The sequence below is a fragment of the Myotis yumanensis genome, unplaced genomic scaffold (genome assembly GCF_028538775.1).
Source record: "Myotis yumanensis isolate MYYU_CA2020_CCGP unplaced genomic scaffold, mMyoYum1.0.hap1 SCAF_3, whole genome shotgun sequence".
Lineage (NCBI taxonomy): Eukaryota > Metazoa > Chordata > Mammalia > Chiroptera > Vespertilionidae > Myotis > Myotis yumanensis.
This window is the reverse complement of record NW_027223754.1, coordinates 119,777,649-120,857,067: the sequence shown is the minus strand read 5'-3', so window position 1 is coordinate 120,857,067 and position 1,079,419 is coordinate 119,777,649. Positions and strand designations below refer to the sequence as shown.

The window sequence follows — 1,079,419 nt, the reverse complement described above, 5'->3', positions numbered from 1 at the left end:
GTTTTGTGGCACTCTGCACATGTACTGGCCTTTAGGATCATTGTTCTCCCTTAGCAAAGCCATAAGGTAGGTTAATCCAGCCTTGCTGTCCCCTGGGCGGGTTGCCTGCAGCCATCCCAGCAGGTGAGTGCATTCAATTGTGTTTGAGGCAAGGAAAGGAATATCCATACTCCATTTCTGCTTTATTAGGGGAAGGCATCCTTAAATGAATGGGCTCAAGAAGAGGCAGAGCCTCATATGAATGGGGAAAAGAACATTTTCCATGATTACGGATTATAGAATGTAGAACCGACAAGCCCTACTAAGGACTGGAGAAGTTGTGAAGTCAGAGGCCTAGAGCTTATCCTGAAAATGCTGAGAACACCCTCAAGTGCTACAGAAGGTGGTGCCAGAGAGCTAAGGCATGCAAGCAAGCTGCCCCTGAGTCCACCATCTGTGCAGCCTCACAAAGGGGAGTGTGTGTACACCTGTGTGTGTTTGTACTTGTGGGGACCAAGCTTGTGGGATGTATTCTTGGGAGAAAAGAAGGAAATACAAAGAGTTCACTCAAAAGTATGGGCACTAAGGACCAAGGGCCTGGAGCTGTGGGGAGCCTCATAGCTTCTAACATCAAACAGGTGCCAGGACTTGGGAAGCTACTCTGAGTTGTGGGTCCTTATGCCTTAGCTTCAGCTGCAAGCCCTTCACCATTATTTGTAGTAGCATACTGCAGAGTGCAAACAGGAGAGAGTGTCTTTCTGGAGAAGGGTGAGAATGATATTCTAGTGGGGTTTACTGGTCAGAGAGAGGTGGGGCTGGCTTCAGGGAAGGCTCATTTAGCCTTTGTTTCAGCACCAGCTAATGAACAAGCAAGAGTGCTACTCACCCTTTCTCTTTGTAGGTCTCCCAGCAACAAAGCAAACCTGAGTGGAGGGAAAGAATTGGTATTACTCAGTTGAAAAACCCACAAGTCAAAGTGATTTTTTGACTTGGATAATTGTCTACTGACTTGATGGGGAATCCTTTACTCTGGGGCCGTGGTCGGCAAAGTGCAGCTCCCGAGTCACATGCGGCTCTTTGGCCCCTTGAGTGTGGCTCTTCCACAAAATACCACATGCGGGTGTGCGTACAGTGCGATTGAAACTTTGTGGCTCATGCGCAGAAGTCGGTTTTCAGATTAATATATATATATATATATTTTTTATTTTTTATTAAAATATATTTTATTGATTTTTTTACAGAGAGGAAGGGAGAGAGATAGAGAGTCAGAAACATCGATGAGAGAGAAACATCGATCAGCTGCCTCCTGCACATCTCCCACTGGGGATGTGCCCGCAACCCAGATACATGCCCCCGACCGGAATCGAACCCGGGACCCTTCAGTCCGCAGGCCGACGCTCTATCCACTGAGCCAAACCGGCCTCGGCTAATATATATATATATTAATCCTCACCCAAGGATATTTTTTCCATTGGTTTTTAAAGTGGAAGGGAGGGGGAGAGACAGAGAGAAACATTGATGTGAGAGAGACACATCAATTGGTTGCCTCCCACATGCACCTCAGGGGTGCAGGGATCAATCATGCAACCAAGTAGTAACCTTGACCGGAATCGAACTGGGACCCTTCAATCTGCAGGCTGACGCTCCAACCACTGAGCAAACCCGGCTAGGGCTTAAATATATTTTTATTGACTTTAGAGAGGAAGGGAGAGGGTGAGAGAGATAGAAACATCAATGATGAAAGAGAATCATTGGTCGGCCACTTCCTGCATGGCCCACACTGGAGATTGAGTCCACAACCCAGGCATGTACCCTGATGGGAATTGAACCATGACCTCCTGGTTCATAGGTTGATGCTCAATGATGCTCAATCACTGAGCCATGCTGGCCGAGCTACACCTTTACTTTCTTGGCTGCAATGTCCTGTTTGGGTTTGATTGTGCTTTGATGCACACAGGTGAATGAACCCCTCTTGTTCGGTAACAATGGAGAAAGTAAGGCTTGGTCAGAGCTCATAAAATTCCATCATCCGGACAGATGGACTCATGGAAGGAAGGAATAGGAAAAAAGACCTTTTCAGTAAAGAGCAAAGCAGGCAGCATTGATGGGGCAGGGGGAGAGGAAGGGAGGAAGGGAAGAGAAGAATTGTCATGTGGTTGGATGAGTTATAGATGTGCTGAGAGTGAGCTCAGAGTTTCCAGGTGAACTTCCAGGGAAACAACATGTGCAAAGGGGAAAAAAAAAAAAGCACTGGATCTAAAGTTAGGAAGCCTGAGTTTAAGTCCCATATAAGATACAAGTCACTGACATCACTTTTTAAAAAACTGATTTTTAGAGAGAAAAGAAGAGAGTAGGAGAGAGAAATATTGACATGAGAGTGTAACATTGATTGACTGCCTCCTGCACATACCCCAAAGGCAGATCAAACTGCAACCTGGGCATGTGCCCTGACCAGGAATCCAACCAGCAACCTTTCGTTGGAGGGATGATGCCCAACCAACTGAACCACACCAGCCAGGGCATTTGAGCAAGTTATTTAAAACCTCTAAGCCCATTTTCTTTCTTTCTTTCTTTTTAAATATATTTTTATTGATTTTTTACAGAGAGGAAGGGAGAGGGATAGAGAGTCAGAAACATCGATGAGAGAGAAACATCGATCAGCTGCCTCCTGCACACCCCCGACTGGGGATGTGCCCGCAACCAAGGTACATGCCCTTGACCGGAATTGAACCTGGGACCCTTGAGTCCGCAGGCCAATGCTCTATCCACTGAGCCAAACCGGTCAGGGCCATTTTCTTATCTGTAAAATGAAATCAATGAAACCTGCAACTTTTGGTATGAATAATTTACATGTGTTGAAAGAGACAAAACAGCCTGACCAGTGTGTTCAGTGGTTAGAACATCAGTCTGCATACCAAAGGGTCTCGGGTTTGATTCCCATCAAGGACATGTGCCTGAGTTGCAGGGTCGATGGTTCTTGTTGGGGCACATGTGAGAGGCAACCAATCGGTATGTCTTTTTCACATCGATGTTTCTCTTTTCTCTATCTCCCTTCTACTCTCTTAAAAAAAAAAAATAGGAAAAAATATCCTTGGGTGAGGATTAACAAAAGAAAGGAAGAAAGAGAGAGAGAGAGAGAGAGAGAGAGAGAGAGAGAGAGAGAGAGAGAGAGAAGGAAAGAAAGAAAGAAAGAAAGAAAGAAAGAAAGAAAGAAAGAAAGAAAGAAAGAAAGAAAAGGAAGGGAGAAAGAGAGATACAGCAAATAAATACTTGCCAAGATGACCATGACCATGGCACTTGGGATAGCTTTAGCACTATTCTTTCTCTCTTAGAAATTCTCTCAAAAGAATTCAATCCTCCCATGTCTCAGTCTAAAACATTGGCTTAGTGATGGCCCAGAGATCCTATTGACTTATCATCAGAATTTCCACTATCAAGATATCTACATGAGATACATTTGATTAGCTGAGAGGCTCCTGAAGTAAAAAAGGAGATTGAAGGTCTGTGTGGGCATAAGTGATTATGACCAGAGAAAGAGACCTCTGGATACAATGGAAAGAAGACCAGAGACTAAAAATCTGGTTCTAGTTCTGATTCCATCACTCACTTGTCATGTGAACTTGGTGCAGGTTATCTTAAGAAATGGAGCTTATGAATTTTGTTTGCTATTCTCATTTGGTTGTGATATAGATGTAAAAATGCTCTGTAAGCTCAAAGGTGTCACATTATAACAGAGACATCAGGTTTTAGGAAATGGGAAGGGTGCTGGGCTCATAGAGTTACTTATATTCTGATATCCACATAGACCAGAATAAAAAGTGCTCTGGATACAAGACTTCTGCTACTATACCTAATGGTCACTGGACACCTTTTCCTTTGAATTCTCTACAAACCAGAATTTGCTGGTACCTCAGCTGCCCTTGGCCCATTTTAGAACGCTTCGCTTGACCTCTCTAACAAAGCCACTGTAATTTTGGAGAAGAACCTTTATGGTTTGACCTGCCATCTTTGTGGTTTGACCTGACTCTGGCATTCTTGATAAGCTAAAGACATGATAGAAATTCTTTTTTCTCATCAAGTGTGATTTCTACAATGTGACCCTGGGCCATTCTGAGTCAGGTGGCAGGGCTAAAGTGGGAGAGCAAAAGGCAGTGAAAATCATCAGAACGACCAGTGAGTGTCCAGTTAACTTGACACGACAAAGAACAGACATTGGTGGTAATATTATGCCACCAAAATTTGTCACCATGAATACCTCCACCCGCATGCTTATCTCTGGACCTGAGGAGGATGACAGCTAGGACTGAGCATGGAATTTGAGTCTCAAAAGTCCAGATCCTCTGCTGCTGTGAAATCACTAGGAGTCAAAAAAGGATTTGGAGCAAGCAGTCTGAACACAGGATCTGGGTGTGAGGGGTATCTTAGTGCTGAGGAGGCAACCACAACAGGAAAGAGAAGAAAAGAGGGAAAGAGTAGAGCCACAAGAAATGATCTGTTCAAGGCTCCCCCTGAGTGCTGCTTCGGCTGCTCTGCGCTCACTTGGAGCTCAGGACTCCTGTTAAGCCAGTGTCCCAGTTTCCATCATCTACCGGTACCTCACCAGCTGAGATGAGATGTTCTCTGACATCTACAAGATCTGGGAGATCAAAAATAGGCTGTGTCTGAAAGTGGAGGGGAAAATGGTCAGTAGGACAGAGGGTAACATGGATGACTCGCCCATGGGTGGAAATGCCTCCACTTTACCCAAGGGTGAAGGTACTGAAAGCACAGTCATCACTGGTGTTGATCTTGTCAAGAACCATCATTTGCAGGAAATCAACTTCACAAAAAACCAGCTTACATGAACTATATAAAAGATTACATGAAATCCGTCAAAGGGACACTTGAAGAACAGAGACCAGAAAGAGCAAAGTCTTTCCAGGGGCTTCAGAACAAATCAAGCACATCCTTGCTAATTTCAAAAACTACCAGTGCTGTGGCTCAGTGGTTGAGCGTCGACCTATGAACCGGAGGTCATGATTCAATTCCTGGTCAGGGCACATGCCTGGGTTGAGGGCTTGATCCCCAGAAGGGGGCATGCAGGAAGCAGCCGATCAATGATTCTCATCATTGATGTTTCTATCTCTCTCTCCCTCTCCCTTGCTCTCTCTGAAATCAATAAACAAACAAAAAACTATTAGTGCTTGATTGATGAAAACTTGAATCCACATGGCATGGTTGCTCTGCTGGACCACCATGAGGATGGTGTGATTCCATATATGATTTTCTTTAAGGATGGTTTAGCAATGGAACATGTTAACAAATTTGGCAATTTGGATCTATCATCTGTCATCATATCTGGCTGCTGCTTTTCATCTGTACACCTGGACTAGGACAAATGGACTGATGTTATCTTGAGATCTTCATTTCTTTTGACCTTGATTTATTTGTAGTGGAGCCATTGTTTTTAAGAAAAATATGTCATGTAGTTTGTCTAAAAAGAAAATGCATTTAAACTAAAAAAAAAAAAAAAGGCTATAACAAGTGATGAGGAGGGCACAGAATTGGAAGATCTAAAGCAGGGGTCCTCAAACTACGGCCCGCAGGCCACATGCAAATACAAATATTGTATTTGTTCCCGTTTTGTTTTTTTACTTCAAAATAAGATATGTGCAGTGTGCATAGGAATTTGTTCACAGTTTTTTTTTAAACTATAGTCCGGCCCTCCAACGGTCTGAGGGACAGTGAACTGGCCCCCTGTTTAAAAAGTTTGAGGACCCCTGATTCTAAAGTGATCACTTTCCTTTTCTAAATTTCTTTGGAATTCACTTTTTGGACCAGAAACTCAGCCTTTAAAGTGTCAGATTTGTTTTTCTGTGGGATATATTTTCTCCTCAACTAATGCGGCATGTTCTGTTTTACATCTCCCCTAGTTTCCACATAATAGATACTTCAAGGGTTTGGTTGATTGAAGTGATCGCATATGTTCTCTCAGCGGGGGCTAGTCTTGAGGCCTATTTCCATGACAAAATCCTGAAAGTGACTCAGCCTTATATCCAGTCATGCAGATTGGTATCCCCAATGAGAGAGAGAGACTCTATTTACAGGGACCCTGGTCACCTCCCACCTGCCTCAGCTAAGCTTGAGCATGCTGGCTGCTTCTGCCTTGGTCTTTTGGAGAGAAAAAGCATGGGAAGTGCACACAGCTGTGGTTTGGAACGTCACAGAGACATTTCCCTGGGGCTATTTATTATTAGAGAATTGTCCTTCAGGTTCACCTTTTGCTAAACAACTACACTGAAAGTTCTGGGGAATGTTCACTCCAAGTGCTACCTTCATCCTCAAACATTACTGAATGCCAAATGGGCCTTGTGCTATGAAGAGGAGCAGAGTTTGCCACCCCCAAATATGCTACTTCTGGGATACTGATTATTTTAGGCTGGTTACTTTTAGGAAGGAGCACACCTGGGGGAAGTCTGAAAACCAAGTAAAAGTTATCCCTTGTAAAAGGACATTTACATTTATAAAGGAAATCTCCATTTGTAATGGTGTCCCCTTCACTGTACCAGGCCTGCCCTCACTAACACGGGAGAAGGCATGGTCTTACATCTACTTAACAGTCTTACCCTTGCTTACTGTGCTTGTCCTGGTAACCTCCCTTAACTGACTCTCCAACCCCAACATCTTTATCTTTAGCTGAAGGTGACATTTAAAAGGCGGTGGCTTCCACCATTTTGGTTACTCAGCTTTCCTGGGTGTCTCCCATGTATACAAAAGGTATAAAGATTATTCAGCTTTAATGTCTTTTCTCCTGCTAATCTGTCTTGTGTTAATTTGGTCATTAGCTCAGCCAGAAGAACTTGAAGGGTAGAGAATAATTTTTTCTCCCAGACATGCTACATAGTGAGGATGCAAAGTTCCCACTTTCGAAGCCTCACAGTGAGTTGGGATAACAAGGTTTACACTCAAAAGTGAGTCTGAAAAAGAAAGTGAGTCTGTACACATCACTGGGTGGGGCCACTGTAAATTCTTCTAAAGCTCCAAGGAGGGTGGGATTGCTCAGGATTGGGCTGGTCCAACAAAGCTTCATAGAACCCAAAATGGAACTTGAAGAAAGGGTCAAAACTGACCAACTAGAAAAGAAAATGTGTTGAAAGGCAGTGAATAAGCTCATTATAGCTGAGGCAGGTTTCAGATGGTCACAAAGTTGTAAGAGGTTTTGGAAGACCTTGAATTCAGATTTACAGTTTGTGTTTTATTTATCTTTATGTATTTTTTATTGATTTAAGAGAGGAAGAGAAAGGGAGAGAGAGATAGAAACATTCATGATGAGAGAGAATCAATAATCGGCTGCCTCCTGCACACTCCACATTGGGGATTGAGCCAGTGAGCCAGAAAGCCAGCAATCCGGGCATGTGTCCTGAGCAGGAATCAAACCATGACCTCCGGGTTCATAGGTCAATGCTCAACCACTGGGTCACGTCAGCCCTTTCCTAAGGATTTTAAGGGTGGAGAGTTTAGGGGCGGTCCCAAAGGGAAGATCTCAATAGAATATTCAGCAGTTTTTCAGGTGTGTCCTTTCAGGGTTGTGGTCTCCACTGATTGATTGGCCCAGCACCAGGGCAGGGGGTCATTATTCAATGCAGCTGGTCCTGATATCAGCTGGGGCTGGTTTTGTGTTGGGGTCCAGCCCCAGCAGGTCCAGGGGTTCCCAAAGGTGTGGACAGAGTCTCGAAGAAGGAATGACACGCAGACAGCATTCAGTTGATCAGCATAGCGAGGTTCTCTCTTTTTTTTTTTTCCAGCCAGGTTCTGTTCTTTATTCTCCTGTTACATCTGTATTTATACCAGTTGATTTTAATCCTATCCATTCTATTCCAAAGGTTAGGGCGTTTGTTATCTCCATCCCAAGGTTGTTCGTAGTTAAAGTGATTAATTACCCTCCTGGCACTTAGTTAAGGGGTTTTACTGATTCCCTTCCTTAGTCTTGTTAATCCCTAACTCCAGGGAAAAATCCTCACCCAGGGAAACAACCTTTCTGGGGAGGTGGTCCTGTTTAAAACACATAGCGCTAAGAGGGGGAGCAAACATATGCCATATACGCCAGGTCCCTTGAAACATAAGCTGTGCAAATGTTTCTTCTCTGCAGCGACTGTGTCAAGCAGCAAGGGTGGACCGGCTTCCGGCAAATTCCCCTTTTTATTTTTTAAATGATAGCGTGTGCAAATCAGCGGCCACCTCTCGGATTGGGTTGTTTAAGACTCGGAAGACCTGTTTGTGACTTTGCCAACAGGTCAGTCCGAGGCTTAACCCTATATCGGCTCCCCACAGTCTCACCCTTCTTTTATTTTTTAAGCTACTATAATGAAAGTTTTTAAGCATCAAGAACAAAAAGCTACCATAATGAAAGTAAAACTGAAGCATCAAGAACTAAAAGCTACCATAATGAAAGTAAAACTGAAGCATCAAGAACGAAACTCTGGCTATTAAAACAATAACAAGACAATGCCAATGCAAAACCCAAAACATTTTAAAACTTAAACATAACATTTTTTTTTTTTCTTTAAGCCTACGGCACCTGGTATTCCCAGGCGGTCTCCCATCCAAGTACTAACCAGGCCCGACCCTGCTTAGCTTCCGAGATCAGGCGCGTTCAGGGTGGTATGGCCGTAGACAAACATATCATTTTTAAAACTAGTAAGAATAATAAAACAATGGCAATGCAAAACAGCAATAAGTGAGTTTCTGCTAAATGAAAGTTTCTTTTGCTGATTTACTCAGAGTCCTCGGACTTGGCTGAGCGAGTAGCTTCCACTTCTTGCTTTTCTACCATCTGCTGGGCCTCAGTTGTTAACTTCTTCAGCTGACCCCATGTTGGCACCTCAGTCCCTTGCATAGCCTTCCTTTTCTTCTTTTTTCTGCTTTTCTGTCATCGGGGCAACTCTAAGTCTTTGGAACGATGGGACAAGGAGCTTCTCTGGGTCCATTGTGGTGACACCCGTAATGTTCTGGTACCCAATTTGTCTGCACTGCTCCTTCTGGAAAGATACAAAACACAACCTCTTCCCCACATCATTACTAGATCTGGTAAAATTCTTGTCTGGTTTGTGTATCCTTCTACCAGGCTGAGTCGGCAGAGGCTATTGTACAGGAGGCCCGATGCCTTTTGGCTGCTGTACAACCCTCTGCATTGTATTTTTAAAAAAATTTAACAGATAACATTCTTCCGTTAAAAGATCAATAAAGATTCCCCTAGGTAAGCTCCCCCCACCCCCAACACTCAGGACGGATAGGACTCCACCGAAGGGTGCTGCAGACCCCCCTATAGAGGATAAGTAGGGTAAGAAGGTGGATAGTACAGAGCTTAGATTGAGAAGATGTGCCATACTGAGTCCAAAGAAAGAAGACTCTGTATTGATCTTTAGATTGAGAAGATGTGCCATACTGAGTCTAAAGAAAAAAGACTCCGTATTGATCTTTTAACACATGTTTGCTAGCCGAGGAGTTAAGGTTACTCCCAGTCAGACGGAACGTTTTATACAAGAAGTATGTCCATGCTTTTCTGAGGAAGGAAAGGTAAATGTAAAGGCATGGGAGAAGGTAGGCCCAAGGAGCCTTATCCTTAACCCCACTGCAGCCTTTCCACCCCGGGGAAAGTGCAGGATTGGCACACTCTCCCTGGGGTAATAGATCAGGACTCAGGTAATAGCGGAAAGCGCCAATCCTACTCTTAAAATGGATACAAGAGAGCATTTGGGGTTTTTCTTTTTAATGCCTGCTTTGGATTGAGTAAATGCATTTTACTTAGTTTTAACACATCAAAGTTAGCTCTTGATACAAAAAGAAAAACTGACAATTCCATCAATATAAACCTTTTCTATAAAAACAAAAAAGGGGGAGAAGAATGTTATATGTTAAATTTTTTTAAAAATACAATGCAGAGGGTTGTACAGCCGCCAAAAGGCATCGGGCCTCCTGTACAATAGCCTCTGCCGACTCAGCCTGGTAGAAGGATACACAAACCAGACAAGAATTTTACCAGATCTAGTAATGATGTGGGGAAGAGGTTGTGTTTTGTATCTTTCCAGAAGGAGCAGTGCAGACAAATTGGGTACCAGAACATTACGGGTGTCACCACAATGGACCCAGAGAAGCTCCTTGTCCCATCGTTCCAAAGACTTAGAGTTGCCCCGATGACAGAAAAGCAGAAAAAAGAAGAAAAGGAAGGCTATGCAAGGGACTGAGGTGCCAACATGGGGTCAGCTGAAGAAGTTAACAACTGAGGCCCAGCAGATGGTAGAAAAGCAAGAAGTGGAAGCTACTCGCTCAGCCAAGTCCGAGGACTCTGAGTAAATCAGCAAAAGAAACTTTCATTTAGCAGAAACTCACTTATTGCTGTTTTGCATTGCCATTGTTTTATTATTCTTACTAGTTTTAAAAATGATATGTTTGTCTACGGCCATACCACCCTGAACGCGCCTGATCTCGGAAGCTAAGCAGGGTCGGGCCTGGTTAGTACTTGGATGGAGACCGCCTGGGAATACCAGGTGCTGTAGGCTTAAAGAAAAAAAAAATGTTATGTTTAAGTTTTAAAATGTTTTGGGTTTTGCATTGGCATTGTCTTGTTATTGTTTTAATAGCCAGAGTTTCGTTCTTGATGCTTCAGTTTTACTTTCATTATGGTAGCTTTTTGTTCTTGATGCTTAAAAACTTTCATTATAGTAGCTTAAAAAATAAAAGAAGGGTGAGACTGTGGGGAGCCGATATAGGGTTAAGCCTCGGACTGACCTGTTGGCAAAGTCACAAACAGGTCTTCCGAGTCTTAAACAACCCAATCCGAGAGGTGGCCGCTGATTTGCACACGCTATCATTTAAAAAATAAAAAGGGGAATTTGCCGGAAGCCGGTCCACCCTTGCTGCTTGACACAGTCGCTGCAGAGAAGAAACATTTGCACAGCTTATGTTTCAAGGGACCTGGCGTATATGGCATATGTTTGCTCCCCCTCTTAGCGCTATGTGTTTTAAACAGGACCACCTCCCCAGAAAGGTTGTTTCCCTGGGTGAGGATTTTTCCCTGGAGTTAGGGATTAACAAGACTAAGGAAGGGAATCAGTAAAACCCCTTAACTAAGTGCCAGGAGGGTAATTAATCACTTTAACTACGAACAACCTTGGGATGGAGATAACAAACGCCCTAACCTTTGGAATAGAATGGATAGGATTAAAATCAACTGGTATAAATACAGATGTAACAGAGAGAAGAGACCAAGATGGCGGCGTAGGTAAACACCGGAGACCGCTGCCGCAAACAACCATTTCAAAAATACAACTAAAAGACGGAATGGACATCACCCAGAACCACAGGAAGGCTGGCTGAAGAGAGACTCTACAACTAGAAGGAAAGAGAACAGCAAACCGAGGCTCAGAGGAGGCGCAGTGTGGAAAATACAAAGGTACCGAGGTGCGCGCGAAAGCGGGCTGGTGGCTGAGGGCGCGGTTGTCGTTTTCGGTCGGGAGTGAGTCTCAGACTCTGGGCTCCAGATCCGGGCGAGTCTCTAGGGACCTAGACTCAAACGGGAGAAGCGGGATTATCCGGCATCAGTTGGAACCTGAGGGCAGCTTTCCCTCCGAGGTTTGCAGCGGCTGCCGGGGTTCTGAGAAGCAGAGCCTCTGGGAACGGGACTGAGAGCGGCCATAACTGCTCCCTCCGCCCGCCCTGTTGATCCCGCCCCACCCAAGCCCTGCGCACAGCCATTTGCCGATCGCCTCAGGCAAAGGCTGGATTAGCGCCTCCCCAGAAGACAGACGTTTTCCACACAGCTGATTCCTACAGCCAGTCGGCCTGGTGGTCAAATCCCTCTAGTGTTAACTACAACAATTAAGGCTTGGCTAGAACAAGACTGCGCACAAAGACCACAAGGGGGTGCACCAAGAAAGCATAAAAGATGCGGAGACAAAAAAACATGACAGAAATGGAGGATATGGAGCTAAGAATCGCAATTTTGAGGGCTTGCTATAAACTTGAGCAGAGCCTCACGAAAACTAATGAGACCCTCGATGCTACGATAAAGAAATTAGAAAGTAAGCATACACGGACTGAAATAAAGAATATTATACCAAATAGCAGACCAGAGGAGCACAAGAATCAAACCAAAGATTCGACAAAAACACCCAACTGGAAAAGCAAAATGAAAAAAGAATCCGAAAGTGTGAAGATAGTGTAAGAAGCCTCTGGGACAGCTTCAAGCGCACTAATATCAGAATACTAGGGGTGCCAGAAGATGAGAGAGAGCAAGATATTGAAAACCTATTTGAAGAAATAATGGCAGAAAACTTCCCCCACCTGGTGAAAGAAATGGACTTACAGGTCCAAGAAGCGCAGAGAACCCCAAACAAAAGGAATCCAAAGAGGACCACACCAAGACACATCATCATTAAAATGCCAAGAGCAAAAGACAAAGAGAGAATCTTAAAAGCAGCAAGAGAAAGAGACTCAATTACCTACAAGGGAATACCCATACGACTGTCAGCTGATTTCTCAACAGAAACTTTGCAGGCCAGAAGGGAATGGCAAGAAATATTCAAAGTACTGAATACCAAGAACCTACAACCAAGATTATTTTATCCAGCAAAGCTATCATTCAGAATTGAAGGTCAGATAAAGAGCTTCACAGATAAGGAAAAGCTAAAGGAGTTCATCACCACTAAACCAGTATTATACGAAATGCTGAAAGGTTTCCTTTAAGAAGAGGAAGAAGAAAAAGGTAAAGATACAAATTGTGAACAACAAACATGCATCTATCAACAAGTGAATCTAAGAATCAAGTGAATAAATAATCTGATGTACAGAATGAACTGGTGATTACAATGAATCAGGGACATAGAAGGGGAATGGACTGACTATTCTTGTGGGGGAAAGGGGAATGGGAGATGCGGGAAGAGAATGGACAAAAATCGTGCACCTATGGATGAGGACAGTGGGTGGGGAGTGAGGGCGGAGGGTGGGGCGGGAACTGGGAGAAGGGGAGTTATGGGAAAAAAAGAGGAACAAATGTAATCAGAACAATAAAGATTTAATTTAAAAAAAATACAGATGTAACAGGAGAATAAAAAAAAAGAACCTCGCTATGCTGATCAACTGAAAAAAAAAAAAAAAGAGAGAGAACCTGGCTATGCTGATCAACTGAATGCTGTCTCCGTGTCCTTCATTCTTCGCCGACTCCGTCCACACCTTTGGGAACCCCTGGACCTGATGGGGCAGGACCCCAACAGTTTTGGAGCTGAAATACAACTGAGACCTAGATCAGTGATGGCGAACCTTTTGAGCTCGGCATGTCAGCATTTTGAAAAACCCTAACTTAACTCTGGTGCCGTGTCACATATAGAAATTTTTTGATATTTGCAACCATAGTAAAACAAAGACTTATATTTTTGATATTTATTTTATATTCTTAAATGCCATTTAACAAAGAAAAATCAACCAAAAAAATGAGTTCGCGTGTCACCTCTGACATGCCTGTCATAGGTTCGCCATCACTGGCCTAGATGGTATCTCTAGGGAGGAAAGGTCAGGGGGTCCAAACTGCATGACCAGCAATATGCTAGTAGGGGAAGAAAAGTTACCTGGGGATGAGGTCCCACCCTACAATTGATGCTCCATTGCTAGGTACCTGGGGCTTTCCACTCTGGTGACCTCTGTACCTGGCCCACTGTCCTTGCTCTGCTCATGTATAACTGCCTACAACATATGGATGTGTAAGGTAATTTTATAAGGACTGCTTGGTAGGTGGCTCAGTTGGTTAGAGTGTCATCCCATGCACCAAAAGATTGTGGGTTCAATTCCCAGTCAGGGCACATACTAGTACCTAGGTTGCAGGTTTGATCCCCGGTCACTCTCTCAGCATATCCTCGGGTGAGGATTAAAATAAAGAAGCAGAAGAAAAAGGAAAGACTATCTGGTAGTAGTGGAGAGGATGGCTGGGGTGTGGGAGGGAGCCTGGAGTCCAGGGAGCTAGTTGAGGAAAAATTATAATAGTCCAGTGTAGACAATTGGACTATCGAACATCCAACTAAGGCGGTAGCAGAGAGAAGGGAGAACAGAGCACTATATTCTGTGAACTTGTCTTGAAACAGTATTTGCATGTTATTAATTTGATTTTAAAATGTCTGGAACACTTTTGTACCTCCACTTTCTCCATGGTCTGCTGATTCTTTTCCGCAGGAGTAATAGAGGAAAATGAAACTGCATTATTATCTGCTGAGTGGCCTGAGGCAATTCACTCTGCTCCTTGGATCTTAATGATCTCATTTAAATTAGATAATGTTTTACCTGCCTGAAGGCAGAGAACTGGACTACTACAGAATGTCTTGATGATCTTTTGAACTTGAGTGAGTTTCTTTTTCTTTCTTTTTAAAAAGATTTTAATATATCTTTTTATTGATTTTAGAGAGGAAGGGAGTAGAGAGAAACATCAATGATGAGAGAGAATCATTGATTGGCTGCCTCCAGGCATGTGCCCTTGATGGAACGGAACCTGGAACCCTTCAGCCCAGAGGCCCATGCTCTATCCACTAAACCAGTGGTTCTCAACCTTGGCTGCACATTAGAATCACCTGGGAATCTTTTTAAAATCCTGATATCTGGGCCTCATCCTCCGGAAATTCTGTTTCTTTGTTATGGGGTGGGGCCACAACATTAGTAACAAAGAAACAGAATTTCCGGAGGATGAGGCCCAGACATCAGGATTTTAAAAAGATTCCCAGGTGATTCTAATGTGCAGCCAAGGTTGAGAACCACTGCACTAAACCAAACCGGCTAGGGCTATTTTTAATTATTTTTCAGAACCCTCCACCATCTACTCTTCCCCAACAGCTATTTCATCATGGTCTGGGAAAAGTTACTTGGGGTTCTCTCTGGGGGCCATATAACTTCCCAGTGCCTCCTAGAGTTGTGGTTGAGGCTGGGAAGGAAGCCTCTTCAAATCCGAGCTGGAAGAGGAAATTATGGCTGAATTAAGTGACCATTGCATCCCAATTAATATTATGTCTACTCTTGTTACCTAAAGTAGGGAGTAGGGTCGGTGTAGGCCACGAAAGGCCCTGGAGCCAAAATCTCAGGCGTCACCCCAACACGAGTCCCCACCAGCATCTGGCATCTACCCAGCTTCACTTCTGCTTGGGGAGCAACACCATCCAGCGTCAGGGAGGTATCTGTTTCCCTCAGTCATGCCCGGTCCAGATCGTAACTCGCCCCACCTACACCCCACCCAACTCTAGTCGGCAGGGGCGCCAGTCACAAGCCCCTGGACACACCTCCTGTTGCCTCTGGAAAGCCAGAGGGACTCTTTCCCTTTCCCAGGGCTCCTCGGGGGCGGGGCCCACCTGTGCCCTGGGGGCGGGACCTGAGCGGGGGCGGGACAGGTGGGTGAGTCGCTGCGGCCGGAGAAAAAGCCGGAGCGGGAGGGGGAGAGAGGAGAGGCGGGTTGGCGCGCACCTAGGGAACCTCCGGGTGGGCAGTGTGTGCGAGCCAGCGAGCGAGCGGGTAGGGAGGGAGGCAGCGCGCCTGCGACGGGAGAGGCGTGGAGAGGAGAGCCGGGCGCGGAGGACACTCAGGGAGGAGGAGCGGCTCCTGGAGAGACCTGGCGCCCGAGAGCGGCGCCCGTGCGCGGCGCCCGCGCAGCTGACCGACCCCTGGCGCGCTGAGCCGGAGCCCGCGCCCCGCTGGAGCGCGGCCGGGGGAGACAGCCTCGGCTCGGCCCTGAGACGCTGGGCTGGGGCTGGGACCCCGCGCGCTCGGGGCGCTGGGCCCGGCCGGGGGCTGGGGCTGGCGGCGGCCGCCGGGGCGCCGCGCCATGGGGAGTCGCCGCGCCGCGCTACTCCTGCTGCTCCTGCGCTCCGTCAAGCTGCTGCGGCGGCGCTTCCGGCTGCTGCTAGTGCTCGCCGTGGTGTCCGTGGGGCTCTGGACTCTTTATTTGGAACTGGTGGCGTCGGCCCAGGTCGGCGGGAACCCCCTGAACCGGAGTAAGTAGCATCGGGCGGGGGCGGGAGAGGACGCGGAGGTGGGAAGGGGTAGTTCCGCTGGCTCCAGCCCTGGGGAGACCCGCCTCATCCTCAGACCCGGTTTTGAACTCGTTTTCGCCTCCAGGTGCTCGGCGCCGCCCCGCTGCCTACTCGGGGAGGGAGAGCCGACCCCGGGCCTGGCCGCCGGGCTACATAGGGTCGGGGCATCCTCGAGGCTGCTTGCTTCTCCCATCCTAGGGCGACGGTACGAGAGGCTCCCGCCCGCCCGGTGGAAATGCAGGCTGAGACTTGGGGTGCTTCCAGCGGCGCCGGGCTTGCAGTTCCCCAGAAGGAGACACGGGCGGTCCGCGCGCGGGCTGTAGATTTGTGTCTGGGATGCCCTCGGCCGTCCTCCCCAAGGCCGCGCGCTCTAATCTGCGCGGCCCAAACTTTGCTCGCCGCCTTCTCTAGGGCTCTCTCCATTTCGCCTCCTGGTGCGTTTCCTGCGGTTCTTTATTTTAACAATGCCTCTTAGACCTACCTCTCCTTCCCCCTTCCCATATGCCAAGCCACTCCTCCTAGCTCCTTCCTCTGCCTCCTAGTCTCCCACCTTTTCATTGAGCCGTCCCCTCCCCTAGCCATGGCCATCCCTGCAGCTGGGTATTTGAAACGAAGCCCTCCTTGGGAACTCTGCCCAATTTATCAAACTCCTCAGACCTTGCTTAAGGAAACAATGGGCAGCACGGTAGTTCAATTAATGCCTTTTAACTTACCCGAAGCTACTTTTTCTGTGCCTCAGTTTCCTTCTAGGACAATGGAGGGGAAATGGCCTCTCTTTTTACAATAGACTTGGTTATCTGAGGGGACTTTCAATTTTCTATTGCTGCAACTAACAAGTAAAACTCGGAAAGTGTCAGGGATTGTAAAAGGTCAACGTAATAGCTGGAAGGAGTGGAGAGACTCCGGAATCCACCAGGTTCCCTTCCGAGGCACAGGGGCAGAGGTGCGGAGTCCTAGCACATTTCTCCATCACTGCACTTGCGGCTCTCAGGAACTGAAGGAGTGCCTGATGAAATTACTGGTGAGAAGATTCTCTGACAGGTCCTTGCGTCAGCTTCTTTGCCCAGCGTTGGGTGTGGTGCTTTGTGTTCTGTAGCCAAAAGAAGAAATCACTAGCTCAGTAATTGGGCTGGTTCAGGGTAGAAATGTTTATGGTGAAACCTCTCACTGTATGGCAGCTGAAATAATTCTGGTTGTGAGTTGGGAGACAGGTTCCAGTTCTGGTTTTGTCACTAACTAGTTGGGGAATCAAGGGAAAAATGGCAGCTTCTCAGGTAGAGGAAGGAAGTTGGACCCAGTGACCTCCAGGGATTCTTTCAGCCTGGTTATTGGGGTTATGTGATCTCCCCTTCTTGATTATTTCCAGGCCAGAGAGCTCAACACATCTTGAGGAAGGCAGTTCCACAGCTCTAAGAGGAGAGTGCTTCCTTCTGGTGACCCAAATCTGCCTTCCCATCGCCAGTTCTTCCCTCCCCTGAGCCTTGTTTTCCCCTCTGATAGACAGTGAATCTACCCTTCCATACCCTTCATAGTGCCAAGTGCATGAGCCCAGCTGGAGTGAGTGCAGGTGGGAGGCCCTGGGAGGGATCTTCCTTCTTTTCTCCCTGGGACAGGACACCTCTTCTCAGTTTTATTAATGTGATGGCCAGTGGGATCCTCTGCACAGTTAAAAACAGAGGAAGGCAGTTATTTCATGACCCTGAAATCAGTGACCTCCCTTCTTCCTCCCCCTCCTCCAGCACATACTTTTGCCTCAAATGTGCTTTCTCCTCAGAGGCCAGAAGCAGTTGCCATCATCAGAATCTCACACGCTATCTCCTGTTGGCTGTCTCATCCTCAGCTATCGATTCTTGGGTCTGTCTGGTTTCCCTTCTAGTTGAATCTTAACTCTGACTGGGTTTCCTTATTCCTTGTTTCCTTTTCCAAACTGACTCTTCTCCAGAAAAATGTTCCCAGCTTCCTATTCCAGAATTGGCTTTCTGTTTCCTTAACCACCATTAAAAAAAAAAAAAAATCCTCACTTGAGATATTTTTTCCATTGATTTTTAGAGAGAGTGAAAGGGAGGTAGAAGGAGGGGAGAGAGAGAAAAACGACGACAACATTGGTGTGAGAGAGACACATCGATTGGTTGCCTCCCACCCCCCACCCCCCGCCCACCCCTAAAACTGGGGCTGAGGATTGAACCTGCAACTGAGGCACATGTATGCTCTTGATGGGGACCCTTTGGTTCCTGGGCCGATGCTCTAACCACTGAGAAATTCTGCCAGGGCTCCTTAACCATCATTTTTAAGGAGAGTCCAAGCCTGGACACTGATGGATCACTTAGAACCCTGAAGCCCATCTGCTCTACAGGGTGGCTTTTCACCCTGGCCATCCCATTGTGTTCTACTTTTTTCTTTTGGAATGAGATTTAGACAGTGGCTGTGGTTTCTGGCTCCTTGTCTTCCATCCTCTTTTGTTTGTAAGAGCCCAGACATCTTGTATCAAAGGCTTCTTCTCCTTATAGGTCTTACTCCCAGCTCAGAGCTATTCATCTGAAGGGAAAGCAGGGGCTGGGGCGGGGTGGGGGTGGGGGGGGGGTGGGGGATAGGGGGGGAGGGTGGTGAGAATTAGGAAGTAGAGAGGTAGGAAGGGGTGGCTAGCATTCCCTCCTCTAGACCCTGGCCAATCCACAGCAACCAGGGTAGTAAAATGTCCCTTCCCAGGATTATACCCATGGCCTTGACCACAGCAACTGGAGTCCCATTTGGCTCTGCTCCTCAACAAGCCACCCTGCCTCCTCCCTCTAGCAGTACCTCCCTGCCAGCTCACTCCACCACCAGCTTTTCTGTCATCTGTAAGGCCACCCTTCATTAAAGAACCTTTCATTTGCCTGTCCCTGTGTGACTGGTACATCAGTCTGGTGCTGGGAGAAGTATATGGAGAGACGGCAGTCACAAACCCTAGGGTGGTAAAGTAATGACAGGGGAGCAGGCTTCCTGCTTCATCTTTATGGAAATAGCTCAGTAGTTTAAGATATGGATGATGTGCAATTTCAGTTCCACATGTAAAAAAAGATACAACCACAATTGGAGTAACTTCAGAGAAAAGCAACCAAAATCATTAACGGATAGAAAAATGGGTCCCTTGGACAAAATAATTAGAGCTGTTCACTCACTCATTTAAACAAATATTTATTTAGCACATACTTTGAGCAAGGCATTGTACTATATCACTTAGATATAATAATAACTAAGGTTATGGTTTCTGCGTTCTCAATAGCTTTCTCTAGTAGTTTGGGTGCACATATAAAAATAATTACAATATGAAACAGTCATTAAGTTTTACAAGTGTAGACTCTAGATCAGCGGTTCTCAACCTGTGGGTCGCGACTCCTTTGGGGGTCGAACGACCCTTTCACAGGGGTTGCCTAAGACCATCGGAAAACACATATATAATTACACATTGTTTTTGTGATTAATCACTATGCTTTAATTATGTTCAATTTGTAACAATGAAATTGGGGGTCACCACAACATGAGGAACTGTATTAAAGGGTCGCGGCATTAGGAAGGTTGAGCACCACTGCTCTAGATGTTGCTGTGACACTTCTGGTAATGGAACACAGCTCTTTCAATTAATTTCATGGAAATGGTGACATTTCAGGAGATATTGAGGAGTTTGTAAGGTTTTTTTTTTTAATGTATTTTATTGAGTTTTTACAGAGAGGAAGGGAGAGGGAGAGAGACAGAGAGTTAGAAATATAGATGAGAGAGAAACATCGATCAGCTGCCTCCTGCACACCCCCTACTGGGGATGTGCCCGCAACCAAGGTACATGCCCTTGACCGGAATCAAACCTGGGACCCTTCAGTCTGCAGGCCGACGCTCTCTATCCAGTGAGCCAAACCGGTTAGGGCTGTAAGGTTTTAATGGATACAGAAAGAGAAGGCTATTCCAGTCAGAAAGAGCACTGTAAACAAAGACCAAGAGACAAGGGAAAGTTAGCGTTTGGGAGCGTTGAGCAGAGGGTCTGAAGGAGATTATGGAATGGTGCTGTATTATGAAAGACTTTGAATATCAACCTTAAAGAATGGCCCTTACAGATAAGAGCAGAGGAAGTTTTGGAATAGGTTAGCCATGTATGATGGAACAGGCAAGGGTAGTAGTAAAAGAAGTTAATAGTACTTTGGTAGGGACGATGGTGCCTGAACAGGGTACTGAAGGTCGCTTGCTGAGGCTGGCATTCGTCCGTTAGCTGCTGGGTCATAAAGCTTTCCTAGGGGCAGGTCAAGGTGGTAGTGGGGCATTCAGAAGGCCTGGGGCAGTCACTGTATCCCAACATGTTGATCAGTGTTTCAGTAACTGGTACAGCTGTACCAGTGTATACTGGCTGAAAAGCAGCCTGGGAGCAGACTATTATTGGAAGTTAAAGACTCTCCATTCTGGCAGGTTTTAACAAGTTATACCCATTTGTTCAGATTGAGTTAACGAAGTCCTGCCTGAGGGGAGAGGTCTGGACTAAAATGGTTCCTAGGTTCTTTGCTCTATAATTGACCTGCTGGGACCAACTTGGTGCTGGAACTAAGAGATGGTGTTTGGGCATAGAGCCAGGGCTGAATGACCCGGTGCCCCAGCTTCTTTCTAGATCTCCCAAGGCTGGGTCTGGTGTCTCCCCATTTAAGTGCCAGTTTTACCTGCTGAACCCAAAGTGTTCTCAAGCTCAGGAATTAATCCGCGTTCACTGTCTTAAATCTGTAACACACTTCTCTGGCTGGCTCTTGTGATTTCTAATTGACTTGGAGTGGGCTGGGGAGCCACACCCACAGATGTCAGGCAGACACTTCAGCTCCCGGGGTCACCACAGCCATTCCAATTTGGAAAGGATACAAACCCAGTAACGGAGGTAACTTGGGGCAGAACAGTAATCTGAGATGCAGGCAGGGAGAGGGAGAAACAAATGAGACAGATGTGTGGGCAGAGCAGGGATGGTGTGGCTTAGAATTAAAACTCAGAGCACAGGGAGTGGAGAAAGGAAGGCTTCATGTGTGCCTTCTGACCTAGGACTCTGTCTCTCTCTGCCCTGGCTGGGCTGGTCCTCTTTCCCATGCGTGGAACCTCTGGCTCCTGTTCCTGTGCCCTACTTACCTGTTAGGCTGCCATTCTGGTCACCCAGCTGTTGCGTTTAACTTCAAATCAGTATTCAAATCTAGTTACATACTAGGCCAGTGATGGCGAACCTATGACACGCGTGTCAGAGGTGACATGCGAACTCATTTTTTTTTTGTTGATTTTTCTTTGTTAAATGGCATTTAAACATATAAAATAAATATAAAAAATATAAGCCTTTGTTTTACTATGGTTGCAAAGATCAAAAAATTTCTATATGTGACACGGCACCCGAGTTAAGTTAGGGTTTTTCAAAATGCTGACACGCCGAGCTCAAAAGGTTCGCCATCACTGTACTAGGCACTCGAATAAATACTTTCTGCTTATAAATGGTAAGCTTAGAATTTCTGAGCACCTGACAGTTTAGTTCCCACTGGCAGATACTTTAGCAGTGACCAATCTAAGAATAGAACCTAGGAATTACTGTTCCTGGTACCATAATACATATAAACAGTAGCCTTTAAACACAAATGCAAGGGATAAAAATTAAGCCATCAATGCTTTTTTATTATAAATGTTTTCTTCGGACTGACCACTGTGTACCAGGGACGCAGTGTGTGACAACAGGAGCCCTTACCCTGACACTGTGTCTCCTTTCCCTGGTCTCTTTAGTCCCTGTTCCCCAGAACTGTAGCCACAGAGCCGCTCTCTCTACCCCGCCCACCACCCAGGGCCCCCAGTCTGGGATGAGGCCCCATTCACCTGCCGGTGGTGCTGGCTGCTTGCTGCTCCCTGTGCTGAGAGTTGTTCAGGAGCCCCGTGTGGTTATAATTGATTCGCAGCACAAGGTCTTTGAAGCAACCACTTCTGTGCTGGTTTTAGGAGTGGCTGGTAGTTGCACTGCAGTAATTTTCCAGGCCACGGAGCCCGGTTTTGCCCCCCTAGTGCTGGGCTTTATGGAGCAGCGCAGCGCAGCCATCAGAGCAGAGTTTGCTTTGGAATGGGGCCTAGAGGCTGTTCTTGGAGTTAGCCGCTCACTGTCTAGTTTTCTGCAAAGTTCCACCCGTCTCAAAATCTACCCTTTTATTTTCCATGAGCACTTTCCCTTATATTCAAGGGTAATGAGGTCTAAACTAGGCCAACCATACATTTTGCACTTTCAGACAATCCTCCTTTGACTCTGTGATCCACAATATGTTTATATGTTATGTGATATAAACAAAACACTATTGGAAGAGGTGAAAATAGTTTGGGCTGAATATGTTATATATTCTGAGCAAAGCATGGCAGATAGATCTTTAAATGTTTACAGACTCTTAGGTTCTAACAAGTGCTGCTTTTAGTGTTCGAAGTATCCACAAGACAAGAAAGAACGAATATTATTTTTACCTTGTGATTTTTAGTATATAATTTATTTTTTATGCTAACTTTTTTTTTTTTAAATTTCTTAACTACTAACCAACTTTTTAGAAAAGGGTGCAAATTGTCCTATGGTCCCTGGTTTTGTGTGTGTGTGTGTGTGTGTGTGTGTGTTTAACTTTTCATTGAAGTACCTTATATGTACAGAAAAGTGCACATATAAGTGTACAGCTTGATGAATTTCCACAAACTGAGCATACCTATGTAATGAGCACCCCAGTGAAGAAACAGAAAATTACCAGCCCCCGAGCAGCCCACTTTGGGCTTCCTTTCAGTCACTACCATAGCATAGGTATACTAACTTAGGAAGTGGCAAAGAAAGACCAAGGACCTAAATGCTATGAGATACAGCCCTGAGAAATGCTCCATTAGAGCTGCTGCAAGGACAGGATTGAGAAATATTGCTTATCCTGTGTATGAGAAATATTAGAAATAGCTACCTTCTCTTGAGCAATCGATTTGTTTTAATTTTTATTGGCTATGTAAGTTGTAAAACCACTCAGGCTTCTCCCTTTTTTGTTTTTGTTAATCCTCACCCAGGTATATTTTTTCCATTGATTTTTAGAGAGCGTGAAAGGGAGGGGTGAGGGTGGGGAGAAAGAAAGGGAGAGAGAGAGAGAGAGACAGACAGACATTGATTGGTTGCCTCCTGCATGTGCTCCAACTAGGGCTGGGGATTGAACCTGCAACCCAGGTATGTGCCCTTGACCAGGAATCGAACCCACAACCCTTCAGTGTGTGGGTCGATGCTTCTCCCTTTGTGTTGGTCATTAGAAAGCTTCAGAATTCAATTTATGGCTCATCTGGGGAAAAGGATAAAAGATTTTATGATCTATATTTTGGTATCAATTTTATCCCTATACCTTTATTTTTTGTTTCCCCCACAACTTCTTCTAGTTTATGTCACTTTATATTCTGTCCTTATAAGCCACTTTAATTTTTTTTTTAACCAAACCATGGCACAAAATAAATCAATAAAAGTGCTATTATTTACATAAAAGTATGAAGGAGAAATTTACACTCATCTATAATCCCACTACTCTGACCAGAGATTGTTGGGAAAAAAAAAAGTATAATAAGCAGTGATAACCAGGAATACCTTAAACAAGAATTGCACATTAAAAAAACGAAAAAGCTCAAAAATCATTTTGTGTGTGTGTCTTAAGTTTATTTAGATATTGATAAATTTGAATGACATTAAAAAATAAATATCCACCTTCTGTATATGAAAAGAATATCAAAAGCTTGGAATTTACTGACAGATGTTGGGGCCTAAGCCACCTTTATTTTAAACAATGACATAAATACAAGGAAAACTCAGTAATCCTTGGGGCACCGCTGACATTACTGATGAAACAACCCAGGCAACTTGCCAGGAAGGCCAGGAAGCTCAAGCTTGTCCTGTGGGCCCCTATATCCCCCCCCGCCCCCGACTCATGGGGACACTGTGAGCATGAATGTCTGTGGCCACTGCCCAACCTGTGGCTTATAGTCCCTTTACTAACAGATGAGAAAATAAGCCCAAGGAAGAGCTATTACCTGCCTCTTCTACCCATTTCTTTTAAAGTGTTCTGTGGTGTGGAACAGAGGCTATGCTTCCGTCCCACTCTAGCTGGTAGAATTGTGTTTTATGGTGTCAGGACCTGGGAGGAGGGCCCAAGGATAGGAAACGGAGAAAGAAAGGTCGGATGGGAAAGGAGAAATGACATACCAGGTGACCAAGGATTTTATATATATAAATGCCCAAGAAATTGAGTGATGTGTATTTTTCAATTTTTATTTACTTTGCAAATCTTGAATGAATGCAGAGGTGATTCATTTTAAAATGAAGTAAAATGTTTGTGGAGCATTTACTTTTTTTAACGGGGCACTAAGTGGGCTAAAAAGTATTGATGGTTCCTGGAAAAAATTAAGGAATTTGAAGACAGGGCATGGTTCAAATCCAAGTTCTACTACTACTCACCAGTTGCAAGACCTTGTATAAGGTACTTCTTCCTTTTCAAGCCTCAGGTGCTTCATCTGGGTAAGAGGGTTATAATGTCCTCTCTATAGGGCCTTTCTTATAACTAAACTAGTGGCCCGGTACACGAGATTCATGCAGGGGGAGGTGTGTGTCCCCCTCAGCCTGGCCTGCACCTTCTCCAATCTGGAACCCCTCCAGGGAATGTTTGATCGGCAGTTGGACATCCATCTCGCAATCCAGGACCATTGGTTCCTTACCGCTCACCTGCCTGATCGCCCCTAACCACTCTGCCTGCTGGCCTGATTGCCTCCAACTGCCTCCTCTTTCTGGCCTGATCACCCCTAACTGCCCCCCCCCTGCTGGCTCGATCGCCCCCAACTGTCCCCCCTGCAGACCTGATAACCCCCAACTGCCCCCCCCCGTCTGCTTGCCTCCAACTGCCCCCCCCCCCCACCTGATCGCCCCTAACTGCCTCTTCCTCAGCCCTGCCATCATGGCTTTGTCTGGAAAGACGTCCAGAAGGTCTCCTGGTCTAATTAACATATTACCCTTTTATTAGTATAGATAAGATTTAGTGAGCCTACCACATATTAAGTGCCCAATTAGATTTAACATAAAAGTAGCACATATTAGGAGCTCAGTGAATGCTGGTAGGAATTAGGGAATGGCTGGGCAGGCAGGCATGGATAGATATGTTTTTCAACTAGCCCTTTTGCCAATACTTTTTCAATTTCTCAGACCAAGACACAGCTATGCCCAGTTTCTTTTTTTTTTTTTTAATTGATTTTTTTTTTTTTTTTTTTTTTTTTTTTTACAGAGAGGAAGGGAGAGAGATAGAGAGTTAGAAACATTGATGAGAGAGAGAAACATCGATCAGCTGCCTCCTGCACACCCCCCACCGGGGACGTGCCCGCAACCCAGGCACATGCCCTTGACCGGAATCGAACCCGGGACCTTCCAGTCCACAGGCCGACGCCCCATCCACTGAGCCAAACCGGTCTCAGCTATGCCCAGTTTCTTAGCAGTTTCCAGGCCATCCATGCTCAGCTCCTGCCACCAAATACACATTTCTTTTTTTTTTTCTTTTTGGTTAATCCTCACTCAACGATATTTTTCCATTGATTTTTAGAGAGAGTGGAAGGGAGGGGGAAAGACAGAGAGAGAGAAACATCGATGTGAGAGAGACACATTGATTGGTTGCCTCCCTCGTGCCCCAGCCTTGGCCAGGATCAAGCCTGCAACCCAGGTATGTGTCCTTTACTGGAATCTAACCAGGGACCCTTCAGTCCATAGGCTGGCACTCTATCCATTGAGCCAAAGCAGCGAGGGCCAAATACACATTCTTTAACCACTCTTTTCTCCTTGATGTTCAGCACTACCTCCATCCATCCTTTTGGATTCTAGGTAAATATTTGCATTGGGGGGAAGGGCAGGTCAGAAGGCAAGGATTTTGCTGAGAATGAGAGAAGTTGGGGAATGTTCCATGTCACAGAAGCTCAGCAGTTGGGAAAAGCTAGCCTTTCTCTCTGCTGCATGCCTCTTAGTACTCGGAGGATTCCTGGGACTGGAAGGCAGGAACACTGGGTAGGGATCTCAGTTTCAGGCCTATCTTTGTAACTGACTTGTGGAGGATCCTTTTCTCTGGAGGGCTTTAGTTTCCATATTTTTGGAATGGGATTCTTCTTTCAGGGGTAGGTCAATCTTTGACATTCTGGCCCTGGTCTTTCAAGACTCAGTTGCCTGAACTAAGAGGTGGCAGCAATCCCATGCTTCTGGCTACTTGGTCTCCAAGGTCATCTCTCACAACATGGTCTCCATACAAGCAGTTGCCTCAAAGATTAAAGGCCTCTCTGCTGAGATCTTCTTACAAATCCTCTGATCCGCTCCTTTCCACCCTGCCTGCCAACCCAGGGTTCAAATGGACACATGCAGGCATGCACACATGCACCGCACCAACCAGCTGACCTCCTAACTGCTCACCACCACCTCTGAGCCAAAGATTGGTGGTGGGTGTGGGGTACAATTTGGGGGGTGTGGGGAGGAGGGAGGACACTGAGGATTTCTTCATGAACCAGGGACAAAGTCTTAATATATATTCTCAGTTCTTGGTTTTCTTTTTTATTCCAGCTGAGTTGAAGTCCTGAGGAAAGGGTCAGGAAGATGAGGAGCACATCTCAGGCAGACTTCCACCAGCAGCGGCAGGGAAATTGCACAGACACAAAGAAATGGGAAAACGGAGAGAAATTGAGGGAGAGACATCTACCCCACTTTTTCATTTGATTCAATGACTAGTTTTATTTGGCTCTATTTCAAACTTGGTTCTTTTAAAAATACTGTATTCTTTTCTTTTTAATAATTTAAAACTAATTTGTTGAATTACCTAAAGTTGTTAGTTGCCCCAAACTAAGAGGCTGCCAAAGTATTAGCATCTGCTTGCTGTTCTGACATTCACAACTTAATTTATTTGGCTCCTGAAAATTTCCCTTACATTATGGAGAGGTTAACTATGTAAATAAAGAGAAGTATGTCAGATTTTGTATGTACCATTTCTTAGTATTTTGCTGTATTTCTCAAAAAAGTTCTTTAAAAAATATATATTTCTTTATTGATTTCAGAGAGGAAGGGAGAGGGAGATAGAAACATCAATGATGAGAGAGAATCATTGATTGGCTGCCTCCTGCATGCCCCCTAATGGGGATTGAGCCCTCAATCCAGGCATGTGCCCTTGACTGGAATCGAACCCAGGACCCTTGATTCCATAGGCTGACGCTCTATCCACTGAGCCAAGTTGGCTAGGGCTGCTTAAATTTTTAAGGCCCTCTCCAGCTCCAGTAGTCTATGATCATTGGTGTGTGTGTGTGTGTGTGTGTGTGTGTAAGTCTAATCAAAGGTGAATATTCCCATTGGAGGAATGTAGCATAAGCTAAGTAAAAGTTTAGGGAACACAAATGTTGTAGTGCAGAGGCTCACACAGTATGAAGGAGATGAGGTTGAAAAGGTGATTGTGACACCTTGGAGTGTTGAGTGACAAACTACTGAGTGTGGACTTGGTAGAGAGAGCAACATAAACTTTTTAAAGCAGGGATTTGGTATAATAGAAGGCAGGGTTGTCTTATATCCACTGATCTAATTCTTCAGACATTTATTGAACACCTTTTATGTCCTAGGAATTATGATTATAGGTAGGTTAAGTTGTTGTAAGTTTGCAGGATGGCTTGGAGATAGGCCACTCAGGTGGTTATTGCAGTGATCTAAGGTGTGGGTGAGGAGTGCATAGCTGAGAAGGGTGTCGGAAGAAAACAGAGCTGTCAAAGACAGAAGTGACAGTTGGACAGTAGAGTTTATATACGTAGAGGCGAAAGAATACTCAAATTCTGGGTTTCACACATGGTTCCCTGGCTACATTCTGCCATGATCATTTTAATTAAGGGCTATTTTGAAAACCCAGCATCACAAAGATGTTCTCAGGGGGGAAAAAGTGCTTTCATTTCTCTTTACACTCTCCTCTCTGGACCTTGGATACATAGAGACTAGGAGATAGGGACTAGGCACTTATTCATTCAATACATACGTAATGAGCACTCGGATGTGCCAGGCAGTGTTGTAGGAATTAGGGACATAGAAGGGAACCAGAAACTTAAAGGCTTTACTTTCACGGAGCTTATATTTCATGAGGAAAAGACAGATAATAGACACATAAAAAAAGATAATTTCAGATGGTGATGAGTTTTTGGAAGAAAATGAAATATGGTAATGGCACGAAGTTTCTGGATGGAGGGGTTAGAGAAAAGACTAGCTTGGAGAGTAAGGGGTCTCTCTGAGAAGGGATTCCCTAAAATAGGTAATTTAGGGATAAAGGACACAATTAAGGATTAAGCACTAACTGAGTGTCAGGATTACTAGTATCCTCAGGAATTCAGAGCATGGGAGCTGAGTAGAAGAGGGAAAAATGTAGAACAGGGTCATTGCTCATATCAGGATGAGCATCTCCTTCCTATCGCCTCCCATTGTCCTGAAAACAATGCCCTTCTTCACCTCCCTGGCAGGAATAGAGTCTGCCTCAACTCCACTGGGAGTACCAGAGAAAGGTACTAGCCAGGGGCTCTGGCTGAACCTGAGGAGAAGCAAGGCTGGTTGTTTTCCTCATTATAAACTTGGATCTCAAAACCAGGATGGGGGGAGAGGGTGGATTATTGACAGCCCTGTTGAAATTAACTCTGCTCCCCCTTCCCTCACAGCATTTTTTTTGTACCTCCATTAGTGCACTTATCAAAGTCTGCCTTGCATCAGAGTTATTTATGTCTGTGTTTGTCTTCCCCCACGAGATTGTGAATTTCTAGAGTGCTGGACCTGGGCATTCTTTCCCCTTTATTATCCTGGTGCAGGGACTTTTTTTTACCTTTGTGGCTTACATGCTCTTATAGAATTTGATGAAGAAACTGTGGACTCTCTCCCCAGGGATTTGCCTGCTCACTCATAGATTTTGCATGCTACTTGGAGGAGATTGACAGGCTCCTGACACCTATCCATGGATCCCTAGTTAAGAACTCTGCCTAAGTGCTTTGCCCAATACTTGGTACATGGTAGATTCTCAGAGTTTGATTTACTTGGGGATGTCCTCCCAATTAAGTCTCTTTACTCTAGTTGTAGGGCAGAGATGTTAGGTGGGAGAAAGAGAGCCAGGAAGCAGTCCCTCTGCTAGGAAATGCAGAAGAGTATGTGTAAACTCTGGAAGTAACCATCCAGAGAGCAATAGCTTCACCCTCACTTCTTGTCCATGGAGAACCTGAGTTGGGGTCTACCTACTTTGGGCTGGTCTTCTCTCAGATTCTTAAAAAAAAAGTTTTTATTGGTTGTAGAGAGAGAGAGAGGAAAGGAGAAAGAGAGGGAGGGGGAGAGAGAGAGAAACATCCACAAGAGAGGGAAACATCCATAAGAGAGAAACATCAACATTGATTGGCTGCCTTCTGCACACTTCCTAATGGGGATCGAGCCCATAACCCGGGCATGTACCCTGACTGGGAATCGAACCGGTGACCTATTGGTGCATGGGTTAACGCTCAACCACTGAGCCACACTGGCAGGGCTTCTCTCAGATTCTTCTTTGTTTTTAATTTAAAAAATGTATTTTTTATTGATTTCAGAGAGGAAAGGAGAGGGAGAAAGGGCTAGAAACATCAATGATGAGAGAGAATCATTGATTGGCTGCCTCCTGCACGCCCCACACCAGAGATCGAGCCCATAACCCGGGCATGTGCCCTGATCGGGAATCAAACTGTGACCTCCTGGTTCATAGGTTGATGCTCAATCACTGAGCCATACCAGCTGGGCTCTCTCAGATTCTTGAATGCTGCTCTCCAGTGTCATGATAATCCTTTTGCTTGCCTTTCAAAACTGCCCATCATTCCATCTCTTCCCTGAAGCTGCCTTTAATTATTTCAGTCCCAGCTGACCTCATTCTTTTTGGAAGTTTTGTTGCACTTAAGTGGTCTGAAACTCACAGTTGACATTTTCTTTTATTATTTTTTAGGTATTTTCTTATACTTCTACTTCATCTGGGTTGGTCTTGTGTACTCCAACTAGGTTGTTTAGGCAAGCCAAAGACGGCTCTAAGGCAGTGGTTGACAAACTGGCCCCTTGAGTGTGGCCCGTGCCACGGGGCCAAAGAGCCGCATGTGGCTCGCGAGCTGCAGTTTGCCGACCACTGTTCTAAGGTATTGGTCATGGCTGTTTGCTCCCCACAAGCATTGATGGTGTGCTTGGAAGAGACAGGTAGCTAACTTAGAATTGAGTCTGCACAGCCTTCACTGGGCCCATCCTTTCTGCCTTAATGTCTGAGATTGCTGTTGTGTCCGCCATTCCATCTGGTAATGTCTTTTACTCTTCTTTTTTTTAAAATACATTTTTATTGATTTCGGAGAGGAAGGGAGAAAGAGAGATAGAAACATCAATGATGAGAGAGACTCACTGATCGAGCTCTCAACCACAACTGGGGCATGTGTCCTGACCAGGAATTGAACTGTGACATCATGCCTGGTTCATGGGTGGCTCAACCACTAACCCACACCAGCTGGCCTACTCTTCCTTTTCTTTCTTCATCATAACATAGTGGTCAAGAGCAAGTCTCTAAAGTCAGGCTACCTGAGTTTGAATCCCAGTTCCAATGCTTGGTAAGCTGGGCCTCCATCAGCAAATTCCTGAGCCTTAGTTCCTTGTCTGTAAAATGGGAATAGTAACAGTAGCTACTTCACTGGGTTTCTGTTTAACAATTACGTGAAATAACGCATATAAAGGACTTAGAATGGCTCCTGATACATAGTGTTTAGTAAATATTAGCCACTATTATTGTTTATTATCATTTAACCAGCTTTTAGAGCCCCGTTTCTCTCTCTGATGGTTTTTGGATATTGCCTTTCACAAAGAATCCTAGGACAGGAATGGATCTCAGAGATTTAAAAAATCTATGATGGAAAATATCTGCATTTAAAAAAAATGATTTTAGAGAGAGAGGAAGGGAAAGGGAGGGGGAGAGAGAGAAACACTGATGGGCTGCCTCCTGCAGGGGATGTAGCCCACAACCCGGGCAAGTGCTGTGATCGGGAATTGAACCAGTGACCTTTTGGTGCATGGGACAGTGCTTAACCAACTGACCCACACCGTCAGGGCAATACCTGCATTTCTTATTCCAGGCCAATGGCAGACATCTCCAATAGAACTGATCCCAGATACAGTCTCAATCTTCTCAAATAGCTTGCCATGCAGTCACTACAAATGGGTTTGAGTTGACTCTTAAAGTACATTAAAATATGCCCAACCTCCTGATTTTACCAATGAAGAGTGTAAGGCCTAGAGAGTGTTAGGCAACCTGCCTAGAGAGTGCTTTGGCAGTGCTCTTTACAGCACGCTGCACCATTGCCATCATGCCATTGCTCATTCCCTTTTTGTTTGCTAAGAATGCTTCTTTCAATGTCTGAGTTTCACGAGGCCCCCTTTTTCCACCCGTCCAAGCAATCTGACATGCATATAACCTGTATTCAAGTTTATTTATGTGTTCTTGCCAGTGAAATAGCTGAAGTTATTGCCACCTTGCTGGTGGTGGATCATGTGCCCAATTCAGCTGCTGGTAAGGGTGATCTGTGGGTTTTCTGAAATGTCCCCAGTGACTTCCTGTATAGATATGGATGGTTGAGAGTAACCTGTAAAAGAACTTGTTGTTGATATTAAATTGTCACATTGCAAAGGGCAGGCCAAGGGTTGACATTTTTCATCTAACAGGTCCCTTTGTTCCTCTCCCCCATCCTCAGAATAGAGCCCATACTGTTAAAGAAGTATAGAGCTTTTTATTTGAGAGGAGGGGTTGGCTGAACCAACAAAAAGTTATTCTCCCAATTTAGGAGGCTGAAGTCCAAGATCAAGGTGTTGGCAGGTTTAGTTTCTTCTGAGGCCTCTCTCCTTGGCATGTAGATGATCCATGTCTTCATATGGTTGTCCCTCTGTCTCTAGAGCTTCTTTAAACAAAATAAAACAAAGCAAAAACACAAAATAGAAGTGGAGTTATGATTTCCTCTCTCACCTCTTTGAGTTGAGGAGGGATGGGGAATAAGAATAAATGAAGTTGATTTTAAACCAAAAAAGTCTTAGAATACAGGAATCATGAAGCCCTTTGGTAGAAAAGTACATATTTAAAAAAGTTGTTGTCTTCTCCCTTATTCTCATCTCTATAGAGAGATACAAGCTGGTGAGAGCTGGTATTTTCATAATCCTAGTCCTTGTCAACAAATGGAAGTTCATTGCTGGCAATTCTATGTGGGGGGAACAGATACACTGGATGACAAATTGAAGAAAAATTGCAGAGGTAACAGTAAGTGGTTCAGAAAATGTTTGGAAGAGTGCAGAGAGGAGGTGAAAAAATAACATTCAAGCTTGATTTAGCATATTGAATAAGAATTCAGCTTTGCTCTGATGCATGAACATTGGAAAAATGTTCACATAAGGAACATTCTACAGTGGTGACATTTTAATTGTATTTTTCAGGAAATACTACCTGTCTGTTATGGAAGCAAGAACTATTAAATTGAAAGTTTTTAATTTATCACTTTGAGAAAAAAGCAAAGGCACAAACTGCCTAAGGTATTTGTTGATACAAAAATTAGGCAAGTTCAATTTCTGGGAAATGGAAATATATTTTAATATTTTTAAGGAAATAGTTATGAAATATCTTAAGTGCCCCATACAAACCTAAAGTAATTTTTTTGTTAGTTTAGCAAGATAAACACATATTGTGCATAACCTGGTTTGCTCAGAATGACTATACTTGATATATTTAGAAATTGGAAGGCCTGAGAGGTAGAAAAAAAATCCATAGTTGTTTCTCCTAAAATCAAGGGGGGAAAAAAATTCCAAGAAAGTTGTTTTTCTATATTTTTCTGCTCCTTTATATCTCTGGGAAGGTTGGAAAGTTCTAGGGTAGTAAACACTTCCCCTAGCTGGCAGGGTGTTCGTGAGCCAATCATGTGAGGGAAGGAGCGGATGGCGAGGGAGAACAATAGAACCTTGTTTTCACATGGATCCTTTCTCTTGGGAACTTGAGGCAACTTAGGCTGCAGTCACAGTGTAGGATCACAGGTTGCTACTTCTCCTGAAAGGAAGGTTCGTCCTTTTCACCTGCTGGGGAAGGTGTCCTCTGCCGCAGCCTGTGTATGGGTGTATATGAAGCAATGGGGTTGGGAAATGACACCCATCTGTCAGGAGGAATCCTGCAGTTCACTGGGAGACAGAAGGCACAGCCTGCTGCCTCCTTCATACAGAGCAGAAACTACGAGGCAAGACGAGGCTGGCACAGACATACCTTGTTAAGCCAACTGAAGGGGTTGGGAGCCTCACACTCAAGTGTGCTGACTCGCACACTAGGGAAGATGGATGGGATGGTTCAGAATCTCAGCAGACCATCATCATATATAGTCTAGAATCTCTCTTGAGTAACTTAAATCTTGCTGAGGGCACTTTGTTTCATGGCGTGGCTCTGATGGTGTCACTGTCTTACCCTGCTCAGAGCCCTCTACTAGACCAGTCAGCTGATGTTCCTCAGACTGCTGAAGCTGTGGGGGCCAGGACTTGGAATCTCCAGCAGTGGAAGGGGCTACGCCTGGGGACCCTTTTGGCTACTTACAATGAGCCACCAAGAGAGACAAAATGAGTAGTTAGAGAATTATGGAGGAGGGAATCATACTTTTAAGGCAGCGGTTCTCAACCTGTGGGTCGCGACCCCTTTGGCGGTCGAACGACCCTTTCACAAAGGTCACCTAAGACCATCCTGCATATCAGATATTTACATTACGATTCATAACAGTAGCGACATTACAGTTATGAAGTAGCAATGAAATAATTTTATGGTTGGGTCACAACATGAGGAACTGTATTTAAAGGGCTGGAAGGTTGAGAACCACTGTTCTAAGGAGTCTTGATAAGGAAAAAAGTGAGCAACAGTGTCAGGTACAGATGACAGGGTCAGAAGGTCTAAGAAGAAAGCAGCATATTTGGCCAAGGAGAGTCACTGGGGAATTGTATGAACAGTTGGGGTCTGTTGTAGCAGAGGAAAAAAGTAGAAACCTTTATAGAATCATAGTGTATTGGGGCTAGAAGGGAACTTGGGCTTCTTTTTTTCCCCCTTAAACACATTGTTAGGGCTAAGAACCTTGGGCTAGGAGTCGGGGGATCGGGGTTCCAGACTTGGTTCTGATATGCACTGACTCTGTGACTTTGAGCAAGTCAGTCCTGCCTTCTGGGCCTCAGTTTTCTTATTTGTAAATGAGAAGGGTTGGCTACTGGGCCATTGGTCCCCTCTGGCTCTGACATTATTCCCAGAGAAAGTGGTATTTGCACCAGCTCTGAGGATTCCCAGCTGAAGTGGCTATAGAAAGACTGGGAAAGGAGACTCAGAGAAGATGCCCAATTCAAATCCTGGCTCAAATCACCGAGCTGTGTGGCTCAGCCTTCTCATTTAGTCAGCACTGGGAGTTGGGCCCTTGATCCAGCTCTCACCTCTGAAGCAGTTGCTATCCTCCACCTTCTTCCTCTCACATTGTCTCCTGTCCTGGAAATAGAAGGACAGGTTCCATAGGTGGGGGCAGTGAGGGGCAGGCTGAGGTTGGATGAGCCCTGCCTCATAGTCCTTAGGGGAAAGGATCTCTGGGAAGCTTTCGACTGGAGAGACTCAGTGACTTCGGGGGGCATTCCCACAGGCCCTCGTGACCATGATCATCTTTCTCGTAGCCCTCCTACTCCTCTCGAGTTATGGACCATGGACCAGTCCCCCTCAGAGCCTCACCACCCCCTCCCTGCTTCCTGGGCAGCCGTCACATAAACACCACTGTGTGCTTAGCCCAGGGGTGGGAGGGACATCTGCCCAGAAGTTGGCTTTTGGGTTGGCCGCTTATTTTGGCAGCTCCAGCCACAGGCTCCCTGACCAGACCATCAGAAGCTGAGGGAACTAGAAGTGGGGGTCAGTGAGTCAGGGGCTCAGGCTCTGCCTTTGGAAGGGAGCTTGTCCTAGAGATGCCCCTCCAAAAATTCTCCTCCAAAAGAAGGGGGCTGGCACTTCTGGAGTCTTCCTCACAGGGTCACCAACTCAGGTCAGCTAATTTGATGAGCATTCCCTGGTGTTCTTTTTTTTTTTTTTTTTTTTTAATATATTTTATTGATTTTCTTTTACAGAGAGGAAGGGAGAGGGATAGAGAGTTAGAAACATCGATGCGAGAGAAACATCGATCAGCTGCCTCTTGCACACCCCCTACTGGGGATGTGCCCACAACCAAGGTACATTCCCCTGACCAGAATCGAACCTGGGACCCTTCAGTCCGCAGAGCCAAACCGGTTAGGGTCTCCCTGGTGTTCTGTATAATGAGAATAATGACCCTGACCTCACAAGGTTGTGGTGGCAAAATTGAAAACCTGGCACATCTTAAAACTCTCAGTGAAAGTTTGCTTTCCTTTTTGTGTGTTTGTGTTCCTTGAGTTAATAGGACAGGGTGTACCTTATAGGTGCAGACATGGAGGAAGAACAGAAGCAAAGCAAACGTTGAGTTCCATACATGCAAATGCTTCTGCTTTTAATGTGTTTCTCCAGTTTCCAGCTTGGGGCCGACCATGATGGGAGAGCAGGACTTTGCTCTGTGCTGCCTTTCCCTAACCCCTTGTTGTCCTGAGACAGACGGGCCTCAGTCGTTACCTCACCACAGGGCCCCCGCTGCCAGAGTGAGTGGTGGAACTGCCTGGGTGGAGAGCTGGAGGCTAATTTTAGACCTGGAGACTCCCTGCCAACAGTTGTGGCTGGGCAGCAGCTGGACTGGGTCGCCTGTGGGGAGTTCTCAGTCTCCTTGCAGGGAGCCCCGGACACGGCCCTCCAGGTCTGCTCTCGGGCACACTTCTGCCTCAGCTTTAGGGAAAGCCTGCGACAAGGTTCCTCTGCACAGAGGGTAGGACCTTGAAGCCACCCCTTTCTTCAAGGCTTCGTTTTTTCTTGCATTAAGATATTCCTCTCCTTCCTCTCTTCCCCGGTGGCTCTGCCAGAAACTGCTGACATGGCACCTCTACAGTGGGCCAGTGGCCTCTGAAAAGGGGACGGAGAGTATCCACCAAATGCCCTGGATTTGTAGGCTGAATCTCGCCTCCCACTCAACATTCGCTAATATAGTGCTATCAACCTTTTTCCCTATTGGCTCACATAGAAAATGGTAGGAAAAGGTAAATATTTTTTAAAGACTTGGCTTTTTGTTTTAATATTGCATGTTAAAAAGTATATTTTTATTGATTTCAGAGAGGAAGGGAGAAGGAGAGAGAGGAACATCAACGATGAGAGAGAATCATTGATTAGCTGTCTCCTGTACGCCCCCTACTGGGGATCGAGCCCACCACCGGACATGTGCCCTTGAGCGGAATTGAACTCGGGATCCTTCAGTCACAGGCTGATGCTCTATCCACTGAGCCAAACTAGCTATGGCAAGATAATATTTTTTTAAAAAAAACGTTTTTATTGATTTCAGAGAGAGGAAAGGAGAAGAAGAGAGGGATAGAAATGTCAATGATGAGAGAGAATCATTGATCAGCGGCCTCCTGCACACCAGAGAATCATTGATCAGCGGCCTCCTGCACACCCCCTACTGGGGATTGAACCCTCAACTCAGACACGTGCCCTGACGGGGAATTGAACTGTGACCTCCTGGTTTATGGGTTGATGCTCAATCACTGAGCCATATTGGCCGGGAATAACATTTTTTTTTAAATAAAATATATTTTATTGATTTTTTACAGAGAGGAAGGGAGAGAGATAGAGAGCTAGAAACATCAATGAGAGAGAAACATCGATCAGCTGCCTTCTGCACATCTCCCACTGGGGATGTGCCCGAAACCCAGGTACATGCCCTTGACCGGGATCTAACCCGGGACCCCTCAGTCCGCAGGCCGATGCTCTATCCACCGAGCCAAACCGGTTTCGGCAGGGAATAACATTTTTAAAAAATCATAAATATGGGAGTAAAGCGATAAAGGTATTTGTGATTGGATGCAGTCAATCTTAGGATTCTGCTGCCCCTCAAACTCAAGGGGTTGATACTTTGAACATCTTTTACCCATTTGAAATCCACTAGTGTGCCCTGGCACACCAGTTGGGATGCTCTGATATTTTCCACAGTAGTTTGCTGTATAGTCTTTATGAACACCAGGACCCAGCCCCAGGAAACATCTCTTGGGTGAATCGTATACTTATGCTGGAAGGGAACCCTGGGAGCATGGAACCTATCATCTTTTTACAGATGAGGAAACTGAGCTTTAGAGAAGTTTACCCAAGATTAAATAGCTAAGAAGTAAAAAGAAAACAAAACACCCTGTTCTGGTTCTAGTTCTGTTAGGACACTCATTTACCCACTGTTTATTGAATGCCTATAAAGTTCAATATTCTCGTGATATAAACACAAAAAATAATCGCTGGGATTCATCATTTTTTTTAATTAAAAAGTTAAATGATGTTCAGAAAGGGGGTTATTTTTTTGGGGGGGAGAGATGGGGATGTGATTGGAGAGAAGCACAAAGGGTTTCAAGGAATTGATTGTCAGTTTCTTAAGGGGAATGATGGGTACACAGGTGTCAGTTCTTTAAACTATTCGTGTATATTCCTATATATGTATGATATAATTCTTTTAAGAACTAATTTAAAAAATGTAGGGAGTTTACAAACGAGAGATAAATGGCCTGGGGAGTTAGGTAAGAGGAGAGAGACAAGGAAATCAATTATTACATGAGAGACAGATAAGTGCTATGACAACTGGAATAATAACCCAAGCTTGTGCACTGAAACACGATCTCATTCACTCTTCTCAATGGCTTTGTGAGCAATAGGAACCTTCATATTGTTCCTATCTTACAGGTGAGAAAAGTGGAGTTAAGAAAGGTTACTTAGTCCTAGCTGGTTTGGCTCAGTGGATAGAGCGTCGGCCTGCGGCCTGAAGGGTCCCGGGTTCGATTCCAGTCAAGAGCACATGCTCAGATTGTGGGGTCAGTCTCTAGTAGGGGACATGCAGGAGGCAGCCCATCAATGCTTCTCTCTCATCATTGATGTTTCTATCTTCCTCTCCCTCTCCCTTCCTCTCTGAAATCAATAAAAATATATTTTTTTAAAAAAGAAAGTTTACTTACCTGTTCAGGGTTTTGTGGTGAATAATAACCTTTGTGGTCAAGTTTGAGTACTCACATCTTAGCCATTAAACTACCATGGTGAGGGGCAGGTGGGTTGACTTGCACGGTGAGCTAGCCTATGGGGAGGGGGTGGAAAGGTAGGAAAATTACTCTCTAAACTTCTTTTTCCAATCTCTAAAATGGAATTAATTTTACTTGCTGCTCCTTGTGCAAATAATTTGAATACAAAATGTCAGTGTAAAAGCTGTCATTTATTGAGAGCTAATTCTGTGCCAACTACTTTTCAGCTATTCCTTCTTTTAATATTCCCTCTACCCCATCGAGGGCATACAAATCATAATTTACAGGGCAGTCTGCTTCCTTGCTCTCAGCATTCCTATTAACCAATCTCTCTTCTCCTGACTTCCTTTTCCATGATGTTGGCTTCAACTGTAAGTGACAGCCATTCTGGAGTTGAGGTGCTAGAGATATGAAGCACCTGTCCTTACCCTACTCCTGGTGCAAGGGATGCCATCCTGTTGGCACATGCCAGATCTCCTGGTTATTTCTCGGGGCCATCACCCTCAGCTGAGAAGGTGCAGGCTTTTAAATCCTTAGTCTATTGCCGTGGTTCTTGGTCTGGCTGCCATTTGAATTACCTGAGCGCTATAAGAACTATATATATCAAGACCTCACCTAAGTCAATAATTAGATTTGAGGGGAGGGAGAGCTAAACATCAGCTTTTTAGGTGATTCGAATGGGTAGCAAAAATAGAAAATCTCAGGTCCATACTTTTCTCTCCAAATGGGATAAGCTAAGAAATAAAGAAGTAAGGGAACACCTAGTTAAGTACTGACCTGACCAGAATGTCCTGGGGCCTAGGCTTAGGTCCAGGGTTAGGCCAGGGAAGACTGGAAATGGGACAAGGAGCAGAGAAGGAAGGAGGCAATGAGGTAGAAAGGAAAGAGGAGAAAGTGGGCGGGGGGGGAGGCTTGGTGCTAAATTGCCCCCAGTAATGACCCTGTACTTTTCCAATGGTACCTGGTGAGTTCAGGACCAGGCGTTGATCATGTAGTATAGAAGCTGCAGGAGACACAAACAAGTGTGAACTACAGTTGGTATTCCAAGAGCTGTGATGATCTTGCACAGACAGATGTGCACGTCAGAAATAATACATCCCCTTGATATGTTTTCCCCAGCACCCAGGTAAGCTTTACCTCTCGGTGAAGGTTATTACAGTTGGTTAGACTCTGTCATGAGAAAGCAGGAACCATGTCTGGTTTGTGTCTTAGTCACCACTCTGTGGCCCAGAACCTGGCATTATGCTTACATCAAAGAAAGCTCTCACCTGACCCCATATTTGTTTAATGAATTTGATTGTTTACAACAACTAGAGCAAGGTGAGCTCTCACCTGGAGCATGATTATGCGCTCAAGTGCCACATCATTTAGCTGGGGAGGAAGGTTTTGTGATGGAGGTGGGATTTGAACTTGGGCTTACATGATGCAGAGGGCTTAGATGGAGATGAGGGAGGATGAAGACAGGAGGAATAAGGAGGGGTGTGCCAAGGGCATGATGAGGAATCTGGTCTGATGGGAAAAGAGGCTACTACATTCCTTAGGCAGCTAAAATTGAGAGAAAGGGAGGAATTAGCTATGGAAAATGGGCACAGGCTCAGTGGATAAGTGAAAGGTAGATGAATTACTTGACCATTTAAATTTTCTATCTCCACTGTGAGCCTGTTTCTATAATATTAGGAATCAGTAAATTGGGACCCCTGTGGTGGGGTGGTATTTACAGATATTCCATCCAGAAACCAGAGATGTTAAGAAACCAAGACCAAGAAATAAGTAAATAACCTCAGAATTGATAGTTCCAAGGCCTTAGCTGGCAACTAAGGAGGACAGAATAGTGCTCAATTCTAGCTGCATACTAGATTATCTCAAAGCTTAAAAACGAAGACAAAGCGATAAGGTTATTCATATACATAAAATAGGTAAATTTTGTTGTATATAAATCATACTTAAAAATGTAGTTAATTTTGCCTGGCCAGTGTAGCTTAGTGGTGAGCATCGACCTATTAACCAGAAGGCCACGGTTTGATTATCAGTCAGGGCACATACCCAGGTTGCCGGCTCGATCCCCAGTAGGGGGTGTGCAGGAGGTAGCCGATCAGTGATTCTCTCTCATCATTGATGTTTCTCCCTCTTCCTTCCTCTCTGAAATCTATGATAACATATTTTAAAAAAATAGTTAATTTTAAAACAAAACATAGTGGAGCAGAAACCTCAATGTGAACCAGTGCCAGAATAGGAAAACCTAAACTGTAATTGACAAATTGCTAGAGGCTCAGCATGGGCAAGTCAGTTCAGGGGGCAGATCTAATGCATAGCATAGCGATTATGGTCAACAATACTGTATTATAAACTTCAAAGTTGCTAAAAGGCTAGATCTTAATTGTTCCTACCACAAAAAAGAAACAGTAATTATGTGACATGATAGAGGTGTTAGTGTTAGCTGACGCTTTGGCGGTAATCATACTGCAATTTATAAATGTTTCAAATGAACACATTGTACACTTTAAACTTACACAATGTTATATGTCAACTACTGACCCTGTGCACGGATTCGTGCACATTAAAAGGAAATTAATTAGAAGGTGGCCTGCTGGGTGGGACTGGGCAAGATGGGCTGGACATGCCCTGGAGCCGACCTCCCATTGTCCCTCCCTGGCCGGCTGCACCTGGAGTGCAGCTGCGGCGCTGCGCCTCGTGAGCGGGGGTCCCTCCTGCAGGTGGGGTCCCTTGGCCTGGCCTGCAGGGATCGGGCCAAAACCGGCTCTCTGACATTCCCTGAGGGGTCCTGGAATGCGAGAGGGCACTCTGCAAAGTTGCTGTCATACAGGGTGTGGAACGCAAATGCGAGTGTGCAGTAAACCAGATTGGGGGCGACAGTGCCCCAGCAACAACATAACCCACGGCCGAAGGTGGAATCACACAGCCCCGTGAAGAATCGGGCTCCCTCCTCTCTGGTTCTGGGGGAACTGCTGCTGCCAAGTCACTGCAGCTCCGCAGCTCCTGCATTGAGCGTCTGCCCCCTGGTGGTCAGTGTGCATCATACCTATCAGTCAGACAATTGCTTAGCCATAAGCAATTGGTGCACGAAATTTGTGCACGGGGGTGTGTGTGCCCCTCAGCCTGGCCTGCACCCTCTCTAATCTGGGACCCCTCACGGGATGTCCTGTGGGATCGGGCCTAAACCAGCAGTCGGACAAAACTCTCGCAATCCTGGACCGCTGGCTCCTAACCGCTCACCTGCCTGCCTACCTGATCGCCCCAACCACTCTGCTACCAGCCTGCTTGCCACCTACTGTCCCCCCTGCCAGCCCTCTTGCCCCCAACTGCCTCCCCTTGCTGGCCTGATTGCCCCCAACTGTCCCCACCCCCTCGCCACTGGCCTGATTGCCCCCAACTACCAGCCTGCTCGCCCCCAACTGCCCCCCCCCCCCCCCCGCTGGCCTTCTCGCCCCCAACTTGGCCCCCCGTCTGCCTGATCCCCCCCAACTGCTCTCCCCTCCTGGCCTGATCGCCCCTAACCACCACCATGGCTTTGTCCAGAAGGTCTCCTGGTCTAATTAGCATATTACCCTTTTATTAGTATAGATATAGATTATCTACACTAATAAAAGAGAAACATGGTAATTAGCGTACGACCGCTACCCTTCCCATTGGCTAATCAGCATATCCTTATGCAAATTAACTGTCAGCCAAGATGGCGGCCGGCAGCCAGGCAGCTGGAAGCGAACATGAGGCTTGCTTGCTCCAGTGACTGCAGACTCCAACGTTCCATGCCTGACTTGCAGGCCTCTGATTTGCAACTCTAAGCAACTATGTACTATGTTGCAAATGTAGTAGCTAAACAAAACCCCAGAAACCAGCTTTCAGCCTGCCGGGATCTTAGAGCTGAAGTTATACATTGTTTCGATTATAGAATGGCAAACAAACCAGATACGAAGCCTCAGAGCTAGAGCCAGAGCTAAAGCTGGCCCAGAATAAAATAAAAAAAAGAGAAAAAAAAGGAGCAGTTGGAAGCTTCAGTCAATAACCGCCAGCCTGAAAGCAGCCCTCAGCCCCTCACCCAGACTGGCCAGGCACCCCAGTGGGGACCCCCACCCTGATCCAGGACACCCTTCAGGGCAAACCAGCTGCCCCCCAGGCCTCTATCCTATATAGTAAAAGGGTAGTATGCCTCCCAGCACCGGGATCAGCGGAGCCACGAGGCCTCTTGGCACCAGATCAGCGTGACAGGGGGCAGCGCCCAAACCCCCTGATCGCCCTGCGGCTCTGTGTGTGACAGGGTGCGGCACCCCAACCCCCCCCCCCCCCCCACGGGCCCTGCTCTGTGCGTGACGGGGTAGAGCCATAACCTCCCCATCGGCCCTGCCCTGAATGTGACAGTGGCGGCGCCCCAACCCCCTGATCCGCCTTGCTCTGTGTGTGACAGGGGGCGGTACCCCAGCTCCCCTATCGGCCCTACTCTGTGCGTGACAGGGGGCAGCGCCCCAACCCCCTGATTGGCCCTGCTCTATGCGTGATAGGGGGTGGCGCCACAACCTCCCCATCGACCCTGCCTTGAGTGTGACAGGGGGCGGTGCCCCAACCCCCCAATCGGCCCCACCCTGAGTGTGACTGAGGGTGGCATCGCAACCTCCCTATCCGCCCTGCTCTGTGCATGACAGGGGGCAGCGCCCCAGCTCCCCAATCAGCCCTGCTCTGAGCCCAACCAGGGGCTGCACCTAGGGATTGGGCCTGCCCTCTGCCACCCAGGAGCAGGCCTAAGCCAGCAGGTCGTTATCTCCTGAGGGGTCCCAGACTGTGAGAGGGCACAGGCCGGGCTGAGGAACCCCCCCCCCCCCCCCCCGCAAGTGCACAAATTTTTGTGCACTGGGCCTCTAGTAGCTCAATAAAACAAAACAACTGAATCTTCAGGGGCCCTAGTCATGGAGCCCTCATACTTTTGTGAATTTTGCCTCCAGGAGCTCTACCAAGTCCTCACTGTGAATACTGGAGAATCCCCCTTCTCCCCCCATGCTTCCAACAGGGGGAAGCAAAAGTAACTACTTTGAAATAGGCCAGAGCACTCTGTTCTTCTTAACAAGGCCCTAAGGAGAAAGTATTTTATCAGAGCCTAACCACCCGGGGGAAGGGAAATACCCAACTCCAGCCCATTCTAGCCCTACTGTTCCACCTAAGGTGGGAGTGGTAACTGAGAAGCACTGGTGACGTTCCGTCCAGGGACATAGGCTCACCAAAATATTGAGGCCTAATCACAGGACCATAGAACCTTGCCTTCCTCCCACACCTTACTGACACATCACTAAATCCTATTTACTGCAGTTCCTTTTACCCAGTATATCATATCTACCTTTCAATAAAAAATTACAAGGCATTCTAAAAGGCAAAAACACAGTTTGAAGAGACTAAACAAGCATCAGATCCAGAGTCAGATGTGGTGGAAATGTTGGAATTATCATACCAGGAATTTTAAAACCTATAATTAATGTGCTAAGGGCTGTAATGGAAAAGTAAACAACATGCAAAAACAGGTGGATAATGTAATCAGAGAGATGAAAATTCTAAGAATAATAAATTACACAGCTCAAAACACCATAACCGAAATGAAGAATGCTTTTACTTTTATTTATTCAAAGAATATTTTATTGATTTCAGAGAGGAAGGGAGAGGGAGAGACAGAAACATCAATGATGAGAACCATCGACCAGCTACCTCCTGCACGCTTCCTACTGGGGATCAAGCCACAATCTGGGCATGTGCCCTGACTGGGAATCGAACCATGACCTCCTAGTTCATAGGTTGATGCTCAACCACAGAGCAATACCAGCCGGGTTCTGTAGCAGTTTTAACATGTGGAGCTGATGCTCTGATATGTGCTAAGTCATGCCTCAGCCGTGTGCATTTGTTTACTTGGGGTGACTGGTGAATGCACACATTCACTAGATCTATTCAGTATACATTTAACAAAAATTTTTTTTTACATATTTTTATTGATTTCAGAGAGGAAGCGAGAGGAAGAGAGGGTTAGAAACATCAATGATGAGAGAGAATCATCGATTGGCTGCCTTCTGCACAGCCCACACTGGGGATCGAGCCTACAACCTAGGCATGTGCCCTTGACTGGAATCGAACCTGGGACCCTTCAGTCTGCAGGTTGATGCTTTATCCACTGAGCCAAACTGGCGAGGACTATTTAGTATAAATTTAAAATTACAGTAACACATATAGAAAACTGTTCTGTGAAATTAAACTTATCATACATACTTAATTACACAAACATGTCTACATAAGTAAAAACAGGCAAGCTAACTAATTTGTCAATTTTTTAACATATGCATTTGGAAAACCTACTTTATTATATAATCTACTTTTAGCTTTAATGGACACCCCCTTGCTGAATTAGTCCATTATATTGAGGTTTTATTGTATGTGACTAACAATAGAGCATCAAAATATGTGAGGTAAAAAATGATGGAATTGCAAGAAGAAACAGATGAATCCACTGTTAGAGTTGGAGACTTGTAGCACCCCTCTATCAGAGATGGACAGATTCAGCAGGCAGAAAATAAGTAGGGACATAGTTGAATTCAACAGCAGCATCAATCAACTGGATATAATCAACATTTATAGACTTTTTCACCCAACAACAGCATATTATGCATTCTTCTCAAGCTCACATGGAACACTCATCAGGAAGAACCACATTTTGGGCCATAGTGTACACTTTAACAAATTTAAAAGAATAGAAATCACACACTGTCTGCTCTTTTAGACCACATGGAACTAAACTAAAAATGAATAACAGGTAGCTAGACAATCTCAAAATACATGGAGATTAAACCACATACTGCTTAATAACTCAGGAGTCAAAGAAGAAATTTCAAGGGAAATTGAAAAATATTTTTAATTAATTGAAAATTAAAATACGATATCAAAGTTTGTGGGATACAATGAAAGCAATTCTTAGAGGGAAACTTATAACATTGATTGAATGCATATATAAAATCAGTAACTTAAGCTTATACCTTAGGGTATTAGAAAAAGAAGAACAAGTTAATTATAAAATAAGCTAGGCTAGAAGACCCAAAACACCAGAACTGAGGAATTTACAGTGATAAGGCAACATCTGTAACTTTATCTTCTTGAATGTTTCCAAGTCCATCCTTAAAGAGGCTCTTTCCAGCAAACTAGTCATTCAAGGGAGCATTGCCCTGCCCTGAAAAGAATTTCAATGATGCGGTCACCTGGATAGTGGAATTGGAAAATCAAATTAAATGGCAAGTTGGTGAATCTAGGACATGACAATGGAGCCTTGTTGTGGTGAGAAGACACAAAATCTGGTGGGGTGTTCTGGGTCAGAACCCAGAGATCCCAACAGTGTTGAATCTGAGGAACAATCTTAGGGGGTTGGGAAGGCTTCTAGAGACTGATGTTCCTTTGGGAAGCTTGAGCCTACTTGACTGTGGTCATTGTGACCTTTGTATGTTTAGCTCAGGAGGGTAAAAAACTTAGGGTCCAGTCAGGTGTCTTAAGTAAATGAAGCACACCATATGTAATACAAACACATACTTTGTGTGACTTAGGAGGACCTTGGTTCACAAAATTGACTGATGGGCCAATGAGAACCAATGAATGCTTCTTAGTTGGAGTGGAAGCCCTCCCTTAAGGCTGACAGCAAAGGACATGGGGAGAAGAAGCCTGAGCACCTTGTTGGACTTCAGGATAAACCAGATACAAGGGATAAGGATTGGGTTTCCTCCCCAGAAGGGGAGATCCGATCTAGGCAGATTAGCTTGTTTATGAGTATTTTCCTCACTAAATCCCCTAAGGGCATGGACCTAGTTGGCTGACCTTGTGCAAGCCACCTGTTGACAGGACTTCCTGTGTCCTGAGCTGGGCCTCCAGCACCCTCTTGTCCTCCTGTCCTCATATTCTCTGACTTTCAGTACCTGTCACTGTTGAGTGCCTCTTCTACTAGGCACCTGCACTCAGTGCCTCCTAACGGTACCCTCAAAGGCTCCCTTGGAGGTAAACAATACTGTAGCATAGCCTTGGAGGTTCTGCTCCCAGTGTTGCAATATGGACAAGGAAGATGGCTTAGGGATATAGGGCCTAGAGATAGATAGATACAAAGGGATCAGAAGGAGAAAGGAGAAACCAACGAGAGGAAAAAGAGGAAGTGATAGAAAAAGACTCAGGAAGAGAGGCCAGCAAAGACCTAAGGAAAGAAAAGTTAAAATCTGGGAAGGAAATGAAGAGGTGAGTGGTATTCATTGTGGAGAGTGTGATAATCCTTGCCATTATTTCAGGAAGAGTGGTCCCCATGAACGCTTTTTCCTTTTTGTTTAAACAAATTCCTGAGTAGGAACTCCTAGGCAGATGCAGGGGCTCAACAGAGGCAACGGGTAGGATGTTTTTGGGTTTGCAACCGCTAACTGGTATTTTCTCAGCAGTGAGACCCTGGGAGTTGTAGGGAGTATCTGCAGTGACTCACATGACCACAGGGTTTCCCTGATTTACAACCCTGTCTGACTCCTATTTCTTATCTACACACCTGTCTATCTACTTAGTGACCACACCCCTGAGTCTCCAAGGTCTTCAACTCTGCTCCCTCACCACTGGGCAGGGCTGCGCCTCACGCACTCTCTTCCCTCTGCCACCTCTCTCGAAGCCCGGTTTCCTGGGAGTCATGATTCCTCTGCTCTCAGGTGTCAAATCCTCCATGAGCTCTTGCACAAAGTATTTTTTCCTGTCTGTTTCTCAGATTTCTGACCTGTAAAATGAACGCAGGCTTGCTGCTAGTCCCTCCTTGTTGTATGGAGCAGTGAAATATGTCTTTAAGGAACTTGGAGCTTGTCAGATGAAACATGCCAAGGTTCCTTCTACTCTTTTCCCTCTCCCCACCCCCACCTGCACTCCTGATGGCCAAATCCTGCTCTTCCCTCCTTATTGTTTACCATGCAGGTAAAGCCACTGATTACCATAGCAAGTTACCTGAGGTCTGTGAGCCTTGGTAGACCTCAATTCACAGCCACTGACCTCTTAATAGCCTCATTCCACTCAGCTCTGCAGCACTTGACACTGTTGACCACCTACTTCCAATTTAAAAATTATCAAAGTAATACATATTCATTGTTAAAAAGAAAGAAAAAGAAACCCCTAATACTATAGACTTGAATTTAAGTAAAATATAACAATCACTAGCTCTTTCTCTCCCCTCTCCCATGTAATGATAAACTATGTCTTAAATTCAGTCCCCTCTCTTTAGTCCCTCTCTAAGCATTTACCAAATTTATGTGTTTAAGTGTCTGTTACCTCTTATTTGAGTTCAGGATCCATTCATCTGTTGGGCACAATTTCTAGCATATAGTAGGCATTCATTATCTGTTGAAAGAATGAATGAAAGAATGAATGAATGAGGTAATAAGAAAATTGGACTAGCATTCAAATCTCAATCTCTGCTGCTTACTTGTTGGGTGAACCTCAGTTTTTCACCCTTAAAGTTGAGATAATTTATGCCATCCCATGGGTTTCCTTTGAAATTAAATATAACATCTGGCATGGTGTGAAGCTTCAATAAACGCTTATATCAGAGTCTAAAGCAGCGGTTCTCAACCTGTGGGTTGCGACCCCTTTGGTGGTCGAACCACCCTTTCACAGGGGTCGCCTAAGACCATCCTGCATATCAGATATTTACATTATGATTCATAACAGTAGCAACATTACAGTTATGAAGTAGCAACGAAAGTAATTTTATGGTTTGGTCACAACATGAGGAACTGTATTTAAAGGGCCAGAAGGTTGAGAACCACTGGTCTAAAGGGACCAAATTGTCCTCCTCTCTCCACAAAGCTGGGCCTGCCCACCTGCTGATGAATGCTCTCACTGTGCAGAGCACTCACTGCCAGCTATTGAGAAAGGGATAAGAAGCTGCCAGCCTGCCCTTGGGGAGCTTATGGTTTGACTGGGGAGACATAGCTGCGCCCCACCCAGTGCAGCTGCGTACAGATGCTGAGCCAAAAGCCCAGTGTTCGGGGAGAGGAACAGGAGAAAACACCTGAAGGGAGCTTAGAGGAGTATGTGTGGTGATGGGAGTTGGGTAATTAGTTTGAAGAATGGATGAATGAATTTTAGGCCAATGTTTATAGGTTCAGACAGGATATTCCATGTGGGAGACACCTGTGACCTCACCTGCTACCTCTTCTCAGATCTCAGCTGATCCTTCCATGTCAAGGATTGAAACTTTTTTACATGATCCACAAAAAAAGTTCACTTCATATTGGCGCTACAGACACACATACTTAGACATTGTAGATACAAATGAAATAAAATTTTAACAACACAATATTTATACTCTGTGGGATGATTATAGTAAGTTTCATATTTTATATTTTAAATTTTTATTACTTATTTTAGAGAAAAATATTATAACAGTATTTTTGAATCAAACTGACAACATCTGGCAGGGAGTGAGATCTCAAATGCTCCCTGCCTCTTTCCTTTGGAAAAAAAAAAATACTGTTTGTGACTTACTAAATTGATTTCATGGACCACTGATGGATTGTGATCCTCAATTCAAAAAATACTGTTTGGCTCAGCAATTCTACTTGAAGTTTTCCTTCAGTTCCATTCTGCTTTTATCTTATTAGCTCCACTTTTCAGCTGAGAAAACTAAAGCTCAGTGAGGGTAAGAATTTGTCCAGGACCATATACTACTAAGTGGCAAAGCCACTGAGGTCAGCACAGGTTTGTGTGACTCCAGAGCCCATTCCCCCAGCATGTCCCTTTCTCTGGCACTTTGTCTGGGGGCCTATTTTTTTGTACCCTAGGATGTTTGGCCAAAGTGACAGTCAAGCCAGCTTTGTATTATCAAGTGCTACATAACCCAAAGCTGAGCAGGCAGCCCTTATAGACAATGAGATTTTAATTCTCTCCACTTTAATATGTAGAGTTGGTTATAGAGGAAAGGTGCAATAAGATTAACCTGCTGCACAACAGCCAAAGATAACAAGATAAAACTATGTCTCCACTGCCCTCACCTCTTCCTCCTTTGGGTCCCCTTAGTTTTCTGTACCTCCCCCAGGGAAAGAAGGAAACCTTAAGAAAGGCAACCAGTGCCCAGCTGGTGTGGCTCAGTGGTTGAGTGTCAACCTATGAACGAAGAGGTCACGGTTCAATTCCTGGTCAGGACACATGCCAGGGTTGCGGGCTCGATTCCTGGTGAGGGGAGTGTAGGAGGCAGGCGATCAATGTTCCTCTCTCTCTCTTTCTCTCTCTCTCTCTCTCTCTCTCCCTCTCTCTTTCCTCTCTGAAATAAATAAACATGTAAAAAAAAAGAAAAAAAAAAAAAAGAAATGCAACCAGAAAAGAAAGGATGAGTTGGAAAGAAAGGAACCGAGGAAAACCAGGAGTATAGATAGAGGAGGATTTCCAGAGAAGGCTGTTCCTAAAGCCATAGGCCTCTAATATCTTCGAAATCCAAAAGCTGCCAGAAGTCGATGGGTTTTATGGGGAGAAGGAGGAAATTAAAGGGATTATCCATTCACAGTTATAAAATCATGGCAGTTGGAGGGGTGAGGGGGTGGGGAGTGGGAAGCTCTTGGTGCCTTGTTGAGATTAAAGGGAAGCACGCTTGCCCTGGCCAGATAGTTCGGTTGGTTAGAGTATCGTCCCAATACACCAAGATTTTGGGTTTGATCCCTTGTCAGGCCACATAAAGATTCAACCAATGAATACATAAATAAGTGGAACAACAAATTGATGTTTCTCCCCGCCCCCCCCCCCCCCCCTTCCTTTTTCTCTAAAATAAAATAAAATAAAAAAAAAAAAAAAAAAAGGAAAGCAAGCTAAGACAGTGAGTAGAACTGGTGTCCTGCCAAGCTGGTCTTTTCCCCTCTGTGTGCCAAGCGGTGGGTCACTGATAGAATTGTTGTACATGCTGACATCTGCACAGGCCAGAATGAAGCTAAAGACTGTATAACAAAGACCACTGTTAGGTTAGGTTTGTTTTCATATTGGAAACACAGACATGGTTTGAATTGATTTTTGCACTTTTTCTCTCCATGGACCTTAGAGCACAAATTATCTATAATAATAAAAGTGTAATATGCCAATTAGACCAGACAGTTGATCAACCTTCCAGATGACCTGGATGAAGCCAGGGCTGCGAGGGCTGAGTCCCTTGTACGAATTTCGTGCATCGGGGCTCTAGTATGTATATAATGTTTTGTTGTTGTTGTTTTTGTTAATCCTCACCTGAGGATATTTTTTCCATTTATTTTTAGAGAGCGAATGGAAAGGAGGGCGAGAGATGGAGAGAGAGAAACATCAATGTGAGAGAGACACATTGATTGGTTACCTCCTCTTGTGCCCCAACCAGGGTCAGGGATGGAGCCTGCAACCTAGGTACATGCCATGCCCTTGGCTGGAATTGAACCTGGGACCCTTCAGTCTGTGGGCCGATGCTCTATCCACTGAGCCAAACCAGCTAGAGCTATACTTTTTTTGTCCCTTTTTCTCAAAGATTCTTTCAATATCTTGAAAAAGGCAGTGCTTATTATTCTATGACATAAAATGAAAACAGAAAATGGCTCAACACTCACTGAAGGTGACAGCAGGAGTGAGGGGCAGAAACAGAATGAAAATCTAGGTCTGATTTCTAGATCCAAAATTCTATCTGCCTTGACTGCCAGGGTTAGGACACTCACCTCATACAGGGACTGTGCACAGACTTACTTGGACTCCCTCCGTCCCTCTGAGCTCCAGTGCTGGGATAGCAGCTCAAAAGGCATGACGGGCCCAGCTGGTGTGGCTCAGTGATTGAGCATCAACCCATGAACCATGAGTTCACAGTTTGAATCCCAGTCAAGGCACGTGCCCTGGTTGCAGGATGGATCCCCAGTAGAAGGCATACAGGAGACAGCTGTTTAATGATTCTCTGTCATCATTGATGTTGTTGTCTCTCCTCCCTTTCTCTCTCTGAAATCAATAAAAACATTTAAAAAAAAAAGGCACCAGGTGCATATAAGGAGGAACTGAATTGTCTGGCATCAGGGCGAGAGTTGGGGGGGGCAGCTTTCTCCCAAATAGAAGAGGTTCCAGAGGCCATTGTTCCTTTTCTGAGCCCTTTTCCAATAGAATTGTCAGGTGGGTGTCATAGCTGAGTTTCCATCTACCTGGCTATTACTGTTCGCCCTGCCCTGGTGATTCCCTGAGACCCCGCCCCACCCAACTTGTGGGCCCACCCAAGCTGTTTCCAGTGGTTTTTCCACACCAATGGCCTGTCTTGGCTCATACTTTAGACTTTCCTGAAATCTCTGAAATAAGTAGTCTGGCCTTGGCATGTCCCATACCTCTTGCTAAGTGGCTCCAGATATGGCACAAGGGCAGCAAGGCCTTGGTTTGCAGCTTGGCTGCTTCTGGGTACCTCCAAGCCCAGCAGAGGTAGCAGCCATCTGCAGATGGCTTTATAGCTCATGATGGGTGGCCTCAGGCACCTTGGCCTGCACCTCTTGGGAGGCCTCAGAGCCAGTGTCCCCAGTGGACAGTTTTAGACCGTGTTGAAGCACCACCCAACTTGCCACCACAAGCGACACATTCAAGGGGTGGACTCAGTGAGCACCAGAATCCTGCTCTGTGGGGTGGGCCCCTGCACAGCTGATCCTACACAGTGTTTGCAGCCAGGCCTTGCAGTGGATCAGCCTGAGGTTAAAACTCTCCCATTGACATGCCAACAGCAATCAAGATTCAACTATAATAGGAGGGTGTACACAGTCCATACGGGGTGAATGTTGCTCTTGGATTGCCCAGCTCTGGTGAGTGGGTAGACTGTCCCACTGAACCTTACACATCAGGCCACTCTACCAAGCGTGGGAGACATAGCAGCTCTACCTAATAAATAGACACAAATGCAGAGAGGCTGCCAAAATGAGGAAACAGAGAAATGTGTCCCAAATGAAAGAATAGAACAAAATCCCAGAAAAAGAACAAAACAACAGGAGACAAGCAATCTAGATGCAGAATTCAAAACACTGGTTATAAGGCTGTAAGTCAGAAATGAAGAACACATTAACAAATGAAGACTACATTATAGGGAATCAGCAGTGGAGTAGATGAGGCAGAGGGTCAAATCTGCCTCATTTGGAAGGTAAGGAAGCAGAAAACACCTAATCAGAACAGCAAAAAGAAAAAAGAATACAAAAAAATGAGACTAGTATAAGGAGCCCCTGGGACAATTTTAAGCATACCAATACTCGCATCATAGGTATACCAGAAGGAGAAGAGAAAGAGCAAGGAATTGAAAACCTATATGAAAAAATAATGGAAAACTTCCCTAACATGATGAAGAAAATAGACATACAAGTTCAGGAAGCATAGAGAATCCCAAATAAGATGAACCCAAAGAGGCCCACACCAAGACACATCATAATTAAAATGCCAAAGGTTAAAGACAAAGAGAGAATTTTTTTTTTGAATTTTAGTTTCAATTTTATTTACATTGTTAGTAAACCTTTTTCTTTTCTTTTTTTAAATTAAATCTTTATTGTTCAGATTATTACATTTGTTCCTCTTTTTTCCCCCCATAACTCCACTCCTCCCAGTTCCCGCCGCTCCCTCCGCCCTCACTCCCCACCCACTGTCCTCATCCATAGGTGCACGATTTTTGTCCAGTCTCTTCCCACATCTCCCACACCCCTTTCCCCCCCAAGAATAGTCAGTCCATTCCCTTTCTATGTCCCTGATTCTATTATAATCACCAGTTCATTCTGTACATCAGGTTATTTATTCACTTGATTCTTAGATTCACTTGTTGATAGAAGCATGTTTGTTGTTTATAATTTGTATCTTTACCTTTTTCTTCTTCTTCCTCTTCTTAAATGATACCTTTCAGCATTTCGTATAATACTGGATTGGTGGTGATGAACTCCTTTAGCTTTTCCTTATCTATGAAGCTCTTTATCTGACCTTCAATTCTGAATGATAGCTTTGCTGGATAAAGTAATCTTGGTTGTAGGTTTTTGGTATTCATCACTTTGAATATTTCTTGCCATTCCCTTCTGGCCTACAAAGTTTCTGTTGAGAAATCAGCTGACAGTCGTATGGGTATTCCCTTGTAGGTAATTGACTTTCTTTCTCTTGTTGCTTTTAAGATTCTCTCTTTAAGAGAGAATCTTAAAAGCAACAAGAGAAAAGCAGTTAGTTACCTATAAATGTGCTCCCCTAAGACTGTTGGCTGATTTCTCAGCAGAAGCTATGTAGGCCAGAAGGGTTTGGCAAGAAGTATTCAAAGTGATGAAAAGCAAGGACCTACAACCAAGATTACTCTACCCAGCAAAACTATCATTTAGAATTAAAGGATATATTAACAGCTCCCCAAACAAGAAAAGGCTAAAGGAGTTCATCACCACCAAATAAGTATTACATGAAATGTTAAAGGGTCTTTTTTTAAGAAGAAGAGGGGGGGGGGGAGATTTAAAATGTGAATAATAAAATGGCAATAAATACGTATCTTTCAACAATTGAATTTAAAAAACAAAATAAGCTGATCAGAAACAGGCTCATAGGTACAGAGAACACTTTGACAGTTGCCAGAATGGAGGTGGGGTGGAGGATGGGTGAAAAAGGTGAAAGGATTAACATGTTAAGCGCCATGTCAGTCACCGGTGACGGACACTATACTTTTCGTCCAGACCTCGTCAGTCACTGGTGACTGACAGTATACTTTTCGTTCAGGCTGTGTCACTGTTGACTGATGATGTACAGTTTAAAAAATTATATTCTTCTATTAATAAATTTTAAATAATTTGGAGATCATAAAAGAATGTTCCTAAATATTGTACAAAAAAATTTTTAATGAATATTATTAAAACACGGTATACACAAAAATGGTTGTCCTGTGCAGGTTTCACAGAATGTTATAATTTGTTTTGTCAACTTTTTGGCAATATCTCGTCCAAATCTTGCTGCATTATCTTCGTAGCATTTTTTACAATATCTTCGAACTTTAGACACTCTTCCAGTTTTTTGTTGCAGTTTGTGATGAGATATTTGAGGTATTTTTACAGTACTGCTACTTGGAATTTCTTCATCCTGACAATTTGTTAGATGGATAGCTAATTTCTTCCAAAATTCTGTGATACTCATATTCTTCTTGCTAATATGTTTAAATAAAATATGAGCATTGAGAACAGCAGTATTTAGTAGGAGCTCAAAGGCTAGCTTTTTGTACCATTTCATGGGTTTTCAAAACGGATTATAGGCACTCATTTGATCAAATATATCAGCTGCTGCTTTTCCTGCATTATAATTCACTACAATTTTTGGTTTCAAGTAGTGACCTGATCTATTTTCAACATTCACCATCTCTGATGTATGTTTTGTTGAAAAAAGATGTCCTGCTTATCTTTCCATTTTAAACTGGTTATTCCTTTTTGTTCTCTTTTGCTATAATTTCTCCCTGTGTTATTTTTTTTGACGTTACTTCATGAGGATTTCCCCGTCGATTTGAACGTAATGTTCCTGCTAAATGAGTATTATTATTGAGTAATTTATATGCTAAATCTAAACTCGTGTACCAGTTGTCTGTGTACAACATGTGTCCCTTATTGAATACATCTCTACAAAGAGACATTACAACATTAGTTGGTGTCATATTTTCTTTTTCTAAACTTTTCCCTGCATATACACACAAAAAGCATATGTGTACCCAGATCCGCAGCACAACTTAAATAATTTAATACCATATTTGTGGCGTTTTTGTTTTAAATATTGCCTAAATATTATGTAGCCACGAAATGGTATCAAAGATTCATCAATACATATAGCTTCAAATGGATCATAATATTTTTTGAAATTAATTTCCATGTTATCTATTAGTTATTGTATTTTGCATAAACTATTGGAAACATCTGTCTCCTATTGTCTGAAAAATGCAGCATTTGGTAATAATATTTCAAATCTATTTGACATTATTTTTTTCGGGAAAGTTTGCATATATGCAGGATCATGGGACCAATATAAATGTAAAGATGGTAGTTTAACTAGTCCCATCCATAGAATCAACCCAAAAAATCTTCTCATTTCATTTTTGTTTGTCACAGTCCACCTACACAAACTCTGTGAGTTTTCAACCCCTAGTTTTTGCGACGCAGAGAAGTTCGTTTGGGGCTATCCTCAAACAATTCATTAGGTACACACAGTTCATAAGAATTCTCTACTGCTGCACATGACTTTACATTCAAGTCTTCAATACTAAACCCAGACGGATAGGTGAAAGGCATAATCCTTGGTTGATTACCTCTTGGATCATGCCATTCTTCAAAATCCTCATCCTCTGATGATAAAAAAGGAACGACTCTACGACATTTTTTAGGAAAACTAATTTCACTTGAATCTCTTTCACACTAGAAGCGTGTGAAATCTGTCACTGTTACGGGTAAAGAAAAAATTTTTAAACTGCACTGGAACACGAACCACAGACAACTGACTGTAGAGAAAGCATTTCTAAAAGAATACAGAGTACAGATTGCGATAAATACATACAAGAAATATATCTGAAGATATACATGAAGTCTTACTGCAACCTTACACAGATCTCTGGCCGCCAGCATATCAGTGAAATCGGATATTGTGGACTAAACGGAAAGGAAGACAAAACAGGCTTGGCGCTTAACGTGTTAAGAAGTACAAATTGGCAGTTACAGAATAGTTATAGGGATGTAGAGTACAGTACATGGAATATAGTCAATAATATTCTAGTAACTATGTATGAGGTCAGGTGGATACAGTATTCATGGGGATGATCCCTTAGTAAGTTATATAATGCCTAATCACTGGATTGTACACCTGAAATGAATATAATATTGTATGTCAATTGTAATTGAAAAATAAAAAAATATTTAAAGTAAAAAAAGCATACAACTCTTAACCAGCCTTCTAAGAGTAACTCTATTAAATTCTAATCACTCCTTTATTTTATGACCTCTGTTCACTTATTAGTTTGTACTATATTAACTTGTATCTGTTGGTGCTTTTGTAAAAAAAAACAGTTTTTGTCTCCAGTTGGTGTTGCTCAGTGGTTGAGCATCAGTCCATAAACCAAGAGGTCACCAATTCAATTCCCAGTCAGGGCTTATGCTCTGGTTGTCAGTTTGATCCCAGGGTTGGGGGTTGGGGAAGGGGGGGTGGAGTGCAGGAGGCGCCAATCAATGTTTCTCTCTCATTGATGTTTCTTTCTCTATTCATCTCACTTCCTCTCTCTGAAATCAATAAAGACATATTTAAAAATCTTTTTATTGACTTTTAGAGAGAGAGGAAGAGAGGAGGAGAAAGAGAAACATCGATATGAGAGCAGAACATCATTAGTGAGAACACTTTAAGGAGTTTATACTCCTAAATCTTCTGTTTCTTTGTCTTCTGCCCTCAATCCACACACCTTCCCCCCAAAACCCACATGCATGTACCAGTACACATCCCACTGTCTTAGGAAGAAGCCACCATAAGATTAACAGGTATTCCACACTATGTAACAAGTGATTTAGCTAGACATTTGGTAGCTCTTCCTTGAGACAACTTGGGATTTGACTCTCTGGAATAAACTAACATCTGGTGAAAGAATAAAGAGGGGCAAGGGTGACCTCCATGCTGATCTCCCCAAGAGAAATGGCAGTGGCACTAGTGGCTCTCACAACATGCTTCTTTCCTGTTTGTCCCCACTGCAGCCTCCAACCTTGGATTCCTAAGAGCCTAGCCAGGGAAAGGAAGGAATGTCTACACTGCCTCTCCACCCCACGCCCCAACCTTCTTGGATTAGAGAATTGCTTTGGATAAACTCCAAATCAAGCATTGGCTCTTGCTGAAATTTGTCTGAGGGAGAAATGTACCCCCATCCTTGGGTTTGGCTTTTGCGATTTCTGGCCTTTCTCATGCTTCCTCGTCCCATTTTCAGAATGTTCCCACTGGATGAGATATGGTCTCCCTGACACACTTCATTGTCATGGGGAGAGTGTCCTGACGACCCTTGTTTCACATTACCAGATCCAGGATTGCTATCTTCAGAGAGATAGGGGTCTGAATAGGTCTGCTTCTCAAATTGTCCTGCATCTGGAGTTGATAGGAGCTGGGGGAGGTGGATGGGGAGCTAGAAACAAAGCTCTGTGGAGCCCGCCAAGGATTTCCAACTCTCTCCCATGAAGAGCCCTAGATCAGTGACAGGTGGGAGCATTGCCATTTGCAACTCCATCCATCCTTTTTGTCTTCCTTCATTTGCATAGATTTGAGCCAGTTAAGCATCAGCCAATACTTTTCTTATAAATCAGACTGTAACCCAGTTTGTCTTTCTCATTTATTTTAACTTGTGAAACTGCACAGGTACAGTATACCTAAAGATATGTCACTGAACAGTTCTATGCACTTAAAAAAAATGTTTTTTAAGGACCAAAATATTTTATTTTTAAAAAAATATATTTTATTGATTTTTTACAGAGAGGAAGGGAGAGGGATAGAGAGTTAGAAACATCGATCAACTGCCTCCTGCACACCCCCCACTGGGGATGTGTCCACAACCAAGGTACATGCCCTTGACCAGAATCGAACCTGGGACCCTTCAGTCTGCAGGCCAATGCTCTAGCCCAGGGGTGGGCAAACTTTTTGACTCGAGGGCCACAATGGGTTCTTAAACTGGACCGGAGGGCCGGAACAAAAGCATGGATGGAGTGTTTGTGTGAACTAATATAAATTCAAAGTAAACATCATTACATAAAAGGGTACGGTCTTTTTTTTTTTTTTTTAGTTTTATTCATTTCAAACGGGCCAGATCCGGCCCACGGGCCATAGTTTGCCCACAGCTGCTCTAGCCACTGAGCCAAACTGGTCAGGGCAAGGACCAAAATACTTTAAATGCAATAGGGAGGCTTTATTATTTAAAGGGCCCCATGATGGATCTGCTAGCAATATGAAGTCATCATTTGCATGTGTTTATCATCAGATCACAGAAGGTAACATTTGAAGCAATCCCTAAATGTCATCATTCTATTAAATGGCTTACCCCCATCATTTACACTGCGTTGGCAGAGAGCCGCTGTCTGACTATCTGAGGCAGAGATTCAAATGTACCAGAAAATGAACTGACAGAGCTTAAATTTAACTACAGTTTGGCACTGCCACCCCCATCCTTCACCGTACACTCTTCTCCCCACACAAGGCTCCACATGCATGAGGGTTAATATCTCAGGTTGAAGTGCTTTCCCATAAAAGGGTTGGGCTTGTTCTGGGAGGCCCTGCAAAAGAAAAGAACTCAGTAACAATGTGAACCATCCAGCTGAGGGGCTGACTGCTTTGACATGCAGAACATTCCATGTCACCTCGAGCCCCAGCTTGGAGCCCACCTGTCAGGAGTGCTTGAGTAGAAGGGTTGGTGTTAGTTAACCTGTGAAAGAAATGTCTGATGATCACCATCACCCTTTGTAACTGGAAGAGATGTGAAAAAATGACCTAGCCCAAGGTCCCATAGCCAGTGGGGCCAGAATGTCTTTCCTCTTCCCCTCCAGCCTCAGGCTGGACCTACGGTGGACTTCCCATTAATATTAGTTGATGAAGAGAAAGCTTTCAGAACCTTCCCATTGTGTCTGTCACCTCTGAAGAGCCAGTACATATTTTGAAACAACTTTTTAATTTTCATTTATTTTTTAAATATATTTTTTCAAAAATATATTTTATTGATTTTTTACAGAGAGAAAGGGAGAGAGATAGAGAGTTAGAAACATCGATGAGAGAGAAACATTGATCAGCTGCCTCCTGCACATCCCCCACTGGGGATGTGCCCGCAACCCAGGTACATGCCCTTGACCGGAATCGAACCTGGGACCTTTCAGTCCGCAGGCCAATGCTCTATCCACTGTGCCAAACCGGTTTTGGCTAAATATATTTTTTAATTGATTTCAGAGAGAGGAAGGGAGAGGAGAGAGAGATAGAAACATCAACGATGAGAGAGAATCATTGACCGGCTTCCTCCTGCACTCCTCACGCTGGGGATCTAACCCACAATCCGGGCATGTGCTCTGACTGGGAATCGAACCATGATCTCCTGGTAACCATTGACCTATAATAGGTCAATGCTCAACCACTGAGCCACGCCGGCTGGGCCGATCTGCCTCTCTCTTAAACATTATACTCCACTCTCAGTCTCAAGTTCACCACTCAGCCCTGGCCTTTCCCTCTGACCTCTCCTTTACACAGGCCCCTATAGCTGAGCTTCCGCAGTTCTTTCCCAACCAGAGATTGCAAACACACTCCTTTTAGAACTGGAGACTTAAACCACAGCAAGGGAAGAAATAGACAGCCTCTTTGTCTTATCCCACAGCAGGCTTCCCACACTGCAAAATAAAATAATCATTTCTCCAAAAGGAGCCCAGAAACCAAAGTCTTTTGTTTCCATGGTGCCTAGTGAGGCTGACAGGACAGTGTGACCGAGCTGGGCAGAGTTTGGGCAGAGGCACCAGGCTCCTAAACCTTGCTAGGGAGCTCTCCACGTGGGGAAGGTGGAGACACAACACACTCAGCTGTTTTTTCTCACCCTGGCACAGAATCTCTGCCAGGTGCCAGCAGGCATTTGAGACAGACATACTCCCACGACACTGCTTGCCAACACTTCAAAGATGATGGACAACTTGTCCTGAGGACGCTGGCACCTACTGACCTTCGCTGTACCTTTGCTGCCCTCCCTCAGACCCCATTTAGGGGTGAGTAGATAGGTTTGATGAGCAAAAGGGCTGTAGCCAAGAAGTACTTTGCAAAATGCAATTGCTTAATAATAAATGAGCATCAGAAGGCAGCCTGGGGCCACTGTGCTTTAGAAACGGACTGCACTGGGAGGACAGCAGTGAGGGAAGTTTCCAGGGCCGGAGAAACTTGGGAAGCAACACCAAGTGGGGGAAGGGAGAGGTTTCCTGGGGGATTTGGGTGATACTGAAACCCGGATATGGATTAGGAGAAAAAATAGCAACTTTGCTCTCAGGGAATCTTACTCTCCCAAATGCAGATTGCATGGACCCAAATCAGGTCTCTGCTCTTGTTGGCTGAGACCTATTTTAAGAGACTCTTATAAATATACAAACACGGAAATGCCTGGGTGGGGGTGGTAAGAGGATGTGGTTCGACTCCAGGACAGGATCTGACTCAAATCACACCTCCCTTCTGGATTACATGCTGTCAGGAGGGATGCCTCCGAGGTGGTGTTTGGAAGGAGGTGCTGAGAGCAGAGCTGGTTGTGCCTAGTGAAGTTCCCTGCCAGCCTTAATGTGTGTCCCCACCAGTGCCCTAGATGGCAGGACAGAGAAGCACACTGTGGGGTGGGTGGTGGGAGCAGGGAGGAAAGGAGACCAGAAGCCTCTTCTCCACACTCCTGAGAGCCTCTGTACTCTCACCCCCTGTGCATGATATAAAACTAGAGGCCCGATGCATGAAATTCGTGCACGAGTAGGCCTTCCTTCCCCTGGCTCCCTGCATGGGCTTCCCTCCGGCCCCTGGCATCCGGGACCCAGACTTCCCTCGCAGCCCCGGCTTCATCTGGAAGGACATGCAGAAGGACGTCCAGTCTAATTAGCATATTATGCTTTTATGAGTATAGATTATCCACTTAGGAGTCAGTCCTCCTTTCCCCTGCTAGAGGGACTGAGTCTTCCCTGAAGATGAAGACCTTCTTCGACATACCTTTGTTCTCCTGCAGGACCCAGTGAATTCAGTCAGTATTTTAATGATCTGAACATTCATTCTTAAGATTCTGGACAAATATTTAGACCCTTACCCTTATTTTCCAGGTAAGATGAGTGATGGGCTCAGATTCCTTCAGCTAGTTAGCCGCATGTCATCCCCAACACATCCAACTCCAGCAGATTTTGGCAGGGTTGGAACACCCAAAGAAACGTCAGTGGGGTACTGCTGGGTGGGGCTAAAATGTGGCAGCAAAGGGCAGGCTTCCTCCTGGCAGTTTTGCACAGAAGTTTGTACTGGGGGATTCTACAAGCATTTATTTGCCCAGATGCTGAGTTGGTTGGTTACCTGTGGGCTTTGTAAGCAATGAAAATAGGGCGTCTATTGTTTCAGCTCTTTGAGAGGTTGATGTGTACTTCCTTGGGGGTGAGAAAGCACTGTGGTTGCGTAGAACTCCCCTGATCCTCAGGTTTCTTCCTGTGATCTGAGAACTGCTTTGAGGGGGGTGGTAGGCAGGGGGAGGGGCTGGTAAGGGGAGCTGAAGCTGAGAGGGAAGCAGGCCCTTTCAAGTGCAAGTCAGACTCTTGTGAGTCAGACACTTCATGCCCTGGGGTGCAATGTGAGTCATTTAATCTAATTGGTTTAATAAGTAAAGTATCTTGGTATAAAGAGGAGGGGTTTGGGTCTGAGTAGGAGGGGCACTTGCTATCTATAAACCCTACCTAGGCAGCTTTGAAAAGAAACCTGTTGCCTGCTCTCTAGGGATCATGATAATTAAATTGGGGGTAGAGATGCTTAGAGAAGGAGGGAGAATAGAGACCTGGATGTTGGGGTGGAAAATGAAGTAGAGGCCATGGGGGCATTATTTGTTCACTAAAGTGTAATTCAGTGGTTTTATTATATTCACAAGGTTGTGCAACCACCACCACTATCTAATTCCAGAACATTTTTACCATTTCCAATAGGAACCCAGTACCCATTTAGTACTCACCCCCAGCACTGGCAACCTGTAATCTACTTTCTTTCTCTATGGATTTGCCTATTCCGAACGTTGTCTGGCTTCCTTAAAACTGTGTTTTCAAGGCTCACCCACATGATATCCTGTATCAGTATTTCATTTCATTTTCTTGCTGAATAATACTTTATTTTGTTTATCCTGTCATTATTGATGGGTTTTGGATTATTTTTACTTGTTGGCTGTTATGAATATTGCTACGATGATGTTTTCATTTCTCTTGGGTAGAAGAAGTAGAATTATGGTAACTATGTTTACCTTTTTGAGGAACTGCCAGAATGTTTTACAAAGCGGTCACGCCATTTTATATTTTCACCAGCAGTGTTCTAGGGTTCCAGTTTCTTTCACCTCCTCACCAACACTTGTTATTGTCTGTCTTTTTTATTATAGTCATTCTAGTGGATGTAAAGTGATTCTGCACTTGTTTTAACATACTTTTCTACCTTCTCTTGCCAATTAAGGTGGGTCGCCATTGTCATCCCCATTTCACTTATAAATCAGCTGTCCCAGTTAAATTATAGGACATAAACATAAAACATCTAAACTGTTGAAAAGATGTCCTTGACATTATTGTTGAGGGAATAAAACAAGTTGCAGCTAATATAGTATAAGTCCATCTATAAATACTCCCATCAGATTGGCAAAAATTTAAATATTGGTGCTGATGAACTTGCCTGGAAACAAACATTTTAAAATAATGTGGTTGATTATGTAAATTGCTTTAAAAGATTTCTGGAAAATAATATGTTAATTACTGAAATTTAAAAACTATACTTTACCTTGTAATCTCACTTTGAAACTTCATCTGTAGAAAACATAGCCACCACACATGCTTGAAGCATTGTTTGGAAATGAATGTCCATCAATAGGAAAATTGTTCGCTAAATTGTGCTTTACTCATACATGGAATATTATTGTAATTATTTTAAAAAATAAATTATGTTTTGACCTATTATTATGTCAGTAATGTGAGTGATAAAAGCAAGTTCCATTGTAATATATGTAATATGAGCATACCTTTTAAAACAAACAATTAATAAGTCCTATTAGTGTGTGAGCAAATAGAAAGGGATAGAAGTCTGCTTAACTGCTAATATTAGTTATGGTGGAGAGGGGTGGAAGGAGAGGATATACTTTATACAGGGTGGGGCAAAAGTAGGTTTATTCTTGTATTATTATTTATTGTATTATTTTCCATATGAACAACTGTAAACCTACTTTTGCCCCATCATATATATCTATATATCTATATATATCTATATCTGTAGTTCACTGGCTGTGGTGAACACTTGGAATTTTTAGGAAATGGGTGGAACCATGCATAGGAAGAGTTTGTGGTCAAAGCAGAATAGTGGATAAAAACAGATGCTGGAACCAGAGACCTAGGGTTCAGGTCCTGGCTCAGCCACTTACAAGCTAAGTGGCTTTGGACAAGTTACTTAATCTCTGAATTTCAATTTTCTCACCTGTAAAATGGAGATAATAATAGTACCTACCTCAGAGGGTTCTTATGAGAATTAAATGAGGTAATATTTGTAAAATGTTTAGCTCACTGCCAGGCACATAGTAAATGCTAAATGCATTAACTCTTTTTATTATCACCTCCAATATTTATTGAGCACTTACTTCTTGCCACTCTCATATAATCTTCATAATAACCCTATAAGGTAAATCCTACTAATATCTATTAGTAGAAGGAAACCAAGGTTTAGAGATTAAGATTACATAGCTAGACTTCATGGCACTGACTCTAGAGTTCTCCCTCTTAACCATTGTGTGAAACTAGATGGATACTGTTAACAGTGACATCATTCATTCAACAGAGGCCCACCATGTGCCATGCATAAGGGACAAAATGTGTGGGGAGAAGATAGCTTTTATACACATACACATGTAATATGTCTAGTGGGTTCCAGCCGAGGAACCAAGGCAGGTGCTTGGGTGCGGTTTAGAGCAGTCAGATGGAGCAGAAACAATCCAAGTTGCTCTGTACAAGCTAAATCTCCATAGGGGCAGTAGCTTCTTCCCTTCCCAGACCCAGTAAACCACCTACTTCCCAAAATACCTACTCTAGACCTGCTTCACCAAGAAGTCTTCTCTTCCCTGGTCACCAGGACCCTCCTCTCTGAATTCCAGAATCTTATTTAGGGCTTCATTGTGCACCATGTCATGTTACCAAACCTACCCCTCATGCGTGAAACAGAGTTGTGTCGTGGAGAAGCACAGGAGGGATTCAGACCTGGGTGTGAAAATCCAGCCCGATTATTCATTAACAGCGATGGCAGGGCCACCAGCTGTGACTTCCTGACCTGGGCTGGTTCCTTAGCCTCCATTTCTTTATCATAAATGCGTCTCCATAAAATGAACTTCACAGGGGTGCAGTGAGGGTTCATTGGGCAGCAGTGGGAAGACTGTGGACTTTGGAACCAATAAAAGTAGTTTGAATTCCAGTTTGGCTACTTACGGGATCTTGAGCAAATCCTGTAAACTCGTTAAACCTCAGTTTTATAATTAGGAGAATGGGAGAGTAATACCTTACAGGGTTATTGTGCGTTGGAAATTAACGTAAAATTTCCGACCAAGAGTAAAGAGCTAGTACTATGAATGCGAAAGGAGCTGCCTGTTGCCTGACTGCATGGAACAAATGTTATTTAATTCATTCATTGGACTTAATTATTCTTTCTAGCTGAATGAGAGGAGGTAGGGAGATGAGACAGCTGAGCCTCTGAGAGGTTAAGGAATTGGTGAAGGTCACACAGATAGTGGCAGGGCTGGTATTCAGTTCCATATATTTCTTGCTTGAAACTGATTGTGTACACAGTGCTTGATCAATCACCCACCCAGAGCCAGGCAAAGCAGCTATGTATATATAGCTCAATAAATGCAGTTAATTGACTGTTCATGCAGCTTCCTCTTTAAAAAATTTTTTTAAAAGCTTCCTTCCCACTATGAGCCATTTAGTGCAACCATCAGAGCTCTAATAAACTGATCCAAAAAGCCAATTCAAAATAAATAGCAGACTGTGCAGTCTTTGTGAGAAAGCTGTACTTGTTTTTGTATGGTGGTGAACTCCAGGGAAACCTAGCTCAGTGCCTCAGCCCACTCCTGGGAATATTTGCATCTTACTACAAACCACCTACAACAGGCTCTTTGAAAGATGGAAAACATATTCCCCTAAGACCTGGGATTGCTAAACAGTTAATAGATCCCCAAGGGTTATATGTATTACTAGGATACCGACTGCTATCACAGGTCATTAAATATCAAAGTTTATGCTCAGGAAGCCAAAAAATGATCTAAGTTCTCTGTGCCTCACTGTTTTCACAAGTGCTCCTGGTAGGAGAAAGATCCAGAAACCATTTAGGTATCACATACGTAAAATGAGATTCGCACAGATCAGAAAGATTGAAATATTAAACTGTTAGCAGCACGCGGCTCAGTGGTAGTGAGTTTCCCTTTGCTTTTCATCTTTGGAGTTTTCTTATGCACTGGTTCCTTCTCCAAAGCTAGCGTGTTCTCTCTCTCTCTCCCTCTCTCTCTCTCCCTCCTTCCCTCCCTCCCTCCCTCCATACCTCCCTCCCTCCCTCTTGATAAAAATTACAGTAGTTGTGTCCAATTTGGAGAGCAGGTTTTTTAAAAATATATTTTATTGATTTTTTACAGAGAGGAAGGGAGAGGGATAGAGAGTTAGAAACATCGATGAGAGAGAAACATTGATCAGCTCCCTCCTGCACACCCCCACTGGGGATGGGCCCCAACCAAGATACATGCCCTTGTCGGGAATTGAACCTGGGACCCCTCAGTCTGCAGGCCGATGCTCTATCCACTGAGCCACACCGGTTAGGGCTGGAGAGCAGTTTTTATCAGCTCATCTCTAGCTGTCCTTGAGTTCTTCTTTGGTTCCCACCAGACCTTGTTCATTTGTTGGTTCACTAAGGTTCTTTAAGCCAAATCTAGCACACAAATTCAGGTTGTGTGACTGTTGCTTCTTAATTCAGTCTCCTTCGCAAAAAGTGGATAGAGTTGAGTTAGTTGAGTTGCTCACTTAACTTTTATTTTATTATTTTTTAAAATATATTTTTATTTATTTCAGAGAGGAAGGAAGAGGGAGAGGGAGAGAGAGATAGAAACATAAATGATGAGACAGAATCATTGGTCAGCTGCCCTCTGCATACTCCACACTGGGGATAGAGCCGGCAACCCGGGCATGTGCCCTGACCAGGAATCGAATGGTGACTTCCTGCTTCATAGGTCCACGCTCAACCACTGAGACACGCTACCCGGGCACTCACTCAACTTTTAATAGTGCTCATGATAATTCTAGGGAAGTTTACCTAGAAATTTTTCTTTGCTAGGGTAGTCATTTTCATATTCTTGGTTTTCTTTTTTTTAAAACTTTATTGAATTTTTACAGAGAAGAAGGGAGAGCGATAGAGAGCCAGAAACATCGATGAGAGAGATCGATCAGCTGCCTCCTGCACAGCCCCCAGTAGGGATGTGCCTGCAACCCATGTACATGCCCTTGACCGGAATCGAACCCGGGACCCCTGAGTCCGCAGGCCGACGCTCTATCCACTGAGCCAAACCGGTTCGGCCATATTCTTGGTTTTCTACCACCTCCGTATGTCTTCTGTGTGTGGGAATTTCAAACTGTGTTTGACCTTGCAATGATTCTGTGTTGTCTCCACTTCTGTGCATGGTTTGGGCAGCTGTCACTTCTGTCAGTTATGATGGTAGACCTGCATCAGCCTGCTGGCTCAAGGGAAAGAGAGTGCTGGAAGGAATTGTTGGGGGCGGTTGGGAGGGGACAGGGCATGGGATAGAAGGTCCTAGGATGAACTTTTATCCTCTTGAACTACTTGTGCATTTTTAGCCAACATTCCTGTCAATCCAACTATGAATGGGCTAGATAGGGTTGTATAGATCAGGCCTGGCTGGTCATTTCACCAGAGAATTTAGCAAATTTGGTGAGAGTGAGGACAGTATAAATCTGTGAAACTGATCATTTAGTGTCAAACAATGTGAATTTTTAGGTCTGGGTTTTCAGGAACGATGAACTGTTTCAGACAATCTATTGCCTTGGTCAGACCACAAAGCCTGATTTGGGGTTCAGAAAACACAATCACTGACACATGAAATAACCAGTTGACTTAATAAAAATTTCACTTTTCTATTTATTGCACTTTTCTCTGTAGACATAGAGCTGGTACTTGGATTGTATGGTATATAAAAACCATATACAAACACGTTTAATCAGCCATGATAGGAGTCAGTGTTTCACTGCATTTGTGAAGGAAAGAGTAGACTGGCAGGGATTACCCAGTGGTATTGTGACCAATGGTATCTGAGCTAAAGTAGATATTTTAACAATCACACTGCAGTCCAATGAGCAGATTCTTTTTTGTAAAGGTAGGAAACAACAGATAATACTGACTGGGCTGACTACTGGCGCTCCTACTTAGCCTCTTTCCTACTGAGTCTAAATTTCTCTCCCTGTTCTCATGTATACTTACATTTGCTCATTTATTTTATTTTATTTTTAAAATCTTTATTGTTGAAAGTATTAAATATCTTTTTTATTGATTTCAGAGAGGAAGGGAGAGATAGAAAGATCAATGCTGAGAGAAAATCATGCATCAGCTTCTTTCTGTATGCTCCACACTGGGGATTGAGCCCGAAACCCAGGCATGTGCCCTGACCTCAACACAATGACCAGTTCTAGACCCAAACTCTCAAATATCAGAGAAACTTCTTCTCTAGGCTGTCTCTTTAGACCACGGCCTTGTTTCCACAAGAGGGGCTGTGCTCAGTCCATTTTCCGAACTACAGAATGCTACTTTACCACTCCTGATTATGTCCCCCTTTTTCTCCCATTGATTCCTTCTAGCTCGCTCCCACCCCCTGCCCCAGACTGTTCATTTATTTTAAAAAATAGTTTTTAACTCAGAGAAAAGGATAGTTTTTCCTCCCATGCAGAATGTGAATAGATATATGGCAAAGGAATGTTTAATGTGCTTGTGGATATTTCCATGTATGCTGATTACATATTTAAAAAATATTTTTATTGATTTCAGAGAGGAAAGGAGCGGGAGAGAGAGATAGAAACAATGATGAGAGAGAATAATTGATTGGCTGCATCCTGCAAGCTCTCTACTGGGGATCAAGCCCACAACCAGGACATGTGCCCTGACCAAGAATCAAACCATGATCTCCTGGTTCATAGGTTGACATTCAACCACTGAGCCAAGCCAGCCAGGCTGAATATTTTCTAATAAATGTGCTTAGAGCCCGGCCGATGTGGCCCAGTGGTTGAGTGTTTACTTATGAACCAGGAGGTCATGGTTTGATTCCGGGTCAGGGCACATGCCTGGGTTTCAGGCTCAATCCCCCGTGTGGAGCATACAGAAGGCAGCTGATTCATGATTTTCTCTCAGCATTGATCTTTCTATCTCTCCCTTCCTCTCTGAAATCAATAAAAAAGATATTTAAAACATAAAAATAAATAAATGTGCTTAGAGAACAAAATTTAGTAAAAGAAAAACACTATAAAAGGTATTTTAATGCAATAGTCATTTAATGAACATCTTTCATATTTAAAGCTGTGGCTAAGGGGAGTGGCAGAGGTGTGTGTGACACAGCCTCTGCCTCAGATAAGCTCAAAAGCCTTCCTCAACCCAATGACCAGTTCTAGACCCAAACTCTCAAATACCAGAGAAACTTCTTCTCTAGGCTGTCTCTTTAGACCACGGCCTTGTTTCCACAAGAGGGGCTGTGCTCAGTCCATTTTCCGAACTTAAGAATGCTACTTTACCACTCCTGATAACCTGGGAACCACCTCCCACTTTAGCAGGTTATTTGTGGTCTGAACTGAAGCCTGAACCAGAAGAGAGGAGACCTGGGATCCAGTCCTGCTTCTGCCTCTGGCTTGCTCTGGGACCTCAGGCAGTGCCTCCAGTGTTCGAGCCTTCAGCTTTCTGATATTGTGCCATGTGGGGGCTTGCTCCCATGGTTTCTGAGCTCTCCCAGACTACAAACAGTTCTGTTTTTTTCTAACCAAGGTTAATTGAATTGATGGAGTGTTACTTTCAAATGCTCTGATAGATGATTATTTCACCTCATCTTTCCAAGACGTGTTTTGATCATTGCCTGGAACTCACTTTTCCTGAGGATATTCTAAATAATCAGCTCTCCTGCCTTCCTCATATTCTGTAAAGTCTCTTAAGTATTATAGAACTAACTCCATGTGTCGGTGTCTTTAATACTCAGCTATATCTGCATTTTATGTGACCCTGCTTTAAAAAATATATAATGACTCTCAGATATGCCTCACTTTTGTTTTAGGAATAACAGCTACTCAGAGTTAAGCTATTTTGTCATAGAAGCATCAGAAACTTGCCACAGTAAAACTGCCCCTCCCTCCACCTATTCTTCTAATGGAGCTGCAGGAACCTCACCCAGAAACAAGCCCCACCCTTTCACCACCAAAGAGACACCTGACCCAAGCTAAGGCCGCCCAGACTTTTTTCCTGGGAATTTTGATTCTGAGCAAAGACACACAGAGGTGTTTGGAGCTGAGTCATTGACTGACTGCTGAGATTTGTCACTGATCTGGTTCTTGGCCTTTCTGGGGCCTGGTTGTGAGGTTCTCTCTTTTATTCTGTGAGTTACTCTGTAGTCTTTCTCAAAATTTACCTTTTGTCTAAGTTAGGAAGGAAGAGAGGAGGGAAGGGAGGGAGGAAACAAGAGAGGAAGGAAGGCCCACGTGCTAAGTGCAACAAACTATAGTGAAGGACCTGCTTTTCTAGTTTTGGTTTTTAGTTCCCAGCCTGTCACTGACTGACCGGCAATTATTCTACACATTAGGCAGCTTGCAACACATGCCACTGACCATAGGAGTTCAAAAGGTCCCGAATGGTCTGTTCCGTTGGGTGAGATGAGTCCACTGTTCCATGTTGATGTAGCTGCAATGTTACATTGCACTAAAAGGTTCCAAATGCTTATCTCACTGAGGACAGGTAACCAACAGTTCGTGGACCACTGTCAGCACTGAGCTGAATTTCTAGGGGCCCAGGTAACTTAAACCTCTCTCTGAAGCTGGGATATGTGGAAACTTAGACTAGGACATCACTGTCCTTGGGGAAAGCCCTACGCTGGGCTCACTCAGAAGTTCTGCTTTTCCTCTGTACGAATGGGCTGGGATTGCTCCAGCCTGATCTAACCCACTCAGCACTCCTCCTCCTTCCACTCCCTGTCCCCCAGACTCCCTGCATTCTCAGTCGAATGTGGTTTGCCACCATGTCTCTGCTATGAGGATAGCAGCCTGGCCTGGCCCCCCTTGGCCTTCAGCTCCTGCTTTATCTTTGGAAGAATGGATCGAGGTTAGCAGTTTAAAGGGGAGTGCCCTACCAAAAGAAGAGGAAGCAGGGACTGGAACAGGTACTTATGCACACCCATGTTGATAGCTGCATTATTTACAGTAGCCAAAAGGTGAAAACTACCCAAGTGACCATTGATGGGTGAGTGGGTAAACCAAATGTGGTCTATCCATGCAGTGGCATATGGTTCAGCCTTAAAAAGAAGGAAATTCTGACAGACGCTACCACATGGATGAAACTTGAGGACATTATGCTGTGACATAAGCCAGACACACAAGGCCAAATATTGTACTTATCTGGAACTCACTTTTCCTGAGGATATTCTAAATAATCAGCTCTCCTGCCTTCCTCATATTCTGTAAAGTCTCTTACCTAGCAGAGTCAAATGCATAGAGACAGTGTAGAATGGTAGTTGCCAAGGCCTCGGGAGAGGAACAGGGAATTAGTATTTAATGGGTATAGTTTCAGTTTGTTCTGGAGATGGATTGTGGTGATGGTTGCACAACAATGTAAATGTACTTATGCCAATGAGCTGAACACTTATAAATGGAAAAGATGGCACAATTTTGTTTATTATGTCTTAATACATACACATATACACACATTCATCTAGAAATTAACATTTTTTAAATTGATTTGAGAGAGAGAGAGAGAGAGGAAGGTAGAGGAAGAGAGAGCAAGAGTCCTCTAAAGGAAGAGCTTCCTTAGAGGCTCCTTTGGGTTGTGACTTTGACATCTGTGCCGTTGTGAGTGCCCACAGGTGCTGAAGACAGCCTTTAGCTGGTCAGCTTTTCAGAATATTAGGGCCAGTGTCTGCCGTTCATTCAGTCTCTGGGCAGAAGACACCTAATTAGTTCTATGATGATAGATATGTCAGGCCCCTCCCAGGACCCTCCTTGTCATTCACTCATTTGTTTATTCCACATGCATGAAGTGCCTGATTTATACAATGGGAATATAAAGTCAGGCCAAATAATTTAACCCCTTTCTGAAGCTGGGATGTGTTGAAACTGCTCATTTCAGTTGATTTATACAGTGAAAATGTATTAACAAACAAGACCTAGTTCCTGCTAGCACAGTGCTAATTTTCAACTTCTTCCTAGTTTGGGGTCAGAGTTCTCCCCAGACACCCCTGTCCTACAGCCCACTTAACTCTAGTAGCCACAGATGAGCACTGTGCTATGATGCACTGAGCCTTGAGCCGAGAACCAAAGGCCTGGGCTCTAGCCTGGTCTTAACACTGGCTTCCTTGGATATTGGACAAATCTATTAACTGATCTGTGGGTCTCTGTGTCCCCATCAGCAAAATGGAAATAACTCATGGGACTGGGATAAAAGTAAGAGTGAGACTGCCCTTCCTGAGTCTAGTTCAGTTGGTTGGAACATTGTCTGATATGCCAAGGTTGCAGGTTTGATCCCTGGTCAGGGCACATACAAGAATAGGCCAATGAATGCATAAATAGTGGAACAACATAACGATTTTCTCTCTCTCTCTCTCTCTCTCTCTCTCTCTCAAAAATCAATAAAAAAAGAATGAGACCCAGATATGAAAGAGCTCTGATATAAAAACATTAGGTGGATGGATCGTGGTGGGATGGTTGACTTAGGAATGGGGGCTAACATACAACTGAGGCCTCTGCCCTTGGTGTGGTCTAACCCTTAGGTTCCATTAAAATGATATTTTGTGGGGAGGGAAAAAGCAGAGTTCCCAAATTCCATGCCTTTCCTGTCCCATTCATCACCTCTCCTTCCCAAGAACAGGTTATAACAATCTCAACTTGGCTTTGGCAAGTCACCTTTAAGAGACCTCACAAATCTAGCAGCTAGCAGCCCTTAAGACCAGACAGTGGATCTCATTTGTTTTCAAGCCTGATGCAGAAAAGAGAAAAGACTCAATAAGATGCTTAAAAGAATGCATTATTCTAAGAAGAGATATCTTGGGGCGAGAGGGTTGGGAGGCTGTGGCTTCTGGCTTCTGGTCCCAAACCTGGCCCTGTTTTGCCCTGGAAAACTTGCTTGGCTTCAGGGTCCCTAGTTCTTCCGGATTTCCTTGTTATTGTTGTTTCTCCCAACAAACAAATGGGTATGTAAGATACTTGTTAACAAATTTTTAAAAAAATGAGTCAAGAAAACTGGGTTTGAAAAATTCAGCTCTAGTGAGGTCTTGGGGCAGATACATACCCTCCTAACTGCCTGGCCTCAGTTTTCTGATCTGTGAAATGAGAGTAATATAATACCTACCTACTGATTGTTAATGCAGATTAAATGTGATAAAGAATGTGAGGTGCTTAGCATACTGCTGGCCTGGGCTAATGCACATGGTACTAACCTGTGAGTGGGTAAAGTAGTTAATGTAGGAGGAGGGCTTTGTAAAGTGGTGTTCTCTGTCCAAGACCCTTTTGGCATTTTACTGTAGTCACCCACAACTTTCATAATTAACATAATTATTATCAAATATTTCCCACTTCTCTCCTCCTGTCTCAGTAGCTGTCTAGGTGCTGCTCTTTTTTCTCTTTTTCAAAGCCACATTCCCCAAACTTTGTCCTTTTCCCCTTTTGGTCTTTTTTCCAATCTTTGTCCCCCTTCCCCCCTTCTAGTTCCTATTCTTTCTATAACGCCTTTGTCCCTGAATGTCCTCCAAGAAATATAATTATGGAAACCACACCTTTCCCTCAAGTTGGGATGGAACCACCTCCACTAGTTGGGAAGGAGAGTTCCTGGGATCTTGGGCTGGACTCCACTGCTCCTTCCTTACACTTGGAAGGCAGTAGGAGAAAGAGTATTGGCTTTTGACTAGCTGCTAGGCTATTGTCCCACTACGGCTCCAACCCCTTAGAGCTTCCATGGCAATGTCAATCTTCAGGTGAGTCCTGGTGATATTTCTGCTGAAACACTCCATTGCCATCTTAAAGAGTTAGGATTTTGCTATATCTATGTTGCGTCTCCTGAACTCTTTGGGACCCTGAAGACCAGCTCCCTTATCCCAGAAAATGTTTGCTGAGCATTTTGCCTGAGGTTCCTGTAAGTCTGAAAAATCATCGAGCAATATCACATCATTAGCATCCAGTTAGCCTGCTGTCTAATGTGCAGCTTCCTGTTACATAAAGCAGAACTGGCTTCTGTACGCCTTGCATGTGGGCGTGGGTGTGAGTGCCACAGCGCACACAGGAGTCCACAGACACATTAGTCCTTTCATTTAACATGATGTCTGCCCTAACTGCACCTAGGGATGGATGGAGCTGAACTTCTCTGTTGGTACCTCTCTATCACAGCAGCTGGCAGAGTACTAAGTATACAATGGTGGTAAATAAATGCCTGGTGGTTGATTCATTTATTTAATCTTCCCCAAACTGTTGATTGCTTACTTTTGATTCCAGGAAGGGAAAAGATCGGCCCACATCTTTCTCCATGTTCTGAAGCTTGTCTGTGTCCCAGTCTGGAAAGAATAGAAATGACAAGCCTACTGGTTCCAAAAGATCCTAAAAACACCAGAGTGGTCCTTGCCTAGGTCAACCAGAGATTAAAGCACCTTTTTAGTGGGCTTGGCCCTGTTTTAGAAATCCTGGACCCTGTTACCTCTAGGTTTTTCTGAAACCATCCCATTTCTTTAAGGGTCTTCAGTCAAAATTGCCCTTGGAAAGAACATGTTTGTGGCTGTACTTGTTCTGTTACTTACTAGTAGATGGGGCCTTAGATGTTGTGGGATTTTATTTGTTTGTTTTTTGTAACAGATGGCGGTGATGATGACATATCCTGGAGGTGCCTCAGAGCCTGGCCAAGCCTTCTGGGGTCTCTACTGATCATATCTATGACTTAGGGCAGTGATGGCGAACCTATGACACGCGTGTCAGAGGTGACACGCGAACTCATTTTTTTGGTTGATTTTTCTTTGTTAAATGGCATTTAAATATATAAAATAAATATCAGAAATATAAATCTTTGTCTTACTATGGTTGCAAATATCAAAAAATTTCTATATGTGACACGGCACCAGAGTTAAGTTAGGGTTTTTCAAAATGCTGACACACTGAGCTCAAAAGGTTCGCCATCACTGACTTAGGGAATGGAAAGTTCCTAGCTGGGTTGTGTACAGACCCTATTTCCCAGAGCAGCTGCAGCAGACTAGAAAGGGCATTTGCCTTCTATCCCCTCTCCTTATCTACCCCCTTAAAGTTTTATACATGAATCTCGAAGTTTGGGTGAGCAGGAAACACTTCCAGTAGGGCCAAAACATGAGCATATACCTGGCATAGCCCTTTGGGCCCCCTTTAGGCAGCATCCATCAGGGCAAGAGGTACAGTCCCTGGCGTCTTGCTGACAAGCCTCGACCTGCCCTGCCGGCAGCCACAACCATTACAGCAGCTCAGGTGCTGGCTTGGCTGGGAGATGGGGAGCAGCAGCAGCTTGGGGGAGGGAGAGGCTGTGGGGAAGAGGTTCACCAGGGGCCTATTCATCTCTCTCTACTCATACAAAGAGGAGTTAGGGAGACTCAGAATTCCATCTCTCTCCTGCTCCTCACTCCTCCTCCCCCCAACACCTGTGCTATGAGGGAGAATGAGATGGAGCTGACCAAACCATTTAGAATCCTCTGAGCCAACCCCTGCCCACAGACACACAGCTGGATCGTTTACCTCAGGTTGAGAAGGAAGAGGTGCAGAAACCAGGAAGAGGGGAGCAGGCCTATGCTCAGATGTTTCATGTCCAGTTTTCTAGCTGTTTTGGCACAGTTAGGTCTCCATACTCCCTTTAGTTTTTCTTTGGCTTTTCAGAGTGTTTGTTAACGGCCAAATTGGAGTGTGCGTATGGCAGATATGGGTGGGTGAGTGGGAGGTAATTGCAAAGGGTTGAGAAGGTGCTAGACTGGTGACTAAATGAGTACCTGACACAGATAGTAGTGGCAATGATGGTAGAGGTGGACAAAAGTCCTCAAGTATATTCAATAGAAGGTAAGGGAATTAAGGTCACAGGCTTTTGTCCTGAGTCCACATGTACTGGCCTCTCTCACTTAGTACCTTCGTGACTTTCAGCAAGATTTTAACCTCTAAGCCTTGTTTTCATGAAGGGTTGTTGTATTACATAAAATAATCTATCTTTCATTTAATATGAATATAAGTGTACATATGCCTAACACATAAATGTTAACTGTTAAGGGTACATCAGTAATAATTTCTCTTGCATCAGGTTCCCTGAGGTGTTAGGGGCTGGAAAGGAAAGGTGAAGCCAACAGACATTGGAGCTTTGGTTTTGCCTTAGAGACTCCCTCCCAGTCCCTGGCTTCCTCCCTGGCTGTCTGTGCCACCTCAGGTTTCTGGTGGGGTCCAGGCCCTGGTATTTTCTTGCCATAGCATCTTTGTTCTGCTGAGGATGTGTAACTAGCTCTTGCAGTCCCTCCTGTTTTTGTCCTAGGTCTCAGTGTTGGTTCCTGGCATTTGTGGAACTGTGGTCTGGGTGTCATAACCTCCTGTTTCCTGGTCCACCTCCTGTTCTCTTGGGGGACAAGGGCTCCAACTCTGCTCAGCTTCTCCGGATTTCATCACCTTTTCTCTGTACAGATGCTGGGCTTCTTAGCACATTGTCTACATTCACCTGGGTCTTTGTGTCCTTTACACCTGTTGGGCCAGCTCTATGAAGCTCCTCCTTCAACCCCATGTTCCCATGTTCCCATGGCCTCTTTGCAAGAGGGGAAGGAGCCCTGCCCCACGGCTGGAGATAGAGCTCCAGAAATACAATTGCCATGGCCTCTGCCTCCTGGATGTTACCTCCCCACACACCTTCTGGATGTTACCACCACCGCCTGTAGTGCTTCCACTTCTCTTTCAGGCGTTACTCTTTACACCCCTTCCTAGGTTCCTGTGTTAGTAAATGGCAACTCCAGCCTTTCAACTGCCAAAGTCAGAAATCTTTGAATCATTCTCAGTTCCTCTCCCCATATCCAATGCATCAGCAAGTCCGTCAGCTATACTTTCAAAATCCAAAATCTGCCTGAGCAGCAAGGGGCTTCCTTTCTTCCTGGTACGAATGTCCTGCTTGACCACATGACATATCAACCAGAGAATCAAACCAGAAGTCAAGAGAAATGAATGCAAGTTTCAGGTCTTCAACACTGGGACTAAGAATAAAATGATAACTTGCAGTGTGTTAAGTGTTTTTTATGTTCCAGGCACCAAGTCCTTTACTTGGGTTATCTTACTCTGTGACCTGGGACTGATGGCTTCACCTCTCTGTTTCTTTATCTCTAACATGAAGATGACAGTGTGAAGCTGTAGTGAAATAATGTATGTGAGAGTGTTTGGAAAAAAGTACTAAGAGATATATGTAGACCCAAAATGATCGTCTTCAGGCCTTTGAAGAGTCCATATTACACAGAGGAGGAATGATGGCAAAGCTCCGGCTGATGGTGAATTTGATAGCCCAGTTTTGTGAAGGCAGAATGTGAGGCCCATGGTGCTGTGTTATCTGTCACCTGAGCTTGGGGTGTCTGTCTTCTGGCACAAATGTGACACCTGTTGTAGGAGAAATAGGCCTTGGCAGCTGGCACTCTGGGAGGAGAGGTCTGGCCAGGAGCAGGAGGAGTTCACTTACTAGAAGGCAAGTGACAAGCGTCAATAGTTAAATCAGCACATTCTTTAGCTCCATGTTCTCCTAGGGGACTAAGCAATGCCTGGGTATCCACTAGCTGGGTTAAGACAGAGGAAAAGGCAGGGGAAAAGGACCTACCAAATGCCCAGCCCAGTGCCTCACACTTAATAGGCACTTAGTGAATATTAAGTGTGTGTGGGGGGGATGGCTAGGGGGACAGAGGGATGTGGGATGGGAGAACAGAAAGCAGTACCCATGAAACACAGGAAGTGTTGTCTTGCTCTACCACTGAGTCACTGCTGGCCCACAGTCCACTTACTTCTCTGGTCAATAAGCACAGAGAGAAGAGAGTGAGAGAGCTACTGGCCATTTGCAGTTTATAGAATTTTTTTTTTTTTTAGATCTTTTTACTGATTTTTAGAGAGAGAATAAGGGAGAGGGAGAAAAAAATTGATGTGAGAGTGAAACATCAATCGGCTGCCTCCTGTACACAATCCAACCAGGGATCAAGCCCACAACCCGGGTATCTGCCCTAACCAGAATCAAACCGGCAACCTTTTAGTGTACAGGACGATGCCCAAACAACTGAGCCACACTGGCCAGAACTGAAGTTTATAGAATTTCAAATGGGCTAGAACTCACATCTCCTGACTCCCAAGTCCAAAACCCCAAAGTCAGAAATTGTCAGGGGAAAGGAATGCTTACTGAGTACTTACTGAGTACACTAGGTCTGACATGCATAATTCAGTCCTCACTGGTGCTATGAGGCAGGTGTTTTTATCCCACCATCCAGATGAAGAAACTAAGGTCAAAGTGGTTAAATTACTTGTTCAAGTAGTCACTGTTTCTAAGTGGTGGGTGTACAATTTGACCTTTCTGACTCCAAAGCCTTGCTTGTCTTTCTCCTATATTGTGACGTTTGCAAAGGGAATTTCCTACTCCTTCAATTGCTGAAGGCTGGCCTGTGGACTTAGCACGTATTTCAAAGCCATTCAGACTCACCCGTGACCCAGGGGCAGGGCATGGTTAGGATCACTTCCACTCCCCACAGTGGGTTTTCCTTGTTCACTGAGAGAGCCACTGCGTACCTTCTTTTAAAGCAGCGGTTCTCAATCTGTGGGTCGCGACCCCTTTGGGGGTCAAATGACCCTTTCACAGGGGTCGCCTAAGACCATCGGAAAACACATATATAATTACATATTGTTTTTGTGATTAATCACTATGCTTTAATTATGTTCAATTTGTAACAATGAAAATACATCCTGCATATCAGATATTTACATTACGATTCATAACAGTAGCAAAATTACAGTTATGAAGTAGCAACAAAAATAATGTTATGGTTGGGGGTCACCACAACATGAGGAACTGTATTAAAGGGTCGCGGCATTAGGAAGGTTGAGAACCACTGTTTTAAAAAGAAATAGAGCTGGACAGTAGTTAAAGGTCATAAAGAGAGATTTTTGTTCAGTACTATCACAATATGGGAGAGGGACTTCGGTGTAGAACTGAGCTCAATTCTGAATATGGCGAAGACAACTGGGGATTAATAGTCAAGGAACAGAGTGAGTGTGTCAGTGCATGAAAAATTACTAAAAAGAGACATTAAGGGTATGGGGATTCTTGCTAAAAAGATTTAACAGGATTCTTCCTAAAAACGGCTAGGCAGGCCAATACAGGGCCCAAAGGTGAGGCCTAGTCTACAAGAGGGCTCAGAAGAGCCTGTCTAAGATATGGTCAAGGAGAGAGTCTTTGTCAATGTCCAGTGAATGCCAGGAGAAGACATGCTGAAGACCAAGTGGTAGTTCATTGACCTTAGGATAAGTTGTCTCACTTTTGGTGTGACTTTTGAGAGTCAAAAGAATTTGATTGGAATTTAAAACTAATTATGAGAAAGAATGCATCTGAGACCTATAACTCCCACTGATAGGACAAAAAGCATTTTTGTTTTTATTTCCTCACAACTTTATCTGAAGTAGATGGTTTTTAGTCATAAGTGCAAAGTCAAGGAAGAGATGAGCCAGTCATTCAGAGACAGAAGCAAGCAGGGCCTGCCCTCTCCCTCCCACAGGGTGACTTATTTTTCACCGAGTCACCTGAGCCTCCAGCCACTAGCCAGCAGCTCCCTGGTCTTGTGAAAGGATGGGCTTTTACATGAGATGTGGCTGAGTTGGGATGAGCAGATGGACAAACAGCTTTCCCCTGAGCTCATACAGAAATGCAGGGTGTAAATCTAGGCGCATTTGTTATCTTTCTGCCTCACTCCCAGATCCTTAACTCACTTCAGTGGCCCCAGAATCCTGCTTCCCCAGAACATCCCCTACATGAACTAATCTGACCTGCTGTTTCTGACTGCCAGCTGGCTAGCCATGGAAACAGGAGAGACCTTGGTAACAGACAGAGGGATAAATCTGCACAAGTTCCTAGAAACATAACATGCGCAGAGGTTTGATGTCTGTGTAGAAACCCAAAGGCGCAGATCCTCAGCTGAGGCCTCTGTCCCCAGAACTCCTCAAAGTCTGTGCCAAAAAGTCCCACAGGAGCAAATGTAGGTGGAATGAGAAAACTCTGGCTTATGAGACAGAGAGGCTCTCTGTTCTCATTCTGGCTTTGAAACAACTAACTCTGTGACTTTAAACTCTGAGCTTCTCTTTCCCCATCTGTAAAATGGGAGTAATCAGACCTGGTCCACTTCATAGATTCTCATAAGGCTCGAGTGCCTATGATGTACTTAGTAAACACTAAAGGGCCACACAAAATGTAAGAAAAGCACCCACACACCCTCATAATCTATCTCCTCCTAGAGTCAGCTACATAAACACTCATGCAAAACACTGATGTCCAGCTTTTGTGGGCCCATATTTCTGGGTTGTGCTCTTTCCTCTGTCTGGTTGACTGTCTCTCTCCTGGTGCCGCAAAGGGGTTCCTGGGACACTTCTGCTTTTAGCCTGCTATTGGCTCCCAGGGACCAGAGATGTCGGTCTAACTCCTGTATCCAGTATCCACTGCAGTATCATGGTAGTGTCTTGATGGAACTGTTGGAGGGAAAGCAGAAGCTCATTGAAAATCCATCTGAACACTTGGGTTCTAGTCTTAGCCTTGTCACTATATATTAAGTGAGCCCAGATAAGCCATTTGACCAGCCAGGGTCCCATTTTCCTCACCTGGAGATGACTACATGATCCTGAAAGCCCCTCCAGCCCTTGATAGTGTATGATTCTGATTATGGCTAACAGTGACTTGGTTCCAAATATTCAAAGTCTAACATCCATGCCCAAGCCATCTCCTTGACACGCAGTAAGCTCTGACCCCCCGTTTATAGCAATGTGACCACTGAATCTTGATTTCTCCCCACCCTCACCCTTAGTGCAGCTCCTTGCCTCTTTGCTTGGTTGTGAATGCAAGCGGTTTCCTGTACCCTCTCACTTTCATCGTAGTTTGGCTTTTAGCCTTCCCAGATGTGTGTAAGCCAGCCAGTTGTAGAGCTGTCAGGGTACAGGCATCAGTAGTCACACAGCCCCCAGATCCATCCAAGAATATCTAGGCCTCGAATCTTATAAATGCGTTTGACACACACCAAGTCCCAGGCCCACCCTTTCCTGCCTCCCCCAGATCTGGATGGAATGCTGTGCAGTTGTGGGGTGGGGCTCCCCAACTAGATACCATACTGTTTCCCTGGGCTTGAAGGAAAAAGACTGAGCTGGAAAGGGAACTCATGCAGGGAAAAGCTTAGTTTCACTGCCTTTCACAACCATTTCTCCACAGCAGCCTTGGGAGAAATCTGCCTCCAGTGGAGGGGAAGAATCAGCCTGTACTGGGTTACCAGTGGGAGGACAATGCTCCATTTCCACCTGATTTGTGGAAGATAGCAAATCCAAATGGGCTACCAGCTCATTTCCTCTCTCTCTGCCCAACTGACCTTGGCCAACATTGTAATTTTCTCCCAACACCACCATTCACACTTCATACCCACCATATGAGGGGTGAGGAGCAGCAGAAGGAAAGATGATTACCTGTAGTATTCCCCACCAAATCTTACAGATTTATGAGGTCTTCAAGTGATGTTGACCTTGTTCCTCTTTTCTTCTTTCCCTTCTACAGGGTATGGCAGCTGGAGAGAACTGGCCAAGGCTCTAGCCAGCAGGAACATTCCAGCTGTGGATCCAAATCTTCAGTTCTACCATCCCCAGAAGCGAGGCCTCCAGGTATGTGGCAGGGCCAGCCCATTTTCCCTGCCAGTGGATTAACATGGGACCTCTGCTGCCCTTGCCCTTGTAGCCTTAAGGAAACCGGCTTTTCTGTGGTAAGAGAGGCAGAGAAGAAAGAGTCCCGGGGATGGCAGCCTGACCTCAGAGGATTTCCTAGCTGGGTGGGTAGAGATGTGCGTCCTGTCCCCCTCAAAGCCTTCATCACATAGTTCAAGGTGCCCACGTCTGACCCTCCAGGTATGTGGCTGCCATCTCCAGCAGCAACGAGGGCTTGAGGCGGGACCAGCATGTCCTGCCTTTTGCCAGCCTGAAGACTGGGCTGGTACTTTAGTTACAATTCCAGATCCTTACTTCTAAGAGTCAGAGGTGATGCGATAGACAGACACCCCCTCCCCTGCAAATAGCTGGGGGACAGATTTGTAATGAAGCATTTTTCCTGTAGTGTTTCTTGGACCAACAGTTCCTAGTGAGGAAAGAGCAGCATTGGGTTTGGGGGTGAATGGGGAGAGAGATTAAGGGAAATTGCAATTCAATTGAGCCTAGAGCCCAGAGGTTGAGTCTAGAACAGATATGGATCCTGAAGACTGGGCCAGAACCAAACTGAACCTGTGGACTTGCACAGTAGGGAACAGTTGGTATGTCCCCAAGGGGCTCCCACTTGTTAGGACAAATGAGTGAGAAATCCGGACAGAGTCCTGGGGGATACACAGGAAGGGAGGCAAGGTCTTGCCCTCTGGAGAGCCTGATCTAATTAGAAAAAGTTTCTTTCCATATGGGAAGACTGAAAAAATGCAGGAAAGTAAAAGAACCTCGGGAGATACATTGATCAAACTGTGAGGAGGTATATTCCTGAGGGATATAGTGAGAATGATAAATGGAGTGTCCCTTAAGTGGATAAGCTTCCTGGGGCCAGGGCTGTGTCTCCTGACCTCTCCTTCCCCAGGGGCACTTTCAAGGGGCCCCAAATCCTATTCTTACCCTAATATTCCCACCAAGTTCATTCTTCACTCTTCTGCCAGGACCAAGACTTTGAGCGAGGTGGGAGCAGTAACAGCAGCTACCTGCAGTGGAATAAAGCTGTCCCCTGGCTCTCAGAGGTAAGGGCTGTCCCTGTTCTTTGAGAGGGTTATAGCTTTTACAGATAATTCCGGAAACCACAGAAAAATTTTTTTCCAGTGGTTATTGTTAAAAATTTTTACCTAGACATCCACACCCACACCCACACCCACACCCACACCCACACCCACACCCACACGCACACCCACACCCACACCTGAGGAAAAGAAATTTTTTTTTAACCTAATTTTTGGGAAAAAAAGATTCCAGGCTTATTCGATTTTCTTGCTTTAGAGAAGAACTAACATTTGCTATGAGCCTACTATGTGCCAGGCTTTGGGTATCATTTCATTTCAGCTTTAATACCCTGTAAAATAGTATCACTATCCTCATTTTATAGGCAAGAAAAACAAGGCTCAGGGAAGCCACGATTTCCATGTCCCGCCAATTCCCCATATTAAAGATAGGCTTTCCAAACTGTCTTTCTTGAACCATTAAGCCCCATAAGATATTCCAGGAAGAAAGGAGTTCATTGTTAAATAAGGTTTAAAAGCTATATATTGCATCCACTTCTTGGAAATACACATTAGTACATGAAAGTTTCTGAGAAGTTCTGTAATAATCTGTTTAACTTGGTTTAGCTCAGCATGTACCAAACTCATTTGCCTCCTGAATTGCTTTTTCCCACGGAACAGCTATTAATAATCTATGAAGCCAGTTTTTTAAGGAACATACACTATGAAAACAGTGTTTTAAGGAATATATGTTATTTCAGGAAATTTTTACAGGTAGCAGTTAAGCGTGTGAATAAAAAAAGTTGTTATAACCATCGTGATACCTTTTATTTATATAGGATTTGAGATTTTTTCCTTTGATCAAGAAACTGGAGCTCAGAGAGGTTAATTAACATGCTTAAGATTACCTTGAGTAAACACTTATGCCAAGACTCCATAGTACCATGGTGCTTTGGGGTGAATATTGTAAATTTGGGTTTCATATTTTACAACTTGTCCACGTAGATTACTTTTCTGGGCTGGGTGGTACTGGCTAGCCCATTGTCTTTATCCATACTCAATACAAATTGATCTCTTCAGCCTGGGTGATTTTATTTCCAATCTACCCATTTGCTGTGGGGCAGGAGTGAAGGAGGCAGTATCATGCTAAATGTGACATTAGGAGTAGGTTATTCATCCCTCGAAACTGCCTGTTTAAAGCCCCGAGAGAGGATGGATTACAACACTGGTACACTGACATCATCAGGTAATTATGCCCCACCCCAACTAGAGATAGTATTTTGAAAAGAAGGTGCCTTAGAGACTATTGGTCCAGTGATCCAGCCTTGTCTCCTTTGAACACAGTTTGGATCTTTTTTTTTTTTTTTAATATATATATTTTTTTATTTCAGAGAGGCAGGAAGAGGGAGAGAGAGAGATAGAAACATAAATGATGAGAGAGAATCATTGAGCCCGAAACCCGGGCATGTGCCTTGACTGGGAATCAAACCATGACCTCCTGGTTCATAGGTCAATGCTCAGCCACTGAGCCACTGTGGCCAGGCTGGATTTTTAAAGATATTTTATTCTTTTTTCAGATGTTTATTGACTACTGTATTTCTTCTCTTTGGATTGCATATTTGTATCTCTTGCCCATTTTTAATTGGGTTATCTGTCCATAAATTAGCTATATAAATAATAAGTTACATAAAGTATTTATAAATTAGTTTACCAATTAGTGATATAAACTATTTGTTACATGCTATAAATGTTTTGGCAGTTTATTTATTGTGACCAGATATTCTTCTTTTCTTTTTGGATCATTATTCTTCTTTTCTTAAAAACAATTTTATGCCCTGACCGGTTTGGCTCAGGATAGAGCGTAGGCCTGTGGACTCAAGGGTCCCAGGTTCGATTCCGGTCAAGGCCATGTGCCTTGGTTGCGGGCACATCCCCAGTAGGGAGTGTGCAGGAGGCAGCTGTCGATGTTTCTCTCTCATCGATGTTTCTAACCCTCTATCCCTCTCCCTTCCTCTCTGTAAGAAATCAATAAAATATTTTAAAAAAAAATTTTTATTTATAATGTCAGATATTTTGTTTGTAATCTATTCTTTTTCTTTATTTTAGAGAGGAAGGGAGAGGGATAGAGAGATAGACACATCAATGAGCGAGAAACATCGATCAGTTATCTTCTGCACACCCCCTACTGGGGATTGAACCACAACCCAGGCATGATGGAACCCTTCTTGGTTCATGGGTTGATGATCAACCATTGAGCCACATGGGCCAGGCTGGATAATTTTTCTTGATGAACTAATTATTTTGAAAAATTATAATTACTCACCAGCTGGTGTGGCTCAGTGGTTGAGGGTTGACCTGTGAACCAGGAGGTTGCTGGTCTAATTCTCGGTCAGGGGACATACCAGAGTTTCGGGCTCAGATCCCCAGGGCAGGTGTACAAGAGTCAGCCAATCAATGATTCTCTTATTGATGTTCCTGTCTTTCTCTCCCTCTCCCTTCCTCTCTGAAATTAATACAAATATATCTTTTTAAAAAGAAAGATTATAACTACATAACATTCTGCATTTATTAATCATTAATGTTTCCACTTTTTTTGCCCATCAAGAATAGAGATATACAGGGTGTCCCCCAAAAATGTATACACGCTTAAACAACTAATAGCTTAATTTTAAAAATGAAATGTATTTTAATAAACACTGCCTTTATAATTATTCAAAGTGTGTATACATTTTTTGGGGACATCCTACATATAAAATGGCAATAGTGAACAATAGTAAATAGTGATTAATATAAAATTAACTTTTTAAAGAATAGTTGATCTTTTAGTAAGAATATATGGCCTTTTAGTTGTAAATACCTGATTTCCTTTTTTTTTTTTTTAATACTCATCCAAGGGTATGTTTTTACTGACTTTAGAGAGAGAGAAGTTAGTGAGAGAGAAATAGTGGTTGATTGCCTCCTGTATGCACCTCAACGGGGGATTGAATCCACAACCTAGGTATGTGCTCTGACCAGGAATCAAACCTACAACCTTTTGATGTACAGGACAGTGCTCCAACCAGCTGAGCCACCTGGCTGTGGCTGACTTTGTGTGTTTTTTTTTTAATAATATGGAAAGTAGCTTACAAAATCCCCATTACAGTCTTCAGGGATCTTCAGGGAGTCACTGATCCAATCTTCTTATTTTACTAACAAGGAAAATAAGGGCCTGAAAGGTTAAATAACTAACATATGAAGGCACGTATATTCCAGCTCTCTTCCAGCCCATCAAAGGGACCTCTTCTTTTCTTCCCATCCCCTTACCTGTCTCCTGTTTTGACATATAGTTTCAGCAAGGAGTGATATGTCATTTATTGAACAAGTACTAGCTGCCAGGAGCTGTTAGGTAATGAGAGGAGTTAACTCACTTACTCAGCCACTCAGGGTGGCATAGCTAGTACATAGCCCTGCTCTGGTGGGAGCAAGGAAGAACATAAGAAGGCTGACAGTCTCTTTGTCTCCCTGCCCCAGACATTGGCCACTCAGTCTCTGAGGCCAGGAGTCACTCTCGAAAACAGAACAGTCTTGGACATTCTACTTGGTGTGTCAGTGAGAGGCCGTCAGAATGGGTGGCCGGGGAGGCTGGCCTTCATGGGGCAACTGCCCTCAAAAATTTATTCCTGTCAGCCAAAATCATAAATACTAATCAGTAAACCCACTAATTAAACCTCAATGCCAGTTTATTCATTTACCAGTCAATACCGAAACACTGGAAAACTAAGAGAGTTATAAGAAAGAAATTTGGTGAACACAAAATCAGATCAAAGCAAGTCAGAATTTTCATGGGCCATATCATGTGGGCTTTGGTGAGGCAGCATCCCTTAGGAGAGGGGTGGGGTGTAGATTCCTTCTGAGGCTCTCCTTTTTTTGGGGTGTGTGGTGGTGGTGGTGGTTTATAGTTTTATTGAGATATAATTTATATACCATATTAGAGGCCCGGTGCACGAATTCATGCATGGGTGGGGTTGGGCTGGCCTGCCCTGATCGGGCGATCCAGCCAAGCGGCTAGGGGGAGAGGCCGTGGGCGGTTGGCGGGCCAGCCCCGCCCCCTGGTCAAACTCCTGGTTGAGGGGACAATTTACATATTAGCCTTTTATTATATAGGATAAGTCACCCATTTAAAAACACTAATCTACTTTCTGTCTCTCTAGAGTTGCCTGTTCTGGACATTTCATGTAAATGCAATTATATAATATGTGGCTATTTGTATCTGACTTCTTTCACTGAGCATCACGTTTCCAAGGCTCATCATGGTGTAGCATGTATCAGTACTTCCATTTCTTCTTTTTTTAAAAAATATATTTTATTGATTTTTTTACAGAGAGGAAGGGAGAGGGATAGAGAGTCAGAAACATCGATGAGAGAGAAACATCGATCAGCTGCCTCCTGCACACTCCCCACTGGGGACGTGCCCGCAACCAAGGTACATGCCCCTGACCAGAATCGAACCTGGGACCCTTGAGTCGGCAGGCCGACGCTCTATCCACTGAGCCAAACCTGTTATAGGGCCATTTCTTCTTATTGCTGAATAATATTCTATGTACCACATTTTATGAATCCATTCCTTGATACATGGATATTTGGGTTGTTTCTGCTTTTTGGTTATCATGACTAATGCTGCTGTGAATGTTTGTGTACAAGTTTTTGTGTGGATCAACCTTTCCTGTTTTCAGAGCCCAGAAACACCATCATCGAACCAAGTGATACAAGTGGCATCTCCGTTTGTTTACAAAATCGTCTATTCAGATGGAGAATCTTACCTATTAGGATTTCACCAAATGGGCCTTTGGTCCTTTCCTCAAAATCCAGAGCTACCTCTTACCTTCATGGAGTTTGGAGCTCTCAATTTCAAGGCAGAGTTCCCTCAAAGGACAGGTGTAAACAGGGGATCAAGAGTAGAAACTCGGAACAGGAGTCTGGTATATAGGAACCAGTGACCTCGTTGTCTTGCTGTGTTGGGGTCATGTGGTCCAGCCTCTGTGCTTCTCCTGGGCGAGGCCTCATTGCCCCACGAGGTGAGCCAGCAGTCAGCTGTGCTGGTTGTGCGAGTGTGAATCTGACTGAACAGCAGTGCAGCCAGTGGAGGGCCAGTGAGTGAGGCTCACATCCTGTGATGGGCTTCCGACCTCTCCTGGAGGTAGAGCTGACGCTCCTGCCTTCCTGCCCTCTGCACCCCACACCTCTGCATACCACACCTTTTTTGAGGACCACATCTCTTTTTATCTTTAACTGGCACAAAGCAGTCACTCAGTGCTTATAGAATAAATGAAGGAACATGTGGTTCTGGGCTTAACTTCTCCAAAATAATTGAGATATGCAGGAAACACAGAGGAGGGAAAAGGCCTCGGGGAGAAGGATTTGAGAAAAGCCTTGAAGGATGAGCTGCAGTTTGCAGGTCAGGAGGAAAGGAAAGGGCCTTCCAACCAGGAAATAGTATTTGCAAGGCATGGAGAGGTAAAGGAGTTTGCTGTGGGTGGAGTGTGGATGTGTGACAGAGAGTGGTGTGAGGTGAGGCTGGGAAAGTAGGTCAGTCATGCCAGGGTGAGGTTTGTTCTGAAGCCTTCTGGGAACATCCAGAGCAGCAATTCTGCAGGCAGGGGGAAGAATTATGGAGGGGAGGAGCTTCGATCCAGTTGGAGGCTCTGCTGCAGGCCTGGCAAGCCCAGTGAGGCCTGGTAAGCCCAGTGAGGCCTGGTAGAGGCAGCTTCCTGGGGGTAGAAGACAGTGGACTTTCCTGTGGAAGGACCCATCAGGCCGGCCTCACCCTTTCCCTCCCACACTCCAAGACATCCTCCCCACTTCCACAGGATAATGGCTGTGTGTCCTTAGAGAGTCAGTTTACCTTTGTGGGCATAAATATTCTCACCTCTAAAATGAGAGGGTTCCAACAGATACTTTCTCCACCTCCTGTAACTGGGAAGTTCCATGTCCTTCATTGGCTGTGGCTGTGCTCTGGCAACGGGAGTACCCATGGCCCTTCCCTGGGTCTCAGCCACTGCTAAACAGTAGAAAGTGGGCAAGTGGCAGTGCCGATGAGCTGGAGTCCCACATCCCTGCCAGATACAAAGTCTGCAAAGCTTGGAGGGACACAAATCCTGGTGGGGTTGCAATACTGAGCCTGGGAAAGAGGGTGGTGCCCGCTGGTCCCTAAGGGACTCCCCACCTACAGCCTGAGGGTGGGTGAAGCCTGGTTTGAGGGCTAGCTTAATGCTGAGTGAGGCCTAGATCTCCAAGGAGATGGAGGTCCTCTTTCTGCGCTCACTCCCGCCCTGCCTGTGGTTTCCTGCAGCACCTCAGGCAAGGCCATGAGAGGGCGGTGGGAGGCGGCAAGCACTGCTCTTCCCTCCTTCCCTCCTTCCCTCCTTCCCTCCTTCCCTCCTTCCCCTGCCCAGACCCACTGTGGCCTCTGGCCTCCTGGCTGAACACAGAGACTTCTCCAGTGGCATGCCCTGCCTCCGCATCTTGTTGTGGATCTGAGCACACTGCCCTGAAAGTCCTAGGAAGGGGCAGTGAGGAGGCCATTGGCAGAAGACACTGAGTCTTGTAAATGGGACTTAAGGAATTTCTCCAGAAGGAGCACAATGTACCCATTCTTTCCTTCCAAGAAGCCTGAACCCGCCCCCCACCCCGCCCCCACCTACCCAGTCCACATTCTCTCTACCACCCATCCCAGCCCCACACTCATATTCCCTGGAGTGATGGCTGCTTCCCAAGATCCCACATTCCTAGCACTGACCAGGCCAGCACACCCAGGAAGTGCCAAGCTGCTGAAGGGATGGGGAATGATGGGCTCTCCTTGGTCGTTTCTGGATCCAGCTGTGAGCTAGTGAGCTGGCGCCTGTGCCCACCCCACCAGCCACATTCCTGTTGAGGAGTTCTCCCCAACCCTCATGTCCTCTCCCCTCCCATCTCTCCCTCCAGATCTCTTGCTGGAGACCTTATGTCACTTCCTTCTATCTGGGCTTCCAGTCTGGGGGGCCCTTCCTCTGTTTTCCTAAGGGCAGCTTAGATTTTGATAACTGATGGGCCACAATGGGGAGGGCAGGGCAGGGTCTGTTTGTGTAGAGTAATTGAGGTCCCACCTCCCACAACCTGGAGATTAAGCTCTGGGGGAGGGGAGGAGAAAAGAGCTGAGGTGGGGTAATCTGAAACTCTTTGTCAGGATAAATTGGGACAGTATCCCCATGCTTCCCCTCCCCCCTCCCCCAAGCTCCAGGCCTCCACCCACTCTGAGTACTTGCTGCTGCCTTAGTCCTTTCATTTGAAGGGGGCCCTCTGCTCCAGGCCTCCATGCCCTGTCCTGAGGAGGAGAGAGAGAACACGTCCTCTGCTCCCGCCTTCCCAGGAGCCTTCCCAGGACTGCCTGGAAGACCGGGCACCTGGTTCATTATTCAGGTGAGGCCTGGGCAGAGTGAGGCTTTGAGCTCCTGAGAGCGGTGGGAGGCCTGGTCTGCCGATGAGTCCCCAGGAGCCTCCCGCAGCGCTTTCCCAGCTGCTTCCCCACAAGGGGAGCCCCCAGCGTGGAGACCGCTGGGTAGATAAGATTTCACCCGCAGACAGCTGTGGAGCTTTCCTCTCCCTGGGCATTAGGGGAAGGGGAGAGGAGGGAGCAAGTCTTCGGCTGAAACCCCAGCTTGGCACTTCCTTCCAGTTCCCTCTGTCATTTCTACCATTCTGTGTGGCTGTTACTCCCCCGCGCCTGGGGAATGCAAACCAGCCCCCTTCCTGTGTGGAGAGAGCTGGGAGTGTGTGTGAGTGTGTGTGTGTGTGTGTGTGTGTGTGTGTGTGTACACATGTACATTTGCACACATGCACGGCAAGAAAAACACCCAAGCCTCAGGGCCAGGCCATGAGGATGAAGTTCCTGAAAGAAGCCAAGGGTACCAAGGATGGGAACGGGACTGAAGTGGGCCATGACCTTCAACAGTGGGAGGAACACTCGTGCTGGGGCTGTGGTGGCCCATGCCTGTGTCTCCACCCAGCCTCTTCAAGTCATGGGCCGCAGGGGCAGGTTTGGGGTGCTCACTCTCACCTGCTTCTCCGCCCATACAGTTCCGGGGCCGCGCCAACCTGCATGTGTTTGAAGACTGGTGTGGCAGCTCCATCCAGCAGCTCAGGAGAAACCTCCACTTCCCTCTGTACCCCCATGTGAGTGCTGTGGGCCCCCCTCTCCTTTCTCTCTCCACACCATCTCCTCTTCCTCTGCCTACTTCTGTCTCTTATCCCCCCCACCCATCTTCTGTCTTCCTCATCTTTCTTTTTACTTCTGGTTCGCTTTCTTTCCTTTATCTCGTGGGCCCTTCTTTCCTCTCTGCACAGTATCTGCTTGTTCCCGCCCTAGAGATTCCTTCGATGTCTGTCATCCTCGCCATCATTTCCGCTTTAGACTCTCATTTTGGTTCATCAGCTGGTTTGCCCAGGGCCATCGTGTACAGTTGTGCTGGTGGTGTACTCTGGATGGTCACCTGGACAAAGCGCCCCAGTGGGAGTGGAAATCGTCCCCATATTCCATACCAACCCATGCCCTGGCCCGGCCTGTCTCCCTCCCTCCTGGTCTTCCCACCAGGCCTGACTGGACCAGTCTCCACTTCCTCTTCCCTCTTCTGGGTAACAGTTTTCCTCCCCTTTCTTGGCATAGATCCGCACAACTCTGAGGAAGCTGGCCGTATCTCCCAAATGGACCAACTATGGCCTCCGCATCTTTGGCTACCTGCACCCCTTCACCGATGGTGAGGCCAGCCCCAATGTCCCACCCTTCCACTTCCTGCCCTGGAGTTTTTTAGGGAGTCCAGAGAACATAAGCCCGTGGCTGCGAAATAAGTCTGTCCTGGGACCCTGTTAGTACATCTTTGACGAGAAATCGAGTCCAGCTGCAGTCTCATCCAGTCCACCCCACCCACAGGCTGTTTTCACTCCTTGACTTGCAGAGCCTGGAACTAGCTCATCTCTCTCTCTAGTCTTCCCACATACACAGTCTCTCTCAGGATGGAGAAACCCACTCTACAGGGGGGAAGCCACGCACCAAGCCCCCAAGAGAATTTAATGACTATACATAACACAGGCCTTCAGCCCTGACACCGATGTTCTTGTTCTCACCTGGACTCTCCCCCACTGCCTAGGGCCAATCCAGTTTGCCATTGCTGCAGACGACAATGCGGAATTCTGGCTGAGCCAGGACGACCAGGTTTCAGGTCTTCAGCTACTGGCCAGTGTGGGCAAGGTAGGCTCAGCTCAGCCCATCTCCCTTGGTCTAGGTGCCAGGCATTGAAGGGGCCCCGCCTCCATCAATAGATTCTCATCACCACTAGTGTCTCTGGTGTGATTGCCAGGGAAAAAGGTGGGAACAAGAAGCGTCCTCTCACCCCATCCCATTTTACCCCGTGATAAACGGAGGTGTGGGGAGGAGGAAGGAATCAGCCTGAGGCTGGGAAAAGACCCCAGGGAGATTTCATCTTTGGGCTGGGCCTGGGCCACATAACACCTTTTGGTTCAAGACTCCTTAGCTCAGTGCGAAGAACTCACCCAAGGGGATGGATGCTGCGGCCCTTCTGGAAGGGGGGAGGTGCTTCTTGCATGGGTCACTTGGTCACTCCCTTAACTCCCTTCTGTTTTCTCTCCCATCATCACTCATCATCTTCCTTTCTCTGTTCACTCTCTCTCAACTTTTCTCCTCCTCATTCCTTCCTTTTTCTTCACTCACCACCTCTCATCCTTCATATTTTCTCCTTCCCGCCTTCTTTCACTCTCTCTCCTCACACTTGTAGACTGGAAAGGAGTGGACTGCCCCTGGAGAGTTTGGGAAATTTCGGAGTCAAATTTCCAAGCCAGTGAGGTGAGTGTGGAGTGTCAGGACATGCACAAGCGCGCCAAAGAAACCCCAACCTCCCCCAAGTGCTGAGGCCAAATCCAAGTCACAGAGCCCAGCCATCCTCCAGCCTGCCGCCTCCACTCCCCAGCCGTCCGTATTCACAGGCCTCAGTGTTCAGGGCACCCGTGCATTTTGGTAAATGAAGTCTTTGATTTAGAAACCATCTGGCGCATCATCCCTCATTTTACAGATGAAGAAACTGAGGCCCAGAGGGGCGATGACTTAATGAAGGTCTCCCAGCTATTTGGTGACACTCAGGACTGGAAAACAAAAATAGGTCTCCCTTCTCCCAGTCCTTGCCTTTCACATGTCCTCTGTACCCAAAGATGTCCACAGCTATGCAGCCCGAGCACCTGCTGCTCCGCCTGTGCAATGCAAAGGTCCTAGTCGCAGCGGACCCTTGCTAGACTGGAAGGAAACAAAGGCCCTTCCCGGTGGCTGGAGTCGGAGTCACTTTAACATGCTGGAAGGGGGACTTAGCCCAACGTCAGAGCACCACCTGGTGGCTGGCGCACACACAGTGAGAACATGCATTGGCTTGATGGTAATGACAGTCCAGCTTGCAAAGAGCACTGCTCTGTGCCAGCCTCTGTGGTGCAATTCAGCATAACAGCTAACGACATGGGCTCTGAAACAAGCCTGCCGGTCCAAATCCCTCTCCACCACATTACCTCGGGGCTTTGGAAAACTGCCCAAGATTTCTGTGCCTCAGTGTTCTCATCTACGAGAAGGATTAAGCGACTTAATATATACAAAGCTCTTAGAACAGTGCCTAGCCCACAGTAACGACTCTATAAGGGTTATTTATTATATATTTTTTAATCTCCCTATTGTCCTGTGAAGAAAGTACTATTATAATTGCCATCTTCCAGAAGAGAAAACTAAGGTTACTCTGTTCGTAAGTGGTGGAGTGGGGACTCTAACCCAGGTGGTTAAATGACAAGGGAGTTTATAGGTGCGCGCAGTGGAGGAGTGGGGCAGAGGGATGGCCACAGGGGCTGGAGACAGCTTTCCCTTTCTCTGCTCTCTCCTCCCGCCAGCCTGTCAGCCTCCCGCAGGTACTACTTTGAGGTGCTACACAAGCAGAATGACGAGGGCACTGACCATGTGGAAGTCGCAGTGAGTGTTCCTGCTCCTCCTAGCTCAGCTCCTAGCCACTCCTGTTCCCTCGTCCCTTAGACCCTTTTTGAAATCTAGTATCTGCCAACCTTCCACATCCATATTCTCTCCTCTTTTAGTGGCGACGGAATGACGCTGGAGCCAAGTTCACCATCATTGACTCCCCTTCCCTGTCCCTCTTCACAAGTGAGTAGGCTCTGCCTACCTGGGGAACTGAGTCGGAGGCCAGGGGTACCCCACGGGAGGCTCAGCCTACCTGGGGAACTGAGTCAGAGGCCAGGGGTACCCCACGGGAGGCTCAGCCTACCTGGGGAACTGAGTTGGGGTGGGTGGGTGTGGAGGCTAAAGCTCAAGGTGCTTGGAACATGGGTGTGAAGGGATAGGAATAGAACCCAAGATCAGAGGTCCTTAACTCTCAGGGGTCAGGGGCCCCTTTGAGAACCTGATGGAAGCTCTGAGCCTTCGTGCACCCACAAACCATATTTTGTGTATAATTTCAAGGGGATCCAGAGACCACGAGGCTCACTCCACATGAAAAACCTGAGTGAGGCCAATCTCCTATGTCACAGATGAGGCAACCATGGTTCTTTTCAAGCCATGGCAGAGCAGAGGAAACTTCTCACTGCTTTAAATTCTCAGTAAATGAACTCTTCCATCATACTCTTCATTGCTTATGATTTCCTTAGCAAGACTCTCATCTGGAGGTCCCAGTAGGAATTGCCACCTGGCAGGTGGGGCCTTGTGGGCCCTGGGAGTAGGAAGAGCAGACAGGGCTAGAACCCTATAGGAGGAAGGAAGGCAGGTGCTGGGAGGGGACTGGGAGGCAGGGGGAGGTGTGCGTGTGAGAAGGGGACAGGATGGAGGGAAAAGGGAAGGTCTGGGTTCCCTGGACAGGGTGGCATCTATGGAATGGTGAGTGGGAGGAGATTGCTGGTGACCAAAGCAAGAAGCCACAAAGTCAAAGCAGATGGACAGGTTATGAGTTGCTGGGTTGCTGCAAGAGGAAGAGGAGAGAATTGGAATCCATAGATTCTATGTGAATCAAGAAGAGAGACCCCTAGCAAAGTTTAGGTAAGAAACTAATAGATGGACCAGATGTAACTGGCCTTGGGTGTAGGAGAGCTCTAGTTGGGGCTGAAGACAAATGAACCCAAGAGACAGAGAACAGAGACAGGCAACCAGCCCTCAGATGAGGAGCGGGGCTGCTGGGAACGCTAGGGGGCACCCTGCTCATGGTAGGCATTGCTGGTCTGCTGGAGCGGCAGCATAGTCTGAGGCTGAGACTAGACTGCCAGGTTCAAACTGCCACTTACCAGTTGTGTGATCTTAGGCAAATGACTTAGAGTCTCTTTGCCACAGTTCCTTTTCTGTAAAATAGGAATAATAATAATACATGTCATGTGGTATTATGAAGATTAAATGGGTTATTTGGTTTGTTTGTTTTTTAATATATTTTTATTGATTTCAGAGAGAGAGGGAAAGGGAGAGAGAAACATCAATGATGAGAGAGAATCATTGATCAGCTGCCTCCTGCATGCCCCACCCTGGGGATCGAGCCTGCAACCCAGGCATGTGTCCCGACCCGGAATCAAACTGTGACCTCCTGGTTCATAGGTCGATGCTCAACCACTGAGCCATGCAGGCCGGGCTAAATGGGTTATTTGTAAGATGCTTAGAACATGCCTGGCTTATTATTTAGTAAGAACTATATATGTGTTTGTTCAATAAATTAAACATACTAGTACTTATATAATGACAAATTCCTAGCAGATAGCTGTAAAACATTTTGAGGAAGATGTATTCTTTTCCAATTCACACAAAAATTGTGGTGTGTGCTGGTCATGGGGCTAGTGGAGAGAGTTAAAGGGAGATAAAGACCTGAAACCACAAGTTATGGGGGGCAGGGCTAGAGGGAAGAGGGTCGAGTACATCCTGTACTGCCTCTGGGGGTGTACGGGAGCCTTGACTGAGCCTCTTCCCCAGCCCCTCAAAGAGACAGGGCCTGGGTTCTGGGCTGGGTTTGCTCCAGGGCTCACAGCTGCCCTCTTTTCTTTCCTCCCTGGCCCAGATGAGACGTTCCTAAGGATGGATGAGGTGGGCCACATCCCACAGACAGCAGCCAGCCATGCAGGCTCCCCAGACTCTCTTCCCACAGATGAGCAGCCCCTCGCTGACATGCTTCGGCCTGACCCCCGGGACACCCTCTATCGAGGTGAGGCCTCGGCTGCATACTTGTCACCCAGTCTGGGGACGGTATATGGCCAGGTCCGTGGTGTGGGTGGAGACTCAGGAGACCTGTCAGTTCTACCAGGGTCCCCAAACCCAGAAGATTGTAGTGTGGAATATAACACGCACACAGAAAACTACAAAAACATACATGTACAACTTTACACTACACAAATCATTATAGAGCAAACATTTGTGTAACTACTGCCCAGGACTAGAAAGAGAACTCGAACCCAGAAGTTCCCTGGGTGTCCCTCTGCAATCACAAATCCCATAGTTTCTAACTGGATTCTGGCTCTTCTTACCCAGTGAGAGAAATACTAGTATGTTCCCACTAAGGTGTCAGAGTCTTAAACTCTTGGGAGTGTGTACATTTTAAAAGATGACAAAGTCATGTCCTACATCCCCCGAGTCTCAAAGGAAATTCAGTTATTGCACTGCACTTGGAAGTCTCTAACCCTTTACTGAGGCCAGCCCTGTACAGCGATCCCAATGCGATACTGTGCCTTGAACTAGGGAGTCTGAGTCCTCTGCCGCCAAGGTGCTCCGTGAGTGCCCCCCCCAGAGGAGTGGTGCCAGCCCTGGTCTGGCAACCTCAGCCAATGGCCATGGACTCTGACCACAGCTGTCTCCAGTGAATACAAAGGTGCTGCTCAGGGCAGAGGACTTCAGCCCTCATCCCTCAGCCAGGAGCCTTTGTGGCTCTAAGCCAGCCCCTGTTTCCGGCTCCCACTCCCCATCCTCATCCCCTTCCCTTACTGTCCTCAGTGCCTCTGATCTCCAAGTCTCATCTCCGCCACGTCCTGCCTGATTGTCCCTACAAACCCAGCTACCTGGTGGATGGGCTCCCCCTGCAGCGCTACCAGGGCCTCCGGTTTGTAAGTCTGGGGCCCGGACAGTGGGGGGCAGGAGTGAGAGAGGGCTTGTTGCCTATGGCTGAGATGGGCGGTTGCTGAAGCTTACTTCCCTCTCCTTCCCACGTCGCATACCAGCAGACAGGGTGGCCTCCCAGGCCCCTGGGCTGGGAGAACGAGCATTCCAAGTTGCTTCTGGCCCAGGTGGACTGCCCTGCAAAGCCTAAGAGTGGAATTCTGCCTTAGGGAACCCCATACACCAGTTCTGCCACAGTGATGATGTGAGGTGGGCTGGCATGAGGCTTCTTACACTCTTTGCTCCATGGGCTACACAACCCTGTCCTGCCCGGGTCAGTCCTACCAGCCAGTCGGCCAGCAGCACCTATTAAACTCATAGATAAGACACTGGAGAAATGAGCTATGGAGGGGAACACGAGAGAACTTTCAGGCTGTGTGGAAACTAGAGAGGCAGAAGAACAGAGAGAGTGCTGGAGGCAGGAGAGAATGACCAGGACTCAGAGGATGGCTGGGGTGGCATGGAGAAGGTTTTGGGTGGTGATTGCCTTGAGCTATGTTTAAAGGGGGCAAAAAATAGTGAAGTAAATAACAAAAGGGGTTGTTCCAGGGTGGTGGGAGGTTGCAGGTAAAGGTGTAGATGTTGCAGGAGAGGATAAGATGGCAGGAGGAGGAGGGAGGGTCTGCAGCGGAGATGAGGGACGTGTGCACTGGAGAACTAGCCTGTAGGGGTTATGTTAGACCCAGAGAGCCCAGAGAGGAGGCATAGAGTGGAGTGGGCCCTGGCCAGTGCGGCTCAGTTGGTTGGAGTGTTGTCCCATACACCAAAGGGTTGCAGGTTTGATCCGTGGTCGGGCATGTACGGAAGACAACCAATTGATGTTTTCTCTCACATTAATCTCTCTCCCTCTCTCTCCAGAATCAATAAGCATATCCTCAGGTGAGGATTCAAAAAAAGAGAGAGTGGAGTGGAATCCTGGTCTGCATGAGCAGATGTTGCATTCAGAGCTCAGAGCAGCCCTTCCCTCCCCACTAGGGCAGGTTCCTAGGAGAGGGGGAGGAGGGGCAGGTGCAACTCTGGTTGGCTGATTTCTTACCAAGATCCCACCTTCTTTCTCCTGCTGCTTCTTTCTCTACCTCCAGGTTCATCTGTCCTTTGTTTACCCCAATGACTACACCCGCCTTAGCCACATGGAAACCTATAACAAATGCTTCTACCAAGAAAACACATTCTACCAGGACAGGTGAGCAACACTGAATGAGGCAAGAAGATGGCGCTTTGCAGGAGCCAGGGGAGCTGCCTGGACCAGAGGGACTCAATGGCTCTTCCAGCCCAAGGAGCCTTGGCCCTTCCTATGCACTTCCCATACTCACAGATCTGCCCCCCCCCCCCCCACCGACACACACACACACACACACACACACACACGCTCACCCAGCCTCCCTCCTCTGCTCTGGTCCGGGACATGACCTCAGACTGCTGCTGGAACTTCCAGCAGAGCCTCATGCTCTGCCTACAGGGCACCTGTGCAGCCTGCTTTTCCCTTCCTCCTACAGGTTCAGCTTCCAGGAGTACATCAAGATTGACCAGCCTGAGAAGCAGGGGCCAGAGCAGCCAGGTACAGAGTGAGAGCTGGGGCTTCCAGGTCATGCTGGGAGGGGTGACCATGGTCTATTTCTAAAAGAAGTTCAGACTATGCTAGCCCTGCACCTGAGGAGCTTAAAATTCAAACGAGTCCAGCCAACATGGCTCAGTGGTTGAGCATTGACCTATGAACCAGGAGTTCACAGTTCAATTCCCAGTCAGGGTACATGCCTGGCTTGTGAGCTTGATCCCCAGTGGGGGCGTGCGGGAGGTAGCTGATCAGTGATTCTCTTTCATCATTGATGTTTCTATTTCTCTCCCTTTCCCTTCCTCTCTGAAATCAATAAAAAAATTAAAAAAAAAATCCAAACCACATGGCCACTCCTTCCACACCCAAGGGTGCAGAGCAGTACTCCCAGCTTTTCTATATCAAGGCACATGTTCTACAAGAACATGACTGTTGGTGACAGCAGGCTGGGTCAGCTGGAGGTTCCGAGCCCTGGAGATCACTTGGGCTGCCCTAGGGTGCGCTGTCCCTAGCACGTCATTTGAGAAGTTCTACAGCGAAGCACTGTCTTCCTGTGGCCTTTCTTCTTGAGGCGCTAGGGCCTGGGTTGGGCCGTTTGTTGGAATCCTCCATGTGCCAGGCACCTGCTAGGCACTTTGTGTATTTATATCACTCTGTCTTCACAAAAACCCGTGGAAGATGGCTCGTTATTCCCTTTATGCAAATGGAGAAACTGGGGTTACTGAGGGTGAGTGACTCACCCCAGGTCACAAGTAAGTGGCAGAGCCCAGATGCCATCCCTGTCTGAAACCCCTTGAAGTATCACACATAATCACCAGGTATTTGTATGTCTTGGGAAAAGCTTGCAAACTCTGACGTGAGGAATGGTTGTTATTAATGACAGGTTTTGAAGAAGGCCTTCTAGAAGAGTCCCAGTATGAAGAGGCAGCAGAGGAGACCCCTGCTTCCACTGAGCCAGAGGGAAAACACGTGCCTACCTCTACCCCCGGGCAGGATGTCACTGACTACCACCTCCGGAGCCTGCGGAAACTCCTGGCACGGCCCCGGGAGGGGCTGCCTGCCCCCCTTTCCAAGCAGAACTCTATAACTCCCTTCCCAGTGAAGACCAGCAATATCCCAGTCCAGCAAGCAGAGAAGATGGAGAGAAAACCCAGACCTGAGCCCAGCCAAAATCCACCTCATTCTGACAAGTGGCCTGGGCACCGGATGGGGAACCTACCTCAAGTCAAAAGGCCCAGGCCCACTGGGGATAGCCCCAGGAAGACTCTAGGGCAGTCCCAGTGGCTTAATCAAGTTGAGTCATACATTGCAGAGCAGAAGAGGGGTGACAGGATGGAGCCTCTGGCCCCGAGGAGGGGTTGGCCTGGGGAGGAGAAGGTGGTAGCAGCTGCAGGCCAGGAAGGGCAAGTGGAGGGAGAGGAAGAGGGTGAAGAAGAGGAAGAGGAAGAGGATGTGAGTGAGGTGTTTGAATACGTGCCCATGTTTGACCCAGTGGTAAACTGGGACCAGACTTTCAGTGCACAGAACCTTGACTTCCAAGCCCTGCGGACTGACTGGATTGATCTGAGCTGTAACACATCTGGCAACCTGCTGCTTCCAGAGCAGGAGGCTCTCGAGATCACACGGGTCTTCATAAAGAAGCTCAACCAGAGGAGCCGGGGGTAAGGTAAAGGGCTCTCCTGGGGCCGGGGCTGAGGCATGCTGGCCCAGGGGGCAGGGACCTAGGGGCTGTAGTGGGTTCCCTTGTTGCAGACTCCTGGAAAGGACAGGTGCCTGGAGCCCCTGCCCCTGGAGGTGACCTGGACCAGTCAGGTCTTCGTTCCACCATCAAGCAAGGTTTTGAAATGCCTTGGCTCCCAGCCTAAAAGCACTGGGAAGACCTGGCAATTGTGGTCCCCTCTCTCAGGGAAGGAGCTAGTAAAAAGACAGATCAGGCAAAACGGAGGCTAAAAGAGACTAATAGGAACAAACCCCAGATGTGGGCTAGAAGGGCTAGAATGGCTGAGCTCTTTGTTGTTTCATTCATTTAACCAATCAACATTTTTTTCAATTAAGATAAAATTCCCACACCATTTAAGAGTATACGATTCAGTGGGTTTTAAGTATATTCATATATTGTGTGACCATCACCATTTTCTGATTCCAGAACATTTCTATCACTTTTAAAAAATGTTTTTATTGATTTTAAAGAGAGAGGAAGGGAGAGGGATAGAGAGATAGAAACATTGATGAAAGAGAAACACCCATCGGCTGCCTCCTGCACACCCCCTACTGGGGGTTGAGCCTGCAATCCCGGCATGTGCCCTGACTGGGAATCGAACTGGTAACCTCTTGGGTCGCTGCTCAACTACTGAGCCACACCAGTTGGGCCATTTCTATCACTTTTTAAAGGAACCCTGTAGCTAATAGTGGTTAATTCCCATTCCTCCCTCCTCCCAGTCTCTACTTTCTATCACTATAGATTTACCTATTTAGACATTTCACACAAATGCAACTATATAATATGTGGCCTTTTGTGTCTGTCTCCTTAGACTTAGCAAAATGCTTTCAAGGCTCATCCATGTAAAATGTATTGCCTATTTCCGTCCTTTATATTGCTGTATAATATTCCTTAGTAGGAATATACCACATAATGTGTATCCGTTCATCACTTAATTGACATTTAGGTGTTTCCACTTTTTGGCTATTATGAATACCAGGCTACTCGGAACATTCGTGTACTAAGTTTTTGTGTGATCATGTTTTCAGTTCTCTTGGGTATACACCTAGGAGTAGAATTGCTGGGTCATATGGTAACTCTATGTTTAATATTTTGGGGACCTGCCAATCGCTTTTCCAAATCAGCTACACCATTTTACATTCCCATCAGCAGTGTATGAAGGTTCCAGTTTCTCTACATCCTTTGCCAACACTTGTTATTTTCCTTTTTTAAATAACCATTCTAATGGGTGTGAAATGGTATCTCACATTGTCGGTTTTTTGTTTTTTTTTAAATATATTTTATTGACCCTCCACAGAAAAGAAGGGAGAGGGATAGAGAGTTAGAAACATCGATGAGAGACATCGATCAGCTGCCTCCTGCACACCCCCCACTGGGGATGTGCCCGCAACCAGGGCACATGCCCTTGACTGGAATCGAACCCAGGACCCTTGAGTCCGCAGGCCGACGCTCTATCCACTGAGCCAAACCGGTTTGGCCACATTGTCGTTTTGATTTACATTTCCCTAGTGACTAATGATGTTGAGCCAACTAATGAACATTTACCTAATTATGTATTATGTACTGTTGTTTGAACAGAGTATTTTATTAATTAAAGTCAACTTCTGAAGGAAACTCATTCACCTTATATACAATCTCATAGCTATAAAAGAGTTTAGAGATCATCACAACTCAATAGGTGCATTTTTAAAGATGGAGGCACAAAACACACACAAAGCAACCAAAAACAAGGTGGAGGCAGGGAATACTAGAGAGGTTAAAAGCATCTTGCATAAGCAACTTAGCCAGCGGCAAAGCGAGGACAAATACCAGTTTCTTGACAATTGGCCTCACAGGCTTCTACCACACCACGCTGCCCCACAGTGGGGGAAAGAATTACTCAAGCCCCCCACCCTTTTTGCCATAGGAGATACCAGCTGCGGCGCATTGTGAATGTGGAGAAGCGGCAAGACCAGCTACGTGGGGGTCGCTACCTCCTGGAGCTTGAGCTGCTGGAGCAAGGCCAGCGCCTGGTGCGGCTCTCTGAGTATGTGTCTGCGCGAGGCTGGCAGGGCATCGATCCAGCTGGTGGGGAAGAGGCCGAGGCCCGGAACCTGCAGGGCCTGGTATGGGGCCCACACAACCGCCAGAGACGTGTCTTGAATGTCCGGGCCCCAGAGCCCAAGCTGTGCTGGCCCCAGGGCTTCTCCTGGAATCACCGAGCAGTGGTCCACTTCATCGTGCCTGGTGAGCCTCCAGCCGAGCCTGGGCACTGTCAGCGGAGCAGGGACACTAATAGTAATCCTGAGCACCAGGTCTCTGCTCACTGACCATCTTCCGGGAGCTTGTGAAAATGGCCGCTTTACAGTCGAGGAACTGAGGCTCACAAGAGAAAAGTCACTAGTCTAAGTGTACATGTCTAGATAGCTCAAGCTGAGAGTATGTACTGACTTGAGGCCATCACTCTTTCTATGGTACCTATTTCAAGGTTGGGAATGATAATCAACTGGGGTTGTACTGGGGTTTACAGCTGATCTGGAGAGATAGGACAGAGAGGGTACGTAATAGAATGGGGACTGTGTAACAGGAGTGTAACAGTGGGGTGGGACAGGAAATAAGGATGATAAATAAGACAGACAGATTACAGGTTTTCAGTGTTAGAGCATGAGGGATAAATATAAGAGACTGATGGCAAGTCCTGGCTGAAGGCCTTCTCAGAGGCCCTGCCGGGGGGGCTGTGCAGGGTGGAGAGGCCCCTCCATAGCAAGCTCGCCTCTGTCTGTATGGCATTGCTCCTGGTTGCCCATAGCTGCGTCGCCCCTGAGCAGAGGTCTGATGAGACTCTGTCCTGCAGGACCCAGGAGTGGGCATGCCTTCTTTGTGTTACCTCTGCTTCTTTCTCTCTGCCTGCCCCACTCGGGTAGTGAAGAACCAGGCGCGCTGGGTGCAGCAGTTCATCAGAGACATGGAAAAGCTGTTCCAGGCCACCGGCGACTCACACTTCAACATCATCATCACTGACTATAGCAGTGAGGACATGGATGTCGAGATGGCCCTGAAAAGGTCCAAGCTGCGGAGGTGAGGAGGTTTCCTGGCTGGCGTGCAGCCTGAACCCTCTTCCCAAAGTCAGCACTGCTGGGCCCGGGGCACAGCCACAGGTCTCATCCAGCTTTGCTGACCCTAGTCTCTGCCATAATCCCATTCCGGGAGCACATGTCTCTCCTCTATGCCTGCGAACTTCCTTCAGGGGACTGCCGCGGCCTCGTCCTAATGCTCAGCCCCTCTCTTCTCTCTTCCCCTGCAGCTACCAGTACATGAAACTAAGTGGAAACTTCGAGCGCTCAGCTGGACTTCAGGCTGGCATAGACCTGGTGAAGGTAAATGGACTGGGAGGGGCTTGGGAGATGAGAGTAAGGGCTGGTTAAGAGGTAGAGAGATATTTGGGATGTGTAAGGAGGTCAGTTCCTCTGGGAGGAAGGAATGAGGACACGGGGTCCTCTGTTGTGCTGCCCGGGTGGAGCATTTTTCCAGAGTCCTTGAGTCCATAAAGAGTACGGGAGGAGTCAGGATTTACTCTCTGATTGTAAGAACTGTGCTCTGATGCCCAGTACCGTGGAAATCTGCCTAATCGTTTGTTTAGTGGAGGTTTGTCAATCACGCAAATGGGAAGAGCAGAGGATTGTCCTAGAGAGTGGCTTGGCCTTGTAGCCCTGGTTGCAGGGTCTGCTGATCCTCCCACATCTGTCCCCAGGACCCGCACAGCATCATCTTCCTCTGTGATCTCCACATCCACTTCCCAGCTGGCATCATTGATACCATCCGGAAGCACTGTGTGGAGGGCAAGATGGCCTTCGCCCCCATGGTGATGAGACTTCATTGCGGGGCCACTCCCCAGTGGCCTGAGGGTGAGCCCTGCCCTGGTCTAGGGAGGGTAGGAAAGACCTCCTGGCCTTGGTTTTTAACCCCAGAGCTGGAACAGTCCAGTCTAACACAGCAGCACCCTCCCCTCCTGCCTTCCTGCTGCTCTGCTCACCTGGACAGTCCAGAGATGTGCCCCAAAGGCTGTGCTGCCAGCCACAGCAGCAGCAGCAATGATGAACATGGCCCTCCCCATCTTCCCCTTTACTCATTCATCACATGTTTATTAAGCATTTACTACGTGCCGGACTTGGCCGTGTGAGGATACAAAGATGGAAAGACAGGCCCCTCCTCTGGAGAGGGAAATGGCCAAGGAAACCGACACGCGCTCCTCTTAGTAGCTACCGTTGTGAGACCCTAATGTAAGACTGTCACCAGAACTCGGTCACTCCCTGGTAGGACTGCTGCTTTCACTGGACCCTGCACCCTAGCTCAGGGGCTTCCCCCACAAAACAGTCAAGGGACTTGCCCAGATCAGACAGTTTTCAACCACAGGCACGTCATTGTCTATCTTGCAGAGGAGGCTCTAGGGATGCCACCTGGAAGCCTTCTTTACTCCTTCCTCCTGGCCCCTGGCTCACCCACCTGGAGCTTCTTGTCTGTCCGCAGGCTACTGGGAAGTGAATGGATTTGGACTGCTTGGCATCTACAAGTCAGACCTAGACAGGATCGGAGGCATGAACACCAAGGAGTTCCGAGACCGCTGGGGTGGGGAAGACTGGGAGCTGCTGGACAGGTGACTGGGAGAGAGGGGCATCTGAGGGCTCTGCTCTGGGGAGGGAGTGGGGCAAGACCATCCTAGACCCGGCCACCTAGGCTGCAGGTTCCCCACAAGCAGGCGAAGGCATCGGACTTGGAGGAAGTTCTACCACTTACTGGGCTCCAGTTACTTCTCTTGCGGAGACTCAGTTTCTCTGTCTATAAAGGGGAGGATACTGCCTTTGTCTCTGTCACAAGGCTGGCATGGAAAGTGCTTGATGAACGGTCATGAGGTTAGCAAAAACTGACCTGTACAAATGTAAACGATAATGATCTGAGCAGCAAGCAAGTCACAGTGGGAGCACATGCTGCATCTCCAGGTCGGTGCTTCCCCTTGCGCGCGGCGCCGCGCCCCCCCCCCCCCCCCCCCCCCCGCCGCAGCTGCCTGGGGAGGAGGATGAAGTTGTGGGATGGATAAGAGAGACAGGCCAAAGGGTCAGGAAAGACTTCTGAGCCAGCAAAAGAGGTCGTGTGGACCATTAAAGGTCAACAAGCCATCCATGAGGTCTGGGTCCCTGGAAGCCTGGGGAGAAGGGAGTTTCAGGGAGGAGGAAACAGTTGTGGGTATGGAAAACCTCAGAGAAGGACACGGCCAGGAGCTGGCTGGGCCGGGACCCCAGGTCACAGGGGTTACAGAACTTGTGGGTGTGAGGAAGTGGAGGCAGCATGAGGATGAGATTCCTCTTTCAGGAAATTTGCTGCCAACAGAAGGGGAGGGAAAGAGGATGATACTTGGAGAGTTGAGCTTAAGGGGTGGGGGCAAAGGAGAGAGGGGGTAAAAATCCAAGTAAGAAAGGGTGTCATTGTAGGAACAGTGTCCAGGGGAGGGGGACAGGGCAAGGTCAGGAGCACTGGGCAGTGGGACTTGACAAGGAAGAGATACACTGCTTCCTGAGGGCAAAATGCAGCCACCAGTCAGTGGGTGTCTGCCTATACTGGTAGGTGATTCACATCCATTTCTTCATTCAGTCCTCCCCAAACCTCTGTGAGGTAGGTGTAATTATCTCCATTTTTCCAGATGAGAAAACTGAGTCTTAATAACTTGCCCCAAATCTTGCAACTAGTAAGTGTCAGGCATAAATGCTGCATGTGTTTATGCCTTTTCCCTAGAGGGAAGAAAGGAAAGGAAGATAATAATACTAAGAGAGTTTAAAGTGCAAAGGAGGAAGGTTGAGGGAGCTTCTATGAGATAGCCCCAGTCTCATAAAGCCAGATCCAAGTAGATCCCAAAGTGGACAGAAATCTGGACTAGTAGCCACCTCCACCTGTGGTCTTCCTGTGCGGCCGGGAAGATGCAGACCCTAGTTCAGTTCTCAACCCTCCTTCCTCTACTGAAGCCCAAGGAGAAAGAAACTGCTTCAGATTCCAGTAACTTGTGCCCATGCCCCAAGTACAGGTCTCTCTGTGAGAGGGACTCCCCGTGGGCTGTGCACGTAGGAAGAGGACAGGGGAGGGCCAGGATGAGGTCTGCTCCAGCCTCTGTCTCCGTCAAACACAATGATGTGTCTTCTGCTGGCTGAGTGCCAGGCACTGTGCTGAGCACCTCTGTCTACCATCTCTCGTCTACCACCACCCTCGAGTTTCTGTATATCATTATCCTCTTTCTAGATTAGTGAACTGAGGCTCAGAGATGATGTGACTTATATGGTGTGGAGCTGGGATTCAAACTCAGGCTGTCTGGCTCCAAAGCCCACACTCTGCACCACACCCCGCTCCTGCCTGTGGGGAACAAACAGGAAGACAGGGTCGGGGCTGTTGTAGATGTGGCGCCTGGTTGCCTCCTGTGCTCTGTGGCTCATCCTGCCCCTCTCTCACTCAGGATCCTCCAAGCAGGCCTGGAAGTGGACCGTCTCTCCCTCAGGAACTTCTTCCATCACTTCCATTCCAAGCGAGGCATGTGGAATCGCCGCCAGATGAAGATGCCGTAATCCCAAGGGGTGGCCCACTGGACCGACCACTTCCTGCCCCTTGACTCTCGGCTGCTCCCCAGCACCCTGTGGACTGCTGGGGGGAGTGAGGTGGGGAGCAGAAGCCATGGCTGGGCCCCCAAGGCCTCAGCATAACACCCCCACTCCACTGGGAGCTGTCCCCTTGCAGGCAGCTATCGAGGCCCCTCTCTCCATCCTCTGGGCCTGCAGACGGAAGACGGAAGACTTTGTGAAGGGCAGCTTGAGGGGCTGCTCGCTCACAGTCACCGAGGCTGTGCAGTTAGGTCAGGGAGGGGAAGACCTGCTTGAGTGACACCATCCTACATCTTTGGGGTGCGTGCCAGCATCCACCCTGCGCTCCTCACAGGAACAGCGACCAGGAACTGGAAGCTCTTCTATTGGACATATTTTATTGGGGTTTCTTTCTTTTTTTTTTTTTTTTTATCAACAAAGCAAACCTTAACTGTCCAAGACCCAGCATTGACTCCAAAAGGGGGATGGAGTGGTGCCTTTAGAGAGTGTCCCCACTTGCATACCTCAGACCCACTCCCGTGTAGAGCTGTGTCCCTCGGTCTGTGATCGGCAGCTGATTTATAACCAGAGGAGCTGGCCCCACGAGGAGCACGTCCTCTGCTCTACCCCCGGCCGTGCCTTGCAGAGACACGCACATCTCTCCCAGGTGGTCACCGAACTGCTGGCCACCAATTAGGGCATTAACCTTACCCTCCAGGCAGCGCTCACTTCAGGCCCATCAGAAGCATAGAACTGGCGTCCTCTTCCTGGTGCCACAGGGGTTGGGAGACGAGGAAGTGGTGGGCAGTGGGCTCACCCTGGTGTGGGGCATGTAGGCCAAGCAGGACAGGCAAGATGGAGGAGGCAGAGGGGAAAGAGGATGTGGGTGTACTAAGTAAACCATGACGTAGATGAGAGGAGGGGCCGGAGTCAGCAGGAAGGGATGAAAAGGGAAGTGGGAAGCTTTGAGTCCTCACAGCCCAGCTCCCTGGACTTGCCGTCCTGCAGGGAGAGCCCCAGCCGTGGCCTTGAGTGGAAGAAGAGGAAGGGGTGTGGGTGGAAGGGAACCATATAATGGACCAGGGTAGGAGGCAGCAGGGTGGCAGGTCTGGGGAGGTGAGGACGTGGTTCTGGGTTCTCTTCCCCAAGTGGAAGGGAGTAGGACTAGGAGGAACCGAAAAGTGAAGCAAGTTCAGGGAAAATAGCCCTCGGCCTTTATAGTCGAGGCCACCCTTCTGTCACCTGATGATCACACACTTACCTTGCACTAATGATCCCCAGGTGCCTTTGTGGTGGGGATTTCTCTGCTGCTGCTGCCTCTGCCACTGCTGCTGAATTCACCGCTAATGCAGTGGACACTGGACCCTGAGCTCTGCGGCTGTCTGGGAGGCCAGCACAGGGCTCCCTGCTGTGAGCAAGGGCTGATGGTGGTGTGGCAGGCCCAGGCAGCTGGCCCAAGCCCCCTGCTGGGACAGTCAGTCCCAGGCACAGCATTTGGAGGGTCTACTTAGTGGGCCCTGTATTCACCAAGAGCATAAACTTTGCATAGGGGAGATTAGAGCCTGTTGAGAACCCTCGGGCTTGAAGAGAATCCTTGCCTCCATCTTAAGAAATCAGGAAGCACAGGGCTTTTCAGTGACACGGTGGCTTTTGGATGCCCATACCTGCCCTTGGGCTATGGCTCTTTAGGGTCCCTACTCCCGCTCACTGCCTTTGGGCAAGGTCTGTAGGGTGTAGGCAGAGCTACAGATGGCCAGCTGTGGTGCTAGGTTTCTTTCTGGGGCCACACTCCTCATTGGGCATTCACTGGGAGGCCTGGGCCAGCCCAAACAGCCCTCCTGCTTCTCTTCTGGTAACAGGGCCAGCCCAGCCTCCCCTGCCCTGCCCACCGCCCCCTGTGCCCCTGGCCAGTGCCTTGTGTTTGTTACCTCCACACCATCTGCCTTAAGGGGGAGGACCTGGCAAGGGCTCCTACTCTGTAGGGAAATGTCTAGGGTGGGGGAGGGACTGGGATGGTGGGGGGAAAGCATTAAATACTGCATCTTCTTAGAATACAGAATGGCTCTTGCATTTTCCTGTTGCCCATCCTGGTGGGAGAGGGTTGGGCTGAGGGCCCCATGGTTCATGTCTCTGTCGTTTGGCCTCTGAAGGACGTGCCAAGGACCCTTCCACGCCACCCTCCACCCATTACCATTAGTGTGATGCCTGCTGTGTGGCAGACAGCCTGCTCTGTGCTGTGGTTTACTCCTGGAGGGGACCACATTGGTCCTGTGTGAGGAGCTCACAGTCTGATAGACCAGGCATTTCTGTTTGGCAGGTTAATGGAGCTTGTGGTTTCAAAGGAGTGAGGCTGGTGGACACCCCAGGTGAATAAGGCTAGAAAGAGGGCCAGAATGGTTTTGGGGAATAGTGGAGAGGAGCTGAGGTGTGGCTTATTCTAAAATAGCAGACAATTTAAAAATACTTTCTGCTTGAGCTGGGGATGCCCTGTTGATGCTTTGCAGGTGCAGATTGACCTCCCTAGTTATATTTGGCGTAGGCATAAATCAGAGTTCATATTTCTCAAACACATGCCTAAGACAAGGTGCTAACATGAAAGCTAGAACAGGTTTAAAGGAGGTTTCGAAAGGAGTGTGCTTACATGCGTCAATCTAGAATTGACTAATCAGCCATTGGTGTAGCTGATGGTAATTGGCCCAAGGCATGTGGGGCCTGAAAAGTTGACTCAGAGCACAATCCAGAGGAGAGGGAGTGATTTAAAAGCCTTTTCTCTTTCCAAGCTTGGAGTTTGATCCTTTGAGCCCTTTCCAGGACACAGATGGAGATGGCAGCTCAGATGCAGCTAAAAGCATAAAGTTTGACTTGACTTCAGTGGATTTGCAGAAACTTTTATAGATAGAAATCATTCCATTTTACCTGGGAATGGGTGGGACAGAGGGGAGGAATGGAGTAAGTCAGAACCAGAGTCCTTAAGCTGGTGGAGTCAGCCTTGGGTTGACATGCCTCAGGTGCGGGTGCCACCAGGAGCAAAGGTTGGCACTATCCCACGCTGAGCTCAGGCCTGTGGACCAAGATGAAATTCACTTGGACCAGTAAACTATCCCATCTTCACTCAGGTGCTGTGGTAGGAAGCAGGCATCTACATTGCTCTTTCAGGAGCTCCCAGGGGAAGTGCTCATCAGCCCGGCAGATCAGGGAGGAAAGAGGCGGAAGCAGCTCCAGATCCAGTACCTGTGGGGAAGCCGAGAACAGGCAGTGAGGCAGAGTGCCCTCGATTCCCCTGCAGCCTTCAAAGATGCAGATGCTGACTCAGTAGAGCGGGAGTGGGCCTGAGATTCTACATTGCCAGCAAGCTTCCGGTGCTTTCGTTGCTGTTGGTTCATGGACCACAGTTTGAGTAGCCAGGACTGCTGGACAATGCCAAGGGGGAAATCCCACATCTCCATCTTGCCTCTTGCCGGAGGGGCAGAGCCAACCACTATCCACATTGCCTCCCTCCCATCTCAGGAGATGGAAAAACCCGAGTCTAAACTAGAGGAGAAGAACTGTTAACAGCACTGGGGGCCTTTCTGAGTCCCCATCCAAGCTCTTCTCCAGGATTCCCTCCTTGTCCCAGATCTACTTTCTCCTTTTGCGTGGCAGGGATTTCTCTCTTACCCTAAACCCCCAGAAGTGAGAAAAGGGCTGTCTGGGGAGCCATTGGGCCTGAGGACCTCCCAGCTTCCCTCACCTGGGTTCCAAACTGAATTCAGAGAGGATTCCTTGAGGTCCTGGCAGCCAGGAACCCTGTCTTATGTGCCCCAAAAGCTGTAATGAAGACATTGATGACAACAGTGATGAAGACCAAGATGGTGGCAGCATTGTTGAGCTGGTTTAATTGCCACTGCTTTTCCACCTCATTCAGGTTCAGTCGTGCTGTGGAGAAGTGGAGAGTGAGAGGTAAAAGTCAGGGTGGGGGCTACAGTCTGAAGCGTCCCTCACAAAACCCACTAGAGTTCAGAGAAAGTCTGGCAGCTCAGAGATCCATGTGGCAGAAGTCAAGGGAGGTGGTGTCATTGCATTGGACACCTCTTCCCTCACTGACCAGTGTGGGGGCATCCATGTGGTGCTTCATAGAATCGGGGTTTGGGAACTTACACCGGATCTTCTGAGTGGGGTGCATGCTCACACAGGTGATATGGGACTGCTACAAGTTAGTGAGGGTGTCACTCAGCAGTGTTGTGGAGTGGCCTCTGTATGGAACACCAAGAGGTAGGGCAGGGTGCCTCTCATCACTCTGTGGGTGTCACTTGGGCATTTGTAGGTGCAGAGGGCTTACACCAGGTTCGTGTATGGCTGAGAAGTAGGCACGTACAAAGCAGGGTGGTACAGGGAAGACACTTGGGGCTCATCTTCCCACTAAGGGGGCACTGGGGCCAACTCCAGGCCTGGGCTCACCAATGACCACGAGGAGGATTCCGATGACGACCTGCAGGAGCAGAGAGATGCTGATGAGAGTGATGAGGGTAGCATAGTATTGAGAAGACGGCCCCTGCTCCAGCACCGTTTTCAGCCGCATGGCATTGGACATGAAGAGAGCCACGTCCAGCATGCTCTCTGCCACGCTCTTCTTGGTGGCATAATGGTTCAGGTTGATGGGCTGGCTCCTCCCGGGGTTGGGGTTCTCAGGCTGTGAGGGAGAAAGCACAGGTTTACCTGGGAGGCTCTAGAAGGGAAAGGAGAGAGTTATTAAAACTCACTCCTAACCAGGTGAGGGCAGGTAACACCCTGCTGAGTTTTATGGTCTGAAAGAAATCATGTTATGTTGTAATTTATATTTCACAGTGGGTAGGGTCGCCCTTCCGTCACACCTTCACACATTCATCTGAAGGACGCCAGGAGGAGTCTTAGCTGCTCCTAAAATGTGCCTTACTCATTGTATGCTGTTTTGGACCACTCTGTTTTCCTCTGAGAGCAACGCCTCTCGGAAGGACAATAGCAGGAGGCTTGGGTGCAATAGGAAAGGCACCTCTTCTCCCAGGGTGCTGTGGCCCCAAGGCGGGTGCACAGCTGAGCAAAAGGATCCTGAGCTGAGTTCCGATCCCACTCAGCCCTCGGCACTGGGCCACAGCTGTGCTCAGGCACTCTCGCTGACTGTCAAACACAGGCCCAAATCAAAACACACCTGTATGTGTGCATGCATGTATGCTAAAAGCCCTTTGTTTTTTACATTTGATTTGATTTTGAAATATAAAATAAAGCTCTTATCCTCAGGAAGTCACGAACGCCAAAAGATGGAGTTACAATGCAGGCACGTGGGCTGGACGTCTGGGCCGAGCCAGGAAATCCAGGCTGGGTGCTGCGGGCACGCTGCCATCACTCGGGAGAACTTGGGGGCATGCTAGGGAGACTTATTTAGGAGTGGTGCTTGGGATGATTGGCCCAGTAGGGCCCAGAAGCAGGAGACCTGTTGAAAGGTATGGTATTGATTTAGGGTCAGGGTGATAAGGAGCCGAACCTGAGTGGTGGTGAGAAGGAGAGCAAGGAAGGACTTTGAGAGATGTTACAGCCCGGGGCAGGGAGCGACCTCAGCAGATGACCGCAGCAGGATAGCTGTTGAGTGGGTGGGTGGATGGATGGGTAGATGGAGGGGGTATCCAAGGGTTCTGGATGCTCCTGGATGCTGGGCTTGTTCGGTTAGTGCCGGGGTGCCAAGGCCAATAGCCCACAATAACACCACAGCTAAAACCCGTGGTCCTAGCCCATTTGGCAATGGTTCATTCTGGGTTCAAAGGACATATTAAGTGAGAGTCTGTGGAGCAGCCCAGCCCTCTCCACAATTCAAAGTGCTTCTGCCCGAAGGCTGCTTCCCCTCTTGGCTATGCCCACTCCCCACACCCCCCAACCCCCGTCCCACCATTCAGTTTGCCCAGTAGCTACAGGCTTTGCACTTGTTCCTTCTTCCAAACCCAGCTCTCGGTTCAAGATCTGATAAACTGTGAAATTACTCTGAAAGTTTCAAGGGAGAAGCCCCTTCTCTGAAATGTATATGAAAGTGGACAAAACCTTAAATTCAAATAGTGTGTGAGAGGGTGGGTACTTGGGGACACAGATGTCCCCAGGCCTCAACAAAAAATATTGCCATTTGTAAGTTTTATGAGAACTTCTAGGCTTTTGTTATTAAGTTGATCTTAGAGCCTCATCCTTTCCGCTCTAATTTAGGGCCTGCTTTTATTTTTATTTGTGCCAGTTCAAGATTGCTCCGCAACTGAGGATGCGTCTCAGCTACGGTGGTGGGAGGCTCTGCAGTGTGCGCCCGCCCTAGCTCCTGAAGGCACCAGTTCTCCATAATGTCCACATGGTGTCGCGCTGCCTCCAAAGAAGTGACTTGGGCACCCAGGCTGCCCTGGTGGCGGGTGGTGTTTCTCCTCCCGAGGACTCCACTGACAGCCAGGCTCCTGTGAAACCTAGATTTCCTGGAGGCCCAAGACTGGGAGCCTGGTTCACAAGTCTGGATAGGCCAACCTACAGCCCATCAAACGGGTGTCCAATGAAAATTCAAGGATAAACCAGTACTCAGATGGGGCCAGGACTGGGTGGGGAACCAGCACTACCTGCCTTGGGACTGTGAGACCCTGGAAAAAGTTGCTTTGAAAGGGAGGGAAACAGTTTTCTTCATCCTTCTTGGTCAGTTTAGGTGCAGTCCTGCCTGAGGCAGAGGGCTTACTGAAATGACCTGAGGGTCTTCTTTTATAGCCTGAGAATTCGATTGGATGAACCCCCAAACCCCACTAGGTGCCACCCTTTTTACCCACTGCCCAGAAATTAGGAGCAACCCAACAAGGATTCAGGAGAGGACGGTAAGGGTGGCAGGCTGGGTGATGGGCAGGGTGGTCCCCTCTCCTGCTTCTAGGAGCTGGCCCTTTAAGGCTTAGGCCCAGGCAGCCTGAACAAAGGCCCGGGAATGTGGGCTGGGCCAGCTAGTGGAGCCACCCAGCCTGAGTCATTGGTATTTCACGGGACTAGGAATCGCTGCCTCGCCTGCTGCCTCGCCTGCTCCCTCCCCTGGCCCCTGCCCTCTCCCAGGGCTGAGGGGCAGCTCTGGAGCAGCCTGCAGTGCCCACCCGACAGCTTGCTGGGGCCTCCCCTCCCCTCAAACCCACTTGCTCTGCCCTAGTTCCCAGCCCCTTTCCTCTGGTTCCTCAGAGCAGGGGCTGGAGGGACAAGGACTTCTTTCTGGCTTCTGGGCCCAGATCTGCCTCTGGGCTTGGCACTTTGGGCCTCAGTTTCCACATCTATAAAACAGGAGGAAAAATCCCATCTCTGGAGGGGTGGAAGCTATAGAAAAACTGATGAGACTTTGATCTTCCTCAAAAGGAAAGACAGAACTGCAAGCTCTTCTAACTTTTTTTCCAGTCCGAGATCTAGCTCTCAATGCGTCTTATTCCATTCTACCGCACCCAAACCCTGTCCTGGAGGACAGCAGGTGGCCACACCAGAGACTCCAGTGTCCCTATTCCAGAAAGCAACCTATTCAAATCCTGCCAACCAATGAATGACACCTGAACACTGAGGGGAGGTTTTGGTTGATATGAGCTTGGAGCAGGGGCGGGTGTCGGGGAGGTGGGAGTAGATCTAGAGTTCCTTTCTGGAGCACATGGAGGTTCTGGGCAACAAGAGGCCTTGGGTTTGGTGAGGCGGGTAAGGTGATGCAAGGGGGTTGGGGACATGACAGACACCCTCCACCCGGTTCCCAGTCTGCCTTTCTTCCCGGCACCACCATTTCCCTCCCTCTGGTTCCAGCTCAGACCGCCCTGGGTAACAGCTCTCCTGCCAAGTCCCCGCTCCCCAGGTTGGTGTGGATTCCAGCTCTTGAAGTCATGGATTGCTCCATTGCTCATTCTTTATCTCTTAATCCTTGATGGCCTATATTATTTTTGTTTTTTTACAAAACTTGTTGCCTAGGAAAGGAATGCCTCTTTTAACAGAAAAGTAAACAAATTTTTCATTGTTTATTGACATTATGGGGACTACAGGCTCTGAGATATCATTCTGCATTTCTTGGAAACAAGATTTCAAAGGAGTAACTGTCCTACCAGAAGGCCGTGGGAACCACTGCTCAGAGTGTTTAGGACCTGGAGCCTGTGGCCGCAGTGAGTGGGTGCCCTGTGGGAAAGGAGCCGCCAGGAGGTGGGGGTTTTGTGGCAGCCAGGAAAGTATCACGGAAGGCACCCTGGGCCCAGGTTCAAGTCCTGGTTCTGCTACAGAGTAGATGCATGAGCAAGCCTGGTCCCATCACTTGGGCTCCTTTTCTTATCTGTGAGACAAGGGAGGGGGGAGGTCGGGGTAAGTCCTTTCTTGGGTCATTCTAACAAAGAGTGATATAGGGGTGGGGAAGCCCCTCCTCCGAGTGGAGAATTATCAGGGCCTGAGAGTATTTCCCTGAGAGAGGCAAAGGTCAGACAGCTGTAGAGCCAGGCCCAGGGGCAGGTCCAGTGAGTCACTTTGCCCCAGGGCATTGGTGACCCTCTAATGTGTCATTCTTGTCAGCCCCAAGAAAAGCCATATGGCAGTCTCCCTGTGTATCAATTCAAACTCAAGGCTATGAACAAAATAAGCTCAGGGGTGGTGGCCTCTTGACCCTTCTGTTGGTCTCAAAATGACTGACAATCCAGAAAAGCCAGGTCTCACCTGACAAAGAGCTGTTGCTGAGCCAGAGCTTTGGCTGACTGGTTTTCCATAAAGGGCGGGCAGGTCCCAGCCCAGGAAGAGTATTGGTTGGGTAGCCTATTCTGCCAATTTGTTTTTAATTAGGTGCCCGAGATCCCTAATCCTCTGTCAGAATTAAGTTTGAAAGAGTACCTGGGTCTGTCATACTGTGCACACACTCAGTAGGCTCATAGTACACTGGGAATGATAGTAGTTCCCACTTATGGAGTACATACCTTGTGCCTGGTATAAGGTTACACACGGGACATGAGCCATTGAATCTAGTCCTCATCAGCCCTGTGAAGTTGGTGTGGGGACATGATAATAATAGTTGGAAAAGCAGAGGCTCAGAGAGCCTATTAACTTGCCCAAGTTCACACAGCACAGTTTTTGCCCCAATTCTCTGTGTGCCAGAGACTGTAATTTTAACCTCTACTCTGTTACCTCCCAGAAGTTGAAGACATACTCCCTGGCTCCCAGGAATTTAGGATCTAAAGATAAAAATGTATAGATGGACCCTAGCCAGTGGCTCAGTGGTTAGAGCATAAGCCAGCGAACCAGGGTCTGGGATTTGATTCCAAGTCAGGGGCATGTGCCTGAGTTGCGGGTTCATTCCCCTGTCTAGTCAGAGGCACGGGAGGCAACCAACCGATGTTTCTCCCTCACATTGATGTTTCTCTCTCTGCTGCTCTCCGTCCCTCCCTCCCTTCCACTCTATCTAAAAAAGCAATGGAAGAATGTCCTTGGGCGAGGATTAACAAAAAATAAAATGAAATAAAAATCTAAAGATGAAAGAAAATAATTAAATCGTACCATATGGATACACTATACCTGGAGTCAAAGGCTTAGGTTCAAACTGGTAGGAGGCACCCTGGGAGAACAGAGTTGAGACAAGAGATACGTTTACCTGTATCTTTTGAATTCTGAACCATGTGAATGTTTGAACTAAAAAATACAAATTTAAAACAAAAACAAATGTGCACTCCCAAAAGGCCAATGGTTAAAATAAAGCAGAAGCTATAACTTCATCTTACCCAGGCCTTACCTTCTCCACCTGTGAACTGGGAATAATATCTGCTCTGTTTAGCACAAAGTGCTGTTAAAGAGATCAATGAGATAATGTGGGTGAAAGTACTTAAACAAATATGAAAGAAAAATCTCTCCCACTCAGGATTATACTCCCACCTGTGGGCCTTGGGGCGTTTTTTAAATAATGTGTTCTGATTCAGGGCTTGTCCCAGCCCAAATTTCGAAGGCACCTTTTGTCTTCTCAGCAACCCCCATGGTCTTTGAAATGTCTCTTCTCTACTCCATTAGGCACCTTCTCTTCTTACCTCTGTGAGTTTCAACATGAAGCTGCACCAGGCTTATGTCTCAGAGAGGAAATTCTCAGACAAGCCCAGCTACACTGGGTCTCCACACTCTCTGCCGTGACTGGGCATCCCAGATGCTCCCAACGGCCTCCACCCACCCCGCTCTAGCTTGGATCCTGCTCCTCCTCCCACGGGGGAGGGGGCAGAAGGCTAACCCTCCTCAGGGCTCTCTTGTGCCAGGCTCCCTGATGCTCAGCAGTACTGGGTCACACCAGATTACTCACTGTTCCCTAACACACCCCATCCTTTGCTCCAGGACTTAAGGCCTCTCTTCTCCATGCTACCCCGGCCTCAAGGAAGCCTCCCTCCCTTCTAGACCCTGTCCCCATTACCCTCCACCTAGGCCCTGTGCAAAGGCTGCCCATTTTGTGCTGGCCTGGGCCTTGTTTAGACCTCTCTAGACGGCCCATCACTGCCTGCATTACTGCAGGGACTCCATCTTCCATATTCCCAGGTCCCACAGTGCTTCGCTCAGTGACTTGCCACAATAAATACATGGTAGATGATTGCCTGTTTAATTTGAGTTACTTCAAAGAGATTTTTCAAAAATCTTAAGGATCTTTAAGGATGGGATTTCAGGCACAATGGCTTCTGGGTGAGGGGAGTTGGATTCGGACAGTGAATTTTTGCCTTTAAAATAAAAGGCTGTGGCCCAGAGATAGCCCTTTCTCCCTGGTATCCTGCCTCTGGGAATGAATGACTCAGGCTGGAAGCTGTCCCTGGTCTTCAGGCCAAAACCTGCAAAGGCCCAGACCCTTGAGGCCTGTGTCTGGGGCAAGAGCTCTGACTGCATCCTTCCAGTGCCAAGACAGTGAATCTTGCCCTTAAAAATCAGCAGTCTCTTGGGTGGGGTGTCTTTTGCGTGCTATTCTGATGATAACACCAAACCGGCCTGGAAATTTCCTCCGAGCCCTGGGCACAGTCTTGCTGTAAGGCTCCAGCCCTTGCCCCAGCTGCAAACCCAGGCTTCACAGCTGCAGCACTGACAGGGCACTTGCGAGCAGCCCGACGCTGGGAAAGTCTGCAGTGCCTCCATCGTCCACTAGGGGCTCCCCACCAGAAAACAGCTCTGCAGGCCCTGGGTGAGCTCAACTTGCCAGGGGACAGGAACCCAAGTGCTTGGATCCATTTATGAATCCATGAGGTCGACAGGGTTTCTCTCTAACAAAAGGGGGCTACATTTAACGGAAACAGAGTGTGCAGAAGAGACGGGAAGGCTTAGGGATTGCGATAGGAAACCCATGGGACCTGCTTGCTCTTCCTTAGGAAGCATTTTCCACCTCCCCTGCAAGAGGTCACCATGTCAGTGGCTTTCAGGAAACACTCATTTGTTAGGGTCCAAAGTTAATCATGGGTTTGTTACATAGAAATTTCCAAAGAATTTTTCTGCTCTCTCCCAATACACACCTTAAACAAGAGTACTTTCCGAATTAGCACCTTGCTCCTGGGTGTTTTTGCTCTAGGCCCCACTTTGGGGCTCCCGGTGCTTTCCCCAAGCCCACTCAGACCATCTGTGCCCATTGTAATCTGACTCCTCTTTCAAGGGCCAACAAATTGAGCTGAAATTTAAAAAACAGAACCTAAATAAAGATAATGCTGTGTGTCAGCTCCCCCTCCCCCATGAAGTGGGTACTAATTGCCCCATTTTACCAGTGAAGACACTGAGTTTCAAAGAGATTACCTGCCCAAAGTCACCAGATACCAAGGGGTGGTCCCAGTGTCAAAATCCTAAACCTGTATCTTTCTTCTGTTTACCAGTAGTTCTTACATTGTGTCCCAGAAGCAGCAGCAGCAACAGCATCACCTGGGAACTTATTAGAAACTCAAATTCTCAGGTTCCACCCTAGACCTATTGATTTAGAAATGGGTGGAACCTAGCCATCCGTGTTTTAACAACCCCTCCATGTGGTTCTAATGCAAGCTCAAGTTTGAGGGCCATTGGTCTACACCAGTGGTCGGCAAACCGTGGCTCGCGAGCCACATGCGGCTCTTTGGCCGCTTGAGTGTGGCTCTTCCACAAAACACCATGTTTTTAGCAAAGGCCAGCTTAGGAGTACCCTGATTAAGTTAATAACAATGTGCCTACCTATATAGTTTAAGTTTAAAAAATTTGGCTCTCAAAAGAAATTTCAATCGTTGTACTGTTGATATTTGGCTCTGTTGACTAATGAGTTTGCCGACCACTGGTCTACACCATCCTGCCAAACTGCTTACTATCTTCTAAGCTCAGTGCTAGACATAGTCATATGGATTTTGTCATTGAATTATTGTAAAAACACCTACTTTACAGATGAGAAAATCGAGGCAAAGAAAAATTCAGTAATTTTGCCCAGGATCACTTAGCTGTTAAGTATTAGAGCTGTGATTTGGACCCAGGCAGGCTCTGGAGCCTGCATCCTTAACCACACCGCCATCCAGTCCCTGAAAGCACAGGCTGCGTAAAGTCGCAGGTGGACACCAGTCGGAAGTATGCTTAGATAACCTACCTAGAGCTGTCTGCTGAACAGTTTCAGTAGTTTGCACAAGCAGCCAGCCTGCTCCAGCAGCTCGTCTCCCCAGTGCCTATGGCTGCCCAGCCGCTGATCATGGGCCTGTTTATAAGAGTCTGATACATTTATCTTAGATCTTCCTCATGTCTTTACTCAGAAACATTTACCGAGTCTTTTTTTATTCTATAGAACCTTAGATTTTTTTGGTGAAACCCAAATCCAGATAGGAGGCCTAAACACAGGGAACTAAAAATGACTTTCAGAACAAGCAATCATAACACAAAATATCAACATTCTACATAATGGTGTGTATGAGTTTTGTATGTCCCCACTAGATTATACGTCTCCAAAAGGCAAGAATTATTTCCTTGGAATTTCAGACAATTAGAATAAGAAGCAATAAGAACTGTTTCTATAATCTCTGGCTACAGTCCAGGTGAGGAGACCTCATAAAATAGTTCCTATCACACTGGGCTGGGAAAAAAAGGGAAGGTGGTGAATTTCCCACTCCACCCAGCCCTGTGGAGAGCCTGCCAAGATTCCTACTCAGGTCAGTTCAACAAATATGTTTTTAGTTCCTATCATGTGCAACATACACATTTAAGGTACAACAAAGATCCCTGCCTTCCCTATGTCCCCGATCCCCTAAACCCCTATAATGACGGGCTTAGCAGAGAACAAAGTGGATAAAGAGGGAAGCCAGGAGATAAAAAGGCCTTTTCAATCCTATCCTGGTAGATAAACTTCACAGGAACAAGGACTTTATCTGTCCTGTTCACTGCCAAATCCCAGAGCCTGGCACCTAGCCTGGCATGCTGAATGAATGAATGAATGAATGATGCATTTGTCACCCCCTGTATTTGTTCAGAAAGGGCTTAAGAGGCAGGACCATGATGAGCTGTGCTCCGTGGTCCTCTTACATGGAGCCCTCTGGGGGGTGCCAGTAAATGGCTGTCTCACATGGGCATGCGGACTCCCAACTCCCTTCAGTACTTCAGCACAGCATTAGTGTGTGTGGTGTGTGTGTGTGTGTGTGCTTCCTTGTGGTTGGTAGTGTCTGGGTCCTGGCATAGATGAGACAGGCTGTAGATGAGGAAGAGAAACTGCTACACTCATTGGAAGAAGCCCAGCTGCAGCTCCAGGGGCAGGTGAAATCAAGATAGAGAGGAGTCCGTCCCCAGATCAAAGCCAGGGGGAAACAGCCCCCAAGGGCTGGCCAGCTCCGCGGCAGATGTCCCCTGCTGGCTTTAGCCAGTCCAGTGAGGCCTGGGCTCAGAAGCAGCCAGGATTGCCGCAGCCCCAGCCCCAGCCCCAGGGGTCCCCTATTCTCCCCGTCCTGGCCCAGCAGATCCCTCCTGGTTCTCACACCCACTCTCGCTCCCTTCCTCAGGACTTAAAAGAAGCAGTGAAGTGCAGGATCCCACGTTCTCCCAGCCCCAACGCCTGCACTCTGAGCAGCAGCTCTGATGCCCTGGCCAGGGTCTGGGGAAATAAAGGTTGAGTGAATGGCTGGCGTTGCGCTTGGAGTGAAGGGGTCTGAACTGAGTCTGGCTCCCATTTCTGCTCTTGGGGCCTCCGGTCATGCAGCCTCTGTGCTTCTCAGCTTCCTCTTTTGTAAAATGGAAGGACACCACCCCTCCCCCCTCACTGCCAGAAGCTGGCGTATGGTCTGGTCCATACACACAAAGGGATGCTGAACTCTCTAGAAAGCAATCCACAGCGGATCGCTGCTGAACGTGTCCGACAGCCCACACTCGAATTCTTCCAGACTTACAGCCTCTTTTATGCAGTATTTACCACGTGCCAGCACCAGGGGAACCGTAGGGTCAGAGAGATTAAATAACTTGCCTGAGGGCATACAGCTAGTGATAGGGGACTCGATATTTGAACCCAGGTCTGTCTGAGGCCAGAGCACAAACTCTTAACCACTGTGCTGTTTTGCAAGCCCCTGTTTAGCTCTTGTTTTTTACCCTCTTCCTGGAAGGTCAGAGCCCTGAGGAAATCCTTCCTCTTGCCTAACACAATACCTGACCAGAGAGGCAGGCAGACTAGTCCTGCCTCAGCCACTGGCCCCAAACTAGACTGGAAGCACCTTTTCTGCAGCCCAGGCAATGCCCCGGGGCAACAAAGCACTTGCTGGTCCCTGCTGTGTCTTTACTCCCTTTCTAAAAATACAAAGAGCACGAGCCCTCCAAGGCCTCCAAACAGATATCCAGTTGCTCTCTGGGGTCAGCCAGATCCTGGCACCTGGCAGCGGCTCCCTCCGGGCCCCCTGCCTGACAGCTGACCCCTGCTGTCCCTGTGACTATTTACTACAAGGCAAAGTGCAGTTCTGCAGAGGTGGGAACTCCCGAGCTGCCGGCCTGACCCAGCCTCACCCATGGCAAACTAGGGGACCCCCTAAGCCCAATCAGAGCAGACACTTCTTTGCTGGGCTTCATTTCTACGACCATAAAACGCAGGCCTCCATCTTTCCAGCTCTTTGGAGTTTGAGCAGCAGCCTGGTTCAGGTGTATGGACACTCAGTTCCAGCACTACCCCCAATAGCTGTGTGACCTGGGACCTCTATTAGCTACCTAGTCAAATGGGAATAATATCACAAAAGCAGTGATAGTATATTATCCTACTTTTAAAGATATATAGATAAATCTGATATGATATGGACTAAAGTATTATCATCTCTAGGCATTAGAATCTGAAGTATTTTTTTTCTTTTTGCTTTATCTGTATTTTCTAATTTTTCCTCCATGATCATGTACAGTAAAAAAATATGATGTTGGCCCTGGCTGGTGTGGCTCAGTTGGTTAGCGTGTCAGCCTATATACACCTAAAGGTGGCGGATTGGATTCCTGGTCAGGGTTGCAGGTTTGATCCTCGGTCAGGGACATACGGGAAGCAACCAATCGATGTTTTTCTCTCATGTCGATGTTTCTCTCTCTCTCTCTCTAAAAAAAATCAATAAAAACATATCCTTGGGTGAGGATTAAAAAAAAAGGAAAAGAAAAAAATGTTAAAAACAACAACCACATAATTGTTATTTAAGATTTGTCTTGATTTGCAGGACAGTTTGAGAATAATGTTTATGAAAGTGGCTTGCAAACTTTTTATTTATTTATTTATTTGTTTGTTTATTTATTTATTTATTTAAGTGCTTTACAAGGCGAGTGTCAGGGATTCTTTTTTTTTTTTTTAAAATATATTTTATTGATTTTTTACAGAGAGGAAGGGAGAGATAGTTAGAAACATCGATGAGAGAGAAACATCGATCAGCTGCCTCCTGCACACCTCCCACTGGGGAGGTGCCCGCAACCAAGGTACATGCCCTTGACCGGAATCGAACCTGGGACCCTTCAGTCCACAGGCCGACACTCTATCCACTGAGCCAAACCGGTTTCGGCCAGGGATTCTTAATATAATTTTCCCTGAGGGCATTTGGAACCACAGGGATGGCTAGCAAGTCTCCTTCCCGCTCTACACCCGGAAACCCTGTAGTTCAGAAGCACCACCCTGGACCTCCCAGTTCCATCCTCACTGGGCAGGAAGAGGAGAGGGTGATCATCCATGTGATGCCTTGGCTGAGGCAAGGGCATGGCTATGTGGTGTAACAACCTGGCCTGCTCTGTGGATGACTCAGCAGCACTGATTGTATGCCCACTGTGTGCCCTGAACTGTGTTCTGAGAATATAGCTCTGTTTGCTTTTCAGTCAGTCAACAAATATTTAATGAGCAACTATCTACTTTAGACAAGTCAGAGCACAGAGGGCATGGCACAGAGGTGATGATTTAGACAGGGAGGTTGTGAGAACTGCAGGAAGGGACGGGTGCCATGTGAGATATACAAATGGAGTGGGAAAGCAGGACACTCATGTGGGAAGCTTAGTGAGACCTCATGGGCATCAATGCCATCTCAGCTGGATCTTGAAGGACAAGAAGATTTCTTCAGAATCACAGAGTCCCTGCCTTGCGAACCAATACCCTAGCGCAGTGGTCGGCAAACTGCGGCTCGCGAGCCACATGCGGCTCTTTGGCCTCTTGAGTGTGGCTCTTCCACAAAATACCACGTGTGGGCGCGCACGTACAGTGTGATTGAAACTTCGTGGCCCATGCACAGAAGTCGGTGTTTTGTGGAAGAGCCACACTCAAGGGACCAAAGAGCCACATGTGGCTCACGAGCCGCAGTTTGCCGACCACTGCCCTAGTGGGAGAGACTGGTAAAAAGTTTCCAAATGGGTACTAATGTAACCCACAGTAATTTGCGGGACCCAGTACAAAATGAACAGGTGGGTCCTCAAGTTCAATATTATTAAGAATTTCAGATAGTCACATCAGAGCATTAAACCAAGCAGGGACCCTTCTCAGTGCTGGGCCTGTCGGACAGGCCCTGGGGAGCCAGCTCAGGCAACCAGGAAGTGCAGGAGGAAAGTATTAAAATTTCTTTCTCTCTTTTTTTAAATCCAAAATGTGTTTATTGGGATGGTTTCCCCCTCATCTCGATTCGAGGTGCTTTTAGTGCTGCTACCTTCTGAAGGAGCATCCCTCTGTTAGCCTTGCTTTTCCTCCCGTTGGCTGACAGAGAACCGTGGAGCACCCAACAAGCAAAGCTACTGCTTGTGCAGGGCTAAGGCGGTGGTGACTTTACAGCATCCTGAGCGTGTCACAGCCATGAAGTAGGAATTGGGGCTCTTCACCAGGCACTTCTAGTGTTTCCTCTTTTCCTCTTCTGGAGAGAGCTGAAGGAGATCCTTAGCAAGAGGCATATTGTCATGGGGAGGTCATCACCACCAGAAAGTTAGGATTTCTTGTTGCCAAGAGGACCACAGGCCTTGGGAAACCCAGTGACTGTGTCACTGTTTGCATCTTGGGTTAAGGTTGACCTCCAGAAGGTGAGATAACCTGGCCAGATTCTGTACTTTACATTTTTATTTATTTATTTTGTTTTAATCTTTATTGTTGAAAGTATTACATATGTCTCCTCCCCGCCCCCCCCCATTGACTTCTTCTAGCCCACCCCCACACCAGCCCCTAGTCCTTCACCACCCTATTGTCTGTGTCCATGGGTTATGCATATGTGCATATAAGTTCTTTGGTTGATCTCTTCTCACCCACCCACCCTCCCCTGCCTTCCCTCTGCAGATTCTGGACTTAACTATTCCCTTTTTTGGCCAGTAGAGTGTCTGCCACCAGGACCCTGTTCGCTTGAGAGAATCACTGCTGCTCACTGGAGAGCGCTGTGCACTGGGCTCTAGTCGCGTGGAGAGGAGTGGCGTACCCTCCCCACCTCTAAACCTTTACCTCTTACTTGTGAACAGATGATACAGTTGCCAGGGATAGAGACAGACCATGCCAATGTCTGGGAAAAACAAGGCCAAAGAGATGCAGTAAGTATCAGGGGGCAATTTCTAATTCTGCTACTAACAACTTGTCAGAGTAGGAGGCTCAGCCCTTCCTATAGAGTATCTTTGTCAGGGTGAAAGAGTATTGGAGTAGAGTCCTGACCTGAGTCAACAAAAAGATTAGGGCCCACTGCAAATATGAAGGTGGGATCCAACAGGAAGCTGTACCCTCTGCAGGAAGCAGGCTCAGGAGGAGCCGGGGAATGAGTTCAGGAATGAGAACCCACAGTGAAGCCCCTAGGCAGGAACCACTTCAGTGATACATTAACTGAAAAATTGCCCTGAGGGTGTCAGATCTTTCAGTCTTACAAGACAGAATGTTTGTGCGTGTGTATTCTTCTAGAATTTGCACAGCTGCCTAAGGACAGAAGCTGAGGCTACATATTAAGGATGAGCAACGTGAGCCCACGAGGGGCTTACAGCTATCTGACTAAGTTCTAGAACTGAGATGAGAAGTCTTAGTCTGATGCTCTATGATCTGGCTTCTGATTACTCTTCATCTCACCACCTCTTTCCAGCACTACAGCCTGTCCTCCCCGCCTCTGTGTCTTCATGCAGCGGGAGCAAGAGTGTCTGATGCATTGTAGGCAGGTACATATTTGTAGAGCAGTGACTGAACATCCTGTCCCCACTGTTTGGAATGTTCTCTATGGCCTTTTTTGCCAACCGCCCAGTAAGCTCTTCCTTCCATCAAGGATGTTAATTTCACCATGAGGCCTTCGATGACACCTTCCCTCAGATGACTAGTCTGTTGTCTCATTGGACTGTGAACTCCTTCAGTGTAGGATCGCTGGTGTGAGGTTGGCACTTACTGACAAGTAGAAGTTGTTTACTTTATGAAGGGAGGGAATGACCTGTCCAGGCCCACTCTTTATTTCTAAAAGTATATATTTTTATTGATTTCAGACAGGAAGGGAGAGGGAGAGAGAGAGAAACATCAGTGATGAGAGAGAATCATTGATCAGCTGCCTCCTGCACGCCCCCTATTGGGGATCAAGCTGAGATTTCCTGGTTCATGGGTTGACACTCAACCACTGAGCCACACCAGCTAGACCAGGCCCATTCTTTTTTTTATTTTTAAAATATATTTTATTGATTTTTTACAGAGAGGAAGGGAAAGAGAGAGTTACAAACATCGATGAGAAAGAAACATCGATCAGTGCCTCCTGCACACCTCCTACTGGGGATGTGCCTGCAATCAAGGTAAATGCCCTTGACCGGAATCGAACCTGGAACCTTTCTGTCCACAGGCTAATGCTCTATCCACTGAGCCAAACCGGTTAGGGTCAGGCCCATTCTTTAGACATGAAACTACAGCTAGCACAGTCCATTTCCCAAACCAGTGAGCCACAAAGGCTACCTTACCTAGTCCCTGCTCATGATGTAAACACAGGTAGGTCTCCCTTTTAAAAATACCCTGGTGTGAGAACAGCCAAATTAATTTATAGGACAGCAAAAAGTGGGGTGGGTGGAGGGAGATCCATATTGCAAATGAATTCCCCACAGAATACTTTAAATAGCACACTTAGTGAATATTTTTCTAATCTTAAAAGAAAGGAAGCCTTTATAAGCATGACCTGAAATCCAGAAGCCATAAAGGATCGATAAATTTGATTGCATGAAAATTAAAACTATTTGAATTTATAATAATGAGAATAACAGCATATACCCCTATAAGACTTATTTCATGCCAAATGCTATGCCAAACACTTTATATACACTAACTCATTTCATTCTCATAATAATTCCATGAGTTAAGTGCTGTCCTTTTTTTTTTTTGATCCTCACCTGAGGATATTTTTTTCATTGATATTTAGAGAGAGTGTGAATGGGAAGGAGGAGGGGAGGAGAGAGGGAGAGAGAGAGAGAGAGAGAGAGAGAGAGAGAGAGAGAGAAAGAGAGAGAGAGAGAGAGAGAAAAAGAAACATTGATGTGAGAGAAACACACCTCCTGCACCCACCCGGACCAGGGCCTGAAATTGAACCTGCAACCAAGGTACATCCCCTTGCCCGGGAATTGAGCCTGCGACCCTTTAGTCTGCAGGCCAACGCTCTAACCACTGAGAAAACCGGCCAGGGAAAAGTGCTGTTTTTATTCCTCAGTTTATAGGTGGGGAACCCAGAGGTTGACTAAACCATGATCATTCATCTAGTAAATTAGAGATGAATCCAGGATTATCAAGTAGCCTGCCTTCAGATACTATGCTCTAGCCACTCGTTAGGTGGCCACATACCATAAAATGTCAGAAGACAAAAACAAGTGAGGAATAAATTGCAACACATAGGACAAAGGACTGATTTCCCTGATATATGTTGAGGTCTTTAAAGTGAGCCCAATCAAAAAATAGAAAATATGAACAAACAAGCCACTGAAGAATCATCACAAATGGCTATATATATATATAGTGTGTGTGTGTGTGTGTGTGTGTGTGTGTGTTTCCTATCACACTGGCAAAGATTTAATAGCTTGATAATAGTCATTGTTGGTGAAGATGTAGATAAACATTTTTACACACTTGGTGGGAATCCTATATAATAAAAGGCTAATATGCAAATAGACCAAATGGCAGAACAACCGGAACAACCGAACAACCAGTCACTATGACATGCACTGACCACCAGGGGTGTGTGTGTGGAACATGGCTGGTGTTGGCCAAGCAGGAGAGTGGGGGCACCAGACCAAGGTGGGGCACCAGTCGCTGTTATCGGGCAAGCCTCTGGTGGTTACTGAAAATTCATTGCTCCTGAGTGTCGCGGTCCCACCTATCGCTCACACCTGCTGCCAGTGCCAGCCCCACTCATACCCACAGCTTGCGCTGCTCCCGATCACTCAGCACCATCAGCGAGTGCGAGTGGTGGCTGCTGGCCCTGATGGCCCCTGCGGGCTTCTCCACCTCCCCCTGCTCCTGAGGGGCGACCCGGGCAGCAGCCACCACTCATACCCACTGCTGGCGCTGGCCCCAATTGCTCCATGCCATCAGCGGGTTCGAGCGGGGCTGGCACCGTCAGTGGGTAGGAATGGTGGCAGCTGGAGCAGGGCTGCCGGCAGACAGGGGACCAGGGGCTGCGGCAAGAGGGGCCGGATGGGGCGTGGAGGATGGGCAGAGACCTGCCCCCGGGCCTACCACAGCCTTGTGGCCCACAGTTCCTTTCAAGATTCACGAATTTGTTCACTGGGCCCCTAGTGTAAATATGAATTACTGTCAAATATCCAAATGTCTACAATATTTTTTGAAGGACAATATAGCAATTACATATTAAAATTTAAGATATTCTTTTTTTTTTTTTAAATATATTTTATTGATTTTTGACAGAGAGGAAGGGAGAGAGATAGAGAGCTAGAAACATCGATCAGCTGCCTCCTGCACACTCCCCACTGGGGATGTGCCCGCAACCCAGGTACATGCCCTTGACCGGAATCGAACCCGGGACCTTTCAGTCTGCAGGCCGACGCTCTATCCACTGAGCCAAACCGGTTTCGGCTAAGATATTCTTAACAACTTACCTAATAGGTCTACTTCTGGGAGTTTTTCCCCACTGAAAATGCTCACAAAGTGCATTTTAGCCACACAATGAAATCCTCTGTTTTAAAAAAGAAAGCGGTAGATCCCTATGCATAAGATATTTAAAGGGAAGATATATAAAATGTATTTAGTGGGGGGGGGGGGGGGGGAATCATTATGAATATGATATGTTCCTATATCATATTTTTTGGTAAAAATTAAACAAAATATTCAGAGTTCCTACTTTATATTACTATGCATTATTATAAGCATAGGGCAAATACTGAAGGAATTTATATCATAATAAGAACTTTCCCTTTCTAAGTTATATATTTTCCTAATTTGAATTTTGACAACTAACACATCATCCTTTTATAATCTGGAAAAACATAATAAGGATAAAATTAAATATATGATAAATAAATAAAGAGCAAACACCCTTCCCTGTTTGTTCATTTATTCTACAAGCATGTACGAGGTGTACCTACTGAGTCCCAGGCACTGATGCTAGATGTTGAGGGTATGAAGACCGATAAACAGAGTTCCATCCTCAAGGAACTTGTCTAATGGCAGAAACAGATGGCAAATCTGGTGAGAGCCATCAGGTGTGGAAGGTGCTGGGAGAGAAGTGTGTTCTGGGCTCAGTTCTCCTGGGCTTGGGGAAGGGCGCTTGGGGCAGAATCTTGAAATATGAGCAGATAAGGTATCAGCAATCTCAGGAGAAATGCAATGGGCTTAAAGCTCAGGACCGAAGCAGTCCCTGGATATGGATGGATAAGGTTGGAAAGTGTGGGGGTGGGACTGACCAGGAGGTCTGATAAGACACCTAGACTTTGTGGGAGCAGTAAATGACTGACATCCTTACAGCACCATTTTAGAAGGATCGTTACAGAGGCAGCAGAAAAGATGGATTGGAGAGTCAGGAGTCCCAGGGTGACACACTGGATCTGACCAACAGCAGAGACAGTAGGTATGGCAATGGGACCGCCCACAGACAGGTAAAGGAAGTAAAATGTCAGGACTTGGTGAGTGATTGGATGTTGAGGGTGTGGGAAAGGGAGGGGAAAAGGATGACACCCTGTGTTTTGGGTTGGGTGGTAACCCCTGTGCACTCATAGCCTGGAATCTTGCTCTCAGAGTTGCAGCCCCAGTAGAAGTCGGTTAATGAACAACTTCCCAGGAACGCAGCTCTTGTGTAAAGAGGGTACCTTTGGCAATCTTCTGCACATATCTATTTGCCAGTTACAACAGTCTTCCGGGGCCATTGCACCAGGGCCTTGGGAAGCCTGTCAGGGGCAAAAGTCCTCTCTGACTGATGCTCACTGCTGAGCATAACCTGGGACAATATCACTTCTAAGCAGGTGGTGAACAATGCATTATGATCAAATTACAGGGAGATGAGAGAGAGAAAAATATCATAGTGAGCGATGCCTCTTTTCAAAATGGTGTGGGCATCTCCATGTTCTCCGGCTCCTGTCCCTGGATGTCAGAGGCATTAGCGCCCCTCACCTTCCCATGGTTTTAGTGAAACAACAGTGAAAGGCAGTTTTAGGCCCTTAGGCTGTTGGAGTCCACCCCTTAGCAAGAATCAAGTGGCACTGCCTGCGGCATCACCCTCACCTCCTGCTTGCTGACAGCACTCTGCTGGGGCAAAAATAGCCATCACTCTCACAGTGCTCAGCCCCACACACGTCAATAACCTGGGCTTGCTGGCTCTCTTGACACAGGTCCTCTCTTTCTCTCAGTCATCACTGCTTGGAATTCGCTGCAGAAGACTGAATGCTGACTGTCTGCTACCTTGGTCAGAGTGCTGGGGCAGTTCTGATTTCAGAAGCCTCTGGATGGGCAGTGCTATCGGAGCTCCATAGAGCTGGTCTTAAAATAGAGGCCTCTTAACTGAGCCTTGAGTCTCTGGAGGGATGGTGTCTGCTGTGGACAGACGTCACTGAGGGAGCAGTGGGGCGTCACCAGGCTAGCTTCTTTCCCCAGGTCCCTTGGCGTATCTTATCTTATCATGTAGCTGGGCTGGGGGTGCTGCCAAGCTTTGTGGGAGGTGCCTCTGAAGGCCAAGGGTTTTGTCCTGAGGTATTTCTCAGGGATGTGGGGGCAGAGTCTAGGCCTCATTTTCAGAGGAAAGTCTTCTGAAAGAGTGAATTGCTTAGTGAGCAGGTGTAGAATATAAAATAACTTGTCATTTTGAGAAAAGATTACTCTTCATCTCACCACCTCTTTCCAGCACTAGGGCCTGTCCTCCCCGCCTCTGTGCCCCTCCTGCTCTGCTCATCCCTACAACTATTCCTTAAACCTAAAGGCCAGGCTATAGCCAAACACATATCTTGTTTGCATTCCTGGTGAAGTTTCCATTCATCTATAATGGATAAAAATATGGAGTTGCCCAGCCAGTGTAGCTCAGTGGGTTGAGTGTCATCCCATGCACCAGAAGGTCGCCAGTTTGATTCCCATTCAGGACACATGCCTGGGTTGTGGGCTTGATTCCCAGTTGGGGGTGTGGGGGAGGCAGCCAATTGATGTTTCTCTCTCTCACCAATGTTTCTATCTATTTCTCCCTCTCCCTTCCTCTCTCTGAAATCAATAAAAACATTTTTAAAAATCTACTTAAGTCAGAATGGGGTCAAATCTGGCTTTTCTACTTGCTTGCTTGACAAGCTGAGTTCTCTGAGTGCAAAATGGTAACAGCTCTAACCGGTTTGGCTCAGTGGATGGAGTGTTGGGCTGTGGACTGAAGGGTCCCAGGTTTGATTCTCGTCAAGGACATGTACCTTGGTTTCGGGCACATCCCCAGTAGGGGGTGTACAGGAGGCAGCTGATTGATTGATGTTTCTCTCTTATCAATGTTTCTAACTCTCTATCCCTCTCCCTTCCTCTCTGTAAAAGAAATCAATAAAATATATTTTTTTTAAAAAGGTAACAGATGACAGTCCCTACCTCACTGATTATTATGAGGATAAAAAAGAATAAAATATGCAAAACAGTGCAGTGCTTGCTACAAAATACAAGGGGGTTACTATCGTTGCTGGAGGTATTCAGAACTGAATTTTTCATGTCTTTCCCCCTATTTCTAGAAACTCTATTTTGTCATTTTGTTAATCTTTTTTTATTTTGATAGTCTCTGTTCCTTCTTCATCCTCTCAATCTTCTACTTTATGTCTTTAAGCATATTCATAATCCTAAGTCTTTGGAATTCAGTGTGTATTTTATACTATAGCACATCTCAATTCATGTACTAATATATAACCTTCTCAAAGGTTAAAGAGAAAAATAATTCTACCAATGCAATAAAGTTGTACTTTAAGAAAAAAATATTTTACCTGTTTACACATTTAAATTAAATAAAATGGAAACAATCTAAATGCCCATCAACTGGTAAATGCATAAATAAAATGTGATAATTCAGCAATTAAAAGAAATGAGGTACTGGCACATGTTACAACATGGATGAACCTTTTAAACGCGAAAGAAGCCAGATGTAAAAGACTTCAAACTGGATTGTCTGGCATCAGGACAGGAATTCTAGGGCAGCTTTCTCCTGTACAGGGCTTACAAGGGTAATTGTTCCTGTGCTGGGACCTCCCCTGTCGCAGGGCTGACAGGCAGCCATAGCTGAGTCTCAGTCACCCTATTTAGTTCACCCTGGAGATTTTCTGAGACCCCGCCCCATCCAATTTGCAGCCCCACCCATGCTGTTTATAGCAGCTTTTCCATATGAATGGCCTGTCCTGGCTCAAACTTCAGACTTTTCTAAAATCTCTCAAACAAGCTGCAGCTAGTGACAGCATGCATCAAACCTATCAATAAAAGGCCCAAGACCTGGCTCTAGCTCCAGCCTAACTTGCTTCACACCTGCGCCTCACCTCCTGCACAGCAACTCTCCCACTATAGTTGCAGCTGATCCTCACAGAGATGCCAACAGCAATCTAGGCTCAACTAAGAGAGTGTGCACACAGCCCACACAGGCACACACCTAGAGTGCCCAGCTCGGTGACTAGAAAGGCTGAACCACTGGACCCGACAGGACACCTACTACACAAGGCCACTCTACCAATTCCAAGAGACATAATAGCTCTACCTAATACATAGAAACAAACACAGGGAAGCAGCCAAAATGCAGAGACAAATAAACATGTCACAAATGAAAGAAATGGAAGCAAGCAGACTAATGGCTACAGAGTTCAAAACCATGGCTATAAGGTTACTCAAGGATCTCCATGAGAGCTTCAAGGATCTTAGTGAGAATGTCAAAGACATGACAAAAGACCAGTCAGAAATTAAGCATACAGTAACTGAAATAAGGAACAATTTACAGGGATTCAATAGTAGAGGAGAAGATTCTGAGAATCAAATCCATGATTTGGAATATGAGGAAGCAAAAAAGATGCAATTACAAGCACAAAAAGAAAAAAGAATAAAAAAATATGGTGTAAGGAGTCTCTGGGACAACATTCAAATCATAGGGGTGCCAGGAGGGGAAGAGAGAAAGCAAGATATTGAAAACCTATTTGAAGAAATAATGACAGAAAACTTCCCCTACCTGGTGAAAGAAATAGACTTACAAGTCCAGGAAGCACAGAGAGTTCCAAACAAGAGGAACCCAAAGAGGCTCACACCAAGAAACATCATAAATAAAATTCCAAGGGTTAAAGACAAAGAGACAATCTTAAAAGTGGCAAGAGAAAAGCAGTTAGTTACCTACAAGGGAGCGCACATACGACTCTCAGCTGATTTCTCAACAGAAGTTTTGCAGGCCGGAAGGGAGTGGCAAGAAATAGTCAAAGTGATGAATAGCAAGGACCTACAACTAAGATTACTTTACCCAGCAAAGCTCTCATTTAAAATTGAGGATCAGATAAAGAGCTTCACAAACAAGAAAAAGCTAAAGGAGTTCATCACCACCAAATCAGTGTTACATGAAATGTTGAAGGGTATTCTTTAAGAAGAAGAAGAGATAAAAAATATGAACAATAAAATAGCAACAAATACATATCTATCAACAATTAAATCTAAAAATCAAAATAAACAAGAAATCTAAGGAACAAAATAAACTGGTGAATAAAATAGAATCAGAGGCATGGAAGCATGAAACAGACTGATGAATTTCAGAGGAAAGGGGGAGGGGGAGCAGGAAGAGATTAACCAAAAATCTTACCTATGGATAGACAGTAGGGTGGTTAAGGCATGGGGTGGGGCAGGAATTGAGTGGAGGAGGGCAATGGGGGGAATTAAGGGGGTCATCTGTAATACTTTCAACAATAAAAAAATTTTTTTAAAAAGAAGTAAATCTTTGTGACCTTGGGTTAAGCAATTATTTTTTTAGTTACGACAAGAAAAACATACGTTCTAAAATAAAACAAATTGAACTTCATTAAAATTAAAAACACTTGTGTTTCAAATGACACCATCAAGAAAATGAAAAGGAAATTCAGAGAATGAGAGAAAATATTTGCAAATCATATATCTAATAAGGGTTTAATATAAAAAAGTATAAATAACTTAAAAATTAATAAATAGACAAGAAACCCAATTAAAAATGGTTTATGTCTAAAAAGTTCCATGATCATCCAAGAAGCACATAAGAAAATAGTCAACATAATTAGTCATCATAAGTTGTCATTGCAAATTAATGAGATACACTTCATACCTACTAGGATAGCTATAATGAAAATGATTGAAAACAAATGTTGAAGATCTGAAGAAAGTGAAACTTTCACTGCTGATGGCAATGTAAAATGGTGCAACTACTTTGGAAAACAGCTTGGCATTTCTTCAAAAGCTTAAATATAGAGTTTCCATATGACCTAGGTATTACACTTCTAGATATCTACCAAGAGAAATGAAAACATGTCCACATGAAAACTTGTACGTGAATATTTATAGCAGTCTTGTATTCACAGTAGCCATAATAAAATAAACCCAAATGTCCATCAGCTAAAGAATAGATAAGTCAAATGTAGTATATCCATACAATGGAATGTTATTCTGCTAAAAAGGAATACAGTATCTATACTTGCTATAATATGATGAACCTTGAGAACATTATGCTAAGTGAAAGAAGACAGACACAAAAGTCCACATATTATATAATTCTATTTACATGAAATGTCTAGAATAGGTAAATTGATAGAAATAGAACATAGTGGTTGACAGGGACTATGAGGAGGGAAGAATGGGAAGTAACTGATAACAGGAGCAATAAAACTGTCATAGAATTAGAATATAGTAGTGGTTGCACAACTCTCTAAATATATTAAAACCCATCGAACTTTAAACAGGAGAGTTTGATGATAACAGGAGTAATAAAACTGTCATAGAATTAGAATATAGTAGTGGTTGCACAACTCTCTAAATATATTAAAACCCATCGAACTTTAAACAGGAGAGTTTGATGATATATAAATTATATTCCAAAAAAGCTGTTTTAAAAAAGTCAATTAGAGTCTTCAGTTAATTATGAGAATCAGAACATATTATGGAATGTGGTCAAAGCTGTTACATGTAAATGCTGCCAGACCCTGGCCTATATGGTTCAGTTGGTTGGAGCATTGTTCTGTACACTAAAAAGTGGTGGGTTCAATTCCAGTTCAGGGCACATACCCAGGTTGTAGGTTCCATCCCAGTTGGGGCCCATGTGGGAGGCAACCGGTCGATATTTCTCTCTCTCCCTCCCTCTCTCTAAATATTACTTTAAAAAAAATAGATAAATGTGGCCAGTATAAAAAAATGATGAAAATAAGCAAATTGAAATTCATTTCAGAAAAGATATGAAAAGAACAATAAAACACACCTAAGAAAAAATAGAAATAAGGAATAAAATTAAGATGATTTAGAAATTTTTGAGTTACAAAGCAGATTATTAGTAGATTTAGTAAATAAACTGCTGGAATTTATTTATTTATTTATTTATTTTTAAAATATATTTTATTGATATTTTACAGAGAGGAAGGGAGAGAGATAGAGAGTTAGAAACATCGATGAGAGAGAAACATCGATCAGCTGCCTCCTGCACATCTCCTACTGGGGATATGCCCGCAACCCAGATACATGCCCTTGACTGGAATGGAACCTGGGACCTTACAGTCTGCAGGCTGACGCTCTATCAACTGAGTCAAACCGGTTTCAGCTTATTTTTTTCTGAAAAAAAAAAGTATAATAAACCATTTTCTATTAATGTAATCAAGAAAAAAAACCAAAAAAAAATATGAATAAAAAAAGTAAAACTGATAAAAATGTTATAAAGATAATAGAAGAGATTTTTTTTAAGCAGAGATTTTTTTTTTTTAAATGGAAAAATAGTTGACCTAGCTCAGTTGGTTGTCCTGATACACCAAGTTTGTGGGTTCAATTCCCCCCATGAGGGTACATACAAGAATCAACCAATGAATGAATAAATAAAGTGGGCCAACAAATTGATACCTCTGTATCTCCCTCCCTTCTTCTCTCTCTCTAAAAAAAAAAGAAGAAAAATCAATAAAAATATTACAGATTTTTCTAAACATTAAAAAATGGCAAGAGAGGAGGCTGAGCTCACCCTATGCCAAAATCAAGGGAATGGCTATATTTAGAGCAATTTATCCTGAGAACCAATTGAATAGTTTCTGCACAACGAACAAGAAAGAGACTGAATAGAGAATGTTGGAGAACCATGAGAACTCCCTGGGAGCTGTGGAAACTAGCTAGAATTGGAGGAACCATTGTTTACATTTTCCCTAGACTTGGATAACAGGTGGGCATGCTATCCAGGTTCTCTTGCCAACCTGCAGAGCCACTGTAGTGCATTCCCAGCCACCCCTCTTGAAGCTAGATCCAGCAGGAATTGGAATACACCATAGCATGCATAAATGGGGTCCCTTCACCTAGAAATTAATCAAGTGAGTGCAATAGGACTCTGCTAAGTGCATCCACTGGGCTGCATCTGCATATGGGGCTCCCCAACCTGGAGAGATTGTGGAGCCAACAAAATGCTGTGGTACCTGTATGCAGGGCTACCACTCTGGAGAAAGTGTGGAGACAGTGGGGCACTCCTACACATACATTTTGCCCACATGCAGGGCTGCCCAACCCAGATAGGGTACAGAACTAGCAAGGTGTGGCAATGCATGCATGTAGGTCTGCCCACCTGAAGAATGTGCAAAGATAGTGGGGCACTGCAATGACTGAACTCAGAGCAGCCCCTCACAGATCTGATTTGGGCAACAGACAATTAAAGCAGTAGAGAGGTTGCTTGCACATTGGGCAGCCTAGCCCACGCCAGGCAGCATTGCCTAGAGCAGAAGGGCAGGGAAGCACACACACACAACAGACTGCCCCAGTTGGAACCCAATCCTTCTGGCCAGGCAGCACAACAGGCACCCCAGATGGCCTCCCCAACTACAACTGGCCTGCCCAACTGTCCAGCACATAGTCTACACAGAGGCCACTTTTTTCAAGATTGGGAGAGATACCTATTTTATCTAAGTCATGGAAACAAACAAAATGGGAAACAGAAGAATATGCCCCCAAATGAAGGAACAAGAAGAAAAAAAAACACAGAGAAAAACACTAATAAAATGGATATAAGTAATTTGACTGACAAAGAATTTAAAGACATATTCAAGTACTAAACGCACTTGAGAGCAGAATAGAGGAACTCAGAGAACACTTCAACAAAGAGTTAGAAAATGTAATCAGAGATGAAGAATACAATAACTACAATGAAGATTACATTAGGAAAAAAAATCAAACAGCAGATTAGTTATACAGAAGAATAGATTAGTGATTTGGAAGACAGAATAGTAAAAATCACCTAATCAGAACAGAAAAAAATTTTTTTAATGAGGATAGTAATAGTAAAAAAGACCTCTGGAACAGTATTAAGTGCTCTAACATCTGAATAATAGAGATTTCTGAAGGAGAAGAGAGAAAGAAATTGGAAGAAAATATTTTTGAAGAAATGATGACAAAACTTTCCCAATCTGGAGAAGGAAACAGTCATTCAGGTCCAGAAAGCACAGAGTTCCAAACAAGATGAACCCAAAGGGGCTCACACCAAGACATATTGTAATTAAAATGACAAAAGTAAGGATAAAGAGACAAGCTTGAAGGCAGCAAGAAGAAAATAACAAGTCACATACAAGGGAAAACCTATAGACTATTAGCTGATTTTTCAGCAGCAACTTTACAGGCAGAAGGAAGTGGCAAGAAAATTTGAAGTGCTAAGATAAATAAATCTAAATACTATACATAAAATACTATATCTGGCAAGGTTATCATTCAAAATTGAAGAAGAGATAAAGTAAAAAGTAAGGGAGTTCACTGCTACTAAAAACCTACCAAAAATACAGAAAAAAATAAAGAGAAAGAATCCAGTCAAAACACTGAAGAGAACCAGCAAATCAAAAGGAACCAATTCAGACAAGCAAAAAGTAAGGGAGTTCACTGCCACTAAACCAGCTTTATCGGAAACTAGAGGCCTGGTGCATGAAATTCGTGTACAAGAGGGGTTGTGTCCCTCAGCCTGGCCTGCCTCCTATCATAGTCCAGGAGCCCTCAGGGGTGGGAGGCGACCCGGCAATCAGGGGAAGAAATTGCCCCCATCACACCTCTGCTGCTGCCACTGCCAGCAGTGCAAGCCTGGGCCAGCCCTGGTTACCTAAGCCTTGGGCAGCCCTGGGCGGCTGGGCAGCTGACATATGAGGCTTGCCTGTGCCTCAGGCTGGCCCTGGGTGGCTGGGGGACTGAGGGGACTGGGGGACTTTGGAGGCCATGCGCCTGCCACTCCGGCAGGGCTGAAGGGACTGGGCATTGCCATCTTGTGGCTGTGGGTGCCACCAGCTTTGAGGGTGTGGCGGTCAATTAGCATATTCACTTCTTATTGGCTGTGGGCACCACCATCTTTGCAACAGTGTGAGGGTCAATTAGCATATTCCCTCTTTATTAGATAGGATGTTAAAGGGTTTTTTTTATTCTGGAAAGAAAAGGCCATAAGAATAAATAAGGAAATACAGGGAAGAAAAAATACCACTGGTAAAGGCAAATATATAATAAACACAGTGAATCAACCTCTTAAAAAGCTAATATACTAGTAAAGGTTAAAAGACAAAAGTAATAAAATTAACTATAACTATAATAATTAGTCAGGCGATACAAAAATAAAATGATATAAAACATGACATAAAAAACATAAAGCATAGGATGGGGAGTAAAAATATAGTGCTTTCAGAATGCCTTTGAACTTAAATGCTAACTTAAAAGAGACTATTATTGATAAAGCTGAAGATAACCTGGCTGGTGTAGCTCAGTGGTTCAGCATCAACCCATGTACCAATAGGTCACTAGTTCGATTCCCAGTCAGGGCACATGCTTGGGTTGTGGGCTCAATCCCCGGTAGGGGGCATGCAAGAGGCAGCCAATTGATGTTGATGTTTCTTTCTCATCAATGTTTTTATCTCTCTATCCCTTCCTCTCTCTCTCAAAATCAATAATGAAAAATGTTCAGTTTTAGATATAGCTGAATATATACATAAACCTCATGATAGCCACAAACCAAAAACCTACCAAAAATACAGAAAAAATAAAGAGAATGAAATCCAGTCAAAACACTGAAGAGAACCAGCAAATCAAAAGGAACCAATTCAAGAGAAGAAAAAGGGAAAGCGAAGAACAAAAACAATTAACAAAATGACAATAAGAACATATCAGTCGATAATTCCCTTCAAATGTAAATGGACTAAATGCTTTAATCAAAAGGCATAGTGTGACTGCATGGATAAAAATGCAAGACCAATATATGTGCTGCCTACAAGAGACTCACTTTAGCTAAAAAAAAAACACAAAACAGATTGAAAGTGAAGGGACGGAAAGAAATATTCCATGCAAATAGAAACAAAAAGAAAGCAGAATAGTAATACTTACAGCAGACAAAATAGATTTTAAAACAAAGAATGTAAAAAGGGACAAAGAAGGATGCTACATAATGATGGGGTCAATCCAAGAAAATGATGCAATATTTGTAAACATCTACACACCCAACATAGAAGCACTCAAGTATATGAAGTAAATATTAATGAAGATACAGGCAGAAATTAACAGTAATTCAAAAATATTGTAGACTTTAATAGCCTACTTACCTCAATGAATAGATCATCCAGATAGAAAATTAATAAGGAAATAATGGCCTTAAATGCTACATTAGATCAAATTAATAGACATTTATAGAACTTTAGACATGTATAGACATCCCCAAACTGCAGATTACATATTTTCTCAAGTGCACATCGGACATTTTACAGGATGGACCTCATATTAGGCCACAAAACAAGCCTCAATAGAGTTAAGAAGTCTGGAATTTATATCAAGCACATTTTCTGACCACAGTGGCATAAAATTAGAAATCAACTACAAGAAGAAAACCAGAAAAAACACAAATACAAGGAGTGTAACAACATGCTACTAAACAACTAATGTATTAAAAAGGACATTAAGCAGAAAATCAAAATTACTTTAAGACAAATGAAAATGAAAACACAACTTTACGAAATTTATGGGATACATGCAACAAAAGAGGTTTTAAGAGAAAAGTTTAGAGTCATACAGGTTTACCTCAAGAAGCAAGAAAAATCCCAAATAATCAATCTAACTTTACAGCTAAAAGAACCAGAAAAAGAAAAACAAACGAAACCCAAAGTTAGTAGAAGGAAGGAAAAAATAAAGATAAGAACAGAAATAAATGAAATAGAGACTAAAGAAAAAACAATAGAAAAGATCAATGAATCTAAGAACTGATTCTTTAAAAGATAAATAAAATTGACGAGACTCTTCAAGCAAAAAGAGAGAGTGCCCAATAAAGTTTTAGTAATATCCTCTTGGATATGTCCCTAGAGAAAGGGAAACAAAAGCAAAAATAAACAAATGTGACTACCTACATCAAACTAAAATGCTGTACAGTAAAGGAAACTATCAACAAAACAAAAAGACAACGTTCTGAATGGAAGAATATATTCTCAAATGATATATCTGATAAAGGGTTCATATCTAAAATATATAAGGAACTTATACAATTTAATAACAAAAAATTAAACAATTCTATAAAAAATGGGCAGAGGACATGATGAGACATTTCTTCAAAGAGGACATACAGATGGTCAATAGACATATGAAAAGATGCTCAGCATCGCTAATCACCAGGGAAATGCAAATCAAAACCACAGTGAGTATTCACCTCTCACCAGTCAGAATGGCTATTATCAAAAAGTCAATAAATAACAGATGTTGATGAGGATGTGAAATAAAGGGAACACTTGTGCACTTTGGATGAGACTGCAAATTGGTGCAGCCACTATGGAAAACAGTATGGAGATACATAAAAAACGTGCAATGAGATGTACCATATGGCAATTCCACTTCTGAGTATTAATCCAAAGAAAATGAAAACACATTTAAAAAGATATATGCACCTCTTGTTCATTGCAGCATTATTTATAATAGCCAAGATATAGAAGCAACCTGGTTGTTCATTGATATATGAATAAAGAAAATGGTACATATATACAATGGAATATTAACCATAAAAATAATGAAATCTTGCCATTTACGACCACATGGTTGAACTTAGAGGATAGCATATGATTTCACTTATATGTGGAATATAAAACAACAAAACCAAAACAGACTCATAGAAACAGAAACCAAATTAATGGTTATCAGAAGGAAACAGGGATGGGTAAAAAAGATGAAGGAGAATGTAGTCAATAATATTATGATAAGTATGCATGGTGATAGGTGATTACAGACTTAGTGTGGTGATCTCATTGTAAGGTATATAAATGTTGAATCACTATATTGTGCTCCTGAAGCAAATGGAATATTATATACCAACTATCTCTAAGAATAAAAGCATAATATGCAAATTGACCGAACGACTGAACAGCAGAACGACTGTCTGGATGACCTTCCTGATGACCACGCTATGCACATACTCGTGCCAGGCCAGCCAAGGCGGGTGCGATGTGATTGGTCAGGGGATCCCACCATCGCCCCATGATCACCCCGCAGAGGGAAGCCCAGACCAGCCAAGCAATCACACCTCACACCTGTCGCCCGCAGAGGGAGGCGACCAGTGGCAGGGGAGGAGGGGCAAACACCACACAGATGGCAAGCAGTGGTAGTGGCAGGGGCGGGGCCAGCTGCTGGCAGCCAGGGGAAGGAAAGCCCTGATAGGCCCTGATCACCGGCCAGGCCTAGGGACCCTACCCGAGGGGTCCTCTCCCATGCACGAATTTCATGCACCGGGCCTCTAGTACTTAAATAAAAACAATTTTTTAAAAAGGCAGAAATCACAAAGGAAAAGAATAATAGATATCAAAAATATTAAACTTCTATTGATTGAAGAACTTTTAAAATTAAAAGGCATGCCACAGGTATTACAAATTTATACCCTGAACAAAGTAGCACACTTAACATCTGTTAAATATATTTATGATCCTATTTTCTAAAATAAATCAAAATGCCTTTATATACACACTAGAGGCCCGGTGCACAAAAATTTGTGCACTGGGTCGGGGGGCGGGGAGAGGGGGTCCCTCAGCCCGGCCTGTGCCCTCTCGCAGTCTGGGACCGCTCGGGAGATAATGACCTGCTGGCTTAGGCCTGCTCCCGGGTGGCAGAGGGCAGGCCCAATCCCTAGGTGCAGCCCCTGGTCGGGCTCAGAGCAGGGTCGATGAGGGAGTTGGGGCGCCGCCCCCTGTCACACACAGAGCAGGGCAGATCAGGGGGTTGGGGCGCCGCCACTGTCACACTCAGGGCAGGGCTGATGGGGGGAGGGTTGGGGTGCCGCACCCTGTCACACACAGAGCCGCAGGGCAATCACGGGGTTGGGGAGCTCCCCCTGTCATGCACAGAGCAGGGCCGATCAGGGGGTTGAGGAGCTCCCCCCTGTCACAAACAGAGCAGGGCGGGTAGGGAGGTTGTGGCCCTGCCCCCTGTCACACACAGAGCCGCAGGGCCATCAGGGGGTTTGGTCACTGCCCCCTGTCACGCTGATCCCAGTGCCAGCTTCGCTGCTCCGCTGATCCTGGTGCTGGGAGGCATATTACCCTTTTACTATATAGGATAGAAGCCTGGTGCACGGTTGGGGGCTGGCTGGTTTGCCCTGAAGGGTGTCCTGGATCAGGGTGGGGGTCCCGCTTGGGTGCTTGGCCAGCCTGGGTGAGGGGATGATGGCTGTTTGCATCTGGTCATACCCCCTTCAGGGTGGGGGTCCCGCTTGGGTGCCTGGCCAGCCTGGGTGAGGGGATGATGGCTGTTTGCATCTGCTCACACCCCCTTTAGGGTGGGGGTCCCCACTGGGGTGCCTGGCCAGCCTGGATGAGGGGCTGAGGGCCGTTTTCAGGCTGGCGGGTGACTGAAGCTCCCAACCTGTCCTTTTTTCCTTTTTTTTTTTTTTATTCTGGGCCAGCTTTAGCTCTGAGGCTGGGCTCCAGCTATGAGACCTCCGCTGCTGAAAGCAGGTTTCTGGCCTTTGTTTGCCTTCTGTATTTGAAACAATGTTGTGGTCCTGCTGGCTGAAGCCCGGGGTTTTGTTTAGCTTCTATATTTGTTACAATGTTGCTTAGAGTGCAGCTGAGAGGCTGGCAAGGCAGGCAGGGAAGCTTGGCTTCCTCCGTCACTGAAGCAAGCAAGCCTCCCTGTTCGCATCAGCTGCCTGGCTGCCAGCCACCATCTTGGTTAGCAGTTAATTTGCATATCTCAGTGATTAGCCAATGGGAAGGGTAGCGGCTGTACGGCTAATTACCATGTTTCTCTTTTATTAGATAGGATGGGGGGGAAACAGCATGTTAAACACTAAAATGAAAATAGTTATAGGTTGTGAGCTTATGAGTACTGTATGGTTCTACCATCTGTGTGACCTTGGGCAAGTCAGTTAACCTCTCTGTGCCTTAATTTTCTCACATGTAAAATGAAAATAACAATAGTGCCTTCCTGATAGGGTTGTTGTGAGGACTAAATGAGTTAATGCATGTAAAGTAATTACAACAGTGCCTGGCACACAGTAAGCACTCAATAGTAATATTAATATTGCTATTATTATCATATAGTTGATTACAGATGGGCTTCCATTTAGAGGCCATTGTAGGGGTATTGATGGGCCTAATTTCAGTATTGTTGTGTCTTAAGGAATAGGGAGGACAGAGGAGAGGGAGAGACAGGGGAATGGCTGTTTGGTGGAGCAGTCAGAACATACATGTTTACCATCTTATATGGGTGTGGTTCATGGTGCTCCAAAGCAATTACAAAGAGCACCGATTTCAGATCACTATGACAACTATATTTTAAAAGTTTGAGAATTATCAAAATGTGACAGAGACACAAAGCAAGCAAATGCTATTGGAAAAATGGCATCTATAGACTTGCTCAACACAGGGTTGCCACAAACCTTCAATATGTAAAAAAGCACAGTATTTGCAAAGTGCAATAAAGTAAAACATAATAAAATGAGGTATACCTGTATAGTTGGGAGAGGATGGAAGCACCTGGCTGAAAATCTGCATTCTGAATAGTGCAGTATCCAGCCTTCCTCCCACTCTCATTCAGAAAAACTGTCAGGTTGGCTTATATCCTCCCCCAACACCTATCCCCATGTAGGAGTCTAGAATATTCTTATCAGAAAATATTTAATGGCCCAGAGAGAAACTTAAACACTGACACTTGGAAGTCACCTCAAAGGAAATGCTGCTTGACATCCCATCTCTATATCTCTACAGTGAAGTTCTCCAATGGACAAGCCATACCCAAGTACATAAAGCTTAAAATACACTTTAAAAAGTATTGTTTTTCTTTTTTTAAATAAGGTTTATACTAAAACTAGAGGCTGGTGCACAAAATTTGTGCATGAGAGGTGTCCCTCAGCCCAGCCTGCACCCTCTCCAATATGGAACATCTCTCTCACAATCCAGGACTGCTGGTTCCCAACTGCTCACCTGCCTTCCTGCCTGATCACCCCCTAACCACTCCCCTGCCAGCCTACTTAATGCCTAACTGCTCCCCTGTTGGCCCGATTGCCCCTAACTGTCCCCCCTCCCCCCGCCAGCCTGGTCCCTTCCAACTGTCCTCCCCTGCAGGCCTGGTTGCCCCCAGCTGCCCTCCCCTGCTGGCCTGGTCACCCCTATCTGCCCTCCCTTGCCAGCCTGGTTGCCTCTAACTGCCCTCCTTGCCGGCCTGGTCTCCCCTAACTGCCCTCCCCTGCAGGCCTGGTTGCCCCCAACTGTCCTCCCCTGCAGGCCTGGTCTCCCCTAACTGCCCTCCCCTGCTGGCCCGGTCACCCCTATCTGCCCTCCCTTGCCAGCCTGGTCGCCCCTAACTGCTCTCCCCTGCCAGCCTGGTATCCCCTAGCTGCCCTACCCTGCAGGCCTGGTTGCCCCCAACTGTCCTCCCCTGCAAGCCTGGTCATCCCCAATTGCCCTCTCCTGCAGGCCTGGTCGCCCCCAACTGCTCTCCTCTGCCAACCTGGTCACCCCTAACTGCCCTCCCTGCAGGCCTGATAGCCCCTAACTGCCCTCCCTTTCAGGCCTGGTCCCTCCCAACTGCCCTCCCCTGCTGGCCATCTTGTGGTGGCCATTTTGTGTGTTGGAGTGATGGTCAATTTGCATATTACTCGTTTATTAGATAGGATGGCTCAGAGTTCAAATGATTCAAAACAGTACAATGAAAGGTCTTCTATCCATCACTACTTAGTTCCCTTTTCATTCAACTGTTTAGTGCCTCACTAATGTAAACAGAAAGCCTACATAGAAGACAGAAGCAAAAATCTATAATAATAAAAATGTAATATGCTAATTGGACTGGACGTCCTTCTGGAGGACCTTTCGGACGAAGCCAGGGCTGGGAGGGAAGCCCGGGTCCTGGGTGCCGGAGGGAAGCTAGTACAGGCAGCCAGGGGAAGGAAGGCCTACTCTTGCACCAATTTCATGTATCAGTCCTCTAGTAAAGAAATAAGAAACACAGAGAAAAAGTATAAAGAGAAGAAAAGTTCAAAAAGGAAAGGGATAATAATATCCTGGAGACAGAAGAAAAGCCATTACATAAATGAAATAAGACTAGTATTCTATTAAAAAAGAAATATTCAGAAAATTGAGAACTTCTGAAAATCGAAAATATAAAATAAAAATATTTAAAATTCAATTTGAAAAGTTAGAAAAGAAGTTTGTGAAACCTCACAAAAAGTAAAACAAAGAGATAAAGAAATGGGAAATTAGGCACAGAAGATAAGAAGATTAAAGGGTGGGCACAGGGGATCCAACATGCTAATAACAGGAGCTCCAGATAAATTAAACAAAGAAAAGAGAAGGGGAGAAATAATTAAACAAATAATCAACACTTTTTTTCTACAGCAGGGCATAATTTCCCAGGTCAAAAGAATTCATCAAGTGTCTAGTAGAATGAATGAGAAAAGACCCATCCCAGAGCACATCATTGTGTACTTCCAGATACTGGAGGTTAGAGAGGAGAATCTAAATGCTTTCAGACATGAGATACAAAAGATAGAGAATTGAAATGGCCTTGGTATCACATAGCCACTCTGGAAGCTAGAATTACATACTTCAGCAAACAATTGATCAAGTGTAAAGACCCTTTCAGTAGCATAAGCAAAAATTTTACTTCCTTTGTTCACTTTTTAGGAAGTTACTGAAATATATGCACCACTAAAGCAAGGGAGTAAATGAAGGAAGAAGAAGACATGGAATCCACAGGACTGTGGGTAGAATTGCCTTGGCACTAAACAGTTCAGAGAGGAAAAGAAGAAAGGAGGGGACAGAGGAAGAATGAAACAATAAGGTAAGTGCAAGAAGAAAGCAGAGTCAGGAGACAAAGAGAGTCCTCCCAGGCTTCAACTCTTCTTGAGGCCCATTTTTTATCCTGTAACACCCCATATCCTTGTAATAAATTCTGCTTCTTACTCAACTAGTTCACATGCAACCAAAAGTTTCCTCCTGATATCATTGCTACTCAGGAGTTTGAACCAGCAGCATCACCTGGGAGCTTGTAGAAATGTAGAACCCCAGACTTACTTAACAGAATCTGCATTTAATTTAATTTATTTTTTAAAAATATATTTTTATTGATTTCAGAGAGGAAAGGAGAGGGATAGAAACATCAATGATAAGAGAGAATCATTGCAGAGGATGTGGAGAAAAGGGAACACTTGTGCACTGCTGGTGGGAATGCAGACTGGTGCAGCCACTATTGAAGATAGTATGGAGTTTCCTCAAAAAGTTAAAAATGGAACTCCCATTTGACCCAGTGATCCCACTTCTAGGAATATATCCCAAGAAACCAGAAACACCAATCAGAAAGGATATATGCATCCCTATGTTCATAGCAGCACAATTCACCATAGCTAAGATTTGGAAACAGCCTAAGTGCCCATCAGCAGATGAATGGATTAGAAAACTGTGGTACATCTACACAATGGAATACTATGCTGCTGTAAAAAGAAAAGGAATTCTTACCATTTGCAACAGCATGGATGGAACTGGAGAGCATTATGCTAAGTGAAATAAGCCAGTCAATGAAAGAAAAATACCACATGCTCTCACTCATTTATGGATAATAAAGACCATTATAAACTGATGAACAAAAATAGATACAGAGGCAGAGCAGCATCAAACAGACTGTCAAACTACAGCGGGAAGGCCGGGGAGGGTTGCGGGGTGGGGGTGGGGGTAGGAGATCAACTGAAGGACTTGTATGCATGCATATAAGCATAACCAATGGACACAAGACACTGGGGGGTAGGGGAGGCCGGGGGAATGTCAAGGGGGGAAAAAAAAGGAGACATATGTAATACTCTTTGTAATACTTTAAGCAATAAAACAAAATTTAAAAAAAACATCTCCCCCACTAAAAAATAAATAAAATAAAATAAAAAAAGAAGAGAGAATCATTGATTGGCTACCTCCTGCATGCCCCACAATGGGGGTCAGGCCCACAACCCGGGCATGTGCCCTCAAGGGGAATCAAACCATGACCTCCTGGTTCATAGGTTGATGCTCAATCACTAAGCCACACCACCTGGGCCAAAATTTGCATTTTTAATAAGATTCCCAGCCCTAGCCAGTTTGGTTCAGTGGATAGAGCATCAGCCTGTGGACTGAGGGGTCCAAGGTTCAATTCCAGTCAAGAGTACATGCCTGGGTTTCAGGCTTGATCCCCAGTAGGAGGCGTGCAGAGGCAGCCAATCAATGATTCTCTCTTATCATTGACGAGAGGCCGGTGCATGAAATTCATGCACGGGGGGGGGGGGGGGGGCGGGGGGGGGGTGGAGGGGAGGAGAGTGTTGGTCCCTCAGCCCAGCATGCACCCTCTTGCAGTCTGGGACCCCTTGCTCCTTACCACCTGCCTGCTCGCCTCTTACCACTCAGGTCACTGCTCCTTAGTGCTGCCGTGGAGGTGGGAGAGACTCCCACCACCACTGCTGCACTCGCCAGCCATGAGCCCGGCTTCTGGCTGAGCGGCGCTCCCCCTGTGGGAGCATATTGATCACCAGGGGCCAGCTACTGTGTTGAGTGTCTGTCCCTGGTGGTCAGTGTGCATCATAGCAACCGGTCGTTCAGTTGTTCCACCAGAATGGTCGCTTAGGCTTTTATTATATAGATGTTTCTATCTCTCTCTCTCCCTCTCCCTTCCTCTCTGATATCAATAAAAACATATATATAAAAAACAAGAGTCAATTAAAAAAAAGATTCCCAGGTGGTTTATATGCACATTAATGTCTGAGAAGCAGCCCTGGCCAGGTAGCTTAGTTGGTTAGAGCATCGTCTTGATACACTACGGTTGTGGGTTTGATCCCGTCAGGGCACATGCAAAAGCCAACCAATGAATACGTAAATAAGCAGAACTACAAATCAATGTTTCTCTCTCTTTCCCTCTCCCCTTCTCTCTCTCTAAAATCAATCAATAAATTTTTAAAAATCATTTAAAGAAAAAACTCTGAGAAACACTCTCTTAATGTATCTACCTTGCAAGGTTGGGTACCAGGCATATTAAAGATAATATATATGAAATACTTGATCACATAATAGGTACTCTGTTAGGTATTCTGCAGATGATGGTGATGATGATGATGATGATGATGATGATGATTAAGAAGAAGAAACTAGGACAACTTTGGAATGACAATCTCAGGATGGGTTCCTGGGACCATGGCAAATGGTAGCTCTGAACCAAACTACAAAAACAGGCACACAACAGAAAAAGTAGAAAGTACATTTATGCTAGGAAACAGGTTTCTACTCCAGGAACCTGTCAGGTTAGTCAGTCCGCGTGTTGACATGGGAAACCATTAAGAAAAGCCATCTCTCAGGTGTGGCAATTGGCTGTGAATGAGTGACAGATACTCAGCATCCGGGATGACGCTTGGCTGGGGGAATGTTGAGCTAATGCTACCCTTCTCAGCAGAGCAAGCATTCTGCCCCTGCACTTAGGAAGTAGGTCAGGAGAAAAGATCCTGAGTGAGCAGCTCCTAATTGCTTTTTCAGGCAGAAACCTGTGGCCCATAGGACTGGGGGCGAAAGGGAGATGGGAATGAGAGGAGGTTGGGGGGCCCGCTGTGGGGCAGGGGTAGGGAATCATGTCCCATTCTTGGCAGGAGCTAAGTTGCCTCTCACAGAGTTTTCCTGGCTCAAGTCCTTTGGCATTCAGCCACCTTCTTTGTGCTTGGGGATTCTGTTGTCTGTCCATTGCTGAGGACATTTGGATTGAAGCAGAGATTTTAAAGATTTTGCCGAAACCGGTTTGGCTCAGTGGATAGAGCGTCGGCCTGCGTACTGAAGGATCCCAGGTTCGATTCCGGTCAAGGGCATGTACCTGGGTTGCCGGCACATCCCCAGTAGGAGATGTGCAGGAGGCAGCTGATCGATGTTTCTCTCTCATCAATGTTTCTAACTCTCTATCTCTCTCCATTCCTTTCTGTAAAATATCAATAAAAAAAATATTTAAAAAAAAAAGATTTCAAAGGAAAAAGGAGATGTGCTTGCAGAAAGCCAGTATCCCATCTTAGCATCGCTGCGCTGTGGATAGAGGATGGTTACACCAGGTCTGTACCTCCCCAGGAGTTATTGGTCATTGCTTTATAATTGTCCCCCACTTGTATGGCACTGTCTCAATCATTGAGGGTCTTTACCGGAGAAGTGCCTTAGCCCTTCAAGAATTTACAGTCTTCCAGTTCTTTAAGACACCCATAAGAATCTTATTCTATTCAGAAATAACAAACCAATATTATCTAATGACTGTCCTATTAAAGCTGATTATAGTTACCAACTCAGTTGCCACCACTACAGCAATAAAAGCTTGAATAGCAGTAAATACTTAATAATGTGCTTACTATGTACCAGGCACTCCCTGAGTACTTTTCATATTTTAACTCATTTAATCCTCACAACCTTGTGAGGTTAAGTACCATTTCAACCCCCATTTTACAGATGGGAAAGCTGAGGCATAAAGAGATTAAATGAGGTCAGAAAGTTAATAAATGGCAGTCTGGCTCCACAGTCCCTGTTCTTTAACCATTGTACTTAAACCAAGGGCACAGATGCCCTTGGTGGACAAGGTGTCAGCAACAACTCTCTTGCCAATGAATCCAATTTTAGTCTTAAGCTCTCTGATTTTAGCCAAGTAACTCAGAGGCAATATGGTGAGGGGCAAGAGCAGCGGTGTTAGAGTTAAAAGATCTGAATTCTACTCCTGGCACTGCCATGTAAAAAGAAAGGATACAATGCTGATTGAATGTAGAGCACGTGCCAAGTGCTTAATCTCCCCAACTAACCTGTGTGGCCTTACACAAGTCACTGTCCCTCACTGGGTTTCAGTTTCCTTACATGTAAAGAGGACAGGTGGTTTCAATGATTCAATCCAGACAGCACTCACTGAAGAGTTACTATGTGCACAGTGTACACCAAGTGCTGAAGGGACAGGGAGACATTAAATACAGTTCTTACCTTTGAGAGGCTCACAGTCCAATTCTCTCTCATTTTGTAAATCCTTTGGAGTTGAGCAAGTCAATTATTATCCCTGTTTTTTAAAATGGGGGAAATAATGTTTGAATATGGAAAGGTCACTCAATTCAGTTGTAGCCAAATAGAGTGTGACCCCAAGTTGACTTCTAGCTTGGGGCTCTTTCTGCTCCCGACTGTCCTACCTCATCTTGACATCACTGTGATGAAAAGCTACAAAGTCTACTTTGAGTTCTTTTTTTAAAAAAGTATATTTTATTGATTTTTTACAGAGAGGAAGTGAGAGGGATAGAGAGTTAGAAACATTGATGAGAGAGAAACATCAGCTGCCTCCTGCACACCTCCGACCAGGGATGTGCTCGCAACCAAGGTACGTGCCCTTGACTGGAATCGAACCTGGGACCCTTCAGTCTGCAGGCCGATGCTCTATCCACTGAGCCAAACCAGCTAGGGCTACTTTGAGTTCTTAACTTCCCAGTCATTTTGTAACACCCTTCTGCCTTCCCCATCCCAACAAGCTCAAACACACACACACACACACACACACACACGCACACAGTCTATGCTGTCAAGTGCCTGGAAATCCCCTCTGATTTCCTTTTTTGCCGAAAGTCGAGTGCAGCACTGAGATGGCAAATGCACTGTCAGCGAAGCCACAGTTACCATATGCATCATGACTCATGACCCTATCCGCTGAGTCGGAACTGAAGCTTTTGCCCCACCAAGTAATTACTGGTGAACAGGAAGACCTCAGCTAGAGATAAGGTTACTCTGTGGCTGAGAGGAAGAGGTCAGTGAACACCACCTTCTCTTAGATACACCTTGTACCACCATGGGCTCTTCTACAGAAGTCAGCACAGTGCCCTACATACAGTAGGTGCTCAACACAGCTTTACTGGTGGTTTAGCTGCTCTGAACTTCTCTGCCAAACAGCTGCAGGATGGGGTTGCTAGGCAGGAACATAATATGTGTGTTTAGCACCTAAAGGAAATGACTTCAACTCCCTCTTGTTGAGCAGAGCTGAGCTAGGCGTACAAGAACCACAGCACTGAAAACCCATTCCTTAAAAAAACTGTTATAATCTCACTTCTGCAATCTATCCTAAGAAGTTCCTTTTCTGTACTCTAGGATAGGGGAAAAGGCACATCTACCCCATGCCTTTCTTGAAGTGGTGTTCAGAATACAGAGGATTTAAAAAATTATTTAGTCTAACCTCCTCCTAGTCACATCTTCCTAAGCTTCTGCATGTTGACATTCTTCCCAGGCTTTTGCCACATCTCTTCCTTGGCAATAATCTCCTCCCAGAGCTAGAGGAAAATGAGATAAAAACTTTGGTGCATTTCCAAGAATCAAGGCCACTATTGCTCATTGTAGGAGGTCATCCCCCAATATCTATTTGACCTTCTTGGGATTTTTGACTGGGTTCACGACTATCTAGCTAAAGTCAACCTTTCTCCATCTCTTTTGCAGAATGTCCACCTGAGATTCTGGTTAATGAGAAGTTAGCAGGAATGATTGCACCTTTAAAAGGAAGGCCCATGCCCTCCCTATCCCCTTTTGCCTTGATTGAAATGTGGACATTATGGTGAGCCTTCTTTAACCACATGAATAAATCAAATATCGTAAGAGCAGAGCAACAAGCTAGAAGGAACCTGGGTCCCTAGCACGGTGGAGCCACCATATTATCCCTGAACTGTTTGCACTCAGACTGTTACACACAGGAGAGAAAGAAACTTCCATCTTGTCTAAGCCTTTATTATTTGGGGTTTTGCTATAGCAGCAAAACCTGTATCCTAAATAACACAACCCTTTGGGGTATCAGGGCAGTCCCAAACTCCCCTTCTCTGAGATTTCCCCAATTCTACTCACCCAGGAGGTAGCCCAGAGAGATTATATTTAAGAGATTATTATAGTGGTTTATGAATGCCGAGTGGACTATAGGTAGGTATTCCATCCAAGCAGGGCCAGTCACTCAGATTCTTTCTTTCATGAATTTGCAAAAGAGATTCACTGTTGCTATCCAATTAATTGCATCAACCAAGATGCACAGGAAGAAGCAAAAATGAGAGGCCAGATGCCCCCAGGGAGACAGAGTAAAAGCAGCTGCCTGGATTGGTGTGGGCTCCTACTTTCTGGTTCCAGGCCTTGGTACGGCCTTCATAATCACTCTGCACATCACTCCTGGAGGAGACCCTGATACCATATAGGACCCTTTTGGCCTTAGATGCTTTAGGTTCATTTCTGTTACCTGAAATCAAAAGTGTACAAGTCTCTCCCTAATCGGTTTGGCTCAGTGGATAGAGCATTGGCCTGCAGACGGAAGGGTCCCAGGTTCGATTCTGGTCAAGGGCATGTACCTTGGTTGTGGGCACATCCCCAGTGGGGGGGGGGGGGGCGCGGGGTGCAGGAGGCAGCTGATCGATGTTTCTCTCTCATCGATGTTTCTAACTCTCTATCCCTCTCCATTCCTCTCTGTAAAAAAAAATCAATAAAATATATATATTTTAAAAAAGTGTACAAGTCTTTACTGATCTTTGTAAAGATCTGGCTATCCTTGCAAGCCATGCCGCTGCAGCCCAGCCACTGGCACATTAGGTCCTTCCATCATTGCAACCATAAAAGACTTGGCGTTGAACTAAATGAACAGATAGGCTGATTGCCTGATTGATTGGCTAGCAGATCAATCACGGATTTTGCAAGGAGTGCTAAGCAGGCCTCATGGAATCACAGATTCCAAATCTGTGATAAAAGGGGCAAAAGGCATCAGGCAAAGTGTGTCCGTGGAGGCTTAGCGATGTGCCTAAAGCCACACAGGTCACTGGCAGAGCCTGGGCTGGGACCCTAGCCCTGGACCCCAGCCTCATTCTTCTTCCCCTGCCATCCCTGGCTGGCCTGATTTTGGGAGGTGCTCTGGCACACCAGGAATAGCTCCCACAAACTGATGAGCAACCCCCCTGTGACAGCTGTGTTACATCTGTCGTTTCTGTGGCTTCTCAGAAAAATGTAAAATGACTTTTTTCTCTAATTCTAAATCTCACCATGTATTTTTTAAAAATATATTTTTATTGATTTCAGAAAGGAAGAGAAATAGATAGATAGATAGATAGATAGATACATCAATGATGAGAAAGAATCATTGATTGACAACCTCCTGCATGTCCCCTACTGGAGACCAACCCTGCAACCTAGGCATGTGTCCTTGACTGGAATCAAACCTGGGACCCTTCAGTCTGCAGGTCAATGCTCTATCCACTGAACCAAACCAGCTAGGGCCTCACTATATATTTTAAAGACTAAATGGCTTATCTTCCCTGGAAGGAGAAATGAATGTACCTCCACTGTGTCAGGCACTTACCAGCTATCATTTCATTTAAATCCTCCAAGAACTCATTTTCTAGGAGAGGAAGGTGAAGTTGAGAAAGAATAAGCACACAGTACAGGTAACACTACTTGCCCAGGAATACAGTAACACAACTCACCCAAGACCCACAGCCAGTAGGAATGATACTAGGAAAGGAATTGGTTGGTCTGGCTTGAGTCTCCCAAAGATCAGGCTTTCCAATTCTTTTTGCCTTTATTTTCCAGATTTCTCCATGGGTACCTGCTCACCAGGGCTTGATTTGGGTCAGTCAGTGCTGGGCTGGTGGGGAAGTGGCAGTGTGCCTCATGGTTCCCGTGGGAAGCTCAGCAGATGGCACTCTTCTCCCAGCTGTGCCCTCTCATTTTCTCCTCTAGTGGCCTGTCCTCCCTCCCTCTCTACCTCCACTGTTTCCCACTTGCCTAGGCCATGCTTCCCTCCTCCATCTACAGGCATTCTTTAGTGCCTGGGCCCTAACATGATTCCAGCCTCTCTCTTATCCCCATCAAAGGACATCTTGGTTACTCCCCCTGTGTGCCACCTTCTTCAAAGAAGTAATGTAGTTAGCTCATTTTTCCCCCAGAGAAGGAAACAAAGGCCCCACATCTCAGGGCTCAGCCTGCCTGCCTTTTGAGCTGTGTTTGCACCCAGAGCTGAGTATCTCTCCAGCTCAGGTTCCCAGAGGCCTGAGGGCAGGACTATGCCTTCACATGCCGGGTAGCATGCATTATCAGTGCCCTATGAAAAACAAACAGCTGTCACGCAAAGACAGGGAAGCTGCCTGGGGTGAGGAGGCTGTGGTCCTAAGCGTGGTGAAAGACGTACGTAAGCCTGAGGTCTTGACCTCTTCCATTTAGCTCACAAGCTCATAACTCTGACATTAAACACAGAGGCCAAGCAGGGATTCCAGGATATTTTTGCACTTCCATGGTCTCTCTGATTTTTTGGGGGGAGTAGCAATATAGATATAGAAATACAGAGATAAAATTTCTATTATAGACATAATTTCTATATTAGAGATAATTATAATGGCGAGAGGGCTTGATCTGAGGCGGATACTTGTCTGGATCCTTGGGTGGTGGCAGCACAGTTTTCAGGAATGAGTTGCCAGAAAATCATCTGTGTAGGTGCTCTCTTTGTTACAGCGAAAAATGTGATTGCTCTGGTCCCAGGGATGACAATAACATTGTCACAGGATTCATCAGGAAACTCACCCCCACCAAATAGGAAGGAGGCCAAGATGCCAAGATCAGGGCCTTCTTGACTGTGAAATGAATCTATCTACCAATTTATAAATTAGAAGCTAGATTTCTGGATGGTGTAAGGGAACTGCATAGTGTTTTCCTTCCTATCCCTTTAAAATTTGTCCGAAAGGGAATATACCCTTCCATACGGCAGCTCTTTTTTTAAAACTAACTTTATGGATTTTTAGAGAAAGGAAAGGGAGAGGGAGAGAGAGAAACATCGATCTGCTGCCTCCCACAGGGTGCCACCCAACCAACTGAGCCACACCAGCCAGGGCTGGCAGCCTCTTATATGACCTAATTCTGGAGAAAAGAATCCCTGGTTATGCTGACAAAGGATTAAAAATCCCTGGGTGCTCATCTTCCAAAATAAATGCTATAAGCTGCTGGCATTTACAATGCTAAAAAAGAGTGTGTTGCCCCTGCTGTTGTCCTGAGTCCTCTAACCTAAGCCAGGTTGTGCAGAAGCCTGGAACATGCTAAGAGGACGGCAGAAGAAAGACAATGGGGAGGGACATGTGGCAGCCAAAGCCTACTGTCCCTGCAAAGGCTTCCCTGGCTTCTCCCTGGCAGTTAAAACCCCAGTCCTGTGCTGAGAAGCCCTCTAACCCTGCTTCCTACTCCTTCCCCGCCCCCGCCCCCGCCCCCGCCCCCGCCCCCAGCCTTGCTTCTGCCTCCCAGACCTGTCTTCACAATAGCTGATGAGGTAAGTGTCCTGGCCAAAACACAGTTCGCCTCCCCCTTTTTCCTGGGCTTGTTATTAAGGGGTGTCTGTAAAGCTCTCGAGCTCCTTGGATAAAAGGACCAGCCTGGCCCCTGTGCTTTTTCTCAGGGTCCCCTGAGCTCCCAAGGAGGTCACTGCAGGTGGAGGCTCACATAGCCAAGTGCAGTGGCTCTGGCCACAGCCCTCAGCCAGGCTCCCAGGTGCCCTTGACCCTCGGCCTCCAGGCCCCATGGTGTCTGCGCATTTTCTCTTTGCTCTTTCCCCAGGATGTGTTGATTTCCTCACCTCGGCTCTCTTTATTTAGCCCCAGAGGTTGGGTAACTATAGTGGGGCAGTGGGCCAGGGCCCTCTTCCTAGCAAAGGGCTCTCTAAAGTCACCCTCAAGCCTGAGCCTGCACCTGGCTGGTCATTCTCTGGGTATTGCTGTTCAAAGTCTCGTGCCCAGAGACCTCTGTCCACACCCAGCTCCCACATGGAGGCTGTGCTGTGCTCTGGCCAGGAGTGCAGGCTCTGGGGTCACCCACCCTGAGCACCTACTAGCTGGTGACTTTGACCTTCACCCCATGTAAATGAGGTTCAGAATAGTTCCTCTGTTACAGAGATGTTGTGAGGATTAAACAAGATAATTTGTTTGACGTTCCTGGCCTTTGGTAAGTGCAATTGGAGTGGTTGTCTTTTCTAAGAAATGTTGTCGACAGCCCTATAGTCTCCCGATGGATTCAGATCAGCAAGTCTTCCTTGGAGAGCCAAAACAAACAGCCCTTCCTGCCTCACCCAGTGCCTTTCCTGCCTCCGACTTGTTGTACTTTCTGATGGGCCCAGGGCACAGAATATAAAGTTCCAGAAGAGGTACCCAGAGTTCAACTGATTTACTCTCCAGACAGGAACATGAGTGTGAAGTTTCAGCTTTACCATCTTAAGCATCACCTCATTTTCCTTTGCCCAGTTTCAGGGTGGTGATAGTGTAACATGGTCACTATTTTCAGTCTTTTCCTTCCTAGAGAAAAGAATCACACTCTGCCACTTTCTAGAAGTGAGCCTGAGTCACGGCAGGCATGACCTTAATCAGACCTGTGGTGTGTGGGAGAGATTGCAGCTCGAGCCTCGTGCTCCCACTGCAGACTTTCATTGCTGCCCTTCCATAGTGGGAGGCCCTGGGCTTCATGAAGGAAACCCTCTCAAGAGGGTTCTCTGATCCTGCCTCGCTCCAGGCAGAAGCTGTGGGGTGGGAAAAGGAAGGGGAAGGGGCCATACATAGGGAGCTTTTTCCTCTTTCCCAAGGCCTTGACTGGCCAAAGATCCCTACATCCCTTTCCACTCTCTCTCTCCCACACAAAAATGATCAGAAGAAAGAACAAAGCAGGCTGGAAATGGCCCCGTATCCTTTCCCTCACCATCTCCTCTGCTTTCTCTGCTCTTGCTTGTGGGAAGGAAGAGAATGAGCACTATAGTGTCCCTTTGCAAAACACCAGCAATCTCTTAGTTCAAAAACTCCATAACCAAGTCTTCATATTATTTGCATATAATGTGTATATTATCGAGAGGTTCCTTCAAATGCTCACACTGAGTTCTCTCACAGTGAAGTAATCATCCTGAAAAGGGCATGCGTTTGCACCTGGCTTCTAGGTCCCTGTGGCTTCTATTTAGGACACAGTACATCCATTCTCAGCTTTATCATTCTGGTTGAGTAACTTAGGTTACCTATTTATCTGGTCTGCAAAATGGGAATAATAATCCCTATCTTATACATGGAGTTGTCATGAGGTTTTAAAAATGAGATAGGAGCCCTGGCCAGGTGGATCCATTGGTTGGAGCATCGTCCTGTACATGAAAAGATTTCAGGTTCAATTCCCAGCCAGGGTGTGTGGGGGAGACAACCAATTGATGTTTCTCTCTCACTTGATGTTTCTTTTTCTCTGTCTCTCTCTCTCCTTACCTCTCTCTGTAAAATCAATAAAAACATATCCTTGGGTGAGGATAAAAAAATAATTAAAAAGGAGGTGGTAGATGTAAAACCATTTTATAAACTGTAAAGAAGAGGTAAAATTTTCAGATATTATTAATTTTATTAAAATTATTGAGTGGCCTGGCTGGTAGCTCAGTTGGTTAGAGAGTCATCCCGAAATGCCAAAGTTGAGGGTTCCATTCCCGGTCAGGACACATACAAAAAGCCAATGAATGCATAAATAAGTGGAACAATAAGTCAATGTTTCACACACACTTCCTCTCTCTCTCTCTCTTGCCCTCTCTTAAATCAGCAAATAAATATTTTTTAAAATTATTCAGTGAGTAATAGTACTCTGGTAGTTGGAAACGAATAAAGCATTTTCCAAAGGTAACTAGAGGAGAATCTGATTTATTGATTTAATGTCAAATGTCATAAAAGACCCTTCTGTGCCCTTCTGCAGTTTTCTCAGGTGCTGATAATGTTAACCCTGTTCTGTCAATAAAACTACCCCAACCTGTAGGAACAATGCCAAGGTCCAGCCCTGGCTGCAGTGTGGTTAATAATCCTGTGGGACGCAGTGGGGGGTGGGAGTAGAGGTGGGGGAAGGGCTGGGAAGGTGGTGCTATTTTAGAACTCTGGAACATTAGTGCAAGAAGGAGTTTAGGGATCAATGCCCATCTCTCCATTTTACAGATGAGGAAACTGAGGTTCAGAGAGGTGTGTTACTTGCTCAAGACTCCCAGCAGGCTTTAGTTAGCAGCTTAGGTTGACCCAATGAAGGTCAGTCTACAGCACTGTGGCTGGAGGGCCTGCTCAGTCACAATGCCAGAGTCCTGGGCTCTGGGGAGACAGCAGTGTTGGATCAGGAGATGAATTGCCTCTTACCCCAGACGTCCAGTCTCAGTCTGAAGAGATAAAGAGGTTCTCAGCCTCTCTGGGGAGGAAAAGGCAAACACACTTGGTTAACAAGAGCCCTTGAGAAAATGATGAGAGTGTTGAAGAACAGTGCACACACCTTTCTGTGGGTCTTGCCTTGAACCCACTGCCTGGACTCAGGTGGTTTTAAAAGGCTGAGCTGCTAAAGCCTTGCATGGTCTCTTAGGGCTTTATGAGAGCCCTGCTCAGGTGCAGAAACACTGGAGTCATGTCTTCCAGGCAGAGCCATGTGGGCTCATAGACAGAAGAGTCTCAGAAATATCAGACTGGTTTCTGACAAGGTAGCAAAAACACATCCCAGTACCTTCAAAGTTCATGAGCCTCATGGGGAATTGGGTAGGGATTGGGAGAGGGGAAACACCAATTACTTTGGAGGGAAGCTGTAGCCAGAATAAATGGTCCAGGAGGGAGGAAATTTGTTCTAAAGACCACCAGATTTAATTCAGCAAGTATTTATTAGTAGTGTATGGTATGCCCAGCCCCAAGCTGGGCACTTGGGGTGGGGGTGGGGGGGTCACAGAATGCTTTCAAAAAGCTTGGTGGGATATAAGACTCTTACACATGAGTCAGAAGAGTTAAAAAGCAACCCTGGTCGGTTTGGCTCAGTGGATAGAGCGTTGGCCCACAGAGTCAGCCTGTGGACTGAAGGGTCCTGGGTTCGATTCCCATCAAGGATATGTACCTCGGTTGCAGGGGCGCGTGCAGGACCCAACCAATCAATGTGTCTTTATCATATTGATGTTCCTCTCTCTCTGTCTCTCCCCCTCCCTTCCACTCTCTCTAAAAATCAATGGAAAAATATCTTCGGGTGAGGACAACAACAACAAAGAGTTAAAAAGCAGAAGCTGTGTTTAAGGCCAAAGAGAAAATGAGAAAAAACAGATTCATATAGTCCTGAAGAGCTTCATGAAGAAGGGGAAGCTTTACATTAGCCTATACTCTTTCATTAATCGGTGAACTGGGGAAGGAGCATTTTAGGATGGAGAACAGCCTGAGCAGAGGTAGATGAGCACAGGAACTCACCATTTCCAACCCCCCTGTATAGGGGTTATGAGCTAGAATATTAAAAAGTAGGTGTCTCTGCCCTCAAGGATTAAGTATTGTCCATGGAATCCACCTGGGTCCCTAGAAGATGTGGCAAAGACACTTTCCGTCTCCTGGTAGAGAGAGGGTTACACATTACTGTTAAACTGGGACTAGTTTTAGGATGATTCCTGAGTAAAGGGGTAACAAAACAATTTAGTCCTAAAGAAGATGCGAGAATCTGAGCCCAGTCAGCCTTGCATAACATAGTCCTGTGAAGCACAGTGGTCACCATCTCAGGGTCTCAATTTAGACTTGGCTTTGAATCCTATCTTTGAGGCCTTTAGTAACTCTGTGCCATTGTCATTCACTTCTTTAAGCTTCAGTCTCCTCAGCGTATATAATAAAACCCTAATATGCAAATTGACTGAACAGCGGAATGACCGGTTGCTATGATGCACACTGACCACCAGGGGGCAGACGCTCAACGCAGGAGCCAGAGGCCGGACTCACGTCTGGCAAGTGCAGTGGCGGTGGTGGGAGCCTCTCCTGCCTCTGCTGTAGGCAGATGGTAAGGAGCAAGGGATCTTGGACTGAGAGAGCCCTGGACTGGGAGAGGGATGTCTGACTGCTGATTTAGGCCAGCAGGTGGACATCCCCTGAGGGGTCCTGGACTGTGAGAGGGCACAGGCCCGGGCTAAGGGTCTCACTCTCCCCCACCCCACCAGTGCACAATTTTTGTGCACCGGGCCACTAGTCTGTAAATGAAAAGGATAATGATACTTAACTCACAGGGTTGATGTAAGGACTAAATGAGGTTGGGATAAGCCCATGGCTGGCACACAGAGCCCATGACAGCCATTGTTATAGTTTGTGTTCCAGTTTATGGCCAAGATCTGGTATTGCAGCTGACCCTCTTGTCTGATTGTTTCCTAGCTCTGGAAAACTCTCAAGAGTCATTTCTTCCCTTAGGTGACCTTTGGAGACTTCTCAGTGAGGGAAGAGAGGGGGAGGTGTGGTTGTGGGTGTGGGAGATGAGGCTGTTCCAGGGCCAATGGGAGACTGGATGCCCTAAGAGCATTTATAGCTGCCTGGGCATCCTGCAAAAAGGCCAGGAGATGATTAGGAGAAATAGGTTCTGGAATGGGCTCTATCCTACCTTACTAGGAACTTCATTTTCCTAGACCAAAGTTTCCTCATCTATAAAGTGAAGACATTAAATTAGACCAGTGATTCCCACTTTGTGGGAGTGGGAGAGGGTCCTCAGTTACAGCATGGGGGCCTTGCATCCTGATGCACAACCAACACTGCCTACACCCAAACAAATAATTCATCTCACAGGTAGGTGCTGAGCTAGTTTTCAAACACACACAGATGCTGCTGTGATTTTTAAAATATTAAAGGATTATTTAATGCATAGTAGCTTTTTATCAGCATGCAATTTTTCCTTCACAGATACTGAAAGTATAATTACAATTCCTTGGAGGAATCCAGAGGTGTTTTTGAAGTGTTGTAAGCTTGAAAAGTTTGGTAACTACTGAATCACATAAACGACATACTCAACCTTTCCTGGACCCTGGCTCCTCATTCCAGACTGACAAACAAGCACCTCTTCCCTTCTAACCTTAGTCCCGTTGAACAAGTAGCAGCTGCTAGAATAAGTTCTCCTGTAGCAGTGAAGACAAAATGGAAGGAAGAGGGACAGGTAAGAAAGAGTAGTGTTACTTAAGGAGAGGAGGACAACTTTTATAAGAAAATCTTGGAAATTCTCAGGGTTTGGAGGTCTTTTCTAAAGAGTGACCCGTCACTTCCCTGTATTTGTCATTGTTTCCCACTGTACACATGTTTCCAACACATGGGAAGTGGGAGGAGCTGGAATGTCCTCCAAATTCCCCTGACACCCTATTCCCACCTTTATCCTCTAGAAAAAAATCTTTGTTTTGTTTAACTTTTGAGGAGATCTGATAGAATTCAATGAAGAATCTGATAGCCCAGCTGGTATGGCTCAGTGGTTGAGCGTGGACCATGCAGCAAGAAGTCACCAGTTCAATTCCTGGTCAGGGCACATGCCCGGGTTGCGGGCTTGATCCCCAGTAGGGGGTGTGCAGGAAGCAGCCAATCCATGTTGATGTTTCTCTCTCATGGAGGTTTCATCTCTCTCTCTCTCTCCTTCTCCCTTCCTCTCTCTCACTAAAATCAATAAAAAAATATATTTAAAAAAAGAATCTGATAAAGATTATGAACCCTGTTCCAGAAGAAATGCAGCCACACCTACACAAACATATATAATTTTACACACAATTTCATTGGTTTGTCCACCCCTGAATTTGCCACGGACTTCCTTGGGGATTGATGGACCCCAGGTTAAGAAATCCTGCTTTTGTGTTGGTTGCTTTCAACAAGTTTAAATTTATCTTCTCTTGGTTTTCCATAGATGTAAGCTCTAAAATTCCCATATGACTTTTAATGGGACCTCTAGTGTCCCCTTATCCAACTGCTATTATAGGCTTCTTAGATTTTGGGACACTGAATGGGAAAAGGCTGCCTGCTCTAAGAGGGAGCAACACAAAGGTGGACTGCTTCAAGGCTAGGTTCTTTGGGTAGCTGGTGTGAGGTGAAAGGAACCAAGAGAGAGGCTTAGGAACAGAGTCCACTGGAGAGTGAAGAGTCCCTCCTGACAGTGCTATTTTTGTAAGTTTCCATCCTAAGAACTGTGGGCCTGCAGACCTGTAGTCCTTGAAATGGAAAGCTGCTCTCATCTCTGGGAAGGATCTCCCAGCTCCACCCATCCTCCCACCTACCCACTGGGGCAGCTCTCCTTTTACCTTCAGATCCTGTGTGAGGACACCTTTTCCTAGAGCTCATCTTCTCGCTGAGGCAGCCCGCTCAGCCTGCTCAATGCTGTGAGGCCCTGAATGATTGAACCCAAATCAGGGAGGTTTTTCCCATGCACACAAGGCATAGTTCTGAATCTAAAAGCTCAGTGGTTATTTACCAATTTGAGTCCAAGCTCAGTTGTCCCAAGAGCATCTATCCTTACACTTAGTTTGCACCCAATATGTGCCCTGAGATGAATGAGAGTGCAGTAGGTCTGGAGGGGCTCAGGGGAAAACCAACAGCTCCGCAGTGACAGTCCAGGCTGCCAGGCTTGGCTAGAGAGGCCACAGTTTGTATCAGGCAAGGGAGGTAAATTCCCCAAATACCAGGATGTTGGGCAATATTTCAAAGAATGAAATTCATTGCTATTACAGCCCTTCCTCTACCCCCGTCCTGAACTCTATGTTTCATCCTTTTCTTCTACAACAGTGGTTCTCAACCTTCTGGCCCTTTAAATACAGTTTCTCATGTTGTGACTCAACCATAAAATTATTTTCGTTGCTACTTCATAACTGTAATGTTGCTACTGTTATGAATCATAATGTAAATATCTGATATGCAGGATGGTCTTAGGCGACCCCTGTGAAAGGGTTGTTCGATTGCCAAAGGGGTTGTGACTCATAGGTTGAGAACTGCTGCTCTGCAATGTACTATGCAAATGATTCATTGTTCTCTATCATTTTACCTTGCTGGGCTCAATTCTAGACTGGCTTTCTAAGACCCTGAAATTATAGTTGTCTAGATATTTTTACAGGTTGTATAAGAGTATGAGCAGTTCAAAGGAGGATTGAAGGGGAGGCCATACATATTCAAATTCTTCCATCTAATTATTCTTTTCTTTATTTTTTATTTTTTGGTGATTTTAATGCCATTATTTTTATTTATTTACTTAAATTAAATTTATTAGGGTTACATTGGCTACTAACTTATTGTCTGATTTTTAAAATTGCCTTATCCAAGAAATATTTTTGGAACTCTAATTAGGTTAGGATACTAGGATTTGGGGGACTTGGGGGAGCATAAATATGTACTAGGATATAGAAAAATATATGAATAAATACTATTTGAATTCTGCTTTCAATAACTTGCTGTATAGTGGAGGAAATAAGATGTATAAGTAAAACACAATAAAATATCATATACTGGTAGTTTCACTTATATGTGGACTCTAAAGAACAAAATAAACAAACAAAATTGAAGCAGATTGCCCTAGCCAGTTGCTCAGTGGTTAGAGCATCGGCCTGTGGACTGAAGGGTCCCAGGTTTGATTCCAGTCAAGGGCACATACCTTGGTTGCAGGTTCCCCAGCCCTGGTTGGGCTGCATTCAGGAGGTAACCAATCAATGTGTCTCTCTCATATTGATGTTTCTCTCTGTCTCTCCCTCTCCCTCCCACTCTCTCTAAAAATCAATGGAAAAATATCCTTGGGTGAGGATTAACAAAACAAAATTGAAGCAGATTCATAGACAAAAAGAACAGATCGATAGTTGCCAGAGGGAAGTTGGGGGGCTGGGTGAAAAGGTGAAAAGATTAAGAAGTACATATTGATAGTTACAAAATAGTCACAGGGATGTAAAATACAGCATATGGAATATAGTCAAAATATTCTAATAACTATGTATGGTGCCAGGTGGGTACTGAAAATATTGGGGGTCACTTTGTAAAGTATATGATTATCTAAATACTATGCTGTATACCTGAATAATACAAAATAATATTGAATATGAACTCTAATTAAAAAATAAAATTGAAAAAAGAAAAGTAAAAAAACCCCAATATATATATATGGATATATATATGTATATACAATACATGGACATATATATACAATATATGTATACACACACACACAATCACTAATTTGACAAATATCGAGAGAAATTCTGAGGGAAGCTGGAAGCTGGTACATTTGGAGACAGGATGAGTTTGTCCTCAAGACAGAGCATTTGCAGTTCTAGGCAATGTTTGGGACTCCCTGGTCCTGGTAAGCATTAACCTGAAGTCACTAATATTTCTGGGCCTGTGCTTTTTTGTTGTTGTTGTTAATCCTCACCCGAGGATATTTTTCTATTGATTTTTAGGGAGAGTGAAAGAGGGAGAGAAAGACAGAGAGAAACATTGATATGAGAGAAACACATTGATTGGCTGTCTCCCGCATGAGCCCGGATCAGGATCCGGACTGGGGAAGAGCCTGCAACCAAGGTACATGCCCTTGACTGGAATTGAACCCAGGACCCTTTGGTCTGCAGGCCAACGCTCTGTCCACTGAGCCAAACCGGCTAAGGCAAAGGCCTGTTCTTAATGTCCATGGTGTGAAGAGGCCTTCCTAATGATCAGCTACATGCCTCCATGGTAACGGAGGGAGAACTGGGTTAGCAAGAAGGCAGTGAGAGTAAGAGGTATACACAGCAGTATTTGGGCCCTGGACTCCTGGTCTCCTTTCCCAATTCTGTCACCCCAGAACTAAGAAAAACCTTGGACAATCCCTTCTCCTTTCTGCTGCAGGGCCTGTTAACTATGGCATCCCTGAATATTGATTGAGTACTTACACCTATGTCTGCCTCTTACCTGCAAGGCAAGGATGTACTAAATGCTGCAGGGGTTGTGGGGAAGGATGAGACAGGTGCCTGCCTTCAAAGAGTTTCATTCTACTGAAACAGAAAAGGTGAAACTCAGGAAAAATATGACACATGATTAAGATATGAACAATGGGGTCAGACTGTCTGACTCAAATACTGACATTGGGCAATATTGAACCTATCTGCATCTTGGTTGCTTTATCTGTATAGTAGGATTAATAACAACCTTACCTTATAGGAATACTACTATTAAGGCATCAGATAGCTTAGGTAAGTTTTTAGTACAGTACTGGCACATAGCAAGGACTCCAAATTGTTTACTTACCATCATCATCATCATCATTATTTAGTTAAATATTAACATCAGACCTGAAAAGGAACATATGACAATAGGGATTTTTTTCAGGCCATCCCCTTAGAGCAGTGGTTCTCAACCTTGGCTGCACATTAGAATCACCTGGGAATCTTTTTAAAATCCTGATTTCTGGGCCTCATCCTCTGGAAATTCTGTTTCTTTGTTACTAATGTTGTGGCCCCACCCCATAACAAAGAAACAGAATTCTAATGTGCAGCCAAGGTTGAGAACCACTGCCTAAGAGTTTAAGCTTCTTGATAGATGATCTGTCCCCAGTGCCCCCACCCCTGTGACTTGTAACCAAACAGATACTTGAATATTTTTGGGAACTATAATTAAGCACATTTCTTATTTCCAAATAAATGGAATAAGTAATTAGGAAACTTAGGACAGTGAGGCTGGTGGTGTGAGCTGGAAAGTCAGGGAAGGCTTCATGGAGAAGTGTGGAGAGCGGCTACAGTGCTTGGACAGGTTCAAGCCTCGGACTAATGAGCTATAGTTGTAAGCTTGACCTTATGGTCCAAACCTGTGGTCTCACGTGGCTCTGAGTGATATGAGCTTCCGGAGGTGCAGCAAGTAAACAAAGCTTGGTCAGGTGCATGTAATTGAGTAGATTCTAAACCCATGAGAACATTGTAAACATCTTGACCACGCCCTTACTGTGTCTCGTGGAATCTAGCTATAAAATAAAGACTAGGCTTGCAGGCTGTGGCACTGTCTCTCTAATCAGAGGGCAGCATCCCACCTAGCCCCAGCTTTATTCTCTTGTCTGTCTTTTCTAATCCTTCACCGCCCCCCGACTCCCTCACCCCCCCACCCGCCTTGCCTCAGGTTCACCCATGGCTGTGCTGGTGCGGCACAGAGAAGGTAAGATTAAGTGGACCTGATAGATTTGGGTAGGATTTGGATGCATAAGACAAAGCAAGGAGGACTCTGATCATAAAAGCCTAGAATGGGCTGGGGGTTCAAGAGAAGTGGAGGCAACTTGCTGGGCACAGCCATAGAATGCCACAGGCTCACTAAAGATGGCACCACTGTGCCCAGAGCATGGGCTCTGAGTGTGGGCCAGGCCTGGAGGTGAAGCCAGAATCACCTGGGGCAGATTTCTGGAGCCCATCAGGTGCTCAAGAGACCCTTGCCAAAATCCCAGTTGGCCAGGTCAAGTCCTTCCACACCCTGGGCCAAACAGGAGGCCTCGGGTGTGAGGATTGGCTACAGGGACAGGCCAATCACTAAGGCAGGGATCTGCAGTCCAAAGATCAAGGCCGAGCATGTCAGAGGCCTGCATGATCCCACCACAGCTTTCTTTCCTCACAATAATCCTTTAAGGTAGATACCATTATTCAGGAACTTGCCCAAGTTCACACAATGAGCAAGCAGGTCACACAACTAGTAATGTGGGATTTGAACCTAGGTAGCCTGGCTCCATTGGCCATTGTGTGATGCTATCTGGATGGAAGTAGTATAGGTCTGATTAGGGGGAAAGTGGGTACACAATCCAGGAATCCTGTCTTCTAGGTCTGTCTACGCAATGAACCTACTCAAGACTTCACTGACTGGCGAGGTGATGAAAACAAGAATCTTCAGTCCCTGCTGTCCCTAAGGCCCTACCTCAGTTCCTCCAAGATAACTCAGGTAACTCCAAGGTAGCAGAGTGACATTTTACTAAACAGCCCCAGGCTCCTTCCTCAGGAGACAGGATGCACTGGGGACCACCTGTCTGCAAGGCCATTTTAAAAAACATAGCAAAAACCTGAAAATAGAGTTTTTGAGAGAAAGTGATTTTCTAGTCATAATTATAGCCAGAGTGGGCCACTGCTTTCTAGAAGCAGGAAAACTGCTTCTAAATAGAGCCTGCAAAATGCAAATCCCCAAGGAGCACAGCCTCCACCCCATTGGGTCCCTCACTCAAAGACTAGGCTCAAGCTCCCTTCTGAGAGGCCCCAACTCAGCAGAACTCCCAGCTGGCCAGACCCAAGTGTGTGAGGGAGGAAGATGCTCAGCTTTATGCCTAATGTTCTGGAGGGTATGGAGCTGCTTAATAAATATGTGCAAGGATCAAGGGTATATTTGAAAACATTTAAAAATGCCTTCAACTGTTGAGTGAGGATGGGGTTAAGCTCTGGGGATCTGAGTGGGGTGGAGAAGGAGAGGCAAAATACAGAAGGGCTTGTGGGGGAGGACTGCTGAGTGCTATTTCTATTTCTAACCCAATGCCAGGCACTTGAGTATTGTTCTCCACCTAGCAATTTGAAGGCTGCAGTGGGTATGCATATAACAGAACAGGATGCTCCCTGGACAAAAGTTCTGAAAGAAAACCAAAACGGAAGACTGGCCCCATCGCCCCCACTTGACAGTCTCTAATGACCCTCAGGGACTGTTCCGGACACGCATGGGCATCTGCAAATTTACTCACCTGGAGTTGCCTCTACCTCCTGAGCCCTGAGTCAGAAATGGGAAGTGCAAAGCCTCTCCGTGTGTTTGTGTGTGCATGTTATTTTTAATGATTATGATTCACAATCCTTTTTCTTGTTCCTCACGATTTTCAGTTAAAGGGGGGAAATGGTGAAAACACACACACACACACACACCAAGCAAAACATAAAGGTTTCTCAGAAATTTTACCTGAAACTCTGGGATGGCTGGAATTAGGTATGCAGATTTCTGCAACATCCCTTAGGGGGCTGAACTTATTGTGCACCCTTTAAAATAAGAGGAGATTTTTCACTATTTTAAAATTATACCAGAAAAGCATGCAGATAGGAAGATAGCTAGATTGTGAGGAAGCCCAAAATATTTGGTAAGAATGCCCAAGTTTGGGAAAGTTTAGCTGAAATAACAATTTATGGGAAGAATATTAGCTGGGAATTGGCTGTAGAATTACCCATAGATTGAAGGGCTTTGTGGGGTAAGGGGAAGGATGAAGTTTGTACTCAAGATATGGAAAAGGATTCAGTAAAGCTAGGAGTCCTATGTGCTCAGAGTTTAATGTCCTAACCAGCCCCACAGTGTCTAAGGCATGACCAGTAAGTAGAACGAAGATATTCCATTCAGCAAAAGCAGACAGAAAAAGAAATCTCTTTTCTGTGTTTGTCCTGGTTGAAAACCAAACACGGTAGTCATCTGAAGAAATTCCAGTGTTGGGAGTGTTGAGGCCAAGAAGGGAGGGTAAAAATGCAGGCAGCTCTGACCACGGGGCAAATCACCCCAGAGGCTCCTCAATGCCATTGTCCAACACTGTGCTCTGGAATGCTCACAGGTGTCCTTGCATCTCCCCTGATTCCAGCACACAGGACACTCTTTACTCTCCCGAATATCATCTAGCAAGACCCGGCCGACCTGTCTGGAACTGAGCATCCGGAACCACTTGTGTGCATCACATGCAATTTCCAGCTGTTGTGGGAAAGCAATGAATGAAGAGAAAGTACTAGGCCCTGACAAGGCTTAGCATCTAGGGGAGGAGGGGGAGAAGTAGGGAGAAGATCCTAAAGGTCAAATGCAATGTCTCCCATTGTTCATGTACCTTTTCAAAAAGACACAATTCCATTTGATCCACTAATACAGTGGTTCTCAACCTTCCTAATGCCACGACCCTTTAATACAGTTCCTCATGTTGTGGTGACCCCCAATTTCATTGTTACAAATTGAACATAATTAAAGCATAGTGATTAATCACAAAAACAATATGTAATTATATATGTGTTTTCCGATGGTCTTAGGCGACCCCTGTGAAAGGGTTGTTCGACCCCCAAAGAGGTCGGTTGCAACCCACAGGTTGAGAACCGCTGCACTAATATCTTTAGAAAACTTTGACCTTCTGCAAAAAGAAGGAAACTAAAATTATAGCCTTGCCTGTAGCTTGGATGCTTTATAAACACGGCACCACAGTGAGGCAATCTAGATAGAGTGCCAAACCAAAGCAGAGCTAAGAGTGGGAATTTTATACCATTAACACAAAAGGTTAGGGGGCCAGGTTGAATTTGGACAAAATCACATAGGATCTTGAGTCCAGAGCATTTTCTAACAGTGAATTTCAATAAGAAGTTTTGGGAAATACCTCAGTCTTGTATTGGACGCAGGGCAAAGATCTGCCCCCCGCCCCCCCGCCCAGGGAAGTCCTGTGAAAACAGAATCAATTCCCCTGCTCTAATAATTTTTCTCACATCCCCTCCTGGACTATCCTACCTACACCAGTGCTCTACTCCTCTGTTAGAAAAAAATTAACCATGTCATTTAAACACTTTAAAGGCTGTCCTACTATCTACTACATCAAGTGCACATTCCTTTGCTTAGTTATTTAAAAAGCCTACATAATTTAGCCCCACCCCACATATGCACCAGTGCTCTCCCACACATACCCTTTCATTTAGTCAGGCTGGCCCTCTCACTGTCCCCAGATAGCTTACTCACTCCTGCCTTTGCATTTTAATATCAGTATTCTTCATCCTAAACCTGGAATCTAAATTTACTCTTCCTCTTTAACAATCCCCAAAATGCCCTACCTTTGGAATTTTTTTTTTTTAAATATATTTTATTGATTTTTTACAGAGAGGAAGGGAGAGAGATAGAGAGTTAGAAACATCGATGTGAGAGAAACATCGACCAGCTGCCTCCTGCACATCTCCCACGGGGGATGTGCCCGCAACCCAGGTACATGCCCTTGACCAGAATCAAACCCGGGACCTTTCAGTCCACAGGCTGACGCTCTATCCACTGAGCCAAACCGGTTTTGGCTGGAATTTTTTTTAACTATTTCAATTTTCCCCTTTCCCATCTCCAAGTAATTATCAAGTCATAGATAGATAGACAAATAGAAAGAGGTAGATATTGTATATATAGATATATAGCCTCCCCAACTATACTGTAAGCTACCACCATGTATATGAATTTTATGTTACAGTGTCCCATATAAATTGTGCTCAATAAATAATTAGTGATTAATTGCAGTCCTTCTTCTATGAGTTAAAGGCTAAACACACACACAAAATTAGTCTCATTCCCATGTGGGATTTCAAAACAACATGACTTGTAAGCATACTTGGTTCCTTTAAGTTTGGTAACACAGGGAAAAAATGGAGAGAATGGCTGTGCCTAAGATAGTAAGGGAATGGATTCAAGATAGAATAAAATGCTTCCTCATTACTGACAATTTGAATGCTTATCTGAAAATTGGGCATCTCCAGGATGTTGCACTCTTCCTGGCATTCAAATACAGTTCACCAAAATATTAAATTATTTTGCCTTTAGGACTTTTCTTCTCATTCTCCTTTTCTTTGAGGGAGTGGGTGTAAATATGAGAAAGAGGTTGGAAAAGACCATATACTTCTTAAAATGGAGCACAGCAGACAATATACCAAAGAAAAAGAGAGCAAAGAAATAATAGCCAGAAATAATTGATTTTTGACAAGCATGCCAAGACAATTCAATGGGGAAAGGGAGTCTTTTCAACATATGGTGCTGAAAAAAACAGATATTCCCACCCACAAAATAATGAAATTGGACCTATACCTTACACCATATACAAAAATTAACTCAGAATGATTCAAAAACCTAAACTTAAGAGCAAAAACTCTTAGAAGAAAACAAAGAAAAACCTTCATGACATTGGATTTGACAATGATTTCTAGAATATGACACCAAAAGCACAGACAACACCAGAAAAAATAGGTAATTTGAACTTCAAAATTAAAAACTTTTGTGCATCAAAGGACACTGTAAGAGAGTGAAAAGACAATCCACAGAATGCAAGAAGATATATGCAAATCATATATCTGATAAGGGATTAATATTCAGAACATAAAAAGAATTCCTATAACTTAAACAAAAACAAAAAGCACCCAAAAATCCCAATTCAAAAATGGATAACCAACTTGAATAGACATTTCTCCAAAAAAGATATGGTCAATAAGCACATTAAAAGATACTCAACATTATTAGTCATTAAGGAAATGCAAATGAAAACTACAATGACATACCACTTCTTGCCCATTAGGATGACTATTGTAAAAAAGGAAGAAAGCAAAGTGTTGGCGAGGATATAGAGAAATTAGAAACCTCCTTAGAATTGGAAGCTGGGCCCTGGCCGGGTGGCTCTGTTGATTGGAGCATTGTCCTGTGCATCAAAAGGTTGCAGGTTTGATTCCTGGTCAGGATGCAACCAATTGTTTTCTCTCTCTCTCTCTCTCTCTCTCTCTCTCTCTCTCTTTCTGGAGTTTCCTCAAAAAGTTAAAAATGGAACTCCCATTTGACCCAGTGATCCCACTTCTAGGAATATATCCCAAGAAAACAGAAACACCAATCAGAACGGATATATGCATCCTTATGTTCATAGCAGCACAGTTTACAATAGCTAAGATTTGGAAACAGCCTAAGTGCCCATCAGCAGATGAGTGGATTAAAAAAACAGTGGTACATCTACACAATGGAATACTATGCTGCTAAAAAAAGAAGGAACTTTTACCATTTGCAACAGCATGGATGGAACTGGAGAGTGTTATGCTAAGTGAAATAAGCCAGTCGGAGAAAGATAAATATCACACGATCTCACTCATATGTGGGATATAATGATCAACATAATTTGATGAACAAGAATAGATCCAGAGACAAATGGTAGCGGGGGGAGAGGGGGTTAGAGAGCAACCAAAGAACGTGTATGTATGCATATTAGCATAACCAATGGACACAGACACTAGGGCGGTGGGGGCTTGCCTGGGGTGGGAATGGCTAGGCGAGGGGTCAATTGGGGGAAAAGGAGACATATGTAAAACTTTAGATAATAAAAAAAATTAAAATTAAAAAAGGAAAAATTATTCAGCCTTAAAAAGGAGGGAAATTCTGATACATGCTGCAACGTGGATGAAACTTGAATACATTATACTAACTGAAATAAGCCAGACACAAAACATCAAATTCTACTTATATGAGGTGGGATATTGAAATGGGGGGTTATTCTTTAATGGATATGGAATTTCTGTTTGGGATGACAAAAAACATTCTGGAAATAGCGGTAGTAGTATGATTGTACAACATTATTAATGTACCTAATTATACCACTGAATTATATACTTAAACATGGTTAAAATGTAAATTTTGTGATACAGATATTTTACCACAATAATTTAAAAAAAAGGAAATAGAATCTGAATCCAATCACGAGGAAATAATCAGATAAATCCAAATTGTGGGTCGTTCTCCAAAACAACTGATCTGCAGTCTTCACAAACGTCAAGATGAGGAAAGAACAAAAGTGGCGATTAGGGTACTGTTATAGAGTAAAAGAGATTTAAGAGACAGGACACCCAAATACAGTGACTAATCTTTGATTTTATTTCAATTTTTAAAAAGGAGAAGAGTCTAGAGAGCATTGTTGTGTAGATAATTGGGAAAAGTGAATATGAACTGCATATCAATGTTCAATTTCTTCCAAGGTAGGAAATTACCACTCTGAGAAGATATTTGTTGAAGTTTTTAGATATATGTAGACATTATACCTAATGTCTACAAATGACTTTCAAATAGGTTGGACAGGGTGGGAATGTATAATACAGAAAGATACAGTAAATAAATATAGCAATATTGATGAATGTAGGTGAAGAGTTTAAAGACATTGTACTAGTCTTTCTGTTCTTCTGTATTGGAAAATAAAAAGCTAGAGGAAAAAAATGGAATCGTCATTTTGGTTCCCAAGTGATCAGGGGAACACTGACTTCCCGTGACCTCTGTGAGCAAAATGTTGATCTATTTGCCACCTTGGAACATCCTGTTTTACTGAACTCACACTCCAGGGTTGCCAGAAGGAGCTGAGAGCTGATTACTTGGAGGTGATTTGGGTGAGGCATATTGTCTATGCCACTTCAGGATCTACTGTGTTGTGTTCTTGTGTGTGTCAAAGTTTTAAGCCCCCCAAGGTTAGGGTCATGTCTCACTTTTCTTATAATCCTCCCTCCCCCAACATCCTAATCCCATGCTTTATACAGAGCTAAATACATAGTAAGTGTCCAGTAAATATTTTTCCATTATTGACTATCCCATCAGTATAGAAAGGCATGTATAGAAGTATAAGAGGTCAAGGATGGGGTCAAAAGGTTTATCTCCAACTAAGGTATTAAAATGCTCCGGGATAGGGCCTTGCAGAAGGAATGTCAAGTGTGGGCTTTGACACAATCTAATTCTCTATGGCAACCAGGTGTTACTGGCTTAGGTGGTGACTAGTCCTGAGGGGTGGAGTAAAAGAAATACAGCTTTGGCAAAAGCTTATGAATACCTAAGCACAGAATGTTCCCAGCTTGGCCCTATGGTACAACTGCTCTCACAACCCTGTGAATTCTTCCCAAGGAAGCAAGGTCAAACAATGGTCTGTGGACCTCAAAAAAGAGAGCACCCATTTTGGCTCCTTGAGCAGGGTCACTGCTTTGAGGGATCTGCACCACTTGGGATTCAGGGAGAACAACACCAGCCTTTACCAGAAGATGGAGGTGTGAACACTCTCCAGCACAGCTCTAGAAGGAAGGTGCTGCCCACGTGCTTAGCAAGTTGCAGAACACGTAGGCCTGCAGCATTCCACCTCCAGCTGAGACACCAGTGTGCTGCTGTGTTGCAGCTTGTTAAGGGAGTGTAGACTTGTCCTTCTTGTCTTGAGCAATTTTTCAAGAGGCTGGAAGAATTAATGGGCAAATTTGTTCTGTCTCAGACAGGCCTTCCAGGATGCAGGTCCTCAGCTCCATTGTTATATACAATGTGTTATTTCCTATTAAATCACTAGCATTGACACTTAGTTTTAAATTCAATTTACTATTTTATTACATACCTTCTTGTACTGGTCTCAGATTATTTCATTTAAGTTCCAAATTCCCCCACAAAGTTGCAAGCTTCTTAGGGAACCATGCTCTCTGCTGCTTTGCCACCTCTGTTTCCTCCCACATCCTGTACTGTACACAATCACTATAAGAGATGTGTAAATAATCTACTGTATATCCATATTATGTAATACTATGTAGCAGTTAAAAGAACGAGGCGGAGCTACATATTCTGATATGGAAAGATTTCCAATTCATATGATGGTGTCAAAAAACAAAACAATAGCCCTAGCTGGTTTGGCTCGGTGGATAGAGCATCAGCCTGCAGACTGAAGGTCCCAGGTTCAATTCTGGTCAGGGGCATGTACCTTGGTTGCGGGCACATACCCAGTGGGGGGTGTGCAGAAGGCAGCTGATCTATGTTTCTCTCTCATCGATGTTTCTAACTATCTCTCTCCCTTCCTCTCTGTAAAAAATCAATAAAATATATTTTTAAAAAACAACAACAAAAAAACAAACAAAACAATAATCAGGCACAGTATGAAACCCTTTATGTAGAAGGGACTAGTAGAAGAAACAAGGGCTTGATCTATATATCTGTATATTTCTTTCTTCATACATACCCCTAGTCACAGACATCGTTATAACTAGTATAATAGGACTCAGTAATTTCCTGTATTTTTCTTTTCAAAAGGAATTGTTAATATTAGACAAATAATATGTGTAAGGCAGTTAGCATAGGACTTGCCACAATAAGTCACACTTACGTAGTACTTATATGGGGCAGGAGTTGTTCTCAGTGCTTTACAGAAATTAATTCATGTCACCCTTATAACAGTACTATAGGAAACTGAGGCGCTTCCAACTGAAGTAATTGGCCTTTGGTTAGACAGTACAGCCAGGAAGTGGGAGACCCAGGATTCAAGCCCAAGCAATCTAACACCAGTGCCTGTATTCTTTTTTTTAATTTTTTGTGGAATTTATTGGGGTCACATTGGTTCAGAAAACTACACAGGTTTCAAGTGTACAATTCAACAAAACATCATCTGCACACTGCATAGTGCTCTCATCACCCCAAGCAGTCTCTTTCCATCCCCCATTCTCTCCCCATTTGCCCACCTTCACCTACCCCACAGTACCTGTATAGTTAACCCCTATGCTGATGTTGTTCAATAAATGTGACCCTTTCCCTACCACTCTCCTCCCTTCTCTGTGTTTCTACATATTTCTTATACCTCAATGATGGCACTCAGAAAACTGTTTAAGAATTCACTAAAAAGACAAAAAAATCAATTCCTCACCCCAACCTATTGCTTCATCTGTGGATTTGAAGGTCTGAGGTACCTATAAGGAGATACTGATGCCTATTGGAAACCTTGTGTGGGTTGTCACTTTGAGATTATGACCATTTTGCGGTGACTTTCTTTAATCATGTAATATACATCGATTACCCAAGTGCCTCCTGAAGATGGTTTTAGCCCCAACTGTGGACATCATATCAAGTAGAACCTCGGCCTAATGGACAAGGCTGAGGATGGTTCAGATGTAATGAATCCTATGTGATCGAAGATGGGGGTAGATCTGGTAACTTTCTGAGGATTCTTGGTAGGTGTAAGGTTTCTAGGACTCTGATTCTTGGCTCCTCAAAGAGCCAAGAGCATTAAGATTGATGCTGCCCTGAAAGCAAATTCAGAGGCTTTGCCCCAGGCCCAGGTCTCTAATGCTGTGTTGGAGACTGCACCACATTCAGTGCTGTTCTTGATTAAATCAGCATGCCTCAAATTTGCCAGAACTATTGTCACAGCAATATGTATCCCCAGTTCACACATGGAATGTTTGCTCTCTGGCAGCCAAACACACTTGGAACTGGCAGTGATGATCTCATAAAGCAGGAAAGCTGAGCAGTTGGTCAGATGATTAACATATTATTGAGATGGAGGAGCTGAGCATCACTAATGAAAACATCTGGGCATTGCAGAATAAGGAATTTCCCCAACGTGGGGCAACCTAGGAGCCATTAAATCCAACCTCCTTATCTTACAAATGTGGAAACAGAAGCTTTGTTTTTGTTGTTGTTAATCTTCTCCCAAAGATATTTTTTTCCATTGATTTTTAGGGAGTGGAAGGGAAGGGGAGAGACAAAGAGAGAAACACCGATGTGAGAGAGACACATCGATTGGTTGCCTCACATGTGCACTGGGAATGAGCCTGCAACCCAACCCACTAGGGTGAAACTGACGCTTTAAAACAGGGTAAATATTAGGGCTTCTGGCCTGAGAAAAACTAAAGTGTAGTTCTTCTAATACAACATAAGCTGGATGAACAGCACTGTGGCTGCTGAGACCTTTTCAAAGGCTTCAAGACCTTCATTAATAATCTCAAGGACTTGGTAACTTTTATTTCTCTTCTCCATATAACAGTATTTTTTTAAATTATTATTCTTTAAAATATATTTTTATTGATTTCAGAGAGGGAGAGAGAAATAGAAACATCAATGATGAGAGAGAATCATTGATTGGCTGCCTCCTGCACGCCCCCCAACTAGGGATTGAGCCCGCAACCGGGCATGTGCTCTTAACCAGAATCTAAGCCGGGACCCTTCAGTCCGCAAACTGACGTTCTATCTACTGAGCCAAACCAGCTAGGGCTAACAGTATTTTTTTTTAAATGTCCAGTTTGTATTATGTTGACTCGTATGTGAATGGAGAGTCATACTGCCCCAGCCCTTTATGGCTCCAATGCTGCGGATTTCTCCCCACTTCAGTACCAGATGGAGGGCTGTAGGTTGGAGATGGGGGAAGAGATGATCTTCACAAACTGTTGCATACCATGTCCAAGGATCTTAAGCTTTGGGCCCTTGAGGCGGTTCTCAGGCTTTTCTCTGACGTAATTATGTTCACCAGGTAGAATTACTTGACAAATTGCTTGTAACTATTTTTAAATAATAAAAGCCATACATTGCCTTACTGATGTTTCATCAAAACAGAAACCCTGTTTTCCATGTGTATAATGCTCTCTGGTTTTCAAAGCTACCACTTATACTTTCTTCAACAGTCCCACCCCTTCACTGATACGGGGTTGTTCTGGGGACTTGGGATGCGTCTATTCTGTGGCGGCAGGTAAGGTAGGATCTGGGAGGCTGTAGTCCTTCTCAGCACCCTGAGCACCTGAAAGTAACTGCCCTGAGTTGCTCCCTGACTCACTTTCTCTTTCTCTAGACTTATATTTATGGCTGATCTGTAGGTGAGTTCCAATTGGTGAGACCTTGAAAGAACAGAATGCCTTGTTTTTTCTCTCCAGAGTTCACCATTTGAACCATTTAAAATCTTACATTTGCAACAGCATGGATAAACCCAAAAGGGTGGCAAAGGGTCAGGAGGATGGAAGGAGGAATGTGCCTCAAGCTAGAATGCGCCTCATGAAAGTCAGGAAAGAATTCCAGATCACTAGCTTTGCTTAGATCCCTGTGCTAAAGAAACAAGTTCTAAGGGAAATCTTTTCTAACATTGCCCTAGTCTGGTCCCCAAAAATGTCTTTGATGTGTTCAAAGAGAAAACTACAGGTTCAACATGAAGTCACTTGTACTAAAGCCCATGATACTGAACCTGGATTTACTACCTGACTTAATTGCAGTTTTAACCTTCTCCAGGAATGTAATCTTATTATCAATCTGGAATTTTCTGGTCAGTACCAAGGAGGTCATTTGTCATACGGGCCCTCTCCACCCTACCTCTCAAGAAATTGAGGCAATTGGCCTGATGAGACATGTCCTTTCCCATAAAGGAAAGTAATGAAACAATCTTTCTTTTCTTTTGTTAATAACTTTCTTTTTAAAATTTTATTTTTCAATTACAGTTTATATTCAATATTATTTTTCATTAATAATGCAAGATAATCATAGACAATCATATACTTTACAAAGTGTTCCCCTCCCACCTGCCCCAGTATTTCCAGTACCCACCTGGCACCATACATAGTTATTACAATATTTTTGACTATATTCCCTATGCTGTACTTTACATCCCCGTGTCCATTTTGTGACTACCAATTTGTACTTCTTAATCTCTTCACCTTTTTCACCCAGTCCCTCAAACCCCCTTCCCTCTGGCAACCATCAGTCTATGATGTCTATGAATCTCTTTCAATTTTGTTCGTTCATTTCTTTCATTTTTTAGATTCCATATATAAGTGAAATCATATGGTATCTGGCTTTCTCTAACTTATTTCACTTAGCATAATACTCTTTAGGTCCATCCATGCTGTCACAAATGGTAAGATTTCATTCTTTTTTTATGGCCAAGTAACATTCCATTGTATATATGTACCACAGCTTTTTTATCTACTCTTCTATTGGGCACGTGGGTTGCTTCCATATTTTGCCTATTGTAAACAATGCTGCAATGAACATAGGTGTGAACTCATTCTTTTGAATTAATACTATATATATATATATATATATATATATATATGGAATCACTGGGTTGTTAGGGGCAGAAACAGAATAGTAGAGACTAGCTATAGTTAGAAGAAATTGTTTTATTCTGATTATTTATTTATTTTTAAATCTTTATTGTTCAAAGTATTACATACTATACTTTCCCCCATTGACCGCTCCCAGTCTGTTCCCGCCCCCACGCCAGGCCTTCACCACCCTATTGTCTGTGTCCATGGGATATGCATATATGCATACAAATTCATGGGTTGACCTCTCCCCATTCCCCCACCCTCCCCTTTATTCTGATTAAAGGAAGCATATTCTGATCTGGCTGGGAGTTGTGCTCTGGAACCTGGGAGTTAACTTTGGAATGTGGTCCATTCTCCTTATCCTAGAACTGTCTATTATGGAGAGACTAACAACCTTGTCCCAGCCCACAGCGCATGTAATCTGTAACCATTCTATCAATTTTTATTTCCTTTGCATACCCATTTTTATTCCTTTTGCCTACATTCCCATATAATCTTTGTCCTTCTACCCAATATAAGCAGCTGGCTTATGGAGGTTGCAGAGTAGATTTCTATAGATGACCTGCTGCTCTCCTATACTACTGACATTATTGGAATAAACTCTCATATATGATTCAACTCTGTCTCTGCTTAATCGACTCAAGTAGTGACTGGCAGCCTGAACTCATTGGTTGTCCAGTTTCAGGGTCAGGACAGTACCATTTAAAATTTCTGAGGACCCTCCACACTACCCTCCACAGTGGCTGCACTAATCCACATTCCCACCAACAGTGCACCAAGGCTCCCCCTTCTCCACATTCTCACCAACACTTGCTGTTTGTGGACTTACTGATGATAGGCATTCTGACAGATGTGAGGCGATATATTGCCGTGTCCTTAATCTGTATTCCTTTGACCATAACTTTCTTGTCCCCACCCAGCTTCTGCCTATGAAAACCTTCCATATTGTATGCTCAGCTCTACTTGCTGGACAGCATGCTACCATGAATCACTCAATAAGGCCAAATTTACTCGACTGAATTTTTGTTCTTCAACAAAACAATGTGGCTCTAGGGTAGAATTTAGCTGACCACCACATTCTACAACATAGACCTGGCGTAGGCCTCATCCAGAGACCATGGCAGGATTAAAGTGCTCAGCCAGCCAGCCAGCCTAGGCCGCGAATCCCAGTTAAACCACTTACAATAGCTGTGTCATCCAGCAAATTGGCTTTTCTTCACTTCAAGTTGTCTCACCTGTAAAATGGGGTTAATGATACACAGGTGACCTAAAATACCAGGAAAATATATATGTAAAGTTCCTACTCGATATAAGGCAAGTGCTCAGAAAGTGGTAGCTATATTATTAACATAAGGAAAGCCTAGGGGAAACTAAGCAGGAAACCAAAGGCTGCTCTGAGAAGAAGGAACCGAAATAGTTCCGACTGGGCTCCACCCACCCGTTAGCAAGTCCGCTCCGGAGCGGGGAGAGGCAGGAAGAGGCCTCTCTGCCCTCCCACAGCCCGAAGCCAGCCCGACCGCCCCGAGACAAAGGCTGAGCTGAGCTGGTGGGTGGGAGGGGGTGGTTTTGCTTTAGAAAAGGGTGAGGACTGCGCTCCATCTTCAGTGAGGGAAGGAAGAGATAAAGCCCCGTTACAAAAGCTCCAGGCCAGACGCAAGGCAGGCCCCAGGGCCGGATGGGGGAAGGGTACCCTCAGGCCTGCTTCCCCTCCCAGCAGCGCGCCCAGCCCGAGTCAGCTGATTCTGTGTTCGTGGTCCCGGCCCTCCAGCTGCAGCCCCGCGCCCCGCCCCTGGCCCCGCGCGCCCCGCCCCTGGGCCCGGCCTCCTCCCAACCAATCAGCTGCTGCGTGAATGTTCTGCCTTTTTCGCGGGGTCTCGCCGGCCTTTCCGGGGCCAGTTTGGGCTGGGGGTGGGGGAGCCAGGTCTCCCGTGTTTGCCTTCAGGAGGCACAGACTTCTCCTTATGAAAAGAATATTCATATATCCACGAAGGTGTCTGCCAGGGAATGCCTCACTTAAGCACAGGCAGGCTGCCCGAGGTTCACCGTGGCCGCACTGTGCCGGGTCTGTTCAGGAGCTTTCAGGACATCCATCATAGGTTGTTTAGGGCCCTGGAAAACAGTGGCCTTTTCTTCCCTCCAAAATCACCCCACATGTGCCCCTAACTGACCCCGTCCCTACCAGCTTGCTCACGGACACGATTGCTGCCTATCTCAGCCTCCCAGCCCCGACTGGGGGCGGGGAGGGAGAGTGGTACTTGTAAGAAGAAATGCTTCACAGTGTAGAAACTCCAGCCCTCAAGCCTAAGTCCACTCAGCTGCTATACGGCAAAGGGAGAAGGGACACGTGATTCTTCCCCTTCTTTGTGTCTGGAACTTTACTTTTGTCCTCTCAGTCCTCACAAGAACACGGTAGAGAGGCGTATCCATATCCAAATTCTGGAAATGAGGAAACTAAGGCTCTGAGAGATTAAGAATTTTGTAGCTACTGAGGGTCGGGTTTGCAGTGAAGCCAAAGTTTTCTCTAAGTGAGGGGGCTTGGACCTGGACCCCAAGTAGTGTCTAGTCTAGACTCAAACCTCCACGGTTCCCTTGTTTGCTTTGGGAGCAGACAGCAAAGGCAGTAGACACTTCAGAGCAAAGTTAAAGGCCTTCCCAGGCCATCTCACACCTGGATGCAGTCGGTTCACTGTTTAAGTAGAGACCACTTTGTCACTTTGGGGGGAAATCTTGAGATACTGAAACATCTTTCAGGTCGTAGAATAAATAGCACTTTCCTTGACCCACAAGCCTAGGTTAGCTGCCTCCTACAGGACTTGGGTGTCCTTTTTTATGGCAACATCAATCAGCTGCCTCCTGCACACTCCCCATTGGGGATGTGCCCGCAACCAAGGTACATGCCCTTGACTGGAATCGAACCTGGGACCCTTGAGTCTGCAGGCCGATGCTCTATCCACTGAGCCAAACCGGTTAGGGCTGGTGTCCTTTTTTATTAACCTTTGCCACACCACACATTGCAGTTGCCTATTTCCTTACTTGTCTCCCTCTTGATGGAGGGAAGCTAACTGAGTGCAGGAACCCTGTTTTGATGAAGCCTCAGCATTTAGCGGAAATGCCATGGTCCAGGTCCCAAGAAGCCAGTGTTCCCCAGGAACACTGTGCATAAGCCGCTGAACTAGAGTTTTAAGTTAAAAGTAGGTGTGAAGGAAAACGGAGGGCAATGATAACAATGGTATCATTTATTGAGTGTTTATTATGTAACAGGCATTGTTCTAAGTCAGTGATTTTCAACTGGTGTGCCACAAGAATTTTTAAAACATGGAATACCTGACTACTTAGTCAGCGGCACTGACCTCTTTTCCTTTAGATTGACAAATAAAAATATGACAACAGCCAACACAACAATAGCCGTCTCATATGAAGGCCCTGTCTTGAACCATAAATATATAGGTCATATAATAGAGTTGCATCTTATTGGTCGATGTGGCATAATAAGGTTGCGTCTGATTGGTTAATTCTTGGTATTAGAGATCCTTATATACACATATAGGCTCCTGATTTTTTAAAGTCACATTGAAGCAAAAGGGTAGGTAATTACATGTTTTGTAACTAAATCAAAAAAAAAATTTTTTTGGCATGCTGCAGAATGTTAGTAATTAGTTTGTGTGTGCCATAAGTTGAAAAAGATTGAAAATCGCTGTTCTAAGTACTTTAGTGCAGCACTTAAATGTGCATTCGAATCACCTGTGGATCTTGTTAACCTGCAGATTCTGATTCAGTGTGTCTGGGGTGGAGCCTGACAAGTTCCCAGGTATCATACTTTGTGTAGCAAGGTGCTGGTATACTAACTTATTTTATCTTTTTTTTTTTTTAAATCCTCACCTAAGGATATATTTTCATCGATTTGTAGAGAGAGTGGAAGAGAGAGGGAAAGAGAGAGAAATATCGATGTGAGAGAAACACATCGATTGGTTGCCTCCTGCATGAGCCCCAACCAGGGGCCGGGCCAGGGAGGAGCCTGCAACGGAGGTACATGCCCTTGACCAGAATCGAACCTGGGACCCTTTGGTCTGCAGGCTGATGCCCTATCCACTGGGTCAAACCGGCTAGGGCTTATTTTATCTTAGCCATATGAAGTAGGTACTACTATTACTATTATCATTCTTATTTTATATACAAAGAAACTGAGAGGATAGGCTTCTATGAACTTAGGTCAAAATAAATAAATTTCTGGGCAATGAGGGAGGGGAGAACGGTATGAACAGGGCACTGCTATAGAAGGAAAAACAAAATTCTTGGCAGAGGCAACAGTATTTACAAAAGCCTGGTATGCAGCGGAAGTGGACAGGGGCCACATAGAGGGCTGTTTCACTCATTAGGCACCATATGCATAGTCCTTCGGACTGTGAGCTTTCCAAAGGCCCCAAGTATTTGAGACCTGAAAAAAAATGATTGGTACCTACATGTGAAAAGTAAACATTTAAATTAATCATTCTAAATCGCAAATTATGAAAAACCCTTTCAAAATTTTTGCATTAAAAATTTCACATTTGGGAGTGATATAGGGTAGGGCCTCTCAAGTCTAGGGCCTACCAAGGACAGGACAGGCTGTGGCCACATTGAGTTTGGATGTAATCCTCAGGGCAGCTCAGTGACAGAAGCAGGAAAATGTTCTCTGTGGCTACAGTGAGAAGAATGGGTTGGAGGGAGGCTAGACTGAAGGCCCAGAAGCTAGAGACCAGATAGGCATTTATAGTTTTCCAGACTGCAAGACAATATCCTCCTTGCCAAGATTTACATAAAATGATAGCATTATACAACCCAATTATTCTTTGATTTCTCAGGGACTCAATCTGACTCAGCATTCTAAATTTACTTAATATTTGGGGACAAGGATGTTTGCCAGCTACTTTGTCATTAAGGCCAGTGATGTGACAGTCTAGGGGAGGCCAGACAGCCATGAGTGCCAACCTCAGCTCTGCTACCTGCTAGCTGTGTGAGTTTGCATAAGTGATTTAACTTCTCTAAGTCTTGGATTCCTTACTGGTTAAATGATCATAATACACTAGAGGCCCGATGCATGGAATTCGTGCAAGGGGCTTGGCCCTTGCAGCCCCGGCTTCGTCTGGAAGGTCATCCTGACGGTCTGCTGTTCAGTATAATTAGCATATTACTCTTCATTATATAGGATTCCTCACAGAATTGAGATACACTCTATATCCAGTGCTTCCCACAAAATAGGTACATATAAATGGTAGTTATGATATGTGCCATTGATCTGAGACCTAGTTGAGTTTTCTTTAGGAGGGAACAGAGGGTGCTGTAAATAATTTAATCTTTTTATCAATCTTCTGAGGTAGAAATTGTTGTCCGAATTTTGCAGATAAGGAAACGGGCTCAGAGATGAGACCGCTCAGCTCAGTGAACTAGGAGGAGAAAGCAGGAAACTTGCAAGAACTGGGATTTTATGTTTATTCTGTTTGCGCATTCTTTCCAGGAGTCAATGTTGGCTGCTTCCACTACTCTTTGCTGGGCCCAAAACCTGTTCCCCAGTCACAGCTTGAAGAGTCCAGATGTCCAAGAGCACGCCACTGAACACTCTCGTTGGGGCCCCAGCCTCCATTTCCCTTTCCCCCCAGCCTTGCCTAACTCCCTACTACCTTGCCCTTGCCCCATGATTTTACAGCTTCTGGATTTCACTTACTAAGAGCTTGTCTCTTTGAGACTCAGACAGAACCGCCCTGGACTGGGCTGCCTTCCAAGGTACCTTCCTTTAAAGGGAATAGATAAATAGGTCACATCAGGATGGTAGGGGAGGAGGCTGACTTCTTAGTGGAGGAGGAAAACTACTGCCAATCACATGGAGAATAGGAAACAAAATAACAGGGCTCTTTTCTGTCTCTCTCATATGCATATTCATATTCTCTCTCTCTCTCTCTCTCTCTCTCTCTCTCTCTCTCTCCTCTTTCTATCTCTCTATTCCACACTTGCAGCCCTCTGATGGCTGCTATTGCTATGAAAAGCACTCATAGGCAATGCTGAATTCTGTGCTTTAGGAACACCAGTAGAAATTGTATGGAGCAGAAAGCTGGTCTATCATTTGTTCCCCTCCCTCCCACCCTGCCTCCTCTTCAAGCCACCCCTGCAACTGCCAGGAGAGGAGTAATCTCAGCAGAGGATTTGGAGCTTCTGCTCAGGTGACTGCTCCTCAAGGGCCTGAAAGCACAGAGATCTGTAGCTTGGAAGCTCCGTGGAGCTAGGAAGGTACTGGCTTCCAGTGATTGCCTGGAGTAGCCCAGGATCTGGTTGATAGAGAGTCTGTCCTTGCAAGATTTCTGTTCCTCATCCCCACCCCTAACCCTCTTGAAGGTAATTCACAAGGAGTGTGGATGGGCATTACATTGTATATTACTCTGCAAACCAGAGAGACAGGGCGTGGCATTTTAGGTCCAACACTGCCAACTCCACCCAGCCCTGCTATCTATCCCTGGGGACTGAGCCCTGTTTGAATCATAACACTGGGCGGTCACACTTCTAGGAAACTGCAGCTGAAGGGGAAAGGTCCTGGCTGTGTGAATGAGACCAGACTGGCTGTGTGCAGATTAGGACTGAACATGTGTATCCAGGCAGAGATCAGTCCCTGGACTCTGTGCCCAGGGCACAAGGCAGGCACACAAAAACAAAGACCAAAGCCTGGTCCTTGCACCTCGGGGTCAACAACTCGGGTTCCCTGGACAGGGGTTGTGGAAACAGGGAGTTCACCTCTGGAGAGGCCCAGGGGTTTTCCATTCTCTTGGCACGGAGCCTGGTGAACTTGCAGCCCTGAGGCTCACTGGTTCAGGACGCGGGTAGCCCTTTCGCAGAGATCCTCCGGCAGACACACCTCTCTCCCACTGCCTGATGTTTCAGCGCTGCCCCCTTCCCTCCTGACGCCTGTCCCCAAGGCCCTGGGCAGACTCTTTAGGAATACTACACCCCTCTGCTCTTCCTCTCTACCCCTGCAGAAAAGGAGTGCCCCCACCCTGGGTGTCTGTGCCCCAGTGCCACGCTTGCCTGCAGTTGCTTCCCTCCCTCCCATGAAAAGAAGGGCTGGGTGACAGGAGAGAGACATCTCTCCCCAGTGGGGTAGGCCTAACATACCCCTTTTCCAGGCTGGAGTAATCCCAACCATCTCTCATCAGAGTGGGCGAAAATCACCACACACAGGTAATCGCAGTGCCTGTGGTGGTATCTCGCCTCGAAACAAGAAGTTTAGATTTGTGAGGCTTAGATCCTTTGTGCTCTCAAAAAGTGCCTGGCAGCCCCTCCTCTGGATGAGGCCTATGCCAGGACTATGTTGTAGAATGTGGTGGTCAGCTAAATAGCTAAATTCTACCCCTAAAGCCAACATCCCTGCCTGTTCTGGGGGGGTGGGGGTGGGGTGGAGAGGGGGGGAGCGGGAGAGGGGTCTGCATTACTCCAGGTCTGGTGCCTGTGCTACCTCTTGGCTTATCTAGAGTTCACTCGGAGAAAGAAGGTCAGTCTTGGAGCCTCCATGTCCTCCTGCATCAATTAGCCACATATTACGCAGTGGTTCTGAAACTTCAGTGTGCATCAGAATCACCAGGGGGCTTGTTAAAATACAGGTTGCTGGGCCCCATCCCCAGGGTTTCTGATTCGGTAGGTCTAGACTAGGGACAGAGAATTTGCATTTCTAACAAGTTCCCACGTGATGGGCTACTGCTGCTCCAGGGACCACATTTGGAAACCACTGAGCTAAAGCAGCAAAAGGAAAATCTAGGTTTACGTCCTAGCCCTGCCACTTTTCTGTTCTGTGATCTCATATTTGACCTCTCAGCTTCAGTTTCTCACCCTTTGGAGGTGGAGTAATGACCAAATGGTAAAAAAGACATACTTTCACATAAAAGAAAGATTAGCCCTAACCGGTTTTGCTCAGTGGATAGAGCGTCGGCCTGTGGACTGAGGGGTCCCGGGTTCGATTCCGGTCAAGGGCATGTACCTGGGTTGCGGGCACATCCCCAGTGGGGGGCGTGCAGGAGGCAGCTGGTCGATGTTTCTCTCTCATCGATGTTTCTAACTCTCTATCTCTCTCCCTTCCTCTCTGTAAAAAATCAATAAAGTATATTTAAAAAAAAATCTAACTAAATCAAGGATGCAACCACCTCAGCCCCTTCTACTTGTGTCAGATATTGTACCGCAGAAGGGGCTATATAGAAACTCAGTGGTCTGAAGTTTTGTCCCAGAATGAAACATTGCTAAAGTCTGTTCTTGGAACATATTCAGATATGAAACACTTAAAAGGAGTGCCCACTTAAAAAAAAAAAAAGATTGATCAGCTGTCTATTTTCTGTGGTAATCAGAGACAGGAATAAATATATGTGTGTGTATATATGCCTTTAGGGCCCATGTTCAGAAATATATTCATTTGCATATAGGCACTTCAGCTTCTCTAATTTCTTTTTGAAACTACAGGTTTTTCTTTTCTATTCTAAATATAATATATGGTTTGGGAGAAAATGTTTAGCGGAAATAAAAAGTAAAAGTAAAAGAAAAAAAAGTCATTCATAATCCAGAAATAACCAGTCTTAACATTTTGGTGTATTTCTTTGAACAGTTTTCTTGCATATGTTTATTGTATATGCTTTTTTAAAAAAAGAAATTGGGCCGAAACTGGTTTGGCTCAGTGGATAGAGCATCGATCTGCGGACTGAAGGGTCCCGGGTTCGATTCCGGTCAAGGGCATGTACCTGGGTTGCGGGCACATCCCCAGTGGGAGATGTGCAGGAGGCAGCTGGTCGATGTTTCTCTCTCATCGATCTTTCTAACTCTCTAACTCTCTCCCTTCCTCTCTGTAAAAAATCAATAAAATATATTAAAAAAAATAAAAAAAGAAATTGGGATCAGATGTGTATATATTTATGTATCCTACTTTTTTAAAAAATATTTTTTTATTGATTTCAGAGAGGAAGGGAGAGGGAGAGAGAAATAGAAACATCAATGATGAGAGAGAATCATTGATCTGCCTCCTGCAGACCCCACACTGGGGATCAAACCTGCAACCTGGGCATGTGCCCTGACTGGGAATCGAACCATGACCTCCTGGTTCATAAGTTGAAGCTCAATCACTGAGCCACGCTGGCTGGGCTATGTATCCTCCTTTTTTGACTTAACATATAATTAGTATTTTGGTATTCCTTTAAATATTCTTCCCATACATTGAAAAAATTATTTCATGATATCTGTTTACAGATGTACCAAAATTTATTTAACCATTTCTTTATGTTGGACACTCCATTTTTTGGCTATAAATAATATTCCAAAAACATCCTTGCATAACTGAATTCATCTCTGATTATTTTCTTAGGCTGTTTCTAGAAGTGGGATCACTAGGTCATTTTTAAGTCTCTTGTTACATACTACCAAATTGTTTTCCGGAACTTCCATTTGAAAATACTTCCAGAATATTTTATCTATAGCTCTCCTTTTACTCATAAGTAATTTTTACCTCCACTCTAGTTGCATTCCATTTCTTTCTTGCTTTACTTCATTAACCCTTTCTACATTGAATTTACATTCAGTATGTACAAGTCTTAGTTCCTCCACTAGGAATCCATAGTGAGTGGTGGGGTTGCAACACTGGTTGAAGGGGAAGCAAGGGATTTTTCTCAACCCTCATACATTCAGACTCTGGAGCTGCGAAAAGATGGAAAACTAGTCAAGGCTAGAGTCTGGGAGAGAAGAAGCCTTACCTCCCTGGCGTATCAGGGGAGAGGCAGAAGCTTGGAGGCCACAGCTACAGGACAGGGGCAGTTAGTTGCAGGCATTCACCTGGTAGCGGAAACTTGCTTTGAGTACTGTGTGTCAATCTTTTTTACACCCAATTGTACCACTACTAACCATCCCAGTCTCATAGGTTTTGACCTAGAGAAACACCTGCAACACTAATTATAGTGGCTTAAATGAATGTTTTTTAGATTAGAGTTTCCCAGACTTTAATTGTACCCTGTTTGTGATTTCAATGTAGTGAGAATAAAGCAGCAGTATGTACAGACACATACACCTGTGATTTATATCATCCAAGCCAGCTACAGTCTGAACAGTGAAGACATAAAATTATTAAAATATCCAGAGTGTGCCCACATTATTTACAATGTCTGCATAAGGTGTTAAAACATACCGTGCCACTTCCTTTAGCCTCATCCTAAATAACAACATTTTTGAAATCACAGGTTTGATGGGTTAGCTATGATTTTGTAATACACATGAAAACTATAAAGATTACCATTACAATGAAAGATTGTCAGTCATTGGTAATGCTTATATTGCCCATTGGTGATATTGAATCATGTTTTTTGGAAAAAGTATTTTAACTAAACAGTTTCTTTGTATAATTGTGTATATTTCTTCCACTTGATGATCTTTCTAAGGTCAGGCATCATGGTTTATTTGCTACTTAGTACAGTGTTGAAGTATCTTATATAATAAAAACCTAATATGCTAAGTGTCTCGTCGTCCAGTCGGCCATTCAACCAATCAAAGCGTAATATGCTAATGATATGCTATGACGTGCACTGACTACCAGGGAAGAGACGCTCCAACTGGTAGGTTAGCTTGCTGCTGGGATCCAGCTGATCAGGACTGAGCGAGAAGGGCTGGACACGCCCTGGAACCCTCACAGGGTTTCTCCCCGGCTGGCCAACCTCCTGCATCCCTCCCCAGCCCCGATTGTGCAGATCGTGCACTGGTGAGGTCCCTCAGCCTGGCCTGCACTGTCTTGCAATCCAAGCTGAGGGGACCCCCTCTCCCGCCGAGTGCATGAATTTCGTGCACTGGGCCTCTAGTAGTAAATATTTGTCCTTTTCTTGATTTGTTTTGCTTTGGTGATGGGATAGTGATCAATAGGAGTTAATCATTGTACTAAAACATAAATGACCTCTCCAAGATCAAGATTATAAAGGGAAGAACAGCACTTGTATGGTAAAAAAAAAAAGTTGCCCTGGTTTAAATACTGTGCCATTATTGTTTGGATTTGGGCTTTAAGGTGTTCAGGATGGAAAACAGCAAATCATTAGCATGTTTTCTACCTGTTCTTCTTGTAATAGATAACACATTTACAAGTTTAAGAATTTGTCTTGGAGCTATAAAACAGCAACATTAGTGAGCTTATACAAAAAACCAACCCACTGTAATGACCTCATTAACTAAGATAACTTTTCCATACCTAGCAAGCATAGAGTGAAATAGTCATTAATCAGTAACTACTAGTTGAATGAATGGATGAAATTGACTTAGCTAGTCAATAGATTCTTACCACCCCTGAGAAACCATTAAACACACACACACACACACACACACACATACACACACACACAGTCAAGCCAGTGTGGATCAGTGGTTGAGCTTTGACCTATGAACTAGGACAGTGGTCAGCAAACTGCGGCTCTCGAGCCACATGCAGCTCTTTGGCCCCTTGAGTGTGGCTCTTCCACAAAATACCACGTGCAGGCACACACATACAGTGCGATTGAAACTTCGTGGCCCATGCGCAGAAGGTATTATGTGGAAGAGCCACACTCAAGGGGCCAAAGAGCCGCATGTGGCTCGCGAGCCGCAGTTTGCCGACCACTGAACTAGGAGGTCACAGTTTGATTCCCAGTCAGGGCACATTCCCAGGTTGTGGGCTTCATCCTCAGTGTGGGGGCGTGCAAGAAGCAGCCAATCAGTGATTCTCTCTCATCATTGATGTTTCTAGCTCTCCCTCTCCCTTCCTCTCTGAAATCAATAAAAATATATTTAAAAAAAATAATACACAGAGGAAGAACTTTAGTACATAATGTTCTAGGGCCTTTTCTATGTCTTTCTTCTGGATTTCATGCAGCAGTTGCCTTGTGAAGAGAAGATAAAATCATGCTCCTAGAGCAGTGGTTCTCAACCTTCCTAATGCCGCGATCCTTTAATACAGCTCCTCATGTTGTTGTGAGCCCTAACCATAACATTATTTTTGTTGGTAGTTCATAACTATAATTTTGCTACTGTTAGGAATCGTAATGTAAATATCTGATATGCAGGATGTATTTTCATTGTTACAAATTGAACATAATTAAAGCATAGTGATGAATCACAAAAACGATATGTAATTATATTATGTGTTTTCCAATGATCTTAGGCGACCCCTGTGAAAGGGTCGTTTGACCCCCAAAGGGGTCGTGACCCACAGGTCGAGAACTGCAGTCCTAGAGGAAAGACACCTGGACCTGTCCATGACCAAAGCTCTCCTTCTTCTCAGAGGATGAAGGTGACTCTGTTTTCAAAGAGGATTTAAGACCTAATTTGATCCAGAACTGGGGAGGAAGTTGGAGGAACTAATGGATAACCTTCTGACTAACCAAATTTAGAAATGATCAAAAGAAAGCATGAATAAGATACCAGAATAAAAGAGTATATTGGGAGAGAATAGCTCTAATGAATAAGAGAAAGGTACCCCAACACTTTAGTTATCTGCCAGAGATAGAGACATTTATCAAGGTCTGGCCAGTAATTTCCTTGTCCTTAGCCCTACCTTCCTCTTTCTTTCTGAACCTTTCAAATGCAGAGCCTTTACCCTGCAACTCAGGATTGTTTAGTCCATCAGCACATAAAAAACTTGTTCTTCAGAAACTGAAAATGAGCAATACTGTTTCCTTAGCTGCTATGAATCCAATGGAAGCAAGAACTAGATGAAATATCAGAAGGCCTGGGTTGGAGTCCTGACTCTGTCATGTTCTGGTTGAGTGACCTTATGCCTATTAGTGATCTAACTCATGGCTTCCTTACCTCATTCATTTAACAAATGTTTCCTGAGCAGTCACTGTGTACCAAGCACTAGCCTTGGGCACTAGTGATATAGCAATGAATAAAATAGATCCTGCTCTAATGGAGTTTATGTTCTAGTGAGATTATAATAAGTAATCAATCAATAAACAATGTAACTTCAAGAAGTAAGCAGTACTGAGGGAAAAATAAAGCAAATAATAAAGTCAAATTAGAAGGAGGGTTCCTATGAAGAGGGTGGGGAGAGGGACTCCTTGAGGCAGTAACATTTGAACCAAGACCTGAATGTACTAGGAGGCAACCAAAGAAAAGAGAATTCCAGGCAGAGGGCCCAGCAAGCCCTGAGGTGAGTCTACGTTTAGGGCTGGATAACAATCAAGGAAAATGGCACTGGTATGTGGTTGTACTAGATCAATGGTTTTGACACAGCAAGCCAAGTAATGCTAGAACTTCCCTGGTTGTGTCTCAGGGGAAGGAGGTGGGGGGTCAGGGGCAGAGGCTCTTACCAGGCTCCCACACTCTGTAGAACACACAGCAACTCCTCCTGAATCTGAAGCATATACTGGGGTGCTGCTTAAGATTTTGCTTGAAGAACATATTCTGTGACCAAAACTTCTTGATCTCAATAGTCCTTCCCTACTTTAATTGTTAGACACTATGAGAATTTATCACACAACCGCTGTGATCCCTATAGAAGGTGGACTGAACCTCTGACACCCTACAAGCCTGTCCCAGGTAGGGAGGGCTGCATGTCTCTGCCTCGTCCTAGTGGACTATGCTGATGTTCTTTCCTTGCACTGTCCGGTTGAGACTCTGTCCTACACAGCAGAGCTTTGTGGAGAGAGCCAAGGAATGGCTCCGGTTTTTTCCAACCTATAAAATGCAAAGTTGGCCAGCTGCCTTTCTTCCTAACCCCAAAACTCATATCTTTCCTTGTCTCCAGAGAGCTGTCCGGCAGCTCTCAAATAACTCTCTGCTATCCTGGGGTTTTGGGAAAAGCGACGCGCAGAATGTGAAATCACTTTCTGGTAACACGAATCTAATTAGCTCTTTGACTGACAAAGGGAAGCAGAGGCCAAGAGGGATTTTAACAATCTGTTTCTCACATATTTAAAAACAAGTGAAGAACCCGGCAGAGAAATGGAGAGAAAGAGGAAATAAGGATATAGAACATTTGGAAAAGGGGTAAGAAAGAGAAGGGGGGCGGGGAATAGAATATCAAGTGACCAATATATTAATCCTTTCTTCCCCCAACTTCGCCCCGCTCCCAGCTCCAGTCTCCTCTCTCTCTCTGAGAGAACTTACTTGAAGGTCGGTGACTTCTCTTTCTGATTCCATCTTGCTTCCCTCAATTGCCTTCGCATGTACCGAGAGCCCTAACAGACTGCGTGGGCGACTCCAGGCTTTGCTGTCTGAGTCTCTACTGCTTCCTTTGGGTGGGAGAGAGCACACAGCTGGCAGGACAGACGTGCTATTCATCCATCTGATGTGGGATGCCTGTGTTAGCCTCAGCCCCTGGGAGAAGTGTACACATGCATACACGTGAGAGGGAGCGAGGGGGGGTGGGAGAGAGAGAGAGAGAGAGAGCGAGCGAGAGAGCGCGCAACGGTACTCTAATGGTGGTGTGCGACACATTGATAGGTGGCCTTTTGAATTGGAGTGGCAGCATCATTTTCTCCTGTGGCTCCAATATCCCTCCAGTCCCAGGGGAGCCATCTGAGGTCACCCAGCCTGCTTTTAGTCAGGAACTTGAAAAACAGCCCGAGGATACTGTCTGACTTCACAATGGTGGCGCTGAGTAGGGTTCCTGAGTAGGGATGACCTCCAGCATTTACCCAAGACTCAGGCTTAGGCACTTCCCCTGTTATTTCCTATGTTCCCTCTATCTTTAAAATATTTTTTAAATTATAGTTTACCCAAAGGGCCCAAAGCATAAGGCTTATTCTACAAAGTAAATAAACAACACGTTGTTATTGACAGGTTGGCTGATGCGCTCTCATTTTCTCCCTTGATGAGCGAAAAAGAGAGCAGGAAAAGTAATGCCTTCAAATTCTGTTCATGCAAATAGTTGCGTTTTCCCTGCTTTTAAAGTAAATCTACCAGGAGTGAATCTTTTTTGGGGGAAGGTTTTCTTTCTGGTGTTTATCTCAGAGCCTCAAACTCCTGTGGCTTGTTCCTGAAGCTGGTTTTACACTGCCGCTTGTGTCTGTGGGGGGGTGGGTATGCCCCTGAGAGCATGAGGGGGTGGTGTTAAAGGGGAGGGGAGTAATCCAATTCAGAGTTCAAAGGGGGGCGGGCGGGGGGAGAGAAGCAAAGTCACAAATTTACTCTCACCACATCCAAATGTAAAAAAAGGGGAATTTCTATTAGATGATATAATGTCTTCGTAAGTCCCCACACTGCCAGACAAGTGGTGAGAGGAGGATGGGCTATATTTCAGCGTAGACTAATTTAAGTTATAAACAGTTCAATTTCGACAGAATGGTCTGTCTTTGAGATTTCCACCCATCTCCCCAAAGATGGCATTTAGAAGAATGGTGTGGTTTATGTATGCTTGGTGATGGAGAGGTGATAGCTCTTGGATGTTCCCTATGGCCTATCTCTGCGAGTTTCTGCTATGGAGCTGCTGGGCTGCCCCCTGAGTTGATGAGTGCTAAGGAGAGACTCAGCCTGCTCCTGGGCCTCCTGCTGGCCTTGGTGGCTGATGTCTGTGGTCAGGATAACTCATGGTACATTCTCTGTCTGCTCTTAAGGATCCAGGGAGGCTCCCTTGTTGACTCTGCCCTATCTTGGCTCCCATGGTGATGTGGACCATCCTGAGATCTGCTGTGATTTGTATGTGCTCCATCCCAGTGGTACCAGCTCAGTGGTCCACCCCCCTAAGATAATTCCCTCTGAAAATCTCCTACCAGACCTTCGGCTAATGCTCCTGTTTCCCTTCAGGTACAAGGGGACTGAGAACTGCTGACAGTCCAGGAGAAAGGCAAGCTCAGCTCCACTTCTGGTAAAGAGTTTGCTTTGATGTGGCTGCTCCAGGCTGAGTTGATCTTCCAGACTCCAAAGTGGGAGAGAGATGTTGAACCTACTCTCAGCATTCCTTCAAAATCCACCTGTAATACCCACCACTCCCATCCCCCATAACCATGCCACTACACAATAAACACCATTCTAAGCACTTTAGTACAACTCGCTTACTTAGTTCTCATAACAGTTCTGAAATGTAGGCAATACTTTTATCCCGGCTGTGCAGATCAGGAAACAGAAAAACAACATTGTCCAGGCATTCCGATTCAGAGTCAATGCTCTTCTCCACCATTCTGGCTCAGAGAGGAGGGATTGAGACACGTGTTTGAATACCTGCTTTCTCTTCCTCTGCTTTCTGTCTTCCTATAATCCCCACAATCTAGGGCAGTGATGGCGAACCTTTTGAGCTCGGCGTGTCAGCATTTTGAAAAACCCTAACTTAACTCTGGTGCCGTGTCACATATAGACATTTTTTGATATTTGCAACCCTAGTAAAACCAAGACTTATATTTCTGATATTTATTTTATATATTTAAATGCCATTTAAAAAGAAAAAAACAACCAAAAAAATGAGTTCGCGTGTCACCTCTGACACACGTGTCATAGGTTCGCCATCACTGGTCTAGGGTCAGAAAAGGTGGACTTTGTTTTCTTTCTCTTCCTATTTGAGTAGGATGTGCCTTGTGATAACAATTCAAAGAAGAAATAAAGAGATTTAGAAAATCCTCATCCTCAACAAACCTGTCTGTCAAAAATATTGTCTTGCTGGAGGGATATATGTATCCTAATGATAAGTACATTGGTTTTAAAAGAAAAAGCTGTGATTCACTATAATAATAGTTTTAGTTTGGCAAGATCTTTCTGGATTTAGACCTTTCCCCACCTTATATGCATCATTTGGAAGTAAGTAGCAAACAGGATTTGGAAAGTATTTTATCTACTGTGACTCTGGATCAGGTGTCAGCAAATTTTTTCTGCAAAGGATCAGAGAGAAATTTTTTTTTTTTTTTTTACCTTTTTGGGTCATATGGTTTCTGTCGCAACTACTGTACTTAACTCCGCTATTATAGCATAAAGCATCTGTTGATAATATGTAAACAATGAGTGTGGCTGTGTTCAATAAAACTTGATTTACAAAAACAGCAGAGCAGATTTGACCCCACAGGTCATAGTCTGCTGACTTTTGTTCTAGAATATGAGCAAAAAGAGAATCTAGAGTTCTAAATATCACAACCATGTCCAGTCTTCTAGATCATGTCTTTCGAATCTAGTTCCCACTTGCGAGGTAACAGCTGAGCCCCCTACTGCAAGGATAATATGTTAAACACTATGGGGATATGAAATCACAAAATGCATGCCCTTGTGAGACACATACCTGGAAAGTTAATCTAGAGTGAAGAGTGCTTCTGACATTTGGCTGTAATACTGAAACCATAGCTACATGAAGGCTGTCCAATCTAGATGGGAAAGTTTACAGTGTGAAGTTCAAGGGACAGTTTTAGGGAAACTGCCTCTTGGGAAGAATTTTTTTAGAAAATGCTCGAACTTATAGACAAGTAAACACCCAGAGCCACTCAGGCAGTGGTCACGGAATGGGGACCTACAATGGGCCCCAGGGGTGACTTGCTATGTAGAGGTGCAAATTGTTGTAGGGCACTGAAGAAGCCAGCAGTGAGAAGATCTCTCAATGCTGAACAGTGAGAAGAGCCCTACAGTGGAAACCAGATGGCCTGGTTCCTGTGTGCGCTGGATCACTGTGTTCTTAGGCAAGTCACTGAACTTCTCTGGATATTCTCCTTTGTGAAAAGTGAAGCTGTCCAAAAAGATGATTTCTAAGATCCCTTCAACTCTTAAATTCTGTTTTTAATGTGTGTTTATATTAAACACTTCCTGTGTAACAGTATAAGATCTCAGATCCAGGTCTGAATTTTAGTATGTAAAAGTTAAGGATTCCTAGTGGAATATTTATGTAATTAGAAAAATTTTAAGAAAAGTTACCCCTGTTACCTCTGCTAGTAAAAACTGGACAGGACAGATGCACGACAAACAAGATACCAAAGTAAGAATAAAGGCATATTTCTGGAAATGCTTGCAAACTCATGTATGCTCATTTACATATTCATTCAGACACTTCCCAACTCACTGCCCCAGGAATCCCAGGCCCAGAAAGAAAGGGAAACTTTGGGAGAGGGAGCTACCAGTGCCGGGCCTGATGAGGGGCCCAGGTTGGCCAAATGGATAATTAAGAGATTGGGTGACTCTAGCACTGTCCAATAGAACTTTCTCTCTAATGAACTAACTGTTCAGTATAGCAGCCATTAGCCACATGTAGGGATTGAACATTGGAAATGTGGCTAATATGACTGAGGATCTGAATTTAAAATTTTATTTAATTTAAATATATTTACATTTAAATAGCAAGTAGCTACCATATTGGGCAGTGGAGCTCTAGACCAAAATTCAGTATATTTAAAACATTGAGCAAAAAAGAGAAAGAGGGAGAAAGAGAGAGAGAGAGGGAGAGAGAACTCATAGACATGGAGAACAGTGTGGTGATTGCAGGGGTGGCGGGGAAGTGGGTGGAGGGGAAGTGGTTGGAGGTGGAAGAAGGGATAAATGGTGATGGGGAAAAAAGGAAAATAAAATAAAGGAAAAAAAAACATTGCTGAACTGTGGTCATCACTTATTTAATACTCCCACCCTGGCTGCTCATCTCTTGATAGATTTTCATTAGACAAAAGTCTGATTTGACATAAATAGGAACTTGGGTCACACAGCCCTCATGGGAATGCCCCCTGAGACCCGGGGATGCTCTTGGCTGTGGTAAGTAAAATTCCCCTTAGGTCTTTTGCACTCAGGGTAGGGGGATTTTAACTGTGACTCACTATTCAATAAATGATTAATAACAGAGCCTTGTCATGTTGATAGGGAACACTTCTCACCTCTCACCTCTGTGATGAAGTTAAAAGGTGCCTGGCACTCCTTTGGTGGCTTAAGGGATTGAGTGGGGTGATAGACCATCTCTTCTTAATAAGAGAGACATCAGTGGTTTTCAAAGTTTTTAAAGCAAGGGGTTCCTTTTTTAAAAAAATGAGGTCTTATGCAGAAGTTAACATAAAGTAGATTAAAGTGAAACTGATAGGACCTGGAGTCACGTTCTACCCTCTATTTATCAAGCTACCCCTTAAGGCACCTCTTGGGAATTCCTGGAATTCTGAGCAGGTGACTTGGTTTACGGGCCTCTAAGGGCCTTGGGTGTGTTAGGGCTGAGCAATCACAAGTCATACAAAATTGCGTGGCTTTTTTCAAGTCTTGAAATGACATATTGAACAATAAAGAAGACATGAAAAGCACAGTCAAAATTGTGACCACTGATCCCAGCAGCAGATGGGATGCTGGCCCACAAGGCCTTTTTTATTGACGGTGTTCCGCAGTGAAGGCTAAGTCCCACTGTTGCACCTTTTCCCAGAGAGCACAAAGGACTCCAGGTTGGAATGTGGGGAAGATGAAGGCTGGAAGGTGCCATGGGGAATGGGTACAGGGCTGCAAAACTGGTGGGAAGAGGCGGGGAGGTGGGGGGGGGGGGGGGTGATGGTGGTGGTGGTGGTGGTGGTGAATCACACAGCACAACAGTAGAGTTCTTAGTAGAGTATGGAAATCAGAGCTCTGAAAAAAACCTCAGAGATGGAGGTACCGGTCTAACCACTCCGTCTTATAGTTGACAGAGGAAGCTTAGTGGTGAAGGTGGATTAGAGAATTAGTAGGTAAGTGTCCTGGTTATCCTTTTAATCACATGGATGTATACATGTGAGTGTGTGTGCATGTGTTCATGGAAGACAACTAATATGGGAATAGTTGCTTATAATTTCAAAATACTTTGTACATATTTTATTTTATTTGACACAATGACCCAGTTGCAATTTACAAATGAGGAAACTAAAACCAAAGTGATTTGCCAAGATCATGCAGCTACTAGGTGATAGAGCCGGGACTCAATTCAATATTTCTTCTTTCCAATTCTTTTTCTTTTTTTCCACATGCTACTGTTTAACATATACCCTCAACCCCTGCCATACACTCAGACACAAATCCTATCATTATTGCTACTTGTGCAGTGGAGCTAAACCAGTGTTGATGACAGTAACTCATTATCAACCAAGAAAGACCTGCTTTTGACTTCTGGTCCTGCTATTTACTAGTTGTGTGTGAGTGTGTGTGTGTCTGTGTATGTGTTTTAAAATAGACTTTATTTTATAGATCAGTTTTAGGTTCACAGCAAAATAAAGCACACAGTACAGAGATTTCCCACATATCCCTGACCCTACACATGCACAGCCTCCCCCACTAGCAACACTGGGCACCAGAGTGATACAGTTGTTATAATCGGTGCATCTACACCAAGATATCACTGTCACCTGAAGTTCATGTATATATTAGGGTTCACTTCTGTTGTACACACTATGGTATTTGACTAGCTGTGTTTTTGAGCAAGTTACTTTTTGCTTCCTTTCCCCCTGTAAAAATGGTGATCATAAAATCTAACTTGTAAAGATCACTGTGAAATGAAACTACATCAGATCATGGTTATAAAGTGATTACCTGCCTTGCACAGAGTAATAAGAACACATTAAATGGAGCTAATATGAGCTTTCATATGAAGGTCATCAGTTAAGGTCATAAGCCTAGCTGTAAAACCTTCCTGAGTCTTTTTCTTGTTCTCCTTTAGCTCAGTCCAGACCCTCTAGTCTATACTAACATAATTCAGCCAGAGATGAGTTTTAGAAGTTTCTTAAATATATTTGTCCACAAAGATTTACTGTGCTACTGAAAGAAACTTAAGTTGTAAGTTTGGTTCTTAGAAGAGGAAGGGTGCCGAAACCGGTTTGGCTCAGTGGATAGAGCGCCGGCCTGCGGACTGAAGGGTCCCGGGTTCGATTCCGGAGGGGGCATGTACCTGGGTTGCGGGCACATCCCCAGTGGGAGATGTGCAGGAGGCAGCTGATTGATGTTTCTCTCCCGTCGATGTTTCTAACTATCTCTCTCTCTCCCTTCCTCTCTGTAGAAAATCAATGGAATATATTTAAAAAAAAAAAAAAAAAAGAAGAGGAAGGGTTAGGTGAAGCAGGGATAAAAATGCATGGACATTTACCAAACCCTCAAGTTGGGCCACAGGACAAGAAGGTTCTGATGGGATGACTTGCCACAAGAAACAGAAGGGGAAGAAAAAGTGCAGAAGGGGAAAAAAAAATCAGAGTATGGGAGAGGGCTGCTGCTGGAGAGCTACTGTGAACGTGAAATAAATAAATGTTCTCAATGAAAGTTTACCAAAGGAGACCTCGAATACTGCAAACTATAGACTATGCAAACCGAATAAGCCTGCATACTTATACCCACTTCTCCTTCACACTGCCTACCATCAGACATCTTCCCAGAGGGCAGCGGGGGGAAATTGAGAGGAGCAAACCCCAGCTTCCCTCATTTTAACTTGTGAACAGCCTTGCCGAAAAGGTTTCGTGCCAAGTCAAGTGCTCTCAGTTGCTCCTTGACAACCAATTCCTCCCCGTTTTGTTTGTTTTGAACAACATTGAGAGTCTGAACAACAGTATTTACATCACTGTTTCACATACAACCAGTCAGTAAGCTTTTCGAAAACAGGAATCATGGCTTCTACTTCTGAACCTCCCCCGGTAGACAAGCACAGAGTGGGTGATGCTGGGTTTCTGCAGAGTTTAGTGCCGGGTCCCCCAACCAAGTCAGATGCCCAAAGAGGTTCTTGTTAGTAAAACTGTGGGTAACTGAGACCCAAGTGAGAGGGTACAGAACTGGAAGTACAGTTTCCTGAGGACTTGTCATAATGTGGCATCGATTGCTTTGTGATCCGAGGTTAGTCATTTCCTCTCTGTTACCTTGGTTTCACTTGTCTGCAAAATGGGGAGTACAATTTTACAAAGGACATGTATTCACCCTTTTTCCTGATTAAAAAGAAATATATATTCATAATGGAAAACAGAATATACAGAAGAGTAAAGTATAAAATAAAAACCACCCAAAAGACAAACACTGTTAACATTTTGATGTATGGTTTTTCAATCTTTTCCCTCGTGTGTGTGTGTGTGTGTGTGTGTGTGTGTGTGTTCCCAGAACCAGCTGCATAATTTGCAGAGCCCAGTGCAAAATGAAAATGTGGAACCTCTTATTCAAAAAATAATCCAAATTCTAAGATGGTGACAGCAGAGCATTAAACCAAGTTCAGAGCCTTCTCAAGCACCAGGCCCTGGGTGACTACACAGTCATATGCTCATGAAGTTGGCTCTTTATAGTCCCCCCTCCAAATAATAAGAAAATCATTTATCAACTGCTTTCTATGTGTCAAAGATTTTACCTAAATTATTTCTAATTTGATTCAACTTCCCCAAAATAAATGTGATTCTTCCCCTACCTTCTTCATTTTTCAGACAAAAAAACGGAATCAGAGATTTTAAGTAACTTGCCCAAGTTTATATAGCTAGTAAGTAGCAGAGACCATATTCATACCTTAGTCTTTCTTTTATAAAGTTTTTTAAAATTATTTTTAGGAGAGAGGAAGGGAAGAAGGAGAAAGAGGGAGGGGGGAGAGAGAGAGAGAGAGAGAGAGAGAGAGAGAGAGAGAGAGAGAGAATATTGATGTGAAAGCAAAACATTGGTAAGCTGCTTCCTGCCCGCCCCCCACCAGGGATAGAGTCTTCAACTAGGAATGTGCCCTGACCAGGAATCAAACTGCAACTCTTCGTGCATGGATGACACCCAACCAACTGAGCTACACTGGACAGGGCAGTAAAAATAAATTGTTTTAATGAAATTGAGATTAAACTATATATAAAATACATTGCAATCTTTTTCATTTTATATCATGAGTGCTGTTTTCCCTATGTGTCTTAGTCTGTTCAGTCTAACAGCACAGACTGGGTACCTTATAAATAGGAGGATTTGTTGCTCACAGTTCTGGAAGCTGGAAGTGTGAGATCAAGGTGCCAGCAAGGTCAGCTGGGAGCCCTCTTCCGGTCACAGACTTCTTGTATCCTCACATAGGGGAAGGGGCTAGAGAGCTCTGTGGGATCTCTTTTATAAGGGCACTAATCCCATTCACCAAGATTCCAAGTCATGATCTAGTTACCCCTCTAAGGCCATACCTACTCAGACTATCACCTTTGGGGTTAAAATTTCAACATACAATTTTTTTTTGAGGGGGGTGGGGCAAGGAGGTGGAGACATAAATATGTAAGTAAATATAGGAGGGAAAAAGTGGCTATTTGTAAGAAAGATTTAAGTTCCAGATGATTAGGTATTGAAAATAATTTCATTACAAGATTATATTAATAGAAAGCACCAATGAGGCAAAGCAGGAGCATGTGGCCAGTGGAAATTTAACCCATACCCCTCATTTGATAAACAGAACATAAGCTTTTCATTCTCCTGCTCTGAATATGAAGGAAGATATCTTTGCATATCCCCAACAGCCAAGAAGATTTTTATCAATCTCACTTTTTATTGTTTGCAAAATAAAAGCAATATAATTTTCCATCTCTCCCTTAGACAGATAGACACACACACAAACTCAAATATCCCAATAGGGAGAGTGCATTCCCCTCTATCCCTTGTCAATCACTGAGCTACATGTAAAAAGAGCCAGTTCTAAAGCTAATAATAGAAACCTTATAATATACTACTTCAGACTTTGGGAAATTTACTTAATCACTCTAAGTCTCAGTAGCCATATCTGTTATATGGAGCTCATAAGAGCTACTTATGAGTGTGAAGAGGAAAGGACCTAATAGATAGGCCTTTCCCAAAGCCAGGAATCTCTAAGCCAAGAGCCAAGCTTAGGTCACTGCAATTAGACTTTCTTTGGAGGCCTTAATTCCTTAATGAAAACTGCAACCATGATAGTAGTGCCTGGGATCAGGAACTGGAAGAGGAGAGTAAGGCCTATCACTGTAAACACTTCCTCTCACATGTCAATTTTTTTTTTCTTGGTTGATAAACTGTGGTTAAAAGAAAGCCAGTGTACAGCTACCTTTTAGGGAAAAAAAGAATCACAAAATGCAGCCCACAGCCTTAGGGGTACGGGAGGTGAAAAAATATTCAGTAGTTATTTATCCCTGAAGTCAACTGAGTTCTGGGGAGCTGAAGTAGGGACACCAGCACCAATCCAGTTTCTTCTTTAGCAGGAGCTGGTGCTGTCACCCCCCTCACAGAAGATGAAGGGCATTGGGGGAGGAAAAATTCCTCCCCGTTTGGTATTGTTTCCACCTATCAAAAGGTAACTTTCTAGATGCCATGGTGACCTTGACTGGCAAGCACTCTCAACCCAATGTTTTATAAAGCGATTTTCTAAGAAATAATATTATTAGACTTTAAATATATACAGTGCAAAGTGTTCCGTCGCCCCCCCCCCCCCCCCCCCCCCCCCGCCATCCCTGTGTTCTGAGGATCTGTAATTCCAAGTCTATCTCAATGGACCATGAAGGAACAGGGATGTTTTGGGCCCCTGTGTCATGTGCACTGGCACTGCTCTTTCTGTCATGGGCACCCTTCCTACTTGGAACTCTCTCTCTCTCTCTCTCTCTCTCTCTGCTCTTCGCTAGCATTCCGCTGATACCCTGTTCTCATTACTAATAACTAACCCAAGTTTGGAACTTTGGCATTTACCGAGTATATTCACAGACATTGTTGCATTTGGGACTCATGACAGCCCTGGGCGTCACCTTCATTTCTCAGATGAGGTTGAGCGATTTGCCTGTGGTCAAACACTAGTTAACAGCAGAGCTGAGGCTAACACGCAAAGCTTTTTACATCGCATCTTCTAGAATTCTTTCCTCTGTACCTTCTTGCCTAGTTAAATCGGGTGTAAAAATATGTTCTGTGCCCCCTTGAACTTGGCAGAGCCACGGCTTTCCTCCCTTGCTCCATTCTGTTCCTCCCCGGCATCACCAGTAGTTTTTCTCTACTCTTCTCAGTCACAGCACTTGGCCACTTCCTCCCCATCCTAGGCAAGCTGCAGTTCTCTAGCACTTTCAAATTTACTTTGAAAAGCTTACCAATGGGAAAGACCCTTACACTTTTCTGTCTTTGATTTCTCCCCCAACTAGAAGTGAACGCCTACTTGAGAAACTGAGAATCCTTGTAATTACTGTGGGTTACATTTTGGTTTTGGTTCTCATTATGATTTTTGAATTATTAATATAGTATACGTCTTTTATAGAATATTTGGAGACTACAGAAGAGGGGGGAAATACTATAAATAACTTCATGGTCTTAACACACTCTAGCATATCGTCTATCTTGATAATGATGATATTTTAGAAAAAATTCGACTCTCCACTTACTCCTATAATTATCACACTATTTTTGCACTTAGAATGTTTTTTAAGCTAATGGTTCCTTTTCAAGACACCACTGCCAATTCATGAGCACAGGGCACCACTAACTGCTCTGCCTTGGCCTGTTAGAGAGAACCACAAATCCTGTTTCTTTTGAAGGACGGGTCAGCTTATTTTAAACAGTTCTGCTGCCCACTAGGTCAGAGAAGGCCTCTATGAGGAGAGTATTTGAACTTGCTCATCTCTGGGTAACAATGATGATGCTTGTCCAGATCTGGCCATTCAAAAGTTCTTTGTAATTTAGGCAAATTCAAAATATGTCTTATTTTCAGGAAGAAGAGATATATAAAATGCATCTATACAGTATATTTAAAAGAACTCTTCATAGTTTGGTTTAAAATTTCCTAAGTTTGGGTGTATATGTATATGTGTGTTAAGTCATGACATAAATACATAAAATGTTAGAGATAGAAGTGACCTTAGTGATCATGGTGGGTGATGTGTAAGTGAAAGATATACCAGAATCACTGAGAGATGGACACATATGCAACAGAGGAAGCATTAGATCCAAAAGGTATAAAGAATTATTACAAACTAACAGGAAAAACATAAACGATGACATTGGCAGAGAACTTGAACAGATGATGCACAGAAAAATTTAATTGCTAAATATGAAAAAATGCTCCACCTCACTGGTACTCAGAGACATGAAACTTAAAATGACAATAAGATACTGTTTCATATCCATGGAATTGGCCAAAAATAAAGTGTCTGAAAATAGCTAGCGATGGAAAAGATGTAGGAACAGGAAAACTGTCATACGTAACTGATAGAAATTACAGCGTCTATTTTGAAGAATAACTTGGTAATATCTAGAAAAGTTAAAAATGTCCACATTCAAAGACCTTGCAATCTACTTCTAGTTATACTCCAAGCAGCTTTTCTCAAATAGGATTCTTCATCTGAACCACAGAACACAAATAATTATTGGAGTGACTATTTTCTCAACTCTTCCATGGATGGTACATAACCAGTATCACTCTATATGCATAGGAGGGAAGTTACTTCATCACATACAGTCATTGCATTATGACATTAGGATTTGTCTCATTAAATGCAACTAAGAAAGACTACCCAGGACTCTGTCAAACATATTTACAATACCATACCACTGGTAATAATGAAAAATTGAAAATAGTTTGTTCGTGTGTAAGGGAAGAGATGAATAAATCACAGTGTGTTTATAGTATGGAATTCTATGCAGCAGTTTAAATAAATGATCCAGAACTGCATGATTCAGCATAGATAAATCCTGGAAACAAAATATGATTTAAAAAATTTAAGACATTCTAAAAGTGTGGTATCATTAACAAATATTTTATAAAATGCACAAAGTAACAATATATATCATTTACAAAAATGTTTACTAGAATTTTATAGTAAAAAATATAAAACTGGGTCTCGATATGCACTAAAATTCATGACAGGGGCTGCCTCTGAATGGAGAGGAAAATAGGTCTGGGGAGGGAAGCAAAGGGGACTGTGACAGTCATTGGGTCTGTTTGTGAATATCCTGGCTTTTCTTTTAGGCACATTCTTTGAAGTTAGGCATGACCATCTAACTTACCTTAATCAATAAAATGTGAGTGGAAGTGTTACTTTTGAAAGGAAGATTTAAGAACCATATGCACAATTTACTACGTTCTTTTCCCTTTTGCTATAGTAACTAGCAGTATTTCATATGTCATTGTCTCAGGCTATTTCATCAGCTTGAGTCCTGGAGAAAGGACAATGCACAACGGAGTTCCTACAGTAAACATGTGTCATGATTCAGAAATAGACTTTTGTTGATTTCAGCCACTAAAATTGTGGGATTGTATGTTTCTTACTGCATATAGCCCAGCCCACTGTAACTGATATAGAGACTTCATCTTGTTCTATAATGTTTTATTCCTCTTTTTAGTCTTAAGGTCTAAAGAAAATATAACTAAATATATTCATAAGTATTATATCACTCTTAATATTTTTTGGTATTAAAAGAAGTCATGCCGAAACCGGTTTGGCTCAGTGGATAGAGCGTCGGCCTGCGGACTGAAGGGTCCCGGGTTCAATTCCGGTCAAGGGCATGTACCTTGGTTGCTGGCACATCCCCAGTGGGGGATGTGCAGGAGGCAGCTGGTCGATGTTTCTCTCTCATCGATGTTTCTGACTCTCTGTCTCTCTCCTTTCCTCTCTGTAAAAAATCAATAAAAAATATATTAAAAAAAAAAAAAGAAGAAGTCACCTTGGCCCTAGCCAGTTTAGCTCAGTTGATAGAGCATCGGTCTGCAGACTGAAGGGTCCCGGTTTTGATTCCAGTCTAGGTCACATGCCTGGATTGCAGGCTCCATCCCCAGGGAGGGGGCATGCAGGAGGCAGCTGATCAATGATTCTCTCTCATTGTTGATGCTTCTTTCTCTCTCTCCCTCTCCCTCCCTCTCTGATATATATATATATATATATCCCTAGCTGGTGTGGCTCAGTTGGTTGCACATTGTCCCATGCATCAAAAGGTCGCCAGTTCAATTCCAGGTCAGGGCACATGCCTGGGTTTCAGCCTTGATCCCCAGTGGGGGGTGTGTAGGAGACAGCTGATGTTTCTCACATCAATGTGTTTTTTTCCCCTCTTTTTCCCTCTCCATTCCTCCTTATCTAAAAATCTATAAAAACATGTTTTTAAAAAGAGTCATCTAGAATAATTTTTCACAAGACATTTGATATGCAAGGGAGTAGGATAATATAGGAGGCATGTGCATTTTGAACAAACTCCCCAGATGAATTTGATAGGCTTCCCTACCTCTTCTCTGATCTAAAAAGCAATTCCTTTATTTATAGGAGAGAAAACTGTGTCCCAGAAACAATAAATATCTGGCTCTTCATCAAAGATTAATCTAATGCTGTAGCTACGAGGCCTTGTTTTAATAATCTTGACTCCAATCCAAAATTGTTACAGGAAACAGTCCTATGAAAATTTTCTGCTTTTATTATAAAGCTACTGTCCAGGACATTGTCTATTACATTGCACAATAGCCCCTAAAATAAGATTTTATGTGTGAAAAAAAATATTTTAAGAATTTAGTTCCAGGAAAATCTTATTCTATTATGGATAATTGGTAGGCATCCTCCTTTCTTTACAACTTGTTTTCCTTTTTGTTATGGTTTCCAGGAGGCTTAGAGACAAAAGTATATTTAGTACGCATGATAGCCTTCTTGGTTTGCTTCTTCTTACTTTATAACAACCCTGATACTAACTTTATTGTATGCATGCCCTTTGTTTAAGCTGTCTCAAACCTCTTCAGAACAAAAGCAAAGAACCGGTAAAGGCTGTGTCATACTACCTCCTTTTTCAGGCTCTCTGTTGACTGTACTTCATTTCTCCTACATCAAGAAAACCCCAACTGCAGGAGGTACCTGCTTATCAGTCCTTAGCATGGCACAATGTTAAGTAAAAGCCTGACACAACCCAGGTTAATTTATAACTGAGGATAAGTTTTGATCACCTACCTCAGTATAAATCAGGGGGTCCTCTCTGTGGATATATATTTTTGGGTCTACTTCATATTCTAAAGCAGGTGTTTCCATAACTATCTCTTCCTTTCCTCCCCACAGAGTATTTTATACTAAACATCCTAATGAAAAACACAGAATTAAGATAATTCAAAGGGTTCACTAATACACCCAGACCTGTAATGTAAACAAAGGAATCACCTCAGTAGTGAAAAACTGTGCCAGGGGACAGGGGACTTTAGTTCTGTTTCTAAGAGTGCTATTGTCTTGCTGTGTGACTTGTCCTCATTAGGATTTTGTTTCGTGTCTGTATAATGTGATATTTCTTCTAATTCTAACTTTCATTAAGATTTTATTTTTAAAAATAAGTACTTTCTTATATTTTTTAAATTCTCAAAATTAAAAAAGAAGAAAACACACAAATTTTTAAAAGAACCAAATAAAGAATTGAAGTATTACACATTATCAAGCATGTAATCAAAGACAGGCTGTGGAGGAAATCAGTTCCCAGACAGGTAATGGCTTGCGATACAGGACTGGAATCTTCATCTCCAGGGTGGGACTAGGGTGATGTTTGCTTGGGGGGGTGGGGGGACGGGTTGGGTAAAAATGATTTCAGATGTGGTTATTTTTCAGCATTCCAAGACCAGCTTGATTTTTATAAAAGCAAGGAACTTGAGAAGTAGAATTCATGCCAGTATGATCAACTAAAACCCTGTTTTCAAAATAGTATTCTGTGGAAAACTACCTTGAGAATTGCTAAGTAGTGGTCAAATCTGGAAAATTAAGTATGCTCTATTTCTTTGCTGGAGAATCATAATGAGCTTGGAGCACTTTTCCTGCTCACTTCTATGAACACCTTCCATGTTGCACTAAGGCCATATCTTCCCTCTGGATCAGGAGTCCTGGACTCTTCTGAGTGGTTCTGTCACAATGTTACTCAGTTACTAGGTCAGGCCTATTGGGGTCTTGATCCCCCACATAAAAATTAAGGAAGATAACACTTGTCCACACATAATAGGGATGAGTTAGGGAATGTTCATAAGGGCTTTGATCTTATGATCTTATGAAATTAGGTTCTATAGAAACAATTGCATTATCTCAGTCACATCAGCCCAATAGAATAATGTCACATCATTAAGACAACAAATCTGGCCCTAGCAGACGCTCCATGCTCAGCTTTCTATTCTGGTCTCTGAAGGGATTAATATAAATTCCATACACTTCAAGAAGCAAACCCATTTCATGCTGGTGCCTGTTTCATACATAAGGAGGAATAAACAAAGGGCAGAATGAGAGGGCACAACTTTAGTAGTTAATATCTATTGAGTGTTTACTATATGCTAAGCATTGTGCTAAGAAGTTGAAACACACTATATTTAAACATACCCCATTTTATCCTCACCAAATCCTGAGGAAGACATACTTATTATGACAAAATTGAAGTTTAGAGAGACTAAATGTCTTGTTCAAGGTTATACAGGTATTAAGTGGCAGAGTTAAGTCCTGAACTAGGCCTGTCTGACTCCAATGCCCACACTACATTAATGTTTCTTAAGGTGGTACACATAAGATGATCTTAATGTATTTTTATTGTAATAGTTTTACATTTTAATGTATATTAGAAAAATATAATATGCATAGCAAACCTATGATTTCATTAATGAATATTATAGGTGAGGGTAAGCAAAAGAAATTTTAAGTATATTTCTAAAAATATTAAGAAAACTATGCCCCGACTGGTGTGGCTCAGTTGGTTAGAGTGTCATCCCATGCACCACAGGATCGCAGGTTTGATTCCCTATTAGGGCACATACCCAGGTTTCAGGTTCAATCCTTGTTTGGGGCACGTATAGGAGGCAATCTATCGATGTTTCTTTCTCACATCAATGTGTCCTCTCTCTTCCTCTCCTTTCTCTCTAAAATCAATGAAAAACATACCCTCTGGTGAGGATTAAAAAAAGAAAGAGAAAACTAGAAATCATAAAGGTAGTCTGCTAGTGACTGAAGCTGGAGAATCTCCGCAACATACCTATCTACCTTCCAACAGAGACATTAGAGGCAAAATGCTGGCAAAGACCAGTTAGATTCACTTTATCAAGGCTTTAAACTTGCTTCTTTTCCTAAAAAACAAGTGTCCTCTATGTTCTTCAGAAGGAAGTGCATGAGAGCACATGAAGTTTTGTGAAGGCTGAAGGCTGGCAACCGTTGCTGTGTTTACCTGGATGGGGGCGGGGGATTGGCAGAAGAAAATACCTGTGATTGTGAGATCTGTTTCACAGAAAATCACAGATGAAAAGCACTACCCCCTACAGAGAAATAAACAATGTCTTCAAGTCCTTGCAATCCTCTCCTTGACCTCCCAACCATGTGCAATTGCCCGGTTCATCTTTCAGTTCTATGAAGAAGGGGAGGGAGGGTCTTAGTTAAGACTTCTTGGTTACAAAAGAAACCTGCTCAACTGGTTCAAACCAAGGGGAAAGAAAAGCAGCGGCAGAAGAAGTAGAGGGGTTTTGATGAGCTTACTCGGTTTCTCACCACCAGGAGGTGAAACCAGGAGTGGAAATCAGTACCCAAGATCGCTGACCATCTCCTTGAGTGCCTCATTGCTTTTCTGAGGTTCCGCTTCATTCTCTCTCTTTCACAGCATCATCAGGGATGACCATCTGGACTCTAGCTTTACATAACTTCACAAGTACCAGTGTTTCTAGGCCTCAATTCTAAATTGTCATAAGAGAATCAGATTGGCCCAGCTTGAGTCAGGAGTTCATTGCTGTCCAGTGCATTACAACCACAGTGTAATGGGCTCTTCTGAAATCTAGCACCTTCATACTACTTGGTATTGGGTCCTGTGAATTCTAATAGACAAGAGTTGGGTCAACTTCCATGAAATTACGTTCCTTATGGTCCCTGTGTTTCCTGCTCTTTCAGTTTAGCAAGTTGTATTTTCATATTTTGTATTTCAGAAAAAAGAGTGGATTTACTGCATCAGTAGCACTGTTTCTTTCATTGTACCAACTTTGTTTTCCTTGAGGCTTGACAGTGATGGACACTCACAAGGTGATAAAGCTGGAATCATTTGGGATATAAGGAAAAAGAGTTAAGGAGTTGGGCAATCGGTAATGGTTACTGAATATCCACTGGCATATGCAAAGTGCTCTCGGGAATGGCTGAGTGATGACAGTTGACTATGATTATGATAATGGTAATGGCGACAAAGAAATTAGAAGGATGGACTTTTCTTTCTAGCTGGTGTATTTATTTATTTTTTAATATCTTTTTATTGTTGATAGTACTACAGCTATCTCCCATTCCTCCCCCCTTCTCCCCTTCTCCCACTTCCTCCTCCCCCTCCCCAGGTCTTCACTACCCTATTGCCCGTGTCCATGGTCTATGCATATAAGTATATAACTTCTTTGGTTTATCTCTAGAAGGATGGACTTAATGAGAAGACATAAGAATGTGGATAGAGAAAAGAAGCACAAACAATTGTTTCCATGTATTAAAAAGGAATCTTGAACTAAGGACTCAAAGACTTGAGTTTTAGACTTGGCTTTGTGATCTCAGACTAATGACTTAGCTAGTTGGGGTCCTTTACTATAAAAATTAGGGTGATCCTTTAAGTCAGAAATTCCTGTGATCCTACAGTCTATAATTCCATGCCTGGAAGAGAAAGAGAATCTTGGAGTAAAAGAAGTGATCAAAGCCAGATGAAGATCAGAAAGGTCTGGTTTCTTAGGGAAGAAAAATTTTCAAGAAAGATTGAAATGTTTGAGGACAGGCTTTTGTAGAAAGGAGAAAGCAAGGTTGAGGTAACAGGGAAAGCCTTAAGATAATGGCTTACGGGTAGAAATGAGAAGTGTGATACTGGAGAAAGAGCCCTAGACCAAAATATAATCTGGATAAATCATTTCTCTTTTCAGGGTCTCAGCTTTCTCCAGCTCTGCTTTTCAGAGCAGAAAATTGCATAGGGAAAGAAAGCAATCAGGTTTGCCTAGCTGAACCAGAGTCTAAGTTGAAGTATTAAAAAAATTAAGGTGGGTTGGAGTGAGGTATCTTGAAACTTGTATTAAGGAATTTCCCTGGCTTAGAACAGGGTAATTGGTTTTTACCATTAAATTCCCTTTGGTTTTTACCATTAAAATTCCAAGATTGCAAGCCGCTCTTCCTCATTGTAAATGTTGGTTACTATCGAACATTACCAATGTTCAGAGGACAGAAATCAGGATTGAGACAACTATTGTATACATCGGCAGCAATAGCAGTTCTATAAGATGACTCCAATAGAGTGTAAGGACAGTGTTGTTGCAGGCAGACAAAGAACATGAACTACAATCCTACAAAGGAACCAAAAAAGGCAATTTCAAAGAAAAAAAATACTCCCAATATGCAGAATTACAGTGTCTGAACACAACAACTTGCTGGGCTCTGTTCTGATTTTAGTGACTGCATGACTCAAGATAAAGGGCTGACAAGTTGAGATCTGAAATCCCCTTCAGCTACATCTGGGAAAACTTGGAGGGGTAGTTGGCCATAACCTGTATTCATCTCTTTTTTTTTTTTTTTTTTAAATCCTCACCTGAGGATATTTTCCTATTGCTTTTCAGAGAGAGTGGAAGGCATGCAGGGAGGGAGAGAGAGAAAAACACTGAAGTGAGAGAGAAACATCAGCTGGTTGCCTCCCACACACACCCTGAGGGGAAGTGAACTGCAACCGAGGTATGTGCCCTGGACCAGTGGGAATCGAACCTGTAACCCTTTGGTGTACCAGCTGACTCTCTAACCACTTAGCAACACCATCCAGGGCATCACCTGTTTTTCAAGTAAAGTCTTTAAGGATCCTAGCAAGGCAACTGAAGGGAATTATCAGTTCCTTAGGCTAAAAGAACAAAATGAGAAGTTGCTGGGTTGAGGTAGAAGATAGGAAGGAAATAAAAAAAATATAATGAGTCCAGAGGTCTTACTTTAAATTGTATATTAAGGTAAAAGAACTGAGTGAAATAGTCTGAGTTCTCTTTGAAGAACTTCGGTGTGCTTTCCCTCTATAGCTACACTGAGAGCTGAGAGCAGAGTAGTAGCTTACCAGCAGAGAGAGAGAGAGAGAGAGAGAGAGAGAGAGAGAGAGAGAATGATGACAATAATAATTGTTTTCTCTGAGCTAAACCTCCCAAGCTCTGTTCTTTCCTAAAGAAAGAAAAGTGTCTCTCTGGGATTTTTTTCCCCTTCAACCCTCATGTTTTATTCAGGATTGAATAATGAAAGGAAGAGAAATTAAAAAAAAAGCGCTAATGTTTATTGAGGGCCTTTGTATGCTAAGCACTTTCTCACCTACTATTTCTTTTAATTTTAACATCTTTACAGATGAGGAAACTGGAGGGTCAGAATATTTAAGTAATTTAGGGTCTTCCCATTATAAAAGGAAGAAGTGAGATTTGACCTCAGTCAAGCTCTGGGTCCACACCAAAGGGCAACAAATCAGGGATACTGTCCATTAGTCACCAGGGGGACCAGATGAGTTTCATGGCTTAGAGCAGTGTTCTCAAACTTGAGGGTGCAGCAGAATGTCCTGGAGGGCTTTTTAAAATCCAGGCTGCTGGAGTTCATGCCAGAGATTTTGATCCTGTAGATCTTGAGTGGGGCTCAATAATTTACATTTCTATCAAGATCCCAGTGGTGCTGATGCTACCATTCCATCCAGGTTCGTACTTTGAGAATCACTGGCTTAGAGCTATTACATGTTAAATAACGGAAGAACATCTCCAAATACATGTTCTAAAGAGAGTGGAGTTAAGGAACACAGCAGTGTCACATTTGTATATGAAGGCCTGCACATTCCAAAGTGTCCTCATTCTGAATTCTCCATATTCTGAAAGCTGATAGAACCACATTTTCTTAATTTCTGGTGTCATGCAAGATTTCACCCACAAAACATTCTAATTTGCAAATGTGTACAGTTATAGGATTCTGCATTTGTGAATTTGTATACTTGCTAATAAAATTTATTTGTAACCCCAAAATCAATCCTAGCAGTGCTTTTGAAGTCATACATGAGCATGTTCAGAACTGGGAAAAATGTGAGTTGCCCTGAGCACATGCATGTTCTCAGCTGAGGTCAAACAAGGTGACATGCCTCCTTCTTGTTTCAGCTCTCATTCTGTAAACATCCTATTCGAGGTCCACTTAGCCATGTTTTTTACAGTTTTGTGTTGTTGGGTTTGTTTTTTTTTCAGTTTTGTGTTTTCTCTTGGTGATTTTGCTGCTTAAAAATGTCTCCAAACATAATGCTGAAGTGCTGGCTAGTGTGCTAAGTGCAAGAAGGCTGTGACGTGCCTTACAGAGAAAATATGTGTTAGATGAGCTTTGTTCAGGCAAGAGTTACAGTGCTGTTGGTCATAAGTTCAATGTTAATGAATCAACAATGTGTATTAAATGAGCCTAAAGGAGCCAGACCAATAGACGTTGTGAGAATTTAAGAAATTTAATTGCTTTCTCTCACAGCAGGCTGAGACCGGTGTGTCGGTGTCAGCCCCGAGGGAGTGGTTAGGTTCTCTTGTATAGGATAAAAGTATGAAATATAGGGCCAGGGTGTGGGGGTGTGAGTTGGTCAAGCAGAAGGGAGGGCAGAAGTGAGTCAAGGGAGTCAAGGAAGGAGAGTGCACAGATTGGTGAGGCAGAAGGGAGTTCTTCTTACCTTGTTTCTGCAGACACCAGCCATCTGCCCCAAGCTATGGGAAAAGGCTTATAACATATATTTCAGAAAACATGTCCAAGCAGGAGAGATTAAGGGTAGTTCACCCTAACAATCGGTTGATAAAAATGTATGACCAGAGTTGTAGGACTCTAACTCTGTGTTTCCCCTAGGAGCATGATTCAGTATTCACTCATTCAGTAACATCATAGAATATAACTACCATGAACAATGAACATTGATTATATATTATAAGGAATCTGAGGGGGTAAGGTGCAGGAAAGTACCACAAAAATCAAGATACGAATAAAAAGAGCAAGACTTGAAAATTAACTCAATGACTACATAAAGCTTGGCAAATGCAAATGTGTGTGTATAAATTGTATGCAAAACTATGTTGTTTCTCTAGTTATTTCATATGCAGAATATAGGGGAATATTACTGAATATTTGTTATTGCAACCTGTCAGCCTTCTCCTGCTATTTCCTTTCAGATATTTTGTGTTTACAAAGTGGCTTTTATGCCCCCATCTCCATCAACCCCGTCGTCGAGAACTGTGAGAACCCTCTGTACTAATGCCAGGCTTCTCACATTCAGTACCCAGGCCTCTGAGGAAGAAGGGCAGGGGCCTCACAGTTGCTGTTTATCTCACTCCTGTTGTAACCAGAGAACAATGGGTCCTGCTGGTGAGAAGAATACTTCCATTGTTGGCATGATGGCTTAAGATGGGGCCCCTTTCCTTTGGTTCTGATTTTCTCAGATTAGCTACTTTTCAAAGATGAGCTGTAATGCTGGGAAGCCAGAGGAGAAATCTAGTACCCGATACAATGTAAAACCATCCACACACAAAGAGTGCAAATATGGCCTGGAACTCAGATCACACTTGACAAAGAGAACTTCGTTCTCACCGGTTTGGGTGGGGTTGGCTGTGTAGAAACCTACTGTCCTCAGCATGAGCATAGTAGTAGAACTAAACTGTCTGGGGAGGAGAGATCCAGCTCAAATGGAAGGGAGAGTGGCAGCACTCTCATTGAGTCAGAACAATTCAAGATCATTGTCAGCTAAGTATATGAAGGTACTCTCATTTTGTTTGTTGTTTGTTTTTATGTTCTAACTGGAAAAGTTTGTGATTTTTATGCTCATTGTCATAGTCTTCAGTCTGTCACTGGATCAAGATCAATTTTGTGTGCTATTGACAGTTAATTCCACAGTTTTCTCCCCTGTGACAATTGATGGCCAGTGTGAAAGAGGTTGGGAGTGCCTAGTTCCTCAATTTATGCTCATGAGTATAAACTCTGATGCTTTCTCTTATAGTACATTTGCTTTGCCTTTAGCTATTACTTGATGGAATGATGTATCTTGGGGCTAATCAAAATATTAATACTTTTCCTCCCACCATTTAAGTTCTTCTGACTGGGCTAATAATCAAATTAACAGAGACAGATTAACAGGAGAAAATCAAAGGGTTTAATACATGCACATGGGGAATTCACATAGACATGAAATTTCCAAAGACACTGAGGCAACATAGGGTATGTAAGACATTTTTAAGACAAAGGAGAAAAGTGGGAAAGGTGAGGAGGTGGAGTATTAGATTTCAGAAGTGAACATGGGTAAGTTACAGTTAGTTGAGGGAGACTTGAAACCATACCTAGTAGGAAAATTCTTGCCAGGTGACTCAGAAGCAATAGGACACAGAGGGTATCTAGCGCACAGGCCCCTGCCAGAAGTCCTCTTCTTTACTATAACTAATTAAAATTAGATTAAGGCAAACATCCTAAGATCCCCTTCCTGAAGCTGGTTTCTCTGAATCTCTTGGGCAGAAAAGGGGAGAGGGCCAAAAGTTTTTTTCTGAGTCTTATTTCTTAATAAACAGCTTAAAATCAATATCCCAAAAGGGCAGCTTCAGGGTAGGAAAACTTTGGTTCCCTTCATGTGCTTATACTCATCTTTCATGTAATCTCAGTTGTGGTGAGCCCCTAAGCTCAAGGTCATGTCCTTTCTAAGGCGGTCCATATCCAATGTCCAAGGAAGGTATAAAGACATGGAATTACTTGATGACCAATTTCAGTTCCAGACCTAAAATTGGGGTTGAATGAGGCTGTCCTCAGGCCTGCATGGCAGCTCAACTTCTCCTTCAACTCAATTCTCCTTCCTCTCCCGTTCTTCCTCAGCTGTGATCCCAAAGCGACTTTCTGATAAACTGAGACCGTTATTAGAAGCTTCAAGCTCTCAAAAAAGTACAAAATCTTCACTCTGTAGCTAAAATTAAACAAAAGGAGACAGGTGTATGGAAAAGCCAAGAACAAAGAAAATATTGATGATAAATTTTTAAATGCCAGGCTTATATTTTGCATCACTTTAATTCAGTTTCTTCTATTGATCATTTCTGGATGATTTTGTTATCCTCTAAAATGTGTATGGAACAGTATTGTTGCCACTGGATGTGGGGTACTTTCCGTGTTGCGAGGAAAAGCATTTCCGGGGACCCGCAAGAGAGGATGAGGTCTGGTGGCAAAGTTTATTCGGGAAGCAAATCAAAGAAGTTCCTCAACGTCTCATCTCTGTTCGTCTTGCCATAGAGAATCAAGGCCAGAAATAGCGTCAGTGTTCAGAGATTCTGTGCCATATTAAAGCTTAATTCAGTCCAGCATCCGGCTAGCTGTGCTTGTGTTCCTGGCTGCACTCGCTCTGTGGCTGTGCCTCCGTCGCTAGGCTCCAGCCTGGAGCCTGTGTTTGGAGTTTGAGTGGCAGTCAGCCATGCAGCTGCTGAGGCCACATGGCTAGGAGAGAGAACATGCAAACACATGGGCAAGTGCAGGTGAGAAAGAGAGAGAGAGAGAGAGAGAGAGAGAGCGAGCTTGGGAGGAACCAAAAGCTTTTTCAAAATAGCCAATCAGCTTCCCAAACTTTCCTGCTGGCTTGCATTGGGGTCCACCCTTAGCCAATGATCTTTTCCCCAGATTAGACTTACAGGCCTTATGGTTGAGTACCTCCCCCTGTGCCATTTTTACTTTATTGCTCCTGTGTTTAGTTCCCGCTTTGTTCTATCCCATCCCCCAGTGATGTGTGGGGAATGGACCAGTGGTTTGGGGGAGGGAGGGTGGTGAAGCTGTTGCTTCCTGGTGAAGCAAATAGGCCTCTGCTTCCCCGCTGAATATGCTCAACAATGTCTCCCCCTTTGCTTCCCTTCCCATCAATAATGAGCTAACTATGGTAACAGTATGTCAGTTCCCCAAAAAATTAAAAGTAGAACTGCCATATGATCCAGCAACTTCACTTCTGGGTGTATATCCAAAGAAAGTGAAAACAGGGTCTTGAAGAGATATTTATGTACCCATATTCATAGCAGCGTTATTCACAATAGGCAAGAGGTGAAAGTGAACAAATATTCACGAACAGATGAATGGATAAGCAAAATGAGGTGTACACATACAATCGAATATTATTCAGTCTTAAAAGGGGAGGAAATTCTTACACATGGATGAATCTTGGAAATATTATGGTAGGTGAAATAAGGCAATCACAAAAAGACAAGTAGGTATGATTACATTTATATGAAGTATCTGGAGTAGTGAAATTTGGAGACTCAAAATAGAATGGTACTTGCCAAGGGCTTGGGGGAGGAAGCCTTTGAAGGAGAGAAGTCAATTCTTCCCTGAAAGATACAACCAGAGAAAGATAAAGCCTGGAAGAACCCTGGAAAAGCACAAGCAGGAAGTTCTCAGGGGAATAGTGCCAAATACAGGAGTTGCTCACCACAAGCCTTGCCATGTGGTGGCTGCAACAAGGACAGGCACTTCTTGTGCCCTGCAAAGATCATCTGAGGGCAGAATGGGGAAGAGTGGAGAGAGTGCACGGGTTCAGGGCTGCAAACGAGCTAGAGCTGGTTGTATGCCACAGGCAAAGAAAACTGGAAGGAAAAATGATTTGCTGTGAATCTCAGAGGGCAATCACAATAGCAGGTGCTAAACAGGAAGAACCAGAAAAACAGTTTTTGAAGCCCTGCCTAGGAGGGCTCACAGACTGACATTTTAAAAGCAAAATTATACAGCAGTACCATTAGTCAAGTAACAGACTGAGGATTCTAGCAGCCAGTGGCAAAAGCTCAAGAGATTCTGATGGTGCATCAAAGTCTCTCTTGAATTCTTGAGTGCCAGGTGGGGATCTTGGCTAATGACAGGATTGGCCTTGGCTAATGACAATAAAAGAGGAACCAAACAAACAAATCAGGGGAAAGCTAAACCTTGTATGGGGTTCAATTTCAGAGTAACCTTAGCTAACTGTCCAACTTGAAACTATTTTTCTCAAAGCATTGTCACTACCAGGCACTGCAGCAATACATGCCCCATGTGACACACAGACACAAATGACCTATCTTGCTCCTAAGTTCACTTTATTGCCTTTTTCATAGGCCCCTAAAATTGCTTTATTAATTTAAAATGGTACAGGCTTGCCCTGGCTAATGTTTTTCAATGGCTAGAGCCTCAGCCCATGAACCAAAGGGTTGAGGGTTTGATTCCCGGTCAAGGTCACGTGACTGGGTTGCAGGTCAATCCCCGGCCCCGGGGCGGGGGGGGGGGGGGGCATGTGCAAAGGCAACCAATCAATGTGTCTCTCTCACATCGATGTTTCTCTCTCTCTCTCTTCCTCTATCTCTCTCTGTCTCCCCCTCCCTCCTTCTCTTCCTGCTCTCTAAAAAATCAATGGAAAAAATATACCCAGGTGAGGATTAACAAAATAAAACAAAACAAAAAGATGGTACAGGTTTGCCCTGGATGTTGTTGAACATGTTCTCTTTGAAGAACATTTGCCTTTTCCTTCCTTTCTTCCTCCCTTCCTTCCTTCCTTCCTTCCTTCTGGCACTTTTTTTATATTGTGGTAAACTACACATAACATAAAATTTACCATTTTTAAGTATATAATTTAATGGTATTAATTACATTCACAATGTTGTGTAATCATCACCAATGTCTATTTCCAAAGCTTTTTTGTAACCCCACACAGAGACACTGTACCCATTAAACAGTAACTATCACATTCCTCCCTCTCCAGACCTTGGTACACTCTTGATCCGCTTTCATCTCTGTGAATTTGCCTATTCTGAGTATCTTGTGTAAGTGGTATCATATAATATTTGTCTGTTCGTGTTTCATTCTTGTAGCATGTGCCAGAATTTCCTTCCTTTTTAAGGCCAAATAATATTTCATTGTATGTATATACCACATTTTATTTACCTATTCATTTGTCAAACATGTGGTTGTTTCTACCTTCTGGCTATTGAAAATAATTCCTTTATGGACATGGGTCTATAATATCTATTTGAGTTCCTGCTTTCAATTCCTTTCGGTGTAAACCCAGAAGTGGAATTGCTGGATCATATGGTAATTCTAACTTTAGCTTTTGAGGAACCATCAATCTGTTTTCCATAGTGGCTGCACTATTTTACATTCCCATCAGCAATGTACAAAGATTACAGTTTCTCCACATCCATACCAACATTTATTATTTTTAGTGGTTTTTAAAAAAAATATAACAAGCATCTTACTGGGTATGAAGTAATATTTCTTGTAGTTTGATTTGTATTTCTCTATGTCTAATGATGTTAGCTATATTTTCATATGCTTACTGGCCATCTGTATATCTGCTTTGGAGAAATATCTATTCAAGTCTTTTGCCCTTTTGTGTTGGGTAGTGATTTTTTTTTTTGTTAAATTGTAGAAATTCTTTGTATAGTTTGCATACAAATTCCTTATCAGATATATGGTTTGCAAATATTTTCTCCCATTCTTTGGGCTATCTTTCCACTCTTTTAAAAAAAATTGATCTTAGAGAGAGGAAGGGAGGGAGAGAAGGGTGAGAGAAACATCGATGTGAGAGAAACATCGATGTGAGAGAAAAACACGGATTGGTTGCCTCCCACATGCATCCCTATCAGGAATTGAACCTGCAATTTGGGTATGTGCCCTGACCAGGAAATGAACTGGCAACATTTTGCCCCAACCAAGTGAGCCATAGAGTTCTTTGATGTAAAAAAATTTTTTAATTTTGATGAAGTTCAATTTATTTACTTTTTCTTTTGTTGTCTGTGCTTTTGGTATCAGATGCAAGAAATTATTTCCAAATCCAATGTTCCCTATGTTTTCTTCTGCGAGTTTTATAGCACGTATGTTTAGGTCCTTCATCCATTTTTGAGTTAGTTTTTGTATATGGTGTAAGGCCAAGATCCAACTATGGTTTTTTGCATGTGTATACCCAGTTTTCCCAGCACCATTTGTTGAAAAGACTGTCCTTTTTCAGCCTTATTTTCTTTTATGTTTATGTCTTTAGGTTCCCTGCTTCGGTAAGAAAAACAGGAATTACCTAAATTATCCTCAGGTAAGCAATATTTAAGTAAAATACATTATATGTAAGTAATTTGGAAATAAAACCAGGTTACTAATATTAGAGCTATGTTAATATTATGAATATAAGTTTCACCTCTTTCATGCTCCTCTACATTTTCTCAGCCTGAAATGATTCCTTCTTGTATTGATCTCTTAGCACTTATTGTCTGTAATTTTTTTACTTTTGCATGAATTTAAAAAATTAAAATAGATTTGACATTGACATTGTGTAAATTTAAGTTGTGATAATATTTATTAAATTATTAATTGGCCCACCTTTTTCTCCAGCAAAAAAAATTTTTTTTTTGGCTTGCAAACAGAAATTTATTTTTCACAGTTCTGGAGGCTGGAAAAGATTATGGTGCTGGTATAGTTAGTGTTCGGTGAGAGCCTACTTCCTAGACAGGACCTTCTCCATGGCTGGCAAATTGGTGCTGGCTGTTGTCAGGAAGCCTCGGTTATTCTCCATAGGGTCTTCTTTATAGGGCTGCTTGAGTGTACTCACAACATGGTAGCTAGCTAAAAAACCGCAGGAGGAGCAATCTAAAAAAAACAAGGAAATGGCTCCTATGATCTTTCTGTAGCTGAACAGCTCATTATTACTCTCATAATTTAATGTTACGGGTTTCATGTTAGGGATGATTTTATATGCATTCAGTGTCCTCTTGTACAATGTCATCAAGGGAGTATATAATTATGGAAGCTGAGACATCCCACAATCTGCCGTCTGCAAGATGGAGGCCCAGGAAAACTGGGGGTATAATTCCTGTTCAAATTCAAAGGTCTGAGAACCAGGGGAGCCAATAGTATAAGTCCCATGGAGGAGCAACAAACTTTTCTTGGGCATAATTCTTGTATTTTGTCCCAGAGCTCAGAGGCTGAGGTGAAGAATACTGGCAAAATCCACACAACCTAGATGTGCAGGGGACTCAATGCCCCATGGGGCAACTTTGACCAATGGGGCCAGGAACCAATTCTTCCTGCTCCAAGGTGGATACTTGTGAGACCATTCGACATAGCTTTTCAAAAAGTCCTTAAGAGACAGAGACTCCATTTCCTACAACAACCATTTTGAGACTACAACTTTGTATTGGCTCTCCCTCCTTTCCAGTTTTACTGTCCTCAGTTACATGGGATTATAGATCCTCCACTCCACTCCAATAATTTTACTCAAGCCTTGGTCTCAATCCTCGCTTTCCAGGAAGAACACAGGCTAATACAACAACCTTCGTCTTTTGATATCTTTTGTACTTTTTAAGTTCAAAAATAACAAATGATTTCTTGATATAAGACTAAGAGGGGCCTAGTTGTTTTGGCTCAGTGGATAGAGCATCGGCCTATGGAAGGGTCCTGGGTTTGACTCTGGTCAAGGGCATGTACCTCCGTTGCAGGCCTTGGTCTGGGTGCATGCGGGAGGCAGCACATCGATGTTTTTCCTCTCTGTGTCTCTCTCCCTCCCTTACACTCTCTTTAAAAATTAATGGATATCCTTGGGTGAGGATTAACAACAACAGCAACAACAACAACAGAAAAGACTAAGAGGAAAGTAAACGTTGGGAATCAGCAAGGATTTGGCTATGTGATTAAGATAGAAATATTTAGTTTCTACATAAAACTAAGCAAGGCAATAGGCTGAAAATAGCCACTATTATGGAACCAACTATTTTGAAGGCACTGTCAGTTGACCAGAAGCTAACATTTCTATTTGTCAGTATAGTGCCTCCTTCACAATACATCACTCTATGTAAGGAGAGCTGTAGGGCTCAGCTATAGGGTTAAGCCTCGGACTGACCTCTGGGCAAAGCCAGAAACAAGTCCCAGCTTAGAGGGCATAGCCCTCTTAGCAATTAGGCTTGACCTTATCTCGCTCCCTAGATCTTATCTGGGTAGCTCAGTGCTGCCAAAACAAGTGAAACTCACGAGAACACTGTAACTATGGTGACCACTACCTTGTTTACCTCTGGCTATAAAATAAAGGCTCATCTTGCTGTGTGGGTCTCTCTCTGTAGCCTCAGCCAGGCACAGGAGATCCCTGTAGACCCAGCTTATTCTCTTTGTCTTTTCTACAACCTCCGCTGCCCCACCTCAGGCTCACCGAACCCTTGGCTGAGCTGGCCCGGGACAGAGAGCTGGTGTGATAATTTCTCATATGTAACTATGCCATACTCTTTCCCCTTGCTTTTTAAAATAAGGTTTATTTGTTTTTAATGTGTACAATTTAGTGGTTTTCATTATACTCACAAAGTTGTGCAATCATCACCAATATCAAATTCCCAAACTTTTTCATCACTCTAAACAGAAACCCATATTCATTAACAGTCACTCCCAATTCTCCCTTCCTCCAAATCCCTGGCAACCACTAATCTACTTTTTGTCTCTATAAATTCTGGTCTATTCTGGACATTTAATATTAAAGAAACAACACAATATGTGGCCTTTTGGGTCTATATTCTTTCACTTAGCATGTTTTCAAGGTTCATTCATGCTGCAGCATGTGTCACTACTGCTAAGGTTCTTTCTTCCGGACATCAACCGATTCTTTGCCACCAGCCGGGGTCCTACAATTCAATTCTGCCAATAACTCCAGGAGTTGGGGTCAGATCCCACAGGATAAAGGCTCAGTCCCACAAGACTCTTCCCAGTTCAGATATCAGCTGCAGATGGAGTGGCCAGGATACCCATAATTCTGCACAGCCAACTACAAATTCAGGGTTTCCCAAGGCCCCCCCTCTTAGGTTTGATAACTCACTAGAATGATTCTTATTCACAGAACTCACTTACTATTACCTGTTTGTTATAAAGGATATAACTCAGAACAGCCAAATGGAAGTGATGCATGGGGCAAAATATGAGAGGAGGCACAGAGCTTCCACGCCCTCTCAGGACACTAACCTCCCAGCACTTTGATGTGTTCATTAACTCACAAGCTCTCTGAACCCCATTCCATTGTTTGGGGGCTTTGAGGAAGTTTCATTATGTAGGCATGGTTGATTAAATCATTAGCCATAGGTGATTGAATTCAATCTCCTGCCCTTCCCTCTTTGGATGTTGGAAATGGGGCTAAAAATTTCAACTGTCTAATCATGGCTTGGTCTTCCCCAAAACCAGCCCCCAAGCTGAAGCTATCCAGGGACCCACCAAGAGTCAACTCACTAACATAAACTCAAGTGTGGTTGAAAGGGGCTTGTTATGAATAACAGAAGGTTCTTCTATCACCCCTATCACTTAGGAAAATCTAAGGGTTTTAGATAAAGCTGTGTGCCAGAAACTAGGGACAAAGACCAAATTTATATTTCTTATTGTAATATAATACATCATTCCTTTTTATGGCTGACTAATATTCCATTGTATGGATATACCATTTTGTTTATCCATTTCATAGCTGACAGATCTTTGTGTTGTTTCCACCTTTTGACTATTGTGAACTATACTGCCGTGAACATTCATGTACGATTTTTGTGTGGGCATTTGTTTTCTTTTACCTTGGATAAATACCAAGAAATGATATTGCTGAATTAAATGGTAACTCCATGCTTAACTTTTTTAGGACTTGACAAGCTACCAAACTGTTCTCAAACACTTGTTTGCTTTTTAACTTTCTATGTGCACTATTTGGGTTTTTATCTCCCAATTAACTTTATAATCTTAAAGAAAGGACCAATGTTTTCTACTTCCCTTCATCTGTATTTATCTTAATGCCTTACACCTAATAGAAACTCTCTAAGTATTTGTGTGTGATCATGTAATTAAGATAATATGCCCTTTATCCTGGGAATCTAATAACAAAAACAGTCTAACTGTCAGCTGGTTGGTGGACATATCTATGGCTTTCTTTGCTTTCCTTAATTTCCACACTGGAGAATTTTAGGCAACTGTTGGTTTGTGTGTGTTGTGGGGAATGGACAGAATGTAAGAGGGAGTGGAATTAGAAGGAATGGCTTACCTTATCCTTCTAGTCAAATGTTTATACAGATTCCCAAAGAATGTTTATCAGTGCTTATTCAAAGCGTGGCATCCAATTTATACCATGCTCACAGTCTGGCGATGATTTGAAGGATCTTCCCTGTACTATTCAACTCAACTCAACTCTCCAGTCACGTATATGGAGACTTACTCCAGGGGTTAATCAGGATTCTCATTTGCAAGTAACAGAAAAACAATTTAAACTAACTCACGAAAAAAAATTAAAAGTAGAGAGGATGCCATGGCCAGTTGCTCAGTGTTTAGAGCATCAGCCTGCAGATAGAAGGGTTGCAGGTTCGTTTCCCGGTCAAGGGCACATACCTTGGTTGCAGGTTCCCCAGTCCCTATATAGGAGGGAACCAATTGATGTGTCTCTTTCACATCAATGTTTCTCTCTCCCTAACTCCCCCTTCTCCCTCCCTTCCACTCTCTCTAGAAATCAATGAAGGAAATACCATCAGGTGAGGATTTTTTTAAAAAGTAGAAAAGAAATTTATTGGTTGGGTCTCTGGTATCATATTGTTCATGCTTGCTGTCTCCCTGAGTCTATTGGTTTCATTTTATTCTGTCTTAACTTTATTCTCAGAAAGATTCTTTCCAACTGACAATATGATATCCCCTGGCAGTCCCTTTGATTCTCATGATCTCTTTGACACCAACACCAGAAAATAAGGCAACTATCATGAACTTGGCTAAATTGTTTACCATCCTGCGGTGGTAGCCTAACATCAGGCTACAGTTTATTCTTTTTAGGGTGGGAACTCTGGAGATACCCGAAAAGTCTAGACATCCATCCATCACAGTAGTGTCCACTACTTCTCTCCTCACCACAACTTCCTCTGGAAATTCTTGGCTCAACAATTTGCACCTCATGCTTGGATAGGAAGCACCTAGCCCTGTTCTTAGAAAGGAACATAGAAGCCATAGAATGATTGGAAAATATATTGTCTCAGGATCCATTATTCAAAACTTCCTGCCATGCCTTTCCTTCTCTACTTGCACCTTTGCATTGGGCTGATCAAGCTCATTGAAATAGTCCCAGTCCTGCTGGGCAGCCATTCCTGACAGAGAACCTCAACAAGCATGAGAGGTTCAACCCAACGGTGTGCAGGGCTGAGGCTAGGACATGCAACTTCAGCCCTTTCTTCACTTGACCCTAGTGTTCTTGCATCTTTTCCAATACTGATAAATGCATCCCTATAATAATAAAAACTAGGATGCTCTTTCAAGCCCAGATCAACTCAATGGTGAGATTTGGAAGTTTTCTATTGCTTCTTCTTCAGTCCTTCTGTGGCTATTGCTCTATCATTCCCCCCAAACTTTGTGAGCCAGGAATGGACAAAGACATAGACAAGATTGGAGGCTGGCTCACCCCACACTATTATGTTCCAGCAAGAAATCCAAGGAATCCAAACATACTAAATTTAAGTCTACCCAACATTATAAAAATATAGTTACCAAGGTAGAAGGATATACAGTTTTAACAGTTTGTTAGCATAAATTATAAATTGTTTCTTTGTCTGTATTTGAGTGTTGGGCCCTGGAAAAGTTAGAAACAGACCTGTCTCTCCTTTTTCCTTTTCTTTTCTTACTAACTCTGATGAGCTGTTGTCTTAGGCACCCTCCTAAGAAGTAGAGGACCAAAAGCATTAACTTTGCCAATTAAGTCTTGGATTTGTATCTGCTATGCCTTCCACATAGGTCAATCACTGATGGATCCAAATCCTACCAAGCAGAGATACCTAGGGAAAGAGGATGATGTAATCAGTGTATTTATGCCTCATTTAGAAAAGTTTGTTGGTATGAAAGGAAGAAAAAAAATCATATTGGTGTGGGTTATGAATAGAATGCCTCAGCAGCAGCTTCAAGAAACCTAAGCATGCTAAAAAGTGGTATGCAAAACAAGTATGAGAGCTCTCCTAATGTGAAGAATTGCCTCTTTGGAAGAGCTCACAGAACTTTACATTCATTGTCATACCACCTACCTAAGAGGTGAGATTTACTATTATGGTTACATGAAGATGAGGAAACTAAGGTACTGATTAGTAACTCTTAACACTTAATCAAAAGTCAATCCCTCCATGCCAGGGCAAAAACAAGTTTTGCAGGTGCCTGAAGTATTTATGGTGTGTAAATTATATCTCAATTTAAAAAAATATTTTGTTATTGATTTTAGAGAGAGGAAGGGAGAGGGATAGAGAAATGGAAACATCGATCGGTTGCATCCTACACAGGGATCAAGCCCACAACCCAGGCATGTGCCCTGGCCAGGAATTGAACCATGACTTCCTGGTTCATGGGCCACACCAGCTGGGCAAATCATATCTCAATTTTTTAAAAAATCAACTATAGAAAAAACCAAGATGGTGGCATAGGTTAACCCTGGAGTTTGCTGCCTCGAACAACCACTTCAAAAATACAACTAAAAGACGGAACGGACATCATCCAGAACCTCAGGAAGGCTGGCTGAGTGGAAGTTCTACAACTAGGAGGAACCGAGAATCAGAGGAGGCACAGTGCTGAAGTAAAATACTAAGGTGCAGAGTGCGGGCAGCGCGGGCTGGTGGCTGAGGGCGCGGTTGTCTGTTTCAATCAGGAGGGAGCCTCAAACTCTGAGCTCCAGATCCGGGCAATTCTCTAGGGACCCAGACTCAAACAGGAGAAGCAGGACTGTCTGGCTTCGGTGCCTCCGAGGTTTGCAGCGGTTGCTGGGACAGAGAGGCAGAGCCTCTGGGGATGGACTGAGAGCAGCCATAACTGCTCCCTCCTCCGCCCTGTTGATCCCGTGGGACCCGCCCCGCCCAAGCCCTGCACAGAGCCATTTGCTGGAGAGCCTCAGGCAAAGGCTAGATTAGCACCTCCCTAGAGGACAGAAGTTCTCCCACTGCAAACACAGCTGATTCTCACAGCCAGTTGGCCTGGAGGTCAAGTAGTAATTACCTACAACAATCAAGGCTTGACTACAACAAGACTGCTCACAGAGACAACAAGGGGGTGCACCAAGAGTGTCTACCTCAGGTAATTGGGACACTTAACACGGAAAGCCACTCTATGGACACAGCGAAGCATAAAAAAATGCCAAGACAAAGAAACAGGCCACAAAGGACAGAACCGGAGGAAAGCAGGCTACTGGATATAGAATTCAAAACCACACTTTTGAGGTCTCTCAAGAGGCTTCTAGAGTCTGTCGATAAACTTGATGAGATGTACAGGAAATCTAATGAGACCCTCGATGGTGTGATAAAGGACCAACTAGAAAGTAAGCATACACTGACTGAAATAAAGAATATTATACAGACTCCCAACAGCAGACCAGAGGAGCACAAGAATCAAGTCAAAGATTTGAAATGCGAGGAAGCAAAAAACACCCAACCGGAAAAGCAAAATGAAAAAAGAATCTGAAAGTGTGAAGATAGTGTAAGGAGCCTCTGAAACAGCTACAAGCGTACCAACATCAGAATTATAGGGGTGCCAGAAGATGAGAGAGAGCAAGATATTGAAAACCTATTTGAAGAAATAATGGCAGAAAACTTCCCCTACTTGGTGAAAGAAATAGACTTACAAGTCCAGGAAGCGCAGAGAACCCCAAACAAAAGGAATCCAAAGAGGACCACACCAAGACACATCGTAATTAAAATGCCAAGAGCAAAAGACAAAGAGAGAATCTTAAAAGCAGCAAGAGAAAGAAACTCAGTTACCTACAAGGGAGTACCCATACGACTGTCAGCTGATTCCTCAACAGAAACTTTGCAGGCCAGAAGGGAGTGGCAAGAAATATTCAAAGTGATGAATAGCAAGAACCTACAACCAAGATTACTTTATCCAGCAAAGCTATCATTCAGAATTGAAGGTCAGATAAAGAGCTTCACAGATAAGGAAAAGCTAAAGGAGTTCATCACCACCAAACCAGTATTATATGAAATGCTGAAAGGTATCCTTTAAGAAGAGGAAGAAGAAGAAAAAGGTAAAGATACAAATTATGAACAACAAATATGCATCTATCAACAAGTGAATCTAAGAATCAAGTGAATAAATAATCTGATGAACAGAATGAACTGGTGATTATAATAGAATCAGGGACATAGAAAGGGAATGGACTGACTATTCTTGGGGGGGAAAGGGGTGTGGGAGATGTGGGAAGAGACTGGACAAAAATTATGCACCTATGGATGAGGACAGTGGGTGGGGAGTGAGGGCGGAGGGTGGGGTGGGAGCTGGAAGGAGGGGAGTTATGGGGGGAAAAAAGAGTAACTAATGTAATAATCTGAACAATAAAGATTTATTTATAAAAAAAAAAATCAACTATAACACTTGACCAGAACCAGTTATGTAATTTGCAGGGCCCAGTACAACAAGAAAATGTGGGACCCTTGTTTAATATTATGAGGAAATTCAAGACAGTAACAGCAGAGTCTTAACCCAAGCATCGGTCTTTCTAAGCAGGGGGGCCTGGATGACTGTACAGGTTGCACAGCCATGAAGGCAGCACTGTACATTGTGCAGGTGAAGTCAGATGTAAAATTCAGGTTCCCAATGTCCCAGCAGAACAGTGATCCTCAAACTGGGGGACATAGATTCCTCTAATAAATTTTGGGGCATCTTGAGACTTTTTTCATTGTTTTATTTTCCTGTCATCACTAAAGTTTGATAAACACAGGGCCATCTCGTCTTCTATCAAAAGTCAGTCCCTCCATGCCAGGGTAAAACCGGCTTTGCAGGTACCCGAAGCCTATATAATTTTAGGGCCTTCTGTAGGAAAAAGAATACAAAATTACAAATAAAAACTAGGTCTTAAAGGGGCCCATGCCAGCAAGGAACCCTGAGGCATCAGCTTCATTAGCTTCGGGATAAATCTCTTCCTGCACCTATGTCCCAAATCTCCTCTCCTCTCAACAACTGAAGGCTTTTGCTCCTTTGTTATCCCTTCCCTGTCCTGTGTCATTAATCTCACTCCATCTATTATCATTCCTCCACTCCTGCTTCCCCATTAACTCCTCCTCTCTCTTTAGGTGCCTTCCTTTCTGCTCTTTTCAGAGCCAAACTTCTGAAAGAGTTGTCTTCACGGGCTACTACTGCACCTCCAACCTACTACCTTGTTTAGTTCCCACCTCTCCACTGAAAATGGCTTTGTAATGCTTCTTAACAGTAAATTATATGGCTCCTGATTGCTTGAACCTGTGAACACTGTTCTATGCTTACCTGTTTGAACTCTCAGCAGCATTTGTCTCAGCTGAGATCCCTCTCTTCAAGCTCCTCTCTTGGTTCAATGACACCACAATCTCCGTGTTCTCCTCTTAGGTCTCTGTTCCTTTTGCTCTCCTTTGCAGGTCCCTTTTACTCACACTCTAACAGTCTTTATGGCATATGAACTGATTAACCCACCGGGGGCACAATCCTCAGGTTCTCTTCTCTTCTCAATCTATACCACCTTCCTAACCTCATGTACCTTTATGGGCTGAGGACTCAGATTTTTAGAGAGAGGAAGGGAAAGGGATAGAGAGATGGAAACATCCATCGGCTGCATCCTGCACAGGGATCAAGCCCACAACCCAGGCATGCGCCCCGGGCAGGAATTGAACCATGACTTCCTGGTTCATGGGCCGACTCAACCAGTCCCAGTCTCAGATCACTATCTGCCAGTTTGGCATCTCCACTGGGATGTGTCACAGATATCTCAAACTTAATATGTCCAAAATGGGTCTTGGGGCTCCCTTACTACCCCAAAGCCAACTCTCCCCTAGTTTTACTCATCTCAATATATAGCACCATCACATAACCAGTGGCTCAAGTCAGAAATGTGAGAATCATTTTTGATTCACCAGTAAGTTCTATAGAAACCAACCCCCCAACCAAAAACCATATCTCAAAGGTATTTTCTTCTCTCCATTCCCCATGATCACACCCTATCCCAACCAGCCCGTGATTTCTAAATTCCAGCAATAGCCACAGCACTGGTCTTCTCCCTTCCTCTGCTGCTCCATGTTTTTCATAACAACCAGAGCAGCACTGTCCTATAGAAATATAATATGATCACATATGTAATTTTAAATTTTCTAGTAGCTACATTAAACTAAAAAGAAACAGGTAATACTCATTTCAACAATATATGCTGTTAACCTAATATATTCAAAATATTATTATTTCAACATATAATCAATATAAAAATCAATGAGATATTTTATGTTTAATGTAATTTTAAATGTACAATTTTACATATACCAAATCATATATATTTTATACTTAGAGTATACCTCAATTCTGACTAGCTCTATTTCTAGTGCTCAATAGTTGTAAGAGGCTATTGGTTACCATATTCTGAAGAGCCGGAATGATTTAAAAAAAAAGTAAGTTGAATTACCTTGAATAATTTAGTGCTTAATAACTTCTTGGTGGCTTCACGGTGCATTTGGGACAAAACCAAAACTCTTCACTGAGGCCTACAAGGGGATCCATGATCTAGCCCTATCTTGTCCACATATTCATCATCCTTGTGCCTCTTTTCTTGTTGTTCACTTTGCTCTAGCCATCTTGGCTTCCTTTCCATTCTGAGAACACACCAAGTCTGTCTGTCTGTATGTCATGGTTCCTTATCCTCAAATTTCAGCTTAAATATTATCTCATCAGACAGGCCTTCCCTGCCTGCATCTAAAAAGGTCCATCTGGCCCTAACCAGTTTGGCTCAGTGGATAGAGCATCTACCTGCAGACTGAAAGGTCCCAGGTTCGATTCCGATCAAGGGCATGTACCTGGGTTGCGGGCACATCCCCAGTAGGAGGTGTGCAGGAGGCAGCTGATCGATGTTTCTCTCTCATCAATGTTTCTAACTCTCTATCCCTCTCCCGTCCTCTCTGTAAAGAATCAATAAAATATATATTTTTTAAATAAAATAAAAAGGTCCATCTGTGTTATCATTTATCACAATACTCTGTTATCTTCATAGTGTTTGTTATTTTCAGTTTGTAATTATATTAGTCAGTTTATTGTCTATCACCTCTATTAGGCTATAAGTTTCATGAAGGCAGGAATTATCTCTAGCACTGTATACAAATCTTACCTCTAATTGGCACTCAATAAATAAATATGTGAGCACCCTAACCCCCTCACTAAGGGAATAGGAAACAAATTTATTTCAGTAGAGTTGTGCATCAAATTATAATAAATGCATGATAAATAAATATATCATGGCTAGAAGATATTCTTTCCTATTAATCAAGGAAAGGTTTTAATGTAGGTAAAGCTAGATTTGGTTTGTTATCTTTCTTTTTGAAGATTACTTAATATTTTCTCTGCAGATAGGGCAATTTCCTTGAAAAATATTCTATTAAGGGGATGTGCTTCTGGGACCTCCCAAATCTTAATATAATGGTTCCTTGAAAGTGAAACTCTTATTCTATGAGACAAAACTAGAGACTCCAAAGCCTCTGGCTTTAGGGAAACGTAGCTGGAAGATGAATGGATGTCCTTGATGCCAACCTACAGTGATTACTAATTTATTCACTCATTCAGCAAATGTTGATAAATGCCTTTATAGCAGGCACTGTTCTAGGCTCTGGGGATACAGAAGTGAGCCAAACAGACAAGAATTCCTGCCCTTTTTGAATTTACATCCTAGAGTGGGAGATAGATACTAAATAAGAAACTAAATCTACAGTATGTTAGATGGTAGTAAGCTCTACAAAGAAAAATAAAGCTAGGAATAAAAGTAGGGCATCCAGGACTTACAGTTTTAGGTAGGATGACCAGAAAAGGCCTCAGTGAGATAGTGATACTTGCATAAAGAATTGAAGAAAGTGAGCCATGTGGCTAAGTTAAGAGAGTTCCAGACAGCAAGGCCAATGTACCTCGTAGCTGGAGTAGAGTGAATGACAGAGAGAGAAGTTGGGGATGAGGTCAGAGATGTTGGGGATTGGTGAATAGATCACATAGAGCCAGAAGTCGGCCATAATAAGGCCTTGGGCTTTTGCTCTGGATGAGATGAAAAATCAATGGAGGGCTATGAGCAGAAGAGTGACATGGTTCTGATTTGCATTTTTAGTTGATCACTCTCACATATGTACTGGATGAGTGAGTGAAATCGATGAATGAATGAATCTACCAACCAATCAATTAATCAGGGCAAGAAAAAATAGGAGAACTAGTAGGCTTTGACTCAACTTGGGAACAAGAAACAATGTTTAGAAATAACCCCTAAGAAGCAGTGAACCTCCTGATTCACTTTTTTGTTAGATTAAAGACATAAAGACTCAGTTGAGATACTTGCACTATTTACTGCAGATCCTCTTTAGGCTTGTTATCTATATCCTAAGGAGGGGCAGGCAAGACACTTGAGCTTGTGAGAGGAAAGCAGCTGGCTGCTGGTGAGCCTGGTGGAGGATCTCAAGCAGCTCCTTTGTCACTAGAAACCTGACTCTTTTTGGTTTAGAGAGACAATGACAGGCTTGGCTGGGGACCAATAGAAACCTGCCAAGTATACAGTCTGCTTCTCTCAGCCTAGACAATCTTTGAGAAAGGAGTGTATCTTTTGAATTTGCAAAAATGAGACAGCAAAGGGGAGAACTAAAATTTCTCATTAGTATAACACTCAGATTGTGTCAAAATGTGTTGCTGGATCTATTTTGTTCTAACTGTGAGAAAGCAAGACTTATCCACAAACAGAAGGGAAGATATAATTGTGGGGTTTAGAATTGAAGGAGCTCCAAAATGGCTCCTCCAGAAAATTTATCTCTGCTAACCATTGTTTACCTCTGCTATATTCTTTTCTTTTTTTAAAATGGAAATTAATGTTCTAATTACAAAAGAATAATACATGTACATAGTTAAAAATTCAAATACGAAAGAGTAAAGGATGCTAAGAAACAATATAGACATGCAAAGTCTCAATAATATAAGCATGTAAAATCTTCCTAAAGTCACCTATGTATTTGACCCTATCCCAATATTAGAATATTTTTAGAATTAGACAAAGAAATGCTAAAGTAAATGCTGAAAAACAAATGTGCAAAACTAATGATGAAATTTCTGAAAAAGAAAAATAACAGGGCAAGATTAACTTAATCTGATTCCTACCTCATTCCTTATACCAAAACAAATTCCAGATGGATCAAATATTTAGAGGTTAAAAATAAAACCATAAAAGTACTGGAAGAAGCATAGGAAAGTTTTAAAAAATAATCTTGAGTTATGTTATGATTAAATTGTGTTCCATCAATTGTGTTTCATATGTTGAAGTCCTAACTCCCAGTATCAGAATGTGACTGTTTTGGGAAATAGAGTCTTAAAAAAGGTAACTAAATTAAAGGTCATTTGGATGAGTCCTAACCCAATCTGACTGGTGTCAATATAAAAGATGAGATTTGAAACCAGACACACACAGAGACAAGACCTTGTGAGGACTCACGGAGAAGGTAGCCATCTACAAGCCAAGGACAGAGGCCTCAGAAGAAACCAACCCTGCCAACACCTTGATCTTGGACTTCTGGCCTCCAGAACTGAGCGGAAATAAATTTCTGTTGTGGTACTTTGTTGTGTCCAGCCTAGCAAACTAAAAACAGGTGACTGAAATCTTTCTAAGCAAGATATAGAATTTAAAAGCCATAAAATCAATGATTAATACATTTAATGACAGAATTTAAAACTTCTGCACAGAAATAAAAACAAACATCAAAAAGCCCACCCCCCCAAAAAAATTAATAACCAGCTGGGAAAAATATGACTACCAAATGGCTAATTTCTTTAATTAAAGAAAAGAATAAAGGAACCCAGGATTGTCAAATTTTTCTTTCTTTCTTTCTTTCTTTCTTTCTTTCTTTCTTTCTTTCTTCTTTCTTTCTTGTAATAGAAGCTGGAAATTCAAAGTCTTACGTGATATCACCTGATGGTTTCACATTGAATACTAATTTCCAATTTAAACACTGTATGGGGCTCTGAGTTTATGATCTCTAGTCCAGATTACCATCACAAGGGGCCTTCCCTTCAGCAGATCCATCCAAAGTGGGCTGTGAGTTCTTTTTAAGATTTCACTGCCATTGAGTGATGCGGAGTGTTTCTTCTTAGTCCTCCAAAAGCATACTTACATACAAACACACACACATGCCACAAATGCATGCACACACACAGGCAAACCCAATTAATATTTAACTCTCAAATACAGTAAAGGTTGGAACTACATTATAGAAGGAAACCATTTTCCAATATGCAAGATAATATTTACTAACCCTGTCATGCTAAATGGGAATAGCTTTACATTTTTTTTGTGCAGAGGTATGTGAGTCACTTCCTCTTCCCCTCAGTGGTAACACAGGTCAAGAGGCCTACTATGAGAAACAGGAGCCTTTACAGCAGGGATCCTCAAACTACAGCCGGTGGGCCACACGCAAATACAAATACTGTATTTGTTCCCATTTTGTTTTTTTACTTCAAAATAAGATATGTGCAGTGTGCATAGGAATTTGTTCATAGTTTTTTTTTAAACTATAGTCCGGCCCTCCAACGGTCTGAGGGACAGTGAACTGGCCCCCTGTTTAAAAAGTTTGAGGACCCCTGCTTTACAGAGTTGTCTGTTGATTGATGGCTATACTGAGAACCTGAAGTAGCTTTTAAACACACACACACACACACCTTCTGTGTACTTTAATCCAAATCACATTCCCAAGCAGACATCTCCAGAAAGGAGAGGAAATGAGAGAATTTATGATCTACTTGCACAAGAACCTCCTCCTATGAGGTGAGGGATAGTGTGCCTGTTTGTGGAGGTAGGGGTGGGAGGGTTGTAAAAATTATAATTAAAAATTTTAACTACGGTTAATCTTGGATAGTAAGATTTGGGATGATTTTGCTTTTCCTCTACATGATTTTCTGTAATTTCTACAGTGAACTTGTATTACTTTTAAAAACAAGAAAAAGAATAATAAATATTATAAAAATCATTTTGTATGTTAATCTTATCTTTCTAACTCCTTTGAGTAAGGGGTCACATTTTTTTTGTATCCTATCTCATACTATACTTTAGGGCTCATGGTTGGCACTTAATATACTCTTGCTAATTATCATTAATTTGGAGTCTTTTCCACAGCTAGTCCTGATCAAAGTCACCTAGGCAGAAGTTTTGCCTGGGTAAGAATGATCCTCTTGGAACTGTCTGGAAAGCAGAACCTATGGGGTGGATGTGTATTGCCTATTCGGACTTTTAGCCAGCCTCATAATGCTGTGTTCCAGAAATCTGCTCCAGGAGTCTATTTGGCATTATTTTAAACTTTCAATAGTACTTATTGGTTTACAAGATTGCCATTCACAGATTTAATACTAGATGGTGTGCATATCATCCATCAAATGGAATGTTATTTTATCCAAGAAGCATGCTCTGATTTCCTCACCTAGAAGTAATCTTTCCTTCCTCTAATTTTTATTACATATGATTTCTACCTCCATATCATGCATCATTTTCTAAATTTTTGTTATAGTTATTTGTGCATACATCTTATCGCCCCTCCTTGATTCTGTGTTTCCGGAATTGGGACTCCTTCTTCAGTCACCTTGTTTCTACAATAAGAGAATAGCTACCACAGATCAAGCAGTTGTTTGTGTGCTAAGCTCTTCATGCTATAGGTGGAAGTGGAGTTCTTGCAATGCCACAAGGAAAAGAATTTCCTGAGACTTGCATGGGAGAATGAGTAATATTCATTTTGGTGGAAATAAACCCCTGGGTTTCCAATGTCCCATTTCCCTCCGTCCTGTCATGGAGAAAGTCCAACTGTGTCTTCAGGAGGGCCAGAATCAAGGCCACTGCCCATAGTTTCTGCTCCATATTAAAGTCTAGTCCAGTCCAGTCCAGCATCCTGCGTATGGAGTGTGGGGCGCGGTTACGATGTTTTGGCCAGGTTTAAGCCTCGGACCTATGAAAGGAGAGGGTCCTCTCATTGCCACGTGCAAGTCCCAGCTGGAGGGCAGGGCCCTCCCAGCACAATCATAGCCAACGGCTGTGGTTGTAAGCTTGAACCTATGGTCCGAACACATAGCCCCACGTGCCTTGTGATAGAGTTTAGGTGCATGTAGTTGAGTAGGGTTGAGACTCACGAGAATGCTGTAAACAACGTGATCATGCCCCTACTTTGCCTCGTGGCATCTGCTATAAAATAAAGACACGGCTTGTGGGCGCTGGCGCTGGCGCTGCCTCCTCATCAGGGAGCAGCATCCCACCGAGACCCAGCTTTCATTCTCTTGTCTATCTTTTCTCAATCCTTTCACCCCCCCACTCAGGGTCACTGAACCAGGCTGAGCTGGCATGGCACATAAGGTGCCCTGGGGCTGAGTATGCCATGGCCGGGCCGGATCCCCACAATGGAGTCCACACAGCTATGGTTCATGTGGCTGCTAAGACCACATGGCTATGGAGAGAGACCATGTGAATGCACAGGTGAGCAAGAGAAAGAACAAGAGAGAGGGAACAGAGAGAGGGAACTCTGGGGATTTTAATCAGGAGCTTCTTCAAACTAACCAATTAACTTTCCAAGATTTTACATGCATCTCATGGGGTTCACCCCCTAGCCAATTCATTGTTCCCCAGGCTAGACTGACAGACAAGCACCTCCCCTGGGCTACCCCAACTTCTACTTCATATGTGCCCATCTCTCCTTTCTCCCCCCAACAATCCAGTATAGGAGGGGGGAGAGAGGGGTGTTAATCTCCTTGGAGAAACAATGCTGTGTGAAGCTGTAGCTTCTTGGTGAAGATTCCCAGGTAACCATGCTTATAATGTCTGACTTTTTACAATGTTTGCTTTCTTTCCTTTATTAATATTAACTAGCTAATTATGACAATAACATTCACGTGGACAATTCCATTTAAACTTCACAACTACTCCTAATGAAGTAAGTATTCTTTATCTCTCTTTTATAAGTGAAAACAGGGGGACCTAAAAGATTAATATCTTGTACAGCAGATACCTGGTAGGTCACTAAGCAGTGGAGCCTCAATTAAAACTCAAGTACTTTGACCTCAGAGCCTATGCTCTTCATTACTGGGTCATAGCATCCCCTAATAATACTTCCTGCACATTGTAGGCAATAAAAATGTAGTAAATACTTGTTAAATGGATTCATTAATTAGTTAGTTAAACAGTGATACAAGAATGTTGATCAGCTGTTAGGAGACCTTCTCAGTTCCAGATACCTCCTCTGACCTACAATATTGGGACTGTAAAGCATTTAGGAGCAAAATCAGGGGATATTCAGGGGTTAGATATCTAGACCACCATCAAACCAAGTTCTACCAATACTAAATTAGTAACATTAGAATTAACTTAGAACACTGTTTTACAATCCTATGCAAACATAGCTGAGACTTACTAAAGAGGAGAGATTACACATCTCAAAGAACTAAATAACATAACTTTTGAACCTTGATGTTCAGGGGAGAGGGCAGATATTGATATATCTATACTAATAATAGCTTAGGTCATGACCTAAACGACCAGATGGACAACTGGTCACCAGGAAGTACATGGAGCATCTCTTGGTCCCTCCCCCACAGCCCACAGGCTCCTATCACAGCAAGGCTGGTGGCAGGTGGGTGAGTGAGGTGGCGGGGGTGGGTGGGGAGGGCGAGGCAGGCACAGCTAGGTTGTTAGCCTCCGGCCTGGTCATAACAACCTCGCTACTGTGGCAGCTTTGGATGAGACCCAGAGAGAGGCCCAGAGAGAGAGGTGGGGCCTGATCAGCAGCTGCTGGCTGCTGGCCAGGCCTGGAGAGAGAGAGGCAAGGCCTGATCTGCAGCTGCCATGGAGGCTGCAGATCAGGCCCAGAGAGAACGACAGCTGTCAGCAGGGCCATTCTGGATTTCCCAGAAGAGCCAATGGCTGCCTAGGAGGCAGAGCTTTTGACACTGACTGACATAGAAACCGACCAATCAGAACCTAATCTGGATGAACTGCAAAGGCAGAACCTAAGGTGGGGGCTGAGGAGGGGTTTTAAGGGCAACAGCTGTTTGGTGTAAGGTGTAAGAAAGTGGTTCAATTTTTTAATAACCAGTTTGGCAGTATAGTGCATATGGCTGGCTATCAGTCCAGATATAGGGACTATGTATTTTTGTCTGCAAAGAGTATCTCCTCCTGCTGAAAAAGGCTTTCCCCCCCATTTAAGCAATCCTATCCTATATAATCTATCTATACTAAAAGAAGGGTAATATGCTAATTAGACCAGGTCAACCGACCATCTTCCAGATATCTGACTTCTTTCCAGACAAAGCCATAGTGGTGGTGGGGGTGGGGGGGCGGGCAGAGGCAGTTAGGGGTGACCAGGCCAGCAGGGGAGGGCTGTTGGGGGCAATCAGGCTGGCAGGGGACCAGTTAGGGGTGTTCAGGCAGAGGGGTTAGGGGCAATAAGGCAGGCAGGCAGAGAGGTTAGGGGCAATCAGGCAGGTGAGCGGTTAGGATCTAGGGGTCCCAGATTGTAAGAGGGATGTTTGACTGCCAGTTTAGGCCTGATCCCTGGCAGTCAGACGTCCCCCAAGGAGTCCCTGATTGGAGAGGGTGCAGGCTGGGCTGAGGGAACTCCCCCCACCTGCTCCATGCACGAATTTCGTGCACCAGGCCTCTAGTAGAAATATAATATCTATAGCTATATGTATCTTATAAGGTTATTTGTGAGGTTTATTGAGATAATGTGAAATATCCATACAGTGTTGGGTACATAGCAGGAACTCCATGAATATCAGCACTACCCTACACTTTATTCTCATTTCCCACTTTGCAGTTAAGTTGAAAGAAGGCACAAAGCCAAAGCAGAGATGAATGGGCAACAACTGGCAACAGGAGATGTTAGTCACATTCCACAGGACTGAGTGGTTGTGAATCAGAGGTGTTAAGGTTCACTCCCAAGATTCCAAAGAGCAGCTTTTAGTCTTACAAAAGTAGTTGGGAGGGTAACAAGTAAGAGGCCTACTGGAAGGCAGAGGAAGTCTTATTCCTAGCAGAGGGTGAAATTGTTTTTTAGGATTCCTTCAAGTAATGAGTGGCTATTTTGTAGTTAGAATTGGATTAGCCCAAGGCAATGCAGAAATTCATGTATCTCACTGTACCATCTACATTTACTGAGGAATAGAAAGATTAATTGCAGGCACCTGCCAGGCTGGTCATCCCACTTAGTATAACCAACCCTGGAGAGTTCCTCTCACATTCCAGAAACTGCTCAGTCTCCTGCCTCTGTGAAGTTTATGTATCTGTCTGGAAAAAGGCAGTTCAGGCCACATTTTCCCCAAGTAATAGAAAAAAACCTATCTCAACAAAGCTAGAAGTTTTCTGACAAATCTAGGTTACTTAAGAGATATTTCAACAACCTATGTCTTTGGCACAGTTTCCGTGAAAAAGACTCATAGATGCAGATATACATACAGCATTGTTGTTTTTTAAAAATCTTTATTGTTGAAAGTTTTACAGCTGTCCCTTTTTTTACTCCCCATTGCCCCCTCTCCACCCAGTTCCTGCCCCACCTCTGGCCTTCACCACCCTATGGTCTGTGTCCATAGGTAATGCATATACTGGTATGCATATAAGATCTTTGGTTAATCTCTTCCTGACCCTCCTCCCCAAAACCCTTCCCTCTGAGATTTGTCAGTCTGTTCAATGTTTCCATGCCTCTGATTCTATTTTATTCATCAGTTTATTTTGTTCATTAAATGTCTTGTTTGTTTATTTTTATTTTTAGATTCAATTGTTGATAGATATGTATTTATTGCCATTTTATTGTTAAGATTTTTTATCTATTTTTTTCTTATTATTCCTCTTCATAAAGAATATCCTTCAATATTTCATGTAGTACTGGTTTGGTGGTGATGAACTCCTTTAGCTTTTTCTTGTCTATGAAAGTCTTTATCTGACCTTCAATTCTAAATGAGAGCTTTGTTGGGTAATCTTAATTGTAGGTCCTCGCTATTCATCACTTTGAATATTTCTTGACATTCCCTTCTGGCCTTAAAAGTTTCTCTTGAGAAATCAGTGCACAGTCGTATAGGTGCTCCCTTGTAGGTAATTAACAGCTTTTATTTTGCTGCTTTTGAAATTGTCTGTAACCCTTGGCATTTTAATTATGATGTGTCTTCGTGTGGGCCTCTGTGGGTCCATTTGTTTGGGACTCTCTGTGCTTCCTGGACTTGTAAGTCTATTTTTTTCACCAGGTAGGGGAAGTTTTCTGTCATTATTTCTTCAAATAGGTTTTCAAAACCTTACTCTCTCTCTTCTCTTCTGGCACCCCCATAATGTGAATGTTGGTACACTTGAAGTTGTCCCAGAAGCTCCTTACACTATCTTCATATTTTTTTATTCTTTTTTCTTTTGCATTTCTGATTGGGTGTCTTTTGCTTCCTCATATTCCAAATCATTGACTTGATTCTCAGAATCCTCTACTTTACTATTGAATCCCTGTAAATTATTCTTTATTTCAGTTAGTGTATGCTTAATTTCTGACTGGTCTTTTTTATGTCTTTGACATTCTCACTAAGATACTTGAAAGTTTCACTAAATCCCTTAAAGCTCTCATTAAGTTCCCTGAAGCTCTCATTAAGATCCTTGAGTAACCTTATAACCATTGTTTTTGAACTCTGTATCCAGTAGCTTTCTTGCTTCCATTTCTTTCATTTATAACATGTTTCTTTGTTTCTGCATTTTGGCTGCTTCCCTGTGTTTGTTTCTGTGTATTAAGTAGAGCTGTTATGTCTCCTGGAATTGATAGTGGCCTTGTGTAATAGGTGTCACGTACAGCCCAGTGGCTCAGCCACCCAAGTCACCTGAGCTGGGCAATCGAGGTGCGCCTCTGTGTGGGCTGTGTGCACAGTCTCATTGTAGTTGAGCCTTGATTGTTATTGGCATCATTGGGAGAAATTGGCCTCCACGCCAATTGGCTGTGAGGTCCAGCTGCATCAGTCTCAATGCACTTCCTTCTTTATTTCTCTAGTTGTAGGACTTCCTGAATTCAGCCAGATTTCAGGTGATTCTGAGTGATGGTTGTTCTGTATTTTAGCTGTGATTTCGATGTGGCTTTGGGAGGCAGCGGGTACCAGCATTTACCGAGGCCACCTTCTTGGTTCCTCAGGTTTTCTCCAGGGCTTTTTTGTTTTTAGTTTTTTTTGGTGGGGAGTCTTCTTAGGAACAAAACCTGTACAGGAGTAAGGGAAGCAGAATTAGGCAGAGAGAGAGAGAAGTTGAACTCCAATGCCCTTGTACAGCTAAACCTATGGAATGCTTGTTAACAGTGCACAGTTGTCCCCAATAAAATAAGGTGTGGCCTTTGTATCTCCTATTGCCTTGGTCGGCAACCTTCGGCTCACGAGCCACATGCGGCTCTTTGGCCCCTTGAGTGTGGCTCTTCCTAAGCCTTAGGAGTACCCTAATTAAGTTAATAACAATGTACCTACCTATATAGTTTAAGTTTTAAAAAATTGGCTCTCAAAAGAAATTTCAATCGTTGTGCTGTTAATATTTGGCTCTGTTGAGTAATGAGTTTGCCAACCACTGCCCTATTGAATAGTCGTTGATACTGGCTGCTTGGAGAAGGGGGTAAAACTTTGTGCAAGGTAACTCCCTTGTTCAAGGCTATTCAGAAGGGGACTCAGCTGTAAACCTCCAATAGCAAATACCTGCAGCTGTGGAAATTCATCCATTATAACCTGCTATGCCACTGGGAGTCATGTTCAAAATCTATGAGAGATTTTAATTTGTCATAATTTTCAAAGGTAGTAATAGAGGAGAACTGCTACCAGAAAGCTGTCTGAGTTAGAGGGGGCTCTCCCCAGCTCAGCTCTTGTCACACTGGCAAGAAAGAATTCCTAGGAGTGACAGAAAGCAATGTTGAAACAAAGCAAGCAAATTTATTAAGAATACACTCAGGCCCTGACTGGTTTGGCTCAGTGGATAGAACATTGGCCTTCGGAGTCCCGGGTTCAATTCTGGTCGAGGGCATGTACCTTGCTTGCGGGCTCAATCCCCGGTAGAGGGTGTGCAGGAGGCAGCTAATCAATGTTTCTCTCTCATCAATGTTTCTAACTCTCAATTCCTCTCCCTTCCTCTCTGTAAAATCAATAAAATATGTATTTTTAAAAATAATACACTTGGCATAAAGCACAAATGGGCAACTCAGGTAGTCTGAGCACCCTGCCTAGTGGGGGTTCAAGGGTTTTATACTTTCCCCCTTATAAGATTCAAGGTTCCCCTGCTGGATATCTTGGGCTAGAGACTAGGTTTCAAGGTTGCCCTTTTACATTATTGTGGCTTTTGCCAGAATTTATAAGAACATCTGGTGAATTTATCTTGGCAAGACCACTGACTTCTTTATTCAGTTGGTGAGATGACTCCCCATTTCTCCCCACCCCCTTTCTCAACTCCTTCCCTATCAGCTATCTATGCTGCCTAACAAAACATCATCTAGAATTTGAGGTTGGGAAAGGGGTGAGATAAAGAGACATACTGTAATTTTCAACTTTCTGCAGTGTAGACAAGCAGAACAAGAATTGGATGACCCTAAGGGTACACTCCAGCTACATTTATGGCTGATGGAGAAATCTGTGCATTTACTCTTGACTGCAGAAATTAGGGAAGTACAATAAATGGATTTCTACGCCTGGAAACTTAACCCAGTAGCCTGGAATTATAGACATCACAGACAGTAGGTCCTCAATAAATGTCTTTTTAAATTGAATTATATTGCATTGATTTGGAGTTCCTAACTGAGGGATCCATTGTCTCTCTTTGCAGAAAGTGTGGAGAGAGATTAAAAATGACGGTGGAGTAAGTTGCTACACAGACATGCTCCAAGGATCAAACTAGAATTACACCTAAAATACAAAAAAAAAAAAAAAAAGAAATCCTAAATAATCAACTGAAGACTAGCTGGAGAGAACCCTGATAATGAAGAATGGAAAGTGGAGACCACATAAAGACTGGTAGGAAGGGTGGGGCCATGAAAGGGCTGGTTGTGCTCCCATAAACAGCAGCCGAAGTTCCAGAGAGATATCTCAGCTGTGAGGAGTTGCCACTGAGAATTCTGGGGTCTAATCCCCAAGCTGGACCCCCCAGTAGAGAGCACCAGAATGGAGAAAGGTGCCCACAAAACATCTGGCTGTAAAAAGCAGTGGGGTTGCTGTCTGTCAGGAAATGTAGGCACCCTCTTAAAGGGCCAACACAAAATTTCATGTGCAGCCACTCACCTTTTGCTCCAACAGAGGGAGGGAAAAGTGGACTGGATTTGTGTGAGCAGAAGCCAGGGGTGGGGGATCTGGGGTTAGAGATTGGAAGGCAGACACCCCAGTTTCCTGTGCTGAGTCATTCCATCACACTGCAGAGGTCATCTCTTCTGTGGCAGACCTTTGCTATTCAGGCAGTTTTTGCTAGGGGGGAAGACAGTTGACCCACCCTATTGGAAAACCCTTTGCCCCACCCTGTGAAGTTTCTGAGGCACAGTAAGAGACTGAGAATCAAACAATTAGCCTCCAGGAAGAAGCAATTGCCCCACCCTGTTGGAAAACCTCTCACCCAACCTGTTGACAATTGCCTGAGGTTACTCAAGACTGAATCAAATCAGTCTGAAGGTAGAGGCAGGTCTCTGGAGGATTTGCATCTTTGCCTGATCTAAATTAGTTAGAAACAGTGTTTGACACTTTCCTGCATGAGAGATGGAAGGCGTAGCAGATCTATGTAATACATAGTTCACAAACCCAAACAGGAAGCCAAAATGGGGAGACAAAAAAACAACCCACAAACAAAAGAACAAGAGAATTCTCCAGAAGAAGAGCTAAATGAAATGGAGATAAGAAATTTTCAGATATAGAATTTAGAATAATGATGGCAAAGATACTCAACAGCATAAGAAAAGATATAATAACTATGAAGAATGACATCGCACTAATAAAGAACATAGTGGAAGAAATACACAACAGATTAGGGGAAGTTGAGGATCACATCAGAGAAATAGAAGATAGAGTACAAAAAAATGACACAATCAAAGAACCAAAAAGAAAAAAAATTGAAAAACAAGAGGATAGCTTAAGGGAGCTGTGGGAAAACATGAAACATAACAATATTCACATAATAGGTATACCAGAAGGAGAAGAAAGTGACCAAGGTATAGAGAATATGTTTGAAGAAATATTAGCAGAAAACTTCCTCAACATGGTGAAGGAAAAAGTCACACAAGTCCAGGAAGCACAGATAATCCCAAGCAAGAAGAACCCAAACAGGCTTATGCCCAGACACATCATAATTAAAATGCCAAAAAATTAAAGACAAAGAAAGAACCTTAAAGAGAGCAAGAGAAAAGCCATTTGTTACCTGTAAGTTTGTCATCTGATTTCTCATCAGACACTCTACAGGTCAGAAGGGAATGGCATGAAGTACTCAAGGTAATAAAAAGCAAGGATCTGAAACCAAGATTACTACATCCAGCAATGCCATCATTTAAAATAAATGGTGAAATAAAGAGCTTCCCAGACGGGAGAAAAAACAAACAAACTAAACTCGATCACCACCAAGCCAGCATTGCAAGAAATGCCAAAGGGACTGCTGTAATAATAAGAAATAGAGAGAAACCTAGGCATGCAGAATTAAAATGGTAATAAATAAGTACCTATCAATAATAACCTTAAATGTAAATGAATTAAATGCTCCAATCAAAAGACATAAAGTAGCTGACTGTATACAAAAACATGATCCAACTATATGCTGTCTACAAGAGACTCACCTCAAAACAAAGAACTCACATAGGATAAGAATAAATGTATGGGAAAAATCGCCCACGCAAATGGAAACAATAAAAAAGCTGGGGTAGCAATACTCATATCTGACAAAATAGACTTCAAAATGAAGGCTATCATAAGAGACAACAAAGGTCACTACATAATACTAAAGGAATCAATCCAACAAGAGTATATAACTCTGGTAAACATATATGCACCCTATAAAGGAGCACCTAAATATATATATTTTTAAAAGCTTCTACAGGGCGTTAAGGGAGAGATTGACAACAACACAGTCATACTACGGGACTTTTAAAAATATGTATTTTTATTGATTTCAGATAGGGAGGGAGAGAGAGAAAGAGATGGAAACACCGATGATGAGAGAGAATCATTGATTAGCTGCCTTCTGCATGCCCCCTACTGGGGATTGAGCCCGAAACCCGGGCATGTGGCCTGATCAGGAATCAAACTGTGACCTCCTGGTTCACAGGTTGATGCTCAACCACAGAGCCACACCAGCCAGGCATATTAGGGGACCTTAACCTCCCCCTGCCCCTGACTTCACTAGATAGATCTTCCAAACCAAAAAATTAACAAGGAAACAGTGACTCTAAAGGACACACTGGATCAGGTGGATTTAATTGACATTTACAGAACATTTCACCCCAAAGCTGCATAATATGCATTCTTCTCAAGTGTACATGGGTCATTCACAAAGATAGACCACATGTTAGGACACAAAACAAGTCTCTGCAAGTTCAAGAAGATTGAAATCATATCAAGCATCTTCTAGATCACAGTAGAATGAAATTAGAGATCAACTACAATTTAAAAAAGCACTTAAAAACATTCAAACACATGGAGGCTAAATAGCATGTTAATAAACAATGAATGGGTTACCAATGAGATAAAGAACAAAATAAAAAAACTTCCTGGGCAGGGGGGCACCGCGGGAGGCTGTCCGAAGTCCAGGACCCGGATCTGTGACCCTGCCAGATGGGGGACAGTGCTTGAGGCTGTCCGCAGTCTGGGACCTGGATCCATGTCCTCTCGAGTGGGGCGGCAGTGCTTGAGGCTGTCCGCGGTCCCGGGACCTGGATCTGTGACCCTGCCAGGCGGGGGACAGTGCTTGAGGCTGTCCGCAGTCTGGGACCTGGATCCATGTCCTCTCGAGTGGGGCGGCAGTGCTTGAGGCTGTCCGCGGTCCCAGGACCCGGATCTGTGACCCTGCCGGGCTGGGGGCAGTGCTTGAGGCTGTCCGTGGTCCCGGGACCCAGATCCGTGACCTGGTGGGCAGGGGGGCAGCACGGGAGGCTGTCAGCAGTCTGGGACCTGGATCTGTGACCCTGCCAGGCGAGGGACAGTGCTTGAGGCTGTCCGCAGTCTGGGACCTGGATCCATGTCCTCTCGAGTGGGGCGGCAGTGCTTGAGGCTGTCCGCGGTCCCAGGACCCGGATCTGTGACCCTGCCGGGCGGGGGGCAGTGCTTGAGGCTGTCCGTGGTCCCGGGACCCAGATCCGTGACCTGGTGGGCAGGGGGGCAGCACGGGAGGCTGTCAGCAGTCTGGGACCTGGATCTGTGACCCTGCCAGGCGGGGGTCAGTGCTTGAGGCTGTCCACGGGACCAAGACACGGATCTGTGACCCTGCCGGGCGGGGGGCAGCGCTTGAGGCTGTGCACGGTCCCGGGACACGGATCCGTAACCCTTCACGGTGGGGAGGCAGCCATCAGCGCCCAGGAGTGACTGCACGAGATCCGCCTCCTGGCCCAGAAGGTGCAGTATTGCAGGGACAGCCACCGTGGCGGGCCAGACTGACGTCCTCCTGGCCGCACCACGGGGGTTTTCGGATCTGCAAAGCCAGAGGCCTCCGGTGTGCACATAACCCACTGGCGTGCGAACAACCCTCAGCACACTGTCACCCTCCAACGCCTGCAACAGTTGCAAACCAAGGCGTGCACAAGTTCCCCCCGCCTCTCCACCGCACTTCCATTAACCCAGCATGCCTAACACCCCCACAGGATGTACACACATCCCCTCTGATGCACTCACATCCTTTGGAGAGTGTCTGGGTGTTCTGGGTGCTGAGGGTGGGCGCCTGTGAGATGACAGTGAGAGGGCGGAGTGGTGATGCCCTGTTCCCACGGAGGCCAGTGCAGCTACGAGATCACCTCTGGGGGGTTAATGCAGGTGCTGAGGCAGGAGCAGGTGCAGACAGACACAGCTGGTGGGCGCGGGCGGCCCTCTCTGAGGTGCCTTCGGTCAGCGTTCAAGATCAAGAACCCAGAGGCAGAGAGGAATTCCGTCCTCTCAGTGAAACAGTGGGATAGTCGGGGCAACTGTAGAGGAGGAATGTGCACTTTGGGTGCCAGCACCCATGAGTGAAGGCTGCCCTGACTGAGCCTTGCTTGCTTGGGGCCTAGGGCACTCCTGCCAGGCAGCGGGTGACAGGATGTGCTTTTCCGAATTAATGAGAGAAAACGTTGATTCTCCTGCTGCCCACAAAGGTGGAAAGTGAAGTGGGGAGACATGTGGGGAGTGAGCAAGGTTCCCTGTCTGGTGGTTCCAAATCTGCTGTTGGTTTCTTTCACCGCTGACTAGAGATATACAGGGTGTCCCCCCAAAATGTATACACACTTTGAATACCTACTAATTCCAATGGTTTTAAGCATAAGAAAGAAACAACAATGGAGCTGTTATCTGTTAAAAGTGTGGGCACAAACAGGTAGTTGGACATTCCCTGAGGGGTCTCAGATTGGAGAGGGTGAAGGCCAGACTGAGGGGCCCCTTTCCACCCCCCCTACCCCAGTGCACGAATTTCATGCACCGGGCTACTAGTTATTAATAACTAGTGACCCAGTGCATGGATTCATGCACATTGAAAGAAAATTAATTAGAAAAAATATTTTAATATCGCTATTCAATGCCCTTTCTCTATAATAGAAGTGTCAACCAAATTAGTGATCAACAATGACAGATCGAAACACACCCATGCGATTGGTGCTAGTGAGAGCTTTATGTGTATCGCTCATGCGCAAGTCAATGTGTATTTTTAAACTAGAGACCCGGTGCAAGAAATTCATGCATGGGGGGAGGGGGGGCGGGCTGTCCCTCAGCCCAGCCTGCACCCTCTCCAATCTGGGACCCCTCAGGGGATGTCCGACTGCCGGTTTAGGCCGATCTAAACCGGCAGTTGGACATCGCTCTCACAATCCGGGACTGCTGGCTCCCAACCGCTCGCCAGCCTGACAGCCTGATCACCCCCTAACCACTCCCCTGCCAGCCTGACCAACACCTAACTGCTCCCCTGCTGATCCGATCACCCCCAACTGCCCTCCCATACTGGCCTGGAAACCCCCAACTGCCCTCCCCTCTAGCCCGATCACCCCCAACTGCCTTCCTCTGCAGGCCGGGCCCACTCTAACTGCCCTCCCCTGCAGGCCTGATCCCCACAACTTCCCTCCCCTGAAGGCCTGGTCACCCCCAACTGCCCTCCCTTGCAGGCCCAGTCACCCCCAACTGCCCTCCCCTGCTGGCCTGGTCGCCCCCAACTGCCCTCCCCTGCAGGCCTGGTCCCCACAACTGCCCTCCCCTGCAGGCCCAGTCACCCCCAACTGCCCTCCCCTGCAGGCCTGGTCCCCACAACTGCCCTCCCCTGCAGGCCCAGTCACCCCCAACTGCCCTCCCCTGCTGGCCTGATTGCCCACAACTACCCTCCCCTGCTGGCCATCATGTGGCGACCATATTTGACTACATGGGGGCGGCCATCTTTAACCACATGGGGGTGACCATCTTGTACAACAGCATGAGGGTCAATTTGCATATTACCTCTTTATTATATAGGATTGCCAGTGCGTGTCATATGTACTGGCTGGTTGGTCGGCTGGTTGGACAGACAGACAGCTGGTCACTTAGCCTTTTATATGTATAACAGGATATTGTAAACATTCAGTTACAAAATATTAATTAAAATGTTTCTTACATACTGTGATATTGGCTGGGCTGCAAAAATATTTGTTGTGGGCCTCATGTGGCCCACAAGGCCGCAAGTTTAACATGCTTGGATTAAGGCATTGGTCATAGGCAATTGATTCAACCTCCAGCCTCTCTACCCTCCCCAGAAGTGGGGGCTGGGACTGAAAGTTCTAATCCTCTAATCACATGGTTGGTTCTCCTGGCAACCAGCCCCAAACCTTAGTTTACCGGGGGCTTTCCAAAAGCCGTCTCATCAGCATAACAAAAGACACCTTTTTCACTGTCAACACTGAAAATTTTGAGTTCTAGGAGCTATGACATAGAAATTGTAAATGAGAAATATGGATCAGTTGCTGCCCATACATGCCCGAACAGGAGGTTAACCCCGAAATCTGGGTATGTACCCTGACTGGGAACCTAAACTTTGATCCCTCGGTGCACAGGACGACACTTCAACCAACTGAATCACACTGGCCAGGGCTATATTTTACAAGTCACAATATTGCACCTTATATTCCCATAATATTTTCCTCATATATATCACTTAATATCTGTCTCAAATTAAAGGACTTTTGTTTTATTTTGTTTGTTTTTAAAGTTGGTGTCTACTTTTCTACTAGGTTATAAACTCCTGGAGAAGAAGATATCAACATATCCCTCCATGTTTTCCTCCAAGTCAAGGATAATTTTCAAAATAATTAACACCCAGTACAGCACAGGCACCAATCAATCCAAATGGACACTGGTGTTAAGCAATTTGTATGGCCATACTGGGATTACAGCTGGATATGTTCTGCATACAGAAGGCATCTAATAATCAACTTTGGTTTGAATTTCCTTGGTTTGATAATCTTGGCCCTGGCATCTAATGACTTTCGTTAAGGAGACAGGCTATTTTTTTTTTAATTGCCAAAATATGATCATAACCATTTCTCCTTCTTGATTTAATCCTACAGAAATCTTTGAGTAATTCTGAAAACTTTGCAATAAACAGGACAATTCATCCACATCTGCATTGTCCAATATGGTAGCCACTAGCCAGATGTATAAAATATAAGACACTCAGTTAAATTTGAATTTCAGATAAATGAAAAATAATTTTGTAGTGTGTGTTCCATGCAATATTTGGGATATACTTCAAACTACAATATTATCTGTTGCTTATCTGAAATTAATAATTAACTGGGCCCTAGCCAGGTAGCTCAGTTGGTTAGAGTGTTGTCCTACTACGCCAGGGTTGTGGGTTCGATCACTGGTTAGGACACATGCAGGAATCAACCAATGAGTACATGAGTAAGTGGAACAACAAATAGATGTTTTTCTCTCTCTCCCCTCCTGTTTCTAAAATCAGTAAGTTAAAAAAGTTAAAAATATATAAAATAATTAACTGGATGTCCTGTATTTTTATTTGCTAAATCTGATGACCCTACACATGTGGATATCTAAATTTAGATTAATTAAAATCTAATAAAAGTTTAAAATTTAGTTTCTCAGTCTCACCAGCTGCATTTCAAGAGCTTAATAGTCACACATGTGGCTAATGGTTACCATCTTGAACAGCAGAGATTGGAACATTTACATCATTGCAGAAAGCTATATTGAACACCACTTTTGCCAAGCAAAAAATAAAAGAAAAATTTTGTGCATTTTACAGGTTATAAAATATTACATTTGGGGTTGGGAAATTGCCAGCAAACCCTAGGAGAGTCCTTTTAACATAGCCAAGAAGCCACAGTCTTTATGTTCCAGTCTGTTACTATGATTGCATATGCAGGATATTTGACTAAAAGGGAGGTGAGTCTATATAAGAAAAGCAGCTCTCATACAGCTACATGGTAGATTCTGTTGTTCTGCTTTTCTCCTGGGACTACCAGGAAATAAGTTATCAGATCAGAGCAAGCCAAAATTTAAAAGGTCCTAAATAGAAAATAAATGTGTTATTTGACTTATTAATATCAATATTCATAGATTTTCTTAAATTAATAATCAAAGAACATCATCAACTACAATATCTGTTTATAAGCCAAATCTGTGATGAACTTGGTAAACACAGAATTATCCCCTTTCTTAATTAGCCTTTTGGGAGAAACCTGTAGCCCTGGGAGTCTTATAAGAAGCAGGAGATTATTAAAGTCTAGCAGAGATATGTGCTAAAAGCTGATTTTTACATAAGACTTAGTGAATCTAAAAAATAAACTGGCTAACATACCAAATGTGACCAGCTGAAAAGTGAGAAGACTGTTTCACCATCAAAGGCAGGAAACATATAAAGCACTTGACACAAGCATATTAAAAGGTCATATATCAACAAAATAAAATAAAAAATTAAAAACAGATGATATTTTTTAAAAAATTGCTAAATAAGTAACAGAATTGATATCATTGAGCAATTCTGAAAACTTTACAATAAACAGTTCTTACAGATCAATAATAAAGAGAGAAATGCCTCAGTAGAAAAATAAAAAAAGATAGGCAAGTCACAAAACAAAAAATAGAAAAGGGTAATAAACATTTAGTGTCTGGAATAGTGCCTGTCACATAGTTGGCACTCAATAATATCCATTGTAGAAATGAATGTCTATGAACACTGTTTTATTTAATAACTGATCAAATTAAAGTATCAGTGAAATATTATTTTCCTCTGTCAGATTTGCAACAATAAAAGAATACCCAGTGTTGGTAATAATGAGGGAAAAATGTGCCATGCAACCCACTGTTGATGGGAAGGTAAAGTGGCAGAAACTTTTTCGTGGGAAAGTTGACAATATGAAAAAAAGCTTTCTCTAAAACTTTTGACACAGCAGTTTCTAGGAAGTTATTCCAACAAAATATTTACAAACTAGAGGCCTGGCCCACAAAATTAGTGCATGGATACAGTTCCTAGACCTGGCCTGCAATCAGGGCCATCTTCCCTGGCTGCCTGCAGCCAGCCCCGCCCCCTGCCGCCACCCACCCTCGGTTCCCCATTCGCCATGAGTAAATTGAAAAGGATCTACAGGAAGGAATAATTGTGTGTGTGTGTGTGTGTGTGTGTGAGAATGTCTGTTTGTAAACTGATGACCATTCTGGTCCAGGCACTGCTGATAACTCAAAGCAATGGAATAGCAAAGAACTTCTATAATATATGTATAATTCATGGATCAGGACAATAGTGTGATGGAGGGGGGAGGGGCAGGAGCACGGGCAGGGTGGAGGGGGTTAATGAGGGAAAAAAGGGGGACATCTGTAATACTTTCAATAATAAAGATACATTTTTTAAAAAGCATCATTTCATTTGGTATTTGTGCTCCCTCAATTGGTCAATGTTGCCAGTTTTATACAGTAAACTTTATATTTTATGTATCCCCATTAAAAAAAGTTTAGTGGCACTTTAGGATAAATTTTCTTTGTTCAAAGCTTAATCTGGCTTCATCCATTATTTCAAATCAGTTAAACCTGAGAAGACATGAAAATTAAGTGAATTACCAGCTGTTAAAGTGTGTATACATTTTTTTTGGGACTATGTAGATAGATATAGACAGATAGATAGATAGATAGATAGATAGATGCACACACACTGACTAACTGGGAAGACTTTTAAAAACCCCATTTAGTATTAAATAACACTAAAAGATAATAGTGTGTTAGAAGCTGACAAGGTATCATACTATCTAAATGGATTTGTTGACCTTTAAAATAGACCTTGGCTCTCATGTCTATTTGTCACAATTTCCTACTTATTTCCTTCCCCACCTTTTCCCCATTGTCAATTCTTGTTATTCTCAGTGGTCATGGAAAAAAGGTCACGAGGGCCTTAATGTGACCAAAACAACATGGCCTGGCTGGTTGTCTCTCTTCCTTACTGAACTATTTCTTTTCCTTTTTCTTTTTGTTAAATATATTTTTATTTATTTCAGAGAGGAAGGGAGAGGAACAGAGAGATAGAAACATCAATAATGAGAGAGAATCATAGATTGGCTGCCTCCTGCATGCTCCCTACTGGGGATCGAGCCTACTACCTGGGCATGTGCCCTGACCAGGAATCAAACCGTGACCTCCTGGTCAACCACTGAGCCACACCAGCCAGGCTGAACTATTTCTTTTTCTAAAAATGTTTATTAAGGAATAATTGATGTACAACATTATATTGGTTTCAGGTATACAACATAATTCAATATTTGTATATATTGTTAAAAGATCACCACAATAAGTTTGGTTTAATACCTGTTTGCCAAACTATTTCTAATTGGGCTCATTATAAAACCTCTAACAGTAAGAATAAAAGCCTTTTAAAAACAAATCTTGTACCAATAAACAGAATCTCATTAAGAAGTTCATTTGGTCTTCCCCCCAACTCTTCAAGAGAATGCTCAAATAATAATATCCAGTCCAATATAAATTTTCTACATGTAATTAAATGCAACAGGATTATTAGATTGCAAAACTTGGAAGTGGTCATTTTATGAAGTAAACTGTCATTAGTATTAGTGTGAAGAGAGAAAACAATTTTTAGAAGGGAAGAGTGAATATAAGATGAGTTAGGGCAAATGGACTGGGAGAGTCAAGCTGGAATGGAGAGGTAGAGAAAACGAAGCTCTGTATTTTATATTTAGAATTTAAATAATAGTTCTAAATTCTTTTTTGAAGGAGATCTGTTAATGTGCCAAGCCTGGAAGAGAGGAAGGAATTCTCTGTGACAGTGAAGTCAGTTTACATTTACCCTATATCTGTTCCCCATTACATGTAACTTCCACTTATAGACCTGGGAATAGAGACAGATCTCCCCAAAAAGTATCTTAAAAACAGCAAAATATTAGTAACAACTTATAAGTTTAAAATTGAGGTAGTGTTTAAACAACTTTTGGTTCAGCCATGTGATGAAAGCCTATGCTATCCTTTAAAATGATATTGTAAGTAAAAAAAAATAGTAAAAAATTTATAAAAATACTAGAGGCCCCGTGCATGAATTCGTACATGGATAGGGTCCCTCAGCCTGGCTGGCAATCAGAGTCAATCACGGCCATCTCGATCAGTCCCGATTGGGGCCACTGGGGGCCAGCCGGCCGGGGAGGAACCAAGAGAGGGTTCTAGGGCATGTCCAGCCCATCTCACCCAGTACCAATCAGCCGGACACCAGCAGCAAGCTAACCTACCAGTCAGAGTGTCTGCCCCTGGTGGTCAGTGCACATCATAGCGACTGGTTGAGCGGTCGACCAAATGGACACTTAGCATATTAGGCTTTTATATATAGAGAAGATGATTATTTTGTTAGGTAAGAAATATAAAACAACATGTACAGTAAAAAACAAAAGAAGAAAAATGTACACATAAAAGCATAGAGAAATATTGGAAGAAAATATATCAAAATGTTAATGTGGTTTTCTCTGGTAGAATTATGAGTGGTTTTCCTTTTTTTTTTTTTTGCTTATCTTTATTTTTTTCTCCCTTTTTTCAGATTATAAGAGAAAGTTTACTTTTAAAGTTACAAATGTAATAGAAATGAGCCATCTGGGCTACATGGACTCTGGAAACAAGTTACAAAGGCAAAAGAAAAGCTTTGGAGCTTAGTAGAAAGGCAATGGCAACACAGCTGGAAGAAGAGAGGGAAGGGAAAGAGCAGGCATACTCCTGAGAGGGAGAACTCTGCTTATCTTTATTTTCTAAATTTTTAAAAAAGAACCTGCACACTGCTGGAATGAGAAAACAACAAAAGTTAGTTCTTAAAAGAATTAAATAAATAAATAAGAATCTTTGCTGAACTTAAAAGTGAAAAATAATGTAATTTTAAAAGTATGTCTTTTACTATTATGATGAACAGAATTTATTAAAAACCTAGTTTGTTGTGTGTATAAATATGTGTGTAGGAGGTGATCTTGGATACACAAGGTTACATTTAATATTTTTTTCTATTAAATATATCTTTATTGATTTCAGAGAGGAAGGGAGAGGGAAAGAGAGATAGAAACATCAATGATGAGAGAGAAGCATTGATCGGCTGCCTCCTGAATGTCCCCTACTGGGGATCAAGCCCGCAACCCAGGCATGTGCCCTTGACTGGCATCGAACCTGGGACCCTTCAGTCTGCGGGCTGATGCTCTCTCCACTGAGCCAAATCAGCTAGGGCACATTTAACATTTTAAGTTAACCACATAGTTAACATTCCTCATAGATTTTGTAGAAGACAATTCATTATAAGACACAGAACTTGTTTTCAGCAGGCTTCCATCTGATCGTGGGAATAAAGTTTAAACATGTGGAAATGTCAATAATAATCCCCATGGCTACCTAGCATGTTTTTCTACAAGTCATTACATGATGTTTTATTCACTAACTTCATGACCAGAAGAGTATTTTTGTTCATCAATTTATGTTGTTTGCCAGCACCGGTTTGGCTCAGTGGATAGAGCATCAGCCTGCGGACTGAAAGGTCACGGGTTCGATTCCAGTCAAGGGCATGTACCTTGGTTGTGGGCACATCTCCAGTGGGACATGTGCAGGAGGCAGCTGATTGATGTTTCTCTCTCATCGATGTTTCTCACTCTCTATCCCTCTCCCTTCCTCTCTGTAAAAAATCAATAAAATATATATATTTAAATTTATGTTGTTCATTATATTCCACAAATGAGTGAGATCATGTGATATTTATCTTTTTCCAACTGGTTTATTTCACTTAGCATAATGATCTCCAGGTCCATCCATGCTGTTGCAAGTGGTAAAGGTTCCTTCTTTTTACAGTAGCATAGTATTCCATTGTGTAGATGTACCACTGTTTTTTAATCAACTCATCTGCTGATGGACACTTAGGCTGTTTCCAAATCTTAGCTATTGTAAAGTGAGCTGCTATGAACATAGGGGTGCATATGTTTTTTCTGATTGGTGTTTCTGATTTCTTGGAATATATTCCTAGAAGTGGGATGACTGGGTCAAATGGGAGTTCCATTTTTAACTTTTTGAGGAAACTCCATACTGTTTTCCACAGTGGCTGCACCAGTCTGCATTCCCCCAAGCAGTGTACGAGGGTTCCTTTTTCTCCACATCCTCGCCAGCACTTGTCATTTGTCAGTTTGTTGATTATAGCCATTCTGAGGTGTGAGATGGTATCTCATCGTAGTTTTGATTTGCATCTCTCGGATGATTAGTGAGTGAGCATGTTTTCATATGTCTCTTGGCCTTCTGTATGTTCACTTTTAAAAAGTGTCTATTTAAAGTCCTTTGCCCATTTTTTTATTGAATTGTTTGTCTTCCTTTTGTTAAGATGTATGAGTTCCCTATAGATTTTGCTGATTAGGCCCTTATCGGATACAACATTGGCAAATATATTCTTCCATGCAGTGGGCTTTCTTGTTGTTTTGTTGATGGTTTCTTTTGCTGTGCAGAAGCTTTTTATTTTGATGTAGTCCCATTTGTTTATTTCCTCCTTAGTTTCTATTGCCTTGGGAGCTGTATCGGTAAAGATATTGCTATGACAAATATCTGATATTATGCCTATGGCTTCTTCTAAGTTTTTTATGGTTTCCCATCTTATGTTTAAGTCCTTTATCCATTTTGAGTTTATTTTTGTGTATGGTGTAAGTTCATGGTCTACTTTCATTTTTTTTGCATGTATCTGTCCAATTTTCCCAACACCATTTATTGAAGAGACTATCTTGACTTCATTGTATGCTCTTGCCTCCTTTGTCAAATATTAATTGAGCATAACGGCTTGTGTCAATTTCTGGTTTCTCTGTTCTGTTCTGTTGGTCTATATGTCTGTTCTTTTGCCAGGACCCAGGCAATTTTGAGAACAGTGGCTTTGTAATATAGCTTGATATCTGGTATTGTGATCCCTCCAACTTTGTTATTCTTTCTCAAGATTGCTGTGGCTATTCGGGGTCTTTTTTTAATTCTATACGAACTTTTGGAGAGTTTGTTCTAGGTCTTTGAAGTATGCCATCAGTATATTTTTTTATTTTTTTAAAACTGTATAAGGACATTCTCTCTTTTTATAAAAAAAATATTTTATTGGTTTTTTTACAGAGAGGAAGGGATAGGCATAGAGAGTTAGAAACATAGATGAGAGAGAAACATCGATCAGCTGCCTCCTGCACACTCCCCACTGGGTATGTGCCCGCAACCAAGGGACATGCCCTTGACTGGAATCGAACCTGGGACCCTTGAGTCCACAGGCTGACTCTCTATCCATTGAGCCAAACCGGTTAGGGCTGCCATTGGTATTTTAATGGGAATTGCATTGAATCTATAGATTGCTTTGGGTAGTATGGACATTTTAATGATGTCGATTCTACCAATCCATGAACATGGTATATTCTTCTATTTGTTTATGTCTTCCGTCTTCCTCTACCTGTTTTTTTCAGTGTCCTGAGGTTTTTTGAGTACAGGTCTTTTACCTCTTTAGTTAAGTTTATTCCTAGGTAGCTTAATTTTTTTGGTGTGATGGTAAATGGGATTGCTTTTTAAGTCTCTCTTTCTGTAAGTTCACTATTGGTGTATAGAAGTGCCATAGATTTCTTGGCGTTAATTTGTATCCTGCTACATTGCCGAATTCATTTATTAAGTCTAATAGTTTTTTGATGGAGTCTTTAGGGTTTTTTATGCACAATAGCATGTCATCTGAGAATAATGACAGTTTTACTTCTTCTTTTCAAATTTGGATGCCTTTTATTTCTTCTTGTCTGATCATTATGGCTAGCACTTCCAGTATTATGTCAAACAGGAGTGGTGAGAGTGGGCATCCCTGTCTTGTTCCTGTTCTTAGGTGAAATGGTTTTAGTTTTTGCCCATTGAGTATGATATTGGCTGTAGGTTTGTCATATAAGGTTTTTATGATGTTGAGGTATGATCCCTCTATTTCCACTTGCTGAGAGTTTTTATCAAGAAAGGGTGTTGGATTTTGTCAAATGCTTTTTCTGCATCAATTTATATGATAATGTGATTTTTATCTCTCAATTTTTGTGTGTGATGTATCACATTTATTGATTTGTGGATATTGTACCATCCATGCATCTCCAGAATAAATCCCATTTGTTCATGGTGTATGATCTTTTTAATGTAATGCTAGATCCGATTTGCTAGGATTTTGTTGAGGATTTTAGCATCTATGTTCAACCTGAATATTGGCCTGTAAAATTCTCTTTCTTTGTAGTGTCTTTATCTGGTTTTGGGATTAGGGTAATGCTGGCTTCATAGAAAGAGCTTGGAAGTGTTCCTTCCTCTTGAATTTTTTGGAATAGTCTGAGGAAGATAGGTTTTAGTTCTTCTTTGAATGTTTAGTAAAACTCCCATGTGAAGCTGTCTGACCCAGGGCTTTTTTTTGCTGAAAGTTTTTAACTTAGGCATTTATATATAGACTAGAGGCCCAGTGCACAAAAATTTGTGCACTCGGGGGGGAAGGGGGGGTCTCTCAGCCCGGCCTGTGCCCTCTCGCAGTCTGGGACCCCTCGGGAGATAACGACCTGCTGGCTTAGGCCTGCTCCTGGGTGGCAGAGGGCAGGCCCAATCCCTAGGTGCAGCCCCTGGTTGGGCTCAGAGCAGGGCTGATTGGGGAGTTGGGGCGCCGCCCCCTGTCATGCACAGAGCAGGGCGGATTGGGAGGTTGTGATGCCACCCTCAGTCACGCTCAGGGTAGGGCTGATTGGGGGGTTGGGGCACCGCCCCCTATCACACTCAAGGCAGGGTCAATGGGGAGGTTGCGGCACCACCCTCTGTGATGCACAGAGCAGGGCCAATCAGGGGGTTGGGGCGCTGCCCCCTGTCACTCACAGAGCAGGGCCCATCAGGGGGTTGGGGAGCTCCCCCATCACGCACAGAGTAGGGCTGATAGTGGAGTTAGGGCACCGCCCCCTGTCACACACAGAGCAGGGCGGATCAGGGGGTTGGGGCGCCACCACTGTCACACTCAGGGCAGGGCCAATGGGGAGGTTATGGCTCTACCCCGTCACAGACAGAGCAGGGCCCGTGGGGGGGGGGGCGGTTGGGGCGCCACCCCCTGTCACACACAGAGCCGCAGGGCGATCAGGGGGTTTGGGCACTGCACCCTGTCATGCTGATCTGGTGCCAGGAGACCTCTTGGCTCCACTGATCCCGGTGCTGGGAGGCATATTACCCTTTTACTATATAGGATAGAGGCCTGGGGGCCGGCTGGTTTGCCTTGAAGGGCGTCCTGGATCAGGGTGGGAGTCCCCACTGGGGTGCCTGGCCAGTCTGGGTGAGGGGCTGAGGGCTGCTTTCAGGCTGGCGGTTTTGACTGAAGCTCCCAACCACTCCTTTTTTTCTTTTATTTTTTTTCTTCTGGGCCAGCTTTAGCTCTGGCTCTAGCTCTGAGGCTTTCGCTGCTCGTTTGTTTGCGTTCTATAATCGAAACAATGTATAACTTCAGCTCTGAGATCCCAGCCGGCTATATTTGTTACAAAGTTTCAAACTGCCAGCTCAGAGGCCTGCAAGTCAGGCGGGGAATGTTGGAGTCTGCATTCACGGGAGCAAGCAAGCCTCATGTTCGCTTCCAGCTGCCTGGCTGCCGGCCGCCATCTTGACTGACAGTTAATTTGCATAAGGATATGCTGATTAGCCAATGGGAAGGGTAGCGGTCGTACGCTAATTACCATTTTTCTCTTTTATTAGTGTAGATAGGTGTTTTATGTAGATTACAGAGGGATCTGTTCTCTACTCGATAGTTGAAATGACAGAGAAAAGAAAAATACTATTAGGGATATATTAATGAGTAACAGAAAATATGTTAATTGAAAGTTGGTAAGCATTAAAAACGTGTCTGTAGTAAAATAATCACACTAAACATTTTAACCTTTAAATCTAACCATTGTATATAATATAGTTATACTCAACTTAAAGTTGTACCTGTTTTCATAGTAAAGCTAATGTTGCACAAATAGGAAAGTCTGTCATGTGGGCAAGTAGGGCTTTAAACCAAGTTAATTATTTACAGTATATTTAATTGTTCTTGGTTGAAATAACGTGTTGATAGGACATAGTGATTGTCAAGGGACTTGTGTCCAATGCATTGTGGCCAAAGTTTCAATGCAGAGTAAACAGGAATGGGTAATAAAGTTTTTAAATGACCATTCACTCAGAAATAGCATCATTTTTTTGTGATGCCAACATTTGAACATTGTGATTTACTGATCTTCTTTTAACTCACCCATTTATAATTAGTTGGATTATGTTTAAAATCAGACTATTTTTCCTAGTAAAGCAACAACTAAGCAAGTTCTAAGAATCTGCCTCAAGCTGTACAATAAAAATGTACTTTAAAGTCATTTTCCCCCCTGCTTTACATTAAAATTTAGGATTGGAGAGAAACCACTAATTACATATACCATAATGAGATTTATCATTATCATAGGAAACGAGTTAACGATATATTTTCTAAAAAATGGAACGCTACTATTTTAGTACTCGAGTTGCCCCTACTGAATTTGTATTTTAAAATGTTCATAATCTGCTAGCTTCATGAAACCTAACAACCATTGGTTTTAAAACAAACTTTTTTGTATGTCTGAAAGTGTAGCTTTTGATAAATAAAAAAGCTGTAAACGTGTATAACTATTTTACTTAACAGGTAAATTAATATGAATTATATAGCAAACTGCTCTAAGTGGAGCTCATCCAGATAAGTTGTGGGCGTTTCCTAGGAAACTAGTGTTAACCAACGAATCTTCTGTCAACTTGCTTCTAAACTACTCGTAGTCTTAGCGTGGTCCTCCGCTAGACTGCGCGCTTCTGAGCTCGTTCCACAGTGGGCGCTGAGGAGAGGCAGGAGTGTGTTGACGCTCTGATGCCCTTGCATACATTTCAGGGCTTCCCGCTCCTACCCCGTCGGGCTTAGACATTTTTAACTGCCATCTGGCTCCCCACCCTGGCTTCCAACTCTGTCTGGTGCCCCCTAGTGCTCATCACCTGTATAATCCTGAGTAGTTGTGAGAAGCAAAGGGGTCCAGGGAGCCCAAGGATACTTTCCATTACTGCGAACTGTGTGGATCCAAATTTCCTCTATGTCCAAAGCCATACATTACATGTGTACTTTCATACTCCCCTAGAGAAAGAGGGGATGGTGTTTTACTAAGCCACCAAAGGAAAGATGGAAATTGTTTCAACCAACTACACAGAAGTCAACTCAGCTCTCTCAAATTTGGGTAAAAGACGCAAAGTTCCACTCCCTCCCTCCCCGCACCGTTTATTTTATTCTGACAAAGAGTTCACTATGATCCTTGATTTCAGTAGGGTAGCCCATCTTTGAGAGCCAGAATGTCTTGGAGCTGGAGCTGAGAATGCCCACAACTTATCTTGATTGCTATGGAAGGGAGGAGGATAGAAGATAATTCTCCCTGTTTTCTTCCCCAACCCATTTAATCAATATTAATCTCATGCGCAATCCACAAAGTTTCTTTTGCCCTCCGGAGTTGTTAGCTCTTCTGGCTGATCCTAGGCTCTGGTTCTCCTGCTTTGCCTTTCCCCTCCACCCTAACAGCCCTACAGTCACTCAACACTTCAGCAGCTTTCTCCATTAAAGATGAACAACAGATCATTTTTCTTTGCATGGCAACCCTAAGAGTTTTCTCTAGCTTCAGCAGAACATTGATGGGAATCTCTTCTCTCGCCTGCTTCCCTTTTCTTTTTTCTTCTTTCTTCCCTTCTTCTTTTTTTTCCTTCCTTCCCTTCTTCCACAATTAACCCCCAAATAATGATTTTCCCAGCTAGCGCTGATTTTAAGGATGGGGTTTAGCGACTCACGGTGACGCTCCCATCAGCCTTCCAGAAGGGGCGGTTTCCAAAAGAAAACTACAATTCCCATGAGGCATCAAATTAAAACTGCCGCAGGGCATCACGGAAGTAGTAGGCTCCTTCCGCCTGAGCCCCTTTCATTCCTTAAGCGAGTAAACTACAAGTCCCAGGAGCCTCGGTACTGGCACGCCTGCGCGAGAGTCCTGAGAGTGAGGTGGGGGTGGGGCTGCCCCGGGCGGTGGGGGGCGGGGTTCGAGCGGGCTGTGTGGAGCCTTCAGACTCCCGGCGCCATTTAGCGCGGCGAGTTTCTCTGTGGGACGCGCCTCTTCACACTCGACCACTCTGCACTCCAGTCTTCGGTGACAGAAGGTGCCTGTTGGGGTTACTACTCTTTTCTCTCCCTGTCCCCCTTCACCCAGTCTTTTCGGTCTCCTCAGCTCTTGGCCCAGAGAAGCAGCGGAGCTCGGGCCCCGCGGCGAGCGGCCCTCCCCTCCCCACCGTTCCCTCCCTCCGTCAGCCCCCGGCACCGGCCCGGGAGGAGACGGGGGTTTGCCAGGCCCGGGGCGGGCGGGGAGGCCTCGGGGAAGGGGGGGCCCGCTTCTCAGGCACCGAGGCTTCGACCCTTCAGTCCGGGCGATGGACGCCTTGTGAGACTGGTCCCCCTCGCTGGGGGCGCGTTTGTGAGGCGGCGACCGACTGACTGTCCGGGAGCCCCCGGGCCCGGCCCTCCCTCGCCTTCCTCGGCCCCTCCCACTCTCTTTGGCCCTGGAGCTGCCACCGCTCGGGAGTCCGTGCTAGTCCCTGCCTCGCGTTGCCGCCGCCCTCCGGGCCTAGCCCGCCCAGTCCGCGCAGCGGCGGCGGCGGGGAGCCGGAGCCGTCGCCGCACCCGCCGCATCCGCTTCCACTCGGTGCCGGCTCTTTGCCTTGCCCCTCATGACTGCGGCGTCTCTGCTGCTACAGCCTTCCCGGCCGCCGCTTGCCGCAGGATGGCTGCGGATCGCGAGGCGCTAACCCCAGTGGCTCAGCTCCTCGATAGCCCGCCGGCGAGCCCGCCTTGTGAGCCGAAGCAGCAGTCGCAGCAGGGCCCCGTGTCCCGCCTCGCCTTCGGGGCGACTTGTCAGTGCTAAGCGAGGAGTCGTCCGGTTTGATCCTAACCCGTCGGGAGCCGGAGCCGTCGTAGCGGTACCTGCCAACCTGCGCCGCTCCTCCGGGTCGGCCCCTCACCCTCTCTTCATTCACAAATTCGACCCGGCTCGCCTCGCTCCAGCGGACCGACCATGTCCGGAGGCGCCGCGGAGAAGCAGGGCGGCACTCCGAGCTCCCTGTTCCTCTCGCCGCCGGCGCCTACCCCCAAGAATGGCTCTAGCTCAGATTCCTCTGTTGGGGAGAAACTGGGCGCGGCGGGGACAGACGCTGGAACTGGCAGGACTGAGGAGTACCGGCGTCGCCGCCACACTATGGACAAGGACAGCCGTGGGGCGGCCGCGACTACCACCACCACCGAGCACCGCTTCTTCCGCCGCAGCGTCATCTGCGACTCCAACGCCACGGCGTTGGAATTGCCCGGCCTCCCGCTTTCTCTCCCTCAGCCCACCGTCGCCGCAGTGGTTCCACAGAGTACTCCACCGGAGCCCCATCGCGAGGAGACCTTGACCGCGACCGTCGCTGCCCAGGTAGCCCAGCAGCCTCCCGCCGCAGTTGCTGCCCCGAGAGAACCCGCTGCCCCGGGCCCTGCAGCCTCGACTGCCCCCAGCAGTATCAGCAAAGACCGCCAAATTGCCCAGCCCGACCATGTGGGGAGCAAAGAGGAGCCTCCATCAGCGAGAAGCGGCAGCGGCGGCAGCAGCGCCAAGGAATCGCAAGAGGAACGGAGCCAGCAACAGGATGATATCGAAGAGCTGGAGACCAAGGCCGTGGGAATGTCCAACGACGGCCGCTTTCTCAAGTTTGATATAGAAATTGGCAGAGGCTCCTTTAAGACGGTCTACAAAGGACTGGACACTGAAACCACTGTGGAGGTCGCCTGGTGTGAACTGCAGGTATAGCCCCGCCTACTTTATTATACGGTGGTTTGGGTCCCAAATGTGCTCGGTTAAGCCAGTTTATCGAGTTCACTCTTTACTTGTCATTCTTTAACTGTTCGCTCAGACTAGGGGGGGAGGCCACCTTTTGAAAGAGATTGAAACTAGATTTTGGGGGATTATTGATAGCCAGTGAGATTTGCTGCTAGAGAAGGAGTTGTGAAAATCTTCGGTACAAACGCATTGCCTACTTGTTGTTATTATAGTATAGTATCTGGCAGGAAACTTGGAAATAGTGGAGGACGTTTTTGAGTTAGGAAAGTACAGTCTTCCTGCCTTGTACATTTCAGACTCATCAGAGACTGCAGTGATGATCTGCTGGTGTGTTACTGAGATCAGACTGTTCTTTTTTTATAAGAACGACCTTGTTCATGAATGACCTTCCTTTGGCTATATCTTTGTTGGCGGTTACACAGCTATTTAATAATAACCACTATAAAAAAGACTTTCTTCTGGCCAAATGCCTTGGGACTAGTAAGGTACAATAAGTATTCGATGTTGTACCACCTAATGGCGCTTAAGCCTTATACTAGCTAGCAGTGAGTGATCTTACATTGTTAATTAAAACTAGTATGTCTTTAGCCCAGAAACTATACAATGAATAGTACGAGCCCATGAAAAATTATTGTTTTAGTTTTGTTATAAAAAATTTTTAAGCCAAACTTTCCCAAAAGTTCATAGGCGTTACAATGCTTCCTTTTTAATCTCTCTGGGAGGTTTTCATGGTGTAAATAATGGCGTGTCATTCTGGTTGACAAGTATATTCTAGGTTTAAATACCTGGTTTTGGGTTACTTGTTGTTTGACCTGTATCAGCTTGATTTCCTCATCAGGAAATGAACGTAGGTTATTGGAAGAAGCAGTGTTAACACTGAATGTAAAAGGCAGGGTTTTTTGTTGTTGTTTTTGTGATGAAGAATGCCATTATCCATATTCTTTTTTGCCAAGAAAAAGGCCCAAGCTGAAATAGGATATGAAAGTAACTGAATGATCTAGGAATTTTGTTTTATCTATGTTAATAATACGTAATTCTTTGAATGTCACCTTCCAAATGACCAAGGCCATATCAAATGTGAAGGGAAAATTAACATGTGGGAGGAAATAAACTTAAAAACTGACAAGTTCTTTAGAACATAATATTGTAGGTTTTACAGTTAGTGATATAGAACTTCTAGGCATTGTGAAAAAACTACACTGTTTTATAGTGGTTTAGAGTTGGGAAGGTGACAGATCTTTAAAAAAAAACTTGTCAAACTATGATTTTATTCTTATTGTTCAGTCTTATTCAGAAACTTAGGTCTGCCTGGCTCTACTGCGTGGGGCCGTGGTTGAACTTCCACCTATGAACCAGGGGGGAGGGAGGGGGAGAGAGAGAGACTGAGAGAGTGAGATAGAGAGAAATATCCATTGGTTGCCTCCCCCACACCCCCAAAGGTAGATCCAACCTCCAACTCCAGCTGGGGCATGTTATATCATAATATTCAGTTTAGTTAAGAAAAACCACACTAATTATTTCTGTAGATGTATTTTGTGCAGCCAAGGTTTAGCTTCTCAGAAACAGATGATCTTTTTTTTTTTTTAGATGGTATTGTGTTAAACACAAACATATAAACCAAACAGTGAGAGGTGAAACTAATTAGTGAATCAAATAATAATTAATGTGCACACTTTCTATATTAGTACGTAGAAGTAAACAGATTGCTTAGGATAATGACAAGATCATCTTGATAACTAATAGTTTTGAGCTTAATAACCTGATATATTCATCTCTATGTGGATACCCTCCTTACTTGGGCTGGTAGGTCATTGCGGATTAAGGTAAATTTGGAAATGCAACAGATTATCTCTTTTACGTGCTGAAGAGTTCCAGGCATTCTCATATTTATACTAGAGGCCCGGTGCATGGATTCATGCATCAGTGGGGTCCCTCAGCCTGGCCTGCGCCCTCTTGCAATCCGGGACCCCTCGGGGGATGTCTGTCTGCTGGTTTTGGCCCAGCCCGATCCCCGCAGGCCCTGGGATTGGACAGTCTGGCATCCACTGAGGGATGAAGCAGGCGGTGGGGAGGAGCCCGGGCCAGGTGCCGCTCCGCTCCCACTCTCCCAATGCCAATGCTGGCATGCAGGGGGAGTGTCCACAGGGGAGGCTTGTTCCTCCGCAGCTGCGCTCGCCAGTCACAAGCCCGGTGTCTGGCGCCCATTGGTCAGCTGAGCAGCTCTCCCACAGTGGGAGCACACTGACTACCAGGGGGCAGCTCCTGCGTTGAGCATCTGCCCTCTGGTGGTCAGTGTGCATCATAACTACCGGTCGAATGGTCGAACAGCCACTTAGGCTTTTATATGTATAGATGCTCTTTAACTCTGCATTCATCCCTTCCACACAAACACTCAGCTATAGGTAGTAAAGAGTAGCTAAAGAATTCTAAATAAACAAGAAAATTGGTTAGATTTGCATATTAATAGTTGTGGAGAATAAATTTAAAGAGTACAGAGGTGTGGAGTTTAGTTAGGGTCTGAATATGAGACGTATTAGAGGAATGGCATCTTTACATACTTAGGAGATAAAGTATGCAGGGTTTAGTGATTAATTCAATTTGGAGGAAAATGAAGAAGGGTAAGAGTGTGGGGCTAGATTATGGTGCTGTCAATTGAAGGAGGGAATGAGAAAGAAGAGTAGTTTTAGTTTTTTTGAGATGATGAATTTGAGGGCATTGTAGAAACCTCCAGGAAGAAGTTCAATTGTCGGTTATATTACTGAACATCAAAAAATAGGTCTGAGGTAGAGATAGAGGATGATGATCCCCAAATTTCTCTATTAGTCATAGCTGAAATAATGAAAGTAAATGAAATCATCTAGAGAGAGGAGATATACATATGTATAGTGAGAGAAAGAAGTAGAGGAAGAGACTAGGGCAAAATAGGAATAACTAATGGATAGGCAAAGGAAAAAAGAGCTTAGGGGTTAGACTAAATAGAACACCAGAAGAGTAGTAATATCAAGGGAATAAAATTTCAAGAAAAGAATATAGCAGAGAAGTCCAAGTTGCTTAGCAGTAATTGTTCAGAATGAATTTTTGAAGGAGTAGGATAAGAAGTATAGAGATTAGGCTATTGAAATTATATATTGCATTTGGTTATTAAGTCATTAACAGTAAAATTTAGGATTATCTAAGTAAGGGAGATTAAGGAAGAAGCACATAAATAGATGTAAATCACTGGTAATATTCTATATTTCTGAATTAGTTTGCAAGGGAGAAGTACAGAAATAGAATCTATAAGTAACTCATGTGGCTATTTAAATTTAAATGAATTAAAATGAAATACAGTTTTAAAAATATGTATAGTTTTAAAACTCAGTCCTTTAGTTGCACCAGCCACATTTCAAGTGTTCAAAAGCCACATGTGGTTACTATATAGATGGCGCAGTTGCATACCATACTCACCCTGGCCAGGCATCAAACCCACAACCTAGGTATGTGCCCTGACCATGAATCGAACCTGTAACCTTTTGTTGTAAGGGACAATGCTCTAACCAACTGAGCCACCTGGCCAGGGTGAGTTGTATGTGTTTTAAATAGCTTTATTGAGATATAATTCACATACCATAAAGAATATACAGTACTACTATTTTATAACTTAAGTTACAATTTAAAACATCTGTACTCTATCCTACATAATAAAAGCCTAATATGCTAAGTGTCTGGTCGGCCGTTCACCAATCAAAGTGTAATATGCTAATGATACGTTAAGGCTGCTCAACTGCACCGGTGGAGTTCCTCAGCCTGGCCTGCGCCCTCTCACAATTCGGGACCCTTCGTGGGGATGTCAGAGAGCTGGTTTTGGCCCGATCCCACCAGCCAGGCCGAGGGACCCCACTGGTGAACAAATTCGTGCACCGGGCTTCTAGTTAGTAATAAAGAAAAAAATAGCCTTTCCTTTTGTGGAAAATATGTACAAAGGATGTTATCACAAACACATATACATGCAGAGTTGACAAAGATTAACATTGTTACATTTGCTCCAAATATTTGGTGACCTTATAATTTCAAAAGAGTGGAAAATTTACGGTGGATTTAAGGAATAGCTGAGGAAGGTTAAGAAGTAGAGGTAGTAAGAGAAGGTAATTTATCATTTATTTACTTTTTAAATTTATCTTTATTGTAGAAATTATTACAGATGTTTCCTCCCCCCATTCCCTCCTTAACCCCCTCCACCCTGCTCCCACTCCCTCATCAGGACTTCACCTCACTATTGTCTATCCATGGGTTATGCATATATGTGTATAAGTTCTTTGATTAATCTCTTACTGCCCCTGCTCCCTTTTCCCTCTGAAATAGGTCAGTCTGTTGCATGCTTCCATGTCTGTATACCTATTTTATTTGTCAGCTTATTTTGTGCATTAGATTCTACATATAAGTGGGATCATGTGATAATTGCCTTTCCTTGACTGTCTTATTTCATTTAACATAATACTCTCCAGGTCCCTCCATGCTGTCTCAAAGGGTAAGAGATCCTTCTTTTTACAACTGCATAGTATTCCATTGTGTTAATATACCACAGCTTTTTAAAAAAAATTGATTAAGGTATTACATATGTGTCCTTATCCCCCCATTCCCCCTTCCCACACCCCACTCATGCCCTCACCCCCCTGTTGTCTGTGTCCATTGGTTAGGCTTATATGCATGCATACAAGTCCTTTGGTTGATCTCTCTCCCTTACCCCCACCCTCCCCTACCTTCTCTCTGAGGTTTCATGGTCTGATCGATGCTTCTCTGTCTCTGGATCTGTTTTTGTTCATCAGTTTATGTTGTTCATTATATTCCGTAAATGAGTGAAATTTATCTTTCTCTGATTGGCTTATTTCACTTAGCATAATGCTCTCCAGTTCCATACATGTTGCAAATGGTAAGAATTCCTTCTTTTTTACGGCAGCGTAGTATTCCATTCACAGCTTTTTTTTTTTTTTTTTTTTTTTTTAAATCCATTCATCTACTGATGAACACTTGGGCTTTTTCCAGATCTTAGCTATGTAAATAAAATTGCTATGAACATAGGGGTGCATATATTCTTTCTAATTGGTGTTTTGGTATTCTTAGGATATATTCCTAGTAGTGGGATTACTGGGTCAAATGGCAGTTCTATTTTCAATTTTTTGAGGAAAGTCCACACTGTCTTCCATAGTGGTTGCTCCAGTCTGCACACCTACCAGCAGTATACTAGGATTCTCTTTTCTCCACATCCTTGCCAGCACTTGTTTGTTGATTTGTTGATGGTAGACATTCTGGCAGGTGTGAGGTGATATTTCATTGTAGTTTTAATTTGCATCTCTGAGGATTAGTGACATTGAGCATTTTTTCATGTCTCCTGACTATTTGTATGTCCTCTTTGGAGAAGTGTCTATTCAGGTCTTCTGCCCATTTTTTAATTGGGTTGTTTGTCTTCCTTTTGTTGAGTTGTATGAGCACTTTATATATTTTGGAAATTAAGCCCTTATCAGATGTATCATTGGCAAATATGTTCCCCCATACAGTGAGTTCCCTTTTTATTTGATGCTGGTTTCTTTAGCTGTACAGAAGGTTTTTAGTTTGGTGTAGTCCCCTTTGTTTATTTTTTCCTTTGTTTCTCTTGCCCTAGGGCCTAGGCGATGTATCTGTGAAAATTCTGTTACGTGAGATGTCTGATATTTTGCTGCCTACATTTTCTTCTAGGATTTTTATGGTTTCAGTACTTACATTTAAGTCTTTTATCCATTTTAAGTTTATTCTTGTGTCTGGTGTAAGTTGGTGGTCTGGTTTAATTTTTACATGTATCTGTCCAATTTTTTCAACACCATTTATTGAAGAGACTCTTTACTCCATTGTATGCTCTTGCCTCAGTTGTCAAAGGTAATTTCTTTAGACTAGTTTGAATGAATATAGAGCAAGAAAGATTGGGTGGGTAAGTAGAAGATACTATCCAGGATAAGGTGGATAGGTGAGCAAGGAAAGATCTTTAAAAGTTGAAACATTGAAATGTAATATTTGGTTATTCTTTATGGATAGTTAAATTCAATCTAAACACTTTATGCCATTTATTAACTAGTTTACAGAATACTCAAGTACTGGGAGCAATGTGCTGATTTTTACACAGTTTGCTTTTTTTATGTAATCTGGCATTCATGCTACATTTGCATATCAGTATGGTAATGTGTAAGTGGAGCAGCTCTCTGAAATTACCATCCTTGTTTGCCACTTGAGGAAACAGCCAGATTTCTTGTAATTCCGTTGCAAGAAAGTTCTGAATTATGCTATTTCTAGAATATAGTCAAAATGGACTTTTCTACAAAAGTAGAGTTTGACATGCTTGTGAGGGTACTGAGGGAGACTTTACTACTCATGGTTACTCACGCCACCAAAACTGGAAAAGAACAAGACAATTCTTTTAGAGCAGTTTTAGGTTTACAACAAAATTGAGAGGGAAGTACAGAGATTTCTTATGTACTTACTACCCACGCCCCCAATATGCTAGCTTCAACCTTCTCCATTATAAACATTACTCACCAGAACAATACTTTTTTGTATTATATTGACAGAACAGTACTATATTGACAGATCGTAACCAAAAGTCTGTAGTTTTCCTTCAAGTTCACTCTTGGTGTTGTACATTCTGTGGGTTTGGACAGACACATATATATCCATCATTATAATATACAAAATATTTTCACTGCTCTTCATTCTTCTATCACCCTGACTGACCCCTGGCTAGCACTAATCTTTGTTACATCTCCGTAGCCTTGCCTTTTCCTGAATAGTTGGAATCATACAGTACGTGTAGCCTTTTCAGATCGACTTCTTGTGCCTAGTAAAGGCAGAAAATTAACCGGTGATTTTGTATTTGAGTCATAATTGTTGACTAGAATGTTTACAAAGACCAAGTCACAGAGGGTAGGTGTTCATTCAGAAGTGTTGAGGATAAAGGATTGGACTAAATGACCCTTTTATTACTACTATTTTGTGATGTGTTGAGAATTATGTGCATAGTTATATTCATCGCATGTTTTGCAGTGTTACTTTTAGTTACTATTGTCATTAGATAAAATCAGTCAGTATCTGTGCCTTTCATTTGAATCTTTTTGTGTTTTCTTTTTTTGATGTATAAATATATTTAATTTAAGGTGAGATGGCTTCTTTTTCCTGAAGTTCCAGTGGGGGAATAATAGGCTTCTCTGCCCAAAGTAAAGATGTCTACCGACTGCAGGGATTCTGGACAAGCATGTTTGCATCCTGCTTGTCGATGACCATGTTAGGGGCCGGTCAGAATTTTCCAGCAGTGAATTCATTTGCAGTTTTTAAATAGTTGAAGAGTTATATTTGTTTCTGCATGAAAGACAAGATTTTATCATGGAATTAGATGCTTGTGTTACTTTGGGCCAAATGTAGTCTACTGGAATTTTGATATAGAACTAGCTGTGGTCTATCACAGACCTGTTATCCAGCTGTGTAATTTCTCAAGTATAATATTAATACTTGATTTGAAGAGAAATAGTGAAATCAATGCTTGCTATAAGTATGGTATTTCTTTTGAAATGACAAGTGGTAAATATTTAGTATCATAGTTACTGTAGTTTAGTTGTTCAATGAAACAAATATTAATATTACACGATAGCTATTTTTAAAAAAATAATTTATCACAGACTCAGGAAACTTTAGACTGTTTAGCTTCCAAAAACTGACAGTATTTTTCATCTGTCTTTGTGTCTGGTTCAGATATGGCAGAATTGTACTATTAAATGTAAGCTTTGAGTGGTACTTAATTTTGAGTTGTAGCCACAGGTAACTATGACTGAAACATAATTCAAAACTTTTGGCAATGGATATCTTGTTAGTTGCTTTAGAAGGATTTTAAGCCTTGCTTCATATTTAGTGCTCTAACTAGAAATATGTAAGTAGCTGGCTCATGGTTTCCTAATGATTTAAATTAAGTTAGAATTATCTTTCAAATTAAGTGATTTCACATTAGGGTTAAATTTTGTTTATACTGTTTACTTGAACTGTGGGAAACCTGAAGGGGGGCGGTTACGGTATTTAATATTTAGATTTGATGCTTGAGTTTTTAAGAAATCTTATAAAGATGTTAAGATTTGTGTAGATGTGCTAGTGGTAAAATATTTTTTAAAAATTAGATATTACATAACATAAACCTAGAAAAGTTAACATATCGTGACTAATTGGTTATCATAGTGAGTAATTTGTTATTAAAAAGTGAATTGTGGAAATTGTCAAAGGAAATACATTTTGATTGTAAGCAAAAATATTAATAAGATATAAGATATTCAGGCATATGGAGAATAATTTTGATGTGTCAATGAAAATGAAAACTCATATTCTGTAAGTCTGGGTTTTGGACAACTAATAAATTCCTTATGTAAAAAATGATTTGTGGAAATTGAAAGGAAACAGTCATTGTGCTAACACTTGTGATTAGGGCTTGAGATTATGAATGACTTAATAAAATAATACGGGACAGGACATACCCACTTTTAAAAGAGATTAACATAACCAAGCTATGGGGAAACATGAAAGATTTTAAGAAAGAAAAACACTAGGTTTATATTTTTTAAACAATGGATGAAGTCTGATTCCCACACCTCCCCACCATACCCCTCAGTCCAGGAGGATAGCATTCTGTTCTTTTTTTTTTTTTTTTTTTTTTTATCTTTATTGTTCAGATTATTACATTTGTTCCTCTTTTTTCCCCCCATAACTCCCCTCCTTCCAGCTCCCACCCCACCCTCCACCCTCACTCCCCACCCGCTGAGTTCATCCATAGGTGCATGATTTTTGTCCAGTCACTTCCCGCATCTCCCACACCCCTTTTCCCCTAAGAATAGTCAGTCCATTCCCTTTCTATGTCCCTGATTCATTATAATCACCAGTTCATTCTGTACATCAGGTTATTTATTCACTTGATTCTTAGATTCATTTGTTGATAGATGCATATTTGTTGTTCATAATTTGTATCTTTACCTTTTTCTTCTTCTTCCTCTTCTTAAAGGATACCTTTCAGCATTTCATATAATACTGGTTTGGCGGTGGTGAACTCCTTTAGTTTTTCCTTATCTGTGAAGCTCTTTATCTGACCTTCAATTCTGAATGATAGCTTTGCTGGATAAAGTAATCTTGGTTGTAGGTTCTTGGTATTCAGCACTTTGAAAATTTCTTGCCATTCCCTTCTGGCCTGCAAAGTTTCTGTTGAGAAATCAGCTGACAGTCGTATGGGTATTCCCTTGTAGGTAATTGAGCCTCTTTCTCTTGCTGCTTTTAAGATTTTCTCTTTGTCTTTTGCTCTTGGCATTTTAATGATGATGTGTCTTGGTGTGGTCCTCTTTGGATTCCTTTTGTTTGGGGTTCTCTGCGCTTCTTGGACCTGTAAGTCCATTTCTTTCTCCAGGTGGGGGAAGTTTTCTGCCATTATTTCTTGAAATAGGTTTTCAGTATCTTGCTGTCTCTCATCTTCTGGCACTCCGATAATTCTGATATTAGACCGCTTAAAGCTGTCCCAGAGGCTCCTTACACTATCTTCACACTTTCGGATTCTTTTTTCATTTTGCTTTTCCAATTGGGTGTTTTTTGTCGAATCTTTGTTTTGATTCTTGTGCTCCTCTGGTCTGCTATTGGGTATAATATTCTTTATTTCAGTCCGTGTATGCTTACTTTCTAATTTCTTTATCGTAGCATCGAGGGTCTCATTAGTTTTCGTGAGGCTCTGCACAAATTTATGGCAAGCCCTCAAAATTGCGATTCTTAGCTCCATATCTTCCATTTCTGTCATGTTTTTTTGTCTCCGCATCTTATATGCTTTCTTGGTGCCCCCCCTTGTGGTCTCTGTGCGCAGTCTTGTTCTAGCCAAGCCTTAATTGTTGTAGTTAACACTAGAGGGATTTGACCTCCAGGCCGACTGGCTGTAGGAATCAGCTGTGGGAAACGTCTGTCTTCTGGGGAGGCGTTATTCCAGCCTTTGCCTGAGGCGGTCGGCAAATGGTTGTGCGCAGGGCCTGGGCGGGGCGGGCTCAACAGGGCGGGGGGAGGGAGCAGCTATGGCCGCTCTCAGTCCGTCCCCAGGGGCTCTGCCTCTCGGTCCCAACAACCGCTGCAAACCTTGGAGGGGCCGTAGCCAGACAGTCCCGCTTCTCCCGTTTGAGTCTGGGTCCCTAGAGACTCGCCCGGATCTGTAGCCCAGAGTCTGAGACTCCCTCCTGATTGAAAACGACAACCGCGCCCTCAGCCGCCAGCCCGCTTTGCGCGCGCACCCTCACCACCGCACCGCCGTACCTTTAAATTTTCCACACTGCGCCTCCGCTGAGCATCGGAATGCTGTTGTTTTTGCTTCTAGTTGAAGAGACTCTCCTCAGCCAGCCTTCCCGTGGTTCTGGTTGAAGTCCGTTCCGACTTTTAGTTGTATTTTTGAAGTCGTTGTCCACGGCGGCAGTCTCCGGTGTTTACCTACGCCGCCATCTTCCCAGCATTCTGTTCTTTAAAACTGCCACTGACTCTGTTTCTCTTAACAGTGATGATCATATTGTCACTCTTTCTTAAGAGTTGAATAATATGTTCAACTTATTTTCATAATGTTTTAGAATAATTAGTGAGTGAACTTTGGCAGCTCATATTTGGCATATGAGTGGTAGTTGCTTTCCGATTTATAATTCTCAGTTGGGAAAATAATCTAGGTTATGTTGTGAATATAATTTACAAATATACTCATAACACATATATAGTTATCTATAAATTTCCTTAGTCTCCTAAGAGAAAAATTCATATGTAATCTCATGAATTGACTGAACTATGGAATAAAAATATTGGTTTTTTTAATATCTCAACTACTATATTCTGGTTTGAGAAATAAAGAATAACTAAGACATTTTCTCCTCTTTGAGTGTGACAGACACTACCTCAGTCAACCTCTATTTCCTCTTCTCTGAATTTGTTTGAAATTCCTATTTACTACACTGATTTGACTAGCCTCCATTAGTCTCAAAAGTCAGAAGAAATAACTTGCTATCTGCCATTTCTAATGTTAGTAATTTTAAAATCTGAAAATTTGTTAGTAATCATTAACAGAATTGTTTAAGGGTAAACAAAGTTGTATATAGAAATAATTTGAGGTACCTTTTTGGGTTCTTTGCAAGTAATGTTATGACTTTATTATGGCTATAGGACAGGATGTAGAAATAAATCTTTGCTTTATTTCTGCAGCAGTGATAATCTGCTCCCACCTACAGTGTTTAATTTTTTTTTAGCTCTTTGTAGAGAGATCACCTTTATTTAGTCTTCAGTTCTTACATGCTAGACTTCAGTCCTTATATGCTTCAGTCCTTATATGCTTCTTTTCTTACGGACTCCTGTTGTTGGTGAAGATTTATTTGTCAAGAGATGGGAATAAAGGATTTCAAATTTTTACTGTTTTTAAATGGGGCCTCTTAAAATATATATAATGTCTAAAATATATATAATGTCTAATACTGAGTGAGGCACACAGATTATAAAAATATGGCCTCTTTTAGATTTTGTGGTACTTTGGTTTTAAAATTTGGACAGAATATAGAAATGTAGGAAGATTTCGGTTATATTATGGCCCCAGCCATGCATTTTCAAAAGCAATGTGTTGCATTTCTAAAGCTAGTGCATTGCATGCACCACTGAGCATAATGGGAAAAGAAAAGTGCCATAAAAAGCTAAGTACCAAGTAACTAGCTAGAAAAGGCTTTTAATGGGAGAGCTGGTACGGTCATTAATCTAGTAGAGTAATACTTGAGGAAATGGTTCCTTGTGTTTAACTGCAATTTCTTTTAGTTATTAGAGACCAAAATAGGAAATTCAGAATTAGCACTTAAATGCTGATATAGGTTTATTTTTTTAAAAAGTGCCTTTTTGCAGCCCAATTTAGTACAAAGAAAATTAGGATGGGAGGCTTGGTTCTAATGCTAACTACAGAAGAATGACCTTGAGTAAGTATGCTATCTTATTAGTAAAGTGAGTGGTAGAATTGTTTAAGGATCTTTTCAGCGTATTCTCTTGAACAGTCGATAAGGAGGATTTTTACCTTGATTCAATCTGATTTCCCCTAACACTCCTCCGGTTACTAAGTGTATAGTAGTTTTGCTCTAAATAGACTACTTTGCAGTGACTTTCAAACTTTTGATTAAGACCCATTCTAGCCAAAACTGGTTTGGCTCAGTGGATAGAGCGTCGGCCTGCGGACTGAAGGGTCCCGGGTTTGATTCCGGTCAAGGGCATGTACTTGGGTTGCGGGCACATCCCCAGTGGGAGCTGTGCAGGAGGCAGCTGGTCGATGTTTCTCTCTCATCGATGTTTCTAACTCTATTTCTCTCCCTTCCTCTCTGTAAAAAATCAATAAAAATATATATATAAAAAAAAAAAGACCCATTCTAATCTAATAATTAAATTTTACATTATGACTTAGTACATGCACACATAAAAAAGACAAAAGTTTCACAAAACTTACGTTTTCTGTCCTATTTCACTTAAAAATAAAGGCTATTTACAGTCCACTCTGAAAAAACCCCCACTTCATTTAGTTTTTTTTACTTAATTTGTTAAATCAAGTGGCAAGTTGATTAAATATTTGCCACAAAATGAAAATATAGTGGCTATATGAGTTTTAGCTCCTGCCATTGTTAATAATAACACAAACTCTGAACAGTATTCATTCTTAGGAAGGGAACAAATGATGGTGACTTTAAATAATAGCTTGTTAGGCACATGTAAAGTTCTACAGTTGCTGGTTTATAAAGTAGATAATTTAGTGATTTGTTAGTTTTATTTCTACTTTCTATTATTTAGTCCCTTATTAATAGATACAATACTGGCATTCACTGTATCAAACCAGTGGGACTAAAATTCTTTAGCACCTTTTTGGATTTGAGTTTTTTGAGTATTTTGTGGTTAATTTAAAAAAGTTTTCTGCTTTTGCGTTCTAACCACGAAGATACATTTTGTAAAAAACTTGCCAATCTTATAGTTCTGTCACATTCCTTTATTCTTCTACTCCATGACTTTCTTAGGGGATTTGTGTCTTTTTAAATCTAAGAATTAAAATAAAAATTTTTGGGAATGTTAATGTTTGTGTGACCTTGGACATCCCACTCAATTAAATCCTGAGCCTTATTCATAATCTGAAAATGGTAACTTGTGCACTTGACTGGATTATTTTAAATAACAAAGAAAAAATGCAGTATACTCATTTACTCAAATGATGTAAAATTTTATATAATTGTAAGTCATTATTATAGACTTGATTTTGGAAATGAACTTCTGAGCTTTTGGGCTTAAAATGACACTAAAAGTTCATAACCTAATTGTCATTTGTTTAAGACTTTGAATCCTGAATTCTTTAAGAAAATAATAAAGGTGGTGACATAGCTGACTATTTAATCTAGCAAGTTTATAACAATGCCACCTGCTTGTTCTGTAGTACATTAAATTCTCTCAGTAACCCCATATATAATATGTGTCATCTCTATTTTTTAGATGAGGAAACGAAGGGAACTATTTGGTGGAATCGTGTTTCTAAAATTGGAGCTTTTAGTTGTGTATCATTGAATATGTCACTTTGGGATTCCCAAATCTGTGAAATTAATTAGAATTTAGAAATCGAATTAAAATCTGAGGAAAACACTATGGAAATAAAATTGTAATGACTTATCTTAATGTCACTAATCAGAGAAATGCAAATTAAGACTATAATATTTTTATCTATGACAAATTAAGTATATCTATACTGATAATAGAGAAATATGCAAATTGTCCGGGACACAGTAACAGTAACGAGCGAAAAACAGGCTGCGTGGGGTAACAAGGCCAGCAGGGGGGTTAGTGAGGGACGACCAAATGACTGAACAGCAGGCTGCGTGGGGTGACCAGGCCGGCAGGGGGGTTAGTGAGGGATGACCAAATGACTGAACAGCAGGCTGCGTGGGGTGACCAGGCCAGCAGGGGGGGCAGTTGGGGGCGACCAGGCCGGCAGGAGGGGACAGTTGGGGGCGACCAGGCTGGCAGGGGGCAGTTGGGGGTGACCAGGTTGGCAGTGGGGGCAGTGAGGGGTGATCAGATCGGCAGGTGAGGGACAGTTGGGGGCGACTAGACCGGCACAGGGGGCAGTAGGGGACAACCAGGCTGGCAAGGGTGGCAGTTAGGGGCAACCAGGCTGGCAGAGGGGGGAAGTTGGGGGCGACCAGGCTGGCAGAGGGGGCAGTAAGGGACGACCAGGCCGGCGGGCGTGGGGGCAATTAGGGGCGACCAGGCCGACAGAGGGGGGCAGTTGGGGGCAACCAGGTCGGCGGGGGGCAGTTGGGGGTGACCAGGCTGGTGGGGGGGCCAGTTAGGGGCAACCAGGATGGCAGAGGGGGGCAGTTGGTGGTGACCAGGTTGGCGGGGGTGGGGGGGGCAGTAAGGGGCGACCAGGCAGGCAGGCAGGCAGGTGAGCAGTTAGGAGCCACTGGTCCTGGACATCCCCCGAGGGGTCCCAGATTGGAGAGGGTGCAGGCTGGGCTGAGGGGACACTCTCCTCCTGTGCACGAATTTCATGCACTGGGCATCTAGTTAAAAAAATAAATGCCCTATATCAGCACTGTCTAATAATATGTGTATCACATATGTAGTTTAAATTTTCTAGTAACCACATTAAAAAAATGCAGGTGGAATTAATATATATATTTCCAAAGAGAACATACAGATGGTCAAGAAACATAAGAAAAAAGAGATGCAAATTAAAATGAGGTATCACCTCACACCTGCCAGAATGGCTACCATCAACAAATCAAAAGAATATATATTTTGTTGCTCTGAAGTGAAATTCTCTTTTCTTATTAATTCAGCCATACTATGTCTTTTGATTGGAGCATTAATCTATTTGCATTTAAAGTAGTTATTGATGATATGTAGTTATTGCCATTTTATTCTTACTTATGATAATTCCTTTTCCTTTTCTCTCTTAAAGAAATCTCTTTTTTTAAATGAGGCTGTGGAGCCTTATTTTTTAAATTTATTTTTTATTTATTTTTGTTAATCCTCACCCAAGGATATTTTTCCATTGACTTTTAGAGAGAGTGGAAGGGAGGGGGGGAGAGAGAGAAAGAGAGAGAGAAACATCAATGTGAGAGAGAGACACATCGATTGGTTGCCTCCTGCTTGCGCATGATCAGGGCTGAGGATTGAGTCTGCAACTGAGATAGGTGCCCTTGCCCAAAATTGAACTCAGGACCCTTGGGTCTGAGGGCTGACACTCTAGCTAGCCACTGGGCAAAACTGGCTAGGGCTCTTAAAGAAATCTCTTAATTATTTCTTGCAATACTGGTTTGGTGGTGATGATCTTCAGTATGTTCTTGTCTAGGAAGCTCTTTATCTCTCCACTTCTAAATGATGGTCTTGCTTGGTAATCTTGGTTGTAGTTTCTTGCTTTTTATCACTGAATATTTCCCACCAATCCCTTCTGGCCTGCAAAATTTCTGTTGAGAAATCAGCTGGCATTCTCTGGGAGTTCCCTTGTTTTGCAATTAACTGCTTTTCTCTTGCTGCTTTTAAGATTCTCTCTTTGTGTTTAACCTTTGGCATTGTAATTATGCTGTGTCTTGGTGTGGGCCTCTTTGGCTTCATCTTGTTTGGGACTCTGCATTACCTGGACTTTTGTGTCTATTTCCTTCTCCAGGTTAGGGAAGTTTCTAGTCATTATTTCTTCAATAAGTTTTTGATCCTTTGCTCTCTCTCTTCTCCTTCTGGTATCCCTCTGATGCAAATGTTGGTAAGCGTGGTGTTGTCCCAGAGGTTCCTTAAACTATTCTCATTTTCTTCTTCTTTTTTCTTTTTGCTGTTCTGATTGGATGCTTTCTGCTACCTTGTTTTCTAAATCACTGATTCAGTCCTCTGCTTTATTTCCTCTGTTGGTGATTCCTTTTAGTGTATTTGTTATTTTACTTATTTTTCATTTCTGACTGATTCTTTTTTTATGGTTTCTGTCCCCTTTTCTGTTTACTATCTCTTTATTGAAGTTCTCTCTGAGTCCATCTATTCTTCCCCTAAGTTCATTGAGCATCCTTATAACAAGTGTTTTGAACTCTGTATCTGGTAGATTGCCTTCTTCTATTTCATTCAGTTTTTTTTCCTAGAGTTTTGACCTGATTACTTTGGGACATGTTTCTTTGTCTTTTCATTTTGTCTGCCTTTCTGTATTTGTTTCTATATATTAGTCTATGTATTAGTTCTGCTAGTGTCCCATTCTACACAGGGTAGCTTTATGTAGTAAGTGTCATGTGGGGCTGGGCCCAGTCGCACATTCTCCATGTTCATATGAGGTGGATGCTCCAGAAGTGTCTCTTGTATAGCAGGTCCTGAAATAATGTTGATTTGTTCAGTGTCATTTTGTTAATAATGTTGATGAGATGTCATAGGAACTTAACTCTTGTTTTTATTAATTAGTTTATCGTAAAATTGGTTTTGTTATGTATTGTTTCACTTAAAGTCACATAACTATGTACTAGGTTGAAGACTTACTATACTTGAGTAAGTATACCTTTCATCAACATAAAATATGCATCCTCTCAAATTTTTTTACTTAAATTTCCCTTTTTTAATAGTCATTTCTTTTACTACCATTTATCTCATTTATTTCTGCATCCTCTTCCTTCTTGTATCATTTTAATTTAGATGTTTTTTATAAACAACACATAGCTAGATTTAAAAGGGGGCAGAGAAAGCCTATTTCAAAGGTCTCTTTTAATAGAGGACTTTAATCTATTCACACTTATAGTGATCATTGATGTGTATGGACTTGGTCTTCTTCCTGCTTTCTAAGTGGTTATTTCTGCCTTCCCTTTCTTCAGCCTGATTTTCTTTGATGCATTTTTATCCTTAGTGGTCTGTATGTTAAATATTTTTAATTATTCAAGTGATTACTCTGAAATTTATTTTGAAAGCAAACATTTTACAACTAGGTTGTTTTAGAAAATAAATACTATTTCTCTTATTTCTTTGGTGGTATTTTATAACGAAAAGAGTACAGATTCAAGATTAAGACAGGTTGTGCTTGGACCTTGCTACTCTTTGATGGTGACTCTCTTGTGTGTATTTCTCCATCCTTAAAGAGAGAAGAATAACAGGGGTGTTAAGTTTATAATAAAGGGTAATATGCTAATTAGACCAGACGTCTTCCAGACGTCCTTCCTGATGAAACCGGGCCAGAGGGAAGCCAGCATGGGTCCTGGGCGCATGTGGGTGGACGGTAGAGGGAAGCAGCCTGGGTCCCGGGTGCCTGCGGGTGGCCAGAGGAGGGAAGCAGCCCTGGTCCTTGGTGCCTGCGGATGGCCAGAGGAGGGAAGCCGGTGCCGGCAGCCTGGGTCTCGGGTGCAGGAGGGAAGCCAGTTCTGGCAGCCGGGGGAAGGAAGGTCTACTCTTGCACAAATTTTTGTGCATCGGGCCTCTAGTATATATATAAAGCACTGACACATAGTTAAGGACTCAGTAAGTGTTATTATTAGCTGTCACTTATTAGCAAAAGCTTGAAACTGCATTAGGTAGCATAGTTCTTAGGGGTCCTAGTGGTTGCCTGGTTCTTAATCTATATTTGCTATTGTATTGTTTTAAGAAATTCATCTTTATCCATTTACAACTTTATTTTCATTATTCTGTAATGTGCATAGTCTGTTTTGTAGTACAAAGTTAAGTCTGTCTTCTGTTCAGCTGAGTTTTCTACTTTTATGTCTTTCATTTTTACCTTTGTGTATTTTTTTTTTGTCCTTCTATCCTCTTAATCTCTGGACAGGTTCAAACAAACAAACAAACAAACAAACAAAAAAAGTTAATATCTTGGATGGTGTGATGGTGTCATGGTTATCTGAATGCCTTTTTACATGTTTGTTTGTGTATGTGTATTTGGGTATGAGGGATAGTGTATCAGTCAAGCTTCTTCAGAGAAAAAAAACTAGTAGGAGATATCCCCACCTACATGCCCGATATTTAACTCAATTCTGACACCAGTCTCATAGGATTAAGGGCTCAGTACCACAAAACTGCTTCCTCTCCTCTTTCAGATGCCAAATGCAAGTACAGATTGTTACCTATGTGCTTTGGCTGCTTTGTAGATTAGAGTTTTTAACTATCCTCTCCTTGGGTATGATCAATTTGCCAGAGCAGTTCACAGAACTCAGGAAAACATCTACTGTGTTATCGGTTTATTAAAAGAATTTATAACTCAGGAATAGCTACATGGCAAAGATGCATAGGGCAAGGTATGGGGAAGGGGCATGGAGCTTCCATACCCTCTCCAGTGTGCCACTTCCTCCACATCTCCACTTTTCCCACCCGGAAACTCTCCAAACATGGTCCTTTTGGGGTTTTATGGAGGCTTCATTATATAGACACTAGAGGCCCAGTGCACGGATTCATGCACCAGTGGGGTCCTTTGGCCTGGCCTGCACCCTCACAATCCGGGACCCCTCAGGGGATGTCAGACTTCCGCTTTTGACCCAATTCTTGCAGGCCAGGCCGAGGGACCCTAGTATGCCTATAAGATCTTTGGTTAATCTTTTCTCACCCTCCCCCCTCCCCTCTGAGATTCATCAATCTGTTTCATGTTTCCATGCCTGTGCGCTGAGCGTCTGCCCCCTGGTGGTCAGTGTGCGTCATAACTACCAGTCGAACAGTCACTTAGGCTTTTATGTATATAGACTAGAGGCCCAATGCACGAAATTTGTGCAAGGGGCTCGGCCCCCTTGCCACTGCGGCTTCATTCGGTCTAATTAGCATATTATGCTTTTATTATTATAGATACTTGGTTAAATCATTGGCCATTAGTGATTGAACTCAATCTCCAGCCCCTCCACTACTCCCTAGGACAGTGATGGTGAACCTTTTGAGCTCGGCGTGTCAGCATTTTGAAAAACCCTAACTGAACTCTGGTGCCGTGTCACATAAAGAATTTTTTTGATATTTGCAACCATAGTAAAACAAATATTTATATTTTTGATATTTATTTTATATATTTAAATGCCATTTAACAAAGAAAAATCAACCAAAAAAATGAGTTCGTGTGTCACCTCTGACACGCGTGTCATAGGTTCGCCATCACTGCCCTAGGAGTTTGGGGTGTGGTACTGAAAGTTCCAATATTTTAATCACATGGGTGGTTCCCTTGGCAATCAATCACCATTCTTAGGTTACTAAGAGGCTTTCCAAAAGTCACATCATAATAAACATAACAAAAGACACTTTTTATATTGTTTGTACCACTTAAGAAATTCCAAGGGTTTTCGGAGCTCTGTGCCAAATACATATTTTTTATTATAAATCACAATATTACATATTACGGATTTATTTCATTTCAAGGAATAAGCTTATATGATTGTTGGGGCTGGCAACTCTGAAATCCACAGGGCAGGGCTGGCCATCACGTTGGGAAACTCTTGCAGGACCTTATACTGCAGTCTTGAGACAGAGTTTCTTCCTCAGAAAGCTCAATTTTGCTCTTATTGCCTTTCAAATGATTGTCGAGACCCACCCAATTATTGAGGATAGTTTCCTAATTACTTAAAATCAACTGATAGTAGGTATTAACCATATCTACAAAATAACTTTACAGTAACATCTAGATTAGTGTTTGAGTAAGTGGGTTCTATAGCCAATTGGACACCTATAGCCAAGTGGACACATTAAACCGTTATAGATGGTCATACTGTTTCAGGATCAATTGTCCTTATCCATCAGCCTCTTGAAATTAAAAACAAAAGTTGTGTACAATACTACATGGAAATTAAGCATTATCCAGGTATTTAGTAAAATATAGTTTATAGTTATACCTCACTGACATGAGGTCAACTCACATACCAATGAATTGTGGGTCATTTGTTTGATATCCAAGTAAAAAAGACCTATAATGCCAGTATGGGAAATGACTGTTTCTAGAATAGCCAGCAAAAGCCGATACCCACACAGTGTCTGAAATGTATTACATACAGAAGAGTGTAATGTATTGTAAAATGGATGAGACTAACATTAAATGCTGTACATCTGTTTGGTGCCAATAATGTTAATAGTTGTTTAGACTTTAACCTTTGTTTATAACACTTTCTGTGGGACTGTTTATTACTTGAATGCTCCGAGATGAAGACCACATGTTCTTTTCAATTAAGACATAATAATGAAAGAGAATACTGAGCTTACATTACATCTTTGATGGTGAAATCAGAAGTGAAGGAAAGGGTAGTGAAACCGCAATAGAAATAGATTGGGAGGTTAGTAGGTAAGATTTATGGGCAGCCCATAATTTTGGGAAAGGCTACCTTTTTATTGATGGCACTGAACAGGACTGCTGATTTATTCTAAGATTCATAAATCTAGAAAAAGCTGTAACACAAAACCCCAGTGATTTTCCATTCTAGTTAAGTGAGAAGTGTGACAGTGTACTATGTATATAGTAACATCCTATATAATAAAAGGCTAATATGCAAATTGTCTCCTCGGGAGTTCAACTGACCGGGAGTTCGAATGCTTGCTGTGACATGTGCTGACCACTAGGGGGTGGTGCTGAATGAAGGAAGGCCCTGGCTGGCAGCTGGAAGGCCCTGATTGGCCCTGATCGATGGCCAGGCCTAGGGACCCTACCCGTGCATGAATTTCATGCACCAGGCCTCTAATTAAAGAATAAAATAAAAACCACAGAATGTTTTGCTTTTAAGTAAAGCATAAACTTTAACCAGTATAGTATGGTGTGGTAAGTGATGCACCCAACTAGTCATAAAATTTAGTTTCTCTCCTCAATTCTACTACCTGTATTAGTCTTCCTTTCTCTATTTAGTGTTCAGGTTAATTGTATCACTTTTGCCTTCGGTTTCCCTGAGGTAGAAACTGTGTGGTTATAACTCAACTCTGTCTCTTCCCATTTCATTAAACCCTACCTATCTTTTTCTAGAAATGTCTCTTCTATTCTCTCTAATATCTTAATTTAGGCCATCATTTCATGTTGATGTTTGGATAATCGAAACGTTTCAGCATCTATTACCCTTGTGCATGCACTCTGCACAACCCCATCCAATCAAACTTATAAATCTGTCATTTCCTATACTGCCACCAGAGTCATTTTAAAAATATATATATTTCTTTATTGATTTCAGAGAGGAAGGGAGGAGGAGAGATAGAAACATCAATGATGAGAGAGAATCACCAATCAGCTGCCTCTTGCACACCCCCTATTGGGGATCGAGCCCTCAACCCAGGCATGTGCCCCTGGCCGGAATCGAACCTGAGACCCTTCAGTCTACAGGCTGACGCGCTATCCAGGGAGCCAAGCCGGCTAGGGCCACCAGAGTCATTTTTATTAAAAACTTCAGTTTCATGTTATTTGCCATTGCCTAAAGTTTCATTTTCCTGACTAACATTTGGGAGTTGAGAATGCATATTGTAGGTTCATAAGAAGTGCTACATTGTAGAAACCTGTTTTACCATTTGATACTCTTAGTATGTCTTTTAACATGCCAAAACAGTGCTCTGTGTGACACCGTTTTGTGAAATCCCGGCCTGTTAAAAGATAAAGTCTAAATTCCTTAGCTTGGTTGGGTAATTTTAGTTTTGTTCCAGCCAACATTTTTAGCCCCATCTTCTTTCTACCTTACACACAGTTATTCAAGGAACACATAACTGAGGCTATTTGCTCAGCTTAGAAACCAATCTTTGCCTTTATGTTGCAAATAATATTTGTAAAAGGTCCTGTGATAGTATTCTTTGTGTTCTTTTGCTTTGATAGAGTATCTTCTGAAAACATTGAGTTCAGGATGTTTTTGGCTACAAGTAGCAGAAAATCAACTTTAATCAATAAAAATTAATAATCTTTCTTAAGAGGTAGGGCATTCCAGTAGGCTAATTCAGTTATGGCATTAAAGGTCTCTTTACCATTCTCAGCGTGTATTTCAAACTAATGCTCTTAGTTTCTCATTTGCAAGTATCACATGCAACATGAATAACATTCAGCAGCAGAAGAAATAGTTTCTTTCAGATTGTTTCATGTCTCACTGGTCAGACTTGTGGTCATTCCCTTGCCTAAATCAACTACTGAAATTGGACCTCTATGATTGGCTTAGGGAAATCATCATTTATTCCCTTGGACCAGAAATAGCGCCTATACCAGGGGTGGGCAAACTTTTTGACTCGAGGGCCACAATGGGTTCTTAAACTGGACCGGAGGGCCGGAACAAAAGCATGGATGGAGTGTTTGTGTGAACTAATATAAATTCAAAGTAAACATCATTACATAAAAGGGTACGGTCTTTTTTTTTTTAGTTTTATTCATTTCAAACAGGCCGAATCCGGCCCGCGGGCTGTAGTTTGCCCACGGCTGGCCTATACCTTTCTTCTAGCATAGCATTGATACTTGAATCAAATAAGTGATTATGATTAGCAAGGTGAAGTGGGTTAGGGCCATGGTCGGCAAACCGCGGCTCGCGAGCCACATGCGGCTCTTTGGCCCCTTGAGTGTGGCTCTTCCACAAAATACCATGTGCGGGCGCGCACGAACAGTGTGATTGAAACTTCGTGGCCCAGGCGCAGAGGTCGGTATTTTGTGGAAGAGCCACACTCAAGGGGCCAAAGAGCCGCATGTGGCTCGCGAGCCGCGGTTTGCTGAGCCACAGTTTGACACCACTGAGTTAGGGAATGGCTGGTAGATAATTGACAGTGCCTGTTACTTAACTTAGTCTTGAGGGATGGGAAGGAAGTAGTAGAGTAAAAGGAAACAACATTTTGGATAAAGTGATTTCTAACCTGAGTTTTGTGGACCAGGGGAAATTAGTAGGAAGATTGGCGCTGGGCAAGGGGACCTGAGGCTGCGCCCCCCAACCCAGTGTGGCTTGACAAGGGTGGGACAGGCTGGGTCTGGATCTAGCCCAATTGGGGGAGTTGGGGGAAGGGCTGGCCTGGTCTGGGTCTTGCGCGATTTTGAGGCGCACATGGGTGGGCGGGGACTTGACTCTGGGTCCTGTGGTGCACCCCAGATTCTGACAGGAGGGAGATTTTCATATAAATTTTACTAATTTTCTTTCATCTCTGACACTTCTATTATAGAGAAAGGACAAATAGCAATATTAAAATATTTCTTCTAATTAATCCCCTTTTAATGTGCATGAATTTCCTGCACCGGGCCACTAGTCCTATATAATAAAAGCTTAACATGTTAAGTGTCTGGTCATCCAGTCTGCTATTCAACCAATCAAAGCGTAATGTGCTAATGATACGCTAAGGCTGCTCAACCCCTTGCAATGATGGGCACTGACCACCAGGGGCAGACAGTCAACTGGTTGGCCAGTTGCTATGACATGCACTGACCACCAGGTCGCAGATACTCCAACCAGTAGGTTAACTTGCTGCTGGGGTCTGGCTGATTGGGACTGAGCGAGATGGGCTGGACATGCCCTGGAGCCCTCCTATGGTCCCTTCCCTGGCTGGCCACCCTCCCGCATCCCTCCTTGGCCCCGATCGTGCACCAGTGGGGTTCCTCGGCCTGGCCTGCACCCTCTCACAATCTTGGACCCCTCGGGGGTTGTTGGAGAGTGGTTTCGGCCCGATTACAGAACAACTGGTCGCTATGATGCGCACTGACCACCAGGGGGCAGATGCTCAATGAGGAGCTGCCCCCTGGTTGTCACTGCACTCCCACAGGGGAAGCACCACTCAGCCAGAAGCCGGGCTCACAGCTGGTGAGCACAGTGGCGGTGGCGGGAGCCTTTCCTGCCTCCGTGGCAGTGCTAAGGATGTCCAACTGCGAGAGGGTGCAGGCTGGGCTTTCGTGTACCGGGCCTCTAGTCTATGATGAGAGAGAATCATTGATTGGCTGCCTCCTGCACACTCCCTACTGGGAATTGAGCCTGAAACCCAGGCATATACCCTTGACCAGAATCAAACCCGCGACCCTTCAGTCCGCAGGCTGACGCTCTATCCACTGAGCCAAGCCGGCTAAGGCTTAACATTTTTTTTAAACTTTGGGAGTTAAGAGTTTACAGCCTAAGTATTATTTTGTTTAGTTTTTATTCTCTTTCCATCTTCTGTTTCTTCTCTCCCTCCCTTCCTTCTCTTCCCTGTCTTCATTTTCTTTTCTCTTTTTGGAATGGAACTTGAGCACATCTTTTGATTCTCTCTACCTAATCTTGTTCTAATTTTAAAGGTAAAGATATAGAAGTCCAAAAAGATTAGATGATTTTCTCCAGATTACATTGGATATTAGAGCAAGATTTAGAAGTCAGATTGTTTAAGGAAATGAATTACAGAGGTAGTGGAAAACTAAGAGAAGTGTATTATAAGACTAGAGGCTTGGTGCACAAAATTCGTGCACTGGAGGGGCGTTGTCTCGCAATCCAGGACCCCTCGGGGGACTTCTGCCTGTGGCAGGTGGACATCTGTCACAGTCTGGGTCTCTTCACTCCTTACTGCCTGCCTACTCGCTGTTTCTTACCGCTCGGCTTGCTGTTCCTTAGCACTGTCACAAAGGCAGAGAGGCTCCCGCCACCACCGCTGCGCTCGCCAGCTGTGAGCCTGGCTTCTGGCTGAACGGCGCTCCCCCAGTGGGAGCACACTGACCACCAGGGGGCAGCTTCTGCATTCATCAGTGCACATCATAGCGACTGATTGTTCTGGTCATTCCACTATAATGGTCACTTAGGCTTTTATTATATAGACTAGAGCTCCCGTACACAAAAATTTGTGCACTCGGGGGGGTCCCCCAGCCTGGCCTGTGCCCTCTTGCAGTCTAGAACCCCTGGGATCAGGCCTAAGCTGGCAGTCAGACATCCCTCTGGCAGCTCAGGAGTCCTCGGGGGATGTCCACTTGCCAGTGGGGAGCAGGCCTAAGCTGCAGTCAGACATCCTTAGCACTGCTGAGGAGGCGGGAGAGGCTCCTGTCACCACCGCTGTACTGGCAGCCATCAGCCTGGCTTGTGGCTGAGCAGAGCTCCCCCTGTGGGGGCGCACTGACCACCAGGGGGCAACTCCTGCATTGAGCGTCTGCCCCCTGGTTGTCAGTGTGTGTCATAGTGACCAGTCATTCCCAGTTGTTCTGCTGTTAGGGTCAATTTGCATATTACCCTTTTATTATATAGGATAAATGCCTGGTGCACAGGTGGGGGCCGGCTGATTTGCCCTGAAGGGTGTCCTGGATCAGGGTGGGGGTCCCACTGGGGTGCCTGGACAGCCTGGGTGAGGGGGCTGATGGCCCTTTTCAGGCTGGCCACACCCCCCGGTGACCCAAGCTCCCAGCCGCTCTCTCTTTTTTTTTTTAGCGCCTCCTTGAGCGGAGGCCAGGGCAAGCTGGAAGCAGGTATCTGGGATTTATTTATTGTCTATAATTGAAACATTGTAACCTTGAGCGGAGCCCAGAGCAGGCGGGAAGCTTGGTTTCCTCCATCACGGGGGGGACAACCCAAGCCTCCTACTCACTCCAGCTCTGTAGCCGCTGCGATCTTAGTTGGGTTAATTTGCATACTCCTGATTGGCTGGTGGGCGTGGCTGGTGGGTGTGGCGGAGTGATGGTTAATTTGCATGTTTCTCTTTTATTAGTGTAGATTCTGTAGACAATTGCCTTAGGCTCTTTTTAAGCCCAAGAGAGCCTGATATTTTTAAAAGGATAAAAATTGTTTTGGTTAGGATTGGTGTGTTATCATGAATTTTATAGATGTATTAGTACTACAGTATATAGTAGTAATAAAATAACATATTTGGAAAAGAAATATATAAATGTCAATAACAGATTTTACTATGTTTTTAAAAAAATGTTAACCTATAAAACAAAAAAAACCCATATGTAACCCAAAAAAAGAAAGTAATTTCCACATAATAGTGAGGCCTATCTGGAAATTTTCATGTATATACACAAATTTTAGCAATATCAGAATGCTGTCATAAATATTGGTTCTTTGTAACATTTACATAAGAACTTTGTGTACAATGTAATCTTAGCTTACCTAAAATCTAGATCTGTGCTTTTCTATAATTCCTGGATTAAGTTTATACTTGACCCAAGAGATAACTGTGACAGAGCTTTTTAAGGTTTAATTTCATATGTAACCTGCTACCCTAACATCGTAACCTATTTTAGTTCATCAGCTATGTATTAATGATTCACTTTGTGAAAGATATTGCGAAGGGCAGATAAAATTGTCTGTGTTTATGGCTAACTTAGTTCAGGACAGTGTACTTAAAATTAAAGTATATAACATTAACTATTAATATGATTTTTAATGTCATTTCCTGATAATTTTCTTTCCATTTATAATCTTAAATTTGGGAAGAATGTTGGCTTTTTTTAGTCTTTTAATTTTTATACATATGGCAATGCAAGATTCATTTATTAATCCAGGTTTAAAGCATTTCATAATACAGTTGAGCCTGAATAAGGTAGGGATTAGGTGCGTCAACATCCCTGAACACCTGCATATAACTTTTGACTTCCCCAAAACTTAATCACCATTGTCCCTTGGTGTTGTTGGGGTAAGGGTAGGGAGAATTGATTTGATTTGAGGACTCTGGTGCATACCAAAATCTGGGGATGCTCAAGTCCCTTATATAAGGTGGCATAGAACAGTGCTTAGTTAGCCCTCTGCATTCACGTATTCCCAACTGTTGAGTGAGAGACTATGTTTTGTATCCGTGGCTGGTTGAATCCGTGGATGCAAACTCATGTATATGGAGGGTCCACTTTGTATTTATTGGGGGGAAAAAATCCTCAAACTCATGTTGTTCAAGGGTTAGGCTCCAAGGGGAATAGAAGTTTTATTCTATACCCAGGATCTGTAGCCAGATTACTCACAATGGAAGAGAGGAATTATGGGATTTCCCATTACACCAATCTGCCTACCTGCCTGCTCTTTTCTCCATCTAGAACTCAGGAGAGGAACTTACTTTATTTTACATTTTATTATTTATTTATTTAATTTTTAAAAAATAATTCTTTATTCTTGAAAGCGTTACATATGTCCCCTTTCCGCCCTACCCCCTCATTGATACCCTCCAGCTCCAGGCCCTCACTGCCCCATTGTCTGTGGCCTTTGACTTGTTGCTGAAACCATGATACTAACTAAACAAATCTGACTTCACTTCAGTCTTTTTTTCCTTTAGAAATACAAGAAGGAAACAGGAAAAAACACACTTTTATTTAATTTTCATTTACTCTTTGAATATAAATCTGGAAGTGTAGGGGATTGGAACTGATCTCTTACAGCAGTTCAGAGGTTCAGTGGCAGAGTTTAATGGTTAAGACTGGGGAATTATATTTATTTCTAAGTAAAGGTATTATGATTCTACATAAACTGAAACTTCATTGGCCAGATGTGTAGCAAACAAGATATATATATATTTTTTAAAATCTTTATTGTTCAGATTATTACATTTGTTCCTCTTTTTTCCCCCCATAACTCCCCTCCTTCCAGCTCCCACCCCACCCTCCACCCTCACTCCCCACCCACTGTGTTCATCCATAGGTGCATGATTTTTGTCCAGTCACTTCCCGCATCTCCCACACCCCTTTTCCCCCCAAGAATAGTTAGTCCATTCCCTTTCTATGTCCCTGATTCTATTATAATCACCAGTTCATTCTGTACATCAGGTTATTTATTCACTTGATTCTTAGATTCATTTGTTGATAGATGCATATTTGTTGTTCATAATTTGTATCTTTACCTTTTTCTTCTTCTTCCTCTTCTTAAAGGATACCTTTCAGCATTTCATATAATACTGGTTTGGCGGTGGTGAACTCCTTTAGCTTTTCCTTATCTGTGAAGCTCTTTATCTGACCTTCAATTCTGAGTGATAGCTTTGCTGGATAAAGTAATCTTGGTTGTAGGTTCTTGGTATTCAGCACTTTGAATATTTCTTGCCATTCCCTTCTGGCCTGCAAAGTTTCTGTTGAGAAATCAGCTGACAGTCGTATGGGTATTCCCTTGTAGGTAATTGAGCCTCTTTCTCTTGCTGCTTTTAAGATTTTCTCTTTGTCTTTTGCTCTTGGCATTTTAATGATGATGTGTCTTGGTGTGGTCCTCTTTGGATTCCTTTTGTTTGGGGTTCTCTGTGCTTCTTGAAACTGTAAGTCCATTTCTTTCTCCAGGTGGGGGAAGTTTTCTGCCATTATTTCTTGAAATAGGTTTTCAATATCTTGCTGTCTCTCATCTTCTGGCACTCCAATAATTCTGATATTAGACCGCTTAAAGCTGTCCCAGAGGCTCCTTACACTATCTTCACACTTTCAGATTCTTTTTTCATTTTGTTTTTCCAATTGGGTGTTTTTTGACGAATCTTTGGTTTGATTCTTGAGCTCCTCTGGTCTGCTATTGGGTATAATATTCTTTATTTCAGTCCGTGTATGCTTACTTTCTAATTTCTTTATCGTAGCATCGAGGGTCTCATTAGTTTTCGTGAGGCTCTGCACAAATTTATGGCAAGCCCTCAAAATTGCGATTCTTAGCTCCATATCCTCCATTTCTGTCATGTTTTTTTGTCTCCGCATCTTTTATGCTTTCTTGGTGCACCCCCTTGTGGTCTCTGTGCGCAGTCTTGTTCTAGCCAAGCTTTAATTGTTGTAGCTAACACCAGAGGGATTTGATCACCAGGCCGACTGGCTTTAGGAATCAGCTGTGCGGAAAACGTCTGTCTTCTGGGGAGGCGCTAATCCAGCCTTTGCCTGAGGCGATTGGCAAATGGCTATGCGCAGGGCTTGGGCGGGCGGGATCAACAGGGCGGGGGGAGGGAGCCGCTATGGCCGTTCTCAGTCCGTCCCCAGGGGTTCTGCCTCTCTGTCCCAGCAACCGCTGCAAACCTCGGAGGGGCCGTAGCCAGACAGTCCCGCTTCTCCCGTTTGAGTCTGGGTCCCTAGAGACTCGCCCGGATCTGTAGCCCAGAGTCTGAGACTCACTCCTGATTGAAAACGACAACCGCGCCCTCAGCCGCCAGCCCGCTTTGCGCGCGCACCCTCACCACCGCACCACCGTACCTTTAAATTTTCCACACTACGCCTCCTCTGAGCGTCGGAATGCTGTTGTTTTTGCTTCTAGTTGAAGAGTCTCTCCTCAGCCAGCCTTCCTGTGGTTCTGGTTGAAGTCCGTTCCGACTTTTAGTTGTATTTTTGAAGTGGTTGTTTACGGCGGCAATCTCCGGTGTTTACCTATGCCGCCATCTTCGATCTCTCCAGGCTATTCGTTGCAAACAAGATATTGTTGAAGCAGCAACTGTTGTGTGTGTGTGTGTGTGTGTGTGTGTGTGTGTGTGTGTGTATTTAGAGGGAGAGGGATAGAGAAGGAGAAACATCATTGATCATATCATCAATCATTAGCTGCCTCCTGCATGATCCCTAATGGGGATTGAGCCCACAACCTGGGCATGTGCCCTGACTAGGAATCAAACCAGTGACTTCTTTGTTCCTTGGTCGATGCTCACCGCTGAGCCATACTAGCTGGGCACAACTGATGTACTTTTCAACAGAGAAACTTTCCAGCCAGCCCAAAGCCATATATAAAATGCAGTCAGATCTAATTTTGTAAAGTTAGGTGGATATTGTGTTTCCTCCACAATATTCGTATTTTGAAAATTATGAGCAAGATTTAGCTAAAAGAAAATGTGCATATTCTTTCCCCCCTGATTGACAAGCAGCTTCTAAAAATACGTTGATTCAAGTGGTAGTTTTATGTATTGCAAACTATAGTTAGGTAAATAATGGTTACTTTGAAAATCCATAGTTATTGCTGATTTTTTGACAAGTATGTTTTATTTAGTCAGATACACTCTGAGGATGGCCTTTTCTGTTGGGGTAGGAAATTAGTTCATTAAAAAAATCATAAGCAAAACAAGACTGAGAAAAAGTTCAGATATAGCATTTACACAAAAATAAAATATTTAAAACAGTACAATATATTATTCATGAATGTACATATGTTGTCACTCCACTGGAGTGATGAATGCCATAGTCCAGGCAGTGGCTAACTATGGAGAGAGGGAGACAGGAATGGTTTTATTTTTATTTCAAAGAAATATTAATTTAAGTTTCAGAATTAGTAAAACATTACATTAAACAAGTCAGACCTTGCCAATATGAAGATATCAAGTGTTTATTCTCAATATAAAATTCTGATAAGGCAGGTACACTTGTGCAAATCAGGCTTTCTGTTTTTGTTTTTCCTAACTCCTAACTTTGCAAATCTTACTGCTTACTGAAGTCTAGATATCCATGTAGTGTTGAAATATTTATTCCTTGACTCCCAAGTGGGTATGGGAAAGAGGGAAAAGTTAAGATTGAGCTGATAAGGAGAGAATCCTAGAAGATAAGCTGACATAAAAATATTTAATTCTTTGTTAATCCTCACCAAAGATTTTTTCCATTGGTTTTTAATAAGGGTGGCAGGGAGGGAGGGCGAGAGAGAAAGAGAGAAATTGGTTGTCTCATCTACCCGTCCCAATTGTGCCAGGGATTGAACCTGCAACCCAGGTACATGCCCTCAATGGAGTACCCTCGACTCATCAGTGTGCGAGCCAATGCTCTAACACCTAGCCACACCAGCCAGGGTGACATAAAAGTATTTAAAGTTCATATGAATGGATATATTATGCTTCCCTCTTTTTTTGACAAGTCCTCCCTTTTTTTTTTTTTAAAGCTTAAAAAGTTTTTTATTTTAGTCTTATTTCCTTAAGTGAATATCTCATTATGCATACTGAAAAGCTAGTGCATTGTTGTTTTTTAAAATATGTATGTATGTATATATTTATTTATAGAGAGGAAGGGGTAGGGGACAGAGAGAGAAAGAAACAGAGAAAACATTGACGTAGAGAGAAACATCAACTGGTTGCCTTCCGCCCATACCCCAACCAGGGATGGAACCCACAACCTGGCCATGTGCCCTGACGAGGAATTGAACCAGCAACCTCTTGGTGCAGTGATGGCGAACCTTTTGAGCTCGGCGTGTCAGCATTTTGAAAAACCCTAACTGAACTCTGGTGCCGTGTCACATACAGAAATTTTTTTGATATTTGCAACCATAGTAAAACAAAGATTTATATTTTTGATACTTATTTTATATATTTAAATGCCATTTAACAAAGAAAAATCAACCAAAAAAGTGAGTTCGCGTGTCACCTCTGACACGCATGTCATAGGTTCGCCATCACTGTCTTGGTGCATAGGAAGATGCTCAACCAACTGAGCCACACTGGGCCAGGGCTGCATTGTGTTTTTATATACTACTTTATTTTATTGATTTCTTTCCTGAACAAAATGAAATAGTTGTATCAGGCTCAGTGAATTCTTTGATTAGATTCTGTCTTTGTGACATGCACCCACCACGTATGTGTTCCGGTGGTGCAGATTCTGAACAGGATAATCCACTCAGTTTCAGTGCTAATAACTCCATTTGAGTTTTTCAATTCTGTTGGTCTCCCCTTTGTCATCCTTCATTACTCCATTAAAAAAAAAAATAACCCAACTTTGGAAACTCTTTTTCCTATTCTCTGCAGAATAACAGTTGTCTTTGAAGTATAAAATTTCCTTTCTATAATGACCAAGGAAATTTTTCTCTTTGTTCCTATCCATATTCAATTTCCTTTCTTGTATCCTCCTGTGTTTTATTGCTTTCTTTAAAACAAGTGTGTCAAACTCAAAGGCTAACACGGGCCAAATAAATAAGGTTTAAGTTTATGTGGGCTGCAAAATAACAAAAGCTTTAATTTTCATAGAAACGTAGGTTTATTTCGATAGAGCAGTGGTTCTCAACCTTCCTAATGCTGCAACCCTTTAATACAGTTCCTCATGTTGTGGTGACCCCCAATTTCATTGTTACAAATTGAACATAATTAAAACATAGTGATTATCACAAAAACAATATGTAATTATATATGTGTTTTCCTATGGTCTTAGGCGACCCCTGTGAAAGGGTCATTCGACCCCCAAAGGAGTCTCGACCCACAGGTTGAGAACCGCTGCGATAGAGACATGCTGAATACAAAGGGCTGAAATAAATAAGTAATTTTTAACATAAAATAATAGAACATTTTAATAAAAATTAATATTTTTTCTTGAACATTAACTTACCAGGCACTGAATAACTGCACAAATTAATAAGCGTAATGCAAATAAACCTAGTTTTCTTGTTCTCCAAAAGCGAAATATTTCCTGTTGCACACACCAGATTAGTCCAAAACTAATGATGTGGCAATTGGCTGCTAAAATATTCGCTGCTAGTATTAGTGGAGAGAAATGGTGTGCCTGCATGTAAGGCGCGTAAGAGAAATGAATGCAACATGATTATAATAATCAGTCATTAGTAAATGTTATAGTTTGTTATTAATGACTTAGAGGCCCGGTGCACGAAATTCTTGCACTGGGGTCCCTCAGCCCAGCCTGCGCCCTCTCGCAGTTTGGGAGCCCTTGGGGGATGTCCGACTGACAGCTTAGGCCAGCTATGGGCAAACTACGGCCTGCGGGCCGGATGCGGCCCGTTTGAAATGAATAAAACTAAAAAAAAAAAAAAAAAAAAAGACCGTACCCTTTTATGTAATGATGTTTACTTTGAATTTATATTAGTTCACACAAACACTCCATCCATGCTTTTGTTCCGGCCCTCCGGTCCAGTTTAAGAATCCATTGTGGCCCTCGAGTCAAAAAGTTTGCCCACCCCTGGCTTAGGTCCATGCGGGGAGCAGGCCTATGCCATAAGTCAGACATCCTTAGCGCCACCGTGCCAGCCATGAGCCCCAGCTTCTGGCTGAGCAGTGCTCCCCTGTGGGAGCGCACTGACCACCACAGGGCAGCTCCTGTGTTGAGCGTCTGCCTGCTGGTGGTCAGTGAGCGTCATAGTGTTCGGTTGATTTGTATATTAGCCTTTTATTATATAGGACTAGAGGCCCAGTGCACTGGTGGAATCCCTCAGTCTGGCCTGCATACATTCCCCGAGAAGTCCTGGATTGCGAGAGGATGTAGGCCAGGCTGAGGGACCCCACTAGTGCACGATCTGGGCCGGGGAGGGACCGTGGGAGGGCTCCAGTGCGTGTCTGGCCCGTCTCACCCAGTCAGAGCCTCTGCTCCCTGGTGGTCAGTGCACGTCATAGCGACTGGTCATAGCGACTGGTTGAACGGTCAAACGAATGGTCAGACACTTAGCATATTAGGCTTTTATTATATAGGATTATGTATAACAGGATATTATAAAAATTAGGTTTTGAAATTTTTATTAAAATGTTTCTTATATACCGTTATATTGGCTTGGCCGCAAAAATATTCATTGTGGGCAGCATGCGGCCTGTGGGCCGCGAGTTTGACATGCTTGCTTTAGAGTGTTTTAGTGTAAGTCACAGTTAATTTTCTTCACATTCAAATGAATCTAATCTATTTAATTAAAAACTATTTGAATTTATGTGAATGGCTAGATCAGGGGTGGGCAAACTTTTTGACTCGAGGGCCACAATGGGTTCTTAAACTGGACCGGAGGGCCGGAACAAAAGCATGGATGGAGTGTTTGTGTGAACTAATGTAAATTCAAAGTAAACATCATTACATAAAAGGGTACGGTCTTTTTTTTTTAGTTTTATTCATTTCAAACGGGCCGTAGTTTGCCCACAGCTGGGCTAGATAGTGAGTGTTCTGAATTTTGCTTTGCAATTGATATTGGAAATCATTTTGTGAAAATAGTTTGCCTTGGGCTAAATGTGTTGACTGTCTTTTTATGATTCAGCTATTATAAGTATCTGCTATATTTTCAGCATTCACATAAAGCTTTTTATATGTGCCAAGTTCTAGATATTTTTGAATTATGTTTGGCTTTTGTGTCCCTCCAGAAGAGAGGGGTGGAGAGAATCTCTTAGGTCCCAAATTTACTTATTTGTGGCACAGATTTGGGGATGAAGTGGAGAATACTTAATGATAGAACTGTATAAATTAGTACACATCTGGTTTTAGAAAGCATCCACCTTTCTTGTGTAAGTAGATCATATTTTCTTGCTGCTTTGAATCTTTTATTAAATAAATGAAATGCAAATAAAGATGAGCCAGATTTTGAAGAAGAGATGGATGGAGAAGGAGATTGTAAACAATCAGTTTTCTTTTTTACTTTTATTTATTTATTTATTTATTTATTTATTGTCTAAAGTTTTACATATGTCTCCTTTTTCCCATGCTTGACTCCTCCCCCCCTCCCCAGCCATTCCCACCCCAGGCAAGCCCTCACCGCCCCAGTGTCTGTGTCCATTGGTTATGCTAATATGCATGCATACAAGTCCTTTGGTTGCTCTCTAGCCCCCATTTGTCTCTGGATCTATTCTTGTTAATCAAATTATGTTGATCATTATATCCCACATATGAGTGAGATCATGTGATATTTATCTTTCTCCGACCGGCTTATTTCGCTTAGCATAATGCTCTTCAGTTCCATCCATACTGTTGCAAATGGTAAAAGTTCCTTCTTTTTAATAGCAGCATAGTATTCCATTGTGTAGATGTACCACAGTTTTTTAATCCACTCATCTGCTGATGGGCACTTAGGTTGTTTTCAAATCTTAGCTATTGTAAATTGTGCTGCAATGAACATAGGGGTGCATATATCCTTTCTGATTGGTGTTTCTGGTTTCTTGGGATATATTCCTGTAATTGGATGACTAGGTCAAATGGGAGTTCCATTTTTAACTTTTTGAGGAAACTTCATACTGTCTTCCACAGTGGCTGCACCAGTTTACTATTCTTTTGATGACTGTTTTTGTCCTTTTGAAACTAGTACTATTTCAGAATAGTTCTTAGAAGAGTCCATGGAGAAGCAAGGTATACAATGTCATTTTTTTAAATGTCCCATTGCTCCCCCCACCCCCATAATTATATCTATTGACCTATTAAGGAAAATTGATATAGACTCTCTTCTCTGTGGGATAGATCCAGTTCCTCTCCTTAAGGGTACCAGGTAGGAAGATCATAAAGAAATTTGTATTAGCAGTTTACTCTGTTGGTTTGGCCACATAAAATCCATGTTAATTTTTATATTGTATTTCAAAACACCTTAAAAACCTGTCAGAACATTTTGTTGTTGTTGTTAACAGTTGAGTTTTTACATGAGAATCATTTATTTTGTTTCTATTATTTATTTCCCCAGGCCTTCAATCTCTAGTTATTCTGGAATTTTCAAAAGAAGAAAAGTTACCTATAGATGAAAATACAATATATTTAGTAGATAGACATATGTAGAAGTACAAAAAGAAGTATGATATTAAAATTGTTATTAACTATGTAGGCCTGTGAAAGAGAGATATGCCAGACTTAAGTAATTTTTGCAATTACTTTTTAAAAAAATACAGAATAATTCTTTAAAAATATCTTTTCTGTAAATTGTAACTGAAGTCTATGTTTCATTGGAAAGCAGTGTTTTAAGTTGCTGTTCTCTCTCCCTGAAGACAAGTTTTTATTTTTGTACCCCAACACCCAGCAATTTGTTTCACTTTAAAAGATGGAATAGGTAACCAGGTCTTTGCTAAGTCAGTGTGGTGTAGAAAACGATAAGGAGGGAGGACTCCAATATTGGCCTAAAATATTTTAATCAAGGAATTCCAGGCACTTATCTCCACCCATATTTTGATATGTAGACGTATCCTATAAGGTCTTAATTTAGCAGTAAAACTTTGAATATTGCTAAAAATAAAGTGCTAATGACATTTAAATGTTAATAGGACTTGAGGGCCAGATATTTTTTTATGTACAGCTGTTAGCTAATTAAGTGAATATTTCAGGTTTAATTAATAAAAACCAATCTCATTGTTTCAATCACAATTTATTTGGAAGGTTTGCTTCTGGGTCTAATAAAATAAGCAATAGGAAGGCATAAAATTGTTAAGAAAATAATGAAATTTAGGGGTAAAAAGAAAATGCCTCTAGGGGATATTTAAAATAAAATAACATTAAAAACAAGGAACTAAAGATGTGTAAGTTGCTCTAAGGCCATTGTACCAAATATCACCATTGTGTTTCTTACCCAAGAAGAAATTGCATCATCAAATAAATCTACTGAGCACTGTTATTTGGATGGTACTGAGATGAACAATTGTTTCAGTTGTTGCCCAGCTCCCTCCTCTAACTCTCAGCAGCCTGGAACTGTGCATGTTATGGAAGTTCATGTGACAATGATCCTTGGTTTTGTTCATTTAGCTTGTCAAAACAATTTTATGTAGGTGGGAAGAAATGAATGAAATGAATAGAGTGGGTTAGCTGCATTAGCTCTAGCTGCACTGAAAGTAATGAATGCTGCAATTGGAATAGTGTTGCAAGCCCCCAGGAATATCCAGTTTGTTAATGCTGGGGAGAACTACTAAAAAGCAATAGTGGCTAATCTGTTCTAAATCTCATTTGATATCATAGTCTTCATGATAATTTGATTGACAGTTGATAATATTTAAACAATGTGTATTCCTTTTATTTTACCTTCAGTAATTTAGCAAAGTACTTAGTCCTTTTCAGTGATCCCTAGTTGATAACCAAAATATCAACATGGCTTTTTTGAGAAGAAAATTCTTTTAGAAGCTTTACAAATTTTTAACATACATTTGTCTTCTTGTATAGTGAATAGAACATGAGCTTTAAATCAAACCTTCATTTAATTCTTGGTTCTGCTTTTTGTTGTTGTTGTTAATTTAAATTCTTTATTGTTTAAAGTATTACATGAGTCTCCTTTTTCCCCCATTGACCTCTCCCTGGCCGCTCCCACCCCCCAGCACATGCCCTCACCCTTGGTTCTACTTTTCATGTAACTTTGAGGGAGATACTAATTTTTTTTTGTCTGTTCCTATGTCAAAAGAAAGTAATATTTCCACTCTCACAGGTTTTTGTTGAGAATTAATGAGAACAGAAGTAAAACAACCAGCTAGTAAATGGTAAACACTTGGCAAATTTTTTAAAACCCCAGTTGTTCTAAATGGTTTGGGTGCTTATGTTAATTTTCATCTGTTTTACTATTATCTTAAAAATTTTGGCATGTTAAAATAATGTACTTCTCTGAGATGTTGACAAGTTATTGAAAGAAGTACCAAATTATTTGTTTGTGTTATTTTCCCCATTCAGTTGATAATCTGTACTCATCTAACTATATTTTTTTCCCTTTAAAAATATTTTTAATAAAGATTTAAGCAAGTTTCTGAAACCCCTTAAAATCATAAATAATTTCAAGGAGGATAAAAATCTACGATATATAAAATAGTTTCTATTTACAGTAGAGATGGCTTCTATGCAAAATTAAAGTTAATCTCACTTCGATAGAGTTTTAAGATTGCCATTTAGTGTATTCTCAAGAAAAAATGGTTGTAGATTTTTAGTGAGGAAGAAGTCCCTGTTTGTTTTTCCTCTTTATACTTTGCTATACATAAGTAGTTGGCATCTTTTTTACAATGGTAGTTAACAGCTTTGACTTCTGCAAATTGGTCATTGTGTTTACCTTGTGTTAGATTTACCAACATTCAGAGACCCAATTTCAATTCTCACCTTTCTTTTAATTTCTTTTGTCCCTGGGGGAATGCTAACTACTTGTTAAATACATACACAAACTCTTTTTTATTTGGAAAACACATTCATAGATTCATTCAACACATGGTTATTGAACAGGTCCTTATACTAAGATGCTAAAGACGGAACACTGAAAAGTATTTGTCACTGCTTTTAGAATAAGCCTCAATATAATATTTTTTGTGACTAGAGACCCGGTGCATGAATTCATGCACCAGTGGGGTTCCTCAGCCTGGCCTGTGGGATCGGCCCGAAACTGGCTCTCCGACATCCCCCCGAGGGGTCCCAGATTGCAAGAGGGTGCAGGCCAGACCAAAGGGACCCCACTGGTGCATCATCGGGGCCGGGGGAGGGATACGGGAGGGCTCCAGGGTGTGTCCAGCCTGTCTCGCTCAGTCCTGATCAGTCGGACCCCAGCAGCAAGCTAACCTACTGGTCAGAGCGTCTGCCCCCTGATGGTCAGTGCACATCATAGCAACTGGTCAAGTGGTCAACTATCTGCCCCCTGGTGGTCAGTGCATGTCATAGTGAGTGGTTGAACAGCCTTAGCATATCATTAGCATATTACTCTGATTGGTTGAATGGCCAACTGGTTGACCGGACACTTATCATATTAGGCTCTTATTATATAGGATTAAATGCTATAAAAGAAGTATATACATTGTTTATAAAAACATATATTAGTGTGGAGGGGGGATGATTTAACCTACATTGAGGGGCACTCAGGGAAGGTGTTCCTGAGGAAATGAATTGATCCTTGAATGATGACTGGGCATTAACTAGGCAACTAAAGATGGACAGAGGGGCATCCCAGATTGAAGGAACAGTATGTTTAAAGGGCATGAGTTGAAAGAAGTGTGGCATGTTTGAGAATGGGAAAGATCAGAGCGACGAGATTAGGCTAGAAGAGTGGGCAAGAACCATATAATGTGGGACCACATAGGTCACCGTGATTTTCACCTTTATCCTAAAAGCTGTAGAAAGCTACTTATTAAAGAGTTTTAAACAGTTATGGTATACATGATTTCATTGAATCTAAAATTCCTCTAATAGTATGACATTCTAATTTTAGAGAAGTTAAAAATAGGAAAAGTTGTATTTCTAAGAATTAGTTGGCATACCTTAGAATTGATTAAAATGATATAAAATATTCTGGCTATATATGGACAAAGTGGAAAATATACTGTACAGGGAAAGATTAGATTTTTGGAAACGACTTAGTAGGTTATTGCAGGAATCTAGAAGAGATGATGATGGCTTGAAATAGGATGGTGGTAATAGAGAAAGACATAAATAAATTACTTCGAGTAAGTTTTCATCAGAGAATTTACAAGGCTTGTTCACTTTAGAACATTGTTAAAAATTTGGAATTGTAGATATCTTTTAGTATATTTTAAATTATAATTAAAATTTAAGTAACTATAAAATGGTTTATGCTACAGTGTTAGTTCACATCTAGTGACTGTTTCTGTCTAAGGTTACATATAGCAGTTGAGAGAAAACATTTACAATTGAAGGTTTGTAGGTCTTTTAAACTATAGAAGGGATTGTGTAAAGGCCCTATACAGAATATTATTCAGACTTAAAATTTTGTTAACTTTCTGTTTGTACAACAGTGGATATGTGTATTTACATAATTTATTTAAGCTGCTCCATTAAGAACCATACTCCACCTTATTCTGTATAATATATATTCAAAGATTCAGCTACCGTGGTCTGATATTTTTTCCAGCAGTTAGTTCTAAACTATGAGTGAAAACACACATTTAAAAAGCTAAATTTAAATTTTCTAGCTCACTGTTACTAATGTTTTAAGTCTTCACTCTTCCAATCTGCATCCTATATTCCCAGGTTTACCTTTAGCAAAAGGTCTTAAGCATTTCAAATATTATATGACAAGAACTATGGATACTTTCATACCCAGGATCTCACTTAATCCTTGGATTAGCCTGCTGATAGTGGTTCTTTCCTTACATGGCTAACTGTAGTTAATACATACTTGTGAACAAAGAATTGAGTGTTTTATGATATGCTCTCAAAGTACCCAATGCTTTTCTCTTCATCATACTTAATAAAATTAATGCCTCTGCCTTTTAACACTGTAAGGTCTAGGATAGCAGAAATTTTGTCTCTGATGCTCATCATATCCTTTTGCTTGACATAGAGTACCCAAATATTATTTACAGTTTAAGCAAACATTTATGAAAGTGTACAAAAATTGCTAAAACTACAGTGAATGTTGCATGCTATATAAGAATTCTTTTTTTCTTAAATATATTTTTTTATTGCTTAAATTATTACAAAGAGTATTACATATTTCTCCTTTTTTTCCCCCGCCCTTGACAATCTCCTGGCCTCCCCTACCCCCCAGTGTCTTATGTCCATTGGTTATGCTTATATGCATGCATACAAGTCCTTTGGTTGATCTCTTACCACCCCCACTGCCCCCTCCACCCTCCCCGGCCTTCCTGCTGTAGTTTGACAGTGTGTTTGAGGCAACTCTGCCTCTGTATCTATTATTGTTCAAAAGTTTATAATGGTCTCTATTATCCATGAATGAGTGAGATCATGTGGTATTTTTCCTTCATTGACTGGCTTATTTCACTTAGCATAATGCTCTCCAGTTCCATCCATGCTGTTGCAAATGGTAAGAGTTCCTTCTTTTTTACAGCAGCATAGTATTCCATCGTGTAGATGTACCAAAGTTTTCTAATCCATTCATCTACCGATGGGCACTTAGGCTGTTTCCAAATCTTAGCTATGGTGAATTGTGCTGCTATGAACATAGGGGTGCATATATCCTTTCTGATTGGTGTTTTTGGTTTCTTGGGATATATTCCTAGAAGTGGGATCACTGGGTCAAATGGGAGTTCCATTTTTAGTTTTTTGAGGAAACTCCATACTGTCTTCCATAGTGGCTGCACCAGTCGGCATTCCCACCAGCAGTGCACGAGTGTTCCTTTTTCTCCACATCCTCTTCAGCACTTGTCGTTTGTTGATTTGTTGATGATAGCCATTCTGACAGGTGTGAGATGGTACCTCATTGTTGTTTTGATTTGCATCTCTCGGATGATTAGTGACTTTGAGCATGTTTTCATATGTCTCTTGGCTTTCTGAATGTCCTCTTTTAAAAGGTGTCTATTTAGGTCCTTTGCCCATTTTTTGATTGGATTGTTTATCTTCCTTTTGTTAAGTTGTATGAGTTCCCTATAAATGTTGGAGATTAGGCCCTTATCAGATATAATGTTGGCAAATATGTTCTCCCATGTAGTGGGCTTTCTTGTTGTTTTGTTGATGGTTTCTTTTGCTGTGCAGAAACTTTTTACTTTGATGTAGTCCCATTTGTTTATTTTCTCTTTAGTTACCAATGCCCTAGGATCTGTATCGGTGAAGAAATTGCTTCGGCATATGTCTGAGATTTTGTTGCCTTTGGATTCTTCTAGTATTTTTATGGTTTCCCGTCGTATATTTAAGTCCTTTATCCATTTTGAGTTTATTTTTGTGTATGGTGTAAGTTGGTGGTCTAGTTTCATTTTCTTGCATGTATCTGTCCAATTTTCCCAACACCATTTATTGAAGAGACTGTCTTGACTCCATTGTATGTTCTTGCCTCCTTTGTCAAATATTAATTGAGCATATTGGTTGGGGCTGATTTCTGGGCTCTCTATTCTATTCCATTGATCTATATGTCTGTTCTTGTGCCAGTACCAGGCAGTTTTGAGAACAGTGGCTTTGTAATACAGCTTGATATCTGGTATTGAGATCCCACCTACTTTGTTCTTTCTCAGGATCGCTGCAGCTATTCGGGATCGTTTTTTATTCCAGATGAATTTTTGGAGAGTTCATTCTAGGTCTGTGAAATATGCCATTGGTATTTTAATGGGAAGTGCGTTGAATTTATAGATTGCTTTGGGCAGTATGGACATTTTAATGATGTTGATTCTACCAATCCAAGAACATGGTATGTTCTTCCATCTGTTTATGTCTTCCTCTATCTCTTTTTTCAATGTCCTGTAGTTTTCTGAGTAGAGGTCTTTTACCTCTTTAGTTAAGTTTATTCCTAGGTAGCTTAATTTTTTTGGTGCGATGGTAAATGGGATTGCTTTTTTAGTCTCTCTTTCTGCAAGTTCATTATTGGTGTATAGAAATGCCATAGATTTCTTGGTGTTAATTCTGTATCCTGCTACATTGCCGAATTCTTTTATTAAGTCTAATAGTTTTTTGATGGAGTCTTTAGGGTTTTTTAAGTATAATATCATGTCATCTGCAAATAAGGACAGTTTTACTTCTTCTTTGCCAATTTGGATACCTTTTATTTCTTCTTCTTCTCTAATTGCAATGGCTAATACTTCCAGTACTATGTCAAACAGGAGTGGTGAGAGTGGGCATCCCTGTCTTGTTCCTGTTCTTAGGGGAAATGGTGTTAGTTTATGTCCATTGAGTATGTTGTTGGCTGTGGGTTTGTCATATATGGCTTTTATTATGTTGAGGTATGATCCTTCTATTCCCACCTTGCTGAGAGTTTTTATCAAAAATGGGTGTTGAATTTTGTCAAATGCTTCTTCTGCATCAATTGATATGACTATGTGGTTTTTTTTCCTTCAATTTGTTTATGTGATGTATCACGTTTATTGATTTGCGGATATTGTACCATCCTTGCATCCCTGGGATAAATCCTACTTGGTCATGGTGTATGATCTTTCTGATGTACTGCTGGATCCGATTTGCTAAGATTTTGTTGAGGATTTTGGCATCTATGCTCATGAGGGATATTGGCCTGTAATTCTCTTTCCTTGTGTTGTCTTTACCTGGTTTTGGTATTAGGGTGATGCTGGCTTCATAGAATGAGCTTGGAAGTGTTCCTTCCTCTTGGATTTTTTGTAGTAGTCTGAGGAGGATAGGTTTTAGTTCTTCCTTGAATGTTTGGTAAAACTCCCCTGTGAAGCCGTCTGGCCCTGGGCTTTTGTTTGCTGGAAGCTTTTTGATGACTGCTTCAATTTCTTCCATAGTTATTGGCCTGTTGAGATTTTTAGATTCTTCCTGATTAAGTTTTGGAATGTTGTATTTTTCTAGAAATATGTCTATTTCCTCCCGGTTGTCTAGTTTGTTGGAGTAGAGTTGTTCATAGTATTTTTTAACAATCATTTGTATTTCTGTGGGGTCTGTTTATTTCGCCTCTATAATTTCTGATTTTGTTTATTTGGGTCCTCTCTCTCTGCTTCTTGGTGAGCCTGGCTAGAGGTTTGTCAATCTTGTTTATCCTTTCATAGAACCAGCTCTTGGTTTCATTGATTTTCTGTATTGTTTTTTTGGTCTCTGTGTCATTTATTTCTGCTCTAATCTTTATTATCTCCTTCCTTCTGCTCACTCTGGGCTTTTCTTGTTGCTCTCTTTCTAATTCTTTGAGCTGTAGAGTTCGATGATTTACTACCATTTTTTCTTGTTTTTTGAGATAGGCCTGTAGAGCTATAAACTTCCCTCTCAGGACTGCTTTCATTGTGTCCCAAAGGTTTTGGATTGTTGTGTTTTCATTGTCATTAGTTTCCAGGATGTTTTTAATTTCTTCTTTGATCTCATTGGTAACCCAATCAATATTTAATAACATGCTATTCAGCTTCCAAGTGTTTGAGTATTTTGGGTTGTTTTTATTGTAGTTTATTTCTAATATTATGCCCTTGTGGTCTGAGAAGATGCTTGGTATGATTTCAATCTTCTTGAATTTGGGGAGACTTTGTTTGTGACCCAATATGTGGTCTATTTTTGAAGATGTCCCATGAGCACTTGAGAAGAACATATATTTTGTGACTTTGGGGTGCAGTGTTCTGAAGATGTCAATTAAGTCCATCTGATCTAGTGAGTCATTTAGGATTGCTGTTTCTTTGCTGAGTTTTTGTCTAGCGGATTTATCCAGTGATGTCAGTGGTGTATTAAAGTCCCCTACTATGATTGTATTGTTGTCGATCTCTCCCCTGATATCTTCCAGGAGTTTTCTTATGTATGTGGGTGCTCCTGCATTGGGTGCATATATGTTTATCAGGGTTATATCCTCTTGTTGTATTGATCCCTTTAGTATTATGAAGTGGCCTTCCTTATCTCTTGTTATGGCCTTCACTTTGAGGTCTATTTTGTTGGATATAAGTATTGCTACCCCAGCTTTTTTTTCATTTCCATTTGCCTGAAAGATATTTTTCCATCCCTTCACTTTCAGTCTGTGTGAGTCCCTTCTAATGAGGTGGGTCTCTTGTAGACAGCAAATGTATGGGTCATGTTTTTTTATCCATTCAGCCACTCGATGTCTTTTGATTGGACCATTTAGTCCATTTACATTTAAAGTTATTATTGAAAGGTACTTGTTTGTAGCCATTTCTATTTTCTTGTGGCTGTTTTCTTTCTGGGCTTTTTATTTCTTCTTTTTACACCAGTCCCTTTAGCATTTCTTGCATTGCTGGCTTGGTGGTGATGAACTCCCTTAGACTTTTTTTGTCTGTGAAGCTTCTTATTTCCCCTTCAATTTTGAATGATAGCCTTGCTGGATAGAGTATTCTTGGATTCAGTCCTTTGCTTTGCATCACTTTGTAAATTTCTGTCCATTCTTTTCTGGCCTGATGTGTTTCTGTTGAGAAATCGTTTGATAATCTGATGGGGGATCCTTTGTAGGTAACTCTCTGTTTCTCTCTTGCAGCCTTTAAGATTCTCTCTTTGTCTTGTACATTTGCCATCGTTATTATGACGTGTCTTGGTGTCGGTCTTTTGGGGTTCATCTTGCCTGGGACTCTCTGTACTTGTGTAACTTTTTTCTTCCCCATATCTGGGAAGTTTTCTGTCATTATTTCTTCAAATAGATTTTCTAATCCTTGCTGCTCTTCTTGTCCTTCTTGCAGCCCTATTATGCTTATGTTACTTCATTTCATGTTGTCCCGAAGCTCCCTTAGGCTCTCCTCCTGTTTTTTAATTTTTTTCTCCAGTTGCTGTTCAGATTGAGCTTGTTTCTCTGCCTTATCTTCTAACTCACTAATTCGGTCCTCTGCTTCTTTTAGTCTGCTGTTGAAACTTTCCATGGTGTTTTTGATTGTAGCTATATCACTTTTCATTTCTTCCTGATTCTTGCATAGGTTGTTGATTTTCTCATCCATCCGGTGAATGAATTGTACAACCATTATTCTGCATTCTTTTTCTGTCATGTTGCACACTTCAACTTCATTAATTTCCTTTCTTGGTGATTCCTCATTGTCTTTCCTCTGGGTGTTGTGTCGTCTCTTCATTCTGATTATCTCCTTCCTGCTGGTCGCCATTTTTTCTGACTATATAAGAATTCTTATCAAGACAATCAGATAGGTAGACTGTATATTAAGTTATAAGAATTAAATATCACTTAACGATATGTGGAATATACTTCATTTGATTTAAAATAAGTTTTCTTTTTAAAAAATATATATTTTTATTGATTTCAGAAAGGAAGGGAGAGGGAGAGAGAAACATCGATGATGAGAGAGAATCATTGATCGCCTACCTCCTGCAGACTCCCTACTGGGGATTGGCTCACAACCCAGGCATGTGCCCATGACCAGAAACCAACCCGGGACCCTTCAATCTGCAAGCTGATGCTCCATCCACTGAGCCAAACCAGCTAGGGCTAAAATAAGTCTTCTTGGTAGAATTATTGTAAGGGTCAGTAATAGATAAGAGAACCAACAAGAGATCTAGGTTTTTCTTTTTTCTATATAAATTTCCCCTAAATGAGGAACATTTAAGAATGTGTAGTGAGCCCTGACTGGTTTGACTCAGTGGATAGAGTGTTGGCCTGCGGACTGAAGGGTCCCAGGTTCGATTCTGGCCAAGGGCATATACCCGGGTTGTGGGCCTGATCCCCAGTAGGGGGCATGCAGGAGGCAGCCGATCAGTGATTCTCTCTCATCATTGATGTTTCTCTCTCTCCCTCTCCCTTCCTCTCTGAAATCAATAAAAATTTTTTTTTTTGTAAAAAAGATTGTATGGTGAATAAGATTTTTTAAAAAAACATATTGGGAAACCCTATTGTCAGTAAAGGGAAAAGCAAACAAGCTGAAAACTTCTTATTGTAAAACATGAGATATTTTGAAAATTTTGATGAACGGAACAACAAAAACCTATTATCTTCAATGCATAGCTGAGTTTGTTACAATGTAAGGGTAATCTCCAAGGTCTGAAAACTAAGAAGAAATGTAAAACCAGAGCAAGAAAAGTGTGAATTGACACTAGGACTTTTCTCGGACAGTTGCCAGTCTGTTAACTAAGGGGCATAGTTTTACTGTCTATCTGAGGATAGATGAAATCTCAAGGCCAAGCAGTTATTGGAATTGAGATCCAATAAAGTTGTTCTTTGAAGAGGAAAATGAAATGAAATGAAAAACAGACTAGAGATTGTGGGATACACTCACAACTGAGGATATTCCAACACACATCACAATTTGAAATAACCACATAAAGAAAAATACCAACAGAAGTGAATATCAGCAGCCAAAACAATAGCAAAATTAGATCCCCAGTAACTCAGATAAAAGTGGCAGTGAATTGAGTCTGTAAAGTAAGTTATATTATCAGGAAAAGGACTAGAAACTAACTAAAACAACAAAAATCAAGATGGTGTTGGAAGAAGTAGTGAATGATTGATTTGATAAAGACCCAAATAGAGCTTCAAGGAATGGAAATGCATTGTGATTAAAAACTAAATGCTCCCTCCTGCAGGCCTGCTTGCCCCCAACTGGCCACCCCCCTGTTGGCCTGATCACCCCCAACTGCCCTCCCCTCTTGGCCTGATCACCCTTAACCATCTCTGCCTCAGCCCCGCCACCATGGCTTTGCCCAGAAGGACGTCCATAAGGTCTTCCGGGAGGTCTCCTGGTCTAATTAGCATATTACCCTTTTATTAGTATAGATACATTGGATTATAATGGAAACTAATATTGAATAGTTATCAAAATTTTAAATTTGTGATATACATTATTAGTGCATAATAAAACCTACTGAAAGTCTAATAGCTATCATAACTTAAAAATAATGATTTGTGTAAATGCTATTTTGAGATAATCTGCATCTACTGTTAGGTGATATGAAAATAATCTAGGTCTGTTGGTGACAAAAATCACAGTTACTATTATGCTATTAGGTGTACACATTAATAATTCAAGGAGATATTAAATTTCAATTCATGGTAAATGAAAAATATTTGTTTGTTTTCACACATATTCACAAATCTTCCTTAACGGGTTTTGTGGACCCTAAGTTTAAGAATTGAGTGTTCTGTCTTGGCCAGGTAGTTCAGTTGGTTAGAGTTTCATCCTGATATGCTAAGATTGCAGATCCAATCCCTGATCAGAGCATATAAAAGAGTCAACCAGTGAATGTATAAATAAGTGGAACAATAAATCAATGTTTCTCTCCCTCTTTCTCTTTCCCTTCCTCTCTCTCTAAAATCAATTAAAAAATAAAAAAGAACACGTGTCCTATTAAAACCCGTAAATGTATGTCCAAGATTAACATTACAACACTATTATTACAGTATTAGAGGCTTGGTGTATGAAATTTGTGCACGGTGGGGGGGGGGGGTCCCCTCAGCCCAGCCTGCACCCTCTCAAAATCCAGGACCGCTGGCTCCTTAACTGCTCGCCTGCCTGCCTAATTGCCCCTAACTGGCCCCCCTGCCAGCCTTATCACCCCTAACCGCCTCAGCCTGCTGACCTGATTGCCCCTGACTGCCCCCCCCCCCAACCTGGTCAGCCCCAACTGCCCTACCCCTAACTGGGCCCCCCCCCCCCCCCCCCGCCAGCATGGTCACCCCTTACTGCCCCGCTCTGCCAGCCTGGTCGCCCCTCACTGACCCCCCTTGCTGACCTGGTCGCCCCCAACTGCTCCCCCCTCCCGCCGGCCTAGTCGCCCCACACAGCCTGCTGCTCAGTCATTTGGTCCTCCCTCACTAACCCCCCTGCTGGCCTGGTCACCCCACACAGCCTGCTGTTCGGTCATTTGGTCGCCCCTCACTGCACCCCTGCCAGCCTGGTCGCCCCACACAGTCTGCTGTTCAGTCGTTTGGTCGTCCCTAACTAACCCCCCTGCCGGCCTTTTCATCCCACTCAGCCTGTTCGATCGTCCGTTTGGTTGTTTCGGATGTGATGGCCCCTGGCTCTTTATATATATATAGATAGTAGTAACAAAAAATGGGGAAAAACTTAAAGATTCATTAATAGGAGATTTTATAAATTGTAATACAGGATGTGGCAAAAGTAGGTTTACAGTTGTGAGTACACAAAACAGTTTATTCTTGTATTATTATTTATTAATTTTTGTATTTTCATATTAACAACTGTAAACTTACTTTTGCCCCATCCTGTATATTCAGACAAAGGATAACTGTAAAGCAGTGATAATGAATGGAGACAAGTTATAATAATAAGGTAGATATCTTGTCATATCTCCTTATATGCCATCAAAGATTATCTCAATATTGAGTGAAAAAGAAGCAAACTTCCAAAAAATACATACTGTATACCATCATTTTATGAAATTTTAACATTTCATATAAAGTGTAAAAACCCAGCCCTAGCCAGTTTGGCTCAGTGGATAGAGCATCAGCCTACGGACTGAAGGGTCATGGGTTCAATTCCAGTCAAGGGCATATACCTGGGTTTCGGGCTCAGTCCCCAGTAAAGGGCATGCGGGAGGCAGCCAATCAATGATTCTCTCTCATTATTGATGTTTCTCTCTCTCCCTCTCCCTTCCTCTCTGAAATCAATAAAACTATATTTTTAAAAAATAAAGTCTAAAAACCCATATAGGAATGGTATGTTCAAATTCAGGGTAGTGGTTATTCAAGGGTAAGGAATTGTGATGGGAAGGGCAACCTAATTGCACAGAGGGCTTTAAATTACGTTTGTGATGTTTAATTATTTAACTGTATGATGGACACATTACTTTATTGTATACCTAGAATATTTTGTTAAAATATGTATTACTTGTTTTGACAGAATATTAATGTAAGAAAGATAGTTTCAATTTAAATTTGCAGGACAATTCAGAGTTTGTGTATATAGGACCTTGTTAAGGGAAAACAACAAATTAAGTGCTTTTCCCCAGTTTATCTCAGATAGGAATTAACCTGTGAAGTGCCAGATGCTTTAAATATGTGATAAAAGCATACCTAGTAAATTATTTAATTCTTAGAACAGTCCTGTGAGTTGAAGGTATATATTCATAAAGGGAATTCTAACCAAAGCAAAGACAGAACTAGGATTTATATTTAGACCTTTCTACCTCTAAAGTCCATACTTGTTTCCTGTTGTTAAATTGCACATTTCTAGCAATAGATGACTTATTTTAGAAGTAGTAAGTTAACTCACATACAAAATGAGACTGTATCTGAGGCATATTTAATAATACTGATACTAAAATAATCTTAAGTATGACTTTATAATCCAAAGTTTTCTTAAACATACTTTAGCCTGTTTCCACACTCATATGATAGACTGATGAAATTATTAGTTATTAGTAAACTTGTTATAGCGTTCCTATTTTAACACTGTTGATCATTATAACTTAGTACATGTTTACCATCTAAATTTAACTGTAATTTGGTGTTTTATTATTTTAAACTACATTCTGTTTTCGTTTTTGATTGTAGGATCGAAAGTTAACAAAGTCTGAGAGACAGAGATTTAAAGAAGAGGCTGAAATGTTAAAGGGTCTTCAGCATCCCAATATTGTTCGATTCTATGATTCCTGGGAATCCACAGTAAAAGGAAAGAAGTGCATTGTTTTGGTGACAGAACTTATGACATCTGGAACACTTAAAACGTAAGTCCATCAATATAAAAGCTGACCAAGAACTATGAGAAAACTTGAGTTTTCTTATTTTAGGCCTTATCAGTCCTACTTTTGTTGCCTTAGGAGGGAACTGTCCCTTCAACTGTTAGTACATTAGCACATTTTTCTGCCCACAGAGTCCTCTGGTGTATAAAGTGATTTAATAATTATTTATTAGTAAGTTTTAAAATGAGATGTTATTGCCCAGCCAGCATGGCTCGGTGGTTGAGCGTTGACCTAAAGAGGTCATGGCACACACTGGGTTGCGGGCTCAGTCCCCAGTGTGGGGTATGTAGGAGGCAGCCAATCGGTGATTCTCTCTCATCATTGATGCTTCTGTCTCTCCTTCTTCCTTCTCCCTTCTTCTCTAAAATCAATAAAACTATTTTTTTTTTTTTAAGAGATGTTATTGCAGAATAAACCCAGTTATTTTAAGTCATTGTACTTGGTGTTTCTAAAATTTAAGTGGCTAAGGGATCAGAAATCAAATGATGATAAGGGAGCCCTCTAGTGGTTAAAATGAAGTTGAAATTTACTGAGAAGCTTTACCCATTATTTTATCAAGCAGTATTAGGCAGTTTTTGTTGCACCTATGCAACTATTGTATCAAATGCACACTGTATTTTGAACATTATCACTACATAATTTCATTTCCCATAGCATCAGAAATTGAAAAGCCAAAACAGCTAGTCCTATTATTTCTTTCAGGAATACAGGTAGGTCAAATGCAGAAATTCCCTGTTGCCTATTATAAAGAGTTTTAAGGTAAGAGTTGGAGTATGCCTCTGGAATCTCAGGTCTCTTTTTTGTACTCAGTATCTATTTGTACTCAGAGAGGAAATTAGTATAAATTATGTGGTGTAAATTTTTTATTGTGAAGGAATTGGATTTTAAAAAATTATCTCTCTAGTGTATATTGATTATTTATTACTTTCTTTAGTTAATACTACTGAGCTCATTAATCCAAGATCTTAGAAGCATAAGTCTTGTATCTCCTGGATGTAGTCATTTGAGTGTGCTCTTGGATGCTTAAGACTAACATGTTGAAAAGCCAACAAAATTTCCCCCCACTGCAAATTCTATTTTCTACTCAACCTCTGTAATATTTATGGCAACACCCTTATCCTAGTCATCCAGGCTTCTTGGTATACATATGTCTGTTTCTACTACACTGTGATCCCTAGCACTATGCCTGTAACTTGTTAAGTAGTTGAGTGAATTAAGGAGAATTGTGTGATAGTAGTTTTGTGTATATCTGCATCTTGAGACTCTTTTCACTGTTTTGTATACTTAGTGGATTGTCAATAGACTTATCAGGTACACCCTACAACAGTTCACTTGTTTTAAAAACTGTAATAAGGGGCTTTGGGTAACATAGTGGGCTAAGTCCCTGTTGGATGGCCTCCCCTGTACCAACAAACTAAAGTGTAGAATGTCATTAAAGCTCTTTCCCTAAGCATCCAAGCTTCAGATTAAAAAAAAAAAAAAAAAAAAAAAGAGGAGATAAAAAGCGAACGAGAAGTAACTCAAGGCCAAAACAGGAGCTGATGCACTGGCATTCTATGGGAATTTCATACCATTTATGGGATTTGAGGATTGGATACTAGAATTTTAATGTCCATGCTAGGACTAAGCCCTAGAACTCAGTAGAAAGGAAAACTGGAACTTAGTTTATGTCAGAAGACTGAATTACCTATTTAAGAGAGAACTCTGCATCCCAATGAGTGAAAATTATAAGGAATTTTGCCCATCTGCCCAGGACTTTGGATGGGAGGAAAGTTCCTATGAAAAACAGAAATCTCAACCTACATAATATATAATATAAATTTGTACTATCCACTTGGTGCAGGAATCCCAAGATTAGGAATAAACTTCATAATTGTTTCAAAGTCCAATGACAACTCCCAGAACATTTTCATACTTCATTGATCATATGGACAAAACAGTCTCTAGTGAAGGTGACTTCATAATTAAATTACTAGCCAGTAAAGATGATCAGATACAACTTATCCTAGTCATCCAGGCTTCTTGGTATACATATGTCTGTTTCTACTACACTGTGATCCCTAGCACTATGCCTGTAACTTGTTAAGTAGTTGAGTGAATTAAGGAGAATTGTGTGATAGTAGTTTTGTGTATATCTGCACAAAATAGCACCACAGGAATTAAAGATACTGTAGACAACTCTGAAAGTGATTATAAAATAAATGTGTAATTATTTAAAAATTTCAGTAAAGATATATGTAAATATATAAAGTATATACAAGCATATAAAATAATAAAAGAAAGAATAGAAACCATAATGAAGAAATACAACTTTGTCAAAAAAAGTTCAGATACAATTAGAAAAAATCCAAAGAACTAGAAATAAGAATAAATCATTAAAATTTTAATGGTTAGGTTCAACAGCAGACTAGATTGAATAGACAAGAATAAATATGAAGGTGCTTGCTTTGGCAGCACATATACTAAAATTGAAACGATACAGAGAAGATTAGCACGACCTCTGTGCAAGGATGACACGCAAATTTGTGAAGTGTTCTATATTTTTTCTCAGCAGGAAGGCCGGAGTGGATGGGTGGGTGGGAAGAGATGAACCAAAGAACTTGTATGCATATATGCATAACCCATGGACACAGTAATAACGTGGTAAAGGCCTGGGGTGGGGGGTGGGGGGTGGAGGATGGGGACGGGCTAGAAGGTGTCAATAGGGAAAAAAGGGGACATATGTAATACTTTCAATAATATTTCATATATATACTAGAGGCCCGGTGCATGGATTTGTGCACTGGTGGAGTCCCTCAGCCTGGCCTGTGCCCTCTCACAATCCAGGACCCCTTGGGGGATGTTGGATGCCCAGTGCATAGATTTGGCCCAATCTCTGCAGGCCAGGCGGAGGGACCCACCTCTAGTATGCATTTAAAATCTTTGGTTAATTTCTTCCCCCCCCCTTCCCCCCCTCCCCTTCCCGCTGAGATTCATCAGTCTGTTCCATGTTTCCACTCCAGCGTTGAGCGTCAGCCCCCTGGTGGTCAGTACCGGTTGAACAGTCACTTAGGCTTTATTTATATAGATGTATATACATACATCTATATGTATACACACATATACATACATATATATATCACATAGAAAAAAATTCTTGAAGTTTGCTAAAAGAAAAGTAAATATTAAGAAATCATAAAAAGGTGGAAGATACGAGAAAAGATGAGAAATAGAGTGAGAATTAGATTTAATTTTACTCTATAATGGAAAAAAATAAAAAATATGAGCAAAGACAATATTTGAGAACAGGATGGCTCAGATTGAGAATGTGTGTATAGTCCAAAACAAATAGATTTAAAGCAAATCTATATTCATACTGTAAGAATACAGAACAATGAAGAACATTGGTAGTTTTTGGAAAGGCAAATGGAGTGAAAGGGATGGGATGTAGTTCCAAAATACGTGTATTTTGGATCCTTTGAGTTTCTATCTTTGTTCCACATATATAAATACTTAAATCGAAATAAATACCCATGCCTGGAAAATAAGATGGGAATATATGGATTAGAAAATTTTGTTTAAGTGATGCAAATAAAGTTAGGTTTTTTAAAATTGAAGTGAAATTACTAACATAAAATCAACCTTTTTAAAGTGTACAATTCAGTGGCATTTAGTACATTTGCATTGTTTTGTGGCCACCACATCTAATAAGTTCCTGAACATTTCATCACCATCAAAAGAGCACCTGGTACCCATTAAGTTGTTACTCCCATTCCTCTTCCTACACAGTATAATTTGGTCATGAGGAGTTGCTTCTCTTGGTGATTTCAAGATTCTCTCTGTATCTTTGGCTTTCAGCAATTTGAATGCAATATGTCTCATGTGGATCTCTTGGATTTTATTGAGCTGGCTGGGTGTGTAAATTCATGTCTTTTATCAAATTTGGAAAGTTCTTGGCCATTATTTTATAAAATATTCATTCTCTTCCTTTTCTCTCCTATTGGGACTCCCGTTTTGTATATGTTGATCCACTTGGTACCTCAGAGGTCTCTTATCTCTTAAGCTCTGTGGATTTTTTTCTTTATTCTTTTTTTTTTCTGCTCATCAAACTGGATAATTTCAGTTGACTTACTGTGATTTGCAGCTTCTATCTTCTGCCTGCTGAAATCTGCTGTTGAATTCAGTGAATTTTTCATTTCAGTTATTGTGTTTTAGCTCCAGAATTTGTTTGGTTTCTTTTTATAATTTCTGCCTCTTTATTGATATTATCTTTTTGTTGAACTAAAATATCCTACACTTCCCCTGGCCAGGTGTCTCAGTTGGTTGGACCATCATTCCAGACATCAACAGGTTGCAGGTTAGGTCCCCGGTTGGGGCACTTTTGGAAGACAACTGACTCTCTTTCTCTCTTAGCAGTAAAACATATCCTTGGGTGAGGATTAAAAAATAAAAATAATAAAATTTCCTACTCAAATATTTGGCAGCCATTGTTCTTAGCATTTAGTCTTCCAATTCTGTGGGATAAGTACCATAATTTTTTATCCCACATTTAACCATAAGTTGGTTATCAGTTTATATGAACTATTTCAGCACTTAAAAGCTGATTAGGAGCTATGGTTATGAGGCTGGAAGTTTTCAACTATTAGGCTTTTCTTCAGTGTGATTGGGCATGAGCAAACTGTAATTAAGGACTCAAAAATGTATCAGGAAGATCATCATTTATCTATCAATTAATTATTATGTCTTTTCTGCACCGATGATGCCTGATTGTCATATTTCTTATTTGGTTGTAGTGGTTTTAATAATGTTCCTAATTTTATATAAAAATAATAATAATAATAAAATTTTAAATGATTTTTGATATTTTTTTAATGAGGCATAGTTGAGATACAACATTAAATTAGTTTCAGGTGTAAAATACAATGATTCACAATTTGTATATATTGCAAAATGATCACCACAGTATCCAGTTAACATCTGTCACCATACATAAGACAATTTTTTGCTTCCGATGAAGACTTTTTTTTTTTTAAAATATATTTTATTGATTTTTTACAGAGAGGAAGGGAGAGAGATAGCGAGTTAGAAACATCGATGAGAGAGAAACATCGAGCAGCCGCCTCCTGCACATCTCCCACTGGGGATGTGCCCGCAACCCAGGTACATGCCCTTGACCGGAATCGAACCGGGACCTTTCAGTCCGCAGTCCGGTGTTCTATCCACTGAGCCAAACCGGTTTCGGCACAATGAGGACTTTTAATATCACTCTTAGCAACTTTCAAATAATCAGTATAGCATGATTAACTATATTGTATATTATATCCCCATGACTTATTTATTTTATTACTGGAAGTTCATACCTTTACTGCTTTTTGCCCACTACCACCTGTGCCTCTGGCAATCACCAATTTGTTCTTTATATCTATGATCTTGGTTTTTTGTTGTTTGTTTTTTCTCTGTCTCACTTATTTCACTTAGTGTAATGTTGTCAGGGTTCATTCATATTGTTGCAAATGGCAAGATTTCATTCTTTTTTAATGGCTGAATAATAGTTACTGTAATTTTTATTATAATAGCTATTGAGAACACAATATCACTTCCTACTGGCTAGGGTAATCTTGAATGTCTTTGTCAAACTAATAGGATTAAAATTAGGCTTTAAAGCATCCGTTCTCAACCTGTGGGTCGAGACTCCTTTGGGGGTCGCCTAAGACCATCAGAAAACACATATATAATTACATACTGTTTTTGTGATTAATCACTATGCTTTAATTATGTTCAATTCGTAACAATGAAATTGGGGGTCACCACAACAGTATTAAAGGGTCACGGCATTAGGAAGGTTGAGAACCACTGATTTAAAGGATAGATAGCTCTTCTGTAAAAAAAAAAAAAAAAAAGCTGCCCTAGCTGGTTTGGCTAAATGGATAGAGCATTGGCCTGCAGACTGAGGGGTCCCAGGTTCAATTCCGGCCAAGGGCATATGCCTGGGTTGCGGGCTCGATCCCCAGTCCCCAGTAGGGGTGTGCAGGAAGCAGCCAGTCAATGATTCTCTCTCATCATTGATGTTTCTATCTCTCTCCCCCTCTCCCTTCCTCTCTAAAATCAATAAAATGTATATATTTTTAAGAAAGGTGCTTTGGGAATTGTATAAAAAGAGAATAAAAGGTTAACTATAGGCTAACTCTTTTGGTTAAAAACAGAAAGTTTATAAAGAGTAATAATGACAAAAAAAGGCTCCAGTAGATACGTTAAAGATAAAATGTAGAAAGTTTTGAATGTAGGGCAAAAGATTAGCATCTGATTTAATTTAAGGATGATAGGAAACCACGGAATGTATTATGACCTAGCAGAGATACAGTGCTTTGAATAATTCAGAAAACAATTGAGCACCTACTATGTGCCAAGGACTAATGGTAGTAAATACATAACAGATTAGAGATAGAGTAACCAGTCAAGCAATAGCAATAGCATAAGCTTAAGAGTTCACTTACCCTCTCTCATGAAATTAGCTGTGTAACCTTGGGGTCACAATCCTCATCAGTAAAAATAAACTTAATATTATCTACCAAAAGTGGAGGTGACTTTCATTATTAGCATTGCCTGAAATGTATGCCAGATCAATTGTTTTAAAATCCAGTGTGTTTAAAAGTGAAATTCCTGAAAATTATAAACTTTTTGTTTATCAAAATGTGTTATCAACAGAGTAAAAAGCAAATCACAGAATGGGAGAAAGTATTTGCAAATCATGTAACTCAAAAGGGATTAATATCTAGAATATATAGAGAACTCTCTAAAATTAATAACATAAAAACAAACGATTCAAAAATGGGCAAAGGACTTAAGTAGACATTTCTCCAAAGAAGATATACAAATGGCCAACAAGTAGTACATGAAGTGATGTTCCATGCCACTAGTTATTAGGGAAACACAAATCAAAACCACAATGAAATACCACCTCACACCTGTTAGAATGGCTATTATAAAAAAGACAAGAAATAACAAGTTTTGGCGACAATGTGAAGAAAAAAGAACCTTTGTGCACTGTTTTTGGGAATGTATGTTGGTGTAGCCACTATGGAATACAGTATGGAGGTTCCTCAAAAATTTACAACCACCATATGATCCAGCAATTCTACTTCTAGTATTTATCCAAATGAAATGAAAGCAATAACTTGAAAAGACATATGTTATCCCCATCTTCATTGTAGCATTATTTTTAGTTGCCAACACATGAAAGCAACCTAAGTGTCCAGTGAATGGATAAATACTATTCATCCATAAAAATAAGTAAATCTTGCCATTTTTTTTCAGCAACATGGATGGATCTTGTTGGCATTATGCTAAGTGAAACAGAGAAAGACAAATATAGTATGATCTCACTTGTGTGTGGAATCTAGAAAACAGCCAAGCCAAACAAACAAGAAAGTCCAAACCACCAACAACAAAATCATACTTACAGAGAACAGATTGTTGGTTGCTGGGTTGTGGGGAGCATGGGGTAGGGGTTGGAGATGAGTGACACTGGTAAAAAAATACAAACTTCCAGTTATAAAATAAATAAATCTTGCCTGGCTGGCTTGGCTCAGTGGTTGAGTGTCAACCTATGAACCAGGAGGTCACGATTTGATTCCTGGTCAGGGCACATGCCTGGGTTGTGGGTGTGTCGATTCCCTGTGGGGGACATGCAGGAGGCAACCAATCAATGATTCTCTCTCATCATTGATGTTTCTATCTCTCCCTTTTTCTTCCTCTCTGAAATCAATAAAAATATTAAAAAATAATAATTAAATAAGTCCTGGGGAATTCATATATAGCTTGGTGACTATTCTGTATAATAAAACCCTAATATGCAAATCGACCGACTGGCAGAACGACCAGTTGCTATGATGTGCGCTGACCATTGGGGAAGACGCGCAACACAGGAGCTGCCCCCAACTGGCATCTGGCTCACATCTGTCCCGAATTGGGAGAGGACACAGGCCAGGCTGACTACCCCTCCCCCCGCCCCCCCCCCCTCCACACACACACACACACACACACACACACACACTCCCATGCACGAATTTCGTGCATTGGGCCTCTAGTCCTATATAATAAAACCCTAATATGCAACTCGACCAAATGGCAGAACTATTTGTTGCTGTGATGTGCACTGACCACCAGGGGCCAGATGCTCAACGCAGGAGCTGCCCCCTGGTGGCCAGTGCACTCCCACAGGGGGATCCCTGTTCAGCCAGAAGCTGAGATCGAGCTGGCGAGCACAGTGTTAGTGGTGGGAGCCTCTTCCGCCTCCGCTGCAGGTGGGCAGTAAGGAGTGAGGGGTCCCGGACTGCGAGAGCCCCGGACTGCAAGAGGGATATTTGACTACCAGGGTATCGGGCCTAAGCCAGGAGGCGGACATCCCCCAAGGGGTCCCAGACTGCAAGAGGGTGCAGGCCGAGCTGAGGGCCCCCCGCCCCGAATTTCATGCACCGGGTCTCTAGTCTATCCTATATAATAAAAGAGAAACATGTAAATTGACCATCCCTCCACTACGCTCACCAGCCAATTAGACGTGAGCATGCAAATTAACCGACAAAGATGGCGAGTTAATTTGCATATACAGGCGCCAAGCAGAGAGCAGAGAGGGAGGGCTGGCGGCTTGGAGGACTTGGCAGAGTGGGAGGCCATGGGTCGGAGACAGAACAGGAAGGGAAAACCAAGAGCACAGGGAGCACCAGGAATTCTGGGAATAGTAGTTCTGGTGGCAGCCGCAGGACCTGAAGCGGAAGCCCAGAGTGCGGGGAGCAGCAGGAATGCCGGGAATCGTAGTTCTGATGGCAGACGGTTCTCCTAGACCAGTGATGGCGAACCTTTTGAGCTCGGTGTGTCAGCATTTTGAAAAACCCTAACTTAACTCTGGTGCCATATCACATATAGAAATTTTTTGATATTTGCAACCATAGTAAAACAAAGATTTATATTTTTGATATTTATTTTATATATTTAAATGCCATTTAACAAAGAAAAATCAACCAAAAAAATGAGTTCACATGTCACCTCTGACATGCATGTCATAGGTTCGCCATCACTGTCCTAGACACTAGAGCAAAGTGAGCCTGGAGCAAGTTACTGTTGTGGTGGGGGATGGGAGGGAAAGCAAAGGTTGAGAGACATAAGTAAAATCAGAGTGTCTAGGAAAAATTAAAGGGAAGATATCCTAAACTTCCAGGAAATCTCCACCAATGAAGCAAAGAAAAAAAAATGCCTCTATTATTCTGTGAGCAACAAGCCAAACTGAGTTGGGGTCTCAGACAATTCACTCATATGATTGCAAAGACAGACAAACTCCCGGATTGGAGAGGGCTCCCAGATTGAAGAGGGTGCAGGTCGGGCTGAGGTACCCTCACACCCCCTAGTGCACGAATGTCGTGCACCGGGCCTCTAGTATATATATAAAGCCCTAAGCAACCGGTCAACCGTTTGACCAGTTGCTATGACGTGCACTGACCACCAGGGGGCAGACACTCAGTGCAGAAGCTGCCCCCTGGTAGTCAGTGCGCTCTCACAGTGGGAGTGCCACTCAGCTGACAGATGTGAGCCAAATGCTGGGCTCACAGCTGGTGAGCAGCTGCAGCGGTGTGAACCTCTTCTGCGTCCACAGCAATGCTACCAAGCTGCAGCGGTGCCGGGATGAATGGGAGCGGCGCCCGGCCTGGGCTTGGGCTCCTCCCCGGCCGCCGCCTGCCACTTTGCGCACTACTACATCCCCTGAGGGGTCCTGGATTGCGAGAGGGCACAGGCCAGGCTGAGGGACCCCACCGGTGCATGAATCCATGCACTGGACCTCTAGTAGTTAATAATAATACTGTATTGTATTTGAAAGTTGCTAAGAGAGATCTATAAACTTTTCATCACAAGAGCATCAATGGAAAAACCTATAGCTAAAGTCATATCTAACTGTCATTTAATCTTTTACCGCAGAGATTTGGAACAAGCAAGGATGCCTCTTTACATTCAGTGTTGTTCTAGAGGACCCATGCATTGCAATGAAGCATAAAAACAGTGGGAAATTAGTAAAAGGCATGAAATTAGAAAAAAATAAGTAAAACTACCCATGTTTGCAGATTATGAAATTGTTTACATGGAAAATTCCAGTTGATTCTATCAATTTTAGAGTTATGTGAAAAATGCTCGCTCGTCCGAATTCAAATAATGGACTCGGAGACAGAAGTATGGCAAAAACGAGACTTTTAATATGTTCTCGAGAGCAGGTGTCCCTCCAGTTGTACAGGCACACATGGGGTAGCTATCAAAGCCTATTTATTCAGTCCCTTTTCCAGTTCCTTATTTGCTGAAGACTATGGGTTCACCTGTTTCCTCATACGTCGCCTAGATCTTATAGTCCCCCATTGGGCCATTTAAAAAAAAATTGGGCTGAGGCTTTTTCTAGTTGCCTCCACCTACCCCTGTCATGGTGCTTCAGGGGTTTCCACCCATGATGCTGGCTCATGTCCATAGTTCTTTGTTCTTATATCCTCTTCCCACCTCCCTATATTCCATTTGCCCTGGGGATATTCAGTAACCATTTTCATAAAAAGTTGACTATGCTGGAGATTGATCACAGAGGCTGATTTCCTACTGTTATAAGATAAAGGTTTGCAATAATCTATATTTTATATGCTTTATTATTTTTTAGATGTGAAAGAGATATAAGCCAGTGTCAACTTTCCCCAACATGTTATTATACAATTTTCCAATTGCACAGAAAAGTAGAAAGAATTATGCAATGAATGCACACATAATCACTGTCCAGTTTCTTAAATTAATTTTTATAGCATTTGCTTTAACATATATTCATCTAATCATTCCCCTACCAATCTATTTTAATTTTATTCATCACAAAATAAGTTACAGACATTAGTATGCTTTACCTGTAAACATTTCAGTACCCATTTCATTAAAGTTCCAATATCTGTATGTTTTGTTTTTCCTTATGGTAAAATTTATATACAGTGAAAAGTATAAATTATCATTGTATCATTCATTGGGCGAGGTTTTATTTTGTTGTTATTATTATTTTTTTTAATCCTCACCCAAGGATATTTTTTTCCATTGGTTTTTAGAGAGAGTGAAAGGAAGAGGGAGGAAAAGAGAAAGAGAAAGAGTGAGGGAGAGAAAAAGAGGGAGACATTGATGTGAAACACATCAATTGTTTGCTTCTTGCATGTGTCCTGACTGGAGCCAGGAATCAAACTGGTAACCCAGGTACACACCCTTGACCTGGAATCGAACCCAAGACCCTTCGGGTGTGCAGGCAGATGCTCTAACCATTGAGCACACTGGCTGGGGCTGGATGAGTTTTGCCAAAGTAATTTACTCATAATCAGAACTTTATTAAGATATGAGAACATTTCCAGTATCTCATTAAATGCCCTTATGCATCTTCCCTGGCAGCCTTTCCCTCACCCTTTTGAGGTGACTGTTTTTATATTTATTTATTTATTTTTAAATAATTTTTTTATTTTTCAATTATAGTTGACATACAATATTATATTAGTCTTACGTGTACAATATAGTGATTAGATATTTACATATCTTACTAAGTAATCACGTCTATAAATCTAGTACCCACCTGGTACCTACAGAGTTATTATAAGATTGACTATATTTCTTACACTATACTTTATACCCCAATGAATATTTTGTAAACCAATTTGTACTTCTTAATCCCTTTCCCTTTTTCACTTATCCCCCTAAGTCCTACCTCATCATACAACCATGAAAATGTTCTCTATAGAGCCCAGCAGGTGTGGTTCAGTGGTTGAGCCTCAACCTATGAACCAGGAGGTCATGGTTCGATTCCTGGTCAGAGTATATGCCCAGATTGCAGGCTCCATCCACAGTAGGGGGTGTACAGGAGGCAGCGGATCAGTGATTCTCTCTCATCATTGATGTTTCTATCTCTCCCTCTCCCTTCTCTGAAATCAATAAAAGTAAAAATAAAAAAACAATATTCTGTATATCTATGAGTTTATTTTTTTGTTTGTTTGTTTTGTTTTTCAGATTTCACATGTATGTGAAATATATAGCATGTTTCTTTCATTTGCCAGGTTAGGGAAGTTTTCAGTCATTATTTCTTCAAATAGGTTTTCAGTTCCTTGTTCTCTCTTCTCCTTTTGGTACCCCTATGATGCCAGTGTTAGTAGGCTTGATGATGTCCCAGAGGCTGCTTAAACTATTCTCATTTTTCTTTTTGCCTTTCTGATTGGGTATGTTTTGCTGCCTTATCTTCCAAATTGCTGATTCGATCTTCTGCTTCATCTAATCTACAGTTGATTGCCTCTAATGTATTTTTTAAAATATATTTTTCCTAAGGGCCCAGTGCACAAATTTGTGCACCTTGAAAGGAACTGTGGGCAGCGAGGCTGCGGTGGGCACAGAGGCGAGTCTTGGCCCCTCCCGCCACGGCCCCCAACCTTTCTGCTGCAGCCCGGCCTCCTCAACCACTACCGCTCCCATGCACTAACAGCACCAGCCCCACTCTCACCTGCTGGTGGCGCAATCGCCCCTCAGGAGCAGGGGGAGGTGGAGAAGCCCTGAGGGGCATTTGGGGCTGGCAGCCGTTGCTCGCATCCACTGATGGTGCCGAGTGATCGGAGCCAATGCTGGGTGCCTGCAGTAGGTGTGAGTGGGGCTGGTGCCGGCAACAGGCACAAGCACCAGGCAGAACCGTGGTGCGTGGAAGCAAAGGATTTTCAGTAACCACCAGAGGCTTGGCCTGATAACAGCGACTGGTGCCCCGCCTTGGTCTGGCACCCACTCTCACCTGCTCCATCATCCCACTGTGGCCAATGCCCACCATGTTCCACACGCGCCCCCTGGTGGTCAGCAAACATCATAGTGACTGGTTGTTGGGTTATTCGGTTGTTCCACTGTTCGGTCTATTTGCATATTAGGGTTTTATATATAGAGATTGATTTCAGAGAGGAGCATTAGAGGGAGAGATAGAAACATTAATGGTGAGAGAGGATCATTGATCCGCTACCTCCTGCACACCCCCTACTGGAGATCGAGCCTGCAACTGGGACATGTGCCCAGAACTGGAATTGAACCGTGACTTCCTGGTTCATAGGTTGACTCTCAGCCACTGAGCCACAACGGACAGCCCTCTAATGTATTCTTCATTTCAGTTATGATAGTCTTCATTTCTGGCTGGTTCTTTTTTATGTTTTCTATATCCATTTTTGTGTTTCCTCTTTTTCTTTTTCTTTTTCTTTTTCTTTTATATATATACTAGAGGTCTGGTGCATGAAAATTCATGCACTGAAGGGGGGTCCCTCAGCATGGCCTGCCCCCTCTCACAGTCCGGGAGCCAACCCGGCGATCAGGGGAAGGCGACGCCCCCATCACACCTCTGCTGCTGCCACTGCCAGCAGCACAAGCCTTGGCCGGCCCTGGTTATCTAAGCCTTGGGCGGCCACCATCCAAGGCTTGCCTGCACCTCAGGCATTGGCTGGGCAGCCGACATTCGAGGCTTCCCTGCACCTCGGGCCGGCCCTGGGCAGCTGGGGGGCTGAGGGGACTGGGGGACTCCAGAGGCAGGTGCATGGAGTGGCCGGACCCGCCTGGGGGCCTGGCCATGCTGTGTGCCTGCCACCCCATGGGGCTGATGGAACTGGGCGCTGCCATCTTGCCGCTGTGGGTGCCGCCATCTTTGAGGGCATGGCAGTCAATTAGCATATTTCCTCTTTATTGGCTGTGGGCACTGCCATCTTTGTGAGGGCATGACGCTCAATTAACATATTCTCTCTTTATTAGATAAGGTATATATAATTGATTGCAGAGAGGAAGGGAGAAGAAGAGATAGAAGCATCAGTGATGAGAGAGAATCATTGATTGGTTGCCTCCTGCACACCCCCCACTGGGGATCAAGCCCACAACCCAGGCATGTGCCCTGGTAGATTGCTTGTCTCTATTTTTGTATTTTTCTGGAGTTTTGTTCTGTTCTTTCATTTGGGAATGTGTCTTTGTCTCATTTTGGCTGCCTTCCTGTATTTGTTTCTATGTATTAGATATAACTGCCATAGTGTCGCCTTATGTAGTAGGTATCCTGTGATATCCAGTTGCACAATCTCCCTATTACCTGAGCCTGATGCTCTAGATATATCCCTGTGTAGGTTATGTGTCTTCCAATTGTAGTTGAGACTTGGTTGCTGTTGGTATTTCAGTGAAAGGGATTGACCCTCAGGCTGATTTATTGTGAGGACTGGCCATGACTACAGGAGAGGGGTTGTATAGGGGTTGACCCTATGGAGCAGGATTTGCTTTTGCTTTAACTGGGCTGTGATGCCTGCTGATTCTGCCTTTGGAGTGTCATTTGTGGAGGTGATTGGGTGGTGCTGTGGTGTTGTCTGAAGCTGGCTACTGGGTTTCTTTGTTCTAGGGCCTCTTGGAAGGTGTAGGCCAAGGTTAGCTGCAGCCTATGCCCTGCCTGGGCCCACCTGACCTAGTAGAAGCTACAAAATGATTTGCAGATGATTGCTGCTTTTTCTGGGCTTGGAGGTGCCTGGGAGAGGCTAAGCTGTGAATTGAGGCTTGATGCCACTAATTTCTGAGTTGGGGCTGCCTAACAAGAGGTTTGGGGCACACAGGGGCCAGATGCTGCTTATTTGGGGTTTGTGAACCTCTGAGATTTTTTTATCCACAGCATGAGCTGTTGTTATGGAAAAGCCACTAGAAGTGGCTTGGGGTGGGCCTACAAGTTGGGTGGGGTGGGTCCTCTGGAAATGGGGGTGGGAGATCAATGTTAGCCAGGTTAATGGAGACTGAGATATGATTCTTATCTGTGCATGGAGAGGGAGGACTCAGCAAAGGAATGGGGGCTTCTGCCAGCACTTCCACCTGGGAGGAAGCTGCCCCTCCAAGCCCTCATCATGAAGCTGGACAATTCAATTCCTCCCCTATGTCTCTGGCATCTTTCAAGCTGCTGCCCCAGTACTGCAGCTCAGAATGAGTGAATCTTAGTAAGTCTGTGAGCAGGTTCTTTAAGAGGAACAGCTGAGACCCCAGCAGCCCTCCATCTTACTCAGCCACAGTACCTGTGGGTCTTCACAGCTAGGGGTTATGCAGACTTCTCTTTCAGGCACTGGAGCTGTGGGCGTGGGGCTGGGAACCCTTGCTCCTGGGGGGAGAACGTTGCAGCCAAGGTTTCCCTTTCAAGTTTTAAGCACCGCACATGGGTGTGCGACCTGCCAATTCCACATCTCTGCCTTTCCTACTAATCTCTGGACCTGAATTCTTCTGTATATCCTTAGTTATAGGACTTCTGTTCTGCTAGTCTTTAGGTGGCTGGTCCTATTGCTCTCTCGCAAGCTCATTTGTGCCTGGCTGGTCTCATTCCTCTCTCTCCAGTGTTCAGTGTCTGAGCCATTACAGAGTGAGGGCGTGATGACCATTTGGATGTTAACTCTTTATTATATAGGACTAGTGGCCCAGTGCACGAAATTCATGCACGGGGGGGTGTCCCTCAGCCCGGCCTGCACCCTCTCCAATCTGGGACCCCACAGGGATGGGGCCTAAACCGGCAGTCGGACATTCCTCTCTCAATCTGGGACTGCTGGCTCCTAACCACTCGCCTGCCTGCCTGATCGCCCCTAACCACTCTACCTGTCAGCCTGCTCCCCTCCCCCCCCAGCTGGCCTGCTCGCCCCCAACGGCCCCCCCCCCCCCCCCCCCACCGCCAGCCTGATCACCCCTGACTGCCCTCCCCTCCTGGTCTGATCGCCCCTACCTGCCTCTGCCTTAGCCCAGCCACCATGGCTTTGTCCAGAAGGTCTCCCGGAAGGTTTCCCAGTCTAATTAGCATATTACCCTTTTGTTAGTATAGATAGAGGCCTAGTGCATGGGTGGAGGCCGGCTGGTCTGCCTTGAAGGGGCTTCTGGATCAAGTTGGGGATCCCTTTGGGGGGCGGGGCCAGCCTGGGTGAGGGGCTGATGGCTGTTTGCAGGCTGGCCAGGTCCCCATCGGGGTGAGGGTCCCTGCTAGGGGGCGTAGCCAGCCTGGGCAAGGGGATGATGGCCATTTGCAGGCTGGCCATGCCCCCATCGGGGTGAGGGTCCCTGCGGGGGGCATGGTTGGTCTGGGCGAATTGCTGAGGGCCGTTTGGGGGCAGTTTACAGGCCAGCCAAGCCCCTCGTTTTGTCCGGAAGGACGTCCGGAAGGTCTCCCAGGCTAATTAGCATAATACTCTTTTATTAGTATAGACTAGAGGCCCAGTGCATGGATTCATGCACTGGTGGGGGCATGGCCTGTGGGGATCCAGCCCGCTGTGGGAGCACTGCTCATCCCAGTCAGCCAAGCGCCGCTACCACTATGGTAGCGCACTGACCACCAGGGGGCAGCTCCTGCATTGAGCATCTGCCCCCTGTGGTCAGTGCACATCATAGCGACTGGTCTACCAGTCGTTCTGGTTGTTCCATCACTGGGCTTTCATATATACAGTGGGGCCTTGACTTACGAGTGTCCCGACTAACGAGTTTTTTGAGATACGAGCCGTCTCTCGGCCGATTTTTTGCTTTGAGTTGCGAGCTAAAATTCGGTTACGAGCCAGCTTCAGATACCCCACCGCTAGTTGGCGCAGTGAACATCACAGTGAACGCCACAACATCAGCCCAGCATCATGTGTCTCACTCGTTCACTTTAAGATTTGACATACGAGTAATTTGAGTTACGAGCTCCATCACGGAACTATTTAAACTCGTAAGTCAAGGCCCCACTGTATATAGATATGCATCCATTAAGAATTGCTTCACCATTTATTAGAAGTTGAACTCCACCACTTAACTTTTAAATAATTTTAGTAATGATTTAATTTTAAGGTACTAATTTTTTTGTGTTTTGTTATCAGACTCTACTTACCAACCACTTATTATCCATGCCCTTTAACCTTCCTAAAAGTATTATGTACCTTCAAGGTTCCTGAATCTTAATATTCTAAATTTGATATTCCTATATCAGATATGCTAGAATTTAATGGAATTCTTCAAAGCAGTAAACTCATATCATTGATAACCTGTTTGGTATACCTTGCCTTTTTTAGATACCTAAAAAGGTTTAAGGTGATGAAGATCAAAGTTCTACGAAGCTGGTGCCGGCAGATCCTTAAAGGACTTCAGTTTCTTCATACTCGAACTCCACCTATTATTCACCGAGATCTTAAGTGTGACAACATCTTTATCACTGGTCCTACAGGCTCCGTCAAGATTGGAGACTTAGGTCTGGCAACCCTGAAGCGGGCTTCTTTTGCCAAGAGTGTGATAGGTATGTTTCAAGTGTACCTTGCAGCCTAACTGGCTTTCTGACATTCCTTTTATTTAGAAGCCCGGCCCTGTCAGAGCTTTTATTATGTAACATAAACCTTCAAAAATTCATAACATGAATTTAAGAAGTGATCAGTTCTACTTATGAGATGTGTAGCTCTCTATATTTACGCTTCTGTCAATGTTTTTATAAATTATATAAACAGAAGTAAGGTGAACTCTTAATAAAACTTAATGTTAGCTTATTGGGTCATTCTTTTGATATTTAGTATTATATACTTATTTATATAAAAGATATAGTGAGTTACTTTCCATGTGAAGAAAACAATTTCTATGTATTTTAGTTACTAAAATAGTCTGTTGGATTTATATGTATATTGAAAAATATCAGCCTTTTAATATCAGCTTATTTTAAAGTGTGAAAAAATGAGTTCATTCTGAAAGTTTGGTTTTATCAATTTTTTGCCTTATTCCTACTCTTCACAAGATATATCTAAAACGGGATTTTTCAACTTAGGTACTATTGAAATTTTGGGTTAGACAATTCTTTGTTATAAAGGTTGTCTTGTACATTGTAAGATTAGTTAGCAGCATCCCTGGCCTCTACTCACTAATTGCCTTGTTCTCCCCCTAGTTGTTATAACCAAAAATGTCTCTGGAAATTGCTAAATGTTAACCTTACAGCTACCATACAGTAGGGGGCAGACAAGTATTTTGATCTTTTTTAACCCATCATCCTGTCTTACAGGTAAATGCCATTATGGTTACTTTATTCCTTGCTAGTTTCTTACCTTTTCCTTTTATTTGTTTTCAATATGAGATATATCAGTTTATCTTTTTTTTCAAGGCTCTGCTTGGTACAGCAGTAATCCATTTGAAATAGTAAATAAGGACACTTGACCCTGTTCTAGTTTCTTTTATAAAGGCCTTGCAGTGAAAGATCTATAATATATTTGATGAAACAGACTAAGATTTTATTTCTCTTTCTAATACCCCTCCCTTCCTTCCCTCTTCCATTTTATTCTTTCTCAGGTCAACTCCTGCTTCTTTCCTGGGTGAGTAACATCTGCAGCTTCTACTTGCATTGAGTCTGAATCATTCTTTTAATTTAAAGGTACCCCAGAATTCATGGCCCCTGAGATGTATGAAGAGAAATATGATGAATCCGTTGACGTTTATGCCTTTGGGATGTGCATGCTTGAGATGGCCACATCTGAATACCCTTACTCAGAGTGCCAGAATGCTGCGCAGATATACCGTCGTGTGACCAGTGTAAGTCTTCCTCTCACTGACTGATGAATTTAGGTCACATTAAGAAGGAATCCCAAGCTAGAGAACATCAAATAATGCAGAAGGGAACAATAGTGAAGGCATACTGAGATGTTGGAAGAAGAGGGAGTTGAGGTATTTATTGCTCATGATACAGTGAGAGCAAACATAAAGATGAAAGAAGCACCAATTTATCCTGGACCCTCCTTGCATTCATTTAAATGTTTATTATGAGATATGTAAGTTCTCATTTTTCCCACCATGAAGCTTATTTGAGTTATGCTCTTAACCTAAGCTGGTTTGTTCACAGACTTTTTCTCTGAATGGCTTAAAATTGATATACTAATTTATTAAATCATTTATTAATACCCACAGTTTTTAAGGTATATATTTAAACCATATTCTAGTTTAAATTACACATGGTAATTTATCTCTGCCAAAAGAGGTATTTTCTAGAGTGCCAATTGAAACCTAAAGCATAGTTGTTAGGTCCATAATATAAAGCACTGAAAGTTTATTATAAGAATGTGGAGGAGGCTTTCCACAAAGGGCATAAAAGTTAAGCAAAGTAATTTTATTGACTATTTTTATAACTTTTTCTTTTATGAAAAAAGTTTAAACATAAAAAAATAGAATCATACAATGAATTCCCATTTATTCAACGCAACATGAATATTGGGGCCATTTTTGCTACACTTACTTCATCTGTTCTCTTTCTTTATTTCATTGTTTCATATGCCTCTATAAAAATTAAAGATTTTTTTATTATATAACCATATCATACCTAAAAAATGTAATAGTAAATTTCTGGATCATTTAATACCCTAACCTATTAAGATATTTCCCCTATGGTTTCAGAGATGTCTGTTTACAGTCAGTGTTCAAAATAGGGTCCATCAAAATCCACAGAAGACATTTTGTTGTCATGTGTCTTTATCTAGAACTATTGCCTTTGCTTTTTTTTTTCTGTGTTTTATTGATTTGTTGAAGGAATTAGATGAATTGTTTTGGGAAATGTTTCACATTCTGGATTTGTCTATTTGCTTCCTTATGATGTCATTTAACTTGTTATTTTATCTTCTACATTTCTGTAAACAGAAATTTACCTTAAAGTTGTAGAGGGGTGTCGGTGATATAAAAATAATTTGTCTTTTTAACTCATTCATACAAAAGTATACAGTGTCATTTTCTGGAGGCTAAATAATGTGTGATACTGCAGCAGATTAAATACAGAAGCAGCTATGACAATCCACTTGTCTTCTTTTAAGCCATATTCTTCTCATAAAATTTTTCTTTTTGGCGGGGGGGAATATATTGGGTTTTTTACTTTAAAGGTTATATATTATTAACATTTAAGAGGTTTATTATTATAAATTTTTATTTTTTTTTTTTTTTTTTTTTTTTTTTTTTTTTAATATATTTTATTGATTTTTTACAGAGAGGAAGGGAGAGAGATAGAGAGTCAGAAACATCGATGAGAGAGAAACATCGACCAGCTGCCTCCTGCACATCTCCTACTGGGGATGTGCCCGCAACCCAGGTACGTGCCCTTGACCGGAATCGAACCTGGGACCTTTCAGTCCGCAGGCCGACGCTCTATCCACTGAGCCAAACCGGTTTCGGCATATTATAAATTTTTATAATAAATTGTTTTTGTTGTTAATCCTCACCTGAAGATATTTTTCCATTGATTTTTAGGGAGAGTAGAAGACAGAGAGAAACATCGATGTGAGAGAAACACATCGATTGGTTGCCTCCTGCACAAGCCCTGACCAGGGTCTGGGCTGGGGAGGAGTCACAACCAAGGTACATGCCCTTGACTGGAATTGAACCCGGGACCCTTTGGTCTGTAGGCCGACGCTCTTATCCACTGAGCCAAACTGGCTGGGGCTATTAAAATTTTTGATGAATTAATATTTTTAAACTTTCCCAGTTTTAATTTATAACATGGTAAATAACAATACATAAGCAAAAGTCTTTGGAGTCCTCAATAATTTTTAAAAGTGTAATGGAGGACTCCAAGAGAAATAAGTTTGAGACCACTAGTTCCAAATGCTTGATTAAATTTAGGTTCATTCTGGCCAGTGTGGCTCAGTTGGTTGAGTATTATCCTGTGCACTGCAGTCTCGGGTTTGATTTCTGGTAAGGGCACATAAAAAAGTTAGGTGTTGCCGAAGCCGGTTTGGCTCAGTGGATAGAGCGTCGGCCTGTAGACTGAAAGGTCCCAGGTTCGATTCCGGTCAAGGGCATGTACCTGGGTTGCGGGCACATCCCCAGTGGGGGATGTGCAGGAGGCAGCTGATTGATGTTTCTCTCTCATCGATGTTTCTAACTATCTCTCTCTCTCCCTTCCCCTCTGTAAAAAATCAATAAAATAATATTTTAAAAAAATTTTTGCAAGAATAATTAATATGTGGTTCTGTGTATTTTATATTACACTAGAGGCCCGATGCATGGATTCATGCACCTAGGGGAGTGGGGGTGGGGGTTTCCCTCGACCTGGCCTGTGGGATCGGGTCGAAACTGGCTCTCCAACATCCCCCGAGGAGTCCCGGATTGCGAGAGGGCACAGGCCAGGCCGAGAGACCCTGGAACTCTAGTATGCATATAAGATCTTTGGTTAATCTCTTCCCGCCCTCTTCCGTCCCCCTTCCCTCTGAGATTCATCAGTCTGGTCCATGGTTCTATGCCTGTGGTTTCCATTCCTGTGTTGAGCGTCTGCCCCCTGGTGGTCAGTGCGTGTCATAGCTACCAGTCTGCCGGGTCACTTAGGCCATTATATTTGACTAATAGCCTGCACACGAATCTGTGCGCCAGTAGCTCGCCAGTAGCTTGCTGCCGCCCTCCAGTAGCTCTCCACCCCACCCTCCTGTAGCTCCCCCCATGCCCCCTCCCTCCGCCCCCTCATAGCTTGCTGCCCTGCCCCCTCCTGTAGCTCTCTGCCACCCTCTCGTAGCCAGTAGCTCACTGCTGCCCTCCTATAGCTCTCTCTCTGCCTGCTCCTTCGCCCTTCTGTAGCTCCCTCTGCCTCCCGCCCCCCCATAGCTTGCTGCCCTGTCCCCTCCTGTAGCTCTCTACGGCCTGCTTGTAGCTCACTGCCCCACCCTCCTGCTGATCCGTGATTTGGTTGTTATGCTTCACGGTGTAACTACCATTTGCATATTACATCTTTATTATATAGGATTAAGAGGCACATAGTATCTAGTTAACTCATTTTTAGTGATACAGTTTCATTAAACTTTTATATATTAGAAAATGTGATTACAAATTGTTTATTTAGATTTGGATAGCTGGTTAGAATGGTAATTTAGTATACTTCTAAAAATCTTATGGCCCAGTGGTTGAGCATTGACCTATGAATCAGGAGATCACAGTTTTATTCCCAGTCAGGGCACATGCCCAGGTTGTAGGGTTGATCCCCAGTGGTATGGGTGGGCAGGAGGCGGCCAGTCGATGATTCTCTCTCATCATTGATGTTTCTATCTCTCTCTCCCTATCCCTTTCTCTTTGAAATTAATAAAAATCCTTTAAAAAAAAAAAAAACTTGCCCTAACTGGTTTGGCTCCATGGATAGAGCGTCGGCCTGCGATCTGAAAGGTCCCAGGTTCGATTCCGGTCAAGGGCATGTACCTTGGTTGCGGGCACATCCCCAGTTGGGGGTGTGCAGAAGGCAGCTGATTGATGTTTCTCTCTCATCAATGTTTCTAACCCTCTATCCCTCTCCCTTCCTCTCTGTAAAAAATCAATAAAATATTTTTTTAAAAAAACCAAAACTTAAGATAAACATTTTCATTAGGGTGACCAAATTAGTTTTATATCTTCACAAATAAAGTTTTGGGACATATCTTTGATTATCTCATTAATTATAATTGCTATGAATATTCCTATAATGTCCTCTTTTTTTTTTTTTTTTTTTGTAGTTTGTATGTGATTCTACTGTGTGATAGGTATGAAACAATTTTGGACAGTTAATTTATTTTATTCAGCATGAATGGTAAGAACCATTAGGGTCTTTATACCCAATAAAAATAATAGATATTGTTTGTATGGAAAAGAGCATTACTCTCAAGTTATTTCTCAGCTTTGTAAACTTTGCGGTATTTTATCAATTGTTGTTACTATCTCCACGTCTCTTGAGTCCTTACTGTTATAATCATCAGCCTCTTTTCAACACACATTCTCCATCCCACCCCAGTTTCTAATTCATGGTAGGGCTCTCTAAAGCATTGATCTTCAACTCAGGCAGGAGAAATGTAGTTTCTTTAGGCTTCAGATAATTGCAGTAAGTATCTTAATCATTATTCTATAGTTTTGCCCTTAAAAAGCTCATCTGCTTTGCCTCTTACAGTTCTAGATCTATATTCCAAGTTCAGGTCTTTTATTATTATCACATTTTTTTCCCCTCAGTGCATAAAATAATTTTCATTTTTTTTTTCTTTGGAGATAGGGTGGCTTATTTACTGGATGATTTTCCCCTTTATTTAGAATTCTTGAAACCTCAAGAAGTATATGTGACTCATTTTTTTACTCTCTACTTCCAGTTTATCAGATTCTTGCTTCAGAATAACTCTTAGATGCAAGCCTTTATTCTCATTGTCAGAACTCTGATTTTACATCTTATGTCACACCTTAACATTATTGTCCAGAAGTAGTTTATATTATAAATTACTTTTTTTGCTTATCACAGCATGTACAAATTTTTAACGTTCTCTTTTGCTATTCCTTATCTTCCTCTAAATACTTTTTTAGTTAAGCTAGTCTTCTTTATTATACACATATGCCACATCCTTTCGTTTATTCCTACCCATTTGTACATGCCATTTACCTTCTCTCAATGATGAGAGAGAATTATTGATCGGCTGCCTCCTGCATACCCCACACTGGGGATCAAAAAGTGACCTCCTGGTTCATAGGTTGACACTCAGCTACTGAGCCATGCTGACTGGGCAGTTTTTACATTTTTTAAATGGTGAAAATCAAAAGAATATGTCATAACGTGTGAACATAATACCAAATTCATATTTCAGCATCATAAATAAATTAACAAAACCCAGCCATACTCATTTATTTCTGTATTATCTATGGGTTTTTTTACATATAGTGACACTAGTGGCCTGGTGCACGGATTCATGCACATTGAAAGGAAATTAATTAGAAGAAATATTTTAATATCCTTATTCGCCCTTTCTCTATAATAGAAGTGTCAGAGATGAAAGAAAATTAGTAAAATGTGTATGAAAATAATATATAAATGATAAATAAACAATAACAACATGATATAACAACAAAGACATGATATAAAAACAACAAAAAACATGATATGAAAACAAAAACATGATATAAAAATAACATTGATAAAAACAATGACTGATAAATTGATTAAACTTATTCTAATATCTCCCTATATACCACATTAAGAGTAAAAACACTTTCAGAGTGCTTGACTAATTTCCCTTGTGATGAAGTACTTACAACTTTAATGTCACACGGTCTTCGAACTTGAGAGGAAGCAACATATAACTGACCATGTCCAAAAACTGGTTCAGGTAGGAATATTTCTACTCTGCCAAGAGTTTGTCGTGATTTATTACTAGTCATCACAAATGCTGGCATCACGGGAAACTGTCTTTGAATTAATTTATATGTCAGACTGGGACAAATCAATTCTTGGAATCAGAAAAACCTCTCCTTCCACAGATCCTGTTAATACTTCAGCTTCGAGAAACACACTTGCGCGATTGGCACCAGTGAAAGCTTTATATATATCTTGCATGCGCAAGTCAAAGTTTATTTTTAAATTGCCAGCGTGCATCATATGTGCCAGCCAGTCAGTCGGTCAGATGGATGGACAGTCGGTCACTTAGCCTTTTAATATTTCTTTTTAATATATTTTTATTGATTTCAGAGATGAAGGGAGAGCCTTTTATATACATAGATAGTTGAATAATTGCAACAGACTATATGGATCAAAAAGCCTAATAAAATATGTTCTGTCTGGCTCTTAATAGAAAAAGTTGCTGCTCCTATTCTTAACACGTCTCCACAACTTCTTAAAATTTTTTCCTTTAAAGAATCTTATCTAATAAGGAGGAGATATGCTAATTGACCCTCACACTGTCTCAAAGATGGCAGTGCCCACAGCCAATACGGAGGGAATATGCTAATTGACTGCCCCACCTTCAAAGATGGCAGCACACACAGCAGGGAATATGCTAATTGACTGCCCCGCCCTCAAAGATGGCAGTGCCCACAGCCACAAGATGGCAGCAGGCGCACAGCTGCTCCAACCGCCTGCCTCTGGAGTCCCCTCAGGCCCCGAGCTGCCCGGGGCCACCTTGAGGCACAGGCAAGCCTTGAATAGCGGCTGCCCAGCCAACGCCCAAGGCACAGGCAAGCCTCAGATGGCAGCGGCTGCCCGGCCTCCCGAGGCTCAGATAACCAGAGCCGGTGAGGCTTGCGCTGCCGGCAGTGGCAGCAGCAGAGGTGTGATGGAGCATTGCCTTCCCCTGATCACCGGGTCCCCTCCCGCCCCTGAGGGCTCCTGGACTGTGAGCAGGCCAGGCTGAGGGACACTCCCTCCAATGCATGAATTTTCATGTACCGGGCCTCTAGTTCTATAAATAATTTCTAATCTGATATATGATAATATTCTTACTAGCCAGCTTCTGTACTTAGGATATATATGAGAATCTTGGTACAGGCAGGTAGCTTCTTAAATTATTAGCTCTGAAAATTTGTGAACAGTCTTCTCTCTGTTAAGAGTAGAGCTGTCATTTTAATTCTTTGATGAAAACATAAGATGTTTTAAAGTAATAACCATTTTCACTGACCATACTTATTCTTAGTATTGGCCTAAGAATAAATGACATCTTAAACAAACCCAGGATTACTGCTTCAGGTGATCATTCTGGATTTTAAGCATAAGGGTTTATGAACCAGTGTCTTTATATTACCTTCCAACAATTCTGAATGTTTTGATATCCAACAGACTAGAATAAAGTATACATAAGATAGCCATATTTTTAAACATTCTCCCCTCCCCCCCCCTCTCTCTCTTTCTCTCTCTCAGCCACCAGCCTTCTCTGTTACTCTTGCAATATTTCTAATTTGAAATTGGGATAGATTTCATTATGTAACAGCCGACAAGGGCTCTACTGTTTTGTAGGCTGCTGTTAGAGCAGTGGTTCTCAACCTTCCTAATGCCGCGACCCTTTAATGCCGTTCTTCATGTTGTGTTGACCCTCAACCATAAAATTATTTTCGTTGCTACTTCATAACTGTAATTTTGCTACTGTTATGAATCGTAATGTAAATATCTGATATGCAAGATGTATTTTCATTGTTACAAATTGAACATAATTAAAGCATAGTGATTAATCACAAAAACAATATGTAATTATATATGTGTTTTCTGATGGTCTTAGGCGACCCCTGTGAAAGGGTCGTTCAACTGCCAAAGGGGTCACGACCCACAGGTTGAGAACGCTGTGTTAGAGTATGCATTGATTGGGCTTTCTCTATTACTTAGTGATAAGTGTTTTTGATTAATCTTGTGAATTCACTTCCTGATTATTTTGTTAAACAAAGGTTGGTACTTAAAATGTTTCAGGAGATCATGGAATTTTAGGTTTCTTTATATAAAATGAACTATAGCCCAGCTGGTGTGGCTCAATGGTTGGGCGTAGACCTTTGAACCAGGAGGTCACAGTTCAATTCCCAGTCAGGGCACATGCCTGGGTTGTAGGTTCGATCTCCAATAGGGGAGTGTGCAGGAGGCAGCCGATCAATTATTCTCTCTCATCATTGATGTTTCTATCTCCCTCCCTCTCTTCCTCTCTGAAATCAATAAAAACAGGAAAAAAATAAATAAAATAAATGAACTATAAAAGTAACTCTGCTGTTTAAAGAAATCAAGTCAAATTATATGGTAGAACTAATTATCTAAAATTTATCCCCGTTCCACACCCAACCCAGCAAATATAATTAACTGGTTAGAAATAATGACTGTGTAGGATGAGTAGGTGAAAAATATGACAAAACCCTATTGATTAAAAGTTGCTTACTGGAGGCTCAGGGTAAAAGCAGTATGTTTCAGACTGTCAGGCACAGCACCACCATAATATTAGATAAACATTTATATAAGCAATTATTTGATAAAAGTAAACAAATTGATTTTTTAAGAGAAAGCAGTTGAGACACTGCCTAATAAACAAATGCATCTTTATTTGCAAATGGTAACTCCAGCTCAGTTGAGAAGAAAATCCCTTTCTCAAATGAATGAAGTATTTGGTATTAGTTTAATAGAACCTAGGAAGACCAGTATCACTGTTTCTATATTCATATATATATATATATATATATATATATATATATATATATTTCTTTATTGATTTTAGAGAGGAAGGGAGAAAGAGAGAGAGATAGAAACATCAATGATGAGAGAGAATCATTAATCGGCTGCCTCCTGCACACCCCACACTGGGGATCGAGCCCACTACCCAGGCATGTGCCCATGGCCGGAATTAAACCTGGGACCCTTCAGTCCACAGGCTGACGCTCTATCCATGAGCCAAGCCGGGTAGGGCTCTATATTCTTTAGTAGAATACTTACCCTATTGTCAGTTTTTCTTTTTTTGAAATAAAATTCACATCATAAAATTCATCATTTAAATAATTTTAAGGTGTTCAATTCGGTGGGTTTTAGTATATCTACAATAGTATATCTGCAGTCATTGTCACTAATACCAGAACCTTCCATCACCCCCAAAAAAGAAACCCCATGCCCATTAGTAGTCACTCTTCATTCCCCCTTCCACTCAGCCAATAGTATACTTTTGTTTCCATGGCTTTGATTGGTCTGTTGTGTACATTTCATACAAATGTAATTATACAACATGTCCTTTTGTATTATGCTTTGTTTTTGTGTTATCTTTGACTTATAATAATGCTTTCAAGGTTTATCCATGTTGTAGCATGAATCAGTGCCTCATTCCTATTTATGGCCAAGTACCATTGTATGGATAGGATATACCACAGTTGTTATGTTCAACAGATTTTATTTCCCTTTAGTTCTGTAGTTTCTTCCTTCAACTCTGGAGAACAACTGGGAACAGGAAGGATGAAATATAACAAGTATCTTAAAAGGTATTATCCTAGAACTCAGTTTATTAAATCTTTGTTTATACATATTGTGTTTATAACATAGCATATGGTGCATTGTAGGCACTCTAGTAAATATTTTGAAGAATAAACGTTTCAATTAAAGGAATCCCAAATATTGTCAAACACTATGTAAGTTTGGGAGAGTTTAATTTGAATTCTCTGCAAAAGAGGAATGAAACTCAAGATCACCTTTGAAATATTAACAAAATTTTCCTACTAATATGAAATTTAATATTAGCAAGTAGAAACTGATACACCTATATAATCAATACATTTGATAGAATAGGGGAAACATTTGATACAAATAGAGCAGAAAACAATAACTTTAATAGTTAGAATCAAAATTCTAGGACTAGAAAGCATTTGAAAGAATGTTATCTGTTCCCATGCTCTTCCTTCAATTTGTAGTTCTCATAGTTAAAATTTCTAAATAACTAGTTCAAGTAACTTTTTGCATTATGGGGGTAGGTCTGTGCTTTGTTTTGTTGAATTGTTTCCCCATAACTTTTACCCTATAATTACTTACTTTGGTCTCTGAATTTCATAGGGAAAAAACAAGTAACCCTAGCTTGTTTGGCTCAGTGGACAGAGCATCGGCTGAAGGAGGTCCCGGGTTCGATTCCAGTCAAGGGCACATGCCTGGGTTGCAGGCTCCGTCTCCAGTAGGGGGCATGCAGGAGGCAGCCCATCAATGATTCTCTCTTATCATTGACTAGAGGCCCGGTGCACAAAAATTTGTGCACTCGGGGGAGGGGGGTCCCCCAGCACGGCCTGTGCCCTCTCGCAGTCTGGGACCCCTCGGGAGATAACGACCTGCTGGCTTAGGCCTGCTCCCGGGTGGCAGAGGGCAGGCCCAATCCCTAAGTGCAGTCCCTGGTCAGGCTCAGAGCAGGGCCTATTGGGGAGTTGTGGCGCCACCCCCCTGTCATGCACAGAGCAGGGCGGATCGGGAGGTTGCGATGCCACCCCTAGTCACGCTCAGGGTACGGCCGATTGGGGGGTTGGGGCATAGCCCCTTGTCACACTCAAGGCAGGGTCGATAGGGAAGTTGCAGCGCCACCCGCTGCCACGCACAGAACAGGGCTGATAAGGGGGTTGGGGCGCTGCCCCCTGTCACCCACAGAGCAGGGCCCATCAGGGGGGTTGGGGCTCCGTATCCTGTCACACACAGAGCAGGGTCGATCAGGGGTTTGGGGAGCTCCCCCGTGTCACGCACAGAGCAGGGCCGATCAGGGGGTTGGGGCACCGCCACTGTCACACTCAGGGCAGGGCCGATGGGGAGGTTATGGCTCTACCCCTGTCACACACAGAGCAGGGCCCATTCGGGGGGGGGGGGGGGTTGGGGCGCCGCCCTCTATCACCAACAGAGCAGGGCCGATCAGGGGGTTGGGGCGCTGCCCCCGTCACACACAGAGCCGCAGGGCAATCAGGGGGTTTGGGCGCTGCCCCCTGTCACGCTGATCCCGGTGCCGGGAGGCCTCGTGGCTCCACTGATCCCGCCTGGCAGGGTCACAGATCCAGGTCCCAGACCGCAGACAGCCTTGCCTGCTGCCACCTACCTTCAGTATGCAAATTAGCCACCATCTTGTTGCTTCAGGGTGGGGTCCCCACTGGGGTGCCTGGCCAGTCTGGGTGAGGGGCTGAGGGCCGTTTTCAGGCTGGCGGGCGACTGAAGCTCCAAACCTCTCCTTTTTTTCTTTTCTTTTTATTCTGGCATTTATTTACCTTCTATGGCTGTCACTGGAGCTGAGAGCTGACTTTCTCTCTGAGGCTCGGCTGAAAGCAGGTTTCTGGCCTTTGTTTTCTGTATTCGAAACAATGTTGCGACTCCAGCTCTGAGATCCCCGCTGACTGACAGGAGTTTTCTGAGGTTTTGTTTATCTTCTATAAATGTTACAGTGTTTCCAACTGAATCTCAGAGGCCGGCAAGGCAGGCAGGGAACGTTGGAGTCTGCAGTCACTGAAGGAAGCAAGCCTCCCTGTTCACAACAGCTGCCTGGCTGCCGGCCGCCATCTTGGCTGACAGTTAATTTGCATATCTCCCTGATTAGCCAATGGGAAGGGTAGCGGTCGTACGCTAATTACCATGTTTCTCTTTTATTAGTGTAGATGTTTCTATCTCTCCCTCTCCCTTCTTTTCTAAATCAATAAAAATAGATCTTAAAAAAAAACCAAATTATAATTTCATGTTAGTCTCTGAAATGTTTAAAAACAGTTCCTGAAGTCATGAGCCCTTTCTGATTGAGACCCATGATTTTCAATTTTTAGAACTATTCTTTTTAATTTCTTGAGGGAAGAGGCTTATATGCATAATTGGAAGAGGGAGGTGCACAGCAATTGTTTTCTAGACTTGGAGGAGACAAATAATAAGCTCAGAAAAATTGTAATTGGACATAAAGAAATTGGCAAAGGAAACAATTAGAATAATGGATATAATTTTCTTACCTGTGCTTATATATTTATGAGTGCGTATATGTATCAAAATATAAAAATGTGTATATTTCAAATTGTGTAGTTTATATTGCATCAGTTATACTTCAGTAAATACTTAAAAAGTGGGGAAGCAAAAGGAAATTAGCAAGATTATTTTAAGGCATTATAAAGGCTTACTGGTAGAGATTTAAGATCTGTCCATTGAGATCTTTTGAGAAAGGATCAAAAGATAGAAGCTATCAGACTTAAATGATTTAGCTCATGACTCTCAAATTCTCTTCTATCAGGCCCCCTTTATACTGTTAAAAATTACTAAGGAACCCAAAGAGCTTTGTTTACTTATTTTATATTTAGTTTGCCATATTAAAAATTAACATGGAATTTTATTATTAATTATTAATTAAGAAATAGTATAATAAGCTCAATATATGTTGACATCAGTGACATTTTACCAAAAAATTTCTCTCCATGACTTACTTTTAAAATGAAGTGGAAAAGTGGCATTTTTACATTTTTTACAGATCTCTTTAATGTCTGGTCAAAAAAAGGAGACAATTAGATTCTCAAACCTGCTTCTCCATTCAATCTATTGCAATACATTGTTTTGATTGAAGTGTATGAAGAAAATCAGGCTTCATGCAGATATGTCCTTGGAAAAGGAAGTACCTTGCAGGTCCCCTAAAAGGATCTTGGTACCTCACTTTTGAGAATCACTAGTATTTAGATCTTTGCTATGCAAAGTGCAATCCCCAGACCAGCAGAATCTGCATCTTTTGGGCACATGTTAAAAATGTAAAATTCTTGCCCCATCACAGGCAGATTGAATCAAGACATTCATTTTACAGGATCCAAAGATGATTCATGTACACATTAAAGTTTGAAAAGGGAGAGCTGAAACAGTGTTCACCTGAGGTTCCTTTCAGTTCTGTGTAACATATCTTTGGTTAAATAAATAAAAAGTAGGGTAAATAATGTAATACCAAACATTATTTGAATAAATTATTATCCTACCATTCATGAAACCTTTTTACTAAGTACCCAAATTCATTAAGGAATTTAATCCTACTTAATTACATTTTTTCTTCCTTACTCAGGAGTTGCTTTTTAATAAAGAAACATAATAAGCCAGGATGTAAAAAAGAATAAAAAGCTTGAGGAATTCTTTAAGTCAGTTGAAACTGTTTTAGAATCCTTAGTTTCTAAGTATATTGCAAGCATATACTTGTGCTTTATTTTTCCTCTCAGCTGTAAAAATTTAGTGCTGTATTATCTACAGTCCATTATTCTTTACTGTCAATTATATTTCTTATCTCAATAATGCTTTCTTAATTTCGCCAACCTCAATTTCTGGCTTCCAATGAGGAATAAAAAGGGCTATGTTTTTTTTTTAATTTCCTAAAGTTTTCTCCTGTTTTGGGTGCTGAGATAAATGGGGGATTTAAGTAAGTGCCTAGATTAGAGAATGATTTATATGATTATGTAAATGATAGTAATGACTGTGTTGAAATACGCCTTGAAGTATTGTACTTTCTTTTAACTCTGCTTTGAATGTAATTTAACTAGTTTTTTTAAAAGTATGTGTTACATTAGTCTACCTAACCTATTGCACATTTATTAATGAAATCTGCTTGGTTATTCATTGAGAGATTATAGGGCTCCTTGATGTAAACTTACCCCTGCCACTTCAGAATTCTGCTTTCCATCCCAGATTTACTGTGTATAACCAATTAATCATCAGTAAATTGCCCCCTCCTAAATGCAAGGCCTTCTATAGGTTTAGTACTAACTTAGAAAAGGAAAGAAGAGTCCCTCTTTCACACTCAGGATTACTTTTTTAGCTCTGAAGATCACAGAACTTTAGTCAGTTGAACCATAAGCTCTAGTTTCATGTTTTTAAAAATTTGTTTAAACACTTATTCACTTATTTAACATCTGTTAATTGGGTATCTTTTATGTGCCAGTGAATGATGATACAGCAGTGAATGAAATAGTATGTTTTGTTCTTCCTCCCACTTCCTAGTTGGAAAGGTAAACATGGAAGTAGTATTTACAGTAAAAAGGATGGATTTCATAGACATAATGAAGTAGGGGTTTTGATCTCCTTGAGAGGCTCAAAGACAGTATTCCTGAGAATGTATATTTAAACTTAGAGCTTTATTGGCCTGCTATAACAGGGATGCTGAAGCAAATCTGTAAGGTATGAGCCAGTATTTCAGTCCTCTGGCACTCTTTACCAGAAGTATTTCTAGGATTCTTAGAAGAAAGTCATGCCAATATCATTCCCTCTTCTATGTTCCTACCACACTCTACCTCTGTTTTATTAATAAAATAATTATATTGATAGTAACTGTTGCGCGCCCCCCCCCCCCCTAAGTACTGAGCCTCTCAAGGACAGGTTTTTCCTCTGTAGATCAATTTACTGTAACATGTCTGGCATTGCAGTGGTACACTGCCATGCAAATTGCTGCTTATAGCAATGGGCATATTAATAAATATATACCCTCAGTGCTAGATATTGCAAAAAACACTTTGCATGTATTATAATTCTTCCAACAATTCTGGAGGGAGGCATACTACTATTATCAACAGTTAATAAATAAACAGTCTGAAGCCCAGGATGGCTAGCTTAAGATTACATATTTACAAAATAACAATTATGATTTCAGATCCCCTGCTCACATCACAATGCTATACAGAATTCATAAATGTCAATTATAATGTCAGTCTGTGACCTGAGGGCATTTGAACCTGTCTGTAAGTGCCAATATGAAGGGGACAAATGTAGACGATGGTTTAGCAATCATATTCTATAGTGCACTGATGATAAATTGTTGTATGTCATTGTTCTGTACATGCAATTCATTCAAGTCTAGGTGTTACTTGCTCAGAGAGGCCTTCCCTGCCTACCCTATCTAAAACATTCTTAAGTATTCACACATTTTACTTCTGTCCCTTTGTGGTTTTATTTTTCCTTATGGCTTTTATCACAGCCTTACAATATTTAAAGTCCCAATTAGAATACAAATTCTATGGGTTGGGGGTTTTATTTGACTTCTTCTTTGCTGTATTCCTTAGTGTTTAGAAACTGGCAGGTCATTGGCACTCTGTATTTATGAAGTGAATACAGAAATGTAGGGAGTGAAACACAATTTTATGTTGCCTCTGGAGGAAATGTGCTCTAGAGTTGGGTCTGCTTGAATTAGGCAAGTTACTTAACTTCTCAGAGCTTAAGATGTTTATGAGGATTAAGGATATAGAACATAGTAAAGTGCCTGACATGCACTTATCAATCAGTACTTATTAGGTATTGCCATTCTTATTGTTAACATCATTGTGAATGCCTAGTAATGAAATAAGTTGTCTCTTGTTCTAGTCTTTTATCCATTGACATTCAGCAAATTGCAGTGATTAAAATGTGTTTAATGAACTTAAAGTTCAATTTTAAATGAGAGCAAATGAGCTTACATTTAATGTAATATTGCTTGTTGCCAATCACCTTGCAAAAGTGCTTTACATATACTATCTTGTTTTAACCTTTTGTGTCCAGGTAAGTAGTCAGTAGATAATAGCTTCACTTCACAGGTAAGAAAATAGGTTCAGAGGTTAAACATTTTTTCCAAAGAAATGCAGGAAAAAAAAATAATAATAATAGTAATAATAATCCTATATAATAAAGAACTAATATGCTAATTAGACCATATAGCAGAATGACTGTCCGGACATCCTTCTGGACGACCTTCCGCAGCCCGAGGCTGCGAGGGCCGAGCCCCTTCCATGAATTTCATGCATCGGGCCTCTAGTAATAATAATAATAATAATAATAATAATAATAAATGTCAGAAATCAAGCATCACTAACATGACACAAATACAAACCTTGAAATTATTTCCTTTACCTGTTTCTGTTTTTTAACCTTTTTTCTAGACCTCAAGAGAAAAAAAACTTTGGGTTACATGGGTAGCAGGTTTGAGCCCCCTGTTCAAAGAAGTCTTCAGTTAACTTGAAAATCTCTGCCATTGGTAACGAGAAGATCCAAATAAGCGTACTAATATACTAGGCACAATTTTTGTCCACTGTTAAAAGAACAGAAACTGCAATAAGCAATAGCATCAATGAAGGATATCTGAAGGATAGTGCATTTTAGGTTGGAGCAGTATAAAGGCTTTCATGTATCAGAGAGTAATGAGCCTTGAGGAATTATGAGGTAAACTAATTTTCTTTGATACAACTAGCTGGATTTGGTAGGGAGTTTGAAGAGGCTTGTTTTCCAATGGGATCATAAGGTATGTTCAAATTCCTCTAAACTAATGGTTCATACCAGTAAGAATCTAGCTGAATCCAGCCTCATAACAACCAAGTTAGGAATAATGGGGATTTTTAATTACTTTGTTTGTGTAATTTGACTTTGTCACTAATTCTATTAGCCTTTCGATTGCAAGGTTTGAACATTCTGTCTGGGGAAAACAGAATTAAAGCAGTTAGGACAAAATTCCTTTTAGTTTTTATATAACAGATTGCAATTCACCCCCTTTCCCCCCCCCCCCCACCCCCCCCCACCCCCCCCCCCCGGAGAGAATTGAGGCTGATTCTGATTAGATAGGGTTTTGAAAAGTTGAGGGAAACACATTTTTTGTTTGTTTTTTATTTAGCAGCTGGAATTTTTGTGCTAGCCAGAGATCTAAATCCACTGGAATTAGCTGAAAAAAATTTTTTAATAAATTTTATTTCTGTTTCCATTCAGTACATTTGGATTATACATGTAAAAGAAAATTGTGTATTATGGGCTATGACTTGGGAACATTGTGAAAGATTTTTACAGTCATTCAATTACTCTACTGTGATTTGATTAAGATTAAAGGTTCTTAATATTAATCAGACTGTTAATCTTAAACCAGGCAGTTCTGGGTATCATTCCCAGTGTTTTAGGTGCTAGAGAACAATTATGAAATCCTTATTTCAAAATTTCCCAGGAAAGTTAGTTTTATTTATTCACACTGAATGTTGATCTATAATTCACAGGTTTTATCCTAAAAGTCATTAGACTATAGAATAAAAACTGGTAGGGTATAAAAAGATGGTTTCTATATTTAAGTACATTATAATAGTATTTAGTTTCCTAGTATTTTGTAGATAACTTATGTGCCAAAAGAGTCATACTTCAGCCTTCTCATTATATATGATTTAAAGTATACCTTGAAAGAAGTGTAGGACTTAGTTGGCTTAAAAAATGGGGGACTAGGAAGAGTATTCTTGTTGGTGAAAACATGTGTTAAGTATTCAGTGAACAAGTAACCAGCTTGATTGGACTTATCTTGGGTAGATAGGAGTAGAGAACTAGATAGAGTTGGATTGTGAGAGCTTTTTCACACCAGATTAAAGACATTAAAAGTACTTTAACATGGACTAGAAGCAACATTGAACCCCAGGCATTGTGGAATTTGGATTTGCTTTACCCACCCACTGGAATATAGACTCCATTTCTTTTATTCTAGATGCTGAAGATAATGCAGTGTATCTATTAGGTACTAGATTACACAAGATTAAACTAGACACTCCATACATGCCAGTTGAATTAAGGAATTAATTCTAACTTTGACATAGTATTAATTTCTGGCCCACCATTGTCATATTTGAATGGGGATGAGTAGGGAGGACTTTCACTGAGATTCTTTTTCAGAGCTGAGATTCTGTGGCCATCTTGTAGATGTGAACTATTAGCCATTTTTGAGCAGTGTGATGTTAAATGATGTTAGGTGATTGGAAATGGTTAAATATCAGATGATTCAATGAAACCAGATGATTGAACTAGCCACGATGTAAAATACAAATTGGAGACAAGAGAATGGAAACAATGAGGCCTGTCTTAAATTGGTCTAAGCTTAAAGAGGTTATTACAGTTTTGATCATCTGGACTTGGGTGGTTATAACTGTTATACAAAAGAAACAACAATTTTTAGAGGTAACAGGTCAGTAAAAATTACATTTTGCCTGGTCAACATCTTTGGCTGTTGGAGGGGATAGTAGGAGTATTAGTTGCAGAACTGCTTACCAGCAGTTTTAAACATGTATCTTTGTTAAAGAGCTCATAGACAATACTACTACTTATATTGTAGGAAGAAGCATCCAAGAATGACTGTTTTCTGTCTGGAACATAGAAATAATGATGATACTATTGAAGAAAAGGGGAAATCCAGAGAAAGGCATGGGCTTTCTGAACGAGGAATTAGAGTTTAGACATATAAATTGTTATCTGTATGTGAATGGTATTTTTATTGTATATATTGAAAACTCTCATTTGATATGTAGAAAAGGTTGGTCTTCATAAATCTAGGTATCTGTGACTACATTATAACTTTGTCCTAAAAAAGCTACCTCATTTTAGTTTTGTTTGTTGCTCAATAGAGTTTAAAAACTTACCCACATCTTTATATCTGATAAACCTATGAAGCAGGCACCTGTTTTCTAGCTCTTCATTTTCATTAGCTAACCATAATCTTAAACAGGCTTACTTAACCACTTAAGTTACAGGTAATACTATATTTCTGACCAATATCTGATATCCTATACTACCTACTTGGTAGGGATGAGCTGTGTTGAGCCAGAGATCAATGATAACTGCTTTGAAATAGCTTGTTATGCTCTGGCCGGTGTGGTGTGGCTCAGTTGGTTGGAGCATCGTCCCATACACTGAAAGGTGGGTTCAATTCCTGTGCAGGGCACATACCCAGGTTGTGGTTTCGCCCAGTCAGGGTATATATGGGAGGCAACTGACCAATGTTTCTCTCTCTCTCTCCCTCCTTCCTCTCTCTGGAATCAATTAAAAAAATAAAAAAGAACATGTAGTAGCTTGTTAGAATTCATGGTCATTTCTACCTTTAGAGTAAAAGTATTCCTACCAAATAGCTTCCAAGCCCTTACCTTATGCTACTGTTTAGTAATTGAAGCCTTAGTACCCACTGTCTTGATGGGGATTCAAGCTTACCAAATTACAGGCGATAGGATTTGATTCTGTTATATGTTAAAACAATTCAGTGAACAACACATTTTCTACCATCCTTTGTTAATGCCATGAACAAAACATTTCCTTGATAACTAAAATCAAAGAAGGGGTTATTTGGGCCCATGCGTTCTTCCTGGCAATGGAAATGTCTTTAAGTAGATAAGCATATTGAGGCTTTTTAATAGAAAAGAGGGAAAAGAATAAATTCTTACTACTTCTGTGTACCAATTCAAAGCTGTTTATTTTTTAATGTACCATGAGAGGGTGGTGAGGCATTTACCTTAATATTACCACTTTTTAAATTAGGTAAACAGAGGAACTATTATCCACACTTTTCAAGTGAATTTAGGGGATATAGCTCGGTTCACACAGACTTGGTTTTTGAAAGCTTGAACTGAGAAGTATTATGATCTCCTTGTCCAGTATACTTTTGGCTACGTATTCTGAGTTACAGTTTGATCATTGAACTCAATCCCCATTTTATTTTAAAAGCATAGTTTCAACGTGATTAGGGGGAAGGGAGTACTTAGATAAATAGTTTTCTAGTGTTTCTAGGTTTTGATGTCAAGGAGGCAGAACTTGTGGACATAATGGGTGGAGCTTTGAACAAGTAAAAATCTCATTTTGCTTGTCCAGGAATCTGTTGCTCTTGGAGGAGAAGCAGGAAGAATAGTAGCAGAACAGTTTCCCAGCTGTGTAGAATGTAGTTTTGTTTAAAGGGCCAATCTAAAATAACTAGATTGTTGGTTAAGCAGGGCAAACCCATATCTGAGAGTTGGGGAAGCATGGCTAATGTGAAACAAGAAATTATGCTTCAGTCTGACTTTGATGTCTGCCTTGCTTATGCTGTGGGCTAATTTACTCTATTAATTTACATTGTCATTTTCCTCTGTAACAAGTCTGTTTTGCCTTTTCTGATGGATTTTACAAAGAAAGATTTTTGCTCAGTGTTTGTCATCGTAAATTCTCATTGCTGCTGCTGTCCTCAAAGGGATTGTGTAAATGAGGTGGGTAAGAATTTTCAATATACAAAAGATACATATGTATATATATATTTGGTGGTATGTGTAGAAAGCTTCACTTAAAGTGTTGAAATTGTTGATTTTAGAATGCTTCTTAAAATATTTAAAGTTTTATAGTTGAGTTAATTTTACACTATATTTTATGTGAAGAGGAATGAGACTTTTCTCAATTCTGAATGGTTAGGAGAAGTTTTATTTTTATGTAAAAATAGTTAAATGTTACTTAAACACATTTGAAATGTAAGCTTTTAAGAAGTAAGTGCTGACGATTTTTAAGAACTAGAAGATTGAGCCAGAAGAATACTATATAATGACTTATTTTTCCAGCAAATTAGTTGGCAAATCTAAGTATATAGAATTCAAAGAAAAACTCAGAGTCTATAAAATGCATGTATATGTTTTTGTTTTTTCTTAGTTATAAAAAATAAAACAACATATTTTATAATCATATCAACTCGTGCAGTTATTTTTGTGTACTCCGTTTAAAATTGCCCAAAAGTGGCCTTTGTTTTTTGTTTTAAGAGAATACATAATTTTGTATAACCCTCAAAATATCTTAAACATTAGATGTTCAAGAAGTACTTTTGTTTAATGCAGAGAAACCTTGCTACTGTCCCATGTCAAAAAACATAATATGGTACTACTGCCCAGAGAGAGATCCTGTGAGTTACAAAAGTAAATGAATATTTCTAAAGCCAGTTGGTTGCTGGCTGAGGAAGACTGTGTACCTTTTAACTATTCATTTTTCTTATGTGTAAAATATTAGCTAAACTTATCTACTTTATTATTCCGTTCTGTTTTCTGTTTTTGAACTTCATTCACAATAGGTGAGCAAAATTTTGCTTTCACTGGTTAGAACAGGGCTAGAATAGGACTGTGTGTGGCTAAATCATAAAGTAAAGAAAAGAGAGAGAGAGAGAGAGAAAAGAAAGTAAAGAGGTGGCAGGATTTTTTTAGGCTCTAAATTGTCCACCCTATTGAAGTATATGAACCAAAAGGAAAAAAAGATGAAAACTTTTTTCATCAAAACATTTTTTCTTCATTATTTTGTCCTGTCTGGTGCTTAAAATCATGTTTTAGAATAATCTCAACCAACTTTTAAAAAAATTATTAAATGTATTGGAGTGACACTGGTTAATATGATCATACAGGTTTAAAGTGTAAATTTCTGTGATACATAATCTTCATACTACATTTTATGCCCACTACCCAAAGTCAAATCATCACCATGTATTTGGCCCTCTTTATCTTTTACTACCCCTCAACCAACTTTTTTACATTAAAAATTACTTATTAAAATTTTTGAAAATACGTAGAGCTTTCTCATCTCCTAAGAACAAGAAACCTGTGAGTATAATGTGTATATGAAAACCTGTACTCGTTTCTTTTAAGCAGCTTTCTATTTATATGTACCAGGTGACTTTTCTGTAGGCCACTTTAAGGGTCATGAGGTTTCATACTAATTTTTACAATTTTGGGTCTTTTTAAATAAACAACCCCTACAAAGTCCTGCTTCTCAAATGATTCAGAATATCTCTGCTAGATATTTTTATAATCTTGACTTCTTGATGGTAGCTGACTGGTGAAATACCTTTTTATTCTTTTCATTATCTAAGTGACTAACAGTAAGCAGCCTTAATCTTTTAATACCAGCTGCTGGACTGGTAAGGTGTGTCTCCATTTTATTGGGCTACTTTGGCACCTGCAATACATTTTTGAAGGCAGCAGTAACATTTGAATATGTAGAGTTTTACTGCCAGAAGGCCAAACTCATTCCTCTAAATGTGTGTGTTGTATAGCATTGGTATGGAATTTTCCATATCTAAATCTTAGCTAGAGGTTGAAAAAGTAGCATAACCTAGTAGTTCAGGGTGTTATACAATGCACAGTTGGTTTTGCTGTTGGTGACTTTATATCTCATTTGTTCAACTATTATTTCTATTTGTAAATAAGATTTGATTTCTTATTTGTAAAGTCATAAGTGTATATATGTTTGCATGGATAGGATTAACAAAAGGACCAAGGATTGAAAGCAGATTCACAGTGGATCTTGGTGATTATTATTCAAGAGAATTCTCTGCTTCCTTTTAACTCTAAACTTTATTATCTTTGCTGATTACCTTGAAGTCTAAAATGGCTTTAGATCAGCAAACTTAATAATTCAAAGAGCTTTCAACCTAGATATTACATTTGATTCTAGCTGCTGTGAATATAGATAAGTGAATTGTGCAAGTATTCCCATTTGCTTGACAAGGAATCTGAAGCTCAGCTGTTTCTATTTGCCCAGTTCACACGGAACTCAACTTTTCTATTAAATCCTTTTATCTTTCCAATATGCTTAAGCTAAATTGAAGCGACTTTTGATAGAATCAGTATATATGTACTTTATTAACTTAATATGTAGAGTTTTACTGCCAGAAGGCCAAACTACATTCCCCTAAAATGTGTTTATGGAAGAAGGAACATTTTCCTAATCATATTCTATATTCTCTTTTGCTGCTTTTCTGTAGCATTTAGAATGTTTTTACATGCAAAGGCCAACTATATATGTGTCCACTTTTAGCAAAGAATTGTCTTTCAGATAATTTTCTGCCAATAGTGAATGTTCTACGAACTCAATATATAGTATTTTAGATTGTTTTTCCATTGCATTTATGAATAGCATTTTAAAATTTGCTTTTAGCCCCGCTGGCGTGGCTCAGTGTTTGAGCGTCAGCCTATGAACCAGGAGGTCACAGTTTGATTCCTGCTTAGGGCATATGCTCGGGTTGTGGGCTCGATCCCCAGTCTGGGACAAGCAGGAGGCAGCCGATCATAGATTCTCTCTCATCATTGATGTTTCTATCTCTCTCTCTCTCTCTCCCTTCCTCTTTGAAATCAATAAAAATATATTTAAATTAATGAATAAAATTTGCTTTTTTTGTTTGCTACAGTAAACAGTTCTACATGTTTATTGTAGAACATTATAAACAAATATAAAACAAAATCTCTAGTGTTTCTACTACCAGAGAACTTTTAGTGTGTATCATCTATTTTTTTTTCTTAAAACAGTTCCTATTTTCTTAAGCCTTAATTTGAAATACCGTACCACCTTGCTCAATTAAAGCAGCTTTTTGCTTCAGAAGCATTATTTTCTTATTTTTATTAGAATTCAAAGACCAGTTGGGAAAACTTAATTTGCTGGATTTGAAAGTAAGCAAAATACAAACTGCTATCTTTGTAGTCATTACTCAGAAGTGAACCTTTTAAATACATTGATTCAATTTTAGGATCAGCACTACTACACAGTTCCTTGCTGTGGAAGGTTAGCCATAGAGGCAGAATCCTCTAAATTAGGACTTTTGAATAATGCATTGAGTAAATAATGATAATTATTTCACTACAACTCTAGTATTTGAAAACTTTTTTGAGCTAACTATTTGATGTAGAGTTGACCCTTCAAATAACACAGGTTTAAACTATGCAGGTCCCTTTTTACATTTTTAAAAAAATAAATATGTATAGTACTATAAATTTTGTCTTATGATTTTCTTAACATTTTCTCTAGCTTACTCAGTTGTAAGAATACAGTATATATATATGTATATATATATATATATATATACACATATATATATATATATACATATATATATGTATATATCATACAAAATATGTGTTAATCAGCTATGTTCTTAATAAGGTCAACAGAGGGCTATTAGTTGTTAAGTTTTAGGGGAGTCAAAAGTTGCAAGTAGATTTTCAACTGCCCAGGGGGGTTCAGTGCCCCAAAGGTCAACTGTATTTAAATTCAATCTATGAGAGATTACATGCATTTCTGTGATCTATCAAATTATCATTAACTTTGGTTTAATATATCTTGTCACTGAGACTGTAGATTATTAGAATTTATATATATTCTAACTTTTCTAGTTCCTCTGCCCTGTTTTCCTGTGTTTTGTACATTTAGATGCCACTTGGATAGTGTCTGTGGTTAATCAGATGAGTTGGGAATAATGAGTTGGTTTTGTCCACATCACCTCTCAGATAGGGGTATTTTGTTATTCTTGTATCTTTCAACACATTGCTGAAATTTTTATTTGCAAAGAGTTTTCACTTCATGAAGATTCTAAAATATCACTGTGATGCTATTTAGTATTACATGTAATAGTTGTATTGACTGTTCTGAAATTAATTAGACACTTAGTCTTTCATATGGGTCTAATGCAGCCATGGACAAACTACGGCCCGCGGGCCGGATCCGGCCCGTTTGAAATGAATAAAACTAAAAAAAAAAAGACCGTACCCTTTTATGTAATGATGTTTACTTTGAATTTATATTAGTTCACACAAACACTCCATCCATGCTTTTGTTCCAGCCCTCCGGTCCAGTTTAAGAACCCATTGTGGCCCTCGGGTCAAAAAGTTTGCCCACCCCTGGTCTAATGTATCACTCTTCATTTTGTGTTTCATATGTATAAGACAGTTTGCTCTTCAGTTCTCATGCCAAACCAGCCCAAATCCTTAACTCCTTCTATATATACTTGGTGAGTTTGTTAAAGAGTACTGTAATCATAGAATACCTGCCAAATTGAGCATGTGAATTCAGGCCCACACATGAGTTCAGTGTTCAAAACAGTTAATTGCTGTGTTGATTAATGTGTTAGGTAACAAGGTTGAACAAAAGACATTCTAACCAATTAGAGTATTTGGCTTTCTTTTTAGCCAATAACTTCTTTTACTTAAAACACAGCAGAAAATGTTGACAACATTCTAAAATTTTCGCTAGCCACATATAGAAGCCATGGAAGTAAGTGACCCCTACCATCTGTTTCTTTCTTTTGTCTTGTGGGAGTTATATTGACACTACTCAGCTCAGCCTGCATGAACCAGCTCCTGCAGACAAATCAGAAAAAAGCCAGGTTGATAAGAAAGCAATCTAATGGAACCTTAAAAGTCAATTGAAAGTCAAAGTTCAAAGGCTCTGCTTTTATTAATGTGTTCTTGTCACTGTTTTTATGGGTTTCAGGGGGTGAAGCCAGCCAGTTTTGACAAAGTAGCAATTCCTGAAGTGAAGGAAATTATTGAAGGATGCATTCGGCAAAACAAAGATGAAAGGTAAGTTGCCTCTAGACCTGTTGCTTAAACAAAAACCTAAAATGTAACATGCTGTGAATATAACACTCAATCTAAGGTGTATTTTACTTGTGATTAGTTTTCAATTAATGTCATAATATCTTTAAAAGTAGAGTTTTGTCCATTGAAGTATTCAAATTTGATATACTGAAAGGTTGTAAAACTGTGGTTTAGTAGAGTTTAAGTAAACCAAATTACCTGAACCATCAACATTTAATGATAACTTTGTATAGCATCAGTTTGATGTATAAAACTCAGTAGAGTTCAGTCCTGGTCGGTGTGCTCGGTGGTTAGAGAGTCAGCCTATGCTCCAAAGTGTTGTGGGTTGGATTCCCCCATCAAGGGCATGTACCTGGTTGCAGGTTCCATTAGGCGCGTGCAGGAAGGCAACCAATCAACGTGTATCTCTCACTTCGATGTTTCTCCTCTTCCCTTCCTCCCTTCCACTGTCTCCAAAAATCAATTGTAAAAATATCCTCACGTGAGGATTAACAACAAAACAGAAAACTCAGTAGGGTTCCATCTCTAATGCAGCAAATCTATTCCTTAGTTTTTTTTCCATTGAATTCTAAAAGGTAAAATAAAATCTTAACTCTTGAAAATCAACTCAACTATACAGGTCTTGATTTGCTTTTATTGTGCCAGAATTGAAGAAGAGCAAAACATCAAAATTCCTTTGAGTAAAAAGAGACGACTTTGCCCAAAGCTTAGGAGGAGATCTGGCTTAGTCATTTGTACTAACAGAGGACTTTTCTCAGAGGAGTGGCAAGTATCTGATCTGCCATATAGCTGATTCATCACCCGTTAGGCATGGCAAAGGTCCAATGTCTGTTTTTGAAAAATAATCCACTTTCAATGTCCCCCCCCTTACACTCTAAAAAAAAAAAAAAGATCAGCCTGTACAAATATAAATTGTAAGTTGAGCATAGTCTACCTCCAGAAGAATGTGAGCAATCAGGTATATCAACCAAATTAAAGAATTCCATATCTTCCCTTCTCCAGTCTCATGCTCTTTTCAGAACTTCATTATTTGGAAGAGGTTAACATCATGATCTTTAAGGCTTTTTAGTAGAAATTTAATTTGGGTTTCTATTTTTGTATTCACTGATTGGAGAGTCCTTAATCTCTTTAAGAACTTTTTTTACTATAAACAAAGGGATATTTGTTTCCCAGTCTTCAAACATATTACTCTGTTTCTTTTCTGGATGGACCAGTTCACTAGATTACTGGTATTTTGAGACCATTTATCTAAAGAAGATTGTTCTCCAATCAGACTTCTGCTTGCCTAGTACACAAATTGTTGAACAGGAATTGAGAGAATTTTGGGGGATAAATAAAGCTTCTGTAGTAGAAGGTAATGAACTTGAAATCAAAAGATTTATTTTTGAGTTTTAATTCCACCATTTACTACTTTTGTAACTATGAGCAAGATTTTCAACCTCTCTGAACTTCCATATCCTAATTAGGGTATCTTATTGAATGTTGGTCAAGGATCAGATGAGATCCTACATATGAGGATTTTTTTTGGTAACTATAAATGCTATATAAACAGTTATATGGTATTTTGAAGCTATGATAGTCTTTGTATTACTTGGTATTGTTAGTACACTATTAAATTAGATATTTATATTAAAAAGATAACAATACTTTCCATTTTTATTCATAAATGATATTGTTATATATGAGATTGTTATGATGTTCTGTAACTTGAGAGTAAAATTCTATAATCACTATTCAAATGGAGCAATGTAAAAATGAGTTACAAATTTCCCTTGTTTTTTTGTCAATCCTTTTCATTATTCCAAGCATAACAATAATTAGCCACACTTGAAAATTATCTTTTAAATCTAATGGCGCTTTATGTGTGTTTTTTCCCCCTTCTCTCTTCGGAAGATATTCTATCAAAGACCTTTTGAACCATGCCTTCTTCCAGGAGGAAACAGGGGTACGGGTAGAATTAGCAGAAGAAGATGATGGAGAAAAGATAGCCATTAAATTATGGCTACGTATTGAAGATATTAAGAAATTAAAGGGAAAATACAAAGACAATGAAGCTATTGAGTTTTCCTTTGACTTGGACAGAGATGTGCCAGAAGATGTTGCTCAAGAAATGGTAAATTATCACTAATCAGCCATTTAAAAATTGATGCAAATTTATGTATATTGATATTATTGAGCAAAAAAGCAATTTATGAAGCAGTGTATATGGCATATCCCATTGATATAAAATTGTGTTGATTAATGGCCCCAAAATTACTTTTGAGGAAAAGATATATAGACTTAGATAGGTATGGATGGATGGATGGATCTAATAGAATAGAATATGAATATGGAAATAAAGAAACTAGAATACATTCTGAAGTAATTTTGAGAGTTTAATGTTAAATGACTCCTAGTTTGTATAAGCATATTTAGTGAGAATGCAAAGTTATGTCTTCTAAATATTGATACATTTGCCTTTGACCAGTCATCTGTATAAGCCCTAAATTAATTGTTTTTACTTTTACTTAACATATTTACCACAATTGTTTTATCTGGTTAAGTGGTTGCCTAGTGGAGTGGTCAGCAAACTCATTAGTCAACAGAGCCAAATATCAACAGTACAACGATTGAAATTTCTTTTGAGAGCCAAATTTTTTAAACTTAAACTATATAGGTAGGTACATTGTTATTAACTTAATTAGGGTACTCCTAAGGCTTAGGAAGAGCCACACTCAAGGGTCCAAAGAGCCGCATGTGGCTCGCGTGCCGCAGTTTGCCGACCACGGCAGTGAAAGGAAGTCAGGCAACACAGGTTAATAGTAATGGTTATGTGTGAGTGGGAAATAGAATGAATAGAATCTACTGGGACTTAATTTGGTTTAAAAACTTTGCTTTTAGGTTTCCCATTGTTTTGTTGTTGTAAAAAGTGAAGGTATACCCACCTCTCAAGTTTCTACAAAGATCTTGGCACCCACCCCATGAGTATCTACAAAAATGGTGGGAAAATGCATAATGTTAGACCAGTAATTTCACAGTTTGGTTAAGATCAAGTCTTAGAGAGCCTTCTCCTTCTCTACTTTTCTCCCAAAAGGGCCTTTTTTGTTTTATATTTGGTTTGTTTTCTTTTGATAACCTACTGCTTCCTAATGTACATTTTTATCCTATAGGTAGAGTCTGGGTATGTCTGTGAAGGTGATCACAAGACCATGGCGAAGGCCATCAAAGATAGAGTGTCATTAATTAAGAGAAAACGGGAGCAGCGGCAGTTGGTGCGGGAGGAGCAAGAAAAAAGAAAACAGGAAGAGAGCAGTTTCAAACAGCAAGTAGATCAACAATCAAGTGCTTCCCAGGCAGGAATCAAGCAGCTCCCCTCTGCTAGCACTGGCATACCTACTGCCGCTACCACTTCAGCTTCAGTTTCTACACAAGTAGAACCTGAAGAACCTGAGGCAGACCAACATCAGCAACTACAGTACCAACAACCTAGTATATCTGTGTTATGTAAGTATTTTGGGAAGTGGACAAGTATGCTAAGGATACTCCTAATTGACTCTTTTAATAGAGGGCCAAATTATTTTGTTTTACTGTAATGGGGGAACTATCTTTTCTGATTCTAGATTAATATTGAGGTCTTGTTACTTCCTGTGGATGCAGAGTTGTATCATCCATCTCTAAGAATACTTTAATAGCCACCCCATACTTGTTAGGGCCCATATCTGGATGATACCATTTTCTCTGCCTCTCCCCTCTGGCCTCTGTTTGTTTTGTTTTGAATTTTTTTATTTAAATTCTTTATTGTTTAAAGTATTATATATTTCTCCTTTTCCCCTATTGATCTCTCCCCAGCTGCTCCCACCCCACCCCACCACCCCCCCAGCACATGCCCTCACCCCCTATTCTCTGTGTCCATTGGTTATGCTTATATGCATGCATACAAGTCCTTTGGTTGATCTCTTACACTCTCCCCTCCCTTGCCTTCTCTCTGAGGTTGGACGATCTGTTCGATAGATTCTGTGTCTCTGGATCTATTTTGGTTCATTGGTTTATTTTGTTCATTATATTCCACAAATGAGTGAGATCATGTGATATTTATCTTTCTCCAACTGGCTTATTTCACTTAGCATAATACTCTACAGGTCCATGACTTTTTATCTTCTTATTAATGATGTTGCACTGGCCTCTTGGTTTTGAATTATGAATGCAACATATAATAAGTTTGAAATGGTTACCATCTACCTGTTTCTATTCTTACATTCATGACTAATAGAAAAGAAGGGTGGGGCAGTGAGGAAATGTGAAAAGGATATAAGATAATTTTACAGGTTCCTTCATCTTGGAAATTCCAATTTATAGATTTCTACTTTTCACAGATCCTTAAAATGAAATCCTATATAATAAAAGGCTAATATGCAAATGGACCGAACCGCAGAACCACTGGTTGCTATGACACGCACTGACCACCAGGGGGCAAATGCTCAACGCAGTAGCTGCCCCCTGGTGGTCAGTGTGCTCCCACAGAGCCTCTCCCGTCTCTGCAACAGCGCTAAGGATGTCTGACTGCCGGGTTAGGCCCGCTCCAGGGAGCAGGCATAAGCCATCAGTCGAACATCCCCTGAGGGCTCCCAGACTGTGAGAGGGTGCAGGCTGGACTTAGGGACACCCCCCATCCCACCCCTGAGTGCATGAATTTCATGCATTGGGCCTCTAGTGTAATTTATAATGAAAAATGAACAAGTTTATGTTAGCTACTTATAATTTAAGAGCTAACTTACATTAAACCCATTAATCTGGTTTAGCTCTTAACAAAGCTTAATGTATAAATTGGAAACTAATGAGACTGCTAGAAGTTATAGAACTACCTGCTTAATACTAAAAACCCACTGATCTCCAAATTCAGGACTTTGAGAGTTATGTCAAACTTAAGGCTAACAGCATTCCATTTAATTCCTTTATTTGTAAGATAATAAGAGTCTGTGGTAGCCAGGGATTTTTTTTTAAGACATTAAAACTTTTTTCCATATGGATCTCTCATTTAAATATAGAAATATACTTAGTAAATTAACTAGTATTCATTATTTATTTAGTTCAGGTCTGTGCAAAGAAAAAAACTATTTGATCCTAAAGTCATCAGTTTGTGATGAGGAAAATGTGAACCTCCATTTTATGATTTGTCTCTCTCTCTGTTTTTCTCCTTCAGCTGACGGGACTGTTGACAGTGGTCAGGGATCTTCTGTCTTCACAGAGTCTCGAGTGAGCAGCCAACAGACAGTTTCATATGGTTCCCAACATGAACAGGCACATTCTACTGGCACACTCCCAGGGCACACAGCTTCTGTTGTCCAAGCACAATCTCAGCCCCATGGGGTATATCCACCCTCAAGTATGGTAAGTAACAGCTTAAGAGAGTGTAAACCTATAATGAGAGCCAATAGATAATGTGTTAAATTTAAATTATTTCTCATATCCAGGTAATAGCATGAGTCTGAAGTAGAAAATATACATGGTGTATTTCTGAAAGAAATAGGTTTATTATTGAGTGTATTAAGAGTAGTTCAGGCAGGGCAGGGAATACACACACACACACACACGGAAAGGTCAGCTGGGTATAAGATTTAGGCTGTTCTGCCTTTGATTAAAGATAATGATAATGTTCTCTTTAGCACTTTAGAGTTGAAACTGTTCAGAGCAGCATAAGTTAGATATATAAATGTTTGGGGGTTGGGGGTAAGGAGAGTTTTTCAAAGCTTACTTATTAAAAGAATTACTAAGTATTTTCTGTAAGATTTTTTATTGTATAAAACACAGGTAAGACCTTCAGACCATTATAGAATGCTGCATGTGAGTACTCTAGAGTGAAAGAATCCTTTATTTGTATGACCATTTAATTTAGCGCTTGTGTTTAATCATTAGTTGCTATGTATGTTCCTCCTTAAGTCTGTGTTGGACACAAGTTCCTTCCTTATTATATGTTCATGTGCTTTTTCCCTTTATTTGGTATCTGTTTCTTACTGATTTATTTTTAGAATCAACTTGTGGAGATTATTTCCTAAAACGTTTTATACATTTATGTATACATACATACACAGACACATATATACACATTATTACCCCATGTTTTACATTAGCCACTTTTGCTTCTTATAATATTAAACTAGACCATCAGATAATATCTCATTTCTTTGGTGATCCTCTGAAGTCTTCAGAGGTAAATAAAACATACCATCTGGCTCAAGAAGGAATTGGAGAATAACTGGTCACTATATAACAGTTGTTTAGTGAAATCTTTAGACAGGTAGATTTCCCTTTCGCAGAAAGCTTTTCATCTGAATTTTGTGGAACTCTTGCTCTTCAATAAATGAAAATATTTCTCTGTTAAGAAAATACTTCTGCTTGCTCTTGTCTTTTATCCTTCAGCTTGGGATAAAAGGTGTTTATTTCAGAGTCCATTTATCAGTCCTACATTGGCTAGGTCTCAAGATGAATGGCCACAGTAACACAAAGAAAACTACTAATGTACTAATGTTACTAAAACTACTAACTACTAATGTACTAATTGTTAAAATGTTTTAACAATCTACTTTTCTGACCTTTAAGATAATTAGATAGGTTAGAAAAACTTTATAAAGAGTGTATAGATGTATTTCTGTGATCTGGCAAATATTATTTGTCAGAATTTCTTGTCAGTTTCTACTTGTTATAATTGACTTTTTTCTGATCATCACACTAGACTTTTTGAAAACTACTTTTAATTTTTTTGGCTTCATTCATTCATTACAGGGCTATGAACATTGGGTCCCTTCTTTAGAAAAGGAAGTGGAGTGATCATTTATGAAGATTTTAACTATTTGCGCCACAAATATAGTTATATTTATTGATGTGCTAAAAGCAGGCTGCTAATAACATTCTTGCCTTTTAATGACAATATTCTTTGGAGGTATCATGAAGTTATTAAATATTGAGAACTTAATAAATTTTTATAATTTTGTTCTTATTCAAGAAAGATTTTATTGTAACTTACAATAATATATCAATTATATGTAGAATTTAGAAGTTAGAATAAAAGAGAAACAAGGGTGGAGAAAAATAGAACCAGGAATGAAATACATAATCATACAATGATACTTAAATACTTGCTGCTGGCAGGCCATAAATTTGGCTCATAGCATTCTATGCAGCCAATTTTAGGAAAAAAAAAAAATGTAATTAGTTGCAGTTTACAATATCCAAAAGGAAATAAAAATCTTGCTCAGGACAACCTTGCAGTATTAGATGTACTGCTTTGTAGCTGTATTATAACCTTTGTGTTAAGGTGCCTTAAACTTTGTAAACCTAAATTGAATCTCTGATGTACCTGAAAAAAATTTTTAAGTTAATTTTTAAAGATTCATATTTAAGCTATTTTCCATTGACTACTTTAATATAAATACACAATATTTCCTGTATCTATTGTGAATTACTACTAGAAAGATAATGCTTTTCTTAGCAGAAAATGACTTTTTAAATTACCTTTACACATATAGGCAAGCGAAATAAATAAAATACTGTGAGCCAATAACTTTTTTAATCTGATGCCTACTCAATAGAAATGAGAAACCTTTTCTGAGGCTTCCAGAGCTCGTGCAAAGTAATCCAGACTTAAAATCTTCTATATCTTGTAATGTGCATTCAACTAATAGAATTCATTCTTGTTTAATCTTTAGAAGTTTGCAGAAACTATAAGCCAATATTCATTGTTTACCCTATGTTCTGCTACCTCAGTCACTCATTCTTATTCATACAATCACAATAATTCATATTATTTTAGAATATTTAGGAAGATAATTGATCATTATCATGGTTCTTCATTAAAAAAACCTGTACTTGACCAACAGTGTAGAGAGAATAAATATGATCAGCCAGGTGTGCTTTCTGGAATTATTTCTCTCCAAAAAAAATTGGCTTTGTGGAATTGGGGGGAAAAGAATGTTTCTTTATGTCAGCTTTGCCCTGTTATCATTGTACATTTGGTTATTTTGTTTTCCAAGTACTGTGTTTTTCATGTGTGTGTTTGTTTTCTGTTTAGCCTCGTCGTGGCCGTAGCATGTCGGTTTGTGTTCCCCATCTTTCTGCTGTTCCCTCTCTGTCCCGCATCTCTCCCAGTGCTCCTTCCACCCCACCACCAGTGCAGTCTGCACCTCTTTCTCCTCCCCTCCTTCGGACTGCCCCTGAGGAAACTTTTGCCGAAAAGCTTTGTAAAGCATTGGAGAGTGTCCTGCCTATGCACTCTGCCTCTCAGCGCAAGCACCGACGCTCCAGCCTGCCTTCCCTCTTTGTCAGTACTGTATGTAACCATAAACTTCCTGACAAATGAAAATTTATTACCAATGAATACATCCAGGCATCAAGTATTTTCATAAAAATTAAATAACAGCACTGAACTTAGTATTACGTTATGCTTTAGGATATCAGTTCTTCTGTAGAAAAAATTTTTTTTTGTTACAAGGTTTTATGGGGGAAAAATGCAAGGAGGTAATGAGAGAGAATGCTTATAACACCCTTGACACATATCAATGTGTGCACAATAAAATTTAGCTTTTTAAAAATATCCTCCTATCCCCCACTGACCTATACAAATCCTTGCGTTTTCAAATCCTAGTAAAGAATATGAGTATTATTTAATTTTAAGTTCATTGTTGGCTTAATCAAAGGCAAATTTTCCCTTTATCAAACAATACCCAAAAATGTTTTCTCCTCACTTTATTCTAAAGCGATGCTAATGAAACTGGACGAATCTATTTTTCCCCCATAGTCAGTGAATAATAATTGAAGAGTGAAAGTTGATTTTAATTTCTTAGCTGTTTGAAACGATGTGTCAACAAACTAAAAGGCCACATAATGTTCCCTCATGAAATTATTTTTTTTCTTAGATTGATTAAGGTGGAATCTTGACTCTAATGAATACATTAGTTACATATATAGTACATATGATTTTCGTTGGCCCATCCATGTCTATAAAAGATCTATCTTTTAAAGTTTTAAACACTGTGGGACCTTGCTGTTGCTTTTCCAGATAGAGAATATAGTTAACATTCTGATCTAGCAATGCCCATATCTTCAGATTTTTTACCTAAGAGAATTGATATGGCTTTTGAATACTAATAGAAACCTCTTTTAGATGTTGTGATGAAATAACAATAGAACTATTTTGCTAACTTGATTGGGGTCTTCCCTATTGAAAAAATGAAACCGTACTCTTTTAAAAAATGAGCCTATGAAAGTGAATTATTACAGTGTGCACTTTTTGCACTTGGCAAGGGCAAAGTAAGATTCTAAAGTTAGAGTTTTAAATCCGGAACTTCTTCTTTGACCCCCCAAAAAACTGTTGTATCAAGTCAGCTGTTATTTATATTCTTTTCAACTGATTTGAACACTAGATTATTCAACCCTTAACTAGGACCAGAAAAGTGGACATTTAGTAATTTGGCATCTGTCACATGTTTCATGTAGTAAAATTAACTGTATCTGGTTTGGGATAGACCAGAAAAAAGACATTACTGTCACTAGTCAAGTTGTGTATCTTTTACTATCCACCAAAAATCTCTTCTGATTTCTACTTAGAAGATATATGATTACTTGATAAGAAAATAACACTGAAGCCTCTAACAGGAGAGGATAATAAATATAAAATATAGGTAGACTTTGTATAGTAGCTTAAATTAAAATGCATTTCTTATATTATAAAAATTGTTGGGTTTATTGTTTTTCCTTAACTCTTTCTCTACTGATGTAATTTATATTAAGTCTAAGAGTAAGCATGTTAAAAAAAAAAAAAGAGTAAGCATGTTAATTGTAGGTAAAAGTAAAATAATCACTTAGAAAGTTAAATTCTTTTGAGAAAGGAAAGTTGAGAATGGAAATTTGTGGAAAAGCAGCTTTTATCTGATGCAAAGAGTCCCACAAAATAATTACATGGACCCTGGATGTATTTAATGGATTTTCACTATGCACATAATTTCTACAAGTATTGTTATTTCTTTATTAATTATAAATTTGGTGTAACCATTTCATAGGGTTACACAGAGCTATCCAGTTGTGCATGTCAAATGTAATTTCACATATGAATGTATGAATTACTTGTCTTATTCATGTTGATACAGCCTCAGTCCATGGTGCATCCGTGTGGGGGGACCCCAACATACCCAGAATCACAGATATTTTTCCCAACTATTCATGAACGTCCAGTTTCCTTTTCACCACCTCCCACCTGTCCACCGAAGGTGGCCATTTCCCAGCGGCGTAAGAGCACCTCCTTCCTGGAAGCCCAAACTCACCACTTCCAACCCCTGCTGAGGACTGTTGGCCAAAATCTTCTTCCACCTGGTGGCAGCCCAGCTAACTGGACACCAGAGGCCGTAGTTATGCTGGGTACTACAGCCAGTAGAATAACTGGAGAGCCATGTGAGATACCGGTCAATCCTTTGTTTGAACCACCTCAAGTTTACAGTGACTGTAGACCTGGACTAGTACTTTCAGAAGAAGCTCACAGTTTTGTTCCTCAGGAAGCGTTGTATCTAGCTGGGGTACAGTACCAGGCCCAGGTGGCAGAACAGTATGAGGGTATTCCATACAACTCACCAGTACTGTCAAGTCCTATGAAACAGATACCTGAACAGAAGCCAGTACAAGGGGGCCCTACCTCACGTTCTGTCTTTGAATTTCCATCTGGACAGGCTTTCTTGGTAGGACACCTTCAGAATTTAAGATTAAATTCTGGATTGAGTCCAGGATCTCCCCTCTCTAGTATTTCTGCACCTATCAGTACAGATGCTACATGTTTGAAATTTCACCCTGTCTTTGTTCCTCATTCTGCGCCTGCTGTGTTAATTCATAACAATGAGAGCAGAAGCAATTGTGTATTTGAATTTCATGTTCACACTCCAAGCTCCTCTTCAGGAGAAGGAGGGGGAGTTTTACCTCAGCGTGCTTACCGAAATCGACAGGTTGCAATGGACTTGAATCAGGAAGAATCACCTCCTCAACCAGTTGGATTACATGGCCGCCTGCAGCCTGTGACTGAAGAACAGCATAATTATGCCCCAGAATTGACCGTTTCTGTGATAGAGCCTATCGGACAGAACTGGCCAATAGGAAGCCCAGAATATTCCAGTGATTCCTCACAAATTACTTCTTCAGACCCCAGTGATTTTCAATCACCTCCCCCTACAGGGGGAGCAGCTGCACCTTATGGCTCTGACGTCTCATTACCCTTTATCCGTCTGCCTCAGACAGTGTTACAAGAATCCCCACTTTTCTTCTGTTTCCCCCAAGGAACCACATCTCAGCAGGTTTTATCTGCCTCATATTCTTCAGGAGGATCTGCACTCCATCCACAGGTTATAGGAAAACTTCCACTATTTTAAACTACCCTACTACGCATCATTACATTTAAATTTTCTATCCCTCCTTTTCATTTATGAGGAATATTATTTAATTTAATTTATTATTGAATTTCTTCATTTGGGAGTATTATAAACTATTTGCATTGAAGAACAAAATATGAGAGAGAAGCTGCCTAATTTACCTATAATATATGCAAACCCTTAGAAAAAGAAATAAAAACTAGAATTTTAGTTGGTTATCAAAATCAATTCTATCCATAGATAGCATATTTAAAACTAGTAGTAAAAAAGTAGATGTCTATATTGTGATGTTGACTCAACATTAATTACATAAATACTAATGTGAAGTATTTCTTTCTCCCTAGAAATAAACAAGGCTAGTTTAAAAAACAACAACAAAAAACCTTTTTTTACATAGAATTAATACACAGAATTTTCATTAGTGTGGAAGGATTTTAAAAGACAGAAAGGAAACATCTCAAGAGTTTGTTTTAACAAAATGAAGATGCCTTTTTAAAAAGGCATCAATCAAACAAGTCACTGTATATATCCAAATAAAATGTTAATCCATAAAGTTAACTAATTCTAATTTGTAGCAACTATGTTAGAATCTAGTGTGGGTGGTGGGGTTTTTTAACATTTGTTTTAAGAACTTGTGATATATGTTGCAAGCTAAGGAACATTAAATATCCCAGGCCTTGTGTTTTTATCAACAAATATAAATTTTGTTATTTATGTTTATGAGCTTATGCTCCCTTACAGATAAAGACCAAGTAATGTCCATAATAGAATTCAAGAAGTGGATATAGTATTAGCTATTTTATATATTTTGATACATTTTTGTCAAACTTATAAGTCTTATTAAGATCTGTCTAGGAGATTATGCAATTATATATTTAAGACATCATTTGGATCTTTAAAATATTCCACTCTTTTATAAAAAACTGTATGTTCTCCTTTGTACTTTCTTCCTATGTGGGCATAAACAACCCTGAAAGTGTACTTAACGTATCATTTACTTAGAATAGTAACAAGAATAAAAAAGATCCAGAAACTTTAAAATTATACTCCATGGGTATGCAGTACACTCACATCATTACACTAGTTGTCAGTCTGTACTGTAAATCTTAATGCACTGCCAGCCGTTCTTCTTTAAATTACCAAAATAAAATGTCAAATATCAAGTAGTTAATTTACAGACTTATTGCAGAAACAATGAATGTGTATAGTGGTTAAGATGTAGTGACATGTTATATCCAAGGAACCTTCAAAGAAACCTTGTAAAGCCCCACATTCATTTCTCACATTGTTATTTTAACTTAGACTTTTGTAGGTCAGGTTTTCTCAAATTCAACACTATTGATGTTTTACTTTGCATAATTGTTTGTTTGGGATAGCTGTTCTGCACAGTGTAGGATGTTTAACAGCAACCTTGGCCTCTTTCCAGTAGATGCCAGTAGCATCAACCAAAAACGTCTCCAGATACTGCCAAATGTCCCCTGAGGTGAGGGCAAAATTGTCCCTGCTTGAGAACTAATACTGTAAGCAATTAATGATAACAGGTTTTTTTTTACACTTTTTCATAAAAGTCACCATGGCACTACAAGAAATAGCAAAAGGAACCAAATTAGCATTATCAAATGCTCTTTTTTCTTTAATTGTTCACATACAGAGGGGTATTTTTTACATTGATATTCTTACTTTTTCCTGATTATTGTCATTAACAATTATATTAGGAATCTTACATTTTTAGCTAAAATTATAGCCTGAGCAGAAATGGTTAGGTTTTAACTATCAGTGGTTTTTGCATAGGATCAGAGTATGTTCTTTTCTTAACCTTTTCTTACAAAAGATTCCCCAACAGTCTCTTCGTATATACTTTATCAAGCTAATGTTTCATCTTACTCAAGCAAACTCTCAGGAGCTTAATATTTATTGCCAAACCCTGATTTATCTGTACATTTACTTCAGTGCTTTTCTAATTTGTTGTATTTACTTTTTTTCTCTAGGCACAGGGGCAGAGCCAGGGTCAGCCATCCTCAAGTATTGTAACAGGGGTTTCATCTTCCCAACCCATACAACATTCTCAGCAGGTGAGAAAAATTCATTGCTACATTTTATGGATTAGCAGTAGCCAATACACTGTTTTACATCTTTCTTGAATTAAATTTCTGATGTAAATGGCCTACTAAGTGTTTGAAAGGAAAATCAAGAGGCATAACATATCTCGTATTCAGTAACATTTTAGAAACTCTCCTTTATTTAATGTATTTTTGAACAATCTACTAGATTAAAAGAATCATTGATGCTGGTCAAATTTATCTGCCTTCTTAAACAGATAATTCAATACATAATTTAACAACACAAAGAATATCAATTCTATTTTCACTTATATAGATATGACTTGTTCTTTTGTGAGCGTCATCACTGGTGATATTTGTAATAATTATTTGCATGGAAATAATGCTTTTTGGCACAATTCAATATTTATTAACTGTTTCAAATAAAATTTATAGTTACTATATGGTACATAGTTTCCTACAAAGTATGTTTTTAAACCACCAAATTGTAAATTGGCTTCTGTTCCTATTGATTTTTGAAACAGAGCCTTTAATTCTTTTTTGTTGTTGTTAATCCTTACCTGAGAATATGTTTATTGATTTTTAGCAGGAGGGAGGGGGAAAGAGAGAGAGAGAGAGAGAGAAACAAACATCATCTAACTCAGTGGTTCTCAACCTTCTGGCCCTTTAAATACAGTTCCTCATGTTGTGACCCAACCATAAAATTATTTTCATTGCTACTTCATAACTGTAATGTTGCTACTGTTATGATTGTAATGTAAATATCTGATGTGCAGGATGGTCTTAGGCGACCCCTGTGGAAGGGTCGTTCGACCGCCAAAGGGGTCACGACCCACAGGTTGAGAACCGTTGATACTGTTGCCTCCTATATGCAAGCCAACTGAGGACTGAACCGGCAACCTTTTTTGGTATAGGTGACAACACTCCAACCAACTCAGCCACCCGGCCAGGGCCAAAGCTTGTAATTCTTATTACAAATTGCCTGCTTTTGGTCCAGCATGTGACCATGTAGTCATATGATACTAGTTTAAGATCAGGTGTTCTTTGTACAAGGTTACTTTGGCTATATACACGTTTAACTCTGTGAACACCTCTATCTTATAGAACGTAGCTGTTGGGAATTATATGCTTTGTCTTGCTCCTGCTGTTTCTTTCAGCCAAATATTTGAATGTATATATATTTATAGTTCAGTTGAGTAGTCACATTTTTGCCAACCTTAACAAATTCTATTTTAATATTAACCCCCAATAAGAATACAGATTAAAAGTTAAATAAAGCTGGTTGAGGATAGAAGCATTATCATGGATACCAGTCTCCTAATTTGTGTGTTTTTAGACACAGAGCCAATACCAATAAACTGAGCAAATATAAGGGTGTACTCTGTTTTTCCCTTTCTATAGGAATTTCTTATATATCTTACTCTATTTAAACAATTCCATAAATATCAGGTTAAAAGAATTAGGTAGTTGACTCTTCTGTGGAAAAAAATATGGCTAAATGACTATCTCTACAGTACAAATAAGAATTTATGTTTGTGATTTTTTTTTTTAGATAACTTTTATTTTGTAACTTACTTTAAATATAGCATGATATTTAAGTTAAGGAGAATCATAAATTGAGTCAAGTATTTGCAGTTTAAAATACTTAATTTTCCATGCTCATATAAACATGTAAATGAATAGAACTAAAAATTACAAGCCAGAATTCAAGGTTTCTATAGCGTTCTTTTCTTCTATATTAAAGTTCTGTAGGGACTTAAGATTCTGTAGAGGTACCCAAGAAGCTGCACTTATTTGTTGTAGCTATTGGGTTTCCATAAATTTTAAAGAAAGATTATAAATCTTCTATACTATATGAGTAGAGTCTATTTTTAGATATAATTTTTATTTTACCCCTTAGGAAACCATATCTCTAGTTTTATTAGAGCTAGGCAAGAAATGTATTTTAGCTGAAATTTACTTTATTTCATGGGTTTCTGAAATATAATGGATAAGGGATTTGTTGCTTTTTTCATGTTTTTATTGAATACCTTTTAGTGGTATGAGGTACTAAAAATAGCTGCTTCTTTGTACTGGAAAACTTAGTTTGTTGCCACAAGAAAACTCATGAGCTGCCCTACTTACTTAGTAACTTCTTCTGAAGGGCACATGTAAAATCTTCAGGTATTTCTTAGTTTCTGTTTAATTGAGGTTCATGAATATTTTTTTATTCAGCACCCATGTCCAACAGATAGTACACAGTCAGGATAGGCTGGTTTGAACTGGTTTCATGAGGCAAGTTTATGCAAAGCTGGTGCCAAGCTACTGTGCTAAATAATACCTGGTTGGCTGATGAGTTGGTTATTAGCCAGTGTGATAATGCACACAAAAAATCACCACATACTCCTGGTCTATCCAAAAGAGCCACTTCTCCTCAAATGTTCTAAGGTACAATTGGCATACATGCCTCTCAGTTATTTTAAGCAAAGAGTGAGGGTTTATGTCTATAAACACTGTTCACTTTTTACTGTTCTCATCAGCACCACCTCCCAACTAAGTAAGCAATTTATTTTCCTAATTGAGTTCATGCTCTGAAGAGCCACAGGTTATGCCAAGGCCCAAAAGGGACCAGCTATGACTTCTTTCAGGGAGCCTAACTACCCTAGTAGACATATATGTCAACTCCTACAAAACAAATAAGGATAATGGCTAACATTATATACAGTGTACAGAGCACTAGCCTGCATTTTTATTTAATCCTTATTGAACCTTGTAGTATAGGTACTATCATTATTTCCATTGTGCAGATGGGAAAGCCAAGATGAGATCTAAAGAAGTAGAGTGATTTACTCAAGCTTATACAGCTTATAAAAGATGGACAACAGAATTTAATCCAAGTAATCTGATTTCATAATTCACCATTTAATTGCTACCCAATTGTGTCATGAAATGAGAGACATTACATAACAGTGAGGGGAATATCAGGAAAGCTTTGTGAAAGAGATCCCATTTGAACTGGACTCTAACTATCGGTTAGTCTCAGATGTAAGAATAAAGAATAGCCCTAATCGGTTTGGCTCAGTGGATAGAGCGTCGGCCTGCAGACTGAAGGGTCCTAGGTTCGATTCCAGTCAAGGGCATATACCTTGGTTGCAGGCACATCCCCAGTGGGGGATGTGCAGGAGGCAGCTGATCGATGTTCCTCTCATCGATGTTTCAAACACTCTATCCCTCTCCCTTTCCCTTCCTCTCTATAAAAAATCAATAAAATATATATTTTTTTAAAAAGAATAAAGAATATTCTAAAGAGAAAAAAAAAAAAGGCTGATTGGAGTGAGCTGATTGAGTCTATATCTTGATGTAAGCATGGTTCTGCATATATGCTGTTGGGAGAGATAATCACATACCCAAATATAAGGTAGGGATTTTTTTTTCTCAAATTTATCCATTTTCTTTAGTATGAAGAAGGGAATCACCATGTACTGTATTCAAGCCTTTATCATACTTTCATGTCACAGAGCTCTTAATGTTCTTTATTTTGAACAATAACCAAAAAATATTAATGGAATAAAACTGGCGAGAACAAATGTAAGGATCTTAAAAATAGTCGGTGTGTTTGGAAATATTTATAGACAAATTCTGACAGAATGGGTTTTAAAATAAAAGTCAAGAAATTACTATCCTATATAATAATAGATGAATATGCAAATCGTCTGTTACGGCATCATGTCACAACCACGTCAACAGGCTGCGTCCCCGCCCTCTGCTCAGGCAGTTACAAGGCCTGGGGTAGGATAGGATATGATAGGAGGGGATAAGAAAGGAGAGGGAGAGGAAGGCAGGCCTGCATGCAGACAGGCTGAGAGGAGAAACAGAAATACAGAAAGGGAACAGGAAAAAGATGCAGGAATAGAAAAGGGAAGGAAACACGGGGCTGCACGCAGGAGGGTGTGGCGACCACGGGAGGGGGTGGGCAGGGCAAGGCCTTCTATGTGGAGGCCCTCCTGCTTCGTGGCAGCAGCGCCCAGGCCGCGTGGACCTCAGCCACCTCGCTGGGAATGGGAGCAGGACAGCAGCGGGGAGGCCGGAAGGGGGGTGGGATGGTGAACCTCTGGCTGGGGCTGAACCCTGGGCTGGGGGTTAATGCGCCTCCCCACCCCACCCCCCGAACAGAAGTTTTAAGAAGGGAATGAAGGAGGGAAGAATTTTATAAAGGAGTCAGTAGAGAGCAGAGTTAAAGAAGGAAAGAGGATGTATGAGTGAACTGTAGGAGCTATAATGAAAATCAAATATAGTTGTGTACTGGGGACAGATTTTAAAAGTAGGAGTTAGAAAAGAAAAAAAGATAAATGATAGTGAATAATTAGGCAGGTAGATAGATATTAAAACAGTGGAAGTAAGTAGAGAAGAATGTATGGGAAAGGTAGAATGAGAGAAAGAGGGAGGGAAGGAAAGTTTTAAAGGGGAGCTGGTAGAGCTTAAAAGGAGAATGAGAAGAAGGAAGAAATGGGGGAGGGAGCAAAGCAGTCTGAGGGAGAAAGTGAAGAAAAATATTAAGGTGGGAAGGAAGGAAAAGGGGAGGGAGGGCAGGGGTAAAGATAAAGGAAAGAAGGAATGTGGGAAGGGAGGGAGGGTAGGAGAAAGATGGGAAGAAAGATGATGGAACAGAATTAGGAAATAAGAAGGAAAAAAAGTTTATAAATGATGAGTTAGTAGGAAAAAGTGTTACATAAAGGAGAGAGAAAAATTGTGTGAGAGGGAGAAGCCAATAAGGAAGTCAAATACAGCTGTGTGTGAAGGGGATAAGATTTTTTAAAAAAGTTAATAGGGGCGATCAGGCCGGCAGGGGAGGGCAGTTAGGGGGATCAGGCAGGCAGGCAGAGTGGTTAGGGCAGGCAGGCAGGTGAGTGGTTAGGAGCCGAGGGCTCCCAGATTGGAGAGGGTGCAGGTCGGGCTGAGGTACCCTCCCCCCGCCCCTCGTGTGCACGAATTTCGTGCACCAGGCCTCTAGTACTTATATAATATGCAATCTTATTTAGGTATATAAATTAATACCTTTGATAATTGTAGTATTTCCATGTAAATTCCTTAAAGTTTAAATATATTCAAGTTGACCAAAAAAGTGTGCCAGTTTTTTGTTGTTCTTTTCAGTGGGAAAACAGAATTTTCTTATATTCAGAGTTGCCTTATAGTTGCATAAATATGATAGATATATCTTAGTTGCTGAAAATTATTTTACATAATTCAACAGCCATTTGTCCCTCAAGTTAAAATAAGAAAATTGCATTAACAGAAATAGTTAAATAAGAATAAAATGAACATGACTACTGGTGATTTTATTTTTCTAAGAAATCAACGAAAATAGTCATCATTGGAACATTGATGCCATTGATAGATGAAATGAAAACATGTTAGAGAAAACTTTTTATATAATAGGCATGTTTTTATTTTAACAAAGGAAAATGTATTTATATATATAAAAAAATCATAAAGATGCACTAAACTAGTAGTGGTTGCCACTGAGAAATGAGGTTGGGGTATTTTCATTTAACTTTATAATCTGATGTATTCGTTAAAATTTTTATTACAAACAGGTATTGTTTTTGTATTATAATTTTTTAAATTAGTTAATAGGTATTAGAAAACCTTAAGTCAGCTATGAAGTTCAGATTTTTGTTACACAAAAGGGAGCAATTAATTTATTATAAAAATTAGTATTTGAGTACAAATATGTGTCATGCATTAAGTTTCAGTGCGTTACACCAGAGTGGCCAGCATATGTTGATTCCCAAACGTCATTTCCTTTGTCCTGCTTTGACTTGAGTTGACAGTGTCCTTATTTTCAAAGAAGGAAACTTCATTTTGGCAGTAAAGTGAACAGTCTCTAAGGTATTACAGCTAGTAAATGATAAAACTAAAATTCCTAATACAATGCTCTTCTCACTATTTTGTAGCTATAACCAGAGCTATTTTTCAAGTAAATTAATTATACAGTTTATAAAATAGATTTTGGAAAGATTAAAGGGGGAGATTGGATTAGTTTAATAGAGGACCGAAGTGAGAGCTGATAATGGAGAAATAGGAAAAAAAAGGGGGAGTGGGGTTGGAGGAGGTAGGACCTATTTGGATATGGTATCTAAAGATCTTTATAAATGACATGCTATTGAGACAAGGGGGAATGCTGAGTGAAGAACCAGTGGTGACTCAAGTTTTGAAACACTGGTTAATTGTTCTTGGTGGTACCACCACAAGTAAAAAACACCAGAGGAAAAAAAGAAATGTATAGGGGAATTGATGAATTTGGGTTTGTCTTGATTACTAAAATCATTTTCAGACACTGAAGGCCTTAGGCAAACGTAATTCCTTGAAAACATGCTATTAATGACTTGAAATAAAACTGAGTAATTATATTTTATTCTCAGCAACAGGGAATACAACAGACAGCCCCCCCTCAACAGACAGTGCAGTATTCACTTCCACAGACAACAACCTCCAGTGAGGCCACTACTGCACAGCCAGTGAGTCAGCCTCAGGCTTCACAGGTCTTGCCTCAAGTATCAGCTGGAAAACAGGTAAATAGTTCCTAAGAGTATGCTAAAGGGAATTCCACATAACCTGTTCTTTCATGTAGATAGACTTCTACTTTCTCTAATGGTGAAATATCAAAGTTGTTTGTTTGTTTGCAAAAATGAAGTAAAAAATTGCTCCTTTTGTGCATATGCATTGTTTAATGTAAATGGATACAGACTGAGCAGTGACCATCTAAAAATATTTAACTTTTAGGTTTGACAAGATCCTAAAATCATTTTGACAAGAACTGATGGGTTAATAAATGTTACATTTTCTAGAGTTGTGTCAGCTATCTAATATTCCAGGGAATATGCTGTATTTTCATGTAGATTTATGCATTGTTTTATCCCTCGTTGCCTAATGATAGTAAGTCATAAAAACCCCTTTTATGGAATTATTTCTTTTCTAAGGCATCCTTCCAATCACTTGAAAAGTGCCCCGTAGAAGGAATGCTCTTCTGAATTACCTTTTTCCCAACTTTAACACTGGGGCTTGTTGTGCTTGTATTTTGGCACAATATATTGTTTCTGTCATATTTTATTGCTCTGAGATACTATCAATTTTAAAATGCACCATTGTTTTATGTATCTCTAAGTACTGATACACCATTAATTGTAAGATATATCTCAGTTTCACAAATCTTAAAATGACAGAGTGCTGGAGAGGGATGATTACATCATAGAATCAGTGAACTATGGTAAATATACCTACTTTTATAGGCCTTTGTTACAGGCAATATTGATGAAATATAATTCCACTGGGAATAAAGAAATTCATTTGAATTTCGGTAACTATTGTAATAGCAGTCATAGATTTAGTGACTGCAAACCTGCCAGTGAATTATGGTATGGGAAATATATCTCAATTAATGCTATGAACAAAAAAGCCTTGCCTGTGGAAGGGTCCTCATTTTATTGTTGAAAAATGAAGCATTAGTAAACTTCTCTACAAAGATCTGGAACAGTAGCCAATCATCCTCTTTGTATCCTGCAATCCTTTCCCTATTTTTATGTGGCATATTAACTTACACTAATGTATCCAGGGTTTCTTCTTCTTGTTTTCTTTTTAAATTTTCATTCCTTTGAGCTAATACATAAATCTTGCTTTGGTGGCCTTGCCTTTTTTTTTTTTTTTTTAAATCTGTCTGTTTTGTTTTCTTTACCTTCTCAGCTTCCAGTTTCCCAGCCAGTACCAACTATCCAAGGCGAACCTCAGATCTCAGTTGCAACACAACCCTCAGTTGTTCCAGTCCATTCTGGTGCTCATTTCCTCCCTATGGGACAGCCACTCCCTACTTCCTTACTCCCTCAGTACTCTGTCTCTCAAATTCCTGTATCAGCTCCTCATGTGTCTGCGGCTCAGACAGGTTTCTCAACCCTTCCCATCACAATTGCAGCTGGCATTAATCAGCCTCTGCTCACCTTGGCTTCATCGGCTACAGCATCTGTGATCCCAGGGGGATCAACTCTGGCTTCTAGTCAGCTTCCAACCCTTTTGCAGCCTGTGACTCAGCTGCCAAGTCAGGTTCACCCACAGCTTCTGCAGCCAGCAGTTCAGTCCATGGGACTACCAGCTAACCTTGGACAAGCTGCTGAGGTTCCACTTCCCTCTGGAGATGTTCTGTACCAGGTATTGTGTTACCTAGCAAAAAGGAGGGCACCAGAGGGTTTTGTTCTCATAGTAGACCATCAAGGACTTGAAAATATAGTAGTTGAATATCAGAATAACTAGCAATAACAGTAGTTGCTGATCTTTCCTAGAGAAACGAAAATAGTAAAATTCTGAGAAAGGATAGGGTGATGATGTGTAATGATTCATTTCCATTTTTCTGAAGATACCTCTTGGGAGAAAAATGGTTCATTTAAAACTCAGTGAAAGCTAATTAAATGCTAGATATGGCTACTAAGAGTACATCAGGCTACTTTTGTAATAAGAATAAATAGAGTAGCTAACATGGTATCAATAAAAAGCTTCAGGGTTTGGATTTAGAAGATTAGCAGGTCATAATATGACTGGAATGACTGATACCTTGAAGAGCTTTTTCATTCTTCCACTTAAGATTGACTAGAAAGTAGATATTTTTCTGGAAGGTATTAAGTCTATTCCTCCTATTTAAATAATCTCCAGGAGGAAGGGAAAAAAAAAACAACAGCAATTTAAAGTACAGTTGTAGAATCCTGTCCCCTAAATTAAAATCAGAAATCTTTAAATTATTAGAAAAAGAGTGGGCTACTATTCTTTGCTATGTGCATTCTTTCTCTCTCTCTTTTCTTTTTTTCTTTTTTTGGCATGTCTTACTGTTTTGCTAATTTGATGACCTGACCTGCACTAACTCACCTTCCTCATTTCTATCACAGGGCTTCCCACCTCGATTGCCACTGCAATATCCAGGAGATTCAAATATTGCTCCCTCTTCCAGCGTGGCTTCTGTTTGCATCCCTTCTACAGTCTTATCCCCTCCCATGCCTACAGAAGCATTAGCTACACCAGGTTACTTTCCTACAGTGGTGCAGCCTTATATGGAATCAAATCTTGTAGTTCCTGTGGGCAGTATAGGAGGACAGGTTCAAGTGTCCCAACCAGCAGTGAGTTTAGCACAAGCCCCCACTACATCCTCCCAGAAAGCAGCTCTGGAGGTAAATGGAATTTCTGCATGTTAACATCTAAAACATATATATGTAATGGGATAAAAATTACAGAGCAGAAACATAGGTTCCCTGGTTTAGAACTCATTTGGAGACTATTTCAAACTAACTTCTGAATGACTTTTTCTTACAGCAGAATGAAATGCCAATGTGGGGGCCTTGTTGCCACTGGTTGTTCTGTTGGGAAGTGAGTGTGCCTTGGAGAAGATTAACCCTATTAGCACTTCACTTCTCTAGCTAGTACTTTAGCCATTATTCTTCTCCTTTCACAAATTCTTGCCATTGGCAGTCGTAAGAATATCTTATCCTGCTGTGCTCCCAGTAATCATTTTTGCCCTGCTAGGAGAAAGATCTGAATCATCTTTGCACTTTACTCTGCCTGCCCTATTGCACACTTCTGGTAAGATGCTGGCTGCATGGCAAATTATAGTTTCTCACTATCTAGCAGCTATGTTGGCTGGTATCACACCATGCAGTCTATATCAGAGACTAGCTTTGGAAACTTCCTTTGGAATTTTAAGACCACTATCTCTAGATGCTGAATATTGAGAATTACTAGTAAATTTAGTGCTTCTAGGACTTAGGGGAGGGATAAGAAAAATAAAAAGAGTAGCTTTTTGGGAATTGTGAATAGTAAATAAAATGTATTATTGCCAAGATTTGAATTATCCTTTCTATTCACAGAGTACTCAGGGAGTGTCTCAGGTTGCTCCTCCAGAGCCAGTTCCAATAACACAGCCACAACCTACCCAGCCTACCACTTTGGTCTCTTCTATAGACAGGTAAGTAAAATTCTCTGTCCTTGACTGGTAGTAAGATGATATGAAACTTAAAAATATCAAAACTTTAAGTCTCATATTGTAAACTGAACTCTTTTTTTGAAGTGCACATTCAGATGTTGCTTCAGGTATGAGTGATGGCAATGAGAATGTCCCATCATCCAGTGGAAGGCATGAAGGGAGAACTGCAAAACGGCATTATCGAAAATCTGTAAGAAGTCGATCTCGTCATGAAAAGACTTCTCGCCCAAAATTGAGAATTTTGAATGTAAGTATTGCTGATATATGGGTTTCATATAGTTTATATTATGTGGATATTTCTAAGTCTCAGGTGTACTGATGAAATTTTAGGACTTTCTAATCACTCAAATGATAGTTAAATTCCATATTTCTATGATAAGACTCTATTTACCTTTTAGAAAAAGAACAGTTTTAGTTTACATTTCTTTCAAACTCTTCAGTGGAAGATGAGTATGTGTCTCAAAGGCTAATATTTTCTTTCTACCAGTTTAAGAGGCAGAGTACCAGTGCCAGGAATACCAGTGGTAACATTAGGCTTAAGTTCAAGTGATAATCTGCATTACTTTCTCAAATTCAGTAACAAAGGTGAATGTGGTTTTCCAAGATACGAAGTACCTTTTCTTTTTCTTTTTAGGTTTCAAATAAAGGAGACCGGGTAGTAGAATGTCAGTTAGAGACTCACAATCGGAAAATGGTTACATTCAAATTTGATTTAGATGGTGACAATCCCGAGGAGATAGCAACAATTATGGTATGTCTCCATTTGGAATTCCAGTTTTGCCTTAGTACTTGATCTAAGTAGCCACTGCCCTAGCCAAATATACAGTATTTTGTAATATATTTTTACATTTATTTCTATGTGAATATAACTAGTATACCAAGCCTGTGATTTAGGGTGTTTTTGTATAGGACATACCTAACTAGTATTGAAGAACTTTCATATCAAGTAAATAATAATATAGGTGTTATGCAGATAGGGCAGAAGTCATGAAGTTGGTAATTGGATGACTTAAAGCTTGAGAAACATTGTACTAATCAGATTGACATCACATTTCTTTTACAGGTGAACAATGACTTCATTCTAGCAACAGAGAGAGAGTCCTTTGTGGATCAAGTGCGGGAAATTATTGAAAAAGCTGATGAAATGCTCAGTGAGGATGTCAGTGTGGAACCAGAGGGTGACCAGGGATTGGAGATTCTACAGGGAAAGGATGACTATGGCTTTTCAGATTCTCAAGTAGGTTCAACATTCCCATAGTGAAGGTTTGTTTGTTTAACATATTACTGTAGTGCCAAGCAAAATATCCAGTGATCATATGTCTGAGATGATCAAACACTTGTGTTCTCTTTGCATGTGGCAATTTGCCTAATTCAGATTGCATTGAGAATGAATTGAACTACTTTTGTTTGTTGTAGAAATTGGAAGGAGAGTTCAAACAACCACTTCCTGCATCTTCCATGACACAACAAATAGGTGAATGAATCTCTTTTCTTTCTGTGTTTGCTCTTACCTTTGACCGAAGTGTGCTAATAATGAAATCTTAAAGCTTCATGTCAGTGACAGTATATACAGTATAATAATAATGCAATCAAGTGGTCTGTTTCTTTTAAACTAGGCATTCCTACCAGTTCTTTAACTCAAGTTGTTCATTCTGCTGGAAGACGGTTTATAGTGAGTCCTGTGCCAGAAAGTCGATTACGAGAATCAAAGGTTTTCACTGGTGAAATATCAGATACGGGTAAGGAATTGCTTCTACCACATACTTCTATAAATTTTGTGGCATCTCTGCTATATTGGAAGCTAGGTCATCTAGCAGTAGTTCAAATAATGACACAGACAATAAAAGAGACTAGAAAATTGGGATTATAACTAACAGATAACATATGAAGAAAGGAAATAAGTGATGAATAGAGAAGATTAAAGAAAAAGAGCCAAAGGGACAGCCATAACTAGATATGGTCCACGTAATAGATACTGTATAGATACAGTAATATGTATTTGCTTTTCCATTTAGTACTATTGCATATGCTTTGAGGTTACTTCATGGTTTTGTGTTTGTTTTCAGAAACAGATAATCGTATACCCTAACTTACTTTGATCTAACTACTTTGCTGTTTTAGAGCCTATCATTTCCTTGGGAGAGTTACTGTTTTTTAATATATTTTTATTGTTTTAAAAGAGGAAAGGAGAGGGAGAGATAGATACATCAATGATGAGAGAGAATCATTGATCAGCTGCCTCTTCATGCCCCACACTGGGGATCAAGCCCGCAACCTGGGCATGTGCCTTGACTTGGAATTGAACTGTGACCTAGTGGTTCATAGATCAATTGAGCCATGCCAGCAGGGCCCTTGGAAGAGTTTTTAAACCTTGTTGGTATGTGGCCTAGTTGGTAATCCAAAAATAGATTGCTAGGACATTCTTTTGAATCCACCCTTTAAAAATGGACTGATTCTGAATTTTTTCTTTTCCTTTGCAGTTGCTGCCTCTACGTCTCATGGTGCTGGAATGAATTTGTCTCACTCTGCTTCATCCCTTAGTCTACAGCAGGCCTTTTCTGAACTTAAAAATGTCCAGATGACAGAAGGACCCAATACAGCACCTCCCAACTTTAGTCAGACAGGACCGACATTTCCAGTAGTACCTCCTTCCATGGGTAGCATTGCTGGAGTCCCCACCACAGCAGCAACCACACTTTCAGTATCAGTCCCTGTAACTAGCTGCCCTCTTAATGACATTTCCACATCAGTCATTCAGTCTGAGATTACAGTGCCCACTGAAAAAGGGATTACCACCTGCACAAGTGTAACTTCAAGTGAACTCTGTATACCACCTGTGTCTGAAGAATCACCAGTGCTTTCCAGCATGGTTTCAGGCATCACTATACCTACAGTTGTCTCAACATCAGCAACATCCCAGTCGGTTCTGGCTCCCACATCTGGGAGTGTTGTTTCTAGTATAGGTACTTTACCCTCTAGACCGGTTTCAACAACTTCAGCCTCTGCAGTGAGCAGTGCTGCTGCTCCAGGGGCTAATCCTCCACCTGCATTATCTCAGCCATCAGCAGGCAGTACTACTACAGGGGCAGCCACATTAACCTCAGTTTCTAACACCACTCCGTTCCCAAGCATAGCTTCACAGCCATCTCTTCAGCTTAGCAGCAGCACCTCTGCTCCTACACTAGCTGAGACAGTAGTGGTTAGTGCACACTCACTTGATAAAATATCTCATAGCAGTACAGCTGGATTGGCTTTGTCCCACTCTGCACCCTCCTCCTCTTCCCCTGGAGCAGCAGTATCTAGTTCCATTTCTCAACCTGGTGGGGTGCATCCTTTGGTCATTCCCTCAGTTATAGCTTCTACTCCTGTCCTTGCCCAAGCAGCAGGACCTACTTCTACACCTTTATTACCCCCAATACCTACTATCCCACCTTTGGCACAGCCTGTTGCTAGTGTGCCTGCCGTACAGCAGACACTAATTCATAGTCAGCCTCAACCAGCTTTGCTTCCCAACCAGCCTCATACACACTGTCCTGAAATAGATGCTGATACACAGCCCAAAGCTCCTGGAATTGATGACATAAAGACTCTAGAGGAAAAGCTGCGATCTCTCTTTAGTGAACACAGCTCATCTGGAACTCAACATGCCTCTGTCTCATTGGAGACGTCACTAGTAGTAGAAACCAATGCCACACCAGGTATCCCAACGACTGCTGTTGCACCCAGCAAACTCATGACTTCAACTACAAGTACTTGCTTACCACCAACCAGTTTGCCACTAGGAACAACTGGTTTGCCTGTTATACCAGTGGTAACACCTGGGCAAGTTTCTACTTCAGTCAGCTATGTTTCAGCCCCCGTCAGCGCTACACCAGGAGTGAAACCTGGAACTGCTCCGTCAAAGCTACCTTTAACTAAGGCTCCAGTAAGATTCTTGTTTTGAAATAATTAAATTAATATAACCACTCTTTTTCCTTCTAATATATGCATTTTTCTACTCAGCCTTGCAAATTACAAATGAAGTTATAAAAATGTCTGCCTAATAATAGGCACTTGGTATTTATTAAATAAATAGATGGAAGGTGATAGGGTATATGTACATTGAACATGAGAGATTTTTCCTTTTGAAATATAGCAGGATTTGGGGGTTATCTATACTGCATGATTTTCTAAGAATTATAATAATCAGGTAAAATTACACGCATTTCTTCCTAATTGGTACAAATTGAAGGACTCTATCCCAAAAGACAGCTAAATGCTTCTACTGGCGATTATACATAGTAACAGAAGTTCATAATCTTTGTTTCAATGAGAATGAAGCAAATTATCTGCTTTGCTTAGATTCCACAGATGTATAATATGGGGTCAATAAAAAATTGGAAATTAATAATGTGATACAAAGGAGGAGAAAAGAATCTAATCTTAAGAATAAAATAACTAGAAGGTGTTTTCTAATTCTGCTATGGTGGGTTTCCTCTCATTCTGCCATCTTCAATCTCTCTGATCTTTTCCAAGTAATAAAGCTGTACTTTTTTTCTACTGTATTGTATGCATTGCCATTGATAGGAAATGCTTTTAACAGTAATTAATATAGAGGTTTTACTCAGACAGAAAACAAATTGCTTGATAGTATTGGATTTCTGATGCCTTTTGTTATCAGGCCTGACCCTTGGTTACTTCTGAATTGTTTTTGTTTTCTCAGAAAAGTCTTGTTTTTGGAAAAGCCTGATTATACTGTACCACGGCAGTGGTTCAAAAATATCTGGACTGTGCCTCTCATGTCCACACAACCTTTGTTCCCTCTATTTTCCCTAGAGAATAACTTCTTATTAAATTTTACTATTCATTTTATTGGTATGTCACAGTAATCCCTATAATAGTATCATGGTTACAATGTCCTTTATTTAAGAGTATAACCCAGGTGACAAGCATGCGTTAACTAGATACATGTTATTCTTATGCTTCTGCAATTTGAATTAGTTGATTTGTTCTCCAGTCTTTACATTTCAGTGTCTCATGGATTTGAATTTCCCTTCATTGTCTGTAGGTTGTGTCAGTGGGTTCTGAACTTCTAGCTGGTATTCCATCCAGTGAGCAGTTGCCACCTTTTCCAGGACCTTCACAAACTCAGGTGCCCTAAGACTTGGCATATTTCTTAATGTGCCCCTATTTTCTTTCACAAAGGGTATTTAAATTCTCCATTGTGGGATCATGGCTTCTGGCTTCTATTTGGTTTTGACTTAGTAACAGCTTTCTTTTAAAATAGTGTAGCTAATGACCCAAGCCCTATTTAAAGTAAGAAGCTTCATAGTTCTTTTATTTGTAATGTTGCTTCAAGTCATCCAGAAAACATTTAATATTAATATTTTTTCATATTTTTTACAAAGGAAGAAAATAGCAAAATTGATATTTTGCCAAACAAGTAAAATTCCTTTTCTCATTCGTAGAATAGTGAAATTGCATCTTAGGTATGAGATAATTTGCTCTAGATTTCATGGAAGTAAAAAATTACATGTATATAGAATTAACTTTGAAAGTTCCTTAGGAAAGGGTACCATACTAATAATTGATTATACCCTTTTTCTATGAGTTTAGTGCAACCATTTTTTTTCTTGAACTTGACATTTCTTTTAATGAACATTGAATTAAGTAATTGGCTTATATATAGATGGTTATAGGGTGATATTTCATGAAAAAGATATATCTTTAAGTAGAAAAATCACTCAGCTCAGGTGAAATGAGATTCCTCATAGAGGAATTAAGACCAGTGATGTGAATGTGAGATTCCTATCTCACACTCAGTTCTACCCACTGGGTAGAATGGTGGTCAGAATTGCTTACAGTATTTAAATTCTTTCCTTTTCCACCCTACTCTACCACCCCACACATTTAGTTGAATTCACATAGGAAGTACTCGTTATGCATCCATTGTAACCATGAAAAAACTTCTGTGTGGGTCAAGCCTAGTAAACATTGCAACTAAATTAGGAATTTATTTTAGAACTGTAAAAGAAAAACATAGTAAATTGCTAATTTGAAAAGCCTGAATTTGTCTTTACTTCTTTAATCCCAGATATACAGTAGCACATAATTTAATGAACTTACCATAATAAAGTTTTAACTCCAACAGAGAAACCACTTCATCAGCCACTAGGTTTTGAAAAAAATTGCATTGTGGAAGTCTGTAAATTGGGAGTTTCAAGCCTATTTTCTCATTAGAAGCATGTATTTATAATTCTAAGAGAGCTGTAAGTGTGATGGGAAACAGCAATAAGACATGTGGAGGGGTAAGTAGATAGACACTACATATAGACAGGGAATAGCATAAGTAAAAGCTATAGGAGAATAGGTTGCTGGAAGCCAAGATAGATGGATGTTAAGAGACTGTGGCAAGAGTAAAGTTTATGGCCTTGAGATGGATGGTAGTAAGACCTGGTTAATAGGATGGGATACTCAGACCTCCAGTTCCTCCTTTCTGTCATTTATAGGGCAGGTATAAGAGTATAGATTATTAAGGATTTACAAAAAGAATAATATTACTTGATAGTGCCATCTTTTATTTGTAAGGCCAAGGTCTCAGAAAGATGTACCAAACTGAAAAAGAAAATAGGGAACATGTGATAACTCTTAATCTACCAATAGACCTTGATACATTTTTCAGAATATATTTTAAGGAGAGGACAAATAGACAACTTTTTTATCACTTTCAGTAACATTAAACATAAAAGGTAAGAAAGAAAACTTAGAAACTGTAAAAACAAATGTAACATTTTTTCTAAGAAACTGTAAAAACATAAATGCAACAGTTTCTCTAAAGTTTGAGGTTGACATAACATTTTGAGAGACTGGTAAATCATTCAAGCAGTACTAGTATATCTAAGTTGAACTTGATATATTGAGTTTCATATTCCGTGAATAGACACACATTATGTCATGTCAATCTAAAGCATAAAACAGTATGTCCTATATAAATGGTCTGTACATAGGGATTCTGAATATGCCAAAGACCTGTATTTATTGTGGTTGTTTTCATTCAATCCCAGCAACCTCTGGAAGATCTTGATGCTCAGTTGAGAAGAGCACTTAGTCCAGAGACTATTGCAGTAACATCTGCAGTTGGTGTAAGTTTTGAAAATCTTGATAAAATCTTCCCATAACCCTATGTATTATGTTCTTAGAACATAAACTGTAAATTTGACTATTGATACCTTTAACACCTATTTTGTCTTTGTTTGTTCAAGCCAGCAGAAATGAAACCGGTTAATGAAAAATTAACACTGACCCAGTAGTGTAACTGGAAAAGATTTTATTTGAAAAATACTTTTCTTTTTCTCTGGTTAGAATTATACCAAAGGTTTTGTATTTATGATTCAGAGGAGGTTATACTCTAATCCTCTCAGGCATGTGACATAATAGTGTTCTGATTAAAACTAGTTTTCTATGAATATTCAAGTTATACTCAAGTATACCATAGGAAAAATTAAGAAAGCCATGTAGAACCGTTAAGACTCAATTTCTTCATTAAAATATGTCTTTCTTTACATTAGACCTATTTTTAGGCTGTTAAAAAAAAATTCCCTCAGACATAAGTTGTTTCTTCACATATGCTCTTTCTAAGAGGAAAAGCAGCAGGCCAAATTTTAAGACTGACCAAAGCTAAAGATTTTTGTGGTATTTGTTTCTGTGTTTTGCAGCCTGGGTCCATGGTGCCTCCAACAGCAGTTACAGAAGCAGGAGCTCAGCCTCAGAAGGATGGTGAGAAGCATCCTTCCTCTTATATTACCACTTTCAAACCTCCCTATAAATGATTACTATTTCAAAGACATATTCTTTTTTTTTTTAGATAGTTTCTTAGCATAAAACCCTTTGTTATTAGTTAGGCCTAGGTTCTTGCTAAGAGATGAAAAAATTCAAGCACATATAAAAGTTAATTTACTGATAAATTTCTTGGCTTTTGTGACACTAAATATATAGAGATAAACTTGAGTAGCAAAGATTGTAGAAATACAAATTTAAGATTTCAGTTAATCAGTTTAAACATTTTTATCTCTTTTTGGAGTCATTAAAATTGGCATGTTCATAAAATGTAATCTCTTTAGAAAGGCATACTTTCAACTTAATTTTGCAAAAATTACCTATATCATCAATTTAAATATTTTATTAGGACTTTTATCACCCTGTGCTTAGTCATAAGTCGGTATCAATTACTGCTATTCTAAAGTTTTGTAGTGAATCTCTTTTCATTTAAAATCATCAGTCCCACAGAATCTAGGAAGTTTAAAGTTTCTATTTTTTTGTTGCCTTTTCCTTCAGAATCAAGTTTAAAAGTGAAAATACTTAAATGTGAGCTATACTTATGCAATGTGATTTTTGTATACCACATGCTTAATATTAATTCCCTTTTTATAAAAATCTATTCTCAGTACCACCTGACATGAATGTACTTCCCTATATAAATATTTTTAAAATATATATTACATATATATAAATTTCAGAGAGAAGGGAGAGAGAGATAGAAACATTAATGATGAGAGAGAATCATTGATGGTTGTCTCCTGCATGACCCCTACTGGGGATCAAGCCCGCAACCTGGGCATGTGCCTTGACTGGGAATCGAACTATGACCTCCTGGTTCATAGGTCAATGCTCAACCACTGAGCCACACTGACAGGGCCCCCATATAACTATTAATAAGATTACCTAAGTGTTCTTACTTCTTACCTTTCCTTATCTTTCCTAAATGCTAAATTTTGCTTAAAACCTCTCAAAATATTTCCAAGGGAATTGATTCTCTTGTTTTAAAATGAATGACTCAAAAAATCACTGGAACAAATGATAAATTCTAGAAACGGACAAACTACAAGGGAAAGTAGAATATTAAAAAGGTGACCTTTCAAATCATAATGTGATGGGATATTTCAGTAAATGGTTTGGGACAATTGGACAGCCATCTGGAAAAAAAGCAAAGACCACTAGCCTTCCCGTGGTCCGCAAACTGTGGCTCACGAGCCACATGCAGCTCTTTGGCCCCTTGAGTGTGGCTCTTCCACAAAATGCCACGTGCGGGCGTGCGTACAGTGCAATTGAAACTTCGTGGCCCATGCGTAGAAGTCGGTTTTCAGCCTGGACGAGTCTATTTTGAAGAAGTACTGTTGATATTTGGCTCTGTTGACTAATGCGTTTGCCGACCACTGCTTAGACCAAAATAAATTCCAAATGGATCAAAGATAAAAAATGATACTAGCCCTAACCGGTTTGGCTCAGTGGATAGAGCGTCTGTCTGTGGACTGGAGGGTCCCGGGTTCGATTCCAGTCAAGGGCATGTACCTTGGTTGCGGGCACATCCCTGGTCGGGGGTGTGCAAGAGGCAGCTGATCGATGTTTCTCTCTCATCGATGTTTCTGGCTCCCTGTCCCTCTCCCTTTCACCCTGTAAAAAAAATCAATAAAATATATATTTTTTTTAAAAAATGATACTATACAAATGGTGGTGCTGTAGGAAGACAAAGGAAAATTTTTCTTTTTTCTTAAATTTTAACTGTCTAGATCAGAGTCAGCAAACTTCTGCAAAAAGGCTAGAAAGTAAATATATTAGTCTTTGCTAGCCATACAGTCTCTGTCACAACTACTCAAATCTCTTGTAGCTCCTGAGCAGCAGTAGACAATACATAAATGAATGAGTTTCACTGTGTTCCAATAAAATTTATTTACAAAAGCAAGCAGTGGGCCGAATTTGGTCCATGCATTGTAGCTTGCTGATCCCTCATACAGAGAAAGGTGTTGTGTTTAATACCCAGCCCAGAAGTGGTAATAGATTTTAGTTTTTCTGCTTGGAAAAAATCATGCCATTTAGTCCAAAGATAAATGAAAAACTGGGAAATGTATGCATGTGCATGTATTTATATCACAAAAAGGGCTACTTTGCTAATATTAAGAGTTCTATAAATTGAGCATAGACAAGGAATAAAAGATTAAGAAAAAAGAAACATAGGCATGAAAATACTTTATAATAACAGAAATGCAAAATAAAACCACAAGTGGTAGCTCTTCTCATTTCTCATTGGTAAATTCAGAAGTTTAATAGCCACCATTGACTTGGTACAGTCTCTTTGGAGATAAATTTAGTTATGTCTGTCAAAGTTTTAAATGGAAATGATTCAGCATTTTCATACCTAGATATTTATTCCACAGATCTATAAGAAAATATTTATTAGAGCATTTTTATAATAGCAAGAAATTTGAATAACTTAAATTTTCAGTAGAAGCTTGGTTAAAATGTAGTACATTTTTTTTTTTAAATTATATCTACTTTTTGCATACATTCAGTACAACACTATGCAGCCATTAAAAATGAAACATCGATACAGAATGTTCTCTAAGTTATAACATTATATAAATTCGTGCACGAGTAAGGTCCCTAGGCCTGGCTGGCGATCCAATCAGGGCCTTCCTTCCAGCTGCCAGCCAGGGCCTCCCTTCCCCGGCTGCCAGCCAGGGCCTTCCTTTGTTCCATTCCACCCCCTGGTGGTCAGCGCATGTCATAGCGAGTGATCGAACTCCCGGTCTCCCTGTCGAACTCCCAAGGGGACACTTTGCATATTAGCCTTTTATATATATACTAGGGGCCTGGTGCACGAAATTTGTGCACGGGGGGTGGGGTGTGATTCCTCAGCGCAACCTGCACCCTCTGTCATGTTCCGGGACCCCGGCCACTCCGGGCCTACGTGCAGGCCTACAGACTTGGGGCGGCCTGGCAACCCAGGCCCCCAGCCACTCCTTCAGCAAGAGGCCAGGGCAGTCGGGAAGCTTGGCTTCCTCCGTCGGTCGCCGGGGGCAACCCAAGCCTCCAGCTCCGTGGCTGCCACCATCTTTGTCGGGTTAATTTGCATATCACTCCAGTTGGCTGGTGGGCGTGGCAGAGAGGTGGCTAATTTACATATTTCTCTTTTATTATACAGGATAGATACCAAAATCAGTATTTTACTGGTTGTGTGAAATAAAGAAAATGCCAGTGTAGATTCTACATTATCTCTAGGAAAAAACTCAAACAAGTGATTATCCCTAGAGAGGACCTACATGGTTTTAAAGTTGCTCAGAACTGCATGTTAATGGTTCTAACACCTTTACTGTCTTGTCCTAGGATTTTGCCTAAGTGTTACCTAACCAGTTTGCCATAGCTGGTTTTTATTTAAAAATGGGTCTTAATAGTCCTAGCTGGTTTGGTTCAGTGGATAGAGCATCGGCCTGTGGACTGAAGGATCCCAGGTTCAATTCCAGTCAAGGGCACATGCCCGGGTTGCAGGCTCGATCCCTGGGGATCGAGCAGGAGGCAGCCAATCAATGATTCTCTCTCATCATTGATGTGTCTATTTCTCCCTCTCCCTGAAATTAATACAAATATTTATTTTTTAAAAATGGGTCTTAATATTCTAGGTGAAATTTCATTGTTCCCTTCATTTATTTATATCTTTGAGTTAAAAAGTGGATAACAGTGTAACTGCTTGTTAACCTTAGTTTTATAGTATCTGTTAATATTGTAGTTAAGCTGCAAAGCTACTTTGGTTATACAATACTCAGTATTACCAGTGGGGGATACGTACCAAGATGTATCCAGTAGACGCCTGAAACTGCCAATAGTATGGAACCCTATATATATACTATGATTTTTCTATACATACATACATATGATAAAGTTTAATTTCTAAATTAAGCACGGTAAGAGACTAACAATGACTCATAAAAAATAGAGCAACTCTAACAATATACTGTAATAAAAGTTGTGTGCATGTTTTCTCTCACTTTCTCTCTCAAAATATGGAATTATTGTGGATAACTGAAACCACTGAAAGTGGACCAGTGGATAAGGAGGACTTCTGTAGGGAACTTATTCCTTCAAATATGCCATATCAACATACATGTGTACAAGTAAAGGTAGAGGGTAAATGATGAATTTTCAGACTTTGACAATTTTTCCCAAACAATATGATCTTTCATACTAAAGGTATCTTCTAGGAGAGCAAACAATAAATTTTCCCTTGTTGGATAAAGCCCAAGGGGAAAGGGGGGTAAGGAAATTTTCCTTGCCTCTAACAACTTTCATCCAATACATAGTTTCATTTTGCTGTATTTCTGGCCAGTGGGAAAAGAAGCTAACTAGAGATGCTGATTTAAGTTCTTTTCCTCCTCCATTTATTTGTTCTAGTGTCACAAGTCACAGCAGCTAGTTCAGGAACTGGTGTTTTTAAGACGGGGCGATTTCAGGTAAGACAATCACTTTTCCTTGCTTTGATTCCCCTTTTGGGGGGAATATATATTTAACAGAATTATTACCTACCTTTTGGGACCTAATTGCCAATTTGATGATATATTTCTTTTGTATAGAACTTTATAGCTCTTACTATTTTTCCCTATTCAAAATAATACATGCTATTAAAGAAAATATGGAATACTTAGAACAGTAGATAAATAATAGAAAATGATACTATCTTCCTATCCTTCCACCCTCCCCAGGATTACTTTTTGGGGTGTTCTTTCCTTCCATTCCTTTTTTCCTGTATATGTGTATACCTAAAATTGCCCTTGCTTCACTGAACTCTGAATGATACTTTATAGCTTTTCCCCCATCTAATGATTTATTTACCTAACCATTCACCTGTTATTTTATTAGTCATTAGGTTGCTTTTCCAACATAATGATTACAGTAAATAACTTTGTATATAAAATATTTTTCATGTTTAGGAAAATCTTTTAGGATTAATTTCTGAAGTAAAAATACTAGGTCAAGTGATTATATCATTTTATTTTCCCAGTTGGCCCAACAAGGGAACATGTTCTGGCTGTTAGGAAACAGTACCAAGCAAGCTTAGAAAATCATTTTTATTACTAATTTGACAACTACTTTTCAATTATTCTTGTCAGCCAATGGTTGTTGGCACCAGTTCAACAGCAATAAGAATCCCCAATTTGGGGTTCTGTGAAGAAGGAAACTTTATTCAGTGCAAAACATCTCAATTGTGATACAGCATGGCTATGAAAACAGCATGGCTGTGAGGCAGGCCTGAGGCCAGGCTCCACTCTGGCCTGCACTGATCTGCTTTGCTCTGCTTTGCTCTGCTCTGGTGAGATACCTTCAGCTAGGGAAATGCAATCATTAGCTTTTGGTGGAGAGGGAAAGTATGCTCCCAGAGCCAGAAAGGAGCTGATTTATGTAGACGGAAGTTCCCCACCCATGGTCCCTGATTGATCCATCCTCATGCAAATGAAGACTCCCAATTCCTCACAGTTTGGTCCAAAAGGCACAGGACAGAATAGAGCCACTCTGATTGGTTGAAGAAGTTGATAACTGCTCAGCTCTGATTTGGTGGAGAAAGCATCTGTCCTATTGGTTAAAATATTCTAGGAACTCTCTTATAAGGGCTGGATCAGATGGCAGAAATAATGCAGGCAGGTAGTTCAGTGCAGGTTTCTCCCTAAAGGACAGTTTGTTTGAGAGGCCCCTGTATGAAAATGGCTGCTAAGCTCTGTTTTTGTTTTGTTTTGTTTTTGTTTTTTTGTTTGTTTGTTTTTGTTTTTGTTTTTTTAAATATATATTTTATTGATTTTTTACAGAGAGGAAGGGAGAGGGATAGAGAGTTAGAAACATCGATGAGAGAGAAACATCGATCAGCTGCCTCCTGCACACTCCCCACTGGGGATGTGCCCACAACCAAGGTACATGCCCTTGACCGGAATCGAACCTGGGACCCTTGAGTCCGCAGTCCTATGCTCTATCCACTGAGCCAAACCGGTCAGGGCTGTTTTGTTTTGTTTTGTTTTCATTTGAGGCCAGTTAGCCACCAGGAGCCCTTCTTAGTAGGTATCTTTTTCTCAGGGTTCACATTTTCATGATAATGCTTGGTTGTGTTGATTCTTGAAGCTTAGCTGGCATTTAACATTTATTGGATTTAATCTTTGTAGTTTTTCTTATTCACAAGAAATCTCCAACATTCCATGACCAGTTGTTATTTATATTTTTACTAAGATTTGAATGTGAGTCTGGTGCATTAGATATAAAAGTAGTAATGTACTTAGTAAGCTTAGCCAGGCACTTAGAATATACATCTAATCTGTATATCTCAGTACAGATGTGTTGTTCTCTATAATGATATTCTATTTATTTTCACAATAAAAAATGGAGGGACTATGTAAAGGGATAATCAGCCTACTTACTGGCTAGGAAATAAAGTGTTTCTGTTATTTTCTTTTTGAATGGTCCATTCTAAAAATTGAATATTAGGGACTTTTAAAAGAATCTTACTTTGGTCTCTTTCCATTAGGTTTCAGTTGCAATGGATGATGCCCATAAAGAGGGTAAAAATAAGTCTGAAGATGCAAAGTCTGTTCGTTTTGAATCCAGCACTTCAGAATCCTCAGTGCTATCAAGTAGTAGTCCAGAGAGTACCCTGGTGAAGCCAGAACCTAATGGGATGACCATCCCTGATATCTCTGCAGATATGCCAGATGGTGCCCACAAAACTCCTGCCTCAGAAGCAAAGTCAGAAATTGGGCAGCCTACCAAGGTTGGACGTTTTCAGGTGACAACTACAGCAAACCAAGTAGGTCGTTTCTCTGTATCAAGAACTGAAGATAAGGTCACGGAGGCAAAGAAAGAGGGACCAATGGCATCTCCTTTTATGGATTTGGAACAAACTGTTCTTCCTGCTGCAATACCAAAGAAAGAAAAGCCCGAACTGTCAGATCCTTCGCATCTGAATGGACCATCTTCTGACTTGGAGGCTGCCTTCCTAAGTAGGGATGTGGATGATGGTTCAGGTAGTCCACACTCCCCCCCTCAACTGAGCTCAAGGAGCCTTCCTATCCAAAATCTAAGTCAAAGCCTTAGTAACTCACTCAACTCCTCTTACATGAGTAGTGACAATGAGTCAGATATTGAAGATGAAGACTTAAAGTTAGAGCTGCGACGGCTACGAGAAAAGTACGTATTTTTTCTCCTATGAAGAATAATGGCAAAATTAAGACCTAACTTGTGGTGCCTATATTAGTATTCTTTTCACTACAATATGCTTATGTCTCATTTCTTTTATTTATTTATTTACTAGAGGCCCGGTGCGTGGATTCATGCACCGGTGGGGTCCCTCAGCCTGACCTGCACCCTCTCACAATCCGGGAACCCTCAGGGGATGTTGGAGGCCCAGTGCACAGATTTGACCCAGTCCCCACAGGCCAGGCCAAAGGACCCTACTTGTGCACGAATCTGTGCACTGGGCAGGTTTCAGCCTGATCCCCACAGGCCAAGCTGAGGGACCCCACAGGTGCACAAATCCATGTACTGGGCCGGTTTTGGCCCGATCCCCTCAGGCCAGGCTGAGGGGCTCTTAGTATGCATATAAGATCTTTGGTTAATCCCCCCCTTCCCTCTGAGATTCATCATTCTGTTCCATGTTTTCATGCCTGTGCATTGAGTGTCTGCCCCCTGGTAGTCAGTGTGCATCATAGCTACCAGTCGACCAGTTGCTTAGGCTTTTATATATAAACTAGAGGCCCGGTGCACAAAAATTTGTGCACTCAGGGGGGTCCCTCAGCCCAGCCTGTGCCCTCTCGCAGTCTGGGACCCTCGGGGGATGTCCATAAGCTGGCAGTCAGACATCCCTCTGGCAGCCCGGGAGCCCTCGTGGGATGTCCGCTTGCCAGCGGGGAGCAGGCCTAAGCTGCAGTCGGACATCCTTAGCACTGCTGAGGAGGCGGGAGAGACTCCCACCATCACCGCTGTGCTGGCAGCCGTCAGCTTGGCTTGTGGCTGAGCAGAGCTCCCCCTGTGGGAGTGCACTGATGACAGTGTGTGTCATAGTGACCAGTCATTCCCAGTCGTTCTGCTGTTAGGGTCAATTTGAATATTACCCTTTTATTATATAGAACTAGTGGCCCAGTGCACGAAATTCATGCACATTAAAAAGGGATTAATTAGAGGAAATATTTTAATATTGCTATTTGCCCTTTCTCTATAATAGAAGTGTCAGAGATGAAAAAAAAATTAGTAAAATGTATATGAAAATCTTCCTCCTGCTAGAGTCTGGGGCGCACCAGAGTCAAGTCCCCACCCACCCACATGCGCCTCAAAATCGTTTGAGACCCAGCCGTGCTCCTCCCCCCCTCCCCCATCAGGCTAGAGTCGGCCAGTCCCACCCTTGTCAAGCCTTGCTGGGCAGGGGGCGCAGCCTTAGGTTCCCTGGCCCAGTGCTGGGGTGTGGGGCGCGGCCTGAGGTCCCCCAGCCTGGGCCAGGGCGGGAGGCACGCCTTGAGGTCCCCCGTCAAGCCCCGCTGAGCGGGGGGTGTGGCCTGAGGTCCCCTGTCAAGCCTCGAGGGGGGTAGGCGCAGCCACAAGTCCCTGCTGATTGCTCATTAAGGCTTGTTACAGGAATTCGGCCTCTGCTGTGGGCGCAGCCATCTTGTGTTACAGAAACCCCCGCCTCTGCTGTGGATGCCACCATTTTGTGGTGGAATGACAGTCAATTTGCATATTCCCTCTTTATTATATAGGATTTTAAAAATATATATATATTTTTTTTTAATATATTTTATTGATTTTTTACAGAGAGGAAGGGAGAGGGACAGAGAGTCAGAAACATCAATCAGCTGCCTCCTGCACACCTCCCACTGGGGATGTGCCTGCAACCAAGGTACATGCCCTTGACCAGAATCGAACCTGGGACCTTTCAGTCTGCAGGCTGACGCTCTATCCACTGAGCCAGACTGGTCAGGGCTAAAATATATTTTTATTAATTTCAGAGAGGAAGGGAGAGAGAGATAGAAACATCAATGATGAGAGAGAATCATTGATTGGCTGCCTCCTGCACGCCCCCTACTGGGGATCGAGCCTGCAACCTGGGCATGTACCCTTGATCGGAATTGAACCTGGGACCCTTCAGTCTGCAGGCCGACATTCTATCCACTGAGCCAAACCAGTTAGGGCTATGTCTCATTTCTTTTAAAGAAAGGGTAATGGGCAAGAGCTAGTATCTGAATGTAGTTCTAATTGGGTCTCCTGTACTCATCAGGACCCACAGCATTTCTAGTTATAGAACTTTGTCAGCATCTTTTGTGTTATTGTTACTAAATTACTTTTATTAACAGCACTTTTTGTAATTATTAACCTAGTCTTAGCTATTTATTAGTTTACCAAATGAACCAGTGTTAAAATGTTTTGTTGGTCATATTTGACAAACTGAATCAGAATAGCAAATTCAGTTCTCCTGTGTATAACCTCAAAAGCCAGGAAATCTTTTTCTCCTACTATATCATCAACCATTTGTTGCCTGGGAGCTTGTTGGATTTTGGCTTGGGTAATGGAGGCCATCAAGATGAGTTGACAAACTAGAATCTCAAGGTATAGTAGAAACTAGATTAAATACATTTGGGGCAAAGATTCAAAAGTAAGCACTTCAATGGAGGTTAAAGAATATGTAGTTAAGTCTTGTTTGAACAAAGGTGGTTTTAATATTTTTGAATTATGTCTGGTTATCTTTCATAGACATCTTAAAGAGATTCAAGATCTGCAGAGTCGCCAGAAACATGAAATTGAATCTTTGTATACCAAACTGGGCAAGGTTCCCCCTGCAGTCATTATTCCCCCAGCTGCCCCACTCTCAGGAAGAAGAAGGCGACCCACTAAAAGCAAAGGCAGCAAATCTAGTCGCATCAGTTCCTTGGGCAGTAAAAGCCCCCAGCTTTCAGGTAAGAAGCCGTGGACCAGGTCAGCCATGGTGTCCCGTCTTTTATTTCTGTCTTCAACAGTGTATATAACCTATTGAACATTTGTTGTTTTTGTTAAATTTCAAAAGAATTTAATTGACTTTCCTAATATTCTTACTTCCTTGAATTCTCTACTCCCCATATTTATAGTACCTCTTTTTTAATTTATGGAAGTAGACTGGTTGAGTTCAATGGCCTATTTCATTGTAATCTATATTGCTATCTATGGGTAGTCTTCATTTATAGTTGTTCTTAAGGATAAAACATTAGCTTTGCCTGGTAACACATACCTCATATTTCTCCAAACTCTTGGGCAGTTAGAAGAAAATATATTTCACCTGTACTTAGTAAAGTTCAGGTTGGTTCTTCCTTTCAATGAATGAATTGGTCATAATTGTGACTGGAATAAATATAAATTTCACATAGATATTTGAGTATGTCTTAAGTGATAATTTCCTTGGTTAAAGTTTTTATTCTATTTACCTATATTGGGACAAAGAATTTCCTAATGTTTGTAACTAAAAAATAGTTAAATCATAATCTCTTGTAATGAATTCTAGGTCTATTTAAATTGTGATAAACAGTTTTTACCCTTTGGTGAAATGATGGTAATGTTAACAGATAATTAGTTGAAAAGTAAAAAAGTCTGAAATAAGCGTATACCTCATATTTGCTCTGCAGGGCTAACAAATATGTTGGAGAGCAATTGCAAACTTTTTAGCAGCTTTCCATTCTCTGGAAGTTTTAGAGACCCAAATTTTCTCTAGCACGTTAGAACCAATTCAGTAGTAGAGATATGATTTTAAGGAATAGCAACTATTTTTAACAATTCTTCTGTACTTGATCTGACATGCTTACAAGAAAAATTAAGCAGACACTGCTTGCCAAACCTATTTGTATCATGATCCAACTCAGTGTTTTATAGTAGAGTTGTGGAACTGCAAAATGGAATTCTCTCATATCTATATATTCTAGACCAGTGGTCGGCAGATTGCGGCTCGCGAGCCACATGCAGCTCTTTGGCCCCTTGAGTGTGGCTCTTCCACAAAATACCACGTGCGGGCACGCACGTACAGTGTGATTGAAACTTCGTGGCCCATGCGCAGAAGTCAGTTTTTGGCCTGGGCGAGTCTCTTTTGAAGAAGTACTGTTGACATTTGGCTCTGTTGACTAATGAGTTTGCCGACCACTGTTCTAGACCAGTGGTCGCCAACCTTTCGGACCTCATGGACCACCAATGGTCCTCGAACCACCAGTTGGCAACCGCTGCTCCAAAAGTTTCCTTAAACCAGCTGTCGCCGACCTTTCGGACCTCGTGGACCACCAGAGGTCTGCAGACCACCAGTTGGTGACCACGGTTCTTCTACACATCCACTCAGCTCAGATTTGTGATCCATCTAGGTTTTCTAAAGCTAAAAAACTTTCAGGATAATTTCCTATGGCCCTATTAACTGTTGATTCTCATGCCATTCCACACTTCCTCTCCTATTCATTAGTCATAGCTTTTGGCCCATTAATCACTCAGTGGGACGAATTGGAAGAATAAGGACAGTGCCTATTAAAGTGCATTGGGAAAGCTGTACTTGTTTCTTCATGCCACTTTGTCTTCTGGCAGGTAATTTGTCTGGTCAGAGTGCAGCTTCAGGCTTGCACCCTCAGCAAACCCTCCAACCTCCTGGCAACATCCCAGAGACTGGGCAAAATCAGCTATTACAGCCTCTTAAGCCATCGCCCTCCAGTGACAACCTCTATTCAGCCTTCACCAGTGATGGTGCCATTTCAGTACCAAGCCTTTCTGCTCCAGGTCAAGGTAAGAAAGTAAAACAACCGTCATCTTCCAAAAACATTAAAATGGAGATATTGCCATGTCCAGGACAAAAGCCTAATGAGTAGCTTATTGTTAAGGTGAGTTGGAAGACCAGTTGACCAGAACATCGCCTGTGTGTTGTACACTTCCAAGGATCTATGAGCTGAAGGGGTGGGAAGTGATTAGGTAGGTGCACTCATTGCTCCTATCAGGTGAAATAGCTTCCTTTCAAAGGATTACAGCAGATGGTTAGGTTTGTGACCGATATGAAGGATTCATTTGGGATTTGCAACTTATGACTAGACAGATTTCCTGCACTAAATTCTAAGGAGTTTTAGCAGTTTCTGAAAGCTAATTTGCTGGATTAGCTAATGTGGGCTTTTTAAATTTGTAAGTATGGGAGTAGCATACTAAGATGAATTGCCCTAAATTCAATTTTTTATATAGATTATTTACTTTTCAAATAGTTTTATTTATTAATGATTGCTCAGAACATTCCTGTAGAGGAAAGAGCTTCTAGTAACCTTAGAACAAGTATGAAAGGAGTTCACCGTCTGGGGAGAAAAGAATGGGGAAATATGATAGGTAGCTTAGGTACCTTTGTCACAATTTCACTGAAATTGAAGATGTACTTTTTGGAAAGAGCTCAAACTACCTAGCATTATTCCCCTGTGAAAAGCTTTTTGCAGGTGGAGAGAATTGAGACCTAATTTTCCTGTCCTGTATATTTGACCTTTCCCTAGAAGCTTGTTCTGTGTGTCACTGTAGCGCATTTCACCACTCCAGCCTCAAGTTTCTAACATCTTGTAGTTGTGTTCTGTCTCTTCTCTCTCTGTTCTTCCCTGTTTCTCCCCTCCCACAGGCTGTGCGAAGTTTAACTGTGCATCTGAGCAGGTGACATTCAAACCTGGTGGCAGGAGGACCCGATTTCTGAGTACGCCCTGCTTGGCTCTTTGTGTGTAACACCTTTACTCCTTCCTCGCCCTTGTTTTTCTGCTGCTTGGATCTGATATTTCACGCAGTCCATTTTCATTTGTCTTTGTATATCATTTACTCAGCGGCTTGGCTGAACTACTATTACCCTCAGAAGTTTGGGTCCCTACATTAATTATTATAAAAGATGTAGAAATAATAACAGGTTTCTATAAATTTCAAAATAACTTTCTGATAGAATTGCTTCTTCATAGATCCATGTAGATATGGTGTTAGGTTACATAGATTGCTGAGTCTTTCAGAATAATGAAGACTGGACCCTGGTAGGGTACTCAGTGGTTAGAGCAGTGGTTTCCCAACTTTTTTTTGTCCATGCCCCACCTAAGCATTTCTAAAATCCAGATGCCCCCCCTGTGATATATAATTCTTATTATTCAAAAAGTGAACTCCTACTCACTATTTTAGGAAGCCTAAAAGGCCGTTAACTTGGCCTAAACAAGCTTCCAAAGAACATGGCATCCATGAAAGAGAAAAATAAAAGAACGAAAGGACAGGTGAAGTACTGAGGAAGAAATCACTAAGAAAGTGTTAAAAAATAATATGAAGAAGTTTCAAAACATAATAGAGAACTGAAATTCATAAATATGTCACTATATATTTATATATGTATATGAGGCCCTTAGAACCATAAGAAATGCAAAAATTCACTGTCAATAACTCATTCTTGAATTGGCCCCCTTAAAAATCAAACTGCCTCCCTGTGGGGTGTGTGCCCCACGTTGGGAACCACTGGATTAGAGCATCTTCTTGATAAACACCAAGGTCAAGGGTTTGATTCCCAGTCAGGGCACATATAAGAATCAACCAATGAATGCATCAATAAGTGGAACAACAAATCAATGCCTCTCTCTCTCTCTCTCTCCCTCCCTCCCGCCTCTCTCCATGCCCCCCCCCCCCCCCCCCCGCGCTACCCTTCCTTCCTCCTCCTTACTCTCTCAAATCAATCAATGGTTTTTTTTAAAAAAAAAATAATAATAATAATGAAGACAATTTTTGTCCTATTCAGTGCTGCCCATGCTGATCACCGATGCACTTAGATCCTGGCAGCAGGTAAAAGTTACACCCTAATTTTCAGAGGAGACTGGAATCTTTTTCTGGTCAATTAAGCAACCATCTTTCAATTGAAAAGATGCTAGAATTTCCTCATTGGATCCTTTCACCACCACTACCTTCTAATTTCATAAAATCAGGTGTTGAAAGGGTTTCAGTGTAGTTACTCTCATAAAGCATTTATTCTGTTGAAGACCAAATCCCAGCACCTGCAAGTGAAAATGGTATTTTTACCTTAATTGCTGAGATTTCCAAGCCTTCTCCTTAAAGGCACAATAGCAAAACCTCTCCACCCATCTTTCCCAACGGTGAAAAGATGATGACACCTGTCTTCTAGGGTTGTTCTACAAATCACATACATGAAACAGGCAGCATGGGAGAAGCACACATCATTTCCCTCTGATTGGCCCGCAAATGTAAATGGAAATAAATTTTTTAAAATGAATGTAGGGCTTAAGTAGAAAACTTTTACTAGAGTTTAAATAAAGGTCTCTGTTAAGGCCTCAAACTTCTGATGTGGTTATTGAAGTGCTTTTTAAATGCATGTGCTAAGGCCATCACTATTTCTGTGTATGGTTCAGAGGTCCTTGGGCCTCTCATATCACTAGCCAAAGCTAATTAACAAAGGTGTGGAAGGCATTACCAGTTTGGTAGTTTTCCAAGCGTGTGTGATTTTTGAGCATTCATATAACTTTCTGGTTAAACTAGGCTGGACCAAGCATACTAACATCTTGATGCTTAAATAAGCATTTAATTTATATGTCCAGCTAGAAAGATGAAAAGACATTAATAGTAGGAGGCAAGTGTTATACAACCTGAAATGTCTAACGGAATAAAGAGAACCAAGGCTTTTTTGTAAAATATAATGTGGTAGATACCACTTCAAATTAATTCAATGAATTCTCATCACACTCTTAAAGGTAGGTGGTATTACACTCTTTTTGAATAAAAGTGTTTAGAAATATTAAAATCTTACCACTTCCTGCTGGGTCTAAAATGAAAGGTGACATCAGTATACTAGTATATCTTATAAGCCTTGGTGACTAAATTGCAGGAGGCAGATTTAAAGCAAATGTGGAAAAAAAAAAAACCAGGTGCTTATAGGCATGGAGGTCTTACTAGTTTGGGATGCATTATTCTATGCTCTCCAAATAGATAATGGTTTGGAAGCATGGCTTGCCTTAATGCTTTATTTATGTTCAAAAGTTGCTTGTTTTCCATATACTTTTAAAGATTTTTCTAGAGGGGAAAGTACTAGTATGTCTAGGATGTGGAAATATATTAGCCAATTTAAATTAATTGAAAACTGTAACAATGGTAGTATCTATCAGTCCACTGTGGTAGAATTGCTAATGCATTTACTTGAGTGCTTTTTAACAACCCAGCAGGAGAAACAGAAAGCGGGACAGGGTCAATGGAAAGACTGCTTGGGTATTTGAAATTCAAGCAGTGAGATCTGAGAGACTGGAGTTCCTCCCCTCCCAGACCTTAATGCAGAGCATTGCACTTCTAGATACAAAGATTGGGTATGGAAATCCAGCTTCTGTCAGCTAGGTACCACAGCACATCATATAACCAAGTCAAAGCTAACAGCCAGTAAAATACATCCCATAGAACTACATCTGTGGCAAGGGCTCCAGGTCCTACCAGTCTGTCCTCCTCCTGCTTTCTCTTGCTGGGACTTTGTGTGCTGTTTGGAGATTCTAAATATTTTATACTGATGTTTCTTTATTTTTAACACATTGCTCTCTCTTTGTGCTTCAGGGAAGATGGTGAAAAAAGTCTGTCCTTGCAACCAGCTCTGTAGTAATTATCTTTTATTTTTCTGTTACTTTTGGTCCTTGATTGCAAAGCCTGTTATCCTTGAGTTCTTTGAACCCTGAAGCCTCACAACTCCCTGATTCCCAATTTCCATCTCTCTAGTTCCGCACCCTTTTCTAATATATTATTTAACATGCTTATTTGCTGACCACTGGCTATCCTTCCAGATTAAGAAATCACCTCATAGTCAGTGTTTTCATTGATGACTCCCTGCAAGCCTGCCTCTGTGGCATTATGGCTTGATAAGCCCATGGATATGTACAGAGAGATCAAGGACTCCTGACTCCTTTGTGAAAGAATTTGTTAGTTAACAAAATGTGCCGGCCACTGGAAAATCAGCAGTGGTCACAGCATACAAGAGCCCATTACCCCACATGTGCTAGGTTGGTGAGGTGAAAGGCACAACTTTGTAGAGTCTGGCTTCTTAGATTGGTAGCTTTTCATTAAAGTGCAGGCAGTTCAACAACCCCACAGGCCACCTAGGTCAACCAGAAAACGCTATACTTGGGATATACTAGGCAGTAAGTTGTGGCTACTAATAGGTTATTGTTACTAGGATCTGGCGGTGTCAGGATGGGGAAAACGTATTATAGCAGGAGAAAATTGAAGAACAGATTTTGGGTGGTTCAGCATACACTTACTTTTGAGAGCTTTTCAGCAGAACTGAGAAAGGTTAGTCAGTATACTCTGGAAGGAACACAGTGTTCTCAGAAATGTTTGCATTAAAAATGTTCTTAGACACTTTATTACTGAAATGGACTAAATCCACAACATGTTCTAGTGTTTATAGTCAACTTTTCCCACGAGTTTATTTCTAATCAGAAAGGGATGTGTTTATTTCCTTTAATGGGAAAACCTGTTTTCAGAAGCCAGAATAAGAAGGTCAACTGTATGGTTGACTCTCCCTCAAGGTATAAACCTTACCTTCAGAATCCACTACTGTGTAATATAAGTTAAAGTGAGACATGAGATTTGGTCATACAGGGGCCTCACAGCATGAAAGGCAACAAGCATGAGACCAGAGCAAGGGGTCTCCCAGCACGAGCTTTGTAATTGGTGTTCACCTCACAGAGCTTCTTGTATTTGGCTTTGACAGCTCTGCTCACTTGGGATAGTGTCTGGTTTTGTTTTAATTGGCTCACTTACCATCAAGCTCACTAAGCAATCACCATTCGAACCAGATGCTGGTCCTCATGCATGATATGCTTGCCTTCTGGACTTCACCATCATGACTGCCATCCTCACTGCCTCTTCCTCCCTCCCATTCCACCACTGTCTCACTCTTCGCTGTTCGAGGAAGGCTGTTTCCTGTGCCATAGGGGAACTTACTCTTCCCTTTACACTGTACGTGCAAGAGCAATTCGCTGTGGCTCTCGTGGGCACTGAGAAGGGAGCTAGCACACACTACAGTAGTTCCATGTCAAGCCTTGGTGGTAAGAAGCATGTGACCTTCCTCTGCAGCTTCACCTCCAAATTAGCTGTTTCTCGAGTACTGACATGCTTGTGTGTGCCATCTCTGGATAGTGTGGTATAAACTTGACCAGCAATGGATCATAAAGGGCTTTTCAATGGCAGAGTTGCTTCAGGTATGCTGCTGTGCTCCAGTGCTGCTTTGACCTTGAAAGCAGGAAAATGTATGCATTTATGTAGCCCCCAGCATTACTGGGATATCTTAAGGCCTTGTGCTCACAACTTAGTAGCTTTTATTTATTCTATAGCAAATGTGATATCTGCTAAGAAGGTGGGGTGAGGGTATACAAACAAGACCATGACTCTTCTCTCCCTCTTCCCTAAAACTTGCCTCTTCGCATAATCTTCAGTGTGCCCTCCAGCAGAGCCGAAATCAGGCAGGACGCAGACTCCTTTCTTCTCATCAAACTATAGAAATAGAACTCCTTCATTGCACCTCAAAGCTTCCTCCTCCCTTTTGCACCCCTGCCTCAGCTGAGTGTTCCTATTGCTTCCACATAAGAGTGCTTGCTGTTCTGGGAAAGGGCGTGGAAGGGCTGAGGATCCTGGAACCAGTTGAAACTGAGGTCATCTTCAGGAAAAGCATGCCTTCTTGGAGTTGAAAGATTCAGGCAAACAGTAAACCTCCCTCACAAGTAAACTTGGTTCTTCACTCATAGGAAATTGGGAAAGGTTGAAGCCTTATTTCCTCTCAAATTTATGTTTACGATTTGTGTTTATGGGGTCCACGTGAAAAGTGTTTTTGAACAGAGCATGCTGTTTCTCTTACCACCTCTTTCCATTAAGGAATGGCTAAAGATTTTGGCCAAGTCCCACATGGCTTGGGAACTATGTCTTTTCCTGGGCCAAACACCTGTCTTTGCATTTCTGTAACTCCTACTCGAACCCTGTCCCAGTGCTCAAGAAATCACCTTGTTTGCCCTGCGTTCTCTAACACTCTAGAACAGCTAGCCTCACTGACCATCCCACTCTTCCCTCATCGATGCTGGAAACGTTTACTGGCAGTACGTTTCAGTCCTCTGAGATGCTATGTGAATGGGCTGAAAGAGGGCCCTGCCCTTTGTACCAACCATGGTCCTGAGTCCTTTAGCCTTCCTTACCTGCAGCTCCTGAAGAGAATCTGGTTTCATTGCCCTGTTATGGCAAAACATTTGGCTAAATAAGGACTTGGAATCTTCCTTTGTTGCATGGCTTCCCAATCCATCCTCCCCATTCTGTGGCTTGCCATTCATCATTCTGTGAAGCTTTTCCTCTTCATTGAATTATAATCCAAACACCATGTAATGGTTATATTCTGTTGCTTCTTCTAACTCTAGGGACCAGCAGCACAAACACTGTTGGGGGGACAGTGAACAGCCAAGCTGCCCAAACTCAGCCTCCTGCCATGACCTCCAGCAGAAAGGGCACATTCACAGATGACCTGCACAAGTTGGTGGACAATTGGGCCCGAGATGCCATGAATCTTTCAGGCAGGAGAGGAAGCAAAGGACATATGAATTATGAGGTAAGTTTTCCTTTTTTTTTATTTTCCTAATCGATTAGTGACACTAAGCACATCTGAGACCATGCTTAACATTTCAGGCTGTGATCTACTTTAGTAGCTCATTAATTTTAACACTTTTTTAAAATACGGTTTTATTGATTTCAGAGAGAAGGGAGAGAGAGATAGAAACATCAATGATGAGAGAGAATCATTGATCGGCTGCCTCCTGCACGCCCCCTACTGGGGATCGAGCCTGCAACCCTGGCATGTGCCCTGTCCGGGAATCAAACTGTGACCTAGTCCATGGGGTGACAGTCAACCACTGTATCAATCCAGCCAGGCAATTTTAATACTTTTAGAAAACAAGACAAAAATCACCCAAGTACCCTTTTATTTTTCCTTCCCTGAATCCTTCACTCCCTATTGGTCAACTCAATTTTTTCTTCCCTTTCCTTTATTACCCTGAACTGCATGCCCATCGTCATACACAAACAGACACACACACACCACCACTCAGTTCCAGACTGAATGGTTATTCTCACCTGTTAGGTAAGTGTAAAGAGCCAATAATTATTATTATGAAAGGGTTTATAAGAGTAGGACAGTCCCAGTTGTAAAATTGTATTTTTGTATTGCCCATTTCACACTCACGCATGTTATGCCTACACCACACTTTACAATGAGTTGTTTTGTTTTCAGGGCCCTGGAATGGCAAGGAAGTTCTCAGCACCTGGTCAGCTGTGCATCTCCATGACCTCAAACCTGGGTGGCCCTGCCCCCATCTCTGCAGCATCAGCTACCTCTCTAGGTCACTTCACCAAGTCTATGTGCCCCCCACAGCAGTACAGTTTTCCAGCTCCTCCCTTTGGCACTCAATGGAGTGGGACGGGTGGCCCTGCACCACAGCCGCTTGGGCAGTTCCAGCCTGTGGGGACTGCCTCCTTACAGAATTTCAACATCAGCAATTTGCAGAAATCCATCAGCAACCCCCCAGGTTCCAACCTGCGGACCACTTAGACCTAGAGACATTAACTGAGTAAATTTGGGGACAGGAAAGAGTGCTGAGTGATTGGGGGTGGAGGGGTTAGTAGCCTATATACTAACTACTAGTGCTGCATTTAACTGATTATTTCTTGCCAGAAAGGAATGTTTTTAATACTGCTTAGAGCCCTCAAAATGGAGAGTCTTCCTCCCCTTCACCATTAATTGGAGTGGGACAAGAAGGAAAGAGCAGCTTTCTTGTGGTGGGGTAGCTTCAACTTGTGCTTTCCTGTTTACCTGTACCCAACAGTGAGGGCTAGGAAAGAGAAGGGCTTTTATCAGGAAGCTATTAGAGTGCTCAAGGGAAAACCAAACCCCACCTGTATTTTTAAGTGGGTGTAGCTCTTAATTTTGGTACCTACCCCAAGTCCCTCATTCCCTCAAGAATCTAAGCCACAAGACAAAAGTATTGGGTTCTTTCTTACCCTGTTCCTCCACCCACCCCCACTCTCCCCCCCCCCCCTTTTTTTTTCTCTCTCTCTCTCTTTAGAACCCAGTGAAAAACACCAGAAGACTGAAGTTTCATCCCTTTCTTATGATAGGTCATTAGTGCTTTAAGCAGATGATATTAGCAGCTTTGACTGCAGCATTAGTAATTAGGAAAAACACGTTCCCTGCGGACATGTAACTTTGCCATCAGTTTTGATGTGGAAACACTGTGATATATAAATGTTGTTGGACAACAGTAGTTTTAAGATGAAAATATGAAAGGTTTAAAAGGTTGAAAAAAAAGCTAGCTCTGTCCTTTACTTATTGAGACACTTTAACGTTTTCCTTTGTATTTCCATTGTATTAGATAAATAAATGTGAATGTAAAATTGTATAAATTACTTACTTGAATACTTCTGTTCTCCCAGTATTGCTTGCTGGATATTTTAGTGCCTTGGACTTCTATTGCTTTTGCCATTAGCGTCAACTTCTCATCAGACCCCAGATCAGCAAAGGGCATGTGGGAGGAAATCTAAGGCCCAGGTGACCCCAGCAGTGGGTTATGCCAAAGGGAAATTGAGAGTGTTTTTAAGTCACTTAACAATTTTGTCTAGAGCAGGTGTGAGATGAGCAGGTTGAGAAATTAAGTTGACATCAGTGCTTGAAAGCAGAAAGTTCTGTTTCAGGAATAGTGAGGAGGGGTGCTGTAATAAAATTGGGTAATTTAAAAGATTAAAGGAGGCGTGGGACAAGTGAAAGAAAAAGACTAAGGTATGGGAGAACAAACTTGTTTGAAGTAATGTGATGCCTGGCCATAGCCTTACTCATTGAGCTGGGCTTGAACAGACCTAGAAGAAATGGCTGAACATGGGAAGCGAGAGGGGGTTAGTTTTGAAGTTGGAAAACGTGATAGTGAGAAGTGTCACAAATGGAGAAAGTTGCTCTAAAAAAAACCGTTTGGATTGCTTTCCTCTTGTTGCAAATGTACCAGGCATTTCTCAGCTTGGGGTATTGTATTTTTGTGGAAAGTGGAACCACATCTGAAGTAAGCATTATAGGAAAGAATCATATTCTTCCTGTTCTTCTCCTATGTCCAAATGGTTGCAGGATCATAATCTGTTGTGCCACCTTTATTTCTGCAATTGCAACTGATATTCTCACATTTCATTTTAACAAATATTCTCCTTAAGTAATAACTGCAACCAACCAGTGTTATTTAGTGCTATGCCTAGTTATATTGGGCAGTTCTATTATTTTCAGAGCTTTCAGGAAATACTCTCCTAATTGGCTAACTGGGGGTCTCTATTATCTCTGAAGATGGGGAAAAAGTTAGGACTCTTAATTTTTTGGGTGCTTCTTGTCTTGACTCTTGAGTTGGGAAATTGACATATTTCCAACCTCTTACCCACCTCAACGGCACATCCCAGGAATCACCACAATAGGAAGAGCCTATTTGGCTCTCCTATCCTGTTGTCCCTTCGTGGGCCCTGTTTCTTTACATTAGCCTAGGCCCCAATGATGCAAATGAAAGCTGAAGGTTTTAGGAAGGTGGAAATGAAAAGGGCAGAGGTTCCAAGCCCTCCTTCAAAATTGTTTACTTATTCTCTGCTTATAATTCTTGGGGAGATGGTAAGAGTAAGGAAAAGAACAAAGAAGGTGGCCAAATTAACAAATGGACCACCTAAGACAAATGAAACAATACTTTTTACTAGAGAAACAAGCAAGCCAAATGCAGCACATTGTTTGTTATTTTGGTTCAATAATTTTGGGATCTCTTCATTCACAAAAAAGAAAGAACTGGTTTTATTTACTGTTGATTTTTTTTTTCCTTCCTGTGGATGAAATAACTGAAGCCTAGAGGAATGAACTAGCTACTGAAATGTTTAAATTATTTTTGTGTTAATAGTACACTTTGAGTATCTTTTTCCACATTAAAAAATCTTTCTGAATTATAAATGTTTTCCTTACATTATTTAACAATGTATACTGTTTTAAAAAAAATGAATAAACAATTCAAACCTTGGGTTTCTCCGCAGCCGTTAATTGTACATTTTGCACTAACTCTGGGTGTTGCGCTTCTTGTAAGATTGCGCTTTGTGCTTCAGTTTGTAACCTTTGTAGACTTATTTAATGAAACCATTCAAATAAACCAAACTTGCTTTTGATGAGTTGTGGGGTTTCATTCCCAACCAATTCATTTTTCATGATTTCATTAGCTGTTTTGTGTGCAATTTATAACTGGATTCCTAACTTTAATGGCAGTTCTGACCTGAACTATGGTTAGGCTGCAGACAAAGATGATATTCTGAAGATGATAAGAATATCAAAATCAAAAGATGGCTATATAACCAAATCTGCACAATAGGTGAGATAAAAGAGAAATCAGCCCTAGCCGGTTTGCTCAGTGGATAGAGTATTGGCCTGTGGACTGAAGGGTCCGGGTTTGATTCCGCTCAAAGGCACATGCTTCGGTTGCAGGCTTTTTTTCTGGCCCGGGCCCTGGTCAGGGCTTGTGCAGGAGGCAACCAATTGATGTGTTTCTCTCACATCAATGTTTCTCTTCTTTCCCTCTCTCTTCCACTCTCGTTAAAAATCAATAGAAAATTATCCTCAGGTAAGGATTAAAAAAAAGAGAGAAATTAGGGTAAGCCACTGCCTCTTCATCTTCCCAAGAAATAGAAATGGATTACTGCCTTCTGTTCTTTAAGAGTTCCTTGCCGCAGGTTCCCAGCTTCCCACAAATGAATGTTATTCAAAAAAATAAAAGCCACTGCTTCAAGATTAGATTAAAAGGTACAGCCCAAAAATGCACCTTAAAAAGTAGACTTGCAAACTCATTATTTGAGGGAAAGAATTATGAAACATCTACAAAGCATGATGGAAAAACAATTTATTGTTAAGATGGGTTTATCACACATCTGAATGGGGAACTATATACAGCAACTTACATTTTCTATTTTATTACCAAATAATGGATTTATTTTGTGTTCTTGAAATTCCTTTTCTTTGGCTTTACATCATTGTCCCCCTAATTAAATGAGAGATTAACATGGATGAAGATCAGCCTGGACTCTGATGCACAGGAGCCAAACACCACTCTACACTTTGTTCCAAGCGTGACGTACAGTCCTTGTGTGGGCAACATTGGAACTTGGTGCCCTAAAGTGAAAGGCAGACACCCAGTAATGTAGGTCGTTGTTAAAAGTTGGTGCTTGGTAGTATGGCTTATGTTACTTTCAGCCACTGGTGATGCCTAAAATTTCTGTATTTATTAATATAATAGGAATAAATAATGAGCATCAAGAGCCCAAGAAAAGGTATTTAATCTACCCAAAGCCTACTCAATGTGCAACAAGCTTTTCTTTTTCTTTTTTTTTTCTTTTTTTCAGGTTTTAAAATTTTTTATTTGCATATTTAAAAAATTGTGCATTCCAATAATTAAAATCATTTGAACAAAAAAAAAAATGGCACTCTGATTAAACTGCATTTTACAGCCCGCAGGACCCCTTGGACCAGCTTGGTTTAACTCTAGATTTCACCTTCGTCCCACCCAAGTCGTTCCTTCACCAAAATGCAAGTTGTCCCCCTTCCCCACCAGCCAGCCAGGCAGGTGGGAGCGGCAGGTGCGGCCTTCGTTGTCAGTAGTTCTGATGTGAAAAGGGGCAGCACAGTCACTTAAACTGATCCCACCTCTTTGCATCTTACAAAGTTAAACAGCTAAAAGAAGTAAAATAAGAAGGCAGTGCTTGTGGAATGTACAGTGCATAATGGCGGCACGTGCCTCATTACGATTTGCCTGCTTGCTTCTCCTGTTCGTTTCTTTTGAAGGGAGTGGATTTTTCTCTTGTGTTTCTGTCTTCTTCAATTTCGACTTATCGAATTTCTCAATCTCAGCCATATCGGGTTTGTCAGACATGGCTGCAGAGGACGCCGAGCGAGGTGCACGAACAAGAGAAGTCCGATCTGCTGAGGGACCGCCGCCGAGTCGCAACAAGCTTTTTTAAAGTACTTGTTTTCCAGCTGCTCAGCTTTATCTGCAGTAGGCTCCAGTAGTCATATCCTCTGGAAAAGTTCAGAAGGAAGCCAAGTAAATCCTTGGAAATAAAGCTCATTCCCTAGGAATATAATGAACAATTTCATGGCCAAAAAGCAGTTTTCTAAAGTCCCTCTGTGAGAGTCTGGTGAGGTGACCTGAGCCTCTGTTAAGATGGATCCAATTTCCTTTTCTTCAACTCCTGGTTCTTCCTGTAGGAATCACAGTTTCCTATGCAAGAGAAAGCTGTTAAAATATAGCTGCCATGATTTTAAAATGAACTCACAGCTAGTAATTTCTGAATTAGTTAATAATCCTAATAAACTGAAAACCTAAGAATGAAAATTGTTATGAAGACATCCCTCTGTTAACTCTAGACCAGATTGTAAGTAATCATGACGGGCCCACTTTTCATAGGAAAAGCTCCTAATGCAGTCATGCCTAAGCTTCCCACTAGGATTGCACAGCACAAGTTCTGGCTCTCAAACCAATTATCTTCTATTTTCTGCTATTCCTCTGTCATGATTCTACCCAACTTTTTTAAATGGAATGCTATTCCACCTTTAAAATTCATAGAACTAAACCCAGGTTCTCCAATATCTGTTCCTAAAACACTTTGCTACCTATTATGTGTTGGTTAACGTTGGGAGTTTGGAGGTGCGATTTTGCTTGTGGATTCTGGTGGCAAAGGCTTTGTGGGGTCCTGCTCCGGGTCACCACCTGGTTCTTCAGGACTGGTGTGGCGGCAGACTGGTGTGATTCTGGTATAGACAAGGGCTTGACAGCACTGTCCCCTGCCTCTGGAACCATATCCCATATTTCAAAACTGTCTGCAAAGACAGAGATCACAGGAAAATGTAGTATCAACAAAGAAGGGAGTGTTCTCACATAAAGTACTGGAAAAGCAGGTCATAAGAAACCACATATCATGAGTGCCCATTGATAGTTTATAGATTCTCTCTCCCCAACTCCTAAAAGTACATTGAAACTTCTGTTAGGACAGTAAGGGAGCTAAATCTGTGCTACCGTCAGAACTGCTATCAATCCACTCTGGGTCCTCTTTCTCCTAAAACTTCATGGGGGCTATAAAGCAGAAGGGATTTTTATACCTTTTTTTTTTTTTTAAATCCTCACCTGAGGATATTTTCCCCATTGATTTCCAGAGAGAGTGGAAAGGAGAGAGAGAGAAACATCTATGTGAGAGAGGTACATTGATTGGTTGCCTCCCATATGTGCCTCTACCAGAGCTGGGGAACCTGCAACTGTGGTATGTGCCATTGACCAGGAAGCGAACCCACGACCTTTCAGTCAGAGGACCGATGCTCCAACCACTAAGCCAAACCGGCCAGGGCTTTTATGCCTTTTTTAAAATGCATTTCTAACTACCCAAGGTATCCAGTACAGTAACTTACAAGCAATTCGTAGGTATTTCCTGATTAATACTTAGCATCCCTCTAGACAGCCGTGGGCAAACTACGGCCTGCAGGCCGGATCCGGCCCATTTGAAATGAATAAAACTAAAAAAAAAAAAAAAAAAGACCATACCCTTTTATGTAATGATGTTTACTTTGAATTTATATTAGTTCACACAAACACTCCATCCATGCTTTTGTTCCGGCCCTCCGGTCCAGTTTAAGAGCCCATTGTGGCCCTCAAGTCAAAAAGTTTGCCCACCCCTGTAGCATATACTGACCTGCAGGGAAGTCTTTCTCGGTGATTGGTTCTGCACCATCAGCTTTGGGAGTGCTGTGGTTCAAAGGCGGCACCGGTGGCTCTGCTACACAGGAGAGACCACAGAACTCAAGTGTGAGGGAGCAGCCTCAGAAGTGCAAAGCAGCCTAGAGTTACACTGGTTCATAGCACAGCCAATAGCAGAATTCAACACCCTGAGTCCCAGTCCCCCTGTAGATCTATATGAGGTTCAAAACAGCCTTTCCCCTACCCAATTGGGGAGGGAGAAACAGTTTATTTCTCCTTTAGGGACATAAATAGAAGGGTTATTAGAAGACATCTGGCCTAATTTTTACTTTTTAAAGCTATAACTTTGTTCCAAGATATTCTTAAGTAGATATTCAATATAGAGAAACCAATATAATCAATGACTCTGAATAGGGGTGGGGGAAAGGCCTGGAGGACTCCTCCACCCCTCGCCCTCAGGGACTCTACAATGGTTTGGAAGCTAAAGATCTAGAATAATTCTTATTAAGAACATCCAAGCACCGTAAGTTGATGTTTTTTTCCCCTCTACATTAATTTCAGCCTCAGCGCTGAGGGGAATATTAATGAAAGCAAGTCCTTTATAAACTTCCTAATTCTTAGGGAGAAGCTAAGCAAAAATCCCATTGATCTGGGATTAGCCCTTCTGTTTCTACTCTCTGGGAAAGACTCCAAAAATAACTTCTATATACTACTCCCACTGAATCTGAACTCTGGAATAAACAAGGTCACAGATAAATAATTACCAGAAGCCCCCATTACCTTCAAATGCAAATCTTCCTTATATTCAAAGTCAGCTCAGAAAGGCTTTGTAATGCAGAGGCAGTCAAAGTAACGAGCAAAAAACCCTCTGTACCGAGAAACTTCTAGTTCAAGTTTCGGATTTTGTCAAGGCCCATTCCCCATCTCCCTCCCACCCCCAAAAGATTAGTGTCTTTAGAAATGGGGAAAATACACAGGATTTCACTCTTCATTTTTTTGTCTCATCTATCCTGTGTGTTACTGGAGCTCTGGTTTGGAGTAACCATACTGTGCTGGCAGAGGATCAGAGTCCTCAGACCACAAGCCTTCCCTGGGGTACTGAGGACACCTCCCTGGGGCCTCTGCTCCCAGCCTTCTCACAAACCTGGATTCTTCTTTTCAATGGATGGAGCAGATAGCTGAACTCGCTGCTGTTTCTCCATTTGCTCCCGGAACTGCTGCTGCAGCTGTTTTTGCCGGAGCTTCCGCTGCAAAGTGGCATCACTCTCCGCAGCAGAGGACGCCAGGCTTCTGCATAGGGAGCAACAAGGTGGGAGTGAGTTCCTGAGTTACCTGAACAAACAATATACAATTCTGAGGGGCAAACAAACCAACTTGCTGGCTCTGAAGGTAAAAATGGAGATAACTTAGTCTGCATGAGAAGGCAGAAGAGAAAGGTAGGAACTTAGGTCCTGTACCTGGATCTGCTGTCCTTATCCCCCTGCATCATAATGTGGGGATCATCTGAGTGGCTTGGTCTGCAAGGAGAGGCTGCTTCCTGTGGTTTTGTGGGTCCCAGAGCCATGTTCTGTCGGCAGCTGCTGTATCTCGCTTGTTCCACAAATGGTTCAAAATCTTGTCTCTTTGCTTTAGTTAAATCCACTTCTAGAGGCAACTAATGAAGGAAGAAAAAGGGTAGATAACTTCCTCCAACTGCTCTTCCCCTTCCTTTCTTTCCCTGCCTTAAAGATCTAGATTCCTAGAAAACAGCATGACAATCCTCTATCCATCATGACTTCTAGGTCCTGAGAAACTCAGACAAAAGATCTAACACTTCAAGTAATATTTTTAATTACATGAGGAGTAAACAATTTCATTTTCTACTTTATACTGGTCAGTATTAATGATTTTGATAAAAAGAAATCTTATTTTAGGTTTGATTTAGGGCAAATGGTCTGTAAAATCTAATTTGAATCTTTCCTTGGCAACTGAATCTGTCTGGTGCTGTCTACATTTTATCTCCCCCCCCCCCCTTTTTTTTTTTTAATGGAAAAGATCACACAGTCTTTGTGGAAGCCTATACCTTCTCTGCCCTTTCTGCCAGAACTATCCCCTGCAAACACAACATTCATCCTGGAAAAAGCCTTGGGTATGTCATGGCACCATTACGTGTCCTTCAAATAACAGGAAGAAAAAGCTTGAAAAACCAAAACTAGGGAATCGCCCAGTTGAGGTTTCTAGATCTGACCAAATGAGAGAAACAAACTGTGTATTTCATAGCACAGAGCAAACTGTTTTACTTCCTAGACATGAGCACTACAGAAACTCAGACCGTTCACTTTGGAAGAACTTCTCTCCCAATTCATAATATGGATACTGAAACAATAATTGAAAATGAGGGATTGAGTTGATAAAGATAACCTGAAAATGAAAATTACACTGAAATTTCTTATCTACATGAGAAAGTAAATGAGTAGGTTAAAAAGAAATGACCTTATGCTACAACATGGGTTGAAGACATTATGATAAGTAAAATAGCCAGTCACAAAAGGACAAGTACATATGATTCAATTTACATGGCACATAGAATAGTTAAGACCAGATAGACAAGAGAAGAAAAATGGCAGCTGAATAGGCAGAAGTGTCACACACCTCCTCCTGCAGCCAAGCCAGAAAAGCAACTAAATCAGAGAACATCCACCGGAATTAACAAATTAGACACAGTTGAGGAGACCATTTTCAACAAGGAAGGGCAGAGGACACCTAGAGAATTCAACTTGCCAGCCATAATCCAAGTGGAACCACTCACATACCCCATCAGTGAGTGGCGCAGTGCCTCCTGGCAGGCTCCCAGAACTCTGCAGTGAGCACTCACCGGAGTGACCTCCGGCACCAGGCCTCCTCACCAGCTCACCGGGACCCAGTATCCCAGGATCTGGCTCTAAGACCCTGCAGTGAGTACAAGCCAGGGAGAACCCTGGACCCCACCCCTATGCTGGGCCCCAGAACCATGCTGCCAGTCTGATCTAGAGCCATCCAGTGCCCGCTCCAACCCAAGCCCCAGGACCTGCTGCCAGGGCGACCCGGAGGAACCCAGTGTGTTCCCCGCTCCGGGCCACAGGAGAGCTCTGACTGTGCAACCCAAAGCAACCCGCGCCTGCTCCACCCTGGGGCTACCCAGAGCAACACAGCACACACCTCACTCCGGGCCACAGGAAAGTGAGAACCGTGCGACCCAGAGCAACCAAGCATGCACCTCACTCAGGGCTACAGGAGAGCTGACTGTGCAACTCAAAGCAACCTGTGCCCGCTCCACCCCGGACCCTGGGACAGTCCTGCTGGAGCTACCTGGAGCAACCCAGCACGTGCCTCACTCCGGGCCACAGGAAAGCGAGGACTGTATGACCCAGAGCAAACCACCCTCACTCCACACTGGGGAGGGGCTAACTAGAGCACCCCAGTGCATGCCTCACTCTGGGCCACAGGAAAGTGAGGAATGTGTGATCCAAAGAAACCCAGCACAGGCCCCACTCCGAGCCACAGGAGAGCACTGCTGGAGCAAACCAGAGCAATCCAGTGTGCCCAGCCAGGGGCCACAGGACTGTGCGGCAAGTGCGCTGACAGAGGTATCTAGGGTGCCACCCTGCCACAGGTGCCGGGGCTGCAAAGTGAATTGCATGTCAGAGAGCGCTGGGTCCTTACAGGGAGTTGCACACCAGAGGAACTGTGCACGCGCTCCCGCTACCCCAAGCATCTGAAGTGGATAACTGAGGGACCAGATCCATGGGAGAAAGGGATGCAACTTAGAGCATAGACAATAAAGGGGTGTGACTCAAGGCAGACCCAGCCTCTGGGCTGACAATTTCCAAACCATTGGCCTGATAGAGTCTCCAACCTCTCAAACCCCAAGCAGGGTGCCCAGGACCAGAAACAGACAGCAAAAATGGGGAAACAAAGAAACAATGCCCCAAGGAAAGAAAAAGAGAAATTGTCAGAAAAGGAACTAAGTCAGAGGTTCTCAACCTGTGAGTCGCGACCCCTTTGGGGGGTCGAACGACCCTTTCACAGGGGTCGCCTAAGGCCATCGGAAAACACATATATAATTACATATTGTTTTTGTGATTAATCACTACACTTTAATTATGTTCAATTTGTAACAATGAAAATACATCCTGCATATCAGATATTTACATTACGATTCATAACAGTAGCAAAATTACAGTTATGAAGTAGCAACAAAAATAATTTTATGGTTGGGGGTCACCAAAACATGAGGAACTGTATTAAAGGGTAGCGGCATTAGGAAGGTTGAGAACCAATGAACTAAATGAAATGGAGGCAAGCAATATGTCAGAGAAAGAATTCAGAGGCAGGGTCCTAAGGTTCCTAAACTGGTTGGAAGAGAAAAATCAACTTATGTAAGAATCAAGAGGAAATGGAAAATGATATAGCTGCAATAAAAAACACAATGGAACGTTTCAACAGTAGACTAGAAGAAGCGCAGGATCAAATCAGTGAGTTAGAAGACAAGGTGGGAAACACACCCAATCTGAACAGCAATTGGAAAAAAAATTAAAAAGCAGGAGGAGAGCCTGAGGGAGCGTTGGGACAACATGAAATGAAGGAGACGAAGTTGAGCAAGGAATAGAAAAACCTATTTGAAGAAATAATGACAGAAAACTCCACTGACTTGGGGGGAAAAAATTCACACAAGCAGAGTCCCAAACAAGATGAACCCAAAAAGGCCCACACCAAGACATGTAATTACAATAGCAAACATTAATGACAAAGAAAGAATCTTAAGGGCTGTAAGAGAGAGACAGAAAGTTACCTACAAGGGATCTCCCATTAGACTATCAAATGATTTCTCATCAGAAACACATCGGGCCAGAAAGGAATAAAAAAGAGTATACAAAGTGATGCAAAGCAAGGGACTGAATCCAAGAATACTCTATCCAGCAAGGCTATCAATCAAACTTGAAGGTGAAATCAGGAGCTTCGTAGACAAAAAAGGCTGAAGGAGTTTATTATCACCAAGCCAGCAATGCAAGAAATGTTAAAGGGACTTTTGTAAAAAGAAGAAATAGAAAAGGAAGAAGGAACACAGGCATAAAGAATAAAAATGGCAATAAACCTATACTATTAATGAAAGCCTATGTGGTTGAGACACCCACACACCATGATGCCCTCACACTAACAAGCAATCACCAAGAGGTTGCGTGTGCACCAGCATGCACGGGTGGACAGGGCTGCGTGCGTACATGGGTGGGCGAGAGCTTGACACTGCGTGCACAGTGTGGAGGTGGGTCCCATGGCTCCACGCGGTGAGGCCGGGGGTCCCGCGGCTCCATGCAGTACGGAGGTGGGTCCCGCAGCTCCAGCCTACCTCTTTGGGGCAATCCATGAAGGAGCTCTGGATGGGTGGGCGGGGCCTACCTCTTTGGGGTGACCGATTGCGGGGCTCTCACACTGTGAGAGGGCACAGGCCAGGCTGGGGAGCCCCTCCTCCCCCGTGCACGAATTTCATGCACCAGGCATCTAGTCAATAATAATTTTAAACATAAATGGATTACTAGCTCCAATCAAAAGACATAGAGTAGCTGAATGGATAAGAAAACATGATCCTGCCGAAACCAGTTTGGCTCAGTGGATAGAGCGTTGGCCTGCGGACTGAGGGGTCCCGGATTTGATTCCGGTCAAGGGCATGTACCTGGGTTGCGGGCACATCCCCAGTGGGAGATGTGCAGGAGGTGGCTGATCGATGTTTCTCTCTCATCGATGTTTCTAACTCTCTATCTCTCTCCCTTCCTCTCTGTAAAAAATCAATAAAATATATTTAAAAAAAAAAAAGAAAACATGATCCAGATATATACTGTCTACAAGAAACCCACCTCAGAACAAAAGACACACAAACTGAAAGTAAGGGATGGGAAAAAAATTTCAGGCAAATAAAAATGAAAAAAAAAGCTTGGGTAGCAATATTTATATCTGACAAAATAGACCTCAAAGTGAAGGGCATAACAAGAGATAGGCCACTTCATAAAACTAAAGGGATCGATACAACAAGAGGATATAACTCTGGTAAACATATATGCACCCTATACATGAGCACCCAAATACATAAAAACACTTCTAGAAGACAGCAAGGGAGAGATCGACAGCAATACAGTCATAGTAGGGGACTATAATATCCCATTGACGTCACTGGATAAATAGTCTTGAAAAAAATCAACAAAGAAACAACAATCCTAAATGACTCACTAAATCAGATGGAACTAATTAACATCTTTAGAACATTTCACCTGAAAGCAATGGAATATACATTCTTCTCAAGTGCACATGGGACATTTTCAAAAATAGACCACATATTAGGACATAGGCTAAGTCTCTTCAAATTCAAGAAGATAGAAACCATATCAAGCATCTTCTCAGATCACAATGGCATAAAATTAGAAATCAACTACAAAAACAGTAAAAAAAAAAAAAATCAAACACTTAGAGGCTAAACTGCATGCTATTAGACAATGATTGGGTTACCAAAGAGATCAAAAGAGAAATAAAAAGCATCCTGGAAACAAATGACAATGAAAACACACCAATGAAAAATCTATGGGGCACAGTGAAAGCAGTCCTGAGAGGGAAGTTCATAGCTCTACAGGCCTACCTCAAAAAAACAAGAAAAAATGGTAATAAATTATCTAATCCTACAACTTCAAGAATTAGAAAAAGAGCAACAAAAAAAGCCCAGAGTAAGCAGAAGGAAGGAAATAATAAAGATCAGAGCAGAAATAAATGACATAGAGACCAAAAGGCAATACAAAAGATCGATAAAATTAAGAGCTGGTTCTTTGAAAAGATAAACAAGATTGATGAACCTCTCGCCAGGCTCACCAAGAAACAGAGAAGACCCAAATAAACAAAATCAGAAATGAAATAGCTAAAGTAACAACTGACCCCACAGAAAATAATATGGATTGTAAAAAAATACTACAAACAACTCTACTCCAACAAACTAGACAATCTAGACAAAATGGACATATTCCTAGAAAAATACAATCTTCCAAAACTCAATCAGCAAGAATCAAAAAACCTAAATAGGCTGATAACTACAGATGAAATTGAAGGTGATCAAAAAAATTTCCAGCAAACAAAAGCCTTGGTTCTGACGGTTTCAGAGAGGAGTATTACCAAACGTTCAAAGAAGAACTAAAACCTATCCTCCTCAGACAATTTCAAAAAAATCAAGAGGAAGGCACACTTCAAGCTCTTTCTATGAAGCCAGCATTACCCTAATCTCAATCTGAAGACAGGTCATTTTAAATAATCTAAGCAGAGAAGCAAAAAGAAGAAATTAAGAGAAGTGAGTAGAGATAAGGGACTGATAGGACACTATCACACAATATATTTAAAGAGTCTCAGAAGAAGAGAAAGAATGGGGCAGAGAAATTATTTATGGTGTTAGGAAAACTGGACAGCAACATGTAACAGAATAAAACTGGACCAGTAGTAACAGCATACACAAAAATTAACTCAAAATAAAATACAGACTTGAATATAAAACCTGAAACCATAACATTCCTAGAAAAAAAAATAGGCAATAAACTGTTTACCATTAGTCTTGGTAATGACTATTTAAATTTGACAACAAAAGTAAAGGTAATTTACAAAAAGAGAAAAAATAAACAAGTATTACTATATTAAACTAAAAAGCTTCTGCACAGCAAAGGGAATCATCAACAAAATGAAAACACAACCTACCAAATGGGAGAAAATGTTTGCAAATGATATACCTGACAAGGGGTTAATATCCAAAAAATCATAAAGAACTCATATAATGCAAAAGAACAAACAATATGATGAAAAAAATGACAGACGATATGAGCAGATATTCTTCCAAAGAAGACAAACAGGTGGCCAATAGGTACATAAGAAGGTGCTCAACATGACTAATCATCAGGAAAATACAAAACCACAATGAGATATCATCACCTCACACTGTTAAAAATGGTATTATCAAGCCCAACCAGTGTGGCTCAGTGGTTGTGCATCTACCTATGAATCTGGTGATGGTTCGATTCCCTGTCAGGGCACATGCCTGGATTGTGGGCTCGATCCCCAGTAGGGGGTATGCAGGAGGCAGCCGATCAATGATTCTTTCTCATCATTGATGTTTCTATCTCTCTCTCTCCCTTCCTTTCTCTGAAACCAATAAAAAAATCTTTTAAAAACAAAATTTTTTTAAATGGCTATTATCAAAAAGACAAGAGATAACAACTGTTCATAAGGATGTGGAGAAAGGGAAACCCTTGTTCTTGTACACCATTAGTGGGAAAGTAAATTGGTTCAGCTAACAGAAAAAGAGTATGGAGGTTCCTCAAAAAATCCTAATATATAAAAAGCCAGGGGCCCTCATGACCAAAACGACCAGATGGACTATGGAACAGCAGGCTGCGGGCGCAGAAGGCTTAGGTGGGCGGAAGAGGTGGTCCTGGCGGGGGGGGGGGGCCTGTACTTCCCACATGGCAGTGGCTGTGAGTGCTCCTGATGGCACGCAGGCGCTGCTACAGGTTGGCCTGCAGGCTCCGCCTGGCACCGCTCACAGCCGCCGCCACATGCTGTGGTATAAAACACATTGTGAAGTTAACAGCACAGGCACTACCTCCATGCCACACCCCCACTTCCGTCAGTCCCACCGACCCTGAGGCGCCCTCCCTGAGCTGTTTCCTGCAAGGCCTGTGGGAAGATCCCGCCCTCGGAGAGCGCCAGGCATTGTGGTGGGCAGCCCGGCTCCCTGTGTGCCAAGGGCCTGGAAGGACCCCAGTGACAGAGGTAGCACAGGGCCCGGTGACGTGACGAGGCGGCTCGGTGGCGGCGGCCCCTGCGACTGATGGTGTGCTGGTTGTGAAGCACTCTCAGCCAGCCGCCTTCGCTCTCACCCTCGCCCTTGCTGCTGGCTGACTGCGAAGCAGCCTCCTGGCCCAGAAGGTGCGGATCGAAAGGACAGCCACCATGGCGGGCCAGATGGATGTCCTCCTGGCCAAGCCACGCGGGTTTGCAGATCTGCGCAGGAGCAGGCCTCCAGTGCAGGCATCCTCTCCCCTCCACAGCGCGCTGTCACCCACGTGCACCCGCAACAGTCCGGACCGCGGCGTGCACACGTTCCCCCCGCCCTCCACCGCACTTCCGTCAACCCTGGCGTGCCTACATCCCCCACACGATGTGTGCACATCCCCTCCAGCGTGCTCACGTCCTTTGGAGCGTGTCTGCGTGCTCAGGATGGGCGCCTGTGATATGACAGTGAGAGGGCGGAGTGGTGACACCCCGTTCCCCCGGAGGCCAGTGTGGCGATGAGATCGCCTCCATGGGGCTAATGCATGTGCTGAGGCGGGAGCAGGTGTGGACAGACACACCTGGTGGGCATGGGCGGCCCTCGCTGAGGTGCCTTTGGTCAGCGTTTGAAGTCGGGAACCCAGAGGAGGCAAGGAGGCCCATCCTCTCAGTGAAACAGTGGGCGAGTCAGGGTGACTGCAGAGGAGGAATGTGCACTGGGGGTGCCGGCACCCATGAGTGAAGGCCGCCCTGACTAAGTCTCACTCGCTCGGGGCCTAGCGCGCTCCTGCCGGGCAGCGGGTGACATGACGTGCTTTTCCGAGTTAATGAGAGAAAACATTGATTCTCCCACTGCCCGCGAAGGTGGAAAGCAGAGTGGGGAGATGCGAGGTTCCCTGTCTGGGGGTTCCAAACCTGCCATTGGTTCCTTTCACCGCTGACTAGAGATATACAGGGTGTCCCCCCAGAATGTATACACACTTTGAATACCTACTAATTCCAATGGTTTTAAGTACGAAAAGAAAGAAACAACAATGGAGCTGTCATCTGTTAAAAGTGCAGTCGGACATCCCCCGAGGGGTCCCAGATTGGAGAGGGTGCAGGCCAGGCTGAGGGACCCCCTCCCCCCACCGTCGTGTATGAGTTTCATGCACCCGGCCTCTATTTAAAAATAATACCCCAGCTGGTTTGGCTCAGTGATTGGAGCGTCAGCCAACAACTGAAGGGTCACGGGTTCAATTATGGTCAAGGGCACGTAACTCGATTGCAGGCTCAATCCCTGGCCCCAGTTGGGGAACATGCTAGAGGCAACCAATCGATGTGTCTCTCACATTGATGTTTTTCTCTCTCTCTCTCTCTTTGTCTCTCCCTTTCACTCTCTCAATGTCTCTCCCTTCCACACTCTAAAAATCAATGGAAAAATATACTCGAGTGAGGATTCACAAAAAAAAGAAAAAAAATACTAATTGGATTCCTTCAAATTGAAACAAAAGGATACTACTAGACAGCAACATGAAGCATATAATATAAAATTTCTCCAGTAAAGGTAAATACATGGGCAAAACCGTATTATTTTAATTTTGGTGAACAAAATTTATATGAAAAACATTAAAATATATAATGAATATAAAATATAATTTTAAAACCATTAAAACTTTTGTAACTATAAATCTATGTTAGTGGATATAAAATATATAAAATAAAATGCTATAACTTTAAGATTTTTTACATAATTACAATAGTAACACAAAGAAAATATCTGTAGAATATACACATATAAACAAGAGGAAATCTAATGTCACTACCAAAAATATTCAAGACACAAAGGAAGATAATAAGAGAAGGAAGGAGGGACAAAAAAGCAATAAGACATACAGAACACAATTAACCAAATGACAATAAGTCCTTCCCTATCAATAAAACTTTAAGTGTAAATGGAATGACTTCCCTAATTTAAAAAAAAAAGTGGCTGAATGGATAAATACAAAAAAACAAGATACAACTATATGCTTTCTCCAAGAGACTCACTTTATATCTAAGAACACAAATAGGCCTAAGGTGAAAGGATATAAAAAGATACCCATGTAAATGGAAACCAAAAGGGAGCAGGGGGACTATACTAATATCAGACATAAACAGACTTAAGTCAAAAACTGTTATAAGAGACAAAGGACATAATATAATGATAAAAGGATCAATTCACTAAGAAGATATAACAATTATAAGTATTTATATACTAGATAGCAGAGCTCCTAAATTTATAAAGCAAATTTTGACAGATTGTAAAAAAGAAATACATAGCAACATAATAACAGGAGACTCTGATACCCTAACTTTCAATAATGGATACAACAATCAGACATAAGATCAATAAGGCAATAGAGAATTTGAATGCTGTAAGAGCAAATTGGACCTAATAGACATATATAGACTACTCCATCCAACAATAAGATATGTACAGGGTGTCCCCCAAAAATGTATACACACTTTAACAGTTGATAGCTTAATTTTGAAAATAAAATATATTTTAATAAATACTGCCTTTATAATTATTCAAAGGGTGTGTATACATTTTTGGGGGGACACCCTGTATTTCCCAAGTATACACAGAACATTCTTCAGGATAAACCACATGTTAGGCTATAAAACAAGTCTTAAATTGAAGAAGACAGAAATGATACAAAGTATCTTTACCGATCACAATGAAATGAACTAGAAATCAATAGCAGAAGGAAAATGGAAAATCCACAAATATGTGGAAATAAAATAGCACACTCTTAAAAGAACAATTGATCAAAGAATAAATCACAAGGGAAATTAGAAATTATCTTGAGAAAATGAAAATGAAAACACAACTTACCAAATCTTATGGTATACAGCAAAAGCAATGCTAACAGGGAAGTTTATAAGCTAGCAGAAGAAAGGAAATAAATACAGCTTAGAGCAGAGACACATGAAGTAGAGAACAGTAAGATAATAGAAAAAAAGTCAACAAAATTAAGAGTTATTGTGAAAAGAGTAACAAAATTGAAAAGCCCTTAGCTAGTTTATCTAAGAAAAGATTATTTAATTAAAATCAGAAATGAAATAAAACACAACTGAAACCATCTATATAATAAAGAGCCAGGGTCATAACGACAGATGGCTTGACCAGACCAGAAGTCAGTGCTGGGTTGCCGTGGCGACCCAGCACTGACTGGGACCACGGCAGGTGCCCAACCCAGCACTGACTGCCTAGGGGGCTGCAGATCAGGCCCAGAGAGAGGCCTGCAGAAAGAGAGGCAGGGTCTGATTCGTAGCCTCTGTGGCAGCTGTTGATCAGAACTTGCCTCTCTTTCTCTCCCAACCTGGCCAACAGCCGAGCCTCCATTTCTCTCCAGGCTTCCACCGGGGCTGCTGATCAGCCCCGCCTTTCTGATGAGGCCCCGTTGATAGGCCCAGAGACGCTGACTGGCATTGAAAATGACCAATCAGAACCAAAATGGCTGGCAGAGGGCAGTTGGGGGCGAGATCAGGCCAGCAGGAGAGGGCAGTTAGGGGTGATCATGCAGGCAGAGGCAGTTAGGGGTGATCAGGTCGGCAAGGGAAAGCAGTTAGGGGCAAGATCAGGCTAGCAGGGGAGAGCTGTTGGGGGCAAGATCAGGCTGGCAGGGGATGGCAGTTGGGGGCGAGATCAGGCTGGCAAGGGAGGGCAGTTAGGGGTGATCAGACAAGCAGGCAAAGAGGTTAGGGGCAATCAGGCAGGCAGGCAGAGGGGTTAGGGGCAATCAGGCAGGTGAGTGGTTAGGAGCCAGCGGTCCCAGATTGTGAGAGAGGTGTCTGACCGCCAATTTAGGCCCGATCTCCGGCAGTCGGACATCCCCTAAGGGGTCCCCGATTGGAGTGGGCGCAGGCTGGGCTAAGGGAACCCCCCCGCCGCTCTGTGCACAAATTTCGTGCACTTGGGCCTCTAGTAGAAATATAAAAACATATATGAGAATACTATGGACAATTGTACAGCAACAAATTAGATAATCTAAAAGAAAGAGATAAATTCCTAGAAGCACACAAGCTAGCAAGACTGAATCATGAAGAAATAGAAAATGAGAATAGACCAGAAACTAGTAAAGAGATGAATTCATTAGTAAAAAACCTACCAACAAAAAGAGCCCAGGATTAGATGGCTTCACTGGAGAATTCTGCCAAACATTTTAAGAATTATTAACACAAATCCTCCACAAACTCCCAAAAAAACTGAAGAGGAAGGAACACTTCCAATCTCACACTATGAGGGCAGCATTACTCTGATATCAAAGCCAGGCAACAACATTAAAAAACAAACAAAAAACACTACATTATTCATCCCATCTGCAGTTTCACTTTCTAGTTTCAGCTGTCTACAGTCAATTGCAGAAAAAATGTGAATGAAAACTTCCAGAAAAAACAATTCATACATTTTAAATTGCATACCATTCTGAGTAGTATGATGAAATCTCACATTGTCCCACTCCATCCCAACTGGAACCTGAATCATCTCTTTGTCCAGCTATTATAGGCTACTCACCCATTAGTCACTTAGTAGCCAACTCAGTTATCAGATCAACTGTTGTGGTAGCACAGTGACTATATTCAAGTAATGCTGGTTTTTACTTAATGCCCCAAAGTGGAAGAGTAGTGATGCTGGCAATTTCGATATGCCAAAGAGAAGCCGAAAAGTGCTTCCATGAAGTAAAAAGGTAAAATTTCTCAACTTGGACTAATAAGGCATTTTATCATCTCATATTGTCACAAGAAGGTGAATACAGTATAATCAGATATTTAATTATTAGGTACTAGAGGCCCAGTGCACAAAATTAGTGCACTGGGGTGGGGGGGGGTCCCCTTCAGCCCAGCCTGCACCCTCTCGCAGTCCAGGACCCATTGGGGGATATCTGCCTGCCAGCTTAGGCCCGACGCCCCCTCCCCTGGGCTCAGCTCACCAGCTGTGTGCCCGGCTTCTGGCTGAGCAGCACTCCCCCTGTGGGAGCTCACTGACCACCAGGAGGCAGCTCCTGCGTTGAGCATCTGCCCCCTGGTGGTCAGTGCGCATCATAGCGACTGGTCATTCCACAGGTCATTCCACCCTTTGCTCGATTTGCATATTAGGGTCTTATTATATAGGATTGTTAATCTCTTACTATGCCTAATTTATATGTTTAACTTTATCATAGGTATGTATGCATAAGAGAAAATATGTATAGGGTTTGGAACCATCCATAGTTTCAGGCATTTATTTGGGATCTTGGAATGTATCCTCCACGGAAAAAGGGGACTACTGTATAAGGAAAAACCATAGACCAATATTCCTGATAAATACTGATGGAAAAATCCTCAACAATATACTAGCACACTGAATTCAACAGCACATTTCTCTCTCTCTCTCTTTTTTTTTTTAGAGAGAGAGAAGAAGAGAAAGAGAAAGAGAAAGAGAGAGAAGCATCAATGAGAGAAACATAGATCAGTTACCTCCTGTATGCACCCCAATCAGGAATCTAACCCATAACTTGGGTAAGTGCTCTGACCAGGAATACAACCCAACACCTTTTGGTGTATAAGACAATGCTCTAACCGAGCCACACTGGCAAGGGGTAACAACACATTAAAAGGATTATACATCAGGACCAAGTGGGATTAATTCTTGGAAGGCAAGGATGGTTCAACATTCACAAATCAATGTAATACACCATATTAATAGAAGGAAGAACAAAACCACATGTTCAATGCAGAAAAAGCATTTGACAATATTCAATACCTTTTCAATGGTAAAAACATTCAACATACCAAGAATAGAAAGAAACTACTTCAACATAATTGTCATATATGAAAAGCCTATAGCTATTATCATACACAAGGCTGAAAGATCGAAAACTTTTCCCATAAGATCAGAAAGAAGGCAACAATGCCCACTCTTCCTACTTCTATTCAACATTATTGAATAGAAGCCCTTCCAGAGCAATTAGGCAACAAAAAGAAATAAAAGGAATCCAGATTGAAAAAGAAGAAGAAAAATGATCTCTGCCTGCATATGACATAATCTTATATGTAGAAAACCCTACACTCTACATCAAAAAACAAAAAAAACTTAGAACTAAATTCAGCAAAGTTGCCGGAAACATAATCAACACACAAAAATCAGTTGTATCTCTATATACACTAGTAATAGACAATCCGAAAAGAAAACAATTCCATTTACAATAGCATCAAAAAGATAAAAATAACTTAGGAATAAACCTAACCAAGAAGATGAAACACTTCTATACTGAAAACTACAAAACACTGCTGAAAGAAATTAAAGACACAAATAAATGCAAAGACATCCATGTTCATGAACTGGAAGACTTAATATTGTTAAGATGTCCTTACTGGCCCTAGCTGGTTTGGCTCAGTGGATAGAGCATCAGTCCATGGACTGAAGGGTCCTGGGTTCGATTATGGTCAAGGATGCATACCAGGGTTGCAGGCTTCATCCCTGGCCCAGGGGCAAGTGCAGAGGCAACCAATCAATGTATCTTTCTCACATCAATGTTTCTCTCTGTCTGTCTCTCCCCCTCCCTTCCACTTTCTCTCTAAAAAATATCCTTGGGTAAGGATTTAAAAAAAGAAGAAGAATACAAGACCATTACATATGCTTTCTACAAGAGACTCACTTCAGATTGAAAGACACACAGACCTAAAGTACAGGAATGAAAAAAGGTATTTCATGCAAATGGAAACCAAAAAAAAAAGTAATAATACAGACTTAAAACAAAGACTCTAACAAGAAACAAAGAATAGTATATAATGATAAAGGGATCAATCCAACAGAAGAATATAACCCTTGGAAACATTTACACACCCAACACTGGAGTACTTAAAAATATAAAGCAAATACTGACAAACATAAAGGGAGAGAATGACAGTAAAACAGTCACAACATGGGAATTTAACACCCAGTAACATCAATAGATAGATCAGCAGTTCTCAACTTGTGAGTCGTGACCCCTTTGGCGGTCTAATGACCCTTTCACAGGGGTCGCCTAAGACCATCCTGCATATCAGATATTTACATTACGATTCATAACAGTAGCAACATTACAGTTATGAAGTAGCAACGAAAATAATTTTATGGTTGGGTCACAACATGAGGAACTGTATTTAAACGGACAGAAGGTTGAAAACCACTGAGATAGATCATCCAGACAGAAAATCAACAAGGAAACAGTGGCTTTAAATGACACATTAGACCAGGTAGATTTAATTGATATTTTTAGAACATTTCACCCCAAAGCAGCAGAATGTACATTCTTTTCAAGCACACGATACATTTTCCAGGATAGACCATATTATTAGGCCACAAAACAGGTTTCAATAAATCTAAGAGGACTGAAATCATATCAAACATCTTCTATCACAATTGTATGAAACTAGAAGTCATTACAAGAAGAAAAGTGAAAAATACCAACACCTGCAGGCTAAATAACATGCTACTAAATAATGAATGGGTTAACAGTGAGACCAAGACAGTCATCAAAAGATACTTAAGACAAATGAAAATGAAAATACAACACAAAGCAATTCTAAGAGGGAAATTTATAGCAATACAAGCTTAACTTAAGAAGCTACAAAAATCTGAAATAAATAATCTAACCTCACACCTAAAGGAACTAGAAAAAGAACAAAGCCCCAGTTGAGAAGGAAGGAAATAATAAAGATCAGAGAGGAAATAAATGAAATAGAATCTAAGAAAACAATACAAAAAGATCAATGAAACCAAGAGGTGGTTCTTTGAAAAGACAAACAAAATTGATGTTTCTCCTCTCCTCTTTCTCTATAATCAATAAAAAGATTTTTTTTAAATGGGCAGAGGAATTGAATAGACATTTTCCAAAGAGGAAATACAGATGGGGACTATATATACGAAAAGATGTTCAACCGTCAATCATCAGAGAACTGAAAAATAAAACCACAATGAAACATTACCTCACACCTATCAGAATGGGTAACATCAATAAATCAATAAACAAGTGCTGGCAATGATATACAGAAAAGAGAACCCTTGTGCACTTCTAGTGGGATGGCAAATTGGTGCAGTCATATGGAAAATTTATAGAAGCTTTTTAAAAAATTAAAAATAGAACTACATGACCCAGAAATCTCACTTCTAGATATTTACCCAGAAGAAATCCAAAAACACTACTTCAAAAATATATTAATGTATCCCTATGTGCACTGCATCATCCTATCTAATAAAGAGGAAATATGCTAATTGACCCTCACACCATTGCAAAGATGGCGGCGCCCACAGCCAATGAGGGGATATACTAATTGACTGCCCCACCCTCAAAGATGACAGCGCCCACAGACAATAAGGAGGGAATGTGCTAATTGCCTGCCACGCCCTCAAAGATGGTGGTGCCCACAGCCACAAGATGACGGCGCCCAGTCCCCTCAGCCCTGCCAGGGCGGCAGGCACGCCTGTCTCTGGAGTCCCCCAGTCCCTTCAGCCCCCTAGCCCCCAGGGATAGCCCGAGGTGCAGGCAAGCCTCAGATGGCGGCTGCCCAGCTGCCCAGGGCCACTCAAGGTTCAGGTAACCAGGGCTGGCCAAGGCTTGCGCTGCTGGCAGTGGCAGCAGCAGAGGTGTGATGGGGGCATTCCCCTGATTGCCGGGTCGCCTCCCGCACCTGAGGGCTCCCGGACTGTGAGAGGGGGCAGGCCAGGCTGAGGGACACCCGCCACTGCATGAATTTCATGCACCAGGCCTCTAGTTATTTATATAGCCAAGATATGGAGTGCCTAAATGACCACTGATAGACAGTTGGATAAAGAAGATGTGGTACATCCTATCTAATAATAGACAAACAGGGTAATTGACCGTACCTTCGTTACGCCTCCCATTCGCTAAGATGGCGGCTAATTTACATACTGCAGGCAGGGCGGGACAGCGCCATCCCGTCTGCCCCGCTGCCATCTGGGCCTGCTATCTGCCACCCAGGGCAGCCGGGCGGTGCAGCAGCGATCGGCCAGCCCTCCAGGCCTCCATCCGGGCAAACTGTGTGCGACCCAACCCGGGGCGGCTAGGCGGTGCAGCAGCGATAGGCCAGCCCACCCAGCCTCCATCCAGGCATCCCATGTGCGACCCGACCTGGGGTGGCGCCCCAACCCCCAGATCGGCCCTGCCGTGTGCATGACCCAGGGCGGCGCCCCAACCCCCGGATCGTCCCTGCCGTGTACGCAACCTGGGGAGACGGGGCAGGCACCAAGGGATCGGGCCTGCCATCTGCCACCTGGGGAGTGAGCCTAAGCCAGCAGGTGGTTATCTCCCGAGGGGTCCCAGACTCTGAGAGGGCACAAGTGGGGCTGAGGGACACCCCCCCCCCCACCTTCCTTCCCCCGCCAGTGCACAAATTTTTGTGCACCGGACCTCTAGTATATAATAAAATAGGTTTGGGCCATAAAAAAAGAATCAGTTGCTTAAGTGTAGTCCCAGGCACCGAGAGGTCACTGGTTTGATTCCCAGTCAGGACATAGGAGGCAGCTGATAGATGTTTATCTCTCTCTCTACCTCTCCCTTTCTCTCTCTCTAAAATCAATAAAAAAAAATATTTAAAAAAAATTAAGAAACAACGAAAGCTTGCCATTTGTGATAGAAAGGAGGACCTAGAGCAGTGGTTCTCAACCTGTGGGTCGCGACCCCTTTGGCGGTTGAATGACCCTTTCACAGGGGTCGCCTAAGACCATCCTGCATATCAGATATTTACATTACGATTCATAATAGTAGCAACATTACAGTTATGAAGTAGCAACGAAAATAATTTTATGGTTGGGTCACAACATGAGGAACTGTATTTAAAGGGCCAGAAGGTTGAGAACCACTGACCTAGAGGGTATTATGTTAAGTGAAATAAGTCAGAGAATCACAAATATGATTTCACTTATATGTGGAATCTAAAAAAACAAAATAAATGAACAAAACAGAAACAAACTCATAGATATAGAGAACAAATTGATGGTTGCCAGAGGGGGAAGGGGTGGGAGGCTCATAAAAAACATGAAGGGATTAAGAAGTTCAAATTGGCAGTTACAAAATAGTCATGGGGATGTGAAATACAGCTTAGGGAATATAGTCAATAAATTTGTAATAACTATGTATATTGTCAAGAGGATACTAGACTTATCAGGAGATTATATAAATATTTAACCACGATGCTGTACACTTGAAACTAATATATTAAATGTCAACTATAACTGAAAAATAAAAAAAATTGTTTTAATAAATTAAATTAATAAATACCACTCTCCAATAAAAGAAACAAAGGCTCCTTGTAAAATGACTGGCTCTAGAGTTGGGGCAAGAAATTTATAAAATGAGTCTGAACCATCTTTTAGTGTCAAAAAGTACGGAAGTGTTGAAAAAAAAACACAACAGGAGTATTTCAACGAACCAACTAAATTAGCTCCAAAGCTCGATGAATCTGAGTACCAAAATAACACAGGATGGTATTAGAACTCAAAGTATAAAATAAATTCCCATGTGTCCATACTAAAATAAATAAATAAATAAAATGGGAGAGAAGAAACAAATCTCCTGTGTAGAAGAATTTTGTATAATTTGTGTGGCTATTCCCCTTCAAGAAGGTGGGATTAACTCCTCACCGCTATGTGTAGTCTCACATAGTGACAATTAGAACAGGGGAGAAAAACAGTGGGTTTACAGTGGAGAAACCTAAAAAACACTCACTCAGCCAGGTAACCAAGGTCAACATCAAATATGATTAGTCATGTTGATAGTATGTATCCTTGATGTGATAAAATGGCACTTTATCTCTATGGCCTTCCTCCCCAAAATCCACAACCCCAGTCTAATCATAAGAAAAATATCAGACAAATCCCAATTGAGGGACTTTCTACAAAATACTTCTAGCATTTCTCAAAACTATCAAATTCATCTAATCAAGGCAAGTCTAAGAGGAGTCTGAGGAGACATGACAAGTATAATGTGGTCTCCTGGGTAGTCTCCTGGGACAGAAAAAAACTAAGGAAATCTGCATATAGCATGGACTTTAGTTAATAATATCAGATCAATAGTAAGTCATTAGTGTGACAAGTGTACTGTACGACTATAAAATGTTTACAATAGGGAAAACTGAGTATGTGCTATACAAAACTCTGTACTAGGCTTTGCAATTTTTCTGTAAAGCAAATACCATTCTAAAATTTTAAATTTAATACTTTGTCTAAAAAAAAATTTTTAACCTTGTTAAAAAAAGAAAATGTCCATATTACCAAAGTGATCTACAGATTGAACACAGGCTCTTATCAAAATTTCAATGGCATTTTTTGCATAAATAAAAAATTCACCCTAAAATTCAGATGAAATCTTAAGGGACCTCAAATAGCAAAAATAACTTAGCAAAAAAAAGAACAAAGTTGGAGAACTCACACCACTTTATTTCAAAACATATTATAAATCTACAGTAATCAAATGGTATGGTTCTGCCATAAAGACAAATATAGACCAATGGAAAAGAATACAGAACCCAGAAATAAAACCTTGCACATATGATCAAATGACCTTCAACAAGCATGCCAAGACCACTCAATAAGGAAAGGAGAGTCTCTTCAACAAATGAGGCTGGGTAAACAGGAAATCCACATCACATACAAAAATAAATTCTACCTCTTCCTGTCAGCAACCTGAGGTGACCTCTAAAAATGGTTCGCTATTCACTTTATCCAGAAAACCTCTCAAAATCATGCAAATCAAGAGGTCCAAATCATCATGTTTACTTTAAGAACACTCATGAAACTTCCCAGGCCATCAAGGGTATGCATATCTGAAAAGCCACTGAGTATCTGAAGAATGCCACTTTACAGAGGAATGTGTACCATTCTGTCATTACAATGGTGAAATTGATAAGTGCTCAGGCCCAAGAGTGGGGGTGGACACAGGGTTGGTGGCCCAAAAAGAGTGCTAAATTTTTGCTGCACACGCAAAAAAATGCAGAGTAAGGCTGAACTGAAGGGTTTAGATATAGACTCTCTGGTCATTGGGCTCCTCCAGGTGAACAAAGTTCCCAAGATGCAGTGCAGAACTTAGAGAGCTCGTGGGCACATTGAGATGATCCTTACTGAAAAAGAGCAGATTGTTCCTAAACCAGAAGAGGTAGGTTGAAAAATAATAATAATAATAATAATAACATAGCCCAGAAAAAAATGAAGAAACAAAAAGTTATGGCCAGGAAGTGAATTTAGCATAAAATAAATGCTAATAAAAGTAACAAAGAAGTTTGCCTTAGTGGATAGAGCATCGGCCTGCAGACCGAAATGTCCCAGGTTTGATTCTGGTCAAGGGCACATGCCTGGGTTGCAGGATCAATCCCCACCCTGGTCAGGGCACTTGCAGGAGGCAACCAATCGATGTTTCTCTCTCTCTGTCTCTCCCCCTCCCTTCCACTCTCTCTAAAAATCAATGGAAAAATATCCTCAGATGAGGATTTAAAAAAAAGTAAAATAAATAAATTCAAAATAGAGTTAAGACTTAAACTTAAGACTCCAAGATCTAAAACTCATAAAAGAAAACACAGAGGAAAACTTCATGATATTGGATTTGGCAATGATATTTTGAATATGACTCTAAAAACGTGGGCAAAAAAAGCAGATATATACAAAAGGGACTACATCAAACTTGAAAATTTAAAAAGTAACCTATGGAATAGAAAAAATCTTGCAATCATATCTTTGATAAGAGGTTAATATTCAGCCCTAGCTGGTTTGGCTCAGTGGATAGAGCATCAGTCTATGGACTGAAGGGTCCCAGGTTCAATTCCAGTCAAGGGCACATGCCTGGTTGTGGGCTCAATCCCCAGCAGAGGGCGTGCAGGAGGCAGCCAATCAATGATTCTCTCTCATCATTGATGTTCCTCTCACTCTCTCCCTCTCCCTTCCTCTCTGAAATCAATAAAAATATTTTTAAAAAATTTTTTTAATTTAAAAAGAGGTTAATATTCAGAATATGTAAAGAACTCCTACAGCTCAACAACAACAAAAAAAATCAAATAGCCAAGTTTAAAAATGGGAAAGGGACTTGAATAGACATTTCTCCAAAGATGATATACAAATGGCCAATAAGCATATGAAAAGATGTTCAACATCAGTAATCATCAGAGAAATGCAATCAAAACCACAATAAGATATCACCTAACCAGCATGGTTCAGTGGTTGGAGAGTTGGTCTGCGCATCAAAGGGTCACGGGTTCAATCATGGTTAAGGGTACATACCTAGATTGTAGATTCGATCCCCAGCCCTGGGACACAGTCAATCTCTCTCCCTCTCTCTCTCTCTCTCTCTCTCTCTCTCTCTCCCTCTCTCTCTCTCTCTCTCCCTCTCTCTCTCTCTCTCTCTCTCTCTCTCTCTCTCTCTCTCTCTCCTCCTTTCCACTCTCTCTGCAAATCAATGGAAAAAATATCCTTGGGTAAGTATTAACCAAAAAATAATGTATTTTTAATTAGATTAAATTTCTTAAAAAGGTATCACCTCACACCCATTAGGAAGGCTACTATAAAAACAATGAGAAAAAAAAATAGCAGCCCTGACCAGTTTGGCTCAGTGGATAGAGCATTGGCCTGCAGACTGAAGGGTCCCAGGTTCGATTCCAGTCAAGGGCATGTACCTTGGTTGCGGGCACATCCCCAGTAGGGGGTGTGCCGGAAGCAGCTGATAGAAGTTTCTCTCTCATTGATGTTTCTAACTCTCTATCCCTCTCCCTTCCTCTCTGTAAAAAATCAATAAAATATATTTTAAAAGAAAAGAAATAGCACATGTTGACAAGGATGTGGAGAAATTGGGACCCTTGTGCACTGTTGGTTGAACCGCAAAATGGTGCAGCCTTCATAGAAAACAGAATAGAAGTTAATCAAAAATATAACTACCGCCGAAACCGGTTTGGCTCAGTGGATAGAGCATCGGCCTGCGGACTGAAGGGTCCCAGGTTCGATTCCGGTCAAGGGCATGTACTTGGGTTGCGGGCACATCCCCAGTAGGAGATGTGCAGGAGGCAGCTGATCGATGTTTCTCTCTCATCGATGTTTCTAACTCTCTATCCCTCTACCTTCCTCTCTGTAAAAAAAATCAATAAAATATATTTAAAAATAAAAAATAAAAAAAATAATAATAAAAAAATATATAACTACCAAATGGACCAGCAACCCCACTTCTGGATATGTATCCAAATTAATTGAAAGCAGAGTCTCGAAGTAGTAATTGCACATCCATATTCATAACAGCATTATAGACTACAGCCAAGCAATAGCAGCAACCCAAAAATATAATACTAACATACAATGGAATATTATTCAGCCTTTAAAAGGAAGGAAATTCTTTCTTCACCAATACAGCTCCTAGGGCATTGGAAACTAAAGAGAAAATAAACAAAAGGGACTACATCAAAATAAAAAGCTTCTGCACAGCAAAAGAAACCATCAACAAAACAACAAGAAAGCCCACTGCATGGGAGAACATATTTGCCAATGTTATCACTGATAAGGGTTTAATCTCCAACATTTATAGGGAACTCATACAACTTAACAAAAGGAAGATAAATAATCCAATCAAAAAATGGGCAAAGGACCTAAATAGACACTTTTCAAAAGAGGACATTCAGAAAGTAAAGAGACATATGAAAACATGCTCAAAGTCACTAATCATCCGAAAAATGCAAATCAAAACAACAATGAGGTACCATCTCACACCTGTCAGAATGGCTATCATCAACAAATCAACAAACGACAAGTGCTGGAGAGGATGCGGAGAAAAGGGAACACTCGTGCACTGCTGGTGGGAATGCAGACTGGTGCAGCCACTATGGAAGACAGTATGGAGTTTCCTCAAAAAGTTAAAAATGGAACTCCCATTTGACTCAGTCATCCAATTATCCCAAGAAACCAGAAACACCAATCAGAAAGGATATATGCATCCCCATGTTCATAGCAGCACAATTTACCATAGCGAAGATCTGGAAACAGCCTAAGTGCCCATCAGCAGATGAATGGATTAGAAAACTGTGGTACATCTACACAATGGAATACTATGCTGCTGTAAAAAGGAAGGAATTCTTACCATTTGCAACAGCATGGTTGGAACTGGAGAGCATTATGCTGAGTGAAGTAAGCCAGTCAATGAAAGAAAAATACACATGATCTCACTCATTTATGGATAATAAAGACCATTATAAACTGATGAACAAAAATAGATACAGAGGCAGAGCAGCCTCGAACAGACTGTCAAACTACAGCAGGAAGGCCGGGGAGTGTTCGGGGGCTGGAGGGGGGTGGTAAGAAATCAACCGAAGGACTTGTATGCATGCATATAAGCATAACCAATGGACATAAGACACTGGGGGGTAGGGGAGACTGGGGGATTGTCAAGGGGGGGAAAAAGGAGACATATGTAATACTCTTTGTAATACTTTAAGCAATAAAAAAAAAATTTTTTTAAAAAAGGAAGGAAATTCTGACACAAGCTACAACATAGATGGAACCTTGAGGTCATCATGCTAAATGAAATAAACCAGTCACAAATGAACAAAAACTGTATGTTACTACTTTAGGAGACATCTAAAGCAGTCAAATTCATAGAAACAGAGAGTAGAATGGTGGCTATCAGGTACTGGAAGAAAGGGAAAAGGGTTTTATGGGTAGTGAGTGTCAGTAATACAAGATAAAAAAGTTCTAGAGATCTGTTTCACTACTGAACTGTACACTTAAAAATGGTTAAAATTGTAAATTTTATTATATGTTTTTTACTATAAAGGAAAAAAGAAAAGAAAAACTATGGCTATTATCTATTGTAAATATAGATGCAAAAATACATAGCAAAATATTAGCAAACTGAGTATATATATAATCCTATCTAATAAAAGAGAAACATGGTCATTAGCATACAACCGCTACCCTTCCGATTGGCTAATCAGGGGGATATGCAAATTAACTGTCAGCCAAGATGGCGGCCGGCAGCCAGGCAGCTGGAAGCGAACATGAGGTTTGCTTGCTTCAGTGACAGAGGACTCCAACGTTCCCCACCTGCAGCTGCCGACCTCTGAGCTGGCAGTTTGAAACATTGTAACAAATATAGAAGCTAAACAAAACCCCAGAAACCAGCTTTCGGCCGGCGGGATCTCAGAGCTGGAGTTATACATTGTTTCGATTATAGGACCAAAACAAACCAGATACCTGCTATCAGCAGCGGAAGCCTCAGAGCTAGAGCCAGAGTTAAAGCTGGCCCAGAATAAAAAAAAAGAAAAAGAAAAAAAGGAGCGGTTGGGAGCTTCAGTCAACCGCCAGCCTGAAAGCAGCCCTCAGCCCCTCACCCAGACTGGCCAGGCACCCCAGTGGGGACCCCCACCCTGAAGGGTGTGTGACCAGCTGTAAACAGCCATCATCCCCTCATCCAGGCTGGCCAGGCACCCCAGTGGGGACCCCCACCCTGATCCAGGACACCCTTCAGGGCAAACCAGCCGCCCCCAGGCCTCTATCCTATATAGTAAAAGGGTAATATGCCTCCAAGCACTAGGATCAGCGGAGCCACGAGGCCTCCTGACACTGGATCAGCGTGAGAGGGGGCAGCGCCCAAACCCCCTGATCGCCCTGCGGCTCTGTGTGTGACAGGGGGCGGGGCCACAACCCCCTGATCAGCCCTGCTCTGTGGGTGATAGAGGGCGGCGCCCCAACCCCCTGATCTGCCCTGCTCTGTGTGTGACAGGGGGCGGTGCCCTAACTCCCCTATCGGCCCTACTCTGTGAGTGACACGGGGGAGCTCCTCAAACCCCCGATAGGCCCTGCTCTGTGCATGACAGGGGGGAGCTCTCCAACCCCCTGATGGGCCCTGCTCTGTGCATGACAGGGGGCAGTGCCCAACCCCCTGATTGGCCCTGCTCTGTGCGTGACAGGGTACGGAGCCCCAACCCCCCGATGGGCCCTGCTCTGTGCATGACAGGGGGCAGCGCCCCAACCCCCTGATTGGCCCTGCTCTGTGTGTGACAGGGTATGGAGCCCCAACCCCCGTGATGGGCCCTGCTCTGTGAGTGACAGGGGGCAGCGCCCCAAACCCCTGATTGGCCCTGCTCTGTGGGTGACAGGGGGTGGCGCCGCAACCTCCCCATCGACCCTGCCTTGAGTGTGACAGGGGGCGGTGCCCCAACCCCCCAATCGGCCCTACCCTGAGCGTGACTAGGGGTGGCATCGCAACCTCCCGATCCGCCCTGCTCTGTGCATGACAGGGGGTGGCGCCCCAACTCCCCAATCAGCCCTGCTCTGAGCCCGACCAGGGGCTGCACCTAGGGATTGGGCCTGCCCTCTGCCACCCGGGAGCAGGCCTAAGCCAGCAGGTCGTTATCTCCCGAGGGGTCCCAGACTGCAAGAGGGCACAGGCCGGGCTGAGAGACCCTCCCTTCCCCCCGCCCCGAATGCACAAATTTTTGTGCACCGGGCCTCTAGTAATATATAAAAAGAATTTTTAAAAGAGAAAATAAATGGAGTTTTGACAGATGCCAATTGACACACACCTCTATTAGGGGTTCCACAAGAAAAAGTACCCCTAAGAGAATACTGCCCCAGGTGGCAGCACTGCAGGGACCTCCGAGAATGCCACAGAGGAACAGCCACAGGGACACTCCAGACCCAATTCTTCAAAGGCCAATGCTCAGATCAGGGGATAGGCATTGACAGAAACAAGGGAGATCTGACCCTGACACCAAGACTAATAAAAAGCAAGAAGACTGGACAGGGGAGGCTCTGAGTGCTTCTGAGAAATGACAGTGGTGCGGCTGAGGGTTATGTGCTCCTTTTAAGATTTCACAGACCATTGCCAACCACAGTTCTCTATGTAAAAGACAGAAATAACATTCTCTAGACTTCAATTTCTTCAGCTGTGAAATAAGGGGACTGATTCTTATAAGCTCTGATAGTCAGAGTCCAAAATACACATTCCAGACCCTCTAGAGCTGTGTCATACTCAACCCATGACACAAGGGAATTAGTTACATCTTTACTGCAATGCATTCCATTTATCCATTTCTAACATACCTGGCGTGGAAGTTTATTCAGTGACCTCAGATAGTCTTTGTCCAGAATACAATTTCCAAGTGCATTCCCAAAGCTTCTAAGTGTAAGAAATAAAAAGGGAAACAGGGGTGAGAATTGTTATATGTAAGTATCAGAGAACAGAGTTACAACTCTGTGCAAACTGCTTCTCAACGGCAGCCGAAAAAATAGATCCTAATATGTCTTTAAAACTGGTTATTGAGCATCTGCCATGTTCCTGCACAATGTTAGGTTGTAAGAATACAGCAGGAGGCATAACAGTCACAAATCCCTGTCCTCAATGAGAGGCAATGAATAAGAAGACTCAGACACCATTCACAAAACCCCATTAGCTACCTCCTGGCATGGAGCACAAATTCCAGAGCAGAGATCTTTTATCCCCCAGGACTGCTCCAATTCCCCAATAATGGGACACACCCCCTTAGGGGTTCAATCCTCCATTAAAGTTCTTTACACAGGATATACTAATACACACTCCCTTACAGGCTATGGTATTGCAAATTTTCAGTGAATGTTTATACATGTACTTTTCTGGTGATCCAATTCACTTTAAATTTCAAAGGTATCTATGACCCAAAAAGGTTAATAACTAAATTAACTAAGTGAGCCCTGGCCAGTTGCTCAGTGGTTAGAGCAACCCACAGACAGAAGGGTTGAGGGTTCGATTCCCTGTCAAGGGCACATACCTCAGTTGGGGCACATGTGGGAGGCAATTAATCAATGTGTCTCTCTCAAGTCGATGTTTCTCTCTATTTCTCTCTCTCTCTCTCTTTCCCTCTTCCCCCTCCCCCTCCTTCCTCCCTTGCACTCTCTCTAGAAATCAACGAAAAAAAATATCCTTGAAGATTTTAATTAATTAGTTAATTAATTAACTAAGTGATGTATACACAATGACGAGGTGTTTAGCTGTGTTAAAGAGAATGAGGAAACTATCTATGTACCCATGTGGAAAGGTCCCCAAATACCTTACTAAGTGGAGGAGAAGCAAGTGCAAAATCAAGTACAAAACAGAACATAGTAATCTACTACTTATTCTCAGAAGCAGAGACTTAAGCATAAAATAGCACTGGGAAAATACAAGGAAGAATAGAAAAGCAGGGCAGACAGGGAGTGAGACCTGTGTATTTTGATTTTTGGACAATGTATATATATAAAAGCCTATTATGCAAAGTGTCCCTTCGGGAGTTTGACCAACGGGGAGTTTGATTGCTCGCTATGACGTGTGCTGACCACCAGAGGGTGGCGCAGAACGAAGGGAGGCCCCAGCCAGCAGCTGGCAGCCGGGAAAAGGGAGGCCCTGGCTGGCAGCCAGAAGCCACTAAGGACCCTACCTGTGCATGAATTTTGTGTACTGACCCTCTAGTGTGAATATACTACCTTTTCAAAAAAAACAAAACTGCTTTGAAAAAGGCACTGAAATGAAGCGGTTAGACTCCAACCCTTTTTGCTTACCTCAGTGCTCGCTTCAGCCCATCTGTCACTGCCTCCTTCCTTGCCTTTTCCAAAGACAAGGCTTTTGACTTGAGGCCCTCACTAACACCATAGCCCACATCTTCATGATATGAACCATCCTGGAGGTAGAAAAGGAGTTCAAAGTCTAACATGAAAGTCTGCAGCTGTGTCTCTGGTTCTACAGCTCTTCTTTTCCTCAAGCAGCAGCGTTCACACTGGGCACATATAACCCAGGGCCCTGCGAAAGGGCACATTGGCACAGAGAGTTTAAGAGACTCAATTTCCAGTACTATTTCCTAAATCTGATCCGCTTGGAAACGTGACTGTGGTTAAGACAATTCTCCTTTCCCACTTCCTCTTTTACATATCCAACCCACCCAAAATCTCACTAAGATGCACTACCTAAACGTATAAAAACCTCTGGACACCTAACAAAAGGACAATTTTAAATACTGTATTTAACAGACTCTACTGATAGGACAGCAAATCCTTTCACAAGTCATGTGGTATCCACATCTTGGCCTTCACCACCAGTGAAGATGGATCTGATCAAGTTGTTAGCATACAGAGAACTGAATACAATTTCTGATGATAGCAATGTATGATTTTTTTAAATATAACTCAGAAAGCATTCAACGTAATGAGTGATACTATAACAAAACTCTTTCCATTTCCAGTTTATTTATATGTCTAAGGCTTTTCAGTACTACTTATAAAATAAAAAGTCAGAATAGAATTAAGGCTGAATGTTCTGTCTAGGAATAAGTAACATTAAATAATGGATATATAAACTAACTAAAAAGAAAAAAAACAGCTTTATCCATCCAAGAAATGCATTTTCCATAAAATTTTATTAAGTATAAAAATTTGGATGGAGTTATGTTGTCTTTTCCACATAAACAAAATTGATTGATCAATTGTATGCTAATACTACCTATAACAACAACTCAATTCAGAAAAAAAAATTTATTATTTAGAGCCTTCAAGTCACTGGAAATTTACCAAAAAAATTTAATTTTATACACACACACATACACACATGAGGCAGAGAAGTATGGTAAAGTTATTAATAAAAAAAAGTTTCAGCCCAGCCAGTGTTGCCCAGTGGTTGGTGTTAACCCATGAACCAAGAGGTCACTGGTTTAATTCCCGGGTTGTGGGCTCAATCTCCAGTAAGGGATGTGCAGGAGGCAGCCAATCAATGTTTCTTTCTCATCAATGTTCCTATATCTCTACCCCTCTCCCTTCCTCTCTCTCTCTTACATGGGAGGAGCTCTGCTCAGCCACAAGCCAGGCTGATGGCTGCCAGTACAGCAGTGGTGGTGGGAGCTTCTCCTGCCTCCTCAGCAGCGCTAAGGATGTCCAACTGCAGTTTAGACCTGCTCCCCGCTGGCAAGTGGACATCCCTCGAGGGCTGCCGGGCTGCCAGAGGGATGTCTGACTGCCAGCTTAGGCCCAATCCTCCAGGGAACGGGCCTAAGCCAGCAGGTGGTCATCCCCTGAGGGGGTCCCAGACTGCAAGAGGGCACAGGCCAGGCTGAGGGACCCCCCCTCCCCCGAGTGCACAAATTTTTGTGCACCGGGCCTCTAGTATATTATATTAGGAAAAAAGCCAGCAGAGAAATAGAATGGGAATATGAGTTCAAGAAGAAACAATGTAAAATTTCTTATGATTAAAGAATAGCTTGCTTAAAAGTAAAAGAATAACTTGCTCATGTACTTTTTAATGGATAGTAGTATTTAATACTCTGATAATTAGAATCATTTGGTACATTATAAAAAGATATAACAGATTTATTTTAGAATGTAAAAGTTTACAATATATTCTTGCAACTACTTGTATTTATGGTGAAACTTTTAAGTGTCAACTTAAAAATGTGCAGAGAACAGAGTTTTTCAAAATTCTCTTAGGGGACACATGGGAAAAAATGTTTGAATACCACCATCTTAAACCCTGACCAAGACCCAGCTCTGGGCCCCATTTGGCAACTTAGTTGTGCCATACCCCAGAGACTTCCCTACTTGCTGATTCTCTCTCACCACCCTCCCCAAACCTTGGAGGCAGCAGGTCTATTTCCTCACCCTCACCTTCAACTGGACTCGCACAAACGCACAGACTCCCACGTAGAACTTCCCGTTGTTAAAGTCAACAAAATCTAGGAGTGGGAAAGAAAACCAGCAGAAGATATGGGTCCCTGGGCTTCGCCCATATTCTTCCAGCTGGCAACCAACATCTTCACCCACAAAATACTTTTATCAGAAATGAGACAATGCCAAGTCAGGGAAATGAAGAGGTCACCATTGCTCACCCACATTCTGCTGTGTGATAGAGTGTGCCCAGCCATTGTAACCAAACATCTCATTGGCCAAATTAATTACCCTGTGACCTTCGATGTAACACACCTAGGAAAAAATTAAAGAAAAAATAGCTTGTTAAAATTTCTAACCATTCTTATATGTAGAACAAAATTTACTTCATTTATTCCTTACCAGGTTTTTGGGAAAATTGCCCTTAAACATTCCAGGAAAATTCTCAGTGAACTTATTTTCAAAGGTCCTTCCTGAAGGAGCCAGTTAGAAGGGATTAGACTCAAGGATAAAGATATCCACTTGCCTAGGGGTTTCCAAAACTCAGTTTCCAAAAAAGCACATATCTCAGGTTGATATATATTACAGAAGACCCAAAACATACACAAAACTTAAAATGAGAAACAAATGGTAAGAGACACATTTTTAAAGGATTACGTAAAAATCCTATGATGCCAGGTATAAAAGTCTCAGACAATGCTTGGGTCACTTCTGATGACAATGAAGTCTAGAAGCCATCTCTTCCAAAGACAGTAGGAAACATCAATATCAGTAAACAAGAGACCTTCTGAATCCAATAGGACCCAAAGAGGGAATTGGCAAGATCATCTGAGAAGTCAGTCACCCACTATTCAGGTATAAACTCTCCTACCTTCTGGCCTCCCCCAGCCATGCGGCTACTTATGTATTCTGGGCCCAGCCTCTGCCTCAGAGCACTCTGGATGGCCTGGTACTCCTCTGCTGTGTACTGGTACTACAATCCAGAAGGAAAATTAAAGTCACATTTCCAGCATTCTTTATATCAGCAAGCCTCCAACTTTTTGGTCTCCACCCTCTTACACACTCCTAAAAAGTATTGTGGACTCTAAGAGCTTTTGTTTATGTGGGCTATATCTATTAATATTAGGAATTAAAACTGAGACACTTTTAAGACACACATTCCACTAGCTATCAGAGCAATGATACCACTACATACTACGCAGTCTCTGGAAAACTCCACTGTTCATTCATGAGAGAATGAGACTGAAAAAAGCAAGTAGTATTTTATAAGATTATGAAAATAATTTTGATTTTATGAACTTTGAAAAGGTCTGAGAGATCCCTAGAGGTCACTGAACCACATTTTGAAAACCACTGCCTTATATGTTACTACCATCCCTACAAAACTTCCTTAAGCCAGAATTGAGAAACTAAAAATTCCCACTTCTGAGTCTGCATATAACATTTATGCAGGCAAAGGAGGAGAGCAGAGAAAGCATGACAGGGAGTTATTATTCCATTTTCTTCTCCAAAGTTGTATATCTCTTTTTCAGTTGAACAATTTCCCACCCTACACAGATAAATATACTACTACTTGTTTGGACTTTTTAAAATATATTTTATTGACTTTTTTTACAGAGAGGAAGGGAGAGAGATAGAGAGTTAGAAACATTGATGAGAGAGAAACATCAATCAGCTGCCTCCTGCACACCTCCCACTGGGGATGTGCCCACAACCAAGGTACATGCCCTTGACCGGAATCGAACCTGGGACCTTTCAGTCCGCAGGCTGACGCTCTATCCACTGAGCCAAACTGGCTAGGGCTTTTTTGGATTTTTATCTCCTTGGTTGTTTTCTCCTTGCCCCATTTAGATGAAATAAATACTCACAAGCAGATCTCTGGTAAAGAGAAAGACAGAATTTGGGTGGACAAAGCAAGAATCTCTTTCACACGCACAGGGTATCTCTACATAGCATGACACCAGAAATTCTGGCTGCCTCCATAAAAAGAACTGGGTGAAGGTGGGCAGAATGATAGGGAAACAGTAAAGTGTTCACATATCATCTTTGTTTCATTTTGAATGTTGTATCCCATGAATATGTAATCTATCCAAAAACCAAATAAAATTTAAAACTAAATGTAATCCCCAGTACTGTTAGTACTTTGATGCTAAAGTTTCAAAATGCCCTGTATTCATCAAAGGCTCCCAAATAATGTATCTAAAGGAAAAATAGCAATAAACAGCTTACACATGTGTACATGATGGTGCTTTACAAATTGCTTCCTCATACCTTTTTCACTTAACCTCATTCTTTGCAAGTGTGAAAAACCCAAACCGTTACCTGTCCAAAGCATAATACAGAGTTGCCACCAGCAGAAGAGGGATGACTGTCACCTCCTCCAAGAATTGCTTCCTCAGTCCCAGACATGTGGATTCTGGTTGACCTCTATATAAACAGAAGATTAAAAAAGGATCTCAAAAAATGCTGAAGTCAAAAGGCAAGAGCCACTACTAAAAAATCAGATAAAACATCCATATGTAAGATTTTACAAGTCACTTTACTTAATACTTCCAAATACTGCCCCGTCAAGGATTAAATTCCTTGGTGCTTAGCTACGGTCTCATATCCCCTGAAAGTCCTTTAGGGGCTGCTTCTGCTTTCTGCTAAAATTTTTGCTAGGATGATAGTGCTACTAAAGGTGATTTTTATAATGAGAATGTATTATAATTACATATTATAATGTTTATAGGTGAAAAGTCAAAATTATAAAAACACTCTAAGGGAGAGATATGAACTTATTACTACCTACTACATGTGCAATATGACTCTGGGCTCTGTAGGGTCAGCAAAATACATAAGACACAGTAACTGAACTGTTTGCCAAGAGCTAACAAGCTAGCTAGTGGGAGAAGACCAACAGACATGAAACATGTAACACAGAGAAGGTAACACACAGACTCCTGGAGCATTAGCCCAGTTTGGTCCCTTCAGCATCAGCTTCACCGGGAACTTGTAAGAAATGTGAAATCTCAAGTCCACCCCAGACCCACTAAATCAGAAACTAGACATGAGGCCCAGGAATTAGTGCTTATCAAGCCTACCTAATGATTTTGATGCAAGTTCAAGTTTGAGAACCAGTGCATTAGACTGAGGCTATGCAAATTTATAATCCATTAGAAAACAGAATTACTCTCAGAAAAGCACCTGCAACTGGCTAGCCCACTTATCTGACTACTCCTACATCTGTCTCACATCAGAATCAAAGTTGATGCTTCAGAAAAATTATGTATTATAAATCTTCACATTTGCTAATAAAACTACAAATCTATGAACGTCAACAAGTATGATTCTCAACATGGCATCTATATATATAAAAGGCTAAGTGTCCGTCCATCTGACCGGTAGCTATGATGTACACTGGCCACCAGAGGGCAGATGCTCAATGCAGGAGCTGCCATAATACACACTGGCCATTTAAAAATAAATGGCACCACAGACCTGGCACCGACAACAACACTTGGCTTCCCCGAAGTGGGACACAGGCCCCGCCACCACCCCAGAGAGACACCCCACCAAATTGCAGCCAACGCTGCCAAGACTCCATGGTGCAAAATGTAGCCCACAGCCCAGCCCAGAAACAGTTGCTGTGGGTGCCAGGCAATCACGTCACGTAGCAATGCCCAGCTTCCTCTTCCTAGCAACTAGCCTCCTTGGAGTTTCTTCAGCCCAGGAACCCAACTTGCTTTATAGCCAGGTGCAAACATTTTATAGTTTAACCAAATGTTTGTGAAGTGTTTTCACGTGCCTCATCTCATTTGATCCTCACAGAAGTTCTGGAGTAGGTAGATAGGATACTCTGTAGAATCCTATTTTCTTTTCATTAGCCGGAAAATGGAGATTTAGAATGTTTAGAAACTTGACCCAACTGAAAAGAAGAAAGAAATGGTGGAACTTGAAAATGACTTCAGGTTTTCTCACTGCACAGGATATAGTCAAACACTGCTACAGTTAAATATTTTACCCTTTGTTCTCCCTGTGTGATCTACAATAATAATCTGCTTCATGTTGATATTTACTGCTGTGTTGCTGACAATTACCTGAAAGAGGAGTTGGGGTGCTTCACTGAGCTGGAAAAAGTTTAGCTAAATCAGAAAGCAGGTCTAATTAAGCAAGTTTATTCTATATCTTTAAAAGGCTAAGTTGACTCGCACATGCATGATACATATAAAGCTCTCACTGGCGCCAATCGCATGCATGTGTTTCCATCTGTCATTGTTGATCATGAATTTGGTTGACACTTCTATTTTAGAGAAAGGGTGAATAACGATATTAAAATATTTCTTCTAATTAATTTCCTTTCTTTGTGCACATATCCATGCACTGGGACACTAGTTATAATATAATGTTAAGAGCTCAAGTTCTAAATGTCAGTTTCTGGCTCTATCACCCACTTAGGTGCTTGACCAAGTGGGGGGGAAAATCACATAACCTTTCTAAATACTGTTTTCTTGTGTAGAATATAGAGACAATAATGGTAAATATTCATTTAATCTTTATTTACTGCATGAAACTGCATTAGAATAGTACCTGGCACATATGAAGTACTAAATAAATGTTAGTTATTGCTAAATTCCTGTTAATTTTCTGAGGAAAATGCAGAAAACTAAATGATCATAAAACATTACATTTCAGCTAAGAATGATAAATTTATTAATAGTATAGCACTAAAAAGTAGGGTAGTGGGCTAACCTAGGTTACTTAATAATTAGGATCTAAAATTGATACATCAAGAAATAATGGAATAAGGCTATTATTTAGACTGTAACTATAAAAGCCAGAAGATAGTTAAAAGAAAGTAACATGTCTGTCTAAGGAGTGGTAATGGGAAGGAGAAGAGTACAGCAGGAATCTCCTTTTACAAAATAAAGCTTTAGTACTATTGGATATTCACACATGTGCATGTATTATTTTAATAAAAACAAAAATTTTTTAATGTAAATACCAATTGTATAAAGCAATAGTCAGCAAACTTTTTCTGTAAAGAGCCAAACAGTAAATATTTTAGGTATTGCAGGCTATCTGGTCTCTGTCACAACTACTCAACTGGCATTTTAGCATGAAAGCAGCCATAAACAATCTACTTATATAAAAACCCTGGGTGTAACATCACGTCCTGAAGCTCAACCAACCGTAAGGAAGTCAGTCCTGCAAGGGTCCTCTTGGAAACGGCTGTGCCCTCCCCCAGCTGTTTCCCAGAGGGCGAGGTTTCAGGCAGGAACCCGCCCTCGGAGCTGAGCGTGGAAGTACTGAGTCCTGGGTTGCTTTGCCAAGGGCTGCGCCCTCCCCCGAGCTGTTTTCCAAGAGGCCTGAGGGAAGAACCCACCCTCAGAGCGCCAGGAGTGCCCAGCAGCAGTCAGTCCTAGGTTGCTGAGGCAGAGGCCACAGCGTGGTAGAACTCTGGGTCTGGCCCAACAGGGAGCGTGACTGGCCTTCAAACCAGCCCCTGACAGTAGGGAGGAGGCAGCCCCATTCCTCACAGAATCCGCTGTTGGAGAGCTTGCTGTCAGTGGCCTGCCAGCCAGGAACCCCATTCACCTGCACCCCAGACCCTGACAGGAGAGAGGAGGGAGCCCCATTCCTCACGGAATCGACAGGTGGCCAGCTTGCTGTCAGGGGCCTGCCAGCTAGGAATCCTATTCACCTGCATATCTGTATAAAGTTTTAATACATTATATTAGAGGTCGTGGTGGTACTGTTTTACCCACAGTGTCTACAGGAATTGCTGCAAATTTACTTCTCGGTGGAAGAACCTTTCATTCCCAATATAAATTACCGATTCCATTAAATGAAACTTCAATTTCTAGACTCGATATAAACAGTGAAGTTGTTAAAACTATTAAAAAGGCCCAATTTCTCATTATTGATGAATGTACCATGGCATCCAGTCATGCTATAAACACCATAGACAGATTACTAAGAGAAATTATAAATTTGAATGTTGTATTTGGTGGGAAAGTTCTCCTTGGAGGGGATTTTCGACAATGTCTCAGCATTGTACCGCATGCTATGTGATCGGCCATAGTACAAACGAGTTTAAAGTACTGCAATGTTTGGGGATGTTTCAGAAAGTTGTCTCTTACAACAAATATGAGATCAGAGGATTCTGCTTATAGTGGATGGTTAGTAAAATTGGAGATGGCAAACTTGATAGCAGTTTTCATTTACGAATGGATATTATTGAAATCCCCTGTGAAATGATTTGTAATGGATCTATTATTGAAGCTACCTTTGGAAATATTATATCTATAGATAATATTAAAAATATATCTAAACGTGCAATTCTTTGTCCAAAAAACGAACATGTTCAAAAATTAAATAAAGAAATTTTGAATATACTCGATGGAGATTTTCACACATATTTGAGTGATGATTCCATTGATTCCACAGATGATGCTAAAAAGGAAAATTTTCCCATCGAATTTCTTAATAGTATTACTCCTTTGGGAATGCCATGTCATAAATTAAAATTGAAAGTGGATGCAATCATCATGCTATTGAGAAATCTCAATAGTAAATGGGGTCTTTGTAATGGTACCAGATTTATTATCAAAAGATTACAACCTAACATTATCGAAGCTGAAGTATTAACAGGATCTGCAAAGGGAGAGGTTGTTCTGATTCCAAGAATTGATTTGTCCCCATCTGACACTGGCCTCCCATTTAAATTGATTCAACGACGGTTTCCCATGATGCCAGCATTTGTGATGACTATTAATAAATCACAAGTGAATGCGCCCGATCTCGTCTGATCTCAGAAGCTAAGCAGGGTCGGGCCTGGCTAGTACTTGGATGGGAGACCGCCTGGGAATACCGGGTGCTGTAGGCTTTAAAAAATAAATAAATAAATAAATAAATAAATAAATAAATAAAATCACAAGGACAAACTCTAGACAAAGTAGGCATATTCCTACCTGAACCTGTTTTCACACATGGTCAGTTATATGTTGCTTTCTCTCAAGTTTGAAGACCATATGACGTTACAGTTAAACTTCTAAATACTTCAGCACAAGGGAAATTAGTCAAGCACTCTGAAAGTGTTTTCACTCTTAATGTGGTGTACAGGAAGATATTAGAATAAGTTTAATCACTTTATCAGTCATTGTTTGCATTACTGTTGTTTTTATATCATGTTTTTGTTGTTTTCATACCATGTTTTTGTTGTTTTCATATCATGTTTTTGTCATTTTTATATCATGCCTCTGTTGTTATATCCTTTTGTTACTGTTTATTTATTAATCAATTTATATATTATTTTCATATACATTTAACTGATTTCCTTTCATCTCTCACACTTCTATTATAGAGAAAGGGCAAATAGCAATATTAAAATATCTCCGCTAATTAATTCCCTTTTAATGTGCACAAATTTCGTGCACTGGGCTACTAGTCCTATATAATAAAAGCCCAGTGACCATAATGGCAGAATGACCAGAACAACTGCTCGACCAGTCACTATGAGTTGCACTGACTACCTCTTGGTCCCTTTCCCCGCCGGCAGGCTCCAATCACTGGATGGTGAATGGGGACCTGGGGGTGGGTAGTGGGAGAATACGGGCAGTGCAAGGGCAGTCCGGTGGCCTTGCCCATCTTATAGCTGTGTCATGTAGCACATGTGACCTCTAAGGTCATAGTGGCAGCAGTAGAGTTGAAGGAGTCACACCAGGTCATAACTGCCTTCGGGCAGAAGTGAACAGAACTTGTCACATGGCCCCAACTTAATTGCAATGGAGGCTGGGAAACATAAGAAAGCATTTGAATAGTTGATGAGTACTGTCTCTGCCACAGCCATTTTCCCCCACTCCAAAATGAGATCCTAGAAGGTGGGGTATTCCTTCTGATTCATTTTGACACCCCCAGTGACTAGCACAGTACCTTATGTATAGTAGGGGGTCAGGAACAAAGTGTTTGGTTAGTAATTCAATGAGTAGATGAGGGAAGGAGTGAAATACATAATGCAGGATAACAGACCAAATATATTTTTTAATTCTTTAGAAACTAATTTTATAACGCAAGAGTTACACTTCTCACATTTAAAAAAGAGCTTGTTTCTACTTTTCTAAACACTATCATAAAATATTCAACCTTTTGTTGAAGAACAACCCTTATCTCTTCCCATAAAACATGGAGTCACTTTTTTCTTCTAGTTTCTGCTTTGAAACAATGCTTACTGCTCTGCCTTCCACTCTAAACTATTTACAACTATCCTATATAATAAAAGGCTAATATGCAAATTGTCCCCTTGACCAGAAGTTTGACCAACCCTGGCCCTTCCTCCTGGCCATCCCTGTCCCCGATCAACCCCTCCCACCCTGATCCAGGGCAGGCCCACAGGATCCCACCCATGCACGAATTCATGCACCAGGCCTCTAGTTCTATTACAAAATTAAAACATCTTGGCCTGGCCAGGTGGCTCAGTTGGTTGGAGCACTGTCCATACACCAAAAGGTTATGGGTTCAATATCTGGTCAGGGCATATACCCAGGTTGCAGTTCGATCCCTGGTCAGGTGAGTATAGTAGGCAACTAATCAATATTTCTCTCTCACATCAATGTCTCTCTCTCTCCCTCTCCCTTCTCTCTCTAAAAAAATCAATAAAAACATATCCTCAGGTGAGGATTTAAAATAATTAAAATACATCCTTGATGTTAATCCTCACCCAAGGATATTTTTCCATTGACTTTATTTTAGAGTGGAAGGGAAGGGGAGAGACAGAGAGAAAGAAACATTGATGTGAGAGAGACACATTGATTAGTTGCCTCCCACACCCACCCCAACCAGAGACGGGAATCCAGCCTGCAACCGAAGTATGAACCCTTGGCCAGAATTGAACCTGGCACCCTTCAGTCGGCGGGCCAACGCTCTATCCACTGAGCCAAACCGACTAGGGCAGTGGTCGGCAAACTCATTAGTCAACAGAGCCAAATATCAACAGTACAACGATTGAAATTTCTATGGAGAGCCAAATTTTTTAAACTTAAACTATATAGGTAGGTACATTGTTATTAACTTAATTAGGGTACTCCTAAGCTGGCCTTTGCTAAAAACGTCCTCAATCTGAGGGGTCGACCTCAGCGAACATACCCCCACTTCTTCTAACGCCACTTCTTCAAAATAGACTTGCCCAGGCCGAAAATCAACTTCTGCGCATGGGCCACGAAGTTTCAATCGCAGGGTACGTGCGCGCCCACACATGGTATTTTGTGGAAGAGCCATACTCAAGGGGCCAAAGAGCCACATGGGGCTCGCAAGCCTCGGTTTGCCGACCACTGGACTAGGGCAATAAGCTTTAATCATATGTCAAAAAACATGGGTGGAAATAAAATTTAGCTAGACCCTCACCAGCAAGAGACAGCTGTTGTCTTTTTTATAAGTGACTGTGTCTGTGTATGTGTTTTATGTGTATGTATGTGTATATTTGTTAAACAAAAGTAGAATCCAAATGTATCAGGCATATTTTATGCAGCAGCATCTCAAGTCTTCTCGGTTTTTCGTGTCTGAGGTCCACGATTACTTTTTTTTATCCCAGCTAATTAGGCAAACCATGTATGCATGGATTCAAACCAACTGCACACAGGGATAACCAATGGTCCCTTACTTCTTGCTCATGCTGGATGCTTCTCACCTACCACCCTTGGTTTCCCTCTTGACTTTGAGGTGTGAGAACTGTGGGACCCTCTTGAGGCCCACACATGCACAATTTGAAAATTTGGGGAAGTAAATATTCCATGAGTCAAAGCGTTTACCAGTGAGATACAGAAGCTGAGAGGCACATCTTCTCCTTCCTTCGAGTGGATTGTCCTGGGATGCAGTACTTTAGCCATCCTCCTGGGAGATAGGCTTTAGGAAATCAAGCAACCAGTTTCACTTATTACAAAGAGTTGGCCAGCTTGGAGATGTACCCTTGAACTGATTTAATCTTTCATCTCTCCTCAATCCCTCTTTCCCTCACTTCTGCTTTCTGAAATTGCACTTCCTGAAAACATAATGGCATATGAGCTTTTGCCTCAAGCTCCAGGTTCTGGAGTACATAGGTATAGCAGACACTATGAACGCTCTGCCAATTATCCCTTCAGCTCTTACCACAGTAGTGCACCCTCACCTAACTTCCAAATGCCAACATGTGCATCTCTTTACCTGAAGGCTTCCTTTGGCATCCAGGGCCCATTTTGCATCTGTTAATGGTAAGCTGGAAGCACCAGAGAATTGATGCCCTTGGGAGCAACTTCAAATAATGACTGACAGGAGTTAGTGTGTAAAGACCCTATTCCATGAAATGACACTGAGCATAGTTCCGTGCTGGCTCCAGAGGTCCCAGTGAAATCAGGTTTGGTTGCCACCAGTGGTAACTGGCTTGACAAGCACTTTTGTTTAATGACTTTTCTTTCCCACCTCACTGTCTCCTCTCCTCTACCAGTATGCCCTGGGGTCATCTCCCAAATAAACTATTTGCACTTGAAGGGAAAATGTGGGGACTGGGGAGGTGGGTGGCAAAAGATAGATTAACAATGGAGAAATCTGGCAAATAACCACCTGAATCAAGTAATTAAACATAATGTCACCAATAATAGCACCATGTGCTTTCTGAAGGATGCACTGAAAAAGTCGCAACATCATTTTGGTAGTAGTCTACCAATCTACTCATGACTTGATCATAAGTAAATAATCAGACAAATTCAAATCTACAAGGCCTGGACTCTTCAAAAATGTCAAAAAGACAAAACAAAGTAAAACAAAAAGTCTACTAAAGTCTTCTAGAGTAAAGAAAACTAGAGAGACATGACAACTAAAATGCACTGTGTGGTCCTTGATAGGATTTTTGATCAGGGAAAAAAACAAACAAAAAAGGATAATACTGAAACAATGGGAAAGTCTGATGATGGATTGCATATTAGATGCTGGCCTTTTATCACTGTTAAACCTAGTGAATGTGATAATTATATCATGGTTATGTAGGAGATACCTGATAACGTATTAGAGTAAATTGGCATGTTTTCTGCAACTTTCCAATCATTCAACTAATAAATGTGACTGTGTGCAAAAGAGGGAAGAGAAGGAGAAAGGTTAAAGCAAAGTAACAAACTTATGAATCTAGTGTATGCAGGTATTCATTGTGTAATTTTCTTGAAGGCTTCAAGAAATATAATAGTCAAGGTTATGACAGCTACGTAAATTCAAATATCCCAATACATCCTCCAAAAACTACACAGACTTACAAGAAGAACAAATAAAACCACAGATAGTCCAGCTGGTGTAGCTCAGTGGTTGAGCATCAACCCATGAAACAGGAGATCATGGTTGGATTCCTGGTCAGAGCACATGCCCGGGTTACAAACTCCATCCCCAGTAGAGAGTGTGCAGGAGGCAGCCGATCAATGATTCTCTCTCATCACTGATGTTTCTATATCTCTCTCCCTTCTTCTCTCTGAAATCAATAAAAATATATTTTTTTTAAAAAGAGCCCTGATCGGCATGGCTCAGTTGGTTGGGCACTGCCCCATGCACCAAGAGATGCTGGTTCAATTCCTGGTCAAGGCACATGCTTGATCCCTGGTAGGGGACCTGGTAGGCAGCCAATCACATTGATGTTTCTCTTTCTCTCTCCCTAAACAAAAATCAATAAAAATATATACTTTTAAAGAAAAAAGAATCTCCTGATTGAAAATCAAACAAAAAAACCACAAATATCCCGTATCTTCCAACATAATTAGAAGACTGAAAATACTATAAGCTCACCTAGCCTGGAAGTAGAAAAAGTAAACATTAATTTCTGGTGGAGATATTTCTCAAAGTCTCATCCAAAGTCTTTAGGGAGAGCAAGGTGGGCCCCAGATGGGAAAGGAAATGCATAGAAGAGAGAAGAGGATGATGAAGAGCCCAAGTGGAACTAAAATCAGTCCTGGAGAAAGAAAACCCATACTTAAGTATAAAGATACTGACTAAGTGTTCTGGTAGACCAGTGTAGTCTAGAATTCAATGAGGCAATCTTGGAAAGTCAATGTTTCTGGGGAGAAGAGGTTGAAAGGAAGGCGAGATGCCCTTTGAAACTTCTGTGAAGGGAGAAAGAGGGGACATATAGGATCCTGTAATTCAAGAGAAAAATTTAAAGTCAAAGGACATCTCCCCCACAAAAGCCTTCTAATAAAAAGGCCAAGATTACTTACAAACCAATAGGAACTACCTTTGAACCAGGAATCTCATAAATCATCCCAGCTGTCAATCCTGTTCACAAAATGCAAAATTAGAGATAAAAAAGAGTCAGCAAACTTGAAGACTGAAAATAATGAAAGAGCTTCAGGGTTCTATGGGATAATACCAAAATGGCTAGCATGCATACAACTGAGGTCCCAAAAGAGTTTAAGAAAATGGGGGAAATATTTTAGAAAATAATGGCCTGAAATTTCCCAAGTTGGGTGAGAGGCGTAAATGTATGCATTTATGAAGCTCAGCAAACTTCAAAGCAAGATAAATACAAAGAAAACCACACCTAAATACATCATAGGCAAACTGCTAAAACCAAAAATAAAGAGAAAATCTTGAAAGCAGTCAGAGAAAAATGGCACATTGCATACAGAGTAATAATACAAATGATAGCTCCATTTACAAGTTTTAAAAAAAAATACTTTTGAGTAACTTTAAAGATGTGTAAGACTGCTACACTGAAAACAAAACAGTACTAAAAGAAAAAATTTCAATATATTTTTATTGATTTCAGAGAGGAAGGGAGAGGGGGACAGAGAGATAGAAACATCAATGATGAGAGAGAATCATTGATCAACTGCCTCCAACACACTCCCTACTGGGGACGAAGCCTGCAACCCAGGCATGTGCCCTGACCAGGAATCGAACCATGACCTCTTGGTTCACAGGTTGATGCTCAACCACTGAGCCAGCCATGCCAGCCATGTCTAAAAGAAATTTTAAAAGACTTAAATAGAAAGGGAGATGTACCATCCTATATAATAAAACCCTAATAGGCAAATCGACTGAACAGCAGAACGACAGGTCACTATGATGCTCACTGACCACCTGGGGGCAGATGCTCAATACAGGAGCTGCCCTCTGGTCATCAGTTCCCTCCCACAGGGGGAGCACCACTCAGCCAGAAGCCAGGCTCACAGCTGGCAAGCGCAGCAGAGGTGGTGGTGGAAGCGCTAAGGAGCAGGGAGCCTAGCGGTAAGGAGCAGGGAGCGGGCGGTAAGGAGCTAGGGGTCCCAGACTGCGGAGAGGGTGCAGGCTGGGGTGAGATCACACACACACACACACACACACACACACACACACCCTCCCTGTGCACGAATTTCATGCACCGGGACTCCAGTGTTCATATGTTTGAAGACTCAATACTGTTTAGATGTTAATTCTATTCAGATTGATCTAAAGATTCAATGCCATCCCAATCATAAGCCTACCAGTCTTATTTGGAGAAACTGATGACTTTTATATTTATATGGAAAATGCAAAGGATCTAAATTATCCAAATCAAGCTTGAAAAACAACAACAAAGTTGCTGACCTGCACTACATGACTTCAAGATTTATGATAACTCTACATTAATTACAACAGTGTGGTACCAATAAGGATTGATCAATGGAACAGAAGAGTCCAGAAATCAACTACCATTTATAGTAATTTGAATTTCAATAAAGGTACCAATACATATAATGACATACCTCACTATACCCAACAGAATGGTTAAAAATAAAGACTGACAACACCCAAAATTGGCAAGGATATAAAGCAATTAGAATTCTCATACACTGTTGGCAGGAAATACAATGATAAAATTACTGAGCTGTAAACACATGCTACCGTTCATAGAAAAAGGGAGAATAACTTGAAGATGGAGCCACAGATCCAGAGAGTAAAGCAGCAGGCCACAGACCATTTAGTCTCTGGCCTGGAACCTAATAGTTCTTTATGTACCTTAGATATCAGCCTTTTGTCAGAAAGGTGTCAGTGCTTGCCTATTCATTTTCTTAGAGTTGTCTTTGATGAGACCTTTTCAATTTTAATGTAATACCATTTAACTTTTTTTAAAATATATTTTATTGATTTTTTTACAGAGAGGAAGAGAGAGGGATAGAGTTAGAAACATCGATGAGAGAGAAACATCGATCAGCTGCCTCCTGCACACCTCCTACTAGGGATGTGCCCGCAACCAAGGTACATGCCCTTGACCGGAATCGAACCTGGGACCCTTCAGTCCGCAGGCCGACGCTCTATCCACTGAGCTAAACCGGTTAGGGCAAGCAATGGAAATTTTAAGCTGAAAACAATAAGATGACATTTATGTCTCCGAAAGCTCTTCGCCAACAGTGAATAATTGAGGGAGAGTTCAGTTAGGAGTCTATGTTACAACAGTCCAGAAAGGAAATTATAAAGATTCAAGGATAACAGGTATGTAGTAGAAAAAGGATGGACTCTGGATATGTATTACAGGAAGCAGAATTGACAGGACTCAATGATGGGTGAGGACCAAGAACAGCAGGATTGGATAACAAGGGTTTTTTTCCCCTTTTATTTTTACTTACGTATATGCTGCTATAATTTTTGTGACACACAAAAAAAATTAACAGTAGAAAAAAATTGTTTAAGAAGGAACTAGATCTCAAAATGTCACCTCCCCACTACACTCTAAATAAAATGTCTTTCTGTTTAAAGACAGCTTATCTTCTATATATTATTGATTTGTTAACATTGAATTCACTGCTGAACAGTTTATCTAAAAGAAACTTTGTAAGGCCCATCACAGCCTTCCTTCACTTAAACAATAGACAGCACATTTCAACAATATGCCTAGAGGCCTTTACATTGGGGGAGAGGGGGGGAGATACCCAAAACCCTGGCACTAAGTATACAAGTACTCTCATTTCCAGTATGAGAACTGAAAGAGCATCGCCTGGTTTAACCTCAACTGGGGAACATGTGCATTGGGCAACTCAAATTTTTTGGAATTCTGCACATCTGCAAAAGTGCCATGAGTATCGATTTGGGATTTCAAAGCTTAGCGAGTAAATAAATTCGCAAATACAGACTTGACATATAAAAGATCGACTGTGGGTTTGCTTACTAAGCGGTTCTCAACCTGTGGGTCGAGACCCCTTTGGGGGTCCAACGAGCCTTTCGCAGGGGTCGCCTAAATACATCCTGCATATCAGATATTTACATTACGGTTCATAACAGTAGCAAAATTACAGTTATGAAGTAGCAACGAAAATAATTTTATGGTTGGGTCACAACATGAGGAACTGTATTAAAGGGTCACGGCATTAGGAAGGTTGAGAACCACTTAAGGTAAAACCGCTCTCCCACAGCTATCTCGGTTACTTTCTCATACACTCCTCTCCACTACACCCAGTTCGTTCATACACAAGACCAGTCATGGCATACATTACACAGCAGCATCTCCGATGAGAACTGCACACAAGCATTTCTCTGCCAGTTACCACTACAATTAACAGTCTAATCAGTGCTGAACCTAGAAGACTTTTTAATTGTTATTGTTTAAAGTATTACATTATCTCCTTTTTCCCGGACTGACCGCCCCCCTCCGCCATTCCCGCCCCCAAGACAAGCCCGCCCCGTGTCCGTGTCCATTGGTTATGCTAACATGCCTGCACACAAGTCCTGCGGTTGCTCTCTAACCCTCCTCCCTCCTCTTCTGAAGCTGGACGGTCTGATCGGTGTTTCTTAGTCTCTGGATCTATTTTTGTTCATCAGTTTATGTTGTTCACCGAGAAGACTTTAAAAAGACAAACTTCCCTAAACTGAGATCCCTGAAATACTTGACCCATCCCAGAATTAAATTTGATTTTAAAATGTTTGCACCTCAGACTGAGAGTTCTGCGGGGGAATAGACCTTAGAGGTCTAGGTCTCCAGGAAGCCTACAAGTGGGGAGGAGTGGGGACCCAAATGTCCCAAAACTAATGGAGAAACAAAATGTGGTATATCCCTACACCTGAGTATTATTCATATTATCCAGCCATGAAAAAACGTGACGTACTGACACATGCTACAATATGGATGGCCCTTGAAAACATTATGCCGAGATAAACTCGACACAGAGAACAAATATTGTACGATTCCACTTTTGTGAAATATCTAGAACTGGCAAATTCACAGAGACAAACGGGTTAGTGAGGCTGGGGTAGGGGTAATGAGCAGTGCCTACTAATGAGTTCCAGGTTTCTTTTTAGGGTGATTGAAGTGTTCTGGAATTTGACAATGGTGGTTTTACAACCTTGTGAATATACTAAAAACCACTGAATTGTTCTCTTTAAAAAGATAAATGTAATCATAAACGGATTGTATCTCAATTGTTTAAGAACAGGTCTAAAGGCTGAATACGCGGCTACACCGAGTGTCATTCCTTCCAAACTGCAGCCACTCCTTTCCGCTCCGCCCGGCATTGACACACGCTTCCTCGCCTCCCCACGGCCCGCAAGCCGCCGTCCGCCGCTCGGCTCGGCCGCACCGGGAGGGCCGCGGCGAGCAACAGGCTGCCACCCTCCCGGGCGGGGTCCTGGGGCTGCGCTACGTGAGCTGGTGCAAGTTTCCGGTACCGCTGTCCCTCCTAACCAAACTCTCAGAAACCGCGATCCTGAACCCCTACAGCACGTTACTACAGGCCTCGGACTCAGGGTGACTCTGCCTGGGACCCGCAGTTCGCGCTCCAGCCCGAGCCCTGTGCTCTACTCGGACTCGAGCCGCCCCAGCTCCACAGCCCTGGCCGGAACCACCCCCTGGGCGTCCTCCTCCCCACTTACGCGCCTCAGCAGCGCGCGGTGCACGCAGGGAGCTCGGTCTAGGCTAAATGAAGGGGGAAGGGAGCTTAGATAGAGCCGCGCAGAGGAGTCTGGGAAGGATGTGCAAGGGAACTCTGGGAAGAAGGTCCTAATCGAGAGCAAGGCCAGGGCGGAGCCAGGAAGAACAGGAGGAGAAGCCGTAAATCAAATAGGAAGGGGAGAAGAGCCGCAAAGCAATCTGCCGGAAGCCGTAAAGCAAGCTGGAAGCGCGATGCCGATCTCTACATTCTTAGTCCTTTATTGCTCCATCCAGTCCTTCCACCGCCCCCTCAGGTTGTGCGGCGCCCGGATCTCTGCTGCCCCCTGGCGGGCCGATGAGCTCGCCCCGGGCATGCACTTAGGGCCTACTCTTTCCGTGCCTTCCTGCAGGACTGCACAAACCCATTCCCGGATTGGAATGCAGCAGTGCGGTGGGGAGGAACTTCTCAATACCTATCCCTGCACACTACGGATATGGCAAGGAAAGAAAAACATGCTTTCAAGTCTTATTAAGAAATGGTTATCAGAGCCCTTTATAGATACCCCCCAGACAGGTATAGCAAACCGGGCACACCCCCAATTATTACCTGATAGCTTCTTTTTTTAATAATAATGTTACATGCAATAAATATTAATATTTCAAGAAAAACTATTTTAAATATAATAATGTTACATGCAATAAACAATCTTTCAAGAAAAAAGATTTTAAATATAATATTATCAAAACTGTACTAACATTGTATAATATCACAAAAGTTGTAGGAAATATTAAAAATCTGCAAAAACAGGATTACTTCTATTCTAAAATATTATATGACTCTAGCTCAATTTTGGTTCATCAGTTTATTATGTTGTTCATTATATTCCACAAATGAGTGAGATCATGTGATATTTATCTTTCTCTGACTGGCTTATTTCACTTAGCATGATGCTCTCCAGTTCCATCCATGCTGTTGCAAATGGTAAGAGTTCCTTCTTTTTTACAGCAGCATAGTATTCCATCGTGTAGATGTACCACAGTTTTCTAATCCATTCATCTGCTGATGGGCACTTAGCTTGTTTCCAGATCTTAGCTATAGTAAACTGTGCTGCTATGAACATAGGGGTGCATATATCCTTTCTGATTGGTGTTTCTGGTTTCTTGGGATATATTCCTATAATTGGATGACTGAGTCAAATGGGAGTTCCATTTTTAACTTTTTGAGGAAACTCCATACTGTTCTCCACAGTGGCTGCACCAGTCTGCATTCCCACCAGCAGTGCAGGAGAGTTCCTTTTTCTTCGCATCCTCTCCAGCACTTGTCGTTTGTTGATTTGTTGATGATAGCCATTCTGACAGGTGTGAGATGGTACCTCATTATTGTTTTGATTTGCATCTCTCAGATGATTAGTGACTTTGAGCATGTTTTCATATGTCTCTTGGCTTTCTGAATGTCCTCTTTTGAAAAGTATCTATTTAGGTCGTTTGCCCGTTTTTTGATTGGATTGTTTATCTTCCTTTTATTAAATTGTATGAGTTCCCTATAAATGTTGGAGATTAAACCCTTATCGGTGATAACATTGGCAAATATGTTCTCCCATGCAGTGGGCTTTCTTGTTGTTTTGTTGATGGTTTCTTTTGCAGTGCAGAAGCTTTTTATTTTGATGTAGTCCCATTTGTTTATTTTTTCTTTAGTTTCCATTGCCCTAGGAGATGTTTTGCTGAAGAAATTGCTTTGGCATATGTCTGAGATTTTGTTGCCTTTGGATTCCACTAGTATTTTTATGGTTTCCCATCTTACATTTAAGTCCTTTATCCATTTTGAGTTTATTTTTGTGTATGGTGTAAGTTGGTGGTCTAGATTCATTTTTTTGCATGTATCTGTCCAATTTTCCCAGCACCACTTATTGAAGAGACTGTCTTGACTCCATTGTATGCTCTTGCCTCCTTTGTTGAATATTAATTGGGCATAGTGGTTCAGGTCGATTTCTGGGTTCTCTATTCTATTCCATTGATCTATATGTCGTGTGCCAGTACCAGGCAGTTTTGAGAACAGTGGCTTTGTAATACAGCTTGATATCTGGTATTGAGATCCCACCTACTTTGTTCTTTCTCAGGATCGCTGCAGCTATTCGGGGTCTTTTTATTCCAGATGAATTTTTGGAGATTTCTTCTAGGTCTGTGAAATATGCTGTTGGTATTTTAATGGGAAATGTGTTGAATTTATAGATTGCTTTGTGTAGTATGGACATTTTAATGATGTTGATTCTACCAATCCAAGAACATAATATGTTCTTCCATCTGTTTATGTCTTCCTTTATCTCTTTTTTCAACGTCATATAGTTTTCTGAGTAGAGGTCTTTTACCTCTTTAGTTAAGTTTATTCCTAGGTATCTTAATTGTTTTTGGTGTGATGGTAAATGGGATTGCTTTTTTAGTCTCTCTTTCTGTAAGTTCATTATTGGTGTATAGAAATGCCATAGATTTCTTGGCATTAATTTTGTATCCTGCCATATTGCCGAATTCATTTATTAAGTTTAATAGTTTTTTTATGGAGTCTTTAGGGCTTTTTATGTACAATATCATGTCATCTACAAATAAGGACAATTTTACTTCTTCATTTCCAATTTGGATGCCTTTTATTTCTTCTTGTTGTCTAATTGCACTGGCTAACAATTTCAGTACTATATCGAACAGGAGTGGTGAGAGTGGGCATACCTGTCTTGTTCCTGTTCTTAGGGGAAATGGTTTTAGTTTTTGCCCATTGAGTATGATGTTAGCTGTGGGTTTGTCATATATGGCTTTTATTATGTTGAGGTATGATCCTTCTATTCCCACCTTGCTGAGAGTTTTTATCAAAAATGGGTGTTGGATTTTGTCAAATGCTTTTTCTGCATCAATTGATATGACTATGTGGTTTTTATCTTTCAATTTGTTTATGGGATGTATTACATTTATTGATTTGCGGATATTGTACCATCTTTGCATCCCTGGGATAAATTTTACTTGGTCATGGTGTATGATCTTTCTGAAGTACTGCTGGATCCGATTTGCTAAGATTTTGTTAAGGATTTTGGCTTCTATGTCATGAGGGATATTGGCCTGTAATTCTCTTTCATTGTGTTGTCTTTATCTGGTTTTGGTATGAGGGTGATGCTGGCTTCATAGAATGAGCTTGGAAGTGTTCCTTCCTCTTGAATTTTTTGGAATAGTCTGAGGAGGATAGGTTTTAGTTCTTCCTTGAATGTTTGGTAAAACTCCCCTGTGAAGCTATCTGGCCCCGGGCTTTTGTTTGCTGGAAGCTTTTTGATGACTGCTTCAATTTCTTCCATATTTATTGGCCTATGGAGATTTTTAGATTCTTCCTGATTAAGTTTTGGAAGGTTGTATTTTTCTAGGAATATGTCCATTTCCTCCAGGTTGTCTAGTTTGTTGGAGTAGAGTTGTTCATAGTATTTTTTAACAATCTTTTGTATTTCTGTGGGGTCTGTTGTTATTTCTCCTCTTTCATTTCTGATTTTGTTTATTTGGGTCCTCTCTCTTTGTTTCTTGGTGAGCCTAGCTAGAGGTTCATCAATCTTGTTTATCCTTTCAAAGAACCAGCTCTTAGTTTTTTTTATCTTTTCTGTTGTTTTTTTGGTCTCTATGTCGTTTATCTCCACTCTGATTTTTATTACTTTCTTCCTTCTGCTTACACTGGGCTTTTCTTGTTGCTCTCTTTCTAACTCTTTGAGTTGTAGGGTTAGGTAATTTATTATCATTGTTTCTTGTTTTTTGCAGTAAGCTTGTAGAGCTATGAACTTCCCTCTCAAGACTGCTTGCGCTGTGTCCCATAGGTTTTGGATTGTTCTGTTTTCATTGTTGTTTGTTGCCATGATGTTTTTTATTTCTTCTTTGATCTCTTTGGTAACCCAGTCATTGTTTAATAGCATGCTATTTCGTCTCCATGTGTTTGATTTTTTTGGATTGTTTTTATTGTAGTTGATTTCCAGTTTTATGCCATTGTGATCTGAGAAGATGCTTGATATGATTTCTATCTTCTTGAATTTGAAGAGACTTTGCATGTGACCCAATATATGGTCTATCTTTGAAAATGACGCATGTGCACTTGGAAGAATGTATATTCTGTGACTTTGGGGTGAAATGTTCTGAAGATGTCAATTAATTCCATCTGATCTAGTGAGTCATTTAGGATTGATGTTTCTTTGCTGAGTTTTTGTTTAGAGGATTTGTCCAATGGTGATAGTGGGATATTAAAGTCCCCTACTATGATTGTATTGCTGTCAATCTCTCCCTGATCTCCTCCAGAAGTTTTCTTATGTATTTGGGTGCTCCTATATTGGGTGCATATATGTTTACCAGAATTATTTCTTCTTGTTGGATTGCTCCCTTTAGTTTTATGAAATGGCCTTCCTTATCTCTTTTTATGTCCTTCACTTTGAGATCTAATTTGTCAGATATAAGTATTGCTACCCCAGCTTTTTTTTTCATTTTCATTAGCCTGAAAAACCTTTTTCCATCCCTTTACCATCAGTCTGTGTGTGTCTTTTTTTCTGAGGTGGGTTTCCTGTAGACAGCAGATATATGGGTCATGTTTTCTTATCCACTCAGTTACCCTATGTCTTTTGATTGGGGCATATAATCCATTTACATTTAAAGGTATTATTGATAGATAGTTGTTTGTCGCCATTTTTATTCTTTACCCCTGTGTTCTTTCTTCGTTTTCTATTTTTTCTTTTTATAGCAGACCCTTTAACACAGGGGTTCTCAAACTATGGCCCGCAGGCCACATGCAAATACAAATATTGTATTTGTTCCCGTTTTGTTTTTTTTTTTTACTTCAAAATAAGATATGTGCAGTGTGCATAGGAATTTGTTCATAGGTTTTTTTTTAAACTATACTCCGGCCCTCCAACAGTCTGAGGGACAGTGAACTGGCCCCCTGTTTAAAAAGTTTGAGGACCCCTGCTTTAGCATTTCTTGCATTGCTGGTTTGGTGGTAATAAACTCCTGTAGTTTTTTTTGTCTGTGAAGCTCCTGATTTCACCCTCAATTTTGATTAATAGCCTTGCTGGGTACAGTAATCTTGGATTCAGACCCTTCCTTTGCATGACTTTGTATATTTCATTCCATTGCATTCTTGCCTGATGTGTTTCTGTTGAGAAATCAGTCGCTAGTCTGATGGGGGATCCTTTGTAGGTAACTTTCTGTCTCTCTCTGGCTGCTTTTAAGATTCTTGCTTTGTTGTTGGTGTTTTCCAATTTAATTATAATGTGCCTTGGCATCGGTCTTTTGGGGTTCATTTTGTTTGGGACTCTGTGAGCCTCTTGGATTTGTGTGAGTTTTTTCTTCCCTATATCAGGGACGTTTTCTGTCATTATTTTTTCAAACAAGTTTTCTATTCTTTGCTTAGTTTCCTCTCATTCTGGCACCCCTATTATGCGGATGTTGTTTCATTTTGTAGCTGGACAAGTGGAATGGAAAGTTAACTAGAAGAGGACGTTCTGCCAAGAAAAGGCGAGAGCCTGCAAGCAGGCCACGTCAGAACAAAGTCTTGCACGCAAGACTTATTGTTCAGAGGCAGAATTTCCTTGAGGTGATAAATAGTCCATGAGGGCATAGAAAGCCAGGGAAGGTACACTGCTGCAGGTGGAAAGGGTCTTTGTATAACATAGGAAATTAATAGTGTAATGTATAACTTTGCTTAGATGATCTCATAAGCATGCCTGTTAATCATTGTCACTTGCTGTACTCCCCAAATAAAAGCCATGAGAGCTTTGGGGGCTTTGTTACTTGCCTGACTAGTGTTAGCCCTCTGCTTCTCTAAACTTAATCCTGCATGCCAAACTCATCTCAGCATCACCGTTCACAAAGAACATCAATACGTTTTGTGTTGTCCCAAAGTTCTCTTAGGCTCTTCTCCTGCTTTTTAATTTATTTTTCTAGAAGCTGCTCTGCTTGGGTATTTTTTCCTACCTTGTTTTCTAGCTCACTTGAAAATGACCCATGTGCACTTGGACCCATGTGATTCAGTCCTCTGCTTCTTCTAGTCTACTGTAGATGCTTTCTATTGAATTCTTTATAGCAGTGATGTCATTTTTCATTTCTTCTTGGTTCTTCTTCATTTCCTCTTGGTTCTTACACATATTGTTGAATTCATCTTCCATTCTCTGAATTCTTTCTCTGACAGGTTGCTTGCCTCCATTGCCTCCATTTTGTTTACTTCCTTTTCTCGTGATGCCTCTTTATCTTTCGTATGTGGGCTGTTTCTTTCTCTTCCCATGATCTCTCTTCTCCAGGTGTTTGGTTATGTAGTTCTCTCTCTGCTGCGTTGATTTAACGGCACAAAATACAACACAACAAGGCAAAATGCACAAGGCACTGAACACAAATGTATGCACGATACTAATAACCCTAAATAAAGGTGACCACCAGAGCAAAGAGAATTAGGGGATAAGGAAAAAAAAAGAAAAGGAGAAAAAGAAATTAAAAAGGAGTGCAAAAATGAAATTGGGAAAAGGAAAAAAAAAGTAAGAGAGAAAAGAAAGAGAATGAAATAGAAGAGGTGAAGAAACTATTTATATGGGGAGAAAACTCCAGTAGAACAGCCACTAATCCCAACAAATTTCAGCAACAGAGACCTAGAGATGAATGCAAACTACAAACAACAACTAATATCAAGCGAGGTGAGGGAAAACAGAAGCAAAAAAAAAAACCAAAAAGAAAAAGAAAAACAATCTCACAAACAAGCATAAAAACCCCCAATATAATCAATAATCAAGCAAACAACAACAAAATGACAGAGAGAAAAAAAGAAAAAAATTTGGATAGTGAAGAAAGAGAAGAGAGAGGTGTATATGGACTTAGAGCAGGGGATTGGAAATTAGATATATAAGTAGGGTGAAATTTTAACAGGAGGTAAAAAGAAGGAATAGGGAAAATCTAAAGCAGGAATAAGGTAAAAGAAACAGGACAACAAAAGGGGAAAAGTGAGGAAGAGAGTTTTGGCACAAAGGTAAAGTTGAGATAGAGTAAAATGATGCTAAAGGAACGATGAAAATAGAATGTAGAACACTAATCCCAAGATAAAATAAAGAGAAAATAAAATGACACTTTAAAAAAAGTTAAAATGGTAGTAGTAATAATACTGGTTAAAAATAAAAATGTTGTAATTAAAAAGAAAAATCAGGTGATGAAAAAAGAAAAAAATTAGTTTCTTAAGTAAAAGGTAAAAATAAATAAAAATGTGCAGTAGTGAAGGTCCTTCACTTCCTCTACTCTTCTGTTTGGCACACCTTAGTCCTGTCAGGTATTCAGGAAAGTGTTGAAGTTCCCTGTAATACACTGTTCTTCCGTGTTGTAAACCACAGTCCTGATTTTAAGGCAGGCCGTATATGTTTCCCAGACTGCCTTTATTTGTGTTTACAGAAGAGTCAGTTTGTGGTTCAGCCTCTGGGTGGCAGTGTTTCTGGATTGACCTCTGAGACTATAAGTCCTCTCTAACCAGTATTTAGTTTTTGTTTTCCTTATCGCACTTAATACTGGTTTGGGAGAGTCGACTGCCCCAGAGCCGGTTCCTTGATCATTACTCCCTGCTCTGATTCCCAGGTTCCACAAAAGCAACTTTCCCTGCAGTCTCTATGAGTGACCCCAACTGGGCGATCCTATGTATTGGGTTTAATAATCAAACGCAAAGATTTAAGGAGGGAAAAAAAAAGAGAGAGAGCCTGAGTAGGTGCGTAAGCTCACAACACTCCACCGTCCAGCTCTGCAGCTCTGTGCGCAGATCTCCCAAAGTCTCTTCCGCACGTCCTCTCTCCCCTGGCACTAAGCAGCCAGCCCACTGGCAAAATCCGAGGCTGCCTTTTTGCACCCAGTCCAGCTATGGGCTTATTTTTCGAGTTCCCTTCTGCCAGCAGCCCTGGGTGACCCCTTCCACACTCGTGGATCACACTGGCCCCAACAGCCACGGACTTTGTGGGGCACAGACTTCCCCCATGCACGTTCCTCTCTCCAACCTGAATTACAAACCGCAACTTTATCTAGGCAAAATCTGACCTTTCTGTGAGGAGACGCAGGGCTCCTCTGAGTCCACGTATTCGCGCTGCTTGAGATCCGGTGTTCCCAGTTCGTAGCTAGTCCCTGGATGCCGTGGTTGCAGGGTCCCTGGATGTATATGCTTCCGATAACAGCCACTCAAGATGGCGCGGTCTCCGGGGCTGAGCCAGCTGCTCCAGGAGAGATTTCAGCAGCAGTGGAGGCTGCCCGGTTAGGGGAGCCCAATCCTGCAGTCTCCAACAGTCCCCTTTCTCCGGGAGTCCTCTGCCTTTCCCGGCTGCAAACTGTCTCCCAGCTGAATTTCTTTCCTGTACCACAGTTTTTTAATCCACTCATCTGTTGATGGACACTTAGGCTGTTTCCAAATTCGGCAATGTAGCAGGATACAAAATTAACGCCAAGGAATCTATGGCATTTCTTTACACCAATAGTGAACTTACAGAAAGAGAGACTAAAAAAACAATCCCATTTACCATTGCACCAAAAAAATTAAGATACCCAGGAATAAACTTAACTAAGGAGGTAAAAGACTTATATGCGAAAAACTACAGGACACTGAAAAAAGAGATAGAGGAAGGCATAAACAGATGGAAGAACATACCGTGTTCTTAGATTGGTAGAATCAACATCATCAAAATGTCCATATTACCCAAAGCAATCTATAGATTCAATGCAATCCCCATTAAAATACCAACGGCATATTTCACAGATCTAGAACTTATGTTCCAAAAATTCATCTGGAATAAAAAAACACCTAGAATAGCTGCAGCAATCCTGAGAAAGAAGAACAAAGTAGGTGGGATCTCAATACCAGATATCAAGCTGTATTACAAAGCCACTGTTCTCAAAACTGCCTGGTACTGGCACATGAACAGACATATAGATCAATGGAATAGAATAGAGAACCCAGAAATCGACCTGAACCACTATGCCCAATTAATATTCGACAAAGGAGGCAAGAGCATAAAATGGAGTCAAGACAGTCTCTTCAATAAATGGTGTTGGGAAAATTGGACAGATACATGTAAAAAGGTGAAACTAGACCACCAACTCACACCGTACACAAAAATAAACTCAAAATGGATAAAGGACATAAACGTAAGACGGGAAACCATAAAAATATTAGAGGAATCCACAGGCAGCGAAATCTCAGACATATGCCAAAGCAATTTCTTCAGCAAAACATCTCCTAGGGCAATGGAAACTAAAGAGAAAATAAACAAATGGGACTACATCAAAATAAAAAGCTTTTGCACAGCAAAGGAAACCATCAACAAAACAACAAGAAAGCCCAGTGCATAGGAGAATAGATTTGCAAATGTTATCTCCAATAAGGGTTTAATCTCCAACATTTACAGGGAACTCAGACAACTTAACAAAAGGAAGATAAACAACCCAATCAAAAAATGGGCAATGGACTTAATAGACACTTTTTTTTATTGATTTTTTTTTTAGAGGGGAAGGGAGAGGGATAGAGAGTTAGAAACATTGATGAGAGAGAAACATCGATAAGCCGCCTCCTGCACATCCCCCACCGGGGATGTGCCCGTAACCAAGGTACATGCCCTTGACCGGAATTGAACCTGATACCCTTCAGTCCCCAGGCCAATGCTCTATCCACTGAGCCAAACCGGTCAGGGCAATAGACACTTTTTGAAAGAGGACATACATAAGCATGAGAGACATATGAAAACATGCTCCAAGTCACTAATCATCTGAGAGATGCAAATCAAAACAACCATGTAGTATCACCTCACACCTGTCAGAATGGCTATCATCAACAAATCAACAAACGACAAGTGCTGGAGAGGATGTGGAGAAAAAGGAACCCTCCTGCACTGCTGGTGGGAATGCAGACTGGTGCAGCCACTGTGGAGAACAGTATGGAGTTTCCTCAAAAAGTTAAAAATGGAACTCCCATTTGACCCAGTGATCCCATTTCTAGGAATATATCCCAAGAAGCCAGAAACACCAATCAGAAAGGATATATGCACCCCTATGTTCATAGCAGCACAATTCACCGCTTATCATTCTTGTGTTCACTGTGGTAGCACTTTTAATTTCCTTCAAAAACTTTTCCTTTACATTCACAACTTGGCTAATTTTTTTTAATGAAAGAGGCCTAAATTTCAGCCTATTTTAGTTTTCAACATGTCTTCCTCACTAAGCTTAATCATTTCAAGCTTTTGGGTTAAAGTGAGAGACAATACAACTCTTCCTTTCACTTGAACAGTTAGAGGCATTGTAAGGTTATCAATTGGACTAATTACAATATTATTGTGTCTCAGGGAATAGAGAGGCCTGAAGAGAGGAAGAGAGATGAAAAATGGCCCAGTTGGTGGAGAAATCAAAACACACACAGCATTTACAGATTAAGTTTGCCATCTTATATTGGTGTGACTCATGGCACCCCAAAAAATTTACAATAATAACATCAATGATGAATGATCACAGATAACCATTACAAATATAATAACAATGAAAAAGTTTGAAATGAAAGAATTACCAAAATGTGACACAGAGATATAAAGTGAACAAATGCTATTGGGAAAATGGTGCTGATAGACTTGCTTAATTCAGGTTTGCCACAAACCTTCAATTTATACAAAACACAATACCTGAAGTGCAGTAAAACAAGGAATGCTTGTATATATGTATATATAAAGAGAGTTACTTTTAGAATCAGTTCTAACAAAGAGCTTGGGAATTATTAGTCCTATCCTAAAAGAAAAAGCTTAAAAAACTGAAAATCAACCAACATTTCATGAACCCATCAAAAACCTGAGTTTTCAGGACAAGCCAACACTGAAATCTGGACAGACAAATCCAGAGTTTCAGAGCTAAGATCTGTTTATGTGGAGCAAGCCTCTGGAGCCAAAAAATGGTAGGTGAACTTAGCTGGTAATTTTGATAAATTGCTTGAGGCTCGATGTGAATTAGTGTGAATGAGAAACTTCTAAAAACATCAGTCATGCCTTACCCGGTTTAGCTCAGTGGATAGAGCCTCGGCCTGTGGACTGTAAGGTCCCAGGTTCAATTCCGGTCAAGGGCATGTACCTTGGTTGTGGGCACATCCCCAGTGGGAGATGTGCAGGAGGCAGCTGATCGATGTTTCTCTCTCATCGATGTTTCTAACTCTCTATCTCCCTCCCTTCCTCTCTATAAAAAAACAATAAAATATATTTTTAAAAAAACCATCAGTCTTAACACTTGGATTGCGGGAAACGAGTTAAGTCGGCTCGAGTGAATTGTGCGTACTCCGCGGGAGCCGTCTTAACTCGGTTCATTTAACCAAATAAAATAAAATCATTCCGCAAAGTGTTCGCATAATAATTATTTTTTTATATCAGATATCTATCGGAGTACCGCTATTTTCAGTTAGTATTATTTTTATTTGCTTTAAGCGCGGGAAACCTAAATAATTGCCCGACACCGTAGTGTTAACAGGGCACCCACCTTCATAGATTTTACCTTCAGGAACTCCACCCAGTTCTCATGATGAAAAGTCAAAAAGATCCACTTCTGGCTTGTACAGGAGTTGGGAAAGAATAATGTTTGTGAAATACAGCATTTTCCTTAACAAATGCCTCTTCTCCAAGGGGAAAGACCTCCAGCATCTTATCTCACATGATGCAGATGCAATTTCTACCACTGTAATCCTCTCTAGTCTTTTCTTGTCTTTCTGGCTTCTTTAAGGATAGGAAAAAATAAGAAATACTTTTTAAAGTCACTACCCAGCTATATAGCCACAGTAAAAAAAAAACAAACACAAAAATCTTTTGAGATTTAGTCAAAAGATTATAAAACACTTCCTTTTCTCCAAAACACTTTACTACCACACCACCTAGGCTCCAGTATAGAAAAGGGGATTTCAGAGAATCGAAGATGGCGGCATAGGTAAACACCGGCTATGCCGCTGTAAACAACCACTTCAAAAATACAACTAAAAGATGGAACGGACATCAACCAGAACCACAGGAAGGCTGGCTGAGGAGAGACTCTTCAACTAGAAGGAAAAACAACAGCATTACGAGGCTCCGAGGAGGCGCAGTGTGGAAAATTTAAAGGTACGGTGGTGCGGCGGTGCGCGCGCAAAGCAGGCTGGTGGCTGAGGGCGCGGCTGTCGTTTTCAATCCGGAGGGAGTCTCAGACTCCAGGCTACAGATCCGGGCGAGTCTCTAGGTACCCAGACTCAAACGGGAGAAGTGGGACTGTCTGGCTATGGTCCCTCCGAGGTTTGCAGCGGTTGCGGGGACAGAGAGGCAGAGTCCCTGGGGACGCACTGAGAGCAGCCATAGCTGCTCCCTCCCCCCGCCCTGTTGAGCCCGCCCCATCCAAGCCCTGCACAGAGCCATTTGCTGATCGCCTCAGGCAAAGGCTGGATTAGCGCCAACCCAGAGGACTGAAGTTTTCCACACAGCTGATTCCTACAGCCAGTCAGCCTGGTGGTCAAATCCCTCTAGTGTTAACTACAACAATTAAGGCTTGGCTAGAACAAGACTGCGCACAAAGACCACAAGGGGGTGCACCAAGAAAGCATAAAAAATGCGGAGACAAAAAAACATGACAGAAATGGAAGATATGGAGCTAAAAATCGCAATTTTGAGGGCTTGCTATAAATTTGAGCAGAGCCTCACGAAAACTAATGAGAACCTCGATGCTACAATAAAGAAATTAGAAAGTAAGCATACACGGACTGAAATAAAAAATATTATACCCAATAGCAGACCAGAGGAGCACAAGAATCAAACCAAAGATTTGACAAAAAACACCCAACTGGAAAAGCAAAATGAAAAAAGAATCCGAAAGTGTGAAGATAGTGTAAGGAGCCTCTGGGACAGTTTCAAGCGGACTAATATCAGAATAATTGGGGTGCCAGAAGATGAGAGACAGCAAGATATTGAAAACCTATTTCAAGAAATAATGGCAGAAAACTTCCCCCACCTGGTGAAAGAAATACACTTACAGGTCCAAGAAGCGCAGAGAACCCCAAACAAAAGGAATCCAAAGAGGACCACACCAAGACACATCATCATTAAAATGCCAAGAGCAAAAGACAAAGAGAGAATCTTAAAAGCAGCAAGAGAAAGAGACTCAATTACCTACAAGGGAATACCCATACGACTGTCAGCTGATTTCTCAACAGAAATTTTTCAGGCCAGAAGGGAATGGCAAGAAATATTCAAAGTGCTGAATACCAAGAACCTACAACCAAGATTACTTTATCCAGCAAAGCTATCATTCAGAATTGAAGGTCAGATAAAGAGCTTCACAGACAAGGAAAAGCTAAAGGAGTTCATCACCTCTAAACCAGTTTTACACGAAATACTGAAAGGTATCCTTTAAGAAGAGGAAGAAGAAAAAGGTAAAGATACAAATTGTGAACAACAAACATGCATCTATCAACAAGTGAATCTAAGAATCAAGTGAATAAATAATCTGATGTACAGAATGAACTGGTGATTATAATGAATGAGGGACATAGAAAGGGAATGGACTGGCTATTCTTGGGGGGGTAAGGGGAATGGGAGATTCGGGAAGAGACTGGACAAAAATCGTGCACCTATGGATGAGGACAGTGGGTGGGGAGTGAGGGCGGAGGGTGGGGCGGGAACTGGAAGGAGGGGAGTTATGGGGGGGGGGAAGAGGAACAAATGTAATCTGAACAATAAAAATTTAATAAAAAAATTATAATTTCAAAAAAAAAAGGGGGGATTTCAGCTGAAAGATCTGCAATGAAAAGACTCTCTAAGGAGCAGTACTTAGTGAAGCTCAAAGTCAACAGGGGAGACAAAAACAAATATGCTAGAGAAATTTGAGTCTCTGGCACCTATAGCTACAGCAAATATTAAATACAGACAAAATCCTAGCAAGATTAGCTAAATAATTACTCTAGAGTCCATTACTAAAGTTTCTATTATCCAATATAATACATTTGACTTTAAACAAAAAAATTGACAAGGCATGCAATTATAAAACAAACAACAAAAAGCAAAACAGAACAAAATAACCACAGTCTGAAGAGACAAAGCAAGCATCAGAACAAGATTCAGAAAAGAACACTAATTTGAGATTGTCAGACTGGAATTTAAGATAGTAATTATAAATTAACATTGAAAATTAATTTGCTAAATGCTTTAATGGATAAAAGTAGACTACATTTAATAACAGATGGATAATGTGAAAGGGGAGATGGGAATTTTAAGAAGAAATCTAAAGGAAATACTAGAGATAGAAAAACACTGTAACAGAAATGAAGAATGAAGAATGGGCTCATCAGTAAACTGGATATTGCCAAGGAAAGAATTCATGAGCTTGAAGATAGGTCAAAGAAACTTCCAGAACTGAAATGCACAAAGGGGAAAAAGGAATTTTAAAAATACCATAAGAGAACATCCAGGAGTTATAAGAAATTTTGCAAGAAGTATAATTGGAATACTAGAAGGAGAAAAAAGAGTAAATGAAGCAGAGGAAATATTTGAAGTAATAATGCCAGAGAACATTATAAAAATAAATGACAGACTCCAAACTACAGATCCATAAAATTCAGAAAGTTCTAATGATGATAAATACAAAACAAAACATAGCTAAGCCTGTCATTTCAAATTTCAGGAAACCAAAGACAAAAAGAAAATCTTAAAAGAAGCCAGACACAAGAAGCCACCTTACCTATAAAGAAACAAGGGTAAAAATTTTACAGGACTTTTCATCAGAAACCAAGCAATCAGAAGAGAGTGGAGTGAAATATTTAAAGCATAAAAAAGAAAAAGGCATTTAATTTAGAATTCTATATCCAGCAAAATTAATCTTCCTATGTGAAGGAAAGATAAAAACGATTGAGCTCTATGTATTACCTATGTTCCCAGCTGTATTTGTACAGGTTTCACTTAATTGTCTTGGGTTTTTCTGATAAATAAGTCAAATCATTTGTCATTGATTGTGCTTATCCCCTAGCCCTTTTTAAAAATATCTTTCCGCCGAAACCGGTTTGGCTCAGTGGATAGAGCGTCGGCCTGCGGACTGAGGGGTCCCGGGTTCGATTCCGGTCAGGGGCATGTACCTGGGTTGCGGGCACATCCCCAGTAGGGGATGTGCAGGAGGCGACTGATCGATGTTCCTCTCTCATTGATGTTTCTAACTCTCTATCTCTCTCCCTTCCTCTCTGTAAAAAATCAATAAAAAAAATATATTTAAAAAAATATATATCTTTCCATGTTTTAATAACATTGCCAAAAACTTCAGAAGAATGATAAATAATATTGATGATAAAGGACATCTTTATCTTGTTTCTACCTTCAGTAAGATTATTTTTGGTACTTACCAATTAAGTATGATAGTAACTTTGAAATTAAAAGATGTATACTTTATTTCTGAGTATAAATATATGTATACCTATATCTACAAAATACACACACACACACACACACACACATACACACACCAAAAACCTGAGGTAGTTTCAGATTGAACATTAAAGAGACATGAAATGTCTGTAAATTACATTTACATGTCTGTAAATTAGCTAACAGTATTATACTGATGTTAATGTCCTGATTTTTTAAATTATGTGTAAACAAAAATACTTGGTTCTTAAAAATATACATTGAGCCTTAGCCGGTTTGGCTCAGTGGATAGAGTGTCGGCCTGCAGATTGAAGGGTCCTAGGTTCGGTTCCGGTCAAGGGCATGTACCTTGGTTGCAGGCACATCCCCAGTAGGGGATGTGCAGGAGGTGGCTGATAGCTGTTTCTCTCTCATCGATGTTTCTAGCTCTCTATCCCTCTTCCTTCCTCTCTGTAAAAATCAATAAAATATATTAAAAAATGAATATATATATATATACATTGAAGTTTTTAGAAGTAAAGGGCTATAACTTGAAAACAGTTAAGAAAAAAATATTTTAGACCAACAGATAGATATAAAGGAAATGTGGTAAAATGTTAGCAGTTGAAGAATCTGAGTGTCGTTATATGGCACTTCTTTGTATTATAGCCAACTTTAAGACTGAAATTATGTTAACATGAAATGCTTTTAAAATGGAAATAATGCCTGTCTTATTCACTTCACAGAATTTTTGGAAAGATTCAATAAAATCTTTTGAGTGAAAAAGCTTTGTAAAGTGTAAGTTTTCCTACAAATGTAAAACATAATCATTACTAGTGGAAAGAACTTCATAAACTATAAGGCTCTCTAAAATATAAAACAATTACTTCTACAGCATTTTTGTAGCTTTAACAAAAGATAGAATAAGTCTAGTTCTATATCCATTAACTCAATTTTTTCTCCTCTAAGAGAAGGCTTTTTACTGTAAAAAAGGATTGCCCTTTGGTTTCATTGTTTTGGGAGGGTGAGTGATCAATATTAACTTTATTACTTAAAAAAGATTGTCTCTTGTTCTGTGTTTACTTCCTGAGACTAAATAGCCTCCAAGTCTCTTTCCAACACTGAAATTTCATGATTTAACAAAAGGAATTTAGAAAAGCTTCAGATTGTTTCTATATCATTCCATAACTGAACCATGAAGCTGTCTCCTTTGATACTATTGCTTAAAATTATTGAAGAAGACAATCTGGGTGATAAAAACAAACTTTAACACCTTGTGAAGTGACAATTTACAAAATCAAAACTACAATGAGATACCATCTTACACCTGTTAAAATGACTATTATCAACAAGACAGGAAATAACAAATGTTGGAGAGATTGCAGAGAAAAAGGAACCCTCATTCACTACTGGTGGAAATGTAAACTGGTACAGCCACAATAGAAAACAGTATGGCAGTTCCTTAAAAAATTAATAGAGTTACCATATGACCTAGCAATCCCTCTTCTGGGTATCTACCCGAAAAATTCAAAAACACTTATTAACAAAGATATATGCACCTCTATGTTCATTGTAGCATGATTCATGGTGGCCAAGACATGGAGACAATCAAAATGTCCTTTGGTAGAGGATTGGATAAAGCAGATGTGGTACATGTATACAATGGAATACTGCTCAGCCATAAGAAAAGATGAAATACTGCCATTTGCAACAACATGGATGGACCTTGAGAATATTAAGCGAAAGATAAAAACAAAATGATTTCATTCATATGTGTGATGTAAAACTGAAACTCATCAATACAGACAATAGTTGGATGGTTATGAGGAAAGGGAGAATAGGGATTGAGGGCAAAGGGGGCCAAATATATGCTGAAAGAAGATGGTTTAACTTTGGGTGGTGGGCACACAATACAATATACAGATCGTGTATCATAGAAATTGCCCAGCCAGAGTGGCTCAGTGGTTGAGCATCAACCTATGAACCAAGAGGTCACAGTTCAATTTCCGGTTGGGGCACATGCATGGGTTACGGGCTTGATCCTCAGTGTGGGGCATGCAGGAGGCAGCCAATCAATGATTCTCTCTCATCATTGATTTCTATCTCTCTCTCTCCCTCTCCCTTCTTCTCTGAAATCAATAAAAATATTTTTAAAGAAGATAAAATAAAAATAAGAACAGTAAAAAACATATTTTTTAAAAGTGTGCCTTTAATGCTTTAGTTTTTATGTTTCATTTAAAAGAATCAACTTCCAGCCTCTAGCCAATATGGCTCAGTGGATAGAGCATCAGCTTGCGGATCAAAGGGTCCCAGGTTTGATTATGGTCAGGGTACATACCTTGGTTGCAGGCTTCTTCCCGATCCAGGCCCAGGTTGAGGCTCATGCTGGAGGCAACCAATCAATGTGTTTCTCTCTCATCAATGTTTCTCTCTGTCTTTCCCTCTCTCTTCTACTCTCCCTAAAAATCAATGGAAAAATATCCTCAGGTGAGGATTAAAAAATAATAATAATAAATAAAAATAAATAAATAAAAGATCAACTTCCAAAAGCACAATCAAGAATAGCAAAAATAAACAAGTGGGACTAGATCAAAATAAAAGGTTTCTGCACAGCAAAATAAAAAGGAAAAACAATTTTAAAAAATGAAAAGAATCAATGGAAGGGGAGAAAATATTTTCACACCATATATTTAATAAGGGCTTAATATCCAAGATTATAAAGAAATCATACAACTCATTAGCCAAAAAATAATCCAATTAAAAAATGGGGAGAGGGCCCTGGCCGGTGTGGCTCAGTTAGTTGGAGCGTGGTCCCCGTATATTAAAAAGTAACAGGTTTGATTCTGGTCAGGGCACATACACAGGTTGCAGGTTTGATCACCACTCAGGGTGCCTATGGAAGTCAGCCAGCTGATGTTTCTCTCTCACATCTATGTTTGTCTCTCTCTCTCTCCCCATCTCTCCCTCCCTCCAGCCTTTCCATTCTCTCTGAAAATCAATGGAAAAAATATCCTCTGGTGAGGATTAACAAAACAAAAAAAAGGGGGGGCAGAAATCAAATAGACATTTTTCCAAAGAAGACATGCAGATTCCAAGATGGCCACACAGTAGGGGGAAGCTACAGTCATCTGCTCCTGGCACCAAACCAGATTTACAGCTAAATTATACAGCAATCAATCTGAATAACCAAATGAAGGCTAGCTGAACTAAAAGATTATAACCAAGGATTTACAGAAGAAGCCACATAGAGACTGGTAAGAAGGGTGGAGACTCGGCTGGAGAGATACCTTGACTGCAAAACTCCCTCCACACAGGAGCATGGGGTCTCAACCCCATGCAGGGATTGCCAACCCAGAGCAACAAAGATAGGAAAAGGAGCCCACATAGCATCTGGGGGTAAAAATCAGTGGAGATTCAGTCCCCTTGGGAGAGAAGTGAATTGGCTAGAGACTCAGACCTACCTTCTCAGGGTTGAGTGCTCCTATTGTTACAGCACCACCTGGAGTCTCTGCCCAATTTTCCAACTACTGGCAACACCACACTGCCATGCTTGGGTCCTGCAGAAGGGTTTGATGGGAACTTTGAGGTGCTCTTTTTTATGGAGAAGCTCTTGGTAGAGACTCAGAATGAACTGTGTAGCTTTAAAAGGAAACATTTTTGCCCCAGCTGGTGTGGCTCGGTTGGTTGAGCATTGTCCCATGCACCTAAAGTTGCTGGTTTGATTCTCAGTCAAGGGCACATGATCCTGGTTGGGGTGCCTGAGAGGCAACCAATCAATGTTTCTCTCTTGCATCAATGTTTCTTTCTCTCTCTCTCCTTCTTCCTTCTCTCTCTCTCTCTCTCTCAAATCAATTATACAAATTTTTACAAAGATTTTTATAAAGGGAGAACATTCCTCCTCACCCCACCTATTGAATCACTGGGCCTACTCTACCACTTTGTGGTCCTGCCCACTGAATTCAGTCGCATAGGGGGATCAGAGCACCATGCAGCACTTTCGGAGCAAGTGTCTCCCAGGGATACTTTTATCCAGGAAACAGGTGGGCAGGGAGTGGGTTGCGTAGCTACATCATGAGGCGGAGGGCACTCCTATCTCCACTACAAGCTCAGCCTGTGCTACCCTAGGAAAGGGAAGAAGTGCCCACCCTCCTCGTACAGGCTTGTTGGCACTACTCCCACTGGAGACTGTTGGGATCTGCCCATACAAGTTCCAGTGGCCCCACCCTGCTGAGCTCAGTTCCCCTGGGAAAAGAGGGCTGCTCATAGTTGGGATATTCGAAGTGTGTCTCCCTCAAAGGCTATTGTCTGGAACTGTGATGAAGTGCTTTTCCCCTCCCATGGGTTCGCCAGTGTCAACCCCAGTGGGAGACTCTTTTGATCTGTCCTCCTGAGCCCCAGTGGCTCTGCCCTCCTAAGCTTGCTCCTCCCAAGGGAGCCAAAATTGGAGACTCTGGCAGAGACTGAGTGGTTTAGCTCCAGAGTAGGGACCACTTTTACCTCAGTGAGTGCCTCACCATGTGTCCCCCCCATAGGGACCCACTAGCCCCATTCTCCCAACTGAGCTTGCAACTTGTGGAAGGGTCTGTGGGTAGCTGCCAGCCTGAGCACACTCTACAGCCTTTCTTTGGAAACTCTGGAGGAAGACCATGCAACCTCAGGGGGGGAGGCAGAATAGTTGACAGGTTGAGGAGGTCCTCAGGGAGCCTTTTACCTTTTACAGAACTGCCCCCAACTCTAAGTTGGAGGAAGCTGACCCTTGTCCACAGATTGGCCCCTCCTACACGCACCCAGGCCCAGCAGATGCAGCCACAAACAGTGAATAGCTTGGTAGCTTTAAACAGGTAGCCCACGGCTGGTTATATAAAACTTTTGACATCGACCTGTACTTTAACCCTGCTCAAGTGGACACAGAACCAACACAATCAGTCGTGGACTTCAGACCACATCAGAGCTCAACCCGTCTAGACACAGAAGTGTCACACTCAGAAGGGGATTCTGGCAGGCACCAGAACCTGCTGGGAACAACTCCACCTCGTAGGGGCAACCCCTGCACTATGACTCATACATGGTATTCAAGGTTTATCCTTATAGTCAGCCAGCCTGAAGGGCTAACTCCACCCACAAAGGGCCAACGGCATTCAAGACCAAACTACAGGCCCTGGGCAGGTAGCTCAGTTTATCAGAGCATCATCCCAATATGCCAAGGTTGCAGGTTCAACCCTCCAGTCAGAGCATATACAAGAAACAACCAATAAATGCATAAATAAGTGGAACAACAAATCAATGTTTTTCTCTCTCTCTTTCTATCTATCCCTTCCTCTGTCTCTCTAAACTCTCTTTTTATTTTTTAAGATGCAGCTACAACATCAGAGTGCACATAACCCACAAGAAACATTCTTGGAGCACAGAGCTCAGGTGATCTGGAAGATCGTGCTGCTGATCCCAATAAGACACATTATAAAGCCATCATAACAAGTTTGGGAATCATAGCAGATCTACCTAATACACAGAGACAAAATGGTGATACAAAGAAATATGCCCCAAATGAAAGAACAAGAGAAATCCTCAGAAAAATAATTAAATGAAATGGAAGCAAACAAAATACCAGATGCAGCATTTTTTTAAAAATATATTTTTATTGATTTCAGAGAGGAAGGGAGAGGGGGAGAGATAGAAACATCAATGATGAGAGAATCATTGATTGGCTTCCTTTTGCATGCCCCCCTACTGGGGATCAAGTCTGCAACCTGAGCTTGTGCCCTGACCAGTAATCAAACCATTGATCTCCTGGTTCATAGGTCGATGCTCAACCACTGAGCCACACCCGCCAGGCCAGATGCAGCATTTAAAATAATGGTTATTAGGATGCTCAAGGACCTTAGGGCAGTGATGGCGAACCTATGACACGCGTGTCAGAGGTGACACAAGAACTCATTTTTTGGGTTGATTTTTCTTTGTTAAATGGCATTTAAATATATAAAATAAATATCAAAAATATAAATCTTTGTTTTACTATGGTTGCAAATATCAAAAAATTTCTATATGTGACAAGGCACCAGAGTTAAGTTAGGGTTTTTCAAAATGCTGACACGCCGAGCTCAAAAGGTTCGCCATCACTGCCTTAGGGGAAGAATGGGTAATCTCAGTGGGAACTTAAACAAAGAGATAGTAAGCATTAAAAAGGACATAGAAACCATTAAAAAGAATCAGACAAAAAGGAAGAATCCAATATCTGAAATAAAGAACACATTAGAAGGAATCAACAACAGGTTTGATGAAGCAGAGGATCGAATCAGCAATTTAGAAGATAACATAACAGTAAGCATCAAAGCAGAGCCTGAAAAAGAAAAGGGAATTTTAAAAAATGAGGAGGCCCTGGCTAGGTGACTCAGTTGGTTAGAGCACCATCCCAATATGCCACAGTTGTAGGTCTGATCCCTGGTCAGGGCAAATACAAGAATCAACCAATGAATGTATAAATAAGTGGAACAACAAATTGATCTCTCTCTCTCTCTCTCTCTCAAATCAATCAAGCAACCAATGTTTAAAAATGAGGAAAGTCTAAGAGACTTCTGCACTGTTGGTGGGAATGCAGACTGGTGCAGCTACTGTGGAAAACAGTATAAAGTTTCTTGAAAAAATTAAAAATGGAACTGCCTTTTACCTAGCAATCCCACTTCTGGGAACATATCCAAAGAAACCCAAAGCACTAATTTGAAGGAATATATGCACCCCTATGTTCATTGCAGTGCTATTTACAATAGTCAAGATCGGGACATAGCCTATGTGCCCATAAGTAGATGAGTGGATAAAAAAGCTGTGGCACAATTACATAATGGAATACTACTTGGTCATAATAAAGGGGAATCTTACCATATGATTTCACTTATACATGGAATCTAAAGAACAAAATATATTGAAGAACAAAATAGAAAGAACATGAATATAGGGAACAGACTGACAGCTGTCAGAGGGGAGGGTGGTTGGGCAACTGGATGAAAGAAGGTGAAGAAATTAAGCAAAAAAAACCACACATAAATATATATAACATATAGACACAGACATCAATTTGGTGATAGCCAGAGGGAAAGACGGGTGAGGGGTAGGTAGAGGTGGGAAACGGGGAGAAAAGGGGACGTATAAAGAGTAGGCATGGGGCCATGGACACACGATGCAGTGTGCAGATAAGAAGTTTAAAACCTACAAATCAGAGATTTTATTGAGTTATACACTTGAAACCTGAACCCCAATAAATTCAGGAAAAAGAAAAGAAAAGAAAAATGAGGCAGAAAGTAGGGAGTGATGAAAGAAGTGGTACTATTTTAAGCAGGGTGATTATTTGGAAAAGGTGTCTCTGATAAGATGACATTTGCAAACAACTAAATGAAATGAGTGAGAAAGTGTCAGGGGAAAACCACATTCTTCCACCCATGTATTTCTTCATTACTCCCATAATACTTACACACTCAGGACACTTCTGACACTAAATGTGTGTGCTTTCCACACATCAAGCAATTCTCTGCATCACCAGCTGGGTGTCCTATGATTCAATTCAATCCTGACACTAACCAGAGTTAGGCAGACTCCACAGCTTAGATCAATCCCATGAGAGTGCCCTTCATTTCAAATGTCAATGGCAGGTGGGAGGTCTCTAGGTTAACCACAACTTCTATTCAACTTGACTACAAATCAGAAGTTCCCATGACTTTCCTTTTTGGATTCAATCACTTGCTAGAACCGCTCACAGAACTCAGAGTAATACTTACTTATATTTTCCAGTTTATTACATAGTAAAGGACATGATAAAGAATACAGATTAGCAGCCAGATGAGGGGATACATAGGATGAGGTCTGGAAGAGTCTAGAACACAGGAGTTTCTGTCCCTATGGAATTGTTAACAACACGTGGATGTATTTAGCAATCCAGAGCTCTCCAAATTCCTCTTTTGAGATTTTTGTGGAGGTTTTATCATGGAGGCATGATTAATCATAATTCAGTCTCTAGCCCTTTGCCCCTTTCGAAAGGATGGCTGTAAGGTGGCAAAGTTCCAAGCTTCATGGCTTGGTTTTTCTGCTGACCGGTCCCCAGTCTGATGTTATTCAGGAGCCCACCTAGAGTCACTTCATTAGAACAAAAGATACCTCTATCACCCAGGAAATTCCAAAGGATTCTTAAATCTCTGTGTCAGGAACCAAGGTCAAAGACCAATCATTAGAACAAAGGATGTTTCTAAAGCTCTTATCACTTAGGAAAATACAAAGGATTTAGGAGCTCTGTGCCAGGAACCAGGAACAGAGACCATTACATATTTACTAGTATATATTTTTCTTTTTTTCTCTAGCTTTATTACCCTGTATAAGTTTAAGATATATAATGTGATGATTTGGTATACATATGTACTCTGAAATGATTACCACAATAAGGTTAGTTAACACATCCATTGCTTCACATAGTTACTGTTTGTGTGTGTGTGTGTGTGTGTGTGTGTGTGTGTGTGTGTGAGAGAGAGAGAGAGAGAGAGAGATAGTGCTGTGTTCAAGGCCTCTTGATGCATATACATAGTTAGTCTATTTACTTCTTGAATTAATTGTCTCTGCTAATTGCCTTCCAAATTTATCTTCTTTTCTCTCATGAGCAGAATCCCAGTTTAAGCCACTCAGATAAGAGACTGTATTTCCCAACTTTCCTTATATCTATATCTGAACAATTGACCCAAGTCCTGGCTAATCTATATTAATAAAGAGCTAATATGCTAATGGTTGATACGCAGTAACGGGTAACGACCAGGTCATTAGCATATTAGCTGGGGCATTGCTCCAGAGATGGGGTGGAAGCGGGGAGGCACCTGGAGGAGGCGGGACCATCCTGTGCTGGGGAGGGCAGGGGTGAGAGCGCATAGCCCCCCCCCCCCCCCCCCGCCACCACCACCAGTTCTTCGCCATCTACTGCTCACACTCTGAGCGTTCCATGGCCCACCTGCCAGGGGAAGGAGCACAGCGCAGCAGGCGGGAGGCTTCCACACTCTCCTCCAGTGCCATGACCGGGGGGAGCTGCCACATTGCTCCGGAGATGGGCGGAAGCAGGGCGGCACCCAGAGAAGGCAGGACCAGCCCTAGGAGACTCGAGGGCCTGAGGGCGGGCTTAAAGTGGCCAGAGAAGGCCAGAGGATTTGGGGGTTGGGCCAGGCGTACTGGAACTCTGCGTGGAGACGTTCAGGTGTCAAGGTAGGGCAGCACCGCGCCATTTCTAATTGTGCTCTGGGCTCCTAGTCCTATATAATAAAGAGCTAATATGCTAATTAGACCGAACAGCAGAACGACCATCCTGACAATCTTCCGGATGAAGCTGGGGCTGCCAGGGCCAGCTGAGACTGGGAGGGGCTGTGAGGGCTGACTGGGGCTGCGAGGGGCTTCGAGGGCCGAGCCCCTTGCACGAATTTCATGCATTGGGCCTCTAGTAAGATATAAGTAGTTGTATGGAACTTCTAGAAATCTCCTTAATATAAAGAGATGTGCCCCTCTTTTCTTCTACCTTTTTACATATGATAATGTAAGTAGTAGTGTCTATATTGGACTCCTAGGAGACCCTAAACTAGAAACCACTAGATAAAAATAGCAAAGCATCCCAGCCAGTGTGGCTCAGTGGTTGATCATTGACCTATGAGCCAAGAGGTCATGGTTTGATTCCCAGTCAGGGCACATGCCCGGGTTGCAGGCTCGATTCCCAGTGAGGGGCGTGCAAGAGGCATCCTACCAATGATTCTCTCACCATTGATGTTTCTATCTCTCTCTTCCTCTCCTTTCCTCTCTGAAATCAATAAAAATATATATTTTTAAAAATGGCAAAGCAGAACGATGGGAGCCTGGGTAGCTGATGACACTGTAAAGCTGCCGTACTATCTTTGCATTAGCTACTGTCATTCTTTTTTAAAAATATATGTTTTTATTGATTTTTAGAGAGAGAAGAAGGGAGCAGGATAGAGAGATATAAACATCTATGAGGGAGGAACATTATTCATTGGCTGCCTCCTGCTCGCCCCGACTGGGGTGACTGGGGATCGAGCCTGCAACCCAGCCATGTGCCCTGATCGGAATTGAACCAGTGACCTCTTGGTTCCCGGTCGATGCTCAACCACTGAGACGCATCAGCTGGACTCTCCATTCTTATTTTATGTGAGAGAAAAATAATTATCTTGTTTAAACCATAGTTACGTTTGGAGTTTTCTGTTATATGCCTTCAGCTCATCTTTTTGTTTTTTGCCTCCTGTTGGCTTACATTTTTTTTTTTTTTTTTTTTGTCATTGCTCACTTGATCTGTTTGGGGCTTCCCTAGAAAACTCACATGCAAGGCTACTTCAAATATCTTTCCCCCAGAGGTATTTGTTGAAAATGTTTAGAGATAATTGTTTAACTTCCCTGTGGCCTGGGTTGGTGAAAATATTAGAACAACCATAAGCTAACCCAGCGATTTTCAACCAGTGTGATGCAAGAATTTTAAAACATGCAATACCTGATAATATAGTCAGGGGCACTGATCTCTTTTCCCATAGATTTTCAAATTTAAAAAATGACAACAGCCAACAAAACAAAGCCATCTGGAGTGCCTGAATAAAAATTATGCCTGGTAGTTTAGTAAGTATATTTTTTGTATATTTTTTGGCGTTCCAGAGAATTTTAGTAATTTTCATCTCATGTGTGCCATTAGATAAAAAACGTTGAAAATCACTGGGCTAACCTAAAGTTTAAAAGAAAAAGCTAGGGCCAGCTGGTATGACTCAGTGGTTGAGTGTGACCCATGAACCAGGAGATTGTGGTTGGATTCTGGGTCAGGGCACATGCCCAGGTTGTGGGCTCAACCTCCAGTAAGAGTCATGCAGGAGGCAGCCAATGGATGATTCTTTCTCATCATTGATGTTTCTATCTCTCCCTCTCCTTTCTCTATGAAATCAATAAAAACATATCTACACTAATAAAAGAGAAACATGGTAATTAGCGTACGACCGCTACCCTTTTCATTGGCTAATCAGGGCGATATGCAAATTAATTGCCAACTAAGATGGCCGTTAACTGCCAACAAAGATGGCGGTTAATTTGCATATGTAGGCACAATCCAGGTAGGCAAAAGGGAAAGCAGGAAGAAGCCCCCTGCCACTGACAGTGATGGGAAACCCAGGGGGGAGCTAAGAGCCGGGGGGCAGGGCAAAGGCGGCCCCCAGGGCCGCCTTTGCCCTGCCCCCCAGCCATGATCAGAGAATCCAGCGCCTTTGCCGCCCTGGGAAGTAGGGGTGGAGCCAGCGATGGAAACTGGGCACGGGCGAAGCTGGCAGTCCCGGGAGCTTCCCAGCCCCGCACCCAGCTTCTGAGATCCATGACCACAGAAGCTGGGTGCGGGTCAGGGAAGTGTCTGCCGCCAGCTTCCCTGGCCGCGGCTTCCCAGCCCCGCACCCAGCTTCTGCAATTGGTGATGCCTATTTCTTCATGACACTTAACTGACTACCCCCCCCCCCCCGGAAGCACAGAAGAAGAAGAAGCCCCCAGAAGAAGAAGCCGTCCACCTTTGGTCCTGGCGCCAGGGCCTGGGGCTGGCTGCAGCCCAGGAGATGGACAAGCTACTGGCCAGAGGTCCCAGGCTGCAGCCACCCGGAGAAGCTACCAGCCCTGTGGTCCAGGGCGCCAGTGCCTGTGGCCAGGGAAATAGGTTCCCTCTTCTCCTACTGCAGTCATTACTTCAATATTCCCCTTCTGAATTTCTCTCCTGTGCTGCAACCCAACTCCACTTTTTATCGGAAGGATACGGAACAGAGAGAGCAGTGTTAAAAGCTTACATTTTTAAGCTGGTAAGGTTGGTACTTAAACATATAAATGGAAAACTAGAGTCCTTAAGGTAACAAAGGCTACAAAGGACAGGGACAGCGCATGACCTATTATATCCAGCAATCCATATGGGGACTGAAAACTTTGCAATGATGACAATTACTGAAGATATGAATCAACTAAAATAGTTGACAGGGACAATTCTTCCATCTTTGAAAATATCTACATCAAATCTGTTTAAATAGATTTTCATCTGCATAATATAACACATTCTGACAAGACCACCACCTCCACCAATGTGGTCAGTGTTGTGCTGTAAAATGTTTAATAACTGAGGGACCCCCCCTCAAGTGCACAAATTTTGTGCACCGGGCTACTAGTATATATATAAAATGAGTGGCCAGATTATTATGACCACCCCATCAGTACTTTGTTGGGCCACCTTTTGCCTTCAATACTGTGGCGATTCTTCTTGGCATTGACTCCACGAGATATTGAAAGGTGATGAGAGGAATCTGACACCATGCCTGATGAATAGCACTGTCCAGTTCTGTGAGATTTGATGGTTGTGGAACCATCTGCCTGTTGGCTCTTTTAACTTCATCCCACAAATGCTCAATTGGATTGAGATCTGGTGATTGTGGGGGCCACCTAAGCAAGGTAAAGTCTCCCTTATGTTCTTGAAACCACTCCTGCACAATACAAGCACCGTGGCATGGCGCATTGTCTTGTTGGAAGAAGCCATCTCCATTGGGATACGCCATCAACATGATAGGATGAATTTGATCAGCAACGATACTTAGGTATGTTGTGCTATTCAGATATTGTTCCACACGAATTAAAGGGCCCAAATCATGCCAGGAAAACATGCCCCAAACCATAACACTGTCCCCACCAGCTTGAAGGGTTGTACTCATGCATGTGGGGTGCATGGTTTCATGCTGTTTCCACCAAATTCTCACTCTGTCATCTGCATGATGCAACTGGAAACGTGATTCATCGGACCACATGACTTTTTTCCAATGCTCGACTGCCCAATCCTTGTGTTCCTGTGCGAATTGGAGACGTTTTATCTTGGTAACAGCAAAGGTGTTCGAACAGGCCTTCTGCTTCCATATCCCATACGATGCAGCGTACGGCTAATTTGCCTACAAACGTCAAGTGGTCATAATAATCTGGCCACTCAGTGTGTGTGTGTGTGTGTCTGTGTGTATACATATATATACATATATACATATATATATGAAAAGAAAAGCTAGAGAATTTTGAAAAGCTCTGCCACATTCCTTGTAATGTAGAAAACCAGACATGCTTAAAGATGTGTTCTGTGCAGGAAAGACCTACATCTGTCTTTCCCTGTAGGAATATTAGTCCAGTGAGGGCAGAGAGTTTGCCCCCTGCATCCTCATTGTCATGAACTATACTTTGCACATAGTAGAAGTCAATAAATATTTGTTGAATAAATTAGGAAGAATTAGTGAACCCTGGCCTGGTGACTCAGTTGGCTGAAATGTTGTCCCATACACCAAAGGTTGCAGGTTCAATTCCTGGGTTTTGGGTTTGATTATCAGTTGGGACACATATGGGAGGAAACTGGTTGATGTTTCTCTCTCACATCAATGATTTTCTCTCTCTCTCTCTCTCTCTCTCATTTCCTCTCTCTCTGAAATCAATAGAAACATATCCTCGGGGGAGGACTAACAAAAAAGAAGAAGAAGAATTAGTGAGTCTTTTTGCATCCCAGGAACGCCAAAGAATTATTTAACATTCTAACAATGAGAATTGATTCATACCCAAAGCATAATGATTAATAATTTCATTTAAATGAGAATTTGGTGGGGTTGGCCTAATCGTATTATATATTTAAATATATTATATAAAACTAGAGGCCCGGTGCACAAAAATTTGTGCACTGGAGGGGGGGTAGGGGGGTCCCCCAGCCTGGCCTGTGCCCTCTCGCAGTCTGGGACCCCTCGGGAGATAACAACCTGCTGGCTTAGGCCTGCTCCCGGGTGGCAGAGGGCACGCCCAATCCCTAGGTGCAGCCCCTGGTCAGGCTCAGAGCAGGGCCGATTGGGGAGTTGGGGCACCGCCCCCTGTCATGCACAGAGCAGGGTGGATCAGGAGGTTGCGATGCCACCCTCAGTCATGCTCAGGGTAGTGCCGATTAGGGGGTTGGGGCACCGCCCCCTGTCACACTCAAGGCAGGGTCGATGGGGAGGTTGCAGCGCCACCCCCTGACACTCACAGAGCAGGACCGATCAGGGGATTGGGGCACTGCCCCTTGTCACTCACAGAGCAGGGCCCATCAGGGGGTTGGGGCGCTCCCCCTTGTCACGCACAGAGCAGGGCCAATCAGGGGGTTGAGGAGCTCCCCCTTGTCATGCACAGAGTAGGGCCGATAGGGGAGTTGGGGCACCGCCCCCTGTCACACACAGAGCAGGGCGGATCAGGGGGTTGGGGAGCTGCACCTTGTCACACTCAGGGCAGGGCCAATGGGGAGGTTATGACTCTACCCCGTTACACACAGAGCAAGGCCTGTGGAGGGGGGTTGGGGCGCCACCCTCTATCACCCACAGAGCAGGGCCTATCAGGGGGTTGGGCGCCACCACTGTCACACTCAGGGCAGGGCCGATGGAGAGGTTATGGCTCTACCTTGTCACACACAGAGCAGGGCCTGTGGGGGCGGGGAGGGTTGGGGCGCTGCACCCTGTCACACACAGAGCCGCAGGGCGATCAGGGGATTGGGGAGCTCCCCCCTATCAGGCACAGAGCAGGGCTGATCAGGGGGTTGGGGCGCCTTCCCCTGTCACAAACAGAGCAGGGCGGATAGGGAGGTTGTGGCCCCACCCCCGTCATACACAGAGCCGCAGGGCGATCAGGGGGTTTGGGCGCTGCCCCTGTCATGTTGATCCTGGTGTCGGGAGGCCTCGCAGCTCCGCTGATCCGGTGCCGAGAGGCATATTACCCTTTTACTATATAGGATAGAGGCCTGGTGCATAGGTGGGGGCCGGCTGGTTTGCCCTGAAGGGTGTCCTGGATCAGGGTGGGGGTCCCCACTGGGGTGACTGGCCAGGCTGGCTGAGGGGCTGAGGGCTGTTTTCAGGCTGGTGGGTTGACTGAAGCTCCCAACCGCTCCTTTTTTTTTTTTTCTTTTATTCTGGGTCAGCTTTAGCTCTGAGGCCTTGGCTGCTGAAAGCCGGTTTCTGGCCTTTGTTTTTCCTTCTGTATTTGATACAATGTTGCGGTCCGGCTGGCTGAAGCCTGGCTGACTAACGCAGGTTTCTGGGGTTTTGTTTAGCTTCTATATTTGCAACATAGTTGCTTAGAGTTGCAGCTGAGAGGCCGGCAAGTGAGGCGGGGAACATTGGAGTCCGCCGTCACTGGAGCAAGCAAGCCTCCCTGTTCACTTCAGTGCATGGCTGCCGGCCGCCATCTTGGCTGACAGTTAATTTGCATAAGGATATGCTGATTAGCCAATGGGAAGGGTAGCGGTCGTATGCTAATTACCATGTTTCTCTTTTATTAGTGTAGATATAAAAATGTTTTACTTGTTATATAGTATATTCTCATTTGAATACTTTTTCTTATAATTGTTAGCATTATAAGAATTTTAGAATGATTTTACAATATTAAGTGTGAAGTACAAAATCTGGGAGGATTACAATGATAAAAACTATGTATCGATATATATTGGTGATAACTTAATTTAGAACTTGTGCTTCCTGTCTGTTGACTTACATGTCACATTAGTGAGAACTGAGAACTGTCTTTTTCATATATCTCACCTACACTTCCAGTGATATAATAGTAATTAAGTCTTTCTTTCTAGAGTCACATTCCTTTTGTTGCTGTTTTTTTTTTTATTATCTCATTTTGCTGATTAGTGTGGTCACTGGATTCTTATTTGACACAACCTAATACAGTCAGGAAGCTATCCATCATTTAAAGTAAAAGCAAGATATTTGAACCAAAAGTAAGAGAACATTTCTTTTAGCAAAAAAACTTCTTAAATGTCTTGAAATGTCTTGTAGTTTGAAAGTCGGGCCTATTAGGAATGGTGGTTGACAAAGATAATTAGCTCTTAGGTTTAAATGACAACTGGAAAGAACAGTAACAAAGTAGAAACTATGAACTAGATTTAGAAAAGCATTTGGGAGTGGGCATTGGGAGGAAGTGGTTGCAATGGAAATTTTAAATAACATTTGGGAGTAGGTGGTATCTCATAAGACAAGGTAGTATCTGAAAAAATAATCTGAATGTTACATTAACTACTTTTCTCACCAATAATCAAAGCCAGGCACATCCCTTGCTGAGACTTTGAAACAAACAAAAGTTTAGCTACATGTAACTCCTCTCTATGAAAATATAATTGCATGAAGTATACTCAAATGAACACATATAAGCAAGATATCTCGCTTCCTTCAGGTCTCAGATGTCACCACCCTTAAAGCCTTCCCTGACCCCTCTACAGAACAGCCATCTCTCCATGAACTCTCTGACACTTTACTCTGTTTTAATTTTTCTCCATTTGACATACTACATACTTATATTTGTATATGTATATGTACTATGCTGATTTAGTTGTTTACTTTCTATCTTCTTCTAATGCTACCAATTAAAAGAAAAAAATATTCAATTGTGAAATATGTAACAAGTAAAATATTTTTATATTGTATATAACATATCTGACATATTAATATAGGCAATTATGCATTCATATTATTACAGGATACAGAAAACACTGTGGGGAGAAACATGGTATTTTTTTTAAAGGCATAGTCATGAAGGCAGAAAAAAACTGCCTTTCCCTCTAGTGTAAGAATTTTTTTTTCCAATAGTAGGTTTTGTTTGTTTTTTCCAGAGAGAGGACTAGAGAGAGAGAGAGAGAGAAAGAGAGAGAGAGAGAGAGAGAAACATTACTGATGAGAATCATTGATCGGCTGCCTCCTGCACATCCCCACAGGGGATCGAGCCTACAACTTGGGCATGTGCCCTAACCAGGAATTGAGCCGCAACCTCCTGATTCATGGGTCGATGCTTAACCACTGAGCCACACTGGCCGAGCGAGAAATTTTCAAATTAAGATAAAACCTAATAAATAGGACTTGAAATCCTGAACTTGAGAGGCCTCTATGACACTTAATAGAGGAAAATAGGGAAGCAGTATTTAGAATAGGTTAATAAGTTCGCCTTTAATTATAGTCAGTGAAGGATAGGTCAGAGGTGAATAAACCTGAGAAAACCTGTGGGTGAGATTTTAATTTTTTAAAAGTATTATTTATGTTAAATTATATTTTTATGTTATACATTATATTATATTAAAGTACTATTGATGGCTACAAATAATATAGAAAAATAACCCTTTTTGTTAGTCCTTTCTATAAAATTTGTAGAAAAGTTGAAAAGTATAATGCCTAGCAAGGGCATCGTATGACTGGCACCCTTTATATAACTGATTTAATTATCATTATTATTATTTTTTTTAAATCTTTATTGTTCAGATTATTACATTTGTTCCTCTTTTTTCCCCCCATAACTCCCCTCCTTCCAGCTCCCACCCCACCCTCCACCCTCACTCCCCACCCACTGTGTTCATCCATAGGTGCATGATTTTAGTCCAGTCACTTCCCGCATCTCCCACACCCCTTTTCCCCCCAAGAATAGTCAGTCTATTCCCTTTCTATGTCCCTGATTCTATTATAATCACCAGTTCATTCTGTACATCAGGTTATTTATTCACTTGATTCTTAGATTCATTTGTTGATAGATGCATGTTTGTTGTTCATAATTTATATCTTTACCTTTTTCTTCTTCTTCCTCTTCTTAAAGGATACCTTTCAGCATTTCATATAATACTGGTTTGGCGGTGATGAACTCCTTTAGCTTTTCCTTATCTGTGAAGCTCTTTATCTGACCTTCAATTCTGAATGATAGCTTTGCTGGATAAAGTAATCTTGGTTGTAGGTTCTTGGTATTCAGCACTTTGAATATTTCTTGCCATTCCCTTCTGGCCTGCAAAGTTTCTGTTGAGAAATCAGCTGACAGTCGTATGGGTATTCCCTTGTAGGTAATTGAGCCTCTTTCTCTTGCTGCTTTTAAGATTTTCTCTTTGTCTTTTGCTCTTGGCATTTTAATGATGATGTGTCTTGGTGTGGTCCTCTTTGGATTCCTTTTGTTTGGGGTTCTCTGCGCTTCTTGGACCTGTAAGTCCATTTCTTTCTCCAGATGGGGGAAGTTTTCTGCCATTATTTCTTGAAATAGGTTTTCAATATCTTGCTGTCTCTCATCTTCTGACACTCCAATAATTCTGATATTAGTCCGCTTAAAGCTGTCCCAGAGGCTCCTTACACTATCTTCACACTTTCGGATTCTTTTTTCATTTTGCTTTTCCAATTGGGTGTTTTTTGTCGAATCTTTGGTTTGATTCTTGTGCTCCTCTGGTCTGCTATTGGGTATAATATTCTTTATTTCAGTCCGTGTATGCTTACTTTCTAATTTCTTTATCGTAGCATCGAGGGTCTCATTAGTTTTCATGAGGCTCTGCACAAATTTATGGCAAGCCCTCAAAATTGCGATTCTTAGCTCCATATCCTCCATTTCTGTCATGTTTTTTTGTCTCCGCATCTTTTATGCTTTCTTGGTGTACCCCCTTGTGGTCTCTGTGCGCAGTCTTGTTCTAGCCAAGCCTTAATTGTTGTAGTTAACACTAGAGGGATTTGACCACCAGGCCGACTGGCTGTAGGAATCAGCTGTTTGGAAAGCGTCTGTCTTCTGGGGAGGCGCTAATCCAGCCTTTGCCTGAGGCGATCGGCAAATGGCTGTGCGCAGGGTTTTGGCGGGGCGGGCTCAACAGGGCGGGGGGAGGGAGCAGCTATGGCCGCTCTCAGTCCTGTCCCAGCAACCGCTGCAAACCTCGGAGGGGCCGTAGCCAGACAGTCCCGCTTCTCCCGTTTGAGTCTGGGTCCCTAGAGACTCGCCCGGATCTGTAGCCCAGAGTCTGAGACTCACTCCTGAGTGAAAACGACAACCGCGCCCTCAGCCACCAGCCCGCTTTGCGCGCGCACCACCTCACCACCGCACCACCGTACCTTTAAATTTTCCACACTGCGCCTCCTCTGTGCGTGGGAATGCTGTTGTTTTTGCTTCTAGTTGAAGAGTCTCTCCTCAGCCAGCCTTCCTGTGGTTCTGGTTGATGTCCGTTCCGACTTTTAGTTGTATTTTTGAAGTGGTTGTTTACGGTGGCAGTCTCCGGTGTTTACCTATGCCGCCATCTTCGATCTTCTGTTCTGGATTCTCTCTGATTTAATTATTTTTTAAAGTCATTTGATAATTTTTAATAAAAGCCAAAAATCTTCTTTACCTTCTTATTTAATAATCTAATTTGGAAATATATACAAATGAATCATAAAATATGGGAGAAATATGCACAAATCTTTGTACACAAATGTCTAATACTGTTTGTTCAGTCATTTATTAATTCAGTAAGTCTTTTTCCAAATGCCTACTATCTTCCAAGCACTAGGGTTAAAGTGGAATAAAACAGAGTCCCTTCCCTCATATCATTTACATTTCAGTGGAGGAGATAAAAAGTAAACAACTAAATAAGTATAGTACACATACACATATGTAAACATACATATATAGTATGTCAGATGGAGAAAAATTAAAACAGAGTAAGGGGTCAGGGAGTATGTGGAGAGATGGCTGTTCTGTATAGGGGTCATGGAAGGTTTCAGGGGTGGTGACATCTGAAACTTTAAGGAAGCGCGGAAACAAACCTTGAAGCTATTCGGCAGAAGACTGTGCCCATCAGAAGAAGCAATCTGGAGGTGGGAGCGTGCCTGGGATGGTTGAGGAATAGCAAGGAACTCAGTGCTACCTGAGCTGAATGAGCTAGGACAGTAGCAGCTGAGGTCAAAGTATCAGAGCGGATCAAATCTTGTAGGAATTATAGGCCATTATAAGAATTTGGATTTTACTCTGAATGAGAATGGAATCTGTTGGAGGGTTTTGAGCAAGAAAGTGACATAGTATGATCTGGCTTTTTAAAAGGATGGTGGGAGGGGGGAGATAGCACAGAGACCAGTTCGGAAACTACTGAAATAATCCGGTAGGAAATGATGGGGAATTGGGTTAATGTAATGACCGGGGTGGTGAGAGGGGTTGATTCTTGACTTAGTCTGAAGGTAGAGCTGACAGGATTTATTAACTAAGGAGTATGAGGTGTAAGAGAGGAATTAGGAGGACTATAACATTTGGTCTGAGCAACTGGAAGGATGGATTTGCCATCTACTGATATGGGGAAGCTGTGTGAAGAGCAGATTTGGGGATAGAATTCAGAAGTTTGTTTCTGAACATGTAGTGTTCCAGATACCTCATAACAGCTTACCAGGTGCTTTGCCCACACCATTTCACCGTACCACATACTGCCCGTAGGACATCCTGATCTCCAGCTACCAGCACCTCCAGTTCTTGGCTGAGGGCTTTCTCAAATTAAGACAATCTTGAAAAACAAAACACAAGACACAGCGGTGGCTTCCTCTCTAATAGAATGGCACAGGAGGAGAGACTCTCTGCCCTTCCTTGACCCTGCTTTCTGCTTTACAATGCCTTTGACAATGCGATGATTGGTAGTGTTGAACCACCGTGAAAAGTCCAATGGAACTGAAAAGAGGCCAAACCCTGGCATTGTAAAAACGAACCAGTTTTAGCAACCACCTATCTCCAAGGTGCCTCCCATACGAGAGAAACAAACCTTTCTTATTTACACCGCTGTAAATTAGGTGTTCTCTTACACTTGAAAGCATTCCTAACTGATTCACTGTTCAAAAATAGTAGTAGGTAACCTTATCAAGTACTTACTACATAGTAAGTGCTTACTAATTTAAGCACTTCACATGTATTTTTCTCATTGAATTCTTTCAATAACTTTATGAGATGGTTACTATTATTATCTCCATTTTAGACAAAGAAATTAAAGCATGGAGAGGTTAAGCTATAATATGGACCTAGGACCTATACTGCTTTCCAATATTTTTAAAAATATATTTTTATTGATTTCAGAGAGGAAGGGAGAGGAAGAGATAGAAACATCAATGATGAGAGAGAATCATTGATCGGCTGCCTCCTGCACACCACCTACTGGGGATGGAGCCCGCAACCCAGCATGTGCCCTTGACTGGAATCGAACCGGGACCCTTTAGTTTGCAGGCGACGCTCTATCCACTGAGCCAAATCGGCTAGGGCCTGCTTTCCAATATTTGTGGTCATAGAATTTGACATAAAACTACAACTATAAACCTTACTGTGGCTAATTCTATTTAACCTACACAATATGGACATTTATCAGGTGTAAAAAAACTTCAAAGGGTCAAATTAGAAACTATTGTGTATGGCTATATAAATAACTAGTCCTCCCTGCAATTTTGGATTTAAAATGATTTAGTAGATACTTAAAACAAGTTTAGTTATCTTCCCATTTTGCAAATAAAATAGGTAATAAAGGAGGATCCCAAACTATTATACCAGCCAGTATGCTTCCTTCACCCACAAGGCCCAAGCCAGAAGTGACCAGAATAGATGATGTCAAATGGAATTTGGATATAGGAGAAAGTTTCATGGGAACATAACATTTTCCTCACTTTCCCCACCAGTGCTTGAAGAATTTTTCCACTTCTGTTTATAACAGAAATTCTCTAAAGAATTGCTGATACTCACAACTTATATATACACCCATTCTTTCTAACCAATCAACTTTCAACTCAACCACCAAAATAAACTGCTCTTGTCAAGGTCCCCAGTGATTTTTATATTAGTAAATCCAATGTCAATTTTTAATTCTCATATTAATGATTTATCAACAGCATATAATTTATCAACAGCATATGACATAGTCCTCAATGTTTGCTGCTGGTTCTTCCTCAGCTCACTGATTTCTCAACATTGGAAGCTTCAGTGCTTGAACTTCATCCCCATTTACACTGTTGGTGTTCTCATCTTGGCTCATAGCTTTACATGCTGTGCTGGATTCTAGCTCATCTGGCAACTGAATACCATGGAGTGAGTGACCTTAGGTAATGTCACGTGGAAAAGAAGAGCTGCCCAGCTGAGAAAGACTCAAATTTCCGATCCACAAAATTGTGAGCTGAAAAAAAAAAAGTTGTTTTCAGCCACAATTTTGAGGTAAAGTTTCTTGCTGAAACAGATACCCAAAACAAATACCACCTTTTGCCAACGATTCATCAATTGTCTGAACCTCTCCTCTGAATTCCAGATTCATATCTAACTGCATATCTGACATTTCCATGTGGACATGGAAATGGGTTCTTCCAGAAGCAGGCTCTGAGACAGGATTCAAGCACAAGTCATTTATTTGGGAGGTAATCCCAGGAAATACTAGTAGAATAGTGGGGAACTGAGACAGGGAAAGAAAGCAGACAATAAAAGGGTGAGTTATCAAGCCAGTTGCCACTGAAGAAACTGCTTTATACTGTTGGATAATTCAGGGAATTAGTGTAAAACATGTATTTCAGAGTTATCCCGCTCAGAGGGCAGGGAACCCTGAATATTTATCTGCTGAATTTTATCAGTCACTGATTGATGGCTGCTCCTGTAGGGGCCAATTTCCCATTGGCCTGCCTTAGGCAGAGGTTTAAGAAAAAAGCCATCAGGCAAATAAATACAAAACCTGGGACATCCCTAGAGCTCATTGAAGTGGGGAAGTTGAAGGAATATGGGCAGGACACTGACAACATTTGCTAGGACATTAACATTTTTATTATTTTTTGTTGTTGTTGTGAATCCTCACCTAAAAATATTTTTCCCATTGATTTTTAGAGGGAGTAGAAGAGGAGGGAGGGAAGAGGGGGACTGGAAGAGGTTTTAATATAAAAGAGAGAAATAGAAACATCAACGATGAGAGAATCATTGATTGGCTCCTCCTGCACTCCCCCTACTGGGGATCGAGTCCGCAACCTGGGCATGTGCCCTTGATTGGAATTGAACCCAGACCCTTCAGTCCAGAGGCTGACGCTCTATCCACTGAGCCAAACCAGCTAGGGCTCTTTTTCAATCTTTCTGTCCCTATGTGCTGCATTCCAGGCAGTTTTCTCAGCTGTATCTTCCACTTCATTTGTTCCTCAGGTGGATCTAATGTGTCTATTAAGTTTTTAAATTTTAGTAATTTTTTAGAAGCTGTGGCAGAGATTGCTAGTTGTTTCTCAATAGCCATTTTCTTCTTATTTTAGTAATAGAACTTATTAATTTTAACTGGGTACATGACCATCCACAATAAAGGCTATTTTTTCAATCTGCCCTTGTGCAAGGAATGATCACGTACAAAGCTTTTATCATGGGATATAAGCCGAAGGGGTGTGCATGATTTTTAGAAAGTTTTCTTAAAGGTAAGGGCATGTTTTTTCCTTCCCTTGTTTATTCCCTCCCTCTATTCAATAAGAAGAGTATACTTTCCCACACCATTATGTTGGACCTGGCCATGGGACTTGCTTTGGTTCATGCAATGTGAGCACACAGGGTTTATGGCACAACTGAGCAGAGGCTTCAAATGAGTTTTTGTGCCTTAGCTTCTTGTGTGCTTGCTTTCCACCATGAGGAAAATATAACCCAGGTGACTATTGCTCCTTTAGTCTGGGTCCTTGATTGTGAGACATGTAGAACTGACTTGAATTTGACTTGTATCCAGAGCACAGCCACAGCAGTGGACTTGCCTCTTCCTCCAGCTGTCAATTTCCAACTCAGTGAGAAATAATCTTTGAGGACAATTCCTTTATTTTCTTGCAAGAGAGCAATTCATTTAAAGCTATGTTTTTTGAGGAATTTATTCATTATTTAGTTTCCACTGCCATAACATTCACATATACATTTTTTTTTGTATTGTTGTGTGGACATATGTTTTAAATTCTTTTGGCCATATACCTACGAGTGGGTTTTCCCATACCACCAAGGAGAAATTCTCCAGACACCAGTTGAGTGTCCTAAATTCAACTCAATTCTGACACTATCTATCTGGAGATAGCATCAGATCCCACAGGTTAAGGGCTCAGTCCCACAACATTGCACCTCCCTCCCTTTTCAGATGCCAGTTCCAAGGGCAAGCTGTTACTGGTGCTTCTGACCAACTGGCTACTAATTGGAGGCTCCAATGATCTCTTCCAACTCAGGATGCCAATCGTAAGTCCAGGTTGTACTTCTGAACAACTGACTATATATAAATCAAAGGTTTCCATGATCCCCTTCTTGGAGCCAATTAATTTGCTATAATGGCTTACAGAACACAAAGAAAAATTTTAATTACTAGATTACTGGTTTAGTACAAAAGTATATCTCAGGAAAGGCAGATGGAAGAGACACATAGGGAAAAGAATGGGAAAAGGGTGCAGGCCTTCCATGACTTCTCCAGGCATACCACTCTCCTCACAGTCAATGTATTCCCCAACTTGGAAGCTCTCCAAACCCTGTCCTTTTGGGAAAGGGCATGGAATTTTGAAGGAATACAATTCACTCTAAAACACTGCCCTAGAAGTACAAAAAATAAAAAAGTTTTAATTGTAAAATATACATAAAATTTACTGTTTCAACTATTTTGAGTGCATAGTTGTATGGCATTAAGTATATCCACATAGATCTGCAATCATCACCACATCATCTCTAGAACTTTTTCATTTCCTAAAATCATAGAGATAGAAAATGGAAGGGTGGTTGCCAGGGTGAGGAGTGGGATATTTTTTCGTTCCTTTTTTTCTTCCCGTTTAGGAGTTAGGATATGGAGTCAACATCCGTATAATTTATTAATAGGTTGGACCTAAAAGTTGAATACCAGAAAACAGCATTTTCTAAGTTTTCTATCACAGTAATGAACGATTCAGTCAAATTCTCTTTTTTCAGATTTCTCTCCCAGAACGCCTAGACTTCTTGAATTAGATGTAGTGATTCCTGGATATTTTGTATTTTCTACTTCAGTTTGTTTGAGTACATCTTCAAGTAACTCTTTTTTAAAAAAGGATATGTGGGAGTTTAGCTTCATGAGTCCCTGAATATCTGAAAATGTTTTCAGATATCTTTTACTTAATGATAAATAAGAGTTAAAACAAATTTTTCCCTAAGAATTTGAAATTCAAGAAATATTTCCTTCAGAAACTTGAAGGTATCTGTCTATTATCTTCTCATAGTGTTGCTGGTAAGAATTCTAAAGCATCTTGGTCACTTTTTTTCCTTTTTGAAAATTTAGGATCTTCTCTTTAACTTTAGTTATAATATTTCACAGGTTGTTTTTTCTGTTTGTGTCCTGTACTAGTAGATGCTTTCAGTTCTGGGAAATTTTCTTCCATTATTTTTGGGGTAATTTTTTGTACTTTGTTTTCTTTTTCTTTTTTAAAGACACATTTATTCAGCGTCATGATCAGACTATTACATTTAGCAATCAACAGCATGGGTGCAAAATAAAAAATTTACATTAAAACCCTTGGTTGGAATGCTTTATACTTTCCACAGAACAGAAACTAAAATAACCTGTTATACAATTAGTCACAAATATAGTCCTCGAGTTTTTTTCCCCCATTCACATGAGTATTGTCTAACACGTCTTCTTTGTAGCAGCTAGGCCCTGCCACCACTGTGCTTGGCTGAGTTCACAAATCTGTTGTAACCTGTAGCTTCCCTGTCACTTCTCTGGCTCTCCTCTCCTGCTAAGCTTTGTTTCCTGGCAGTAATTAAAACCTTCTGCCACTGCCCTAGCTACTGCTGCTGCTGGAACCGCCATAGCCACCTTGGTTTCGTGGTTTGGCAAAGTATTGACCTCCACCACCATAAGGGCCAGAGCTTCTGCCTCCAAAGTTTCCTCCTTTCATAGGCCCAAAATTTGAAGATTGATTGTTGTAATTGCCAAAATCATTGTAGCTTCCACCACCTCCAAAATTGCTTCCATCATTACCAAATCCATTATAGCCACCCCCACTGCCACCATATCCACCGCCACCACTGCTGTCACCAAAGCCACCTCGACCACTGAAGTTTCCTCCATGACCAAAGTTGTCTATTCCACCAAAACCACATCCACGACCACCTCCGAAGTTTCCAGAACCACTTCGACCTCTTTGGCTGGACGAAGCACTAGCCATCTCTTGCTTAGATAGAGCTTTCCTTACTTCACAGTTGTGGCCATTCACAGTATGGTATTTCTGAATGACAATCTTGTCTACAGAGTCATGGTCATCAAAGGTTATAAAAGCAAAGCCTCTCTTTTTGCCACTGCCTCGGTCAGTCATGATTTCAATCACTTCTATTTTCCCATACTGTTCAAAATAATCTCTTAGGTGATGTTCTTCAGTGTCTTCTTTAATACCACCGACAAAAATCTTTTTCACAGTTAAGTGGGCACCAGGTCTTTGAGAATCTTCTCTGGAGACAGCCCTCTTTGGTTCCACCACTCTTCCGTCCACCTTGTGTGGCCTCGCGTTCATGGCTGCATCCACCTCCTCCACAGTGGCATAGCTGACAAACCCAAAGCCTTTGGAGCGCTTAGTGTTTGGATCTCTCATCACCACACAGTCCGTGAGCATTCCCCATTGCTCAAAATGGCTCCTCAGACTCTCATCGGTTGTTTCAAAGCTCAAACCTCTGATGAAGAGCTTCCGCAGGTGCTCCGGCTCTTTAGGAGACTCAGACTTAGACATGATGACTCCAACAGGAGGAATTCCAACGATGCTTACTCCGCGGCGTTCACCAGCAGAAAGGAGTTGTCGGGGTCCAACCCCAGCAGGTCCAGGGGTTCCCAAAGGTGTGGATGGAGTCGGCGAAGAAGGAATGACACGGAGACAGCGTTCAGTCGATCAGCAGCCTAGCCAGGTTCTCCAACCAGGTTCCTTCTTTTTCTCTTATATTAGTTCTGCTGGTTTGACTATTTCTCGTATATTCTTTTTTAAAAATTTATTTTTAAATATATTTTTATTGGTTTAAGAGAGAAAGGGAGAGAGAGCTAGAAATAGCAATGATGAGAGAGAATCATTGATTGGTTGCCTACTGGGGATTGAGCCCACAACCAGGGCATGTGCCCTTGACCGGAATCAAACCTGGGACCCTTCAGTTTGCAGGCCAATGCTCTATTTGTTGAGCAAAACGGCTAGGGCAAATTTATTTTTTATTTTTATCATGATGCAATTTTATTACATATCCAAATATTTTTTTAGATACATGTTCAAAAAAAATTAGAAAATAGATTTGGGATATTTTATTTTTGCCTAAAACCACCTAAATTTATACACATGAGAAATTAAGACTTGTGTTTTTTTATTCCTATCTAGAAGAACATAGAGCTCCTGTGGAGTAAGGAACTTTATCAGCAATACAATATCGGCACAGGGTAACATATTACATTCAACCTTTTATTTTCTTAAAAATTTCTTTATCTTTTAATAGTTAAGGTAAATTTTTAATTTTGACAATTTCTTATTTCTAATTTCAAAACCTACTTTCTATTCTTGGATTGTTTCTTCATCTGAGTATACTATTCTTGTTTCATAAATGTCATGTCTATGAGCATACTAATTATTTTAACTTCTCTGATGTTTTTGTGTTTCTTCTGTGGTTACATTTTCTGTTTAACTTCCTCTCTCCCTCAAGTTGGAGACTTTCTTTAAATATCTAATAATCCTTGATTGTCTGTTCATATTTGAGGTAGTTGGAATGCTTATTAGGAATGTTGTGAACTTAACAGGGTCTTGCCAACTTGCACAAGTTCACTCTAGGTTGAGTGAGTAGGAAATGGGCTATTGTGCCAGAATGAAGAATGCTTTACTCTTAGTCATTAATGCTCAAATAGCTGCCCAGGTTCCTCCCCAGAGATTATGAGAACTCTTGATTTTTAGCCTGGGGTAAATGCTTAGCTATTGTGCTGTTTCATATGCAAACCTTTATTTAGTTTCCCTGTTTTCAGCTCTGCTTCTCACCCTTGCTGTCTTCTCTCCAAATTTCAGTTTCTCTAATTCACTTCTGGCAGATAGGCCCCTTCCTTGGCTGCAGCACCTCGATGTGTACCTATTACACATTATATTTCTTCCATTTTGTTTAGTCAGACTAAACTTACTTTCAGTGTGCCAAGATAAAAAAAAAATTATGGGGCCCCTTCCCATTTTCCATGGGTTTGTATGATTTTTAAATTCCAAGTATTTTAATGGGGTCTCAGGAGGAAGAGGCAATGACTGCATGTGCTCAGTTAGCCAGCTTTAATAAATCCTAAAAAGATACCGGGGTCAGCGTAGGAAATAAAAACCACCAGTGGAATGGCAGAAAAACAACAAAAACCCCGAAAAACAAAGACAAAATTCTGAGTCTGTGATCTTAACAGTATTCCTGTGTATGTATAATTTAGTGTTTAGCATCTTAACTCTCCAGATCCACACATTTTAGGGATATGATGGATCTTAGACATATAGTTCACACCCCGTTTTACAGTTAAGAAAAGTAGGGCCTATAAGTAAAGTGATTTTCCAAGGTAACACGAGCAGAGTGGCAGAATGGAAACTAGAAAGATATAACAACTCACTTCTCTTGAAAAACAGTTAAGGGATGGCTTTTCCTGGGTAAATAGACAGATGTCTCATAAGTGAAATATTTTAGGGTGCTTATTTGGCAGTCTAACTAACATTTGGTAGCCATATGTTGAATGTACTGAAGGGGGCGACTATCCCGCAGGATGAGAAGCTGCAATAACGATCCTGGGAGGGAACAATCAGAGAGCCTGGGCAGAATGAACCAGTAGGATTTGATGAATGAATGAATGTGAATACTGAGGAGAGACGGGAAAATGTTAGTCGCATTACGAGGCAGTGTAAACTGGTTAATGGTGGTGGGGGAGAGTAAGTAGGGGTAAAGTGAAAATTATTTTAATAAACACCAGAAGGCTGGGAATAAATATAATTCACATCACTCTTACATTCTTGGTTTAGAGACACATCTTTAAATTGGTGGACGCAGTCACCCTCTTTGCATGGCTCCAGCAAAAGAAGCGCGACTGCGATGCCGCACAGGAACCCCGGGTTGCGTGAAGTACGGCGCAAGTGTCCGGCAGACTCGCCTCGCTGCGGGTTGGACTCAGACAGACCACGTAGCACAGTACCTGGCACATCGCAGGGGCCGCCTGTGGACACCAATTTCCGCCCGCGCTCTCCTCTCCCGTCACAACCACCGCGGGAAAGCGACCTACACTGGCCTGGGTCTCCCGCGACACCGGCGTTCTTCCCCAGGGCTGCGTCTCAGACCCAGATCCTATGACGACCTCAGGAGCCACATTTCGCAAAAACTACGGGTGGGGTCAGTGAAAGCTTTCCGCGGACAAAGGGTGCCCTGCGGCCGTGAGCGCGCCGCCAACCCTTACGGCTACTCCCCTCGGCAGCGGCGGAGTAACGGGCCCGGCCACGGCAGGGGTGGGGCGACTCTAAGGGTCGGGAGGGCTGCGTTCGGCTCTCCGGGCCTGGCCGGTCCACTTCCTACGGAAAGCAGGAGGAGACAAGCGCCGCCTCTCCTCGCTCCCACCTACCGCCGCTCTCCCGAGCTGGCGCCGGCTCTGCGCCCCCGGGGCCGCAGGGGCCGCGCGTGGGGGGTGTGTGCGTGTGGACGCCCCGCGCCCGTGACTCAGCTTCCGCGGAGCCACCGCGGGAGCCTGAGTCACCCTCTCCCCCGGCCCCTCACCCGCCTTTCCCCGGAAGGCGCCGGAGGCCTGCAGGTTGCAGAGCGGCGGCCCCCGGAGGGCGCGGGGCAGCGAGGTAGCTCCGCCGAGGGCGGAGCTCGCGCGGCGGCCAGGCTGGGGGCGGGGCTAGGTGGCTCGCGCAGGGCGGGGCGGTGACGTCGGCGGGCGCCCGGGGCCGCGCTGTGGCTGTGGCTGTGGCTGTGGCAGAGGCGGCGGCGGTGGCGGCGGCGCCGGGGCGGCGGCAACAGCAGCAACAGCGGCAACGCTAAGCCGGTGAGACGGCCGCCGCGGGGCAGCTCGGCAGTCGGGCGGGACCCACAGCTTCCCGGCTGTCGCTGGCCCTGAGGCGTTTTGCCTTTTCTTGCCCAGCGTCTTCCTCAGGGCCCTGGCGAGGCAGGGCAGCGCGCCCCCCGGGGAGGGGCGGAGCTGTAGGTGAGGCTTCAGCCCCCCCTTCTTGTCCTCGCCTGGGGGATCGGGAAGTCTGGGGAGGGGCGGACCCCACCCCTCCCCACCCCCAACCCATCTCAACCCACCTTCACTCACCCCAGCCCACCGGCGGGCTCCACCCAGCCAAGCCCGGGATTGGGCGGGAGCGGGGACAGATGTGCGGGAGCCCGGGGCCGGCGGGGTGGGCGCTTGGAGGACCGAGGTTGGAAGGCTTGTGAAACGTGATGTTGCGGGCGAGGTAGAGGAATTGGGGAGCCCTGCGGAGGTTGGGGTGCGGTCAGGGTGGACCTGTGGGTTTGGGCGATGGATGTAAAATGTTGAAGAAGAGGAGGATTCCTTTTTTCCTTCTGGGAAATTGTAAGATGGGCGATGAACGGTTGCGTTTCAAAAGGAAGATGAGCTGTGGATGTTACCTTTGAGGCAGCTGGAGAAGCTATGGCACTAGGTCTCACATTCTTGCTTTAGGGTTTTGGTAATTTTCCCTTTATTTTCCCTCTCTCCTGGCAGAGTGGGTCGGGGGTCGGGGAGGGAAGAGAATTCCTCCGCGTTGGCTCGGGATGGGTAAATTGTGAGCGTGGCTGGGTTTGAAGTTTTACACTCTTCAAGAAGAGTGAGATCTCGGGTTAAGACCATTTCATTCAGGTGGCAGTATTAGGGAAATAGGTCTCATGACACTTAGATCCTTAAAGGTGTTGCCTTCCAGGCTTTTTTCTTTGCCGGAAAGATCTCTTTTTACCACCTCATTTACAAGCTCTATCCTGGCCCCTAAAGAGAAGGCCTGAGACTCAGATGGTGGCTTTGGAAGACACGTTGTTGGGTACAAAAATAGTTGCAGGTGGTTGTGGTTGACTGCTTTGGATGGATAAAATGAACAATGTGATCAGTTCCCTCGGAGCTAATTATATGAAAAATGCTTAAGTGTTTTAAACACATCTGTCCTTTACAGCTTGTTTTACAATAGACCTTGACATTTAGACATTTTGCGTTCAACACAATTATTTTTACTTCTCAATGGCAGATTTCTTTATTAGACACTTTCAAAATAAAGAGGAATAATTTTTCTTTTTCGGTAAACCCTCTCAATTTCTCAGAATTGTTCCTGGAGTCAAGTGCTTTAAAAATGCTCTTTAATAACATATTGGGGGCATGTGTCACTTCATAGGGAGATATTTCTAAGAGTAAACAGTATTCCATGTTCTTCACATCATTGTTTCACAACTTAGCACATTAAATCAGAATCTTCTTTTATGGTTTCCTGCACCCTGTAAGATTACAGTATTCACTGACCTTACCTATCAGTCTGGTAAGCTATTTCTTGCTCAGAAACAGGTCCTTTGATGGACATGTATTATATGATGGATGGAAGTAGGCATGGCTCTCAATAATTCATTTATGGAGGAAGAGAAACCGTCATGAAATGGAATTTAAGCAGCGACTTTCCCAAGGCTTACTCAATTTATTTGGGAACATAGCCAGAGAAATGCTTTCATGTAACCCAAGAGAGAAATATATAGATGTCAGTGTCAGTAGTTGCAGATCATTGCCTTTTTTAACATGCTTACTTAATGAGCAGACTATTATCTTCTAGCAAATACTTCTGCTTGAAGAGACTTATAGGAAACAGAGGATATAATAAGCATTAAGAGAGAAAGGGTGTGGTCTAATTGTAATTATAAATAAAATACTTAATTAACTGTATTTAGACAGATTAAATTGTAGGTTGGTAGAATGAATAGTTTTGATTTTGTGTTAGTTAATTAGAAGGAAAAATTAAAATTCACATAACTAGTTTTGGGTTTTAAACTATACTTTGATTTAATTGGATACACATGGGGACAAGTGTGAAGATTCCAGCTGCAACTTTATGTATATTGCTAAACAGACATTCGCATGGCCGACGGCGAGATGTGATTCTTCTCCTTGTGGGAATGAAATCATATGATTTGGGGACAGTGTAAAGGTAGAAGTGATCTGTGTCTTGTTAGACTTTCTTAGACCTGAAAAAAAAACTACATTAAAAAAAATGAAATTTTTTATTTCTCAATTGGGGTGACATTGGTTAATAAAAGATATAGGTTTCAGGTATTTAATTCTATACTACACTATCTATATATTGTATTGTGTGTTCACCACCCCAAATGAAGTCTCCTTTCATCACCATTTATCCCCTAATATTCCTCTTCTACCTCTCCGCACCCCCCTTTCTTTCTGGTAATCACCATACTGTTGTCTCTCTACGAAAATTTTTTTTTTTTATCTCTTCACCTTTTTCTCCCAGCCCCACAACCCTTCTCTTCTCTGACAGCTGTCAGTCTGTTCTCTATCTATGAGTGTTTTTATTTTGTTTGTTCATTAGATTCCACATATGAGTGAAATCATATGGTACTTGTCTTTCTCTGACAGGCTTATTTCACTTAGCATAATGCTCTCCAGGTCCACCTATGCCAGTGATGCCGAACCTATGACACGCATGTCAGAGGTTACACGTGAACTCATTTTTTTGGTTGATTTTTCTTTGTTAAATGGCATTTAAATATAAAATAAATATCAAAAATATAAATCTTTGTTTTACTATGGTTGCAGATATCAAAAAATTTCTATATGTGACACGGCACCAGAGTTAAGTTAGGGTTTTTCAAAATGCTGACATGCCGAGCTCAAAAGCTTCGCCATCACTGATCTATGCTGTTGCAAAGGGGAAGATTTCCTTCCTTACGGCCAAGTAGTATTCCATTGTGTAAATGTACCACAACTTTATAATCCACTCATCTACTGATGGGCCCTTGGGCTGCTTCCAAATCTTGGCTATAATACTGTAAATAACACTGAAATGAACATAAGTGTGCATATATTCTTTCAAACTAGTAAAACCCCTACATTTTATTTTTCAAGAAATATCACTTGCTGGGCTTTACTGCGATATCTTTATTGAGTCTGCTGAAGTGTTTTATTTTATTTTTTTCCATTACTAAAGTCAGACAAGTATGTCAATCTGTTAATTAAACATTAATACTGGAAACAAAATAATAGCAACAACAGCTCTTTTTCTACACTACATTTATGCTTTTAGAAGTAGTATAAGGCCTATTAAATGTGTATTTTACACATACTGAATCAAAAACATTGATGGAGAAAGACCAGATAATGAAATATTTTGGTTAATCAAAATAATTACTACATCAATTATCAATTTTCAGAGAAATATAATGTAATAAAGTAAACAAAATATAGGCTATGTGGAATAATTTATTTCTATGGATCTTCAATATGCCTTCAGTATGTCTTGGGGCGTTGTTTTATTCATTTATTCATTTAACAGTTATCATTGAGTATGGTTCTGGGTGGTGAATAAGCTGACAAAAATCCCTGCCTTCATGGGTCTTCTAGATGTCTTCTGGGGAAATGAGGAATGCAGCAAAGGAAATTGATACGAGGCATTGAGTTAGAAAACCAGAGGAGTGTGATGTACTAGAAAGGAAGGAAAGAAGTTTTCAAGGAGGAGGGAATAACTGTCATTGTTTAAAGATGTGTCAGAGTGTTGGATAAGAGATCTGCTTGATTATAGTGTCTATACTAGAGAAATGACTAAATGCTTTTCAGTGTGAGATGAGACAAATGTTCCTGGATTGATTAAAAAAAAATCATATATATTTTATTCTTTATTCTTCTCAGAATAAAATAGGCAGCCTGGGAGTATATACTTTTACTGCACTAAGGACTTTGTTGTTATTAATCTTATATGTACTTATTTTTAAAAAAATAGGTAATTCATGTTGCAAATCAGAAGGTATAAATGTGTACACAGGGAAAAGTAAGTCTTTCCTGTCCCATCCAGTTATTCCTGAAGATGATTTCTATTTCCAGTTTATTGTTTTTCCTAACCAGTGAAATTTTGTAAAATAATATTAACTATTTTAAAATTGCATAAATATAACAAGTATTTTATCAGGTTTTTTTTTGTAGGCTTAATATTTTTTTTCATGATTTAAGGCTAGCTGCAGACTTTTTGTTTTATAACTTTGCTTTATAGCTTTATTGAGAGATAATTTACATATCATATAATTCACCTCTTTAAAGTGTACAATTCAGTTTTGTTTGTGCAACCATCATGACAGTCAATTTTAGAACATTTTTATCTCCCTGTTCTTTAGCAGTCACCTCTTGACCTTCGGTTTTTACTTATTGTTTTGCATATTATGTGGGAAGCATGTTTGTGAAATACTTTGTTACCAACACCTGGCAATGAAGCCATTTAGTGCATTTTTAACATTCTGTGATTGAATAGAAGCCTAGGTTTGTGTAAAAGTCAAATTAGATAATGTTTTACTTGGTTGAGTGAATACTTGTGAAATGATTTGATTATCTAAGTGTCTTGTTTTCATTATTTCTTCATTTATCATATGTTTATTAAGTACCCTTTGTGTTCCAAGCCCTGGGCTAAGCCAGATGGATTTCATGATAATAAGGGTCAGGGTTCTTTATTCTTAAGGAGTTTCATACTAGTGGGAAGAGGAAAAGTTAACTGGAGTTTGTGGTCTTCAGTTGGTGACATACACAGTTTTCTACATCAGCTCATGGGATGGATCCCTAAACTGGTTTGTGGGAAGATCTAATATGAAATCTTAAGGATAAGTAGGATTTGGCCAAATGAAAAGGATGTAAACAGAAGGAACAGCGTATGCAGAACCCGAAGGCAAGAAAGCTATAGGGCAGATTAGGGGGTCTAAAAGCACTTTGAAATGTCAAGTGCCAGTATGAGGTGTTGGTATCATCCCTTTTTGTTAAAAAGTGTGTTGTCTAAAAAGGCAAAATAATTACATTAGTTTTTAAAAAGATTTTTAGAGAGGAAGGGAGAAGGAGAGAGAGAAATAAGACTTTGGCTGCCTCCTGCACACCCCATACCCGGGATAGAGCCTTTCCCGACTGGGAATCGAACTGGCAACCTTTCAGTGCAAGGGATGACACCCAACCAAATGAGCCATACTGGCCAGGGTAATAATTACATTATTAATCTGCTGAAACTCTATATGGATTGCTGTCATTTCCTATCTGACAGCAGTCTGTAGAGACTATATTGTCTAAATTTTTGAGTGAGTACTTTATTGTCTAAAACTCAGTTAATTTTCTCATCCATAAAAATGGGAATTTTCTGTTATAAAATGAGAATGTGATTGTTCTGAAGAATAAAGCAGGTGGTACTCATAAAGCTTTTCTTTTTTAAATCCTCACCTGAGAATAATCTTTCCATTGATTTTTTTTGTTGTTTTTTGGAGAGAGTAAGAGGGAGGGGGTCGGGAGGAAGGAAAGGAGAGAGACAGAGACAGAGACAGACCCACAGAGACAGATAGACATTGATGTGAGAGAGACACATTGATTTGTTATGCCCCCCTCCCCCGCCCCTCCCATGAGCCCCAACCTGGGCGGGGATGGAATCTGCAACCCAGGTATGAGCCCTTGGCTGGGAATCGAACCTGTGACCCTTTTGTACCTCATAAAGCTTTTATTGTAGAGCACCAGAGAGTTTTCAGGAGTCTAGAAAATGACACTTATCATTTTAAGTTTTTTTCTGGGAGGAAGGAGGTGAATGCCAAAAACATTAGACCAGCACTCTCCAATAGAACTTTCTGTGATGATAGAAATGCTCTTTATCTTCACTATTCAATTTAGTAGCCACTTGTCACATGTGTCTATTGACCTATGGGTAGTGTTACTGAGAAACTGAATTTTTAATTTTATTGAAATAGATTTAAACAGGCTTTGTGACTAGTGACTACTCTGTTGGGCAGCACAATTACACATTTATAGATCAATGAATTTAATATTGAACTCTAGCAATATTTTAGAATAGATTATTTAAAAGGTAAGGGGAATAGTGATCACTAGGATTCAGCATGCAATTCTAGTTTCCTAGGATTGACTTGGTTTCTAGACTGATTAATAAAGGAAATGTAGTTGTAATGTATCTAGACTTCAGCTGGATCTTTTCACCTGTCTTTGTGGAAAATATGAAAAATATGTCCTAGATTTCATGAGAACAGGGACTATCTGTCATGTGTTCTCTCCTGAGCAAATAATAGATACTAAATATTCAATGAATGAACGGATAATAATACAACTAAGTGACTTCACAACTCGTTGTAAATGGCTGTACCCAGAGATTAGAGAGTTGCTTACTGAGGATGATGGGTTTGAGGAACTGGTGTTAGATGACTCAACCATATGTGTATTGAAATGACCCAGGAAAGATGGCATAGAAGATAGTGGCCATGTGAACTAGTTGCCAGCATATCTTCACTGAAGATGTCCAGGTGGTTATTAGCTTATACTAGAGGTAGAAGACTGTTGCTGAATAGCATGAGAATCAGAGTAACAAGGATTTTACATGAGGGTTAAGGAATGATGGTCTGGAGTTGGCGTTGGAAGAAAGATGGGTACTAGCCTAATTTTCCAATGCTGGGTGTGGAATATCAGAGACTTAATAGCCTCCACTTGAAAGGGCTGCATTGAAAGGTGTCCTGGGAAAGCCAGTTTTCAGTTAAGGCAGAGAGGTAGTGAGAAGTTTTAGAAGAGTTTCTTGATAATGAAGTTCCTTGAGAGTGAATTTTTCCACCCTATTGGCTTCTTATCATCACTTGAACTTTAGAAAGTCTCTTGTCTTTACAAAAAACTCTTCTCCAACTTCATACTTTTTCTAATACTTCCTCTAAGTTGTTTTCTACTTTACTGCCAAATCTTTTTGAAAGAATGTCTACATTTGCTAGACATCTCCATTTCTTCACCTGCAATTTTCTTCTCAACCTATTTCTGTCTTGTTTCTGTCTCCACAGTTTTACTGAAAACTTTTGCTGCAGTTAGTAACGGTTGCCTATTGCTATGCAACAAATTACCCCCGAACTTATAAAAACAGCGAACATTTATTGTTTCATAGTTCTGAGGGTCAGGCATCATCTAGATGAGGTGTGTCTGATTCAGGGTCAGTCATAAGGCTGCAATCTAATTGACTAGGACTGCAGTCACCTCAAAGGTGACTTGGGGAGAGTCTGCTTCGAAGCTCAATCATGTGGCTCTTGTCAGGTTTGAGGTCCTTGTTGTCTGTGTGCTTGAGAAATCAGTCTCTTTGCCATTTGGGTTTCTGCATAGGATTACTAGCTACATGGCACTTTGCTTTTCCCAGGTTGAGAACTCTATGGAGGAGGTTGGGAGGGGAAATAATAAGCAGAGTGTTGTTGTAACCTAATATAGGAAGTGACATTCTATCACTTTTGCTGTATTCTGTTTGTTAGAAAGGAGTTACTAGGTTTAACACACACAAAGCGGTGGGGGAAGGAGGATCCCACAAGAGCATGAATACTGGGAGGCAAAGATCATTCAGAGCTATTTTCAAGATAGCCTACTACAGCAGCGTTTGACACAGTTGATTTCTCCTTCCTTGGTAAAACTCTCACTTCTTTTGGGGTCTTCAGATTACGTTTCAGGTTTTCTTCCTGGGTCTCTGGTTCTCTTTCTCAGTCACCTTTGTTGAACCTTTTTCTACCCATTCATTAAATGTTTGATTTTCTGTGGGTGATTCATCTCCTGTATTTCATATTTCATCTGTATGTTGAGTATTTGTTTTTTCTGTCTTTAGCTTTTACCTCTCTTCTGAGTCTAAGGATCAACTAGGAGGCAGTGGCCTTATCCCCTTAAAGCCTGAGAAGGAAAGTAGTGACAGTGGCGATAGAGAAGCATACAGAATTGAAAGCTTTAAAGAACACAAGACTGGGTAATTCAGTATCTGTGTGTGTGTGTGTGTGTGTGTGTGTGTGTGTTTCTATGGGGGAAAGGACAGTTGATGAAGACGGAGGAGACTAAGTTGACTCCCAGACTTTGAGATGGAAAAGGTAGGCTAGAAGCAGTGTTGTCTAATACAGTAGTCTCTAGCTATATATGCCTATTTAAATGTATAGTAATTAAAATGAAATAAGATTTAAAACTCGTTCCTCAGTTGCATTAGCGATATTGCATATTCTCAATAGCCAGATGGGACTAGTGGCCTCTGTATTGGACAGTGCAGATATACAACATTTCCATTGTCACAGAAAGTTCTGTTGCACTACACTGGTCTGCCGTTTTTTAAAGAATATATTTTTAGTGATTTCAGAGAGGAAGGGAGAGGGGGAGAGAGAGAGAAACATCAATGATGAGAGAGAATCATTGATCAGCTGCCTCCTGCACACCCCACACTGGGGATTGAGCCTGCAACCCAGGCATGTGCCCTGACCGGAAATCAAACCATGACCTCCTGGTTCATAGGTTGACACTCAACCACCGAACCACATCTGCCAGCCTGGTCTGCAGTTTTTTGTACCTACTACCTTTCCCCCAGAGAGTAGTCAAAATAATAGATGGTATTCTCCAGTCTCCCAAGAACTCTGGCTCCACAATATCCCAAGGGATTCTGTGAGTCAGACAAATCATCACTACCACCACCCAGTCATCATCAGATGTAGAACACTTCCATAATCAGAGAAGGTTCTATTGGACAGCACTGAACTAGGATGGTGATGCCATTCATTGAGCTATTAATGGCTATGGTGGGGGCAACAGGAACCTCTAGAAAGTATTGTCCAGTAGAAACATAATATGAGCCACTTATGTAATTAAAAATTTCATGACCACATTATAGAGTAAAAGGAAACTATTAGATTTTATAATTTTTTAATGTTTTTTATTTAACCAAAAACATCCAAAATATCATTTTAACAGGTTAAAATATATTTAAAAAATTACTAATGGGCAATTTTACATTCATTTTTCTTTTTTTAATTAAATCTTTATTGTTGAAAGTATTGCCTATGTTCCCCTTTCCCCCCCTTTACCCCTACTAGCTCACCCCCATCCCCTGCCCCAGGCCTTCACCACCCTATTGTCTGTGTTCATGGGTTATGTATATATGCATACAAGTAAGTAAGTCTTTGAAATCAATTGTACATTTTTACAGCATATCTTAATTCATATGCTAGGTTTTTCTCAGAAATAATTGATTTGTATTTATATTTTATAAAATTTACTGTTGAAAAAGTAGATTCACATACCCAACTAATTCCAGATGTGCTTAAAAGTTACCCAGTAACTGAATTGAGTATCAGTTTTTAAATTTAACTTTTATTTATTTTTTCAATTATAGTTGATATTCATTATTATTTTAGTTTCAGGTGTACAGCATAGTGGTTGGATAGTTATATAACTTAGGAAGTACTCCCCTGGTAAGTCTAATACTCACCCTGACACTATACATAGTTATTAAAATATTATTATTTTTTAAATTAAATCTTTATTCAGATTATTACAGTTGTTCCTCTTTTTTTCCCCCCATAGCTCTCCTCCACCTAGTTCCCACACCACCCTCTGCCGTTACCCCTCCCACGGTCCTCATCCATAGGTGTACGATTTTTGTCCAGTCTCTTCCTGCACCCCCACACCCCTTTCCCCCCGAGAATTGTCAGTCCACTCCCTTTCCGTGCCCCTAGTTCTATTATATTCACCAGTTTACTCTGTTCATCAGATTTTTTATTCACTTGATTTTTAGATCACTTGTTGATAGATATGTATTTGCTTTTCATAATTTTTATCTTTACCTTTTTCTTCTTCCTCTTCTTAAAGAATACCTTTCAGCATTTCATATAATACTGGTTTGGTGGTGATGAACTCCTTTAGCTTTTTCTTATCTGTGAAGCTCTTTATCTGACCTTCAATTCTGAATGATAGCTTTGCTGGATAAAGTAATCTTGGTTGTAGGTTCTTGCTATTCATCACTTTGAATATTTCTTGCCACTCCCTTCTGGCCTGCAAAGTTTCTGTTGAGGAATCAGCTGACAGTCGTATGGGTACTCCCTTGTAGTTAACTGACTTTTTTTCTCTTGCTGCTTTTAAGATTCTCTCTTTGTCTTTTGCTCTTGGCATTTTAATGATGATGTGTCTTGGTGTGGTCCTCTTTGGATTCCTTTTGTTTGGGGTTCTCTGCGCTTCCTGGACTTGTAAGTCTATTTCTTTCACCAGGTAGGGGAAGTTTTCTGTCATTATTTCTTCAAATAGGTTTTCAATATCTTGCCCTCTCTCTTCTTTTGGCACCCCTATAATTCGGATGTTGGTATGCTTGAAGTTGACCCAGAGGCTCCTTACACTATCTTCATATTTTTGTATTCTTTTTTCTTTTTGCTTTTCTGGTTGGGTATTTTTTGTTTACTCGTATTTCAAATCTTTGACTTGATTCTTGGGATCCTCTTGTCTGCTGTTGGATCTCTGCATATTATTCTTTATTTCAGTCAGTGTATGCTTAATTTCTAGTTGGTCCTTTTTCATATCCTTGAGGGTCTCACTAGATTTATGGAGGGTCTCACTAAATTTATTGGCGGTTTCCAGAAAATTCTTGAAAAACCTTATAAGTGTGGTTTTTGAACTCTATATCCAGTAGTTTGCTTTCCTCCATTTCTATGATTTGTGACCTGTTTGTTTGTCTCTGCATTTTGGCTGCTTCCGTGTGTTGATAGGGTGGCTTTCTGTGCTAGGTGTCCTATAGGGCCCAGTGGCTCAGCCTCCCCAATTACCTGAGGTGGACACTCTTGGTGCACCCCTTTGTGGGCTTTGTGCACAGTCTTGTTGTAGTTAAGCCTTGATTGTTGTAGGTATCAGTGGGACGATTTGACCTCCAGGCCAATTGGCTGTGAGAATCAGCTGTGTCTGCAGTGGGAGAACTTCTGTGCTGAATACACCCTTCTGGGGCAAGACTTGCTTCAGTGGGGCTTTGGTGCTCACTGAGTCTGCCCCCTGAGTGTGTCCCTTATGGATCTGAGGAGTTGTAATCTGGATGGTCCCACTGTGACCACTGGGTACACTGGCTCTTGGATTTCTAAAGAGGTGCTAATTTAGCCTCTGCCTGAGGCTACCCAGCAGGAGCTACGGAGAGATCTGCAGATTCCTCTTCTTTGTTTGGGATTTGGAGGTGCCCAGATGAGGCCCAGCACTGCACTTTACTTCTGCACTTCCACTGAGTCTCAGTGTGCTTTTCTCTTTCCTTCTAGTTGTAGAATTTCCACTCAGCCAGCCTTCCTATGATTCTGGATGATGTCCGTTTTGTCTTTTAGTTGTATTTTTGAAGTGGTTGTGTGAGGCAGCAATTTCAGGTGTTTACCTATGCTGCCATCTTGGTTTCTCCTCTGAAGTAGATTATCTTATTACTACTTTTTTATGGCCATCTTTATACTCTTGTTAAGGGATAGAAAAAGTACTTTTCCTGTTTGGAGTTAAAATTGAAGTTTTCCAGAAGGAACTTTATTAAAGAACAATGGGAGGAAAACCCAGTATCTCACTCCCCCCAATATATGGAAGACTTTTAAAAGTAAGAAACGGATTATTAAAAGCAATAAATGTTTACTGTAAAAATTATGAAATAACAGAAATAGGACACTACTTTCTTACTCTAACCCAGCAGTTCTCAACCTGTGGGTTGCGACCCCTTTGGCGGTCAAACAACCCTTTCACAGGGGTCGCCTAAGACCATCCTGCATATCAGATGTTTACATTACGATTCATAACAATAGCAACATTACAGTTATGAAGTAGCAACGAAAATAATTTTATGGTTGGGTCACAACATGAGGAACTGTATTTAAAGGACCAGAAGGTTGAGAACCACTGCACCTTTAATTGACATTTGCTGGAATGGTAGAGCTTATAAGTTATGTAGATTCATTTTCTTTTTCTAACTCTACCACAGATTGATATTGGAGAATAGATGTTATATAATGATATTTAATATCTAAAGTCATTTGGCTTTGATATCCTTGATTGCTTGACCTTCTCTCCTTTTTCTCCCCTCCCCTTCCTTTCACAAAGTATTCATCTATTTATAAACATATAATTATTTAATACATGTTATGTATAGTAGTAAGGACTGTGGATGATAACTAATGAACAAGGGTTGTGTGTTTCTGTGTATAACAACCCTATTTTCATAGAGTTTATATATAGTAAGAAATACAGACAAAACATGTAAAGAAAGTAATTATAAGTTGTAGTAAATCCTAAGAAGGGAAGAAACAGAATTGTGTATTCTCTGTAGTCCAATCACTACCTGGTTCTGCTGTGAATAATATTTACATTATCATCATATTGTAAATTATTTATCAGCTTTCTGTTTATAGAAATGTTTGTAGACAAAAGAAGACAGTTATAGATAAAAAATAAATGTTATACACCTTTACAATATGAAAATAATGGTATATGTGATTAATGGGATGTAGCTGGGTGTATTGTGTATTTTTTAAAAAAATCCTCACCTGAGGATATGTTTATTGATTTTTTACTTTTTTTAGAGAGAAGAAGGGAGGGAGGGAGGGGGAGAGAAAGAGAGAGAGAATCATTGATGTGAGAGAGAAACATTGATTGGTTGCCTCCTGTAGACACCTTGACCAGCGATTGAACCGGCAACAGATGTATGGGCCCTGACAGGCAATGGAATCCAAAACTTTTTTGGTGCATGGGGTGATGCTCCAGCCAACTGAGCCAGCCAGCCAGGGCTAGCTAGGTGTATTGAATCTTAGATTCCTCATCTTATACTGAGGTGGGGATTTAAAAGTTTAAAATTTGATGAAGAAAAACAAACAAGTTAATGTATATTAGTTAAAATTATAAAGTTAATCATCAGGAAAAGTAAAAACAAACTGTATCCCAGCAAAAATTGGGGAAAAAAGAGTTAATGAACAAAATTACCCCTGAAATTTCAACAAGTTAACCAGCTATAATTCAATAAAGAAATCCCTGCTCAACACAGACGCATGCCTGAGAGACCTGCACATTGAAACATCTCCAGTGCACATGAAACATTCTCAAGGATAGACCATATGTTGGTTCACAAAACTAGCATCAACAAGGAATAAATGGGGAGAAGAGAAAGGAGGGAAGCACAGTTGGCCTGCGTGGCTCGGCCAGCTGGGAGAGGGGAGAAAGATGGAGGTAGCAGGTGGCTGGGAGGAGCAGAGAGCTGTAGGTTGGGAGAGTGGGGAATTGGTGAGGGCAAAACAAATGCCAACTTCAAGCAGTATGACTGTACTATCTTAGGGAAGCCATGGAAACACAAGACTGGGAGATCACAGAGGTATAAAAACACCTTGTGATTCAGCACCATCTACTGGGAAATAGTAGAAAGACCTCTTCAGAGGTAAATGCATAGGCAAAGTAGGACAGCAAATACCATGAATAACCACAGTAATGAGGATGACCAGAAAGAAAATGAAATATCTCTAGAAAGCAAGCTGGAACACATGGAAACATGATAGAAATGACAGCGATTTCAAAATTGCAGTTCTGAAAATACTGAACTAGATGCAAGAAAGTATGGACAGGCAATTCAATGTGCTTAGAAAACAAATCAATGAACAAAATGAGTACTTTACCAAAAAGATTTAAATTTAAAGAACCAATCAGAAATCCTGGAAATGAAGCATGCAATTAAGGAGATTGAGTGAGTTACTGAGTTTAGAAAACAGAGCCAACCAGCTAGAGGAAAGAATTAATGATATTGAAGATATGAAGCTAGAAATGACACAGAGGGAAGAAGAGAGAGGCCTGAGCATAAAGAAAAATGAAAGAGCTCTATGAGGACTATTTGATTCCATCAGAAAAAGCAATATTAGAATTATAGGCATTCTGGAAGAGGAGGAGGAGAGGGAGCATGGGATGGAGAATCTATTAAAATAAATAGTGGATGAGAACTTCCCAAATCTATAGAAAGAACTAGATCCTCGAATCCAAGAAGCAAACAGATCACCTAGTTATCTCAATCCAAAGAGGCCCTCTCCAAGGCACACTTGGTATTAAAGCTGTCAAATATTAATGACAAAGAAAAAATTCTCAAAACATTCATGGAAAAGAAGGAAGTGACCTACAAAGAAAACCCATCAGAATTTCATCCGACTTCTCAGCAGAAGCTCTATAAGCCAGAAGAGAGTGGAAGGAAATATTCAAATGTCTAAAAGAGAGAAATTACCAGCTATGAATAATATATCCAGCAAAATTATCCTTTAAATATGAAGGAGAAATAAAGATGTTCCCAGACATACAGAAGCTGAGGGATTTTATTATCAGAAAACCTCCATTGTAGGACATACTCAATGTAGTTATTCTACCTGAAACAAAGAACATAAAATCAACTAAAAACTTACAGCATGAATAGGGATAATTTGTCACAACAAAAACATAAAAGGGGAGGGGATAAAGGTCTGAACTGGCAAAGAAGAATGAAGATCAGATGTACTCAAAAGAAAAAGCTACAGATAAATGCAAGTTTACTTTTTATAGGCCTAATGGTAACCACAAACAAAAATCCTCAAGCCAGGACCATAGCTTAAAAAAAGAGGAAATAGAGATCTAGAATACCTCCAAACAAAAACAATAGACAGAAACATAAAGGAAGAGAACCAGTGGAGGCACAGTGTTACCAGAAAACAAAATATAAAATGGCTATAGGAAATCCTCATACATTAATACCTTAATGTAAGTGGTCTGAATTCACCAATAAAGAGGCACAGAGTAGCAGAGCGGATCAAATAACAAAACCCAACCATATGCTGCCTATAAGAGACACAGCAAAGCTGTAAAGACAAAGGTAGAATCAAAGTAAAAGGGTGGAAAATGATTCTCCAAGAAAGTAACATCAAAAGCAGGTGTAGCCGTATTTATATCTGACAAAATAGTTTTTAAGATAACAAAGATAAGAGACAAAGATGGACACTTTATAATGGTAAAGGGAACACTACATCAAGAAAACATAATACTTCTTAGTATATATGCACCCAACTAGAGAGCACTGAAATATACACAGAACTAAAGGGAGAAACAGATCAAAACACAATCATAGTTGGAGACCTTAATACTCTATTGACAGCTCTAGACAGCTTAACCAAACAAAATCAATGAAGAAATATTGGCCTTAAATAAAACACTAAATGGACATAATTGACATATACAGAACCTTTCATCCCAGAACATCAGATTATACATTCTTCTCCAGTGCACATGAAACATTCTCAAGGATAGACCATATGTTGGGTCCCAAAACTAGCATCAACAAATTCAAGAAGATTAAAATTATACCTAGCCTATTTTCTGACCACAATGCCTTGAAATTAGAAACCAACTGCATAAAGGAAGTAAAGAAACACCCAAATATGTGGAGATTAAACAACATACTATAAAAAATGACTGGGTCAAAGAAGAAATAAAAGATGAGATCAAAAGATATGTAAAATGATAAAAGAAAAATATGTAGAGACAGGTGAGAATGATAATGCAACACATCAAAACTTCTGGGATGTTGTGAAAGCAGTAATAGTAATGAAAAAGGAGGAGTCAAAATGAATTCTATCAAACTAGGGAACATAGGAGAGGGGCATGTTTTAGGGAATATATATGTTTAGGTATGACTGTTGAGCTGCCTATGGGAAATCTTGGCATATATGTACAGTGAGTAGTTAGTCATATAAGTCTGGGAGAAGCCAAAGTTGGGAATATTAAGAAAACCTAAACTATAATATGTACCTTCCTAAAATAGGTAATAGTTAAAATAGTTGAAACTGTGGCTGTGGATGAGATTGCTCAGGGAAAGTAAAATAGCAGGATACAAGGACATGTTTGCAAGCCGAGAGCTCTAAGGTATATACCAGTGTTTTAAAAGTAGGTAGAGAAAAAAGAGCCAATAAAATATATGAAAAAGGAATTGGCTTGGAGAGATAGTAAGGAAACCAGAAAAGTAGTATTAGAGCAAGCATGTCAAACTCATGGCCCACAACGAATATTTTTGTGGCCCAGCCAATATAACGGTTTGTAAGAAACGTTTTATTAAAAATTTTGTAACTTTATTTTTACAATATCCTGTTATACATAATTATTAATAACAACATTTGTTAATGATTGATTACTGTTACCATGTTGCATTCATTTCCCTTACGTGCCGGTGCACCATTTCTCTCCGCTATTACTAGCAGTGAATATTTTAGCAGCTGATTGCCAAGTCATTAGTCTTGGACTGACATGTTTGGTGTGCGCAACTGGAAATATTTCACTTCCGGAGAACAAGAAAAATAGGTTTATTTGAGTTATGCTTATTAATTTGTGCAGTTATTGAGTGTCTGATAAGTTAATGTTTAAGAAAAAATATTAATTTTTATTAAAGTGTTCTATTTTATGTTAACAATTACTCATTTATTTCAGCCCTTTGTATTCAGCATGTCTCTATTGAAATAAAGCTACGTTTCTATGAAAATTGAAGCTTTTATTTTTTTGTGGCCCACATAAATTTAAACCTTATTTATTTGGCCCATGTTAGCCTTTGAGTTTGACATACTTACATTAGAAAAACCCAGGTAAATGTTTCAAGATAGTATGGTGTCAAATGCAGTAGAAGAAAAGAGTATCCATTGAGTTTGGCTATAAGGAAACCATTCTGGCTTCCAGAATTGGTAGTGGGTGTTTAGTATCTAGAGCAGTGATTCTCAACGTGGGGTACATGCCCCATATGGGGGCAGTTTGATTTTTAAGGAGGGCAGTTTGAGAATGAGTTATTAACAGTGAATTTTTTGCATTTATTATGGTTCTAGGGGTCTCATATACAATATATAAATATATATTGTGACATATTTATGCATTTCATTTCTCTATTATGTTTTGAAACTTTATTTGCTATTTTTTCATGTCACTTCATATTATTATTTTTTTAACAATTTCTTAGTGATTTCTTCCACAGTACTTCGACTGTCCTTTCGTTCTTTTATTTTTCTCTTTCTTTTTTTTTTTTTTTTTTTTTTTTTAATATATTTTATTGATTTTTTACAGAGAGGAAGGGAGAGAGATAGAGAGTTAGAAACATCGATGAGAGAGAAACATCGACCAGCTGCCTCCTGCACATCTCCTACTGGGGATGTGCCCACAACCCAGGTACATGCCCTTGACCGGAATCGAACCAGGGACCTTTCAGTCCGCAGGCCGACGCTCTATCCACTGAGCTAAACCGGTTTCGGCTATTTTTCTCTTTCATGGATGCCATGTTCTTTGGAAGCTTGTTGAGACCAAGTTAATAGCCTTTTAGACTTCCTACACATGAATAGGAGCTCACTTTTTAAATAATAAGAATTATATATCACAGGGGAAGCATCAGGATTTTAGAGATGCTTAGGTGGGGCATGGCCAAAAAGGTTGGGAACTACTGATGTAGAACCTTATCTTAGGGCAATATACCCATTCTGTTATATATCTTTGTACTACCAATCCCCAAAATAGTTTTATTTTGTCCTGATTACAAAAGATAGTGTATGCTCATAGAAAAATATTTATGATTTGAAGAGAAAGTGAGATAACCAGAAACATTACTATTCAGTTGTATACACAGCCATAACCCCACCACAAAGAAAAGAAAACAAAAAAAAACCCTTAGGTGGAATCTGTGTTTATAACTTTTTTTTTTCTTTTTGGTTTGACAATAGGTCACAAACATCTTTCTCTATAATTAACTATAGAGCTACATCATCATTTTAATGAGATGGTAATTTTCTAGGTCTGCTATAACAAATTACTTAAAACTTGGTAGCGTAAAACAACAGAAGTTTATTCTCTCACAGTTCCAGAGGGTAGAAGTCCAAAATCAGTTTAGGCAGGGCCTTGTTCCCTATAGGCTCTAGAGAGGATCTCTCATTGCTTCTCCCTGCCTTCTGGTGGTTCCTGCCTTGGTGTTCCTTGGCTTGTAGTTGCATCACCCCAATCTCTGCCTCCATCTTTACATGGTCTTTCTTATCTGTGTGTCTGTAACTGAATCTCTTTTCTCATAGAAAGATACTAGTTATTGACTTTAGAACCTACCATCTATCTACACTAATAAAAGAGAAACATGGTAATTAGCGTACGACCGCTACCCTTCCCATTGGCTAATCAGCATATCCTTATGCAAATTAACTGTCAGCCAAGATGGCGGCTGGCAGCCATGCACTGAAGCGAACAGGGAGGCTTGCTTGCTCCAGTGATGGTGAACTCCAACCTTCCCCGTCCCGCCTAACTTGCCAGCCTCTCAGCTGCAACTCTAAGCAACTATGTTGCAAATATAGAAGCTAAACAAAACCCCAGAAACCGGCTTTCAGTCAGCCAGGCTTCAGCCAGCTGAACCGCAACATTGTATCAAACACAGAAGGAAAAACAAAGGCCAGAAACCAGCTTTCAGCAGCGAGGCCTCAGAGCTAAAGCTTGCCCAGAATAGAAAAAAAAGAAAAGAAAAAAAGGAGCGGTTGGGAGCTTCAGTCACCTGCCAGCCTGAAAACGGCCCTCAGCCCCTCACCCAGACTGGCCAGGCATCCCAGTGGGGACCCTCACCCTGATCCAGGACACCCTTCAGGGCAAACCAGCCGGCCCCCACCCATGCACCAGCCTCTATCCTATATAGTAAAAGGGTAATATGCCTCCCGGCACTGGGATCAGTGTGACAGGGGGCAGCGCCTAAACCCCCTGATCGCCCTGCGGCTCTGTGAGTGACGGGGTGGGGCCACAACCTCCCTATCCGCCCTGCTCTGTTCGTGACAGGGGAAGGCGCCCCAACCCCCTGATCAGCCCTGCTCTGTTCCTGATAAGGGGGAGCTCCCCAATCCCCTGATCGCCCTGTGGCTATGTGTTTGACAGGGTGCGGCGCACCAACCCCCTGATCGCCCTGCTCTGTGCGTGACGGGGTGGCGCCGCAACCTCCCCATCGACCCTGCCTTGAGTGTGACAGGGGGCGGTGCCCCAACCCCCCAATCGGCCCTACCCTGAGCGTGACTGAGGGTGGCATTGCAACCTCCCGATCCGCCCTGCTCTGTGCATGACAGGGGGCGGCGCCCCAACTCCCCAATCGGCCCTGCTCTGAGCCTGACCAGGGGCTGCACCTAGGGATTGGGCCTGCCCTCTGCCACCCGGGAGCAGGCCTAAGCCAGCAGGTCGTTATCTCCTGAGGGGTCCCAGGCGAGAGGGCACAGGCTGGGCTGGGGGGCCCCGCTTCCCCCCTGAGTGCACAAATTTTTGTGCACTGGGCCTCTAGTATATATATAAAAGCCTAATATGCAAATTGCCCCCTCAGGCCGGAGTTCAACCGACCAGGAGCTTGACTGCTTACTTTACATGTGCTGACCACTGGGGGGGCGGCAGGGAATGAAGGAAGGCTCTGGGGAAAGGAGGTCCTGGCCAGTAGCCGGCAGCCACTAGGGACCCTACCCGTGCATGAATTTTGTGCACTCAGCCTCTAGTCTATAATAATAAAAGCATAATATGCTAATTAGACCGGATGAAGCTGGGGCTGCAAGGGAAGCTAGGTCCTGGGTGCCAGAGGGAAGCCGGTGGGGCTGCCGGGGGAAGGAAGGCCTACTCTTGCACGAATTTCGTGCATCGGGCCTCTAGTAATTTAATAAGAACTCATCTTAACTTGGTATATCTGCAAAGACCCTATTTTCAAATAAGGTCATATAAGTCTGTGGACATGAATTTTTGGGGGAGACTTTTCAGCCCATTGGAGATAATAACTCATTTTATAGTTGTACCTTAACTTATATAGCCAGTGCCTCATTGCTAGACATTTATTTTATTTTTTTATTGATTTCAGAGAGAAGGGAGAGGAGAGAGAGAGACAGAAACATCAGTGATGCCAGAGAATCATTGATCGGCTGCCTCCTGCACGCCCCACACTGGGGATTGAGCCCACAACCCGGGCATGTGCCCTTGACTGGAATCAAACCCGGCACTATTCAGTCTGCAGGCTGATGCTCTATCCACTGAGCCAAACCAGCTCATTGCTAGACATTTATATGGTAATTTTTCACCATTATGAACATATTAGTGCAGAGAATAATGCATGTAGTAGAACCTATTTGATGCAGTTGGGTACCTTTTAATACTTTCTTGCACCATCTTAATTATGAATGGACATATGAGATGAATACAATTTTTAAGGGCTTAGAACCCTTAGGAATGGAAGTTTGGGTTTCCATTGGATAAGCCACTAAGATCTGAGATGAAAACTAAGGATGAGTGCAATTTAGAAGAGCAGAGAAGTGAAAAGATGAGTACTCTGTGCCTTCCAGATGAACAACAGCTGTAGTTTGTTGTAGTAACCTTCCTCTTCTATGATTCCTGTCAAGAACAGAGGCCTGTGAGAATCATAGGGAAGCTGCTTCCTATCCCCATACTAAGTAATTATGCAATGCAAGGGATGGACTGTGGTGGCCATGAAAATGTACTGTTCAGATCTCCTGTTGTGGGGCCCATAATTGCCTTACTTTCTCTACTGTTTTGCCTTTGTACTTTCGTTAAAAATAAGTAGTCCAAATAAGTGTGGGTCTATAGTTACTTTTTAAGTTATAAAAGTAATTCATATTAAAACCTCAGTACAGAAAAGAAAAATGTAAAAACTCACCTTTCTCCATGATTTCTTGTATTCCTCTTTTTATAAATTTAAAAATGTATCTTGTATATCTTTTTTTTTAAAATCCTCACCTGAGGATATTTTTCCATTGATTTTTTTCTTTTCTTTTTTTTAGAGAGAGTGGAGAGCAGCGGGGAGAAAGAGAGAGAAACATCAATTTGAGAGGGACACATCAATTGGTTGCCTTCCGGGGCCGGTGTTTGAGCCTGCAACCAAGGTATGTGCCCTGCAGCAGAAATCAAACTTGTGACCTTTCACTCAGCAGGCCAACACTTCTAACCATTGAGCAAATGGTTAGGGTTGTATCTTGTATATTTTTTATTTTTCTTATCAGTATATACAGACTTCCTTATCCTACTTAATAGCTGCACAGTATTCCCATAATTATATAGGCTATTATCAGAATCTTGTTATTTCAAAGAATTCTGCAGTTTATTCTTATTTAGTTTTTCCATTTGTGTGAAAATATGTATATGAAAATATGTGTAAGATAAATTCTTAGAAATGTAATGACTGACATTTATTTAAACATATCAAGAACAGATATTTTATACTTACTGACTTGAAATTTAGCCATTTTTTGAAGAAGATATTATGCCTATTTCATAGATGAAAATACAGAGGCTCTGAAAGATGCACTTATTGAAAGCTCTACATTTAAATAGTGGAGTTGCATCTCCCCAAACCTTTTCTCCTAGTCACTACATGACTTAGTTTCAGGAGCACAGTTAGAATTATTTCCTATTTGACCCAGTAATATATTTCTAGGAATATATCCCAAGAAACCAGAAACACCAATCAGAAAGGATATATACACCCCTGTGTTCATAGCAGTACAATTTACAATAGCTAAGATTTGGAAACAGCCTAAGTGCCCATCAGCAGATGAGTTGATTAAAAAACAGTGGTACATCTACACAATGGAATACTACGCTGCTGTAAAAAAGAAAGAACTCTTACCATTCGCAACAAGCATGGATGGGCCTGGAGAGCGTTACGCTAAGTGCAATAAGCCAGTCAGAGAAAGATAAATATCACATGATCTCACTTATTTGTGGAATATAATGAACAGCATAAACTGATGAACAAAAATAGATACAGAGACAGAAGCATCAAATAGACTGCCAAACTTTAGTGGGAAGGTAGGGGACGGGGGTAAGAGATCAACCAAAGGACTTGTATGCATGCATATAAGCATAACCAATGGACACAGACACTAGCCGGGGGGAGGGGGGGTGTGAGGGCTTGTACTGGGGGTTGATGGTGGCCAGGGAGAGGTCAATGGGGGAAAAGGAGACATATGTAGTACTATATGTAATACTTTAAACAATAAAAAAAAAGAATTATTTCATAGGGCGCTGTCTGTACTTAGGTCTGTCTATACATTGTATATTTGTTACTGCACATTTTTACACTTACTCTGTAGAAAAGATTTCAGGTCACATTTTAGGTTTCATACTTGAACATAGTGTTACTAATATGCCTTAATACAAAGGGCAACATTGTTAAGGAGGATAATATAAAAACTATTATGTCCATGTATTTTGAGCGCTGTTGTTGCTTCATGATTTGGAATAGCATTTTTAACTTTTGACATTCCACTTCATTTGGTGAAGTTAAAAAAAGATTTTATTTATTTATTTATTTGGTTAATCCTCATTCAAGGATATTTTTCCCATTGATGTTTAGAAAGAGTGGAAGAGAGTTGGGAAGAGGGTCAAGAAAGAGGGAGAGCGAGAAAGAGAAAGAAACATCTGTGTGAGAAGACACACAGATTGGTTGCCTTCTGCATGCACCTGTACCAGGGCCAGGGATCTAACCTGCAACCTAGGTACGTGCCCTTGACTGGGAATTGAACCTGCAAGCCTTTGGTTTTTGGGGGGGGCGTTCTAACCATTGGATCACTGGCCAGGGCACATTGTATTGTTTTAAAAATAAACCTAGCCCGGCAGGTGTGGCTCAGTGGTTGAGTGTCGACCCATGAACCAGGAGGTCACAGTTGGATTCTCGGTTCAGGGCACATGCCTGGGTTTCGGGCTCGATCTTAGTAGGGGGTGTTCAGGAGTTGGCCAATCAATGATTCTCTCTCATTGATATTTCTATCTCTCCTTTTCCCTTCCCCTCTCTGAAATAAAAACATATTTAAAAAAAAATGAATCCCTTTAAATGTTGATTATCTTGTATATCTGAAAAATAATTTGCTTATAAGTATATATCACCAAAATGGAATTAATTTTTGTTTTCTTGATTTGTTTTTCTGAGAAACACCTGTGCCTTTTCTTGAGAGGGAAACCCAGTATTTTGAGACTTTCAGGCTGTTTTTGAGTTATGAGTGTTTCTTTGGTGAAAATAGAAAAGCCCCAAGATTGTAGTTTTTTTATGGGGGTGTGGAAGTATGAGTGGATGGTAGAACTTTGTTGTTCACAAATACCAAATGAATGCTCTTGTCAGAGTTAGAATTTAGGAAATTTTTATAAACATAAATCTGGGCAAACTTGAGATTTAAATGCTGTGCTTATATTTTTTTAGTATTTTTAAAGACTCAAAATATAGGATAAGAAAAATCATTTTAAGTACTTGATACGTCTGTGGCTATAATATTAACTTGACAGATTGTTTAATAGAGGTTTTTCATCACTGAGAGCATTTGTACCCATAGGCATATTTTCTGCACATGATTACTCTGTTGTATAAATTTTTAATTTCTTTTCTTAGAAGATGAGAGGCATTAGTCTGTTCTTGTTGAGCTTATGCTGTCTTCTTGGAATTAAGATTTAGCTACAGAATTTCCTATTTTTATTCATGTAAGAAGAACAGTTAACTTTTTAAAAAAATTGAAATCTTGACCATTTAGTAAGTTTTAAATGATTTTCAGGTCAAAATCACATAGCAATGTGTATAGAGAAGGAGGTTGTCAATTTATGGAATTTGGTTACAGTTAAAAATAAAGTTTATTAAAATTAAGGAAATTATAAAAGACTTCCATTGCCTGGCCAGTGTAGCTCAGTGGTTGAATGTCGACTCATGAACCAAGAGGTAACTGGTTCAATTCCTGGTGAGGGCACATGCCTGGGTTGCGGGCTTGGTCCCCAATGGGGTGTGCAGGAGACAGCCAACTGATGTTGATGTTTCTCTATCATCAGTGTTTCTATCTTTCTATCCCTCTTCCTTCCTCTCTCTCTGAAAATCAATAAAAACATTTTTTTTTAAAAAAGGCTTTCATTATATTTGTCTTACATTGCATTTAGTTGCAGTTTTCATAAAAAAATTTCAAGATTACTACCACCTTCTGAATGGACAGTGAACTATCTTAATGATTTTTACTGCATTTAACTTGTAGATTCAGCAAACATTTATTGCTTGCTTGATTTGAATTGGGCATTGTGCAAGGTTTTGCAGATGAGACATTTCTTTGCCTTTAAGGAAGCAATGAACTTATACATGGTAAGTACATTACAATTTAAAAAGCCCCTGGTTCCATAAGAGGAGCACTAAAATTAGACTGAGGGATTTAAGTTATTAAACTTAATTTGGAAGAACGAGTAGTAAGAACTTACGTAGCCAGTTGATGGGGATGAGGATGGTCATGGAAGCAAGAGGGAGCATAAAATTTAGGCACCTCAAAATTTACTGGATTAAAAAAACAAACATCTCAGTTTTTGTTGTTGTTTTTGGTTAATCCTCACCCGAGGGTATTTTTTCCATTGATTTTTAGAAAGAATGGAAGCCGGGGGGGGGGGGGGGGGGGGGAAGGGGGCGGGGGGGGGGAGGAGAAGAAGGGAGGGTGTTTGAGTCTCTCTCTCTCTCTCTCTCTCTCTCTCTCTCTCTCTCACAGCGAGAAACATACTGATTGGTTGCCTCCTGCACTCACCCCAGCCGAGGGCTGGGATTGACGTGCAATCCAGGTATGTGCCCTTGACTAGCAATCAAACCTGAGACTCTTCAGTGCTCAGGATGATGCTATAGCACTGAGCTACACTGGCCAGGCCAGACATCTGACAGTTTTAATGAAGAGCGTTAGCTGTGTGGTTCTGGCTGAAGGTATTTCATGAGGTTACAGTCAAGATGTCAGCTGAGTCTGCAGTCATCTAAGTGTTTCTCTGGGATTGGAGGATTCTTTTCCAAGCTATCTTACATGGTTGTTGGCCAAAGGGCTCAGTTTCTCACTGTGTGGCTTATTCTGTAAGGTAGCTTGAATATCCTTACAACATGGCAGCTAGCTTCCCCCAAGTGAATGATCCAAGAGAATGGCCAAGACAGAAGCCCCATTGTCTTTTGTGATTTAGGCTTGTAAATGATTTATCATCAAGAAGCTAATCACTAAGTCTAGTCCACATTCAAAGAGAGAGAATTTTGCTTCCCCTCTTAAAGGGAATATTAGCACTGGGGAGAGGTCCTTGTCCCACCTGTTGCTAGTGGGAGTGGGCTTCTGGTGATATCCCGAGAAAAGGAATTTTCTGAGGCTCACATGGGAGGATGAGATATTGTAGAAAGCTTTATTTCTGTGGGATCAAACCCCTGACTTTCCAAGGTTCCATTTGCCTCAGTCTTGCCATAAGAATCTCATTTTGCTTTTAGCAGAACTAAAATCAAAGGCAGTGTCCAGAGTTTCCATTCCATGTTGGGTAACAGTATAATCCAGCATCAGGCTAGTCTAGTTTGTGTTCCCAGTTGCAGTCTGTTAGTCCATTGCATGTGGGGTTTGCCAGTGAATGCAAAAGAGCCAAGAGCACAAGCTCCTTTATAGAGGATTATGTATTCCCAAATTTTCGTGGTCTTGCATTGGCCCCACCTCTTCTAGCCAGTGATTTCTGTTCCCAGGTTTGATTGACAAGGACGTTCCCTAGTCACCCTGATTCACTCTGTGTGCACACCCATATTTCCCTTTGTTCAGTCTTTTCCCCCAGTGTTCTGTAGGGAATGGACCAGTGGTTCCTTGGGGAGTCTGAAATTGCAGCTTCCTGGTGAAGCTGCTCAAATGACTTGCCTATAATATCTGGCCTCCCTTTTTCTCCTTTCCTCTTATGAATAACTAGATAATTACAACCATAACAGTATCAAAAAATTTGTCTCCCATTGGGAGAGAGCAGGCTTACGTATTGCTTACTGTAAAAGTGGTGGATTGACTAAGCTCAATGTTCCTCAGCTGTGGTGCAAACTCCCTCCATATGTAGCATCTATCAAAGTCCCTTTGTGTCACCTTGTGGAATCTGGGAGAAATAGGGAGCCAGTGTAATCTTAATGATCATACTGCTTGATGTGCTGTGAGGAATAAAGTTCTTTGTCTCTGAGCCAGGAGACTCCTGTTTTGTTTCATAGGCAGAGAGAGAAGGTTTGAAATAACCACAACAGATATTAGATAGGGAGCTAACAAAATATTGGATAGGAAGCTAACTGGGACTTGTAGGAGCCTGGGGGCAACATAATGGGCTCAAACTGAACAGCTGCATGATTTTCTCCAGCAGCAAGCAGGATTTCAGGTGTGTAGTCTGTGAAGGTGTTTCTTTTGGATTAATCAGGGGGAAGGACGTTTGGAATGTAAAATTATTTTTGCAAACTTTTGTGGTATAATTTATGTACAGTAAACTGGACATATTTAAAGTATACAGTTTGATGAGTTTTGACATGTATATGCCTGCAAAATTATTACCCCAGTCAAAATAATGAACATTTTCATTATCTCAGAAGTTTCCCCCCACCCTTTTATGATCCACACCTCTTCCTTATCCCCATCCCCAGGCTTGCACAGATTTGCTTTCTGTCATAATATATTAGTTCTAGAATTTTTATATCAATGAAATCAAACTGAATAACTTTTATGGTTTTTTTTAGGTCAAAATTCTTTTTTGTCAACTGTTCAGAGTGCAAGAATTATTATTTTGTGGTTGTGTTTGTGGCATATTGTTAAATGTATTTACTTATTTATCCTCACCTGAGGATATTTTTTCCATTGATTTTTAGAGAGAGTGGAAGGAAGGGGCGGGGGGAGAGACAGACATCGATTTGAGAGAGATCAATTCTACACAACAGTGGAATTTTGAAAAGTATTATTTAATATGCTAAAACCTATTACTTAACCTAAGCCAATTCTTTGGTAGAATGAAATCACAGAGATCTAGTTTAGATCTTTGTTAATTTATCTTTGAGAGAAATGTGGAAAGTAGGATAGCTATGACTTTGTGTTTTTTGTTTTTTTTAAAATATATTTTTTATTGATTTCAGAGAGGAATTAAGAGGGAAAGAGGGATAGAAACATCAATGATGAGAGAGAATCATTGACTGGCTGCCTCCTGCACACCCCCCACTGGGGATCAAGCCTGCAACCCAGGTATGTGCCCTTGACCAGAATCGAACCAGGACCCTTCAGTCCACAGGCCAACGCTCTATCCACTGAGCCAGATCGGCTAGGGCTGACTTTGTGTCTTAAAAATTTATTTTATACTTGTAGGATATGACTATATTTTCATTTTTTTAAAAATTAAAGCTTTATTGTAGTATGAATATAACATTTTATAAGTGAAACTAAAGCCTCCACAAACATTCCCCTCTCACCTAACCTTCCTTTACAATATATTCCCTTACCCTCTAATTATTGCTGTCTCAAATTTGGCATTTCCCATGTAGGAATTATATATATGATTTAAATATATTTTAATATTTAAATTGTATATATATATATTTAAATATATTTTTATTGACTTCAGAGAGGAAGAAAGAGGGAGAGATAGGAACATCAATGATGAGAGAGAATCATTGATCGGCTGCCACCTGCAAGTCCCACACTGGGGATTGAGCCCACAACCTGGGCATGTGCCCCAACCGGGGAATCGAACCGGTGACCTCTTGGTTCCTGGGTCTACACTCAAGAGCTGAGCCACACCCGGCCTGGTTCTTTATATATTTTGTATACAGATCTTTTATACATATGTTAGATATATTTTTTTCACCTAGTTTCACCTGGGTTTTCCTTTTAATTTTGCTTGTATTGATTTTTTGGGTATATTTTGTCTGTTTGATATAATTTAAATGTATTAGCTTTTTAAAAAATGGTTTTTGCTTTTTGTTTCTTATTTAAGAACCCTTACTTTAACTTAAGTTCATAGGCTGTTATCCTGTTTCCTTCTAACACTTTTAGTAGTTTTCAAGTGTGTGTTTGTGTGTGTGTGTATGTGTGTGTGTATGTGTGTGTGTGTGTATATATATATAAAATATATTTTTATTGATTTCAGAGAGGAAGGGAGAGGGAGAGAGAGAGAGAAACATCAATGATCAGAGAGAATCATTGTTTGGTGCCTCCTACATGCCCCTTACTGAGCCTGCAATCTGGACATGTGCCCCACCAGGAATCGAACCGTGACCTCCTGGTTCATACAAGCACTGAGCCACACCGGCTGGGCTCAAATGTATATTTTTAAGATACATACAATTTATTTCTGTGTACTGTGTGAAGTAGGGATGTGATTTATTTTTTTTCAAGAGTACCATTTGTTTTGACTCCATTATTGGATGTTTGTCCTTTTCTTACTGTTTTGCAATGTTACTTTTAGGTCCTAGCTGGTTTGGCTCAGGGATAGAGCATCAGCCTGTGGACTGAAGGGTCCTGGGTTCGATTCTGGTCAAGGGCACATGCCCGGGTTGTGGGCTCGATCCCCAGTAGGGGGCGAGCAGGCGACAACCGATCAATGGTTCTTTCTCATCATTGATGTTTCTTTCTCTCCCTCTCCCTTCCTCTCTGAAATCAATAAAAATATATTAAAAATAAATAAATAAATAAATAAATAAAATGTTACTTTAAGCATATACTAAACTCACATATATAATTTAGACTATTTGTGGACCAGTATTATACATTTTTAATTTCTATAGCTTTAAAAGGCTATAAGTCTTTATGAGAAATCCTTGGGGTTCAGACGTGATATTAGAATCTATATTTTCCCCCAGTAGTACCCAATGGGCATTATGCAGTATCCTGTAAGTCCTACATATTATTTTCTCAGTGAAGTGTATGAATAATCACACTAAGTGAGATGCATATAAAAAATAAGTTACCTTAGATCAGGTCAGGTTTTGCTTCTAAGTGAGTTAAAAAGAAAAAAACAAAACACTTTTCAGACATTTTGGATTTTTGGATTGCAAATAAAGGATCCTGGACCTGTAATTTATCTTGCTATTTAGGGGACATATTCCTTCTTTGTTCTTTTATTCCAGGTTGTTTGGTTATTCTTGTATCTCTACTTTTCTATTTGAATTTTAGAGTCAACTTTAGAGTTATGTTAAGAATCTTGTAGAAATTTTCATTGGAATTTGAAGTAGTTGGGGAAGAACTGACCACCTTTACAGTGTTTGTGTTCTTATCCATGAACATGGATATCTTTCCTTTTATTCAGGTGTTGTTTCAGTAAAGTTTTGTAATTTTTTTTAAAAAATGCGTGCTTTTTTTGTTAGATTTATATCAGAGTGTTTTTATGGTTACTATTGTGAATGAACTTTTATTTATTTATTTTTTTTAGATTTAAAAATTCACTTATTCAATCTAGTATTTTTTTCTTTTTTTTTTTAAATCTTTATTGTTCAGATTATTACATTTGTTCCTCTTTTTTCCCCCCATAACTCCCCTCCTTCCAGCTCCCACCCCACCCTCCACCCTCACTCCCCACCCACTGTGTTCATCCATAGGTGCATGATTTTAGTCCAGTCACTTCCCGCATCTCCCACACCCCTTTTCCCCCCAAGAATAGTCAGTCTATTCCCTTTCTATGTCCCTGATTCTATTATAATCACCAGTTCATTCTGTACATCAGGTTATTTATTCACTTGATTCTTAGATTCACTTGTTGATAGATGCATGTTTGTTGTTCATAATTTGTATCTTTACCTTTTTCTTCTTCTTCCTCTTCTTAAAGGATACCTTTCAGTATTTCATATAATACTGGTTTGGCGGTGATGAACTCCTTTAGCTTTTCCTTATCTGTGAAGCTCTTTATCTGACCTTCAATTCTGAATGATAGCTTTGCTGGATAAAGTAATCTTGGTTGTAGGTTCTTGGTATTCAGCACTTTGAATATTTCTTGCCATTCCCTTCTGGCCTGCAAAGTTTCTGTTGAGAAATCAGCTGACAATCGTATGGGTATTCCCTTGTAGGTAATTGAGCCTCTTTCTCTTGCTGCTTTTAAGATTTTCTCTTTGTCTTTTGCTCTTGGCATTTTAATGATGATGTGTCTTGGTGTGGTCCTCTTTGGATTCCTTTTGTTTGGGGTTCTCTGCGCTTCTTGGACCTGTAAGTCCATTTCTTTCTCCAGATGGGGGAAGTTTTCTGCCATTATTTCTTGAAATAGGTTTTCAATATCTTGCTGTCTCTCATCTTCTGGCACTCCAATAATTCTGATATTAGTCCGCTTAAAGCTGTCCCAGAGGCTCCTTACACTATCTTCACACTTTCGGATTCTTTTTTCATTTTGCTTTTCCAATTGGGTGTTTTTTGTCGAATCTTTGGTTTGATTCTTGTGCTCCTCTGGTCTGCTATTGGGTATAATATTCTTTATTTCAGTCCGTGTATGCTTACTTTCTAATTTCTTTATCGTAGCATCGAGGGTCTCATTAGTTTTCGTGAGGCTCTGCACAAATTTATGGCAAGCCCTCAAAATTGCGATTCTTAGCTCCATATCCTCCATTGTGAATGAACTTTTAAAAAATTACATTTTCTAATTACTATTACTAATGGGCAAGAAAGTATTGCTATTTATATATTAATCTTGTGTCTGACAAACTTGTTGGGTTTTATTATTAGTACTAATAACTTTTCATTTTATACTCTTGCGTTTCCAGTTAGAAAATCATATCTTCAAATAGTTTTATCTTTTCCTTGGCAATCACTTTTTCATTTGCTTGGTATGGTTTCAATATTCAGTTTTTGGGAAATGTGAAATATTTATAGAATTATGTTTACTATGAAATAAATTGTGCTGTAAACAAATTTTGAATGCATGAGTAAATAGAGGATAGAAGGGAAAGCTTCCTCAAGTGGGGGTAATGAAGTGTTTCTTAGAAGGGAAATGGTTATTATTGGAGGATTTACTGTGTGATCTTCTCATTGCAGATATGGTGTAAGATATTTCTTCAAGACTGGACAGCTGAGGACCTGTTATTTCTGATTTGCCTTAAGCAAACTTACAGCCATAGAGAAACCTCACGGAGTTCTATATTTTGCTCTCTGCTTTATACCTTCCCTGGTACATAAATTCATCTTGCAGTCATGTATGGAAGTGCTCGCTCAGTTGGGAAGGTGGAACCGAGCAACCAGAGCCCTGGGCGTTCACCTAGGCTTCCACGTTCCCCTCGCTTGGGCCATCGTCGAACCAATAGTACAGGAGGGAGTTCTGGAAGCAGTGTTGGAGGTGGCAGTGGGAAAACCCTTTCAATGGAGAATATCCAGTCCTTAAATGCTGCCTATGCCACATCTGGCCCTATGTACCTAAGTGACCATGAAAATGTGGGTTCAGAAACACCTAAAAGTACTATGACACTTGGCCGTTCTGGGGGACGTCTGCCTTATGGTGTTAGGATGACTGCTATGGGCAGTAGCCCTAATATAGCTAGTGGTGGGGTTGCTAGTGACACCATAGCATTTGGAGAGCATCACCTCCCTCCTGTGAGTATGGCATCTACTGTTCCTCACTCACTTCGTCAGGCAAGAGATAACACAATCATGGATCTGCAGACACAGCTGAAGGAAGTATTAAGGGAAAATGATCTCTTGCGGAAGGATGTGGAAGTAAAGGAGAGCAAATTAAGTTCTTCAATGAATAGCATCAAGACCTTCTGGAGCCCAGAGCTGAAGAAAGAGCGAGCCCTCAGAAAAGATGAAGCTTCCAAAATCACTGTTTGGAAGGAACAGTATAGAGTTGTGCAGGAGGAAAACCAGGTTAGTTTTTTTCCGTGTGTTTGCTTTTACTGTCTGAATTCATGCATATAAGTGAAATGAACCATTCTTTTTTCCTTTCTTAGGTTTTTCTCTTCTTGGTACATTTATCTTCCTGATTATTATTTAATTTAATAATTTCTATTCTCTGTTTCTTGGCTTTTCCCAGGTTTGGTCCTTTGCCTTGATTATTTTTTATTTTTTTTGGTTGTCATGTCCTCTTGGCAATAATGAGCAGTTCTTTCTGTGGATATTCATGATAGTTTAACTTAAGGATGCTTATGTAATTTTTTTTTTTAGTTCTTTAACAAATTTAAGGTGGAAGAAAGACAACTTGGTGTGATTTTGCTTCTAGAAAATAAATATAATGAGGCATAATTATGGGCTTTGCAGTTTAAGAGCTAAGTGCTGTCTTATCCTATATAATAAAAGGCTAATAAACAAATTGGCGGAATGACCGGTCACTATGACGCGCACTGATCACCAGGGGGCAGATGCTCAATGCAGGAGCTGCCCCCTGGTGGTTAGTGCGCTCCCACAGGGGGAGCGCTGCTCAGCCAGAAGCTGGGCTCACTGCTGGCAAACCCAGCGGCTGTGGCAGGGGTTCCGGACTGGGAGAGGGTGCAGGCCGGGTTGAGGGACCCTTCCTCCCCCACCAGTGCACGAATGTCGTGCACTGGGCCTCTACTTAGATATATGAAACATTCATTTATTAATTTTCTGCCCTCTTCCAAGTTGTAGTTAATGTTTTGGCCATAGCCATTTTGCATTCAGTGGTATATGACCACACAGATGTGGACAAGTCATATTCAAACTGCAGCAGTTAAAATCTTAATTATAGTTTATGTTGAAAATACATTTAGAACTTTTATTTTTTTAGTCCTCACCCGAGGATATGTGTGTATGTGTGTGTTTTTAAATTGATATGAGAGGGAGAGGAAAGAAGAGAGATGGGAGGGGGAGAGAGAGAAACATCGATGTGAGAGAGAAATATTAATTGGTTGCCTTCCACACACGCCCCAACCTGGGATCGAATCCACAACCTGGTTATGTGCTCTGACCAGGAATCAAAGCTACTGCTACTACCCTTTGGTACACAGGATGATGCTCCAACCAACTGAGCCACAGTGGCCATAGCTACACTGTTAACATTTTTATGTTTCTCTCTAATGAACTATCTCTGTGCATATACACATACAAATTTTACATGAAGGGAATATTATAGGTGTTATACTATATATTAAAGTCTTATGAAATACTAGAGGCCTCTTGCATGAAGATTTGTGCAATAGGCCTTGCTTATCCTGGCTGCTGGCACCGGTTTTCCTCTGGCACCTGGGACCCAGGCCTTTGGTCCGGCCGCAGCAGTGAGGTTTGGCTTTTCCGCTCCAGCTGCAGCGGAGAAGCCAAGCATCTTCCGTCTTCAGTCGTCTTCAGTCTTCAGTCGTCTTCAGTCTTTGCTCTAGGCCTGCATATGCAAATTAACTGCCATCTTTGTTGGGTTAATTTGCGTACTCATCCTGATTGGTTGGTGGATGTAGTGGAGTGACACCAATTTGCATGTTTCTCTTTTATTAGTGTAGATATCTAAATCATCGTTTTTAATGCCTGTATACTATTGTGCCTGTACCTGTTAATTTACCTAACATCAGAGATTTAAATAAAAATCTTCATATTTAGTTTATTTTGTTCATTAGATTCCACATATGAGTGAGATCATGTGATACTTGTCTTTCTCTGACTGGCTTATTTTGCTAAGCATAATACTCTCCAGGTCCCTCCATGCTGTTTCAAAGGTTAAGAGATCCTTATTTTATACGGCTACATAGTATTCCATGGTGTAGATGTACCACAGCTTTTTTATCTATTCATCTACTGATGGGCACTTGGGCTGTTTTCAGACCTTAGTGCTATTTACAATAGCACTGCTATAAACATAGGGGTGCATATGTTCTTTCTGATTGGTGTTTTAATCTTCTTAGGATATAGTCCTAGAAGTGGGATCACTGGGTCAAATGGCAGTTCCATTTCTAATTTTTTGAAGTGATTCCATACTGATTTCTATAGTGGTTATACCAGTCTGCATTCCCACCAGCAGTGTACTAGAGTTCCTTTTTCTCCCCATCCTAGCTAGCACTTGTTGTTTGTTGATTTATTGATGGCAGCCATTCTGACAGGTGTGAGGTGGTAGCTCATTGTCATTTAAATTTGCATCTCTGTGATGATTAGTGACGTTGAAAATTTTTCCATATGTCTCTTGGCCATTTGTATGTCTGCTATAGGTTAAGTGTCTATTTAGTTCTTCTGCCCATTTTTTTTTATTGGATTGTTTTCCTTTTGTTGATTTGTTCAAGTATTTTATATATATTGAATATTAACCCCTTATCAGATGGTCATTGTCAAATATGTTCTCCCTTTTCATTTTGATGCTGTTTTCTTTTGCTGTACAGAAGCTTTTTATTGATTTCAGAAGGGAAAGGAGAGGGAGAGAGATAGAGAAATATCAATGATGACAGAGAATCATTTGTAGGCTGCCTCCTGCATGACCCCTACTGGGGATTGAGCCCATAACCTGGGCATGTGCCCTTTACCAGAATGGAAATCGGGACTCTTCAGTCCACAGGCTGACACTCTACAACTGAGCCAAACCAGCTAGGGCTGTGCAGAAGCTTTTTATGTTGATGTAGTCCCATTTGTTTATTTTTTTCTCTTGTTTTTCTTGCACTAGGTGTTGTGTTAGTGAAAATTTTGTTACATGAGATGTCTGATATTTTGCTACCTTTGTTTTCTTCAAGGATTTTTATGGTTTCACAACTTACATTTAAATCTTTTATCCATTTTTAGTTTATTCTTATGTATGGTGTAAGTTGGTGGTTTAGTTTCGTTTTTTTCACATGTAGCTGTCCAATTATCCCAACACCATTTATTGTAGAGATTGTCTTTAGTCCATTGTATGCTCTTGTTTCCTTTGTCAGATATTAATTGAGCGTAATGGCTTGGGTTGATTTCTGCGGTTTCTATACTGTTCCATTGATCTATATGCCCTTTTTTTTCCCTGCCAGTACCAGGCTGTTTTGATTATGGTGGCTTTGTAGTATAACTTGAAATCTATTATTTTGATTCCTCCAACTGTGTTCTTCTTTCTCAAGATTTCTGCAGCTACTTGGGGTCTTATTTGGTTCTATATAAATTTTTGGAGTGTTGGTTTTAGGTCTGTGAAATATGCTATTGGTATTTTAATAGGGATTATATTGAATCTGTAGATTGCATTGGGTAGTATGGACATTTTAATGATGTTGATTCTACCAATCCATGAACATGGTATATTCTTCCACTTGTTTATATCTTCCTCTGTTTTTTCAGCGCCCTATAGTTTTTGAGAACAAGTCTTTTACCTCCTTACTTAAGTGTATTCCTATTTCACTTTTTTTGTTACAATGGTAATTGGGATTGTTTTGTTGTTTCTCTTTCTGAGAGTTCATTATTGGTGTGTAAGAATGTCACTGATTTCTGGATGTTAATTTTGTATCTTGCTACATTGCCAAAATCCTTTATTAAATCTACATGTTTTTTAGTGGAGTCCTTGTGGTTTTCTGTGTACAATATCATGTCATCTGCAAATAATGACAGTTTTACTTCCTCCTTTCCAATTTGGATGCCTTTTATGTTTTCTTCTTGTCTGATCACTATTGCTAGGGCCTCCAATACTATCCTATATAATAAAACCCTAATATGCAAATTGACCGAACAGCAGAATGGCCAGTCGCTATGATGTGCACTGATCACCAGGGGGCAGATGATCAACGCAGGAGGAGCGCTGCTCAGCCAGAAGCTGGGCTCACGGCTGGCGAACCCAGCGGCAGTGGTGGGAGCTTCTCTTGCCTCCGCAGCAGCGCTAAGGATCCTTTGGGGGATGTCCCACTGCCGACTTAGGCTCACTGCGGGCCCACTAAGCCTGCAGTTGGACATCCCTCAAGGGGTCCAGGACTGGGAGAGGGCACAGGCCGGGCTGAGAAACAGCCCCCCCCCCCCAGCCCCCAATTCACGAAAGTCGTCCACCAGGCCTCTAGTCTAAATATATAAAAGGCTAATATGCTAAGTGTCTGACTGGCTGCTGTGACATGCACTGACCACCAGGGGGCAGATGCTCAGTGCAGGAGTTGCTGTGATGTGCACTGGCCATTTAAGAGAAACGGCACTGCGGACCTTGTGCTTACAAAGCAATACTTGGGTTTCCCCAAGTGGGACACAGGCCCCACCACCACCTCAGAGTGATAGCCCACCAAATGGCAGCCAACGCTGCTGAGACCCCATGGTGCAAAATGTGGCCCACAGCCCAGAAACGGTGGCTGTGGGCGACGGGTAATGACGTCATGTAGCAATGCCCAGCTTCCTCTCCCTAGCGACAGGCCATTTAACAATAAACGGCACTGGGGACCTGGCGTCCACAAAGCAACACTCGGCTTCCCCCAAGTGGGACACAGGCTCTGCCACTACCCCGGAGTGACACCCCACCAAATTGCAACAAATGCTGCCAAGACTGCATGGTGCAAAATGTGGCCCACAACCCAGCCCAGCCCGGAAATGGTCGCTGTAGGTGCCGGGCAATGACGTCATGTAGCAACCCCCAGCTTCCTTTCCCTAGCTACTAGCCTCCTTGGAGTTTCTTCAGCCCAGGAACCCAACTTGCTTTATAGCCAGGTGGAAACATTTTACAGTTCAACCAAATGTTTGTGAAGCGTTTTCACGTGCCTCATCTCATTTGATCCTCACAGAAGTCCTGGAGTAGGTAGATAGGAGACTGTAGGATCCTATTTTCTTTTTATTAGCAAAAACAATAGAGATTTAGAAAGTTTAGAAACTTGACCCAACTAAGAAGAAGTAAAAATTGGTGGACCTTGAAAATGACTTCAGGTTTTCTCACTGCGCAAAATATAGTCAAACACTGCTACAGTTAAATATTTTATCCTTTGTTCTTCCTGTGTGATCTACAATAATAATCTGCTTCGTGTTGATATTTACTGCTGTTTTGCTGAGTTACCTGAAAGAGAAATTGAGGTGCTTCACGGGGCTGGGGAAAGTTTAGCTAAATCAGAAAGCAGGTCTAATTAAGCAAGTTTATATATAAAAGGCTAAGTTGACTCACACATGTGCGATACATATAAAGCTCTCACTGGTGCCAATTGCACGCATGTGTTTTGATCTGTCATTGTCGATCGTGAATTTGGTTGACACTTCTATTTTTTTAATTATTTTATTTTCTTTATTAAGGTATTAGATATGTGTCCTTATCACCCCCCCCCCCCCCCCCCCCCCCGCTCATGCCCTCCCCTCCCTGGTGTCTGTGTCCATTGGTTATGCTTATATGAATGCATACAAGTCCTTTGGTTGATCTCTCCCCCTTACCCCCACCCTCCCCTACCTTCCCCCTCTGAGGTTTGACGGTCTGATCAATGCTTCTCTGTCTCTGGATCTGTTTTTGTTCATTAGTTTATGTTGTTCATTATATTCCACAAATGAGTGAGATCATGCAATATTTATCTTTCTCTGACTGACTTATTTTGCTTGGCATAATGCTCTCCAGGTCCATCCATGCTGTTGCAAATGGTAGGAGTTCCTTCCTTTTTACAGCAGCATAGTATTCTATTGTGTAGATGTACCACGGTTTTTAATCCACTCATCTGCTGATAGGCACTTAGGCTGTTTCCAAATCTTAGCTATTGTAAATAGTGCTGCTATGAACATAGGTGTGCATGTATCCTTTCTGATTGGTGTTTCTGGTTTCTTGGGATATATTCCTAGAAGTGGGATCACTGGGTTAAATGGGAGTTCCATTTTTAATTTTTTGAGGAAACTTCATGCTGTTCTCCACAGTGGCTGCACCAGTCTGCATTCCCACCAGCAGTGCACGAGGGTTCCTTTTTCTTCGCATCCTCCCTAGCACTTGTCATTTGTTCATTTGTTGATGATAGCCATTCTGATAGGTGTGAGATGGTACCTCATTGTCGTTTTGATTTGCATCTCTCGGATGATTAGTGACTTTGAGCATGTTTTCATATGTCTCTTGGCCTTCCTTATGTCCTCTTTCGAAAAGTATCTATTTAGGTCCATTGCCCATTTTTCTATTGGGTTATCTTCCCTTTGTTAAGTTGCATGAGTTCCCTGTAAATGTTGGAGATTAAACCCTTATTGGAGATAACATTTGCAAATATATTCTCCCATGCAGTGGGCTTTTTTGTTGTTTTGTTGATGGTTTCTTTTGCTGTGCAGAAGCTTTTTATTTTGATGTAGTCCCATTTGTTTATTTTCTCTTTAGTTTCCAATGCCCTAGGAGATGTGTTGGTGAAAAAATTGCTTCGGCATATGTCTGAGATTTTGCTGCCTGTGGATTCTGCTAAGATTTTTATGGTTTTCTGTCTTACGTTTAAGTCCTTTATCCATTTTGAGTTTATTTTTGTGTATGGTGTAAGTTGGTGGTCTAGTTTCATTTTTTTGCATATATCTGTCCAGTTTTCCCAATACCATTTATTGAAGAGACTGTCTTGACTCCATTGTATGCTCTTGCTGCCTTTGTCAAGTATTAAGTGAGCATAGTGGATTTGGTCGATTTCTGGGTTCTCTATTCTATTCCATTGGTCTGTATGTCTGTTCGTGTGCCAGTACCAAGCAGTTTTGAGAACAGTGGCTTTGTAATACAGCTTGATATCTTCTACTGAGATCCTTCCTACTTTGTTCTTCTTTCTCAGGATTACTGAAGCTATTTGGGGTCTTTTTTGATTCTAGATGAGTTTTTGGAGAGTTCGTTCTAGGTCTGTGAAATATGCCATTGGTATTTTAATGGGGAACTCATTGAATCTAGATTATTTTGGGTTGTATGGACATTTTAATGATGTTGATTCTACCAATGCATGAGCACGGTTATGTTCTTGCATCTGTTTACGTCTTCCTCTATCTCCTTTTTTAGTGTCTTGTAGTTTTCCAAGTACAGGTCTTTTACCTCCTTAGTTAAGTTTATTTCTAGGTATCTTAATTTTTTTGGTGCAATGGTAAATGGGAGTTTTTAAAATCTCTCTTTCCGTAAGTTCCCTATTGGTGTATAAAAATGCCATAGATTTCTTGGTGTTAATTTTGTATCCTGCTACATTGCCGAATTCATTTATTAAGTCTAGTAGTTTTTTGATGGAGTCTTTAGGGTTTCCTTTGTACAGTATCTTGTCATCTGTGAATAATGACAGTTTTACGTCTTTTTTTCCAATTTGGATACCTTTTATTTCTTCTTGTCTAATTGCTGTGGCTAGCACTTCCAGTACTATGTCAAACAGGAGTGGTAAAAGTAGGCATTCCTGTCTTGTTCCTGTTCTTAGGTGAAATGGTTTTAGTTTTTGCCCATTGAGTATGATGTTGGCTGTAGGTTTGTCATATAAGGCTTTTATTATGTTGAGGTATGATCCCTCTATTCCCACTTTGCTGAGGGTTTTTATCAAGAAAGGGTGTTGGATTTTGTCAAATGCTTTTTCTGCATCAATTGTTATGACTTTGTGATTTTTATCTCTCAATTTGTTTATGTGATGTATCACATTTATTGATCTGTGGAAATTGTACTATCCTTGCATCCCCAGGATAAATCCTACTTGGTCATGGTGTATAATCTTTCTGATGTAATGCTGGATCCGATTTCCTAAAATTTTGTTGAGGATTTTGGCATTTATGTTCATGAGGGATATTGGCCTGTTCTTCACGTTCTTTGTGTTGTCTTTATCTGGTTTTGGTATTGGGCTAATGCTGGTTTCATAGAATGAGCTTGGAAGTGTGCCTTCTTCTTGAATTTTTTGGAATAGCCTGAGGAGGATAGGTTTTAGTTCTTCCTTGAATGTTTGCTAAAACTCCCCTGTGAAGCCATCTGGCCCCGGACTTCTGTTTGCTGGAAGCTTTTTGATGACTGCTTCAATTTCCGCCATAGTTATCGGCCTATTGAGATTTTTAGATTCTTCCTGATTGAATTTTGGTAGGTGGTATTTTTCTCGGAATATGTCCCTTTTCCTCTAGGTTGTCTAGTTTGTTGGAATAGAGTTGTTCATAGTATTTTTAAACAATCCTTTGTATTTCTGTGGTGTCTGTTGTTATTTCTCCTCTTTCATTTCTGATTTTGTTTATTTGGGTCCTCGCTCTGCTTCTGGTGAGCCTGGCTATAGGTTCATCAATCTTGTTTATACTTTCAAAGAACCAGCTCTTGGTTTCATTGATCTTTTGTATTGTTTTTTTGGTCTCTATGAGTTGACATTTCTATTATAGAGAAAGGGCGAATAGTGATATTAAAATATTTCTTCTAATTAATCTCCTTTCAATGTGCGCAAATCTGTGCACTGGGACACTAATGTTGAATAAAAGTTGTAAAGTGGACTACCTTGTCTTGTTCCAGTTTCTGGGGGAAATGCTTTTAATTTTTGCCCGTTGAGTATGATGTTGGCTGTACGTCCAGAGACATAGAAGCATGAAACAGACTGTCAAATCTCAGAGGGAAGGTGGGGATGGGTGGGGGGGGGGGGGGGGGGGGGGCGGGGGGGGGGGGTAGATATCAACTAAAGAACTTGTATGCATACATATGCATAACCCATGGACATAGACAATAGTGTGGTGAAGGCCTTGTGGGGGGTGGGCTAGATGGGGTCAATGGGAAAAGGGTACAAATCAACAATAAAGATAAAAAATAAGAAATGATTGATCAAATCTTCATATTTATTTGATGGTACAATATGAATTCATTTGAATCAGATTTCACAATTATTAGTAATGATGATAATTTTATTCTTTCTCAGATATAACCTTAAACTACTTTGTTTTTACTTTAAAAAAAAATATTTTTATTGATTTCAGAGAGGAAGGGAGAGGGAGAGAAAAACAGAAACATCAATGATAAGATTGAATTACTGATTCTGCCACCCCCTGCATGCCTCCCAATGGGGATCGAGCCCACACCAGAAATTGAACTGTGACCTCTGGGTTCATAGGTCTACACTCAACCACTGAACCACGCCAGTCGGATGCTTTTACTTTTTAAAATTTAAAGTATAGTTAACATACAAAATGCTTTAACCAGTGGCTAAATTTACTTTGTCACTACACAAAATCTAAACGTTTGATTATTATACTTGAATTTGTAAGCCTCTAGAGACCCAGCCTTTTTAAATAAGAGGAAATGCTTTTAAAAAGTATTCCTCAGGAAGTTCTTTGAGTAAGACTTAAAAAATGTGAAAAGAAGAAAAGAAAAAAGAACTAAAATAGATCCCAGTGTTCAATATTAAAAGTAAGAACAGGGATTCCTAAATCTTGGCTTGGATACATCATTATCAACAGATAATATTTACTTAAAATATAGGTTCTCAGGCATTACTGTATACCAACTAAGTAAATATCTGGGAGATGGAATCCAGGAACTTATATTTTAAGTAAGCTTATCTGGTGGTTCTGAAAAACCCAAAAAGTCTAATTCAGGATTAATTTAGAAGAACTGTCATGTAGTCTTATTCAAATTCATAAGAGCGTTAATAGAAGAAACTTACATACACGGGAAAAGCAGGTGCTTGCTCTCAATGGTCACCTGCTGGGCAGAGATCCACACCCTCCTAGGACAGGGTCTCTTTTGTATAGGGGGTTAATAGTAAAAGCACATGGTGGGTAATCACATAGACCACAAGAAAGAACAATGCATTTCTAAGTTAACGAATAACATCAGGCAGTTACTTACATTGTATACATCCATTAACCTCCTTCCTGGGGCCTGAAGTTATCTTTGGGCGGGATTCCGGCTTTCTGGGTAGTCAGCCTAATCTGAGGCTACAGAGAGTTAAACAGTCACAGAAGGTTAAAGAGAGAGTCCAACATTGCCCAGATGCCTTTACTGCATTTCCTAGCTCCCCTACAACCTCTAATTCTTAAACTTGTCTATTGCTCATCAGCCACAGGGAATTTGTGATGGTTCTATTGCCACTTTCGGGCTTAGTTGTGAAAGATGGGAAAAGGAACAAGGGACTATTGGCTCAATGCTTCTCATCCCTTTTTTCTGCCATATTATACCTCAGGGTTGTGACAGATTCCTATACATAATGATTATTTGCTGTGACAGTGTTCCTCAGAAGGAATGTGTGTATAGAAAAAGGGTGTTTAAAATTGTTAACGTAAAAAAACCATTGAAACCTGTAAAGAATTTTTGTGAGTTTATTTGAGCCAAAATGTCGATATATGCCGGGAAGCAGAACCTCAACGAATTGAGATAGTGCTCAGGAGAATGGCAGGGTTACATCCGTATTTATACATGAAATTCATTGGTGACAGATTTAAGGAGGTGGGATTAAGCGAAGCGGGGAAACCTCTGTGATAGGATAAAAAGTAAAATGATGGGCACATACTTAGGTGGGTGCAGGAACAATTAACATGATAAATGAAAGAATCTGCTGCATCTGTCCTGGGTCCAGCACACCTGGCTGTGCCTCAGGGGCTCCATAAAAAGGGAAGTCATCCCAAGGATATGTTATCTTAGATGCAAAAAGACAGATAGGCTCAGTTACGGTAAAGGTTGACCTTATCAGTGAAGATATCGGTTTAGGACGTAACTGGCCACCATAACTGCTTTTAGTTAAGGTTTAATTTCAGACCATCCTTTGTGGTTACTTTAGGTCTCCGAGTCTGCAGAACTGCCATGCAGGCCTCTCCTGAGCTTGTAAGGTCAGCATGTGGCCCCTTTCGTCCACAAAATCTTAGCTATGTTTAATTTAAAAAAGCCATCCAGGTGATTTTGATGTCTCCTCACCTTGAGAGTCATTGATGCACAAGATAAAATACTCAGATGATGTATGACAATAGAATGAAGAAATAACTTTTCTTCAGTTAAAATTTAAGTTGCAGAAAGTGAAGTACAACGTGAAAAGTTTATCATTCCTAAATGTAAAATAATAGTACATTCTGAAAGTTCTTCTAGATGGGTGTTGAATTGTAAATATCAAGAGAGGAGTAATGAGTTTGCTTAATTTAGCCTTGTGGTAAAGTATCAGTGTAGCATAGGTCTTAGAAACTGTATCTGTATTCATAGGGTAGATTTTAGTTTCTTTTAATTTTGTAAAAATGAGATTGATAAATTTGGAGTATGTAATGGTGGCATATCAATGCTCAAATATGAAGAACTTTATTTAGATAATTAAGCATCAAAGTACATCATACTTGAATATTATCCAATCTCAAATGGATTGTTAATAATCACAGTTTATTTCCATTGACTTGAAAAGTGGCTGAGCTATAAGTTATAAATATTGTGTAAAAATTATACATGAATAAACACTTTCCTTTTAAAGTTCTACCTTTTAGGAATAGATTGTGTGAGTATGTAAGTAAATGTAAATATAATGTATATATGTGTGTATATAAATTATATGTACATATATGTGTGTGTGTATTTTGGGAGAAGTTAAATTGAGGTTACTGGCTCTATCACTGAATTAAATAACCTCCAATGTACCTTTTTGATGATGCTAAAAATATGCCTATCACCAAGATAGTTTTTATTATCAAGCAACTTGGAAATGTCCATTTTAATGAGGGAAAATTATTGGCATATTTCTTTATTTTCAAAAAATTAAGGCAGCTGATTATGCCCATACTTTAAAAGCTGTGTGGATAAAAAGCAATGGCAATTTCCTTTCTAATTGTCAAGCTATATACAAAGGCAAATATTTGAATCTTCTGAAAAGACTAGTAGGGACTCAGCATTTTAGTCCAGTGGAAATGAAACAGCCCATAGGACTATGATGCCAAAAAAACCATATGTGCTGAAGGAGGGTAAACACTGCCTTATCTAGATTCCGCCCCTTGCCCTAATTAAACACCAAGGCTGGCAGGAATATATTCTTCCTGCACCCACTATAATTATCATACAATCCTAAAATTGTGTATCTTTGGTCCAAAAAACAAAGGGTGCAATTTTAAAGTAAAGTGAAACACTGCAGTGAGATTTACAGAACTGGGAATGCTAATTAATAGATTATAGTGAGCTAGCAGTGGGCCCTTATTAAACTCTGCATTCATTATACCCTCCATAGCCCTCAACATCAAACATTTTCCACTTTACAAAGAATACTGGTTTAATAGGATTTACAATAATGAAACAAATTTCTCCAATTCAATTTGAAACTGGGAATTTAGATGCATAAATGTTTGATGCTTGGGCCACAGAGATCTTGGTCTAGAATCCTATCAAATGTAAAGACACATTTTTTAGAGTTGTCTAATGTGTATGGTTCATTATTATGAAGTTTTTTTTGGGAAGATTGTTTCTAAAATAGATACCCAACTGTTTTTATGTCTCATACTCCTTTTGTTTCTGAACTTTCAAATATTGGTGGTTGGAGAGATGGAACAACATATGTTTTAACAGGAAAGGCCTTTTTTTCTTTTTTAAAATTGACAATGAGGAAGGCTTTTCGTATTTACATATTTGCTTGATGAAGAATAAAAATCCAGTTGTGAATGTGCTTGAATGGCAAAGCTAAGGCTTTGGATGATTTACATTTTTATTTTATTCTATTGTCATACTTCTTTATTATTTTGCTTTATAATGTTTCTATATGTTGAGTTTAGCTGGAAGCTTATTTTAAAAATAATTATTTTAAAGCACTTTCATTGGAATTTTGTGTGGTTAGAATACGTTCTGTTTAATATACTGTGGCAAGTAAGTTTAATATTTCTCTTTGTGTATTTTTTTCGTTCTGGAGTCTGATTTTATTCAGGATTCAGATTTTTTAATTTTGGTTTTATTTATTTAGGGATAAAATCAAGAGAATTTCAAGTTCAGAATACAAAAAGAGAAATTTACCCTGTGTGAATCTTTGTTTTGTCATTTGTTCTCACTGCTTAGACATAGGTGACTATTAACATTTTTATAATTTTAGGTTGTAACGTGGTTTGTCACATGGTGAAAGCCATTATTATTTGAATTTAAGCTCTTTCATGAGGCTGCTAATTATTTCACTGTCATTTAAAGTCTGATCTTTAACTTTTATGTTTGGCAATTCTGATAACAGAGATGAATTGTGAATGGTTATTCAGAACATTGTGCATAAATCAGTAGGCTAATTTATTTTCCAGATTGATTTGATCTTTTTGGTGTTCCAGATATGGGATATGTTAAAGGCACTATGCAGAATGCTCTGAGAAAATTAAATCCTATGTAAAATAGCTATGTCCCTATTGGGGAGTTAATCATTTTGAGAAGCGAAATTTGTTCGTGTATGACTTTCATTAGACAAATTTAAAAAATTCACATTTATTAATATTGCTTCTTGTCTCATCAGAAAAGTTTTTAAGTATTGGTAAGCTGTCAAGCTCACCAGGTTCCCAAATTTTCAAGTTTTCCCAAAGATACAAGTTTTCCACAATTCTAATTTTCACTTGAAAGCTCAAATTTTATCATTGGCAATAAATATTGCAAGTTATTGTTTTTGAAGTGACAGGTTTGTTTCATTAATTTATTTAAAAAATCAGCTTTATACCCGAGACTGAATAATCATAGGTTGTCACTTCAGTCTTTTAAATTAAAATGGTGTTCATTGAGACACCCATTGTATTTCATTATGTAGCACAAGTGCTTTATGCCTCTTTGAAGATATTAGTTGAGCAAAGAGAGACCTGAATGTTGTGACTGTCTGGGATAAAATGTCATCCCAGGTAGAAGAGACTATAAGTCTAAAGGAGTTTTCTGACTCTGATAAGAGGTTGCCACTAAGGGTCTTAAATAGATTATTCTTTAGCAAATGTCCCTCTTCTTTTATTCAGTCCTAGGGGCCCAGTGCATGAATTTGTGCACCTTGAAAGGAACTGTGGGCTGCAAGGCTGTGGTGGGTACAGGGGTGGGTCTTGGCCCATCCTCCGTGCTCCTGCCCGGCCCCTCCTGCCACGGTCCCCTGTCTGCCGGCAGCCCCGCTCCCGCTGCCGCTCCCATGTGCTGACAGCACCGGCCCCCCACACACCTGCTGATGGTGCCGAGCGCTGGCTGTGGGTGCGAGCAGCTACTGCCGGCCTCTATCGCCCCTTCAGGACCAGGGGGAGGTGGAGAAACCCTGAGGGGTGATCGGGCTGGCAGCCGCCGCTCATACCCGCTGACGGCACCCAGTAGTCAGGGCCGGCACTGGGCGCCGGCAGTGGGTGCAAGTGGGGCCAGTGCTGGCAGCAGGTGGGAGCACCAGGCGGGATTGTGACGTGCGGGAGCAAAGAATTTTCAGTAACTTACCAGAGGCTCGTCCCGATGACAGCGACTGGCGCCCTGCCTTGGTTTGGCGCCCCCCGCTCACCTGCTCCACCATCCTGCTGTGGCCGACGCACACCATGTTCCATGCGCGGCCCCTGGTGGTCAGTGCATGTCATAGTGACTGGTTGTTTGGTTGTTCCACCGTTTGGTCTATTTGCATATTAGCCTTTTATTATACAGAATTGTAATAAAATGTTATGGTCTCTGATATCAACAAGGCTTTTGCTTCTTTGCCATGGTTTAGGGAATTATACTATTTCTTCACTAATACTGAATAATGGGGAAAGACGGGATAAAACCTCATTGGTCAAAATTCAATCCAGGCTATCTACTTATATAAAAACCATGGGTGGTGTTCATCACGACTGGGGTCTGGCTGGCGACCAACTGGAAGGAAGTCAGTCCTGCAGGGGTTGTCTTGGCAATGGCTGCGCCCTCCCTCAAGCTGTTTCCCAGACTGTTTCCTGTAAGGGTGGGGTTTGAGGCAGGAACCCGCCCTCGGAGCGTGGAGGCAGATCTTTCTAAAGTGTGCCATGTGCCAGCATGGCCATGGGTGAACCTGAGTGGTGGCGGCTGGAAGGCTTAGAAAAGACAGACAAGAGAATGAAAGCCGGGTCTCGGTGGGAGGCCGCTTCTCTGAGAGACAGCGCCCACACCCACAGCCATGCCTTTATTTTACAACAGATGCTAGGAGCCAAAGTAAGAGTGTGACCCAGATGTTTACAAACGTTCTCCTGGGTTTCAATCCTACTCAACTACATGCACCTGAACTCTATCAAGCTTACATCACTCAGGCATGTGGGGCCACGTGTTCGGACCATAGGTTCAAGCTTACAACTACAGCTGTTGACTATAATTGTGCTGGGAGGGCCCTGCCCTCCAAGCTGGGACTTGCACGTGGCAATGAGAGGACTGTGCCCTCTCATCAGTCCAAGGCTTGAACCTGTCCAAAACACTGTAGCGGCTCCCCACAATAAAGTTTTAATTTTGTTTCTTTGTTACTAGTGTTGTGGCCCTACCCCATAACAAAGAAACAATTTCTGGAGGATGGGGCCCAGGAATCAGGATTTTAAAAAGATTCCCAGGTGATTCTAATGTGCAGCCAAGGTTGAGAACCACTGCTATGATTCCATTGATTCCACAGATGATGCTGAAAAGGAAAATTTTCCCATCGAATTTCTTAATAGTATTATTCCTTCGGGAATGCCGTGTCATAAATTAAAATTGAAAGTGGATGCAATCATCATGCTATTGAGAAATCTCAATAGTAAATGGGGTCTTTGTAATGGTACTAGATTTATTATCAAAAGATTACGATCTAACATTATTGAAGCTGAAGTATTAACAGGATCTGCAGAGGGAGAGGCTGTTCTGATTCCAAGAATTAATTTGTCCCCATCTGACACTGGCCTCCCATTTAAATTGATTCGACGACGGTTTCCCATGATGCCAGCATTTGTGATGACTATTAATAAATCACAAGGACAAACTCTAGACAAAGTAGGCATATTCCTACCTGAACCTGTTTTTGCACATGGTCAGTTATATGTTGCTTTCTCTCAAGTTTGAAGAGCATGTGATGTTACAGTTAAAGTTCTAAGTACTTCATCACAAGGGAAATTAGTCAAGCACTCTGAAAGTGTTTTCACTCTTAATGTGGTGTACAGGGACATATTAGAATAAGTTTAATCACTTTATCAGCCATTGTTTGCATCACTGTTGTTTTTATATCGTGTTTTTGTTGTTTTCATATCATGTTTTTGTTGTTTTCATATCATGTTTTTGTCATTTTTATATCATGCCTCTGTTGTTATATCCTTTTTTTACTGTTTATTAATAAATTTATATATTATTTTCATATACATTTTACTGATTTCCTTTCATCTCTCACACTTCTATTATAAAGAAAGGGCAAATAGCAATATTAAAATATCTCTGCTAATTAATTCCCTTTTTAAAAAAATATATTTTATTGATTTTTTACAGAGAGGAAGGGAGAGGGATAGAGAGTTAGAAACATTGATGAGAGAGAAACATCGATCAGCTGCCTCCTGCACACTCCCCACTGGGGATGTGCCCGAAACCAAGGTACATGCCCTTGACTGGAATCAAACCTGGGACCCTTGAGTCCGCAGGCCAATGCTCAATCCACTGAGCCAAACCGGTTAGGGCAATTAATACCCTTTTAATGTGCACGAATTTTGTGCACCGGGCAACTAGTGTTAAATAATAGCAGAAAGCTTCGCTGTTCTAGAAAGCTGAAAGAGTACTACATCAAATTTTGGAATGAGTTTATCTATGGACATTAAATGAAAAATCCTGCTTTGAGATCTGGTGTTAATGGTTTTTGGCTGTGCAATCTCAGTTATTACCTGTGATTAGAGATGCCACCCTTTTTCTGGCAAGCCATGAAGGTGTTCATCTATTATTAAATACTAGTTTTAATGTTTAATATTTAATGTTTACTTGTTGATTTAACAAACATTGAGCTCCTACTTTGTATCATTATATTTTTCTGGTGAATTGTCCTAACTAGAAATAGGACAATTGAAAGCAATGTGAAACTTTAGAAAGTGGTAACTTGCTTTTCTGAATTTTTGGACTCCTGAATTAAAATTAAAGTGACTCAGTGATTTAGAGGAATATATATACACACACACACACACACACACACACACACACATATATACACACACATATATAAATATCTCCCATGTTCAAAGGCTATTAAATCGCGTTGTTTACCCGTATCTTCAGAAAAAAAAATCACTTCTACTGTCGTGGTAAACAACCTGCTTTCCTATTTATAATGGTCTGGCCCTCTAGCAACTTAAGCGCAAAATTATAGCTAATTTGCCTACAAACGTCAGGTGGTCATAATAACCTGGCCACTCAGTGTATTTAAAGAATATGTATATTTTCTCCTCGATTTTTCTTTTCAAACTGTGGCCTATTTAGTAGAATAAAATGGATGTAAGGATAATAGATTTCTGGAAATAAATTGTAACCCTTATTAGGAATATCGATGAAAGAAAGAACTAGTTGAAAAAATGTCAAACGATCCAGTGTTTCTTTGATGATGTTTGCTTTTTGTTGATAGCATATTTCTTTGTCTTTGGAGAGGTTCCTTGAGTGGGCTGTTTTAGCCAGTAGTTACAGTTGGCTAATTAGTAACTATTTTCTTTATTGAGTGTTTTGTGGTAAGGATTCCTCTTTGTCTCATCAACTACCCAGTTTTTACTGTAAAGAAATTAAAAAAGGAAAAGGATATATTCATCAATTTTTGGTTGTACTTGTGTCCCTCCAAATATTTAATTTAATTTTTTTCTCCCACTCTCTGGGAGCTGTTTAATACAACCACATTCATAACCCTAAATGAAGGAGGACCTGAATTTTGCAGGAATCACTGCATGCTTTAAAAATTATCTTGTGAGCCCTGGCTGGGTGGCTCAGTTGGTTGGAGCATCATCTCATACACCAGAAGGTTGCAGGTTCAATTTCCGGTCAGGGCACATATCTAGGTTGCGATTTTGATCCCTGGTCTGGGCTGTGGGAGGCAACCAGTAGATGTTTCTCTCTAACATCAATGTTTCTCCCTCTCTCTAAAATAAATAAAAACATATCCTCTGGTGAGGAGTAAAAACATTATCTTGTGAGAGGTACTTGAACATTACAGTTTGTTACTCTGAAAAAGAAAAGAGCAAATCATCAAGAATTCCTTGATAATGGGGATCTGTAATACACTTACTTAACTATTAGAAAGCACTAGAGGCCCGATGCACGATATTCATGCAAGGGTCTTGGCCTCTGCCTGCCGCCTCTGCCTCTGCCCTCACCCGCTGCAGCTTTGTCCAGAAGGAAGGGCATCCGGAAGGACGTCTGGTCTAATTAGCATATTACGCTTTTTTTATTATAGATTGTAAAATTTCGAAAGAAACAGCTCAGTTTTCAAGACTAAGAATATTGATAGGCAGTTTATATTAAACCATTTCCATGGAAAATTTTTTTTTTTTTAAATATATTTTATTGATTTTTTACAGAGAGGAAGGGAGAGAGATAGAGAGTTAGAAACATCGATGAGAGAGAAACATCGACCAGCTGCCTCCTGCACATCTCCCACTGGGGATGTGCCCGCAACCCAGGCACATGCCCTTGACCGGAATCGAACCCGGGACCCTTGAGTCCGCAGGCAGACGCTCTATCCACTGAGCCAAACCGGTCTTGGCTCCATGGAAAATTTTACAAAACTTTGTATTACCTAGTTTGTGCTTAAGGAATACAAGGACATTTTTTCCCCATTCCAGTAAGCTTAAAGTAAAAAGCTATTTGAGTGTTGAGCCCATGATACTGCCTTCTGCTAAGGTTACATTGTGTATGCTTAGGCTTATTAGTTTATATGTTTCATTTTTATTTGGTTTTTAAATTCTCTGTATAGTAAAAAAGAGAAATTATGCATTTTAATTTGTTTTTTAGATTTTCTGTATAGTGAAAAAGAGAAATTATGCAAAATGGAGAGGTTGTCACCGTTTTGTTATATATTCTTTTTGCTCTTGAAATGGATTTGGGCAGGTTAACCTCTGATTTTTCTTGATGCTGTAAAATTTTGTGATGAAGAAACTTTGTCCTTCATTTTTTTGGGTTAATTCTTACTTAAGGATATTTTTTTCCCATTGATTTTTTAGAAAGAGTGGAAGGGAGGGGGAGTGACAGAGGGAGGGAAACATTGATGTGAGAGACTCATCCATGGGTTGGGCATGCACTCAGACCTGGGCCAGGGATTGAGCCTGCAATGAGTTAAGTGACCTTGAGCAAAACTGGCTAGGGCTTTTCTTCATTTTCACTAGAGGCCCAGTGCACGAAATTCATGCACGGGGGTGGGGGGGGTCCCTCAGCCCAGCCTGCACCCTCTCCAATCCAGGACCCCTCGGGGGATGTCCGACTGCCTCTCGCAATCTGGGACTGCTGGCTCCTAACCACTCGCCTGCCTGCCTGATCGCCCCTAACCCCTCTGCCTGCCTGCCTGGTCGCCCCTAACTACTCCCCTACTGGCCTGATCGCCCCTAACTGCTCCCCTGCTGGCCTGATTGCCCCTAATCGCCTCTGCCTCACCCCGCACCTGGGACCCAGGATTCCCTCCTCTGGCTGGTCACAGGCACCCGGGACCCGGGGTTCCCTCCCTCTGGCCGGCTGCAGGCACCCAGGACCCGGGCCGGCCGCAGCTGCAGGGGGCCGTGAGCGGGCAGCTTCTGCCAGACTGCAGCCGCAGGCGCCCAGGACCGCGGGGTGTGCGGCTTGTCCCTCTCCCGGGCCATAGCCGCAGGCGCTGGCGCCCGGGACTGCGGGGCAGGTGGCTTATCCCTCTCCTGGGCCGCAGCCTGGCTGGTCCCCATCCCTCTCTCATGAGCTCATTTGTGCCTGGCTGGTCCCCATCCCTCTCTTGTGAGCTCATTTGTGCCTGGCTGGTCCCCATTCCTCTCTCGCATGCTCATTTGTGCCTGGCTGGTCCCCATTCCTCTCCCCATTGTTTGAGCAGTTATGGCGTGAGGGTGGAACTACCGTTTGCATATTAGCTCTTAATATAGGATAGTATCTTGAAAGTGTAACTGAAGGTAATATTTTTTCAGGTTAAGTTTCTTCATTGTTTATATTGAGTTTTCTTTCATGTTTTGTGAAATCTTGTAAGAGCTATGTGTCTATAATTGAGGTATTTTCATTGTCAAAATATAAATAATGGTATGTTAGAGTTTATCTGTTTAGGGTAAAGAGTTTTGGATAGGTATTTCTATATATTTTTTCTTTGTACACCAGTATCATTTCTGTTGTTGGTATGAGGTAATGATATTAAAATGAAAGCAAAACTGCTTTGGTAAGTCAATTGCAGATAAATAGTTGTTTAAGCATAGCATTAAATTTTTTTTTCATGATTGCATTATGCTTACATTATAAACCTCCTACAGTATTTATTTGTTTCAAAGAAAACCATTTTTGGGAGCTAAGTGAAAACTATTTTGTAGGATTTAAAAATCTGCTGAGAAATTGGAAGGATATATTCAGAAAATGTTCTTTTTTGTTTTGGTGTCAGGAGTGGGATAGAAAATGTTCTTAATTTTGATGATCTTTTTTTTTTTTTTAAATATATTTTATTGATTTTTTACAGAGAGGAAGGCAGAGAGATAGAGAGAGTTAGAAACATCGATGAGAGAGAAACATCGATCCGCCGCCTCCTGCACATCTCCTACTGGGGATGTGCCCGCAGCCCAGGTACATGCCCTTGACCGGAATCAAACCTGGGACCTTTCAGTCCGCAGGCTGACGCTCTATCCACTGAGCCAAACCGGTTTCGGCTTAATTTTGATTATCTTTCATAGATTTGATAAGCTGAATAATTAGTAATTTATTCTTGCCATATGGCTCTTCTTCTCTTCTTCATGGGCATAGAAACTTAGAATAGGTGCCAAATTCTTAAGAGACAGGCATACTTTAATGAGTGTTTCTAGTCTTTATTATCCGGTAAATTCATGTTACTCCTGGTACAGAGTATTTTCAAGAGATATGAAACAGTTCAAAGAGGGCCTACTTAAATGGTAGTGGATAAATTCCTGAATTTCCCTTGTTATTTCTGCACATAGCTATTTATTTTCAAGATATTGGTTCTTAAAAGTTGTGGGAATATTGGCCACCATAATAACTTAGAGGCAGAAGGAATTTCTTGGATTTAGGGTAGAGAGGGCCTAGTGTTGCTAGATATCCTGCAATGCTTAGGGAAGCCCTGAATATTGAAAAGTCCTCCCTTATTCCATATGATTTTCAAATGTCTTGCCAGAAGTTTGTGTAGGTGAAAAATCAGTTTATAATGACCTGAACCTAGATCCTAGCTACATAAATGTACATAATTACATTAGCATTTCTTTAGTGGCTACAATATGCACTAAATTTTTTAGCAGTGTTAGTACTGTGTAAGGGGATGGAAGATTGTACTTTGTTTTGTTTAAACATTACCTAGAGTTTTTATCATTTTAGAAAATTACTTCAATAGCAGCATTGCCTTGTTGGGCAGTGCAACCACCTATTCAGCCTCTGGTGTAGCTGTCTGTAGCATTTACATATTAACATACATATTATTTTCTTATGAAATTTTTCTTTCATTGAGTTTATATTCCTTTTTTTTAATTGCATGTGAGGGTGGGATTATTATTTAAGAACTAGAGGCCTGGTGCACGAATTCGTGCACGGGTGGAGTCCCTTGGCCTGACCAGTGATAGGGGCCAATCGGGCGGGGGGAGGGGGTTTGCCGGCTGGGGGGAGGGACCGCAGGAGGTGGGTCAGCAGAGGGGGAGGACCGTGGTTAGATCGGCCGGCTGGCCGAGGGGAGGGACTGCGGGAGGTTGGCTGGCTGTGGGAGCACACTTTGACCGGTTGTTCGTTCAGTTGCTTAGGATTTTATATATATAGATTTCAGGATAGTAAAGGGCACATTACAGATATCCTATATAATAAATGGGTAATATGCAAATTAACCCTATCGGCAGAACGACTGGTTGCTGTGACATGCACTGACAACCAGGTGGCAGACGCTCAACGCGGGAGCTGCCCCCTGGTGGTTAGTTCTCTCCCACAAGGGGAGCTCCACTCTGCCACAAGCTAGGCTGATGGCTGCGAGTGCAGCGGCGGTGGCGGGAGCATCTCTCACCTCCTCGGCAGTGCTAAGGGTGTCCGACTGCTGCTTAAGATCTGCTCCCCTCTGGGAGCGGGCCTAAGCTGTCAGTAGGACATCCCCCAACAACTCCTGGGCTGTCAGAGGGATGTCTGACTGCCAGCTTAGGCCCGATCCCCTGGGGAGCAGGCCTAAGTTGGCAGGTGGACATCCCCTGAGTGCTCCTGGTCTGCCAGAGGGATGTCTGACTGCCAGCTTAGGCCCAATCCCCCAGGGAGTAGGCCTAAACCGGCAGGTGGACATCCTCTGAGGGGTCCTGGACTGCGACAGGGCACAGGCTGAGCTGAGGGATCCCTCCCAAGTGCGTGAATTTTCATGCACTGGGTCTCTAGTTTGTTATAAAAAGAGAAGAGGTGGCATTGGATCTGATGACCTTAAGAAACACTTGTGTAGTGAATACGACACTGCATTTATAAAAGGAGACTTACTTTCTCATTTTGATCCTGGCTCTGCCAATCAGTAACTGGGCATATGATCATGGGCACATTGTTTAATCTTTTTGGACCCAGTTTTCTCATCTATAAAAGTCCAGAGAGCTGGACAAAGTGTTCTTTAGAGATTGTTTCTTATAAAATTATCTGATTTAGCTTTTGTCAATTATCCTAATGGAATTCTCTGAGAGTCTGTTCACCTTGATTTTAAGGCCTTAATTCAACTGATTAATATAACTAAGTTAGGCATTTCTGGGAACTAGAAGTACTTGACTATTGATGTTCTTTTCAAGATAAGCAGCATAAAACCAGTGCTTGCATATAAAAGAGCAGAGAGCCATGTGAGTTTCATGAGTTGTCAAATGGAGAAAATGCTTTTATGGTCATTGTAATAGTTAAATGAGGTTAAAGAAGATAATATGTATAAAATGATGTACAGGACTACCTGACATTAATAAAAGTTAATTGAGTTAGAATCTAGTCAGATAGTTTATAAATACAAATAATACTGTATAACATTTTTTGAAGTATGATGTGTACTTTATAACCTGCTATGAGAATGGAAAAAAGTAGCATGGCACCTATACAGTATTTCTAGAAAGTGGGTCACAGTGAATAATAGCTTCATTTGGATAACTAATTACTGTCTAATATTCCTGAAGGAGTTACTAGAAACTTTGAGTAGGGTAATTAGCTCTCAGGGTTTTCAGTTACAGTCATATCCATTATTTAACATTTTTATTTTCACAATGACTGATCCATGAATTATAGAGTTCTTTCCCAAAAGGAATGTAATATTTCTGGAAATAATTTTTTTTACTGTTCTACTTTCTTTCTGTGGTAAGGAGTTTCTTGCTAGTCAGTTGGACCCAAAACTCTCCACAAATATTTTAAATAATGTGCCTTGTATGAAGAAGATTTAACTTTCACAAGAATGTGAGTTTCATAGGATCCAAAGATTTCCAGAAAGGAGTTAACATTAAGTTAAGAGAAAGGACAGAGAAGGGATATAGTTGATCAGTTGAGCAGATGGTAAAGATATATTTTGATTAAATAGTCATTCTGTATCAGCATGTGTAAATGACACAGGAAAAGTACTATACTTATTGTTTTGGGTAGGTGGAAAGCTTCCCAGACTTGGATTTCACACACCAGTAAAATAAAAACTAAACAACAATGAACTCCCCTTCACCTTGTAAAAACTGGTGGGGGCTGGAGGCTGGCATGGGATTGTCAAATAAAGACAATTAAAAAAGGATAAATTACTTGATATTCCTACTGCCATTTTATTAGAAAAAAGCCCCATATTTTAACAGCAAAGAGTTAGAATTGCATAATCTCAGAGTATAGGACAGTGATGGCGAACCATTTGAGCTCGGCGTGTCAGCATTTTGAAAAACCCTAACTTAACTCTGGTGCCTTGTCACATATAGAAATTTTTTGATATTTGCAACCATAGTAAAACAAAGATTTATATTTTTGATATTTATTTTATATATTTAAATGCCATTTAACAAAGAAAAATCAACCAAAAAAATGAGTTCGCGTGTCACCTCTGACACGCGTGTGATAGGTTCGCCATCACTGGTATAGGACAATACTTCCCAAGAAAATTTATAGATTTTAAGCTTACAGTGACAATTTTATTAAGGGTTGGTGGAAACTTATTCATGGACTGGTATTTAAGAAGCATTGGTTTACAGCCCGGGCTGGTTTTGCTCAGTGGTTAGAATGTCAAGCCTGGGTACCAAAGGATTTCGAGTTTGATTCCCAGTCAAGGGTATGTACCAGGTTGCAAGTTCGATCCCCAGCCCCAGTAGGGGTGCTTGTCTCTCTCACATTGATGTTTCTCTTTCTCCCCCTCCCTCCTTTCCACTCTCTCTAAAAATCACTGGATATCCTTGGGTGAGGATGAACCAAACAACAACAAAAAAGGAGCGTTGGTTTACAACAAAGGTTGCCATATTTGGCCAATTGTCCAAATTTTGCCTATAGGATTTGTACATCCCTCACAAGCTATTAGTAAGAATGTTTTTTACATTTTGGAAAAAAATCAAAATAATAATAATATTTTGTGGCACATGAAATTTATATGAAATCTAAACTTTAATGTTTATAAATAAAGTCTTATTGGAACATAGCTATGCTTACTTATGTGTTGTCTACAACTTTCCCCACTACAATGGTATAGTTGAGTAGTTGTGACAGAGTCCATATCACCTTTTAAATCTGAAATATTTAATACCTGGCCCTTTATAAAGAAAGTTGGCTGACATCTGGTTTAGACAATAAAATAACTAGTAATAGCTAACAGACAACTACTGCTAAGTGGTAGTAGTAACAGCTAACTAGTAGTAACAGGTAACAGACGACTACTACTGCAACTACTACTACTTACTAAGGAACAAGCCCCGTTTTATGTGCTCTGCCTGTATTAATCATCATAACAATCTTAGGAGGTATGGACTATTATTTTTATTTTCTGATATGGAAAATGAAGCTTAAAAAGAATAAGTAACTTACCCAAGGTCACATAGCTGTTAAGTGGCAGAGGCAGAATTCAAGCCCACACAGTGTGCTCCATTTTCTGTGCTCCTTCCTACTGTATTGGACTGTCAGAAAAATGAAGCAGAGAGACACTTCAGGATACAAATATATTCTTCACATTTACCTTAATTATTTTAGGAGAGAAGGAAGTAGCCTTATTCTATAGTTGCTCAAAATGTTATCATTGAGTAAGTTGAATAGAGAAATCAACATTAATTCATGATATATGAACATTTTTTTATTTGACTCTGGATTTTACCAAGAAGTTTGCTGATTGAGATGATCTATTTATTGATGTCCTACTTATTGAACTTCCGAGCAAATAAATCTATCTTTTCTGTACCATATTTTGACTTCATTTTTGCTATAATTAAAATAGTAAATTGTATTATTAATATAGTGAAGGGTAACTTTATTCTGTTCATCATCATCCTAAATAAGTATTTATTATGTTGTTCCTAGAAGCATAAGGCATACTTCCCAAATCATGGATTTAAAAATTAAACTTGTATTAAAAAAGTAAACTTGTATTGAAGTATGCAGACATAGTTTAATTTAGAAAGTTTCATGGCTATTCTTTTTTAAAATACATATGGCTTTGTATCCCAAAGAAAAATTAAATGATCAATATTTAGTTGGATATTTAGGTGAACTTATTCTAGAGGAAATTACTATTTCTCTTATAGAGAAGGCTTTGAGGAGAGGAAGTGAGGTTACAAAAACTGCTTAAATCAAAGGTGTGGAATGTACATCTCGTGGGCCATATGAGGACCTCGAAATCATTTGGTCTGGTCTTGCCAAGGTATGAGGGGTGAGTTAATTAAATGCTTGACCAAATATAGTAGGCTAATTTTTAAGTTGATAATTTTGTATGGCCTCAAATGATTTTATAAATATCCAAATGGCCCTTGTCAGAAAAATAGTTCCCCACCCCTGGCTTAAGTGGAGGAAGGAATATTAGCAAGTAAGGAACTGAACTAGAATTAGGATGACTAATTCTAATTTCACAAATAATACGGTGTGCTTAAAGACAGCTTTTATACATTTTAATGACAGTATAAAATGCTGATTTAAAGAAATTGAGGTCTAGTACCTACACTTTATTTGAATTAAACATCACCTGAAGTTTGAGATTTAAAAATGTTGGCGACTAATGTTCACTAAGTTTTGCGATCCTCTGAAGCCTATGTCTGAAATGGATTAAAAAAAAATTTATTGATTTCAGAGTGGAAGGGAGCGGAAGAGAGAGATAGAAACATCAGTGAGGAGAGAGAATCATTGATTGGTTGCCTCCTGCAACACACCCTTACCAGGAATCAAACCAGGGCCTCCTGGTTCATAGGTCGAGGCTCAACCACTGAGTCACACCTGGCCAGGATGAAACTGATTTTAATGGGCTTAAGACCATACAGAAGGTAGGACTGACACTTAAGATTCTTTTTTCAAGTACATATATTTAATTGCCCAATAATTTTACCTTATTAGAGATGGAATCCTAAAGAATGGACTACAGTGTTTTGCAGGAGTGAGTGTGGTGATTAGGGTGGTTGGAGGGGAATTAGGTGAAGAAGATAGGGGAGTAGTAAAAGTTAAATTTTTTACTTGTGGTTGACTTTTACCTTCATATTTGGAAGTTGATTTTTAAAAAAAAAAAGTTTTTAATGATTTCAGAGAGGAAGGTGGAGGGAGAAAGAGATAGTAACATCAATGATGAGAATCATCAATTGCCTGCCTCCTGCATGCCCCCTACTGGGGAATCTAGCCTGCAACCAGGGCATGTTCCTTGACTGGGAATTGAACCATGACCTCCTGGTTCATAGGTCAAGGCTCAACCACTGAGCCACACCAGCCAGACTGGGGGAAATGTTAATAGGCTAGGAATATAATGCAGATAAAACTGCCAGTGTTTTCTATACTAGAGAATTGAATTTGTTTAAATGTTGACTTATTTCTGGATTTTTGCATGTATGTTTTTCTATTTGCTATGTTGTTACTCTTCCTAATAGTGAGAGTTTACAGTATTGTTAGAATTACATGTTGGTAGTTTTTTTCTCTTACCCATTCCATTCATAATTTGAGACTAATAATTTTGAAAACTATTGCTTATTGCAAGAGTTATCTGGAATTAAAATATAAAACTTGACTGCTCAGGTTGAGGTGGCACGTTATAGTCCTTGACAGCTACTGCCACCTCTTTTTCTTGTGACAGATGGCTTCGCCTCCTGGTTGTAATTCACTGGATTTTTTTTTTCAAAGAATGAATACCATGTGTTTCCCATTTTGGCTGTGATTTTCTTCTGCCCACTCATTGGCTTCAAAGGAACTTGAAATAATTGGATGTGCTTGCTGCTGGCATTTATGCCAGGAAGTGGATACAATTTGACTCTCTTTGCCAGGTGTTCACTTACTAGAAAAATTGTAGCTTCCTAAAATTAAACATGATTTCTTTGTCATACTAAGGGTAAAATGAATTTTATTACTTTTTTTAGAATATACTTTTCACTTGATGTTATATATTATATATATTTTTGGTAGCATATTTATTACAAAACAGGTTTTAAAATCTAAATTTCACATACTTATAGTATATTAGGCTGCAGTCTGTATAAGATATTGAATGAGTAGATCTAATTTTAATGAATATAATCATGAAAGGGATTTATATAACAGAGACTCCAAAAGCAATTGAAATTGTCAGGTATGTTATTGAATTTATATTTGAATATGCTTTTTGGTACATGCAAATGAACAGTAATGCCTGTCCATTTTAACTTTCTTGCTCAGTATCTCTCTTGTCCATTGGTGGACATGAATGACATTATCTTAGTCCAAATATAAGCCAGTTTAATTCCATGAAAATTCTGTTCATATTTGGAGGTATGGTGTTTGGCTTTAAAAAACACCTGCCCTTTGCCCTGACCGGTTTGACTCAGTGGATAGAGCGTCGGCCTGCGGACTGAAGGGTCCTGGGTTTGATTCCAGTCAAGGGCATGTACCTGGGTTGCGGGCACATCCCCAGTGGAGGGTGTGCAGGAGGCAGCTGGTCAGTGTTTCTCTCTCATCAATGTTTCTAACTCTCTATCCCTCTCCCTTCCTCTCTGTAAAAAAATCAATAAAATATATTTAAAAAAATAAAAAAAATAAAAAACAAACAAAAAAACACCTGCCCGGTCAGAGTAAACAAATATAGAGTATTTCTTGACAAAAAATACGTAAGATAAATATAAACATGTACTTTGATATTGACTTCATTACTCTTGGAATTTGGAATTTCTGTCCTCAAAAGTCACTGTTCTGTGAAAGTCTCCTGTATTTGACTAAGTGAATCTAAATCTAGTACAATAATGGTAATTATTATGAGATCTGTCTTGGTAATATTTCTGAAAAACTGGCTCATGGTTCTCAACCTTGACTGCATGTTGGCATTACTTGAGAAACTTCAGGGAAAATAAAAAGATGCCTTCACCCCCAGAGATTCTTACTTAGTTTGGGCTAGAGCATGGCTTCCATGTGGGGATTTTTAAAAAAAATATATTTTATTGATTTTACAGAGAAGAAGGGAGAGGGATAGAGAGTTAGAAACATTGATGAGAGAGAAACATCTACCAGCTGCCTCCTGCACGCCCCCTACTGGGGATGTGCCCACAACCAAGATACATGCCCTTGACCAGAATCGAACCTGGGATCCTTCAGTCTGCAGGCCGACGGTCTATCCACTGAGCCAAACCGGTCAGGGCCAATGTGGGGATTTTTAAAAGCTCTGTAGATAATGTTGATGTATATGCAAGGTTGAGAACCACTGGCTACCAATGGTATGTGAACTGTAATCTATTTCAATATTCTGTCTGGTGAGATAATTTGTAATCGTGTCATAATGTATGAACATTTAGAAACAGTTTAAAATTTAAATGGATAGAGATTGTTTGTCATTGGCATTTGAGAATATAAATATAATGTGGGGTAATTATATTGTACCAGTATTTTGTGACTTTTTAAAAGATTTAGCTTCACAGGTATCTGGAAAGGTGAATAAGCATGGAATAGTAGGTGGTCATATTGAAATGGGAATACAGTGGGGCCTTGACTTACGAGTGTCCCAACTAACGAGTTTTTTGAGATACCAGCCATCTCTCGGCCGATTTTTTGCATTGAGTTGATAGAGTAATTTGAGTTAACGAGCTCCTTAACGAGCTCCTTAAGGAGCTCGGTCTCCGAACGAATTAAACTCGTAAGTCAAGGCCCCACTGTACTCAAGGCATAGGGCTGTTGTTAAGGAGAATGGAGAGGGGTGAAGAGAGTGAAATTAGAATGAGCTCTGGTTTCTGGGAGACTTGCAGTAAAGGAGTAGATGCAGAAACTGTACTTCTTCCTCACCCAGCAGATGTAGCTGGAGCTCATCCTTTTGTGAGACCAGGAAGTGATGTTAGTAAAATTAATGGAATGAGAGGGGTGCCTTTTTATATCCAAGCTTGTTTTCTGCTTAGTGGCAGAAGTCTCAAATACCTCTTATTGGAACATTTCTTTAGCTTATGTAAATAAGAATCACCTGGGAATACTTGTTAAAAATGTAAATTTGGTAGAATTACATGTTAGTAGTTTTTTTTTCTCTTACCCATTCCATTCCCAAAGTTTGTGGTTTTAGGATTGCTGGAATAGGACTCAGGAATCTGTATTTTGTTTTGTTTTGTTAATCCTCACCTGGGGATATTTTTTCCGTTGATTCTTAGAGAGAGTGGAAGGGAGGGAGGGGGAGATAGAAGAGAGAGAGAGAGACACACACACACACACACACACACACATCAATGTGAGAGAGACACATCAATTGGTTGCCTCCTACAGAGATCCTGACCGAGGCTGGGGATTGAACCTGCAACCCAGATATGTGCCCTTGACTGGGAACTGAACCCTCAACCCTCCAGTGTGGGGGGCTGATGCTCTAACCACTGTACACACTGGCCAGGGCAGGAATCTGTATTTATAGTAAGCACATCAGTCAAGGTTAATCACACTTTTTTCTCTACTTACCATCTTTGCAGTGTTTGCCCTGTCCTTGTTAGTACTCTTTATTTAGTGCTTTTTAAAAAAAAATATGGACTTTTAAAAAATGGGATTTTATTTTATAACTAGAGGCCTGGTGCATGAAAATTCATGCACTGGAAGGGGGTCCCTCAGCCCGGCCTGCCCCCTCTCACAGTCCGGGAGCCCTCAGGGGCGGGAGGCGACCCGGCGATCAGGGGGAGGCGATGCCCCCATCACACCTCTGCTGCTGCCACTGCTGGCAGCACAAGCCTCTGCTGGCCCTGGTTACCTGAGCCTCAGGCGGCCCTGGGCAGCTGGGGGGCTGAGGGGACTGGGGGACTCGGGGACTTGGGAGGCAGGTATGTGGCAAGGCTGGGCATATTCCCTCTTTATTGGCTGTGAGTGCTGCCATCTTTGCGACAGCGTGAGGGTCAATTAGCATATTCCCTCTTTATTACATAGAATAGGCAAATAGAGACAAAAACTTTCATTTAGACTGAATGATTTTCAGTTGAGGGTGGGACTGAGGGGACTGGGCGCCGCCATCTTGTGGCTGTGGGCGCCGCCATATTTGAGGGTGTGGCAGCCATTTAGCATATTCCCTCCTTATTGGCTGTGGGCACTGCCATCTTTGAGGGCAGGACAGTCAATTAGTATATTTCCTCCTTATTGGCTATGGGTGCCACCATCTTTGGGCAGGGAAGTCAATTAGCATAATCCCTCTTTATTGGCTGTGGGCGCAGCCATCTTTACAACGGTGTGAGGATCAATTAGCATATTTCCTCTTTATTGGATAGAACTAGTATCCCGGTGCACAAAAATTTGTGCACTCGGGGGTGAGGGTGAGGGGTGGTGCCAGACCCCTCAGCCCGACCTGCATCCTCTGTCATGTTCCGGGACCCCGGCCACTCCTGGCCTAGGCACAGGCCTACAGGCTTGGGGTGGCCTGGCTCCTGAGGCCCCATTTTATCAAGAGAACAAAGTCGGCGTTAGTTACATCCCTCACTGAACCCAGTACACTGCATCTGTGCATACAACTGCCTCATTCATGTGCCTGCTTTGCCCTACTGAATTACTAACATCTTGAGGACATAACTCTGTCTTATCCTGCTTCAACTTCAGTGCCTGGCCTGGTGCCAGGGACCTGAGAGGGTTGGCTGAGTGAGTGAATGAATGAGCGAGTGAATGAGTGAATGAATGAGCAAGTAAGTGAATGAGCACGCAGCTACCTGTCGGGATAGTTCGCACTCCGCTCTGGGCTGCCTGACACAAACCCTGGGCGGTTCCCGCCCTGCTTCCTGGGGCCCCACTCTCCTCTCCCAGCTGCATAGTTTGCGCAGGGCAAAGGCGGCCCAGGTGTGCGTGTTGGCAGATCTGTGCATTACCACCTGCCAACCCGAGATCCCCTCTGGAGGGCCGTTTGTGGACGTGGCCAGTGCCTGATCGGTGCATTATCACCCGCCAACCCGGGATCCCCGCGGGAGGGCCGTTTGTGGACGTGGCCAGTGGTGGATCGGTGCATTAGCACCTGCCAACCTGGGATCCCCGGACGGGCCGTTTGCGGGTGCAGCCGGTGGCTGATCAGTGCATTAGCACCCGCCAACCCAGGATCCCCACGGGAAGGCCGTTTGTGGGCACGGCCGGTGGCTGATCGGTACATTAGCACCTGCCAGCCACGGATCCCCGCGGGAGGGCCGTTTGTGGGTGTAGCTGGTGGCTGATCGGTGCATTAGCACCCGCCAACCCGGGATCCCAGGGGGAGGGCCGTTTGTGGGCGCAGCCGGTGGCTGATCGGTGCATTAGCACCTGCCAGCCACGGATCCCTGTGGGAGGACCGTTTGTGGGCGTGGCCATTGGCAGATCGGTGCATTAACACCCGCCAACCTGGGATCCCCACGGGAAGGCCGTTTGTGGGTGTGGCCAGTGGCGATTGGTGCATTAGCACCCACCAACCCGGGATACCGCTGGAGGGCCGTTTGTGGGCGTGTCCGGTGGCGGATCGCTGTAGTCCTGTCGGCCAGCCCTGGGTTGGGTCCCATACGGGCTGCCTGCTGCCCGGGTCGCAGATAGCAGGCCCGGATGGCAGCGGGGCAGGCGGGATGGCGCTGTCCTGCCCTGCCTATAGTATGCAAATTAGCCGCCATCTTAGTTGGCAGTTAACTGCCACCTTGGTTGGCACTTAATTTGCATATCATCCTGATTAGCCAATGGGAAGTGTGTCAGAGGTATGGTTAATTACCATGTTTGTCTATTATTAGATAGGACTAGAGGCCCGGTGCACAAAAATTTGTGCACTGGCGGGGGGGGCGTGTCCCTCAGCCCCACTTGTGCCCTCTCACTGTCTGGGCCTCCTCTGGAGATAATGACCTGCTAGCTTAGGCCTGTTCCCGGGTGGCAGAGGGCAGGCCCAATCCCTAGGTGCAGCCCCTGGTTGGGCTCAGAGCAGGGCTGATTGGGGAGTTGGAGCACTGCCCCTGTCATGCACAGAGCAGGGTGGATCGGGAGGTTGCGATGCCACCCCAGTCACGCTCAGGATAGGGCCGATTGGGGGGTTGGGGTGCCTCCCCCGGTCACACTCAAGGCAGAGTCGATGGGGAGGTTGCAGCGCCACCCCCTATCACGCCCAGAGCAGGTCCCATCAGGGGGGTTGGGGCTCCATACCCTGTCACACACAGAGCAGGGCCAATCAGGGGGGTTGGGGAGCTCCCCCCTGTCATGCACAGAGTAGGGCCGATAGGGGAGTTGGGGCACTGCCCCCTGTCACACACAGAGCAGGGTGGATCAGGGGGTTGGGGTTCCGCCCCCTGTCACCCACAGAGCCGCAGGGTGATCAGGGGGTTTGGGCGCTGCCCCCTGTCACACTGCTCCAGGGGCCAGGAGGCCTTGTGACTCTGCTTGACACAGGGGCAGTGAGGCCTCGCTGCTCTGCTGATCCTGGTGCTGGGAGGCCTCACTGCTCCGCTGATCCCAGTGCCAGGAAGCCTCACGGCTCTGCTGATCCCGGGTTCGGGAGGCCTCGCGGCTCCGCTGATCCCGGGGCGTGAGGCCTCGCGGCTCCGCTGATCCCGCGTTTGGGAGGCCTCGCAGCTCCGCTGATCCCAGTGCTGGGAGGCATATTACCCTTTTACTATATAGGATAGAGACCTGGTGCACGGGTGGGAGCCGGCTGGTTTGCCCTGAAGGGTGTCTTGGATCAGGGTGGGGTCCCACTTGGGTGCCTGGCCAGCCTGGATGAGGGGATGATGGCTGTTTGCATCTGGTCACACCCCCTTCAGGGTGGGGGTCCCCATTGGGGTGCTTGGCCAGCCTGGATGAGGGGATGATGGCTGTTTGCAGCTGGTCACACCCCCTTCAGGGTGGGGGTCCCCACTGGGGTGCCTGGCCAGTCTGGGTGAGGGGCCGAGGGCCGTTTTCAGGCTGGTGGGCGACTGAAGCTTCCAACCCGTCCTTTTTTTCTTTTATTCTGGGATTTATTTACCTTCTATGGCTGTCACTGGAGCTGAAAGCCGGCTTTAGCTCTGAGGCCCAGCTTGAGGCTGCTGAAAGCAGGTATCTGGTTTGTTTGGGTTCTGTAATTGTAACACTATTTCGGTCCTGCTCATTCCAGCTCTGAAGGCTGAAAGCAGGTATCTGGGGGTTTTTTTTTGCTTCTATAATTGCAACAATGTTTCTTAAACTGCAGCTCAGAGCCCAGCAGCGGAAGGCGGGGAACCTTGGCTTCCTCCATCATGGAGCAAGCAAGCCTCCTGTTCGCTTCACTGCCTGGCTGCTGGCCGCCATCTTGATTGGCAGTTAATTTGCATATCGCCCTGATTAGCCAATGGGAAGGGTAGCAAAGTTACGGCTAATTACCATGTTTCTCTTTTATTAGATAGGATAGGCAAACAGAGACAAAAACTTTCATTTAGACTGAATGATTTTCAGTTCTGGTTGCACACTAGAATTTCATGAGGAGCTTTTAAAAGATACTTTTGGTTAGTCCCCATCCCCCCCAAAACTGATTTTTATTGGTATTTGATAGTATCCGGGTGCCAGTATTTTAAAAACACTCTCCCAGTAATGTAATCATAATCCATATTTTGGGATGAGAATTTAGAGATTTAAAAAAGTACAATGAAAATAGATTAGAAGCATATATTTATGAGTGCTAAATGAATTTTCTGGGTAGAATTAGAAATAAGGAAGAAAGTGGCCATCTAGGAGTGTGGCAGGAAGGAGGGAAAAGGTGAATTGGTAAAGTACCAAGGCTCTTTATTTATCTTAATTTTCTCCTCTGCCCCAGCCTGCTTCTCTTGTTTTCTGTTCTTGGTGAATGGTAAGATATTTCATCTAGTCAGATGGTCCTCAAACTTACGTTTGCATCATAATTATGTGGAGGGTTTGTTAAAACACAAATTGCTGGGCCCCACCCTTAAAGTTTCTGATTGAGTAGGCTTCAGCGGGGCCCAAGAATTTCTGTTTCTAACAATTCCCACATGGTATTTATGCTCCTCTCCAGGCATCACACTTGAAGAAACACTAATGTAGTCAACTAAGCTAGAAACTTAGAACATTAGATTTAGTTTTATTTTCTCTCCATATATCCAGAACACTTTAAAAACAATGAAACAACCCAAAACCTATGTATTCATTACCTAGAGTTAGCAAATGTTAATGGTGTGTGGAGAAATATTCTTATGAATTAACATTTCCTTTTTGGTCATATAAGGCTATAGTATCTCAATTCACACTTTTGAGTACAAGGAGTGAAATATGGCAATATTTCAAGGCTGGAGATCAATGATTTTTATGTTAAACTACTATTATCTTGAAGAGGCAACTATGCTCTATTAGCTTGTTTGATCAGTTTTTTAGGCAACAAAGTGTAATAAGGGCAGAGAAAAAGTATAATCTAGAGAAAAACAAAAAAGTACTAGTTATTTTTACAAATGAAATTATCAGATGCAGTCATTTTATCCTGTTTTTCTATTTAGTTTATTTGAATAGTTCATAGAATTAATAAGCTGAACTTATTACTTGTGTGTCTAGAAACCTGGGAGGAGAAAGGTAAGCTGCTATGTATGGTGGTATAAACATTTTGACAGTGTTATGAACAGGAGTTTATAACCTGAAGGGATAACTATATCATTTGTTCAGTTCTTGTTCTCCCTAAATATAACTAACTGACATTCTGCAAAAATATATGGGTCCAGAGGAAAAAAGTATCAATGGTATTATTCATTCAACAAACACTGAATTTATCATCCGTGCCGTCAATTTGATTCTGGAATAGTTAAGGTAGTTTTGATTAGTCTTGCCTAACTTTTGGTCATGCATTAAATAGATGCTTCAGTATGGTAGAGATCTATCTCTCCAGCCATGTTTGTTTTGTGAGGAAGAAATGATGCTGTTTTTATATTCTTCTGAAGGGCATTGTTAATCATCTCTATGTATCTTTTCATTTTGAAGTTAATGACAGGATTCCTTGAACTTGCTGGCTTCTATGATTTTTCTTCACCATTCTTTGAAGTGAGAATTTGTACACCACTTTGGAAAGTATGAACTTACTGTGTGATGAAAATCCTTGTATAGCTTCAGTTTTTTCCCCTTTCTCCCATCCTCCTTTCTACCCATTCATCCATTCATGCATCCATGTTTCATATTACATTTCCTGTACTAGTAATTATCCTGTTGACACACTTGTTTCCTTTTTGGCCCCTCTTGCTAGAGCTCTTTATCTTCACTCATAAAATAGACCTTAGGAAAAGAATTCTTTCCATTTTTCTTTAAACAGGGAGGCCAGCTTGTATTTGCAGCTCACATGTTAAGTATGCACAGGTAGTAGAAGACAAGTTAAGACAGAGACTTTGCAAATTACTGAGGTGTTTGCTTCAGTTTTCATGTAGTCTGGGGATTCGGTCTCTTCTCTCTGTAAATCACCTCTTTTTATTCTTCCTTGAAAATGGAAGTATGATCTTGAAGTTACCTTGACTTTCTTGGCAGTATTTGCTCATCTTTTAAAATGTTTGCAGTAATGAGGACCAGCATGTCAAAGCACACTAGCTATGTTATCTCTAGTGTACTGGTTCTAGATTCAGAAAAAAATATAGGTTATTATTATTATTTTTATTATATTCATGATAAGAATCTGAAAATTCACAGAGAGCATATTATTTTAAGTGTTGTATAAAACATTTAAAAATCATGCATTCAAAGTTTAAACTATCACAATTCTCAATTCATCAGGATTAGCCAAACTTTGAAATCTAAGGTCAATTAGTAACTGACTTCCTTCTTTGTGGAGTGCTGCTCTAACACCAGATGATTTTCCAGGACACCGGCACATTGTGTAGATGACCAATTGAAATTGGTTAGGAATTGCATGTTGCCAGTCCTTTAAAATAATTGTTTTTGCTTGTCATTTGTGAGTTACTGGGATTCTTGCCCCATTCCTCTTTTAAAAAAGTTCACTTAGTTTGTACATTGCATGTTTGTATATTTACCTGACCTCAGATAGTGCAGTCAAAGTTCAGCATTTAAGCACAGTGGGTGGCAGTGTTAGCTGTTTTTCTTGTGGTAGGTCACTATGTATTATCTGGGTGGAATGCTTTGTGGGTATTCATATGGTTTCCTAATGAGAGAAGGATGAGAGAACCTTTGTTTCTGCATATTCTCTATTTCAACGTAGCATTATCTAACCAGTCTATCAATAAATATTTATTGAGTTCCTACTATAAATGACCAGAGTATGCTGGGTACTTTGATTCTTTTTTTTTTTTTTTAAGAAAATGGGAAGAGGGAGAAAGAAGAGTTTAAACCATGTTATTATGAAATATATATAGCAAGAGGTTTTCATAAAGGTGAATATTGGGAGGAGCAGAATTTGAGAGTATTTTGGCCTAGACTAGCTGTTTCCTCACTGAGATGCAACTTGTTCGTATAAGTGGTATATTATTTAATGTTAAGGATTTCTTTAAATTTTGTATTTTATATGTAGATTAAAAAATTTAAGATATATATCCTAAAATATATAGAGTATTTCCCACAATTTCAGGATTTAAAAAATTTATTAAAGTGGAAAAATAATCAGAATATATTAGGAGGAATGTTATATATGTTATGCCCAGATTTCAAGATTCCCAAGAAACCACATCAGGGAGCCAGCCAATCTGATGCAAAAGCATAAGAATCTGTATTTCAAGCTAGCTTGAGCTCCCCATCCACCAGACTCACCGACACCACGGCAAACCGAGTGGCTGAGAGAGAGAACCCCACGCTGAGATGGGTTTTATAGCGGGGGTTGGAGAAAGGACTGTGCTCTGCCGATTGGCCAGACGCAAGTCGATGTCTTGTTCCTGGGTGTGGCTAGCAGAGTCTTAGACTTCCGGGAAGAAGCTCCTTGCCAAACACGTGGCCAAGGTAAGATGGAGGACGTAGCCCTTACCCTGGGGCAAGATGGCCCTTACCCTGGGGGAAGGTGGAGGGCCTAGCCCTCGCCCTTTCAATATATATGGTATACTAGTATATACTATGATCAGTTTTTTTTTTTGAAACTGTTATGCCCAGATTTCAAGATTCCCAAGAAGCCACCAGGGAGCCATCCAATCCGATGCAAAAGCAAAGAGTCTTTTATTTTAAGCCCGGGCTTAGCTCCTCTACCTTCCTTACTGGCGCAGCAGCAGGTGGCAAAAAGAGCAGTCTGCTCGAACCAGGGGTTTCATAGAGGGTTGGAGTAGGGGCGGGAGAGGGGGCTGTGCCCCCCGCCGATTGGCCAGGTGCGAGCTGGTGACCCATTACACAGGATGTGGTCATAGCGATGGCGTGCACTTCCCTTGATTACCATTGGTTAGTCCAGAGAAATGGTGGGTGTGGCTAGCAGAGGCTCCTTCCGAGGGGGAAGGAGCCTTTGCTGAGCACATGGTTCCATACAAAATGGAGGTCCCTTAATGGATGGGAAGCCAGCCACTCGGCTCCCATGCAAGGCCTGCCGCCGTGGGCGTCACCAGGAGGCGGGCCGCCCACCACCCCACCTGGCCCTTGGGTCGCCCGCTGCTCGGCCCGAAAGTGACTCGGAGGCCGAGGAGGGCGGCCCGGGTCCTTCTGGGCGTCCGCGGGCCTGCGCCTATCTGGTCAGGCGCTGCCTCGGCCATGGCTGCCCGCCATCCTCCCTGTCGGATGCCTGCGGGGCCACGTGCCCCGCCGGCCCTTTCAGAAACAGTATAGAGTCATTATAACAATGCTAAAGTGCAAACTATGGATTTAGACTACTAGGTGGTCTGTCACTTGTTATCCAAGTGACCTAGGGCAGTTTACTTTTCTTCTCTGTATTTTGGTTTCCTTATTTGTAAAATGAAAATAATAATAGTGCATCATGATGGAGATGTGAGGATTATATGAATTAAAATATATAGGCATTTAGACTAGGGACTGGCATGTGGTAATCAGTGATTATATGTTAGCTATTACTTTTACTTTTATTTTAATCTTTTTTATAGGTGAATTTCAGCATAGGAAAAAATGTTTTGAAGGATATCCACTAAAATATTTTCAGTGGTTTTCTCAGAAGAATAGGATTATGGATTTCTTTTGTTTATCTCTAATTCCTTTTTTTCTTATATAGTGAAGTAAAAGATAATGAACACTATGGTTTAGAAACATTTATATGAATTATTACATGGCAAAAGCTATAATTAGTTGTTAATAAATTAGTAATGGGCTACAAAGGTGTGATCTTTTTAAAAAAATCTTTAAATTGTATAGAAAACATGGTAGAAATATAGAAGAGAAAGAGTACTAAAGCTGTCTTCTTCAACTCTCCATCTATCTTCACATTATCCCTGACAGATATAATATCAACATTAAATTTGCAGTGACCAGTTGTTTACTCTGTTTTAAGGTAATTTTTCAATTAAAAAATTGGTAGACATCTAAGAATTAGGAAATTTTCTTAGATTTACCTAGACCTGCCTTTGTGTATCTACTTGACATTTATTCTATGTATTCAGTGTGGAGCTAGGTAAGATAAATCTAATGCTTCTTCCAGAAGAATGATATAATAGAAAAAGAGTTTATTAAATTGATATTTAGTAGCTTATAGCATTGTGCTGATGAGGAAACCTCCGCTGTTGCTGTTGCTTCACTGCACCCTAGAGGAAATACTTCAGTTGATGCTTTGATGCTACTTATGAGCCAAGAATTGACCTTGTAAGCACTGGGAAACTGCTGCTGTTTCCTTCTCCTAGAGCTGGAGTCATCCATTTGTTATCTATACCAGTAAAAATGGAATTAGAGTCTGTTTCTACTCAATTGCGTATGTCTGATATGCATATGACCTGTTGGCAGAGTCGGGATCACATGCCTGAGTCTAGCTACAAGGGAGTGGGGTAATTTGAGTTTTCGCTCTTACTTTGTGGAAGCAGGACTCATAACAAGGGGTTTTCTCACATGTAGGAAGATTATGAGTACAAGCCCATGAAAATGTTCAACATAATTAGTCATTAGGGAAATGCAAATCAGAGCTACAATTGAGGTACTACTTCCCATGCCCTAGGATGGCTATAATGGGTTGGGGGTTGGGGGGAGGGGAGAGAATAACAAATGTTGGCAAGGATGTAGAGAAATTGGAACCCTTGTACATGTGGTGAGAATGTAAAATGGTTCAGCCACTGTGGAAAACAGTTTGGCAGTTCCTCAAAAAGATAAATATAGAAATGCCATATGACCCTGCATTTTTAGGTATACACCCAAAAGAATAGACAATCTATTTTCAAACTAGTACACGTATATACATGTTTATAGCAGCATAATTTACAATAACCTAAAGGTGGAAGTAGTCCACATGTTCATCAGTGGATGAATGGATAAACAAAATATGGTATATTCATAAAACAGAAAGTTATCTATACTAATAATAGAGGAATATGCAAATAGTTTGGGATTCCGTCACAGTAACAGACCGAAAAGCAGGCTGCATGGGGCAACCAGGCTGGCAGGGGGGTTAGTGAGGGACGACCAAGTGACTGAGCAGCAGGCTGCATGGGGTGATGAGGCCGGCAGCGGGATTAATGAGGGACGGCCAAACGACTAAACAGCAGGCTGCGTGGGGCAACCAGGTCGGCACGGGGGGTTAGTGAGAGAAGACCAAACGACTGAATAGCAGGCCATGTGGAGCGACCAGGCCAGCGGGGGGGGGGGGGGGGGGGGGGGGGGCAGTTGTAATTTTGATGTGGTTGTGAGAGGCAGCAAGTATAGGTGTTTACCTATGCCGCCATCTTGCTTCTCCATAAATGTAAAATTCTTAATAAAATATTAATAAACTGAATTCTACAATACATTGAAAAGAGATTATATACTATGATCAAGTGGGATATAGATAAAAGACACAAATATGGTACAATATTTACAACTCAATGTGACGCATCACATCAACAAAACTAAGGATAAAAATCATATGATTATCAATAGATGCAGAAAAAGCATTTGAAAAATTCAACATTCATTTATGATAAAAACAACATAGTGCGTATAGAAGGAACTTATCTGAATATGATAAACACTACATATGATGGGCTTACTACTAAATCATACTCAATGATTTAAAAACAGGAACAGGAACAAGACAAGGATGCCCAATTTTACCACTATCATTAAATATAGTATTGGAGGTTCTAGCCACAGTAATGAAACAAGAAAAATAAATAAAAGGAATCTAAGCTGGAAAGGAAGAAGTAAACTGTCACTATTTTCAGATGGCATGATACTATATATAGAAAACCCTAAAGAATCCACCAAAAAATTAATAGGATTAATAAATGAATTTAATGAAGTAACAGGATACAAAATTAATATACAGAAGTCTATTGCATTTCTATATATTAATAGTGAACAATGAGAAGGAGAAATTAGGAAAATAATATCCTTTTCAATTGCATCAAAAAGAATAAGACACCTAAAAATAAATTTAACCAAAGAGATGGAAGCTCTGTACTTGGAAAACTATAAGACCATGAAGAAAGAGATTGAAAAGGACACAGTAAATGGGAGGATATACCATGCTCATGGATTGGAAGGATTAATATTGTTACAATGACCATACTCCCCAAAGCAAACACAGGTTCAATGCAATCCCTATCAAAATACTACCAATGGTATTCTTTTCAGAACTAGAACAAATAATCCTAAATTTATATGGAACCACAAAAGACCCCGAATAATAACCAAAACAGTCTTGAGAATTAAGAACAAAAGTTGGAGGTATTATGCTTCCCAATTTCAAACTATACTATAAGGATATAATATTCAGAAAGGATAGTACTGGCACAAAAACAGACACATTGACCAATGGGATAGCACAAAAATAAACCCTTGCATATAGTCAGTTAATCTATGTCATTGGAAACAGGAATATACAATGGAGAAATGAGAATTTCTTTAACAGTGGTGTTGGGAAAAGTGGACAGATACATGCAAAAGAAACGGAAATGGGACCATTCACTTCATATACAAAAAATAAAAAATTAATTTAATATTTATTTATTTTAAATATATTTTATTGATTTTTTTACAGAGAGGAAGGGAGAGGGATAGAGAGTTAGAAACATCAGTGAGAGAGAAACATTGATCAGCTGCCTCCTGCACACCCTCCACTGGGGATGTGCGAGCAACCAAGGTATATGCCCTTGACTGGAATCAAACCCGGGACCTTTCAGTCTGCAGACCAATGCTCTATCCACTGAGCCAAACCGGTTAGGGCTAATTTAATATTTAAATGTAAGGCTTGGAATCATAAAACTTCTAGAAGAAAACAGTAAACTATTTGACATCAGTCTTAGTATCTTTTGGATATGTCCTCTTGAGCAAGGAAACAAAGGCACAAAAAAGCAAATGGGACATAATCAAATGAAAAAACTTGTGTAAAACCAAGGAAACCATCAATGAAATGAAAAGACAGCTTACTAAATGGGTGAATATATCCATAAATGACATATCCAATTAGGAGTTAATGTTCAAAATATATAAAGAACTCATACAACTCAATAACAAAAAATAACCTGATAAAAAAAACGGGCCAACAACATGAAGAGACATTTCTCTAGAGAAGAAATACAGATGACCAATAGATATATGAAATGAAACTGAACATCATGAATCATCAGGGAAATGCAAATCAAAACCACAGTGAAATGCCACCTGACACCAATCAGAATGGCTATTAGCAAAAATCACCAAATAGCTCTGACTGGTTGACTCAGTTGGTTGGAGCATCACTCCACACACCTGTTATGGGTTTGATTTCTGGTCTGGGTCCATACTTAGGTTGCGGTTTTGATGCCCAGTTGGGGCGAGTCTGGGAGGAAGCCCATAGACGTTTCTCTCTCACATTGATGTTCTCTATCTCCCTTCTTCTTTCTCTCTCTAAAAAAAAAAATCAATAAAAACATATTCTTAGGTGAGGATTTAAAAAAGTCAACAAATAGCCTGGCCAATGTGGCTCAACGGTTGAGCATCGACCTGTGAACCAGGAGGTCACGGTTCAATTCCTGGTCAGGGCACATGCCTGGGTTGCCGGTTTGTTCCCCAGTAGGGGGCGTTCAGGGGCAGCTGATGAATGATTCTCATTATTGATGTTGCTATATCTCTCTCCCTCTCTCTGAAATCAATAAAAATATATTTTTTAAAAAGGATGTGGAGAAAAGGGAACCTTTGCGCACTGTTGATCTGAGAATAAATTAGTGCAGCCACTATGGAAACCAGTATGGAGATTTCTTAAAAAAAAATAAAAATAAAAAAATAGAACTACCATATGACCTAGCAATTCCCTTCTGGGTATTTATTTGAAGAAAACAGAACCACGTATTTGAAAATATATATGCATCTATATGATCCTTGCAGCATTATTTACTAAAGCCAAGATATGGAAGTTACCTTAGTGTCCATGGATAAAGATAATATGGTACATATATAAAATGGAACATACTCAGCAATAAAAAAGAATGAAATCTTACTAATTGTGACAACATGGCTGGACTCAGATGGTATTATGCTAAGTGAAATAAGTAGGACAGAGACTCTGAATGATTTTACTTCTATTTGGAATTAAAAAAAAAAAAAAGGAATAGACAACAAAAAAACAGACTCATTGAGAAAAAAACTGATGATTTCCAGAGGGAAGAGGAGTGAAAGGATGGGGGAAAAGATGAAGGGAAATATAGTCAATAATAGTATGATAACTTTGCACAGTGACAGATGGTTACTAGATTTAGTGTGGTGAGCGCATTGTAGGATACATAAATGTTGAATCACAGTGTTGTACACCTGAAACTAATATATTTTGTGTCAACTATACTTTAATAAAAAATAAAATGGTTAATTTTGTTATATGAATTTCACTTCGATAACTTATTTTTAAAAACATGTTTACTACAAAGATAATGATTAGAACTCATTTTTTATTATTTATAGACTGAAGGCTTCACATTTTTTTATTCTAATCCTTATGGCAGCATTACAGGATAGGAATTAGGAACAGGAAAACAAGGAAGTATATTAGTGGATATAACAAAGTCTTTGCAGTTTAAAATAATGACTTTGAATCACTTTAAACTTAGTTTATCAATCAAATTAAGAGTGAGCTCTTGAATTCTAATAAAAAACTGACCAGTAGGGAGAACTCTTGTTACTTACCTTGTTCTGGTTATGTTTAGAGCATGTAATTCAGAAATTTAGATTTGTTGTATGAACTTGAAACTTTGGAAATAGCCAGCTTCAAGCATATAACGATGAACTTGCACTTTTCTGAATTCTGTGTTTTATCTTCCAGTTTTCAATATTGTAGTTGAGATGCTTTTTTTGCCATACAAAATGTTTTTATATTTTGCAACTCTATGTATTTAAATTGAATATTCTTGATTAAAACTATATTATGAAAATTACACTTAAATATTTAACAAAAATAATTCAAAATTTTAGATGTCATTATTATATGTCTATATTATATGAAATAATTTAAATGAGTGGTTTTTTTTTTTTAAAAAAAAAGTAGTAAATTAGTTTAGTTTTTAACTTGGCAAGCAATTTCCTTTTTGATAAGTTTAATTTTTTGTTTGTTTGTGGACCCAGATCTAAATCCTAGTTGAATATACTTTTGGGTTTTTCAGATATTGATGTTTTAGGTATGACTTGTTCATTGAGTAAATTATATGAATGAAGGTTTGCTTCCTTCAGTAGCACTTTGACTTTAAAAAATGGTGGTCATTTTTATGAAAACTTTTAATAACATTTAATAGTTAACATATTTATTTTGAAACCATTTAATGACATCTAATATTTTGAATTATTTTTATAATAAACATTTTAATTTGGTATTAACTAAGCGCTTTTAAAAGTCATAACCGATTATAGAAATTTATATTACATCATATTGTATGCCTAAGTAACCAAAATATAAGTTCCATGTAATGCATTTGCCCTCTCTATGGGAGATATACTTAGATTTTAAATTTTATTCTGTTTTACCAAAAAAATTGTTTCTTGTCAACCTCTAAGTTGATTTTGCAAGTCATTTTATAACAAGTAAGCCTGAAAAGTCACTGGTATAAAATTTGGGTGTTCTTCTGTTCCATGGAGACCATTATGTTATATAAAATTTAACTATAGCAAAGTTAGGATTTGTGCAGACTACTCAAAATATATGCAACTTTGTAATTATAACATTTAACAGAAATGATGAATGGTATCTCAGGAAATAACCTGTAGCCTCAGGTTGGCAAGTCATTGTGGCTGGTGGCTGCGAGAGGATATTGAAAACTTACAAAAATAATTGAGTAGAAATGCTTGCTTGTAGTACTCACACAATGCAGATTGATGTGGATCTCTTAGTACAAGAGGCGGCATTAACCTGCCTTGAACAGAGGGCCATGAATGCTTAGGGAAGGAAGGTTCTTAAGGAAGGTGTGCTCCTGTAGGATCCCTGGCTGCAGGTGCTCATTTTAAATTTTCCTAAAGTAAAGCTGGAAGCATTCCAGGCAACCAAGTTGAGAATATTTTTCTTTTCTGCTGAAGGCTATAATTCTACCTCTGTCCTTTGTTCCTTTGCCTAGGAAAAATTGCTTATGAACCAACATAGCTTTGATGGAATGCTAGTTCTCTAATCACCATGATCATGTATGAGATAATCCTAATATATAAAAAGCCAGGGGCTGTCACGACTGAAACAACCGGAGGGATGACGGAACAGCAGTCTGTGTGGGGCGACCAGGCCGGCAGGGGGGCGGGGCATGAGAGGTGACCAGGATGCTGGGGGGGGGGGTGCAGTTGGGGGCGACCAGGCCAGCAGAGGGGGCAGTTGGGGCGACCAGGCCAGTGGGGGGGCATTTAGGGGCGACCAGGCTGGCAGAGGGGGGCAGTTGGGGGCGACCAGGCCGGCAGGGGGGGCAGTAAGAGATGACCAGGCCTGCAGAGGAGGGCAGTTGAGGGGGGACAGGACCTGCAGGGGAGGGCTGTTGGGGGTGACCAGGCCGGCAGGGGAGGGCAGTTGGGAGGAACCAGGCCAGCAGGGGAGGGCAATTAGGGGTGACCAGGCAGGCAGAGGAGGGCAGTTAGAGGCAACCGGGCCAGCAGGGGAGGGCAGTTGGGGTGATTGGGAGGGCAGGGGAAGGCAGTTGGGGCGACTGGGCCTGCAGGGGAGGGCAGTTGGGGGGGACGAGGCCACAGGGGAGGGCAGTTAGGGGCGACCGGGCTGGCATGGGAGGGAAGTTGGGGGTGACTGGGCTTGCAGGGGAGGGTGCCGGGGTTCATGTCCCAGAATCAAGAAGGGTTCAGGAATCTGGAAAAGGGGCTGCGCATAGATGACATAGGAATCCAGAGACTAATAAAGAGTCCGGAGATGAGATATAATTTTGAAAGGCATTGGGGGGTCAGAGGACCTTCAGCTAAAGGAACTGAAGAGTGCCTCCTTGTCTAGGACCCTTGCTTTTATTAACACAATTTGTCCTAAGGCAAGGTGGAGGTAATACACTTCAAAGGGTAAGGTTTCAAAGGGTACAGAGGCATTGTCAGTTTGGGGAATAGCCTACGGCTGTACAGGTGTTTGGCCAACAGGAGGCAATAACATGTAGATTAAGATGCCCTTTAACTGTCTTGCAGCCACAATCAGTTTCCTATTCAGGTTTGGGGAAATGCCTTTAGCCATTCCCAACAGGTGACTACATCTGTGACTCAACCCTGTTGAGTCCCCAAGTTTCATCAACCTTTTGATGAAACTCTTAAAATTATGACATGCTGGAATTGGTCTACAGCAGGAGGGCAGTTGGGGGTGATCGGGCTGGCAGGGGAGCAGTTAGGTGTCAATCAGGCCGGCAGAGGACTGATTAGGGCAGTGGTCCTCAAACTGCGGCTCGGCAAACCGCAGTTTGCCGTGAACCACATGCGGCTCTTTGGCCCCTTGAGTGTGGCTCTTCCACAAAATACCGGCTCTTCTGCAAAATACTGACTTTTGCGCATGGGCCACGGAGTTTCAATCGCACTGTGCATGTGCGCCCGAACGTGGTCTTTTGTGGAAGAGCCACACTCAAGGGGCCAAAGAGCCGCATGTGGCTCGGGAGCTGCACTTTGCCGATCATGGGGTTAAGGGGTGATCAGGCTGGCAGGCAGAAGCAGTTTAGGGCAATCAGGCAGGGTGGTAGGCGAGCGGTTAGGAGACAGCAGTTTCGGATTGTGAGAGGGATGTTTGACTGCCAGTTGGACATCCCCTGAGGAGTCCCAGATTGGAGAGGGTGCAGGCTGCACTGAGGGACACCCCCCCCCCCCTTCCGTGCACAAATTCCATGCACTGGCCTCTAATTATTAATAACAAACTACAACGTTCCCTAATGACTGATTACTATAATTGTGTTGCATTCATTTCCTTTATGTGCTTTACATGCAGGCACACCATTTCTCTCCACTAATACTAGCAGCAAATATTTTAGCAGCCGATTGCCACGTCATTAGTCTTGGACTGACTTGTTTGGTGTGTGCAACAGGAAATATTTTGCTTTCGGAGAACAAGAAAAATAGTTTTATTTGCATTATGCTCATTAATTTGTGCAGTTATGCAGTGTCTGGTAAGTTAATGTTCAAGAAAAAATATTAATTTTTATTAAAATGTTCTATTATTTTATGTTAATGATTACTCACTTTTTCAGCCCTTTGTAGTCAGCATGTCTCTATCGAAATAAACCTACGTTTCTATGAAAATTGAAGCTTTTGTTTTTTTTGCGGCCCACATAAACTTAAACCTTGTTTATTTGTCTTGTGTTAGTCTTTGAGTTTGACATGCTTGTTCTTAAGGCATGTTTTGATTTCTTCCTCGATATCATTATTAACCCATTCATTGTTTATTAACATGTTTTTAGCTTTCATGTGTTTATGAATTTTCACTTTTTTCCTTTTAATTGAGTTTTACTTTAATACCAATGTGGGTGGAGAAGATGCTTGATATGAAATCAGTCTTTTTAAATTTATTGAGACTTTTTTGTGGCCTTGTAAGAAATAATGCAAGCCCCCAAATTAAGGGTTCCTGGTAGGACACAAAACATACTCAGGAGCCAGGCCATAAGGCAAATGTCTTTACTCCTGCAGGAGGGTGCGCAGCACATGGTCTGAGAGTGCACACACACTGAGCAGGCAGTCTGCTCGGCTTTTAAATCCTGACGTACGTGACCTGTTCCTCACTCTTGATTGGAGCTCAGGCGCAGTTTTTTTGCAATTGGCTAATTCAAAGGGAGGGGTTGGCCTTTGCCGTTTTAAGATGATGGCCACCAGGGAGCTGCAAGTCATGTGGCCAACATGGTGGCTGCCAAGTCATGCAGTCCAAAGTGGTGGCTGTCTATACCAGCTGTGGGCAAACTACGGCCCGTGGACCGGATCCGGCCTGTTTGAAATGAATAAAACTAAAAAAAAAAAAAAAGACTGTACCCTTTTATGTAATGATGTTTACTTTGAATTTATATTAGTTCACACAAACACTCCATCCATGCTTTTGTTCCGGCCCCCCGGTCCAGTTTAAGAATCCATTGTGGCCCTCAAGTCAAAAAGTTTGCCCACCCCTGGTCTATACTATTCTTTGACAGAAAAAATGACTTGTTTATTCTCCCAATTCTCCACTTTTCTTTATTTAAGCTCTTTTCTTCAAACTTGGCTAACATTCACTGACTTTCCTGCTCTACAGTGTCTAGGAGAAGACTAATTTGCTGTTTGGTCAATACGGTTTCAATTAACCTTTGGATGTAACATCCCATCACTGTACCTCCTAATCAAAGGGGTGAATATGGATACCATCATTCCCTTCCACTTTCCAAACCATTGCTCTAGTGCAGTGGTTCTCAACCTTCTGGCCCTTTAAATACAGTTCCTCATGTTGTGACCCAACCATAAAATTATTTTCGTTGCTACTTCATAACTAATGTTGCTACTGTTATGAATCGTAATGTAAATATCTGATATGCAGGATGGTCTTAGGCAACCCCTGTGAAAGGGTCGTTCGACCGCCAAAGGGGTCGCGACCCACAGGTTGAGAACCGCTGCTCTAGTGTATCAGAGAAAGGATCCTCAATCCCAGGTTCCAGCTCACTCATCAGCTAAAGCTGCCAATGCCTTAGGGCCTCAGTGATGGTTCGTCTGCTGTGTTGTCAGGGATGAATGTGCAGCACTGACATATTCCTTCTTTTTCTGTCAGAATCATATCCAAGGCCAACCTGTTCTCCCAGGTCATCCTGCTCGTGGCATCTAGCTGTTCAGCTATCTCTTTAACTGCGTCGCATGTGTAGTTAACAAGCCTTTGCTGGTTCTAGTAAATATAATTAATCCAGCCACATTCTTGTTCACAGTGGTCCACCAGCACAGGACAGACTCAAACCCTGCGGCAATCTCATTTCTAGCCTTAAACTCCTTTGGCACCCCTCTTGGAATCCCAATGGAATCTGTGTATATATGGTGATCAAAGGAGCCCCTGGACACTCTCTCCTCTGTCCAGTCTGTCTGTCCATTTGAAAAGTTTACAATATGCCAAATGAAAGGGATAGCCAATTGTCTTAGAGCGCAAGTTACATTCCATTTGCTGGGCAAGGCCACAAGTAAGGGTCCCCCATGACAGCACCAGACATCAGCACGGGATGTCGACAGTGCAGCATGATTGGCTTCTGGGGATACTTGTCCATTTACGCATCCAGATAAATTTCTCATAAACTTCGAGTACTGTTCCCCCCTTGAGAGGCAGGAGGTATAGTTTACGTCGGAGGATGAGGGCCGGATCATTTGTGGGGGGGGGTCGTTGCTCTTTACCTCTGTTGGATTGGAACAGGGCAAGAGTCTTACAGGAAGGGTTTCCCCAGGCAGTTTCCTCCTGGTACAAGGCAAGCACATATTCCATCCCGTTAAGGTCTGAGATCCATCCGAATGGAAATGGGACCACTTGGTCTTCTGGCCTTCCTGCTGTGCAAGTGTAACAGTCGTTTTTATTTAGGGCGCATACAGAATATTTAATCCGTTCCACCTAGGCATTTGTTCCCTTATATCCTACTTCTATTTGCATAGTGGTGGCAGTCGCCTAGGGGATCTTGTCCTGTGACATCTCCTAAATCTAGTCCTAGCCAATCTTTTGACCTAAAGGCTGAAATATCCAAGTCATTCAAGTTATCTATAATCAATAACTTAATTGGGTAAGCATGATCCAGATTGTACACCTTTCTCCAGCTCACATTGTATGCCGCTACAATTTGTCAGATCCCTAAAGCAAATAGAACTTAGTACATGATGGTTATTAAGACAGCTCACAGTTTTTAGCGTCAATTTCAAGGGGATATGTCCTGGTATGGCTGTTAAGTTGATGTGTGTTTGCCCTTAACCCATGTGTGATGGGTCCAACCTTGCTCTGCAGTCTGAACAGCAGTCTCTGTGGTAAGCAAGACAGGTAGGGTCCTTCCCAGGAGGGTTCCAACTTGCTTCCCTTCCAAGTCTTGATTAGAACATAGTCTTCCGGTAGATGGTGATGAACTGGAAACTCAATAGGGCCTTGGGTCAGGGAGCCTTCTAACCTGAGAGAGATTAAAGTAGAAGAGATTCCCAGTACATAGTTCTTAAAAAATTTGGTTCCTAGTTTTCATTGTAGGAAGATCTTGATGCTTTCTAGGGCCTATTGGAATCACCTACAGCCACACCTTTTCTTAACACTTAAACCCTATGAAGGTTGTCAAACCCATTCTACCAAAAGATTATATAGCATTCAAAGTGACAAGAAGGTATTAAACACAAACATAAGCTAGTAAAACTTCAGTTCCCACAACTAAGGTTAGTTTTTTTTAATACCTGATTAATATATAATAATTTATAGAACTTTTGCTTCAAAAAAGGAAGAACCAAAATAAGGTTTATTTTCTAACTTTATGTGTCCTTGGATGCGGTCAGCAAATGACACTAATTGGATTTCTGCTATCAATGTCCCTGAGTACATTAATATAATCTATTTACTCTCTGTTTAGGGAGGCAAAATGCAAATCATTTACTCTTAAAGTGTCCTCGGTTTAGGAAAGATAAGATTTACTAGATGACTCCAATTGCTGTTTAACTGCAGGCAGTCCTCGGGTTACGTGGGACTCGTTTTGTGGTTACATCGCCATCTCCCATTTATTTATTAAAAAAAAAAGTTCTGTCATTTCGACGTATGTACATATATGCTTTATGTTTTTTATTATTTATTTACCACAAGTAAAGGTCAGGAATTGTTATCTTTCTTTTAATTTTTTTTACTGTTTCACTTCTTTACTGCTGTGTATGTGCTCCTTGTGAGTGACGTAGGTGCTTAAGTTGGGTTTCGACTTATGGTGAAAATTGAGTTAAGTCGTGCTGTACGAACAGATATCCGACGTAACCCGAGGACCTACTGTATTTCAATTTCCCTATTCCCTATCCTGGCTTACTGGTCTGTGTCATTTATTCAACTTCTTTTCAACATTTTTCTTAACAATCATTTTATAACTTTCACAAATATTTCTTTAGAAAACCTTACAACTTTCAGAAGTAACTAGCTTTAGAAACCACTTTCTTCAAAATGTATTTTCATGCCCCATGCTTACTCTATTATACCAAAACCATAATTTCTTTCCATAATTTTAGATTTTTTAACCCTTAGAAACCTTAATTTTTAGGTGGCATGTAAGTAATATTCCTCAGATTAGCAATGCATCCACATTTTAAGAGATATTTTAAATAAAATATAAGACTTATTCATTAACAGATTCAAGTCCATTCTCTATATTTTCCCTAAGAGGCAAACTCAAATTAATTAATGTTTCAGTATCCTGTTATTTCAAAATATTTAGGTGTTTACCATTTAACCCAGTAATGCTCCAAAGCCTTTAAGTTATCAAAGACTTTTGAAAATTATGTATAGGCCTATGAGGCTGGAGAAAAGGGCAGGGGAAGAAGGGAGCAGGCCCCGCAGCCTGTTCCCACACCTCTAGCTACTTGGATTCAAAACTGCCACATTTTCCCTTTGAGATAACGTGCTAAGGTGTGGGTGATGAGTTCAGTTTCTGATAGTACCCGGACTGTTAGGTGTAGAAAGTGTTCTTTGGGAAGGGGGTGAGAATGCTGGCCTTGGGAACTAAAGGCTCAGTGAGGGGTCCCTTCTTTTTTCTCTGTGACCCATATGCTCCCCCTCCTTTTCTGAGAATAGTATTCTCAAGATAAACATTAACTCGGGTCTACGTATACACTTGTGGGCCCAAAATGGATCTAGCTGGTCAGCTAAGCCACGTGGGTCTTTCATTTAACTCTCTCTCTTTTTTATTATTGTTTTTTACACTGCTTCAACTCCTTTTGCAACTTAGAAAAGTTGGTTCCTGGTAGTGCAGAGGCCTCAGGGCCGGTTGGAGCCTTATCAGGACAGCCCTCCTCCTGACAGGAAGGCTGGGATTGTAAATCGCCATCTTGGATGTTCCCTCAGATTGTCTCCGGGTCGCATAGGGAGGGGAAGGCAAAGCAAGGGATCCCCCTTCTTTGTCTACCCTTGTTCTCTTTTAGGCTTCTCTGCCTTTACAGGGAGAAGGACGACTGGCCCCTACCTCCAACAGAGAGCACACTCAATCTCCTCTTGAGTGACTGGACTTTTATTATTAACACTAGAGGCCTGGTGCACAAAAATTTGTGCACTCTGGGGAGGGGGGGAGGTCCCTCAGCCTGGCCTGTGCCCTCTCCCAGTCTGGGACCCCTCGGGGGATGACCACCTGCTGGCTTAGGCCTGCTCCCTGGGGGATTGGGCCTAAGCTGGCAATCAGACATCCCTCTGGCAGCCCAGGAGCCCTCGGGGGATGTCCACTTGCCAGCGGGGAGCAGGCCTAAGCTGCAGTCTGACATCCTTAGTGCTGCTGAGGAGGCGGGAGAGGCTCCCACCACCACCGCTGTACTGGCAGCTGTCAGCCTGGCTTGTTGCTGAGCAGAGCTCCCCCTGTGGGAGTGCACTGACCACCAAGGGGCAGCTCCTGCATTGAATGTCTGCCCCCTGGTGGTCAGTGTGTGTCATAGTGACCAGTCATTCCCAGTCTTTCTGCTGTTAGGGTCAGTTTGCATATTACCCTTTTGTTATATAGGATAAAGGCCTGGTGCATCTTTATCATAAACAAGCTCTCAAAAACCAGTAACAGAGACACTATAATAATGCAAGGAAACTGGAAAAAATAAAATGAAAAAATACAAGTGATGATTAAGCATTAAGCATATATGATGATTTTGCTGAGCAGTGATGAAGAATGATTTCTCTGCAGTGTCATAGTAAGCGGAATAAAGACACTGACACCTAATATTTTACAGTTTTGAATAGTATTGTACAGTTTGAATTCTCATAAACACTGGGAGGCAAATTAATGGGAAGGATCTATAATGAGGGGGAAAGCTAAGTTTTGGATCTATATATAAATTGAGTAGTTTTATCCAGAGCAATTCTAATTCATTGGAATTATTTCAACAAGTTAGTTGAATAAATTCAAAAGGATGATATAAAAGCATGTTTAATGCAAAGGAAATGTGTGGCACCTAAAACACTACTTGCCTATCAATGTCTGAGCACCACCAAAAGGGTGTGCACTAACTCTATTAGTAGCAGATGATAGTGTAGGGAGAACAGTCAGTCATACTGTGATCTGTATATATGGGGCCTGGTGGGTACCAGAAATATTGAGGGGACACTTTACTTTGCAATATACCTGAAACTAATACAAAATAATATTGAATCTAATCTGATCTATAATAATAAAAGTGTAATATGCTCATTAGATCGGACAGCCGTACGACCTTCCAGACGAAGCTGTGGCTCCGAGGGCTGAGCCCTTGCATGAATTTCGTGCATCAGGCCTCTAGTTGAAAAATAAAAAGACGCTATATGACATGGGGGGAGGGTAAAATGAAAAGGAAAGCAAAGGTACATAAAGTAATAACTACATACTTAACATATTTCTAAGTCACCTAAAATCTAAAAAAGATTATTTTTAATGAATACATTTTAAATTTATGATAATAAGTAAAATAAAAATATATGGGAGCCCTGGAGGAGGCCTCGAAATGGCACGTCTAGGGCTTCGGTATTAAGGTCTCCAGCTTTCCATCTCCTGGATTCAGTCCTAACAGCAACAAGGACAACAGTCAACATGCTGCTTACAGTTCTCGCCATGCCACCCACTAGGTCACCTTGGAAATGAGCTTTCTCATTCCTGTTAGATTGTCAGTGAGTGTCCATGGCTACGCCCAAGAGGCATCTCTGAGCTGTTCTGAAGACTGGTGGGTGTTTCAGATGGTAGCAGAAGCAACAGCATGTGTGCTATTCTGGCATCCCATGCCTGTCACCAGGGGCTATATATATATTTTAAAAATACACACACACACATACACACACACACGCGCACTAATAAAAAGGTAATATGCTAATTAGACTGGGAGACCTTCCGGACATCCTTCCAGACGTCCTTCTAGACAAAGCCATGGTGGTGGGGCCAAGGCAGAGGTGGTTAGGGGCGATCAGGTTAGGAGGGGAGGGCAGTTGGGGGTGATCAGGCTGGCAGAGGGGGTCAGTTGGGGGCGAGCAGTCTGGCAGAGGGGGCCAGTTGGGGGCGATCAGGCTCGTGGGGGTGGAAGTTGGGGGCGAGCAGGCCGACAGTGGTTGCAAGTTAGGGGCAAGAAGGCCGGCAGGCAGAGTGGTTAGGGGCGATCAGACAGGCAGGCAGGTGAGCGGTTAGGAGCCAACAGTCCTGGATTGTGAGAGGGATGTCCGACTGCCGGTTTAGGCCCGATTCCAGGGATCGGGCCTAAACCAGCAGTCGGACATCCCCCGAGGGGTCCCAAATTGGAGAGGGTGCAGGCCGGGCTGAGGGACACCCCAACCCTCCATGCACGAATTTCGTGCACCGGCCACTAGTATATATATTTAATTTCAGAGAGAAGGGGAGAGGGAGAGAGAGATACAAACAACAATGATGAGAGACAGTCATTGATCGACTACCTCATGCATGCCCCACACTGAGGATTGACCTCTCCTGGTTCGTAGGTTGATGCTCAATCACTGAACCATGCTGGCTGTGCCTATATTTTTATTTTTATTTATTTATTTATTTATTTTTATTAAATCTTTATTGTTCAGATTATTACATTTGTTCCTCTTTTTTTCCCCTCATAACTCCCCTACTTCTAGCTCCCACCCCACCCTCCGCCCTCACTCCCCACCCACTGTCCTCATCCATAGGTGCACGATTTTTGTCCACTCTCTTCCCGCATCTCCCACACCCCTTTTCCCCCCAAGAATAGTTAGTCCATTCCCTTTCTATGTCCCTGATTCTATTATAATCACCAGTTCATTCTGTACATCAGGTTATTTATTCACTTGATTCTTAGATTCACTTGTTGATAGATGCATATTTGTTGTTCATAATTTGTATCTTTACCTTTTTCTTCTTCTTCTTCTTAAAGGATACCTTTCAGCATTTCATATAATACTGGTTTGGTGGTGATGAACTCCTTTAGCTTTTCCTTATCTGTGAAGTTCTTTATCTGACCTTCAATTCTGAATGATAGCTTTGCTGGATAAAGTAATCTTGGTTGTAGGTTCTTGGTATTCATCACTTTGAATATTTCTTGCCATTCCCTTCTGGCCTGCAAAGTTTCTGTTGAGAAATCAGCTGACAGTCATATGGGTACTCCCTTGTAGGTAACTGAGTTTCTTTCTCTTGCTGCTTTTAAGATTCTCTCTTTGTCTTTTGCTCTTGGCATTTTAATGATGATGTGTCTTGGTGTGGTCCTCTTTGGATTCCTTTTGTTTGGGGTTCTCTGCGCTTCCTGGACCTGTAAGTCTATTTCTTTCACCAGGTGGGGGAAGTTTTCTTTTCTTTTTTTTTTTTTTATAGCAAAGGTGGAGATTTATTGAAGAACAAGTACAGACTCCCACATGGGGAGAGGGAAAGAGTCCCACAGAATGGACTCCCAAGTAGGGAGGAGGCAAGGGTCCCCGGGGGAAGTTTTCTGTCATTATTTCTTCAAATAGGTTTTCAATATCTTGCTGTCTCTCATCTTCTGGTACCCCTATAATTCTGATGTTGGTACGTTTGAAGCTGTCCCAGAGGCTCCTTACACTATCTTCGTATTTTTGGGTTCTTTTTTCATTTTGCTTTTCCGGTTGGGTGTTTCTCGCTTCTTCGCATTTCAAATCTTTGACTTGATTCTTGCGCTCCTCTGGTCTGCTGTTGGGAGTCTGTATAATATTCTTTATTTCAGTCAGTGTATGCTTACTTTCTAGATGGTCCTTTATCACACCATCGAGTGGCTCGTTAGATTTCCTGTACATCTCATCAAGTTTATCGACAGACTCTAGAAGCCTCTTGAGAGACCTCAAAAGTGTGGTTCTGAACTCAATATCCTCCCTTGATAGTTTTGTTCTGTTTCTTTGTCTCCTCATTTTTTACGCTTTCTTGGTACACCCCCTAGTGGTCTTTGTGCGCAGTCTTGTTGTAGTTAAGCCTTGATTGTTGTAGTTAATACTAGAGGGATTTGACCTCTAGGCCGACTGTCTGTGATAATCAGCTGTGTCTGCAGTGGAAGAACTTGTGTCCTCTAGGGAGGTGCTAATCTAGCCTTTGCCTGAGGCTATCCGGCAAATGCCTCTGTGCAGGGCTTGGGCGGGGCGGGTCCCACGGGATCAACAGGGAGCAGTTATGGCTGCTCTCAGTCCGTCCCCACGGGCTCTGCCTCTCTGTCCCAGCAACCGCTGCAAACCTCGGAGGGACCGTAGCCAGATAGTCCTGCTTCTCCTGTTTGAGTCTGGGTCCCTAGAGACTCGCCCGGATCTGGAGCTCAGAGTCTGAGGCTCCCTCCGGATTGAAACAGACAACCACGCCCTCAGCCACCAGCCCTCGCCTCGCGCACTCCGCACCTTAGTATTTTACTTCAGCACTGTGTCTCCTCTTATTCTCGGTTCCTCCTAGCTGTAGAACTTCCATTCAGCCAGCCTTCCTGTGGTTCTGGATGATGTCCGTTCCGTCTTTTAGTTGTATTTTTGAAGTGGTTGTTCGAGGCAGCAAACTCTGGCGTTAACCTATGCCGCCATCTTTGCCTATATTTTTTTAAGTCATTTTTTTTTATCTTTTCTTCTTAAAGAAGTGTTTTAAACATTTTTTTTAGTACTGGTTTTGTCTAGGAAACACTTTATCTTTTCTTTGATTCTAAATAATAGGCTTGATGAATAGAGCAATCTTTGTTGTACTGGTGAGTCCTTGCTTTTCATCACTTTAAATATTTTATGCCAATTCTTTTTGGACTGCAAAATTTCTGTTGAGAAAACAGCTGTTAGTCTTATTTAAACTCCCCTGTACTTAACTAACTTCTTTTTGCTTTTTGCTTGTAAGATTCTCACCCTAGCCAGTTTTGCTTAGCGGATAGAGTGTTGGCCTGTGTACTGAAGAGTCCTGGGTTCAATTCTGGCCAAGGGCACATGTCCAGGTTATGGGCTGGATCTCCAGTAGGGTGTGTGCAGGAGGCAGCCGATCAGTGATTCTCTCTCATCATTGATGTTTCTATCTCCCTCTCCCTTTCTGAAATCAATAAAAATATATTTTTTAAAAAGATTCTCTCTTTGTCTATAACCTTTGGCATTTTAATTATGATATGTCTTGTTTTGGGCCTCTTTTCTATGCTTCCTGGACTTGTATATTTCCTTCTCCTTTTTGGGGAAGTTTTCAGTCATTATTTCTTCAACTAGGTTTTTAATTCCTTGCTCTCACTCTTCTCTTTCTGGTATCTTTATTATGTGAATTTTTGTATGCTTGATATTATCTTAGGAGAATCCCTTCAACTACTCATTCTTAGAAAAAAAAAATATTTTTTGCTGTTCCTATTGGTTGTTTTCCATAACCTTGTGTTCCAAATTACTTTTTTTTTTTAAGATTTTTTTTTTAAATTAAATCTTTATTGTTCAGATTATTACATTAGTTACTCTTTTTTCCCACCATAACTCCCCTCCACCCAGTTCCAACCCCACCCTCTGCCCTCACTCCCCACCCACTGTCCTCATCCATAGGTGCACGATTGTTGTCTAATCTCTTCACTCACCCCCACACCCCTTTCTCCCCCCGCCCAAGAATAGTCAGTCCATTCCCTTTCTATGTCCCTGATTCTATTACAGTCACCAGTTCATCAGATTATTTATTCACTTGATTTTTAGATTCACTTGTTGATAGATGTGTATTTGTTGTTCATAATTTGTATCTTTACCTTTTTCTTCTTCTTCCTCTTCTTAAAGGATACCTTTCAGCATTTCATATAATACTGGTTTGGTGGTGATGAACTCCTTTAGCTTTTTCTTATCTGTGAAGCTCTTTATCTGGCCTTCACTTCTGAATGATAGCTTTGCTGGATAAAGTAGTCTTGGTTGTAGGTTCTTGGTATTCATCACTTTGAATATTTCTTGCCATTCCCTTCTGGCCTGCAAAGTTTCTGTTGAGAAATCAGCTGACAGTCGTATGGGTACTCCCTTGTAGGTAACTGATTTTCTTTCCCTTGCTGCTTTTAGGATTCTCTCTTTGTCTTTTGCTCTTGGCATTTTAATTATGATGTGTCTTGGTGTGGTCCTCTTTGGATTCCTTTTGTTTGGGGTTCTCTGCGCTTCCTGGACTTGGAAGTCTATTCCTTTCACCAGGTAGGGGAAGTTTTCTGTCATTATTTCTTCAAATAGGTTTTCAATATCTTGCTCTCTCTCATCTTCTGGCACCCCTATAATTCGGATGTTGGTACGCTTGAAGCTGTCCCAGAGGCTCCTTACACTATCTTCATATTTTCGGATTCTTTTTTCATTTTGCTTTTCCGGTTGGGTGTTTTTTGCTTCTTCGTATTTCAAATCTTTGACTTGATCCTTGCGACCCTCTGGTCTGCTGTTGGGAGTCTGTATAATATTCTTTATTTCAGTCAGTGTATGCTTAATTTCTAGTTGGTCCTTTATCACAACATCGAGGGTCTCATTAGATTTCTTGAGGATCTCACTACATTTATCGGCGGTCTTACCAGTCTTTCGAGGGCTTCTAAACAGTTCTTTAAAGACCTTAAAAGTGTGGTTTTGAACTCTATATCCAACAGTTTGCTTTCCTCCAATTCTGTCGTTTGTGTCCTGTTTCTTTGTCTCGGCATTTTTTTATGCTTCGCTGTGTCGATAGAGTGCCTTTCTGTGCTAAGTGTCCCAATTACCTAAGGTAGACACTCTTGGTGCACCCCCTTGTGGGCTTTGTGCACAGTCTTGTTGTGGTTAAGCCTTGATTGTTGTAGTTATCACTGTGAGGAATTGACCTCCAGGTCAGTTGGCTGTGAGAATCAGCTGTGTCTGCGGTGGGAGAACTTCTGTGCTGGAGACACCCCTCTGGGGCTAGACTTGCTTCGATGGGGCTTTGGTGCTCACTGAGTTTGCCTCCTGAGTGTGTCTTTTATGGTTCCACGGAGCTTAAAGCTGGATGGTCCCACTTTGACCTCTGGGCTTCCTGGCTCCTGGATCTCTAGGGAGGTGCTAATCTAGCCTTTGCCTGAGGCTATCCAGCAAAAGCCTCCCTGCAGGGCTTGGGCGGGGCGGGTCCCACGGGATCAACAGGGCGGGGTTAGCAATTATGGCTGCTCTCAGTCTTGCCCTCAGAGGCTCTGCTTCTCAGTGTCCCAGTAGTCGCTGCAAGCCCCACGGAGAGAAAGCTGCCCTAGGGTTCTGAGCGATGCCAGACAGTCCCGCTTCTCCCGTATGAGTCTGGGTCCTTAGAGACTCGCCCGGAACTGGAGCTCAGAGCCTGAGACTCCCTCCCGATTGAAAACAACCGCGCCCTCAGCCTCCAGCCCGCTCCACATGCACTCCGAACCTTAGTATTTTACTTCAGCACTGCGCCTCCTCTGAGCCTCGGTATGCTTTTCTCTTTCCTCCTAGTTGTAGAACATCCACTCAGCCAGCTTTCCTGTGGTTCTGGATGATGTCCGTTCCGTCTTTTAGTTGTATTTTTGAAGTGGTTGTTCGAGGCAGCAAACTCCCGTGTTTACCTATGCCGCCATCTTGGTTTTTCCCCCTCCAAATTACTTATTTGATCTTCTGCTTCATTGAATTTGCTTTTTATTCTTTCTTGTGTATTTTTCTTTTCAGATATTGTATTCTTCAGTTGTTTTTTTTTTTAAATGATCTTTATGTCCTTTGTGTGTTTTTTGAAGTTCTCACTGAGTTCATCTCTTCTTTCCCTAAGTTAATGAAACATCCTTATAACCATTGGTTTGAATTCTGTATCTGGTATATTGCTTGCCTCCCTTTTGTCTAGTTTTTTTTTTTTCTGGAGTTTTGTCCTGTTCTTTCATTTGGGATGTTTCTTTTTCTTCTCATTTTGGTCCACTCCCTGTTTTTTTTATTTTTTTATTTATTTGGTTGATCTGCTGTGTCTCTTGTACTTGACAGAGGTACCTTATGTATAAGGTGTCCTGTGGGGCCAAGTGGTGCAGTCACCCTGGTCATCTGAGCTGGGTCCTTCATGGGTTTTTCTTGTGTGGGTTGTGTGTGCCTTCTTGTTGTAGTTGAGCCTTGATTGCTGTTGGCACGTCAGTGGATGTGATTGACCTTCTGACTGACTAGTTATGAGGGCTGGTCGTAACTACAACAGAGAAACTGTTGTTTGGCAGCTGACCCTGTTGGTGCCAGCCATGTTTGTCCTTCAGGAGCATTGTTTGTGGAGCTGGTTGGATGGTGCTCTTGTGTGGTCTGTAGCTGGCCATTGGTATGTTGCCTCTAGAGACTTTTGGGAGGTGGTTTGGTGCAGGCCCAGGTCAACTGTTGCTTGTTTCTGGCTTGGGGCCTCTTGGTAGGAGCTACAGAGTGATCTATGGTTGGTTGCCATTTTTGCTGGGCTTGAGGCACCTAGGAGAGGCTACACTGAGAACAGAAGCCGGCTGCCACTTTCTGTCGGTTTGGCCTATTTGGGCACTACAGTATGAGCTGAGGCCAGCTGCCACTTGTGCTCGGCTTGCGGCTGCTTAGTTGAAGGTATGTTTCAGCCCAAGATGGCCGCTGCTTATGCCAGGTTTGGAGCCACCTGATGGGAATTACAGTGCAAGTTTATACTGGTTGCCCCTTTTGCTCTGCTTGGAGCTGCTTGTTAAGAGCGATAAGGCACGCTAAGGCCAGCCACTGCTTGTTTAGAGTTTATGCACCTTTGTGAGATTTCGGAAAGGTGTGCTGTATGATCTGAAGCAGGTTGTTCCTGCAGAGGAGCCTCGAGGATCAGGTTCAGAGTTGGGTGAGATAGAGTCTCAGGGGATCACCAGGATGGAGTGAATGGTTTCAGCCAGGTTAATGGAGAGCACAGATTTGGCATTTGCCTATACTGAGTCTGTTTGTGGGCTTGCCTATGCTGAGTTCACAAAGGAACAGTGGCACTTGCCAGAATTTTTGTTGTCCCTAGAGAGAGTTTCTCTAAACCTTGCTCCTCCAGCCCTTATTCTGAAATTTGTCCTTGGTGTTTCTTGAGCTGCTGCCCTTGTGCTGGAGCTTACTACAAGTGAATTTGTGGTCTAGTGAGTGTGTGGGTTTTTAAAGAGATTCACCTCAGTCTCCAGCTGCTCCCTATCTTTTATGGATGCAATGTGTACTGTTTTTCAGTGAAGTTCTCACTGAGTTGGGGACCCTCTTCTTGGCACTGATACCTCAAGTTTGGGAGCCTGATGTGAGGCTGGGACCCCTTGTTCCTCAGGAGGAATCACTGCAGTCTAGATATTCCTCTTGATTCCTAACCACCATGCCCTGGGTGTGGGACTTGCGTGTTCCACATCTCCACCCCTCCTAACAGTTTCAGTGTGGCTTCTTTATATCCTTAGTTACAGGGGTTCTGTTCAGCTGCTTCTCATGTATGGTGATTGTATAATCTAGTTGTAGTTTTGATGTGGTCATGGGAGTAGACGAGCACAGCGTTACCTACTCCACCGTCTTTACTGGAAGCCTCTAGATTTTATTTTTATAAGAAAGTACATTACTAAAAATATGTCTTGAAGAAAGATGTGAATAATTTTGGTCAGTTCATTCTGGTTTACTGATGTTGTTTGTATGTTTTATGGTGTTTTCTCTCCCAGAAAGAATTATCTCTGTAAATAATATTGTTGGGCTTTATCCCAGCTTTAAATTTTGTTGTTATAGTGTATGTGAAAGCATCTTAAGTAATAACTTTGTACATGCATGCTTCTCTATAAAACTGTAAGGTCATGATCTTTTTGTACTCTTTGTCAGTATCAGACTTTCTCACTTCTATTTTTCTGGAGGAAAAGGGAATGAAAAAAAATTCTGTAGCTTTTGTAAGCTTTGGGTACACAGTGACTTAAGTGTTGACATAGCTCTGATTGACACAGACATTAACCCCTTTCAACAGGCCTTACATTGTGCGCTGCAGTTGAATGTCAACAGGGATTGCCTTCACATAGCCAAGCGTCTTGCCTACAATGTGTGTTCGTTCCACTTCCAATAACGGCACTACCAATGTTAGCTGTTAACACTTTCCATAGCTGATGATTTCACCTACCTGTTTTTTCTTTACCCTTCTTTCTTGTTAAGTCATTTACCACTATTTCAGTGACTAAATTTGGAAAAGTTGTTAACCTCATTGACCTATGCAGGTGTTTGAAACTGGGTTGTAGAGAATTGGGAAAGAAGTGAGCTTGGTACTTAAAATGCTTTTGGAATGAACAGTATTTTTATGGTTCATTATAGTTCTGCAATGGCTCTGTTTGTTACTGGTGAGCATTCTCAAGTTTTAAACACTGTAGAAATGGTTCTTATAGCGTCCCTTTGCTGGTCAGTTTAACTTTAAAGATTTTTTTAAAAACTTATTTTGATTTTATTTTTAATGGAATCACTTCAATCTTGACATTGCTTAGTATGATATTTTTATTATTGTAATTTCTTATTGGGGTACTATCTTTTCTTCTTTTCTGTACTTTTCTTCCTCCACTAATACCTCCCTCCCTTTTTCTACCTTTCTTTCTTTCAGTTCGGGGAGTCAGAACAGACTTTCTAGAGGAGATGATGCCTGACCTAAGAATGAAAGGACAAGTAGGGTTTAACTAGCCATGAGAGATGGACAGGGTAGAGAAGACTGCATAAGAAGAGGTTAAGGGGTAAATGCTGAATAGTGAGGGGTTTAGATAACTGAAGAATGCCAATTTATCCTGAGTTCTAAATTTTTTAGTTAGAGAAAAATAATGTCATGGATACATGATACCAGTATTGCACCCTATTATATTAAATTAAGGATAATTTTTGGTGAAATTTTTTGTATGATATGTTTGTATTTCTGTGAATTTCCCATATCTTTTCTCTCCCTTCCCCTTAGTTCTATTTAGTAATATCTTCAATTATTTTGAAGTGTCTTTATTTTGTCATGGCTTATGCAAAGTGAGGAGCTGCCATACTTGTTTCCTTTTGGGAATAAACATAACAAGTTATTGATATTTTACAGATTATCTCAATACTTTTTAAAGACAATGTAATACTGAATAATGTGGATCCTGATGGGCTAACTGCAAGGTTCTGCGAGCCCTGGTAGTTACTTTCTGACTCTTTAATAGGCTCTGTTTTTGCTGCTTGAGGAGGAAAGCTGATTTGGGGTTTTCTTTTTTGTCTTGGTTCTAGCACATGCAAATGACAATTCAGGCTCTCCAGGATGAATTACGGATTCAAAGGGACCTAAACCAGCTGTTTCAGCAAGACAGTAGCAGTAGGACTGGTGAACCTTGTGTGGCAGAGCTGACGGAGGAGAACTTTCAGAGGCTACATGCTGAACATGAAAGACAGGCCAAAGAGCTATTTCTTCTTCGAAAGACTCTGGAGGAAATGGAACTGCGTATTGAGACTCAGAAGCAAACCCTGAATGCTCGGGATGAATCTATCAAGAAACTTCTGGAGATGTTGCAGAGCAAAGGACTTTCTGCTAAGGCTACTGAGGAAGACCATGAGAGAACAAGACGACTGGCAGAGGCAGAGATGCACGTCCACCACCTAGAAAGCCTTTTGGAGCAGAAGGAAAAAGAGAACAACATGTTGAGAGAGGTGAGTGACCATTTTTTCAATTGTTATTACTTACTGTCTTTTTATCGTGATTAGTCAGCATCTTGCTTGGCCTAAATAAATTTATGTGCTCCACCAAGGTAGTGGAAGGGAAATTTTTCTTTGGTATTTTAAGTGGTTCACTGGTTTCTGTTCTGATTTGCTTTCTCGTATGAGATAACAGTGACTGGTATGTGTACTGGCTTGATAACTTTCTGGGTCTTTCTTTTCCCCTCCTGGTTTCTATAGACACATTTTGTTGCTAGAGAGGCACAGCATTTTTTGTATTTGTTACTCATCTTTTGATTTGTTCAGAGACACACATGCAACAAAATCAGAATCAGAGTAGCTAACTATTGGTCAATTTTAAAATATTAATAAGAGAAAGTAAGTAGTAACTTCAATTTAGGTGTGCTCATAAAGTCCTTGACAGCAGTGACAGATGTTTGCCTTATGGTTTCCATGGAAACTGTTGCCTTAATATAAAATATATGTGCTAAATATATGTGATAAAAATCATTTGCTGCCATGGAGGCATAGTGAGAAAGAAGGACATATAGGCATACTGTCACTTATAGAAAGAAAACTCAGACTTTAGCTGACCATTGTGGTTGTTAAGTTTTCACTTTTCTAGATAATGCTTCATTTTAAGAAAGCATAAGTAAAACATTTTTCTTACATTGAATTAAAAAAATTGATAACTTTATTCTCTACATGTGGTCACAGACTTCAGATAACTTTCATATCTGGATAGGGAAAAACAACAACTTAGAACTGTGTTAATGCCAGTGTGAATAATTCCTTCTTAAATGAAATGTAAGGAAGGAGATTTAAAAAAAAAGGAATATTCCCAAGACAGCAAAATGGCAACTTTAAGAGAATACTTTTAAATTTATAGTCTGTTTCACAGTTTCTCCTTTTGCAAAAAATCAGAAGTATCTACACTGAGGACATTTTTATTTCTTAAAGAGAAATTCATTTTTTTAAATAATAATTTTATTACAGAGTAAATCCATTGTAGTTTAGTATAGTAAAATTAGAAAATATATTAGCAAAAACTTTAAACCCAAGGTATCAGTACCTAGTGATAAATGTCAGTTTTCCTATGTGTATGCAGTTATGCATAATGTAATGTCACCCACTTTCTTAATAATTTGTCTTGATTGTCTGTCTTTGTCAATACATGCAAAGTTTTATAATTTCAAATGCATTTATAACGTTCCATTGCATTTATTTGAATATCTCTTACTGTTGAAAATTTAGACCACTATTAACTTTTCAGTATTATCAACTGTGCTGTACTAAATTTCTTTAATCATTTATCCCTATATATTAATTTTTTTAGGATAAATTCCTATAAATTTTGCTCAGTCAAATAATATGTACATTTTTGAAACTTGTCTTTAAAAAAAATTTTTTTTTATTGATTTCATAGAGGAAGGGAGAGGGAGAGAGAGATAGAAACATTAGTGATGAGAGAGAATAATTGATTGGCTGCCTTCTACATTCCTCCTACCTGGGATCGAAGCTGCAATCTGAGCATGTGCTCTGACCGGGTATCAAACCTGTGACCTCCTGGTTCTAGGTTGATGCTCAACCACTGAGGCATGCCAGCCAGGCTATCTTGTCTTTTAGAGTGATTAGACCTGTTGATCCTTCCAACACATACTGACTATATTGTTATGATTAATCTGTAGCAGTGTATATTTTATGCTCTTCAAATTACCATCACATCATACTGTCTTAGAAAGTTTTATGTAAATGCCCATGTTATAAACACATCCTGAGTTTCTTTCAGTTTATTTTATTTTTATTTTATTTTATTTTTTAAAAATATATTTTATTGACTTTTTACAGAGAGGAAGGGAGAGAGATAGAGAGTCAGAAACATCGATGAGAGAGAAACATCGATCAGCCGCCTCCTGCACATCCCCCACCAGGGATGTGCCTGCAACCCAGGTACATGCCCTTGACTGGAATCGAACCTGGGACCTTTCAGTCCACAGGCCGACGCTCTATCCACTGAGCCAAACCGGTTTCGGCCTTTCAGTTTATTTTAAAGACTGTATATTTCAATGAGATAATCCAGAGTCTGGCCATAGTACATCAAACAGCATGCAACATGAAAACTATACCAGCATCATGATGAACTTTGAGTGTTACATTTTTACTGCTTCTCTTCTGAATATTTCAACCTATGCCCATTTAATTTTGAGTTTGGGGGTTAATAAATAGTAAATAGCTAAGTGTTATGAAAAGTCACCATGTTACTCTGGCAGAGAACAATCAGAATTTTGGTAAATTTGAAAAGGTGGTAGGAAATCCATGAATTTATGACCGTTTTTCAAATAAACTCTACAGATAACAAGCCTCACTCATGTACCTCATGTGGAAAGAAATATAGGCCTTGTTGGGGAGATCCAAAATGATGCAGGAGTAGGTGGTGGATGTACACTTGCTGCCTCCGAGTACCAAACTGGAATTATATCTAAAATTATAGAATAGTCTTCTTGAATAACCATCCTGAAGACTGCTGAAGAGAAGTCTTACAACCAAGAATTTACAGAAGCAGCCACACTGAAACTGAATCTGGGACAGACTAAACTTTGTGGCTCTAGAACAGGGGCCATTATCTCCTCACATGCCTGAATGGAGCAGAGTCCTGCCTTCACTTGGCTAAATATTGGTCTGTTGAGTGATCAAGCCTCATCCTGATGACTTCCTGAGACTCTGCCCCAACACAAAGGTGTGCAAGCATACAGATAGACTTGGTAGGCCAGGGAACATTTACTGAGTGGCCTTAGACCCAGCACTGGCACCAAGTTTGAACCTGTATCAGTTTGGTAAGCACCAGTTGCCCTTACCTGGTGACCCACTATGAACCTACTTCATACAATTTGAGTACAGCCAGAGGCTCTTTCAGTGACTGAGCCTATCAGGCAACAAACAGGCAGAAGTAGATTTCAGAGGCCTGGTGCTAGTAAAAGCCTACTGTGGTGAGTAGCTTGGTCCTTCCTGCATACACCCAGGTCCAGCAGAGGCAACCACAAACTGTCGATCCCTTGTAGTTACAAACAGGTTGCCGAGGGCCAGTCATAGGCAGCGTCTGACTTTGGCCTGCACCAGAGTCCCTCCTGTGAGGCCCCAAATCCAACACACCCAGTGACCAGCTTCAGACAAAATCAGAGCAGGATTCAGTAAGCTTCACAAGCAGCATATCCAAAGGGAGATCTTGGCAGCACCACACCCTGCTGATTGAATTCACTTCATGTGGTCAGTACCTGCATAGCAACTCACATGCCATGGTTGGGCTTGAGCCTCACAGCCAGCCAGCCTGAGGGTCCATTCTGCACAGGAATATGCCAGTAGCAGTCAAGACTCAGTAACAAACAGGCAAGCCCACATAACTCACACAAGGACATTCTTGGAGCACCGAATTCAGGTGGTCAAGAAGATTGAACTACTGAACTCCACAAGGACACCTACTACATAAGGCCACCCCATGAAGACATGAAGGCAAAGCACATCTATATAATACATAGAAATAACAAAGAGGAAGCCAAAATGGGGAGACAAAGAAATATACCCTGAATGAAAAAATAGGAGAGATCTCCAAAGATCTAAATGAAATGGAGGCAAGCAATTTATCATATAGAGTTCAAAGTAATGGTTATAAGGATGCTCAATGGCATGAAAATGGACATAGAAACCATGAAAAATAACCAGTCAGAAATGAAGAATGACATAGCTGAAAGTAATACACTGGAAGGAATTAACAGTAGCTTAGAAAGCAGCAGAGAATCAAATCTGCAAGTGAGAAGACAAGGTAGAAAAATATCACTCAGAGAAGCAAAAAGAAAAAATACTTAAAAAATAAAGGGCAGTTTAAAGGAACTTAGGGACAACATGAAGTATAACAACGTCTGCATACCAGAAGGAGAAGAGAGAACAAGGGATCAAGAACCCATTTGAAGAAATAATAGCAGAAATTTCCCTAACCTGGTGAAGGAAAAAGACATGGGAATCCAGGAAGCTTAGAGAGTTCCAAAGAAAATGAACCCACAGAAGCCCACATCAAGACACATCATAATTAAAATGGCAAAGTTTAAATACAAATAGAGAATCTTAAAAACAGAAAGAGAAAGATAGTTACCTACAAGGGAGCTCCCATAAGACTGTCAGTTGATTTCTCAATAAAATCATTTCAGGCCAGAAGGAGTTGCCATGAAATATTCAAAGTGATGAAAAGCAAGGACCTGCAACCAAGACTACTTTACTCAGCAAGGCTATCATTTAAAATTAAGGAGAAATAAGGAACTTCCCAGAGAAGAGAAATAAAGGAGTTTATTACACCAAACCAATATTACAATAAATGTTAATGGGCCTGCTTGAAGAAGGAGAAGAAGAAGAAGAAAGCAAAACAAAATGAAAGGATATAGTTAAAAGGATAAAATGGCAATAAAAACATACCTATCAATAATCAAATCACTTAAATGCTCTAATCAAAAGATATAGGGTAGCTGAATGGACAAGAAAAAAAGGCCCATATATATATGCAGTCTACAAGAGACCCACCTCAGAAACAAAGATACACACAAAAGTAATGGAATGGAGCAAGTTATTTCATGCAAATAGAAAGGAAAAAAATGATGCTGGGGTAGCAATACTTTTATCTGAAAAAATAGACTTTGAAACAAAGGATATAGTGAGAGACAAAGAAGGATACTACATAATGGTAAAGAGAGCAATCCAAAAAGAGGATATAACCCTTGTAAACCTTTATGCATCCAATATAGGAGCACTTAAATATGTAAAGCAAATCTTGATGGACATACAGGGATAGTAATAGAGTCATAGTAGGTGACTTTAACCCCTCATTTACACCAATGGATATATGTCCCAGCAGAAAATCAACAAGGGAACGGTGGTCTTAAATGACATCTTCAGAGCATTTCACCCTAAAGCGTGGAATATACATTCTTTTCAAGTGTACATGGAACATTTTGTAGGATAGACCATGTTAGGACACAAAACAAGCCTCAGTAAGTTTAAGAAGATTGAAATCATATCAAGCATGTGCTGCCTGTCACTACTTGAGCCAATTAAGCAGAGAAAGTGTTGGATCATATATAAGCATTAATTCCAATACTGCTGGCAGTATGGGAGAGCAGGAGGTCATCCACAAAAATCTGCTCTGCAGCCCCTCCTAAACCAGAGTAGGACAAGGATTACATGGGGAAGTAGGGATTACAGACATGGGAAAGTAGGCTATGCAGGCTGGGGTGGAACTCCATTATTTGGGCAATAAGTTTGTAAATCTTGAGGGGAATCGAAGATGGCGGCATAGGTAAACACCGGAGACTGCCGCCGTGGACAACCACTTCAAAAATACAACTAAAAGTCGGAGTGGACATCAAACAGAACCACGGGAAGGCTGGCTGAGGAGAGTCTCTTCAACTAGAAGCAAAAACAACAGCATTCCGACGCTCAGCGGAGGCGCAGTGTGGAAAATTTAAAGGTACGGCGGTGCGGTGGTGAGGGTGCGCGCGCAAAGTGGGCTGGCGGCTGAGGGCGCGATTGTCGTTTTCAATCAGGAGCGAGTCTCAGACTCTGGGCTACAGATCCGGGCGAGTCTCTAGGGACCCAGACTCAAACGGGAGAAGCGGGACTGTCTGGCTACGGCCCCTCCGAGGTTTGCAGCGATTGCTGGGACAGAGAGGCAGAGCCCCTGGGGACGGACTGAGAGCGGCCATAGCTGCTCCCTTCCCCCGCCCTGTTGAGCCCGCCCCGCCCAAACCCTGCGCACAGCCATTTGCCGATCGCCTCAGGCAAGGGCTGGACTAGCACCTCCCCTGAGGACTGAAGTTTTCCCACAGCTGATTTCCACAGCCAGTCGGCCTGGTGGTCAAATCCCTCTAGTGTTAACTACAACAATTAAGGCTTGGCTAGAACAAGACTGCGCACAGAGACCACAAGGGGGTGCACCAAGAAAGCATAAAAGATGCGGAGACAAAAAAACATGACAGAAATGGAGGATATGGAGCTAAGAATAGCAATTTTGAGGGCTTGCCATAAATTTGTGCAGAGCCTCACGAAAACTAATGAGACCCTCGATGCTACGATAAAGAAATTAGAAAGTAAGCATACACGGACTGAAATAAAGAATATTATACCCAATAGCAGACCAGAGGAGCACAAGAATCAAACCAAAGATTCGACAAAAAACACCCAATTGGAAAAGCAAAATGAAAAAAGAATCTGAAAGTGTGAAGATAGTGTAAGGAGCCTCTGGGACAGCTTTAAGCGGACTAATATCAGAGTCATTGGAGTGCCAGAAGATGAGAGACAGCAAGATATTGAAAACCTATTTCAAGAAATAATGGCAGAAAACTTCCCCCACCTGGAGAAAGAAATGGACTTACAGGTTCAAGAAGCGCAGAGAACCCCAAACAAAAGGAATCCAAAGAGGACCACACCAAGACACATCATCATTAAAATGCCAAGAGCAAAAGACAAAGAGAAAATCTTAAAAGCAGCAAGAGAAAGAGGCTCAATTACCTACAAGGGAATACCCATACGACTGTCAGCTGATTTCTCAACAGAAACTTTGCAGGCCAGAAGGGAATGGCAAGAAATATTCAAAGTGCTGAATACCAAGAACCTACAACCAAGATTACTTTATCCAGCAAAGCTATCATTCAGAATTGAAGGTCAGATAAAGAGCTTCACAGATAAGGAAAAACTAAAGGAGTTCATCACCGCCAAACCAGTATTATATGAAATGCTGAAAGGTATCCTTTAAGAAGAGGAAGAAGAAGAAAAAGGTAAAGATACAAATTATGAACAACAAATATGCATCTATCAACAAATGAATCTAAGAATCAAGTGAATAAATAACCTGATGTACAGAATGAACTGGTGACTATAATGAACCAGGGACATAGAAAGGGAATGGACTGACTATTCTTGGGGGAAAAGGGGTGTGGGAGATGCGGGAAGTGACTGGACAAAAATCATGCACCTATGGATGAACTCAGTGGGTGGGGAGTGAGGGTGGAGGGTGGGGTGGGAGCTGGAAGGAGGGGAGTTATGGGGGGAAAAAAAGAGGAACAAATGTAATAATCTGAACAATAAAGATTTAAAAAAAAAAAGAAAAAAAAAAGTTTGTAAATCTTTCCATGATAATAGGCAGGTCTTGAATGAGAATAAACCACATTCCAAGGTTGACTCCCAGGTCCCGGGGGTATACAACTTCCAGCCAAGCTAGAATGTCCTTTTTTTTTTAACCAGAAAATCATGGTTAATGGTGCATGATTAATATATCCCATAACCACAGCTAGTACCCAGTATTAAAGACACAAAAAACAAACAAACTAAAAAACACACAAAGACATGAAGAGTAAATAACATATTACTTAATTAACAATGAATCAGTTTAAAACGAGGAAGAAGTCAAAAGATATCCTGAAACAAATGAAAATGACAACACAACAACCCCAAATCTATGGGACACAGTGAAATCAATCCTAAGAGGGAAATTCATAGCATTACAAACCTACCTTGAGAAGCAAGAATAATCTCAAATAAAATCTAACTTTACTTTTAAAGGAACTTTAAAAGAACAACAAACAAAGCCCAAAGTGAGTAGAAGAAAGGAAATAATAAAGATCAGAGCAGAAATAAATGAAATGGAGTCCAAAAAAGCAAGACAAAAGATCAATGAAACCAATACCTGTTTTTTTTGAAAAGATAAACAAGAGTGATAGACCTTTCATTATGTTTATTAAGGAAAAAAAGAGAGTGGAGCCAAATAAATAAAATCAGAAATGAAAGAGAAGTACAGCTGACACCAAAGAAATACAAAGGATTATGAGAAAATGTTACGAATGACTATGTGCCAACAAACTGGAGAATCTGGAAGAAATGAATAAATTCCTAGAAATTTAGAATCTTTCAAAACTGAATCCAAAAGAATCAGAGAGTCTGAATAGATAGATTATAACTAGTGAAATTGAAGCAGTAATAAAAATACTGCCAACAAATAAAAGTTCTGGACTGGATAGCTTCACAGGTGAATTTTACCAAACATTCAAAGAAGATCTAACAACTATCCTTCTCAAATTATTCCATAAAATTCAAGAGGAAGAAAGACTCCCAGGCTCATTTTTGGGAGCCAGCATTATCCTAATCCCAAGACTAGATAAAGACACTATAAAGAAAATTATAGGTCAATACCCCTGATGAATTTATATACTAAAATCTTCAATAAAATATAAGCAAACCTGATCCAGCAATTCATTAAAAGGATCATACACCATAATCCAATGGGATTTATTCCAGGGATGCAAAGTTGGTACAATATTCACAGATTAACAAATAAGATAGAAAACACAAAGAAAATGAAGGATAAAGATCACATGATCATATCAATGGAGGCAGAAAAGCATTTGATAAAATCCAGCACCCATGTCTGATAAAAACTCTAAGCAAAGTGGAAATAGAGGGAACATACCTCAATGTAATAAAGGCCATATATGAGAAACTCACAGCCGACATCATGCTCAATAGGCAAAAACAAGTATTTTTCATAAGACCTGGAACAAGTTGGGGGTGTCTGCTTTCACCACTTTTATTCAACAAAGTACTGGAAGTCCTAGCCAAAGCAATCAGATAAGAAATGAAACTCATTGTTTGCAGATGACATGATTCTATATATAGAGAACCCTAAAGATTCCAGAAAAAAACTCTTAGACCTGATAAATGAATTCAGTAAAGTAGTAGGATACAAAGCAAATATCCAGAAATCAGTTGCATTTTTATACACCAATAATGAACTATCAGAAAGGAAAACATTCACAATTGTTTAAAAACGAATAAAATACTTAGGAATAAATTTAACCAAGGACGTAAAAGACCTGTACTCAGAAAATTATAAGACAATTGAGGAAGTTACAAATAAGTGGAAGCATATACTATGTTCATGGATTGGAAGAATTAACATTAAAATGTCCATACTACTCAAATCTATCTATATGTTCAACACAATTCCCACCAAGAAACCAATGGCATATATCACAGACCTAGAATGAATGTTTTATAATTTTATATGGAAGTAAAAAACCCCCTAATAGTCACAGCAATCTTGAGAAAGAATACAATTCGAGGAATCATACTCCCTGATAATAAAACTGTACTTTACCGCCAGTGGTATTCAAAAGAACATGGAACTAGCATAAAAAACAGGCATATAGATGAGTAGAACAGAATAGAGAGCCCAGAAATAAACCCACACGTTTATAGTCAATTAATTGACAAAGGAAGCAAAAACATACAATGGGGTAAAGATAGTCTATGCAATAAACAATGTAGATGCATGCAAAAAAAAAAAAAAAAAAAAAAGAATGAAAAGCAAAAGAAACTAGACCACCTCCTTACATCATACATAAGAATAAACTCAAAATGGATTAAAGAGTTAAATGTTAGACTTGAAACCATAAAAGTCCTAGAAGAAAACATAGGCAATAAAATGTTAGATATTTCTCTTAGCAACATTTTTTCTGATATATTTGTTCTGACAAGGGAAACAAAAGGAAAAATAAACAAGTGGGACTACATCAAACTAAGGAGTTAGTACCCCAAATTTATAAAGAATTTATAAAACTCAACACGAATCAAACAAATAAGTTAATTAAAAATGGACAAGAGACCTGAATAGAAACTTCTCCAAAGAGGACATACTAATGGCCAACAGACACGAAAAGATGCTCAACATCATTAATCATCAGAGGAATGCAAATTAAAACCACAATGATATATCACTTCATACCTCCCATAATGGCTATCATCAATACATCAATAAACATCAAGTGTTGGTGAGGATGTGGAGCAAAGGGAACTCTCGTGCACTGTTGGTGGATTACAAATTGGTGCAGTCACTGTGGAAAGCAGTACAGAGTTACCTCTAAAAATTAAAAATGGAACTCCCTAATGACCCAGTAATTCCAAAGGAACTCGAAACACTAATTTGAAAAAAATATATGCACCCCTATGTTCATTGCAGTGTTATTTACAATAGCTAAGGTTTGGAAGTAGCCTGAGTCTCTCATCAGTAGATGAGTGGATAAGGAAGAGTGGATAAGGAAGCGGTGGTACATTTATACAGTGGGATATTACTCGGCCATAAAAAAGGACGACTTACCTTTTCAAACAACATGGATGAATCTGGAAAGCATTATGCTAGGTGAAATAAGCCAGTCAGAGAAAGACAAGTGCCATATGATTTCACTCTTTTGTGGAATCTAATAAACAAAATGAACCAACAAGCAAGATAGAAACAGTGTCATAGATAGAGAGCAGACTGACAGATGTTGGTGTGTGTGTGGGGGGGATCAGTGGGAAGGGCTGGAGGGGTTGAGCAAAAAAGAAAAAACTCATGGACTGGGACAACAGTGTGGTGATTGTTGTGGGGAGGTGGAAGAAGACTATAGGGAGGATAAATGGTGATGAAAGGAGAGTTGATTTGGGGTGGTAAAGACAAAATGCAGTGTACAGATGATGTGTTGTGGAATTGTGCACTTGAAACCTGTATAATTTTGTTGACCAGTGTCATCTCAATAAATTCAATAAAAAGTGGGATAAAAAGAAATATAGGCCTTGTCAACCATACCAATACACAGGTCCAGTTGCCATTCACAGTATAGCATCATCTTATAGGAAACACAGTCATACAATTTAAAATTATTTAAGAGCAAGTGGAAATGCTTGTTTCAGAAATAAATGATTAGAAAGCTTGTTTTCCTTTCTATTTCTCTTATTACTTTTAAGATTTAGCTCAAATTTTAATTCTTTTGTAAAGTCTTTTCTGTGCAGCTCTATACATATATGTAGATGAACCAATCATGTTATAATATACTTACACGTATGTTTCTTCATTGTTCACTTAATTTTTTTCATCAAAGCTGTCCATTTTTTAATCTTTATATTGCCAGTGTCTAAAAATACACAGTGGGTACTCAAAAAATGTGAGTTGGATAAGTTGAAATGTAGACAAAGAAATTTAAACCTGGAGGTTAAAGAAAGAATAGCCTTTGTAGTTTATTTTTTCTGCTGTGCGACCACTGGATATTAAAACTTGATGAAAATTAGAAAACAAACTAAATCTCCAAACCAGTTTTGCTAATGAGTTTAGATACAGAAATCCTATCCTATATAATAAAAGCCTTATATGCTAAGTGTCTGGTCGTCTGTTCAACCAATCAAAGCATAATATGCTAATGATATGCTAAGGCCGCTCAGCTGCTTGCTATGACGTGCACTGACCGCCAGGGGGCAGATAGTCGACCGCTCAACCAGTCACTATGACGTTCATTGACCACTAGGGGGCAGACAGTAGACCGATTGACCAGTTGCTATGACATACACTGACCATTAGGGGGCAGATGCTCCATCGGGTAGGTTAGCTTGCTGCTGCGGTCCGGCTGATGAGGACTGAGCGAGACGGGCCAGACTTGTCCTGGAGCCCTCCCATGGTACCTCCCCAGCTGGCCAACCTCTTGCATCCCTCCCTGGCGGCAATCGTGGGTGGGTGGGTGGGAGGTAATTAACCAAAAACCATACTATATAATAAAAGGCTAATATGCAAATTGACCAAATGGCAGAATGACTGATTGCTATGTTGCACACTGACCACCGGGGGCAGACGCTCAACACAGGAGCTGCCCCTGGTGGTCAGTGTGCTTCTACGGGGGGAAGCGCTGCTCTGCCAGAAACCCGGCTCATGGCTGGCAAGCGCAGCTGTGGTGGTGTGAGCCTCTCCCAACTCTGTGGTAGAGCTAATGATGTCCAGCTGCTGGCTTAGTCCCTGGAGGGAGCGGGACTAAGCCAGCAGTTGGATATCCCCTGAGGGCGCCTGGACTGCGAGAGGGCACAGGTTGGGCTGAGGGGACTGCCTCCCCCCCCCCCCCCCCCCAGTGCACGAATTTTGTGCACTGAGCTTCTAGTTATAAATAAAACATTAGCCGATGGAGTTAGCATTATGATAAAAGGAGACAGTAAACTGGTAATTATGAGTTCAAATAAAGGAATTGAGTGGAATCTAATTATGTTGGGGGAGGGAATTTCTGTAAACAGTGTATCTTTGGGGAGGTACCCTTTAAGGGAGATCTGAAAAAAGACAAGAAGATAGTTTTCCTGAGTATTTGGGTAAAATCATTTCATGAAGAAGAGTTTATAATTTCAAAGGCTTGATGGGAAAGAGTTTTGAGCAAACAGTAAGGAAGCTAGAGGGCAAAAGTAGCCTATATTATAAAACCCTAATATGCAAATTGACCGAACAGCAAAATGACGGGTGGAATGACCGGTCGCTCTAATGCTCATTGACCACTACAGAGGGAGCACCGCTCAGCTGACCGATGGGTGCCAGACACTGGGCTCACTGCTGGCAAGCGCTGTTCAGCGGTGCAAACCTCTCCCACCTCCGTGGCAGCGCACTACTGAGCAGCAGTGGCGGCAGGCGCAGTGGGACCAGGATGAGCGGGAGTGGCGCGGTGCCTGGCTGCCTGCCACTTTGCTCACTACTAAATCCCTCGGGGAGTGTCAGACTGCCGGTTTCGGCCTGATCCCCACAGGTCCCTCAGCCTGGCTTGTGGAGGTTGGGCCGAAACCAGCAATCCGACATCCCCCCAGGGGTCCCGGATTGCGAGAGGGCGCGGGCCAGGCTGAGAGACCCTACCGGTGCATGAATCCGTGCAGCGGGCCTCTAGTATTGTATAAAAGGAAGGCTGGCATGAGATGAGAGGTTGAAGTGGTAGTCAGGGACAGACTCACTTATTTCATTCATCAGATATTTATTGGGCACTAACCATGTGCAAAGCACTAGGGACATAGCAGTGAACAAAAGAAAATTCATGCCCTTCAGGAGACAAAAGCACTTGCCTTCATGATCCTTGCAGATAATGCACCAATTTTATTCAAAGTACAAGAAAAACCATTCCAGTGTTTAATCAAGGGATTGAAAAATCTGGTTTAGTTTTTGAAATTTACTCTGGTTGTACTGAGAATAAATGGGAAAGGTATAGTTAAGCATTAACAAGGAAGTCTACTAAAGAACTTAACAGCTCTAGTATAGATTCAGTGAATGGTGATTTGAAATGACTGTTGTACATTATATCACTAGTGTATCATGAAACGCAAAAAGAATTGTGCATTGGCCATGCCAGGATATCATAGGTTTTATTGTCCATATTTTAAAAATCTATATTTCATCACTTCTAAGACTCACAAGTTTTCCCATTTTAACAATTGTGCAATTGTCTTACCCTTGATGGTATTTTACATTCTTTGTCAGCAAGGCAGCAGTCCTGCTAGATTTGTTTGCCTGTGTATTCACAAGCATAGTCATAACTGTTCATTGTTTTTTAAACATTGGGAGAAACTTAAAAAATTACATATTTTTATTAAATTCAGAGAGGAAGAGAGGGAGAAAGAGATAGAAATATCAGTGATGTGAGAGAATCATTGATCAGCTGCCTCCTACACACCCCATACTGGGGATTGAGCCCAAAACCTGGACATGTGCCCTTGACCGGAATCAAACCCCGGGACCCTTCAGTCCGCAGACTGACGCTCTATCCACTGAGCCATACCAGCTAGGGCATAGTTGTTCATTTTGTTATCATGTTAGTTGATGGTGTGAGCCTTGGTATTTATTGTTGACTTTAATTTGTTGTTCAACAGTGTGTATTCAGAATATTGCACTGTGAATCAACATTGAAACAAAAAATTATTGGTATGGAGAAAGTCATAAAAATAGTTCAGAATGATACATGATTAAACTCTATGGTTAAATAAGTAAAAAAGCACCGTTGCAATCAGTATAAAATAAAAATTCTGAATAATAAGGCATTGTGTCATGATTTATTTGGAGGCATTTCCTCCTTTTCTTTACAGCACATAAAACAATGGAATTTCTTAAATTCAGTGTCATCTTAGATATGATGGGATCTGGTAACATTAAAATGGCATTTATACCAAGTAACATTTGTGATTAGTTTGTCATTTTGTTTATGAACATGATTTTGGAACTAACAGGTTGATGTGCTAAATAAAAGCCAAAGAAGAAAATTAAATTTAGCATTGTATTTTCTCTTTGTACTGAAATAACATTATGTGACTACTTAATATTAGATTTTATATTGTTTATTGTAATAGCTTTCCTTTGATTGATAGAAGAGTGGGGACCTCTATTGGACAAATATTGACTTACAGGCAAGACTTGATTAGTGCTTGGGGCTTATGCATATGAGTTTTAGCAAGTTTTATAAGTGATTCTGTTATACACCAAAGTTTGAGACCCAAATTTTGGTTCTAGGTCTATTGGCAGAACATTATCTAAGGCCCTATGGAATTTTTGGATCTGCAGTTTATATGCACATTAAGTATTGTCGATAGGCTAAATAAATAATATATTTCAGACCTATATGTGTTTCCATTTTTTTTTGAGATCAGATGAGATCGGGCATGTTCAGGGTGGTATGGCCATAGACAGCTCCTGTTTTTTAAAATGTACATATTGTTGTGATGACTAAAATATAGATTTGTTTTAAGACATTATTACATTCACGCTAGTTTTTGTCTCTATAATATTTCAATCAACAAACCTTGGTAGTACATCTGTTAATTATGTTAGGCTTTGCAGAAATGTTTGAGGTTAAAAGTCCTAATATTTGATTAGGTTCTTGGCTTGAAATACTGAATCTAACTAGCATAACTGAGGAAAGCCTGTCTGTATCATAGGCAGTTGTAAGGTATAAGCAGAGGAGAGGGGAGGGAAAAATTAATAGAGATATATATAGAAAAAACTAGAAATAACAAAGAATAGTAAGAATTAAAAAGGAGTTCCTAGTTAGTTTGCTCTTTTGTAGTGATTTTGGGAAATGAGTATCTAATTTATTCAGGTTCTTTTGCCTCCCTTCTTTTTGTCATTTATTCCTCATTTCCATTTTGACAGATGATACATTTTCTCAGATTAATGCCATTACTAGAGATGGTAAAAGGTTAAAGTACAATGTTGTCTGACATTGGCTGAGTTAAGATACAGGAAAAAAAGTGAGGATTCTTTCTGTTTATACTTTCCTTTATTTCTGTCTTTTTTTGTTGTGAGTATAGTAGACCTAGAACTTGTGTAAAGGATTGAATCTATAAAAGGACTTCAAAAGCCATGTGGAGCTTCTACCCTTAAACCAAGGGGTTTGGAGGCTGATACTTGAAACTTAAAGGCAAGAAATTTCAGACATAAGTAGTACTTTTCAGTCACAAATACTCCTTTCTCTTAGTTGAATAATTAAAAGTTGGCTTATTTTGAAAAAGAAACTATTAAAGAAAGAGAGAAGTATGAAAATTTGTTTCTAATGTTTGTTTTTCTAACTCTAGCTATTATTCCTTAGTAAGTTAATGAGAGGAAATGAACACATTTTCTACTGTCAACCTCAGTTGACAGTGTGACAAGAACCAGATAATTTTACCTGTACTTTAATTTTTTTTGAATGAAAATTTTCAGGTCAAAAGGAGCAAAATGAAGTGAGCAAATAACATATTCTACTTCTCATATTCATTTCTATTTCCAGAGTTTCATCTTATTATTAACAGTGCATGAGTCAGAGGCTTGATGTGCTCATTGGGAACAGGGGATGTTATTAGCTCACCTACTGCAAGATGTGTTCATAATGATCTTTAATGTGCAGGCCTCTCAATGGAAATTTGTTATGAGTGAAAGGTTTTAAAATGTCTTAATAGGAAAGCTTTATGCCTAAATGGTTCTAAATGCATCTTAGTTTCTTAGCATAGGAGGATATTTTTAAAATTCAAATGAATTTCTGTTTTCTTTTCTTTGTTTTGCTTATATGCTAACTAAGGTTTAAAATGAAATTATAAGAGTTTCACCTTAAAGCATTTTTTTTTGTCTTTTTTTTTATTTTTTTTAATTTATTTTTTTATATTTTAATAATTTTTATTTCTTAAAGTATTACAAAGAGTATTACATATGTCTCCTTTTTTCCCCCCCTTGACATTCCCCCGGCCCCTACCCCCCGCACCCCCCGCCCCGTGTCTTGTGTCCATTGGTTACTCTTATAAGCATGCATATAAGTCCTTCAGTTGGTTTCTTAATCCCCCCCCCCCCCCAACCCTCCCCAGGCTTCCCACTGTAGTTTAACATTCTGTTCAATGTTGCTCTGCTTCTGTATCTACCCCTGTTCATCAGTCCATACTGGTCCCCTTTATTTGTCCCAACCTCACTGGAGTAGTCTCAACCTCACCAGGGCCGTCTGAGCCTCACCAGGGCCGTTTCAACCTCACCGGGGTCGTCCCTACCACACCGGGGCCGTTTCAACCTGACCGGGGTTGTCCCTACCACACCGGGGCCGTTTCGACCTGACCGGGGTTGTCCCTACCAGACCGGGGTCGTCCCTACCTCATGGGGGCTGTTTCAACCTCACCGGGGTCGTTCCTACCTCACGGGGGCCGTTTCAACCACACTGGGGCCGTCCCGACCTCACCAGGGCTGTTTCAACCTCACCGGGGTTGTCCCTACCACACCGGGGCCGTTTCAACCTGACCGGGGTTGTCCCTACCACACCGGGGCCGTTTCGACCTGACCGGGGCCGTCCCTACCTCACGGGGGCCGTTTCAACCTCACCGGGGTCGTCCCTACCACACCGGGGCCGTTTCAACCTGACCGGGGTTGTCCCTACCACACCGGGGCCGTTTCGACTTGACCGGGGTCGTCCCTACCTCACGGGGGCCGTTTCAACCCCTGGTGTCGTCCCTACCTCACGGGGGCCGTTTCAACTTCACTGGGGTTGTCCCTACCACACCGGGGCTGTTTCAACCTGACTGGGGTCGTCCCGACCTCACGGGGGCTGTTTCAACCTCACCGGGGTCGTCCCTACCACACCGGGGCCGTTTCGACCTGACCGGGGTCCTCCCTACCTCACGGGGGCCGTTTCAACCTCACCGGGGTTGTACCTACCACACCAGGGCCGTTTCAACCTGACCGGGGTTGTCCCTACCACACCGGGGCCGTTTCGACCTGACTGGGGTCGTCCCTACCTCACGGGGGCTGTTTCAACCTCACCGGGGTCGTCCCTACCACACCGGGGCCGTTTCGACCTGACCGGGGTCGTCCCTACCGCACGGGGGCCGTTTCGACCTCACCGGGGTTGTCCCTACCACACCGGGGCCGTTTCGACCTGACTGGGGTCGTTCCTACCTCACGGGGGCTGTTTCAACCTCACCGGGGTCGTCCCTACCTCACCGGGGCCGTTTCAACCTCACCGGGGTCGTCCCTACCTCACGGGGGCCGTTTTAACCTCACCGGGGTCGTCCCTACCACACCGGGGCCGTTTCAACCTGACTGGGGTCGTTCCTACCTCACGGGGGCCGTTTCAACCTGACCGGGGTCGTCCCTACCTCACGGGGGCCGTTTCAACCTCACCGGGGTTGTCCCTACCACACCGGGGCCGTTTCAACCTGACTGGGGTCGTTCCTACCTCACGGGGGCCGTTTCAACCTGACCGGGGTCGTCCCTACCTCACGGGGGCCGTTTCAACCTCACCGGGGTCGTCCCTACCACACCGGGGCCGTTTCAACCTGACCGGGGTTTCCCTACCACACCGGGGCCGTTTCGACCTGACCGGGGTGGTCCCTACCTCACGGGGGCCGTTTCAACCTGACCGGGGTTGTCCCTACCTCACGGGGGCCGTTTCAACCTCACCAGGGTCGTCCCTACCACACCGGGGCCGTTTCAACCTGACCGGGGTTGTCCCTACCACACCGGGGCCGTTTCGACCTGACCGGGGCGTCCCTACCTCACGGGGGCCGTTTCAACCTGACCGGGGTTGTCCCTACCACACCGGGGCCGTTTCGACCTGGCCAGGGTCATCCCTACCACACCGGGGCCGTTTCAACCTGACCGGGGTTGTCCCTACCACACCGGGGCCGTTTCAACCTCACCGGGGCCATCCCAGCCTTACCGGGGAAACAGGAAGTTTGGCCCTCTGTCCCCTGCCGGCAACTCCCCACCAGACAAAATCTCCAGGCATTCCTGGTGGTTGAACATCCAGCACTCCTGCCCTCCACCAAGTGCACAGACTGCCTGTCTGCTGTCCCCCAGCGCCCCACAAGAGACTGGGACCAGTGGGCATGTTTGTGCGCTTGCTGGTACAGCAGTTCCACAGTGCCGGCCCAGTCAGGCCCAGCCCTGGCCGGCCCCGGACCCGACTCTGCCCCCCGATTGCGTCCCTCCCAGATGCAAGGAGCTGAAATCTGCAGCCTGCTGGGATGGGCTCTGTACTTGGTGCCTCTGCACATCCTACTCAGTCTCAATGCGCTTCTTTCTATGCGAGGAGTTGAAATCTGCAGTTTGTTGGGTTGGGCTCTGTACTTGGTGTCACATCCTACTCAGTCTCAATGTTCTTTCTCTCCTTCCAGTTGTAGAGCTTCCACTCGGCCAACTTTCCCATGGTTCTGTATGATAGGTGTTTGTCTGATATTTGGTAGTTTCGATGTTGTTGTGTGAGGTAGCACGCACAGGTCTCTTCCTTATGCCGCCATCCTGGTTCTCCTGGGTCTGCTTCTTGAGTGTGTCTCCCATGGCTGCGAGCAGTTGAAGTCTCCAATTTGTTGGGATAGGCTGCAAAAGCGCAGGTGGGTCTTTTTGTGCACCTGGCACAGCTTGGATGGGGATGTAAATTGATTAGGGCTGAGTCTCAGGGAGTCGCCATGGCGGAGCAAATAACACTGGCTGAGTCTCCGCGGCCCCTTGAATCTCTGCCAGGGCTTTGTGTCCCCCAGTGCCTGCGAGCAGCTGTGCAACAGATTCTCCCTCGCTTTCTGATGGCTGTAAGGCCGTGCTGCCTCTCCCCGTAGGGTCTGGTGCCTCATGATCCCGCCTGAACCAGCTCAGTGTATTTGAAAGTTTGCAGAAGCAAAGGCGTTTCTACTTGTGAGTCTGGCACAGCCCAGATGGGAATGTAAATTGCGTAGGGCGGGGTCACAGGGAGTCGCCGGGGCGGAGACTCAGCGGCCCCTTGCCTATCCAGGACACCAGGACTTTGCGTCCCCTAGTGCCGGCGAGTAGCCGAGCGCCAGAGCCTCCCTCGCTTTCTGACCGCTGGAAGGCCAAGCCATCTCTTGCCTTGGGGCCTGGGGCCTCAGAGATCCGCCCGAACCAGCTCAGTGGATTTGAGAGTTTGTAAAAGCACAGTCATTCCCTCTTGTGCCTCTGGCACAGCCCTGAGGGTAGGGCGGGGTCACAGGGAGTCGCCAGCTTGGAGGAAATAGCTGGCAGCGTCTCCGCGCCCCTCGCCTCCCCAGGACACCAGGACTTCTTGTCCCTCAGTGCCGGCGAGCAGCCGCGTGTCAGAGCTTCCCTCGCTCTCCGACCACTGTAAGGCCGTGGCCGCCTCTCCCTGTGGGATCTGGGGCCTCAGAGACCCGCCCCGAGCAAGCCCAGAGGATTCGAGGGTTCGTAAAAAACCGAGAATTCATTTGCAGCCCGCGTGGCGTGTGACTGCGTACCTCTGGTTTTGGTGCCTCCGTAGCTCCCACTCAGTCTCACTGCACTTCTTTCTTTTCTTCCAGTTGTAGATCTCCCACTGGGCCAACTTCCCCATGGTTCTGAGTGGCGGTTGTTTACTTCATAGTTGATAGTTTCAATGATGCTGTGAGAGAGCAGCACACACAGGTCCGCTCCCTACGCTGCCATCTTGGTTCTCTCTCCTTAAAGCATTTTAAAATTTACCTAACTTGGAATTAGAGAATGGGAAAGTGGTCAGTTAAATTAGTTCAGTATCTGAATAATGAGGTATTACAAAGAAATGCAGTTTTAATATTTTCAAGTGGATAGAGAAATGCCAAATAAAAATGCAAAGTATAGGTTACAGGATTTTATTAATAAAGGTTATTTATAGTTAGTAGGATTCATTTTATTTTTGTTTATACATTTTAAAGTTTTATGCTCATTTATTGAATAAATATTGCTAAATATCTCCTGTGTACTCAGTTAATCACCTTGCTTACAGTGTGGAGAATTGATTAAATGTGGACAAACTGGAGGCTGGGAGAAAGTTGATGAGTTGTTTGTTTTAATGCAGGTGAGAGATTATTGTGGCCTGAAGTGATATATATATATTCAGAGTTTGTCCTGGATTAATGTATTCTGGATTTTACTGTCTTCCTTAATTAACTGTTTTGTCTTGCAAGATTTAATGTAATTTTAAATTAACTTGATCCTTTTATGACTTGCTTTTAAACACTCTGTTAGGGGTATTCTAGATAGTCTTCCCTCTAGAGCAGCGGTTCTCAACCTGTGGGTCGCGACCCCTTTGGGGGTCGAACGACCCTTTCACAGGGGTCGCCTAAGGCCATCGGAAAACACATATATAATTACATGTTGTTTTTGTGATTGATCACTATGCTTTAATTATGTTCAATTTGTAACAATGAAAATACATCCTGCATATCAGATATTTACATTACGATTCATAACAGTAGCAAAATTACAGTTATGAAGTAGCAATGAAAATAATTTTATGGTTGGGGGTCACCACAACATGAGGAACTGTATTAAAGGGTCGCGGCATTAGGAAGGTTGAGAACCACTGCACTAGAGCTACTGGTAGATGAGCTCTACCCCTAAGACTTGGCCTTTCTAGTACCAGTATTTCTACTAAGTGCCTCTGATATTCTCTTCACTTTGGAACTTAAATTTTTCCCAGCCCAATGTGAATTAAGGTAGTTGCTTAAATCATAGCTCTGTGGTAATTGTTTTGTCCTCAGTAGTTGTTCTTTGTCTGACATTGTGGAGTCTTGCCCTGTTCATGCACACTTTTTGACCAAAGACTCAAGGGGACCCCTGTCAGATACTGCTGCCCTTCTGGCTAGCTTCCTTCTCTATGTTATTCTGCTTTGCACATTTCCACTATCTTTAGGAGTCTCTCACATTGATCTGTCTTTTGAGTTCTGCAAGTCTATTGTTTTCTGTTTGGGTTTCCCCTCCTTGCATCACATTGGATAGCAAGTCTGGGCCATCACCTTGTTTGTTTCTTTTCCTTAAGAATCAGAGTCCTATGATGCTTGTTTTTCAGTTTCTGAAAACAATTATTTTAATCATTTTGTCTAATTTTAAAATAGTTTGACAGGAGGACCAGTTTTCTATCTATTATGGTCATACCGTATTGCTTTTGAAGGGAGTGAGAAATAAATAGGAAACTCGTTGAAGCATTTAAAGCAGATTAGTGTCATGATTTGTTGATGCTTTATCAAGATTACCTCAATGCTCTCTTGAAAATGGACAGAGCAATTGGAAGAAAACTAACTAGAGACCATTATAGTTATCTACGCTTAAACTAGGCTGGAAATGGAGTGAAACATAAATTTAGAAAATATTTTGAACACAAAACAGGATGTGCTATTGAATTACTTGTGGGAAATGAAGATCTGGGAGGAATGAAAGGAGACACGGGTGTTTGGCTTGCGTTACTAGTAGGGTAGTGCCATATGTAACCAGATGGGGAAGATATCTCTCACCAGATTAAAGAGAATATCAAGAGGTTTTTCAAATTTTACTTAATAAATAAATTTGAGTTCCCTGTTAGACATCTAAGGAGAAATAGCAAATGAGCAGTTGGATATGTGAGTCTTGAAATCAGAGCAGAAGGCAGGCCCAGAAATTCATTAGTATCTCAATTGAATTTTAAGCAGTGTAGATGAGAGAGTTTAGATGGAAAAGAGAAAAGGGTTTAGGACTGATCCCCCAGCCACTATAGTACTTGGGGGTCTAATTTAGAAGCAAGAACATACAAAATAAACAGAAGGGACAACTGGAATGATAGAAAAAGAAGACTGTGGTGTCACAATAATTAAGAGGAAATGTGTATATTGGAGGGAGTGGACTACTACTTTGAATAATTCTGAGAGTTCTAGAAAGATGAGGACTGAGCCCTAACCACTTGCTCAATGGTTAGAGCATCGGCCCACACACCAAAAACAAATCTATATGAATGCAAAAGCCTTAAGTCAGGAGCAGGACTGATGTAGTGAGGAAAAGCAAGGGGGCTAGTATGTCTGGAGACCAAGGGGGGGTAATAGTAAGAGATGAAGCCAGGCAAGTAATGGGGCCAGATCACATAAGGCCTTCTGGGCCAGCCTAAGGGCTGTCACTTTTACTGAGTGAAATGAGGGGCTTTTGATGGTGTCAAGTATGTTTGACTTCTGTTTATTTATTTATTTAAGCAAGTAAGAATTTATTGGCCGCAGCAAAAACATACTTTAGGCAGTGAGGCAAGGAAGGGCATAGAAGAAGCAACAGGAAAGCCTAGGCTCGGCTGTTCTGGCTCAAAAAGGGGGGAAAGGAGGCCTTGGAGACAGGTTCAGGGGGTTAGCCTGGGTTAACTGCCACTGCCCATTGTTCTCCTGCTTGCAAGTGTCATGGGGTCCCTTAGAGGTTTTGGGATTTGTGCGGAGGTTGGGGGGGGGGGGTTTGAAGGAGAGGGGGAAGGAAATGGCACAGGCGTGCTCCCTGGAAGGAGAGCCTGCTGGGACCTTCATTTTCAGGGTTTTAAAGGCTGGGCATTTAGGGGAGGTCTTGGGGACAGATCAATAGAATATTCATCAGCCTTGACTTTTGTTTTAAAAAGAACACTCTAGCTGCCCTATTGTGAATAGGGAAGTCAACTTCAGGAGAAGCTGTTGCTATAATCCAGGTAGTAGGTACTGGTGGCTCAGATCATTATGGCAGTGAAGATAATAAGATACAGTTAGTTTCTGGAGACACTTGAAAACAGGAACAACCAGATTTCCTGATATCTTGGATGTAGGTGTAAGAAAAAGGAGACTCCTCTAAGTTTTTGGTCTAAACAACTAGGTGGACACATACCATTAGTCGTGCTGGGATAGATGAAGCAAGTTTAAAGGGGAAAAATTTGAAGGTCAGTATTGGGTATATTAACAGTGTGGTATCTATTTGATATACACATGAAGATGCTAAGGAGGCAATGGTATATACAAGTATGAATTTCAGTAGGAGATAAAATTTGGGAGTTATTATTAGGTAGATTGTATTGAAAGTTATGAGACTGGATGAGAACACCAGAGGAATTAGTAAATTGGAGAAGAGGACTAAGGTTTGATGCCTGAGGCACTCCAAGGAGTTAAGCCCTGTCGGTCACCTCCAAGGCGGGTGCCAGTGGGGGCCCCCCGATCGCCCCGCCAGTCATCCTGCAGATCGGCCCTTATTGCCAGCCAGCCCTACCCGTGCATGAATTCCGTACACCAGGCTTCTATTTCAAATATAATGTAGTAAATGTTAAAGGACAGCTATGTAGTATGTGGTATCCTATATAATAAAGTGGGAATATGCAAATTGACTGTCACTCCGCCACAAAGATGGCGGCGCCCACAGCTGAGGCCGAGTTCCCATAATGAGCCTTAACGAGCAATTAGCAGGGACCTGAGCCTGTACCCCCCCACACTCGTGGGGCTTGACCGGGGACCTCAGGCCGCACACCCCACCTGGCAGGGCTTGACGGGGAACCTCAGGCCACGCCCCCCTGCCCGGCGGGGCTTAACAGGGGATCTCAGGCCGTGTCACCCACCCGGCAGGGCTTGACGGGGGACCTCAAGGCGCGCCCCCTGCCCTGGCTTCTCCCCCCTCCCCAGCTCCAGGCCAGGGGACCTGAGGTTGCGCCCCCCGCCCTGCAGGGCTTGACAAGGGTGGGACCGGCCGGATCTGTCTGGATCTAGCCCAATGGGGGAGGGGTGCTGGCCGGGCCTGGGTCCTGCGCGATTTTGAGGTGCAGGTGGGTGGGTGGGGACTTGACTCTGGGTCCCGTGGTGCACCCCAGACTCTGTTAGGAGAAAGATTTTCATATACATTTTACTAATTTTCTTTCATTTCTGACACTTCTATTATAGAGGAAGGGTAAATAGCAATATTAAAATATTTCCTCTAATTAATTACCTTTTAATGTGCACGAATTTCGTGCACTGAGCCACTAGACCAGTGATGGCGAACCTATGACACAAGTGTCAGAGGTGACACACGAACTCATTTTTTTGGTTGATTTTTCTTTGTTAAATAGCATTTAAATATATAAAATAAATATCAAAAATATAAATCTTTGTTTTACTATGGTTGCAAATATCAAAAAATTTCTATATGTGACACAGCACCAGAGTTAAGTTAGGGTTTTTCAAAATGCTGACATGCCGAGCTCAAAAGGTTCGCCATCACTGCATTAGACTATACTAATAAAAGCCTAGGTGACTGTCACGCCCTCGCATCATCACAAGATGGCCACCCCCACGTCATCACAAGATGGGTGCTACAAGATGGCTACACCCCATGTTGTCACAAGATGGCAACACCCCCACGTTGTCACAAGATGGCTGCCCCATGTAGTCATAAGATGGCCACCACAAGATGGCCACCACAAAGATGGCCACCGTAAGATGGCCGGCAGGGGAGGGCAGTTTGGTGGGGACCGGGCCGGCAGGGGAGTGGTTAGGGAGCAATCAGGCTGGCAGGCAGGTGAGCGATTAGGAGCCAGCAGTCCCAGATTGTGAGAGGGATGTCTGACTGCTGGTTTAGGCCCGATCCCATAGGGGACATCTCCCAAGGGGTTCCAGATTGGAGAGGGTGCAGGCTCGGTTGAGGGATATGAATTTCGTGCACTGGGCCTGTAGTGAGAAATAAGAGGAAGTGCACATAATTCAGCACAGGAGTAGGAAGGGGTTAAAAGATTCCTCTTTACCTAATTCTTGAAAGTTTAATAGCCATTTGTTATTCATTCATTCGACATTCATTGTTTAACCCTTTGCACTCCGAACCATTCTGGACATTGGCTACCAGCTACTCGACGCTACTTTGCGGTGGAAACGTGCATTTACAGACCCTCGTATTATTTAGTATAATTTTGGAACCAAGTAACATATTATAATGATATTGGACTTATATGAATTGGGTGACGTTGAGGAATGTATATTTGCAAAAAAAACCAATATTTTATTGTTTATAATTTTGTACAGTATGATAAGTTTTGTAACACTCCCCAATATGCATTGCAGGCTGATTAGTGCATGTTTGACAGTAATAAGTGGTTTGATGCCTGCCACCAGGTGTTTTCCTGTTAGAACACACAATGCAGTCCCGTTTTCTTTGTCCCACATCGGGAATATGTAGTTTATTGTTTAATCCGACACAAAACCCGCTGACATTTCTTGTATATATCTTAGTAATTTTACGATATTTTGATTTAATTTCTTGTGCCATTTCAAGATAAAACTTCAGGGAAACATGCATGTCTCAAAAAGTTGCGTTGAAATAACTCAATTCCCTGTAATCACTAATAAACTGCATTGTCCCCTGAGAGGGGACATCCGAGTGATATGCTAGAATTCCGATGTCCCCTGAGAGGGGACAGCGGAGTGCAAAGGGTTAAATATCTGTTAAGTACTTATCAGTGTATCAGCTACTGTGTAGGCACTCTGGATTCATCAGTGAATGAAACAGGGACCCTGGCCCTTGGGGAGCTTACATTCTTATAGAGGGAAATAGATAATAAACACATAACAAGTAAACAAATTACATAATGTGATAGGATAAGTGCTATAGCAAAAAGGAAAAGTAGAGTAAGGTAAAGGGGAAAGGACATGTGGGTTCTTATGTTAGTTTTAAAATAGGTTAGGTTGCACTGAGAACATTAAACATTAATGTTTTTATGGAAGATTTCAAACCTATACAAAAGTAGTGAGAATAGTATAATGAATCTCAATATGCATATCATTCAGATATTCCAGTTACCAAAATTTTGCCACACTTGCTTCCTTTTTTTAAATTTTTTTTCTTCACCAAGATTTTAAAGCAAATTCCTAAAAGGATGTAATTACCTCTGTAGACTTCAGTATGTATCTGTAAAACATATGGACATCATCTTGCATAACCACAATGCGATTATCACAGCTAATAAACCTAAAAACATAGAAGAGATATTTGAGCCAAGACTTGAAGGACAGGAAAGAGTTTAGGCAACAAGAACATCTGATGTAACTGGAGAATGCCTAGGATATTTGAGGGATAGTAAGGAGTCATAGTATGGCTTAAGCATAGTAACTGAGAGGAATGGTAAGAGATGGGGTCTGAAAGGACTGTGGCTCTACTTTGAGTCAGATGGGGAGGCCTGACAGGGTTTTGAGCAAAGGAGTACCAAGATCAAATTTATGTTTAAAAGGGATGCTCTGAGTGCTCTGTTGAGAATAGACTGTAGGGAAGCGAGATAAAGAGTGAGGAGCCTGATTGTTGTTGGATTAAAAGGTATATTTTTGTTAGTGGCTCACTCCAAGTAGTAGCAGTGGAGATGGCAAGAAGTGCTTGGATTTTGGATATGTTTTGAAGACAGAGTTAACTGGATTTCCTGACTGGCTGTGGCTTGAAAGAAAAAAAGAAGGCATTAAGAAGATTCATTGGTTTTTGACCTGAGTAACTGGAAGGATGGAGCAGGTTTTTGGAGCACCACCAAGAGTTTAATCTTGGGTATGTAGAGTTTGAGGTAGTTGCTAAACATACAAGTGGGATACCTAGTTGAATATTTAAGACTTTAGTTAGGGAAAGAGGTAGCAGAAAGGGTAGTGTGTGTTAACAGTGGTTTTTTTGTCATATTATCAGCAGTCAGATGGGTAGTGTGGATGTTCAGAAATTATTGGTGTTTCAACTGTTGACTGTTCATAATTTAGAACTTCTGTCATTTAATTACGACTACTCTCTCAGGAATAGATAGCTCAATGAAGTTTGCATTTCTATTTTCTATGTCTCTCAAACCATTCTTCCTGGTCAGGCAAGAATGAATAAATTAGGTGAAAGGTATAATTAAAGTATACATTTCTTTTTATTATGGTTAAGCACTCTCAGTTGGAAAGTATTCATCTGGGTATTCTTTGGGGAACACTAGAGTCTGTCCCAGAATACTTTGGAAGTACTGACAAACTCAGAGACATTCTCAAAATATGACAAAATATTTTGAGGTGTTCTGGTAACTTCAGGGTGGGTGATCCTTGGAGACCCTAATTGTGATATTACTATCATCACCTCCTTCCTTCCAGAACCTGAACTCACTGAAATTTGGATTAAAAAATAGCCATGTTTTTCTGACATTTTCTAAACATGAACTACTTATGAAACTTGTTCAGCAGTTTTATCTTTTTCTTTCTACTTGTAGCCCCACTGGAGAGAGTTTTTCATCATTGGTAGCCAGGTGGTTGCTACTCTGGGGGTGGATCTTATGGAAAGCATGTTGTCAACACTAGTGCTTATGCAATCTAGACTGATTGTGACTGCTTTTATTTCTCCTTTTAAAAAGGGAATATTTCTACTCCCCTTTTTGGATCATTTGGAGTTCTGATTTTGTCTTGGAGTCATGTAGGGGATGTGTTGTAGTTTCAGCAGTTGTAGTAGCTGGGGTCTGTGAGACTAATTTTAAATAACTAGGTGTTCAGAAATTGGAACCCTCCTATGCTTTTTTAGTCTGGATACAGTGTGTGGGTTACCTGTTTCACAGAGAAAGGTCAGGAAATAGAGAAGGATCCGGGTATCTTACAAGGCTGGGAGGACCACCTTTTGTACACAGTTACTCCTTCTTCCCTCACCCCTTTATAAAAATGAGAGTGAAAAAGAGGACACTTACTCTTCTTCTGTTTCTGTTGTATAGGAGATGCATCGGAGATTTGAGAATGCCCCTGATTCTGCCAAGACAAAAGCTCTGCAAACTGTTATTGAAATGAAGGTAAGAAAGAATCTAATAATCTTATGAGTTATTTTACACATGTAAGTGATCAGACACTGTTATGTATGAGTTTTAAAAAATGGTATCCTATCTAATAATAGACAAACATGGTACTTGACTGTACCTTCGCTACGCCTCCCATTGGCTAATCAGTGCGATATGCAAATCAACTGCCAACAAAGATGGCAGCTAATTTGCATATTGCAGGCAGATCCCACTGCGCCGCCCGCCTGGGGCTGGCGGCAGCGCGATCACCAGCCGCTGGCTGCCCCAGCACGAGATCCTGGCCTGGGGTGGGCGGGGCAGGCGGCAGCACGATCTGAGCGGCTGCCCACCCCAGTGCGGGATCCAGGCCTGCTGTGTGCGGGGTGGGCGGCAACACGATCTGAGCGGCCACCCGCCCCAGCGAGGGATCCGGGCCTGCCATCTGCGACTGGGGGAGACGGGGCAGACACAGTGGGATTGGGCGTGCCATCTGCCACCAGGGGAGCGGGCCTAAGCCAGCAGGTGGTTATCTCCCGAGGGGTCCCAGACTATGAGAGGGCACAGGTTGGGCTGAGGAACACCCCCCCCCCCCCCCCCGCCAGTACACAAATTTTTGTGCACCGGGCTTCTAGTCCTATATAATAAAAGGATAATATGCAAATTGTCCCTAATGGTGGAACGACCAGGAATGACTGGTTGCTATCATGCGCCCTGACCAACAGGGGGCAGATGCTCAACCCAGGAGCTGCCTCCTGTTGGTCAGTGCGCTCCCACAGGGGGAACTCCGCTCAGCCACAAGCCGGGCTAATGGCTGCGAGTGCAGCGGCGGTGGCGGGAGCCTCTCCTGCCTCCTTGGCAGTGCTAAGGATGTCCAAGGGTTCCTGGGCTGCCAGAGGGATGTCTGACTGCCAGCTTAGGCTTGATCCCCTGGGCAGCGGGCCTAAGCTGGCTGGTGGACAGCTCCCGAGGGCTCCCGGGCTGTGCGAGGACGCAGGCCAGGCTGAGGGACCGTCCCCCCACCCCCAAATGCATGAATTTGTGAGCACTTGGCCTCTAGTGTAATAATATTTTACTCATTAAAAGAAATAATGACACTTAGTGAAAATGACACTTTAAAAGAACTTCTGTTTCAGTTCCTTTTAGTTGCAGCACATAACTCAAATTGGACCAAAAGGGTTGTCCAGAATTTCTTTCAGTCAGCTATTCTCAAACCTTTGATCTCAGGACCCCTTTATACTCTTAAAATGACAGGTTCATTTCCTTTATTTCTAGAAAATGTCTGCTAAATATCAAGTCTGAATAACCATAGTTTATCTGTTGTTCCTTCTAATAAAAACAGTTTTCTGTGAAAAAATGTTGCTAATTCAGCTTGCAATTCAAAGAAGCACACAAGTACTGTTCCTGGGGACAGTCACCATACTTCTTACAGCAGAAGTACCTGCCTAGTTCCTTCCCAGTTTATCACACAGAATACTAAAATGCTATGCGCTCAAAGCTTGAGATTTATTAAAAGTAATAAAATAACAAGACATTAAATTAAGCAGTCTTTAAAATTTTCTTTTTCTTTTTTTTTCTGTGAGTGCCTGACACTGAAGAATACAATGACTACTGTGGTTTGGTGCTACTGCCTTTTGTTCTAAGGCACTTGCAATTTTTCCCACCATTGCTTTTATACCTTGATTAAAAATGTTTACACAATAGAAAAGGCAAATAAAGTGATAGTATTATTAAGAAGATAATTTTGACTATGCAGACTTACTGAAACTGTCTGGAGGACACCCTCAAGGTTTTGTGGCCATACTTTGAAAACCTCTGCTTTACATTAATGAGTAGGTCGAAATCTTTAGGCTGTATGGTATGGCAGTTGGCAATGAAGAGCTTGCCTTCTGAGATAAATTCCCTGGATTCAAAATCTGGCTTTACTTGACTGTGTGACACAGAGCAAGTTACAGAACCTCTCTATACCTCAATTTCCTTATTAATAAACTAGAGGCCCAGTGCACGAAATGTGTGCACTGGGGTGGGGGTGTCCCTCAGCCCAGCCTGCACCCTCTCACAATCTGGGACTGCGGGCTCCCAACCACTCGCCTGCCTGCCTGCCTGATCACCCCCTAACCACTTCCCTGCCAGCCTGATCAATGCCTAACTGCTCCCCTGCTGGCCCGATCGCCCCCAACTGCTCTCCCCTGCCGGCCTGGTCACCCCCAACTGCTCTCCCCTGCCGGCCCGGTCACCCCCAGCTGCCCTCGCTGCAGGCCTGGTCCCCCCAACTGCCCTCCCCTGCTGGCCCCATTGCCCCCAACTGCCCTCCCCTGCAGGCCTGGTCCCCCCCAACTACCCTCCCCTGCCGGCCATCTTTTGACCACATGGGGGCGGCCATCTTGTGCAAGGGCATGGCGGTCAATTTCATATTACCTCTATTATATAGGATGGTGATAGAAATAGTACCCATCCTGTAGGTTATTTTGAGGTTTAATTAGTTAAAAGAGTGAAACACTTTGAAGAGGAGCTGGCACATAGTAAACATTCAGTTACTGTAAGCTGCTGCTGCTATTATTTTTATTAACATGTTCTTTTATAATAAAGCTAAAAGATTTCTATGGATAGGGTAATTCTCTCTCTTTTTCTAACTTTTTCATATCTCTTAAAAAGTTTGACACTGGTATGGCTCAGTGGTTGAGCATTGACCTATGAACCAGGAGGTCATGGTTCTATTCCCAATCAGGGCACATGCCCAGGTTACAGGCTCGATCCCCAGTGGGGGCGTGCAGGAGGCAACTCATGGATGATTCTCTCTCATCATTGATGTTTCTTTCTCTCTCTCCCTTTCCGTTCCTCTCTGAAATCATATAGATATAGATATAGATATACTGAGTGGCCAGATTATTATGACCACCTGACATTTGTAGGCAAATTAGCTATAATTTCGCGCTAAAGTTGCTAGAGGGCCAGACCATTATAAACAGGGAAGCAGGTTGTTTATCACAACAGTAGAAGTGATTTTTTTCTGAAGATATGGGTAAACAACGCAATTTAACAGCCTTTAAACATGGGATGATTGTTGGTGCTCGGAGCCATGGAATGAGTATCAGCAAAACAGCCGAAGGCCTGTTCGAACACCTTTGCTGTATGCAGTTACCAAGATAAAACGTCTCCAATTTGCACAGGAACACAAGGATTGGACAGTCAAGCATTGGAAAAATGTCATGTGGTCCAATGAATCACATTTCCAGTTGCATCATGCAGATGGCAGAGTGAGAATTTGGTGGAAACAGTATGAAAGCATGTACCCACATGCATGAGTACAACCCTTCAAGCTGGTGGGGGCAGTGTTATGGTTTGGGGCATGTTTTCCTGGCATGATTTGGACCCTTTAATTCGTGTGGAACAATGTCTGAATAGCACAACATACCTCAGTATTGTTGCTGATCAAGTTCATCCTATCATGTTGATGGCGTATCCCAATGGAGATGGCTTCTTCCAACAAGACAATGCGCCACGCCACGGTGCTCGTATTGTGCAGGAGTGGTTTCAAGAACATAAGGGAGACTTTACCTTGCTTAGGTGGCCCCCACAATCACCAGATCTCAATCCAATTGAGCATTTGTGGGACGAAGATAAAAGAGCCATCAGGCAGCTGGTTTCACAACTATCAAATCTCACAGAACTGGACAGTGCTATTCATCAGGCATAGTGTCAGATTCCTTGCATCACCTTTCAATATCTCGTGGAGTCAATGCCAAGAAGAATCGCTGCAGTATTGAAGGCAAAAGGTGGCCCAGCGAAGTATGATGGGGCAAAAGGTGGCCCAACGAAGTACTGATGGGGTGGTCATAATAATCTGGCCACTCAGTGTATATCTATATATGTCTATATATATCTGTTTAGATATCTATATATGTTTATATATCTATATATTTATACATATTTATATATCTGTAAATAAATGTTGACACTGTATTTTGCATTGTGGACCTTCATTTAATATTTGTTGATATGAAAAGAGTATTTAGTTTTTGGTATATAAATAGTTTTCTATAAATAGATGCTTCTCAAATACAGTTATAAGAAGTGTTCTCTTAATTTGTATGATTTCTTCTTAAAACTTTCTTTATATTGTGTACATCTTTTTTTCTCAATGGGGAAAGGATTTACCAATTCCAAATTAGTAGATTCTGGATTCTTTGTATTTAGACAATTAGTGGTCCTGAACATAATCTGGTAAAGAACCTTTAGAAAGGTTTAATTGAATGTTCACATTTCCCACAGGTTTATTTATACATGTTATTTCCCGATCCCTGTTAAAACCTAAGACTAAAATGCACGAATGTACCTACATTCACAAAATTATTTTATTTACATTTTGACAAACTGGGGAAGTGTAATGGTATTAATTATTAGTGGATCTATTTTAAGTCCTGTTAATTTTTAGCCATTCTGCTAAGAGACAGGAGATTCTGAGATTCTGGTGACTCAGTGGGGTCAGTTAGACATTATGCTGAAATCACAACTGAAATAGTTAAGTTGCTGAGAGTGTGGCATGAGGTAGAGAGAATTATGAAGATCTAGAAGAGTCTTTGGGGAAAATGGGAAAGAAAGATAATTGATAGACAGCCCAACAATCATCTTCAAGGTGATGTAATTGTCCTTTTCCTTCCTCCCCCTTCTTTTTCTTCTTCCTCTTACCCCTTTCCTCCTCCCTTCTCCTGTCTTCTTCCTTTGATCTTTTTCCTCTATACCACTCATCCCTCTCATGCTTCTTCATCACCTTTTCTCTATTTTTTTCTTCTTTTTCCTATAGCAGTGGAGGAGCAGGGAAGAATTACTGTGTGGCCCTAGGGTTAGAGTTTTGCTGGAGAGATATAGCAAAATTACTTGTGTGCAAATGAATTGTGAGTGATGGTGAAAGAGTAATTTGGATGATGAGTCCAGGAATGTAGCCTGGATGGGAAGGAAGAGAATTTATAATGGACTGCCAGGTTGGGAGAAAATGTAAAAATTAGGGATGTGGAGATCTCTGTGAGGTTGAAGAACAGCAGATAATGAGAGTCATGGTGTGATAGGCCTGGGAAGAGAGTCCTGGATAGGTAGGATCCAGAGTGTAGTCCTTATAAACTGGTTAGCTAAAATGGACTAGAGCAGTGGTTCTCAACCTGTGGGTCACGACCCCTTTGGCAGTCGAATGACCCTTTCACAGGGGTCGCCTAAGACCATCCGGCATATCAGATATTTACATTACGATTCATAATAGTAGCAACATTACAGTTATGAAGTAGCAACGAAAATAATTTTATGATTGGGTCACAACATGAGGAACTGTATTTAAAGGGCCAGAAGGTTGAGAACCACTGGACTAGAGGATGAGTTCATTGGAATCCAGAACATCAAAGAATTCAGACATCGAAATCCTAGGTTGGTGGCAAGAGGCATTTGAAGGGAAGATTGGTGCCAATGTCAGGTGCCAAAGGCTTCTTAAAATGAGCAGGAGTGGCCCTGGTTGGGTTGCTCAGCTGGTTGGAGCATTGTCCTGTACACCAAAAAGGTGTTGTGGGTTTGATTCCCAGTTGGGGTGTGTACAGGAGGCAACTGATTGATGTTCCTCTTTTACATCGACATTTCTCTTTCTCTCCCTTCCTCTCTAAACTAAATAAAAATAACCCTAGCCAGGTTTTCTCAGTGATTAGAATGTCAGCCAGCGACTGAAGGGTCTTGGGTTCGATTCTAGTCAAGGGCATGTACCTCAGTTGCAGGCATTTAAAGGCTCGATCACTGGTCCTGGTACCGTTGGGGGCACGTGTGGGAGGCAACCAATTGATGTGTCTCTGTCACATTGATGTTTCTCTCTCTCTCTTCCCCTCCTCTTACCCTTCCACTCTCTCTAAAAACCAATGGAAAAATATCCTTAGGTGATGATTTAAGAAATAGAAAATAAAATCAATAAAAACATATCCTTGAGAGAGGATTTAAAAAACACACACGCAGGAGTGACTGGGAAGTCCCTGGATGGCTGCAGTGAGGAAGGTAGTGTGAAACGGAACTTTAAATATGAGCTTTAGATAAAGGGGAATGGCTTTGAGAAACTAGAATGCCCACACATTTCCCTTGCTCCTTTGTGGTGCTGGAGAGAGTTCTGGGAAGTTATATTCTTTGGGAAAGCCATGTTTTCTTGGAATTGGGAGTTGAAAAAAAGTTGAGGAAATGGAAATTTAATGAGGAACAGGGTTTCAGTAGGCTTAGGGCTGGAGAAGCACAGAACAGTAAGATGATAAGGAATTTATTTACTTGATTATTATACACTAGAGGCCCGGTGCTCACTCCCTCGGCCTGGTCTGTGGGGATCTGGCCGAAACTGGCTCTCCGACATCCCCCGAGGGGTGCCGGATTGCAAGAGGGCGGTTCTCCGATGACACACCCTGGAGAACTGCAACTGCCAAGTCACTGCAGCTCAGCAGCTCCTGCGTTAAGCGTCTGCCCCCTGGTGGTCAGTGCACATCATAGCTATCGGTTAGCCGGTCGAACGGTCAATCGGTCACTTAGGCTTTTATATATATAGATTCTAGGAGTAAGAAACCTCGTTGGAAGAACTATCCTCGAATTAACCCAGCCTGAGTACTAGTTGAGTTGGTGCAGGAACTAGTTGAACATATCATGCATTAATTTTCTGGCCTGATTTCAGAGAGTAGCCTGGCAGGTTCATTTTCTGTGCAGTCTGCGCCTGCTGCATGGCTTCCAGAGCTGCAATTGTGGTCCCTTCTAGGGAGAAGCTTTTATTCTGCATGATGTGGTAGTGGGGGTGCTGATTTGCTTATCTGTGTTGGGATTAGGGGAGAAGATGGGTAATGTTCCTTGGCAAGCTCCTTTTGTAGGGGCTTTGTAGATGTGCAGAGCTGGAGTTCTTAGTTGAAGGCTATTTGCCTTGTGTGGAGTACCAACAGTGCTAGAAATACACGCCCTCCTTCCCCTGGCCCTCTTTCATTGCCACCCAGGCTAATGTCCGAGGTGAACCACATTTCACTTTCTTTCATTTGTGGATTAATCACATGCATATGCCTAGTGTTTTAGTCATTCTTGAGGGACTACATCCTAATATTTCCAGGAAGATTTATAGTCATCTCAAAAGTGAATTTTCAGATAGTGCAATTGAAGTAGTAGCCTAAGGTCCAATAATTTTAAATAAGTAAAATATCTCTGATTGTACTGTTTTATACATTTTCTTTAGAATCAAATGTAATTTTAATTTGAATAGATTTGTAAAAAAAATTTTTTTGTTGTGATAATTTTAAAGGGTATATAATGTAAGACAGAGGAATACATGCTCCTCCACTCCCCTGAACCTAATAGCTAGTTGTAGTTGTCTCATGATAAATCCTTTAACTTTTATCTACATGATAACAATGAGTCAGTCCAGCAATCCTTGAACTAAAGTGTAACAGGAAGTCATTCTCAAAATTACCTTCTAAAGGAATGGTTTCTCTAAAATCCCAATTAAAATAAAGCCTACACTTAATTGATATGTTTTAAGATCTTTATTTCTAGATCAGGGATGGGGAACGTCCAGCCCACAGACTACATAAAGCCTGTGAAATCATTTGGTCTGGCCCTGCCAAGGCATTAGGGGTGAATTAATGAAATACTTGACCAAATCTAGCAGGCTAATTTTTAAGTTGATAGTTTTGTATGGCCCACGAATAATGTTATAAATATTCAAATGGCCCCTGGCAGGAAAGAGGTTTCCCACCCCTGTCTTAGATGAATAAGCATATGTAACTATTGATATAAGTATATCTGTTTTGTGTAGTTTTTCTGTAACTGACAACATATAAAATGATCTTTCTGTAATTAATGACATTTAAAGTAATCACTAGATACAGTCACAAACAAAACCAAGACATTGAATATGGAATGATATTCTACTAGGAGGTGATATTTGTGGTGGTCATGGTTTACAAAGACAGTGGTTTTTAAAAAATTTTTATGAAATATTTCATATTTATGGAGCAGTATAAGAAAAAGATTATGAGTATGATAAACTGTAACTGTTAATGTAATTATTTATCTCTTTGCTTTTCTGTGGTGGTATGTTATAAATCTTAATTACCCTATCTAATAGAGAGGGAATATGCTAATTGACCCTTACGCAGTTGTAAAGATGGTGGTGCCCACAGCCAATAAGGAGGGAATATGCTAATTGACTGCCATGCCCACAAAGATGGCGGCTCCCACAGCCACAAGATGGTGGCGCCTAGTCCCCTCAGCCCCACCGGGGCAGCAGGCATGTTGCAAGGCTGGGCCCGCCCCCAGGTGGGCCCAGCCGCTCCGTGCGCCTGCCTCTGGAGTCCCCCAGTCCCCTCAGCCACCCAGGGCCAGCCCAAGGCGCAGACAAGCCTCGGATGGCAGCTGCCCGGCTGCTCAGGGCCACCTGAGGCTCAGGTAACCAGGGCAGGCCGAGGCTTGCGCTGCCGGTAGTGGCAGCAGCAGAGGTGTGATGGGGTGTCACCTTCCCCTGATCGCTGGGTCGCCTCCTGGACTGTGAGAGGGGGCAGGCCAGTGTGAGGGACTCCCCCTCCAGTGCATGAATTTTCATGCACCGGGCCTCTAGTTATAAATATAGTTACACACATCATTGTATAAATTTTTGAAACCCTCTTACACATGTCCCCCCTATTTTGTGGGCAGAAATAAAACTGTTAGGAGTCACAAGTAATAGGATAAGATACTAGAGGCCTGTTGCATGAAAAGATTCGTGCAATAGGCCTTCCCTTTCCCTGGCTGCCTGCACCAGTTTTCCTCCGGCACCCGGGACCCAGGCCTTTGCTCCGGCTGGAGCCGCCTTTAAGCCCTTGTTGCTCCGGCCGGAGCCGCCTTCAGTCTTCGCTCCGCCGCTTCGCGCCTACGTATGCAAATTAACCGCCATCTTTGTTGGTGGTTAATTTGCATATCACTCTGATTAGCCAATGGTGGGCATAGCAAAGGTACGGTCAATTTGAATCTTTGTCTATTATTAGATAGGATTATATCTGGAAAAGGTTTTATTGTTAACATTACAAAAGTTTTCATTACATATCTATTGACCATAAAGTACAAAAAACTTTAACGAGTTTTCCATTGCTTTTATTTCTTTAGTTAATTCTCTTAACTTTAATTGAAAGGATGCAGATGAGAGGAAGAGATAAAGGAAAAGTCATATTATAGATGAGTCTTCCTCTTTCCATTCAAATTACCATAAAGGATATATTTTAGAAGTAAGGTATCAATTGCTAGGTAGCAATTTCCTTGCATATTTATTTTTATTAAATTTAACACCTCTAAGACTGGGTTGTTTAACTTCTCTGATTTCTCATGACTACTTTAATGTGTAAATCTTCCATTGTCCTCAGGATTCAAAAATTTCCTCTATGGAGCGTGGGCTCCGAGACTTGGAAGAGGAAATTCAGATGCTGAAATCGAATGGGGCTCTGAGTACTGAAGAACGGGAGGAAGAAATGAAGCAAATGGAGGTCTATCGGAGTCATTCTAAGTTCATGAAAAATAAGGTAATGGTATGAGATATTGTAATTTTAAGAAGGGGTTTGAAAATTGATGCTTATTCCTATGTCCTTACTGATAATGTAGCACTTCATACTGTTTTATCAAACGTCAGGGAAGAATACCTCTAAACTAATTCTTTCAAGTGGAATTTGCCCAGAATTAAACTCAGAATTATAGATATTCTAGAGTTATTTCAAGTTTTCACTTAAAACAAAATTACCTATATGAGGCAAAGTATACATTATTATAGTTTAACATTTCATGTCTATCATTATTGCTGAGATGATTTAGTAGGATTACATCCAGATGAGGTTTTCTCACTATGTGAGGCATTTAGTTCTCTATCTCTTGTGAAGTATTTTAAAAGTCAAAACCCTAAGAAGCTGAACCCAGTACACCCCACCCAGATATGGCTGAAATAAAATCATGTTTTTTTCTTCAAATATAATTCCATAAAAAAACATTTGCTCTGTCCCTTGGAGAAGATCCATTTGTATCAGGTTTATTGTTTCCCATGTGTGTTTCAGGTATATGCGAAGTAAGATAAGTATCACATGTCTCTCTATACTTATAAATTCACACAATATTACTTCCTTAGATCTAAAGCCATTTAGATTCTATAAACTATTTAGGCACATTGGAGTATTTAGTTTATTATAATTGTCAATTTACAGGTTTGTTGTGGTTTAATTAAAAATCATACTTGTAATTATAAAATACTAGTGGCCCGGTGCACGGATTCATGCACATTGAAAGGAAATTAATTGGAAGAAAGATTTGTGCAGTAAACTTTTATTTTTATTTATTTATTTATTTTTATTTTTAAACTAGAGGCCCAGTGCACGAAATTCGTGCACTTGGGGGGGGGGGACCCTCAGCCCGGCCTGCAGACTGGGAGCCCTTGGTGGGGGGGGGGGGGGGGCAGCGTGCCTAAGCCAGCAGTCCAACACCCTTAGTGCTGCCACGGAGGCAGGAGAGGCTCCTGCCACCGCTGCTGTGCTCACCAGCCATGAGCCCTGCTTCTGGCTGAGCAGCGCTCCCCTATGGGAGCGCACTGACCACCAGGGGGTAGCTCCTGTATTGAGCGTCTGCCCCTGGTGGTCAGTGCACATCATAGCAACCGGTCATTCTGCCATTTGGTCGATTTGCATATTAGCCTTTTATTAGATAGGATTGCCAGTACCTGTCATATGTACTGGCTAGTTGGTTGCGTGTGATTGGCGCCAACGAGAGCTTTATATGTATCGTGCATGCGCAAGTCAATGTTGTGCATCATATGTACCGGCTGGTTGGTCGGACGGTTGGATGGATGTACGGTTGGTCACTTAGCCTTTTATACATATAGATTACCTAGAAAATAAGTATCCCCCTTCCTCCTGCCATATCCAAATTATATTATTCCCCAATTTCTCAGAAGTGAAAATTGTAAGGGAATGACACAATTAAAACTATTCCTCCTGTTTCTGACTTCTTACTGTGGTACCCATACCTGGCATATAAATCTGTAGAATATTCCACTATTATTTTAAGAATCTGTTGTTAATGACATGACTACTGCCAATTTCATGTTAATTTGAAACTTAAAATTCACATATTCAAACTTTCTTTTAGTTTTCATTTTTTGTCCTAATTTGAGAAAAAATATTCAGCAATATAAGGTCTGGTTCTCATTCGCTGATTAGCACATCCCAGTTAATTTTAAAAACTCTGTGAAAATAGAGACACCATCTAGGGTCCTTTGAAGAGGGAATTAGGGAAACAGATTTGATTGGGTTACCAATATATGTTATTGTTACTTCCAGTTACTGCTCTGGCTCAAAAGCAGATAAGATCCAAGTTGACACATAAATAAAAAAGAATAATAATGTCGTGACAGGTAGAGCAACTGAAGGAGGAACTAAGTTCGAAAGAGGCTCAAGGGGAGGAGCTGAAAAAGAGAGCGGCTGGTCTTCAGGCTGAGGTCTTTGCCGTAAGATTTACCCTCTTGTGTGCAGTGATCCCACAGTGGGACCCTGCTAGCTCTGGCTTCTGGGTGGCTTATACTTTTCATTTCCTATGGTTGGCAGCTTTGCCCAGTACTGGCACTAACCAGCCTGCTCTGCTCTTTAACCAACTCCTGTTCAGCAGCTTGAACCATATGTCACTTGTTTGCAGTGAGCTCTCACATGTTCTGGAAGCCCTATACCTGGTTCTTTATTGTTCCTTTTGTCACTCTATGGATGGTACTTCAAAGCTTGTTTATTCTCAACTCCTTTCCTGTTATTAGAGACTTGTTGGTTTACATAAATGATAGTTTCTTTTTCTTCTTAGGTATATACAGATGTTCTAGGTCCATCACCTAGTATTTATTTGAATTTGAAATTCTTGAGTAAAGTGCTTTATCTTCATATGTAGACATCATCTTTAAGTTTCCATTTGGTGGTTTTGCAAAAAAATGTTCCTTTCTATAAAATAGCTGTATAAGAAGATGGTGGCATAGGTACTTTATTCACATGCCAGCCTTGGAAAAAAGGCTTCCCTTGTGTTATCCTATTACCCAGCCGACCACTCAACTTTTTCACCAAGTCCTGAAATTGGTTGAGCAGAAACAATGTGTGAAATGTTAAAAATTGAGTATAAAATGTTAATTGGAAATAAAAAAATAAATTTAAAAAAGCTGTATAAAAAGTGATTAGAGTTATTTAGACTTACCTAGTAAATTAGATAATTAAAGTCTCTAAATCAAATTCAGTTTTCTTTCTTAAAGAACTTAAAATTCATTTCAAAATATAATAAAATAGCTAACACTTGAGCACTTATTATAAGCATTTTATAACCTATTAAGTAGGACACTGAGGTAACAGAGTGGTGCTTAGGAAACATAGCCAGTAAGAGCCAGAGTTTGATTTTTACATAAGTAATCTGGTTCCAGAATCTGTGCTGATAAGCTCTTCACTCTACTGCCCTATACTAGGCTGTGCACACATTTGTCACACAAGTGTCAGAAAAAACTACTCTGAAAACAATTGTGGGATAAGACTAGAATGCAGCATTAAAAAAAACCTTATGCTAATTTGGTATGTTTGCTGTTTATGGACCACTTTATAGTACAGGGCGAGAAGTGAAACATTTTATCTGAAAGGGTCTAATTTGGTTTGTGGTAACCATGTATTGTCTAGAGAAGATAATCCATAACTTCTCTCTTTTTTTCTCAGCTACTATTAAGTAATTTATTTTTGTTTCAAACAACAGGCGAATCACTTTCCATACATTATTTTATTTAATCTCTAAACAACATAGTGGCACTGGTTCACTTTCTCCTTATTACTGATTAGGAAACCAAGGCTTGTACTCCTAACTTTTAAGCACAATTTGTACTTCTAAACTCTGCTTTCTATTTAGAATATTTTCTTTATTTTCTCAGTCCTTATGATCAATATAACATTATTTGAAAATTCATAATGCAGATGATAGGGAACAGATTTTATATTTATTTTTGATCACATGATTAGAGTTAGCTGGAAATTTGAGTAATCTTTAAGTCATAGTTCTTTAGCTGAGGAAGTGATAACACTTTGAACATTTCTCCTGAATATTCATTCATACAGCAAATATGTTTTTAGTGCATTCTGTATGTTAGCGATAGGATAATACTAATGTTTGATGTTTGTTGGTAAATGGATATCATGAAAGACACTATACCATTCCAGTATGTGATAACTCCTATATATTACAGGATGAAAATAGATGCTATTTATAATTATCTTCCACTGATGTCCTTAGTATCCTCAAGTACTTTGCATGCAATAAGTACACAAATATGTGTTGAATGAATAACTATATCTGTAAATGGAGAGTTCATGCATATGAGAAAAATGCTTGTCTTCTTGTGAAATAGAAGAATAAATTAGAAATTTATTTTTAGGGCTTTTAAAAAGTCTAATTTTAATTAAAGTAAAATTTATTTTATATTTCTTCATGGAAAATTGTTCTGAAAAGATTTGCCCGTTATATCTAAGGCTATTACAATAAAATACTTTACATATATTTTCTTTAGAAAAATAAAAAGTACTTTTCCTTTCATGAGTGATACTGAAATTATTGACCTCTTGTCATATTTCTACTTCCAATAATTAATCTGTCTTTCAGTGCACAGTTACCTTCCTAAGCAGTAGACATAATGTAAAAGCAAATTTAATTTCTATTACTTTGACTTACATTTAGAATAAAAGACTATTTAAAAAATTTTTAGAAACACAAATACAAAGGAGGTATTAGAACTAAATATTTCTAAGTTAAGATGAAAGAAATTTATAGGAGAATGAATAATCCTATTGATTTATGGATTAATTACTCTGTCAAATTACACATGATGTAGATTCTTACAGAAAGATTTATTCATTCTCTGTTTAGGTCATCTTCATTTAGTTAGAATGGCATGTTACAGGTAATATAATTTTGTAGGTGAAATCTTTTTTTAGGTCAATACTCCCAACTCATCAAAATTATAAATATTTAAGAGCACGCATTTATAATGTCTTATAATACAAAGTGGATTTTAAGACAAAGATTTTATGTAAACTTTTGAGAATGAGAAAAATCTTAATAAAAAATATAGCACAGTCAGCTTTTGGTTTTAAATTTAAATAGCAATACTAGGAAGTGTTTTTTTCCTTTCTGAATTACATTTACACTAATTCTGATTTATGTTCTGAAAAGGCCTGACTTCACGAAATGAAAAAAGTATAGTTCATATTCTTATTAATGTGTCATAGTATTCTAATTGAATTGGAATTTTTCTCTTTCCTTTTCTAAGGGATTTAAAAAAATGTTTAAGAGACACAATAAATAAAACTGGAAATTTTCCTATTAGTCAAATAAGCTTTGTGAATATCTAAGATTGGATGATGCAAAGAGATGAATTATGTTCTCTCATAAAATTAATGATTAATGCTGCTTTTAGTTTCATATCTTGTGACTTAGATTTGTCAAAGATCCAGATCAGAGGTGGGTGTTTTATTTCTTTTTTCCTTACAGCATTTTGTTTTTTTTCTATAGATTGGTCAGGTGAAGCAGGAGCTCTCCAGAAAGGACACAGAACTACTAGCTCTACAGACAAAGCTAGAAACACTTACGAACCAGTTCTCGGACAGTAAGCAACACATTGAAGTGCTGAAGGAGTCCTTGACTGCTAAGGAACAAAGGGCTGCCATCCTGCAGACAGAGGTAAAAATAGTTTTGGGATTTGCAGGGACTTGATTCCTTGGCACCTTTTCATATGTATTACCTGTGCTCTTTTTGTTATATAGCTTAGATTTGGGAGATAAGCATGATGTTATGATTAATTCTTTAGCAATATGATCAATTATTATACTAAAATATAACCATTTTGTTTTTAGATCTAACAAATTAAAACTGGTACAGTTTATATGTTTTTAATACTTTGGATTTCTCTAAGTGTACTTTAAATTAGAATTGTGAAATGAAAACATAGTTATAAAATAGAAATCTAAATGAAGGTTTTGTTCTTTACCATGGTGAATCTTCTGGTCATGAATGGCAGTGAGTTTGGTTACCCCATGCTTGGATTATTAAGTATTCTTAATTTTTTATATTATAAATAGCTTTAAATAGGCAAACTGAATTTAGAGATGTTCTAGATAGATCTTGTTTTTGAACTACAGATCATTAGACACTGTGCCTTCATATCCTGTTTGTTAGTATTTTTAGAAATCTTAGATTAGTCTGTCAGCCCTGATTTCAAGTAGGAATACTCTATTTCTAGGCAGATGAGAATATCATGTTTGCAATGAGAAGAAATTGGTAATGCTATTTGGATTTACTGTCTTAATGCAGATATCTTTTTAAAAATATATTTTTATTGATTTCAGAGAGGAAGGGAGAGTGAGAGAGAGATAGAAACATTGATGAGAAAGAATCATTGGTAGGCTGTCTCCTGCACACTCCCTACTTGGGATTGAGCCTGCAGCCTGGGCATGTGCCCTGACTGGGAATCAAACTATAACCTCCTGGTTCATAGGCTGACACTCAAATATGAGCCACACCAGCCAGGCACTGGAAGTATTTCAATGAAATAGGTAATTTAGATAGGAATAGGTAAGTAGTTCTGCTTTGTAGAAGAAAAATAAAGCATACAGTATGGACTAGTTTTTTTCTTTTCTTTTAAAGAACCAGATCATAGATAAATAAGGGCATAGTTTGATGGAAAAAAGGAATGGGGAGTAAAAAGAATGCATAAAAGCTATATCACAGATACCTAGATCAGAATCTTCAAGGGAGATGGAATGTGAAAATGACCAAAACTATTTCATATAATATTTTTGTACCATTTGGGACTTTGTTGAAAATTAGAGATTTGGATGACTTATTTTCCTTATAACTTAAAATTTTTCTCTATTTAAATTATGTTTCATTTTATTATATCAACTTCATTTTAACTCAGAAGGATATTTTGGGTATAAATAAGTCTCACAGTTAGTAAGCGTCACAGTTATTGAGTTTGAATTTAGCCTTACCTCCCAGGTGCATGATCCTGGGCATGTTGTTTACCTTCATTGTGCCTCACTTCACATATTTGTAAGGTAATGCCTACCCTTAAGGTTGTTGTTAGGATTGAACTAGTTTATTCATACCCAGTGTCTGGCACACAAAGTAATGTTACTGTAATTTTTATAATAAAATTAGCAAATATATAAACTTTTAAAATGTTAAGAGAACATAGTTGGTTTTCTTTTCATGGGCATAAATTTTATATAGAAAATTTGGTCTTTCACATTTTTATTAAGCTAAATTTAGGTTTATTAAGGGAATTTTGAATATAAAATTATGTAGAAAATGTTACTTGCATTGTTATTAATTTATAGTTTTATTAGCGTTTTCTACTTCAGTAACAGGTGTGCATGCAGTACTCCAAAAGGGTCAGAAGAGGGTGTGAGTGTTTTAGACATCAGCCTGCTTTCCAGTTTTGCTCCTGTGATAGCTTTGAATGGAGTCTGCAGGGTGGGAAACAGAACCAGGCAGTTGGTTAATGATAATGCAAACATTTAAAAGCTTGTCACATTCTAATAAATGACCTTTTCCTCTCGGCAATCCACTCTTCTCTTTGTATCCCTCTCAAATAATGTTCTTATTAACTAGGTCTCACACAGATGGGCTTGTGATTGGTCTCTGGAACCATAGAGAATAAAGACTGCATTTGTGGTCATTCTTGAATGGTTTTTATATTTGTTTTTAGCTATTATGGGAGTAACTGAATTTCAGTGATTACCTCATAAGTTACTGGGATAACTGCTCAAATATGTCGGTCTCATCTTAAAATGTAACACTATATAAGCTAACTTGCCTTTGAATTTGGGATGATTATATGTATGTAATATACCTACTTATTAGTATTTACTTTTTTTCTTAAGTTAATTCGATGACACTTGATAAGAGTCACTTTTTCCAAAGCAACATTCTCATGTTAGAGCCCATAATAGGTAGTTTGAACCAACTCTGAAAATTCTCATATATTTCTGTAATTTGATATTGATTTTATTTTTCTCTCTGCAGCTACCCTAGACTTTAATTTAACTTTCAAATCACTAAATTCAGCACATATGAAAAAGAACATGTATCAAGGAGTTTTTTTTAAATTTTAAAATTCATTAAGCAAAGAAGGGATATTAGAAAAGATCTGATTTTTGAATGCCTTTTCTGTTTCTGTTGATATAATGATGTGGTTTTTATCTTTCAATTTGTTTATGTGATGTATTACATTTATTGATTTGCGAATATTGTACCAGCCTTGCCTCCCCAGAATAAATCCCACTTGATCATGGTGTATGATCTTTTTAACATATTGATGGATTCTATTTGCTAATATTTTGTTGAGGATTTTAGCATCTGTGTTCATCAGAGATAATTGGCTTGTAATTTTCTTTCTTTGTAGTGTCTTTAACTCGTTTTGGAATTAGCATAATGCTGGCTTCTTAAAAAGAGCCTGGAAGTGTTCCTTCCTCTTAAACTTTTTGGAATAGTTTGAGGAGGACAAGTATTAGTTTTTCTTTGAATGTTTGCTAAAATTCAACTGGTCCAAGACTTTTGTTTGCTGGAAGTTTTTAAATTACTGCTTCAATTTCATCAGTTGTTATTGGCCTAGTTAGGTTTTTCTGATTTTTCCTGATTGACTTTGGGAAGATTGCATGTTTCTAGGAATTTGTCCACTTCACCCAGGTTGTCCAGTTTGTTGGCATATAGTTGTTCATAGTATTTGCATGCAATCCTTTGTATTTCTGTGGTGTTTGTTATATCGCCTCTTTCATTTCTGATTTTATTTATTTGGGTCCTCTCTCTTTGTTTTTTTGATGAGTCTGGCTAGGAGTTCATCAATTTTATATTTTCAAAGAACAAGCTCTTGGATATATTGATCTTTTGTGCCCCCCCCCCCCCCCTTTTTTTTTTTTTTTAGTTTTTATATCATTTATTTCCACTGTGATTTTTATTATTTCCTTCCTTCTACTTCCTCTGGGCTTTTCTTTCTGTTCTCTTCCTAATTCATTTAGTTGTAGGGTTAGATAGTTTATTGGTCCTTTTTCTTGTTTCTTGAGGTAGACCTGCAGTGCTATAAACTTCCCTCTCACTGATTTCCCCGAGTCCCATAGGTTTTGGGTGGTTGTGTGTTCATTTTCATTTGTTTCCAGGAAGTTTTTAATTTCTTACTTGATCTCATTGGTAACCCATTCATCCTATCTAATAAAAGAGAAACATGGTAATTAGCCGTACATACGCTACCCTTCCCATTGGCTAATCAGGGCGATATGCAAATTAACTGCCAGCCAAGATGGTGGCCAGCAGCCATGCACTGAAGCGAACAGGGAGGCTTGCTTGCTCCAGTGATGGCGGACTCCAACGTTCTCCGCCTGACTTGCCGGCCTCTCAGCTGCACTCTAAGCAACTATGTTGCAAATATAGAAGCTAAACAAAACTCCAGAAACCGGCTTTCAGTCAACCGGGCTTCAGCCATCCGGACCGCAACATTGTATCAAATACAGATGGTAAACAAAGGCCAGAAACCTGCTTTCAGCAGCCGAGGCCTCAGAGCTAAAGCTGGCTCAGAATAAAAAAAAAAAAAGAAAAAAAGGAGCGGTTGGGAGCTTCAGTCACTCGCCAGCCTGAAAACGGCCCTCAGCCCTTCACCCAGACTGGCCAGGCACCGCAGTGGGGACCCCCACGCTGATCCAGGACACCCTTCAGGGCAAACCAGCCGGCCCCCACCCGTGCACCAGGCCTCTATTCTATATAGTAAAAGGGTAATATGCCTCCCAGCACCGGGATCAGTGGAGCAGCGAGGCCTCCCGGCACCGGGATCAGCATGACAGGGGGCAGCGCCCAAACCCCCTGATCGCCCTGTGGCTCTGTGTGTGACAGGGGGCGGGGCCACAACCTCCCTATCCACCCTGCTCTGTTCGTGACAGGGGAAGGTGCCCCAACCCCCTGATCGGCCCTGCTCTTTGCCTGATAGGGGGGAGCTCCCCAACCCCCTGATTGCCCTGTGGCTCTGTGTATGACAGGGTGCAGCGCCCTAACCCCCTGATCGGCCCTGCTCTATGTGTGACAGGGTGCAGCGCCCCAACCCCCTGATTGGCCCTGCTCTGTGGGTGACAGGGTGCGGCGCCCCAACTCCCCCCCCCCCCCCCACCCCCCACCGGCCCTGCTCTGTGTGTGACGGGGTAGAGCCATAACCTCCCCATCGGCCCTGCCCTGAGTGTGAAAGTGGCAGTGCCCCAACCCCCTGATCGGCCCTGCTCTGTGGGTGATAGAGGGTGGCGCCCCAACCCCCTGATCCGCCCTCCTCTGTGTGTGATGGGGCGGTGCCCCAACTCCCCTATCGGCCCTACTCTGTGAGTGACGGGGGGAGCTCCTCAACCCCCTGATCAGCCCTGATCTGTGTGTGACAGGGTACGGAGCCCCAACGCCCCTGATGGGCCCTGCTCTGTGTGTGACAGGGTACGGAGCCCCAACCCCCTGATTGGCCCTGCTCTGTGTGTGACAGGGTACGGAGCCCCAACGCCCCTGATGGGCCCTGCTCTGTGCATGACAGGAGGCAACGCCCCAACCCCCTGATCGGCCCTGCTCTGTGCGTGACAGGGGGTGACGTCACAACTTCCCTATCGACCCTGCCTTGAGTGTGACAGGGGGTGGTGCCCCAACCCCCCAATCGGCTCCACCCTGAGCGTGACTAGGGGTGGCATCACAAGCTCCCGATCCGCCCTGCTCTGTGCATGACAGGGGGCGGTGCCCCAACTCCCCAATCGGCCCTGCTCTGAGCCCGACCAGGGGCTGCACCTAGGGATTGGGCCTGCCCTCTGCCACCCGGAAGCAGGCCTAAGCCAGCAGGTCATTATCTCCTGAGGGGTCTCAGACTGCGAGAGGGCACAGGACGGGCTGAGGGACCCCCTCCTCCCCCCCCAGTGCACAAATTTTTGTGCACCGGGCCTCTAGTTGTTTAATAACATGCTATTTAGCCTCCATGTATTTGAGTGTTTTTGAATTTTTTTTTTGTAGTTGATTTCTAACTTTATTCCATTGTGATCTGAGAAGATGCTTGATATTATATCAATTTTCTTGAATTTGTATAGACTTGTTTTGTGCCCTAACATGTGGTCTATCTTTGAGAATGTTCAAGATGCACTTGAGAAAAATGTATATGAAAATGTGAAATGTTCTGTAAATATCAGTTAGGTCCATCTGACCTAGTATGTTATTTAAGGTCTTTTTCCTTGTTAATTTTTTGTCTGGAAGATCAGTGATGTCAGTGTGGTGTTAAAGTCCCCTACTGTGACTGTATTGCAGTCATTCTCTCTTTTAAAGTCCATCAAGAGTTTTTATGTACTTGGGTGCTCCTATATTGGGTACATATATGTTTACAAGGGTTGTATTTTCTTGTTGAATCATTCTCTTTAATATTATGTAATGGCCTTCTTTGTCTCTTGTTATGGCCCTTGTTTTAAAATCTAGTTTATCTGATACGGTATCTGTATTGCTACCCCAGGTTTTGTTTCCTTTCCTTTTGCATGGAATATTTTCTTCTATCCCTTCACTCTCAGTCTGTGTGTATCTTTTGTTCTGAGGTGGTTCTCTTGTAGAGAGCATATGTATATGGGTAATGTTTTCTTATCTATTCAGTCACCCTGTGTCTTTTGACTAGAGCATTTAATCCATTTACATTTAAGGTAATTATTGATAAATAATTTTTATTGCCATTTTAATTTTTTTATGGCTATGATCCTGTCTCCTTTTCTTCTTCTTTTTTTATTGTTTAAACTATTACATATGTCTACTTTTTCCCCAATTGACACCTCCAGCCTTTCTCACCCCCCAAGACAAGCCCCACTGTCCCAGTGTCTGTGTCCATTGGTTAGGCTAATATGCATGTATACAAGTCCTTTGGTTGATCTCTAACCCCCTCCCTCTCCCAACTCCTCCCCCCCCCCCCCCCCCCCCCCCGCCTTCTCTCTGAGGTTGGACTGTCTGTTCAGAGTCACCTTGTCTCTGGAACAATTTTTGTTCACCAGTTTATATTGTTCATTATATTCCACATATGAGTGAGATCATGTGATATTTATCTTTTTCTGACTGACTTATTTCACTTAGCATAATGTTCTCCAGTTCCATCCATGCTGTTGCAAATGGTATAAATTCCTTCTTTTTTATAGCAGCATAGTATTCCATTGTGTAGATGTACCACAGTTTTTAATCCACTCATCTGCTGATGGGCACTTAGGCTGTTTCCAAATCTTAGCTATTGTAAATTGTGCTGCTATGAACATAGGGGTGCATATATCCTTTCTGATTGGTGTTTCTGGTTTCTTGGGATATATTCCTAGAAGTGTGATTACTGGATCAAATGGGAGTTCCGTTTTTAACTTTTTGAGGAATCTCTGTACTGTCTTCCAGAGTGGCTGCACCAGTCTGCATTCCCACCAGCAGTGCATGAGGGTTCCTTTTTCTCCACATCCTCTCCAGCACTTGTCGTTTGTTGATTTGTTGATGATAGCCATTCTGACAGGTGTGAGATGGTACCTCATTGTTGTTTTGATTTGCATCTCTCGAATGATTAGTGACTTTGAGCATGTTTTCATATGTCTCTCGGCCTTCTGTATCTCCTCTTTCGAAAAGTGTCTATTTAGGTTCTTTGCCCATTTTTGATTGGATTGTTTATCTTCCTTTTGTTAAGTTGTGTGAGTTCCCTGTAAATGTTGGAGATTAAACCCTTATCTGAGATAACATTGGCAAATATGTTCTCCCATGCAGTGGGCTTTCTTGTTGTTTTGTTGATGGTTTCTTTTACTGTGCAGAAGCTTTTTATTTTGATGAAGTCCCATTTGTTTATTTTCTCCTTTTTCTTTATTGCCCTAGGACAGTGATGGCGAACCTTTTGAGCTCGGCGTGTCAGCATTTTGAAAAACCCTAACTTAACTCTGGTGCCGTGTCACACATAGAAATGTTTTGATACTTGCAACCATAGTAAAACAAAGATTTATATTTTTGATATTTATTTTATATATTTAAATGCCATTTAACAAAGAAAAATCAACCAAAAAAATGAGTTTGCGTGTCACCTCTGACACGAGTGTCATAGGTTCGCCATCACTGCCCTAGGAGCTGTATCAGTAAATATATTGCTACAACATATGTCTTCTATTTTGCTGCCTATGGATTCTTCTAAGAGTTTTATGGTTTCCCATCTTACATTTAAGTCCTTTAACCGTTTTGAGTTTATTTTTGTGTATGGTGTAAGTTAGTGATCTAGTTTCGTATTTTTGCATGTATCTGACCAATTTTCTCAGCACTATTTATTGAAGAGACTGTCTCGACTCCATTGTATTCTCTTGCCTCCTTTGTCAAATATTGATAGAGCATAATGGCTTGGATCGATTTCTAGGTTCTCTGTTCTGTTTCATTGGTCTATATGTCTGTTCTTGTTCCAGTACCGGCAGTTTTGAGAACCGTGGCTTGGTAATATAGCTTGATATCTGGTATTGTGATCTCTCCAACTTTGTTCTACTTTCTCAGGATTGCTGTGGCTATTCAGGGTCTTTTTTTATTCCAAATGAAATAAAAGCTCTCTTTTTGGAAAGCTTGTTCTAGGTTCTTCTCTTTTTTAAATCCTCACCCGAGGATATTTTTTCATTGATTTTTAGAGAGAGGGAAAGACAGAGAGAAATATTGATGTGAGAGATACACATCGATTGGTTGCCTCCTGCTCGAGCCCCAACCAGGACCTGGGCTGGAGAGGAGCCTGCAACCAAGGTATGTGCCCTTGACTGGAATTGAACCCGCAGGCTGACACTCTATCCACTCAGCCAAACTGGCTAGGGCCCTTTTCTCCTTCTTAAAGCAATTCCTTTAACACTTCTTGAATTGCTGGTTTGGTGGTAATGTAATTCTTCAACTTTTTTCCTTCTGGAAAGCTTTTTATTTTACCTTCAATTTTTTTTAAAATATATTTTATTGATTTTTTACAGAGAGGAAGGGAGAGAGATAGATAGTCAGAAACATCGATGGGAGAGAAACATCGATGGGAGAGAAACATCGATCAGCTGCCTCCTGCACATCTCCCACTGGGGATGTGCCTGCAACCCAGGTACATGCCCTTGACCGGAATCGAACCTGGGACCTTTCAGTCCGCAGGCCGACGCTCTATCCACTGAGCCAAACCGGTTTCGGCTACCTTCAATTTTAAATGAAAGCCTTGCTGGATACAGTAGTCTTGGATTTAGGCCCTTACTTTTCATTACTTTGAGTACTTTATACCGCTTCCTTCTGGTCTGAAGTGTTTCTGTTGAGAAGTCAGCTGACATTCTAATGGGAACTCCTTTGTAGGTAATTTTCTGTCTCTCTCTTGCTGCCTTTAAGATTCTTTCTTTGTCTTTAACATTTGCCATTTTAATTATGATGTGTCTAGGTGTGGGTCTGTTTTGGTTTATCTTGATTACTACTCTCTGTGCCTCCTGAACTTGTGTGACATTTTCCTTCACCAGGTTAGGGAAATTTTCTATCATTTCTTTATTTATTTTTTATTTATTTATTTTTTTAAATCTTTATTGTTCAGATTATTACATTTGTTCCTCTTTTTTCCCCCCATTACTCCCCTCCTTCCAGCTCCCACCCCACCCTCCACCCTCACTCCCCACCCACTGAGTTCATCCATAGGTGCATGATTTTTGTCCAGTCACTTCCCGCATCTCCCACACCCCTTTTCCCCCAAGAATAGTCAGTCCATTCCCTTTCTATGTCCCTGGTTCATTATAGTCACCAGTTCATTCTGTACATCAGGTTATTTATTCACTTGATTCTTAGATTCATTTGTTGATAGATGCATATTTGTTGTTCATAATTTGTATCTTTACCTTTTTCTTCTTCTTCCTCTTCTTAAAGGATACCTTTCAGCATTTCATATAATACTGGTTTGGCGGTGATGAACTCCTTTAGTTTTTCCTTATCTGTGAAGCTCTTTATCTGACCTTCAATTCTGAATGATAGCTTTGCTGGATAAAGTAATCTTGGTTGTAGGTTCTTGGTATTCAGCACTTTGAATATTTCTTGCCATTCCCTTCTGGCCTGCAAAGTTTCTGTTGAGAAATCAGCTGACAGTCGTATGGGTATTCCCTTGTAGGTAATTGAGCCTCTTTCTCTTGCTGCTTTTAAGATTTTCTCTTTGTCTTTTGCTCTTGGCATTTTAATGATGATGTGTCTTGGTGTGGTCCTCTTTGGATTCCTTTTGTTTGGGGTTCTCTGCGCTTCTTGGACCTGTAAGTCCATTTCTTTCTCCAGGTGGGGGAAGTTTTCTGCCATTATTTCTTGAAATAGGTTTTCAATATCTTGCTGTCTCTCATCTTCTGGTACTCCAATGACTCTGATATTAGTCCGCTTAAAGCTGTCCCAGAGGCTCCTTACACTATCTTCACACTTTCGGATTCTTTTTTCATTTTGCTTTTCCAATTGGGTGTTTTTTGTCGAATCTTTGGTTTGATTCTTGTGCTCCTCTGGTCTGCTATTGGGTATAATATTCTTTATTTCAGTCCGTGTATGCTTACTTTCTAATTTCTTTATCGTAGCATCGAGGGTCTCATTAGTTTTCGTGAGGCTCTGCACAAATTTATGGCAAGCCCTCAAAATTGCTATTCTTAGCTCCATATCCTCCATTTCTGTCATGTTTTTTTGTCTCCGCATCTTTTATGCTTTCTTGGTGCACCCCCTTGTGGTCTCTGTGCGCAGTCTTGTTCTAGCCAAGCCTTAATTGTTGTAGTTAACACTAGAGGGATTTGACCACCAGGCCGACTGGCGGTGGAAATCAGCTGTGGGAAAACTTCAGTCCTCAGGAGAGGCGCTAGTCCAGCCCTTGCCTGAGGCGATCAGCAAATGGCTGTGCGCAGGGTTTGGGCGGGGCGGGCCCAACAGGGCGGGGGGGAGGGAGCAGCTATGGCCGCTCTCAGTCCGTCCCCAGGGGCTCTGCCTCTCTGTCCCAGCAATCGCTGCAAACCTCGGAGGGGCCGTAGCCAGACAGTCCCGCTTCTCCCGTTTGAGTCTGGGTCCCTAGAGACTCGCCCGGATCTGTAGCCCAGAGTCTGAGACTCACTCCTGATTGAAAATGACAATCGCGCCCTCAGCCGCCAGCCCACTTTGCGCGCGCACCCTCACCACCGCACCGCCGTACCTTTAAATTTTCCACACTGCGCCTCCGCTGAGCGTCGGAATGCTGTTGTTTTTGCTTCTAGTTGAAGAGACTCTCCTCAGCCAGCCTTCCCGTGGTTCTGGTTGATGTCCGCTCCGACTTTTAGTTGTATTTTTGAAGTGGTTGTCCATGGCGGCAGTCTCCGGTGTTTACCTATGCCGCCATCTTCGATTCTCTCCTTTAAATAGTAGTTTTCAAAGAAGCAGATTGCTTAAGAGAAGACAGCAGAGTACTGAGGAAGTAAGCAATTTTTTTTTTATCCCTTCTTCCACTTGAATTTGGATTTGGAATCCATTTCTTTAAACACATTCTCTGTCCCTGCTCACCCTCTTCCCCTTCTGGCATTCCTATAAAGTGGGTGTTCTTACATTTCTTGTTGTCCCAGAGCTCCCTTAAGCTATTTTCCTGCTTTTTAATTCTTTTTTTTAATTTGTTGTTCTAATTGGGTATTTATTTCTACCTTGTCTTCCAAATCGCTGATTTGATCCTCTGCTTCATCCAATCTATTTTTAATCCCTTCCATTGTGTTTTTGGTGTCAAATATATTATTCTTTATTTCTGTCTGGTTCTTGTTCATCGCCTCTATTTCACTTTTTATGCTGTGGTAATTTGCACTAAGTTCCTTAAGCATCTTTATAACCATTGCTTTGAACTCTATGTCTGATAGGTTGCTTGCCTCCATCTCATTTAGTTCTTTTTCCAGAGATTCCTTCTTTTCTCTCATTTGGAGGTTGTCTCTTTGTCTCCCCATTTTAGCTGTCTCCTTGTATTTGCTTCTATTTATTAGATAGGACTGCTATGCCTCCCAGTCTTTGTGGGATGGCTTTATATAGACAGTGTCTTGAGGGGTTCAGTGGTGTAGTCTCTTTATTCACCTGAGCTGGATGCTCTAGGAATGCCCCTTGTGTTTTTTGTTTGGGTTCTTCTGTTTTAATTGTGACTGGATTGTTGATATCCCATTTGTGGGAGGGATCTCCCCTCAGACTTGCTTCCAGTGAGGTTCAACCTTAATGTCATTGTGCCAGCTGTTACATAGGTACTTTGGGTCTGCTATTTGTGGGGCTTACTGCATTTTGCTCTGATGTCGTTGAATCTGGTCCCTTGTTGTATCTATCTTGAGCCTCTTGGGAGCTTCTCTAGTGAAGGTGAATGTGAGTCACTGTCCGTTTCTGGCCTTGGGCAACCTCATTGAGGTCTGAGAGATTGAATCCCCTAGTAGTTCAATAGTTGGGAACTCTGTAGCGCAGAGGCTGGATCTGCCTTGAGTCTCACATCTTTTTAAAAAATATATATTTTTATTTGTTTCAGAGAAGAGGGGAGAGGGATACAGAGATAGAAATGTCAATGAGAGAGAATCATTGATTGGCTGCCTCCTGCACACCTTCTACTGGGGGGATCGAGCCTGAAAACTAGGTATGTGCCCTTGGGTGGAATCAAACCTGGGATCCTTCAGTCCACAGGCCAGTACTCTATCCACTGAGCCAAACCAACTAGAACAAGTCTCACATCTTGATTGTCCCTGTTCTGAGTTGTACTCTCTTCCTCCATGGAGTTGGTCCCACAGATGTCAGCTTCAGGCCTTTGGGGTCCTGCTGGCTTTTGCTTCTCTGAGCAATCTGGGATGCTGTCTGCGGCGGGGACCCAATTGTTTCTGACTAATTAGATCGGGCAAAGACTCAAAGCCTCTGGAGACCCGCCTCTGCCTGCACACTGATTGGGTTCAGTCTGGAGTAGCCTCAAGCAATCGTCCACAGGAGGGGTGAGAGGTTTTCCAACAAGGTGGGGCAAGTGGTTTCCCCCAAGCAAACACCACCTGGATAGCAGAGGTCTGCCTGAGAAAGATGACCTCCACAGCATGAGGGAATGACTCAGCATAGGAAACTGGGGTGTCTGCCTTCTGAGCTCTAACCCTAGAGTACCCAACTCTGGCTTATGCTTATACAGCTCCAGTCCACTCTGCAGGAGCCCAAGGTAAGCAGATGCACTTGGAATTTTGTGCGCTGGCCCTTTAAGAGGATGCCTGCATTTCCAGCTGTCTTTCCCTGACAAACAGCACCCTGTTGCTTTTCACAGCCAGATGTTATGTGGGTGCCTTTCTCAGTTATGGTTCTCTCCTGGCCCCCCCCCCCCCCCCCCCACACACACACACACACGCACAGTTGAGATATCTCTCCAGAACTTCAGTTGCTGTCTTTGGGAGCCTTGCCACCCCTTTAGCACCTCCGCCCTTCCACACCTCCACCCTACCTATCAGACTCTGTGTGGTCTTTACTTTTTGTCTTTGGTTATCAGGGTTCTTTCCAGCTAGTCTTCAGTTGATTATTCAGTGTGGTTTTTTTTTTCCCTTTGTATTTTAGTTATAATTCCAGTTTGGTCCTGGGAGTGTGTTTGTGAGCTTCCATTTACCCTGCTGCCATTTTTAGTCTCTCTCTCTGTTTTTCATTTTTTTAAATATATTTTTATCGATTTCAGAGAGGAATGGAGAGGAGAGGAGAGGAGAGGAGAGGAGAGGAGAGGAGAGGAGAGGAGAGAGAGAGAGAGAGAGAGGGAGAGAGAGACACATATCAGTGATGAGAGAATCATTGTTTGGCTGCCTCCTGCACTCCCTACACAGGGACCAAGTCCGAGAGAGAGAGAGACAGAGAGAGAGAGGCAGAGAGAGAGAGAGACAGAGACATCAGTGATGAGAGAATCATTGTTTGGCTGCCTCCCGCACTCCCTACACAGGGACCAAGTCCGCAACATGTGCATACTCCCTGACTGAGAATCGAACCATGACCTCCTGGTCTGTACATTGACGCTTAACCACTGAGCCACTTTGGCAGGGCTACAATCTTCAAGTTGTTTTAGAAGTATCTAGAAATAAAGATGAGATGATTAGACCACACCTAAAATATTAAGTTCTGGGTGCAGTGATTTAAGAGACATTGGCACATTTAAGCATGTTTAGACTCAAAGCATCTGACACCATGGCATGATAAGGAACACATGAAGGATAGCTTAGAGAAGAAATGTTCTTTGGAGTACATGATAGTCTGCATGTATCTAAATGGCTGTTATGTGGAAGAGAATGTGACCTAAGGTGTCATACTTGGGCCAATGGATAAAAGTACAGAAAAACATTTTCTAAAATTTCAAGATAAGAGTTAGCTTTTTCACTATAGCTGTTATAAAGCAGTGTATGGGCATCCTCTAGAGAAGAACCATGTATCTGGTTTTCACTGGAGGTGTTAAAATACTAGATGCCTGATTAAAAGGGATATTGTATGAAGAGATTCAAGTTTTAAATAAGAGATTTAATCAGGTAACCTGAAGGGTCCTTCCAGTGTGGAAATTCTCCATGATTCTAAGCGTTTTCACATAGAGAGGGCTTTAAGGCTTAATTGACCTGTTCTGATACCAGAATGAGGAAATATTACTGATGTGTTGGCTTAGAGTGGTCAAGATAGAACTAGGTTGGCTAACTACTTTATTGGATTTGCAGAGAGTAAGAGCATTAACATTTCCACTGGAGATGCTTATTACAGTATATGCTCTTTTTAAAAAAAACTGATTATAGAGAGGAAGAGAGAGAGAGAGAGAGAGAGAGAGAGAGAGAGAGAAACATCAATATGAGAGAGAAACATTGTTTGGTTGTTTCCTGTATGTGCTCTGACTGGGGATAGAACCCGCAACCAGGGTATGTGCCCTGACAGGGAATCAAACCCTCGATGCTTTGGTGTATGGGATGGTGCTTCAACCAACTGAGCCACACTAGTCAGGGCACAGTATACTCTTCGTGTAGCCAATTTGTGTCTTCTTTGTGTGCTTTACAAAATTTCAAGGGAAAGTGGGTGGAGCTGATGTTGACATTGATTTTGTAGATTATAAATTTGCAACTTTATTTTTTTGTAAACAAAGTACAAATAAACCGTGTACTGTGAAACGTCCTTTTTGATATTTCTCTGAGCTCCTCAGCTTTTTGTCAGGTATGAAGCTTCAACAGAGTTCTGTACGGTCTGTTGAAATAGCGTTTTAAAAAATTTTACTTGTTTCCTTTGGATAAATACCCATAAGTGGAATTCTGGGTCATATGGTATATCTATTTTTATTTTCTTGAGGAATACCCATACTGTTTCCACAGGGGCTGAACCAGTTTTCTTTTCTACCAGCAGTGCACAAGGGGTCCCTTTTCTCGCATCCTCAACAACAAATGTTATTTGTTGACTTTTAAAAAATAGCCATTCTGACTTCTGTGAGGTGGTATCCCATTGTGGTTTTGATTTACATTTCCTTGTTGATTAGTGATGTTGAACATCTTTTCATATGTCTGTTAGCCAACTGTATGTCTTCTTTGGAGAAATTTTTCCCTGTGTTTATTGCAGCATTATATATACAATAGCCAAGATTTGGAAGCAACGTAGGTGTCCACATATAGATGAATGGATAAAGACATATATATCTCACACAATAGAATATGTGTGAGAGCAATAAAAAGGAATGAATCCTTGCCTTTTGTGACATTACACTAAGTGAAATAAGTCAGGCAGAGAAAGACAAATGTCATACGGTTTCACTTACATGTGAATCTCAAACAAACAAACAAATAAAACAAAATGAAAATAGATTCCTAGAAATATAGACCAAGGGGTTAGTTACCAGATGGGATGGGGGAATGGCTGAAAAGAGGAAAGGGAATATAGACAATTATATTGTGACTAGAGGCCCGGTGCACAAAAATTTGTGCACTCGGGGGGGAGAGGGGGTCCCTCAGCCCATCCTGTGCCCTCTCGCAGTCTGGGACCCCTCAGGAGATAACGACCTGCTGGCTTAGGCCTGCTCCTGGGTGGCAGAGGGCAGGCCCAATCCCTAGGTGCAGCCCCTGGTCGGGCTCAGAGCAGGGCCGATTGGGGAGTTGGGGCGCCGCCCCCTGTCATGCACAGAGCAGGGCGGATGGGGAGGTTGTGATGCCACCCGTAGTCATGCTCAGGGTAGGGCCGATTGGGGGGTTGGGGCGCTGCCCCCTGTCACACACAGAGCAGGGCCCATCAGGGGTTTGGGGAGCTCCCCCTTGTCATGCACAGAGCAGGGTCAATCAGGGGTTTTGGGAGCTCCCCCCTGTCATGCACAGAGCAGGGCCGATCAGGGGGTTGGGGCGCTGCCCCCTGTCACACACAGAGCAGGGCCCATCAGGGGTTTGGGGAGCTCCCCCTTGTCATGCACAGAGCAGGGTCAATCAGGGGTTTTGGGAGCTCCCCCCTGTCATGCACAGAGCAGGGCCGATCAGGGGGTTGGGGCGCTGCCCCCTGTCACACACAGAGCAGGGCCCATCAGGGGTTTGGGGAGCTCCCCCTTGTCATGCACAGAGCAGGGTCAATCAGGGGTTTTGGGAGCTCCCCCCTGTCATGCACAGAGCAGGGCCGATCAGGGGGTTGGGGAGCTGCCCCCTGTCACACACAGAGCAGGGCCCATCAGGGGGTTGAGGAGCTCCCCCCTGTCACGCACAGAGTAGGGCCAATAGGGGAATTGGGGGGCACCGCCCCCTGTCACATACAGAGCAGGGCCGTGGGGGGGGGGGTGTAGTTGAGGCGCCACACCCTGTCACACTCAGGGCAGGGCCGATGGGGAGGTATGGCTCTACCCCGTCTCACATAGAGCAGGGCCCGTGGGGGGGGTGGGTAGTTGAGGCGCCACACCCTGTCACACTCAGGGCAGGGCCGATGGGGAGGTATGGCTCTACCCCGTCTCACATAGAGCAGGGCCCGTGGGGGGGTTGGGGCGCCACCACTGTCACACACAGAGCCACAGGGCCGATCAGGGGGTTGGGGCGCTGCCCCCTGTCACACACAGAGCCGCAGGGCAATCAGGGCGTTTGGGCATTGCCCCCTGTCACGCTGATCCCGGTGCCGGGAGGCCTCTCAGCTCCGCTGATCCCGCCCGGCAGGGTCACAGATCCGGGTCCCAGACCGCAGACAGCCTTGCCTGCTGCCGCCTGCCTTCAGTATGCAAATTAGCCGCCATCTTGTTGCTTCAGGGTGGGGGTCCCCACTGGGGTGCCTGGCCAGTCTGGGTGAGGGGCTGAGGGCTGTTTTCAGGCTGGCGGGCGACTGGAGCTCCAAACCTCTCCTTTTTTTCTTTTTTTTTTTATTCTGGCATTTATTTACCTTCTATGGCTGTCACAGGAGCTGAGAGCCGGCTTTCTCTCTGAGGCTCGGCTGAAAGCAGGTTTCTGGCCTTTGTTTTCTGTATTCGAAACAATGTTGCGACCCCAGCTCTGAGATCCCGGCTGACTGACAGGAGTTTTCTGGAGTTTTGTTTATCTTCTGTAAATGTTACTATGTTTCCAACTGAAGCTCAGAGGCGGGCGGGGAACGTTGGAGTCCACAGCAAGCAAGCCTCATGTTCGCTTCCAGCTGCCTGGCTGCCGGCCACCATCTTGGCTGACAGTTAATTTGCATAAGGATACGCTGATTAGCCAATGAAAAGGGTAGCAGTCGTACGCCAATTACCATGTTTCTCTTTTATTAGTGTAGATAACTTTACACGGTGACAGATTTATACTAGAATTAGTGAGGTGATGACATGGTAGGGTATAAAGATGTTGAATCACTATATTGAACACCTGAAATGAATATAACCAATATAAGATTGTATACTAGCTATACTTTAAGTAAAAAATAAATTAAAAGGGAAGGTTTATTTGTATATGTTGTCAGCACCATTGCCCAGTGTCCCTTATTTAGCCTCCTTTGTAGCTGGGAACAATGGGAAATGTGGTGGTAGGAAATTATACTTAGTGATCTTGGGCAAGTCACTTTGTTTGGGCTTTGATTTCTTCAGCTTTAAAATTTGGAGTTTGGATTATTTAATTTTTTAAAAATTCTCATCTGAGGGTATGTTTATTGATTTTTAGAGAGAGTAGAGATGGGGGAGAGAGACATTGATGTGAAAGGAAAACGTTGATCTATTGCCTCTCATATACACCTCGACCAGGGATCGAACCCACAACCTAGGTATGTGCCTGCAATCTTTTTTTTGTATGGGATTTGAACCCACAACCCCTTTTAGTGTACAGGACAATGCTTCAACCAACTGAGCCACCTGACCAGGTCTAGATTATTTAATTTAAAAAAGTATATATTTTATTAATTTTTATAGAGAGAGAGGAAGGGAGAGGGAGAGAGAAAGGGCATTGATGTGAGAGTAGAACATAAATTGGCTGCCTCCTGCATGTCCTCTACTGGGGATCGTGCCCGAGGCCCAGGCATATTTCCTGACCAGGAATGGAACCAGCAGCCTTTTTGGTTCACAGGATGATGCCAACTAACTGAGCCATACTGGCCAGGGCAGATTATTTAACTTTTAAAAAATGTATGCAATATTGGCAGATACAGGAAGAATTCTGAAGATAAATTAATAGATACCACTTAAATTTAACTTATCTTAATGTTGGTCCACATTAGGTGATCTTTTAAATGTCTTTTAAAAGTAAAGGTTCTAAAAAATATCTTACTCTAAACTTAATATTCAATAGAATATTTGGTTTAACTAGAAAATTTTGTTAGAATCTCTGGCATTTAGAACCGGTTGGGCGTGGAATAAAGATTTGGAAGCTGTCGTGGAGATAATGCTTAAAGCCTACCTCCAGAAGAGGTTGGTTTCTCCAGAAGAAGTTGTGTAAAGTAAAATGTGAAGAGGGGGAAATGACAGAGAATCCAGTAAAGAAAACTGAAAAGGTATAGTCAGTGAATTAGGAAGGGAGTGAATCATATTGGTAAAGTCATAAAGTCATAAGAGAAATTACAGGAAACAAACCATTGTTTCCATGCAATAATTACTACATTTAGAAGATCTATTTATTGATGTAAAAAAATAAGGTTAAGATGTATTGGTTGAGATCATTAGTGGTTTTATGGTCAGCATTGAGAGGCCAGCACAGCAAGGTAGCCACTTTTCTGTTTATGTCTATTGAAAAACTTGTAGAGAAAAACCTCCTGTTTTTGTTGAATTTGGCGTAACATATTTGCCACAGTCCTTGATGTTTGTCAAGCTGGGTGGACACTGTTTCTCCAGCTCAGTTGATGTGAATAAACAACGTCTTATTCCTCCTGCCAGGAATGATGGTAGGGTGATAACTGTGTGTCCTGCTAGTCTCTGATGTGCTTTCCTGAGTATGTTTTTTTGTGGTTTGCAAAATATGGACCTCACACAAAATATACTGTGAATTTTAGTTCACTCCAAACCTAAAAATCAGTTTAGAATTCAGAGCAATTAATCTAGTAGTAGCTGAGGGTCTTTGTGGTTGTTTTATCTCATGCCTCTAGACCAGCACATTTAAATTCTGCATTGCATGAAAAGCAATCAAGGGAAACTTAAAAACTTTTGTTATCTTACACTTTAGAAAAGAATTTAGTGGGAATCATGTAATTCATCTTTGCTTTGCTTTGGATTTTAATTCTTGCTGTGAGATTTTTAGTGCTGACTTCAGACACTCACACTAGAAACTTTTAGTGTAACATTTCTTGCATTCACTGGGCTTGACTTATTGTAGATCTGCTATTTGTCAGAAAAACACATTCTTTTATCACTGCTAAAAATTATTTTCTGTTTCCTTGTCCCCAAGGAAAATTTTAAGCAGATGGCTATCTTGACACATGTCAAGTTTGTATTTTATATAGTATTCAAGTGAAGAACTTATTTAGGTCTTTTTGAATATCTTTCATTAGCTGTTTGTAATTTTCAACAGGTAGATCTTATACATGTTTTGTTAGATTTATACCTAAGTACTTAATTTTTTTGGAACGATTGTAAATGGTCACAAATTTTGAAAATTGAAGTTTAATATTGGATCATATTTAATTTTGGCCAGTTCACATAATATCTACATTTTGCTTACTTTGTTTTCTTCCAGTAACAGTTTGCATTCAATATTAGTTTCAGATGTATACATAGTGGTTAGACAGTCATACTTTACAAAGTGTTCCCCCTTTATTTCAAGTACTCACTTGGCACTGTGCATAGTTTTTAAAACATTATTGACTATGTTCCCTATACTGTAGTTTAACATCCCTGTGAGTATTTTGTGACTATCAATTTGTACTTCTTAATCCCTTCACCTTTTTGACCCGGTTCCCTGAACCTCCTTCCCTCTGGCAACCATTAGTCTGATTTTTGTTAGATAAAATAATAAAACAAACACTAAAATGGTATCATGATGTGTAGAAGTTTTGAATTTTAATATAGTTGTATTTACCAATATTTTTTCTTTAAGATATATCTCTTTTGTGTCTTTTTAAAAAATTCTTGCATGCCTCAGTGTCCTAAAAGTATTTTCTTTCTTTTATTTTTTCCATCACTTGTTATCCTCCTATATCCTCTTCCATCTCCACCCACTCCCCTTTCCCCTGCAATCATTACTGTGTTGTCCCTGTCCATCAGTTCTTTCTCTTTTTTTCCCCCGCTCAATCCCTCCACTCTCCCCAACTCCATCCCCCCCTCAACCAGAGCTGTCTGCCTGATTTCTATCTATTAATCTGCCTCTATTTTGCTTGTTCAGTTTGTTCATTGAATTCCACATATGAGTGAAATCATATGGTACTTGTCTTTCTCTGACTGGCTTATTTCACTCCTATGTTCATTGCAGTGTTATTTACAATAGCCAAGATTTGGAAGCAGCTCAAGTATCCATTAGTAGATGAGTGGATAAGACAGCTATGGTACCTTTACACCATGGAATACTGCTTGGCTGTAAAAAGGACCTGTAGGACATTATGCTAACTAAAAGCATTTTCTTATATTTCCTTTTAGAAGTTTAAAGATTTGATTCTCTTATATAAACCTTTAATTCACCCAGAATTCATTTCTGTGTATGATATGAGTTAGGGATTTTTGCCCTGCTCTCAATATGGGTAGCCAGTTTTCTAAAAACAATTTATTAAATGCGTTATCCTTTTATCAGTGTCACCTCTGTTCTATATATGTGTGGGTCCCTGTGTGTGTGTGGGTCTGTAGTTGAGTTATGTTGCAGAAGTCTACTGGTTTATTCCTATGCTAATACCAGGCTTTCTAATTTTGCTTTTAAAAAAATTCACAAATGTATTGACATTAAATACACTGCATGTATTTAAAATGTACAGTTTGGTAAGTTTTGACACATACATATGTAAAACCAAACACCACAATCAAGATAATATTGTCCCAAAAGTTTTCTTATACCTCTTTGTATTCCCTTTCTCCTGTCCCTCCCTGATATTCTTCACTACTCTTCTCTTCTTCCCTCATTCCATGCAACCCTTTATCTGCTTTATATTATTGTAATTAGTTTGCATTTTCTAGAATTTTACATAAATGAAATCATATAGTATGTACGCTTTTATCTAGCTCTGAGGGGAGGTGTGTAATACGGACTTACTGGTTAAGATCGTGGAGTTTGGAGACAGACCATTTAATCTTAAATTCCTGCTCTGTGATTTATTTATAGCTGTGAGATTTTGGGCCTGCTATTCTCTCTAAGCCCCAGTTTCTCAGGTGGCCATGGGAGAGTGAAATTTTCCATAGGGAGAATTTGAGGGAAGAAAATACAAAGCTTGGGGATAGAATTGTGGGGATTTTTAATATCCTATATAATAAGAGCCTAATATGTTAAGTGCCCGGTCGACCAGTTGGCCGTTCAACCAATCAAAGTGTAATATGCTAATGATATGCTAAGGATGCTCAACTGCTTGCTATGACATGCACTGGCCACCAGGGGGCAGTCAACCAGTCACTATGATGTGCACTGACCACCAGGAGGCAGATGCTCCGACAGTTAGGTTAGCTTCCTGCTGGGGTCCGGCCGATCAGGACTGAGCGAGATAGGCTGGACATGCCCTGGAGCCCTCCCACAGTCCCTCCCAGGCTGGCCAACCTTCCGAGTCCCTCCCCGGCCCCGGTCGTGCACCGGTGGGGTCCTCGGCATGGCCTGTGCCCCCTCGCAATCTGGGACCCCCTCAGCGGATGTCAGAGAGCCAGTGCTTAACGTAGTGCTATCTATATATATAAAAGGCTAATATGCAAAGTGTCCCCTTGGGTGTTCAATGGGAGACTGGGAGTTCAATCGCTCGCTGTGATGTGTGCTGACCACCAGCCGGCGGTGCAGAATGAAGGAAGGCCCCGGCCAGCAGCTGGAAGGCCCCAATCAGCCCTGATCTGGCTAGGCCTAGGGACCCTCCCTGTGCACAAATTTTGTGCACCGGACCTCTAGTACTGTATATATGGTTGGCAAGCCTATGCTTGACCATATGCAGGCAGGTTCAGAAGTCAGAGGATAGAATGAAGAAAATGGTTTAATATAGGAGTAAATATTTGTAAAACAAATATGACTAAAAAAGAAAGGTGATGATGTGAGATTGTTTGAATGGATTGCTCAGGCTGGGAGAAAAACAAGTGAGACCAGAATAGAGATGAATAACAACAACAACAAAAAAATAGGTATGATAGAATAAAGGTTACCTTGTGGACAAAGGGTAGATTTAGTAGGCATAGAAGAAAGAAAAGAATTGTTTTAGAAATAGGATTTTTACAGTATGAAAGTTCTTAGGTGAACCTTCCCAGAATATAATCTGGTTAACTATATATTATTTATTAAAGTAGAATAAAAGAAAATTGGAGGTAAAAGAGTGTTTGTCAGTAGGGCTTGTGAAGGATTATAAGTGGGACATAAAATGATTGCTTCCCCAATTTCTGGCTTGGTGACGTTTAAGTGGTTGGGAGAAATATAGTTTAGCAGAGTGAAAGCTGGTTAATTTACATACTTTCCTTTCCAGTATAGTTTGATATAATTTGTAAGTACATAATGACTTAACTATAGCAGTCTCAAATGAGACTAGTCACCTAGGAAATTATCTTTTAAAAAAATATTTTAAAAGTATATTTTTGTTGATTTCAGAGAGGAAGGAACAGGGAGAGAGAAATAGAAACATCAAGAATGAGAGGGAATCATTGATCAGGTACCTCCTGCATGCCCTCTATTGGGGATTGAGTTTACAACCCTGGCATGTGCCCTGACCAGAAATCAAACCAGTAAGTAACTCCTGGTTCATAGGTTGATGCTCAACAATCCAGTCACATTGGCCAGGTGGAAATTTTCTGTAATACTGAGCAGTCAGTACCACCATATTCACAGTATTGGTTCTCAGATACCTTATAGTTTAGTTATAATATTAGATCTTTCCTTAGAGTTTTGCTGTACTGTAAATGTAAGTTATTACCCATATTATTTGTTTTTTCTTTGTGGGTTAATCCATACTCAGATACAAAAAATAATATAGGGCAAGTTCAAGATTAAAGGTGTTTTATAGAAGCATACTTGATATCTTAGATTTGCACTGTCAGTGTGGTAGTCACCAGACACATGTGTTTATTGATCACTCGAAATATGGCTGGTCCAAACTGAGATGTGATATAGATGTAAATTACAATATGCATTGGACTTTGAAGATTTAGCATGAACCAAAGAATGTAAAATAGCTTGTAAGTTTTTTTTTATATGGATTACATGTTTGAAATAACATTCTAGATATATTAGATTAAATAAATTATGTTATTAAAATTAACTTTGCCTGTTCCCATTTTCCTTTTTAATGTAGCTGTTAGAAAATTAAAAATTTCATATGTAGCTTTCATATATGACTTATATTCCTGTTCAACAGCACTGTCTTAATAAGAAAGAAATATACCTCCCTTTTTAACTATAATCAAATACAGATGTAACTGTTTGCTGAATTATAAATCCTTAGTGGAAAAGCAAAAAATAAAAAAATGTAGTGTATGAGTATGCTTAATGAAATTTGCTATGGGTAGATTTAAAAATAAGTACTATCATTAGCTTTCCAGTAATTTTACAATTGTATTTAACAAAAGCTGTTAAACTTCAGGGATAAAGGGAACTGGATACCAGACTTCAGAAGACTATCTTAGGATCTGAAAGTAGACTTTTGCTGTGTGTTGTACAGCTTTCTAAGTGCATTATGGGCTTGTCCTAAAAGCATTGTGTCTAATACCTAGATTTTATTATCTGATTCAGCAAGTGGCATGCTTGGTGATGCTTGTGGTGTGTTTCTAATATTAGATTTTCTAAAGCAGTGTAGCATCACTTGGGAACTTAGAAATTAGAAATACTAATTCTTGAACCCCAACCGTACTGAATCAGAAACTCTGATGGCTAGGATTGGCGATCTGTTTAAAACCCTCCAAGTGATTGTAATGCACATAAAGTTTGATAAACATAGTTCTGGCCGAAACCGGTTTGGCTCGGTGGATAGAGCGTCGGCCTGCGGACTGAAGGGTCCCAGGTTCGATTCCGGTCAAGGGCATGTACCTGGGTTGCCGGAACATCCCCAGTAGGAGATGTGCAGGAGGCAGCTGATTGATGTTTCTCTCTCATCGATGTTTCTAACTCTCTATCTCTCTCCCTTCCTCTCTGTAAAAAATCAATAAAATATATTTAAAAACAAACCAAAAAAAAAAACCAAAAAAAAACACAAAAAAAACATAGTTCTGGATTATGCTACTTTTATACAAGTAGCAATACTCAACCTCTTTATAACAATTCTCCATTTTGTCTCCTTGATTCAGATCCATTTACCCTTCTATTATCTGATGGTAATTTAACTGATGTAAATTTTTTTTTTCTCATGAAAGTGCTCACAAAATTTCAGAATTAATTTCTAAGTGTAATAATTATATTTAGAGTGGTATTTTATTTGATTCTAATGAAAAGTGATACATTCTTAGGTGGATGCTCTCCGATTGCGTTTGGAAGAGAAGGAAACCATGCTGAATAAGAAGACAAAACAAATTCAGGATATGGCTGAGGAGAAAGGAACACAAGCTGGAGAGATACATGACCTCAAGGACATGCTGGATGTGAAGGAGCGGAAGGTTAATGTTCTTCAGAAGAAGGTAAGCTGCAGGTGTTCTGAGTTCATCTGGCATACATCATGTATACATACCACTGAGTTATATCTAAATGTTGTCAAAATTTCTCATTTCCTCTGTTTATATATTTGTGGTTAGTAATTGAAACTGTTGTTGCAGTAGGTAAATTGTTAGAACTGCTCTGCATATTCAGTTTTTAAAATTTTTAAGTAAACAGTATTAGTATCGTCAGTAGTAGTTTGCATGCTATTATTTCTGAAAAGTGCCTTGTAATTTGCCAAAGTGTTTACTTTGACATTCTTCTGCTTCTTCTGTATTGGAATTGTAATGACATGAATTAGTATTTATATGGACTTGGAATGGTTGCAACTTGATCAATATGATTAATACTACTATAATTTTGAATAGAAAACATGCCACTATAACTAACATATAGTGTGGGGAGGGGGTGGGCAGGAGCAAGGGAAAGGGGATCAGTGGGGGAAAAGAAGGACATTTTGTAAAACTTTCACCAGTAAACAAATTTAAAAAAACATAGTATACATGTGTCAAGGAAAGGAAGAATTTATTTTTTTACCTTAATTTCTTTTTACCTTAATCATTGTTACTTTCCTATATTGCTTTTTAACTGGTGAATTTGAAACACTTTAGCTTTGCAAAACATGTTATACAACTTGAGTTTTAGCTTGCTGTCAAGCCCTGTGTTATTCTCACTCTAGACCAGCGGTTCTCAACCTGTGGGTCGAACGACCCTTTCACAGGGGTCGCCTAAGACCATTGGAAAACACATACATAATTACATATTGTTTTGTGATTAATCACTATGCTTTAATTATGTTCAATTTGTAACAATAAAATTGGGGGTCACCGCAACATGAGGAACTGTATTAAAGGGTCGCGGCATTAGGAAGGTTGAGAACCACTGCTCTAGACTGTTGGCTGTAATTTTGCTACTGACTTCTAGTATGCCAGTAGATATTTTGTAATAGAAAAAATAATTTTGATCTTTGTTTGGGAAGAGAGTTTTAGAACTATTCTAAAAGTTTGACTTCTGAAATTTGTGTGATTTAATGTGTAGATCCACTAATATATTTGAAATATAAATGTACCCAACTTTTAAAATCTAGATAAATATTTCTTTTAAAGCATTCAGAAAGGGATCAAAGGGTGTGCAGACTTTCAGTTATAAAAGAAATAAGTAATGGGGATATAATGTATAGTGTGGTGACTGTAGTTAATAATATTGTGTTGCATATTTCAAAATTGCTGAGAGTTGATCTTAAAAGTTTTTATCACAAGAAAAAACATTTCTGTAACTGTATGTGGTAATTCATGTTAACTAGACTTTATGGTGATCATTTCACAGTGAATACAAATATTGAATCATTATATTATACATCTGAAACTAACATTACATGTTAATTATACCTCAATTTTTAAAAAAGCACTAAGAAATGACAATGTGGTTTGAAAAAAATACTTAATTTTAAAATCATGAAAATAATATATGTTCAAGGTAAAAAAAAATTACGAGTTATAAAAACAAATGAAATGAAAGTCTTTCTCCCCATCATTTGACCTTCTCAGTGCAACTTTTAGAGATGTAACTGTTGTTAACAATTCTTTGTGATCCCTTAATGAAATTGAAATGGGAAATTTGGACTGGAACCGCGGTATTCCCTGGGTAGGATGGCTTCCCAGGCTCTTGTCCAGTGGAGTCAAAGAATGAAACCACGGATGAAAGGTGGTATAGTAAAAGGTGGAAATTTATTTATTTCTCAATAAATTTCTGTAGCACTGGGCTACAGAGTTACATTTCCATATGATAAGGGAGCTGGGTGTAGCAAAGGTACATATTTATAAAATAAAGGAAGGAAGACGGAATAGCAGAACAATAAGGGAGAAGAAGGAGGGAACCTCATGTACTTCACATGAAACTTGAGCTCTGGAGTTGCTATAGTGACCAAATCAAAGGGGAATAGTGACCAGAGGGGATATCAAGGCACAAAGATCTGCAGCCTTTACAAACCATAGGAAAAAGGGGCTCAGTGGGACTCTTCCCCCTCCCCACGTGGGAGTCGGCAGGGGGGTTAGTGAGGGACGACCAAATGACTGAACAGCAGGCTGCATGGCGCGACCAGGTCGGTGGGGGGGCTGTGAGGGGTAACCAGCCCGGCAGGGAGGGCAGTTGGGGGCGACCAGGCCAGCAGGGGGGGCAGTTGGTGACCAGCCTGGCAGGAGGGATAGTTGGGGGTGACTAGGCCAGCAGGGGGTGCAGTAAGAGGTGAACAGGTCAGCGGGGGGGGGGGGGTGGCAGTTAGGGGTGACCAGGCTGGCGGCAGTGGATGCAGTTGGGGGTGACCATGCCATCAGGGGGGGCAGTTGGGGCCATTAGGTTGGCAGGGAGGGCAGTGAGGGGCAACTGGGCCCGCGGGGGGGGGGGGGGGGGTAGTTGGGGGCGACCAGGCTGCTGGGGTCCAATCCCAGCGGGTCCAGGGGTCCCCAAAGGTGTGGACGGAGTCGGCGAAGAAGGAATGACACGAAGACAGCCTTCAGTTGATCAGCAGCCTAGTCAGGACCTATAGCCAGGATCTCCAGCCAAAGTTCTGGTCGGAGTTCTGGTTAGGAACTGATGAGGATCTGATGTTTATTGTCTTGTTACATCCGTATTTATACCAGCCGATTTTAATCCTGTCAATTTCTATTACAAAGGTTAGGGCGTTTCTTATCTCCATTCCAGGGAGTAAAGATTATGTAGCTTAACTACCCGCCTGGCACTTAATTAAGGGGTTGTATCCCCTCCCTAACCTCAGGGAAAGATCCCCACCTGGGGAAACAACCTGTCTTGGAGAGGTGACCTTGGTTAAAACACATAGCACCAAGAAGGTGAGCAAACATATTAAGAATAGTATGCCATATATGCCAGGTCCCTTGAAACAGCAAGGATGGACCGGCTCCCGGCAAATTCCCCCTTTTTTATTTTTTAAATGATAGCGCATGTAAATCAGCGGCCACCTCTCGGATTGGGTTGTTTAAGACTCGGAAGAAGACTGACAAGCAATGATAGCGAGCATAGCTATAAACATAGTGGATGGAGTGCACACGGAGCCTTGTTCCTGTAGAAGGTTGCTGGCCTCTTTAGTCAAGGGATTTCAGCTGTCCTCAAGTTGTGGTTTGGTTGTCCTTGTTGATCTGGCTAGCGGGCGGTGTCATTGGCGATGGGCTTCCCAAAGCGTCAGCGAGTTGAAGGGCTGCATCAAAGGGTCCATCAGGGCCGTGCTTGATGGTGGTGTCGGTGTCCAAGGAGGAGTAAGCTGTGCCTTCTGGGTCAGCTGATATGGAAGATGGAGGGTAGTAGAGAGAAAAAGAAAATAAAGCAAAAGAACTACAAGGCATGGAAGTGTTAAGAAAAAAGAAAAAGAAAGGGAAGAAGGCAGCATCCTGACACAGCCCTTTCCTTCATCTGCCCCTTTCCCTGTGGTCCAAGGTAGAAATGGGAAACAAGTCCTGTTGCAGTGAGAGGGCAGCTGTTGTCAACCAGTCTCTGTCTTTACCTTGGTCCTGATCTGAGCTGGGCCAAGTCTCTTTCTGTTATCTGGGTCCTGATCTGAGCTGGGCGTGGGAAGTGGGAAGCAACCATGGGGGCAGGAGACCTCCCTCAAAAGGGGCGAGTGTTCAAGCCCCTGCATAGTTGGGGGGGTGAGGATCTGTGCCCCACCTTTGTTGACCCCCAAGTTCTCTCCTGCCGGCCCCTCTGCGACTGTGCCTGTCTTAGGTTGTTCCTCCCTGAGGAATCTTACCCGTCTTTGACTAACCAGCCATCCTCCGGGGCCAAGCAGGGTGATGTGAGGTTCAGTTCTGTCTCCTTGGTAGCCTACGCCCCCGTGGCCTCCACGCCCAGCAACTGCCTTGGGATCCCCTCACCTGCTGGCGGGGCCCTGACATTAATCACATATCTTGGGGAACCCAGGTTTCTTCTCCAGGGAGGGCCCAGCTCACGCCATTGGGCTAGAGACAGATCCATGGTACCAGCCACCATGAGGCTTCAACCTCAGCATGAATGTTCAAGCACAGGCTTTTGTATGAATATATCTTTTTGTTTCTCTTGGATATATATCTAGGAATGGAATTGATGTTAATTCATGTTTAACTTTATAAGGAACTGCCAAACTTTCTAAAGCGGCTACATAATTTTACATTCTTGCCAATGCTTGTTATTATTATGTTTTTAAATAGCCATTCTGATGGGTATATATTGGTATCTTATTGTGGTTTTTTTAAATCCTCACCTGAGGATATTTTTCCCCACTAATTTTCAGACAGTGGAAGTAATGGAAGCCGGGTGGAGAGAGAAAGAAAAATATTGATGTGAGAAAGACACCTGGATTGGTTGCCTCCTGCACGCACCCCAATTGGGGTTGGGGATTGACCCTGCAACTGAAGTACATACCCTTGACCGGGAATCGAACCCATGACCCTTTGGTTGGTGAGCCAATGCTCTAACCATTGAATCAAATTAGCCAGGGCTCTTATTGTGGTTTTAATTTGCATTTCTGTAGTGACTAACGATGTTGAACATCTTTTCATGTGCTTGTTGACCATTTGTATATCTTCTTTGGAGAAATGCCTTTTCAAATCGTTTCCCATTTTCAAATTGAGTTACTTGTCTTTTTATTGTTGAATTTTAGAAAGTCTTTATATATTCTGCAGGCTCCAACATATCAGATAAGCGATTTTCAAATATTCTCCCATTTTGTGGGTTATCTTTTCATTTCCTTGATATCTTTTTATGCACGCAAGTTTTACATTTTGATGAATCTAATTTATCTTGTTTTTTCTTTGTTGCTTATGCTTTTGGTGTTATATCTAAGAAAATACTGTCTAATTTAAGGTCATGAAGATTTTGTGCTACATTTTCATCTATGAGTTTTATAGTTTTAGCTTTTACATTGAGGTCTTTGGTCCATTCCAATTTAATTTTTGTATATAGAGTAGCGTAGGAATCCAACTTCATTATTTTGCATGTGGATATTCAGTTGTCCCATCAGCATTTGTTGAAAAGACTCTTCTTTCCCCCATTGAGTCGTCTTGGGACATTTGCTGAAAATCAGTTGGCTATAGACATGTTAATTTCTGAACTCTAGATTCTATTCTATTGATATATATATATCTATCCATGTGCCATCCCACACTGTCTTGATTACTGTAGCTTTGTAGTAGGTATTGATAATGGGAACTGTGAATCCTTTACCTTTGTTTCTTTTCAAGATTGTTTTGGCTTTTTGGGGGTCCCTTGTAATTCCATATGAATTTTGAGATCACTGTGTCCATTTCTGTAAAAAAGGCTGTAGAATTTTGTTAGGGGTATTGAATTGAATCTGCTTATCAGTTTGGGGAATATTGCCATCTTAACAATATCAAGTCTTTCAGTTGTCACAGGATGTCTTTAAACTTATGTTGTCTTTAATTTCTGTTATTGATGTTTTGTAGTTCTAAGTGTACAAGTCTTGCACTTCTCTAAATTTATTTTTAAGTATTTTATTCTTTGTGATGCTATTGTAAGTGGAATTATTTTCATTTCATTATCAGGTTAATCATTTTTATATACAGCTATACAACTGGTTTTTAAATATTGCTCTCTTATGTTTTGCAACTTTGTTAAACTTGTTTATTAACTCTAATAGTGTTGTAGTGAATTCTTTAATATTTTCTATATATAAGGTTATGCTATCTGTCAATAGAGATTGTTATACTTCTTCCTTTCCAATATATACTTTTTCTTACCTAATTGCCCTTCCTTGATTGTTTAGTGCAATGATACTGATAAATAGAAGTGGTGAGAGCAGACATCCTTATCTTGTTCTTTATCTTAGGGGAAAGACTTTTCATTTTTCATCAGCACGATGTTAACTATGGATTTTTCATAGATGCCTTTTATCAGGTTTAGGACATTCTCTTCTACTCCTAGTTTATTGAGTCTTTTTATCATGAAAAGTTGTTGGATTTTATCAAATGCATTTTTCTGTATTTATTGAGATGAGCATGTGGTTTTAATATGGTACATACATTATATTGATTGAACCAACCTTGCCTCCCTGGGATAAGGATGGTTGTGTTTTTAAATAGCCTTGTAGTTTTCACCTGGGGAAACTTGTTTTATCAACATTATCATGGAAGCAATAGGATTGAACCTGACAGAACATATCCTTTGGAGTTCTAGGACATAATATAAATAAGAACTATTCAAAGGCTTATATTGTAATGCTTTGTACAATGTAGAAGTCATTTTGACTTTTATTAGAACACTAGAGGGCCGATGCACAAAATCTGTGCAAGAGTAGGCCTTCCTTCCCCTGGCTGCCGGCACCAGCTTCCCTCTGGCACCCGGGACCCAGGTTTCCTTCCAGCTGCCAGCAGGCACCTGGGACCTGGGCTTCCCTCGCAGCCCCGGCTTCGTCCAGAAAGTCATCTGGAAGGACGTCTGGCCTAATTAGCATATTACGTTTTTACTATTGTAGATTTCTTTGGACTTTTAGTAACTTAGTGAATAATTTGAGGATTTGTTTATCTTTATCATTTTCTATTGATAGTATGCCATATTAATATTCTCAGAGTCTGGCAAGCTTTAGTTCAGAATGTCCTGACTTCTGTTTTTACTGACCACACATTTTAAACTTGAGAACTGGTAATTAACAAGTTAATATAGAACACTCAGATTTCTATTGTGACAAATGTTGTTCTTTGTGATATCTCAGGAGACATTGTAGCAGGAACTTGTCACAGTAATAAATACCTAGATATGTATCTAGAAAGGGACAAAGGATTTGAAAAAAAAGAATGTTTGATTAAAATTTTGATACACAGTCAATATTTTCTTATGCTTAAAATTGCTTATAATTTGACATGAATTAACTTGCATTGCATTGTTTTCTTACCTGTGGGAATAGCTATTTGGATAGATGCCCAGGTACCTGTCAACTTTAGATGAGAAGTTGAAATAACCACCTGAAGAAGTTGTTAAATCAAACTTGGATGAAGTAGCTTTTTGTGCTTTTCCTTCTGTCTGTCACACCAGTAGGTGCTTCCTAACTAGAAGAAAATAGCTTCAAGTATCAGACATGTATTTTGTCCTTTATCTGTTTTATCTTTCTGTAATTATCAGACCTCCTTACTTTTTTCTCCTAACACTTTTTTCCCTAGAGGAGTTTTCCAAATTAGAAATCCAAATTTCTGAGGAAAAATTTTTTTTTTTAATTTTAATTTTTTTTTTGCTAAAAGTATTACAAAGGGTATTACATATGTGTCCTTCCCCCCGACCCCCGCCCTTGACAATCCCCTGCCCTCCCTTACCCCCCAGTGTCTTATGTCCATTAGTTATGCTTATATGCATGCATACAAGTCCTTCGGTTGATCTCTTACCCCCCTCCCTCCTGCCCCCCAACCCTCTCTGGCCTTCCCACTGCAGTTTGACAATCAGTTTGAGGCAGCTCTGCCTCTGTATCTATTATTGTTCAAAAGTTTGTAATGGTCTTTATTATCCATGAATGAGTGAGATCATGTGGTATTTTTCCTTCATTGACTGGCTTATTTCACTTAGCATAATGCTCTCCAGTTCCATCCATCCATGCTGTTGCAAATGGTAAGAGTTCCTTCTTTTTTACAGCAGCATAGTATTCCATTGTGTAGATGTACCACAGTTTTCTAATCCATTCATCTACTGATGGGCACTTAGGCTGTTTCCAAATCTTAGCTATGGTGAATTGTGTTGCTATGAACATATGGGTGCACATATCCTTTCTGATTGGTGTTTCTGGTTTCTGGGATATATTCCTAGAAGTGGGATCACAGGGTCAAATGGGAGTTCCATTTCCAGCTTTTTAAGGAAACTCCATACTGTCTTCCATAGTGGCTGCACCAGTCTGCATTCCCACTAGCAGTGCACGAGTGTTCCTTTTTCTCCACATCCTCTCCAGCACTTGTCGTTTGTTGATTTGTTGATGATAGCCATTCTGACACGTGTGAGATGGTACCTCATTGTTGTTTTGATTTGCATCTCTCGGATGATTAGAGACTTTGAGGGTGTTTTCATATGTCTCTTGGCTTTCTGAATGTCCTCTTTTGAAAGGTGTCTATTTAGGTCCTTTGCCCATTTTTTGATTGGATTGTTTATCTTTCTTTTGTTAAGTTGTATGAGTTTCCTATAAATTTTGGAGATTAGGCCCTTATCAGATATGACATTGGCAAATATGTTTTCCCACGCAGTGGGTTTTCTTGTTGTTTTGTTGATGGTTTCTTTTGCTGTGCAGAAGCTTTTTATTTTGATGTAGTCCCATTTGCTCATTTTCTCTTTAGTTTCAACTGCCCTAGGAGCTGTATCAGTGAAGAAATTGCTTTGGCATATGTCTGAGATTTTGTTGCCTTTGGGTTCTTCTAGAATTTTTATGGTTTTCTGTCGTACATTTAAGTCCTTTATCCATTTTGAGTTTATTCTTGTATATGGTGTAAGTTGGTGGTCTAGTTTCATTTTTTTGCATATATCTGTCCAATTTTCCCAACACCATTTATTGAAGAGACTATCTTGGCTCCATTGTATGTTCTTGCCTCCTTTGTCAAATATTAATTGACCATATTGGTTTGGGCTAATTTCTGGACTCTATTCTATTCCACTGATCTATATGTCTGTTCTTGTGCCAGTACCAGGCAGTTTTGAGAACAGTGGCTTTGTAATACAGCTTGATATCTGGCATTGAGATCCCACCTACTTTGTTCTTTCTCAGGATCGCTGCAGCTATTCAGGGTCTTTTTTTATTCCAGATGAATTTTTGGAGAGTTCGTTCTAGATCTTTGAAGTAGGCCATTGGTATTTTAATGGGAAGTACGTTGAATTTATAGATTGCTTTGGGTAGTATGGACATTTTAATGATGTTGATTCTACCAATCCAAGCACATGGTATGTTCTTCCATCTCTTTATGTCTTCCTCTATCTCTTTTTTCAACGTCCTGTAGTTTTCTGAGTAGAGGTCTTTTACCTCTTTAGTTAAGTTTATTCCTAGGTATCTTAATTTTTTTGGTGCGATGGTAAATGGGATTGTTTTTCTAATCTCTCTTTCTGAAAGTTCACTATTGGTGTATAGAAATGCCTCGGATTTCTTGGGGTTAATTTTGTATCCTGCTACATTGCCAAATTCATGTATTAAGTCTAGTAGTTTTTTGATGGAGTCTCTAGGGTTTTGTATGTATAATATCATGTCGTCTGCAAATAAGGACAGTTTTACTTCCTCTTTTCCAATTTGGATGCCTTTTATTTCTTCTTCTTGTCTAATTGCAATGGCTAATACTTCCAGGACTATGTTGAACAGGAGTGGTGAGAGTGGGCATCCTTGTCTTGTTCCTGTTCTTAGGGGAAATGGTGTTAGTTTTTGTCCATTGAGTATGATGTTGGCTGTGGGCCTGTCATATATGGCTTTTATTATGTTGAGGTATGATCCTTCTATTCCCACCTTGCTGAGAGTTTTTATCAAAAATGGGTGTTGGATTTTGTCGAATGCTTTTTCTGCATCAATTGATATGACCATGTGGTTTTTTTCTTTCAATTTGTTTATGTGATGTATTACGTTTATTGATTTACGGATGTTGTACCATCCTTGCATCCCTGGGATAAATCCTACTTGGTCATGGTGTACGATCCTTCTGATGTACTGCTGGATCCGATTTGCTAGGATTTTGTTGAGGATTTTGGCTTCTATGTTCATGAGGGATATTGGCCTGTAATTCTCTTTCATTGTGTTGTCTTTACCTGGTTTTGGTATTAGGGTGATGCTGGCTTCATAGAATGAGCTTGGAAGTGTTCCTTCCTCTTGAATTTTTTGTAGTAGTCTGAGGAGGATAGGTTTTAGTTCTTCCTTGAAAGTTTGGTAAAACTCCCCTGAGAAGCCATCTGGTCCTGGGCTTTTGTTTGCTGGGAGCTTTTTGATGACTGCTTCAATTTCTTCCATATTTATTGGCCTATTGAGATTTTTAGATTCTTCCTGATTGAGTTTTGGAATGTTGTATTTTTCTAGGAATTTGTCCATTTCCTCCAGGTTGTCTAGTTTGTTGGAGTAGAGTTGTCCGTAGTATTGTTTAACAATCATTTGTATTTCTGTGGGGTCTGTTGTTATTTCGCCTCTATCGTTTCTGATTTGGTTTATTTGGGTCCTCTCTCTTTGCTTTCTGGTGAGCCTGGCTAGAGGTTTGTCAATCTTGTTTATCCTTTCAAAGAACCAGCTCTTGGTTTCATTGATTTTTTTGTATTGTTTTTTTGGTCTCTATGTCATTTATTTCTGCTCTAATCTTTATTATATCCTTCCTTCTGCTCATTCTGGGGTTTTCTTGTTGCTCTCTTTCTAATTCTTTGAGCTGTAGAGTTAGATGATTTACTACCATTTTTTCTTGTTTTTTGAGATAGGCCTGTAGAGCTATAAACTTCCCTCTCAGGACTGCTTTCTTTGTGTCCCATAGGTTTTGGATTGTTGTGTTTTCATTGTTATTAGTGTCCAGGATGTTTTCAATTTCTTCTTTGATCTCATTGGTAACCCAATCAATATTTAATAACATGCTATTCAGCTTCCAAGTGTTTGAGTATTTGGGGTTGTTTTTATTGTAGTTTATTTCTGAGGAAAATTTTATTAAATTCTTAAGATTCCCTCAAATACCATTGATTTAATCCTCATGTTTTTGAATTATACCGGTTTTATTATAATCTATCCAGATCATATATAATTTAGCTAGCCTTCTATTATTAATTATTTGATTTTTTCAACTTTTTTATTGTTAATAAATAATACAAGGGATAGTGGCTGTTTTTTTCTTTCTTTAAGTCTAGTGTGTCTGCTTTAGTTATTTAAAAATATTGATTCTTTCATCACTTAAATGTAGTAAACTGATGTAAGACTTCTATCTAGATAGCCATCGTTACTGTACAACTCAAGGGATACCATTCATATAGATAATGTGCATTGAGGTCTTAAGTGCTGTCTCACCATTGCTACTGTCTCAGAAAGATTGCCATTGTGCATTTATGGATCCTGTTTTTTGGGTTTTTTTTTGAGCAATTGTAGTACAGGAAAATCGGTCAAGGTTTTACATATGCCTGCCAGATATAAAAAGAAGTACTTGAGCCATTTCTATAATTGTCTACTAAGCAGAGTTTGACTGGCAGTCACTTTTGGTCTCACTAGCTTTTGCTTCATATTATCCAGTTATCCTATATAATAAAAGCCTAATATGCAAATTGTCCCCTCAGGTGGTCGTTTGACCGGGAGTTCGACCAGGAGACTGGGAGTTCGACCACTCGCTATGATGTGCTCTGACCACCAGAGGGCGGTGTGGAACATAGTGGGCGTTGGCTATCTGTGGGCGGGGGTGATGGGGACGGAGTTGCAGTGATTATGCAGGGTGTCTGCTGAGCTTGCTCTCACTCCCCCTGCTGCCCTCCCTGGGGCGCCAGGGCTCGTGTGCCCGGGAAGCCCCTGGGCTCAAGTGCCAGGCGGCCGTGAGGAGCCTGCCCCACACCCGCGTGGCCTCTTCAAGGTGAGCAGGGCTGCAGCTGCCAGGACTGCAGGGGCCGGTTGGGCTCTCTGTGGGTTTGCGCAGGAGCTGGTCTGCAAGGCCAGCCCGGGAGACAGCATGCTGCCCACCCGGCTTCCGTGTGGCGCCGCTGGGTGGCTCAGAGGCCCACACTGTGCCCCAGCCCACGGTGTCCAGCTGCACTCACTGTATGTCCGTGTGGGGACTCAGGCGCTGTGACTCAGGTGGAGGGGGGTGCACAAGGGCCCAGGGGCCCAGGTGCTGCCCAGGGCTCAGAGGTCAGCTGGAACCTGCCCTTCCACACCAGACACTGGTGCTTCGATTGCTGGCCAAGCCTAGGGACCGCTCCTGTGCATGAGTTTCGTGCACCGGGCCTCTAGTTTTAATATAAGAGGTGCCTAGATCCATTATCTGTCCCATGAGCAAGTCTTGTTAAGGAGCTTACTTTCCCTCTAGCAATTAATAAAATTTGCTGGAGCAGTTCACTATGAATGTATTTTCCTAAATACCTGCATTTCCTGTAGAGTTCAATTTGAACAGTTTTTAAAATAAAATATAGTAGTACTCTGATGAAGTTTATTACTTTTTATTTTTATTGATCTTTATTATTAAAAGTATTACTTTTTTGTTGTTGTTAACCCTCACCTGAGAATATTTTTTCCATTGATTTTTAGAGGAGTGGAAGGGAGGGAGGAAAGAGGGAAGAGAGAGAGAGAGAGAGAGAGAGAGAGAGAGAAAGAAAAATCAATGTGAGAGATATACATTGATTGGTTGCTTCCCACATGCACCCTGACTGAGGATCGAACCTGAAACCAGGAATCGAACCCATGACGTTCCAGTGCACGGGAGGATGCTCCAACCAACTAAGCCACTCTGGCCAGGGCACAGAGTTTTTCTTGTACTAGAGGCCCAATGCATGAAATTCCTGCAAGAGTACGCCTTCCTTACCCTGGCTGCCGGCACCAGCATCTCTCTGGCACGTGGGACCCGGGCTTCCCTTAGGCTGCCGGCAGGGACCCGGCTTCTTTGTGGCCGTCGGCAGGCACCCGGGACCTGGGCTTCCCTTGCAGCCCGGGCTTCATCTGAAAGGTTGTCCAGAAGGATGTCTGATCTGATTAGCATATTATGCATTTATTATTATAGATTTTTATTTATTAATTGCATTATTTTCCATATGAACAACTGTAAACTTACTTTTGCCCCACCCTATAAATAGTCTGGGCAAAACCTGCTCATTTTAAAAAATTATAATTGTGCCTTATTCTTACATTTCCCCAGAGTGTAGAGTGGTAGACAAACAATTGCTTAGACATTAGGGGACTTAGGGATTTTTTCCTTTTTAGATTCTACTAATTCCTGTAGATCTCTCTGTGCCAGCTGATTAGTTTATCCACACTGATACTGAAAGGTATTATTAACCAAGACAACAAAAGGTCAGAGCCTTGGGGAATAACTTGCTTCACACAATAAATTTGATGCTGATGGCTGCTTAGAACAACTGTGGAGGCATCGTCAAAAAATTCTTTCCCTCAAATGATGTTTAAAGTAGCCAGGTGATTGTAAGAAGTGTTTTGAGATTTCTTGTCCTTAGAACTGTACCCTCAAGGAAGTCTCTTCTATCTTCAGTGATTAGGGCCTCAAAGGCAGAGGAATCAGATCCACTTCACTATGAGGAATAAATCACTCACATAAAACATGGTAGTTTTTGACAGCAGGCAATGCTGATAAAAACCAAACACAAAGATGTCAAGAAATCTGTGCCAGTGTGGAATTGGTATGCAGATTTGATTAATTCACATGTAGCATGCATTTGCCATTAGTCTTCCTCTGGTTCTATTTGTTTTTCTCTTTATTTGTAAAATAAAAATTGTATGAGGAAAAGAAAACCTCAAGTACAGTAATTATATTATTTCTACTTTCTTTTCAGTCCATTTAACTGAACTATATTATGACTAGAGAGGTCATTTTAAGATAAATGTCTTCTTTCTCTAAATGATTATTTAAAAAAATATGTCCTCCTTGAATTCATCTTCTCTCTCTAAATGGTTATTTTAAAAATATGTCCTTGAATTCTTTTTTTTTTTTTTTGTAAATATTTTTTATTGATTTCAGAGAGAGGAAGGGAGAGGGAGAGAGAGATAGACACATCAGTGATGAGAGAGAATCATTGATCGGCTGCCTCCAGCATATCCCCTACTGGGGATCAAGCTTGCAACCTGTGCATGTGCCCTGACTGGGAATCGAACTATGACCTTCTGGATCATGGGTCAGTAATCAGCCACTGAGCCACACTGGCCGGCCTCTTTCTTGAAGTCTTTATTGTTAGTTCTTCTCTATGATAATAAAGTGTATGTATAAACCCGATTGATCCTCCCCCTCATTTATCATCATGGACACAGATATATAGAATAAACACCAATTCCTTCAATCTCTACAAAACTTTACTCATGTAGAAGTTAAATACATGCTAATAGGTACTTAGTGCATTATTTTTTCTGTATCAGATAGGGTATACATAAAGTAGAAAAAAGCCTATAGAATGGTAAAATATATCATTTTATGCAATAATTATTTTATTTTCAATATTATTAAAAATAAGTTATTTAAGTAAAAGAAGAAAAGCTTTTTAGCTGTTTTATTGTCAAGTGCTCCTTATTCCATGTATATGAGTAAACTGGCTTCTAGCCCTTGAAGTCAGGCTGTACAGACTATTTTAATAATGTGATGCTGGAATCCTAATATCAGGTATCTTTGGCTCTGTCTGCCACTTTAGTGTATTGTGTTTAGATATATGTTCCTCCCATGGAAGATGTACTTTTGCATTTGCAGTGGTTTTGTACCTCCACCCTTTATTCTTTGCTTTAGAAGGGAATAACATTTATTTAACTTAATTTTTATTTTTTTGTTAATCCTCAGCCAAGGATATTTTTCCATTGATTTTTAGAGAGAGTGGAAGGGAGGGTGAGAGACAGAGAGAGAAACATCTAAGTGAGAGATATGTATTGATTGGTTGCCTCCTGCATGCGCCCTGACTAGGGCTGGAGCCTGCAACTGAAGTATGTGCCCTTGCCTGGAATTGAACCTGGGACCCTCCAGTCCTTGGGCTGATGTTCTATCTATTGAGCCAAACCAGATAGGGTGGTAATAACATTTTAATATAAATAACCATAGGAATAAGATACTGTGTTTATTAATAAATGCTCTTTAATAATAAGGAATAGTTTATGGGAAGATGCTTGAGTCATCTTTGTGTGACTGGTTTTTTCCTTTTTTTCCATAATAAAACATTATTTATTGCATAGTGATTAAGAGTAGGTTTCTGTAGCTAGATTGGCTAGTTGTTACCTCATAGTTTTGTGGTGATGCTTAAATAGTTGATATATAAAGTTCTTACAACAGTGTCTGCCACATAACATACTATTCTCTCTTTTTGTGTGTGTTAGTGGTCCTTGTTATCATCACTACCTCCTCCTCACCACCACCATTATTATTATTATTATTGTCATTATTGATATCATGTTGGTATTTTAGGGGTTCTGTTTTTACAAAATGGAGAGTTGTGGGTTTTTTGTTTGTTGTGGGTTTTTTTTTGTAGATATTCTGAGCATATTTAAAGGAGTATTATTTACACTTAATATGATTCCAAACAATCATCTTTATTGTTATTATTCAAGTACTAGAGGCCCAGTGCATGAAATTCGTACATGAAAGGGAGGGTCCCTCAGCCCGGCCAGCACCCTCTCCAATCCGGGACCCCTCAGGGAATATCCGACTGCCTCTCGCAATCCGGGACTGGTGGCTCCTAACCCCTTGCCTGCCTGCCTGCCTGCCTGATCGCCCCTAACCCCTCTGCCTGCCTTACTGATTGCCCCTAACCACCTCTGCCTGCCTGTTTGCCCCTAACCACCTCTGCCTGCCTGCCTGATTGCCCTATCTGCTCCCCTACTGGCCTGATTGCCCCTAACTGCTCCCGTGATGGCCTGATCACCCCTAACCGCCTCTGCTCACCCTGCACCTGGGACCCAGAATTCCCTCCTCCAGCCAGTTGTCGGCACCCAGGACCCGGGCTTCCTTCTCTCTGGCCAGCTACAGGCACCCAGGACCCAAGCCAGCTTCACCTGAGCTGGCTGCAGCTGCAGGGGACTGTGGGCGGGTGGCTTCCCCCAGGCAGCAGGTGCTGGTGCCCTGGACCACAGGATGGGTGGCTTGTCCCGCTCCTGGGCCGCAGGCGCAGGTGCAGCCGCTAGGGCCTGGGACTGCAGGGCAGGCGGCTTGTCCCTCTCCCATGCCGCAGCCTGGCTAGTCCCCATTCCTCTCTTGTGATCTCATTTGTGCCTGGCTGGTCCCCATTCTTCTTTCGCGAGCTCATTTGTGCCTGGCTGGTCCCCATTCCTCACTCCCCAGTGTTGAGTGTCTGAGCTCTTACAGTGTGCAAGCGTGATGGTGTGATGACCATTTGCATATTAGCTCTTTATTATATAGGATTATATAGGACTAGAGGCCCTGTGCACAAAAATTTGTGCAATCAGTGGGGGCGGGGGAGGGTCCCTCAGCCCGACCTGTGCCCTTTCGCAGACTGGGACCCCTCGGGGGATGTCCACCTGCTGGCTTAGGCCTGCTCCCCGGGGGATCGGGCTTACGCTGGCAGTCAGACATCCCTCTGGCAGCACAGGAGCCCTTCGGGGATGTCCACTTGCCAGTGGGGAGCAGGCCTAGCTGCAGTCAGACATCCTTAGCACTGCTGAGGAGGTGGGAGAGGCTCCCACAATCACTGCTGTGCTGGCAGCCGTCAGCCTGGCTTGTGGCTGAGCAGAGCTCCCCCTGTGGGAGCGCACTGACCACCAGGGGGCAGCTCCTGCATTGAGCGTCTGCCTCCTGAAGGTCAGTGTGTGTCATAGTGACCAGTCATTCCCAGTCATTCCGCTGTTAGGGTCAGTTTGCATATTGCACTTTTATTATATGCCTGGTGCATGGGTGGGGGCCGGCTGGTTTGCTCTGAAGGGTGTTCCGGATCAGGGTGGGGGTCGCTGCTGGAGTGCCTGGCCAGCCTGGGTGAGGGGCTGAGGACTGTTTTCAGACTGGCCACACCTCCTTCAGGGTGGGGGTCCCTGCTGGAGTGCCTGGCCAGCCTGGGTGAGGGGCTGAGGGCTGTGTTCAGGTTGGCCACACCCCCTTCAGGTAGGGGAGGTCCTGCTGGGGTGCCTGGCCAGTCTGGGTGAGTGGCTGATGGCTGTTTGCAGGCTGCCAAGGTCCCCAGCGGGGACCCTCGCCCGATGAGGGTGTGGCCAACCTGGGTGAGGGGCTGATGGCTGTTTGCAGGCTGGCCACACCTCCTTCAGGGTGGGGTCCCCACTGGGGTGCCTGGCCAGCCTGGGTGAGGGGCTGATGACTGTTTTCAGGCTGGCCACAGCCCCTTCAGGGTGGGGGTCCCTGCTGGGGTGCCTGGCCAGCCTGGGTGAGGGGCTGATGGCTGTTTGCAGGCTGGCAAAGCCCCCCAGCGGGGACCCTACAGCCCCCAGCCACCCAAACTCTCAGTGGAGGCTGGCTGGAAGCAGGTATCTGGGATTTATTTATCTTCTATAATTGAAACTTTGTTGCCTTGAGCAGAGGCCATAGCCGGCCAGGGCAGGCGGGAAGCTTGGCTTCCTCCATCGCCGGGGCAACCAAGCCTCCTGTTTGCTCCAGCTCCGTGGCTGCTGGCTGCCATCTTGGTTGTGTTAATTTGCATATAGTCACTCTGATTGGCTGGCAGGCGTGGCTTGGGGCGTAGCAAAGGTGCGGTCAATTTGCAAGTTTCTCTTTTAGATGTGGATAACAGATTCAGTTTTTCTTTTGATTGTTGTATTCAAAACATTTTGTAAGTCATATATTTCAGATCCTGTGGATAATTAAAGAGTATAGAATAAGATCTCCACTATAAATTGTATTGAAATACATAATAAATACTAAAATGATATGATACTGGACTTTCAGGGTAACAGCTTTTATAGTCTCAACATTAGATTAGTGAAAAAAAGAGAATAATGGCAAGAATAATGTGGTAGCATTCATATACCAGCTGGTTAGTAACACATATAAACCAGAGATCCTTGATCAAAAAAGCACAATTTTGAATCACGAGCAAAGCGAAGATATGTAATAGGAGCTTTCAGTAGAGCTCAGCTGTTACCCATCATGAAGCTGGATAAAGGAAAAAATATTTTTCTACACACTTCTCCCACACATCACACGCAACACCTTTTGGGTTTGTTCCATGCTTATGCAGCTAGTTTGCACATACATGTCTATTTCAAGTCTTCCTCACTGATGGCAACTTACCCAAAGGAGGTATTTTTAGTGTCCACTGTCCTTTCTTCATTTTGTCAGTGCCTTTCACTATGGAGTATTTATTCCTCTACTTTATTCCTCCCCTCCAGCCCCACAACAGTCAATCAGTTTAAGTACCTGGGTATTTGAAGAAGAAAGTAGTTTACGGAAAACTTGTTAATGGGAATTTTACCTTGTTTAGCAGCTTTTGCACCTGAGCATTATTAGGAAAAGTTTTTGCCAGCAAATAATGGATTCTTTTAATAGTTTGACTACATGTAAATCATACAAGTAGAATTGTTGACAATTTAATTTAAATTCTTTCTTAGATAGTAATGATGGAGGAGAAAGAAGGGTGTTATTTTATACATGTAAGGGCTATTTGTATATTAGGTGAGCTCATAAAACAAATCTCTTTTTTCTTGTATATAATAGTTGGTTCTGTGAAATTTCATTTTAAATAATGGTTCTTGTACTGCACTTTAATCAACAGCATGACCATATCCTTTTGTTTGTGTGTGCATATAAGGTTTATACTTTAGCAACTGGAATGACCTGCATATCTGGTTAAACATATAAACCACCAGAGCGTTGCATTCTGTATGTATATAAAATATGCACTAAATTTTCAAGTGGCAAAATTTTCTTGAGTGGTTGTGATATCAACCTAAATACTAATCCATGTGAGATTCCAGTAGTAGTTTCTGATTAAACTAAAGGAAAACCAGTGCTTTTCATTTGTGATGGTCTTTTCTCTCATGGTATGGACTTTTATTGACAAGACTGGAACCTATTGCAGGCTTACCAGTGGTTTACCTGTATGCTTATTTCTTTGTTAAAGACTAAAAATCCAAGCCTGACAGTATGTATGGCACTCTATTCTAAATTTACCAAATCTTTTTGCTTTTCTTATTTGTTCTGCTTGTAAGAATTCTCATTGACTCTACCAGTGATGGTGAACCTATGACATGCAAACTCATTTTTTTTGGTTGATTTTTCTTTGTTAAATGGCATTTAAATATCTAAAATAAATATCAAAAATATAAGTCTTTGTTTTATTATGGTTGCAAATATCAAAAAATTTCTATATGTGACACAGCACCAGAGTTAAGTTAGGGTTTTTCAAAATGCTGACACGCCGAGCTCAAAAGGTTCGCCATCACTGCGACAGATACTTCTTTTTTTTCCCTTTGCGGAATAAAGCAGGCCCTTAAAGAGCTTATGCTAAATTGATGTTTAGATTAAAGATGATATAAAAATCTAACTTAACAGTATGAGTTAAGAATAGTTTTTCCTTGGTAAACATACAATACCATATATAGTTGATGTAGAATTATATACCTGAAACCTGTATAATTTTATTAACCAATGCCACCCCAATAAATTCAACAAAAATTATAGAAAAACCACAAATAGTTTTTCTTTATACAGTTGATTTGTTTTTCTTACTGTCTAGCTGTTCCATTCTCTGTCCTTCCTCTATTATTTGTGAAGCCATTCCTCTGGGAATTTACGCTATCATTTTGGAAGTAATCCAGTTTCTCATGGCTTTCCTCTCCATAATTCCTCTCTCTGTCCACATCTCTCTATGATAGGTCTTTTCTCCCTTGTTACTTTATTTCTTTAGAGATTCATGTATATGCGTATGTGCATCTTTTCTCTGTTCTGGCTATAAATTCTGGGTTTAAAGTTTTGCTTTGCTTGCAGTTCTGAAATCTTTAGGATTAAGTTATTTCTACAGGCAACACACTCACAGCAGTCCTGACCTACCTGATTCCAACTTAAAATTATTCCTGTTGTGACTATTTTAATTTCTTTTTTCCTCCTTAAATATATATGTACACTCAGATTGAAAATCTTCAAGAGCAACTTAGAGATAAGGAAAAGCAGATGAGCAGCTTGAAAGAACGAGTCAAATCCTTGCAGGCTGATACCACCAACACCGATACTGCCTTGACAACTTTGGAGGAGGCCCTGGCAGAGAAAGTGAGTGAGTGGTCCAGACTGTTCACAGACACATTTCTTCTGCTTTCTCATTAATCTAATATTTTTTTCTAGTGATGAGACTTGGATATAGAATACTGAAGAAATCCCTTTGGGCAAAAGGGAAAAGAGATCCCTGAACTGTTCTGACATACATAGTACAAGGGAAAAGAAATCTATTTCATTATTGCATTTTAAGTATTTGTCCCTAGGCAAGATGGATGCTACACTACAGGGCAGTGGTTGAAGTTTCTAGAATTAGCCATATGTTCCCCATTTATGATCTTTATTTATTTATTTATTTATTTTTTAAAGTATATTTTATTGATTTTTTACAGAGAGGAAGGGAGAGAGATAGAGAGTTAGAAACATCGATGAGAGAGAAACATCGATCAGCTGCCTCCTGCACATCTCCTACTGGGGATGTGCCCGCAACCCAAGTACATGCCCTTGACCAGAATTGAACCTGGGACCTTTCAGTCTGCAGGCCGATGCTCTATCCACCGAGCCAAACCGGTTTTGGCATATGATCTTTATTTTTGGTTTTGTTTGTTTATTTTGTTAATCTTTACCCATGGATATATATTTTTTAAAATATATTTTTATTGATTTTAGAGAGGAAGGGAGAGAGAGAGAGAGGTAGAAACATCAATGATGAGAGAAAATCATTGATCGACTGCCTCACTCTGGGGATTAAGCTGCAGCCTGGGCATGTGCCCTGACCGGAATTGAACCCGGACTCTTCAATCCACAGGCCAACACTCTATCCACTGAGCCAAACCAGGTAGGGCCTGAGGATATTTTCCATTGATTTTTTAGAGAGAGTGGAAGAGAGGGGGAGAGACAGAGAGAAACATCCATGTGAGAGACATCCATTGGTTGCCTTCCACATGTGCCCCACCCAGGGTGTGTGGAGGGAATAGAACCTGCAACCGTGGTATGTGCCCTTGACCAGAATTGAACCCAGTGCCCTTAAGTCAATATACCAATGCTCTATATCCACTGAGCCAAACCAGCTAAGGCTCCATTTACGATCTTGTGAAGAAAAAGAAAACTTATTTTTATATATGGTCAACTAGAATTTGGGGATATGGGAATAACAGACACTGACCATTAGGAAGCAATATATAATTAGTTCTCCTTTATTATGTTGTATTGGTACCTAATATATTTGTGGGTTTCAGTTATTAATACAATGAATGTATTTGTTCTTTTTCTGGTTTTGGCCTTGCTACTTCATTTTGTCTTTATGAACAAACCAATGTTTTCAGTAATGGTTGACTAAATAAAAAAGAAAAGTAGCCCAACATGAGTGGTAATGAAGGATGTTTAAGGACTCTTACTGGGGCATTTTAACTGGGTATTTTTAATTAAAAATGTTTTTAATTAAAAAATATTTTTTATTTATTTCAGAGAGGAAGGGAGAGGGAGAGAGAGATAGAAATATTAATGATGAGAGAGAATAATTGATCGGCTTGCCTCCTGCATGCCCTCTACTGGGGATCGAGCCTGCATCCCAGGGATGTGTCGTGACTAGAACTGAACTGTGAACTGGTTCATAGGTCAACACTCATCCACTGAGCCACATTGGCTGGGCTTAACTGGATATTTTTAAAGGAATAAGGTCACTGTTCCTTAAGCCTCTTCTCCCTAGATATGGAGCCTCTCCTTAAGCCTCTTAGACTCACAATGTTTCAAGTTGCCTGCCAGGAACCAAGGCTTGATTCCTGAATATACTGGTAAATAATACTCAGAGATATACTTTAATTACTTAACTTCAAACTTCCTGAGTATCTGTTGACAAAAAATTTTAATGGTTTCTCTTTTCTTTATCCCCTTTTTATGTTTTAAACTCAACGAATAAACTCCCCAACCTCTCTTCTCCCCCCTTTTTTTTGGTGTTTGAATTGTGAGTTGTTTCCATTGCCTTGTAGGCAACATATATTTGGGAGTTGAATAAACGGAATTATTCTAAAAGAATACATACATTAGGGATATCTAATACTAGTTGACATTATGTGAAAAGAAACCCAAGGGAATAAAAATAACAAAGCCAGATCTTTGTTTATAGCAAGGTAGGTAGGAAGGATGAATTTTTTACAAAGTAAATTATTGACAATTTATCACTGTCTTTTGAGTGGGGGAATGGAAGTGTGAAATTTTATCTGATAAGAGTTGAATTATAGTCATATGATAAAAGTATGAAAGGAATTTTCTCATGTATTGATGTGCTCTCTCACCAGGAGCGGACAATTGAACGCTTAAAGGAGCAGCGGGACAGAGATGAGCGAGAGAAGCAAGAGGAAATTGATAACTACAAAAAAGATCTTAAAGACTTGAAAGAAAAAGTCAGCCTATTGCAAGGCGACCTCTCAGAAAAAGAGGTTAAGATCACCAAAATGGAATTATTTGGTTTGCTTAGTCAGTGCATTGTGTGTATATGCTGTTGGTGTTAATACATATAAAAAAGTGTTTGGATGATTTTCTTAATATTCCTATAGCAGGCCTTTTGGGGAGGCCTTTGGGTATATTTAAGGAAGCTTTGCAGAGACCTAGTAGATTGGATCATTTAATTCCTATGTCTTATCTCTTTCAGTGTAGGAATTGATTTCTTACTTGTTAGTGACATTTTTAAAGATCCTAAAATAACGGAAGCCCAGTTACATTTGGAGCAATATTGTGCTAATGGTAAGAAAGGTGATAGATGAAAGGAATATGCAAAAGGAGAATAATTTATTTACAACATCTCTTACCATTGGCAGAGAAATGTTAAATGTTGACTTAATCTACTTTTATTTTGTTTTTGGAGAATCCTGTTAATATGACATAAATAGCAAAAATGGCTAATGCCTTGTCTTCAGGTAATAACGCATGAGATTTAGGAACATCCTCAGGATTTTCTTTCTAAAATTTTTAAGAAAATTTATGGAAATTTAAGTTTCTAGTAGAATTTTTCTTCTAAAAGGGAAATGTATTTTATATTTAAGTCAGTGTAATACTGAGGTTGACTACTTACATTCACATAGCTTGATCTACTTCCATTTATTCTGTGGGAATGGATATGTATTGGTTGAACTCATTAGACCATTATTTAATTGGTATTTCTTGGGAATTCATCTTATTTTAGTTAGGACTTGAATGTTAAAGTGAATTTTTTGTTGTTGTTTTTGTTGTTATTAATCCTCATCTGAGGATATTTTTCCATTGATTTTAGAGAGTGGCAGGGAGAGGGAGAGGCAGAGAGAGAGAGAAAAATTGATGTGAGAAAGACACATCAATTGGTTGCCTCCGCACACGCTCCCTGACCAGGGCCGGGGATCAAGCCTGCAACCGTGGTATTTATCCTTCGCCGGAATTAAACCCAGGACCTGGGCTGATGCTCTGTCCTCTAAGCCAAACCGGCTAGGGAAAGTGTATATTGTTTTATATTTCATGTTCTTGAAATAGAAATATGTCACTGTATGATAACAGAAAGAAACTACTAGCCGCCAAGGATATAAATTTAAAAATTTAAATCTCCATTTTATTTATAGTTAATATTTATTCTAGATGTGTGCTGCTTTCTTTAGGCTTCACTCTTGGATCTGAAAGAGCATGCTTCTTCCCTGGCTTCCTCAGGACTGAAAAAGGACTCACGCCTAAAGACACTAGAGATTGCTTTGGAGCAGAAGAAGGAGGAATGTCTGAAAATGGAATCACAGTTGAAAAAGGTTCAAGATAAATTTTCCATTTTCTGGCTTTGCTTTTAATAAGAACATAGCAGAAAACTCTACAATGTGCATGTGTAATAACTTACCAGTGGAGTGATAATCCCCTAAAGTTCAAAATGCCATTTATACATTGATTAATTATCTTAGAACTAGTGGCCTGGTGCACGAAATTCGTGCACATTAAAAGGGAATTAATTAGAGGAAATATTTTAATATTGCTAGTTGCCCTTTCTCTATAATAGAAGTGTCAGAGATGAAAGAAAATTAGTAAAATGTATATGAAAATCTCCCTCCTGTCAGAGTCTGGGGCACACTGCGAGACCCAGAGTCAAGTCCCTGCCCACTGCGCATGCCTCAAAATCATGCAAGACCCAGACCCGGCCGGCCCCACCCCCGTCAAGCCCCGCAGGGTCGGGGGCGCAGCCTCAGGTCCCCCAGTTGGGGTGGAGGGCACGGCCTCAGGTACCCTGTCAATCCCCGCTGGGCGGGGGGGCGCGGCCTCAGATCCCCTGGCCTCGTGCTGGGCGGGGGGCACGGCCTCCGGTCCCCTGGCCCCGGCGAGGCTGTGATGACCATTTGCATATTAGCTCTTTATTATATAGGATTCTTATCCTATTTTATTTTACTCCTGAGAATCCACAAGCTCTTAGAAAATTGACAGTTCAGAAGAAAATTAAAATATGCAGCTTCCTTATGGATGAAATATAAGGCCACAATGTAATAATCTCAGTTATCTGATATTTTTCTTCCATTGGCATTAGGTTTCCTAGAAGAAGATACTTAACAGTGATAGTGACTCACACTGGTGAATTTAGGATATCATTTCTTTGTTTTTTGCCTCTCATATTTTATGGCAGTTTTATAGTTTTCAAAGCACTTTCCTACTTATTATCTCTGAGCTATCAACTCTATGAGAACTGAAACTGAGACTTTTGAACAGTTACAGTAGCTGTGTCCAGTTCATATGATTACTAATGAAAAAGGGGGTACAACCTACTCTTGAGATTTCAAGTTTTATAATCTTTTCATATATTGGGTGTTTTCAACATAATATTTTCATAATGAATCATCATATAGGGTATACCAAAAAGTAAACTTAAATTCTAAAACTAATGAAAGGAAGAAAATTCAGTACCTTATAGTTACTTTTGCACAAGTAGGAAAGTACTTTTTTTTGAGATTAAGGATTCTGTTTATAACCAATTCAGATTTGATAGTTGGTGTTGTTTTTTTCTCACTGAAAAGGTGGAGGTAATTTTTAATTTAATATCTGAATATTGAAGGTAAAGCTGTTAGATATCTTTAGGGTTAATAAAACTGAGTGGTAACTATTAAGAACAATGTTTCATTATCATCCCAAACTTTCCTGTTTATGACAATCCCACATTTTATGTTTGTTTATTTATTTACTTATTTATTTTTATTATATTTTAATCCTCACCTGAGGATTTTTTTCCATTGATTTTTAGAGAGTGGACGGGAGGGAGGAGGGGGAGAGAAACAGAGAGAAACATTGACATGAGAGAGACACGTTGATTACTTGCTTCCTGCATATGCCTGACCACGGGTAGGGATGGAACCTGCAACTCAGGTACATAGCCTTGAAGGGGAATCAAACCAGCAACCCTTTGGTCTGAAGGCTGATGCTCCAACCTCTGAGCTAAACCGGATAGGGTTATTTCTTTCCCTTTAATCTTTTATCATGATGGTTCTACAGCTGGTCATTTATATGATCTCTGATATTTTAGAGTTAATATTTAGGTTCATGAAAAAAGTTATTTTTGGGTGAAAGAAGTTGATGGCTTTTGCCAACTGCGACTTATTATCTGTTTTTCTGCCCATGGCCATTTTCACTTCATATTTTCTCTTGATTCATTCTGGATGAGTGCTCCTTTTTTATTTTAATTAATTACTGATGTTTCCCTATTATACTGCTTCCACAATGCCCTACTTCAAGAAGGAGATTGCTATTGCAGTTTTCTATTTATTTTGTTGTTTGTTTTTTAAAAAACATTTTTATTGATTTCAAAGAGGAAGGGAGAGGGAGAGAAAGATAGAAACATCAATGATGAGAGAGAATCATTGATTGGCTGCCTCCTGCGCGCCCTTTACTGGGGATCGAGCTGCAACCTGGGCATGTGCCCTGACCGGGAATCAAACCATGACCTCCTGCATCATAGTTGATGCTCAGCCACTGAACCACACTGTCCAGCCTCTGTTTTGTTTGTTCTTCATGTCTTTTTTCATGTCTTTTCTGCCTTGTCTGTTTTAATTGAACATTTTATATGATTTTATTTCTTTCTTCTCTTAGCATATTTGTATTTCTTAAACAAAATGATTGCCCTATAATAGACATTTTTGACTCTTTTTTCATCTTTATTGAGATAGAATTAACAAATAAAAATTATATATATTCAAAGTATACATGATGATTTGATATATGTATAACTGTGAAATGATTACCCCAATAAGTTAGTTAACATATCCATCATCATATATATTTACCTTTTTATGTGTGGTGAGAACACTTTTTTCTTTTTAATAAAAGAGATTAATTGACTTATAACACCAGTGAAGCTGTCTGGCTCTGTACTTTTTTTTTTGGGAGGTTCATGTTTATTGATTCACTTTCCTTACTAGTAAGCAGTCTATTCAGATTTTCTACTTCTTCATTGTTCAGTTTTGGAAGGTTGTATGTTTATAGGAATTCATTCATTTCCTCTTAGTTGTCTAATTTTTTGGTGTATAATTTTACATAGTAGTCTCATATGATCTTTCATATTTCTGTAGTACCACTTGTAACTTCTTTTATTCTACTTATTTGAATGTTCTCTCTTTTTTTCTTGACTAGTCTAGCTAAGCTAAAGTTTCATCTGTTTTGTTTATCTTTTCAAAGAACCAGCTCTTACCTTAATTGATCTTTCCTATTGTCTTTTTAGTTTTTATTTTTATTTTTTTATCTGATCTTTATTTCCTTCTTTCTGTTAACTTTGAGTTTTGTTTGTTCTTTTTCTAGTTCCTTGAGGTGTAAAGGTTGATTTATCTATGTAATATTTAAGCAGAGGAAAACTTTATAAATTGAAGACTAGCTATTAGATGTTTGATAATATCTTATTGATATATAGATAGTTCTTTGGGGCATGGTTTGTCCACCACATTGTATGTATATCTGATAGAATTTGAACACTTTTCTTTGTAGGCACATGAGGCAACATTGGAAGCCAGAGCTAGTCCAGAGATGAGTGACCGAATACAGCAATTGGAGAGAGAGATTGCCAGGTACAAAGATGAATCTAGCAAGGCCCAGGCAGAAGTTGACCGCCTCTTGGAAATCTTGAAGGAGGTGGAAAATGAGAAGAATGACAAAGATAAAAAGATCGCTGAGTTGGAAAGGTAAGGAAAGGGAAGCTGAATAGGGTTTCACTTTTTCGAAAAGCTAAAGTATGGTTTTAAAAACTTAAATATTTTTGAGGGCATGCTCTTCAGTATATCTGGTTCTCTGAATGTAGGTTCATGAGTGCTTGATGTTACTTTATTATCCACTTTTTTCTAAGTCAGTGTAAATTCATTGTTGTAGTCTCTAAAGGGCAACACAGAATGGGAATAAATTGGGAAGCCATGGATGTCATCATTATTGGTTAGAAAGAAAGCATTCATTGATTAAGAAATTAAAATTTCTACTGGTTAATCAAGAGAGTACAAAAAGCCACTTGCTTCTTAATTATTTATATATGTAAAGAACAGATGAGCCTCAAGTTCAAGGAGTTAATACTTTTTCATTGGTTCAGACCTGTATGTTGAGCTGATGTTCCTTTGGGCTATGCATTTTTCAACTTTTACAATTTGTATTGTAGAAAAGCAGGCTATTACATATTTCAGTGCATAGACCACATTTTGAAGGCAGTCTAGGAGATTTGGATATGATATTTATGAGCTCTGACTTTGAATTCTTCAAAACATGCTGTGTTTGAACAGATCTAGTCAGACAGTTCTCTTGGAATTGTTTTTGTCTTTTTTTCTTTCATTAGGGTGTATTATACTAGAGATTAAGCATATGCCTTTTGACCTCTTCTTTTATACCTACCACATATTTAACATAAATTCACAAGTTTGTAGAAGCAGTTCTTCCAGTGGAACTTCATTAATCGCCCATATTCTTCTGAACAGAGAGACTGACAGTGACAGAATGAAGTCACTAATCTGTATGGCTCTTTGGAGCCTGATTCTTAGAAATATTTTTATTTTTATTTTCTTGAAGGTTGGGAAGTATTAGACTATTTTCACAAGTTATTTATTAAGTTGTAAATTTTTGAATTAGTGGTAGACCTGATATTTTCCTCTAGAAGTTATTATTTCTCTTATTCTGTATCCATAGAAGTTTGATTTATTTCAAGAAACTAAAAAAACACAGTTCAGCCCTCACAGTTTTCTTTCACTATTCTGAAAGTGATAACACGGGCTGATTACCCATTCACTTGTTTTCTCTTATCTTGATATTAATTTATATTTTCTTGTTCTAATAAGACAAATGGGTAAATTCTTTACATCAGAATTAACAATGACCAGAGTCTCAAGATTAGATTATGTGCGTTTTTGTGTCTTCCTTCATTTTTGCACTGTATCTCTTTCCCCCACAGTACACATGTATGCGTGTACACACACACACACACACACACACACACACACGCAGCCCTTACATACTCTCCCGAATACATGGCTCCCTTTGCTTTTGTGTTGACCTGAAATCAGCAGCAATAATGCATAGATTTTAAAATATGATACTTTTGAAAGATTAGTGAGTTCTCACTATTTCAGAAAGGTAATTCCTTGATAAAGTTATAATCTTGGGTTTGATTTCTTGTATTGAAAATCTATGTTGAAATTATTGCTTGCTTGAAAAACGTTTCAATTTATTTTAAACTCAGTAATGATTTTGGGAGATGTACATAATTTGAACAAGAGTAAGAAATAGGATTAAGTCTATATTTGATATCCAAAGCACACCAAATAGCTGTATTTATCACATTTTGAGAGTCATAAATTATCTGTTTTTTCCCATGGAATGTAATATACAGTTGATGAATAACAGTTATGCAAGGTTGTAATTTTGTTTTAGGATTTGACACAAAGTTTCTTGGCTAACACCCGAAAAAAGAAACAGTTTTTAAAACTCATGTTTTGCTTATTGGCTTTGTTATTTGTTACTGAGCAACATTTGTTACTGAGTTTAAGATAGAAGTAATCAGTTAAGGACAGTTGGGATTATATAATGTTTTTTGTTGCCAGATTTAGTACCGAGGTACATGTGTGTGACTGCTGTGTCTCTCACTATTTGCTTCTTGTGTTGCCATTCCACTACATCCTGTGTGTGGTATCTGTGGCCCCATAATTTATAATTTGAGTCTCTTCACCTTTCTTTTGATTTATCTTATCATGATCCTATTCCATTGGGGTTTTGGTATCTACATGTTTGGTATCTATATGTTTGTTCCCTTTTGACTATGCTGTTTCTCAGAAAGCCAGTCTCCCACATTTGTACCTTCCTTGTCAGATTTCTGTCCTTGCACCATCAGTGGCGTTTGTTTGGGATTCCTGGGAAAGTGAGTGTTACATAAGGCTACAATTCTGTACTAACTGAATTGCTAATGTTATTGTTGCTACTGCTGGGGCTTGCTGGGGATTTTGCTTGATCAGAGTTAAAGAATAGCCAGCTATATGTCAAGTTGAACTGTACTTTTTAGGTACATTGTTTGTGCATTAAGTGTATGTTTCTCTGGTAAGATTATAATATTGTTGGCTATAATTTTTCTAGTCTTTTTTTTTCTAGTCCATCTTTTGTGTGGTTGTCCTTATGCTGGAATGCCCTTTAAATCCCTGTAGCTGGTGCAACTATGTGCTGCACTGTAATTCAGGATGTAGAATTTATTTCTAAAGAGTGTTCAGCAACCTTCTAAGTGCAAAATTAAGGCAGACTGTTATAATTATTGAACTAAAGGAAATTTTTAGTATTCTTTTAAAATTTCTTAGTACTTCTTATGTAAGGATATCCAATATTAAAAGGTTTAGACTACATCATGAAGAATTCTCAGACTTATTTGTGGTCTTGAGAAAAACAAATAGTCCCTTACATTGCTCTTATAGTAGTTCCTGTCAGACATGAGTTAGTGCTGTATCACTGTCTTGACCTATTGCAATTTTATATATATATGATTTCAGAAAGGAAGGAAGAGAGAGAGAGAGATAGAAACATCAATGATGAGAGAGAATCATTGATTGACTACCTGCTGCACGCCCCCTACTGGGGATCAAGCCTGCAACCCGGTTATGTGCCCTTGACTGGAATCAAACCCGGGACCCCCTCAGTCCACTGGCCGACGCTCTATCCACTGAGCCAAACCAGCTAGGGCCTACTGCAATTTTAGAAAGAGGATTATATAAGTCCACCCATACATCTGTAAATATAAAATATATTTTCCAATTAAATCTCAGAAGTACTGCTTCTAAATTCCCATACTGTGATGTATATCACTTTGATTTCAACTAGAGAGGTAGAACTAGTAGAAGAAATATATACATACATACATATGATGTACGCTATATACAGTATATGTTTATTACAAAGAATTGTAGTGTATACATGTATGTATACTTATACATATGTCTATTTATGTATATACTAGAGGCCAGGTGCACGAAATTCATGCACGGGGGGGGGGGGGGTGTTCCCCTCAGCCTGGCCTGTGCCCTCCTGCAGTCTGGGACCCCTCGGGGGATGTCTGACTGCCAGCTTAGGCAGTTGGACATCCTTCTTGCAGTCTGGAACCCCTCGCTCCTTACTGCCTGCCTGCTGGCTCCTTACTGCTTGGCTCACTGCTCCTTAGCACTGCCACAGAGGCGGGAGAGGCTCCCGCCACCACTGCTGCGCTTGCCAGCTGTGAGCTCAGCTTCTGGCTGAGTGGCGCTCCCCCTGTGGGAGCACACTGACCACCAGGGGGCAGCTCCTGCATTGAGTGTCTGCCCCTTGTTGGTCAGTTTGCATCTTGTTCCACCATAAAGATTGCTTAGGCTTTTATTATATAGATACTAGAGGCCCAGTGCATGAAATTCGTGCACAGAGGAAAGGTTCTCTCAGCCCAGCCTGCACCCTCTCCAATCGGGGACCCCTTGGGGTTGCTCAACTGGTTATCTTAGCTTTGTTTAAAACCTTGGGGGTAATCATAGTAGGTATAGTATCTAGATTTGTGGTTTAATAGTATAAGGTGAATGAGGGAGGAATTTAAATTCCCGAAGTTGGGCTTCCTGTTGGTAAGTTGAAAATTGCACCTCCGCCCACCCCACCTCCTCAGGGAACTCGGGTAGTCAGACCCTTGGTCTGAGGATTGCAGACTCAGGTTCATAGAGGACAGGAGGCCCAGGCCCTGTCAAAGTATGGATCAGAGGCAGGGCTAAAGGACCCTACGGAATCCATCTCAGCCCCTGCCATCAGGCTTTGGAATTGTTGGGCTTGGTACCGGATGTGAGGTACTCTGACTTCCTGCAGAGGACTCAGGGCAGTGAGGCTCTGATCTGAGGAGCCGGCCTTGGGTCAACAGAAGGAGGATCCCGGGACCTGCCAGGGTTCAAGGTGAGGAACATGAGGGAGGAGGGAGGGACCCTGGACCCTAGAACAGAATCATCCCACCCAGGGCAGGATGACACCAACAGGCGATTTTTTTTTAAAGGGATCCGTGGTTTAATCGTCTTCTATAGGTTCCAGAAGAGAACAGAGAGATGAGAAGTAGATGCAAAAGCCAAGTCAGTACCTCAGCATGTTATTGATTGCACTTGGGGAGGGATTTGTCCCAGGAAAGTCTGTGCGTCCCTCAGGAGAGAAAGAAGCAGCAGGGCTGCCTACAGGGCAGTCTCAGGCTCCCCAGGGGTGCAGGCTCCTGCAGCGGGTTGGCTGCCTTCTGTCCGCTTCCTGGGGTGCAGCCTGGGTGCTGAGCGCTGGTGCGGGTGGCTTGGGCTCAGCGCGGCGCCAGGAACTTGGGTCCCTCCGTCCCTTCTGGGGCTGGCACCTCCTGGCTGGTTCAGGAGCCAGCACCCCCAGTTCCCCTCCGGGTTTGGTCATCCCTCTGGACGTGCCAGCCCTAGGCTATTATTAGTATACACCCCCCCCCCCCCCCCACACACACACACACAGAAACTTATCACAAGTAGTTGTCTTGCATTATTGTCGGGGGCTGGCTAAGCAAGTATGAAATCTGTCAGGAAGAGATCGCTGGCAAGATAAAACTCCCATGGCCATGGGCCAAAATTGTGGTCCTTAGGCAGCATTTTTTTTCTCTCTTAGAGAACCCTCAGCACTGCTTTTAGTGCCTTCCTAAGGATTCAGTTAAGCCCACTCCGATGATTTGGGATAATATCATTTACTTAAATAGATTACAGGCTTTAATTATATGTGCAAAATACCACCACAGCAACACACAGATTTGTGTTTAAATAACTGGGCCTTGTAGCCTAGCGAAGTTGACACTTCAAGAAAGCCATCACCAGTGGTTCTGAATAGTCTTTACAGATCAATTTAAGGAAAACAACAACAATAAAAACAAAAAACTAGAACTTGACATGTTCTCATATAACTAGATCAATTCGGATTAGCTTCAGGAACCCTGAATGTAATTGAAAATTTCTAAAGCGAGCATATGAGAGGCTTTTTTAAAAAAAGATTCATAATGAATGGGCTTTTCTTTGGCATAATGTTTAACATATTTAGTAATGTACTAACATTCTGATAGAATTCTGATATTAACATCTTTTCAGACTCCTGAAAGAATTGTTCCTTGTCTGTGTTGTCACTCATGCTATTCCTTTTAGCTAAGTACTCATGCTATGGCAGTATACTGGAAGAATTGTTCCCCATGCCATATGTTGGGTTTTGCTTCATAATACAGAGAAATTAATGAAACCACAGAGTTTGGTATTTGCAGCAGAAACCCTCACTTCACTCTAATATGAGGGTTACTTAGGTTAGATTCAATTGATCATTCAAAAAATTTTACATGTAGAGAATGGCAATCATCTTCTCATCTACATTAATAAAAGAGAAATATGGTAATTGGCGTATGACCGCAACCCTTCCCATTGGCTAATCAGTGTATCCTTATGCAAATTAACTGTCAGCCAAGATGGCGGCCGGCAGCCAGGCAGCTGGAAGCGAACATGAGGCTTGCTTGCTCCAGTGACTGCAAACTGCAACGTTCCCCACCTGACTTGCCGGCCTCTGAGCTGGCAGTTTGAAACATTCTAACAAATATAGGCCAGGATCTCAGAGCTGAAGTTATACATTGTTTCAATTATAGAACCGAAACAAACCAGATACCTGCTCTCAGAGCTGGAGCCGGAGCTAAAGCTGGCCCAGAATAAAATAAAAAAAAGGAGCGGTTGGAGCTTCAATTAACAACCACCAGACTGAAAGCAGCCCTCAGCCCCTCACCCAGACTGGCCAGGCACCCCAGTGGGGACCCCCACCCTGAAGGGGGTGTGACCAGCTGCAAACAGCCATCATCCCCTCATCCAGGCTGGCCAGGCACCCCAGTGGGGACCCCCACCCTGATCCAGGACACCCTTCAGGGCAAACCAGCCGGCCCCCAGGCCTCTATCCTATATAGTAAAAGGGTAATATGCCTCCCAGCACCGGGATCAGTGGAGCCGCGAGGCCTCCTGGCACCGGATCAGCGTGACGGGGGGCAGCGCCCAAACCCCCTGATCGGCCCTGCTCTGTGTGTGACAGGGTGTGGCGCCCCAACCCCCCCCCCCCCAACGGGCCCTGCTCTGTGGGTGATAGAGGGCAGCATCCCAACCCCCTGATCCGCCCTGCTGTGTGTGTGACAGGGGGCAGTGCCCCAACTCCCCTATCGGCCCTACTCTGTGTGTGACAGAGGGGAGCTCCTCAACCCCTTGATGGTCCCTGCTCTGTGTGTGACAGGGGGGAGCTCCCCAACCCCCTGATGGGCCCTGCTCTGTGGGTGATAGGGTATGGAGCCCCAACCCCCCTGATGGGCCCTGCTCTGTGCATGACAGGGGGCAGTGCCCCAACCCTCTGATCCGCCCTGCTCTGTGTGTGACAGGGGGCGGTGCCCCAACTCCCCTATTGGCCCTACTCTGTGAGTGAGAGGGGGGAGCTCCTCAACCCCCTGTTGGGCCCTGCTCTGTGTGTGTCAGGGGGCGGCGCCCCAACTCCCCAATCGGCCCTGCTCTGAGCCCGACCAGGGGCTGCATCCAGGGATTGGGCCTGCCCTCTGCCACCTGGGAGCAGGCCTAAGCCAGCAGGTCATTATCTCCTGAGGGGTCCCAGACTGGGAGAGGGCACAGGATGGGCTGAGGAACCCCCTTTCCCCCCGAGTGCACAAATTTTTGTGCACCGGGCCTCTAGTTTTTATATAATGTAGGTATCAAGGATTGCCTTTGGTTTATCGAAGTTAGGATTTTTCTTTGATCTAAAGAATAGAATCTATTATTTTATAACCTAACTAATTGCTAGAAAATAGGGATTTACTGTGTTCCCCAAACTGTGGGAATATAAAAACTAGGATTTTAATGAATATATAGTAGGTTTTATATTGGGGTGATTTAAAATTTGGCAGAGGGATTAGATGTGAGAAGAAAGGACATACTTTCTTGTATGTCCTTTAATCTTTGAAAGCCTTGAAGTTCTTTTTATTCCTCATTCCTTTTGTTTGGCTATCCTCCCTTTAAATATGCATCTCTAAAAACACCAGTATTGATATGATTTTTAGTTACCAAGCTCTTGAAAATACCTAATCTGTGAGTTTAGTTTTTCTCTCCATAACCCACTCTCTTTTCTGTCACAAAGTATACCCTTTCTTTTTTCATTAAATAATTAATTTCTTACAGAGACTCTTATTTGCTGGTGACTTTTCTGGGCTCTGTGGACACAACAAGGAACAAAACAGATAAAAATCTTTGCCTTTATGGAGTTTATAATCTAGTTGAGAGTGAATGGACAATAAAAACTAAAGATGCAATTGTCAATGGGTGGTGAATATCATGGGAAATACAATGCAGAGTAAGGATATGGAGTGTGAGGATTTGAGTGGTTGCTATAGTTATGAGATGGGCAGGAGAGACCTCAGATATGGTGATAGAGTAGACACTTCAAAGAGGGGTTCTTTTCTTTAGAAGTCCTCAGAATTCCTTAAAGAAACTTACTTTATTGAGGTATAAGTTACACACAATAACTTTTGTGTGTAACTTATTTTTTTTTGAGATTTGACAAACATAAATCTGTGCAACCACCACTGCTACATTTCCTTCACCTTCAACAGTTCTCTCATATCCCTTTGCAGCAAATGTCTTCCCATCCCTAGCCCCAGCGACCTCAGAGCTAAGAAACACCTTTTAAATTCACTTAATACGTTATACTTTAGCCCCTCATTTTGCCTTAACTTTTAGTTTTCTGCTTTCCTTTTTTTGTTGTTGTTTGGAGTTGGGAATAAATGAACACAACCCCAAGTTTTATAGTTTCCTTCACTCACAGCTCCAGGAGTGGATCCTGGTTCATTTAATCAGTCAGTGTAATAGCATTCTCTTTCCCATTGAGCACATAATCCGTTAAAGTGACTTGGGAAAACTACAGAAAGGCTTCTGGGGAATGATGTTTTAATAAAGAAGACTTGCAAGAAGAAAGGTGGCCTTTGTTTCGACATTATCATGACTGGATGTGATGACTAGAACTGCTGGCGCTACCCTTCGATCAACCTGAGATGAAGCCAGCAGGCAGAGGGTGAGAGGGAAACCAAAGAAGCAGAGCCAGAACCCCAATGGGCTGTTCCTGAAACTAGACTTTTTGTTATGTGAGGTAGTACATTTTCTTATAGTTTAAACATTTTGAAACAGTATTTTCTGTTATTTGCATTCAATCCATTAACAGCTATTTACAAACTTTCTCTCTCTCTCTCTCTCTCTCTCTCTGATCTCCCCCCCCCCCCCCCCCCCCTTTCTTCTGATAAGAACTGAATGTGTTACAGCAGAGGCAGTAGGGGCCTGACCAAGGTCAGGGCTCTTTGTCTACCTAATACCTTATGAAAAAAAAAAATAACTTCCTCACTGTTTGACTTAATTCTCAAATCAGGAATGATACTCTTGCTATGCCTGTTTTGGTTCTTTTAAAATAGGCAGTAATTTGAGGGTACCAGTTAAAGCCATCATAAATTACTCTGCTATGCCATTATCTTCAGATATCCCCACATTTCCATCCCACTTTTCCTTGTTTTAGTCTTGTCTTCCCCATTTTATCCCAACCCAAATGCCTGGAAAAGACCTCATTCTGTCACTTTTTGAAAGGGGCATTATAGAGCAGATTTTTGCCCCTAGTTAGGCAAATAATTTAAAGGGGAATATATTTTGAATTTTTAAAAATAAATTTATTTTGTGGCAGAGGTGGCCATATTTAACCTTGAAATGTGGACATTATTCTTACTGCATTTGGATTCAATGAACAATTCTTTTTCTGTCCTTTAGTAGAAACATTAAAGAGCAAATTGACACATATTTTAGGTGGAGTTTTCCTGTAGGAACAAACTAGGGACACTAGCTTCATGTTTCATTTGTTATGTATCAGGTAGATCTTATCTTCCTAAGAAAGGTGCCCCCACTTTTTAGTGTAATTTCTTTAATAGTATTTATAGTTGTTCATTTAAGCTACCCCTTCTTGCATTATGACTTTTTTGTTTGTTTTTGGAAAGGATTCTTATATGGATTTTAAACATAAAGATAAGGAGGTGAGGCCAGAGTTTAAATGACTGGTTCTATATTAAATACGTAGGTAGGTGGTAATAGAGTTGTGGTTAAGAATTGCAGAGTCTGTTCTCTTCTGCCGTTTCTCCCTTTGTTCAGTTTTAATTAATGAGCCCACTTCCTAGAAGGGGAGGGAAAAGACAGATGATGCAGAGGCTGTTCCCTTGAGAATGTTGATGAGGCTTCCCCCCCGCCTCCCCGCACATGCTGGAATGCCCTCTTGTAGCACAGACACTTTCATACCGGCACGTGGGTTGCTTAGCTGGCCAGATGCCAGTTTTTCCACATGTCTGACTATTAGACCCTTTATTAGTCTGGACTCAGTAAAGAGATACTTCTGGCTCCAGAATTCTAAGACTCCCAACAAAGAGCAGCTATTGTCATTTCCTTTGTAAATGATGCTTGCAGAGGCATTCTTCCACAGCTCGTCCAGGAGCTAGAAATTTCAGTGATGAGGTTTCAATTCAAAGTCTGATGGAGCTCTCCTGGAGAGTAATACTTAACAGTACCCAATTAATATGTGCCCCAAGATACAGGATTATCATGGAGAAGGGGTTTCTTGTTCAACTTTAGACTCTTAAGTCTGGTCTTTTAATTTTTGAGACCAATATTAAATGATAATAGTTTGAGAGTTTGATTGGAAGGCTAGTAGATAATTTTGGATCCTAGACTGCTAATTTCAGTTCCTTGAACTCTAGTGTAGATTGAGATACAAAATGGAAAGGGAAAGCCTAGGATATTGTATTGCTGCTGTGACTATTTTGAGGAAGGCAAGAGAACCAAGATCAATTTTGTTATTCATTCACATAGTATACTAGAGGCCCGGTGCACGAGATTTGTGCACTGGGGATGGGAGTGGGGGTCCCTCAGCCCATTCTGCACCCTTTCACAGTCTGGGACCCCTTGGGGGATGTCTTCCGGGGGATCCGGTCTAAGCTGGCAGTCAGACATCTCTCTGGTAATCCCGGACCCCTTGCTCCTTACCGCCTGCCTGCAGTGCTCCCACCACCGCTGCCGCTGGGCTCGCCGGCTGTGAGCCCGGCTTCTGGCTGAGTAGTGCTTCCCCTGTGGGAGCGCACTGACCACTGGGGGCAGCTCCTGCGTTGAACGTCTGCCCCCTGGTGGTCATTGTGCATCATATTGACCGGTCGTTCCTGCATTCGGTCAATTTGCATATTATGTTTTTATTATATAGGATAAATACACACACACACATTCTTGGTCTAGTCTTATAAGCATAATGAAGGGAACTTAATTTTTCTGTTTTGTGATGGTTAATTTTATTTTCTTCGCTAACCATCTTTTCCAGACCTCACCTAAAACTCTTCGTTCTAGGCTTTTATGTCATGATTAAACATAAATTTTGTGGACTAGCAAGAAAACCTAACCTGTACTTATAATATTGTTTCCAAGGGAACTATATTCTGATTTATAAACAAATGACTTATAAGTGGTTTATGATGTATTCATAAGATTTAGAGCTACTTAGTTGAGTGTTTTTTAAAGCAAGAATGTCCCTAGTTTGTTTAGGATTTAGGCCCCTGGTAGTTAGCCCCTGAATAAATTGTCTGAACTGCTTAAAGCAGTAACTTTTATTTAACCTTATTTTCATAAGTGACAGGAATCTGTATTTTCGTAGATGAAGATCTACTGAACTGTGTTAAACACAAAGAATGGGGCTTTTTTCTTATCATGCCAGGAGTGAGATTTAATTCAGGGTATTATTTGCATGCAAGTATGTGTAAGAGAAAGAACTTCTCTGGTGGTAGTTGCAGAAATTAGGGAAGATAGTTGCTAGGCTTGGACCTCATGGCTCAAGTATATGGCTTCTTCATTTTTTAATTTATTTTTTTAAAGATTACTGGTCTGAAATTTTATGTAGTGAAAATGAAGTTATTTTTATTTTTTTATAAATATTCTAAAATGTGCCGAAGCCGGTTTGGCTCAGTGGATAGAGCGTCGGCCTGCGGACTGAAGGGTCCCAGGTTCGATTCCGGTCGGGGGCATGTGCCTGGGTTGCGGGCACATCCCCGGTGGGAGATGTGCAGGAGGCAGCTGATCGATGTTTCTCTCTCGTCGATGTTTCTAGCTCTCTGTCTCTCTCCCTTCCTCTCTGTAAAGAATCAATGGAATATATTTAAAAAAAAAAAAAAAAATTCTAAAATGTGTTGGCAAACTTGAAGTAGTTTGCAGGATGATATTTCCACAATTTGGTTTGATAGTAGAATTAACTATTTGTTTTCTTAAAAAATGGACCTCAAAGTTAGAAGATGAATGCTATTTTCTAATTTGTTTATTCTTATTCTTTTCTCCTTGACTAAATTTTTCTTTCCCCTTAATCATTTGAGAGAACCTCCTTTTAACTGTTATCTTTTAAAAAATTTTCTTTTCTTTTCTTTATTGATTAAGGTATTACATATGTGTCCTTATCTCCCACTTGCCCACTCCACCCTAACTGTTAACCTTTTTGAGGAGAAAATTTAACTGATCTCACTTAGGTAGTAATTTTTTTTCTTTATTTGTGCTTTTCCTGTAGTATCTATCACATTCTGTCTGTGACTACACATTATTGAGGGCTTAATAAATATATATGATACAACACAGAGACAGAACTACTTTATTTTACCATCTAATCATCTCGCATTTCTTCCCTTTTCCTTCCCATTGCCCACCATATTCAGACCTTTCATCTAACAGATGGAGATTTAATAGTCCTTTATACACTTACTAAAGGCCTGGTGCATGAAATTCATGCACGGGGGGGGGGGGGGGGGGCGTGGCCCTCAGCCCAGCCTGCACCCTCTCCAATCTGGAACCCCTCTAGGGATGTCCGACTGCCCGTTTAGGCCTGATCTCACAATCCAGGACTGCTGGCTCCCAACCGCTTGCCTGTCTGTCTGCCTGCCTGATTGCCCCTAACCGCTTCTGCCTGCCAGCCTGATCACCCCCTAACCACTCCTCTGCCAGCCCGATTGTCCCTAACTACCCTCCCCTGCTGGCATGGTCTCCCCTAATTGCCCTCCCCTGCCGGCCTGTCGCCCCCAACTGCCCTCTCCTGCCTGCCTGGTCACCCCTAATTTCCCTCCCTTGCCAGCCTGGTCGCCCCTAACTGCCCTCTCCTGCCGGCCCAATTGCCCCTGACTTCCCTACTCTGGAGGCCTGGTCACCCCTAACTGTCCTCTCCTGCAGGCCTGGTCGCTCCCAACTGCCCTCCCCTGCAGGCCTGGTCACCCCTAACTGCCCTCCCCTGCAGGCCTGGTCACCCTTAACTACTCTCCCCTGCTGGCCTGGTTGCCCCCAACTGCCCTCCCCTGCAGGCCTGGTTCCTCCCAACTGCCCTCCTCTGTCAGCCCGGTCACCCCTAACTGCCCTCCTCTACAGGCCTGATCGCCCCCAACTGCCCTTTCTTTCAGGCCTGGTCCCTCCTAACTGCCCTCCCCTGCTGGCCTGATCGCCCACAGCTGCCCTTCCCTGCTGGCCATCTTGTGTCCACATGGGGGTGGCCGTCTTGTGTGTTGGAGTGATGTTCACTTTGCATATTACTCTTTTATTAGATAGGATTATACTGAAAATGTTATTATTTTTATATTCATTTCTTCTCTCTGCTTGTAATATGTTTACAACTGTACACGTACTTTTCCTTGTGTAAAAGTTTAAGTAAATTCATAAGCTATAATGTTCTTTTTTTTTTTTTTTTTTTTTAATCCTCACTCAAGGATATTTTTCCATTGATTTTCAGAGAGGGAAAGACAAAGAGAAACATTGATGTGAGAAAAACACATCGATTGGTTGCCTCCTGTACGAGCCCCAACCAGGGATTGGGCCGGGGAGGACCCTGCAACCAAAGTATGTGCCCTTGACCGGAATCGAACCTGGGACCCTTCAGTCTGAAGGCCAATGCTCTATCCACTAAGCCAAACCAGCTAGGGCATGCTATAATGTTCTTACAATTTAATATAATTCAGTGGGATTACTTTTCAATCTGCAGGGTAAATAAAACAAAGATAATCGTTTTCCTGTTTTGTCACAATGAAATGCCAGTTTTAACTCTGAGTTTTACAGTTTGACATTTCTGAAACTGGGATACATGTATAAATAATGGCATGGCATAATTGGCGTGGTGTAGTTTTTTTTCTTTCTTGATGCATAAAGTAATGGTACATCTTCTGTTCTTGGTAAATTGATATTAAAGGTGCATGCAAAGAGAGTGGATAAAATTCTTTCACGGAATGTGAGAGTGGAAGAAAGTATTCCCAGCCCGGCCAATGTGGCTCAGTGGTTGAGTGTTGACCTATGGATCTGGAGGTCACAGTTCAATTCCCTGTCAGGACACATGCCTGGCTTTCAGGCTCGATCCCCAGTGTGGGGCGTGCAGGAGGCAGCCGATCAATGATTCTCTCTCATTATTTGATGTTTTTATCTCTCATTCCCTCTTCCCTCCTCTCTGAAATAAAAAATATATTTTATATTTTAAAAAAGAAAGTATTTCCATATTAACATTATTTTCTCATGTATTCCCTTTAAAATGTGTGTAACCAAATAAACATATTTATTGTTATAATTAGATATGTAAATATTTTATCTACATCCTGGAAGTTTATTTTTTTTAAAAGATCTAAAACATTTTTTTGATCTTTTCATTGGGAAAATGGGCTTTATGTTTGTGATTATTTTATATTGATATCACAGTATATTTGGGCATCTATGGCACAGTGTAACCTGAAATGTAAACCTATGTATTTAGTCTTCATATTTGTAAGTATATCTCCATAAGGAAATCTTGGATTGATACTCAGTTTAATGTCTTAAAATATATTCCATATAGTAATTAATATTAATCTGTATATAGGTTTGGCATAGACTAGTATGCAATTCATGCGGAAAATGGTTCCTTAGAGAATAATTTTTTTACTTTAAAATTTATGGTTATAGATTTGATTCCTGAAATACAATGTCAGAGAATATAACCTTAATGTAGTTGAAGATAAATGACTGGTGCTGCTGTGATGGTTGTGTATCCCTGGTTGAGGGAAAATGAGCTGTGTTTAAAAGAAAAAAAAAGAAAAGAAAGATGCTAAGAGTATTATAACTGAACATGACTGGTTCCTTATCTGATCCTGCTTGCTTTAGCTTGCTTTCTGGGGAAACTGCTTGTTTCTTCTTCTTTCTTGAATTTCACTGATTTCATTTAAAAGAAGACTAAATTACACAGCTTTACATAGTCAATTCTATGTATAAGTTTCTTGTGGGTACAACTTGTAATTTGTTGCTACAGTCTTGATAGGCATTTAATAGTACTTAAATTTTTACTTGAAAGTATAAACACTGGAATTATATATTGTTATTTTATGTGCATATTTTTTCTCCTAAATTAATTTCCCCAAAGCTATAGTTTGATGCCAAAGTGAAATATGACTCGTGAATAGTAAAATAGGTAAAAAGATTCTTAAAGTTGTTCACTGTTGACAGGAATAAGCTTATTTTTTAAAAATGTATTTACCTAGCCCTAACCAGTTTGGCTCAGTGGATAGAGCGTCGGCCTGCGGACTGAAGGGTCCCAGGTTCGATTCCGGTCAAGGGCATGTACCTTGGTTGCGGGCACATCCCCAGTGGGAAGTGTGCAGGAGGCAGCTGATCGATGTTTCTCTCTCATCGATGTTTCTAACTCTCTCCCTCTCCCTTCCTCTCTGTAAAAAAATAAATAAATAAATAAAAAAATTGTATTTACCCATGTCTTAGATAAAGCCTTGCATCTGTAGATTTCAGTTAGTGTCATTGTTGATCTGAAATTATTCTAACTTACTGCATCATAACCAGTAAAAAGATCATTGGGAACAATCATTTACCCTCTTTTTTACTTTGAATATTGTATGGTACACTGTTTTATACGTGCCAAAGAGTCTTGGATTTTTATAGATAGGCATCTGTAAGCATCACAAAACATTTAAAGTATCCCTAGATAGTATGCTGGCATACCAACATTCTTATCCTAGATCTACCACTTACTCACTGTGATTGTGAGGAATTTAAAATTTTTCTTTGTTTTTCATCTTTTTATCTTATATAATGGGGATAAATATATTATTTCATTATTCTCACAACTTTTAAAAACTCATTTTAAGTACTGAAACATTAGAAAAAATTAAAAATACAAATTGAAATGGTGCTTGCATTCAAGAAATATATTTAAGGTAAAATTTAGATCTTGAAGATAATCTTGATGACACTGGCCATTAAAAATCTAAGTATCTGTAGGATAATAGTAATTTCAGTGACAGTGATTGATTTTTAAAAAGGTAAACTGTCTGCTACTATAAAAAGTAATATTGAATCACAGGTTTCATGCTGTGTAGGAATATTAAGCATGGCTACTTTGTTCTTTTACTGCTGAACAGTATTGGAAATGAATTGGTGTTTATAGAGTCTTATATTTTTCTTCCTATTGCTTTTAGGTTGTACCAGTTGAGGTAAATTTTGGTAGATTTGAAATGAAAAATAATGCATTTGGCGGGAAAATTTTAGTTTTCACATTTGAGAAAATTATATTTAATTCTTCCAAATAAATTAGAGTCCTGTATTCTACAAAATATCCAAAGTTGTCAGTGTTTTTCTGCGTTTGTTTATGGCTAACTTGGATCCAAGAAATAGGGTGGCATGGGTAAAGGTGTAGTCACTTATAAGGTGTGTGTGTGTGTACAACTAAGCTGCCCAAAGTTGTGAAATCACTTAACTACTTAAATGGAAAGGAGGAGCATTAGCCTTCTTTTCTTTTTCTTGGGGTTTAACAGTTTTTTCCCTATCCCAGAAAGTGGCAAATTTTATTTTATTTTATTTTATTTTTATTTTTTATATATTTTATTGATTTTTTACAGAGAGGAAGGGAGAGAGATAGAGAGTTAGAAACATCGATGAGAGAGAAACATCAATCAGCTGCCTCCTGCACATCTCCTACTGGGGATGTGCCCGCAACCCAGGTACATGCCCTTGACCGGAATCGAACCTGGGACCCTTCAGTCCGCAGGCCGACGCTCTATCCACTGAGCCAAACCGGTTTTGGCAAGTGGCAAATTGTAGATAAAACTTTTTTCTGTAGAAACTTACATTAAGGTACAGTGATGTAATCTAATGTAAAAATACATTTGTTGAGAGTTGAAAATCTGAAATTACTAATTTTTAGTGCCTGTGCAGAATCTATGACTCCTTGCCCTTCTTTAATCTTGTCCTTTGTTTGTCTATGTCTATGAATAATATTATTTTTGAATATTGTTTTTATTAATTCTTTCTAACTTTCTCTTTCACATTTTCTTCCTGGATTTGCTGTTTCCTTCAGTCTCACCTCAAGGTCAGTATGATTGTATTAAAACAAAGACTTTTGATAGAGCATTGTATGCAAACATTATTTTGAGCTGAAATGATAGAACTTATTCCAGGAAAGCAATGTCTAGAAATCTAGTTACAAGTGCATAAAATGTCAGGAGTTTTTGCTTTACCAGAAGAGTGGACTCAAAGTTCTTTGCTTCAAAAAATAAGGATAATCAGAAAGCAACAATCCGACCAAACACAATTTTACTGGAAGAAAAATGAATGTGAAAGGAGCCACCAGGAGAGTGAGGAGGAAAAATATATTGTTTTAATTTAAATAAAATTTCATCAGAGACATTCAGGCTAATCATATTATATTAGCAGGGTGAAGTGCAGCATGAATTATGGAGGGAAAGTTGCCACAGTGTGAAGAACCTTTGAATTATTTCACATACACAAACCTACACACAAATCTTTAAATTTTGAGTTTGTTTGGTGATTCTGCTGATGGTTGAACTATTAATAACAAAAACAACTACCTCTACTGCTATTTACATGTGTCAGAGGTACCATGTAGAAACTTTACATCTTCATGAGTAAGTAAATTCGTAAGAGAAGCTGGCAGAAAATAATTGGAAACCTGCATTTTAAAAGTTACTGATTTTGCATATGATAATGTAAATGAAAGTGTGAGAATTTCTGATAGGGTTTGGAAAATGATATTGCTAATACCATATACATTTTATGTAGCAGCTCTTCTTTAATAATAACGTCATATATATTTACTATTTAGAAAAACACCTGTCTGATTTACAAATAGCTTATGGGTTTACCCCGGACAGATTATTTTAATGAGGAACTGTAAATAGGGAAGGTGATTTCTCTAAGGTCAACCAATAGTAAGTGGTGATACTTGAATTTGATGCCAGATCTTCTCATTTCAATCTCAGAACTCTTTATGTTATATGCACTGTAGCCTAAGAGTTAGAATCTGACCTATGAAACCCCACATTGCTTGAATTTTCTTAGGTAGATTTCTCATCTGTAAAATTGGGATAGTTATCTATTCTAAAGGATTGTTGTAAACAGTGATAGAGTTCATACAAAGAGCACTTAGAACAGTGTCTGGCACAAGGTAAGCAATCAATAAATGTATCTATTATAATTACTCCTTTTTGTTTTTTTCACGGAATCCTATTTGATCCAGGGTATCATAGCATGATGTCAAGCATTTCAGGTTCTTTAAAATACTATACTGATTATATTAATCCAAACTAGTGTCAATAGAAAGTGCAAAGTAGAATTTCAATGCAAAATTGTGTATGTGTAGGAAATGAGAAAAGAACACATATTTTTTCTATATTGATATTTTAAGACTCCACTTATCTTTTTAGATGCTAAAATTTCTGTCATAGGTAGAAAGATGAAGTTGAGGCTTTTCAAGAAGAAGATTCTCTTTCCCATTTCTACTCCCTGACATTTTATCTCAGTATTTAAATTGCAAACTTTAATAATATTTCTGAAAAAGTCCCTTATCTTTGAATCTTTTAAAAATAAGCAATTTGTGGGGTATAAGTACATTTAAAAACAAAACAAAATAAGACTCTCTTTCGTAATTAATTATACTAATCTAATTCATGAAGGTGGTTCTTCAGTCAGATCTACAGTCTTTTTTCTTTCTCTTGTAGCCATGTCCTCTCCTGCCTTACCAATAAATAGAGCTGGAGGGTATCAGCAATCTTAACATTTCTATCTTCACTCATCTTTACTTTCCTTCCGTTTCAGTGGAACGAATGTTCCAGCTCTTTGCCAAGGCTACATCTTCCCATTTTCTTTATCCCTTCCCTCTTCCTACTTTAAAAAAAGTTGCTCCATAAATCAGATCCTTCTTCTCCTTATTTCCTTATATCTATTCTCTTTCTTTCCCCTGACTCTCTCAAACATAAAACATATCCTATTTTCCCCCAGTTCTTAAAAAGAAATGTAAATAATCCTTCCCAATGTCTTTTCCTTGGCTTCAGTTTACTACAGTATCTTACTTTTACCTTTTACTTTTTTCTATTTATTTGCACAGTTATGAAACCATCATTTATTCTTGCTGCCTCCACTTTCATACTTCCATATATTTTCCAAACTAGTGTAATTTGGATTCTTCTCTCCCTCCTGAACCAAAATTGCTTCAGTGAAGTGTACTAGGTGCCAAATTCATTGACCTTGTTTGTCTTGGTCACACTGATGTTTTGGGGTCTTAGATATTATTGACTATCTTCCTTCCTTATAGAAACTGTTCTTTTGTAGTTTGTGACATGTTTTCTGCTACATCTTTTACTATCTAATTGGCATTTTTTAGTCTGTTTTGCTTTTCTTCTTATACATGTTTCTTAATTTTTGGTGTTTCTCATGTCCTTGAGAAATATTCCTTTCATCTATGTTATTGGTCACCTACCTTGTTACCACTAATGACTCAGTTCTTTTTTTGTTTTTAATTTTCATGGAACTCCTATTTCAAATAAATGATATAATTGCAGAAAAAATCTTAGTGTTTGCAATTAAAATAGCAAGCACAAATACTGTATTTCAAAAGTGGTTTTTCCATATTTTTCTGTAAACATTTTCTCTACGTACTACAGTCTGAAATTATTTGGAATTATGTAATTAAAAATGTGAAAAAAAATCAGCTTTAGTAGAAAAATATAATGAAGGCATTTGCCTTGATTTTGGAGAACCTTCATCTCTAACTTAAACTTCCAGTGGACTCATATTTTTATTGGGAAGTTTTATTGCTTTTTCCCATATTTTGTTATTTCCATGACAGGTTTCTTTTTTCAATTACAGTTGACATTCAATATTATTTTATATTAGTTTTAGCTGTATAGTATAGTGGTTAGACATTTATATTATTTATGAAGTGATTCCCCCACCTGGCACTACATATAGTTATTACAGTATTATTGACTATTTTCCCCTGTGCTCTATTTTATATTCCTGTGACTATTCTGTAACTACCAATTTGTATTTCTTAATCCCTTCGCCTTTTTTGCCCAGTCCTTTAACCCCTCTCCCATCTGATAATCATCAGTTTTCTTTTTGTTTTGTTTATTTTGTTCTTTAGATTCCACATATAAGTGAAATCATATGGTATTTGTCTTTCTCCGTCTGACTTATTTCACTTAGCATAATACCCTCTAGGCTCATTTATATTGTTGCAAATGGTAAGATTTCATCCTTTTTTAATGCTGAGTAATATTCCATTGAATATATGTACCCCAGCTTTATTTTTATATTCAAATATCTCTTGATGGGCACTTAGGTTGTTTCCATATCTTGGCTATTATAGATAATGCTGGTCCCATGTGCACTTGAAAAGATGCATATTCTGTTGCTTTTTGGTGAAATGCACTAAAAATATAAATTAAATTCATCTGTCTAATGTGGCATGGCAAGTTTTGATCTAAGTGTCTCCAAACAAAACTTCTAAAATTCTTATGGAAAGGCTCAAGAAGAATTTATCCATGGAAATCATTAATGTATACATACTTCTCTGAGTTTCAAGTTATGTTAATGATAATACTACTAGAGGAGCAGTGCAGGAACTCAAAGGGTGTCTGTGGAGTGAGCGGGGTCCCTCCGGCAGGTGGGGCCCCTTGGCCTGACCTTCAGGGATCGGGCCGAAATGGTCAGTCCGACATCCCCCAAGGGGTCCTGGAGTGTGAGAGGGCACTCTGCAGAGTTGCTGTTGCTCAGCAGCTCCTGCTTTGAGCATCTGCCCCCTGATGGTCAATGTGTGTCATACCTACCGGCCGATCACTTAGCCTTTTATAGATAGAGAGGCCCGGTGCACAAAATTTGTGCGGGGGGGGGGGGGTAGTGTACCTCAGCCTGGCCTGCATCCTCTCGCAATCTGGGACCCCTCGGGTGACATCCGACTGCTGGCTTAGGCCCGACAGGGATCAGGCCTAAGCCAGCAGTTGGTCATCCCTCTCGCAATCCAGGACCGCTGGCTCCTAACCACTCACCTGCCTGATCGCTCCTAACCACTTGCCTCCCTGCCTGATTGCCCCTAACCACTCTGCCTGCTTGCCTGATGCCCCTAACCACTCGCCTGCCTTTCTCGTCACCCCTAACCACTCTGCCTGCCTGCTTCCTCACCCCTAACTGCTCACCTGCCTGCTTGATAGCCCCTAACTGGTCGCCTGCCTGCCTGCCTGATCGCCCCTAACCGCCTCTGCCTTGGGCCCCGCTACGGTGGCTTCATCCGGAAGGATGTCCGGAAGGTTGTTCAGCTATCTGGTCTAATTAGCATATTACCCTTTCATTACCCTATCTAATAGTAGACAAACATGGTAATTGACCGTACCTTCGCTACGACCCCATAGGCTAATCAGCGAGATATGCAAATTAACCGCCAACAAAGATGGTGGTTAGTTTGTGGTTTTTTTTGTATTTTTATTTTTTTTATTTTTTGCTAAAAGTATTACAAAGGGTATTACATAAGTGTCCTTTTTTCCCCCCCGCCCTTGACAAACCCCTGCCCTCCCTTACCCCCCAGTGTCTTATGTCCATTAGTTATGCTTATATGGATGCATACAAGTCCTTCGGTTGATCTCTTACTCCCCTCCCTCCTGTCCCCCAACCCTCCCTGGCCTTCCCACTGCAGTTTGACAATCAGTTTGAGGCAGCTCTGCCTCTGTATCTATTATTGTTCAAAAGTTTGTAATGGTCCTTATTATCCATGAATGAGTGAGATCATGTGGTATTTTTCCTTCATTGACTGGCTTGTTTCACTTAGCATAATGCTCTCCAGTTCCATCCATGCTGTGGCAAATGGTAAGAGTTCCTTCTTTTTTACAGCAGCATAGTATTCCATTGTGTAGATGTACCACAGTTTTCTAATCCATTCATCTACTGATGGGCACTTAGGCTGTTTCCAGATCTTAGCTATGGTGAATTGTGCTGCTATGGTTAATTTGCATACGTAGGCGTGAAGCGGCGGAGCAAAGACTGAAGGCAGCTCCGGCCGGAGCGAAGGCCTGGGTCCCGGGTGCCGAAGGAAAACCGGTGCCGGCAGCCAGGGGAAGGGAAGGTCTGTTGCATGAATCTTTTCGTGCAACAGGCCTTGTGTTATAGATAAGCTGGTTCACTTTAGTAGGTTTTTTTTATTCCTCACCCAAGGATGTTTTTATTGATTTTAGAGAAAGGAAGGGAGAGAGACAGAGACATTGATTGGTTGTCTCCCTTTTTTGCTCTGACCAGGAATCAAATCTGCAATCAGGGTATGTGCCCTGACCCAGAATGGAACCCGCAACCTTTTTGGTGAACTGATGATGCTCCAACCAACTTAGCTACCTGGCCAGTGCCATTTAGTAGTTTTAACTCTAACAGTAAATGCCATTAAACTAATACTTATTTCCAAATAAGTTTATTTTCCAAGGTACACAAAATAAAACATGTTGTATTTTTCCAGTGGCAAAGATAGTTTTGGCTGTAATATGTAAAGAAGTCTCTCTTCATTCCAGGTTAAAATTTTATATATATATATTTTTTTATATATATATATATATATTTTTATATATATATATATATAAAATTTTATATATATGCATCTCGCCACTTCAATTATGGTTTTGCCAAATCCAATTGAGTAGGTCAGCAAGAGAGTGTAATTGTGGTTTCAGATTGGATTGGATGTTCCTGGGACTTCATTATATGACCTTGGATAGATAGTAAACCCTTCAGTGTTTGTTTTAATCACCTGTTTTTTGTTATTTCTGATACTTAACTATAGTGTTTGTGTTTTAGTGTCTCCACTAAGCATTTTCATTTTGGATAAATTTATTTGTTTCCTCTTTTCCTCCCTTGTCGTCCTCTGCCCTTCTGTGTCCCACTTTTCATTTAGTACAAAGCAGAGATTTTATTTAAAGTGACGATGACTGAAGTCTCACATCTCTATCCTAAAACATATACATCCTTTTAGTTCTTGTTTATAATATTAACCCAGAAAATGAATACAAAGAAATAATTTCATGTATAGATGAAAAGATTTGATTCAGAATTCATCTTTACTTTTTACTATAAAGCAGCACATGTAAAGGCAAGATATTTAAGAAGTGAGGCCTATAAATGTCATCTTTTTTACTCTCTATCTCTTAGATCTAAACGAATTGAACTCAATATTGTTATTACCTGTGTTTTATTTAGCAGTGACTTCTGCAGATTTGCCTTCAAAATAGATGTTTAGAATCTGTGGGATACTTCCTAGTACTGGTAACTGCATTAAGACCAGAGTCCCTATATTGTTATGTAATAAAAGTTAAATATTTTATGCCTTGCTCAAATATATTTGTGTTATAGTAGTTTTCATAAGATGTCATTTCACAAATTCTTATTTTGAAAGCTTAGTTATTTTCTTATTTTTTAGTCAAAGTGTTCAGAACTTTGTAGGCCCCAGAGCATTTCGGACCCTAGGGGGTCTGTTTATAAGAAGTTTGACTTAAGGGCAAGAGTTTATAATCTAGGAGAATGATCTGTTGTTAATTGCATTTTTTGCTTCCACTTGTCATTCCATTTGGCTCTTTAAAAGTTGATTTGAGAGAGAGAGAGAGAGAGGTAAGGAGGAAGGGGGAGAGAGAGAGAGATTGGTTTGTTGCAAATTAAATGATGTATCATTTCACACCTGTCAGAATGGCTACCATCAATAAATCAAACGACAAGTGCTGGTGAGGATATGGAGAAAAGGAACTCTAGTACACTGCTGATAGGAATGCAGTCTGGAGCAGCCACTGTGGAATATAGTGTGGAGTTTTCTCAAAAAATTAAAAATAGAACTTCCTGTTGAGTCAGCAATTCCATTTCTGAGAATATATCCTAAGAATCCCAAAATATGAATCACAAAGTATATGTGCACCCCTATGTTCATAGCAGCATTATTTATAACTAGAGGCCCGGTGCATGAAATTTGTGCATGGGGGAGGGGGTGTGTGTCCCTTAGCCCAGCCTGCACCCTCTCCAATCTGGGAGAATGATCTGTTGTTAATTGCATTTTTTGCTTCCACTTGTCATTCCATTTGGCTCTTTAAAAGTTGATTTGAGAGAGAGAGAGAGAAAGAAGAAAGGAGGAAGGGGGAGAGAGAGAGAGATTGGGAGAGATTGCTCCCCTGCCGGCCCGATTACCCCTAACTGCCCTCCCCTGTCGGCCTGGTTACCCCTAACTGCCCTCCCCTGCCAGCCTGGTCGCCCCTAACTGCCCTCCCCTGTAGGCCTGGTTGTCCCCAAACGGCCCTCCTCTGCCGGCCTAGTCACCCCTAACTGCCCTCCTCTGCCTGCTATCTTGTGGTTGCCATCTTTGACCACATGGGGGCGGCCATCTGGTGTGTTGGAGTGATGGTCAATTTGCATATTATTATTTTATTAGATAGAATAGCCAAGATCTGGAAACAGCCCAAGTGCCCATCAGAAGATGAGTGGATAAAAAAGCTGTGGTACATTTACAAAATGGCATACTATGTGGATATGAAAAAGAGAGAGTCCAGCTGGTGTGGCTCAGTGGTTGAGCCGTTGACCTAAGAACCAGGCGGTCAGGGCATATGTCCAGGTTTTGGGCTCAATCCCCACGAGGGAGCATGCAGGAGGCAGCAGATCTATGATTCTCTCTCATCACTGATGTTTCTTTCTCCCTCTCCCTTCCTCTCTGAAATAAATAAAAATATATTTTAAAAATTTTAAGAAAATTAAAAAGAGGGAACTCTTACCCTTTGCCATTGCATGGATGAACCTGGAGAGTATTATTCTAAGCAAAATAAGCCAGTTAGAGAAAGACAAATTCCATATTATCTCACTAATATGTGGAATCTAATTAACAAAATAAACTGACAAAATGGAACCAGAAGCATACATACTTGGAATAGACTGAAGGATGCCACAGGGGAGGGATGTAGGAGTGACAGGATAAAGAAGGTGAAGGGATTAGCTAAAGAACATATATCTACACCCCCTGGACATGGACCATAGTGTGGTGAAGGCCAAGGGATTGGGAATGGGGGGTGGGTGGAGGTGGGCAAAGTGGGGGCAGAATGAGGACATCTGCAATAGTGTCAACATTAAAAATTTTTAATAAAAGAAAAGAAGAATGAGTACATGTATGCTCTGCAGAGACAGCGCAAAGGAAAGGGTAAGGACATTAAGACATCTGAAAAGGCAAAAATAAAAAACACAAAACTTACTGTGTGAGGTATTAATAGAAATATAGATGACTATAAGGGCCTTTAGCTGTGGTTAATAACACTGCATCATCTGCCTTTTTGCCACCTCTGTGACCACCCCCCGGTCCCCACCTGCTGCTGTCCCTTTACCATATCAAGCTTATTAATGGAATTTGGATTTTATTATGTAGTCAGTATGAATCTAACAAAAACAAGAAATGGGAATGTAAACTAAACTTAAATTTGCATACTGAATGTTTATAAATTAAATCATGTTTTACATAAAATCAGAATTCTGTTGGTTAAGGACCCCATGGAAGTGGAATGTAAATGTTTTGGTGATAAAAATAAATTGCCCTGTAAATGTTTAGATTTATAATTTACACTTTTGATATTTTTGCCTTCCTCTCTTCCTCTAGGTTCATTCTTTATTAATGAAACCAGGAACTTTTACTTTTGTTCTTTCCTCACATTTCAGTAAAATGCTTTAGTGATTGTCTTCTGTCCAACCGATTTAATGATTTTCATTTTATTTTAACCAGAATTTATGAAGAAAACCACTTATGTCATTTTCTGATCACTAGCATTTATTTGCACCAGAAAAAAAAGCTGTGGCTATTATCTACTTAATATATCTGGTTATTATTATCACTTTTATTAATGCCTTTATTCCCACAGTAGCCTTCAACTATTACCTCTACATTGTGCATGTTATAGTTACCTAAGTTAAGTTAGTTATTAGACAGAGCCCTGTGAGGTCACCAGGTGAAAAACTATGGATGGTGTACTCTACATATACAGTTTAATACACTGTTGTGCAGTTTGATTAAAATGTAGTATTCAAGAGCATTCATCATTAACATAATCTTGGGGGGGACGTAAATGTATTAATATCTACAAAAGCACTTTTCAGACTGAAAAAGAAAAACAAAATGGCAGGAAATAAATAGCTTTATTATGTCTTTCATTGTTCTGTTAATGTTGGAACATGCTTTTCCTAGGTCATGGGGCCAGCTACCTCAGCCAGGTCCGACTTCCACCAAGACCAGTTGAATCCCTGCTTGATTCCGTGAGGCCTCAGGCATATAAATAGAAAAATATGAAAGGAAGAAGATAATTAAATGAAGTAGAAGTATTGGGGAAGAAGAAGAAAATTTAAAAGGGAGAAAAAATAGTGGTGGGGAATAAGGATATATATATTTATTTTTCTTAGTACCAAAATTTCACTCAGAAGTCTAGGGTTGTATGTTCTGTTTTAGAACAGTGATAGAAATTAAGGTAATTCATAAATGAAATGGATGCTTTCCATAAATTGCTTGATGCTTTTTTTGCCTCTGTTACTATGAATAAATCAGGGAGAAATCCAGAGTGAACAATATAGAGCAGCAGCATCCTCCCCCACTTTAAAAAATCCAAAAACAGTTGGCAGTGTATTTATTCTGTCATAGGTCCAAAAAGCCAAGTCAGCATTTTAAAGTAGGAATTTTCTTTGGTTCTCTGTTTCTTTGCCACACACATATTCATATCCCATGGCATAATAGTCATAGTGTTGTGTCATATCCTTGGTCATTTTTTTTCATACTTTATAAATTGACTTTGAATATACCAACAGTTCTGGATTCTTATCTTTACACAATTTGGAAAACAGGCAACAACTGTTGTGATAAAACCAAGTCCACATTTATACCAAGGATACCTCTCCTTCAGTGATCCTTTTCCTTTCTTTTCAAAATTTTGCTCTTTCCTGGTTCATTATCATGAGTATGCCTTAAAATTTCCATCCTCAGTTTTTAAAAGTCCTTCCTTGACATGATATCCCTTGCTAGCTGGCACTCCATTTCTCTCTTCTCAGCAAATCTAGTTAAAAGAATTAACAGTAATTGCTATCTGCATTTTCTCACCTTTCTTTAAGTTCATCAAAGTGGGCTTCTATTTTTAAATCTATTTTCATTATTTCCCTGAAACTGAGTTTGTCAGGATTATGAGTAATAGACACACACACACACACACACACACACACACTATACATTGACAGGTCCAAAAATCACTCGGTTGCCATCTTCCTTTACTTTGCTCCTGTTCTACTCCCTTCCTTGAAATATTTTCATTTTGTATCTCTGACAGAAGATTCTCCTTATTCGCCCCCCTCTTTCACTTGTCATTCTTTCTCTATTGCCATTTCTGGTTCCACTATATTCTCCTAGGTCTCTGAAGGGTTCCATTCTCAGCCATATTCTTTTTTATATATATACTTTCTCAGAATATGTCTTCAAGTCTCATGACTTTCACTATAATCCATATAATGATAGTTCCAAAATTAACTAATTTAATACACACACACACACACATACACGTGTACGCGCCCTCTGGATTAATATACTAGTACTACCAAATTATATGATGTATATAACTTTGCCCAAAACAGATCTCTTGATTTTTTTTTTATTTCTCTTACCTAATTCAATAAATGGGGAATTCAATAAATGGGGAATAAATTCAATAAATGGGGAATAAATTCTTGATTTTTTTCTCCTCCCACTTCTCACATTAAGTCTATCACTAAGTCCTATCACATCTCACAAATAGATCTGAAATTTCTCTCTACCTTCTGCTGTGAACCATTCTCTCTTGCTCAAACTACCTGCAGTAGCTTTCTAGCTGCTATTCTTGCTTATATCATGCTCCTCCACTAGTCACTTCTCCATAGCAGCTTGACTGAACTCTTAAAACTTAAATCAGATGCTGTCACTCCTTGCTTAAAACTTCGCTGTGCTCTCCCCTGGCTGTGGTTAATAAGACTCTGCATCTGCCTTTTTGCCACCTCTGTGACCCCACCACCTGCTGCTGCCCCTTTACCATATCAAGCTTTTTTTAATTTTAAGTAAGCCAAGTTCTTTCAAAACCTGTGTACTTAATGTTCTCTGCCTCCCAATCTTTGCATGACTTACTTTCACATCTTTCATGGCAGTTCCTCAGCAATGTCTTCTTTGACTGCTTTAGCTAAATATACTGCCCTGTCACCTCCACAGTCTCCATTGCATAGTACACGTCACTGTGCAATGAGATGCTTGTTAGTTTGTGTTGTCTGCTTCCCCCTTTTGATAAGTTCTACAAGGGCAGTGAGGTTGTATTCTGTTCTCTTAAACTATGTGGCCCTTGGTTGGCAGTCAGTGTATATTTGAACAAATGAAGGCCAATTCTTTTCAGAAAAATTTGACAACTGAGTTGAAAATGCATACGGGTTTTTTTAATTGAATTTATTGGGATGACATTGGTTTATAAAAACATATAGATTTCAAGTGTACAACTCGAAATGTCATCTGCACACTGCATCATGCACTCATCAGCCCAAGGAAAGTCTCTTTCCATCCCCATTTTCTCCCCTTTTGTCCACCTCTACCTACCTCCCACCCCTCTTTCCCTGTGGCTATCACCACACTGTTTTCTGTGTCTATGTGTGAATATATATATATACATATACATATGTATATGTATATATATATATATATATATATATACACATACACACACACACACACACACACACACATATATATACACACACACACATATATATATATATATTCTACTTAATCCCTTCACCATCTTTCCCCCAAACTGCCTCCCCTCTGACAGCTATCAGTCTGTTCCATGTATTCATGCCCCTGTTTCTATTTTGTTAGTTTATTTTGTTCATTGCATCACACGTATAAGTTAGATCATAAGGTATTTGTGTTTCCCAGACAGGCTTATTTCATTTAGCATAATGCTCTCTAGGTCTGTCCTTGCTGGTGCAAAAGGTAATATACTGCTTTTTATATTATAGACAATTATATTTATTTGCCTCAGTTGATAACTTGAATTTTTATTAGGTTACTTAGGGCTGTTCCTTGTACTTTGTGATACCAAGGAATTACTTCCTAAAGCAAAAGACTTCAGCAACCTAAAAAGCTCCACAGTAGGAATTAGCAAACCACAGGCCACCTGCAGCTTATTTTTATATAGCCTGAAATTTAAGAATGATTTTTACATTTTAAAATGGTTGAAAAAACAGAATATGTGACACAAGTTATATATATATGATTCACAAAGTGTAAAAATATTTATTATCTGGTTCTTTACAAAAAAAGTTTGCTAACTGTTGTCTGGCCCTTTATTACCTGTCTGACCTCATTACTAGTGTGCTATTTCTCCATCCACTTCACTCTCATCGAGAGCTTTGCACTTGCTATTTCCTCTGTGGAACACTTCCCTCAATACGTGTGTAGCTGTGGCTACCTCACTTTCTTCGACTGTTTGCTTAACTGTTAACTTCATAGTGTGCCTTTTCCTGGACACTTGATTTAAACCTGCATTCTTACCTCCCATCCTCACTCTCCTGTCTCCTTTCCTCTTTTATTTTTTCCCTTTGGACTTATTACTTATTGACATTCTATATTTTACTTCTATTCTCTATATTCCCCGTAGACAGTAATCTCATAAGCACTGAGATTTCTGTCTGTTTTGTTCACTGCCATATTCCCAGAGATAGTATCTAGCACATACAAGCTTTCATAAAATATTTGTTGAATTAATGGTAATAGAGTTATTCTAAGAACTAACATAAAAAAAAGAGCTTTCTCTTAAAGCACTTCAATGCAGTAAACTGAGTAACTGCTATGAGACAGGTCTTGTTAACATCTGTGGAGATATACAAAATAAGGTTCTTGCCCTGGAGGAGGTCAGTGTGATAGTGAGAACAGACATGGGAATAAATGAAATTAAATGTAAGATAGGACTAAGTATCATGCTATTCCCTTGTAATTAAAATATGTTGAATTGATAATTTAAAATACTTTTTGAGAAGTTAAAAGTGTTTATATAAATCCCTACATTGTTACTGATTTTACATTTTTACATTGATACCTGTTTTCTTTTTTATTATGGCTTATTTTCTGTAGGCTGTTAGGGAATGCAATTCATAAAAATAATTTTCTTCTTAATAGCAGCTTCAAAATAATCCAAAAACATTTTAATTAGATATAATATGTAAAACTATTATTATTTTATTTTTAGTTTAGTTGGCAGGTATAATATGAAATTCTTATTTTTAAGCCCAGTTAGATACTTAGGTAATATTATGAGATTTTTATATTTTAATTTTTATATTAACTGAATGTGAATTGAGTTATTCTTGGAATAGTAGCAGGAAAGGGAGAGACTGTGTGTGTACACAATGCATATATTCTCTCTATATGTAACATTTTAATATAATATAGATGTTTATGTATAATATATACTTTAGCAATATCATTTTGCTCCTTGATATACATGAGCCAAATTTTATTTTTAGTATGTATTTCTTTAAACTTGACTATAATAGCATTCTATTTTTGTGGGAGATTTTTATAGTAGGATAACATATTTCACGAGCGTTACTTATCTTTTTGACAAAGCAAAGCATCAGTAGAAGCATAGTCTCTGACAAAAATATAGATAGTTTCTAAATAGAGTTGGAATAAGTTTTGAAGAAGACAAAGAAGGTTAATTTCCCCCCCCAGTTAATTTTGTTAGGTGTTTGAGGGATAAGAAAGGCATTTATTTCTCAGTGTTTACATGATTTGGGGTTATTGAACTATCTTCTTTCTGAGACATATTTTAGGAGAGTAGATTTATCTCAGATTTGTCAGTAGAGGAGATATACTTGGTTTCCTTTTAATGCATTTGTTCAACAAATATTTAATGAGCATCTATCTATACACCATGAGGAACTATGTTAGAAATTGTGAGCTACAAAAATATATCAAACATGGACCTTAAACTCTAGGGAGGCATTTTTATAGTTACAAGAAAACATGAACGTGGATCACTCTAATTTGGGGGACAAGTTAACATGTCATTAGATACATTTAGTTAAAATGATGTAGGAGTTTTGGGGTAGTAGTGTTAGTAGTAGTTAAGACCTAACAGATTTACCTAAATTTGAGTTTGGATTTTAAGAAACAGGCGGAGTGAACAATAACAAACAAGTAGGGGCAGGGCTTGCCAGGTATAGCCTATATAATAGACCAATGCTTCTTAAACTTTAGTGTGCATTTATATCACCTGGAGATCTTGTTAAAATGCAGGTTCTGATTTAGTAGATATGGCATGAGCCTGAGAATTCTGTATTTTTAACAAGCTCCTAGGTGGTGCTGATGAGGTGAGTTCATCATGAATCACGCTTTAAGTTGCAAGATGGTGGACCACATTTTATAAAACTTCTTGTGGCAGAAAGCAGTAGAAATTAAACTGTTTCCTTTTTCATCTTTGCTTTTCTCTCTTCTTACATTCAAATTTATTCATATCTGTGTGGAGAGAGTAAAATCTATTAATCATTTCATTGTTTACTATATTTTGGAACTCTTCATTTATGAATTTCTTTCGTTTCTTTTCTTGCTTAAAGAATAATAAAAGATGTAAGTTCACTTTGAATTTAACTCTAACTAATTCAGGTACAAAAGCAGTCTGAGAGAGTTAAAAAATCTATACTAAACCACTAAGTGATTTTCTTTCTGATAGCACTTTAAAATATGGATTTACTAACATGTATGGGTTTTCTTGTAAACTCAGACTTAAATCAAATTACATATTGATCTATTTATAAGTGAAGAGAAGGAAAGCCTATGTTTCACAAATTCTAATGTCACAGAATACTTATTCCTGAATATATATTCAAGAAACGCCCCCTCCCATTTTTAATAACATGTTTTTATGATACTGCTTTTTGTGTCCTTTCCCTGAGAAAGGGTATTAATGAGGCAAGAAAGTTGTGTATGCATCTATGTAATTTGTGAGTTTAGGACTATATATGCATTCATGCTCACATGTGCACACACACAGTGCAAGAAGGTGGGGAAGAAAGCCAGCAGGAAAGGGATTGTTTTAATATTTCACATCTGTTATACTTTCCTTGGTTGCCTAACTTAGAAAAAATCATTTTATTTTCATATTTAATTATCCTTTAGTTGTGGAATAAAAATATAGAACTGATAGCTGCAAAATTAAGTTAAAGAAAGGAAATTGAAAATATGAATAGAAAATAGAAAACTAAAGACCAAAATAAATGAATAAGGAAAACTCAAATGTGCTTTACCAGACTACTTTCTATCTAGTCTGATATAGATAAAAACCATATTTTGACATACAACCATATCTCATTTTTTAAAAAAACTTTAAAATATGTGAACAGCATTTTATGTCAGTTGTAGAAAATTTAGGAACTACACACACACACACACACCATAAAGAGAAAAGTTAAAATATCCCCAAGTTTTCCTTTTTAATTTTTATTATTTCCTTGATTATGCCTGTACATACTTGCACATACAGGGAGGGGCAAAAAGTAGGTTTACAGTTGTGAGTGTGTGCAACAGTTTATTCCTGTATTATTAATATTTGTATTATTTTCCATGTGAACAACTGTAAACCTCCTTTTGCCTCACCCTGCATATGCTTAGGAGCATGCCCTGTATTTAGATTGATATTCTATATTTTTTAGTTAGCATTTTATTATGTCTTTTTGGAGTTGATGGAGGTAAGCATTAAAATTATGTGCCCAATATTATGAAGGTCAAAATAAATTTTTTTTAAATATACAAGTGATATGGTGGTTGGGATAGGATAAGAGCTGTGGATTTTTTTATTCTATTTCCTGAAACACAAAAAAATACCCTGACCTAGCCTTGCCAGTGTGGCTCAGTTGGGCATCATCTTGTGCTGCACTGAAAGGTCGCAATGGTTAATTCCTGATCAGGGCAGATGCCCAGGTTGCTGGCTCGATGCCCAGTAGGAGGTGTACAGGGGGCAGCCGATTGATGTTTCACTCACATTGATGTTTCTCTCTCTCCCTCTCTTTTCTTTTCTCTCCCAAAAAGTCAATAAGCCCAGCCCATGTGACTCAGTGGTTGAGCGTCCACCTATGAACCAGGAGGTCACTGTTCAATTCCTGGTCAGGGGCACATGCCTTGGTTGCAGGCTCAATCCCCGGTAGGGGGTGTGCAGGAGGCAGCCAATCGATGATTCTCATTATTAATGTTTCTCTCTATTTCCCTCTCCCTTTCTCTTTGAAATCAATAACATATATATATATATTTAAATGTAAAAATCAATAAAATATTTAAAATAAATAGATAAATAAAAATACCCTGACCTAGTTCTATGACTTGGGGGTAAAGATCTGGAAACAGCTCAAGTGCCCATCAATAGATGAGTGGATAAAAAAGTTGTGGTACATTTACATAATGAAATATTATGTAGCTGTAAAAAAAAAAGAACTCTTACCCTTGGAGACAGCATGGATGGACCTAGAGACTAGTATGCTAAGCAAAATAAGTCAGAGCAGACAAATATCACATGGTCTCACTTAAATGTGGAATCTAAAGAACAAAATAGGGCCCTAACAGGTTTAGCTCAGTGGATAGAGCGTCAGTCCGTGAACTGAAGAAGGGTCCTGGGTTTGATTCTGGTCAAAGGCATGTACCTTGGTTGTGGGCTCTATCCCCAATAGGGGGTGTGCAGGAGGCAGCTGATCAATGTTTCTCTCTCATCAATGTTTCTAACTCTCTATCCCTCTCCCTTCCTCTCTGTAAAAATCAATAAAATGTATTTTTTTTAAAAAAGAACAAAATAGGTTCAGAGAAATGGATGCATGGAACAGAATAACAGATCTCTGTGTGTGGGGGAGAGAGGGCAGGAAGAGATTAACCAAAGAACATATATGCATAACATATGGACTGAGACCATAGTATGGGGTGGGGCAGGGTTGGGTGGAATGGGGCAAAAAGGGAGAAAATGAAATACATCTGTAATACTGTCAACAATTAAAAAATTTTTTCTTCAGCTAACTGAAAAAAAAAAAAGAAGCATAAAGTTACTTATTCTCAGATATAATTATGGTAAAATGTACTGAAGAATGAAATTGACTTTGATTGGATCAAAAGTTTAGCCTATAACATCTGCCTTTTACCAAAAAAATAATCAAGTGGTTTTAATTAGGTTTCTTACTACATGTGTCCTATTGCTTGAAATAACCAGGCTGTGCCACAGATGTTAATGGTTGCCACCATCGTATGGAATAATTCACAGATGCAAGGTGAAAAGAATTTGCACACCATTACATTTTTTTTTCTGCCTTAAACAGAGAACAAAATCTTTGCGTAGAATAAGCCATTGTTAAGAGAAATTTAATTTTGAAAAGGAGCAGTTGTCTGATGAAAACAAGATTTTGTCTTTGTCTTTTCTGAACAAAGATCTCAATCTATTTTTTCTGTTAGTTAATATGATTGATATCAGATTAATAAAATTAGAAATATTAGCACAGGAAATTATGCAGTGAGGAGATTAAAAAATAGACATTAATTCCATTTTTATTTCTCTCAGTGGTAACTGGTTTTATTATATTTTCTGTGGCTGAATCTTTCTGTAGACATACTTAAGATGGTAGAAAGTAAAAATCTGAATTGTGACCTTTTAAAAGTATATTAGTGTCACTTCCATCAGACAGTGACTTTTTATCGTCTATGCCATTAATTTACTATTTAATTTTGAATAATTTCTCATAATTAAAATTCTATGCTGAAGAAGTATTTAGAACTTTTATATATATATAAAACTTTTTTTGCCCAAAGACATTATGTATATATATATATATATATAGAGAGAGAGAGAGAGAGAGAGAGAGGGAAGTAATATGCAAATGAGGTTGGGACTCCATAACGGTCACGACCAGGGCCCTGAGCCTGAGAGAAAAACACGCAGATGCAGCCCGAAGCTTGAGAGAGCAACACAGAGGGGTGCCTGCTCCGAGCCTCTGATGTGGCTGGGGACAGGACCCCAGCAGACACACACACACACACACACACACACACACACACGGGGCGCCTGCTCAAAGGCACAACTGGGGGCAGACCCCCAGCGGGGACACACACACACATACACACACGGGGCGCCTGCTCTGAGCCTCTGTCCCCCACCCCCAGTGCATGAATTTTGTGCACCGGGCCGCTGGTATAATTATATCCAAATTATCGTAAAGAAAATGTGTTTTTAAAACCTTTTATAGAGGATTTCAGTTTTGTTTTTGACAATATTATTTTTTAAATATATTTTTTTATTGATTAAGATATTACATATGTGTCCTTATACCCACATTACCCCCTACACACCCCCCCCCCCCCACTCATGGCTCATGCCCTCACCCCCCCCCCCCCCCCCCCCCATTGTCCATGTCCATTGGTTCGGCTTATATGCTTGCATGTAAGTCCTTTGGTTGATCTTTCCCCCTTACCTCACCCTCCCCTACCTTCCCTCCAAGGCCCGACAGTCCAATCAATGCCTCTCCGTCTCTGGATCAGTCCTTGTTCATCAGTTTATGATGTTCATTATATTCCACAAATGAGTGAGATCATGTGGTATTTATCCTTCTCTGACTGGCTTATTTCACTTAGCATAATGCTCTCTAGTTCCATCCATGCTGTGGCAAATGGTAAGAGTTCCTTTTTCTTCTTCCTCTTCTTAAAGAATACCTTTCAGCATTTCATATAATGCTAGTTTGGTGGTGATGAACTCCTTTAGCTTTTTCTTATCTGTGAAGCTCTTTATCTGACCTTCAATTCTGAATGATAGCTTTGCTGGATAAAGTAATCTTGGTTGTAGGTTCTTGGTATTCATCACTTTGAATATTTCTTGCCACTCTCTTCTGGCCTGCATGGTTTCTGTTGAGAAATCAGCTGACAGTTGTATGGGTACTCCCTTGTAGGTAACTGACCTTTTTTCCCTTGCTGCTTTTAAGATTCTCTCTTTGTCTTTTGCTCTTGGCATTTTAATTATGATGTGTCTTGGTGTGATCCTCTTTGGATTCCTTTTGTTTGGGGTTCTCTGCGCTTCCTGGACTTGGAAGTCTATTTCTTTCACCAGGTAGGGGAAGTTTTCTGTCATTATTTCTTCAAATAGGTTTTCAATATCTTGCCCTCTCTCTTCTTCTGGTACCCCTATAATTCGGATGTTGGTACGCTTGAAGTTGACCCAGAGGCTCCTTACACTATCTTCGTATTTTTGGATTCTTTTTTCATTTTGCTTTTCCGGTTGGGTGTTTTTTGCTTCTTCATATTTCAAATCTTTGACTTGATTCTTGCGATCCTCTGGTCTGCTGCTGGGAGTCTGTATAATATTCTTTATTTCAGTCAGTGTATGCTTAATTTCTAGTTGGTCCTTTATCACAACATCGAGGGTCTCACTAGATTTCTTGAGGATCTCACTACATTTATCGGCAGTTTCCATAAAATTCTTGAAAAATCTTAGAAACGTGGTTTTGAACTCTATATCCAGTCATTTGCTGTCCTCCATTTCTGTCATTTGTGACCTGTTTCTTTGTCTTCGCATTTTGTCTGCTTCCCTGTGTTGGTAGAGTGGTTTTGTGTGCTAGGTGTCGTACAGGGCCCAGTGGCTCAGCCTCCCCAGTTACCTGAGGTGGACAGTCTTGGTGCACCCCCTTGTGGGCTTTGTGCACAGTCTTGTTGTAGTTATGCCTTGATTGTTTTAGGTGTCACTGGGAGGAATTGACCTACAGGCCAATTGGCAGTGAGAATCAGCTGTGTCTGCAGTGGGAGAACCTCTGTGCTGAATACACCATTCTGGGGCAAGACTTGCTTCAGTGGGGCTTTGGTGCTCACTGAGTATGCCCCCTGAGTGTGTTCCTTATGAATCTGAGGAGTTGTAATCTGGATGGTCCCACTCTGACCACTGGGTACACTGGCTCTTGGATCTAAGGAGGTGCTAATTAAGCCTCTTCCTGAGGTTACCCAGCAGGAGCTACGAAGAGATATGCAGATTCCCCTTCCTTTTTTGGGGGTTTGGGGGTGCCCAGATGAGGCCCAGCTGTGAAGCAATGCAAGCTGCTGTGGGGCCTTGGGCCTTCTCTTGGAAGTTCTGGGTCTGTCTGGCCCAGCTGCAATTTGTTAGGTAATTTTCAGGTTGCAAAGGACCCAGGCATTCATATGCAAAAGCCTTTGCAGCAGCCTGGATGGGGCGGGGTCTCGGAATCAACAGTGCGGAGCAAGCAGCTATGGCTGATTCTCAGCCCTGCCCTAAGGGGCCGCGTGTCTCAGTGTCCTGGTAATTGCTGCCAGCACCTCTGAGGGAAAGCCACCCTCAAGTTCCGAGTTCTGCCTGCTGCCAGACCGTCCAGTTTCTCCCCGTATGAGCCCTGGGATCCCAGAGATTTCCCGGAACCGGAGTTCAGAGCAGTCGGGAGCTTGTGATTCCCTCCTGATTCAAAAAGACAGCCTCGTCCTCAGGTGCCTGCCCCTTTCCCCCGCAAGCCGGAGCCTCCGTACCTTTGCACTTTACTTTCGTAGCTCCTCTGAGTCTGTGTGCTCTTCTCTTTCCTTCTAGTTGTAGAATTTCCACTCAGCCAGCCTTCCTGTGGTTCTGGATGATTACCTTTCTGTCTTTTAGTTGTATTTTTGAAGTTGTTGTCGGAGGCAGCAATTTCCGGTGTTTATCTATGCCACCATCTTGGTTTCTCTTTGACAATATTGTTAACTATATTCTCTGAGAAACCTTTATTACATGGAACAATAAAAGTGCCAGATTTTTTCATTAATTTTATAAATGTATGGTTGAGTGTGAAGTAAGTAAAGAAATTTTAGAGGTAAATATCATGCAAAATATAAAGTAGGATTTATTCATGATAAAATAGGTTTAACATTAGAAAATCTCAAAAGTCTGTCAATAAATTTAGCATTCATTTACTACTAAAATAGTAGACACTTTTGGCAGACAAGGACTAGGTAAAATGTTTCCAAAGAAAAAAGTACAGCAAATATCAGTCAATGGTGAAATGTAAAAATCACTTTCTTTAGAATTAGGAAAGAGTCAAAATACCCACTCTCACTACTTACTTTCATCATAGTTCCAGAACTTCTAGCAAGTTCAATAAGACAAGAAAAAAGAAAGTGTAAAGATTAAAAAATTAATTATTACGTATTTTATTATGATAAGAATCCACAGAAAAAGAATTAGAATTAGTAGGAGCATTTACCAAGTTTGCCAGATATAAAACCTAAATACAGAAATTAAGTGCATATCTATATGTCAGCAAGAAAACATAAGAAAATTTAATTTAAAAATGTCATTGAAATAATGTTTTCAGGAAAAGATCATTAGTGCATGGAACCATTAGATTAAAGTTGATGAAAGGGTGAACCTAACACACAGAATAGACCGGGCTGTCACTACCTTCATTCTGATTATTCTTTACTAATGAATGAGTAATCAGTGTGGAAACACCATTATTTTGTATTTTGACTTAACATGTTGAAACTGAATCTGTTTAAAGCTAATTTTCAATATCTAAGAAAGAATAAGCATGAGGTAAAGAAACAAATGGCACCATGAAGGAACAAACAGACATTCCAAAATGGGAGTCATTTTACAGAACTCACATTCTTTAACAAATCAGTGGCATTAAAAACAGGGCAGGGGAGGAGGTGAGAGACTTTCCTCTAGATTAATAGAAACTTGAGAGGATTTGACAAACACAGTGCTATGGATTGTGTTGCAAATCTTTTGGATTCTGATTCAGATGAGCCAGTTTAAAAAAAATTTTTTTGTAGAAAACTGGGCAAATTTGCATATAGACTAGATATTAAATGACAACAAAGAATTACATGTTAATTTTGTTAGTATTTACATTGTTGAAAAGTACTTTTTGAAGAGTGACACAATATCTGAAACTTAAAATGACAACAAAACATATAAGGTACCTATAAATAAAATAAATACTGGTCTTTTATTGAGGAAATTGTAATACTTTGTTGAAAGGCTTATAAGGAGAACTAAATAACTGGAGAAATGTACCATGTGGATGAACTGAAAGACTCAAGAGCATGGAAGTGTCAGTTTTTCCCAAACTGATAAATAGATTTGGTACAATTTCAATCAAAATCCCAAAAGGCTGCATTGGATTTTGGTTACTGTGGTTGGTTGGTTGACTGGTTTAGTGGAACTTGACAAGCTGTTTGTGAAATTTATAGAAATGTTAAGGGGCAAGAATAGCCAAGACGGTCCTGAAAAAGAACAAGGTAGGCAGGCTTTACTTTACCAGATATTGAAAGGTATAGTAATTAAAGTAGTACAGATTTAGTGCAGAAATATACAAAAGTATCAGAGTAGAGAGCCACACAATAGGTACACATGTCTATAGAGATTTTTTTATTGTCTAAAGTTTTACATATGTCTCCTTTTTCCCCGATTGAACCCCCCCCCCCCCCCAAGCCATTCCCACCCGGGCAAGCCTCCCCCCCCCAGTGTCGGTGTTCATTTATTATGCTAATATGTATGCATACAAGTCCTTTGGTTGCTCTCTAACCCGCCCCCCACCCCTGCCATTTGTCTCTGGAGCTATTTTTGTTCATCAAATTATGTTGATCATTATATACCACATATGAGTGAGATCATGTGATATTTATCTTTCTCTGGCTTATTTCGCTTAGCATAATGCTCTCCAGTTTTATCCATACTGTTGCAAATGGTATAAGTTCCATCTTTTTGATAGCGGTGTAGTATTCCTTTGTGTAGAGATACCACAGTTTTTTAATCCACCCATCTGCTGATGGGCACTTAGGTTGTTTCCAAATCTTAGCTATTGTAAATTGTGCTGCTATGAACTAGGGGTGCATATGTCCTTTCTGATTGGTGTTTCTGGTTTTTTGGGGCATAGTCCTACAAATGGAATTACTGGGACAAATGGGAGTTCCATTTTTAACTCTTTGAGGAAACTTCATACTGTCTTTCACAGTGGCTGCATCTGTCTGCAGTCCCACCAGCAGTGCATAAGGGTTCCTTTTTCTCCACATCCTCTCCAGCACTTGTCATTTGTTGATTTGTTGATGATAGGCATTCTGGCAGGTGTGAGATGGTACCTCACTGTTGTTTAGATTTGCATCTCTCGAATGATTAGTGACTTTGAGCATGTTTTCATATGTCTCCTGGCCTTCTGTATGTCCTCCTTCGAAAACTGTCTACTTAGGTCCTTTGCCCATTTTTTGATTGGATTGTTTATCTTCCTTTTGTTAAGTTGTGTGAGTTCTCTGTAAATGTTGGAGATTAAACCCTTATCGGTGATAACATTGGCAAATAAGTTCTCCTATGCAATGGGCTTTATTGCTGTTTTGTTGATGGCTTCTTTTGCTGTGCAGAAGCTTTTTTATTTTGACGTAATCCTATTTGTTTATTTTCTCCTTAGTCTCCATTGCCCTAGGAGCTGTGTCAGTAAAGATATTGCTACAACATATGTCTGCTGTTTTGCTGCCTATGGAGTGTTGTAGGATTTTTATGATTTCCCATGCTACATTTAAGTCCTTTAGCCATATTGACTTTGTTTTTGTATATGGTGTAAGTTGGTGATCTAGTTTCAGTTTTTTGTATGCTGACCAAATTTCCCAGCACCATTTATTAAAGAGACTGTGTTGACTCCATTGTATGCTCTTGTCTCCTTTGCCAAATATTAATTGAGCATAATGCCTTGGGTCAATTTCTGGGTTCTCTGTTCTGTTCCATTGGTCTATATGTCTGTTCTTGTTCTAGTACCAGGCAATTTTGAGAACCGTGGCTTGGTAATATAGCCGATATCTGGTATTGTGATTACTCCAACTTTGTTCTTCTTTCTCAGGATTGCTGTGGCTATTTGGGGTCTTTTTTTTATTCCAGAAGAATTTTTGGAGAGTTTGTTCTAGATCTTTGAAATATGCCATTGGTATTTTAATGGGGATTTCATTGAATCCGTAGATTGCTTTGGGTAGTATGGACATTTTAATGATGTTGATTCTACCAGTACATGAACATGGTATGTTCTTCCATTTGTTTATGTCTTCCTTTATCTCTTTTTTCAATGTCCTGTTGTTTTCCGAGTACAGGTCTTTTACCTCCTTAGTTAAGTTTATTCCTAGATATCTTAATTTTTTGGTACAATGGTAAATGGGATTTTTTTTTTAGTTTTTCTTTCTGTGAGTTCGTTATTGGTGTATAAACAGGCCATAGATTTCTGGGTGTTAATTTGTATCCTACTACATTGCCGAATTCATTTATTAGGTCTAGTAGTTTTTTTGGTAGACTCTTTGGGGGTTTTCTATGTACAGTATCATGTCATCTGCGAACAAGGACAGTTTTACTTCTTCTTTTCCAATTTGGATGCCTTTTATTTCTTCTTTTTGTCTGATCGCTATGGCTAGCACTTCCAGAATATATAGAGGTTTTATACACGACAGAAGTAGCAATGCATATAGGTTATGCTGAACAATTAGTTATCAATATATGTATTCTTACCTCAGACCACCCCTGAAATTGAAATTATATCTCTACTTCATACCATATACAACATAAGTTTCAGGTGGATGAATGACTTCACTGTAAAAGACTAAGTTACAAAATTTTCAGGGAATATCTTTATGAACTTGGGATGGGGAAGATTCTGTAAAATGTGACAAGATTTCAAACTACAATGGAGAAGATTGGTACATTGAAACAATTATAAATTTTATAAATGAAAGCATATCATATTATAAAGCAATCAAAGAAATAATTCATAAATTGGAAGAAAATATTTGTGTAGCATATAGCAGATAAAGGATTATGATCCAGAATATATAAAGGATACTTACAAGTCATTAAGAAAAAGATACCCTCATTGAAAAATGGGCAAAACACATAAGTAGCTATTTCACAGAAGTAAACAGGAATGGTCAAATACTAAATGAAAAGATGTTCAGCCTCAGTAGCCAGGAGCATGCATTTTAAAACTATATGACATATTTTTTATTTATATCTACCAGATTGATCAAATTTAGAAAGTCTGATAGTACTAAGTGTTAGTGGATATGTAGAAGTGTAACAGGTATTGTTTTGCACTACTGGGGCAAGTATAAATTAATATAACTTCTTGGAAAATAGTAAACTTAAAGGTATACCTACTACCTGACTTAAAATTCAGTTTGTAGGCCTATTCCTTGGAGAAACTCTCGAACAGGCATACCACATGTATCCAGCAGCATTGCTTGTAATAGGAAGAAACGAAACAACTCAGTTGTTTATCAACTTTGGAATATGTTAAAACAATTGCCGTATATTATTTTATACTGAATTGAAAATGAAGGCATAAAAAGCTACATTATACTCCTCATTGATCATCAGTACGAGACTCAAAATATATTGAAAAGAAAAATAGTTTATTAATAAACTTTATAAATAAATTTTTAAAACATGCAAAATTAATGAAGGATCAATATATGCAACAAAACTATAATAAAAGCAAGGGGATTTTAAACACAATTTTTAGGATGTAGGATATTCTTAGCTTAGTGTGGAGGCAGTGGTATAGGATAGGGAGCTTCAGAAGTAGATATAATGTTCTGTTGCTTAAGCTGGGTTCCTACATCTTTATAGCATTATTTTCATTTATATATACACTAGAGGCCCAGTGCATGAAATTCGTGCACTGGGGTGGGGGTAGGAGCCTCAGCCTGGCCTGCACCCTCTCGCAGTCCAGGATGCCTCAGGGCATGTCCGCCTGCCGGCTAGACCCGCTCCTCACGAGTGGGGCTCGCCAGCAGGTGGACATCCTTCTCTCAGTCCAAGACACCCTTGCTCCTTACCACCTGCCTGCTTACTGCTCCTTACCTCTCAGCTCGCTGCTCCTTAGTGCTACTGTGGAGGCGGGAGAGGCTCCTACCTTCACTGCTGCGCTCACCAGCCGTGAGCCCAGCTTCTGGCTGAGCGGCACTCCCCCCGTGGGAGCGCACTGACGACCAGGGGGCAGCTCATGTGTTGAGCGTCTGCCCACTGGTGGTCAGTGCACATCATAGTGACTGGTTGTTCTGGTCATTCCACTGTAACAGTTGCTTAGGCTTTTATTATATAGACTAGAGGCCCAGTGCACAAAAATTTGTGCACTGGAGGGTGGGGTATCCCTCAGCCCCACTTGTGCCCTCTCACAGTCTGGGACCCCTCAGGAGATAACGACCTGCTGGCTTAGGCCCACTCCCGGGTAGCAGAGGGCAGGCCCAATCCCTAGGTGCCTGCCCCGCAGCCCCTGGTCAGGCTCAAAGCAGGGCCGATTGGGGAGTTGGGGCACTGCCCCCTGTCATGCACAGAGCAGGGCGGATCAGGAGGTTGCGATGCCACCCTCAGTCACGCTCAGGGTAGGGCCGATTGGAGGTTGGGGCGCCGCCCCCTGTCACACTCAAGGCAGAGTCGATGGGGAGGTTGCGGCGCCAACCCCTGTCACGCACAGAGCAGGGCCGATCAGGGGGTTGTGGCACCACCCCTGTCACATACAGAGCCGGCCGATCAGGGGGTTGGGGCGTTGCCCCCGGTCACACACAGAACAGGGCCCATCAGGGGGGTTGGGGCGCCACACCCTGTCACACACAGAGCCGGGCCGATCAGGGGGTTGGGGCGCCACCCCTGTCACAACAGAGCAGGGCGGATAGGGAGGTTGTGGCCCCGCCCCCTGTCACACACAGAGCCACAGGGCGATCAGGGGGTTTGGGCGCTGCCCCCTGTCACACTGCTCCAGGGGCCAGGAGGCCTCGTAGCCCCACTGATCCCAGTGCTAGGAGGCCTCGCTGCTCCGCTGATCCCGGTGCTGGGAGGCCTCGCTGCTCTGTTAATCCCGGTGCTGGGAGGCCTAGAAACTCCGCTTGACACAGGGGCAGTGAGGCCTCACTGCTCAGCTGATCCCGGTGCTAAGAAGCCTCGCTGCTCTGCTGATCCCGGTGCTGGGAGGCATATTACCCTTTTACTATATAGGATAGAGGCCTGGTGCACAGGTGGGGGCCGGCTGGTTTGCCCTGAAGGGTGTCCTGGATCAGGGTGGGGGTCCCGCTTGGGTGCCTGGCCAGCCTGGGTGAGGGGATGATGGCTGTTTGCAGCTGGTCACACCCCCTTCAGGGTGGGGGTCCCCACTGGGGTGCCTGGCCAGTCTGGGTGAGGGGCTGAGGGCCGTTTTCAGGCTGGCGGGTGACTGAAGCTCCCAACCTCTCCTTTTCTCTTTTTTTTATTTTTTTATTCTGGGATTTATTTTCCATCTATAGCTGTCACTGAAGCTGAGAGCCGACTTTAGCTCTGAGGCCAGCTCCAGCTTGAGGCCTCGGCTGCTGAAAGCAGGGATCTGGGTTTGTTTGGGTTCTCTAATTGTAACACTGTTTCAGTCCTGCTCGCTCCAGCTCTGACGGCTGAAGGCAGGTTTCTGGGTTTTGTTTAGCTTCTATATTTGCAACAATGTTTCTTAGAGAGCAAGCTCAGAGGCTGGCAAGGCAGGCGGGGAACCTTGGCTTCCTCCATCACTGGAGCAAGCAAGCCGCCTGTTCACTTCAGCTGCCTGGCAGCCGGCTGCCATCTTGGTTGGCAGTTAATTTGCATATCACCCTGATTAGCCAATGGGAAGGGTAGCGAAGTTACGGTTAATTACCATGTTTCTCTTTTACTAGATAGGATTGCATATCGCCTTTTGAAAGTGTGAAAGATTTAATAATAGTAAAATAAGATTTGTATTACAAAACCTTTCTTAATCAGCTATTCTATTATTTCATAGCATTGATTTCAGGAGACTGTTTCCATATTTTCATCATAAATCTCTGACTTGGTTTCTTTTTCATTTCAAACTATCTCATGCCCTCCTTTTCTTTTAGGATTTCACTGTACTTCCTGTGAAGTACATGCTGAAATACATGTACATGCTGAAATACATGTTCCTGAAACATTATTGTGAACAATTTGTTACTATTAGTAGGAGTACCCTTGAAAGTGTTGGAATCATTTTGCTGCAGGAATTCTTTGTTGGTTTTCAGCCATTCCTTGGTGGCAGTGGTGTAAAACTGTAGATGAACATTTTTTCTATACATATATATGAATAGCTTGATTTTTCTTCTTCCTTATCAACAGGCAAGTGAAAGACCAGAATAAGAAGGTAGCAAATCTGAAGCACAAGGAACAGGTGGAAAAGAAGAAGAGTGCGCAGATGCTAGAGGAGGCTCGGCGAAGGGAGGACAGTCTCAACGACAGCTCTGCACAACTCCAGGTGAGAACACAGGAGAATCTGCAAGGCTCTGGTGAAGAGACTTGATTCAGAATTGCATGTTGTTTTTCTCTTCATCTCTATTCCCTCTTTTTCCTCTTTTTAACCCTGCTTACTGCCTTCCTCTCAGACCAACTGCTTAGCAATAAAGGAATGGCTTTAAATAGAAAAGGCAAGTTTTATTCCACAGCTTTGTGCCGATACCTCAGCATAGGAGAAAGTTCATCTTGCTTCCAGTTAATCGCACTTAATTGGTAAGTTTTATTTCAATTTAATAAATGGGTATTGTTGAGCTTTAGGGTGGTCACTTTAACTATTTTGCATTTTTCTTTATTAAAGTGCAATGCTGGTCTTGGTTTGTGTCTATATTTTTAACTTCCTTCTTCTTCCATTCTTCCTTTCTCCCCACCTTCCAGTCCTATTTTTCCCTCCCTCTTTATTTCCTTCCTTTTTAAAAATTCAGAGAGCATATTTTACAGTCATGCAAGATGTATAAACTATACTTTTTTACCCCAATGGAATGATAATTATGTGTGAACCTTAATTATTTGCAGATTAAGTTAAACCAGGTTCAAAAACAATAGTAGCAGTGACCATATGATAAGTGTCAGTTATGTACCCAGTCCTTGAAACTAGGCCCTGAGCATTCACTCTGTCTAACCTTCACAGAGATCCAGTATGCCTGCGATTTTGCGCACATTTTACAGATGAGGAAATGGACTCAGGAAATCAGTTTACTTAACTCATGTACGCACACAGCTGAATGGCTCTGTCATGATTCTGAGACTTCCTGGATCTCTAGCCTGTCTGAATGAAGATTTACATTTTAGAGAAGAATACCGTAAACTTGTTAGAAACTTATTGCTGAGACTGTTAAGCCACAGCCAGATTTTTTTCTGTCATTGTAACTCCTAATTGGGTAGGATAGAGTGTTTAGGTCACAATTGCATAATTGTGAAATCTTTACTGGAGAGATTTGGAGGAGTTATTATCTAGTATATAGAAGCCATTTTTAGGCTTTTAACACTACGGTGTCGGGTGAATTTCCCGCCAAAATATAAGATGGCGCGGGCAATTATTTAGGTTTCCCGCGCAAAATCAGGGATTTTTATGATACCTATTACCCCAATGGGTATGAAACGGTTCGCATACGCAGGTAGGTATCTTTGTGAACGGCAAACAAACAAATATTTGGTAATACGCAGTTACAATCGGCCCGAGTTTACACGTTTCCCGCACTCCACCGCAAATCTATATGAACCGAGTTAAGACGGCTCCCGCGGAGTACGCGCAATTCACGCGAGCCGACTTAACTCGTTTCCCGCACTCCAAGTGTTAACATTTTCATTTCAGACATTAAATCTGACTTAATACCTATTTTCATTTCATCTATATATATAAAAGCCTAAGTAACTGGTCAACTGGTTGGCCAGTCGCTATGAGGTGCAGTGACCACAAGGGGGCAGATGCTCAATGCAGGAACTGCCCCCTGGTGGTCAGTGCGCTCCCATAGTGGGTGCGCCGCTCAGCTGACCAGGATGAGCTGACTGGGATGAGCAGGGCCCGGGATGAGCGGGAGTGGCTCCTCCCCAGCCACCGGCTGCTTTGCTCACTACTACGTCCTTCAGGGGATGTTGGATGCCTGTTTCAGCTCGATCCCCGCAGGCCATGCCAAGGGACCCCACCGACTGGGCCCTTTTGTTTTATATAACTTTTACTGATTATAAAACTTATATACCTTATAGAAACAGTATAAATTTCCTCAAATGCACTGACTTTTGAAAAAAAGCAGCATGCCAATTTTCCTTGTCTTTGCTAACAATAATTGAAACTGTCAATTTTCTCTTCTTTCTCCTATGTGTGTGTGTGTGTGTGTGTGTGTGTGTGTGTGTGTGTGTATGTATGTATGCATTACCTTCTTTATGTTTTATGAAATTGTTTAATAATTATTCTGTTTCTGGTGTTTCAATTTAATCTTTTTTGAACTCAGATCACATTGGTTTTTGTTGTTGTTTGTTTTTTAATACTCACTCAAGGATATTTTTCCACTGATTTGAGGGAGAGTAGAAGAGAGAGGGAAACACAGAGAGAAATATCGGTGTGAGAGAAACACATCAATTGGTTGCCTCCGGTACGAGCCCTGACCATGGCCCAGGGTTGGAAGGAGCCTGCAACAAGGTATGTGCCCTTGACAGAATTGAACCTGGGACCTTCGGTCTGCAGGCTGACACTCTATTCACTGAGCCAAACTGGCTAGGGCACACATTGTTCTTTTTAATTATAGAAAATATTTTATGATAAGACTAGTGGCCTGGTGCACAAAATTCGTGCATGGGGGGGGGTGTCCCTCAGTCTGGCTGCACCCTCACCAGTCCGGGACCCCTCGGGGGATGTCCAACTGCTGGTATAGGCCCAATTCCTGTGGGCCTAAACCACTCTGCCTGCCGGCCTGATCACCCGCAACTGCCCCCCCCCTTCCGGCCTGATCACCTCCAACTGTCCCCCCCCCCCCCCCGGCCTGCTCACCCCCAACTGCCCCCCCCCCCCCCCCCCGCTGGCCTGCTCTCCCCCAACTGCCCCCTCTGCTGTCCTGATCACCCCCAAAAGCCCCCCCTGCCAGCCTGCTCGCCCCCAACTGCCCACAGGTACTCTTGCAGGTAGCAGGTGCTGATTAGGGAAGGAGGGCATGATTGTTTCCTGGGACTGTAGTTATGGAAGCTTTGCAGAGGGTTCTGCAGGCCTCGGAGGGGCGGGCTCTGGCCAGCAGCCCTGTAGCTCTGGTCATCCCTGGAGGCGCTGGTGGGGGGGCAGGGAGTTAGGGGGGGTGCTAGGGGGACAGCGAGGCTGAAGGGGGAGTAACTGTCAAACCTTCCTGCTTGGCGCCATTCTTTAAATTGTATGTGGCTGTTTCGCAGGTGTACCTGTTCAGGGCGGGGCTCCAATCTCCTGGACTGGGATGGGGGCAGGGCCAGGGTAGAGCCTGGCGGGCTAGGAGTGCGGGTTTAGCCGCACCCCCAGTGAGGTTCAGGGCTCTTCAGCTGTGGAGACGGCGCTGCTGCTGGGGGCGGGGGGGGGGGGTGGTGGAGAGGGCCTGGACCCACCGGGGTCTGGAGTTGTAGGGAGGAGAGGCGTGCCCGGCCCCAGCAGGGGGGGCCCGGCAGTGGCGGCCACGGGCCCCGGGTGCCTCGGGGGCACTGACGGGTGGTCATTGGCGTGCTATCCTTGTGGGCGCCCCTGACGGGGTGGCGGGGGAAAGAGATTGGGAATCGGAAGTGTGGGCTGCAGCTACCCTGAGGCTGGGTCTTCTCCCTGTCTGGTCAGCCTTCCTGTCCCCCCGGGGGTGCAGGGGCTGGGGTATGGTGTCCATCCATTCCCCTAGGGGTGTGGGGGCTGGGGTAGGGTGTCCGTGCAGGGGGATTGAAGAGCTCCCCGTGGATGCTTCCTCTTCCTTCTTTGCAGTCTAGGCTCCTGTCAGGCGCTCTCCTCAGGCCTTGGAGGGGCGGGCTCTGGCCAGCAGCCCTGTAGTGCTGGTTGTCCCTGGAGGCACTGGCAGGGGGTAGGGAGTTAGGGGGGGCACTAAGGGGGTGGCGAGGCCGAAGGGGGAGTAACTGTCAAACCTTCCCGCTTGGTGCCATTCTTTAAATTGTATGTGGCTGTTTCGCAGCTGTACCTGCTCAGGGTGGGGCTCCAATATCCTGGAGTGGGGTAGGGGCTGGGCCAGGGAGGAGCCAGGCGGGCTAGGAGGGTGGGTTTAGCCGAACCCCCAGGAAGGTTCGGTGCACTTCAGCTGTGGAGACAGCGCTGCAGCTGTGGGCGGGGGAGGAGGGGAAGGGAAGGGTCTGACCCTGGGGCGGGGGCCACTCAGGCCTGCCTCCACCTGGGTCTGGAGTTGTAGGGAGGAGAGGTGTGCCTGGCCCCAGTGAACTTGGCTCTGGCCGCCCACCCCCTGCTGTGCACACATCAATATGCAAATAGGTCCCCCCTCCCCTGGCTGCCTGCCCCCTTCTGCGCTCACATCAATATGCAAATTGGTCATTACGGGGACACTGTCACGGATAAATTAGCATATTCCCTCTTTATTATATAGGATAAGCCCTTCTTTATATTTGCCCCTTACCTGTTTTATTTGTCTTGTTTCTCCCTCCCATTTAATGTTTTCCACTCCCCATCTGCCTTTGTAAACCCAAAGGTGCCCTTTTGGTCTTCTATAAGTTGTTGCAAGAACAACAAAAGTGCTTTCATATGCAGTTTCTTATTTCCTCCTTTTATAATCCAAGAGAAAAGTGATCATAGTACTTATTTATATACTAGGGGCCCGGTGCACAAAATTCGTGCACTGGGGGGGGGGGGGGGGGGTGTCCCTCAGCCCAGCCTGCGCCCTCTCACATACTGGGAGCCCTCAGGTGTCGACCCCCATCACCCTCCGATCGCCTGATCGGCCCCTTGCCCAGGCCTGACGCCTCCGCCAGAGGTGTCAGGCTTGGACAGGGGACCCCCATCTCCCCCCGATCACTGGCTCTGACCCCCGCCCAGGCCTGATGCCTCTGGCCCAGGAATCATGCCTGGGCCGGGGACCCCCATCTCCCTCTGATCGCTTGCTCCACCCCCCGCCCAAGCCTGACGCCTCTGACCCAGGCTTCAGGCCTGGGCAAGTGGACCCTCATATCCCCCCAATCTCCGGCTCCGCCCCCCACCCAGGCCTGATGCCTCTGGCCCAGGCATCAGGCCTGGGCAGGGGACCCCCAGCCCCCTCCGATTGCTGGCTCCGCCCCCCGCCCAGGCCTGATGCCTCGGCCAGAGGAGTTGACCCTCATCATCCTCTGATCGCCGATCACCGGATCGGCCCCTTGCCCAGGCCTGAGGCCTCCGGCAGGGGTGTCAGGCCTGGGCAGGGGACCCCCAGCTCCCACCATTCCCGGCTCCGCCCCTGCTACCCACGATCTCTGGCACCGCCCCTGCCAAGACCTAAGGCCTCTGATGGAGGCATTAGTCCTGGGCAGGAGACCCCCAGCTCCCCGCGATCTCCCGCTCTGCCCCTGCCTAGACCTAATGCCTCTGGCTAAGGCATTAGGCCTGGGCAGGGGTCCCCCAGCTGCTCACGATTGCTGACTCCGCCCCTGCCCATGCCTAACGCCTCTGGCCGAGGCCTTAGGCCTGGGCAGGGGACCCCCAGCTCCCCGAGGTTGCAGGCTCCGCCCCTGCTTAGACCTAACACCTCTGGCCAAGGCGTTAGGCCTGGGCAGGGGACCCCCAGCTCCCTGCGGTTGCAGGCTCCGCCTCTGCCCAGGCCTAACGCCTCTGGCTAAGGCATTAGGCCTGGGCAGGGGACCCCCAGCTGCCCAGGATCACTGATTCCGCCCCTGCTCCCTGCGATGGCTGGTTCCGCCTCTGCCCAGGCCTAACGCCTCTGGCCAAGGCATTAGGTCTGTGTAGGGGACCCCCAGCTCCCCACGATTGCAGGCTCCACCCCTGCCCAGGCCTAACGTCTTTGGCCAAGGCTTTAGGCCTGGGCAAGGGATCCCTAGCTCCCCGGACTGCCGGCTCCGTCCCTGCCCAGCTCCCATTGCTGGCTCCACCCCTGCTTCCTCTATCACTGGCCGGGGCGGCAAAGGCGCCTGGTTCTCTGATCACAGCTGGCTCTTAGCTACCCCCTGCGTTTCCAATCACCATCAGTGGCAGGGGGCTTCTTCAGTCCTTTCCCTTTCGCCTCCCAGCATTGTGCCTACATATGCAAATTAGCCGCCATCTTTGTTGGCAGTTAACCGCCATATTGGCTGGCAGTTAATTTGCATATCGCCCTGATTAGCCAATGGGAAGGGTAGCGGTTGTATGCTAATTACCATGTTTCTCTTTTATTAGATAGGATTACATTTAGAGGAAACGAATTTAGAGTGGATGAATGACTTTTCCAAGGTGATTCAGTATGTGATAGATTTTAAAATTAAGGTAATGAAAAGTGATAGCTGATGGCCATATGCAAGACACATGTATATAATTCATTCAAATATAGAGAAAAGAGCACTGGGCTACAAATAGGATACTTTGGATCTGTTCTCAGTTCTTTTACTAGATAGCTCTGCTACTTATTTCTTAACTGCCTTATTGCAAATGACAGCCCAGCAGAAGTGATTATCCTCAGCATCCAGGTTGTGACCTATAAATATGATTCCTTGCTAAAAGTTGCCAGCAATTCTTGGAGAAATGACTAATAGTAGAATTCATGGGGGAGTAGAATAGTAGAAAACCAGTTGATTGAGGATTTATATTTTAAAAAGTTTTTACTTCTGATTTTTTTGTTTGTGTTTTCAATTTCTGAATATACATTTGGGTCCACCTGTTTGATGTTTTCATGAAATAGGAGAAGTAAAAGTAAGGAATTATTTTAGTATTTTAATATTTCCAACATAGCATTATAATTCTAGGATTAAAATACATTTTTATGTCAAAAAGAAATAATTTATAATTAATGTTTTGAACTTTGATGAGTATGAATATTTAATATTTATCAGATACCACCAAAGATTAATTCTGTTTATCATGTTAACACATAGTGTGTTTTCTTTTGTTTGTCAAGGTTAAAACTTGAAGGTTCATTTCCACCTTTTGCTATTCAATGACTGCCAGTTATGGTGGTAAGAACATTGCTGGCTTCAGTTGGGTAGAAGTTTCAGCTTGCCACAAAGTAGTAGTACCATTTTTTTTCTTACTTTATTATAAAAAAATAAATTATATTTTAAAAAATAAATAACACACACAATGTAAATAATAAAGTATTATAAAGTGATAATCTCAAGGATATTAATGGCATCCCAGAAATCATACATATATATTCCTTCCCAATCATTATTTCTTCCATTCCTTTAGAGAAAATCATTATTGTGACTTTTGTTGTTCTTTGCTTTTCTTTATGACCTGTGTATCCTATATAATAAAGAGGCAATATGCAAATTAACCCTCACAAGATGGCTGCCTACCACCAGGCCAGCAGGGGGGTTAGTGAGGGACAACCAAATGACTGAACAAGCAGCATGCGTGGGGCATCCAGGCCAGCGGGGGTGGGCAGTTAGGGGCAACCAGGCCAGTAGATGGGCAGTTGGGAGTGACCAGGCTGACAGAGGGGGGCAGTTGGGGGTGACCAGGTAGGCAGGGGGGGAAGTTGTGGACGACCAGGCTGGCAGAGTGACAGTTGGGGGCAATTAGGCTGGCAGGGCAGGGCAGTGAGGGGAAACTAGGCTGGGGGGGGGGGGCGGTTGGGGGTGACCAGGCTGGCAGGTGGGGGCAGTTAGGGGCGACCAGATCGGCCAAGGGGGGCAGTTGAGGTTGACTAGGCCGGCAGGGGGTCAGGAAGGGGTGACCAGGCCGGTGGGGTGGCAGTTAGGGGCAACCAGGCTTGCAGGGGGGCATTTAGGGGTGGTCAGGCAGGCAGGCAGGTGGGCAGTTAGGAGCCAGCGGTTCAGGATTGTGAGAGCGATGTCTGACTGCCGGTTTAGGCCCAATCCTCAGGATCGAGCCTAAACCGGCAGTCGGACATCCCCCAAGGGGTCCCGGATTGGAGAGGTTGCAGGCTGGGCTGCCCCGGGCACAAATTTCATGCCCCGGGCCGCTAGTATATAAATAAAAAGTATAGGTTAGTATTGCATGTTTTTATTTTTATAAATGGATTCATTGTATTTATTCTTTTGTGACTTCTTTTGTTCAACATCATGTGTGGGATTTATTTATGATAGTTGCACTTAGCATTTGTCCTTTTATTATCCTTGCTTACTGTGTTTTTTAAATTCAAAATCCCATATTTTATCTTGAAATTGCTCTGAAAAAGAAAACTATTTCTTTCCAATTTTCCATTTTTTGAATACTTTAATGGAACTAAAACTATTCCTTTTGGCAGAAAGTGAGTTTGGATATAAATTACTTTGCTCTTTGTTCTTGGCTCAACATATTAAAAGTATTCTGAAGAGATTAAACAGATTCCTTACAAATGAAATGAAAATGATACCCCTAAATGCACTGGATCTAGCGCTCCCACAGATTCTAAACACTGCTTTTGTTTATCCTGGCCTTAATGTCTTTAAGATATCACATTACCACTAAGTTGTATCCTCTTTGTACCTTTGTGTTTTGGACAATTACTATGATCTTTATTACCTAGGCTCAACATTTTTTGGTTTTAGAAGCTGTTTTACTCTCTTAAAAATGATTAAAGTCCCAAATGTAATTTTTATGTTGCTTATAATTGTATATATGCCGTTACTTACTGACCCAGCTGTCCAACATCTAGATGTATCTGACATACACAAACATTTTTAAAAATATATTTTTTATTGATTTCAGAGAGGAAGGGACAGGGAGAGAGACAGAGAGAGAGATAGAAACGTCAGTGATGAGAGAGAATCATTGATTGGCTGCCTCTTATACTATCCCCACTGCGGATCGAGCCCAAAACCCGGGCATGTGCCCTGACCAGGAATCAAACTGTGACTTCCTTGTTCTTAGGTCGACACTGAACCACTGAGCCATGCTGGTCAAGCTATACACAAGAATTTTTGGAATATTGTTGGTAATTGCAGAATATTGATGACAACCTAATTGCCCAAAGGTAGGAGGGTGCTTAAATCCACTATGACACATCCACACATTGAAGACTGCCAGCTTTAAAAAGAATGAGGGCACCAACCGAGTGGCTCAGTTGGTTGGAGTGTTGTCCTATACACCAGAAGGTTGCAGGTTTGGTTCCAGATCAGGGCACATACCTAAGTTGCAGGTTTGATCCCCCGTTGGGTTGTGTGTGTGTGTGTGTGTGTGTGGCGGGGGGGGGGGGGCGGGGGGCAATTGACTGATCTCTCTCTCTCTCTCTCTCTCCTTCTCTCTTTCTCTCTCCCCACAACCCCCTTCCCTTCCTGCCTCTCTCAAATCAATAAAAACATATCCTGAGGTAAGGATTATAAAAAAAAAAAAGGAAGAAGAATGAGGAAAGTCTCTAATGAACTGATAAGGAGTGATTTCTAGGACATTCTGTCAAGTGGGAGAGGGCACAAAAGACTATTTATAATATGCTACCCTTGGTATAAGAAAGTAAAGACATATGATCTTACTTTCAAAAGAAAACGAAGGATAGACTAGAAACTAAAAAACAACAACAATTATCTGTGGGAGTGGTTGGGAGAGGAGTGGAAAGAAGGGGGATCCAGATTTTGGTTTCTATATACCTTTCTCCACTAAAATGATCCAAGATTTCTTGGAAAAGTGGTTGGTTCCAGGGCTGGGGCAGGGAAGATTTGGGGTCTTATAATGTCTTATTAGGTATATATGTGACTATTTTAAGACTTGATTATACAATGTTTTTTTTTTTTAAAGTGTTTCTAGCATGGTCCATATATACTCATATTTAAACTATTTTATAATTCCAGTTGATAGTCATGGATATAGGACATGAATATTAAAAACAATGAGACACATATTGGTTTTTCTGTGTGTTTTTTGTGTGTGTTTTTTTAAAAATTATAGTGACTCTTCAGTTGATGTGCTGCATTTAGTTTTGCCAAACTTTGCTTCCCTTACTCAGGAATTTCAGAATGAAAATTTACCATTTGCAACATTATGGATAGACCTAAAGGTATTATGCTAAGTGAAATAAGTCAGTCAAAGAAAGACAAATACCATATGATTTCACTTATATGTGGAATCTAGACTAGTGGTTGTCAGAGGGACGAGGGTTAGGGGACTGGGTGAAAAAGGTGAAGGAATCAAGAAGTACAGATTGGTAGTTACAAAAAAGTTATAGGGATGTAAAGTACAGCATAGGCCAGTGATGGCGAACCTATGACATTTTTTTGGTTGATTTTTCTTTGTTAAATGGCATTTAAATATATAAAGTAAATATCAGAAATATAAGTCTTTGTTTTACTATGGTTGCAATTATCAAAAAAATTTCTATATGTGACATGGCACCAGAGTTAAGTTAGGGTTTTTCAAAATGCTGACATGCCGAGCTCAAAAGGTTTGCCATCACTGGCATAGGCAATATAGTCAATAATATTGTAATAACTGTGTATGATGCTGGGTGGGTACTGGAAATATGGGAGGGAATACTTTGTAAAGTTTATGATTACCTAACCACCATATTTTACACCTGAAACTACTACAAAATAATACTGAATGCAAATTATAATTGAAAAATAAAATTAAAACAAAATTTAGCTCTGTATAATTAAATTCAGTTTTGAGTTTCTGTGGATACAGAGACAAAGAAATGTTTTCTCCCCTTTCTATAAACATTAAATATGCTCGTTATAACCTTTTTTGTGTATGTATATGGCAAAAGTTGTGTTATAGTGCAATTGATAGAGTAATTGCTTCTATGAAGTACTGAAATTAGGTAAATCCCAGCAACAAGAGCCTCTCAAATAATTCTGTGGAAACATGATTGTAGTTGATTTGACTGATGCTTATCTAGGGATTAGAAAATCTCTCATTGAAAGCCTACTCATCTTTTAAGGTTCAGATCAAATGCTCTTTCCTTTGTGAAGCCTGCTTAAATCCTCTTATTTGAAACTAGAGGCCCAGTGCACGGATTCGTCCTGCGCCCTCTCACAATCTGGGACTCCTCCGGGGATGTTGGACTGCCATTTTTGGCCCGATCTCCACAGGCCACGCCAAGGGACCCCACTGGTGCACGAATCTGTGCACCAGGCCTCTAGTATGCATATGAGATCTTTGGTTAATCTCTACCCGCCTTCCCTCCTCCTCCCTTCCCTCTGAGATTCATTAGTCTGTTCCATGTTTCCATGCCTGTGCATTGAGTGTCTGACCCCTGGTGGAGGTGCACATCATAGTGAGCAGTTGAGCGACCTTAGCATATCATTTAGCATATTACGCTTTGATTGGTTGAACAGCCGACTGGACGACCAGACACTTAGCATATTAGGCTTTTATTATATAGGATCACATCCCCTGTTGTAATTCCATTAAAGTTTATTTCTGCTTTGATTTCAGGCCTTATTTTATCTTGTATTATTTTCTAATGATTTTGTGTGTTTTCTCCCCATGTACTTGGGTTTGGGAACCATATCTTGGTACTTTGAACATAACTGGTTCTCTAGAAAAACGTTTATTGATTTTAGTTGCATTGATAGATGTCAAGAACTCTCATTCACAAACATCTTAGATTGGCCTTTGGAGTTGCCCATTTTCCAAACCCTTTAAGTACAGTTGACTTTTGAACACTGTGGGGGTTAGGGGCATTGACACTCCCACCGGTTGAAAATCCCCATAGAACTTTTGACACCCCCAAAACTTAACTGTTAATAGCCTGCTGTTCACTGGAAGCTGTACTGATAGCATAAACAGTTGATGAACACATATTTCGTATATGTATTATGTACTGTATTCTTACAATTAAATAAGCTAGAGAAAAGAAAATGTTATGAAGAAAATGAAAAGGAATAGAAAATACTGTGTTTATTGATACCATAAGTTTACATCATCTGTGCATTACGTCTCTCTGTGCATTCATGACATACCTAACTTTTTCTTAGTCTTTTTGGGCTTATTTCTAGGATGTGCAGTTCATCAGTAAGTTTCTTCAAATTGTTGCAAGTTGCCAACATCTTTTAATATATTTATTTTTAAAAATCCACATATGAGTGGACCCACACAGTTTAAATCTGTGTCATACAAGAGTCAACCAATAGCATAAACAGTGTATAACTAGCCTCCTTTTTAGGTGAGATATCCAACTAACATGGATAGTCTATTCTGGGCGAGCTGATAGTGTTGGTGTTCCTTAAATAGAGTTTATAGGTCTCCTAATTAATTTATGTTCTTCTGCTTATGCAGAATCTTTTTCCTATAGATTTCCATTTTTACTACCTAAAGATTCTGGTTTAAAATGAACCTTTCTTGATGAACTGTATCCTGTTCTTGTTACTGTCTTATCCATTGTTCCTCAGCCTATATGTTTAATTTTATTTTATTTTATAATTGCTCCTGCATGATTTAATAATTCTTCCATTCTCTTCTTGACTAGTTTATATTGGCCCTATATCAATTAAGGGCTATTTTTAAATTTTCTTTTTTTATTTTATTAAACAATGTTTTGTACAGGTAAGCTGTTCATTAACTATAGCTATAATTATTGTTATAAATAACAGAAATAAAATTTTAAAAATTAGTTACAAGTTTAGAAAAACTTTGTTTGATGTTATTACATTTAACATCCTAATATTCTCTAATATTTCATAGGTTGCCCTTCAAGGTCCTTACATATTTTAACAAAAGAAATGTCCTTTTCCCTCAGTTGGGAATATTTACCTTACATATTTTTATTCTTTAAGCAATAACACTCACTTTGTCTTTTGACAAAACTAAGTTTTAGTCACATTTTAGTAAGACAAGGTAGACTGGACTAAAAGCAGGGCTCATATTAATAGTGGTTTAGTGCTTTGTTTTTATTTATAACAAAGATAAGTATCTGAATTGAATCTTGAGGGAGTGTACTGTCAGAGAGATTAATGGCACTGCTGAAATAACACTGTGGGTCTTATGAGACCAATGATGTGAAGAATAAAGTTCAAAGAAAGTGAAAACAATAGAATAGAGATAGGGGAAGCAACTCTATGTATATGATGCAGAATTAGGAAAACATTTGTGTTTTTCTTCCAAATTTGATTTGATTTACTTTGTTTACGATTTTTTTTTTTCATTTTGGTAAGATGTTTTCTCTTTCCTTTTTGAAATGAACACTACTCATCCTTGGTCTTCACATTGGTCATGGGGATAATTATTTAAGAAAACCTTTTTAAAAATTAAGATCTTCTCACATCTTTCTAGAAATAGTACGTGATGTGTCACATGCTAGATACCTCTAAGATACCATTGCTTTTCTTTTTGTAAAAATAAATTTTAGTTTCTTCTTTTTTTTCTTTAAATATATTTTTACTAGAGGTCTGGTACACAAAATTTGTGCACGGATGGGGTTCTTAGGCCTGGCCGGTGATCAGGGCTGATCAGGGCCGGGCCAGAGAGGAGGTGACGGTTGCCGGGCTGGGTGCGGAAGGAACGGACGCCGGATGCTGATGCTGCCATCATCAGCGCCCCGCCACCGTGCAGTTCCCCTCTTCTCCCCTCCTCCTTTCCTTGCTGCCACACTGCCAACTGCAGTGGGCAGGCAGCAGGCTGATCAGGGCCTGCTGGCTGGGGGGGGGGGGGGGGGGGGGGGGCACAGGAGGTTGGCCGCTCACCCCAAGGAGGGAGCTGGCACTCGATGCCCCTGGGAAAGGGCCGTGTCCATTGTCACCCACCCCTGGTTCTCCATCCCAGCCCGGGGGCCGAGGGGAGGGACCACGGGAGGTTGGCTGGCTGGGGGAGGTTGGCTGTGGGAGAGCACTGACCACCAGGGGGCAGCTCCTGCATTGAGTATCTGTCCCCTGTTGATCAGTGCACGTCATAGCGACCAGTCATTCCGGTCATTCTGTTTGCTTAGGCTTTTATATATATAGATTGATTTCAGAGTGGAAGGGAGAGAGAGATGGAAACATTAATCATGGGCGAGAATCATTGATTGGCTGCCTCCTGCACACCCCCTACTGAGGACCGAGCCTGCAACCCAGGCATGTGCCCTTAACCAGAATCAAACCTGGGACTCTTCAGTCCACAGGCTGACACTCTATCCACTGAACCAAACCAGCCAGGACTTGGTTTCTTCTTAACAGACCTTCTCCTTGACCTATTTGAAGATTTAATCTTATATAATTTCTCCCTTTTAAATTACTTTTTTCCTTGGCCAAACAGGAATTTTCTATCTAGAATATGGGCATGGGTGGGTTTTTATGTTATTCTCAATCAGGTATTAAATGGAGTTGGGATTACACTGGGGAAGTGTACATATAAATCAGCATCTCATTTTACAACCCTGTGGGTAGTTGCTAAAATTAACTTAAAAATTGTTTTTCTGCAGGTGAAGCACCTATCCAGATTATTGTCATGTATGCAACTTTTTAAAACTTTTAGCTCAAACTATGCAACTTTTTACCATTTAGAAAAATTACTTTTAAAAACTCTGCAGTTTTGAAATATACTTTAGATACTTTTCCCTCTGGTCAAAATTCAGTTCCATTTGATAGCCAATGAAATTTATTGAAACAGTGTTAATTTATTTACTATTTTTATTTATTTTTAATCTTCACCCAAGGAGTGAGGTTATTTTTTCCATTAATTTTTAGAGAGAGTGGAAGGGAGGAAGGTGAAGGGGAGAGAGAGACACACAGGAGGTAGAGAGAGAAACATTGATGTGACAGAAACACATCAATTGGTTGACTCCCACATGCGCCCCAACTGGAGGCGGGATCAGACCTGCAACCCAGGCACGTGCCCTTGACTGGGAATCGAACCCTTGACTCTCCAGTGCACAGGCTGATGCTCTAACCATTGAGCACACTGGCCAGGGAAAAACAATGTTTATTGATAGTACTGATGTGTAGCCTGCTCAGGCATTTCCTAGAGTTAACTTTAGCCCTATTCTGTGGGAACTTTTGGCCACATCCTTTGAGCTTATTACAAAAATTCTCACCATAAAATAGTGATCAAAGTTAAAATTGGCAGTAACATTCTGTGTTCTGTAAGTACTATGTTCTCATCTCAGTGAAATGAAATGGTTTAATCCTTTTCTTTGTATTATTATGGAAACTCCTCCCTTGCATTTGGAAAGTAAAATCTCCAATAAGATTCTTATTATTTTTAAGAGAAAGCAGAAGCATATATATATATATATATATATATATATATATATATATATATCCCCTTTGCTAAGACCTTAAATGCAAATGCAAGAGTTAACCTCTCTTGGACCATATCAATTCATTATTTTAACTAAAAGATTATTTTGGGGGGTTTTGGTAAAGACTTTGAAAATGTATGCTTATTTTTTTTATAAGCATACCAACCAGAGGAGACATGTTCTAAATTAGGTAAACCTCATATCCTTGCCCAAGTTTCTGATATCCAACTATCAGAATTTTCAAGATAACCATCTGGCTAGTATATATGGAATTTTTGTACTAGGTGCTTTGTAAAAGTTATTTTTTATATAGCATCATTTTATATGTGTGTTTCCATTTCTTTAATGAAATGCATCTGCTTTTGTTTTAACTTTGATCTTTAAAATTGAGGTTATATTAGAGTTCTGCAACTGGGGGAGATATTTGAGGGATATTAAAGAGAAGAGAGAAGAAAATATTTTAATTCAAATTATTTCTTAAAACAAAAAGTATTTGATATCTAACAAAATTCTATCTCTGGCTAGGGCTAGCTTTCTTTTCTTAAAAGTGACTGCATCAGTGCATGTGGCTTCAACCCTCCCCTCCCCCCAACACACTAAACATCTGAGCAGCTGGTAATTGAATTCTGATAAGTTTAATGATTTTAATGAAATCTTCTGCATGTGTATGTATACTTGGGGGATGGGGAAGAGGGGGGAGAATAAGCATTGGGGTTGAGGGTAATAAAAAAATTACTGTCTCTTTACATTAAGGATAATGGGTAGCAGTTAAAATTAATATCTTTTAGAATATGTTGAAGTCTCTCTGGTAAGTTGTGTTTACTCCAAAGGAAGCAGCTCTTAAAATGAACCCAAATAAATGACCTCCATAACCATTGCTGAGTCACAGTTGGGAAAGAGATGAGTGAATGTGGGAAGCTATAATATTGGATAATTGATGGAATTCTATAGTGACCTTCTTTCCACTGCTGAAAAGGGAAAAGCTTAATAAGATCTGTCATTATCAAGTGATTTTTTTTATGTTACTGTATTATTGAGCCTTTTTTCTTTTAATTTTGAGGGAGATGTTTGAAGAGAACAAAAGATTAATTTTTATTTGCTGTTTTTCCTTTTGCCTTTGCATTCCTTATTGAATGTTTGATTTGAAAGAAAGGCAGTGGAGACTAGAGTCTTTCAGCTGCATCGGTATGTGGCTTAACGTTCCCAGAGCTGATGTCAAGAGGTAAAGTTCAGAGGAATGTATTAGGGGAGTAGTATTATGGGATTTGCTAAGGGGTCCAGTCTTCTTGTTCATTTGCCTGAGTTAAGTCATAGTTACAGCTGTCACAGCTTTTACCTTAATCTCATGAATATAGAAATTTTATTTAAGGATATGAGGAATTCTTTGGCAGCTTCCCAGTTTCTCTCTCTCTTGCTCTCTGCCATCCCCCCAGAACTAGTCACACAAACCTGTTTTGATCTCTACTTTGTGAATGAAGTGGTCTCATTTGACCCAGTTAATAAGTATAGTTGGCATTAATAAGTAGGTTTCCATACCTGATTCAGCGATAGGAAAACTGTCTGTGTCAGCTTTGATGAGTACAAACTTAATTTATAGCAGTTGAAGTAAAAATTTTAAGGTATTGCTTTTAAATGACTTAATTAATTAATGATTTAGATTTAGATTACTGAACTATTTATAATGGTAGAGTATGTTTCTTTGCGGTCTCCAGATACCTATTTAGTTTGTTTCTGTGACACACAGTACATATCTAAATTTGGGATTGCCTGAACTGTTTAAACAGAGTGAACTGTCCAAGTTAAGCAGGTGAATGAAATTGAAGTCTTTTTTTCTACTTAGTCTTTTCCCCCAGGCTGCCAGTTTAATACTTTGCTTTGAAGTAATGAGTGCTAGAACATTGATTAACTCCAAACAGAATAAATAGACTCATTTTTTGGCTAAATTTTTTACTTTCCCCCCTTCCCCCTTAAGAGTAGAATAAATTTTAATGAAAATTAATGAGGAAACAGGAATCTAAAGAGAGTCTTTACTCATTTGGGCCAATAAGGCTATGAATATTTTATTCTCATATTTTCTTAAAAAATGGATTGATTCCCAAAAGAAAGGAACTTCACTAAACTGTGAAGACTAAACTTATTAAAAAACTTCTATAGCTTTTTACTATAAACTTGTATAGCTTTCTAAATATTTGCCAAATAATTTTTTAGTTGAACTTTGAATATTTGGCCTTATTGAGCATATCTAGTACTGAGCTATTCATGAATTAAATTTAATGTAATTTTTACCATAATCACAGAAAACATCTCTTAATAGAACTCAAACCAATTGCAAATTTTATTCTGAATAATTCCTGAAAGAATGCATATTTTGATGAATTCATATTCAGTGATTTGCTGATCCATATCTCAATTTTGCTAAGTCTCTTTAATATTTGCCTTTTACATTTTAAGTTTGTTTGTGTTCCATCAAAATATGGTGTTATGCCCTAGCTAGTTTGGCTCAGTGGATACAGCATCAGCCTGGGAACTGAAGGGTCCCGGTTCGATTCTTGTCAAGGGCACATAACCGGGTTGCTGGCTCAATCCCCAGTAGGGGGCGTGCAGGAGGCAGCTGATCAATGATTCTCTCTCATCATTGATGTTTCCATCTCTGTCTCTCTCTCTCCTTTCCTCTCTGAAATCAATAGAATCTACACTAATAAAAGAGAAAGATGCAAATTGATCATACCTTCGTGACACCCACCAGCCAATCAGGAGTGGGTATGCAAATTAACCCAACAAAAATGGTGGGTTAATTTGCATATACAGGTGCTGAGCGGGCGGGGCGGGACGATTGCATCATCGCCATGGTGATGATGCAGGCATTCCGCACCGCCCCAGTCACTCCGGGCCTCTGGGCAGCATGGGAAGGCAGAAAGGCAGCTCTGGGCCTGAACGAAGTCAGAAAGGTGGCTCCGGGCTGGAGCAAAGGCTGAAGGCTGGAGCGAAGGGGGTGCTGGCAGCCAGGGGAAGGAAGGCCCATTCTTGCACGAATCTTCGTGCATCAGGCCTCTAGTATATAGTATATATATTTTTAAAATATGGTATCATTGGGTTCCATTTTAGTATAATCTCATAACAGCTGTGTCTTTGAGGTAAAAGTTGTTAACCTAACAGATATTTTTCTCTCAGAAACAGTTTTGATAATCACAGTTTGCTTTGATAACCCAGTTTCCTTGTACTGGAGCTTCAGACTTGAGTACTATGCTAACCAACTTCTAAGATGGCCCCAAATCGTCCTTATCTTCGGGTATTCATTCCCTTGTTAGTCCTCTCCCACATTGTGTCAGAATTAGTCTTGGTGAACAGTAGAAATGTCAGAAGTGATGGTGTGTGACTTCTGAGCTAGACCATAAAAGACGACGCTTCTGCCTTGCTTTTTTGGATCACTTGCTCTGAGGAAAGCCAGGTGACCTGTCACAAGCAGCCCTGTAGAAAGGAAGAGAAAGGCCTCTTGCCAAGAGCTATTACCAACTTGCCAACCATGTAAGTGGAAGCAGAGGATGGAATTCTGGCTGACATCTTGACTCTAACCCCAGGAGAGACCCTGGAACCAGAACTGTTTGGCTAAACTGCTTTTGAGTTTCTGACTCATAGAAACTGAGATAAAAAATGTTCACTGTTGTTTTAAGCTGCTAAGTTTTAAGTTAACTTGTTATATAACAATAAACAACTAATAAAAAAAACTTTAATATCCTAAGTATTAAAGTGATTTGCCAAATACTTGAATTTTTTTCACTTTAATTTCACAATTCAGTTTTTTCTGTTGGTAGAAGAGTAAGTGCTTTTGAATTTGTTTTATTAATGTTATCACCACAGTCATTTTCAGTGCTGAGGATTGTTAGAGCTTTTGGCAGAGTTTGCCATACGGTTTCTCACCTAGGTAACTGGTATTTGTGTGCTAATAGGTTATGAGCTAAGAAAAGTTATGAAACATGATGTGTTATAGAGACTTTTATGAATATATCTCATGTATAGAAACTATTCTTGCTCTAGAAATGTTGTCCAGTAGAAATGTCAGCACATAGATAACTTTGAATTCTTTAGTAGCTTCATAAAAAAAACTAAAAGAAAACTTATGACATTAATAATTAATAATGTATTTTTAATCTAATATGTCCAAAATGTTACCATTTCAACACACAATTAATGTGAAGCTTACTAATGAAATATTTTACTTTTTTGTTGTTGGGGCTAAGTCTTTGGAATTTAGTGTTATTTACAGTACATCTCAATTTGGATTAGCCACATTTTAAATACTCAGTAGCCACATGTGGCTAGTGGCTGTCATGTTCAATAGCACAAATAATGAATTTAGCTGAAGAAGTTTAAAAGACTTTATTCCAAGCTAGCAGCAAATCAATAATGCATATAAACTATAGGAATGGGTTTTTTACACTTATGAGATTAAGATGTGTAACATGCCATATCTTAGCTTTAATCTGTATCTACATTTGGCTCCAATAAGTCATCCTTCTATTTTCTGAATGCCTCAGAATCTTCAAACCTATGGGATATTCTATGGATAAAAGGGATTTGGGATATCAGAGGTTCTATGTAGATTTGTTTAAGATCATAGGCTCATAATGGCATGACTACCTCATGGTTTAACTTGAAGACGGCTGAATGTGGACTTTTTGGGAAAAAAAAAAAGTACAGTTTAGACTGTGAAGCACATATTCAGGCCCTGGGCTGTACGTGGTACAGAAGCACTTCCCAGGGGTTTCAGCACGAGCCCTTTACTTCCTTGAGCTTGGGCCTGAGAGCAGAATAAACCAAATCTGTTGTGTTTCACAGTTTCTGAAGTCCAATATTTTACCAACTGACATTTTGTTGGCTCACACATATTCAGAGAAGCTGTGATAACTGTCACTTCTGCTCAGAGTTCAGGCATTGAACAGATTAGAGATTTTTCTTTTCCTTCAAACCAAAATACACCATTAAGTATAGTGTAGATGAACAGTTTTGTCGCTAGAAATTTGTGCCAAACTCTGTCACCAAAATCTACTCACTACTATTTTTGTAGGTATGTTAAAAAAAAAAAATGGGACAGGAGGGACTGTTTGCATAGAAAAGGGGATGGGATAGTTTTAAAAGCTCTTAGCGTGGTGCTATGTTTCAGACATCTGCTGTTGGGATATTGAAACTTTAGGTGTCTTTAGAATCTTCAGAATAAGAGCAGAACTTACTGCAATATATTGAGTATTTATTTATTTATTTGTTTTTTAGCATATGCCCCTTGGAAACACAGTATTTATTTATGTATGTATGTATGTATTTATTTATTTAAAATCTTTATTGTTGAAGGTATTACATATGTCCCCTCTTTTCTCCCATTGATCCCTTATAGCCCGCACCCGTACCCTACTCCAGGCCTCTACCACCTATTGTCTGTGTCCATGGGTTATGCATATATATATATATTCTTTGGTTGATCTCTTCCCACCTATCCACCCCTGCCTTCCCTCTGAGATTTCACATGCTTTTGTGTCTCTGGATCTATTTTGTTCAACCATTTATTTTGTTCTTTAGATTCCATACATATGAGTGAGATTATGTGATACTTGTCTATCTCTGACTGGCTTATTTCACTTAGCATAATACTCTCCAGGTCCCTCCATGCTGTGTCAAAAAGCAAGATGTCCTTTTTTACAGCTGCATAGTATTCCATGGTATAAATGTACCACAGTTTTTTCATCCACTCATCTACTGATGGGTACTTGGGCTGTTTCCAGATCTTAGCTATTGTAAATTATGCTGCTATGAACATAGGGGTGCATACATTCTTTCTGATTGGTGTTTTGGGTCTCTTAGGACATATTCCTAGACGTGGGATCACTGGGTCCACCTATTTTTTTTTTTTCTTTTTGGTTTTCTGATTGAGTGATTTTTTTTTCTACCCTGTCTTCTAATTCACTAATCTGATCCTTGGCTTCCCCTAACTTGCTATGTATTCCTTCCACTGTGTTCTATATTAGTGCTAAGTCATTCTTCATAGTTACTATATCTTTTCTCATGCTTTTGAGCATCTTTGCCATCATTATTCTGAATTCTTTATCTCAAATTTCTTATCTCCATTTCATTTAGCTCTTCTTCTGGAAAATTTTCTTGTTTTTTCGTTTGGGGCTTATTTTATTTATTTATTTTTTGTCTCCCCATTTTGGCTGCCCGTTTGAATTTGTGTCTATATGCTAGGTAGATCTGTTACACCTTCCAATTTCTAGTGCAGGTCAGTGTCAGATGCTGTTCTTGACTGGCCTTGAGTACTCTGTTTGGAGCTATCGGCAATCCACAGAATGTGACTCCCTCTGCTGGGACTGGGTGCCTTTGGAAAAGACCAAGATGTGCACCGAGGTTTGCTTTTCCTAGGCCCGGGCCATGAATTATATCAGGCAAAGACTCAAAGCCTCCAGAGACCTGCTTCTGCCTGAGGTCTGTTTGTATTCAGTGTTGATTAGCCTCTCAACCACAGTGTCGGGTGAGAGGTTTTCAACAGGGTAGGGCAATTGCTTCTGCCTGCAGGCTGATCATTATTCTCAGTCTCTTAATGGGCCTCAGAAACTACACAGGGTGGGCAAGGGGTTTTCCAATAGGGTGGGGCAACTGCCTTTTCTCCAAAAACTGCCTGGATAGCAAAGATCTGTCTGAGAAAGATGTCCTCCACAGCATGAGGGAATGACTCAGCACAGGAAACCAGGGTGTCTGCCTTTCAAGGTCTAACCCCAGAGCCTCCAACCCTGGCTTCTGCTCACCCAACTCCAGTCCACTCTGCCCTCCCTCTGCTGGAGCCCAAGGTGATTGGCTGCACATGAAATTTTGTGTGAAGGCCCTTTTAGAGGGTGCCTGCATTTCTAGCCATCTCTCCCTGGCTATAGCAACCCTGCTGCTTTTCACAGCCAGATGTTATGTGGGCACCTTTCTCAGTTCTGGTGCTCTGGGCTTGGGAGCCCAGCTTGGGGTTTAGATGCTAGAGTTCTCAGTGGGAACCCCCCACAGTTGAGATATCCCTCCAGAACTTCAGGTGCTGTCTGTGGGAGCCCTGCCAGCCTTTTTGCACCTCCGCACTTTCTACCATTCTCTATGCAGTTTCCACTTTCCGTTCTTGGTTTTCAGTTTCTCTGCAGCTAGTCTTCAGTTGATTATTCAGGATGGCTTTTCTGTAGTTTAGTTGTAATTCCAGTTTGGTCCTGGGAGCATGTCAATGTAGCTTGCACTTATTCCATCGCCATTTTGGAATCCAGCACTTTATTCTTATTAATATTCTGGTTCTATAGGAATCTAAAGAGGAAATGCTTATAATAACCTCACGAGTTAAGTTTTTCATTCTATTTGAAAACTGCTAATTTATTCTTATTCTAAAATGTTTTGTCTTACATGATCTTTTAAAGTCCTATAGGATTTTGCTTGTCTTTCTGATTGAAATCCATAGTTACTTCCCCAAAATTTACTTTTTAAACTTGTTTAGATTATTAATGCAGTGGGTTTTGGTTGGCTAACTAAATTACTCATTCTTAGCCAGACCAGTCATTTATATCAGGGTGTGGCTTTTTACTTCCAGTTTTTTTATATAAAATTAAGAGAAAACGTGGCTTTCTTTAATTCATTAGGAAAAACTCTTTTTTCCATTTCTCTTTTTTAAAATTAGTTTGCCAAATAATTGCCTATATGAAAATATAATCTATAAGATCATGCTGTTTATTTAACTTTTTCATCTAGGCTTAACTTTTCAGGGAAAGAGAACGTTTGACATTGAGTCTTATTACTTCGCTTCATCAGAGCTGACATTAGGTCATTGTAGAGAGTAGTTCAAAAATAGCTTTGTGCTTCTACATAATTAAGCTTTTGCTACCCATGCTGCCTAGCGCAACAATTTTATTCACTCTGTTATGGAGATCAAGTCCATCAAATGTTTCTCTTGCTTAATAACTTGACCCTTTGCTCTTAATATACTTATTCCACCTCCTTTACTTCTTTCTTCTCTTGTTTTATTTTTTCCTCTCTGATGATATCGTTTTTACCTGGATTTACTTCTGAAGGGAAGAACATTTAATAAACAAATAGCCCTTGTTGATACATAGGCTCTCCTTGTGTTAACTAATTAGTCTACTTCACCGAGTCTTCCATCGTTTTCCAGGACAATCTCCGTAAGAAGGATGACAGAATTGAAGAGCTGGAAGAAGCACTAAGAGAGAGTGTACAGATAACTGCAGAGCGAGAAATGGTGCTAGCACAAGAGGAATCAGCCAGGACCAATGCTGAAAAACAGGTCTGCGATTTTATACAGTTACTGGCAATGCAGCTGGTTAAACAAAAGGTAAAACCCAAACAGTGTAGTATAGGGAAACTACACATAATGTATGTTTATATGGTTTCAAAAACACTCCTCAGTGTAAGTACTTAGTCTTAAATAAGAATTGAAATATAGCTATATAAGAATTGACTCGTTTTAATGCAGAGGTCTCTGCATTAATAATTAGGGACTGATTTCAGATACAGTTATGTAGTATATGCTCATATATCTGAAAAGATGAAATGGAACATGTCTGTTTGTTACAAGACCGGCACAATCCTGCTTTTAAATTGAATGGAAAAACACAAGCATTTCTGAGTTAAAGATGTTAATTTTAAATAGCAAATAGTTCATTTATTTTATACCTTGGCTTGTTCAAAAGGGCAGTTAAAGCTATAACAAGTTAAGATTAATAACAAGTATGAAAGATAGAGATATTGTGACACTTAAAGAGTCCCAGATCAGTGTTCTATTGAGGTGACTTGTTAAAAGTTCTGTTGCTGGTTTATATATATATAATTTTCTAGATCCTTTTTAGATCCTCACCCTTGCTTTTAACTTTTTATTGGGAAGAATAAGTAAAGAGGGAGAGGTGAATGGAAGAAATAGTTTTAACCAGTGAAGACTCTAATCTCAAGTCCCATTATGAGAGTGTGATCGGAGGTTTTGAACCTGCCTCACACAGAGACTCATGACATTTTATTTTTCAGTGATTATTTCTTTTCCATTTCTTTTTTGGAGAAATATAAATATTAAACATAAAAAGATCAAGTGAGAGGGTAACATGAATTGCGGGGGGAACCTCTTGGATCAGACTACCAATGCTCTTGTGAGTTAAGTTAGTTGTATAGCAAGGAAGAAGAGTACAATTCAAAGCAGACTTTTTGTAGTATGTACCACAAGGGAACCCTTCATAACTGTGTTAGATACAAGGATATAGTTTCTTTAGTGTCAAGTATAGAAATAGACAGACTGAAATTAGCAAAGCTGAGGGAAAATTGATCTTTTCACAGTATGTCCTGTAGTGCCTTAGTCCACTTTCCATTTGAATTATTTCCTGATGTACAGTTGAATAGAGTTTGGGTAGTGGAGTGTTTCAGAGATGGGGTGGTGATAGCCATTGTTTCAGAATGATAATGGATATTCTTTCAGCTTGATCTTACCTTTTTTACACACTTTCCTTTATTTTCAAAATGTCACCCTTTTTTTCCTCCTGTAAAGATTTCTTCCTTCTTTGGAAATCATTAGTTAGTTAAAAACCTTACATATCAGAGATCATGTAGAGGTTTTGGCCATTAATAATAGATCACGTCATTATGGGCTATAGACTACTGTTATATGTTCTTTTTAAAGCTATTGTTGTGTAAACTGGTTATAATTTTTTAGATCAATTTTTTAAATTTACATAAAGCTTGAGCAGAAAGTACAGAGTGTTGCTAGGTACTCCTTTCTTTACCTCAGTTTTTCCTATCCTTAACATCTTACATTGGTGTGGTAAATTTGCTAAATTGATGAGCCAGTATTGATACATTATTAACTAGTCCATAGTTTACATTTTGGTTCACTCTTCGAATTGTACAGTTCTGTGGGTTCTACCAAATGTATAATGTCATGTATCCATAATTACAGTGTCATACAGAGTAGTTTCACTGGCCTAAAAGTCACCTGTGCTCCACCTAATCACTCCTCCCCCATTTTCCCAGTCTCTGATCTTTTTCCTGTCTCTATAGCTTTGCCTTTTCCACAGCGTCATATAGTTGGAATCATACAGTATGTAGACTTTTCAGACTAGATTTTTCATTTACCCTCTGCATTTAAGGTTCTTCCATGTCTTTTTGTGGCCTGAAAACTCACTTAGGTTTATCTCTGAATTACATTCCATTATATGGATGTGCCACAATTTGCTTGTTCCTTTACCTATTGAAGAATGTCTTGATTGCTTCCAATTTTGGGCAATTATGAATAAAGCTTTTATAAATACTTATGTCATTTATGTATGGGTATAAATTTTCAAGTCATTTAGGTAAATACCTGGGAGTCTGGTTGCTGGATTGTATAGGAAGACTACACTTAACTTTGCAAGAAACTGTGACACTGTCTCCCAAGGTGGCTGTATATAATTTGCTTTTAATTGCATGCCTTTTTTCTCTTCTGTTTATCTTTTTTGCACCATTCTGCTTCTCACTGCCTATCTGAAGCTGTTGAGTGAAATATTGCATGAGACTAGTCATTTGTGCTTTAAGTGGTTTAAGGTATGAAGAAACTGCTTTTATATTTGTACTTCTGGAGTTGTGTAAACTTCATTCGTTGTTGCCTCCTGCTCTCATCTTTTCTTATTTTATCTTTGTGTGTTTTCTAACGCCACTGTTTATTAATTGTATACATCAAGTATTCATTTGAAATACCTTAAATGAGTGAAGCTTTTTCTGGCTAGGGACATTACTCTTATTATCTTTCTTAGGTCCAGAATTTATTTGTCTCTTGCCTAAATTTAGCCTCTGAGAAGAAATAACTACCTCTGATAGGAGGAAGATGTTTGCATCTCTTGGTTTCTCAAAGTGCAAAATAAAATTGTTTGGGAGCCATAGCTCATTAAAATAAAGTACAGAACCTTTAAAATTTTTTTTAATTGTTTTATTGCTTAAAGTATTACAAAGCGTATTGCATATGTGTCCTTTTTTCCCCCTGCCCTTGACAATCCCCTGGCCTCCTCCCTCCCGCCCCCCCCCCCCCCCCAAGTGTCTTATGTCCATTGGTTATGCTTATATGCATGCATACAAGTCCTTTGGTTGATCTCTTACCCCCCTCCCTCCTGCCCACCAACCCTCCCTGGCCTTCCCGCTGCAGTTTGACAATCAGTTTGAGGCAGCTCTACCTCTGTATCTATTATTGTTCATAAGTTTATAGTGGTCTTTATTATCCATGAATGAGTGAGATCATGTGGTATTTTTCCTTCATTGACTGGCTTATTTCACTTAGCATAATGCTCTCCAGTTCCATCCATGCTGTTGCAAATGGTAAGAGTTCCTTCTTTTTTACAGCAGCATAGTATTCCATCGTGTAGATGTACCACAGTTTTCTAATCCACTCATCTACTGATGGACACTTAAGCTGTTTCCAGATCTTAGCTATGGTGAATTGTGCTGCTATGAACATATGGGTGCACATATCCTTTCTGATTGGTGTTTCTGGTTTCTTGGGATATATTCCTAGAAGTGGGATCACAGGGTCAAATGGGAGTTCCATTTTTAGTTTTTTGAGGAAACTCCATACTGTCTTCCATAGTGGCTGCACCAGTCTGCATTCCCACCAGCAGTGCACGAGTGTTCCTTTTTCTCCACATCCTCTCCAGCACTTGTCGTTTGTTGATTTGTTGATGATAGCCAGTCTGACAGGTGTGAGATGGTACCTCATTGTTGTTTTGATTTGCATCTCTCAGATGATTAGTGACTTTGAGCATGTTTTCATATGTCTCTTGGCTTTCTGAATGTCCTCTTTTGAGAGGTGTCTGTTTAGATCCTTTGCCCATTTTTTGATTGGATTGTTTATCTTCTTTTTGTTAAGTTGTATGAGTTCCCTATAAATTTTGGAGATTAGGCCCTTATCAAATATGACGTTGGCAAATATGTTTTCCCACGCAGTGGGCTTTCTTGTTGTTTTGTTGGTTTCTTTTGCTGTGCAGAAGCTTTTTATTTTGATGTAGTCCCATTTGTTCTTTTTCTCTTTAGTTTCAAATGCCCAAGGAGCTGTATCAGTGAAGAAATTGCTTCAGCATATGTCTGAGATTTTGTTGCCTTTGGATTCTTCTAGAATTTTTATGGTTTCCCGTCGTACATTTAAGTCCTTTATCCATTTTGAGTTTATTCTTGTGTATGGTATAAGTTGGTGGTCTAGTTTCATTTTCTTGCATATATCTGTCCAATTTTCCCAACACCATTTATTGAAGAGACTATCTTGGCTCCATTGTATGTTCTTGCCTCCTTTGTCAAATATTAATTGAGCATATTGGTTCAGGCCGATTTCTGGGCTCTCTGTTCTATTCCATTGATCTATATGTCTGTTCTTGTGCCAGTACCAGGCAGTTTTGAGAACAGTGGCTTTGTAATACAGCTTGATATCTGGTATTGAGATCCCACCTACTTTGTTCTTTCTCAGGATCGCTGCAGCTATTCGGGGTCTTTTTTTATTCCAGATGAATTTTTGGAGCGTTCATTCTAGGTATGTGAAGTATGCCGTTGGTATTTTAATGGGAAGTGCATTGAATTTATATATTGCTTTGAGTAGTATGGACATTTTAATGATGTTGATTCTACCAATCCATGAACACGGTGTGTTCTTCCATCTCTTTATGTCTTCCTCTATCTCTTTTTTCAACGTCCTGTAGTTTTCTGAGTAGAGGTCTTTTACCTCTTTAGTTAAGTTTATTCCTAGGTAGCTTAATTTTTTTGGTGCGATGGTAAATGGGATTGTTTTTATGAACCTTTTAAATTTTGAGCAGGGAAAAACTCTCAAAGGAAAACGTGTTTTTTTTGTTTGTTTTGTTTTGTTTTTTAAATATATTTTATTGATTTCTTACAGAGAGGAAGGGAGAGGGATAGAGAGTTAGAAACATCGGTTAGAGAGAAACATCGACCAGCTGCCTCCTGCACACCCCCTACGGGGGTGGGCTCGCAACCCAGGTACATGCCCTTGACCAGAATCGAACCCAGGATCCTTCAGTCCACAGGCCGACGCTCTATCCACTGAGCCAAACCAGTCTGGGCGGAAAACATTTTTTGATGCCTTTCTTAAATTCTTTACAGGATCTCCTTACAGTATTTTTGTTCCAAATACATGCTGCTCTATATTGAGCTCTTTATTTGGAGAAGTTGTCTAACAATGCAATGAAGGAAGATATCTTCTAAACTGTGTTGGCAAATCCTATCTAATAAAGAGGCAATATGCAAATTGACCATCACTCCAACACATAAGATGGCCATTCCCATGTGGTCAAAGATGGCCAGCAGGGGAGGGCAGTTGTGGGCGATCAGTCCAGCAGGGGAGAGAAGTTGGGGGGGACCAGGCCTGCAGGGGAGGACAGTTGGGAGGGACCCAGGCCAGCAGGGGAGGGCAGTTAGGGGTGACCGGGCCAGCAGGGGAGGGCAGTTAGGGGTGACTGGGCCGGTAGGGGAGGACAGTTAGGGGGGGACCAGGCCAGCAGGGGAGGGCAGTTAAGGGTGACCAGGCCAGCAGGGGAGGGCAGTTAGGGAGGGACCAGGCCAGCAGGGGAGGGCAGTTAGGGGCAATTGGGCTGGCAGGGGAGCAGTTAGGCATTGATCAAGCTGGCAGTGGAGTGGTTGGGGGGTGATCAGGCTGACCGGGGAGTGGTTAGGGGTGATCAGGCTAGCAGGCAGAAGCAGTTAGGGGCAGTCACGCAGGCAGGCAGGTGAGCGGTTGGGAGCCAGCAATCCTGGATTGTGAGAGGGATGTCCGACTGCCGGTTTGGGCCTGATCCCACCTCGAGGGGTCCCAGATTGGAGAGGGTGCAGGCTGGGCTGAGGGACACACACACACCCATGCACGAATAACATGCACTGGGCCTCTAGTAGAGGGATAAAAGAGAATCCCATTAGGAAACCCCAGGGTTCCTTTCCACATTATTTCCTTCTGAAACTTCTCTCTGCTCAGGTTTTGTATTTTGTTGAATGTGAGAGTCCATTTCCCCCCCTTTAAAAATATTTTTTAAATTTATTGTGGTGATATTGGTTAAGAAGATCACATATTCAAGTGTACATATCCATGATACATGTATGCTCACCACTCAAAGTCAAATCATCTTCCTGCACCATATATTTGGTCCACTTTACTCATTTTCTTAAAATGAGCATAGAGTAAATTTTTTCTCTTAAACAAGTCTCAGAATTACCAAGCGTTAGGGAGCAATATCCTTAGTTCAGCAGTGCTTTTATGAAGTTAAAAATTGTGAAATGCTTTTGTATTGTATTTGAAAATGTCATGTCTGGTATACTTTGAGAGCAAATTTTTTAACTTATTTATTTTAAAAACTATATTTTTATTGATTTTTAGACAGAGAGGAAGAGAGAGGGAGAAAGAAAGAGAAACATCAATGTGAGAGCAGAACATCGAATGGCTATTTTCTACATGCACCCCCCCCCCCCCCCCCCAGGATTGAAGGTGAAACGCAGGCATATGCCCTAACTGGGAATCAAACCAGCAACCTTTTGGTGCATGAGACAACATTCAACCAACTGAGCCACACTGGCCAGGGCTAGAATAAATTTATTTTTGAGGTAGCCATTTTCAAATAGATTACTAATTAAGATTTTTAAAATGCCTTTAATGTAATAAGACTTTCTCTTGTGGCTTAATAAGTTGGATTTGTTTTGTTCCGAAAGAATGTTTTTGAATGTTTTGAGTGAAGATACATCCTCTCAGTATAACTAACATTTGCACATGAATTCTGATTTTTATTTTAAAGACTGATTTTTAATAGTGATACTCATTTTGTTCAAATTGCCATTTTAACGTTATTTGGCTTATATATTAAGTGTAAATTCTTGACCTAGAAGATCGTAAGGTTTTACTAATGATTTGCTAGATAGTTATAGATTAATTTGCCTTTTTAAAAAATATATATATATTTTATTGATTTTTTACAGAGAGGAAGGGAGAGGGATAGAGAGTTAGAAACATCGATGAGAGAGAAACATCGATCAGCTGCCTCCTGGACACTCCCTACTGGGAATGTGCCCACAACCAAGGTACATGCCCTTGACCTGAATCGAACCTGGGACCTTTCAGTCCAGTCCGCAGGCCAACGCTTTATCCACTGAGCCAAACTGGTCAGGGCTAATTTGCCTTTTTAAGGGTCACCAAAAAATGGCACTTTTGATGAAACTGCATTTTAAGGCCTGCAGGACATCTTGAACCAGCTTGGTTTTTACTCTAAATTTCCCTGTCGTCTCAGCTTCTTCCTTTAACATGTAAGTCTTTTCCTTCCCTGCCATCCAGACAGGAAGATGGGAGAGGCAGAGATGGCCTTCATTGTCAGTAGTTCTTGATTCTTGATGTGAAAATGAGTAGCACAGTCATCTACATTTGATCCAACATCTCTATATCTTCAGTTAAATAGCTAAAAGAAGTAAAATACGAAGGCAGTGCTTGTGGAATGTACAGTGCATGTTGGTGACACACACCTCATTATGATTCACCTGCTTGCTTCTCCTATTGGGTTGTTTGTTCCTTTTGAAGGCAGTGGATGTTTCTCTTGTGTTTCTGTTTTCTTTTCAACTTGATCAAATTTCACAATCATAGCCATATCTGGTTTATCAGACATGGTTGCATGGGAAACAGAGTTAGACACATGAGCAAGTGGAGTTCAGTCTGTGCAGTGGCTGCTGTCGAATGTCCCATTTATTTTTATTCTTAAAGATTTATTAAGACAATAGTATGGTCAAGACCTCAGGGGACAGGTGCAGGGTGGAGGGGATCAATGGGGGGAAATGAGATATCTGTAATACTTTCAACAATAAAGATAAATTTAAAAAAGAATAAAAATCTCTATTTTCTATTGGCTGCAAAACTACCTAGTCACTTACACAGTATTTATCACCATGATACCAAGTACTTTTCAAATAGAACAAAACCACTGAAGCAGCACTGATAGCTGGGTAGCCTACAGAAGGTGATGTGCAGTAAAAGAATTATAGTTTCACTCCCCAGTCTTCCCCATTGCCTAATTACTTTTGTTTGTTTTTTATTGATTTCAGAGAGATGAAGGGAGAGGGAGAGAGAGATAGAAACATCAATGATGAGTCATTGATCAGCTGCCTCCAAGCCCCCTACTGGATGGGGATCTGGCCTGCAACAAGGCATGTGCCCTGACTGGGAATCAAACTGTGACCTGCTGGTTTATGGGTCGACAATCAACCACTGAACCACGTTGGCCAGGCTTGCCTTTTAGCTATTCTGAGAGTGGACAATTTATTCTTTGGTTTTATAAACATAATCCTGTACTAATCTGAATACAGTGGGGCCTTGACTTATGAGTGTCCCGACTAAAGAGTTTTTTGAGATACCAGCTGTCTCTCGGCCGATTTTTTGCATTGAGTTGATAGAGTAATTTGAGTTAACAAGCTCCTTAACGAGCTCCTTAACTAGCTCAGTCTCGGAACGAATTAAACTCGTAAGTCAAGGCCCCACTGTATTTATAATGTTTTCTTCCCCTCATTTTCTTTTTAAAATATATTTTCTACTGATTTCAGAGAGGAATGGAAAGGGAGAGAGATAGAAACCTCAATGATGAGAGAGAATCATTGATAGGCTGCCTCCTGCCCTTGTCTGGATAAATTTTACTTCTTTCATAAAACCTCCTCTGACCTTCCAAATCTGAGTTATATGTCTCTCCCATGTTTTAATCAGCTCCCTATACTATTTGTTTTACAACACTGTATTATTACTTACTGTCTATTACTTGGACTGTCTCTATCTTCTCCAATAGAATGAAAGCTACTTGAGGATAGGGCCTGTGTCTTGTTTATTATTTATTATATCCTTAATACCTACCATCATGTCTGTTACATAGTGGCATTCAGTGAATATTTATTGAGTGAATGAATGAAATTTTATTCTGACCCCTCTGACTGTTTCTACCTTCCAATAATAGCAGTATCACTTAAGTTTAAATGGTAATTTTATAATAATTATTACATGTTTTTATTCTTTAATTCCTTTCCGTATGATTTGATAAAGCACATTATCTGACCAGATAAACTCAAAGATTTTTTTTTTTTAAATATGTTTTATTGATTTTTTACAGAGAGGAAGGGAGAGAGATAGAGAGTTAGAAACATCGATGAGAGAGAAACATCGATCAGCTGCCTCCTGCACATCTCCTACTGGGGATGTGCCCGCAACCAAGGTATATGCCCTTGACCGGAATCGAACCTGGGACCTTTCAGTCCACAGGCCGACGTTCTATCCACTGAGCCAAACCGGTTTTGGCAAACTCAAAGATTTTAGAATTACAGATTTAAAAAATTAGAGTAGATATTATGCATTTGCAGATAACATTTTTTTTAGTGTTTGATTTCAAAGCATGGTAGCCATAATTGAAAAATAAACTTTAGAAATCATCATTGTCCTTACCTATCCATCAGTGGGTAACAAAGGACTTATTATGTCTTATAGGATGAATGTACAACACTATAGCTTTGCTCTTGTTAATCTTTTGGCTAATGGGAGCTAGCTAAAAGTCTTCAACTCTGAAATAACAGTAAGCCATGTTCATAAAAACATGTAAAAATTCAAAACATTCTATAGAAAAAATATAGAGTGTGACCAAATTAGTTTGAAAATCTTTTTGATCCTAGTTTATTTTCTTCTGGTGGGACTAATACTTCTGATCATCAGAAAATTTGACATTAAGTTTTTCAACATTTGTCTCATCTCTCCCTACCTTAAAAATAGATTTAAAATATTATTACCATTGTTTCCTTTTATATAGTGCTGTAATGGACTACATTTATAGTTTATAGAAGTTTCTTAACATGTCTCAATACTTTTTTCTTTACCCTTAAAAGTCTGTTAGTAGTAACTGATGCGGGTTTCTGAGGTGAGTAGCTGTGAATTCTGAAAGTATTACAAATACAAATGTTTCTCAAAAATGTATAGAATAATTCAGTCTTAGAAAGAAATTCATTTGGAAGTGAGCAATATAAACTGCTTCTTAAGCAGTTTACTGATTTCTGGAGAAGTCATCTGTTTTGTCAGTGTAAATATTGAAGCTGCTATTATTCAAAGATATTTCATTTTAAAAAAGGAAGATGTTATAAAACATTTTGTTGACAAACATATGGATAATACTTTTTAATGTTTCAAGAATATGGGGAGCTGTAACATTTAAATTCACAATCATTTTCTCTTTGCCACTGTATGATCGTTTCAGTATTTAAATCAAGTTCTGTCAAGAGGAACCTAGTAAGTTTCATTGTAGACTCTTGCTGTAATGTCAGTGAGTTTGAATCTCCTTTGTTATGGTGAGTGGTTATGAAATCAGTAACTTGACAGACCCTGAAGTGAGACTGCTGGAAATACGTCATGTCTGCCTTCATGGTGACAGCTGGCTACAAAACAAACCCCACCAGAGCCATTCTGCAATTGACAAGGGACTTCAAAGGCCAACAGGGCTGCCACTTCAAAGAGAATTCTGCCATCTCTGGCTTGTTGAAAGAAGTTAAATGGCTGTACCCTGCCATAGCAGAAATCTCCATGTTTAGACTTCTCCTCCTTTTGATCTTAGAAAGATGTATGAAATGGGCTCTAACTTAAAGAAATGATATAGTCTGTATAATGGCAACCCAATATTATTCTGCATTTCTCTCCACTTATTAATGGAAATTGCTCAAATATGTTTAAATAACAGCAAGTCTAAAAACTCAAATGTCTCAAGATGAATGTTCAAAAGAAGAATTGAAAATCCATATTAATATTGTACTAACCACCTTCACAATGTGGAATAAGTCCTATGGTAGATAAAATGAAACTCTCCCATGTTTTTTAAAACTCTCTTTAGTTTCTCTTTGTGTTTTTACCCCCTTTAGTAGAATCGGATTCTGAATATTTATAGTAAGAATGGCCTAAAATTAAAACCTACACTCTCAGGGTTGATTTGCATAGTTTAGACCAGGGGTGGGCAAACTTTTTGACTCGAGGGCCACAATGGGTTCTTAAACTGGACCGGAGGGCCGGAACAAAAGCATGGATGGAGTGTTTGTGTGAACTAATATAAATTCAAAGTAAACATCATTACATAAAAGGGTACGGTCTTTTTTTTTTTTTAGTTTTATTCATTTCAAATGGGCTGGATCCGGCCCGCAGGCCGTAGTTTGCCCACGGCTGGTTTAGACAGACATTTCTCTACTTTTAAATAACTCTGTAGTTAAAATTCTAAACTACCTTATATTATTTAAAATATTCAGTTATACTGGATACAACTTTGAAATAATTATCTCATCTCTGTCTTAAAAACAAAAGATCTCAGTTTTAATAAAACTCTTAATAAAAGATCAGAATACATCTTTAAGAATAATAAGGACAAGGCAGCAATATGAATTTTTTCTTTTAGAATATTGAAAGCCCTAAAAGATATCCTTTTGATGGAGTCATATTTAATATACTTGAAAAAGAAAAAGAAAACTTAAGAAATAACATGGCAATAAAAGTATGGAGATTTTATATATGATGTGAAGTGAGAGGGTTAGCTAGAATTAAAGTTATTAAAACTCAGTGACATAACCTTTTCTTAATTACATGTTTTCTTTCTCATCCTATGTGCTGTATAAGAATAAAAAACTAGGAATCCTTAGATTCTTTTGCTTTGATCTCCTATTTCCTTATTTCTTAAAAAATTTTCTTACATAAAGTTAACTTGGCAGAAGCTTTAGCCACTAATATAACTTGCTCTATAATTTTACCAGATGGTGTCAGTAGACAACAACTAAAGAAACTGTGAAGGAAAACTGAAGCCCCCAGGAAATAACCACATGTGATGCTATGACCAAAAAAAATATCTATTTACACAACTTCTTTTAAAAAATGCATTTGTGTTTATCTTTTTTGTTACTATAGTTTCTTCCTCTTGAAATTTTTTTGATAAGATTGTACATGATTGTATTGTTCCAGAAGTTCAGGAAATACCTGTCTCTAAATTTCAGCTTGATTTTTTTCCTTTTTATTCAACAAAGGGACCACATCTATATTTTCAAAAGTTGTAATCAAATGAAAAAATTAACTGCAGTGGAAAAGAAATAAAACCTTGGCACAAAAATTGAACCACAGAGATGAGTGCCAGAGTCTATAGATACTGGTTTTCAAAGTAGACATGTTTATGTACTTCTGTCTAAACTGAATCACCACTGCTTCACTGGGTGGGAAGCACTCTTGGAATTTGTGGCAGATCTATAACAGATGATATTTAGTTTGCTTGTAATGAGTTCTTGGGGTGTTTGGCCCTTATTCTGTTATCTCCTACTGAGAAGTTTGATAAACCAAGTTATTGATGATAGAGGCAGTCATCCAAGATATGGCTGAAGGTGAAGTCATGAGAGCCAGATGGCTTCCTACTGATTTTTATATGCAGTTTATGTTCTCCTTGGCTGCATTTTCCTGGATGTTTTCATTGAAACATATCTTCTAGAGAAATTTGCACAGCAGGATTTATCCTACACCACAGATAGTTTTTGTGTGTGGCATGTCTGTTTTGGCACTCATTTGTCTTTTCCTTTTATCTCCACCCTCTTTAATGAATAAATAAAAAGGCAATAAGGGTTAGTGTAAGTGCATTAAACCAGAAGTTAGGTGATGTGGAGTCTATTTCTTCTGTTTACCAGTGTGATTTCGGGTAAGTTCTGTATTCTTTCTAAGCCTCTATAACCTCATCTGTGTGGAGTAAGTTATTATCCCCACAAGTGTTTTGGTAGGCTATAAAGCCTCTCTACAAATGTTGAGCCTTCTTATTATGGCTACAATAATCCTATATGTGTGAGGGGTATGTATGTATATATGGATGTATGTATGTATACATACACACATTCATGTGATGCTTATGAGTTCCCTTTTGGTATCCTTCGGTTGCCAGACATTTAATTCTACCCTTTTACTTTTCTCCTTTGGGTAATAGTAAACGTTTGATGAGATCAAATAACTGTCATTTCATTGGCCAATATTTTCTTTATCCATTTTCCAGGGTTTCTATTGAAATAATGTTTTGTCTACAAAAATATGTCCCTAATTAATGAAATATCTGTTTACTCCTAGGTAGCTGTTTATTTTTCAGCAATGCAAATAAGGATTAAAATTTTCAATTAAAATGCCAATAAACTTTTATTTTTATTGTTGAAAACTTAAGGAAACAGTATAAAGCTGTTTGATTCAAATTGTTCATTTGATCTCAGAAAAAGGGCTCAAGCCCTAAATGCTCTGTTCTCTGTTGGTGACTTTATACTAGTGAGGGGATTGCTGTTTTCTGTAATGAAATGGAATTAATGTTTTCTCCATGTTAAATTATTTCAACCAAGAAAGAAATTTCTTTCAAAACAACTTCTATAGCCCTTCTAGCACATACTTTATCCCATTTCTCTGACTTCCTAGCAAAGCAGAAAAAAAAGTTTTTTAGGCGAGAATTTACTAAAGCTGAAAGTTCAAGGACAGTCTTGTCTTTCCACCTCTATTTTTATTTCTTTTCCTGAATTACTAATTTCTCACAAACCCTAATAAAATATAAAGAAGTCTCAGACCCAGATGCAGAAGAGTATAAAATGGTGATGGCCACATCTTTGTTGCTGCTGGAGAAAGAAAATGTGATGTTATTAAGATTATTTCAGTCCTTTCTTCCAAGAGTTAGAGAGGAACTATAGAGTTTATGTGGACCCAGGAAATTATTAATTTTTGTTTTACTTGATTCTGGTACAGCCTGTTTGTGGCTAAAAATAAGCAAATTATAGGAGACATTAATCAAGTAACAATCGTCTGAAAAAAATAATTTTCAGTGCTTTAATTCAGATTTTTAGTTTTGATGCTGTGTTACTCACAAAATCACCTAAATAGAGTTGGCAGTGAGTTAAACACTGGCCATCAGTGGCATGAGAGTATAGGGGCAGGGGGACATTTGCTTTGCTTTGGAAGTGTGTATGCACATTTTACTGATGTCTGATTTTTTTTTAGGCTTCATCTCAGAATGGTGAGTGCTTGTTATAGCATTTATCTACCCCCAGGTCTCTGAGTTGATTTTTTTTAAGAGAAAAGGAAAATTGAGAGGGCTTGAAAAAAGAGGCATTTCACATTGTCATGGTTCCACTCTCTTAAAATTTTTCTTCAGTTGAAGATTTGTTACCTCAGCATAATATCACTGGAAACATAAAGAGAGTTGCCAGTGAGGGAATCCAGCCAATCAGTGTGAGTTTATCTCATCTACAAGTCAGTCTTACCCTGTGGATACTTATAAACCATACTCTTTTATAGAAATATCCGGCATTGTTACATATCCTATGGGAATGTTAGCCATATTTTGAGAGAGTAAAAACATTTTGAAAATTCCTCAACCATGGAGCACATTAATTATTTAAAGTCATTTGTGGATTATTTGTTCTCACAAACGTTTGGCAGTGTTGACTTATTGGAGAAATGCAATAATATATAAAAAGTGAAGAAATCTAGTGACTCCCAAAGTTGAATTGTGGAAATATGGGTTTCTATGGTTTCTTCTTCAGTGCTGTATCTGTGACTCCTACTCATATGTGGGTTCTTCATAAAATCAGGAGTAAAAGATAGCAACAGTACCTGACAATTCCTAAGTTTAATACACTGCTGAAGTCAGTGATATCTGTTTCTGTTAGGTTACCTCAAGAATCACTTAGGATATTTTATTTTCAATGAATGGGATAGAAAATTATAATCAACACTATTGTATGTCATATGCATGTAACTGTGGACCAAAAGCAAAAATAAAAATTTTAAATTCTTATTTTGGTAGCATCTAATTTATTTTGATGTTATTCCAATGGCACCATTGCCCACCCTCCTCAAAGAATCTAATGGGGGAGAAAAAGAACCTAGTGGAGTTAATTTTACTGTACCTCTCTTCCTGGAGTTCATCATTGTCTAAAAAATGGCGCCTGGTCTATCCTATACTTTACCATCATCCCTGTATTGGTCAGTACTTTCTTGCCTTAATCCAGCTCTCCAACTCTTCTTACCCCTTTAACATCTCCCTACTAAGTCACCAAAATTTACAAATTCATCTGTCTTCATTCATTTAACAAATATTCACCGAGTATCTTTCTTCTCTGTGCCAGGCACTGGTACGTGCATTCTTAGTTTTCTTCTTAAACCATCTTTCACCTTCTTTGCCTGAAGTGTAATCTGGCCTCTCCCCTGGAAACTCCAACAACCCTTTCTGGTGCTAAGTATTTATCCCGAGATCTTAGTGTTAGAGGTAGGACTCACATCCTTGTTTCCTGGGGCATTGTATTATTCCATCACCTTCTTATAAGACTCATTGCTTCTTTAAGGGTTATGTTATTTAGCTATAGCATTGAAGCTTTTCAGTGAAGACTTTTGTTATCTCACTAACCAGAATCTACATGGATCACCCATTTGTTACTTCGTCTTCTCAGTTTGTTACCAGTTGTCCTTTGCCTCCATTGACTTCCTTCATTTTATATCTAGCATTCTAGACCTTGTTGTTATCTAGTCTACCTCTGGCTTCACTCATTAAGCATCTTCCACTCTAATCACAATTTTGTATCATTTTAATTTTCTTGTTCAAGTATTACCACTACAACTATCTTTCCACATCATTTGAACTTACTTGTCTCTTGGTGTATTCTAATCCATTAGACTGTCTTTGCTTTCCTCTCTATTCAGTTTAATTCCTTGGTCCATTATTTTCATAACTAGAGGCCCATTGCAGGAAGATTCCTGCAAGAATAGGGCTTCCTGCTGCCTCGCTCCCTCCCGTCTCAGCTGCCTCACTCCCTCCCGTCTCCGCTGCCTCGGCTCCGCTCCCGTGTCCGCTGCCTTGGCTCCGCTCCCATGTCCGCTGCCTCGGCTCCGCTTCCGTGTCCGCTGCCTTGGCTCCACTTCCGTGTCCGCTGCCTCGGCTCCGCTTCCGTGTCCGCTGCCTCGGCTCCGCTCCCGTGTCCGCTGCCTTGGCTCCGCTCCCATGTCCGCTGCCTCAGCTCCGCTTCCGTGTCCACTGCCTTGGCTCCGCTTCCGTCTCCTCTGCCTCGGCTCCCTCCCTTCTCCGCCACTTCGCTCCCTTCTGCAGCACTTGGCTTCCTTCTATGCTGTCTTCAGTCTTCGCTCTGCACCTGCATATGCAAATTAACCACCATCTTTGTTGGGTTAATTTGCATACTCATCCTGATTGGCTGGTGGGCGTAGCAGAGTGACACCAATTTGCATGTTTCTCTTTTATTAGTGTAGATTCTGATTTTACTATTCTAAGCCCTCTTGCCCCTCTATTTTGTCAGAACCCTTTGGTACTTTCCTGTTGCTTTGGGGATAAAAGCAAAGTACCCACTATGACCTACACGATCTTTTTACACATCTGGTCCCTTCCTTCCTCTCCTGCCACATTTGTCCCCTTCTTTCCTTTGTTCTGAAAGCTTGTGATACTTGGATTTTTTTTTTTTTTTTTATCTTCTCTTGTAGATATGTGCTTTCCCACTTCAGGGCTACTATACATGCTGGGACCTGAAGCTGGAATCCCTTTCTGGTCCATTGACTTACTTGGGGAAATTTTGTCTAGGCCCCCAAAACATAGATCAGAACCTCATGTTACTTACTATTACAGCTTCCTGTAACTTCTTACATATCTGTTCACAATGTATAATTATATATTTATGAATTAGTTACTAAATTCCTGTATGGATTCTAAGCTCAAGAGTGATAGAGAAACATGTCTTTTGCTTTCTGTTGTGCCCTCAATGCATAACATAAATTATCTGGTACCTAGTAGGAAATCAGCATTTTGGAGGAGGAGAGAAGGGAGAGAAAGGAAGGATGGAAAGATGTAAAAGTGGGCATGGGAACACTCCTCAGAGTGATTCTTTAGATACACTTGTAGAAAGCTGTTTGGGGACTTTTTGAACACTGATAACATTATAGCAAAGTGTGAATACAATGGAGTCTGACCGTCTAGGTTGGAACCCTTGATCAGCCTCTTCCGGTTGTATGACCTTCAATACAGCACTTAAATTCTAAACCTGTTTTCTAAAAATGGGGATAATAATAATATCTAATACTAACCTCATAGCATCATTTTGAGGATTTAATGAGTCAACCCATGTAAAATATTTAGAGTACTTCAAAGTATTCATGTAATGTAAGTTGCTGTTACTATCATCATTGCAATAATTATAGCTATTCCATATTCATAAAGGACTGTACTATTGGTATATATCTTGTCAAAGAATTACATGCATTGGCCAAAAAAACATATTGGGGAAAAAGAGATTTCTAGTGTAAACACTACCATAAAACTCCATTAGGAATTCTGTAAACTCAAATTCTTATTAGTAGTGATTATGAGGTACCTAAAGGAGTTTGTTAGAAGAGAATGGTTGAATGTATGTATGTATGTATGTATGTAGGTAGGTACATACATTCTCACTAATACTTTAAAAACGCTCCTCACCTCAAGCTTGGCACCTTTTTTTCTTTTCTTTTCTTTTTTTTTTTGTAATTGTAAAACATTAGGTCTTGATCTGTAATTTTCTTGAAATTAAGAAAATAGTGGACTTTTCAAATGAAAATCATCTGACTTACATGATGAATTCTTAACCTCTAGATAATTTTCTTTTTGTACACTCTTATTTTCTTGTTATTCTTCCTCCCCTCAACCCCCCACCCCCGCCCAAACACACCCTTAGGAGATTTATGCCTCTTAATCTCCCAAGAAATTATAATAAGATTTTCAATAAGCATCTTTGAAGCTACAGAAAGTCTTTTACTCTCAGTTGTGGAACAGAAGGTTGGAAACTTGAAGTTGCAGTCTTTGCCAGCACCTGAAGCACCCAGTTGCTTTGCTTTCTTAAGGAAAATGGGTCTGTGGTAAAGTCATAATTTATTCCCTTTTTATTTTGAGTAAAAGTTTATTAGCTTGTGATTTAAGCAAACCATCTGGCCCTTCTGGCACTGTATACTATCAAGCCCTGTGTTTCCTCCATAATATGTTACTGGAGGCAGCTAAGTTACATACTTGAATCACAGCTCTTGCCTGATCTTTTTTTTTATGTCTTAAAACATGTGCTTTTGAAAATTGTACTGTGACCTCAACCACATTTTTAAATTGTGGAGAATTTTTTTCATTGTTTAGTATGGTATGTATCTCTTCTTTTCTTCTCAACTTTCATTACCATCATTTCTTAGTGACTATATCCAAAACTATACAACTGCTGTGTGGTAGGCATGTAATGGAATAGATATCCAAATAGAGATAGTGGAATGTCTTCTCGGGATTATGGAAAAGTAACAGAAAGTGCGAAGTATTTCAATTTGAACTTGAGACTGGTTCTCTGTCTTGGAGCCAGAGCACACGTCAGATGATTATTTGGAAACCCTGCTTTATGGTACCATTCTTGCCTTAAATACTAACATGCTTTCAAACTTTTTTGAGTGAATGTGTGGTCTGGGGTAGAAATACCTTGAGGGCCTCACACTCACATGATTGGGAAAATTAAGCAATCTTTAAGAAAATTATGTTTTAGTAACAAGCAAAATTCTGTAAATGAAAGAATGTAATGAAAGATAAAACATGTCAATAAACATGGCAGACTAGATGCTGGGAAAATAACTCCACAGAAACAATTGAAGATAGCTAATAAAATATGTATTCATAAATTGGCAAGAAAGTAAATTCTCATGTGTAAAAAAGAAGGAACTCTTAGCATTTGCAACGGCATAGATGGAGCTGGAGAGCATTATGCTAAGTGAAATAAGCCAGTCAATGAAAGAAAAATACCACATGATCAGGGGATGAATAGATGGGGAATTTAAAGATAAGTACTTGAGAGCTGTTGAACTTGAACGGTTTTTTTTTGTATGTTGACAGTCCAAAAGAAAAAGTCGATGGCAGCCCATGGTAGAGAATCTAATAACAACCAACCTTTCTCCACTTATTAAAAAAGTAGTTACAGTGCCCCAAATTGGTCATTTAAAAACACTAAGAAAATTGACTGGCCTTTGGTGAGACTAAAAAATAAAAAGAAGGAAGGCACCGTGAACAATTTTTGGAATGATAAAGGGCTCATCCTACAAGTCCTGCAAGTATTAAAAAGAGACAGGGTGTTTTTGTCAGTACATTTGAAAATTTAGACTAAATGAATAAATACTAAGAAAAATGGAATTTAGCAAAACTAGTGAAATATGAAAACAATAACCTGAAAAGAAAAAAGTCAGTAATAAAGTTTCCCTCCCACAAACTTTAAGCCCAGGAGTTCAACTGGTGATTTTTAATTCCATCTAATAAAGAGTGAATATGCTAATTGACCCTCATGCTATTGCAAAGATGGCAGCACCCACAGCCAATAAGGAGGGAATATGCTAATTGACTGCCCTGTCCTCAAAGATGGCAGCGCCCACAGCCACAAGATGGTGGCACCCAGTCCTCTCAGCCCCACTGGGGTGGCAGACGTGCAGCAAGGCCTGGCCGCTCCACGTGCCTGCCTCTGGAGTCCCCCAGTCCCCTCGGCCCCCCAGGGCCAGCCCAAGGCTCAGGCAAGCCTCGGATGTCAGCTGCCCAGCTGCCCAGGGCCGCCCTAGGCTCAGGTAACAAGGGTCGGCCGAGGCTTGCACTGCCGGCAGTGGCAGCAGCAGAGGTGTGATGGGGCATCACCTTCCCCTGATTGCTGGGTTGCCTCCCACCCCTGAGGGCTCCCGGACTGTGAGAGGGGGCAGGCCGGGCTGAGGGACCCCCCCTCCAGTGCATGAATTTTCATGCACCGGGCCTCTAGTAAACATATAAGGAGAAGTCATTTCAGTCTAACAGAAACAGTTTCAGAAAATAAAAAAGAGAACAATAATCACCGACATTTTATAAGGGTAACATAACTTCATATCAAAACTTGACAAAGTTAATATTGGAAAGGAAAAGTTTCTCAACCATGAACTTTCTAAACAAACTATTGCCCATCAAAAATTAGTGTATGTGAAAAAGGAAAATATTCTTGAAGAAGTTTAGTTTATCTCAGGATTTTAAGACTGGTATCATTAGAAACCTAATTACTGTAGTCTACCATATTAAAAGATAATAAAAGTCATGTGATCATCTCAAGAAATGCATAAAATTTATATTAATTTTTAGTTTAAAAACGTACCTAGCTAGCAATAGAGGGAGTTTCCTTAACTTGATGAACTACTTATTTATAATAAAACTTTTAAACATTCCTTTTAAGATCAGGCACAGAACAGAGTGCATCCTGTCATTATTCTGAGCTGTGCAATAAGGCAAGTAAAAGAAACTCAGATTTCTAAGGATTAGAAGGAAAGAGAAAAAACTATGAGTCAGATATAATATGGTTATCTACATAGTAAATAAAAAATATATATAGGTAAATAAGAGCATTTAAGAAGGCTACTGGATATAGTATCAGTATACAGAAATCAGTTGCATTTCTATAAACTATGCCAAACAGATTTTTTTTAAAAAAAGATACTATTTACTATAACATTAAAAAAGCATATTAAGTGCCTGAGAATAAATTTCATTAGAATATTTGAGATATTTATGAAAAAAATTATACAACTTTGTGAAAGATATCAAAGTTCTAATTTTATCTCTTACATGAACTGTTCTAGAACAGTGCCTGGAACATGTAGAATCAAATATTTTTTGTAGAAATTCAAGAATAGCTAAAATGCTTTTTCAAAAAGCATCTTAGATATCAAGACGTATAAGCTATAACAATTAAAGCAATGTAATTTTGGTGCAGGGATAGGCAAACCAGTAGAACATAATAGAAAGCACAGAAATATATTTGATAACTGTCAAACTTTTGTGCACCGGGCCTCTAGTTTTTAATAAATGGTATTGAGGCATTAGATATCCCTATGGGGAAAACTGACACTGTACCTCTACCTCACACCATATGAAACAATCAGCTTCTGGTGGATTAAAGACTACATGTGAAATATAATCCTTTTAAACTCTTTGAACACTTCTCATTGAGGCATTGTATTACAGACAGTCACAAAATAACAGCATATTGTGATGGTTAATTTTATTTGTCAACTTGACTGAACCACGAGTGCTCAGATATCTAGTTGAACTCTCTTCTGGATGTTTTTGTGAGCATGTCTTTGAATGAGATTAATGTTGAAATCCAAAGACTTGAGTAAAGCAATCACTTCCTAATGTGGGTGGCTCTCACCCTGTTTTATTCATTCTTCAGTCAGTTGAATTCCTGAATAGAACAAAAAGGATTCCCTTCTCCTGAATAAGAATAAATCCTGCCTGATTGTGTTCAAACTGGGATACTAGTTTTTGCCTGCCTTTGGAGTGGACCTGAAACTTTGGCTCTTCCTTGGTCTTGAGCTTGTCAGCCTTTGGACTGGAATGACACCATGGACTCTCCTCTTGGGTTTCCAGCTTGCCTACTCACTCTGTGGATGTTGGCACTTGTCAGCCTCCATAATCATATAAACCAATCCCTTATAAAATATATTTCATAGTATATTTTATATATTAATATAGTATGATATATTAATATTATAATGAATTATATTACTAAATAAAACATTAATGTATTTTTTTATTTGTCAAGATTCTCCAGAGAAACAGAATCAACAGGGTATATGTTGAATACAGTATATGTTTATGTGTATGTATATGCATAAATACACACATACACACTGTATTCAGTATACTACATCTTACTGGTTCTGTTTCACTGTAGAACCCTTACTAATACTACATATAATAATAAAAATTTATTTCTCAGTCATGTAGATTGGAGGGTTAACATGGTTGGCTCTGCTTTAGTTGCTGACTAGGGTGGCTGTGGTCCTCATGGCTTATTCTAGGACCCAGCTGAGAGGCAACAGCTATTCAGTACATGGTTGTTATTTTTTTGTTCTATTTTTGTGTGTGTGTGTGTTTTGGCAATGGTAGAAATGCATTCTAATCACACATATTGCAAGCCTCATCTTGTGTCTGATCTGCTGACATCCTATTGTCCAAAGCAAGTCACATAGCTAAGCTAAAATCTAGGGTCAAGGAAATGTACTTTGTCTCCATCATATGGCTTTGGCAGTGATGTGGACATATGCTATTACTGTAGAGGAATGAATAATTGGGACCACTACTTCATTATACTACTGAAGGCAATATAAAAGTTGGAAATATCACTAATATAGTATAGTATCATTAATATAGTATAACTAGAGGCCTGATGCATGAAATTCAGGTAAGGACCTTGGTGCGGGCCCCCACCTGCCACCCCTGCGGCCAGGGGCCTCTGCCGCCTCTGCCTCGGCCTTTGTCCAGAAAGAAGGACGTCTGGTCTAATTAGCATATTATGCTTTTATTATTATAGATATAGGAAAGGATTTCTTAAACAGTATGTAAAAGTTACAAATCCTAAAATAAATGCTTAATAAATTTGATCATATAATTTAAAGATATTTCAGATCATCAGAATACATCAGAATGAGGCCCTGGCCAGGTAGCTCAGTTGATTAGAGTGTCACCCCAATACACTAAGGTTGTGGGTTTGATCCCTGGTCAGGGCACGTGCAAGAATCAACCAGTGAATGCATAAATAAGTATAAATAAGTGGAACAGCAAATCAGTCTCTCCCCCTGCACCTTCCCTTCCTTCCTCCCTCCTTCTCTTCCTTCTTCTTTCTAAAATAAATTTTTTTTAAAAGTTAAAAAAAACATAATGAAAGGAACACATAAGCCACAAACTGGAAGAGATTTGCTACACATATAATTGATGAAAGGTTGTTATCTAGAGTATATGCTCATTTATATGTTTAAAATTCCTCCAAATCAACAAGGATAAGAAAAACAATGGGGGGTGGTAGTGCGGGGGGTTGGTGTACAGAGATTTGATTGAGAGTTTCAAGGAAGAAATACACTGGCCCCTAAACAAATGAAATATGTTTAACTTCACTGATTATTATTGAAATGATAAAAGAATTTGGTAAAAGATTGAGAAATTTATAATGAAGAAATCAGGCTCTTGCCATCTGAACCAACTAATCAATGCTATTGCTCAAAGTAAGACAGACACCTCTGTGTGTCTCTTTGTGTGATGTTTCATGAACTGCATAGCCTCACCTATGGAGTGCTATTGTCAGAAAGACACACACACACACACACACACACACACACACGCATGCACACGCGTGTCTCCAAATCAAATGAATTCTGTAGATTACAAGTTTCAGTTTATAGGAAACATGAGGAAAAGAGGAACAGCATAAATAGCTATAAAAAGAAAAAATCAAGTGAATCAAAAATATGGAATATTGTGTAGGACAAGTGACACTTTTATCAAGAAGTCAATGTCATGGGAAATTTAAAATGTGAGGAAATAGGCACCCTTTGTTCAAAAGAATATTCTTTCCTCCCTGTACTGCCTTAACACTTTTCTCAGAAAAATCAGTTGATCAGAAAAGTTATTTTGGGACTCTCAATTTTTTTCTCTTACTCTCTTTGTCATCCTTATGCCACTACTATCCCAAAGCTTTGTATTCCATTTTGAAGTTGGGAAGTATGAGTCCTCCAACTTTATTTTCCTTTTTCAAGATTACTTATATTATTCTGGCTTCTTTTTATTTCCATATGAATTTTAGGACCAGCTTGTCAAGTTCTGCAAAAACAAAACAAAAAAAAGGGCAACCAGAGGATTTATAGGGATAACGTTGAACTCTTGAACTCGTAGATGGATTTGGGGAGTATTGCAATCTTACCAATATTAAGCCTTTTGATCCATGACCATGATGTCTTTCCATTTATGTAAATATTCTTTAACTTCTTTCAACAATATATTTCAATCTCGTCTATATATCTTGCATTTCTTTTGTGAAATTTATACTTAGGTATTTCCTTCTTTTTGATGCTATTTTTCTCCTTTTTACTGAATTTAATGGGGGTGACACTGGTTAACAAAATTATACAGGTTTCAGAGCACAATTCTAAAACACACAATCTGTATTGTGTGTTCACCACCCCAAGTCAAGTCTCCTTCTATCACCATTTCCTCCCCTATGCCCTCCCTGTAGTCACCTCACTATTGTCCATGTCCATGAGTTTTTTCTTTCCCCCCTTTTTGCTTAATTCCTTCACACCCACACCTACCCAGCTTCCCCCATCCCTTGCAGCTGTCAGCCTGCTCTGTATGTATGAATCTGCTTGTTAGTTCATTAGATTCCACATATGAGTGAAATCATACTTGTCTTTCTCTGACTGGCTTATTTCACTTAGCATAAGCTCTCCAGGTCCATCCATAATGTCCCAAAGGGTAAGATTTCCCTTTTTATGGCCGCATAGTATTCCGTTTTGTAAATGTATCCAGCTTTTTTTTATCTATTCATCTACTGACATTTGAACTGTTTCCAAATGTTGGCTATTGTACATAACGCTGTAATAAACTCAGAGGTGCATATATTCTGTCGAATTAGTGTTCCTGGTTTCTTTGGATATATTTCCAGAAGTGGAATTGCTGGGTCATAAGGCAGTTCCATTTTTAATTTTTGGGTTTAACTCCATACTGCTTTCCACAGCAGGTGTACCAATCTGCATTCCCACCAACAGTGCATAAGTGTTCCCTTTTCTCCACATCCTTGCCAATACTTGTTTGTTGACTTGTTGATGATAGCCATTCTGACAGGTATGAGGTAATATATCATTGCAGTTTTAATTTGGATTTCTCTGCCGACTAGTGCCATTGAGCATCCTTTCATATGTCTATTGGCCATCTGAATATCCTCTTTGGAGAAGTGTCTATTCGGGTCCTTGGCCCATTTTTTTTTTCTTTCCGTTTTTTTTTTTTTTTTTTAAAGAGAGCTCTTGGCTTTTTTAAAAAAATATCTCTTTATTGATTTCAGAGAGGAAGGGAGAGAGCTAGAGAGATAGAAACATCAATGATGAGAGAGAATCATTGATTGGTTGCCTCCTGCACATCCCCCACTGGGGGGGAGGGGGTCGAGCCCACAACCCAGGCATGTGCCCTTGGCCATAGTCGAACCTGGGACACTTTACTCCGCAGTCCGACGCTCTATCCACTGAGCAAAACCGGCTAGGGTCCTTTGCCCATTTTTTAATTAGATTGTTTGGTGTGGGTTTTTTCTTTGGTGTTGAGTTTTTTAAATTCTTTATAAATTTTGGATATTGATCTCTTATCAGATCTATCATTGGTGAATATGTTCTCCCATTCAGTGGGTTGTCTTTTTATTTTGTTGATGGTTTCCTTTGCTATGCAAAAATATTTCAGTTTGATAATAACCCCATTTATTTATTTTTTCTTTTGTTTCCCTTGCCTGAGGAGATATATCAGAAAAATATTGCTACAAGACAGTGCAATAGATTAAGGGAAGAGAATAGAAAGGCCAGAAATAAATCTGTGCCTTTATAGTCAATTAATATTGACAAAGGAGGCAAAAATATACAATGGGGTAAAGATAGTCTATTCAATAAATGGTGTTGGGAATATTGGACTGGTACATGCAAAAATGAAAGTAAATCACCTTCTTTACCATACACAAGAATTAATTCAAAATAGATTGAGATTGAAGACTTAGAGACCCAAAACCATAAAACCCTAGAATAAAACATAGGCCATAAAATCTCGGACATTTTTCATAGCAATATTTTAATGCTATTTTTAATGGAATTATTTTCTTAATTTTTCTTTGGAATATTCATTGCTTATGTATGTATATATAATTGATTTTTTTATGATGGTCTTATATCATTAAACCTTTGTGTACTTGTTAGTTTTTTAGTGGATTTCTAAGGTTTTTTCTCTGTAAGATCATGTCATCTTCAACTTGAGAAAGTTTTATCTTTCTTTCCAATGTGGATACCTTTTATTTTTTTTGTGTGGCCAAATTTTTTTTTACTATAATCTCTCGTACAGTAGTAAATAGAAGTGATACAAACAGACATTCTGATCTCATTCTTGGTCCTGGTCTGAGAGGGAAAGCATTAATTAAAGATGATGTTAGCTGTGGGTTTTTCATAGAGTCCCTCTATTAGGTTGAGGAAGTTCTTCTCTGTCTCTAGTTAGTTGAATGTTTTTATCATGAAAAGTTGTTAGAAATTGTCAAATTCTTTTCTTCATTCTTTTGAGATGATCATGTGATTGTTGTCCTGTATTCTAATATAGTTTATTACATTGAACTTTATATGTTAAAACAGCCTTGCATTCTTGGGATAAATTCCTGGGGTTTGTTTTCTAGTATTTTCTTGCTTCTGTATTCCTAAGGAGTATTTGTCTATAGTTTTCTTTCTTATGATGTATTATTGTGGTTGTGTTATCAGTGTTTCTGTGTCATGATCCCTATTTATTATAATGCCTTTCTAATTTCTGGCATAAGATGTGCAAAATTCATCTTTTGTACATTTCTTGCCGCAAATCTGGAATCAGCCATTTTTCAAAGGAGCTCATTCAGTTCAGTGGGAAACCATAATCTGGGTGCTGTGGTACTCAATGCTGTTGGCAGTCATCGCTTTTAGCTCCTGAGTGGTTTTGCTTTTGATTCTGGAATATACACATATGGTGGGCCCTTTTTTATATGCATGGTAAAAACATAATGTTGGATGAAATAAGAAAGAAGATTCCATTTATACAGTGTTCTTAAAGTGATGAAACTAAGTAATGATTTATTTTAGAATATATGCATCAAAGGTAAAAATAAAGAAATTCAAGGGAATAAGTAATACAAAATAAGAATGGTAATTGCCTATTACAGAGGATTTAGGGATTACATTTGAATAACTGTTATAAACAAAGCTCATGGTTAGTAAGTAATCAGAGGTGTATTGCTCTTGGTTCTAGAATATATACATATTCCTTTTTAATATGCATATAATATTTCACATTGCTCATTTATGAAATTTAATGTTGGTTATGTGCAATATAAAGCATTGTTAACTTGTTTTTTATAATTTGTAAGTACTCTTTAAATAATTTGTGATGTTTTGCCAAATAAGCCTAAAGTACCTTCCGACCATGACTATTGAAGTTCTCGTCTTTATAGTGCTGAGTCAGTTGGATATCTATATTGATAAAAATTAATTTTGATCATTACATCATACCCAAAAATCAGTTGTGTATGTATTGTAGATCCAAATGTGAAACATGTAATCCAATAAAGGATTTAGAAGAATAGAATATTCTCATATCCTTGAAGTAGACACCATTTTATTTTAGTGTACAAAAAGCTCTGAATGTGGCCCTGGCTGGTGTGGCACAGTTGGTTGGAGCATCATCCCATACCCCAAAAGTTGGCGGGTTCAATTCCCTTTCAGGGCCCTTACTCAGGTTTCTCTCTCTCTCTCTCTCTCTCTCTCTCTCCTCCTCCTCCTCCTCTCCCCCTCTCCCCACCACCCCTCTCTGCCCCCTTCAAATCAAGAGAGACATATTCTTGGGTGAGAATTAAAATTAGAAAAACAAACAAAAAGCCAGCAACACTGAATGATGTAAAGGAAAAATTAAGCTTCATTAAAATAAAAAACTTCCATTTATCAAAAATACCCTCAGTAAATTTCATTGTCTTTACACAGTGGAATATCATGTGGCTATAAGAATTATAAAACTATAATTCTTGGTCCTGGTCTTAGAGGGAAACAACAAATGGATGAATCTCATAGACATAACACTGAGTGAAAAGAATCATATACTATTTAATGTCATTTGTATAAAGTTAAAACAAATAGACAAAAGTAACCTAGAGTATCTATATAAAAGCCTAAGCGACTGTAAGACCGTCCTACCGTTTGACCAGTAGCTATGATGCGCAATGACCACCAGGGGGCAGATGCTCCAACCGGTAGTTATGACACGCACTGACCACCAGAGGGCAGATGCTCAACGCAGGAGCTGCCGAGCTGTGGTGACTTGGCAGCTGCATTTCTCGCGTGACTCACCCAGAACCAGAGAGGAGGGAGCCCAGTTCTGGGGTGCATCACCCAAAAATCGCCCTCTCACAATCCAGGACCCCTCAGGGGATGTCAGAGAGCCGGTTTCAGCCCAATCCCCACAGGCCAGGTCGAGGGACCCCACCAGTGCACAAATCTGTGCACCGGGCCTCTAGTTAGAATTAATTACTCTACCTGGACAGGGGTTATGAGGGAGCTTTCTGGGATACTGGGTAATGTTCTGTTTATTGGTCTGTGCTGATTACATAGGTGTATTTGTTTTGAGAAGTTTCTTCATGTTGTACATTTATTATTTGTGTATTTTTCTGTATGTTGTATTTCAATTAAAATTTTACCAAAAAGTTTAGATTCATAGAGTGGGCTTCCTTTTGGGTAGAAAGGAAAAATAGATTATTTATACATGCTTGCTTGTGCACGTATAGAATATGTCTCCAAGTTATATAGGATACTGATACCATTTCTTACCTGGGGTAGTGAAAGACACATGGGAGGGAGATTTCTTTTAGATGTATTAAGATAAGTTTATAAAAGATGCATATGTCCCACACTTAATTTGAGCTTGTATAAATAGTGCTATTCATTACTGATTTTGTGTCATAAGAGCATACCTTGGTATATCAGTTCAATTCAGTTTTAGATGAGATTTTACATTAATTAAACTGATAAAATGAAATCATCTTTATTGGCAGTTTTCAAAAGGGCAGACAGTGATATATGTTTATGTAAAGGTAGCAGATATATGAGATCTGCATAATATATATTCTGACAGCAACTGAGACTGAAGATGCTATTAGCTGAGAACATTAACTTGATCACTTCTGAAAAGACACACAAAAAAGCAGAAACCAAAATGTATCTGTTTATTATCATTGTTTAGCAGCTGTTACCAATCAATATGGAGACTGTGGTTAGGTATGAGGCACTATAGGGGGTCTGTTAACAACTCTGTTTTGTTATACTATAGTTTTGTCTCCAGATGCTCTCAGTTTTACTGTCACGCAAATTGATATTATGGCAGTCAATGAATGGCAGACCCCCCTGTCTCTGCCTTCACTCACCTCTGCCTCTCAAAAGGTTCATTGTCACCTACATTATTTCTTGGCAAGCAGCAACCTGAGAAACCCTTGATTGGTGCAGGTGGCTGATGGGTTACCTGGTTGAAGTTAGTTTTTGGCAATAATGTATTTTATCAGTGTATTTTCTGTTTCTGAATTAAAATGGACATGTTTATTTAAATTTGATTTGGGAACCACCCAGAGTAAGTGGAAATCACTGTAAAGTACATATGTAGCTCTTAGTTTTTCATGGTTCAGCATTCGGTCATCTCCTCCTGAGTGTTTTTTTTTCAGGTCTTTTTAAAGGATTCTGTCTCCTCTCTGAGTATTCTCTATATTATTCCTGCCTTCCTTGAAAAAACTCTACTTCTGCCTTACCTGATTTCATTCTATCTGTTTCTTTAAAAAGAAATTCTTTTTAATAGTATAAAACAAAAATCATTTATGTTTATACTAAATCTGTTATTAGTCAAATTTGTCTCTTATTTCCTAAAATTCTTCTATAAATATTTATTACTAGAGGCCCAGTGCACGAAATTCGTGCACTGGTAGGGTCCCTAGCAGCTGCCGGCTGCCAGCCACTGGCCAGGGCCTCCCTTCCCCAGCTCTTGGCTGCCGGCCAGGGCCTTCTTTCCCCAGCTGCCGGCTGCTGGCTGGGGCCTGCCTTCATTCCGCGCTGCCCCCTGGTGGTCAGCGCATGTCATAGCGAGTGATTGAACTCCCAGTCGGTCGAACTCCCAAGAGGACACTTTGCATATTAGGCTTTTATATATACATAGATGATTTTGTTCTTTATATCTTTATCTGTATTATGTTGTTATTTCCATAGAAATTTCTGGGGAATTTCTAAATAAATTCCTTAAAAAGGATTATCTATGACAGGCAGTCCCTTCCTGAACTTATATGTCTTTACATTTATCAAAAAGCAAATGAAGTTCTTTCTGGCTGAAATGGAAAAGAATTATAGTGGAGGGATGATCAGAGATTTATTCATTATTTGCCATATGTCCTATATAACAAAAGGCGACCAGGAGTTAAACGTGCGCTGACCACCAGGGGGCATTGGTGGCAAGCAGGTAGGGGAAGGGAGGCCCCAGCTAGCAGCCGACAGCCACTAGGGACCCTACCTGTGCACAAATTTCGTACACTGGGCCTCTAGTATATATATATATGATCCAGAAGTGTACAGGAGTTTTTATGTGTGTATGTATTCAATTTTGTGGGCCCAGGAATTGCCCATTGCCCAGTCCTCTGACTGTAACTGATCAAGAGAATCAGGTTTTCTCTTTTCCATATTTATCACAGGTGGAGGAGTTACTGATGGCCATGGAGAAGGTAAAGCAGGAACTTGAATCCATGAAAGCAAAACTGTCCTCTACTCAACAGTCTCTGGCAGAAAAGGAAACCCATTTGACCAATCTTCGGGCAGAGAGAAGGAAACACTTAGAGGAGGTTCTGGAGATGAAGTAAGTGTTTTTAATCTTGTTCTTCATACACATGCTTAGTAGTACTTTTTCTCATTGCTTTCTTCTTCTGGCCCTTTTTTATTAGCCCTGACACACGTAGCCTACATTTAATGCTAACCTGTATTTCTCACTCCCTAGAACAAATTTGGAGCAAATCCTGGTCAAATAGAGTTATTTTTACTCCTCTTATATGTATATGTATAAGATACATATAGTATGAGTATCTGTATCCAAATCCATCTCTGAAATTTCTGAAATCTTCTGGAAAGTTTTGGCAAATCGTTGAGCTTATTGAGATGACTATTGGTCCTGAGGTCATATAATGCCTAGGCAGTTTTTAAAAATATTTCTTTATTATAAACATTTCCAAAGGTATACAAAAGTAGAGAGAATAGTATAATGAATCCTCATACACCTATCTCCCATATTTAACAATTAACATTTTTTGCACTCACCAGTCAATATTTTTTTTTTATCAAAGATACATAATATCTTGGGGGCTTGCCCAGGGTGGGAATGGCTGGGGCGGGGGAGGGGGGGTCCAATTGGGGAAAAAAGAAACATATATGAAACTTTAGACAATAAATAAATAAATAAATAATGTCTTTATTATTCTAACAGTGAAGATTAAATTCCAGTTACAATTCCATTCCTTCTTATATTTCCAACATTTATCTTTGATGTGTTGTCCACTGACTTTTAATTGCTATTTGGTGGGAGACAAATTCTTATTCAATATATCTTTCCCATTACATGCTGTTTTTCTTTTTCTTCTTTTTTTAATATATTTTTATTGATTTTTTACAGAGAGGAAGGGAGAGAGATAGAGAGCTAGAAACATCGATGAGAGAGAAACATCAATTAGCTGCCTCCTGCACATCTCCCACTGGGGATGTGCCCGCAACCCAGGTACATGCCCTTAACCGGAATCGAACCCGGGACCCTTCAGTCCGCAGGCCGACGCTCTATCCACTGAGCCAAGCTGGTTTCAGCTTCTTTTTTTAATTATTATTGAAAGTATTACATATGTCCCCTCCCCCCATTGTCCTTTCCCAACCTGTCCCTGCCCCCCAGCCCCAGCCTTCAACCCCCCATTGTTAATGTCCATTGGTTATGGCTTATATACATACATACTATTTGGTTGATCTCTTACCCCATGTCTCCTCACTGCCTATCCTCCCCTGCCTTCCCTCTGAGGTTTGAGGGACTGTTCAATGCTTCTATGTCTCTGGATCTAGTATTTTTGTTCATCAGTTTATGTTGTTCATTATATTCCACAAATGAGTGAGATCATGTGATACTTGTCTTTCTTTGACTCACCAGTAAATTTTTACAAAATTGTCACTTTTAGCAAAATTTTGCTGTATATATTTTCCTACTTGCCTCACATCTTGTGGTTTTCTGAGATAATAATTTTTTGTGAAGCATATATACATCTGCTAGTACATAATAGCTTCTTCTTTTTTCCTCTGTGACTTTGAAAAATTCTGGCGTCCTTCTCCTCAGAATTAAGTATCTCTTTTGAAAGTCCAGTAGGACTATCTCCTTTAAACTCCCACCCCTCACCCCTACCTAATTATCCTGCTCTCATTTTACTGAAACCAAGTCTGTCCTGGGATCCCTCAGTTACCTTTTTCTCAGCAGTTATCTGTATTTTTTTTTGTCTTCTGTCTCAGATGAAATATTTTTTCATCTTCATAAGGCTAGTTTCTTATCTTTATCACAGATTTTAAGCACTGGTCCCTCCTCTTCGGTCTTCCTCCATTAATTTTTTCTCACGCAATCTTTGCTCACTTTCTATTAGTTTCTTCTTCTCTGCATAAATATGCAATATCTCTGACCTAATGTAAACAAATTTTTCTCAGCCCAGCTAGTGCTTTAAGCTAACATTACATCTTTTCTGCTTCTTTGAAGTACCAATGAGTGTTGAATACCAGAATTACAGAGTAGTAGAGGATCTTGCCATCATACCTTAGTATGAATTTTCATGGCACATGATTATTGTGATGTCATGACAGTGACCCAAGAATTGAGGAAGCACATGTAGGGGTATCACCTGCTCTTATTATGCCACAGTGCAAAGTTTAGAGATTCTAATCTCTTAGCAAAGCATTGCAGTTGATCACGTCTTGGAAGTGATGAAAAGATTGATATGCTGGGGGAATAGGGAGAGGTTAGGATTATCATATCATCATTAGAGAAATGCTTGCAAATATCCTTCTTAGGAGCAAGTTAGTGCAAGTGGTGTAAGCCAAGTTTTTTGTCATTGGTAATATAATTTGAAGCTTGATATTTGGAGGTGGAGTAGTAGACATATTTCTTGGGTAATAAAGAATAAAGTCATTTTGAATAAAAAAGATTCAGAGACATTGAAGCATACAACAGACTTGCTTATTTCATGGGGGGGAAATGGGGGATGGGAAAAGATTAACCAATGGACTTATATGCATGTATGCATAGCCCATGGACAGATGATAGTGTGGGGAAGTCCTGGGGATGGTGTGGGAGTGGGGTGGAAAGGGATAGTGGCGGGGGGGGCATCTATAGTACTTTCACCAATAAAGATAAATTTAAAAAGGGAAAGAGTAAAGTCATTTCATTTGAAGAGGTCTGGGAACCATTCCTAAAACATGGTAGAAGATAGAGTGAATAAGAAAATTAAATCAAGATTTAAAGTAATTAAGAAAATGGAATAAGAATGGATATAATTTGGGGGAAACAAAGTATCATATGTGATTTTTCTAACAGAAACTGGTCCTGCTGAAGCAACAGAGTGTGTGTGTGTGTGTATGTGTATGTGTTTTGTTTGTTTTGTTTTCTCTATGTATTAATATCTTAATTTTACTTGTCAGATCTCTCCCACTCAGTTCAAATGACTATTTATAGCTAGATAGTAGTATATTTGTATAAGAATTTTCTTTTATTATTAAGACTTTGAAAATATATGAAATAAATTTTAAAAATATATATTTTTATTGATTTCAGATAGGAAGGGAGAGGGAGAGAAAGATAGAAATATCAATGATGAGCGAGAATTACTATTGGCTGCCTCCTTCATGCCCCACACTGGGATTCAGCCAGGTATGTGCCTGACCAGGAATCGAACCGTGATCTCCTGGTTCCTAGGTCGACGCTCAACCACTGAGCCACACCGGCCGGGCTGAAATAATTTTTTAAAGAATGCTTGACTTTAAACCAGTGGTTTTCAACCTTCCTAATGCCGCGACCCTTTAATACAGTTCCTCATGTTGTGGTGACCCCCAACCATAACATGAGGACCTGACCCCCCAGTTTTCGTTGCTACTTCATAACTGTAATTTTGCTACTGTAAACGATATGTAATTATATATGTGTTTTCCGATGGTCTTAGGCAACCCCTGTGAAAGGGTTGTTTGACCCCCAAAGGGGTCGCGACCCACAGGTTGAGAACCGCTGCTTTAAACCATGCAAAGGGAATTGTGGGTAATTTGTTTTTCACACCACAGTACTAAACTCTATTATGAACTTCTCTTGCCAACCTAGGTTGGAGATTACATTTCTGAAAAGTATTATAATTAGCAAAACTTTTATTTTGTAGGATCAAGCACTTATATACAATAAGGCATGGAGCAACTAATTAAAGTATTACTGAGAAGTTTATATAAGTAGTATAGAAATTTAATCAACATTAATAAAAGTTCTGGAAATAAAGTGTAAAAACCTGACTCCAACAGATGACATCTCTCTTATATCACTTTCTTCAGTTGCTCAGGATTTATTACTGTGGCATCATGATGTTCTGAGGTTTTCCAAAAGTTTTGTGTTGTTCAGGTTTACCAAGTTAAAGTTTTAAAGTAGTCTGTGCTTTAATTTTTCACTTAAATTTCCCCTTTTTTTGTCATTCATTTTCAATCTTATAATTGTTTAATACCTCCCTTTTAATAAATTACCTCAGCACTTTAGACCTAATCCTTTAGGACAGGGGTGGGGAACCTTTTTTCTTCCAAGGGTCATTTGGATTTTTATAACATCATTCGAGGGCCATACAGGATTATTAACTTAAAAAATTAGCCTGCTATATTTGGTCAAACATTTAATTAACTCACCCTTAATGCCATGGCAGGGCCAGACCAAATGATTTTACATGCTTTATATGGCCCATGGGTCAGGTGTTCCCCACATCTGCTCTAAAGAGTGGTGGTTCTTAACAGATGATCTCTGTTTACACTGCCCTGTCAACCACACCACTTAGTTCTACCAAGTGTGGGGAGCAACAGTTATTCTGTTCTTCTCATCTAGAAGAGTGAATTAAAACCCTATTTAAAAAAAAATACAGATTTTTTTAAAGTTTGGCATAAAAGTAAGTGTACTAGTAAAATAATGATTCATAAAACTTAAATCGAAAACTATACAGTTAACCTAAGTGTAATTACACACAAAACACGGTGAATGAAGAATGGGTTCTGATAGTGAACTTCCTGTTTCTTTTCACTATGAAGCTGACCAAGGGAATAGACACCTTTCTGCTACATTTGGGACTCCTTTCCATATATTGAACAGGTTGTGCTAATCATCTGTTCAGGGTTGTGGTAGTCTCAATTTCTACAACTTTGCTCAAAATTTACTTCATTTTGATGTCAATTTGTAAGGAGTTTACTCCCTCCAAGTAATTCTGCCTGATATTGCCTCTAATTACTTATGGCAACTAGTAAGAGCATACTTCCTGGAATAAAGGAGCCTGAGTCTGAATTCTCACTCAAGCACTTATGAGCTCTATAATTTCCTCAAGTTATTTAACCTTTCTATACCTCAGTCTCCTCATTTAAAAATGGTAATAATAATTGTTTCTGCTTCATTCAGTTTTCATGACAATAACATAAGAAATTATTAATATGTAGAATTGAAAACAGTGTCTGGCACAGGGGGCACTTAATAGTGGGCATTATTGGCTTATTAACTATTTTCTGGTGATGATTTTCAGTAAAACAAAATTGTGTAAGCAAAATTTAAAAGGAGAAAGGCAGTATCTTTCTTTTGGCTATTGGCAATGACAACCACATTTCTCACTCTATAATCATGGCAGGACCTACCATAATTTAAATATTTTACATTATTTAATTATTGCTAATTTAACAAGTAAAAGGACTTGTTCATTATAACTAGAGAACTTGAAATGTAGAAAAAATATGAGGGCAATGCAGTGTGCAAAAGAGACCAAAACATGCATATATGTGACTGTGAATATAAAATAAGAAGTCTTAAGAAAAAGGCTGATGGTCCATTTGTATAGAAAATTCTTTGGACCATCTTTGAATAGTCTACAATAGACCATTCCTATTGTAGAATAGTCTAGGTTTTTAGAGTTATCTTGACCTAGTTAAACCAAAAGGAATGTCTTAATAGTTCTTTTCCATTCCTAGCATTATGATTATAATTCTTGAGTATCTGTTACAGATAAATGATGGCCTTGATTTTGGCGAGATGTGAAACTGTTCACTTGGTAGCCTGCCAATGATTATTCGATAGAAACATTTGAGTTGGTTAGCTAGCCCTAAAGAGAAGGAATGTTTTTATTGGCAGTCCCCACATTGGTTCTTCTTTTCCTTATGCTGTGGTTTTGTTAGCCATTGTTTTTTTTAATTCCACTTTTATGTTAGCTCCTTTCCCTAAGAAAGAAAGGATGAATGGGAGAAGGGGGAAAAGAATAAATGTCTACTCTAATAACCATAATAAATTTTAAGTATTAATTTAGGTTATGAGCCTCACTGTTAAGATTTCTAGATGAGCTGACTCTTTTTTTAAAAATATATTTCATCGATTTTTCTACAGAGAGGAGGGGAGAGGGATAGAGAGCTAGAAACATCGATGAGAGAGAAACATCGATCAGCTGCCTCCAACCAAGGTACATGCCCTTGACCGGAATCGAACCTGGGACCCTTGAGTCCGCAGGCCGACGCTGAACCAAACCGGCCAGGGCGAGCTGACTCATTTTTTACTGCCCTGCATTTAAACTCCTATTACAGTCTCACCCCATGTTGGCATTACAAATAAAACTTAGAAGACTAATTTTTCATTTGGAGTACAATTTTTATCAAACTATGAATTTGACTACTCTTACAACTGGTTTGTTAGGAGAAGTGGTAGAAGAGCTCTTTAGTTTCATTGAGGATCCAGAGCTGTTTGATAAGTAGCATCCCATTATTAAACTTGGCAGAAAAATCCAAACCCTTTGGGCTAAATTATATACTCTTGAGATGCCTTTTGGCTAAAGAAAGATCTAACCACAAACAGAAAATAAAGTTTTATATGTACCTAAAAAGAGTCCAATAATATCATCTGAATTCTGACATTTAAAAAATTCTTGCCTGTTAAGAGAGAAACATAGAATATGCTTAGGACTAAGAAAGTATAGAAAATGGTTATTGGGAAAAGTTTAGACTATTTAGGAATGGAATAATTAGGTGATCAATCTATTATACCTTGAATAATTAAAAGAGTTTATTTTAAATTATTTTATCTCATGATATTCTGCAGTATTTCATTTTAAAATTTATTATAGAGTTGCTGGCATTTAAAAAAAACCTATTTGCAGATTTATAACAGTCTTCCAAATTAAACACAAAATTGAAAATAGTTATGCAAATTATAGCCTAGTAACAGTATAAGAACATCTGTACTTTTTGTAAAGCCACATTTATTTACACTAACATCAAATGCTTTTAGAGTTATTAGATAAATGATATAGGACTTTTAGTAGACTTGGAAGAATTTTTCACAGTAACCTAAAATACTAAGGTTTAAATATTCTATAAGAAATCACATAAATTAATATAAAAATTCTCTACACTTGAATTGAAAAAAAGAAAACAAAGTATTATGTATAGTATAGCTATAAACAAATAACACTAGTGGGACTAGTCATGATTAAAATTATAAAGCAAAATTTGTATGATCTATAATAAACTATCTTTGGGACTTTGGGATTTGCTCCTTAGTCCTGGTTAACTCTTTAGTTCTGCCTCCTCTTTTTCTACCCTGATATCCAACTTTTTTATGCTATCCACTGTACAGAATGTGTGATCTCAATTGTTCTTAACATCTTTCCTCATCAGAACTAATAGTTTAGTTGGAGCTCTGAGTTGTTATAGGACAGTGGTGTAAATGTGTTTATTAAATGTAGTAATTATTAGTTACTTATTTCTTTCTAGTTCTAAATTTTGACCATGATGCTCAGCTTCTCACAAGATCAGGCATGTTTATTATAAATATTTTTCTCAAATATTTTTATTCCTCATGACCTAAATTGGAATCAATTACCTATCACTCTAAAGATTCCTTGCCTTTCTTCTCCCTTAAAACTTAAGTTCAGCCTGGCTGGCATGACTCAGTGGTTGAGCATCAACCTATGAACCAGGAGGTCACGGTTTGATTCCCGGTCAGGGCATATGCCTGGTTGCGGGCTCGATTCCCAGTGTGGGGTGTGCAGAAGGCAGCCTATCAATGGTTCTTTCTCATCATTGATATTTCTATCTATCTCTCCCTCTCCCCTCCTCTCTGAAATAAATTAAAAAATAACAAAACAACACTAAATCCATTCTACCTTTTAGCCATTTAAGGTCAGATGTAACTTCCAAACTACATTCTTATTGTTAAAAAATATGCTCTTATTGATTCAGAGAGAGGAAAGAAGAGTGAGAGAGAGAGAGAAACACAATGATAAGAGAAATTGCAATACCCATTGTAAGGAAATCTGTTAACTAATATACCACCAATCTGAGAGGTGTTCTGGGATTTGGGATTTTAAACATTATTTTTCTTTCAGGATCTTCCTTTTCAGTTTTACTAGAGAATACCATATAGGTAGTTATTCTTTCTGTAAATGCATAAAACTTCCCTCAAGCTTTGTATGTAGAAGATAGTAATTCATCCATTTAATCATAACCTTTTCTTATCAGAAGATTCTGAATACAATGCTATTATAAGATAATCTTTGTAGCAAAGGATATGTTTACATTTTGAGCCAGTTTGCTAACCCATAAAACAGTGATAATACTTGGGCCCACCTTATGAGGTTGTTGTGAGGATCAAATGAGATGAAGTAGTGAAAACATTTTGAAATAAGTGAGGCTGAATATTTGCAAAACATAATACAGCTGAAAATCCAATTCACACTTAATTTTTCAGGTCTGTAGTTTTTCATTCTGAAATGAAAGGATTCCCTAAATCTCTTAAGATCCCTGTGGTTTTAAAAATTATATAGATCTTTGACTAGTTGACCTTCTCAGGTCCCTTTATTCTGTAGTTGGAAATGTTCTAAGTAAATTAAAAATGTAATGTATATAAATAGAATACTAGGAAGAAGAAGCCATGAATTTTTGGCTGAGGACTAGGGTGCACATTCACTGGATGGGACTCCGCAAGCCTTAGCAGAGATTAGCTAATATGGGGATGAAAGTGGAATTTTTATATTAGAGGTAGAGCAATACTGGGGAATTTGTACTTGCAACCCAGTCAGAGTATCAAAGTTTTTGCTAAAACTTCAGATGTCTTGCCATGATAACAGAAAAGCTAGGGTTTAGGAGTAGGGAGCATGACCTATAATTAAAGCCTACTATAGACCTAGCCTCACAAAACTTAAAGCCCCAAGAAAGTCTGTAGGGGATATAGAATTTTGAGGATGAGCCCCACCAAGATAGAGAGGTTGGGAAAACTCAAGATAGAGCTTTCAACAGATTACCCTAACAAAGGATAAATCCAAAGCTTACACATGTTCAAGATCAACTATTAACTGAATTACCTTCTAGACTAAATTTCATTGCTCTTCAGAATAAAATAGCAGAATGCAGAGTCTTTACAATGTATCATCTACAGTATGCTATGTTGGATTTTTTAAAATTGCCAGACATGCAAAGAAATAGTAACATGACCTAGTGAACAAAAACATGCAGTAGAAATTAACTCAGAGAAGTCCTAATGGATTTAAGAGATAAAGACTTTAAAGTCACTCTTATGAATGTGCTTAAAAGACTTAAAGGAAAATGTCATATTGACAATAGGAGAGATAGGAAACCTCCAAAAGAGAAAAAAAAAAAATTTAATGGAAATTTGAAAACTAAAGTTGAAATTGAGAATTTACTGGGTGGTCTCAATGATAGATTAACGCTGTCAAAAGAGTGTTTAAATTTTTAAATAGATTAATGGAAGTTATTCAATCTGAGTAACGGAGAAAAAGTATTTTTACAAAATGAACAGAGCCTCGGTGACATGTTGGACAGTATCAAATGGGCTAACATATGTTTAACTGGAACTCCAAAAAGATAAAAGAGTGAGAAAGGGGCAGAAAGAAATTTTTGAAAAAGTAATGTCTGAAATAGTTCTCTAATTTGATTTAAAATACATAGATTTAAAAAGGTATATGGGAAATCTCTGTGCCACCTTCTCAAATTTAATTGAAAACTAAAACTGCTCTTAAAAATAGTCTTGAGCATCATGGTCAAGTGAGGAAGACCTCTTGATTATAACTACCCTTGAAGTTACAAGAAGTTGGACAACTATAATTCAACAAAAGACTCACTGCTCAGTACACAAATATGTGTGAGAGATCCACACTCTGAGACATCCGAAGCTAGGCATATCTGGACAAGCAGTGGAAGCAGGTTGGGGGGAAGGGTGGAGGGAGCCTCAGAGGGAGCCCTGAGCTCACTACAATTCTAGCAGACACAGTAGCAGGGGAGATTTTGGGTTGCAGTGCACATGTTTGACACCTCAGAGGGCCGGAGGGACAGAACAACATTCTGGCCTGAGTGGCGTGTGCACACTATGGCTAAACCCAGTGACAGGAGTGGAGATACAGATGTACGGAAGATGAGATCTAGCAGGTGCCATTACTAGGAAAAGAACAAAGCTACAGAGGAGCGAATCCGCCTCCTACCTGCCCTTGCCCATTGCAGTGGAACCGGGTAGAAGCAGCTAGGCATTGCTGGCAGCCTTTGGGTACATGAGGGTACACCAGTATCTCACAGGCCCAGAACTCCAGCACCAGTCACTTCCACCAAGGTGTGGTGCTCTGAGAATGAGACAATCCAGTTACAGAGGGGATGTTCACCTCCTTGGAAAATAGTAGGCATTCTCCATGATGAAAGGAACACAGTCCCACCAAGATCATGGAGGGCCCAGTAAAGCTGGTAAGACAAAACAAAAATTTATACTATTGCACCATCTACTGGAAAACAAAGGAAAGACCTGTACTTATCAACCTGCTGAATTGTTAAAAATAAAACTGTACATAAAAAAAAGGAGAGTTCAGCACATTAAATGCCCAGGCTGAGAAACAGTCTGTCAAGTACTGCGAATAATCAAGCTAACAGGGAACTTGAGAGAGAATGAAGTTTCCAAAAACCAAACTCAAAGACATGACAGATTTAGATTTAAATGATAAAAGAGTTCAAGATTGTAGTTTTGAAAAAACTCAATAAGATGCAAGACAGAAAGGCAGGTCAGTGAGCTCAGGAATAAAATTAACAAATAAAAGGAGTACTTAATCAAAGATATTGAAATTATAAAAAAACAACAACAAATTATGGTGCTGAAGAACTCAGTAAATGAAATGAAGAATGAATTAGAGCCCAGCTGGTGTGGCGCAGTAGTTGAGCATCAACCTATGAACCAGGAGGTCATGGTTCGATTCCTGTTCAGGGCACATGCCCGGGTTGCGGGCTCAATCCCAAGTGTGGGGGTGCAGGATGCAGTCGATCAATGATTCTCTCTCATCATTGATGTTTCTATCTCCCTTCTTCTCTGAAATCCATAAAAATATATTAAAAGAAAAAAAGAATGAATTAGAGAGCTTCAGAAATAGGTAGGTCAAATGGAAGAGAGAATTAGTGAACTTGAAGATAGAAATATAAACTCAGGTGGAAAAAGAGAAATGGGAGTTAAAAATAATGAAAGAACTCTATGAGAAACTATCTGACTTCCTTAGAAAGAGCAATATAAGGATAATGGGTATACCAAAGGAGAAGAGACTGTTCAAACAAATAATTAATGAGAACTTCCCAATCCTGTGGAAAGAGCTGGATTCTCAAATTCAAGAAGGCAACAGAACACCTAATTATCTCAATGTAAAAGGACCTTCATCAAGATATATCATATTAAAATGTCAAATGTTAATGATAAAGAAAGAATTCTCAAGGTAGCCTAGAGAAAAAAAACTGTAACCAATAAGGGAAACTCCATTAGATTATCATCCGATCTTTCAAGCTAGGAGAGAGCGGAATCAAATATTCAAAATATTGAGAGAAACCACCAGCCAAAAATAATATCTTCAGAAAATTTATCCTTTTAGTTATGAAGGAGAAATAAAGGATTTTCCAGACAAACAAAAGCTGACTGAATTTACCATCACAAGACCTAAACTACAAGAAATGTTTAAAGGACCTCTTCTACCTGAAACAAAAAGATAAAAGGATATGAAACTGGGTGTAAGATGATAGATGGAAGCAGGAAACTGCAATTCCATTTCAGAATGGCATTAAACAATTAAAAGCTTAAGACAGCGGTTCTCAACCTGTGGGTCGCGACCCCTTTGGCGGTTGAACGACCCTTTCACAGGGGTCGCCTAAGACCATCCTGCATATCAGATATTTACATTACGATTCATAACAGTAGCAACATTACAGTTATGAAGTAACAACAAAAATAATTTTATGGTTGGGTCACAACATGAGAAACTGTAAAGGGCCAGAGGGTTGAGAACCACTGGCTTAAGAGGAAAGCATTAAAAAAAGACTATGGTTTCTACAATTTGGAAGGTAATGCACAGCACAAAGGGCTAATTTGTGATAACCATAACACAAAAAGGGAGAGAGTAATGTACTGAACATTCATGGGTAAATGAAGATAAGATGCAATCAGAAGAAAAAAGACTATTGTATACTATATGAAACTTTTTTTAAACATAAACCTAATGGTAACCATGAAACAAAAATCCTAAGCTGAAATACATAAAGAGGAAGCAGCAGAAGAAATTATAGAAAATCACCAAAGTAAAACATGGGAAAAGAAACAATGGAGAGCTAGAGCAACCAGAAAACAAAAGATAAAATGGCTGTATCATGTCCTCATATATCAATATTTACTCCCAATGTAAATTGACTGAATTCACCAATCAAAAGACACAGAATAGCGGGATGGATTAAAAAACAATATTCAACTATATATGTTGCTTTCAGGAGACCCATCTCAGCTACAAAGACAAGCATAGACTCAAAATGAAGGAATGGAAGATGACACCTCAGGAAAATGGCATACAAAGATAAGGTGTAGCCATACTTATAGAGATAAAATATATACAACAATAAAAAATTTACAGGGGATAAAAAGCATCTTATAAGAATTTAGGGGACAATTCACCAAGGAGACAACACATCAATATTTATGCACCTAATCTGGGAGCACCAAAATATATAAAGTAATTACTAACAGAGCTAAAGGGAGAAAAGGACAGAAATACAGTCATAGTAGGGACCTGAATACCCCACTGATAGCAATGGATAGATCATCCAACTACAAAGTCATTAATGAAATGTAGCTACAAGAAGAATGGTGGGAAAACTACCAATGTGTAGAGATCAATGCTACTGTGTAACTAACAGTTGGAACAAAGAAGAAATAAGGGATCAAAAGATACATTAAAAAAAAATGAAAACAATATAACATACCAAAATTGTGGGGATGCAGAGAAAAGTGGTCCTAAGAGGAAAGTATATGACATTATAGGCCTACCTCAAGAAACAAGAAAAAGCTCAAACAAGCTAGCATTATACCTAGTTAAGCGTCTTGTCAGTCAGCGGTGACTGAAACGGAAAGGAAGACAAAACAGGCTTGGCACTTAACATGTTAAAGAACTAGAAAAGGAAGAATAAATAAAGCCTTCAGTGCAAGGAAGGTTATAATAAAAATTAGAGCAGAAGTAAATGAAATAGAGATAAGAAAGACAAAAGAAAAAAATTAATGAAACAAAGAACTGGTTTTTGAAAAAATGAAATTGGCAAAACCCTGGTTAGACTCAAATCGAAAAAGAAAAAAAAAAGAGAAAACACTCAAATAGATAAAAACAGAAATGAAAGCAGAGAAGTTACAATGGACACCACAGAAATACAAAGGATTATACAAGAATACTGTGGAATACTTTTTTCACTAGTGAATTCTACCAAACATTCAAAGAAGATTTATTACTAGTACCTATTCTTGCAAATTCTTTCTAAAAAGTGAACAAGAAGAAATACCTTATAACTCATTTTATTAGGCCAACATTACCCTGATACAAAACCAGGCAAGGAGAACTCAAAAAAAGAAAATGTCAGGCCAGTTCATCAGAGATGAACATCTACACTAATAAAAGAGAAACATGGTAATTAGCGTACGACCGCTACCCTTCCCATTGGCTAATCAGCATATCCTTATGCAAATTAACTGTCAGCCAAGATGGCGGCTGGCAGCCATGCACTGAAGCGAGCAGGGAGGCTTGCTTGCTCCAGTGACGGCGAACTCCAACATTCCCCGCCTCACTTGCCGGCCTCTCAACTGCAACTCTAAGCAACTATGTACTATATTGCAAATAAGAAGCTAAACAAAACCCCAGAAACCAGCCGGACTGAAAGCCAGCCAGACCGCAACATTGTATCGATGTTTTTAGCAGCGAGGCCTCAGAGCTAAAGCTGGACCAGAATAAAAAAAAAAAAAAAAGAAAACAAGGAGTGGTTGGGAGCTTCAGTCACTCGCCACCTGGAAAACAGCCCTCAGCCCTTCACCCAGACTGGCCAGGCACCCCAGTGGGGACCCCCACCCTGATCCAGGACACCCTTCAGGGCAAACCAGCCAGCCCCTACCCATGCACCAGGCCTCTATTCTATATAGTAAAAGGGTAATATGCCTCCCGGCACCGGGATCAGCGGAGCAGCGAGGCTCCTGGCACCGGGATCAGCGTGACAGGGGGCAGCGCCCAAATCCCCTGATCGCCCTGCGGCTCTGTTCGTGACAGGGGAAGGCACCCCAACCCCCTGATCAGCCCTGCTCTGTGCCTGATAGGGGGGAGCTCCCCAATCCCCTGATTGCCCTGCGGCTCTGTGTTTGACTGGGTGCAGTGCACCAACCCCCGCCCCCCCATGGGCCCTGCTCTGTGTGTGACAGGGTAGAGCCATAACCTCTCCATTGGCCCTGCCCCGAGTGTGACAGGGTGCAGCACCCCAACCCCCTGATCCGCCCTGCTCTGTGCATGACAGGGGGGAGCTCCCCAACCCCCTGATCGACCCTGCTCTGTGTATGACAGGGTACGGAGCCCCAACCCCCTTATTGGCCCTGCTCTGTGAGTGACGGGGTGGCGCCGCAACCCCCCAATCGGCCCTACCCTGAGCGTGACTGAGGGTGGCATCGTAACCTCCCGATCTGTCCTGCTCTGTGCATGATGGGGCAGTGCCCCAACTCCCAAATCGGCCCTGCTCTGAGCCTGACCAGGGGCTGCACTTAGGGATTGGGCCTACCCTCTGCCACCCGGGAGCAGGCCTAAGCCAGCAGGTTTTTATCTCCCGAGGGGTCCCAGACTGCGAGAGGGCACAGGCCGGGCTGGGGGACCCCCCTCCCCAACCCCCCCGAGTGCACAAATTTTTGTGCACCAGGCCTCTAGTACTATATAATAAAAGGCTAATATGCAAATTGACCAAATGGTGGAATGACCGGTTACTATGATGCACACTGACCACCAGGGGGCAGACGCTCAATGCAGGAGCTGCCCCCTGGAGGACAGTGCACTCCCACAGGGGAAGCACTGCTCAGCCAGAAGCCGGGCTCACTGCTGGCGAGCACAGCGGCAGTGGCGGGAGCCTCTCCCACCTCTGCAGCAGCACTAAGGATGTCTGACTGATGGCTTAGGCTCGCTCCCTGCAGCAGGGCTCCCAGACTGCGAGAGGGTGCAGGCTGGGCTAATGGGAAATCCCCTAGGGCTCCCAGACTGTGAGCGGGTGCAGGCTGGGCTGAGGGAAATCCTTCCCCCCCACCCCCCAGTGCACAAATTTCATGCACCGGGCCTCTAGTAGATACAAAAATCCTAAACAAAGTACTAGCAAATCAAATACACAATACATTAAAAAGATAATGCACCATGATCCAGTGGGCTTCATTCCAGTGTGCAAGAAGAGTCCAACATATGCAAATCAAACAATGTGATACACCACATTAATAAAATAAAGAGATAAAAATCATGGATCATATCAATAAATGCAGAAAAAGCATTTAACAACACAACATTCACCTCTGATTAAAATACTCAATAACATGGGTATAGAAGGAAAATAATTCAACATAATAAAGGCCATCTATGACAGACCCTCAGGAAATACCATACTCAATAAAAAACTGAAAGCTTTTCCTCTAATTTCAGGAACAAGACAAGGATGCTTATTCTCACAACTTGTATTCAGCATAGTGTTGGAAGTCCTAGCCAGAGCATTCAGTAAAGAGAAAGAAATAAAAGGCATCCAAATTGGGAATGAAGGAGTAAAACCCATCACTATTTGCAATTCTATAATTCTATATATAAAAAATCCTAAAAATTCCACTAAAGGAATATTAGAAACAATAAAATGCTATAAAGTTGCAGTATACAGAGAGCATACAAAAATGTGTTGCATTTCTATATACTTACAATGAAATATCAAAAAATTTGGAACAAGAAGGGAGGGTTCTTTTGTTATCTTCGTTCATAATATTTATCAGAAGTGTACATTCCAATTTAAACCAAATTTATTTTTAGTATGTTAGTGTTTTTTTCTCTTTTCCTTTTCTAATTTTTGTTGGCCTTTACTTTTATTTCCTGACATCTTCAAAATCCATAATAAGGATTTTGATTGCTACTCTTTAGACAGAGTTTCTCTTGCAGAATTTATGCCATTAAGTATGGAATGAGGTAAATTATAACTCTCTTGAACCAAAATTTTATGTGGAAAGGTCGCAAGGGGCAGTGATGAAAGATGTACTTGCCCCTCTTCATCTCTATTTCTGAAATGTTATTTTGTTCTCTTAAATATCTGTAAGGTGGAAAGTTAATTCTGCTTATAAACTTTTATTTTTACTAAAACCTTGTAGAATAGTTTATTTTTCTAGTATGCTTTTAAGAAAAATAAAAGTTTCTGTTCCCAGCCTGCTCATGATATCCAGTTTTTGTTGCTTTGGCTCAGAGTTCCTTTCTACCTCATGATAAACATCTTTCTATCTCATTAGATCTTAAACTCTATAAGCTCTAGGAGCAGACTTACAGAGGAAACTCACTGTACTATTTAAATGAGCCATGACAGTCCTGGGAGTGGAATTAACTGCTGGAAAGTAGACCAGGTGATATTAAAGGGGCTTGTTACATGGAGTAATTGCTCAGCCCATTAATATTGAAGTAGAAATTGGAAGAATGAACCTCTTTGGCTACTAATATCTTTAAGAGATAAGACAGTCATTTCGTGCTTATATATTTCCATCTCTCCATGTAAAATTGTGCTGGAGGACATTTCATTTCATTTCTAGGTCTGGTTTTTTATTTTTCATTTTTGTAGCCTTAATATCAGTAAACCCTTTAGTACTAAAATTCTAAGACACTAGGGGATGGATTGAATCGTTGTATTATTAAGTAGATTCTTTTAAAAAACTATTTTTATTGATTTCAGAGAGGAAGGGAGAGGGAAAGAGAGATCGAAACATCAATGATGAGAGAGAATCATTGATCGGCTGCCTCCTGTAAGACCCCTACTGGGGATCAAGCCCACAACCCCCAGCAGCTTTAGAGACCATTTATAATATGCCAGTGCTCATTAGTATCTTTTATAACTAAGATAAGAACTATTTTAGCATATGTCAGCTTTTTTGGATTAAAAATAAAGATAAATTAGAATTTTTTCCTGAAGAAAGTTAATGAGGTCACAGTTTAGAGCCAATAAATAAGGAATAGTCAACTTAGTAAGTGTTGCATAAAGAAAACTTTTTGTGGAATGAGTCTGTTGAGTCATCATGTATTTTCTTTTTCCTTCTCAACTCCTCTTCCCTCCCCACATTTGTGGTTTTCAACAGAATGCCTTGTTACATCTGCAGGTCCTAGAATAATGTTAGGTCGGGTGTTTGTTGTTCTTTAGTACTTAGGACTGAAATATTTTTAAAAACATATTTTATTATTGATTTTAGAGAAAGGAAGGGAGAGGGAATGAATAGAGAGAGAGAAACATCGATCAGCTGCCTCCTACTAGGGATCGAGCCAGCAACCTGGGCATGTGCCCTTACTGGGAATCGAACCATGACCTCCTGGTTCATGGGCCCATGCTCAACCACTGAGCCACACCGGCCTGGCAGGGACTAAGATAATTTATACATTAAATTTGCTTGTTTATTAATTTGGGAGAGAGAAAGAGAAATATTGATGTGAGAGAGAAACATTGATTGGTTGCCTCCTGCTGGGAATCAAACCCGTAACCTGGGTATGTGCCCTGACCAGGACTTGAACCCACCAGCTTTTGGTAGATGGGACAATGCTCCAATCAACTGAGCCACACTGGCCATGGCTCCACATTGAGTTTTGAATGAAGTAACTTCTTTCTTTACAGCTAACTCTGGGGTGTCATTAATGTGAAGGAATATCTTTCTATAGCAGCTCATTCTCATTCTACCACTGTTTAGGTTTGGATCCTTTCCTATTGCATCTTGTCTTGCTAATAATTACATCTTTGTTTTCAATTTTAAAGCGTAAGAAGGTGCCAGAGCTGTGAGTAGGTTTTTGTGTTGTTGTTTCTTTTTGTTTTACACTATACCAGAACATCTATTTAGTTACCAGTAAGTTGATGATTCCTTTATGCTGCCTAAAATTTTCTATTTAAAATTGAGTATCTTTTACTTGCTCTTTAGGTCAGAGGAATCATATCCTCTGTGATATTCCTCCTCTATCTCAGCTTCTTAAAGAAGTACTATAAAAAGAGCTTTCAACTTAGAAAGCACTGAATATTTTATTGACTAGAACTGAACTGAACTGTAGGCTAATAAAAAGTACTAAATGAAAATATTTCTATTATAAATGTAATGCAGTGTGAACAGTAGTAGCTTTGATTTATTGTAAATCCCATCTGAATACTGACAACATGGTTCAAAATACCAGGAGATAAATCCCAATGGTCACATTTGAGTGAATGCTCATAGTGCATATGTAAGACCTTATTTCGTTATTTTAAAAATAGCAGTATTTGCTCATTAAGTAGGACAATTTCCTAGGCTCTGACAGGGATAGAGGTAGGATGAAAGGTGAGCCACTACTCATTGATATTATTTCTGTAGTTTGGATTCTTTTTTAGTGATAAGTTTTTTGCATGAGTAGTTATGATTACTTCATAGGCAATTTTTCCTTTGATCCCAGAGTGTTCTGACAGGGCAGAAGCAGGTAAAGACCCGAATTAAAGAAAAAGGAGCTCATATTTATTTATATTAAAATAAGGATTTTAAAATGAAAACCAAAAGCCATTATGCACAAAATGAAAAAGTACTTGAAATTTCCTCACACTTAAATGCTAGAGTTTACCTTATAATTTATTTTAAAAAGGCCATTTAGTCCCGGCCAGTGTGGTTCAGTTGGTTGGGTGTCATCCCATGCACCAAAAGGTTGCTGGTTCAATTCCTGGTCAGGGCACATGCCTGGGTTGCAGGCTCCATCCCTTGAGGCAGAAGATCAGTATTCCACTCTCACATCAATATTTCTCTCTCTCCCTCTTCTTCCCCTCTCTCTCAAAATTATTAAATATATATATTTGTAAAGTCCATTTATAGTAGGGTAGAGGTTCCCAAACTTTTCTGGTTCCAGAGCAATCAGTAGATTTTTCATGATCTCTAGGCCAAAATAAATACATAGTAAGATGTATTCAGTCCTTTTATCTAATACCATAGTGATGAGAGGACACATTAAGCAAATAATAATTTAATTATATATAATTAATATCTAAGTAACAAAATGTATAGTACTAAATGAACATTTATAATAAGGAGTCTGGCTAATCTGAAGTGATCTTTGCTGTGAAGTAGCATTTAAGACCTGAGAAATGAGAGTGATGTCAGTAAAATGGTGGCATAGGGATTTCTAGCACATTTGCCCCTGCCAGAAACATCAATTTAAACAACTTTCCCTGCATAAGAATACCTTCAAAGGACTCATGAAATATTACAGCACCTGCATGCAGCATGGAAATAAAGCACATTGAGGAGGGTAGGAAAGATAGATTAACACTACTCCCATCACCCCTCCACGAAGCCCAGGCAGCCTAATGCAGAATGAGTCACCCTCCCCATGGGAATAGGAGAATAAAGTATGCAGTCAGTTTCACCATGTATCCCAGAGTTGGTCTACCCCAGCACCAGGCCAACTCCTGTAGACTTTGTTGCTTCCTGTGGGATCCTGCAAACTCAGGCAGCACGTGTGACCCAATGTTCCTGATGGACTCCGGTGAATGCAGGCTTCTGGCACATCCCTGTCCTGGCTCCCACAGCCCTGGGTGGCTCCTGTGGCCCCAGACTTCCTGTTAGCCCCTGTGAACCCAGACTTTCATCTGGGTCGATCACCAGTTTAACTACCATTGACTGATCTCTGGTGTAGGGCTCATCTGCGGAAGCTAGTCTGTAAAGACTGGAAGAGGTTCCCACTTTCTCAAATGCACAGATACCAATGTAAAGCTAAAAGGATCATGAATAATCAAGGAAACATGACTGCCCCAAAGGAAACTAATAAAACTCCAAGGACCTACAGTAAAGAAATGAAGATCTGTGAATTGTCTGAGAAGTAATTCAGAATAATCAATACTAAAGAAATTCAGTGAACCACAAGAATACACAGACAACTAAATGAAATTAGGAAAATAATGCATGGACAAATGAAAAATTAAGCAAAGAAGTAAAAACAATTAAAAACACACACAAATCCTAGAGTTAATGAATATATTGACTGAAGAATGCAGTAGAGAACTTCAATAGTAGACATGACCAAGTGGAAGCAAGAATTACTTAACTATAACACAGATCATTTGAAATTCAGTCAGAAAAGAAAAAAAGAAAAATGCATGAAAAGAAGTGAAGAGATTTGACATGAACTATGGAATACCATTGAAAGAAACAATCTGCATTATTGAACTCCAAGAAAGAGCAGAGTGGGAGAAAGGGGCAGAAAGCTTATTAAATACACTAGAGGCCCAATGCACGAAATTTGTGCAAGGTGCTCAGCCCTCACAGCTGTGGCAGCTTGCCTCAGCCCTTGCAGCCCTGGCTTTGTCTGGAAGGATGTCCAGAAGGTCATTTGGTGGTCTGGTCTAATTAGCATATTACATTTTTATTATTATAGATAATGGCTGAGAACTTCCCAATCTGATGAGGTATTTGGACATTAACATTTATGAACCTAACAGGTCACAAAATTTCAACCCAAATGACCTTCTCAAAGACACTTTATAATAAAACTGTCTAAAATTAAAGACACAGAGAGAAATTTTAAAACAATAAAAGAAAAAAATATTTCTTATGTATAAGATAACCTTCATAAATCTGTAAGTGGATTTCTCAGCAAAAACTTTGCAGGCCAAGAGAAAGTGCAATGATATATATTTATGCTGCTGAAAGAAAAAAATTGCCAACCAAGAATATTTTATGCAGCAAGGTTGTCTTTTAGGAATGAAGACTTGCCCCCAACAAACAAAAGCTGAGGGAGTTCATCACCACTAGACTTTCCTCACATGAAATAATGAAAGGAGTTCTTCAGGCTGAAACAAAAGAATGCTAATTAATAACATTGAAAATGTATGAAAATATAAAGCATGCAGTTAAATATAAATGATGATGTGTTAATCACGTAACTGTACATTAAAAGTCTAAAGGATAAAACTATTAAAAATAACTATAGTTACAGTAATAAAAAGAAGTTATGAGATAAAATATTTAAATATTGGTAAGGGAGCAAAAGGATAGAATTCTGGTATGCAATCAAAGTTAAATTATCAGCTTAAAATAGACTGTTATATCTATAGTAGGAGCCCAGGGCGTGAAATTGCACGGTGCTGCCCACCCACCTGCAACCCTGACTTGACACCCGAACATGTCCACGCAGAGCTCCAGCGTGCCTGGCCCAGCCCCCAAACCCTCTGGTCTTCTCTGGCCGCTTCAAGCTCCGCCCTCAGTCCCTCGAGTTGCCTCGGGCTGGTCCCGCCTTCTGTGGCGCCTCCCTGCTTCTGCCCTGTCTCCAGAGAAATGCAGTGGCCAGCCCAATCATGGCACCAGAGGAGATCGTGGAAGCCTCCTGCCTGCTGTGCTATGCTCCTTCCCCTGGCAGGTGGGCCGCGGGGCACTCTGAGTGTGAGTGGTGGATGGCAAAGGACTGGTGAGGGGAGCACTATGGGCTCTCACCCCCGCCCCCTCCGGGCACTTCCCGCTTCCACCCAGTCTCCGGAGCAACACCCCAGCTAATATGCTAATGGTCTGGTCGTTACACGTTAAGGTATCCCAACCATTAGCATATTAGCTCTTTATTAGTATAGATGATATTTTATGTAAGCTTCATGATAAGAGTAAAGCAAAAACCTACAGTATGTGAACAAAAGATAACAAGAAGGGACTCAAAGCATACCACTATGGAAAACCAGTTCACAAAGACAGACAACAAAATAGGAAGGAAGGAAGAAACTGGGGCGCTACATAACAACCAGAAAATAGTTAATAAGATGACATTAGTAAATCTTTACCCATCAGTAATTACTTTAAATGTAAATGGATTAAACTCTCCAATCTAAAGGCATAGAGTGGCTTTAGGGATTAAAAATCAAGACCAACTGTACACTGCCTTTAAAAGAGACTAGCTTTAAATGCAGACATAGGCTCAAAATGAAAGAATAGAAAAAGATATTTCATGAAAGTAAAAAACAAAAGAATAGTTATAGCTCTACTTGTATCAGAGAAAATAGACTTTAAGTAAAAGACAGTAATGAGACCAAGAAATTCATTATATAATGATAAAGGGGTCACTTTATCAGGAGGACATAACATTAGTATGTATTTGTGTACTCAACATAGGAGCGCCTAACTTTATAATGCCATTATCTGAAGGGAGAAATAGCAATACAATAATAGTAGGGGACTTCAGTCCCCACTTTCAACAATCGAAGAATCATCCACACAGAGAATCAATAAGGAACATTGGACTGAAAAAACACATTAGATCAGATGGACCTAATAGATATTTGCAGAAGATTTATCCAACAGCAACTGAATATACATTCTTATGTGCAAATGGAACATTCTCCAGGATAAATCATATGTTAGACCACAAAGTGGCTGTTAATAAGAAGATTGAAATCATATGAAGCATCTTTTCCAACCACAGTGGTAAGGAATTAGATATCAACAACAGGAGGAAAACTGGAAAATTCACAAATTTGTGGAAATTAAACAACAAACTACTGAGCAACCAACAGATCAAAATCAAAAGGACAATAAAAAAAATCTTGAAACAAACAAAAATGGAAACAGAATGTGCCAAAACTTTTGGGATGCAGCAAAAGCACTTCTAAGAGGGAAGTTTATAGTGATAAATGTCTATATTAAAAAACAAAGTTCACAAATAAACCACCTAACTACACCATAAAAACTCGAAAAAGAGGGAACAAACAAAGCCCAAACTTTACAAAGATCAGAGCAGAAATATAAGAAACCATGAAAATTATAGAAAGATCAATAAAACTAAATGCTGGATTTTTGAAAAGATAAAATTGAAAAGCCTTTAGACTAAGAAAAAAAGAGATTCGTTTCAATATTAGACATAAAAGAGGAGACATAACTGACGCTACAGAAATACACAGGATCATAAGAGACTTTTGAGAGCAAGTATATGCCAACAACTTGTGTAACTAGAATAGATAAACTCTTAGAAACATACAACCTACAAAGACTGAATCATGAAGAAATAGGAAATTTGAACAGATCAATAATGAATAAGGGTATTGACTCAGTAACCAAAAACCTCCCAACAAAGAAAAGCTGAGGACCAGATGGTTTTACTGGTGAATTTTACCAATCATTTAAAGGAGAATTAATACAAATCCTGAAACAACAGATCAAAATCAAAAGTATTGAAGAGGCGGGAACAATTGCAAACTCATTTTATAAGGCCAGCTTTCCCTGATACCAAAGCCAGATAAGGAAACTACAAGAAAAGTAAATTGTAGTCCAGTATCCTTGATGAACATAGGTACAATAATAGCCAACCTAATTCAACAATACTTTGAAAGGACCATAGCTCATGTTCAAGTGGATACATTTATCCCCAGGGTATAAAGATGACTCAACCTATGCAAAACAAAACTGTCATACCCCACATTAGCAAAATGGATGATAAAAACCATGTCATTTTAATAGATGCAGAAGAAGCATTTGATAACCTTTCATGATAAAAATTTTCAGCATATTGGGTATAGAAAGAATGTACCTTAAAATAATGAAGGTCACATATGTCAAACCTATGACTGACATTATACTAAACAGTGAAAGGTTGAAAGCTTTCCCACTAGGATCAGGAACAAGACAAGTGTGCTTACTTGCATGACTCCTAGTTGTAGTACAGGAAGGCCTAACCAGAATAAATACGCAAGAGAAAGAAATAAAATGCATCCAGATCAGAAAAGAAGTAAAATTGTCTTTGTTTGCAGTTGGCATGATCTTATACACAGAAAACCCTGAAGGGTTGACCAAAAACCTGTTAGAACTAAAAAAACAAATTCAGTAAAATTTCAAGATACAAAATCAGCATATAAAAGTCTTTTGTTTGTCTATACACTAACGGCATATTCTCTGAAAGAGAAATAAAGAAAACTCCCATTTACAGTAGCATCAAAAATAATGAAATACCTTAGAATGAATCTTAGGAGATGAGAAATCTGTACACTGAGAATTATGTTATTGATGAAAGAAATGAAGAAGACACAAATAAATGGAAAGATACTTATGTTCATGGATTGGAATAATTAACATTGTTAAAATATCCATATTACCAGTCATCTGTGTATTCAGTTTCAAGACTCGGGGGGGTATTGTTCATAGAAATAGAAAAAAAAAAAAACAGTCCTAAAATTTATATGAACTGCGAATGTCCCCAAATAGACAAAGCAATCCTGAGAAAGAAAACAAAGGATGCATCGTAATTCCTGGCTTCACACTCTATTACAAAGCTATAGTAATCAAAACATCATGGTACTGGTATAAGAACGCACAGATCAATGGAACAGAATTGAGAGCCAAGAAATAACCCCCTGCATTTATAGGGTCAAATAATATTTGACACAGGAGCCAAAAAGACTCAATGGGAAAGAGAGTCTCTGTAATAAAAGAAAACTGGATATTCACATGCAAAAGAATGAAATTGGGCATCTTTTCTATTGCACTCACAAAAATTAACTTGAAATGGATTAATGGCTTAAATGTAAGTCCTGAAAATGTAAAACTACTTATAGAAAACAGGGAAAAAATACCTTGATGTGGATTTTGGCAAAAGTACAAGCAATAAAAGCAATAATGAAGAAGTGGGACTACATCAAACTAAAATGCTTCTGCACAGCTAAAGAAACAATCAACATAATAAATAAAGGCAGTCTACAAAATGGGAGAAAATACTGCAAGTCATCTCTCTGATAAAGGATTAATAGCCAAAACACACAAGGAACTCATATAACTCAATAACAACAACAAAGAATCAGATTTACATGAAAATGTAAAGATGTTCAAAATCACTGACCATCAGGGAAATAGAAATCAAACTACAATGAGGTATGACCTCATGCTTGTTAAAATAGCTTTTATCAAAAAGACGAAAGACAACATGTCTTGGTAAGTCTGTGGAGTAAAGGGAACCCTTGTGTACTTTGGTAGGAACTGCCGTTTGACCCAGTGATCCCACTTCTATGAATATATATCCTAAGAATCCCAAAACACCAATCAGAAAGAATGTATGCACCCTTATGTTCGTAGAGGCACTATTTACAATACCTAAGATCTGGAAACAGCCCAAGTGCCCATCAGTAGATGAGTGGATAAAAGAGCTGTAGTACATTTACACAATGGAATACTATGCAGCTGTAATAAAGAAGGATCTCTAACCCTTTGAGATAGTATGGCGTGACATGGCGAGTATTATGCTAAGTGAAATAAGCCAGTTAGAGAAAGACAAGTATCACATGATCTCACTCATATGTGGAATCTAATGCACAAAATAAACTGATGAAAATAGATCCAGAGACATAGTAGCATGGAACAGACTGTGGAATCTCACAGGGAAGGGGGGAAGGGTGGGTGGGCGGGAAGAGATGAATTAAAGAACTTGTATGCATATATGCATAACCCATGGATACAGACAATAGGGTGAAGGCCGTGGGTGGGGGGGTGGAGGTTGTTGGGAGGGCCAGACTAGAAGAAGGTCAGTGAGATGGGGGGAAGGGGACATATGTAATACTTTTAACAATAAAGATTTAAATATTTTTTTTAAAGAATCAAATTTATTTTTAAAAGGATCAAAATTTCCCATTTCTGTTTAGTATTTTTTCAAAAATATCAATCATTTCAAAAAATTTTGTCTCTTTTTTTGCAATGGTGCTCATGGATTGGAGGGTGTGTTGAGCCTACTTGGCTGGCATGCTAAACTTACTGCCTATCAGTGTTTCAGTAGTACTTCCTACACACCTATTTATTAGAAAGATACCAAAATTTAATTCCAGGAATATGATTAATTCACTGTAGAACCTTAAGGAAGTTATTTAACCTTCCTGGGCCTCTGATTCTTCATCTGTGAAATGAAAATATTGTCTCTAATGGAAAAGTAGGCCAAGAGCATAAACAAGTATTTTCACAAAAATGTAAATGCACATGGCCAATAAAACTGTAACAAAAATTAAGCCTCCCTATGACAAAGGAAAGTTAAATTTAAATTAAAAAGATGCCCTTCTCCAACATCTAGCATAGTAGCAGAGATATGATAATACCTCATTATAGCAAGGTCATAGTTTAGAGTAATAAACCTTTTAATAGTAGGGAAATTGAGCATATTATCAAAAGCTTTGAAAAATTTACAGGCATTTTCACTCTGCAATTTTACTTCCAGGAACATTTCTTAACCAAATTTTAGACAACCTTTTTAAACAGGGGGCCAGTTCACTGTCCCTCAGACCCGTTGGAGGGCCGGACTATAGTTTAAAAAAAAAACTATGAACAAATTCCTATTGCACATATCTTATTTTGAAGTAAAAAAACAAAACGGGAACAAATACAATATTTGTATTTGCATGTGGCCCGCGGGCCGTAGTTTGAGGACCCCTGAACTACACAATGATTGACCTAGTAAATTGATAAAAAGTATTTAAACTCCAGCCAATTTTGCTTTCATGTAGTAATTAAATTGCATGGAGCTTTCTAGGAAATATATAATTTACTGTCAAACATTTTTCCTTCAAAAAAAATATGTCATTAACTTTTTTTGAGAGTTTTTCCCCCACATTGTATTAGGAGGATGATTAGATGCAGATATGTGTCTTTTTAAAAAATAAAATAACTTTTTGTGAGTTTCTTTGTTCATTTGTTTATTTTTGCTTTAATTTGTCCATTTTGGTATTGTCTATTTTACCTATAGTGAAACCTCAATAAAATCTTTTCAAATGAAACTTGCCTAATGGTCCAGTTTCATAAAAGCCTTTTGCTTTTATTTTTTCATTGGATTTCAGTCAATAGACAACATATATTCAGAAGCTTTTCTATAAGACTTTAAAATACGAAGCTGTGCCCCTTCCCAAATTTATCCTCTGCCTTTTTCCTAGTACTTTTCTACATATGGATTTTGCATATTGAGAGAATGATAAGAGATTGATGGTATAATGGAATGTACAGAAAGACAGGAAAGTGAATCATGGCTCCTACCTCTCAGCACTTTATAAAACTGATAACAATTACATTACCTCTAGAAGCACAAATCCATAGTTTGAAATGGTAAACATCTTTTTTAATCTAATAGGCACTTCTGGATAACTGAGCACTGCTATTAAATACGTAAGAAGCCCTTTTGGCCAACTGACACTTAATCCTTAACCTGCTTGCCAGAGTAATTGAAGCTTTATTTTCACTCTACTAAAGATGCTGATTAATAGCATGCTAGAATAGTAAATAGACTACTCTCAAATATGTCCTGCATATCTCACTTAATCTGTTGAGTTGTACAGTTACTAAACGTTAGTTGTGTTTGTTCCTATTGTTCATTCCAGTTATTCTTGATATTATAATTATGTATTTTTGTATGAAACAAATACTTGTAAGAAAAATATTTCTATGAAACTAAAGCTGGGTGTTTGGAAGGAGGATACAAGTAAGTCACTTAAAATCGTTGAATTACGCAAAAATGAGATAACTATAAATATTGGGGGAATCTTTTCATCTAAAAGTGTTTTAAACTGAAGTTGCTTTCAAATATCTTTTAAGTAGTAGCCCCACTTTAGCAAAGCTGGAAATGGACAGGATACAAAGAAGACAATCCAGAATCTAAGTCATTGGCTCACATAACAAGCTTTGAACCCTGCCTACATCAAAAATTAGTGAAGCAGTGTATTTACATATATAATTTTTCTATTCTTTTTTTGTTTTGTTTTTGTGGTTTTTGTGGTTTGTTTTTTTATTTCAGAGAGAGGAAGGGAGATGAAGAGAGGTAGAAACATCAATGATGAGAGAGAATCATTAATTGGCTGCCTTCTACACACCCCTATTGGAGATCGAGCCTACAACCCGGGCATGTGCCCTGACTGGGAATCGAACAGTGACCTCCTGGTTCATGGGTCAATGCTCAACCACTGAACCACACTGGCCAGACTAATTTTTCTATTCTTTAATGAACTTTTTAATCAGCAGAATTGTGTGTCATCTAAAATAGTATATTTTACAGTTTCCTATAAATAGTTTGTTGATTCTGAGCATTCCAAATATTTGGGATAAAACTTTTATATAGAATGTTATGTATTATAAATTATTTACAAAAATGGTATTAATACTTGATTCTCAAACAGTAAGTACTAAAAACTACCACACCTATTTCATGATATATCTTTAAGATTTCATACAAATTAGGTTAAATTTATTGATATGGATTTGGTTTTAATTCCAAAGACAAAATTATCAAAGAATATTATAATTGTTTACAATCTAAAAGATCAGATATTTTTCAACCTTCCACAGAAACAATTCTAATCTTTGAGAAGTCAGAACAGCTGCGTGATGATGATTGTCTGGGTTCAATATTTACTGAGATACCTGCCAATTGAAATTAGGACCCTATGGACATAACCAGGATAGACGTAATTATTGGCTTACTATAATTAAATCAGAATGAAAAGCTCATACAGAATTTAGTACCCATACTCTGAAAAACTGTGAAGCTGGTTTTGGACTAAAATTTCATAGCTTTTGTGGCTAATGAGGTGTGAAATAAATTGGCAAGCTGAAACTGCTCAGAGCACAGTGGTACAGTGTGCATTTTCTAATTCCCAGCCCTGGGGATTCCAGCAAAGGTCACAAATTAAACAAAGTCAGGATTAATCAGAACTACAATCAAATAAAACCCAATCATTAATCCTCCCCTGAGTTACAATGGAGCGATTGTGTAATTGTGTGAGAAGCACTGGAGAGGGCTCTTTTGTAGTACATAGGAAAATCAACATTAAGGTGTCAAACAGAAAAATGAAACCCTGCAGGTGAAGCTGTCCCTGGAGCCAAGAGAAACTGGCAATTTATGCAGAATTGCAACTGAACCTTTAGAGCAGTGAGAGGGGTGTTGGCACCAGCTATAGAACATTTGGATCTCTCAGCGGGGCCCTCCACAGAGATTAGTTTACGGGCCACAGCAAGCTCTGTTTGCGGAGAAGCTTAATGATTGGGTGTAGCAGTTCCAAGCAACAGTCTCTCCAAGGTTAACTGCCAAAAATTTACTATGTAGTTCTTAGCTCTTTGTAATTTTGAAGAAGAGTTTATCGAAAAACATTTCCTCTGTGGGAGTAGTTGAGTGTCAGAATATGCCATCCCCAACAAAAGTTCACAAAGAAGAGAACTTTCAGTCCATATTTCTTCCATGTTCTGACCTTTGAATTTCCTGTTTCTTGCTTTATGTTAACTGCCTTATTATTTCTGATATTTTATATTCCACAGTGATCATGTTCTTCATTTTTTGTCTCTTAGTGTCAAATCAGTGCCAGTTTCATTATCTGTTTTTAAAAGTCGACAGTGATATTATCCAGTTATGCTAAGTTATGATTTAAGAATCAGTTTTTATGTTTAATGCATCCCATATTGTTTATGTTATTTATGTGTATATTTTTGCATGTATGCTGTAAGAATAGCATTTGCCTCTATTGGTTAGTTTTCTGCTTTGCTTTACATACCAATAGAATTTTTCTGAATCATTCACCCCATCTCTGATTTGGCTAGTGACTTGAAAGCACCCACAGAGATGATTACCTATATCACATGACTCAGATTGAGTTACTGTATTACAGAATTTCTCTTTCTTATAGTTTTTGCTATTTATGTACTAAGCCCTTTGTATTTGCAGAACAGTGTTAGGTGCTATATAGAATACATGTTCTTTTCTTTCAGGTAATTTACCAATTAGTGTCCATGCATACATGGTTGGACAGTTCCATAAACTGATATTACTAATAGTATCACTTCAGTTTATGGCAAGATTTCATTGTAATGAGGTATTCTTTTAGATTTTGTTTTTCCATTTAGTTTCTTATATATCACATGTTGGTATCATTGATGAAACATCATGAGTTGAGTTTATTGTTAGAAAATAAAGGCCTCAATTTAATAATCTGACTTGTTTTCAAACATTTGGCCATCACGAAGATGTGCTTGGCATGTTTAAATCCTGTATTTCTTTATTTATTTGTAATAAGTTTTCATTTTCAAAGTAGCTAAAAATATGGTAGAAATACATAGAAATGTGTAGAAATACATAAAATATGGTAGAAATACCAGATAGAATGCGTGCGTGTCTGTGTTTATGTGGAGGGAGGGTTTACATTTTATTTCATTTTATATTTTACTAGAGGTCCGATGCACAAAATTCGTGCAAGAGTAGCCCTTCCTTTCCCCGGCACCCAGGACCCAGGCTTCCCTCGCAGCCTTGGCTTTATCTGGAAGGTTGTCTGGAAGGACGTCCAGTCTAATTAGCATGTTGCGCTTTTAGTATAATAGATTTTTCTGGTCATATATATATGAAATGTTAGATTTATTATTCTGCATTTATATTTTAACTGGAGAGTATGCCATGGTTATTTTTTAATATCAACATAAAGATTTGATATATTCTGTTTAACAACTGCTTAACATTCCATTGCATAGATGGAACATTATATTTTAATCAGTTCTCTGCTGAAGGTCATTTAGATTATTTCCAGTTTTGCAGTATTAAAAACAATACTGCAAATAATGTTATTATACTTGCATGTTTTTACATGTGTCTCTAAGAATGATTTTTTAGGGGAATTTTTGGGTCAAAACATAATGCATATTTTATTTTTATACTTTTTACTAAGTTGCTCTAAGAAAAGGCTCTGCCACATATGCCTTCACCAACTGTGTATGAGAGTGTATATTTCCCCACACAATTGTACATACTGTCTATCTTTTCAATTTTGCTGACCTATTTTTTTTATTTGTGATATCTTTCCCTATTATTACTTACTTTCTTTCTCCTCTAGTAGTATAGTATTCCGTAGTACTATGTCTAATTACTTCTCCATTGAAGGGTATTTAAGTGACTCCTAACACATAGCTATTTTTATACAATGCTACAAAAATAACTTTGTAATAATACAAAAATTTTATAAATATAATAATAACCTGTACGAAAGTGGTTTCACATGTATACAAGTATATCTGTAGGATAAAGTCCCAGAAACAAAATTCTAGGGTTAGATAGCATATGCATCTGTAATTCTAGTTAATACTGTTAAATGAAATGCAAGATGGAAAATGGTGCATAGTATGTTACCATTTTTAAAAGGGAGAGGTATAAGAATTACATATGCAGACACACATATACCTAATATGTTATCATCTGAGTCAGTAGGGGAACACAATGATAGACAAGAGCCCAGCCAGCATGGCTCAGTGGTTGAGCATCAACCTATGAACCAGTGGGTCACAGCTCAATCCCGGTCAGGGCACATGCCCAGCGTTGCAGGCTCAACCCCACTGGGGGTCATGTCAGAGGCAGCTGATCGCTGATTTTCTCTCATCATTGATGCCTCTCTCTCTCTCTCTCTCTCTCTCTCTCTTCTCCCTTAGTCTCTGAAATCAATAAAAATTTATTTTTAAAAAGTGATAGACAAGAGTTAGAGGCATATTTTCACTAAGCATACACATATAATTGTAGATACTTTTTAATTTTTAACCGTGTAAATGTATTACTTATATAATAATTTAAATATTTCTTTTTTGTTTGGTTGTGTTTTGTTTGTTGAGCTTTGTTTTATTTTATTCCATTATAATTTATCCCACAACACTCACACTCTTCCACTTCCACCCACCCTTCTTGCCCGACAATCACCACACTGTTGTCCGTTTCCATGAGTTACTTCTTTTTCTTTTCTTTTTTGCTCAATCTCTCCACCCCCACCCCAAACATCCTCCCACCATTACCAAAGCTGTCTGCCCACTCTCTATCTATGAGTCTGTCTCTATTCTGCTTGCTAGTTTGGTGTGTTCATTAAATTCCACATATGAGTGAAATCATATGGTACTTGTCTTTCCCTGACTGGCTTATTTCACTTAGCAAAATGTTCTCCAGGTCCATCCATGCTGTCACAAAGGGTAAGAGTTTCTTCCCTTATACATCTGAGTAGTATTCCATTGTATGATAGTATTCCATTGTGTAATAGTATTCCATTGTTTTAATGTCCCACAGCTTTTTTATCTACTCATCTACTGATGGGCACTTGGGCTGCTTCCAAATCTTGGCTGTTGTAAATAAAGCTGCAATGAATATAGGGGTGCATATATTCTTTCGAATTAGTGTTTCGGGTTTCTTCTGATGAATTTCCAGAACTGGAATTTCTGGGTCATAAGTCAGTTCCATTTTAAATTTTTTGAGGTAACTCCATACTGCTTTCCACAGTGGCTGCACCAGTCTGCATTCCCAACAGTGATCAAGGGTTCCTTTTTTTCCACATCCTCAACAACACTTGCTCATTGATTTATTTATGATTCCCTTCTGACAGGTGTGAGGTGATACTTCATTGTGGTTTTAATTTGCATTTCTATGCTGATTTTTTTATGGCCATCAGTATGACCTCTTTGGAAAAGTCTTTCAGGTCCTTTGCCCATTTTTAAATTGGATTGTTTGTTATTTTGTTGTTGAGTTTTATAAGTTTTTTATAAATTTTGGATATTAACCCCTTAAAATACGTGTTCTCCCATTCAGTAGATTGTCTTTTCATCTTGTTGATGGTTTTTTTTTGCCGTGCAAGAACATTTGTTTGATGTAGTTCTACTTGTTTATTTTTTCTTTTGTTTCTCTTGCCTGAGGAGATATATCAGAAAAAATATTGCCATGAGTAATGTATGAGATTTTACTGCCTATGTTCTCTTCTAGGGTTTTCATAGTTTCACATCTAACATTTTACTCCTTAATCCATTTTGAGTTTATTCTTGTGTGCAGAGTAAGAATGTGGTCTTGTTTCTTTTTTGCACATATCTGTCCAGTTTTCCCAACACCAATTATTAAATAGACTATCTTTACCCCATTGTATGTTTTTGTCTCCTTTGTCAAATATTAATTAACTCTAAAGGCATGGGTTTAATTCTGGGCTCTCTATTATGCTTCATTGACCCATATGTCTGTTTTTATGCCAGTACCATGCTGTTTTGATTACTATGGCCTTGTAGAATAGTTTGATATCAGGTAGCATAATTTCTCCAACTTCATTGTTCTTTCTCAAGATCACTGTTGCTATCCAGATCTTTTGTGGTTCTATATAATATTTTGAAATATTTGTTCTAATTCTGTGAAATATACCAGTTATCTTGATAGGAATGAGTTTATATCTGTAGATTGCTTTGGTAATATGGACATTTTAATGGTATTAATTTTTCCTATCTATGAACAGGGTATATGCTTCCACTTAATTTTCTTTCTCAATTTCTTTCTCCAGTGTCTTATAATTTTCCAAGTACAGGTCTTTTACCTCTTCGTTTAAATTTATTCCTAGAAAAATAGTGTTTTATTCTTTTTGAAGTAATTATGAATGGGATTGGTTTTTTTTTTTTTAGTTTCCCTTTCTGATAGTTCATTATTGGTATATAAAAATGCTATTGATTTCTGACTGATTTCTGGATATTTATTTTGTACTTTACTGAATTCATTTATCAATTCTAGTAGTTTTTTGATGGAATCTTAGGGTTCTCTATATACAGTATCATGTCATCTGCAAATAATGACAATTTTACTCCTTCCTTTGCAATTTGGATGTCTTTTGTTTCTTTTCTTTGTTGTATTGCCGTTGCTAGGACTTTTAGTAATATGTTGAATAAGAGTGGTGAAAGTGGAAAAGTGTTGAATGAGCCTGGTATCAAGAGGAGCAATTGTCATTTTTGCCCATTGAGTATAATGTTGTCTGTAGGTTTGTCATATATGGCCTTTATTACATTGAGGTATGTTACCTCTATTTTCACTTTGCTTTTATCATAAATGGGTGCTGGATTTTATCAAATGCCTTTTCTACAGCTATTAACATGATCATTTGCTTTGTTTGTTGTTCTTTTCTAAGTTCCTTTAAGTGTAATGTTAGATTGTTTATTTGAGCTTTTTCGTATTTTTTGAAATAGGCCTCAAATGCTATGAATTTTCCTCTTAGGACTGCTTTCACTGTGTCACACAGATTTTGGATTATTGTGTTCTCATTTTCACTTGTTGCAAGTTATCTTTTAATTTCTTCCATGATCTCATTGTTAACCCATTTATTGTTTAGTAACATATTATTTAGCCTCCATATTTTTGTGTGTTTTTCAGTTTTTTTCTTGTGATTGATTTCACGTTTCATAGCATTATGGTCAGAGAAAATGCTTGATATGATTTCAGTCTTCTTAAATTTATTGAGACTTGTTTTATGTCCTAATTTGTGGTCTGTCCTAGAAAACATTTCCTGGGCATGTGAAAGGAATGTATATTCTGCTGTTTTGGGGTGAAATGCTCTGAAGATATCAATTAAATTCATAGGATCTAGTGTGTCATTTAAGGCCAGCATCTCCTTGTTTCTCTCTGGAAAATCTATTCATTGATGTCAGTGGGGTGTTAAAATCCCCTACTATGACTATATTACTATCAATCTTTCCCTTTATATCCATCAAGATTTGCTTCACATATTTAGGTGCTTTTCTGTTAGGTGCATAAATGTTTACAAGGGTCATTCTTATTAGTTTGCCCCCTATATCATGATGTAGTGTTCTTTGTCTCTTACTATAGCCTGGTCTTTTGTTGTTGTTGTTGTTTTATTTGTGTGTGTGTGTGTGGTTGTGTTTTTTTATTATTCATTTATTTTTTTGTTAATCCTCACCTGAGGATATTTTTTCCTTTGATTTTCTTTTTCAGAGAGAATGGGAGGGGGTAAAGGGGGAGAAAGAGAGAAAGAGAATGAGAGAGAGAGAGTGGAGAAGAGAAAGAAACATTGATGTGAGAAAGACATCAATTGTTTGCCTCCTGCACGTGCCCCAGTGGGGCCAGGGAATGAACCACAATCCAGGTACATGCCGTGCCTTTCACTATAATTGAACCCATGACCCTTCAGTGCATGGATGACATTCTTACCATTGATCAAAATGGGCCAGGGCTATAGCCTTGTTTTTATATAAGTATTTTTACCTGAGCAATTTTTTTTTCCTTTCCATTTGCATGAAATATCTTCTTCCATCCCTTACTTTTATTCTGTGTGTATCTCTCATTCTGAGGTGTGTCTCTTGTAGACAGCATATACATGGGTCTTGTTTTCTTATTCATTCAACTACCTTATGTCTTTTGATTAGAGCATTTAAGCTATTTTCATTTAAAGTAAGTATTGAGCCCTAGCTGGTTTGGCTCAGTGGATAGAGTGTTGGCCTGTGGACTGAAGATCCCGGGTTCAATTTCAGTCGAGGGCACATGCCCTGGTTGTGGGCTCGATCCCCAATAGGGAGCGTGCAAGAGGCAGCCAATCAATGATTCTCTCTCATCGTTAATGTTTCTCTCTCTCTCTCTCTCTCTCTCTCTCTCCCTCTCTCCCTCTCCCTCTCCCTCTCCCTTCCTCTCTGAATTCAATAAAAATATGTTAAAAAATAAATAAAGTGATTATTGATAGGTATGTATTTATTGCCACTTTTTTTTTTACTATGTTCCTCTTTTTCTCTTTCTTTTTTTTTTTCTTCTTTTTAAAGCAAACCCTTTAAAGTTTCTTGTAATACTGGTTTGGTGGTAACAATCTCCTTTAGCTTTTTCTTGTCTGGGAAAATTTATTTCTTAAATTTTAACTGATATCCTTGTTGGTTAAAGTAGCCTTGGTTGTAAATCTTTGTCTTTCATCACTTTGAATATTTCATGCCAGTCTCTTCTGGCCTCACATTTTTTCTGTTGAGAAATCAGCTGACAGTCTTATGGGAGCTCCCTTGTAGGTAACTGCTAGCCCAGGGGTGGGCAAACTTTTTGACTCGAGGGCCACAATGGGTTCTTAAACTGGACCGGAGGGCCGGAACAAAAGCATGGATGGAGTGTTTGTGTGAACTAATATAAATTCAAAGTAAACATCATTACATAAAAGGGTACGGTCTTTTTTTCTTTTTAGTTTTATTCATTTCAAACGGGCCGGATCCGCCCGCGGGCCGTAGTTTTCCCACGGCTGTGCTAGCCTCTCCCAGCTTTATTTTGTTGTTGTTGTTGTTGTTGTTAATCCTCACCTGAGGATATATTTTTCCCATTGATTTTTAGAGAGAGTGGAAAGGTCGGGGAGAAACAGAGAGAGAGAAACATCAATGTGAGAGACACATCGATTAGTTGCCTCCTGCATGCGCCCCCATCAGGGTTGTGGATCGAGCCTGCAACTCAGCTGCATGCCTTTGACCAGAATCGAACCTGCAACCCTTCAATTCGAGGGTCGACTTTCTAACCACTGAGCAAATGGCTAGGGTTCTTGCGGCTTTTGTGATTCTCTTTCCTTAACTTTTGCCATTTTAATTATGATGTGCCTTAATGTGGGTCTCTTTGGGTTTATCTTGTTTGGGATGCTCTGTGCTTCCTAGACTTGGATGTCTTCTTTTCTTCACCAGAGTAGGAAAGTTTGGGATCATTATTTCTTCATATAGGTTCTCGATCCCTTGCTCTTTCTCTTCTCCTTCTTGTACCCCAATGATGCAGATGTTAAGCTTCATGTTGTCCCTTAAACTATCCTCATTTTCTAAAGTCTTTTTTCTTTCTTCTGCTCTGATTGATCATTTTTCTACTGTGTCTTCCAAATCACTGATTCAATCCTTGCTTCCTTGAGCCTGCTGTTTATTCTCTCCAGTGTATTCATTATTTCACTATATGGCATTCTTCATTTTTGTGGTCCTTTTTATGGTTTCTATGTCTTTTTTCAAGCTGTTGAAGATCTTTATAATTATTACTCTGAACTCTATATCTGATAAATTACTTACTTTCATTTCATTTAGCTCTTCTGGAGAATTCTACAGTTCTCTTTTATGGGGCCTGCTTCTTTGTCTCCACAATCTGGCTGCCTTTTTCTGTTTGTTTCTATATAATAGGTATGTCTGCTAAGATTCTCATTCTTGGTAGAGTGGTCTTACTTATAGGTGACCTGTGGGACCCAGTGGCATAATCTCCTTCAGCCCCTGATCTGGGTGCTCTAAGAATTTCCTTTGTGCACACTATGTGGACCCTTCTCTTTGTAATTGAGTCTTGATTACTATTGGTCTGTTTGGCACCAACCCTTAGATTGGCTGACAGTAATGCTCAACCCCCAACATAGTGTGCAAGCTGATGTGCAGGCACTGATCACATGAAATAGAATCCACCTCAGCAGGGTTTGGTGCCTTCCAGTATCTCCTGTGGATATGCCACTTGTGAATCTATTGTATCCTGCTCTGTTGTTATCTGAAGCTGGCCACTGGGTGTATTGCTTTCGTGCCTCTTTGTAGAGACTCTGGTGCAGGGCAATGTCAGAAGCTATCTGTGACTTGCCCTGGGCCTCCTATTTGGAGCTATCAGTGATCCACAGCTTGTGGCTCCCTCTGCTGGGCCTGATGTATGTGGAAAGGACCAAACTGTGCACCAAGGTCTGCTTTTACTAGCACCAGGCCGAGGGGCAGGTCAACAAAAGTCTCAAAGCTCCCAGAGATCTGCCTCTGCCTGCAGGCTGTCTGTTAGTCTCAGTCACTGACAGAGCCTCTGGCAGTACTCCTCAGCAGGGCTCAAGCGCCACAGGGTGAGGCTATTGCTTTCTCCCAGGAGGATGCTGCACGGTGGGGAATGCTCTGCCTCAGAAAGATGGTTTCTGCAGTATGGGGTTACGGCTTAGCACAGGGATCCTGGCAGCTAACCACTTACCTCTCTTCCCAGAGCCACCAACCACAGACTAGTCCTCACGCAGCTCTAGTCCACTCTGCCCTCACTCCGGCAGTGCCCAGGGTAAATGGCTATGAACAAAATTTTGTGTGTAGGTGCTTTAAGAGGGTGCTTGCATTTCTAGCCATCTCTTCCTGGTGGACAGATACCCGACTGCTTTTCACAATCAGATGTTATAGAGGCACCTTTCCTGGTTCTGGTGCCCTGGGCTGGGGAGCCCGGCTTTAAGTTTAGAACCCACACTTCTCAGGAGGGAACCCCCACAGCTGATATATATCTCCAGAACTTCAGCTGTGACCTGTGACTGCCTGGCCAGCCCTCTCATGCCTCCACACCTTCTATTATTCTCGATGTGGCCTCCTATGTAAGTCCTTGGTTATAAGGCTTCTCTCTAGCGAGTCTTTAGTTGGTTATTCTGGATGATTTTCTAAGTATGTCTTTAATGTAGTGGTAAAAGGCATGAGCTTTCAAGTTAGAATTAAGTTTAAATGTGCTCTTTACAACCTTAGGCATATTTTCCTCTGAATCTCAGTTTCGTTATATGTAAATAAAACTAGTAAATGCTTGTCTTATAGAGTTATGAAAATTAAATGAGAAATTGTATACAAAAGTATGGCATACAGTGGTCAGCACATGATGTATGTGAATACAGGATAATTTTTTTTTTTTTTAGATTCCCAAAGTTATTCTTGTAACATGGAACTTTGAGGGTAATATTTGGAGGAATTAAACATAATCATAGAATGCCTGTTATTTATTCCACTTTCCTTAAATGTGAATATAGAGACAGGAGTAAACCATTTGTTTTACTAGGAAGGAGATGTTTAACATCCTATATAATAAAGGCCTAATATGCTAAGTGTCCAGTCGTCTGGTTGGCCGTTCAACCAATCAAAGCATAATATCCTAATGATATGCTAAGGCCGCTCAACCGCTCGCTATGATGTGCACCAGGGAGCAGACAGTCGACTGGTCAACCAGTTGCTATTGCATGCATTGACCACCAGGGGGCAGACGCTTTGACCAGTAGGTTAGCTTGCTGCTGGGGTCTGGCCAATCGGGACTGAGCGAGACGGGCCAGACATCCCCTGGAGCCCTCTCGCGGTCCCTCCCTGGCTGGCCAACCTCCCACGTCCCTCCCCGGCCCCAATCATGCACCGGTGGGGTCCCTCAGCCTGGCCTTCACCCTCTTGCAATCCGTGACCCCTTGGGAGATGTTGGAGAGCCAGTTTCGGCCCAGGCCTACGGGCTAGGCTGAGGGACCCCACTGGTGCACAAAATCGTACACCGGGCCTGTAGTACATATACATGTATATATATATATATATATATATATATATATATATATATATATATACACATAGAGAGACTAGACCTGTTATAACACTTCATTGAGTAAAACACTTATTCTGAAGCTATGGCTGATGTGAGCAATCCTTAGGCCAGGTTTATTCTGTTGTCAGGCATGTATGTTGCAATCTTGTATTGGTGTGTATGTGTGTGTGTGTGTGTAAATTTGATCTTTGAGCAACTGTAATTTAAGCAGTGATAGCTTCTGGGCAATTCCTAAAGAGATACATTTTGAGTTAGTGATATGTATATACACATAGTAGAAAAACATCAGCTTTTAAAAATACCAACTGCATATTATCACTACACTATATTTAAATGTCTTGTGTTTCTTCCAGATTCACTTCATTAGTTTCACCTCCCAAATCATTTTTACTTCAAAGACTTCATAAAACTTTTCTTGTCAAGGATGTCAAGTTAGAAAAGAGCACTGGAAAGTTAATTCCAAGTGGTTTCTATTGATATCCAAACTGCCTTGAGCTTAGGTCTCTAACTGCAAAGATCTGGTCTTAAGCGCAATTATTTTTAAAAATATATTTTTATTGATATTTAGAGAGAGGGGAACAGAGGGGGGAGAGAGAGGAGCATTAATGTGAGAAAGGAGCATCAATCAGCTGCCTCTTGCACCCCTCTGACCAGGAATTGAGCCAGCAACCTTTTGGTGCATGGCATGATGCCCAAACCGAGCCACACTAGCCAGGGCTCTTTTTTTCCTTTATGATTTTTCTAAAATTATGCATCTGTACATACTTTTTTTTCTCTGTCCTTTTTTCCTTTGTATCAGTTTGCCTTCATGTGCCTCAGATTACCCAGACCACTCCTTTGACACTTTAGATGATCAGCAATTATAAAAGATAAATTATTTACTGACATAAAATGTATATAGCTATGAAAGGCCCTCTTTTTATACGCACTGCTTACAAAAGTTGAAAGTGAGTTTAGATTATTTAAGTGGACTTGATAGGTATTAATGTGATAATTCTCTAGACTTTCCTTTGAAGTAAGAATAATATATATTCCTAAGCATACTGAAGTACTGTAACTTATTCTAAAATTAATATACTATCTACTTTTTTCCTGTAAGTTTAGATGACTTTTGCTCAAATTAAATAAATACATAAACATATAAAACACACACACACACTGCGTTCTATATTGCTGGAAACCGTTTCTTTTAACAATCCTTTCTACATGCAGATCATTTTGATATTTTATATTCCCTTTTACTTGTTTTTAAGATTGTTAGAACAGCCCTAGCTGGTTTAGCTCTGTGAATAAAGCATTGGCCTGCAGACTGAAAGGTCCCAGGTTCAATTCCAGTCAAGGGCACATGCCTGGGTTGTGGGCTCCATCCCCAGTGCGGGGCATGCAGGAGGTGGCCAATCAGTGATTCTCTCTCATAATTGATGTTTCTATATCTCCCTCTCCTTTCCTCTCTGAAATCAATAAAAATATATATTTTTTAAAAAAGATTGTTAGAACAGCACTAAATTAATGGATACTCCTGTGTTCTTTATTTTGTTTATCGCTGTTGGGGTCCAGCCCCAGCAGGTCCAGGGGTTCCCAAAGGTGTGGACAGAGTCGGCGAAGAAGGAATGACACGGAGACAGGGTTCAGTTGATCAGCATAGCGAGGTTCTCCAGCCAGGTTCTCTCTTTATTGTCCTGTTAGATCTGTATTTATACCAGTTAATTTTAATCCTATTCATTCTATTCCAAAGGTTAGGGCGTTTGTTAATCTAGTTCTGTTGAGTTTAATCCTGTCTAGGTTAATCTCTGTGTTCCATTATAAGGGCTATTCCAAGGTCACTGCTCTACTGATAAGCTACAAGGAAGTGACTGAAGGAGATTATCCTACCCAGTAAAGGTTATGTCCTCCCAGCCTCGCTGCTTGCCTTCCCTGGGACTGCCCTGTGTTGGTGGGTCTCCAGGGGTATAGGCTTTGGTGCTTTCCCTGGTGGGAAGACCCCTGGGGATGTGGGCCCAACAAGTCCCAAATTTATTGCCAACAGTCTTAGTCCAAGTTCTTCATAAGTAATACATGGTATTTCTGTAACACTAGGGGGATTTACTGATTTATTCTCTTCCTTAGTCCTGTTAATCCCTAACTCCAGGGAAAAATCCTCACCTGGGGAAACAACCTTTCTCGGGAAGGTGGTCCTGTTTAAAACACATAGCGCTAAGAGGGGGAGCAAACATATGCCATATACGCCAGGTCCCTTGAAACATAAGCTGTGCAGATGTTTCTTCCCTGCAGCGACTGTGTCAAGCAGCAAGGGTGGACCAGCTTCCGGCAAATTCTCCCATTTTTATTTTTTAAATGACATCGCGTGTAAATCAGAGGCCACCTCTCAGATTGGGTTGTTTAAGACTCGGAAGAAGACCTGTTTGTGACTTTGCCAACAGGTCAGTCCGAGACTTAACCCTATATAGGCTCCCCACATATCGCTAGTTCTGGTGACCAGTATTTCTAACTCTTTGTAGATGTTGTAACACTTCAGTGGTTTTCAGTTATTTTCCTAAAGGTCAGCCTGCACATGGACTGCCTTATTTATAAACATGGTTTCTACATGTGGGTTACAACATACACAATTATGCAGTAGGTCTGCAGTTTTCTATTGTCTCCTATACTACCTATATGATATAGAAGAACTATCCAATTTATAAAATATTGAAAAATACTTTATTGGAAGCTTTTATAATTTTTATTTTAGAACTAGAGGTCCAGTGCATGGATACATGCACCGGTGGGGTCCCTTGGCCTGGCCTGTGGACATCCCCAAGGGGTCCCGGATTGTGAGAGGGTGCAGGGCAGGCCAAGGGACCCCACTGGTGCACGATTGAGGCTGGGGAGGGACCGAGGGAGGGCTCCAGGGCATGTCCAGCCTGTCTTGCCCAGTCCTGATCAGGGCCGATCAGGGCCATCTCACCTAGTTCCAATTGGGGCCAGCCAGCTGGGGAGGGACTATGGGAAGTTGGCCGGCCAGGGCGGGACCACAAGAGGGCTCTAGGGCGTGTCGGGCCCATCTCGCCCAGTCCCGATCGGCCAGACTCCAGCAGCAAGCTAACTTTCCAGTCAGAGCGTCTGCTCCCTGGTGGTCAGTGTGCATCATAGCGACTGGTCAAACAGTCGAATGAACGGTCGGACACTTAGCATATTAGGCTTTTATTATATAGGATTTTTTCTGTGACTACAAAACTTGCCTAACCATTAAATAGTTTTTTTATATTACAAAGAGAAAAAAATGCCTCCTGCTCCTTTTAAAATTATTCTGGGACTCATCTTTGTCTCCTCCTGATCATAGTTATTTTGGCACCAAGTTCTTTGGGTTCCATATACTTGATTTCTCTTCTTTTTTTGTAAGAAAATTGTATTTTCTTAATTACATCCTAAGTGGTCTTGTTTTAATGTAATACATACTTCACATAGTCTGCCATCATGATTGGTATAAAATCCAGATATGTTGAACCTTCTACCTAAAATTCTTCAGTGTCCCTTTCTCCTCCCCCATATCCCTCACATACAGAAATATTTTTCTGAGATGTGTAGCTCTTCATGATCTCTCCTGTGTTCTGCTACCCCATGCAGTTGTAATTCAATTATTCTCATTGCTATGTAATATTCCAGTCTATGACTACATGACAATTTATTTATCCATCCAACTATGGATTAAAATTTGGGTTGTTTCCAGTTTGGAGATATTACAAATAGACCACATTATGTTTTATTTGCCTCTTTATTTGTAATCCTTTCCAATATATTATGAATTTATTGAGGCCATATTGTTTTTATCTTTTTTAGCATTTGGCATATAAGTGTTTTTTAAAAGAATGGAGAGAGGGAGGAGGAAGGTTACTCTGCTGTTGTCACAAATTAGATAATATTCTTTGTCATTCTAAAATGGTAATTTTTAAAAATCTATCCTATATTTCTAAGGCTCTTCACTGCAGCTGTGTTTACTTGAAGGTCTTTTTAATGGAAAAGTGAGCTCTCAATACCTCTTTTAAAAAGTGGCAGCATTTACTAAGCTGTAACTTTTCCATATCTACATAGTAAATTCTTTCACTCCTTATTTTACTATTGAGCACATGTTTATTTCTCTTAGAAACAAAGTTGCCTACATTAAATCAGAGGTAAAGTATTCACATATAAAATTAAGCTCTTAGACTTGCTAGAAGAATATTTACAACTAAATGGAATCAGAACTGTACATTTCCATCTCAAGAATACACTTAGATATGAAATTAATCTTAGTATCAGCAAATGAGCATTCTTATCATGTAAAGTGTAATCTAAGGAGATAAAGAATTATAAATTCCAATTTTTTGTTCAGATCTCATCTTTACTGAATTTATCCATAATTTTCTTTACAAGTTTTTATTCAAGAAGTTACAATATTGTGATTGAAACATAACGAATCCTTCAGGTAGTTTGTCCTAGATTTAATTTAGTTTCTTAATATGCAGCTACATGCTTCTTTATAAACTGAAGCAAAAAGTGGTGGCGCCTGGTCAGATCATAGTCACTCCAATAGGCAGTAGGATTGGTTATGGGGTGTAAATAAAAGTTTGTTTTTCATTGAATATATTTGAGTAACAAGTATTGTCAACCTTCATTATTTGTGAATTCCATATTTGCAAATTCACCTACTTGCTAAAATTTATTTGCAAGTCCAAAATCGGTACTCATGACACTTTCACAAAGATTCATGGACATGGACAGATGGCAAAAGTTTCTGCTGTGCCCTGCATGCACATTAGCCACTGAGGTTGAACAATTGATGTTTTGCTTTTTTTTTTCAGCTCTCATACTGTAAACAAGAGTCCTTTTCACAATCAGTTTAGGCCATGTGTTTTAAATTTTTGCACAAAATATTGTCTAATGTTCCTAAGCACACAAAGATTGCGATGTACCTTAGAGAGGAGGAAATAGGTGTTTCCATTAAGCTTCATTCAGATATGATGAGTTAGAGTGCTGTTAGCCATGAGTTCAATGCTAATGAATCAGCAATATGTATTAAATAAGTTGCCTTTAAACAAAGACACACATGTATTGATTGGTTGATGAAAAGATAACCAGAATCTTGCAGGAACCTAAACCTGCACTTTCTTAGGAGCAGTGGTTCGGTATTGGCTAATTCAGTGTTCTTGGTGGCTTTACAGACCACACCTACCACAAATAAGAGCATTGACTGCCTTTTACTCCTGCTATTATCAAGCTAGATTTATTCATATTTTCTCCGTTTTGTTTTTTTTTTCCTCCAGCATTTACTACAAAAACAATTGGTGGTCTCTTTTCTACTATTATATGTAACTTTATCTCATGTTTAAATTTCTTTTGCTACATATTCTGAAATGAGACAAAGGTATTTCTTGTAAAAGTTTCCTGCTGCATGTATACACTGTGGAGCCTAACTGTCAGTGATGTTTTTAATTAAACAATTATACAATGAATTATCAGCATAGAAAATACAGCGTCTGCTTTCAGTTATTTGTTTTACTTCTGAGTATAATTTAAAGGCAAACTAGCTTTATTCCTAGAGACATGAGGCCTCTAAAGCTTGTTCTATTCTTGATGAATGTTTTCTATGGTCACTTCAAATAGAATATCTTTTACCCATGGTTTTAGAAGATATACTGTGAAAGAACAGTTGCTTTAGAAGCCTTTATAAATAACACTTGGATATTGATATAATAAATGTTTGCCTTACTTTACCATTTCTTACTTCTTTTCCATAGTTTATTTAGTTCATTGTACTTCTCTGTGCAGTGTGAAGCATTTCTCTCCTGTTGTGCTAATAAAATTAAGTAAAATACTAAGAATCACTCCCACATTAATAGCATATACTTAGAAATAAGGGATTATTCCATACCTTGTTCATTTCAGCAGTGCTAACTAATCCTCTTAGAACCAATGATCAGAGTATTTTCTGTGTTTTACTGCTTTGAGAAGTGGTCAGCTATCTGCTTTTAAGTTTGTAATAGGAGATTGAATAAATGTCCTTGTGCTAATATTGAATTGATATCTACCTAGCTAATGCTGTGAGAGACTTAGATACCACACTGTTAAAAATATTTGACAATTGAATTAGTCATGTGCAGTGTTTAGAATTATGGGAATTTGTAATCTATACCTGGGGGAAAATACCTAACTGGAGACATCACTTTTTTTTCAATATGAAGTTTCAGAATTTTTTTATTTACCCAAGTTAAGAACAAACTGTTAATCTTTTTTGGTCCTCATTCTATGTGGATGCTCTAAAGTATTTGCTACCCTGCTAATTACCTCCCCCCTTTTTTTCTTGAAACTCTTTACTTCCTTTTACTCTCTGATACCTCGCTCTCATACTTCTCTTCAACTACTCCTTTTAATCCTTTGATAATGGCCCCTTTTTATTGAACCATCATTCTATATTTTAATTATTTGTTTGTAAATGTTTCCCCTACTTGGCTGTAATATGTTTCTTATTTATCTTTATATCTTTCAATATTATATATAGTAGATACTTAATAAATATTGAGGAAGCTAACTGTTTCCACTCCTTAAGTGTTGTTGTTCCCTTCCAGCCTGAGCATTCTCATCTCCCATCTGCAAGCTCACTCTGGACAATCTTTCCTCTCTTTACTACTAAGAGTTTATGTTAAAGAAGGGGAGCTCTGAAACAGTAATGCTTGGTTCAAATCCCAGCTCCACCAATTTCCAACCATGTATACTTGGCAAGATTATATTTGAACTCTCTGTCTCTATTTTCTCATCCTTAAAATGAAGGTAGTAGAAACTAGCTCCTATATCATATAGATGTAATGAATTAATGCGCACTTATGCCCATTCAGTGTCATATCAAGTGTACTTAATAACTGTCAGATAACAATGCTCACTTTTCCCTTTTTCAGCTTTATCTTCCATCTGTGTATCTTTGTCTTCCAAACTTATTTATTCTGAATCATTCAGAACTTATATTTTCATATGCCAGTTTTACATTGTTTTGGTTTTTTTAAAATATATTTTTATTGATTTCAGAGAGGAAGGAAGAAGAAGAGAGAGATAGAAACATCCATGATGAGAGAGAATCATGGATCGGCTGCCTCCTGCACGTCCCCCACTGGGGATCCAGCCCACAACCCAGGCATGTGCCCTTGACCAGAATCAAACCTGGGACCTTTCAGTTCGCAGGCCGACGCTCTATCCGTTGAGCCAAACTGGTTAGGGCCAGTTTTACATTTTTAACTTATTATCCTACAGGAATTTTAAACTCTTACATGTCTAAAGCTCAAGTCATTATTTCTACCAGTAAATTTATTATGCCTTCCATGTTTTCTAACTTAAATAATGGTACTAATCTCCATCCAATTTCCTAAACTTTATTTTTTATTTTATTTTTTTAAAATATATTTTTATTGATTTCAGAGAGGAAGGGAGAGAAAGATAGAAACATCAATGATGAGATCATTGATTGGCTGCCTCGTGCATGTGCCCTTGACTGGAATCGAACCTGGGACCCTTCAGTCCACAGGCCAGCGCTCTCTCCACTGAACCAAACCAGCTAAAGCCAATTTCCTAAACTTTAAAACCTTGATTTCTGCTCTCACATAATCTTCCTTTTCCCTGCAGTTCACCCCCTTTCTGTCTTTATTGCCTTAGTTCAGGCCCCTCATCATCTCACACTTCAACTATTTAAATTGTCTACTAATTCTCTGTCTTCAGCCTATTGTCACCTTTTAAATTATTTACTTATTTATTTATATTTTTATTGTTGATAGTATTACAGATGTCTCCCATTTCCCCCCACTTCACCCCCCTACTCCAAGCCCTTACCCACCTCCCAGGTCTTCACCACCCTATTGCCTGTGTCATGGGCTATGCATGTAAGTATATAAGTTCTTTGGTTTATTTCTTCTCATCTCCCCTTCCCCACATCAAGGTATGTCCATCTGTTCCATGCTTCCAGTCTTATTTTATTGGTCGATTCATTTTGTTCATTAGATTCCACAAATAAGTGAAGTTATGTAATATTTGTCTTTATCAGATTGACTTATTTCACTTAGTGTAATAGTCTCCAAGTCCATTCATGCTGTCCCAAAGGGTAGGAGATCCCTCTTTTTATAGCTGCAATTATTCCATTGTGTAAATGTCCCATAGCATTTTTATCCATTCATCTACTGATAGGCACTTGGGTTTCCAGATCTTAGCTATTGTAAATAACACTGCTATGAATATAGGGGTGCATACATTTTTTTCTTTATTGATTAAGGTATTACATATGTGTCCTTATACCCCCCATTGCCCCCTCTAAACCGCCCCCCCAGCTCGTGCCCTCATGCCCCTAGTGTCTGTGTCCATTGGTTATGTTTATATGCATGCATACAAGTCCTTTGGTTGATCGCTCCCCTTCCCCCCACCATCCTCTGCCTTCCCTCTGAGGTTTGAAGGTCTGATCAATGCTTATTGGTGTTTTGGGTTTTTAAGATATATTCCCAGAAGTAGGATCGCTGGGTCAAACAGAAGTTTCATTTTTAATTTTTTGATGAAGCTCCGTACTGTTTTCCATCGTGGCTGTACCAATCTGCATTCCCACCAGCAGTGAACTAGTGTTCCCTTTTCTCCACATCCTTACCAGTACTTACTGTTTGTTGATTTTTTTGATGATAGCCATTCTGACAGGTGTGAGGTGATATCGCATTGTGGTTTTAATTTGCATTTCTCTGATGATTAGTGACTTTGAGCATTTTTTCATGTGTTTCTTGGCCATTTGTATGACCACTTTTGGAGAAATGTCTATTCAGATCCTTTGCCCATTTTTTAAATGGATTGTTTGTCTTCCTTTTGTTGAGTTTTATGAGTACTTTGTATATTTTGGATATAAACCCCTTATCAGATGTATTATTGGCAAATATGTTCTCCCATTTAGTGGGTTCCCTTTTTATTGTGATGGTGGTTTATTTTGTTGTGCAGAAGCTTTTTTTGCTCCATATAGTCCCATTTGTTTATTTTTTCCTTTGTTTCTCTTGCCCTAGGAGATGTATCAGCAATATTTTTATGGTTTCATGGCTTACATTTAAGCCTTTTATCCATTTTGAGTTTATTTTGTGAAAGGTGCAAATTGGTGGTCTAGTTTCATCTTTTTGCATGTGGCTGTCCAGTTTTCCCAACACTGTTTGTTGAAAAGACTGTCTTGACTCCACTGTATGTTCTTGCCTCCATCGTCAAATATTAATTGACTGTAATGGTGTGGGTCAATTTCTGGGGTCTCTGTTCTAATCCATTGGACATTTCAATGATGTTGATTCTACCAATCCATGAACACGGTATCTACACTAATAAAAGAGAAACATGGTAATTAGCGTACGACCACTACCCTTTTCATTGGCTAATCAGTGAGTATATGCAAATTAACTGTCAGCCAAGATGGCGGCCGGCAGCCAGGCAGCTGGAAGCGAGCATGAGGCTTGCTTGCTGTGGACTCCAACGTTCCCCGCCTCACTTGCTGGCCTCTCAGCTGCAACTCTAAGCAACAATGTACTATGTTGCAAATAAGAAGCTAAACAAAACGCCAGAAACCAGCTGGACTGAAACATTGTATCGGTGTTTTCAGCAACGAGGCCTCAGAGCTAAAGCTGGCCCAGAATAAAAAAAAAAAAAAAGAAAACAAGGAGCGGTTGGGAGCTTCAGTCACTCGCTTCAGGAAAACAGCCCTCAGCCAATCACCCAGACTGGCCAGGCACCCCAGTGGGGACCCCCACCCTGATCCAGGACACCCTTCAGGGCAAACCAGCCAGCCCCTTCCCATGCACCAGGCCTCTATCCTATATAGTAAAAGGGTAATATGCCTCCCGGTACCGGGATCAGTGGAGCAGTGAGGCTCCCGGCACCAGGATCAGCGTGACAGGGGGCAGCGCCCAAACCCCCTGATCACCCTGCGGCTCTGTGTGTGACAGGGGGCAGGGCCACAACCTCCCTATCTGCCCTGCTCTGTTCATGACAGGGGAAGGCACCCCAACCCCCTGATCAGCCCTGCTCTGTGCCTGATAGGGGGGAGCTCCCCAATCCCCTTATTGCCCTGCGGCTCTGTGTTTGATAGGGGGGAGCTCCCCAACCCCCTGATCGGCCCTGCTCTGTGTGTGACAGGGTGCGGCGCCCCAACGCCCCCCCACCCCACCCACGGGCCCTGCTCTGTGCCTGATAGGGGGGAGCTCCCCAATCCCCTGATTGCCCTGCGGCTCTGTGTTTGACAGGGTGCAGAACACCAACCCCCTGATCGGCCCTGCTCTGTGTGTGACAGGGTAGAGCCATAACCTCTCCATCGGCCCTGCCCCAAGAGTGACAGTGGTGGCGCCCCAACCCCCTGATCGGCCCTGCTTTGTGGGGATAGAGGGTGGCGCCCCAACCCCCCTCCACGGGCCTTGCTCTGTGTGTGACAGGGTAGAGCCATAACCTCCCCATTGGCCCTGCCCTGAGTGTGACAGGGTGCAGCGCCCCAACCCCCTGATCCGCCCTCCTCTGTGTGTGACAGGGGGCGGTGCCCCAACTCCCCTATCGGCCCTACTCTGTGAGTCACAGGGGGGAGCTCCTCAACCCCCTGATCGGCCCTGCTTTGTGCGTGACAGGGGGGAGCTCCCCAACCCCCTGATTGACCCTGCTCTGTGTGTGACAGGGTACGGAGCCCCAACCCCCCTGATGGGCCCTGCTCTGTGAGTGACAGGGGGCAGCGCCCCAACCCCCTGATTGGCCCTGCTCTGTGAGTGACAGGGGGCAGCGCCCCAACCCCCTGATCGGCCCTGCTCTGTGCGTGACAGGGGGTGGTGCTGCAACCTCCCCATCGACCCTGCCTTGAATGTGACAGGGGGCGGTGCCCCAACCCCCCAATCGGCCCTACCCTGAGTGTGACTGAGGGTGGCATCGCAACCTCCCGATCCGCCCTGCTCTGTGCATGACGGGGCAGCGCCCCAACTCCCCAATCAGCCCTGCTCTGAGCCTGACCAAGGGCTGCACTTAGGGATTAGGCCTGCCCTCTGCCACCCGGGAGCAGGCCTAAGCCAGCAGGTCGTTATCTCCCGAGGGGTCCCAGACTGCAAGAGGGCACATGCCAGGCTGGTGGCCCCCCTCCCCCTGCCCCCTGAGTGCACAATTTTTTGTGCACCAGGCCTCTAGTATTCTTCTATTTGATTATATCTTCCTCTATCTCTTTTTTCAAATTCTGGTAGTTTTCCAAGGACAGGTCTTTAACCTCCTTAGTTAAGTTTATTCCTAGGTATCTTAATTTTTTTGCTACAGTAGTAAGTGGAGTTGTTTTTTTAGTTTCTCTTTCTATGAGTTCAATGTTGGTATATAAAAAAGCCATGGATTTCTGGGTGTTAATTTTGTATCCTGATACATTGCTGAATCCATTTGTTAAGTCTAGTAGTTTTTTGATGGAGTCTTTGGTGTTTTCTATGTACAGTATCATGTCATCTGTGAATAATAACAGTTTTACTTCTTTTCCAATTTGGATGCCTTTTATTTCTTCTTCTTGTCTGATTGCTATGGCTAGCACTTTCAGTACTTTGTGGAACAGGAGTGGTGAAAGTTGGCATCCCTGTTTTGTTCCTGTTCTTAGGGGAAATGTTTTTGTTTTTGCCCATTGAGTATGATGTGGGCTGTAGATTTGTCATATAAGGTTTTTATTATGTTGAGGTACGATCCCTCTATTCCCAATTTGCTGAGAGTTTTTATCAAGAAAGAGTTTTGGATTTTGTCAAATGTTTTTTCTGAAGATATGGGTAAATAACACGATTTAACAGCCTTTGAACGTGGGATATATATATATACACACACTGAGTGGCCAGATTATTATGACCATCTGATGTTTGTAGGCAAATTAGCCGTACACTGCATCGTATGGGATATGGAAGCCAAAGGCCTGTTCGAACACCTTTGCTGTCTGCAGTTACAAAGATAAAACGTCTCCAATTTGCACAGGAACACAAGGATTGGACAGTCAAGCAATGGAAATAAGTCATGTGTTCCGATGAATCACGTTTCCAGTTGCATCATGCAGATGGCAGAGTGAGAATTTGGCAGAAACAGCATAAAAGCATGCACCCCACATGCATGAGTACAACCCTTCAAGCTGGTGGGGGCAGTATTATGGTTTGGGGCATGTTTTCCTGGCATGATTTGGCCCTTTAATTCGTGTGGAACAATGTCTGAATAGCACAACATACCTAAGTATCGTTGCTGATCAAGTTCATCCTATCATGTTGATGGCATATCCCAATGGAGTTGGCTTCTTCCAACAAGACAATGCGCCATGCCACAGTGCTCATATTGTGCAGGAGTGCTTTCAAGAACATGGGGGAAACTTTACCTTGCTTAGGTGGCCCCCACAATCACCAGATCTCAATCCAATTGAGCATTTGTGGGACAAAGTTAAAAGAGCCATCAGGCAGCTGGTTCCACAACCATCAAATCTCAGAACTGGACAGTGCTATTCATCAGGCACGGTGTCAGATTCCTCGCATCACCTTTTAACATCTCATGGAGTCAATGCCAAAAAGAATCGCCACAGTATTGAAGGCAAAAGGTGGCCCAACGAAGTACTGATGGTGTGGTCATAATAATCTGGCCACTCAGTGTGTATATGTATATCCCATGTTCAAAGGCTGTTAAATTGCGTTGTTTACCCATATCTTCAGAAAAAAATCACTTCTACTGTCGTAGTAAACAATCTGCTTCCCTATTTATAATGGTCTGGCCCTCTAGCAACTTCAGCGAGAAATTATAGGTAATTTCCTACAAACCTCAGGTGGTCATAATAATCTGGCCATTCAGTGTATATTAACTAAAGAACTTTTGTTACTTATTCTTTTTAGAAAATTTGTTGGAGGGTATGGTCAATGATGAAGAATCAGCTTAAGGAAGAAAATGTATAATGTCTTACAACATAATATGACAAGATTTCCTACTCAGGACTTAAAAAGACGTGTCCTTTGAGATATATGAGAGATCACATTGTCTTCAAAATGTAGTTTGTAGTTACTGAGAATTCCCATACTCAAGTCCAGTTGCTCTTTTTTAAAAATATATTTTTATTGATTTCAGAGAGGAAGGGAGAGGGAGAGAGAGATAGAAACATCAATGATGAGAGAGAATCATTGATCGGCTGCCTCCTGCACACCCACACTGGGGATCGAGCCCGCATCCGGGCATATGCCCTGACTGGGAATCGAACCAGTGACCTCTTGGTTCCTGGGTTGATGCTCAACTGCTGAGCCACACCCGGCTGGGCATCCATACTCACATTTTTGCACACTTTGGGTTGTGTACAGTCCAATCATTTCAATGATTTGGGAAGGCGTGAAGAGGCTAATGAATTATATTCCATATTTTCTCTTGGCCTGTTTCTTAATGTAAAGGAATGTAGTAAAAGCCCTGCAACTTTTTGTATGTATTGTTGGCCGCAAAACATAATGATTAATCAAGTGGGTCTTTATTGAATAAAAGTAAACTTGCCTCATTTGGCGTCAGGGCATTGGCGTCAGTTCTATGGTCATAATAGAGACCCAACAATTCTTTTTCTCCAGGGTGTCTACAAGAGGAAGCATAAAACAGTGTTAGTATGTGCCTGGCCTATGGCATGGAAGCTTCAGTAAGTCCAAAGTGAGATTGATTAGGATTAGTATTTTTTTGTCTAGCTAAAACTGTTTGGCATCTTGGCTTAAAAGTAGTTCTTTTTTATAACTAGAAATGTGGTTTAGTGGGGTTTTTTTGAGCACTCTAAGCATTTTATTCAAATTTCTGCAGACATAAAAGATAGCTTCGTGTTATACTTATATATGTAAAAGTCCTTAGGAGTTCGGCAAATACATAACCTTTACAACTGGTTCTATTTCCAGTTTCCTTAAACAAGAGTATGGAGCTATGGCCAATCCTGGTTTAAAGTACAGATAATATGTACACAAATCACACTGATTGCACTGTAGGCCTCAAGTCCAGAGAATGCCCTTGCAACTTTGTCCCCAGGCTCACTCATACTTGTGCTCCTTATTGAGTTATCAAGAGGTTCACAGTCTCTTGATTTTTTTATTTTAGACACCAAAAGGGCTTCTCTTGATTTATGACTTTTAAAGGCTGGGAGAAGGATTAGAGAGAAATTTGACAATGGGGAGCATTATTTTCTTAAGTGGGTAAATAAAGTCTGAGAAAGACAAAAGACAAAGGAGAAAAGAGAATGGGATGCATTTAAGTTTATTCTATAGTTCTGTCACCATAATAATTCACTCAGAAGGGATGCCTTTGGAATTTAGTATTTAGTATTAAAAGGAACAGGCCTGGGGCATGTACACGCCAGCACTGGAAAAGTGGTGGATTGAGACCTATTGTATTTTTTAAGTGATTACAGGGCTGTCCAGGTGTCCTGGTTGAAAAGCTGCTTCTTGAGTCAGGAAATTGTATCTTGTTCTGAGGTTTACTATAATAAAGTACACAGTCCTAGGGGATGGTATTGCTGGCTCCATGAATCACTTTACAAGCTGGCTGTCCTGACCCAAGCCCCATGATTTATTTATGCCATACCATAGTAGGAATGGCAAATATGTAAGCCACACGTGGTTTCTAGGATGAGGTGGGTCTTTACCTGGAAAATTGCTATAAATCCATAGAGTGAGACAGGGCAGAGCAAACTGCAGCTTATGTCATGTCCAAGAGATCTCTTCTTATTTTATAGGGAATGTGCAGTTCTAGAGCTGGTTTACAAGTTCAGCATCCTCCTTGGAATGAAATGTATCCTTGGATGTTTTGTGTGCTGTGTTTTGGCCTACTCAGTCTTTGATTCATTGCTTACAAATCTAAAAAAATAGCTCTGAAATGTTGTCTAGTCCTGTTGTCCCTAGTATTTTCTCTTGTATTATACCTATAAAGTAGAATTTACTTGAATATTTTAAATATATTTTTATTTATTTTAGAGAGAGGAAGGGAGAGGGATAGAGAGATAGAAACATCAATCAGCTATCTCCTGCACATTCCCCTTCTCCCCCCAGGGATTGAGCCCACATCCCCGGCATGTGCCCTGACTGGGAATTGAACTGTAACCTCCTGCTTCATGGGTTGATACTCAACCACTGAGCAACACCAGCAGACTTTGACTTGAATATTTTAAATTGTTACCCATAAGTTTTTCAGGCAGGTTTTTTTTTTTCTCTCTCTCTCTCTCTTTGGTTTGGAAAATACTGCTTTGGACTACTAAGCCAATGATCAGTCATCCCATATTTCAATAATATTAGAATTCTGCCTAGCTTTCAGAACTTGATTCCCTAGCATTGAGAGATTCTTTTAGATTTGCACTTAGTATTTAGTATTTATATGGGTATCCAAATATTGAGCCAAAATGGACAGCATAATTAATTTTTTATTTTATCTTTCTACCCCCATCCCTTTTGGCAACCATCAGCTTGTTGTTTATATTGTTGGGTCTGTTTCTGTTATGTTTATTCACCTATTTTTTAGATTCCACATATAAATGAGATCATACGGTATTTGTCTTTGTCTAACTTATTTCACTTACTATAATACCCTTTAGGTCCATCCATTGCCAAGATTTTGTGCTAACACCCTGGCCAGTTTGGCTCAGTGGATAGAGTGTTGGCCTGTGGACTGAAGGGTCCCAAGTTCAATTCTGGCCAAGGGCACATGCCCAGGTTGCAGACTCGATCCCCAGTAGAGGGGGTGCAGGAGGCAGCTGATAGATGATTCTCTCTCATTATTGATGTTTCTATCTCTCTCTCCCTCTCCCTTCCTCTCTGAAATCAATAAAGAAATATTTTTTTAAAGATTTTGTGCTATTTTATTGGTGACTAATATTCCATATATAGATATTTTTTCCATCACCATTTATCCCCTCTATGCCCTCTACTACTTTCATCCCTCACCCCACCCTACCCCCCACAGTCACCACACTATTTTCCATGCCCTTCCATGCCCATAAGCTCTCTATTTCTTCTTTTTGTGCCCAATCCCTCCAATTCCCCAACATACCACCACCACCACCACCAGATATGTCTGTCTGTTCTCTATCTATGAGTCTGTCTCTATTTTGCTTGATAGTTCAGTTTGTTCATGAAATTCCACATATGAGTACTTGTCTTTCTTTGACTGGCTTGTTTCACTAACCTCTGCCCATTATTTATCTTGAATTGAATTTGGGGTGATTGGTTTTTTTGTTGTTAAGTTGTATGAGTTCTTTATATATTTTGGACATTAACTCTTTATTAGATCTATCATTTGCAAATACCTTCTATCATTCAGTAGGCTTTTTGTTTTGTTGATGGTTTTCTTCATTGTGCAAACACTTTTCAGTTTATATACTGGTCCCATTAGTTTATTTTTTCTTTCATTTCCTTTGCTCAAGGAGATATATCCAAAAAGATATTGCTAAGAGTGATTGAAGAGACGTTCTTTACCCCATTATATATCCTTGCCTCTTTTGTTGTACATTAATTGATCACATAAGCAAGGATTTATTTCTGGGCTGTTCTTTTCTATTCTGTTGATCTATATATCTGTTCTTATGCCACTACCATACTGTTTTGATTATTTTAGCCTTATAATATAGTTTGTTATCAGGGATCTTGATACCTCCCACTTTGTTCTTTCTCAAGATTTCTTTGGCTATTCAGGGTTTTTTGTGGTTTTGTATAAATGTTATGCTTAGTTGTTCTAATTCTGAGGTTCAGAATGCCACTGATATTTTGATAGGGATTTCATTGAATATGTATATTACTGTAGGTAATAAGAACATTTTAACAGTATTAATCCTGCCAATCTATGAGCAAGGTATATCCTTCCATTTTTTGCATTATGTTTGGTTTCTTTCTTCAGTGTCTTAAAGTTTTCAGAGTATAGGTCTTTCATCTCTTTGGTTAAATTTATTCCTATGTATTTTATACTTTTTGATGCAATTGTGAACCAAATCATTTTTTAAACTTCTTCTGATTGTTCATTGTTGATGCATAGAAATGCAACAGATTTCTGTATATTGATTTTTATATCTTGCAACTTTACTGAAGTATTTATTAGTTCTGGTAGTTTTTTGGTAGCATCTTTAGTGTTTTCTGTATGGTGTCATATCATCTGCAAATGATGATTGTTTACTTATTGCTTTCCAAATTGGATGCCTTTTATTTCTTTGTCTGGTCTGATTGCTGTGGCTAGGACTTCCAATGCTATATTGAACATAAGTGCTGAGAATGGGCATCCTTGACTTGTTCCTGATCTTAGAGAAAAGGCTTTCAGCTTTTCACCATTTCACCATTGAGTATGATATTAGCTGTGGGTTTGTCATGTAATGCCTTTATTATGTTGAGGAATGTTCTTTCTACATTCACTTTGTTACATTTTATCATAGAATTGTGTTGAATTTTGTCAAATGTTTTCTCTGCACCTGGTGAAATGATCATATGGTTTATATACTTTATTTTGTTAATGTGACACATCATGTTGATTGATTTACGGTTGTTGAGTCATTCTTGCATCCCTGGGATGAATCTTACTTGGTCATGGTGTGTATCATTTTAATATATTGTTGAATCTGGTTTGCTAATACTTTGTTGAGAATTTTTGCATCTATGTTCATCAAAGATAATGACCTATAACTTTCTTTTTTTGTGTTATCTTTATCTAGTTTTGATATCAAGGTACTGCTAGTTTCATAAAATGAGTTTGGAAGCATTCCATTTTCTTCAGTTTTTAAGCATAGTTTAAGAAGGATGGGTAGAAAATAAAAGGCCTTAACCAGAAGTAAGAAAATATGAAAAACCTCACAGGTAAAGTCAAATATTCAATAAGTACAGCAAATGAGACAAGTAGAAAAGAAAAGGCCTTAACCAGAAATAAGAAAATATGAAAAAACCTCATAGGTAAAGTCAAATATTCAATAGGTACAGCAAATAAGACATTCAAAAAGCTACTACAATGGTTTAAAGAAAAAAAGTATGAAACTTACTCAAACCACTATAAGTAGTTAGGAGATACACAACACAAGAAGATCTAAAATATGACATCAATAACATAATTCTTCTTTGAATGTTTGGTAGAATTCAGCTGTGAAGCCATCTGGTACTGTGCTTTCATTTGTTGGGAGTTTTTTTTAAATTTTTACTTCAATTTTATTGCTACTAATTGGTCTGTTTAGATTTTTCATTTCTTCTGGTTCAGTCTTGGAAGGTTATATACTGCTAGAAATGTATCTATTTCTTTTAGATTGTCAAAATTTTTGGCATATAATTGTTCATAATATTCCTTAATGGTTCTTTGTATTTCTGTGGTGTCAGTTGTAACTTCTCTTTCATTTGAGATTTTATTGATTTGGGCTCTCTCCTTTTCTTGGTGAGTTTGGCTAAAGTTTTGTCCATTTTATTTATCTTTTCAAACAACCAGCTCTTAATTTTATTGCTCTTTTGTATTGATTTTTAAATTTCTATTTTGTTTATGCCTGCTGTGATCTTTTCTTCCATTTACTCTGGGTTTTGTTTGTTTTTGTTTTTCTAGTTCCTTTAGATGTAGTTAGATTGTTTATTTGGGATTTTGTTGTTGTTTCTTGAGATAGGCCTGTATAGCTATGCACTCCTCTCTTAGTACTGGTTTTGCTGAATTTCATAAATTTCAAAGAGTTGTGTTTTCATTTTAATTTGTTTCAAGATCATTTTTGATTCCTTGTTTGATTTTCTTCTCTGATCCATTGGTTGTTTAGTAGCATGTTATTTAGATGCTTGATATAATTTCAGTATTCTAATATTTATTGAGGCTTGTTTTGTGACCTAATATGTGATCTGTTCAGGATAATGTTCCATGTGCACTTGAAAAATAAATGTGTATTCTGCAGTTTTGGAATGAAATGTTCTATAGATGTTTATTAAGTTGATCTTGTCTACAGTGACATTTAAGGCCATTATTTTTGTATTAATTTTCTGTCTGGAGTCTCTGTCCATTAATGTGGATAGGCTATTACAATCTCCTACTATATTATGTTACTGTAGATTTCTTTCTTTATACCCATTAATAATTCCTTTATATATTTAAGTGTTCCTATGTTGGGTGTATAGATATCTACATTGTTTTATCCTCCTCTTGGATTTTCCCCTTTATAATTATGTAATGTCTGTCTTTGTCTTTTTTTTTTTTTTTTTTACATTTCTTTGTTTTAAAGTATGTTTTATCTGATACAAGGTTTGCTAGTTCACCTCCCTTTTTATATCTGTTTGCATGGAATATCTTTTTCCTTCCCTTAACTTTTAGTCTGCATGTGTCTTCGGTTTGAAGTAAGTCTCTTATAAGCAGCATATAATCCATTCAGCCACTTTATGTCTTTTTATTTGAGCATTTAATCTATTTACATTTAAAGTAGTTACTATATTTATAAGTAAGATACGTATGTATTTATTGCCATTTTGTTCATTGTTTTTAAGTTGCTTTATAGTTATCCTGTGTTTCTTTTTCTCTTGATCTGTTTCCTCATGGTTTGCTGTTTTTCTTCAGTGTTTTTTGTGGGGTTTTTTTAGGTTTCTTTCTCAATATTTTTTAGGGTTTTGGTTTGTGGTTACCATGAGGCTTATGTATATCATTCTTTACCTATAGCAATCTATTTTAAGCTGATAGGCATTTAAATTTCAATATATTCTTCTTTGCTGTTGTTGACATGTATGAAAGTTTCGGACTTTGGAAGGGATAAGAATGGACTCTCCAAACATGGGGAAACACTTTCAGCAGTTCTCTCCCTACAATATCAATGACCAGGGCACGTGGCAACCCAAAATCACTTTCAAATGCAAGTGTCAGTATATTCTAAAAGCACTACATTTTTACTCCTCTCTATGCTTTATGTTATTGATGTCATATTTTAGATCTTCTTGTGTTGTGTATCTTCTAACTACTTATTGTGGTTTGAGTAAGTTTCATACTTTTTTTTCCTTTCAACCTTTGTAGTAGCTTTTTAAATGTCTCATTTGCTGTACTTATTGAATATTTGACTTTACCTGTGAGGTTTTTCATATTTTCTTATTTCTGGTTAAGGCCTTTTCTTTTCTACTTAAAGAACACCCTTTACCATTTCTTGTAAAACTAGTTTAATGGTTATAAAGCACTTTACTTTTTGCTTGTGCATGGAACTCTTTATCTCTCCTTCAATTCTGAATGATAATCTTAGTAGAGAAATTATTCTAGAGTGTAGTTCCTGTCTTTCAGCACTTTATAGATGTCCTGTCACTTTCTTCTGGCCTGTAAAGCTGCTGGTGCAAAATGAGCTGACAGCCTTATAGGGTTTCCTTTGTATGTAGCTCTTTCTTATTTTTTAATTTTTGGTTTCCTTCAAAATTGTCTCTTTAACTTTTGTCAATTTAACTACAATATTTCTTTATGTGGGTCTGTTTGGATTCATTTTGTTTAGAACTCTTTGTGCTTCCTGAACCTGGATATTTGTTTCCTTTCCCAGGTTACGAAAGTTTTCAGCCATTATTTCTTTACATGAACTTTCTGTTTCTTTTTCTCTTTCTTCTCCTTTGGGATCTCTATAGTAAGAAGGGTTGAGTGCTTGGTCTTATCACAGAGGCCCTTTAAACTATTCTCATTTTATTTAAATCTGTTTTCTTTCTGCTGCTCTGATTGGTTAATTTCTACTAGTTTGTCTTCCAGGTAGCTGATCTGTTCCTCTGTGTTAGCTAATGTGCTATTCATGCCTTTCTTTTTTAAAGGAATTTTTATATAAATTTATTTGAACCAAACTGACAACATATGCTGGTGAGCAAGATCGCAAATGGTCTGGAGAATAACAGTTTTGCAGCTTGTTTTATGCATTTGAAATTAAGGAGGGAACATAGGAAGATTACATGAAGGTGGGAGAAATGAACACAGGGATTGGATTACAAGATAGTTAAGAATATTGTGTGCTTTCTTACAGGTGGTTATGCCTTCAAGGGGTATTTATTACCTCTGGTATCTCAAAGGTATATTAACCTAGATGCACAAGAACAAGGGACAGGCTTGCTTAAAAACCTTTCATTAAGAATTTAGAAGCCGGTATGTCCTAAAGGGCATAACTACCTACCATGTCTTGCCCAATTAAGAATTTATGATTTACTACAGCACCCCTTTTTCTTCCATAATTCCCCCTTTCGGTTATAAATCAGTGTAAAGAATGCATTGATGGCCAATCTTTGGTCGGATAGTGTGGTCTCACAGTGTTAAGGAAGGCACATTCCTAGGCAGTTCCAGAATCAACATTGTCTTGAAAAAGTGGACCATAGGGGATGGAGCAATGGGATGTTAGTTGAGGCCAAATTTTTCCAAAGAGGAAAGGCAGTCAGATCTTAACGGTCTTCATTGCGAAAAAACACTCTCAATCTTTTCTATCCTGTGAACTATCATGATTCGAATTTTGCCTTCTTTCTCATTTTTCTGTATTTGGCATGTAATATAACATTTTAACAAACCATAAAAAGAGTATTAACGGTTATCTTGTACTTGTGTAATAATCATAAGTAGCTAGACTATTTAGAAAAACCCAAAGAGCAAGTCAAACTATTATTATTACTAATATTATTAGCAGACAGGGAAGATAATTAAACAAAATGGATTCTGAGTTCAATATCAATCCATAAGTATACAGGCCTTGGCGATGTCTTGGTATTACTGTCTTCCTCTAATGTCAATGACTTCTCATCCTAGAGAAACCTTAGGTGGAGGCGAGTCTGTTTTAGACAGCAGCAAATGCTAGAGACTGGTAAATATACATTTGGTTAGGTGGCTGATAAGATCCCTTTCAACGAGGGTGGAGAGTGTCTTTTATTGGATGTCCTTTCCAATAAACAAAAATCTCCAGATGGCAGTCAATGATCTTTAAAAACTTTGTTTCCTGGGAACTTGCTGTGAAAGGTAGCTTAATACCAACTTGTCATTTTCTTGAAGTGACTCTATCAAGCCGTGGCAATAGTGTGAGATGTCTCATTTCAATAATGTCAGTTCATAGTTCCTTCATCTAAGTCCAGCTTATGATGCATGAAGGAACGCAAATACCAAAAATTGGGAGTCAGGGAGTAGGGAAGAGTCAAGCAGCCGTCTTGGGTTTCCCATAGCCCCAACTATTTATTTAGTTTTCAGCCATTGCTTACTCATAGAGTATACCCTAGAAGTGTTCTGTTACTTATTTTACAATGCTCCCCATTCAATTTAACATAAAAGACAAGTCTTTTTAGGTGTTTCAGGGGTCCTTATGGAACCCTGCAGAGTTATCTCTGCATAAATTGAGATTTTAACCCATAAGATCTCAATTTCTAATGGAAAGTAGGAAGTAACCAATTGACATTCTTCAGCTTAGACATTTTATAACCTGTAGAAAATAAAATGTTTTACTGGCAAATATATCTAAGCCTTGGAGTCACAACTTCCCATGTTAATTTTGAGATCTCTATAGATCAAAGTAACTTCTAGGGAAAACCAGCCTTTATGTGCATGTCTCTAGATGAGCCAAAAGCAGTGAACATCTCCATAGTTTTGCTTTATGCCCAAGAGGACTTTTTTTCCTTAGGCAACTCCACAAAGATTCTTACTCACCTAAGAACACTTGAACAAGGGCCAGTCAAACCTTACTGGACACTGCCAGAACTGCAATCCTTTCTGAGTCATGGGCCCCTCTCTCTCTGGGTGAACCCATCCCAGGGCACCCTTCCTTCTCCTTGTCTTCTTGGGGATCTACTGTATTATTACACTGGACTCCTTAAGGCACCCATCTCCCTCTACCACTCCAGATTCAGGCATCTGAACAACTCCCATCACCCCATTAGTTATTCAGGTTGGAGAAACAAAGTTTTTCTGCTTCATAGCTAAAGAGAGTTCAGTCTCTCATTTAACCAGCAAAGATTTTTTGCAGACTCTCAGTAAGAAATCCAATTTAAAAGGCCACCTTAAAAGCAGCAACCCTTTTTTTCTTGTCCTGGGTCATCTCAACCTTTATCTACCTCAAGGATATTCTAAGAACAGCTCAAATAAAGTCATGGCCTGCTACTTAAAGCAAGGAGGCCCACCACTCCAAGAGACTCACCCAAGTTCACCTGATGCAAAGCAGGTCGCCACTGGGGCACAGTGTACTTAGCACTGGGTCCAGGTCTGCCAGTGGGCTTCTTCCTACTCCTGCTGCACTACGCCAAGTAAATGTCAGTGTGAGAAACATCCAAACCTGTAGATAATTTTTATAAGAGTTTGTATGAGCCAAACTGACGACATATATCAGGGAGCAAGATCTCAATTGCTCCCTCTAGTGTGTTTCTCATTTCAGTTATTGCATTCTTCAGGTGTGCTTGCTTCTTACACTTTCTCTTTGTTGAAGTTCTCCCTAAGTTCCTCTAGTCCACTCTAAAGTTTAATGAGTGTCCTTATGACTATTTCTTTTAATTCTTTACCAGGCAAATTACAATTTATATCCACACCTCAGGGCCTGGGCCCAGGCCCATGAATACAACTGCCTTCTAGATGTGTCCTCTCTCAAATTTATAGGGTTGTTGTAAGGATTAAATCCATGTAAAGTCTTAGCAGAGTATCTGACTCTAGGCCAGCCGTGGGCAAACTACCGCCCGCGGGCCGGATCCGACCCGTTTGAAATGAATAAAACTAAAAAAAAAAAAAGACCGTACCCTTTTATGTAATGATGTTTACTTTGAATTTATATTAGTTCACACAAACACTCCATCCATGCTTTTGTTCCAGCCCTCCAGTCCAGTTTAAGAACCCATTGTGGCCCTCCAGTCAAAAAGTTTACCCACCCCTGCTCTAGAGTGACAGTGTTGATCGTGGTGAATTTTTACCCACTTCATTCATACTTTTTTATTCATTCTTTTGAGGAACCATTGGTTTATCCTGAAATCACTACTTTGCAAACTATTTTCTTGGAATACTAGTATGTGTCAATTTGTTAGTTGATGTTCTACCAAGAAAATAAAGAAGTATTCCATAGTCAAGTAAGTTTGGAAAATGGTTTATAACAAGGTTAGCAAACTTTTTTTGTAGAAATCCACACCGTCAATATATTGGGCTTTGTGGACCATTCAGTCTCTGTCACAGGCACTCAAATTTCCTATTGTAGTGCTAAAACAGCCATGGAAAATACATAAATGAGTATATTTGTGTTCTGTTAAAATGTTATTTATAAACACTGAAAGTTGAATTTCAAATAATTTTCACAAGATATATTATTATATCATAAAAATATTTGTCTATTTTTTCAACCATTTAAACATTTAAAAGCCATTCTTTGATTGTGGGATGTACATTTATAGGTGGTAGATCAGATTTGGCCTTTGGGCAGTAGTTTGGGCTTTAAAATATAGCCGCCTATTAAAGATTCGTCATCTGTACCATAGAAAGCTCTTATAAGTTCTATTCTAGTGTGTAGTTAGGTCCAATATTCCTATTTGACCATGGAAATCTTTTTTCATGGGACATTTGTTAATGTCTCTTGCCGTACTGGTATGGAATAACTTTTGAGAAATGCTGACCTAGAGAATAACTGTTGGAGGTGAAAATTTTGATTGTGGAACAGACTAGAAAAAATAATTAAAAAAATACCTTGTCTTTATTGCCCCTGCTCTGATCAGAGAGAGAATGGCTGTTTGGGAAATGAAATTACTCCTTTAAGGAAGGCACTAGTTAGGCACCACAGCTGATTCAAAGATTGGCTGAGTCGAAAGGGGACATGATAAAAGCTCATGCCACTGAGCAGCTTTCAGAAATGTGAAAAATGTGTGCCTCACTACATGAGGCAAAACAGAGGAGCTCCAAGAGAGATAAATGTTCAGTCAAGGAAGAAAATATCCAGAGATTATATACAAAATGCCAGTAGTAATAATGATCATTTTCTATAGTGTAAAAATCTTTACTATACTTGTTAAAATATTACACAAGTTTTAAAAATTTTAAAAATGTAGTTTACGTATAATAAAATTATAAAATTTGTTTTGAAATAATATTTTCAATTGTCATTTTTCTGTATCTTTGAGAAGTAAATGTGTGACTCAGGCAGTGATGTTATTGCTTTACTATTTTTGAATGAATTTTTTTATTAAATAATAGCATTGCTATGCAGAAAAATTTCAAGGTTTTAAAGAAGTCACTTTTATCAGAAGATTCTGCATGTGCCATATATATATTTATATATATATGAAAAATAAATGTAGTAATTATGCTTTCTAAATTATACCTGGCATTTGACAAACAGCTGGAATCCAAAGGAGGCTGCAGAGAAGACTAGATCATCCCAGTTGACAATAATAATAATACCAAATGCAAGCATAGTCACTTGCCCATTTCTAAAGAATACACCAACAGATGTTTCATTCCAAATCTGGATAGGAGTGGAGTTCTTAAAATTTTTGCCAACAAATTGATAGCAAATGAATGATGGAATTATTGAGTCATTATTAATACAAGGAGGTAATAAATAAAATTTTTTTTTCATCTGTTTTGCCCAGCATGTGCTTTGGTGACCTTTAAGATCTTAGTAGCCTGTATTTTTAGTCCTCTCTCAGCGTATCCATGTATATGGATATTCCCACAGCTTTCCTAGGCTTCATATACAGCTTGAAGACTATCCTATATAATAAAAGAGAAACATGCAAATTAATCGCCACTCCGCTACACCCACCAGCCAATCACAGTGACTATGCAAATTAACCCAACAAAGATGGCGGTTAATTTGCATACGCAGGCGCGGAGTGAAGACTGAAGATGACTGAAGGTGGTGGCGGTCACGGAGCTGGAGTAAGTAGGAGGCTTGGATTGCTCCCGGCGACGGAGGAAGCCAAGCTTCCCGCCAGTCCTGGGCTCCGCTCAAGGAGGAACTGGGGGCCTGGGCTCCGCTCAAGGAGTGGCCCCGGCGACCCAGGCTTCCAGCCAGCCCTGGCCTCCACTAGAAGAGCTGGAAAAAAAAAAGGAGGGGCTGGGAGCAGCCGGAGCTGAGAAGCCAAGCCTCGCTGCTGCAGCCACAGCAGAGAAGCCAAGACTCGCTGCTGCGGCTGGACCAAAGGCCTGGGTCCCGGGTGCCGGAGGAAAACCGGTGCCGGCAGCCAGGGGAAGGAAGGCCTATTGCACGAATCTTCGTGAAACGGGCCACTAGTCTTGAATATTTACGTTTTGGAACAATTTCTACTTTCTTTTCCAGGCAGAGTACCACATCTCCAAACATTAGGTGTACGGTATAATGTTGGCTATTTTGTGAAATCAAGACACACTTAGCTCTTGATTGTGCTATAGAGTGAAGAAATGAGTGTTATGATACCATTGGCATTCTTCTAGCAAATATCATAGCAAACAGACTTGGCATGCAGTGCAAGCTAAAGAAAACGCAAGCAAGCCCCACAGTAGCACAGTGTGGACAGCTGTTATGGATATGCTATCCATCTATGACTGGGAAAGGTTATATAAACAGTGGGACAGTGACAAAGTACAGGGATTAATTGCTTAAAACGTTCAATAATTCTTAAAACAGACATCTAAATAAATGGAGGTATTCTGGAGTTTGAGTTCTGAGAAACAATGTAAGAAAACATTACTTTCCTTTGGAAACAGACTTCCTAAGAAAAGAAGACACAATAAGTAGTATAGCCCAGCAATTTTCATCCTTTTTCATCTCAGGGCATACATAAAATAATTACTAAAATTCTGTGGCACGCCAAAAAATGTATTTTTTGCCAATCTGGCAAAAAAAAAAAAATAGGTATAATTTTAGTCATTCACACCTAACAGCTATTGTTGTGCTGGCAGTTGTCATTTTTTATTTGACAATCTAAGGGAAAAGAGGTCAGTGCCTCTAACTAAATAGTCAGGTATTTCATGCTTTAAAAATTCTTGTGGCACACCGGTTGAAAATTGCTGGTGTAGCCCAAAAGTGTGAGTATAACAATGACAGGTGTACTGTACCTTATTTTGAAAGGACTACATCTTTGTAAGTGAGGTTTGTATTCTGAAATTTTTCTGTTTATATTATACTATCATACATGAGGCAGAAAGGATATACTATTGTGAAATAGTAATGAGAAAATGAAAGAAAAGACCAGAATAAATCTTTGTACATATTATCCCCAGATGTTACTGTGAACTCCCTACTTAGCTTCCTCTCTTGCAGCTCATGCTAAGCTGTTTTCCCCCCAGATCGCCACACAAATCATAATTCATTAGGGATTTTGATAGGATTTGAGTAAATCCCCAACAAAAACTCCCTTGGCTTGCCAGCTATTTTTAAAGGCAGAGATTTGGAACGCAGAAGATCCTAAGTTCACTGATCCGTCTTGTGATGGCCCTTGCCTGGAAGATAGGAAGACACTCACATTATGAGATGCTTATCTAAACTTTTTTTCAAACAATCTGTTGTGCAGAACCACACCACAGAAATCATCTCTGCATGTTATTTCTAAGTTGAGTAACGGTTAATATTATGTGTTTGCAATGTCATTAGAATTTAAGAGTTTAAAATAGCTGACCATTTTCACTGTGGAATTGGTAGATTTTCTAATTACTTATTGAATTAGTAAAAGTAAATACAAATGCTAGAAACCCAGTCTTGGCAAGGATGTCGGGAATCAGGAATACCTAATACCTTACCCTTTGTCTGAAATTAGTTTATCTTTCTGTAAAGTACTGGGTCTCAAAATTACCTGAAGAGCCCATTCCCTGAAATTCAAATTCAGTAGGGCAGGAGTAAACACAATCTTCCTTTTTGAATAATTTCTTTTATGTTTGAGAATACTGTTTGTAAAGCAGGTATGATACTGTTGTTTGTTTGTTTTTTTAAGTTATCCAACTTGCCACAGCTATTAACCTAATTATTCTTGAGTTCTTCTTGGGTTCCACTGGTGAATCTACTTCTCTTTCATAGATATTTTCCTCCAATAGGCACTTTCAATTGATTTTCATGTGCTAAAAATTTCCTTATCCATTTTCTCTTTTTATATTATAGTTTGTCATAATATACTAGTAAATTGTCTTACATCATTGAAGATAAGATTTGTTTCTTTTTTGTTGTTGCCCTGGTGTTGGGAGTGATTTCCTAGAGGAAAAGGAAACCAATAGGTCTTTGTTCTGCTGTCTGGAAATCAAGAATCTCATCCTGTCATTAGTACTATATTAAAGTCCTAAAAAATTTTTGACCTGGAGGGGAAAAGAAAAGGCATAGGAGCTTCAGGAGAAAGTAGTGTCAGTGGACGCTTTTTCTTTTCTTTTAAGATGTGGATCAGTAATTGTAGCATGGTGGGGGTTTGAACAATCCTATCTAATAAAAGGGTGATATGCAAATTAACCATCACTCAGTCACAAAGATGGCAGCACCCATAGCCACAAGATGGCAGCACCCAGTCCTCTCAGCTCCGCCAGAGTCCCCCAGTCCCAGGGGGACAGCCACTGAGAGCGGGCAGTGAGTGGTCTGGCGGAATGCTTGCTTCATTGCCATGGCGACAAAGCAATCATTCCACCCTGGCTGCGGAGGGCCTCTGGCCAGGCCAGGCATGGAATGCTTGCATCGTTGCAGGCCAGGCTGATGGATTCCCCCATCCCCCATGCATGAATTTTGTGCACCGGGCCTCTACTCAATCAAATAAAATACACGTTCTTGCCCTAGCCGGCTTGGCTTAGTGGATAGAGCGTCAGCCTGCTGACTGAAGGGTCCCAGGTTCGATTCTGGCCAAGGGCACATGCCTGGGTTGCGGGCTCGATCTCCAGTGGGGGGTGTGCAGGAGGCAGCCGATCGATGATTCTCTCTCATCATTGATGTTTGTATCTCTCTCTACTTCTCCCTTCCTCTCTGAAATCAATAAAGAAATATATTTAAACACACACACACACATTCTTTATTTTTATGAGTTCTCTCTGGAAATAGGTGGTCATTAGGTATAATCCAGGATCACTTCTCCACTAAACGAGAGAATTATTTGAGAAATGTTGTTCCAGGGTGAGAGACAACTCACTCTAATGAACTGAGACTGTAGAGAATATAATCTAAGCCTCTTACCTAAATAATATTATAGTTCTCTGCGTAATGTATTGAAGGGACTATTAGTCTCTACATATTTGGGTATCACAAAAGATCCATCACTAGAATCCTCAAACATGGAGATTATATAGGTACATATAATTTGATAGTTGGTTAATTTTATAGTTATAGATTTCTTTTACAGAAAGGTATTATATGCCATTATTTTACAAATTAATGTTGATCCTGTAAATTTTTAGTGGATCTTATTCTAATCAATAAGTAAAATGAGCCCTAGCCAGTTTGGCTCAGTGAATAGAGCGTTGGCCTGTGGCCCAAGGGTCCCAGGTTGGATTCTGGTCAAGGGTACATACCTTGGTTGCAGGCTCCTCCATGTCCTGGGCCCTGGTCGGGGCACGTGCAGGAGGCAACCAATCGATGTGTTTCTCTCACTTCGATGTTTCTCTCTGTCTTTCCCTCTCTCTTCCACTCAAAAACTCAATGGAAAAATATCCTCAGGTGAGGATTAACAACAACAAAAAAATAATAACTAAAATGACATACCAACTGAGCAGACATTATCTTAATAAGGTATTCCTTCTGTAACTAACCAGCATTATCTGCCTTTGTTATGTTAATTTTGATTATTTTCAAGGACTTCTAAAAAAATAAATCAGTATATATTGAGATAACTTTTCTCCCCAATCTCATGTCAGTGTATTCCTTAATATGGATCAGATTCTTTTGTTTCAGGAGATATAGATATGAGACAACCATACAGTAAATGAGAGGATTCAAAATTGTGCTGTGCAAAGGTCTTACTTTACTGCAAGAACGTCATACTAGGCAGGGCACCGGTGAACATCACTGGATCAAATGCCCTGAGATAGTCTATATTTGGTGACATTTAAAAGTTACTTTCCAGCATCGAAACATAAATGTGATACTTATGTTTCATATTATTGAATAGTACAGCCATTGATCATAGTCCTAACTCTGATTCTTGAATCCAAGAGTCAGACAGCTTTTTATTGTTTGTTCTTTAAAAATAATTTTCATAATATAAGAATTGTACCTCATAATATGTCTCTAGCAGTAGCATAGGACCTTTCTGCTTTCAGAGTCACCAGATCTCTCCTCATTGCCTCCAAGGCCATCTTTCTAAAACCTTGCTTTATTTTTCTGGAACGTTTGATGCCCCTATATTATATTCAAAATCAAATCATTTCTTATTCAGCATTTTTCATACCCTCTGTCTACCAGGTTCTGGTTAGAACCCTTAAGAATTTCACAATCTATGAATATCTCTTACTGTCATTCCAGACCATCTATACTCTGATTCAAAGCCACGTTTTCAGCTTCTTTCTCAGTTTCCTTTCCCTATAGGAACCCTCTAATCCAGTTAGGCAATGTATCTTCACATATGACTTGTGCTTTTACACTTGCCAGCTTCACTGTCTTTCTTATCTATAAAAATAAAGCCCATCTCTGCACCCCCCTACCCCCACTCTGTTATCATAGTGATTTCTTATCTGCTGTATTATTTCAGCATTTGCAAATTGTCCTCTCAACCAGGAGTTCGACCACAGGGCGGGGCTGGCTGGGGGAAGGGAGGGAGTGCCAAGCACTGGGCCTCTAGTATATACTATAGTATATATTTTAAAAGTGTTTGATAAGAAGAAAAATTCTGGAAACTGGTTGCACAATAGTTTGAATATACTACTGAACTGTATGCTAAAAAGTGGTTAAAATGGTAAATTTTGTTATGTGTATAACATATATCCTATATAATAAAAGCCTAATATGCTAACTGTTCAGTTGTCCATCAGCCATTCAACTAATCAAAGCATAATATGCTAATGATATGCTAAGGCCGCTCAACCACTTTCTGTGACATGAACTGACCACCAGGGGGCAGACAGTCGTCCAGTCGGCCAGTCACTATGACGTGCACTGACCACCAGGGGGGTTAGCTTGCTGCTGGGGTCCGGCTGATCGGGACTGAGTGAGATAGGCCAGACATGCCCTGGAGCCCTCTTGTGGTCCCTCCCCGTTGGCTAACCTCCCGTGTCCCTCCCCGGCCCTAATCGTGCACCGGTGGGGTCCCTCGCAATCCGGGACCCCTCAGGGAATGTCAGAGAGCTGGTTTCCCACAGGCCAGGCTGAAGGACTCCACTGGTGCATGAATTCGTGCACCGGGCTTCTAGTTAATGTATAAAATTAAATTTTTTAATTTTTTTAATTAGCAAGCAAATAAATTACAAGACCAATAAACTCATAAAAACATCTAAAGAAAAATTTTTTTTAATTTAAATTCTTCATTGTTTAAATTACCTCAGTCTCCTTTTTCCCCCATTGATCTCTCCCTGGCCACTCCCACCCCTCAGTACATGCTCTCATCCCCCCTACTGTCTGTATCCATGGGTTATGCTTATATGCACACATACAAGTCCTTTAGTTGATCCCTTACACCACCCCTCCCCTTGCCTTCCCTCTTAGGTTGGATGGTCTGTTTGATGCTTCTATGTCTCTGGCTCTATTTTTGTTCATCAGTTTACATTGTTCATTATATTCCACAAATGAGTGAGATCATGTGATATTTATCATTCTCCAACTGGCTTTTTTCACTTAGCATAATACTCTCCAAGTCCATCCATGCTGTTGCAAATGGTAAGAGTTCCTTCTTTTTTATAGCAGCGTAGTATGCCATTGTGGAGATGTACCACAGTGTTTTAATCCACTCATCTGCTGATGGGCACTTAGGCTGTTTCCAAATCTTAGCTATTGTAAATTGTGCTGCTATGAACATAGGTGTGCATATATCCTTTCTGATCGGTGTTTCTGATTTCTTGGGATATATTCCTAGAAGTGGGATTACTGAGTCAAATGAGAGTTCCATTTTTAATTTTTTGAGGAAACTCCATACTGTTTTCCACAGTGGCTGCACCAGTCTGCATTCCCACCAGCACGAGGGTTCCTTTTTCTCCACATCCTCGTCAGCACTTGTTCTTTGTGGATTTGTTGATGATAGCCATTCTGACAGTTGTGAGATGGTACCTCATTATCATTTTGATTTGTAACTCTTGGATGATTAGTGACTTAGAGCATCTAAAATAATAAAAGGGTAATATGCTAATTAGACCAGACGTCATTCCAGATGTCCTTTCTGATGAAGCCGGGGCTGGAGGGAAGCCAGCCCAGGTCCCGAGGGAAGCCAGCCTGGGTCCCGGGTGCCTGCAGGCGGCTGGAGGAGTGAAGCAGCCCGGGTTCCCAGTGCCTGCCAGCAGCCTGAGGAGGGAATCCCAGGTTCCGGGTGCCTGAGGGAAGCCGGTGCTGGCAGCTGGGGGAACAAAGGCCTACTCTTGCATGAATTTTCGTGAATTGGGTCTCTAGTGTTTTCATATGTCTCTTGGCCTTCTGTATGTCCACTTTCAAAAAGTGCCTATTTAGGTCCTTTGCCCATTTTTTGATTGTATTGTTTATCTTTCTTTTGTTAAGTTGTATGAGTTCCATGTAAATTTTGGAGATTAGACCCTTATCGGATATAACATTGGCAAATATGTTCTCCCATGCAGTGGGCTTTCTTGTTGTTTTGTTGATGGTTTCTTTTGCTGTGCAGAAGCTTTTTATTTTCATGAAGTCCCATTGGTTGATTTTCTCCTTGGTCTCCATTACCCTAGGAGCTGTGTCAGTAAAGATATTGCTACGACATATGTCTGCTGTTTTGCTGCCTATGGATTCTTCTAAGATTTTTATGGTTTCCTGTCGTACATTTAAGTCCTTTATCCATTTTGAGTTTATTTTTGTGTATGGTGTAAGTTGGTGGTCTAGTTTCATTTATTTGCATGTATCTCTTCAATTTTCCCATTTATTGAAGAGACTCTCGTGACTCCATTGTATGCTCTTGCCTACTTTGTCAAATTGAGCATAATGGCTTGGGTCAATTTCTGGGTTCTCTGTTCTGTTCCATTGGTCTATATATCTGTCCTTGTGCCAGTACCAGCAATTTTGAGAACAGTGACTTTGTAATATAACTTGATATCTACTATTGTGATTCTCCAACTATGGTCTTCTTTCTCAGGATTGCTGTGGTTATTCGGGGTCTTTTTTTATTCCAGATAAATTTTTGGAGAGTTCATTCTAGGTCTGTGAAATATGCCATTGGTATCTTAATGGGGATTGCATTGAATTTATAGATTGCTTTGGGTAGTATGGACATTTTAATGATGTTGATTCTACCAATCCATGAACACGATTGTATTCTTCCATTTGTTTATGCTTTCCTCTATCTCTTTTTTCAATGTCCTGTAGTTTTCCAAGTACAGGTCTTTTACCTCCTTAGTTAACTTTATTCCTATGTATCTTAATTTTTTTGGTGCAATGGTAAATGGGATTTTTTTTTTATTTCTCTTTCTGTGAGTTCATTATTGATGTATAAAAACTCCATTGATTTCTGGGTGTTAATTTTGTATCCTGCTGCATTTCCAAATTCATTTATTAAGTCCAGTAGTTTTTTGATGGAGTCTTTGGCGTTTTATATGTACAATATCATGTCATTTGCGAATAATTAGTTTTACTTCTTCTTTTCCAATTTGGATGCCTTTTATTTCTTTTTTTCTGATCGCTATGGATAACACTTCCAGTATTATGTTGAACAGGAGTGGTGAGAGTATGCGTCCCTGTCATGTTCCTGTTCTTAGGGGAAATGTTTTAGTTTTTGCCCATTGAGTATGATGTTGCCTGTAGGTTTGTCATATATGACCTTTATCATGTTGAGATATGCTCCCTCTATTCCCACTTTGCTGAGAGTTTTTATCAAAAATGGGGGTTGGATTTTCTCAAATGCTTTTGATATGATCAGGTAATTTTTGTCTTTCAGTTTGTTTATGTTATGTATCACGTTTATTGATTTGCGGATATTGTATCATCATTGCATCCCTGGAATAAATCCCACTTGATCATGGTGTATGATCTTTTTAATATATTGCTGGATGCAATTTGCTAGAATTTTGTTGAGGATATTAGCATCTATTTTCATCAGGAATATTGGCCTGTAATTCTCTTTCTTTGTAGTGTCTTTATCTGGTTTTGGAATTAGGATAATGCTGGCCTCATAAAAGAAGTTTGGGAGTGTTTCTTCCTCTTGGATTTTCTGAAATAGTTTAAGGAATATAGGTGTTAGTTCTTCTTTAATTGTTTGGTAAAACTCCCCTGTGGGGCTGTCTGGACCTGGGATTTAGTTTGGTGGGAGATTTTTTATTTCTGCATCTATTTCATCAGTTGTTATTGGCCTATTCAGGTTTTCTGATTCTTCCCAATTCCGTTTTGGGAGAATATATTTTTCTGGGAATTTGTCTGTTTCATCCACAGTATCCAGCTTGTTGGCATATATTTGTTCATAGTATTTTCTTTCAATCCTTTGTATTTCTGTGGTGTCTGTGGTTACTTCTCCACTTTCATTTCTGATTTTCTTTATTTGGGTCCTCTCTTTCTTTTTTTTTTTGATGAGTTTGGCTAATGGTTTATAAATTTTCTTTATCTTTACAAAGAACCAATTCTTGTGCTTCATTAATTTTTTTGTGTTTTTTTTTTTTAGTCAATATGTCATTTATTTCTGCTCTAATCTTTATTATTTCCTTCCTTCTACTTACTCTGGGTTTTTCTTGTTGTTCTCTTTCTAGTTCTTTAAGTTGTAGGGTTAAATAGTTTATTGCTGATTTTTCTTGTTTTTTGAGGTATGCCTGTAATTCTTTGAATTTCCCTCTCAGGACTGCTTTCACTGTGTCCCAGAGATTTTGCGTTGTTGTGTGTTCCTTATCATTTGTTTCCAGGAACTTTTTTTTTTTTTTTAATTGATTTTTTACAGAGAGGAAGAGAGAGGGATAGAGAGTTAGAAACATCGATGAGAGAGAAACATCTATCAGCTGCCTCTTGCACACCTCCTACTGGGGATGTGCCCACAACCAACGTACATGCCCTTGGCCGGAATCGAACCTGGGACCTTTCAGTCCGCAGGCTGACGCTCTATCCACTGAGCCAAACCGGTTAGGGCTCCAGGAACTTTTTTATTTCTTTCTTGATCTCATTGGTAACCCATTCATCTACACTAATAAAAGAGAAAGATGCAAATTGACCATACCTTCCCAACGCCCACCAGCCAATCAGGCGTGAGTATGCAAATTAACCCAACAAAGATGATGGGTTAATTTGCATATGCAGGCGCCAAGCGGCTAGGGGCAAGGCGGGACGCAGGCGTTCCACACTGCCCCAGCCGCTCTGGGCAGCGTGGGAAGGTGGAAAGGCATCTCCGGGCCAGAGCGAAGGTGGTGCCAGCAGCCAGGGGAAGGAAGGCCCTTTTTTGCATGAATCTTTGTGCATTGAGCCTCTAATTGTTTAATAAAATGCTATTTAGCCTTCATGTGTTTGGATGTTTTGGGGTGTTTTTACTGTAGTTGATTTCTAATTTCATTCCACTGTGATCTCAGAAGATGCTTGATATGATTTCAACCTTCTTGTACTTGTAGAGATTTGTTGTGTGTCCTGACCTATGGTCTCTTTGTGAATTATCCACATGCACTTGAGAATAATGTATATTCTACAGCTTTGGGGTGAAATATTCTATAAATGTCAATTAAATCCATCTGATCCAGTGTGTCCTTTAGAGTCTCTGTTTCCTTGTTAATTTTTTGTTTGGAAGATTTATCCAGTGAAGTCAGAGGGGTGTTAAAGTCCCCTACTATGACTGTATTGTTGTCAATCTCTCCATTAAAGTCCTCTAAAAGTTTTTTTATATATTTAAGTGCTCCAGTGTTGGGTGCATATATGTTAACCAGGGTCATATACTCTTGTTGGATCAATCCCTTTAATATTATGTAGTGTCCTTTGTTGTCTCTTGTAATGATCTTCATTTTAAAGTCTTATTTTGTCAGATATGAGTTGCTACTCCAGCGTTTTTTCTTTTCCATTTGCATGGAAAATTTTTTCCCATCCCTTCATTCTCATGCTGCTAGTGTCTTTTGTTTTGTTTTTGTTTTTTTTTAATATTTTTATTGATTTTTTTACAGAGAGGAAGGGAGAGGGATAGAGAGTTAGAAACATCAATGAGAGAGAAACATCGACCAGCTGCCTCCTGCACACCTCCCACTGGGGGTGTGCCCGCAACCAAGGTACATGCCCTTGACCGGAATCGAACCCGGGACCTTTCAGTCCGCAGGCCAACGCTCTATCCACCAAGCCAAACCGGTCGTGGCAAGTGTCTTTTGAAGTGGGTCTCCTGTAGACAGCATATATTTGGGTCATGTTTTTTTATCCAATGAGCTATCCTACCCCTTTGGAGTGGAGCATTTAATTCATTTACATTTAGGGTTATTATTGAGTAGAGGCCCAGTGCACGAAATTTGTGCACTGGGGGGGGGGGGGGGTGTCCCTCAGCCCAGCCTGCACCCTCTCCAATCTGGGACCCCTCAAGGGATGTCCAACTGCCAGTTACCTACAATCAGACTCCCTCTCACAATCTGGACTTCTGGCTCCCAACCGCTCGCCTGTCTGCCTGCCTGATTGTCCCTAACCCCTTCTCCCTGGCCAGCCTGATCAACACCTAAATGCTCCCCTGCCATCCCCATTGCCCCCAACTGCCCTCCCCTGCCAGCCCAATCGCCTCCAACTGCCCTCCCCTGCCAGCCCAATCGCCCCCACCTGCCCTCTTCTTCTGGCCCAGTCACCCCCACCTTCCCTCCCCTGCAGGCCTGGTCGCCCCCAACTGCCCTCCCCTGCCGGCCAGTCTCCCCAAACTGCCCTCCCCTGCCTGTCCTTTCCTGCCGGCCCAGTCGCCCCTAATTGCCCTCCCCTGCCAGCCGGGTCGCCCCTAACTGCCCTCCCCTGCCAGCCTAGTCCCCCCAACTGCCCTCCTATGCCAACCCGGTCACCCTAACTGCCCTCACCTGCTGGCCTTGTTGCCCCTAACTGCCCTCACCTGCTGGCCTTGTTGTCCCTAACTTCCCTCCCCTGAAGACCTGGTCAACCCCAACTGCCCTCCCCTGCAGGCCTGGTTACCCCTAACTGCCCTTCCCTGCTGGCTTGATTGCCCACAACTGCCCTCCCTTGCCAGCCATCTTGTGGCTGTGGGCGCCGTCATCTTTTAGGGCATGGCAGTCACTTAACATATTCACTCCTTATTTGCTGTGGGTGCCGCCATGTTTGCGACTGCATGAGGGTCAATTAGCATATTCCCTCTTTATTAGATAGGATAGGTACTTATTTATTACCATTTTAATTCTGTATGCCTAGGTTTCTCTCTCTGTTTCTTCTCATTACAGCAGTCCCTTTAGCACTTCTTGTGATGCTGGCTTGGTGGTGGTGTACTCCTTTAGCCTTTTTTTGTCTGGGATGCTCTTTATTTGACTGTCTATTTTGAACAATAGCCTTGCTGGATATAATAATTATGGTCTCAGATCCTTGTTTTCTATTACCTTGAGTACTTCATGCCATTCCCTTCTGGCCTATAGAGTTTATGATAGGAAATCAAGTCTCAGCCTTATGGGAACTCCTTTGTAGGTAAGTTTTCTTTTCTCTTGCTGCCTTTAAGATTCTCTCTTTGTCTTTAATTTTTGACTTTTTAATTATGATGTGTCTGGGCATGGGCCTATTTGGGTTCTTCTTGCTTGGGGTTCTCTGTGCCTTCTGAACTTGTGTGAATTTTTCCTTTACCAGGTTAGGAAAGTTTTTTTTTTTTTTTTTAATTAAATCTTTATTGTTCAGATTATTACATTTGTTCCTCTTTTTTCCCCCCATAACTCCCCTCCTTCCAGCTCCCACCCCACCCTCCACCCTCACTCCCCACCCACTGTGTTCATCCATAGGTGCATGATTTTTGTCCAGTCACTTCCCGCATCTCCCACACCCCTTTTTCCCCCAAGAATAGTCAGTCTATTCCCTTTCTATGTCCCTGATTCTATTATAATCACCAGTTCATTCTGTACATCAGGTTATTTATTCACTTGATTCTTAGATTCATTTGTTGATAGATGCATGTTTGTTGTTCATAATTTGTATCTTTACCTTTTTCTTCTTCTTCCTCTTCTTAAAGGATACCTTTCAGCATTTCATATAATACTGGTTTGGCGGTGATGAACTCCTTTAGCTTTTCCTTATCTGTGAAGCTCTTTATCTGACCTTCAATTCTGAATGATAGCTTTGCTGGATAAAGTAATCTTGGTTGTAGGTTCTTGGTATTCAGCACTTTGAATATTTCTTGCCATTACCTTCTGGCCTGCAAAGTTTCTGTTGAGAAATCAGCTGACAGTCATATGGGTATTCCCTTGTAGGTAATTGAGCCTCTTTCTCTTGCTGCTTTTAAGATTTTCTCTTTGTCTTTTGCTCTTGGCATTTTAATGATGATGTGTCTTGGTGTGGTCCTCTTTGGATTCCTTTTGTTTGGGGTTCTCTGCGCTTCTTGAACCTGTAAGTCCATTTCTTTCTCCAGGTGGGGGAAGTTTTCTGCCATTATTTCTTGAAATAGGTTTTCAATATCTTGCTGTCTCTCATCTTCTGGCACTCCAATGACTCTGATATTAGACCACTTAAAGCTGTCCCAGAGGCTCCTTACACTATCTTCACACTTTCGGATTCTTTTTTCATTTTGCTTTTCCAATTGGGTGTTTTTTGTCAAATCTTTGGTTTGATTATTGTACTCCTCTGGTCTGCTATTGGGTATAATATTCTTTATTTCAGTCCGTGTATGCTTACTTTCTAATTTCTTTATCGTAGCATCGAGGGTCTCATTAGTTTTCGTGAGGCTCTGCACAAATTTATGGCAAGCCCTCAAAATTGCGATTCTTAGCTCCATATCCTCCATTTCTGTCATGTTTTTTTGTCTCCGCATCTTTTATGCTTTCTTGGTGCACCCCCTTGTGGTCTCTGTGTGCAGTCTTGTTCTAGCCAAGCCTTAATTGTTGTAGTTAACACTAGAGAGATTTGACCCCCAGGCCGACTGGCTATAGGAATCAGCTGTATGGAAAACGTCTGCCTTCTTGGGAGGCGCTAATCCAGCCTTTGCCTGAGGCGATCGGCAAATGGCTGTGCGCAGGCTTTGGGCGGGGCGGGATCAACAGGGCGGGCGGAGGGAGCAGTTATGGCCACGCTCAGTCCCGTTCCCAGAGGCTCTGCTTCTCAGAACCCCGGCAGCCGCTGCAAACCTCGGAGAGAAAGCTGCCCTCAGGTCCCAACTGATGCCGGATAATCCCGCTTCTCCCGTTTGAGTCTGGGTCCCTAGAGACTCGCCCGGATCTGGAGCCCAGAGTCTGAGACTCACTCCCGACAGAAAACGACAACCGCGCCCTCAGCCACCAGCCCGCTTTGCGCGCGCACCTCGGTACCTTTGTATTTTCCACACTGCGCCGCCTCTGAGCCTCGATTTGCTGTTCTCTTTCCTTCTAGTTGTAGAGTCTCTCTTCAGCCAGCCTTCCTGTGGTTCTGGGTGATGTCCGTTCAGTCTTTTAGTTGTATTTTTGAAATGGTTGTTTGCGGCAGCGGTCTCCGGTGTTTACCTACGCCGCCATCTTGGTCTCCCTCCCCCAGGTTAGGAAAGTTTTCTTGCCATTATTTCTTCAAACACATTTTCTATTCCTTCCTCCCTTTCTGCCTCTTCTGGCACACCTGCTATTCTAATATTGTTACATTTCACATTGTCCCACAGCTCCCTTATGCTGTCCTCCTGTTTTTAAATTGTTTTTTCTTTTTGGTTCTCTGATTGAGTAATATTTTCAACTCTGTCTTTTAATTCACTGATTCGATCATCAGCTTCCCCCAATCTGCTGTGTATTCCTTCCAGTGTGTTCTTTATTTGTGTTATGTCATTCTTTATCTCAGGCTGTTCTTTTTTATAGTTACTATATCTTTTTTCATGCTGTTGAGCATCTTTACCATCATTACTCTGAAGTCTGATTCAGATAAATTTTTATCTCTGCTTCATTTATCTCTTCTTCTGGAGAATTCTCTAGTTATTTCATTTAGGGGTTGTTTCTGTGTCTCCTCATTTTGGTTGTCTCTTTGAATTTATAACTATGAATTAGGTAGTCCTCTACGCCTCTCAATCTCTAATGCAGAACATTGTTAAAGGCTGTAAGATTCGCTCAGGCAAAGACTCAAAGCCTCTGAAGACCACCTCTGTCTATAGACTAATAGGATTCTGACTTGAATTGCCCCCAGACAATCATCCTCAGGTGTGGCAAGAGTTTTTTTCAGCAGGGTGGGGCAATTGCTTCTGCCTGGAGGCTAATAGTCATTTTTAATCTCTTCAGTAGCTTCGGGACAAGGTATTTTCCAATAGGGTATGTAAACTGTCTTCTCCCCAGGCAAGGCAAATGTGTATGTGGGAAAGATGTTCTCTGCTGTGTGAGCAAATGACTCAGCCCAGGAAACTTGGGTGTCTGCCTTCTGAGCTCTATCCCCCAAGTCCCCCATCCTGGCTTCTGCTCTCATAGCTCCAGTCCACTTCCCCCTCCCTCTGCTGGAGCAGAAGGTGGGTGGCTCCACAGGGAATTTTGTGTGTTGGCCCTTTAAGAGGGTGCCTGTCGCTCCCTAGCAGACAGCACCCCGCTGCTTTTCACAGCCAAATGTTATGTGGGTACCCTTCTCAGTTTTGGTGCTCTCTGCTGGTGGCCCCAGCTTGGGAATTTGATCCAAGTGTTCTCAGTGGCAACCCCCCACAACTGAGATATCTCTCCAGGACTTTAGTTGCTGTCTAAAGGGTGCCATGCCAGCCCTTTCACACCTCTGCCCCTCCTATCATTCTCTATGTGGTCTCAGCTTTCAGTCCTCGGGTATCAGGGTTCTCTCCTATTAGTTTTCCACTGGTTATTCAGGAAGTTTTTCTGTATTTTAGCTATAATTCCAATTTGTTCCTGGGACCATGTCCGTTCAGCATCCACTTATCTGCCACCATTTTTAATCTCCTTGGCTGGATAGTTTTAAGATAGGTCTTGCAAGTGGGAAATTAGTTTCTGGTGGGACCCTCCCTGGCTTGCTGACAGTCACCTTCCCGCTGTATCCTCAAACAGCAGGGAGCCAAAAGAAATTTTTAAAGGCCTAAGCCATGAACATAATATAGTTGGGGTAGCAGACTCTGCACCTGTAGAAGAACTGAAGGGCATTTACAGAGCAAATGCCTGTTTAATATAATCTGATGCATAAAGGGAAAGCTCAGTGGAGAGAAATTAGCAGTCAGGCAAGGAGAAAAACATATAGGCATTTCAGGTAGAGAGAGTAGCATAAACTTCAGTGAAAACATGTAACTTGGTTGGTTACACAGGGTCCTTGGTGGATAATGAGGAAGAAATACACTCAACATTATAGGTGGTCAAATATTAGGCCGTAGCATTTGATGTTGTACAAAACCTGATAAAAATGACATTTGAAGAGTAGGACAGTATAGAATGATGGGGAAATCAGAGAAGGAGTTTTAAGAATAATATATATAGGCCCATCATTAAAGTATGGTAGTGTCTGTGACAGTTAACATGCTAAAGATACAAAGCAGTGGGGTCATTAAAACTATTTAGGAAGAACCAACAAAACTTGGAATATTGGTTATGGGGAACAAAGAAAAAATCAAATTATTTAAATGTCAGTCTATGGACCTAGGAATATACTGATTTAACGTGGAAAGAAAAATTTGTTATGGTGGATGTTAACTTTATTTAGTGTTTACATTTTATATTAAAAATATCTGTAAGTAGCCGAAACCGGTTTGGCTCAGTGGATAGAGCGTCGGCCTGCGGACTGAAAGGTCCCAGGTTCGATTCCGGTCAAGGGCATGTACCTGGGTTGCGGGCACATCCCCAGTGGGAGATGTGCAGGAGGCAGCTGGTCGATGTTTCTCTCTCATCGATGTTTCTAACTCTTTATCTCTCTCTCCCTTCCTCTCTGTAAAAAATCAATAAAATATATTTAAAAAAAAAAAAAAGAACTATCCATCTTTAAAAAAAAAAAAAAATATCTGTAAGTAGTATCTAAATAAAGGTGACCTATAGAGGAGATCATAAGATGTTCAGGGACCAAAGTTTGAAGTATCAGGCGTTTCAGTCAGGCTTGCCCACATAGGATCACCTACAGACTGGTTTTCATTGACTTTAATTAAGGTAGTGTATCTGCCACACTCTGAGGTCTCTGTCAGGGAATCTGGAGAAAAGAGTAATCAAAAGGATTTCTTTGGAAATGAGTTGGAAGAGTGGAGGAGATATCCTGGTAGTTTACAACTCACTCTGGATAGTTAATTGGTTAAGTAACAAGTAAAGGAAGTATTGGAATCAAGGGAGCATCAATAAAAGAATCTAGATTTTTAACAAAAGGCAACAAACCGAGCAAACAAAACAAACTCATAGGTACAGACAACAGAATGGTGGTTTCCAAGAGAGAAAAGAGATGAGGAGAGGGCAAAGGGTAAAAGGGGTCAAATATAAGGTGACAGAAGGGTATTAGTCTTTGGATGGTGAGTACACAATAGAGTATATACAGAAGTTGTATTATTAAGTTGTACACCTAAAATTTATGTAATTTTATCAACCAGTGTTACCCGAATAAATTTAATTGTTTTAAGTATATAGATTTTAGATTTATCTTAAAATTGGAATAAACTATGATTACATGTCTATGACCATAAATAATATGCCTAAAGCTACTGATCTCATTCTTTTATCTGATCTTTCCTGATGTTTTCAGGATTATGCAATTTATGAAACATGAAAATACCCAGTTGGAGTAAGAGAGAAAAGTAAAACCGTGGTAACATCCCTTCATTCTTACTTCTTTTGTGTCTTGCATTTCTGTTAAACACATACACATATATAGGAGTCTCTTAAATTGTTAACCATCATCGTTCCAACATTGATTATATCCCTTATTGACTAGTGATAGAAAGCTAATGTGTTGTTCTCAAGGATTCAGGAATTATCAAAAGGCTATTGAGCTCCATTTGCCTTGGATATTTGCCTCCTGTTACTGAAATTTACTCAGAAGGGGGAAGTGGACAGAGGAGGTGGTCTTACTGTTTCTTGAAGCTCTAATTCCACAGCAGAACACTTTTAGAAACATCTTGATTCTATTAGAAATTGCAGGTCAAAGGGCAGGTTCAACTGTTCTGGTAGTTTAAAGCACCAGAGATGGACTAAATAGACCACTTTCATGACTTAAAGTTGGATTTCTGCTACTGCCTACTCATTTTGCAGTTAATACGCATGCTAGTCATGCAGTAGGGGTTTCTAAACACTTTGAAAAGTTCTGTGTCCACATTTTCAGTTTTTTTTTTTTAACTGAGGAAAAAACACTAACAGAACAAGGAGAGTTTGACAGGAGGGGCATTGCAGTTTTTATTTTGCTGTGGGTTTGTGGCATCCATATATTTTATTTGCTTATATTATTCCCTAGGGCCTCATGGGAAATGAACTCAGAATGTGCTCCACTGGCCAGTCTTCCTTTTCTGTGGATAGCTATTACTTGGTAAACCTCTTGAAGTCAATTATTAATCCCCATCAAGGTTCATTTTCTTCAAACTATGTTAGAATTAGAATAGGTGAATTCCAGATCTCAAACAATTAACTTTGATTTAAAAAGGAATTATTTCTAGTATTTTTATTTTCTTTTTATAGTTTTATCTTTTCATTTTCCTTCAATGAATGCATATTAATTTTTTTTCTCCATCTTATTCTCAGTCTCTTTACCTACCACATGGAGGAAATGATTGTATCCACATTATATAGAGTTGTCATTATAAGTAAACAAGTCATTGCCTACAAAGTACTAAACAGGAATAAGCACATAATGAGTATAAGACAAATGGTACATATTTACTTATTTTTACTCTATTATTCAAGGGTAGTTTCGTTTTACACTATATCAGAAAATTTTTCATGGAAGCAAATTGTATTAAAAGTAGGTAGCTACTAAAAGAAGATGCTTTTGCAATTTGCTTTTTTCACTCTGAATTCCATTTCCTGTTCTTAACAAAGTTTTTAGTTTAGACACTTTTTTGAGTGCTGTCTTCCAAACAACCACATAAGATCAAGTATACCACATGGTCTTTTCTATCAGATGTATTAAGGGAACAATTTTTCTTTTTTTTAAGTGTATATATATACACTGAGTGGCCAGAATATTATGACCACCTGACGTTTGTAGGCAAATTAGCTATAATTTCGCGCTGAAGTTGCTAGAGGGCCAGACCATTATAAATAGGGAAGCAGGTTGTTTACCAGGACAGTAGAAGTGATTTTTTTCTGAAGATATGGGTAAACAACGCAATTTAACAGCCTTTGAACATGGGATGATTGTCGGCGCTTGGAGCCATGGAGCAAGTATCAGCAAAACAGCCGAAGGCCTGTTTGAACACCTTTGCTGTCTGCAGTTACCATGATAAAACGTCTCCAATTCTCACAGGAACACAAGGATTGGACAGTCGAGCATTGGAAAAAAGTCATGTGGTCCAATGAATCACGTTTCCAGTTGCATCATGCAGATGGCAGAGTGAGAATTTGGCGGAAACAGCATGAAAGCATGCACCCCACATGCATGAGTACAACCCTTCAAGCTGGTGGGGGCAGTGTTATGGTTTGGGGCATGTTTTCCTGGCATGATTTGGCCCTTTAATTCGTGTGGAACAACGTCTGAATAGCACAACATACCTAAGTATCATTGCTGATCAAATTCATCCTATCATGTTGATGGCGTATCCCAATGGAGATGGCTTCTTCCAACAAGACAATGCGCCATGCCACGGTGCTCGTATTTTGCAGGAGTGCTTTCAAGAACATGAGGGAGACTTTACCTTGCTTAGGTGGCCCCCACAATCACCAGATCTCAATCCAATTGAGCATTTGTGGGACGAAGTTAAAAGAGCCATCAGGCAGCTGGTTCCACAACCATCAAATCTCACAGAACTGGACAATGCTATTCATCAGGCATGGTGTCAGATCCTCGCATCACCTTTCAGCATCTCGTGGAGTCAATGCCAAGAAGAATCGCCACAGTAATGAAGGCAAAAGGAGGCCCAACGAAGTACTGATGGGGTGGTCATAATAATCTGGCCACTCAGTGTATATATATATATATTTAATTGATTTCAGAGAGGAAGGGAGGGGGAGAGAGAGATAGAAACATCAATAATGAGAGAGAAGCATTGATCTGCTGCCTCCTGCATGCCCCCCACTGGGGATTGAGCCTAGGACCCTTCACTCCACAGGCTGATGCTCTATTCACCAAGCCCACCAACTAGGGCAGGGAACAATTTTTCTTATTCCCTAAAAATTAGATGGCTGTTGCTGTTTATTAGCTTTTATATTCTTACCTAACTTTCAATTTTTAAGAGGTTGTTCTCTCCTATAGTGTCCATTTCAAATTTACCAAAATCATGGACAAAACAAACAATACTATCTTCATCCCTTTCCAAACACTTAAAAAAAATAAATCACCTAAAAGCTAATATACCTATAAAAGTTACTGACATCATACAGCGTTTACATGAGTATAAGTACAATATGTGATCAAAACACTTTATTTTCTTGACTATAAATTGCCTTCTTTAGGCACATTCACATTTAGAAATCGGTGTCAAAAATATACTTTGAATATGTAAAGGAGAGTGGCATGTCCATCTATTAGGGGATTTTTGGAGGCTGAGAGCTATGGGTATGGGAAAGAAAGTTTGATTCTATGTAGTTCATAGTATATTACAATGCTCAGTAAAAGATAAATGGACATAAGAAAATTTCTATTTGAATTATATATAAAAGAAAAAAAAGACTTCAAAGTATATATCTTGTTAATAAGCCATTTCAATGGCTCAGCCTCCAGTGACACATCCTATATTTTAAATTTTACAATCTGAATTGTCACCTGTTATATCATATTACAGTTTGAGAATGTGACATTTTACCCCAGAGATTAACTGTACTACACTAGCTGGCCAAAAATATAATTTATATATAATTTATAAAAGAATTTGGAACGTAGTCACAAAGCTTCAACAATACAGAATAATTTTACTATTTCATATTATGATGCCTTTCTAAAGCATAGAATGGCACTGAGAGCCCTTCACCTTTGTATCCTGCATTCAGCAAAGTTGCTCATGACTAGATCTAATTGAATAGAATAATCTTTTCTTTCATTCATCTTTTCTTTCCCTGCAGCTAAAAGTATCCAGGGAGGCAGTGCCCTAATTGAGAAAGCACATTTCTCATTTCAGCTTTGTCAGTCTGAGCTTCCCAAAAAAGAACAGATGATAGCAATCAACAGGAAATGGCATTGTGACACAGTCTTGAACTCCTTCACCTTTAAGCTCATTTCACCACTTAACATATTTTTTTCAAGTGGTCAGTGGCTATATTTAGACTATCATTATCCCTTTGGTGTTGACTAAAGCTTCATGGGATAAGCCATCTGCCATATGTCAGAATTATATAGTGTGTGGGGACAGTGGAAAGTTAAATTGAGGTCATTGAGAATCTCCCCTTCCAACAGCAGAGGCTAGTTAAACAAATCTTCATTTCCATAATGTAAACTACTACATTCTCCCTTTGTTAGTACTGCTTGTTCAGAGTTCCCCAGACTACCCATGCAAAATACAAAATATTCTTGTCAGAATATTCAAAATATAGTCTTCCAGTTTTGGCTAAACTAAACCTCTTCCATATGACTGCTATTAAAGCTTAATTATCTTAACAAAGACGGAAGCAAAGTTAAACTTGGGAAATGCATTCTCAGATTCAGCATTCCCTTGAGTCAAAAGCTCAGGTCACATAATTCCTGTAAATCAAAGCTGTCTTCTTACAGATGACTTACATAAAAGATGAGCTATTGAGGAATGAATTTTAGACAGTGAGATTCATTCTGATTATTTTGTAAATTTCTCATGTTCACCCCCTACTAAATCCCACCTTCTTTTCCTCCGGTATATTAACCAAAAAGTAGCTAAATCACAAGGAATCTGTAAAGCTTAAATTACTGTTTCAAAGTGCACAGATCATTGGCAAATAAGCCATGACTGAAAACTTACTTGCATTAATGAGATAAAAAGAATTATAGACATTCAGAATGCCCCAGAAACAGATGAATAATTTTCTAAATCCTATTTTCTAACAGTTACAGTTTTTACTCTATACATAAAAATGCTTTCAGCCCTGTCTAGGTGGCTCACTTGGTTGGAGTGTCGTCCTGTATAGCAAACGGTTGCGGGTTCGATTTCAGGTCAGGGCACATACCTAGATTGTGTTCCTCAGTGTCTGTCTCTCTCTCTCTCTCTCCCTCCCTCCCTCCCTCCCTCCCTCTCTCTCTCCCTCCCTCCCTCCCTCTCTCTCTCCCTCCCTCCCTCTCCCCCTTCCATCCCTCCCCCCTCCTCTCTCTCTAAAAAGCAATGAAAACATATCCTCAGGAGAGGATTTTAAAAAAATTTTTCAGTTTCAGTAATGTCTTGTTTTGCATGGAAGCTACTGAATAGTTATCAAAAATTGACAAGATTATTCTTTTAAAAAAATCTTTAATTTTGTTTACTTTTTAAGTTTAACTGTATCTAGGAACTCTTTATTGAGATGTCAGTATAACAACATGATAAAGACATTTAGGGTCAGAAAAATCTGAATGGGATTCCTGGCTGCACCATTTACTGCAAGTGTAAACATGGGCAAGTTACATAAACTCACTAAGCCTTAGTTTCATCACCCATGAAATGGGGGTAGTAATAATAGTAACTTCAAAGAATTGTGAAGATTTAATGGAAGTCTTGGCATTTTCTTTCTTTTTCAGGCAGGAAGCCCTCCTGGCTGCCATTAGTGAAAAAGATGCCAATATAGCTCTTTTGGAACTTTCATCCTCTAAGAAAAAGACCCAAGAGGAAGTGGCAGCACTAAAGAGGGAGAAGGATCGTCTGGTGCAGCAACTCAAGCAGCAGGTAAAATTAAATGCCAGAAGGGGTAGTGGGACCAGCTCTCACAGAGTTCTCCACCCATGTCTTTACTGGCTTACTTATTAGGCCTTGTTGTCACAGAAGACGTCTGATCTTTGTATCTAATTTTCTTATTTTTTTAGGACTTTCATATCTTTTTAAAATTAAATTCATTGGGTGACATTGGTTAATAAAATTATATAGATTTCAAGTATACAATTCTATGATACATCATCTGTATATTGCATAATCTTCATAAGCAGGGATTTTCATCTTCACAAATCTCTGGCTATGTCTAGCAAATGCCGAGTATTTTTTGTAAGAGTACTGGTTTAGAAAATATCACAAGTCTTCTATGAGAATGTTTTTTAATTTTGTGCAATGATTGGATGAAATTAGTGTAATTCTGCCCATTTGAAATGGAAAAGGCTTATTTTTATATCCAATTAGAGTCCTACTACAGAATGCACTAAATATTATTACTTAAATGATTTTCAGTTATTCAGGGCTGGGTAGTCTCTAAAGGTAAGAACAAAGTGTTGCCCTTTTGCAACCTAAACGCCCCCCAAATTTAATGATTAATATTTCTGTAAGACCTTTGATCTGTGAAAATAAAAGCTACAAATTTGTCCTTTGGTGATGTTTGCACAACTGTGTAAATATACTTAATGGACAGAACTTATACACTTAAAATGGATAAAATGGTGAATTTTATGTTAATGTATATTTTACCTCAATTTAAAAACTAGAGGAAAAAATTCATCTTTGAAATTAAGGGGAAAGCTGAATTTTTAAATCTGAGTCTCCTTCCATATCAGTAACGCTCTTTATTGGCCATTCCTGTATGATTTTCAGTGCCTGCAGTCCCATCTTCCATTATCATCCATGTATTCTCAGTCACATTTTCTGTGCCTTTAGGCTGCCCAGATTTGTTCTTCCGCCTGAAGTAATTAGAGAACGAGTTTTTCAAGTGAAGGGATTTCTTCTTCCTATTTTGGTGATCAGTTATCAATTGATATCATTTTTGGCATAATCCTATGTAATAAAAGGATTATTACATAGGATTAATATGCAAATAGACCAAACAGCAGAACAACCAAACAGCCAATCAAAGCGTAATATGCTAATGATATGCTAAGGTTGCTCAACCACTTGCTGTGATGTGCACTTACCACCAGGGGGCAGATAGTCAACTGGTCGACCAGTTGCTATGATGTGCACTGACCACCAGGGGGCAGATGCTCCAATCAGTAGGTTAGCTTGCTGCTGGGGTCCGGCCAATCGGGACTGAGCGAGATGGGCCAGACATTCCCTGGAGCCCCCCTTTGGTCCCTCCCTGGCCCGATCGTGCACCGGTGGGGTCCCTCAGCCTGGCCTGCACCCTCTTGCAATCCGGGATCCCTTGGGGGATGTTGGAGAGCCGGTTTCAGCCCAGTCCCACAGGCCACTCCCTTTGGGAGGGCGCCAGACATAGGGCTCCTGGCTGGCAAGTGCAAGCCTGCAGCAGGCACAGTGGGGCTGGGATGAGTGGGAGCAGCAGGTGGGAGCTGCAGGCGCTGTTGGACTGTGGGTTTTGGCCCGATCCCTGCAGGCCACCCAAAGGGACCCCACCTGTGCACAAATTCGTGCACCGGGCCTCTAGTATTTAATATTCAACTTAACAAGAATCAGTATTTATACAATAAGCTGAGAAAATACCAAAAAATGTCCCTTTTCTATAGTATAGATAGATGACCAGCAGAAACAACCCATTGCTCATTTACAAATGAAAGAAAACTTTTCCAGTGTCCTAAAATAATTTGTCACAAGAAAAGGATATTATTCAATATTTGGATGCCTATTAAGTAAAACAGAAAGAATGTGCTTATTAAAGATAATCTGTACAGTAGTTCAAAATTGAAATTTGGTTTATCAAAGCTGATAATATGAGTAGAGTGCGGATTGCCATAGGCTAAGGGGTGGGGGAAATGGGGAGGTGCTGGTTTAAGGGTTCAAAGTTTCAGTTACACAGATGAAAAAGTTCTGGAGATCTAATGTATAGCATGGTGACTACAGTTAACACTATACTGTATGTATATTTGAAATTGGCTAAGAGAATAGATCTTAAGTGTTCTCAGCACACCAAAAAAAAAAAAGTAACTGTGTTAGGTGATGAAAATGTCAGCTTCATTGTGATAATTATTTCACCAAGTATACTTATATTAAAACACCACAAAAAATAGAAAAAGAAAACACCACATTGTACACATTAGGTATATACAATTTATATGTGTCACTTATACCTCAATAAAGGCAGGGGAGCTGATAATATGAATTAGAAGAATATTGTTGAGGAAAGACTTTCACTAGTTTGTGAGTATATATATTTAGCAATATCAGTTCTCTTAAGTAGTAGTTAGGCCTAAAAATACAGACAAATGATCACATTAATTCATGCTCCCTCCATGCTGAGACACAAAGAAGAATAACAAGTCTAGCAGACTAGAATACTGTATCTCATTCACAGTGGCTTTTGATGACTTGGCTCTCAAGACTATATGGTTTCAATAGATAAGAGTTATGATATTAATTAATCCATGAATTTATAATATTTGAAAGGAGTCACTGAAAAATTCCTAATATCTTAAATCCAACTATATGCCCTGAATATTTTGTAGTGATATGACCTATATATGGAGAAAGATAAAGTAGTTCTTAGGAGTCTTTCCTAACAGGGTTTTTCTGTCTCCCTTCCATATAAAGTTTCACATACCTGCCCTCTCAAAATGTGTCTGGGAGTATTTTATCTTTTCTCATGACTGAGTAATATTCCATTGTATTTATGTACCACATCTTATTTGTGACATCATGCTAGGGGAAATAAGCAGACAAAAAACATCAAGAGCCATGTGATTTCACTCATCTGTGGGATATAAAACAGAAAGCAACAAATGATCAAACAAGAAAGCCAAGTAAACAAAAACTCAGAGACATAGACACCAGTATGGTGGTTACTAGAGGAATGGGGGAGGGTAGAAAAGGGTGAAGGGGACCAAATATATGGTGATGGAAGATTTACTTTGGGTGGTCGGCACACAATGCAATATACGATGGTGTATCGCAGAATTGTATACTTGAAACCTATCCTATCTAATAATAAACAAACATGGTAATTGACCGTACCTTCGCTACGCCTCCCATTGGCTAATCAGCGCGATATGCAAATTAACCACCAACAAAGATGGCGGCTAATTTGCATACTGCAGGCAGGGCGGGACAGCGCCAACTGCCAGCATGCCGCCATCCAGGGCAGGCCGGCCGCCCGGGAAGGCACACCTGCCCCAGAAGCCCCAGCAGCCGGTCGTGCCTTGCCACTCAGGACCCGAGATCGGCGGGTCCCAGGGCAGCAAGGCATGCCCGCCCCAGAAGCCCCAGAAGCCACCTGATATGGCAGTAACTCTATCAATAAGCACTCTGAAAGTCAGTGGCATAAATGCACCAATTAAAAGACAGATTATAAGGGTGAATCAAAAACAAAACCCACTTTAAATATAAAGACACATATATATTAAAAGTAAATGAATTAAGCTGCAGCCTGTTTTGCTCAGTGGATAGAGCATTAGTCCGTGGACTGAAAGGTCCCAGGTTCGATTCCAGTCAAGGGCATGTACCTCAGTTGCTGGCTTGATCCCCAGTCCCTATCAAAGCATGTGCAGGAGGCAACCAATCAATGTGTCTCTCCCTTTCCCTTCACTCTCTCTAAAATTCAATGGAAAAATATCCTTGGGTGAAGATTAACAAAAACAAAGTAAGTGGATTAAGTAACATTAAAGAGATTATAAGAAAAATATATTCCAGATTTTGTTAGTTGTATAATGGTTATGTTTAAATTATTAACACCTAAGAAATTGGGTGAAGGGTACATATAATATGCTGTAGTATTTTATAGTTTTTTTTTACATGTATGAGATTATTTCAAATTAAAATATTAAAACATTAAAAATTAATAAAATAATAATTGAAATGTGTATGCATTCTATGAAAAATCTCCTAATTGCTTCTAGCATAATTTATTAAATTGTGCTAAAATTTACAAGGGTTCAATTAAAAGATATCTTAATTCTAAATGATATAATAGAAAATATATAATAGTGCAGTTATAAGCACTTATCTGAAAATAAAAATTTAAAGAAGTGAATTTTAAAAAGGGATTAGCCAAATAAAATATATGCACAACCCACGGACACAGACAACAGTATGGTGATGGTCAGAGAGAAGTGGGGGGCAAGAGCTGGGTAGAGGGGGCAAAAGGGGGGAAATAGGGACATCCTATATAATAATAATAAAAGGCTAATATGCACATTGACTGAATGGCAGAATGACTTGTTGCTATGATGTGCACTGGCCACCAGGGGGCAGACGCTCAATGCAGGAGCTGCCCCCCTGGTGGTCAGTGCACTTCCATATGGGGAGTGCCACTCAGCCAGAAGCTGGCTCATGGCTGGCCAGCGCAGAGGTGGTGGCAGGAGCCTCTCCCACCTCCGTGGCAGCACTAAGAATGTCCAACTAACGGTTTAGACCCGATCCCTTGGGGGCCTAAGCCTTTAGTTGGACATCCCCTGAGGGCTCCCTGGCTGCCAGAAGGATGTCTGACTGCAAGCTTAGGCCTGATCCCCCGGGGAGTGGGCCTAAATCGACAGGTGGACATCCCCCAAGGGGTCCTGGACTGTGAATGGGCACAGGCCGGGCTGAGGGACACTCCTCCCCCCCCCCTCCCCCCCAGAGTGCACAAATTTTTGTGCACCGGGCCTCTAGTATAATTATATTAGACAATCTTACCCCAATAAGTTTAATTTTAAAAAATGTGTCTTAGATGCTGTGAGCAAGAAGAAACTGGTCTTGCCAAATAAATTTTGATTCTTTAATTCCTCTAAGTGTGTACTAGCTTTTTGAAAGTGGATATGACATCAATGTTATTTTAATTTAAAGCTTCTAGTCCTTGAATTGCTGGAATGTCTTAATCTAAAGGCATTTTCTAATAGGGAAGCAGTCAGCACTGACCAGGCTTTCCAATAAATGGACCTGCCACTGCCTGAGGGGCTATTGGCATTCATGTGTGATTCCTATTGTCAGAAAGAGGTGAAGCAACAGGGGATTTAGATTTTGCGGTCACCTGCTAAGATGGTCCTGATTTACTTATAACCATACATACACATCCCAGGGTAACTTGTCTCCTTGATTCATTCATGGTAAAGCAGCACTTGGATAGGCTGCATCAGAGGAAGGAGCCAGGGCCCATGACAAACATAAAAACTAAAGGTTCTCTAACAAACTCCAGATGTGCTGTAGTGGGTGCCAACCAGTGTGTTCCAATTATAAGTCATAAAGAAGCCCCCACTGTGATTGGCAAGTACCCGCTCTGGATTTAATGTAAACTCAGATAGAACCCTGGGAAGCATTAATACAGTCTGTTTAGCCACAGCGGCTGTCACAAAATGGCCTTTCACTCAGCATTATTTTCTTTTTACCTCAAGAATTTTACAGCCTCCATGTTGTATTTGCTGGTAGTGTGAAGTCTGGCTCTGCCCCTGTGTGCTCTGTACAGATGTGTTATGGGCAGGTTGGACCTTTCAAGACAGGCTAGGTGGTTTCTTTTCTGTTTTTAAAAGTCAAAGATAACATTAAATGATAAAAGCTACAAACCAAAACTGATTTGGTTTGAATCTAGACAAATCTTATTTACAACTACAATTTTGTAATCCTTTGCATTAATATTAAATGCCAGACAATATACTGTTTTATTTCAGCATCTTCTAGGCACAAGAGGAATAAAGACACAATATTTTCCTTAAAGAATCTCTCAGTCTAGTGCTTAAAATACTGGTTGCCCTAAAACATGTGGCAAAGCCATCCTGTAGACAGTATAGTCCCTGGCCTCCCCATCTTTTTCTGCCGACAGCCTCAGCAAATCATCCTGCATTCTGTGATTTATTTGGCCATTCATTTCATATTCACTGAGCATCTACTATGTATTGTCTCATATTGTATTAATCAAAAACAAATGTCTTTCTTCCTAGTAACAGCCTGTTAACTAATCAGACTTAGGTTATAATTCTAGCTATCCCTTTACCAGTTAGACAAATTACTTCTTTGAGATTTATATTACTCATCTTTGAATCTGGACAACATTACCTGCCTCCCAGGGTTGGTGTGAAATTAAATAAGGTAGCAAACCTAAAGCACTTAGATCCCTCCCCACTTCTGTTCCCTTTCAAAGATAGCTGTTCCATTGTGAGAACCATGCCGCAGGTGATGCAGGTTCATCGAGGGAAGTGGCATTTCAGTAACTATGGCTCTTGTTCTCAGTCATTTCCAACAACTTCAATTTTCAACAGACTACTGTGTTCAGAATTACACAGTAGTGCAGTGTTCTCCTCCTCTGAGGAAGAACGTATTTCCCAGAGTATTTAGATAAACAGGACAGTGCTACTTTTTTATCCTTTTTCTACCTGTTTTTTTTTTAATACTACAACTATAATATAGCATTTTTTAAATGTAGTCTTCCTTAAATCTTACATTTTGATCATTGTAGAGCATCATCTAAATGCCCACCTGTCCAAAGTTGTCATCACTAGGAAAATTATAACTCCCAAGCATACATTCTATTTCTCTCACTTTCTAGTTTTGTGACTTTACCATTTGCACACATGCCTCTTTTTTAGATCCCTAACTAGCATAACTTTTCAGAATTATGGAATAACTACAAAAATGGCTGCAATGTCTCATAGTATAGTCTCAGGAGTGACTTATCATCACCTCTGCCTTATCTTATTGATCACATAGACCAACCCTCCACAGTATGGGAGGAAACAACATGATGGTTTCAATAACTGGAGATGGGTATCATTGCAGGCTGTCTTGAAGGTTGGCTACCACAACAAGTGAATGAAAAAACATACCGTGGTATATACATACAATGCAATGCTGTTCAGCAATAAATAGGAATGAACTCCAAATACACACAACAATGTGGATGAGTTTCAAAAACACTGAGCAAGAAAATCCAGACATAGAAAAATGTATACTGTGTGACTCCACATTTATGTTAAACTCTAGAAAAGACTATTTAAATCTATGACCTCAGAAAGCAGATCAGACAACAAATCAGAATTCATTTCATTTCTTCCCTACTCAGCTCACATGAGGGGCCTGCAGTAGGAAAAGGACAAGTTATGTTCTCTTGTTCCTCTTGTTTCTTTTGCCTTTGGTGTTGGGGTCCTCTGATACTGTTACAGTACTCTAATGCTGCTTCCCCCCCAACCCACCAACATTGACCCCCTGGGGTCAAAGTAGAACCAAAAGACACAAGCCTGATTGTTTTCTATAATGTCACTTGACCCACAAGAAACTCATGCATTCTTGCCAAGCCCCAGTGCTTCTCTGTCCATCCTGCCATCTAGCCTCAGTGTGTTTTCCTCCTCAGATAAGCACAGGGCACATCAACATGTCTGGTGCCTAAGTAGGTACAAAGGAATGAGATGGCAATCTCCTTCTCTTGCACTCACACCCACACTTTAGGATTGAATACTCTAGGATTTAGGATTGAATTCTCTTTGAGCCCCTCTCACTTAGATTAGACAAAGAGAGCCCTCTGTGCATGAATATATACTCTCCGTGACACCGAGATTTCTGCTACCCATCTTAGCATCATCCTCACACCGGTCTCAAAACCAAAAAGGCATGTGCTGACATGTTGGACTGGGGGACAGCAGTACTCTTCCTGTCACCTCTTAGCAAGCTGTCTTTATAATGTAGCTTGCTTAGCTCTTCTTTATTTCTAGCTTTGGGTCCTGGTCACCAATTCTGGAACAACTGGAAAAACCCATTTATCACAGTATTAAAACTAGTTTAAAAGTGACATCTAAAATTAGAACGAGAAACATAAAACTATTTTCCATTCTGTAAAAGGAGAATAGTAATGAGTACGGCTACAAAGAGCTCCTGAGTTGTTAGTGAACCGAGAGAAAAAAAATAAGTAGCAGGTGTAAAGTAGCTTGAGTGCCACAGAAGCTGTTTGTGGAAAGTAAAATGTATTAGGCATTTATCTATCTCACTAAGCATTTTAAATTCTTGATAATGAGACCAGCCTTTGAGAGCATTCAAGTATCCATTTGTTCACCACACATGTATGATGCCAGCTACCTTTTGCTTGACTGAGCAGACATTCCTCAGAGAGCACATTGTGTTAGCACTGCCGGAGGAGCCTTTAGGTTGCAGTTGACAGCACCTACTTTCCCTTGGATTTGCTGCTTACACTGATGTCACCCTTTTAGCTGTCCTCTGTGACATTACCTCCTGATAGTGGCTACTGTTTCGTGACCATAGAAGGTGAAAGCCTTTTGTCTAGTCACAGTATTTAGAAGGGGACAGAGTAAGATTGCAATTCAGTCTGTATTTATTGATTTAACAGCTCTTATTGACTTAGATAAAAATGTTAATCTCTTTTTAATGATCTGTCTCCCTTCAAGTCTAGATTTTTATATATTAAAAATCACTATATATACTTGTTCCTCTAAACCACTACAAACATTAAGATCAGCTAGATTTTTCATGCTGATGGTATCCAGATTTATTTGAAAGGAACGGGATGTAAGCAATTTCCATTTACTGTCCTCACCTCTGGAATTGCCTTCTACTTCCTCAGCTCAATCTTTATTTTAATCTTCACTTCAAGACTCATCTTTGTAGTTTGGAATTTTATAGACATGAAATCAGTTGTTTTTCTTATCATTAGCAAAACAATCCTATGCTTTTGTTCCACTCACACATTCATCCTCTTTTGGGCACAAGTTAAAACATGAGAGGGGAGGAGGAAAGAAAAAGAGAGACTATTTACTTATACTACAATTGTCAGTTTTATTTATTCTAAGCCAGATTATTCTCATTGGTGTGTCTGTTTCTTCAGTTATAGGAATCCGCATCCTGTAACTGTTGGTGTTCTCTTGTTTGTATGAAGCAGTGATACAATATAAATAGCACTAAACTGACTGTCAAGAGACCTGAGCTCTAGCTCCAGCTCTGCTGATAACTTAGTATATGATCTTGAGCAGTAATATCACCATCAACTAATATACATCACTTCACAGCTTACAAAGTACTATTCAAACCCCTTAGAGCACCTAACCCCAGGGCTATTTGGGCCAAGCAGCTATCTATAATAATAAAAGCGTAATATGCAAATAGACCGAACGACTGAACAGCAGAACGACCGTCCGGATGACCTTCCGGACAACCATGCTATGACACGCACCGGCGCCAGGCCAGCCAAGACAGATGCAATGTGATTGGTCGGGGGGCCCCGCCTTCACCCCACGATCACCCCGCAGAGGAAGGCCCAGGCCGCCCTCTGCGGGGCGATCGATGGGGGGGGCTCTGTGATCACCCCAAGAGGTAGGCCCAGGCCACCGGCGAAATTGATTGGGGAGGAGGGGAGCTCCACGATCGCCCCAAAGAGGGAGGCCCAGGCCACCCTCTGCACGACGATGGATCACAGAGCCCCGGCCAGGTGGGCAGGGACTCTCTCTCTTTGGGGCGTTCGATTGTGGGGCTCCCTCTGCCAGGCGATTGATCTGGGAGCCTCGCGATCAATCTGAGCCCCATGATCGATTGCCTCACAGAGGAAGGGCCAGGCTACCGGCCAGCGATGCTGTGGTGGTTGTGCAGGGCCAGCCAAGCAATCGCACCCCACACCTGTTGCCTGCAAAGGGAGGCAACCAGTGGCAGGGGGCGAGGGGGGGGGGCAGCGCCGCACAGATGGCAAGCAATGGCAGTGGCTGGGGTGGGGCCAGCTGCCAGCAGCCGGGGGAAGGAAAGCCCCGATAGGCCCTGATCGCCAGCCAGGCCTAGGGACCCTACCCAAGGGGTCCCGGATTGTGATAGGGTGCAGGCCGGGCTGAGGGACATCCCCCACGCTCCCCCCCATGCATGAATTTTGTGCACCAGGCCTCTAGTCATAAATAATAGTGTGTGAAGTGTGTAAAACAATAGGAGAGAGAAAACTGGGATTAAGTAGGAGCCACATGCTTTGTGTATAGAGGCAGCCATTGGAATTCCAGCTTGTTGTTACCATGCAAAATGTGGGCCCTGTGTTACCCAAGCACCCATCTCCCCCGACTCTTCCCAAGAATCCAGATGTTTATATTAAATCTTTTTTTCAGTTGAGAAGTAACTGGCATATAACATTATTTTAGTTTTAAGAGTACAACATAATGATTTGATATCTACATAATAAAAGCCTAAGCGACCGTTAAGGCGGAACGACTGGTCGCTATAATGCGCACTGACCACCAGGGGGTAGACGTTCAACACAGGAGCTGTCCCCTGGTGGTCAGTGTGTTCCCACAGGGGGAGCACCGCTCAGCCAGAAGCCGGGCTCACGGCTGGCAAGTGCAGCTGTGGTGGTGGGAGCCTCTCCTGCCTCCGCAGCAGCGCTAAGGAGCAGCAAGCTGAGCGGTAAGGAGCAGCAAGTAGGCGGGCAGTAAGGAGCAAAGGGTCCCAGACTGCGAGAGAGTGCAGGCCAGGCTGAGGGACACCCCCCACCCCCATGCACAAATTTCGTGCACCGACCCTCTAGTTTGTATATATTGTGAAATGATTACCACAGTAAGTCTAGTTACCATCCATCACTACACATAGTTCACAAAGTTTTTTTTTATAATGAGAATATTTAAGATTTATTCTCTTAACAACTTTCAAATATGCATTACAGTGCTATTTCCTGTAGTCATCATGCTGTACATTACATCCCCAGGACTTATTTTTCTATAAAGTTTGTATTTTTGACCCCCTTTACCTATAAATCTTTTGATATGAATGTTGGCAACTAACGTGTGTGTGTGTGTGTGTGTGTGTGTGTGTGTGCGCGCGTTTAAAATTAAACCAGGCCACAATCTGCCTAACTTACCCTCTCTGGGTTTTATCTTCCTCATCTATAGTATTGGATGGATAGATAATAATGTATTTTAAGGTCTAAAGTTATTTTTCATGTTTTGACAAATCAGTATATTTACCTATAGTTATATTATCTAATAATTGCTGACATTAGGAATAGTTTTAAAAGAAGCAATTATAAACCATAAGAAAACACATATGTAAGGATTGTTTAAATCTGTCTCTAGGAATTTGCTTATTCTGTGAAAGTAACAAGTATTTCATTTTGAAGCTGCAAAAAAGATCATGGTTACTCACTATCCCTTTAAACCTTGTTGTATCATACAAAGAAACGTTATATTTTGATGAGTTCTGCTTGCTTGGAGTTAAGTGAAGTTCAGAGGTTGGGAGACATGAGGAAATCTGGATTCCTCCCAGTCTTCTTTCATCCATCTGTTCCATCTTTTTTGTCATCAATTCCAGATGTAGGAAAATTCTTCACAAAAATTTGATAAGACTCTTTCTTCCCTTCTTTTCTAGCATCACATCTAACTTGCCCTTCCTATTGTCAGACTGCTGCCTTTTATGATGCCACAGGGATTTTATAAATCTTTTGAGTTTCCTGATCCCTCTTGAATTGTCTCAATGCAAATAAATCAACCTAGGTTTCCTGCCCCTATGCTTGTGCCCCTCCTGTTTTTACTGCTTCTATTTCTTTTCTCTTTTTCCTTCTTGAATTTATTGGAGTGACATTGGTTAATAAAACCATATAGGTTTCAAGTGTACAACTCAATAAAGTATCATCTGCACACTGCATTGTGCACTCACCACCCAAAGTCAAGTCTCTTTCCTCTCCCATTTATCCCGGCTTTGCCCTCCTCTACCTTCCCCCAACCTCTTTCCCTCTGGCAATTACCATACTATTGTCTGTGTCTGGGTTTTTTTGTTTGTTTGTTTGTTTGTTTGTTTGCTTTTTCTAGGTCTTTCAGGTGGCATGATTTATAACTGTGTTTCCTGTGCTCATTGACCTTGGTCTGAGGATCCCATTAAGCATAAATCTACAAAGATTGGTTTCAGGGTGGTTCTCCTTTCCCCCACTAAACTTAACTTGGTGGGAGTTAGACAAATATATTCCACAAAACATACTCCTACTGCTTCTTTTGATCTCTTTTGAATTAATGTGGATACTTATTAAAAGTGAATATGGGATTAAATTATATTTGCATTCAAGGACAAGAGGAGCAATATTAAATAAACTACATTGGCTACTAGTGAATGCCCTTTGCATGGGCAGTTTACATGGCCTAATGAAATTATCTGTACTACTACGTGCATTTCTAGAAAACAGTATTCATGCCATTAGTCTCACAGATGAGAATATCTAACACTTATTGAGCTAAGCCTTGTTTTGAGTTCTTTACTGAATTACTCATTTAGTCTTCACAGTAGTCCTTTGAAGTATAGTTATCCTCATTTTACAGAGGAGATTCTGAGAGAGTTAATAATTTAACCAGTCACATTGCTTGCAAGTGACTGAACAATTCACATCACTTCAGTGTTGACACTGCTAATCACTATACCAAATGTGTTGCCATTATTGTGTGCTTTTGGTTAGAGATTTCAGTAGCCTTGAGCCATATTATTAATGATTTCATAATTCTCCCATGATAAATAGTACTATAATCAATCTTTATTTAAAATTACAGTGAAAATATATAAATTACCATAAAGGATTACTCTCAATTTTTTAAGTATTTTATAATCTTGACAGGTCAATCTGTTCCCCATCTTATATCAAAGCATGTCTTCTCATTTCAACAATTATCTTAGAAACTAGAGGCCCGGTGCACAAAATTTGTGCACTCGGGGGTGTCCCTCAGCCTGGCCTGCGCCCTCTCACAGTCTGGGACCCCTCGGGGGATGACCACCTGCTGGCTTAGGCCCACTCCCCAGGGGATTGGGCCTAAGCTGGCAGTCAGATATCCCTCTGGCAGCCTGGGAGCCCTCGGGGGATGTCCACTTGCCAGCGGGGAGCAGGCCTAAGCTGCAGTCAGACATCCTTAGCACTGCTGAGGAGGCGGGAGAGGCTTCCACCACTACCGCTGTACTGGCAGCCATCAGCCTGGCTTGTGGCTGAGCAGAGCTCCCCCTGTGGGAGTGCACTGACCACCAGGGGCCAGCTCCTGCATTGAGCATCTGCCCCCTGGTGGTCAGTGTGTGTCATAGTGACCAGTCATTCCCAGTCATTCTGCTGTTAGGGTCAATTTGCATATTACCCTTTTATTATATATGATAGAGGCCTGGTGCATGGGTGGGGGCCGGCTGGTTTGCCCTGAAGGGTGTCCTGGATCAGGGTGGGGGTCCCGCTGGGGTGCCTGGCCAGACTGGGTGAGGGGCTGAGGGCCGTTTTCAGGCTGGCCACACCCCCTTCCCGCTGGAGTGCCTGGCCAGCCTGGGTGAGGGGCTGATGGCTGTTTTCAGGCTGGCCACACCCCCTTCAGGGTGGGGAGCCCTGCTGGGGTGCCTGGCCAGTTTGGGTGAGGGGCTGATGGCTATTTGCAGGCTGGCCACGGCCCCCAGCCACCCAAGCTCCCAGTGGAGGCTGGCTGGAAGCAGGTATCTGGGATTTATTTATCTTCTGTAATTGAAACTTTGTTGCCTTGAGTGGAGGCCAAAGCCAGCCAGGGCAGGCGGGAAGCTTGGCTTCCTCCATTGCCGGGGCAACCAAGCCTCCTGCTTGCTCCAGCTCCATGGCTGCCGGCCACCATCTTGGTTGGGTTAATTTGCATATAGTAGCTCTGATTGGCTGGTGGGCGTGACTTGGGCGTAGCAGAGGTGTGGTTAATTTGCGTGTTTCTCTTTTATTAGATTAGATTGTTGACTGGATTAATGAATAGTGGTTGTGGCAGAGAGTTCTGATTCAAAGCTCAGTATTTGAAATCACATAGGCTGATTATTAAGCTACCAAGTTTGAAGACCTATGTGCTAGTAACCCTAAATTACCCTTAAAAATAATTCTGGTATTAAAATACTATTACTATCATATATATTTCTGCCCCCCAAAATAATACACAACATTTATTAAGGTAGTTTTTGGACACCATAATTTTTTAATTTAAAAAAATAATGAATTTGCATTCTCAAGAAGAGTTCATAAAGATGAGAGTCTGAAAAGCTACTGGAAAATAGTAACTGTTGAAGAATGAACATCTGTTATACCTGAGGTCCAAGGGTTTTTTCCACCTGTATTTCAAAAGTTCTACAAAATATAAGAATTTAAATAACTCCATAAATTGTTGAGCTTTAGTACTAAAACAGTATTTGTGGTAGTTGGTTTTCAAGGTACAGAATGCTTAAAATACAGTTTATGAAATTGCCAATCATGTTCCTGAATAGAGCTTTTGAATTAGATATGATATTTTTCTTGGATTTGTGTAAAATTGCAAGCTACTAGTGCTAAAATCTAAAATTGTGGGCTCTCTGAAAAACAATTTTGAGTGTGCACTTTCCAAGCCTCCCTAGTTTTTAACTAGTCAAATCATCACAAATCTACTAAGAGATTGAATTCATAGTCCTATGTTTAAATGCATACATTTTCTTTACAATTGTACCCAAATTGCAAACCTAAAACCAATACCAAACTGTCTATTAAGAGTCACATTAAACACTTGTAGGAGCCTAGTTGACTATTTATTGGCTCTCATTCACTGGCCTGAATTCAGGGAAAGTATACAGTCTTAACAGTATCTTCGCTGGGAGTAGATTCCATATCAAGAAACCACTGTTGGTTCATCTGTAAGAAGCAACACCTCATCTGTAAAAGTTTTATCATGAGATTGCAGCAATTCAGTCACATCTTCAGGCTCCACTTTTAATTCTAGTTCTTTTGTTATTTCCACCACATCTGCAGTTACTTCCTCCACTGAAGACTTGGACCCCTCAAGTCATCCATGAGGGTTGGATAAGTTCTTCTTAACTCTTGTTAACGTTGATGTTTCTACCTCTTCCTATATTCTTCTTTTTTTAAAATATATTTTATTGATCCCTTACAGAGAGGAAGGGAGAGGAATAGAGAGTTAGAAACATCAATGAGAGAGAAACATCGATCAGCTGCCTCCTGCAAACTCTCCACTGGGGGTGTGCCCGCAACCAAGGTACATGCCCTTGACCAGAATCGAACCTGGGACCCTTGAGTCCACAGGCCGACGCTCTATCTGCTGAGCCAAACCAATCAGGGCGTGAATATTCTTAATGGCATCTAGATTGGTAAATTCTTTCCAGGAGGTTTCCAATTTACTTTTCCCAGATCCATCAGAGGAATCACTATCTATGGCAGTTGTAGCCTTACAAAATGTTATTTCTTAAATAATGAGACTTGAAAGTCAAAATTACTCCTTGATCCAAGGGCTGCAAAATGGATGTTATGTTATCAGCCATGAAAACAACATTAATCTTGTTGTCTATCTCCATCAGAGCTCTAGGGTGACCAAGTGCATTGTCAGTGAGCAGTAATATTTTGAAGGGAATCTTTTTCTTCTGAGCAGTAGGTCTCAACCATGGACTTAAAATATTCAGTAAGCTATGTTATAAACAGATGTGCTGTCATCCAGGCTTTGTGGTTCCATTTATAGAGCATAGGCAGAGTAGGTGTAGCATAATTCTTAAGGGCTCTAGGATTTTTGAAATGGTAAATGAGCATTGGCTTCAACTTAAAGTCCCCAGCTGTGTTAGTCCCTAACAGGAGAGTCCTCTTGTCCTTTGAAACTTTGAAGCCAGGCATTGACTTATCCTCTGTAGCCATGAAAATTCTAGATGGCATTGTCTTCTAATATAAGGCTGTTTCATCTACATTGAAAATGTCATTTCCTGTAGCCACCTTCATTAATTATCTTAACTATATTGTTGCATAATTTGCTACAGCTTCCAGATCAGCACTTGCTGCTTCACCTTGCATTTTTATGTATGGAGATGGCTTCTTTCCTTAGCCCTCATGAACCAACCACCTCTAGCTTCACACTTTTTTTTCTGAAGCTTCCTCACTACTCTCAGCCTTCTTAGAATTGAAGAGAGTTACGACCTTTCTCTGGATTAGGCTTTGGCTTAAGAGAATGTTGTGGCTAGTTTGATCTTCTATCCACCACTATACTTTTTCCAAATCAGAAATTGGGCTTTTTTTTTGCTTTCTTATCATTCATCTATTCACTGGAGTACCACTTTCACTTTCCTTCAGGACTTACCCTGGTGCTAAGAGGCCTAGCTTTTGGCCTATCAAAGCTTTTGACATGTCTTCCTCACTAAGTATAATTTCCAGCTTTTGATTTAAAGTGACAGCCATGTGACTCTTCCTTTCACTTGAACACTCAAGAGACCATAATAGGGTTATTAATTGGCCTAATTTCAATATTGCTGAGTCTCAAGGAATAGGAAGGCCCAAGGAGAGGAAGAGATGGGGGAGCTGCCAGTCAGAACACACACAACATTTATTGATTAAGTTCACTGTGTTATGAGCACAGTTCATGGCACCCCAAAACAGTTACAATGGTAGCATCAAATATCACTGATCACAGATCACCATAACAAATATAATAATGATGAAAAAGTTTGAAATATTGTGAGAATTACCAAATGTGTCACAGATACATGAAGTGAGCAAATGCTGTTGGGAAAATGGCACCAATAGACTCCTTCAACACAGGGTTGCCACAAACCTTTAATTTGTAAGAAACATAATATCTTTGGATTTGTGTAAAATTGCAAGCTACTAGCACAATGAAGCGAGTATAATAAAACAAGGAATGCTTAAAACAAATACAAACATTTATGCACCTACTGACCATTAAAATATGTGAAGCAAAACCTGACAGAATTGAAGGAAGAAAAGGACAGGTCTATAATAGTTGGAGAGTTCAAAACCCCATTAACAATAAAGGCTAAAACAACCAGACAGAAGACAAGTAAGAAAATAGAGGATTTAAACATAGTGAATCAACTAGATCTAGCAGATATATACACAACAGTCTACCCTGTGCACATTCTTCCCTGTGCACCTGGGACATTTTCTAGGATAGACCATATGTTAGACCACAAATTAAGTCTCAATAGATTTTAAAAGATATATATCATGCAAAGTGTCTTCTTTTACCACAACAGGATGAATTTGAAAATCAATAGCAAAAGTAAAACTGGGAAATTTATAAAATTGTGGAAATTAAGTAATACACATTTAAACACCCAGTAGATAAAAGAAAAGATCACAAGGGTAATTAAAAAATACTTAGAGATGAATGGAAATAAAAATACAACATAAAACTATAAGACATAGTAAAAGCAATGCTAAGGAAGAAATTTGTAGCTACAAATGCTTACATTAAAAAACAAGAAAGATCTCAAATCAGCAACCTAACTTTACAACTTATGGAAGTAGAAGAACAACAACAAACTAACCAAAACTCACAAAAGAAAGGAAATAATAAAGATTACAGTAGAGGTAAAAAAAAAAAAAAGAAAGAAAAAGAAAGATTAGAAAAAACTGTAGAGAAAACTAATGAAAGCAAAAGTTCGTTCTTTGTAAAAATCAGCAAAATTGATAAACCTTTACTTTGATGAACTAAGAAAAATAAAAATCTCAAATTACTAAAATCAGAAATGAAAGTGGGAACATTATTACTGATTCTACAGATAAAAAAATAATTAAGCCCTGGACGGTGTGCTTAGTGGTTAGGGAGTCAGACTGCACTGAAGGGTCATGGATTGGATTCCTGCAAGTTCCATTCCCCAGCCCCGGTTGGGGCACGTAGGGGAGGCAACCAATCAATGTGCCTCTCTCACATCGATGTTTTTCTCTCTCTCCCTCTCTTTTTCTCTCCCTTCCCTCCCACTTTTCCAGTCTCTCTAAAAAATCAATGGAAAAAATATCCTTGGGTGAAGATTAACAAAAAAAAGGATTGTGAAAGAGTACCCTGAACAATTGGACACCAAAAATATTGAATAACCTAGATAAAATTGGCAAATTCCTGGAAACACAAAACCTACCAAGACTAAATTATGAATTAGAAAATCTGAGTAGATCTATAATAACTAGTAAGGAGATTGAATCAGTAATCAGAAATCTCCCAACAAAGAAAAGCCCTAGACCTGATGGCCTCACTCTTAAATTCTACCAAATATTTAAAGAAAAACTAATACCTATGTTTCCCAGACTTTTCCAAACAATTGAATTCAAGGTAGTACTTCCTATTAGACCAGTATTACCCTGATACCAAAGCCAAAGACATTATCAGAAAAGAAAATTACAGACCAGTATCCCTTATGAACATTGATGCAAAAATCCTCAGCAGAATACTAACCTTAAAACTAACATCAACCCTAAACCTAATCCTATACCTAATTTCTCCATCACCTTAACCCTAAATTTAACAATAACCTTAACCATAACCTCAACCCTAACACTAACCTTCACCCTAACACTACACCTAACCACAACCTTAGCCCTAACCAAAACCTTATACCCAACTTCAAACCTAACTATAAACCTATGCCTAAACCCTAACCCGATCCTTAGTCCTAACCTTACCAGGTATACCAGTTAATAATGTGGATTTTGTAATCAAAGAAAACATGATAATTTCAAGAGAAACATCAAAAGTGCTTTATTCAAAGTAATGTCCGTCGCTAGCTACACATTTCCCCATCTTTAGGTAATTTGTGGATACCGTTCCAATAGAACTTTTCTTGTTTTGAGGCAAACCATTCAGAGACCCAATTTTCCACTTCTTCGTACTTTTTCTTTTCTTTGTACGTTTTGAAGTGCTGCCCAAAAAGTGGGTATGCCATCGATTGGAACAAGTGGTAATCTGAAGGAGCAAGGTCTAGTGAATATGGCGGATGGGTTAATACTTCCCAGACAAGATCTTTTAACGTGTCTTTAAATGGTTTTGAAGTGTGTGATGGTGCATCATCATGAAGCAAAATTACTTTGCTGTGTCTTCTGGAACGTTCTGGTCGTTTCACGATCAAAGCGTGGTTCAAATTGATTATTTGTTGTGGGTAGCGATCAGTATTAATGGTTTCACCTGGTTTTAGAAGCTCATAATACACCACACCTTCCTGATCCCACCAAACACAGAGCATTGTCTTCTTTCCAAAGCGATTTGGCCTTGTAGTCGATGTTGATGGTTGACCTGGATCAACCCATGATTTTGTGCATTTGGGATTCTCAAAATAAATCCACTTTTCATCGCCAGTCACAATTCGGTGCAAAAAAGACTTTCTTTTGTGCTATTGAAGCAACATTTTACTGATGATGTTTCGGTTTCCATTTGTCTTCATTCAGTTGATGTGGCACCCATTTTCCTTCCTTTGAAATCTTTGCCATTGCTTGTAAATGATCAGAAATTGTTTTCCTGAGCAACATTTAACCTTTCTGCAAGTTTTTGAGTTTGACACGCATCTTCATCCAATAATGCTTGTAATTGTTGGTCTTCAAACTTTTTCGGGTTACCTGGACATTCTTTGTCTTGCACATCAAAATCATCACTTTTAAAGCGTTCAAAGCAGCATTCACAAGTATCTTGAGATGGAGCATGTTCACCATAAGCTTCCCAAAGTATTCAGCAGCACTTTTCTTCAAAATAAAGTAATGAAATATAACTTCCCGCAAATGCTCATTTTTTGGCACAAAATTCGACATTTTTAAGTGTAAAAATTTCTATGATGTTAACACCTTCAGCAAATTGGACATATGAAATGTTGAAGCTTATTGTCAATACAACAAAATTGCATATATATCAAATAGCATATATATCAACATATGTGTAACTCCATCTACTGAAAAAAAAAACTGCATTATTAACTGGTACACCTAGTATAATACCTAAAAACAAACAAAATACCCGAACAGGTGGAGAGTTATACCTGGAATGGTAAGAAGACCTGGGGAAGTAAAAAGGGGCTCACAGTGCTCCCTGCATGGTGATGGATTTGATATATGCTGCTCAGTGTGTCTCTTCATTATGAATATGTGACACTGATAAAAAGAAACCAGGTAAAGGAAATAATAGAACAATTTAGAAGAACACCTTCTTATTCCTAAGGAGCCTCACAAACTACCTCTGTCGTATTCTTATTTGCAAAGTATAATAATTTTTAAATAGTGATTTAATCTGGTGTCGCTTTAGGTAGGTCTCCACTGAAGGATTAAGAAACCTTTTATAGGTTGGTAAACTGAGCCTGCAACTATAACTTAGATGTTTTATTGATGATTGAGAAGTTAATATACACTTGTGTCATTATTTCTTTAGCCTCAGAAATACTAAAGTACACATACTATATTTGAATATATTTGATCTTTCCATATTAAATAACGTAAGTTTTCTAACAGCTATATACATTTTATGCCATCATTGTTCATTGTTTTTTATTTCAATTAAGTACAAGTCCACTAGACATATGAATATTCTTTTCATTCACACCCCTCTACCTTTCTGTGGAACCAGGTGTGTATCTTAGGGACCTGGACTTTATAACAACTCCAAACAAATTTAGGCTTTTCATATTAGAGAAAAGTTATTTAGAGGAAGAGTGAAATATAACATAATTTTACTTAGTTTTGACAATTTATATTTGTCAGTACAAGATTACTCTTACAGCATCGTTTGTTAACAGTAAAATATTAAAAATAACCTAAATGTGCTTCAGCAAAGAGAACAAGGCAGCCATTTATTTACTTATATGGAAGACTGTTCAAAATGTAGTTAGATGAAAAAATAGTATAGAATAGTGACTAGAATATGCTAATACAGACAGTCCTCGGATTACGTTGGACTCGATGTACGTCGTTTTGTGGTTACATCGCCATCTCCCATTTATTTATTAAAAAAAAAAAGTTCCATCATTTCGAAGTATGTACATATGCGCTTTATGTTTCTTATTATTTATTTACCACAAGTAAAGGTCAGGAATTGTTATCTTTCTTTTAATTTTTTTTTTTTTTTGCTGTTTCACTTCATTACTGCTGTGTATGTCCCCATGTGAGTGACGTAGGTGCTTATGTAGGTGCTTACAGCAAAAATGGCGTTACGTCACGCCATAGGAACGGATCTCCGACGTAACCCGAGGACCTACTGTATTTGTTGTGTGTACACTTATAGAACCATGCAATGACAGGAAATCTTTGGAAATACATGCAAGATAGTGGTAACCGTGGTAAGCCCTTTGTAGTGGAACTGTCAAGATTAGGAGGTAGACTTACTTTTACTGCCTAGACTCTTATACTATGTAAATACACAAAATATTCAAGATAATAATAATTAAGTTTTTTTAAATAACATGGCAATTATGGGGGGAATCGGTCAGCTTTTGGGTTGCTGTAGCTGAGATTCTTTATGGTTTCATTTTGCTTGGTGCATAGTAGAAAGTGTTTGCAGAATAATAATAAGTTTCATGATTTCATCAGTAAACTAAAAGTACTAATCAGGACCAAAATTTAACTACCAAACTGTATTATTTAAAATCAAAACAAAATCAGTAGAAGACACATTTTTCTATTGTAGGCCTAACACTCCAGTTGAGGTAATAAAATGGAATGAAAACGTAATCTGATTGTGACAGCTGTTGAGCTAAATTTAGCACAGTTATTTCTTCTAATCTTGTTGCTGTCCCATTCCTAGCGCACTGCTTCTCATGAGCTCTTCCCAAGGCTTCCATTGTTTAACCAATGGAAAAGGAACTTCCCAAACTAGATAGGTAATCTTCAGTCAAGTATGTATAAAATGACAAACATGTGAAACAACTCAAAAAGTTATGGGTTTTTTTTTTCATGAAATAAAGTTTTAAATGTCATTTGTTGAGATTTTGTTAAACTTATAACTAATACAATCTGGCTCATCTAACTGAAATTGATAGGGATTATGCTTTTTTTTCATTTTGTATATCAAATACCAATGTAACAAATAAAGCTTAATTAAAATTCACTAGACTAAATTTATTTCCAAGGTTTAACAAATGTATGTGGATATAATTTTAATACTTTCTTAGATATTATTATAATTGGAAGTAATTCAAGTTATTAAGGTTAAAATGTATTTATGGTGTGTTTTCCAAAATATCTCAGAGTATTTCTAGGTATAATTATTTTTAAAACTTACTTAGGTAAGTTAATAGCACTATCACAAACTGAAAAGCAAAGATTAGTGAACAACTAGATAACTGATCAGAATCCAAACCTTTTCTTTCAATACTAACATGTACTGTTTCTCAGCTTAACTAAGTATTTTTCTGTGAAATATAGTTTCTATAACACCTTGGTTGGATATTGGCATCTTAGTCTTAGAAGAAAAGATTAACAGATAAAACAGTGAACTCCTTTTTCTCTGGTAGGATATGTGCACCTATATACACAGATATGCATTTACAACTAAAGAAGTTTATTTCAGCAAGTTATTTCTCTCTCTTTTTTCTTCCTTCAGACAATCTTATTTTTTATGTCATTTGATCAAGGAGAGTTCACTATCTGCATATGCACATGGCATGGTTCAAGAAGGAAAATATTTGGATATAAAGTACCTTTTGTGTCAGTAAAACATGAAGGAATTACTTCTTTTGCTTGTTTTGTTGGCCTTATCTTAAGAAGAGAGTGGTACAAGAGCTCCTTAAGGGCAGAATTATTTACACAGTCTGTATAATACCTAATGCTCTGTGAGCCATCAGATATTTAGTGCTCAACCCTCATGACTATGCAGAGAACAGGCTTCACACCAAATTTCTGAATACTAGACCTAGGAACACTAAACTTTGATAATCTTCATGTGTTTTAGAAATGGAGAAGTTCTTATGGTTATTTCTTCATTCACTTACATGGATCAGATGAGTGATCTTTGATCTTATCTGTCTAATGTGATCAGTTCCTTTGGGAGGCTTCATACCCATTCCTACGAAATACTTGAAACACATTCTGCCTTTAAGGTGGATTTGTGTGTGCTTTATTAGTTCTTTTAAGTTTTTTAACTTACACTAGAAATCAGATATTAAAGATTAAGTGCATAATGTTCTAAGAAAATAACTAGGCAAGTATACTTTTGCTGCACATTCTTATTAAAGTCAACATGGAAAAGTTTCCTAGCTAAATGAATGACGTGCAGATGTTTTGCTCACTTTCTGGTTACACCGCTTTGCCCTGTCTCTCTCCTTCCTCCTTTTCCAAGCTGCTTTGCATAAGACTTTCCATTTGTCATCGCAATACCACATGACACAAGAAAATTATCCTACATATTTTCAGTGTCACTATAAGTTATCTCAGGGTATAAGTTTGATATCACAGATAATTCTTGATATATATTTTCTTTGCTTTCATTTTATAATGAAGGGAGGAACTGGCTTAGAAATGTGTATATATTATTAGGTGAAAATATGAAGAACTAAATGCCCAATAACATGGGACTCAAACATTCATTCAATTGAATACTCTGCAGCTAGTTAAAATTACATTTTAGAATAATATTTAATGACATAAAAAATGTTTATAATGATGGTGATAGCTAAAATGTATTGGGTGTTGATATTTTGCCAGACTGCTTTCTAAGTGCTTGTGTTAGGTCAATTGACTAATCCTCACAACAGTCTTATGGGGATAAAGTATTGTTATTCTCATTTTAAAGATGAGAAAACTTAAGTTCAAAGCATTCAAGTAGTTTGCTCAAGCTTAGATAGCTGGTAAGAGGTAGAACTAGAATTCAGACCCAGGCATCATTACATGAAAAAATACCAAAGAAAAATCTCTATATGGAACTAGACAAAATATTTTAAATTCCTTATGGAACTAGGCAAAATTTTTTAAATTCATCTAGTAAAGAAAATGTGTTTTAAGATACCCAATCAAATTTAAAGCAGAATTAGTGGAGGGGAAGGACAGCATGTCCTACCAGATATCAAAATATACTGTAAGATATTGTAATTTTTAAAAGTACCATAGTGTAGCAGAAATAGAATAAATCAGAACAGCATGCTATTTTTATGTTCATAGGAAGAGGCTGAATGAATACACCTAAATATTAACAGTGCTTATCACTGATTAAAGGTATGCACGTGGTTTATTTTTCATATTATGTACAGTGAAATATTTAGATCATATGTATTAGCAAGTTTATTTCTACTGTCTTTAAAACTTCAGCTTATAACAATATTAGTGCAATATATATTACTATTTGATTTTATGTATAGTGTACCTTGTATTTTCTGAATTGCTTGCTCTGTAAAGCGAATTTTCTAAAATATTACATGTACATAACATTTCTATATACAGTGGGGCCTTGACTTACGAGTTTAATTCGTTCCGTGATGGAGCTCATAACTCAAATTACTCATATGTCAAATCTTAAAGTGAACGGGGTGAGACATGTGATGCTGGGCTGATGTTGTGGCGTTCACTGTGACGTTCGCTGCGCCAACTAGTGGTCGGGTATCTGAAAGCTGGCTCGTAACCCGAATTTTAGCTCGCAACTCAAAGCAAAAAATCGGCCGAGAGATGGCTCATATCTCGAAAAACTCGTTAGGCGGGACACTCGTAAGTCAAGGCCCCACTGTATATAAACATCCTATATAATAAAGAGGTAATATGCAAATTGATCGTCATGCCCTCACACAAGATGGCCGCTCTCTTGTGGTCAAAATATGGCCACCACAAGATGGCTGGCAGGGGAGGGCAGTTAGGGGCGACCGGGCCGGCAGGGGAGGGCAGTTGGGGGCGACCACGCCAGCAGGGGAGTGGTTAGAGGGTGATCAGGCTGGCAGGCAGAAGCGGTTAGGGGCAATCAGTAGGCAGGCAGGCAGGCGAGCAGTTGGGAGCCAGCTGCCCCAGATTGTGATGGGGATGTCCGACTGCCTGTGGGATCGGGCCTAAACCAGCAGTCGGACATCCCCTGAAGGGTTCCAGATTGGACAGGATGCAGGCTGGGCTGAGGGACCCCCCGCCAGGACACAAATTTTATGCACCGGGCCTCTAGTGATATATATAAAATGTTAATTATGTACAATGTTAATTATACATAAATTCATCTATTCAGGGCTTAAAGTAACCAATTACATAGAATTGCTTCCTTTTTGGTAAATATTGAAAAGAAATGGCAATGGTAATAATTCTCTTCTAGTCTAGGGTTAAAGAAGAGGATTTCAAAATCTTTGACTTATTTTAAAGCCTGAATTATTGATGGTTTAAAGAAAAGATATTGAATGTTATATGTGTAGCTTCTGTCTGATCAACTTACTGAACTTTATTGTAAGTTGTAATAGGTGAGAAAGGTTTTTCAATTCATTGTCTAGGATTTTCTAGGTATATAATAATTTCATTACAGATAATGATAACTTTTTCCTAATATTAATATTTATCTACACTAATAAAAGAGAAACATGGTAATTAGCTTACAACCGCTACCCTTTTCATTGGCTAATCAGTGAGTATATGCAAATTAACTGTCAGCCAAGATGGCGGCCGGCAGCCAGGCACTGAAGCGAGCATGAGGCTTGCTTGCTGCGGACTCCAACATTCCCCGCCTCACTTGCCGGCCTCTCAACTGCAACTCTAAGCAGCTATGTACTATGTTGCAAATAAGAAGCTAAACAAAACACCAGAAACTGGCTTTCATTCAGCTGGGCTTTAGCAACATTGTATCGATGTTTTCAGAGGCGAGGCCTCAGAGCTAAAGCTGGCCCAGAATAATAAAAAAAAAAAAAGAAAACAAGGAGCAGTTGGAAGCTTCAGTCACTCGCTTCTGGAAAACAGCCCTCAGCCCCTCACCCAGACTGGCCAGGCACCCCAGTGGGGACCCCCACCCTGATCCAGGACACCCTTCAGGGCAAACCAGCCGGCCCCTACCCATGCACCAGGCCTCTATTCTATATAGTAAAAGGGTAATATGCCTCCCAGCACCGGGATCAGCGGAGCAGCGAGGCTCCTGGCACCAGGATCAGCGTGACAGGGGGCAGCACCCAAACCCCCTGATCGCCCTGTGGCTCTGTGTGTGACAGGGGGCGGGGCCACAACCTCCCTATCTGCCCTGCTCTGTGCCTGATAGCGGGGAGCTCCCCAATCCCCTGATTTCCCTGAGGCTCTGTGTTTGACGGTGCAGCGCACCAACCCCCTGATCGGCCCTGCTCTGTGTGTGACAGGGTAGAGCCATAACCTCTCCATCAGCCCTGCCCCGAGTGTGACAGTGGCGGCGCCCCAACCCTCTGATCGGCCCTGCTCTGTGGGTGATAGAGGGTGGCACCCCAACCCCCCTCCACGGGCCTTGCTCTGTGTGTGATAGGGTAGAGCCATAACCTCCCCATTGGCCCTGCCCTGAGTGTGACAGGGTGCAGCACCCCAACCCCCTGATCCGCCCTGCTCTGTGTGTGACAGGGGGCGGTGCCCCAACTCCCCTATCGGCCCTACTCTGTGAGTGACAGGGGGGAGCTCCTCAACCCCCTGATCAGCCCTGCTCTGTGCATGAGAGGGTACGGAGCCCCAACACCCCTGATGGGCCCTGCTCTGTGCGTGACAGGGGGTGGCGCCGCAACCTCCCCATTGACCCTGCCTTGAGTGTGACGGCGGTGCCCCAACCCCCCAATCAGCCCTACCCTGAGCGTGACTGAGGGTGGCATCGCAACCTCCCAATCCGCCCTGTTCTGTGCATGACGGGGCGGCGCCCCAACTCCCCAATCGGCCCTGCTCTGAGCCTGACCAGGGGCTGCACCTAGGGATTGGGCCTGCCCTCTGCCACCCGGAAGCAGGCCTAAACCAGCAGGTCGTTATCTCCCAAGGGGTCCCAGACTGCGAGAGGGCACAGGCTGGGCTGGGGGGGACCCTCCTCCCCCGAGTGTACAAATTTTTGTGCACCGGGCCTCTAGTATGTTATATAACATTCTCAAAATGAAATAGTTGTTTAAAAGGATAAATAGTTCTTATAATAACACTAGAGGCCCAGTGCACAAATTTGTGCATGGGTGGGGTCCCTCGGCCTGGCCGGCATTTGGGGATGGCTTGGGGGAGGGGCCACGGGAGGTTGGCTGGCCACAGGAGGTTGGATGTGGGAGCAGCTCCTGCATTGAGTGTCTGCCCCTGGTGGTCAGTGTGCATCATAGCTACCAGCCATCCGTCCAGTCATAGTGGTTGCTTAGGCTTTTATATATGTAGATAAATGGAAAGATGGGTCTGTATATCATGAAGTGAAAAATAGAGTTACGGAGTCCTATCCTATCTATAGGATAATATAGAATTTATTTTAAGAAACAAGCATTGCTTAAAGTGCTTAATTTGAGGAGATTACCCCCACCCACGCAAAAAAAAAAAGAAAAGAAAAAATCCTGTACCAATTTAGGACCTTGTCTTAGTTTGCTCAGGCTGCCATAACAAAATACCATAGAGTTGGTGGTTTGCACACAGGATTTATTTTCTCACAATTCTGGAGGCTGGGAAGTCCAAGATCAAGGTGCCAGCTGATTCAGTTCCTGATGAGAGCTCTCTTCCTGGCTGAAAAAGCCACATTCTTACTATGTCCTCACATGGCAGAGAGAAAAATACAGTGTGGGGGGAAGGGGTATCTTTTGTCTTACAGGGCCACAATCCTGTCCAATTAGGGCCTTACTCCTGTGACCTCATTTAATCTTAAATACCTCCTAAAAACTCTATCTTCATATACAGTCACATTAGGGGATAGGCTCCAATGTGAATTGGGGGGGGGGGGGGGGGGTGCGCGGAGGGGAATACAATTCAGTCCATAGCTGTACCTAAACCTCCCCCATATCCTCAGAAATCCTGTTTATTTTATCTCAGACAGGATTAGTTTTATCCTTTCTTATGACATTCTTAAGGCCTTTGTTACTTTACAGTGTCATAGAATTTTCATCTAAATGTAACCTTATGAATCATTTCTTCTTAGACACAAAATCGAATGAAGCTAATGGCCGACAACTATGAGGACGACTACTTCAAATCCTCTCATTCCAATCAAACCAATCATAAACCCTCCCCAGACCAGGTAAGTCTGCTCTTGAATGTTTTATTTAAAAAAAAACTGATATGCTTCTATTTTTATGTATTCTGTACTGTTGTGCTATAGATTCTGGGATATAAGTTATAAAAATAATCAGTTTTTGAAAATTCCATCATTTTTTAAAAAACACAGATTCAATTTCTGTACAGGAAGATAATAGATGATTCTGAATATATTAAAAGGAGGTAGTAAAAATATTTGAACACAATAAATAATCCTTGAATTGGGTTGAGAAAAAAACCTTAATCTTCTCAAAGACACATACTAATTTGTAACTGTCCTGCTTTTCTCACTAAATAAATAATGCCTTATTAGAAAAATAAGAGTCTTGTGAGCTCAGTGAGGCACAACTCAGGGCAAAGGTAGCTATTCTTTAATTGCAAATTTTAAAGTCTCTGCTCATCATCTATTAAACATGAAGATTAAAACATAGTTTCTTCACTCCATCACCTTGGTGGATCCCTCCAGTATATGTCATTTTCAAAGGAAATTGTTGCCTTCCACTTCTTATCAATGCAAAAGAGGCATTGATGAGTCTGAAGGGAACCATATTCAACTCTATATAGTTTTTTGAAAAAAATGGAACTCTCCCAAGATCTTGAAAATGATGGATGGGGGAGAGTGGTGAACAGATTACCTCATGTCCATAGCCAACAATCAGATTTCAACATCTCCATCACAATCTTAAAATAATAGCTGAGGGGGAATAAAATAATAGTTAAATAATTATATCCATATGATCAAAAAGTCAAATGAAACTCCCCTACTAAACATCTCTACTAAACCATGGCCATGGTGTTGTCTTAGGAGAAGAAGAAATATTGCAGATGAAAGCAGCAATAATATCCAAACTGCATTTTTTTTCTAAGATTCAGAAGGTAGATAACATTTACTAAGCCAGTTGAGTCGAGCCTTATATTTAGGCAAGCCTATCTTTAATGTAGGCAGATGGAGAGTTGTCTGCCTGAGGTCAGCAGTCTTGTTCTGCCAAGAAGTCGTTATACTTTCTCCGCCTGCTCCTGGATCCCTGGGATTAAATGTGTGCCAGTGTAGACAAGATAAGCATTAGAGCCTTTCCTTGAAACAGGTTTGATAATAAATACAAGTAATTGGATGCCTGGGAGTAGTGGGAGGCAAACAAAAATGGAGAAAGGCTGAAGAAAGGCAAATAATAAAAGTCTCCAACTTGATAATTTTGTCCAGTCAAGCCTTCGAATGGAGATAACATCTTGGGAAAGTAGGAAGCATAGAAGTGTAACAACTAAAAAAGAGTCAAGAAATTAGAGTCCATTTTCTTCTACTACTTATGCTTATGTCTTTGTTTTAAATACTAACCAACTCTTTTTCATTCCCATGCTGCTCTGGGGCATTGTTCCCTTCGTCATCTCTCTCCCCATAGGATGAGGAGGAGGGTATATGGGCATAGCCAATCAGATGATCTTAGTTCAGCCATTTTGTTCAGAACGGTGAGAAACGGCTTTCTTTAACTATAGAAATGTTTTTTGTTTGTTTGTTTGCTTTCATTGTTTTTTGCACAATCATTCTCACATCATGTTTCTCTGTAATTCATAAAATCATTTGGTGTGCCTTCTGATTTCTCATTTCACATGATTCCTGTGTGTTTTGCTATGCTTCTGACATAATGGGGTTTGGGTTCTGTGGATTTTTTTTCCTTGTGTGTTAATAGTCACTTTTATAATTTTTAAATACATTTTGGGAGAACTTCCAGGGCATATAACTAAATTTCTCCTGTTGTGATTTTATTAATATTCTATCTAGAGTGATTTTACAGTGTCCTGGTAAGGTTTATAGAGACTTACATCAAATTGGAAATAGAAAATTGACCAAGTACTCTGCCAGTAGATTGGGGATATACATTTTTGTGATAAATATAAATATATCGTCTTTAAAAAAAAAAAAGCAATCTGTACTGTGAACCACAACCTTTTGTTTCTATTTATAGAAGAACTAGAGGTCTGGTGCACGGATTTGTGCACCAGTGGGGTCCCTCAGCCTGACCTGCGCCCTCTTGCAACCTAGGACTCCTCGGGAGATGTTGGACTGCCTGTTTCAGCCTGATCCCTGCAGGCCAGGCCGAGGGACCCCACCAGTGCACAAATCTATACACCGGGACTCTAGTATGCATAAAAGGTCTTTGGCTAATCTCTCCCCACCCTCGCTCCTCCCCCGTTCCCTCTGAAATTCATCAGTCTGTTCCATGTTTCCATGCCTGTGTGTAGAGTGTCTGCCCCCTCGTGGTCAGTGCACATCATAGCTACCAGTTGAATGGTTGAAAGGTTGCTTAGGTTTTTATATATATATAGATGCTCTGAATTCTCAGGGTCAGTAATTCTTATAGAGTGCCTACCAACGATATCCCCTAGCATTTTGACATCACTCTCAAACTGTCCTTAAAAATAAGGAGAAGTAAAGAAAGCCTTTTTAACAAGTTAGTCTAAAGAATTCTTTTCCTGTCTGTTATGGATTGCTGCTGGGTCAAACAGTTGCCAGGACACTGTCTAGATTCTCCTTTCTGAGCCATTTGGCTAGAAAACATAGTCCAGCTGTAGCAGTATCTCCCTTTGATCTGATGCCCTGGAGGTTTGACTAAGAAAATCCTTTTCTTAGGAAAAATAATAATTATGATTAATAAGTTCACACATATTGGTGGTCTTGCACTCCCTGGATTCACTACCCATGCTTATTAGTGATCTCTTTTGGAGTTGGTTCTCCTTGAAAAGTCTATGTCTTAGAATTATACTTCTCAAAATGATGGGGACATGTGTAGATCTCTCACTAGCAAACAGCCAAGAAGGATAATGAGGTAAGTTGGGGAGTAGGGCATATACTGTGAAGATGGGAAGCTTTTCAAATGACTTTATCCTGAAAGAAGGTGAACTCACAATACCAACCAAAAAGCTCTTTGGGTTAGAAGATTGCATGCCAGACAAAGCTAAAGCTTAGAAAATCGGTGTGCTAATTCTTTTTAACTAGTCTACATCATACAGGGGTACTTATTTGTCATGAAGCATGTGGGGCCATATCTTGGAGGTTTGACTAAGGAAATCCTTTTCTTAGGAAAAATAATAACTATGATTAATAAGTTCACACATATTGGTGGTCTTGCACTCCCTGAATTCACTGGATGTAGTTGACCAGTCTCCTCTAAATGAACCTGCCTAATCTATTTTAACAGAACATACAAACTTCTTGGCCTGCCTTAGCAGGAAGCACCTCCTCCATATACATGAACATGGACAGGATTATATTTTAGTTGCACACCCTTTTCTAGCCAACCAGAAGAAAATGTTAGTGTTATAGGAAACAAGGCCCATAGGTAAATTACTAGAAGTCTGAAAAATGAACAAGCCTTCAAATAGATTTGTCCCTGAAGTCTCCCTTTTTCTTTCTCTTTTCCTATAGTAGAATAACTCTTAATCGGAGTTCAAATGCTACCGATTTTGTTTTTTTAATTATGCACTATTGATCTTACTTCATCAAAATATTAATTGCCATTGGTTTACCTTCTGGCCCTTTAAATACAGTTCCTCATGTTGTGACCCAACCATAAAATTATTTTCGTTGCTACTTCATAACTGTAATGTTGTTACTGTTATGAATCATAATGTAAATATCTGATATGCAGGATGGTCTTAGGCGACCCCTGTGAAAGGGTCATTTGACTGCCAAAGGGGTCGCGACCCACAGGTTGAGAACCGCTGGTTTAGCACACTGCAGTTGCAATTAGCAGGCCCGTAGGGCGCGGCTATAGAGTTAAGCCTCGGACTGACCTGTTGGCAAAGCCACAAACAAGTCCCATCTTAGAGGGCACAGTCTTCTTAGCATAATTAGGCTTGACCTTATGACGCTCCCTAGATCTTATCTGGGTAGCTAATGGGCTGTGAGAGGTGCAGCAAGTGCTGCCAAAACAAGTGAAACTCACAAGAACATTGTAACTATGGTGACCACTACCTTGTTTACCTCTGGCTATAAAATAAAGGCTCAGCTTGCCTCTGGATCTCTCTCTGTGGCCTCAGCCAGGCACAGGAAGATCCACCTAGACCAGCCGTGGGCAAACTACTGCCCACGGGCCGTAGTTTGAAATGAATAAAACTAAAAAATAAAAAGACGGTACCCTTTTATGTAATGATGTTTACTTTGAATTTATATTAGTTCACACAAACACTCCATCCATGCTTTTGTTCCGGCCCTCCGGTCCAGTTTAAGAACCCATTGTGGCCCTCGAGTCAAAAAGTTTGCCCACCCCTGACCTAGACCCAGCTTATTCTCTCTATCTGTCATTTCTTCATCCTTCACCGCCCTCACTCAGGCTTTCGAACCCTTGGCTGAGCTGGCTCGGCACACAGGCCATAGGTGGTGTTTCTATGATACGATATTTCAAATTTTCTAAAATGAGCTATAAATATAAGGTTGTATCTAAAAAAGTACATGCGTGCCCCCTGCAGAAGTCCTGATTTGGCACTCTAGTTTCCTTCACCTATTTCTTTGCTAATTCTACAGAGAACAGATTTTCTTCCAACCAACTACTTACCAGGCTGACCCTGCTTAGCTTCCCAGATCAGATGAGATTGGCGCATTCAGGGTGGTATGGCTGTATATGAGAACAGATTTTCTTAACAAAATTATTAATTTTGAAATTAGTGATTTAACTTATCAAACTTAACATAAAAACATTTCACATGGATTTTCTATAGGCTGAGGGGAGAGAAGGACTCTCCCTTTTTCTAGCTTGAAGTAATACTTGCTTCATTCTATGTGTCTTAGGAGGATTGCTTTACAGCACATTCTTTCAAAGAAAGTTTCACTGACTACATTTCTTTTATAGGTCATTCCTTTATAAAATTCAAGGTGTTTTTCCAAGGGAAAAAATTCCTCAACATATAGGAGATTAACTTGAATTGGATTGAATTGAATTGAATTGGAGTTTTCTTCTTTCTTATTTTTCCCTTACAGAAGAATGTACGTCCCATGAGGACAGGGACTTAGAGGTGTTTGCTTTTGTATTCCCATCATCTAGAACAATGCTTAGTAGAGAGCAAGCTCTCATTAAATATATAGAGAATTAACTTTTAAATTCATGAAATACAGATAAGAAACAGTAAAGTTTACATTGAAACCAAGAGCATAGACTTAATTAGCTGTGAGCTTTAATATCAGCATTTCTACTACAAGAAGTTTTGAAAGTGGAGAAGGGAAAAATGTTTAGAAGCAAAAGACCTGTTGAGAAATGTTGAGAATTTAAAAGAGAGTCATAATTAAGTGATAGAATCTGGCTCCTATAATGTTATGCTAAATAAAAGGGGGTTGAGAATAATTCAGAAATCTTTGACTGTATACACTGGTGCCAGACCACACAAATGAAGGAGGTACCTGCCCAGGGACTTGGCAGTTGGTTTTGGTATAAGACTACTCCACTGACTAAAATCTGGAAATGTGTTGCATGCCTATTAGCTCAGCTCTATAGCATCCCAAAACAAGATTTGGACCAGTATGTTTTGAAATATTTCTTTTTTAATTAGAGGTGATGTAAATGCTAATACAAGCTTTTATGACAAGTGTTTTAAAACAACTGTCTCTTTCTCCTTGGACATTTCCTTTTTTTGTCTGTCCTAGTTGAATTGTCCTTATCAGTTTGAAACATCCTAAAATTATCCTATTGCATTAGTACTACAATGGTAGTCTCTTAAGTCTCTAGAGAATATATCTGTAGAAGGGAGGTTTTAAGTCATCTTGTACAATTGAATGGGGTGGTGAATTAGAATATTTTACCAGTATGGTCCAAATTGTTTATTAGACCAACGATTTAAATCATTTGGACCAATACCAGGACTAGTTTTTGACACAATAGACAAGGAATAATTTGACCTTTTATTTTAAAAAATAGATCAGAGATTTTAGCAAGACACTTATTTCCTGGAAAGCTTGGAAAAGCCAGTAGAATTCAAGAAGCAGGAGTATTCTAGTGGCAGATAAATGGGAGAGAGAGAAGAAGCATTTATTAAACACTTATGGGTTAGAGTTAGACACTTTCATATCTCTTGTCTTATATTTAATTTTCATAGCCGTCCTAAGAACATGTTATAAAAGAGGAAACAGTTCACAGAAGTTAAGTAATTTTCCAAGATTACACATGTAACATATAGCAGACATTGAAACCCCAGGACTGACTCTATATTCCGTGCTTTTCCCAGTGTACCTTACAAAAAGAAAAGGAATCTACCACTTCGCAGTCTAGTTCCTTGGATATTGAATTGAATTGTATTACTGTGTGAGGAAATAAGACTGCCTTTACCAGTAAGAAACTTTCTTTACTAAATAGAACCTAAGTGGATTTCCGACATCAGTTCACTGATTTGTTTTGTGTGTGGATATTTTATTTTAGTTTAGATGCAATAAACATTGATATTTTTTAATGTTCTTAAATATAATAATGTTACATGCCATAAACATTAATATCTCAAGAAAAATTATTTTAAATATAATGTTACATACAGTAAACACCAATTATTCAAGAAAACCGATCTTAAATATATTACATGCAATAAACATTCATATTTCAAGAAAAAAAGGATTTTAAGTATAATAATATTACCAAAACTGTACTACATAGTATGATATCCCAAAAGTTTTAGGAAATATTAAAATTCTACAAATAACAGGATTACTTCTATTATATTCTAAAATGTTTTCCCCCATCAGGCTCTATTTTTGTTCATCAGTTTATTTTGTTCATTATATTTCACAAATGAGTGAGATCATGTGATATTTATCTTTCTCTGACTGGCTTATTTCACTTAGCATGATGTTCTCCAGGTCCATCCATGCTATTGCAAATAGTAAGAGTTCCTTCTTTTTTACAGCAGCATAGTATTCCATTGTGTAGATGTATCACAGTTTTTTAATCCACTCATCTGCTGATGGGCACTTAGGCTGTTTCCAAATCTTAGCTATTGTAAATTGTGCTACTATGAACATAGGTGTGCATATATCCTTTCTGATTGGTGTTTCTGATTTCTTCGGATATATTCCTAGAAGTGGGATTATTGGGTCAAATGGGAGTTCCGTCTTTAATTTTTTGAGGAAACTCTATATTGTTTTTCAAAGTGGCTGCACCAGTCTGCATTCCCACCAGCAGTGCATGAGCGTTCCTTTTTCTCCGCATCCTCGCCAGCACTGTCGTTTGTTGATTTGTTGATGATAGCCATTCTGACAGGTGTGAGATGGTACCTTGTTGTTTTGATTTACTGATTTTTTTTATAAATACAACTACTTAGGAACCTAGTGAGAAATTTGGAACTTCAGAGATTAGGAAGGGACAGGAAGTGGATCTTGGAGGTTAGAGAATGTTTGGGTGAATGGAAGGGAAAAGAAAAATATTTTTAGATAGGAACCAACTTGAAGGAAGGCACTAAGAATGAGAATATGATATGCAGGGGCTAGTACTCAAACTGGCCAGCTAAAACATAGAGTGTCAATGTCCTTTCATTCATTGCATGGTTATGTACCCACCCACACTTCTATTTTAATATAAAGTATGCATAATTCAAATAGAAAAACTACAAATGTGAGTGGCTCATAAGAACAGATACATGTTGAGCTTTACAGAAGATTAAAAGAGCAATCAGCTTCCCTTGGACATTGTCTGAATCAGTGTTCTGAGTTGATTGCCTTTTCATCTCATTCGGATGCTTCAGGGTCCTGATCTGAATGTGGGCTTCAGGAACAGATTACCTAACTTTATTTATTTGTAAAATGGGAATAATAATATACCTACTTCATGGGGTTGTTGGGTGATTAGGTGAGGTAAGATAAAGCCTTTAAAACAGTGCCTTTTCAGATCATGGTTGCTTGATCAGGGCACATGCCTAGGTTGCAGGCTCAATCCCCAGTGTGGGGCGTGCAGGAGGCAGCCAATCAATGATTCTCTCTCATCATTGATATTTTTATCTCTCTCTCCCTTCCTCTCTGAAATCAGTAAAAATATATTTTTTAAAAAGTGTCTATTCAGATCTTCTGCCTAGTTTTAAATCAAGTAGTTTGTTTTTTAGCTAGTGAATTGTATGAGTTTTTAATATATTTTGGATATGAACCCTTATCAGATATTTATTTGCAAATATATTTTCCCATTCAGTAGGTCACTTTGTCATTTTGTTGGTTTCATTTGCTGCTCAAAAGCTTTTTAGTTTGTTGTAGTCTCACTTTGTTTTTTCTTTTGTTGCCTTTGGGCTTTTTGGGTTGTTTGTTTTTTAATCTCACCCAAGAATATTTTTCCATTGATTTTTGGAGAAAGTGGAAGGAGTGGGGGAGGGGAGAGAGAAAGAGAGAAACATCAATGTGAGAGAGGCACATGGATCGGTTGCCTCCTGCATGCACCCCAATCCAGGCCAGGGATTGAGCCTGCAACTGAGGCATGTGCCCTTGACCGACCAGGAATCAAACCCACAACCACCTCTTCTGCGGGCCAATAATTTAACCACTGAGTAAACCAGCTAGGGCTCTTGTCTTTGTTTTTAACATCAAATCCAAAAATTACTACTATGTCAAAGAGCTTACTACTTATGGTGGGTTTTACTTTGTTTGTTTTTTTAGGAATTTTAAGATTTCATGTGTTATATTCAAGTCTTTTAATCTATTTTAATTTAATTTTTGTGTATGGTATAAGATAGTGGTCAGCAAACTCATTAGTCAACAGAGCCAAATATCAACAGTACAACGATTGGAATTTCTTTTGAGAGCCAAATTTTTTTAACTTAAACTATATAGGTAGGTTCATTGTTATTAACTTAATTAGGGTACGTCTAAGGCTTAGGAAGAGCCACACTCAAGGGGCCAAAGAGCCGCATGTTGCTCGCGAGCCGCAGTTTGCCGACCACGGGTATAAGATAACGGTCCAGGTTCATTATTTTGCATGTGGCTCTCCAGTGTTCTCAACACCATTTATTAAAGAGACTCTTCTTTCCACATTGCATATTCTTGGTTTCTTTGTCAGAAATTAATTGTGTGTGGTTATTTCTGGGCTCTCTATTCTATTTCATTCATCTGTGTGGCTGTTTTTATGCCAGTACTATATATTTTTAATTACTATAGCTTTATAATATAGTTTAAAATCAGAGAACATCATGCTGGTGACTCAGTTTTTTTTTCTCAAGATTACTTTGGCTATTTGGGGTCTTTTATGGTTCGATATAAATTGTAGGGGGGTTTTGTTCTATTTCTGGGGAAAATGCCATTAGAATTTTGATAGGATTGCATTGGATCTATAGATTGCTCTGGGTTGTATGGACATTTTAACAATATTAACTCTTCCAATCTGTAAGCACAAAATATCTTTCCATTTTTGTAAGTCTTTCAATTTCTTTTATTAATGACTAGTAGTTGTCAATACATACGTCTTTCACTTCCTTGGTTAAATTTTTTTCTAGGTATTTTATTCATTTTGATGTAATTTTAAATGGGATTGTTTTCTTCACTTGTTTCTGATAGTTCATTATTAACGTATAGAAATGCAACAGATGTTTGTGTATTGATTTTGTGTCCTACAACATTACTGAATTTGCTTATGCTAATGGTTTTTAATGAAGTCTTTGGGATTTTCTGTATGTAATATGTCATCTGCAAATAGTGACATTTTAACCTCTTCTTTTCCAATTTGGATACCTTTTATTTCTTTTTCTTGCCTCATTCCTCTGGCATGGCTAATACTATCCTATATAATAAAAGGGTAATATGCAAATTGACCCTAACAGCGGAATGACTGGTCACTATGATGCACACTGACCACCAGGGACAGACGCTCAACACAGGAGCTGCCCCCTGGTGGTCAGTGCGCTCCCACAGGGGGAGCTCTGCTCAGCTACAAGCTGGGCTGACAGCTGCAAGGGCTCCCGGGCTGACAGAGGGATGTCTGACTGCCAGCTTAGGCCCATTCCCCCGGGGAGCAGGCCTAACCCGGCAGGTGGACATCCCCTGAGGGCTCCCAGACTGCGAGAAGCAGCAGGCCTTGCTGAGGGACCCCCCTGAGTGCACAAATTGTTGTGCACCGGGCCTCTAGTGTTAAATAAAAGTGGCAAGAGTGGGCACCCTTTTCTTGTTCCTGATCTGAACTGGAAAAACTTCCAACTTTTCACACTTTCTCTGTGTGGGCTTATCTTTATTATGTTGAAACATTTCCTTCTATACCCACTTTGTTGAGTTTTTATAAATGGATTTTGCATTTTGTCAGATGTCTGTTCTGCATCTGTTGAGATGATTATATAGTTTTATCCTTTATTTTTATGATGTGATGTGTTAGATTGACTGATTTGCAGGTGTTAAACCACCTTTGCATCCCTGGAATAAATTCTACTTGATCATGGTGTATGATCCTTTTAATGTATTGTTGAATTTGGTTTGCTAATATTTTATTGACGAATTTTGTATGTATGGTCATCAAGGATATTGACCTGTACTTTTCTTGTGGTGTCCTTGTATGGTTTTTGTATCAGAGTAATGATTTGGGAGCATTCCCTTCTCTTCTGTTTTTTAGAAGAGTTTAAGAAGGATTGGTATTACATCTTCTTTGATTGTTTTGTAGAATCCACCAGTGATGTTTTCTGGTTCTCAACTTATGTTTGTTGGAAGTTTTTGATTACTGATTCAATCTCCTTACTTGTAATTGGTCTGTTCAGATTTTCTATTTCGTCATGACTCAGTCTTGGTAGAATGTATGTTTCTAGGAATTTACCCATTTCTTCTGAGTTGTCCAATTTGTTAGTGTATAATTGTTCATAGGAGTCTTTCATTATTCTTTGTATTTCTGTGGTATCAGTTATAAAATCTCTGTTTTCATTTCTGATTTTACTTGCATCCCCTTTTTTTCTTGGTCAGTCTAGCTAATGGTTTGTCAATTTTACCTTTTCAAAGAACTAGCTTTTAATTTTATTGTTCTTTTCTATTGTCTTTTAAATCTATTTCATTTATTTTTGCTCTAATCTTTGTTATTTCCTTCCTTCTACTAAATGTTGGCTTTTTTAGTTCTTTTTCTAGTTTCTTGAGTAAGGACATTTATTTGAGACTTTCTTATTTCTTTAGGAGCATTTATCACTATGAACTTCCCTTTAGAACTGCTTTTGCTGCATCCCATAAATTTTTGTGTGATACATTTCCATTCTCAGTTGTCTCAAGGTATTTTTTGATTTAGCCATTACCAACACCCTTTTAGAGCATAGAATACAAAAATTCTGTTATCATCTTTTTAAAAAATAGTTTATTCATAGGAGAATTTGAAAAGAATATTTGTTTCTGGTTCTAAGAAAACCTCAAGGCAGTTAGAGGCCATCCGCCTGGCTGTCTTAGGGAGGAAAGTAGGGGAGACCTATGCAGCCTAAAGGAGGCTCGCTGTAATGTTCCCTTTTTCCTAGCTTACGTTTTCCCCTCAGAAATAAACAAGCTAATATTGGTATGATTTTTGTAAGGCATTTGTTTTAGATTGTATTTAATAGTTAGGAGTGAGAGTACTTCTTGGTCATTTTGGAAGCTAGGACCCTAGAGCTTTACTTTTTTTCTTACATACACATTTTTCTGCTTTAGAAGTATTATAACTGATATGATTCCTTTGAGATAATTGCCTTTGCCCTCCTGTTGGCCCACTAGGGCATTTAGGCCCCCAGGAGGCACAACACGGGTATTCCAGGTAAATTTACATATTTATTTCTAACTAGCATTTCTTTGATAACTGGTCTCCAGCCTGGAAGTATCTCAAATCCTCTGTCACATAGTTTTTATTTTAAAGCCCAGCAGAGTCCTGTGTGTGTGATGTGACTGTAGCAGTCTTATGTTTAAACCTCAATAAGAAGCAACTGCTTTCCAAAACAGCTAAATATGCAGGTCCAAAAAAAAATGAAGGTGGTTTTTTTTTTTAACTGCCGCATTTACCAGTACTGCCTGAACAATATCAATATCACTCCAAGGTATCACGGCGTGGAAAGTTATCCACAAATATGAAGTCAGACCTAATTACCTTTAAGAAGCATCCCATAGTAGCAGGGGACTTTTTCTTCTGACATGGGGTGATTTTCAGGCAACAGAAAGAAGCAGAAGCCACTACTTCTGCACTGTGGTTCTAAGTACTCCTTTTTTTTTTTCTTTTTTGAGACAATTTCTATTTTATTATTTTTAATTTATTTTATTGATTTTTTTATGGAGAGCAAGGGAGAGGGATAGAGAGTTAGAAACATCTATGAGAAAGATGTTCCTACTGGGGATGTGCCTGCAACCAAGGTACATGCCCTTGACTGGCATTGAACCTGGGACCATTCGGTCTGCAGGCCAACACTCTATCCACTGAGCCAAACCTGTTAGGGCCTAAGTACTTCTTGACAGACTTAGTGACTACCTGAGCTCTCTGAAGGCAGAGACCTCTTAGGCCACACAAGTGAGTTGTAATTTGTGGAAGAGACCTTTCTCAATATATTTTGAAGATCACATTTATAGTGTTCCACAGGAACAGCCTTCATTTTTGTAGTTTCCGCTGAGTGATTAAAGGTGACATTGTCCTGTGACTCACTTGATTAATTTTAGACTGAAATTATGGTGTTTTAAATATCTCTGGAACATATGCTCTGAAATCCATGAGTTTTTTCTTGATGATGAGCATTTAACATATGAAGAGCTAGTCCTCTTGCTTATGGTATTATTTATGATTTAAACATTCTTCCTGGACAATAAAAATATCCGTGCACTTAGTGCAAAAAATTTTTATCTCAATTTGATTGTTTTTTACAGTCATCTGAAAATATGGGATTCTACAGAGCACAGTGAATATTTATTGAATAAAAAACTGGTGAGTTTTACCCTAAAGAAACATTCCATGTATTTGATTTGAAGTGCTATGCATCAGTAGTAGCTGTTTTTAATCTTTTAATTTCCTCTGTACCCTAACAAGGTTATCCTATAACCTGATATCATTCATGTTTATCGACTTCCTAGACTGATCTTAGCTCCAGTCAATATCCAATGCACCTTCTAGAATATATCAAGTTCATTACCTTCAGCCCCCACTAAACATATATGGCAGAACCCCTTTTAATACCAGTTTTGGAAGACAGGCTTAGCACTTGCCTATTATATCACACTTTTATTTTTCAGAGTTCTGTTTTGGAGTATATAATTTGACTCACATTTTATCTGCACTATTAAACAATATTCTTGTTACCATAGGGTTCTACAGTATTCCTTTCATTAACTTGTCCTCAGCTCCTCACTAATTTGTTATTTTCTATACATTTTCTCTGTCTTTAGGATTATTATCTGTTTTGGGTTAAAGGAATATTTTCTTGGACACAAAAATGCATCATCAACCAAAACAAAAGAGTTCTTCTCCCTTGATGTGTCTTCCTCCTTCTTCGTGATCCTGGGATGATGAGGCTGAAGTTTCCAGCTGGATCTGGCAGTCAGCATCTCTGGGATAAATTAAATGAGCGTACTTGATTGAGGTGTAGCTGGACTGTATCACTGTCTTCCTATTATCCTAGGAGATCAAAGCAAAGCACAAATAGAGGCTTAGTCTTTAAAATATTTAAAACAGATGGCTGATTCTTTTTGGTGAAAATTCAGGTTTTAAGGCAAACCACTTGTTAGCAAGATTTCATTTCTTTTCATTGATAGTCAATACTGAACATATACCATCCTTTCTTCCTCAATTTCAAGACTAGAATCACAAACTTTTGCGTGAGGAGGGATTTGGCAAACCTAGAAAGCTCTTAAACTATCTGAGTTCCTTTTCCGGTGAATGTAAAATAAGTTATTCAAATTTTCTTTGAACAGTTTTGCTATTAAATGAAAATATCTTAAATGTTTACATTCTGATAGTCATTTTGTTGGTGGATCACTATTTAAAATCTAGTATTCATATTGTTGCATCTTCCATAAATTAAACCAGGATGTTTATCCCTGAATTTATGTTTTAACAAACTGAAAAACGCATTTTCCACACTCCTTATCATTGACATCTGGGCCCTAAGTTTACATAGAATAATTCCTTAAGTGGGCCTTTAAGTTTTCTTTTGTTGTTGTTTTTGTTAATCCTCACCTGAGGATATATTTTCCATTGATTTTTTTTTAGAGAGAGTGGAAGGGAGGGAGGAGAGAGAGAGAGAGAGAGAAACATCTGTGTGAGAGAGACACACTCATCAATTACCTCCACAGCTCCCCAATATGTGCCTTTGACTGGGAATTGAACCTGCAACCCCTTGGTCCATGGGCCAACGCTCTAACCACTGAGCAAAACAACTAGGGCTGATTTGGTTTAAAACTGACTGAAATGAGAAAATTAACTCAAAAATATTTATTGGGAGTCTACCTCTTACCTATATTGTACTATATAAATGGATTAAAATAAATGCCTCAAGACCCCAAAGCAAATAGATGTTCTCCAACAGAAAAAACTGTACAAGGTGCAATAGAAAATCCCAGTTCTCCACAAGAGACTCAAGGTTCACAGAGGAGGTGCCCTGTCAGCTGCCTCTTATAGGAGCAATAGGCATTCGCCAAGCAGACATAAGTTTAGATACAGACACAGCACTTGCAATGATGCAGAAGCATAAACAGCATAACAAACTTGATATAATCTTAGTAGTTCACCCTGGATAGTGTATAAGGTATGTACTAATTACTATTTCTACATAGCATGTTACCCCCAAAACTTGGCAGCATAAAACAAAACTTTGTTGTCTCGATGGCTTCTGTGGGTCAGGAATTCAGGAGCAGCTTAGCAACTAACTAATCTTTAGTCCTCACTTGGAGTCTCCTAGTGGTTATAGTCAAGATGTCAGGTGGGGATGGAGTATCTAATTCCAAGATGGCTCTCCCACAGTTCATGCTGGTGGTTCGCTTTTGCAATGTCCTTGTGACATGGTGGTTGACTTCCCCCAGAATGAATGATTCAAGAGAACAAGGAGGAAGCCATAATGTCTAGAATCAGAAGTGACATATCATCACTTCTTGAGTCACTAAGACCTTCCCACAGTTAATGGGGCAGAGTATCTTGGGCTCTACTTTTTGAGGGGAGGAATGTCACAACATTTTTGGACTTACTTTAAAACCAACACAGAGCAGGGGTTCAGGTGACAAGCCATGAGGCTGGCGCAGTGAGCAGCAGGTAATCATGAAGACCTTAGTATACCATTGCAGTTTGTAGAGGATGGACAGCAAGGGGCAGGTCCTGGAAACAAGGCCAGTTAAGAGCTTCTTCCTCAGTCCTGGATAATAACGCCATGGGCCCAAATGGGTACAATAACAGAGGAGTTCGAGAAGTGGGAATATGTTTATTATCAAGAAGCTTTGGGTCCCAAATTATTTTTAGTCTTTGTTTTAGAAAATAGAGAGCACATTCTGAAAGCCCAGTTATAGTTCTGAAAGTTAACTTGCCCACAGAACTATTCAGGTAAAAAGCAATTAAAGCGTGTGTGTTCTGCAGTTGGTCAAGGTGAGAAGCATCAAACTTGATGCAAGGACACTAACTGAGTAACTTACGTCTGACCATAGTTATAAGTCAGGCTACGTCTCTGGGTCTTGAATTTTTCATTTAGAAAGTGGAGCAAGAAGGAAAAGTAGATGACTTAGATGATCTCCAAAATCCCTCCATCTTTTATGTCTGTACTCACAGTGAGTGCAGGATGCTGTTTTGATCCAATTAGCATTTTATACTTGTTTACCCTTTAGGATGCTTGACTCAGTGACTACAAACATTTTAATCAGGTTATTCCAATGTGAAGAAATTTTTACTGAATATTTTCTGGAGCTAAAATTAAGTTAACTCAGTTAATTTATCAATTTTTCATACATGTAGTTGAAAATGTCCAACTTTTTCAATATTCTTATTTTATTGAATCATTTTAATAGCAATTATTTTCCATATACTTATAAAGTACTTATACTTATAAAGTACTTATAAAGTACTTATAAAGATTTTATTTATTAGAGTTTTTGTCTATATGAAACTTTACTAATTATAATTTTCTGCAACTATGGATTTTCTTTTTATGCCTACTACCAAATCCAATTTTCTATTTAGCCAGTGTTTTATTTTGTATTGATATTGCTATTCTTGCAAGTCTTATTCATTGTGAATTGAATTCTTATAAAACAGAAAGTATTATTTATTTATGTTAATAATCTGTGAGAAAAATATAAGAATTTCCTCTCTAATATTATAGTTACCCTGTTTCTGGAATTTCTCTATTGTAGGGATTGGCAAACGTTCCTGTAAAGGTCCATATAGTAATTATTTTCTACCTCCCCTAAGCCAGCAAGTGGTCATCCCCCAAGGAGTCCCAGATTGGAGAGGGTGCAGGCCGGGCTGAGGGACACACCCCCTGTGCATGAATTTCATGCACCACGTCACTAAGTCCTATATAATAAAAGGCTAATATGCAAATCGACCAAACAGGGGAGTGACCAGTTACTGTGATGCGCACCGACCACCAGGGGGAAGATGCTTTACGCAGGAGCTGCCCCATGGTGGTCAGAGAGCGCCACTCAGCCAGAAGCCCTGAGCCAGGCTCTTGGCTGGCGAGCGCAGTGGCAGTGGTGGGAGCCTCTCCCGCCTCCGCGGCAGCGCTAAGGACATCTAACTGACTGCTTAGGGGAGCAGGCCTAAGCCATCAGTCAGACATCCCCCAAGGGCTCCCCGACTGTGAGAGGGCTCGGGCCAGGCTGAGGGACACACACACACACACACACACCCGTCCCGAGTGCATGAATTTCATGCACCAGGCCTCTGGTAGTTAATACTAGTAATTATTGAAGAAGTTTAGCATGTGCTGGCCATACTGATTGTTACAATTCCATAAAATATACTATCCCAAAAGTAACTAGTCCTGAGTCTCATAGCTGGAATGTTGTAGACCCTGGAATTAAGCCAGACAGTCTGCCTCCAGAGCCCATGCTCTTAACTACTGCACTGCACTGCACTGCTTCACAGAGTCATCAAGGAAGTGGAAAGATTTGATAGTACACTAGAGGCCCGGTGCACAAAAATTTGTGCACTCGGGGGGGGGGAGTCCCTCAGCCCAGCCTGTGCCCTCTCGCAGTCTGGGACCCCTCAGGGGATGACCACTTGCTGGCTTAGGCCTGCTCCCCAGGGGATTGGGCCTAAGATGGCAATCAGACAGCCCTCTGGCAGCCCGGCAGCCCTCGGGGGATGTCCACTTGCCAGCAGGGAGCAGACCTAAGCTGCAGTCAGACATCCTTAGCACTGCTGAGGAGGCAGGAGAGGCTCCCACCACCACCGTTGTACTGGAAGCCATCAGCCTGGCTTGTGGCTGAGCAGAGCTCCCCCATGTGAGAGCACACTGACCACCAGAGGGCAGCTCCTGCATTGAGCGTCTGCCCCCTGGTGGTCACTGTAGGATAGAGGCCTGGTGCACGGGTGGGGGCCGGCTGATTTGCCTTGAAGGGTGTCCCGGATCAGGGTGGGGGTCCCGCTTGGGTGCCTGGCCAGCCTGGATGAGGGGATGATGGCTGTTTGCAGCTGGTCACACCCCCTTCAGGGTGGGGGTCCCCACTGGGGTGCCTGGCCAGTCTGGGTGAGGGGCTGATGGCTGTTTTCAGGCTGGCCACACCCCCTTTAGGGTGGGAGTCCCCACTGGGGTGCCTGGCCAGTCTGTGTGAGGGGCTGAGGGCCGTTTTCAGGCTGGCGGGTGACTGAAGCTCCCAGCCTCTCCTTTTTTTCTTTTCTTTTTTTTTTTTATTCTGGGATTTATTTACCTTCTATAATTTTAACATTGTTGCCATCACTGGCGCTCCCAGCTCTGAGGCCGCGGGCAGCTGAAAGCAGGTATCTGGGGTTTGTTTAGCTTCTATAATTGAAACTTTGTTGCTTCCAGAGCTCAGAGCCAGGCTGCGGCAGGTGGGGAACCTTGGCTTCCTCCATCACTGGAGCAAGCAAGCCTCCTGTTCGCTTCAGCTGCGTGGCTGCCGGCCGCCATCTTTGTTGGCAGTTAATTTGCATATCGCCCTGATTAGCCAATGGGAAGCATAGCGGAGGTACGGTTAATTACCCATTTTTGTCTTTTATTAGATAGGATAATATAAGTGATACAAATCTGTCTCTGGTGAGGGCAGCCTCTGGGTAAAAAAGCCTTTTATCATCACCGTCTCTCAAACTGGATGCCTAGTAATTAACATGATTACCAACGAAGGGCCTGTATGCTCATGGCTTACAGTGTTAGAATGGGTTGGTCATGTTTATGATCATGGCCACAGCCAGCCACGTTGCTTTCCCTGGCACTAAAAAATAGAGATCTTTGTGTCCATTTAAAATGTAGTGCTGTAAGTAGTAAATTCTTTTTTTTTTTTAATATATTTTATTGAGTTTTTACAGAGAGGAAGGGAGAGGGATAGAGAGTTAGAAACATGAATGGATGAGAGAGAAACAATGATCAGCTGCCTCCCGCACACCCCCCACAGGGGATGCGCGCGCAACCAAGGCACATGCCCCTGACCGGAATCGAACCTGGGACCCCTCAGTCCGCAGGCCGACACTCCATCCACTGAGCCAAACTGGCCAGAGCAGTAGTAAATTCTTAGTTAAGATCATGAGATGCAGAGGCCTACCTAAGTTAATTTAATTCCATGACTAACAAAAAAATTCATGAGGGAAGTAACCAACACAAGAGCACATAAGGCAAGCAGCCAAACAACTGTACTTTCCTAGAAGGTACAAGTTGGAATTGCTCCAAGAAATCCGAACATGCAAGAGTTCCAGTTCAGAGGAGCCTGGCCTCTGCCAAGCAGACCACGCTATATGCGTGCGTGCGTGCATGTGTGTTCACGTACACAAACATGTGTTTAAGTAGCATGTGAACCTGATGCTTTATTCTCGAGCACAGTGATATATGATCATTGAGATGGATGTGTTAATGAAACCTTCAGGTATATTGAATGTACAGCACTGGGCTCACAGCATAGTCTGAGATGCACATCAGCCTTAGGATGGCTTTACAGTGTTCTTTGAAGTGGAACATGTGGGAAGTGATGTGTGGATGACTTATTAGATAGATGAATAACAGAAGAGTACCATGCCCTGATCGGTTTGGCTCAGTCGATAGAGCGTCAGCCTAGGGACTAAGGGGTCCCAGGTTCGATTCTGGTCAAGGGCATGTAACTTGGTTGCGGACATATCCCCAGTGGGGGGTGTGCAGGAGGCAGCTGATCGATGTTTCTCTCTCATCGATGTTTCTAACTCTCTATCCCTCTCCCTTCCTCTCTGTAAAAAAATCAATAAAATATATTTTTTAAAAAAGAGTACCAGGCCAAACCACCTGAGATCTTACTGCTTAGATGAATAAGGTGGCAGAGGTCTTGCTCCCTGTGGATGATCCAAAAACAGTTTTCTTGTCAGCAGTAGCATCTCGTATGTGAGAAGATTGTATCTGCTGAAACCCACAAAGCAACTGAATATGAAGAATCCCCCCAAATAGTGAGGTGCAAATATCTGGGCATATTTGTTAAAGCATGTGGAGGGCTAGTCTTCCTGTTAGTCACAGCTGAAGTCTATGACACCAAAGGTAGACTCCCTGAAAAGGCCTCAGAAAGCACTAACGTGAACAGACTAACATGGTGAAGAAAAGTGTTTCTCATTCTCTTGTCCCTTTTCTTCTTTGTTTGATCTCTAGAGTTTCTGTTTTCCTCTTTCATTGTTTCCTATATTTAAACACCCAGGATATATCTTAGGTACTCTGATTATATTAGAAACATGGTTGTATCCTTTGTATTTCCTCACTAATACTGCTGCAAAATTTGGATGTGTGTGCATGTGTGTGGTAACTTTGTACTAAAAGATAGGGCTAGAACCTGGTACATAAAGCAGTTATAAAGATCCTGTACAAACTTAACTTTTTTCCTCCCTCTATCAAGTCACTTTACAACTGTACTAGGAGCCTGCTTACTCTTTGTTAGATTGGGTAGCTTCACAGGCTTCAGTCGAGATGCACCCCATTTCAGGTTCTTGGAACTTTCTCCCCTGCCTGCACCTTATTTTTCCACTTGCTAGTACTCTCTCAGGACCTGTCAGCTTTGGTTTGCTCTTTCTGACCATCCTGTCTCTCTCATTCCAGTGAGACTGTTCCACTGTGCCAGTGCACTGATCTTCAGTCAGCACTTAAGGGGCCCTGGGCTAGATCCGAGGGAATCAGGGCACATGGGCCCTTCTTCCAAAGCCTGGGTTATATATACACAAAAGGCTTGGCCTGCCCAGGTTATTTGATTCTGAATTCCCCTGGCTGTTAACTTATAGTATCTAACATCAGTCACAATGTGTAGGGTTTCTGGTATTTCTGTACAAAGCCTCTTGTGTCATAGTCACTTTGTATCCTAAAATAATAAAGCTTTGCTTAGGCATCAATGACTAGTAATATGGAAATGGCGATGTCTGTCAGAGTGTGTGTTATGCCAAGGAGGGGTGATTAATTCAGTGACTATCTGGAGGTTTTATTCTCAAATAAAGGAAATGGGTAGAAAAAAATCTTCCTAGTTTTTGTTTTTTCAAATCTTTTTTTCCACCCAAAGCCTGGATTACTCCCAAGGTAAAAGGGGTGATGTCTGGAAATCGTTAATCCATGGGATTTGTTCATGGTATATAAAATTTTCAGAAAGAATTTGCTTTTTAAATATGATTTTCTGATTGACAATGGCAGAAATAAATCCAGGAAGGACAACTCAGAGCAACCAAGATCCCTCTTAGATTCTCAGATATAGGACATGTTTGGTGTGTGTGTGTGTGTGTGTGTGTGTGTGTGTGTGTGTGTGTAGTGGAAATAAAGATTCTCCCCCTGGGTAGGTCAGGAGGAGAGATAAGAGGTAGAGAGGAAAGGAAAAGAAGACCAGTGTGTGGAGACAAAACAAAGCTGTGGCGGGTAGGGGTGGACACCCATGCCTTTCCTGGAATTAGCTGCTAGCTCACTGAGAACCTAACTTTATTTCAATTTATAGTAATGAGAGGAAGAAGTTAAGGAAACACCATTTGTGCCTCCTGTCCTGACAGGGTGTCAATTTTTTTCATATGTTTTTATTAATTTAGAGAGGGGGGAGGGGAACAAGAGCGAGAGAGACGTTGATGTGAGAGAGAAACAGTGATCAACTGCCTCCCTCACACATCCCAACTAGAGATCAAACCAGAGACCTTTAAGTGCATGGGACGACACTCAACCAACTGAGCTTCACTGGCCAGGATGGTTTCAGTTCTTGAAGTGCTTATTCTGAAACATTTCTGTCCTCTCAGTTATATAGAGTTCTAAGTTGTACTAATGCTGAAAATATTGGCTGAGGAAGGACCCTCTGCTCAGATCTTTCCTCCCATCTTGCCCTTGCCCACCCTCCGCTTGCCACTGCAACCATATGTATGTGCATTTTTATATGCGCCCAATCATAAATGTTTCTGGCCTGTCAGTTTGGTTCCTGAATATCACCAATTTAGCATTACGAGATCAAATTCCTGTATGTAACTTGTCTCTCCAAATAGAAGATACCAGTTTCTGATGTTTATACACAGCTACAGATACATTTATGTTTCCCCCTGCATTCCAAGGGATAGGTAAACTCTCCTTTCCTCCCTCTTAGGCCAAGTTCTTGTTAAGCACTGTTTAATGAGGAGCCATGTCTATCAAAGGCTTCAGACACAGAATGAGGCTCTCAGTGGCTATGGTAGGGGACTTCTAAATACCTGCATAGTCTGTTGTGTTTGATTTGACGCTGGAGTTGAAATGATAATATGACTAATGGCAAATTGCCTGTTTACTCTCCACCTCTTCTATGTATACACACAGCATGCACGCACACACCTTTAACCTGACCTTGAAGTATCTGCTAATCACAGAAGAGTCTTCTCCAGAGACTAGCCTTTGTTTGGGAGTGCTTATATAAATTTCATAGATATTAGATAATCATACTTGGCTCTTTTCTTCTCTCTATTCCTGTAGACTATGAAAGGAGCCAATGGCTATGTTCCCTATAATTTAGATTCACATCCTTTGTTATGTTACTCCTTATTTTTTGAGATACTATCAAGGTTAGGAGGCTCCTTTTGTTTACCCTGGGCAACTCCAATTGTCCTTCCCCTCCACACCCAGTACAGTTGGTACATTGCACTAAAGAAAGAAGAAAATGAAATCTATAATAATAAGAGGGTAATATGCTAATTAGACCTGCCGTCCTTCCTGACAAAGCTGGAGGGAAGCCAGCCTGGGTCCCAGGTGCCTGTGGGCAGCCAGAGGGAAGCCAGTCTGGGCCCTGGGTGCCTGCCGGTGGCCGGAGGAGGGAAGCTCAGGTCCGGGGTGCCGGAGGGAAGCCGATGCCAGCAGCCGGGGTCCTGGATGCCGGAGGGAAGCCGGTGCTGGCAGCCAGGGGAAGGAAGGCCTACTCTTGCACAAATTTCATGCATTGGACCTCTAGTGTTGTAATAAGATTGTTACTTTATTTTGCCCAGCAGGCAACAATCATGTTGCTGTTTTTCAGAGCCATCTGTCTAGCAGACATGTAATAATGCCAAGAAGTTCTGTTGTACTTGACTACAGCAAACAATTATAGCAGGACTACTTCAGGCATCAGGCCTCAGCAGATCAGAGTGCAGCATGAGTTATCCATTTCAGCACTCAAGTAGGTGCCGGCATGCAAAGAGTTGAAGGCCATCATTTTTTGCCCAACTGCCTACCAAGTCTTTCCTTTTAAATTCAGCATCAGCCTTCATTTGGCTTGCCTCCTCAAAAAAAGTATAAACTTCTCCTTCTTTTGCCTTCCCCTCACCCACCAATAATTTGTTTTTTGTAAGTATATAGCCCTGGAACTTTACAGTGGTGAAGTCATTCCACTATTTTATTTTGTTTTGTTTTATTTTATTTTACACACACACACACACACACATACACACACACACTAATATGTAACCTCTACATTGTTCACTAAAATACAAAAAATGATTTGTTATGGAGATCTAAGCCTCAAGAACTGAATCGAAGGTGCTTTCCTATCTTTCTTAATTCCTAAGATCAAGAAAGAATAATTTTGAAACACACACCTGCGTCTAGCATTTCTGAACCTAGTAGGTTCTTAATTCTGGTTATCTCACTGTCTCTCATCTGACCATCCCTTCAGGGTGCATAATATATGTGCCCTAGTGGGTTAGCTTGTAATAGCTTCTGTGCCTCAAAATAGCATTCTCTCCATTTAACTGCACTATTTTCATCTATACGTACTTGTCTACCCTCTTGTTGATTAATGATCTTATTTTTGAGTATCTTACAATTTTCCAAGTAATAAAGCAAGTACTTGAAATACCTACAGCCTTAATATCCTCCATTAGCACACGAATTATATGGGCTCAGCAAGAGATTTCCTTCCCTCATCAGTGGGAGGTCCCCAACACACTTCTGTCTATTTCAGTAGCATTTATTATACTGCATAAGATAAGGTAGGTGTTCACTAAATGAAATGCAGTTAGCAGCCCTGTAGTTCCAATCTCAAGATTTATTTTATTCTAAACCATCTCCTTACAACTTTTGAGTACAGAATTTTTTTTCTTTTTATATCTGGATCAAGAAATTGAGAATGTTTTGTTCTGTCTTGCTGGAGTGGTGATGTATGCTTTGGGAAAAACTGACAACAGATTTCTGAGCTGTATCACCAAGAGGAAATGATGCCACATTATTGTTAAAAACTACTCCCATTTTTTTCATATTTCAAAACCTCTGGCCCTTTTGTAATTTTCATAGACACACCTGCACTGTAACAAACCATAAAATTCTTTAAGTCTGAAAGCTTTAGAAAAAGTTGTTACTCTCAGAATCAGATATTTGTATTTGTAGTCAGATTTCTAATTAACATATATTTATCCTAGTGACCTTGTTAAACAAAACAAAACAAAAATGAAAAAACTTTCATGGCAGAAAGCTTTTCTGAAAAGGGGGGTTTGTTGAGCCAGATGCTAGCCTGTAAAGGACAGGTCCTGGGCATTCAGCCTAACCCACCAGTTCTGGAATTCATGGGCTATATTATACATTGTGTTTCAGGGAAGAAAGGCTTAAGTTGTTTTGAAAGAATTTACATAGGCTATAGATAAGGGGCGGGAAAAGGTGAAAGGGCGGGGGGCAGTTCTAGTATAGGTGCACAGTCCTTAAGGAAGAAATGTTCACTATGATTAATTGGTGCTAGGCAAGCCCTGAAAGTTCATGGATAAGAAGGATGTGGTGGTGTTGGTGGTTTGTTACTTCATTTTAGATGGCCCCTTGGATTTATCCTAAGAAACCCAAAACACTAATTCTAAAGAGTATATGCACTCCTATGGAAGCTATGGAAGCAATCCAAGCACCCATCAATAGACAAGTGTGTGTGGGGTGTGTGTGTGTGTGTGTGTGTGTGTGTATACATATATATATATAATGGAATATTACTTGGCCATAAAAAATAATGAAATCTTACCATTTGCAACAGCATGGATGGACCTAGAAGGTATAATGCTCAGTGAAATAAGTCAGTCAGGGAAAGACATATACCCTATGATTTAACTTTTATGAGGACAAAATAAACAAACAAAATTGAAACAGACTCAGATCCAGAGAGAGAACTGGTGATTGACAGATGGGAAGGTGTTAGGGGGATTGGGTGAAAGAGGTAAAGGGACTAAGAAGCACAAAATGGTAGTTACAAAATAGTCACAGGGGAGAAAGTGAAGTTTAGGGAATGTAGTCAATAATATTGTGATCACTATGTATGGTACCAGTTGGGGTACTGGAAATATTGAGGGGAACACTAACATATGATTGTGTAAGCACTAAGCTGTACTCCGAAACCAATACATAATTTTAAAAAACAGCCCCTTGGAAGTTGATTCAAAACTCTAAGGAATGGTATTCAGAAATGTGAGCCATATGTTGTTAGTTGGTGCACAGCTTTTAACTGGGTTAACAATTCTTGTCTCTTTCTCTCATTCTCCCACCTGCTGTAATTTAATTTAGATCATCTCAGAATTGTTCTGTCATCAACCTAGAGGTCCCTGGCTAAACAGACCTAACAGGATTCTTGTTTAAGACCAGCCAGAGTGCTCAGACATCATCTGGGTGATGGTGGAGGATGAAGACCCTGATCAGATATTGAATTTGATCAAATATCAAAAATGGGATATTCTGGGGGGTTTTAATTTTATTAAATTTATTGGAGCAACATCCTATATAATAAAAGCCTAATATGCAAATTGACCGAACAACCGGCGGAACAACTGATTGCTGTGACACACCCTGACAACGGGGGGTAGACGCTCAATGCAGGAGCTGCCCCCAGCCTGCAGGCCCCAGGCCAGCCAATGCGGGTGCCAGCGGGGGCCCCCCCAATCACCCTGCTGATCACCTCACAGATTGGCTGTGATTGCCAGCCAGGCGTAGGGACCCTACCCGTGCACAAATTTCGTGTACCGGGCCTCAGTTGGTTAATAAAATTATATAGGTTTCAAGTGTATAATTCTATAATACATCATCTGTATATTTCATTGTGTGCTCACGACCCAAAGTCAAGTCTCCTTCTGTCACCATATATTTCTATACCATTCCCAACCCCCTTTCTCTCTGATAACCAGCATACTGGTGTCTCTGTCTAAGAGTTTTACTTGTTTACTAGAGGCCTGGTGCACAAAATTCGTGCATGGGGGGAGGTCCCCATCAGCCCAGCCTGCACCCTCTCCAGTCCAGGGATCGGGCCTAAACCAGCAGTCGGACATCCTTCTCATAATCCTGGACCGCTGGCTCCTAACTGCTCACCTGCCTGCTTGCCTGGTCACCCTAACTGCCCCCCTGCTGGCCTGGTCGCCTCCAACTGCCCCCCCCCCCCCACCGGCCTGGTCACCCCTCAGACCCCCTCCCCCCCCCACCACCAGCCTGGTCGCCCCACGCAGCCTACTTGTTCAGTCGTTTGGTCGTCCCTCACTAACCCCCCTGCCAGCCTGGTCACCCCACGCAGCCTGCTTGTTCAGTCGTTTGGTCGTCCCTCAATAACCTCCCTGCCGACCTGGTGGTAGGCAGCCATCTTGTGAGGGTGTGAGGGTTAATTTGCATATTAACTCTTTATTATATAGGATTGCTTTCATTTTTATATCCCATGTGAGTGAAATCATTATGGTTCTTGACTTTTTCCATCTGACTTACTTTGCTTAGCATGATATTCTCAAGATCCATCCAAGTTGTTGCAAATGGCAGTATTTCAAACTTTCTTATGGTTGAGTGGTATTCCATTGTATGTATGTGTGTGTGATATATATATATGTGTGTGTGTGTATATATATATATATATATATATATATATATATATATATATATCACATCTTCTTTATGTAATCATCCATGGAAAACACTTTGGTTGTTTCCTTGTCTTGGCCACCATGAATAATGCTGCAATGAACGTAGGGGTACATATATCTTTACACATAAATGTTTTCAAACTTTTCAGGTAGATACCCAGGAGAGGGATTACTGGGTCACATGGTAGCTCCATTCTTAATTTTTTGAGGAACCTCCATACTGTTTTTCATTGTGTCTGTACCAATTTACATTTCCACCAGCAGTGTATGAGGGTGATAAACCAACTTAGCAGAGTTCTCAGTAGAATTAGTGCAAGGGTGAACACAAAAGCCCAAAGTCAGGGCCTAGCTGAGAAGAAACTTCAGAGGAGCCTGACTAAAATTCGGTCAAAGAGGGAATCTTTGTCATCAATATATAGACAAAGGGAGTGAGAAATTTAATGGATCCTAAGTGTTTCCCTGGCCCAAATATTTTATTAACTAAACAAGTAATAACAATAAGTCATCTGTAAGGGATGTTGAGGAAGGGATCCTGCTTATTATAGAACTAATATTCTAAGTACTTATTCAATATTTATAGTATAAGTAGCATCATTCTGGAGTTTTGCTTTTGTCATGATTTTTTAATTTCTGTTTTAGAAGATAAATGTAAGACAGTCACACTCTATAAAATTTGGGAAATAAAATAGCTATACATGAAAAAATAGTTCTGCAATGGAAGTTAGGATTTAGAACTCTGAAGTGTCTTGCCTTTAATTTTAGTTTATCTTTGAATTTTTCCTGAAATTTTAGAAGTTTATTGACCTATTCCTAAATGAAACACAGTTCTGTTATAATAGAATTTTTCCATGTTGGTAGCTCTCTAGCTAAGTCCTTAAACGCATTCTAAAGCTACTGAAACTTTTCAGATTCTCAATGTTAATAATAAGATTTTTAAATGGAAATGATATATAGGTTTGCCTTAAAACCTATTCCAAAGTTTTAACTTTTTTATATGTTACTAGAGGCCTGGTGCATGAAATTTGTGCATTGGGGGGGGGGGGGTCCCTCTGTCTGGCCTGTGCCCTCTCGCAGTCCGGGACCCCTCGCTCCTTGCTGCTCCTTAGTGCTGCTGGAGGTGGGAGAGGCTCCTGCCATCGCCGCTGCATCGCCAGCCATGAACCTGGCTTCCGGCTGAGTGGCGCTCCCCCTGTGGGAGCGCACTGACCACCATGGGGCAGCTCCTGTGTTGAGTGGCTTCCCCCTGGTGGTCAGTGTGCATCATTGCGACCGGTTGTTCCGCCGTTCGGTCTATTTGCATATTAGCCTTTTATTATATAGGATTATAAGAGTATAAACCAGGTAAGGCTTGTTTTTGTTCAGTGTATCTCTTATAAGGGAAGTATTAAAAAAAGGACTATTCTCAAATGTATTTCTTTCTATTAAAATTTAAGAATGAGTAAAGAGCCCTAGTCTGCTTTACTCAGTGGCTAGAGCGTCAGCCTGGGGACTGAAGGGTTGCAGGTTCAATTTCAGTCAAGGGCATATGCCTAGGTTGTGAGCTTGATCCCAGTAGGGGGTGTGCAGGAGGCAGCTGATCAGTGATTCTCTCCCATCATTGATGTTTCTATCTCTTTCTCCCTCTCCCTTCCTCTCTGTATTAAAAAAAAAAAAGAATGAGCAGAGAGCTATGGCTCAGTTGGTTGGAGAGTCGTCCCCTACATGGAAAGGTTGCAGGTTTGATTCCCAGTCAGGGTACGTACGTAGGTTGCAGGGTCAGTCCCCAGTTGCAGCACATACAGAGGTAGCCGTTCTCTCTCACATCAATGTTTCTCTCTCTCTCTCTTCCTCTCTCCTTCCCTCCCCCCTCTAAAAATCAATGAAAGTGTTCTCAGGTGAGGATTTAAAAATAAAACAAGTAAGGAGCATAACACCAAAAACATTTAGGAATCCATTAATATCCTTCTGTTTGTGCTTCAAATGGAAAGGCTGATTAAAAGGTTGGATCTCATAGACCATTAAAAATATAAAACTTGTTGAATGTTATAACTGTATATATGAAGACTAAGTCAGACTAAGCCTCAAATCAAGGCAAATAGGTTTATTTAGCAATTTAAGGGTTTCCTTGAAGTAAACTTCAAAATAAAAGTTAGCCCTAGCTGGTTTGTCTCAGTGGATAAAGCGTCAGCCTGCAGACTGAAGGGTCCAAGACTTGATCCCCAGTAGGCAGCATGCAGGAGCAGCCAATCAATGATTCTCTCTCATTGATGTTTCTATCCCTCTCCCTCTCTCTTCCTTTCTGAAATCAATAAAAATATATTTTAAAAAATTAAGGTTAAAACAAAGATAAATCATGAATTTATACATTTTAATTCTTTTATACACTCAACATATTAGTTCTCTTATTTTACCTTTTTTTTAATGGAAATTAGGACTACATCTTGTTCTTAATATTTTCATCAGCTAAAACTGGATATGGCATGGTACAATGGGAGTCACTAGTCTCAATATGTGTGATCTGATATGCAATATATCTAATCAGTGTAGCAAAAACATTATGAGGGTTTACTATATTTTTTCAAAGAACTCTATTGTTTCACAAAATAGCTACATTTAAATGAGGACATAACACAAAGTTCCAAACCTTTGTGAGAAGACTTAACACTATTCTTCAACTTCCTGATCCTGAAGGCCATTATTGACCAAGAAGATAAACTTAGTTATTAAGGGGAAAAAAAGACTTTGTGCTTGGACTGATGAATTTTATTCCCTCCTCTGTTTTTACTTTTCAGACTTTAGCTCTCTGCAGTGACCTCTGGACAAGAATAATGTCTCTCTGGGGAGTTAATATGTTAGTTGTTCTGGAACTTTCTTGATGTACCTACGAGAAATGAGAAATCACAACTACCACTAGCATTTATACAGTTAATATATGGACAGTTTAATCCACCTCTGCAGGCTTCTTCAGATAGAAGAACAAAAAGATTTTGTAGCCAGTTAAGGGCAGTGCACCTATACTTAGAGTAAGTGGCACAGAAATGGTAGGGTAGGAAGAGAAAAGCAGGCCATATAATTAACTCATTAGGGGCCTTTGGCTCTGCACATTCCATCCTGGTATTGAAAAGCCAAATGTTCTAGGAAAGTGTATTCAGATCTCATAGATGAATAGGTTACATACATGGAGTACTTAGAATTTCCAGTTAAATCTTATCAAACAATACAGGAACAACTCATCTGTCTTCAAAAGCCGTTAGCCATCTAACCTTACTTAAGGGGAAAGGAGGTTAAAATAAACACTTTGGGAAAGATCACTATCCTCTGTCACCATATGTCATTCAATACTGGCCTCTGAAGCCAATGTAAGGGTCTAATATATAAGTAAATAAATTCTTGCAAGAGAAAAGCAAAGCTCTCAGTATGTCAACCAAAAATCTCTCATCCTTTTTTATAATTAAAACTAGAAGCCCGGTGCACTAATTCGTGCATGGGTGGGGTCCCTCAGCCTGGCCAGTGATCGGGGCCAGCCAGCCAGGGGGAGGGACTGCAGGAGGTTGGCCTGCCAGCCCCTATCAGGGCCAGCCAGTCACGGGGGAGGTTGGCTGGCCAGTGGGAGGGATTTCGGGAGGTTGGCTGGCCACAGGAAGTTGGCTGTGGAAGCGCACTGACCACCAGGGGGCAGCTCCTGCATTGAGAGGCTGCCCCTCTGGTGGTCAGTGCGCATCACCGGTCGGCTGGTCATAACGGTAGCTTAGGCTTTTATATATATAGATTCTTTTCCTTAACTTAGTAAATGTAGGATTGGGGGAATTTGGCTGTTTTGGCATTATATTTGATAGAAGCAGAGGTTAGTTAACAAGTTAATTTTTTACTTCTTTTTGCCAAAAAAGATATAGAACTGTAGTTCTGCAAAGCTATAGAACTAATGTGGCCTGACCATATTTTTGATGGTTTGAGGTAGAACTCCTTGCCAATGCACTAAAGTTGTATGTAGACAAAACACATAACTTACAAGTCCTGTAAGGCAATCTCTTTCTCCTTGACAAGTGTCCTTCCCTCTTAAGATTAGGCAGTGGCAGTTCTACCTTGTGGGAAATGCAATTTCTTTCCTAAGTGTCCTACCCAAGTTAGATTGGGGGTTGCGGGGGAGAGATAAGGGCATTTCCCACATGATTGACATGGTTAAATGTTGTCTCTCAGAAAGGCCAAAGTGATTTTTTTTTTAAGGATAGATTTGGGAACTATGCTAATTAGGCAGTTTCATATACTATCACATAGCAAGCTCTGTAGCTTTTTGTTTTTGGTTTTGGTTTTTACATATTTTTTATTGATTTCAGAGAGGAAGGGAGAGGAAGAGAGAGATAGAAACATCAATGATGAGACGGAATCATTGATTGACTGCCTCCTGCATGTTGTACTGAGCCCACAACCCAGGCATATGCCCTTGACTGGAATCAAATGTGGGACCCTTCAGTCCGCACACCGACACTCTATCCACTGAGCCAAACCAGCTAGGATGCTTTTTGTTTTTTAAAAAGCAATTCTCTTTGACATGGGAAGAAAGGATAGACATCTTGGTTACTGCATAGAATGAATTTTTATCCCAGGAAAAAGAAATGTTTAATTCATTATTTTTTAACTTTTCAACAGGACTTTGAAAATTAGAGTGCAAAATACTATCATGTTTTCTAAACAGTTAGCACTACAGTGTGAATGCATTTAAAAAAATCAAGAACAGGGACCTGGGGGGATCCAAGATGGTGGCCGACGGGACAGCAGGCTGCAAGATAGTGTGTGAGTGAGAGAGTGAAAGGAGAGTGCATGGATGTGTGGAGAGTGTCTGTATTTGTGAGTGAGGGACACCTATATCCCACAGGACTGTTGGGGACTGGTGGACCAGGCTCCCAATCTCTCCTGGAGTGGCTGGCTCTGCTGCAGAGACTAGGCCATCTTAAAGGGGAGAGCAGCTGTGATCGAAAGCCCAGGCTTACCTTCAACCGGGGAGACCTCAGATACATCCCAAGACCCTGCAACCACAACACCCAGGGACTAGCTGCCTCAGCTGCGAACCCATGAACACTGAGACTTCAGCCTCCCCAGCCACAGGCGCCTAACAAGTTTGTCCAGGGGGAGACAAAGTGACATCGAATACATGGACAGGTCCTGTGCCTTCTCACAAAGCAGATAGAAGGAACAGCTGAATCGAACAACATCCACCCGGAAGTGATGAATTCAACACAGCTGGTGAGGCAATCTGTGGACGAAAAGGTCAGAGATCTCCTAGAGCAGTGGTTCTCAACCTTGGCTGCACATTAGAATCACCTGGGAATCTTTTTAAAATCCTGATTTCTGGGCCTCATCCTCCGGAAATTCTGTTTCTTTGTTACTAATGTTGTGGCCCCACCCCATAACAAAGAAACAGAATTTCCGGAGGATGAGGCCCAGAAATCAGGATTTTAAAAAGATTCCCAGGTGATTCTAATGTGCAGCCAAGGTTGAGAACCACTGGCCTAGAGAGAGTCAACACAGGAGAGAGAGAGCTACATAACTAGACACCCAGAGAGGAGCGAACATGGGGAGACAAAGAAACAGCCCCCATACGAAAGAAAAGGAGGCATCACTGGAAAAGGAAGTAAACAAAATTGAGGCAAGCAATATGTCAGAGAAAGAATTCAGAGAAATGGTCATAAGGACACTGGAAAGGATAGAAGACAAATTCAACAATATGTGTAAGAACCAAGAGGAAATGAAGAAGAACCAAGAAGAAATGAAAAATGACATCACTGCAATGAAGAACACAATAGAAAGCATCAACAGTAGACTAGAAGAAATAGAAGACTGCATTAGTGAGCTAGAAGACAAGGTAGAAAAAAATACCCAAGCAGAGTAGCAACTGGAAAAAAAAAACCTTAAAAAACAAGAGTGAGAGCCTAAAGGAACTTTGGGACAACACAAAACGAAACAACACCCACATAATAGGGGTCCCAGAAGGAGAGGAAACTGAATAAGGAATAGAAAACCTGTTTGAAGAAATAATGACAGAAAACTTCCCTGATATTGGGAAGAAGAAGTCCAAGAAGCTCACAGAGTCCCAAACAAGATGAACCCAAAAAGACGAACACCAAGACACATTATAATTAACCCTTTGAGTGCCAACCAATATCCTAGGAACTATGCTAAAATTGCCAAGGCATTTTTGCTGATTTTACAGCAGTTTAGGGAAAAAATTATGAATCGCAAGTAAATGAAGTTACATATTCAAAAACTTAAGGAAACCTTTACTACATTGACATATTTAGCAATATCATCATCACTAATAAAAGCAGACTTAGAACTGGACGCCATTTCGAAGCTTTGATAGCGCTCCTGGCACTTTTGGCGAAAAACAGGAGGAGTGCAGCCGCACTCCCCGGCACTTTTAGGGGTTAAACTAGAGGCCTGGTGCGTGTAATTCGTGCACGCATAGGATCCCTAGGCCTGGCCAGCAATCAGGGCCTATTGGGGCCTTCTGGCTGCCAGCCAGGGCATTCCTTCATTCCGCACTGCCCCCTAGTGATCAGCGCACGTCATAGCAAGCGATCGAACTCCCAAGGGGACACTTTGCATATTAGCCGTATATATATATATATATATATAGAGAGAGAGAGAGAGAGAGAGAGAGATTGGAAAACACCAATGATAAAGTAAGAATCTTAAAGGCTGCCAAAGAGAGACAGAAAGTTACCTACAAGGGATCTCCTATCAGACTGTCGACTGATTTCTCAACAGAAACACATCAGGCCAAAAGGGAATGGATTGAAATATACAAAGTCATGTAAAGCAAGGGTCTGAATCCAAGAATACTGTACCCAGGAAGGCTATCAATCAAAGTTGAGGGTGAAATCAGGAGCTTCACAGACAAAAAAAGGACTAAGGGAGTTTATTACCACCAAACCAGCAATGCAGGAAATGCTAGAGGGTCTTCTGTAAAAAGAAGAAATGGGAAGGGAAGAGGGAACACAGGCATAAAGAATAAAAATGGCGACAAACAAGTACCTATCAATAATAACTTTAAACATAAATGTATTTAATGCCCCAATCAAAAGAAATAGGGTAGCTGAGTGGATAAGAAAACATGACCCATATATCTGCTGTCTACAGGAGACCCACCTCAGAACAAAGGACTCACACAGACTGATGGTGAAGGGATGGAAAAAGGTTTTTCAGGCGAATGAAAATGAAAAAAAACCTGCGGTAGCAATACTTGTATCTGACAAATTATACCTCAAAGTGAAGGCCATAACAAGAGATAAGTAAGGCACTTCATGATACTAAAGGGAGCAATTCAACAAGAAGATATAACTCTGGTAAACATATATGCACCCAATACAGGAGCACCCAAATACATAAAAAAAAACTTCGGGAGGATATCAAGGTAGAGATTGTCAGCAATACAGTCATAGTAGGGGACTTTTATAATCCACTAACACCACTGGATAAATCCTCTAAACAAAAAATCAGCAAAAAAATCAATCCTAAATGACTTACTAGATCATGTGGAACTAATTGACATCTTCAGAACATTTCACTCCAAAGCCACAGAATATACATTCTTCTCAAGTGCACATGGATCATTTTCAATAATAGACCACATATTGGGACACAAGCAAAGTCTCTTCAAATTCAAGAAGATAGAAATCATATCAAGCATCTTCTCAGATCACAATGGCATAAAATTAGAAATCAACTACAATAAAAACAATGAAGAAGAAAAACCAAACACCTGGAGGCTAAATAGCATGCTATTAAACAATGATTGGGTTACCAAAGAGATCAAAGAATAAATAAAAAGTATCATGGCAACAAACAACCATGAAAATACAACAATCCAAAATCTATGGGACACAGTTGAAAGCAGTCTTGAGAGGGAAGTTCATAGCTCTACAGACGTACCTCAAAAAACAAGAAAAAATGGTAATAAATTACCTGTCCCTACAAATCAAAGAGTTAGAAAGAGAGCAACAAGAAAGAAGGAAGGAAATAATAAAGATCAGAGTGGAAATAAATGACATATTGACCAAAAAAAAACAATACAAAAGATCAACAAAATCAAGAGCTGGTTCTTTGAAAGGATAAACAAGATTGATGAACCTCTAGCCAGGCTCACCAAGAAGCAAAGAGAGAGGACCCAAATAAACAAAATCAGAAATGAAAGAGGTGAAGTAACAGCTGATCCCACAGAAATACAAAGGATTATAAAAAAATATATATTTATGAACAACTCTATTCCAAAAAAATGGACAACCTAGACGAAATGGACATATTCTTAGAAAAATACAAATTCCCAAAATTCAATCAGGAAGAATAAAAAAACCTGAATAACTACCGAAGAAATTGAAGCAGTGATCAAAAATCTTCCAGCAAACAAAAGCCTTTGCCCAGATGGCTTTACAGGGGAGTTCTACCAAGCATTCAAAGAAGAACTAAAACCTATCCTCCCCAGACTATTCCAAAAAATTCAAGAGGAAGACACACTTCCAAGCTCTTTCTATGAAGCCAGCATTACTCTAATTCCAAAACCAGATAAAGATACCACAAAAAAAAAAGAGAGAGAGAGAACTACAGGACAATATCCTTGATGAACTAGATGCTAAAATCCTCAACAAAATTCTAGCAAATCGGATTCAGCATTACATTAGAAAGATCATAACACCATGACCAAGTGGAATTTATTCCAGGGATGCAAGGATGGCACAATATTCGCAAATCAATAAATGTGATACATCACATAAACAAATTGAGAGACAAAAATCACATAATCATATCAATTGATGAAGAAAAAGCATTTGACAAAATTCAACACCCTTTCTTGATAAAAACTCCCAGCAAAGTGGGAATAGAGGAATCATACCTCAACATAATGAAAGCCTTATATGACAAACCTACAGTCAACATCATACTCAATGGGCCAAAACTAAACTCATTTCCCCTAAGAATGGGAACAAGATAGGGATGCCCACTTTCACCACTCCTGTTCAATGTAGTACTGGAAGTGCTAGCCATGGTGATCAGATAAGAAGAAGAAATAAAAGGCATCCAAATTGGAAAAGAAGTAAAACTGTCCTTATTCGCAGATGACATGATACTATACATAGAAAACCCCAAAGACTCCATCAGAAAACTACTAGATCTTATAAATGAATTTGGCAATGTAGCAGGATACAAAATTAACACCCAGAAGTCTATGGCCTTTTTATACACCAATAATGAACTTGCAGAAAGAGAAACTAAAAAAAAATCCCATTTACCATTGCATCAAAAAAAATTAAGATATTTAGGAATAAACTAAGGAGGTAAAAGAAGTGTACTCAGAAAACTACAGGACATTGAAAAAAGAGATAGAGGAAGGCATAAACAAATGGAAGAACATACGGTGTTCATGGATTGGTAGAATCAACATCATTAAAATGTCCATACTACCCAAAGCAATCTACAGATTCAATGCAATCCCCATTAAAATACCAACAGCATATTTCAAAGATCTAGAACAAACTCTCCAAAAATTCATCTGGAATTTTAAAAAAGACCCCAAATAGCCACAGCAATCCTGGTATGGAGAGATCACCATACCAGATATCGGCTATATTACCAAGCCACGGTTCTCAAACCTGCCTGGTACTGGCACAAGAACAGACATATAGACCAATGGAACAGAACAGAGAACCCAGAAATGGACCCAAGTCATTATGCTCAATTAATATTTGACAAAGGAGGCAAGAGCATACAATGGAGTCAAGACAGTCTCTTCAATAAATGATGCTGGGAAATTTGGTCAGATACATGCAAAAAAATGAAACTAGATCACAAACTTACACCACACACAAAAACAAACTCTAAATGGCTAAAAGACTTAAATGTAAGATGGGAAACCATAAAAATCCTACAAGACTCCATAGGCAGCAAAATAGCAGACATATGTCTAGCAATATCTTTACTGATACAGCTGCTAGGGCAATGGAGACTAAGGAGAAAATAAACAAATGGGACTACACGAAAATAAAAAGCTTCTGCACAGCAAAAGAAACCATCAACAAACAACAAGAAAGCCCACTGCATGGGAGAATATATTTGCCAATGATATTTCACATAAGGGTTTAATCTCCAAAATTTACAGAGAATTCATACAACCTAACTAAAGGAAGATAAGCAATCCAATCAAAAAATGGGCAAAGGACCTAAATAGACCCTTTTCGAAAGAGGACACACAGAAGGCCAGGATACATATGAAAACATGCTCAAAGTCACTAATCATTCGAGAGATGCAAATCAAAACAATGTGATACCGTCTTATACCTGTCAGGATGGCTATTATAAACAAATCAACAAATGACAAATGCTGGCTGGGATGTGGAGAAAAAGGAATCCTCGTGCACTGCTAGTGGGAATGCAGACTGGTGGAGCCACTGTGGAAGACAGTATGGAGTTTCCTCAAAAAGTTAAAAATGGAACTCCCATTTGACCCAGTAATCCCACTTCTAGGACTATATCCCAAGAAACCAGAAACACCAATCAGAAAGGATATATGCACCCCTATGTTCATAGCAGCACAATTTACCATAGCTAAGATTTGGAAACAACCTAAGTGCCAATCAACAGATGAGTGGATTAAAAAATGGTGGTGCATCTATAATGGAATACTATGCCGCTATAAAAAAGAAGGAACTTTTACCATTTGCAACAGCATGGATGGAACTGGAGAGCATTATGCTGAGTGAAATAAGCCAGTCAGAGAAATATAAATATCATATGATCTCACTCTTATGTGGGATATAATGATTAACATAATTTGATGAACAAGAATAGATCCAGAGACAAATGGCAGGGGAGGGGGGGTTAGAGAGCAACCAAATGACTTGTATGCATGTATATTCGCATAACCAATGGATGCAGACACTGGGGCGGTGGGGGCTTGCCCCAGGTAGGAATGGCGGGGCGGGGGTGGGGGGGGGGGCAATCAGGGAAAAAGGAGACATATGTAAAAGTTTAGACAATAAATAAATAAAAGAAAAAATTAAAAGAAAAAGAACAGGGACCTAAAATATCAATTTTCCCATCACCAGTCATGGAGTAGTAAGTTTGTGTCTTTCCATTTTACTGTGAGAAATTTGACCTTTTGATTATTACCATTTATCACATTGTCCCCTTTCCTCAACAGTCATACCTTTTTATGCCAGTTTTCCAATCCAAACAGTAATTACCTACAATGACCAACCGTTTCAGCCTTGCAGTCCAGATGTGATGGCAACACACACACACACACACACACACACACACACACACACACAGAAGGAGAGGGAGGGAGAGAAAAAAAAAGAAAAAGAATGGGCTCTAACGGTTTTGGCTCAGTGGATAGAGCGTTGGCCTGTGGACTGAAGGGTCCCAGGTTGGATTCCGGTCAAGGGGTCAAGGGCATGTACCTTGGTTGCGGGCACATCCCCAATAGGGGGTGTGCAGGAGGCAGCTGATCGATGTTTCTCTCTCATTGATGTTTCTAACTATCCTTCTCCCTTCCTCTCTGTAAAAAAATTAAAAAATATATTAAGAAAAAAAGAAAAGAAGGGCCCTGACCGTTTTGGCTCATTGGATAGTGCTGGGGTCCAGCCCCAGCGGGTCCAGGGGTTCCCAAAGGTGTGGACGGAGTCGGCGAAGGATGTTTTACACAGAGACAGCGTTCAGAACTCTCTAGCTTTCCTCAGTCTCCGTGGATCTTCCCTGTGCCTGGCTGAGGCCACAGAGAGAGGATCCCAAGGCAAGCTGAGCCTTTATTTTATAGTGAGAGGTAAACAAGGTAGTGGTTTCTATAGTTACACAGTTCTTGTGAGTTTCACTTGTTTTGACCATAGTTACACTTCCTGCACTTCCCTCAGCCCATTAGCTTCCCAGATAAGATCTAGAGAGCCTCATAAGGTCAAGCCTAATTATGCTAGGAGGACTGTGCCCTCTAAGCTGGGAATTGTTTATGACTTTGCCAACAGGTCAGTCTGAAGTTTAACCCTATAGCGGCTCCCCACATCTCACCCTTCTTTTATTTTTTAAGCTACTATAATGAGAGTTTTTACACTACTATAATGACAGTAAAATTTAAGCATCAAACTTAAGCATCAAGAACAAAACTCTGGCTATTAAAACAATAACAAAACAATGCCAATGCAAAACCTAAAACATTTTAAAATTTGAACATGCTAGTTAACTAGTAAGAATAATAAAACAATGGCAATGCAAAACAGCAATAAGTGAAAAATCAAACCACAGTAACATTTTTCTACCAAATGAAAGTCTCTTTTGCCAATTTACTCAGAGTCCTCTGACTTGGCTGAGAGAGTAGCTTCCACTTCTTGCTTTTCTACCATCTGCTGGGCCTCAGTTGTTAACTTCTTCAGTTGACCCCAAGTCGGTGGTTTGGTTGTCCTTGTTGATCTGGCTAGCAGGTGTTGCTGGCGACGGGCTTCCTGAAGTGTCAGTGTGTTGTACGGCTGGATCAAAGGGTCCATCAGGGCCGCGTTTGATGGTGGTGTCAGTGTCCGGGGAGGAGTCAGCTGTGCCCTCTAAGTCAGCTGATATGGATGATACTGGGGAGGATGAGGCAGAGATGGAGGGTAGTAGAGAAAAAGAAGAGAAAGCAAAAGAACTACAAGGCATGAAGTGTTTAGAAAAAAGAGGAAGAAGAAAGGGAAGAAGGCAGCATCCTGCTCCAGCCCTTTCTTTCAGCTGCCCCTTTCCCTGTGGTCCAAGGTAGAAATGGGAAACAAGTCCTGTTGCAGTGAAAGGGAAGCTGCTGTCAGCCAGGTCTCTTATCTAGGTACTGATCTCAGCTGGACCAAGTCTCTTTCTGTTCCCGATCTGAGCTGGGCCAAGTCTCTATTCGTTATCTGGGTCCCTACCTGGGCTGGACATGGGAAGCGAGAAGCAGCCATGGGGGCAGGAGACCTTCCTCAGAAGGGGCGAGTGTTCAAGCCCCTGCACCATTGGGGGGGTGAGGATCTGTGCCCCACCTCTGTTGAACCCCAAGTTCTCTCCTACTGGCCCCTCTGTGACTGTGCCTGTCTTAGGTTGTTCCTCCCTGAGGAATCTTACCCGTCTTTGACTAACCAGCCAAGCTCCGGGGCCAAGTAGGGTGATGTGAGGTTCAGTTCTGTCTCCTTGGTAGCCTATGCCCTTGTGGCCTCCATGCCCAGCAACTGCCTTTGGATCCCCTCGCCTGCTGGCGGGGTCCCGGCATTGATCACATATCTTGGGGAACCCAGGTTTCTTCTTCAGAGAGGACCCAGCTCACTCCATTGGGCAAGAGACAGATCCATGGTACCAGCCACCGTGACCTCAGCATTAACAGAGAACTCAGGCAACAGCTGTGGGCAATTGGATTGTGAGAAGAGGGTCCCTCTTGACACAAGGGCAAGAGGGGCCAATATAGGACAAAGGAGAGTCCCGGGACAGGGCTTTCTCAGCCCAGGATGTCAGGCTCTTGGCACAAGACAACTCCACGTATGAGGCATATACCAGACACCCCCTAGTCATGGCAGAAAAGGGAGGTGCCCTTCCTGGAACAGTAGGGTAGGGAGATTCTAGAAAAGGCTGTGTTCAGGAGAGAAGGAGAAAGGCCAAAGAACCAGCAAACAAGTAGTCAGATTAAGAAAAAAAGAAAAAGGATAGGAGATGTGGAGCAAAGCTGGAACATAAGGACAGACAAAAAGGAGGCACATGTGATCCTTCCAATGGACAGGTGGTTCCAGCGCAGGGCTGCACATCTGCTGCAGACGGGCACTGGTCAGGTGTGCTAACATGGCGAGACATAAGGTCGGACTAGACGATCTGGAATCCACACAGGTGAGTCTGCGTCCTGTGGAAATATACAAGCATATCCTCTCCCCCAGGTTAAAACTACATCAGGTCCCTTCCAAGCTCCAGTAAGCAAGTCTCTCCATTTGACGAGGGCTTTAGGTTTAGTTAGATCAGGGTTCCAATGTCTATACATTGGGGAATTTCCCTCAGAATCTACATTTAGTATATTAATTACAAATAGAGTATGTTGTAGAACATGATGAGGAGAGGAATATTTAAACTCATTTTCTTGTAATTTTTTAATTTGTGTTTTTAAAGTTTGGTGAGCCCTTTCTACTATTGCTTGGCCTTGAGGATTGTAGGGTATTCCTGTAGTATGTGCGATGCCGAATGTAGAGCATAAGTTTTTAAAAGCTCTAGAGGTATAGGCAGGCCCATTGTCTGTTTTAAGTGCCCTTGGTATTCCTAGGTAGGAAAAACATTGAAACAAATGTTGACTTACATCTTTAAAGGCTTCTCCTGTACGTGCAGAAGCAAGGATAACATGAGAAAAGGTATCAATACAAACATGCACATAGCAAAGTTTGCCAAAAGATGGGACATGAGTAATATCCATCTGCCATAAGTCACAGGGTCTAAGTCCTCTTGGATTAACTCCAGTAGCAGGGCTAGGAAAATGAGTAGGACAATGGCCGCAGTCACGCACAATACTTCGAGCAGCTTCTCTAGATATACGATAATATAGACGGAGAGCAGAAGCATTTTGATGGTGAATGGCATGAGACCGCCGGGCTTCTTCTAGAGCTGTACAAACTACTGGGCGAGTTAGTAAATCCGCCTGATAATTTCCTTCGCTTAAGGGTCCTGGTAGGCAGGAATGAGCTCTAATATGTCCAATATAGAAAGCCTTTTCTCGTTTGTGAATGTAAGTTTGTAGCTGAGTTAACAAAGAGAAAATGGCTGTTCTTCCTTGTGGGAGAGAGGCAGTCTCAATATGAGGGAACAATTTAACTATATATTGAGAGTCAGTGTACAAGTTAAAGGGAACCTGTTGCAATTGTTCAAAAGCATAAATGACTGCTAAAAGCTCTGTTCTCTGGGCTGACGTCTCTAGGGTTTGTTGAACATGGGTTATTGAGTCAATGATTATTACTGCCCTACCATTAGAGGAACCATCTGTGAATACTAAGGAGGCAGGAGGTGATAATGGCTCTTTTGAACATTTAATAGGAAATATAAATGGATGCAGGGAGAGAAATTGCAATATAGGTGATCTTGGCAAATGATGTAAAATTTGTCCTGGGAAGTTACCTATAGCTATTTGCCACTCTTCTTCAAATTGTAGTAGTATGTCTAATTGTTCTCTTTTATAAGGTATTATTATCTCAGTAACTTCTCTCCCAAAGAGTTCGATACTGCGTCGTCTACCTTTGACGATGAGAGTGGCCACTAGGGAGGGATAGGATGTTACAATCTTCCTAGGAGTGACAGGTAAGTGTATCCATTCTAATGGTCCTTCCTGCCATAAGCATCCTGTAGGAGTATATTTAGTGGCTAGAATAATTAAGGTCCAAGATTTGGAATAATCTAGATACTGTAGTTGCTGTCTATTGATGGCCTGTTCTATTTTTGCTATAGCCTTTTCTCCTTCTACGGTTAATTGTCGGGGAGACTTAGGGTTAGAATCTCCCTTTAAAATGTTAAATAGAGGTTTTAAGTCAAGAGTGGTTATTTTTAGATATGACCTGACCCAGTTGATATCACCTAATAGTTTCTGATAATCATTTAATGTGTTTAAATGATCTTTTCTTAATTGTAAAGGCTGATGGGTGATAGTAGAGGTATGTAATATTCTGCCTAAGTAGGAAAAGGGAGGTTCAGTCTGAATCTTTTCTGGGGCTATTTTTAGACCATGTTCTTCTAAAGCAAGGACAGTCTGAGTAAGAATTTCCTGTAAAGTAACCCGATCTTTATGAGCTAGTAAAATATCATCCATATAATGAATAAGGTATAGATCTGAAAATTTCTTTCTAATAATTTGCAATGCCTGATCTACAAACTTTTGACATAATGTAGGACTATTTTTCATCCCTTGTGGGAGAACCTTCCATTGGTATCTCTGATAAGGCTGTTTAAAGTTTTCTGATGGTATGCTGAATGCAAATCTTTGACAATCAGCCGGGTGAAGAGGTATAGTGAAAAAACAATCCTGTAAATCAATAACAACAACACAATACTCCTGTGGAATTGCCACAGGGGAGGGCAATCCAGGTTGTAAGGAGCCCATATCTTCCATGGTGTCATTTATGGCCCTTAGATCTTGCAAAAGTCTCCACTTGCCTGATTTCTTTTTTATTACAAATATGGGTGTGTTCCAGGGACTATTTGATAGCTCTATATGTCCCTCTGCTAATTGCTGATCAATTAATTGTCGGGCTGCTGATATTTTCTCGGATGTTAAGGGCCATTGCTCAACCCATACTGGTTGTGATGATTTCCAGACTATGGGATCAGCAGTCCTAAGGGCAATGGCCCCAATTATAAATCCTGATATCCAAGTCCCTGTCCAGGAGTGTGAGGTATTACTTCTATAGGATATAGTCTTCCTTGCTTTTCTTTTCCTAATCCCTTTTCTGGATTAAATCCCATGTCTACCATTTGTGATGTTACTCTATCATTGGGGCTATATAACAGAACTCCCATTTGAGACAAGATATCTCTTCCCCATAATGTAAAGGGGATAGTTGTAATTATATAGGGACAGAATGTTCCTGAATGTTGATCTTCATCAGCCCAAGTTAAAATCTGAGAACTCTTTTTTACATTAGATGCTTTGCCTAGTCCTATTAGGGAAGTGGGGGTGGTGTGCGTGGGCCACGAAGAGGGCCAATCCTTCCCTGCTATGCAGGAAACATCTGCTCCTGTATCCAAAAGACCTTCAATTGGTTTTCCTTGAATTTGTAAAATTTTTGTAGGTCTAGCAGCATGGATTTCTTGTATCCAAAATGCTGCATCACTAGATCCAAAGCCTCCAGCCCCTCTGGTTTCCTGGGTAATAGCTGTCCCTATTTTATGTATTGGTAACAGGAGTAATTGGGCAATTCTCTGGTTGGGCTGAATCTGTATAGTTGTGGTGGGTGGGGAAAGTAAAATCTGTATTTCTCCTGTGAAGTCTGCATCAATAACTCCTGGGATGACTAAGATCCCCTGTAATGAGGTGGAGCTCCGTCCTAATATTAAGCCTACAGTTCCCTCAGGCAGCGGCCCAGACACACCTGTAGGAATGGCTGTTACCTGCGAGTCTGGGGTTAGTATTGCGCGGGTGGTGGAACGGAGGTCCAATCCTGCACTGCCTGGGGTTGCCCTGAAGAGGTTACTGACTGATTGAAATTTACAAAGGGGTTGAGAGTGTTGAGAGTTGATGCCCCTGTTATTGCAGGGGCCTGGGGCTGGCCCCCTCTCAAGTTTCCCGATTGAGGTGATGGGATAGATCCTCCTTGGGAGAGGTTTGTAGAATTTAAAGGCTGACCATTTTTATTGTATTTCGATCTGCATTCCTTTGCCCAATGAAATCCTTTCTGACATCGGGGACAAATAGTTTTTGGAGGAGTAATATTGTTCCCTGATGTATTTCTAGGCTGTTGAGAAGCCTGAGTATTATTATTTTTAGTTGGGCATTCTCTGCTAAAGTGTCCAGATTGACCACAAGAGTAGCAATTTATACTTCTTTTATTATTGCTGGTTTGTCCTATGCCCTGTACATATTGAGGGTATGTCTCCCCTTTGAGAGCTGCAGCTATAGCTACACCCTGTATAAATGCTGGACTTACATCAGCACACTGTTTTATAAAGTCATTTATAGTTCCCGTTCTGCGAATCGGCCTTAATAAAGCCTGACAGGTATTATTAGCATTTTCAAAAGCCAGTTGTTTGATTAGGATATCGGCTGCCTCTTCATTAGTGATTACTCTCTTGACTGCCTGAATGAGGCGAGAAAGGAAATCCGGATACGGTTCCTCGACCTTCTGTTTAACCTCTGTAAGGGTGGTTGTTTTTCCTACTGTACAAGGTAGGGATTTCCAGGCGTTTACTGCACAACTGTTTACTTTAATAAGTGCCTCTTTGGGCATATACATTTGCTCCTGAGCCGTGATAAAATCACCTTCTCCTAATATCATGTCTAGGGTTACTCCTCCACTGGAATTTCTGCTAGTGGCTACAGCTCTCTTAGCAAGATCATCATATTCAGTTTTCCATAATAAGTAATCGCCTCCTGAGAGACAGGCTTTACAAACCTGTGACCAATCATAAGGAGTCATCCATTTACTGGCTAGGGCTTCTACCAAGGTTAGTGTGTAAGGAGCTAGAGGTCCATATTCAGAGCAGGCCAATTTTAATTCTTTAAGTATTTTGTAAGGTATAGGCTCCCAGGTGGGGTTTTCGTCCTCACCAAACTCATTCTCATATGCAACTGGGAAGCAGAGTGAGAATTCAAGATCTCCATTAGCTTCTGCTTCTCTTATCGCCCTTTGAAATTTAGACATGGAGCTCATAGGAGCCGGAGGGCCTGGTTTAGGCTTCCTTTCTAATTTAGGGAGCCTGTTTTGAATGGGAGGGCTTTTCTCCTCTCTACTGACTGGAAAGGACCAAGGGTCATGTTTATGATACTTATTCTCCTTCTGATCAGTAGGCATAGTTAAATTGCTCTTAGATTGAACTGGAGACAATAATGATGTGTCTTCTGTAGGTGGAGCTGAGGGACTATTTATATTTTGAGAAAGTTCAATCGTTTCTTCCTCTGGTGCCAAGGTGTCACGAATTAAATTCCAGAGGGAAAGGATATCTTTTGGGATCTCCTCAGATCTTTGGTATCTGTAATAATTCTTTAATTGCTCTCCTACATTAGTCCAAGTTTCTAAATTAACAGTTTCTTCCTCAGGAAACCATAAACAGACTTCTTGTAAAAAACGCTCTGTTTGACTGGAACAAACCTTAACTCCTCTGGTAGCGAACATATGTGTTAAAAGATCGATACAGAGTCTTCTTTCTTTAGACTCAGTATGGCCCATCTTCTCAGTCTAAGTTCTGTACTATCCACCTTCTTACCCTACGTATCCTCTATAGGGGGGTCTGCAGCACCCTACGGTGGAGTCCTATCCGTCCCGAGTGCGGGGGGGCTTACCTAAGGGAATCCTGTTCGGCGCCAAATGCTGGGGTCCAGCCCCAGCGGGTCCAGGGGTTCCCAAAGGTGTGGACGGAGTCGGCGAAGGATGTTTTACACAGAGACAGCGTTCAGAACTCTCTAGCTTTCCTCAGTCTCCGTGGATCTTCCCTGTGCCTGGCTGAGGCCACAGAGAGAGGATCCCAAGGCAAGCTGAGCCTTTATTTTATAGTGAGAGGTAAACAAGGTAGTGGTTTCTATAGTTACACAGTTCTTGTGAGTTTCACTTGTTTTGACCATAGTTACACTTCCTGCACTTCCCTCAGCCCATTAGCTTCCCAGATAAGATCTAGAGAGCCTCATAAGGTCAAGCCTAATTATGCTAGGAGGACTGTGCCCTCTAAGCTGGGAATTGTTTATGACTTTGCCAACAGGTCAGTCTGAAGTTTAACCCTATAGCGGCTCCCCACAGGATAGAGCGCTGGCCTGCGGACTGAAGGGTCCCAGGTTCGAGTCCAGTCAAGGGCATGTACCTTGGTTGCAGGCACATCCCCAGTAGGGGGTGTGCAGGAGGCAGCTGATGGATGTTTCTCTCTCATCGATGTTTCTAACTCTCTATCCCTCTCCCTTCCTCTCTATAAAAAAATCAATAAAATATATTTTTAAAAAAAGAAAAGAAGGAATGGGATTAAGTTGCACAAACCCAGTGAAAATCCCAAAAGTTTCTTTGTTTTGTTGTTGTTTTTGTCATTTCATTTCTATGAAAGAAGATAGAGAAGTCCAAGCTAAAAATAAAAATTTAAAAAAAGGAAATTAAAATAGGACTGCATTGCTTGGAGGCATGAGGGATGTGGTAGAATTGTGACTAGACAGTTTTGTTATTAAAAATGCAAAGTGTACATGCATTTAAAAGAATATTGCCTTTAAAGATTAACTTTGGAATTCTTTCTGAATTTTCTACACTATATGTATTTGTTGTCAAAAATAAAATACAATTTTTTTGAGAGATTGATGTTGTTTGTGAAAAATTTCCCACTCTCTAAATCCTTGGCTTTATTGAACCAATCTCTTCCTTTGGTGATTGGCAGTGTTGATAAGCCTATCATAGCATAGGTAGAAAATGCCAACACAGAACTGGTGCCATGAGCCTGCCCATTGGGAGTCTCTTATAGAGCCCAAGAGCCTTTCATACCAGCACCTAAGTGTTTAATCTTTATTCTTACAGAATTGTGTGTATGTGAGAGAGATTAAGAAATAAAAGTCAAGCCCTAGCGTCAGCCTGCGGACTGAAGGGTCCCGGGTTTGATTGCGGTCAATGGCACATGCCTGGGTTATGGGCTCAATCCCCAGTAGGGGGCGTGCAGGAGGCAGCCAATCAATGATTCTCTCTCATCATTGATGTTTCTATATCACTCTCTCTCCCTTCCTCTCTGAAATCAATAAAAATATATTTAAAAATAAAATAAAGTAAATAAAAGTTATAAAAGAAAAGAAATAAAAATAATGCTGCCCTTGCTGGTTTGGCTCAGTGATTAGAGCATCAGCCTATGGACTGAAGGGTTTCCAGTCAAGGGCATATACCAGCCGTGGGCAAACTACGGCCCACAGGCTGGATCCGGCCCGTTTGAAATGAATAAAACTAAAAAAAAAAAAAAAAAAAAAAAGATCGTACCCTTTTATGTAATGATGTTTACTTTGAATTTATATTAGTTCACACAAACACTCCATCCATGCTTTTGTTCCGGACCTCCGGTCCAGTTTAAGAACCCATTGTGGCCTCGGGTCAAAAAGTTTGCCCACCCCTGGCATATACCTTGGTTGCAGGCTCGATCACTGGCCCTAGTCAGGGCACATGCAGGAGGCAGCCTGTGGATGTCTCTCACATTGATGTTTCTCTCTTTCTGTCTCTCACCCTTCCTTCCACTCTCTCTAAAAATCAATGGAAAAAATGTCCTTGGGTTAAGATTAAGAAAGAAAATTAAAATTAAAATAATGCTAAATTAATTCATTTTCTCAGGTTTGTCTAGGCAAACTCTAACTTCTATATTGTGTTACATTATATAGGCCTAAACTCTGAATTCTGATCTCTTTAGTAAGCTAAAGATTGTTTTAGCCACCAAACCCTAGTTGTTCTCTCTTTTGTCATGGAAATAGTATTAGAAACAAATGAAATGTAGTATATTTATAAAGCAACCATTAAAAATCATGATTTCCAGTAACAATGCAACATGGTGATAGTACTCACAATATAACAGTAAATGAATAAACGGTATATTAAATAAATGTGAAGTCTGATACTATTAAAAATAGATTAATATAAGTTATTTTAAAATTTGGAAGAAAATTACTAAAATTTCAGGTGGTATTCTTTTTGTTCTGCTTATTCATTTATTTTATTTTTTAGATTTACTTGATAGATATGTATTTATTGCAATTTTATTCATATTTTGATTTTTTTTTCTCCTTAAAGAAGATCATTTAACATTTCATATTATACTGGTTTGGTGGTGATAAACTCCTATCGCTTTTTCTTGTCTGGAATGCTCTTTATCTGTCCTTCTGTTGTAAAGGATAGCTTTGCTGGGTAGAGCAATCTTGGGTGTAGATCCTTACCTTTCATCACTTTGAATATTTTTGCCAATTCCTTCTGGACTACAAAGTTTCTGTTAAGAAATCAGTTAACAGTCTTATGGGAGCTTCCTTTTAGGTAACTAACTGCTTTTATTTTGCTGCTTTTAAATGTCTCTCTTTGTTTTTAACCTTTTGGCATTATAATTATGATGCATCTTGGTGTGGGCCTCTTTGGGTCCATTTTGTTTGGGACTCTCTGGGCTTCCTGGACTTGTATGTCTTTCCTTCACCTAGTTAGGGAAGTTTTCTGTCATTATTTTTCAAACCGGCTTTCAATTTCTTGCTCTCTCTCTCCTCCTTCTGGTACCCCTGTGATACAAATGTTGGTGTACTTGAAGTTGACCCAGAGGCTCCTTACACTATTCTCATTTCTTTTATTCTTTCTTCTTTTTGCTGTTCTGATAGGGTGTTTTTTGCTTCCTTATATTCCAGATCACTGATTTGATTCTCAGCTTCATCTACTCTACTGTTGATTCCCTGTAAATTATTCTTCATTTCAGTTAATGTATTCTTCATTTCTGACTGCTTCTTTTTATGGTTTTCATGTCTCTTCTTTATGCTGTTGAAGTTCTCTCTAAGTTCCTTGAGCATCCTTATAACCAGTGTTTTGAACAATGTTCTATTTTTCCATTTGGGACATGATTCTTTGCCTCCTCATTTGGCAGCCTCCCTGTGTTTGTTTTTATGTATTTGGTGGAGCTGCTATGTCTCCTGGGCTTGTTAGAGTGGCCTCATATAATAGGAGTTCTGTGGGGTCCACTGGCACAGCCTTCAGGATCACCCAAGCTGGGCCCTCGAGGTGCACCCCCGTGTGGGCTATGTGCACTCTTTTCTTGTAGTTGAGCCTTGATTGCTGTTGACATGTCAGTTGGAGGGATTTACCTCCAGGCCAATCAGCTGCAAGGACTGGCTCCAACCACCAACCTGTGACCACAGTTGAGGATCTGCTGTCCATGGGTCCACCCCACAGAGCAGAACTTACTTCAGCAGGGCTCTGGTGCCTGCCGAGTCCACCCTTTGAGTGTGTTGCTTGTGGAGGTGGTTTGTGGTGCTTCAACATGGTCTGAAGCTGTCCACTGAGTGCGCTGGCTCTGGGGCCTTCCTGGAGGTGTAGGCCAAGGTCAGCCACCACCTGTGTTCTGCCCAGGGCCACCTGACATGAGCTACAAAGTGATCTACAGATGGGTGATACTTATGCTTGGCTTGGAGGTGCCCAGGCAAGGCCAAGCTGTGAACCAAGGCAGACTGCTAGTGCCAGGCCTCAGGCCACTTAGTGAGAGTTACAGGGACACACTGAGGCCAGAATCTATTTGAGAGATTCAGGAAAATCTGAAGGATGAGCCAAGACAGGCTATGCATATGGAAAAGCCACTGGAAATAACTTGGTTGGGCCCAAAAGCTGGGTGGGGCAGGGCCTCAAGGAATCACCAAGGTAGGGCAAACAGTATAGGCCAGGTTGATGGAGTTTCAGATATGGTGCCCATTTGCTGGCTCTGTGAGGGGAGGTCTCATCAAAGGAACAATGGCCTCCACCAGCACTTTTCTCTGTGAAAAAGCCACACCCCCAGCTCTCACCTTGATACCAGATACTTCAGGTCCTCCCTATTAGTCTCTGGTGCCTTTCAAGCTGCTGCCCCAATGCTGGAGCTCAGAGGGAGTGAGTCCAAGTAAGTCCATATGTGGTCCCTTTAAGAGCAGCTCTCTGTTTCCCTCAGCCTCAATTTCCACTTGTTTTCATAGCCAGAAGCTATGGGGACTTTTCCTGGCACTGGAACCCTGGGCTGGGGGGTCTGGTGTGGTCCATTCTTCCGGGGACCTCTGCAGCCGAGATACCCTTCCTGGTTTTTATCCAGCATACATAGGTGTGAGACCAGTGCATTCCACATCTCCCCGCCACCTACCAATCTCCATGTGGCCTCTTCTTTATTCCCTAGTTGTAGGACTTCCTTTCAGACAGATTTCAGGTAATTCTGAATGATGGTTGTTCTGTAGTTTAGTTGCAATTTTGATGTGGTGGTGGGAGGATGTGAGTACCATGTTTACCTACACCGCCATCTTGACCAGAAGTCATTCAGGTTGTATTCTTGATGGAATACCTTAAAGGCTCTTTTATTATTTCTTTTATAGTTTCTCCCAGTATTTTTCAGAGTAAAATGTATATTGATTTCATAATAAAAATTACATAACATTATTTTAAAACCCTTAGAAAGGAAAGCACCAGGAGCACTCCTCTGAGGAGGCCAGAGGAAATCAGTGTCACTGTTAAAAGTAATAGCAGGCCTTGCTTCTATTGACTTGAAGATTTCTGGGCTCCTTATTCATTAGGTGGGTCAGAGGTGTCCTGTTGCTGACAAATGCCAGCCCAGTGACATGCAGCAGGTGCATACCTCTGCCTTTTAAGCCCTGGGAACATTTTGAGAATTGCCAGCATTTTGGCCACGTTTTGCAGCTTTCACAGCTGCTGTGTATCAAGCAGATGCTGCTTTAACATTTCTGTGCTCTGAGATGTGAGATCAGGCCCAACTGTTCCTAAACACCCCAGGCTTTGACCAACTACTAAGTACCTGGCCAGAGTATTGTCATGAGAGCTGTTAAATGAAATTCTGGGGCAGAAGCCATCTGTCACTTAATGGCTTCCAAAGGGAGTCAAAGGGATAGTTATTCACCCAAGGCAAAGGGAATGTAAAAGAGAAAGAGAGAAGGACTGCTGTTCAAGAAAAACATAGAGCCAATGTTACAACTAAGAGAATTTCAGAGTCTTTGGCTATGAGTCAGGTATTTGGTGTTATATAAAGATTTATCAATCATTGTTTAAAAAGAATATCAGATAGCCTCTGTGGAAAGAATGAGGGGAGCTTAAGCCAGGATGAGGAAGGTTGGTAATGAATTCACTCGTCACATCTCTTGGCCAAGGAAAACATGCACCTTCTCCAGAGACAGCGTTTTTCGTCCATTCTAGGAGGTGGAGGAACACATGACGTGTATGTTGCCCAGGCTTTCAGATGAGCAGATTTCACTAGCAGCTTTTTGTAACCTACTCATAAATAACTGGAAGAGAAATTGTGAGGTAACTGGAGTCCTTATCAGCAATGTCATCTCTGTAAAAACAAGTCAGTCCTGTGCTTAATCCCCTGCCAAAGTATGGAACTCTTAGTCTTGAATTGATGCACTAAGCCAACATCCCCTACCCATCTCCCTGAATGGGGTGGTTGAGTGTGATACTGTAAATGTGCAGGTATGTGAAAATGTTTCTTTTTATAATCCTGAAGATTTCAATAGTGATTTGGTCAGTTTTCTTTGACTTGGGAGGCATAACGATATTTAAGCTCATTTCAGACTGATCTTGACTTTCCTCATTTTTTTTTCCCCTTAGATCATCCAACCTCTCTTAGAACTTGACCAAAATAGAAGCAAATTAAAATTGTATATTGGACACCTGACAGCCCTCTGCCATGACCGAGACCCCCTGATCCTTCATGGGCTCACTCCACCAGCTTCCTATAACTTGGACGATGACCAGGCAACTTGGGAAAATGAGCTGCAGAAGATGACCCAGGAACAGGTCAGTCACTTGAACTTTGATAAGACCCTATCAAAATTCAGCTGCTACTTAGGTTGATGCAATAGGAGTTACCTTAGGGAAGTTGGTGCTCATATTCAAGATTCTTAGCAGTAGTTAGTTCTTCAGCAGATATTAGGAATTACTATTTGAAGGAAAAGAACCATTAGATTAATTAGTTTAAGTTACTCCCTCTCTACTACATTTTCTGTTTACTGTTGCCTGTAAAATTCTACTAATTCTCTTTTGTCATGTTATGATTTTTTTTAGTTCAATAAATAAATGAGAAGATAATCAGGAGATAAAAACAATGAATAAAAGAAACAAAGAGAAAATAGGATAAGGATAGAGATAGAGAGCAGACATGGAAAGTGAACACTTAGAAAAAGAATTAGATCAGTTTTTAAAACATTAATTTAAGTTCCTTTTGTTTCTAAATTGTGTTGTACATTTACTAAAACTCTTCATCAGAATTTTGAAGCTGTACACTGTTTTTCAGCCAAATAGTTCCTGGTTTTTAAACATTATTTGTTACTCATAATACAGGAAGGAAAATTGTGTTTAAAACAAAATCCCCCATGGTGTGATGTTAAAGGTAGCAGTGACAACTCACAGGTTGAGAAATGCAAACTGGAATCTGAGAGCTGTGCTTACTTTCCCATGGTGTGATATTGCCTAATAATAGACATATTTATAACAGCCCAATCAGTTATCCACCTTACTTATTTGATGTGAAAAGATAAGCCCTACCTCTCAGATTTAGCATGTTGCTGTAAAAATCTTAATTTCTTCTTGAAAGAGGAATATAGTCAGTAATGTTACAATAACTATGTATGGTGCCAGGTGGTTACTGGAAATTCCAAGGAACACTTTGTAAAGTATATGATTATATAACCACTATGCTATGCTATACATCTGAAACTAATACAAAATAATATTGAATGCAAACTATAATTGAAAAATGAAATAAAAAATTCCAACAACTAAATAAATTTGGGCCAGGTCTCACATTTGGGATACTTTTTAAAACTTTAATTTATTTTTTAAGTTTCTTTTTGTTCATTTGTTTTTGGGTTTTTTGTTTGTTTTTTTGCATCTTTATTGAAAGTATTACATATGTCCCCTTTTTCCCCAAATGACCCCTTCTAGTCCACCCCCGCCGTCTGCCCCTGGCCCTCCCACTGTCTGTGCATATGCATACCCTATATGCATACAAGGTCTTTGGTTGATAGCCTCTCACCCACCCACACTCCCCTGCCTTCCCTCTGCAACTCCACAGTCTATTCCATGCGTCTGTGTCTCTGGATCTATTTTGTTAATCAGTTTATTTTGTTCATTAGATTCCACATATGCGTGAGATCATGTGATACTTGTCTTTCTCTGACTGGCTTATTTCACTTAGCATAATACTCTCCAGGTCTATCCATGCTGTTGCAAATGGTAAGAGTTATTTCTTTTTTACAGCTGCATAGTATTCCATTGTGTAAATGTACCACAGCTTTTTTATCCATTCATCTGCTGATGGGCACTTGGGCTGTTTCCAAATCTTATCTATTGTAAATTGTGCTGCTATGAACATAGGGGTGCATATATCCTTTCTGTTTGGTGTTTGAGGATTCTTAGGATGTATTCCTAGGCGGGGGATCACTGAGTCAAATGGCAGTTCCATTTTTAATATTTTGGGGGGAGAGGAGGAAAACTCCATACTGTTCTCCACAGTGGCTGCACCAGTCTGCATTCCCACCAACAGTGTATTAGGGTTCCCTTTTCTCCACATCCTCACCAACATTTGTCCTTTGTTAATTTGCTGATGATAGCCATTCTGACAGGTGTGAGGTGATACCTCATTGTCATTTTAATTTGCATCTCTCAGATTAATGACTTTGAGCATTTTTTCATATGTCTCCTGGCCTTCTGTATGTCCACTTTGAAGAAGTGTCTATTTAGATCCTTTGCCTCTTTTTTAATTGTATTGTTTGTCGTCCTTTTGTTAAGTTGTATGAGTTCCTTATATAGTTTGAAAATTAACCCTTTATCAGAGGAATCATTGGCAAATATGCTCTCCCATCAGTGGACTATTTTTTTGTGTTTTTCATTTTGTTGATAGTTTATTTTGCTGTGCAGAAACTTTTTATTTTGATGTAATCCCATTTGTTTATTTTTTCCCTTTGATTCCCTTGCCGTAGGAGATGTATCCACAAACATATTGCTACAAGAGATGTCTGAGATTTTGATGCCTATGGTTTCTTCTAGGATTCTTATGGTTTCACATCTTACATTTAAGTTTTTATCCATTTTGAGTTTATGTATGTGTATAGTGTAAGTTGGTGGTCTAGTTTCATTTTTTTTGCATGTATCTGTCCAATTTTCCCAGCACCATTTATTGAAGAGACTGTCTTGACTCCATTGTATGCTCTTGCCTCCTTTGTCAAATATTAATTGATGTAATGGGTTGGGTCAATTTCTAGGGTCTCTGTTCTATTCCATTAATCTAAATGCCTGTTCTTGTGCCAGTACCAGACTGTTTTGATTACAGTGGCTTTGTAGTATAACTTGATATCTGGTATTGTGATCCCTCCAACTTTGTTCTTTTTAAAAAATATATTTTTATTGATTTCAGAGAGGAAGGAAGAGGGAGAGGGAGAGAGAGAAACATCAATGATGAGAGAGAATCATTGATTGACTGCCTCCTGCATACCCCCTACTGGGGATCAAGCCCGCAACCCAGGCACGTGCCCTTGACCAGAATCAAACCCAGGACCCTTTAGTCCACAGGCTGATGCTCTATCTACTGAGCCAAACCAGCTAGGGCATGTTCTTCTTTTTCAAGATTGCTGTAGCTATTCAGGATCTTTTTTGGTTCCATATAAATTTGTGGAATATTTGTTCTAGAACTGTGAAATATGCCATTGGTAATTTAATAGGGATTGCATTGAATCTATAGATTGCTTTGGTAGTATGGACATTTTAGTGATATTAATTCTACCAATCCATGAACACAGTATATTCTTCTACTTCTTCATATCTTCCTCTATCTCTTTTTTCAACATCATGTAGTTTCAGAGTACGTCTTTTACCTCCTTGGTTAAGTTTATTCCTAGGATCTTACTTTTTTTGTTGCTATAGTATATGGGATTGTTTCTTTTAGTTTCTCTTTCTGAGAATTCATTGTTGGTGTGTAAAAATTTCATCGATTTCTGGGTGCTAATTTTGTATCCTGCTACATTGCCCAATTCCTTTATTAAATCTAGTAGTTTTCTGGTGGAGTCTTTAGGGTTCTCCTATTATGTGAATGTCGTTACATTTCATGTTATCCCACGGCTCCCTTAAACTGTCCTCCTGTTTTTTTCATTGTTTTTTCATTTTGGTTCTGTGATTGAGTGATTTTTTTCTACCCTATCTTCTAATTCACCTACCCGATCCTCGGCTTCCCCTAATCTGCTGTGTATTCCTTTTCACAGCCAGATGTTGTGGTAACTGGAGTTATATGGGCACCTTTCTCAGTGCTAGTGCTCTGGGCTAGAGAGCCCAGCTTGGGGTTTAGAACCTCCCACAGCTGAGATATTCCTTCATAACTTCAGCTGCTGTCTATGGGAGCCCAGCCAGCCCTTTCTTGCCTCCACACTTCCTACCAGTCTCTATGCGGTCTCCACATTCCATCCTTGATTGTCAGGGTTCTTTCCAGCTAGTATTCAGTTGAGTATTCAGGATAGTTTTTCTGTATTTTCGTTGTAATTCCAGTTTGGTCCTGGGAGTATGTCAGCATAGTATCCACTTACTCTGCTGCAATTTTGAAAATCCCCTCATTTGAGATACTTTATGGCCAAGGATAGGTAGCTTGTTTTTAAATGTCTTGTATACATAAAAAGAACAGCCATTATTTTATCTTTTTGAGACAATATTTTTCCAGTTCACATTACATACTTTTACTTCTTACATAAAATTAGAAGTTATATGCACTGTATTATATCATTCTGCTTTAAGATTAAAGGGGAGTATGATCCAGAATGATGGAATGAGTAGTCAGAAACTCAGTTCTAAATCTTATAGTACTTCAAATTGAGTGAGTGGTTCTGGAGCAGTGCTTCTCAGAGAGAATAAAGGATATCAGAATCTCCTAAAGAACTCTCCTTCCTTCTGCATTCCCAACTCCATGGTTCTCATAATCAAGGGAAAGGAGAAAAACACAAGATGAATCCAGGAGTGAGCTCTCAGGCACTGTCAAGAGAGAAATGTGATTAGTCATACAGTTTATTCTATCCTACAAGATAAAACAAACCAGTAGATCATCAAAAACATGACAATTTCTAGTTCTGAGATCCAAAAGAAATTGTTTTCCAACTTTATTGAGATATAATTAACATACAACATTGTATATATTTAAGGCTTGTGGCATATTGACTTGATGTATTTATATATTATAAAATGATTACTACCATAGCATTAGCTACCATTTTCATTCCATTACATAATTACCATTTCTTTTTTATGGTGAGAACATTTAAGATCTACTCTGTTAGCAGCAATCAAATATGTAATACAGTATTTTTAGCTATAATCACTATCCTTTACGTTAGATCTTCAGAACTTGTTAATCTTATAACTAGAAGTTCATACCCTTTGAACAATATCTCCCTATTTCCTCAACACCCCAGCTCCTGGTAACCACAGTGTAGGGTACACTCTGTTTTTCTGAATTAGGCTTTTTTTTTTTCTTTTGGATTTCACATGTAAGTCAATATCATACATTATCAGTCAGACTTATTGCACTTGTATAATGCCCTCAGTGTTCATCCAAGTTGTCACAAAGAACAGGGTTTTATTTTTTCTCATGGCTGAATAATATTCCACTATGTATATCTATACCACATCTTCTTTATCTGTTCATCGACAGACACTTAGGTTGTTTCCATATCTTGGCTATTGTGAGTAACGCTAAAATGAACATGGGAGTGCAGGTATCTTGACCACATCCTGATTTCAGTTTCTTTGGATAAATACCCAGAAGTGGGATTGCTGGATCATATGGTAGTTCTTTTTTTAATTTTTTGAAGAACCTCTATACTGGCTGTACCAATTTACATTCTCACCAACAAAGTACAAGCAAAGGTTCCCTTTTCTCTTCCCCAACACTTGTTATTTTCTTGTCTTCTTGACAATAGCCATTCTATCAGGTATGAAGGGTATGAACTAGTATCTCATTGTGATTTTGATCTGCATTTCCCTGATGATTAGTGATGTCCCATTTTTAATTGGGTTGTTTGTCTCCCTTTTTAGTTTCATGTGGTCCTGTTTATTTATTTTTGTTTTTGTTTTGGTGTCATATCCAGAAATCATCGCCCAGACTGATGTCAAGGAGCTTTTCCTTATGTTTCCCCTAGGGATTTTACAGTTTTGGGTTTTATGTTTAAGTCTTTAATCCATTTTAAGTTCATTTTTGTGTTTGGTGTAAGATTGAGGTCCAATTTCAATTCTTCTGCATTCTTTCAATTTTCTCAATATCATTTATTAAAGAGACTATCCTTTCCCCATTGAGTATTTTTGGCTCCTTTTTTAAATGTTGGTTGACCATATATGCAGGAGTTTATTTCTGAGCTCTCAATTCTGTTCCATTGGTCTGTGGACCTATTTTTAAGTCAGTATCATTGTGTTTTGATTATTGTAGCTTTGTGGTATAGTTTAAAATCAGGAATATGATATCTTAAACTTTGTTCTTTTTTCTCAGGATTGCTTTGGCTACTTGGGGTCTTTTGTAGCTCCATGCAAATTTTAGGATTTTTTTTTTATTTCTATAAAAAATACCATTGGAATTTTTATAGGAATTGCATTGAATCTATAGATGGTTTGGGGTAATATGGACATTTTAACATTATTCTTCCAATTCATGAACATGGGATATCTTTCCATATGCTTGTATCTTCTTCAGTTTCTTTCACCAAAATTTTTTCAGTGTACAGATCTTTTACCTTCTTGGTTAAATTTATTTCTAAGTACTTTGTTTTTTATGCTATTGTGAATGGGATTGTCTTATTTATATATTTTTCAGATGTTTTGTTATAATATATAGAGACACAACTATTTTCTGTATATTGATTTTGTATCCTACAGCTTTACTGAATTCATTGATTAGTTCTAGCAGTTTTTGGTGGCGTCTTCAGGACTTTTTACATATAAGACCATATTATCTGCAAAGACAATTTTACTTTTTCTATTTGGATGCTTTTTATTTCCTTTTCTTGTCTGATTGCTCTGGCTAGGACATCCAGTACTGTTGACAGGAGTGGTAAGAGGGGGTACCCTTGTCTTATTCCTGACCTTAGAGGAAAAGCTTTCAACCTTTTATCACTGAGTGCTGGCTGTGGGTGTGTCTTATATGGCCTTTAGTGTGTTGCAGTAAGGTCCTTCTGTATTGATTTGTTAAGTGTTTTTATCATGAAAGGATATTGTATTTTGTCAGATGCTTTTTCTCTGTATATCGAAATGATCATGAAAGAAATTTCTTCCCTGTGGGTCCTTATCAAGAATCAAATTATAAGCAACACCTTCAACATCCTTCCATTATAAACAACAATAACTTCCATAAGCCTATTTTTTTCTTTAACATCTCAACAATATCATAATACCAAAATTTATTTCAATAAAAACATTTTATAAGAGACCCTAAATATTGCTGCCCAAGTACTCAGATATCTAATGTGTTATTTCATATAAGTAATAAATTTCAGCTCTTTGGAAAGTATTTAGGCAATATGCCCTAAATATTAGTAATCTTATAAAAAAGTTTTATATGTTAAGTAGGCTTAAGGATTTAGTCCTGACAAATATTAGAATGTAGGTATTTGTTCCTCTTAAATACAGTCTACCAGTCAACCAGTCTACCCCTTCCCCCTTTATCATGGCTGAAGAATCAGCTGGCATGGTCAGTGGGGCTGGGACCAAGGCTTCAGCTGATGTAACCAAAATGACCAGCAGAACACAGGCTAAGGATTTGGTCGGCAAAGCTTGAATATTTGGCCTAGAGCTGAATCCAAGGATTGGAGCCTATATATTTGGTGGGACCAAGGATTCTGCCAGCACAACTGATGTGTTTAATGGGCAGGGCCCAAGGATTCAACCCACATCACCAACATTTTTGGCATGGCCAAGGCTGAAGATTCAGCTGGTGTGGTGGAATTAGTAGACCAGGACCAAGATGGCGACACACATGGTTGGGAGATTGGTTACATATAAAAAGATTGAGCAAATGAGTAAATATATTGAGAATAATGGGGGCCAGATTTGTCACTATAGGAGAAGGGAGTAATAAATATAGAAAGGTAAAAGAAAATAAAAAGTAAAAGCAAGCCCTGTGATGTTGGATTGTTGTTGGAAGTATTGATATGGGTTCATGGTTGCTAATAGATTGATAGATTGATTATTGATTGATTGGTCAATGTACTGATTTAGATTTCTCTTTGTGTGTATGTGTATGTTCATCTACACATATATATACACATATATTTTCTAGCCTTATCTGCTGAGAGGACCTAGAAGCAATAATATACACCTGTAACAAGGAGCTCAGTTAAGCACCCAAATCTTAATTTCTAAATACCTTTTTCCACCAAAAAGAATCAGGGCTCCAGGAGACATGACTAAGTCCAGGGTTGTGTGGCAAAGTTCAACATAAATCCAAAACATTTTATTATACCAGAAAGTAAGAAAGTGTTCCAAGAATATTGAGAGTATGTCAGAAGGACACAGAGGTTCCTAATGACAAAATCTTGAAGATTTGAGCAGCAAAATACATAATGATAGTAACAGAATATAACTCATTGAAATAGAATAGAAATAAAATAGAAATATGTGAATCTATGCTGGTATAAAGAAGTGAATTAATAAACAAGTGAATGGGAGGAAAGGAAATAGTAGAATTCCAGCCAGTAAATGGAGAAGGAATGATGGAATTAGAGAATCATTATTTGACATCCATCATAGTAATCACTGATTTGGGCAAGAATCATCAATGAATATGAAAACCAGTGGGTAAAAGTTTTTGAGGAACAGTATATTTCCACAGTCTGAAAGTCTCTTCACAAAAAAATTATTTAGCACAAAATTATTTTAGTTAATTTACATTAGAAAAGCCTGGAAACACCGCCTAAACCAAGTGACTAATGTTAACAAAACCTAGGAGAGACCATCTAAACCAGTAGTTACCAACATAGGGCACATGCCCCTCAGGGGGGCAATTTCATTTTTAATGGGGGCAATTCGAGAATGAGTTATTAACAGTGAATTTTTTGCATTTCTTATGGTTCTAGGGGCCTCATATGTAGTGTATAAATATATAGAGGCATATTATGCATTTCAGTTCTCTGTTGTATGTTTTGAAACTTTATTTGCTATTTTTTCATATCACTTCATATTATTATTTTTTTTAACAATTTATTAGTGATTTCTTCCTCAGTACTTTAACTGTCCTTTTGTTCTTTTATTTTTCTCTTTCATGGATGCCATGAATAGATGATGATAGATAGATAGATAGATAGATAGATGCCATACATACAGACACCTATATCTGTGTATCAAGAGAGAAATGAATATTAAGGCAAAGGTAGTAAAATGTTAGCAATTTGGGTGAAGGGTATGAGAATTTTTTGTATTATTCTTGCAACTTTTCTATAAGTTTGATCTTTGAAAATAAGTTTAAAAGTTATTAAAATTTATATCAGTAATCTAAGGTTCAGATTTTCATCCTCTTATGAAAAAGGAGATGCTTAAGAATATTGAGAGAATACTTACCAGAATTCATCAAGTTGTACATTTAAAGATTTGTGCATTTTGCTGTATGTCAGTGATAATTTAATTTAAAACAAAAACAGAAAAAATCATACCCCACTACCAGTCTCCTTTTAAACTTTCTGAAGCAGTTTGACTAATGGGCAGATTCTGCTAAAAATGGAATTTCTCCCTAGAGTACAAATCCTTTTTTTCCACCATGAATGCCAGCCTCCCATCAGGGGCCGCACACTGGAATGAACGTGTATCAGCCAGCCTGCTCTGTGGGTCATGCAGCTTTGGATTCCAGCTCCCTTTCCCAGCACTCAGTCCCATTTTTAATTTTCAGGGAAGTATTGTTCCAAAACTTGGCCCAGACTATGTCCTCTCCTTGGATTCCTTCCATTTGTTTTCTCAATTTTGATCAATCACTCTTTGGCTTGTACCCCTCTCTTTTCAAGATGGTGAACTGGAGGGTGTGAATGCTGGGGAAGTACTGGGCACAGAACCTGAAAGTCATCTCCTGCACTCAGGGAACGCATCAATCATGAGTCACAACATGACATTCCATTCTTCTCTCTTAAATGCATTTGTACAGAGTGTTGTACCACACAAGTGAGCCAAGTGGACTTATGAGCTGTTGGGGGGCAAGGGATAAGGGGAACAGGGAGAGAAAATAAGACAGATAGAAAAAAGAATGGTTCTTTGTGGAGCAACAAACTTTGTTCTGGTTCCCAGCCTGAATGTTTCTGATCTGGTTTTCTTCTTTTTGTAATGTTTGAACTTGTTTCCTCAGCTCCAATGTTGAACTCTTGTCAAAAAAACTAAGAGCAGCAGAGTGTGAGATGCTGAGAGAGGCAAGACCAGCAATCCAGCAGAAAAAACTGCAGAGCCATGGAGATAAATGTGTCTGTATCGGGCCTGGGCTTGAGAGAGAGGGAGAGTGTTTTAACAAATTTATAAGAAAAACCCTGTGGAGTAACCGCATTTTTTTTCTCTCTCCTCTCTACTCTCACACAGTCTGGCACTTTCTCCTTCCTCTGAAAGCTGCCATTAACCTTTTTATGCAAAGAGCAGAATATCTTGCCAGTTGATTGTTGAAAATCTGGCAGAGAAAAGCTTGTTCAAAAAAAAAAAAAAAAGAAGATATGGAGGAGCTGGGCAGACACCACAAGAAAGAACAGGGACTGACAGAGTGCTCAATTGGGCCTAGGACACAAAGCTGCTACCTTATTTCTTGATAAAATCCCCTAAAGCTAAATTGGATAAAGGAAGAGGAAATAAGGATGATGAAAATAGAGGAGATAAGGAACTCTTTCACATAGTTGACATTACACAGTATTAAGCATTAATTGCAATTAACTCCCAATGAGAGAACAGCCTGTGGTGCACACATGAAGGGATACACTTAAATAGGGGCAAAACTACATGCTCTGTGCTACATGTAGAATACTCCTGTTTGTGGAGAGAGAGAAAGGGTATCAGGAGATTTAGCTAGACCAAACCTTCTTTGATATGAAAGATCCTCCCACCATTTCCCTCCTTAACTTGTCTCAGAGAAGGAGCATTCTGCTGTTTCTGTTTTGTCCGCAGGTCTTTCCCTCCATTTCTTGACCAGGGCAGCCCTTGGTCCTCATTACTGGTATCTACCCCCTACTTGCTGGGACTAAATAAAATTGAACATAAAACACCTACTCTGAATTCAGGTCTCGTGTCCTTGGCTTTGCAGCAATGATTGCAAGAACTGTTTTTTAGTCTAGTTTTTATTAGGTTGGTCTTGCACTGGACTCTTTAGAGTTCTAAAATATGAATATGAAATGTTTTTTTAATTACAGAGCTTTGCAGATCTCAATTTTTTTTTTTTTTTTTTTTTTTTGCTGCCCTTTGTATGTTTCCTTTGTACTTAAAGTACTCCCACGGGAGAAGACGGTTGGCACTCCTGATTCCCTAGAGCTCCTGCAGGAGCAGTTAATTACCATCTTAATTTTAATGAGTCTTGACAATTACTGCAGTTCAGTACATTAAACATGGGTCTGTCCTCTCCAGTGTCAACTTCCAGAGATAATCCTTCCCCAACTAAGCAAAGAAGAAAATTAATTCTTATGAATGCCAAAAAAAAATGACCAGAGTAGGAACTGCAAACTTAAAGCCAGTGGAGCTCATAAACTTTAGAACTGACAGTATTCCAGTCTAGTCAGAGCATTTGAAATAAGTTATCCTTAGCTATTTAATTATTTACAAAGGTTTGGTGAGACAGTCTAGAAATAGAAGTAACTTAAGTTTTTTATAGGCAGGATCTACTATGGTGCATGCTGGGGGCTCGCAACCATGTTTCTGACCAGCACCCCTGAAGAACACCGAACTCCCGTCCTAATAGTGGCTATAGTAATTCTCAAGGGAAACCTGTGTAAACTTAAAAAAGCAAAAGGTATGGGAACCACACCCCTCTCCCCGTGGGGCGTGACTTTCCAGGTGTGAAATAAAAAAGGTATCCTAAAATATAAGCAGCCTTCAGTTTACATACACAAAGAGAGAACCACTCTTCCCACCGGACTCCCCTGTGCCTCATAACTTAAAGCCCTGCTTGCCCCAAGAGTGAGGGGAAATACTGCCACCACTTCCCTTCCTGAATTGTTCACTAGTCCAAAGGGTCCCTGCTACTGATGACCCAGCCCTCCACAGCAGCCCCTGGCTGCTATTCTAACGATTGTTGCTATTAATTATCCGGAGACTCTAAGAGGTTCTCCTGCACACCTATTATAGGAACATCCTGCTGTGGGGCTACTGCCATAGAAATGAGGCTTCTCCTGAACCCCTTCCAGTGCTCTGTAGGAGAGATGGACCCAGGACACACAGGAGAAGTGAAGAGGTACTAGTATTTCTGATGTTAGAACTCAGAAGCATCTTCTAGTAGATAAAATGTTATAAATGGTGGTAGGTTCTATGACAATATTATATTCACTTTCAGAGCTGCCATAACAAACTACCACAGGCTGGCTGGCTTAACAACAGACATTTATTTTCTTACAGTTCTGAAAGCCAGGAGTCCAAGATCAAGGTTTCTCTTGAGCTCTCTCTCCTTGGCTTGCAGATAGCCACCTTCTCACTATGTCCTCACGTGGCCTTTCCTCCTTACACATGCATCCCTGGTGTCTCTGTTGTGCCCACATTTCCTCTTCTATCCAAGGACATCAGTTAGATTGGAATAGAACCCACTCAATAGCCTCATCATAACTTAATCATCTCTTTAAATCATCTCTCCAAAGAGTCACATTCCATAGTTATGGGGGTTAGCACATCAACATATGAGTTGGGGGAAGGGGTATGATTCAACCCATAACTAACATTATGGATGAATAGTCTCATGGGGCCTACTTGGGAACCTAACTACTACTTAGGTGATTGTTTCAAGATTTCAAACAACTGACTTCCAAACTCTGGAAATGGCATTCCAATTAGATCCTAAACCCCACAGATTAAAAGGTGGGGGATGAGGAACAACTGCAGAATCTGATACTCACACCCACTAATTCCAGCTTACTCCCTAGGGGAGGCGTGGGGCCTGCTGGTGACTTCAGTCCCAAATACTATATAAAACGAACTTAGTAACTAGACCTTTCTTAAAAGTGGTTAGTGATTGAATGAAATCAGGAATTTCCTGGAGATAAGATTGTGGTGTTCTTCGACACCATATAAATGCTATCTTACCGCTTTGTCCACCTCTTTATACAAAAGACCACCTAAGCACAAAGAAAATGCCCTACCCAGCATGTGCTGTCCTGATGAAGGGAGCCTTTCATTTTGACACTGCAGATAACAGGCAGTTCTTGCTGTAAATTGCAGTGATGCTTAGTAGCCCTGAAGATCAGGTTTGATTGATGGCATTTTTCATGGGGTTCTTGTTAAAGATAAATAATGGTTTTAATGTTATCAGACTAAAAAAAAAATTATCTTTTTCTAATGTAAACCCTAAGCCAAACTTCAGGCACTAACATTTTATTGCCAGCTTAACAAACAGCATGATGTGGTAGTGGTATAAAAGGAGTATGAGATATTTGCTAAAGCTCCTGCCTAAATGCCCGAATTTCACTGGTTCACTTTATTCCTTTGAATCAAGCATTTCTTTAAGGCACTGCCCTTTATAGTGTGAGTACAGCACATTGTCACTGTCACCTTAGTATGCCTAGGGAACCTGAACACTAGAATAAGATCAGTGAGCAACTGGGGGTGTGGAGTGCGGGTGAGTGGGGGGCGAGGGGGGGGCGGCGAGAGGGGAGGGGAGAAAAAGAGTTGGAAAAAGGACAAAACTGTCCTTTAAACCCCAGTTTAATCTGCTCCTCAGTGTCCTGGGCCTGGTGAGTGCCCTCAGAGCTCTCTGACTCTCAGTTGTTTGGCACCTTTAAAGTCTATGGGAAATCACATCAACTTTTGTAAGTCTTTTAAACCTAAACCTTATAAATAAATATTTATAAATATTTAATATTTATAAATAAATATTTATTCCTATCAATAAATATTTATTCCTAAAGGTAACTTTACCACAGAGAGTGTCAGGATGCAACCAGCAGAAGGGTAGGGCATCATGGAAGAGGAACAGTGCTGAGTTTTCTCTGGCATCCTGAGGTGAGACCCAGAGAAGGGACATTGAGAAGCCTGGAGAGCTGAAAGCTCCATCTAGAAATAGCCTGCTGGTGCTCCGCTGGCAGTCACTGCTTGAATGTTATTTAATCAGGAATGAGCTCTATTTATTCAAAGATTATTAAACCTGAAAAGAATTTAGAGATCATCTAGTCTGAGCTGAGGCCAGAGCGCTGAAATGACTTGCCCAAAATGATAAAGCCAAGTGGCAGAATTGAGACTGGACATTCCATTTCCAACCCTATCCTACTACTTCACCTTGCAGATGCCTCGGAAGAAAATCCTAGTAGCCTGGCAGAGGAAGCTCGAGTAATAACTGCTGTCCTGCAGAAGTGTTATACCAGCGGTTCTCAACCTGTGGGTCGCGACCCCTTTGGGGGTTGAACGACCCTTTCACAGGGGTCACCTAAGACCGTCGGAAAACACATATATAATTACATATTGTTTTTGTGATTAATCACTATGCTTTAATTATGTTCAATTTGTAACAATGAAAATACATCCTGCATATCAGATATTTACATTACGATTCATAACAGCAAAATTACAGTTATGAAGTAGCAGTGAAAACAATTTTATGGTTGGGGTCACCACAACATGAGGAACTGTATTAAAGGGTCGAGGCATTAGGAAGGTTGAGAAATACTGTGTTATACCGTCACAGGGTGCTGCAGGAGCGCTGCCCTTCTGGTTCAAGCAAAGTGTGTTTTAGTGATAGGTACTAGCAGATAAGATGCTTGTCTGTTCTGGCTTTGTGTGCTGACCAAGCATTGTGACTTTCTTTGGGGGAGAAAAGTGAATAGTAGGTACCTTAAAATGTGTTAAGTTTCTTACCTCCTTCAGGGCTGTAGCTTTGCCAGCATCTCTTGCTCCTTGCACTGTCAGTTGGACCTCTTAAGCACTATCTAGTATAGTGCAGCTCACAGGCCGTGGTCCTGTCGGCATGGGACCATTGGACAAAGCCACCTGCAGGAGTTGCTAGGGCTGTTTATTTGTATCCGCCTCCTGGGGTCTGTACAGTGGGATAACCTCAGACTTCTCCATCTTTTCTTGCCCATGTAGAACTCGCTTTCTCACTTGGCTGATTCTGAGGTTGAGTCCCCCTCCTCTCCAGCTGCTTCCTTGGGAAGAAAAATAGAAAAAATCTGGTGATCTTCCTCCTCTTCAATGAGCTTGGTGAAACTTCCCAGTATTTGCTTTGGTGTGGCTTTTCCTTCTCGTGTGCGGCTGTTCTTTCCATGTGGAAACAAAGCAGTTTGAGCCACTTGAGTCCTGGAATGCCAAGGCTTTGCCCACACTTTCTGGGGGAACTGTGCTCACAAGTGTGATGAGCCTTAAGCATCCATTGAGCCACACTGGACTGGCAATGTCCCTGGAGTCACATTCTCACCCTTCTTCACCTAACTATAAAGTTCTCTGAGCTCGGGGGGCTGTAGGAGTATTTTTCTTTCAACCCCAATCTTCCCCAGGAGTTTTCAAATCACATCACATACTTTTTTTCCTTTTAGCAATCCAAAATTAGTAACATGCAACTCCAGACCACCAGCCCACCCCAACCTCCTCTATATCAGACATATCAGACACAACTTGCCATATCATTGTATTATGCTTGCCCTTAATCACATGGTTCTCCATGAGGCAGCCATTTGTACTCAGGGCACCACTCAGAACAGCTCACATGACCCCAGAGCCTTGGTCAATCATGGCACCCCTTCCATGGTCTTGTACCATGGAGCTTGTACCACACTAACGGGTCATTTCATCATCTCACCAGGGAACCAGGAGACATCACCCAGGGAATGTATCAGGTCGCCACTAAAAGAAGAAAAAATCAAGCAAGATCCATAGTTACCTGTGGAACTTTTTAGTCTCCCATCACATTGGCCCTGGAACAGACACTGTGTGCTGGGAACAGCAGACGACAGTCCTGGACATAGAGTGCATTGAGCACGGGCCGCTGTGGTGGAGGAAACTTCCTTCTCTCTTCCTGCTTGGCCAGAGAGATTAGCTAGACATGGATTAGGCTTTGTGCTGGTTTAGCACTTAAATTTCAGTTGTAACAGAGCCTTGTTCTTACCACCCTGACAGTTTCAGCATTAGATTTCCTTTTAGTTTGGGTTTTTTCATCCTCTCCCTTTTGACACTTTTTATTTCTGAGAGCCAAACCAAATACACTGGGCTGGCTGGCCAGCATGGCTGTGTCTGCGATTCCCAGAGCCCTGCCGCTGTTCTGATGGATCCCTTTGGCAAAGAGGGAAAGTTTTTCTCCATTCTGGTAAAGACAGGCCCTTAATTTGAATGTCTCTATTCACATCAGCTAATAGCTTTGTAAGAGATATTACCAAATCAACTTAGACAGCCATATTAAGATTCTGCCTCACTGAGAAATCTGGTTCTTTGTTTTTAATACTCATACTTTCTCAGGCCTTGTCCTACCTCAACATGTCTTTGGACTGGAAAAGCTTTGTAGAGGCCGTGCCGTCAATCCCCTTGCCTCAGGACTGTTCTTCATCTAAGCACATCACCCAGATGGCTAACTGGCTTGTTTTTGGTTTGTTGTGTGTTTTTTCAGCTCTGTTGAGGTATAATTGACAAAAATTAAGATGTTTAAACTATACAATGTGATGATTTGTAATCTATACTAATAAAAGCCTAGGTGGCCCTTGTGCCCTTGTGCGACGCCTTCATTTTATCACAAGATGGCCACCCCCACATTGTCAAAGATGGCCACCACAAGATGGCCAGCAGGGGAGGGCAGTTGGGGGCGACCAGGCCGGCAGGGGAGGGCAGTTGGGGGCGACTGGGCCGGCAGGGGAGGGCAGTTGCGGGAGACCGGGCCGGCAGGGGAGGGCAGTTGGGGGAGACCGGGCCGGCAGGGGAGGGCAGTTGGGGGCGACCGGGCTGGCAGGGGAGGGCAATTGGGGGCGACCGGGTCGGCAGGGGAGGGCAGTTGAGGGCAATCAGATCAGCAGGGGAGGGCAGTTTGGGGCGATTGGGTTGGCAGGGGAGGGCAGTTGGCGGTGAACGAATCGGCAGGGGAGGGCAGTTGGGGGCGATCGGGTCAGCAGGGGAGGGCAGTTAGGCATCAATCGGAGTGGTTAGGGGACAATCAGGCAGGCAGGCAGGTGAGTGGTTAGGAGCCAGCAGTCCCAGGTTGTGAGGGGGATGTCCCAGATTGGAGAGGGTGCAGCCTGGGCTGAGGGACCCCCACCCCACCCCAGTGCACGAATTTCATGCACCAGGCTTCTAGTCTATATATATAAAAGCCTAAGCAACCGTTACGACTGAACAACTGGTCGATCAGTAGCTATGATGTGCACTGACCACCAGGGGGCAGACGCTCAATGCAGGAACTGCCCCTTGATGGTCAGTGGTAGGCCAACCTCCTGCGGCCCCTACCCCCCTCCCAGCCGGCCAGCCCTGATCACCCTGATAGGGACTGGGTGAGATAGCCCCGATCACCGGCCAGGCCGAGGGACCCCACGCATGCACAAATTCGTACATAGGGCCTCTAATATGTATATATTGTGAAAAAATGCCCTCATTGAGTTAATTAACATATTCCTCACCTTACATATTTACCTTTTTTGAAGTTCAACTCTTAGCAGATTTCTTTTTTTTTTCTCTCTCTCTTACAAACCCTTGTGTCGAGGGCTGACTTTCAATAGATCGCAGCGAGGGAGCTGCTCTGCTACATACGAAACCCCGACCCAGAAGCAGGTCGTCTACGAATGGTTTAGCGCCAGGTTCCCCACGAACGTGCGTTGCGTGAAGGGCGTGGGGGCGGCCCCCTTTCCGGCCGCACCCCGTCTCCCAGGATGAAGGGCTCTCCGCACCGGACCCCGGTCCCGAGGGGGACGAGCGGAGGACCGGCTATCCGAGGCCAACCGAGGCTCCCTCGGCACTGCCGTATCGTTCCGCCTGGGCGGGATTCTGACTTAGAGGCGTTCAGTCATAATCCCACAGATGGTAGCTTCGCCCCATTGGCTCCTCAGCCAAGCACATACACCGAATGTCTGAACCTGCGGCAAATTTCAATTACGTAATACAGTGGTGTCACTGTAGTCACAGTCAGCTTGTTCTTTGAGGGGGATGCTACATCACAGTTCCACTGGTGTTTCAGAAACATTTTTATGTGGGAAATGACTCTTGGCTCTTGAAATTTAATATATGGGGGCCCGTCGGACCAGTGGAGGTCCATTGGGTTTGAGAGGTAAGTCTCTGTTCCCACTTTTATCTTATGTAGCCCTGTCCTCTGCTCTCCTGCCATATTCCTTCGCTGTTCACTCCCTTCCCTCACTTATTCAGAGAAGATCTAATACCTATATCATGGGAGGTTCTTCTAGAATATCACAGAGAAAAACTCTAAATATCTCAGCAAGGGAAGAGTGCTTTAAGCAGGAAAGCAGCCAGCATTTCAGAAGTGTCTAGACCAGCTGTGGGCAAACTACAGCCCGCGGGCCGGATCCGGCCCATTTGAAATGAATAAAACTAAAAAAAAAAAAAAAAAAAAAAGACCGTACCCTTTTATGTAATGATGTTTACTTTGAATTTATATTAGTTCACACAAACACTCCATCCATGCTTTTGTTCCGGCCCTCCGGTCCAGTTTAAGAACCCATTGTGGCCCTCAAGTCAAAAAGTTTGCCCACCCCTGGTCTAGACATAAGTACGCTAGAAATCAAGACATTAGTATGTTAGTGACATCTGTCAATACATAATGGAATCATTGGAAAGCAAACATTTCTGCTGGTTTATGTAGAGATAACTGTCTGAAACTGGATTGTTACACCCCTTGTATGTGCCTAGTTCCAGCTCCTTCTATATGTAAGGAGATTAATTTGGAGTGGCAGGTTTTAGCAGCAAGTGTTTCAGCCCTATGGATTCCACTGACCACACTTCACTTGTCTGCTTTTACCTGTGTTATTTGACCTCTCAGTTGTTGACTTTCACAAAATCATGACTGACTGTTACCTTCAAAAGAATGGTGAGCAACAGTGAGTGCTTATAACAACTCCAAGAGGTCTGTTAGCTAGCAAGACGAGGTTTTTGTAAAACTTCCCTCTGAGGTGGGGGGAGACTTCCTCTTTTTCTTCATGGAGAACTTGTGTATCTGGAGACAGTAGAGTTTGATTCCCTAACCACTCACTGGTGGGCTTGAAGGATAATACATATGTTTTCCTGAGGCATATAATTCTGTCACTCTGAACTCTGCTAGCCGCTTTACCTCCGTAGGGCTCAGTTGTCTTGCTTGTATGGTCAGAGAATTGACTGGCAGTTCTGTTAGCTCCCTTCCAGGTCCAGGAGTCTGAATTCAGAAGTGGCCTGCTTTTAGGATTAGTAGTCCTACCACATGATATTTTGTGGAGGAGCGGTGAGTGTAAAAATTAAACTGTGCACTTTGTATTAATACAGATTCTCTAAAAATCTTGGCTGTTTTATTTCCTTCAGGACTAGGAAGTTGCCAGTATCACATTGCAGAATTTCCAGTGCCAGCAGAGACGCTCTTGATTTATTTTTGTTTTTGTTTTTGTTTTAGCCTTTGAAAACTAAAGGTAAAAATACATGATGCTATAACATTAAAAAATCTAGCTGCCCTCAGGTATATGGCAAGCATTCATTCAGTAAGTATTTGGGGAACTAAATGTACCGTGTGCCCGTCATAAAGTGCTCTTGATAGCACTAGGAAGTAACTGGAAGATTTTCATCTCTGAGAGGCTGAAGTCCTTGTGGCTCCCTCCTACCTTGATGTTTCTGTCATGAGGGAAGGGAAGGAGGAAGTTCCTTTGTATCACCAGGAGTTTTGAGGAGCTTACAGTGGAATGTCAGACTGTGGATCATGTATTTACAGGCCCCCTTGGTGGAATAGAGCTAAACTTTTATTTTTATTATGACATTTTGTTCAATATTGATCATGGAAGAGCAGTAACATCTTATTTGCTTTTGGCCTAAACAACAACAGCCTTTCCTTCTTATAAAAACAAATTCAGATATTGCCTGGTAAAGGAGTTCATTAACAGGTGGGGGTGGGGGAAGGCCCACTTGCAGCCTCAGGATCATTACCACTTCCTGCTGCACTGCGTGGAGCCAGGGCCTGGCGACAGCTGCTTCAGGCTCTACACAATCAGCAACTAGGGTAGGTGGAGACTTAGAAAGCTGGGAGGTTCAAGCTGCAAGCTCAGACTTGAAATATTATTCTTAATCTGTGGGAAATAATCGTAGGACAAATTTTTCAAGAGGAACTTTAGTTTTCCCTGCTACAAAATGTTAGAGGGATTCTAAAAAGTAAAAAAGTGACCAAAATACCTGTAGAAAAGTAAATGACTGGACGAGAACTATCCACAGTGCTCTCAGATTCCTCTGACCACATTAGTTTTATGTTTGATATTTTAGTCAATAGGTATTATGGCAAAATACATTTCTGCTAATTCTAGTTATTCAAAAACCTAACCTCGGAAGTCATTTTATATCTTCATACCTCCTAAGCAGATGTAGTTAAACAGCCAAACAGCCTGCTGATTTGGGTGGGGGCTGTAGTCCGGATCTGGACAGGAAAGAGGGACCATCTCAGCTTGATCCATCACCTCTAAAGGCTCCAGTCATCCTGCCAGTTTACAGCTCAGACCTGGTGGCCTGTGCACCCTGGGACCTAGCTGTTAACCTCAAGTTCAGATTCTCATCTGCTTAAACCAAACCAATCATCTCTAATTTCCTGCTGACCACCAGACCTTCTACAGAAAGGAATTAATCTGAGTCACTGCCAACCACAACTGAATTCATCCCGTAGCCTCTCATAGCCATCCCTTCTTTATAATCATTTATACACCTCATCTTTATGACTGTAATAGTGAGTTATTTACCTTGAAATAAGGCTATGTTCTCTAAGATTTTTCTTATTTCGTGGATTTCTATTAGCTCTCCCTGATGTCTTTATTCACTATAAAGAGATGGTAGTACCTATTCTAAAGTCAGACCTGTGCTGGGGCAGTGTCCCTGGTTGTCAGCCCACCCCTCTGCTGTACTCCCATTCCTCCATCCATCCCAGCTATGTTCCTCGTCATTCTTCACACCATCAGCTCTGTTCCTTGACAGTTATCCTAACATTGAAAGCAGGAGGAGAGCGCAAGTGGGTTTCTTTACACCAGCCCTTCATCACAATGTTTTGTTGGGTGTGAGGTTGCATAGCATCATCTCTGAAATGCCTCCCTTTCCTTCTGAGCTCTCTCCGTCCATTTTCCCCTGAACTGCTATGGAGGCTGAAGCTTTCCCTTTTTCCTTCTGCTGCACTCACTTTAATGTGTGTTGCTTTGAGCAATTCAGATTGAGTTGCTGTTGCATTTGTGATTCTTGGCTCAAGGCCTCTAGAAATCATATTACTACTCTGAGTTCAGGGAGGGCTGGGATAGCTACTAAGAACAGAATACAGTATAATAACATTCAGCAGACAAAGCCAGAAAATTCTTCCCAGAGGCCATCTTGGTACCCTATACTTGTCCCTACCCCATCATTCAAACACTCTGAAGGAAGTGTGTGTCACAGGGCATAGTTTATGTGCCCTGCTATAAGGTCTGCACCATCAGACAGTCTTGATTTGGAGATGCTTCCATTTTTATCCTCAAAGGCTTGTTGGAAAGACATCAATGTTTTCCCCCAGGATTAGCATCTGTTCCTTCAGTTTACTCACTAGTTGGTTTTTTATTGTTTGCTATGTGTGGGGTATTTTGCTAGGCAGCATTAGTATGTCAAAAAGAATTCACCAAGAAGGTGTGGAAGTATTGGGGAATTAACATATAGCCAGCTCTTGAAACACAAAATTAATACTTTAGTAGTATTCACCACTGAATAGAGAGGACTTTACAGAGAAAAGGGGCAATTGAGCTCAACCATGAAGGATGAATAAGACAGGGAAGAGAGGGGTGTAGGAGGTAAGACTGTCCACATTCCACGATGGGAGAACTTCATCAAAGTAAAAGCAAAAGCCAGGGAATGGCAAGTTATACCAGGAGATGAAATTGGAAAGGGAGGATAGGGCTGCCACATTGTGGCTGCCATGCCAACGAAATTAGAACAATTTGTAGGTAGGAAGTCATTCAATATATTGGAAGAAGAGAAAATCTAATGCAGCCTATTTTAGAGAGATTGCTGTTACAAACCAGAGCTGAAGAGGCTGTGAAGCTGTATGCAATCAGCAAAAGCTGTTAGGGTATGAGAGCTTGTATTTAGGGTTGTGACCAGAAGATGATCATCAGTGAAGACCCTAAACCAAAAGAAGCTGAGCCTGGGAAGGGCGATAACAGGAATCTGGCAGGAGAATCGTGTTTTAGAAGAATACGTAATCACATGAAAAACCACGTGTAGCATTTATTAAGTAAAAAGAACAGTTTATATTAAATAGTATGAACAGCATTATTTGCTGTATAAGTACAACATTCCCAAATAAATGTTTTTCAGACATTTGAAAAATGTATTCTGAAAGAGAAGGGAACTAGGGTTATAATTATATACCTTGATAATGGTTAAATTTAGGTCATATAAGGGTGATTATACTATTCTCTTTTCTTTTGTATATGTGTGATAAATAAAACTTGTTTTAAATCCAGAGAAGTGCAACTCAACAGAAATAATTAAATTGGCAAAGAAAGTGGATTAAATGTGTTAGTGTACTAAAGCACTTGGAACAATACCTGCCCATAATAAATGACCAATAAGGTGGCCACTATTATTATTACCTCTTTATAAAGCTGAAGATAGACAGGGTCATCCATGCAGAGGGTGCAAGAGGAAGAACAGACCTCTTAGACCTCAGGAACTCTCTTATGTGGGAGGAAGCAGAAAGAAGAGGAACAGGGCAGGCAGAGGAGAGCCAGAAACTCAAGAGGAGAGAAGATCGTATTTTTTAAAAAAATATATTTTATTGATTTTTTGCAGAGAGGAAGGGAGAGGGATAGAGAGTTAGAAACATTGATGAGAGAGAAACATTGCTCAGCTGCCTCCTGCACACCCCCCACTGGGGATGTGACCGAAACCAAGGTACATGCCCTTGACCGGAATCAAACCCTTGAGTCCGCAGGTTGATGCTCTATCCACTGAGCCAAACCGATCAGGGTGGGAGAGAAGATTTTAGAAGGAGGTGTTATTTGGGGCAGATATCACAGAAGGGGTTCAAGTAGGATAAAGACTGAGTAAAGACCATTGGATTTGTGCTGTTAGGTAATCCTTGAGGTTTGTGTTTTGGGGTATCTTAAGTTTTGACGTATACATGTAAACAAGAAAGTACACAAATCATGTGTATGCAACTCACTGAATGTTTCCACACTCATAATGAACACCTGCAACAGGAAGCAGAACCTTACCATCACCTCGGAAGCCTCTTGCCAGTCACTACTCCACCCTACAAGGATAAATTGATCAGTTTTGCCTATTGTTAAACTTCATACTAGTATACCTGGAGTCAAACAGAGTGAACTTTCTTGTGTCTAGCTTCTTTCATCCACATCATGTTTATGAAATGCATCTATTAGGTTACACATAGATATTCATTCTCATTACTGTATGGTATTTCCTCATCCTATATAAAAAGAGCTAATATGCTAATTAGACCAAACAGCAGAATGACTGTCCAGACGACCTTCTGGATGAAGCCGAGGCAGGGCTGTGAGAGCCGAGGCAGGGCTGTGAGGGCCAAGGCAGCCGCAGCTGCGAGGGCCGAGCCCCTTGCACAAATTTCGTGCATCAGGCCTCTATTTATAAATATAACACAATTTACCATTTAGTTGTTGATGAACATTTGGGTTATTCCCATGTTTAATCTAGTTTTCTGGATTCTTTTTGTTTCATTGAATTTAAGTATAGTTGGTATGCAATCTTATATTAGTTACTAAAGGCCCGGTGCACGAAATTCGTGCACTTGGGGGGGGGGGGGGCGGGTCCCTCAGCCCAGCCTGCACCCTCTCCAATCTGGGACCCCTCAGGGGATGTCCGACTGCCAGTTTAGGCCCTATCTCATAGGGTTCGGGCCTAAACCGGCAGTCGGACATCCCCCTCACAATCCAGGACTGCTGGCTCCCAACCACTCGCCTGCCTGCCTGCCTGATTGCCCCTAACTGCTTCTGCCTGCCAGCCTGATCACCCCCTAACCACTCCTCTGCCAGCCTGATTGACACCTAACCACTCCCCTGCCAGCCCAATCGCCCCCAGCTGCCCTCCCCTGCCAGCCCAGTTGCCCCTAACTGCCCTCCCCTGCTGGCCTGGTCACCCCAAACTGCCCTCTCCTGCCGGCCATCTTGTGGCTGTGGGTGCCGCCATCTTTGAGGGTGGGACAGTCAATTAGCGTATTCCCTCCTTATTGGCTGTGGGTGCCACCATCTTTTGCAACGGCATGAGGATCAATTAGCATATTTCCTCTTTATTAGATAGGATATTAGTCTCAGGTGTATAATACAGTGATTTGGCGTTTTTATACCTAACAGTGTGGTTAATCCTCACTAATTATAGTAATCATCTATCACCATACTTTAAATGTATCACAGTATTAGTGACTACATTCCTCTTTCCCTTTTACTGGTCCCCTCCACCCCCCTCCCTTCTGATAATAGTACCATCCTATTGGTCTCTGTTCCTACAAGCCCATTTTTTTATTGTTGTTTGTTTGTGGACCGTTATGCAGCAATACAAAAGAATGAAACCTTGTCATTTGCAAAATCATGATGGATCTAAAGGGTGTTATGCTAAGTGAAATAAGTCAGACAGAGAAAGACAAATACTGCATGGTTTCACTTATATGTGGAATCTGAGATTTTTTTATTTCTCTAAATAATGTTTTATAGTTTCCAATGTAGCGGTTTTAGTTTAGTTACCCTTTGAGAGAACAATTTTGGTGAAATGGCAAAAACTAAAAGATGTTAAGGAGGGAAATGAGAAACAGGTAGCACATGAGCACTAATCTCTTGAGATGCTTGATGATGAAAGAAAGAAAAATTGGTACTAGCTTGTGAGAAATACAGATTAAAAGGTCTTTTCAGGATGAGAGTGCCCTTGGAAGCTCTGATAAAGGACCAAGGAAGATTTGAAACACAGAATTAATTAAAGGTGCAGGGCCATGGAAGGGTGGCTCAGGTTAGCCTGGAAGAGGAGTGTCATGGGGTAATTTTGAGGTAGGATGTTGCATGGCTTACATTACCTTTAACAGTTTCCTCAGAATAACTGGTTGCTTTTACAGTGAATGGCACTGAGCCTCCACTATTGTGCCCTTTGCCACCAATTTGCAGCAGCCAGATTTGGTGCCCTCATGCTCATTCTAATCCATATTTTCTGATTCCTATTTCTGTTAGCAGAATATATTATTCTGTAACTTCACTAGAGGCCCGGTGCATGGATTCGTGCACCGGTGGGTGGAGTTCCTCAGCCTGGCCTGCGGGGATCGGGCCAAAACTGGCTCTCCAACATCCCCCAAGGGGTCCCGGATTGCGAGAGGTCAGGTCTCGGGTGACGCACCCTGGAATCAGGCTCTCTCCTCTCTGGTTCTGGGTGTGTCATGCTAGAACTGCAGCTGCCAAGTCACCGCAGCTAGGCAGCTCCTGCGTTGAGAGTCTGCCCCCTGGTATTCAGTGCGCGTCATAGCTACCGGTTGGAGCGTCTGCCCCCTGGTGGTCATTGCATGTCATAGCTTCTCGTCAGACGGTCTAACGGACAATTGCTTAAGCTTTTATATATATAGATACCTGTACATTTATTATTCCTTCAGAGTATCTTAGTTAAGGTTTAGTAGAAAGGGACTTTTCTGCTAAATCTTGAGGTGCCCAAGAGGCTTGGGGAAGATTTTATAGTAGATATTTTGTATATGGAGAAAAACTAAAGTGCTGAGATAGGAGATTTAATGCACAAATTACAGGAGCCTGCAGGATTCCAGGGAAAAAATTTGTTTTGTGGTTCAGTGAAAAGTATTTTACTTTGGAAGTATTTTTAACTTTGTTGTTGTTTGTCTTTAGATGCAAAGATTTTGATACATACACAGAAAATTTATCATATCCAGAGAAGAGATCATGTAAAACTTATGTGCTACATGTAGTTATGGTGCTTTTTTAAAAAGTACACAGGGCAGTAGTCTTCACTGTGGTACTTGCAGGGATGGAATTGGCCTACTATTAGAGAGCCAAAGGTAGGAAATAGAAGATCTTGTTGGATTGCTCAGTCTTACATGTACTAAGTTTGGATTTGTAGTTCTAACAAGGAAGGGAAAGCAGGAGGGAGAAGAATTTAATTCACTGCAGCTAGGATATAAGAAATCCCAAACATTACATGTTTGTACTTTGGGGAAAATCTTTTCTGGTGTTAACTATAAAGGGGTGTTTCTTTGGAGAGAAGGTGAGAAATGGATAGGCAAGCATGGAGGAGTCCGTTGGGCAGTAAGAAGGGGGAAAGAAAACAGTAATATCTTGAGTGAGAAGCTGGAACACACTCTTCCCAGTTTATCCTTGGGACCTGCTGCATATGGAAACCATGCAAAAACTTCCTTTTTTACCTGTGATGCACATGCTAACGAAATACTTTGAAATAACAAGGTACTAATGCATTTCAAGATTTGTTTTCACACCTGTGCTGTGTAACACATCTAAGTTTCAGTTTGGTTACTTCACACTGCCTTTCTTTCCTAAGTGGTCTAAATGCTTTAACAACTTATTCCGGTATTCCTGTGACTTCAGAGTGACTGAAGCTTCGCATTTCAAAGCCAGAATAAAAGCCCTCATTTGAAAAGTAATTCCAGTTTCATGAGAAAGGTTGACCTTTGAGATTTTTTTCAAGACAGGAAATTTTAGCATATAATGGATCAAGTGCCAATGAACTCTCTCCTTGCTCAGCCATGCCCACATTTAACCCTGCTTTCAGATAAAATGCAAACCATGCACACTCCCTGGGAACTGAGAAAGGCCTCCCAGATGTAAAACAACTGCAGCTAATGAAGGAACACTTCCTGCTCTAAACTTTTTTATTCTTCTGATCCCCCGCTTTTTAAAAAAAACGCTTTTTCCTAAGCAAACCATTCGTTAGATCATGGAAAAGGCATAGCCTTATAGTATACCTCTGAGTTCTTCCATCCCCCAAATATTTTTCCTGCGCCTTTTGTTATACTTTCTCCTCTAATGCTAATCACTCTGCCCGCTTCTTATTTACACCCTTCTGACATTGGTAGGGTAATAATCACATTCCCTCCCCTTCGTGTGCAGTTAGTCAGGTCTACTGTTTAGTTCTTCTAATCCTGCCTCATGAAAGGATCTTTCAGCTTCTTAGTCATGCTGCCACTTTTCTTTGAACTTATTCCAGTTTGTCTCCATTTTTCTGGTAATGAGGTGCCTGAAAAGGAACACAGTTCCCTAGGTGTGGCTTCACTGCGGCCACGTAATGGACTGGGGTGGAGGGTCTCTGAGGGGCAGTGCCAAGCCCAGCCAGCCAGGGGCCTTGGTCTCTCTCAACGAGCTGTCAGCCTTCGGGAAGCAGCCAGTGCTCTTCCTGCCCTCTAATATCGGCTGCCACCTTCCTCAAGGCACTTTCCCCTTCTCCTCCTTCTGCCCAAACCGAAGGCAGTTAATAGGCAGTGTTCACACACCACGCAATACACCACACAATACACCCATTTAAAGTGTACAATTCAATAGGTTTAATGTTTTCCAAATTGTGCAACCATGACCACAGTCAATTTTCAAACATTTTTATCATTTCTAAAAGAAACTCATACTTCTTAGCAGTCATTCCCAAGGACCCCATCTCACCTCAGCCCTAGGTGACCACTCATCTTTCTAACTCTGGATTTACCTAGTCTGGACATTTTATAAAAACAGAATCATACCATATGTGGTCTTTTGTGTCTGGCTTCTTTCACCTAATGTTTTTATGGTTTCTGTTATAGCAGGTATCAGAACTTCATTCCTTTTCATTGACTAATCAACCAGTACTTTTTGAGTGAATATTTTATACATTTCTATTTGTTCCTTCTCAATGTCTTAGAATATAAGAATTGCACATTTAAAATGCATGTAGCTTTGCCCCAGCAGGTTTGGCTCAGTGGATAGAGCGTCAGCCTGTGGACTGAAGGGTCCCAGGTTCGATTCTGATCAAGGGCATATACCTCGGTTGCAGGCTCCTGGCTCTGGTCTGGGGCATGCTGGAGGCAACCAATTGATGTATCTCTCTCACATCAGTGTTTCTCACTGTCTCTCCCACTCTCTCTAAAACTCAGTGAAAAAAATATCCTTGGGTGAGGATTAAAATAATAATAATAATAAATAAATAAAATGCATGTAGCTTTGAATATTTATATTACACACTTTTATTCATATTTCTTGTTATAAAATTGGTGTTGCTTGTGGTATTAAACAATACAGAAGTATACAGAGTAAAACTGAAAGTCCTTCCATCCACTCAAACTAACCACTCAATAGTTTTGTGTTTTTGCTTTCATACATTTTTTTTATATATAAGTCCAAGGATAAAGCTCTCTCTCATCTCTTGTTTGACACTGAGTTTGTTAATAAATTTTGCTCTTACAAATTGCCTTGGTAAACATACTTGTGCTTACATTGTTGAATTTCTTTCTGGTATTTTTATAGAATGTATTCTTAAATGTGGAAATATTTGATCAAAGGATACATACAATTACATTTGGTTTATAAGACCATATTGTATACCAATTTATATTCCCATCAATAGTGATAGAGTGAGTACCCACTTCCCTAGATCCTTACCAACACTGATTTTTAACAAGATTGGAAACTTTTGCCAATGTGATAAGGGGGAAAATTATTAACTATTAATGAAATTGTATATTTTTATGTGCTTATTAACCATATGTATTTCTTCTCTGGGTTTTTTATTGATATTCTCTGCCCATTTTTCTGTTAGGTTTTTAGGCTTACAGTACCACTTGTATAATATATTGATTTAAGTCCTTTGTCTTTCTGTTCTTTGTGTTATCCTATATAATAAAGCCTAATATGCTAAGTGTCTGACCGTTAGTTCGATCATTCAACCAGTCTCTATGATGCACACTGATCACCAGGGGGCAGACCTCCAACCAGTAGGTTAGCTTGTTGCTGGGGTCCGGCCGATAGGGACTGGGTGAGACAGGCTGGACATGCCCTGGAGTCCTTCCGCAGTCCCTCCCCGGCCCTGATCCCCACAGGCCAGGCTGAGGGACCCAACCAGTGCACAAACCCGTGCACCGGGTCTCTAGTTTATTATAAATCTTTCCTAAGTCATCACTTGCATTTTAATTTGTTGTATCTCTTCTAACTCCATATAATCATTTAAATTTCTATATAGCCAAATTGCCCTTTTTTTCTCCCTTTTATAGCTTTCTTTAAATGCATTACCCCCTGTCTTAGTCAGTTTAGGCTGCTATAACAAAATACCATGCACTCTAGCTGATCAACAACAGAAATTTATTTCTCACCATTCTGGAGGCTGCAAGCCCAAGATCATGATGCAGCATAGTCTGGCTCTGGTGAGGGCCTTCTTCCATTACAGACTGCTGACTTTTCCTTGTGCCCTCACAGAGTAGAAAGAGCTAGCCACTCTCTGAACTCTTCATATAAGGGCAATATTCTCATTCACAAACGTTTTACCTTCATGACCAAATTACCTCCCAAAGGCCCCACCTCAAAATACCATCACATTGGGATTAGGATTTCAACATATATATTAGAGGAGAATACAAACATTCAGTCTATTGCAAAATATAAAAGGCATGTACCTGTCCTCCATCCAAGATTATAAAAAATGCTCCTAAATTTGCTTCTAGTACTTTCATGACATAATTTTTAATAACTTTTTATTGAGTTATAATTGACATAAAAACATCATCATAATAGTTTCAAGTATATAACATAATTATTCGATATTTGTGTATATTGCAAAGTGATCATCACAGTAAGTCTAGTTCCCATCCATCACCACCCCTACTTACACATTGTTTTTCTTGTGATGAGAACTTTTTTTAATATATTTGTATTGATTTCAGAGAGGAAGAGAGAAGGAGAGAGAGAGAAAGAAACATCAATGATGAGAAAGAATCATTGATCAGCTGCCTCCTGCACGTCCCCTACAGGGGATCGAGCCCGCAACCATGACCACCTGGTTCATGGGTCAACACTCAGCCGCCAACTGGGTATGATCAGAACTTTGAAAATCTACCCTTTAGCATATTTCAAATATACAATAAAGTATTATTAACTACAGTCATCATGCTGTATATTACATCGCCACTACTTATTTATTTTATAACTAGAAATTTGTACCTTTTAACTCCCTTTACCCTTTTCCCCCATTCCTTCATCCTCTGGAATTTAATAATCTGTTCTCTCCATGATTTCAGATTGGGTTTTTTTGTTGTTGTTGTTTTTCTTTAGGTTCCACATAAATGAGATCATATGGATTTTGTCTTTCTGTTCACTGCAGCATTATTTACAATAGTCAAGACATGTAAGCAACCTAAATGTCCATTAATGGAAGAATGGATAAAGAAAATGTAACATGTACACATACATAATATATGTTTTATCTATATTGTTACCCTTAAGTTTTATCTATATTGTTGCAAATGGCAGAATTTCCTTGTTTTTTTTTATAGCTTGAATATTTCATTGTGTTTGTATATGTATATATGTATATATATGTTACATTTTCTTTATTCATTCTTCCATCAGTTGTTTACATGTCTTGACTATTGTAAATAATACTGCAGTGAACATGGGGGTGTTGTGTATATCTTTCTCAGTTAGTGTTTTTATTTTCTTTGGATAAATATCCAGAAGTAGAATTGATAGATCATATTATAATTCCACTTTTATTTTTTTTGAGGAACCTTCATACTGATTTCCATAGAGGCTGCACCAGTTTATGTTTGCACCAACAGTGCACAAGAGTTCCCTTTTCTCCACATCTTCAGCAACACTTATTATTTCTTGTCTTTTTATGATAGCCATTCTTTTTTTTTCCTTAATCCTCACCCGAGGGTATGTTTTTATTGATTTTGTTAGAGAGAGAAACATTGTGTGAGAGAGATGCATTGATCATTTGCCTCCCATATGTGCCCCACCCAGGACCAAACCTGCAACCTAGGTATGTGCCCTGATTGGGAATCAAACCTGCCACCTTTTGGTATATGCAACAGTGCTCCAACCAACTGAGCCACCCAGCCAGGGTGATGATATCCATTCTAACAGGTGTAAAGTGATAGCTCATTGTGGTTTTGATTTGCATTTCCCTGATGATTAGTGATGGTGAGCACCTTCTCATTTACCTGTTGGCCATCTGTGTGTCTTTTTTGGAAAGATGTCTACACAGATCCTCTGCCCATTCTTTAGTTAGATTGTTTGGTTTGGGGGTGGTGCTATTGAGTTGTATGAGTTCTTTTTACTATTTTTTTTAATCTTGAACATTTTTATTTTATTTATTTACTTATTTATTTTTAATTTATGTATATTTTTTCTATCACCATTTATTCCCCATATACCCTCCTTCACCTCTACCCACACCCCTCTCCCCCCACCCCTCCACAATCATCACATGTCTGTGTCCATGAGTTCTTTCTCTCTTGTTTTCTTTTTTGCTCAGTCCATCCATGCCTCCCCAGTCCCCCATCTCCAGAGCTGTCAGTCTGCTCTCTATCTGTGAGTCTGTCACTATTTTGCTGGTTAGTTTAGTTTATTCATTAGATTCCACATATTAGTGAGATCATATGGTGCTTGTCTTTTTCTGGCTGGCTTATTTCAATTAGCATAATGCTCTCCAGATCTTTACATATATTTTTTATATTAACCCCTTATCAGATATATGATTTGCAGTATTTTCTCTCATTCAGTAGGTTGCCTTTTCAATAGTGTCTTTTGCTGTGCAAAAGCTTTTTAGTTTGAAGTAGTCCCACTTGTTTATTTTTGCTTTTGCTCCCTTTGCTTTTAACGTCAAATCTAAAAATCATCACCAAGACCAATGTCAAGGAGCTTACTGCTTATGTTTTCCTCTACAATTTTTTAGATTTCAGGTGTTACATTCAAGTCTTTAATTCATTTTGAGTTAATTTTTATGTATTGTGTTAGATAGTGGTCCAGTTTCATTCTTTTGCATGTGGATGTCCAGTTTTCCTAACACCATTTATTGAAGAGATTGTCCCTACCCCACTGTATAGTCTTGACTCCTTTGTCATAAATTAATTGACACACACATATATGGTCAATTAATTTATGACAAAGGAGTCAAGACAGGGCTCCTTTTCTGGTTCACTGATCTATGTGTCCACTTTTATGCTAATACCATACCATTATAATTACTATAGCTTTGTTACATAGTATGAAATCAGGGAGCTCTGGGCTTTCTATTCTGGTTCACTGATCTATGTGTCCATTTATATGCTAATACCATCTATATATATAAAAGCCTAAGCGACAGTTCAACCGTTCGACTGCTAGACTGTTCGACCAGTAGCTATGACGTGCACTGACCACCAGGAACCAGATGGTCAACACACACGCATGAAAACATGGAACAGACTGATGAATCTCAGAGGGAAGAGGGAAGGGGGGAGGGCCAGAAGTGATTAACCAAAGATCTTATATGCACACTAGAGGCCCGGTGCATGGATTTGTGCACCGGTGGGGTCCCTTGGCCGAATCCGTGCACCAGGCCTCCAACATCCCCTGAGGGGTTCTGGATTGTGAGAGGATGCAGGCCAGGCCAAGGGACCCCACCAGTGCACAAATTCGTGCACCAGACCTCTAGTCTATACTAATAAACGAGAAAGATGCAAATTAACTCTCACTCTGCCACTCTGCTACACCCACCAGCCAATCAGGAGCGATTATGCAAATTAACCCAACTAAGATGGCAGCGACCACAGGGCTGGAGCGAACAGGAGGCTTGGGTTGCCCCCAGCGATGCAAGTTTCAATTATAGAAGATAAATAAATCCCAGATACCTGCTTCCAGCCAGCCATGACCTCCGCTCAAAGAGGGGCTGGGAGCCTGAGTTGGCTTCCAGCTGGACCTTGCCTCCGCTCAAGGCTACAAAATTTCAATTATAGAAGATGAATAAATCCCAGATATCCTTCCAGCCTGCCCTGGCCTCCGCTCAAGGAGGTGCTGAAAAAAAAAGAAAAGAAAAAAAGGAGAGGCTGGGAGCTTGGGCCGCCGGGGAACTGTGGGCAGCCTGAAAACAGCCCTCAGCCCCTCACCCAGGCTGGCCAACCCCCTTGGGGTGAGGCTCCCCACTGGGGGGCTTAGCCAGCCTGTAAACAGCCATTAGCCCCTCACCCAAGCTGGCCAGGCACCCCAGTGGGGACCCCCACCCTAAAGGGGGTGTGGCCAGCCTGAAAACGGCCATCAGCCCCTCACCCAGGCTGGCCAGGCACCCCAGTGGGGACCCCCACCCTGATCCGGGACACCTTTCAGGGCAAACCAGCCGGCCCCACCCGTGCACCAGGCCTCTATCCTATATAATAAAGGGGTAATATGCAAACTGATCCTAGCAGCAGAATGACTGGGAATGACTGGTCACTATGACACACACTGACCACCAGGGGGCAGACGCTCAATACAGGAGCTGGCTCCTGGTGGTCAGTGTGCTCCCACAGGGGGAGCTCTGCTCAGCCACAAGCCAGGCTGAAGGCTGCCAGCACAGCAGTGGTGGCAGGATCCTCTCCTGCCTCCTCAGCAGCACTAAGGATGTCCGACTGCACCTTAGGCCTGCTCCCCGCTGGCAAGTGGACATCCCCTGAGGGCTCCCGGGCTGCCAGAGGGATGTCTGACTGCCAGCTTAGGTCTGTTCCCCCCGGGGAACGGGCCTAAGCCAGCAGGTGGACATCCCCCGAGGGGTCCCAGACTGCGAGAGGGCACAGGCCGGGCTGAGGGACCCCTCCCACCCCCCCCCCCCCCCGAGTGCACAAATTTTTGTGCACCAGCCATCTAGTATCATTATAATTACTATAGCTTTGTTACATAGTTTGAAATCAGGGAGCATGATGCCTCCAACTTTGTTTTTATTTCTCAAGATTGCTTTAGTTATTTGGGGTCTTTCATGGTTTCATACAAATTTTAAATTTGTTCTATAAATGGGATTGCTATCTTAATATCTTTTTCTGAGTTCTTTATTTGTATACTAGAGGCCTGGTGCACAAAAATTCATGCACCGGGGCGGGGGGGTTCCCTCAGCCTGGCCTTCCCCCTCTCACAGTCCAGGAGCCCTCAGGGGATGTCCTACTGATGGCTTTGGCCCGCTCCCCGTGGGGAGCGGGCCTAAGCCACAGTTTGGCCTCCCTCTGCGGGAGGCCACCGGGCCGATCAGGGGAAGATGCTGCCCCCATCACCCTGCTGCTGCTGCCACTGCCGGCCTCCATGGCTGCTGGCCCTCGGCTCTCGCTTCTTAGCGCGGGCCCCGCCCACTGGTGGGTGGAGGGGCAGTCTGGGGCCAGGCCGGCTAGGGGAGGGGCTGTGGGATGTTGAGGCACAGCAGGTCTCACCCCATTCAGCCTCTGGAAAGACGTCCGGAAGGACATCCGGAAGATGTTAGGTCTATCTGGTCAAATTAGCATATTAACCTTTTATTAGTAAAGATCGAAACAACGGATTTTTGTATATTGATTTTGTTTAATAGTTTTAACACATTGCGTACCACTCACGAGTTTTCTCATGTTTCACGCGCCATCTGTTAAGGACCGCTCACGAGTGTTCTCGTTTTTCACGTGCCATCTGTTATGGACCTTAGATGTCAACACACTGTCTTGTCCACTGTGGGGCGCGGTTACAGTGTTTTGGCCAGGTTCAAGCCTCAGACTAATGAAAGGACAGGGTCCTCTCACTGCCACGTGCAAGTCCCAGCTGGAGGGCAGGGCCCTCACAGCACAATCATAGCCAACGGCTGTGGTTGTAAGCTGGAACCTATGGTCCGACACGTAGCCCCTCATGCCTTGTGATAGAGTTTAGGTGCATGTAGTTGAGTAGAGTTGAGACTCACGAGAATGCTGTAAACAATGTGATCATGCCCCTACTTTGCCTCGTGGCATCTGCTATAAAATAAAGACACGGCTTGTGGGCACTGGCGTTGTCTCCTCTTCAGGGAGCCACGTCCCACTGAGACCCAGCTATTATTCTCTTGTCTGTCTTACCTTAATCCTTTCACCCCCCTACTCAAAGACACCCTTGGCCATGCTGGCGTGGCACAGTCCACATCGAATGAAGCGATCTCATTGGTGAAAACGTGCGGGTCAATCTACGAAAAACTATATAATTGCACGAACCCTTAAAGCATTGCAGTTACATTGTATTTTGGTCATTCGAATAGTCTTCGTCTTCAAGTTCCTGGCACTTTTAGAAATGCCCTCTCTCAGAAAAAGGAAGGAAACCAACGAAACTGATACACTTCCACAAGTATTTAACGATAATTTATCAGATATTCCTAGTGAGATCAAAGATGCAGATGACTGTTTTGATGATTCCGGAGACGATTCTACTGATTCTACTGACAGTGAAATTATTAGGCCTGTAAGGAAGCGCAAGGTGATGGTGCTTTCAAGCGATTCCGACACTGACGAAGCTACTGATAATTGTTGGTCTGAAATTGACACGCCACCACGCTTACAAATGTTTGAAGGTCATGCTGGGGTCACTACATTTCCGTCTCAGTGTGACTCTGTACCCTCTGTGACCAATCTCTTTTTTGGTGATGAATTGTTTGAGATGTTGTGCAAAGAGCTGTCCAACTATCACCATCAAACCGCAATGAAACGCAAAACACCATCTAGAACACTAAAGTGGTCTCCGGTTTCACAGAAGGACATCAAGAAATTCCTTGGCCTAATTATTCTGATGGGTCAAACAAGAAAAGATAGCTTGAAAAACTATTGGTCAACAGATCCTTTGATATGTATGTACCCCTATATTTCCACAGACAATGAGTCACCATAGATTTGAGCAAATATGGACATTCTGGCATTTCATTGATAACGCCAAAATGGACAGTCGCTCGGGGAGACTTTTCAAGATCCAAGCTGTGCTGGATTATTTCCTGCATAAATTTCGAACAATATACAAACCAAAGCAACAGTTGTCTTTGGACGAGGGAATGATTCCATGGAGAGGACGTTTCAAATTTCGCACGTACAACCCAGCGAAAATAACAAAATACGGTTTACTTGTTCAATGGTGTGCGAGAGTGACACCGGCTATATCTGCAATATGGAGATATACACTGCTGAAGGAAGGAAATTGCAAGAAACTGTTCTTTCAGTCCTTGGACCCTATCTTGGCATATAGCACCATATTTACCAGGATAATTATTACAATGCTACATCTACTGCTGAATTGCTGCTATAGAACAAAACTAGAGTCTGTGGGAATATTAGGGAGAGTAAGAGGTTTACCGCCAAATTGGAAAATGAAAACATCAAGAATGAAGAAAGGTGACATAATATTTTCCAGAAAAGGCGATATTCTTCTCCTAGCATGGAAAGACAAGCGGGTTGTCCGAATGATATCAACGATCCATGACACTTCTGTCTCAACAACAGGAAAAAAAAAATAGAAAAACAGGAGAGAATATTGTAAAACCTACCTGCATCAAGGAATACAATGCCCACATTAAAGGCGTTGACCGTGTGGATCAATTTCTTTCGTGTTGTTCCATTCTAAGGAAAATGATGAAATGGACAAAAAAAGTAGTGCTGTACCTTATAAACTGTGCACTTTTCAATTCATTTAGAGTGTACAACGTCCTCAATCCACAAGCAAAAATGAAGTATAAACAGTTTCTGCTATCGATGGCAAGAGACTGGATAATGGATGACAATAATGAAGGCTCTCCGGAACCAGAGACAAATCTGTCCAGCCCTTCCCCTGGGGGTGCAAGGAGAGCACCTTGTAAAGATCCACCCAAAAGGTTGTCAGGTGACATGAAGCAGCATGAACCTACATGTATTCCAGCGAGTGGAAAGAAAAAATTTCCTACGAGAGCCTGCAGAGTTTGTGCCACCCATGGAAAAAGGAGCGAATCTAGATACTTATGTAAATTTTGTTTGGTCCCTCTTCATAGAGGAAAATGTTTTACGCAGTACCATATGTTAAAAAAGTACTAGGAACTTTAATTGTTTAATTGTTTAATTGTTTTTGTAAATAAAAATGTTATAATTATTGAAAAACAACACCTAAAGTGCATTATGATCTGTAGTTATGATGATTTAAATAACGTGCATTTTGCCCAAAAACGTCCGGTCCCTGGCGTATGTCTTAGAGATTCCTATGCGGTACGCAGTGTGTTAACAGGGTTTTGGGGGAGCCTTTTGGGTTTTCTATATATAATGTGTCATCTGCACATAGTGTCAGTTTTACTTTTGATTTGCCTTTTTATTTCTTTCTCTTGTCTAATTGCTTTGGCTAAGATTTCTAATACTGTGTTGAATAAAAATGGAAAAGTGGGTAAATCCTTGTTTTGTTCCTGATCTTAGAGGAGAGCTTTCAGCTTTTCACCATTGAGTATGTTAGCTTTGGGCTGGTCATATATGGCCTTATTATATAAAGGTACATTTTCTCTAACCCCATTTTCATGAGAGTCCTTATCATAAATGGATGTTGATTTTGGTCAAATGCTCTTTCTACATTTACTGAGATCATGTATTTTTATCCTTCACTTTTCTAATGTGGTGTATCATATTTATTGATTTGTAAATGTTAAACTACCCTTGCATCCCTGGAATAAATCCCACTTGATCCTTTTAATGTATTGTTGAATTTGGTTTGCTTATATTTTGTTGAGGGACTTTTGCATTAGTGTGTATCACAGATATTGGCCTGCAATTTTCTTACGGTGTCCTTGTTTGTTTTCGGTATCAGGGTAATGCTGGCCTTGTAAAATAAGATTAGAAGTTTTCCCTCCTCTTTTATTTTTTGGAGAAGTTTGAGAAAGATTGGTATTAATTTTTCTTTGAATGTGGAGTAGAATTCACCTGTGAAGCCATCCAGTCCTGGAATTTTGTTGGGAGGTTTTTATTACTGACTAGAGGCCCGGTGCACAAAAATTTGTGCACTGGGGGGGGGGGGGTCCCTCAGCCCAGCCTGTGCCCTCTCGCAGTCTGGGACCCCTTGGGGGATGTCCACCTGCTGGCTTAGGCCCGTTCCCCAGGGGGAACGGACCTAAGCTGGCAGTCAGACATCCCTCTGGCAGCCCGGGAGCCCTCGGGGGATGTCCACTTGCCAGTGGGGAGCAGGCCTAAGCTGCAGTCAGACATCCTTAGTACTGCTGAGGAGGCGGGAGAGGCTCCCGCCACCACTGCTGTGTTGGCAGCCTTCAGCCTGGCTTGTGGCTGAGCAGAGCTCCCCCTGTGGGAGCGCACTGACCACCAGGGGCCAGCTCCTGCATTGAGCATCTGCCGCCTGGTGGTCAGTGTGTGTCATAGTGACCAGTCATTCCCAGTCATTCTGCTGCTAGGATCAGTTTGCATATTACCCCTTTATTATATAGGATAGAGGCCTGGTGCACGGGTGGGGCCGGCTGGTTTGCCCTGAAGGGTGTCCCAGATCAGGGTGGGGGTCCCGCTGGGGTGCCTGGCCAGCCTGGGTGAGGAGCTGAGGGTCGTTTTCAGGCTGCCCACACCCCCTTCAGGGTGGGGCTCCCCACTGGGGTGCTTGGCCAGCCTGGGTGAGGGGCTGATGGCTGTTTGCAGGCTGGTCAAGCCCCCCAGCGGGGACCCTCACCCCATTGGGGTGTGACCATCCTGGATGAGGGGCTGATGGCCGTTTTCAGGCTGGCCATGCTCCCCGGTGACCCAAGCTCCCAGCCTCTCCTTTTTTCTTTTTCTTTTTCTTTTTTTTTCAGCGCCTCCTTGAGCGGAGGCCAGGGCAGGCTGGAAGCAGGTATCTGGGATTTATTTATCTTCTATAATTGAAACTTTGTAGCCTTGAGCGGAGCCCAGGGCAGGCAGGATGCTTGCCTTCCTCCATTGCCGGGGGGAACCCAAGCCTCCTGCTCGCTCCAGCTCCATGGCTGCCGCCATCTTAGTTGGGTTAATTTGCATACTTGCTCCTGATTGGCTGGTGGGTGTAGCAGAGTGGAGGGGTGATGGTTAATTTGCATCTTTCTCTTTTATTAGTGTAGATTTAGTCTCTTTAGTAGTGTTTGGTTTGTTCAGATTTTCTAGTTCTTCATGATACAGTCTTGCTATATTTTGTTTGCTGGTATTTATCCATATCTTCTAGGCTTTCCAATTTTTTAGCATACAATTGTTCATAGTAACCTGTTATGATTTGTTGTATTTCTATGGGATCATTATAACATCTCCTTTTTCATTTCTGATTTTATTTGAGTCCGCTCTCTTTTTTTCTTGATAAGTCTAGCTAAATGTTTATCTATTTTGTTTATCTTTTCAAGCCAGCTCTTAGTTTTATTGATCTTCATTATTGTTTTAGTTTCTATGCAATTTATTTCCACTCTGATTTTTGTTATTTCCTTCCTTCTACTAACTTTGGGCTTTGTTTGTTCTTCATTTTCTAGTTCCTTGTGGTGTGAAGTTAAGTTGTGTATTTGAAATCTTTCTTTTTTCTTAACGTAGGCATTTATCTCTATGATCTTTCCTCTTAAAACTGCTTTTGCTATATCCCATAAATTTTGGTATATTGTATTTCAATTTTCATTTGTCTCAAAGTATTTTATTTCTTTTGTTTGTTTGTTTCTTCTTTGACCATTCAGTTTTTCAGTTGCATGTTGTTTAATCTCCACATATTTGTGTGTTTACTTCTTGTAATTGATTTCTAGTTTCATACCATTATGGTCAAAATAGATGCTTGACGAAATTTAGTATCCTTAAATTTACTGACTTGTTTTGTGGCCTAACATATTATGTATCCTGAAGAATGTTCCATGTACACTTGAGAAGAATGTATATTCACAGTGTAATTTTTAAATTTAGGTCTTTAGCCAGTTTGAAGTTTATGTGTATGTATGGTATGAGCAGGAATCTAAATATCACTAGGCTCAGTCAACCTAAAATAGTCATTGATTTCTAATATCTTTAGAGCATAACCTCACTGATCAAATTTTTATCAATACAATACTTTTAACTAGTATATTTTTGTAGTTTGTTTTATAATCGGGTAGAGCACGTCCCACATCATCTTTCTTTAAAATATTTTTTGGGCCCTGGCTCAGTAGCTCAGTTGGTTGGAGCATCATCCCCTACACCAAAAGGTTGTGGGTTCGATTTTGGTCAGGGCATATACCTAGGTTGCAGATTCAATCCCTGGTCAGGGTGTATATGGAAGACAATCAATTGATGTTTCTCTCTCTCCCTCTCCCTCTCCTTCCTCTCTCTTTTCTAAAAAACCAAAACAATTAATCCTCAGGTGAAGATTAAAAAATAAAATATTTTCAGAATTCTTCTTATATATTTACACTTTAGGATACATTTTAGAATTCATTACCAAGTCCCAAAAAGAGTCTTTGGGATTTGATTTGGAAATATATTTATAGCCTAGCCTGGGTTGCTCAGTGGTTGAGCATTGATCTATGAACCAGGAAGTCACAGTTCAATTCCCAATCAGTGCACATGCCTAGGTTGTGGGCTCGACCCCCAGTGTGGGAGTGCAGGAGGTGGCCAATCGATGATTCTCTCTCATCATTGATGTTCCTATCTCTCTCTCCCTATTCCTTCCTCTCTGAAATCAACAAAACATATTTTTTTAAAAGAAAAGAACTATATTTATAGTATACTTTTAGGTAAAAATATATCAATATCATTATCTATATATTATATAGATTATTTATAGCTTACAAATAATCTATATAATATCATTGCCATTTTGTTTCTAAAATTACATATATATATATGTACCTATATCCTATATAATAAAGAACTAATATGCAAAGTGTCATGCCCTCATGCTGTCACGCTGTAACGGCTCAGACACTCAACACTGGGGAGAGAGGAATGGGGACCGGCCAGGCACAAATGGGCTCGTGAGAGAGGAATGGGGACCAGCCAGGCATAAACGAGCTTGCGAGAGAGGAATGGGGACCAGCCAGGCTGCGGCCCAGGAGAGGGACAAGCTGCCTGCCCCACAGTCCCAGGCGCCAGCGGCTGTGCCTGTGGCCCAGGAGAGGGACAAGATGCACACCCCATGGTCCAGGCGCCAGCAGTTGAGCCTGCACCTGTGGCCCGCGAGATGGACAATCTGCACGCCCCACGGTCCCCACAGTCCCAGGCACCAGCAACTGCGGCTGCACCTGCAGCCCAGGAGAGGGACAAACTGCCTGCCCCACAGTCCCGGGTGCCAATGGCTGTGCGTGTGCCTGTGGCCTGGGAGAGGGACAAGCCACCCACCCACAGTCCTCTGTGGCTGCAGCCGGCCCGGATCCCGGGTACCTGCGGCCCGCCAGAAAGAAGGAAGCCCGGGTCCCAGGTACCTGCGACCAGCCAGAAGAGGGAAACCTGGGTCCCGGGTGCGGGGCAAGGCAGAGGCAGTTAGCGGCAATCAGGGCAGCAGGGGAGCAGTTAGGGGCGATCAGGCAGGCAGCAGTAGTTAGGGGTGATCAGGCAGGCAGGCAGAGGGGTTAGGGACGATCAGGCAGGCAGGCAGGCGAGTGGTTAGGAGCTAGCAGTCCCGGATTGCGAGAGGCAGTCGGACATCCCCCGAGGGGTCCCGGATTGGAGAGGGTGCAGGCTGGGCTGAGGGACCTCCCCCACCCGCCCCCCCAGTATATAAAAAAAGTCTCAAAGAATATATAACAAAATATATAGCAGTGGTTATCTCCTGATGCTGTGGTTATCTCCTGATGCTAATGTTATAGGTGCTTTTTTTTCTTGGTGGTTTTCTTTTCCAAACTTTTTACAATGCATGTGTAATACTTGTTACTAGTAAATCCAAGTATTGCGATCCTGAAAAATGTTATTAAGCTAAAATGTATCCATTAGTAACTTCATGTTTACTTAACATAGCAGAAGCCAAATAGAATACAAAATATTTCATGGGAGATAAATATGTGACTTATAGAGTCAAGTACAGATAACCTGGCTCAGAACATAAACCAGAGTTGTTCAAATATTCCCAAAAATAATCTGAAGCAATACAACCTGACATTCTCCTTACTGATTTTGAATGATTGACTTCAAAATAAGTGAGGAGAGTTATAGCCTTTTCACATAGCAGTATTTCTGGGTTGTATTCTGTGTAGCTGTATTTCCAAGGCACCTGGCCTCTTTGGTTTTCCCATTTCAGAGATTTATATTTATATGACACAGCCAGGCCTTGATATGCACCAAGACTTAGTGTGGTCTAAATCTAGCCCATGCATGTCTTGATCTTTAGTCAATATTTAGCAAAAAGAAGATTGCTGAATCTGTTCCCAGCTCATTGATATATTTGAAGCAGCAGCATGTTCATTCTTGGCTCAGAGCATCTAGATTCTATCAACACTGTAGTTAGAACTTGGTTCTCTTTGCTTTTTAATCTACATGCTCTTTTTGGATAATCTTACCAATTTCATAAAAACAGTAACTAACAATAATTATAACAACATGTAACATTTATCAAGCATTTTCTATGTGTCAGGCATTATACTACACTTTATAGGAATACCTCATTAAATCTTTAAAACCATCTATAAATGTTATTGTCCCATTTTACATGAGTAAACTGAGGCTCAAAGATGTCCAAGTCATACAACTATAATTGGCAGAGCAGACATTGGAATCCAGGCAGCCTAACTCTCTGGAGCCTGTGTTCTTAATTACACTTTAAACTCAATTTTTAATTTCTCTCTTTGCCTAATATCAGCTCTGCTTCCTGTATTTTCAATCTTATTTGTCTAATATCCACAGCTATAACTGTCAAAATTATTCTCCATTCCCTGTCACTTAACTCCACCTCTTATCAGTACTACCTTTGCAAAGTCTTACATGTGTCTGTTCCTCTCCATGTGTCCAGACCCCACCTTCATTGTACCCTCCTTGACTCTCACCTGGGCTTGTACAGTTACCTCCCTTCATGTATTCTTTTTTTCCACTCAGTCTAATGTTTGTATCTTTATAGCTATCTTCTAAGAAAATGAATGCAATATGTCTCTGTACTGTTTAAAAACTCTTGGACTTCCTTTTGTTATTGTTGTTGTTGTTTTAACAAGATTAAATCTAAACTCCTTAACTTTACATACACAATCTGGCCCCAGTCTGTCTCTTCAGTTTTCTATGGTTCTCCACCCAACCCCATTACCTTGTGCTCCAACCATATTGAGCATCTCACTCTTCCCTAGATCTGTGCCAAGCCCTTTCATAGCTCTATGCATCTGCACTTGTTCCATCTGTTTGAAAGCCTCTTCTGTCTGATCTCCCAGAAAAACTCCTATTCAGCTCTAAAGATCCAAATCACATGTTGCCTTTAGTAACATCTTCTCGGACTCCTCCAGGACAAAACATATGTTCATGCCTCGGTTATTGCCCTTACTACGCAGGGTTGTAATGATGTGTTTATGTGTTTGTCTCTTTTATTAACCTATATGGGTCTTCAGAGCAAGAACCAAGTCCAGGTCCTTAATAAATGTTGGTTTAATGCTTATAGGAATGTCAAAGAGAGTGTTTAAAACAATAAGAAGTTAGAAATATACTTACTCCTAAACAAACAGAAGACTGCCTCATGTCCAAATTAACAGGCCTATGGTAGGGTTGTCTAATGCACTGAATACAAGTGGTACATAGAACAGGGGAAGTCTTTTACATTCTAAGTTTCCCTAAGTCAAGGACCATTGTGCAAGATTAAGATCCTGTCTGCGATCATCTCTGTACCTGAGCAGGTGTGTGATACTGGGCCACAGTGGAGAGAGCATTCCACCTGGAACCAGAGGACTGGGATTGGAGTCCCAGCTCTGCAAATTACAATCCTTGGAACTTGGACTAGTCACTGACTTCTTTAGATCTTATTTTCATGAAAAGACATTTGGTATTTACCTTTCTATTTTCTTGGTTGTTAATTTAGATGTGGGAAGACTTCGCATAGAAAGTGTCTCTTTTGTTGTTTCTTTTTCTTTGTTAGTTTTATTGAGGTATAATTGACAAATAAAATTGTGATATATTTAAAGTGTGATGATTTGATATGCTTATACATCATGAAAGGATTCCCACAATCGAGTTAACACATTCATCATCTCACATAGTTTACTTTTTGTCTTTATAAGAATACTTCGGTTATACTCTCTTAGCAAATTTCAATTATATACAGTGTAATCAACTATTGTCGCCATGTTTAACCTTAGATCCTCAGACTGTATTCATCTTATATCTGAAAGTCTGTACCCTTTTAACAACCTCATTACCCCCATTCCCCAGCCCCCTGGCAACTACCATTTTACTCTCTGATTTTATGAGTTCAACTTTTTTTTTCCAGATTTCACATATAAGTGATACCATGCAGTCTTTGTCTTTCTCTGTCTGGCTTATTTCGCTTAGCATAATGCCTTCCAGGTTCATCCATGTTGTTGCAAATATCATTTCTTTATTGATAAACAATAATTCTTAACTCAGTGCAAATAGAATTTTTTTTTTAAATCTGAAATCCATCCTTTCTTTCCCTCTCAGCTTCAGAGTGAATTAGAAAAAGGTGAGCGGGACAATGCAGAACTGCAGGAGTTTGCCAACGCCATTCTCCAGCAGATCGCAGACCACTGCCCCGACATCCTGGAGCAAGTGGTCAACGCATTGGAAGAATCATCCTGACCCTGCTTCATGGGGAGTGGCCAGCCAGCAGCCCAGTGCAGTGAACCCAGGAGCCAAGAAAAGCGAACTATGAGGACAGGCACCCAGATACTTCTTGGCACCCTGCAAACACTACGAACTCCATTCTACCGTGGTTAGCTCTTCAACTGCGATTCCAGCTCCACTTCTACATCTGTCATCTTACTCTGCTGGTCTCAATTGGATGTTGTCTCTACACTTATTTTTTTATGTCCAAGGTGGGTAAGTGGCCAAGTCTCCATGAAGAACCGTGATCTGGTCATCAACAGTGGAGAACTCTGGAAGCTGGTGGCTCTGCCCTCACAGAGGGTCATGGAGTAGGGAGCCTCTTACTTCTGTCCTTGACATGGGAACTAAACCTGGAATCTACCTGGAGTTCAGCATACTGAGAGAATGCTTCCCCATGGACAAGAGAGCTGAGTGTCCTAAAATCACAACAGGTGCTTTCTCCTAAAAGGATTTTTAAAAAATCTCAAAAAGATATTATTAGAAAAAGAGAGAGGGTTAAAGAGAGAACAGGGACAAACAGAAAACTGACTCTTCTTAAACTGTCTCTTTTGTTTACTTTCATCTGCAGTGTTTTATGCGGGGGAGCCACAAGCAGGCCTCCTCGTGGCTCAGTGTACACTAACACCCGGCCTTGTTTCGCATATGCGTGCTCTTGTCCTCGAACAGTTAACGACGGTGGTGCAAGCAGTTCTCCCCCTAGTCCTCTTGTGTAAGACCTTTGGCCTTTTGCTTAGTCAGATCATATATCTCTAATGGAAAGAGAAGAGGGGTTTGACATGAGGCGCTGTCATCACCAGCTCTGCTTCTGGAGATGGCCATTGCCAGGGTCAGGCTGTTTCTCCTGAACATCTCCCTCATCAGGCCCCTGAGCCCCAGAAGAATGCTTCTGCCTTCCCCCACCATTCTCCAAGCCCAGTGGTCACTGAACTCTCTGACCCACCCTCCACCCTTGTAGCTTAACTCTTGATTTGCACTCCTAGAACCTTAGCTTCATGCATTGCCTGAAACCTCCTCTGACACAAATGAATGTTCTCATCCCACACACATTCCTTCCTCCATTCTTTCATTCAAAGAATATTTATGAGATGCCTACTGTTAGGCAGTCATCCTTGTGGGAAAAATGGAGGAGAGGTATAAATGATGCTATGAGACATACCTGCTTGAGTCAAAGCAGCAAAAGGCATACTCTTCCTCTCCCCCATCTTAATAGAAGGTATCTTTTCCAGAAAGTCTTTCCTAAATCAGCATTTCTCACTTCTCACTATAATAGAATTGATGGATTTGGGGGCTGGGGCTGAGTCACTTACTTGCCATTTGGTGATTCAGGACTTTTGCTTGTTGTTACCCTGAAAGAGCATACTGTTCGGGGGCCTGTGAGAGTAGGTGGTGTTTTCTCAATACATCTCCGTGCACCTCGTGGAGCTTGGCCAGCTCCATGTCACAAATGAGAAAATTGACCCCAAAGTTGCAAATCCACCTGAAGATACTGGCATTTTGAAAAGCATTTTCCCCATGCATAGACAATGACAGTCATAAACAATATCAGGCACCAAGAATAGACCACTTAACCAAAATCTAGGCCTTTGACCACCTCTGTGACCAGACACCCACCAGACACTCACATCTTCTGATAAGAGTTGCTGGGCTAAAGGGCTTTGTCCTGCATTTTCTCCTTTGCCCTTTCCCAATTACTCACCCAAAGAAACTGATGCTGCCTGTAAAGTCATCACGGCCATCAGTGCAGTATCTTCCCCACCAGCAAGGCTTGACTGTCTCATTAACTTATATGGTCGAATCTCCAGCTGCCCTGACTCCTGCTGTAAAACAGTCTCCTCTGTGAGACGCTGTAGAGTGTTCCTTATCAAAGGTTTAAATGGACTCTGCTCATAAACTTCTTACTGAGATGCTTCCTGATAGCCAGGCTGGCCGGAGCGGGGGCACAGGGGTTAGATATAAAGTGGTGGTCATTTGTGGTCAATTACCTCAGTTTCATTTATTTATTGCACTGCCCATAAATCATGTAGATAGCCCCTAGTATTTTAGGGGGGAGTATTAGAATCTCACTTTAAACACCATAAGGAAAGAACTGAGGTATGATGACAGCCTTCACAGGACTACAGCAGAACAGAAAGCAGAAGAGGCCATGCCCAGGGAAGTGGCCTGGCCTGGCACTGGCTGGCTGTGGCCTAGCTGATCTGGCAAGAGAAGGCATCAGTCAGGTCTCTCTCTGGGTCCCACTGATTTGGCCTTTACCACCAAATGCAATACCTGCCACTCTTGCCCACATGTTTCATGACTCTCACTGCACCTTCTTCCTTCCTCTTTTCGTTTCACCCCTTCCTGTTGCTCTCCCTCTAAAACCTTATGGAAGTCCTCTAGACAAGTGCTTCTGAGAAGAAAAATTTCTGGGGCAGACAGCATCTGTCTGGTCTCTATGAACCAAAGCAGGGAGTCTCATTCATTCTTCCTAGTATCTCAAATGGTTCTGAGGACTTTTTGGTCCTAGATGAATTAGGCTCTGGCTAAAGTTCAATGGTGAACATGACGTGCATTTACATTATAGGTGCAAAGTCTATACAGTTCAGTTTCTATCTAGTGTTTAGAGTATCTTACTGAGTTTAAATCATTCATCGAGCCAGCATTTACTAAATGCACAATTCCCATCACACAAGGACTATCATTTTGTGACCTTAAGATATTCAAGGTTTCACAAGATCACTCAGCTACTACCAAATATTAGTATGTAGCCTTGAAAACTCACTGAAGGTTGCCTATAATGTTCACCAAACTCATCCATTCCATTGGCAAGCCTAGTTGCCCCTTAACACCTAAATATTTGTACCCCCAAATGAAGATCATCATAAAGGGGACAAGAAGAAGAGTGGGTGGAATCCAACCTGGAGCGCATGACTAAAGAAAGAAAATGTGACTTTTCATCTTTTCATATCCCTCTATCCCAGGAACTCATTGAGTCCTTGATGAAGTATTGAATTGAGATTTTACAAGGACTTCGAATACCATTTGAAATAGAAAAGACTTTAAGTGGGCTTTAACATATTAAGAAATATGCATGGGAATCCTGAAATCCATCTCCATTCTAACCTTTGACCTTGTATGTTGCAATCTAAAGAAGATCTAAGTTCCTTTCTCTCTTACCCTTGGGCTTTAAAAATACTAATAAGGCATACCGGACCCAAGGCCGTCTTCAGTGTCACTAGTGGCAGTGTGACCTGGCACTTTTGTGAGTGAAAGTCTGTTTGGTTTTCCATGAGGAGCTCATTGGCTCACCCACTCCTCAGAGTGAGAGAAAAGGAAGAGGAAGCCATCACAGAGTTTTAGTCTACTGCTAAACCAACCCCTCCCTTGTTGATGGTCAGGATTGGCATTTGGATTTGCTGCTAGAGAGTCCTGCTGACACCAGAGCCCTCCTGCCCTTCTGTTTGACCCCATTAAGCATAGGCCCGCTGGCTACCCTCAGGGTCTTTGAGGAAAGAGCAAATGGAGGAGCATGTCACCACATAGAACGTGACCCTCACATGACACCTGCCAAGTTTCCATGGGCCTGTATCAGCAATATCCGTAACGCTCATGTCTGCCTCCCCAGCCTCATCTCCCCACTGCAAACGTTCAGACTGTGGAAAAGGAGATGAGAAGGGAGTGGATGCAGGCAGCACGCTGCCCTTTGCAATGCCTGCAAGGCCACGCATCCACCCATCACTGCCAGTCCCTGGGCTCTCAGGAGAGTGACTTCAACCATTTAAAGAAATGTTTTAAAGGAATCTGCAATTTCCTCCATGTGAACTAAGGGAATACTTGGGCAAGAAAAAAACATACAAGGAAATCCTTCTGAACAAAATGGCTGTCTTTACTCTTTTTAAGCAAAAACTGTTTCGAAACTTTTTAGTGTCAAAACTGTAACCAAGTGTCTCCTGATTTCCCCCAATGTGTTTAGTGAGTACTGTGACCCTAATGTAGGTATTGCTCCTCTGACTCTGGGAGGAGAGGTGGTTTGAGGACTGGTTTTGTGGGGAGCAGGTTTTTGTCCCATCCCACCTCCTCCTTTGTTTCTCTGCTTGTCAATATTGTCTGTGTGGTTCAGAGAATTTGGGCAGTTACATTGTGTCCATTGTTGAGATTATTAAGATATTAAAAAGTAGTTGTAGAACTGAAAAAATAAAGAGCTGTGTTTTAAAAAATGCAAATCAATATCATGTAAAAGGAATTCAAGCTATGGGGCAGCCAGACTCCGCCCTTCCTCCTAAGCTGCCTTAGGTGGCAGCTGGGCTGGCCGCTTGGGAAGTTCCAGGACCACACTCCAAGCAGGTGACTGCGTGGCTGAACGACAGCTGCTGAGGGAAAGGAATGGGAATCTGGGTCTCAGAGCTCCAGTCGTGCCAGCGCTTTCCTACACATCCTCAGGTCCTCTGGGTAGTTTGTGACCCCATAACCACCCTCACCCCCACGTCGGTCCCAGCTCAGTGTGCCTAACACTATGTGGCCACCTGGGCTTGACTCTGAAGCCCCACCCCTGGCAGCAGCCTGTACAGGCCACAGAACCTCTCTCCTGCCCACTTGGTGCTATATCATCCAGTGACCATCCAATATGGACCAAGCACTGGCCAGCCCAGAGCCTGCAGTCCGGTGAATGCATTATACTCAGATCTCAGTTCCTTCTGGCTTCAGTCCTAGACTCTTTCCCTTTAAGATTTTTAGTCCCAGATCTTCTGGGCCCAGGCCACCTCTTGTGGCCCTCCCCCGCCCCCTCTGAGATGCCATTGTCAGGGAAGGAAGTGAAGCCTGCTGAAGCCAGGGAATCCAGCCCTGGGCCAGAGCAAGCCCTCTGAGCCCAGCCGTTTCACACCACACCAGTATTGCATCACCCTCTAAGGCAGCCAGGCCCACCCGAGGGCAGCACACCGCCCCTCCGGCCTCATGGCTGCGCAGGACCAGCCCCGAACCTGCCCACACAGCAGGGTGTCCAGGATGGGGACTGGGGTCTCCCTGGGACATGCACCCTCTGCTCCAGAAGAGAAGTGCTGCACTTTAGTGAGGAGCTGGGGGAGGAGGGGGGGGTGCTGATCACTGTTTCCTTGTAGCTTGAGTTCCTTTTGGTGACAGTAGCAGCCGCAATGGTGGTGTCTGTGATGCAAATGCACCTGCTGCCTTCAAGTGTGTGTGTGTGTGTGTGTGTGTGTGTGGTGGCCAGTCGCATTACGACAGGATAACGACACTACAGAGAAATTGTGTTATAGTCAACTTTGCCTTGATAATTATTGTAAACACTTTGTTTTTTTTTTCTTTTATATTCACAAACTAAATCCATCGGGAACTTATAAAATTATTTAAAAATTATGTGCTGTGTCTTTCTTTGAGTCTCATCCAGACTGATACTTCAAGTGAGCTGTGGCCTCAGATGGGAGAAAAGCAGGGGGAGGCCAGCAGTCCCCAAGGGGTCAGCCCTGGTGGTAGGGTGCCCGTCCCTGAGGGGGGGCGAGGAGTTGGCAGCACGCGCCGCCCTGACAGGCCTGGCTGGGTGGTCTCAGAAGAGCGAGCCTCCTTTAGGTTCCCACTTACACTCGATTGGCAGCCCCCGTAATTGCCTTTTACAGTCAATTTCCACTTCCCTATTCCTTCCTTACCCCCTAGGCCCTGAGCCAGGTTCCCCGTTTCTGATCTAACTGTTCAAGAGCATAAAGTAGACCCACTGCTGAGGGCCAGTGCAGCGGCTCCTGCTTAGATGGCAGACAGTGAGGAGGGTCCCAGCCTGACAGGGTTTTCTCCAGAATTGGGTGTGTTCTGATGTATTAACTCTGGGAGCTGCCAGTCAGCGGAAGCGCAGAGACCAACAGTGACGGAGCCCCGAGAACCTGTGCTTCAAGAATGTCCAACCTCGCTATTTGTCTTGGGCCTGATGCTCAATAAGAAATTATTCTGAGATACTTCTTTTATGAGAATCTGTTAGATTCATTTCTGTGTCAACCCCAAAAGAGAACCAGCCTGCTTGCTGCATTTCCTTCCCTCCCTGGTACATTCTGTTGCCCACTGTGCGTTGGTGCTTAGCTAGAGCGGCAGAGTCCCTGGTAGGTGGTCCCAGTGCACCTGGCTCTGCCCCACCTCACCCTCTATGCAGCCTATGGCTGCTCCCCAGCCCACCAGGTGGAGGGGCACAGAGACCGTGCCATTCCATTCAGAGGACTGGAAGCCTGGGGCTGCTCACCATCTCAGCAGGAGGCAGGTCTCTGAGACCTTTACCAGCAGAACGTGTTACATGGTACAAAATCACCACACGCAGGCGTGTCCACAGATTACCCTGGTCAGCTGTTTCTAGGGTTTTCCATTCGTCTTTTCCACTGTTTGTTTACACTCTCTGTGGTCTACCAGCACTTAGTTTCAACAAATGGATGCAGAGACTATGCAGTTTAAGGAAATATGAGAGGAGAACTTGCAATTGAGAATTCCATTCATTAACTTTTTTTTTCTGAATTGGAAAAAGACTGCTATTACAGTGGGGCCTTGACTTACGAGTTTAATTCATTCCGTGATGGAGCTCGTAACTCAAATTACTCGTATGTCAAATCATAAAGTGAACGAGTGAGACACGTGATGCGGGGCTGATGTTGTGGCGTTCACTGTGACGTTCACTGCGCCAACTAGAGGTGGGGTATCTGAAGCTGGCTTATAACCCGAATTTTAGCTCACAACTCAAAAAGCAAAAAATCGGCCCAGAGACGGCTCGTATCTCGAAAAACTCGTTAGTCAGGACACTCGTAAGTCAAGGCCCCACTGTATTTGATTTGGGGGATGGAATATCTCAAGCTTGCTCAAAATTGATTAAGAACTAGTTAGAACTTGGGGTGGGGGAGCGTTCGGAGGAAGCGGCTTGAGCCCCATCAGCTTTCCCAGATGTCCTAGGAAGAGCCCTGGCCTCACACCCAGAGCCTTGGACCTCTCAGCCTCTAACCTTTCCCTCTGTAGAATGCTGCTGCTTTCATCGAGGTCACAAGCCATGATGAGGATAATAAATAGTTACGTTTTTCTTTTTGAAAGTTCTTTTAAGAGTGTAAAGCATAAAATTGCTTTCTTCACATCTGCAATGTGCTTTAAAATTATCCAGTATGTGTACTGAGGAGGGGGCAAGGAGAGGAAACAGGAAAAGATGGACCATGAGACCACATGGCTGATGCTAGTCAGTGGCTACATGGGTTCATATACTATTAGTGACCCAGTGCATGGATGCGTGCACATTGAAAGGAAATTAATTAGAAGGTGGCCGAAAGGGCGGGATTGGGCGAGACAGTCCAGATACGCCCTGGAGCCAGTCTCCTACGGTCCCTCCCAGGCCAGCCGCTGGAAGGGCTTCTGCAGAGTGAGCACCTCCGGCAGGTGGGGTCCCTCGGCCTGGCCTGCAGGATCGGGCCAAAACCAGCAGTCCGACATCCCCCAAGGGGTCCTGGAGTGCGAGAGAGCACTCTGCAAAGTTGCTGTCGTACAGGGTGTGTAACGCAAATGCAAGTGTGCAGTAAACCAGATTCAGGGCCAACAGTGCCCCAGCAACAACATAACCCACGGCCGAAGGTGGAATCGTGCAGCCCCGCGAGGAATCAGGCTCCTTCCTCTCTGGTTTCAGGGTGTGTCACCTGAGAACTGCCACTGCCAAGTCACCGCAGCTTGTCAGCTCCTGCATTGAGAGCCTGCCCCCTGGTGGTCAATGCACATCATAGTGACTGGTCGGACAGTCAGACACTTAGCATATTAGCCTTTTATATATATAGATTCTCTATTTCTGTGTACGTTTAAAATTTTCCTAAGTTATATATTTTCATCCTTCCATTGTACTTGCTCAGTGATCACAGATGGACCTTCCCCCACCCCCACCCTGGATCCACATTCACAAAATGCCACCATAGCCCTCAGTCCAGTATTCATGCCCCTGTGTTATAGGGACCAGGCATACAGGTAGCAACAGCATGTGTGCCAGGTTCAGTTCGCAACACTTCACATGTTTTATCTCATCTCCATGTCAATCGGAGGAGGTAGGTACTATTATCCCCATCTTAGGGGTGAGGCACAGTGTGGCTGAACACCTTTCCCAAGGTCACACAGCTGCTGGCAAGTGGTAGGGCTAGAATTTAAACCCCACTCTGTCTCCAGAGCTTGTGCTCTCCAGCCCACCCTGTGGCCACGTGTCTCAGGGAGCTCTCAGTCCAGTGTGAGCAGGCAATGCTTGTCATAGACCTTCAAGTTTGACCTTGAAAAATGAATTAAATTTTGCCAGCAGAGGAGTTCAAGGATGAGGGGGCAGAAAAGAGGGCCTGCGTAAAGACAGGGAGCTAGGAAAGGACATGGGGTGTTGTGGGTAGCAAGCAGTCCAGTGTCAATGGGTCAAATACTGCTTGGCTTAGGAGCACAGAGATGACATGGGGGCCACCATGTAACTTCAAAGGAGGTTGGATGGGCCCCTATCGTGAGGGCTCTGTAATGCCCTGGACAGGATGGTAGCTTGGGAGAGCATTTCCCACGCTGCCAGTGACCTAACCACAAGGCTAATCAAAACAGCACCGGGCATGTCAACTCTGGGAGTCTCCGGCCTTGCTGACCCTGAGAGCTGTCAGAGATGGTGAAGAAAAGGCCTTGGCCTGGAGCTGCCACAGGAAGCTGCCCAACGTTACACAGCGAGGAAGTGAGGGACCTGGGCTTCACCCAGCGGGTCTGTTTCCACTCCTTTCTCTCCAGTTCCTTCCACTAGCTTGCAGCACCATCAAAGACTCACAGCTGAGTAGGAAGCAGATTGTGGTCTGGGACACAGGAGGCTGCCGCCTTCGACAGTTTGAGGCACCAAGGCCAGGTGGTGGTTGGGGGTTTTGGAGGAAAGAGGGGAATCCTGGGCCTGGCTTGTTCAGCGGGATGGACGAGAGTCACACCAGGAGTTCATGCTCTGTTAGGCTCTGGGTGCCATTTATTCCCCAAGAATCAGACAATGAGGCACGAAGAATGTTCTCACCTTCTTCTGCCTTTATAGGGAAAGGACTGAGGCTTGACAACTTGATAATTCCGTGTCAGCCCTCCCCATCCACTGAGGCCGTTTCTTTGACACCTTGTCTGGGAAAGAAGTTATTACCCTTCCGCAAGCCATGGTTCACAGGGCGACTGGGACATTAGACGCCTCTTGCTGGTCCTCCTGCGAACCCAACCCTCTGTCTTCCTTCCAGCTGCTCCAGACAGAGCACTGACATTCACCCTCCCCTTCCCGAATTAGCTCTCCGCCCACCCACCCGCAGCCCTGCAGCCTTGCTTGTGAGAGTGAAGAACTGAGCCGTGTTCCACTTAAGAGGGAGAACTGGACATGTGAGGAAAGACGTCCGTCAGATGTCTGCGGAGTTTCCATGCCAAGAAACTGTCTCTGGCCTCTGATGATCCCTGTTTGGTTCATCTTGAACTTGAGTTTTTTTTATTATGATTTTGCTCTTAAGGGTTGTCGGAAATGAGGCTTTGGAGGGCATCTGTTTGCAATCTGAACTTGGACTTGTGTGCATGTTTTAATGGGTTGGTGTCCCTGGACACCACTGTGTGTTTGTGCTGAGAACATCCCCGGAATCGAGAACTTCTGTGATGGCGCTCCACCACCCTCCCACGGCCGCACGGCCGGCGCTGAGGGGACCGAGGGGACGAGGCAGCACCTCGCAAACACAGGGCAGGCTCCAGGGTGAATAGGGGACTGGAGCGTTTGCATCCACTTTTCCTACATTTTAAGAATTGATGTCAGGATGACCCTGCAGCTTTTAGGAGTCATCTGACTCTTTAGGGGAGAAGAAAACTCAATAAGCCAGTCAGCCTTTCTCGTCAACTGAGCTCATTACTGGACATCCCCACATTGCTAGCTGCTTGCAGGACACCCGCCCTCAAGGGGCTGTGCAGCCTCAGGGTGCCGGCCTCAGGGTGCTGGCCGGCCTCAGGGTGCCGGCCTCAGGGTGCCGGCCTCAGGGTGCCGGCCACAGGGTGCCGGCCAGCCTCAGGGTGCCGGCCTCAGGGTGCTGGCCAGCCTCAGGGTGCCGGCCTCAGGGTGCTGGCCAGCCTCAGGGTGCCGGCCTCAGGGTGCTGGCCGGCCTCAGGGTGCCGGCCTCAGGGTGCTGGCCGGCCTCAGGGTGCTGGCCGGCCTCAGGGTGCCGGCCTCAGGGTGCTGGCCGGCCTCAGGGTGCCGGCCTCAGGGTGCTGGCCGGCCTCAGGGTGCCGGCCTCAGGGTGCTAGCGGGCCTCAGGGTGCCGGCCTCAGGGTGCCGGCCTCAAGGTGCTGGCCGGCCTCAGGGTGCCGGCCTCAGGGTGCTGGCCGGCCTCAGGGTGCCGGCCTCAGGGTGCCGGCCTCAGGGTGCCGGCCTCAGGGTGCTAGCCGGCCTCAGGGTGCTGGCTGGCCTCAGGGTGCCGGCCTCAGGGTGCTGGCCGGCCTCAGGGTGCTAGCCGGCCTCAGGGTGCTGGCCTCAGGGTGCCGGCCTCAGGGTGCTGGCCTCAGGGTGCTGGCCGGCCTCAGGGTGCCGGCCTCAGGGTGCTGGCTGGCCTCAGGGTGCCGGCCTCAGGGTGCCGGCCTCAGGGTGCTGGCTGGCCTCAGGGTGCCGGCCTCAGGGTGCCGGCCTCAGGGTGCCGGCCTCAGGGTGCTGGCCGGCCTCAGGGTGCCGGCCTCAGGGTGCTGGCTGGCCTCAGGGTGCCGGCCTCAGGGTGCCGGCCTCAGGGTGCCGGCCTCAGGGTGCTGGCTGGTCTCAGGGTGCCGGCCTCAGGGTGCCGGCCTCAGGGTGCTGGCTGGCCTCAGGGTGCCGGCCTCAGGGTGCTGGCTGGCCTCAGGGTGCCGGCCTCAGGGTGCCGGCCTCAGGGTGCTGGCCGGCCTCAGGGTGCCGGCCTCAGGGTGCCGGCCTCAGGGTGCCGGCCGGCCTCAGGGTGCTGGCCGGCCTCAGGGTGCCGGCCTCAGGGTGCCGGCCTCAGGGTGCTGGCTGGCCTCAGGGTGCTGGCCTCAGGGTGCCGGCCTCAGGGTGCCGGCCTCGGGGTGCTGGCTGGCCTCAGGGTGCCGGCCTCAGGGTGCCGGCCTCAGGGTGCTGGCTGGCCTCAGGGTGCCGGCCTCAGGGTGCTGGTCTCAGGGTGCCGGCCTCAGGGTGCCGGTCCCCAGCTCCCCCACTCCTCGCCCAGAGAACCTCTGCGTGGCTGGCAGGGGTTTGGGGAACAGGATGCTCATTCTGATGAATGTGCAGAGAACCAGCTTCTCAATTTTAGGGCAAAGTAAGGCTTGGCCTGTAGGAAACTTGGCCTTGAACACGAGGCAGGTGGGCCAGTAATGGGTTCCCATCCTGGTTTGGGTGCTTATGAGCTGTGCAACCTTGGAGGATTCACTTGACTTCTTCGACCTTCAGTTTTCTCATTTTTTAAATAGAAACAATACTTGGAACAGTGCGGGCGAAGCGTCAGTCCCATGACAGCCACAGCGGGCACCCGACGCTGTCGGTCCCATTCGGTCCGTGTGTGGGTGAGCTCTTGCTGGGCAGCACCCACCCAGTGTGGGCCGGGATTGTCCTCCTGGCCGGCGAGGGAATCCGCGTAGTTTTGCCTAAAGCCTTGAAAATGGGACCATCTCCTTTACTGACGTGCATCACACTTTGACCAGAGCCTCTCAGGGGCTGTCTCCTGCTGCCGGGTGTCCTCCTTAAATGTGAGAATTGCCTGTAGATGGGAAGCTGAGGCCTGGAATGGAAGTCTCCTGTGGGGAGATGACGACCTCTCCTCTCAGCCCCTTTTCTGGGCTCCCTCAGGCGTGTGCAGGAGGGCACCGACAGAGGCGCAGGGACTGCCTGCCTGGGGGTCCCTGGGCCTGGGCTGCAGTCCCTTCCCCCAGGGGAGTCAGATGCCAACAACCATATTGCTTCTGCTTTAGGAGGAGAAGACCCAGCTGCCAATGTGCCTGCCTCATCAGCTGGGCGGGTTACCCTCCGGCAGGGATGGGCTCCTGAGTGCCAGCTTTGTCTGCCTGCCTGTTGGTCACTGTGACAAAGGCCCAGGAAGCCTGGAGCCCAGCGCGGATTGTTCCGCCAGAACGTCATTGTGGAGTGCGGGCCGCAGCCACAAACAAAGCCCGGTCCAATGCCTCCGAGCCTCCTGCTCGGACTAAAGGCGCCTGAGGTGTCCCCTTCAGCCGAGTGAGAGGACACTGACCTCCGTTTCCTGCCACCCAAGCCCTGGCCTGCTCTTCCCTTCCCGCTGCAAGGCCCCTGAGGGCAGGGAACGTGTGTGTTCCTCCTCTGAGTCCTTTACATGCCAGCGGCGCACCCTCAGCCCATGGTGCGGCTTACCCAGTGGTCCACACTGGTTTGCTCACTGGCTGGCTTCCCATGAGCTTCGTATTCCAGGAAACGCTTCTCCACAGCTGGCCCCGCGTTAGCCCATGTTACTGGACACGTGTCAGTCCCTGAGATGTTAGCACGGACATCCGTTATGAATCGAGCTGCCCCTGAGGGCAGGGCAGGGCACAGCGAGCCTGCTCCAATTTCCTTGTTTCCTGGCCAGGGTGCCAGCCAGCAGGGCTCTCCAGCTGACTCTCCTGTGCAAACTACCGAGAGGGCAGCAGCCAGAGTCTGACCTTGGAGCCTCAGCTGTCTGAGGGTCTACCAGGACCTGCTCTACGCCCCTCAGCACTTCTATTTCCTTCCCGGGCTCTCGAGAATTCTGATAAGGCTCCTTCCCCACCTCATCGGCCTTGGGGAGGGAGTGACACTCAGAATCTAATGCAGGTATTTGTTCTTCAGAGGAAAACCTTCATGCAAAAGGGCTCTTTTGATGTTTTGGGAACTTGCCAGGGACTGAAACGCAGCCAGTATTTCCTCGTGTGTGTGTGTGTGTGTGTGTGTGTATGTGTGTGTACATTCATCCTTGCTCTATGTTAATACACACACACAGAGGTTTTGGCCAAGTGTGAGGGGTCTCCATGTTATGAAGGAAATGAGTAAACAACTTCAACATTTTTGTTTCCCTCTGAGGCTTGCAAAGAAGGTGTTAAGAGCACAAGATTTAAATCATAAACTTTATTAAAAGCCAAACAGCCCGATGTGCAACTCTTGCCAACTTGGACAGTCTTTGGGATAAAGCTCCACTGAGCTAATCCAGAAGGAATCAAGTGGTGGAAGACCACGGGTGGGGAGGCCGAGCCTGACTCAGCCCCCACGGGGGGCCCAGGAGGATGGAGCAGGAGCCCAGGTAAGGCCTTTGAACTACTGATTCTGTTTTCTACCTTTCCTCAGACTGTTTCCTTAACAAGCAGACCTTGTTTAGGTCTGGAGGACTTATGCAAGGCAGGGCAGCATCTCCTCTGGCAAGTCCCCGAACTGGCCAGAATCACCCCCTGAGTAAGATGTGAGGGACAGAGAGGGAAGCGCCAATCACTCACCCGCTGGGATCCTCTCCAACCAACCTGAGGGCGACCTCACCTCCAAACACTAGTTGCTTCTTTCCAGTGGGCAAGCACTACACTCAGCATCTCACAAGACACAGAAATATGAATAAGATCCCCGCTTGCAAGGAGTTCATAAATTCCAGATGAGGAATCAGAGCAAAGTCATGAATCCGTGTTGAGCAATGTCATTCAGACAGGGTCAGAGGGCAGGGGACCACCCTCACCTCCACACTCAGCTCCACGCCATACTCCCCGTGACCTGCCGAGCTCGGGCGCTTGGTGCCCTCCTGGCCCCGCTCCTGTCCTGGATCTGTTTCTACTCCCGAGGACATTTTGCACCACCAAGGTCCCTTGTGATTTTTGCCACTGGACTTGCACGTGCCTTGTCTCCCCGCTCTGGCACAAGTTTGCCAAGGGCAGGAGCCATCTCTGCAGGGCCCAGCAGCACCTGGGGCAGAAGCCATTCCACTCCTCACCTGACATAGCTCTCCATCCCTGAACTGGCCCCTCTGGGCTCCTGGACCTGAGGGAGCCGCTGAGGAGCTAAAGACAATGCTGGTGCCAGGAGGCGAGGGAGGCTCAGTTAGTGGGCACAGGACTTTCTGTCTAGTTAGACTGAACAGCTTCAGGAGACCCACGGATCTTTCCTGTCTTAGCAAAAGTATTGCTTTTATTTTAAGGGGTCAAAAACCATCAGCACAACTTGGGACTGGCTACAGAATCCTACCGATCTCATCAGTGCAACCGCCCAGAGTAGGAGGGCCTTTGCCCAGAATCACCGAGACCCTCAAAGCTCTGAGACATGGGAGTGGGTCTGGCGGGACTTCATCTGATCCCCTTGGCATAGGTGTTTGTAGGAGTCTCTGTAAACAGTGATTAAATGGTCTTGATGGGATATGTGTCTGCAAACCAGGGCTTCTATTCAGTGCAATGACTTCCTCCTGGAGTTTCTTTGACTTCTCCCTCCTAAAGAAGAGAGGGGCCGCGTGCCATGACCTCACGGTGCAGCGAGGGCCCGGGGGTGACTCACAGGCCGCAGTGACTGCTCCCCTTGCCCGGACAGCAGGGAGATGCCCCAGGACTAAAGGACGCCTGGGCCTGCCCCCGCCGTCCCAGGGGACAGCTCCTCCAGCCGGCACCTGTCCAGCCTTTCCCAGCAGCGGCCTCATTTCCTTCCTCCCCCATTCTCTCCCTTTGCTTAAAAAGACCCCACCGCAAAAAGTGTTTTCTTCTCTTCTCCAAATGTAGCAACCAGATGAGGACCCCCAGGGGCCGGCCGCGCTGGCCGCAGGAGCTGCTGTGCAGGGGCCACAGAGCCACTTGGAGTCAGGCCTGTCCCAGCGGGGTGGGGAGCAATTGGCCTTCATCTCCAGGACAAAATCCCTGAGCCAGGTCAGCGGGGAAGTGTCCTGACCCAAACAACCGTATTTATGTTCTGTATCTCTCACCAGCTTTTCGTGGGATGCCTTTTGCTGTTTGCTGACCTGTGTTGGTCTCCAGGTTTGCATCAGTCACTGCTGACTGTGGGTAGCTTTGGCTCCCAGGGCAAACCCAGGCGGCCAGCCCCACTGTGCCACCACCCACCTCTCACCGCCCACTGCCCACCGCCCACCTCCCACTGCCCACCTCCCACCCCCACCAGCTGGGCGGCTCTTTCCTCACTGACTGCACCCAGTTTGCACAAGGCAGCCCTGGATTTGTTGTTATTTTTTCACAGTGGCCCTTTTTGAGTTTTAAAAATGAGAATTAGAAGGGAGTTGTTTCTATGAATACCTCAACAGGAGGTTATTTACATGAGAACATACAGAATCCCTGATCACCCAGCTGCCAAGGTAAAGGGAAGGAAAGAACTCTTTATGAAGTGCTTCTGATGAGCCAGGCACTGAGCTGGCCCTTTACGTATGTTACTGGGGAGCACTGTCCACGTTTTATACAGATGTTGAAAGAGGACATGGCCCACATCTGTTTTATCATCAGTGTATCCCTGTGCTTAGAAGAGTGGCTGGTGCATTCTAGGTGTCCAATAAAATGTTCTTCATAAATGAACGGGAAGGAGACGGAGACTCTGAGCGGGTGCCACTGACCTGGAGTCACACCGCTGGCCTCAGGGACCCCAGGCCCGCCTGCTCCCAGCCTGCTCCTCCCTTCCTCCTTCCCCGTCTTCCTCCTCTTCTCTGCCTGTAACTTCTCTATCAAAGGCTACCCCTACATGGTATGGTGACTCTGCAAAAAACTATGCATGGAACTCCCACATGATCTGGCAGTTCCTCCTTTGTGTATGTACCCCAGGAACTGAAGGCAGGGTCTCCAGGAGACATTCGTACACCCGTGCTACTAGCAGCATTGTTCATAGCAGGCGGGGAAGCCACCTGTGTCTGCTGATAGATGAATGGATAAAACAAAATGTACATATGATAGAATATTATTCAGCCTTAAAAAGGAAAGTCTGACCAATGCAACAACATGGAGGGAACTTGAAGACATCATACTAAGTCAGGGGTGGGCAACCCTTGGCACGCGTGCCAAACATGGCACGCCAGTAACTTTTGCTGGCACGCAAAACCCTCTCTTATAATCTTCCATTTACAATTTTTTTCTTAATATCGACTTTTTAAAAAAAAATATTTTATTGATTTTCCACAGAGAGGAAGGGAGAGGGATAGAGAGTCAGAAACATCAATGAGAGAGAAACATCGATCAGCTGCCTCCTGCACAACCCCCACTGGGGATGTGCCCGCAACCCAGGCACATGCCCCCGACCGGAATTGAACCTGAGACCCCTCAGTCCGCAGGCCGACGCTCTATCCACTGAGCCAAACCGGTTAGGGCTCGACTTTTTTATTTTTCAGATAAATTCAGTGTAGGTGCATCTTAGATAAATAAATAATTTTACATAACAAGTTATCTTAAAGATCATAGACATGGATTGACGAGAGAGGGGAAGAGCAATTTCTATGCCTCTGCCTTAACTTTCCCTGCCTTCCTAGATCGGACCAGTGTTTTGGTTTCATCCACATACACTTGTGAATCTTTGTTCTCAGTGATGAATTTTGTTATGTCTCATAATAGGAGTAGCCTGACGGATGAAAGTAGTAGCTCGTGCATATCTCTGAAGGTCACCAAATATAAACCTGATGTAAAATCTCTGTCATCAGTGATGCAGCAGCAAAAGTCCCACTGATAATATCAAACGGAGTCATAAAGTTTCTGTCAGACTATCAGTGTACATGTATACATTAAAAAATAAATGTATTTTTCATCATCATATACTGTGTTTTTGTCACTCAAATGAATTTTATTATTTCTTCAAGGTTCTTCACATACATATACCTTAAGAGATATCAAGTAGGCGTAACATGTTCTCAAAAAATTAGGGTTGGCACGCAGAAGAATTTTGAGTCAGAGATTTTGCTGGTTTTGGCACGCACTCACAAAAAGGTTGCCCACCCCTGTACTAAGTGATTAAGCCAGACACTAATAAGCATTGTGTGATTCCTCTTACAGAGGTGCCGAGAGTAGGCAAATTCATACAAACAGAAAGTAGAATGGTGAGGAGCTGGAGGCGGGAATGGGGAGCGGTGTTTAATGGGGACAGAGTTTCAGCTTCGGATGATGGAAAAGTTCTGGAGATGGATGGTGGTGGCCGTTGCACAGCTGTGTGAATGTACTTAATGCCACTGAACCATACACTTAAAAATGGTAACTTTTATGTTATGTAAGTTTTATCACAATAGAAAATTAATTTAAAAATAACAAATGCAGACAGAAAGCAGGATCGAGCTTTGTTGGGATGAAGAAGTTTGGGTACAGACTGCGGGTTATACACTGACTGCATCCGGTGCCGCCACATTGTACACTTACAAACAGCTAAAATCATGAATATCACGTTGTGCGTTTTTACCACAATAAAATTGTCTTTTAATTTAAAGGCCACTTTCACGCCAAGTCCTTTCAGCCTTGGGCACTGTTTTGGTGATTGTCACTCCCTAATCTAGAGTCTTCCAAAGGCTCCATTTGGCCAAGATATAGCCCGAGCACCTCGGCCTGGCGCGGCGGCCTGGCCACTGGCTTCCGGCTGCTCTGCTGGCCTCCTCGGCCCCCAGCTCTCCTGGGCCCCCACCTCCTTTGCTCAGCCTGGGCCCCCGCGCAGGCCCCTGTCTGCTCTAAAATTACACCTGCGTGCATCTTCCGTTTTCCAGACTGGAACAGGGCACAGGGAGGTTGAGCAAGCTAACCTTTTGTTAATTTGCTTGATTTAGAGCAGAAACCTCCTGAGAAATTCACTTTATATTAGAAGTAAGAAAGGCTGCTTTCCGTTGAGGGCATCCTGACTTCCCCTGGGCATACACCCCACTTATGCTCTAAGGCAGCCAGTTCTATTTTTTGAGCAAATTTTTATGTTTGAAACTTTTCTTTATAGATTCATAGATGATTAGAACGGGAAAGAATTAAAAAAAAACAAATACAAAAATCCCTCTGTCTCTTCATTTTAAACAGAATGAGGTCTAGAAATCTAAGCAATGTGGTCAAGGGCCCACGGCCACTTGGTGGCAGCCCAGGTCCCTGCTCTCCAGCCCAGGGCGCCCTCCAGATGGACCAGGGGACCTCGGAGCTGGGCAACCTGGGCCAGTTAAGTCAGACACCAGCGAGGGTCGCCCTCCAGCCAGTTCTGTCCTGCCTTAGCCCTGGCAGAGTCCCCGCGGCTGGGGGGCCTCCCTGTCCACGGGCAGTAAAGAACGTGTCTTCCCTGAAGTTAACCCAAGAGTTAGACAACTAGAGGCATGACACAGCAGGGCCTAGATCCCATCCCCATCCATTTCTACCTCAAAAAGAATCAGTCTGATCTCAGACACAGCAAAGGTCAATACTATTTACACCACCTAGAAATGGATACCCCAGCGGGGCCTCCCAAGGAAGCTTAGCTCATCTGACTGAATACGCTGTTGTCAGCTAGCGGGGATGGCAAAGGACCGTGCTGCAGCTTCCAGACCAACGCTCACTCGGATCCTAAAAGTGCCACAGCTCTGAGGTCGGTGGATGTGAAAGGCCACGGCCAGCGTGGCTTTCAGGTTCAAAGGCTTGGAAAAAGAGCTGACGTGCAAATTGACACACAAGACAAGAAATATTAATTATGAAATTAGGGGGGGAAGCCAGGGAAAAACTTAACTGTAGTAGTCAAGTTCCCACCAGGTCTGCGTTCCCGTCTGCTTTTATTTACTGGAATACACAATTGCCTTTTAGGAATGCAAACAGACATATCAATGGTCATGTTTAGTAAACAGTAAGATTATCAGGTTTTGGGGGAGTTTGCTTTAGGCCAGCAGTTCTCAACCTGTGGGTCGCAACCCCTTTAGCGGTCGAACGACCCTTTCACAGGGGTCGCCTAAGGCCACCCTGCATATCAGATATTTACATTACGACTCATAACAGTAGCAACATTACAGTTATGAAGTAGCAACGAAAATAATTGTATGGTTGGGGTCACAACATGAGGAACTGTATTTAAAGGGCCAGAAGGTTGAGAACCACTGCTTTAGGCCATTGAGTCAGCAGAAGGTAATAAAATGCAAATATTCACCCTGTGAATATCAAAGGAATCCAGGTCAGCCTTCTGAGGGACTCTTCCGCATTTATATTAATTACTGTTGATCTTGGTTTCCAGCAGGTGGGGAGCACCAGTCCCCATGGGGAGCCCTGACCTTTCCCTGCTGTACCAAATTCCCTTTGTACCAAATTCCATGACTGTGTCTGACAAAAAGGCTAATATTGTTCAACTTCACGCACAGCCTCTGGAATGGCTTGAGAAAAAGCCCAAATAACTTTCAAAAATGATTTTTGAACCCAACTCTAAAGCACATGGAATAAACTTTCAAATGAACTATCATGGTATCTTAAAAATAAAAAGACAAAACTATTTTCAGTTTTAAATTTTGGCTCCATGCATGAGACACTGTGCAGGCTCCCCCTGATGCCTGGCATGAACACTGGATGGCTGCTGAGCGGAAGGACTGGTGGTGCCCACAGCGTCCGCCTCCCTGCCCTTTGCCCCTCCCGTCCCAGCAGACAATCCAATCAAGAGAAAATGAGTCTAACTTGAGTGGACCCATATTGGGTCCTAGTGCTTAATAATTTATTTTTAAAATGTGTCCAGAAACACTTTAGTAACTTTCTCTAAATGTTTTGCTGGAGGTTAACATTATTTTGTTTTGTTTTAATGTTGGTGTTTGAACCTCCAGAGTAGATGTGGGCAAACTTTTTCTGTAAAGAGCCAGATATTAAGTACTTTAGTCAGGACCCTGGGTTTAGAGGGGTCACCACACTTAGTTTAATGTTCTACTATTGCCAGTGTGGCATTCTTTTTTTTTTTTTTTAATATATTTTTATTGATTTCAGAGAGGAAGAGAGAAATAGAAACATCAATGATGAGAAAGAATCATTGATTGGCTGCCTCCTGCATGCCTCCTACTGGGGATCAAGCCCACAGCCCAGGCATGTGCCCTTGACCGAAATCAAACACGGGACCCTTCAGTCCACAGGCCAATGCTCTAACCACTGAGCCAAACCTGCTAGGGCCAGTGTGGCATTCTTAATAATTTTTAAAACAAGAACCTCCCACATTTTAATTTTGTACTGCAAATTTTGTAGCCAGGGTCAATCTCGGCTTTGCAGCCCATAGAGTCTCATGCACCTGCTCAGCTGTGCTAAAGCAGCCCTAGGCAGTATCTAAACAAATGTGTGTGCCAATAAAACTTTATCTGTAGCCCAGCTGGTGTGGCTCCGTGGTTGAGTGTTGACCTATTAACCAGGAGGTCATGGGTTCGATTTCTGGTCAAGGCACATGCCCGGGTTGCAAGCTCGATCCCCAGTGTGGGGCATGCAGGAGGCAACCAATCAATGATTCTCTCTCATCATTGATATTTCCATCTCTCTCTCCATCTCCCTTCCTCTCTGAAATCAATAAAAAAATATATTTTTAAACCTTATTTGTAGACCTGAAACTTGAATTTCATAAAATTTTCACATGTAGTGAAGTATTCTTTTTATTTATTTATTTATTTATTTATTTATTTATTTATTTATTTTTACAACCACTTAAAAATGTAGAAGCTGCCCTAACCGGTTTGGCTCAGTGTCCTTTGAGAAGCACCGAGAGAGCGGCTGCTCCTACTCACTGTCTTTGACGCAAGCTCCTTTCCAGTGGTGGACGGGCTATTGGCCTTCGGACTCAAGGGTCCCAGGTTCCATTCTGGTCAAAGGCATGTACCTTGGTTGCGGGCACATCCCCAGTAGGGGGTGTGCAGGAGGCAGCTGATCAATGTTTCTCTCTCATCGATGTTTCTAACTCTCTATCCCTCTCCCTTCCTCTCTGTAAAAAAATCAATAAAATATTTTTTTTTTAAATGTAGAAGCCATACAAAAATATGCAGCATGCTGGATTCAGCCCCAGTGGTACAGTTTGCCGACTTTGGCCTAGAGAAAAACTTGGAGATACCATCGTTTTCCTCTTGTCACAATTTGGGGCAGTGGCCTGAATCCCTGGGACTTCACCAGCTTCCTCTGCACAGGCCGTGCTAGCATGCGGCCACGTGGGTACAGGAATGGGGTGTTGTCAATAGTAGAGCTGAACCCAGTGTATGTGTCTACACTGCGGTGAAGAGGAGGGAAATGTACCTGTCGGCAACACCTTTGCAGCGAATTCACCTATTCCTTCTGACACCCTGGATCTGACCCAGCTAAGGAAGCTCAGCCCCCCCTTCCTTGCACCCCCTCCCCCGACTCTACAAGGCCGAGTTCCTCTCGAAGTTGTGGTCCAGGGTCTGCTGCTGCCTGACCAGGGAGCAGGAGGGCACCAGAGGCCTTGGCATTGGCAGGTGGCTGACTCCGTCCCTAGAGCCTTTCACATGGTCTCCACATGGTTTTCTGTGGAGCGAGGTCTGAGCCCAGTCTGACTCCGGGCGCCAGGGCTGAAGGGCAGCCAACACTTCCCTCTGAAGGGGACCCCTTGAGAAGATGCCCCTCACGAGGGTTCCCAGAGTCCTTTGAGAAGCACCAGGAGAGCGGCTGCTCCTACTCACTGTCTTTGACGCAAGCTCCTTTCCAGTCATCTGAGTTTCAGACACCGTCCCCCGCTGTCGTGGCTCCTCAAACCTCAGCGCTGACTGATGCTATGAAAGGCGATGAGGTCAGGCCTGCTCCCAGCAACAGCCCAGCCCTTTCCCCAGCCACTCATTTTTCTTCAGTTACACTTTCGGTCGCTCCCTCCTAATGTGCTCAGCCTGAGAGACGGATGACCACAGCTATGAGTGCCAGCGTCTGAGTTCATTCCAGACGTGGGCCGAGTCAACCCCCCAAAGAAGGTCATAATTGCTGAAGGACTAATCAAGAGGAGAGCGCTGGGTGGACGGGCTATTGTGAAAAGATCACACATCCTGGGTCTTTCACAACTTAAACTTCTCCACAAAAGAAGAGAAGCAGAAAGCCCTGCCCTGTGGCTCAGTTGGTTGGAGCATGGACCCATACACCAAGAGTTGTGGGTTTGATCCAGTTGGGGCGCGTATGGGAGGCAACCAATCAATGTTTCTCTTTCACATCGATGCTTCTCTCTCTCTCTCTCTCTCTCTCTCTCTCTCTCTCCCTCTGTCTAAAATCAATAAAAAATTAAACATTAAAAAGAGAAGAAGACGTCAATGACAGCTGGTCCTCAAGCCCTCAGCAGCCCCAGCAGTGACTATGTCTGAGACAGGATTGTCCAAATAGCTGGCCAGGGGTGCAGGTGAGGGTATGGGAAAAAGCTCATTATTAGTGGCTGTTTTAATCAGTTAACAAACTGGGCTGAGGGCTGTTGAGAACAGGGAACAACGTAAGCTAAGAAAGCTGCCATCTGGTTCAAGAGGTAAAACTAACAGGAATATATGTCTAATATCCATATAAGGGCATGTGTAATCAGTTCACAATTCACTTACTCAACAAGCCCGTGCCTAGTGCCTACTGTGTGCCTGGCAGGCAGAGCCTTAGGTTCTTGGATGTGAAGAACAAGGGGCCCTGGGTGTTGGGGTCGTCAGTGGGCAGTGAAGCCAGGTCAGTAAAGACAGACAGAATCTAGATGGGCTGAGAGCACTGAAAGGATGAGTGGGAGCTAAAGGCTGAGGGCAAGCAGCACGGGGGCCATACACCACGTCAGTCAGAGGAGACGGTTCATGTGAGGATCAGCAGGAGGAGCAGCAGACACTTCTTACGGAGGCAACTGGGCAGGACCTCGAGTCCTCAAGCACCACGCCAAGGACCTAGCCGCCAGGAGAGGGACATAGCAAAAGTGGTGTTTAAAGCAGGGCAAGAGCAGAGGTGTGTGCTGATCAGTTCACATGGATGACATCGAGCAGGACAATCTCAGGAGATGGGCCACTCAGGTAACAGTGACTGAAACAAAGAGCATAGGGCCTGTTTCTGAGATGATGGTGACTTTGGCAAGCGACGCAAAATCGTGACTGTTTATTCCACTTGCTCCTAAAGGCTTTAAGGTTAGAGACTTGATTTGAAACACAATTCTGCCACGTTGGGCCTTGGTCTCTTGTCCACGAAATGGGGTAATACCCACGTCCCAGGCCACGGAGACGATGGAATGAGATGACCCCCGTAGAGGGTAAATGCTCTGCAACGTTTACTTTCCTCTTCTTCCTTGTCTCTTGAAGTTTTTACTAAACTTTAAAAAAAAATTTATAGATTGACAGGATGTTTTAAAAATAATACAGAAAGGTCCCCTGCATCCTGTTTCTGCCAACAGTCACATCCTATATAATAAAAGCGTAATATGCAAATCCGTATGACCATCCAGACGACCATCTGGGACCACGCTATGACACCCACTGGCCCCAGGCCAGCCAAGGCGGGTGTGATGCGATTGGTCGGGGGCCAGACATCGCCCCATGATCGCCCCTCAGAGGGCATGCACTCAATGTGGCGGGGAGGGGGGCTCTATGATTGCCCCAAAGAGGGAGGCCCAGGCCACCAACCAGCAGGCTGCGGTGGGTGGGTGGGGCTTCCCTCTGCAAGGGAAGCCCAGTCCTGGTGCCGGTGGGAAGCCATGCCCTGCATCTGCCTCTAGTCTTACATAACAAATCAAAACCAGGAACCTGACATGGTACAATCATAGTCCTTACTCAAAGCCACCAGTTTACTCCGTCTCTGCGTGTGTGTGTGTGGGGCGGGTGGGGGGGGGGGGGGGTGTCTATGCAATTTTATCACGTGTGTATTCTTGTCAATCAAGACACAAGATTGTTCAATTGTCACAAAGTTCTCCCATTCTCCTCCCTCCCGTCTCAGCTCTAACTTCTCACAACTCTAATTGTTCTCCATCTTTATAACTGTGTCATTTAAAGACAGTGATGTAATTGGAACCATGCAGTACGTCACCTTTGAGATGGGTTTTCTCAGTAGAACGCCTTTGAGAGCCACCCCAGCTGTTGCAGGATTCAATAGTTGCTTCCTTTTTATTGCTGAGTAGTACGCCGTGCAGGGATTTGCCACAGTTTGTTTAAATCTTCACCTGTTTTTCCAGTTTTGGACTATTACAGATAGAGCTACTATGAACAGTGTGCGCAAGTGTTTGTGGGAGCATAAGTTTTCACTTCTCTGGGATACGTGCCCAGGAGAGCGATTGCTGGTTGGATGGTAAGTGTACATTTAGTTCGTAAAGAAACTGCCAAAACAAAAATAAAATTAAAAAAAATAACAAAGAAACTGCCAAACTCTTTTCCAGAGTGACTGTTCCCTCTTCCATCCCTGCTGGCAACCCATGAGGGATCCCGTCTCTCCACATCCTCGCCAGCATTTGCTGTTGTCACTATTATCTTTTTAGCTGTTTTAATAGATGTGTTGTAACATCTCACTGCAGTTTTAACCTGCATTTCTCTAGTGGTTAATGATAAACACATGAATTTTTGTGTCAAGTGTGAGGATTAGGTTGAGGTTCATATTTTTAATCGATGGATATCCAATTGCTGCAGCTCCGTTTGTTACACAAACTATTTTTGCTTCATTGAACCGTTTTTGCACTTCTGGCAAAAACTAGCTGGGCACATTTGTGTTGGTCTGTTTCTGGGGTCTCTACTCTGTGCCACTGATTGTCCTTTCCCCAAGACCATGCTGCCTGGCCTCTAACTCTAGATTTACAGTTGAAGTATGCAAAATGCAGAGTTTATTCTTGTCTTATTATTTATTAATCACTAGGGGCCCAGTGCACGAATTCGTGCACCAGTGGGGTCCCTTGACCTGGCCTGTGGGATTGGGCAGAAACTGGCTCTCCAACATCCCCTGAAAGGTCCCAGATTTTGAGAGGGCACAGGCCAGGCTGAGGGACCCCACCGGTGCATGATTGGGGCTGAAGAGGGACCCGGGAGGTTGGCCAGTTGAGGAGGGACCATGGGAGGGCTCCAGGGCATATCCGGCCCGCCTCACTCAGTCCTGATGGGCCAGACCCCAGCAGCAAGCTAACCTACCAGTTGGAGCGTCTGCCTCCTGGTGGTTAGTGCACGTCATAGCGACTGGTCAACTGTCTGCACCCTGGTGGTCAGTGCACATCATAATGAGCGGTTGAGTGGCCTTAGCATATCAGCATATTACGCTTTGAAGGGTCGACTGGATACTTAACATATTAGGCTTTTATTATATAGGACTGTATTATTTTCCATGCAAACAACTGTAAACCTACTTCTGCCCCACTCTGTATAGTAAGTTTTCACACCAAGTGCAATAATTCCTCCCACTTTATTCTTCCAAACTGAGTGGGTTTTAAGATAATATTCCCCCTAGATTTCATTCTAGGCTGAGATAATAAGCACAGGAAATTTCAACATAAATTAAGGCGATTTGGGAAATTTCTTTAGGAACCTGGAAAAAGGTGTGTTTTTTCCCCACAAAAATTGATGAGCACATTCTCTCTTTTTAATGTTTCTTTCTTATTATGGTAAAATATGTATAACATAAAATTTACCATTTCAGCCATTTAAGTGTATAGTTTAATAGTGTTAAGTACGTTCACATTGTTGTGCAACCATTCAGCTCAAGAACTTTTCATCATCCCCACCGGAACTCTACCCATGAAACAATAAAGGCCCACTGCCTCTTCCCCCGGCCCCTGGCAACCAGCATTCTACTTTCTGTTTCTATGAGTATGACTACTCCTCATGCAAGTGGAATTATACAATACTTGTCCTTTTATATCTGGTTTATTTCACTGAGCAAAATGTCTTCAAGTTCTATCCATGCTGCAGCTTGTGTCAGAATTTCATTTGTTTTTAAGACTTAATAATAGTCCCTTGTATGTTTATACTGCATTTTGTTTATCATTCATCAGTCAATGGGCATTTGAGCTATTGCTACCTTCTTGTCTATTGTGAATAATGGTCCCTGCTCTCAGTTCTTTGGGGCGCGCACCTACACTGGACGGTTCTCTCAGGCCCGACTCTGGGCTCATTTTCGTCAAGACCCCAGGGACCATCAGCAAGTGGGTCCATTGGGCCACTAGGGGGAGCTCCCCACTCTGGGATTTGGTGGGTCTGGCTTTCTTTGCAGCCTCTAGTTTGGTAGCAGAGAGAAAAGAAACAGATGAAACTGAAGGAAATAGCAGCCCTTCTTTGCTCCCAGAGGCCCTTTCTCATGGGTTTGGCCCATTCGGAGCCTGAGCAGACTTCAGGGTTCTGGTTCCAAGAACCACCTCAAAATTCCTTTATTCAAAGCAACCTGTCACTGGCCCCAGGAGTGAGAGGTTGAGATAAGAATCGAAGAAATGCCCTTTCCTCAATTCTTAGTTTGGGGAAAATTGGTTTCCTACCTCGTTATGAACTTAAATAGATTACATATCAAAAGCATGTTAACTTCCTATGTTTCTCTCAAGTTCTGCATCCCAACTCTCCCTCTCCATTCTCTATAGAGTTAGGGCCAGAGTAGACTTCCAGTCCCTGAGCAGTTGTATGGAGGTAGGATGAATGTGGTGACTTGGGGCAGAGAGTTTGGCCTAAACAGCAGCAGGGATTCTCTGTGTCTCTCCAGATGGGCTTTTCTAAACTTGTGTGAAGTCTTCCCCAGGCCCCTGTTAGCTGCAAAACTGTGGGTAGGTAACTTGGGCTTGCTGGCCTCTGTTTTCTCATCTGTAAAATGGGAAATGATTGTGCTGACTTCATAGAGTTGTCGTGAGGATTAAATTCCTTAGCACATGGTAAGCACGCAATTAGATTGGTTTTTATTACTGTTGTCCTGATGTTATAATTCTCCTGGAGAAGTTAGTGCAGAATTGAGGCAGGTGTCCTTGCACATACTTCCTCACACCACTCGCCAATATAACATAGAAAAACTAACATTTATGTGGTGCATGCACTTGACAAAACACCCTCATTTAATAACCATGGAAACTGAAACCCAATAGCTTTTCCTGAGGGCTGGACTCCAGGATCTGCTGGAGAAGGTGTTCCTTCCCCAAGTCACAGAACACCACCAGCCCCACCACAGCCACAGCCTGGGCCCCGAGGGAAAGGTCCTGGAACACGCCAGGGGCTCCTCGAGGGAGAGCAGAGAGGAGGATGTGGCTGGGGCCTGGCTTGGAAGAAGACGGACATCTCCTTCCTCTTATCCAAGTTGGGACCAAGCACCAGATAAAGTCACTTCACCTCCTTACTCCCCTCTCTCCGCTGCCCCCTGGAGCAGAGAAGTGGTCCAAAGGGGAGTCGCAGGACCAGCAGGTTCAGTAGTTTCCCGCGTTGTTGGAGCAGCCCTGGAGTGAGGAGGTGGCTGACCGAAAGAACTGCACAACCAGGAGCCCATCCCCAGGATCCAAGTTTACACCTGTATGTTCAGCTGCTAAAAACATCCTTCATCGCATCCAGTCACCAGCCCCTCTTGGCCCCCCTGAGATTGGAAATAAGGCCGCAGTGGGGCTGGGGTGTAAGTGGGCACTGGCGCTGCCTGTGTGGGGGAGACACCCTCCCCCGGCAGCACGGACCTGGAACCCACTCCTCGGCAGTGGTGGCGCTGCAGACCCCGGCCACTGAGGGCCTCCTGTCAACACCCTCCTGGTCCTGGCCTCTCTTCCCTCCTCCTGGCCTCGGACAAGGACAAGGCTGAGATCATAGCCTTTGTTTCAAACAGGGGTAAAGCTCAGCCCGGGCACCCCCGGGGGGCACCTTCGACCTCCTCCTCCTCCTCCTCCTCATAGACTTCTCTTCCTCCACTCATCCTGGCCCCGTGGCCAGCCTGCCTGCCGAGGCCTCCTCTCCCGCCACATGAACACATGTGCTCGGTCTGTGGAACAAGTGAGCGTCCTCTGTCCACCTGGGTCGCTGTCCTCAGCCAGCGTGGCCAGCAGGGTCGTGCTGAGGGTTCTGTACGTGCAAAGGGAGAAGGTTTCAAAGTACTGATCGTGACCAGACTTATTCTGATCCTTTCATTGTTAGAACGAAGGCATCTTTAAAACACACACTGAGAACACCTCCCTGGGAGGGAAAATCCTGAGGACCTGGATAGGTTTGATTACCTGGGCCTTCGCTGTCAGCTTCTGGAGGCCCTGTCCCTGTAACTCACTGCAAACCCAGATGGACATTGAAACTAAAGAAGCCAAGCAAGCAGCGCCCGGCCTCCTGCCACTGGCGGATGGTGAGGGAGCCCGAGCAGAGCACCTTAGGGAGTGGCCTGGAGGAGGCAGCTGCCTGGGTGGTAAGACCGAAAAGCTGGGAAGGCTCCCGTCAGCTTCCCCACCAACCCCAGGGCCCCGAATATGTCCTCCACTCAATGCCGTGGTGCTGAGATTCTACCACTGGGGGATCATCTGCGGTGGATCTGGTAGCTTTTCTGTTCCCAGAAATCCCTGCTTAAAATGCACCACAGATGGCAGCCCACGAATGAGATGCAGGTGGGGATGCAGGCATGGTTACCAGGCTACAAGCAAGGCAGAAAGGAAATTAAACGGCGAGGTCGAAGTGTGGGCATAAAACAGGTCTGCAGCCTGTGCGGGAGGGCGAAGCCACTGGGGATCTCCACTCCCTGAGCAGGTCAACTCTTGCCTTGTTCTCTCCTTATCTGTTTCCCTACCACCTACACATGCTTGGGAAATGCCAGGCAGCGCCTCCAGCACACCAGTGAGGATATAAAACCGAAAGGGGTTTTTCTGTCCATAGTTCTCTAAGCATCGAAGGCTATTAGGCCCATTTTTCATCTTGAAAGGAAAGGCAACACTGAATGTCATTTCAGTCTCTTTGCTAATCAGTCATCTTTCTCTGTCTCACTGTCCTTATGGCCAATGCACGAAGTCTCAGGAAGGACCTCTAGGAAGGGAGAAATGTTAGCGTGTAATTAACACTGAGGCTGATTGTTATTTTGTGAGTCATATTTACTGATGAAGATATTTGAGAACCTCAAGGATTGATGCAGGATGCTTGCTAGTTACGTATTAGGACCACATTCTTGCATAACTACGTAGAATGAAAAATTCAGAGAACAAGGGAGGGTGTTGGGCTAAACGATCTAAGTTTCACATTCTGAATGCTCAACAACTATCCTTTAGAATGATAGATCCTCACTTGTCACTGTTTGCCTCTTGTGGAAGGACCATCTTTCTTCACACCAAACAAGTACTTCAGATAGGAAACAGCCAAGCAAAGCATCCCAACTCAGAGAGTGGATTCAAGGAGTTTAGAAATGCGTTTGATGATAATTACAGGGAGACAAACCATTACTTACCTTGAGATGTTTGGATTAGCTGTGGATTTTCTTTATCATCCTTATTAGTACCATTGAGCAAAAGTTAACTCTCCAACATGATGGCTATGTCGAAGTCAGAACCTAGAACCCAGAACCCAGAACCCAGTCTTATTCGGGCTGAGCACGTCGCACGCGGTCCTTGCTAAGGCCAGGGTAGGAAGGAATCGGCTGGTGAGAAACCAGGCAGATTCCAGCTCTACCCACCCTCCACCTCCATTGCAATGTAGCCCGAGGAGCTTAACTGGGACCTTTTGTGGGGTTTAGGGAGGGCCCCCGGCCTTCTCCGATTTACACTGTACATTTCAGCAAGAGCCTCTCCCCTCCTAGGAGGCTTGTTGTGTGCTGGACCTTTTTGACTTCGTGGCTGGGTCTCAAACCGGCTCAGAATCACCTGTGAGACCTTAACAGTCCCAGACCACCGCCGGGCATATTTAGGCCTGTGGTGCAGCCCGGGAATCTGTGATGTAACATTCTCTCCTGGGAGATTCTGATAAGCAGTAATTCACCATCAGTGCCCTAGGAAGCCTCCCAAGGAACTATTTTGGATCAAATGACCTTGAGATGGCCTGTGGTCTGGCACAGGGTGTCTCCCACAGGCACGTCAGCGCTTCCCAAGGAGGCTCCTCATAGCAAATTCGCTCTGCTTTCCTCCGCTCTCTGCTCTGCCTTTCCTGTCCACCTAACTGTCCTAACCAACCGGCTCCTGTGAGGGGGAAGGAAGGGGTACCTCAGGCTCTGGAATGTGAGCCCCCCTCACTGAGCTCCTGGCCTCCTCTCCACGCAGCCTTTTCCCATCCCTTTCTAACAACAGGAATTTCTCACCCTCCTCACTTTTCTTCTCTTGCTTTCAAGCGTGTCCAGGACTCCCTTATTGTGGAAACCGCATCACTTGACCCCAGGGCCCCTTCCCTCTTGCAGTCCCCCCTCTTCCTAGTCACACTCCTAGGGATTACCCACACTCCCTCACCATCTTCCCCCCTTGACCCCTGGCCGCTGGCTTTCAGTGTTATCAGTTCACTTCACTGAAACTGCCTCTTCAGCCACCCTGACCTCTAACCCCCTTCCAGTTCACTATTTCTTGCTGTCAACACTTGGATGCCTCCACTGACATTCAAATGAAATGTAGATGAAGTCAAATTCATTGTCTCCCATCCACACATCCATCTTCCCCAATTTCCCCCTTGACTCCATCACAAATTCATTTAGTGAGGACACTGGGGCCCAGAGAGGGAAGGCTCTGGGCAAGGTCAAGAGCCCTTCAAGAAGCGACGGTGAGCTCAGGCCTCCACCCTCAGCGCTGATGGCCTGGAGCTGCCAGGCTCCTGCCCCAGGCGTTTGCAGACAGGGCACCTGTCCTTGTTGGGTCCCATTTGTGTGTACCCAGGCCAGAGCCCATGAGGGTGGGTGCCCTGTCTTCATTTCCTCCATACTGTCCGTCAGTACAGAGTACATGGAAGGACTTTAGTCAGATTTGAGAAGGGGAAGCAGGAGGGCCATGGGGATGCTGCAGACTCAAAAGGAAAGCAGCACTTCATGGCGACTACAACCCAAACGGTGCTGCATTTTCAGTTGAGCATAGGAGCAGCTGATTACCAGGACCACGTTCATTAGAACTGCCCATTGCCTCCTTACTGGGCCTTGACCAGCGGCACTGACGGGATGACAGAACTCTTTCCTCCATCACTGGCTGATCTGGGCTTGCGGTGTGTAGTGACCCTTCAACTGCTTCATCCTAGATATTATTACAGCAGCAATTCATTCAGAGAACTGTTTAGGACTCTGTCTTCTCCTGGGAGAAAAAATGGGGTCAAAATCCAGGAGTTCAAGGACTGAGAGTAACATTAGATTGTCTAAATGGAAAGCCAGGTCTATTAACTATTGTTAATATTTATTGAGTACACTAGAGGCCCAATGCACGAAAATTCGTGCAAGAATAGGCCTTCCTTCTCCCAGTTGCTGGCACCGGCTTTCCTCCAGCACCTGGGACTCAGGCTTCTCTCCTCTGGCTGCCGGAAGGCAACTGGGATCTGGGCTTCCCTCCCTCTGGCCAGCCACAGGCACCCGGGACCCCGGGCAGCTTTACCCAGGCCCCAGCTTTGTCAGGAAGGACATCTGGAAGACGTCTGGTCTATCCTGTCTAATTAGCATATTACCCTTTTATTAGTATAGATACTATATGGAAGACACGGTTCTTGGTTTATCTGCACTATCCTATTTCATTCTCACATTCCCATGAGGAAGGTTATCTTACCACCACTGCTTTCAGATGAGGAAACAGCCTTAGAGAGATCAGTGTCTTACTAGAGATGACTAAGGTAGCAAGTCTGGCTTCCCCGGGGGCTGGCCCGGAGCCGCCTGCTCAGTAGCCACACTAGACCTTCTTCATGGAGAGCTGTTGCCTCTCTTTGGGGGAGAATTGGTCAGAGGGGAGCCCTCCAAGTGAAATGAGCAGGACTAATCTTATTTGATGAATCTCAGTTAAGATAAAAGTGTAAAAGCAGTTTATGAACTGGTAAGTCCTCTGCACATATTAGGTGCTAAGACTGTCAATAGTGTAGCCCTTCTCCTGCCTTTATACAAACCCCTTCAGCTGCCTGGTTCTTGGTGGGAACATTTTCCCCTACAAGTGAACTGCAGTTTCCTTCTTTTTTTTTTTTTTTTTTTTTTTTTAAATATATTTTATTGATTTTTTACAGAGAGGAAGGGAGAGAGATAGAGAGTTAGAAACATCGATGAGAGAGAAACATCAATCAGCTGCCTCCTGCACATCTCCTACTGGGGATGTGCCCGCAACCCAGGTACATGCCCTTGACCGGAATCGAACCTGGGACCTTTCAGTCCACAGGCCGATGCTCTATCCACTGAGCCAAACCGGTTTCGGCTGCAGTTTCCTTCTTATCAAGCTGTGCCTTCAGCTCTTAGAATTGCCTTTATCCAGATGTCCCAAATGGCTCCTGCCTCCCTGTGGGGTCATCTATGGACAGTGTTTGGACATCTAGGTCAGAATCTATCGTTTTGTTAAACCCTCATTTTTAGAAAAACATCTAGATAACAAGCACAAAATGAACACTGAATCACACAGACAACAGAGGTAAAGTTGGGATGAAAGGGTTATTAGTTTTGCCTCCCTGTCTTGTTCTGGGCTTTGAAGGCTCATCAGGCTGGTTCCCCCGAGGAAATTTCCATGCATCCCCGACCTCCTTTGGTAGGGGCCAGAGAAGCCGCCTGGGAGGAAGGCAGGACTCTCCAGAATCAGGCTGCACCAGCAGCAGGAACAGCATCGACACCCGGAGCTCTTCCTCCTGGTGTTGGCGGGGAAGGGAACAATTACCCTAAAATGCACCGCCCCACGGTGGGAGGGCAGCCTAGATGTACCCCCACAGGAAGGCCACAGAGAGCTAAGGAAATGGAGGAGACTGGCTTCTCTCTTACTCTTTCCCACAGGATTTTTATTCGGCATTCTGGCTTGGAAGAAACCTCTAAGTGTGGCTGATGGCTTGGGAGGGCATGACAAAGAAGGGGGAACCCTGTCTCCAATAAACAGAGCAGGAATCATTACAACTTTCCATAGGTCCAGATACGTGCTTTTTTCTTTCTTTGTTTCAACCACAAATGCCAAGTTGGGATATGTTTTATTCAGGGGAGAAGGCAGGAGACCCCACCCAGCAATCACAGACAAAACATGGTGAGGGCTCTCTCATTCCCACCAGCACTTGCCCCCAGGGCTGACTGTAGACTCCCCAGCAGCTCGGTGACTCAAGCAATGGGGCTCGCACCACTTCCCTTGGGAAGCTGGCCCAGGGCTCCTCACTGCATGTTTTCCCAGCTGCTCAGCCACAAGCTCCTTTCCTGGGGGCACTGCAGCTCCCCTTCCTGGGCCACAAGGTTTGACTCATCTTGGACCGAGATGGTGGGAGGTGGAGGGCTACGTGTGGGACATTAGCTGGGGTTGCATCCATCTGTCACCTGCTCTCCTCCTGGGTTGTCAGAGGGAGACCAAGCCAAGTTGTCCCTTCTTGTGCTCACTCTAGACCCCAAATGAGAAATTTGTCCCCTACCCCAACCTTACTCCTTTAGATTGGGAACTGGTCTCAGTCATCTCTGTGCGCTTGGGGTCCATATGTGTGTGTGAAGAGAATCCCCAAATTCTCCCCGGTTGCATCCCAGAACGATCAGGGCCTCCTAGACAAGGCCTTTCCTTGACCTCCCACAAAGATCCTAACCTCAGAATCCACGCTTTATTCTGAGAGGAACTGGGCATGTTTTTAATTGGACAAAGTGGATTCTAAGCTTTTATGCCTGCTTTAGACCAGCTCTTCTCCCTGTCCCATCTGTCCCCAGAGATAAAGCCTTGAACTAGCTCCCCTAGGTGAAAACAACCCTCTCCCCCCACCCCACCCCTCGACATTATAGACCACTCATTTAAGGTTGCTGGACCTGGTCTCATAAACCCCATTCACTGTGAGGTGAGAAAGTCATAGTGCACCTCCGGCCCAAGCCAGCACCGTTCCAAGGAAGCTTTTCCCTCTAATTAGTCTGGTATTTGCTAAAACAGCTCTTAGTTTCCTTATTGTAAAAAACGGGAGGACAATAGCTCCTATTGCCAACCCATTGTGATGGGCTCCTGCTCCCTCTTCCCCTCACTCTCCCTGCAGCCCCAAGCCCAGGAAAGGGGAAGGCTGCCGCCTTGTTTGGTTACTAATTAAGAAAAGGCAAAACCTAGGATTATTTCTATTGTTGTCGCCCCCCCCCCCCCCCTTGTACTGCTTTCAAAGGCAATTTCTTTAGCAGGCGGCCTCCGACTTACTCAGGGAAGAGATGGGTTCCAAACTGTAGAAGAAAAGGCAGTTGGAGGGCAGGCCTCAAACGGTGCTGGCTGCTCCTGGGGGGCCCCTGCCCTGAGTCTGGAACAGGGTCCAGGAGCCGGGGCTCAAGCGCCTGCATCCCCTGGGACCCTGGCGAACTCCCTTTTGGGCAGGTCACCCAGGGGTGTTAAGAGGACTTGGAACCTCAATAAAAGTATTTAAACTTCGGTCTGAGCTGAGGCTAAACACTGGACTCCAGTGATATTTTCAGGCACTGACTCCCTTTCGCGACTATGGACTGATGGTGCCACTTTTCTGTCTTGGTTTCCCCTCAAAAAGTCGGGTGAATAACTCAACCTTAAAGTTGTCAGAAGCGATGAAAGAATGCGTTGGACACATTTTTCTTAGTGAGCCCCCGCCCCCGCCCCCATCAGATGTCCTGTCCCAGAGGTCTCCTGCTGGGCGCTGTAGGAGAAGGTCAGGGCAGGAGAGGAATGGCTGGGTTGGAAAAGCAGAAGTAACAGCCCACTCTACTGCTTTGGGGGGACTCAAAGGAGGATAAAGCGCGTGCAAGTTTGATGTAAATACAAGAGCTATTGATGTAACTCTCCCCTCAGTGCCTCCAGTTCCGCAGCCCCTGAGGTGGGTGCTCCTAACAGGGTGCTGGGCGGCCGCGGCGGCTGCTGGCCGGGGCACCGGGTCCAGCTCCCAGAGCAGGAGGCGGTGGGTGCTCCGGGCTGGGGAGGCGGTCGGGGAGGGGGCTGGGCGGGGGCTCCCCATCCACACCCCCGTCAAGGCCCAGGCCGCTCGGTCCAGAGGCCGAGGGAGAAGTCGCGTTCGCCCGGGCGGCAGGGCAGGTGCGGAGGTCACGGTCCCGGCGCTGGGAGGAGCCCTGGGCCGGGGTCGCCGGCTCGCGGGGGGGAAGGAGTGAGCGCGGCGGCCGGGGGCGGGGAGGAGGCGCGGGGGCGGGGCGGGGCGGAGGCGGCGGGGCTCGGATCCGCTCGCTCGGCGCCCGCCGGGCACTCCCAGCCGAGCCGCGGCCGTCGCCCGCCCGCAGCCGACTCGGCCGAAACTTCTCGGGGTCCCGCGCTCCAGGGGAGAGCGTGCAGCCCAGCGACGACCGACGGCTGGGCCGGAGCCGGGCGTCCAGGGCCCGGGGCCTCCCTCCGCGCGGCGCGAGCTCCGCACCCGACTTTCCCGCCGGCCGAGCGCGGGGTCCCGGGCGCGGAGCAGGGAGCCCTCCCGGCGGCAGGAGCGAGCGCAGGCTCCCAGGGCCGCGGCCGCCCGGGCCGGGCAGCGCGCATCCCGCGGAGGCTGCCCCGGCACCCGGCCCCCGGCCCGGCGGGACCCGGAGCGGAGCGCGCCCGGCGCGGATGCGGAGTCCGGTGCGGCAGCTCGAGCCGCCTGCGCGCTGAGGGGAGCGGCCCCGGCCCCCGCCGTCCCCGGGCCTCCGCTCGCCGCGCCCGGCCGACCCAGCGCAGCCGTCGCTGGAGGAGCCGGAGCCCGCGAGCCTGACGAGCGGCGGGACATGCAGGTAAGCTCCGGCTGCGGGAAAGGGGCGCTCGCGGGCCGCCCCAGCCCCGGCCCCCCGGCCTCGCCGCGCGGAGACGCCCCTCCTCGGCTCCCGCCTCCGAAACTTCCGAGCGCCCCCGGTTCCGCCCCCTCGGCGGCCGCGGGCCGGCTGAGTTGGGCGCCGCGGGCGCTCGGCCCCCGGAGCGACTAGGGGTCCCGGGGGCGGGCCCTGCCCTCCGCGAGGCGACCTGGGGAGCTGGCTGGGAGCGGGGTCCGCGGCTCCCCGAGCCCCGTCAGGTGGGGGAAGGGGGCGCGGAAAAGGAAGGGGGTCCCGCCCCAGGCAGCAAACAAAGCTGGGGGCGCTCGCCGCCTCCAGCCGTGCGCGGCGCGGGGAGCGGGGCGCGGGCAGCGAGGGTCGGGTTTTCCCTCCCTCTCCCGCAGCTCGGGCGCTGGCGGCTCCCGGTCCCCGAGGGTTGGGCGTCTGAGGAGGCGGCGGGGAGGTGCCGCCCCCCGGCGGGTGCAGGGACTTCCCCGGGCCCTGCGGGCGCCGGTCCGAGGAGCGTGAGCCCCTCCGCTCTCCTCACTCCCTTTCCCGGCGCGGTCGGGCCCAGCTGGAAGGCTCCGCTGGAGGTCCGCGCCCGCGTCCGCCCGGCGGGCGAGCACCGCATCTGGATGACTTTACCCCTGGAGTAGTTCGTTTGGTGCCTGAGTTCCTGCCTGAGCCCAGAGCAGGTCAAACCCGGAGTGGAGTCTGAGGTTTCCTTGTTCTTTCATGGCTCCTCCGCTCCTTATGCCCATCTATTCCTGCCCCGCGAGAATGGGGTGTTACCTCTCTCTCCATCTTCTCATGGACCCTCAGGCATGTTTGGCCAGGCACCCCAGGCAGGGCCAGATTTCTAGATATTTCCGTCCTCCACTCACTGTGAGAGATGATGGTTCAGTTTACCGAGAGGAAAGCTGAGGTTGCTCAGTCCAGGGGGCGGGTTCCCAGCTCCGAATGGGGGCACTTGCTCTCCACCCGCAGCCCCCTCTGCCTTCACTGCTTTTGCCACCTGGCCACGTTGGCAACAGCTTTCAGTCACTACCACCCTGGGCAGAGTTTCATCCTGGTACCTGGAGGAGAAAGGTTCGGGATCATGTTACCAATCCCTGGACTGCCCTAGTCACCAATTGTGCCCGCTGGACAGAGCTGTGATGGGACATGTGTGTCATGCCATCTGTGTGAGTGCAGAAACCTCTGGGTCAGCGGGGCAGGGTCACACCCCCTGCCACATACCAGCATTGGTGCAGGCACTTGGAGGGAAGCTTAGGGGGACCTCTCCCGTGGCTGTCCCTAAGGCAGTAGAGCGCCCAGGAGCAGTGGGCATACCCTCAGAAAGCCTGAGGACCCTTTCCTGGTGCCAGCCACTCCTGCTGCTGTCTGATTTGCTTGTGGGTTTCAAAGGCCAGACTGCTAATCTCTGGCATGGGTGAGTGGGTGCTGGCCCAAGTTTATGCCCACACACCTGTCCAGGTTCAGACACACAAGTCCTGGCTAACACACCGACCTAAGGCAGGTGGAAGGCTGAGTGGTGGTTTTCCTCCATTTCAAAATAGTGTCTCTGTGACACAAAAGGTCTGGGGTTATAAATAGAGAAGGAGCCAGTGTGTCTCCTAAGGAAAGGCTGAGAGGCCTCTGCACAGTTGGGAGAGGAGCGATGCAGCTGGGCTCTTGGTGGTGCTGTCAGGCTGGGGAGTGCAGGGAAAAGAGGAGGCTTAACACCAGCTCTCCCCACTACCGAGGCAGCTGGAGCTGACACCAGGGTCGGAGGGAGTGGAGCAAGGGACCTAAAGAGGCAATATGTGTTGCCCTATCCGGTTTGGCTCAACAGATAGAGCGTCGGACCAAAGGGTCCTGGGTTTGATTCCATTCAAGGGCACGTGTACCTCTACCTTGGTTGCAGGCTCCTTCCTGGCTGGGCCCTGGTCCGGGCACATGCAGGAGGCAACCAATCAGTGTGTCTCTCTCACACCAATGTTTCTCTCTGTCTTTCCTTCTCTCTTACCCTCTCCCTAAAAATCAATGGAAAAATATCCTCGAGTGAGGATCAACAGCAACAACAAAAAGTCACTATGTGGATAAATAGCTAAGGGTAGCCCTGAGCAGCAATTCCTTCTTTTCCTAAAGAAAATCAGACAGAGGGTGTGTGATACACTGTGGGGTCTGCCTGCCAGGGGAGCGGGAGCCAGAGCTGGCTGGCCCTTTCCATCCATGGCTTTCCTACTTTCCCAGGCTCTGATTTCTTATGTATTTGAGTATGAATATGTGAGGGAAGGTGTGTGTGTATGTGTGTGTGTGTAGGTGTTTGCTCAGGGTGTCTGAAATCAGTCCTCTCTTGAGTTCATTTGGTGGTTGTACTATCTCCAGGGGTGTCTTATTGGCTTGAAACAACCTTTTTCTAAGAAATTTTCTGCCCCAAAAGTTTAAGTTAAAGGGATATTGCCAGATTGGTGGGAGCCATATGCTGTGAAATGAACAAACCTGGGATGGTCTTCACCGGTGGATTTCACCCTCCTCTTACTCTAGTCACTCTAGCACAGCGGTTCTCAACCTGTGGGTCACAACCCCTTTGGTGGTCGAACGACCCTTTCACAGGGGTCGCCTAAGACCATCCTGCATATCAGATATTTACATTACGATTCATAACAGTAGCAACATTACAGTTATGAAGTCGAAACGAAAATAATTTTATGGTTGGGTCACAACATGAGGAACTGTATTTAAAGGGCCAGAAGGTTGAGAACCACTGCTCTAGCAGGAAGATTTTTTTGTTTGCACTTCTTTAAGAGGACAGAAGACCAGGCCAGTCTGTCCTAATTGTTACTTCTAGCATAGCTCTGCTGGCTTCTGGATTGCACGGCCTGGCATCTCTAGCAGGGGAGGAAATTTTTATATGAAGTGATAGCCCTTGCCTTCTCTGAAAAATGCGCCCACAAAAGCTTTCTTGTTTGCTGTTCTGAATTTGTTCTGCCTAGTGCCCTTCCAAACTGCCTGCCATTTATCTCCCTCACCATCTTAACAAGTCTTCAGACTCCACCTTTGTTCCGGCCCCACACCTGAACACAGTCCTCAGAGTTTGTTGTAGTTGTTTCTGTAACTCCTTCAGGTCTCTCAAGATTCATAAGAACGATAGATATAAAAATCTCCTAGTGAAGAGAGAATATGGGGGTTCCCTCCCTACTGAAGGGCATTCTTGGCTGGTTTTCAATAGGGCATCTTCAAATTGTATCCAGGAGTCCAGAAAAATCCAGCAGAGAGGTTGGGGATGGATACTGTGATAAAGACAAAAAGACCTAATGCTTTTAAATCTGAGCCATTTTTTAAAGTAAAAATGGCCTTCTACCCATCTCTGAGGAGCAGCCTATTCATTCCCCCACCAGCACGTTGGTGAAGCCTGGAAAGCAGACCTCCTGCTTGATACCGTCTGGCCCGGCTTTCCCTTCAGCGAGAAGAGCAGGTGACTGCCCTGCTCTTGCCAGGCCTTCTCCAGGGGCAGCTCTGTTTACCTGGCTAAATTTAACCCTCCGCCCCCTCTATCCTCTCTGGACCCACTAGCTGGCCGTCTGGCCACTGGGCTGGCTCCTCCAGCAGCATTTCCTTACTTCTTCACCCCTGTGGTTGCAGTTGGGCTTTTTTGTGCTGCATGAATCCTCTTCTAGACTTTCTAAAGTTGGTTTCACTCCTCCCTGCTTCTCCACCCCATGTGGCTTTCTTCCCAACTCGATTTCCTCCTGGGTGAATTGGAGCCAGGTTGTACTGGGGGGAGACTGCCCCCTGACCCCTCGAAACACCATGCATGAGGTTTCAGGAAACCTAGACTCAGGCTGCTGTGCTGACTGTAATCATTGCCCAGCCAGCCAGCGGCGCTGGAGTCCCCTCTGAGCAATCCAGTGCTGGCAGCAATGCAGCCTTTAAGGGCACAGGCTGTTTTGTCAGAATTCCTTTTTGCACCTCCAAACCCCCTAAGAACCCACCCAGCCCTCCTATATGTCCTGCTCTTGGCATCACCATCTTTTCTTGAGGTTTTTGCCTGGTAGGTTTATGGGGTGGGAGGAGGGAGGAGAGTATGGAGGGTGGTGGTGGGAGGGGGCTCATTGTTGCTTCTTCTTGGGGTCTCAGTTGTCTCTTCTATAAAGTGAGGGGGTTGCATTAGACTGTACTAGAGGCCCCTTCCAGTTCTCACATGCTGTTGTTTTAAATAGCTTTAGCTGGCTCAGTTCTGGAAACCCCTCTGCTGTAGACCAGGCCTGGGGGTGGGGAAGCAGCCAATCAAAGAGGGTGCGTTCCCACGGGAGGGGCAGAACGGCCCCGCGGCCCCAGCCCTGCTGCTTTCACAGAGTTACTGTTTCACAAGTCGTGGTCTTGCAGGCAGGGCTTGTGGTTGAGCTGGAGGCTCAGGTTGTGCTCCTGGCTTTGGGCTCTGGCCTGCCAGGGGCCTCTGCGGTTAGCCAGCCTCCGGAGGATTAGGGAGGCTCTGTCTCCAGCTTCGGGTGACTTCAGGGCTGCTGCCTGAGTTGCTGGGGGGAGGCACCCAGAGTCGTTCTTAAACGGGTTTGCAGTTCTCTCTTCTCTAAGCGTCCCTGAGCCCAGAAATGCTAACCCTTCAAAGGTTAGTCTTGTCTGACTAGTTGATAAAGGGTCAGGAGTGGATTTCCTGAGGTCTGGAAAATGATAGCTGGGCTTAAATTGGAAAAGGCAGCGGATTAAAAGTTCTTGGTTTACAAATCTGAGCCCCCAAAGGCCACGTTTGAATGATCTGGAATGTTCCATCAGTAGATTTGCTCAGAGTCCTTCTTGGGGAGCAAAAAAAATATGGCAAGAAAGCTTTTCTAACACGAGCCCACGGGAATCCTGTTTGCTGCTGAGCCTTCCTCTGCCCTCAGAGAGGAGCTGGGCGTTGAGGGCACAGGTGCGGAGCAGCCCTGAGCCCCGCGCTCTGTCCCTCCCGGTGCCTGCACTTGCCACATCTCCTGGTTCTGAACCAGGATTTGTGCACCCCACCCCCTGCTCTTCCCAGCAGAAACCCAGAGATGATGGGAGGTTTCCATTGCTTTGGGAGCTTGGAGTATAGTTGAGTCCTTTCCTAAACTCATCTCTAAGATGATATACCTTACCCATATCCATCGAGAAGTTTCCCCTGAGAAAATTTGAGCAATGAATTATTAAATACTGCATGCAAATCTTGTTTGGGGTACAAGATCTGCAATAGAAATAATCAAACCTTTGAAGAGATTTTTGTATATACGTTTTGAACTAGAAAATGCCATATTCCACTCGGAAGCAGGAGCTGGTGAATGGGGGAACATTGTAGATGGCACTGTTAGGGCAATCCACCAGACAAGAGGCCATAGAAAGCTGAGACAACAGAGACTAGGGTTTAGAGTGAGATGCCGGGTGTGAATCCCAGCAATCCGTAGCTGGCTGTGTATATGTCGCCAGGGCAGGTGACCTGACTTCTCGGTACCCTCAGTTTCCTCATTTGTCAATGGAAATAGTAACTTGACACTCCTCTCACATGATTGCTGTGCAGTAGGTGGTGGGGATTCGTGTACGTAAAGCACTAAACCATGCCGGGGACTCTTCCAGGCTGCAGGGGAGTTAGCTATTTTGCACTGCTGATGAGGGTGCAATGGCAGGGCAGTTAGAGCCCCTTAGCGCCTGCCCCTGGCCTGCTCCGCATTAAAGATGTGGGCTGCCTTGGATGGGACAGTAACAGCACACCCATCGCTGTCAGCATGTGCTGCCCAGTCTCAGGAGATGACTCGCATAGATGCCATTGGATCATTACATCGATGGGAATAGAGGGTCCAGCTTGTGGAATGACCAGGGACGGGAGATGACAAATGTTCAGGGTTGGCTGTCAGGAAAGGAGGAAAGTGGGACACTCCCTTCTCCCTTAAACACAAATCCTGGTCTTGCTCAGGCTGGTCCTTGGCTGCTCTCAGGGGGACCTGGAACATGCCTCCATGCTGCCATGGCGGGAAGATATTTTCCATCCGTATGTGACCAGATTGAGAGACGGTGAAGGGACTGGAGTAGGAAGGAGTTCCATGGGCTTCATTCCCAGCGCCTTGCACCCCAGGCACAGTCATCGGCCTTGCTCGGTGGTCACTCCAGACTACTGGCCCATCTTGAAGTTACTGAAACTCATCTCCTTGGTCCCAGGTGCCCCAGCAGGAGTATCCAGTAAAGCCTTATTGAATATAATTAGAAAAGAACTGGTAGGAAAAGACCTCCATTTCCCCTCCTCTTTGATGCTGTTCATCGCTTGGCTTCCAGGGCCCCTCACTCCCCTAGCCTCCCTTCTCCCTCCCTGGCAGCAGCTTTCCTGCCTTTCTCTCCCCTTCAACCTCTTCTCTTCTAATACACTTTAATGGCTGTAAATGCTACCTGCACTGCTAGTAATCCCACATTTTCATCTCCTGCCTGCTCCTTTCCCTAGGCCTTCAGACGCACATCTGATTGCTTGAGCAGCACCTTATTCAGGAGAGCTGAAAGGCATCCATCCCAGCCTGAACTTTGACCTTTCCCCTTAAATCTGCTCTTTGCACAGTATTCTTTTTTTATCTCATCCTTCTCGTTGCTCATGCCATAAACCCCAAAGTTTATCTTCCTCCTTCCGTTCTTCCCTCCCTCCCTCCTTCCCTCTGTCCTTTCCTCTCTTTTTCCCTCCCTCCCTCCCACTGCCCACATCCAGTTCATCAGTGAATCTTGTTAAATCTACTTTCAGAAGACACTCAGAGCCCTGGCCGCTTCTCCCTTCGTCCACCCCTTCCCCTCCTCCTGGCTCATTCCACCAGCAGCTCCCTCCTGAATTATAGTAACAGCCTCCCAACTGGTCTCCCTACTTTAATCATCTGCAGCCTTCCTGCCAAATATGCCAGGTCAGTTTTTTCCCTCAGAGCCCTCTGATGGCCTCCCTTCCATCTGCTGCAGGGTAAAGGCTGAGTCCTTAGAGTGCTTACTAGCCCAGATGATCTGACCGCTGCTCCCCCTGCAGCCTGCTCGATTCTGTCCTTCACCCTAGCAGGTGGGCCTCTTGCTTGTCTGTGAGCCCACCAGGCCCGCTTCTGCCTCCGGTTTGCACCTGGTTGTTTCTCCGCCCTCTCCTCCTGTCCATATTCCCTCAGACCTTTCCTCAAGTGCCATCCCAGTGAGGTCTTCTGTGACTCCACGGTGTAAATGCAACCCTCCCACCTGTTCCTGAGCCCCCTTCTCTGCTTTATTTTTCTCCATTGAACATACATATTTCTTGTGTGTTTTTTATTTGTTTGTTAATCCTCACCCAAGGCTATTTTTTCCATTGCCTTTCAGAGAGAGTGGAAAGGAGGAAGGGAGAGAGGAAGGAAGGGAGGGAGAGGGATTGGGGGGACGGGAGAGAGAGGGAGAGAGAGAGAGAGAGAGAGAGAGAGAGAGAGAGAGAGAGAAACACCGAAGTGAGAGACACATGTGGATTGGTTGCCTCCCACACGCCTCCCCCGCCCCCCCCCCCCCCCCCCCCCCCCCGCCCCAGGTCCAGATACAGAGTGAACGTGCAACCCAGGTATGTGCCCTTGACTGGGGAATCGAACCTGGAACCCTTCGTTGTGCTGGATGATGCTCTAACCGCTGAGAACACTGGCCAGGATGAACATGCATATTTTTTATATTTTACTTACTTTCTATCTTGTCTGCTTCCTCTTACTAGAATGTAAACACCAGGAGGGCAGGGATGTTTGTCTGTTTTGTTCCCTGTTGTATCTGGAGCACATGGAGCCTGACACATAGCGGGAGGAAGAATTAAATGAATGAATGACAGGGGCTGTGTGTCACCATGGACAAGTCTGAGGGTAGAGGGGTTCGCCCTCGGGTCTGTAGCTCCCTGTCCTTCCCTCCCCCTCACCAGCCTGCAGAGGCGGGGCAGCTGGTGAGAACCCCTGGCCCATTACATACCTTACTTATTTTAACTGTCAAAATTAAGACACATTCACCGAAAATCATTAAATTTTTTCAATTCATTCATATTTTTATTGAAAAATATGAAGAAAAATAAAATAACTCCAAATTAGAGATAATCATTGATAATATTTTGGTGCTTTCCTTTTCTGTCTTTTCTACACATCTGTGTACAAGCACATCTGTGTTTTCAAAGTGTGTGTTTCTTACATGCTTGTCTCCCTTCTGGGTGGTAGTGAAGGTGGTAACGTGCAGTGCCTGTCAGGGCTGGGCCTGTCGCAGATGCACAGAATTGTAGATTAACGCAATGAATGGACAGTGGTAAGTCGTCGTAGTCTAGGCAGAGACAGCCCCACTGGTTTCTTTACCTGTTTGGTTCATGAGCCACATGGTGAGTATAACATCTTTACCACTTGTTTCCTTATGGTTCTAAGATTGTGTTTCTAAACCTCGGCACTATTGATTACTTTGGACCCGATAATTCTTTCTTGTAGGAGGCTCTCCTGTACATGTAGCCAAATCCCTGACCTCTACCCACCAGATACCAGTACCACCTGCCCCCCAGGGATGACACCCAAAAGTTGTTAAACGTTGCCAAGTGTCGCTCAGGGGGCCAATTGCCCCTGGTTGAAGACCACTGTTCTAAAGTGTCTCTATTTTATCCTGACAATTTTCCCTTATTTTCATTTCTCATCGTATTTCTGTGCTGCTGTCTGAGTGTGAGCCCTTAGACATTAGATGTGAATTTTGGCCCCAGCTTTCTCACCTGCTGGTTGCCCCTGGTTCACTCTCCACAGGACATCTCTCACCCTGCTCCCCCACGCCTCACTGGTCACCCTGCTGCTCTAGGTCTCCCTCCTGCTCAAAATGCTCCAGTGACCCCTCTTTTTCCTACTGAATTCATGTGTTCAGTACCCTCCCAACCCTAACCAACGAGCCTTTCCAGACTCCTGCCCTCCCGCTCCCTACACTGCAGTCAGCCAGAGGCCCTGCTTCCGGACGTTGGCTCATGCATTGCTCCTCTCAGAAGCCCTTCCCCTTCCTCTCTCCCTGTTCACACCTGCCCATTCTTCCAGGCACAACTCAGATGCCACCTCCCTGATCGTCTCTGTCAGAATGCTCTCTCTGTGGCTGGGAGCTGGCTCCCTGAGGGGTTGTCATATAGTTCAGAGGACACCCATTGTGCCGGCCCTTTGCACACTTTGTCTTATATTGTAGTTCACGTCTGATCTTCACGACTAACGATGTGGCTGGTTAAGCCACCTTCTCAGGCAGATCTAAGGTGAGTCCCTGTATGCAGCGAGGACCAGGGAACAGCCTCAGAGCAGTGAACAGCCATCCTACTGATTAAATGGGTTCCTAAATTGAGTGAGGTGTCCTGCAGCTAAAGGGGTTTTGTTATTTACTGTGAAGTTTAAGTGCTACATCAGCCCTCCAGACTTTAGTCTAGCAGCGAGTTTCAGGCTTCTCAAAGCTTTTGCCCGCTATGTTTCCTGTCCCCTGCCCAGTGGAAAGCACATGGCCTTTGGGGGGCAAGTGGGCTTGGCTTGAATCCTGACACAGCCACGCACAACCTATGCCTATTTAGCTTTTGTGAGTTCCCAGTTCTTCATCTTTAAACAGGGAAAATAATGCCTGATTCATAAGGTTATTTTGGGAATTCCTGCACATAGTGTGTCCGCAGTCAGTGTACACTCCCCCCTTTAACTCTTCACTGAAAACAATGAGAGCCATGGCTGGTTTGGCTCTGTGGATAGAGCGTCAGCCTGCGGACTAAAAGGTTTCAGGTTCGATTTCGGTCAAGGGCATGTACCTTGGTTTCGGGCACATGCCCAGTAGGGGGTGTGCAGGAGGCAGCTGATCGATGTTTCTCTCTCATCGATGTTTCTAACTCTCTATCCCTCTCCCTTCCTCTCTGTAAAAATAAATAAATAAATAAAATATATAAAAAACAACAACAACAACAACAAAAACCAATGAGAGTGTCAAGAAATTGTTATCTCGACACTCCAAATACCAAGCTGCTCAGAGTTTGGTCCAAAAGAACTGAGTGTTTCATAATTTAGTTTGTTTGACATTGAGGCGACAAAGGAGACCCGGAAATTCTCTTCTACGACAGCTACTGGTACCAATGAGCTGTGGGAAGCAGCGCAGCTTTTGGCTCTTGAGATTTTCCTTGAAGGGCCCAATAGGAGTTCCTGGAAGGCAGAGTGGTGCTTACGCATCTTCATACTCCTCTCCCACTAACAGTCCCAGCAATCAGCATTGTTACCATTCAATAATATTGATAAATTAAAATTAATGAGCTAGATTTTTTTAACAAAAATAAAATAAATTAAAATAATGAGCTAGTGACTTCTAAGAAGGTTATAATCCCCACTTGGAGAAAGCTGGTCTTGAATTACCACATTTCATCAACACTAAGACACATTTTAATATACTTGAGGTCTGGATGCATCTTAAAATCAATGTACTGTTGTCTAATCGGGAGTACTTTCCTTTCTTAGGTACAAAATAATGGTGCACTTTAGAATCGGTAGCATATTAAGTTTGGTGAAATAAGGTAATGTCATTGATTACCAAAGATGACCTGCTGTCCTCTCCTGGTGCCTGCCTCAGTGTTCCCTTGGAAATGTACTTCTGCTGTTTTGCAAAATAAAGTCTTTAGAGTGGCACCTTCATATTGAACATCTGTTGACTAAGAGGTAAAACTGAGATAGGAAATTCTAGGCAAAGACCAGATGTCCCACAAACCCTGGACCCAGTACATGAGGGTGCTCAGTGTCCTGCGGTCCCCTGCTCCCAGGGATCTTGGGTAAAATATAACTTAGACAAGTCTCCCTTCCCTCATCTGTAAATGAGTTCACCATATAGTCACCCCCCGCCCGTTGCCTATCTCACAGAGCTGTTGTAGTACAAAGTGAGATAGCATGTATGAAAGTAGTTTATAACCAATGTAAAGTGCTGTTTCTACTTGTAGGATGTGGAGAGTATGTGACCCAGAGACTTAAAATCACTGACAAAACACAGCCCAGGTGACTCAACAGTGATTCATACCTGGCACTTGTCTTCTTATTTCTCTCTTTCTAGGAGAGTCTTTGAAAACTTTGTAGAAGCTTTTGTGGTGAAGTGAAATAGTATCCAAAAGTATCAAAAAGAAGTTATATCCTATAACTAGTGTGAGCTGTTCGTTTTTTTCCATTTTATATTTTCCTGTTTTACTGCCTTGGCATTGGAATAGATAAAAATATCAGTAACATTAACACAAATATCTTTATCCTGAAAGGGTAAGTCTAATCTCTTATGGACAGTGCTTAAGAAATCAAGTTCTGCCCAGCCAATGTGGTTCAGTTGACCTGTGAACCTGAAGGTCACAGTTCGATTCCCAGTCAGGGCACATGCCCAGGTTGCAGGCTTGGTCTCCAGAAGCGGGTGTGCAGGAGGCAGCCAGTCGATGATTCTCTCTCATCATTGACGTTTCTGTCTCTTTCTCTCTCTCTCCCTTCCTCTCTGAAATCAATAAAAATATATTTTTAAAAAATCAAGTTCTGCAGCTCAGTTAGTGCTGGCCCAACCCTGGCCCCAGAACTCACCCCCACACAGAAGTGATCTTGAGCAAGTTACCCAAACTCTCTCTCTTGACCTCAGTTTCCTCATCTGTTAAAATGCTTTAGGGGCCATTGTGAGGATTAAATGAAATGCATGAAAGCACTTAGCAAGGCCTTACACATAAAGCACCCAGTAGATGTTCACTTTAATTATGCTTCTGGCCGAACCGGTTTGGCTCAGTGGATAGAGCGTCGGCCTGCGGACTCAAGGGTCCCAGGTTCGATTCCGGTCAAGGGCATGTACCTGGGTTGCGGGCACATCCCTACTGGGGGCTGTGCAGGAGGCAGCTGATCGATCTCTCTCATCGATGTTTCTGACTCTCTGTAAAAAATCAATAAAATATATTGAAAAAAAAATTATGCTTCTAAAGAACCACAAAAAAATGCTATTGTGCAGTCTCCAGAGACTAGTTCTGCTGACATAATCAAAAGTTTGGTTATGTCTGGAAAGGAGGGGTAGAGTTGGTGTTATTTTCATACTTAAGCATGGTATTAATAAACTACACAAACATGTCAGTTCAACAGTAACCTGACCTCAATAACATTGCATTTTCAAATACATAGTTTGTTATGCTGTAACCAAATCAAGAGGATCCTGGTCAAAACCTTACCAGACAGCTTTTAAATATTTTCTTTCAAGTGAGATTGTTGCAGTGCACTGTCAACCATCCCTGTGCTAGGAAGAGGCCTAAGTGGCATCTCCCTTTGATGCTTGAGAGCCTGGGAGGCCTGCTTCTGAAAAATATCATGAACTTGCTCCCACAATCTGTTTGCATTTGAGGGTTAGAGAAAGTCTTAGGACTGTCAAAACTCATAAACTTCATAAATTCTGCTCTGTTTCTTCACATGCTGCTCTGTATCACCACATTTGAATGGTGGGGATGCCACTTTTTCTTTTTAATCAACTTTATTGAAGTATAATTTACATACAATACTATTGTAATTGTATAGTACAGTAAATTGGACAAATACATACACCCATGCAACCACCAAGATATTTCTACCTCCCTGGTCCTCTTACAGTCTGCTGTGTAGTATTGCATTGAATAAATATGCAACAGTTTGTTTACTCACTTTTGGTGGACATTTGAGTTAATCCAAATTTTGGTTAATATGACAATTTCCGTTTTTTAATTGGGATGTTTAGTCTCTTCACATTTAACCCCATCTTTTAGCTTATTTTGAAATCATTTGACTTACAGAAATGTTTCAAAAATAGTTCAGAGAATTCCTGTAGGTATACCCTTTACTTAGTTTCCTCCGTTAACATTTTACAACAGAAAGTTAACATTGTTACAGTAGTAAGTAATTTACAGATTTTATTCCAATTTTCCCCTACTGTCTTTTTCTGGCCCCAAATCCAATCCCATATCTCACATTAAATTTACTTGTCATGTCTCCTTGGTCTCCTCCAATCGGTGACGCTTCCTCAGTGCGTCTGTTGTTTTTCATGACCTTGACACTTTTGATGTGTACACTTATGGAATGCTCTCTCAGTGTGGGTTGTCTGATGTTTTCTCATGATTAGATCGTGGTTATGCATTTCTGGCAGGGATGCTACGGCAGTGATGCTGTGTCTGTCTCAGTGCATCATGTTAGGGAAACATGATCTCAGTGTTTCTTACTATTGGTGATGTTAAGTTTTGATCCGTTAATGTAATTTTATATGTTTTGGTTCAAGTCTACCATGTTGCTATTTGTTTTCCATTCATCCCCTCCCCTCCCCTGTTTTTGTTGTTGTTATTATTGCTCTGGGGCTAACTATATGCATCCTTAATTAACCAGGATCTTAGTATCTCTTCACAGTCACATTGTACCTCTCCTCATCCATACTTTACTAGTACAGATGTGATAAACTTACAACAGTATAATTTACTTACCTGCTGCCATGTGTTAGTATGTTGTCATATCTTTTACTTCTACATATGCTATAAACCCCTCTTATGGAGTTACTAGAGGCCCGATGCACGAAATTCGTGCAAGAGGCTCGGCCCTCACAGCCCCGGCTTCATCCGGAAGGTCGTCCAGATGGTCATTCTGCTGTTTGGGCTAATTAGCACGTTAGCTCTTTGTTATATAGGATTACTTTTGCTTTAAACAGTTGTCTTTTCAGTAAATTATGAGAAGAAAGAAAAGAGTCTGTCTTTTTTTTTTAAATCCTCACCTGAGGATATTTTTCCATTGATTTTTAGGGAGAGTGGAAGAGAGAGAGAAACATTTATGTGAGAGAAACACATCCATTGGTTGCCTCCTGCATGAGCCCCAGCCAGGGCCCGGGCTGGGAAGGAGCCTGCAAACAAGGTACGTGCCCTTGACCGGAATTGAAGCCGGGACCCTTTACACTCTATCCACTGAGCCAAACTGACTAGGGCAAGAAAAGAGTCTTTATGCTTATACTCTTATTTCCCATTTCAGGTGTTTTTCATTCTTTCCTGTTGACCCAATTTTTCAGCCTGATGGTTATCCCTTTAGTATTTCTGATAGTGCAAGTCTGTTTCTCTCAGCTTTCATTTACCTGGAAATGTCTTCACTGCACCCTTGACTTTGAAGAATATTTTTGCCGACTATAAAATTCATGTTTTCTTTTAACAATTTAAAAGTATTGTTCATTGTGTTCTATCCTTTGTACTTTTTTTATAAAAAGTCAACTGTCTTTTAAAAAAATCTTTGTTCCCTGTACATAATGTCTCTCTCAGTTCCATGATCTTCACTACTTTCAAGTGATTAACCAGGGAACTTACATATATATATGCATCGCCCATGGACACAGACAATAGTTTGGTGAAGGCCTGGGAGGGGCAGGTGTAGGGTGGAGGGGGCCAATGGGGAAAAAAAAAGGGACATATAAATTTTTAAAAAAGACTATCTTTCAGGAGTTTGACTATGATGTGCTGAGGCATGGTTCTTTTTATGTTTACCCTTCTTGAAGTCTCTGAGCTTCTTAGATCTATGTGATTTTTATCAAATTTGGGAAATTTTTGGTCATAATTTCTTCAAATATATTTTCTGTCTCATTCTCATCCTCTTGATTTTTTAAAAAAATGTATTGGGTAACATCAGTTAATAACGCTATTTAATTAAGTGCACAAGATTATAATTTGACATTTGTGTAATATATTGTGTGGTCCCTACCCAAAGTCTAGTCTCCTTTTATTCCATACTAGAGGCCCAGTGCATGAATTCATGCACTCGGGGGTGGGGTGAGGGTGGTCCCTCAGCCCGGCCTGTGCCCTCTTGCAGTCTGGGAGCCCTCAAAGGATGTCAGACTGACGGCTTAGGCCCACTCCCCTAAGCCAGCAGTCTGACATCCTTAGTGCTGCCACGGAGGCAGGAGAGGCTCCCGCCACCACTGCTGTGCTCACCAGCCATGAGCCTGGCTTCTGGCTGGGCGGCGCTCCCCCTGTCGGAGCACACTGACCACGAGGGGGCAGCTCCTGCGTTGAGCGTCTGCCCCCTGGTGGTCAGTGTGTGTCATGTGACCGGTTGTTCTGCTGTTCAGTTGATTTGCCTTTTATTTTATTTTTTTAATTAAATCTTTATTGTTCAGATTATTACAGTTCTTCCTCTTTTTTCCCCCCATAGCTCCCCTCCACCAGGTTCCCACCCCACCCTCTGCCCTTACCCCCCACCCACTGTCCTCAGTTGCCAGCCTTTTCCACACGTGCCTCCGAACCTCTGCACTTTACTTCCGCACCAACTCTGAGTCTCAGTGTGCTTTTCTCTTTCCTTCTAGTTGTAGAATTTCCACTCACCCAGCCTTCCTGTGGTTCTGGATGATGTCCGTTTTGTCTTTCAGTTGTATTTTTGAAGTGGTTGTGCGAGGCAGCAATTTCAGGTGTTTACCTATGCTGCCATCTTGGTTTCTCAGGTGATTTGCCTTTTATTATATAGGATAGTTGACTCCCTTTACCACTTCACCCTTCCCCCACTTTGCTTCCTCTCTGGAAACCACCATTCTATTTGTATATATGAGTCTGTTTTTGTTTGTTTGTTTTGTTAGTTTGTTACTTTTTGCTTTATATTGCACATATAAGTGAAATATCCTGATGTTTTTATTACACTTATATTAGGCTGATTGATATTGTCACTCACATTCCTAAAATTTAGTTAATTTGTCTTTTTCTTCTCTCTTTTCTTCATATTGGATTGTTTTTGTTTTTTTGTTAATCCTCACCCAAGGATATTTTTTCCCATCCATCTTCAGAGAGAGAGAGAGTGAAGGGAGGTGGGGGCAGGGGGAAGAGAGACATAGAAAGAGAGAAACATCAATGTGAGAAAGGGACATCAATTGGTTGCCTCCTGTACACACTCTGACTGGGGCTGGGGATCAAGCCTACAACCCAGGTATGGGCCTTTGACTGGGAATCAAAGCTACGACCCTTCAGTGCATGGGCCAATGCTCTAACCAAGGAGCCATGCTGGCCAGGGACCAGATTAGGTAGTTTTTATTGGTGTGTCTTAATGTTCACCAACTCTTTCTTCTATCATCTCTAGTTTGCTGTTAAGATTATCCAGTGAGCCCTAATCAGTTTGGCTCTGTGGATAGAGCGTCAGCCTGTAGACTGAAGGGTCCCGGGTTCGATTCTGGTCAAGGCCATATGCCCTTCACTCTGCAGGCTGATGCTTTATCCACTGAGCAAAACCAGCCAGGGATCCCCTGAGGTTCTTTATTTCCAGATTAAGACCACATTTTTATTAAGTTATCTAAACATAGTTGCCTTTAATGACTTAAATATACTTATAATAGCTTCCTCAGAGTCTTTGTCAGCCAAGTTCAACATTTAGGCCTGTCAAATTTAGTTTATTTTGACTAATTTTTCTTAAATTTTCCCTATTTATTTTTTGCCTAGTGATTTTTGATTGAACAATGGGCATTGTGCTAATGTATTTTAAAGACTCTGAAGTGTGTTGGTTCTTGTTTTGGCAGACAGTTAAGTCACTGGCTGATCACTTTGTGCTGGTGTTGGCTTAGTTTGACACTTTGTTAGTGTAGATCTGTAAAAAGCACAAACTTTAACTTGGCAGGACTGACTCCATCTTTCCTGCAGATCTTGTCAGGGCTTGGTTTTCGTTTGTATGAGGTTGGGTCTAGAAGAGGTCTTACTCAGGGGTATGGTGTTTTCTCCTAAGGCATGTCTTAACTGGATTCCAGGGATGTTAACTACCACTTACTTTTAAATATGTGTGACAGTTTATTGAGATTTAATTACCATACAATTCAATCATTTAAAGTATACAATTCCGTAGTTTTTAGCATATTCACAGAGTTGTATAATCATCACAACAATCAATGTTAGCACATTTTCATCTTCCTACTGTACCCATTGGCAGTCACTCCGTTTTCCCCCAACTGCCCCTACCAGTTCTAAGCAACCACCAGTCTACTTTCTGTCTCTGTTGTCTATTCTAGACATTTCATAAAAAAGGAATCATACAATATGTGACTTCTTTCACTGAGTATAATGTGTTCAAGGTTAATTCATGTTGAAGCATGTGTCAGTACTTTATTTCTTTTCTTTTTTTTACATCCTCACCTGAGGATATGTTTATTGACTTGAGAGAGACGGGGGGAGAGAGAGAAACATGGATGTGAGAGAAAAACATCAATTGATTGCCTCCCTTATGTGCCCTGACTGGAGATCAAGCCTACAACCTAGGTATGTGCCCTGACCAGGAGTTGAACCTGCAGCCTTTTTGGTGTATGGGATGATGTTCCAACCAACTGAGCCACCTGGCTGGGGCTTCATTTCTTTTTATGGTTAAATAATATAGCACCTTTTATTTATTCTTTCACCAGTTGATGGACATTGGGGTTGTTTCTGCTTTTTGGCTATTATGAATAATGTTGCTATCAACATTTGTGTTCAAATTTTTGTGTGGAAATATGTTTTTTTTTCCTTAGGCATATACTAAGGGGGGGAATTGCTGGGTCATTTGGGAAACTCTATGTTTAACCTTTTGAGGAACTGGAAGGCTGTTTTTCAAACTGGCTATACTATTTTACATTCCCACCAGCAGTGTATGAGGGCTCTGATTTCTCCACATCTTTGTCAACAGTTATTATTATTTGTGTTTTTAAATTATAGCCATCCTAATGGATATTGCTATGGACTGAAATATATACCACCCCCCCCCCCCCCCCTCGCCAAAAAAATTTTTTTTACATGTTTGAAGCCTAACTCCCAATATAGTGGTATTTAGAGATGGGACCTTTTGAGGGTAAATGAGGGTTAGATAAGGTCATAAGGATAGAGTCCTCATAATGGGATTAGTGCTGTTATAAAAAGAACCAGTTTGTTCTCTCTCGTCTGTCATGTGAGGACACAGTAAGAAGGTGGCTATCTGCAAACTAGGTTGAGAGCCTTCACCAGAACTCAGCGATCCTTGCACATTCATCTTGGACTTCCAACCTCTAGAACTGTGAGAAAATGACTTTCTGTTGTTTAAGCTGCCCGGTCTATGGTATTTTGTTATGACAGCCTGAGCAGGCTAAGACAGGATGAGAAGTGGTATTTCATTGTGGTTTTGATTTGCATTTTCCTAATGATATTGAGTATCTTTTCATGTGCTTATTGGCCATTTTTATTTTTATTTTTTTTAAATTCTTTATTAGTTAAGGTATTACAAATGTGTCCTCATCCTCCCCATTAAACCCCCATTCTCCCCCCCCCCCACCCCCCCCACTCATGCTCTCATCCCCCTGTTGTCCATGTCCATTGGTTTGGCTTACATGCATGCATACAAGTCCTTTGGTTGATCTCTTCCCCTTGCCCCCTCCCTCCCCTACTTTCCCTCTGGGGATTAATAGTCTGATCGCTGTTTCTCTGTCTTTGGATCTGTTATTGGCCATTTTTATATCTTCTTTGGTGAAATGTCTATTCAGATCCTTTCCCCATTTAAAAAATTGGATTATCTGTCTTTTGAGTTGTAAGAATTGTTAATATATTGTAGCCCGTGTGTGTGTGTGTGTGTGTGTGTGTGTGTGTGTGTATACACACACACAAATACTTTCTCCTCTTTTATGGGTTACTTACTTTTAGATGCATTGTTTGTGCCACTAAAGATGCATGTTTGAAGCATGCCAAGTGGCTAATACAGGTCTCTGAGGCATCCTGCGTTAGTTATGGATAGAGGAAGTGACCTGAACATCTTTAGAAAATCCAAACCATGATGAATTGACAGACTATAAATCTTCATATGTTTGGTGTATTTAATGTTATTTTCTTGTATAATAAGTAGGAAATCCTGTAATTTTCACTAATTGATGAAGTTCCAGGAGCTCAGAAACCCGTTCCTTTGGGACAGATGACTTGTGCGTGCAAACTCCATCTGGCAGCAGACTTGTTGAATGGGAACATTGGCTGAGTGAAGCATCTAGTAATTAGAGTTCAGGGATCATTGGGATGTTCAAAGGCCATAGTAACTTGAGCTTTATGCCCATCATGTCTTTGCACAATTTTAGAAGCTTAGGGATGAATGAAAGCCCTCTGAAAATAGAAGTAAACTATTTGGAGTGGGAACTTGTATGTGTTGTGACAATTCTTCTCTCCCTTCACCCAAGATACTACATGGTATGCTTTTTTTTTTCTTTTTTTTTTTTTGGTTAATCCCCATCAATAATTTTTTTCCATTGATTTTTAGAGAGAGTGAAAGAGAGGGAGTGGGGAGAGGGAGAGAGAAATAGCAATGTGAGAGAGACATATTGATTGTTGCTAAGAGAGGCCGGGGATCAAACCTGCAACCCAGGTACGTGCCTTGACCAGGAATCAAGCCCACGACCCTTCAGTGCACGGGCTGATGCTCTAACTACTGAGCAACACCGGCCATGGAATGCCGTTTAAATACATGTGAATTGAAATTTATTTAGTTTTGTATTTAATGATGCTGCTTAAGATAATTGGAGATAACACAGACTTCTTACTGAATATTATCATCTTCTTAAGTATTCTGGAAAGTATTTCTAGGAGTGTTTCAGTGGCATGTCTGGCATTGGTGGTGAGTCAGGTCTCCCATGCCAGGCTGTTCTTTCCATCAACGACCAACCTTGTCATGGAAATCATTTCACCAGAGCAGGTGATAATATGATAATGCTTTGCATGTGTGTGTGACCTCAAGTAAATCACTTCATTCTGCCAGCTGCCCATTTGCGTGGTGGTAAGAATGCTTTGAGGTGCTGGATGAAAGATGAGGCAGATGAGTCCTGACTTGGAGAGATCTGGACCCGAGAACGGCTTTCTGGTTTCGGGCTAGGAATTCCCCTTCATGAGTAACAGTTTCTTCAGGAGCTGATGTGGGCCTGCCACTTCAGTCAGGTGTGGTGAGGACCAAGGGAAATAGAAGATGCGAGAGACCTTGACTTGCCCTTGTTTCCACAAATTCAATAGATCGTAGGAGCTGCTGGACAGTGGAGGTTTGCTGCCTTGGAACCAATTGCCCACATCTGAATGGACAGGAAGAGAACAGGAAGCCTGGGACAGGAATGAGGGAACTTCACACTTGGGGCTTGTGCAAGGTCTCCAATCTGATGGTCTGTGTGGCCCCCAGATCGTCTCTATACAGTCTTATTACTAAGCTTCTTCTCACAGGTAACGCCCACCGATGGCTTCTGTGGTCTTGGGAGACCTCTGAGTCCTGTGTTCTTAACTCACTGTCATTTCAGAACTGCAGGGCTGTCAGCATGCAGCCTGGCGGATCCACTGAGTCCTCCTGGATTTCTCCTGGCTGTTTCCCTGGGGACACATTTTCTGTCAGCCCGCCCCCCGCCCCATATTAAACACGCACACATGCCTCCGGTTCAGGGTGTAGAGGGTACGTGAGGTGAAGTGAATGAAATGAATTCCTGTGGAGAGACGTTTCCCTCCAACATACTCTGCACTTTCTCCAGAGGGGCTCTTTCTCCAGAGGAGAAATAAAAACCCTTTTTAGGACAGATAACTGGGAAGTGTGGCTCACGCCCAAGCCATAGCTAAGTGTATACGATTGAGATTTTACTGTGGGTGGTTGTTGTAGCAGAAGCAGCCCCGGGGATCCTGAGACACAGCTGGGCCAGTTCTGCACTGCCCTTCAGTGCCCCCGCTGTGAAGGTGCATGTGTGGTGATAGTTGTGAAGGAAGCTTGTGTTTCTACAGGGTGAAGGGAATTCTTCAGTCACCTGCGCAGAGGCTAGGCTGCACTGCGGAGTCAGGACGCTGGCTCCGAAGCAGTGACAGTGAGCTGCAGGCTGTCCCTGAGCCCTGCACCTGCCTTTCCCTGTTGGTGCATTGGTTTCAGCACACCTGGGACTGACCCCGTGTTGTTCGCGCTGCCCTAGTTTGCTTGGGCGGCTGGGGATGAGTGTCCTTGCAGAAGACTTCACCTTGTCCCTCCAGAGCTGAGTCGGGCACTCAGATCAGTTTTTGCAAAGGCTGGAAGCTCAGCAGTGGCTTATAAGTCTAAGAGTTCCCCAGGCTATGGCTCCGAGGGCACCACTTGGGTAACTCGTAGCCACCTCTGTCCAGGCTGTGTAGTCAACCATCTTTTCTTCTTTTTATTTCCTTTGGTACCCTTTTCCTACCATTCTCTTCAATGTGGCAAGCACAGGGCTAGCTACTGAAAATGCCAGCGATGCTGCAATGAGAGGGGCTCTTTGGTAGAAATTATTTAATTCAGAACTATTTATTCACTGTTTATTTTGTGGCAGGATGCTATGTTCGGCTCTGCTGAATACACACAGGACTAAGGCGTAGTTCTTGCCTGTAAGGAGTTTATGTTCTACAGGAGATATAAAAAGAAAAAACTACCCAAATTCCCGTCCTACAGGGCAGAACCATTCATTAGCTCTGAGACCTTGGGAAAGTCACTGAACTTCTCAGAGCTTCAACATCCTCATCCCTAAAGGGGGTTATGAGAGTTCACCTTGAAGAGTTATTGTGGGGTCATTTAAGAATGAAATAAAAAATATTTTTCTTTCAATTTGTGTGTATCTTTTCAAATGGCTCCTAAGTTGTTGGAACAGAAATACTTATTAAGTAGTATGGACTTGACCACTTACTAAATGGAACTATTAGGTATTTTTTGGGGGGGTGCTTAGGGACCCTATGAAAAAATTCCTGAGATGTTAAGCTTGACATGAACAAATTCTTTGACTCTAAAATGTCTTTGGCTTTATGCTATACTTTTATTTTCTATATGTAAAGAAAGAAAACACTGCTAATTACTTATAATACAATGCCTTTAAGATAGTCCTGTGAGCCCTGGCCAGTGTGGTTCAGTATTAGAGCATTGGCCCATGCACTGAAGGGTTGTGGGTTTGATTTCTGGTCAAGGGAAGCAACCAGCCTCTCTCTCTCTCTCTCTCTCTCTCTCCCCTCTCTCTCCTTCTCTCTTCTCTCTCTCTCTCCTTTTTTTTCTCTCCATCCCTCCCTTCCACTCTCTCTAAAAATCAATGGAAAAAATATCCTCAAGAGAGGATTAACAACAACAACAAAAAGATAGTCCTGTGAAACATGCATTTATGCCAGCCTCTCTTTGCAAATTCTTTCATCTGTTCCAAGGAATTTGTCTATTTCTCTTGCCTCTGGTTACAGTTGTTTGTCCTGTGATAGCATATCTTAGCAAGGAGTACCCCAACTTCATCTGCCTCTGAGTATCTTCCTTTCTTTGCAATAAAATAAGGATTTTGGTCATTCCTCTGATGACATTTTATTTACTAATGTAAAATGCATATTCTGTTTCCCTGCCTTTCTGTGTACCAAAAACATGTTTCGATGCTGAATCATGGTGTCATCTTCTTAAAACCTTTTAATATGCCAATCAAACTTGGTGTGTGTAGTGCCAGCAATCACTCAACGGAAGTGACAACAATATGAACAACTGTGACCAAGTTCTTGTCACCCGGACGTAGGATGTCAGGACTGCATATTTGCATCGTTGGGCTTTATTTGGCAGACAGCATTGGCGTTGGATTCAGATTTCAGAGTTGTTAACTCTGATGAAATGTATGCTTGAGTGTCATCTTGAGTGTCAACTTTAGTTGCCTGCTGGTGACCTCTTAAGACTGTATATTTTGTTAAAAAGAATTGTGAGACTGAGTCTGGGCTCAGCATGTTTGTGTCTTTTGATTGCTGTCTAGTAAGGTAAGAGGAAGGGAGGCCTGTGGGTGAGGATTTGCCTTCCGAGGAGTAGAGCGTGGAGGGCATGTAGGAGGCCACCGGAATAGGGGTCAGAGTGGCACAGATGGAAGAGACAGCACAGAGACAGATGTCACAAGACTTGTCCCCTAAGTAGGCCTGGGAGGCGCTGCTGCGTTAAGCCTGGCTGACTGGGACATGGCTGTGGCACTCATGTGAGTAGGTAAGCTAGGGGCCGGATTCAAGGGAAAGTGGATGGATTCATTTTTGGATGTGGCAAATTGGAGGGTTCTAGTCTACCCAGGAAGTTGTAATTGTGGCACTGAAACGTCTTTCGGGTAGCTTGGCGATGAAGGACAGAAAGTGGGCGGTAACTTGAGGCGGATTACAGAGCCATGGAAGACTTGAAGGTGCATTGGAAAGCAGTGCACATGCTCCGGAGAGAGTGTGGCTGTGAGCAAGGTCCCAGCCGCCTCGGAAGGGAAGGCATGGAGAGCAGAATGTAGGTTGCAGATACCAGCTCCTGCTGCTCGTGCAGTCTGTGGCAGGGTAAGGCATTCATTAGCCCTCCTGTTTCCTTCCTTGTCACCCTAAGGTTATCTGATTCTGCTCTCCTTCCGCCTGTGGTCCTGCTCTGCGTCCTCACTAGACTCTCCTTGCTTGTACTTTGTCAAGATGCCTTCCTGTCCGTGGCCCCTGAGGACACTGGTTTCTTTCACTTTGAGGCAGCGGCTAATCTCATGGCCTCCTGATCCCCTAGTCCAGCCTTTCCTGGTGCCTAGGGGATTTCTCTGAAACTGCCTCATACTTTCAAACATACTTTCTTCTGATGGAGGTTTTCCTGGCTTTATCTTTCAACCCCATTTTCCCTGCTCAGGACTTTTTATTTTTCCCGCCCTCTGTGTTATTTCTCTTCTCACTTGTGGCTCTCGGGCCTCCCGCTTGACCCCTCATTGTCCATCCTTGTCATCACACCCTTTTGTAAAGTCACATCCCACTTCCAGTTTCATTATCTTCTTAGAATAAGTGGTAGTATACATGAAACCCAGTCACATGGTTACTCTGGTTCCAGCTCAATGACTTATTTCCTATCCATAGAGCGATGAATGCGGTGGCTGAGAGGTGGGCTGGGAGTTGTCTAGTCCAGCACCTTCAACATGCGTTCTTCTCTGGAGGTGAATCGGTATTTGGTGAAAAAAAAAGGAGTGAGTGATCAAATACATTTGAGAAATATTGTTTTCAACCAAATTAAACACTTAAAACACACACACACACACACACACACACACACACACACACAACTTTAATGTTTCACATGCCACATAAATCCCCCAGGAGAGGGAGTGTTTCCCATACTTATGTGACTATGGAACCCTCTTTGTCAGAGGAAGTCACTGAGCTGATCCCTGGCCCTGCTTAGTAGATGAGCAAACGTGCAGTACTGAGAACCCAGCGTCACAGAGGCCATTCATCTCAAATAGACTCCGGTGACCACATGCCACTCAGTTGGTGTTATGAACCTTTACCAGTGTGTTCAGCCGAAGGTTTAGCTCTGTTGTGACCTGAGGCCCAGGCAAGTCTGTTCTGAACTTTCCCAACTAAAAATGAGAATTAGATACAGAATCTGATGTAAGACCCATTTATAGGGGATACAGGCAAGCCGGTGTGGCCCTCCTGAGTGTGGAGTTACGAGCCCTTCCTGCTCGACTGCCCGGTGTGGGCTGTGGCTCATGCTCACCCTGCTGTTCGCCTGGCCCTTTGCACCTTGGGAGCCCGTGGGACAACCAAATTTACTGAGGTTCACTCAGAACTGCCCTCTCTTCCTGCCTCGCTGACCTCCCTGGGCAAGGCTGCTTTCTCCTCTCTGCTCTCAGTGACACTTACACACTAAAGTTCTAACACACATCCTAGTACTTTTCTTCCACTATTGGTTTCAGTTGCCCCTCAACAGTCTCAGGCCCTCGAGAGCCTGAGGGCCGGCCTGAATCTGTGCCCGTGGCAGCGCAGTGCTTGACTCAGAGCCGGTCTTGGTGAGTTTGGTAAATGAGTGATCCTTCTCCGCTGACACTAACTGGTCAGAGGAAGCTGCAGGAAGGCCTTCAGTGTGGGAAGTCCGTGCACGCCTTTCAGCGAGAAAGGGCTTTGAGGAAACACACGGAGGAAACCATCAGACTGACAAGGGAGGGAAAAACTCTTCCAGGTGCAGGTAGAGTGAAACAGGAAGACATTAGAGACGTGACAAGGAAGAAGGGAACAAAGAAGGCAGAAGAAATTACTATCCTGGGCAGAGTGGGGAAGTGAGGGCAGAGGAGCAAAGGAGTGCAAAGAGGGGGTGGAAGGCTTTGAAGGGGAGATGTGGGGCGGGAGGCCTTGCCGGCTGGGGAGGCTCGGTGCCCATATGGCCACCAGCTGCTGGGTGGGTCTCTGACCAGTCCTTCACCCAGATGTTCGCTCAGTGCCCAGGCCAGGCTCTGGCTTGCTCTCAAACATTTTAGTAACGGAAACCATCTCAGAGGAGGCTGTATTTTCAGCCAGGGACTCCGATCCTCCAGATGGTTATTGGAGGGGCGGCGAGGCTCAGATGGCCAAGGAGAACTGAGTTCTAATTCTGACTCCCCTCCTGACAGCCATCCTTCTAGGGCACATGGCACCGTTTGTCCTGGGGGAGAATGGTAAATACCTACACATGGGTTCCAGCTGAAAATTGGTATGCCCAAGTGTCAGTAGTAGTTCTTTCTAGATGATAGGGTTTTCAGTGCTACTGCTTCCCATTTCTTAGTTCTAATATTTCTGGATGTGAACATGTAATAAAGTAAAACATAAACGTTATATTTAAAGATGCAAATGCTAATGAATTATAATAAAAACTTTAAAATATGTATTTTGGACTGCAATAGCAACTCATACCTATTCTCTTTACTTGAATTTGACATCAACTTATTGACAGAATCAGTTACTTAACTTCATATCTTTTCTGTGTGTTATAAGAAAGTTTAGAATGCCAGCTACTAAGACCAATGTTAATAGTTAATCAGTGGTAACATGCCATTTACATTAAATGACAGACTCTTCGCTGCAGTCTGAGTTTGGTCTTTCTGAGAGGGCTGCGGTAGGGGTTTCACTTTCGTGGCCGTGGCGGGAGGGAGCCAGCAGGAGAGTCCTTTTTCCTCCCAGATGACGGGCAGTAATTCCTGAACCCCTGGGACGTTGTGTCAGCTTCCTTTTATCCCCAATTGTGCAGGATAAGAACCTGCCACACGCAAAGTCAGTCAAAAAGGCCTGCATGCACCTTGAGATCTGTGGGGTGCTGCTAGCTGTCAAACTGGGCAGCAGAAAGCAGAACATGTCCCTTCCCACATAGCATCTGGTGGCACGAGAACTTGGCCATTCACTGAGCTGAAGGAGCTTTATGTTCTCAAAGGGACTCATGAAGAAGATCTTCAATGTTTGCAATTACCTAATAGGTTCACAAGCATTATTGTTTTTTCATTATGATAAAATGTACATAACAAAATGTACCATTGTAACCATTTTTAAGTATGCAGGTCTGTGACTTTAAGTACGTTTATATTGTAACCATCACTACCATCCATTTCCAGAACTTTTTATCACCCCCAACTGAACCTCTGTACCTATTAAACACTAACTCCCCATTCTCCTTTCTCCTCTCCCTGCCCCTGGCAACCAACATTCTACTCTCTGTCTCTCTGCATTTGACTACTCTGTTTATCTTACATAAGTGGAATCACACAATATTTGTCCTTTCGTGTCTAACTTATGTCACTTAGTATAATGTCCTCATGGTTCCTCCGTGTGTCTTTGTATGTATGCACCATATTTGCTTACCTAGTCACCCATCCATGGAACACTATTGTTTTTTTAGTTTCCCTAGTTAGGGTCTTTAACCTGTTTTTTGTTTGTTTGTTTGTTTGTAGTATGTGTGTGTGTATGTGTGTGTGTGTGTGTTTATTGATTTCAGAGAGGAACAGAGAGGGAGGGTGAGAGAGAGATAAAAATATCAATGATGAGAGAGAATCATTGATCGGCTGCCTCCTGCATGCCCCCCACTGGGGATCAAGCCTGCAACCCGGGCATGTGCCCTTGACGGGAATCGAACCTGGGACCCTTCAGTTCGCAGGCCTATGCACTGTCCACTGAGCAAAACTGGCTAGGGCTTTAACCTGTTTTTAAACCACCCGATAATGTGCCTGTCTTTTCCATTAGACTGTAAGTTCCTTGATAATTTTTTTTAAATCTTTGGGCCTCTGATGCAGTGCCCAAAGTGTTGGATGAATAAATAAATGGATGAGCTGACTGGTGCTTTGATTTGAATATTTGTCCAAGAATCAGAACCCAGTTCTTCACCTGATTTTCTAGGTAAAATTGAGCTACAACTCTTTATTTTCTGAGACTTTTTATCTATGACATTAGGGAGGTAATATTTGCTACTAGATTATTTACTTGATTCAACACTCTTGGAGCTTTTAAGGTTAAGGTTGCAATAGAAACACTCAGATTAACCTAACACTTTCCCCCTAGAATCTTTACTTGCATTTAAGAAATTCAATTTGCAACAGCATGGATGGACCTGGAGAGCATTACGCTAAGCGAAATAAGTCAGTCAGAGAAAGATAAATATCACATGATCTCACTCATTTGTGGAATATAATGAACAACATAAACTGATGAACAAAAACAGACCCACAGACAGAGAAGCATTGATCAGACCGTCAAACCTCAGTGGGAAGGTAGGGGAGAGTTGCGGGGGGAGGGGGAGAGATCAACCAAAGGACTTGTATGCATGTATATAAGCATAACCAATGGACACAGACATGAGGAGGGTGAGGGCATGAGCAGGGGGAGGGGGTAAGGGGGGCAATAGGGGATATGGACACATGTCATACCTTAATAAAGAAAATAAAAAAATAATTAAATTAAAAAAATAAATTCAAAAGCTGCTCCATTAAAAACCATTCAAGATTTGTCATTGATTTATGTTAAAAGAAAGACTCGTTATTATATGTAAAAAAACATGCCCAAACTCGCGAAGCTAGGTCTTCCTCCTCCTGGAACTCCTCCAGTCTTCAGTGCCACCAAACGTGTCTATGTTCTCCTCTTTCTCTGTCCTCCTCTGAGACCCTACATTACTGTGAGTCTGCCTTTAGTTTTCTCTTTCTTTTTCTATGTAATTTTCCTAACTGCATTTAATCTATTATCTCTACATGGATTCCTCCTAAAACTTAAACTCTGGCCCAGACTTCTCCCCCAAGTCTCGCTTCTGTGCCCCAGCTGCCTCTAGATGTCTTTCTGGAGAGGCTCCCGTGGCTGAACCTACATTTCCTCCCACATTCCACCTTCTCCCCAAGAATCGATCTTTACTCTCTTTCCATCCCCAACATCTCATTACTCAGCAAATGTGCATTGATTACTGGATGACACTAAATGAGGTGTGTCAGGCACAGTTCCAGGTGCCTAATTAGCTGGTGGATCTAGTGGTTCAGAACATCAGTTGCCACACCTCTGATACGCAATCTCTAACAGCCCTTTGCCTCTACTCCCTTTGCCATCACATTACAGATTAGTTTCCTAGGGCTGCAGTAACAAAGTACCACAAACTGGAGGGGCTTGAAGCAACAGAAATGGATTGTGTCACAGATCTGGAGACTGGAAGTCTGAAGTCAAGGCATCAGCAAGACTGGATCCTTCTGAGGCTGTGAGGGGCAGTCTGTTCCAGGCCTCTGCCCTAGCTTCTGGTAGTTGCCAGCAATCTTTGGTGTTCCTTGGCTTGTAGATGCACACTCCAATCCTCCACTCCACGTGGATTCTCCTGTGTCTTTTCACATTGTTTTCTCTCTGTGCATTCTGACTTTGTGTCCAAATTTCCCCTTTTCATAAGGACACCAGTCATATTGGATTAGGGCTCACCCTAATGACATCATTTTAACTCTGTTACCTCTAAAAAGACCCTATTTCCAAATACATTCACATTGTAAATGAGTGAATGGATGGAGGGATGAAAGGAAGGAAGAAAATTATGAAGTTAGTCTCAAGCTACATTGCCAAACTCATGTACCATCATTTTCATTCAAGCACTTTGTCCTCCTGTCAAATATTTGGCTTGTGTTCTCCATGCGGTTCCCTTTCTCAGTCTCCTCAAATTCAGATTTTAGCCCTCATCCAAGGCTCAGCTCAAGTTCCACTTCCATGATACCAACTGATGTTTGCCTTTTCCTAACTCTCATTGCACGTAACTGGTGCCATTTCTGTGGCATGCTTGGCTTCAGCTTTGTGTTACAGGAACTTATCACAGAACTTTCCTGTTAAAAGGGATCTTACAGATGCACGAAGACCAAGATATCTATATTTGATGAGTTGGGGACATCTTAAAAATCAGGACAGGCCCCTGAGCCCCACACTTGGAGATTCTGATACACAGCTGAGACTAAGAACCACTAATCCAACCCAGCCTCCTTATTTTACTTACGAGAAAACTGAGCTCCAAATTGTTATATGACTTGCCCAAGGTCACATCATTTGTAGCAGAGCCATCCAGTGCCGTGGTTCTCTTACCCTTTCAATTTAAGCAGTTGAGGAACACAGCCTATAACTCACTTGTTATCTTTGCAGCCTATGTAGGACCAGCAGTGTACTTCACTCAAGAGAAGCAATTCACAATGAGTGTTATTTTTAGTGACTAGACTAGTGGCCATGCTGAAAGCTCCAAGAGAACAGGAATCAAATCTGGTTTTGCTCATTTTTATTTCTAGCACCTAGCATAGTGCCTTACAAATAGCAAGGTGCTCAATTAATATTGGTTAAATGAATGAAACATCTACTGTGTACCAGACACTATAGTAGATGTTATACATATATCATCTCATTTAATTTATCCAACCATCATTCTTTGAAGTACGTTTCAGTATTCTCATCATTTTACAGATGAGGAAACTAAGGACCAGAAGTTAGATTACTTGGTCAAGGTTATGCAACAAATAATTTGCATAACCGAGTTTTAAACCCCAGAGCTCTTTCTACAGTGCTGCAGAATTTACATGCTCTCGTGTTCTGTTCAGAAAGCTATAGGTCACTCCAAAACTAATAGAGTGCAGAGGTATTTAAAAACCCCAGATGTTTAGAAGCCTCAGTTTGGTTCTCAACTCTAACTTAGCGTCACTGCTCCACGAGATACTATAAAGGTTGTTCTACTGGAAGTTTTATTGTGTATGTTATAGAACACGCATGCTTATATGTGTATGATGCAATATTGTCAAAAGCTTTACAAGTATTTCATCCTCTTTTCCTTGTTTTTAAAGTGCTATTAAAACCCCCCTCCCTTTGTGGGGCACAAGCACCAGAACCAGGGCAAGCTGAGTTCAGAGAGTGTGCCAGCATGAACTGTTCTAATACCATTTTTCAAATGCAAGCTAATGGTTGAGAAACCTGAGCAGGGGGTTCGAGTTGGCCCTACCTACCTAGCCCCTACCCAGATCGCTGGTGTGGTGAGCGGGTTCCATTTGTACCATAAGCGTTGCGTGTCAGGGACTCAGTGTCTCGGTATGACGGGGCTCAGATGCTAACTGTCAGGCATAAAAGGGAGACCTAAGAAGCCACATCTTAGAGACAGAGTTTCAGCTTTGTCATCTGAAATGTTTCTGTTACCTTTTTTTCTTTCCAATTTGATGTTTTACTTGGATCCTGGCCTTGAATTTATACTCCATGTAGACAATTTCCTCGTTCCTGTGGCCTCCTTTTCACTGCTGTTGCTTCTGCAACCAGTTCTTTCTGAACCTCAACATCTCCCTCCCCCCAATCTCAATGGTGTGGGAATGTGTAAGAGGAACCCCCCCCAACAAGCTTTCACAGAGTCTGATACCTCTACCTCATCCTTCCACACCTGCTTCCACCCTGACCTTGAATTTTTCAGGTATGTACATGCATTTCTTTCAAGTTCTTATTTATCTTCCCTTCTTTTAAAAGGCTTTGAACATAATTACTTTAACTAGAGGCCCGGTGCATGAATTCGTGCATGGGTGGGGGTGGGGGGCTGTCAGGGGTGGAGCTGGCCAGGGGGAGGGGCCGTAGGCAGTTGGCCCCTCCCCCTGGTAGAGGGGACAATTTGCATATTAGCCTTTTATTATATAGGATAAGGTCTCTGGTCTTGCAGATAACTGAGGAGTCCTCACTGACCAAGTTGGGATCACGGAGTCCACTCCCAGGGGCTGTGCTGCCAGGTCTTGTCCCTTCTCTGTGTCATCTCTGACTACCTGGTGACACTACAGGAAGTGTGGGAATAAACTCCTCAACGGTCTGGGGAGTGGTGTCCTAGTTGGATTTTATAATATGGTGAGGGACTTGGAAGCCACCTACCAACTGAGTTATTGAATCTACCAGCATGAAGACAATATGTACAGTATAGGCAAAAATCTTTTTATAGTAAAATCCAAAACACTATCCAAACACTTTAGTATAATACTAAGCTCTAGCTGATTACATCGTACAAATTAAATCTTACTGGAATCTGTAGACCATAAGCTGGATTTGAGTTTTTGGTCTTTTTAAATTATCGTAGTGATATATGTTTAATGGAATCTGACCTATATTACTTCTGCCAAGAAGCATTCAGAATTACCAGTTGGAATTAATGTGGTACAAAGAACTAAAAACTTCTCCTCAGGAAATGAACAGGAAGGAGTCTTTAATGAAAGCATAGAGTCGGTAATTTTTGTGGCTTAATATTGCCATATGTGATTCTATAGGTTAAAATAGATTCTCAAAGACAAGGTGTTATAGCAAAAAGAGCAAAGGAAATGGTGTGCCCCTAACATGGAGAGGCTGAGCTAGATAAGTGGTTTTTGAGACAGAACATTGAGACAGTTCTTACTTAGGGGCCAGTGTGAAGGTCCCTTTCCCCCCCTGCCCAACTACTAGCTATACAAATGTTTTTATTTCTTTTGTTTCAATATACAATTTTAGTGGGAAAGCAGAGTCCTAGAACTTTGAAAAAATAGGTTTAAAACCACTGGACTAGAGAAATCACTACCCCAAAACCTTTGTGATACAACCTATGGTCTATGGGTTCCAGATTCAATCCCTGGCCCCAGTCAGGGTGTGTGAGGGAAGCAACCCATTGATGTTTCTCTCTCTCTCTCCCTCCCTCACTCCATCCTCTCCCACTCTCTCTAAAAATCAGTGAGAAAATATCCTCAGGTCAGGATTAACCACAACAAAATAATCAATATAAGTTCTGCCCATCAAATTGTCTCTCCACCGGATGGTGACCTTAGGAAGGTTCCCTACCAAGCCCAAGTCATCCGGCTCAGCATGTAGGGAAGCTCATTCCTCTGGACCCTCTTATACCACAGGCCAAACCAGAAGGTCCTTTTGGGTAGTAGGGCGAGGATTCTTATCAGACTTTGACTAAGTCTGGGCTTAAGCAACAGTTTCTAGAACAATCAAAAGAGACAAAGTTCTCCAAAACCTTGGCCTTCATGGCCCAACTAAGGCAGGCCTGGTAGAGAGCTTTGGAAGAAAAAATTAGATTCTACCTGTCTGGACTCCCTAAGTTGTACAGTATGGAATTCAAGTCTCTGTGGCTATGAAATCGGGACCGAGAGAATTTGATCTCATCAAATTGACATCGAATAATTTGAGATGAAACCATGAGAACTGTGATGGATGGGACAATTTCTGCTTGTTATCAGTTGACCTCTTCTTGGTTTGTGCTGTTTTTGTCCCCCATGATTCTTCCTTTGTCCCTGCACAGGGTGACCCACCACTAGGAATTTCCTTCCATACCGAGGAGACGCAGCCATCATCCTCCTCAGCCTCCTTCCACCTCTTATCCCCAGTCTGCTTTAAATCTGTATTCTTTCGTAAAGTATTTCCTGACTCATAGAAGTGAAATGAGCCAACTTAGTTTATGAAACCAGGAAATTATTCCTCTGGAACAGAGAGAAAGCAGACAAAACAAGAAACAACAACAAACCCAAACAGAATATGTAAAAGGAAGACATATATATTCTATATTGTTCCCATTAAAATGAAAGCTCCCTGGGGGAAGAAGTTGCGTCTGTGAAATGTGTAGTGAATTTCTTTCACATATGGACACTTGGTAAGCATTATTAATGAATGGTAATGATTTGTCAAGTGATTGAAACTGTTTCAGGCAAGGAACGGGGAATGAAATATGGAGACATTCCTACATCTCAGGGGAGAATTGCTGGACAGGTCATCCAGATGTGTTTTCTTTGGGGAGCTGTGAATTCCTTGTGTGTCCAGCTATTGCTGTGTAATCATAGTTTGCTTTCTCAGAAATATATACTATCATTATATATATCGTCATTGTATGTGTATATATGAACATACATATGCACATATATATGTAATTAAAGCTTGCTTCCCTGAGGTCCCTTTGGGCTGGATAGCACAAAGTATAGCCCTGAGACATACTTTGAATAATGTAAAATAATTATCTTGGATAATATAATCATCTTAAAACATTTGCATAAGGGTGGGGTATAAAGAATATATAAAAGCCCTGGTCGTTTCTCAGTGGTTAGAGCATCAGCCTATGGACTGAAGGTCTTGGGTTCAATTCCAGTCAAGGGCATGGACTGTGGTTGTAGGCTCATTCCCCAGCCCCGGTTGGGGATGGGCGGGGGGGGGGGGGGGGGGGGGGAGGGGGGGGTGGCGTGTGGGAGGTAACCAGTTGATGTTTCTCTTGCATCGATGTTTCTCTCTCTCTGTCTCTCCCTCAGGTGAGGATTAACAAAAAAAAAAAGAATACATTAAAATTCTTACAGAGCTAAAAGGAAAAGATGGGTGCATCTTTCTATACATGCGGATATAATCAGTGTTATCTACATGCATATGTATGTGTATTTCTGGAGACTGTATGATGTAAGTCATAGGAATGAGAACATAAATTCATCTGTCTCTTTGTCTTGCCTTTTCTTTCTTCTCCTTTTCATTTTTCTTTTGTTTCTAGGTTGAGGAAAGGGTGCTGGTTGTTTATGTAGATGATTTGTGCGGTGAGGGAACTGCTGGTCAGGGACTGGGAGAGTGAGATGGGTAAGGGGAGGCAGTCAGTAAAGGGCGGGTTGCCAAGCTGGTTACCACTGGGAACCTCAGCCAGGGTGGAACACCCCCCCATGGGCTGGAGGGTTGTACACCAACTCATCGGCTGAGGGCTGCCCAGAGAGCATTAATTCTGGTGCTTAATTCCTATCAGGATGAGCTTGCAGAGACACAAGAACTGGTGTTAGAAGGTGGGCTTCTGGGCTCCTCAGTGGTGGCGATGAAAGGATTTGGGTGGACACAACGGCATGCTCTACAACTGCAGAGCATACTTGTTGAGTGGAGGCTTACTTCACTCTTTATGATTCCCTATTATGTTTCCTGGATCTAGTAGCAAGACTTATGTCTAGTATTTTATCTAGTTTTCCAAGGGGAAAATGCGAGGCAAGGGATGGTCTGGTCAATCACGCTAAGCCAAGGACTAAATGAACATTTTGGGCCCTGGCTGGTAGCTCAATTGGTTAGAGCCAAGGTTGTGGGTTTGATCCCTGATCAGGGCACATTTAGAAACCCGCCAATGAATGCGTAAATAAATGGAACAACAAATCAGTGTTTCTCTCTCAAAAACAAAACAAAACAAAAAACTCAAAAAAAAGGTAGAGCCCTGGTTAGTGTGGCTCAGTTGGTTGAAGTGTTGTCCCATACACCAAAAGGTGGTGGGTTCAATTCCCAACCAGGGCACATATCCAGGTTATGGGTTCGATGTTTCTCTCTCTTTCCTCTCTCCCTTTGTTTCTCTAAAAAATCAGTATAAAAATAAGTAAATTAATCTTTTTTTAAAAAGATAGAACCCATTTCCTACCATTTTTGCCTATTTTAGCCTGAGCATACACTAAATATTCAATAAAGTTTTGATGATATGCATGGAGATCAAGTGGTATTAATTCTCCTCAGTCTCTCTTGATGTTTTACCCTTTGGTGGTCTCCCAAGTGGTGGTGGTAATGACCAGAGGAGTGATGATGGCAGGGGGCAGAGTACAGACTGCCAGTGTCGCATACCTCAGTCCCCTTCTCTTGTGTGAGAGGTCACTGCAAGACAATGGCAAATTAAATATGCCATTATTGTCAGTAGTCTTCACCATGCATGGCTTTTATCATTAATAATCAGTCATTGCCATGACCATTTGACTAGACAGTCCTCTAATCACTATTTCAGAATCTTGCATATATCTTGGATTTTTAGCTGTACCTCCAAAAGCCCATTTTTGTATGGCAGTAGTTGTGAAACAATTTTTTAATCAGCAAAGCTTAAGCAACATAGCTCACCAACTGCACAAAATGATATAATACTTTTAAAAAGGATACTTGAAATATTCTAATCATATATGTTGTTTCTTTGAAATGGTTACCTTGGGACAGGGACATAACAGTTATCAAAGAGTGACCTTTTAAGGGCACTTGAAACTAAAGAGAAAATGAACAAATGGGACTACATCAAAATAAAAAGCTTCTGCACAGCAAAAGAAACCATCAACAAAACAACAAGAAAACCCACCTCGTGGGAAAACATATTTGCCAATGTCATATCTGATAAGGGCCTAATCTCCAAAATTTATAGGGAACTCATACAACTTAACAAAAGGAAGATAAACAATCCAATCAAAAAATGGGCAAAGGACCTAAATAGACACCTTTCAAAAGAGGACATTCAGAAAGCCAAGAGACATATGAAAACATGCTCAAAGTCACTAATCATCTGAGAGATGCAAATCAAAACAACAATGAGGTACCATCTCACACCTGTCAGACTGGCTATCATCAACAAATCAACAAACGACAAGTGCTGGAGAGGATGTGGAGAAAAAGGAACACTCGTGCACTGCTGGTGGGAATGCAGACTGGTGCAGCCACTATGGAAGACAGTATGGAGTTTCCTCAAAAAACTAAAAATGGAACTCCCATTTGACCCTGTGATCCCACTTCTAGGAATATATCCCAAGAAACCAGAAACACCAATCAGAAAGGATATATGCACCCCTATGTTCATAGCAGCACAATTCACCATAGCTAAGATCTGGAAACAGCCTAAGTGCCCATCAGTAGATGAATGGATTAGAAAACTGTGGTACATCTACACGATGGAATACTATGCTGCTGTAAAAAAGAAGGAACTCTTACCATTTACAACGGCATGGATGGAACTGGAGAGCATTATGCTAAGTGAAATAAGCCAGTCAATGAAGGAAAAATACCACATGATCTCACTCATTCATGGATAATAGAGACCATTATAAACTTTTGAACAATAATAGATACAGAGGCAGAGCTGCCTCAAACAAATTGTCAAACTGCAGCGGGAAGGCCGGGGAAGGTTGGGGGGCAGGAGGGAGGGGGTAAGAGATCAACCAAAGGACTTGTATGCATGCATATAAGCATAACCAATGGTCATAAGACACTGCGGGGTAGGAGAGGCCAGGGGATTGTCAAGGGCTGGGAAAAAAAAGGACACATATATAATACCCTTTGTAATACTTTAAGCAATAAAAAAAATTTTAAAAAAATTCCTGACATAAGAAAAAAAAAAGAGTAACCTTTTAATAAATCTGGGTTTTTAATAGATTCCTCACTTAGGTTAGTGCAAGATATCCCTGTCCCACTTGGGGTGATTATTAGCCACTCTGCTTTCTTCAAGTAAGAATCACTTTAGCCTAATGGGCAGAGTACGTATCTTCTAGTCCACCTACTATACACCAAGCACTTCCCTGAGTGTAGGGGTTACCTAAATGAAGACAGTTCCTGTACTTAAGTCACTTGAGACCTTACTACCCCAAGCCAGTATTTCTGTAAGTCTGAAGTTCCTAACTGCCAAGGGGATTTGAGACCTCACCATGAGGGAGGGATGACTAGGACTGTGGGAGACAAGAGAAATGGCCCCCAAATTTGCCTGGGGCAGTCAGGAAAGGTTCATGGAGGTAGAGAAGAAAAAAAAAGGAGGATTTACAGGCAGATAGTGATGGAGCATTTTAGGTGAGAGGATGCAAATTCAGTAACAGTTTTGGTGGAGGGAACATTTTTTATAACAACTTTATTGAGATGTAATTTATGTACAATAAACTGGTTTCATTTAAAGTATACAATATGGTGAGTTTTGACAAATGTATATCCCCATAAAATCACCATAATCAAGATACGAACTCTTTTTCCTCCTGAAGAGTTTCCACCTTTAGAGTCTGATACAGGGAACATTTTATTTTATTTTTAAATTTATCTTTATTGTTGAAAGTATTATAGATATCCCCCCTTTTTTCCCCATTGACCCCATCCAGCCTGTCCTCACCTCCCTTCCCAGGCCTTCACCACACTATTGTCTGTGTCCATGGGTTATGCATATATGCACATAAGTTCTTTGATTAATCTTTTCCCACCCACCCCATCTTCCTTCTCAGACCTATTTTGTTCATCAGTTTATTTTGTTCATTAGATTCCACATACGAGTGACATCATGTGATACTTGTCTTTCTCTGACTGGCTTATTTCACTTAACATAATACTCTCCAGGTCCCTCCAGGCTGTCTCAAAGGGTAAGAGATCCTTCTTTTTTACTGTTGCATAGTATTCCATAGTGTTAGCTATTGTAAATTGTGCTGCTATGAACATAGGGGTACATGTATTCTTTTTGATTGGTGTTTCAGGATTCTTAGGATATATTCCTAGGAGTGGAATCACTGGGTCAAATGGCAGTTCCATTTTTAATTTTTTGAGGAAGCTCCATATTGTTTTCCATAATGGCTGCACCAGTCTGCATTCCTACCAGCAGTGTGCTAGGGTTCCCTTTTCTCCACGTCCTCCCCAACACTTGTCATTTGTTGATTTGTTGATGGTAGCCATTCTGACAGGTGTGAGGTGATACCTCATTGTCGTTTTAATTTGTATCTCTCTGATGATTGGTGACTTAGAGCATTGGTTCTCAACCTTCTGGCCCTTTAAATACAGTTCCTCATGTTGTGACCCAACCATAAAATTATTTTCATTGCTACTTCATAACTGTAATGTTGCTACTATTATGAATCGTAATGTAAATATCTGATATGCTGGATGGTCTTAGGCGACCCCTGTGAAAGGGTCATTCGACTGCCAAAGGGGTCTCGACCCACAGGTTGAGAACCGCTGACTTAGAGCATTTTTTCATATGTCTTATCTGTATGCCCACTTTGGAGAAGTGTCTATTTAGGTCCTTTGCCCATTTAAAAAAAAATTCTTTATTGTTGAAAGTATTATATATGTTCCCTTTCCCTCCCTCCGTTGACCCCCTCCAGCCTGCCCGCCCCCCCCCCCCCCAGGCCCTTACTGCCCCATTGTCTGTGTCCATGTTCCTTTGCCCATTTTTTAATTGGATTGTTTGTCTTCCTTTTGTTAGGTTGTATGAGTTTCCTATATATTTTGGAAATGAATCCCTTATCAGATGTATTATTGGCAAATATGTTCTCCCATGCAATGGGCTCTCTTTTCATTTTATTGATGGTTTCTTTAGCTGTGCAAAGGCTTTTTATTTTTATGTAGTCCCATTTGTTTATTTTCTCTTTTGTTTCCCTTGCCCTAGGACAGTGGTCGGCAAACTGCGGCTCGGCAAACCGCGGCTCGCCAGCCACATGTGGCTCTTTGGCCCCTTTAGTGTGGCTCTTCCACAAAATACTGGCTCTTCCACAAAATACCGACTTCTGCGCATGGGCCACGAAGTTTCAATTGCACTGTACATGTGTGCCTGCATGTGGTATTTTATGGAAGAGCCACACTCAAGGGGCCAAAGAGCCGCATGTGACTCTGGAGCCGCGGTTTGCCAACCATGGCCCTAGGAGATGTATCAGTGAACATATTGCTACAAGAGATGTCTGAGATTTTGCTGCCTCTGGTTTCTTCTAGGATTTTTTAAAATTTTTATTTATTTTTTAAAATTTTATTTTATTGTTTAAAGTATTACAAATAGTAGTACATAATGTCTCCTTTTTCCCCCATTGACCTCCCCCAGGCCTCCTCTACCCCCCCCTCCCCACACACACACACATGCCCTCACTCCTCCACCCCGCGCATGTAGGCTAGTTCCTTTATTTTTTTTTTAATATACTTTTATTTATTTCAGAGAGGAAGGGAGAGGGGGAGAAAGAGAGAGAAACATCAATGATGAGAGAGAATCATTGATCTGCAGCCTCCTGCCCCCTACTGGGGATCAAGCCTGCAACCTGGGCATGTGCCCTTGACTGGAATGGAACCCAGGGCCCTTAGGTTCACAGGCTGACACTCTATCCACTGAGCCAAACCAGCTAGAGCTCTTCTAGGATTTTTATGGTTTCACAACTTACATCCTCTTTGAGTTTATTCTTGTGTATGATGTAAGTTGGTGGTCTAGTTTCATTTTTTTTGCATGTACCTATACAATTTTCCCAGCACCATGTATTGAAGGGACTATCTTTACTCCGTTGTATGCTCTTGCCTCCTTTGTCAAATATTAATTGAGCATAATGGCTTGGGTCGATTTATGGGTTCTCTGTTCTGTTCCATTGGTCTATATGTCTGTTCTTGTGCTAGTACCAGACTGTTTTGATTACAGTGGCTTTTGTAGTATAACTTGATATCTGGTATTGTGATCCCTCCAACGTTGATCTTCTTTCTCAAGATTGCTGCAGCTATTTTGGGTCTTTTTTGGTTCCATATAAATTTTTGGAGTATTCTAGATCTGTGAAATATGCTGTTTTTATTTTAATAGTGATTGCATTGAATCTACTGATTACTTTGGTAGTATGGCCATTTTAATGATGTTAATTCTACCAATCCATAAACATGGTATATTCTTCCACTTGTTATATCTTCCTCTGTCTTTTTTCAACGTCCTGTAGTTTTCTGAGTACAAGTCTTTTATCTCCTTGGTTAAGGGTATTCCTAGGTATCTTAATTTTTTTGTTGCATTCGTAAATGGGATTGTTTTTTTAGTTTCTCTTTCTAAGATTTCATCATTGGTGTATAAAAATGCCATCAATTCTGGGTGTTGATCTTGTATCCTGCTGCATTGCCGAATTCATTTATTAAATCTTATAGTGTTTTGGTGGACTCTTTAGGGTTTTTTATGTACAATATCATGTCATCTGCAAATAATGACAGTTTTACTTCCTTCTTTCCAATTTGGATGCCCTTTATTTCTTGTCTGATTGCTGTGGCTAGGACTTCTAGTACTATGTTGAATAAGAGTGGTGAAAGCAGACATCCCCGCCTTGTTCCTATTCTTAGGGAAATGGTTTTAGTTTTTGCCCATTGGATATGATGTTGGCTGTAGGTTTTTCATATATGGCCTTATGTTGAAGTATGACCCTCTATTTTCACTTTGCTGAGAGTTTTATCAAAAAATGGGTGTTGGATTTTGTCAAATGCTTTTTCTGCGTCTATTGATATGATCATGTGATTTTTGTCTTTCAATTTATTGATTTTTGTCTTTCATTTATTGATTTGTGAATATTGTATCAGCCTTGCATCCTGGAATAAATCCTATTTGGTCATGGTGTATGATCTTTTTAATATATTTCTGGATCTGATTTGCTAATATTTTGTTGAGGATTTTAGTATCTATGTTCATCAGAGATATTGGCCTGTAATTCTCTTTCTTTGTAGTCTTTATCTGGTTTTGGAATTAGGGCTTTGAAGTGTTCCTTCCTCTTGGATTTTTTGGAATAGTTTGAGAATAGGTGTTAGTGCTTCCTTGAATGTTTGATACCAGGGCTGCAGAGAGCATTTCAATGCAAATAATGTGCCTCTGCATGCAGGAACATTTTGATCTGATCATAACACTAGTTATTACACTTTTGGGTTTAAAAATTTTTTTTATTGATTTCAGAGAGGAAGAGAGAGAGATAGAGAAAGAGAGGGAGAAACATCAGTGATGGGAGAGAATTATCGATTGACTGCCACCTGCACGCTCCCTACTGGGGATTGAGCCCCTGACCGGGAATCAAACTGTGATCTCCTGATTCATATAATAGCGCTCAA

At 41.6% G+C, this 1,079,419-nt stretch overlaps 8 protein-coding genes, 2 long non-coding RNA genes, 2 other non-coding genes and 5 pseudogenes across 26 annotated transcripts; 9 read left to right on the top strand and 8 right to left on the bottom strand.

Moving 5' to 3' along the window:
• Positions 1 to 4,565: 4,565 nt before the first annotated feature.
• On the top strand, positions 4,566 to 5,351 carry LOC139006310 (translationally-controlled tumor protein-like; annotated as a pseudogene).
• A 3,173-nt stretch (positions 5,352 to 8,524) lies between these two features.
• LOC139007957 (5S ribosomal RNA) lies at positions 8,525 to 8,633 on the bottom strand (annotated as a pseudogene).
• Positions 8,634 to 10,409: 1,776 nt separating this feature from the next.
• Positions 10,410 to 10,517, top strand: LOC139007968 (5S ribosomal RNA; annotated as a pseudogene).
• A 5,291-nt stretch (positions 10,518 to 15,808) lies between these two features.
• On the top strand, positions 15,809 to 108,233 carry B4GALNT3 (beta-1,4-N-acetyl-galactosaminyltransferase 3). The gene is made up of 20 exons (XM_070409506.1): positions 15,809 to 15,977; positions 81,007 to 81,110; positions 82,133 to 82,210; positions 90,275 to 90,370; positions 90,861 to 90,951; positions 91,342 to 91,442; positions 91,987 to 92,054; positions 93,131 to 93,209; positions 93,329 to 93,395; positions 95,278 to 95,421; positions 96,204 to 96,313; positions 97,448 to 97,548; positions 97,862 to 97,923; positions 98,801 to 99,578; positions 101,544 to 101,863; positions 102,541 to 102,694; positions 102,921 to 102,993; positions 103,368 to 103,521; positions 104,144 to 104,270; positions 106,113 to 108,233. Exons 1-20 carry the CDS (start codon positions 15,809 to 15,811, stop codon positions 106,219 to 106,221), a joined length of 2,985 nt encoding a protein of 994 aa, XP_070265607.1. The 3' UTR covers positions 106,222 to 108,233.
• An 878-nt stretch (positions 108,234 to 109,111) lies between these two features.
• NINJ2 (ninjurin 2) lies at positions 109,112 to 192,260 on the bottom strand. Its single transcript, XM_070407555.1, has 4 exons — positions 192,092 to 192,260; positions 110,671 to 110,902; positions 109,964 to 110,148; positions 109,112 to 109,464 (listed from the first exon to the last, which is right to left on the bottom strand). The coding sequence occupies exons 1-3, from the start codon at positions 192,122 to 192,124 to the stop codon at positions 109,982 to 109,984; spliced, it is 432 nt and encodes a 143-aa protein (XP_070263656.1). The 5' UTR covers positions 192,125 to 192,260; the 3' UTR covers positions 109,112 to 109,464; positions 109,964 to 109,981.
• Positions 123,290 to 123,540, bottom strand: LOC139005251 (small ribosomal subunit protein eS27-like; annotated as a pseudogene).
• Positions 165,530 to 169,861, top strand: LOC139005250 (uncharacterized). The gene is made up of 3 exons (XR_011470650.1): positions 165,530 to 165,587; positions 166,239 to 166,355; positions 168,007 to 169,861. It is a non-coding gene; the product is annotated as an uncharacterized lncRNA (long non-coding RNA).
• A 22,198-nt stretch (positions 192,261 to 214,458) lies between the features above and the next one.
• LOC139005249 (uncharacterized) lies at positions 214,459 to 242,522 on the top strand. The gene is made up of 3 exons (XR_011470649.1): positions 214,459 to 214,478; positions 219,734 to 219,781; positions 242,492 to 242,522. It is a non-coding gene; the product is annotated as an uncharacterized lncRNA (long non-coding RNA).
• Positions 242,523 to 261,437: 18,915 nt separating this feature from the next.
• WNK1 (WNK lysine deficient protein kinase 1) lies at positions 261,438 to 409,334 on the top strand. Of its 7 annotated transcripts, XM_070409499.1 has the most exons (31): positions 261,438 to 263,195; positions 312,419 to 312,591; positions 329,670 to 329,890; positions 331,004 to 331,161; positions 355,784 to 355,872; positions 357,784 to 358,003; positions 359,040 to 359,373; positions 361,070 to 361,257; positions 361,678 to 361,710; positions 363,935 to 364,192; positions 366,009 to 367,244; positions 369,260 to 369,343; positions 375,733 to 375,882; positions 377,051 to 377,509; positions 378,238 to 378,516; positions 379,210 to 379,307; positions 379,410 to 379,572; positions 379,960 to 380,076; positions 380,389 to 380,562; positions 380,742 to 380,799; positions 380,942 to 381,064; positions 381,806 to 383,250; positions 384,373 to 384,456; positions 386,369 to 386,446; positions 387,020 to 387,080; positions 391,527 to 391,585; positions 393,640 to 394,298; positions 396,852 to 397,054; positions 398,688 to 398,882; positions 405,530 to 405,717; positions 406,396 to 409,334. In XM_070409499.1, exons 1-31 carry the CDS (start codon positions 262,434 to 262,436, stop codon positions 406,711 to 406,713), a joined length of 8,667 nt encoding a protein of 2,888 aa, XP_070265600.1. In that variant the 5' UTR covers positions 261,438 to 262,433; the 3' UTR covers positions 406,714 to 409,334. The 7 variants fall into 7 exon arrangements, with proteins under 7 accessions (XP_070265600.1, XP_070265595.1, XP_070265594.1 ...); XM_070409494.1 differs by lacking the exons at positions 361,678 to 361,710; positions 363,935 to 364,192; positions 366,009 to 367,244 and adding exons at positions 399,742 to 399,813; positions 402,687 to 402,728; XM_070409493.1 differs by lacking the exons at positions 361,678 to 361,710; positions 363,935 to 364,192; positions 366,009 to 367,244 and adding exons at positions 399,742 to 399,834; positions 402,687 to 402,728.
• Positions 315,045 to 315,151, top strand: LOC139007743 (U6 spliceosomal RNA). Its single transcript, XR_011470907.1, has one exon. It is a non-coding gene; the product is annotated as a U6 spliceosomal RNA (small nuclear RNA).
• A 707-nt stretch (positions 409,335 to 410,041) lies between the features above and the next one.
• LOC139006808 (thymosin beta-4-like) lies at positions 410,042 to 411,174 on the bottom strand. The gene has a single exon (XM_070409505.1). The coding sequence runs from the start codon at positions 411,080 to 411,082 to the stop codon at positions 410,876 to 410,878; it is 207 nt and encodes a 68-aa protein (XP_070265606.1). The 5' UTR covers positions 411,083 to 411,174; the 3' UTR covers positions 410,042 to 410,875.
• A 170-nt stretch (positions 411,175 to 411,344) lies between these two features.
• RAD52 (RAD52 homolog, DNA repair protein) lies at positions 411,345 to 504,818 on the bottom strand. Of its 4 annotated transcripts, none has more exons than XM_070409502.1 (12): positions 504,475 to 504,818; positions 445,662 to 445,766; positions 444,211 to 444,312; positions 443,561 to 443,654; positions 443,340 to 443,407; positions 441,252 to 441,370; positions 439,782 to 439,854; positions 414,355 to 414,551; positions 414,042 to 414,187; positions 412,893 to 412,976; positions 411,823 to 412,029; positions 411,345 to 411,430 (listed from the first exon to the last, which is right to left on the bottom strand). In XM_070409502.1, exons 1-12 carry the CDS (start codon positions 504,481 to 504,483, stop codon positions 411,369 to 411,371), a joined length of 1,266 nt encoding a protein of 421 aa, XP_070265603.1. In that variant the 5' UTR covers positions 504,484 to 504,818; the 3' UTR covers positions 411,345 to 411,368. The 4 variants fall into 4 exon arrangements, with proteins under 4 accessions (XP_070265603.1, XP_070265602.1, XP_070265605.1 ...); XM_070409501.1 differs by having other exon boundaries at positions 439,782 to 439,857; positions 504,475 to 504,817; XM_070409504.1 differs by lacking the exon at positions 504,475 to 504,818 and adding an exon at positions 460,149 to 460,177 and having other exon boundaries at positions 439,782 to 439,857.
• On the top strand, positions 450,088 to 450,207 carry LOC139007706 (5S ribosomal RNA; annotated as a pseudogene).
• LOC139005247 (heterogeneous nuclear ribonucleoprotein A1-like) lies at positions 500,857 to 502,033 on the bottom strand. Its single transcript, XM_070407554.1, has one exon. The coding sequence runs from the start codon at positions 502,031 to 502,033 to the stop codon at positions 501,092 to 501,094; it is 942 nt and encodes a 313-aa protein (XP_070263655.1). The 3' UTR covers positions 500,857 to 501,091.
• A 400-nt stretch (positions 504,819 to 505,218) lies between the features above and the next one.
• ERC1 (ELKS/RAB6-interacting/CAST family member 1) lies at positions 505,219 to 1,008,546 on the top strand. Of its 6 annotated transcripts, XM_070409487.1 has the most exons (20): positions 505,219 to 505,317; positions 536,055 to 536,879; positions 600,053 to 600,469; positions 628,225 to 628,299; positions 637,662 to 637,817; positions 639,689 to 639,772; positions 642,850 to 643,017; positions 667,283 to 667,450; positions 687,149 to 687,286; positions 689,527 to 689,667; positions 690,853 to 690,993; positions 694,193 to 694,386; positions 711,122 to 711,133; positions 739,251 to 739,386; positions 762,330 to 762,461; positions 792,515 to 792,675; positions 879,486 to 879,630; positions 907,443 to 907,541; positions 958,854 to 959,042; positions 1,003,033 to 1,008,546. In XM_070409487.1, exons 2-20 carry the CDS (start codon positions 536,211 to 536,213, stop codon positions 1,003,168 to 1,003,170), a joined length of 3,363 nt encoding a protein of 1,120 aa, XP_070265588.1. In that variant the 5' UTR covers positions 505,219 to 505,317; positions 536,055 to 536,210; the 3' UTR covers positions 1,003,171 to 1,008,546. The 6 variants fall into 6 exon arrangements, with proteins under 6 accessions (XP_070265588.1, XP_070265590.1, XP_070265592.1 ...); XM_070409489.1 differs by lacking the exon at positions 639,689 to 639,772; XM_070409491.1 differs by lacking the exons at positions 639,689 to 639,772; positions 1,003,033 to 1,008,546 and adding an exon at positions 908,956 to 909,022 and having other exon boundaries at positions 958,854 to 958,941.
• Positions 769,686 to 769,821, bottom strand: LOC139005246 (thymosin beta-4-like). Its single transcript, XM_070407553.1, is given in 2 exon segments — positions 769,686 to 769,727; positions 769,729 to 769,821. Coding segments are annotated over 2 exon segments (135 nt in total).
• On the bottom strand, positions 851,386 to 851,519 carry LOC139007830 (small nucleolar RNA SNORA71). The gene has a single exon (XR_011470978.1). It is a non-coding gene; the product is annotated as a small nucleolar RNA SNORA71 (small nucleolar RNA).
• Positions 1,008,547 to 1,079,419: the final 70,873 nt, after the last annotated feature.

What these genes read in the sequence shown, in the direction of transcription:
- B4GALNT3 (XM_070409506.1), top strand. Translation starts at nt 15,809, where the DNA reads ATGGGGAGTCGCCGCGCCGCGCTACTCCTGCTGCTCCTGCGCTCCGTC. An exon ending in CTGTCCCCTGGCTCTCAGAG is followed by an intron (nt 82,211 to 90,274) that starts GTAAGGGCTGTC and finishes CCGCCCATACAG; the next exon opens with TTCCGGGGCCGCGCCAACCT. An exon ending in CCGGGACACCCTCTATCGAG is followed by an intron (nt 95,422 to 96,203) that starts GTGAGGCCTCGG and finishes TACTGTCCTCAG; the next exon opens with TGCCTCTGATCTCCAAGTCT.
- NINJ2 (XM_070407555.1), bottom strand. Translation starts at nt 192,124, where the DNA reads ATGGAATCAGAAAGAGAAGTCACCGACCTTCAA. An exon ending in GAGAAGTCACCGACCTTCAA is followed by an intron (nt 110,903 to 192,091) that starts GTAAGTTCTCTC and finishes TCTCCCTCACAG; the next exon opens with CCTGAGAACCCCAACCCCGG. An exon ending in AATCCTCCTCGTGGTCATTG is followed by an intron (nt 110,149 to 110,670) that starts GTGAGCCCAGGC and finishes ACTTCTCCACAG; the next exon opens with CACGACTGAACCTGAATGAG.
- WNK1 (XM_070409499.1), top strand. Translation starts at nt 262,434, where the DNA reads ATGTCCGGAGGCGCCGCGGAGAAGCAGGGCGGCACTCCGAGCTCCCTG. An exon ending in CAGGACCTTCACAAACTCAG is followed by an intron (nt 384,457 to 386,368) that starts GTGCCCTAAGAC and finishes ATTCAATCCCAG; the next exon opens with CAACCTCTGGAAGATCTTGA. An exon ending in AGCTCAGCCTCAGAAGGATG is followed by an intron (nt 387,081 to 391,526) that starts GTGAGAAGCATC and finishes TATTTGTTCTAG; the next exon opens with TGTCACAAGTCACAGCAGCT.
- LOC139006808 (XM_070409505.1), bottom strand. Translation starts at nt 411,082, where the DNA reads ATGTCTGACAAACCCGATATGGCTGAGATTGAGAAATTCGATAAGTCG.
- LOC139005247 (XM_070407554.1), bottom strand. Translation starts at nt 502,033, where the DNA reads ATGTCTAAGTCTGAGTCTCCTAAAGAGCCGGAGCACCTGCGGAAGCTC.
- RAD52 (XM_070409501.1), bottom strand. An exon ending in CTGTATTATGCTTTGGACAG is followed by an intron (nt 444,313 to 445,661) that starts GTAACGGTTTGG and finishes TCTGGATTGTAG; the next exon opens with TACCAGTACACAGCAGAGGA. An exon ending in CATTGAAAAGAAGAATCCAG is followed by an intron (nt 412,977 to 414,041) that starts GTTTGTGAGAAG and finishes TCTCCTGTGTAG; the next exon opens with CAGAGCCACCGGTGCCGCCT.
- ERC1 (XM_070409487.1), top strand. Translation starts at nt 536,211, where the DNA reads ATGTATGGAAGTGCTCGCTCAGTTGGGAAGGTGGAACCGAGCAACCAG. An exon ending in TGGAATCACAGTTGAAAAAG is followed by an intron (nt 690,994 to 694,192) that starts GTTCAAGATAAA and finishes TTTTCTTTGTAG; the next exon opens with GCACATGAGGCAACATTGGA. An exon ending in ATAAACCCTCCCCAGACCAG is followed by an intron (nt 907,542 to 958,853) that starts GTAAGTCTGCTC and finishes TTTTCCCCTTAG; the next exon opens with ATCATCCAACCTCTCTTAGA.